Genomic DNA, 1153433 nt, shown 5'->3' on the forward strand with positions numbered 1-1153433 from the left:
TCACCCACCCACTGTGTGAATCAATGATCACAGTGCTGAGATACTCACTCACTGTGTGAATCAATGATCACAGTGCTGTGTCATCCAACCACTGTGTGAATCAAAGATCACAGTGCTGGGACACCCACCCACTGTGTGAATAAATTATCACAGTGCTGGTTCACCCACCCACTGTGTGAAACAATGATCACAGTGCCGGGTCACCCACCCACTGTGTGAATCAATGATCACAGTGCTGGGTCACCCACCCACTGTGTGAATCAATGATCACAGTGCTGGGTCACCCACCCACTGTGTCAATCAATGATCACAGTGCTGAGATACTCACTCACTGTGTGAATCAATGATCACAGTGCTGTGTCACCCAACCACTGTGTGAATCAAAGATCACAGTGCTGGGACACCCACCCACTGTGTGAATCAATTATCATTGTGCTGGGTCACTCACCCACTGTGTGAGTCAATGATCACAGTGTTGGGACACCCACCCACTGTGTGAATCAATGATCACAGTACTGGGTCAGCCACCCACTGTGTGAATCAGTGATAACGGTGCTGGGTCACCCACCCACTGTGTGAATCAATGATCACAGTGCTGGGACAACCACCCACTGTTTGAATCAATTATCACAGTGCCGGGTCACCCACTCACTGTGTGAATCAATGATCACAGTGCTGGGTCACCCATCCACTGTGTGAATCACTGATCACAGTGCTGGGTCACTCACCCACTGTGTGAATCAATGATCACAGTGCTGGGTCACCCACCCACCGTATGAATCAATGATCACAGTGCTGGGCCACCCACCCACCGTTTGAATCAATGATCACAGTGCTGGGACACCCACCCACCGTGTGAATCAATGATCACAGTGCTGGGACACCAACCCACTGTATGAATCAATTATCACAGTTCTGGTTCACCCAACCAATGTGTGAAGCAATGATCACAGTGCTGGGACACCCACCCACTGTGTGAATAACTGATCACAGTGATGGGTCACCCACTCACTGTGTGCATCAATGATCACAGTGCTGGGTCACCCACCCACTGTGTGAATAACTGATCACAGTGCTGGGTCACCCACTCACTGTGTGCATCAATGATCACAGTGTTGGGTCACCCACCCACTGTGTGAATCAATGATCACAGTGCTGGGCCACTCATCCACCGTATGAATCAATGATCACAGTGCTGGGACACCCACCCACCGTGTGAATCAATGATCACTGTTCTGGGAGACCCACCCACTGTTTGAATCAATGATTACAGTGCTGGGTCACTCACCCACTGTGTGAATAAATGTTCAAAGTGTTGGGTCAACCACATACTGTGTGAATCAATGGTCACAGTGCTGTGACACACATTCACTGTGTGTATCAATGATCACAGTGTTGGGACACCCACCCACTGTGTGAATCACCGATCACAGTGCTCGGTCACACACACACACAGTGTGAATCAATTATCACAGTGCTGGTTTACTCACCAACTTTGTGAAACAAAGATCACAGTCCTGGGTCACCCACGCACTGTGTGAATCAATTATCACAGTGCTGGGTCACCCACTCACTGTGTGAATCAATGATCACAGTGCTGGGTCACCCACTCACTGTGTGAATCAATGATCACAGTCCTCGGACACCCACCCACTTTTTGAATCAATGTTCACAGTGCTCGGACACCCACTCACTGTGTGAATCAATTATTACCGTGCTGGGTCACCCACTCACTGTGTGAATCAATGATTACAGTGCCGGGTCACCCACCCACTGTGTGAATCAATGATCACAGTGCTGGGACACCCACCCACTGTGTGAATCAATGATCACAGTGCTCGGACACCCACCCACTCTATGAATCAATGATTACCGTGCTGGGACAACCACCCACTGTGTGAATCAATGATTACAGTGCTGGGACACCCACCCACTATATGAATCAATGATCACAGTGTTGGGTCACCCACCCACTGTGTGAATCAATGATCACAGTGCTGGGTCACCCACCCACTGTGTGCATCATCGGGACTTGATAGGGTAAATGCTGAGTGATATTTTCCCCCTTGCTAAAGAGTTCAGAACTATGGGGCATCGTTTCAGGATAATGGGTCGGCAATTTAAGACTGAGATTTGAAAGAATTTCTTCACTCAGAGGCTGGTGAATCTTTGGAATTCTCTACCCCAGAGGGCTGTGGATCCTCAGTCGTTGTATGTGTTCAAGGCTAAGGTGGATCGACTTTTGGATACTCGGGGAATCAAGGGATATGGGGATCGGGCGGGAAAGTGGTGTTGAGGTTGAAGATCAGCCATGATCTGATTGAAGGGTGGAGCGGGCTCAAGGGGCTCTATAGCCTACTCCTGCTCCTATTTCATATATTCTTGTGTTCTTATGATCAGGACAGTTGCTGGAGACTGGTATCTACATGATGCAAATTAGTGCCTACTGGGTAATGGCTGTACGGTATTTCTTTTTCACACAATCACAAGTTTACAAAGGGTGTAGCGGAGATTAATTGCGTTTTTATTTGATTCCTCACAAATGAATAGCACAATGAATGGTCGAGGAATTGGTCCGCGCTCATCTTATGTTAAAGGGGGCTCGCTGACGTTGGAGAGCGGTGTTGCCGCATCTGTTTAGTAAGACTATACTTTTGGAGATCATTTCTATAGTTTTTCAACTTGAGAAATGTGTTCTGAAGCGTTTGGTTTCATCAACCATGAGGAGGAGATGGAATTTTTCCTTCTGAGCGTGAAGCGGGTTGGAAGTGTTGCTTGAGACCAGCGCTTGTGGCCATTGATGACCGTTCCCTTCTCTCAGTGTGCGAGAAGTGGAAGAAGGAAATGCATTCTGAGTGGTTCGTGTTTCTACAGCTCAAAAGTAGCAATATTTATCCGGTAATTATCTTATATTTAAAGGTGCTTCCCTCCAGTGAGAGTGCAAGTCTCGACCATCTCAGCCGAACTCGTGCTGCTATCTGTTGCTCTCCCCTACTTTTGTCGGTTTTTAAATGATCAGTCAGAATGTGCACTGAATTGATTTGGTACAGTCGATGTAGTTAATGGGGCACAAAATCTTGACTTGCATTACTGATTAAAATGATGCCCCGCCTGCCATCTCAGGTGGATGTAGAAGATCGCATGAAACTATTTTGAAGATCTTGAGGGGAGTTCTCCCAGGTGTCCTGGTCAATATTTACCCCTCAACCAAAATCACTAATACAGATTATCTGCCCAATACACCATTGCTGTCAAGGGTCAAGAGGGGCCTGCTGTTCCTGCAGGAGTGCGGGATACTGAACCTCAGCAACTATCGGCAGTGGTCACGCATATGGACCCAATAGCAATTGAACTGGTCGGGAATCAACGATAGTCATTCCTCAGGCCTGCGGATTCTGTTGTGAGGAGAACAATTCACCATCCCCGAGGTCAGAGAGGTGTTGGGTGGCCGCCTGCTCGCAGCAGGCGTTCTGTACAATAACGCCCCGCTCCGACTGCGGCCAACATAAAAGGGGATCCAAACATCTTCTACAAGCATGTAAAAAGTAAACGGATCGTAAGTGGAGGGGTGGGCCGATTAGAGACCATACAAGAGATCTACTAATGGAGGCAGAGGGGATGGCCGAGGTACTAAATGAAAACTTTACATCTGACTTTACCAAGGAAGAAGTTACTGCCAGAGTCTCAGTAAAGGGATATACAGTTGAGATACTGGATGGGCTGAACATTGATAAAGAAGAGATACTAGAAAGGCTAGCTGTATTTAAAGTAGATAAGTCACTCGGTCCGGATGTGATGCGTCCTAGTTTGCTGAGGGAAGTAAGGGTGGAAATTGTGGAGGTACTGGCCATAATCTTCCAAACATCCGTAGAAATGGAGCCAGAGGACTGGAGAATTGGACATATTACACCCTTGTTCAAAAGAGGGTGTGAGGATAAACCCAGCAACTATAGTCCAGTCAGTTTAACCTCGGTGGTGGGGAAACTTTTAGAAATGATAATCCGGGACAGAATTAACATTCACTTGAACGAGTGTGGGTTGATTGGGGAAAGCCAGCACGGATTTGTTGAAGGCAAATCGTGTTTAACTAATCTGACGGAGTTTTTTGATAAGGTAACAGAGAGTGTCGATGAGGGCAATGTATTTGAGGTCGTGTATATGGCCTTTCAAAAGGCGTTTGATAATGTATCTCATGGTCGGCTTGTCATCAAGATTGCGGCCCATGGAATAAAGGCGGCAGTAGCAAGATGAATACAGAATTGTGTCAGTGACAGGAGACAGAGAGTAGTGGTGAACGGTTGGTTTTCGGACTGAAGGGAAGTGTGCAGTGGTGTTCTCCAGGGGTCGGTGCTGGTACCGCTGCTTTTCTTGATATTTAATAATGAATTGGGCTTGGGTGCACAGGGCACAATCTCAAAACTTGCAGATGACACGTAACTTGGTGAACAGTGAGGAGGATAGTGGTAGACTTTAAGAGGATATAGACAAGCTGGTGGCTTGGGAGGAGAAGTGGCAGATGAAATCGAACACCGAAAGATGCGAAGTTATACATTTCGGTCAGAAGAACGCGGAGAGGCAATCTAAACTAGAGGACACGATTCTAAAAGGGGCACAGGAATAGAGAGATCTGGGGGTATATGTGCACAAATCGTTGAAGGTGGCAGGGCAAGTTGAGAAAGCGGTTAAAAAACATACGAGATCATGTGTTTTATAAATAGGGGCATAGAGTATACAAGTAAGGAAGTCATGATGAACCTTTATAAAACATTGGTTCAGGCACAACTGGAGTATTGTGTCCAGTTCTGGGCACCGCACTTCAGGAAAGATGTGACGGCCTTAGAGAGGGTGTAGAAGAGATTTATTAGAATGATTCCAGGGCTGAGGGATTTTAGTTGCGTGGATAGACTGGAGAAGCTGAGTTTGTTCTCCTTGGAACAGAGAAGGTTGCGAGGAGATTTGATAGAGGTATTCAAAATCATGAAGGGTCCAGACAAAGTGGATATAGACAAACTGTTCCCATTGGCGGAACTGTCAAGGACCAGAAGGCATAGATTTAAGGTGATTGGCAAAAGAGCCAAAGGTGACATGAAGAAAAACTTTTTTACACCGCGAGTGGTTAGGTTCTGCAATGCACTGCCCAAGGGGATGGTGGAGGCAGATTAAATCATGGGCCTTCAAAAGGGAACTGGATAAGTACTTGAAAGGAAAAATGTGCAGGTCTACGGGGATAGGGCGGGGGAGTGGGACGAGTTGGATTGTTCTTGCATAGCGCGGGCGTGGACTCGACGGGCCGAATAGCCTCCTTCCATGCTGTTACTTTCCTATGATTCTATGATTCTATGATTCTAATGTGTACGCCCCGAACCTCAGGGGCGAGCGGCTGGAGGTCTTCCAGCATCTCCCGATGCCGCTGGCGACCTCCTGTCATGTCGTTCTCGCAGGAGCCTTCAACTGCATCATCGGTGCGGCTGGACGCTCCAGCAGGGCCAGGGGAATACTGGACACCATGTCCAAACTCCTGATGAAAGCGGTAAAAGATGCTAAGCTTTGTGACATCCTCAGCAACCCTGTAGATGGAGCTGCACAAGAAAAACCTGGTCCAGGCTGGGCGGGTCCATCCGTTCCAGGATAGACTTCCTGTTTGTGTCCCCAACGCTCAAGGTCAGATCCACCGACGTCCAGCCGGTGTTCCTTTCTGACCACTGCCTCCTACTGGCTGACTGCCAATCGCAGGCGGACCAGAGGATGGGCAGGGGGATATTGAAGATGAACGTGATACTGTTGACCCCGGAGAACATCGAGGAACTAACGAGGGATTACACAGGGTGGAGGACCGTGAAACCCCTCTTCGACACCACGGTGCACTGGTAGGAAGCGATCAAGGCCCATATCAGGAAGTTCTTCATCCTCAACGGTGTTCAGGATTCGAGAGAGTGACAGAGGAAAGTATCACAACTCCAGAAAAGCATGCAGGATCTGGTCCAGCTGCAGTTAATGCGGGTCGATGTCGGGGAAGATCTCTGAGAGGTGAAGGACCAGCAAGTCTCGCTTTTCACCTCCGAGGCCTCAAAGATCATCTTCCGGTCCAGGTTCCACTCCGTGGAGCAGGGCGAGAAGTGCTCGCGTTTCTTCTTCCAAAAACTGCACAGAGAGACCTCTGAAATCAGCAGCCTGAAGGAGGAAGACGGGTCAGTGACGTCTTCACAGAACGACATACTGAGGATCAGCAAATCCTTTTATGCCGGGCTGTCCGACTCAAGGCCCACAGACAGCACGGCCTCCCAATCCTTCCTGTCCTCTATCACGGAGGATTTAGAGGGCAGCGAGCAGCAGGGAATGGATCAGCCACTGACATTAGACGAGCTGACAAAGGCCCTCTGTTCCTTTGAGAAGAGTAGAAGTCCCGGGAGCGATGTCTTACTGGTTGAGTTGCACTCGGCTCTGAAGGACTGGATAGGCCCAGACCTGCTGGAAGTATACGGGAGTTTGCTTCTGGCAGGCAGCATGTCAGAGTCCATGAGGAAAGGCATCATCACGGTTATCTACAAGGGGAAGGGGGAGAGGGAAGAAATCAGAAATTGGCAATCCATTTCCTTGCTAAATGTCGACTACAAGATTCTGTCTAAGGTCATCGCCAATAGGCTCAAGTCTGCTCTGGAGCGAGTGATCCACCAGGATCAGACCTGTACTGTACCCGGCAGGAAGATCTCTGGTAGCCTTGTACTGCTCAGGGTTCAGCCTGGACCAGGAACAGGCCTTTGACAGAGAATCCCACACGTACATGATGGACATGCTCTCCAAAATGTGTTTTGTGGATGGAATCTGCGATTGGATCTGGCTGCACTACGCAGACATCCGTAGCACAGTCCTAACCAACGCATAGGTGTCGGAGAGCCCTCCAATCAGATCTGGAGTCAGGCAGGTCTGTCCTCTCTCCGCAGCCTTGATCGTATGTTGAATCAAGAAGTTTGCTGCGTTGATCAGGTAGGATGCAGATATCAGTGGGTGACTATCCTAGGCAGCGGATGCTCTCAGGTTAAGTCCTCCCAACACATGGACGACGTCACCGACGTTTGCTCCGATCAGCAGTAGGTTCACAGTCCTCAGCCCTACCGTGAGCTTCCCTCGAGGCAGCGGCGGGGAGGAGACCATCGACCATCTCCTGGTGGGCTGCTCTTTGGTGCAGAAGGTTTGGAGACAGATGCGTTTATATCTGTCCCGGTTCATCCCCAACACCTCAGTAACACAAGATGCTGTGCTCTACGGACAGTTCCCCGGGACGCACATCAAGACAGATATGAACTGCTGCTGGAAGGCCATCAACTCGGTGAAGGAGGCCCCTTGGTCCGCCTGAAACCTGCTGGTCTTCCAGCTGATGGAGCTGTCCATGACCGAATGTTGCCAACTGACATACTCCAAGGTCCAGGAGTACGTGCTGCGGGATATAACGAAGCGAGGTGCAGCCTATGCAAAAGGTTTACGGGGAAAGGCCACCGTGCAAGGCCATTTCGCCATGTATTGTAAAGAAAGTACTAGAAGAATAAAATTTTGGGGCACAGATACACAAATCACTAAAAGTAGCGACACAAGTTATAAAAGGCAAATCAAGCATTGGAGTTCAAATCTGGAGGCGTAGAATTGATACGCAAAGCAGTTATGTTAAACTTGTGTGGAGCCTGGGTTAGGCCACACTTGTAGCATTGCGGACAGTTCTGGTCTCCATATTAGAGGAAGATATAAAAGCTTTGGAGAGAGGGCAAAAAAGATTCACAAGGATGATACCAGAAGTTAGAAGATATACTTATCAGGAAAGGCTGAACAGGCTGGATCTCTTCTCTGAAGAAAGGAGAAAGCTGAGGGGTGACCTGATAGAGGCCTTTAAGACAATGATGGGGTTTGATAGGGTAGACGTAGAGAAAATGTTTCCACTTGTGAGGGAGTCCAAAATTAGAGGTCATAAATATAAGATAGTCACTTATAAATCCAATAGGGAATTCAGGAGAAACTTCATTACCAAAGAGTGGTAAGAATGTGGAACTCACCACCACAAGCAGTAGTTGTGGCAAATAACGTAGATGCATTTAAGGGGAAGCTAGATAAGCACAAGATGGAGAAAGGAATAGGGTATCCTGATAGGGTTAGATGAAGTGGGGAGGGAGGGGGCTCGTGTGCAGCAAAAAAGCTGGCATAAACCAGTTGGGCCGAATTGCCTGTTTCTGTGCTGGAGTATCGATGTAAGTCAATGTACTATTTTGAGGGTGGTGGAAGAGCAGAGGGACCTGGGGGCGCATATTCACAAAACTTTGAAGGTGGCAGGGCAAGTTGATAAGGCGGTTAAGCAAGTGTAAGGGATACATGGGTTTGTAAATAGGGGCATTGAATACACAAATAGGGAAGTGATGTTAAACCTTTACAAAAGACTAGTTAGGCCTCAGCCGGACTATTGTGTACAACACTGGACAACACACTTTAAGAAGGAAGACAAGGCCTTGGAGAGGGTTGAGTGGAGACTTACCAGGGTGAGACCAGGGATGAGTGACTACATTTTTGAGGAGGGATTGGAGAAGGTGGGATTGTTCGCCTTAGATCAGAGAAGGTTCAGGTTAAGGTTAACCTAATAGTGACGGGTTTTTATCGAGCAAACAGGGGAAACTGTTTACTCTGGCAAGTGGATTGATAACCAGAGGTCATAGGTTTAAAATAATTGGCAAAACAACTAGAGGGGATGTGAGGAGAATAGTTTTCACACACAGAGAGTTGTTGAGCATTTCCTGAAAGGATGGGTCCCTTTTCGAGGCTGCGTTCGTGTCAGAGGCTCCAAATTCATATCTTAACTGGGAAACTGCAGGAATAAGGTGAAACGGGTCTGCTTGTGTCCCTGGATTCAATGTGTAATATGGAGAAATCTGTAAAATGTATAAATGAATCTCCAGGAGTGAACATGGTCAATACAATTATATGAAAACTGTAAATGAAGCCGCTCATTGTTGGACCAGTCCTTTCTGAGCACAGCTTTTCACTTTATTCCTGAGAGAGGTCTCATTAAGACAAGGTTCTGAACTTTGAGAAGTTTGTGATATATCCACGTCATCATTTACATCGGAGTCAAAGCTGCTGAAGAAATGTGTTTGTTCAGATGACTGTAACTAATAGCAATGATCAGGGGTATAACCGTGTCAGTGGAGATTTACCCTCTGTATAAATCAGGGATCGCTGTAATGAATCCACACAGACTGCCTGCCGGAGCTGCGGTTTCCAGGCCAACAGAAGACATTGCTTCTCACAGAAATGGGATATTTAGTAATGTATCAGATAGAATGTATTTATTATCCAGTTCTTGCAGCCGTTGGAGTTCCAGGTCAGCCATTATCCCAGCTGTTCATGGTGTAAATCGATATTAACTCCGCTGCTGTGCTTGGCACTATTTTTCTCCCGTCGTGTATTACGCCGTGGACTGTTCTGTTCTATCAGTTGATCGACTGTCCTCAGTCTCTTGTCTTTTTGTCTTGCAGCAGTTGCATTGTATGCGTTATGATCTTCTATATCTAACCTTGTCATTGTTACTGAAATATTCTCTGTACTGAATGTTTTAGAATCAGGTGTCTGGGCTAATAGCTGGTATCAGACCACCAGGAGCTGTTAACAGTTTCATGTTGTGGAACTAACCTCTCCTGGAATATTTTTTCATAAATGTGTTTTCAGTGATTGGTCATGAGACAGCTCAGGGTCTCGGTGTTACAAGGAGGCAGTGCAGTGTCCTCTCTCCCAGATAACATGGTTCAGTTTAACAGGGATTTCAATGCATTTATTGGTTATCACTGTTATGAAAGATTATTTCATTGTGTGTGTATCTGACGCCGCTTCAGATGTCTGATTACTGAACTGAGTTTGATGCTGATTCTTTCACATCTCATTCTCTGATTAACTGTGGATGAATTCACTGTAAAATGCAATATTTCGAGGTTACGTTGTATCAGTTTGCACTTTATCTGTTGTAATCACGAGCCCTTCTATTTATCTGTCGATTATAAGTAGCAGCGGTGATGTTGGTGTTTTGTTAATTGAACAATGCCGCCATCTAACGCTGTACTTTTTAATTACAGGAGAAGGAATTTCAATTATTGTGAGGTGTGTCTGGAAGAGGGATTCAATTCTGTTTATTCCATGCATTATTGATGAAGTGAACAGTGTAGGTGAACAGGTGGAGACTTGGATGATCTGTGGACATATTAAACTGTTCACAGATGCTTCACCATTTAACAAACTGACATTAAGAATAGTATCATTGGAACATGGGGCTGGTGAAGAGAAAGCAGGCGCAGGATGTTAGGATTCACTCGGATGTGAAAAGGGGCATTGAGAAAGAGAGTGGAGACAGAGCGGAGACATAGAGAGGAGCGACAGAGAAAGTTACTGAGAAGGAAAACGAGAGGTAGGGAGAGAAGAAAGGAGAGAAATAGAGAGACAGAGAGAAAGATACACGTACAGAGACCGAGAGAGGGGGAGAGAGAGAGCAGCAGCGGTGTGAATAATTCATCGGAATGAACTGCTGAAACTTCCAGTACAATTATGAAGAGGAAATGTGATTTGAAGATGTTATTAGGACGTTGTCAGATTGTGAGAGTTTTATTGTACTCTCGCCGGGTGTGTTTATCGATATCAGGTCCTCAGTCTGTTCATTCAAATGTTCCATTTACTTGTTTACTGATTGAATACATAAACATAATTGAAATGTAATTAAAGAACAAAATCAGTGATTTCTTTATCACAATGAATTATTGGGATATTGTATTCTAGAAGCTGTGTGTCAGCTTCATTGAATAAAGGACGAGGCTAATTCAATTATTGTATTTTAATGTAATTTTATTTGATTATGCAAATTAAATTTATTGAACACATTATGTAACCAACGAGCAGTTCATTGACACTAATAACTAAAGAAATTAAAGGTTGAATTTATTGAATGGATTATGTTACTGGGACCTACAGATTAGATTTCCTCCAACACTCTGCTGCAGCCTCTCCCTGTGAATCCCAACCTCTCCTCCCACTTTATTGAATCCTCTGTCTCCTCATCCGTTGCCTCTGTTTATTCGTTTTCCCAAACCATCAGCTCCAGACTCCACTCCAGCTCCTACATGTCCTTCTCCGTGTCTTCCTCCCAATCTCACTCTCTCGATCGGCCTGCAGCTGTCTCTTCAATCCAATCCGAAGCTCAAACTCACCGCCACGGATCTTGGTCTTTCCCGTTTTGTGCCGGTCCGTGTCGGCTCTCTTCACCCAGAGCAACAAACCAGCAGCACCTCCCCCTGTCCTCTCAACTTCCCGGCTCTTCGCTCAATTTCTCGCCCATCTGGAGCCCAAATCCGGATTTAACCTGTTGGATTTCCGGTCTTTTAATCCCTTGTCCCTTCGCCACCGGCAGTGTTCCCTCACTCAGCCCTTCCAGTGGATCTGGTGCTCACTTTATTCACTTTCTATATCAATTTCCGAATTCATTAATGATAATTGTGTTTAAAAACATTTATCTGCCCGAACGCGCTGCCCAGGTCAGTGAATCAGATTCCACCGTTTGATGCAGCAACAAATCTGGAAATTTCACCTCAGTTCCTCTCAAACTGTTCCTTTATCGCCAGGTCTGATCAGTAATTTCTCTGCTTCATTTTCTCTCTCTCACAGTTAACTTGGTGGCGATTGTGATCCTGTCCCGAGGAAAGTGCGGACTCTCCAAATGTATCAGTGTCTACCTGGTGGGAATGGCAGTGGCCGATCTCCTGGTCGTTATCACTGCTGTCATACTGACCCGCATTTTTAATATTTATCTCCCAGTTTCATTCTTGACCATTACCCCCGTGTGCCGTCTCCTTCTCACCCTCAGTTTCGCAGCCACAGCGGCCTCTGTCTGGTTCACAGTGGTTTTCACCTTTGATCGATTTGTCGCCATTTGTTGTCAGAAGCTGAAAACAAAATATTGCACCGAGAAAACGGCGGCTGCTGTTATCGGGGTGGTGAGTGCTCTGAGCTGTTTACTAAACATTCCCGGGTACTTTGTATTTGACCCGGAATATATAATAGACAATGTACCCCGGGGTTGTGATTTGAAACTGACCTTTTTCACTTCACCCGCATGGGCAGCATTTGACTTATTTAGTCTTGTGTTAACTTCTTGTCTCCCATTCATTCTGATTTTACTGTTCAATGTTCTCACCGCCAGGCACATTTTAGCGGCCAGTAGAGTCCGACGGGGACTCCGGGGCCGCAGCATTGGAGAGAATCACAAGGATCCAGAGATGGAGAACCGAAGGAAATCCATCATTTTACTCATCAGTATATCAGGCAGTTTTATATTGTTATGGAGCACTGGAGTTTTTTATGTTATCTCTGTGCGTATAACAAACACCCAGTACGATATGGTTGGTGACATTGAGTCAGCCGGATTCATGCTTCAACTTCTCAGTTCCTGCACCAACACGTGTATTTATGCTGTGACCCAAACTAAATTCAGAGAGGAGCTGAAGAACGGGGTGAAATACCCAGTGAAACTAATTGTTACATTAGTTAAATCATAGAAACATCTGAAGTCTTTGCATCCGAAATTAAATAAAAGGTAAATTAGAGTAGTTTTTCACGTTTGGCGGTGCGTAAGACGGGCGGTAGGGGATAGGGCGCCCGTTATTCACCGAACCTGATTTTACTATCCATTGACATCAATGAGTTCACTAAACTAATTGATATCAATCCAATAATTCAGTAAATTTAGTAATTCCAGACTGGAATTATATTTTACCCGATAAATGCGGTGTTGTGAAATGATACACGATGTTATTCTAACATGAAATGATTTGCTGTTATTAGTTTAGATATAATATGATTTCAATATTAAATATTTGATCCTGAAATGTGTAAAATTAAATCCTCCTTTTCGGTTGATGATTATTTCCCATCACACACTCTGCCCGGTGGGATGGACTGAGGGTGAGCTGTCAGGGTGAGTCAGTGTCCTGTTCATTGGGACATTTGTTTTGACCAGAACAGAATAATAATGGACCAACACCCGGACCGTTACTAACTGGTAAAATATTAATGTAATTTTAAACTCCAGTGGGGAGTTCTGGAGATTGTTTCGTCTCTGAGCTGTTGTACAGCAATCTTTACTCACCGAAGCGAGATTAATGGGACATGAGGCTGGACCTGGTTACACAGGTCGATAAGAAAACCTCCTGATGCATTTCTGATACGATCAGGAGCCGGGAGATTACGCATGGCCGCAGCAGGCCAAGGGAAAGCTCTCCTGCTTCTCCTTGCTCAACAAATTATAAGTTAAAAAGAAACTTCTCCGTGTTCTGGACGCTCAATGCCCATCGAAAGGGCGGCTCCTTCACCCATTTGTGCCCAACATTAAATGGTGTTCCACGTACGTCATAATACTCTGATTTACATATTACACGTGGCCTGACCAGGATATTTCCCTCCACATGTTTTGAACCGATGCAGTTTGAATCAATGGACCATCTTGTTGGCTTCGAAGATTGATACTAGGGCGGAGGTCCGGCCGCTCCTCTCAGGACCCTACCCGCGATGGTGGAGGCAGGAACGTCACCAATAAAGGGACTGTTAGTGAACTGACACCATTTACTAGCCTCTACCACCCCATTTCCGCCAGGCGGGGATACTTAAAATCGGCCACACCTTTCCTGACCTATGCTCTAGTATCAATCTTCGAAGCCCACAAGCTGGTCCATTGTCTCAAACGCCACCGGTTCACAACAAGTGGAGGGAAATTTTCACCATTGCTTGGGGCTGATCTGGGAGAGCGCATCACCCGACTCTCATAGAACCGGCCCGATTTTAATTTCTGCTCCGTCCAAGCAGTGAAGGTGAAATTACCCCCACGTCTCTGACCCCAAGGTTAGACAGGTGTGTGAAAGCCATTCAGACAGTGTTTGCCAAACACTGACATGAATGTGGGAGATTGGATCCTTGTATTCATGTAAAAGGTGATAATCCCTCTCCACGGAGACTCATCCCCTATACCATAGAGTCGAAGAGGGGTTCATCCCCAACAGCTCGGTAATACAGGACGCTGTGGTGTATGGGCAGTTGTCCAAGATGCACACCGAGACAGATATTAACTGCTGCTGGAAGACCATCAACTCGGTCAAGGAGGCCGTTTGTTCCCCCAAAACCTGCTGGTCTTCCAGCCGAGGGAACGGTCCGTGGCTAAGTGTTGGCCACTGGCACATTCCAAGGTCCAGTATTACATGCTGAGGTGCATACTGAAGAGAGGTGCGGCTTACACAAAGGCTTTATGGGGAAAGGCAACCGTTTAAGGCTATCCCACCTTGTATTGTACAGCATGTATTACAAGATATGTACTGTGTTTTGAATTGTAATAATGGAAACGTATGATGTGTAATGTATTTGTTTTGAATCGTAATGTTTACATTGAACTGTGTGTATCCATGAATCTTACGAAATAAAGTATATTTTGAAATATTTTTTAAAAGTTCCAGTCTCACTTTGTCTGTTCTTATTGGACACCAAAGAGTGGAAACAGAGCCGGATCGTAAAGATGTGGGATGTTATACCAATAGCATCTATTGCAGGCATCAGTTGAGAAATAGGGAGTATTTTCTAAATGGTGAGAAATTAGGGACTGTCGTGGAGCAAAGGGGTTTGGGTGTCCAGGTACAGCAATCAATAAAACTAAATGCACAAGTATAAAGAATGAATGAAAGATCCCAATTTCGAGGCTGTCATATCCCAAGGTACCACTATCAGGTGCTTAGCCAACTCTCTAGAATTTGCTGATACAATCAGTCCACACTGCCTCCCTCGCTGGTCCATTCCATACAGCCAGCAGCACCCTCTGCATTAAGAAAGTTGCATTCAAGCATTCTGCTCATCCTATGCCCCAGGTAGAGAAGACTAATAGTGGCGGGAGGACCCAGACCATCAGCCTCATGTGAGTTTGGACATTTCTGTTTTTAATTCAGATTGTTGCATTTGCAATTTTTTCATTTTTTTGTACATTTCTATTTTTATATTTTGAACAAATTCTCCAAACCCTGTGCGCAGTGAGTGCTGACTCCGGGACCTTTGATTGACAGCTCTCACCTCCGCTCGCCTTCGTCCTGGGCTGACTCCTCCCATCACGTGACACGCGGCACCATCTCTCACATTTGCGCGCTGACATCGCGACGCGGACGTGCATCTCCGGCCCGAGGGACTCCGCGCATGCGCCTCGTGGTCCCTGTGCCACATTCCCTTCGCAACAGGCGGGCGCCGGGAGGATGATGATGGTGGGCTCGGGTTGGCAGGTGGGCGGCCGCTGCTGTGGGCGGGGGCGAGGCCGACACAGGGAGGGCCCGCACCAGGGAGCGGCCTGGACCCCGGGCCTGGGAATGGCGCAGTGAGGGCGGCCCGAGCTACAGCTCCTCTGACTCCAGGCTGAGCGGCGTTCATGGGGCTGCGACCCCCGGGATGGAGGGACCGAGACACGGGATGGAGGGACTGTGATCCCCGGGACAGAGGGACCGAGAACCCGGGATGGAGGGATTGAGATCCCGGGATGGTGAGACCACGACCCTGGGATGGAGGGACTGTGATCCCCGGGACAGAGGGACCGAGACCCCGGGATGGAGGGATTGAAACCCCGGGATGGTGAGACCACGACCCTGGGATGGAGGGACTGTGATCCCCGGGACAGAGGGACCGAGACCCCGGGATGGAGGGATTGAGACCCCGGGATGGTGAGACCACGACCCTGGGATGGAGGGACTGTGATCCCCGGGACAGAGGGACCGATAACCCGGGATGGAGGGATTGAGACCCCGGGATGGTGAGACCACGACCCTGGGATGGAGGGACTGTGATCCCCGGGACAGAGGGACCGAGACCCCGGGATGGAGGGATTGAAACCCCGGGATGGTGAGACCACGACCCTGGGATGGAGGGACTGTGATCCCCGGGACAGAGGGACCGAGACCCCGGGATGGAGGGATTGAGACCCCGGGATGGTGAGACCACGACCCTGGGATGGAGGGACTGTGATCCCCGGGACAGAGGGACCGAGACCCCGGGATGGAGGGATTGAGACCCCGGGATGGAGGGACGGTGAACCCAGGGATGCAGGGACCGAGACCCCGGGATGGAGGGATTGAGACCCCGGGATGGAGGGACGGTGAACCCAGGGATGGAGGGATTGAGACCCCGGGATGGAGGGACGGTGACCCCAGGGATGGAGGGACTGTGATCCCCGGGACAGAGGGACCGAGACCCCGGGATGGAGGGATTGAGACCCCGGGATGGAGGGACGGTGACCCCAGGGATGCAGGGATTGAGACCCCGGGATGGAGGGATTGAGACCCCGGGATGGAGGGATTGAGACCCCGGGATGGAGGGACGGTGAACCCAGGGATGGAGGGATTGAGACCCCGGGATGGAGGGACGGTGACCCCAGGGATGCAGGGATTGAGACCCCGGGATGGATTGATTGAGACCCCGGGATGGAGGGATTGAGACCCCGGGATGGAGGGACGGTGAACCCAGGGATGGAGGGATTGAGACCCCGGGATGGAGGGACGGTGACCCCAGGGATGGAGGGACTGTGATCCCCGGGACAGAGGGACCGAGACCCCGGGATGGAGGGACGGTGACCCCAGGGATGCAGGGATTGAGACCCCGGGATGGAGGGATTGAGACCCCGGGATGGAGGGACGGTGAACCCAGGGATGGAGGGATTGAGACCCCGGGATGGAGGGACGGTGACCCCAGGGATGGAGGGACTGTGATCCCCGGGACAGAGGGACCGAGACCCCGGGATGGAGGGATTGAGACCCCGGGATGGAGGGACGGTGACCCCAGGGATGCAGGGATTGAGACCCCGGGATGGAGGGATTGAGACCCCGGGATGGAGGGACGGTGACCCCCGGGATGGAGGGACCGCGACCCCGGGATGGAGGGATTGAGACCCCGGGACGGAGGGACCGAGACCCCGGAAAGGAGGGATTGAGACCCCGGGACGGAGGGGCCGAGACCCCGGGATGGAGGGACGGTGACCCCCGGGACGGAGGGACCGCGATCCCGGGATGGAGGGATTGAGACCACAGGACGGAGGGACCGTGACCCCCGGGATGGAGGGAACATGACCCCCGATACGGTGGGACCGCGACCACGGGATGGAGGGACTGAGTCCCCCGGGACGGAGGGACTGGGACCCCGGGACGTTGGGACCGTGACCGCGGGACGTTGGGACCGTGACTCCCGGGATGGAGGGACCGTGACTCCCGGGATGGAGGGACCGTGACACTGGGATGGAGGGACCGCGACCCCGGGATGGAGGGACCGTGAGCCCCGGGTCGGTGGGACTGAGACCCCGCGATGGAGGGACCATGACCCCCGGGATGGAGGGACCGCGACCCCGGGATGGAGGGATTGAGACCCCGGGACGGAGGGATTGAGACCCCGGGACGGAGGGACCGAGACCCCGGGATGGAGGGTTTATGACCATGGGATGGAGGGACCGCGACCCCGGGATGGAGGCACTGAGACCCCGCGATGGTGGGACCTCGACCCCGGGATGGAGGGACCGTCACCCCCGGGACAGAGGGACCGTGACCCCCGGGACGGAGGGATGGAGACCCCAGGATGGAGGGACCGTGGCCCCCGGGATGGAGGGACCGAGACCCCCAGGACAGAGGGACTGAGACCTCCACAGGACAGAGGGACCGAGACACCGGGATGGAGGGACCGCGAACCCAGAATGGAGTGACCGTGACCCCGAGGATGGAGGGACCAAGACCTCGGGATGGAGGGAAGGAAACCCCGGGATGGAGGGACCGTGACCCCCAGGATGGAGGGGCCGTGACCCCGAGAGGGAGGGGCCGCGACCCCGGAACGGAGGACCGCGCCCGCGGGAGGGAGATGGTCGATGAGACCGTCCATGCTCTGTTGTGAGATCTCTGAATGTGTCTTGTTCTGTTCGTGTGTTACTACATTGGCTCCCGGTACGGCAATGCCTCGATTTTAAAATTCTCATCCTCGTGTTCAAATCCCTCCATGGCCCTCAACCCTTTCCTCTCTCTGTAACATCCTCCAGGCCTGCAATCCTCATGTTCAAATCCCTCTATGACCGTCGCTCTCTCCCGATCTCTCTACCCTCCTCCAACCGATTTAATCTCCACCGATAATCTCATGTCACTCCACCCAATCATGGATTCTACCCCACCCATATATTTCCTCCTGCAGCCAATGTACACTCTACGCTCAGTGCTCGGACACTCAGTCCTGTAAAACACACAGTCAGTGCTGGCACACTCAGTCCTGTTATAGACACAGTCAGTGCTGGGACACTCAGTCCTGTTATACACAATCAGTCCTGGGACACTCAGTCCTGTTATACACAGTCAGTCCTGGGACACTCAGTCCTGTTATACACACAGTCAGTCCTGGGACACTCAGTCCTGTTATACGCAGAGTCAGTGTTGGGACACTCAGTCCTGTTGTACACTGAGTCAGTGTTGGGACACTCAGTCCTGTTATACACACAGTCAGTGCTGGGACACTCAGTCCTGTTATACACATAGTCAATACTGGGACATTCAGTCCTATTATACACACAGTCAGTACTGGGACACTCAGTCCTGTAATAGACACAGTCAGTGCTGGGACACTCAGTCCTATTATACACACAGTCAGTGCTGGGACACTCAGTCCTGTTATACACACAGTCAGTGCTGGGACACTCAGTCCTGTTATACACACAGTCAGTGCTGGGACACTCAGTCCTGTTATACACACAGTCAGTGCTGGGACACTCAGTCCTGTTATACACACAGCCAGTGCTGGGACATTTAGTCCTGTTGGACACATAGTGCTGTAATACTCAGTTCAGTTATAGACACAGTCAATGCTGGGACACTCAGTCCTGTTATATACAGGGTCAGTGCTGGGACACTCATTCCTGTTATACACACAGTCGGTACTGGGAAACTCAGTCCTGTTATGTACACACTCAGTGCTCGGACACTCAGCCTTGTTATACACAGTCAGATAAATAAATAACTGCAAACAAAGAATGAAATCTCCAGGACCTGATGGTTTCCACCCCAGAGTATTAAAGGAAACAGCTCGGGAAATTGCAGATGCATTAGTCATAATTTCCCAAAGCTCTCTCGACTCAGGAATTGTGCCTTTGGATATGAATGTTGAAAATGCCACTCCGTTATTTAAGAAAGGAAGGAGGGAGAAACCAGGAAAATACAGACCTCTCATTTTAACGTCTATTGTGGGGAACTTACTGAAATCTATCATGAGAGACAAAATTTGTTGGTCAAAGAGAGTCAACTTGGATTTGAGAAGGGCAGGTCATGTCTGACTAATCTAGTTGAATTTTACGAGGTCACTAACAAGGTGGACAGGGGAGTGTCTATGGATGTTGTCTATATGGACTTACAGAAGGCATTTGATAAGTTTCAGCACAAGGGATTAATAGAATAATTAAAAAGAAAGGGACCTTGTGACTTGGGTTAGAAATGGTTGGGAGGCCGGGGAAAAGAGTAGGGATAAAGGGAATGTTCTTTGATTGGCGGGATATGACCAGTGGTGTCCCCAGGGATCTGTACTGGGTCCTCAGCTTTTCGCCATATTTATCAATAACTTGGATGAAGGAGTAGAGAGTTATCGGTCCAAGATGACACGAAGTTATGAGGCACAGTCAGTGGTGTAGATTGGAGCAGGAAGTTACAAATGGACAGTTTAAGTGAATGGGCAAACTATGAAAAATGGAGTTCAATGTGGGGAAGTGTGAGATCATTCAATTTAGAAATAAAAAGGAAACATTGGAGTATTTTCTTAAAGTGAGGTACTGGGAATGGTGGAGGAGCAAAGGGATTTGGGTGTCCATGTACACAAATCACTAAAGGCTAGTGCACAGATACAAAAAGCAATCACAGACGAATGGCCTTTATCTCAAGGGCTGGAATACAAAGGGGAGGAAGTGATGCTTCAGTTCTACAGAGCCTTGGTTAGAGCCCATCTGGAGTACTGATCCTCACCAAGGATATATTGGCCTTGGAGGGGGGACAGTGCAGATTCACCAGAATGATACTGGGGCTTGAATTGTTAAATTATGAGGACCGGTTGCATAAAGTTGGTTTGCATTCCCTTGAGATTAGAATTTGAGGGGTGATTTGATCCAGATATTTAAAATGATAAAGGGATTCGATAGGGTAGAAATAGAAACTATTTTCTCTGATGGGGGAACCCAGAACAAGAGGACGTAACCTTAAATTTACAGCTAGAGTGTCTAGGAGTGAAATCAGGAAGCTCTTTTTCACACAAGGGTAGTGGGAATCTGCTCAGGCTGATTGAAGTGGACCCTGTGATATAATAGAATTTTCTGTCCTGTCAGACTTGCTCATCTTGTAGATCCATCTTTTAAAAAGGTGGAGGAACTCAGTTCAAAGATGGATTCCATTCACTTCATTATAATTCCTCAAACTGCTTTTCTTATCATCGAGATCTCAAGGACTAGAAACACTGTGTTTAAAAGAAAGCTGATTCAATTGACACTTGGACAGAATACGAAACTCCAGCCCAGTTCAAGGGTGTCATTAACACCAGAAACAAACCCCCAACTGTCAGAATGAACATGGTTCAGTCCTGGATGCAGCAATAACAGCAGCAATAACAGCAGAATCCAACCCCTGCAGTCACATGTGAACTCGCTGGTGACTCAGCAGGTGGGATGACTAAGGGAATCCAATCCCACACACGTCGTAGGTGATCGGCCTCTTCCCAGTGTGAGTATGTTCATGTCTCAGCAGGTCCCATGTTCTTTTAAAGCTCTTCTCAGAGTTAGAACATTTCAGGGGTCTCTTATCAGTGTGAACAAGTTGATGTTCAATGAGGTGCGATGACTGAGTGAACCCGCTCCCACACTTAGAGAAGGTGAACGACCTCTCCCCAGTGTGAATTCGCTGGTGTGTCAGCAGGTTGGATGACCGAGTGAATCCCTTCCCACACACGGAACAGTTGAACGGCCTCTCCCCAGTGTGAGTACGTTGGTGTGTCAGCAGGTCACTTTTTCTTTTAAAGCTCTTCTCAAAGACAGAATATTTAAAAAGTTTCTTATCAATGTGAACAAGTTGATTTTCAATGAGGTGAGATGACTGAGTGAATCCCTTCCCACACACGGAGCAGGTGAACGGCCTCATCCCGGTGTGAATACGTTGGTGTGACAGCAGGTGGGATGACTGAGTGAATCCCTTCCCACACTCAGTGCAGGTGAACTCTCCAGTGTGAACTCGCTGGTGTCTCAGCAGGTGGGATGACTGAGTGAATCCCGTCCCACACACGGAGCAGGTGAACGGCCTCTCCCCAGTGTGAACTCGCTGGTGACTCAGCAGGTGGGATGACTGAGTGAATCCCTTCCCACACACGGAGCAGGTGAACGGCCTCTCCCCAGTGTGACTGCGTCGAGTTTCCAGCTGGGATGGGTAACTGAATCCCTTCCCACAGTCCCTACATTTCCACGGTTTCTCCATGGTGCGGGTGTCCTTGTGTCTCTCCAGGTTGGACGATCAGTTGAAGCCTCGTCCACACAGAGAACACGTGTCTGGTTTCTCCCCGCTGTGAATGGTGTGATGTGTTTTCATACTGTGTAACTGGTTAAAGCTCTTTCCACAGTCAGCGCACTGGAACACTCTCACTCGGGTTTGTGTCTCGGTGCTTTTCCAGTTACACTGATGTTTGAAATCTTTTCCCACGGACAGAACCGATGAACATTTCTCCTTCTATGTTCAAAGGCCGATGATCTTCAGGTGCTGGTGAATTGAGTGACTGTCAGATCTTGATGTCATGTTTGGTTTGAGTTTCCTGTCTGCAAATCCTCCCCTTGTAATACCCTGTAAAAGTAGACAACAAAAGTCCTCATTGTGGATACAGGATAGAAATTCAGAACAGGCAAATCTAATTTCGATGGAACATTCTTCCTGCTGATTCTCTCAGACTGTAAATCCCCGTCCCACACACTCACCCTTCTCCCTCTGCTGAAATCCAAACCCATCACACCATCTCCAACATTTGGGTTGGTTTGGAGGCCTTGAACCTGAGTTGGGAAATACAATTGGAGAAACATGATACAATTTCGAAACAAAAGTAATTAAAATCAAATAATCAGAAACGGTTCTGTGGGCGACGCGCGCAACAGAACACTGACCCACAACCTACAACTAATGGCAGCCGGAGGGCCCACAATCCCCCGCGCCCCAGAAACCCCTCTATCTCTCCGAGGCGCTGATTTCTCCGGCCAGCGGCTTCTGTTTTGCGCCAAGTGGGAAACAAATTTTGTTTGGGCTGTGGGTGAGTGTTTGCGCCCGGTTACACAGCGTGTCCCTCTCTCTCTCCGCTTCAAGTGCACTTCTTTCGGCTCACAGTCTCTTTTACACATCTAACTGACTGGAACCATTTATAGCTCCTCTCGACCCATCTTTTGTTTCTTTACTTGACCCATTACCACCCTCCTTCCCCTGCACCATCAGCCCTATTGTCGCTTTATCACTCCTGCCCTCCACTCGATCACAGACCTTCCCTTTTGTTCTTTCCCTCCCACTCCCTTTCCCTGGCTCTCCACTTGCTGAAAAACTGTTAAAACTTTAACTTCTTCCAGTTCTGACGAAATCTTAACTCTAACCTGAAGCGTTAACTCTGTTTCTTTCTCCACAGACGCTGTCTCACTTGCTTTGCAGCATTTTCTCTTTATATTTCACATTTCCAGCATCCGCATTATTTTGTTTTTGATTGGATAAACCTCGCCCTTCTAAACCCCATCAGAGAATTATCAGCAAGAGGGGATTACAATGGGGGATGAGATTACCCCGAATGCCGCGCAGGGTAGAATACGGTCTATCTCCATTCGAAGGGGCGCAATGCGCAGGCGCGGCAAGGGCCACTGGCCGGAGAAATCAGCGCCTCGGAGAGATAGAGGGGTTTCTGGGGCGCGGGGGATTGTGGGCCCTCCGGCTGCCATTAGTCGTAGGTTGTGGGTCAGTGTTCTGTTGCGCGCGTCGCCCACAGAACCGTTTCTGGAAATACAGACTGAGGAATTCAGAGCGGGTTTGATGAACATACACTGACCGTACAATGTAGAACAGAGTTTCTCAAACTATTTTTCTCGTGACACAGTGGAAGAAAAACACTTCCCTCAGGCTGGAGTTTCACCAAATCCCAATAAAGGTCAGTCCATGCTCGCTCTTCACTTCACTTCAAGTAATAACTAAAATAAGACATCGACGTTGCTTGAAAAACATTTTCAATACAGTATAAATACAGTAAAAGAAGATCAGGTTGAGTTTCACTTCCTTAATGTGAGGGGTGGGTCTGTCAGTTGGTCATGATCTCGTTCCAATCTGGATCACAGGATGAAAGTGCTTCACGCATATCAGGTGCGCTGTTGAGTTTCTTTCTCTTGTTTTTAACCTTGTCAACGTCGAACATCCCAGTTCGCACAGGTAGGTTGTTGTGAACGGCAGCAACAATAGAACAGTAATCATAACAGAGGATATTCTTTGAAAGTACTGATCCAAAAAGATGACAATCTGAATGACTTGTGGCGTGTTTTCAGTGTGCCATCACTGGTGAGTTGCACAGGCTCGTGTTCTTGCTCAAGCATTAAGTTTAGCTTCAATATTGATTCAGGATTTTCGAAAACAAAATGATCTTCCAACCAAAACTTTTCCTTCAAATTTACAAATCCCTCTTCAGGGAAGTAGCGACGAAAATGGTCAGACAGAGCAGCGAGATGTAACTGTGTGACACATTTCATTTCATTCCCTTTTTCTTCATTGATGCTGTTCTCCTCAATGTGTTGGAACAGTGTGAAGCAGTTTTTTGAGCTCCGCTCCCATTTCTGAGCGTAACTCTTCAAAAACCCTGCAGTTCAGTGAGCTTCCTTTAAGGAAAAACCCATTCTCATTCCAAGCCATTATGGAGAGTGCAGTGCCCAGAACTGAGCACTGAACTCTAAATGATGCCTAACCAGAGCTCTGTATAACGGTGACATAACTTCCACTGCTTTTTATTCTAATTCCCTTGAGATAAAGATCAAAGTTTAATCTCCATTTTAATTTTTTTTTGTGATTTAATAATCACTTGTAGTGATTTCTGTACTTGGATCCCGAAATTTCTCTCCTCCCCCACAGTTCCTAGCTTCTTGCCATTTAGAAAATACACTGATCTATCGTTTTATGGTCCAAAGGGATGACCTCGCACTTCCCCACGTTGAACTCCATCTGCCACAATTTCACCCATTCACTTAACCTATCAATGTCCCTTTGCAAATTTCTGCTCCCATCTACAATGTTTACTGTGCTACCTAAATTATTGCCGTCAGCACATTTGGAAATAAAGCTCTTTACATAAGAACATAAGAAATAGCAGCAGAATAGGCCATATGGCCCATCGAGCCTGCTCGGCCATTCAATAAGTTCATGGCTGATGTTCGATCTCAACTCCACTTTCCCGCCCGATCCCCATATCCCTTGATTCCCCTGCAGTCCAAAAATCTATCGATCTCAGCTTTGAATATAACTCAACGACTGAGCATCCACAGCCCTCTGGGTTGTAGAGAATTCCAAAGATTCACAATCCTTTGAGTGAAGAAATGTTTCCTCATGTCGGTCCGAAATGGCCGACCCCTTATCTTGAGACTATGAGCTCAAGTTCTTGAATCTCCAGCCAGGGGAATCAGACTCTCAGCATCGACCCTGTCAAGCCGTCTAAGAATTTTATACATTTCAATGCGATCACCTCTCATTCTTCTAAACTCCACCGAAAATTGGCCAATTTTACACAATATTTCCTCACACTACAATTGCAGCAAGACCTCCTTACTCTTATATTCCAACACCCTTACAATAAAGGCTAACATATCATTTCCCTTCCTCACTCTCATTAGACTCTTGGTAACTCAGTATTTCCAGCATGTTTTTCCTCTTTTCCTTCTTTCGGGAAAAGAAATGAAGGTTGAAAACATTTTACTTTAATTACACCCGATTATGTTTTGGAAACAATATCCAACTGAACTGCATCAAATTCGATTGAAAACTTCAGAGTTCCTGATGGAAATAAACTAATAAAAACACTTAATTGCGATGGCCGGGAATCGAACCCGGGTCAACTGCTTGGAAGGCAGCTATGCTCACCACTATACCACCATCGCTGAAAATAATCGACAATAAAATAGTTCCCAAACATCAGATCCTGAACAGACACTGCAGGCTGTTGGATTTTGTTCTTCATTTTCACTGGTTTCTGACGGATCCTTTCTCGCTCTGTTGCAGTTCCTGTTTCCGCCCAGTAGATGTCGCCAACCCCCAATCAATGGAAATTCCACACCAGCCAGTAATTCTTCACCTGATATCGGACTGAAGAGACAGTCGATACCTGCAATACTTGACCAGCTGGAAATACATTTTACCACAGCTCACATCAGACATTGAGTAAAGTTAAATAATTACATTAAATCATTACAGAGACCTGACCACCAACTGGGCAGGAATGGCAGCTTAATATTCAAGTCTATAAGATCTTGACAAAGGACAGGGAAATAGGGAAAGGAGGAGCAGCAATATTACTAAAGGACAATATTACAGCAGTTCAAAGATCGAATATCAGTGAGGGTGAGCGGGCAGTGTAAACACTCTGAGAGAGACCCATCACAAGTGCCCCCACTGTAATCCTCCAGAATGTATGAGAAGGGCGAGTGCGGGAGGATTTCTTCATTCTTTGTGAAAGTGTTTGTGAGATTGTGGAAATGTCTGGAAGAGGAAAAACCGGCGGTAAAGCTCGGTCCAAGGCCAAGTCTCGCTCATCCCGGGCCGGACTGCAGTTCCCTGTTGCCCGTGTTCACAGGCTCCTGCGGAAGGGGAACTATGCTGAACGTGTGGGTGCCGGAGCCCCGGTCTATCAGGCTGCTGTGCATCGAGTATCTGACGGCTGAAATCCTCGAACTGCCCGGCAAAGCGGCCCGGGACAAACAAGAAGACGCGTATCATCCCCAGACACCTGCAGCTGGCCATCCGCAACGACGAGGAGCTCAACAAGCTGCTGGGACGGGTGACCATCGCTCAGGGTGTTGTCTGATATCCAGGACGTGCTGCTGCCGAAGGAAACCCGCATTGTAAGCTCCAAGAGCAAGTAAACCGGCCAAGGCTTAATCTGATAACCCAAAGGACAGGACCAACCTGATTGAAATCTTTGAAGAAGGAACAGAAAGTGTCGACAAGTTTAATGCAGTCGATGTGATATATTTGGATTTTCCGAAGGTCTTCTAAAATGTACCACATCATAGACTCATAGCTAACTTCAGAGAACGTGGAGTCAGGGTCAGGTGGCAGAATGGATAGTAAGTTGGCGACAAAACTGAAAGCCAAGAATAGAGGTTAAGCTCGCTACTCAGACTGGGAAAAGGTGGGAAGTGGAGTTCGAGTTGCTGGGACCACTGTTATTCACAATTTACATTAACGATTTGGATTTGGGAATCGGAAGGACAATTCCAAAATTTGTGGACGACACCAAATTGGGGGATTTAGTTAATACAAAAGAAGAATACATCAAAATACACGAGGACATGAATAAACTTGCAGAATGAAGAATCAGGAGGGCACACACTGCTTGGATAATAAGAGTCTAAACGGGATAGAGGAGCAAAGGGATCTAGTGTTACAGATACACAAATTACCAAAAGTAGCGAACCAGGTTAATCAGATCATAAAAAGACAAATCAAACAATAGGATTCATTTCTAGAGGGATAGTGTTGAAAAGCAAAGAGGTTATGTTAAACTTATATTGAACCTTGTTTAGACCAGACTTGGAATACTGCGAACAGGTCTCGTCTCCATATTATAGACATAGGGGCATTGGAGAAGGTGCAAACAAGATTCACAAGGATGATACCAGAAATGGGAGGATATTCTTATCAGGAAAGACTGAACAGAGTGGGTCTCGTTTCAGTAGAAAAGAGAAGGCTGAGGGTTGATCTGATCGAGGTTTTTAAGATAATGATAGGATTTGTTAGGAGAGATGTAGAGAAAATGTTTCAACTTGTGGGGAGTCCAAAATTTCAGGTAATAAATATAAAATAGTCGCTAATAAATCAAACAGGGAATTCAGGAGAAATTGCTTTACCCAGAGAGTGGTTAGAATGTGGAACTTGCAACGCCGAAGAGTAGCTGAGGCAAATAACATAGGGGCATTTAAGGGGAAGATAGATCAGCACATGAGGGAGAAAGGAAGAGAAGGATATGCCGATAGGGTTAGATGAAGTAAGGAAGGAGGAGGCTTATGAGCAGCATAAACGCCGGCAGAGACTAGTTGGGCCGAATGGCCTGTTTCTGTGCTGTACTTTCAATGTAACTCGATGTAAAGGCTCTTTTCAGAGCCACCCTCTGCATCTGTGAAAGGGCTGGTTACTGTCTGAAGGGAGACGCTGATATCATGCTACCAGTGTGGCTTTGAGCTGCTTTTGTCTCATTGTGGACGAGATGAGGAATTAATGGGACTGGAGTCGGGGCAGTGACCACAGTCCGGGACTTTAAACGGTGACTTATAGAACCCAGCCCACACATCACCAAATTTCTTGTATTTATTTAAACTACTTGCCATGCTGGGCTCATAAAGAATCACCAGAACTGCTCGACTAACCTTTCCACATCTGTGGAATTCAGCGCTTCGCTCCGTTTCTGTTCTATTTTGTTGGATTATTTACATAACGCACTGGGGAATCACTGAAATGTAACTCTGTACAGAAACAAATAACAGTGAATTGCCTGGTGTCCAGGAGATCAGGAACATTACTCACCTTTCGTCCTGTTAACGAGTAAACCGTGTTTGGAGTCCACCGACCCGCTTTGGTTCCATATGGGGGATTAAACAGAGAAATCAGGAGGGGAGGAGACAGTCAGAGTGACAGAGCGGAGAGCGGCCTCTGATCTTCCAGCTCCACCTCCAGTTCTCTCCATCCGACAGTTTCAAACCGTTTATCGATAACAGAACCGAACCTCAGCGCTCCGCACAAACCCTGACAGACCCGGGCTTCATATTCAAGGATTCCCAAAACCCGAAGCTTTCAAATAAGCCCCGTTACAATGAGAAATCGTTCATATTCCTGCCTAAATACAGTCCATTCGATAACAAGTCAACTCGGCTCCTCCATTTCAGTCTGTTTCCCTGTTCTATCTCCCCACACATCCCCTCCCAGACGGGTTCAGCGTTTTACAAACACCTTATTCCAGCTTATTTGGAGAATCTCATGTGTTGGGGTTTGAGTTATATCGCGGAGTTACTCCACCAGTGTTCCCGTCTCACAGAGACTCTCGCCCTGAATCTGTGAAAAGATTATGACCATGAACTGGGACTGGAGCCGAACACATCCCCAGTTACAGGGAGGCCCGGCCCGGACATCTCATTCTCTCTATTTTATATCAGACAGTATCCCACTTTCATGTCCAGCAATAGAGAGAGAGAGAGAGAGACAGTATCAGTCTTACACTTCCTATCTGTGTCCAAATCACGCTCAATAGCAGTATCCACCTTCATATAGAGCACCAGAGAGAGAGAGGGAGGCAGACACGGTGAGAGAGACAGAGAGAGCGGTGAGATACAGTGACAGACAGACGTTAACAGTATTAGATCCAGACTGACCGGTAAAGTGAGGTTTTATCCAGAAAGATCGCGTTGGAGAGACAGAAGATGCAATCTCATCTCTCACTGATATTGTACAAGGGTCAGAAACACTATTAATCCCATACTCAGGGACAGTACAGATAGGGACAGAAACAATGGGTCACATTTAACCCTCTAATGCCTGTTGTACTATTTGCAGTTTTACAGCTCAGGGCTGTTCGATATTACTCTCAGTGACCTACAGTTTCACTCCGGTTAAATTAATCTGCGACTGTTGCTGCCTGATATTAACCCTACACGGTCCCAGCAAATACACCGACTCCCACTTTCCTCCCATGTTTCTCCAGGATTGGTTTGAGAAATCCTCTCTCAGTCACACATTATAGGGGCCATTAATGAAGAGAGTCCATTGGCTGATTTCACAGTCGCTCAGTTTATCTCTGAAAGGCTCTTTACCATCAAAAGACCCCGAGAGAAACATCAGGGATGGAAACATCGAGTTTAATAGTTGGAGATTGTAAAGTCAGTCTGGATTCCAGCGTTAGGCACTGGTGGAATCCCATCTGTTTCCCATTCTGGTGCCTGTTCCTGCACTGCCTGTGGACCCCATTCCCTCTGACATTTCCCCCAGCCCCACTTCCTTTGCTCAGACTCGGAAAAATTCCAATTGGGGAAAGTTTCCATCGATTTTTGGATTGGGAATTGTGGGCGCCATTCCCTCAGTGAGCGGAAGAAGATGGTTTAAAACAGCCGGGAATGGAGAGATCACGGCCCCAGGGGGAAGGGAGCAAAGAGCAGCCTCGTTACAGCAGCTCATCGCTTCTGGACCGTGTCCGCAGATGGGCTCAGAGATCGGCATTGAGTCCGGGGGAAGGTCAGGGGGAGTCCGGGGGATGTTTGTAAGAGGCGGAGTGGATCAGGAACTGGTCCCGGAACATGGAGTGAGAGGGGGGAAGTGAGAGGTCATTCTCGGGCTGTGTGTGGACAGGGTGTGTCCAGGGGAAGGGAGAGAGAATGTGAAGAACCTGCTATTAAAATCATTGCTGCTTTCTCTCTCCAAACCAGTAGTGAATGGTCCTGGTTTAGTTCCAGTCTCACCCTGTTTATTGTTATTGGACAGTGAAGAGTGGAAACAGAGCCGGACAGTAAGGATGTGGGGAGTTATACAAAGAGCATCTATTGCAGGCATCAGGTGAGAAGTGTGAAGGACACATTTTAAACAGCGGCTGTTTGGATTCGGTTGAACGGTTAGTCCCATGGGAGAGGGGATTCGAAACCTGACCTGTAAAAAGGTCCCTGCCCCATCGGGTAGTCCCATTCATGGATCAGTGCAGGGGTTGGGCCGTGTCTGGATGTCATTAAAGTGTTGTAAAACAGCCCAAAACACCTGGTATGCAGAAGCTGAGTGCTGCAGTACTGCAGTGGAGTCAGACACTGACACTGTTTGTATCACTGGATTTCATTTGTGGAAATTCAAAATGATCATTAACAGAGATATTTAACTGATCACTTCTGTATTTTCTACCTCACCTGTTCCTGAGTAACAAGAGATAATTTTCTTTCCACAGGCAAACCCTTGAACGATCCAGAATAAATGTGATGCTTCCTCCACCCGAGGCAGCAGGAACAGTACAGCCAGCTCCTTCTCACACACAGTAAGTATATTATCACTCACAGAGCACAGAGACACAGACAGGTCATCAGTTCCACAGTCTCAGACAGCAGAAGTAGTCAGTCCCACACTGATCACAATTTCCAGAGACACATTTTCAATCCTACAGTCAAGCAGAGTAGGTGAGGCAGACACTGTTCCATTTCCCCCTAACTCAGTCCCACTGACAGGTAGATACAAAAATCCCAGTCCAAAATCACACGCTCAGAGTGAAAGGCACTGTGTCAATCTCACTACAGAGCAAAATTAGCTACGAATTAAATCCCAGATGGAAATCACACATGCTACCCGATTCAAAGGTACAGAATGAATCCCAATAATGTACCCCGAGATTCAAATTGAATACTAGCCCAGAACTCTCACACACATGACTTTAATACATGCAATATCCATTCGAAAAGTGTATCATATGATACAAATTGCATACAAGTCCAAAACTCAGGTAGAGTATCAGATTGAGAAATATTGAAAGATAGTAAACCTGAGAAACAAATTAGATACCTGTTCAGAATGCACTCGTAGAATGAGATTTAAAGATAGAGTATCAATTCTAGTAGTGCAGACAGAGATACACATTACATACCAGTCCAAAAATCTGATACAATATTCGACTGAAAGATACGGTATCAATTCCATTTCTACGGACTGATCTACACATTACATACCAATTCTAAAATGTCACCTTACCAGTTTGAAAGATATATTATCATCCACAACAGTACTCACAGAGATACAGATTTAATAGTACTCCCAAAAGCACACAAATAATCTGATTAAAACCTCCAGCATCAAATCCGAAAGTACGTCCATATTTACCAATTAAACAAGGAGTAAAACTATTTAAACATTGAGATATTAAAGCTATAATATTGAACGCTATAATATAATCTGAGAGAATAATTACGTACAGATACAGAATGAATCTGACATTCAGAGACAGTAGCAGAGACACACAGACACAGAATGAATCCAACTCTCACAGATGCAGAAGGAATCCCAAACTCATATACAGTACTAGAGACTGACAGACACAGAGTAAATCCCAAACTCTTATCAAGTACCAGAGACTGACAGGTACAGTATGAATCCCACACTAACATGCAGTATGAGTAACTGCAAATAGGATGAATTCAACTCCCACATACAGTACTGGAGACTGTATATACAGAATGAGTCCCACATTCTCATGGAGTACCAGAGACTGACAGATACCGAAAGAATCCCACACTAACACACAGTATGAGAGAATGAATATAAAGAATGAATCACAAACTCTCACACACACTGCTGACAAGATATAGAATCAATTCCAAACTCACACACAGTATCAGAGAGTGACAGGTACAGAACGAATCTCACAATCACACACAGTACCAGAGATTGACAGATACAGAATGAATCCCACACTCACACACAGTACCAGAGACTGACAGATACAGAATGAATCCCACACTCACACACAGTACCAGAGACTGACAGATACAGAATGAATCCCCCACTCACACACAGCACCAGAGACTGACAGATACAGAATGAATCCCACAATCACACACAGTACCAGAGACTGACAGATACAGAATGAATCCCACACTCACACACAGTACCAGAGACTGACAGACACAGAATGAATCCTACACTCACACACAGCTCCAGAGACTGACAGATACAGAATGAATCCCACACTCACACACAGTACCAGAGGCAGACAGATACAGAATGAATCCCACACTCACACACAGCACCAGACACTAACAGATACACAATGAATCCCACACTCACACACAGTACCAGAGACTGTCGCAGCATGAAATGGTCCTTATGAAAGTCACAATTGATACCCAATGTGACTACCACCATGAAAAACTATCCCTCCTTATCCTTCCCAAATACAATATCTCACCGTGCTGTTATGCTGTTAGTCTAGTTTCCTCTCTCTGCTCTTATTTGGAATGTGTTGTTATTCCATCTGACAACACTTGGTATCATCGTATTATGTTGGTCGACAAGAGGAGATCATTCGGCCCATCGTGCCTGTGCCGGGTCAAACACACGTATTCGTTCAAAATTCGTTCAGAGATAGATTGAGTGCTTTGTTATCAGAAAATTGCCTGAACCCCCACAGTCTACAGCTTTCCACCTCGCTATCAACCACACGGCCTATTTTTGTGTCACCTGCAAATGTCTTTATCATGCCTCCGACGTTTAAGTCCAAATTGTTAATGTATACCACAAAAATCAAAGGACCAAGTACCGAGACCTGCGGCACCTCACTGGAAACAGCCTTCCAGCCGCAAAAAAACCCGTCGACCATTAACTTCCTGCCACTGAGCCAATTTTGGATCCAACAAGCCGCATTCCCTTGTATCCCATGGGCCTTTACTTTTTTGACCAATCTGCCATGTGGGAACTTTTCAAAAGGCTTGCTAAAGTCCACGTAGACTGCATCAATTGCGCTACCCTCATTGATCCTGCTTGTCAACTCCTCGAAAAATTCAATCAGGTTCGTCAGACACGACCTCCCCTTAACAAATCCATGCTGACTGTCCTTGATTCGTCCGTGCCTTTCGAAGGGACAGTTTATCCTGTCCCTCAGAATTGATTGCAATAATTCGAAATGGAGTCTTTCTCCTGCTTGCTGTTATGACAGATCAGGCGGTGAACAATGCTCAGGCCCGGCAAGCTCAGTTGGACAGAGCACGAGGTTCTTCATCGTGGGTTCGAGCCCTTCGTTGGGTGAGTAACATTTTAAACTTTTATGATGCTTTCACTGGCCAACAGTACAGAAATGATGCAGAATGCAACATGAAATCGGTCGTCAGGATGGCCGAGCGGTCTAAGGCGCTGCGTTCAGGTTGCAGTCTCTTCTGGAGGCGTGGGTTCGAGTCCCACTTCTGACATTTGTTATCTTTACCATTGCGTGGAAATATTTTATTTGTGGATTGGGCTGCAGCTGATTTTACTGCCAAGTCGATTTGCTCCTCCCACAAAAGCAACTGGCTTTGTCATGCAAATGTGACTTGAGAAGTTTCCAACGGTGAAATGTTTGACATGTTAATGACCTGGACAAAGAAATAGAACAGCAGTGGGAAACATTTAAAACGGTGATCAATAGAGTCCAGAAGAAATATCTCCCACTGAAAAGCAAGAACAAACAAGCCAGAAATGACACACCAGGGATGAATAAAGAAATCAGGGTAAAATTGAAACGAAAGAAAAAGGCCCACACTGGACAATAAAGGAGATAGGGGAATGTGAAAAGAATGGGAAAGAAGTCGAAAGAACTATGAGAAAGGCAAAAAGGAATATCAAAAAAAGCAAAGTATTCTAGACACATCAACAGCCAAAGAAAGTTTAGGATAGGAATAGGGCCACTAAGGGATACACACGACAAACTCACAGGCAATGACAGCGAAATGGCAGAAATATTAAATAATCACTTTGCTTCAGTATTTACCAGGGAGAGTAATATTGTGGGCATGACAGTAGAAGAAAAGATCAAAAAATATGTAAATACATTTAAGATCGAAAGGGGGGAGATAATTGATAAACTAATCAAACTTAGAGAGGAAATTTCCTGCCAGGAGCCGAACCAGAGTTTCAAACCGCTCAGCCACGCTAATTTCCGTATTACTGTTCAGGAGCTCATTTCACAGGGACACGATTACTGCGCTCCATTTAGGGAGGCTCAGTGAAAGGAGGAAATTGATCTATTAATCGAATCATAGAATAAGACAGCGCCATACGGATGCCATTCGGCCCATCGTGCCTGTGCCAGCTCTCTGAAAGAGCTGTCCAGTTAGTCCCACTCGCCTGCTGTTTCCCCATAGCCCTGCAAAAGTTTCCATTCAAGCGTTTACCCAATTCCCTTTTGAAAACTGTGAGTTAAGAAAAACAATATTGAAAGGGGTGCTGGGGTCTCTGCAGCGTCGATGTAGAGTGTGTGATGATTGAAGTTATCAAGATGGTTGCTTTACACATGGTATGTTGTGCAATCATCCTGAAATACCTTCAATATCCAATACAAATTGAATTGCAAACCTGAAGGACAAACACTGGAAAACAAGCCACGAGTGAACGCAAATCATCTGGGACCCGTTTTCAGCTTCACGGCACTTTAAATAAAGTGAAATAACTTTGCATTGAAAATATTTGGAACTTGCATCTGTGCCTTCACCTGTTCCATTTGTAAAAGTTGCTGGCGTCTGAAGATGTGCACGCCTCTGCTCCCTCCATTGAACAAGAAAAGAGGTGTTTGACGTTGACGGGACCTGTTGCTTATGAGCTCATCCTTCACATTGAGTGGGTTCGCGTTTTTTAAACGGCGTCAGCTTTAGTCCAGCGGTGAACTTCACAACAAACAAGTTCGACACCGTCTCACCGCGGGCACTGACTGACATGTTTATTGTTATTTCTTTCAGACCAAAATGAATAGTGACCGTGATTTTAAATTTGCACGAAGTGATTTTTAGATAGTCGCCTTTAAATGTTTCAAAGGCGACTCTTAATTTATGATCGTCCGGCCATTTCACCAGCCGTGTTGAAAACAAAACATGTCTCTGCTTTTCGCGTCTTTTTTCGAAAGGCAAAAAATATATTTCCCGTGGCCTCTGAAGGATGGACAAGTACATTACAGAAAGCTGAAGCAAGTTCACCGAGCTTAAATCGTCTGACCACGTTAAAGGCAATGTTTTCATATATATATGCAAGTAGTTGCTGTCTGTTTCTGTGGTTCTCTTTCTTCTGTGCGTCCATCTGCAGATCGATTTTGAATCAATACCAGTGTTCGTGTCAGTTTGTTGCATGAAATAAATGACGGTATCAGGCTCTCCCCTCCCTGCCACTGGGTCGGTACTGAGTCAGGTTTTAGGCCAAACACCTGTTTCTTTTCTGTGAAAAAGCAATTAAAACCTTCATTCGGGAATTATCCAGTCTCATGTGAGCAGTGAAAGAAACAGTGACCCCGATGTGATGTGAACACGCAGACTTTTGATCTGGAGTTAAACCTTTGCGCCACGCACTCTGAAGACAGGATCCAGGATGTTATTATATATATGAATGTTTCTCAAACACCGTTTCATTTATCCCACCTTGGTTGAACAGATAGGACTTATCAAATTTCCGCCAGGTCCCACCGGGTGTGGGACAGTATTGGAAGCAGCCTTCACCCCCAATATCACGGGTCTTTCATCGCCTGCTCTCAGCAGGCTGCAAGTTATGGACTTTGTTCACATTTAATCAGCAGTGTGAATCGTTAAATATTTACTCATTTTTAATGGGAACAAGGTTTCCGCTCGATTTCGAACTGGGGACCTTTCGCGTGTTAGGCGAACGTGATAACCACGACACTACGGAAACCTGAAGCTTGCAGTCCCGTGTTTGGGACATAACGCCTCAGCCAAGCTCATTTCACAGGGATACATTTACTGCGCTGTATTTCGGAAGGCTGCAGAGAAGGATCGGTGGCGATGGTCAGGCAGGGAATCCCAGAGCATCGCGCCCACACAAACATTTCACTGTTTTTCATGTGCCTGATATCCGACCGCAGTTTGAACTGTAGCGAATCAGGCATGCTCAGATGACATTGTTCACAGAGTGTTTTCTTGCAGCCAAATCACACATTCGAAAACTTGAAATGAGATTACGAGATCGGAGTCATTCAAAGTGCTCCCAGTTACTGCAGATCAGGAATTAAAACCTGGCACCGGCTTCAGGACTATCAGAATGAGGCAATGAATCCGAAAGTGGGAAGAAAAAGGTGCAATTTTCGTCCATGGGTGGGCTCAAACCACCAAAGCTTTTGGTTAATAACCGAACGCGCTTACCGATTGCGCCACAGAGACCACCCAATGCATGTGTTTGCAAGATGCACTAAAGCAGTGTGTCACCTAGCCAAAGTTACAAGTTGCAGCCACAGAAATGCAATTGTCCACTATCAGTGTTACTTTTCCAGAAACAAAGGATGGGACATTGTTTGTGGAAACATGGGAACAGTCTGGTCTCGCTCACAGCATCGATATCACCGCCAACCAGCTCTCCTGCAACCGGCGCGCCCACCGGTGCTTTGTCTGTCACTCAGCAGCACTGTGGGAGAACCTTCACCACACTGACTGCAGCGGTTCAAGGAGGCGGCTCACCACCACCTTCTCAAGGGCAATCAGGGATGGGCATTAAATGCCGGCCTCGCCAGCGACGCCCACATCCCATGAACAAATAAAGAAAAAGTATTCTGAGCGTCCGGACGCTGATGTCAGGTTTTGATCCCTGATCTGCAGTAACTGGGAGCGCTTTAAATGGCTCTGACCTCTTAATTTCATCCACAACATCAGAGTAACTGTTCCAGGGGGACATGCCGACTCAGCTGCGTCTTGGCCGCCTGTCTGGTCAGTCTTTTATTCGCCTCCAATTCCGTTTCCCAAAGCGTATCTATAGATTCACAAAGCTGTTTGTCATTTCGGTTCCTTTCGATTTGTCCAGCTCCCGACTGGCAATAATTTGCAAACCTGGTTGCAAACCTCCGCCTTGCATCGTGTCCAGTGATGGGTTATGTGGAGAGACTGTAGAAGCTGGGATTGTTCTCCTTCGAGCAAAATAAGGTTAAGGGGAGATTTAATCGAGGTATTCAAAATTATGAGGGGATTTTGATAGAATGGATGGGGAGAAGCTGTTTCCATTGGCAGGAGGGTCGATAACCAGAGGACACAGCCTGCATTTGTCGAGCGCCTTTAACGTAGTAAAACGTCACAAGGTGCTTCACGGGAGCGTTGTTAAACAAAATTTGACACTAAGCCACATGAGGAGATATTGAGACAGGTGACCAAAAGCTTAGTCGAAGAGGTAGGTTTTAAGGTATGTGTTGAAGGAGCGAGAGGCGGAGAGGTTTAAGGAGGCATTTCCAGAGCTTAGGTTGCTGAAGGCACAGCCGCCAATGGTGGAGCGCTTTAAATCGGGGATGCGCAAGAGGCCAGAATTGGAGGAGCACAGAGATTTTTTTTATTCGTTCATGGGATGTGGGTGTCGCTGGCAAGGCCAGAATTTATTGTCCACACGTAATTGCCCTTGAGAAGGTGGTGGTGAGCCGTCTTCTTGAACCGGTGCAGTCAGTGTGGTGAAGGTTCTCCCTCAGTGTTGTTAGGTAGGGAGTTCCAGGATCCAACGGCGATGAAGGAACGGCCGATATATTTCCAAGTCGGGATGGTGTGTGACTTGGAGGGGAACGTGCAGGTGGTGTTATTCCCATGTATTTGCTGCCTTTGTCCTTCTAGGTGGTTGATGTCACGGGTTTGTGAGGTGCTGTGCAAGAAGGCAATCGAGTAACAAGTCGAGCAATGTATTCCGCTCAATCATTGATCATTCCATTCAGATCTTCTGCTTTTCAGCTGCACTTCCCCCCAAACATTGCAAATAATTTTGCTCAGTATTTGTTTCGCTTGTTTAATATTTTGTTCTCCGGCTTAGCTAGATTAATATTTCATTTCAATTATCAATGACAGGGAGCAATGAAAAATGAACTAGTGAGCAAAGTTTCGTTTATTATTAAAAAGCAGTGATTCCGAAATTATCCAGGCTGATATGAATGGTATAAGAAGTAGTGATTTCGACATGATTTAAATACGCAGCCTTCAGAATCCAGAGTCAGACGGGCTACCGTTTCACCACGAGGTCTACTGATGGCATAGATTATATATATATATATATTATATATACTTATTATATACTTAAATATATATGTTTGATGCAGTGTTCCCTTGTGGTTGGGAATAGTTCATTGCACAAAAATAATTCAAGTCTGTGAGACATTTAATGTTTTTTTAATCGCCATTAATACGTTCTGTTGCACACTGAAGGAAATGCTAACTTGTTTGCCAAGTGACAATTAAAACGTCAATAAATCTTTGTGTTTTGTATGTCATGAACTTTTATCCCTTCCCGTTTTACATACTGTATTTTAGGAGTCTGCTTAAAAGTGTTTAGTGCTTATTGTACCAGGAATCTGGTGTAGCCGTTGTTAAATTTAAAAAGGTTTGTCGCCCCTTTCATGCATGAACAAACTCGACCCTGAAGGTTGATGGGGAGCAAGTCCCAACAAAATGCTTCCCTCCGAGGTTAAATCGGGGACTTTCTGCGTGTAACTGGTGAACATGATAACCGCTGCACTATGGAAATGAGAAACTTTTCGTTCTTAGCTCTGAAGGAAGTGTCTCGGGAAAACATGAACTGTTGACTCTCTTTGCACTGACTCTTTTCACGAATATTTCATCGATCGAAACTCTCCAAGTCACAGGGAAAAAATGTCAAAGTCATTAAACTCCCGAATTAGCCCCAAAATCTATCAATCTCAGTTTTGAAATTTTCAATTGACCCCCAGCCTCAACTGCTTTTTGAGGGAGAGTGTTCCAGAATTCCACTCCCCTTTGTGTGAAGAAGTGCTTCCTGACATCAACCCTGAACGGCCCACCTCTAATTTTAAGGTTATGCCCCCTTGTACTGGACTCTCCCCACCAGAGGAAATAGTCTCTATCTGCCCTGTCAAATCCTTTAATAATCCAAACACCTCAATTAGATCACCCCTTAATATTCTGCACTCAAGGGAATGCAAGTCTGGTCTTTGCAACCTGTCCTCATAATTGCTTATCAAGGATAGCCAACAAAAAGGGTTTTACGACGGCTGGCTCTTGAATGCATTGATTTTTTCAACGGGCTCGTTGGTCTAGGGGTATGATTCTCGCTTCGGGGTTGTCTGTCCAAATATGTGAGAGGTCCCGTGTTCAAATCCCGGATGAGCCCTTATTTTACTCTTCAACTTCCAAAGACAGAAAAGTACCCAAATCACCCCACATGAGTGAAACAATTCCAATGTTTCATACTATTACCAAACACAACTGCCCAACGTGGTTCTGATGAAAGGCCATTGACCTGAAACATTAACTCTGTTACTCTCTCCACAGATTCTGCCTGACCTGCTGAGGGTTTCCAGAATTTTCTATGACATCAGAGTATCACTTCCCTCATCACCAAACTACACTCCTCCACTTGATGCAGCCTTGTGGTGCAAACAGGCTCCTTCGGCACAGCCAGGTGTTCTGCTTTAGGCATTAATTATAACTATAACTTTTGAACTTGTTTGTTAAAACATATGGCCTTGCCCATTGACCAGAGAGCAGAATGGTGTTTATCTCTCACCAGTGCAGCCCTTTCCCGCTGAGTCAGCTTGGAATGATACGTAGCAATCATACAGATGTCACACCTCTCCTGCTTTCCTGTGAAGCTGGTAAGACGAATAGTACACAATGCTGTCTGACACACAAACACACCAGCTCTGAATGATTTAAAGGCCTTGTTATGATTGTCAGAGAATTGTTTATATCAAAAGGATAATTAAACTTATGAGTATTATGATATCAGCTCCGATCCAAGAGTTTCTGGACTTCAGAATCTACTCGTCTCCATATTAAACATATGCATGCATATAAAATGAAGCAAATCTGTCTTATGATTGTAGTTTCATTCTCCCAACAGAGATTTATACTTCCTTACTTAAGAGGCAAAAGGTAAAGGTTAATATTAATTCAATATAAAGACTAACTCTTTCCTTACAATACAGATACCCCAAACTAATATAACACCTCAAACTGATAGAGCTTCTCAAATTAAAACAGTACCTCAAACTAATACGGTACCTCAAGCTAATACAATACCTGAAACGGATAGAGAATCTGAAACTAATATAATACCTCAAGCTAATACATCATCTCAAACTAATAAAGTACCTCAAACTAATACAGTACCTCAATCAAATACAACACCTTAAACGAATACAGTACCTCAAACCGATACAGAACCTGAAACATAAATTAATACCTCAAACTCATACAGCATCGCAATCTAATACAGTATCTCAAAGCAATAAAGTACCTCAAACAAATACAACAGCTTAATCCACTACAGCACCTCAAACTGATGCAGAATCTGAAATTAATAATTTTTTTTATTCGTTAATGGGATGTGGGTGTCGCTGGCGAGGCCGGTATTTATTGCCCATCCCTAATTACCCTTGAGAAGGTGGTGGTGAGCCGCCTTGTTGAACCGCTGCAATCCGTGTGACGAAGGCTCTCCCGCAGTGCTAATAAGTAACAGACAAAGCAGCGATTAGCGCGCCGGTTGCAGGAGAGCTGGTTTGCGGTGATATCGATGCTGTGAGCGAGATCAGACCGTTTCCATGTTTCCACAAACAATGTTCCTTCCTTTATTTCTGGAAAAGTAGCACTGATAATGGACAACTACATTTCTGTGGCTGCAACATGAAACTTTGGCCAGGTGACACGCTGCTTTCGTGTATATTGCAAGAAACCGCACCGGTTGGTCTCTGTGGCGCAATTGGTTATCGCGTTCGGCTGTTAACCATAAAGGCTGATGTTTCGAGCAAGAAAACACTCAATGAACAATATCATCTGAGCATGCCATTCGCAATAGTTTAAACTGCGGTCGGATAACAGGTACATGAAAAAAACAGTGAAATGTTTGTGTCGGCGCGATGCTCTGGGATTCCCTGCCTGACCATCGCCACCGATCCTTCTCTGCAGCCTTCCGAAATACAGGGCAGTAAATGTATCCCTGTGAAATGAGCTCCTGGACAGTAATACGGAAATTAGTTTGGCTGAGGGGTTATATCCATATCACAGAGCTTGAAGCATCAGTTTTCCGTAGTATAGTGGTTATCACGTTTGCCGAGCAGGCGAAAGGTCCTCGGAACTGGGCGGGAGCATTTTGTAAACCTTGTCCCCATTAAAAATGATTAAATATTTAACGATTCACATTGCTGAATGATGTGAACAAAGTCCATATCTCCCAGCCCTGTTCATGCAGTCCGCTGGGAGCAGGCGATGAATGCCAGCGTGATATTAGGGGTGAAGGCTGCTTCCAAGACTGTCTCACACCCGGTGGGATCTGGCGGAGATTTGATAAGCCCGATCTATTTAACCAATATATGAAACGGTGTTTGAGAAACATTCAAAAAATATAATAACATCCAGGATCCTGTCTTCAGAGTGCGTCGCGCAAAGGTCTGACTCCAGATCAAAAGGCTGCGTGTTCACATCACATCGGGGTCACTGTTTCTTTCACCGCTCACATGAGACTGGATAATTCCCGAATGAAGGTTTCAATTGCTTTTTCACACAAAACAAAACAGAAGTTTGGTCTAAACCCTGACTCAGTCCCGACCCAGTGGCAGGGAGGGGAGCGCCTGATACCCTCATTTATTTCATGCAACAAACTGACACGAATACTGGTATTGATTCAAAATCGACCTGCAGATGGACACACACAGAAAAAGGACAACCACAGAAACAGACAGCAACGACTTGTACATATATATATATATATCTGTATATATCGCCTTGAACGTGGTCAGACGATTTAAGCTCGGTGAACTTGCTTCTGCTTTCTGAACTGTACTTGTCCATCCTTCAGAGGTCACGGGAAATATATTTTTTGCCTTTCGAAAAAAGACGCGAAAAGCAGAGACATGTTTTGTTTTCAACACGGCTGGTGAAATGGCCGGACTATCATAAATTAGGGGTCGCATTTGAAACACTGAAAGGAGACTACCTAAAAATCACTGAGTGCAAATTTAAAATCACGGTCACTATTTATTTAGGGCTGAAAGAAATAACAATAAACATGGCATGATGTGGAGATGCCGGTGATGGACTGGGGTTGACAATTGTAAACAATTTTACAACACCAAGTTATAGTCCAGCAATTTTATTTTAAATTCACAAGCTTTCGGAGGCTTCCTCCTTCCTCAGGTGAACGTTTGTTGGAAACGTTTGTCATTTCCAACAAACGTTCACCTGAGGAAGGAGGAAGCCTCCGAAAGCTTGTGAATTTAAAATAAATTTGCTGGACTATAACTTGGTGTTGTAAAATTGTTTACAATAAACATGGCAGTCAGCGTCCGCGGTGAGACGGTGTCGAACTTGTTTGCTGCGAAGTTCACCGCTGGGCTAAAGTTGAAGGACGCGAACCCACTCAATGTAAAGAATGAGCTCAGAACCAACAGGTCCCGTCAACGTCAAACACCTCCTTTCTTGTTCAATAGAGTGAGCAGAGGCGTGTACATCATCAGACGCCAGCAACTTTAAGAACTGGAATAGATAAAGGCACAGATGCAAGTTCCAAATCTTTTCAATGCAAAGTTATTTCACTTTATTTAAAGTGCGGTGAGGCTGAAAACGGGTCCCAGATGATTTGCGTTCACTCGTGACTTGTTTTCCAGTGTTTGTCCTTCAGGTTTGCAATTTAATTTGTATTGGATATTGAAGATATTTCAGGATGATTGCACAACATACCATGTATAAAGCAACCATCTTGATAACTTCAATCATCACACACTCTACATCGACGCTGCAGAGACCCCAGCACCCCTTTCAATATTGTTTTTCTTAACTCACAGTTTTCAAAAGGGAATTGGATAAAAGCTTGGATGGAAACTTTTTCTGGTCTATGGGGAAACAGCAGGCGAGTGGGACTAACTGGACAGCACTTTCAGAGAGCTGGTACTGGCACGATGGGCCGAATGGCATCCGAATGGCGCTGCCTTATTCTATGATCCTATTAATAGGTCAATTTCCACCTGTCACTAAGCCTCTCTTAATGGAGCGCAGTAATCGTGTCCCTGTGAACTGAGCTCCTGAACAGTAATACGGAAATTAGCGTGGCTGAGCGGTATGAAACTGTGGTTCGGCTCCTAACAGGAAACTTCCTCTCTAGCTTTGATTAGTTTATCAATTATCTCCCCCCTTTCGATCTTAAATGTCTTTATATTTTTTTGATCTCTTCTTCTCCTGTCATGCCCACAATATTAATCTCCCTGGTAAATAGTGAAGCAAAGTGATTATTTAATATTTCGGCCATTTCGCTGTCATTGCCTGTGAGTTTGTCGTGTGTATCCCTTAGTGGCCCTATTCCAATCCTAAATTTTCTTTGGCTGTTGATGTGTCCAGAATACTTCGCTTTTTTGATATTCCTTTTTGCCTTTCCAATATTTCTTTAGACTTCTTTCCCAGTCTTTTCACATTCCCCTCTCTCCTTTATTGTCTCGTGTGTGCCTTTTTCTTCAGTTTCAATTTTGTCCTTATTTCTTTATTCATCCCTGTTGTATCATTTCTGGCTAGTTTTTTCTTGCTTTGTCGTGGGATATATTTCTCCTGGACTCTATCGATCATCGTTTGAAATGTTTCCCACTGCTGTTCTATTTATTTGTCCCGGTCATTAATATGTCAAACATTTCACCATTCAAAACTTCTCAAGTCACATATGCATGACAAAGCCAGTTGCTTTTGTGGGAGGAGCAAATAAACTTGGCAGAAAAATCAGCTGCAGCCCAATCCACAAATAAAATATTTCCACGTCTTGGTAAAAATCAGCAATGTCAGAATCCAGAAGAGACTGCGACCTGAACGCAGCGCCTTAGACCGCTCGGCCATTCTGACTACCGCTACCGTGTTTTATTCTGCATTATTTCTGCACTGTTGGCCAGTGATAGCAGCATGAAACTTAAAAACAGTCCTCGCCTAATGTGGGGCTCGAACCCACGATCCTGAGATTAATAGTCTCATGTTCTATCAACTGATCTCGCCAGACCTGAGTACCAATAACCGCCTTATCTATTATTGCAGCAAGCAGGAGAAAGACTCCATTTCAAATGAGGAACAGGATCAACTGTCACTTCGAAAGGCAAGGACCAATCAAGGGCAGTCAGCATGGATTTGTTGAGGGGAGGTTGTGTCCAACTAACCTGATTGAATTTTTCGAGGAGATGACAAGGAGGATCGATGAGGGTAGCGCAATTGATGTAGTCGACATGGATTGTAGCAAGGCTTTTGAAAAATTCCCACATGGCAGATTGGTCGAAAAAGTAAAGGCCCACGGGATCCAAGGGAATGTGGCTTATTGGATCCAAAATTAGCTGAGTGGTAGAAAGCAAAGGGTAATGGTCAACGGGTGTTTTTGCGGCTGGAAGGCTGTTTCCAGTGGGGTGTCGCAGGGCTCGGTACTTGGTCCTTTGCTTTTTGTGGTATACATTAACGATTTGGACTTAAGCGTAGGGGGCATGATTGAGAAATTTGCGGTTGACATAAAAGTAGGCCGTGTGGTTGATAGCGAGGAGGAAAGCTGTGGACTGTGGGGGTTCAGGCAATTTTCTGATAAAAAAACCTCTCAATCTGTCTCTGAACTTATTTTGAACGAATACGTGTGTTTGACCCGGCACAGGCACGATGGGCCGAATGATCTCCTCTTGTGGACTAACATGATACTAAGTGTTGTCAGATGGAAAAGCAACACATTCCAAATAAGAGCAGAGAGATGAAAGTAGTCTAACAGCATAACAGCACGGTGAGATATTATATTTGAGAAGGATGAGGAGGGATAGTTTATCATGCTGGTAATCACATAGGGCATCATTTGTGACTTTGATAAGGACCATTTCATGCTGCGACAGGGGCGGAAACCTGATTGGAGAGATTCAGCCCGGGCGTGGCCCCATCGTGTGCGGTGAGACGGAGGGGGGCGGGTGGAAGCAGCATGAAAGTTTAAAACGGTACTCGCCCAACGTGGGGCTCAAACCCACTACCCTGAGAGTTTTTAAAGATAAGGGGGAGCAGCCACTGTCTGTGTCTCCAGCTGCAATGGAAAGAACACATTCCAAGTACGAGCAGAGAGAGCACACCATTCAGCTACCCATTGTGTTACATACCATGCTATCGGTTTCCGTAGTGTAGTGGTTATCACGTTCGCTTTACACGCGAAAGGTCCCCAGTTCGATCCCGGGCGGAAACATTATGTTGGAACTTGGTCTCCACAAACAGACAGATCGATTTTCTTCTCCTGCCAAAAAGGGAGACAGTGGCTGTTGCCGTATTCTTTGTCACCTGCATATTTTACTTCATTGAACAGATAATTTTGAGTGAGAGAAAACTGATCCACAGTGACGCTCTTTTCAAGTTTTATTCCCTTCTCAACTGGAAGGATATATTGGCTTTGGACAGAGTGGCTTTTGAAAGGAGTTAGTCGGGTGGGATGGACAAATCTTTTCCAATGGTGGGGGACAAGGGAATACGAACCAACCATCCACCAAGTTCTCCCGAATTCTCCGGTGCAATGGGAAACCGGCCAACAAAAGCCCTTTCATTGACCGTGGAGGTTCAGACAATTTTCTGATAACAAAGCGCTCAATCTATTTCTCTTGTCTATTTCCCGATGTTTCCGGATACTGTCTGCATCTCTGCCCTGTGTTTATCTCACTATGTGTCCACCTGCAGGGTGGTTTTTGAACGAAGATGTGTGTTTGTCTTCTGTTATTTGCATTAAAGAAATGAGGTCATCAGGTGCTTCCCTCCCGGCCAGAGGCAGACTTTCGAGCAGGGTTCTGTTAATTGTGAAGACGCAAAGAAAACTTGAATTGCAGAATTGTTCAAACCGGCTCTCAGGGAAAAAACTGTGACCCCGACGTGATTTGAACACGCAACCTTCTGATCTGGAGTCAAACACGCTACCGTTGCGCCACGAGGCCTGGATGCTACATTGCGTGTTTGTTTCTATCAATGTTTGTCAAGCACCGCTTTCGAGCTCCGAGATTGGTGGAATGGGTTGGCTTTCAAATCCCCGCCCACTCCCACCGGATGTCAGGCAGCATCAGAAGTCGCCGTCACCTGTCAGCGGCAGCATGGCGCTCGCTTCCATCGCCTGCTGTCAGCGGACTGCAGCAAATCCAATTCCATTCATCCTGCACCCAGAATTATCACATCACAGGAAATGGATGTGGGAAACTGCTCAAGGTACATAACAGGAGGGGATCTTCTGAAAAACATTTAGACTTTCCGTGTTTAGACTTCGATTAGAACTGCAAAAAAGAACGTGTGAAAATATAAACTATGGGTGTGATGTTTATACATGTAGGAAACTGCTCAAAATACATAACAGGATGGGAATCTTCTGAAAAACACGTGGACTTTCGATGTTTGGACTTTGGTGAGAACTGCAAAAATGAACGTGTGAAAATATAAATTATGGGTGTGATGCTTCTATTTAAAGTGAATGTTTGTTTGCGGATTTCTCCCGTTACTGTCGCAACTATGGGTTGTTAATCCATCAACAATAACTTCCGCTTGAAATTAGCCCGAGTGGTTACAAAATAGCAATTTTAATAGACTGATTACAACAGAGTTGCACGACAGGTGTCTTCAACATTACATTCAACAGTATTATTATTATAATACAACTGTCTACAGATTACATTAATGACAAGCAATCAACACAACCTGGACTGTCTGCGAATCCAGGTAGATCAGACCTGACCTTTGCGGACTGCCTGTGGAAATGGACTTCTGACTATCCCCCATTGAGAGCTCTAACATCTGAGAAGGGAGCATGCCCTATCTTTATACGATTCGGCTGCATTGTTCTGTACGTAAGCACCACTGATCTTAACTCATGGTCGTAAACCATCCCACTTTGCTGACTCTCAGAAACCACCAAGGGTTGTTTATTGTCTTAGTTTTTTTTAGACTTTCTCCGTCATCAGGTTTTGGATGATTATACTAGGTTAGCACAACCTGGAGTTCAGGTGTCCAGGCACTCAAGTTTCTCTGGACATCAACATTTCATAGTTTCTCACCATTTCAAAAATATTCAGTTCTCTGTTCTTCCTACCAAAGTGAATAACCTTACATTTCCCCACATTATACTCCATCTGCCACATTCTTGCCCACACGCTTAACCTGTCTGTATCCCTTTGTAGACTCTTTGTGTCCTCTTCACAGCTTACTTTCCCACCTAGATTTGTATCTTCAACAAACCTGGAGACATTACACTCGATCCCTTCATCAAGTCATTACAAGTCGTCTATAGGCATATAAATAGCAAACTGGTAGTGAGAGGAGGGGTAAGAACGATTAGGGACCAAAAAGGAGATCTACACATGAAGGCACAGGGCATGGCTGAGGTTCTAAATGAGTATTTTGCATCTGTCTTTACCGAGGTAGAAAATGCTGCCTAATCACAGTAAATCACATTAAATGGGGAGGTAGTTGAGATACTGGATGGGGTGAAAATTGATAAAGAGGAGATCGTAGAAAGGCTGGCTGTACTTAAAGTAGATACGTCACCTGGTCCGAATGGGATGCATGCTAGGTTGCTGAGGGAAGTAAGGGTGTAAATTGCAGAGGTCCTGGCCATAATCTTTCAATCCTCCTTAGATACAGGGTTTGCTGCCACAGAACTGGATAATTGCAGATGTTACACCCTTGTTCAAAAAAGGGTGTAAGGATAAACCCAACAACGAGAGGCCAGTCAGTTTCACCACGATGGTGGGAAGGTTTTAGAAATGATAATCTGGGACAAAATTAATAGTCATTTGGAAAGGAAAGCCACTTTGGATTTATTAAAGGCAAATCGTGATTGAGTTTCGTGATGAATTGACAGAGAGGGCTGATGAGGGCAATGTGGTTGATGTTGTGTAAATGGCCTTTCAAAAGACGGTTGATAAAGTGCCACAAAATAGACTTGTCAAAATGGGCGATAGTGGATGCTTCCTTATTCTTTAAAAGCGCTTTCTTTTATTTCACTCAACAGATAACTTTGAATGAGCGAACACTGATCCACAGTGAGGCTTATTTCAAGTTTATACCCTTTTAATCTGAAAGGATATATTGGCCTTGGAAGGATGGCAGCAAAAATTCACCAGATTATTACCAGGGTGCAATAAGTTAAATTATGAGAAGATGTTGTATAAATTAGGTTTAAAATCACACAAGTCACACTGCAAAACGTTTTCATTTTTGATACATACATTAATGACCTGGACATGAGTATACAGGGTATAATTTGAAAGATTGCAGATGACACGAATCTCGGGAATGTAGTAAACAATGTGGTGGATCGTATCAGACTTCAGGAGGACATAGAAAGCCTGGTGAAATGGACTTTAATAATAGAGGCATAGAGTACAAAAGCAGCACAGTTATGCTAAACGTTTATAAAACACTGGTTAGACTGCAGCTGGAGCATTGTATTCAATTCTGAGCACCGCACTTTAGGAAAGATGTCAAGGCCTTGTAGATGGTGCAGAGGAGATTTACTGGAATGGTAACAGGGATGAGGCACTTTCGTTATGTGGTGAGACTGTAGAATCTGGGATTATCCCCTGAAAGCGCAGAAGATTAAGGGGAGATTTGAAAGAGTTGTTGAAAATAATGAAAGGTTTTGACAGAGCAAATAAGGAGAAACTGTTTTCAGTTGCAGAAGGGTCGGTAACCAGAGGACACAGATTTAAGGTAATTGGTAAAAGAGCCTGTGGCGACATGAGGGAACATAATTTACACAGCGAGTTGTTATGATCTGGAATGCGCTGCCTGAAAGACAATAGTAATTTTCAAAACGGGATTGGATAAATACTTGAAAAGGAAAACAATTTGCTGGGCTTATGAGGAAAAAGCTTATGGTGGTGAGACATCTTGGATAGCTCTTTCAAAGAACTAGCATAGGCACGATGGGCCGAATGATCTCCTTCTGTGTTGTCACATATTAAGTTTTGCTGGACGGAGAAGCAACGCATTCCAAGTCAGAACAGAGACAGGAGACTAAGTCAGTTCCCCATTGTTTTTAATGAGATAGCAGCGCTTTCCGTAGTGTCGTGGTTATCGCGTTTGCTTCACATGCGAAAAGCTCCCGAGTGTAAACATTGTTTTGAAACTTGCTCTCCATAAACATCCACGGAGGAGATTTTTTCTCGTGCCAAAAAGGGCGACAGTGGCTGCTCCCTTATTCTTGAAAAGCTGCATCTTTTAATTCACGAAACAGATAACTTTGAGTGAGAGAAAACTGATCCTCAGTGACGCTCATTTCAAGTTTGATTCCCTTTTACTCTAAAAGGGTATATTGGCCTTGGAAGGAGCGCAGCTCAGATTCACCAGAATGTTAGCAGGGCTCGAAGGGTTAAATTATGAGGAGCAGTTACATACTTGTATCCCCTGGAATATAGAAGTCTTTTTATGATTTTGAAAGGTAGATAGACAAACCCTTTCCGCTGGTGAGGGAGTCTAAGACAATATCACAATATGACAATAGCTGTTTTACGAGTGAAAACGGCCCTACGCATCACTGTGAGTGTAAGAGACGAGCCTCTTGGTGCTGCGTCCTGTGCAGTGAATGTCAAAATTTTTAAAAGGTGAAGAAAGTGTTTGGGGTTCAGATACACAAATCTCTAATGGGAATGAGATTTTGTCAGAGGTTGCAGCCTTCCCCAGTTTTCTTGCGCTTTGCGAGACACCAGTTCCGGTTTAAATTTACAAACTGGGTGAGTTGGTGATCACGGTCCACCAGACTCAGCGGTCCCGGGTGAGAGAGCGAGAAATCAGCCCGGGCGCGGCCACAATGTGCGCGGTGACACTGCACGGGAGGTCGGGGGGAGTCAGATCTTGGGTTCACCCCTGAAAGCAACATTAAAAGTTTAAAAGCGAATTCGCCCAACGGGGAGCTCGAATCCACGATTCTGAGATTAAGAGTGTTATGTTCCACCGACTGAGCGAGCCGGGCCTGAGAAACCCAACCACTCTTGTCTGTCATTGCAGTAAACTCGCCCCTGGGTGTCCATGTGCATCAATCCCAAAATAACGTCCATTTCATTGGCTGTGTTTATCTATGTGTGTGTGTGTCCACCTGCAGGTTGATTTTGAACGAATACCAGTGTTTGTCTTCTGTTGGTAACATTAAATAAAAGAGCGCATCAGACACTTCCCTCCCCGACACTGGGGAACCAGTGAAAACGCAACTAAAGCATGAATTGCGGAATTATACAGACTCTTATCAGCGCCAAAAGTAGCTTTAGTATATATACACCCCAATAAATAAATAAATAATACAGGTGTATGTAAATACATTTGCAACAAAAAGAGTCACAAAACCAGAAATATTATTTGAACCTAATACAAACACTCCCAGATATATTTCGAAACCTGACATGTGTTTTCTGGTGGTGTCGTGGTTAGGATTCGGCATTCTTGCTGTTATAGCCTTGGTTCGATTCCTGATCAGAGGACTTGCTGTTACACAAAACAAATGCCAATTTTGGAGAATCACAGCAAATGTTCAACACAGAAGGAGGCCATTCGGACTATCATGTCCGCGCCGGCCGAAAATGCGCCACTCAGCCGAATCCTACTTTCCAGCGCTCGGTCCGTAGCCTTTTTGGTTACGCCACTTCAGGTGCATATCCAAGTATTATTTAAATGTAACGAGGGATTCTGCCTCGAACACCCTTTCAGGCAGTCAGTTCCAGACTCCTACCACTCTCTGGGTAAAAATAATTCTCCTCAGCTCCCCTCTAATCCTTCCACCAATCACTTTAAATCTATGCCGCCTGGTTATTGACCTCCCTGCTAAGGTAAATAGGTCCTTCACATCCACTCTATCAAGGCCCTTCATAATTTTGTACACCTCAATTAAATCACACAACACCCTCTGAATACCAACATATATTGGACTCTCACCTTTTAAAAAGTATTCTGCTTTTCTATTATTCCTACCAAAGTGGACAATTTCACATTTTCCCACCTTATACTCCAACTGCCACATTCTTACCCAATCGCTTAACCTGTCCACCTCCCTTTGCGTCCTCCTCACGGCTCACTTTCCCACCGACCTTTGTATCATCAGCAAACTTGGATACATTACACTCGGTCCCCTCATCTCAGTCATTAATATAGAATGTAAACAGCAATTGCAACATAAATTGCAAGGGCCGTTCGCGTGTAAAGCGAACTGGTAACCACGACACCACAAAAAACCGCTGGTGATTTATACTGGACAGAGGGGAACTGACCAGTCACCTCTCTCTGCTCTGATTGGGACAGTTTCACTTCTCTTTAAACAACATCTCTCCTGTCCCACATTAAAATCATGGAATAGAATCATGGACTATTACAGCACAGAAGGAGGCCATTCGGCCGTATTGCCCTGCCTACTCTTTGAAAGAGCTGTCCAATTTGATCCAAAAAACCCTGCCTTTTCCCCGTAACCTTGCAAATCAGTCCTCTTCAAGTGCCTGTCCAACTGCCTTTTGAAAGTTCCTTTGAAAGCTGCTTCCATCACCCTTTCAGGGAGTGGCCACCAGATCGTAACAACCCTCTGTGTGAAAAACAAAATCTTCTCATTTCCACTCTAGTCCTAAAAGCTCACAATCCTTCTCCACGGATGCCTTTTTACAAACATTTCATTCATCAAAACTACACAAGTTACACAGGAAGAAGACTTCATTTTCAATTAATTAACGTTCCGAAGGAGCTCCCTAATCTCCCTCCCCTAACCTTATGAATCAGATCATTCGCTCGGGATCCTTTTCCACATGAAACGGCCACCCCCCACCTCAGGAGTAGCCATTCTGATTCTGTGACTGTGGCCAGCTTTGTTCGGGCAGTTGGTTTGACAGTGACCTCACACCGCACCCGCCTCCCGTGTTTTCTTCCACATCCGCAGATTGGGGACGGGCCGAGACTGATTTATTTTCTCTGTCTCACCCGGGGCCGCTGAGTCTCCGATTCAGATCACAAACCAGCTCTCCCACACCGATCACCAACTCACCCAGTTTGTAAATTGAAACCGGAGCAAGTGCCTCCTCAGAGAGCAAGAGATGTAGGGGAGGAAGCAACCTCTGACAAAATCTCAGGCTCATCAGAGAGGTTTGTGTATCTGAACCCCAAATAACTTTCTGCTCCTATTAAAGTTTTGACCATTGCACACTCCGCGGCACTTACAGACTCGTCTCTGACACTGACAGTCAAGCATGCGGAGGGTTCACTCGCGAAAGCAGCGGAAAAGTTTAAAACACATTTCGCCCAACGTGGGGCTTGAACGCACGATCCTAAAATTTAGAGTCTCATGTTCTACCGATTGAGCTATCCAGGCCGTTACCAAATCCTCAGCCACTCCCACCAGGTGTCAGGCAGCCTCAGAAGCAGCCTTCACCTGTCCGCGGCAGCATGACTGCAGCAAATCCAATTACACACACCCGGCACCCAAATTACCACATCACAGAAAAGGAACTGCTCAAAATGCAGAGAGACCTTAGGGTATACGTACACAAATCTTTGAAAGTGGCAGGACAAGTTGAATAGATTGTAAAAAAAAAGTATTCGGAATCGTTGGTTTTATTAACAGAGGCATAGAGTGCAAAAGCAAGGAACTTATGTTAAACCTTTGTAAATCACTGGTTCGGCCCCAGCTGGCCACCACACAATTCTGCCCACCACACTTTTGGAAGGATGTCTAGGTCTTAGAGAGGGTGCAGAGGTGATTTACTAGAATGGTGCCAGGGATGAGGGACTTCAGTGAGGTGGAGAGACTGGAGAAGCTGGGGTTGTTCTCCTTTGAGCAGAGACGGTTCAGGGGAGATTTAAAAGAGGTGTTCAAAATCATGAACGGTTTTGATAGAATAAATAAGGAGAAACTATTTCCAGTGCCAGAAAGGATGGTAACCAGAGGACACAGATTTAAGGTCATTGGCAACAGAGGTGAGACGGGGAGAATGTTTTTATGGAGCGAGTAAGGGTGGTGGAAACAGATTCAATAATAACATTCAAAGGGGAACTGGATAAATACTTGAAGGGGGAAATTTTGCAGGGCTATGGGGAAAGGGAAAATGAGTGGGTCTAATTGGATAGCTCTTTCAAAGAGTTGGCACAGGCACGATGGGCCGAATGGCCTCCTTCTATGATGTTTCCATGCTGTGATTCTATGTTATGGAGGATTTTCTGAAGCAGTAGATATTCGGGCAGAGGACCAAGTGGGGATTGAGCTCGACGGCAAGTGTATACAGTTCGTTCAAAGGACTGAAGCCGATGGTTTCATTCTTCCCGTCATTTAGCAGCAGGAAATTACTCGGCCATGCAGGCGACATTTTTTGTCTTCATTCATGGGATGTGGGTGTCAATGGCAAGGTCAGCATTTGTTACCCGTCCCTAATTGCTCTTGAGAAGGTGCTGGTGAGTCGCCTTCGTGAACTGCACCTTTCATTGACTGTGTCATTGACATTTTATGGACAGACATAAACTATTTCCGCTGGTTGGAGATTCCAGGACGAGGGGGCACAGTCTAAAAATTAGAGCCAGATCTTTCAGGAGTGAGATTAGAAAACATTTCTACACACAAAGGGTGATAGAAGTTTGAAACTCTCTTCCGCAAATGGCAATTGATGCTAGCTTCATTGCTAAATTTAAATCTGAGATAGATAGCTTTTTGTCAACCGAAGGTATTAAGGGATATGGGCTGAAGGCAAGTATATGGAGTCAGATCACAGATCAGCCATGATCTTATCAAATGGCGGAGCGTGCTCGAGGGGCTGAATGGCATTCTTCTGTTCCTATGGTATATTTCCCCAAGTGTCTGTTCTCTCCATCGTTGTTGAATTATCGCCTTGTTTTTCCAGCATATTTTCGTTTAAAGCTCGGTTTAGGGATGAGCCGGTGGGCGTCAAAACGTGCCGTGGACGGAGACCGGGTTGGTTATTGCGGGAAAAGTAAATCAACTGGGCCGAAAAATCAACTGCAGCTCAAGCAACAAATAAAATAGGAGTCAAAATAACCGATGTCAGAAGTGGGATTTGAGCCCACACCTCCAAAGGAAACTACGACTCGAACGCAGCGCCTTCGTCCGCTCGGCCATCCTGACTGATAAATAACTTTTTCACTGGTCACCCTTTCCACATTGAGACCCCCCTGGAGAAAGTTCCACTCACTCCAGTGCTTGGTAAGATAAATGCTGCTTTTGAGGCTCGGTGAGCGGGATGCCACCTCTTTGGGTTTTCCTGAGCCTATTGTACTTTATTCCTATTTAATCACGGGAATATCCGCAATCAGGAGCTAAAAAAAATTAAAAACTGAATCACAGAGAAAGGGAAATCCATATTACATCTGATAAACTAACCAACAGCGCTCCCTGGTGGTCTAGTGGTTAGGATTCGGCGCTTTCACCGCCGTTGCCCGGGTTCGATTCCCGGTCAGGGAAGCAACTTTTGAACACTTGTTATATTCGTCGCATGAACTGACTCAAAGTCTGTGGGAAGAGAAAAAACAATCATTGTTTTAATCACCATTAATTAACCGATAACGTTATTTTGTGCGATGAACTTTTTATCCCTTCTCATTTTACACACTGTATTTTGAAGGGCTCGGTTTTAAATGTTCAATGCTCGTGAGACCACGAATTTGTGTTAAATTTAACAGACCGGCTATTTCACAGAGAAAAAATAAATTTGCCCCAACACAATGTTTCTGCTCAGGATTGAACCAGGGACTTTCCATGTATAAAGCAAACGTGATAACTGCTACATTGCAGAAACCTCTGTTTGGGTTATCAGCCAGAAGTTCGAATGACTGCATTGATTCTCTTTCATAACGATTCAATTGATCGAAGTTGCACAAGTCACAAAAGAAAAATGTTCATTTCAAAGTTATTAAACTCCCAAATGTGACCTGCCTTGTTTGGACAGGGGTTGACCCTGACGTCACAGCCTCAACAAAACATATTCTCAACATTTACATTGGGAACAGGAGGAGGCCATTCAGCCCCTTGAACCTGTTCCGCCCTTCAATTAGATCAGAGATGATCTGTACCTCAAATCCATTTCCCCACCTTTGCTCCAGATCCCTCGATACCGTTACCCAACAAAAATCTACCGATCTCAGTCTTGAAAGCTTCAATTGACCCCCAGCATCCGCAGTCTTTTGGGGGACAGAGTTCCAGACTTCTACTGCCCTTTGTGTAAAAAAGTGCTTCCTGATTTCGAACCTGAATGGCATGGTTCTAATTTTCAGGCTCTGTCCCCCTCGTTCTTGATTCCCCAGAGGAAATTGATTCGATCTCTGTTTATTCTATCGAATCATTTAAACATGTCAAACACATCGCTCAGGCCGCCCCTCAATCTTCTATACTCGAGGGAATACGAGCCGAGTCTTTGCAGCCTGTCCTCATAATTTAACCTTTTTAGCCCCGGTAACATTCTGGTGAATCTGCTCTGCACCCCCTCCAAGGCCAATCTATCCTTCCTGAGGTGCAGTGTCCAAAACTGAACGCAGTTACTCCAGACTCAGTCGAACCAGAGCTTTATATAACTGGAACATAACTTCCACTTCTTTATATTCCAGCCCCCTGAGATAAAGGCTAACAGTCCGTTAGCCCCTTAAATTATTTTTGGACCCGTCCGTTAGCTTTTACTGATTTATGGAAATGAACCCTTAATTCTCTCTGCTTCTCCACAGTTCCAAGCTTCTTACCATTTGTAAAATACCCTGACCAAAGGTCCAAAGTGGATTACCCCATATTGAACTCCATCTGCCATAGTTTTGCCCACTCACTTAATCGATCAATGTCCCTTTGCAACTTTACACTCGCATCCACACGACATACTGTACCACCTAACTTAGTGTCATCAGCAAACTTGGATCCTCTGTTCCTTCATCTAAGTCATTGATAAATATGGTGGCAAGCTGAGACCCCAGTTACAGATCCCTGGGGGACACCACTATTCACATGCTGCCAATTGGAGTAAGTACCCATTATCCCTACTCTCTGACTCCTATCTCCTAACCAATTCTCTCCCCATGTCAATACATTGCCTCAAGTTCCATGCGCTTTCATTTTTGCCAACAGTCTCTTGTGTGGAACCTTATCAAATGCCTGTCGGAATTCGATATGAATAATATCATAGGGACATCGGAACAGGAGTAGGCCATTCAGCCCCTCGTTCCTGCTCCAACATTTGATAAGATCATGGCTGATCTGTGATCTAACTCCATATACCCGCCTTTGGCCCAAATCCATTAATACCTTTGGTTGCCAAAAAGCTATCTATCTCAGATTTAAATTTAGCAATTGAGCTAGCATCAATTGCCGTTTGCGGAAGAGAGTTCCAAACTTCCACCACCCTTTGTGTGAAGAAATGTTTTCTAATCTCACTCCTGAAAGGTCCGGCTCTAATTTTTAGACAAAATGGCTGTAAGTACGGCGGCCAACTTTGACAAAATGGCGGCAAGTCCTTCACGGATGTTCGACAGGAACAGAAGGAGGCCATTGAGCTCCTCAAGCCTCTTATATGGGAACTGAAGGCCATTCAGCCTCTGAAGGCTGTTACACAGGAAAAGAAGGAGGACATTCAGCCCCAAAAGCCCGTTACATCGTTACTGGAGGCCGATCATCCCCTCAAGCCTGTTACATAGAATCACGAGAGGCCATTCAGCCCTTCGAGCCTGTTATAAAGGAATTTGAGGCCAATCAACCCCTCAAGCCTGTCAAATAGCAACAGGAGGAGGCCATTCAGCCCCTCGAGCTTGTTATCTGGGAACTGAAGACCATTCAGCCCTTCGAGCCTGTTGTACAGGAACAAGACGCCAATCAACCCTTCAAGCCTGTCAGATAGCAACAGGAGGAGGCCATTCAGCCCCTCGAGCCCCTTACACCAGATCTGGTGGCCAATCAGCCCCTCAAGCCTGTTACTTAGAAGCAGGAGGAGGACACTCAGCCCCTCGAGTGTGTTATACGTGAACTGAAGGCCATTCAGCCCCTCGAACCCATTACACCGGAACTGGAGGCCAGACAGACCTTCAAGCCTGTTACAGAGGAATAGGAGGAGGCCATTCAGCCCTTCAAGCCTGTAATACAGGATCTAGACGCCAATCAACCCTTCAAGCCTGTCAGATAGCAACAGGAGGAGGCCATTCAGCCCCCGAGCCCGTTACACCAAACCTGGAGGCCAATCAGCCCCTCAAGCCTGTTACATAGGAACAGGAGTAGGCCATTCAGCCCCTCGAGCGTGTTATACTGGAACTGAAGGCCATTCAGCACCTCGAGCCTATTACACTGGAATAGGACTCGGCCATTAAAACCCTCGAGCTTGTTGCACTGGAACGGAGGAGGCCATTCAGCCCTTCGAGACTGTTAGACAGGATCTGGACGCCAGTCAGCCCCTCGCGCATGTTACATAGGAACATGATGAGTCCATTCAGCCCCTCGAGCATGTTACATAGGAACAAGAGGAGTCCACTCAGCAACACGAGCCTTTTAATTAGGAACAGGAGTGGACAATTCAGCCACTCAACCTGTTCCGCCATTCAATTAGATCATGGCTGATCTGTATCTTAACTCCATCTGCCAGCCTTTGTTCCAGAATCCGTAATACCAAAGCCTAACAAAAGTTTATCAATCTCCGTTTTGAAATTTCGGATAGACCCCCAGCCTCAACAGACTTTTGTGGGAGAGAGTTCCAGATTTCCACTACCCTTTGTGTGAAGAAGTGCTTCCTGACATCACCCCTGAACGGCCGAGCTCTAATTTTAAGGTTATGCCCCCTTGTTCCAGACTCCCCCAACGGAGGAAGTAGTTTCTCTCTATCTACCCTATCAACTCCTTTCATCATCTTAAAAACCTCAATTCAATCACGTCTTAATCTTCTATATTCAGGGGAATACTAGCCTTGTCTGTTCAACCTGTCCTCATAATTTAACCCTTTTAGCCCCGATATCATTCTGGTGAATCTGCGCTGCAGCCCTTCCAAGGGCAATATATCCTTCCTGAGGTGCAGTGCCCAGAACTGAATGCAGTCCTCCAGATGGGCTCTAACCAGAGCTCTGTACAGCTGGAACATAACTTCCACCCCTTGATATTCCAGCCCTCTTGAAATACAGGCCGACATTCCATTAGCCTTTTAAATTATTTTTGTAACTGTCCACCAGCTTTTAATGATTTCTGTACTTGGACCCCTAAATCTCTCTGCTCCTCCACAGTTCTGAGCTCCTCACCATTTAGAAAATTCTCTGATCTATCTTTCTTAGATCCGAAGTGGATGGCCTCACATTTCCCCACATTGAACTCATTTTGCCACAGTTTTACCCACTCACATAATCTCTCAATGTCCTGGGAATGCTTGGTGATTTTGTTTGGTTGGAGAATGCTTTATATCAGATCGTTATCATAAAATGATAACAATTGATTTTTATTTTGTACAGTTTGAACAAGATCATTATTCTCCGATCAGTAAAATGTCTGTGTTTCTCAGATAGTGGCGACAGTTCAGATATCGTTGCCTTTTTGCCGACTTTAATCAAATTTTGCTGATATAAAATCAGCTGTATTTCTAAGCTTGAAAAAGCAGCTCCTCTGTTAGGTGAGGCTTCACTCCCACTGTCTCAGTGTTTCCGCTTGTCCTGATATCAATGTAACATTTGAAGGGCTCCAGGTAATGAACAGTGAAACCCCTTCAGATTATCTCAGCCCACTCGTTCTATCCAGTGCCTAATAGTGCCTGCTCTTCAGAGAGTGACAGAGTCAAACTACACTGGACCTTGTTTTAGACTTTAACTGCCAAACAAATTGATGAAACAGTAAGAGAACAAACAAATAGTAGCAGTAAGACAACAGTTTTACTGTAAAGCTCAACCAGATCCTTATTGGAAAAAAAATTATAAATAATTCACAAATACTATACGAAACTGTGACCGAACTTTCGAACATCCTGGTTCTTTGTTGTCTTTTTCTCACAAACTATGGAAGCTGTCGACTTGATTAACATTCTCAGAGATTCCAAACAGACTCACCAGTTTGAAAAAGGCAGGCTGATAAATGCCTTCAATTCAGTGACTGGGAGCCAGTCATTTTAAGCAATGGTCTGTTTAATTCAAAAGAAACTGCCAATCAAAATTGTACGAGAAGAAATGACCCCGGAGGATTGTATCTGAATCAAATGTTTGACTTTGTGAGGTGCAGGTTGCCTTTCAGAGGTGCTGACCACTCACACAATATCGACCCCCTGCTGGTGAGAAGCCGCTGAACAGCGCAGGCAGGCCTGCCTACTCGCAGGAATCAGGTGAATCACCAGGCAGCACCAATCTCACGGACTGTCTGCATCTCAATGACCGGGTTCAGGTTAATCACGTGGGGGTTAATCGACCCCCGCTCCCGGATTCGGGGGTTATCGAATTTAACCCCGTACATATCTTTACATATATTTTACATAGAACAGCACAGCACAGAAACAGGCCATTCAGCCCATCTGGGTAAAGAAGTTCCCCTGAATTTCTTATTTGACAACAACTTCTGGAGTAGAAAATATAATACAATATATAATCTAATAATATATTTATATATATATATTTAACATCGAATGTACAGTACAGCACAGTACAGTGTCCATTCGGCCCGACTACTATTTCTGTTTTCCAACAGCTACTTCTTTATATAAAATACAATAAAATATATATTATACAAATATTACATAGAATTCAGCACGTCACAGAAACAGGCCATTCGGCCCATTTGGGTAATTAAATATCCCACAGTGTTCCTACAATGACCAAGTGATCCCACAGTGCACTCAGTGAGAGTGCCCCATTGATCCAAAGTGTCCCAGTGATCTAAAGTGCACCCAGTGATCCCACAGTGATTGCAGAGTGACCCATTGATACCACAGTGCATTCGTGATATTGCCTCAGTCATGCACAGTGTCCCAATGATCCACAGTGCACCCAGTGATCCCACAGTGAACGCAACGTGACCCACTGATCCAACAGTGCACGCAGTGATATTGCCGCAGTGATCCAAAGTGTCTCAGTGACCCCAAAGTGCCCCAGTTCTCTCAAAGTGATCCCACTGATCCCACAGTGTCCCAGTGATCCCAAAATACCCCAGTGAACCTGCAGTGTCCCAGTGATCCCACAGCAACCTGTGACCCCACAGTGCTCCCATTGATCCCACAGTGACCCAAACAAATCTCACGTGAGTCTCATTGGGTGCAGCCTGTGTTGAAGGCCTCGGTCAGTGCCCTGTGGAGAGAAAGCCTGTAGTTTGTGGTCAACTTAGAGTTTGTGGCTTTTTCCTATCATCCAAAGAGTTCAAACACATTCATGACATTTAAAAGAGCCAAAGCAAAAAGTTTTTTTAAAAAAACCTAACACACAGCATGATCCCTCAGTCAGTTACAGGGACAATCTCTCAGCAACATTCAATTACACAGAAACAAAGCCCAATTTATAAAGGAGAAGAATCTAAGTAGTAAAAGATTGAGAGACAATCTTTATCGACAACAACTTGTATTTATATCTCACAGCAACTACTACAACATCAATTTGCATTATTACATGTATATGTATTTGCATAATACAATTACTATTACAAAGCCTCCATAAAGGATGTGGGGGAAAAGCAAAGGGGGAAATGGGACGAATTCGACATCCCTTTCAAAGAGCTGGCACAGGCACAGTGGGCCGAAAGGCCTCCTCTTGTGCCGTAGTTACCATGAAACCTTAAATCTATGAACAACAACTTCAATGTCATGAACCTGAAACAAAATGGACACCAGTAAGGCAGTCATCTTACTGAGGGGCAAGCTGGACATCATACTGAGGGGCAAGGCGGCCATTTAACTGAGGGGCAAGGCGGCCATTTAACTGAGGGGCAAGGCGGTCAAATTACTGTGGGACAAGATGGTCATATTGAACAAATTGGCCGCCATGAAGCTTAAACAAAATGGCCGCCTTGATCCTGAAACCGAATGGCCACCAAATTGGCAGCCATCTTACTGAGGGGCAAGATGAAGCTTGTTCTGGTGTGAGATGCGGACAGTGTTCATTTGCTGTTCCTGTTAAATCACTGTTGAACTACAGTTAAAGATACAAACGGAGTGTGACTGGCACCAGCTGGTGTTTAACACAAAGACAGCAGAGCAGTGATGAAATCAAGGACCAAAATGTGAACTTCTGCAAAAAAAATGGATTAACATTTGATTATTTGGACCTAATGCTTATGGAGAAGGAAAGACCAAGCATTCAGAAGAAAGGTCAAATGAGCCATTTTGTGTAGAGTTTTCAATTCTAGCTTCTATTAAATAAATCAGAGTAAAATTGGACTCAATCTGAATGCAGGTCTGATCTAGGATTTGGTTCATTTCTCTATTATTCATATTTTTCTTTAATCTGAAACAATAACAGTATTTGTAACAGTAACAGAACAGGAGAGTGCTGCAGGACCCTGTCCAGTTTAGTAAGATAGCAGAAGGGGTAAGTGTACATTGTGATTTATGACAGAATCCAGCAGCTCACTGGGAAAGTTACACATGGTCCAGATGGAGGAGCAAAAAGGTGCCAAGTGATTTTACACTTTAATTTGGGGCAGTGCCTTTTTATCTCCAAAAGGTTAAAATTTATATTTAAATAATGGGCTCTTTATCCTAAAGAAACTTTAGGCACAAACCATGGCTTTCTGAAGAAAGCAATCATTTATTATTCTTAATACACTAGAAAAATTTACATTCGAATTTAATCAACATCTTGGGATTATACCCGATTTAGAATTGCTTTTACACCAATAAAACAACACATTCTGAATTCCCAAAATGCATAACCGTTTGGAAATCCAATGTCTATCTTCGACGAAGCGGATAACGAAAGTTATATCCTCATGGTTGACTCAAACTTGTCTGGAAGATTCCAGGCGTTTTGATGGATACCGTTGTAGTGTAGCCTGTCTTTCTCTTGTATCCAGGTCATCTGCTTCACAGGCAATCTGTAAACCAGCATCGAGGCATCAAGTTGGGAGGTAGCGAGCAGTCAGGAAGATTCCAGGTGAGGTGGTGCTGCCAGGAAGCGAAAGGTCAGTTTTTAGCAGCAGTGGTGGATCTGCGTCTCTCCCCACTCAACTTCTGCCCAGCTTCTTTGTAACATAGAACCACACCTCTGGGGACAGTACGTTATCAAAAATAGGTTCCTACAAATACAACCCATGATTGATTGACACTTCACTTGTTTTCTCTCAGTGTCCACAACGTAACCAACTCAAGCCGGCAGGAGTTCAAACCATCTCCAGCCCTCTTGGAATCGTTATTATTGCTATGGTGATCTATCCTCTGCTGTGTGGTCTTTCACAACGTGTCATTAACAATCCTTCCAACAGCCCTTCCTCCTTTTAATCGTTCTTTTCCTTCAGACATGCTGAAGCCGATTTAGTCTCAGGCTTTCGTTTATCAGATGAATGTTCACTACACAGAGCAGCTGGGAAACTCCTGCAGTAAGTAATGGTCAGGGTCAGGTACACAAGGCTGAGTGACTTTATTGTGCAGCCTCCCGGCATCACCTCTATCTTTGTTTCTCTCTGTGGATCTACTTTTCCATTTTCCTTCTTTCTATCTGTCTCTCCCTCCTTCCCTTTCCATCTGTCTTAATTTCATTCTCTTTGCTTCTCACTCTCTCGAGTTTTACTTCTGTCTACTTCTTTCTCTCTGTTTCTATTTGACTTCTCGAACTCTTCTTTGCATCTGTTTCTGTATTTCATTCCATCTCTCTCAGTCTCTTTTTTAATATTTGTATTTCTCCTCCTCTCTCCTGTTTTCTATTTTCTCCCAGCTTTCTGTTCCTCTTTTTCTCTTTCTCTTTGTCGTTTTATGTCTGACACCCTCCTGCTCTGACTCTCCCTCAGTCTCTAGTGACTTTGAATTGATTTCTGTCTATTTACCTCTCCTCTCCAATCACTTTGTAATTATTTGGCAGTGTATCTCTCTCTCTCTCATTATATATAAATATATGCTTTCTTTCTCTCTTTATGTTTCTCTCTTGTATTAATAACTTACTCTTTATTTCTCTCCGTCTCTGAGTAACTCTGCCTCCGTCCCTCTTTATTTCTGGTACATAATTTGTACATTTATTTTGTCCTTGTATTCTCTGTCTGTCCCTCTCTCTGTCTCTCGTCTCTCTCCCTCTGCATCTCTATCTATCTCTATATCTCCATCTCTCTGCCCTCTCTGTCTCTCCCTCCCTCTGTGTCTGTCTCTCCCTGCCTCTCTCTTTGTCTTTCTCCTGGTCTCTCTCTCTGTCTCTCTCTCGGCCTCTCTCTGTGCCACTCTCTCTGTCTCTCTCTCTCTCTTTTCCTCGCTTCCCTCTCTCTATATCTCCCTCTCTGTCTCTCCTTCTTTCTCTCCCTCTCTCTCTCCCACTCTCTCTCCCTCTCTCGCCTTTTCCCTCTCTCGTCCCCTTTGTCTCTCTTTCTCTGTCTCTCTCTACCTGTCTCTCTCCAACTCTCTCTTTGTCTCTGCCTCTCCCTCTCTCATTCTCTCTGTCTCCCTCTCTCTGTCTCTGTCTCTCTCTAATTGCTTCGCCCTTTCTCTCCCTCTTTCTCGCTCCCTCACTCCCTCTTTCTCACTCTCTCTCTGTCTCCCGTTCTCCCCCTCCCTCTCTCTCTCTCTGTCCCGCTCTCTCCCTGCCTCTTTCTCTCTCCCTCTCCCCTTTCCTCTCTCACTCTCTCTCAACATTTATGTGAAGTACACACATCCTGATCAGGTCCACAGAAGAGACTTTGATTTCCAGCTTTGCCCATTTTGTCTTGCGGTCAGTTAATTAAAGTCCAGTTAATTAGTGCCCTCACTTTGAACAACAATTCACGTGTTGTCTGCAAAGCAAATCCCGCCTCAATACGTCAGATTATCAATAAAATATAATCTCAGAATCAGATTTAAGATCATTTCAGGACTCCGTGCTGCTAATATAATATGTACTTTCCGTCGCCTGGGAAGTGTAGGGGATGGAGAATGAAATGGGATTTGGTTCTAGTGCTTGAAACCCTTCAGCTCTTTCTATGATTTCAATAATTTAACAATTAGATTGAGTGGGTATTTCACCGCGTTCTTCAGCTCCTCTCTGAATTTAGTCTGGGTCAGGACATAAATACACGTGTTTGTGCAGGAACTGAGAAGCTGCAGCATCTTTGCTGTGTGATCTGTGAGGTAAACAGGGTCAGTGAAGGAGTAATAAGACCGAATGTCTGCAATTCGCACATAAATGTAAAATACAACATATGTCAGCCACAACAGTACAAAACTGCCCGATATACTGAAGAGTAAAATGATGGATTTCTTTCGGTTCTCCATCTCTGGGTCCTTGTGATTCTCTCCATTGCTGCGGCTCCGGAGTCCTCCGCGGACTCGACTGGACACTAAAATACTCCTGACCGTCAGTACATTGAGCAGCAAAATCAGACAGAACGGGACACAAGGGGTTAAAATGAGGTGAAACATGTCAAATGCGGCCCACGCGGGGGAAATACGGAAGCTCGGTTTAGTCTCACAACCCCAGGGAACATTATCAATTATATAGTAAGGTTCAAATGCAAAGTTCCAGGGGACATTCACCAAACAGCCCAGCACACTCACTGTTCCCAGAACCACAGCCGCCGTTCTCTCGGTGCAATATTTAGTTTTCAGCTTCTCACAACAAATGGCCACAAATCGATCAAAGGTGAAAGCGACCGTGAACCAAACAGAAACCACGATGGCTGCATTACTCAAGAAGATAATAGAACTACACACAGGGGTAATGCTCAGGAATGACCATGGGCTATACATCGCATTAATTGCCACTAATATCACACGAATGATAACGACCATCAGATCGGCCACTGCCATTCCCACCAGGTAGACACTGATACATTTGGAGAGACCGCACTTTCCTCGGGACAGGATCACAATCGCCACCAAGTTGACTATATGAGAGAGAAAAAAAGTCAGGGAAATTACTGATCAGACCTGGAGCCAAAGCAGCAGTTTGAGAGGATCTGGGGTGAAATTTCCAGCTTTGTTGCTGCATCGAAGGGTGGAAAGTGATTGATTGACCTGGGCAGCGCTTTCGGGCAGAGAGATGTTTTTAAACACAATGATCAATAATGAATTGGGAGATGGATACAGAAAGTGAATAAAGTGAGCACCGGATCCACTGGAAGGGCTGAGTGAGGGCGCAGTACCGGTGGGGAAGGGAGAAGGGGTTTAACAGACCGGGAATCCAGCGGATTAAAGCCGGATTTGGGCTCCAGACGGACGGGGAAAGAGAGCGTAGGGTCAGGAAGTTGAGGGGACGGGGGAGGTACAGCTGGTTTATTTTGCTGGGTTAAGAGAGCCGACAGTGGCTGGCACGAAACGGGAAAGGCAGCTGGAGACCGAGCGAGTGAGTGAGATTGGGAGGGAGACAAGGAAAAGGACATGTAAGAGCTGGAGGGGAGTCAGGAGCAGATGGTTTGGGAAAGTGGACAAACTGAAGCAAGGGATGAGGAGACAGAGGATTGAATGCAATGGGAGGAGAGGCTGGGATTAGCAGGGAGAGACTGCAGCAGAGTGTGAGAGGAAATCTAATCTATCGGTCCCACTAACACAATCCAACTAATACATTCAACAGTTCATTTCTGTGGTTATTGATATCAGGAAACCAGTGCAGTTATAAAATGTGTACAATAAATTTACTTTGTAATTCACTTGAAATTAAATTTATTGAATTCAGCCTAACTTTAACGTACAGTGTCCGAACAATTCATCACGATCAAGACATTTCTGATTCTATTTTATTCAGCAAATTTGAATTATGTTTAGTGTTAAGTTGGAAAACAAGGAACATTCACAAAAACAGACTGAGGACCTGACAGGGATATAAACATGAGGAGCGAGTCCCCCAATAAAAACTCACCCAATCTGAAAATACCATAATAACACATTCAATTCATTTTTTCTCTGTTTAATTGTACTGGAAGTTTCAGTAGTTCGTTCTGATGAATTATTCACACCACAGCCTCTCGCTTTCCCTCTCAGTCTCCCTCTCTATCACTCACTCTACTCTCTTTCTCAAGTCCATTTTCATATCCGATTAAATCCTATCATCCTGTGCCTGCATTCTGTTCACCAGCCCCGTGTTCCACCGATCCTATTCTCAGTCTCAGTTTGTTAAATAATGAAGCCTCTGTGGAATAGTTTAATATTTCTACAGATCACCCAATTCTCCACCTGTTCAGCTACACTGTTCACTTCATCTGCAAGTCATGGAATAAACAGAATCGAATCCCTCTCCCAGACAGATCTCACAATAATTGAGATTCCTTCTCCAGTAATTATAGGGTATAGGGATAGATGGCGGGATTGTTCAATTTACAAAACGCCAACATCATACTTATAACCTACAGGTACATAGAAGGGCTGCTGATTCCAACAGGGACAGTGCAAGTTGAGACCACAAAACATCAAAACATTTCATTTTACAGTGATGTCCAGTGACAGTCAGTGAATTCATCCACAGTGAAGCAGAGAAGGAGATGTGAAAGAGTCAGCAGAAAACTCAGTTCAATATCCAGACATCTGAAGCGGCGTCAGATACACACATAATGAAATAATATTTCATAACAGTGATCACCAATAAATACATTGAAACCCCAGTTAAACTGAAGCATGTTATTGGGGAGGGAGGACATTCCGCTGCCTCCTTGTAACACTGAGACCGTGAACTGTCTCATTATCAATCACTGAAAACACATTGATGAAAACATATTCCAGGACAGGTTAGTTCCACAACAAGAAACTGTTATCAGCTCCTGATGGTCTGATACCAACTCTTAGCCCAATACATTCAGTACAGAGAATAATGCAGTAACAATGCCAGTGTTGGATAGACAAATTCATGACAGATATAATGCAGCGCCTCAAGACCGAAAGAGCAGAGACTTAACACATTCCATCATTCAACCAATAGAACAGAACAAGTGACTGTGTAAAATATGTAGGGACAAAAAACAATTTGCCAAGTACAGCAGCAGAGTTAACACCGATTTACACCATTAACAGATGAAATAACGGCTTACCTGGAACTCCAATTGCTGCAAGAACTGGATAATAAATTAGCATTATCTGATTGATCACTGGATATTCCATTTCTGTGAGAAGCACTGACTTCTGTTACCCTGGAAACCACAGCTCCAGCAGGCACTCTGAGCTGATCCATTGCAACAAGCCCTGATTTATACAGGGGATAAGTCTCCACTGACACGGTTTTACCCCTGACCATTGCTGTTAGTAACAGTCAGTTTAACAAACACATTATATCAGCAGCTTTGACTCCGCTGTAAATAATGTGGTGAATAAAACACAAACATCTCAAAGTCCACGATATTACTTAATCAGACCTCTCTCAGGAATTAAGTTTAAATCTGTTCTCAAAGAGGACTGATCCAATAATAATGCGCGGGTCCACTTACAGTTTTTTTTACAATTGTATTGACCATGTTCAATCCTGGTAGTTCATTTACAAATGTTACAGGTTCCCTGCAGTGTGGACTGAATCCAGGGACACAAGCAGACCCGTTTCACTCTGTTCCTGCAGTTTCCCAGTTAAAATATGAATTGTGAGTCTCTGACACGAGGACAGTTAAAGGGCAGGTTGAGGATTGCAGCCTAGAAATGACTGTGGGTGATATTAGGGGACGGACACCTTGGACAAAATGGAGCACAGCGCGGCCAACCTTTTGGAAAAAAGGCGTCTGCGCCGCTGCCATCTTGGTCAGATGGCGGTAAGTCGCCAACAGAGTGTCCCCAGTGATCCCGCAGTGAAACCAGAATGATGCCAGGGTGCACCCAGTCATGCCAGAGTGGCGGTCTTTATCATCAGACCACCACCACCAACAACAACGACATGTGTTTAACATATATATATATTACCTGTATATTTATGATGTGTTTATATATTTTGAAGTGTATTTGCACAGGGGCAGCCGGGCCTGGACCGAATGGAGACCAGCGGGGAGTCCGTCCCGGACAAAATGGGGGCGAGCGCGACCACCACTTTGGAAAGAAAGGCCGCTGGCGCGGCTTCCAAGCCAAAATGGAAGTCAGCTTGGCCTCCAACTTGGACCAAATGGAGGACAGTGCGGCCAACCTTTTGGAAAAAAGGCGGCCGCGCCGCCGCCAACTTGGTCAGATGGCGGCAAGTAGCCAACAGATTGTCCCCGGTGATCCCGCAGTCAACTCAGAATGATCCCAACAAGCCCTGATTTATACAGGGGATAAGTCTCCACTGACACGGTTATACTCCTGATCATTGCTGTTAGTTACAGTCAGTTTAACAAACACATTATATCAGCAGCTTTGACTCCGATGTATATAATGTGGTGAATAAACAGATCTCAAAGTCCAGGTTATTATCTTAATCAAACCTCTCTCAGGAAAAAAGTTTAAATCTTTTCTCATACAGGACTGATCCAATAATAATGAGCTGGTCCATTTACAGTTTTTATATAATTTTGTTGACCAAGTTCACTCCTGGTGATTCATTTATAAATGTTACCGATTTCTCCGCAGTGTGCACTGAATCCAGGGACACAGCAGACCCGTTTCACTCTGTTCCTGCAGTTTCCCAGTTAAAATATGAATTGTGAGTCTCTGACACGAGGACAGTTAAAGGGCAGGTTGAGGATTGCAGCCTAGAAATGACTGTGGGTGATATTAGGGGACGGACACTGAACGTGTCCCATTGACATTCCTCTCTCCGCTATTTTACTGCAGAAGTTTATCCGTTTATTCTACATTGGTTAACGGCTCCAGTAAAATTGGTCCCGTGTAACACCGAGCTGAGCTCATGACCTGATTTGACCTACATCGCAAAGGCCCCGTGATTCCCTCACCCGCCTCCATTCCTTCCTCAGCCCATTGCCATTAAAACCCTCATCAAGGCCTCTGTCCCTCCAGACTCCAGTCCTCCAATGCACTCCTGACCGGCCACCCAACCTCCAACTTCCATAAACGAGAGCTCGTCCAAAACTCTGTTGTCCGTGTCCAACCAGCACCAGGTCCTGCTCGGCCTCACTGACCCTCACTGGCTCCCAATTCCATATCCCTTAAATTTGAAATCCTCATCCTTGGATTTGAAACCCTCCATGGACCACCCATCCCCGTCTCCATACCGACAGACAACTCACCCGTCGCCTTTTCATTCATCAGACGCTGGCCTCTTTTGGCGGGACTTCCCTCACTTGGTTCCACTCACCTCTGTCTGTGGAATTTGCTGCCCGAGGAAGATGTGTAAGCTACATCATTAAACAAATTAAAAACAGAAATAGACAGTTTCCTGGAAGTAAAGGGAATTAGGGGTTACGGGGAGTGGGCAGGAAATTGGACATGAATTTAGATTTGAGGTGAGGATCAGATGAGCCATGATCTTATTGAATGGTGGAACAGGCTCGAGGGGCCGATTCGCCTACTCCCGCTCCTATTTCTTATGTTCTGATGTTCTTATTTGATCATAGCCAGGAGAAGCTTCTCTTCCCACCCTATCACCGTTTTCTCTGATGTTTCTAAAGGTATAATCCTTGGCTCCCTCCTCTTCCTCATCTACATTCTGCCCTTTGGTGACACAGTCCACAGACATGGACCAGCTTTCAGATGGACGCTGACAAAACCACCGTTTCTCTTGACCCTTCCAATGTCTTTGTGCTGTCAGGTCCACATTCTGTTTTAAATGAGCCCCCAGTTCCTCCAGTTAAAAATTGGGAAGTCATGATATTTGGCCCCAAAATCTCCACATCCTTGCCAGGGATTTCATCCCCATCCCTGGCTTTTTGTTTGGTGAGTTGCTCACCAACCACCGAAGCCCTTACTGACCTTCTTTTGATTCCAGTCTCCTAAGCCTGTAATTTATTTTTATTCTTTCTTACACTTAATTGAATCAGAGTCTCAACCCTCCCTATCTCTGTAAACTCCCCAGTCCGACAGCCCCTCCCAAACACTCTACTCCTCCACCTCTGGCCACTTGTGCATCCGCAGTCTATTTGTCCTATTTTTGACAGCCGTGCCATCAGCCATGGCCACGCTCCTGAATGCCCTCCAGAAGCCCCTCCATCTCCCTCTCCTCCTTTCAGGTGTCAGACGTGGCTCAGTGTTCGCAGTCTCATCTGTGTGTTAGAAAGCTGTGCATTGAAATCCAATTCCAGAGACTTGAACACATAATCCAGGCTGACACTGCAGTGCAGTACTGAGGGGCCACCAGTACAGGTTAGTAGTGAGGTAGTGGTGCACTGTCGGAAAGTCACGACTGAGGGAGTGTAATACTGTCAGAGGCTCAGTACTGAAGGAGTGCTGCATTGTCGGGCGGTCAGTACCGAGGGAATGTTGCAATTTCGGATGGTCAGGACTGAGGGAGTGCTGCATTGTCAGAGGGTCAGTAATGTGGGAGTTTTGAACTGTGGGGAGAGTCAGTACTGAGGGAGTGTTACACTGTCGGAGGGTTAGTACTGAGTGAGTTCTGCACTGTCGGAGAGTCAGTACGAAGGAAGTACTGCACTGTCGGAGGGTCAGTACTGAGGGAGTGCTGCACTGTCGGATAGTAAGTACTAAGGAAGTGCTGCACTTTCGGAGGGTCAGTACTGAGGGAGTTTTGCACTGACGGATAGTAAGTACTAAGGAAGTGCTGCACTGTCGGAGAGTCAGTACTGAGGGACTGGCACTCTGTTGGATGGTCAGTGCTGCGGGAGCTCAGTACTGTTGAGGATCAGTACTGAGGGAGTGCTACACTGTCGGAGGGTTAGTACTGAGGGAGTGCTGCACTGTCGGAGGGTTAGTACTGAGGGAGTGCTACACTGTCGGAGGGTTAGTACTGAGGGAGTGCTGCACTGTCGGAGGGTCAGTACTGAGGGAGTGCTGCACTGTCGGAGGGTTAGTACTGAGGGAGTGCTGCACTGTCGGAGGGTTAGTACTGAGGGAGTGCTACACTGTCGGAGGGTTAGTACTGAGGGAGTGCTACACTGTCGGAGGGTTAGTACTGAGGGAGTGCTACACTGTCGGAGGGTTAGTACTGAGGGAGTGCTGCACTGTCGGAGGGTTAGTACTGAGGGAGTGCTGCACTGTCGGAGGGTTAGTACTGAGGGAGTGCTGCACTGTCGGAGGGTTAGTACTGAGGGAGTGCTGCACTGTCGGAGGGTTAGTACTGAGGGAGTGCTACACTGTCGGAGGGTTAGTACTGAGGGAGTGCTGCATTATAGAATCATAGAATCATAGAAGTTACAACATGGAAACAGGCCCTTCGGCCCAACATGTCCATGTCGCCCAGTTTATACCACTAAGCTAGTCCCAATTGCCTGCACTTGGCCCATATCCCTCGATACCCATCTTACCCATGTAACTGTCCAAATGCTTTTTAAAAGACAAAATTGTACCCGCCTCTACTACTGCCTCTGGCAGCTCGTTCCAGACACTCACCACCCTTTGAGTGAAAAAATTGCCCCTCTGGACCCTTTTGTATCTCTCCCCTCTCACCTTAAATCTGTGCCCCCTCGTTATAGACTCCCCTACCTTTGGGAAAAGATTTTGACTATCGACCTTATCTATGCCCCTCATTATTTTATAGACTTCTATAAGATCTCCCCTTAACCTCCTACTCTCCAGGGAAAAAAGTCCCAGTCTGTCTAACCTCTCCCTGTAAGTCAAACCATCAAGTCCCGGTAGCATCCTCGTAAATCTTTTCTGCACTCTTTCTAGTTTAATAATATCCTTTCTATAATAGGGTGACCAGAACTGTACACAGTACTCCAAGTGTGGCCTCACCAATGCCCTGTACAACTTCAACAAGACATCCCAACTCCTGCATTCAATGTTCTGACCAATGAAACCAAGCATGCTGAATGCCTTCTTCACCACCCTATCCACCTGTGACTCCACTTTCAAGGAGCTATGAATCTGTACTCCCAGATCTCTTTGTTCTATAACTCTCCCCAACGCCCTACCATTAACGGAGTAGGTCCTGGCCCGATTCGATCTACCAAAATGCAGCACCTCACATTTATCTAAATTAAACTCCATCTGCCATTCATCGGCCCACTGGCCCAATTTATCAAGATCCCGTTGCAATCCTAGATAACCTTCTTCACTGTCCACAATGCCACCAATCTTGGTGTCATCTGCAAACTTACTAACCATGCCTCCTAAATTCTCATCCAAATCATTAATATAAATAACAAATAACAGCGGACCCAGCACCGATCCCTGAGGCACACCGCTGGACACAGGCATCCAGTTTGAAAAACAACCCTCTACAACCACCCTCTGTCTTCTGTCGTCAAGCCAATTTTGTATCCAATTGGCTACCTCACCTTGGATCCCATGAGATTTAACCTTATGTAACAACCTACCTTGCGGTACCTTGTCAAATGCTTTGCTGAAGTCCATGTAGACCACGTCTACTGCACAGCCCTCATCTATCTTCTTGGTTACCCCTTCAAAAAACTCAATCAAATTCGTGAGACATGATTTTCCTCTCACAAAACCATGCTGACTGTTCCTAATTAGTCCCTGCCTCTCCAAATGCCTGTGGATCCTGTCCCTCAGAATACCCTCTAACAACTTACCCACTACAGATGTCAGGCTCACTGGTCTGTGGTTCCCAGGCTTTTCCCTGCCGCCCTTCTTAAACAAAGGCACAACATTTGCTACCCTCCAATCTTCAGGCACCTCACCTGTAGCGGTGGATGATTCAAATATCTCTGCTAGGGGACCCGCAATTTCCTCCCTAACCTCCCATAACGTCCTGGGATACATTTCATCAGGTCCCGGAGATTTATCTACCTTGATGCGCGTTAAGACTTCCAGCACCTCCCTCTCTGTAATATGTACACTCCTCAAGACATCACTATTTATTCCCGAAGTTCCCGAACATCCATGCCTTTCTCAACCGTAAATACCGATGTGAAATATTCATTCAGGATCTCACCCATCTCTTGTGGTTCCGCACATAGATGACCTTGTTGATCCTTAAGAGGCCCTACTCTCTCCCTAGTTACCCTTTTGCCCTTTATGTATTTGTAGAAGCTCTTTGGATTCACCTTTGCCTGATCTGCCAAAGCAATCTCATATCCCCTTTTTGCCCTCCTGATTTCTCTCTTAACTCTACTCCGGCAATCTCTATACTCTTCAAGGGATCCACTTGATCCCAGCTGCCTATGCATGTCATATGCCTCCTTCTTCTTTTTGACTAGTGCCTCAATCTCCCGAGTCATCCAAGGTTCCCTCCTTCTACCAGCCTTGCCCTTCACTTGATAAGGAATGTGCTTACCCTGAACCCTGGTTAACACACTTTTGAAAGCCTCCCACTTACCAGACGTCCCTTTGCCTGCCAACAGACTCTCCCAATCAACTTCTGAAAGTTCCTGTCTAATACCATCAAAATTGGCCTTTCCCCAATTTAGAATTTTAACTTTTGGGCCAGACCTATCCTTCTCCATAGCTATCTTGAAACTAATGGAATTATGATCACTGGTCCCAAAGTGATCCCTCACTAACACTTCTGTCACCTGCCCTTCCTTATTTCCCAAGAGGAGGTCAAGTTTTGCCCCCTCTCTAGTCGGGCCATCCACATACTGAATGAGAAATTCCTCCTGAATACACTCAAGAAATTTCTCTCCAATCAAGCCCCTAATGCTATGGCTGTCCCAGTCAATGTTGGGAAAGTTAAAGTCCCCTACTATTACCACCCTATTTTTCTTGCAGCTGTCTGTAATCTCCTTACATATTTGCTCCTCAATTTCCCGTTGACTATTTGGGGGTCTGTAGTACAATCCGATCAAAGTGATCTCTCCCTTCTTATTTTTCAGTTCTACCCATATAGACTCAGTGGGCGAACCCTCGGATATATCCCCTCTCACTACTGCCGTGATGTTCTCCCTAATCAAGAACGCAACTCCCCCTCCTCTCTTACCTCCTGCTCTATCTTTCCTATAGCATCTGTACCCTGGAACATTGAGCTGCCAGTCCTGCCCCTCCCTTATCCATGTTTCAGTAATAGCTATAACATCCCAGTCCCATGTACCCATCCATGCCCTGAGTTCATCTGCCTTGCCCATCAGACTTCTTGCATTGAAATAAATGCAGTTTAATCTAGACTTCCCTTGGTCTTTGCCCTGCTTTCTCAGACCATCTGTCCGGTCATGTTCTGTGCACTCTCCCTTACTGCCTTTTGTTTCTGTCACCACTTTATTTCCCACTGACTTCCTGCATCGGTTCCCATCCCCCTGCCACATTAGTTTAAACCCTCCCCAACAGCACTGGCAAACACTCCCCCTAGGACATTGTTTCCAGTCCTGCCCAGATGCAGACCGTCCAATTTGTACTGGTCCCACCTCCCCCAGAACCGGTTCCAATGGCCCAGGAATTTGAATCCCTCCCTCTTGCTCCATCTCTCAAGCCACGTATTCATCTTAGCTATCCTGTCATTCCTACTCTGACTAACCCGTGGCACTGGTAGCAATCCTGAGATTACTACCTTTGAGGTCCTACTCTTTAGTTTAACTCCTAACTCCCTAAATTCAGCTTGTAGGACCTCATCCTGTTTTTTACCTATATCATTGGTGCCTATATGCACCACGACAACTGGCTGTTCACCCTCCCCCTCCAGAATGTCCTGCAGCCGCTCCGAGACATCCTTGACCCTTGCACCAGGGAGGCAACATACCATCCTGGAGTCTCGGTTGCGTCCGCAGAAACGCCTGTCTATTCCCCTTACAATCGAGTCCCCTATCACTATAGCTCTGCCACTCTTTTTCCTGCCCTCCTGTGCAGCAGAGCCAGCCACGGTGCCATGAACCTGGCCACTGCCACCTTCCCCTGGTGAGCCATCTCCCCCAACAGTATCCAAAACGGTATACCTGTTTTGGAGGGAGATGACCGCAGGGGACACCTGCACTGCCTTCCTACTCTTCCTCTGTCTGTTGGTCACCCATTCACTATCTCCCTCAGTAATTTTTATCTGCGGTGTGACCAACTCACTGAACGTGCTATCCACGACTTTCTCAGCATCGCGGATGCTCCAAAGTGAGTCCATCCGCAGCTCCAGAGCCGTCAAGCGGTCAAACAATAGCTGCAGCTGGACACACTTCCCGCAGGTGAAGGAATCAGGGATACAGGAAGGAGCCCTGAATTCCCACATCCCACAAGAGGAACATGACACGGCGCTGGGATCTCCTGCCATGACTTAACCCTTAAATTAGCTTAAGAACAACTACAGTGTCAAGAGAAAAAAAAAGGAAAGAAAAACTACTTACCACTCCCTTTAAGGAGTTTACTCCTTTAAATTGTTCTCAATTTAGAGAATGTTAACTACACTAGGGACCTTGATTCACTAAAAAATAAACGCTACTTCCGATAAGACCTGCAGACCTTCCCTTTCCTTTTACTTCAGTTACTGTAGATAAGGAGAAATACTCACCTGAACCTACTCACCAATCAGGTGCCTCCCCTGTGTCGCGTCCCGATCTGATTCCTGACGTCACTTCGAACTCGGTCGCAGCTCCGCTCGGCTCCTCTCAGCGCTCTGAAATACCGCCTTTTATCGGACGCTCCCTCCGCTCGGCTCGGCTCCTCTCAGCTGTTCTCAGCGCTCTGAAATCCCGCCTTTTATCGGACGCTCCCTCCGCTCGGCTCGGCTCCTCTCAGCTGTTCTCAGCGCTCTGAAATCCCGCCTTTTATCGGACGCTCCCTCCGCTCGGCTCGGCTCCTCTCAGCTGTTCTCAGCGCTCTGAAATCCCGCCTTTTATCGGACGCTCCCTCCGCTCGGCTCGGCTCCTCTCAGCTGTTCTCAGCGCTCTGAAATCCCGCCTTTTATCGGACGCTCCCTCCGCTCGGCTCGGCTCCTCTCAGCTGTTCTCAGCGCTCTGAAATCCCGCCTTTTATCGGACGCTCCCTCCGCTCGGCTCGGCTCCTCTCAGCTGTTCTCAGCGCTCTGAAATCCCGCCTTTTATCGGACGCTCCCTCCGCTCGGCTCGGCTCCTCTCAGCTGTTCTCAGCGCTCTGAAATCCCGCCTTTTATCGGACGCTCCCTCCGCTCGGCTCCTCTCAGCTGTTCTCAGCGCTCTGAAATCCCGCCTTTTATCGGACGCTCACTCCGCTCGGCTCGGCTCCTCTCAGCGCTCTGAAATCCCGCCTTCGTTGCAGCAACAAAGCTGGAAATTTCACCCCAGATCCTCTCAAACTGCTGCTTTGGCTCCAAATCTGACCAGTAATTTATCTGCTTCCTTTTCTCTCTCTTACAGTTAACTTGGTGGCGATTGTGATCCTGTCCCGAGGAAAGTGCGGTCTCTCCAGATGTATCAGTCGCTACCTGGTGGGAATGGCAGTGGCCGATCTCCTAGTTGTTATAGCGGATCCAATATTGAGGGCGATTAATGTGATGTATCTCCCAGCGTCATTCCTGGATATTACTCCCGTGTGTAGTTTTATTTACTTCTTGGGTTTTGCAACCACGGTGGTTTCTGTTTGGTTCACGGTCGCTTTCACCTTTGATCGATTTGTGGCCATTTGTTGTGAGAAGCTGAAAACTAAATATTGCACCGAAAGAACGGCGGCTGTGGTTCTGGGAACAGTGAGTGTGCTGGGCTGTTCAGAGAGTGTCCCCACGTACTTTATATATGAACATAGATTTATAATTGATAATGTTCCCTGGTTTTGTGTGGGTAAACCGAGCTTCCGTACTTCCCCCGCATGGGCCGCATTTGACATTTTGCATCTCATTTTAACCTCTTGTGTCCCGTTCTGTCTGATTTTGCTGCTCAATGTTCTGACGGTCAGACATATTTTAGTGTCCAGTCGAGTCCGCAGGGGACTCCGGGGACGCAGCAATGGAGAGAATCAGAGTGATCCAGAGATGGAGAACCGAAAGAAATCCATCATTTTACTCTTCACTATATCGGGCAGTTTTATACTGTTGTGGCTGACACAGGTTGTATGTTACATTTATCTGCGAATTGTCGACTTTAGGCCTTTTTACTCCGCCTCTGACCCTAATTATATCACAAATGATACAGCAAAGATGCTGCAGATCCTCAGTTCCTGCACAAACACGTGTATTTATGTCCTGACCCAGACTAAATTCTTAGAGGAGCAGAAGAACGCGGTGAAATACCCACTCAATCGAATTGTTAAATTAGTGAAATCATAGAAAGAGCTGAAGGGTTTCAAGCACTAGAACTAAATCCCATTTCATACTCCATCCCCGACACTTCCCAGGGGACGGAAAGTACATTTTATGTTAGCAGCACAGAGCCATTAAATGATCTTAAATCTGATTCTGATGTTACATTTTATTGAAAATCTGACCAATTGAGACAGGATTTACTCTGCAGACGACACATGAACTGTTGCTCGAAATGATGGCACGAAACAGCTCAGCTGGACTTAAACCAAATGGCAGCCCCGATAAATGGGCAAAGCTTATATTCCAAGTAGACATTGGTGTTCTGATCAGAGTGGGTACACTCCATATAAATGGAGAGGGAGAAAGGGAGTGAGAGAACAGAGAGGGAGTGACATAGAGAGAGACAGAGAGAAAGACAGTCAAATTGATATCGAGAGGCAGAGACAGAGATAGAGAGAGGCAGACAGAGAGAGAGAGGCAGACAGAGAGAGAGAGGCAGGCAGCGAGAGACCGACAGACCAAGACCGACAGAGAGAGAGAGACAGAGAGAAAGAAATACAGATAGAGAGAGACAGAGAGAGACGGGGGGTGGGGAGAGACAGACGGAAGAGGGAGATAGACACAAGGACAAAAGAAATGTAACGATTTAAAAAGCGCAAAAAATTAAGACCGATTCAGATAAAAGGCAGAGGGTCTGGGTGAGAAAGATAGAAAGACATAGGGGCAGAGACAGAATTATTCAGAGATGCAGAGAAATAAAGAGGGAGTTATTTAGACAGGAGAGAAAAGTAATGAGAGAGATAGGGATACTGATAAAAAAATTACAAAGTGATCGAAGGCAGAGAGAGAAGATAGGCAGCGATGCACAGAATGAGAGAGAGAGAGAGGCGTATAGAATAAAAGCTAAGAGTAACGGATTGAAAAAGACGGAGACATGAACAGCGAAAGAAAGTGAAATTACAATAGAAGTGGAAATAACAAGATAGAAAACGATGGAGACATAAACAGCGAAACAAAGTGAAATTACAATCGAAGTGGAAATAACAAGATAGAAAAAGATGGACAGATAAACAGCGACAGAGACTGAAATTACAGTAGAAGTGGAAATAACAAGATAGGAAAAAGATGGACAGATGAACAGCGACAGAGACTGAAATTACAGTCGGAGTGGAAATAACAAGATAGAAAAAGATGGAGAGATAAACAGCGACAGAGACTGAAATTACAGTAGAAGTGGAAATAACAAGATAGGAAAAAGATGGACAGATGAACAGCGACAGAGACTGAAATTACAGTAGGAGTGGAAATAACAAGATAGAAAAAGATGGAGAGATAAACAGCGACAGAGACTGAGATTACAGTAGGAGTGGAAATAACAATATAGAAAAAGATGGAGAGATAAACAGCGACAGAGACTGAAATTATAGTAGAAGTGGAAATAACAAGATAGAAAAAGATGGAGAGATAAACAGCGACAGAGACTGAAATTAGAGTAGGAGTGGAAATAACAAGATAGAAAAAGATGGAGAGATAAGCAGGGACAGAGACGGAAATTACAGTAGAAGTGGAAATAACAAGATAGAAAAAGATGGAGATATAAACAACGACAGAGACTGAGATACAGTAGGAGTGGAAATAACAAGATAGAAAAAGATGGAGAGATAAACAGCGACAGAGACTGAAATTACAGTAGAAGTGGAAATAACAAGATAGAAAAAGATGGAGAGATAAACAGCGACAGAGACTGAAATTACAGTAGAAGTGGAAATAACAAGATAGAAAAAGATGGAGAGATAAAAAGCGACAGAGACTGAAATTACAGTAGAAGTGGAAATAACAAGATAGAAAACGATGGAGAGATAAACAGCGACAGAGACTGAAATTACAGTAGAAGTGGAAATAACAAGATAGAAAAAGATGGAGATATAAACAACGACAGAGAATGAGATTACAGTAGGAGTGGAAATAACAAGATAGAAAAAGATGGAGAGATAAACAGCGACAGAGACTGAAATTACAGTAGAAGTGGAAATAACAAGATAGAAAAAGATGGAGAGATGAACAGGGACAGAGACTGAAATTACAGTTGAAGTGGAAATAACAAGATAGAAAAAGATGGAGAGATAAAAAGCGACAGAGACTGAAATTACAGTAGAAGTGGAAATAACAAGATAGAAAACGATGGAGAGATAAACAGCGACAGAGACTGAAATTACAGTAGAAGTGGAAATAACAAGATAGAAAAAGATGTAGAGATAAACAGCGACAGAGTCTGAGATTACAGTAGGAGTGGAAATGACAAGATAGAAAAAGATGGAGAGATAAACAGCGATAGAGACTGAAATTACAGTAGAAGTGGAAATAACAAGATAGAAAAAGATGGAGAGATAAACAGCGACAGAGACTGAAATTAGAGTAGGAGTGAAATAACAAGATAGAAAAAGATGGAGAGATAAACAGGGACAGTGACTGAAATTACAGTAGAAGTGGAAATAACAAGATAGAAAAAGATGGAGAGATAAACAGCCACAGAGACTGAAATTACAGTAGAAGTGGAAATAACAAGATAGAAAAAGATGGAGAGATAAACAGCCACAGAGACTGAAATTACAGTAGAAGTGGAAATAACAAGATAGAAAAAGATGGAGAGATAAACAGCCACAGAGACTGAAATTATAGTGGAAGTGGAAATAACAAGGTAGAAAAACAAATAGAAAATAAACAGAGGTAAACTATATGAACAGAGAACAGACACAGTTAAATGAATGGAACGAGAGAGTGAGGCACTGAGAAGGAATTAGAAATTGACAGAAGTATAAGTGGAAATAACAGGATCGAAAAACATGCAGAAAATAATTTTTTTGATTGAATTCCACAATTGTACCTATTTCATTGAGATAAAGTTATTTTCTTCAATGGCTCAACATTTTACCTTCAAATCCAAAAAAAAATTGTGTTTCTTGTTCATTTCTTCTTGTTTTCAATCAATGTACTTATTTCATATCGTCAACTCATTTAAAAAAGTCCCTGGATGTGCAGCTGAAGTGCTGCAAATTACATGGCTACGGACCAATTACTGGGAAGTGGGATTAGGCTGGGTGGATCATTTTCGGCCAGCGCGGACACGATGGGCCATATGGTCTCCTTCTGTGCCGTAAATTTTCTATGATTCTATGATTCTAAGACACGTCACAGGAACATTTTTCAGATCAAATCAGAGGATAGCAGCTTGGTGACTGGTTGGTGAGTGATACATTTTGTTGCTCTCTCAGCTGGGAGAGTGGTTTAAACTAGGGACCTATAACTCGCTAACACTTTATTCAATTATTAATTTAAGCTAGACAAAATAATAAATTTTAAAAATTACCAAAAATAAAACAAGTGAATTAATTAATAAAGACTTTAATGAAGTAAATTAATAATACAAGGTTAGATAGAGATGGCAGGAAAGGTGATGTGCTGTAACTGCAGCATGTGGGAGATTGTGGAGAGCAGCGTGATCCCAGGGATCCACATCTGCAGTAAGTGTCTACAACTGGAGTAATTTAAACTCAGAATTTTTGAGCTGGGGTCCAAGATGCAGACATTGCGATGCCTAGGGGAGGGGGAGAGTTATCTGGACAGTTTAACCCAGGAGGCAGTCACATCCCTGACGTTAGGTTGTGGTTTAAGTTTGTTTAGTGGTCAGGGACAGGAGGATGTGATTGCGAGTCAGGCAGGTAAGGGGAACCCAGATGCAGTTGTGGAGGAGCCTCAGCCTTTGCCCTTGTCAAACGGGTACGAGGTGCTTGTTACCTGTGTGGGTGAGAATAAAGACTGCAGGGAGGAAGGGCAAATTGACCATTGCAGCGTGTTACAAGAGGCCATTCAAGTGGGGGAGGGGAGGGAAAAGGAATATGGTCGTGTTAGGTGATAATATATTCAATGGGATAGATACCAGAAGTCCCTAATGCTGCGTTGCCTTCCTGGTGCCAGGGTTAACGATATCTCCTCACGGCTGGAGAAGAAGTTGGAGCATGGGCGGGGGGGGGGGGGGGGGTCGTGGGCAGCGTGGGGTGGGGGAATCCAGTTGTCATAGTCCACATCGGAACCAATGACATCGCTCGAACTAGGAATGAGGTTCTACTGAGACGGTTTGAGGAGCAAGGGTCTAAATTAATAACAAGAACCTGAAGGGTAATGATCTCTTGATTACTACCTGAGCCATGCACAAATTGGGATAGGGTCAAACAGATCAGAGATTTAAATGCATGGCTCAAAGAGTGGTGTGGGAGACAGGGGTTTCGATTCATGGGGCACTGGCATCAGTACTGAGAAAAGAGGGAGCTGTTCCGTTGGGACGGGCTCCATTTAAACAGGACTGGGACGAGTGTGCTGGCGAATTGAATAACCAAGGCGATGGATAGGGCTTTAAACTAAAAAGAGAGGGGGAGGTTCGAGTCAGGTTACATTTATAAATCTAAAGAGAAGAGTTAAGGCCAGAGAGCAGTGTCGCGATTTGGGTAAAGCTAAGCAGAGTGTGTCAGGAAGGGACAGAGAGTGTAACGGCAAGAGTACCTTAGTGAATAAGGTCAAATCAGGGAAAAATAGTAAAAAGTTAAAATTAAAGGCTCTTTATCTGAATGCATGAAGCATTCGGAAGAAGATAGATGAATTATTGGCACTAATACAGATAAACAAGTTTGATCAGATAACATAGAAACATAGAAAATAGGAGCAGGAGTAGGCCATTCGGCCCATCGAGCCTGGTCCGTCCTTCAATATGATAATGGCTGATCCTCGATCTCAATATCATATTCCTGCTCCCTCCCCATATCCCTTGATACTTTTTTGTCTAGAAATCTATCCATCTCCTTCTTAAATATATTCAGTGACTTGGCCTCCACAACCCTCTGTGGTCGAGAATTCCACAGGTTCACCAGCCTCTGAGTAAAGAAATTTCTCCTCATCTCAGTCCTAAATGTCCTACCACCTATCCTGAGATTGTGACCCCTCGTTCTGGATCCCCCAGCCAGGGGAAACTTCCTCCCTGCATCCAGTCTGTCCAGCCCTGTGAAAATTCCATAGGTTTCAATGAGATCCCCTCTCATTCTTCTAAACTCTAGTGAACACAAGCCTTGTCGACCCAATCTCTCCTCATATGATAGTACTGTCATACCAGGAATCAGTCTGTTGAACCTTCGCTGCACTCCCTCTATGGCAATTATATCCTATCTTAGGTAAGGAAACCAAAACTGCACGCAATGCTCCAGGTGTGGTCTCACCAACGCCCTGTATAACTGCAGTAAGACATCCTTGCTCCTGTACTCAAATCCTCTTGCAATGAAGGCCAACATACCATTTGCCTTCCGAACTGATTGCTGCACCTGCATGTTTGCTTTCAGTGACTGGTGTACAAGGACACCCAGGTCCATTTGTACATCAATACTCCCCAATCTATCACCACTTAAATAATACACTGCCTTTCTGTTTTTCCTTCGGAAGTGGTTAACTTCACATTTATCCATGTTATACTGCATCTTCCATGTATTTGCCCACTCACTCGACTCGTCTAAATCCCTTGAAGCCTCTTTGCATCCTCCTCACAACTCGCGATCCCACCTAGTTTTCTGTCGTCAGCAACTTGGAAATATTACATTTGGTTCCCTCATCCAAATCATTAATATATGTTGTGAATAGCTGGAGCCCAAGCACTGATCCGTGTGTTACACCACTGCCACCCCGAAACGACCCATTTATTCATACTCTCTGTTTCCTGTCTGTTAACCAATTTTCAATCCATGCCAGTGTATTACCCCCAATCCGATGTGCTTTAATTTAGCACACTAACCTCCAGTGTGGGACTTTATCAAAGGCCTTCTGAAAATCCAAATAAACCACATCCACTGCTACTCCATTATCTGTTCTACCAGTTACAGCCTAAAAAAAACCCAGTAGATTTATCAAACATGATTTCACTTTCATGAATCCATGTTGACTTTGTCCAATCCCGTTGATATTTTCGAAGTGTCCTGTTATCACATCCTTTATAATAGGCTCTAGCATTTTCCCTATTACTGATGTTAGGCGAGCCGGTCTGCAGTTCAGGGCTAAAAGCGTTAAATTATGAGGACAGGTTGCATTGACTAGGCTTGTATTCCTCTGAATAGAGAAGATTAAGGGGTGATCAAATGAGGTGTTTAACATGATTAAAGGAGTTGACAGGACAGATAGAGAGAAACTATTTCCTCTGGTGAGGGAGTCCAGATCAAGTGAACATAACCTTTAAATTAGTGCTAGGCCGTTCAGGGGTGATGTCAGGAAGCACTTCTTCACACAAAGGGTAGTGGAAATCTGGAACTCTCTCCCATAAAAGTCTGTTGAGGCGGGGGGTGAATACGAAATTTCAAAACGGAGATTGATAGATTTTTTTAGACAAGGATATTAAGAATTAAGGAACCAAGGCAGGTACATGGAGTTAAGACACGGATCAGTCATGATCCAATTGAATGGTGGAACAGGCTCGAGGAGCTGAATGGTCTCCTCCTGTTCCAATGTAACAGGCACGAGGGGCTAAATGGCGTCCAGCTCCTGTATAACAGGCTCGAAGGGTGAATGGCCTCCTCCTGTACCTATGTAACAGGCTCGAGGAGCTTACTGGCCTCCTCCTGTTCCTGTGTAACAGTCTTGAGGGGCTGAATGGCCTTAAGTTTCCAGAAAACAAGCTCGAGGTGCTGAATGGACTCCTCCTGTTGCTACCTGACAGACTTGAGTGGTTGGTTGGCTCCAGTTCCTGTATTACAGGCTCGAAGGGCTGAATGGCCTCCTCCTGTTCCTATGTGACATGCTTGAGGGGCTGATCGGTCTCCAGGACTGTTGTAACCGGCTCGAGGGCCTGAATGACATCCTCCTTTTCCTGTGCAACAGGCTCGAGTTGATGACTGGCCTCCTTCTGTTCCCGTGTAACAGCCATGAGGGGCTGAATGGCCGCCCGTAACTATATAACAGGCTAGAGGGGCTGAATGGCCCCCTTATGTTCCTGTAGACCAGCCGTGGGGTAGTTGTTGCTATTTCGTCCAAGATGGCTGCCGTAATCATTGCCATTTTGTCCCAGAGGCCGCCACACTTGTGGCCATTTTGTCCAAGATGGCTGCCATACTTGCCCTCATGCTGGCTTTGTGTAAATGCACATATTTATAAATATATATACATATATTAATTCAAGTTTTTTTTGTAGTAGTAGTAGTTGTGGTGGTGGTCTAAATAAAACGATTGCCACTAATCATCACTCTGGGATGTCTGGGCGCTCTCTGTGCTCACTGGGTGTACCCTGGGGTCACACTGGTGTGACTGTGTACAATCTCGTGCCCCTGGGTGCACTCTGAGGTCACTCTGGGGTGACTAGGTGCACTTTGGCTTCACTGCATGCCCTATGGGATACCTGGGTGACTCTGGGTGGACTGGGAGCACTCTGGGAATCCTGGGTGCACTCTGTGATCAATCTGGGGTGACAGCGTGCAATCTGGGATCCCTATTTGTGCTCTGGGGTCACTCCGGAGTGACTGGGTGCAGTCTTGGTTCCCTGGGTGCACTTTGGGCTCCCTCTGGGGTGACTCTGTGCACTCTGGGACCACTGTGCGATCACTGGGGCATTCTGGGGTCACAGTCGGATCCCTGAGGACAATCTGTGCGGTACTTGCCTCCAATTTGTCCAAGATGGCTGCTGTAATACACACACACACACACACATATATATGCATATATATATATGTGTCAAATATATATGAAATATGTTGCTGTTGTTTTAGTAGTTGTTGTGGTGATGGTCTAAATAAAAAAACTGCCACTCCAGGATCACTCTGGGGTGAATGGGTGCAATCTGGGATCATGGGGTGCAATCTGGGATCCCTGGGAGCACTCCGGGATCACTCTGGGTGACTGGGTGCCATTTCAGATCATTCTGGATTGACTGGACTGCTCATTCAGGATTGACTGGGTGCACTCTTGGTTACCTGCTTGCAATCTGGATCACTCTGGCTTGACTGGGTGCACTCTGGGATCCCTGTGTGAACTCAGGGACCACTCTGGGGTGACTGGGTGCATGCAATCTGATGTACTGAGGGGGCACTGGAACATTCTGGGTTCACTTTGGTTTCAATGGGGACACTCTGCACGGTACTTACTGACATTTTGTCCTACATGGCTGCGTATTTGCCGCCATTTTGTCCAAGATGATTTCCATACTTGCTGACCTTTTGTCCAAGATGGCGGCGGTACTAGCAGGCATTTTGTGCAAGATCGCCGCCATACTTAAGGCCATTTTGTCCAGCATTGTCGCCGTACTGGCCGCTATTTTGTGCAAGGTGGCCGCCATACATGCTGCGATTTTGGCCAAGGTGCCACCGGAGTTCCCACCAATTTGGTCAAGATGGCCTCAATATTTGCTGCTATTTTGTGCCAGTTGGCTGCCATTCTTGCCGTCATTTTTTCGAAGATGGCCGCTGTACTTGCGGCCATTTTGGCGAAGGCGCCTGCCGTTTTGCAGCCATTTTGTCCAAGATGGCCGCCGTATATGCCGCCATTTTATCCAAAATTGCCAACGTGCTTGCGGCCATTTTGTCCCAATTTTGTCCAAGGTGGCCGCCGAACTTGCCGTCATTTTGTCCAAGGTGGCCTCCGTATTTTCCGCCATTTTGTCCAAGATGGCGGCGTTACTTGCCGCCATTTTGTCCAAGATGACCTCCGTAATTGCCGCCATTTTGTCGAAAATGGCCGCCGTACTTGCCGCCTTTTTGTCCAGGTTGGCGTCCGTACTTGCGTCGATTTCATTGAAGATGGCTGCCGTAATTGCCGCAATTTTGTCAAAGAAGGCCGCCGTACATGCCGCCATTCTGTCCAAGGTTGCCGACGTACTTGAAATAAATTTATCCAAGATGGTGACTGTTCTTAAATCTATTTTATCCAAGATGGCAGCCTTTCTTGCCGCCATTTTTTCGGCGATGGCCACTGTACTTGCGGCCATTTTGCCCAAGGTGGCTGCCATATATGCCGTAATTTTGTCCAAGATGGGGTACGTAATTGCAGCGATTTTTTCCAATATGGCCACTGTTCTCGCAGCAATTTTGCACAAGATGGGTGCCATAGTTGCCGCCATTTTGTCCAAGATGGCCAACGTACTTGCGGCTTTTTTGTCCAAGATGGCTGGTGTACTCGCCGCTATTTTTTCGAAGATGGCCGCTGCACTTGCGTCCATTTTGTCAAAGGTGGCTGCTGTACATGCCGCCATCTTGCTGCGTTGCCCACATTTTACGTTGAATGTCGGGAAGCTATTTTGTGAAGTTCCAGATGAGCTCTTTTGCTCACAGTCCGTCTCACCATTTTGTGTAAATTGTATATCCAGACCCTCCCACCCGGGGTAAGACCTTCCCAGTTCAATAGACCGATGGTCACATCTATGATGCCAGTTGGACGAGGTGTGATGTAGTTTCCAGGAAAAATTATTCAATATTTGAAAATACGAACACCAGTATTTTTATTTTAAATAATGAGGAGACCAGGCCTGAGCTGAATGAAACGGTGGAGTTTTATTAACACAGCACACGGACAACAACTTACATTTAAATAGCGCCTTTATATTAGCAAAACGTCCAAGGTACTTTACAGGAGCAATCAGACAAAACTTTACACTGAGCCACATAAGGAACTATAAGGGCAGGTGGCCAAAACCTTTGTCCAAGTGGTAGGTTATAAGGAGCATCAAAATGGAGGAGAGAGAGGGAGAGAGGTGGAAAGGTTTAGGGGGTGAATTGTAGAGCCTAGGGCCTTCTGCAGCTGAAGGCACGGTGCACAGGGGCACGTTCCAGATTCTGACTCCTCACTGGGAGAGGCACCCTTTCTTTCCGTAAATTGACCCAGTGTCCCACTAAAGCTCAGGCTGGGCCCCACCCTGGGCCCTTCCTGTCTGTACATTGACCCAGTGTCCCACTGCAGCCCAGACTGAGCTCCACCCTCGGCCCTTCCTGTCTGCACATTGACCCAGTGTCCCACTGCAGCCCAGACTGAGCCCCATCCTGGGCCCTTCCTGTTTGTATATTGACCCAGTGTCCCACTGCAGCCCAGACTGAGCCCAAACCTGGGCCCTTCCTGTCTGTACATTGACCCAGTGTCCCACTGCAGCCCAGACTGAGTCCCACCCTGGTCCCTTCCTGTCTGTACATTGAACCAGTGTCCCACTGCAGCTCAGACTGAGCGCCACCCTGGGCCCTTCCTGTCTGTACATTGACCCAGTGTCCCACTGCAGCCCAGACTGAGCGCCACCCTGGGCCCTTCCTGTCTGTACATTGACCCAGTGCCCCACTGCAGCCCAGACTGAGCCCCACCCTGGGCCCTTCCTGTCTGTACATTGACCCAGTGCCCCACTGCAGCCCAGACTGAGCCCCACCCTGGGCCCTTCCTGTCTGTACATTGACCCAGTGTCCCACTGCAGCCCAGACTGAGCCCCACCCTGGGCCCTTCCTCTCTGTACATTGACCCAGTTTCCCACTGCAGCCCAGACTGAGCCCCACCCTGGGCCCTTCCTGTCTGTACATTGACCCAGTGTCCCATTGGTGACCATCCAGCCCCGGATATCCGGCAGAATCAGCGCTGTGGGACCGGGTGACTGAGTCTCGTGACCCTGTCGCTGGGCCTCTGACGTCACAATGGGAGACGACGCTCGCTCAGCTCGAGCTGGAAACCGTTCAAGGGCCGTTCGGATTTCAACCTGGAGCGCGGCCGGTTAAAGGGGAGGCCACAGAGAATCGGCCAAAAATGTTCATATAATGAGACCAGGAATGGTTATAAATTGAAATGTTCATATAATGAGACCAGGAATGGTTATAAATTGAAATGTTCATATAATGAGACCAGGAATGGTTATAAATTGAAATGTTCATATAATGAGACCAGGAATGGTTATAAATTGAAATGTTCATATAATGAGACCAGGAATGGTCATAAATTGAAATGTTCACACTCCCACACTCAGTCCGGGTCTGGATTCCCGCAGTGACTCCAGGTGTCTCTTTCCATTTGGACTGAACCGATTCCCCCAAAGCCTGAAACAGATTAAAGATTAAACAGGAAATAAACAGATTGAACAACGGTGTAAATAACAGGGAGACTGGGGTTAATATTTCAATCAAAGTTACAGACAAATATTACCCATAGAAGGGACTGAATCCCATTAATATTTTATTTATTACTTTAAACATTAACACAAACACTCACCCGATCCGCTCCAGACTCCTGCGGGTCAGTATGAGGGAGCGGAGAGCGGGGACAGATCGGTCTGTAAAGGAGTTTAATCCCAGGTTCAGACCCGTCAGTGACCGGTTTGTACTGAGAGCGGAGACGAGATCCTTGGTACAAGAATCTGTGAGACCGACATCATCCAGACTGGGGATCAGAGAGAGAGAGAAATAACAGGAATCAGGTTAAATCCCCAGTATTAATTTATTAATAACACTATTACTGATACTAATAATAATGTACAATTTTAGACATCCAGTTATTATAAACACAATCTCACACAGTCTGATACTTACTCCAGTTCCTGTATTTTACAGTCCGGTTTACTCAGAGCCGCAGACAGTAGTTTCACTCCTGAATCTCCCAGTTCATTATAATTCAGGTCCAGACCCGTCAGTGACCGGTTTGTACTGAGAGCGGAGGAGAGATCCTCGGTACAAGAAGCTGTGAGACCGTTAGCGCATAACCTGGAGATCAGACAGAGAGAGGAGGGAGAGAGAGCAGAGCAGAGATAACAGGAATCAGAGCAAATCCCCAGTGTTTAATGTATTATTATTACTCACACTGACATTAATGTACAGTGTTCAGTCATTCAGTTATTATAAACGCAATCTCACACATTCTGATACTTACCGCAGTTCCTGTATTTTACAGTCCGGGTTCCTCAGAGTCACACACAGTAGTTTCACTCCTGAATCTCCCAGTTTATTATAACTCAGGTTCAGTACCATCAGTGACCGGTTTGTACTGAGAGCAGAGACGAGATCTTCAGTACAAGAATCTGTGAGATCGTTATCCCGTAACCTGGAGATCAGAGAGAGAGAGAGAAAGACGAGCAGAGATAACGGGAATCAGAGTAAATTCCCAGTATTTATTTGTATTATTATTACTTATACTGACATTAATGTACAGTGTTAGACATCCAGTTATTACAAACACAATCTCACACAGTCTGATACTTACTGCAGTTCCTGTATTTTACAGTCCGGGTTCCTCAGAGCCGCAGACAGTAGTTTCACTCCTGAATCTCCCAGTTTATTGCTCGCCAGTCTGAACACAAACAAATGTAAGGAATCTTACAACACCAGGTTATAGTCCAACAAATTTATTTTAAAATCACAAGCTTTCGGAGATTATCTCCTTCGTCAGATGATTTGGGAACTAAAATCTGCCGGTAAAAAGGTACAAATCTAACTGGTTGTGGGGTATTAGTCCAGGAGTACAGACACACACCGGCCAGCGGTGGGGCCTCACACACAGCGGGAGCCTCCTGGGTAAACAAGTGAGCAGTCAATCCAGGAATTTCCCATAATCTGCCCCCTGTTTGTGAGGACCCGCTCGGGGAGGGAACTTCAGAAAATTCCCCAAAAACTGTCGGGCTCGTTGCACCTGAAATAAATGTAGAGCCAGCTTAATGGGAATAAAATGAAAGACTCCCCTCCCCTATAAACTAGGAGTACAGGGACATTGAAAAATTGTCACAGGACAGAATAAACTCTCCTTGTTACATAAAATCCTGGGGGACGGATTTTACAGCAGCCGTTTGCGCTGTTTCACAATATAACTCACCCCGAGATGTTAAACAGATCAACATAATGCTGCATAAAATACAGGTAATCATCACTTTATCATTTAATTCGGGGAAAATCACCGCATTCCCATGAAATCTGGGATTTAAGACCAGAAATGAGACAAGTTTCCCCAAACATGACGGGACCGATCACTGACCTCCAGGAGGGTAATTCTGATCATCAGGGAATGAGACCGGACTGAGGGACATTAAAAGGCTTCACACAGACAGCACTTTATTTAATAAATACATTTACTGACAGTCCCTGAATATATGAGGAGTTGGGCAGAGTGAGATTCATTGTCAGTGACAGGGAAATCTGGTTATTAATTTCCTGAAGATTTTTCAGTGTTTCCTGTAATATCAGAGAGAAATTGTGTCATCTGACGAAGGAGATAATCTCCGAAAGCTTGTGATTTTAAAATAAATTTGTTGGACTATAACCTGGTGTTGTAAGATTCCTTACATTTGTCCACCCCAGTCCATCACCGGCATCTCCACATCATGAACACAAACAGGCAGAGAGTGAGAGACAAACTGAATCCATTCCCCGAACTGACACAATTTCTCTCGGCAGATTTTAGTTCCCAAATCCCACTGAAGTGTGGGCCTGGATTAATGAGCGAGGGGCCTGAATCCACGACCTTATGACTCAGAGGCACGAGTGCTGCCAGCTGGGTGAAGAGATGGTGGATGTATTGGAGAGTGTGAAGGGCTGTGTCATTGATGAGTTAAGATAACGGACCGCCGTCCTGCGGGGAAAGCTCAGCTCGCCCACTGGCGGTTGACTGCCCGAATGCTGTGTTTTGCTCTTTGTTACTGAATGTTTGGTATTTCTGCTTCCCTCACAGTGACAGTCTGGTGACCGTCACTTGTCCCCACATCTCGGTAAGAGGGTGGGATGCCCCGACACACTGACTGTTGCAGTTAGTGTCGGACCACGTGTAAGTAACAGTGAGAAGGAGCCTCTTCAATGGACGTATCTCAGGCAGTGAGAAAAACAACAATAAATATCATTCATTGGAATTAAATTATCAGACTCTTTCAGTGACCTGTATTTACTGATCTGAGAAAACTGTACAATCCCGAATTGTTCACAAGGATCCATTTTAGATTCTTCAGTCCTCAGGGAATTACTAACCGATCCTATTATCATTTGTCATATTTGTGTTGAATCTGCATCTCTCTGGCTTAACTGAACTGATGTTTCCCTTAATTACGGAGCAACAATACAATCCGTGATTGTTCTACAATTGGCCTAACAGTTAGAGACAAATAAACAGTTACCTCAACACTTGGCATTTGTGTAGTGCGGGTCCCAGCCGCTGGAGTCCTTCACACCGAATGGAGCAGTGCCACAGATCGAGGTGTTTGATTGTATCACAGAGTCCAATGACATGAGACAGCACTGCACAGTCAATCGGGGTCAGTCTGAATCCACTAAATGTAAGTGTTTCCACAGATCCCACTGTGACCCGAGCCAGTGTTTGATTCTGAGACTCAAACAGGTAGTGGAATGTATTCAGGAGGTCCCTTTTACCAGTTTCACTCTCTGTCTTTCCAATCTCTCCTTCAACCTTCTCCTTCACCCAGTCAATCACTCCGCAGATTGTTTGATGAAGAAATGGGCCCAGAAACTCCACCAGGGGCCGAGATGACTGTGAGGAGGAGAGACCAACAACAAAACGGAGAAATATCTCAAATCTCCCATCTTCCTTGCTGTGGGCTTCACTGAGGAGTTTCCGAATGTCCCCTGGATCTGGAGTCAGGAATTGTGCGAGTGCGGCTACAAACTCTTGGATGGTGAGGTGCGGGAATGTGTAAACCACACTCTGGGCAGAATCATCTCTCTCCAAAAGTTCCATCATGAACCCAGACAGGAACTGGGAAGGTTGCAGATTGGACTTGATCAAATCTCCATTTCTAAACACAATCTTCTTCTCCGAGACTCCTGTGAAGGCCATCTCACCGATCTTCAGTAACACATGACGGGGGGATTCAATCTCTCGGCCATGGTTTTTCAGAATGTTGTAAATACAGTAGGAATATAGTTGGGTGATGGTCTTGGGAACTCGCTGCTGTTTCCTGTCTCTTTGTGTGAAGAAGGGACCCAGTGACAGACCGAGGATCCAGCAGTAGGAAGGGTTGTAACACATCGTGTGCAGGATATCGTTCTCCCCCACGTGTTTGAAAACAGCTGCTGCCACCATCTGATCTTCAAAAAACTTGTTGAAATATTCCTTCCTTTCTTCACCAACAAATCCCAGGATTTCAGCCCAGACACTGATCTCAGCCTTTTCCAATAAATGTAATGCAGTGGGGCGGCTGGTCACGAGCACTGAACATCCTGGGAGCAGCTTGTGCTGTATTAAACTGTACACAATGTCAGACACTTCACACTGGTCTTCAGGATCTGTGCACATGTACTGAGCTTTTGTATTTCTCCGATTATCGGCAAAATCAATACTGTCCTTGAATTCATCTAAACCATCGAATATAAACAGTAATCTCTCTGGGTTCTTCCAGAGCTCTCCCAGAATATTCCCAAAGTAAGGATACAGATCCAGTATCAGATTCCTCAGGTTTATTCTACAGTTAATAGCGTTCAAATCCCGGAATTTAAAACTGAAAACAAATTGAAAGTGTGGGTATATTTTCCCAGTGACCCAGTCATAAACAATCTTTTGTACCATTGTTGTTTTTCCAATCCCCGCGACTCCGCTCACTGCTGCTGAACTCCCAGATTTGGATTTTCTCTGGGAAAAACTGCTCTGGAACAATTGATCAGTTCGGATTTTTTCCAGTTCTCTCCGGAGATGTTTCTCTCTCCACTCTTCATGGTCTCGGCCTCTTGCCAGCAGTTCATGTTCTACAAGTGTCCGATCTCGAACTGTAGAAATGACCGTTAGCTCAGTGTATAGAGTGACCAGCTGGAAAATCTTAACCTTCTCCTTTATTAGGATCGTGTTCACTTTCAATGTTTCAGTTTGGACCCGCAGTGTTTCCTTGTGTTTCTGTTGAACATCTTCAATTAGAACAGACAGAAAGTGGTTCTCAATGTTAGTTGTATTGATATAAAAACAAATTCTCAATATCAGTAAAATGTTCCGAGATTGAGTTCACAGCTTCAATAGAGGTGCGAGCAGGAAATTAAACTCAGTTACTGAAAACCTCGCTTGAAAATTAACAAGGCTGAGAGAAGTTTCAAATCCTCACTTGATTCTAATATTTACTGAACGTGGAGATTTCTATGACGGTGATATTTTCCCCCTGATGGTTAATATTATCAGCCCTGCCCTGTACCATGGACATCTCTTGGCATATCCAGACCTGATTCTAGTTATGTGAAACTCGAGGTTCGTGTCGATTAATCTATGAAACCGTCAATGGTGCTGACCTTCTGCGGAAATGGGAACAAGATTATTGTGTGCATTGGGAGAGGGACAGACTGTGAATGGACAAAAGTCCCACTGTTATTGTATCAGACCTCGGGAAGGTTACCGGGATAATGTGGGCACTGGGAGAGGGACAGACTGTGAATGGACAGAAGTCCCACTGTTATTGTGTTCGACCTCGGGCAGGTTATCTGGGGTACTGTGTGCATTGGGAGAGGGACAGACTGTGAATGGACAGAAGTCCCACTGTTTAACCTCGATATTGGGGAAACTTTTAGAATCGGGACTCGGGTATGCTATCTGGGGTATTACCTGTACATCTATAGTCACCTGATCGCAGGTAAAGCTTGTTGCCATTCTTAAGGTACAGAGGGGAATCAGAGGTGATTTCAGGTATTGGAGTATTGGTCGAGGGAAGGGTGATGGGGCTTGATGTATTTTGTTTGGGCAAGAAACTTCGATATTGAAATGTTTTAATGGAATTCAGAACATTACTGCAGGAAACAGGCTCACAATCATCAAAATAATTAATAACGGAGAAAACTGAAAGTCAGAAATACGAAGGTAAATCAGGATAATTTTCTCACCCAAAGGGTCAGAAAGCGAAGACCAGTTACCAGGGAAGGACACTAAAGGGGCAGAGTAAGTCGGGTGAAGAGATAATTGAACGTGTTTCTGTGGATACACTGCGAGGAGGGGTAGTTGGTGTCATCTCTCTAACAGGGACAGGCTTATTTGGGCCAAATGGCCTTTTCCTGTCTCTAATCATTCTCCTGTTATGTTGTGTTTCAGAAATTGTGAACAATTTTTCATCAGGTTTACACCTACATTGAATGTGTTTTTCGAACAGTCCTGTCATATCACCAATTAGAATTAGAATTAGAACTACTGACCACATCACTCAGTGTAATGTTAAAGCAGTAAACATTCACAGTTCATTTCAACTGTTCTACTAATAATTGTACTCCGTTGTTTCATTTTGGTCTGAATTTCCTTCAATGAAAGTTTGGGAAATTACAAATCTGTTTCCATTAGTCATTACATTAGGAGCAAAAAGACCCCTGAGTTAAAGGACTATTCTTTCAGTAGAATAAGGTTGTCTCTTTCATTGCCATTCGGAAGCCAGCCCATAACTTCCTAATTACCCTGAGCATTGTCTTTCCCTCACATTTCTCCACGGATTAATGATCAATTGAGTGAACATCTGTACATCTTCTCAGATCAGATCGAAACCTTTGGCGTATCGTTCTGTGCTGTGTAATGATAACATTTAAATATTTCGCATTTCTCCACCTCATTCCCTCGAGTTGATGCTGTGTCAGATTTCGAGGGGTGCAAGTAACCCACAGCATCCGTCTCAAGGCACCGCTCTTTACTTTGAGCCCAGAACATCAGGGCGGCACATAGGAAGTGTGCATTCGGACTCACAGGGTGTCGGAACCGAGCAAAGTGTGTATTGGGTTTTAGAGTGCAGCAGGATCCTGCCAGGTGTGTATGGAGTTCAGAGTGTATCAGGATCCTACCAGGTGTGTATGAGGATTCACAGTGTATCAGGCTCCTACCAGGTGTGTATGAGGATTCACAGTGTATCAGGATCCTGCCAGGTGTGTATGGGGATTTCACAGTGTTTCAGTATCCTGCCTGATGTTTATGGGGATTCACAGTGTATCAGGATCCTGCCTGGAATGTCTGGGGATTCACAGTGTATCAGGATCCTGCCAGGTGTGTCGGGGGATTCACACTGTGTCAGGATCCTGCCTGGTATGTATGCAGCTGGATTAATTGGAGCAATGCAAAACTTGCAAATTTATCAATAATTCAAAATCCGTAGTGAATTTTAACTTCAATCTACGCAAAATATTATTTTTCTGCGATGCCAGGGCACCTCACAGATGTGTATGAAGTGCTGCATGAATTCGGATCCTGCCAGATGCTTTTGTGGTTTCACAGGATTAATGAGTAATCAAAATGGACTTTTATTCTGTTTCATCCACCCTTTGAATTTCTGATCCCCCGATTCTGACAGTCTCTAAACAAAAGTCTACAGTCAAACATTCTGATTCTCAGAAGTGAAATGAACAGTTTGAAATCTCCATTTCATCACTTACCTTTCAGGTGACTGGGTATTTCAGATAAACGTCGTCCGATGTTCATATAATCAAATGGATCAGGACCTGTTTAAATCAATGAGCTTTCATGAAATCAGATCTGTGTAATATTATAGTAAATTCTGCAGTGTTTCAATCTGAAATTGAATTCAGTTTGAGATTTTACCGTACCAAGTTCCTGCATCTCTTTCAGTATTTTGTCCAACTTTGGTACCGCATGGTGCATTTTCACAAAGGATTCCCACATCACCCTTCGGGCCCGAGAGCCTTTCTCCATCACCAGATTTAGGAGAAGTTTGGAACTGTCCGTCCTGTTTCCCTTCTCCACGAGATCAACGACTTTCTGTAAAGAATAATAATTAATATATTGGTCTCTCCTTTTCGCAGTCCCAGTTAAACTGTTTCATTTTTGTTTTCAGTTCACACAAGAGTTATACCCGAACCGTTCCCCTGTCCTTTGTACAGACACTGACCGATCCACCGGGTATTTTCACCTCTTCGCATCATTGTTTCAGATTCACTGTATTTTCAGTTTGATCCATTTCTTTCCTATTTTACCTGTTTCTATTCTGTCACATTCTATGATTCTAAGATCTGATATCCTTTTAGTTCTGTGATGTTTAAATAATCCAAACTTGTTCTGTGTCCCTCCCACTTACCCGATGTTCCTGTCCACTGAAATGCCACTCGTATGTTAACAATGAGCTGACTCCGTCCACCACTTCTTCAATCGCCTGTTCTAGTCTGTCCCGGTAGAATTTCGTCAACTGGAACAGCTGGTAATCGTCGCAATTTGTCAGGAACTCAGTGATTGCAGTGTTCCGATCTGTGAACAAAAATGGACAAAACTAAACTCATTATTGTCTTTCCATCCGGGTGGCTACATTTCCTCATATACCAAACGGCTGAAGCCTCCTTGGGAGCCACATTATCAAACACCTTCTGAAAACCCATATGCACCACCTGTGCTGCATCCCATCGATCTATATGGTCACCTCTCAACAAAGCTGTATTAAATTTGTCAAATACGGCTTGTCTGCAGCGAATCAGTTCCTGTCCCCCCCTCCCCCTGATCTTCCCCTGTATCTCTAAATGTTCACTAATTTTACCTGGAATTACAGATTCGAGGAGTTTGCCCACTGCTGACAGAGACTAATTGGTCGTTGACCCTCTCTCCTTATTTTATCAGAGACATTACTTGGGCTCCTTCAGTCCATCTGGATATTTTTGATAACAAAGGAGGATTGGGAAATTGTGATCAGAGTCCCTCCTATCTCCTCTCTGACTTCCTTTAACAGCCTCGGGTGTGTTATCTCTGGGCCCAGTGATTTATCCACCTCGGCGATGTTTCTCAGATCCAAATCCTTCTCTACAGTTACCTCTAACTATGGGCCCACATCCTCCTCCAGTACACCAACATTTTCACTTCCACCATCATTTTTAGAAATTAAAGGAAATATTTTGTATCTCCCCAAACCTTCATCCACAACCAGTTTCCCCCAGTTCCCCTCTATCTCACCTCCACTGATTGCTGGCCTGCAAAACCCACCGAGAATTGTGCTATTTCCCTTCCTATTAGTTAACTGTGTACATATGGATTCTATCTTAACACAGCTCCCTGGAACAGCCTTATGTTCGAAACCTCTCCTTCTCTCTCTCCCTCTGTTTTCCTTTAAGACTCTCCTTAAAACCGACCTCTTTGACCAAGCTTTTGGTCTCCTGTCCTCATATCTCCTTATTTGATTCAGTGACAAATTTTGTTTGATAATCGCTCCTGTCACACACCCTGGGTCCTTTTACTACATTAAATTTGCAACATAAACACAATTTGTTATTGTTCCAGCTCTGTCATAGAACCTTTATTAATACTGGAGAGCAGGGGTATTTTTCTCTCCCCTCAAAATGTTACAACCAGGAGCATTTCGCTCTGAGCCTTGTGTAAACTCAGGCCCTGTCTTACAGATACCAGATCACATCTGTCATGTTTCTGATTTTCCGAATGTGTTTGGAATGATTTGTTTATTCACAGACATAACACACAATCCTAACTCCGATTTTTTGTAATGTTGACCCATTTTCGTTTCTTGTTTTTTTTAATACCAAGTGACTTTCTCTCTCAATATTTCAAAACCACCTTCCTTTTTACCTGCTAATAAATTTTCACTGTTTCATAAATCTTCCTTCCTGCTCCAGGTTTCATTAATTCCACTCTCTAGTCTCAGATCCGGAGTTTCCCCATCCTCCAGTCATATCAGCTGAAACCCTCCCACTGCTCCATTCACCCAGTCTGTAAAACCATTGTTGGTCGGTTCAGACCGTGACCGTCCCTTCCCTTCCCTTCTCGCTGAACTCACGCCAGTCCCCAAGACCGTGAACCCTTCCCTCCTGCTCCATTCACCCAGTCTGTAAAACCATTGTTGGTCGGTTCAGACCGTGACCGTCCCTTCCCTTCTCCCTGAACTCACTCTCGTCGCGAAGACCGTGAACCCTTCCCTCCTGCTCCATTCAACCAGTCTGTAAAACTATTGATGGTCGGTTCAGACCGTGACTGTCCCTTCCCTTCTCCCTGAACTCACTCTTGTCCCGAAGACCGTGTACTCTTCCCTCCTGCTACAGCCCTGCAGCCACACATTTGCCTACCTCCTTAAGCAGCCCAGTGCAAACCAATTCGGAGATCACCAGCGAGAAGCCTTGTTTTTAGTTTAGAACCTGAGCCTTAATATTCCCACCATAAATGTATTTCTCTCCGTGTTATTGATTCCGACCATAACTATTCACTACTCTCGTTTCCATCCCAGAGATGGTCCCACCTGTTCCAGGATGTTCTTCCCTCTGACACCAGGGAGGCAACTTACCATTCGGGACCTGCTCAGGGCTACAGAAGAGTCTGTGTATTCCCTGACTATGGAATATCCCACCACTTTCATTCCACCATTCCTGTGACCCACCTGCCTCTCACCCCCTGCCCCACGCGGGGTGTCCCCCTGCTGCCCGATCTCACACTGTTACTCAGGAAGACCATCCTCTGAGTCACTGTCTCTATCCACCTTACAGTCCCCAACACCAGGTATCTATTGGACAGTTCCAGTACTCAGGAGATCCCTCCACCTGTGACTGCACTGTCCCTCTAGATGGTCACTCACTTCCCTCTACCTTCACAGTATCTGCGCAGTAACCTCTTCCAGTGTGAGCTGCAGGTTCTTGCTCGTGATCTGGACCCTTTGTCAGGACAGAAATTCAATTTTGAAGAATTTTCTGAACCTACCTGTGTCCATTCTCATTCTTGTTGAAGATGTTGGCTTTTCTCCCCTGTTTGAACCTTCAGCCATGGTGGTGACAAATTCCCAGATTCTGATGCTCTGTAATAAATATAATATTAATAGGAGAGTTAGACAGAAATATTAAAATGAGCAGGAGAGCGTTCCCTTGTTAAACATGTTACAAAGCCCCTCTTCCCCCATCAGTGCAACAGCTGTTATCTCTAATATCGAGCATTTCCTGAGTGTTATGATCAACACTCCACATCTGGTGTGACACAGACAGCTGCCCCGTGAAATCAAGTAAGTCCCGCTGATCTCCACAACCCAGTTACTGTCGGCCGAGACTCTGCACTGGGAGGGCCAATTTGTAAGCTTCACTCGCACATTGCAGATCAAAAACAGCTTTATTCCTCAGGTAGTTAATATTCTGGAAGGAAATATGGAGCAGGGTGATCATTGGTGAATTAAATGACCCTTCACTCGGTTTAACACAGTCTGGTGATATTGTATTATTTTATTCACATAAGTGTTTGGTATTTTTGATTTGTTGAGTTTTGATTTTAAATCCTGTTACTTTATGAATATGATATCTATCCACATATACAATATATAGCAGGGTGTGATTCCTCTGGTATGTATGGGCAGTGACAGTGTGCGTGTGTTCATGGAGATGTGTCCTCGTTGGTGCTTCTGTTAGAAAATATTCATCACATTCCTCATGGTGTCAGCAGCTGATTAATGAGCACAGTAGGAGGTGAGAAGATTTACCACTGTTCTAATATTAACACTAGTGAGCACTGTCGGAGGTAAGATTTATCACTGTTCAATTATTAACAGTAATGAGCACTTTAGGAGGTAAGGAGATTTACCACTGTTCTAACATTAACAGTAATGAGCACTTTAGGAGGTGAGGAGATTTACCACTGTTCTAATTTTAACACTAATGAGCACTGTACGAGGTGAGGAGATTTACCACTGTTCTAATATTAACACTAATGAGCACTGTAAGAGGTGAGGAGATTTACCACTGTTCTAATATTAATGTTATGAATTGTGTAACTTTAAACATTTCGGTGATGCACAGTCCTAATTTATGGAATGTCGCCAGGGTTCTTACAATCTCAATGAACACCATAAATAGTCAAGTGGCAGATTGTACTGTTTTTATACAATCACCTGTGTGTGTCTCGCTGTGTGCGTGTATCTCACGGACGTGCCGACCAATCAAACTATCAGTCAATGTCCTTTCCTTTCATCACTGTGGAAATGTAAAAGTGATTATGTCTCGGATCAGTAATTTCTCCAAACTATAGTTGAAGTTATTCACCGGCATTAATTTATAACCAAGTTTGGGATTTTGTAAAATTCAGTTGCTGCTGTTTCACTCACACTGACACTAGTATAAAAGCACACAACAGCAACAACTTGCATTGCCACAGAACCTTTAACCTCGAAAAAACATCCCAAGGTGCATCACAGAAGCGGAATCAGAATGAAAATGGCCATCATTTTGGTCGAAGAAATCGGTTTTAGGATGATCTTTATTCTGACACAAACCACAAAATTATCAAATGGAAGAAATTTTACAAATCTTTATTGAAAATAAAATTTCCCTATCATTTTATCACCAATTTATATTGAAATGATAATCATTTAATTGAACTGCAAACGTGAAATCCAGAAATAGATTTACTGATAGGAAATAACATTGTGTAAAACTTCGCATCCCAGTTCAGAATTGCAAGATGATTTATTTTGATAGCTGGATATGAAATATATTTCAATTCGGTAACGCTGTTTGGTACTACATTGATGTGGAGATGCCGGTGATGGACTGGGGTGTACAAATGTAACGAATCTTACAACACCAGGTTATAGTCCAACAGATTTATTTGAAAATCACAAGCTTTCGGAGGCTTTCTCCTTCGTCAGCTGAGTGTGGGATTCCACGGAAGGTACCGCATTGATAGTCATAGAACAATGCCTGGTGATTACAGATAATCTTTCCAACTCTATATTCAGTAGTCTGTTACCTAATGTTTCACATTCTGAACACTGTTCAATCCCGTTGATTGTCTTGACAACGAGCAGTTGGAAAGATTATCTGTAATCACCCAGGCATTGTTCTGTGACCATAAATGCGGTAATGTTCAAGGATTCCGACACTCACCTGACGAAGGAGAAAGCCTCCGAAAGCTTATGATTTTCAAATAAAACTGTTGGACTATAACCTGGTGTTGTAAGATTCGTTACATTGGTACTACATGAACACAGAGTGTAATATCGATATTATGGGGACCATAAAGACGGGTTCTTTCCGAGTTGGTGCTGGAGGCGGGGAGACACTATATATCTGCTGGGCTGTCCCTCAGACTGGAGTCACCTCTTAGATCAGACCCCTTCACTCCAAAACACACACAAGATTCATTTGTGACTGTGTGTTTTGAGACAGAAACTGATCTCACTTCACATTTCATTGCACGGCCTCATGCTGGATAATTGTACTCGGTTATCAGACTCTCCCAGTCTCATTCTCACCATTTCCCCCCTTACCTTGTAACCTTTCTGGACTGTCGACAGGACCAGTGTTTATCTGAGGAAATGGGACTTTCTCTTACCTTTCTCCCCAGTCGATCTATGGAAGCCTTTGAATCGGAAGGGTTCTCTCTGGTTGCTGCTCTCTCAATCCTGTGCTGATTCACCTGCTGTTGTTCCTCAGTCTACAATCCCTGTTTACTTCCAGCTGTGGACTTTTCGCAATCACTCCGTCATTCACCGGGAGATCTAATGATGGCAGGGCAGAAAATGAGACCAATATTGACGGTGTGAAGTAGAATGTAATGTGCACTTTTCCTCGAATGTTTAATTAAAATAAAAGTAATTGAAACTTAAACAATTGAATAACAAATATTTGATTGAATGAACAAACTGTTTGATGAACTCTGTTCCACATTCCATGTCTCTTTACCACCCCGACCACAATATGTGATTGTTTCATTCTCCAGCCACAGTTAGAGGCAATTCCTTCTCCATGTCCTGCCCCTGTTTTTGGGATCACATTTGCTATTTTTGAATCACTGGCCATTCCTTTATATTTTCTGGCTGAACTCCATCCATGGGCCAGATTCCCAATTTCCAAGTGTATTTTAGTGGCATCATTGACAAACAGGGAAAGTTGATGGGACAATATCTTCAGCGACATGGTTCGACCCACAGAAGGCAGCTGTACTGCCCCAACACCGTGACTGGGAAGTGTGACTATTTTAGTGAGTTCACTTCACTGAATATTTACATAACATAACATGGGACTGATTTATCACAGAAAGAAGAGATTTCACCTGCTTTGAGTGTTACTGTTTATTGTGGACACTCCAATGAGTAAAAGTCCTGTTCACAGCTGTGGACTGGGTTTCTAACCGTCTTGAATTGACAGTTCCTGACTCAGAGGCTGGATGTTTCTCCAGTTAGCTGCAAATTCCAAAGTTATGGCATGTGGGGGTGGGGACGGAACGTTTGTAACGACAAGTGAGAGCTTTTATTTGGAATATTTAACCGTCAAATAATTATTATCTGTAATAACAACACCTCAGTGTGGGAATGTGGAGGGAACGTTGACCATATTTAAGAGAACAAGAGAAAATAGAAGCTCTCAGCAATTAACTAGTTTTTATTTTGCTATAAATGGTCATTGATGTACACAACTGGACGATAGATTACAACTCATTCACATGCCTGTAATAAAATATTTCTGATTAGATAAAATCAGGATCAGTAAGTGAATGATTTGAAGTAGAATGTGTGGACAAATGTGGCCCACTCTTAGTTTTAGGATAAATCAAATCACTATCCCCAAAAATATCAATAGTTGATGGGGAATTGGAGTTGAAAGATTTCTCGGGGCCACTCTCCAAACACAATGGATATGATCGAAGAACTCACACATTAGCGAGGGCACGGTGTCACCCAAGGATGAAATTCTCCCGTGTCTGATACAACGGAGCGGGGAGGGCACTGTGTTACCACAGGATGACAGTTTACACAAGAGGCGGGGCAGGCACTCGAGGGCACCGACCCCAAACGATGGCAGTGCACCATATGAGAGAGAGAGGAGGCGTGTGTACATCAGTCAGTGACTCTGTGTGTGTTTCATAGAGAGAGATAGGGGAAGTGCTTGCGTATCTGTATCAATGAATGAATCTGAATGTGTGTGTGTATATGAGAGAGGGAGCGTGAAACAGATTTTATCAGTGGGCAACTGAGGATTGTATAAATATGAGAGAGAGACAATGGATGCCTCTGTATAACTGTGAGACTCTTAATGTGCGTTTATGTGAGGGAGCCAGATACATAGTGTATCAGTGAACAGCTGAATGAGTGCGTGTCTATGAGAGAGACAGAGCGAGAGAGAGAGGATGCATCTGTATATCTGAGTGACTCTGAGCAGGTGTGTGTATATGTGATGGAGGGAGACACACAGTGTATTAGTGAGGGACTGACTGAGTGTGTGCATATGTGAGAGGGAGAGAGAGGAGAGAGAAAGAGAAAAGAGTGAGTGTGTGTGTGAGAGAGGGAGACAGAGGATGCCTCTGTATATCAATGAGTGACAGAGTATCTGTGTGTATTTTCTGTTGGGGAGAAGCAGCAGGATGATGAAATCTAACCTTTAACCATCAACCACTTCTAAAATCCTACACAGACCGGTATTTAACAAGTTAAATTTCCAGAAGATACTTTTCCATATCAAACGTTGAATCAGACACAGCAAGTGCAGACAACGTGCAAAGTACAAAAACCTCTTTCTCTTATCGATAAAAAGTTGGAGGAAGTGAGTTCCCAAAAACGGAAACCGTTCGCCTCTGTCTCTGCAAGTTTCAGCATGTTGCTTTTACTTTGTGTCACTCAGGGGCAGACATTTTGAAACCCTCTCAGTTCCCCCTTCAATTTGTTTTTTTTACAAGAAGGTTTATTCAATTCCACTGTGTTCTGATTAAAGTAGCTCTGGGTTTCAATTCGACCCGAACATTCACCTGAGAATAATGGGATCAACGGCATTTGGTGTTGATTAATTCTCTGCATAAGGTTTTATCTTTCATTCTGATCACCATCCGGTTCTACCCAGAACCGTGTGTGCGACGAGCTCTGCACTTAATGTAGAAATGTGTTTCCTTCGATATAATCCCCCACTCTGAGACATTCTCAGTCACTCACCCAATTCATCCAATGAAAAGACTGAAGCGACATGAGATCTGGTCCGCACGGCTCCTGTCCCCAGTGAAGACCCTGGTACTCGGGGATTCGGCTGATCTCCCCGCCTTGCTCTTCCTGTCCCCAGTCAGGACTCTGGTAACTCGTGGATTCGGCTGATCTCCCCGCCTTGCTCTCCCTGTACCCAGTGAAGACTCTGGTACTCGGGAATTCGGCTGATCTCTCCGCCTTGCTCTCCCTGTCCCCAGTGAAGATTCTGATATTCGGGGATTCTGCTGATCTCCCCGCCTTGCTCTCCCTGTACCCAGTGAAGACTCTGGTACTGGGGGATTCGGCTGATCTCCCCGCCTTGCTCTCCCTGTCCCCAGTCAGGACTCTGATACTCGGGGATTATGCTGATCTCTCCGCCTTGCTCTCCCTGTCCCCATTGAAGACTCTGGTACTCGGGGATTATGCTGATCTCTCCGCCTTGCTCTCCCTGTCCCCAGTCAGGACTGTGGTACTCGTGGATTCGGTTGATTTCCCCGCCTTCCTCTCCGCTCGACACAATCTGAGTGGAGCCCTCCAGGGCGTGTCAGCGCACATCAACCTCGCTGTCACCTCTTCCGCTGAATGTTACTGACATTTTAAGATCGTGAGGCGCATAACCCGAAACCTCGCGTTGCCTTTACTCTTCCTACCTGATGATTCACGTGGTTTTGATGCGAGTTAAGTTGCGTATTAAGTGCTCAAATGATGTAAATGCTTCGATTTACAATCCCCCCATTGATTTGAAGCAGACAGAACAGAAGGAGACCATTCGGCCCCTGCTGTCTGTGCTGGCTCTTTGAAAGAGCTATCCATTTAATCCCACTCCCCTGCACTTTCCCAATGGTCCTAAACCTTTCTCCTTTACAAGTGTTTATCCAATTCCATTTTGAAAGTTACTAAACAAATTTGTTCACCGCGAGCGACTGGACAGGCAGAGCATCGGTTATAGACAGAGTCATTGGGGTAGATTTTAAACACGAATCTGCTTCCACAGCCCTATCAGGCATTCGGTTCCAGATCAGAACAACTCGCTGCGTAAAGAAAATTCCACTGATCTCCCCCCTGGCTTTATTGCCAATTCTCATCAATCTGCGTCCTCTGGTTAGCGACCCTCCTGCCAGTGGAAACAGTTTCTCCATATCTACCCAATCAAAACTCCACTATGAAATCTCCACTTAACCTGCTCGAAGAAGAACAAACCGAGATTTGAAGTCCCTCGGGCCAGACGCAGAAAATTACAGGATATTCGCTGGAAGTTAATGTTACTGAAGTCAATGGAAATTACTGAGGGAGATAGTGAATGGGTGACCAACAGACAGAGGAAGGGTAGGAAGGCAGTGCAGGGGTCCCCTGCGGTCATCTCCCTCCAAAACAGGTATACCGTTTTGGATACTGTTGTGGGAGATGGCTCACAAGGGGAAGGTGGCAGTGGCCAGGTTCATGGCACCGTGGCTGGCTCTGCTGCACAGGAGGGCAGTAAAAAGAGTGGCAGAGCTCTCGTGATATGGGGACTCGATTGTAAGGGGAATAGACAGGCGTTTCTGCGGACGCAACCAAGACACCAGGATGGTATGTTGCCTCCCTGGTGCAAGGGTCAGGGATGTCTCGGAGCGGCTGCAGGACATTCTGGAGGGGGAGGGTGAACAGCCAGTTGTCGTGGTGCATATCGGCACCAACGATATAGGTAAAAAACAGGATGAGGTCCTACAAGCTGAATTTAGGGAGGTAGGAGTTAAACTAAAGAGTAGGACCACAAAGGTAGTAATCTCAGGATTGCTACCAGTGCCACGGGCTAGTCAGAGTAGGAATGACAGGATAGCTAGGATGAATACGTGGCTTGAGAGATGGTGCAAGAGGGAGGGATTCAAATTCCTGGGCCATTTGAACCGGTTCTGGGGGAGGTGGGACCAGGACAAATTGGACGGTCTGCATCTGGGCAGGACTGGAACCAATGTCCTAGGGGGAGTGTTTGCTAGTGCTGTTGGGGAGGGTTTAAACTAATGTTGCAGGGGGATGGTAACCGATGCAGGAAGTCAGTGGGAAGTAAAGTGGTGACAGAAACAAAAGGCAGTAAGGGAGAGTGTACAGAACATGACCGGACAGATGGTCTGAGAAAGCAGGGCAAAGACCAAGGGAAGTCTAGATTAAACTGCATTTATTTCAATGCAAGAAGTCTGATGGGCAAGGCAGATGAACTCAGGGCATGGATGGGTACATGGGACTGGGATGTTATAGATATTACTGAAACATGGCTAAGGGAGGGGCAGGACTGGCAGCTCAATGTTCCAGGGTACAGATGCTATAGGAAAGATAGAGCAGGAGGTAAGAGAGGAGGGGGGGTTGCGTTCTTGATTAGGGAGAACATCACGGCAGTAGTGAGAGGGGATATATCCGAGGGTTCGCCCACTGAGTCTATATGGGTAGAAATGAAAAATATGAAGGGAAAGATCACTTTGACAGGATTGTACTACAGACACCCAAATAGTCAACGGGAAATTGAGGAGCAAATATGTAAGGAGATTACAGACAGCTGCAAGAAAAATAGGGTGGTAATAGTAGGGGACTTTAACTTTCCCAACATTGACTGGGACAGCCATAGCATGAGGGGCTTGGATGGAGAGAAATTTGTTGAGTGTATTCAGGAGGAATTTCTCATTCAGTATGTGGATGGCCGGCGAGAGAGAGGGCAAAACTTGACCTCCTCTTGGGAAATAAGGAAGGGCAGGTGACAGAAGTGTTAGTGAGGGATCACTTTGGGACCAGTGATCATAATTCCATTAGTTTTAAGATAGCTATGGAGAATGATAGGTCTGGCCCAAAAGTTAAAATTCTAAATTGGGGAAAGGCCAATGTTGATGGTATTGGACAGGAACTTTCAGAAGTTGATTGGGAGAGTCTGTTGGCAGGCAAAGGGACGTCTGGTAAGTGGGAGGCTTTCAAAAGTGTGTTAACCAGGGTTCAGGGTAAGCACATTCCTTATAAAGTGAAGGGCAAGGCTGGTAGAAGTAGGGAACCTTGGATGACTCGGGAGATTGAGGCCCTATTCAAAAAGAAGGAGGCATATGACATGCAGAGGCAGCTGGGATCAAGTGGATCCCTTGAAGAGTATAGAGATTGCCGGAGTAGAGTTAAGAGAGAAATCAGGAGGGCAAAAAGGGGACATGAGATTGCTTTGGCAGATAAGGCAAAGGAGAATCCAAAGAGCTTCTGCAAGTACATAAAGGGCAAAAGAGTAACTGGGGAGAGAGTAGGGCCTCTTAAGGATAAACAAGGTCATCTATGTGCGGAACCACAAGAGATGGGTGAGATCCTGAATGAATATTTCACATCGGTATTTACAGTTGAGAAAGCCATGGATGTGAGGGAACTTGGGGAAATAAATAGTGATGTCTTGAGGAGTGTACATATTACAGAGAGGGAGGTGCTGGAAGTCTTAACGCGCATCAAGGTAGATAAATCTCCGGGACCTGATGAAATGTATCCCAGGACGTTATGGGAGGTTAGGGAGGAAATTGCGGGTCCCCGAGCAGAGATATTTGAATCATCGACAGCTACAGGTGAGGTGCCTAAAGATTGGAGGGTAGCAAATGTTGTGCCTTTGTTTAAGAAGGGCGGCAGGGAAAAGCATGAAACTACCGGATTGTCGTAAAAACCCATCTGGTTCACTAATGTCCTTTAGGGAAGGAAACCTGCCGTCCTTACCCGGTCTGGCCTATATGTGACTCCAGACCCACAGCAATGTGGTTGATTCTTAATTGCCCTCTGAAATGGCCTAGCAAGCCACTCAGTTGTAAAATCTCGCTACGAAAAGTCATAATAAGAATAAAACCGGACGGACCACCCGGCATCGGACCACTAGGCACCGGACACGACAACGGCAAAACACCAAGCCCAGTCGACCCTGCAAGGTCCTCCTTACTAACATCTGGGGACTTGTGCCAAAATTGGGAGAGCTGTCCCACAGACTAGTCAAGCAACAGCCTGACATAGCCATACTCACAGAATCATATCTTTCAGCCAACGTCCCAGACTCTTCCATCACCATCCCTGGGTATGTCCTGTCCCACCGGCAGGACAGACCCACCAGAGGTGGCGGTACAGTGATATACAGTCAGGAGGGAGTGGCCCTGGGAGTCCTCAACATTGACTCTGGACCCCATGAAATCTCATGGCATCAGGTCAAACATGGGCAAGGAAACCTCCTGCTGATTACCACCTACCGTCCTCCCTCAGCTGATGAATCAGTCCTCCTCCATGTTGAACACCACTTGGAGGAAGCACTGAGGGTAGCAAGGGCACAAAATATACTCTGGTTGGGGGACTTCAATGTCCATCACCAAGAGTGGCTCGGTAGCACCACGACTGACCGAGCTGGCCGAGTCCTGAAGGACATAGCTGCTAGACTGGGCCTGCGGCAGGTGGTGAGCGAACCAACACGAGGGAAAAACTTACTTGACCTCGTCCTCACCAATCTACCTGTCGCAAATGCATCTGTCCATGACAGTATTGGTAGGAGTGACCACCGCACAGTCCTCGTGGAGATGAAGTCCCGTCTTCGCACTGAGGACACCATCCAACGTGTTGTGTGGCACTACCACCGTGCTAAATGGGATAGATTCAGAACAGATCTAGCAGCTCAAAACTGGGCATCCATGAGGCGCTGTGGGCCATCAGCAGCAGCAGAATTGTATTCCTGCACAATCTGTAACCTCATGGCCCGGCATATTCCTCACTCTACCATTACCAACAAGCCAGGGGATCAACCCTGGTTCAATGAGGAGTGTAGAAGAGCATGCCAGGAGCAGCACCAGGCGTACCTAAAAATGAGGTGCCAACCTGGTGAAGCTACAACTCAGGACTACATGCATGCTAAACAGCGGAAGCAACATGCTATAGACAGAGCTAAGCGATTCCACAACCAACGGATCAGATCAAAGCTCTGCAGTCCTGCCACATCCAGTTGTGAATGGTGGTGGACAATTAAACAACTAACGGGAGGAGGAGGCTCTGCAAACATCCCCATTCTCAATGATGGCGGAGTCCAGCACGTGAGTGCAAAAGACAAGGCTGAAGCGTTTGCAACCATCTTCAGCCAGAAGTGCCGAGTGGATAATCCATCTCAGCCTCCTCCCGATATCCCCACCATCACGGAAGCCAGTCTTCGGCCAATTCGATTCACCCGACGTGATATCAAGAAACGGCTGAGTGCACTGGATACAGCAAAGGCGATGGGCCCCGACAACATCCCAGCTGTAGTGCTGAAGACTTGTGCTCCAGAACGAGCTGCGCCTCGAGCCAAGCTGTTCCAGTACAGCTGCAACACTGGCATCCACCCGACAATGTGGAAAATTGCCCAGGTATGTCCTGTCCACAAAAAGCAGGACAAATCCAATCTGGCCAATTACCGTCCCATCAGTCTACTCTCAATCATCAGCAAAGTGATGGAAGGTGTCGTCGACAGTGCTATCAAGCGGCACTTACTCACCAATAACCTGCTCACCGATGCTCAGTTTGGGTTCCGCCAGGACCACTCGGCTCCAGATCTCATTACAGCCTTGATCCAAACATGGACAAAAGAGCTGAATTCCAGAGGTGAGGTGAGAGTGACTGCCCTTGACATCAAGGCAGCATTTGACCGAGTGTGGCACCAAGGAGCCCTAGTAAAATTGAAGCACACAGGAAGATGGTAGTGGTTGTTGGAGGCCAATCATCTCAGCCCCAGGACTTTGCTGCAGGAGTTCCTCAGGGCAGTGTCCTAGGCCCAACCATCTTCAGCTGCTTCATCAATGACCTTCCCTCCATCATAAGGTCAGAAATGGGGATGTTCGCTGATGACTGCACAGTGTGCAGTTCCATTCGCAACCCCTCAAATAATGAAGCAGTCCGAGCCTGCATGCAGCAAGACCTGGACAACATCCAGGCTTGGGCTCAGAAGTGGCAAGTAACATTCGCGCCAGATAAGTGCCAGGCAATGACCATCTCCAACAAGAGAGAGTCTAACCATCTCCCCTTGACATTCAACGGCATTACCATCGCCGAATCCCCCACCATCAACATCCTGGGGGTCACCATTGACCAGAAACTTAACTGGACCAGCCATATAAATACTGTGGCTACGAGAGCAGGTCAGAGGCTGGGTATTCTGCGGCGAGTGACTCACCTCCTGACTCCCCAAAGCCTTTCCACCATCTACAAGGCACAAGTCAGGAGTGTGATGGAATACTCTCCACTTGCCTGGATGAGTGCAGCTCCAACAACACTCAAGAAGCTCGACACCATCCAGGACAAAGCAGCCCGCTTGATTGGCACCCCATCCACCACCCGAAACATTCACTCCCTTCACCACCGGCGCACTGTGGCTGCAGTGTGCACCATCCACAGGATGCACTGCAGCAACTCGCCAAGGCTTCTTCGACAGCACCTCCCAAACCCGCGACCTCTACCACCTAGAAGGACAAGGGCAGCAGGCGCATGGGAACAACACCACCTGCACGTTCCCCTCCAAGTCACACACCATCCCGACTTAGAAATATATCGCCGTTCCTTCATTGTCGCTGGGTCAAAATCCTGGAACTCCCTTCCCAACAGCACAGTGGGAGAACCGTCACCACACGGACTGCAGCGGTTCAAGAAGGCGGCTCACCACCACCTTCTCGAGGGCAATTAGGGATGGGCAATAAATGCCGGCCTTGCCAGCGACGCCCACATCCCGTGAACGAATAAAAAAAAAAAAGCCTGGGAACTACAGACCGGTGAGCCTGACATCTGCAGTGGGTAAGTTGTTCGAGGGTATTCTGAGGGACAGGATCTACAGGCATTTGGAGAGACAGGGACTGATGAGGAACAGTCAGCATGGTTTTGTGAGAGGAAAATCATGTCTCACGAATTTGATTGAGTTTTTTGAAGGAGTAACCAAGAAGATAGATGAGGGCTGTGCAGTCGACGTGGTCTACATGGACCTCAGCAAAGCCTTTGACAAGGTACCGCATGGTAGGTTATTACATAAGGTTGAATCTCATGGGATCCAAGGTGAGGTAGCCAATTGGATACAAAATTGGCTTGATGACAGAAGACAAAGGGTGGTTGCAGAGGGTTGTTTTTCAAACTGGAGGCCTGTGTCCAGCGGTGTGCCTCAGGGATCGGTGCTGGTTCCGCTGTTGTTTGTTATTTATATCAATGATTTGGATGAGAATTTAGGAGGCATGGTTAGTAAATTTGCAGATAACACCAAGATTGGTGGCATTGTGGACAGTGAAGAAGGTTATCTGGGATTGCAACGGGACCTTGATGAATTGGGCCAATGGGCCGATGAATGGCAGATGGAGTTTAATTTAGATAAATGTGAGGTGATGCATTTTGGTGGATCGAATTGGGCCAGGACCTACTCCGTTAATGGTAGGGCGTTGGGGAGATTTATAGAACAAAGAGATCTAGGAGTACAGGTTCATAGCTCCTTGAAAGTGGAGTCACAGGTGGATAGGGTGGTGAAGAAGGCATTCGGCATGCTTGGTTTCATTGGTCAGAACATTTAATACAGGAGTTGGGATGTCTTGTTGAAGTTGTACAGGACATGAGTAAGGCCACACTTGGAAAACTGTGTGCAGTTCTGGTCACCCTATTATAGAAAGGATATTATTAAACGAGAAAGAATGCAGAAAAGATTTACTCGGATGCGACCGGGACTTGATGGTTTGACTTATAGGGAGAGGTTAGATAGACTGGGACTTTTTTCCCTGGAGAGTAGGAGGTTTTGGGGTGATCTTATAGAAGTCCATAAAATAATGAGGGGCAGTGATAAGGTCGATGGTCAAAATCTTTTCCCAAAGGTAGGGGAGTCTATAACGAGGGGGCATAGATTTAAGGTGAGAGGGGAGAGATACAAAAGGGTCCAGAGGGGCAATTTTTTCACTCAACGGTTTTTGAGTGTCTGGAACGAGCTGCCAGAGGCAGTAGTAGAGGCGGGTTCAATTTTGTCTTTTAAAAAGCATTTGGACAGTTACATGGGTAAGATGGGTAGAGCGGGGTATGGGCCAAGTGCAGGCAATTGGGACTTGCTAGTGGTACAAACTGGGCGACATGGACATGTTGGGCCGAAGGGCCTGTTTCCATGTTGCAACTTCTATGATTCTATGATTCTATGAAATCAGGAATGTGGGAAATCTGAACAGTCAGTATTTTACAAAAAACTAGGAAACATTTTGGACTGTTTAAATTAAGGGGCAACCTGTCATTCTCCGTCTCTCAGCCTCCCCCCGCCCAGCACTGTTCAAAGTAAGGGGCTCTCTGTCATTCTCCCACTCCCCCCTCCCCCCTCCACCCACCCATCACTGATTAAAGTAAGGGGCTCTCTGTAATTCTCGCTCACCCCCTCCCCGCGCCCATCACTGATAAAAGTAAGGGGATCTCCGTCATTCTATTTCTCCCCCTCCCCCAACCATCACTGATCAAAGTAAGGGTCTCTCTGTCATTCGCGCTCTCCCCTCTCCCCCGCCAATCACTGATTAAAGTCAGGGGCTCTCTCTCATTCTCCCTCACCTCCCTCCCCCAACACATCACTGATGAAAGGAAGGGGCTTTCTGTCATTCTCCTGCTCCCCCACCCATCACTGATTAAAGGAAGGGGCTCTCCCTCATTCTCCCTCTCCCCCTCCCCCCGCCCATCACTGATTAAAGTAAGGGGCTCTCTCTCATTCTCCCTCTCTCCCCTCCCCCCCACCCATCACTGAATAATGTAAGCGGCTCTCTCTCATTCTCCCTCTCCCCTCTCCCCCCGCCCTTCACTGATTAAACTAAGATGCTCTCTCTCATTCTCCCTCTCCCTCTCCCCCTCACCATCACTGAATAAATAAGGGGCTCTATCTCATTCTCCCTCTCCCCCCTCCCCCCGCCCATCACTGATTAAAGTCAGGGGCTCTCACTCATTCTCCCACACCCCCCCTGCGCCAACAATCACTGATGAAAGTCAGGGGCTCTCTCTCATTCTCCCTCTTCCCCCACACATCACTGATAAAAGTAAGAGGCTCTCTCTCATTCTCCCCCTCCCCCTCCCCCACCAATCACTGATGAAAGCAAGGGGCTCCCTCTCATTCTCTCCCTCCCACTCCCCCCACCCATCACTGATGAAAGGAAGGGGCTCTCTCTCATTCTCCCTCTCACTCTCCCCCGCCCATCACTGATTAAAGTAAGGGGCTCTCTCTCATTCTCCCTCTCCCCCTCCCACCACCCATCACTGATTAAAGAAAGGGGCTCTCTCTCATTCTCCCTCTCCCTCTCCCCCGCCCATCACTGATGAAAGCAAGGGGCTCTCTCTCATTCTCATTCTCCCTCTCCCCCCTCCCCCACCCATCACTGATTAAAGTAAGGGGCTCTATCTCCTTCTCCCTCTCCCCCCTCCCATCACTGATAAAAGTAAGGGGCTCTCTCTCATTCTCCCTCTCCCCCTCCCCCCACCCATCACTGATTAAAGTATGGGGCTCTCTCTCATTCACCCTCACCCCCCGCCCATCACTGATCAAAGTAAGGTGATCTCTCTCCTTCTCCCTCTCCCACTCCCCCCACCCATCACTGATTAAAGTAAGGGGCTCTCTCTCATACTCCCTCTCCATCTCCCTCTCCCTCTCACCCCACCCATCACTGATTAAAGTAAGGGGCTCTCTCTCATTCTCCCTCTCCCTCCTCCCCCCACCCAACACTGATTAAAGTAAGGGGCTCTCTGTCATTCTCCCTCTCCCCCCTCCCCCCGCCCATGACTGATTAAAGGAAGGGGCTCTCTCTCATTCTCCCTCTCCCACCTCCGCCCACCCATCACTGATTGAAGTAAGGGGCTCTCTCTCATTCTCCCTCTCCCCCTCCCCCCGCCCATCACTGATGAAAGTGAGGGACTCTCTCTCATTCTCCCTCTCCACCCCGCCCATCAATGATTAAAGAAAGGGGCTCTCTCCCATTCTCCCTCTCCCTCTCCCCCTCCCCCTCCCCCCACCCATCACTGATTAAAGTAAGCTTCTCTCTCTCATTCTCCCTCTCCCCTCTCCCTCCACCCATCACTGATGAAAGGAAGGGGCTCCCTCTCATTCACCCGCTGCCCCCTCCCCCCACCCATCACTGATGAAAGTAAGGTTCTCTCTCTCATTCTCCCTCTCCCCTCTCCCCCCACCCATCACTGATTAAAGTAAGGGCCTCTCTCTCATTCTCGCTCTCCACCCTCCCGCCACCCATCACTGATTAAAGTAAGGGGCTCTCTCTCATTCTCCCTCTCCCCCTCCCCCCACCCATCACTGATTAAAGTAAGGGGCTCTCTCTCATTCTCCCTCTCCCCCTCCCCCCACCCATCACTGATTAAAGTGATGGGCTCTCTCTCATTCTCCCTCTCCCCCTCCCTCCACCCATCACTGATTAAAGTAAGGGGCTCTCTCTCATTCTCCCTCTCCCCCCTCCCCATCACTGAATAAAGTAAGGGGCTCTCTCTCATTCTCCCTCTCCCCCTCCCACTCCCACCGCCCATCACTGATGAAAGTAAGGGGCTCTCTCTCATTCTCCCACTCTCCATCCCCCATCCATCACTGATTAACGTAAGGGACTCCCTCTCATTCTCCCTCAAACCCCCGCCCATCAATGATTAAAGTTTGGGGCTCCCTCTCATTCTCCCTCTCCCTCTCCCCCCACCCATCACTGACGAAAGTCAAGGGCTCTCTCTCATTCTCCCTCTCCCTCTCCCCCCACCCATCAATGACGAAAGTCAGGGGCTCTCTCTCATTCTCCCTCTCCTTCTCCCTCTCCCCCTACCCATCACTGATTAAAGTAAGAGGCTCTCTCTCATTATCCCTCGCACCTCACCCCACCCATCACTGATGAAAGTAAGGGGCTCTCTATCATTCTCCCTCTCCCCTCTCCCCCCGCCCATCACTGATGGAATAAGGGGCTCTCTCTCATTCTCCCTCAACCCCTCCCTCCACCCAACACTGATTAAAGTCAGGGGCTCTCTCTCATTCTCCCTCCACACTCCCTCCACCCATCACTGATTAAAGTAAGGGGCTCTCTCTCATTCTCCCTCTCTCCCCACCCCAGCCATCACTGATCAAAGTCAGGGGGTCTCTGTCGTTCTCCCTCTCCCCCCGCCCATCGCTGATTAAAGTAAGTGGCTCCCTCTCATTCTCCCTCTCCCACTCCCCCTCCCACCGCCCATCACTGATCAAAGTAAGGGGCTCTCTCTCATTCTCCCTTTCCCCCCGCCATTCACTGATTAAAGGAAGAGGCTCTCTCTCATTATCCCTTTCCCCCTCCCCCACCCATCACTGATTAAAGTAAGGGGCTCTCTCTCACTCTCACTCTCCCCCCTCCCCCACCCATCGCTGATTAAAGTAAGGGGCTCTCTCTCATTCTCCCTCTCCCCCTCCCCCACACATCACTGATGAAAGTAAGGGGCTCACTCTCATTATCCCTTTCCCCCTCCCCCCACCCATCAATGATTAAAGGAAGGGGCTCTCTCTCATTCTCACTCTCCCCCTCCCCCCCCCCCCCCCGCCCATCACTGATTAAAGTAAGGGGCTCTCTCTCATTCTCCCTCTCCCTCTCACCCACCCAGCATTGATCAAAGTCAGGGGCACTCTCTCATTCTCCCTCTCCCCCCTCCCCCCCCGTCCATCACTGATTAAAGTAAGGGGCTCTCTCTCATTCTCCCTCTCCCTCTCCCCCAACCCATCACTGATTAAAGTAAGGGGCTCTGTCTTATTCTCCCTCTCCCCCTCCCCCTCCACCCCTACCCATCACTGATTAAAGTCAGGGGCTCTCTCTCATTCTTCCTCTCCCCCCTCCCCCGACCCATCGCTGAATAAAGTAAGGGGCTCTCTCTCATTCTCCCTCTCCCACTCCCCCCACACATCACTCATTAAAGTAAGGGGCTCTCTCTCATTCTCCCTCTCTCCCCACCCCACCCAACACTGATTAAAGTAAGGGGCTCTCTCTCATTCTCCCTCTCCATCACCCCCACCCATCACTGATCAAAGTCAGGGGGTCTCTGTCATTCTCCCTCTCCCCCAGCCCATCGCAGATTAAAGTAAGTGGCTCCCTCTCATTCTCCCTCTCCCACTCCCCCTCCCACCGCCCATCACTGATTAAAGTAAGGGGCTCTCTCTCATTCTCCCTCTCCCCTCTCCCCCACACATCACTGATTAAAGTAAGGGGCTCTCTCTCATTCTCCCTCTGCCCCCTCCCCCACCCATCACTGATTAAAGTCAGGGGCTCTCTCTCATTCTCCCTCTCCCCCTCCCCCCCACGCCCATCACTGATTAAAGTAAGGGGCTCTCTCTCATTCTCCCTCTCCCCCTCACCCACCCAGCACTGATCAAAGTCAGGGGCACTCTCTCATTCTCATTCTCCCTCTCCCCCCTACCCCCCCCCCCCCCCCCGCCCATCACTGATTAAAGTAAGGGGCTCTCTCTCATTCTCCCTCTCCCTCTCCCCCCACCCATCACTGATTAAAGTAAGGGGCTCTGTCTCATTCTCCCCCTCCCCCTCCCCCCTACCCATCACTCATTAAAGGAAGGGGCTCTCTCTCATTCTCCCTCTCTCCCCACCCCACCCAACACTGATTAAAGTAAGGGGCTCTCTCTCATTCTCCCTCTCCCTCACCCCCACCCATCACTGATCAAAGTCAGGGGCTCTCTCTCATTCTCCCTCTCCCCCTCCCCCCCCACCCATCACTGATTAAAGTAAGGGGCTCTCTCTCATTCTCCCTCTCCCCCTCACCCACCCAGCACTGATCAAAGACAGGGGCACTCTCTCATTCTCCCTCTCCCCCCTACCCCCCCCCCCCCGCCCATCACTGATTAGAGTAAGGGGCTCTCCTTCATTCTCCCTCTCCCTCTCCCCCCACCCATCACTGATTAAAGTAAGGGGCTCTGTCTCATTCTCCCCCTCCCTCTCCCCCCCTACCCATCACTCATTAAAGGAAGGGGCTCTCTCTCATTCTCCCTCTCTCCCCACCCCACCCAACACTGATTAAAGTAAGGGGCTCTCTCTCATTCTCCCTCGCCCTCACCCCCACCCATCACTGATCAAAGTCAGGGGGTCTCTGTCATTCTCCCTCTACCCCAGCCCATCGCTGATTAAAGTAAGTGGCTCCCTCTCATTCTCCCTCTCCCACTCCCCCTCCCACCGCCCATCACTGATTAAAGTAAGGGGCTCTCTCTCATTCTCCCACTCCCCCTCCCCCACCCATCACTGATTAAAGTAAGGGGCTCTCTCTCCCTCTCCCTCTCCCCCTCCCCCACCCATCGCTGATTAAAGTAAGGGGCTCTCTCTCATTCTCCCTCTCCCCCTCCCCCCACCCATCACTGATCAAAGTAAGGGGTTCTCTCTCATTCTCATTCTCCCCCTCCCCCTCCCCCTCCCCCTCCCCCTCCCCCGCCATACACGTCACTGATTAAAGTCAGGTGCTCTCTCTCATTCTTCCTCTCCCCCCTCCCCCTACCCATCGCTGAATAAAGTAAGGGGCTCTCTCTCATTCTCCCTCTCCCACTCCCCCACCCATCACTGATCAAAGTCAGGGGGTCTCTGTCATTCTCCCTCTCCCCCCGCCCATCGCTAATGAAAGGAAGTGGCTCCCTCTCATTCTCCCTCTCCCACTCCCCCTCCTACCGCCCATCACTGATTAAAGGAAGGGGCTCTCTCTCATTCTCCCACTCCCCCTCCCCCACCCATCACTGATTAAAGTAAGGGGCTCTCCTTCATTCTCTCACTCACCCTCCCCCCATCCATCACTGATTAAAGTGAGGGGCTCTCTCTCATTCTCCCTCTCCCCTTTCCCCCCCGCCCATCACTGATTAAAGCAAGGGGCTCTCTCTCATTCTCCCTCTCTCCCCTCCCCCCCACCCATCACTGAATAATGTTAGCGGCTCTCTCTCATTCTCCCTCTCCCCTCTCCCCCCGCCCTTCACTGATTAAACTAAGATGCTCTTTCTCATTCTCCCTCTCCCCTCTCCCCCACACATCACTGATTAAAGTAAGGGGCTCTCTCGCATTCTCCCTCTCCCCCCGCCATTCACTGATTTAAGGAAGAGGCTCTCTCTCATTCTCCCTCTCGCTCTCCCCCACCCATCACTGATGAAATTAAGGGGCTCTCTCTCATTCTCCCTCTCCCCCTACCCATCACTGATTGAAGTAATGGACTCTCTCTCATTCTCCCTCTCCCCCTCCCCCCACCCATCACTGATTAAAGTAAGGGGCTCTCTCTCATTCTCCCTCTCCCCCTCCCCCTCCCCCTCCCGACCCATCACTGATTAAAGTCAGGGGGTCTCTCTCAATCTTCCTCTCCCCCCTCCCCCTACCCATCGCTGATTAAAGTAAGGGGCTCTCTCTCATTCTCCCTCTCCCACTCCCCCTCACACCGCCCATCACTGATTAAAGTAAGGGTCTCTCTCTCATTCTCCCTCTCCCCCCGCCATTCACTGATTAAAGGAAGAGGCTCTCTCTCATTCTCGCTCTCTCCCTCCCCTCACTGATGAAAGTCAGGGGCTCTCTCTCATTCTAACTCTCCCCCTGCCCCCACCCATCACTGATTAAAGTATGGGGCTCTCTCTCATTCTCCCTCTCCACACTCCCCCCGCCCATCACTGATTAAAGTAAGGGGCTCTCTCTCATTCTCCCTCTCCCACTCCCATCACTGATTAAAGTCAGGGTCTCTCTCTCATTCTCCCTCTCCCACTCACCCCACACATCACTGATTAATGTAAGGGGCTCTCTCTCATTCTCCCTCTACCCTCTCCCCCCACCCATCACTGATTAAAGTGAGGGGCTCTCTCTCATTCTCCCTCTACCCCCTCAACCCAACCATCACTGATTAAAGTAAGGGGCTCTCACTCATTCTCCCTCTCCCCCTCCCTCCACCCAACACTGATTAAAGTCAGGGGCTCTCTCTCATTCTCCCTCGACACTCCCCCCTCCCATCACTGATTCAAGTCAGGGGCTCTCTCTCATTCTACATCTCCCCTCCCCCCACCCATCACTGATTAAAGTAAGGGGCTCTCTCTCATTCTCCCTCTTCCCCTCCCCCCACCCATCACTGATTAAAGAAAGGGGCTCTCTCTCATTCTCCCTCTCACCCTCACCCACCCAGCACTGATCAAAGTCAGGGGCACTCTCTCATTCTCCCTCTCCCCCCTTCCCCCGCCCCCCGTCCATCACTGATTAAAGTAAGGGGCTCTCTCTCATTCTCCCGCTCCCTCTCCCCTCACCCATCACTGATTAAAGTAAGGGGCTCTGTCTCATTCTCCCTCTCCCCCCTCCCCCCACCCATCACTGATTAATGTGAGGGGCTCTCTCTCATTCTCCCTCTCACCCCTCCCGCCACCCATCACTGATTAATGTGAGGGGCTCTCTCTCATTCTCCCTCTCCCCCCTCCTCCCGCCCATCACTAATTAAAGTAAGGTGCTCCCTCTCATTCACCCTCTCCCACTCCCCCTCCCACCGCCCGTCACTGATTAAATTAAGGGGCTCTCTCTCATTCTCCCTCTCCCCTCTCCCCCAACCATCACTGATTAAAGGAAGGGGCTCTCTCTCATTCTCCCTCTCCCACTCCCCCTCCCACCGCCCATCACTGATTAAAGTAAGGGGCTCTCTCTCATTCTCCCTCTCCCCCTCCCCCACACATCACTGATGAAAGGAAGTGGCTCTCTCTCATTCTCCCTCTCCCCCCACCCATCACTGATTGAAGGAAGGGGCTCTCTCTCATTCTCCCTCTCCCCCTCCCCCCACCCATCACTGATGAAAGTAAGGGGCTCTCTCTCATTCTCCCTCTCCCCCTCCCCCCCTACCCATCACTGATTAAAGTAAGGGGCTCTCTCTCATTCTCCCTCTCCCCCTCCCCCTCCCCCCCTACCCATCACTGATTAAAGTCAGTGGCTCTCTCTCATTCTTCCTCTCCCCCCTCCCCCTACCCATCGCGGAATAAAGTAAGGGGCTCTCTCTCATTCTCCCTCTCCCCCTCCCCCCACACATCACTGATTAAAGTAAGGGGCTCTCTCTCATTCTCCCTCTCCCCTCTCCCCCCACCCATCACTGATTAAAGTGCGGGGCTCTCTCTCATTCTCCCTCTCCCACTCCCCCTCCCACCGCCCATCACTGCTGAAAGTAAGCGGCTCTCTCTCATTCTCCCTCTACCCCCGCCATTCACTGATGAAAGGAAGAGGCTCTCTCTCATTCTCCCTCTCCCCCTCCCCTCACTGATGAAAGTCAGGGGCTCTCTCTCATTCTCCCTCTCCCCCTCCCCCCCACCCATCACTGATTAAAGGATGGGGCTCTCTCTCATTCTCCCTCTCCAACCTCCCCCCGCCCATCACTGATTCAAGTAAGGGGCTCTCTCTCATTCTCCTGCTCCCCCTCCCTCCACCCAACAATGATGAAAGTCAGGGGCTCTCTCTCATTCTACCTCTCCCCTCCCCCCACCCATCACTGATTAAAGTAAGGGGCTCTCTCTCATTCTCCCTCTTCACCTCCCCCCACCCATCACTCATTAAAGTAAGGGGCTCTCTCTCATTCCCCCTCTCCCCCTCACCCACCCAGCACTGATCAAAATCAGCGGCATTCTCTCATTCACCCTCTCCCCCTCCCCCCACCCATCACTGATAAAGGAAGGGGCTCCCTCTCATTCTCCCTCTGAACCACGCCCATCACTGATTAAATTAAGGGGCTCTCTTTCATTCTCCCTCTTCCCCTCCCCCCACCCATCATTGATTAAAGTAAGGGGCTCTCTCTCATTCTCCCTCTCCCTCCACCCATCACTGATTAAAGTATGGGGGTCTCTCTCATTCTTCCTCTCCCCCCTCCCCCACACATCACTGATTAAAGTAAGGGGCTCTCTCTCATTCTCCGTCTCCCCCTCCCCCACCCATCACTGATGAAAGTAATGGACTCTCTGTCATTCTCCCTCTCCCCCTCCCCCCACCCATCGCTGATTAAAGTAAGGGGCTCTCTCTCATTCTCCCTCTCCCCCTCCCCCCCCCACCACTGATTATAGTAAGGGGCTCTCTCTCATTCTCACTCTCCCCCTCACCCACCCATCACTGATGAAAGTAAGTGGCTCTCTCTCATTCTCTCTCTCCCCCTCCCCCCACCCATAACTGATTTTAGTTCGGGGCTCTCACTCATTCTCCCTCTCCCCCTCCCCATCACTGATTAACATAAGGGGCTCTCTCTCATTCTTCCTCTCCCCCCTCCCCCCACACATCACTGATTAAAGTAAGGGGCTCTCTCTCATTCTCCCTCTCCCCCCTCTCCCACCCATCACTGATTAAAGTTTGGGGCTCTCTCTCATTCTCCCTCTCCCCCTCCCCATCACTGATTAAAGTAAGGGGCTCTCTCTCATTCTCCCTCTCCCCCTCCCCCACCCATCACTGATGAAAGTAATGGACTCTCTGTCATTCTCCCTCTCACCCTCCCCCCACCCATCGCTGATTAAAGTAAGGGGCTCTCTCTCATTCTCCCTCTCACCCTCCCACCCCCCCCACTACTGATTAAAGTAAGGGGCTCTCTCTCATTCTCCCTCTCACCCCTGCCCCCACACATCACTGATTAAAGTAAGGGGCTCTCTCTCATTCTCCCTCTCCCCTCTCCCTCCACCCATCACTGATTAAAGTAAGGGGCTCTCTCTCATTCTCCTGCTCCCCCTCCCTCCACCCAACACTGATGAAAGTCAGGGGCTCTCTCTCATTCTACCTCTCCCCTCCCCCCACCCATCACTGATTAAAGTAAGGGGCTCTCTCTCATTCTCCCTCTTCACCTCCCCGCACCCATCACTCATTAAAGTGAGGGGCTCTCTCTCATTCCCCCTCTCCCCCTCACCCACCCAGCACTGATCAAAGTCAGCGGCATTCTCTCATTCTCCCTCTCCCCCTCCCCCCACCCAGCACTGATAAAGGAAGGGGCTCCCTCTCATTCTCCCTCTGAACCACGCCCATCACTGATTAAATTAAGGGGCTCTCTTTCATTCTCCCTCTTCCCCTCCCCCCACCCATCATTGATCAAAGTAAGGGGCTCTCTCTCATTCTCCCTCTCCCTCCACCCATCACTGATTAAAGTAAGGGGCTCTCTCTCATTCTCCCTCTCCCCCTCCCCCACCCATCACTGATGAAAGTAATGGACTCTCTGTCATTCTCCCTCTCCCCCACCCCCCACCCATCGCTGATTAAAGTAAGGGGCTCTCTCTCATTCTCCCTCTCCCCCTCCCCCCCCCACCACTGATTATAGTAAGGGGCTCTCTCTCATTCTCACTCTCCCCCTCACCCACCCATCACTGATGAAAGTAAGTGGCTCTCTCTCATTCTCTCTCTCCCCCTCCCCCCACCCATAACTGATTTTAGTTCGGGGCTTTCACTCATTCTGCCTCTCCCCCTCCCCATCACTGATTAAAGTAAGGGGCTCTCTCTCATTCTTCCTCTCCCCCCTCCCCCCACACATCACTGATTAAAGTAAGGGGCTCTCTCTCATTCTCCCTCTCCCCCCTCTCCCACCCATCACTGATTAAAGTATGGGGATCTCTCTCATTCTCCCTCGCCCCCAACCCCACCCATCACTGATTAAAGTTTGGGGCTCTCTCTCATTCTCCCTCTCCCCCTCCCCATCACTGATTAAAGTAAGGGGCTCTCTCTCATTCTCCCTCTCCCCCTCCCCCACCCATCACTGATGAAAGTAATGGACTCTCTGTCATTCTCCCTCTCACCCTTCCCCCTCCCATCGCTGATTAAAGTAAGGGGCTCTCTCTCATTCTCCCTCTCCCCCTCCCCATCACTGATTAAAGTAAGGGGCTCTCTCTCATTCTCCCTCTCCCCCTCCCCCACCCATCACTGATGAAAGTAATGGACTCTCTGTCATTCTCCCTCTCACCCTTCCCCCTCCCATCGCTCATTAAAGTAAGGGGCTCTCTCTCATTCTCACTCTCCACCTCACCCACCCATCACTGATGAAAGTAAGGGGCTCTCTCTCATTCTCCCTCTCCCCCCTGCACCCACACATCACTGATTAAAGTAAGGGGCTCTCTCTCATTCTCCCTCTCCCCTCTCCCTCCACCCATCACTGATTAAAGTGAGGGTCTCTCTCTCATTCTCCCTCTCCCCTCTCCGTCCACCCATCACTGATGAAAGCAAGGGGCTCTCTCTCATTCTCCCTCTCTCCACACCCCACCCAACACTGATTAAAGTAAGGGGCTCTCTCTCATTCTCCCCCGACCTCACCCCCACCCATCACTGATTAAAGTAAGTGGCTCTCTCTCATTCTCCCTCTCCCCCTCCCCCTACCCATCACTAATTAAAGTCAGGGTCTCTCTCTCATGCTCCCTCTCCCACTCCCCCCACACATCACTGATTAAAGTAAGGGGCTCTCTCTCATTCTCCCTCTCCCCTCTCCCCCCACCCATCACTGATTAAAGTGAGGGGCTCTCTCTCATTCTCCCTCTCCCCTCTCAATCCACCCATCACTGATTGAAGTAAGGGGCTCCCTCTCATTCTCCCTCTCCTCCCTCACTCCACCCATCACTGATTAAAGTAAGGGGCTCTCTCTCATTCTCCCTCTCCCCCCTCCCCCACCCATCACTGATTAAAGTAAGGGGCTCTCTCTCATTCTCCCTCTCCCCCTCCCCCACCCATCGCTGATTAAAGTAAGGGGCTCTCTCTCATTCTCCCTCTCCCCCCGCCATTCACTGATTAAAGGAAGGGGCTCTCTCTCATTCTCCCTCTCCCCCTCCCCCACCCATTAATGATTTAAGTTTGGGGCTCTCTCTCATTCTCCCTCCCCCCCCCCCCCCACGCATCACTGATTAAAGTAAGGGGCTCTCTCTCATTCTTCCTCTCCCCCCTCTCCCTACCCATCACTGATTAAAGTAAGGGGCTCTCTCTCATTCTTCCTCTCCCGCCACCCCCTACCCATCACTGATTAAAGTAAGGGGCTCTCTCTCATTCTCCCTCTCCCCCCACCCATCACTGATTAAAGGAAGGGGCTCTCTCTCATTCACCCTCTCCCCCTCCCCACACCCATCAGTGTTTAAAGTCAGGGGCTCTCTCTCATTCTCCCTCTCCCACGATCCATCACTCATTAAAGTAAGGGGCTCTCTCTCATTCTCCCTCTCCCCCTCCCCGTCCCCCACCCATCACTGATGAAAGTAAGGGGCTCTCTCTCATTCTCCCTCTCGCCCTCCCCACACCCATCACTGACTAAAGTCAGGGGCTCTCTCTCATTCTCCCTCCCCCCCACCCATCACTGATTAAAGTGAGGGGCTCTCTCTCATTCTCCCTCTCCCCCCTCCCCCACCTATTGCTGATTAAAGTAATGGGCTCTCTCTCATTCTCCCTCTGACCCCTCCCTCCACCCATCACTGATGAAAGGAAGGTGCTCTCTCTCATTCTTCCTCTCACCCCTCCCCCGACCCATCACTGATGAAAGTAAGGGGCTCTCTCTCATTCTCCCTCTCACCCTAGCCCCATCCATCACTGATTAAAGTCAGGGGCTCTCTCTCATTCTCCCTCCCCACTCCCCCCACGCATCACTGATTAAAGTAAGGGGCTCTCTCTCATTCTCCCCGTCACCCTCCCCCCACCCATCACTGATTAAAGTAAGGGGCTCTCTCTGTTTCTCCCTCTCCCCCACCCCCCACCCATCACTGATTAAAGCAAGGGGCTCTCTCTCATTCTCCCTCTCCCCCTCGCTCTCTCTGTTTCTCCCTCTCCCCCACCCCCCACCCATCACTGATTAAAGTAAGGGGCTCTCTCTCATTCTCCCTCTCCCCCTCCCCCAACCCATCACTGATTAAAGTAAGGGGCTCTCTCTCATTCTCCCTCTCCCCCTCCCCCATCACTGATTAAAGGAAGGGGCTCTCTCTCATTCTCCCTCTCCCCCTCCCCCACCCATCACTGATGAAAGTAATGGACTCTCTCTCATTCTCCCTCTCCCCCTCCCCCCACCCATCGCTGATTAAAGTAAGGGGCTCTCTCTCATTCTCACTCTCCCCCTCACCCACCCATCAGTGATGAAAGTCAGGGGCTCTCTCTCATTCTCTCTCTCCCCCTCCCCCCACCCACAACTGATTTTAGTTCGGGGCTCTCTCTCATTCTCCCTCTCCCCCACCCCATCACTGATTAATGTAAGGGGCTCTCTCTCATTTACCCCCTCCCCCCTCCCCCCACACCCCACCCCCCACCCATCACTGATTAAAGTCAGGGGCTCTCTCTCATTCTCCCTCTGACCCCTCCCCCCACCCATCAATGATTCAAGGAAGGGGCTCACTCTCATTCTTCCTCTCACCCCTCCCCCGACCCATCACTGATTAAAGTAAGGGGCTCTCTCTCAATCTCTCTCTCCCTCTCCCCCCACCCATTACTGATTTAAGTTCGGGGCTCTCTCTCATTCTCCCTCTCCAACTCCCCCCACGCATCACTGATGAAAGTAAGGGGCTCTCTCTCATTCTTCCTCTCCCCCTGCCCCCGACCCATCACTGATTCAAGTAAGGGGCTCTCTATCATTCTTCCACTCCCCTCTCCCCCGATCCATCACTGATTAAAGTAAGGGGCTCTCTCTCATTCTCCCTCTCCACCCTCCCCCCACCCATCACTGATTAAAGTCAGGGGCTCTCTCTCATTCTCCCTCTCCCACTCCCCCCACACATCACTGATTAAAGTTAGGGGCTCTCTCTCATTCTCTCTCTCCCCCTCCCCCCACCCATGACTGATTCAAGTTCGGGGCTCTCTCTCATTCTCCCTCCCCACTCCCCCCACATATCACTGATTAAAGTAAGGGGCTCTCTCTCATTCTCCCTCTCCACCCTCCCCCCACCCATCACTGATTAAAGTCAGGGGCTCTCTCTCATTCTCCCTCGCCCTTCTCCCTCCACCCATCACTGATTAAAGTAAGGGGCTCCCTCTCATTCTCCCTCTCCCCCCTCCCCCCACCCATCACTGATTAAAGTAAGGGGCTCTCTCTCATTCTTCCTCTCCCCCTGCCCCCGACCCATCACTGATTCAAGTAAGGGGCTCTCTATCATTCTTCCACTCCCCCCTCCCCCGACACATCACTGATTAAAGTAAGGTGCTCTCTCTCATTCTCCCTCTCCCCCCACCCATCACTGATTAAAGTCAGGGGCTTTCTCTCATTCTCCCTCTCCCCCCGCCATTCACTGATGAAAGTGAGGCACTCTCTCTCATTCTCCCTCCCCCCCTCCCCACACCCATCACTGATTAAAGTCAGGGGCTCTCTCTCATTCTCCCTCCCCCCCACCCATCACTGATGAAAGTAAGGGGCTCTCTCTCATTCTCCATCTCCCCCCTCCCCCCACCCATTACTGATTTAAGTGAGGGGCTCTCTCTCATTCTCCCTCTCCCCCGACCCATCATTGATTGAAGGAAGGGGCTCTCTCTCATTCTTCCTCTCACCCCTCCCCCGACCAATCACTGATTAAAGTAAGGGGCTCTCTCTCATTCTTCCTCTCCCCCCTCCCCCTGACTAATCACTGAATAAAGTAAGGGGCTCTCTCTCATCCTCCCTTTCCCACTCCCCCCACACATCACTGATTAAAGTAAGGGGCTCTCTCTCATTCTCCCTCGCCCCTCATCGCCCACCCATCACTGATTAAAGTGAGGGGCTCTCTCTCATTCTCCCTCCACCTCACCTCCACCCATCACTGTTTAAAGTAAGGGGGTCTCTGTCATTCTCCCTCTCCCCCCGCCCATCGCTGATTAAAGTAAGTGGCTCTCCCTCATTCTCCCTCTCCCACTCTACCTCCCACCGCCCATCACTGAATAAAGTAAGGGGCTCTCTCTCATTCTCCCTCTCACCTCTCCACCACACATCACTGATTAAAGTCAGGGGCTCTCTCTCATTCTCCCTCTCCCCCCGCCATTCACTGATGAAAGGAAGGGGCTCTATCTCATTCTCCCTCTCCCCCTCCCCCACCCATCACTGATGAAAGTAAGGGTCTCTCTCTCATTCTCCCTCTCCCCCTCCCCCCCTACCCATCACTGATTAAAGTAAGGGGCTCTCTTTCATTCTTCCTCTCCCCCCGACCCCTCCCCCTCCCCCTACCCATCACTGAATAAAGTAAGGTTCTCTCTCTCATTCTCCCTCTCCCACTCCCCCCACACATCACTGATTAAAGTAAGGGGCTCTCTCTCATTCTCCCTCTCCACCCTCCCCCCGCCCATCACTGATTAAAGTAAGGGGCTCTCTCTCATTCTCCCTCTCCCCCTCCCCCTCCCCCCACCCATCACTAATTAAAGAAAGGGGCACCCTCTCATTCTCCCTCTCCCCTCTCCCCCCACCCATCACTGTTTGAAGTAAGCGGCTCTCTGTCATTCCCGCTCTCCCACCGCCCATCGCTGATGAAAGTAAGAGGCTCTCTCTCATTCTCCCTCTCCCCCCTCCCCCACCCATCGCTGATTAAAGTAAGGGGCTCTCTCTCATTCTCCCTCTCCCCCTCCCCCACCCATTAATGATTTAAGTTTGGGGCTCTCTCTCATTCTCCCTCCCCCCTCCCCCCACGCATCACTGATTAAAGTAAGGGGCTCTCTCTCATTCTTCCTCTCCCCCCTCCCCTTACCCATCACTGATTAAAGTAAGGGGCTCTCTCTCATTCTCTCTCTCCCCCCACCCATCACTGATGAACGTAGGGGGCACTCTTTCATTCTCCCTCTCCCCCTCCCCCACCCATCACTGATTAAAGTAAGGGGCTCTCTCTCATTCTCCCTCCCCCCCACCCATCACTGATTAAAGTAAGGGGCTCTCTCTCATTCTCCCTCTCCCCCGACACATCACTGATTAAAGTAAGGGGCTCTCTCTCATTCTCCCTCTCCCCCTCCCCCACCCATCACTGATTAAAGTAAGGGGCTCCCTCTCATTCTCCCTCTCACCTCGACTCAACCATTCCTGATGAAAGTAAGGGGCAACCTCTCATTCTCCCTCTAACCCCCGTCCATCAATGATTAAATTAAGGGGCTCTCTCTCATTCTACCTCTCCCCCCACCCAACACTGATTAAAGTAGGGGGCACTTTTTCATTCTCCCTCTCCCCCTCCCCCACCCATCACTGATCAAAGTAAGGGGCTCTCTCTCATTCTTCCTCTCCCCCTTCCCCCGACCCATCACTGATTAAAGTAAGGGGCTCTCTCTCATTCTCCCACTCCCCCCACCCATCACTGATTAAAGTAGGGTGCACTCTTTCATTCTCCCTCTCCCCCTCCCCCACCCATCACTGATGAAAGTAAGGGGCTCTCTCTCATTCTCCCTCTCCCCCTCCCCACACCCATCACTGATTAAAGTCAGGGGCTCTCTCTCATTCTCCCTCCCCCCCACCCATCACTGATTAAAGTCAGGGGCTCTCTCTCATTCTCCCTCTCTCCCCTCCCCCACCCATTACTGATTTAAGTAAGGGGCTCTCTCTCATTCTCCCTCTCCCCCGACCCATCACTGATTGAAATAAGGGGTTCTCTCTCATTCTTCCTCTCACCCCGCCCCCGACCCATCACTGATTAAAGTCAGGGGCTCTCTCTCATTCTCCCTCTCCCCCATCCCCTCACACCCCACCCCCCACCCATCACTGATTAAAGTCAGGGGCTCTCTCTCATTCTCCCTCTCCCCCCTCCCCCACCTATCGCTGATTAAAGTAATGGGCTCTCTCTCATTCTTCCTCTGACCCCTCCCTCCACCCATCACTGATGAAAGAAAGGTGCTCTCTCTCATTCTTCCTCTCACCCCTCCCCCGACCCATCACTGATGAAAGTAAGGGGCTCTCTCTCATTCTCCCTCTCCCACTCCCCCCACACATCACTGATTAAAGTAAGGGGCTCTCTCTCATTCTCCCACTCCCCCCACCCATCACTGATTAAAGTAGGGTGCACTCTTTCATTCTCTCTCTCCCCCTCCCCCACCCATCACTGATGAAAGTAAGGGGCTCTCTCTCATTCTCCCTCTCCCCCTCCCCACACCCATCACTGATTAAAGTCAGTGGCTCTCTCTGATTCTCCCTCCCCCCCGCCACCCATCACTGATTAAAGTCAGGGGCTCTCTCTCATTCCCCCTCTCTCCCCTCCCCCACCCATTACTGATTTAAGTAAGGGGCTCTCTCTCATTCTCCCTCTCCCCCGACCCATCACTGATTAAAGTCAGGGGCTCTCTCTCCCCCTCCCCCCACCCATGACTGATTTAAGTTCGGGGCTCTCTCTCATTCTCCCTCCCCACTCCCCCCACGCATCACTGATTAAAGTAAGGGGCTCTTTCTCATTCTCCCTCTCCCCCTCCCCATCACTGATTAAAGTCAGGGGCTCTCTCTCATTCTTCCTCTCCCCCCTCCCCCAACCCATCACTGAATAAAGTAAGGAGCTCTCTGTCATTCTTCCTCTCCCCCCTCCCCCGACCCATCACTGAATAAAGTAAGGGTCTCTCTCTCATTCTCCCTCTCCCACTCCCCCCACACATCACTGATTAAAGTCAGGGGCTCTCTCTCATTCTCCCTCTCCCACTCCACCCACCCATCACTGATTAAAGTAAGGGGCTCTCTCTCATTCTTCCTCTCCCCCCTCCCCCGACCCATCACTGATTAAAGTAAGGTGCTCTCTCTCATTCTCCCTCTCCCACTCCCCCCACACATCACTGATTAAAGTAAGGGGCTCTCTCTCATTCTCCCTCCCCCACTCCACCCACCCATCACTGATTAAAGTAATGATGTGGAGATGCCGGTGATGGACTGGGGTTGACAATTGTAAACAATTTTGCAACACCAAGTTATAGTCCAGCAATTTTATTTTAAAAGTAAGGGGCTCTCTCTCATTCTCCCTCTCCCCCGACCCATCACTGATTAAAGTAAGGGGCTCTCTCTTATTCTCCCTCTAACCCCTCCCCCCACCCATTACTGATTTAAGTGAGGGGCTCTCTCTCATTCTCCCTCTCCCCCGACCCATCACTGATTGAAGTAAGGGGCTCTCTCTCATTCTTCCTCTCACCCCTCCCCCGACCCATCACTGATTAAAGTAAGGTGCTCTCTCTCATTCTCCCTCTCCCACTCCCCCCACACATCACTGATTAAAGAAAGGGGCTCTCTCTCATTCTCCCTCTCCCACTCCACCCACCCATCACTGATTAAAGTAAGGGGCTCTCTCTCATTCTTCCTCTCCCCCCTCCCCCGACCCATCACTGATTAAAGTAAGGTGCTCTCTCTCATTCTCCCTCTCCCACTCCCCCCACACATCACTGATTAAAGTAAGGGGCTCTCTCTCATTCTTCCTCTCCCCCCTCCCCCGACCCATCACTGATTAAAGTAAGGGGCTCTCTCTCATTCTCCCTCTCCCACTCCCCCCACACATCACTGATTAAAGTAAGGGGCTCTCTCTCATTCTCCCTCTCCCACTCCCCCCACCCATGACTGATTCAAGTTCGGGGCTCTCTCTCATTCTCCCTCCCCACTCCCCCCACATATCACTGATTAAAGTAAGGGGCTCTCTCTCATTCTCCCTCTCCACCCTCCCCCCACCCATCACTGATTAAAGTCAGGGGCTCTCTCTCATTCTCCCTCGCCCTTCTCCCTCCACCCATCACTGATTAAAGTAAGGGGCTCCCTCTCATTCTCCCTCTCCCCCCTCCCCCCACCCATCACTGATTAAAGTAAGGGGCTCTCTCTCATTCTCCCTCTCCCACTCCCCCCACACATCACTGATTAAAGTAAGGGGCTCTCTCTCATTCTCCCTCTCCCACTCCCCCCACCCATGACTGATTCAAGTTCGGGGCTCTCTCTCATTCTCCCTCCCCACTCCCCCCACATATCACTGATTAAAGTAAGGGGCTCTCTCTCATTCTCCCTCTCCACCCTCCCCCCACCCATCACTGATTAAAGTCAGGGGCTCTCTCTCATTCTCCCTCGCCCTTCTCCCTCCACCCATCACTGATTAAAGTAAGGGGCTCCCTCTCATTCTCCCTCTCCCCCCTCCCCCCACCCATCACTGATTAAAGTAAGGGGCTCTCTCTCATTCTTCCTCTCCCCCTGCCCCCGACCCATCACTGATTCAAGTAAGGGGCTCTCTATCATTCTTCCACTCCCCCCTCCCCCGACACATCACTGATTAAAGTAAGGTGCTCTCTCTCATTCTCCCTCTCCCCCCACCCATCACTGATTAAAGTCAGGGGCTTTCTCTCATTCTCCCTCTCCCCCCGCCATTCACTGATGAAAGTGAGGCACTCTCTCTCATTCTCCCTCCCCCCCTCCCCACACCCATCACTGATTAAAGTCAGGGGCTCTCTCTCATTCTCCCTCCCCCCCACCCATCACTGATGAAAGTAAGGGGCTCTCTCTCATTCTCCATCTCCCCCCTCCCCCCACCCATTACTGATTTAAGTGAGGGGCTCTCTCTCATTCTCCCTCTCCCCCGACCCATCATTGATTGAAGGAAGGGGCTCTCTCTCATTCTTCCTCTCACCCCTCCCCCGACCAATCACTGATTAAAGTAAGGGGCTCTCTCTCATTCTCCCTCTCACCCTCCCCATCACCGATTTAAGTAAGGGGCTCTCTCTCATTCTTCCTCTCCCCCCTCCCCCTGACTAATCACTGAATAAAGTAAGGGGCTCTCTCTCATCCTCCCTTTCCCACTCCCCCCACACATCACTGATTAAAGTAAGGGGCTCTCTCTCATTCTCCCTCGCCCCTCTCCCTCCACCCATCACTGATTAAAGTAAGGGGCTCTCTCTCATTCTCCCTCGCCCCTCATCGCCCACCCATCACTGATTAAAGTGAGGGGCTCTCTCTCATTCTCCCTCCACCTCACCCCCACCCATCACTGTTTAAAGTAAGGGGGTCTCTGTCATTCTCCCTCTCCCCCCGCCCATCGCTGATTAAAGTAAGTGGCTCTCCCTCATTCTCCCTCTCCCACTCTACCTCCCACCGCCCATCACTGAATAAAGTAAGGGGCTCTCTCTCATTCTCCCTCTCACCTCTCCACCACACATCACTGATTAAAGTCAGGGGCTCTCTCTCATTCTCCCTCTCCCCCCGCCATTCACTGATGAAAGGAAGGGGCTCTCTCTCATTCTCCCTCTCCCCCTCCCCCACCCATCACTGATGAAAGTAAGGGTCTCTCTCTCATTCTCCCTCTCCCCCTCCCCCCCTACCCATCACTGATTAAAGTAAGGGGCTCTCTTTCATTCTTCCTCTCCCCCCGACCCCTCCCCCTCCCCCTACCCATCACTGAATAAAGTAAGGTGCTCTCTCTCATTCTCCCTCTCCCACTCCCCCCACACATCACTGATTAAAGTAAGGGGCTCTCTCTCATTCTCCCTCTCCACCCTCCCCCCGCCCATCACTGATTAAAGTAAGGGGCTCTCTCTCATTCTCCCTCTCCCCCTCCCCCTCCCCCCACCCATCACTAATTAAAGAAAGGGGCACCCTCTCATTCTCCCTCTCCCCTCTCCCCCCACCCATCACTGTTTGAAGTAAGCGGCTCTCTGTCATTCCCGCTCTCCCACCGCCCATCGCTGATGAAAGTAAGAGGCTCTCTCTCATTCTCCCTCTCCCCCCTCCCCCACCCATCGCTGATTAAAGTAAGGGGCTCTCTCTCATTCTCCCTCTCCCCCTCCCCCACCCATTAATGATTTAAGTTTGGGGCTCTCTCTCATTCTCCCTCCCCCCTCCCCCCACGCATCACTGATTAAAGTAAGGGGCTCTCTCTCATTCTTCCTCTCCCCCCTCCCCTTACCCATCACTGATTAAAGTAAGGGGCTCTCTCTCATTCTCTCTCTCCCCCCACCCATCACTGATGAACGTAGGGGGCACTCTTTCATTCTCCCTCTCCCCCTCCCCCACCCATCACTGATTAAAGTCAGGGGCTCTCTCTCATTCTCCCTCCCCCCCACCCATCACTGATTAAAGTAAGGGGCTCTCTCTCATTCTCCCTCTCCCCCGACACATCACTGATTAAAGTAAGGGGCTCTCTCTCATTCTCCCTCTCCCCCTCCCCCACCCATCACTGATTAAAGTAAGGGGCTCCCTCTCATTCTCCCTCTCACCTCGACTCAACCATTCCTGATGAAAGTAAGGGGCAACCTCTCATTCTCCCTCTAACCCCCGTCCATCAATGATTAAATTAAGGGGCTCTCTCTCATTCTACCTCTCCCCCCACCCAACACTGATTAAAGTAGGGGGCACTTTTTCATTCTCCCTCTCCCCCTCCCCCACCCATCACTGATCAAAGTAAGGGGCTCTCTCTCATTCTTCCTCTCCCCCTTCCCCCGACCCATCACTGATTAAAGTAAGGGGCTCTCTCTCATTCTCCCACTCCCCCCACCCATCACTGATTAAAGTAGGGTGCACTCTTTCATTCTCCCTCTCCCCCTCCCCCACCCATCACTGATGAAAGTAAGGGGCTCTCTCTCATTCTCCCTCTCCCCCTCCCCACACCCATCACTGATTAAAGTCAGGGGCTCTCTCTCATTCTCCCTCCCCCCCACCCATCACTGATTAAAGTCAGGGGCTCTCTCTCATTCTCCCTCTCTCCCCTCCCCCACCCATTACTGATTTAAGTAAGGGGCTCTCTCTCATTCTCCCTCTCCCCCGACCCATCACTGATTGAAATAAGGGGTTCTCTCTCATTCTTCCTCTCACCCCGCCCCCGACCCATCACTGATTAAAGTCAGGGGCTCTCTCTCATTCTCCCTCTCCCCCCTCCCCTCACACCCCACCCCCCACCCATCACTGATTAAAGTCAGGGGCTCTCTCTCATTCTCCCTCTCCCCCCTCCCCCACCTATCGCTGATTAAAGTAAGGGGCTCTCTCTCATTCTCCCTCCCCACTCCCCCCACATATCACTGATTAAAGTAAGGGGCTCTCTCTCATTCTCCCTCTCCACCCTCCCCCCACCCATCACTGATTAAAGTCAGGGGCTCTCTCTCATTCTCCCTCGCCCTTCTCCCTCCACCCATCACTGATTAAAGTAAGGGGCTCCCTCTCATTCTCCCTCTCCCCCCTCCCCCCACCCATCACTGATTAAAGTAAGGGGCTCTCTCTCATTCTCCCTCTCCCACTCCCCCCACACATCACTGATTAAAGTAAGGGGCTCTCTCTCATTCTCCCTCTCCCACTCCCCCCACCCATGACTGATTCAAGTTCGGGGCTCTCTCTCATTCTCCCTCCCCACTCCCCCCACATATCACTGATTAAAGTAAGGGGCTCTCTCTCATTCTCCCTCTCCACCCTCCCCCCACCCATCACTGATTAAAGTCAGGGGCTCTCTCTCATTCTCCCTCGCCCTTCTCCCTCCACCCATCACTGATTAAAGTAAGGGGCTCCCTCTCATTCTCCCTCTCCCCCCTCCCCCCACCCATCACTGATTAAAGTAAGGGGCTCTCTCTCATTCTTCCTCTCCCCCTGCCCCCGACCCATCACTGATTCAAGTAAGGGGCTCTCTATCATTCTTCCACTCCCCCCTCCCCCGACACATCACTGATTAAAGTAAGGTGCTCTCTCTCATTCTCCCTCTCCCCCCACCCATCACTGATTAAAGTCAGGGGCTTTCTCTCATTCTCCCTCTCCCCCCGCCATTCACTGATGAAAGTGAGGCACTCTCTCTCATTCTCCCTCCCCCCCTCCCCACACCCATCACTGATTAAAGTCAGGGGCTCTCTCTCATTCTCCCTCCCCCCCACCCATCACTGATGAAAGTAAGGGGCTCTCTCTCATTCTCCATCTCCCCCCTCCCCCCACCCATTACTGATTTAAGTGAGGGGCTCTCTCTCATTCTCCCTCTCCCCCGACCCATCATTGATTGAAGGAAGGGGCTCTCTCTCATTCTTCCTCTCACCCCTCCCCCGACCAATCACTGATTAAAGTAAGGGGCTCTCTCTCATTCTCCCTCTCACCCTCCCCATCACCGATTTAAGTAAGGGGCTCTCTCTCATTCTTCCTCTCCCCCCTCCCCCTGACTAATCACTGAATAAAGTAAGGGGCTCTCTCTCATCCTCCCTTTCCCACTCCCCCCACACATCACTGATTAAAGTAAGGGGCTCTCTCTCATTCTCCCTCGCCCCTCATCGCCCACCCATCACTGATTAAAGTGAGGGGCTCTCTCTCATTCTCCCTCCACCTCACCCCCACCCATCACTGTTTAAAGTAAGGGGGTCTCTGTCATTCTCCCTCTCCCCCCGCCCATCGCTGATTAAAGTAAGTGGCTCTCCCTCATTCTCCCTCTCCCACTCTACCTCCCACCGCCCATCACTGAATAAAGTAAGGGGCTCTCTCTCATTCTCCCTCTCACCTCTCCACCACACATCACTGATTAAAGTCAGGGGCTCTCTCTCATTCTCCCTCTCCCCCCGCCATTCACTGATGAAAGGAAGGGGCTCTCTCTCATTCTCCCTCTCCCCCTCCCCCACCCATCACTGATGAAAGTAAGGGTCTCTCTCTCATTCTCCCTCTCCCCCTCCCCCCCTACCCATCACTGATTAAAGTAAGGGGCTCTCTTTCATTCTTCCTCTCCCCCCGACCCCTCCCCCTCCCCCTACCCATCACTGAATAAAGTAAGGTGCTCTCTCTCATTCTCCCTCTCCCACTCCCCCCACACATCACTGATTAAAGTAAGGGGCTCTCTCTCATTCTCCCTCTCCACCCTCCCCCCGCCCATCACTGATTAAAGTAAGGGGCTCTCTCTCATTCTCCCTCTCCCCCTCCCCCTCCCCCCACCCATCACTAATTAAAGAAAGGGGCACCCTCTCATTCTCCCTCTCCCCTCTCCCCCCACCCATCACTGTTTGAAGTAAGCGGCTCTCTGTCATTCCCGCTCTCCCACCGCCCATCGCTGATGAAAGTAAGAGGCTCTCTCTCATTCTCCCTCTCCCCCCTCCCCCACCCATCGCTGATTAAAGTAAGGGGCTCTCTCTCATTCTCCCTCTCCCCCTCCCCCACCCATTAATGATTTAAGTTTGGGGCTCTCTCTCATTCTCCCTCCCCCCTCCCCCCACGCATCACTGATTAAAGTAAGGGGCTCTCTCTCATTCTTCCTCTCCCCCCTCCCCTTACCCATCACTGATTAAAGTAAGGGGCTCTCTCTCATTCTCTCTCTCCCCCCACCCATCACTGATGAACGTAGGGGGCACTCTTTCATTCTCCCTCTCCCCCTCCCCCACCCATCACTGATTAAAGTCAGGGGCTCTCTCTCATTCTCCCTCCCCCCCACCCATCACTGATTAAAGTAAGGGGCTCTCTCTCATTCTCCCTCTCCCCCGACACATCACTGATTAAAGTAAGGGGCTCTCTCTCATTCTCCCTCTCCCCCTCCCCCACCCATCACTGATTAAAGTAAGGGGCTCCCTCTCATTCTCCCTCTCACCTCGACTCAACCATTCCTGATGAAAGTAAGGGGCAACCTCTCATTCTCCCTCTAACCCCCGTCCATCAATGATTAAATTAAGGGGCTCTCTCTCATTCTACCTCTCCCCCCACCCAACACTGATTAAAGTAGGGGGCACTTTTTCATTCTCCCTCTCCCCCTCCCCCACCCATCACTGATCAAAGTAAGGGGCTCTCTCTCATTCTTCCTCTCCCCCTTCCCCCGACCCATCACTGATTAAAGTAAGGGGCTCTCTCTCATTCTCCCACTCCCCCCACCCATCACTGATTAAAGTAGGGTGCACTCTTTCATTCTCCCTCTCCCCCTCCCCCACCCATCACTGATGAAAGTAAGGGGCTCTCTCTCATTCTCCCTCTCCCCCTCCCCACACCCATCACTGATTAAAGTCAGGGGCTCTCTCTCATTCTCCCTCCCCCCCACCCATCACTGATTAAAGTCAGGGGCTCTCTCTCATTCTCCCTCTCTCCCCTCCCCCACCCATTACTGATTTAAGTAAGGGGCTCTCTCTCATTCTCCCTCTCCCCCGACCCATCACTGATTGAAATAAGGGGTTCTCTCTCATTCTTCCTCTCACCCCGCCCCCGACCCATCACTGATTAAAGTCAGGGGCTCTCTCTCATTCTCCCTCTCCCCCCTCCCCTCACACCCCACCCCCCACCCATCACTGATTAAAGTCAGGGGCTCTCTCTCATTCTCCCTCTCCCCCCTCCCCCACCTATCGCTGATTAAAGTAATGGGCTCTCTCTCATTCTTCCTCTGACCCCTCCCTCCACCCATCACTGATGAAAGAAAGGTGCTCTCTCTCATTCTTCCTCTCACCCCTCCCCCGACCCATCACTGATGAAAGTAAGGGGCTCTCTCTCATTCTCCCTCTCCCACTCCCCCCACACATCACTGATTAAAGTAAGGGGCTCTCTCTCATTCTCCCACTCCCCCCACCCATCACTGATTAAAGTAGGGTGCACTCTTTCATTCTCTCTCTCCCCCTCCCCCACCCATCACTGATGAAAGTAAGGGGCTCTCTCTCATTCTCCCTCTCCCCCTCCCCACACCCATCACTGATTAAAGTCAGTGGCTCTCTCTGATTCTCCCTCCCCCCCGCCACCCATCACTGATTAAAGTCAGGGGCTCTCTCTCATTCCCCCTCTCTCCCCTCCCCCACCCATTACTGATTTAAGTAAGGGGCTCTCTCTCATTCTCCCTCTCCCCCGACCCATCACTGATTAAAGTCAGGGGCTCTCTCTCCCCCTCCCCCCACCCATGACTGATTTAAGTTCGGGGCTCTCTCTCATTCTCCCTCCCCACTCCCCCCACGCATCACTGATTAAAGTAAGGGGCTCTTTCTCATTCTCCCTCTCCCCCTCCCCATCACTGATTAAAGTCAGGGGCTCTCTCTCATTCTTCCTCTCCCCCCTCCCCCAACCCATCACTGAATAAAGTAAGGAGCTCTCTGTCATTCTTCCTCTCCCCCCTCCCCCGACCCATCACTGAATAAAGTAAGGGTCTCTCTCTCATTCTCCCTCTCCCACTCCCCCCACACATCACTGATTAAAGTCAGGGGCTCTCTCTCATTCTCCCTCTCCCACTCCACCCACCCATCACTGATTAAAGTAAGGTGCTCTCTCTCATTCTTCCTCTCCCCCCTCCCCCGACCCATCACTGATTAAAGTAAGGTGCTCTCTCTCATTCTCCCTCTCCCACTCCCCCCACACATCACTGATTAAAGTAAGGGGCTCTCTCTCATTCTCCCTCCCCCACTCCACCCACCCATCACTGATTAAAGTAAGGGGCTCTCTCTTATTCTCCCTCTAACCCCTCCCCCCACCCATTACTGATTTAAGTGAGGGGCTCTCTCTCATTCTCCCTCTCCCCCGACCCATCACTGATTAAAGTAAGGTGCTCTCTCTCATTCTCCCTCTCCCACTCCCCCCACACATCACTGATTAAAGTAAGGGGCTCTCTCTCATTCTCCCTCTCCCACTCCACCCACCCATCACTGATTAAAGTAAGGGGCTCTCTCTCATTCTTCCTCTCCCCCCTCCCCCGACCCATCACTGATTAAAGTAAGGTGCTCTCTCTCATTCTCCCTCTCCCACTCCCCCCACACATCACTGATTAAAGTAAGGGGCTCTCTCTCATTCTCCCTCTCCCACTCCACCCACCCATCACTGATTAAAGTAATGATGTGGAGATGCCGGTGATGGACTGGGGTTGACAATTGTAAACAATTTTACAACACCAAGTTATCGTCCAGCAATTTTATTTTGAAAGTAAGGGGCTCTCTCTCATTCTCCCTCTCCCCCCACCCATTACTGATTTAAGTAAGGGGCTCTCTCTCATTCTCCCTCTCCCCCGACCCATCACTGATTGAAGTAAGGGGCTCTCTCTCATTCTTCCTCTCACCCCTCCCCCGACCCATCACTGATTAAAGTCAGGGGCTCTCTCTCATTCTCCCTCTCGTCCTCCCCATCACCGATTAAAGTGAGGGGCTCTCTCTCATTCTTCCTCTCCCCCCTCCCCCTACCCATCACTGAATAAAGTCAGGGGCTCTCTCTCATTCTCCCTCTCCCACTCCCCCCACACATCACTGATTAAAGTAAGGGGCTCTCTCTCATTCTCCCTCTCCCCTCATCCCCCACCCATCACTGATTAAAGTGAGGGGCTATCTCTCATTCTCCCTCTCCCACTCCCCCTCACACCGCCCATCACTGATTAAAGTAAGGGGCTCTCCCTCATTCTCCCTCGACCTCACCCCCACCCATCACTGATTAAAGTGAGGGGCTCTCTCTCATTCTCCCTCTTCCACTCCCTCTCCCCCCACCCATCACTGATTAAAGTAAGGGGCTCTCTCTCATTCTCCCTCTCCCACTCCCCCTCACACCGCCCATCACTGATTAAAGTAAGGGGCTCTCTCTCATTCTCCCTCTCCCCCCACCCATCACTGATGAAAGTAAGGGGCTCTGTCTCATTCTCCCTCTCCCCCTACCGATCACTGATTAATTTCAGGGGCTCTCTCTCATTCTCCCTCTCCCCCTCCCCCCGCCCATCACTCATTGAAGTAAGGGGCTCCCTCTCCCCTCTCCCCCCGCCCATCACTGATTGAAGTGAGGGGCTCTCTGTCATTCTCCCTCTCCCTCCGCCCATCGCTGATTAAAGGAAGGGGCTCCCTCTCATTCTCCCTCTCCCCCTCCGACCGCCCATCACTGATGAAAGTAGGGGGCACTCTGTCATTCTCCCTCTCTCGCTCCCCCCACCCATCACTGATTAAAGTAAGGGGCTCTCTCTCATTCTCCCTCTCCCCGCTCCACTCACCCATTCCTGATTAAAGTAAGGGGCTCCCTCTCATTCTCCCTCCAACCCCCGTCCATCAATGATTAAATTAAGGGGCACTCTCTCATTCTCCCTCTCCCCCCACCCATCACTGACGAAAGTAAGGGGCTCTCTCTCAATCTCCCTCTCCCTCTACCCCCACCCATCACTGATTAAAGTAAGAGTCTCTCTCTCATTCTCCCTCTCCCCCCTCCCCCCTCCCCCCGCCCATCACTGATTAAAGTAAGGGGCTCTCTCTCATTCTCGCTCTCCCCCTCCCCCCACCCATCAGTGATTAAAGTAAGGGGCTCTCTCTCATTCTCCCTCTCCCCCCTCCCATCATTGATTAAAGTAAGGGGCTCTCTCTCATTCTCCCTCTCCCTCTCCCCCCGCCAATCAATGATTAAAGTGAGGGGCTCTCTCTCATTCTCCCTCTCCCCCTCCCTCCACCCAACACTGATTAAAGTAACGGGCTCTCTCTCATTCTCCCTCATAACTCACCCCACCCATCACTGATTAAAGGAAGGGGCTCTCTCTCATTCAATCTCCCCCCTCCCCCCACCCATCACTGATTAAAGTCAGGGGCTCTCTCTCATTCTCCCCCTCCCCCTCCCCCCACCCATCACTGATTAAAGTAAGGGGCTCTCTCCCATTCTCCCTCTCACCCCTCCGCCATCACTGATTAAAGTTGAGGGCTCTCTCTCATTCTCCCTCTCCCCCCTCCCCCACCCATCACTTATTAAAGTAAGTGGCTCTCTCTCATTCTCCCTCTCACCCCTCCCCCATCACTGATTAAAGTGAGGGGCTCTCTCTCATTCTCCCTCTCCCCCTCCCCCCGCCAATCACTGATGAAAGTTAAGGGCTCGCTCTCATACTCCCTCTGCCCCCTCCCCCACCCATCACTGATGAAAGTAAGGTTCTCTCTCTCATTCTCCATCCACAACTCCCCCCACACATCACTGATTAAAGTAAGGGGCTCTCTCTCATTCTCCCTCTCCACTCTCCCCCAACCCATCACTGATTAAAGTGAGGGGCTCCCTCTCATTCTCCCTCTCACCTCGACTCAACCATTCCTGATGAAAGTAAGGGGCAACCTCTCATTCTCCCTCTAACCCCCGTCCATCAATGATTAAATTAAGGGACACTCTCTCATTCTCCCTCTCCCTCTCCCCCCACCCATCACTGACGAAAGTAAGGGGCTCTCTCTCATTCTCCCTCTCCCTCTCCCCCCACCCATCACTGATGAAAGTAAGGGGCTCTCTCTCATTCTCCCTCTCCCCTCTCCCCCCACCCATCACTGATTAAAGTGAAGGGCTCTCTCTCATTCTCCCTCTCCCCCCTCACCCCACCCATCACTGATTAAAGTAAGGGGCTCTGTCTCATTCTCCCTCTCTCCCCACCCCAGCCAACACTGAAAAAAGTAAGGGGCTCTCTCTCATTCTCCCTCTCCCCCCACCCATCACTGATGAAAGTAAGGGGCTCTGTCTCATTCTCCCTCTCCCCCTACCGATCACTGATTAATTTCAGGGGCTCTCTCTCATTCTCCCTCTCCCCCCTCCCATCATTGATTAAAGGAAGGGGCTCTCTCTCATTCTCCCTCTCCCCCTCCCCCCGCCCATCACTGATTGAAGTAAGGGGCTCCCTCTCCCCTCTCCCCCCGCCCATCACTGATTGAAGTGAGGGGCTCTCTGTCATTCTCCCTCTCCCTCCGCCCATCGCTGATTAAAGTAAGGGGCTCCCTCTCATTCTCCCTCTCCCCCTCCGACCGCCCATCACTGATTAAAGTAGGGGGCACTCTGTCATTCTCCCTCACCCCCTCCCCACACCCATCACTGATTGAAGTCAGGGTCTCTCTCTCATTCTCCCTCTCCCCCTCCCCCCACCCATCACTGATTAAAGTAAGGGGCTCTCTCTCATTCTCCCTCTCCCCCCTCCACTCACCCATTCCTGATTAAAGTAAGGGGCTCCCTCTCATTCTCCCTCCAACCCCCGCCCATCAATGATTAAAGTTAGGGGCTCCCTCTCATTCTCCCTCTAACCCCCGCCCATCACTGATTAAATTAAGGGGCACTCTCTCATTCCCCCTCTCCCTCTCCCCCCACCCATCACTGACGAAAGTAAGGGGCTCTCTCTCAATCTCCCTCTCCCTCTACCCCCACCCATCACTGATTAAAGTAAGGGGCTCTCTCCCTCATTCTCCCTCTACCTCTCCCCCCACCCATCACTGATTAAAGTAAGAGGCTCTCCCTCATTTTCCCTCTCCCCTACCCCCACCCATCACTGATTAAAGTAAGGGGCTCTCTCTCATTCTCCCTCTCCCCCTCCACCCACCCATCACTGATTAAAGTAAGGGTCTCTCTCTCATTCTCCATCCACAACTCCCCCCACACATCACTGATTAAAGTAAGGGGCTCTCTCTCATTCTCCCTCTCCACTCTCCCCCAACCCATCACTGATTAAAGTGAGGGGCTCCCTCTCATTCTCCCTCTCACCCTCCCCCCACCCATCACTGATTAAAGTGAGGGGCTCTCTCTCATTCTCCCTCTCACCCTTCCCCCATCACTGATTAAAGTGAGGGGCTCTCTCTCATTCTCCTTCTCCCTCTCCCCCCACCCATCACTGATTAAATTAAGGGGCTCGCTCTCATTCTCCCTCTCCCCCCACCCATCACTGATTAAAGGAAGGTGCTCTCGCTCATTCTCCCGCTCCCTCTCCCCCCAACCATCACTGATTAAAGTAAGGGGCTCTCTCGCATTCTCCCTCTCCCTCTCCCCCCACCCATCACTGATTAAGGTAAGGGGCTCTCTCATTCTCCCTCTCCCCCTCCCCCCAAACATCACTGATTAAAGTAAGGGGCTCTCTCTCATTCGCCCTTTCCCCCTCACTCCACCGAACACTAATTAAAGTAAGGGGCTCTCACTCATTCTCCCTCTCCCTCTCCCTCCACCCATCACTGATTAAAGTAAGGGGCTCTCACTCATTCTCCCTCTCCCTCTACCCATCACTGATTAAAGTAATGGTGTCTCTCTCATTCTCCCTCTCCCCCTCCCCCCGCCCATCACTGATTCAAGTCAGTGGCTCTCTCTCATTCTCCCGCTCCCCCCTCCATCACTGATTAAAGTAAGGGGCTCTCTCTCATTCTCCCTCTCCCCCTCCCCCCACCCATCACTGATTAAAGTCAGGGGCTCTCTCATTCTCCCTCTAACCCCTCCCCCATTCATCAATGATTGAAGTGATGGGCTCTCTCCCATTCTCCCTCCCCCCTCCCGCCACCCATCACTGATTGAAGTAAGTGGCTCTCTCTCATTCTCCCCCTCCCCCCACCCATCACTGATTAAAGTCAGGGGCTCTCTCTCATTCTCCCTCTCCCCCCTCCTCCCCCTCCTCCATCTCCCCCCTCCTCCCTCTCCACCCTCCCCACCCATCACTGATTAATGTCAGGGGCTCTCTCTCATTCTCCAACTCCCCCCATAGATTTTGTCCCTATTGGATCAAACCCGATTGACAAGTCCGTCCCCCTGTCATCCCCAACTGACTCCTCCCCCGGGGCCCTTCCGGGGCAGGGTCTGCGCACTGCACACTCGGGACAAATGAACGCCTCCCCCACAGGCACCGCCCTCTCTCATTTGATTGACCGACCGCAGAAAGGGTCACGTGTCTCCAGATTTTTAAACCCTTTCGGCCGTTTCACCGACTCAGCGCGGGCCCGCATGCAGCGCGCTTGTGTGATGTCAGCAATCCGGCGGGGTCGCGACCTTACTGATGGAAGAATCCAGGGGACTGGAGACGATCAACTGGTCCCTATCCTCCGCCATCATCTCAATCCACCGCCATCATCTCAATCCACCGCCATCCTACCCCTGGAGAGGATCAACCGGTCCCTATCCACCGCCATCATCTCAATCCACCGCCATCCTCCCCCTGGAGAAGATCAACCGGTCCCCATCCACCGCCATCATCTCAATCCACCGCCATCCTGCCCCTGGAGAAGATCAACCGGTCCCCATTCACCGCCATCATCTCAATCCACCGCCATCCTCCCCCTGGAGACGATCAACCGGTCCCCATCCACCGCCATCATCTCAATCCACCGCCATCCTCCCCCTGGAGAGGATCAACCGGTCCCCATCCACCGCCATCATCTCAATCCACCGCCATCCTCCCCCTGGAGAAGATCAACCGGTCCCCATCCATCTCCATCATCTCAATCCACCGCCATCCTCCCCCTGGAGAAGATCAACCGGTCCCCATCCACCGCTATCATCTCAATCCACCGCCATCATCTCAATCCACCGCCATCCTCCCCCTGGCGGGAGTGTGAATCAGACGGTTAATCAGACTCATCCATCCCTTTCTCACCTCCAGACTCCACTATTCCAATACTCTCCTGCCCGTCCTCCCATCTTCCACCCTCCATAAACATCCTAAACTCTGCTGCCCATGTCAGAACTCGCACAAAGTCCCGTTCACCCATCACCCGCTTTGCTCACTGACCTACATTGGCTCACGGTCTGGGAACGCCTCCATTTTAAAATTTTCATCCTGGTTTTGAAATCCCTGCACGACCCTCCCCCCTCCCCATCTCTGTAACCTCCTCCAGCCCTACAACCCTCCGCGATCTATGCGCTCCTACAAATCTCGCCTCTTGCCGATCCCCCCATTTCCATTGCGTCACCACTGGCGGCCGTGCCTTCAGCTGCCTGGACCCCAAGCTCTGGAATTTCCTCGCTAAACCTCTGCGCCTCTCTCTCCTCCTTCAAGACGCTCCTTAAAATCTACCTCATTGATTGATCGAGCTCTCGACGGGCTCTCACCAGAGCTATGGAAAGATGTAACATAACTTCCTCCACTTCATATTCCAGCCCTTGAGATAAAGGCTAACATTACATTAGTCTTTTTGATCACTTCGTGTACCTGCCCACTGGGTTTTAGAGATTTGTGTACTTGGACCCCTAAATTTCTCTGCTCATCCACAGTTCCCACACTCTTCCCATTCAGAAAATATTCCGATTTGTCTTTTTCTGATCCAAAGTGGATGACCTCACACTTGCCCACATTAAACACCATCTCCCACAGTTTTCCTCACTCACTTAGTCTGTCTGTGTCCCTGGTTTCCAGTTTCCCCAATAGAGTAAGATTCTGTTTTCAGTACAAAGTAACAGGGAATCAAATCTACCCTTTTATTAGGTGTGTTGAGGTGATAGGAAGTTGAAGTACAGATCGGTTACGATTTAATAGAATGGCGGGAAAGGATCGAGGGGATGAATGGCCTCCTCCTTTTCCTGTGTAACAACCTCGAGGAGCTGAACGGACTCCCCCTGTTCCGGTGTAACAGGCTCGAGGGGTTGAACGGCCTCCTCCTGTTCCAGTATAACAGGCTCGAGGGGCTGAATGGCCTCCTCCTGTTCCTGTGTAACAGGCTCGAGGGGCCGGATGGCCTCCTCCTGTTCCTGTGTAACAGGCTCGAGGGGCTGAACGGCCTCCTTCTGTTCCTGTGTAACAGGCTCGAGGGGCTGAACGGCGTCCCCCAATTCCAGTGTAAAAGGCTCGAGTGGCTGAACGGCCTCCTCCTGTTCCTATATAATGTCATTGGGTTTGGAGTGAAACACACGGGTAATGATACAGTATCAAACACTTTGGGGAAGGCACTGGGTCACCACACAATGGCAGGGTACCGTGTGAGAGACACAGTGAGAAAGGATGTGTGCGTATATCAGTGAGTGAGAGTGAGAGAGAGGATGCCTCTGTCTATCAGTGAATGAGTGAGTGTGAGCGAGGGTGCCTCTGTATATCAGTGAATGAGTGAGTGTGTGTGAGAGAGAGGATGCCTCTGTATATCAGTGAGTGACTCGGAGTGAGTGTGTGAGAGAGGATGCCTCTGTATATCAGTGAGTGACTCTGAGTGAACGTGTGTGAGAGAGACGATGCCTCTGTATATCAGTGAGTGACTCTGAGTGAACGTGTGTGAGAGAGAGGATGCCTCTGTATATCAGTGAGTGACTGAGTATCTGTGTGTATTTTGTGTGCAGGGGACAAGCGGCAGGATGATGAAACCCAACCTTGAACCATCAACAACTTCTAAAACCCGACACAGACTGGGACTGAACAAGTTAAATTCCCAGAAGACACGTGTCCATATCACTGGTTGGATCAGACACTGCAAGTGGCGTCTCGGGGCAAAGTATCAGAAACCTCTTCCTCATATCGACTCATTCAGCAGAGGGGGGCGATGCAACAGATCGACTTTAACCCCCAGTCTCCAGGTTACAAACCACAGTCAGCAGAGGGGGGCGATGCAACTGATCTACTTTACCCCCCAGTCTCCAGGTTCAAGCCTCAGTCAGCAGAGGGGGGCGATGCAACAAATCTACTTTAACCCCCAGTCTCCAGGTTACAAACCTCAGTCAGCAGAATGGGGCGATGCAACAGATCTACTTTACCCCCCAGTCTCCAGGTTACAAACCACAGTCAGCAGAATGGGGCGATGCAACAGATCTACTTTACCTCCCAGTCTCCAGGTTACAAACCTCAGTCAGCAGAGGGGGGCGATGCAACAGATCTACTTTACCCCCCAGTCTCCAGGTTACAAACCTCAGTCAGCAGAGGAGGGCGATGCAACAGATCTACTTTACCCCCCAGTCTCCAGGTTACAAACCACAGTCAGCAGAGTGGGGCGATGAAACAGATCTACTTTACCCCCCAGTCACCAGGTTACAAACCTCAGTCAGCAGAGGGGGGAGATGCAACAGATCTACTTTACCCCCCAGTCTCCAGGTTACAAACCTCAGTCAGCAGAGGGGGGTGATGCAACTGATCTACTTAATCTCCCAGTCTCCAGGTTACAAACCGCAGTCAGCAGAGGGGGGAGATGCAACAGATCTACTTTACCCCCCAGTCTCCAGGTTACAAATCGCAGTCAGCAGAGGGGGGCGATGCAACAGATCTACTTTACCCCCCAGTCTCCAGGTTACAAATCGCAGTCAGCAGAGGGGGGCGATGCAACAGATCTACTTTACCCCCCCCCCCATTCTACAGGTTACAAACCTCAGTCAGCAGAGGAGGGCGATGCAACAGATCTACTTTACCCCCCAGTCTCCAGGTTACAAACCGCAGTCAGCAGAGGGGGGCGATGCAACAGATCTACTTTACCCCCCAATCTCCAGGTTACAAGCCTCAGTCAGCAGAGGGGGGCGATGCAACAGAACTACTTTACCCCCCAGTCTCCAGGTTACAAAGCACAGTCAGCAGAGTGGGGCGATGAAACAGATCTACTTTACCCCCCAGTCTCCAAGTTACAAACCTCAGTCAGCAGAGGGGGGAGATGCAACAGATCTACTTTACCCCCCAGTCACCAGGTTACAAACCTCAGTCAGCAGAGATGGGCGATGCAACAGATCTACTTTACCCCCCAGTCTCCAGGATACAAACCGTTGTCAGCAGAGGGGGGCGATGCAACAGATCTACTTTACCCCCCAGTCTCCAGGTTACAAACCTCAGTCAGCAGAGGGGGGCGATGCAGCAGATCTACTTTACCCCCCAATCTCCAGGTTACAAGCCTCAGTCAGCAGAGGGGGGCGATGCAACAGATCTACTTTACCCCCCAGTCTCCAGGTTACAAACCACAGTCAGCAGAGTGGGGCGATGAAACAGATCTACTTTACCCCCCAGTCTCCAAGTTACAAACCTCAGTCAGCAGAGGGGCGAGATGCAACAGATCTACTTTACCCCCCAGTCTCCCGGTTACAAACCTGTCAGCAGAGGGGGGCGATGCAACTGATCTACTTAAACTCCCAGTCTCCAGGTTACAAACCGCAGTCAGCAGAGGGGGGAGATGCAACTGATCTACTTTACCCCCCAGTCTCCAGGTTACAAATCGCAGTCAGCAGAGGGGGGCGATGCAACAGATCTACTTTACCCCCCCCCCATTCTCCAGGTTACAAACCGCTGTCAGCAGAGGAGGGCGATGCAACAGCTCTACTTTACCCCCCAGTCTCCTGGTTCAAGCCTCAGTCAGCAGAGGGGGGCGATGCAACAAATCTACTTTACCCCCCAGTCTCCAGGTTACAAATCGCTGTCAGCAGAGGGGGGCGATGCAACAAATCTACTTTACCCCCCAGTCTCCAGGTTACAAATCGCAGTCAGCAGAGGGGGGCGATGCAACAGATCTACTTTACCCCCCAGTCTCCAGGTTACAAGCCTCAGTCAGCAGAGGGGGGCGATGCAACAAATCTACTTTACCCCCCAGTCTCCAGGTTACAAATCGCAGTCAGCAGAGGGGGGCGATGCAACAGATCTACTTTACCCCCCAGTCTCCAGGTTACAAGCCTCAGTCAGCAGAGGGGGGCGATGCAACAGATCTACTTTACCCCCCAGTCTCCAGGTTACAAACCACAGTCAGCAGAGTGGGGCGATGAAACAGATCTACTTTACCCCCCAGTCACCAGGTTACAAACCACAGTCAGCAGAGTGGGGCGATGAAACAGATCTACTTTACCCCCCATTCTCCAGGTTACAAACCTCAGTCAGCAGAGGGGGGAGATGCAACAGATCTACTTTACCCCCCAGTCTCCAAGTTACAAACCTCAGTCAGCAGAGGGGGGAGATGCAACAGATCTACTTTACCCCCCAGTCACCAGGTTACAAACCTCAGTCAGCAGAGGTGGGCGATGCAACAGATCTACTTTACCCCGAAGTCTCCAGGAAACAAACCTCAGTCAGCAGAGGGGGGCGATGCAGCAGATCTACTTTACCCCCCATTCTCCAGTTTACAAACCTCAGTCAGCAGAGGGGGGCGATGCAGCAGATCTACCTTCCCCCCACTCTCCAGTTTACAAAGCGTTGTCAGCAGAGACGGGCAATGCAACAGATCTCGTTTCCGTTCCTTGAGCTCGCTGGCAACTTACAGCTGCCAAATGTAAAAAAAGTGTTTTGAACTTTGTGTCGCTGCAATTATGCTTGTTTTTCAAAAACATATTATCACCCCGCCATTTCTTAACAACGGTATTATTTATGATCGCTTTGTAATATGAAAGTTACATGACACGCCAGACTTGTACATTAATCTCAAGGGCCTGTCTCTCACTGATATTTTGAAAACACGGTCCTCTATTTATACCTGTTAAGTTAGATTAAACATAATTATAAATCGATAAACGGATGGTTAGAAAAAGGCTTTTAAGATTAATATGTGTCGATAACCAGGGGACACAGATTTAAGATAATTGACAAAAGAAGCAGGCGGGGGGAGATGAAGAGATTTGCATTTTGATGTGGCCAGATATTATGATCTGGACTGGACTACCTGAACGGGTGGTGGAAGCAGATTCAATAGTAACTTGAAAAAGGAATTGGATAGAATAACGGAATGATTACAGCATCGAAGGAGACCATTCAGGCCATCGAGCCTGTGCCGGCTCTTAGTCAGAGCATTACATTTAATCCCATTCCCCCGCTCTTTCCACGTAGACCTGCAAATATTTTCCCTTGCACAATTTATCCAATTCGCTTTTGAATCTGCTTCCACCATCCTGTCAGGCAGTGCATTCCAGACCATTAAACTCACTGCATTTGGTTCTTTCGCCAAGCACCTGAAATGTGTGTCCTCTGGTTCTTGACCCTTCCGCCAATGGGAACAGTTTCTCTTTATTTACTTTATCTAAATCGCCATTATTTTGAACACTTCGATCGAATCAAAGAGCAAGGACATGAATCTGGATTGTATGGGGACAAACATCGCTCTCAGTTTATTAAAAAGAACCCTCGGCAGAGGCTGAATCAGGTGATCACCCAGAACATTATTCTGACAACACACAAAATAATCAATTGGAAGAATTTTTACAATCCATTAAATAAGATTTGCGTATCATTTTATCACCAGTTTATATTTAAATGATAATCATTTAATTCAACTGCAAGTGTGAAATCCAGAAATAGATTTACTGATGGGAAATAATATTAAGTTAAACCCAGTATCCAGTTCAGAATTGTAAGATGGTTGATTTTGATGGATATGAAATATATTTGAATTCAGTAATACTGTCTGGCATTACATTAAAACACAGTATAATATCGATATTATGGAGACAAGAAAGGTGGGTTCTTTCCAAGTTGGTGCTGGGGGCGGGGAGACACTTTAAACCTGATGGGCTCCGCATCAGACTGGAGTCATCTCTTCGATCAAACCCCTTCACTCTAAAACACACACAAGATTCATTTGTGACTGTGTGATTTGAGACAGAAACTGATCTCACTTCACATTTCATTGCACTGCCTCATGCTGGATAATTGTACTCGGTGATTAGACTCTCCCAGTCTCATTCTCACCATTTCCCCCTTTACCTTGTAACCTTTGTGGACTGTCTACAGGACCAGTGTTCATTTGAGGAAAAGACACTTTCTCTTACCTTTCTCCCCAGTCGATCTGCGGAAGCTCTTTGAATCGGAAGGGTTCTCTCTGGTTGCTGCTCTCACAATCCTGTGCTGATTCACCTGCTGTTGTTCCTCAGTCTACAATCCCTGTTTACTTCCAGCTGTGGACTTTTCTCAATCACTTCGTCATTCACCGGGAGATCTAATAATGGCAGGGCAGAAAATGAGACCAATCCTGACGGTGTGAAGGAGAATCTAATCTGCACTTTCCCTCGCTGCAGAAATGAATGCCGCTCATTGAGTCCGCCACTTCCATTGGTTCAAAACAAGTGATTGATAACCCCACCCGCCAATCAGTGCCTGGTCCCACACACAGCCCCACGCCCGCTTGTTATGAACCAATAGAATAGAACCTCCCTTCCGATCAGCACTGTGGGAGAACCTTCACCACACAGACTGCAGCGGTTGAAGAAGGCGGCTCACCACCACCTTCTCAAGGGCAATTAGGGCTGGGCAATAAATGCTGGCCTCGCCAGCGATGCCCACATCCCATGAACGAATAAAAAAATAATAGAACGGGCGGAAGTCACTCGCCTATGCGAATCTCTGTAGGAGTTTTTTGAGGATGTCACGAGCAGGGTAGATAAAGGGGAACTAGCGGATGTTGCTTATTTCGATTTTCAAAAGGCAGTCAATAAATTGCCACACAATAGTTTGTTACACAAGAGAAGGGCTCATTGGGTTGGGCTAATATTGAGGATTGAGAATTGGTTCACGAACAGAAAACAGAGAGTCGGGATATACGAGTCATTTTCAGGTTGGCAGGCTGTAACCAGTGGAGTGCCACAATGATCAGTGCTGGGGCCTCAGCTATTTACAATCTATATTAATGACTTAGATGAAGGCACCGAGTGCTGTGTATCCAAGTTTGCTGACGATACAAAGCTAGGTGGGAAAGTAAGCAATGAGGATGACACAAAGAGTCTGCAAAGGGATATAGACAGCTTCAGTGAGTGGGCAAAAATATGGCAGATAGAGTATAATGTGGGGAAATGTGAGGTTATTCACTTTTGTCCGAAGCAAAGAAAAACAGAATATTTTTTAAATGGTGATAAACTGTTACATTTTATCGTTCAGAGGTGTCCTCGTACAAGAAACAAAGAAAGTTAACATGCAGGTACAGCAAACAATCATGAAGGCAAATAGCATTTTGGCCTTTATTGCAAGGGGGTTGGAGTTCAAGAGTAAGGAATTCTTCCGAGAATTGTATAGGGCTTTGATGAGACCTCACCTGGAGTACTGTGTACACTTTTGGTCTCTTTATCTATGGAAGGATATACTTGTCTTACAGGCAGTGCAAGATGGGTTCACTGGATTGATTCCTGGGATGAGAGGGTTGTCCTATGAGGAGAGATTGAGTAGAATGGGCCGATACTCTCTGGAGTTTAGAAGAATGAGAGGTGATATTATTGAATCATATAAGATTCTGAGGGGTTTTGACAGGGTCGATGCTGAGAGGTTGTTTCCCCTAGCTGGATAGTCTAGAACAAGGGGGCATAGTCTCAGGATACGGGGTCAGACTTTTAGGAATAAGATGAGGAGAAATTTCTTCATTCAGAGGGTTGTGAACCTTTGGATTTCTTTTTCCCCGGGGGGCTGTGGATGGTCAATCGTTGAGTATATTCAAGGCTGAGATTGAGAGATTTTTGGACTGTAATTGACTCAAGGGATATGGGGATCAGACGGGAAACTGGAGTTGAGGTTGAAGATCAGCCATGATCTTATTGAATGGCGGAGCAGGATCGAGGGGCCGGATGGCCCAGCCCTGCTCCTATTTTGTATGTTCTTATGAGGTGACCCAGGGGATGGACCAGGCGGTGATACCAGGCAGTGAGACCGGGCGGAGAGTGCGGGAGTGCAGCTCCTCACTGACTGAAGCCCGGGGTTCAGGGAGGGGGAGATTTATCTGAGCCACAAGCACACTCCCTGGAGCTGCCACACGTTCCCGGGCCCAGAGAGAGGGACAACACAGTCACTCACATGACCCTCCGTGCACCCTCATTCACGTGCCTCTCCCTCCACAGTCACCCACATCCCTATCCCTCCACCGTCTCTCACATCCTCCACCCTCCACCCTCACACACATCCCCCTCCCTCCACACTCACACACACCACCTCCCTCCACCCTCACACACATCCCCTCCCTCCACCCTCGCACACATCCCCCTCCCTGCACCCTCACCCTGAACCACATCCCCATCCCTCCACCCTGTTTCACATCTCCTCCCTCCACTCTCACTCACCTCACCCTCCCACAACACTCATTCACATCCCACTCCTTCCACACTCACTCACATCCACTTCCATCCACCCTCACACACATCCCCCTCACTCCACCCTCAAGCACATGCCCCTCTCTCCACTCTTACTCAGATCACCCTCCCTCAACACGCATTCATATCCCTATCCCTCCATCCTCTTTCACATCCCCCTCACCCCACTCTCACTCACATCCACTTCCGTCCAGCCTCACTCACATACGACTCCCTCCACCCTCACACACATCCTGCTCCCTCCACCCTGACTCATAACACCCTCCCTCCACTCTCACTCACACATCCCCCTCCCTCCACCATAACACACAATCCCCTCCCTCCACTCACACTCACACATCCACTTCCTTCCAGCCTCATTCACATTGGTCCCATCAACCTTACTCACAATCCCCTCCCTCCACTCTCACTCACACTTCCGCCTCCCTCCAGCCTCACTCACAACCCCGTGCTACCACCATCACATACAAACTCCTCCATCTACACTCACTCACATCGTTCCTATCAACCTCATTCACATCCGCCTCCTTCCCTTCTCACTCAAATTCACCTCCCTCTACCCTCACTCATATTCCCCTCCCTCCACGCTCAATCATACATCCTCCTGTCTCCACCCTCACTCACATTCCCTTCCCTCCCTTCTCACTCACATCACCGTTACTGCACCCTCATGAACATCCCCCTCCCTCCACCCTGACTCACATTTCCCCCTCACTTAACAGGCACTCACACATTTCCCTCCCTACGCCACCCCCCACACACAACCCCCTTCCACAACACTCACTCACATATCCACCTCCCTCCACCCTCATTCACATCTCCATGCCTCCATCCTAACTCATATAACCACTCCCACTACCCTCACTCACACATCCCCCTCCCTCCACACTCACTCAGACATCACCGTCACTCCACGCTCACTCACACATTCCCCTCCCTTCACTGTAACTCACACATCCCACTCTGTCCACCCTTATTCACATACTCCTCCCTCCACCCTGACTCATACATCACACTCTGTCCACTCTTATTCACATACTCCTCCCTCCACCCTAACTCACACATCACACTCTGTCCACTCTTATTCACATACTCCTCCCTCCACCCTAACTCACACATCACACTCTGTCCACTCTTATTCACATACTCCTCCCTCCACCCTAACTCACACATCACACTCTGTCCACTCTTATTCACATACTCCTCCCTCCACCCTGACTCATACATCCCACTCTGTCCACTCTTATTCACATACTCCTCCCTCCACCCTAACTCACACATCACACTCTGTCCACTCTTATTCACATACTCCTCCCTCCACCCTGACTCACACATCACACTCTGTCCACTCTTATTCACATACTCCTCCCTCCACCCTGACTCACACATCACACTTTGTCCACTCTTATTCACATACTCCTCCCTCCACCCTGACTCACACATCACACTCTGTCCACTCTTATTCACATACTCCTCCCTCCACCCTGACTCATACATCACACTTTGTCCACTCTTATTCACATACTCCTCCCTCCACCCTAACTCACACATCACACTCTGTCCACTCTTATTCACATACTCCTCCCTCCACCCTAACTCACACATCACACTCTGTCCACTCTTATTCACATACTCCTCCCTCCACCCTAACTCACACATCACACTCTGTCCACTCTTATTCACATACTCCTCCCTCCACCCTGACTCACACATCACACTTTGTCCACTCTTATTCACATACTCCTCCCTCCACCCTAATTCACACATCACACTCTGTCCACTCTTATTCATACTCCTCCCTCCACCCTAATTCACACATCCCACTCTGTCCACTCTTATTCACATACTCATCCCTCCACCCTGACTCACACATCACACTCTGTCCACTCTTATTCACATACTCCTCCCTCCACCCTAATTCACACATCCCACTCCGTCCACCCTTATTCACATACTCCTCCCTCCACCCTAACTCACACATCCCACTCCCTCCACCCTTATTCATACTCCTCCCTCCACCCTAACTCACATATCCCACTCTGTCCACTCTTATTCACATACTCCTCCCTCCACCCTAATTCACATATCCGACTCCGTCCACCCTTATTCACATACTCCTCCCTCCACTCTAACTCACACCGCCCACCCTCACCCACATCCACCTCCCTCTACCCTCACATATACTTCCCCGTCCCTCCTCCATCAATCACATATTCACCTCGCTCCACCCTCACTCACGTCATCCTCTCTCCAACCTCACTCACACATCCCCTCCCTCCACACTCACTCATATCCCCTCACAGTCATTCACATTCCACTCCCTCCACCCTAACTCACACATCCCTCTCCTTCCACCCTCACTCACACATCCCCCTCACTCCACGCTCACTCACACATCAAACTCCCTCCACCCTAATTCACACACCCCACACCCTCCATCCTCATTCACATTCTCTGCCCTCCTCCCTAACTGAAACATCCCACCCTCAGTCAGACCCCACCATCCACCCTCACTCACATCGCCGCCCTCCAACCTCACTCCCGTTGACCTACCACCAACCTCGCTCACATCGCCCTCCATCCACCCTCACTGACACATCCCCATCCACCCTCACTCATAAATCCCATCCCTCCACCCTTATACAATCATCCCACTAACTGCACACTCAAACACACACCATTCCTCCAACCTTATTCACTCATTCCCCGCCCTCCACCCTCACTCACACATCCTCCTTTCTCTACCATCATTCACTCCTAACCCTCCCTCCATCCTCACTCACAAATCCTCCTCCCACCACTCATCCATCCTGAGTCAATCACACATCCACCTCCCTCCAAACTCACTCACACATCCTCTGCCTCCGCCCGCAATCGCATCCCGTCACCTCACCCTCACTCATACACGGCCCACCCTCCACCATCACTCACACATCCATCTCCTTCCACTGTCACTCACACATCCCCCTCCCACCATCCTCAATCACACATCCCACTCCCTCCCCCTCACGCACAACCCCTTCCCTCCATACTCACTCACATCCCCTCCCTCCACCCTCATTCACATCCCTCTATATCCATGTTCACTCACTCATCATCCCTCTAACCTCAATCACACATCCCACGTCGTCGACCCTCACTCACATCCCCCTTCCTCCACTCTCACTCATACATCCACATCACTCCACCCTCACTCAGACAGCCCCCTCTCTCCACTATCATTCACACATCACAATTCCTCTACCCTAATTCACATCCTCTTCCCTCCACCCACAATAACGCATCCACCACCCTGCACCCTCACTCACACGTCCCTTCCTCCACCCTCACTCACATGGCCCTCCCTCCACTCTCATTCACATCCCTCTACCTCCACCGTCACTCACACACCCCACTCCGTCCACCCTCATTCACATTCCTCTCCATTCACCCTCATTCAAACATCCTCCTCCCTCCACCCTCACTCAAAACCCACACCCCCAACCTCACTTACATCGCCCTACCTCTATCCTCACTCACATCACCATCCCTCCACCTTCACTCACACATCACCCTCACTCCACATTCACTCAAACATACCCCTCACACCACCCCCACTCACACTTTCATCTCGCTCCACCGTCACTCACACATCACCCTGCCTCCACTGTCACTCACATCCCCCTCCCTTCACCCTCGAACACTCATACCCCACACTCCACCCTCACTTACACATCCCCCACACTCCACCATCAGTCATACATCCTCTTCGCAATACACTCACTCACATCCCCTCCCTCCAAACTCACTCACAACCCCTTCCATCCAGCCTCACACACATCCACCCTTCTACCCTCACTCATACCCTCTCCCACCACCCTCACTCAAACATCCTCTCACTCCACCCTCACTCCCATCGCCATACCTCCACCCTCATTCACATCCCCCAACCCCCACCCTCAATCACGCATCCACCTCCCTTCATCCTCATTCACACATTTCCCTGCCTCCACCCTCTCTCATAAATCCCCCTCCTTCCACCGTCACTCACACATCCCACTCCCTCTACCCTCTCTCACATATCCCACTCCCTCCATCATCATTCACATCGTCCTCCCACCACAGTCACTTACACCCCCCTCCCTTCACCATCGCTCACATCCTCCACCCTCCACTCTCACTCATACTTCTCTCTCTGGGCCCGCCCCGGTTCAATCATGGCCTTTAAAAGGGAATTGGATAAATACTTGAAGGGAACAAAAATTGCAGGGCTACGGGGATAGGGCAGGGGAGTGGGACTAGCTGGATTGCTCTTGCATAGATTCGGCGCATGGTCGACGGGTCGAATGGCCTCCCTCTGTGTTGCAACGATTCTATGACTTAGATGAAGGGGCCGAGTGTAATGTCTCCAAGTTTGCTGACGATAGAAAGGTAGGTGGGAAAGTAAGCTGTGAGGAGGACACAAAGAGTCTGCAAAGAGATATAGACAGGTTGAGTGAGTGGGCAAGAAGGTGGCAGATGGAGAAATGTGAGGTTATTCACTTTGGTCGGATGAATAGAAAAACAGGATATTTTTTAAATCGTAAGAAACTATTGAACGTTGGTGTTCAGAGAAATTTGGGTGTCCCGTTTCATGGTCTGAATATATAGAGAAGAGTTTACACTGAATGTTTCATGGTCTTTCGGACATAAATTGGAACCAACACCTCTTGTACTGAGATCTGACAGATTGTTACCATGGCAGTAGAGGAAATCACTCATGGAAAATAACTGAAACGGAAATGACAAAAACCACCATCGTGTTTAGAGTTTAGTTAAGATGAAGATTAACCCTAAACATTCAGACACTTTTTCTAACCACGAAGCTGCCATTCCAATAAAGATTTTTTTACACCACGAGACCTGATACTGGGAATTTACTGAATGTACCGTCAGTTCGAGCTCGACAGAACATTAAGCAGCACCGCATCTACAGAAGGATATGGATCAAACAGTCACATTATTAAAAACAGACCCCATCTGCTCTGAAAATCAGATTGTCATAAACCATCTAAACATGTAACCGTTAGCAGTGGCCATTTAAATTACTGCCACAATACTGAATTCGATGGCAAAACATCTGATCGTCACATTCTTTATACATCTGGAATGTTACAAAGTTTGGATAAACAACATTTCTGGAAACTCCAGTTCGTGTTTAAAAGGGCTGAAAGACAGTGATTATATTTTCTGCTTAAATCATTATTAGAATACGATTTACGTATCATTTTATCACCAGTTTATATTTAAATTATCATTTAATTCAACTGCAATTCTAAAATCCAGAAATAGATTTACTGATGGGAAATAACATTAAGTTAAATCCAGTATCCAGTTCAGAATTGTAAGATGATTGATTTTGATAGTTGGATATGAAATATATTTGAATTCGGTAACACTGACAGGTACTACATTAATACAGTGTAATATTGATATTATGGGGACCATAAAGGTGGGTTCATTCACAGTTGGTGCTGGGGGCGGGGAGACATTGTATATCTGCTCGGCACTGCCTCAGACTGGAGTCACCTCTTAGATCAAACCCCTTCACTCTAAAACACACACAAGATTCATTTGTGACTGTGTGCTTTGAGACAGAAACTGATCTCACTTCACGTTTCATTGCACGGCCTCATGCTGGATAATTGTACTCTGTGATCAGGCTCTCCCAGTCTCATTCTCACCATTTCCCCATTAGCTTGTAACCTTTGTGGACTGTCCACAGGACCAGTGTTTATCTGAGTAAATGGGACTTTCTCTTACCTTTCTCCCCAGTCGATCGATGGAAGCTCTTTGAATCGGAAGGATTCTCTCTGGTTGCTGATCTCACAATCCTGTGCTGATTCCCCTGCTGTTGTTCCTCAGTCTACAATCCCTGTTTAATTCCAGCTGTGGGCTTTTCCCAATTACTCCGTCATTCACCGGGAGATCGAATTATGGCAGGGCAGAAAATGAGACCAATATTGACGGTGTGAAGGAGAATCGAATCGACACTTTCACTCGCTGCAGAAATGATTGCCGCTCATTGAGTCCGCCCCTTCCATTGGTTCAAAACAAGTGATTGATAGCCCACCCGCCAATCAGGGCCTGGTCCCACACACAGCCCCACGCCCGCTTGTTATGAACCAATAGAATAGAACCTCCCTTCCTCACAGCACTGTGGGAGAACCTTCACCACACTGACTGCAGCGGTTGAAGAAGGCGGCTCACCACCACCTTCTCAAGGGCAATTAGGGCTGGGCAATAAATGCCGGCCTCGCCAGCGATGACGGCATCCCATGAACGAATAAAAAATAATAGAAAGGGCGGAATCACTCGCCTCGGTGAATTTCTATTGGAGTTTTTTGAGGATGTCACGAGCAGGGTCGATAAAGGGGAACCAGTGGATATTGTATTTTTAAATTTTCAAACGGCATTCAATAAGTTGCCACACAAAAGTGTGTTATGCAAGGTAAGGGCTCATTGGGTTGGGGGTAATATTGAGGATGGAGCATTGGTAAACGGACAGAAACGGAGAGTCGGGATAAACGGGTCTTTTTCAGGTTGGCAGGCTGTACCTCGTGGAGTGCCACATGGATCAGTGCTGGGGCCTCAGCTATTTACACTATATGTTAATGACTTAAATGAAAGCACTGAGTGTTAGGTATCCAAGTTTGCTGACGATACAAAGCTAGGTGGGAAAGTAGGCTGTGAGGAGGACATAAAGAGTCTGAAAAGGGATATCGACAGGTTCAGTGAGTGGGCAAGAATATGGCAGATGGAGTATAATGTGGGGAAATGTGAGGTTATTCACTTTTGTGGGAAGAATAGAAAAACAGAATATATTTTAAATGGTGAGAAACAATAAAATTTTGGTGTTCAGAGATTTCTGGGTGTCCTCGTACAAGAAGCACAGAAAGTTAACATGCAGGTGCAGCAAACAATTATGAAGGCAAATAGCATGATGGCCTTTATTGCATGGGGGTTGGAGTATAAGATTAAATAAGTTTTCCGACAATTGTACTGGACTTTGGTGTGACCTCACCTGGAGTAATGTGTACAATTTTGGTCTCCTTATCTAAGAAAGGGTGGACTTGCCCTACAGGCGGTGCAACAAAGGTTCACTAGATTGATTCCTGAGATGAAGGCGTTGTCCTATGAGGAGAGATTAAGTAGAATGGGCCTTTTTGCTCTGGAGTTGAGAAGAATGAGAGTTTAGAAGATTGAGAGCAATACGATTCTGAGGGACTTGACAGGGTAGATGCTGAGAGGTTGTTTCCCCTGGCTGGATTGCCTCGAGCAAGGAGGCATCGTCTCAGGATATGGCGTCGGACATTTTAGTTTCGGACTGAGATGAGGAGAAATTTCCTCACTCAGAGTATTGTGAATCTGTGTAATTCTCTCCCCCAGAGGGCTGTGGGTGTTGAACCGTTGAAAATATTCATGGCTGAGATCGATAGAGTTTTGGACTCTTAGGGAATATAGGGAAATGGAGATCGGGCAGGAAAGTTGATTTGAAGTCGAAAATCAGCCATGGTCTTATTGAATTTGGGAGCTCACTGAAGAGGCCATATGGCCTACTCCCGCACCAATTCTTATGTTCTTGTCCTGCATCCATGGGAATGGAGCAGGCAGTGAGAACGGGCGGGGAGAGCGGGAGTGCATCTCTTCACTGACTGAGGCCCGGGGTTCAGGGAGGACGAGATTTCTCTGAGCTGTTCCCTCAATACCGAGAGCCGCCAACACGTTCCCGGGCCCAGAGAGAGGGAGAAGGCGATCGATCACACACCCCTCACTCCACCCTAACTTCCAGCTCACTCCCTCCACACTCACTCATATTCGACTCCTTCCATCCTCACTCACATCCCCTCCCTCCACCCTCAATCACATCCGACTCTCTCCATCCTAACTCACATCCCGCTCTGCACGCTCACTCACATCCCCTCCCTTCACCCTCACTCAAATCCCCTGCCGTCCACCCCCATTCACACATCCCCCTCCCTCCACAGTCACTCACACATCCCCATTCGTCCAACCTCGGTCACATCCCACTCCATTCAATTTCACTCAAATCCCCCTCCCTTCACCCACACTCACATCCCCAACCCTCCACCCTCACTCACACCCCCTCCCTCCACCCACACTCACATCCCCTCCCTCCAAGTTTGCTCTCATTCCCCTCCCTCCACACTCACTCACATCCCCCAACATCCACACATACTCACACCCCCTCCCTCCACCCACAATCACATCCCCCTCCCTCCACCCACAATCACATCCACCTCCTTCCACGTCCACCCACAACACCCTCCCTCCACACTCACTCCCATCCCAAACCCTCTAATTTCACCCAAATACCCCTCCCTCCACACTCACTCACATCCTGCTCCCTCTTCCCTCATTCACACATCACCACGCATCCCCATCCCTCCATCATCACTCACAATCCCCTCCCTCAACACTCATTCACATCCCATTACCTCGACTCTCACTCACATACCCCTCCCTCCAACCACACTCATATCTCGCCCTCCACCCTCACTCACATCCCACTCCCTGCACCCTCATTCATACATCACGCTTCCTCCGCAATCACTCACATATCCCAAACTCTCCACCATCATTCACAACTCTCTCCCTCCACCCACACTCATTTCCCCCTCTCTCCACGCTCAGTCACACCCGCATCCCTTCACACACACTCACATCCCCTTCCCTTCACACTAACTCACACGTCCGCCCCTCTCACTCGCAGCCCCTCTCTTCACCCTCATCACATCACCGTCACTCCACACTCACAACTCCCTCACTCGCATACACCTTCCTCCCCCTCAATAACACATCCCCCTCCCTCCACCGTCACACACATCCCATTCGCTTCACCGTCTCTCACACATCCCACTTCCTTCACACTCAATCACGTACCACTCCTTCCACCCTCAATCACATGTCCACCTCCCTCCACCCTCACTCGCACATCCCACACCCTTCATCCTCATTCACATCCCCCACCCTCCACCATCACTCACATTCCTCTCCCTCCACACTCACTCACACAGTCCCCTCCCTACGACCTCACTCACATATCCACCTCCCTCCACCCTCACTCACACATCCCAATATCTTCACCCTCATTCACATCCACCACACTCCACCCTCACTCGTATGCCACACCCAACACACTCAATCACATCCCCCTCCTAACAGCATCAATCCCATTACCCTACAACTACCCTCATTCACACAACTACCTCCCTACACCTCACTCACGCATCCCCCTCCCTCCAACCTCACTCACACATACCCCGCATTCCAACTCGATCACATATCCACCTCCCTCCACCGTCACTCACATTTCCCACTCCCACTGGCCTCACTGAAATCGCCCTCCCTCCAATCCGCAATCACATCTCCCTCCTTCCATCCTCACTCGCACATCCCCCTCACTCCCACGTCACTCACAAATCCCCCTCCCTCCACCTTCACCCATATCCCTCTCACTCCACCTTCACTCACACATCTCCCTTCCTCCACCCTCACTCACGCATCACCGTCCTTCCGCCCTCAATCACATCCCCCTTCCTCCACACTCACTCACACATCCAACTCCCTCCACCATCACTCAAACAGCCCACTCCCACCACCCTCACTCATACTTCACCTCCCCCCTCCATCACAGAAACATCCCATTCCCTCCACCTTCACTCATACATCACCCTCCTTCCACCAGCACTCAGTTACATCCTACTCCCATCATCCTCACTCACATCCCGCCCTCCATGCTCAATCACATCCCCTTCCTCCACCCTCACTCAAATCCCCGGCCCTCCATCCTCACTCAAATCCCCGGCCCTCCATCCTCAGTCACACATAACCCTCCCTCCACACTCACTCACACATCCACATCCGTCCAACCTCATTCACATCCCACTCCCACCAATTTTACTCAAATCCCCCTCCCTCCACCCACACTCACATCCCTTACCTCCACATGCACGCACATCCCCGTCCCCCCACGCACAATCACATTACCCTCCTTCCACACTCAATCACATGTGTCACACTCCACCGTTACTCACACATCCCACTCCCTCCACCATCATTCACATATCCCTCTCCCTCCTCTGTCACTCAAACATCCTGCTCCATCCATGCTCATTCACATCACCCTCCCTCCACCCAAACTCACACATCCCCCTCCTTTCAGAGTCACTCACACAACCCCCACCCTCCACGCTCACTCACAAATCCCCGTTCCTCCCCCTTACTCACATCCACCTCCCTTCACCTTCACTCACATATCCCACTCCCTCCATCCTCACTAAAACATCCCCCTCCCTCCACCCTCACTCCCATCCACCTCCCTTCACCTGCACTCACATATCCCACTCCTTCCATCCTCACGAACACATACCACTCCCTCCACCGTAACTCAAACAAACCGCTCCCTCCAACTTCTCCAACACATTCGCCTCCCTCCACCCTCATTCACATCCCCCTCCCTCCACCCTCACTCACACATCCCCCTCCATCCACCCTCATTCACATCCCCCTCTCTCCACCCTCACTCACATCACTCTCCCTCAGCCCTTACCGACATATCGCCCTCCCTCCACCCTCTCTAAAACATTCCCCTCTCTCCACCCACACTCTCATCACACTCCCTCAGCCCATACCGACATATCGCCCTCCCTCCACCCTCACACAAATATCCCCCCTTCAGCCCTTTCAGACATATTACCTCCCACCCTCCATCCTCACTCAACATCCCCCTGCCTCCACCCTCACTCACACATCCCCTCCATCCTCATTCACACACCCCCACCCTCCACCCTCATTCACATCCCCCTGCCTCCACCTTCACTCTGATCCCCTCCCTTCAATCTCACTAGTATCCCCCTCCATTCCCTCTCACTTACACATCCCACTCCCTCCACCCTCACACTCACCTCACTCCCTCGACCTTCAATGGGACATACCCCTCCCTCCACTCTCACTCACACATCACTCTCCCCCAGCGAGTGAGGCTGTAAGGAGGGAAATGTGTGGGTGGAAGGAGGGGGATATGAGTGAGGGGGATGTGAGTGCGTGTGGAGGGAGGGGTATGTGAATGAGTGTGGAATGACGGTGACGTGAGTGAGGGTGGAGCGAGGGGGATGCAAGTGAGGATGGAGGGAGTTGGTTGTGATTGACGGCGAAGGAATGGGGCTGTGTGAGTGAGCGTGGAGGGAAGGCGATTTATGAGTGTGGGTGGAGTGAGGGGGATGTTAGTGAGGATGGAGGAAGTTAGTTGTGAGTGATGATGGAGGGATGGGGTGTGTGAGTGAGCGTGGAGGGAAGGGAGTGTGTTCGTGTGGGTGGATCGAGGGAGATGTGTCAGTGTGGGTGGAGGGAGGGGGATGTGAGTGTTTGTGAAGGGATGCGGGTATGACTGAGCGTGGAGAGATGGGGAAATGAGTGGGGGTGGACGGAGGGGGTTGTGAATGAGAGCGGAGGAAGTGGGATCTGAGTGAGGGTGTAGGGACGGAGTTATGAATGATCGTGGAGAGATGGGGATGTGTGAGTAATTGTGGAGGGAGAGTGATATGTGAATGGTGGTGGAGGGAGTGGGATGTGAGTGCAGTTGGAGGGAGGTGGATGTGATTGAGCGTGGAAGGCCGGATGTGAGTGAGGTTGGAGCGTGGAGAATGTGAGGGATGGTGGAGGGATGGGGATACGTGGGTGATTCTGGAGGGATGGTGATGTGTCAATGAGGGAAGAGGGATGGGATGTGAGTGAGGGTGGAGGATGGGGGTGTGAGTGAGTGTGGAGGGAGGGGGATGTGAGTGAACGAGGCGGGAGAGGGATGTGAGTGTGCGTTTGAGGGACGGGGATTTGAATGAAATTGGAGGGAGTGGGATGTGAATGAGTTTGGACGGATGGGGATGTGTGAGTGTGTGTGGAGGGAGGGTGTAGTGTGAATGAGGATGGAGGGACGGAGATTTGAGTTAGGATGGAGGGAGGGGATGTGAGTGAGTGTGGAGTGAGTTGGATGGGAGTTCGGGTGATCGAGGGGGATGTGAGCGATCTCCTTCTCCCTCTCTCTGGGCCCGGGAACGTGTTGGCGGCTCTGGGTATGGAGGGAGCAGCTCCGAGAAATCTCCTTCTCCCTGAACCCCGGGCCTCAGTCAGTGAGGAGCCGCACTTCCGCTCTTCCCGCCCGCTCTCCCGCCCGGTCTCACAGCCCGGTCCATCCCCTGGGTATCCACGTAAGAACATAAGAATTGATGCAGGCGCAGGGCGGTCACTCCAGTCAGTTCCGGAATTCAATAAGATCCTGGCTGATCATCGATGGCAAATTCACTTTCCTGCCCGATCCCCATTTCCCTTGAATCCCTTAGAATCCAAAACTCTATCGATCTCAGCCTTGTTCAACATCCACAGCCCTCTGGGGAGAGAATACCTCTGAGTGTGGTGGATATCTCAGTCCTAAATGTCCGACCCCATATCCTGAGACTATGCCCACTTGTTCGAGACTATCCAGCCAAGGGAAACAACCTCTCAGCATCTACACTGTCAAGCCCCTTAGAATTGTACATGATTCAAAAACATCACCTCTCATTCTTCTAAACTCCAGACTGTATAGGCCCATTCTACTTGATCTGTCCCCATAGAAAGACCCCCTCATCCCAGAAATCAATCTAGTGAACCTTCGTTGCACCGCCTGTAAGGCAAGTACACCCTTTCTTCGATAAGGAGACCAAAACTGTAAACAATACTCCAGATGAGGTCTCACCAAAGCTCAGTACAATTGTAGGAAAGCTTCTTTACTCTGAGACTCCAGCTCCCATGCAATAAAGGCCAACATGCCATTTGCCTTAATAATTATTTTCTGTACCTGCATGTTAACTTTCTGTGTTTCTTGTACCAGGACGCACAGATCTCTCTGAACGCTAAAATGTAATTGTTTCTCAACATTTAAAATATTCTGTTTTTCTATTCTTTCCACTAAAGTGAATAACATCACATTTCACCACATTATGCTCCATTTGCCACCTTCTTACCCACTCACTAAACCTGTCTATTCCCCTTTGCAGACTCTTTATGTCCTCCTCACAGCTTACTTTCCCACCTAGCTTTGTATCGTCAGCAAACTTGGATACATTACATTCGGTGTCTTCATCTAAGTCATGAATATAGATTGTAAATAGCTGAGGCCCAAGCACTGATCCTTGTGCAACTCCACTAGTTAGAGCCTGCCAACCTGAATATGACCCGTTTATCCCCACTCTCTGTTTTCTGTCCGTTAACCAATCCTCAATCCATGCTGATATATTACCCCCAATCACATGAGCACTTATCTTGTGAAACAACCTTTTATGTGGCAAATTATCGAATGCATTTTGAAAATCCAAATATACAACATCCACTGGATCCCCTTCATCTACCCTGCGAATTTACATCCGCAAAAAACTCCAATGGAGATTCTCATGTGAGAGTGACTTCCGCCCTTTCTGTCAGTTCAAAACATGTGGGGGCGGGTCTGTGAGTGGGAACAGGCCCTGATTGGCGGGTGGGGGTATCAATCATTTGTTTTGAACCAATGGAAGGGGCGGATTCAGTGAGGGACATTAATTTCTGTCGCGAGGGAAATTATCGATTAGATTCTCATCCACACCGTCAGTATTGGTCTCATTTTCTGCCCTTCCAGAATTAGATCTCTCGGTGAATGACGGAGTGATTCAGTAAAGTCCACAGCTGGAAGTAAACAGGGATTGGAGACTGAGGAACAACAGCAGGTGAACCAGCACAGGATTGTGAGAGCAGCAACCAGAGAGAACCCTTCCGATTCAAAGAGCTTCCATAGATCGACTGGGGAGAAATGTAAGAGAAAGTCCCATTTCCTCAGATAAACACTGGTCCTGTAGACAGTCCACAAAGCTTCGGGGGGAAATTGTGAGAATGAGACTGGGAGAGTCTAATCACCGAGGACAATTATTCAGCATGAGGCCGTGCAATGTAATGTGAAGTGAGATCAGTGTCTGTCTCAAAACACACAGTCACAAATTAATCTTGTGTGTGTTTTAGAGAAAAGGGGTTTGATCTAAGAGGTGACTCCAGTCTGAGGCAAAGCCCAGCAGATATACAGTGTCTCCGCCCCCAGTACCAACTCGGAAACAACCCACCTTTATGACCCCCATAATATCGATATTACACTGTGTGTTAATGTAGTACCAGACAGTGTAACTGAATTCAAATATACTTCATATCCAACTATCAAAATCAATCATCTTACAATTCTGAACTGGATACTGGGTTTAACTTAATGTTATTTCCCATCAGTAAATCTATTTCTGGATTTCACAATTGCAGTTGAATTAAATGATTATCATTTAAATATAAACTGGTGATAAAATGATACGTAAATCGTATTCTAATAATGATTTGTAAAATTTCTTCCAATTGATTATTCTGTGTGTTGTCAGAATAAATGTTCTGGGTGATCACATGATCCAGCTCTCGGGCTCGGCCGAGGGGTCGTTTTATTAAACTGAGAGTGATGTTTGTCCCGATATAATTCAGATTCATTTCTGTGCTCTTTCATCACAATTACCTGATTATTATGGGGTCTGCTTTTAGTAGAAAATATAAACACCATCTTAAACACTAACTGGAGTTTCCAGAAATGTCGTTTATCCAAATTTTGTAACATTCCAGATGTACAAAGAATGTGACGATCAGATGTTTCAGTAATTTAAATGTTAACAGTTACAGGTTTAGATGGTTTAAGACAATCAGATTTTCAGAGCAGGTGGTGTCTGCTTTTAACAATGTGACTGTTTTATCGAAGTCCTTCTGTGGATGCGGTGCTGCTTAATGTTCTGTCGAGCTGGAACTGATAGTGAATTCAGTAAAGCCCCAATATCAGTTCTTGTGGTGTAAAAATCCGTTGCTGGAATCGCAGCTTCATGGTTCGAAAAATTGTCTGAATGTTCAGGGTTAATCTTCGTCTTTCCGAAACTCCAAACACGTGATGGTGTTTTTGTTATGTCCTTTTCAGTAACTTTGGTTGAGTGAGTTCCTCTATTGCCAGGGTAACAATCTGTCAGATCTCAGTACAAGAGGCGTTGGTTCCAATTTATATCCGAAAGACCATGAAACATTCAGTGTAAACTCTTATCTATATATTCAGACCATGAAACATTCAGTGAAAAGTCCTATCTATATATTCAGACCATGACACGTTCAGTGTAAACTCCTATCGATATATTCAGACCATGAAACATTCAGTATAAACTCATATCTATGTATTCGGCATACCAGGAGTAGATACGATTAAAAAAATTGAAGAGTTGTTATTAATCCAGAAAAATAATATTAAAGTACAGCAGTAGGTTGTGCAGATATGTACAATTCATAAGACTTTCTGTTGCCATGGTTTAATAATACTTTTCTGAAATTGATAACTCCTGTGTGAATACTTATTTAATGGAGATTATTATTCCACGAGTTATTCAGTCCTCCCAGCACTGCTGGTATTATAGTGATGATATGGAGATGCCGGTGATGGACTGGGGTGGACAAATGTAAGGAATCTTACAACACCAGGTTATAGTCCAACAAATTTATTTTAAAATCACAAGCTTTCGGAGATTATCTCCTTCGTCAGATGATTGAATGAAAAGGTTCTCAAATCGCATATCTTATACGATGTTGGGACAGCATCACACCAATCAAAAGGTGTCGTTGTTATTCAAACAGGCCAGTCACGGAGAACAGCACGTCCCAGTACACTCGATATACATTGTGTCTTTTACACAGGCAGGCAGAAAGAAACTTAAAATGGCAGAGAGAGAGAGAGAATTTTAAAAAACATATAAATTTTTTCCCCCTTTTTGCTGGTGGGGTTACGTGTAGCGTGACATGAACCCAAGATCCCGGTTGAGGCCGTCCTCATGGGTGCGGAACTTGGCTATCAACTTCTGCTCAACGATTTTGCGTTGTCGTGTGTCTCGAAGGCCGCCTTGGAGAACGCTTACCCGAAGATCGGTGGCTGAATGTCCTTGACTGCTAAAGTGTTCCCCGACTGGGAGGGAACCCTCCTGTCTGGCGATTGTTGCGCGGTGTCCGTTCATCCGTTGTCGCAGCGTCTGCATGGTCTCGCCAATGTACCATGCTCTGGGGCATTCTTTCCTGCAACGTATGAGGGAGACAACATTGGCCGAGTCACAGGAGTATGAACCATGTACCTGGTGGGTGGTGTCCTCTCGTGTGAGGGTGGTATCTGTGTCGATGATCTGGCATGTCTTGCAGAGGTTACCGTGGCAGGGTTGTGTGGCGTCGTGGACGCTGTTCTCCTGAAAGCTGGGTAATTTGCTGCGAACGATGGTCTGTTTGAGGTTGGGTGGCTGTTTAAAGGCGAGCAGTGGAGGCGTGGGGATGGCCTTTGCGAGGTGTTCGTCGTCATCGATGACATGTTGAAGACTGCGGAGAACATGGCGTAGTTTCTCCGCTCCGGGGAAGTACTGGACGACAAAGGGTACTCTGTTGGTTGCGTCCCGTGTTAGTCTCCTGAGGAGGTCTATGCGATTTTTTGCTGTGGCCCGTCGGAACTGTCGATCGATGAGTCGAGCGTCATATCCCGTTCTTACGAGGGCGTCTTTCAGCGTCTGTAGGTGTCCATCGCGTTCCTCCTCGTCTGAGCAGACCCTGTGTATTCGTAGGGCCTGTCCATAGGGGATGGCCTCTTTGACGTGGTTGGGGTGGAAGCTGGAAAAGTGGAGCATCGTGAGGTTGTCCGTTGGCTTGCGGTAGAGTGAGGTGCTGAGGTGGCCGTCTTTGATGGAGATTTGTGTGTCCAAGAAATAAATGAGGAGTACAGGGACATTTAAAACTTGTAACAGGACAGAATAAACTCTCCTTATCAAATAAAACATCCTGGGGGTCACCATTGACCAGAAACTTAACTGGACCAGCCACATAAATACTATGGCTGCGAGAGCAGGTCAGAGGCTGGGTATTCTGCGGCGAGTGACTCACCTCCTGACTCCCCAAAGCCTTTCCACCATCTACAAGGCACAAGTCAGGAGTGTGATGGAATACTCTCCACTTGCTTGGATGAGTGCAGCTCCATCAACACTCAAGAAGCTTGACACCATCCAAGATAAAGCAGCCCGCTTGATTGGCACCCCATCCACCACCCTAAACATTCACTCTCTTCACCACCGGCGCACAGTGGCTGCAGTGTGCACCATCCACAGGATGCACTGCAGCAACTCGCCAAGGCTTCTTCGACAGCACCTCCCAAACCCGCGACCTCTACCATCTAGAAGGACAAGAGCAGCAGGCACATGGGAACAACACCACCTGTGCGTTCCCCTCCAAGTCACACACCATCCCGACTTGGAAATATATCGCCGTTCCTTCATCGTCGTTGGGTCAAAATCCTGGAATTCCCTTCCAAACAGCAATGTGGGAGAACCGTCACCACAAGGACTGCAGCGGTTCAAGAAGGCGGCTCACCACCACCTTCTCAAGGGCAATTAGGGATGGGCAATAAATGCCGGCATCGCCTGCGACGCCCACATCCCATGAACGAATAAAAAAAATCCTGGGGGACGGATTTTGCACCAGCCGTTAGCGCAGTTTCACAATATAACTCACCCCGAGATATCATACAGATTAATATAAAACTGCATAAAGTACAGGTAATCACCGCTTTATCATTTAATTCCGGGAAAACCCCCATTCCAATAAAATGTGGGATTTACGAAGCAGCAGAAATGACACAGTTTCCCCAAACATGACTGGACCAGTCACTGACCTTCAGAAGGGTGATTCTGATCATTAGGGAATGAAACCTTCAGCAGGTTAATTCTGATCATCAGGGAATGAAAAGTTCTGATCGACAGGGAATTAAACCTCCAGCAATTTAATTCTGATCATCAGGGAATAAGAATGAGGGACATTTAAAGGCTTCACGCAGACAGCACTTTATTTAATAAATACATTTACTGACAGTCCCTGAATATATGGGCTGTTGGACAGAATGAGATTCATTGTCAGTGACAGGGAAATCTGGTTATTAATTTCCTGAAGATTTTTCATTGTTTCCTGTAATATCAGAGAAAAAATGTATCAGATCTGGGATTGGATTCAGTTTGTTTCCAACTCGCTGTCTGTTTGTGCTTCGACTGGGGAGAAATAAACTGGGAGATTCAGGAGTGAAACTACTATCTGCGGCTCTGGGGAACCCGGACTGTAAAATACAGGAACTGTAGTAAGTATCAGACTATGTGAGATTGTGTTTATCATAACTGGATGTCTAACACTGTACATTATTGTCGGTAAAAGTAATAATAATTCAAATAAACATTGGGGATTTATCTTGATTCCTGTTTTTTCTCCATTTCTCTCTGATCCCCAGTCTGGTTGGTGTCGGTCTCACAGATTCTTGTACCGAGGATCTCGTCTCCGCTCTCAGGACAAACCGGTCACTGACGGATCTGTCCCTGGGATCAAACTCCTTCACAGACCGATCTGTCCCCGCTCTCCGCTCCCTCATACTGACCCGCAAAAGTCTGGAACAGATCGGATGAGTGTTTGTGCTAATGTTTAATGTAATAAATAAAATATCGATGAGATCCAGTTCCTATTATCGGTAATATTTGTCAGTAATTATTATTGAAATATTAACCCCAGTCTCCCTGTTATTTACACTGTTGTTCAATCTGTTTATTTCCTGTTAAATCTTTAATTTGTTTCAGGCTGAGGGAGAATCAGTTCAGTCCAAATGGAAAGAGACACGTGGAGTCACTGCGGGAATCCAGACCCGGACTGAGTGTGGGAGTGTGAACATTTCAATTTATAACCATTCCTGGTCTCATTATGTGAACATTTCAATTTATAACCATTCCTGGTCTCATTATATGAACATTTCAATTTATAACCATTCCTGGTCTCATTATATGAACATTTCAATTTATAACCATTCCTGGTCTCATTATATGAACATTTCAATTTATAACCATTCCTGGTCTCATTATATGAACATTTCAATTTATGACCATTCCTGGTCTCATTATATGAACATTTCAATTCATAACCATTCCTGGTCTCATTATATGAACATTTCAATTTATAACCATTCCTGGTCTCATTATATGAACATTTGAATTTATAACCATTCCTGGTCTCATTATACGAAGATTTCAATTTATAACCATTGCTGGTCTCACTATATGAATATTTTTGGCCGATTCTCTGTCCCTCCCCTTTAACCGGCCGCGCTCCAGGTTGAAATCCGAACGGCCCTTTAACGGTTTCCAGCTCGAGCTGAGCGAGCGTCGTCTCCCATTGTGACGTCAGAGGCCCAGCGACAGGGTCACGAGACTCAGTCACCCGGTCCCACAGCGCTGATTCTGCCGGATATCCGGGGCTGGATGGTCCCCAATGGGGCACTGGGTCAATGTACAGACAGGAAGGGCCCAGGGTGGGGCTCAGTCTGGGCTGCAGTGGGACACTGGGTCAATGTACAGACAGGAAGGGCCCAGGGTGGGGCTCAGTCTGGGCTGCAGTGGGACACTGGGTCAATGTACAGACAGGAAGGGCCCAGGGTGGGGCTCAGTCTGGGCTGCAGTGGGACACTGGGTCAATGTACAGACAGGAAGGGCCCAGGGTGGGGCTCAGTCTGGGCTGCAGTGGGACACTGGGTCAATGTGCAGACAGGAAGGGCCCAGGGTGGGGCTCAGTCTGGGCTGGAGTGGGTCACTGGGTCAATGTACAGACAGGAAGGGCCCAGGGTGGGGCTCAGTCTGGGCTGCAGTGGGACACTGGGTCAATGTACAGACAGGAAGGGCCCAGGGTGGGGCTCAGTCTGGGCTGCAGTGGGACACTGGGTCAATGTACAGACAGGAAGGGCCCAGGGTGGGGCTCAGTCTGGGCTGCAGTGGGACACTGGGTCAATGGACAGACAGGAAGGGCCCAGGGTGGAGCTCAGTCTGGGCTGCAGTGGGACACTGGGTCAATGTACAGACAGGAAGGGCCCAGGGTGGGGCTCAGTCTGGGCTGCAGTGGGACACTGGGTCAATGTACAGACAGCAAGGGCCCAGGGTGGAGCTCAGTCTGGGCTGCAGTGGGACACTGGGTCAATGTACAGACAGCAAGGGCCCAGGGTGGGGTTCAGTCTGGGCTGCAGTGGGACACTGGGTCAATGTACAGACAGCAAGGGCCCAGGGTGGGGTTCAGTCTGGGCTGCAGTGGGACACTGGGTCAATGCACAGACAGGAATGGCCCAGGGTGGGGCTCAGTCTGGGCTGCAGTGGGACACTGGGTCAATGTACAGACAGCAAGGGCCCAGGGTGGGGTTCAGTCTGGGCTGCAGTGGGACACTGGGTCAATGTACAGACAGCAAGGGCCCAGGGTGGGGTTCAGTCTGGGCTGCAATGGAACACTGGTTCAATGTACAGAAAGGAAGGGCCCAGGGTGGTGTTCAGTCTGGGCTGCAGTGGGACACTGGGTCAATGTACAGACAGGAAGGGCCCAGGTTTGGGCTCAGTCTGGGCTGCAGTGGGACACTGGGTCAATGTACAGACAGGAAGGGCCCAGGGTGGGGCTCAGTCTGGGCTGCAGTGGGACACTGGGTCAATGTACAGACAGGAAGGGACCAGGTTTGGGCTCAGTCTGGGCTACAGTGGGACATTGGTTCAATGTACAGACAGGAAGGGCCCAGGGTGGGGCTCAGTCTGGGCTGCAGTGGGACACTGGGTCAATGTACAGACAGGAAGGGCCCAGTGTAGTGCCCAGTCTGGGCTGCAGTGGGACACTTGGTCAATGTACAGACGGGAAGGGCCCAGGGTCGTGCTCAGTCTGGGCTGCAGTGAGACATTGTATCAATGTAACGACAGGAAGAGTCCACGGTGGGGCTCAGACTGGGTTGCAGTGGGACACTGGTTATTTTACGGACAGGAAGGTCTCAGAGTGGGCTCAGTCTGGTGTGCAGTGTGTCACTGATATTTGGACTCAGTGCACCTGGGTGCCTGTCCCAGTGAGGATTCAGAATCTGGAACGTGTTCCTGTGTACCTGCCTTCCGCTGCCGAAGCCCTAAGCTCTGGAATTCAGTCCCTAAACCTCTCCATCTCTCTCCCTCTCTCTCTTCCTTCCAGATGCTCCTTCAACCCTGTCTCTTTGACCAAGCTTTTGGCCACCTGTCCTAATATTTCCTTATTAGTGTCAAATTTGTCTTATTGCTCCTGTGAAGCACTTTGGCACGTTTTGCTACTCTGAATGCGCTATATAAATATAAGTTGTTGTCAATGTGCTGTGTTAATAAAACTCCATCATTTACATCAGCACAGCCCTCGTCTCCTCATTATTAAATTACTGGTGTTTGTATTTGAAATATTCCACGAAATTACATCACACCTCCTCCAAATGGCATCATACATGTGACCGGTCGACCTATTTAACTGGGTGGGTCTTACCTGGGGTGTGGGGCTGGATATGGAATTTGCACAAAATGGTGCGACGGACTGTGAGCAAAACAGCTCAACTGGGACTCCACAAAATGGCTTCCCAACATCAATGTAAAATGTCCGACACGCACCTGTCACAAAATGGCCGCCATGAAGCTGTCGCAAAATGGCTGCCGTGAACCTGCCACAATATCACAGAATGATACATTACATTATTTATCCAATTCCCTTTTGAAATTTACTTTTGAATCTGCTTCCACCTCCCTTTCCGGCAGTAAATTCCAGATCATAACCACTCGCTGCAGAAAAATAATCCTTCCTCATGTCACCTCTGGCTCTATTGACAATTATTTTGAATCTTTGTCCTCTGGTTACCGACCCTCCTGCCACTGGAAACATTTTCTCCTTATTTATTCCACTAAAACCCCTCAAATGGCCGCTCTGTCGCCTCAAAGTTGTCCCATCTCTCCGAAACACAAGCATCATTTTGAAATTATAACAAACCCTCGAAGCCCGTACAGGGGTTCACGATTCAGACGTTAATCTCCTCTCGGCCCCTGTATGTCTCACACTGGGTTAACGTATTTGTATAACATTGCAGGCCGGGCTACTTTAACCCCAGGCTTGAACCTGATAATATCACAACATTCACAATCGAACAGGAACATGTTAAACCGAGGCCCCAAACACAGGGCCCAGAGAGGAAATTAAAGCCCAGGGCAATAAGTCGACCGAACTCACATGTGCCATGCTTGGGTGCAGCCTATGGAAGAGGCTTCGGTCGGTTCCCCCTAGAGGAGGCCTCGGTCCGTCCATTCTGGAGAAGGCCTCGGTCGATTGCCTCTTAGGGAGGCCTCGATCGGTCCTCTCCAGGGATGGAGGCCTCGATCGGTCCCCTCTGAGGGAGGCATTGTTCATCCCAGAGTGATCCCAGAGTGGCTGTCTTTGTATTTAGACCACCGCCACCACAACTAATAATTCAACAACAACAACCTGTGCTAGTACAGTGGCCATCTGGGACAAAATGGCGGCAAGTACCGCACAGAGTGTCCCTAGTGACACCACAGTAACCCCACAATGTCCCAGTGACCCCAGAGTGCACCCAGTGATCCCAGAGTGCACCCAGGGAAACCAGAGTGCACCAGTCACCCCAGAGTGATCCCCGAGTGGCAATCTTCATAATTAGACCACCACCACAGCTACTACTACAGCAACAACTTGTATTTATAATATATATAATATATATGATACATATTATATCTATTTGTATACGGCCAGCATGTACGGCGGCCATCTTGGACAAAATTACTGCAAGTCCGGTGGCCATCTTCAACAAAATGGAGGCAAGACCGGCAGCCATCTTGGTCAAAATGGCAGCAAGTACTGCGCAGAGTGTCCCCAGTGATCCCAAGGTGACCCCAGAATATCCCAGTGACCCTCCAGAGATCCCAGCGTGCACCTGGTCAACCCAGATTGATCCCAGCGCGCACATAGGTATTCCAGGGTGCACCCAGGCACCCCAGAGTGGCAATCTTTATATTAAGACAACTACCACAACAACTACTACCATAACAACAACGACTTGTATTTATAATTGATATATATGTAACTATGATATATGTGTATTTACAAACGGCCAGCAAGGCGGCAAGTACGGCAGCTATCTTGGACGAAATGGCGGCAGGTCCCGCGCAGAATGTCCTAAGTGATCCCACAGTGACCTCTGAACGTCCCTGTGACCCCGCCCCGCCCCCGGTGACCCCAGAGTGCACCCAGTCACCCCAGAGTAATCCCAGATTGCACACAGGGAACCCAGAGTGCGCCCAATCACACATGAGTGATCCCAGTGTTCACCCAGGCAGCCCAGAGTGTACGCAGTGAGAACAGAGTGATCCCAGAATGGCAATCTTTATATTTAGATAACCACAACTACTGTTACAACAACAATATCTTATATTTATAATATATACACATGGACAGCATGACGGCAAGTACGGCAGCCAAATTGGACAAAATGCAGCAAGTACGGCGGCCACATTGAACAAAATGGCGGCAAGTATGGCCGCCATCTTGGACAAAATGGCGGTAAGTCCGGCTGGCATCTTGGACAAAATGGCGGCAAGTACGGCAGCCATCTTGGACGAAATAGTGGCAATTTCCTCAAAGCTGTTTGACAGGAACATGAGGAGGTCATTCAGCTCCTCGAACCTGTTATACGGGAACTGAAGGCCATTCAGCACCTTGACTATATTTCACTGGAATAGGATTAGGCCATTCAGCACCTCAAGCCTGTGACACTGGAACATGAGTAGGCCATTGAGCTTCTCGAGCCTGTTCCGCCATTCAATTAGATCATGGCGGATCTGTATAACAACTCCATCTACCCGCCTTGGTTCCGAAATCCTTCATATCCTTGCCGAACAAAAATCTTCAATTTCCGTTTTGTAATTTCGTATTGACTCCCAGCCTTAACAGACTTTTGTGGGAGAGAGTTCCAGATCTCCACTACCGTTTTGTGAAGACGTGCTTCCTGACATTACCTCGGAACGGCCTAGCTCTAATTTTAAGGTTATGCCCCTTTGTTCTGGATTCCCCCAACAGAGGAAGTAGTTTCTCTCTATCTACCCTATCAACTCCTTTCATCATCTTAAACACCTCAATTAGATCACCCCTTAATCTTCTATATTCAGGGGAATACTAGCCTTGTCCATGGAACCTGTCCTCATAATTTTACCCGTTAAGCCCCGATATAATTCTGGTGAATTTGCACTGAACCATCTCCAAGGGCAATATATCCTTCCTCAGGTGCAGTGCCCAGAACTGAATGCAGTCCTCCAGATGGGCTCTAACCAGAGCTCTGTACAGCTGGAACATAACTTCCACCCCTTTATATTCCAGCTCTCTTGAAATAAAGGCCGACATTCTATTAGCCTTTTTAATTATTTTTGTAACTGTCCACTAGCTGCATAATGATTTCTGTACTTGGACACCTAAATCGCTCTGCTCCTCCACAGTTCCGAGCTCCTCACCATTTAGAAAACTCTCTGATCTATCTTTCTTAGATCCGAAGTGGATGGCCTCGCATTTTCCCACATTGAACTCCATTTGCCACAGTTTTGCCCACTCACATAATCTCTCAATGTCCTGGGAATGCTTGGTGCTTTCGTTTGGCTGGAGAATGCTTTCTATCAGGTCGTTATTTTAAAAAGATTACAATTCATTTTTATTTTGTACTTTTTGAACAAGATCGTTATTCCTCGATCAGTAAAATGACCGTGTTTTTCTGATAGTGGAGACAGTTCAGAGATAGTTTCCCTTTTGTCTACTTTAATTAAGTGAAATTTTGATGATTTAAAATCAGCTGTATTTCTAAGCTTGAAAAAGCAGCTCATCTGTTAGGTGAGGCTTCACTGCCAATGTCTCAGTGTTTCCGCTTGTCCTGATATCAATGTAACATTTGAAGGGCTCCAGGTAATGAACAGTGAAACCCCTTCAGATTATCTCAGCCCACTCGTTCTATCCAGTGCCGAATAGTGCCTGATTTTCAGAGGGTGACAGAGTCACACTACACTGGACCTTGTTTTAGACTTTAACTGCAAAACAAATAGATGAAACAGTAAGAGAACAAACAAATAGTAGCAGTAAGACAACAATTTTACTGTAAAGCTCAACCAGATCCTTACTGTAAAAGAAAATTATCAATAATTCACAAATACTATACGAAACTGTGACCGAACTATCGAACATCCTGGTTCTTTGTTGTCTTTTTCTCACAAACTATGGAAGCTGTCGACTTGATTAACATTCTGAGAGATTCCAAACAGACTCATCAGTTTGAAAAAGGCACGCTGATAAATGGCTTCAAAACAGTGACTGGGAGCCAGTCATTTTAAGCAATGGTCTGTTTAATTCAAAAGAAGCTGCCAATCAGAACTGTCCGAGAAGAAATGACACCGGTGGTGTGTATCTGAATCAAATGTTTGACTTTGTGAGGTGCGGTCTGTCTTTAAGAGGTGCAGCCTGCCTTTGAGACGTGCAGCCTGCCTTTCAGATGTGAAGCCTGCCTTTAAGAGGTGCAGCCTGCTTTTAAGAGGTGGAGCCTGCCTTGAAGAGGTGGAGTCTGCCTTTAACAGGTGCAACCTGCCTTTTAGAGGTGCGAACCACTCACGCAATATCGGGGCTCCCGTGCAGGTGAGAAGCCGCTCAGCAGCGCAGCCAGGCCTGACTGCTCCCAGGAATCAGGTAAATCACCAGGCAGCACCAATCTCACGGTCTGTCTGCATCTCAACGACCGGGTGCAGGTTAATCACGTGGGGGTTAATCGACCCCCGCGCCCGGATTCGGGGGTGATCGAATTTAACCCCGTACATATCTTTATATATGTATTACATAGAATACAGCAAGGCACAGAAACAGGCCATTCAGCCATCTGGGTAAAGAAATTCCCCTGAATTTCTTACTTGACAACAACAACTTCTGGAGTAGAAAATATAATAAAATATATAATCTAACAATATATTTATATATATTTAACATCTAATGTACATTGCAGAGCAGTACAGAGGTTATTCGACCCGACTGCTATTTCTATTTTATGACAACTACTTCTTGTACGTATTATACAATATAATATGTCTTCACATAAATATTACATAGAATGCACCACGTCACAGAAACAGGTCATTCGGCCCATCTGGGTCAAGATTTTCCCCTGAATTCCTCATTTGACAACAACAACAAATTCTTGAACATGCAGTATAAAATAATATATAATATAATTATATAGTTATATATATTTTACATTGAATGTACAGTACAGCACAGTGTAGCACAGAGTCCATTCGGCCAAACTGCTATTTCTATTTTACAACATGTTCTTGTACATATAATATATTTATATATCTATATATATAGCATAGACTACAGCACGCCACAGAAAGAGGCCATTCTGCCCATCTGGGTAAAGAAGTCTCTCCGGGAGTCCCTGCTTCACGACAACAACAACAGCATTATATATATTTGTATACTACATAGAATTACATCGAATGTACAGCAGAGAATCAGGGGATATTCGGCCCAACTGGGGTAATAAATATCCCACAGTGTTCCCACAGTGACCAAGTGATCCCACAGTGCACCCAGTCATCCCACAGTGATCGCGGAGAGACCCACTGATCCCACAGTGCAATCAGTGATAGTGCCCCAGACATGCACAGTGTCCCAGTGATCCACCGTGCACCCAGTGGCCCCACAGTCACCGCAGAGTGACCCAGTGATCCTACAGTGCACCCAGTGATATTGCCTCAGTGATGAAAAGTGTCCCAGTAATTCCAGAGTGTCCCAGTGTTCTCAAAGTGATCCCAGTGATCCTACAGTGCACCCAGTGTTCCCACGGTGCACCCAGTGTTCCCACAGTGCACCCAGTGTTCCCACAGTGCACCCAGAAGTCCCAGTATCCAAACTGCATTTGTGCAAATGTTTGACAGGCTTTCTTTTATACAACAACTTGTGTACATAAAATTTCATGTATATATACATGTTTATAATATTTATATATGACATAGAATGGGTATAGAAGTTTCTCCTGTAACGCCATGAAGCTGAAACAAAATGGCGGCCAGTAAGGCGGCCATCTTAAACAAAATGGCCGCCACTGTCGCAGTGATCCCACAGTGTCCCATTGATCCCACAATGTCCCAGTGATCCCACAGTGTCCCAGTGATCCCACAGTGTCCCAGTGATCCCACATTGTCCCAGTGATCCCACAATGTCCCAGTGATCCCACAATGTCCCAGTGATCCCACAGTGTCCCAGTGATCCCACAATGTCCCAGTGATCCCACAGTGTCCCAGTGATCCCACAATGTCCCATTGATCCCACAATGTCCCAGTGATCCCACAGTGTCCAAGTGATCCCACAGTGTCCCATTGATCCCACAGTGTCCCATTGATCGCACAGTGTCCCATTGATCCCACAGTGTCCCATTGATCCCACAATGTCCCAGTGATCCCACAGTGTCCCATTGATCCCACAATGTCCCAGTGATCCAACAGTGTCCCAGTGATCCCACAGTGTCCCATTGATCGCACAGTGTCCCAGTGATCCCACAGTGTCCCAGTGATCCCACAGTGTCCCAGTGATCCCACAATGTCCCAGTGATCCCACAGTGTCCCATTGATCCCACAGTGTCCCATTGATCCCACAGTGTCCCATTGATCTCACAGTGTCCCATTGATCGCACAGTGTCCCAGTGATCTCACAGTGTCCCAGTGATCCCACAGTGTCCCATTGATCTCACAGTGTCCCAGTGATCCCACAGTGTCCCATTGATCCCACAATGTCCCATTGATCCCACAGTGTCCCAGTGATCCCACAGTGTCCCAGTGATGCCACAGTGTCCCAGTGATCCCACAGTGTCCCAGTGATCCCACAGTGTCCCAGTGATCCCACAGTGTCCCATTGATCCCACAGTGTCCCATTGATCCCACAGTGTTCCAGTGATCCCACAGTGTCCCATTGATCCCACAGTGTCCCATTGATCCCACAGTGTCCCAGTGATCCCACAGTGTCCCAGTGATCCCACAATGTCCCAGTGATCTCACAGTGTCCCATTGATCCCACAGTGTCCCAGTGATCCCACAGTGTCCCAGTGATCCCACAATGTCCCAGTGATCTCACAATGTCCCAGTGATCTCACAGTGTCCCAGTGATCCCACAATGTCCCAGTGATCTCACAGTGTCCCATTGATCCCACAGTGTCCCAGTGATCCCACAGTGTCCCAGTGATCCCACAATGTCCCAGTGATCTCACAGTGTCCCATTGATCCCACAGCTTCCCAGTGATCCCACAGTGTCCCATTGATCCCACAGTGTCCCAGTGATCTCACAGTGTCCCAGTGATCTCACAGTATCCCAGTGATCCCACAGTGTCCCATTGATCCCACAGTGTCCCATTGATCCCACAATGTCCCAGTGAACCTGCAGTGTCCCAGTGATCCCACAGCACGCCCGTTGATCCCACAGTGACCCAGATACAACTCACATGAGCCCCATTGTGTGCAGCTTGTGGTGAAGGCCTCAGTCTGTCCCATGTGGAGAGAAAGCTCCTTGTCCAAGGATTCCACCTCCTCCCAAAAATTCTCTTTCCACATCTTCATGTTACAGCATTTCCACAAAAAAAGTCCTCTGGAGGGAGAGAGAGATAGTGAAAAGGGATTGATTAGAAACAAAACAAGCGATTAAAACTGCTCAGCTAGAGCACAGAGCTCCCTCTCACTCACTCACTCACTCACACACTTTCACACTAACTCACTCACTCTTTCCATTGCACAGGCAGCAATCCCTCAGCAAAGACCACTGACAAACAAACTCCCCAGTTACAAAGCAGAAAATCGAAAGAAAAGAGAGAAAAGTTGGGAGAAAGAGAGAGACAGAAAAACACTCAGGACAGACTGAAGAGCACAAGTTGCTTCTCTCTCTCTCCAATACAAGTTTGCAGGGTTTTCTCTCCTGTTTTGCCACTCATTGCCTCACTCACCACCCCCACCCCCCGCCTTCACCAACCCTCCCCTAAAAGGTGCTGGTCTGTCTGCCTGTGTTTGCTGCAGTGTCCAAATTGCCCCTGTGCTCATTTTCTCTCCTGTTCCTGCAGCAGGGGACAAAAAGCCTGGCCATATTTTGCTACTTCACCCTTTATGTTGCAGTTTGCAAAGGTGAACGAACTTTACCTTTGCTCTTTTCTCTTGTTTTAATTAGCAGTGGACAAAAAGCCTGTAGTTTGTGGTCAACTTGCAGTTTGTGGCTTTTTCCAATTAACCAAAGAGTTCAAACAAATTCATGACATTCAAAACAGCCAAAGTAAAAATGTTTTTTTAAAAAACTAATACAAAACAACATCCCTCACACAGTTACAGAAACAATCTCTCAGCAACATTCATTTACACAGAAACAAAGCCCAGTTTATAAAGGAGAAGAATCTGAAGAGTAAAAGATTGAGAGACAGTCTATCGACAACAACAACTTGTATATATATATTAGAGCAACAACGACAACATAAATTTGCATCTATACATATATATGTATTTCCATAGCACAACTACTATTACAAAGCCCCCATAAAGGCTGTGGGGAAAGGGCAGAGGGGGACATGGGACTAATTCGACAGCCCTTTCGAAGAGCTGGCACATGCACAGTAGGCCGAATGGCCTCCTCTTGTGCTGTACCGACCATGAAACAATGAATCTATGAACAACTTCAATGTCATGAACCTGAAACTAAACTGACACCAGCAATGCAGTAATCTTACTGAGGGGCAAGGCGGCCATTTAACTGAGGGGCAAGGCGGCCAATTAACTGAGGGGCAAGTTGGCCATTTATCTTTGAGGAAAGACGACCAACTTACTGGGGGGCAAGATAGACATATTGAACAAATTGTCCGCCATGAAGCTGAAACAAAATGGCGGCCCTGATCCTGAAACATAATGGCCGCCAATAAGGCAGCCATCTTACTGAGGGACAAGGTGGAGCTTGTCATGGTGAGAGACAGGGAGAGGGTTCATTTGCTGTTCCTGTTAAATCACTGTTGCACTACAGTTAAAGATACAAACTGAGTGAGACTGGAACTAGCTGGTGTTTAACACAAAGACAGCGGTGCAGTGAGGGAATCAAAGACCAAAATGTGAACTTCTGCAAAAAAATTGATTAATATTTGGTTATTTGGACTTAATTCTTACAGAGAAGGAGAGACCAGACATTCGGAGGAAAGGTCAAATGAGCCATTTGGTGTAGAGAATGCAATTCTTGCTTGTATTAAATAAATCAACGTAAAATTGGACTCAATCTGAATGTAGTTCTGATCTGGGATTTGGTTTAATTCTCTATTATTCATATTTTTCTTTAATCTGAAACAATAACAGTATTTGTAACAGTAACAGGTCAGGAGAGTGCTGAGGGACCCTGTCCAGTTTAGTAACACAGCAGAAGGGGTAAGAGTACATTGTGATTTATTACAGAATCCAGCAGCTCACTGGGAAAGTTACACATGGTCCAGATGGAGGAGCAAAAAGGTGCAAAGTGATTTTACACTTTAATTTGGGGCAATTCCTTTTTATCTTCACAAGGTTTAATTTTACATTTAAATAATGGGCTCTTTATCCTAAAGAAACATCAGTCACAAACCATGGCTTTATGAACAAAACAATAATTTATTATTCTGAATACACTAGAAAAAATTACATTTCAATTTAATCAACACGTTGGATTTCTGTCCGATTTAGAATTGCTTTAACACGAATAAAACAACACATTCCGAATTCCCAAAATGCATAACCGTTTGGAAATCCAATGTCTATCTTCGACGAAGCTGATAACGAAAGTTATATCCTTATGGTTGACTCAAGCTTGCCTGGAAGATTCCAGGTATTTTGATGGATACCGTTATAGTGTACCCTGTCTTTGTCTTGTATCCAGCTCATCTGCTTCACAGGCAATCTGTGAACCAGCATCGAGGCATCAAGCTGGGAGGGAGCGAGCAGTCATGAAGATTCCAGGTGAGGTGGTGCTGCGAGGAAGTGAAAGGTGAGTTTGGAGCGGCAGTGGTGGATCTGCGTCTCTCCCCACTCAACTTCTGCCCAGCTGCTTTGTAACATCGAACCACACCTCTGGGGACGGTGGCTTATCAAAAATAGGTTCCTACAAATACAACCCACGATTGTTTTCTCTCAGTGTCCACAACGTAACCAAGTCAAGCCGGCAGGTGTTCAAACCATCTCCAGCCCTCCTGGAATCGTTATTATTGCTATGGTGACCTATCCTCTGCTGTGTGGTCTTTTACAATGTGTCATTAACAATCCTACTAACAGCACTTCCTCCTTTTAATCGTCCTTTTACTTCAGACATGCTGAAGCCGATTTCGTCTCAGGCTTTCGCTTATCAGATGACTTTTTTTACGACACAGAGCAGATGGGAAACTCCTGCAGTAAGTAATGGTCAGGGTCAGGTACACAAGACTGAGTGACTTTATTGAGCTGCCTCCCGGCATCACCTCTCTCTTTGTTTCTCTCTGTGGATCTACTTTTCCCTTTTCCTTCTTTCGATCTGTCTCTTCCTCCTTCCCTTTCCATCTGTCTTTATTTCATTCTGTTTGCTTCTCAATCTCTCCAGCTCTAATTCTGTCTACTTATTTCTCTCTGTTTCTATTTGACTTTTCGAACTCTTCTTTGCATCTGTTACTGTATTTCATTCCATCTTTCTCAGTCTCTGTTTTAATATTTGTATTTCTCCTCCTCTCTCCTGTTTTATATTTTCTCCCTGATTTCTGTTCCTCTTTTTCTCTTTCTCTTTTTCGTTTTATGTCCGACACTCTCCTGCTCTGACTCTCTCTCAGTCTCTAGTTATTTTGAATTGATTTCATCTGTCTATTTACCTATCTTCTCCAATCACTTTGTAATTACTTGGCAGTGTCTCTCTCTCTCATTATATATATATATATATATATATATATATATATATATATATATATATACTTTCTTTCTCTCTTCATTTTTCCCTCTTGTCTTAATAATTTACTCTTTATTTCTCTCCGTCTCTGAGTAACTCTCTCTGCCCTTCTTTATTTCTGCACTTTTCTAATTGGTACATATATTTTGTCCTTATGTTCTCTCTCTGTCTGTCCCTCTCTCTGGCTCTCGTCTCTCACTCTCTCTTTGTCTCTCTCTCCCTGCCTCTCTCTTTGTCTTTCTCCTGGTCTCAATCTCTGTCTCTCTCTGTGCCACTCTCTCTGTCTCACTCTCTCTCTGTCCCTCTTTCCCTCGCTTCCCACTCTCTATATCTCCCTCTCTGTCTCTCTGCCTCTCCTTCTTTATCTCTCTCTCTCTCTCTCCCACCCTCTCTCCCTCCCTTGCCCTTTCCCACTCTCTTCCCCTTTGTCTCTCTTTCTCTGTCTCTCTTTCTCTGTCACTCTCCAACTCTCTTTGTCTCTGACTCTCCCTTTCTCATTCTCTCTATCTCCCTCTCTCTGTCTCTGTCTCTCTCGAATTGCCTCGCCCTTTCTCTCCCTCTTTCTCGCTCCCTCACTCGCTCTTTCTCACTCTCTCTCTGTCTCCCGTTCTCCCCCTCCCTCTCTCTCTCTGTCCCTCTCTCTCTCTGCCTCTGTCTCCCTTCCTCTCTCCCTTCCTCTCTCCCTCTCTCTCACCATTTATGTGAAGTACACACATCCTGATCAGGTCCACAGAAGTGACTTTGATTTCCAGCTTTGCCCATTTTGTCTTGCAGTCAGTTAATTAAAGTCCAGCTGAGCTCTTTAATGCCGCCATTTTGAGCAACAATTCACGTGTTTTCTGCAAAGCAAACCCTGCCTCAATAGGTGAGATTATCAATAAAATATAATCTCAGAATAATATTTAAGATCATTTCATATTTCTGTGCTGCTAATATAAAATGTACTTTCCATCCCCCGGGAAGTGTAGGAGATGGAGTATGAAATGGGATTTAGTTCTAGTGCTTGAAACCCTTCAGTTCTTTCTTTGATTTCATTAGTTTAACAATTAGATTGAGCGGGTATTTCACCGCGTTCTTCAGCTCCTCTCTGAATTTAGTCTGGGTCAGGACATAAATACACGTGTTTGTGCAGGAACTGAGAAGCTGCAGCATCTTTGATGTGTGATCTGTGAGATAACCAGGGTCGATGAAGGAGTAAAAATACCGAATGTCTGCAATTCGCAGATAAATGAAAAATACAACCTTTGTCAGCCACAACAGTATAAAACTGCCCGATATACTGAAGAGTAAAATGATGGATTTCTTTCGGTTCTCCATCTCTGGATCACTCAGATTCTCTCCATTGCTGCGGCCCCGGAGTCCCCTGCGGACTCGACTGGACACTAAAATACGCCTGACTGTCAGAACATTGAACAGAAAAATCAGACAGAACGGGATAAAAGGGGTTAAAATGAGGTGAAACATCACAAATGCGGACCATGCGGGGGAAGTACGGAAGCTCGGTTTAACCTCACAAAACCAGGGAACATTATCAATTATAACGTAAGGTTCAAATGTAAAGTACGTGGGGACATTCACCAAACAGCCCAGCACACTCACTGTTCCCAGAACCACAGCCGCCGTTCTCTTGGTGCAATATTTAGTTTTCAGCTTCTCACAACAAATGGCCACAAATCGATCAAAGGTGAAAGCGACTGTGAACCACACAGAAACCACAGTGACTGCAGCACTCAAGGAGGCAAGAAAACTACACACTGGAGTAATGAGCAGGAATGAATCTCTGAAATAAATCAGACCAATCCAATTCAATATCACACCAATGATAACGACCAGGAGATCGGCCACTGCCATTCCCACCAGGTAGGCACTGATACATCTGGAGAGACCGCACTTTCCTCGGGACAGGATCACAATCGCCACCAAGTTAACTGTAAGGGAACAGAGAAATTACTGATCAGACCTGCAGTCATGAGGGGAGGATCTGAAGTGAAATTGCCAGCTTTGTTGCTGCATCGAAGTGTGGAAAGTGATTTATTGACCTGAGCAGCGCTTTCGGGCAGAGAGATGTTTTTAAACACAATGATCAATAATGAATTGGGAGATGGATACAGAAAGTGAATAAAGTGAGCACCGGATCCACTGGAAGGGCTGAGTGAGAGCTCAGTGCCGGTGGGGAAGGGAGAAGGGGTTTTACACACCGGGAATCCAGCGGATTAAAGCCAGATTTGGGCTCCAGACGGATGGAAAAGAGAGGGAAGTGTCGGAAGGTGAGAGGACGCGGGAGGTGCAGCTTGTGTGTTACTCTGGGTTAAGAGAGCTGACAGTGAGTGAGATTGGGAGGGAGTCAAGGAAAAGAGTGGTGTGAATGGACGAGTCCGTGCTCGAGAGGTGTCAGGAGCAGATGGTTTGGGAAAACGGACAAACTGAAGGAACTAACGAGACAGAGGATTCATTGCAGTGAGAGCAGAGGCTGGGATTCACAGGGAGAGACTGTACATAATCCAACTATTACATTTCTGTAGTTATTGGTGTCAGGGAACCTGTGTTTGATACAAAATGTGTTCAATAAATTTAATTTGCAAATTCAATGAAACTTAAAATGAAAAGTATTAATACAATTAATCACGTTGTTATTGAACTTATCCGAGCTTGAAAAAAACAGTTTCCGAATAATTGATTACAATCAAGAAATTTCTGATTCTATTTTTGAAGTAAATTTTTAATTATGTTTACTGTTAAGTTGGAAAGTAAGGAACATTCACAAAAACAGTCTGAGGACCTGACAATGATATGAACATGAGGAGCGAGTCCCACAGTAAAAACTCACCCAATCTGACCACATCATAAAAACACCTTCAAATCACATTTTCTCTGTTTAATTTTACTGGAAGTTTCAGCAGTTCATTCGGATGAATTATTCACACCACAACCTCTCGCTTTCCCGCTCAGTCGCCCTCTCCATCATTCATTCTATTCTCTTTCTCAAGTCCATTTTCATATCCGATTAAATCCTATCATCCTGTGCCTGCATTCTGTTCACCAGCCCCGTGTTCCAACGATCCTATTCTCAGTGTCAGTTTATTAAATAGTGAAGCCTCTGTGGAATAGTTTAATGTTTCTACAGATCATTCAATTCTCCACCTGTTCACCTACACTGTTCACTTCATCTACAAATCATGGAATAAACAGAACCGAATCCCTCTCCCAGGCAGATCTCACAATAATTGAGATTCCTTCTCCTGTAATTATAAAGTAAAGTGATAGATGGCGGGATTTTTCAATTAACAAAACGCCAACATCACACTTATAATCTACAGATACACAGAAGGCCTCCTGATTCCAACAGGGACAGTGCAAATTGAGACAACAAAACATCAAAACATTTCATTTTACAATGAAGTCCAGTGACAGTCAGTGAATTCATCCACAGTGAAGCAGAGAAGGAGATGTGAAAGATTCAGCAGCAAACTCAGTTCAGTAACCAGACATCTGAAACGGCGTCAGATACACACATAATGAAATAATATTTCATAACAGTGATCACCAATAAATACATTGAAATCCCAGTTAAACTGAAGCATGTTATTGGGGAGGGAGGACACTGCACTGCCTCCTTGTAACACTGAGACCGTGAGCTGTCTCATTATCAATCATTGAAAACACATTGATGAAAACATATTCCAGGACAGGTGAGTTCCACAACAAGAAAACCTTAACAGCTCCTGATAGTCTGATACCAACTCTTCGCCCAGAATCCAGATTCCAATATATTCAGTACAGAGAATGATCCAGTAAGAATGCCAGTGTTGGATATACAAAGTTCATGACAGATATAATGCACCTCCTACATTCCACCATTCAACCAATAGTGCAGAACAGGTGACTGTGAAATATGCAGGGGGAAAAACAATTTGCCAAGTACAGCAGCAGAGTTAACACCGATTTACACCATTAACAGCTGAAAGAACGGCTTACCCGGAACTCCAACGGCTGCAAGAACAGGATAATAAATACGTTCTATCTGAACCATCACTGGATATTCCATTTCTGTGAGAAGCACTGACTTCTGTTGGCCTGGAAACCACAGCTCCAGCAGGCACACTGAGCTGATCCATTCCAACAAGCCCTGATTTATACAGGGGATAAGTCTCCACTGACACGGTTATACTCCTGATCATTGTTATTAGTTACAGTCAGTTTAACAAACACATTATATCAGCAGCTTTGACTCCGATGTAAATAATGTGGTGAATGTAACACAAACATCTCAAAGCCCAGGTTATCAACTTAATCAGATCTCTCTCAGGAATAAAGTTTAAATCTGATCTCATACAGGACTGATCCAACAATAATGAGCAGCTCCATTTACAGTTTTTATATAATTGTATTGACCATGTTCACTCCTGGAGATTCAGTTATAATTTAGACCGATTTCTCCGCTGTGTAGACTGAATCCAGGGACAAAAGCAGACCCGTTTCACTCTGTTCCTGCAGTTTCCCCAGTTAGAATATGAATTGTGAGTCTTTGACAGAAATGACTGTGGGTGATATTAGGGGACGTACACTGAACGTGTCCCATTGACATTCCTCTCTCCGCTATTTTATTGCAGATGTTTACTCGTTTATTCCACATTGGTTAACGGCTCCAGTAAAATTGTCCCCGTGCAACACCGAGATCAGCTCATGACCCGATTTGACCTCCTTCACATAGGCCCCATGATTTCCTCACCCGCCTCAATTCCTTCCTCAGCCCATTGCCATTGAAACCCTCATTAATGCCTCTGTTCCCTGCACCCCCCCACCAACAGACTCCATTCCTCCGGCACTCCTGGCCGGCCACCCAACCTCCACCTTCCATAAACGTGAACTCATCCAAAACTGTGTAATCCGTGTCCAACCAGCACCATGTCCTGCTCGGCCCCCCTGACCCTGACCGACTCCCAGTTCCATATCCCTTAAATTTAAAATTCTCATTCCTGGGATTAGATCCCTCCATGGCCCACCCCGCCTTACCGACAGACAACCCATCCAGTTACCTCCTCATTCTCCAGACACTGGCCTCTTTTGCTGGGACTACCCTCAATTGGTTCCACTCACCTATCTGATCATAGTCAGGAGAAGCTTCTCTTCCCAATCCTTGGCTCCCTCCTCTTCGTCATCTACATGCTGCCCTTTGGTGACACAGTCCACAGACATGGAGCAGCTTTCAGATGGACGCTGACAAAACCACCGCCTCCCTTGACCCTTCCAATGTCTTTGTGTTGTCAGACCCACACCCTGATTGAGATGAGACACAATTTCCTCCAGTTAAAAATTGGGAAGTCATGATCTTTGGCCCCAAAATCTTCACATCCTTGCCACAGATTCCATCCCCACCGCTGGCTTTTTGATTGGTGTGTTGCTCACCAATCACCAAAGCCCTTACTGACCTGCGTTGGATTCTCGTCTCCAAAGCCTGTCGCTTATTTTTATACTTTCTTCCATTCAAATCCATCAGAGCCTCACCACTCCCTGTCTCTGTCACCTCCTCCATTCCGATACCCCCTCCCAAACACTCTGCTCCTCCATCTCTGGCCGCTTGTGCATCCGCAGTCCATTTGCCCTACTTTTGACAGCCGTGCCTTAAGCCATCTCAACGTTCCAGAAAGCCCAACCTAAGTCGCTCCATCTCTCTCTCCCCCTTTCAGGTGTCAGACGTGGATCAGTGGTAGCAGTCTCGCCTCTGAGTTAGAAGGTTGTGAATTCAAATCCAACTCCTGAGACATGAACACATAATACGGGCAGACACAACAGTGCCATTCTGAGGCAGCGCTGCACTGTCAGGGGGGCAATACTGAGGTAGTGCTGCACTGTCGGAGGGTCAGTACTGAGGGAGTGTTGCACTGTCGCAGGGACAATACTAAGGGAGGGATGCATTGTCGGAGGGGCAGTATGGACGCACTGCTGCACTGTCAGAGGGTCAGTACTGCAGGAATGCAACACTGTCAGAGGGTCAGTAGTGAGGGAGCACTGTACGGTCGGAGGATCAGTACGGAGGGAGCGCTGTACTGTCGAATGGACAGTATCGAGGTAGTTCTGCACTGTGGCAAGGTCAGTAGTGAAGGAGCGCTGTACTGTCGAAGGGGTAGTATTGAGGAAGTGCTGCACTGTCGGAGGGTCAGTAGTGAAGGAGCGCTGTACTGTCGAAGGGGCAGTATTGAGGAAGTGCTGCACTGTCGGAGGGTCAGTAGTGAAGGAGCGCTGTACTGTCGAAGGGGCAGTATTGAGGAAGTGCTGCACTGTCGGAGGGTCAGTAGTGAAGGAGCGCTGTACTGTCGAAGGGATAGTATTGAGGAAGTGCTGCACTGTCGGAGGGTCAGTCGTGAAGGAGCGCTGTACTGTCGAACGGGTCGTATTGAGGAAGTGCTGCACTGTCGGTGGGTCAGTAGTGAAGGAGCGCTGTACTGTCGAACGGGTCGTATTGAGGAAGTGCTGCACTGTTGTGGATGCCGCCTTGCAGACGAGACGTTAAACTGAAGCCCCATCTGTCTTCCCAGGTAGATGAAAAAGATCCCACGGCACGATTCTAAAAGGTGCAGGCGAGTTCTACCCGGTGTCCTGGTCAATATTTATCCCTCAACCAACATCACTAAAACCGATTTTCTGGTCATTCATCTCATTGCAGTATTTGGGATCTTGCTGTGTACAAATTGGCTGCAGCATTTCCAACATTACCACAATGACTACACTTCAAAATCAGAGAATCATACATTTGTTACAGCACAGGAGGAGGCTATTCGGCCTATCGATCCCGTGCCGGCTCTTTGTAAGAGCAATCCGTTAGAACCAATCTCCCGCTCTACCCTGTAGCCCTGCAACGTTTTTCACTTGAAGCATTTATCCAATTCCTTTTTGAAGGCCATGATTGAATCTGCTTCCACCACCCTTTCAGGCAGCGCATTCCAGATCATAACAATTCGCTGCATTAAAATGATTTTTCCTCATGTCGCCTTTTGTTATTTTGCTAATCACCTGAAATGATTTTGAACGCTTCTATCAAATCACCTCTTAACCTTCTCTGCTCGAAGGAGAACAATCTCAGCTTCTTCAGACTCTCCACGTAACTGAAGTCCCTCATCCCTGGGAACATTCCAGTAAATCTTGTCGGCACCCTCTCTATCTTCTTCACTTCCTTCCTAAAGTGTGATGCCCAGAATTGGACACAATACTCAAGCTGTGGTCGAACCAGCGTTTTATAAAGGTTCCACATAACTTCCTTGCTTTTGTACTCCATGTCTGCATTTATAAAGCCCGAGACGCCACATGTTTTTTTAACCGATTTCTCAAACTATCCTGCCACCTTCAAAGATTTGTGCACATATACCCCCAGGTCTCTGTGTTCCTGCATCCCCTTTAGAATTGTACCATTTAGTTTATATTGCTTCTCCTCTTCCTGCCAAAATGTATCACTTCGCACATCTCTGCGTTAATTTCATCTGTCATGTGTCCACTCATTCTACCAGCCTACCTATCTCCTCTTGAAATCTATCACTATCCTCCTCACTGTTCACTACACTTCCAATTTTTGAGCCATCTGCAAATTTTGAAATTGTGCCCTGTGCACCCAATTCCAAGTCGTTAACATATATCAAGAAAAGCAGTGGTCCCAGCACCGGCCCCTGGGGAACACTTCCTCCAGTCAGAAACACAATCGTTCACGACGACTCTCTGTTTACTGTCACTTAGCCAATTTCGTATCCATGCTCCCACTGCCCCTTTTATTCCATGGGCTTCAATTCTGCTGACAAGCCTATTATGCGGTAATTCATCAAACAACTTTTAAAAGTCCATATACACATCAAATGCAATCCCCTCATCAACCTTCTGTTACCTCATCAAAAAACTCAGTCAAGTTAGTTAAACACGATTTGCTTTAAACAAATTCGTGCTGGCTTTCCTTTATTAATCCACACTTGTCCAAGTGACAATTAATTTTGTCCCATATTATCGTTTCTAAAAGCTTCCCCACCACCGAGGTTAAACGACTGGCCAATAGTTGCCGGGTTTATCCTTGCACCCTTTTTTGAACAAGGGTGTAACATTTGCAATTCTCCGGTCCTCGGGCACCACCCCCATATTTAAGGATGATTGGAAGATTATGGCCAGAATCTCTGCAATTTCCACCCTTACTTCCCTCAGCAATCTTGGATGCATCCCAGCCGGACCGGGTGACTTATTTATTTAAGTACAGCCAGCCTTTCTAGTAGTTCCTCTATCAATTTTTAGTCTGTCCCATATCTCAACGACCTCCTTTTTTTCTGTGAGTTTTCTTCTTCCTTGGTAACGACAGATGCAAAGTACTCATTTAATACCTCAGCTAGGACGCGGGGACTTGGCCTAACATTCAGAGCCAGGACGTGCAGGAGTGAAGTTAGCAAATGCTTCGACGCACAAAGTGTGGGAAAAGTTTGGAACGGTCTTCTGTAAAACGGCAGTTGATGTTAGCTCAATCAAGAATTCTAAATCAGAGATTGATAGATTTCTGTGAACCAATGGTATTACGGGATATGGGGTTAAGGCAGGTATATGAAGTTAGGTCACAGGCCCACACTGATCTGATCGAATGATGGAATAGGCTCGAGGGGCAAAATGCCACCGCCACTTGCTGCCTCCTGATATGTGCCAGCTTCTCCTGCAAGAAAGCGGGATGTGTGTCTGGTGATGTTCCTATGATGGTGAATAGCTGCCAGTGTGTGTGGCCTGTGAGTTGTGGCTGAGCGGCTTGCAATGTTGGTAATGTGTTAGGGCGAGAGGGTTGAGTACTGATTGAAAGAGTGTGTTGGTATATGGGTGATGGGGTGTGTCGTGCGTGGAGCAATGGGTGCGGCTAGTGGTGTAGTTGGTCGGAGGCGCCACTTGAAAGTTGACCTCGCTCATCTTAACCACTCATGTCAAAGCATTGAACTTCTTCCTGTACTGCATCCGTGTTCATGATACTGTGCACCTGGCATTGTCCTCATCCCCTACTGCCTCCCACTCCCTTTTGGGTGTATGTCTGGAGGACCTCTTGCCCACCGTGGATATAGGATGTCCCTCCTTCAGTTCACCTCTTGCACCAAGAGATTCAGCAGAGAAACTTGGTGCACGTGTTCTCAGACCGGCAGATTGGTGAGTTCTGGCATGCAGATTGGAGGATGTGGGATTGAGTGGTGTGCAACCTTTATTCGATATTTTAAATTAACTCATCAGTTTGTCAAAATAGGGATGGGACCTGCATCCGTGGTATATGTGTGCGATGTCTCATCTCCGTTCAGACTCCTTGCAGACAGCAGGCTGTTATATTCAGCAAATAACAGGTACCAGCTACCTTTAATAGATTTCTAACAGACAGCCTGCCTTTAAGAGATTGGAGCTTCCCCCTGCTGGTGGAAAGTGCGAATTTCATGCAATCCTCGTTCAACGCTGATTTCCAACGCAGATTGCAGGTGAGTCCTCAGGCCTGACGAAAATCTCGTCCTGCCTGCGCAGGGACCATTGGGCACGGGGTAATAGCGGATCGTGCTCCTCCCGCCCAAAAATAGGCCCTATCCAAATTTCCTCCTCAGTGTCCAGGTAACATTCTCGTAAATCTGCGCTGCACTCCCAAGACCAATATGTCCTTCCGAAGGTGTGGTACCCACAACTGAACACTGTACTCTCAGTGTGTTCTAACCAGGGCTTTGTATAGTTGTAGCATAACTTCTACCCCATTTTATTCTGGTCTTCCAGATATAAAGGCCAGCATTCATGAGACTTTTATGCTTATTTTCTGTACCTGTCCATGACATTTTAATGATCTATATACATGGACCTCTAAGTCTCTTGTGATTTTGTGATTTCAGTTCCCACTGCTGTTTCTCTGCACCAGTTACAAAGTACAGTCCTGATCCCATTGCTGCTGAGACCCTGTGCTTCTGCCATCTCTAGCCTTCATTTCTCCAACACTCTCATCGCCTCACATATTTAAATTAGCCGAGCCAGGAAATACCACCTGGAATCACAGAGCCTTTCCCTGAGATCTCACGGTGTCACCCGTCCAGTTAAAGGGGCCTCACCCTGTGATCTCACCGTGTGACCCGTCCAGTTAAAGGGGCCTCACCCTGTGATCTTACGGTGTGATCCGTCCAGTTAAAGGGACTTCACCCTGTGATCTCACGGTGAGACCCGTCCAGTTAACGCGGCCTCACCCTGAGCTCTCACGGTTTGACCCGTCCAGTTAAAGCAGTCTCACCGTGTGATCTCACGGTGTGACCCGTCCAGTTAAAGGTGTCTCACCCTGAGATCTTATGGTGTGACCCGTCCAGTTAAAAGGGTCTCACCCTGAGATCTCACGGTTTGACCCATCCAGTTCAAGTTATCTCACCGTGAGCTCTCACGGTGTGACCTGTCCAGTTAAAGCGGCCTCACCCTGAGATCTCACGTTGTGACCCATCCAGTTAAAGAGCCTCAGCCTCTGATCTCACGGTTTGACCCGTCCAGTTCAAGGGGTAAGAGAGAGACAGAGGAAATTGTCCCAGTTCCATTAAAGCGTGCAGGATCTGCTCCAGCTGCAGTCGATGGGGATCGATGTCGGGGAGGAACTCAGGGAGTTGAAGGGCCAGAAAGTCTCACTCTTCACCTCCGAGGCCTCGAAGATCACCTTTCGGTCCAGAGTCCGCTCCGTGCAGCAGGGCGAGAAGTGCTCGCGTTTCTTCTTCCAGAAGCTGCACAGAGGGACCTCTGGTGATCAGCAGCCTGAAGGAGGAAGAGGGCTCGATGATGTCTTCACAGACCGACATACTGAGGATCAGTAAATCCTTTTAGCCGGACTGTATGACGCAAAGCTCAGAGACAGCACGGCCTCCCAACCCTTCCTGTCCTCTATTACGGAGGTCTAAGAGGACAGCGATTGACAGAGCCTGGATCGCCCACTGACCTTGGACAAGCTGACAAAGGCCGTCCGGTCCTTCGAGAACAGTAGAAATCCGGGGAATTATGTTTTACCGGTTGAGTTGTACTCGGCTCTGTGGGACTGGATAGGCCCAGGCCTACTGGATGTGTAGGGGAGTTTGCTTCTGGCAGGCAGCATTTCAGAGTCCATGAGGAAAGGCATCATCACCCTCATCTACAAGCAGAAGGGGGAGAGGGAAGAAATAAGAAATTGGCGACCCATTTCCTTGCTAAATGCCGAATGCAAGATTCTGTCCAAGGTCATCGCCAACAGGCTCAAGTCTGCTCTGGAGCGGGTGATCCACCCGGATCAGACCTGCACTGTACCCGGCAGGAAGAGTTCAGATAGCCTTGAGCTGCCCAGGTATAGGATCGCCTACGTGCAAGAAAGGCGGTGAACATCTGCCTCATCAGCCTGTACACGGAGAAGGCCTTTGACAGGATATTCCACACGTACATGATGGACGTGGTCTTCAAAACAGGGCTTGGGGAGGGAATCCGCGATTGGATCCGACTGCTTCTACGCGGACATCCATAGAGCATTCTCAATCAATGGGCGGGAGTCAGAGAGTTTTTCAATCAGCTCTTGGGTCAGGCCGGGCTGTCGACTCTCCGTGGTCTTGTTCATTTACCCCGTCCATCAGGAAGGACACAGGTATCAGGGGTTGACGATCCTCTGCAGTGCAGATTCTCGGGATTGGGCCACCCTGTACATGGATGACGTCACCGTCTTTTGCTGCAATCAGCAGTCGGTCCACAGACTGATGTGCATCTGCGAACGTTTCGAGCTGGCCTCGAGGGGGCCACAGTGAACCGCAGTAAGAGTGAGGACATATTCTATGGAAGGTGGGAGATCCGATCCTTTGTCCCTTTAACCGTCAGGTCCGGCTACCTGATGATGTTGGGGATCGGGTTCGGGGGGCCCCAAGCCTCCATCAAGAAATGGGAGGAGCGGGTCGCCATAGCCAAACAGAAGCTTGGTATGTTGGGGGGACGCTCACTCTCCATAACCAACAGGCACCTGATGATGAAGTGTGAAGTACTCGCGGTGTTGCTCTACGTGGCCCAGGTCTGGCCCATTCCCCACAGTTCCTTCGCAACAGTCACCCGAGCTATCTTCCACTTTGTCTGGAGGTCCAAGGTAGAACGTGTCCACAGGGACACCATGTACAAGTCCCCAGGCAAAGGGGGCAGAAGCGTCCCCAATGCTGCCCTGATCCTGATGGCCACTTTTGCATTTGGCGGCCTCAGGATGTGTGTAGAGACCCGGTACAAAAAGACCAAATGTCTCTACGTGCTGAGTTTCTACCTGTCCAATACACTGAGAAAACTGGGTCTAGTCATGGTGGCCGAACAGACGCAGGACGTTCCGTCCAGCTGGATCGTCCCCCACCACTGTCCCAGGTGGAGAAGTTCCTGAGGAAGAAACACTTCGACCACAAGGCCGTCAGACAGTGGAACGTTCTGGGGGTCCTGCAGGAAAAGGAGAGGGTGGATCCGATCGGTCAGTTCCCATCTGGCAGAACGTCTCGTCGCCAGAACTGACCAACAGGCACCAGGATGTGGGCTGGATGGTGGTGAGAAGGGCCCTTCCCCTGCAGTCCATCCAACATGTACGGTACCTCAGCACCACCTCAAGCTGCCTTCAAGGCTGCAACGGGACTGAGACCGTCGTCCGTCTCCTGGTGGACTGGACCTTAATGCAGAAAATTTGGAGAGAGATGCGTTGCTGTGTGTCCCGGCTGATCCCCAACACCTTGGTAACACAGGACGCTGTGCTCTATCTACTGTTCTCTGGGAGGCACACCGAGACAGATGTCAGCTGCTGCTGGAAGACCATCAACTCGGTGAAGGAGGCCCTTTGGTCCGCCCGAAACCTGCTGGAATTCCAGCTGAAGGAGCTGTCCACGACCGAGTGTTGCCGACTGGCACACTCCAAGGTCCAGGAGAACGTGCTGCGGGACGCACTGAGGCGCGTTGCGGCCTACGAAAGGGCCCTACGGGGAAAGAGCACCGTGTAAAGCCATCCCACCTTTTATTATACAGAATGTATTCTAAGACATGTACTGTGTATTGTATTGAAATAATGGGATCATCGTGTGTGCGACATGTTTTGTATTGTTTTGAATTGAAATTGCGAACTTTAACCCTGAACTGTATGTATCATTAAATTTATGAAATAAAGTATATTTCGAATATTTTTTTTAAAATTGCTGCTCAACGGCACTCCTTTGAGCAGCGAGAGACCTGTCCAAAAGACTGACAGAAGTCTTTTTTGCCTGAAAGTGAGTGCGGTTTGACGTGTTGTTGCTCAAAGGCACTCCCTGCTGGTGAGCAGAGGCAAATGCTCGAGTAAAACAGCTTTCAGGTTTGAGAAAGGAAAAGTGCCAACATTTTAAGCAGCAAGCAGTCTGTAAAGTTAAGAGAGCGGCCTTGAGCTCAATACCGCTCACTCCGAAAGCACGTTCACTATTTTGAGCCAGAATTTAACCAACGATTTAAGAGTGATTTTGCTTTCAAGTTTTAATCTCCACAAGTTTTCCACACTACCAGCTGAGCTATCGAAGGGAAGCAGCAAAGGTCTCTCTCTTTGGTGATTGTTCACCGTGTGCCTTTTGACACTCCTGGACTCGTGAAGTCGTGTGGGCATGACCGAGACTGACTCGGTACCTGCTCACACCGCAGCGCTGTGAGCGTTTGAGCTCCGACTTACTCGACACACCTTTGGCCAGTCGAGCAATGGGGAATGTGTCTGACCAAAATTCAGAAGATTGTAGGTTCGATTTCCAACTGGATGGAGAGATTTTGCAAACTGCGGATTGGTTTATGATTTTACACCTTGCAAACTTTCCTACTTGGTAGTGCTGCCTGGGCATTTCTGCATCAAGTGCCTTCTTAGCGCAGAAGGCAGCGCGTTAGTCTCATAATCTGAAGGTCCTGAGTTCAATCCTCAGAAAAGGCATCATTATGCTTTTTTTTTCCATCTTTGCTCAAGACCAAAATCAAGAATTTTTGCTTCCTGCAGCACACAAAAAGATTAGCTGCCCCTTGACCTCTCTGTACAGTAGCACGCAGTGAAGCTTAAGAAGTACATGGACCGTGGACTCGCTGAAAACTGACGCCACTTTTGTTTCTGGACAATTGACCCAAGTCAAAAGATGAGTGGAGAATTCAAGAATCTATCCTGCTATCTTTCACATGCTCAACGAGCACTCGACTTGAATCATAGAAAGATTACAGCACGATGGCCGAATGATCTCCTCTTGTGGACAAACATAATACGATGATACTAAGTGTTGTCAGACGGAAAAGCAACACATTCCAAATAAGAGCAGAGAGAGGAAACTAGTCTAACAGCATAACAGCACGGTGAGATATTGTATTTGAGAAGGATGAGGAGGGATTGTTTATCATGGTGGTCGTCGCATAGGGTATCATTTGTGAGTTGATAAGGACCATTTCGTGCTGCGACTGGGGCGGAAACCTAATTGGAGAAATTCAGCCCGGGCGCGGCCCCATCTTGCCCGGTGAGACGGAGGGAGGGGGCGGGGGGAAGTGTCAGAGCTGGGGCTCAATGGTGGAAGCAGCATAAAAGTTTAAAACGGTACTCGCCCAACGTGGGGCTCAAACCCACTACCCTGAGAGTTTTTAAAGAAAAGACGGAGCAGCCACTGTCTGTATCTCTTGCTGCACTTGAAACAACACATTGCAAATACGAGCAGAGAGAGGACACCATTCAGTTGCCCATTGTGTTCAGTAAAATATCATCGGTTTCTGTAGTGTAGCGGTTATCACGTTTGCTTTACTCGCAAAAAGTCCCCGGTTCGATCCCGGGCGGAAACGTTATTTTGAAACTTGGTCTCCATGAACATCCAGATCGAATTTCTTCTCGTGTCAAAAAGGGAGACAGTGGCTGCTCCCTTATTCTTTGTAAGCTGCATCTTTTACTTCATTAAACAGATAAATTTGAGTGAGAGAAAACTGATTCTCAGTGACGCTCATTTCAAGTTTTATTCCCTTTTAATCTGGAAGGATATATGGGCTTTGGACAGAGTGGCTTTTGAAAGGAGTTAGTGGGGTGGGATGGACAAACCTTTTCCACTGGTGGGGGACAAGGGAACCGAACCAACCATCCACCAAGTTCTCCTGAATTGCAAGTTGCAACGGGAAACCGGTCAAAAAAAGCCCTTTCATTGACCATGGAGGTTTCGACAATTTTCTGATAACAAAGAGCTCAATCTATTTCTCTTGTCTATTTCCCGATGTTTCCGGATACTGTCTGCATCTCTGCCCTGTGTTTATCTCACTATGTGTCCACCTGCAGGGTGGTTTTTGAACGAAGACGTGTGTTTTTCTTCTGTTCGTTCCATTAAATAAATGAGATCATCAGGTGCTTCCCTCCCTGACACTGGGGAACCAGAGGCAGACTTCAGAGTAGGGTTCTGTTAATTGTGAAGACGCAAAGAAAACATTAATTGCAGAATTATACAAACCATCTCAAAGGGAAAAAAACTGTGACCCCGACGTGATTTGCACACGCAACCTTCTAATCTGGAGTCAGACGCGCTACCGTTGCGCCACGAGACCTGGCTGCTGCAATGGGCGTTTGTTTCTATCAATGTTTCTCAATCACCACTTCATAGTTTCCAGATTGGTGGAATGGGTTGGCTTTCAAATCCCCGCCCACCCCCACCGGATGTCAGGCAGCATCAGAAGTCTCCTTCACCTGTCAGCGGCAGCATGGCGCTCGCTTCCATCGCCTGCTGTCAGCGGACTGCAGCAAATCCAATCACATTCATCCTGCACCCAGAATTAACACATCACAGGAAAAGGATGTGGGAAACTGCTCAAGATACATAACAGGAGGGGAAACTTCTGAAAAACACTTAGACTTTCGGTGTTGAGACGTCGATTAGAACTGCAAAAAAGAACGTGTGAAAATATAAACTATGCGTGTGATGTTTATACATGCAGGAAACTGCTCAAAATACATAACAGGATGGGAAGCTTCTGAAAAACACGTGGGCTTTCGTTGTTTGGACATTGGTTAGAATTGCAAAAAAAGAACGTGTTAAAATAAAAACTATGGGTGTGATGTTTATATATAAAGTGAATGTTTGTTCGCGGATTTCTCCCATTACTGTCGCAACTATGGGTTGTTAATCCATCAACAATAACTTCCGCTTGATTTTAGCCCGAGTGGTTACAAAATAGCAAGTTTAATAGATTGACTTACAACAGAGTTGCACTACAGCTGTCTTCAACATTACATTCAACAATATTATTATTATAATATAACTGTCTACAGATCACATTAATGACAAGCAATAAACACAACCTGACCTCTCTGCGAATCCAGGTAGATCAGACCTGACCTTTGCGGATTGCCTGTGGCAATGGACTTCTGACTGTCCCCTATTGAGAGCTCCAACATTTGAGAAGGGAACATGCTCCATCTGTATACGATTCGGCTGCATTGTTCAGTACATAATCACCACTGATCTTTACTCATGGTCGTAAACCATCCCACTTTGCTGACTCTCAGAACCCACCAAAGATTGTTTCATGTCTTAGTGTTTATTTCGCCTTTCTCCGTCATCAGGTTTTGGATGCTTATACTAGGTTAGCACAACCTGGAGTTCAGGTGTCCAGGACACCCAAGTTTCTCTGGACATCAACGTTTAATAGTTTCTAACAATTTCAAAAAGATTCTGTTTTTCTGTTGTTCCTACCAAAGTGAATAACCTCACATTTCCACACATTATACTCCATCAGCCACCTTCTTGCCCACGCACTGAACCTGTCTATATCCCTTTGCAGACTCTTTGTGTCCTCCTCACATCTTACTTTCCCACCTAGCTTTGTATCATCAGCAAACTTGGATACATTACACTCGATCCCTTCATCAAATCATTAAAAGTCTTCGATAGGCATATAAATAGAATTGGAAATAGGATTGAAAGATTATGGCCAGGGCCTTTGCAATTTACACCCTTACTTCCCTCAGCAACCGAGGATGTAACCCATTCGCACCAGGTGACTTATCCACTTTCAGGACAGCCAGCCTTTCTAGTATCTCCTCTTTATCAATTTTCACCCCATCCAGTATCTCAACTACCTCCCCTTTTCCGGTGATTTAAGCAGCGTTTTCTTCCTCGGTAAAGACAGATGCAAAATACTCATTTAGTACCTCAGTCATGCTCTATGCCTTCATGCGTAGTAAGAGGAGTGGTAAGACCAATTTGGGACTAAAAAGGAGATCTACGCATGAAGGCATAGGGCATGGCTGAGGTACTAAATGAGTATTTTGCATCTGTCTTCACCGAGGAAGAAAATGCTGCCTAAATCACAGTAAAAGGGGAGGTAGTTGAGACACTGGATTGGGTGAAAATTGATAAAGAGGAGATACTAGAAAGGCTGGCTGTACTTAAAGTAGATAAGTCACCTGGTCCGAATGGGATGCATCTTCGGTTGCTGAGGGAAGTAAGAGTGTAAATTGCAGAGGTCCTGGCCATAATCTTTCAATCCTCCTTAGATACAGGGTTTGGTGCCAGAGAACTGGAGAATTGCGGATGTTACACCCTTTTTCAAAAAAGGGTGTAAGGATAAACCCAGCAACTACAGGCCAGTCAGTTTAACCACGGTGGTGGGAAGCTTTTAGATATGATAATCTGGAACAAAATTAACAGTCATTTGGACAAGTGTGGATTGATAATAGAAAGCCACTGTGGATTTGTTAAAGGCAAATCGTGATTGAGTTTTGTGATGAGTTAACAGAGAGGTTTGATGAGGACAATGTGATTAATGTTGTCTAAATGGCCGTTCAAAAGGCGTTTGATAAAGTGCCACAAAATAGGCTTGTCAAAAGGGGCGACAGTGGCTGCTCCCTTATTCTTTAAAAGCCCACAGATAACTTTGAGTGAGCGAAAACTGATCCACAGTGACGCTTACTTCAAGTTTATACCCTTTGAATCTGAAAGGATATATTGGCCTTGGAAGGAGTGCAGCACAGATTCACCAGATTGTTACCAGGGTGTAATGCGTTAAATTATGAGAAGATGTTCTATGAACTAGGCTTAAAATCACACAAGTCACACTGCAAAAAGTTTTCATTTTTGATACATACATTAATGACCTGGACTTTGGTACACAGGGAATAATTTCAAAGTTTGCAGATGACACGAAACTCGGGAATGTAGAAAACAATGTGGTGGATAGTATCAGACTTCAGGAGGATATAGACAGCCTGGTGAAATGGACTTTATTAATAGAGGCAGAGAGTACAAAAGCAATAAAGTTATGCTAAACGTTTATAAAACACTGGTTCGGCTGCAGCTGGAGCATTGTGTTCAATTCTGGGCACCTCACTTTAGGAAAGATGCCAAGGCCTTGGAGAGGGGGCAGAGGAGATTTACTAGAATGGTAACAGAGATGAGGGACTTCAGTTTTGTGGCGAGAATGGAGAAGCTGGGGTTATCCCCTGAGAGCAGAGAAGGTTAAGGGAAGATTTGATAGACGTGTTCAAAATTATGAAAGGTTTTGATAGAGCAAATAAGGAGAAACTGTTTCAAGTCTCTGAGATGATTCTTTTAATTACCATTAATAAACCCACAACTTTCTGTTTCGCAATGAACGAAATGCTAACAAGTTTGCCGAGTGACTGTCGAAACTAGGCTAACTTTTCTGACTTCCATCCCTTCTCATTTTACGCACTTTATTTTAGGAGTCTGCTTAGAAGTGTTCAGAGATTATGAGACCAGGAATCTGGTGCAGTCGTTGTTGAATTTGAAAGGATTGCAGCCCAATTTACACGAGAGAAAGCTCGCGCCTGGAAGTTTGTGAGGAGCAAGTTCCAGCAAATTGTTTCTGACCCGGGATTAAACCGGGAGTTTTTCGCCTGTGAGGCCAACATGATAACCATTACACCACGAAAACATCTCTTTAGTCAAGCCAAGGTTAGATGATAGTGTTAAGTGAGAAAGTGAACTGCTGACTCCCACTTCTGGGGGATATCCCAAAGCGCTTCATAGAGGTGTCATCAAAAACATAGAATCATAGAATCACAGGAGGCCATTCGGCCCATCGAGTCTGTGCCAGCTCTTTAAAATAAATGGTGCAATTTTAAAGGGGGTGCAGGAACAGAGAGACCTGGGGGTATACATACACAAATCTTTGAAGGTGGCAGGACAAGTTGAATAGATTGCAAAAAAAAAAGTGTTCGGAATCTTTGACTTTATTAATAGAGGCATCGAGTACAAAAGCAATTAACTTATGCTAAACCTTTATAAATCACTGGTTAGGCCCCAGCTGGCCACCACACAATTCTGCCCACCACACTTTAGGAAGGATGTCAAGGCCTTGGAGAGGGTGCAGAGGTGATTTACTAGAATGGTGCCAGGGATGAGGGACTTCAGTGAGGTGGAGAGACTGGAGAAGCTGGGGTTGTTCTCCTTTGAGCAGAGACGGTTGAGGGGAGATTTAACAGAGGTGTTTAAAATCATGAACGGTTTTGATAGAATAAATCAGGAGAAACTATTTCCAGTGCCAGAAAGGATGGTAACCAGAGGACACAGATTTAAGGTAATTGGCAACAGAGGTGAGATGAGGAGATTTTTTTTTTACGCAGCGAGTTGTCATGATCTGGAATGCGCTGCCTGAAACGGTGGTGGAAACAGATTCAATAATAACATTCAAAGGGGAACTGGATAAATACTTGAAGGGGAAAATTTTGCAGGGCTATGGGGAAAGGGAAGGGGAGTAGGTCCAATTGGATCGCTCTTTCAAAGAGTTGGCACAGGCACGATGGGCCGAATGGCCTCCTTCTGTGATGTTTCCATGCTGTGATTCTATGTTATGGAGGATTTTCTGATGTAGTGGATATTCGGGGCAGAGGACCAAGTGGGGATTGAGCTCGACGGCAAGTGTATGCAGTTCGTTCAAAGGACTGAAGCCGATGGTTTCATTCTTCCCGTCGTTTAGCAGCAGGAAATTAGTCGGCCATGCAGGCGACTTTTTTTTGTCTTCAATCATGGGATGTGGGTGTCAATGGCAAGGTCAGCATTTATTGCCCATCCCTAATTGCTCTTGAGAAGGTGCTGGTGAGCCGCCTTCGTGAACTGCACCTTTCGTTGACTGTGTCATTGACATTTTCTGGATAGAGAGAAACTATTTCCGCTGGGTGGGGATTCTAGGACTTGGGGGCACAGTCTAAAAATTAGAGCCAGATCTTTCAGGAGTGAGATTAGAAAACACTTCGACACACAAAGGGTGGAAGAAGTTTGGAACTTTTTCCCCCTAACGGCAATTGATGTTTGCTTAATTGCAATTTTTAAATCTGAGATCGATAGCTTTTTGCCAACCGAAGGTATTAAGGGATATGGGCCAAAGGCAGGTATATGGAGTGAGATCACAGGTCAACTACGATTTTATCAAATGGCGGAGCGGACTCGAGGGGCTGAATGGCCTCCTCCTGTTCCTATGGTACATTTCCCCGAGTGTCTGTTCTCTCCATAGTTTAAGCCTTGTGTTTAAAGCATATTTTCGTTTAAAGCTCGTTTTGGGGATGAGCCGGTGGGCGGCAATACGTGCCGTGGATCGAGACCTTGTTGCTTTTTGCGGGAAGAGCAAATCAACTGTGCCGAAAAATCAACCGCAGCTCCAGCAACAAATAAAATAGGAGTCAAAATAACTGATGTCAGAAGTGGGATTCGAACCCACGCCTCCAAAGGAGACTGCGACCTGAACGCAGCGCCTTAGACCGCTCGGCCATCCTGACTTACAAATGGCTACTTCACTCGCCACCCTTTCCACATTGAGACCCCCCCGGAGAAAGTTTCACTCACTCCAGGGCTTGGTAAGATAAGTGCTGCTGGAAAGGCTCGCTGAGCGGGATGCCACCTCCCCGGGTTTTCCTGAGCCTATTGTACTTTATTCCTATTTAATCACGGGAATATCCGCAATCAGGAGCTAAAAAGAATTAAAAGCTGAATCACAGAGAAAGGGAAATCCATATTACATCTGATAAACTAACCAACAGCGCTCCCTGGTGGTCTAGTGGTTAGGATTCGGCGCTTTCACCGCCGCGGCCCGGATTCGATTCCCAGTCAGGGAAGCAACTTTTGAACTCTTGTTATATTCATCGCATGAACTGACTCAAAGTCTGTGGGAAGAAAAAAAAACAATCATTGTTTTCATCACCATTAATTAACCGATAACGTTATTTTGCAGAATGAAAGGCGACTGAGGGAAGTTGGAAATCTTTAATAATTTATTTTGTGCGATGAACTTTTTATCCCTTCTCATTTTACACACTGTATTTTTAAGGGCTCGGTTTAAAATGTTCAATGCTCGTGAGACCACGAATTTGTGTGAAATTTGACAGGACCGGCTATTTCACAGAGAAAAAATAAATTTGTCTTCCTGCCCGGGAACCTTTCTGCAGATAAAGTGAACGTGATAAACGCGACGCTACACAAACCTCTGCTTTGATCATCAGCCAGAAGTTCGAATGACTGCATTGACTCTCTTTCACAACTATTGAATTGATCGAAGTTGCACAAGTCACAAAAGAAAAATGTTCATTTCAAAGTTATTAAACTCCCAAATGTGACCTGCCTTGTTTGGTCAGGGGTTGACCCTGACGTCACAGACTCAACAAAGCAAATTGTCAACATTTCCATTGGGAACAGGAGGAGGCCATTTAGCCCCTTGAACCTGTTCCGCCCTTCAATTAGATCATAGATGATCTGTACCTCAAATCCATTTCCCCGCCTTTACTCCCGATCCCTCGATACCCTTACCCAACAAAAATCTATCGATCTCAGACTTGAAAGCTTCAATTGACCCCCAGCATCCACAGCCTTTTGGGGGACAGAGTTCCAGACTTCTGCTGCCCATTGTGTAAAATAGTGCTTCCTGATTTCGAACCTGAGTGGCATGGTTCTAATTTTAAGGTTCTGTCCCCCTCGTTCTTGATTCCCCAGAGGAAATTGATTCTCTCTCTCTATTCTATCGAATCATTTAAACATGTTAAACAGCTCGCTCAGATCGCCCCTCAATCTTCAATACTCGAGGGAATACGAGCCGAGTCTTTGCAGCCTGTCCTCATAATTTAACCTTTTTAGCCCCGGTAACATTCTGGTGAATCTGCTCTGCACCCCCTCCAAGGCCAATCTATCCTTCCTGAGGTGCAGTGTCCAAAACTGAACGCAGTTACTCCAGACGCAGTCTCACCAGAGCTTTATATAACTGGAACATAACTTCCACTACTTTATATTCCAGCCCCCTGAGATAAAGGCTAACATTCCGTTAGCCTTTTAAATTATTTTTGACCCGTCCGTTAGCTTTTACTGATTTATGTAAATGAACCGTTAATTCTCTCTGCTTCTCCACAGTTCCTAGTTTCTTACCATTTGGAAAATACCCTGACCATAGGTCCAAAGTGGATTACCTCACATTGAACTCCATCTGCCATAGTTTTGCCCACTCACTTAATCTATTAATGTCCCTTTGCAACTTTCCAATCTCATTCCACACTACTTACTGTACCACCTAACTTAGTGTCATCAGCAAACTTGGATATACGACTCTCTGTTCCTTCATCTGAGTCATTGATAAATATGATGAGACGCTGAGACCCCAGTTACAGATCCCTGGGGGACACCACTAGTCGCATCCTGCCAATTGGAGTATGTACCCATGATCCCGACTCTCGGCCTCCTATCTCCGAACCAATTCTCTCCCCATGTCAATATATTGCCTCAAGTTCCATGCGCTTTCATTTTTGTCAACAGTCTCTTGTGTGGAACCTTATCAAATGCCTGTCGGAATTCCATATAAATAATATCATAGGAACATAGGAACAGGAGTAAGCCATTCAGCCCCTTCTTCCTGCTCCGCCATTTGATAAGATCATGGCTGATCTGTGATCTAACTCCACATACACGCCTTTGGCCCATATCCCTTAATACCTTTGATTGCCAAAAAGCTACCTATCTCAGATCTAAATTTAGCAATTGAGCTAGTATCAATTGCCGTTTATGGAAGAGAGTTCCAAATTTCTACCACCCTTTGTGTGCAGAAATGTTTTCTAATCTCGCTCCTGAATGGTCCGGCTCTAATTTTTAGACAACACGGTGGCAAGTTCGCCGGCCATCTTGGACAAAATGGCGGCAAGTTCTTCACTGATGTTCGACGGGAACAGAAGGAGGCCATTGAGATCCTCAAGCCTCTGGTATGGGAACTGAAGGCCATTCAGCCTCTGAATGCTGTTACACAGGAAAAGGAGGTGGTCATTCAGCCCCTCAAGCCCGTGACATCGTTACTGGAGGCCGATCATCCCCTCAAGCCTGTTACATAGAATCAGGAGGAGTCCACTCAGCCCTTCGAGCCTATTATACAGGAACTTGAGGCCAATCAACCCCTCAAGCCTGTCAAATATCAAAATGAGGAGGCCATTCAACCCCTCGAGCCTGTTATCTGGGAACTGAAGGCCATTGAGCCCTTCGAGCCTGTTATACAGGAACTAGACGCCAATCAACCCTTCAAGCCTGTCAGATAGCAACAGGAGGAGGCCATTCAACCCCTCGAGCCCTCTACACCAGATCTGGTGGCCAATCAGCCCCTCAAGCCTGTTACATAGGAACAGGGGGAGGCCACTCAGCCCCTTGAGCGCGTTATACTGGAACTGAAGGCCATTCAACACCTCGATCCTATTACACTGGAATAGGACTCGGCCATTAAGCCCCTCGAGCTTGTTGAACTGGAACAGGAGGAGGCCATTCAGCCCTTCGAGACTGTTATACAGGATCTGGACGGCATTCAGCCGTTCGCGCATGTTACATAGGAACAAGAGGAGTCCATTCAGCCCCTCGAGCATGTTACATGGGAACAAGAGAAGTCCATTCAGCCATACGAGCCTGTTACATAGGAACAGGAGTTGACAATTCAGCTCCTCAACCTGTTACGCCATTCAAGTAGATCATGGCTGATCTGTACCTTAACTCCATCTACCCGCCTTGGTTCCAGAATCCTTTATACCCTTGCCTGACAAAAGTCTATCAATCTCCGTTTTGAAAATTCGGATTGACCCCAAGCCTCAACAGACTTTTGTGGGAGAGAGTTCCAGATTTCCACTACCTTTTTATGAAGAAGTGCTTCCTGACATCACCCCTGGACGGCCTAGCTCTAATTTTAAGGTTGTGCCCCTTTGTTCTAGACTGCCCCAACAGAGGAAGTAGTTTCTCTCTATCTACCCTATCAACTCCTTTCATCATCTTAAACACCTCAATTAAATCACGCCTTAATCTTCTATATTCGGGGGAATACAAGCCTAGTCCATTCAACCTGGCCTCATAATTTAACCCTTTTAGCCCCGATATCATTCTGGTGAATCTGCGCTGCAGCCCTTCCAAGGGCAATATATCCTTCCTGAGGTGCAGTGCCCAGAACTGAATGCAGTCTTCCAGGTGGGCTCTAACCAGAGCTCTGTACAGCTGGAACATAACTTCCACCCCTTTATATTCCAGCCCTCTTGAAATAAAGGCCGACATTCCATTAGCCTTTTTAATTATTTTTATAACTGTCCACTAGCTTTTAATGATTTCTGTACTTGGACCCCTAAATCTCTCTGCTCCTCCACAGTTCCGAGCTCCTCACCATTTAGAAAACTCTCTGATCTATCTTTCTTAGATCCGAAGTGGATGACCTCGCATTTTCCCACATTGAACTCCATTTGCCACAGTTTTGCCCACTCACATAATCTCTCAACGTCCTGGGAATGCTTGGTGCTTTTGTTTGGTTGGAGAATGCTATATATCAGATCGTTATTTTTTTTAAAAATAGTATTGATTTGTAATTTGTATGTTTTGAACAAAATCATTATTCCCCAACCAGTATAATGTCCGTGTTTTTCAGATAGTGGTGACAGTTCAGAGATAGTTGCCTTTTTGCCTCCGTTAATGAAATTTCATTTTGCTGATTTAAAATCAGCTGTATTTCTAAGCTTGAAAAAGCAGCTCCTCTGTTAGGTGAGGCTTCACTCCCAATGTCTCAGTGTTTCTGCTTGTCCTGATATCAATGTAACATTTGAAGGGCTCCAGGTAATGAACAGTGAAACCCCTTCAGATTATATCAGCCCACTCGTTCTATCCAGTGCCTGATAGTGCCTGCTCTTCAGAGGGTGACAGATTCACACTACACTGGACCTTGTTTTCGACTTTAACTGACAAAAAAATTGATGAAACACTAAGAGGACAAACAAATAATAGCAGCAAGGCAACAGTTTTAATGTAAAGCTCAACCAGATCCTTACTGGAAAAGAAAATAATAAATAATTCACAAATACTATACGAAACTGTGACCGAACTTTCGAACATCCTGGTTCTGTGTTATCTTTTTCTCACAAACTGTGGAAACTGTCGACTTGATTAACATTCTCAGAGATTCCAAACAGACTCACCGGTTTGAAAAAGACAGGCTGGAAAATGGCTGCAAAACAGTGACTGGGATCCAGTCATTTTAAGCAATGGCCTGTTTAATTCAAAAGAAGCTACCAATCAAAACTGTACGAGACGAAATGACCCCGGAGGTTTGTATCTGAATCAAATGTTTGACTTTGCGAGGTGCAACCTGCCTTTCAGAGGTGAAGGCTGCCTTGAAGAGGTGCTCACCACTGACGAAATATCGGGGGCCCCCCTGCTGGTGAGAAGCCGCTCAACAGCGCAGCTCACAGGAATCAGGAAAATCACCAGGCAGCACCAATCTCACGGACTGTCTGCATCTCAACGGCCGGGTTCAGGTTAATCACTCGGGGGTTAATCGACCCCCGCGCCCGGATTCGGGGGATATCGAATTTAACCCCGTACATTTCTTTATATATATTTTACATAGAATACAGCACGGCACAGAAGCAGGCCATTCGGCCCATCTGGGTAAAGAAGTTCCCCTGAATTTCTTATTTGACAACAACTTCTGGAGTAGAAAATATAATACAATATATAATCAAATATTATATGTATATATATTTAACATCGAATGTACAGTACAGCACAGTACAGTGTCCATTCGGCCCGACTACTCTTTCTGTTTTACCACAGCTACTTCTTTTATATAAAATACAATACAAGATATCTTTATATAAATATTACATAGAATTCAGCACGTCACAGAAACAGGCCATTCGGCCCATCTAGGTAATTAAATATCCCACAGTGTTCCCACAGTGACCAAGTGATCCCACAGTGCACCCAGTGATAGTGCCCCATTGATCCACAGTGTCCCAGTGATCTAAAGTGCACCCAGTGATCCCAAAATACCCCATTGATCCACAGTGTCCCAGTGATCCCAAAATACCCCAGTGAACCTGCAGTGTCCCAGTGATCCCACAACAACCTGTGACCCCACAGTGCTCGCAATGATCCCACAGTGACCCAGACAAATCTCACGTGAGTCTCATTGGGTGCAGCCTGTGGTGAAGGCCTCGGTCAGTGCCCTGTGGAGAGAAAGCCTGTAGTTTGTGGTCAACTTACAGTTTGTGGCTTTATCCAATCAGCGAAAGATTTCAAACAAATTCATGACATTTAAAAGAGCCAAAGCAAAACGTTTTTTTAAAAACCTAACACACAGCATGATCCCTCACTCAGTTACAGGGACCATCTCTCAGCAGCATTCAATTACACAGAAACAAAGCCCAGTTTATAAAGGAGAAGAATCCAAGTAGTAAAAGATTGAGAGACAATCTTTATCGACAACAATTTGTATTTATATCTTACAGCAACTACTACAACATCAATTTGCATTATTACATACATATGTATTTGCATAATACAACTACTGTTACAAAGCCTCCATAAAGGATGTGGGGAAAGATCAAAGGGGGAAATTGGACGAATTGGACAACCGTTTCAAAGAGCTGGCACAGGCACAGTGGGGCGAAAGGCCTCCGCTTGTGCCATAGTTACCATGAAACCTTAAATCTATGAACAACAACTTCAATGCCATGAACCTGAAACAAAATGGACACCAGTAAGGCAGTCATCTTACTGAGGGGCAAGCTGGACATCATACTGAGGGGCAAGCTGGACATCTTACTGAGGGGCAAGCTGGACATCATACTGAGGGGCAAGGCTGCAATTTAACTGAGGGGCAAGGCGGCCAACTTACTGGGGGACAAGATGGTCATATTGAACAAATTGTCCGCCATGAAGCTTAAACAAAATGGCCGCCTTGATCCTCAAACCCAATGGCCGCCAATAAGGCAGCCATCTTACTGAGGGGCAAGATGAAGCTTGTTATGGTGTGAGATCCGGAGAGGGTTCATTTGCTGCTCCTGTTAAATCACTGTTGAACTATCGTTAAAGATACAAACGGAGTCAGAATGGCACTAGCTGGTGTTTAACACAAAGACAGCGGAGCAGTGAGGGAATTAAACACCAAAATGTGAACTTCTGCAAAAAAATGGATTAACATTTGGTTATTTGGACGTAATGCTTCTGGTGACAGAGAGACCAGACATTCAGAGGAAAAGTCAAATAAGCCATTTTGTGTAGTGTCTGTAAGTCTAGCTTCTATTAAATAAATCAGAGTAAAATTGGACTCAATCTGAATGTAGTTCTGATCTAGGATTTGGTTAATTTCTCCATTATTCATATTTTTCTTTAAACTGAAACAATAACAGTATTTGTAACAGTAACAGAACAGGAGAGTGCTGCGGGACCCTGTCCAGTTTAGTAAGACAGCAGAAGGAGTAAGAGTACATTGTGATTTATTACAGAATCCCAGCAGCTCACTGGGAATGTTACACATGGTACAGATGGAGGAATAAAAAGGTGAAAAGTGGTTTTACACTTTAATTTTGGGCAGTGCCTTTTCATCTCCAAAAGGTTAAAATTTATGTTTAAATAATGGGCTGTTTCTCCTAAAGAATCTTTAGGCACAAACCATGGCTTTATGAACAAAACAATCATTTATTATTCATAATACACTGGAAAAATTTACATTAGAATTTAATCAACATCTTGGGATTATACCCGATTTAGAATTGCTTTTACACCAATAAAACAACACATTCTGAATTCCCAAAATGCATAACCGTTTGGAAATCCAATGTCTATCTTCGACTGAGCTGATAACGAAAGTTATATCCTCATGGTTGACTCAAGCTTGCCTGGAAGATTCCAGGCGTTTTGATGGATACCGTTGTAGTGTATCCTGTCTTTCTCTTTTATCCAGGTCATCTGCTTCACAGGCAATCTGTAAACCTGCATCGAGGCATCAAGCTGGGAGACAGCGAGCAGTCATGAAGATTCCAGGTGAGGTGGTGCTGCCAGGAAGCGAAAGGTGAGTTTGGAGCAGCAGTGGTGGATCTGCGTCTCTCCCCACTCAACTTCTGCCCAGCTTCTTTGTAACATAGAACCACACCTCTGGGACGTTAGCTTATCAAAAATAGGTTCCTACAAATACAACCCATGATTGATTGACACTTCACTTGTTTTCTCTCAGTGTCCACAACGTAGCAAAGTCAAGCCGGCAGGAGTTCAAACCATCTCCAGCCCTCCTGCAATCGTTCCTATTGCTATGGGGATCTATCCTCTGCTGTGTGATCTTTCACAACGTGTCAGTAACAATCCTACTAACAGCACTTCCTCCTTTTAATCGTCCTTTTCCTTCACATATGCTGAAGCCGATTTAGTCTCAGGCTTTCGTTTATCAGATGATTTTTTACTGCACAGAGCAGCTGGGAAACTCCGGCAGTAAGTAATGGTCAGGGTCAGGTACACAAGGCTGAGTGACTTTAGTGTGCAGCCTCCTGGCATCACCTCTATCTTTGTTTCTCTCTGTGGATCTACTTTTCCCTTTTCCTTCTTTCTATCTGTCTCTTCCTCCTTCCCTTTCCATCTGTCTTTATTTCATTCTGTTTGCTTCTCACTCTCTCCAGCTCTAATTCTGTCTCCTTCTTTCTCTCTGTTTCGATTTGACTTCTCGAACTCTTCTTTGCATCTGTTTCTGTATTTCATTCCATCTTTCTCAGCCTCTGTTTTAATATTTGTATTTCTCCTCCTCTCTCCACTTTTCTATTTTCTTCCTCTTTTTCTCTTTCTCTTTGTCGTTTTATGTCTGACACTCTCCTGCACTGACTCTGACTCTCCCTCAGTGTCAAGTTATTTTGAATTGATTTCTTCTGTCTATTTACTTCTCCTCTCCTATCACTTTGTAATTATTTAGCAGTGCCTCTCTCGCTCATTTTATACATATATATATATATATATATATATATATATGCTTTCTTTCTCTCTTTATCTGTCTCTCTTGTCTTAATAACTTACTGTTTATTTCTCTCCGTCTCTGAGTAACTCTGTCTCTGCCCCTCTTTATTTCTGGTACATAATTGGTACATATATTTTGTCCTTATGTTCTCTCTCTGGCTGTCCTTCTCTCTGGCTCTCCTCTCTCTCCCTCTGCCTCTCTATCTATTTCTTTCTCTCCCTCTCTCTGCCCTCTCTGTCTCTCACTCTCTCTGTGTCTCTCTCTCGCTGCCTCTCTCTTTGTCTTTCTCCTGGTCTCTCTCTCTGTCTCTCCCTCGGTCTCTCTATGTGCCACTCTCCCTCTCTCTCTCTCTCTCTCTCTCTCTCTATCTCTCTCTCTCTTTCCCACGCTTCCCTCTCTCTATATCTCCCTCTATGTCTCTCTGCTTCTCCTTCTTTCTCCCCCTCTCTCTCTCCCACTCTCTCTCCCTCTCTCGCCTTTCCCCTCTCTCTTCCCCTTTGTCTCTCTTTCTCTGTCTCTCACTCCCTGTCTCTCCCCAACTCTCTTTGTCTCTGTCTCTCCCTCTCTCATTCTCCCTCTCTCTGTCTCTGTCTCTCTCTAATTGCCTCTCCCTTTCTCTCCCTCTTTCGAGAACCCTCACTCCCTCTTTCTCACTCTCTGTCTCTCGTTCTCCCCCTCCCCTCTCTCTCTCTCTGTCCCTCTCTCTGTCTCCCCTCTCTCTCTCCCTTCCTCTCTCACTCTCTCTCACCATTTATCTGAAGTACACACATCCTGATCAGATCCACAGAAGTGACTTTGATTTCCAGCTTTGCCCATTTTGCCTTGCGGTCAGTTAATTAAAGTCCAGCTGCGCTCTTTAGTGCTGTCATTTTGAACAACAATTCAAGGATCATCTGCAAAGCAAATGCTGCCTCAATGGGTCAGATTATCAATAAAATATAATCTCAGAATTAGATTTAAGATCATTTCATATTTCTGTGCTGCTAATATAAAATGTACTTTCCATCCCCCGGGAAATGTAGGGGATGGAGTATGAAATGGGATTTAGTTCTAGTGCTTGAAACCCTTCAGCTCTTTCTATGATTTCACTAATTTAACAATTAGATTGAGTGGGTATTTCACCGCGTTCTTCAGCTCCTCTCTGAATTTTGTCTGGGTCAGGACATAAATACACGTGTTTGTGCAGGAACTGAGAAGCTGCAGCATCTTCGCTGTGTTTTGTGTGATATAATTAGGGTCAGAATCGGAATAATAATACCGAATGTCTGCAATTCGCAGATAAATGGAAAAGACAACCTTTGTCAGCCACAACAGTATAAAACTGCCCGAGATACTGAAGAGTAAAGTGATGGATTTCTTTCGGTTTTCCATCTCTGGATCACTCTGATTCTCTCCATTGCTGCGGCCCCGGAGTCCCCTGCGGACTCGACTGGACATTAAAATACGCCTGACAGTCAGAACATTGAGCAGAAAAATCAGACAGAACGGGACACAAGGGGTTAAAATGAGGTGAAACATCTCAAATACGGTCCATGCGGGGGAAGCACGGAAGCTCAGTTTAATATCACAAAACCAGGGAACATTATCAATTATATATACAGGTTCATATATAAAGTACGTGGGGACACTCTCGAAACAGCCCAGCACACTCAGTGTTCCCAGAACCACAGCCGCCGTTCTCTCGGTGCAATATTTAGTTTTCAGCCTCACACAACAAATGGCCACAAATCGATCAAAGGTGAAAGCGACTGTGATCCAAACAGAAACCACCGTGGCTGCAGTACTCAAGGAGGCAATAAAACTGCACATGGGAGTAATGAACAGGAATGACACTGGGAAATACATCAAATTAATCACCCTCAATATCGGATCAGCGATAATGACCATGAGATCGGCCACTGCCATTCCCACCAGGTAGACACTGATACATTTGGAGAGACCGCACTTTCCTCGGGACAGGATCACAATCGCCACCAAGTTAACTGCAAGAGAGAGAAAAGGAATCAGAGAAATTACTGATCAGACCTGGAGACAAAGCCGCAGTTTGAGAGGATGTGGGGTGAAATTTCCAGCTTTGTTGCTGCATCGAAGGGTGGAAAGTGATTGATTGACCTGGGCAGCACTTTCGGGCAGAGAGATGTTTTTGAACACAATGATCAATAATGAATTGGGAGATGGATACAGAGAGTGAATAAAGTGAGCACCGGATCCACTGGAAGGGCTGAGTGAGGGTGCAGTGCCGGTGGGGAAGCGAGAAGGGGTTTTACACACCGGGAATCCAGCGGATTAAAGCCGGATTTGGGCTTCAGACTGACGGGACAAAGGGGGAAGTGTGGGGACTGTGAGGGGACAGGGGGAGGTACAGCTCGTTTATTTTTCTGGGTTAAGAGAGCCGACAGTGGCTGCCACTAAACGGGAAAGGCAGCTGGAGACCGAGCGAGTGAGTGAGATTGGGAGGGAGACAAGGAAAAGGACATGTAGGAGCTGGAGAGGAGTCAGGAGCAGATGGTTTGGGAAAGTGGACAAACTGAAGCAACGGATGAGGAGACAGAGGATTCAATGCAGTGAGAGGAGATCCTGGGATGAGCAGAGAGAGACTGCAGCAGAGTGTGAGAGGAAATCTAATCTATCGGTCCCACTAACACAATCCAACTAATACATTCAACTGTTCAGTTCCGTGGTTATTGATATCAGGCAACCTGTGTCGTTACAAAATGTGTACAATAAATTTACTTTGTAATTTACTTGAAATTAAATTTAAAAGTATTCATTAAATCAACCTCGTTGTTTATTGAATTCATCTAACTTTAACGTACTGTATCCGAACAATTCATTACGATCAAGACATTTCTGATTATATTTTTTTCAGCAAATTGTAATTATATTTAGTGTAAAGTTGGAAAACAAGGAACATTCACAAAAACAGACTGAGGACCTGACAGGGAGATAAACATGAGGAGCGAGTCCCACAATAAAAACTCATCCAATCTGACCACTTCATAATAACACATTCACGTCATTTTTTTCTAAGTTTAATTGTACTGGAAGTTTCAGCAGCTCATTCTGATGAATTATTCACACCACAGCCATTTCGCTTTCCCTCTCAGTCGCCCTCTCTATCACTCACTCCACTCTCTTTCTCAAGTCCATTTTCATATCCGATTAAATCCTATCATCCTGTGCCTGCATTCTGTTCACCAGCCCCGTGTTCCACCGATCCTATTGTCAGTATTAGTTTGTTAAATAGTGAAGCCTCTGTGGAATAGTTTAATGTTTCTACAGATCATCCAATTCTCCACCTGTTCACCTACACTGTTCACTTCATCTACAAATCGTAGAATAAACAGAATCTAATCCCTCTCCGAGGGAGATCTCACAATAATTGAGATTCCTTCTCCAGTAATTATAGGATATAGGGATAGATGGCGGGATTGTTCAATTTACAAAACGCCAACATCATACTTATAACCTACAGGTACATAGAAGGGCTTCTGATTCCAACAGGGACAGTGCAAATTGAGACCACAAAACATCAAAACATTTCATTTTACAGTGAAGCCCAGTGACACTCAGTGAATTCATCCACAGTGAAGCAGAGAAGGAGATGTGAAAGAGTCAGCAGCAAACCCAGTTCAGTAACCAGACATCTGAAGCGGCGTCATAACAGTGATCACCAATAAATACATTGAAATCCCAGTTAAACTGAAGCATATTATTGGGGAGGGAGGACATTGCACTGTCTCCTTGTAACACTGAGACCTTGAGCTGTCTCATTATCAATCACTGAAAACACATTGATGAAAACATATTCCAGGACAGCTTAGTTCCACAACAAGAAACTGTTATCAGCTCCTGATGGTCTGATACCAACTCTTAGCCCAATACATTCAGCACAGAGAATAATGCAGTAACAATGCCAGTGTTGGATCGACAAATTCATGACAGATATAATGCAGCGCCTCAATACCGAAAGAGCAGAGACTTAACACATTCCATCATTCAACCAATAGAACAGAACAAGTGACTGTGTAAAATATGTAGGGAAAAAAAACAATTTTCCAAGTGCAGCAGCAGAGTTAACACCGATTTACACCATTAACAGCTGAGATAACGGCTTACCCGGAACTCCAATGGATGCAAGAACAGGATAATGAATACGTTGTATCTGATAGATTACTGGATATTCCATTTCTGTGAGAAGCACTCACTTCTGTTGGCCTGGAAACCACCGCTCCGGCAGGCACTCTGAGCTGATCCATTCCAACAAGCCCTGATTTATACAGGGGAGAAGTCTCCACTGACACGGTTATACTTCTGATCATAGCTATCAGTTACAGTCAGTTTAACAAACACATTATATCTGCAGCTTTGATTCCGATGTAAATAATGTGGTGAATAAAACACAAACATCTCAAAGTCCACGATATTACTTAATCAGACCTCTCTCAGGAATGAAGTTTAAATCTGTTCTCATACAGGACTGATCCAACAATAATAAACGGCTTCATTTACAGTTTTTATATAACTATATTGACCATGTTCACTCCTGGTGTTTCATTTATAATTTAGACAGATGTCTCTGCAATGTAGACTGAATCCAGGGACACAAGCAGACCCGTTTCACTCTGTTCCTGCAGTTTCCCAGTTAAAATATGAATTGTGAGTCTCTGATACGAGAACAGTTAAAGGGCAGGTTGAGGATTGCAGCCAAGAAATGACAGTGGGTGATATTAGGGGACGGACTCCTTGGACAAAATGGAGCACAGCGCGGCCAACCTTTTGGAAAAAAGGCGTCTGCGCCACCGCCATCTTGGTCAGATGGCTGCAAGTGTCCAACAGAGTGTCCCCAGTGATCCCGCAGTGAAACCAGAATGATGCCAGGGTGCAGCCAGGGTTCCCAGGTTGCACCCAGTCATGCCAGGGTGATGTCAGAGTGGCGGTCTTTATCATCAGACCACCACCACCAACAACAACAACTTGAATTTATCATATATATATATATTACCTATATATTTATGATGTATTTATATATTTTGAAGTGCATTTGCACAGGGGCAGCACGGCTGCAGGTACGGCAGCCGGCTTGGACAAAATGGAGGCCAGCGGGGAGTCCGTCCCGGACAAAACGGGGGCGAGCGCGACCACCATTTTGGAAAGAAAGGCCGCTGGCGCGGCTTCCATGCCAAAATGGAAGTCAGCTTGGCCACCACCTTGGACAAAATGGAAGTCAGCTTGGCCACCACCTTGGACAAAATGGAGGACAGCTTGGCCACCACCTTGGACAAAATGGAAGTCAGCTTGGCCACCACTTTGGACAAAATGGAAGTCAGCTTGGCCACCACCTTGGACAAAATGGAAGTCAGCTTGGCCACCACCTTGGACAAAATGGAGGACAGCTTGGCCACCACCTTGGACAAAATGGAAGTCAGCTTGGCCACCACTTTGGACAAAATGGAAGTCAGCTTGGCCACCACCTTGGACAAAATGGAAGTCAGCTTGGCCACCACCTTGGACAAAATGGAGCACAGCTTGGCCACAACCTTGGAGAAAATGGAGGACAGCGCGGCCACAACCTTGGAGAAAATGGAGGAAAGCGCGGCCAACCTTTTGGAAAAAAAGCGGCTGTGCCGCCGCCATCTTGGTCAGATGGCGGCAAGTAGCCAACAGAGTGTCCCCGGTGATCCCGCAGTGAACCCAGAATGATGCCAACAAGCCCTGATATATACAGGGGATAAGTCTCCACTGACACGGTTATACTCCTCACCATTGCTATTGGTTACAGTGCCTTGAACAAATACATTACATCAGCAGCTTTGACTCCGATGTAAATAATGTGGTGAATAAACAGATCTCAATGTCCAGGTTATTATCTTAATCAAACCTCTCTCAGGAATAAAATTTAAATCTGTTCTCATACAGGACTGATCCAATAATAATGAGCTGGTCCATTTACAGTTTTTGTATAATTTTATTGACCAAGTTCACTCCTGGTGATTCATTTATAAATGTTACCGATTCTCCGCAGTGTAGACTGAATCCAGGGACACAAGCAGACCCGTTTCACTCTGTTCCTGCAGTTTCCCAGTTAAAATATGAATTGTGAGTCTCTGACACGAGGACAGTTAAAGGGCAGGTTGAGGATTGCAGCCGAGAAATGACTGTGGGTGATATTAGGGGACGGACACTGAACGTCTCCCATTGACATTCCTCTCTCCGCTATTTTACTGCAGATGTTTATCCGTTTATTTTACATTGGTTAACGGCTCCAGTAAAATTGGTCCCGTGTACCACCGAGCTGAGCTCATGGCCCAGTTTGACCTCCACCACAAAGACCCCGTGATTCCCTCACCCGCCTCCATTCCTTCCTCAGCCCATTGCCATTGAAACCCTCATCAATGCCTCTGTCCCCTCCAGACTCCATTCCTCCAATGCACTCCTGACCGGCCACCGAACCTCCACCTTCCATAAACGTGAACTTGTCCAAAACTCTGTAGTCCGTGTCCAAACAGCACCAGGTCGTGCTCGGCCTCACTGACCCTCACTGGCTCCCAGTTCCATATCCCTTAAATTTGAAATCCTCATCCTTGGATTTAAAACCCTCCATGGACCACCCCTCCCCGTCTCCATACCTACAGACAACTCACCCGTCGCCTTTTCATTCATCAGACACTGGCCTCTTTTGGCGGGATTTCCCTCACTTGGTTCCACTCACCTCTGTCTGTGGCATTTGCTGCCACAGGAAGCTGTGGAAGCTACATCATTAAATAAATTTAAAACAGAAATAGACAGTTTCCTAGAAGTAAAGGGAATTAGGGGTTACGGGGAGCGGGCAGGAAATTGGACATGAATTTAGATTTGAGGTGAGGATCAGATCAGCCATGATCTTATTGCATGGCGGAGCAGGCTCGAGGGGCCGATTGGCCTACTCCTGCTCCTATTTCTTATGTTCTGATGTTCTTATTTGATCATAGCCAGGAGAAGCTTCTCTTCCCACCCTATCACCGTTATCTCTGGTGTTTCTAAAGGTTCAATCCTTGGCTCCCTCCTCTTCCTCATCTGCATGCTGCCCTTTGGTGACACAGTCCACAGACATGGACCAGCTTTCAGATGGAGCTGACACAACCACCGCCTCTCTTGACCCTTCCAATGTCTTTGTGTTGTCAGACACACATTCTGTTTTAAATGAGCCACCAGTTCCTCCAATTAAAAATTGGGGAGTCATGACCTTTGGCCCCAAAATCTCCACATCCTTGCCAGGGATTCCATCCCCATCCCTGGCTTTTTGATTGGTGATTTACTCACCAATCACCAAAGCCCTTACTGACCTGCTTTGGATTCCAGTCTCCTGAGCCTGTAATTTATTTTTATTCTTTCTTACACTGAATTGAATCAGAGTCTCAAACCTCCCTATCTCTGCAAACTCCCCAGTCCGACAGCCGCTCCCAAACACTCCACTCCTCCACCTCTGGCCACTTGTGCATCCGCAGTCCATTTGTCCTATTTTTAACAGCCGTGCCTTCAGCCATGGCCACGTTCCTGAATGCCCTCCCGAAGCCCCTCCATCTTCCTCTCCTCCTTTCAAGTGTCAGACGTGGATCATTGGTAGCAGTCTCATCTGTGAGTTAGAAAGCTGTGCATTGAAGTCCAATTCCAGTGACTTGAACACATAATCCAGGCTGACACTGCAGTGCAGTACTGAGGGGCCACCAGTACAGTTTAGTAGTGAGGTAGCGGTGCACTGTCGGAAAGTCACGACTGAGGGAGTGTAATACTGTCAGAGGCTCAGTACTGAAGGAGTGCTGCATTGTCGGGCGGTCAGTACCGAGGGAATGTTGCAATGTCGGATGGTCAGTACTGAGGGAGTGCTGCATTGTCGGAGGGTCAGTACTGTGGGAGTTTTGAACTGTGGGAGAGTCGTTACTGAGGGAGTGTTACACTGTCGGAGAGTCAGTACTGAGGGAGTGTTACACTGTCGGAGGGTCAGTACTGAGGGAGTGCTGCACTGTCGGAGAGTCAGTACTAAGGAAGTGCTGCACTGTCGGAGGGTCAGTACTGAGGAAGTGTTGCACTGTTGGATAGTAAGTACTAAGGAAGTGCTGCACTGTCGGAGAGTCAGTACTGAGGGACTGGTACTCTGTTGGATGGTCAGTGCTGCGGGAGCTCAGTACTGTTGAGGATCAGTACTGAGGGAGTGCTACACTGTCGGAGGGTTAGTACTGAGGGAGTGCTGCACTGTCGGAGGGTTAGTACTGAAGGAGTGCTACACTGTCGGAGGCTCAGTATTGAGGGAGTTTTGCACTGTTGGAGAGTCAGTACTGAGGAAGTGTTGCACTGTCGGGTGGTCAGTACTGAGGGAGTGGCACTCTGTTGGATGGTCAGTGCTGCGGGAGCTCGGTACTGTTGGAGGGGCAGTACTGTGGGAGCGCTGTACTGTCGGAGGTGCCAACAGAAGGATACGTTAAATCGAGGGCCCATCTACCCTCTCAGATAGATGTAAATAGATCCCACAGCAATATTCGAAAAAGTGCAGCGGACTTCTTTCCGGTGTCCTGGCAAATATTTATCCCTCAACCAACATTACTAAAGCTGATTTTCTGGTCATTTATCTCATTGCAGTGTGTGGGATCTTGCTGTGTGCCAATTGGCTGTCACGTTTCCTACATTACCACAGTGATTACACTTCACAATCTACTTCATTGCCTGTTTTGGGCGTCCTGAGGCCTTGAATAGCGCATTATAAAGGCATGTTCTTTCCTTCTTTCAGACCTTTCATGAAACCTATTTCTTGCTTCAAGCTTTTGTCATCTCTCCTAATATCTCCTTCTTTAGCTGGGGGTCCATTTTTGTCCTTCAGACATCGAAATTCTACTCTTGAAAACCAATCTTAACCCCTCCGACTCTCCATTTACTTCTCCTCCTTTTACACCCTCCTTAAAACCACTCTTTGACCAAGGTTTTCACCAGTCCTCCTGATATATTGTTACTCCTTTTACTTCTCCCTGAATCCCCTTGGAAATGTTTATTAAATAAAGGGCGGACTGTGAATTATTTTTTATTTTTGTATTCGTTCGTGGGATGTGGGCGTCGCTGGAAAGGCCAGCATTTATTGCCCATCCCTAATTGCCCTTGAGAAAGTTGTGGTGAGCCGCGTTCTTGAACCTCAGCAGTCCGTGTGGTGAAAGTTCTCACTCCCACAGTGCTGTTAGGAAGGGAGTTTCAGGATTTTGACCCAGCGACGATGAAGGGACGGCGATATATTTCCAAGTCGGGATGGTGTGTGACTTGGAGGGGAACGTGCAGGTGGTGTTGTTCCCATGTGCCAACTGCCCTTGTCCTTCCAGATGGACGAGGTCGCGGGTTTAAGAGATGCTGTCGAAAAAGCCTTGGCGTGTTGCTGCAGTGCATCCTGTGGATGGTGCACACTGCAGCCACGGTGCGCCGGTGGTGAATGGAGTGAATGTTTGGGGTGGTGGATGGGGTACCAATCAAGCGGGCTGCTTTGTCCTGGATGGTGTCGAGCTTCCTGAGTGTTGTTGGACCTGCACTCATCCAGGCAAGTGGAGAGTATTCCATCACACTCCTGACTTGTGCTTTGTAGATGATGGAAAGGCTTTGAGGAGTCAGGACGTGAGATACTCGCCGCAGATTACCCAGCCTCTGACCTGCTCTCGTAGCCACAGTATTTAGGTGGCTGGTCCTCTTAAGTTCCTGGTCAATGGTAACCCCCAGGATGTTGATGGTGGGGGATTCGGCGATGGTAATGCCGTCGAATGTTAAGGGGAGGTGGTTAGACTCTCTCTTGTTCGAGATGGTCATTGTCCGGCAGTTGTCTGACGCAAATGTTACTTGCCACTTATGAGCCCAAGCCTGGATGTTGTCCAGTTCTTGCTGCATGCAGGCATGGACCGCTTCACGATCTGAGGGGTTGCAAATGGACACTACGCAATCATCAGCTAGCATCCCCATTTCTGAACTTACGATGGAGGGAATGTCATTGATGAACCAGCTGAAGATGGTTGGGCCTTGGACATTGCCCTGAGGAACTCCTGCTGCAATGTCCTGGGGCTGAGATGATTGGCCTCCAACAACCACTACCATCTTCCCTTGTGCTAGGTATGACTCCAGCCACTGGAGAGTTTACCCCCTGATTCCCATTGACTTCAATTTTTCCATTGCTCCTTGGTGTCACACTCGGTCAAATGCTGCCTTGATGTCAAGGGCAATCACTCTCACCTCACCTCTCGAATTCAGCTCTTTTGTTTGGACCAAGGCTGTAATGAGGTCTGGAGCCGAGTGGTCCTGACAGAACCCAAACTGAGCATCGGTAAGCAGGTTATTGGTGAGTAAGTGCCGCTTTATAGCACTGTCGACGACGCCTTCCATCACTTTGCTGATGATTGAGAGTAGACTGAAGGGGCGGTAATTGGCCGGATAGGATTTGTCCTGCTTTTTGTGGATAGGACATATGAAGGCAATTTTCCACATTGTGGGATAGATGCCAGTGTTGTCGCTGTATTGGAACAGCTTGGCTAGAGGCACAGCTAGTTCTGGAGCACAAGCCTTCAGCACTACAGTCGGGATGTTGTCCGGGCCCATAGCCTTTGCTGTATCCAGTGCACTCAGCCGTTTCTTGATATCACGTGGAGTGAATCGAATTGTCTTAAGACTGGCTTCCGTGATGGTGGGGATTTTGGGAGGAGGCTGTGATGGATCATCCACTCGGCACTTCTGGCTGAAGATGGTTGCAAACGCTTCAGCCTTGTCTTTTGGACTTACGTGCTGGACTCCGCCATCATTGATAATGGGGATGTTTGCAGCGCCTCCTCCATCCCGTTAGTTGTTTAATTGTCCACCATCATTCACGACTGGATGTGGCAGAACTGCAGAGCCTTGATCTGATACTATGGTTGTGGAATCGCTTCGCTCTGTCTATATCATGTTGCTTCCGCTGTTTAGCATGCATGTAGTCCTGAGTTGTTGGTTCACCAGGTTGGCACCTCATTTTTAAGGACTCTTGGTGCTGCTCCTGGCATGCTCTTCGCCACTCCTTATTGAAGCAGGGTTGATCCCCTGGTTTGTTGGTAATGGTAGAGTGAGGAATATGCTGGGCCATGAGTTTACAAATTGTGCTGGAATACAATTCTGCTGCTGCTGATGGCCCACAGTGCCTCCTGGACGCCCAGTTTTGAGCTGCTGGATCTGTTCTGAATCGATCCCATTTAGTACGGTGGTAGTGCCACGCGACACGTTGGATGGTGTCCTCAGTGCGAAGATGGGACTTTATCTCCACGAGGACTGTGTGGTGGTCACTCTTACCAACACTGTCCTGGACAGATGCATTTGTGACAGATAGATTGGTGAGGACGAGGTCAAGTCAGTTTTTCCCTCGTGTTGGTTCGCTCACCACCTGCTGCTGGCCCAGTCTCGCAGCTATCTCCTTCAGGACTAGGCCAGTGGTGGTGCTACCGAGCCACTCTTTGGTGATGGACATTGAAGTCCCCTACCCAGAGTACATTTTTTGCCCTTGCTACCCTCAGAGCTTCCTCCAAGTGTTGCTCAACATGGGGGAGGATGGTAAGCGGTAATCAGCAGGTGATTCCCTTGCACCATGTTTGACCTGATGCCGTGAGTTTTCATGGGGTCCAGAGTCAATGTTGAGGACTCCCAGTGACACTTCCTCCTGACTGTATATCACTGTACCACCACCTCTGGTGTGTCAGGACAAACCCAGGGATGGTGATGGAAGAGTCTGTGACGTTGGCTGAAAGATATGATTCTGGCTATATCAGGATGTTGCCTGACTAGTCTGTGGGACAGCTCTACCAATTTCGGCACAAGTCCCCAGATGCTGGTGAGGAGGAGTTTGCAGGGACGACTGGGCTTGGTTTGCCGTTGTCTTGTCCTTTGCCGGGTGGTCCGTCCGGTTTTATTCTTATTATGACTTTTCGTAGCGAGATTTTGCAACTGAGTGGCTTGCTCGGCCATTTCAGAGAGCAATTAAGAATCAACCACATTGCTGTGGGTCTGGAGTCACATATTGGGCAGACCGTGTAAGGACAGCAGGTTTCCTTCCCTAAAGGGCATTAGTAAACCAGATGGATTTTCACGACAATCCGGTAGTTTCATGGCCACCATTATTGATACTAGGATTTTAATTCCAGATTTTTATTTAATCAATTGAATTTAAATTCACCAGCTGCCTGGTGGGATTTGAACTCATATTCCTAGATTTTTAGTTTAGTAACAGAACCACGATGCCACCGTACCCTTTCAACATGGTTACCAGTTTACAGGGAATAAAGTTAGAATTAATTAGTTGAATTGAACGTGGTGACCTATGTGCAGGGAATAAAGTTGGAGTTAATTGTTAAATTGACCATGGTAAACAGTATACAGGGAATACATTTTAAGATAACTGTTAAATTGAACGTGTTAACCAGTATACAGGAAACAATTTTCCAGACATTTGTTAAACTGAACATGGTAACCAGTATACGGGGGTTAAATTTCCAGGTAATTGTTCAATTGACCATGATGACGAGTATACAGGAAAGAAAGTTACAATTAATTAGTTAAATGGAACATGGTAACCAGTATACAGGGAATAAAGTTACAGCTAATTGTTATATTGAATATGGCAACCAGTACGCAGAAAATAAAATAACAGTTAATTGTTAATTTGAACATTGTAAAAAGTATACTGGCAATAAAGTTGCACTTAATTGATAAATTGAACATGGTCACCAGTATACTGGGAAAAAAGTTGCAATTAATCAGTTAAATTCAACATGGTAAGCAGTGGACAGGACATAAAGTTACAGTTAATTAGTTAAATTGAACATGGTAACCAGGATACACGGAAAAATGTTACAGATATTTTTTAAATTGAACATAGTAACCAGTTTACAGGGAATAACGTTACAGGTATTTGTTCAATTGACATGGCAACCAATATACAGAGAATAAAGTTCGAGCTAATTGTTAAATTGATCATGGCAATCAGTATACAGGGAATAAATTGACAGTTAATTGTTAAATTGAACATAGTAACCAGTATACAAGGAATAAAGTTACAGTTAATTAGTTAAATTGAACATAGTAACCAGTATACAAGGAATAAAGTTACAATTAATTACTTGAATTGGAAATGGTAACCATTATACAGGTAACAAAAGTTACAGTTAATTGTTAAATTGAACATGGTAACCAGTATACACGGAAAAATGTTACGGTAAATTTTTTAATTGAACATGGTAACCAGCATGTTGGGAATAAAGTTACAGTTAATTAGTTAAATTGGACATGTTAACCAGTATACAGAGAATAAAGTTACAGTTAATTGTTAAATTGAACATAGTAACCAGTATACAAGGAATAAAGTTACAGTTAATTAGTTAAATTGAACATATTAACCAGTATAGAGGGAATAAAGTTACAATTAATTGCTTGAATTGGAAATGGTAACCATTATACAGGTAACAAAAGTTACAGTTAATTGTTAAATTGAACACGGTAACCAGTATACACGGAAAAATGTTACAGTAAATTTTTTAATTGAACATGGTAACCAGCATGCTGGGAATAAAGTTACAGTTAATTAGTTAAATTGGACATGTTAACTAGTACACAGAGAATAAAGTTACAGTTAATTGTTAAATTGAACATAGTAACCAGTATACAAGGAATAAAGTTACAGTTAATTGTTAAATTGATCATGGCAACAAGTATACGGGGAATAAAGTTATAGTTAATTAGTTGAATTGAACATGGTAACCAGTATACAAGGAATAAAGTTACAGTTAATTGTTAAATTGAACATAGTAACCAGTATACAAGGAATAAAGTTCGAGCTAATTGTTAAATTGATCAGGGCAATCAGTTTACAGGGAATAAAGCTACAGTTAATTGGTTGAATTGGACATGTTAACCAGTATACAGGGAGTAAATTTACAGGATTTTTTTGAATTGAACATGATAACCGGAATATAGGTAAAAAAGTTATAGTTAATTATTAAATTGAACATGGTAACCTGTATACAGAGAATAAAGTTACAATTAGTTCTTAAATTCAACAAGGTTACCTGTATACAGGGAATAAAGTTAAAAATAATGGTTAAATTGGGCACGGTGACCAGTATACAGGGAATAAAGACACAGTTAATTGTTAAATTGAACATGGTAACCAGTATACAGGGAATAACGTTACAGTCATTTGTTCAATTGTGATGGCAACCGGTATTGAGGGAATAAAGTTCTCGTTAATTGTTAAATTGATCATGGCAATCAGTATAGAGGGAATAAAGTTAAAGTTAATTAGTTGAATTGGACATGGTAACCATTATACAGGGAACGAAGTTAGAGTTAATTATTGGAATTTAAAATGGTAACTAGTATACAATGGACAACGTTACAGTAAAATTAGTTAATTTGGACATGGTAACCAGTATACAGGGAATCAATTTACAATTAATTGTTAAATTGGACCTGGTAACCAATATACTGGGAATAATGTTACAGTTAATTGTTAAATTGAACATGGTAGCAAGTATACAAGGAATAATGTTACAGATAATTAGTTGAATTGAACACGGTAACCAGTATACAGGGATGTGGCTAGTGGAGTCCCGCAGGGATCTGTCTTGGGGGCCTCAATTTTTCAAAATAGTTATTAACGACTTAGATGAAGGCATAGAAAGTCTCATATGTAAGTTTGCCGATGGCACAAAGATTGGTGGCATTGTAAGCAGTGCAGATGAAAACATAAAATTAAAAAGCGAATTTGATAGATTAGGTGAATGGGCAAAACTGCGGCAAATGGAATTCAATGTAGACAATTGTGAGGTCATCCACTTTGGATCAAAAAAGGATGGAACAGAGTAGTTTCTAAATGGTAAAAAGTTAAAAACAGTGGATGTCCAAAGAGACCTAGGGGTTCAGGTACATAGATCATTGAAGTGTCATGAACAGGTACAGAAAATAATCAATATGGCTAATGAAATGCGCGCCTTTATATCTAAAGGACGAAAGTACAAGGGGGCAGAAGTTATGCTGCAGCTATACAAAACCATGGTTAGACTGCACCTGTGAGTAGTTCTGGGCATCGCACCTTCAGAAGGACATATTAGCCTTGGAGGGAGTGCAGCATAGGTTTACTATAATGATACCCGGATTTCAAGGGTTGAATTACGAGAATAGATTACACAAATTGGGGTTGTATTCGCTGGAGTCTAGATGGTTAAGGGATAATCTGATCGAAGTTTATAAGATATTAAGGGGAACGGATAGGGTGGATAGAGAGAAACTATTTCCGCTTGTCGGGGATTCTAGGAGTCGGGAGCACAGTCTAAAAATTCGAGCCAGAAATTTTAGGAGCGAGATTAGAAACATTTCTACACACAGACGTGATAGAAGTTTGGAACTCACTTCCACAAATGGCAATTGATACTGGCTCAATTGCGAAATTATATCTGAGATTGATAGCTTTTTGGCAATGAAAGGTATTAAGGGATATGGGCCAAAGGCAGGTGTATGGAGTTAGATCACAGATCAGCCATGATCTTCTCAAACGGCGGAGCAGGCACGAGGGGCTGAATGGCCTACTCCTGTTCCTGTGTTCCTATGATATTATTTATATGGAATTCTGACAGGTATTTGATAAGTTTCCACACAAGAGACTGTTGGCAAAAATTAAAGCGCATGGAACTTGAGGCAAAGTATTGACATGGGTAGAGAATTGGTTCGGAGATAGGAGACAGAGAGTAGGGATAATGGGTACATACTCCAATTGGCAGCATGGGACTAGTGGTGTCCCCCAGGGATCTGTAACTGGGGTCTCAGCTTGTCACCATATTTATCAATGTTTTAGATGAAGGAACAGACAGTCGTATATCCAAGTTTGCTGATGACACTAAGTTAGGTGGTACAGTAAGTAGTGTGGATGAAAGTGGAAAGTTGCAAAGGGACATTAATAGATTAAGTGAGTGGGCAAAACTATGGCAGATGGAGTTCAATGTTGGGTAATCCTCGTTGGAACTATGGTCAGGATATTTTCCAAATGGTAAGAAGCTAGGAACTGTGGAGAAGCAGAGAGAATTAACGGTTCATTTACATAAATCAGTAAAAGCTAACGGACGGGTCCAAAAATAATTTAAAAGGCTAACGGAATGTTAGCCTTTATCTCAGGGGGCTGGAATATAAAGAAGTGGTGGAAGTTATGTTCCAGTTATCTAAACCTCTGGTTCGACTGTGTCTGGAGTAACTGCGTTCAGTTTTGGACACTGCACCTAAGGAAAGATAGATTGGCCTTGGAGGGTGTGCAGAGCATATTCACCAGAATGTTACTGGGGCGAGAAAGGTTAAATTATGAGGACAGGCTGCAGAGATTGGGCTTATATTCCCTCGTGTATAGAAGATTGAGGGGCGGTCTGAGCGAGCTGTTTAACATGTTTAAATAATTCGATAGAATAGAGAGAGAGAATCAATTTCCTCTGGAGAATGAAGAACGAGGGGAACACAACCTTAAAATTAGAACCATGCCATTCAGGTTCGAAATCAGGAAGCACTTTTTTACACAAAGGGCAGTAGAAGTCTGGAACTCTGTCCCCCAAAAGGCTGTGGATGCTGGGGGTCAATTGAAGCTTTCAAGACTGAGATCGATAGATTTTTGTTGGGTGAGGGTATCGAGGGATAGGGAGCAAAGACGGGTAAATGGATTTGAGGTACAGATCATCGATGATCTAATTGAAGGGCGGAACAGGTTCAAGGGGCTGAATGGCCTCCTCCTGTTCCCAATGGAAATGTTGAAAATATGCTTTGTTGAGGCTGTGACGTCTGGGTCAACCCCTGTCCAAACAAGGCAGGCCACATTTGGGAGTTTAATCACTTTGAAATGAACATTTTTCTTTTGTGACTTGTGCAACTTCGATCATTTGAATAGTTATGAAAGAGAATGAACGCAGTCATTCTAACTTCTGGCTGACAACCAAAGCAGAGGTTCCTGTAGTGTAGTGGTTATGACGTTTGTTTCACACGTGAAAGCAAAAACATGATGTTGGGGCAAATTTATTTTTTCTCTGTGAAATAGCCGGTCCTGTTAAATTTCAGGAGCATTGAACATTTTAAACCGAGCCCTTCAGAATACAGTGTGCAAAATGAGAAGGGTTAAAAAGATCATCGCACAAAAGAAATTATTAAAGTTTTCCAACTTCCCTCAGTCGCCTTTCATTCTGCAACATAACGTTATCAGTTAATTAATGGTGATTAAAACAATCATTGTTTTTTTTTTCCCACAGACTTTGAGTCAGTTCATGCGACCAATATAACAAGTGATCAAAAGTTGCTTCCCTGACCGGGAATCGAACCCGGGCCGCGGCGGTGAGAGCGCCGAATCCTAACCACTAGACCACCAGGGAGGTCTGGTGGCTAGGATTCGGCGCTCTCACGGTCTGGTGGTTGGTTTATCAGATATAATATGGATTTCCCTTTCTCTGTGATTCAGCTTTTAATTCTTTTTAGCTCATGATTGCGGATATTCCCGTCATTAAATAGGAATAAAGTACAATAGGCTCAGGAAAACCCGGGGAGGTGGCAACCCGCTCACCGAGCCTTTCCAGCAGCACTTATCTCACCAAGCACTGGAGTGAGTGAAACTTTCTCCGGTTTGGTTGGGGGGGGGCGGTTCGCAATGTGGAAAAGGTGGCGAATGAGTGAGTCATTTATCAGTCAGGATGGCCGAGCGGTCTAAGGCGCTGCGTTTAGGTCGCAGTCTCCTTTGGAGGCGTGAGTTCGAATCCCACTTCTGACATCGTTTATTTTGACTCCGATTTTATTTGTTGCTTGAGCTGCAGTTGATTTTTCGGCCCAGTTGATTTGCTCTTCCCGCAACAACCAACCCGGTCTCCATCCACGGCACGTTTTGACGCCCACCGGCTCATCCCGAAACCGAGCTTTAAACCAAAATATGCTGGAAAGACAAGGCGGTCATTCACCAAATATGGAGAGAATGGACACTTGGGGAAATGTGCCAAAGGAACAGGAGAAGGCCATTCAGCCCCTCGTGCCTGCTCCGCCATTTGATAAGATCATGGCTGATCTGTGACCCTTCCCCAGTGTCAGGGAGAGAAGCGTCTAATTCCCTCATTTATTTATTGGAGGAAACATACACATACACACTTATTAATTCAAAATCAGCCTGCAGCTCCACACGCACAGAGATAAACACCGGGAAATAGGCAAACCGGTTTCTCAGAGAATTGCCTGTACCTCCACGGTCGAATGTAAGGGCTTTTGTTGTTCGCTTTCGTTCCACACCTTGGAATTCAGGAGAATCTGGTACATGATTTGTCGGACAAGGCACGGGCGCGATGGCCCGAATTGCCTGCTTCTGAGCTGCATCCTTCTACGATTCTAAACTCAGCCCCTGGTGTGTTGACCTTTTTGCAAGGAGGTTGGAATATAAGAATAAGGAAGTCTTGCTGCAATTAAATAGGGCTTTGGTGAGAACACACCTGGAGTACTTTGTTGTCGTCGACTTGGATTTTAGCAAGGCTTTTGACAAGGTCCCAACTAACAGACCAGTCAAAAAAGACGTGCTTGCAACGGAGAGGGTACAGAGGAGATTTACGAGGAGGTTGCCAGGGCTGGAGAATTTTGGCTGTGAGGAAAGATTGGATAGACTGGGGTTGTTTTCTTTGGAACAGAGGAGGCTGAGGGGTAATTTAATTGAGGAGTACAAAATTATGAAGGGCCGAGATAGAGTGGATGGGAAGTACCTATTTACCTTATCAGGGAGATCAATAACCAGGGGGCATAGATTTAAAGTGATTGATAGAAGGATTAGAGGGGAGCTGAGGAGAAGTCTTTTCACCCAGAGAGTGGTGGGGGTCTGGAACTCACTTCCTGAAAGGGTGGTAGATGCAGAATCCCTCGTTACATTTAAAAAATATTTAGCTATACACCTGCAGTGGTGTAACCTCCAAAACCACGAACCGAGTGCTGGAAAATGGGATTGGACTCGATGGCTCATTTACGGCCGGCGCGAACGCGATGGTCCGAATGGCCTCCTTCTGTGCCGCAAATTTGCGATGATTCTACAAAATTGACAATGCTTTTTATGAGATTAAATTCCCTGACTGTGCATCGCATCGGGGCCACGGCGGTGAAAGCGCCAAATCCAAAGCACTGGACCACCAGAGAATGCATATAAGGTTTCTAAATATATCTGGGAGTTTGTATTTGGTCCAAATAATATTTCTGGTTTGGTGACTCTGTTAGTTGCAAATGTATTCCATGTATCTGTCGTATATATTTATTAATTAATTTATTTATTTATTTTTTATTCGTTCACGGGATGTGGGCGTCGCTGGCAAGGCCGGCATTTATTGCCCATCCTTAATTGCCCTCGAGAAGGTGGTGGTGAGCCGCCTTCTTAAACCGCTGCAGTCCGTGTGGTGAAGGTTCTCCCACAGTGCTGTTAGGAAGGGAGTTCCAGGATTTTGACCCAGCGACAATGAAGGAACGGCGATATATTTCCAAGTCGGGATGGTGTGTGACTTGGAGGGGAACGTGCAGGTGGTGTTGTTCCCATGCGCCTGCTGCCCTTGTCCTTCTAGGTGGTAGAGGTCGCGGGTTTGGGAGGTGCTGTCGAAGAAGCCTTGGCGAGTTGCTGCAGTGCATCCTGTGGATGGTGCACACTGCAGCCACAGTGCGCCGGTGGTGAAGGGAGTGAATGTTTAGGGTGGTGGATGGGGTGCCAATCAAGCGGGCTGCTTTATCTTGGATGGTGTCGAGCTTCTTGAGTGTTGTTGGAGCTGCACTCATCCAGGCAAGTGGAGAGTATTCCATCACACTCCTGACTTGTGCCTTGTAGATGGTGGAAAGGCTTTGGGGAGTCAGGAGGTGAGTCACTCGCCGCAGAATACCCAGCCTCTGACCTGCTCTCGTAGCCACAGTATTTATATGGCTGGTCCAGTTAAGTTTCTGGTCAATGATGACCCCCAGGATGTTGATAGTGGGGGATTCGGCGATGGTAATGCCGTTGAATGTCAAGGGGAGGTGTTTGGACTCTCTCTTGTTGGAGATGGTCATTGCCTGGCACTTATCTGGCGCGAATGTTACTTGCCACTTATCAGCCCAAGCCTGGATGTTGTCCAGATCTTGCTGCATGCAGGCTCGGATTGCTTCATTATCTGAGGGGTTGCGAATGGAACTGAACACTGTGCAGTCATCAGCGAACATCCCCATTTCTGACCTTATGATGGAGGGAAGGTCATTGATGAAGCAGCTGAAGATGGTTGGGCCTAGGACACTGCCCCGAGGAACTCCTGCAGCAATGCCTTGGGGCTTGGATGATTGGCCTCCAACAACCACTACCATCTTCCTTGGGTGTATATATTGTAAAGCTAATTTTGGCGCTGATAAGAGTCCATATAATTCCGCAATTAATGTTTTATTTGCGTTTTCACAATAACAAGTCTGTCTCACTGGTTCCCCAGTGTCAGGGAAGGAAGTGTCTGATGCCCTCTTTTATTTAATGTTACAAACAGAAGACACACACTCGTATTCGTTCAACATCAACCTGCAGGTGGACACACACACAGAGATAAACACAGCTAATGATATGGATGTCATGTTGGGATTGCTGCACATGCATACCCAAGGGCGAGTTTACTGCAATGACAGACAAGAGTGCTACATTCGCTCACGCCCGGCTAGCTCAGTCGGTAGAGCATGAGCCTCTTACTCTCAGGGTCGTGGGTTCTCTTTTAAACTTTTTATGTTGCTTTTAGGAGCGAACCCCAGCTCTGACGCACCCCGACCTCCCGTGCAGTGTCACCGCGCACATTGTGGCCGCGCCCGGGCTGATTTATCTCTCTCACACCCGGGACCGCTGAGTCTGCTGTACCGTGATCACCAACTCACCCAGTTTGTGAATTTAAACCGGAACAGGTGCCTCGCAAAGGGCAAGAGAAGTCGGGAAGGCTGCAACCTCTGATAAAATTTCATTCCCATTAGAGGTTTGTGCATCTGAATCCCTGACACTTTCTGCATCTTTTTAAAGTTTTGACATTCACTGTACAGGACGCGGCACCAAGAGGCTCGTCTCTTACACTCACAGTGATGCGAAGGGCCGTTTTCACTCGTAAAACAGCTATTGTGATATTGTGATATTGGCTTCGACTCCCTTAACAGTGGAAAGAGTTTGTCTAACTACCTTTCAAAATCCACAAAAATCTTCCATATTCCAAGGAATACAAGTATGTAACCGCTCCTCATAATTTAACCCTTCGAGCCCTGCTGACATTCTGGTAAATCTGGGCTGCGCTCCTTCCAAGGCCAATATGCCCTTTTAGAGTAAAAGGGAATAAAACTTGAAATGAGCGTCACTGAGGATCAGTTTTCTCTCACTCAAAGTTATCTGTTTAGTGAAGTTAAAGATGCCGCTTTTCAATAATAAGGAAGCAGCCACTGTCGCCCTTTTTGGCAGGGGAAACAAACTCCTCCATGGAGGTTAATGGAGAGCAAGTTTCAATATAATATTTCCACTCGGGAACCTTTCACGTGTAAAACAAACGCGATAACCGCTACACTACGGAAACCACTAGTGTCTCATTAAAAACAATGGGGAACTGACTGAGTCTCCTGTCTCTGTTCTGACTTGGAATGCGTTGCTTCTCCGTCCAGCAACACTTAATATGTTACAACACAGAAGGAGTTCATTCGGCCCATCGTACCTGTGCTAGCTCTTTGAAAGAGCTATCCAAGATGTCTCACCACCCATAAGCTCTTTCCTCATAAGCCCTGCAATTTTTTTTCCTTTTCAAGTATTTATCCAATCCCCTTTTGAAAGTTACTATTGAATCTGCTTCCACCGGCCTTTCAGGCAGCGCATTCCAGATCATAACAACTCGCTGTGTAAATTATGTTCCCTCATGTCGCCTCTGGCGCTTTTGCCAATTACCTGAAATCTGTGTCCTCTGGTTACCGACCCTTCTGCCACTGAAAACAGTTTCTCCTTATTTGCTCTATCAAAACCTTTCATGATTTTGAACACTTCTATCAAATCTCCCCTTAACCTTCTCTGCTCTAAGGGGATAATTCCAGCTTCTCCATTCTCACCACATAACTGAAGTCCCTCATCCCTGTTATCATTCTAGTAAATCTCCTTTGCACCCCCTCCAAGGCCTTGACATCTTTCCTAAAGTGCGTTGCCCAGAATTGAACACAATATTCCAGCTGCAGACTAACCAGTGTTTTATAAACGTTAAGCATAACTTTGTTAAATAAGAACATTAGAAATAGGAGCAAGAGTAGGCCAATCGGCCCCTCGAGCCTGCTCCGCCATTCAATAATATCATGGCTGATCTGATCCTAATCTCAAATTTAAATTCATGTCCAATTTCCTGCCCGCTCCCCGTAACCCCTAATTCCCTTTACTTCAAGGAAACTGTCTATTTCTGTTTTAAATTTATTTAATGATATAGCTTCCACAGCTTCCTGGGGCAGCAAATCCCACAGACCTACTACCCTCTGAGTGAAGAAGTTTCTCCTCATCTCAGTTTTGAAAAAGCAGCCACTTATTCTAAGATTATGCCCCCTAGTTCTAGTTTCCCCCATCCTTGTGAACATCCTTACCGCATCCACCCGATCAAGCCCCTTCACAATCTTATATGTTTCAATAAGATCACCTCTCATTCTTCTGAACTCCAATGCTTTTGTACTCTGTGCCTCTATTAATAAAGTCAATTTCACCAGGCTAACTATGTCCTCCTGAAGTCTGATACTATACACCATATTGTTTACTATATTCCCGAGTTTCGTGTCATCTGCAAACTTTGAAATTATACCCTGTGTACCCAAGTCCAGGATATTAATGTATGTATCAAAAATGAAAACATTTTGCAGTGCGACTTGTGTGATTTTAAGCCGTGTTTACAAAACATCTTCTCATAATTTAACGCATTGCACCCTGGTAACAATCTGGTGAATCTGTGCTGCACTCCTTCCAAGGCCAATATATCCTTTCAGATTAAACGGGTACAAACTTGAAATAAGCGTCACTGTGGATCAGTTTTCGCTCACTCAAAGTTATCTGTTGAGTGAAATATAAGAAAGCGCTTTTAAAGAATAAGGAAGCAGCCACTATCGCCCCTTTTGACAGGCCGATTTTGTGGGCACTTTATCAAACGCCTTTTGAAAGGCCATATACACAACATCAACCACATTGCCCTCATCAAACCTCTCTGTTAACTCAGCACAAAACTCAATCACGATTTGCCTTTAACAAATCCACAGTGGCTTTCTATTATCAATCCACACTTGTCCAAATGACTATTAATTTTGTCCCAGATTATCATTTCTAAATGCTTCCCACCTCCATGGTTAAACTGACTGGCCTGTAGTTGCTGGGTTTATCCTTACACCCTTTTTTGAACAAGGGTGGAACATCTGCAATTCTCCAGTTCTCTGGCACCAAACCCTGTATCTAAGGAGGATTGAAAGATTATGGCCAGCACCTCTGCAATTTACACCCTTACTTCCCTCAGCAACCTCGGATGCATCCCATTCAGACCGGGTGACTTCTCTACTTTAAGTACAGCCAGCCTTTCTAGTATCTCCTCTTTATCAATTTTCACCCCATCCAGTATCTCAACTACTTCCCCTTTTACTGTGATTTAAGTAGCATTTCCTTCCCCAGTAAAGATAGATGCAAAATACTCATTTAGTACCTCAGCCATGCCCTATGCCTTCATGCGCAGATCTCCTTTTTGGTCCCGAATCGGTCTTACCCCTCCTCTTACTACCCGTTTACTATTTATATGCCTATAGAAGACTTTTAATGACTTGATGAGGGGATCGAGTGTAATGTATCCAAGTTTGCTGATGATACAAAGGTGGATGGAGAACTAAGATGTGAGGACACAAAGATTCTGCAAAGGGATATAGACAGTTTAAATGAGTGGGCAAGAAGGTGGCAGATGCAGTATAATGTGGGAAAATGTGAGGTTATTCACGTTGGTAGGAAGAACAGAAAAACAGATTATTTTTGAAATGGTGAGAAACTATTAAATGTTGATGTCCAGAGAAACTTGGGTGTCCTGGACACCTGAACTCCAGGTTGTGCTAACCTAGTATCAGCATCCAAAACCTGATGACAGAGAAAGGCTAAATAAGCACTAAGACATGAAACAATCCTTAGTGGTTTCTGAGAGTCAGCAAAGTGGGATGGTTTACGACCATGAGTTAAGATCACTGGTGCTTAGGTACAGAACAATGCAGCCGAATCGTATAAAGATAGGGCATGCTCCCTTCTCAAATGTTAGAGCTCTCAATAGGGGACAGTCAGAAGCCCATTGCCACAGGCAGTCCGCAAAGGTCAGGTCTGATATACCTGGATTCGCAGATAGGTCAGGTTGTGTTGATTGCTTGTCATTAATGTAATCTGTAGACAGTTGTATTATAATAATAATACTGTTGAATGTAATGTTGAAGACAGCTGTAGTGCAACTCTGTTGTAAGTCAATCTATTAAACTTGCTATTTTGTAACGCTCTGGCTAAAATCAAGTGGAAGTTATTGTTGATGGATGAACAACCCATAGTTGCCACAGTAACGGGAGAAATCCGCGAACAAACATTCACTTCATATATAAACATCACACCCATAGTTTATATTTTCACACGTTCTTTTTTGCAGTTCTAACCAAAGTCCAAACATCGAAAGTCCACGTGTTTTTCAGAAGTTTCCCGTCCTGTTATGTATCTTGAGCAGTTTCCCACATCCTTTTCCTGTGATGTGATAATTCTGGGTGCAGGATGAATGTAATTGGATTTGCTGCAGTCCGCTGACAGCAGGCGATGGAAGCGAGCGCCATGCTGCCCCTGACAGGTGAAGGAGACTTCTGATGCTGCCTGACATCCGGTGGGAGTGGGCGGGGATTTGAAAGCCAACCCATTCCACCAATCTCAGAGCTATAAAGCGGTGCTTGACAAACATTGATTGAAACAAACACCCATTGTTGCAGCCAGGCCTCGTGGCGCAATGGTAGCGCGTCTGACTCCAGATCAGAAGGTTGCGTGTTCAAATCACGTCGGGGTCACAGTTTTTTCCCTTCGAGCTTGTTTGGACAATTCCGCAATTAATGTTTTCTTTGTGTCTTCACAATTCACAGAACCCTGCTCTAAAATCTGCCTCTGGTTCACCAGTGTCAGGGAGGGAAGCACCTGTTGCCCTCATTTATTTAATGTAACAAACAGAAGACAAACACACGTCTTCGTTCAAAAACCACCCTGCAGGTGGACACATAGTGAGATAAACACAGGGCAGAGATGCAGACAGCATCCGGAAACATCTGGAAATAGACAAAAGAAATAGATTGAGCGCTTTGTTAACAGAAAATTGTCTGAACCTCCACGGTCAATGAAAGGGCTTTTGTTGGTCGATTTCCCATTGCACCTTATAATTCAGGAGAACTTGGTAGATGATTGGTTCGGTTCCCTTGTCCCCCATCAGCGGAAATGATTTGTCGTTCCCACTCTACTAACTCCTTTCAAAAGCCACTCTGTCCAAAGCCCACACATCCTTCCAGATTAAAAGGGAATAAAGTCGAAGTGAGCGTCACTGTGGATCAGTTTTCTCTCACTCAACGTGATCTGTTCAATGAAGTAAAAGATGCTGCTGACAAAGAAAAAGGGAACAGCCACTATCTCCCCTTTTGGCAGGAGCAAAAAATCAAACTGGATGTTGATGGAAACCAAGTTCCAACAGAATGTTTCTGCTTAGGATTGAACTAGGGACTTTTCGCGTGTAAAGTAAACGTGATAATCGCTGCAATAAAGAAACTAATCGAATGACAATCAACACAATCGGCAAATGAATGGTGTCCTCTCTCTGCTCGTACTTGGACCGTGTTGTTTCAAGGACAGCAAGAGACACAGACAGTGGCTGCCCCCCCCCCCCCACCTTTTCTTTAAAAACTCTTCATTTTACATCAATAAACAGATACGTTTGAGCAAGAGAATGTGGAAAACTATACAGACCACATTAATGTAGAAATACGTGAATCGTTACTTGACCATAAAAGAGAAAAGCATGATGGGTATTTGATCAATGTTAACTCCTTAACTCCCATACATAGGGTAGTTACAATTTCACACACACACACATTAATGTGGTCTTTATAGTTTTCCACAAGAGAACTGATCCACAGTGACTCTCATTGCAAGAGCATCAGATCTCAGGGTAGTGGGTTTGAGCCCCACGTTGGGCGAGTACCGTTTTAAACTTTTATGCTGCTTCCACCGGTGAGCCCCAGCTGTGACACTTCCCCCCGCCCCCCACTACTCCGTATCACCCCGCACCATGGGGCCGCGCCCGGGCTGAATTTCTCCATTTAGCTTTCCGCCCCTGTCGTAGCATGAAATGGTCCTTACCAAAGTCACAAATGATATCCTATGGGACTTCCACCATGATAAACTATCCCTCCTCATCCTTCTCAAATACAATATCTCACCGTGCTGTTATGCTGTTAGACTAGTTTCCTCTCTCTGCTCTGATTTGGAATGTGTTGCTTTTCCGTCTGACAACACTTAGTATCGCATCATGTTAGTCCACAAGTCGAGATCATTCGGCCCATCGTGCCTGTGCCGGGTCAAGCACACGTATTCGTTCAAAATTCGTTCAGAGATAGATTGAGTGCTTTTTTATCAGAAAATTGCCTGAACCCCGACAGTCTACAGCTTTCCTCCTCGCTAGCAACCACACGGTCGATTTTTGTGTCACCCGCAAATTTCTTAATCTTGGCCCCTACGTTAAAGTTCAAATCGTTAATGTATACCACAAAAAGCAAAGGACGAAGTACCGAGCCCTGCGGCACCCCACTGGAAACAGCATCCAGCCGCAAAAACACCGGTCAACCATTACCCTTTGCTTCCTGGCACTGAGCCAATTTTGGATCCACCAAGACACATTCCCTTGGATCACATGGGCCTTTACTTTTTTGACCAATTTGCCATGTGGGAACTTTTCAAAAGCCTTGCTAAAATCCAAGTAGACTACATCAATTACGCTACCCTCATAGATCCTTCTTGTCACCTCCTCGAAAAATTCAATCAGGTCAGTGAGACACGACCTCCCCTGAACGCTCAGAATACATTTTTTTTCTTCGTTCATGGGATATGGGCGTCGCTGGCGAGGCCGGCATTTATTGCCCATCCATCATCGCCCTTGAGAAGGTGGTGGTGAGCCGTCTTCTTGAGCCTCTGCAGTCAGTGTGGTGAAGGTTCTCCCACAGTGCTGCTTAGCAACAGACAAAGCACCGGTGGGCGCGCCGGTTGCAGGAGAGCTGGTTGGCGGTGGTATCGATGCTGTGAGCGAGACCAGACCGTTTCCACGTTTCCACAAACAATGTCCCATCCTTTGTTTCTGGAAAAGTAACACTGATAGTTGTCAATTGTATTTCTGTGGCTGCAACATGTAACTTTGGCTAGGTGACACGCTGCTTTAGTGTATCTTGCAAGAACAAAACCAGCGGGCGGTCTCTGTGGCGCAATCGGTTAGCGCATTCGGCTATTAACCAAAAAGTTGGTGATTTGAGCCCACCCAGGAACGGAAATTGCACCTTTTTCTTCCCACTTTCCGATACATTGCCTCATTCTGATAGCCCTGAAGCCGGTACCAGGTTTTAATTCCTGATCAGCAGTAACTGGGAACACTTTAAATGGCTCCGATCTCCTAATCTCATTTCAATTTTTCTAATGTGTGATTTGTCTGCAAGAAAACACTCTGTGAACAATGTCATCTGAGCATGCCTGATTCGCCATAATTTACACTGCCGTCGGATATCAGGCACATGAAAAAAAAACAGTGAAATGTTTGTGTGGGCGCGATGCTCTGAGATTCCCTGCCTGACCATCACCACCGATCCTTCTCTGCAGCCTTCCGAAATACAGCGCAGTAAATGTATCCCTGGGAAATCAGCTCCTGGACAGTAATACGGAAGTTAGTTTGGCTGAGGGGGTTTGCTCCTCGCACGGAGCATCAAATGTCAGGTTTCCGTAGTGTAGTGGTTATCACGTTCGCCTAACACGCGAAAAGTCCCCGGTTCGAAACCGGGCGGAAACATTTTGAAACCTTGTCCCCATTAAAAATGATTAAATATTAAACGATTCACATTGCTGAATAATGTGAACAAAGTCCATTTCTGCCAGCCCTGTTGTTGCAGTCCGCTGAGAGCAGGCGATTGGGGGTGAAGGCTGCTTCCAATACTGTCTCATTCCCGGTGGGATCTGGCGGAGATTTGACAAGCCCTATCCATTCAACCAATACATGAAACGGTGTTTGAGAAACATTTATACATATAATAACATCCAGGATCCTGTCTTCAGAGTACGTGGCGCAAAGTTCTGACTCCAGATCAAAAGGCTGCGTGTTCACATCACATCAGGGTCACTGTTTCTTTCACCGCTCACATGAGACTGGATAATTCCAGAATGAAGGTTTTAATTGCTTTTTCACAAAAAAAACAGAAGTTCGGTCTAAACCCTGACTCAGTATCTACCCAGTGGCAGGGAGGGGAGCGCCTGATACCCTCATTTGTTTCATGCAACAAACTGACATGATTCAAAATCGACCTGCAGATGGACACACACAGAAAAATGACAACAACAGAAACAGACAGCAAGTACTATATATATATAGTGCAGTTAACGTGGTCAGACGGTTTAAGCTCGGTGAACTTTCTTCAGCTTTCTGAAATGTACTTGTCCATCCTTCATAGGTCACGGGAAATATATTTTTTGCCTTTCGAAAAAAGACGCGAAAAGCAGAGACATGTTTTGTTTTCAACACGGCTGGTGAAATGGCCGGACTATCATAAATTAGGAGTCGCCTGTGAAACATTTGAAGGCGACTACCTAAAAATCACTTAGTGCAAATTTAAAATCACGGTTACTATTTATTTAGGTCTGAAAGAAATAACAATAAACGTGTCAGTCAGCGCCCGCGGTGAGACGGTGATGAACTTGTTTGCTTCGAAGTTCACCGCTGTACTAAAGTTGACGCCGTTTAAAAGATGCGAACCCACTCAATGTAAAGGATGAACTCATAACCAACAGGTCCCGTCAACGTCAAACACCTCCTTTCTTGTTCAATAGAGGAAGCAGAGGCGTGTACATCATCAGACGCCAGCAACTTTAAGAAATGGAACAGATAAAGGCACAGATGCAAGTTCCAAATCTTTTCAATGCAAAGTTATTTCACTTCACTTAAAGTGCCGTGAGGCTGAAAACGGGTCCCAGATGATTTGCGTTCACTCGTGACTTGTTTTCCAGTGTTTGTCCGTCAGGATTGCAATTCAATTTGTATTGGATATTGAAGATATTTCAACATGATTGCACAACATACCACGTGTAAAGCAACCATCTTGATAACTTCAATCATCACACACTCTACATCGACGCTGCAGAGACCCCAGCACCCCTTTCAATATTGTATTTCTTAACTCACAGTTTTCAAAAGGGAATTGGATAAACGCTTGGATGGAAACATTTTCAGGGCGAAATGGGAAACAGCAGGCGAATGGAACGAACTGGACAGCTCTTTCAGAGAGCTGGCACAGGCACGATGGGCCGAATGGCATCCGAATAGCGCTTTCTTATTCTATGATTCTATAAATAGATCAATTTCCGCCTTTCACTGAGCCTCCCTAAATGGAGCGCAGTAATCGTGTCCCTGTGAAATGAGCTCCTGAACAGTAATACGGAAATTAGCGTGACTGAACGGTTTGAAACTCTGGTCAGGCTCCGAACAGGAAATTTCCTCTCTAGGTTTGATTAGTTTATCAATTATCTCCCCCCCTTTCGATCTTAAATGTATTTTCATATTTTGTTGATCTCTTCTTCTACTGTCATGCCCACAATACTAGTCTCCCTGGTAAATACAGTTCTGGTCACCCTATTATGGAAAGGATATTATTAAACTAGAAAGAGTGCAGAAAACATTTACTAGGATGCTACCGGGACTTGATGGTTTGACTTATAGGGAAAGGTTAGACAGACTGGGACTTTTTTCCCTGGAGAGTAGGAGGTTAAGGGGTGATTTTATAGAAGTCTATAAAATAAAGAGGGGCAGAGATAAGGTAGATCGTCAAAATCTTTTCCCAAAGGTAGGGGAGTCTATAACGAGGGGTCATAGATTTAAGGTGAGAGGGGAGAGATACAAAAGGGTCCAGAGGGGCAGTTTTTTCACTCAAAGGGTGGTGAGTGTCTGGAACGAGCTGCCAGAGTCAGTCGTAGAGGCGGGTACAATTTTATCTTTTAAAAAGCAGTTGGACAGTTACATGGGTAAGATGGGTATAGAGGGATATGGGCCAAGTGCAGGCAATTGGGACTAGCTTAGTGGTATAAACTGGGCGACATGGATATGTTGGGCCGAAGGGCCTGTTTTCATGTTGTAACTTCTATGATTCTATGATTCTATCAAATACCGAAGCAAAGTGATTATTTAATATTTCTGCCATTTCGCTGTCATTGCCTGTGAGTTTGTCATGTGTATCCCTTCGTGGCCCGATTCCTATCCTTGGCTGTTGATGTGTCTGGAATACTCTGCTTTTTTTGATATTCCTTTTTGCCTTTCGAATAGTTCTTTAGACTTCCCCTCTCTCCTTTTTTGTCCAGTGTGGGCCTTTTTATTTAGTTTCAAATTTGCACTTATTTCTTTATTCATCCCTGGTGTGTCATTTCTGGATAGTTTGTTTTTAGTGGGATATATTTCTCCTGGACTCCATTGATCACCGTTTTAAATGTTTCCCACTGCTGTTCTATTTCTTTGTCCAGGTCATTAATATGTCAACCATTTCATCGTTCGAATCTTCTCAAGTCACATTTCCATGACAAAGCCAGTTGCTTTTGTGGGAGGAGCAAATCAACTTGGTAGAAAAATCAGCTGCAGCCCAATCCACAAAAAAAATATTTCCACGGAGAAGTAAAAAATGTCAGAAGTGGGATTCGAACCCACGCCTCCAGAAAAAACTGCAACCTGAACGCAGCGCCTTAGACCGCTCGGCCATCCTGACTACCGGGCTGTGATTTCATTCTGCATAATTTCTGCACTTTAAAGAAAAGGGGGAGCAGCCACTGTCGGTATCTCGTGTTGCACTTGAAACAACACATTCCAAGTCCGAGCAGAGAGAGGACACCATTCATTAGCTCAATTTGTTGAGTGCAACGCTATCGTTTTCCGTGGTGTAGCGGTTATCACGTTTGCTTTATACGCAAAAAGTCCCCGGTTTGATCCCGGGCGGAATCATTATGTTGGAACTTGGTCTCCATAAACATCCAGATCGATTTTCTTCTCCTGCCATGAAGGGAGACAGTGGCTGCTCCCTTATTCTTTGTCAGCTGCATCTTTGACTTCATTAAACAGATAATTTTGAGTGAGAGAAAGCTGATCCACAGTGACGCTCTTTTCAAGTTTTATTCCCTTTTAATCTGGAAGGATATATTTTCTTTGGACAGAGTGGCTTTTGAAAGGAGTTAGTGGGGTGGGAACGACAACCCTTTTCCGCTGGTGGGGGACAGGGGAATACGAACCAACCATCCACCAAGTTCTCCCGAATTCTCCGGTTCAATGGGAAACCGACCAACAAAAGCCCTTTCATTGACCGTGGAGGTTCAGACAATTTTCTGAGAACAAAGCGTTCAATCAATTTCTTTTGTCTATTTCCCGATGTTTCCGGATACTGTCTGCATCTCTGCCCTGTTTTTATCTCACTATGTGTCCACCTGCAGGGTGGTTTTTGAACGAAGACGTGTGTTTGTCATCTGTTTGTTACATTAATTAAATGAGGACATCAGGTGCTTCCCTCCCTGACACTGGGGAACCAGAGGCAGACTTTAGCGCAGGGTCCTGTTAATTGTGAAGACGCAAATAAAACATTAATTGCGGGATTATACAAACCAGCTCTGAGGGAAAAACACTATGCCTCCAACGTGATTTAAACAGGCAACCTTCTGACCTGCAGTCAGACGCGCTACCGTTGCGCAAAGAGGACAGACTGATACAATGGTTGTTTGTTTATATCAATGTTTATCAAGCACCGCTTTATTCATCCGATATTGGTGGAATGGGTTGGCTTTCAAATCCCCGCCCACTCCCACCGGATGTCAGGCGGCATCAGAAGTCGCCTTCACCTGTCAGGGGCATCATGGCGCTCGCTTCCATCGCCTGCTGTCAGCGGACTGCAGCAAATCCAATTACATTCATCCTGCGCCCAGAATTATCACATCACAGGAAAAGGATGTGGGAAACTGCTCAAGCTACATAACAGGAGGGGAAACTTCTGTGAAACACTTAGACTTTTGGAGTTTCGACTTCGATTAGAACTGCAAAAAAGAACGTGAGAAAATATAAACTATGGGTGTGATGTTTATACATAAAGTGAATGTTTGTTCGCGGATTTCTCCCGTTACTGTGGCAACTATGGGTTGTTAATCCATCAACAATAACTTCCGCTTGATTTTAGCCCGAGTGGTTACAAAATAGCAAGTTTAATAGATTGACTTACAACAGAGTTGCACTACAGCTGTCTTCAACATTACATTCAACAGTATTATTATTATAATACAACTGTTTACAGATTACATTAATGGCAAGCAATCAACACAACCTGACCTGTCTGCGAATCCTGGAATATCGGACCTGACCTTTGCGCACTGCCTGTGGCAATGGACTTCTGACTGACCCCTATTGAGAGCTCTAACATTTGAGAAGGGAGCGTGTCCTATCTTTATACGATTCGGCTGCATTGTTCTGTACGTAAGCACCACTGATCTTAACTCATGGTCGTAAACCATCCCACTTTGCTGACTCTCAGAAACCACCAAGGATTGTTTCATGTCTCCGTGTTTATTTAGCCTTTCTCCGTCATCTGGTTTTGGATGCTTATACTAGGTTAGCACAACCTGGAGTTCAGGTGTCCAGGACACCCAAGTTTCTCTGGACATTAACATTTAATATTTTCTCACAATTTGAAAAATATTCTGTTTTTCTGTTCTTCCAAACAAAGTGAATAACCTCACATTATACTCCATCTGCCACCTTCTTGCCCACACACTTAACCTGTCTATATCCCTTTACAGACTCTTTGTGTCCTCTTCACAGCTTACTTTTCCACCTAGTTTTGTTTCGTCAGCAAACTTGGATACATTACACTCGATCCCTTCAACAAGTCATTAAAAGTCTTCTATAGGCATATAAATAGTAAACGGGTAGTAAGAGGAGTGGTAAGAACGATTTGGGACCAAAGATGAGATCTACGCATGAAGGCAGAGGGCATGGCTGAGGTAGTAAATGAGTATTTTGCACCTGTCTTTACCAAGGAAGAAAATGCTGCCGAAATCACAGTAAAAGGAGAGGTAGTTGAGATACTGGATGGGGTGAAAATTGATAAAGAGTAGATACTAGAAAGGCTGGCTGTACTTAAAGTAGAGAAGTCACCTGGACGGAATGGGATGCATCTTAGGTTGCTGAGGGAAGTAAGGGTGTGAATTGCAAGGTGCTGGCCATAATCTTTCAATCCTCCTTCGATACAGGGTTTGGTGTCAGAGAACTGGAGAATTCGAGATGTTACACCCTTGTTCAAAAAGGGTGTAAGGATAAACCCAGCAACGACAGGCCAGTCAGTTTAACTTCAGTGGTGGGAAGCTTTTAGAAATGATAATCCGGGACAAAATTAATGGTCATTTGGACAAGTGTGGATTGATAATAGAAAGCCACTGTGGATTTGTTAAAGGCAAATCATGATTGAGTTTTGTGATGAGTTAACAGAGAGGGCCGATGAGGGCAATGTGGTTGATGTTGTGTATATGGCCATTCAAAAGGCGTTTGATAAAGTGCCACAAAGTAGGCTTGTCAAAAGGGGCGATAGTGGCTGCTTCCTTATTCTTTAAAAGCGCTTTCTGTTATTTCACTCAACAGATAACTTTGAGTGAGCGAATAGTGATCCACAGTGACGCTTATTTCAAGTTTATACCCTTTGAATCTGAAATGATAGATTGGCCTTGGAAGGAGTGCAGCACAGATTCACCAGATTGTAACCAGGGTGCAATGCGTTAAATTATGAGAAGATGTTACATAAACTAGGCTGAAAATCACACAAGTCACACTGCAAAAAGTTTTCATTTTTGCTTCATACATTAATGACCTGGACTTGGGTATACAGGGTATAATTTCAAAGTTTGCAGATGAAATGAAACTCGGGAATGTAGTAAACAATGTGGTGGATAGTATCAGACTTCAGGAGGACATAGACAGCATGGTGAAATGGACTTTATTAATAGAGGCATCGATAAAAAAGCAACAAAGTTATTGCTAAACGTTTATAAAACACTGGTTAGGCTGCAGCTGGAGTATTGTGTTCAATTCTGGGCAACACAATTTAGGAAAGATGTCAAGGCCTTGGAGAGGGTGCAGAGGACATTTACTAGAATGGTAACAGAGATGAGGGACTTCAGTTATGTGGCGAGAATGGAGAAGCTGGGATTATCCCCTGACAGCAGAGAAGGTTAAGGGGAGATTATTTGATAGAGGTGTTCAAAATTATGAAAGGTTTTGATAGAGCAAATAAGTAGAAACTGTTTTCAGTGGCAGAAGGGTCAGTAACAAGAGGACACAGATTTAAAGTAATTGGCAAAAGAGCCAGAGGCGACATGAGGGAACATAATTTACGCAGCGAGTTGTTATGATCTGGAATGCGCTGCCTGAACGGCCGGTGGAAGCAGATTCAATAGTAACTTTCAAAAGGGGATTGGATAAATACTTGAAAAGGAAAACAATTGCAGGGCTTATGAGGAAAGAGCTTATGGGTGGTGAGACATCTTGGATAGCACTTTCAAAGAGCAAGCACAGGCACAATGGGCCGAATGATCTCCTTCTGTGTTGTAACATATCAAGTGTTGCTGGAACGAGAAGCAACGCATTCCAAGTCAGAACAGAGACAGGAGACTAAGTCAGTTCCCCATTGTTTTTAACGAGCTAGTAATGGTTTCCGTAGCGTAGCGGTTATCACGTTTGCTATATACGCGAAAGGTTCCCGAGTGTAAACATTATGTTGAACCTTGCTCACGATAAACATCCAGGGAGGAGTTTTTTCTCCTGCCAAAAAGGGCGACAGTATCTGCTCCCTTATTCTTGAAAAGCTGCATCTTTTACTTCACTAAATAGTTAACTTTGAGTGAGAGAAAACTGATCCTCAGTGATGCTCATTTCAAGTTTTATTCCCTTTTACTCTAAAAGGGTATATTGGCCTTGGAAGGAGCGCAGCCCAGATTTACCAGAATGTCAGCAGGGCTCGAAGGGTTAAATTATGAGAAGCGGTTACATCCTTGTATCCCCTGGAATATAGAAGGCTTTTTAGGATTTTGAAAGATAGATAGACAAACCCTTTCCGCTGGTGAGGGAGTCTAAGACAATATCACAATATCACAATAGCTGTTTTTACGAGTGAAAACGGCCGGACGCATCACTGTGAGTGCAAGAGACGAGACTCTGGGTGCCGCGTCCTGGACAGTGAATGTCAAAACTTTTAAAAGATGCAGAAAGCGTTCGGGATTCAGATACACAAACCTCGAATGGGAATGAGATTTTGTCAGAGGTTGCAGCCTTCCATACTTCTATTGCCCTTTGCGAGACACCTCAGCCGAATCCTACTTCCCAGCACTCGGTCAGTCGCCTTGTATGTTACGTCACTTTAGGTGCATCTCGAAGTATTATTTAAATATAACGAGGGATTCTGCCTCTACCACCCTTTCAGGCAGTGCGTTTCAGACCCCCACCACCCTCTGGATGAAAAAAATTCTCCTCAGCTCCCCTCTCATCCTTCCACCAATCACTTTAAATCTATGCCCCCCTGGTTATTGACCTCCGTGATAAGGTAAATAGGTCCTTCCCATTCACTCTACCTCGGCCCTTCATAATTTTGTACACCTCAATTAAATTACCCCTCAGCCTCCACTGTTCCAATGAAAACAACCCAAGCCTATGCAATCTTTCCTCACAGCCAAAATGTTCCAGCCCTGGCAACCTCCTCGTAAATCTCCTCTGTACCCTCTCCGTTGCAAGCACGTCTTTTTTGACCAGTCTGCCAATTGGGACCTGGTCAAAAGCCTTGCTAAAATCTATGCAGACTACATCAAAGTACTCCAGGTGTGTCTCACCAAGGCCCTATTTAATTGCAGCAAGACTTCCTTACTCTTATACTCCAACCTCCTTGCAAAAAGGCCAACATAACATTGTTCTTCCTAATTTCTTGCTGGAACTGAATGTTAACTTTCTGTGATTTGTTTACAAGTACACCGAACTCCCTCTGAATACCAACATTTATTGGACTCTCACCTTTTAAATATACTCTGCTTTTCTATTCTTCCTACCAAAGTGGACAATTTCACATTTTCCCACCTTATACTCCAACTGACACCTTCTTACCCAATCACTTAACCTCTCCACGTCCCTTTGCGTCCTCCTCACTGCTTACTTTCCCACCTAACTTTGTATCATCAGCAAACTTGGATACATTACACTCGGTCCCCTGTAAATCGAACTGGTAACCTCTACACCACAAAAAACCGCTGGTGACTTATACTGGACAGAGTGGAACTGACCAGTCACATCTCTTTGCTCTGATTGGGACAGTTTTACTTCTCTTTAAACAACATCTCTCCTATCCCACACTAAAACCATGGAATAGAATCATAGAATATTACAGCACAGAAGGAGGCCATTCGGCCGTGTTGCCCTGCCTACTCTTTGAAAGATCTGTCCAATTTAGTCCAAAAAACCCAGCCTTTCCCCCCTAAATTTGCAAATCAGTCCTCTTCAAGTACCTGTCCAATTGCCTTTTGAAAGTTCCTATGAAAGCTGCTTCCACCGCCCTTTCAGGGAGTGGCGACCAGATCGGAACAACCCTCTGTGTGAAAAAAAAATCTCCTCATTTCCCCTCTAGTCCTAAAAGTTCTCAATCCTTCTCCACGGATGCCTTTTTACAAACATTTCATTCATCAAAACCACACAAGCTACACAGGAAAAAGTCTTCATTTTCAAGTAATTAACGTTCCGAAGGAGCTCGCTAATTTCTCTCCCCTAACCTTATGAATCAGACCATTCTCGTCCGGATCCTTTTCCACATGTACTGGCCTCCCCGCCTCAGGAAATAGCCATTCTGATTCTGTGACTGTGGCCAGCTTTGTTCGGGCAGTTTGTTTGACAGGGACCTCACACCGCACCCTCCTCCCGTGTTTTCTTCCACATCCGCAGATTGCGGCCGGGCCTCGACTGATTTTTTTTTTCTCCCTCTCACCCGGGGCCGCTGAGTCTCCTACGCAGATCACAAACCAGCTCTCCTGCACCCGATCATCAACTCACCCAGTTTGTAAATTGAAACCGGAGCAAGTACCTCGTCAGAGGGCAAGAGATGTAGGTGAGGCAGCAACCTCTGACAAAATCTCAGGCTCATGAGAGAGGTTTGTGTATCTGAATCCCGAATAACCTTCTGCTCCTTTTAAAGTTTTGACCATTGCACACGACGCGGCACGAACAGACTCGTCTCTTGCAACAACAGTCAAGCAAGCGGACGGTTCACTCGTGAAAGCAGCGGAAAAGTTTAAAACAGAATTCGCCCAACGTGGGGCTCAAACCCACTACCCTAAGATTAAGAGTCTCATGCTCTACCGACCGAGCTAGCCGGGCCGGCTGAACTATCTAACTTTGGTCTGTTATTGCAGTGAGGCGGCTGCTGGCTGCCCCCCCCCCCCCCCGAAGGGGCTGAGTTCAGAATCAGAGAAGGATGCAGCTCAGAAGCAGGCCATTCGGGCCATCGCGCCCGTGCCTTGTCCGACAAACCATGTACCAGATTCTCCTGAATTCCAAGTTGTGGAACGACAGCGAACAACAAAAGCCCTTACATTCGACCGTGGAGGTACAGGCAATTCTCTGAGAAACCGCTTTATGTATTTCCCGGTGTTTGCCTGTCTCTCTGGCTGTGTTTATTTCTGTGCGTGTGGAGCTGCAGGCTGATTTTGAATTAATAAGTGTGTTTGTGTATGTTTCTTGCAATTAATAATGAGGGAATCAGACTCTTCTCTCCCTGACACTGGGGAACGAGTGAGGCAGAATTCAGAGCAGGGTTCTGTTTATTGTGAAAAAGGGATTGCAATAAGGAAGCGGGCATTATCCAGCCTCCTAAAAACAATAAGGACAACCGTGACCCCGACGTGATTGAAACACACAACCATCTGATGGGGATTCAGATGCGCTACCGTTGCGCCACGAGGTCTGATAACAAAGATTTGTATGTTTACCTTTATGAAAGTTTCTCATACACCGTTTAATTTATTTCAGATTACCAAATCCCCGCCCACTCCCACCGGGTGTCAGGCAGCCTCAGAAGCAGCCGTCACCTGTCCGTGGCAACATGACTGCAGCAAATCCAATTACACACACCCGGCACCCAGAATCATCACATCACAGGAAAGGAACTGCTCAAAATGCATAACAGGACCGGCAGCATCTGAAAAAACGCTGAGACTTTCTGTGTGTGGACTTTGTTCAGGACTGCGAACAGGACGGTGTGAAAATTTAAACAATGGATGTGCATAAATGGATGCCATGCTTCTTTATAAAGTGAGTGTTTATATTATGTGTGCCATTTATAAATTTATTTTGATTATTTTTACAATATGATATATCTTGTTATAAATATATATGATTGCATCTGTGACACTTATAAATACATTTGGGTGTAACTGTGTGGTGGTTATCATTATATCTCTGTGTATTTGTGTTATGTATTTGTGTGTAATAAAAAATAAGAAATAGAGAAATAAATATCCGGAAAATACATTGACATTATATATACCCCAATAAATGAATAAATAATACAGATACATGTAAATGCATTTGTAAGCAGCAGTCATGAAAGGCAATTACTTCGAATGGCTTCGGGATGAGCCGTTGGGCGTCAAAACGTGCCGTGGACGGAGACCGGGTTGGTTATTGCGGGAAGAGCAAATCAACTGGGCCGAAAAATCAACCGCAGCTCAAGCAACAAATAAAATAGGATTCAAAATATCAGATGTCAGAAGTGGGATTCGAACCCACGCCTCCAAAGGAGACTGCGACCTGAACGCCATCCTGACTGATAAATGATCCCTTCATTTGCCACCTTTTCCAGATTGAAAGCCCGCCCCCACCCCGGAGAAAGTTTCACTCACTCCAGTGCTTGGTAAGATGAATGCTGCTGGAAAGGCTCGGTGAGCGGAATGCCACCTCCCCGGGTTTTCCTGAGCCTAATATACTTTATTCCTATTTAATCATGGGAATATCCGCAATCAGCAGCTAAAAAGGGTTAAAAGCTGAATCACAGAGAAAGGGAAATCCACGTTAAATCTAATAATATTGTGAGCAAAACTCGCTGGTGGTCTCGTGGTTAAGATTCGGCGCTTTTATCACCTCGGCTCGGGTTCGTTTTCCGATCAGGGAATCTATTTTTACCAAACAGTTCACTGAATTACACAAAATAATTCAAGTATCTCAGATGATTCTTTTAATCACCATTAATAAACCCACAACTTTCTGTTTCGCACTGAATGAAATGCTAACAAGTTTGCCGAGTGACTGTCGAAACTACGCTAACTTTTGTAACTTTCATCCCTTCTCATTTTACGCAATGCTTAAAACTGTTCACTGGTTTAGAGAACAGGAATCTGGTGCAGCCGTTGTTGAATGTGAAAGGATTGCAGCCCAATTTGCACGATAGAAAGCTCGCGCCTGGAAGTTTGTGAGGAGCAAGTTCCATCAATTTTTTTCTGACCCGGGATTAAACCGGGAGTTTTTCGAGTGTGAGGCCAACATGATAACCATTACACCGCGAAAATATCGATTTAGTCCAGCCCAGGTCAGATGGAAGTGTTAAGGGAGAAAGTGAACTGCTGACTCCCACTTCTGGGGGATATCCCAAAGCGCTTCATGGAGGTGTAATCAAAAACATAGAATCATAGAATCACAGGAGGACATTCGGCCCATCGTGCCTGTGCCAGCTCTTTAAACTAAATAGTGCAATTTTAAAGGGGTTGCAGGAACAGAGAGACCTGGGGGCATACGCACACAAATCTTTGAAGGTGGCAGGACAAGTTGAACAGATTGTAAAAAAAAATGTCCGGAATCGTTGACTTCATTAATAGAGGCATAGAGTACAAAAGCAAGGAACTTATGATAAACATTTATAAATCACTGGTTAGGCCCCAGCTGGCCATCACACAATTCTGCCCACCACACTTTAGGAAGGATGTCAAGGCCTTGGAGAGGGTGGAGAGGTGATTTACTAGAATGGTGACAGGGATGAGGGATTTCAGTGCGGTGGAGAGACTGGAGAAGCTGGGGTTGTTCTCCTTTGAGCAGAGACGGTTAAGGGGAGATTTAACAGAGGTGTTCAAAATCATGAACGGTTTTGATAGAATAAATCAGGAGAAACTATTTCCAGTGCCAGAAAGGATGGTAACCAGAGGACACAGATTTAAGGTAATTGGCAACAGAGGTGAGATGAGGAGAATGTTTTTACGCAGCGAGTTGACATGATCTGGAATGCACTGCCTGAAAGGGTGGTGGAAAAAGATTCAATAATAACATTCAAAGGGGAACTGGATAAATACTTGAAGGGGAAAATGTTGCAGGGCGATGGGGAAAGGGAAGGGGAGCGGGTCTAATTGGATAGCTCTTTCAAAGAGTTGGCACGGGCACGATGGGCCGAATGTCCTCCTTCTATAATGTTTCCATGCTGTGATTCTATGTTACGGAGCATTTTCTGATGTAGTGGATATTCGGGGCAGAGGACCAAGTGGGGATTGAGCTCGACGGCAAGTGTATACAGTTCGTTCAAAGGACTGAAGCCGATGGTTTCATTCTTCCTGTCGTTTAGCAGCAGGAAATTACTCGGCCATGCAGGCGACTTTTTTTGTCTTCATTCATGGGATGTGGGTGTTAATGGCAAGGTCAGCATTTATTGCCCATCTCGAATTGCTCTTGAGAAGGTGCTGGTGAGCCGCCTTCGTGAACTGCACCTTTCATTGACTGTGTCATTGACGTTTTCTGGATAGAGAGAAACTATTTCCTCTGGTTGGGGATTCTAGGACTCGGGGGCACAGTCCAAAAATTAGAGCCAGACCTTTCAGGAGTGAGATTAGAAAACACTTCTACACACAAAGGATGTTAGAAGTTTAGAGCTCTCTTCCGCAAAGGGCAATTGATGCTAGCTTAATTGTTAATTTTAAATCTGAGATAGACAGCTTTTTGGCAACCAAAGTTATTAAGGGATATGGGCCAAAGGCAGGGATATGGAGTTAGATCACAGATCAGCCATGATCTCATCAAATGGAGGAGCGGGCTCGAGGGGCTGAATGGCCGACTCCTGTTCCTATGGTACATTTCCCCAAGTGTCTGTTCTCTCCATAGTTGTTGAATGACCGCCTTGTGCTTCCAGCATACTTTCGTTTAAAGCTCGGTTCAGGGACGAGCCGGTGGGCGTCAAAACGTGCCGTGGACGGAGACCGGGTTGGTGATTGCGGGAAGAGCAAATCAACTGGGCCGAAAAATCAACTGCAGCTCAAGCGGCAAATAAAATAGCAGATGTCAGATTGGAACCCACGCCTCCAAATGAGATTGCGATCTGAACGCAGCGCCTTAGTCCGCTCGGCCATCCTCACTGACAAATGATTCCCTCATTCGCCACCCTTTCCACATTGAGACCCCCCGCCAGGAGACAGTTTCACTCACTCCAGTGCTTGGTGAGATGAATGCTGCTGGAAAGGCTCGGTGAGCGGGATGCCACCTCCCCGGGTTTTCCTGAGCCTATTGCACTTTATTCCTATTGAAACACGGGAATATCCGCAATCAGGAGCTAAAAAGAATTAAAAGTTGAATCACAGAGAAAGGGAATTCCATGTTAAATCTGATAATACAACCAGCAGAGTTCCCTGGTGGTCTAGTGGTTCGGATTTGGCGCTGTTACCTTCGTAGCCTCGGTGCGATTCCTGGTCAGGGAAGCAACTTTTGATCACTTGTTATATCAATCGCATGGAAGAGAAAAAAAAAGACAATCATTGTTTTAATCACCATTAATTAACCGATAAGGTTATTTTGCAGAATGAAAGGCAACTGAGGGAATTTGGAAAACTTTAATAATTTATTTTATGCGATGAACTTTTTATCCCTTCTCATTTTACACACTGTATTTTTAAGGGCTCGGTTTAAAATGTTCAATGCTCGTGAGACCACGAATTTGTGTTAAATTTAACAGGACCGGCTATTTCACAATGAGAAAATAAATTTGCCCCAACATAATGTTTCTGCCCGGGATTGAACCAGGGACCTTTCGCGTGTAAAGCAAACGTGATAACCACTACACTACAGAAACCTCTGTTCAATCATCAGCCAGAAGTTCGAATGACTGCATTGATTCTCATTCATAACAATTCAATTGATCGAAGTTGCACAAGTCACAAAAGAAAAATGTTCATTTCAAAGTTATTAAACTCCCAAATGTGGCCTGCCTTGTTTGGACAGGGGATGACCCTGACGTCACAGCCTCAACAAAGCATATTCTCAACATTTCCATTGGGAACAGGAGGAGGCCATTCAGCCCCTTGAACCTGTTCCGCCCTTCAATGAGATCAGAGATGATCTGAACCTCAAATCCATTTTCCTGCCTTTGCTCCCTATCCCTCGATACCCTGACCCAACAAAAATCGATCGATCTCAGTCTTGAAAGCTTCAATTGGCCCCAGCATCCACAGGCTTTTGGGGGACAGAGTTCCCGACTTCTACTGCCCATTGTGTAAAAAAGTGCTTCCTGATTTCGAACCTGAATGGCATGGTTCTAATTTTAAGGTTATGTCCCCCTCGTTCTTGATTCCCCAGAGGAAATTGATTCTCTCTCTCTATTCTATCGAATCATTTAAAGATGTGAAACACCTCGCTCAGACTGCCCCTCAATCTTCTATACTCGGGGGAATACGAGCCGAGTCCATGCAGCCTGTCCTCATAATTTAACCTTTTCAGCCCCGGTAACATTCTGGTGAATCTGCTCTGCACCCCCTCCAAGGCCAATCTATCCTTCCTGAGGTGCAGTGTCCAAAACTGAACGCAGTTACTCCAGACGCAGTCTAACCAGAGCTTTATATAACTGGAACATAACTTCCACTTCTTTATATTCCAGCCCCTGAGATAAAGGCTCACACTCCGTTAGCCTTTTCAATTATTTTTGGACCCATCCGTTAGCTTTTACTGATTTATGGAAATGAACCGTTAATTCTCTCTGCTTCTCCACAGTTCCTAGCTTCTTACCATTTGGAAAATACCCTGACCATAGGTCCAAAGTGGATTACCCCACATTGATCTCCATCTGCCATTGTTTTGCCCACTCACTTAATCTATCAATGTCCCTTTGCAACTTTCCAATCGCATTCCACACTACTCACTGTACCACCTGATTTAGTTTCATCAGCAAACTTGGATAGACGACTCTCTCTTCCTTCATCTAAGTCATTGATAAATATGGTGACAAGCTGAGAACCCCGTTACAGATCCCTGGGGGACACCACTCATCCCATGCTGCCCATTGGAGGATGTATCCATTATCCCTACTCGCTGTCTCCAATCTCCGAACCAATTCTCTACCCATGTCAATGCATTGCCTCAAGTTTCATGGACTTTCATTTTTGCCAACAGTCTCTTGTGTGGAACCTTAACAAATTCCTGTCGGAATTCTATGTAAATAATATCATAGGAACATAGGAACAGGAGTCGGCCAATCACGCCCCTCGTTCCTGCTCCGCCATTTGATAAGATCATGGCTGATCCGTGATCTAACTCCACATACCCGCCTTTGGCCCATATCCCTTAATACCTTTGATTGCCAAAAAGCTATCTATCTCAGATTTAAATTTAGCAATTGAGCTAGTATCAATTGCCATTTGCGGAAGAGAGTTCCAAACTTCTACCACCCTTTGTGTGTAGAAATGTTTTCTAATCTCGCTCCTGAAAGGTTCGGCTCTAATTTTTAGACAAAATGGTGGCAAGTTCGCGGGACATCTTGGACAAAATGGCTGTAAGCACGGTGGCCATCTTGGACAAAATGACGGCAAGTCCTTCACGGCTGTTCGACAGGAACAGAAGGAGGCCATTGAGCTCCTCAAGCCTCTTACATGGGAACTGAAGGCCATTCAGCCTCTGAAGGCTGTTACACAGGAAAAGGAGAAGGCCATTCAGCCCCTCAAGCCCGGTACATCGTTACTGGAGGCCGATCATCCCCTCAAGCCTGTTACATGGAATCAGGAGGAGGCCATTCAGCCCTTCGAGCATGTTATACAGGAACCTGAGGCCAATCAACCCCTCAAGCCTGTCAAATAGCAAAAGGAGGAGGTCATTCAGCCCCTCGAGCCTGTTATCTGAGAACTGAAGGCCATTCTGCCCATCGAGCCGGTTATACAGGAACTAGACGCCAATCAACCCTTCAAGCCTCTAAGGTAGCAACAGGAGGCGGCCATTCAGCCCCTCGAGCAACTTACACCAGATCTGGTGGCCAATCAGCCCCTCAAGCCTGTAAAATAGGAACAAGAGGAGGCCACTCAGCCCCTCGAGCCTGTTATATGGGAACTGAAGGCAATTCAGCCCCTCGAGCCCGTTACACCACACCTGGAGGCCAATCAGCCCTTCAAGCCTGTTACATCGGAACAGCAGCAGGCCATTCAGCCCCTCGAGCGTGTTATACGGGAACTGAAGGCCATTCAGCACCGCGAGCCTATTACACTGGAATAGGATTCGGCCATTAAGCCCCTCGAGCTTGTTGCACTGGAACAGGAGGAGGCCATTCAGCCCTTCGAGACTGTTATAAAGGATCTGGATGCCATTCAGCCCCTCGCGCATGTTACATAGGAACAAGAGGAGTCCATTCAGCCCCTCGAGCATGTTAATGGAGGAACAAGATGAGTCCATTCAGCCACACGAGCCTGTTACACAGGAACAGGATTAGACAATTCAGCTCCTCAACCTGTTCCGCCATTCAATTCGATCATGGCTGATCTGTATCTTAACTCCATCTACCCGCCTTATTTCCTTAATTATTAATACCCATGCCTAACAAAAATCTGCAATCTTCGTTTTGAAATTTCGTATTCACCCCAGGCCTCCACGGAATGAAGTGCTTCCTGACATCAACCCTGAACGGCCGAGCTCTAATTTTAAGGTTATTCCCCCTTGTTCTGGATTCCACACCAGAGGAAGTAGTTTCTCTCCATCTACCCTATCAACTCCTTTAATCATCTTAAACACCTCAATTAGATCACCCCTTAATCTTCTATATTCAGGGGAATAAAGCCTAGTCTATTCAACCTGTCCTCATAATATAACCCTTCTAGCCCGCCTATAATTCTGGTGAATCTGTGCTGCATTCCTTCCAAGGCCAATATATCCTTCCTGAGGTGCAGTGCCCAGAACTGAATGCAGTCCTCCAGATGGGCTCTAACCAGAGCTCTGTACAGCTGGAACATAACTTCCACACCTTTATTTTCCAGCCCTCGAGAAATAAAGGCCGACATTCTATTAACCATTTAATTATTTTTGTAACTGTCCACTAGCTTTTAATGATTTCTGTACTTGGACCCCTAAATCTCTCTGCTCCTCCACAGTTCCGAGCTCCTCACCATTTAGAAAATTCTCTGATCTATCTTTCTTAGATCCGAAGTGGATGACCTCACATTTCCCCACATTGAACTCCATTTACCACAGTTTTACCCACTCACATAATCTCCCAATATCCTGGGAATGCTTGGTGATTTTGTTTGGTTGGAGAATGCTTGAAGTCAGATTGTTATTTTTAAAAGATTCGAAATGATTTTTAACTTGTACAGTTTGAACAAGATCATTATTCCCCGATCAATAAAATGTCTGTGTTTTTCAGATAGTGGCGACAGTTCAGAGATAGTTGCCTTTTTGTCTACTTTAATGAAGTGAAATTTTGCTGATTTAAAATCAGCTGTATTTCTTAGCTTGAAAAAGCAGCTCCTCTGTTGGTGAGGCTTCATTCCCAATGTATCAGTGTTTCCGCTTATCCTGATATCAGTGCAACATTTGAAGGGTTCCAGCCCACTCGTTCGTTCCAGTGCCGAATAGTGCTTGCTCTTCAGAGGGTGCCGCGGCTCCGGTTCGATTCCCGGTCAGAAAAGCAACTTTTGAACACTTGTTATATTAGTCGCATGAACTAATTGAAAGGCTGTGGCAAGAAAAAAAAAACGATCATTGTTTTCATCACCATTAATTAACCGATAACGTTATTTTGCAGAAAGGCGACTGAAGGAAGTTTGAAATCATTTCTTTTGTGCGATGAACTTTTTATCCCTTCTCATTTTACACACTGTATTTTGAAGGGCTCGGTTTAAAATGTTCAGTGCTCGTGAGACCACGAATTTGTGTTAAATTTAACAGGACCGGCTCTTTCACAGATGAAAAAAACATCTGCCCCAACATAATGTTTCCACCCGGGAGCGAACCGGGGACCTTTCGCGTGTGAGGCGAACGTGATAACCACTACACTACGGAAACCTTTGCTTTGGTGGTCAGCCAGAAATTAGAATGACGGCATTGATTCTCTTTCATAACTATTCAATTGATCGAAGTTGCACAAGTCACAAAAGAAAAATGTTCATTTCAAAGTTATTAAACTCCCAAATGTGGCCTTGTTTTGACAGGTGTGGGACCTGGCATCACAGCATCAATAAAGCATATTCTCAACATTTCCATTGGGAACACGAGGAGGCAATTTCGCCCCTTGAACCTGTTCCACCCTTCAATTAGATCAGAGATCATCTGAACCGCAAATCCATTTACCCGTCTTTGCTCCCTATCTCTCGATACCCTCACCCAACAAAAAACTATCGATCTCAGTCTTGAAAGCTTCAATTGAACCCCAGCATCCACAGTCTTTTGGGGGACAGAGTTCCAGACTTCTACTGCCCATTGTGTAAAAAAGTGCTTCCTGATTTCGAACCTGAATGGCATGGTTCTCATTTTAAGGTTCTGTCCCCCTCGTTCTTGATTCCCCAGAGGAAATTGATTCTCTCTCTCTTTATTCTATCGACTCATTTAAACATGTTAAACACCTCGCTCAGACCGCCCCTCAATCTTCGGTACTCGAGGGAATACGAGCCCAGTCCATGCAGCCTGTCCTCATAGTTTAACCTTTTTAACCGCGGTAACATTCTGGTGAATCTGCTCTGCACCCCCTCCAAGGTCAATCTATCCTTCCTGAGGTGCAGTTTCCAAAACTGAACGCAGTTACTCCAGACGCAGTCTAACCAGAGCTTTATATAACTGGAACATAACTTCCACTTCTTTATATTCCAGCCCCCTGAGATAAGGGCTAACACTCCGTTCGCCTTTTAAATTATTTTTGGACCCGTCCGTTAGCTTTTACTGATTTATGTAAATGAACCGTTAATTCTCTCTGCTTCTCCACAGTTCCGAGCTTCTTACCATTTGGAAAATACCCTGACCATAGGTCCAAAGTGGATTACCCCACATTGAACTCCATCTGCCATAGTTTTGCCCACTCACTAAATTTATCAATGTCCCTTTGCAACTTTCCACTCGCATCCACACTACTCACTGTACCACCTAACTGAGTCTCATCAGCAAACTTGGATATACGACTCTCTGTTCCTTCATCTAAGTCATTGATAAATATGGAGACAAGCTGAGACCCCAGTTGCAGATCCCTGGGGGACACCACTAGTCGCATCCTGCCAATTGGAGTATGTACCCATTATCCCCACTCTCTGACTACTATCTCCTAACCAATTCTCTACCCATGTCAATACATTGCCTCAAGTTCCATGCGCTTTCATTTTTGCCAACAGTCTCTTGTGTGGAACCTTATCAAATGCCTGTCGGAATTCCATATAAATAATATCATAGGAACATAGGAACAGGAGTAGGACGTTCAGCCCCTCGTTCCTGCTCCGCCATTTGATAAGATCATGGCTGATCTGTGATCTAACTCCATATACCCGCCTTTGGCCCATATACCTTAATACCTTTGATTGCCAAAAAGCTAACTATCTCAGATCTAAATTTAGCAATTGAGCTGGTATCAATTGCCATTTGCGGAAGAGAGTTCCAAACTTCTACCACCCTTTGTGTGTAGAAATGTTTTCTAATCTCGCTCCTGAAAGGTTCGGCTCTAATTTTTAGACAAAATGGTGGCAAGTTCGCCGGACATCTTGGACAAAATGGCAGCAAGTCTGGCAATCATCTTGGACAAATTGGCCGCAAGTCCTTCACGGCTGTTCGACAGGAACAGAAGGAGGCCATTGAGCTCCACAAGCCTTTAATATGGGAACTGAAGGCCATTCAGCCTCTGAAGGCTGTTACACAGGAAAAGGAGGAGGCCATTCAGCCCCTCAAGCCCGTTACATCGTTACTGGAGGCCGATCATCCCCTCAAGCCTGTTACATAGAATCAGGAGGAGGCCATTCAGCCCTCCGAGCCTGTTATACAGGAACTTGAGGCCAATCAACCCCTCAAGCCTGTCAAATATCAAAAGGAGGAGGCCATTTAGCCTTTCGAGCCTGTTATCTGGGAACTGAAGGCCATTCAGCCCTTCGAGCCTGTTATATAGGAACTAGACGCCAATCAACCCTTCAAGCCTGTAAGATAGCAACAGGAGGAGGCCATTCAGCCCCTCGAGCACCTTAGACTAGATCTGTTAGCCAATCAGCACCTCAAGCCTGTTACACAGGAACAGCAGCAGACCATTCAGCCCCTCGAGCGTGTTATACGGGAATTGAAGGCAATTCAGCCCCTCGAGCCCGAAACATCAGATCTGGAGGCCAATCAGCCCCTCAAGCCTGTTACATAGGAACAGCAGCAGGCCATTCAGCCCCTCGAGCGTGTTATACGGGAACTGAAGGCCATTCAGCACCGCGAGCCTATTACACTGGAATAGGATTCGGCCATTAAGCCCCTCGAGCTTGTTGCACTGGAACAGGAGGAGGCCATTCAGCCCTTCGAGACTGTTATAAAGGATCTGGATGCCATTCAGCCCCTCGCGCATGTTACATAGGAACAAGAGGAGTCCATTCAGCCCCTCGAGCATGTTAATGCAGGAACAAGATGAGTCCATTCAGCCACACGAGCCTGTTACACAGGAACAGGATTAGACAATTCAGCTCCTCAACCTGTTCCGCCATTCAATTCGATCATGGCTGATCTGTATCTTAACTCCATCTACCCGCCTTATTTCCTTAATTATTAATACCCATGCCTAACAAAAATCTGCAATCTTCGTTTTGAAATTTCGTATTCACCCCAGGCCTCAACAGAATGAAGTGCTTCCTGACATCAACCCTGAACGGCCGAGCTCTAATTTTAAGGTTATTCCCCCTTGTTCTGGATTCCACACCAGAGGAAGTAGTTTCTCTCCATCGACCCTATCAACTCCTTTAATCATCTTAAACACCTCAATTAGATCACCCCTTAATCTTCTATATTCAGGGGAATAAAGCCTAGTCTATTCAACCTGTCCTCATAATATAACCCTTCTAGCCCGGCTATAATTCTGGTGAATCTGTGCTGCATTCCTTCCAAGGCCAATATATCCTTCCTGAGGGTCAGTGCCCAGAACTGAATGCAGTCCTCCAGATGGGCTCTAACCAGAGCTCTGTACAGCTGGAACATAACTTCCACCCCTTTATTTTCCAGCCCTCGAGAAATAAAGGCCAACATTCTATTAGCCTTTTTAATTATTTTTGTAACTGTCCACTAGCTTTTAATGATTTCTGTACTTGGACCCTAAATCTCTCTGCTCCTCCACAGTTCCGAGCTCCTCACCATTTAGAAAATTCTCTGATCTATCTTTCTTAGATCCGAAGTGGATGACCTCACATTTCCCCACATTCAACTCCATTTACCACAGTTTTACCCACTCACATAATCTCCCAATATCCTGGGAATGCTTGGTGATTTTGTTTGGTTGGAGAATGCTTGAAATCAGATTGTTATTTTTAAAAGATTCGAAATGATTTTTAACTTGTACAGTTTGAACAAGATCATTATTCCCCGATCAATAAAATGTCTGTGTTTTTCAGATAGCGGCGACAGTTCAGAGATAGTTGCCTTTTTGTCTACTTTAATGAAGTGGAATTTTGCTGATTTAAAATCAGCTGTATTTCTTAGCTTGAAAAAGCAGCTCCTCTGTTGGTGAGGCTTCATTCCCAATGTATCAGTGTTTCCGCTTATCCTGATATCAGTGCAACATTTGAAGGGTTCCAGCCCACTCGTTCGATCCAGTGCCGAATAGTGCTTGCTCTTCAGCGGGTGCCGCGGCTCCGGTTCGATTCCCGGTCAGAAAAGCAACTTTTGAACACTTGTTATATTAGTCGCATGAACTAATTGAAAGGCTGTGGCAAGAAAAAAAAAACGATCATTGTTTTCATCACCATTAATTAACCGATAACGTTATTTTGCAGAAAGGCGACTGAGGGAAGTTTGAAATCATTTCTTTTGTGCGATGAACTTTTTATCCCTTCTCATTTTACACACTGTATTTTGAAGGGCTCGGTTTAAAATGTTCAGTGCTCGTGAGACCACGAATTTGTGTTAAATTTAACAGGACCGGCTCTTTCACAGATGAAAAAAACATCTGCCCCAACATAATGTTTCCACCCGGAAGCGAACCGGGGACCTTTCGCGTGTGAGGCGAACGTGATAACCACTACACTACGGAAACCTTTGCTTTGGTGGTCAGCCAGAAATTAGAATGACGGCATTGATTCTCTTTCATAACTATTCAATTGATCGAAGTTGCACAAGTCACAAAAGAAAAATGTTCATTTCAAAGTTATTAAACTCCCAAATGTGGCCTTGTTTTGACAGGTGTGGGACCTGGCATCACAGCATCAATAAAGCATATTCTCAATATTTCCATTGGGAACAGGAGGAGGCCATTTCGCCCCTTGAACCTGTTCCACCCTTCAATTAGATCAGAGATCATCTGAACCGCAAATCCATTTACCCGTCTTTGCTCCCTATTTCTCGATACCCTCACCCAACAAAAAACTATCGATCTCAGTCTTGAAAGCTTCAATTGAACCCCAGCATCCACAGTCTTTTGGGGGACAGAGTTCCAGACTTCTACTGCCCATTGTGTAAAAAAGTGCTTCCTGATTTCGAACCTGAATGGCATGGTTCTCATTTTAAGGTTCTGTCCCCCTCGTTCTTGATTCCCCAGAGGAAATTGATTCTCTCTCTCTTTATTCTATCGACTCATTTAAACATGTTAAACACCTCGCTCAGACCGCCCCTCAATCTTCGGTACTCGAGGGAATACGAGCCCAGTCCATGCAGCCTGTCCTCATAGTTTAACCTTTTTAACCGCGGTAACATTCTGGTGAATCTGCTCTGCACCCCCTCCAAGGTCAATCTATCCTTCCTGAGGTGCAGTGTCCAAAACTGAACGCAGTTACTCCAGACGCAGTCTAACCAGAGCTTTATATAACTGGAACATAACTTCCACTTCTTTATATTCCAGCCCCCTGAGATAACGGCTAACACTCCGTTCGCCTTTTAAATTATTTTTGGACCCGTCCGTTAGCTTTTACTGATTTATGTAAATGAACCGTTAATTCTCTCTGCTTCTCCACAGTTCCGAGCTTCTTACCATTTGGAAAATACCCTGACCATAGGTCCAAAGTGGATTACCCCACATTGAACTCCATCTGCCATAGTTTTGCCCACTCACTAAATTTATCAATGTCCCTTTGCAACTTTCCACTCGCATCCACACTACTCACTGTACCACCTAACTGAGTCTCATCAGCAAACTTGGATATACGACTCTCTGTTCCTTCATCTAAGTCATTGATAAATATGGTGACAAGCTGAGACCCCAGTTACAGATCCCTGGGAGACACCACGAGTCGCATCCTGCCAATTGGAGTATGTACCCATTATCCCCACTCTCTGACTACTATCTCCTAACCAATTCTCTACCCATGTCAACACATTGCCTCAAGTTCCATGCGCTTTCATTTTTGCCAACAGTCTCTTGTGTGGAACCTTATCAAATGCCTGTCGGAATTCCATATAAATAATATCATAGGAACATAGGAACAGGAGTAGGACGTTCAGCCCCTCGTTCCTGCTCCGCCATTTGATAAGATCATGGCTGATCTGTGATCAAATTCCATATACCCGCCTTTGGCCCATATCCCTTAATACCTTTGATTGCCAAAAAGCTATCTATCTCACATCTAAATTTAGCAATTGAGCTGGTATCAATTGCCATTTGCGGAAGAGAGTTCCAAACTTCTACCACCCTTTGTGTGTAGAAATGTTTTCTAATCTCGCTCCTGAAAGGTTCGGCTCTAATTTTTAGACAAAATGGTGGCAAGTTCGCCCGACATCTTGGATAAAATGGCAGCAAGTCTGGCAATCATCTTGGACAAATTGGCCGCAAGTCCTTCACGGCTGTTCGACAGGAACAGAAGGAGGCCATTGAGCTCCTCAAGCCTTTAATATGGGAACTGAAGACCATTCAGCCTCTGAAGGCTGTTACACAGGAAAAGGAGGAGGCCATTCAGCCCCTCAAGCCCGTTACATCGTTACTGGAGGCCGATCATCCCCTCAAGCCTGTTACATAGAATCAGGAGGAGGCCATTCAGCCCTCTGAGCCTGTTATACAGGAACTTGAGGCCAATCAACCCCTCAAGCCTGTCAAATATCAAAAGGAGGAGGCCATTTAGCCTTTCGAGCCTGTTATCTGGGAACTGAAGGCCATTCAGCCCTTCGAGCCTGTTATATAGGAACTAGACGCCAATCAACCCTTCAAGCCTGTAAGATAGCAACAGGAGGAGGCCATTCAGCCCCTCGAGCACCTTAGACTAGATCTGTTAGCCAATCAGCACCTCAAGCCTGTTACACAGGAACAGCAGCAGACCATTCAGCCCCTCGAGCGTGTTATACGGGAATTGAAGGCAATTCAGCCCCTCGAGCCCGAAACATCAGATCTGGAGGCCAATCAGCCTCTCAAGCCTGTTAGATAGGAACAGCAGCAGGCCATTCAGCCCCACGAGCGTGTTCCACGGGAACTGAAGGCCATTCAGCACCTCGAGCCGATTACACTGGAATAGGACTCGGCCATTAAGCCCCTCAAGCTCGTTGCACTTGAACAGAGGAAGCCATTCAGCCCTTCGAGACTGTTATACAGGATCTGGACGCTATTCAGCCTGTCGCGCATGTTACATAGGAACAAGAGGAGTCCATTCAGCCCCTCGAGCATGATAATATAGGAAGAAGATGAGAACATTCAGCCCCTCGAGCATGTTACATAGGAACAAGAGGAGTCCATTCAGCCCCTCGAGCATGATAATATAGGAAGAAGATGAGAACATTCAGCCCCTCGCGCATGTTACATAGGAACAAGAGAAGTCCATTCAGCCACACGAGCCTGTTACATAGGAACAGGAGTAGACAATTCAGCTCCTCAACCTGTTCTGCCATTCAATTAGATCATGGCTGATCAGTATGTTAACTCCATCTACCCGCCTTGGTTCCTTAATCATCAATACCCTTGACTAATAAAAATCTATCAATCTCCGTTTTGAAATTTCGGATTGACCCCCAGCCTCAACAGACTTTTGTGGGAGAGAGTTCCAGATTTCTACGACTTTTTGTGTGAAGAAGTGCTTCCTGACATCACCCCTGGACGGCCGAGCTCCAATTTTAAGGTTATGGCCTTTTGTTCTGGACTCCCCCAACAGAGGAAGTAGTTTCTCTCTACCTACCCTATCAAATCCTTTCATCATCTTAAACACCTCAATTCAATCACGCCTTAATCTTCTTTATTCAGGGGAATACAAGGCTAGTCTATTCAACCTGTCCTCATCATTTAACCCCTTTTAGCCACGAGATCATTCTGGTGAATCTGCGCTGCAGCCCTTCCATTGGCAATATATCCTTCCTGAGTTGCAGTGCCCAGAACTGAATGCGGTCCTCCAGATGTGGTCTAACCAGAGCTCTGTACAGCTGGAACATAACTTCCACCCCTTTATATTCCAGCCCTCTTGAAATAAAGGCCGACATTCCATTAGCCTTTTTAATTATTTTTGTAACTGTCCACTAGCTTTTAATCATCTCTGTGCTTGGACCCTTAAATCTCTCTGCTCCTCCACAGTTCCGAGCTCCTCACCATTTAGAAAACTCTCTGATCTATCTTTCTTAGATCCGAAGTGGATGACCTCACATTTCCCCACATTGAACTCCATTTGCCACAGTATTGCCCACTCACATAATCTCTCAATGTCCTGGGAATTCTTGGTGCCTTTGTTTGGTTGGACAATGCTTTAAATCAGTTCATTATTTTAAAAAGATCACAATTGATTTTTATTTTGTACAGTTTGAACAAGACCATTATTCCCAGATCAGTAAAATATCTATGTTTTTAAGAGAGTGGCGACAGTTCAGAGATAGTTGCCTTTTTGTCTACTTTAATGAAGTGAATGTTTGCTGATTTAAATTCAGCTGTATTTCTAAGCTTGAAAAAGCAGCTCCTCTGTTAGGTGAGGCTTCACTCCCAATGTCTCAGTGTTTCCGCTTGTCCTGATATCAATGTAACATTTGAAGGGCTCCAGGTAATGAACAGTGAATCCCCTTCAGATTATCTCAGCCCACTCGTTCTATCCAGTGCCTAAAAGTGCCTGCTCTTCAGAGGGAGATAGATTCACACTACACTAGTGCTTGTTTTAGACTTTAAACAAATTGATGAAACAATAAGAGAACAAACAAAATAGTAGCAGTAAGACAACAGTTTTACTGTAAAGCTCAACCAGATCCTTAATGGAAAAGAAAATAATAAATAATTCACAAATACTATACGAAACTGTGACCGAACTTTCGAACATCCTGGTTCTTTGTTGTCTTTTTATCACAAACTATGGAAGCTGTCGACTTGATTAACATTCTCAGAGATTCCAAACAGACTCACCAGTTTGAAAAAGACAAGGTGAAAAATGGCTTCAAAACAGTGACTGGGAGCCAGTCATTTTAAGCAATGGTTTGTTTAATTCAAAAGAAGCTGCCAATCAAAACTGTACGAGAGGAAATTACCCCGGAGGTTTGAATCTGAATCAAATGTTTGACTTTGTGAGATCCAGCCTGACTTTAATCGGTGCAGCCTGCCTTTAAGAGGTGCAGCCTGCCTTTCAGAGGTTCAGCCTGCCTTTAAGAGGTGCAGCCTGCCTTTCAGATGTTCAGCCTGCCTTTGAGAGGTATGGGCTGCCTTTGAGAGGTGCGGGCTGCCTTTCAGAGGTTCAGCCTGCCTTTAAGAGGTACGGGCTGCCTTTCAGAGGTTCAACCTGCCTTTAAGAGGTGCAGCCTGACTTTAATCGGTGCAGCCTGCCTTTAATCGGTGCAGCCTGCCTTTAAGAGGTGCAGCCTGACTTTAATCGGTACAGGCTGCCTTTAATCGGTGCAGCCTGCCTTTAAGAGGTGCAACCTGCCTTTATGAGGTGCAGCCTGCCTTTAAGAGGTGCCGGCTGCCTTTCAGAGGTGCAGCCTGCCTTTAAGAGGTGCGGGCTGCCTTTAAGAGGTGCAGCCTGCCTTTCAGAGGTGCGGCCTGCCTTTCAGAGGTGCGGCCTGCCTTGAAGAGGTGCGGGCTGCCTTTTCGAGGCGCTCACCACTCACGAAATATCAGGGCCCCCCTGCTGGTGAGAAGCCGCTCAACAGCACAGCCAGGCCTGACTGCTCGCAGGAATCAGGTAAATCACCAGGCAGCACCAATCTCACGGACTGTCTGCATCTCAACGACCGGGTGCAGGTTAATCACTCGGGGGTTAATCGCCCCCCGCGCCCGGATTCGGGGGTTATCGAATTTAACCCCGTACATTTCTTTATATATATTTTACATAGAATACAGCACGGCACAGAAACAGGCCATTCAGCCCATCTGGGTAAAGAAATTCCCCTGAATTTCTTATTTGACAACAACAACAAATTGTTGAATATATGGTATAATATAATATATAATAGAATTATACAGTTACATATATTTTACATTGAATGTACAGTACAACAGAGTATAGTACAGAGGCCATTCAGCCCGATTTCTATTTCTATTTTACAACATTTGCTTGTATATATAAAATATTTATCTTTTGAGATATATATATATATATATATATATATATAGCATTGAATACTGCACGGCACAGAAAGAGGCCATTCGGCCCATCTGTGTAAGGAAGTCTCTCCGGGATTCCCTGTTTTCCCACAACATCATAACAACATTATCTATATTTGTATACTACATAGAATTACATCGAATGTACAGCAGAGAAACAGAGGTCATTCGGCCCAACTGGGTAAATAAATATCCCATAGAGTCCCCACAGTGATTATTGATCCCACAGTGCACCCAGTGATAGTGCCCCATTGATCCACAGTGTCACAGTGATCCACAGTGCACCCAGTGATCGCAGAGTGACCCAGTGACCCCCACAGTGCACCCAGTGTTACTGCCCCAGTCTTGCACAGCGTCCCAGTGATCCACATTGTCCCAGTAATCCGCAGAGAACCCAGTGATCGCACAGTGATCGCAGAGTGACCCAGTGATCCCACACTCCACCCAGTGATAGTGCCCCATTGATCCACAGTGTCCCAGTGATCCACAGTGCACCCAGTGATCGCACAGAGATCGCAGAGTGACCCAGTGACCCCCACAGTACACCCAGTGTTATGCCACAGTTATGCACAGTATCCCAGTGATCCACATTGTCCCAGTGATCCACATTGAACCCAGTGATCCCACAGTGATCGCAGAGTGACACAGTGATCCTCCTGCACACCCAGTGATAATGTCACAGTGCTCCCAAAGTGATCCCAGTGATCCCACAGTGCACCCAGAGGTCCCAGTATCCAAACTGAATTTGTGTAAATGTTTGAGAGACTTTCATGTTATATAAAATAAGATATATATATATGTATATATATATATGTATATAATATTTCTATATTACATAGAATGGGTAAAGTAGTTTCTCCTGTCACCCCATGAAGCTGAAACAAAATGGCCGCCAGTGCCCCAGTGAACCTGCAGTATCCCAGTGATCCCACAGCAACCCGTGATCCCACAGTGCTCCCACCGATCCCACAGTGACCCAGGCAAAACTCACTTGAGCCACATTGAGTGCAGCCTGGGATGAAGGCCTTGGTCAGTCCCCTGTGGAGAGAAAGCTTCTTGTCCAAGGATTCCTCCTCCTCCCAAAAATTCTCTTTCCACATCTTCATGTTACAGCATTTCCACAAAAAAATATCCTCTGCAGGGAGAGAGAGGTGCTGAAAAGGAATTGATTAAAAACAAAGCAAGTGATTGAAAGGGCACAGCAAGAGCCCAGAGCTCCCTCACACTCACTCACTCACACACATTCACACTCACTCACTCACTCACTCGCTCCATTACATAGGCAGGCAATCTCTCACCAAACACCACTGACAAAGAAACTCCCCAGTTACAAATCAGAGAATCTAAAGAAAAGAGAGAAAAGTTGGGAGAGAGAGAGAGACAGAAAGACACTCAGGGCAGGCTGAAGAGCACAAGTTGCTTCTCTCTCTCTCTCTAATACAAGTTTGCAGGGTTTTCTCTCCTGCTTTGAAATTCATTCCCTCACTCACCCACTCCCTCTCACCTCTCCCCTAAAAGGTGCTGGTCTGTCTGTCTGTTCTGGTTAGTGTTTTCTGCATGGTCCACATTACTCCTGTGCTCATTTTCTCTTCTGTTGCTGGAGCAGGCGACAAAACTCTGGGCATTTTTTGCTACTTTACCCCTTTATGTTGCAGTTTGCAAAGGTGAACGAACTTTACCTTTGCTCTTTTCTCTTGTTTTAATTAGCAATGGACAAAAAGCCTGTAGTTTGTGGTCAACTTACAGTTAGTGGCTTTTTCCAATCTGCCAAAGAGTTCAAACAAATTCATGACGTATAAAAGAGCCAAAGCAAAAAAGTGTTTTTTTCAAAAAACTAATGCACAGCATGATCCCTCACTCAGTTGCAGGGACAATCTCTCAGCAACATTCATTTGCGCACAAGCAAAGCCCAGTTCATAAAGGAGAAGAATCTCAAGAGTAAAAGATTGAGAGACAATCATTTGCAACTAAATTTGCACATACACATATATATGTATTTCCATTATACACCTACTATTACAAAGCCTCCAAAAGGGCTGTGGGGGAAAAGCAGAGCGGGAAATGGGACTAATTGGATAGCGCTTTCAAAGAGCTGGCAAAAGCATGGTGGGCTGAATGGACTCCCTCTTGCATCGTACCCACCATGAAACCATGAATCGATGAACAATAATTTCAACGCCGTGAACGTGAAACTGAATGGACATGAGTAAGGCAGCCATCTTACTGAGGGGCAAGGAGAAGCTTGTTCTGGTGAGAGACATGGAGAGGGTTCATTTGTTGTTCCTGTTAAATCACTGTTGAACTACAAACTGAGTGAGAACGGCACCAGCTGGTGTGTAACACAAAGACAGCGGTGCAGTGAGGGAATTAAACAACAAAAGGTGAACTTCTGAAAAAAAAGTGGATTAACATTTGGTTATTTGGACGTAATGGTGACCGAGAAGGAGAGACCAGACATTCGGAGGAAAGGTCCAATTAGCCATTTTGTGTAGAGAATGTAATTCTAGCTTCTGTTAAATAATTCAGAGTAAAATTGGACTCAATCTGAATGTAGTTCTGATCTGGGATTTAATTCATTTCTCCATTATTAATACTTTTCTTTAATCTGAAACAATAACAGTATTTGTAACAGTAACAGAACAGGAGAGTGCTGTGGGACCCTGTCCAGTTTAGTAACACAGCAGAAGGGGTAAGAGTACATTGTGATTTATTACAGAATCCAGCAGCTCACTGGGAAAGTTACACATGGTACAGATGGAGGAGCAAAAAGGTGCAAAGTGATTTTACACTTTAATTTGGGATCAATGACTTTTTGTCTCCACGATGTTTAATTTTATATTGAAATAATGGGCTCTTTATCCTAAAGAAACTTCAGGCACAAACCATGGCTTTATGAACAAAACAATCATTTATTATTATTATTAATTTACTAGAAAAATTGAGATTACAATTTAATCAACATCTTTGGTTTATGCCAGATTTAGAATTGCTTCAACAACAATAAAACAACACACTCTGAATTCCCAAAATACGTAACTGTTTGGAAATCAAATATCTATCTTAGACTGATCCCATAACAACAGTTATATCCTCATGGTTGGTTCAATCTTGCCGCGAAGATTCCAGGTATTTTGATGGAGACCGTTGTAGTGTAGTGTGACTTTCTCTTGTATCCAGGCCATCTGCTTCACAGGCAATCTGTAAACCAGCATCGAGGCATCAAGCTGGGAGTTAGCGAGCAGTCATGAAGATTCCAGGTGAGGTGGTGCTGCCAGGAAGTGAAAGGTGAGGTTGGAGCAGTCGTGGTGGATCTGTGTCTCTCTCCAATCAACGTCTGCCCAGATTTTAAAGACCTTTTTAACAAAGAATCACACCTCTGGGACGGTGGGTTATCAACAATTGGTTCAGACAAATATAACCCACGATTGATTGACACTTCACTTGTTGTCTCTCAGTGTCCACAACGTAACCAAGTTAAGTCGGCAGGTGTTCAAACGACCTCGAGCCCTCCTTGAATCGTTCTTGTTGCTATGGTGATCTATCCTCTGCTCTGTGATCTTTTACAATGTGTCATTAACAATCCTTTTAACAGTCCTTCCTCCTTTTAATCATCCTTTTCCTTCAGACATGCTGAAGCTGATTTAATTTCAGCCTTTCGTTTATCAGATGATTTTTTACTGCACAGAGCAGCTGGGAAACTCCTGCAGTAAGTAATGGTCAGGGTCAGGTACACAAGGCTGAGTGACTTTATTGTGGGGCATCCCGGCATCACCTCTCTCATTGTTTCTCTCTGTGGATCTACTTTTCCCTTTTCACCTGTCTTTGTTCTATTCTGTTTGTTTTTCACTCTCTCCAGCTCTACTTCTGTCTCCTTCTTTCTCTCCGGTTCCATTTGACTTCTCGATCTCTTCTTTCCATCTGTTTCAGTATTTCATTCCATCTCTCTCAGTCTCCATTTTAATCTTTGTATTTCTCCCATCTCTCCTGTTTTCTATTATTCTCCTTGCTTTCTGTTCCTATTTCTCTCTTTCTCGTATTGTCTTTTTATGTCTGACACTCTCCTGCTCTGCCTCACTCTCAGTCTCTAGTTATTTTGAATTGCTTTCTTCCATCGAATTACCTCTCCGCTCCGATCACTTTATAATCATTTGTCAGTGTTTCACTCTCGTTCCATCCATATTTGTGTTGTCTCTCTCTCATTATAATATATGCATTTTTTCTCTCTTTATTTTTATCTCCAATCTAAATAACCTACTCCTTGTTTCTCTTCGTCTCCGAGTAACTCTGTCTCTGCCCCTCTTTGTTTCTGCACTTTTGTAATTGGTACATTTCTTTTGTCCTTGTGTTCTCTCTCCCTCCGTCTCCCTCTCTCTGTCTCTCTCTCTCTCTGCCCTCCCTGTCTCTCCCTCTCTCTTTCTCTCTGTCTCTACCCTCCCTCTCTCTTTCTCTTTCTCTCTGTCTCTCTCTCCCTGCCTCTCTCTTTGTGTCTCTCTCTGTCACATTCTCTGTCTCTCTCTCCCTCTCTCCCCCTCTGTCTCTCTTTCTCTGTCTTCCTCTCTCTGTCTCTCTCTAATTGCCTATCCCTCTCTTTCCCTCTTTCGAGCACCCTCTCTCCCTCTTTCACTCTTTCTCTCTCTCCCTCTCTCTGTCCCTCTCTAATTGCCTCTCCCTTTCTCTCCCTCCTTCTAGCTCCTTCTCTCTTTCTTTCACTCTCTCTCTCTCTCTCCCGCTCTCCCCCTCCACACTATCTCTGTCCCTCTTTCTCTGTCTCTCACGCTCTCTCTCTCTGTCTCCCGTCTCTCTCTCCGTCTCTCCCTTCCCCTCTCCCTCTCTCTCACAATTTATGTGGAGTACACACATTCTGAACAGGGCCACAGAAGTGACTTTGATTTCCAGCTTTGCCCATTTTGCCTTGCGGTCAGTTAATTAAAGTCCAGCTGAGCTCTTTGGTGCCGCTATTTTGAGCAACAATTCACGTGTTGTCTGCAAAGCAAATGCTGCCTCAATAGGTCAGATTATCAATAAAATATAATCTTCGAATCAGATTTAAGATCATTTAATGGCTCTGTGCTGCTAATATAAAATGTACTTTCCATCCCCTGGGAAGTGTAGGGGATGGAGAATGAAATGGGATTTAGTTCTAGTGCTTGAAACCCTTCAGCTCTTTCCATGATTTCACTAATTTAACAATTAGATTGAGTGGGTATTTCACCGCGTTCTTCAGCTCCTCTCTGAATTTAGTCTGGGTCAGGACATAAATACACGTGTTTGTGCAGGAACTGAGAAGCTGCAGCAACTTTGCTGTCTGTTGTGTGAGATAAACAGGGTCAGTGTAGGAGTAAAAATTCCGAATGTCTGCAATTCGCACATAAATGAAAAATACAACCCATGTCAGCCACAACAGTATAAAACTGCCCGATATACTGAAGAGTAAAATGATGGATTTCTTTCGGTTCTCCATCTCTGGATCACTCTGATTCTCTCCATTGCTGCGGCCCCGGAGTCCCATGCGGACTCGACTGGACACTAAAATACGCCTGACAGTCAGAACATTGAACAGTAAAATCAGACAGAACGGGACACAAGGGGTTAAAATGAGGTGAAACATGTCAAATGCGGTCCATGCGGGGGAAGTACGGAAGCTCGGTTTAACCACACAAAACCAGGGAACATTATCAATTATATAGTGAGGTTCATATATAAAGTACCAGGGGACACTCTCCAAACAGCCCAGCACACTCACTGTTCCCAGAACCACAGCCGCCGTTCTCTCGGTGCAATATTTAGTTTTCAGCTTCTCACAACAAATGGCAACAAATCGATCAAAGGTGAAAGCGACTGTGAACCAGACAGAAACATTCGCGGTTACATAACACAAGAATATAACAAAACTACACACGGGAGTGATGTGCAGGAATGACCATGAGAGATACAGCTCATTAATCCATCTCAATATCGGATCAGCGATAACGACCATGAGATCGGCCACTGCCATTCCCACCAGGTAGGCACTGATACATTTGGAGAGACCGCACTTTCCTCGGGACAGGATCACAATCGCCACCAAGTTAACTGTGTGAGAGAGAAAAGGAAGCAGAGAAATTACTGATCAGACCTGGAGTCAAAGCAGCAGATTGAGAGGATCTGGGGTGAAATTTCCAGCTTTGTTGCTGCATCGAAGGGTGGAAAGTAATTGATTGACCTGGGCAGTGCTTTCGGGCAGAGAGATGTTTTTAAACACAATGATCAATAATGAATTGGGAGATGGATACAGAAAGTGAATAAAGTGAGCACCGGATCTAGTGGAAGGGCTGAGTGAGGGTGCAGTGCCTTGGGGAAGGGAGAAGGGGTTTTACACACCGGGAATACAGTGGATTAAACCGGGTTTGGGCTCCAGACGGACGAGGAAAGAGAGGGGAAAGGCCGTGAAGGTGAGGGGACAGGGGGAGGTGCAGCTGCTTTGTTGTTCTGGGTTAAGAGAGCCGACAGGGGCAGGCACGAAATGGGAAAGGCAGTTGGAGACCGAGCCAGTGAGTGAGATTGGGAGGGAGACAAGGAAAAGGATATGTAAGAGCTGGAGGGGAGTCAGGAGCAGATGGTTTGGGAAAGTGGACAAACTGAAGTAAGGGATGAGGAGACAGAGGATAAAATGCAGTGGGAGGAGAGGCTGGGATTCGGAGAGAGAGCGACTGCAGCAGAGTGTTAGAGGCAATGAAATATATAGCTCCAACTTACACAATCCAACTAATACATTCAACAGTTCATTTCTGTGGTTATTGATGTCAGGGAACCTGTGTTGGGTGTAAAATATGTTCAATAAATTTACTTTGTACCTTCAATTGAAATTAAATAGACATTTATTAATTAAATCAACCCAGTTGTTTATTGAATTCAGCCGAGCTTTAAAAACAGAGTATCCGAATAATTCATTACGATCAAGAAATTACTGATTGTGTTCTTGAAGTAAGTTTTCATTATGTTTAATTTTAAGTTGGAAAACAAGGAACATTCACAAAAACAGACTGAGGACCTGACAGGGATATAAACATGAGGAGCGAGTCCCACAATAAAAACTCACCCAATCTGACCACTTCATAATAACACCTTCAAATCACATTTTCCATGTTTAATTGTACTGGAAGTTTCAGCAGTTCATTCTGATGAATTATTCACACCACAGCCTCTCGCTTTCCCTCTCAGTCACCCTCTCTATCACTCACTCTACTCCCTATCTCAAGTCCATTTTCATATCCGATTAAATCCTATCATCCTGTGCCTGCATTCTGTTCACCAGCCCCGTGTTCCACCGATCCTATTCTCAGTGTTAGTTTGTTAAATAGTGAAGCCTCTGTGGAATAGTTTAATATTTCCACAGATCATCCAATTCTCCACCTGTTCACCAACACTGTTCACTTCATCCACAAATCATGGAATAAACAGAATCGAATCCCTCTCCCAGGCAGATCTCACAATAATTGAGATTCCTTCTCCAGTAATTATAAAGTAAAGGGACAGATGGCGGGATTGTTCAATTTACAAAACGCCAACATCATACTTATAACCTACAGGTACATAGAAGGGCTGCTGATTCCAACAGGGACAGTGCAAATTGAGACCACAAAACATCAAAACATTTCATTTTACAGTGAAGTCCAGTGACAGTCAGTGAATTCATCCACAGTGAAGCAGAGAAGGAGATGTGAAAGAGGCAGCATCAAACTCAGTTCAGTAACCAGACATCTGAAGCGGCGTCAGATACACACATGATGAAATAATATTTCATAACAGTGATCACCAATAAATACATTGAAATCTCAGTTAAACTGAAGCATGTTATTGGAGAGGGAGGACATTCCGCTGCCTCCTTGCAACACTGAGACCGTGAGCTGTCTCATTATCAATCATTGAAAACACATTGATGAAAACATATTCCAGGACAGGTTAGTTCCACAACAAGAAACTGTTATCAGCTCCTGATGGTCTGATACCAACTCTTAGCCCAATACATTCAGTACAGAGAATAATGCAGTAACAATGCCAGGGTTGGATAGACAAATTCATGACAGATATAATGCAGCGCCTCAATACCGAAAGAGCAGAGACTTAACACATTCCATCATTCAACCAATACAACAGAACAAGTGACTGTGTAAAATATGTAGGGACACAAAACAATTTTCCAAGTACAGCAGCAGAGTTAACACCGATTTACACCTTTAACAGATGAGATAACGGCTTACCCGGAACTCCAATGGCTGCAAGAACTGGATAATAAATAAGTTCTATCTGATAGATTACTGGATATTCCATTTCTGTGAGAAGCACTGACTTCTGTTACCCTGGAAACCACAGCTCCAGCAGACACTCTGAGCTGATCCATTCCAACAAGCCCTGATTTATACAGGGGATAAGTCTCCACTGACACGGTTATACTCCTGACCATTGCTATTAGTTACAGACAGTTTAACAAACACATTATATCAGCAGCTTTGACTCCGATGTAAATAATGTGGTGAATAAAACACAAACATCTGAAAGTCCACGATATTACTTAATCAGACCTCTCTCAGGAATAAAGTTTAAATCTGATCTCATACAGGACTGATCCAACAATAATAAACGGCTGGATTTACAGCTTCTTTATAACTGCATTGACCATGTTCACTCCTGGTGTTCCATTTATAATTTAGACAGATGTCTCCACAGTGTAGACTGAACCCAGGGACACAAGCAGACCCGTTTCACTCTGTTCCTGCAGTTTCCCAGTTAAAATATGAATTGTGAGTCTCTGATACGAGGACAGTTAAAGGGCAGGTTGAGGATTGCAGCCTAGAAATGAATGTGGGTGATATTCGGGGACGGACACTGAACGTGTCCCATTGACATTCCTCTCTCCGCTATTTTACTGCGGATGTTTACCCGTTTATTCTACATTGGTTAACGGTTCCAGTAAAATTGGCCCCGTGTAAAACCGAGCTGAGCTCATGACCCTTTTTCACCTCCATCACAAGGCCCGGTGATTCCCTCACCCGCCTCCATTCCTTCCTCAGCCCATTGCCATTGAAACCCTCATCAATGCCTCTGTCCCCTCCAGACTCCATTCCTCCAATACACTCCTGGCCGGCCACCCAATCCCCACCTTCTATAAACGTGAGCTCGTCCAAAACTCTTGTCCGTGTCCAACCAGCACCAGGTCCTGCTCGGACTCATTGACCCTCACTGGCTCCCAGTTACATATCCATTAAATTTAAAATTCTCATCCTTGGGTTTAAAACCCTCCCCATTTCCAGACCTGCAGACAACCCACCCGTCACCATCTCATTCATCGGACACTGGCCTCTTTTGCTGGGAGTCCCCTCACTTGATTCCACTCACCTATCTGATCAGAGCCAGGAGAAGCTTCTCTTCCCACCCTATCACCGTTTTCTCTGATGTTTCTAAAGGTTCAATCCTTGGCTCCCTCCTCTTCCTCATCTACATGCTGCCCTTTGGTGACACAGTCTACAGACATGGACCAGCTTTCAGATGGACGCTGACAAAACCACCGCCTCTCTTGACCCTTCCAATATCTTTGTGTTGTCAGGTCCACATTCTGTTTTAGATGAGCCACCAGATCCTCCAGTTAAAAATTGGAAGTCATGATCTTTGGCCCCAAAATCTCCACATCCTGGCCAGGGATTCCATCCTCACCACTGGTTTTTTGATTGGTGAGTCACTCACCAATCACTCAAGCTCTTACTGACTTGTGTTTATAATATATATATATTACCTGTATATTTATGATGTATTTATATATTTGGAAGTGTATTTGCACAGGGGCAGCACGGCAGCAGGTACAGCAGCCGGGCTTGGACCGAATGGAGGCCAGCGGGGAGTCCGTCCCGGACAAAATGGGGGCGAGCGCGACCAACATTTTTTAAAAAGTCGCCGCTCACGCGGCTCCCATGCCGTACAAAATGAGGCCCGCGTCGCCACCACCTTGGACAAAATGGAGGCCAACTTGGCTACCTCATTGGGCAAAATGGAGGCCAACTTGGCGACCTCATTGGACCAAATGGAGGACAGCCAGGCCAACATTATGGAAAAATGGCGGCTGCGCCAGCCGGCATCTTGGTCAGATGGCGGCAAGTAGCCAACAGAGTGTCCCCAGTGATCCCGCAGTCAACCCACAATGATGCCAAGGTGCAGCCAGGGTTCCCAGCTTGCACCCAGTCATGACAGAGTGATGCCAGAGTGGCGGTCTTGATGTTCAGACCACCACCACAACAATAAGAACTACCACAACAATGTCCCAGTGACCCCCCCAGTGTCCCCTGAATGTCCCAGTGACCACCCCAAGTGTCCCCTGAATGTCCCAGTGACCCCCCCAGTGTCCCCAGAATATCCCAGTGATTCCAGTGTGCACCCAGTGAACCCAGAGTAACCCAGACATTACTCACGTGCTCCCCATCGGGTCCAGGCTGTGGTGAAGGTCTCAGTCAGTCAGTCCCCAGCGGAGAGAACGATGCCTGGCCCAGGATTTCTCCCACTCCTCCTCCTCCTCACAAAATGTCTCTTTCTGGATCATCTCCTTGCAGCATTTCATCAAAAAGATTCCTGAGGGGAGAGAGAGGGAATTGATTAAAATACAAAAGCAAGGGATTAAAAAGGCACAGCAAGAGGCAAGAACTCTCTCCCTCTCCCTCTCTCACTCTCTCTTTTTCTCCCCCCTCCCTCTCTCTCCCACTCCCTCTCTCACTCTCTCCCACTCTCCCTCCCACTCTCCCTCTCCCTCTCCCTCTCCCTCTCTCTACCCCTCTCCCTCTCCCTCTCTCACACTCCCCCAGTTGCACAGAATCTCTCCCTAATCCAAGTCTGCAGCTTGTTTCTCCCCTGCCTTTCCTCTGAATGCCTCTAACCGGTGCTGCACTGCCTGTCTGAGCTGCTCAGTGTTTGCTGCACGGTCCAACCCTCCCCCTGGGTGTGTTTTCCCTTCTGTCCCTGGGCCTCGCCCACACCTGCTCTGGACATTGTTGCAACTTTAATTCTGGCAGTTGCTGTCAGCGAAAGGTCAACAGCTTTTCCCTCAACTGTTTTCTCCTGTTTGAATTAGAAGCTCGCCCCTCCCTGTTCAATCTCGACCTCTACCTCACCTTGTATTGTCCAGAATGTAATATAAGATATGGACTGAGTCCACCTCACCTTGTAATATACAGAATGTAATACAAGATATTTACTGGGTCCACCCAACCTTGTAATATACAGAATGTAATACAAGATATTTACTGGGTCCACCCAACCTTGTAATGTGCAGAATGTAATATAAGATATGGACTGAGTCCAACCCACTGTATATTGTCCAGAATGTAATATAAGATGTGGGCTGAGTCCACCCCACCTTGTATTGTACAGAATGTAATATAAGATATGGAGTGAGTCCAACCCATCTTGTATTGTACAGACTGTAATATAAGATATGGACTGAGTCCAACCCACTGTGTATTGTCCAGAATGTAATATAAGATATGGGCTGAGTCCACACCACTGTGTGATGTGCAGAATGCAATATAAGATACGGACTGAGTCCAACCCACTGTGTATTGTACAGAATGTAATATAAGATATGGGCTGAGTCCACCCCACCTTGTAATATACAGAATGTAATATAAGATATTTACTTGCTCCACCCAACCTTGTAATGTGCAGAATGTAATATAAGAAATGGACTGAGTCCAACCCACTGCGTAACGTGCGGAATGTAATATAAGATGTGGACTGAGTCCAACCCACCTTGTGATGTGCAGAATGTAATTTCAGATATGGACTGAGTCCAACCCACCTTGCAATGTGCAGAACGTAACATAAGATATGGACTGAGTCCAACCCACTGTGTAATGTGCAGAATGTAATATAAGATATGGACTGAGTCCACCCCACTGTGTGATGTGCAGAATGTAATATAAGATAGGTACTGAGTCCAACCCACTGTGTAATGTACAGAATGTAATATAAGATATGGACTGAGTCCACCCCACTGTGTGATGTGCAGAATGTAATATAAGATTATGGTCTGAGTCCAACCCACTGTGTATTGTACATAATTTAACACAAGATATGGACTGAGTCCAACCCACCTTGTAATGTGCAGAATGTAATATCAGATATGGACTGAGTCCAATCCACTGTGTATTGTACGGAATGTAATATAAGATATGGTCTGAGTCCAATCCACTGTGTATTGTACGGAATGTAATAAACGATATGGACTGAGTCCAACCCACTGTGTATTGTACAGAATGTAATATAAGATATGGACTGAGTCCAACCCACTGTGCATTGTACAGAATGTAATGTAAGATATGGACTGAGTCCAACCCACTGCGTAATGTGCGGAATGTAATATAAGATATGGACTGAGTCCACCCCACTGTGTATTGTACAGAATGTAATATAAGATATGGACTGAGTCCAACCAACCGTGTGATGTGCAGAATGAAATATAAGATATTTACTGAGTCCAACCCACCTTGTATTGTACAGAATGTAATATAAGATATGGACTGAGTCCAACCCACCTTGTAATGTGCAGAATGTGATATAAGATATGTACTGAGTCCACCCCACTGTGTATTATCCAGAATGTAAAATAAGATATGGACTCAGTCCACCCCACTGTGTATTGTACAGAATGTAATATAAGACATGGAGTGAGTTCAACCCACTGTGTATTGTACAGAATGTAAAATAAGATATGGGATGAATCCAACCCACTGTGTATTGTACAGAATGTAATATAAGATATGGACTGAGTCCAACCCACCTTGTAATGTGCAGAATGTGATATAAGATATGTACTGAGTCCAACCCACTGTGTAATGTGCAGAATGGAACATAAGATATGGACTGAGTACAACCCACTGTGTAATGTACAGAATGTAATATAAGATATGGACTGAGTCCACCCCACTGTGTGGTGTGCAGAATGTAATATAAGATATGGTCTGAGTCCAACCCACTGTGTATTGTACATAATTTAACACAAGATATGGACTGAGTCCAACCCACCATGTAATGTGCAGAATGTAATATAAGATATGGACTGAGTCCAACCCACTGTGTATTGTACAGAATGTAATATAAGATATGGGCTGAGTCCAACCCACTGTGTATTGTACAGAATGTAATATAAGATATGGTCTGAGTGCAATCCACTGTGTATTGTACGGAATGTAATATAAGATATGGACTGAGTCCAACCCACTGTGTATTGTACAGAATGTAATGTAAGATATGGACTGAGTCCAACCCACTGTGTATTGTACAGAATGTAATGTAAGATATGGACTGAGTCCAACCCACTGTGTATTGTACAGAATGTAATATAAGATATGGACTGAGTCCACCCCACTGTGTATTGTACAGAATGTAATATAAGATATGGACTGAGTCCAACCAACCTTGTGATGTGAAGAATGCAATATAAGACATTTACTGAGTCCAACCCACCTTGTATTGTACAGAATGTAATATAAGATATGGACTGAGTCCAACCCACCTTGTAATGTGCAGAATGTGATATAAGATATGTACTGAGTCCACCCCACTGTGTATTGTGCAGAATGTAAAATAAGATATGGGCTGAGTCCAACCCACTGTGTATTGTACAGAATGTAATATAAGATATGGACTGAGTCCAACCCACCTTGTAATGTGCAGAATGTAATTTCAGATATGGACTGAGTCCAACCCACTGCGTAATGTGCGGAATGTAATATAAGATATGGACTGAGTCCAACCCACCTTGTAATGTGCAGAATGTAAAATAAGATATGTACTGAGTCCAACCCACTGCGCAATGTGCAGAATGTAATATAAGATATGGACTGAGTCCAACCCACTGTGTATTGTACAGAATGTAATATAAGATATGGACTGAGTCCAACCCACTGTGTCATGTACAGAATGCAATATAAGATATGGACTGAGTCCAACCCACTGTGTATTGTACAGAATGTAATATAAGATATGGACTGAGTCCAACCCACTGTGTAATGTGCAGAATGCAATATAAGATATGGACTGAGTCCAACCCACTGTGTATTGTACAGAATATAATATAAGATATGGACTGAGTCCAACCCAATGTGTAATGTACAGAATGTAATATAAGATATGGACTGAGTCCAACCCACTGTGTATTGTACAGAATGTAATATAAGATATGGACTGAGTCCAACCCACTGTGTATTGTACAGAATGTAATATAAGATATGGACTGAGTCCAACCCACTGTGTAATGTGCAGAATGCAATATAAGATATGGACTGAGTCCAACCCACTGTGTATTGTACAGAATGTAATATAAGATATGGACTGAGTCCAAACCACTGTGTAATGTACAGAATGTAATATAAGATATGGACTGAGTCCAACCCACTGTGTATTGTACAGAATGTAATATAAGATATGGACTGAGTCCAACTCACTGTGCATTGTACAGAATGTAATATAAGATATGGACTGAGTCCAACCCACTGGTAATGTGCAGAATGCAATATAAGATATGGACTGAGTCCAACCCACTGTGTAATGTACAGAATGTAATATAAGATATGGACTGAGTCCAACCCACTGTGTATTGTACAGAATGTAATATAAGATATGGACTGAGTCCAACCCACTGTGTGTTGTACAGAATGTAATATAAGATATGGACTGAGTACAACCCATGGTGTATTGTACAGAATGTAATATAACATATGGGCTGAGTCCAACCCACTGTGTAATGCACAGAATGTAATATAAGATATGGACTGAGTCCAACCCACTGTGTAATGTGCAGAATGCAATATAAGATATGGACTGAGTCCAACCCACTGTGTAATGTACAGAATGTAATATAAGATATGGACTGAGTCCAACCCACTGTGTAATGTACAGAATGTAATATAAGATTTGGGCTGAGTCCAACCCATTGTGTATTGTACCAACTGCAATATAAGATATGGACTGGGTCCACCCCACTGTGAATTGTACAGAATGTAATATAAGATATGTACTGAGTCCACACCACTGTGTATTGTACAGAATGTAATATAAGATATGGGCTGAGTCCACCCCACTGTGTATTGTACAGAATGTAATATAAGATATGGACTGAGTCCAACCCACTGTGTATTGTACAGAATGTAATATAAGATATGGGCTGAGTCCACCCCACTGTGTATTGTACAGAATGTAATATAAGATATGGACTGAGTCCAACCCACTCTGTATTGTACAGAATGTAATATAAGATATGGGCTGAGTCCACCCCACTGTGTATTGTACAGAATGTAATATAAGATATGGACTGAGTCCAACCCACTGTGTATTGTACAGAATATGACATAAGATATGGACTGAGTCCAACCTACTGTGTATTGTACAGAATATGACATAAGATATGGACTGAGTCCAACCCACTGTGTATTGTACAGAATGTAATATAAGATATGGGCTGAGTCCACCCCACTGTGTAATGTGCAGAATGTAATATAAGATAGGGACTGAGTCCAACCCACTGTGTATTGTACAGAATGTAATATAAGATATGGACTGAGTCCAACCCACTGTGTAATGTGCAGAATGCAATATAAGATATGGACTGAGTCCAACCCACTGTGTATTGTACAGAATGTAATATAAGATATGGACTGAGTCCAACCCACTGTGAAATGTACAGAATGTAATATAAGATATGGACTGAGTCCAACCCACTGTGTATTGTACAGAATGTAATATAAGATATGGACTGAGTCCAACCCACTGTGTATTGTACAGAATGTAATATAAGATATGGACTGAGTCCAACCCACTGGTAATGTGCAGAATGCAATATAAGATATGGACTGAGTCCAACCCACTGTGTAATGTACAGAATGCAATATAAGATATGGACTGAGTCCAACCCACTGTGTATTGTACAGAATGTAATATAAGATATGGACTGAGTCCAACCCACTGTGTAATGTGCAGAATGCAATATAAGATATGGACTGAGTCCAACCCACTGTGTATTGTACAGAATGTAATATAAGATATGGACTGAGTCCAACCCACTGTGTAATGTACAGAATGTAATATAAGATATGGACTGAGTCCAACCCACTGTGTATTGTACAGAATGTCATATAAGATATGGACTGAGTCCAACCCACTGTGTATTGTACAGAATGTAATATAAGATATGGACTGAGTCCAACCCACTGTGTAATGTGCAGAATGCAATATAAGATATGGACTGAGTCCAACCCACTGTGTATTGTACAGAATGTAATATAAGATATGGACTGAGTCCAACCCACTGTGTAATGTACAGAATGTAATATAAGATATGGACTGAGTCCAACCCACTGTGTATTGTACAGAATGTAATATAAGATATGGACTGAGTCCAACCCACTGTGTATTGTACAGAATGTAATATAAGATATGGACTGAGTACAACCCATGGTGTATTGTACAGAATGTAATATAACATATGGGCTGAGTCCAACCCACTGTGTAATGCACAGAATGTAATATAAGATATGGACTGAGTCCAACCCACTGTGTAATGTGCAGAATGCAATATAAGATATGGACTGAGTCCAACCCACTGTGTAATGTACAGAATGTAATATAAGATTTGGGCTGAGTCCAACCCATTGTGTATTGTACCAACTGCAATATAAGATATGGACTGGGTCCACCCCACTGTGAATTGTACAGAATGTAATATAAGATATGTACTGAGTCCACACCACTGTGTATTGTACAGAATGTAATATAAGATATGGGCTGAGTCCACCCCACTGTGTATTGTACAGAATGTAATATAAGATATGGACTGAGTCCAACCCACTGTGTATTGTACAGAATGTAATATAAGATATGGGCTGAGTCCACCCCACTGTGTATTGTACAGAATGTAATATAAGATATGGACTGAGTCCAACCCACTCTGTATTGTACAGAATGTAATATAAGATATGGACTGAGTCCAACCCACTGTGTATTGTACAGAATATGACATAAGATATGGACTGAGTCCAACCTACTGTGTATTGTACAGAATATGACATAAGATATGGACTGAGTCCAACCCACTGTGTATTGTACAGAATGTAATATAAGATAAGGGCTGAGTCCACCCCACTGTGTAATGTGCAGAATGTAATATAAGATAGGGACTGAGTCCAACCCACTGTGTATTGTACAGAATGTAATATAAGATATGGACTGAGTCCAACCCACTGTGTAATGTGCAGAATGCAATATAAGATATGGACTGAGTCCAACCCACTGTGTATTGTACAGAATGTAATATAAGATATGGACTGAGTCCAACCCACTGTGTAATGTACAGAATGTAATATAAGATATGGACTGAGTCCAACCCACTGTGTATTGTACAGAATGTCATATAAGATATGGACTGAGTCCAACCCACTGTGTATTGTACAGAATGTAATATAAGATATGGACTGAGTCCAACCCACTGTGTATTGTACAGAATGTAATATAAGATATGGACTGAGTCCAACCCACTGTGTATTGTACAGAATGTAATATAAGATATGGACTGAGTCCAACCCACTGGTAATGTGCAGAATGCAATATAAGATATGGACTGAGTCCAACCCACTGTGTAATGTACAGAATGCAATATAAGATATGGACTGAGTCCAACCCACTGTGTATTGTACAGAATGTAATATAAGATATGGACTGAGTCCAACCCACTGTGTAATGTGCAGAATGCAATATAAGATATGGACTGAGTCCAACCCACTGTGTATTGTACAGAATGTAATATAAGATATGGACTGAGTCCAACCCACTGTGTAATGTACAGAATGTAATATAAGATATGGACTGAGTCCAACCCACTGTGTATTGTACAGAATGTCATATAAGATATGGACTGAGACCAACCCACTGTGTATTGTACAGAATGTAATATAAGATATGGACTGAGTCCAACCCACTGTGTAATGTGCAGAATGCAATATAAGATATGGACTGAGTCCAACCCACTGTGTATTGTACAGAATGTAATATAAGATATGGACTGAGTCCAACCCACTGTGTAATGTACAGAATGTAATATAAGATATGGACTGAGTCCAACCCACTGTGTATTGTACAGAATGTAATATAAGATATGGACTGAGTCCAACCCACTGTGTATTGTACAGAATGTAATATAAGATATGGACTGAGTCCAACCCACTGGTAATGTGCAGAATGCAATATAAGATATGGACTGAGTCCAACCCACTGTGTAATGTACAGAATGCAATATAAGATATGGACTGAGTCCAACCCACTGTGTATTGTACAGAATGTAACATAAGATATGGACTGAGTCCAACCCACTGTGTAATGTACAGAATGTAATATAAGATATGGACTGAGTCCAACCCACTGTGTATTGTACAGAATGTAATATAAGATATGGACTGAGTCCAACCCACTGTGTGTTGTACAGAATGTAATATAAGATATGGACTGAGTACAACCCATGGTGTATTGTACAGAATGTAATATAACATATGGGCTGAGTCCAACCCACTGTGTAATGCACAGAATGTAATATAAGATATGGACTGAGTCCAACCCACTGTGTAATGTGCAGAATGTAATATGAGATTTGGGCTGAGTCCAACCCATTGTGTATTGTACCAACTGCAATATAAGATATGGACTGGGTCCACCCCACTGTGTATTGTACAGAATGTAATATAAGATATGGACTGAGTACAACCCATTGTGTAATGTACAGAATGTAATATAAGATATGGACTCAGTCCAACCCACTGTGTAATGTACAGAATGTAATATAAGATATGGACTGAGTCCAACCCACTCTGTATTGTCCAGAATGTAAGATCAGATATGGACTGAGTCCACCCCACTGTGTATTGTACAGAATGTAATATAAGATATGTGCTGGGTCCACCCAAGCTTGTAATGTGCAGAATGTAATATAAGATATGGAGTGAGTCCAACCCATCTTGTATTGTACATACTGTAATGTAAGATATGGACTGAGTCCAACCCACTGTATATTGTACAGAATGTAATGTAAGATATGGACTGAGTCCACCCCACTGTGTATTGTACAGAATGTAATATAAGATATGGGCTGAGTCCACCCCACTGTGTATTGTACAGAATGTAATGTAAGATATGGACTGAGTCCAACCCACTGTGTAATGTACAGAATATGACATAAGATATGGACTGAGTCCAACCCACTGTGTATTGTACAGAATGTAATATAAGATATGGACTGAGTCCAACCCACTGTGTATTGCACAGAATGTAAGATATGATATGGGCTGAGTCCACCCCACTGTGTGATGTGCAGAATGTAATATAAGATATGGACTGAGTCCAACCCACCATGTAATGTGCAGAATGTAATATAAGATATGGACTGCGTCCAACCCACTGTGTATTGTACAGAATGTAATATAAGATTTGGGCTGAGTCCAACCCATCTTGTATTGTACAGACTATAATATAAGATATGGACTGAGTCCAACCCACTGTTCATTGTGCAGAATATGACATAAGATATGGACTGAGTCCAACCCACTGTGTATTGTACAGAATGTAATATAAGATATGGGCTGAGTCCACCCCAATGTGTGATGTGCAGAATGTAATATAAGATATGGACTGAGTCCAACCCACTGTGTATTGTATAGAATGTAACAGATGATATGGACTGAGTACAACCCATTGTGTATTGTACAGAATGTAATATAACATATGGGCTGAGTCCAACCTACTGTGTAATGTACAGAATGTAATATAAGGTATGAACTCAGTCCAACCCACTGTGTAATGTACAGAATGTAATATAAGATATGGACTGAGACCACCCCACTGTGTATTGTACAGAATGTAATATAATATATGTACTGAGTCCACACCACTGTGTATTGTACAGAATGTAATATAAGATATGGGCTGAGTCCACCCCACTGTGTATTGTACAGAATGTAATATAAGATATGGACTGAGTCCAACCCACTGTGTATTGTACAGAATGTAATATAAGTTATGGGCTGAGTCCACCCCACTGTGTATTGTACAGAATGTAATATAAGATATGGACTGAGTCCAACCCACTGTGTATTGTACAGAATATGACATAAGATATGGACTGAGTCCAACCTACTGTGTATTGTACAGAATATGACATAAGATATGGACTGAGACCAACCCACTGTGTATTGTACAGAATGTAATATAAGATATGGGCTGAGTCCACCCCACTGTGTAATGTGCAGAATGTAATATAAGATAGGGACTGAGTCCAACCCACTGTGTATTGTACAGAATGTAATATAAGATATGGACTGAGTCCAACCCAATGTGTAATGTGCAGAATGCAATATAAGATATGGACTGAGTCCAACCCACTGTGTATTGTACAGAATGTAATATAAGATATGGACTGAGTCCAACCCACTGTGTAATGTACAGAATGTAATATAAGATATGGACTGAGTCCAACCCACTGTGTATTGTACAGAATGTAATATAAGATATGGACTGAGTCCAACCCACTGTGCATTGTACAGAATGTAATATAAGATATGGACTGAGTCCAACCCACTGAGTAATGTGCAGAATGCAATATAAGATATGGACTGAGTCCAACCCACTGTGTAATGTACAGAATGCAATATAAGATATGGACTGAGTCCAACCCACTGTGTATTGTACAGAATGTAACATAAGATATGGGCTGAGTCCAACCCACTGTGTAATGTACAGAATGTAATATAAGATATGGACTGAGTCCAACCCACTGTGTATTGTACAGAATGTAATATAAGATATGGACTGAGTCCAACCCACTGTGTGTTGTACAGAATGTAATATAAGATATGGACTGAGTACAACCCATGGTGTATTGTACAGAATGTAATATAACATATGGGCTGAGTCCAACCCACTGTGTAATGGACAGAATGTAATATAAGATATGGACTGAGTCCAACCCACTGTGTAATGTGCAGAATGCAATATAAGATATGGACTGAGTCCAACCCACTGTGTAATGTACAGAATGCAATATAAGATATGGACTGAGTCCAACCCACTGTGTAATGTACAGAATGTAATATAAGATTTGGGCTGAGTCCAACCCATTGTGTATTGTACCAACTGCAATATAAGATATGGACTGGGTCCACCCCACTGTGTATTGTACAGAATGTAATATAAGATATGGACTGAGTACAACCCATTGTGTAATGTACAGAATGTAATATAAGATATGGACTCAGTCCAACCCACTGTGTAATGTACAGAATGTAATATAAGATATGGACTGAGTCCAACCCACTCTGTATTGTCCAGAATGTAATATCAGATATGGACTGAGTCCACCCCACTGTGTATTGTACAGAATGTAATATAAGATATGTACTGGGTCCACCCAAGCTTGTAATGTGCAGAATGTAATATAAGATATGGAGTGAGTCCAACCCATCTTGTATTGTACATACTGTAATGTAAGATATGGACTGAGTCCAACCCACTGTATATTGTACAGAATGTAATATAAGATATGGGCTGAGTCCACCCCACTGTGTATTGTACAGAATGTAATATAAGATATGGGCTGAGTCCACCCCACTGTGTATTGTACAGAATGTAATATAAGATATGGACTGAGTCCAACCCACTGTGTAATGTACAGAATATGACATAAGATATGGACTGAGTCCAACCCACTGTGTATTGCACAGAATGTAAGATATGATATGGGCTGAGTCCACCCCACTGTGTGATGTGCAGAATGTAATATAAGATATGGACTGAGTCCAACCCACTGTGTATTGTACAGAATATGACATAAGATATGGACTGAGTCCAACCCACTGTATATTGTACAGAATATGACATAAGATATGGACTGAGTCCACCCCACTGTGTATTGTACAGAATGTAACATAAGATATGTACTGGGTCCACCCAAACTTGTAATGTGCAGAATGTAATATAAGATATGGAGTGAGTCCAACCCATCTTGTATTGTACAGACTGTAATATAAGATATGGACTGTGTCCAACCCACTGTATATTGTGCAGAATGCAATATAAGATATGGACTGAGTCCACCCCACTGTGTATTGCACAGAATGTAATATAAGATATGGACTGAGTCCAACCCACTGTGCATTGTACAGAATATGACATAAGATATGGACTGAGTCCAACCCACCATGTAATGTGCAGAATGTAATATAAGATATGGACTGAGTCCAACCCACTGTGTATTGTACAGAATGTAATATAAGATTTGGGCTGAGTCCAACCCATTGTGTATTTTACAGAATGTAATATAAGATATGGACTGAGTCCAACCCACTGTGTAATGTACAGAATGTAATATAAGATATGGACTGAGTCCACCCCACTGTGTATTGTACAGAATGTAATATAAGATATGTACTGGGTCCACCCCACCGTGTATTGTACAGAATGTAATGTAAGATATGGACTGAGTCCACCCCACTGCGTATTGTCCAGAATGTAATATAAGATATGTAATGAGAACACCAGATATTTAATGAGTAGCCAACAGAGTGTCCCCAGTGATCCCGCAGTCAACCCGGAATGATGCCAGGCTGCAGCCAGGGTTCCCAGCTTGCACCCAGTCATGCCAGTGTGATGCCAGAGTGGCGGTCTTGATGTTCAGACCACCACCACGACAATAAGAACGACCACAACAATGTCCCAGTGACCCCCCCAGTGTCCCCTGAATGTCCCAGTGACCCCCCCACAGTGTCCCCTGAATGTCCCAGTGACCCCCCCCCAGTGTCCCCTGAAGGTCCCAGTGATTCCAGTGTGCACCCAGTGACCCCAGAGTAACCCAGACATTACTCACGTGCTCCCAATCGGGTCCAGGCTGTGGTGAAGGTCTCAGTCAGTCAGTCACCAGCGGAGAGAACGATGCTTGGCCCAGGATTTCTCCCACTCCTCCTCCTCCTCACAAAATGTCTCTTTCTGGATCATCCCCTTGCAGCATTTCATCAAAAAGATTCCTGAGGGGAGAGAGAGGGAATTGATTAAAATACAAAAGCAAGGGATTAAAAAGGCACAGCAAGAGCCCAGAACTCCCTCCCTCTAACACTCTCTCTTTTTCCCTCCCTCACTCTCTCTTTTTCCCTCCCTCAATCTCCCTCACTCTCTCTCACTCTCCCTCCCTCCCACTCTCCCTCTCTCTCTCCCTCCCTCTCCCTCTCATTCTCTCTCTCTCTCCCTCTCTCCACCCCTCTCTCTCTCCCTCTCTCACACTCCCCCAGTTGCACAGAATCTCTCCCTAATCCAAGTCTGCAGCTTGTTTCTCCCCTGCCTTTCCTCTGAATGCCTCTAACCGGTGCCGCACTGCCTGTCTGAGCTGCTCAGTGTTTGCTGCAGGGTCCAACCCTCCCCCTGGGTGTGTTTTCTCTTCTGTCCCTGGGCCTCGCCCACACCTGCTCTGGACATTGTTGCAACTTTAATTCTGGCAGTTGCTGTCAGCGAAAGGTCAACAGCTTTTCCCTCAACTGTTTTCTCCTGTTTGAATTAGAAACTCGCCCCTCCCTGTTCAATCTCGACCTCGACCTCACCTTGTATTGTCCAGAATGTAATATAAGATATGGACTGAGTCCACCTCACCTTGTAATGTACAGAATGTAATGTAAGATATTTACTGGGTCCACCCAACCTTGTAATGTGCAGAATGTAATATAAGATATGGAGTGAGTACAACCCATCTTGTATTGTACAGACTGTAATATAAGATATGGACTGAGTCCAACCCACTGTGTATTGTCCAGAATGTAATATAAGATATGGGCTGAGTCCAACCCACTGTGTGTTGTACAGAATGTAATATAAGATATGGACTGAGTCCAACCCACTGTGTATTGTCCAGAATGTAATATAAGATATGTACAGTGTCCAACCCAGTGTGTATTGCACAGAATGTAATATAAGATATGGACTGAGTCCAACCCACCGTGTAATGTGCAGAATGTAATATAAGATATGGACTGAGTCCACCGCACTGTGTATTGTACAGAATGTGATATAAGATATGGACTGAGTCCAACCCACTGTGTATTGTACAGAATATGACATAAGATATGGACTGAGTCCACCCCACCGTGTAATGTACAGAATGTAAGATAAGATATGTACAGAGTCCAACCCAGTGTGTATTGCACAGAATGTAATATAAGATATGGACTGAGTCCACCCCACTGTGTATTGCACAGAATGTAATATAAGATATAGACTGAGTCCAATCCACTGTGGATTGTACAGAATGTAACATCAGATATGGACTGAGTCCAACCCACTGTGTATTGTACAGAATGTAATATAAGATATGGACTGAGTCCACCCCACTGTGTATTGCACAGAATGTAATATAAGATATAGACTGAGTCCAACCCACTGTGGATTGTACAGAATGTAACATAAGATATGGACTGAGTCCACCCCACTGTGTATTGTACAGAATGTAATATAAGATATGTCCTCACTCCAGCCCACTGTGTATTGTACAGAATGTCACATAAGATATGGACTGAGTCCAACCCACCTTGTAATGAGCAGAATGCAATACAAGATATGGACTGAGTCCAACCCACTGCGTAATGTACAGAATGTAATATAAGATATGGGCTGAGTCCAACCCACTGTGTATTGTACAGAATGTAATATAAGATATGGACTGAGTCCAACCCACTGTGCATTGCACAGAATGTAATATAAGATATGGACTGAGTCCAACCAACTGTGTAATGTGCAGAATGTAATATAAGGTATGTACTGAGTCCAACCCACTGTGTATTGTACAGTGCCGCATTAAAGAGTAATTCATTATTGTAAATAATCGCCGCACGTTTCATCTCCAAAATTGCTGCTATCCTGTGACTGGATCGCGTTCAGTCCGGCTTCAGGTAACCAGGGGCTGATTTTCCAAGGTACCCGGCAGAGTTCGATAATCAGACAGTGCGAATGTATGAACCCTTTACTGAGCTGAACTGTGTGTTCGGTCTGAACAGCTGGTCCCGCCTTTGATCAGTTGAATAAAAGTGTACCGGACACCAAACGGTTCAGTGAGTAAAAAGAGCCAGTGTTACAGGAAAAATCCTTACGGAGTTTGAACGACCCAGGTTCAACTTCTGTTTCCTGAACTACAAATTCTAAAATGGGGAGGATGGTAAATCCCCAGAGTTCATGTTCCTGCTTTCTCTCCCGTAACCGCTCTTTTCATGTTGTGTCTGTGGGGAGACTAGTGGAGATCAGGAGAGGGTCTCACAGCGACACAACACTGACTGACTTAGCCCCACACCCCACTGAACCCTTCCCACGACCACACCCCACTGACACAGTCCCACACCCACACCCCACTGACCCAATCCCACAACGAGCCACTGACTGAAATCCCCGGTGTAAAATGGCCCGCCTTCAGTCACTGTCCGAGCGAACACTTAGTGAATTGTTACACCCGTGAGGAATACAGAGCTCCCCAATCCGGTGAACATATCTGACCGTGGCAAATCGGCTTTAGAAACAAAGAGGAAGGGGTGAAAACGATAGCAAAATAACAAAATGAAGCTGAGAAGCTACATTTACTTACCTTGATCCCGCAAGGATTTTCTCTCTCTCAATGTCCGTGTCGATTTTGCAACTTATATCCTTATTATTTCATTACAACCAATCAGGTAGAAATTGCTTGCTTTATGTTAACAAATCACTAATTGTGAATTTGATCTGAACCTTGTGATGTGAGATTCTGAACTCCGCTCTCTGTGTGAAAGCTGTTGTCAAACTTCAGGATGGATTTCAACTCAAACATTCCTCGTTTGTTTCAGAACAGGGAGCGGCCTTTCTGGTGAAATCTTATCAAACCGGTTTGACAGTTCGCTGACACTTCAACTGTGAACACAGTTAGTTCTACATTTAACTTCATCTCTTGTTCCAGGGAAGCTCAGTGAAACAGATACTTGGTTATAAAGAAATCGTTACATTTCCATCTGGGACATTGTTTGCTGAAAGTTGCTGATGTTTTTGCCCTTTCAACCCGGGACCCAAGAGCCAGTGTGTGTCAGTGAGCTGAGGGGGAGGCTATGTCTGTAAGTGAGGACATTAACCATTTAATCGCCGAATTAAACAATCCCTGAGCATCAATCACCTCAGTTACTGGGGGAATGAGCACTGACTTTCCACAGTTACATTTATCATGGTAAATATTCAGCAGATACACCCGTTACATTGTTAAATCCAGAAGGGACTGTGCTGTGGCCGGTAAAAATATTGGATTATCCTCATTTTCAGGGAGGTTATCAGACAGTTATAAATATCCCTTTGCCCTGGCTCTGTACTTGCTCAAAAACTTTAACTCTTTAAACACCTTTCAGTTCCAATGAAATGTCTTCGACCTGAAGCGTTAACTGTGTTTCTTTCTCCACAGATGCTGCCTGACTTGCTGAGCTTCTCCAGCATATTCTGTTTTCATTTCAGATTTCCAGCATCCACAGTATTTTGATTTTGTATAAATATCCCTTCCCCGGGATCGAAGTGACCGCAGTGAGAAAGTGTTTGAGGACAGATTGTGGTGATAATTCCGAGGGACGGATTGTTGTGATCAATCCCAGGGACAAATTGCGATATTTTCCCTTTCTCTATCTCTAATTTCTCCTTTGTTTTTGACGAGGATTAAGGATTCTTTCGGGCCGGATGCACAGTCTGAAGCGACGGTACCAAAATCCCCCAATATTTGTCTTCATGTGAACTCTCCCTCCCCAGGCCTTCTCTTTCTTTCTTGTTTCAATCTACCGTTGTTTCAAGCGGAGAGTTATTCATTCTAACGAAAACAATCAAACGACCAAGACCATCTCTTTAAATTCACTATTACCTGAACAGTACGGCTATTTTGAGATTTGCATGCAGTCGAGGTGCATTGATTGATGTGTTTAGAATTATAAAACGACTCGATTCAGTAAATACTGAAAAGTTATTTCCAATGATGGGAAAATCCAGAAGAAGGGGGCCAATCTTAAAATTAGAGCCAGGCCAATCATTAGTGAAATCAGGAAGCATTTTTTTTACACAGGGTAGTGGAAATGTGGAATTCTCTCCCCCAAAAGGCCGTGGATTCTGGTCACTTGGAGCTTTCAAGACTGATATCGACACATTTTTATCGGATAAGTGTATCAGTGGATATGGTTCAAAAGCAGGAATAAAATAGGGTTGAGGTACAGATCAGCCCTGATCAAATTAAATGGAGGAACAGGCTCGAGGGTTTGAATGGCCTACTCCTGTCCCAATGTTCTTAAATTTAATCAGCACCCGAATAATGAATTCCGACATTTGGTAAATGTGAAGGCGAGTCAGAGTTTCAGGACATTGAATTCAGCTCTGGAGGGTTTGATCATTCCCTTTAAACGGATGTGTTTGGCTCTTTATTTTTAAGGCTGAGCTCCATCTTTTTTTTATTCGTTCATGGGATGTGGGTGTCGCTGGCGAGGCCGGCATTTATTGCCCATCGCTAGTTGCCCTTGAGAAGGTGGTGGTGAGCCGCATTCTTGAACCGCTGCAGTCCGTGTGGTGACGGTTCTCCCACAGTGCTGTTAGGAAGGGAGTTCCAGGATTTTGAACCAGCGACGATGAAGGAGCGGCGATATATTTCCAAGTCGGGATGGTGTGTGACTTGGAGGGGAACGTGCAGGTGGTGTTGTTCCCATGCGCCTGCTGATCTTGTGCTTCTAGGTGGTAGAGGTCACGGGTCTGGGAGGTGCTGTCGAAGAAGCCATGGCGAGTTGCAGCAGTGCATCCTGTGGATGGTACACACTGCAGCCACAGTGCGCCGGTGGTGAAGGGAGTGAATGTTTAGGGTGGTGGATGGGCTGCCAATCAAGCGGGCTGCTTTGTCCTGGTTGGTTTCGAGCTTCTTGAGTGTCGTTGGAGCTGCATTCATCCAGGCAAGTGGAGAGTATTCCATCACACTCCTGACTTGTGCCTTGCAAATAGTGGAAAGACTTTCGGGAGTCAGGAGGTGAGTCACTCGCCGCAGAATACCCAGCCTCTGACCTGCTCTTGTAGGCAAAGTATTTATATGGCTGGTCCACTTCGGTTTCTGGTCAATGGTGACCCCCAGGATGTTGATGGTGGGGGATTCGGCGATGGTAATGCCGTTGAATGTCAAGGGGAGGTTGTTAGACTCTCTTTTCTTGGAGATGGTCATTGCCTGACAATTTTCTGGCGCGAATGTTATTTGCCACTCATGAGCCCAAGGCTGGATGTTGTCCAGATCTTGCTGCATGCGGGCTCGGACTGCTTCATTATTTGAGGGGTTGCGAATGGAACTGAACACTGTGCAATCTTCAGCGAACATCCCCATTTCTGACTTTATGATGGAGGGAAGGTCATTGATGAAGTAGCTGAAGATGGTTGGGCCTAGTACAGTGCCCTAAGGAACTCCTGCTGCAATGCCCTGGGGCTGAGATGTTTTGCCTCCAACAAACATTCGGCTCCAGACCTCATTACAGCCCTGGTCCAAACATGGACAAAAGAGCAGAATTCCAGAGGTGAGGTGAGAGTTACTGCCCTTGACATCAAGTCAACATTTGACCGAGTGTGGCACAAAGGAGTCCAAGTAAAATTGAAGTCAATGGGAATCAGGGGGAAAACACTCCAGTGGCTTGAGTCATACCTAGCACAAAGGAAGATGGTAGTGGTTGTTGGAGGCCAATCATCTCAGCCCCAGGACATTGCTGCAGGAGTTCCTCAGGGCAGTGTCCTGGGCCCAAACATCTTCAGCTGCTTCATCAATGACCTTCCCTGATCATAATCTCAGAAATGGGGATGCTCGCTGATTATTGCATAGTGTTCAGTTCTATTCGCAACCCCTCAAGTAATGAAGCAGCCCGAACCCGCATGCAGCAAAGCCTGGGCAACATCCAGGCTTGGGCTCGTGAGTGGCAAGTAACATTCGGGCCAGACAAGTGCCAGGAAATGACCATCTCCAACAAGAGAGAGTCTAACCACCTTCCCTTGATATTCAACGGCATGACTATCGCTGAATCCACCACCATCAACATCCTGGGGGTCACCATTGACCAGAAACTTAACTGGACCAGCCATATAAATACTGTGGCTACGAGAGCAGGTCAGAGGCTGGGTATTCTGCGGCGAGTGGCTCAACTCCTGACTCCACAAATTCTTTCCAACATCTACAAGGCACAAGTCAGGAGTGTGATGGAATACTCTCCACTTGCCTGAATGAGTGCAGCTCCAACAACACTCACGAAGCTCGACACCATCCACGACAAAGTAGCCCGCTTGATTGGCAGCCCATCCACCACCCGAAACATTCACTCCCTTCACCACCGGCGCACTGTGGCTGCAGTGTGCACCATCCACAGGATGCACTGCAGCAACTCGACAAGGCGTCTTCGACACCATTTCCATAACCTGCAACCTCTACCACCTAGAAGGACAAGGGCAGCAGGCACATGGGAACAACACCACCTGCACGTTCCCCTCCAAGTCACACACCATCCCGACTTGGAAATATATCATCGGTTCTTCATCGTCGCTGGGTCAAAATCCTGGAACTCCCTCCGTAATAGCACTGTTGGAGAACCTTCACCACACGGACTGCCGCGGTTCAAGAAGGAGACTCACTATCACCTTCTCAAGGGCAATTATGGATGAGCAAGAAATGATGGCCTTGCCAGCTACAGCCACATCCCATGAACGAATAAAAACAAAGTACAGAATCAGGCCATTCAGCCAAACAGGTCTATGCCAGGATTCATGCTCCTCGTGAGGCTTCTTCCACACGACTTCATCTCACACTATCAATATGTCCTTTCAATGCTTTCCCCCTCATTTATTTATCCACCTTCCTCTAAAATGCTTCTATGGTTTGCCCCTGAACCATTCCTTTTGTTGGTGAGTTCCATATTCTCATCACTCAGAGGAAATAATTTTCTCCTCAATTCCTCATTGGATTTATTCGTAACTATCTTCTATTCGTGGCCTCTAGTTTTGGACTGCCCTCGAGCGGAAACTTCCTCTCTACATCAATCCTAGCGAACCACTTCATAATATGAAAGACAGGTCACCTCTCAGTCTTCTCTTTAGCAGAGAAAAGAGCCTCAGCCTGTTCAGTCTTTCCTGATAATTATTGAATAAATAATGGATTGACGAAGGGACACCAGAAATGATAGGAAGGTAATGCCAAGAAGACCACCCAGGCCATAATATTCTCCCCCAGGATCGGATGAATGCCGATAATCTCGGCACAATCCAGAGCACGGTCGGAATGATTACAACTGCACAATAAAATGCCCGGAGCCGACAGGCCCTGTTTTTGCACATTGCTGCGCTTAAAGCAGATCAGTTGGTGGATTGCACTGTGAAACTCACATGTTAAAAAACAACGCCAGAGACAGTGCGATGTTCCGACCTGTGTCACAGTTTAAGTTTATCGAATGAAGGTTATTATTAACACGTGGGTTACGGTGACGGAGGGCGGTGGGGTGGGGGTGAGGGTGGGGCGGGTGGGTGGTTGATGGTGAATTGCGATCCACAATCCTGGAAACATCAGGTTCGCAGCTGGCCAGATACAAAAACATCAATTTGAGGACCTTAACAATTAAAATCTGGATAGAGAACCTACTGGATAGAACTTTGAACCGTCTCCGAAATAAAATCACAGGTGAAGTTTCAGGGGGTCACTGTTTAATTCTGACACTGGGCGGAACAGTGGGTGTTTTTACTAAAGGATATTTAACAAAGTTTGTCCTCCATTCTCTCGCAACTATTATCTGATCTTTTCTCTCCTGGAATTCTGTGAAGTTCAGACGAGATGGAGCTCAGTCTTAAATAAAAAGAGCCAAACACGTCCGTTTAAAGGGATTGATCAAACCCCTCAGCGCTGAATTCAATGTCCTGAAACTCTGACTAACCTTCACATTTACCAAATGTCGGAATTCATTATTCAGCTGGTGATTAAATATAGGAACATTGGGACAGGAGTAGGCCATTCAAACCCTCGAGCCTGTTCCTCCATTTAATTTGATCAGGGCTGATCTGTACCTCAACTCTATTTTATTCCTGCTTTTGATCCTTACCGCTTGATACACTTATCTCATAAAAATCTGTCGATATCAGTCTTGAAAGTTCCAAGTGACCCAAAATCCACAGCCTTTTGGGGGAGAGAATTCCACATTTCCACTACCCTGTGTGAAAAAATGCTTCCTGATTTCACTACTGAATGGCCTAGCTCTACTTTTAAGATTGCCCCCCTTGTTCTGGATTTTCGCATAAAAGGAAATAGTTTCTCTGCATCTACCGCATCGAGTCATTTTATAATTATAAACACATCAATGAATGCACCACGACTGCATGCAAAACCCCCAAAATAGCCGTACTGCCCATTGAACATTGAATTTAATGAGATGTTCTTGGTCCTTTGATTGTTTTTGTCAGAATGAATCACTCTCTGCTTAAAACAACGGTAGAATGAAACAAGCAAGAAAGAGGTCTGTGGAGGGAGAGTTTACACGAAGACAAATATTGGGGGATTTTTGGGACCGCCCTTCAGACTGTGCCTCTGGCCCGAATGAACCCTTAATCCTGGTCAAAAAACAAAGGGGAAATTAGAGAGAAAAGGGAAATATCGCAATCTGTCCCTGGGATTGATCACAACAATCCGTCCCTCGGGATTATCACCACAATCTGTCCCTGGGATTGATCACAACAACCCGTCCCTCGGAATTATCACCACAATCTGTCCCTGGGATTGATCACAACAACCCGTCCCTCGGAATTATCACCACAATCTGTCCCTGGGATTGATCACAACAACCCGTCCCTCGGAATTATCACCACAATCTGCCCCTGGGATTGATCACAACAACCCGTCCCTCGGAATTATCACCACAATCTGTCCCTGGGATTGATCACGACAACCCGTCCCTCGGAATCATCACCACAATCTGTCCCCGGGATTGATCACAACAACCCGTCCCTCGGAATCATCACCACAATCTGTCCCTGGGATTGATCACAACAATCCGTCCCTCGGAATTATCACCACAATCTGTCCCCGGGATTGATCACAACAATCCCTCCCTTGGAATTATCACCACAATCTGTCCCTGGGATTGATCACAACAACCCGTCCCTCGGAATTATCACCATAATCTGTCCCCGGGATTGATCACAACAATCCCTCCCTTGGAATTATCACCACAATCTGTCCCCGGGATTGATCACAACAATCCCTCCCTTGGAATTATCACCACAATCTGTCCCCGGGATTGATCACAACAATCCGTCCCTCGGAATTATCACCACAATCTGTCCCCGGGAATTATCACAACAACCCGTCCCTCGGAATTATCACCACAATCTGTCCCCGGGATTGATCACAACAACCCGTCCCTCGGAATTATCACCACAATCTGTCCCTGGGATTGATCACAACAATCCCTCCCTTGGAATTATCACCACAATCTGTCCCTGGGATTGATCACAACAATCCGTCCCTCGGGATTATCACCACAATCTGTCCCCGGGATTGATCACAACAATCCCTCCCTTGGAATTATCACCACAATCTGTCCCTGGGATTGATCACAACAATCCGTCCCTCGGAATTATCACCACAATCTGTCCCTGGGATTGATCACAACAATCCCTCCCTTGGAATTATCACCACAATCTGTCCCTGGGATTGATCACAACAATCCTTGCCTCGGAATTATGACCACAATCTGTCCCTGGGATTGATCACAACAATCCGTCCCTCGGAATTTTCACCACAATCTGTCCCTGGGATTGATCACAACAATCCCTCCCTTGGAATTATCACCACAATCTGTCCCTGGGATTGATCACAACAATCCCTCCCTTGGAATTATCACCACAATCTGTCCCTGGGATTGATCACAACAATCCGTCCCTCGGAATTATCACCACAATCTGTCCCTGGGATTGATCACAACAATCCGTCCCTCGGAATTATCACCACAATCTGTCCCTGGGATTGATCACAACAATCCGTCCCTCGGAATTATCACCACAATCTGTCCCTGGGATTGATCACAACAATCCCTCCCTTGGAATTATCACCACAATCTGTCCCCGGGATTGATCACAACAATCCGTCCCTCGGAATTATCACCACAATCTGTCCACGGGATTGATCACAATAATCCGTCCCTCGGAATTATCACCACAATCTGTCCCTGGGATTGATCACAACAATCCGTCCCTCGGAATTATCACCACAATCCGTCCTCAAACACTTTCTCACTGCGGACACTTCCATCCCAGGGAAGGGATATTTATTCAAAAGCAAAACACTGCGGATGCTGGAAATCTGATTTAAAAACAGAAAATGCTGGAGAAGCTCAGCAAGTCATAGAGTCATAGAGTCATAGAGTTATACAGCACGGATAGAGGCCCTTCGGCCCATCGTGTCCGCGCCGGCCATCAAGCCCAGTCAGTCCGTATCTGAGGAGAAAGAAACAGAGTTAACGCTTAAGGTCGAAGACATTTCTTTAGAACTGGAAGGTGTGCAATGAGTTAAAGTTTTGAGCAAGTACAGAGCCAGGGCAAAGGGATATTTATAACTGTCTGAGAAACCCCCTGAAAATGAGGATAATCCAATCTTTTTACCGGCCACATCACATGAATAGTCCTTTCTGGATTTAACATTATAACGGGTGTATCTGCTGAATATTTACCATGATAAACGTAACTGGAGAAAGTCAGTGCTCATTCCCCCAGTAACTGAGGTGATTGATGCTCAAGGATAGTTTAATTCGGCGGTTAAATGGTTAATGTCCTCACTTACAGAAACAGCCTCCCCCTCAGCTCACTGACAAGACACTGGCTCTTGGGTCCTGGGTTGAAAGCATAAAAACATCAGGGATTTTAGCAAACAATGTCCCAGATGGAAATGTAACAATTTCTTTCGAACCAAGTGTCTGTTTTACTGAACTTCCCTGAAACAAGAAGAGATAAATTTAAATGTACAACTGAATTTGTTCACAGTTGAAGTGGCAACGAACTGTCAAACCGGTTCGATTAGATTTCACCAGAAAGGCCGCTCCCTGTTCTCAAACAAACGAGGAATGTTTGAGTTGAAATCCATCCTGAGGTTTGACAGCAGCTTTCACACAGAGGGCGGATTTCAGAATCTCACATCACAAGGTTCAGATCAAATTCACAATTCGTGATTTGCTAAAATAAAACAAGGAACTTCTACCTGATTAGTTGTAATGAAATAACAAGGATATAAGTTGCAAAATCTACACGGACATTGAGAGAGAGAAAATCCTTGCGGGATCAAGGTAAGTTAACATAGCTTCTCAGAGTCATTTTGTGATTTTATTATCGTTTTCTCACCTTCCTCTTTTTTTCTAAAGCCGATTTCCCGCTGTCAGATATGTTCCCCGGCGTGGGGAGCTCTGTATTCCTCGCGGGTGTAACAATTCACTAAGTTTTCGCTCGGACAGTGACTGAAGGCGGGCTATTTTCCACCGGAGATTTCAGTCAGTGGCTCGTTGTGCGACTGGGTCAGTGGGGTGTGGGTGCGGGACTGTGTCAGTAGGGTGTGGGTGTGGGACTGTGTCAGTGGGGTGTGTGTGTGGGACTGTGTCAGTGGGGTGTCGGTGTGGGGCTGTGTCAGTGGGGTGTGGGTGTGGGACTGTGTCAGTGGGGTGTGGGTGTGGGACTGGGTCAGTGGGGTGTCGGTGTGAGACATTGTCAGTGGGGTGTGGGTGTGGGACTGGGTCAGTGGGGTGTCGGTGTGGGACTGGGTCAGTGGGGTGTGGGTGTGGGACTGGGTCAGTGGGGTGTCGGTGTGGGACTGTGTCTGTGGGGTGTGGGTGTGGGAAGGGTTCAGTGGGGTTTGGGACTGGGTCTGTTGGGTGCCGGTGTGGGGCAGAGTCAGTTGTGTTGTGTCGCTGTGGGACCCTCTTCTGGTCTCCACTAGTCTCCCCACAGACACAACATTATAAGAGCGGTTACAGGACAGAAAGTAGGAACGTGAACACTGGGGATTTACCATCCTGCCCATTTTAGAATTTGCAATTCAGTAAACAGAAGTTGAACCTGGGTCCGTCTAACTCCGGACGGATTTTTCCTGTAACACTGGCTCTTTTTACTCACTGGACCGTTTGGTGCCCGATACACTTTCATTTAGCTGATCAAAGGCGGGACCAGCTGTTCAGACCGAACACACAGTTCAGCTCAGTGAAGGGTTCACACATTCGCACTGTCCGATTATTGATCTCTGCCCAGCACCTGGAAAATCAGCCTCTGGTGACATGAGGCCGGACTGAATGCGAACCAGTCACAGGATAGGAGCAATTTCGGAGATAAAACGTGCCGGCGATTAATTACAACAATGAATTACTGTTTAATGCGGCAGGTAGCAACGGACGCGCATTCGGTGGGAAAATGGAGCAGGGACTTTTGATTTTGCTAAAATAAGTTCATGTTAATGAGGAAGTTATTTGCCAAACTGACTCAACTGAAAAAAACAAAGGCCGCTCCCTTTAGACAGAAATAAACTTCAGGAATGTTTTCGATTAAAACTGATTCAGGGCTGAAACGATCTTTCAGACACATAGGAGGTTCCTGATCGTTAATCTTGGTAATTAGTGCAGTTACTTTTTATATCTACAGGTAGGAAGGTCCATCACTAATCTATATATAAAAAGTAACTCCACAAATTACCAACAGGGAGGAGAGTCCATCACTAATCATTATATAATAAGTAGCTCCTCAAATTACCAACAGCTCGGAGGGTCTATCACTAATCTATACATAAAAAGTAACGACACAAATTACCAACAGGTATTAGAGTCCAACAGATAGGAGGGTCCATCACTAAACTTTATATGAAAAGTAACGACACAAATTACCAACAGGTCGGAGGAAAAATCACTAATCTTTGTATAAAAAGTAACTACACCAACTATGGACAGGTAGAATCGTCCATCACTAATCTTTATACAAAATGTAACGACATTAATCACCAACACGAAAAAATCTTTCGATAAGATATAACTACTCTAATTACCAACAGGTTGGATGATGTCCGTGTGGCTGGGTCATTGGGCTATTGGTGTGGTACTGCCTCAGTGGGGTTTGGGCCTGGTCCAGTAGGGTGTCGGTGTGGGTCTGCATCGGTGGGTGTTGGTGTAGGTCTGGGTCAGTGGTGTGTGGGTGTGGGACTGGGTCAGTGGGGTGTCTGTTTGGGACTGGGACCGTGGGGTTTGGTGTGGGACTGGGTCAGTGGGGTGTGGGTGTGGGACTGGGTCAGTCTGGTGTCGGTGTGGAACTTGGTCATTGGACTATTGGTGTGGTACTGCCTCAGTGGGAATTGGGACTTGGTCAGTGGGGTGTCGGTGTGGGTCTGCATCGGTGGGTGTTGGTGTGGGTCTGGGTCAGTGGGGTGTGGGTGTGGGACTGGGTCAGTGGGGTGTGGGTGTGGGACTGGGTCAGTGGAGTGTGGGTGTGGGACTGGGTCAGTGTGGTGTGGGTATGGGACTGGGTCAGTGGGGTGTGGGTATGGGACTGGGTCAGTGGGGTGTGGGTATGGGACTGGGTCAGTGGAGTGTGGGTGTGGGACTGGGTCAATGGGGTGTGGGTGTGGGACTGGGTCAGTGGGATGTGGGTGTAGGACTGGGTCAGTGAGGTGTCGGTGTGGGACTGGGTCAGTGTGGTGTCGGTGTGGGACTGGGTCAGTGGGGTTACGGTGTAAGACTGGGTCAGTGGGGTGCCTGTCCAGTCGTAGCCGGAGAACCTCCTTACATGGCTTCTCTGCTTCCGTACTTGAACTCTGGGAGACCCCATGGATCTCACCTCACCCCTTCCTATTTCTCATCCACATGCTGCCCCTTGGAGACATTATATGAAGACAAGGGTTCAGCTTTCACATGTGCACTGGCAACACTCTGCTCGACATCTCCACCATCTCTCGGCCGATCCACTGCCTCTGCTTTTTCGCGCTGCTCGTCCAACATCCAGTCTTGGACGAGGGACACATTTCTCCAATTAAACATTGGGAAAAACGAAGACACCATCTTCAGACCCCGCCATGAATTCTGTTACTTCGCAAAACACACATACTAGTGGAGAATTCTGTTGTCGAACAGCAGTCATGTCGACCACTGAAATTCATGGTTTTATCGGAGATTCTAAAATCCCCAATGAGATTCCAAACATAAATTTTGTGAATTAGCTCACGGTTTAAAGTTATCGATTGATAACATTATAGCTTAGAGTTAATATTAGAACAGTGCTAAATTTCCTCACCTCCGAGAGTGCTCATTAGTGTTCATATTAGAACAGTGGTGAATCTCCTCACCTCCGACAGTGCTCATTAGTGTTAATATTAGAACAGTGGTAAATCTCCTGACCTCCTACAGTGCTCATTAGTGTTAGTATTAGAACAGGGGTAAATCACCGAAACTCCGACAGTGCTCATTAATGTTAATATTAGAACAGTGGTAAATCTCCTCACATTCTACATTGCTCATTGTGTTAATATTGGAGCAGAAGTAAATCTCCTCACCTCCTACGGTGCTCATTAGTGTTAATATTCGAACAGTGGTAAATCTCCTCACATTCTACATTGCTCATTGTGATAATATTGGAGCAGAAGTAAATCTCCTCACCTCCTACGGTGCTCATTCGTGTTAATATTAGAACAGTGTTAAATCTCCTCCCCTCGTACAGTGCTCATTGGTGTTAATATTAGAACAATGGTAAATCACCTCATCTCAGACATTGTTCATTTCTGTTAATATTAGAACAATGGTAAATCTCCTCACCTCCGACATTGTTCATTTGTGTTAATATTGGAACAATGGTAAATCACCTCACCTCAGACATTGTTCATTTCTGTTAATATTAGAACAATGGTAAATCTCCTCACCTCCGACATTGTTCATTTGTGTTAATATTAGAACAGTGGAAAATCTCCTAACCTCCTACAGAGGTCATTAGTGTTAATATCAGAACAGTGGTAAAACTCCGCACATTCTGCAGTGCTCATTAGTGTTCATATTAGAACAGTGGTGAATTTCCTCACCTCCTATCGTGGTCATTAGTGTTAATATTGGAACAATGGTAAATCTCCTCACCTGCTACAGTGCTCATTAGTGTTAATATTTGAACAGTGGTAAATCCCCTCACCTCCTACAGTGCTAATTAGTGTTAATTTTACAACAGTAGTAAATCTCCTCACCTCTGACATTGTTGATTTGTGTTAATATTAGAAAAATTGTAAATCTCCTCACCTCCGACATTGTTCATTTGTGTTACTATTAGAACAGTGGTAAATCTCCTCACCTCCTACAGTGCTCATTAGTGTTAATAATGGAACAGTGGTAAATCTCCTCACCTCCTACTGTGCACATTAGTGTTAATATTGGAACAGTGGTAAATCTCCTCACCTCCTACAAATGTCATTAGTGTTAATATTGGAACAGTGGGAAATCTCCTCACCTCCTACAGTGCTCATTAGTGTTAATATTAGAACAGTGGTAAATCTCCTCACCTCCTACAGAGCTCATTAGTGTTAATATTAGAACATTGGTAAAACTCCGCACATTCTGCAGTGCTCATTGGTGTTCATCTTAGAACAGTGGTAAATCTCCTCACCTCCTACAGTGTTCATTAGTGTTAATATTAGAACAGTGGTAAATATCCTCACCTCCTACAGTATTCGTTAGTGTCAATATTGGAACAATGGTAAATCTCCTCACCAGCTCCAGTGCTCATTAGTGTTAATGTTAGAACACTGGTAAATCTCCTCACCTCCTACAGTGCTCCTTCTTGTTAATATTTGAACAGTGGTAAATCTCCTCACCTGCTCCAGTACTTATTTGCGTTAATATTAGAACAGTGGTAAATCTCCTCACCTCCTACAGTGCTCGTTAGTGTTAATATTGGAACAGTGGTAAATCTGCTCATCTCCTGCAGTGCTCATTAGAGTTAACATTGGAACAATGATAAATCTCCTCACCTCCTACAGTGCTCATTACCGTTAATATTTTTATTTTTTTATTTTTTTTATTCGTTCACGGGATGTGGGCGTCGCTGGCGAGGCCGGCATTTATTGCCCATCCCTAATTGCCCTCGAGAAGGTGGTGGTGAGCCGCCTTCTTGAACCGCTGCAGTCCGTGTGGTGACGGTTCTCCAACAGTGCTGTTAGGAAGGGAGTTCGAGGATTTTGACCCAGCGACAATGAAGGAATGGCGATATATTTCCAAGTCGGGATGGTGTGTGACTTGGAGGGGAACGTGCAGGTGGTGTTGTTCCCATGCGCCTGCTGCCCTTGTCCTTCTCGGTGGTAGAGGTCGCGGGTTTGGGAGGTGCTGTCGAAGAAGCCTTGGCGAGTTGCTGCAGTGCATCCTGTGGATGGTACACACTGCAGCCACAGTGCGCCGGTGGTGAAGGGAGTGAATGTTTAGGGTGGTGGATGGGGTGCCAATCAAGTGGGCTGCTTTATCTTGGATGGTGTCGAGCTTCTTGAGTGTTTTTGGAGCTGCACTCATCCAGGCAAGTGGAGAGTATTCCATCACACTCCTGACTTGTGCCTTGTCGATGGTGAACAGTGGTAAATCTCCTCACCTCCCACAGTGCTCATTAGTGTTAATATTAGAACAGTGGTAAATCTCCTCACCTCCCACAGTGCTCATTAGTGTTAATATTAGAACAGTGGTAAATCTCCTCACCTCCTACAGAGCTCATTAGTGTTAATATTAGAACAGTGGTAAATCTCCTCACCTCCTACGTGCTCATTTGTCAGGTACTGACTCCATGAGAAATATGTTCAATATATATATCCAATAGACGCACCAACCAGGACCCATCTCCATGAATTCACGGAGACTGTCACTGCCTATAGACACCAGAGGAATCACACCCAGCTGTATTTTGTGTATGTCGATAGATATCATATTCATCAAGTACCAGGATTTAATATCAAAACACAACCAGTCAAAAATATAAAACACTTCTGTGAATAAAATAATAAAACAGCGCCAGAAGTTAAAACCGAGTGAAGGGTCATTTAAATCATCAATGATCACCCCGCTCCATATTTCCCTCCAGAATATTCACTGCCTCAGGAATAAAGCTTTTCTGGCCTGCACTATGATTAAACCTAACGAATGGGCGCTCCGAGTGCAGAGTCTCTGCCGATGGGAGCCAGTCTGGAACTTGGATATTGTGATCAACGGGACTCACTGGATTTCACTGGGCAGCTGTCTGTGTCACACCTGATGTGGAGTGTTGTTCATCACACTCGGGAAATGCTCCATCCCAGAGCTAAAAGCTGTTGAACTGATGGCGGAGGAGAGACTTGGTATCATGTTTAACAAGGGAACGTTCTCCTGCTCATTTTAATATTGCTGCCTAACCTCCTATTAATATTGTATTGATTACAGTTCATCAGAACCTGGGAACGTCTGTCACAGCCTTGGCTGAAGCTTCAAACAGGGGAGAAAATCCAACACCCTCAACAAGAATGACAATGGACACAGGTAGGTTCACAGAATTCTTTAAAATTTCAATTGTGTCCTGACAAAAGCTCCAGATCACAAACAAGACACTGCAGCTCACACAGGAAGAGGTAACAGCACAGATACTGTGTCGATAGCGGGAAGTGAGTGACCATCTAGAAGGACAGTGCAGTCACAGGTGGAGGGATCTCCTGAGTATTGTAACTGTCCAATAGATACCTGGTGTTGGGGACTGTAAGGTGGAGAGAGACAGTGAATCAGAGAATGGGCTTTCCGAGTAACAGTGTGAGACCGGGGAGCAGGGGGACACCCCGAGAAGGGCAGGTGGTTAGAGGCAAGTACGACACAGGAATAGGAGAACGATAATAGTGGAAGATTCTATTGTCACGGAACAGACAGACTCTTCTGCAGCCCTGAGCACGGCCCCAAATGGTAAGTTACCTCCCTGGTGTCAGAGGGAAGAACATCCTGGAACAGGTGGGACCATCTCTGGGAAGTAATGGAGAGCAGAAAATCGCCATGGTCGGAAACAATAACACGGATAGAAATACGTTTATCGAGGGAATATTGAGACTTAGCACTCGACTAAAAAACAAGGCTTAGAGTTGGCGATCTCTGGATTGTTTTCACTGGGCCGCTTAAAGGGGGAAATATGAGGCCGGTCAATGTGTGGCTGCAGGGCTGGAGCAGGAGGGAAGGGTTCACGGTCTTGGGGACTCGCGTGAGTTCAGGGAGAAGGGAAGGGACGGTCACGGTCTGAACTGACCAACAATGGTTTTACAGACTGGGTGAATGGAGCAGGAGGGAAGGGTTCACGGTCTTGGGGACTAGCGTGAGTTCAGGGAGAAGGGAAGGGACGGTCACGGTCTGAACCGACCAACAATGGTTTTACAGACTGGGTGAATGTAGCAGGAGGGCAGGGTTCACGGTCATGAGGACTGGAATGAGTTCAGGGAGAAGGGAAGGGACGGTCACGGTCTGAACCGACCAACAATGGTTTTACAGACTGGGTGAATGGAGCAGTGGGAGGGTTTCAGCTCATATGACTGGAGGGTGGGAAATCTCAGGTTCTGAGATTAGAGATTGGAATTAATAAAACTGTTGGACCAGTACAGAAGATTTATAAAATAGTGAAAAGTTATTAGCAGGAAAAAAGGAAGGTGGTGTTGAGAGATAAAGTCACTTGGTATTTAAAAAAAGCAAAGAAACGGAAACGGGTCAACATTCCAAAAAATCGGAGTTAGGTTTGTGTGTTATGTCTGTGAATATACAGATCATTCCAAACACATTCGGAAAATCAGAAGCATCAGAGATGTGATCGAGTATCTGTAAGACAGGGCCTGAGATTTCACAGGGTTCAGAGCGAAATGTTTCTGATTAAAACATTTTGAGGGGAGAGAAAAATAGTTCTGGACGCCAGTATTAATAAAAGTTTATAAGACAGAGTTAGAACAATAAAAGACTTGCATTTATAGCGCCTTTAATATTGAAAAACGATACAGGTTGCGTCAAGGTGCGATTATCAAACAAAATTTGACACCGAGACAAATAAGGAGATTTTCGGACGAATGACCAAAAGCTTGGGTAAAGTTGTCGGTTTTAAGGAGCGTCTTAAAGGAGAAGAGAGAGAAGGAGAGGTTTCGAAAATAAGGATGTTCCAGTGAACAATATTAAGATATAATCCATATGAATGCAGTTAAGCAATAGGAAGGGAAATAGCACAATACTCGGTCGGTTTTGCAGGCCAGCAAGAAGTTGAGCTGAGATAGAGGGAGAACTGGGAGAAATTAGTTGTGGATGAAGGTTTGGGGAGATCAAAAAATATTTCCTTCAGTTTCTAAAAATGATGGTGGAATTGAAAATGTTGGTGTACGAGAGGACGATGTGGGACCATAGTTAGAGATAACTGTAGAGTAGGATTTGGATCTGAGAAACATCGCCGAGGTGGATAAATCACTGGGCCCAGAGATAACACACCCGAGGCTAATAAAGGAAGTCAGAGCGGAGATAGGATGGACTCTGATCACAATTTCTCAATCCTCGTTTGTTATCAAAAATATCCAGGTGGACTGAAGGAGCCCAAGTAATGTCTCTTTTAAAATAGGGAGAGAGGGCCAACAGGTAACTGGAGACCAACTGGTTTCCGTCAGTCGTCGGCAAACTCCTTAAATCTGTAATTCCAGGTCGAATTACTGAACATTTAGAGACACAGGGGATGATCAGGGGAGGCTGGAACGGATTCGCTGCAGACAAGTCGTATTTGACAAATCTGATACAGCTTTGTTGAGAGGTGACTGTATAGATCGATGGAATGCAGCACATGCGGTGTATATGGGTTTTCAGAAGGTGTTTGATAATGTGCCTCACAGGAGGCTTCAGCCATTTGGTATAAGAGGAAATGTAGCCGCCCGGAGAGAAAGTCGATAATGTGTTTAGTTTTCTCCATTTTTGTTCACAGATCCGAACACTGCAATCACTGAGTTCCTGACAAATTGCGACGATTACCAGCTGTTCCAGTTGACGAAATTCTACCGGGACAGACTGGAACAGGCGATTGAAGAAGTGGTGGACGGAGTCAGCTCGTTGTTAACGTACGAGAGGCATTTCAGTGGACAGGAACATCGGGTAAGTGGGAGGGACACAGAATGAGTTTGGATTATTTCAACATCACAGAACTAACAGGATATCAGATCTTAGAATCATAGAATGTGACAGAACAGAAACAGGCCAAATAGGAAAGAAATTGATCAAACTGAAAATACAGTGAATCTGAAGCAATGATACGAAGAGGTGAAAATACCCAGTGGATCGGTCAGTGTCTGTGCAAAGGATAGGGGAACGGTTCGGGTGTAACTCTTGTGTGGACTGAAAACAAAAGTGAATCAGTTTTACTGGGACTGGGAAAAGGAGAGACCAATATATTCATTGTTATTCTTTACAGAAAGTCATTGATCTCGTGGAGAAGGGAAACAGGGCGGACAGTTCCAAACTTCTCCTAAATCTGGTGATGGAGAAAGGCTCTCGGGCCCGAAGGGTGATGTGGGAATCCTTTGTGAAAATGCACCATGTGGTACCAAAGTTGGACAAAATACTGAAAGAGATGCAGGAACTTGGTACGGTAAAATCTCAAACTGAATTCAATTTCAGATTGAAACACTGCAGAATTTACGATAACATTACACAGATCTGATTTCATGAAAGCTCAATGATTTAAACAGGTCCTGATCCATTTGATTATATGAACATCGGACGAGGTTTATCTGAAATACCCAGTCACCTGAATGGTAAGTGATGAAATGGAAATTTTAAACCGTTTATTTCACTTCTGAGAATCAGAATGTTTGACTGTAGACTTTTGTTTAGAGATTGTCGGAATCTGGGAATCCGGAGGGAATAGAAATGAACCTCGTTTGAACTTGTCATCAACACCCAACTTTTCAAGTTCTAATTCATGCGGTTTCTGACATATTTTCTAAATATACAGAAGTTCCACTGTTGCACTTAATCCAGATGCTGATCACTATCACTTCTTAATTCTTATACTCAACTGACATTGTCCTGATACACTGTGAAATCCCATGGACACCTGGCAGGATCCTGATGCACTGTGAATCCCCATACAAAACTGGCAGGATCCTGATACACTGTGAATCCCCATACACAACTGTCAGGATCCTGATACACTGTGAATCCCCATACACACCTGGCAGGATCCCGATACACTGTGAATCCCCATACACACCTGGCAGCGACCCGGTACACTGTGAATCCCCATACACACCTGGCAGGATCCCGATACACTGTGACTCCCCATGCACACCTGGTAGCGACCCGATACACTGTGAAACCCCAAACACACCTGACCGGATCCTGATACACTGCAAAACCCCAAACACACCTGGCAGGATCCTGATACACTCTGAAACTACATATACATCTGGCAGGATCCTGATACACTGTGAATCCCCATACACATCTGGCAGAATCCTGATACCCTGTCAAACCCCATACACACCTGTAAGGATCCCAACACTGTGAAACCCAATACACACCTGGCAGGATCTTGATACACCGTGGATCCCCATACACACCTGTCAGGATCCTGATACAATGTGAATCCCAATACACACCTGTCAGGATCCTGATACACTGTGAATCCCAATGCACACCTGTCAGGATCCTGATACACTGTGAATCCCAATGCACACCTGTCAGGATCCTGATACACTGTGAATCCCAATACGCACCTCCTTCGTGCTGCCCAGACATTCTGGTTTTCATAATTGAAGAGCAGTGCCTTGAGCCAGATGTTACAGCCCCCCCCCCCCCCTTGGAATCTCCCCACCACCAACTGGAAGGAAAGAGGTGGAGAAAAGCGAAACTTTAAAATGTTATCATTTCACAGCACAGAGCGAGACGCCAAAATGTTCGATCTGATCTGAGAAGTTCACACTTCCGAGATGTTCACACAAGGAAGTTATGGGCTGGCTCCCTAATGGCAGTGGAAGAGAGAACCTTATTTTACTCAAAGAATAGCCCTTTAACTCAGGGTCTTTTAAGACCTAATGTAATGACTAATGGAAACAGATTTAATTTCCCAAACCTTCATTGGAGGAATATCAGACCAAAATGAAACAACGGAGTACAATTACTGGGGAACAGTTGAAATGAACTGTGAATGTTTTCTGCTCTAACATTACACTGAGTGAAGTGAGCAACAGTTGTATTATTAATAATAATCGGTGATATGACAGGACTGTTATAAAAACACATTCAATTAATATACATAATAATTGCTGAAAAAGTGTTCACTATTTCTGAAACACAATACAACAGGAGAATGATTAGAGACAGGAAAAGACCATTTGGCCCAAATAAGCCTGTCCCTGTTAGAGAGATGACCCCACTTTTGCTTCCTCTCAGTGAATCCACAGAAACACGTTCAATTATCACTTCACCCCACTTACACTGTCCCTTTAGTGTCCTTCCCCGGTATCTGGTCCCTGCTTTCCAAAGCTTTGGGTGATTTCCCTTCGTATTTCTGACTTTCAATTTTCTCTGTTATTAATTATTTTGTTGATTGTGAGCCTGTTTCCTGCACTCATGTTCTGAATTCCATTAAAACATTTCAGAACCGAAGTTTCTCAGCCAAACAAAATACATTAATGCGCCAGCCTTCCCTCAACGCAAACTCCGATATCTTAAATCATCTTTCTGATTCCCCACTGTACATTAAGAATGGCATTAAGATTTACTTGCTATCACGTGATATAGAACAACAGGTAATACCCCAGATAACCTATCCGAGTCCCGTTTCTGAAAGCTTCCCCTCCATCGAGGTTAAACAGTGGAACTTCTGTCCATTCACAGTCTGTCCCTCTCCCAGTGCCCACAATATCCCAGATAACCTGCCTGAGGTCTGATACAATAACAGTGGAACTTCTGTCCATTCATCGTCTGTCTCTGTCCCACTGATACGCAAAACCCTATTTACCATTTCCGCAGAAGGACAGCACCACTGACAGTTTCATAGATTGATCAAATGGAACCTCCACTGTCGTATAACCAGGATCATGTTAAGGTTTCTATCAGATGTCTCCAGTGCAGTTCAGGGCTGATAGGATTAATTATCAGAGCGAAAATATCACCTTCATCGAAATCTCCATGTTCAGTAAATATTAGAATCAAGTGAGGATTTGAAATTTTTCACAGCCCTTGTTCACTTTCAAGCGAGGTTTTCAGCAACTGAGTTTAATTTCCTGCTCGCACCTCAATTGAAGCTATGAATTCAATCTCGGAACATTTCACTGAATAGTAAAGTGATATTGAGAATTTGTTTTTATATCAATACAACTAACATTGAGAACCACTTTCTGTCTGTTCTCATTGAAGATGTTCAACAGAAACACAAGGAAACACTCCGGGTCCAAACTGAAACACTGAGAGTGAACACGATCCTAACAAAGGAGAAGGTTAAGATTTTCCAGCTGGTCAATCTATACACTGAACTAACGGTCATTTCCACTGTTCTTGATCGGACACTTGTAGAACATGAACTGCTGGCAAGAGGCCGAGACCATGAAGAGTGGAGAAAGAAACATCTCCGGAGAGAACTGGAAAAAATCCGAAATGATCAACTGTTCCAGAGCAGTTTTTCCCGGAGAAAATCCAAATCTGGGAGTTCAGCAGCAGTGAGCGGAGTCGCGGGGATTGGAAAAACAACAATGGTACAAAAGATTGTTCATGACTGGGCCACTGGGAAAGTATACCCACACTTTCAATTTGTTTTCAGCTTTAGGTTCCGGGATTTGAATGCTATTAACTGTAGAATAAACCTGAGGAATCTGATACTGGATCTGTATCCTTACTTTGGAAATATTCTGGGAGAACTCTGGAAGAACCCAGAGGGATTACTGTTTACATTCGATGGTTTAGATGAATTCAAGGACAGTATCAATTTTGCTGACAATCGGAGAAATACAGAACCTCAGTACATGTGCACAGATCCTGAAGACTGGTGTGAAGTGTCTGACATTGTGTACAGTTTATTACAGCACAAGCTGCTCCAAGGATGTTCAGTGCTAGTGACCAGCCGCCCCACTGCATTACATTTATTGGAAAAGGCTGAGATCAGTGTCTGGGCTGAAATCCTTGGATTTGTTGGTGAGGAACGGAAGGAATATTTCAACAAGTTTTTTGAAGATCAGTCGGTGGCAGCAGCTGTTTTCAATCATGTGGAGGAGAACGAGATCCTGTACACCATGTGTTACAACCCTTCCTACTACTGGATCCTCTGTCTGTCACTGGGTCCCTTCTTCACACAAAGGGAAAGGAAACAGCAGCGTGTTCCCAAGACCATCACCCAACTATATTCCTACTATATTTACAACATTCTGAAAAACCATGGCCGAGAGATTGAATCCCCCCGTGATGTGTTACTGAAGATCGGTGAGATGGCTTTCACTGGGGTCTCCAAGAAGAAGATTGTGTTCAGAAATGGAGATTTGATCAAGTACAATCTGCAACCTTCCCAGTTCCTGTCTGGGTTCATGATGGAACTTTTGGAGAGAGATGATTCTGCCCAGAGTGTGGTTTACACATTCCCGCACCTCACCATCCAAGAGTTTGTAGCTGCACTCGCACAATTCCTGACTCCAGATCCAGGGGACATCCGGAAACTCCTCAGTGAAGCCCACAACAAGGAAGATGGGAGATTTGAGATATTTCTCCGTTTTGTTGTTGGTCTCTCCTCCTCACAGTCAGCTCGGCCCCTGGAGGAGTTTCTGGGTCCACTTCTTCATCAAACGATCTGCGGAGTGATTGACTGGGTGAAGGAGAAGGTTGAAGGACAGATTGGAAAGACAGAGCGTGAAACTGGGAAAAGGAACCTCCTGAACACATTCCACTACCTGTTTGAGTCTCAGAATAAAACACTGGCTCGGGTCACAGTGCGATCTGTGGAAACACTTACATTTAGTGAATTGAGACTGACCCCGATTGACTGTGCGGTGCTGTCTCATGTCATTGGACTCTGTGATACAATAAAACACCTCAATCTGGGGGGCTGCTCCATTCGGTGTGAAGGACTCCAGCGGCTGGGAACCGTAGTGCACAAATGCCAGGTGTTGAGGTGAATGATTATTTGTCTCTAACTGTCAGGCCAATTGTAGAACAGTCACGGATTGTATTGCTGATCGGAAATGAAGGGAAACAAACAGTTCAGTTAAACCAGAGAGAAACAGATTCAACACAAATATGACAAATGATAAGAGGATCGGTTAGTAATTCCCTCAGGACTGGAGAATCTAAAATGGATCCTTGTGAACAATTCGGGATTTCACAATTTTTATCCGATCAGTAAATACAGGTCACTGAAAGAGTCTGATAATTTAATTGTAATAAATGATATTTATTGTTGTTTTTCTCACTGACTGAGATGCGTCCATTGAAGAGGCTCCTTCTCACTGTTACTTACAAGTAGATCGACACTAATTGCAGCAGTCTGTGTGTCGGAGCATCCCACCCTCTTACCGAGGTGTGGGGGCAAGTTACAGTCACCGGACTGTCAACGTGTGTTGGAGAGGGAAGCAGAAACACCAAACATTCAGTAACAAACAGCAAAACACAGCTTTCGGGCAGTCAACCGCCAGTGGGCGGGCTGAGCTTTCCCCGCAGGACGACGGTCCGTTATCTTAACTCATCAATGACACTGCCCTTCACACTCTCCAATACATCCATCATCTCTTCACCCAGCTGGCAGCACTCGTGCCTCTGAGTCAGAAGGTCGTGGATTCAGGCCCCTCGCTCATTAATCCAGGCCGACACTTCAGTGAGATTTGGGAACTAAAATCTGCCTTTGAAAAGGTTCCAATCTAACGGGTTGTGGGGTATTAGGCCAGGAGTACAGACACACACCGGCCAGCGGTGGGGCCTCACACACAGCGTGAGGCTCCTGGGTTAACCAGGGGGCAGTGAACCCGGGAATTTCCCATAATCTGCCCCCTGTGTGTGAGGCCCCGCTCGGGGAGGGAACTTCAGAAAAATCCCCATAAACTGTCGGGAACGTTGCGCCTGAAATAAATGTGGAGAGAATTTAATGGGAATAAAGTGAGAGACTCCCCTCCCCGATAAACTAGAAGTACAGGGACATTTAAAACTAGTAACAGGACAGAATAAACTCTCCTTGTTACATAAAATCCTGGGGGATGGATTTTACAGCAGCCTTTAGTGCCGTTTCACAATATAACTCACCCCGAGGTATGAAACAGATTAATATAATACTGCATAAAGTACAGGTAATCACCACTTTATCATTTAATTCAGGAAAATTGGCCCATTCCCATAAAATCTGGGATTTAAGAATCAGCAGAAATGAGACAATTTCCCCAAACATGACGGGACCTCCAGGAGGGTGATTCTGATCATCAGGGAATGAGACCGGACTGAGGGACATTTGAAGGCTTCACACAGACAGCACTTTATTTAATAAATATATTTACTGACAGTCCCTGAATATATGGGGCGTTGGACAGAGTAAGATTCATTGTCAGCGACAGGGAAATCTAGTTATTAATTTCCTGAAGATACTACAGGAAACACTGAAAAATCAGAGAGAAATTGTGTCAGATCGGGGATTGGATTCAGTTTGTTTCTCACTCTCTGTATTTTTGTGTTTAGACTGGCAGGAAATCAACTGGAAGATTCAGGAGTGAAACTATTGTCTGCGGCTCTGAGGAACCCGGACTGTAAAATACAGACACTGGAGTAAGTATCAGACTGTGTGAGATTGTGTTTGTAATAACTGGATGTCTAACACTGTACATTAAGGTCAGTATAAGTAATAATAATACAAATAAATACTGGGAATTTACTCTGATTCCTGTTATCTCTGCTCGTCTCTCTCCTCACTCTGATCTCTAGGTTATGGTACAACGGTCTCACAGCTTCTTGTGCCGATGATCTCTCCTCCGCTCTCTGTACAAACCGGTCACTGACGGTTCTGAACCTGGGTAATAATAAACTGGGAGATTCAGGAATGAAACTACTGTTTACGGCTCTGAGGAACCCGGACTGTAAAATACAGGAACTGCGGTAAGTATCAGATTGTGTGAGATTGTGTTTATAATAACTGGCTGTCTAATATTAAACATTATTATTAGTAAAATTAAGTGTTACTAATAATGTACATTATTATTATTATTATCAGTAATAGTGTTATTAATAAACACTGGGGAATTACCCTGATTGCTGTTAATTCTCTCTCTCTCATCCCCAGTCTGGATGATGTCGGTCTCACAGATTCTTGTACCGAGGATCTCGTCTCCGCTCTCAGTACAAACCGGTCACTGACGGATCTGAACCTGGGATCAAACTCCTTCACAGACCGATCTGTCCCCGCTCTCCGCTCCCTCATACTGACCCGCAGGAGTCTGGAGCGGATCTGGTGAGTATTAGTGTTAATGTTTAATGTAATAAATAAAATATCAGTGGGATTCAGTCCCTTTTATGGGTAATATTTCTCTGTAATTATTATTGAAATATTAACCCCAGTCTCCCTGTTATTTCCACTGTTGTTCAATCTGTTTATTTCCTGTTTAATCTTTAATCTGTTTCAGTCTGAGGGGGAATCTGTTCAGTCCAAACGGAAAGAGACACCTGGAGTCACTGCGGGAATCCAGACCCGGACTGAGTGTGGGAGTGTGAACATTTCAATTTATAACCATTCCTGGTCTCATTGTATGAACATTTCAATTTATAACCATTACTGATCTCATTATATGAACATTTCAATTGAAACCATTCCTGGTCTCATGATATGAACATTTTTGGCCGATTCTCTGTCCCTCCCCTTTAACCGGCCGCGCTCCAGGTTGAAATCCGAACGGCCCTTTAACGGTTTCCAGCTCGAGCTGAGCGAGCGTCGTCTCCCATTGTGACGTCAGAGGCCCAGCGACAGGGTCACGAGACTCAGTCACCCGGTCCCCCAGCGCTGATTCTGCGGGATATCCGGGGCTGGATGGTCCCCAATGGGGCACTGGGTCAATGTACAGACAGGAAGGGCCCAGGGTGGGGCTCAGTCTGGGCTGCAGTGGGACACTGGGTCAATGTACAGACAGGAAGGGCCCAGGGTGGGGCTCAGTCTGGGCTGCAGTGGGACACTGGGTCAATGTACAGACAGGAAGGGCCCAGGGTGGGGCTCAGTCTGGGCTGCAGTGGGACACTGGGTCAATGTACAGACAGGAAGGGCCCAGGGTGAGGCTCAGTCTGGGCTGCAGTGGGACACTGGGTCAATGTACAGACAGGAAGGGCCCAGGGTGGGGCTCAGTCTGGGCTGCAGTGGGACACTGGGTCAATGTACAGACAGGAAGGGCCCAGGGTGGGGCTCTGTCTGGTCTGCAGTGGGACACTGGGTCAATGTACAGACAGGAAGGGCCCAGGGTGGGGCTCAGTCTGGGCTGCAGTGGGAAACTGATCATTGCATTCAGTACTACTGGGTGCCTCTCCCAGTCAGGAATCAGAATCTGGAACAAGCATCCCTGTGTGCCTTGCCTTCAGCTGCCTTGGCCCTAATATCTGGTATTCCCTACCTGTTCTTCTCCGCTCTCTGTCCTCCATTCAGATGCTCCTTAAAACGACCTGTTTTCCCAAGCTTTTGGTCACCTGGAGTAATATTTCCTTGCTTGGCTCAGTGTCAAATTTTGTCTGATTGCTCCTGTGAAGCACGTTGAGACGATTCACTGCTATAAAGGCTTCTATCTAAATGTGAGTTGCTGTCCATGTGCTAAGTTAATAAAACTCCACCGTTTACTTCAGCTCAGGCCTGGTCTCCTCATTATTTAAAATCAACAAACTGGTGTTCGTATTTTAAAATATTGAATGAAGTTTCCTGGAAAGTACATCCCAACTCCTCCAATCAGCGTCACAGATGTGACTTGTCGGTCTATTAAACCTGGTGGGTCTTACTCGGGGGGGGGGGGGGGAGGGTGGATGTGCAATTTACACAAATTGAGTAGAGCTCAGCTGGGACTCCAAAAAACGGCCGCCCGACATGCAACGTAACATGGCCTCAAGGCAACGTAAAATTACTGCCATGCACCTGTCACAAAATAAGAACATAAGAAATAGGAGCAGGAGTAGGCAAATCGGCCCCTCGAGCCTGCTCCGCCATTTAATAAGATCATGGCTGATCTGATCCTAATCTCAAATCTAAATTCCTGTCCAATTTCCTGCCCGCTCCCCGTAACCCCTAATTCCCTTTACTTCTAGGAAACTGTCTATTTCTGTTTTAAATGTATTTAATGATATAGCTTCCACAGCTTCCTGGGGCAGCAAATTCCACAGACCTACTACCCTCTGAGTGAAGAAGTTTCTCCTCATCTCAGTTTTGAAAGAGCAGCCCCTTATTCTAAGATTATGCCCCCTAGTTCTAGTTTCACCCATCCTTGGGAACATCCTTACCGCATCCACCCGATCAAGACCCTTCACAATCTTATATCTTTCAATAAGATCGCCTCTCATTCTTCTGATCTCCAATGAGTAGAGTCCCAATCCACTCAACCTCTCCTCATACGTCCGCCCCCTCATCCCCGGGATTAACCGAGTGAACCTTCTTGGCCGTTATGAACCAGCCAGCAATATCAGAGAATGTTGTATCATTGAAGCAGGCCATTCGGCCCATCGTGCCTGTGCTGGCTCTTTGACAGAATCTGGAGTCAGGCAGGGCTGTCCTCTCTCCTCCGTCTTGTTCGTGTGTTGCATCGAACCCTTTGCCGAGTCCATCAGGAGGGATGCGGGCATAAGAGGGGTGACGATCCCAGGCAGCGGAGGCACTCAGGTCAAGGCCTCCCTGTACATGGATGACGTCGCCGTCTTTTGCTCGGATCAGCTGTCGGTCCGCAGATTGATGAGCATCTGCGACCGTTTCGAACTGGCCTCGGGGGCCAGGGTAAATCGTAGCAAGAGCGAAGCCATATTCTTTGGGAACTGGACCGACCGATCCTTTGTCCCCTTCACCGTCAGGTCGGATTACCTGAAGGTGCTGGGGATCTGGTTCGGGGGGGCCGGGGCGTGCACCAAAAACTGGGAGGAGCGTATCTCCAAGGTTAAGCAGAAACTGGGACTGTGGCATCAACGATCCCTCTCGATCGTGGGCAAGAACCTGGTCATCAGGTGCGAGGTGCTCTCGGTGTTGCTGTACGTGGCGCAGGTCTGGCCCATACCTCGCTCCTGCGCCGCGACAGTCACCCGAGCCATCTTCCACTTCGTCTGGAGATCAAAAATGGACCGTGTCCGCAGGGTCACGATGTACAAATCTCCAGAGAAAGGGGGGAAAGGCGTGCCCAACGTGGCCCTCATCCTGATGGTCACCTTTGTGTGCGGCTGCATCAAGCTGTGCATAGACCCTCAGTACGCAAACACAAAGTGTCACTACGTGCTGAGGTTCTACCTGTCCCCGGTGTTGAGAAGGATGGGCCTGGCCACGCTGCCACGGAACGCTCCGTCCAGTTGGACCGTTCCGCCCCACCTGTCCTTCGTGGAAAGGTTTGTGCAGGAAAACACCTTTGACCACAAGGCGATCAGCAAGTGGTCCGCACGTAACGTCCTCGAGACCCTGCGGGAAAAGGAGATGGTGGATCCTGTCGGTTGGTTCCCCGAGCAGACTGTCAATGTCATTTGGCAGAACGCCTCATCGCCAGAGCTCTCAAACAAGCACCAAGACCTAGCTTGGCTGGTGGTGAGAAGGGCCCTTCCCGTCAGATCCTTCATGCAATCCCGGACTCTCAGCGCCACTGCGCGCTGTCCCAGAGGAGGCTGCGGTGGAGACGAGACCGTCACCCATCTCCTTATGGAATGTGCCTTTGCAAAGAAGGTCTGGAGAGAGATGCAGTGGTATCTGTCCAGGTTCGTCCCGAGCAGTTCCGTAACACAGGTTTCTGTGCTCTACGGGCTGTTCCCGGGGACGCACACTGAGACGGACATCAGCTGCTGCTGGAAGACCATCAACTCGGTGAAAGACGCCCTTTGGTCTGCCCGAAACTTGCTGGTCTTCCAGCACAAGGAGCTGTCCTCGACCGAGTGTTGCAGACTGGCACATTTCAAGGTCCAGGACTACGTGCTGAGGGATGCACTGAGGATGGGTGCGGCCGCCGCAAAGGCCCTGTGGGGAAAGGCAACCGTTTAGAGCCTTCCCGCCATTGTAAACCGAGGGGCTGCAATCAGGGAAAAACCCCCTCGGGCAGAATGTAAAATTCAAATTCCTGTAATGTACCTGTAATGAATCTGAAATGAATCTGTAAGCAATAATCTGTGTTGAGTATGATGCAATGAGACACCCTAGAGTGTCATGAACTGTAATTATGTCCAATGTGTTCATTGAACTGTACTTGACGTAACCTGCAAATTGTATAATCTGTATTGTGTACGTTTGGAAAGTGATATGACAACTGTATTGTATGTACTGCTGCAAATTTTATGAATAAAGTATATTTTTTGGAAAAAAAAGATTCAAGGCGAGGAGGGCGGTCGTGGGACAAGTAAAGAAACAAGAGATGAGCTGTAAATGGGCAGAGCCATTCAGGAATGCTCCGTTCCATCCGGCGAATGGGGGGCGCTCTTTCCTTTTATGGGTGATATGCAAATGAGGCAGCGAATACTGTTGAATCTGCAAAAACGATCATATTTAACCAAAGAAATGATGGAAAAACAATGATTCTTACATTTCCAGTAAACATTCCTTATAAAAATGGAAAATGAACGTTTAAAATTCTTATTTGCCCTAATGTGAAAGAGTGTTGACTGCCGTTGGATGGAAATTTGCAACAGCATTCGAGCATACTTACCTGGCAGGGGAGAGACCTTGATCAGGAAGGAGGTTCTCCCAGGACGAGGCTAACCCATTGCACTCCGGGTGTGCTGACGCCTGCGATGTCCCCAAATGCGGGATACTCGACTGCAAAATTTGTGGTAGTGGGGACTGCGTTCGCGCTCTCCCCTCGTTCATGACTAAAAGCAGAAATAATGTGTGCTCCCAGAACGGTGACTTTAATGGCAACTTCGAATCACTGCCTATCTGAGCTGTGCTGGGGAGATGCCGGTGATGGACTGGGGTTGACAATTGTAAACAATTTTACAACACCAAGTTATAGTCCAGCAATTTTATTTTAAATTCACAAGCTTTCGGAGGCTTCCTCCTTCGTCAGGTGAAGCCTCCGAAAGCTTGTGGAATTTAAAATAAATTTGTTGGACTATAACTTGGTGGTGTAAAATTGTTTACAATCTGAGCTATCACCTCGAAGGACTTGCTGGCCGATTAACAATGGTGTTCGTCGTTCTTTTCTGCAAAATACCTAGTAACCCTTAGATATTAAAGCATTTCTAGGACAGGGCGCTAAGATGCAGCCACCGCAAAAGCTCGATGGGGAAAGGCCACATTTTAGGACACTCTCGCCATCGTAGGCCGAGGGACTGGAAACCAAAAAAAACTCCTTGTAATGACTGTAATTGCTGTAATGTAACTGTAATCTATACTGATTGCAAGTGCAATGAGGCACCCTGCAGTGTCATGAACTGTATTTATCATGTATGACCTGTAGTTGTATTGTGATAGTTGCATTGTTCTGTTTACCTTTACGATTTTTATGAATAAAGTATATTTTTGAAATATATAAATAAAAACATCGCCAGAACTTTCAAACAAACACCAAGACACAGCTTGGCTGGTGGTGAGAAGGGCCCTTCCTGTCAGATCCTTCATGCACTCCCGGTCTCTCAGCGCCACCGCACATTGTCCCCGAGGAGGCTGCGGTGCAGACCAAACCGTCACCCATCTCATTCTGGAATGCGCCTTTGCAAAGAAGGTCTGGAGAGAGATGCAGTGGTATCTGTCCAAGTTCGTCCCGAGCAGCTCCGTAACACAGGACTGTGTGCTCTACGGGCTGTTCCCGGGGACGCACACCGAGACAGACATCAACTGCTGCTGGAAGTCCATTAACTTGGTGAAAGACGCCCTTTGGTCTGCCCGAAACCTGCTGGTCATCCAGTGCATGGAGCTGTCCTCGACCGAGTGTTGCAGACTGGCACATTCCAAGGTCCAGGACTACGTGCTCAGGGACGCACTGAGGATGGGTGCGGCCACCGCAAAGGCTCTGTGGGGAAAGGCAACCGTTTATAGCCTTCCCGCCATTGTATACCGAGGGGCTGAAATCAGGGGGAAAAAAACCCTGTGCAGAATGTAAAATTCAAATTGCTGTAATGTACCTGTAATGAATCTGTAATGTACCTGTAATGAATCTGTAATCAACAATCTGTGTTGAGTATAATGCAATGAGACACCCCATAGTGTGATGAACTGTAATTATGTACAATGTGTTCATTGAACCGTACTTGATGTAACCTGCAAATTGTATAATCTGTATTGTGTACGTTTGGAATGTGATATGACAACTGTACTGTATGCATTGCTGCAAATTTTATTAATAAAGTACATTTTTTTGAAAAAAAAAAGCTGGAGTAAACCATTGGGACGGGAGAAATCTATTGGTGTTCCAGATATCTATTGGGGCTTCCGGTAATCTATTGATGGTCCAGAAACCACTGGGACAGGAGAAAGGAGCCACACAAGAGATTGTTACACAAGATTAGGGCTCATAGGATTGGAGGTAATATATTAGCATGGATTGACGATTGGTTAACGGACTGGAAAAAAGGAGTAAGGAATAAATGGGTCATTTTCGGGTTGGCAGGTAGTAACGAGACGGGTGCCGCAATTATCAGTTCTGGAGCCTCAGCTGTTTACAATCTATATCAATGACTTATAGGAGGGGACCGAGAATAATGTATCCAAACTTGTTGACGATACAAAGGTGGGAAAGTAAGTGGTGAGGAGGACGCAAAGAGGCTTCAAAGGGATATAGACAGGGCGAGAAGGTGGCAAATAGAGTATAATGTGGGGAAATGTGAGGTTATTCACTTTGGTAGCAAGAATAGAAAAGCAGAATATTTTTTTAAATGGTGAGAAACTAAGAAATGTTGTAGTCAGGGGGATTTGGGTTTCCTTGTACACGAATCAAAGAAAGTTAACATGCAGGTACAGCAAACAATTAGGAAGGGAAATGCTATGTAATTCTACATTTCAAGGGGGTTGGAGTACAAGAATAAGGAGGTCTTGCTGCAAATATATAGGAGTTTGGTGAGACCACATCTGGAGTACTGTGTACAGTTTTGGTCTCCTTACCAAAGGAAGGATATACTTGCCTTAGAGGGCGTATAACGAAGGTTCGCTGGATTGATTCCTGGGATGAGAGGGTTGTCCTATGAGGAGAGATTGAGTAGAATGGGCTCATGTTCTCTGGATTTTAGAACAATGAGTGGTGATGTAATTGAAACGTATAAAATTCTTAGAAGGCTTGACAAGGTAGATGCAGAGAGGCTGCTCTCGTTGGCTGGAGACTCTAGAACTAGGGGTCATAGTCTCAAGATGAGGGGTCGGCCATTTAGGACCGAGAAGAGGAAAAAAAATACTCAGCGGGTTGTGAATCTTTGGAATTTTCTGCCACCCCAGAGGGCTGTTGATGCTCAGTTGTTGAGTATCTTCAAGACTGACATCGATCGATTTTTGGACACTGAGGGAATCAAGTGATATGTGGATACGGTGGGAAAGTGGAATTAAGGTAAAAGTTCAGCCATGATCTTATTTAATGGAGGAGCAGGGTCCAGGGGCCGAATGGCCTACTTCTGCTGTACTGTACAGGAAAATCTATGCACCAACCAACTCGACATCTTTGCTTCACAATTTGGCAAAGGTTTTGCTATTTAACAATAAAAGAGGAATATCTTTAATTTATAAAGCGCCCTTCACGATCAAAGCAGGTCCGAAAGCGATTTGCAGCCAATGGAGTGCTTTTTGAAGTGTAATCACTGTTGTAATGTAGGAACACAGCAGCCGATTTTCACAGAGCAAGGTCCCTTAAACAGCAATGTAATAATAAGCAGATCATCTGTCCTGGTGATGTTGGTTGAGGGATAAACATTGACCAGGACACCCTGTTGAACTCGCCTGCTTTTCTTCCAATAGTGCCTTAGATTATTTCACGTCCACCTGTGAGAGAATATAGAGCCTCTGTTTAATGTCTTATCTGAAAGACAGATCCTCTCAGAGTACCAAACTCCATTAGTTCTGCACTGGACTAATCCAGTAAGCCTAGATTTTGTGCTGAAGTCTCTGGAGTGGGAGTCGAAACTACAATGTCCAATATCAGAGTTAAGGAGGCTATCAACTGGGCCACTACTGACACCTTACAACAAACCCCAGCGAGTTCAATTACTAATACATTATAAATCATATGCCTGCACCTAATATTGTTTTTAAAAAGTACTTACACTTCTGCGTCACCTCTTTCCATTAGAAATTCCTATATTGTATTAATTTTTACAATAAAAAACTGCCTCTGTAAATGTGAAATGCTGTAATTACACCTGTCCACCAGAGGTGACGCTGTAGAACCTCGATTCTGCAACTCCCACCTTCTCAGCATTTTTGCAAAAACCTCTGATATTTCAACTAACTCTACTTGCTTCAGAAATTGCCAGATATTTTACTACTTTACTGTAAATCTACAACAATTTTAAACAAAGTATGCATACACTTCCTATTATATACAAACAAATACATAACGTCGGACTTTAAAAGGAGATTTACGTAATACAAATTCATTATTTCGCCAGAAGAATGCAGTATGTGAGTGGATGATAGTTGCATAATACAAATTGATTATTGATCCAGTAAAATGCAGTGAGTGAGGGATAGTTACATAATATAAATTGATTATTGATCCAGTTAAATGCAGTGAGTGGGGGACAGTTACATAATACAAATTGATTATTGATCCAGTAAAATGCAGTGAGTGGGGGATAGTTACATAATATAAATTGATTATTGATCCAGTAAAATGCAATGAGTGGAGGATAGTTACATAATATAAATTGATTATTTCTCCAGCAATATTTCAATCGAGAGCTGGACCTCTTTCAGGCTGGGGCAGATCATCGCATGCAAAAGGTAGGTAATGCATAGAATTATCCAGGGCCAGAATAACCTCCTGCTCCAGTTTCGATCTCCTAAGGGTCGAGAGGAAACTCCAAGATTCCCCCTCCCCCCAGATTGGCCTGAGTTTTCATTTGTTTTTTCGCCTCTCGCAGCAGATGGCGTAGTTTTGGGTGGAGTGGGGATTGTCTTTTGTGTGAAACACAAGGTATGAGAATTGCATGAGACAGGCTGGATGCACCAGAGTATCTTTTGCTGTTAGTTCTTGTTCGTATGTTTGTATGTTTGTAAAATGCAATGCGGGGAGGATAGTTACATAATACAAATTATGTGTGTAAAATTAATCCCAGTCAGTTACAGCAGTGATTGACGGGGGAATTACCCAATCATCTCCATTCTGGCCGAAAACAGTGGCCACACTACTTGCAGCCCTAAATAAATGGTGAATTTCAGCTATAAGCGGGGTTGAGTGGTGCTGGCGAATTAAAGATCTAAAATGAAATTGAGAGTGCATTGGCCGCGAATCGAACACAGGTCACTCATGGGGAAAGCAAGAATTCGACCACTGATCTTCAGCAAAGTGATGGAAGGTTTCATCGACGGTGCTATCCAGCGGCACTTACTCACAAATAACCTGCTCAATGATGCTCAGTTTCGGTTCCGCCAGGATCACTCGGCTCCAGACCTCATTACAGCCTTGGTACAAACATGGACATAAGACCTGAATTCCAGAGGTGAGGTAAGAGTGACTGCCCTTGACATCAAGGCAGCATTTGACCGAGTGTGGCACCAAGGAGCCCGAGTAACATTGAAGTCAACGGGAATCAGGGGGAAAACTCGCCATCGGCTGGAGTCATACCTAGCAAGAAGGAAGATGGTAGTGGTTGTTGGAGACCAATCATCTCAGCCCCAGGACATTGCTGCAGGAGTTCCTCAGGGCAGTGTCCTAGGCCCAACGATCTTCAGCTGCTTCATCAATGACCTTCCCTCCATCATAAGTTCGGAAATGGGGATGTTCGCTGATGATTGCACAGTATTCAGTTCCATTCGCAACCCCTCAGATAATGAAGTCCGTGCCCGCATGCAGCAAGACCTGAACAACATCCAGGCTTGGGCTCATAAGTGGCAAGTAACATTCGCGCCAGACAAGTGCCAGGCAATGACCATCTCCAACAAGAGAGAGTCTAACTATCTTACCCTTGGCATTCAACGGCATTACCATCGCCGAATCCCCCACCATTAACATCCTGGGGGTCGCCATTGACCAGAAACTTAACTGGACCAGCCATATAAATACTGTGGCTACAAGAGCAGGTCAGAGGCTGGGTATTCTGCGGCGAGTGACTCACCTCCTGACTCCCCAAAGCCTTTCCACCATCTCCAAGGCACAAGTCTTGGAATACACAAGTGTGATGGAATACTCTCCACTTGCCTGGATGAGTGCAGCTCCAAAAACACTCAAGAAGCTCGACACCATCCAGGACAAAGCAGCCCGCTTGATTGGCACCCATCCACCACCAGGAAGTAATGCTCAGGTTGGATAAGGGGGAACCAATGGATGCAGTATATTTGGATTTCCAAAAGACGTTCGATAAGGTACCACATAAAAGATGACTGCACACGATAAGAGCTCATGGTGTTGGGGTAATATACTGGCATGGATAGAGGATTTGCTAACTAACAGAAAACAAAGAGTCAGGATAAAAGGGTCATTTTCCAAATAACAATCTGTAACTAGTGGGGTGCCACAGGGCTCCGTGCTGGGGCCTCAACTATTTACAATATATATCAATCACTTAGATGAAGGAACAGAGTATCTTGTGGCCAAGTTTGCTGATGATACAAAGATAGGTGGAAAAGCATGTTGCGATGAGGGCACAAAGTGTCTGCAAAGGGATATTGACAGGTTAAGCGAATGGGCAAACATTTGGCAGATGGAATATAACGTGGCAAAATGTGAAGTCATCCACTTTGAGAGGAAAAATAGAAAAGCAAATATTGATTGAATGGTGAAATACTACAAAATGCTGCAGTACAGAGGGATCTGGGTGTCCTCGTACATGAAACACAAAAATTCAACATGTAGTTGCAGCAGGTAATCCGGAAGACAAACGGAATACTGGCCTTTATTTATGTGGGAGCGGAGTGTAAAAGCAGGGAAGTCATGCTAAAACTGTACAGGGTGCTGGTGAGACCGCACCTGGAGGACAGCATACAGTACTGGTGCCCTTATTTAAGGAAGGACATACTTGCATTGGAGGCAGTTCAGAGAATCATAGAAGTTTACAACATTGAAACAGGCCCTTCGGCCCAACATGTCCATGTCGCCCAGTTTGTACCACGAAGCTAGTCCCAATTGCCTGCACTTGGCCCATATCCCTCTATACCTATCTAACCCATGTAACTGTCCAAATGCTTTTTAAAAAACAAAATTGTACCCGCCTCTACTGCTGCCTCTGGCAGCTCATTCCAGACACTCACCACCCTTTGAGTGAAAAAATTGCCCCTCTGGATCCTTTTATATCTCTCCCTTCTCAGCTTAAATCTATGCCCCCTCGTTATAGCCTCCACTACCTTTGGGAAAAGATTTTGACTATCTACCTTATCTATGCCCCTCATTATTTTATAGACTTCTATAAGATCACCCCGAAACCTCCTAATCTCCAGGGGAAAAAGTCCCAGTCTATCTAACCTCTCCCTATAAGTCAAACCATCAAGTCCCGGTAACATCCTAATAAATCTGTTCTGCACTCTTTCTAGTTTAATAATATCCTTTCTATAATAGGGTGACCAGAACTGTACACAGTATTCCAAGTGTGGCCTTACTAATGTCTTTTACAACTTCAACAAGACATCCCAACTCCTGTATTCAATGTTCTGACCAATGAAACCAAGCATGCTGAATGCCTTCTTCACCACCCTATACACATGTGACTCCACTTTCAAGGAGCTATGAACCTGTACTCCTAGATCTCTTTGTTCTATAACTCTCCCCAACGCCCTACCATTAACGGAGTAGGTCCTGGCCCGATTCGATCTCCCAAAATGCATCACCTCACATTTATCTAAATTAAACTCCATCTGCCATTCATCGGCCCACTGGCCCAATTTATCAAGATCCCGTTGCAATCCTAGATAACCTTCTTCACTGTCCACAATGCCACCAATCTAGGTGTCATCTGCAAACTTACTAACCATGCCTCCTAAATTCTCATCCAAATCATTAATATAAATAACAAATAACAGCGGACCCAGCACCGATCCCTGAGGCACACCGCTGGTCACAGTCCTCCAGTTTGAAAAACAACCCTCTACAACCACCCTCTGTCTTCTGTCGTCAAGCCAATTTTGTATCCAATTGGCTACCTCACCTTGGATCCCGTGAGATTTAACCTTATGTAACAACCTACCATGCGGTACCTTGTCAAAGGCTTTGCTAAAGTCCATGTAGACCACATCTACTGCACAGCCCTCATCTATCTTCTTGGTTACTCCTTCAAAAAACTCAATCAAATTCGTGAGATATGATTTTCCTCTCACAAAACCATGCCGACTGTTCCTAATCAGTCCCTGCCTCTCCAAATGCCTGTAGAAGGTTCACCTGGTTGATTCCAGGTATGGAAGGGTTGTCTCATGAGGAAAGATTGTACAGGTTGGGTCTATACTCGTTGGAGTTTAGAAGAATGAGAGGAGACCTAACCGAAAAATACAAGATTCTGAGGGGACTCGATAGGGTAGATGCTGAGAGGATGGAACCCCTCATGGAGGAATCTAAAACTAGGGGCCATAGTCTCAGAATAAGGGTTCGCCCGTTTAAGACGGAAATGAGGAGGAATTTCTTCTCCCAGAGGGTCATGAATCTTTGGAATTCTTTACCCCAAAAAGCTGTGGAGGCTGAGCCATTGAATACATTCAAGGCTGAGTCAGACAAATTTTTGGTCAGCAAGGGAGTCAAAGGATATGGGGAAAAGGCGGGAAAGTGGAGTTGAGGTAAAAATCAGATCAGCCATGATCTCATTAAATGGCGGAACGGGGTCGAGGGGCCGAATGGCCAACTCCTACTCCCATCTATTTTGGTCTTATGATCACAGGGTGAGGCCCTTTAACTGGACAGGTCACGCCGTGAGATCTCATGGTGTGGCCCCTTTAACTGGACGGGCCATACCGTGAGACACGGTCTTTATTGTATTGTATTGCTTCGAAATTGTGAAATTTAATTTTAACTCTGTGTATTCTTAAATTTTATGTAGTAATGTATGTTCTGTAATAAAAAAAGTTTACAGAAACCTTCGAGTGAAATGGGAACCGAATCTACAACGGGCTTATCAGTAAACAGGCATGTTGTCCATTGCTCCACTGGCCCAACTGATACAAGGTAAGTAGGAGCTCACACTCCCAAAGCGCTGCGGTATGAGCAGGTACCGAGTCGATCTTGGTCATGCCCACACGATTCCACGAGCCCAGGAGTGTCAAAAGGCGCACAATGAACAATCACCAAAGGGAAAAACCTTAACTGCTTCCCATGGATAGCTCAGCTGGTCGAATCGAAGTGTTTAATACAAAAGTAGATCAAAATCATCCTTAGTGTCGCTGGTTCGAAGTAGTGAACGTGCTTTTGGAATAAGCAGCAATTAGCTCATGGCCGTTCTCATAACTTTACAGACAGCCGACTGCTTAACATGTTGGCGCTGAGGCACAGGGCACCTCTTTTCCGTTCTCAAACATTCAAGCTTTCTGTGTCTGCCCGAAAACGGCTGTTTTGCTCGAGCATTTGCCTCTGCTCACCGGCAGGGAGTGCCTTTGCGTAACAACACTTCAAACCGCTTTCAGGCAAAAGACTTCTGTCAGTCAGTCAGACAGACAGGGCCTTCGCTGCTCCCTCAAACTCGGGGCCGCTGTTCCTTTCCGGTGACCTCGTCTGCCTTCCGCAGGCTCGGGCTCTTCTCAGCATCATTCACGATTGCTGTGGCTTCCAGTTCTGCTGTTGCTCACTTGCTGATGCTCGATACTACCGATTGGAGTAAAGTATTGATTGTATTCAGGGAGGGGGCCAACCCAAGGCAAGATTTCTCTGCTGGTCGTGGAGCCGCTTGGAGGCGAGTGCGAAGCAGCTACTGTGAAGGGCAATTTACAATAAACAACCACAAATATGGAATAAAGGGGGCAGTAGAAACATGGATACAGAATTAGCTGCGGGACAGGAAACAGAGAGTCGTGGTGAACGGTTGTTTTTTCGGACTGGAGGGAAGTATATAGTGGTGTTCCTCAGCGGTCAGTGCTGGGACCACTGCTTTTCTTGATATATATTAATGACTTGGACTTGGGTGTACAGGGCACAATTTCCAAATTTGCAGAGGACACGAAATTGTTTTTTATTCGTTCATGGGATGTGGGCATCGCTGGCCATCCCTCATCGCCCTTGAGAAGGTGGTGGTGAGCCGCCTTCTTGAACCGCTGCAGTCCGTGTGGTGAAGGTTCTCCCACAGTGGAAGGGTAGTAAACAGTAAGAAGAATAGTGATGGACTTCAAGAGGATATAGACACGCTGTTGTCATGGGCGGACACGTGGCAGATGAACATTAACGTAGAAAAATGCGAATTGATGCATTTCGGTGGGAATAATGAGGAGAGACAATATAAACTAGAGGGCACAATTCTAAAATGGGTACAGGAACAGCGAGATCTGGGGGTGTATGTGCACAAATCATTGAAGGTGACAGTGCAGGTTGAAAAAGCAGTTCAAAACCATACGCGATCCATGGCTTTATAAATAGAGGCATAGAGTACAAAAGTATGGAAGTCATGATGAACCTTTATGAAACACTGGTTCGGCCATAACTGGAGTATTGTATCCACTCCTGGGCACCGCACTTTAGGAAAGATGTGAAGGCCTTGCAGAGGGTGCAGAAGAGATTGACTCGAATGATTCCAGGGATGAGGGATTTTAGTTTCATGGATAGACTGGAGAAGCTGGGATTGTTCTCCTTGGAACAGAGACTATTGCGAGCAGATTTGATAGAGTTATTCAAAATCATGAAGGATTTAGACAGAGTAGATAGAGAAAAACTGTTCCCATTGGCGGAAGGGTCAAGGACCAGAGGACATAGATTAAAGTTGATTGACAAAAGAACCAAATGTGACAGGAGGAAAAACTTTTTTACGCAGCGAGTGGTTAGGATCTGGAATGCACTGCCCGAGGGGGTGAATCAATCATGGAAAGGAAAACAATTGCAGGTCTCCGGGGATGGGGCGGGGGAGTGGGACAAGCTGGATTGCTCTTGCATAGAGCTGGTGTGGACTCGATGGGCCGAATGGCCTCCTTCCGTGCTGTAAACTTTCTATGATTCTGATAGAGTGCTCGCTGAGCATGTAAGAGATAGTAGGATCGTTTCTTGCATTCTCCACTCACCTTTTGACTTGGGTCAATTGTCCAGAAACAAAAGTGGTGTCAGTTTTCAGCGAGCCCATGGTCCATGTACTTCTTAAGCTTCACTGCGTGCTACGGTACAGAGGGGTCAAGGGGCAGCAAATCTTTTGGTGTGCTGCAGGCAGCAAAAATTCTTGATTTTGGTCTTGAGCAAAGATGGGGAAAAAAGCTTAAAGATGCCTTCTCTGAGGATTGAACTCAGGACCTTCAGATTATGAGACTGACGCGCTGCCTGCTGCGCTAAGAAGGCACTTGATGCACAAACATCCAGGCAGCACTACCAAGTAGGACAGTTTGCAAGTTGTAAAATCATAAACTAATCGGCAGTTTGCAAAAAACTCTCCATCCAGGTGGAAATCGAACCAACAATCTTCTGAATTCTGGCCAGACACGTTCTCCATTGCTCCACTAACCCAGGTTGTGGAGAGTAAGGAGCAGCTCACACTCTCAAAGCGCTGCGGTATGAGCAGGTACCGAGTCAGTCTCGGTCATGCCCACGCAACTCCACGAGTCCGGGAGTGTCAAAAGGCGCACGGTGAACAATCACCTTTGCTGCTTCCCTTCGATAGCTCAGCTGGTAATGCGGAAAACTTGTAGAGATTAAATCTTGAAAGCAAAATTACTCTTAAATCGCTGGTTTAATTCCGGCGCAAAGTAGCAAACTTGCTTTTGGAGCGAATGGTGTTGAGCTCAAGGCCGCTTTCTTAACTTTACAGATTGCTTACTGCTTAAAATATTGGCGCTTTTCCTTTCTCAAACCTGAAAGCTTTCTGTGTCTGTCCGAACACGCCTGTTTTGCTCGAGCATTTTCCACTGCTCACCAGCAGGGAGTGCCTTTGTGCAACAACACGTCAAACCGGACTCACTTTCAGGCAAAAAAGACTTCTCTCAGACAGTCAGACAGGTCTCTCGCTGCTCAGAGGAGTGCCGTTGAGCAGCATTTTTTCTTTATTTTCAAATTTCATAAAATTTAAGGATGCATACAGTTCAGGGTAAAAATCGCAATTTCAATTCTAAACAATACAAAACAGATCGCACACACTCTGATCCCATTATTTCGATACAATGCAGAGTGCATTTCTTGTCATACATTCTGTATAATAAAAGGTAGGATGGGTTTACACGGTGCTCTTTCCCCATAGAGCCCTTGTGTAGGCCGCACCGTGCCTCAGTGCATCCCGCAGCACATTTCCCTGGACCTTGGAGTGTGTCAGTCGGCAACACTCGCTCGTGGACCGCTCCTTCAGCTGGAAAACCTATAGGTTTCGAGTGGACCAAAGGGCCTCCTTCACCGAGTTGATGGTCTTCCAGCAGCAGTCGATATCTGTCTCAGTGTACGTCCTGGGGAACAACCCATGGAGCACAGCGTCCTGTGTTACCGAGGTGTTGGGGATGAACTGGGACAGAGACAAACGCATCTCTCTCCACACATTCTGCGTGAAGGTCCAGTCCACCAGGAGACGGACAACGGTCTCATCCCTGTTGCAGCTTTGAAGGCAGCTCGAGGTGGTGCTGAGATTCCGTGCGTGTTGGAAGGACCGCACTGGGAGGTCCCTTCTCACCACCATCCAGGCCACATCCTGGTGCCTGTTGGTCAGTTCCAGCGACGAGATGTTCTGCCAAATGGCATCAACCGTCTGGTCGGGGATCTGCCCGATCGGATTCACCCTCTCCTTTTCCTGCAGGACCCCCAGAACGTTCCTTGTCGACCACTGTCCGACGGCCTTGTGGTCGAAGTGGTTCCTCCTCAGGAAATTCTCCACCTGGGACAGTGGTGGGGGACTGTCTAGCTGGAAGGTACATCCTGCGTCTGCTCGGCCAGCATGGCCAGACCCAGTTTTCTCAGTGTATTGGACAGGTAGAAACTCAGCACGTAGTGACACTTGGTGTTTGTGTAACAGGGCTCTACACACATCCTGAGGCAGCCACACACAAAAATATCCATCAGGATCAGGGCAGCATTGGGGACGCTTCTGCCCCCTTTGCCTGGGGACTTGTACATGGTGTCCCTGTGGACACATTCTACCTTGGACCTCCAGACAAAGTGGACGATAGCTCGGGTGACTGTGGCGACCGAGCGGTGGGGAATGGGCCAGACCTGGGCCACGTAGAGCAACACCGCGAGTACCTCACACTTTATCACCAGGTTCCTGCCCGTTATTGAGCCCCCCAACACACCAAGCTTCTGTTTCGCCTTGGCTACCCGCTCCTCCCATTGCTTGCTGGAGACCTGGGGCCCCCCTGAACCAGGTCGTCGGACCTGACGGTGAAAGGGACAAAGGATCGGGTCTCCCACCTGCCATAGAACGTGGCCTCACCCTTACTGTAGTTCACTCTGGACCCCGAGGCTAGTTCGAATCGTTCACAGATGCCCATCAGTCTGTGGACCGACTGCTGATCGGAGCAAAAGACGGTGACGTCATCCATGTGCAGGGAGGCCTTAAACTGAGAGCCTCCGCTGCCTGGGATCGTCATCCCCCTGATACCTGTGCCCTTCCTGATGGACGGGGCAAATAGCTCGATACAACACTTGAACAAGACCGCAGAGAGAGGACAGCCCTGCCTGACTCCAGATATGATTGGAAAACTCTCCGACTCCAGCCCATTGATTAGGAATGTGCTGCGGATGTCCACATAGAGCAGTCGGATCCAATCGCGGATTTCTTCCCCAAAGCCCATTTTGGAGAGCACGTCCATCATGTCGGTGTGAGATATTCTGAGCAAGGCCTTGTCCTAGTCCAGGCTGATGAGGCCGGTGTTCACCCCCCTGTCCTGCACGTAGGCGATCGTATGCCTGGGCAGCACAAGGCTATCAGAGATCTTCCTGCCGGGTACCGTGCAGGACTGATCCGGGCGGATCAACCGCTCCAGAGCAGACTTGAGGCTGTTGGCGATGACCGCAGACAGAATTTTCAAGTCGTCATTTAGCAAGGAAATGGGTCACCAATTTCTGATTTCTTCCCTCTCCCCCTTCTGCTTGTAGATGATGATGATGATGCCTTTCCTCATGGATTCTGACATGCTGCCTGTCAGAAGCGTACCCCCATACACTTCCAGTAGGTCTGGACCTATCCAGTCCCTCAGAGCTGAGAACAACTCAACCGGTAAACCATCGTTACCCGGAGTTCTACTCTTCTCGAAGGACTGGACGGCGTTTGTCAACTCGTCCAAGGTCAGTGACCAATCCAGGCTCTCCCACTCGCTGTCCTCTAAGAGAGAGAGGACAGGAAGGATTGGGAGGCTGTGCTGTCTCTGGGCTTCGCGTCATACAGCCCGGCATAAAAGGACTTGCTGACCCTCAGTATGTCGGTCTGTGAAGACGTCACCGAGCCCTCTCCCTCCTTCAGGCTGCTGATCACCAGAGGTCTCTCCGTGCACCGTTCAGAAGAAGAAGCGCGAGCACTTCTCGTCCTGCCCCACGGAGCGGACTCTGGACCAAAAGGTGATCTTTGAGGCCTCGGAGGTGAAGATTGAGACTTCTGGCCCTTCAACTCTCTGAGTTCCTCCCCAACATCGATCCCCATCGACTGCAGCTGGAGCAGATCCTGCATGCTTTTCTGGAGCTGGGACAATTTCCTCTGTCTCTCTCTCGTCCCCTTAACAGGACGGGTCAATCCGTGCGATCACAGGGTGGGGCCCCTTTAACTGGACAGGTCAAACCGTGAGATCACATGGTGAGGCCCCTTTAACTGGAGGTGTCACAACGTGAGATCACAGGATGAAACCTCTTTCACTGGACGGGTCACACCGTGAGATCATAGCGTGAGGCCCCTTTAACTGGAGGTGTCACACCATGAGATCACAGGTTGAAGCCTCTTTAGTTGGACGGGTCACACCGTGAGACCACACGGTGAGACCCCCTTTAACTGGACGGATCAAACCGTGAGATCTCAGGGTGAGACTGTTTTAACTGGCTGGGTCACACCGTGAGATAACAGAATGAGGCCTCTTTAACTGGACGGGTCACACCGAGAGAAATCAGGGAAAGGCTTTGTGATTCCAGGTGGTATGTCCTCGCTCAGCTAATTTAAATATGTGAGGTGACGAGAGTGTTGGAGAAATGAAGGCTTGAGATGGCAGAATCACAGGGTCTCAGCAGCAGTGGGACCAGGACTGTACTTTGTAACTGGTGCAGGGAAACAGCAGTGGGAACGGAAATCACAAAATCACAAGAGACTTAGAGGTCCATGTATATCGATCATTAAAATATCATGGACAGGCACAGAAAATAATCATAAAAGGCGAATGGAATGCTGGCCTTTATATCCAGAGGACCAGAATACGTGGGTAGAAGTTATGCTACAGCTGTATAAAGCCCTGGTTAGATCACAGCTGGATTACTGTGTTCAGTCCTGGGTACCACACCTTAGGAAGGACATATTGGCCTTGGGAGTGCAGAGCAGATTTACTGAAATGATACCTGGGCACTAAGGGTTCAATTACGAGGAGAGAGTAAACAAACTAGACTTGTGTTCCCTGGAATTTAGAAGATTAAGGGATAATTTGATCGCAGTTTTCAAGGTATTACGAGGAACTGATCGGTTCGATAGAGAGAAATTATTTCCGCTGTTTGGGGAGTCTCGGACTAGGGGACATAGCCTGAAAATTAAAGCCAGGACTTTCAGGAGTGAAGTTCGGAAACACTTCTACAGGGAAAGGGTGGGAGAAGTTTGGAAATCTCTTCATCAAACGGCAGTTGATGCTAGCTCAAATGTTAATTATAAATTTGATATTGAAAGATTTATGGTAACCAAAGGTATGAAGGGATTTGGGGCTAAGGCTGATATGTGGAGTTAGGTCACAGATTAAGCATGATCTCATTGAAAGTTGGAACATGCTCGAGGGACTAAATGGCCTAATCCTGTTCCGATCTTCCAATGTAACTATGTGTCAGCTTTCTGTGTTTATAAAGACTTCATTGTATTTCACTGCGTGTCCATCACTGTGAGGCCTCCCCTGGTGTGTCAGATTTCTGTGTTACAAACACTGCGGTGTATTTCACTCCTTGTACAACAATGTGAGGCCTCCCCTGGTCTATCAACTTTCAGTGATTATAAACACTTCACTGTATTTCACTCCGTTCCCAACACTGCGAGGCCTCCCCTGGTGTATCAGCTTTCAGTGATTATAAACACTTCACTGTATTTCACTCCGTGCCCAACACTGTGAGGTCTCCCCTTGTGTATCAGCTTTCAGTGATTATAAACACTTCACTGTATTTCACTCCGTGCCCAACACTGTGAGGTCTCCCCTTGTGTATCAGCTTTCAGTGATTATAAACACTTCACTGTATTTCACTCCGTGCCCAACACTGTGAGGTCTCCCCTTGTGTATCAGCTTTCAGTGTTTATAAACACTTCACTGTATTTCACTCCGTGTCCTACACTGCGAGGCCTCCCCTGGTATGTCAGCTCCCTGTGTTTATAAACACTTCAATGCATTTCACTGCATTTCCAAAACTGTGAGGCCTCCCCTGGTATGTCAGCTCTCTGTATTTATAAACACGTCAATGTATTTCACTGCATTTGCAACACTGTGAGGCCTCCCCTGGTTTGTCAGCTCTCTGTATTTATAAACACTTCAATGTATTTCACTGCATTTCCAAAACTGTGAGGCCTCCCCCGGTGTGCCAGCTCACTGGGCTATAAACTGGGTCGTGTAACACCCGTTGTATCGGCGCTATGCGGCCTTCCAATGTGCCCAGATGGCGTCCGGAATGCGCGCACATAAATCTAGCGTGACGTGTTCCGTCGGCCACCTTGGAGGTGATGCTCCCACTGACACTATGGGATAACATGTTGAAAGTAGTCGCTTATTAATAGCAGGGAGAAACACTCCATTGACACAAGTAGGGCCCATGGAGGCTGACATTAATTACAGTCACTGAACAAACAGATTCAGTTAACAACTTTAAATCCAACAATGTTTATATCACAACATATATTTAACCAAATATTACACAGGTGGAAAACCCAAAGCTCAGTATATAATTTTAATAAATATTTGGAAGAAGAGAATCTATGAGACCCACAGTCTGACAGCACTGATGTGAAGGGAGAGCAGCTTCATTTACAGATTGCAGCTTATTTCTGAGTGAAACCCTTTAATTTCAGAGAGTTTCTACCCACTTAACAAGGGATGGGTTTAAACTCAGAGATGGGAACTGAACCATTCTACTGGTCAGTTTGGAGACCATTCTGCGAATATTGGTACAATCTCTAGATACCCCGTCAATATTGGCAAGTCTATGGATCCTCTTGTAAATATTGGGGGCAGTCTCTGGATCTACCTGTAAATAATGACACAGACTTTGGATTCCACTGTAAATATTCGCACAGTCTTTGGAATTCACTTCAATTATTCATACAGACTATGAGAAAGGCTCTGGATACTTTAAAATATTGATCCACTTCTGGATTTCCTCACACAATCTGTGGACTGTCTGAATATGTGCACTGCCTGGTAACACTGTAAATATTAAATCAGTCGCACAGACCCCTGTAAATATTGACATGGACTAGTACAGCTTGAATATATACAATCCCTGGTAGCCCTATAAATATCGACACACTCTCACAGACCCCTGTAAATGATGACACAATCTGGGGACTCCCTGAATATCTACAGTCCTTGGTACCCCTTTATATTTTGACTCACACTCACAGACCTCTGTAAATACTGACAATTTGTGGGGCCTCCCTGAATGTCTACAGTCCTTGGAACCATTTTACATATTGACTCACTCTCACAGCCCCCTGTAAAAACTGACACAATCGGGGGACTCCCTGAATATCTACAGTCCTTGGTATCCCGGAAATATCGACTCTGCCTCACAAACCCCTACACATACTGACACAATCGGGGGACTCCATGACTATCTACTGTCCTTGGTATCCCTGTAAATATCGACTCACTCCCACAGACCCCCTTAAATAATGACAGAATCTGGGAACTTCCTGAATATCCACAGTCGTCGGAACCATTTTACAAACTGGCTCACTCACAGACATCCCTCTATATGATGACACAATCAGGGGACTGTCTGGATATCTACAGTCCATGGAACCCCTTTTTCATGTTTACTCACTCTCCCAGACCCCTCTACAAACTGAAACATGAACATCAACAACTTGCCTTTATACAGTTCATTTAACGTAGGAAAACGTCTCAAGGCACTTTACAGGAGCGATTAGCAAACACAATTTAAAACTGAGCCACGTAAGGAGACATTAGAACAGGGGTCAAAGAGGTAGGTTTTTTAGGAGTGCCTTCAAGGAGGAGAGAGAGAGGTCGAGAGGTGGAGAGGTTTAGGGACGGAATTCCAGAGCTTCGGGCCGAGGCAGCAAAATGCACGGCCGCCAATGGTGCAGCGATTAAAATCGGTAATGCGCAAGAGGCCAGAATTGGAAGATCGCAGAGGTCGCGGAGGGTTGTGGGGTTGGAGGAGGTGACAGATGTAGGGAGGGGCGAGGCTATGGAGAGATTTGAAAACAAGGATGACAATTTTAAAATCGAGCCGCTCCCGGATCTGGAGCCAATGTAGGTCGGCGAGCACAGGGATGATGGGAGAAAGGGACTTGGTCCGAGTTAGGATGCGGGCCGTGGTGATGGGAGAAAGGGACTTGGTCTGAGTTAGGATGCGGGCCGTGGTGATGGGAGAAAGGGACTTGGTCCGAGTTAGGATGCGGGCCGTGGTGATGGGAGAAAGGGACTGGGTGCGAGTTAGGATACGGGCTGTGGTGATGGGAGAAAGGGACTTGGTCCGAGTTAGGATGCGGACCGTGGTGATGGGAGAAAGGGACTTGGTCCGAGTTAGGATGCGGGCCGTGGTGATGGGAGAAAGGGACTTGGTCCGAGTTAGGATGCGGGCCGTGGTGATGGGAGAAAGGGATTTGGTCCGAGTTAGGATGCGGGCCGTGGTGATGGGAGAAAGGGACTTGGTCCGAGTTAGGATGCGGGCCGTGGTGATGGGAGAAAGGGGCTTGGTGCGAGTTAGGATGCGGGCCGTGGTGATGGGAGAAATGGACTTGGTCTGAGTTAGGATGTGGGCCGTGGTGATGGGAGAAAGGGACTTGGTCCGAGTTAGGATGCGGGCCGTGGTGATGGGAGAAAGGGACTTGGTCTGAGTTAGGATGCGGGCCGTGGTGATGGGAGAAAGGGACTTGGTGCGAGTTAGGATGCGGGCCGTGGTGATGGGAGAAAGGGACTTGGTCCGAGTTAGAATGCGGGCCGTGGTGATGGGAGAAAGGGACTTGGTCCGAGTTAGGATGCGGGCCGTGGTGATGGGAGAAAGGGACTTGGTGCGAGTTAGGATGCGGGCCGTGGTGATGGGAGAAAGGGACTTGGTCCGAGTTAGGATGCGGGCCGTGGTGATGGGAGAAAGGGACTTGGTCTGAGTTAGGATGCGGGCCGTGGTGATGGGAGAAAGGGACTTGGTCCGGGTTAGGATGCGGGCCGTGGTGATGGGAGAAAGGGACTTGGTCCGAGTTAGGATGCGGGCCGTGGTGATGGGAGAAAGGGACTTGGTCCGAGTTAGGATGCGGGCCGTGGTGATGGGAGAAAGGGACTTGGTCCGGGTTAGGATGCGGGCCGTGGTGATGGGAGAAAGGGACTTGGTCCGAGTTAGGATGCGGGCCGTGGTGATGGGAGAAAGGGACTTGGTCTGAGTTAGGATGCGGGCCGTGGTGATGGGAGAAAGGGACTTGGTCCGAGTTAGGATGCGGGCCGTGGTGATGGGAGAAAGGGACTTGGTCCGAGTTAGGATGCGGGCCGTGGTGATGGGAGAAAGGGACTTGGTGCGAGTTAGGATGCGGGCCGTGGTGATGGGAGAAAGGGACTTGGTCCGAGTTAGGATGCGGGCCGTGGTGATGGGAGAAAGGGACTTGGTCCGAGTTAGGATGCGGGCCGTGGTGATGGGAGAAAGGGACTTGGTCCGGGTTAGGATGCGGGCCGTGGTGATGGGAGAAAGGGACTTGGTCCGAGTTAGGATGCGGGCCGTGGTGATGGGAGAAAGGGACTTGGTCCGAGTTAGGATGCGGGCCGTGGTGATGGGAGAAAGGGACTTGGTCTGAGTTAGGATGCGGGCCGTGGTGATGGGAGAAAGGGACTTGGTGCGAGTTAGGATGCGGGCCGTGGTGATGGGAGAAAGGGACTTGGTCCGAGTTAGGATGCGGGCCGTGGTGATGGGAGAAAGGGACTTGGTCCGAGTTAGGATGCGGGCCGTGGTGATGGGAGAAAGGGACTTGGTCCGAGTTAGGATGCGGGCCGTGGTGATGGGAGAAAGGGACTTGGTCCGAGTTAGGATGCGGGCCGTGGTGATGGGAGAAAGGGACTTGGTCCGAGTTAGGATGCGGGCCGTGGTGATGGGAGAAAGGGACTTGGTCCGAGTTAGGATGCCGGCCGTGGTGATGGGAGAAAGGGACTTGGTGCGAGTTAGGATGCGGGCCGTGGTGATGGGAGAAAGGGACTTGGTGCGAGTTAGGATGCGGGCCGTGGTGATGGGAGAAAGGGACTTGGTCCGAGTTAGGATGCGGGCCGTGGTGATGGGAGAAAGGGACTTGGTCCGAGTTAGGATACGGGCCGTGGTGATGGGAGAAAGGGACTTGGTGCGAGTTAGGATGCGGGCCGTGGTGATGGAGAAAGGGACTTGGTCCGAGTTAGGATGCGGGCCGTGGTGATGGGAGAAAGGGACTGGGTCCGAGTTAGGATGCGGGCCGTGGTGATGGGAGAAAGGGACTTGGTCCGGGTTAGGATGCGGGCCGTGGTGATGGGAGAAAGGGACTTGGTCCGAGTTAGGATGCGGGCCGTGGTGATGGAGAAAGGGACTTGGTCCGAGTTAGGATGCGGGCCGTGGTGATGGGAGAAAGGGACTGGGTCCGAGTTAGGATGCGGGCCGTGGTGATGGGAGAAAGGGACTTGGTCCGGGTTAGGATGCGGGCCGTGGTGATGGGAGAAAGGGACTGGGTCCGAGTTAGGATGCGGGCCGTGGTGATGGGAGAAAGGGACTTGGTGCGAGTTAGGATGCGGGCCGTGGTGATGGGAGAAAGGGACTTGGTCTGAGTTAGGATGCGGGCCGTGGTGATGGGAGAAAGGGACTTGGTGCGAGTTAGGATGCGGGCCGTGGTGATGGGAGAAAGGGACTTGGTGCGAGTTAGGATGCGGGCCGTGGTGATGGGAGAAAGGGACTTGGTCCGAGTTAGGATGCGGGCCGTGGTGATGGAGAAAGGGACTTGGTCCGAGTTAGGATGCGGGCCGTGGTGATGGGAGAAAGGGACTTGGTCCGAGTTAGGATGCGGGCCGTGGTGATGGGAGAAAGGGACTTGGTCCGAGTTAGGATGCGGGCCGTGGTGATGGAGAAAGGGACTTGGTCCGAGTTAGGATGCGGACCGTGGTGATGGGAGAAAGGGACTTGGTCCGAGTTAGGATGCGGGCCGTGGTGATGGGAGAAAGGGACTTGGTCCGAGTTAGGATGCGGGCCGTGGTGATGGGAGAAAGGGACTTGGTGCGAGTTAGGATGCGGGCCGTGGTGATGGGAGAAAGGGACTTGGTCTGAGTTAGGATGCGGGCCGTGGTGATGGGAGAAAGGGACTTGGTCCGAGTTAGGATGCGGGCCGTGGTGATGGGAGAAAGGGACTGGGTGCGAGTTATGATGCGGGCCGTGGTGATGGGAGAAAGGGACTTGGTGCGAGTTAGGATGCGGGCCGTGGTGATGGGAGAAAGGGACTTGGTGCGAGTTAGGATGCGGGCCGTGGTGATTGGAGAAAGGGACTTGGTCCGAGTTAGGATGCGGGCCGTGGTGATGGGAGAAAGGGACTGGGTGCGAGTTATGATGCGGGCCGTGGTGATGGGAGAAAGGGACTTGGTCTGAGTTAGGATGCGGGCCGTGGTGATGGGAGAAAGGGACTTGGTCCGAGTTAGGATGCGGGCCGTGGTGATGGGAGAAAGGGACTTGGTCTGAGTTAGGATGCGGGCCGTGGTGATGGGAGAAAGGGACTTGGTCCGAGTTAGGATGCGGGCCGTGGTGATGGGAGAAAGGGACTTGGTCCGAGTTAGGACGCGGGCCGTGGTGATGGGAGAAAGGGACTTGGTCCGAGTTAGGATGCGGGCCGTGGTGATGGGAGAAAGGGACTTGGTCCGAGTTAGGATGCGGGCCGTGGTGATGGGAGAAAGGGACTTGGTCTGAGTTAGGATGCGGGCCGTGGTGATGGGAGAAAGGGACTTGGTCCGAGTTATGATGCGGGCCGTGGTGATGGAGAAAGGGACTTGGTCCGAGTTAGGATGCGGGCCGTGGTGATGGGAGAAAGGGACTTGGTCCGAGTTAGGATGCGGGCCGTGGTGATGGGAGAAAGGGACTTGGTGCGAGTTAGGATGCGGGCCGTGGTGATGGGAGAAAGGGACTTGGTCCGAGTTAGGATGCGGGCCGTGGTGATGGGAGAAAGGGACTTGGTCCGAGTTAGGATGCGGGCCGTGGTGATGGGAGAAAGGGACTTGGTCCGAGTTAGGACGCGGGCCGTGGTGATGGGAGAAAGGGACTTGGTCCGAGTTCGGATACGGGCCGTGGTGATGGGAGAAAGGGACTTGGTGCGAGTTAGGATGCGGGCCGTGGTGATGGGAGAAAGGGACTTGGTGCGAGTTAGGATGCGGGCCGTGGTGATGGGAGAGAGGGACTTGGTCCGAGTTCGGATGTGGGCCGTGGTGATGGGAGAAAGGGACTGGGTCCGAGTTAGGATGCGGGCCGTGGTGATGGGAGAAAGGGACTTGGTCCGAGTTAGGATGCGGGCCGTGGTGATGGAGAAAGGGACTTGTTCCGAGTTAGGATGCGGGCCGTGGTGATGGGAGAAAGGGACTTGGTCTGAGTTAGGATGCGGGCCGTGATGATGGGAGAAAGGGACTTGGTCTGAGTTAGGATGCGGGCCGTGGTGATGGGAGAAAGGGACTTGGTCCGAGTTAGGATGCGGGCCGTGGTGATGGGAGAAAGGGACTTGGTCTGAGTTAGGATGCGGGCCGTGGTGATGGGAGAAAGGGACTTGGTCCGAGTTAGGATGCGGGCCGTGGTGATGGGAGAAAGGGACTTGGTGCGAGTTAGGATGCGGGCCGTGGTGATGGGAGAAAGTGACATGGTCCGAGTTAGGATGCGGGCCGTGGTGATGGGAGAAAGGGACTTGGTCCGAGTTAGGACGCGGGCCGTGGTGATGGGAGAAAGGGACTTGGTCCGAGTTAGGATGCGGGCCGTGGTGATGGGAGAAAGGGACTTGGTCCGAGTTAGGATGCGGGCCGTGGTGATGGGAGAAAGGGACTTGGTCTGAGTTAGGATGCGGGCCGTGGTGATGGGAGAAAGGGACTTGGTCCGAGTTATGATGCGGGCCGTGGTGATGGAGAAAGGGACTTGGTCCGAGTTAGGATACGGGCCGTGGTGATGGGAGAAAGGGACTTGGTCCGAGTTAGGATGCGGGCCGTGGTGATGGGAGAAAGGGACTTGGTGCGAGTTAGGATGCGGGCCGTGGTGATGGGAGAAAGGGACTTGGTCCGAGTTAGGATGCGGGCCGTGGTGATGGGAGAAAGGGACTTGGTCCGAGTTAGGATGCGGGCCGTGGTGATGGGAGAAAGGGACTTGGTCCGAGTTAGGACGCGGGCCGTGGTGATGGGAGAAAGGGACTTGGTCCGAGTTAGGATACGGGCCGTGGTGATGGGAGAAAGGGACTTGGTGCGAGTTAGGATGCGGGCCGTGGTGATGGGAGAAAGGGACTTGGTGCGAGTTAGGATGCGGGCCGTGGTGATGGGAGAGAGGGACTTGGTCCGAGTTAGGATGTGGGCCGTGGTGATGGGAGAAAGGGACTGGGTCCGAGTTAGGATGCGGGCCGTGGTGATGGGAGAAAGGGACTTGGTCCGAGTTAGGATGCGGGCCGTGGTGATGGAGAAAGGGACTTGGTCCGAGTTAGGATGCGGGCCGTGGTGATGGGAGAAAGGGACTTGGTCTGAGTTAGGATGCGGGCCGTGGTGATGGGAGAAAGGGACTTGGTCTGAGTTAGGATGCGGGCCGTGGTGATGGGAGAAAGGGACTTGGTCCGAGTTAGGATGCGGGCCGTGGTGATGGGAGAAAGGGACTTGGTGCGAGTTAGGATGCGGGCCGTGGTGATGGGAGAAAGGGATTTGGTCCGAGTTAGGATGCGGGCCGTGGTGATGGGAGAAAGAGACTTGGTCCGAGTTAGGATGCGGGCCTTGGTGATGGGAGAAAGGGACTTGGTCCGAGTTAGGATGCGGGCCGTGGTGATGGGAGAAAGGGACTTGGTCTGAGTTAGGATGCGGGCCGTGGTGATGGGAGAAAGGGACTTGGTCTGAGTTAGGATGCGGGCCGTGGTGATGGGAGAAAGGGACTTGGTCCGAGTTAGGATGCGGACCGTGGTGATGGGAGAAAGGGACTTGGTCCGAGTTAGGATGCGGGCCGTGGTGATGGGAGAAAGGGACTTGGTCCGAGTTAGGATGCGGGCCGTGGTGATGGGAGAAAGGGACTTGGTCCGAGTTAGGATGCGGGCCGTGGTGATGGGAGAAAGGGACTTGGTCCGAGTTAGGATGCGGGCCGTGGTGATGGGAGAAAGGGACTTGGTGCGAGTTAGGATGCGGGCCGTGGTGATGGGAGAAAGGGACTTGGTGCGAGTTAGGATGCGGGCCGTGGTGATGGGAGAAAGGGACTTGGTCCGAGTTAGGATGCGGGCCGTGGTGATGAGAGAAAGGGACTTGGTCCGAGTTAGGATGCGGGCCGTGGTGATGGGAGAAAGGGACTTGGTCCGAGTTAGGATGCGGGCCGTGGTGATGGGAGAAAGGGACTTGGTCCGAGTTAGGATGCGGGCCGTGGTGATGGGAGAAAGGGACTTGGTCCGAGTTAGGATGCGGGCCGTGGTGATGGGAGAAAGGGACTTGGTCTGAGTTAGGATGCGGGCCGTGTTGATGGGAGAAAGGGACTTGGTCCGAGTTAGGATGCGGGCCGTGGTGATGGGAGAAAGGGACTTGGTCCGAGTTAGGATGCGGGCCGTGGTGATGGGAGAAAGGGACTTGGTCTGAGTTAGGATGTGGGCCGTGGTGATGGGAGAAAGGGACTTGGTCCGAGTTAGGATGCGGGCCGTGGTGATGGGAGAAAGGGACTTGGTCCGAGTTAGGATGCGGGCCGTGGTGATGGGAGAAAGGGACTTGGTCCGAGTTAGGATGCGGGCCGTGGTGATGGGAGAAAGGGACTTGGTGCGAGTTAGGATGCGGGCCGTGGTGATGGGAGAAAGGGACTTGGTCTGAGTTAGGATGCGGGCCGTGGTGATGGGAGAAAGGGACTTGGTCTGAGTTAGGATGCGGGCCGTGGTGATGGGAGAAAGGGACTTGGTCTGAGTTAGGATGCGGGCCGTGGTGATGGGAGAAAGGGACCTGGTCTGAGTTAGGATGCGGGCCGTGGTGATGGGAGAAAGGGACTTGGTCCGAGTTCGGATGCGGGCCGTGGTGATGGGAGAAAGGGACTTGGTCTGAGTTAGGATGCGGGCCGTGGTGATGGGAGAAAGGGACTTGGTGCGAGTTAGGATGCGGGCCGTGGTGATGGGAGAAAGGGATTTGGTCCGAGTTAGGATGCGGGCCGTGGTGATGGGAGAAAGAGACTTGGTCCGAGTTAGGATGCGTGCCGTGGTGATGGGAGAAAGGGACTTGGTCCGAGTTAGGATGCGGGCCGTGGTGATGGGAGAAAGGGACTTGGTCTGAGTTAGGATGCGGGCCGTGGTGATTGGAGAAAGGGACTTGGTCTGAGTTAGGATGCGGGCCGTGGTGATGGGAGAAAGGGACTTGGTCCGAGTTAGGATGCGGACCGTGGTGATGGGAGAAAGGGACTTGGTCCGAGTTAGGATGCGGGCCGTGGTGATGGGAGAAAGGGACTTGGTCCGAGTTAGGATGCGGGCCGTGGTGATGGGAGAAAGGGACTTGGTCCGAGTTAGGATGCGGGCCGTGGTGATGGGAGAAAGGGACTTGGTCCGAGTTAGGATGCGGGCCGTGGTGATGGGAGAAAGGGACTTGGTGCGAGTTAGGATGCGGGCCATGGTGATGGGAGAAAGGGACTGTGTGTGAGTTAGGATGCGGGCCGTGGTGATGGGAGAAAGGGACTTGGTCCGAGTTAGGATGCGGGCCGTGGTGATGGGAGAAAGGGACTTGGTGAGAGTTAGGATGCGGGCCGTGGTGATGGGAGAAAGGGACTTGGTGCGAGTTAGGATGCGGGCCGTGGTGATGGGAGAAAGGGACTTGGTCCGAGTTAGGATGCGGGCCGTGGTGATGGGAGAAAGGGACTTGGTCCGAGTTAGGATGCGGGCCGTGGTGATGGGAGAAAGGGACTTGGTCTGAGTTAGGATGTGGGCCGTGGTGATGGGAGACAGGGACTTGGTCCGAGTTAGGATGCGGGCCGTGGTGATGGGAGAAAGGGACTTGGTCCGAGTTAGGATGCGGGCCGTGGTGATGGGAGAAAGGGACTTGGTCCGAGTTAGGATGCGGGCCGTGGTGATGGGAGAAAGGGACTTGGTGCGAGTTAGGATGCGGGCCGTGGTGATGGGAGAAAGGGACTTGGTCCGAGTTAGGATGCGGGCCGTGGTGATGGGAGAAAGGGACTTGGTCTGAGTTAGGATGCGGGCCGTGGTGATGGGAGAAAGTGACTTGGTCCGAGTTAGGATGCGGACCGTGGTGATGGGAGAAAGGGACTGGGTCCGAGTTAGGATGCGGACCGTGGTGATGGGAGAAAGGGACTGGGTCCGAGTTAGGATGCGGGCCGTGGTGATGGGAGAAAGGGACTTGGTCCGAGTTAGGATGCGGGCCGTGGTGATGGGAGAAAGGGACTTGGTCCGAGTTAGGATGCGGACCGTGGTGATGGAGAAAGGGACTTGGTCCGAGTTAGGATGCGGGCCGTGGTGATTGGAGAAAGGGACTTGGTCCGAGTTAGGATGCGGGCCGTGGTGATGGAGAAAGGGACTTGGTCCGAGCTAGGATGCGGGCCGTGCTGATGGGAGAAAGGGACTTGATTCGAGTTAGGATGCGGGCCGTGGTGATGGGAGAAAGGGACTTGGTCCGAGTTAGGATGCGGGCCGTGGTGATGGGAGAAAGGGACTTGGTCCGAGTTAGGATGCGGGCCGTGGTGATGGGAGAAAGGGACTTGGTCCGAGTTAGGATGCGGGCCGTGGTGATGGGAGAAAGGGACTTGGTCCGAGTTAGGATGCGGACCGTGGTGATGGGAGAAAGGGACTTGGTCCGAGTTAGGATGCGGGCCGTGGTGATGGGAGAAAGGGACTTGGTGCGAGTTAGGATGCGGGCCGTGGTGATGGGAGAAAGGGACTTGGTGCGAGTTAGGATGCGGGCCGTGGTGATGGGAGAAAGGGACTTGTTCCGAGTTAGAATGCGGGCCGTGGTGATGGGAGAAAGGGACTTGGTGCGAGTTAGGATGCGGGCCGTGGTGATGGGAGAAAGGGACTTGGTCCGAGTTAGGATGCGGGCCGTGGTGATGGGAGAAAGGGACTTGGTGCGAGTTAGGATGCGGGCCGTGGTGATGGGAGAAAGGGACTTGGTCCGAGTTAGGATGCGGGCCGTGGTGATGGGAGAAAGAGACTTGGTCCGAGTTAGGATGCGGGCCGTGGTGATGGGAGAAAGGGACTTGGTCCGAGTTAGGATGCGGGCCGTGGTGATGGGAGAAAGGGACTTGGTCTGAGTTAGGATGCGGGCCGTGGTGATGGGAGAAAGGGACTTGGTCTGAGTTAGGATGCGGGCCGTGGTGATGGGAGAAAGGGACTTGGTCCGAGTTAGGATGCGGTCCGTGGTGATGGGAGAAAGGGACTTGGTGAGAGTTAGGATGCGGGCCGTGGTGATGGGAGAAAGGGACTTGGTGCGAGTTAGGATGCGGGCCGTGGTGATGGGAGAAAGGGACTTGGTCCGAGTTAGGATGCGGGCCGTGGTGATGAGAGAAAGGGACTTGGTCCGAGTTAGGATGCGGGCCGTGGTGATGGGAGAAAGGGACTTGGTCCGAGTTAGGATGCGGGCCGTGGTGATGGGAGAAAGGGACTTGGTCCGAGTTAGGATGCGGGCCGTGGTGATGGGAGAAAGGGACTTGGTCCGAGTTAGGATGCGGGCCGTGGTGATGGGAGAAAGGGACTTGGTCTGAGTTAGGATGCGGGCCGTGGTGATGGGAGAAAGGGACTTGGTCCGAGTTAGGATGCGGGCCGTGGTGATGGGAGAAAGGGACTTGGTCCGAGTTAGGATGCGGGCCGTGGTGATGGGAGAAAGGGACTTGGTCTGAGTTAGGATGTGTGCCGTGGTGATGGGAGAAAGGGACTTGGTCCGAGTTAGGATGCGGGCCGTGGTGATGGGAGAAAGGGACTTGGTCCGAGTTAGGATGCGGGCCGTGGTGATGGGAGAAAGGGACTTGGTCCGAGTTAGGATGCGGGCCGTGGTGATGGGAGAAAGGGACTTGGTGCGAGTTAGGATGCGGGCCGTGGTGATGGGAGAAAGGGACTTGGTCTGAGTTAGGATGCGGGCCGTGGTGATGGGAGAAAGGGACTTGGTCTGATTTAGGATGCGGGCCGTGGTGATGGGAGAAAGGGACTTGGTCTGAGTTAGGATGCGGGCCGTGGTGATGGGAGAAAGGGACCTGGTCTGAGTTAGGATGCGGGCCGTGGTGATGGGAGAAAGGGACTTGGTCCGAGTTCGGATGCGGGCCGTGGTGATGGGAGAAAGGGACTTGGTGCGAGTTAGGATGCGGGCCGTGGTGATGGGAGAAAGGGACTTGGTCCGAGTTAGGATGCGGGCCGTGGTGATGGGAGAAAGGGACTTGGTCCGAGTTAGGATGCGGGCCGTGGTGATGGGAGAACGGGACTTGGTCCGAGTTAGGATGCGGGCCGTGGTGATGGGAGAAAGGGACTTGGTCCGAGTTAGGATGCGGGCCGTGGTGATGGGAGAAAGGGACTTGGTCCGAGTTAGGATGCGGGCCGTGGTGATGGGAGAAAGGGACTTGGTCCGAGTTCGGATGCGGGCCGTGGTGATGGGAGAAAGGGACTTGGTCCGAGTTAGGATGCGGGCCGTGGTGATGGAGAAAGGGACTTGGTCCGAGTTAGGATGCGGACCGTGGTGATGGGAGAAAGGGACTGGGTCCGAGTTAGGATGCGGGCCGTGGTGATGGAGAAAGGGACTTGGTCCGAGTTAGGATGCGGGCCGTGGTGATTGGAGAAAGGGACTTGGTCCGAGTTAGGATGCGGGCCGTGGTGATGGAGAAAGGGACTTGGTCCGAGCTAGGATGCGGGCCGTGGTGATGGGAGAAAGGGACTTGATTCGAGTTAGGATGCGGGCCGTGGTGATGGGAGAAAGGGACTTGGTCCGAGTTAGGATGCGGGCCGTGGTGATGGGAGAAAGGGACTTGGTCCGAGTTAGGATGCGGGCCGTGGTGATGGGAGAAAGGGACTTGGTCCGAGTTAGGATGCGGGCCGTGGTGATGGGAGAAAGGGACTTGGTCCGAGTTAGGATGAGGACCGTGGTGATGGGAGAAAGGAACTTGGTCCGAGTTAGGATGCGGGCCGTGGTGATGGGAGAAAGGGACATGGTGCGAGTTAGGATGCGGGCCGTGGTGATGGGAGAAAGGGACTTGGTCCGAGTTAGGATGCGGGCCGTGGTGATGGGAGAAAGGGACATGGTGCGAGTTAGGATGCGGGCCGTGGTGATGGGAGAAAGGGACTTGGTCCGAGTTAGGATGCGGGCCGTGGTGATGGGAGAAAGGGACTTGGTGCGAGTTAGGATGCGGGCCGTGGTGATGGGAGAAACGGACTTGGTGCGAGTTAGGATGCGGGCCGTGGTGATGGGAGAAAGGGACTTGGTCCGAGTTAGGATGCGGGCCGTGGTGATGGAGAAAGGGACTTGGTCCGAGTTAGGATGCGGGCCGTGGTGATGGGAGAAAGGGACTGTGTGCGAGTTAGGATGCGGGCCGTGCTGATGGGAGAAAGGGACTTGGTCCGAGTTAGGATGCGGGCCGTGCTGATGGGAGAAAGGGACTTGGTCCGAGTTAGGATGCGGGCCGTGCTGATGGGAGAAAGGGACTTGGTCCGAGTTAGGATGCGGGCCGTGGTGATGGGAGAAAGGGACTGGGTGAGAGTTAGGATGCGGGCCGTGGTGATGGGAGAAAGGGACTTGGTCCGAGTTAGGATGCGGGCCGTGGTGATGGGAGAAAGGGACTTGGTCCGAGTTAGGATGCGGGACGTGGTGATGGGAGAAAGGGACTTGGTCCGAGTTAGGATGCGGGCCGTGGTGATGGGAGAAAGGGACTTGGTCCGAGTTAGGATCCGGGCCGTGGTGATGGGAGAAAGGGACTTGGTCCGAGTTAGGATGCGGGCCGTGGTGATGGGAGAAAGGGACTTGGTCCGAGTTAGGATGCGGGCCGTGGTGATGGGAGAAAGGGACTTGGTCTGAGTTAGGATGCGGGCCGTGGTGATGGGAGAAAGGGACTTGGTCCGAGTTAGGATGCGGGCCGTGGTGATGGGAGAAAGGGACTTGGTCCGAGTTAGGATGCGGGCCGTGGTGATGGGAGAAAGGGACTTGGTCCGAGTTAGGATGCGGGCCGTGGTGATGGGAGAAAGAGACTTGGTCCGAGTTAGGATGCGGGCCGTGGTGATGGGAGAAAGGGACTTGGTCCGAGTTAGGATGCGGGCCGTGGTGATGGGAGAAAGGGACTTGGTCTGAGTTAGGATGCGGGCCGTGGTGATGGGAGAAAGGGACTTGGTCTGAGTTAGGATGCGGGCCGTGGTGATGGGAGAAAGGGACTTGGTCCGAGTTAGGATGCGGGCCGTGGTGATGGGAGAAAGGGACTTGGTCCGAGTTAGGATGCGGGCCGTGGTGATGGGAGAAAGGGACTTGGTCCGAGTTAGGATGCGGGCCGTGGTGATGGGAGAAAGGGACTTGGTCCGAGTTAGGATGCGGGCCGTGGTGATGGGAGAAAGGGACTTGGTCCGAGTTAGGATGCGGGCCGTGGTGATGGGAGAAAGGGACTTGGTGCGAGTTAGGATGCGGGCCATGGTGATGGGAGAAAGGGACTGTGTGTGAGTTACGATGCGGGCCGTGGTGATGGGAGAAAGGGACTTGGTCCGAGTTAGGATGCGGTCCGTGGTAATGGGAGAAAGGGACTTGGTGAGAGTTAGGATGCGGGCCGTGGTGATGGGAGAAAGGGACTTGGTCCGAGTTAGGATGCGGGCCGTGGTGATGGGAGAAAGGGACTTGGTCCGAGTTAGGATGCGGGCCGTGGTGATGGGAGAAAGGGACTTGGTCCGAGTTAGGATGAGGACCGTGGTGATGGGAGAAAGGGACTTGGTCCGAGTTAGGATGCGGGCCGTGGTGATGGGAGAAAGGGACTTGGTCCGAGTTAGGATGCGGGCCGTGGTGATGGGAGAAAGGGACTTGGTCCGAGTTAGGATGCGGGCCGTGGTGATGGGAGAAAGGGACTTGGTCCGAGTTAGGATGCGGGCCGTGGTGATGGGAGAAAGGGACTTGGTCCGAGTTCGGATGCGGGCCGTGGTGATGGGAGAAAGGGACTTGGTCCGAGTTAGGATGCGGGCCGTGGTGATGGAGAAAGGGACTTGGTCCGATTTAGGATGCGGACCGTGGTGATGGGAGAAAGGGACTGGGTCCGAGTTAGGATGCGGGCCGTGGTGATGGGAGAAAGGGACTTGGTCCGAGTTAGGATGCGGGCCGTGGTGATTGGAGAAAGGGACTTGGTCCGAGTTAGGATGCGGGCCGTGGTGATGGAGAAAGGGACTTGGTCCGAGCTAGGATGCGGGCCGTGCTGATGGGAGAAAGGGACTTGATTCGAGTTAGGATGCGGGCCGTGGTGATGGGAGAAAGGGACTTGGTCCGAGTTAGGATGCGGGCCGTGGTGATGGGAGAAAGGGACTTGGTCCGAGTTAGGATGCGGGCCGTGGTGATGGGAGAAAGGGACTTGGTCCGAGTTAGGATGCGGGCCGTGGTGATGGGAGAAAGGGACTTGGTCCGAGTTAGGATGCGGACCGTGGTGATGGGAGAAAGGGACTTGGTCCGAGTTAGGATGCGGGCCGTGGTGATGGGAGAAAGGGACTTGGTGCGAGTTAGGATGCGGGCCGTGGTGATGGGAGAAAGGGACTTGGTGCGAGTTAGGATGCGGGCCGTGGTGATGGGAGAAAGGGACTTGGTCCGAGTTAGAATGCGGGCCGTGGTGATGGGAGAAAGGGACTTGGTGCGAGTTAGGATGCGGGCCGTGGTGATGGGAGAAAGGGACTTGGTCCGAGTTAGGATGCGGGCCGTGGTGATGGGAGAAAGGGACTTGGTGCGAGTTAGGATGCGGGCCGTGGTGATGGGAGAAAGGGACTTGGTCCGAGTTAGGATGCGGGCCGTGGTGATGGGAGAAAGAGACTTGGTCCGAGTTAGGATGCGGGCCGTGGTGATGGGAGAAAGGGACTTGGTCGGAGTTAGGATGCGGGCCGTGGTGATGGGAGAAAGGGACTTGGTCCGAGTTAGGATGCGGGCCGTGGTGATGGGAGAAAGGGACTTGGTCCGAGTTAGGATGCGGGCCGTGGTGATGGGAGAAAGGGACTTGGTCCGAGTTAGGATGCGGGCCGTGGTGATGGGAGAAAGGGACTTGGTCCGAGTTAGGATGCGGGCCGTGGTGATGGGAGAAAGGGACTTGGTCCGAGTTAGGATGCGGGCCGTGGTGATGGGAGAAAGGGACTTGGTGCGAGTTAGGATGCGGGCCATGGTGATGGGAGAAAGGGACTGTGTGTGAGTTACGATGCGGGCCGTGGTGATGGGAGAAAGGGACTTGGTCCGAGTTAGGATGCGGTCCGTGGTGATGGGAGAAAGGGACTTGGTGAGAGTTAGGATGCGGGCCGTGGTGATGGGAGAAAGGGACTTGGTGCGAGTTAGGATGCGGGCCGTGGTGATGGGAGAAAGGGACTTGGTCCGAGTTAGGATGCGGGCCGTGGTGATGAGAGAAAGGGACTTGGTCCGAGTTAGGATGCGGGCCGTGGTGATGGGAGAAAGGGACTTGGTCCGAGTTAGGATGCGGGCCGTGGTGATGGGAGAAAGGGACTTGGTCCGAGTTAGGATGCGGGCCGTGGTGATGGGAGAAAGGGACTTGGTCCGAGTTAGGATGCGGGCCGTGGTGATGGGAGAAAGGGACTTGGTCTGAGTTAGGATGCGGGCCGTGGTGATGGGAGAAAGGGACTTGGTCCGAGTTAGGATGCGGGCCGTGGTGATGGGAGAAAGGGACTTGGTCCGAGTTAGGATGCGGGCCGTGGTGATGGGAGAAAGGGACTTGGTCTGAGTTAGGATGTGGGCCGTGGTGATGGGAGAAAGGGACTTGATCCGAGTTAGGATGCGGGCCGTGGTGATGGGAGAAAGGGACTTGGTCCGAGTTAGGATGCGGGCCGTGGTGATGGGAGAAAGGGACTTGGTCCGAGTTAGGATGCGGGCCGTGGTGAATGGAGAAAGGGACTTGGTGCGAGTTAGGATGCGGGCCGTGGTGATGGGAGAAAGGGACTTGGTCTGAGTTAGGATGCGGGCCGTGGTGATGGGAGAAAGGGACTTGGTCTGAGTTAGGATGCGGGCCGTGGTGATGGGAGAAAGGGACTTGGTCTGAGTTAGGATGCGGGCCGTGGTGATGGGAGAAAGGGACCTGGTCTGCGTTAGGATGCGGGCCGTGGTGATGGGAGAAAGGGACTTGGTCCGAGTTCGGATGCGGGCCGTGGTGATGGGAGAAAGGGACTTGGTGCGAGTTAGGATGCGGGCCGTGGTGATGGGAGAAAGGGACTTGGTCCGAGTTAGGATGCGGGCCGTGGTGATGGGAGAAAGGGACTTGGTCCGAGTTAGGATGCGGGCCGTGGTGATGGGAGAACGGGACTTGGTCCGAGTTAGGATGCGGGCCGTGGTGATGGGAGAAAGGGACTTGGTCCGAGTTAGGATGCGGGCCGTGGTGATGGGAGAAAGGGACTTGGTCCGAGTTAGGATGCGGGCCGTGGTGATGGGAGAAAGGGACTTGGTCCGAGTTCGGATGCGGGCCGTGGTGATGGGAGAAAGGGACTTGGTCCGAGTTAGGATGCGGGCCGTGGTGATGGAGAAAGGGACTTGGTCCGAGTTAGGATGCGGACCGTGGTGATGGGAGAAAGGGACTGGGTCCGAGTTAGGATGCGGGCCGTGGTGATGGAGAAAGGGACTTGGTCCGAGTTAGGATGCGGGCCGTGGTGATTGGAGAAAGGGACTTGGTCCGAGTTAGGATGCGGGCCGTGGTGATGGAGAAAGGGACTTGGTCCGAGCTAGGATGCGGGCCGTGGTGATAGGAGAAAGGGACTTGATTCGAGTTAGGATGCGGGCCGTGGTGATGGGAGAAAGGGACTTGGTCCGAGTTAGGATGCGGGCCGTGGTGATGGGAGAAAGGGACTTGGTCCGAGTTAGGATGCGGGCCGTGGTGATGGGAGAAAGGGACTTGGTCCGAGTTAGGATGCGGGCCGTGGTGATGGGAGAAAGGGACTTGGTCCGAGTTAGGATGAGGACCGTGGTGATGGGAGAAAGGGACTTGGTCCGAGTTAGGATGCGGGCCGTGGTGATGGGAGAAAGGGACTTGGTGCGAATTAGGATGCGGGCCGTGGTGATGAGAGAAAGGGACTTGGTGCGAGTTAGGATGCGGGCCGTGGTGATGGGAGAAAGGGACTTGGTCCGAGTTAGAATGCGGGCCGTGGTGATGGGAGAAAGGGACTTGGTGCGAGTTAGGATGCGGGCCGTGGTGATGGGAGAAAGGGACTTGGTCCGAGTTAGGATGCGGGCCGTGGTGATGGGAGAAAGGGACTTGGTCCGAGTTAGGATGCGGGCCGTGGTGATGGGAGAAAGGGACTTGGTGCGAGTTAGGATGCGGGCCGTGGTGATGGGAGAAGGGACTTGGTCCGAGTTAGGATGCGGGCCGTGGTGATGGGAGAAAGGGACTTGGTCCGAGTTAGGATGCGGGCCGTGGTGATGGGAGAAAGGGACTTGGTCCGAGTTAGGATGCGGGCCGTGGTGATGGGAGAAAGGGACTTGGTCCGAGTTAGGATGCGGGCCGTGGTGATGGGAGAAAGGGACTTGGTCCGAGTTAGGATGCGGACCGTTGTGATGGGAGAAAGGGACTTGGTCCGAGTTAGGATGCGGACCGTTGTGATGGGAGAAAGGGACTTGGTGCGAGTTAGGATGCGGGCCGTGGTGATGGGAGAAAGGGACTTGGTCCGAGTTAGGATGCGGGCCGTGGTGATGGAGAAAGGGACTTGGTCCGAGTTAGGATGCGGGCCGTGGTGATGGGAGAAAGGGACTGTGTGCGAGTTAGGATGCGGGCCGTGCTGATGGGAGAAAGGGACTTGGTCCGAGTTAGGATGCGGGCCGTGCTGATGGGAGAAAGGGACTTGGTCCGAGTTAGGATGCGGGCCGTGCTGATGGGAGAAAGGGACTTGGTCCGAGTTAGGATGCGGGCCGTGGTGATGGGAGAAAGGGACTGGGTGAGAGTTAGGATGCGGGCCGTGGTGATGGGAGAAAGGGACTTGGTCCGAGTTAGGATGCGGGCCGTGGTGATGGGAGAAAGGGACTTGGTCCGAGTTAGGATGCGGGCCGTGGTGATGGGAGAAAGGGACTTGGTCTGAGTTAGGATGCGGGCCGTGGTGATGGGAGAAAGGGACTTGGTCCGAGTTAGGATGCGGGCCGTGGTGATGGGAGAAAGGGACTTGGTCCGAGTTAGGATGCGGGCCGTGGTGATGGGAGAAAGGGACTTGGTCCGAGTTAGGATGCGGGCCGTGGTGATGGGAGAAAGAGACTTGGTCCGAGTTAGGATGCGGGCCGTGGTGATGGGAGAAAGGGACTTGGTCCGAGTTAGGATGCGGGCCGTGGTGATGGGAGAAAGGGACTTGGTCCGAGTTAGGATGCGGGCCGTGGTGATGGGAGAAAGGGACTTGGTCCGAGTTAGGATGCGGGCCGTGGTGATGGGAGAAAGGGACTTGGTCCGAGTTAGGATGCGGGCCGTGGTGATGGGAGAAAGGGACTTGGTGCGAGTTAGGATGCGGGCCATGGTGATGGGAGAAAGGGACTGTGTGTGAGTTACGATGCGGGCCGTGGTGATGGGAGAAAGGGAATTCGTCCGAGTTAGGATGCGGTCCGTGGTGATGGGAGAAAGGGACTTGGTGAGAGTTAGGATGCGGGCCGTGGTGATGGGAGAAAGGCACTTGGTGCGAGTTAGGATGCGGGCCGTGGTGATGGGAGAAAGGGACTTGGTCCGAGTTAGGATGCGGGCCGTGGTGATGAGAGAAAGGGACTTGGTCCGAGTTAGGATGCGGGCCGTGGTGATGGGAGAAAGGGACTTGGTCCGAGTTAGGATACGGGCCGTGGTGATGGGAGAAAGGGACTTGGTCCGAGTTAGGATGCGGGCCGTGGTGATGGGAGAAAGGGACTTGGTCCGAGTTAGGATGCGGGCCGTGGTGATGGGAGAAAGGGACTTGGTCTGAGTTAGGATGCGGGCCGTGGTGATGGGAGAAAGGGACTTGGTCCGAGTTAGGATGCGGGCCGTGGTGATGGGAGAAAGGGACTTGGTCCGAGTTAGGATGCGGGCCATGGTGATGGGAGAAAGGGACTTGGTCTGAGTTAGGATGTGGGCCGTGGTGATGGGAGAAAGGGACTTGGTCCGAGTTAGGATGCGGGCCGTGGTGATGGGAGAAAGGGACTTGGTCCGAGTTAGGATGCGGGCCGTGGTGATGGGAGAAAGGGACTTGGTCCGAGTTAGGATGCGGGCCGTGGTGATGGGAGAAAGGGACTTGGTGCGAGTTAGGATGCGGGCCGTGGTGATGGGAGAAAGGGACTTGGTCTGAGTTAGGATGCGGGCCGTGATGATGGGAGAAAGGGACTTGGTCTGAGTTACGATGCGGGCCGTGGTGATGGGAGAAAGGGACTTGGTCTGAGTTAGGATGCGGGCCGTGGTGATGGGAGAAAGGGACCTGGTCTGAGTTAGGATGCGGGCCGTGGTGATGGGAGAAAGGGACTTGGTCCGAGTTCGGATGCGGGCCGTGGTGATGGGAGAAAGGGACTTGGTGCGAGTTAGGATGCGGGCCGTGGTGATGGGAGAAAGGGACTTGGTCCGAGTTAGGATGCGGGCCGTGGTGATGGGAGAAAGGGACTTGGTCCGAGTTAGGATGCGGGCCGTGGTGATGGGAGAACGGGACTTAGTCCGAGTTAGGATGCGGGCCGTGGTGATGGGAGAAAGGGACTTGGTCCGAGTTAGGATGCGGGCCGTGGTGATGGGAGAAAGGGACTTGGTCCGAGTTAGGATGCGGGCCGTGGTGATGGGAGAAAGGGACTTGGTCCGAGTTCGGATGCGGGCCGTGGTGATGGGAGAAAGGGACTTGGTCCGAGTTAGGATGCGGGCCGTGGTGATGGAGAAAGGGACTTGGTCCGAGTTAGGATGCGGACCGTGGTGATGGGAGAAAGGGACTGGGTCCGAGTTAGGATGCGGGCCGTGGTGATGGAGAAAGGGACTTGGTCCGAGTTAGGATGCGGGCCGTGGTGATTGGAGAAAGGGACTTGGTCCGAGTTAGGATGCGGGCCGTGGTGATGGAGAAAGGGACTTGGTCCGAGCTAGGATGCGGGCCGTGGTGATGGGAGAAAGGGACTTGATTCGAGTTAGGATGCGGGCCGTGGTGATGGGAGAAAGGGACTTGGTCCGAGTTAGGATGCGGGCCGTGGTGATGGGAGAAAGGGACTTGGTCCGAGTTAGGATGCGGGCCGTGGTGATGGGAGAAAGGGACTTGGTCCGAGTTAGGATGCGGGCCGTGGTGATGGGAGAAAGGGACTTGGTCCGAGTTCGGATGCGGGCCGTGGTGATGGGAGAAAGGGACTTGGTCCGAGTTAGAATGCGGGCCGTGGTGATGGAGAAAGGGACTTGGTCCGAGTTAGGATGCGGGCCGTGGTGATGGGAGAAAGGGACTGTGTGCGAGTTAGGATGCGGGCCGTGCTGATGGGAGAAAGGGACTTGGTCCGAGTTAGGATGCGGGCCGTGCTGATGGGAGAAAGGGACTTGGTCCGAGTTAGGATGCGGGCCGTGCTGATGGGAGAAAGGGACTTGGTCCGAGTTAGGATGCGGGCCGTGGTGATGGGAGAAAGGGACTGGGTGAGAGTTAGGATGCGGGCCGTGGTGATGGGAGAAAGGGACTTGGTCCGAGTTAGGATGCGGGCCGTGGTGATGGGAGAAAGGGACTTGGTCCGAGTTAGGATGCGGGCCGTGGTGATGGGAGAAAGGGACTTGGTCTGAGTTAGGATGCGGGCCGTGGTGATGGGAGAAAGGGACTTGGTCCGAGTTAGGATGCGGGCCGTGGTGATGGGAGAAAGGGACTTGGTCCGAGTTAGGATGCGGGCCGTGGTGATGGGAGAAAGGGACTTGGTCCGAGTTAGGATGCGGGCCGTGGTGATGGGAGAAAGAGACTTGGTCCGAGTTAGGATGCGGGCCGTGGTGATGGGAGAAAGGGACTTGGTCCGAGTTAGGATGCGGGCCGTGGTGATGGGAGAAAGGGACTTGGTCCGAGTTAGGATGCGGGCCGTGGTGATGGGAGAAAGGGACTTGGTCCGAGTTAGGATGCGGGCCGTGGTGATGGGAGAAAGGGACTTGGTCCGAGTTAGGATGCGGGCCGTGGTGATGGGAGAAAGGGACTTGGTGCGAGTTAGGATGCGGGCCATGGTGATGGGAGAAAGGGACTGTGTGTGAGTTACGATGCGGGCCGTGGTGATGGGAGAAAGGGAATTCGTCCGAGTTAGGATGCGGTCCGTGGTGATGGGAGAAAGGGACTTGGTGAGAGTTAGGATGCGGGCCGTGGTGATGGGAGAAAGGCACTTGGTGCGAGTTAGGATGCGGGCCGTGGTGATGGGAGAAAGGGACTTGGTCCGAGTTAGGATGCGGGCCGTGGTGATGAGAGAAAGGGACTTGGTCCGAGTTAGGATGCGGGCCGTGGTGATGGGAGAAAGGGACTTGGTCCGAGTTAGGATACGGGCCGTGGTGATGGGAGAAAGGGACTTGGTCCGAGTTAGGATGCGGGCCGTGGTGATGGGAGAAAGGGACTTGGTCCGAGTTAGGATGCGGGCCGTGGTGATGGGAGAAAGGGACTTGGTCTGAGTTAGGATGCGGGCCGTGGTGATGGGAGAAAGGGACTTGGTCCGAGTTAGGATGCGGGCCGTGGTGATGGGAGAAAGGGACTTGGTCCGAGTTAGGATGCGGGCCATGGTGATGGGAGAAAGGGACTTGGTCTGAGTTAGGATGTGGGCCGTGGTGATGGGAGAAAGGGACTTGGTCCGAGTTAGGATGCGGGCCGTGGTGATGGGAGAAAGGGACTTGGTCCGAGTTAGGATGCGGGCCGTGGTGATGGGAGAAAGGGACTTGGTCCGAGTTAGGATGCGGGCCGTGGTGATGGGAGAAAGGGACTTGGTGCGAGTTAGGATGCGGGCCGTGGTGATGGGAGAAAGGGACTTGGTCTGAGTTAGGATGCGGGCCGTGATGATGGGAGAAAGGGACTTGGTCTGAGTTACGATGCGGGCCGTGGTGATGGGAGAAAGGGACTTGGTCTGAGTTAGGATGCGGGCCGTGGTGATGGGAGAAAGGGACCTGGTCTGAGTTAGGATGCGGGCCGTGGTGATGGGAGAAAGGGACTTGGTCCGAGTTCGGATGCGGGCCGTGGTGATGGGAGAAAGGGACTTGGTGCGAGTTAGGATGCGGGCCGTGGTGATGGGAGAAAGGGACTTGGTCCGAGTTAGGATGCGGGCCGTGGTGATGGGAGAAAGGGACTTGGTCCGAGTTAGGATGCGGGCCGTGGTGATGGGAGAACGGGACTTAGTCCGAGTTAGGATGCGGGCCGTGGTGATGGGAGAAAGGGACTTGGTCCGAGTTAGGATGCGGGCCGTGGTGATGGGAGAAAGGGACTTGGTCCGAGTTAGGATGCGGGCCGTGGTGATGGGAGAAAGGGACTTGGTCCGAGTTCGGATGCGGGCCGTGGTGATGGGAGAAAGGGACTTGGTCCGAGTTAGGATGCGGGCCGTGGTGATGGAGAAAGGGACTTGGTCCGAGTTAGGATGCGGACCGTGGTGATGGGAGAAAGGGACTGGGTCCGAGTTAGGATGCGGGCCGTGGTGATGGAGAAAGGGACTTGGTCCGAGTTAGGATGCGGGCCGTGGTGATTGGAGAAAGGGACTTGGTCCGAGTTAGGATGCGGGCCGTGGTGATGGAGAAAGGGACTTGGTCCGAGCTAGGATGCGGGCCGTGGTGATGGGAGAAAGGGACTTGATTCGAGTTAGGATGCGGGCCGTGGTGATGGGAGAAAGGGACTTGGTCCGAGTTAGGATGCGGGCCGTGGTGATGGGAGAAAGGGACTTGGTCCGAGTTAGGATGCGGGCCGTGGTGATGGGAGAAAGGGACTTGGTCCGAGTTAGGATGCGGGCCGTGGTGATGGGAGAAAGGGACTTGGTCCGAGTTCGGATGCGGGCCGTGGTGATGGGAGAAAGGGACTTGGTCCGAGTTAGAATGCGGGCCGTGGTGATGGGAGAAAGGGACTTGGTCTGAGTTAGGATGAGGACCGTGGTGATGGGAGAAAGGGACTTGGTCCGAGTTAGGATGCGGGCCGTGGTGATGGGAGAAAGGGACTTGGTGCGAGTTAGGATGCGGGCCGTGGTGATGGGAGAAAGGGACTTGGTGCGAGTTAGGATGCGGGCCGTGGTGATGGGAGAAAGGGACTTGGTCCGAGTTAGAATGCGGGCCGTGGTGATGGGAGAAAGGGACTTGGTGCGATTTAGGATGCGGGCCGTGGTGATGGGAGAAAGGGACTTGGTCCGAGTTAGGATGCGGGCCGTGGTGATGGGAGAAAGGGACTTGGTCCGAGTTAGGATGCGGGCCGTGGTGATGGGAGAAAGGGACTTGGTGCGAGTTAGGATGCGGGCCGTGGTGATGGGAGAAGGGACTTGGTCCGAGTTAGGATGCGGGCCGTGGTGATGGGAGAAAGGGACTTGGTGCGAGTTAGGATGCGGGCCGTGGTGATGGAGAAAGGGACTTGGTCTGAGTTAGGATGCGGGCCGTGGTGATGGGAGAAAGGGACTTGGTCCGAGTTAGGATGCGGGCCGTGGTGATGGGAGAAAGGGACTGGGTGAGAGTTAGGATGCGGGCCGTGGTGATGGGAGAAAGGGACTTGGTCTGAGTTAGGATGCGGGCCGTGGTGATGGGAGAAAGGGACTTGGTCCGAGTTAGGATGCGGGCCGTGGTGATGGGAGAAAGGGACTTGGTCCGAGTTAGGATGCGGGCCGTGGTGATGGGAGAAAGGGACTTGGTCCGAGTTAGGATGCGGGCCGTGGTGATGGGAGAAAGGGACTTGGTCTGAGTTAGGATGCGGGCCGTGGTGATGGGAGAAAGGGACTTGGTCCGAGTTAGGATGCGGGCCGTGGTGATGGGAGAAAGGGACTTGGTCCGAGTTAGGATGCGGGCCGTGGTGATGGGAGAAAGGGACTTGGTCCGAGTTAGGATGCGGTCCGTGGTGATGGGAGAAAGGGACTTGGTGCGAGTTAGGATGCGGGCCGTGGTGATGGGAGAAAGGGACTTGGTGCGAGTTAGGATGCGGGCCGTGGTGATGGGAGAAAGGGACTTGGTCCGAGTTAGGATGCGGGCCGTGGTGATGGGAGAAAGGGACTTGGTGCGAGTTAGGATGCGGGCCGTGGTGATGGGAGAAAGGGACTTGGTCCGAGTTGGATGCCGGCCGTGGTGATGGGAGAAAGGGACTTGGTGCGAGTTAGGATGCGGGCCGTGGTGATGGGAGAAAGGGACTTGGTCCGAGTTAGGATGCGGGACGTGGTGATGGGAGAAAGGGACTTGTTCCGAGTTAGGATGCGGGACGTGGTGATGGGAGAAAGGGACTTGGTGCGAGTTAGGATGCGGGCCGTGGTGATGGGAGAAAGGGACTTGGTCCGAGTTAGGATGCGGGACGTGCTGATGGGAGAAAGGGACTTGGTCCGAGTTAGGATGCGGGCCGTGGTGATGGGAGAAAGGGACTGGGTGAGAGTTAGGATGCGGGCCGTGGTGATGGGAGAAAGAGACTTGGTCCGAGTTAGGATGCGGGCCGTGGTGATGGGAGAAAGGGACTTGGTCCGAGTTAGGATGCGGGCCGTGGTGATGGGAGAAAGGGACTTGGTCTGAGTTAGGATGCGGGCCGTGGTGATGGGAGAAAGGGACTTGGTCCGAGTTAGGATGCGGGCCGTGGTGATGGGAGAAAGGGACTTGGTCCGAGTTAGGATGCGGGCCGTGGTGATGGGAGAAAGGGACTTGGTCCGAGTTAGGATGCGGGCCGTGGTGATGGGAGAAAGGGACTTGGTCGGAGTTAGGATGCGGGCCGTGGTGATGGGAGAAAGGGACTTGGTCCGAGTTAGGATGCGGGCCGTGGTGATGGGAGAAAGGGGCTTGGTCCGAGTTAGGATGCGGGCCGTGGTGATGGGAGAAAGGGACTTGGTCCGAGTTAGGATGCGGTCCGTGGTGATGGGAGAAAGGGACTTGGTGCGAGTTAGGATGCGGGCCGTGGTGATGGGAGAAAGGGACTTGGTCCGAGTTAGGATGCGGGCCGTGGTGATGGGAGAAAGGGACTTGGTGCGAGTTAGGATGCGGGCCGTGGTGATGGGAGAAAGGGACTTGGTCCGAGTTGGATGCCGGCCGTGGTGATGGGAGAAAGGGACTTGGTGCGAGTTAGGATGCGGGCCGTGGTGATGGGAGAAAGGGACTTGGTCCGAGTTAGGATGCGGGACGTGGTGATGGGAGAAAGGGACTTGTTCCGAGTTAGGATGCGGGACGTGGTGATGGGAGAAAGGGACTTGGTGCGAGTTAGGATGCGGGCCGTGGTGATGGGAGAAAGGGACTTGGTCCGAGTTAGGATGCGGGACGTGGTGATGGGAGAAAGGGACTTGGTGCGAGTTAGGATACGGGCCGTGGTGATGGGAGAAAGGGACTTGGTCCGAGTTAGGATGCGGGCCGTGGTGATGGGAGAAAGGGACTTGGTCCGAGTTAGGATGTGGGCCGTGGTGATGGGAGAAAGGGACTTGGTCCGAGTTAGGATGCGGGCCGTGGTGATGGGAGAAAGGGACTTGGTGCGAGTCAGGATGCGGGCCGTGATGATGGGAGAAAGGGACTTGGTCCGAGTTAGGATGCGGGCCGTGGTGATGGGAGAAAGGGACTTGGTCCGGGTTAGGATGCGGGCCGTGGTGATGGGAGAAAGGGACTTGGTCCGAGTTAGGATGCGGGCCGTGGTGATGGGAGAAAGGGACTTGGTCCGAGTTCGGATGCGGGCCGTGGTGATGGGAGAAAGGGACTGGGTGAGAGTTAGGATGCGGGCCGTGGTGATGGGAGAAAGGGACTTGGTGCGAGTTAGGATGCGGGCCGTGGTGATGGGAGAAAGGGACTTGGTCCGAGTTAGGATGCGGGCCGTGGTGATGGGAGAAAGGGACTTGGTCCGGGTTAGGATGCGGGCCGTGGTGATGGGAGAAAGGGACTTGGTCCGAGTTAGGATGCGGGCCGTGGTGATGGGAGAAAGGGACTTGGTCCGAGTTCGGATGCGGGCCGTGGTGATGGGAGAAAGGGACTGGGTGAGAGTTAGGATGCGGGCCGTGGTGATGGGAGAAAGGGACTTGGTCCGAGTTAGGATGCGGGCCGTGGTGATGGGAGAAAGGGACTTGGTCCGAGTTAGGATGCGGGCCGTGGTGATGGGAGAAAGGGACTTGGTCTGAGTTAGGATGCGGGCCGTGGTGATGGGAGAAAGGGACTTGGTCCGAGTTAGGATGCGGGACGTGGTGATGGGAGAAAGGGACTTGGTCCGAGTTAGGATGCGGGCCGTGGTGATGGGAGAAAGGGACTTGGTCCGAGTTAGGATGCGGGCCGTGGTGATGGGAGAAAGGGACTTGGTCTGAGTTAGGATGCGGGCCGTGGTGATGGGAGAAAGGGACTTGGTCCGAGTTAGGATGCGGGCCGTGGTGATGGGAGAAAGGGACTTGGTCCGAGTTAGGATGCGGGCCGTGGTGATGGGAGAAAGGGACTTGGTCCGAGTTAGGATGCGGACCGTGGTGATGGGAGAAAGGGACTTGGTGCGAGTTAGGATGCGGGCCGTGGTGATGGGAGAAAGGGACTTGGTGCGAGTTAGGATGCGGGCCGTGGTGATGGGAGAAAGGGACTTGGTCCGAGTTAGGATGCGGGCCGTGGTGATGGGAGAAAGGGACTTGGTGCGAGTTAGGATGCGGGCCGTGGTGATGGGAGAAAGGGACTTGGTCCGAGTTGGATGCCGGCCGTGGTGATGGGAGAAAGGGACTTGGTGCGAGTTAGGATGCGGGCCGTGGTGATGGGAGAAAGGGACTTGGTCCGAGTTAGGATGCGGGACGTGGTGATGGGAGAAAGGGACTTGTTCCGAGTTAGGATGCGGGGCGTGGTGATGGGAGAAAGGGACTTGGTGCGAGTTAGGATGCGGGCCGTGGTGATGGGAGAAAGGGACTTGGTCCGAGTTAGGATGCGGGACGTGGTGATGGGAGAAAGGGACTTGGTGCGAGTTAGGATACGGGCCGTGGTGATGGGAGAAAGGGACTTGGTCCGAGTTAGGATGCGGGCCGTGGTGATGGGAGAAAGGGACTTGGTCCGAGTTAGGATGCGGGCCGTGGTGATGGGAGAAAGGGACTTGGTCCGAGTTAGGATGCGGGCCGTGGTGATGGGAGAAAGGGACTTGGTGCGAGTTAGGATGCGGGCCGTGGTGATGGGAGAAAGGGACTTGGTCCGAGTTAGGATGCGGGCCGTGGTGATGGGAGAAAGGGACTTGGTCCGGGTTAGGATGCGGGCCGTGGTGATGGGAGAAAGGGACTTGGTCCGAGTTAGGATGCGGGCCGTGGTGATGGGAGAAAGGGACTTGGTCCGAGTTCGGATGCGGGCCGTGGTGATGGGAGAATGGGACTTGGTCCGAGTTAGGATGCGGGCCGTGGTGATGGGAGAAAGGGACTTGGTCTGAGTTAGGATGCGGGCCGTTGTGATGGGAGAAAGGGACTTGGTCCGAGTTAGGATGCGGGCCGTGGTGATGGGAGAAAGGGACTTGGTCCGAGTTAGGATGCGGGCCGTGGTGATGGGAGAAAGGGACTTGGTGCGAGTTAGGATGCGGGCCGTGGTGATGGGAGAAAGGGACTTGGTCCGAGTTAGGATGCGGGCCGTGGTGATGGGAGAAAGGGACTTGGTCCGAGTTAGGATGCGGGCCGTGGTGATGGGAGAAAGGGACTTGGTCCGAGTTAGGATGCGGGCCGTGGTGATGGGAGAAAGGGACTTGGTGCGAGTTAGGATGCGGGCCGTGGTGATGGGAGAAAGGGACTTGGTCCGAGTTGGATGCCGGCCGTGGTGATGGGAGAAAGGGACTTGGTGCGAGTTAGGATGCGGGCCGTGGTGATGGGAGAAAGGGACTTGGTCCGAGTTAGGATGCGGGACGTGGTGATGGGAGAAAGGGACTTGTTCCGAGTTAGGATGCGGGACGTGGTGATGGGAGAAAGGGACTTGGTGCGAGTTAGGATGCGGGCCGTGGTGATGGGAGAAAGGGACTTGGTCCGAGTTAGGATGCGGGACGTGGTGATGGGAGAAAGGGACTTGGTGCGAGTTAGGATGCGGGCCGTGGTGATGGGAGAAAGGGACTTGGTCCGAGTTAGGATGCGGGCCGTGGTGATGGGAGAAAGGGACTTGGTCCGAGTTAGGATGCGGGCCGTGGTGATGGGAGAAAGGGACTTGGTCCGAGTTCGGATGCGGGACGTGGTGATGGGAGAAAGGGACTTGGTGCGAGTTAGGATGCGGGCCGTGGTGATGGGAGAAAGGGACTTGGTCCGAGTTAGGATGCGGGACGTGGTGATGGGAGAAAGGGACTTGGTCCGAGTTAGGATGCGGGCCGTGGTGATGGGAGAAAGGGACTTGGTGCGAGTTAGGATGCGTGCCGTGGTGATGGGAGAAAGGGACTTGGTCCGAGTTAGGATGCGGGCCGTGGTGATGGGAGAAAGGGACTTGGTCCGGGTTAGGATGCGGGCCGTGGTGATGGGAGAAAGGGACTTGGTCCGAGTTAGGATGCGGGCCGTGGTGATGGGAGAAAGGGACTTGGTCCGAGTTAGGATGCGGGCCGTGGTGATGGGAGAAAGGGACTTGGTCCGAGTTAGGATGCGGGCCGTGGTGATGGGAGAAAGGGACTTGGTCTGAGTTAGGATGCGGGCCGTTGTGATGGGAGAAAGGGACTTGTTCCGAGTTAGGATGCGGGCCGTGGTGATAGGAGAAAGGGACTTGGTCCGAGTTAGGATGCGGGCCGTGGTGATGGGAGAAAGGGACTGTGTGCGAGTTAGGATGCGGGCCGTGCTGATGGGAGAAAGGGACTTGGTCCGAGTTAGGATGCGGGCCGTGCTGATGGGAGAAAGGGACTTGGTCCGAGTTAGGATGCGGGCCGTGCTGATGGGAGAAAGGGACTTGGTCCGAGTTAGGATGCGGGCCGTGGTGATGGGAGAAAGGGACTGGGTGAGAGTTAGGATGCGGGCCGTGGTGATGGGTGAAAGGGACTTGGTCCGAGTTAGGATGCGGGCCGTGGTGATGGGAGAAAGGGACTTGTTCCGAGTTAGGATGCGGGCCGTGGTGATGGGAGAAAGGGACTTGGTCTGAGTTAGGATGCGGGCCGTGGTGATGGGAGAAAGGGACTTGGTCTGAGTTAGGATGCGGGCCGTGGTGATGGGAGAAAGGGACTTGGTCCGAGTTAGGATGCGGGCCGTGGTGATGGGAGAAAGGGACTTGGTCCGAGTTAGGATGCGGGCCGTGGTGATGGGAGAAAGGGACTTGGTCCGAGTTAGGATGCGGTCCGTGGTGATGGGAGAAAGGGACTTGGTGCGAGTTAGGATGCGGGCCGTGGTGATGGGAGAAAGGGACTTGGTGCGAGTTAGGATGCGGGCCGTGGTGATGGGAGAAAGGGACTTGGTCCGAGTTGGATGCCGGCCGTGGTGATGGGAGAAAGGGACTTGGTGCGAGTTAGGATGCGGGCCGTGGTGATGGGAGAAAGGGACTTGGTCCGAGTTAGGATGCGGGACGTGGTGATGGGAGAAAGGGACTTGTTCCGAGTTAGGATGCGGGACGTGGTGATGGGAGAAAGGGACTTGGTGCGAGTAAGGATGCGGGCCGTGGTGATGGGAGAAAGGGACTTGGTCCGAGTTCGGATGCGGGACGTGGTGATGGGAGAAAGGGACTTGGTGCGAGTTAGGATACGGGCCGTGGTGATGGGAGAAAGGGACTTGGTCCGAGTTAGGATGCGGGCCGTGGTGATGGGAGAAAGGGACTTGTTCCGAGTTAGGATGCGGGCCGTGGTGATGGGAGAAAGGGACTTGGTCCGAGTTAGGATGCGGGCCGTGGTGATGGGAGAAAGGGACTTGGTCCGAGTTCGGATGCGGGCCGTGGTGATGGGAGAAAGGGACTTGGTGCGAGTTAGGATGCGGGCCGTGGTGATGGGTGAAAGGGACTTGGTCCGAGTTAGGATGCGGGCCGTGGTGATGGGAGAAACGGACTTGGTCCGAGTTCGGATGCGGGCCGTGGTGATGGGAGAAAGGGACTTGGTGCGAGTTAGGATGCGGGCCGTGGTGATGGGTGAAAGGGACTTGGTCCGAGTTAGGATGCGGGCCGTGGTGATGGGAGAAAGGGACTTGGTCCGGGTTAGGATGCGGGCCGTGGTGATGGGAGAAAGGGACTTGGTCTGAGTTAGGATGCGGGCCGTGGTGATGGGAGAAAGGGACTTGGTCCGAGTTCGGATGCGGGCCGTGGTGATGGGAGAAAGGGACTTGGTGCGAGTTAGGATGCGGGCCGTGGTGATGGGTGAAAGGGACTTGGTCCGAGTTAGGATGCGGGCCGTGGTGATGGGAGAAAGGGACTTGGTCCGGGTTAGGATGCGGGCCGTGGTGATGGGAGAAAGGGACTTGGTCCGAGTTAGGATGCGGGCCGTGGTGATGGGAGAAAGGGACTTGGTCCGAGTTCGGATGCGGGCCGTGGTGATGGGAGAAAGGGACTGGGTGAGAGTTCGGATGCGGGCCGTGGTGATGGGAGAAAGGGACTTGGTGCGAGTTAGGATGCGGGCCGTGGTGATGGGAGAAAGGGACTTGGTCCGAGTTAGGATGCGGGCCGTGGTGATGGGAGAAAGGGACTTGGTCCGAGTTCGGATGCGGGCCGTGGTGATGGGAGAAAGGGACTTGGTCCGAGTTAGGATGCGGGCCGTGGTGATGGGAGAAAGGGACTTGGTCTGAGTTAGGATGCGGGCCGTTGTGATGGGAGAAAGGGACTTGGTCCGAGTTAGGATGCGGGCCGTGGTGATGGGAGAAAGGGACTTGGTCCGAGTTAGGATGCGGGCCGTGGTGATGGGAGAAAGGGACTTGGTGCGAGTTAGGATGCGGGCCGTGGTGATGGGAGAAAGGGACTTGGTCCGAGTTAGGATGCGGGCCGTGGTGATGGGAGAAAGGGACTTGGTCCGAGTTAGGATGCGGGCCGTGGTGATGGGAGAAAGGGACTTGGTCCGAGTTAGGATGCGGGCCGTGGTGATGGGAGAAAGGGACTTGGTGCGAGTTAGGATGCGGGCCGTGGTGATGGGAGAAAGGGACTTGGTCCGAGTTGGATGCCGGCCGTGGTGATGGGAGAAAGGGACTTGGTGCGAGTTAGGATGCGGGCCGTGGTGATGGGAGAAAGGGACTTGGTCCGAGTTAGGATGCGGGACGTGGTGATGGGAGAAAGGGACTTGTTCCGAGTTAGGATGCGGGACGTGGTGATGGGAGAAAGGGACTTGGTGCGAGTTAGGATGCGGGCCGTGGTGATGGGAGAAAGGGACTTGGTCCGAGTTAGGATGCGGGACGTGGTGATGGGAGAAAGGGACTTGGTGCGAGTTAGGATGCGGGCCGTGGTGATGGGAGAAAGGGACTTGGTCCGAGTTAGGATGCGGGCCGTGGTGATGGGAGAAAGGGACTTGGTCCGAGTTAGGATGCGGGCCGTGGTGATGGGAGAAAGGGACTTGGTCCGAGTTCGGATGCGGGACGTGGTGATGGGAGAAAGGGACTTGGTGCGAGTTAGGATGCGGGCCGTGGTGATGGGAGAAAGGGACTTGGTCCGAGTTAGGATGCGGGACGTGGTGATGGGAGAAAGGGACTTGGTCCGAGTTAGGATGCGGGCCGTGGTGATGGGAGAAAGGGACTTGGTGCGAGTTAGGATGCGTGCCGTGGTGATGGGAGAAAGGGACTTGGTCCGAGTTAGGATGCGGGCCGTGGTGATGGGAGAAAGGGACTTGGTCCGAGTTAGGATGCGGGCCGTGGTGATGGGAGAAAGGGACTTGGTCCGAGTTAGGATGCGGGCCGTGGTGATGGGAGAAAGGGACTTGGTCTGAGTTAGGATGCGGGCCGTTGTGATGGGAGAAAGGGACTTGTTCCGAGTTAGGATGCGGGCCGTGGTGATAGGAGAAAGGGACTTGGTCCGAGTTAGGATGCGGGCCGTGGTGATGGGAGAAAGGGACTGTGTGCGAGTTAGGATGCGGGCCGTGCTGATGGGAGAAAGGGACTTGGTCCGAGTTAGGATGCGGGCCGTGCTGATGGGAGAAAGGGACTTGGTCCGAGTTAGGATGCGGGCCGTGCTGATGGGAGAAAGGGACTTGGTCCGAGTTAGGATGCGGGCCGTGGTGATGGGAGAAAGGGACTTGGTCCGAGTTAGGATGCGGGCCGTGGTGATGGGAGAAAGGGACTTGGTCCGAGTTAGGATGCGGGCCGTGGTGATGGGAGAAAGGGACTTGGTCCGAGTTAGGATGCGGGCCGTGGTGATGGGAGAAAGGGACTTGGTCCGAGTTAGGATGCGGGCCGTGGTGATGGGAGAAAGGGACTTGGTCCGAGTTAGGATGCGGGCCGTGGTGATGGGAGAAAGGGACTTGGTCTGAGTTAGGATGCGGGCCGTGGTGATGGGAGAAAGGGACTTGGTCCGAGTTAGGATGCGGGCCGTGGTGATGGGAGAAAGGGACTTGGTCCGAGTTAGGATGCGGGCCGTGGTGATGGGAGAAAGGGACTTGGTCCGAGTTAGGATGCGGGCCGTGGTGATGGGAGAAAGGGACTTGGTCCGAGTTAGGATGCGGTCCGTGGTGATGGGAGAAAGGGACTTGGTGCGAGTTAGGATGCGGGCCGTGGTGATGGGAGAAAGGGACTTGGTGCGAGTTAGGATGCGGGCCGTGGTGATGGGAGAAAGGGACTTGGTCCGAGTTGGATGCCGGCCGTGGTGATGGGAGAAAGGGACTTGGTGCGAGTTAGGATGCGGGCCGTGGTGATGGGAGAAAGGGACTTGGTCCGAGTTAGGATGCGGGACGTGGTGATGGGAGAAAGGGACTTGTTCCGAGTTAGGATGCGGGACGTGGTGATGGGAGAAATGGACTTGGTGCGAGTTAGGATGCGGGCCGTGGTGATGGGAGAAAGGGACTTGGTCCGAGTTCGGATGCGGGACGTGGTGATGGGAGAAAGGGACTTGGTGCGAGTTAGGATACGGGCCGTGGTGATGGGAGAAAGGGACTTGGTCCGAGTTAGGATGCGGGCCGTGGTGATGGGAGAAAGGGACTTGTTCCGAGTTAGGATGCGGGCCGTGGTGATGGGAGAAAGGGACTTGGTCCGAGTTAGGATGCGGGCCGTGGTGATGGGAGAAAGGGACTTGGTCCGAGTTCGGATGCGGGCCGTGGTGATGGGAGAAAGGGACTTGGTGCGAGTTAGGATGCGGGCCGTGGTGATGGGTGAAAGGGACTTGGTCCGAGTTAGGATGCGGGCCGTGGTGATGGGAGAAAGGGACTTGGTCCGAGTTCGGATGCGGGCCGTGGTGATGGGAGAAAGGGACTTGGTGCGAGTTAGGATGCGGGCCGTGGTGATGGGTGAAAGGGACTTGGTCCGAGTTAGGATGCGGGCCGTGGTGATGGGAGAAAGGGACTTGGTCCGGGTTAGGATGCGGGCCGTGGTGATGGGAGAAAGGGACTTGGTCTGAGTTAGGATGCGGGCCGTGGTGATGGGAGAAAGGGACTTGGTCCGAGTTCGGATGCGGGCCGTGGTGATGGGAGAAAGGGACTTGGTGCGAGTTAGGATGCGGGCCGTGGTGATGGGTGAAAGGGACTTGGTCCGAGTTAGGATGCGGGCCGTGGTGATGGGAGAAAGGGACTTGGTCCGGGTTAGGATGCGGGCCGTGGTGATGGGAGAAAGGGACTTGGTCCGAGTTAGGATGCGGGCCGTGGTGATGGGAGAAAGGGACTTGGTCCGAGTTCGGATGCGGGCCGTGGTGATGGGAGAAAGGGACTGGGTGAGAGTTCGGATGCGGGCCGTGGTGATGGGAGAAAGGGACTGGGTGAGAGTTCGGATGCGGGCCGTGGTGATGGGAGAAAGGGACTTGGTGCGAGTTAGGAAGCGGGCCGTGGTGATGGGAGAAAGGGACTTGGTCTGAGTTAGGATGCGGGCCGTGGTGATGGGAGAAAGGGACTTGGTCCGAGTTAGGATGCGGGCCGTGGTGATGGGAGAAAGGGACTTGGTCCGGGTTAGGATGCGGGCCGTGGTGATGGGAGAAAGGGACTTGGTCCGAGTTAAGATGCGGGCCGTGGTGATGGGAGAAAGGGACTTGGTCCGAGTTCGGATGCGGGCCGTGGTGATGGGAGAAAGGGACTGGGTGAGAGTTAGGATGCGGGCCGTGGTGATGGGAGAAAGGGACTTGGTCCGAGTTAGGATGCGGGCCGTGGTGATGGGAGAAAGGGACTTGGTCCGAGTTAGGATGCGGGCCGTGGTGATGGGAGAAAGGGACTTGGTCTGAGTTAGGATGCGGGCCGTGGTGATGGGAGAAAGGGACTTGGTCCGAGTTAGGATGCGGGCCGTGGTGATGGGAGAAAGGGACTTGGTCCGAGTTAGGATGCGGGCCGTGGTGATGGGAGAAAGGGACTTGGTCCGAGTTAGGATGCGGGCCGTGGTGATGGGAGAAAGGGACTTGGTCTGAGTTAGGATGCGGGCCGTGGTGATGGGAGAAAGGGACTTGGTCCGAGTTAGGATGCGGGCCGTGGTGATGGGAGAAAGGGACTTGGTCCGAGTTAGGATGCGGGCCGTGGTGATGGGAGAAAGGGACTTGGTCCGAGTTAGGATGCGGACCGTGGTGATGGGAGAAAGGGACTTGGTGCGAGTTAGGATGCGGGCCGTGGTGATGGGAGAAAGGGACTTGGTGCGAGTTAGGATGCGGGCCGTGGTGATGGGAGAAAGGGACTTGGTCCGAGTTAGGATGCGGGCCGTGGTGATGGGAGAAAGGGACTTGGTGCGAGTTAGGATGCGGGCCGTGGTGATGGGAGAAAGGGACTTGGTCCGAGTTGGATGCCGGCCGTGGTGATGGGAGAAAGGGACTTGGTGCGAGTTCGGATGCGGGCCGTGGTGATGGGAGAAAGGGACTTGGTCCGAGTTAGGATGCGGGACGTGGTGATGGGAGAAAGGGACTTGTTCCGAGTTAGGATGCGGGACGTGGTGATGGGAGAAAGGGACTTGGTGCGAGTTAGGATGCGGGCCGTGGTGATGGGAGAAAGGGACTTGGTCCGAGTTAGGATGCGGGACGTGGTGATGGGAGAAAGGGACTTGGTGCGAGTTAGGATACGGGCCGTGGTGATGGGAGAAAGGGACTTGGTCCGAGTTAGGATGCGGACCGTGGTGATGGGAGAAAGGGACTTGTCCGAGTTAGGATGCGGGCCGTGGTGATGGGAGAAAGGGACTTGGTCCGAGTTAGGATGCGGGCCGTGGTGATGGGAGAAAGGGACTTGGTGCGAGTTAGGATGCGGGCCGTGGTGATGGGAGAAAGGGACTTGGTCCGAGTTAGGATGCGGGCCGTGGTGATGGGAGAAAGGGACTTATCCGGGTTAGGATGCGGGCCGTGGTGATGGGAGAAAGGGACTTGGTCCGAGTTAGGATGCGGGCCGTGGTGATGGGAGAAAGGGACTTGGTCCGAGTTCGGATGCGGGCCGTGGTGATGGGAGAAAGGGACTTGGTCCGAGTTAGGATGCGGGCCGTGGTGATGGGAGAAAGGGACTTGGTCTGAGTTAGGATGCGGGCCGTTGTGATGGGAGAAAGGGACTTGGTCCGAGTTAGGATGCGGGCCGTGGTGATGGGAGAAAGGGACTTGGTCCGAGTTAGGATGCGGGCCGTGGTGATGGGAGAAAGGGACTTGGTGCGAGTTAGGATGCGGGCCGTGGTGATGGGAGAAAGGGACTTGGTCCGAGTTAGGATGCGGGCCGTGGTGATGGGAGAAAGGGACTTGGTCTGAGTTAGGATGCGGGCCGTGGTGATGGGAGAAAGGGACTTGGTGCGAGTTAGGATGCGGGCCGTGGTGATGGGAGAAAGGGACTTGGTGCGAGTTAGGATGCGGGCCGTGGTGATGGGAGAAAGGGACTTGGTCCGAGTTGGATGCCGGCCGTGGTGATGGGAGAAAGGGACTTGGTGCGAGTTAGGATGCGGGCCGTGGTGATGGGAGAAAGGGACTTGGTCCGAGTTAGGATGCGGGACGTGGTGATGGGAGAAAGGGACTTGTTCCGAGTTAGGATGCGGGACGTGGTGATGGGAGAAAGGGACTTGGTGCGAGTTAGGATGCGGGCCGTGGTGATGGGAGAAAGGGACTTGGTGCGAGTTAGGATGCGGGCCGTGGTGATGGGAGAAAGGGACTTGGTGCGAGTTAGGATGCGGGCCGTGGTGATGGGAGAAAGGGACTTGGTCCGAGTTAGGATGCGGGCCGTGGTGATGGGAGAAAGGGACTTGGTCCGAGTTAGGATGCGGGCCGTGGTGATGGGAGAAAGGGACTTGGTCCGAGTTAGGATGCGGGACGTGGTGATGGGAGAAAGGGACTTGGTGCGAGTTAGGATGCGGGCCGTGGTGATGGGAGAAAGGGACTTGGTCCGAGTTAGGATGCGGGCCGTGGTGATGGGAGAAAGGGACTTGGTCCGAGTTAGGATGCGGGCCGTGGTGATGGGAGAAAGGGACTTGGTCCGAGTTAGGATGCGGGCCGTGGTGATGGGAGAAAGGGACTTGGTCCGAGTTAGGATGCGGGCCGTGGTGATGGGAGAAAGGGACTTGGTGCGAGTTAGGATGCGGGCCGTGGTGATGGGAGAAAGGGACTTGGTCCGAGTTGGATGCCGGCCGTGGTGATGGGAGAAAGGGACTTGGTGCGAGATAGGATGCGGGCCGTGGTGATGGGAGAAAGGGACTTGGTCCGAGTTAGGATGCGGGACGTGGTGATGGGAGAAAGGGACTTGGTGCGAGTTAGGATACGGGCCGTGGTGATGGGAGAAAGGGACTTGGTCCGAGTTAGGATGCGGACCGTGGTGATGGGAGAAAGGGACTTGGTCCGAGTTAGGATGCGGGCCGTGGTGATGGGAGAAAGGGACTTGGTCCGAGTTAGGATGCGGGCCGTGGTGATGGGAGAAAGGGACTTGGTGCGAGTTAGGATGCGGGCCGTGGTGATGGGAGAAAGGGACTTGGTCCGAGTTGGATGCCGGCCGTGGTGATGGGAGAAAGGGACTTGGTGCGAGATAGGATGCGGGCCGTGGTGATGGGAGAAAGGGACTTGGTCCGAGTTAGGATGCGGGACGTGGTGATGGGAGAAAGGGACTTGGTGCGAGTTAGGATACGGGCCGTGGTGATGGGAGAAAGGGACTTGGTCCGAGTTAGGATGCGGACCGTGGTGATGGGAGAAAGGGACTTGGTCCGAGTTAGGATGCGGGCCGTGGTGATGGGAGAAAGGGACTTGGTCCGAGTTAGGATGCGGGCCGTGGTGATGGGAGAAAGGGACTTGGTGCGAGTTAGGATGCGGGCCGTGGTGATGGGAGAAAGGGACTTGGTCCGAGTTAGGATGCGGGCCGTGGTGATGGGAGAAAGGGACTTATCCGGGTTAGGATGCGGGCCGTGGTGATGGGAGAAAGGGACTTGGTCCGAGTTAGGATGCGGGCCGTGGTGATGGGAGAAAGGGACTTGGTCCGAGTTCGGATGCGGGCCGTGGTGATGGGAGAAAGGGACTTGGTCCGAGTTAGGATGCGGGCCGTGGTGATGGGAGAAAGGGACTTGGTCTGAGTTAGGATGCGGGCCGTTGTGATGGGAGAAAGGGACTTGGTCCGAGTTAGGATGCGGGCCGTGGTGATGGGAGAAAGGGACTTGGTCCGAGTTAGGATGCGGGCCGTGGTGATGGGAGAAAGGGACTTGGTGCGAGTTAGGATGCGGGCCGTGGTGATGGGAGAAAGGGACTTGGTCCGAGTTAGGATGCGGGCCGTGGTGATGGGAGAAAGGGACTTGGTCTGAGTTAGGATGCGGGCCGTGGTGATGGGAGAAAGGGACTTGGTCCGAGTTAGGATGCGGGCCGTGGTGATGGGAGAAAGGGACTTGGTGCGAGTTAGGATGCGGGCCGTGGTGATGGGAGAAAGGGACTTGGTCCGAGTTGGATGCCGGCCGTGGTGATGGGAGAAAGGGACTTGGTGCGAGTTAGGATGCGGGCCGTGGTGATGGGAGAAAGGGACTTGGTCCGAGTTAGGATGCGGGACGTGGTGATGGGAGAAAGGGACTTGTTCCGAGTTAGGATGCGGGACGTGGTGATGGGAGATAGGGACTTGGTGCGAGTTAGGATGCGGGCCGTGGTGATGGGAGAAAGGGACTTGGTGCGAGTTAGGATGCGGGCCGTGGTGATGGGAGAAAGGGACTTGGTGCGAGTTAGGATGCGGGCCGTGGTGATGGGAGAAAGGGACTTGGTCCGAGTTAGGATGCGGGCCGTGGTGATGGGAGAAAGGGACTTGGTCCGAGTTAGGATGCGGGCCGTGGTGATGGGAGAAAGGGACTTGGTCCGAGTTAGGATGCGGGACGTGGTGATGGGAGAAAGGGACTTGGTGCGAGTTAGGATGCGGGCCGTGGTGATGGGAGAAAGGGACTTGGTCCGAGTTAGGATGCGGGCCGTGGTGATGGGAGAAAGGGACTTGGTCCGAGTTAGGATGCGGGCCGTGGTGATGGGAGAAAGGGACTTGGTCCGAGTTAGGATGCGGGCCGTGGTGATGGGAGAAAGGGACTTGGTCCGAGTTAGGATGCGGGCCGTGGTGATGGGAGAAAGGGACTTGGTGCGAGTTAGGATGCGGGCCGTGGTGATGGGAGAAAGGGACTTGGTCCGAGTTGGATGCCGGCCGTGGTGATGGGAGAAAGGGACTTGGTGCGAGATAGGATGCGGGCCGTGGTGATGGGAGAAAGGGACTTGGTCCGAGTTAGGATGCGGGACGTGGTGATGGGAGAAAGGGACTTGTTCCGAGTTAGGATGCGGGACGTGGTGATGGGAGAAAGGGACTTGGTGCGAGTTAGGATGCGGGCCGTGGTGATGGGAGAAAGGGACTTGGTCCGAGTTAGGATGCGGGACGTGGTGATGGGAGAAAGGGACTTGGTGCGAGTTAGGATGCGGGCCGTGGTGATGGGAGAAAGGGACTTGGTCCGAGTTAGGATGCGGGCCGTGGTGATGGGAGAAAGGGACTTGGTCCGAGTTAGGATGCGGGCCGTGGTGATGGGAGAAAGGGACTTGGTCCGAGTTAGGATGCGGGACGTGGTGATGGGAGAAAGGGACTTGGTGCGAGTTAGGATGCGGGCCGTGGTGATGGGAGAAAGGGACTTGGTCCGAGTTAGGATGCGGGCCGTGGTGATGGGAGAAAGGGACTTGGTCCGAGTTAGGATGCGGGCCGTGGTGATGGGAGAAAGGGACTTGGTGCGAGTTAGGATGCGGGCCGTGGTGATGGGAGAAAGGGACTTGGTCCGAGTTAGGATGCGGGCCGTGGTGATGGGAGAAAGGGACTTGGTCCGGGTTAGGATGCGGGCCGTGGTGATGGGAGAAAGGGACTTGGTCCGAGTTAGGATGCGGGCCGTGGTGATGGGAGAAAGGGACTTGGTCCGAGTTAGGATGCGGGCCGTGGTGATGGGAGAAAGGGGCTTGGTCCGAGTTAGGATGCGGGCCGTGGTGATGGGAGAAAGGGACTTGGTCTGAGTTAGGATGCGGGCCGTTGTGATGGGAGAAAGGGACTTGTTCCGAGTTAGGATGCGGGCCGTGGTGATGGGAGAAAGGGACTTGGTCCGAGTTAGGATGCGGGCCTTGGTGATGGGAGAAAGGGACTTGGTCCGAGTTAGGATGCGGGCCGTGGTGATGGGAGAAAGGGACTTGGTCTGAGTTAGGATGCGGGCCGTTGTGATGGGAGAAAGGGACTTGGTCCGAGTTAGGATGCGGGCCGTGGTGATGGGAGAAAGGGACTTAGTCCGAGTTAAGATGCGGGCCGTGGTGATGGGAGAAAGGGACTTGGTGCGAGTTAGGATGCGGGCCGTGGTGATGGGAGAAAGGGACTTGGTCCGAGTTAGGATGCGGGCCGTGGTGATGGGAGAAAGGGACTTGGTCCGAGTTAGGATGCGGGCCGTGGTGATGGGAGAAAGGGACTTGTTGCGAGTTAGGATGCGGGACGTGGTGATGGGAGAAAGGGACTTGGTGCGAGTTAGGATGCGGGCCGTGGTGATGGGAGAAAGGGACTTGGTCCGAGTTAGGATGCGGGCCGTGGTGATGGGAGAAAGGGACTTGGTCCGAGTTAGGATGCGGGCCGTGGTGATGGGAGAAAGGGACTTGGTCCGAGTTAGGATGCGGGCCGTGGTAATGGGAGAAAGGGACTTGGTGCGAGTTAGGATGCGGGCCGTGGTGATGGGAGAAAGGGACTTGGTCCGAGTTAGGATGCGGGCCGTGGTGATGGGAGAAAGGGACATGGTCCGAGTTAGGATGCGGGCCGTGGTGATGGGAGAAAGGGACTTGGTCCGGGTTAGGATGCGGGCCGTGGTGATGGGAGAAAGGGACTTGGTCCGAGTTAGGATGCGGGCCGTGGTGATGGGAGAAAGGGACTTGGTCCGAGTTAGGATGCGGGCCGTGGTGATGGGAGAAAGGGACTTGGTCCGAGTTAGGATGCGGGCCGTGGTGATGGGAGAAAGGGACTTGGTCCGAGTTAGGATGCGGGCCGTGGTGATGGGAGAAAGGGACTTGGTCCGAGTTAGGATGCGGGCCGTGGTGATGGGAGAAAGGGACTTGGTGCGAGTTAGGATGCGGGCCGTGGTGATGGGAGAAAGGGACTTGGTGCGAGTTAGGATGCGGGCCGTGGTGATGGAGAAAGGGACTTGGTCCGAGTTACGTTACGGGCCGTGGTGATGGGAGAAAGGGACTTGGTCCGAGTTAGGATGCGGGCCGTGGTGATGGGAGAAAGGGACTTGGTGCGAGTTAGGATGCGGGCCGTGGTGATGGGAGAAAGGGACTTGGTGCGAGTTCGGATGCGGGCCGTGGTGATGGAGAAAGGGACTTGGTCCGAGTTACGTTACGGGCCGTGGTGATGGGAGAAAGGGACTTGGTCCGAGTTAGGTTGCGGGCCGTGGTGATGGGAGAAAGGGACTTGGTCTGAGTTAGGATGCGAGCCGTGGTGATGGAGAAAGGGACTTGGTCCGAGTTAGGATGCGGACCGTGGTGATGGGAGAAAGGGACTTGGTCCGAGTTAGGATGCGGGCCGTGGTGATGGGAGAAAGGGACTGGGTGAGAGTTAGGATGCGGTCCGTGGTGATGGGAGAAAGGGACTTGGTCCGAGTTAGGATGCGGGCCGTGGTGATAGGAGAAAGGGACTGGGTGCGAGTTAGGATGCGGGCCGTGTTGATGGGAGAAAGGGACTTGGTCTGAGTTAGGATGCGGGCCGTGGTGATGGGAGAAAGGGACTTGGTCCGAGTTAGGATGCGGGCCGTGGTGATGGGAGAAAGGGACTTGGTCCGAGTTAGGATGCGGGCCGTGGTGATGGGAGAAAGGGACTTGGTCCGAGTTAGGATGCGGGCCGTGGTGATGGGAGAAAGGGACTGGGTCCGAGTTAGGATGCGGGCCGTGGTGATGGGAGAAAGGGACTGGGTCCGAGTTAGGATGCGGGCCGTGGTGATGGGAGAAAGGGACTTGGTCTGAGTTAGGATGCGGGCCGTGGTGATGGGAGAAAGGGACTTGGTCCGAGTTAGGATGCGGGCCGTGGTGATGGGAGAAAGGGACTTAGTCCGAGTTAAGATGCGGGCCGTGGTGATGGGAGAAAGGGACTTGGTCCGAGTTAGGATGCGGGCCGTGGTGATGGGAGAAAGGGACTTGGTCCGAGTTAGGATGCGGGCCGTGGTGATGGGAGAAAGGGACTTGTTGCGAGTTAGGATGCGGGACGTGGTGATGGGAGAAAGGGACTTGGTGCGAGTTAGGATGCGGGCCGTGGTGATGGGAGAAAGGGACTTGGTCCGAGTTAGGATGCGGGCCGTGGTGATGGGAGAAAGGGACTTGGTCCGAGTTAGGATGCGGGCCGTGGTGATGGGAGAAAGGGACTTGGTCCGAGTTAGGATGCGGGCCGTGGTAATGGGAGAAAGGGACTTGGTGCGAGTTAGGATGCGGGCCGTGGTGATGGGAGAAAGGGACTTGGTCCGAGTTAGGATGCGGGCCGTGGTGATGGGAGAAAGGGACATGGTCCGAGTTAGGATGCGGGCCGTGGTGATGGGAGAAAGGGACTTGGTCCGGGTTAGGATGCGGGCCGTGGTGATGGGAGAAAGGGACTTGGTCCGAGTTAGGATGCGGGCCGTGGTGATGGGAGAAAGGGACTTGGTCCGAGTTAGGATGCGGGCCGTGGTGATGGGAGAAAGGGACTTGGTCCGAGTTAGGATGCGGGCCGTGGTGATGGGAGAAAGGGACTTGGTCCGAGTTAGGATGCGGGCCGTGGTGATGGGAGAAAGGGACTTGGTCCGAGTTAGGATGCGGGCCGTGGTGATGGGAGAAAGGGACTTGGTGCGAGTTAGGATGCGGGCCGTGGTGATGGGAGAAAGGGACTTGGTGCGAGTTAGGATGCGGGCCGTGGTGATGGAGAAAGGGACTTGGTCCGAGTTACGTTACGGGCCGTGGTGATGGGAGAAAGGGACTTGGTCCGAGTTAGGATGCGGGCCGTGGTGATGGGAGAAAGGGACTTGGTGCGAGTTAGGATGCGGGCCGTGGTGATGGGAGAAAGGGACTTGGTGCGAGTTCGGATGCGGGCCGTGGTGATGGAGAAAGGGACTTGGTCCGAGTTACGTTACGGGCCGTGGTGATGGGAGAAAGGGACTTGGTCCGAGTTAGGTTGCGGGCCGTGGTGATGGGAGAAAGGGACTTGGTCTGAGTTAGGATGCGAGCCGTGGTGATGGAGAAAGGGACTTGGTCCGAGTTAGGATGCGGACCGTGGTGATGGGAGAAAGGGACTTGGTCCGAGTTAGGATGCGGGCCGTGGTGATGGGAGAAAGGGACTGGGTGAGAGTTAGGATGCGGTCCGTGGTGATGGGAGAAAGGGACTTGGTCCGAGTTAGGATGCGGGCCGTGGTGATAGGAGAAAGGGACTGGGTGCGAGTTAGGATGCGGGCCGTGTTGATGGGAGAAAGGGACTTGGTCTGAGTTAGGATGCGGGCCGTGGTGATGGGAGAAAGGGACTTGGTCCGAGTTAGGATGCGGGCCGTGGTGATGGGAGAAAGGGACTTGGTCCGAGTTAGGATGCGGGCCGTGGTGATGGGAGAAAGGGACTTGGTCCGAGTTAGGATGCGGGCCGTGGTGATGGGAGAAAGGGACTGGGTCCGAGTTAGGATGCGGGCCGTGGTGATGGGAGAAAGGGACTGGGTCCGAGTTAGGATGCGGGCCGTGGTGATGGGAGAAAGGGACTTGGTCTGAGTTAGGATGCGGGCCGTGGTGATGGGAGAAAGGGACTTGGTCCGAGTTAGGATGCGGGCCGTGTTGATGGGAGAAAGGGACTTGGTCTGAGTTAGGATGCGGGCCGTGGTGATGGAGAAAGGGACTTGGTCCGAGTTAGGATACGGGCCGTGGTGATGGGAGAAAGGGACTTGGTCCGAGTTAGGATGCGGGCCGTGGTGATGGGAGAAAGGGACTTGGTCCGAGTTAGGATGCGGGCCGTGGTGATGGGAGAAAGGGACTTGGTCTGAGTTAGGATGCGGGCCGTGGTGATGGGAGAAAGGGACTTGGTCCGAGTTCGGATGCGGGCCGTGTTGATAGGAGAAAGGGACTTGGTCCGAGTTAGGATGCGGGCCGTGGTGATGGGAGAAAGGGACTTGGTCCGAGTTAGGATGCGGGCCGTGGTGATGGGAGAAAGGGACTTGGTCCGAGTTAGGATGCGGGCCGTGGTGATGGGAGAAAGGGACTTGGTCCGAGTTAGGATGCGGGCCGTGGTGATGGGAGAAAGGGACTTGGTCCGAGTTAGGATGCGGGCCGTGGTGATGGGAGAAAGGGACTTGGTGCGAGTTAGGATGCGGGCCGTGGTGATGGGAGAAAGGGACTTGGTCCGAGTTAGGATGCGGGCCGTGGTGATGGGAGAAAGGGACTTGGTCTGAGTTAGGATGCGGTCCGTGGTGATGGGAGAAAGGGACTTGGTCCGAGTTAGGATGCGGGCCGTGGTGATAGGAGAAAGGGACTGGGTGCGAGTTAGGATGCGGGCCGTGTTGATGGGAGAAAGGGACTTGGTCTGAGTTAGGATGCGGGCCGTGGTGATGGGAGAAAGGGACTTGGTCCGAGTTAGGATGCGGGCCGTGGTGATGGGAGAAAGGGACTTGGTCCGAGTTAGGATGCGGGCCGTGGTGATGGGAGAAAGGGACTTGGTCCGAGTTAGGATGCGGGCCGTGGTGATGGGAGAAAGGGACTTGGTCTGAGTTAGGATGCGGGCCGTGGTGATGGGAGAAAGGGACTTGGTCCGAGTTAGGATGCGGGCCGTGGTGATGGGAGAAAGGGACTTGGTCCGAGTTAGGATGCGGGCCGTGGTGATAGGAGAAAGGGACTGGGTGCGAGTTAGGATGCGGGCCGTGTTGATGGGAGAAAGGGACTTGGTCTGAGTTAGGATGCGGGCCGTGGTGATGGGAGAAAGGGACTTGGTCCGAGTTAGGATGCGGGCCGTGGTGATGGGAGAAAGGGACTTGGTCCGAGTTAGGATGCGGGCCGTGGTGATGGGAGAAAGGGACTTGGTCCGAGTTAGGATGCGGGCCGTGGTGATGGGAGAAAGGGACTTGGTCTGAGTTAGGATGCGGGCCGTGGTGATGGGAGAAAGGGACTTGGTCCGAGTTAGGATGCGGGCCGTGTTGATGGGAGAAAGGGACTTGGTCTGAGTTCGGATGCGGGCCGTGGTGATGGAGAAAGGGACTTGGTCCGAGTTAGGATACGGGCCGTGGTGATGGGAGAAAGGGACTTGGTCCGAGTTAGGATGCGGGCCGTGGTGATGGAGAAAGGGACTTGGTCCGAGTTAGGATACGGGCCGTGGTGATGGGAGAAAGGGACTTGGTCCGAGTTAGGATGCGGGCCGTGGTGATGGGAGAAAGGGACTTGGTCCGAGTTAGGATGCGGGCCGTGGTGATGGGAGAAAGGGACTTGGTCTGAGTTAGGATGCGGGCCGTGGTGATGGGAGAAAGGGACTTGGTCCGAGTTAGGATGCGGGCCGTGTTGATGGGAGAAAGGGACTTGGTCCGAGTTAGGATGCGGGCCGTGGTGATGGGAGAAAGGGACTTGGTCCGAGTTAGGATGCGGGCCGTGGTGATGGGAGAAAGGGACTTGGTCCGAGTTAGGATGCGGGCCGTGGTGATGGGAGAAAGGGACTTGGTCCGAGTTAGGATGCGGGCCGTGGTGATGGGAGAAAGGGAATTGGTGCGAGTTAGGATGCGGGCCGTGGTGATGGAGAAAGGGACTTGGTCCGAGTTACGTTACGGGCCGTGGTGATGGGAGAAAGGGACTTGGTCCGAGTTAGGATGCGGGCCGTGGTGATGGGAGAAAGGGACTTGGTCTGAGTTAGGATGCGGGCCGTGGTGATGGGAGAAAGGGACTTGGTCCGAGTTAGGATGCGGACCGTGGTGATGGGAGAAAGGGACTTGGTCCGAGTTAGGATGCGAGCCGTGGTGATGGAGAAAGGGACTTGGTCCGAGTTAGGATGCGGACCGTGGTGATGGGAGAAAGGGACTTGGTCCGAGTTAGGATGCGGGCCGTGGTGATGGGAGAAAGGGACTGGGTGCGAGTTAGGATGCGGGCCGTGGTGATGGGAGAAAGGGACTGGGTGCGAGTTAGGATGCGGGCCGTGGTGATGGGAGAAAGGGACTTGGTCCGAGTTAGGATACGGGCCGTGGTGATGGGAGAAAGGGACTTGGTCCGAGTTAGGATGCGGGCCTTGGTGATGGGAGAAAGGGACTTGGTCCGAGTTAGGATGCGGGCCGTGGTGATGGGAGAAAGGGACTTGGTCTGAGTTAGGATGCGGGCCGTGGTGATGGGAGAAAGGGACTGGGTGCGAGTTAGGATGCGGGCCGTGGTGATGGGAGAAAGGGACTTGGTCCGAGTTAGGATGCGGGCCGTGGTGATGGGAGAAAGGGACTTGGTCCGAGTTAGGAGGCGGGCTGTGGTGATGGGAGAAAGGGACTTGGTCCGAGTTAGGATGCGGGCCGTGGTGATGGGAGAAAGGGACTTGGTCCGAGTTAGGATGCGGGCCGTGGTGATAGGAGAAAGGGACTTGGTCCGAGTTAGGATGCGGGCCGTGGTGATGGGAGAAAGGGACTTGGTGCGAGTTAGGATGCGGGCCGTGGTGATGGGAGAAAGGGACTTGGTCCGAGTTAGGATGCGGGCCGTGGTGATGGGAGAAAGGGACTTGGTCCGAGTTAGGATGCGGGCCGTGGTGATGGGAGAAAGGGACTTGGTCTGAGTTAGGATGCGGGCCGTTGTGATGGGAGAAAGGGACTTGGTGCGAGTTAGGATGCGGGCCGTGGTGATGGGAGAAAGGGACTTGGTGCGAGTTAGGATGCGGGCCGTGGTGATGGGAGAAAGGGACTTGGTGCGAGTTAGGATGCGGGCCGTGGTGATGGGAGAAAGGGACTTGGTCTGAGTTAGGATGCGGGCCGTGGTGATGGGAGAAAGGGACTTGGTCCGAGTTAGGATGCGGGCCGTGGTGATGGGAGAAAGGGACTTGGTGCGAGTTAGGATGCGGGCCGTGGTGATGGAGAAAGGGACTTGGTCCGAGTTAGGATGCGGGCCGTGGTGATGGGAGAAAGGGACTTGGTGCGAGTTAGGATGCGGGCCGTGGTGATGGGAGAAAGGGACTTGGTGCGAGTTAGGATGCGGGCCGTGGTGATGGGAGAAAGAGACTTGGTCCGAGTTAGGATGCGGGCCGTGGTGATGGAGAAAGGGACTTGAAGCGAGTTAGGATGCGGGCCGTGGTGATGGGAGAAAGGGACTTGGTCCGAGTTAGGATGCGGGCCGTGGTGATGGGAGAAAGGGACTTGGTGCGAGTTAGGATGCGGGCCGTGGTGATGGGAGAAAGGGACTTGGTCCGAGTTAGGATGCGGGCCGTGGTGATGGGAGAAAGGGACTTGGTCCGAGTTAGGATGCGGGCCGTGGTGATGGGAGAAAGGGACTTGGTCCGAGTTAGGATGCGGGCCGTGGTGATGGGAGAAAGGGACTTGGTCCGAGTTAGGATGCGGGCCGTGGTGATGAGAGAAAGGGACTTGGTGCGAGTTAGGATGCGGGCCGTGGTGATGGAGAAAGGGACTTGGTCCGAGTTAGGATACGGGCCGTGGTGATGGGAGAAAGGGACTTGGTCCGAGTTAGGATGCGGGCCGTGGTGATGGGAGAAAGGGACTTGGTCCGAGTTAGGATGCGGGCCGTGGTGATGGGAGAAAGGGACTTGGTCTGAGTTAGGATGCGGGCCGTGGTGATGGGAGAAAGGGACTTGGTCCGAGTTAGGATGCTGGCCGTGTTGATGGGAGAAAGGGACTTGGTCCGAGTTAGGATGTGGGCCGTGGTGATGGGAGAAAGGGACTTGGTCCGAGTTAGGATGCGGGCCGTGGTGATGGGAGAAAGGGACTTGGTCCGAGTTAGGATGCGGGCCGTGGTGATGGGAGAAAGGGACTTGGTCCGAGTTAGGATGCGGGCCGTGGTGATGGGAGAAAGGGACTTGGTGCGAGTTAGGATGCGGGCCGTGGTGATGGAGAAAGGGACTTGGTCCGAGTTACGTTACGGGCCGTGGTGATGGGAGAAAGGGACTTGGTCCGAGTTAGGATGCGGGCCGTGGTGATGGGAGAAAGGGACTTGGTCTGAGTTAGGATGCGGGCCGTGGTGATGGGAGAAAGGGACTTGGTCCGAGTTAGGATGCGGACCGTGGTGATGGGAGAAAGGGACTTGGTCCGAGTTAGGATGCGAGCCGTGGTGATGGAGAAAGGGACTTGGTCCGAGTTAGGATGCGGACCGTGGTGATGGGAGAAAGGGACTTGGTCCGAGTTAGGATGCGGGCCGTGGTGATGGGAGAAAGGGACTGGGTGCGAGTTAGGATGCGGGCCGTGGTGATGGGAGAAAGGGACTGGGTGCGAGTTAGGATGCGGGCCGTGGTGATGGGAGAAAGGGACTTGGTCCGAGTTAGGATGCGGGCCTTGGTGATGGGAGAAAGGGACTTGGTCCGAGTTAGGATGCGGGCCGTGGTGATGGGAGAAAGGGACTTGGTCTGAGTTAGGATGCGGGCCGTGGTGATGGGAGAAAGGGACTGGGTGCGAGTTAGGATGCGGGCCGTGGTGATGGGAGAAAGGGACTTGGTCCGAGTTAGGATGCGGGCCGTGGTGATGGGAGAAAGGGACTTGGTCCGAGTTAGGAGGCGGGCTGTGGTGATGGGAGAAAGGGAATTGGTCCGAGTTAGGATGCGGGCCGTGGTGATGGGAGAAAGGGACTTGGTCCGAGTTAGGATGCGGGCCGTGGTGATAGGAGAAAGGGACTTGGTCCGAGTTAGGATGCGGGCCGTGGTGATGGGAGAAAGGGACTTGGTGCGAGTTAGGATGCGGGCCGTGGTGATGGGAGAAAGGGACTTGGTCCGAGTTAGGATGCGGGCCGTGGTGATGGGAGAAAGGGACTTGGTCCGAGTTAGGATGCGGGCCGTGGTGATGGGAGAAAGGGACTTGGTCTGAGTTAGGATGCGGGCCGTGGTGATGGGAGAAAGGGACTTGGTGCGAGTTAGGATGCGGGCCGTGGTGATGGGAGAAAGGGACTTGGTGCGAGTTAGGATGCGGTCCGTGGTGATGGGAGAAAGGGACTTGGTCCGAGTTAGGATGCGGGCCGTGGTGATAGGAGAAAGGGACTGGGTGCGAGTTAGGATGCGGGCCGTGTTGATGGGAGAAAGGGACTTGGTCTGAGTTAGGATGCGGGCCGTGGTGATGGGAGAAAGGGACTTGGTCCGAGTTAGGATGCGGGCCGTGGTGATGGGAGAAAGGGACTTGGTCCGAGTTAGGATGCGGGCCGTGGTGATGGGAGAAAGGGACTTGGTCCGAGTTAGGATGCGGGCCGTGGTGATGGGAGAAAGGGACTGGGTCCGAGTTAGGATGCGGGCCGTGGTGATGGGAGAAAGGGACTGGGTCCGAGTTAGGATGCGGGCCGTGGTGATGGGAGAAAGGGACTTGGTCTGAGTTAGGATGCGGGCCGTGGTGATGGGAGAAAGGGACTTGGTCCGAGTTAGGATGCGGGCCGTGTTGATGGGAGAAAGGGACTTGGTCTGAGTTAGGATGCGGGCCGTGGTGATGGAGAAAGGGACTTGGTCCGAGTTAGGATACGGGCCGTGGTGATGGGAGAAAGGGACTTGGTCCGAGTTAGGATGCGGGCCGTGGTGATGGGAGAAAGGGACTTGGTCCGAGTTAGGATGCGGGCCGTGGTGATGGGAGAAAGGGACTTGGTCTGAGTTAGGATGCGGGCCGTGGTGATGGGAGAAAGGGACTTGGTCCGAGTTCGGATGCGGGCCGTGTTGATAGGAGAAAGGGACTTGGTCCGAGTTAGGATGCGGGCCGTGGTGATGGGAGAAAGGGACTTGGTCCGAGTTAGGATGCGGGCCGTGGTGATGGGAGAAAGGGACTTGGTCCGAGTTAGGATGCGGGCCGTGGTGATGGGAGAAAGGGACTTGGTCCGAGTTAGGATGCGGGCCGTGGTGATGGGAGAAAGGGACTTGGTCCGAGTTAGGATGCGGGCCGTGGTGATGGGAGAAAGGGACTTGGTGCGAGTTAGGATGCGGGCCGTGGTGATGGGAGAAAGGGACTTGGTCCGAGTTAGGATGCGGGCCGTGGTGATGGGAGAAAGGGACTTGGTCTGAGTTAGGATGCGGTCCGTGGTGATGGGAGAAAGGGACTTGGTCCGAGTTAGGATGCGGGCCGTGGTGATAGGAGAAAGGGACTGGGTGCGAGTTAGGATGCGGGCCGTGTTGATGGGAGAAAGGGACTTGGTCTGAGTTAGGATGCGGGCCGTGGTGATGGGAGAAAGGGACTTGGTCCGAGTTAGGATGCGGGCCGTGGTGATGGGAGAAAGGGACTTGGTCCGAGTTAGGATGCGGGCCGTGGTGATGGGAGAAAGGGACTTGGTCCGAGTTAGGATGCGGGCCGTGGTGATGGGAGAAAGGGACTTGGTCTGAGTTAGGATGCGGGCCGTGGTGATGGGAGAAAGGGACTTGGTCCGAGTTAGGATGCGGGCCGTGGTGATGGGAGAAAGGGACTTGGTCCGAGTTAGGATGCGGGCCGTGGTGATAGGAGAAAGGGACTGGGTGCGAGTTAGGATGCGGGCCGTGTTGATGGGAGAAAGGGACTTGGTCTGAGTTAGGATGCGGGCCGTGGTGATGGGAGAAAGGGACTTGGTCCGAGTTAGGATGCGGGCCGTGGTGATGGGAGAAAGGGACTTGGTCCGAGTTAGGATGCGGGCCGTGGTGATGGGAGAAAGGGACTTGGTCCGAGTTAGGATGCGGGCCGTGGTGATGGGAGAAAGGGACTTGGTCTGAGTTAGGATGCGGGCCGTGGTGATGGGAGAAAGGGACTTGGTCCGAGTTAGGATGCGGGCCGTGTTGATGGGAGAAAGGGACTTGGTCTGAGTTCGGATGCGGGCCGTGGTGATGGAGAAAGGGACTTGGTCCGAGTTAGGATACGGGCCGTGGTGATGGGAGAAAGGGACTTGGTCCGAGTTAGGATGCGGGCCGTGGTGATGGAGAAAGGGACTTGGTCCGAGTTAGGATACGGGCCGTGGTGATGGGAGAAAGGGACTTGGTCCGAGTTAGGATGCGGGCCGTGGTGATGGGAGAAAGGGACTTGGTCCGAGTTAGGATGCGGGCCGTGGTGATGGGAGAAAGGGACTTGGTCTGAGTTAGGATGCGGGCCGTGGTGATGGGAGAAAGGGACTTGGTCCGAGTTAGGATGCGGGCCGTGTTGATGGGAGAAAGGGACTTGGTCCGAGTTAGGATGCGGGCCGTGGTGATGGGAGAAAGGGACTTGGTCCGAGTTAGGATGCGGGCCGTGGTGATGGGAGAAAGGGACTTGGTCCGAGTTAGGATGCGGGCCGTGGTGATGGGAGAAAGGGACTTGGTCCGAGTTAGGATGCGGGCCGTGGTGATGGGAGAAAGGGAATTGGTGCGAGTTAGGATGCGGGCCGTGGTGATGGAGAAAGGGACTTGGTCCGAGTTACGTTACGGGCCGTGGTGATGGGAGAAAGGGACTTGGTCCGAGTTAGGATGCGGGCCGTGGTGATGGGAGAAAGGGACTTGGTCTGAGTTAGGATGCGGGCCGTGGTGATGGGAGAAAGGGACTTGGTCCGAGTTAGGATGCGGACCGTGGTGATGGGAGAAAGGGACTTGGTCCGAGTTAGGATGCGAGCCGTGGTGATGGAGAAAGGGACTTGGTCCGAGTTAGGATGCGGACCGTGGTGATGGGAGAAAGGGACTTGGTCCGAGTTAGGATGCGGGCCGTGGTGATGGGAGAAAGGGACTGGGTGCGAGTTAGGATGCGGGCCGTGGTGATGGGAGAAAGGGACTGGGTGCGAGTTAGGATGCGGGCCGTGGTGATGGGAGAAAGGGACTTGGTCCGAGTTAGGATACGGGCCGTGGTGATGGGAGAAAGGGACTTGGTCCGAGTTAGGATGCGGGCCTTGGTGATGGGAGAAAGGGACTTGGTCCGAGTTAGGATGCGGGCCGTGGTGATGGGAGAAAGGGACTTGGTCTGAGTTAGGATGCGGGCCGTGGTGATGGGAGAAAGGGACTGGGTGCGAGTTAGGATGCGGGCCGTGGTGATGGGAGAAAGGGACTTGGTCCGAGTTAGGATGCGGGCCGTGGTGATGGGAGAAAGGGACTTGGTCCGAGTTAGGAGGCGGGCTGTGGTGATGGGAGAAAGGGACTTGGTCCGAGTTAGGATGCGGGCCGTGGTGATGGGAGAAAGGGACTTGGTCCGAGTTAGGATGCGGGCCGTGGTGATAGGAGAAAGGGACTTGGTCCGAGTTAGGATGCGGGCCGTGGTGATGGGAGAAAGGGACTTGGTGCGAGTTAGGATGCGGGCCGTGGTGATGGGAGAAAGGGACTTGGTCCGAGTTAGGATGCGGGCCGTGGTGATGGGAGAAAGGGACTTGGTCCGAGTTAGGATGCGGGCCGTGGTGATGGGAGAAAGGGACTTGGTCTGAGTTAGGATGCGGGCCGTTGTGATGGGAGAAAGGGACTTGGTGCGAGTTAGGATGCGGGCCGTGGTGATGGGAGAAAGGGACTTGGTGCGAGTTAGGATGCGGGCCGTGGTGATGGGAGAAAGGGACTTGGTGCGAGTTAGGATGCGGGCCGTGGTGATGGGAGAAAGGGACTTGGTCTGAGTTAGGATGCGGGCCGTGGTGATGGGAGAAAGGGACTTGGTCCGAGTTAGGATGCGGGCCGTGGTGATGGGAGAAAGGGACTTGGTGCGAGTTAGGATGCGGGCCGTGGTGATGGAGAAAGGGACTTGGTCCGAGTTAGGATGCGGGCCGTGGTGATGGGAGAAAGGGACTTGGTGCGAGTTAGGATGCGGGCCGTGGTGATGGGAGAAAGGGACTTGGTGCGAGTTAGGATGCGGGCCGTGGTGATGGGAGAAAGAGACTTGGTCCGAGTTAGGATGCGGGCCGTGGTGATGGAGAAAGGGACTTGAAGCGAGTTAGGATGCGGGCCGTGGTGATGGGAGAAAGGGACTTGGTCCGAGTTAGGATGCGGGCCGTGGTGATGGGAGAAAGGGACTTGGTGCGAGTTAGGATGCGGGCCGTGGTGATGGGAGAAAGGGACTTGGTCCGAGTTAGGATGCGGGCCGTGGTGATGGGAGAAAGGGACTTGGTCCGAGTTAGGATGCGGGCCGTGGTGATGGGAGAAAGGGACTTGGTCCGAGTTAGGATGCGGGCCGTGGTGATGGGAGAAAGGGACTTGGTCCGAGTTAGGATGCGGGCCGTGGTGATGAGAGAAAGGGACTTGGTGCGAGTTAGGATGCGGGCCGTGGTGATGGAGAAAGGGACTTGGTCCGAGTTAGGATACGGGCCGTGGTGATGGGAGAAAGGGACTTGGTCCGAGTTAGGATGCGGGCCGTGGTGATGGGAGAAAGGGACTTGGTCCGAGTTAGGATGCGGGCCGTGGTGATGGGAGAAAGGGACTTGGTCTGAGTTAGGATGCGGGCCGTGGTGATGGGAGAAAGGGACTTGGTCCGAGTTAGGATGCTGGCCGTGTTGATGGGAGAAAGGGACTTGGTCCGAGTTAGGATGTGGGCCGTGGTGATGGGAGAAAGGGACTTGGTCCGAGTTAGGATGCGGGCCGTGGTGATGGGAGAAAGGGACTTGGTCCGAGTTAGGATGCGGGCCGTGGTGATGGGAGAAAGGGACTTGGTCCGAGTTAGGATGCGGGCCGTGGTGATGGGAGAAAGGGACTTGGTGCGAGTTAGGATGCGGGCCGTGGTGATGGAGAAAGGGACTTGGTCCGAGTTACGTTACGGGCCGTGGTGATGGGAGAAAGGGACTTGGTCCGAGTTAGGATGCGGGCCGTGGTGATGGGAGAAAGGGACTTGGTCTGAGTTAGGATGCGGGCCGTGGTGATGGGAGAAAGGGACTTGGTCCGAGTTAGGATGCGGACCGTGGTGATGGGAGAAAGGGACTTGGTCCGAGTTAGGATGCGAGCCGTGGTGATGGAGAAAGGGACTTGGTCCGAGTTCGGATGCGGACCGTGGTGATGGGAGAAAGGGACTTGGTCCGAGTTAGGATGCGGGCCGTGGTGATGGGAGAAAGGGACTGGGTGCGAGTTAGGATGCGGGCCGTGGTGATGGGAGAAAGGGACTGGGTGCGAGTTAGGATGCGGGCCGTGGTGATGGGAGAAAGGGACTTGGTCCGAGTTAGGATGCGGGCCTTGGTGATGGGAGAAAGGGACTTGGTCCGAGTTAGGATGCGGGCCGTGGTGATGGGAGAAAGGGACTTGGTCTGAGTTAGGATGCGGGCCGTGGTGATGGGAGAAAGGGACTGGGTGCGAGTTAGGATGCGGGCCGTGGTGATGGGAGAAAGGGACTTGGTCCGAGTTAGGATGCGGGCCGTGGTGATGGGAGAAAGGGACTTGGTCCGAGTTAGGAGGCGGGCTGTGGTGATGGGAGAAAGGGAATTGGTCCGAGTTAGGATGCGGGCCGTGGTGATGGGAGAAAGGGACTTGGTCCGAGTTAGGATGCGGGCCGTGGTGATAGGAGAAAGGGACTTGGTCCGAGTTAGGATGCGGGCCGTGGTGATGGGAGAAAGGGACTTGGTGCGAGTTAGGATGCGGGCCGTGGTGATGGGAGAAAGGGACTTGGTCCGAGTTAGGATGCGGGCCGTGGTGATGGGAGAAAGGGACTTGGTCCGAGTTAGGATGCGGGCCGTGGTGATGGGAGAAAGGGACTTGGTCTGAGTTAGGATGCGGGCCGTGGTGATGGGAGAAAGGGACTTGGTGCGAGTTAGGATGCGGGCCGTGGTGATGGGAGAAAGGGACTTGGTGCGAGTTAGGATGCGGGCCGTGGTGATGGGAGAAAGGGACTTGGTGCGAGTTAGGATGCGGGCCGTGGTGATGGGAGAAAGGGACTTGGTCTGAGTTAGGATGCGGGCCGTGGTGATGGGAGAAAGGGACTTGGTCCGAGTTAGGATGCGGGCCGTGGTGATGGGAGAAAGGGACTTGGTGCGAGTTAGGATGCGGGCCGTGGTGATGGAGAAAGGGACTTGGTCCGAGTTAGGATGCGGGCCGTGGTGATGGGAGAAAGGGACTTGGTGCGAGTTAGGATGCGGGCCGTGGTGATGGGAGAAAGGGACTTGGTGCGAGGTAGGATGCGGGCCGTGGTGATGGGAGAAAGAGACTTGGTCCGAGTTAGGATGCGGGCCGTGGTGATGGAGAAAGGGACTTGATGCGAGTTAGGATGCGGGCCGTGGTGATGGGAGAAAGGGACTTGGTCCGAGTTAGGATGCGGGCCGTGGTGATGGGAGAAAGGGACTTGGTGCGAGTTAGGATGCGGGCCGTGGTGATGGGAGAAAGGGACTTGGTCCGAGTTAGGATGCGGGCCGTGGTGATGGGAGAAAGGGACTTGGTCCGAGTTAGGATGCGGGCCGTGGTGATGGGAGAAAGGGACTTGGTCCGAGTTAGGATGCGGGCCGTGGTGATGGGAGAAAGGGACTTGGTCCGAGTTAGGATGCGGGCCGTGGTGATGAGAGAAAGGGACTTGGTGCGAGTTAGGATGCGGGCCGTGGTGATGGGAGAAAGGGACTTGGTCCGAGTTAGGATGCGGGCCGTGGTGATGGGAGAAAGGGACTTGGTGCGAGTTAGGATGCGGGCCGTGGTGATGGGAGAAAGGGACTTGGTCCGAGTTAGGATGCGGGCCGTGGTGATGGGAGAAAGGGACTTGGTCCGAGTTAGGATGCGGGCCGTGGTGATGGGAGAAAGGGACTTGGTCCGAGTTAGGATGCGGGCCGTGGTGATGGGAGAAAGGGACTGGGTCCGAGTTAGGATGCGGGCCGTGGTGATAGGAGAAAGGGACTTGGTCTGAGTTCGGATGCGGGCCGTGGTGATGGGAGAAAGGGACTTGGTCCGATTTAGGATGCGGGCCGTGGTGATGGGAGAAAGGGACTTGGTCCGAGTTAGGATGCGGGCCGTGGTGATGGGAGAAAGGGACTTGGTCCGAGTTAGGATGCGGGCCGTGGTGATGGGAGAAAGGGACTTGGTCCGAGTTAGGATGCGGGCCGTGGTGATGGGAGAAAGGGACTTGGTCCGAGTTAGGATGCGGGCCGTGGTGATGGGAGAAAGGGACTTGGTGCGAGTTAGGATGCGGGCCGTGGTGATGGAGAAAGGGACTTGGTCCGAGTTAGGATACGGGCCGTGGTGATGGGAGAAAGGGACTTGGTCCGAGTTAGGATGCGGGCCGTGGTGATGGGAGAAAGGGACTTGGTGCGAGTTAGGATGCGGGCCGTGGTGATGGGAGAAAGGGACTTGGTCCGAGTTAGGATGCGGGCCGTGGTGATGGGAGAAAGGGACATGGTGCGAGTTAGGAGGCGGGCCGTGGTGATGGGAGAAAGGGACTTGGTGCGAGTTAGGATGCGGGCCGTGGTGATGGGAGAAAGGGACTTGGTCTGAGTTAGGATGCGGGCCGTGGTGATGGGAGAAAGGGACTTGGTCCGAGTTAGGATGCGGGCAGTGGTGATGGGAGAAAGGGACTTGGTCTGAGTTAGGATGCGGGCCGTGGTGATGGGAGAAAGGGACTTGGTCCGAGTTAGGATGCGGGCCGTGGTGATGGGAGAAAGGGACTTGGTCCGAGTTAGGATACGGGCCGTGGTGATGGGAGAAAGGGACTTGGTCTGAGTTAGGATGCGGACCGTGGTGATAGGAGAAAGGGACTTGGTCCGAGTTAGGATGCGGGCGGTGGTGATGGGAGAAAGGGACTTGGTCTGAGTTAGGATGCGGGCCGTGGTGATGGGAGAAAGGGACTTGGTCCGAGTTAGGATGCGGGCCGTGGTGATGGGAGAAAGGGACTTGGTCCGAGTTAGGATGCGGGCCGTGGTGATGGGAGAAAGGGACTTGGTCCGAGTTAGGATGCGGGCCGTGGTGATGGGAGAAAGGGACTTGGTCCGAGTTAGGATGCGGGCCGTGGTGATGGGAGAAAGGGACTTGGTCCGAGTTAGGATGCGGGCCGTGGTGATGGGAGAAAGGGACTTGGTCCGAGTTAGGATGCGGGCCGTGGTGATGGGAGAAAGGGACGTGCTGCGAGTTAGGATGCGGGCCGTGGTGATGGGAGAAAGGGACTTGGTCCGAGTTAGGATGCGGGCCGTGGTGATGGGAGAAAGGGACTTGGTCCGAGTTAGGATGCGGGCCGTGGTGATGGGAGAAGGGACTTGGTCCGAGTTAGAATGCGGGCCGTGGTGATGGGAGAAAGGAACTTGGTCCGAGTTAGGATGCGGGCCGTGGTGATGGAAGAAAGGGACTTGGTCTGAGTTAGGATGCGGGCCGTGGTGATGGGAGAAAGGGACTTGGTCCGAGTTAGGATGCGGGCCGTGGTGATGGGAGAAAGGGACTTGGTCCGAGTTAGGATGCGGGCCGTGGTGATGGGAGAAAGGAACTTGGCCCGAGTTAGGATGCGGGCCGTGTTGATGGGAGAAAGGGACTTGGTCTGAGTTAGGATGCGGTCCGTGGTGATGGGAGAAAGGGACTGGGTCCGAGTTAGGATGCGGGCCGTGGTGATGGGAGAAAGGGACTTGGTCCGAGTTAGGATGCGGGCCGTGGTGATGGGAGAAAGGGACTTGGTCCGAGTTAGGATGCGGGCCGTGGTGATGGGAGAAAGGGACTTGGTCCGAGTTAGGATGCGGGCCGTGGTGATGGGAGAAAGGGACTTGGTCCGAGTTAGGATGCGGGCCGTGGTGATGAGAGAAAGGGACTTGGTCCGAGTTAGGATGCGGGCCGTGGTAATGGGAGAAAGGGACTTGGTCCGAGTTAGGATGCGGGCCGTGGTGATGGGAGAAAGGGACTTGGTCCGAGTTAGGATGCGGGCCGTGGTGATGGAGGAAGGGACTTGGTCCGAGTTAGGATGCGGGCCGTGGTGATGGGAGAAAGGGACTTGGTCTGAGTTAGGATGCGGGCCGTGGTGATGGGAGAAAGGGACTTGGTCCGAGTTAGGATGCGGGCCGTGGTGATGGGAGAAAGGGACTGGGTCCGAGTTAGGATGCGGGCCGTGGTGATGGGAGAAAGGGACTTGGTCCGAGTTAGGATGCGGGCCGTGTTGATGGGAGAAAGGGACTTGGTCCGAGTTAGGATGCGGACCGTGGTGATGGGAGAAAGGGACTTGGTCTGAGTTAGGATGCGGGCCGTGGTGATGGGAGAAAGGGACTTGGTCCGAGTTAGGATGCGGGCCGTGATGATGGGAGAAAGGGACTGGGTCCGAGTTTGGATGCGGGCCGTGGTGATGGGAGAAAGGGACTTGGTCCGAGTTAGGATGCGGGCCGTGGTGATGGGAGAAAGGGACTTGGTCCGAGTTAGGATGCGGGCCGTGGTGATGGGAGAAAGGGACTGGGTGCGAGTTAGGATGCGGGCCGTGGTGATGGGAGAAAGGGACTTGGTCTGAGTTAGGATGCGGTCCGTGGTGATGGGAGAAAGGGACTTGGTCCGAGTTAGGATGCGGGCCGTGGTGATGGGAGAAAGGGACTTGGTCCGAGTTAGGATGCGGGCCGTGGTAATGGGAGAAAGGGACTTGGTGCGAGTTAGGATGCGGGCCGTGGTGATGGGAGAAAGGGACTTGGTCCGAGTTAGGATGCGGGCCGTGGTAATGGGAGAAAGGGACTTGGTGCGAGTTAGGATGCGGGCCGTGGTGATGGGAGAAAGGGACTTGGTCCGAGTTAGGATGCGGGCCGTGGTGATGGAGAAAGGGACTTGGTCCGAGTTAGGATGCGGGCCGTGGTGATGGGAGAAAGGGACTTGGTCTGAGTTAGGATGCGGGCCGTGGTGATGGGAGAAAGGGACTTGGTCCGAGTTAGGATGCGGGCCGTGGTGATGGGAGAAAGGGACTGGGTCCGAGTTAGGATGCGGGCCGTGGTGATGGGAGAAAGGGACTTGGTCCGAGTTAGGATGCGGGCCGTGATGATGGGAGAAAGGGACTTGGTCCGAGTTAGGATGCGGGCCGTGTTGATGGGAGAAAGGGACTTGGTCCGAGTTAGGATGCGGGCCGTGTTGATGGGAGAAAGGGACTTGGTCCGAGTTAGGATGCGGACCGTGGTGATGGGAGAAAGGGACTGGGTCTGAGTTAGGATGCGGGCCGTGATGATGGGAGAAAGGGACTTGGTCCGAGTTAGGATGCGGGCCGTGGTGATGGGAGAAAGGGACTTGGTCCGAGTTAGGATGCGGGCCGTGGTGATGGGAGAAAGGGACTTGGTCCGAGTTAGGATGCGGGCCGTGGTGATGGGAGAAAGGGACTGGGTGCGAGTTAGGATGCGGGCCGTGGTGATGGGAGAAAGGGACTTGGTCTGAGTTCGGATGCGGGCCGTGGTGATGGGAGAAAGGGACATGGTCCGAGTTAGGATGCGGGCCGTGGTGATGGGAGAAAGGGACTTGGTCCGAGTTAGGATGCGGGACGTGGTGATGGGAGAAAGGGACTTGGTGCGAGTTAGGATGCGGGCCGTGGTGATGGGAGAAAGGGACTTGGTCTGAGTTAGGATGCGGGCCGTGGTGATGGGAGAAAGGGACTTGGTGCGAGTTAGGATGCGGGCCGTGGTGATGGAGAAAGGGACTTGGTCCGAGTTAGGATGCGGGCCGTGGTGATGGGAGAAAGGGACTTGGTGCGAGTTAGGATGCGGGCTGTGGTGATGGGAGAAAGGGACTTGTTCCGAGTTAGGATGCGGGCCGTGGTGATGGGAGAAAGGGACTTGGTCCGAGTTAGGATGCGGGCCGTGGTGATGGGAGAAAGGGACTTGGTCCGAGTTAGGATGCGGGCCGTGGTGATGGGAGAAAGGGACTTGGTCCGAGTTAGGATGCGGGCCGTGGTGATGGGATAAAGGGACTTGGTCCGGGTTAGGATGCGGGCCGTGGTAATGGGAGAAAGGGACTTGGTCTGATTTAGGATGCGGGCCGTGGTGATGGGAGAAAGGGACTTGGTCCGAGTTAGGATGCGGACCGTGGTGATGGGAGAAAGGGACTTGGTCCGAGTTAGGATGCGGGCCGTGGTGATGGGAGAAAGGGACTTGGTCCGAGTTAGGATGCGGGCCGTGGTAATGGGAGAAAGGGACTTGGTCCGAGTTAGGATGCGGGCCGTGGTGATGGGAGAAAGGGTCTTGGTCCGAGTTAGGATGCGGGCCGTGGTGATGGGAGAAAGGGTCTTGGTCCGAGTTAGGATGCGGGCCGTGGTGATGGGAGAAAGGGACTGGGTCCGAGTTAGGATGCGGGCCGTGGTGATGGGAGAAAGGGACTTGGTCCGAGTTAGGATGCGGGCCGTGGTGATGGGAGAAAGGGACTGGGTCCGAGTTAGGATGCGGGCCGTGGTGATGGGAGAAAGGGACTTGGTCCGAGTTAGGATGCGGGCCGTGGTGATGGGAGAAAGGGACTGGCTCCGAGTTAGGATGCGGGCCGTGGTGATGGGAGAAAGGGACTTGGTCCGAGTTAGGATGCGGGCCGTGGTGATGGGAGAAAGGGACTTGGTCCGAGTTAGGATGCGGGCCGTGGTGATGGGAGAAAGGGACTTGGTCCGAGTTAGGATGCGGGCCGTGGTGATGGGAGAAAGGGACTTGGTCCGAGTTAGGATGCGGGCCGTGGTGATGGGAGAAAGGGACTTGGTCCGAGTTAGGATGCGGGCCGTGGTGATGGGAGAAAGGGACTTGGTCCGAGTTAGGATGCGGGCCGTGGTGATGGGAGAAAGGGACTTGGTCCGAGTTAGGATGCGGGCCGTGGTGATGGGAGAAAGGGACTTGGTCCGAGTTAGGATGCGGGCCGTGGTGATGGAGAAAGGGACTTGGTGCGAGTTAGGATGCGGGCCGTGGTGATGGGAGAAAGGGACTTGGTGCGAGTTAGGATGCGGGCCGTGGTGATGGGAGAAAGGGACTGGGTCCGAGTTCGGATGCGGGCCGTGGTGATGGGAGAAAGGGACTTGGTCCGAGTTAGGATGCGGACCGTGGTGATGGGTGAAAGGGACTTGGTCCGAGTTAGGAGGCGGGCCGTGGTGATGGGAGAAAGGGACTTGGTCCGAGTTAGGATGCGGGCCGTGGTGATGGGAGAAAGGGACTTGGTCCGAGTTAGGATGCGGGCCGTGGTGATGGGAGAAAGGAACGTGGTCCGAGTTAGGATGCGGGCCGTGGTGATGGGAGAAAGGGACTTGGTCCGAGTTAGGATGCGGGCCGTGGTGATGGGAGAAAGGGACTTGGTCCGAGTTAGGATGCGGACCGTGGTGATAGGAGAAAGGGGCTTGGTCCGAGTTAGGATGCGGGCCGTGGTGATGGGAGAAAGGGATTTGGTCCGAGTTAGAATGCGGGCCGTGGTGATGGGAGAAAGGGACTTGGTCCGAGTTAGGATGCGGGCCGTGGTGATGGGAGAAAGGGACTTGGTCCGAGTTAGGATGCGGGCCGTGGTGATGGGAGAAAGGGACTTGGTCCGAGTTAGGAGGCGGGCCGTGGTGATGGGAGAAAGGGACTTGGTCCGAGTTCGGATGCGGGCCGTGGTGATGAGAGAAAGGGACTTGGTCCGAGTTAGGATGCGGGCCGTGGTGATGGGAGAGGGGACTGGGTCTGAGTTAGGATGCGGGCCGTGGTGATGGGAGAAAGGGACTTGGTCCGAGTTAGGATGCGGGCCGTGGTGATGGAGAAAGGGACTTGGTGCGAGTTCGGATGCGGGCCGTGGTGATGGGAGAAAGGGACTTGGTCCGAGTTAGGATGCGGGCCGTGGTGATGGGAGAAAGGGACTTGGTCCGAGTTAGGATGCGGGCCGTGGTGATGGGAGAAAGGGACTTGGTCCGAGTTAGGATGCGGGCCGTGTTGATGGGAGAAAGGGACTTGGTCCGAGTTAGGATGCGGACCGTGGTGATGGGAGAAAGGGACTTGGTCCGAGTTAGGATGCGGGCCGTGGTGATGGGAGAAAGGGACTTGGTCCGAGTTAGGATGCGGGCCGTGGTGATGGGAGAAAGGGACTTGGTCCGAGTTAGGATGCGGGCCGTGGTGATGGGAGAAAGGGACTTGGTCCGAGTTAGGATGCGGGCCGTGGTGATGGGAGAAAGGGACTTGGTCCGAGTTAGGATGCGGGCCGTGGTGATGGGAGAAAGGGACTTGGTCCGAGTTAGGATGCGGGCCGTGGTGATGGGAGAAAGGGACTTGGTCCGAGTTAGGATGCGGGCCGTGGTGATGGGAGAAAGGGACTTGGTCCGAGTTAGGATGCGGGCCGTGATGATGGAGAAAGGGACTTGGTGCGAGTTTGGATGCGGGCCGTGGTGATGGGAGAAAGGGACTTGGTGCGAGTTAGGATGCGGGCCTTGGTGATGGGAGAAAGGGACTTGGTGCGAGTTAGGATGCGGGCCGTGGTGATGGGAGAAAGGGACTGGGTCCGAGTTAGGATGCGGGCCGTGGTGATGGGAGAAAGGGACTTGGTCCGAGGTAGGATGCGGGCCGTGGTGATGGGAGAAAGGGACTTGGTCCGAGTTAGGATGCGGGCCGTGGTGATGGGAGAAAGGAACTTGGTCCGAGTTAGGATGCGGGCCGTGGTGATGGGAGAAAGGGACTTGGTCCGAGTTAGGATGCGGGCCGTGGTGATGGGAGAAAGGGACTTGGTCCGAGTTAGGATGCGGACCGTGGTGATAGGAGAAAGGGACTTGGTCCGAGTTAGGATGCGGGCCGTGGTGATGGGAGAAAGGGACTTGGTCCGAGTTAGGATGCGGGCCGTGGTAATGGGAGAAAGGGACTTGGTCCGAGTTAGGATGCGGGCCGTGGTGATGGGACAAAGGGACTGGGTCCGAGTTAGGATGCGGGCCGTGGTGATGGGAGAAAGGGACTTGGTCCGAGTTAGGATGCGGGCCGTGGTGATGGGAGAAAGGGACTGGGTCCGAGTTAGGATGCGGGCCGTGGTGATGGGAGAAAGGGACTTGGTCCGAGTTAGGATGCGGGCCGTGGTGATGGGAGAAAGGGACTTGGTCCGAGTTAGGATGCGGGCCGTGTTGATGGGAGAAAGGGACTTGGTCCGAGTTAGGATGCGGACCGTGGTGATGGGAGAAAGGGACTTGGTCCGAGTTAGGATGCGGGCCGTGGTGATGGGAGAAAGGGACTTGGTCCGAGTTAGGATGCGGGCCGTGGTGATGGGAGAAAGGGACTTGGTCCGAGTTAGGATGCGGGCCGTGGTGATGGGAGAAAGGGACTTGGTCCGAGTTAGGATGCGGGCCGTGGTGATGGGAGAAAGGGACTTGGTCCGAGTTAGGATGCGGGCCGTGGTGATGGGAGAAAGGGACTTGGTCCGAGTTAGGATGCGGGCCGTGGTGATGGGAGAAAGGGACTTGGTCCGAGTTAGGATGCGGGCCGTGGTGATGGGAGAAAGGGACTTGGTCCGAGTTAGGATGCGGGCCGTGGTGATGGAGAAAGGGACTTGGTGCGAGTTAGGATGCGGGCCGTGGTGATGGGAGAAAGGGACTTGGTGCGAGTTAGGATGCGGGCCGTGGTGATGGGAGAAAGGGACTTGGTGCGAGTTAGGATGCGGGCCGTGGTGATGGGAGAAAGGGACTGGGTCCGAGTTAGGATGCGGGCCGTGGTGATGGGAGAAAGGGACTTGGTCCGAGTTAGGATGCGGGCCGTGGTGATCGGAGAAAGGGACTTGGTCCGAGTTAGGATGCGGGCCGTGGTGATGGGAGAAAGGAACTTGGTCCGAGTTAGGATGCGGGCCGTGGTGATGGGAGAAAGGGACTTGGTCCGAGTTAGGATGCGGGCCGTGGTGATGGGAGAAAGGGACTTGGTCCGAGTTAGGATGCGGGCCGTGGTGATGGGAGAAAGGGACTTGGTCCGAGTTAGGAGGCGGGCCGTGGTGATGGGAGAAAGGGACTTGGTCCGAGTTAGGATGCGGGCCGTGGTGATGGGAGAAAGGGACTTGGTCCGAGTTAGGATGCGGGCCGTGGTGATGGGAGAAAGGGACTTGGTCCGAGTTAGGATGCGGGCCGTGGTGATGGGAGAAAGGAACTTGGTCCGAGTTAGGATGCGGGCCGTGGTGATGGGAGAAAGGGACTTGGTCCGAGTTAGGATGCGGGCCGTGGTGATGGGAGAAAGGGACTTGGTCCGAGTTAGGATGCGGGCCGTGGTGATGGGAGAAAGGGACTTGGTCCGAGTTAGGAGGCGGGCCGTGGTGATGGGAGAAAGGGACTTGGTCCGAGTTCGGATGCGGGCCGTGGTGATGAGAGAAAGGGACTTGGTTCGAGTTAGGATGCGGGCCGTGGTGATGGGAGAGAGGGACTGGGTCTGAGTTAGGATGCGGGCCGTGGTGATGGGAGAAAGGGACTTGGTCCGAGTTAGGATGCGGGCCGTGGTGATGGGAGAAAGGGACTTGGTCCGAGTTAGGATGCGGGCCGTGGTGATGGAGAAAGGGACTTGGTGCGAGTTCGGATGCGGGCCGTGGTGATGAGAGAAAGGGACTTGGTCCGAGTTAGGATGCGGGCCGTGGTGATGGGAGAAAGGGACTTGGTCCGAGTTCGGATGCGGGCCGTGGTGATGGGAGAAAGGGACTTGGTCCGAGTTAGGAGGCGGGCCGTGGTGATGGGAGAAAGGGACTTGGTCCGAGTTAGGAGGCGGGCCGTGGTGATGGGAGAAAGGGACTTGGTCCGAGTTCGGATGCGGGCCGTGGTGATGAGAGAAAGGGACTTGGTCCGAGTTAGGATGCGGGCCGTGGTGATGGGAGAGAGGGACTGGGTCTGAGTTAGGATGCGGGCCGTGGTGATGGGAGAAAGGGACTTGGTCCGAGTTAGGATGCGGGCCGTGGTGATGGAGAAAGGGACTTGGTGCGAGTTCGGATGCGGGCCGTGGTGATGAGAGAAAGGGACTTGGTCCGAGTTAGGATGCGGGCCGTGGTGATGGAGAAAGGGACTTGGTGCGAGTTAGGATGCGTGCCGTGGTGATGGGAGAAAGGGACTTGGTCCGAGTTAGGATGCGGGCCTTGGTGATGGGAGAAAGGGACTTGGTCCGAGTTAGGATGCGGGCCGTGGTGATGGGAGAAAGGGACTTGGTCCGAGTTAGGATGCGGGCCGTGGTGATGGGAGAAAGGGACTTGGTCCGAGTTAGGATGCGGGACGTGGTGATGGGAGAAAGGGACTTGGTGCGAGTTAGGATGCGGGCCGTGGTGATGGGAGAAAGGGACTTGGTCCGAGTTAGGATGCGGGCCGTGGTGATGGAGAAAGGGACTTGGTCCGAGTTAGGATGAGGGCAGCAGAGTTTTGGATGATCTCTAGTTTATGGAGAGTGGAAGATAAGAAGCCGGCCATGAGACCATTGGAATAGTCCAGTCTGGACGTAACAAAGGCAAGAATGATGGTTTCAGCAGCAGATGAACTGAGGCTGGGGCAGAGACAGCTGATCTTGGGGAGGTGAAGGACGCGGTCTTAGTGATGGAGCGAATCGTGGTCGAAAGCTTATCTCATGGTCAAGTAGGACGCCAATGTTGCGAACGGCAAAGGAGTAGGATGGAGTCGGTGGCTAGGGAACGGAGTTTGTGGCAGGGACCAAACACAGTGGTTTTGCTCTTTGCAATATTGAGTCGCAGGAAATTTTTGCTGATCCAGTACTGAATGTCGGACAAGCAATGTGACAAATGGGAGACAGTGGAGGGATCGAGGGAGGTGGTGGTGAGGTAGAGCTGGGTGTCGTCAGTGTACACGTGGAATCTGACGTTGTGTTTTCGGATGATGTCGCCGAGAGACAGCATATAGATGAGAAAAAGGAGGGGTTCAAGGATAGATCCTTCGGGGACTCCAGAGGTAATGGTGCGGGAGCGAGAAGAGAAGCCATTGCAGGTTATTTGCTGTCCATGACTGGATAGATAAGAATGGAATCAGGCGAGCGCAGTCCCACCCAGCTGGACGATGGAGTAGAGGCCTTGGAGGAGGATGGTGTGGTCAACCGTGTCAAAGGCTGCAGACAGGTCGAGAAGGGTGAGGAGGGATATTTTACTATCGTCACCGTCACGTAGGATGTCATTTGTGACTATGATAAGGGCCGTTTCAGTACTGTGGCAGGGGCAGAAACCTGATGGGAGGGATTCACACATGGAGTTGAGAGAAAGATGGGAACTGATTTGAGAGGTGACAATACGTTCAAGGACTTTGGAGAGGAATGGGAGTTTGGAGATGGGGCGTTAATTTGCAAGGACAGAGGTTCAAGGTTGGGTTTTTTGAGGAGGGGGCTGATGACGGCGGATTTGAAGGGGAGGGGGACAATACCTGAGGAGAGGGAATCGTTCATAATAGCAGCTAACATGGGGGCCAGGAAGGGAAGTTGGGTGGTCAGCAGTTTAGTGGGAATAGGGTCGAGGGTGCAGGAAGTGGGTCTTATGGTCAAGATGGGCTCGGAGAGAGTATGAGTGGAGACAGGAGAGAAACAAGAGAAAGATGTGAGTTCAGGGCGAGGGCAGGGGGGAACCATAGGGGAAGTTTTGCTTGATGGGCTCGGGGAAGGGAGGCAGCTGAACGGATGGTCTCAATCCTAGTGACAAAGAATTCCATGAGCTCCTCACACTTTACGTTGCAGGCTAGTGTGGAGGGGGCAGAGAGAGGGATTTATGAAGATGGTTTGTGGTGGAAAAGAGAAGCCGGGGGTTTATCTTTACATTCCAGGATGATCCTGGAATATTGAGCAGTTTTGGCAGAGGAGAGCAGGACCCGATAGTGCCCGAAAGAAGGCCCAAAAGAAGGAGATATTAGGAGGGATGACAAAAGCTTGGAGCAAGAGATGGGTTTCATGGAAGGTTTGAAAGAAGGAAAGAACTTGCCTTTATATAGCGCCTTTCAAGACCTCAGGACATCCCAAAACAGTCAATGAAGGACATTGTGAAGTGTATTCACTGTGGTAATGTAGGAAACGCGACAGATAATTTGCACACAGCAAGATCCCACACATTTCATTGAGATAAATGACCAGAAAATCGGTTTCAGTAATGTTGGTTGCGGGAAAGTTATTTGCCAGAACACCCGGGAGAACTCCCCTGCACTGTTTTGAATATTGCCGGGTGATCTTTTACACCTACCTGAGAGGGCAGATGGGCCCCCGCTTCATTGTGTCCGAAAAAAGTTGGCACCTCCGACATTGCTGCACTCCCTCAGTATTGACACTCCGACAACACAGCGCTCCTTCAGTAGTGACACTCCGACAGCACTGCGCTGCCTCAGTAGTGACCCTCCGACATTGCTGTGCTCCCTCAGTACTGACCCTCCGAGAGTACTGTTCTCCCTCAGTACTGACCCTCCGAGAGTACTGTGCTCCCTCAGTACTGACCCTCCGAGAGTACTGTGCTCCCTCAGTACTGACCCTCCGAGAGTACTGTACTCCCTCAGTACTGACCCTCCGAGAGTACTGTGCTCCCTCAGTACTGCCACTCCGACAACACTGCGCTATCTCAGTCGTGACGCTCCAGCAGCACAGTGCTCCCTCAGTACTGACCCTTCGACAGCAATGTGCTCTCTCAATACTGACTATCCGACAGCACAGTGCGCCCTAAGTACTGACCATCCGACAGCACAGTGCTCTCTCAGTACTGACCATCCGACAGCACTGTGCTCCCTCAGTACTGACCCTCCGAAAGCACAGTGCTCCCTCAGTACTGACCATCCGACAGCACTGTGCTCCCTCAGTACTGACCATCCGACAGCACTGTGCTCCCTCAGTACTGACGATCCGACAGCACTGTGCTCCCTCATTACTGACTATCCGACAGCACTGTGCTCCCTCAGTACTGACCATCCGACAGCACTGTGCTCCCACAGTACTGACCATCCGACAGCACTGTGCTCCCTCAGTACTGACCATCCGACAGCACAGTGCTCCCTCAGTACCGACCATCCGACAGCACAGTGCTCCCTCAGTACTGACCATCCGACAGCACTGTGCTCCCTCAGTACTAACCATCGAAAGTACGGTGCGCCCTCAGTACTGCATTGCAGTGTCAGCCTGGATTATGTGTTCAGGTCTCTGGAGTGGGACTTGAACTCACAAATTTCTGACTGAGAGGTGAGAGTGGTACCACTGAGTCACGGCTGGCACCTGAAACGGGGAGAGGGAGGTGGAGGGGCTTGTGAAGGGCGAACTGGACCGTGGATATGGCAGAAGTCACGGCTGCCAAAAGTAGGACAAATGAACTGTGGATGCACAAGTTGCCAGAAATGGGGGACCGGAGTGATGAGCGACTCACCAATCAAAAAGCCAGGGGTGGGATGGAATCCGTCGCTAGGACTTCCCAATTTTTAATTGGAGGAAATTGTGTCTCACCTGAAACAAAATGTGGGACTGACAAACGCAAAGACATTGGAGTCATAGAATCATAAAAGGTGACTGCACAGAAGGAGGCCATTCGGCCCATCGAGTAGGTGCCGGCTCTGTGCAAGAGCAATCAAGCTCGTCCCACTCCCCCGCCCTTTCCCCGTTGTTGTGCATTTTTTTTCCTTTCAAGTACTTATGCCGTTCCCTTTTGAAGGCCATGATTGAATTTGCATCCACCAGCCCATCTGGCAGTGCATTCCAGATCCTAACCACTCGCTGCGGAAAAAAGTTTTCCTCATGACACCTTTGGTTTTTTTGCCAAACTCCTCAAATTAATGTTCTCTGATTCTTGACCATTCCGCCAATGGGAACAGTTTCTCTCTATCTTCTCTATCTAGGCCCTTCATGATTTTGAACAACTCTATCAAATCTCCTCTCAACCATCTCTGTTCCAAGGAGAATAACCCCAGCTTCTCCAGTCTTTTCACGTAAAAAATGTACCTCATCCCAGGAATCATTCTCGTAAATTTCGACTGCATCCTCTCGAAGGCCTTCACATCTTTCCTAAAGTGCGGGGCCCATAACTGGAAACAATACTCCAATTGTGGCCGAACCAGTGTTTTATAAAGATTCATCATGACGTCCTTACTTTTGTGCTCTATGCCTCCATTTATAAAGCCCAGGATCCCGTATGATTTTTTAAACTCCTTTCTCAACCTGCCCTGCCAGCTTCAACGATTTGTGCACATATAACCCCATATCTCTCTGTTCCTGCACGAAGGGTCAAGAGAGGCGGTGGTTTTATCAGCGTCCATCTGAAAGCTGATCCGTGTTTGTGGAATATATCACGAAAGGGCAGCATGTCGATGAGGAAGAGGAGGGAGCCAACGATTGAATCTTTAGAGACATCAGAGATAAAGGTGATAGGGTGGGACGAGAAGCTTCTCCTGGCTATGATCAGATAGGTGAGTGGAACCAAGTGAGGGGAGTCCCAGCAAAGGAGGCCAGTAAACTATGGCTGAGGAGGTCATTGGTGGGTTTGCTGTAGGTGTGAAGACGGCGGCGGGGGGTGGGGGGGGGGGGGGGGGCATGGAGGGATTTAAACCCAAGGATGAGAACTTTAAATTTAAGTGATATGGAACTGGGAGCCATTGAGAGTCAGTGAGGCCGAGCAGGACCTGGTGCTGGTTGGACACGGACAACAGAGTCTTGGACGAGCTCTCGTTTATGGAAGGTGGAGGTTGGGTGGCCGGCCAGGAGTGCATTGGAGGAATGAAGTCTGGAGGGAACAGAGGCATTGATGAAGGTTTCAATGGCAATGGGCTGAGGAAGGAATGGAGGCGGGTGAGGGAATCACGGGGCCTTTGTGATGGAGGTCAAATCGGGTCATGAGCTCAGCTCAGTGTTACACGGGGCGAATTTTACTGGAGCCGTTAACCAATGTGGAATAAACGGGTAAACATCTGCAGTAAAATAGCGGAGAGAGGAATGTCAATGGGACACGTTCAGTGTCCATCTCCTAATATCACCCACAGTCATTTCTAGGCTACAATCCTCAACCTGCCCTTTAACTGTCCTCGTGTCACTGACTCAATATTCATATTTTAACTGGGAAACTGCAGGACATCGTGAAACGCTTGTGTCCGTGGATTCAGTCTACAATGCAGAGAATCGGTAACATTTATAAATGAATCTCCAGGAGTGAACATGGTCAATACAATTATATAAAAACTGTAAATGGACCCGCTCATTATTGTTGGATCAGTCCTGTATGAGAACAAATTTAAACTTTATTCCTGAGACTGGTCTGATTAAGATAATAACCTGGACTTTGAGATCTTGGTGTTTTATTCACTACATTATTTACATCGGAGTCAAAGTTTCTGATGTAATGTGTTTGTTAAACTGACTGTAATTAACAGCAATGGTCAGGAGTATAACCGTGTCAGTGGAGACTTACCCACTGTATAAATCAGGGCTTGTTGGAATGGATCAGCTCAGAGTGCCTGCTGGAGTTGTGGTTTCCAGGCCAACAGAAATCAGTGCTTCTCACAGAAATGGGATATTCAGTAATAATTCATGTACAACGCATGTATTATCCTGTTCTTGCAGCCGTTGGAGTTCCAGGTAAGCCATTATCCCAGCTGTTAATAGTTTAAATCAGTGTTAAGTCTAATGCTGTACTTGGCAAATTACTTTTTCTCCCAACATCTATTACACAGTGACCTGTTCTGTTCTATCGGTTGAATGATGGAATGTGTTAAGTCTCTGCTCTTTCGGTCTTGTAGGACGTGCATTATATCCGTAATGAACTTTGTATATCCAACACTGACATTGTTACTGGATTATTCTCTGTATTAATATATTGTTGAATAATGCTATCTCCTTAACTTCTAAACGCTCCGACTTGTAGGAGTTACATTATTTCTGTACTGACCTTTGTATATACAAACCTGGCATCATTACTGGATTATTCCCTGTACTGAATGTATTGGAATCAGACGCAGTCAGGGCTAAGAGCTGGTATCAGACCATCAGGAGCTGTTAATATTTCCATCGTGTGGATCTAACCTGTTCTAGAATATGTTTTCATCAATGTGTTTTCAATGATTGATAATGAGACAGCTCACGTTCTCAGTGTTACAAGAAGGCAGTGCAGTGTCCTCCCTCCTTAATAATATGCTTCAGTTTAACTGGGACTTCAATGTATTTATTAGTGATGACTGTTATGAAATATTATTTCATTATGTGTGTATCTGACGCCGCTTCAGATGTCTGGTTACTGAACTGAGTTTGCTGCTGACTCTTTCACATCTCCTTCTCTGCTTCACTGTGTATGAATTCACTGACTGTCACTGGACTTCACTGTAAAATGAAATGTTTTGATGTTATCTTGTATCAGTTCGCACTCTATCTGTTGGAATCAGGAGCCCTTCTATGTATCTGTAGATTATAAGTATTCTGTTGGCGTTTTGTTAATTGAACAATCCCGCCATCTATCCCTTTACTTTATAATTGCAGGAGAAGGAATCCCAATTATTGTGAGATCTGCCTGGGAGAGGGATTTGATTCTGTTTATTCCATGATTTGTAGATGAAGTGAACAGTGTAGGTGAACAGGTGGAGAATCGGATGATCTGTAGAAACATTAAACTCTCCCACAGAGGCTTCACTATTGAACAAACTGACACTGAGAATAGGATCGGTGGAACACGGGGCTGGTGAACAGAATGCAGGCACAGGATGATAGGATTTAATCGGATATAAAAATGGACTTGAGAAAGAGAGTAGAGTGAGTGATAGAGAGGGCGACTGAGAGGGAAAGCGAGAGCCTGTGGTGTGAATAATTCATCAGAATGAACTGCTGAAACTTCCAGTACAATTATATATAGAAAATGTGACTTATGATACGGTCATATTGGGTGAGTTTTTATTGTAGGACTCGCTCCTCATGTTTATATCCCTGTCAGGTCCTCAATCTGTTTTTGTGAATGTTCCTTGTTTTCCAACGTGACATTAAACATAATGAAAACTTACTTCAAGAATAGAATCAGTAATTTCTTGATCGTAAGGAATTATTCAGATACTGTATTTTTAAAGCTCGGCTGAATTCAATAAACAACGAGGTTGATATAATTAATACTTATAAATTTAATTTTAATTGAATGTACAGAGTAAATTTATTGAACATATTTTATACACAACACAGGTTCCCTGACACCAATAACCACAGAAATGAACAGTTGAATGTATTAGTTAGATTGTGTTAGTGGGACCTATAGATTAGATTTCCTCTAACACTCTGCTGCAGTCTCTCCCTGTGAATCCCAGCCTCTCCTCCCATTGCATTGAATCCTCTGTCTTCTCGACCGTTGCTTCAGATTGTTCGCTTTTCCAAACCATCTGCTCCTGACTCCCCTCCAGCTCCGACAGGTCCTTTTACTTGTCTCCGTCCTAATCTCACTCACTGGCTCGGTCTCCAGCTGACTTTACCAATTAGTGCCAGCCACTGTCGGCTCTCTTCACCCATAGCAACAAAGAGGCTACACCTCCCCCTGTCCCCTCACCTTCCTGACCCTTCGCTCTCTTTCCCCGTCCGTCTGGAGCCCAAAACCGGCTTTAATTCGATGGATTCCCGCTATGTAAAACACCTTGATCCTTCTCCACCGGCACTGAGCCCTCACTCAGCCCTTCCAGTGGATCCGGTGCTCACTTTATTCACTTTCTATATCCATCTCCCAATTCATTATTGATCATTGTGTTTAAAAACATCTCTCTGCCCGAAAGCGCTGCCCAGGTCAATCAATCACTTTCCACCCTTCGATGCAGCAACAAAGCTGGAAATTTCACCTCAGATCCTCTCAATCTGCTGCTTTGGCTCCAGGTCTGATCAATAATTTATCTGCTTCCGTTTCTCTCTCTTCCAGTTAACTTGGTGGCGATTGTGATCCTGTACCGAGGAAACTGCGGTCTCTCCAAATGCATCAGTCGATACCTGGTGGGAATGGCAATGGCCGATCTCCTGGTCGTTATAGCGGATCCGATATTGAGAGAGATTCCTTTGATGTATCTCCCACGGTCATTCCTGGACATTACTCCCGTGTGTAGTTTTATTATATTCTTGGGTTTTGCAACCGCGAATGTTTCTGTCTGGCTCACAGTCACTTTCACCTTTGATCGATTTGTGGCCATTTGTTGTGAGAAGCTGAAAACTAAATATTGCACCGAGAGAACGGCGGCTGTGGTTCTGGGAACAGTGAGTGTGCTGGGCTGTTTGGTGAATGTTCCCTGGTACTTCACATATGAACCTGGCTACATAATTGATAATGTTCCCTGGTTTTGTGTGACCAAATTGATCTTCCGTACTTCCCCCGCATGGGCCGCATTTGAGATGTTTCACCTCATTTTAACCCCTTGTGCCCCGTTCGGTCTGATTTTTCTGTTCAATGTTCTGACGGTCAGGCGTATTTTAATGTCCAGTCGAGTCCGCAGGGGACTCCGGGGCCGCAGCAATGGAGAGAATCAGAGTGATCCAGAGATGGAGAACCGAAAGAAATCCATCATTTTACTCTTCAGTATATCGGGCAGTTTTATACTGTTGTGGCTGACACAGGTTGTCTTTTACATTTATGTGCGAATTGCAGACATTCGGTATTATTACTCCTACACTGACCCAGTTTATCTCACAGAACACACAGCCAAAATGCTGCAGCTTCTCAGTTCCTGCACAAACACGTGTATTTATGTCCTGACCCAGACTAAATTCAGAGAGGAGCTGAAGAACGCGGTGAAATACCCACTCAATCTAATTGTTAAATTAGTGAAATCATAGAAAGAGCTGAAGGGTTTCAAGCACTGGAACTAAATCCCATTTCATACTCCATCCCCTACACTTCCCGGGGAATGGAAAGTACATTTTATATTAGCAGCACAGAATCCTGAAATGATCTTAAATCTGATTCTGATATATTTTATTGATAATATTTCCCATTGATGCAGGATTTACTGCGCAGACGACATATGAATTTTTGATCGAAATGGCGGCACTAAAGAGCTCCGCTGGACATCAACCAATTGGCCACCGGGCAAATTTTGAAAAGCTGGTCATAAAAGTAGTTGCTTTGAGCCTGATCAGAATGGATGCAGTCCTCGTAAATGGAAAAGGGGAGAGCGAGGGAGGGTGAGGGAGAGAGGAAGAGAGATGATGATAGAGAGTCAGAGAAAGAGGGTGAAGGAGACAGAGATAGGGGGAGAGGAAGAGAGGGAGAGGGAGAGCGAGACAGGGGAGGGAGAGAGAGAGAGAGAGCGAGCGGGATAAAGAAACAGAGAGAAGGGGAAAAAGAGAGAGAGATTTAGACAGATGGGGAGAGTACACATGGAAAAAAGAAATATATAAAGATTAAAAAAGCGCAGAAAATTTCAGACAGATTCACGTGAAAGCGAGGGTGTGTATGTGTGCGTGTTTGTGTGTGTGTGAGAGAGAGAGACAGAGAGAGAGAAACAAAGAGGGAGAAAGACAGAGCTACTCGGAGAAGGAGAGAAATAACGACAGTTTGTAAGAAAGGAGAGAAAAACAAAGAGAGAAAGAAAGAGTGAAATAAATCATCTATATATATATAGTGAGCGAGCAGACATGGACGGAACGACAGAGAGACACTGACAAAAAGTTACAAACGATGGAAGTAAAAGTGGAAAGAACAAGATAGAAAAACACACAGAAAATAAATAGAGACAAACGACATAAACAGAGAACAGATACAATGAAAGACGGACAAACACATAAAGAGATAGGAGGATAGAGAGAGGAGTGAGAATAGAACACAGAAAGCATTAAATAACCAAACAAACTGTGTCATCAGCCTGGAGTGTGTGAGAGTGCTGACCAGCAGAACAGCAGCAGATGAAGCAGGCCAGACAGTTCATGTTTGTTCTGTGGTAACACTCTTGTGGATTTAATTTTGACATTTATAAGGGTGATGCCTGGAGGCTGCACAATAAAGTCACTCAGCCTTGTGTACATGACCCTGACCATTACTTACTGCAGGAGTTTCCCAGCAGCTCTGTGTAGTTAACATTCAACCGATAAACGAAAGCCTGAGGAAAAGGACTGTTAAAAGGTGGAAGGGTTGTTAAAATGATTGATAATGACACATTGTAAAAGATCACACAGCAGAGGATAGATCACCATAGCAACAAGAACGATTCCAGGAGGGCTAGAGGTGGTTTGAAAATCTGCCGAATTAACTTGGTTACGTTGTGGACACTGAGAGAAAACAAGTGAAGTGTCAATCAATCGTGGGTTGTATTTGTAGGAACCTTTTTTTGATAAGCCATCGTCCCAGAGATGTGATTCTCTGTTGAAAAGGTCTTTAAAAGCTGGGCAGAAGTTGAGTGGGGAGAGACACAGATCCACCACTCGGGCTCCAACCTCACCTTTCGCTTCCTGTCAGCACCACCTCACCTCGAATTTTCCTGACTGCTCGCTACCTCCCAGCTTGATGCCTCGATGCTGGTTTACCGATTGCCTGTGAAGCAAATGACCTGGATACAAGAGAAAGCCACGCTACACGACAACATTATCCATCAAAATACCTGGAGACTTGCCCCAAGTTTGAGCCAACCACGAGGATATAAATTTCGTTACGGACTTAAGCTAAGATCGACATTGGATTTCCAAACGTTTACGTATTTTGGGAATTCAGAATGTGTTGTTTTATTGTTGTTAAAGCAATTCTAAGTCGGGCATAAACCCAAGATGTTGTTTAAATTCTAATCTCATTTGTTCTAGTTTATTAATATTAATAAATTATTGTTTCCTTCATAAAGCCATGGTTTGTGCCTGAAGTTTCTTTAGGATAAAGAGCCCGTTATTTTAATATAAAACTAAACCTTGTGGAGATAAACAGTCATTGCCCCAAATTAAAGTGTAAAATCACTTTGTACCTTTGTGTTCCTCCATCTGTACCATGTGTAACTTTCCCAGTGAGCTGCTGGATTCTGTAATAAATCACAATGTACTCTAACCTCTTCTGCTGTCTTGCTAAACTGCTCTGTTACTGTTACAAATACTGTTCTTGTTTCAGGTTAAAGAAAAAATATGAATAATGGAGAAATTAACCAAATCCCAGATCAGAACTACATTCAGATTGAGTCCAATTTTTTACTGATTTATTTGGTAGAAACTAGAATTGCAAACTCTATTCAAAATGGCTCATTTGACCTTTCCTCCGAATGTCTGGTCTCTCCTTCTCTTTAAGAATTAAGGCCAAATAACCAAATGTTAATCCATTTTTTGCAGAAGTTCACATTCTGGTCTTTATTTCCCTCACTGCACCGCTGTCTTTGTGTTAAACACCAGCTAGTGCCAGTCTCACTCAGTTTGTATCGTTCACTATAGTGCAGCTGTGATTTAACAGGAACAGCAAACGAACCCTCTCCGTGTCTCTCACCATAACAAGCTCCACCTTGCCCCTCAGTAAGATGGCTGCCTTATTGGCGGCCATTAGATTTCAGGATCATGGCGGCCATTTTGTTTAAGCTTCATGGCGGCTAATTTGTTCAAAATATGCAACTTGCCCCCCAGTAAGTTGGCCGCCTTGCCCCTCACTTAAATATCTGCCTTGCCCCTCAGTAAGATGTCCAGCTTGCCCCTCAGTAAGATGACTGCCTTACTGGTGTCCATTTTGTTTCAGGTTCATGGCATTGAAGTTGTTGTTCATGGATTCATAGTTCCATGGAAGGTATGGGAGAAGAGGAGGCCATTCAGCCCACTGTGCATTTGCCAGCTCTTTGAAAGGGATGTCGAATTAATCCCATTTCCCCCTCTGCTCTTTCCCCACAGCCTTTATGGAGGCTTTGTAATAGCAGTTGTATTATGGAAATACATATATATGTATATATGCAAATTGATGTTGAAGTAGTTGCTGTAATATATAAATACAAGTTGTTGAAGTCGATAAAGATTGTCTCTCAATCTTTTACTCTTTAGATTCTTCTCCTTTATAAACTGAACTTTGTTTCTGTGTAAATGAATGTTGCTGAGAGATTGTCCCTGTAACTGAGTGAGGGATCATGCTGTGTATTAGGTTTTTCAAAAAAACTTTTTAACCTTGGCTGTTTTAAACGTCATGAATTTGTTTGAACTCTTTGGCTAATTGGAAAAAGCCACAAATTGTAAGTTGACCACAAACTACAGGCTTTTTGTCCACTGCTCATTAAAACAAGAGAAAAGAGCCAAGGTAGAGTTCGTTCACCTTTGCAAACTGCAACATGGAGGGTGAAGTAGCAAAAAATGGCCAGGGTTTTTGTCCCCTGCTCCAGAGACAGAAGTGAAAATGAGCACGGGAGCAATTTGGACCAGGCAGCAAACACTAACTAGAACAGACAGACAGACCAGCATCTTTTAGGGGAGGGGTGGGGAGGGGGGAATTGGTGGGTGAGGGATTGAGTGGCAAAACAGGAGAGAAAACCCTGCAACTTGTATTAGAGAGAGAGAAGCAACTTGTGCTCTTCAGTCTGACCTGAGTGCCTTTCTGTCTCTCTCTATCTCCCAACTTTTCTCACTTTTCTTTCCATTCTCTTCTTTCTAACTAAGGATTTTGTTTGTCAGTGGTGTTTGCTGAGAGATTGCCTGCCTGTGTAATGGAATGAGTGAGTGACTGAGTGTGAATGTGTGTGAGTGAGTGAGTGAGTGTGAGGGAGCTCTGGGCTCTTGCTGTGCCTTTTTAATCGCTTACTTTGTTTTTAATCAATTCATTTTCACTCTCTCTCTCTCCCTCCAGAGGATATTTTTGTAGAAATGCTGTAACATGAAGATGTGGAAAGTGAATTTTTGGGAGGAGGAGGATTCTTTGGGAAGAAGTTTGCTCTCCACAGGGGACTGGTCGAGGCCTTCACCACAGGCTGCACGCAATGGGGCTCACGTGAGTTGTGTCTGGGTCACTGTTGGATAACTAGGAGCACTGTGGGATCACGGGTTGCTGTGGCATCACTAAGATACTGCACGTTCACTGGGACATTGTGGGACCACTGGGACACTGTGTGATCAGTGGGACACTGGGACCATTAGGTTACTCTGGGATCACTTGGTCACTGCAGGTTCACTGGGACACTGTGAGATCACTGGAACAACGTGGGATCACTGGAACAATATGGGGTCACTGGAACACTGTGGGATCAGTGGAACACTGGGATCACTGGAACCACTGTGGGATCACTGGTTTACTGTGGGATCACTGGGTTACTCTGCGATCACTGTGGAATCACTGGGTGCACTGCAGATCATTGGGACACTGTGCATGACTGAGGCCCTGTCAATGGGTGCACTGTAAGATCACTGGTTCACTCTGCGATCACTGTGGGATCACTGGGTGCACTGTAAGATCACTGGGTCACTCTGCGATCACTGTGGGATCACTGGGTGCACTGTGAATCACTGGGACACTGTGGATCAATGAGGCACTGTCACTGGGTGCACTGTGAATCACTGGGACACTGTGCATGACTGGGGCCCTGTCAATGGGTGCACTGTAAGATCACTGGGTCACTCTGCGATCACTGTGGGATCACTGGGTGCACTGTAAGATCACTGGTTCACTCTGCGATCACTGTGGGATCACTGGGTGCACTGTAAGATCACTGGGTCACTCTGCGATCACTGTGGAATCACTGGGTGCACTGTGAATCACTGGGACACTGTTGATTAATGGGGCACTAACACTGGGTGCACTCGATGATCACTTGGTCACTGCGGGAACACTGTGGGATATTTATTTACCCAGTTGGGCCGAAAGGCACTTTTTTCCCTGCAGTTCATTCGATGTAATTCTATGCATATAAAAATAGATATCATGCCGTTGTTGTTGTAGTAAAACAGGGAATCCCGGAGAGACTTCTTTACCCAGATGGGCCGAATGACCTCATTATGTGCCGTGCTGTATTCCATGCAGTATATGTCTAAACATAAATATATTATATATACAAGAAGATGTTGTAAAATCGAAATAGCTGTTGGGCCGAATGGCCTCTGTGATATATGCGCTGTACTGTACATTCAAAGTTAAATATATAAATATATTATATTATAAAACATAGTCAAGATTGTGTTGTTGTTGTCAAATGAGGAATTCAGGGGAAAATCTTTACCCAGATGGGCCGAGTGGCCTGTTTCTATGACGTGGTGCATTCTATGTAATATGTATGTAAAGATATATTACATTGTATTATACATACAAGAAGTAGTTGTTGTAAAATAGAAATAGCAGTCGGGCCGAATGGCCTCTCTACTGTGCTGTGCAATCGATGTTAAATATATATAAATATATTATTAGATTATATATTGTATCATATCTTCTACTCCAGAAGTTGTTGTTGACAAATAAGAAATTCAGAGGAATTTCTTTACCCAGATGGGCTGAATGGCCTGTTTCTGTGCCGTGCTATAATCTATGTAAAATATATATAAATATATGCACGGGGTTAAATTCGATAACGCCCGATTCCGGGGGCGGGAACGATTAACCCCCACGTGATTAACCTGCACCCGGTCATTGAGATGCAGACAGCCCGTGAGATTGGTGCTGCCTGGTGATTGACCTGAGTCCTGCGAGCAGTCAGGCCTGGCGACGCTGTTGAGCAGCTTCTCACCAGCAGGGGGTCCCCGATATAGCGTGAGTGGTCAGCACCTCTCAAAGGCAGGCTGTACATCTTAAAGGCAGCCTGCACCTCTTAAAGGCAGGCTCCAATTCACAAAGTCAAACACTTGATTCAGATACAAACCTCCGGGGTCATTTCTTCTCGTACACTTTTGATTGGCAGCTTCTTTTGAATTAAACAGACCATTGCTTAAAATGACTGGCTCCCAGTCACTGTTTTGAAGGCATTTATCAGCCTGTCTTTTTCAAACTGGTGAGTCTGTTCGGAATCTCTGAGAATGTTAATCAAGTCGACAGTTTCCATAGTTTGTGAGAAAAAGACAACAAAGAACCAGGATGTTCGAAAGTTCGGTCACAGTTTCGTATAGTATTTGTGAATTATTTATTATTTTCTTTTCCAATCAGGATCTGGTTGAGCTTTACAGTAAAACTGTTGCCTCACTGCTACTATTTCTTAATTCTCTTATTGTTTCATCAATTTGTTTGGCAGTTAAAGTCTAAAACAAGATCTAGTGTAGTGTGAATCTGTCACCCTTTGAACAGCAGGCACTATTAGGCACTGGATAGAACGAGTGGGCTGAGATAATCTGAAGGGGTTTCACTGTTCATTACCTGGAGCCTTCCAAATGTTACATTGATATCAGGACACGTGGAAACACTGAGACATTGGGAGTGGAGCCTCACCTAACAGAGGAGCTGCTTTTTCAAGCTTTGAAGTACAGCTAATTTTAAATCAGCAAAATTTCACTTCATTCAATTTGGCAAAAAAACAACTATCTCTGAACTGTCGCCACGATATGAAAAACACAGACATTTTACTGATCGGGGAATAATGATCTTGTTCAAAAAGTACAAAATGAAAATAAGTTGTAATCTTTTTAAAATAACGATCTGATGTATAGCATTCTCCAACCAAACAAAGGCACCAAACATCCCCAGGACATTGAGAGATTATGTGAGTGGGCAAAACTGTGGCAAATGGAGTTCAATGTCGGGAAATGTGAGGTCATCCACTTCGGATCTAAGAAAGATAGATCAGAGAGTTTTCTAAATGGTGAGGAGCTCGGAACTGTGGAGGAGCAAAGAGATTTAGGGGTCCAAGTACAGAAATCATTAAAAGCTCGTGGACAGTTACAAAAATAATGAAAAAGGCTAATAGAATGTCGGCCTTTACTTCAAGAGGGCTGGAATATAAAGGGGTGGAAGTTATGTTCCGGCTGTACAGAGCTCTGGTTGGAGCCCATCTGGAGGACTGCATTCAGTTCTGGGCACTGACCCTCAGGAAGGATACATTGGCCTTGGAAGGGCTGCAGCACAGATTTACCAGAAAGATATCGGGGCTGATAGGTTTAAATTATGAGGACAGGTTGGATAGGCGAGGCTTGTATTCCCCTGAATATAGAAGATTATGACGTGACTGCATTGAGGTGTTTCAGATGATGAAAGGATTTGATAGGGCAGATCGAGAGAAACTACTTCCTCTGTTGGGGGAGTCTAGAACAAAGGGGCATAACCTTAAAATTAGAGCTAGGCCGTCCAGGGGTGATGTCAGGAAGCACTTCTTCACAAAAAGGCTGTGGAAATCTGGAACTCTCTCCCACAAAAGTCTGTTGAGGCTGGGGCTCAATACGAAATTTCAAAACAGAGTTTGATAGACTTTTGTTCGGCAAGGTTATGAAGGATTCTGGAACCAAGGCGGGTAGATGGAGTTAAGATACAGATCAGCCATGATCTAATTGAATAGCGGAACAGTTGAGGAGCTGAATTGTCTCCTCCTGTTCCTATGTAACAGGCTCGTGTGGCTGAATGGACTTCTCTTGTTCCTATGTAACATTCTCGAGGGGATGAATGGACTCATCTTGTTCCTTTGTAACATGTGCGAGGGGCTGAATGGCGTCCTGATCCTGTATAACAGTCTCGAAGGGCTGAATGGCCCCCTCCTGTTCCAGTGCAACAAGCTCGAGGGGCTTAATTACTGAATCCTATTACAGTGTTATAGGCTCGCGCTGCTGAATGGCCTTCAGTTCCCGTATAACACGCTCGAGGGGCTGAAGGGCCTGCTGCTATTCCTATGTAACAGGCTTGAGGGGCTGATTGGCCTCCAGGTCTGGTGTAACGGGCTCGGGGCTGAATGGCCTCCTCCTGTTGGCATCTGACAGGCTTGAAGGGTTGATTGACGTCAAGTTCCTGTATAAAAGGCTCGAAGGGCTGAATGGCCTCCTCCTGTTCCTATGTAACAGGCTTGAGGGTCTGACTGGCCTCCAGTTCCGGTGTAATGGGCTCGGGGGGCTGAATGGCCTTCAGTTCCCGTATAACACGCTCGAGGGGCGGAGTTGCCTCCTCCTGTTCCTATGTAACAAGCTTGAGGGGCTGATTTGTCACCAGATCTGGTGTAAGGGGCTCGAGGGGCTGAAGGGCCTCCTTCTGTTGCTATCTGACAGGCTTGAAGGGTTGATTGGCGTCTAGTTCCTGTATAACAGGCTCGAACGGCTGAATGGCCTTCAGTACCCAAATAACAGGCTCGAGGGGCTGAATGGCCTCCTCCTTTTGCTATTTGACAGGCTTGAGGGGCTGATTGGCCTCAAGTTGCTGTATAACAGGCTCGAAGTGCTGAATGACCTCCTCCTGATTCTATATAACAGGCTTGAGGGGATGATCGGCCTCCAGTAACGATGTAACGGGCTTGAGGGGCTGAATGGCCTCCTCCTTTTCCTGTGTAACATCCTTCAGAGGCTGAATGACCTTCAGTTCCCATATAAGAGGCTTGAAGAGCTTAATGGCCTCCTTCTGTTCCTGTCGAACAGCCGTGAAGGACTTACAGCCATTTTGTCCAAGATGTCCGGCGAACTTGCCACCATTTTGTCTAAAAATTAGAGCCGGACCTTCCAGGAGCGAGATTAGAAAACATTTCTGCACACAAAGGGTGGTAGAAGTTTTGAATTCCCTTCTGCAAACGTCAATTAATGCTCGCTCAATTGCTAAATTTAGATCTGAGACAGATAGCTTTTGGCAACCAAAGGTGTGAAGGGATGTGGGCCAAAGGCGGGTACATGGAGTTAGATCACAGATCAGCCATGATCTTATCAAATGGCGGAGCAGGAACGAGGGGCTGAATGGCCTACTCCTGTTCCTATGTTCCTATGATATTATTTATATGGAATTCCGACAGGCATTTGATCAGGTTCCACACAAGAGACTGTTGGCAAAAATGAAAGCTTATGGAACTTGAGGCAATGTATTGACATGGGTAGAGAATTGTTTCGGAGATGGGAGACAGAGAGTGGGGATAATGGGTACATACTCCAATTGGCAGGATGTGACTAGTGGTGTCCCCCAGGGATCTGTAACTGGGGTCTCAGCTTGTCAACATATTTATCAATGACTTAGATGAAGGAACAGAGAGTCGTATATCCAAGTTTGCTGATGACACTAAGTTAGGTGGTGCAGTAAGTAGTGTGGAATGCGATTGGAAAGTTGCAAAGGGACATTGATAGATTAAGTGAGTGGGCAAAACTATGGCAGATGGAGTTCAATGTTGGGTAATCCACTTTGGACCGATGGTCAGGGTATTTTCCAAATGGTAAGAAGCTAGGAACTGTGGCGAAGCAGAGAGAATTAACGGTTCATTTACATAAATCAGTAAAAGCTAACGGGCGGGTCCAAAAATAATTTAAAAGGCGAACGGAATGTTAGCCTTTATCTCAGGGGGCTGGAATATAAAGAAGTGGAAGTTATGTTCCAGTTATATAAAGCTCTGGTGAGACTGCGTCTGGAGTAACTGCGTTCAGTTTTGGACACTGCACCTCAGGAAGGATAGATTGGCCTTGGAGCGGGTGCAGAGCAGATTCACAGAATGTTACCGGGGCTAAAAAGGTTGAATTATGAGGACAGGCTGCATAGATTGGGCTCGTCTTCCCTCGAGTATCGAAGATTGAGGGGCGGTCTGAGCGAGGTGTTTAACATGTTCAAATGATTCGATAGAATAGAGAGAGAGAATCAATTTCCTCTGGGGAATCAAGAACGAGGTGGACATAACCTTAAAAAATTCGAACCATGCCATTCAGGTTCGAAAACAGGAAGCACTTTTTTACAAAAAGGGCAGTGGAAGTCTGGAACTCTGTCCCCCAAAAGGCTGTGGATGCTGGGGGTCAATTGAAGCTTTCAAGACTGAGATCGATAGAGTTTTGTTGGGTCAGTGGATCGAGGGACAGGGAGCAAAGGCAGGTTAATGGATTTCAGTTGCAGATCATCTCTGATCTAATTGAAGGGCGGAACAGGTTCAAGGGGCTGAATGGCCTCCTCCTGTTCCCAATGGAAATGTTGAGAATATGCTTTCTTGAGGCTGTGACGTCAGGGTCAACCTCTGTCCAAACAAGGCAGGCCACATTTGGGAGTTTAATAACTTTGAAATGAACATTTATCTTTTGTGACTTGCGCAACTTCGTTCAATTGAATAGTTATGAAAGAGAATCAATGCAGTCATTCGAACTTCTGGCTGATAACCCCAACAGAGGTTTCTGCAGTGTAGCAGTTATCACGTTTGCTTTATACGTGGAAAGTCCCTGGTTCAATCCCGAGCAGAAACATTATGTTGGGGCAAATGTATTTTTTCTCTGTGAAATAGCCGGTCTGTTAAATTTCACACAAATTCGTGGTCTCACGAGCACTGAACATTTTAAACCGAGCCCTTAAAAATACCGTGTGTAAAATGAGAAGGGATAAAAAGTTCATCGCACAAAATAAATTATTAAAGTTTTCCAACTTCTCTCAGTCGCCTTTCATTCTGCAAAAGAACGTTATCGCTTAATTAATGGTGATGAAAACAATGATTGTTTTTTTTCTTCCCACAGACTTTGAGTCAGTTCATGCGATGAATACAACAAGTGCTCAAAAGTTGCTTCCCTGACCGGGAATCGAACCCGGGCCGCGGCGATGAAAGCGCCGAATCCTAACCACAAGAGCACCAGGAAGCGCTGTTGGTTAGTTTATCAGATGTAATATGGATTTCCCTTTCTCTGTGATTCAGCTTTTAATTATTTTTAGCTCCTGATTGCGGATATTCCCGTGATTAAATAGGAATAAAGTACAATAGGCTCAGGAAAACCCGGGGGAGGTGGCATCCCGCTCGCCGAGCCTTTCCAGCAGCATTTATCTTACCAACCACTGGAGTGAGTGAAACTTTCTCCGGGCGGGTCTCAATGTGGAAAGGGTGGCGAGTGAAAAAGCCGTTTATTAGTCAGGATGGCCGAACGATCTAAGGCGCTGCATTCAAGTTGCAGTTTCCTTTGGAGGCGTGGGTTAGAATCCCACTCCTGACATCAGTTATTTTGACTCCTATTTTATTTGTTGCTTGAGCTGCAGTTGATTTTTCGGCCCAGTTGATTTGCTCTTCCCGCAACAAGCAACCCGGTCTCGATCCACGGCACGTTTTGACGCCCACCGGCTCATCCCAAAACGGAGCTTGAAACGAAAATATGCTTTAAACACAAGGCAACAACTACGGAGAGAACAGACAGTTGGGGAAATGTACCACAGGAACAGGAGTCGGCCTTTCAGCCCCTCGAGTCCGCTCCGCCATTTGATCAGATCATGGCTGATCTGTGATCTAACTCCGTATACCTGCCTTTGGCCCATATCCCTTCATACCTTCGGTTGGCAAAAAGCTATCGATCTCAGATTTAAAATTAGCAATTAAGCAAATATCAATTGCCGTGAGCGGAAGCGAGTTCCAAACTTCTTCCATCCTTTGTGTGTAGAAATGTTTTCTAATCTCACTCCTGAAAAGTCTGGCTCTAATTTTTAGACTGTGCCCCCTAGTCCTAGAATCCCCAACCAGCGGAAATAGTTTCTCTCTATCCAGGAAATGTCAATGAAACAGTCAATGAAAGGTGCAGTTCACGAAGGCGGCTCACCAGCACCTCCTCAAGAGCAATTAGGGATGGGCAATCAATGCTGACCTTGCCATTGACACCCACATCCCATGAATGAAGACAAAAAAAGTCGCCTGCATGGCCGAGTAATTTCCTGCTGCTAAACGACGGGAAGAATGAAACCATCGGCTTCAGTCCTTTGAACGAACTGTATACACTTGCCGTCGAGCTCAATCCCCACTTGGTCCTCTGCCCCGAATATCCACTGCATCAGAAAATACTCGATAACATAGAATCACAGCATGGAAACATCATAGAAGGAGGCCATTCGGCCCATCGTGCCAGTGCCAACACTTTGAAAGAGCTATCAAATTAGACCCGCTCCCCTTCCCCTTCCTTATAGCACTGCAAAACTTTCCCCTTCAAGTATTTACCGAGTTCCCCTTTGAATGTTATTATTGAATCTGTTTCCACCACCCTTTCAGGCAGCGCATTCCAGATCATGACAACTCGCTGCGTAAAAACATTCTCCCCGTCTCACCTCTGTTGCCAATTACCTTAAATCTGTGTCCTCTGGTTACCATCCTTTCTGGCACTGGAAAAAGTTTCTCCTGATTCATTCTATCAAAACCGTTCATGATTTTGAACACCTCTGTTAAATCTCCCCTTAACCGTCTCTGCTCAAAGGAAAACAACCCCAGCTTATCCAGTCTCTCCACCTCACTGAAGTCCCTCATCCCTGGCACCATTCTAGTAAATCACCTTTGCACCTTCTCCAAGGCCTTGACATCCATCCTAAAGTGTGGTGGGCAGAATTGTGTGGTGGCCAGCTGGGGCCTAACCAGTGATTTATGAAGGTTTGGCATAAGTTCCTTGCTTTTGTACTCTATGCCACCATTAATAAAGTCAACGATTCCGGATATTTTTTTTTACAATCCATTCAACTTGTCCTGTCACCTTCAAAGATTTGTGCACGTATACCCCCATGTCTCTCTGTTCCTGCACCCCCTTTAAAATTGCACCATTTAGTTTAAAGAGCTGGCACAGGCACGATGGGCCGAATGGCCTCCTGCGATTCTATGATTTTATGTTTTTGATTAAACCTCTATGAAGCGCTTTGGGATATCCCCCAGAAGTGGGAGTCAGCAGTTCACTTTCTCCCTTAACACTTCCATCTGACCTGGTGAATCTGTGCTGCACTCCTTCCAAGGCCAATATATCCTTTCAGATTAAACGGGTATAAACTTGAAATAAGCGCCACTGTGGATCAGTTTTCGCTCACTCAGAGTTATCTGTTGATTGAAATAAGATAATGCGCTTTTAAAGAATAAGGAAGCAGCCACTATCGCCCCTTTTGACAAGCCCACTTTGTGGCACTTTTTCAAAAGCCTTTTGAATGGCCAGAAACACAACATCAACCACATTGCCCTCATCAGCCCTCTCTGTTAACTCATCACAAAACTCAATCACGATTTGCCTTTAACAAATCCACAGTGGCGTTCTATTATCAATCCACACTTGTCCAAATGACTATTAATTTTGTCCCAGATTATCATTTCTCAAAGCTTCCCACCACCTTGGTTAAACTGACTGGCCTGTAATTGCTGGGTTTATCCTTACACCCTATTTTGAACAAGGGTGTAACATCTGCAATTCTCCAGTTCTCTGACACCAAACCCTGTATCGAAGGAGGAGTGAAAGATTATGGCCAGTACCTCTGCAATTTGCACCCTTACTTCCCTCAGCAACTGAGGATGCATCCCATTCGGACCAGGTGACTTTAAGTACAGCCAGCCTTTTTATTATCTCGTCTTTAGCAATTTTCACCCCATCCTGTATCTCAACTACCTCCCCTTTTACTGTGATTTAGGCAGCATTTTCTTCCTCGGTAAAGACAGATGCAAAATACTCATTTAGTACCTCATGCATAGATCTCCTTTTTGGTCTCTAATCGGTCTTACCCCTCCTCTTACTACCCGTTTACTATTTATATACCTGTCGAAGACTTTTAATGACTTGATGAAGGGATCGAGTGTAATGTATCCAAGTTTGCAGATGATACAAAGCTCGGTGGGAAAGTAAGCTATGAAGAGGACACAAAGAGTCTGCAAAGGGATATAGACAGGTTAAATGTGTGGGCAAGAAGGTGGCAGATGGAGTATAATGTGGGGAAATGTGAGATAATTCACTTTGGTGGGAAGAACAGAAAAACAGAATATTTTTGAAATGGTGAGAAACTATTAAATATTGATGTCCAGAGAAACTTGGGTGTCCTGGACACCTGAACTCCAGGTTGTGCTAACCTAGTATAAACATCCAAAACCTGATGACGGAGAAATGCTAAATAAGCACTAAGACATGAAACAATCCTTGGTGGATTCTGAGAGTCAGCAAAGTCGGATGGTTTACGACCATGAGTTAAGATCAGTGGTGCTTCCGTACAGAACAATGCAGCCGAATCGTATAAAGAGAGGGCATGCTCCCTTCTCAAATGTTGGAGCTCTCAATCGGGGACAGTCAGAAGTTCATTGCCACAGGCTGTCCGCAAAGGTCAGGTCTGATACACCTGGATTCGTAGACAGGTCAGGTTGTGTTAATTGCTTGTCATTAATGTAATCTGTCGACAGTTGTATAATAATAATAATACTGTTGAATATAATGTTGAAGACAGCTGTAGTGCAACTCTGTTGTAAGTCAATCTATTAAACTTGCTATTTTGTAACCACTCGTGCTAAAATCAAGCGGAAGTCATTGTTGATGGATTAACAACCCTTAGTTGTCAGAGTAACGGGAGAAATCCGTTACAAACATTCACTTGATATATAAACATCACACCCATAGTTTATATTTTCACACGTTCTTTTTCGCAGTTCGAATCGAAGTCTAAACACCGAAAGTCTAAGTGTTTTTCAGAAGGTTCCCCTCCTGTTATGTATCTTGAGCAGTTTCCCACATCCTTTTCATGTGATGTGATAATTCTGGGTGCAGGATGAATGTAATTGGATTTGCTGCAGTCCGCTGACAGCAGGCGATGGAAGCGAGCGCCATGCTGCCGCTGACAGGTGAAGGCGACTTCTGATGCTTCCTGACATCTGGTGGGAGTGGGCGGGAATTTGAAAGCCAACCCATTCCACCGATATCGGAGCTATAAAGCGGTGCTTGGCAAACATTGAGAAAAACAAACACCCATTGCCGCACCCAGGCCTCGTGGCGCAACGGTAGCGCGTCTGATTGCAGATCAGAAGGTTGTGTGTTTAAACCACGTCGGGGTCACCGTTTTTTCCCTTGAAATTGGTTTGTATAATTCTGCAATAAATGTTTTCTTTGCGTCTTCACAAGTAAAAGAACCCTGCTTTGAAGTCTGCCTCTGTTTCCCCAGTGTCAGGGAGTGAAGCAACTGATGCCCTCTATTTATTTAATGTAACAAACAGAAGACAATCACACGTCTTCATTCAAAAACCACCCTGCATGTGGACACATAGTGAGATAAACACAGGGCAGAGATGCAGACAGTATCCGGAAACATCGGGAAATAGACAAGAGAAATAGATTGAGCGCTTTGTTATCAGAAAATTGTATGAACCTCCACGGTCAATGAAAGGGCTTTTGTTGGTCGGTTCCCCATTGCACCTCAGAATTCAGGAGAACTTGGTAGATGGTTGGTTCGGTTCCCTTGTCCCCCACCAGCGGAAATGGTTTGTCGATCCCACCCGACGAGATCCTTTCAAAAGCCACTCTGTTCAAAGCCAATATATCCTTCCAGTTTAAAAGGGAATAAACTTGAAATGAGCGTCATTGTGGATCAGTTTTCTCTCACTCAAAGTTATCTGTTTAATGAAGTAAAAGATGCAGCTTTCAAAGAATAAGGGAGCAGCCACTTTCTCCCGTTTTGGCAGGAGAAGAAAATCGATCGGGATGTTTATGGAGACCAAGTTCCAAAATAATGCTCCTCCCCTGAATCGAACCGGGAACCACCAAACCACGGAAAACGATGGCATTTTGTTTAACACAATGGGCAATTGAATGGTGTCCTCTCTCTGCTCGTCCGTGGAATGTGTTGTTTCAAGTACAGCAAGAGATGCCGACAGTGGCTGCTCCCCCTTTTCTTTAAAAACTCTCAGGGTAGTGGGTTTGAGCCCCACGTTGGGCGAGTACCGTTTTAATCTTTTATGCTGCTTCCGCCGGTGAGCCCCAGCTCTGACACTTCCCCTCGCCCCCCTCCGTCTCACCGCGCACGATGGGGCCGCACCCGGGATGAATCTCTCCGATTAGTTTTCCGCCCCTGTCGCAGCATGAAATGGTCCTTATCAAAGTTACAAATTATACCCTATGTGACGACCACCATGATAAACTATCCCTCCTCATCCTTCTCAAATACAATATCTCACCGTGCTGTTCTGCGGTTAGACGAGTTTCCTGTCTCTGCTCTTATTTGGAATGTGTTGCTTTTCCATCTGACAACAATTAGTATCATCGTATTATGTTAGTCCACAAGAGGAGATCATTCGGCCCATCGTGCCTGTGCCGGGTCAAACACACATATTCGTTCAAAATTCGTTCAGAGATAGATTGATTGCTTTGTTATCAGAAAATTGCCTGAACCCCCGACAGTCTACAGCTGTCCTCCTCGCTATCATGTCCCCTACGTTTAAGTCCAAATCGTTAATGTATACCACAAAAAGCAAATGACCAAGTACCGAGCCCTACGGCACCCCACTGGAAACAGCTTTCCAGCCGCAAAAACATCATTACCCTTTGCTTCCTGCCACTGAGCCAATTTTGGATCCAACAAGCCACATTCCCTTGGATTCCTTGGGCCTTTACTTTTTTGACCAATCTACCATGTGGGAACTTTTCAAAAGCCTTGCTAAAATCCATGTGGACGACATCAATTGCACTACCCTCATCGATCCTTCTTGTCACCTCCTCGAAAAATTCAATCAGGTTAGACAAACACTACCTCCCCTTAACAAATCCATGCTGACTGTCCTTGATTCGTCCGTGCCTCTCGAAGTGACAGTTTATCCTGTCCCTCAGAATTAATTCCAATAATTTGAAATGGAGTCTTTCTCCTGCTTGCTGCAATAATAGATAGGGCGGTTAAAAGCCTTTCGGCCTAGCTAGCTCAGTCGGTAGAGTATGAGATTCTTCATCTCAGAATCGTGGGTTCGAGCCCACGTTGGGCGAGTGCCATTTTAAACTTTTATGCTGCTTTCACTGGCCAACAGTGCAGAAATAATGCAGAATGAAACCTGAGGTTGGTGGTCAGGATGGCCGAGCGGTCTAAGGCGCTGCGTTCAGGTCGCAGTCTCTTCTGGAGGCGTGGGTTCGAATCCCAATTCTGACATTCCTTACTTTTACGAAGACGTGGAAATATTTTATTTGTGAATTGGGCTGCAGCTGATTTTTCTGCCAAGTTGATTAACTCCTCCCACAAAAGTAACTGGCTTTGTCATGCATATGTGACTTGAGAAGTTTCCAACGGTGAAATGTTTGACATATTAATGACCTGGACAAAGAAATAGAACAGCAGTGGGAAACATTTAAAACGATGATCAATCGAGTCCAGGAGAAATACATCCCACTGAAAAGCAAGAACATACGAGCCAGAAATGACACACCAGGGATGAATAAAGAAATAAGGGTAAAATTGAAACTAAAGAAAAAGGCACAGACGAGACAATAAAGGAGAGAGGGGAATTTGAAAAGGCTGGGAAAGTAGTCTAAAGAACTATTAGAAAGGCAAAAAGGAATATCATAAAAAGCAAAGTATTCTAGACACATCAACAGCCAAAGAAAGTTTAGGATTGGAATCGGGCCACTAAGGGATACACACGACAAACTCACAGGCAATGACAGCAAAATGGCAGAAATATTAAATAATCACTTTGCTTCAGTATTTACCAGGGAGACTAGTATTGTGGGCATGACAGTCGAGGAAGAGATCAAAAAAATATGTAAAGACATTTAAGATGGAAAGGTGGGAAGATAATTGATAAACTAATCAAACTCAGAGAGGAAATTTCCTGTAAGGTGCTTGACCAGAGTTTCAAACCGCTCAGCCACGCTAATTTCCGTATTACTGTTCAGGAGCTCATTTCACAGGGACACGATTACTGCGCTCCATTTAGGGAGGCTCAGTGAAAGGCGGAAATTGATCTATTAATAGAATCATAGAATAAGACAGCGCAATTCGGATGCCATTCGGCCCAACGTGCCTGTGCCAGCTCTCTGAAAGAGCTGTCCAGTTAGTCCCACTCGCCTGCTGTTTCCCCAGAGCCCTGAAAATGTTTCCATCCAAGCGTTTATCCAATTCCCTTTTGAAAACTGTGAGTTAAGAAAAACAATATTGAAAGGGATGCTGGGGCCTCTGCAGCGTCGATGCAGAGTGTGTGATGATTGAAGTTATCAAGATGGTTGCTTTACACATGGTATGTTGTGCAATCATCCTGAAATATCTTCAATATCCAATACAAATTGAATTGCAAACCTGACGGACAAACACTGGAAAACAAGTCACGAGTGAACGCAAATCATCTGGGACCCGTTTTCAGCCACACGGCACTTTAAATAAAGTGAAATAACTTTGCATTGAAAAGATTTGGAACTTGCATCTGTGCCTTTATCTGTTCCATTGCTTCAAGTTGCTGGCGTCTGATGATGTACACGCCTCTGCTCCCTCTATTGAACAAGAAAGAAGGTGTTTGACGTTGACGGGACCTGTTGGTGATGAGGTCATCCTTTACATTGAGTGGGTTCGCGTCTTTTAAACGGCGTCAACTTTAGCTCAGCGGTGAACTTCACAACAAACAAGTTCATCACCGTCTCACCGCGGGCACTGACTGATATGTTTATTGTTATTTCTTTCAGACCTAAATAAATAGTAACCGTGATTTCAAATTTGCACTCAGTGATTTTTAGGTAGTCGCCTTTAAATGTTTCAAATGCGACTACTAATTTATAATAGCCCGGCCATTTCACCAGCCGTATTGAAAATATATCATGTCTCTGCTTTTCGCGTCTTTTTTCGAACGGCAAAAAATATATTTCCCGTGATCTCTGAAGGATGGACAAGGACATTTCAGAAAGCTGAAGCAAGTTCACCGAGCTTAAATCGTCTCACCACGTTAAAGGCGATATATATATATATATATGTATATATGCAAGTAATTGCTGTCTGTTTCTGTGGTTGTCTTTTTTCTGTGTGTGTCCATCTGCAGGTCGATTTTGAATCAATACTAGTTTTCTTGTCAGTTTGTTGCATGAAATAAATGAGGGTATCAGGCGTTCCCCTCCCTGCCACTGGGTAGGCACTGAGTCGAGGTTCAGACCAAACATCTGTTTTTTTGTGAAAAGGCAATTAAAACCTTCATTCGGGAATTATCCAGTCTCAAGTGAGCGGTGAAAGAAACAGTGACCCCGATGTGATGTGAACACGCAGCCTTTTGATCTGGAGTCAGACTTTTGCGCCACGCACTCTGAAGACAGGATACTGGATGTTATTATATATATGAATGTTTCTCAAACACCATTTCATTTATTGGTTGAATAGATAGGGCTGATCAAATCTCCGCCAGGTCCCACGGGGTGTGAGACCAATATCACGCTGGCTTTCATCGCCTGCTCCCAGCGGACTGCAATAACAGGGTTGGGAGATATGGACTTTGTTCACATTTAATCAGCAGTGTGAATCGTAAAATATTAACTCATTTTTTATGGGAACAAGGTTTCAAAATGTTTCTGCCTGGTTTCAAACCAGTGACTTTTCGCGTGTGAGGCGAACGTGATAACCACTACACTACAGAAACCTGATGGCTCAGTCACCGTGTTAGGGACATAAACCCTCAGCCAAACTAATTTCCGCATTGCTGTCCAGGAGCTCATTTCACAGGGATCCATTTACTGCGCTGTATTTCGGAAGGCTTCAGAGATGGTCAGTCAGGGAATCCCAGAGCATCGCGCCCACACAAACATTTCACTATGTTTTTTTCATGTGCCTGATATCCGACCGCAGTGTAAATTATGGCGAATCAGGCATGCTCAGATGACATTGATCACAGAGTGTTTTCTTGCAGCCAAATCACACATTAGAAAACTTGAAAAGAGATTTCGAGATCGGAGCCATTTAAAGTGCTCCCAGTTACTACAAATCAGAAATTAAAACCTGGCACCGGCTTCAGGGCTATCAGAATGAAGCAATGAACCAGAAAGTGTGGAAAAAAGGTGGAATTTTCGTCCTTGGGTGGGTTTAAACCACCAACTTTTCAATCAACAGGCGAACGCGCTAACCGATTGCGCCACAGAGACCATCCGGTGTTTTGATTTGCAAGATACACTAAAGCAGCGTGTCACCTAGCCAAAGTTACATGTTGCAGCCACAGAAATGCAATTGACCACTATCAGTGCTCCTTCTCCAGAAACAAAGGATGGGACATTGTTTGTGGAAACATGGAAACGGTCTGGTCTCGCTCACAGCGTCGATATCACCGCCAACCAGCTCTCCTGCAACCGGCGCGCCCAGCGGTGCTTTGTCTGTTAGTTCGTTGCACTGTGGGAGAACCTTCGCCACACTGACTGCAGCGGTTGAAAAGGCGGTTCACCACCACCTTCTCAAGGGCAATTGGGGATGGGCAATAAATGGCGGCCTCGCCAGCGACGCCCACATCCTATGATCGAATAAAAAAAAGTATTCTGAGCGTCCTGACGCTGATGTCAGGTTTTGATCCCTGATCTGCAGTAACTGGGAGCGCTTTCAATGGCTCCGACCTCTTAATTTCACTCATAACATCAGAGTAACTGTTCCAGGGGGACATGCCGACTCAGATGCGTCTTGGCCGCCTGTCTGGTCAGTCCTTTACTCGCCTCCAATTGCGTTTCCCAAAGCGTATCTACAGATTCACAAAGCTGTTTGTCATTTCGGTTCCTTTCGATTTGTCCAGCTCCCGAATGGCAATAATTTGCAAACCTGGTTGCAACCCTCCGCCTTGCATCGTGTCCAGGGATGGGTTATATGGAGAGACTGGAGAAGCTGGGATTGTTCTTGGAGCAAAAAAAGGTTATGGTGAGATTTAATAGAGGTGTTCAAAATTATGAGTGGATTTTGATCGAATCGATGTGGAGACGCTGTTTCCATTGGCAGGAGAGTCGATAACCAGAGGACACAACCTGCATTTTTCTAGCGCCTTTAATGTGGTAAAACGTCACAAGGTGCTTCACAGGAGCGTTATTAAAAAAAACGTGACACTAAGCCACATCAGGAGATATTGGGACAGGTGACCGAAAGCTTAGTCGGAGAGTTAGGTTTTAATGTATGTGTTAAAGGAGAGAGAGGTGGAGAGGTTTAAGGAGGGAATTCCAGAGCTTAGGGCCGAGGCAGCTGAAGGCACAGCCGCCAATGGTGGAGCGTTTAAAATCGGGGATGCGCAACAGGCCAGAATTGGAGGAGCACAGAGATTTGTTTTTCGTTCATGGGATGTGGGCGTCGTTGGCAAGGCCAGCATTTATTGCCCTTGGGAAGGTGGTGGTGAGCCGCCTTCTTAAACCGATGCAGTCCGTGTGGTGACGGTTCTCCCACAGTGCTGTTAGGAAGGGAGCTCCAAGGATTTTGACCCAGCGACGATGAAGGAACGGCCGATATATTTCCAAGTCTGGATGGTGTGTGACTTGGAGGGGCACGTGCTGGTGGTGTTGTTCCCATGTGCCTGCTGCCCTTGTCCTTCTTGGTGGTCGAGGTCGCGTGTTTGGGAGGTGCTGTCGAAGAAGTTTTGGCGAGTTGCTGCAGCTGCAGTGCATCCTGTGGATGGTACACACTGCAGCCACAGTGCGCCAGTGGTGAAGGGAGTGAATGTTTAGGGTGGTGGATGGGGTGCCAATCAAGCGGGCTGCTTTGTCCTGGATGGTGTCGAGCTTCTTGAGTGTTGTTGGAGCTGCACTCATCCAAGCAAGCAAGTGCAGAGTCTTCCATCACACTCCTGACTTGTGCCTTGTAGATGGTAGAAAGGCTTTGGGGAGTCAGGAGGTGAGTCACTCGCCGCAGAACACCCAGCCTCTGACCTACTCTTGTAGCCACATGATCTCGAAGGGTTGTAGGGCTGGAGGAGGTTACAGAGATAGGGGGGCGGCGAGGGCCATGTTGGGATTTGAAAGGAAGGATGAGTATTTTAAAATCGTTGCGTTCCCGGACGGGGGGTTTGACTGGAACGACACACGGACCCCTCCCGTCGCACGCCAGCAATTGTGATATCAAGAAAAAGGTGGCGTAGTAATTCTCCATTTCAGCGAAAATGGAGCGCTGGGGTCCGTAAACGTGTAGCGTAAAAGTTGAAACTCGCACCCACGATCATGAGGTGAATGCCTCGACCGACTGAGCTTGCCAAGCCTGAAGAAACTGTTAGTTCCTTGTCTGTTGTTGCAGCGAGGCGGCTGTTGGCTCCGCTCCAAGGGTTCAGTACAAACCATGAAACAGGTTCTCCTGAATTCCATGGTGTAGAAGGCAATCGAGTAACAAGTCGAGCAATGTATTCCGCTCAATCATTGATCATTCCATTCAGATCTTCTGCTTTTCAGCTGCACTTCCTCCCAAACATTGCAATTAATTTTGCTCAGTATTTGTTTCGCTAGTTTAATATTTTGTTCGCCGGCTTTGCCAGATTAACATTTTATTTCAATTATCAATGACAGGGAGCAATGAAGATCACTTGTCTAATTCCCTCGGGCCCATCAATGTGTCAGAATCAAGCACCCGGGCGTTTAAGCACCAACCAACTGAACGAAGACGGTTCACTCACTTGTCCCAACACCTGCTGTGCCTTAACTTGCTCACCGGTACCAGTAGTTTATTTTTAAATGACGCTTCCCTCCCTGACACCGCAGAACAAGTGACCAAAGTTCCGTTTATTGTTAAAAAGCATTAATTCCGAAATTATCCAGGCTTAAATGCATGATAAAGTTAAGAGCGACTTCCACGTGTTTTGACACCGCATATTCTTATTGATTTGGAATCAGATGCGCTACTATTGCGCTATGAATTCGATTGAGAGCATAGATTATGCATGTATATATAATTATTATACACTTAAATATGTATGTTTAATGGAGTGTTCCTTGGTGGTTGGCAATAGTTCATTGCACAAAAATAATTAAAGTCTGTGAGACACTTCATGTTTTTTTTAATCACCATTAATATGCTCTGTTGCACACTGAAGGAAATGCTAACTTGTTTGCCAAGTGACAATTGAAACGTTAATAAATCTTTGTGCTTTGCGTGTCATTAACTTTTATACCTTCCCATTTTACAAACTGTATTTTAGGAGTCTGCTTAAAAATGTGTAGTGCTTATTATACCAGGAATCTGGTGTAGCCGCTCTTAAATTTAAAAAGGTTGTAGCCCCTTTCACGCTTGAAGAAACTCGAACCTGGAGGTTTATGGGGAGCAAATCCCTACAAAATGCTTCACTCCGAGGTCAAATCGGGGACTTTCTGCGTGTAACTGGTGAACATGATAACCGCTACACGAAGGAAACAACAAACGTTTCGGGCTCAGGTCTGAAGTACGTGTCTCGGGAAAACATGAATTGCTGACTCCCTTTACACTGACTCTTTTCACGAACATTTCATCGATCGAAACTACACAAGTAACAGGGAAAAAATGTCAGTCATTAAACTCCCGAATTAGCCCCAAAATCTATCAATCTCAGTTTTGAAATTTTCAATTGACCCCCAGCCTCAACAGCTTTTTGGGGGAAGAGAGTTCCAGATTTCCACTTCCCTTTGTGTGAAGAAGTGCTTCCTGACATCACCACTGAACGGCCCAGCTCTAATTTTAAGGTTACGCCCCCTTGTTCAGGACTCTCCCCACCAGTGGAAATAGTCTCTATCTGTCCTGTCAAATCCTTTAATCATCCAAACACCTCGATTAGATCACCCCTTAATATTCTATACTCAAGGGAATGCAAGTCTAGTCTTTGCAACCTGTCCTCATAATTGCTTATCAAGGATAGCCACCAAAAACGGTTTTATGATGGGCTCGTTGGTTTCGGGGTATGATTTTCACTTCGGGGGTTATTGGGAGATCGTGTGTTCAAATCCCACAGCAGCCCTTATTTTACTTTTGATCTTGAACTTCCAAAGACAGAAAAGAACCCAAATCAGTCCACATGAGTGAAACAATTCCTATGATTCATACTATTACCTAACACAACTGCCCAACTTGGTTCTGATGAAAGGTCATTGACCTGAAACATTAACTCTGTTTCTCTCTCCAGAGATTCTGCCTGACCTGCTGAGGGTTTCCAGCATTTTCCATGTTATCAGAGTATCACTTCCCTCATCACCTAACTACACTCCTCCACTAGATGTCGCCTTGTGGTGCAAACAGGCTCCTTCCGCACAGCCAGGTGTTCTGCTTTAGGCATTAATTATAACGATAACTTTTGAACTTGTTAGTTAAAACATATGGCCTTGCCCATTGACCAGAGAGCAGAATGGTATTTATCTCTCCCCAGTACAGCCCTTTCCCGCTGCATCAGCTTGGAATGATACGTAGCAATCATACAGATGTCGCACCTCTCCTGCTTCCCCGTGAGCTGGTAAGACGAATAGCACACAATGCTGTCTGACACACATACACACCAGCTCTGAATGATTTAAAGGCCTTGTTATGATTGTCAGAGAATTGTTTATATCAAAAGGATAATTAAACTTACGAGTATTATGATATCAGCTAAAATCCAAGAATTTCTGGACTTCAGAATCTACTCGTCTCTATATTAAACATATGCATGCATATAAAATGAAGCAAATCTATCTTATGATTGTCGTTTCATTCTCCCAACAGAGATTTATACTTCCTTACTTAAGAGTCAAAAGCTAAAGGTTAATATTACTTCAATATAAAGACTAACTCTTTCCTCACATTGCAGATACTCCAAACTAATATAACACCTCAAATTGATAAAGCTTCTGAAACTAAAACAGTACCTCAAACTAATACAGAACCTCAAACTAATACAGTACCTCAAACAAATACAACACGTTAAACTAATACAGTACCTAAAACCAATACAGAACCTGAAACTAATATAATACCTCAAACTAATACAGCATTTCAATCTAATACAGTATCTCAAACGAATACAACACCTTAATCTAATACAGCACCTCAAACTGATACAGGTTCTGAATCTAATATAATACCACAAATTACGACAACACCTCAAACTAATATGCACCTCATTCTAATAGAGCACCTCAAACTGATACAGCAGCTCAAACTGATACAGCACCTCAGGCTAATACAATACCCCAAACTAATACCGTATTTCGAATTCATACAGCACCTCAAACTAATACAGCACCTTAAACTAATACTGTACTTCGAATTAATACAGGAACTCAAACAAATACCGCACCTCAAACTAATACTGGACCTAAACAAATACAGCACCTCAAACTAATAGTGTTCCTCAAACAAATACAGCATCTCAAACTAATAGTGTTCCTCAAACAAATACAGCACCTCAAACTAATACTGGACCTAAACAAATACAGCACCTCAAACTAATAGTGTTCCTCAAACAAATACAGCATCTCAAACTAATAGTGCTCCTCAAACAAATACAGCACCTCAAACTAATGCTGGACCTAAACAAATACAGCACCTCAAACTCATAGTGTTCATCAAACAAATACAGCACCTCAAACTAATAGTGTTCCTCAAACAATTACAGCACCTCAAACCAATAGAGTTCCTCAAACGAATCCAGCGCCTCAAACTAACACAGCACTACACACATAGGGTGGTAGAAGTTTGGAACTCTCTTCTGCAAACGGCAAATTGAAACTAGCTCAATTGCTAAATTTAAATCTGAGATCGATAGCTTTTTGGCCACCAAAGGTATGAAGGGATATGGGCTAAAGGCAGGTATATGGAGTTAGATCACAGATCAGCCATGACCTTATCAAATGGGGGAGCAGGCACGAGGGGTTGAATGGCCTACTCCTGTTCCTATGTTCCGATGTAACCCAAAACGAATCATTAACTCAAATGTCAAAGTCCGAACAGGACAAGCAGGTTGACCTTGACTGGCGGCGGATTTGTTAAGAGGATATTAAGCTGTAGGAGAAAGTCCCGTTCAGGAACTGCAGTTGTATTCAATTAATTTCGAGTCTTTTCTCAACATTAGAGCAGAGAAACACGTGGTACGTAATATCACCGCAGGGCTTTCCATGGTCGGCCTAATTCAGTACAACATCCCCAGTACATTTCGTCTGAAGCTCATCACCAGATGCCTTTCAAGTAACCTTTGCTGATTTGTTGCAGTTCAGTTTGGGTGTAAATAGAGTTGTTTCTTTACCTAGAGTTGTTTTGTGGAATTTGCTGCCCCAGGAAGCTGTTGAAGCTACATCATTAAATAAATTTAAAACAGAAATCGACAGTTTCCTAGAAGTAAAGGGAATTAGGGGTTACGGGGAGAGGGCAGGAAATTGGACATGAATTTAGATTTGAGGTTAGGATCAGATCGGCCATGATCTTGTTGAGTGGCGGAGCAGGCTCGAGGGGCCGATTGGCCTACTCCTATTTCTTATGTTCTTATGTTATCTACCTATCTATCTATCTATCTATCTCTCTATCCATCCATCTATTCAACTATCTATCGATATACATATCTCTCTATCCATCTATCTAACCATCCATCTATTTAACTATCTATCTATCTGTCTCTCTATCTATATATCTCTCTATCCATCTATCACACACACCGCTCTTCACACTCCCACTGGGGAAGGAAGGGCCGCTGACGGTCCACGTGTACAACACACATGTGCCCGTCATGGATGTGCTGACATTCCTCAGGAGAAACGTGGATGGCGCGGACTGGATCATCGACATCGAGGACATGTTCATGATCTGGATGAACGAGAGAAGCATCACGGCGACGCTGAGTGTGAATGGCCCGGGAAACTTCGCTCGCCTCCCCTCAAGCTTCGTGATTGGGACGAGTCGTGGGTATGCGGTGTACCAGGGGCAGCCCTGAGTGTGTCGCTCCTGCGGCAAACCCGGGCACGAGGCGACGTCCTGCAAGGCTGTGATCTGTAGAAACTGCAGGAAGACGGGCCAACAGACACTGGACTCACAGGAGGGCAGGCGACGCAGGTGAGGAAAGCCGCAGTCGTGGCTGCACCAATGGAGGTGAGACCCTTTCCCCCAATTCGTGGCCCACCGTGAAAGAGCCAAAGACCAAGAGGAGGACAAAGAAAAGGGAGGGAGCATCAAGAAAACCAACCAAGCCCCGACACTCAACCCCGAGACTCTCCCTGAGCCGATGGAAGGTGAACCAGGGGCGGAAGAAGGATGGACCTCACAGAAAAAGAAAAAGAGGAAGTCCTGTCGGATCAGGGGAACTGACGCCAAATGTGGGACCGGCAGCAAGAGGCACTTCGAGTCCTCAATGGACAACAGCGGCTGCTCCTCGGCTGATGAACAGGAAAAAAGGGGGAAGACCCCGCCTTCATCAAAGGAAGTGGCAAAACGCAACGGTGAATAGAGACACAGACAGCACGCTCCAGCTCCAGGGACTCGGGAGCAGTAACACCCCGCTCTGGGGCACCGGGAGAAGTGACACAGACAGCACGCTCCAGCTCCAGGGACTCGGGAGCAGGTATATCCCGCTCTGGGGCACCGGGAGAAGTGACACAGACAGCACGCTCCAGCTCCAGGGACTCGGGAACAGTAACACCCCGCTCTTGGGCACCGGGAGAAGTGACACAGACAGCACGCTCCAGCTCCAGGGACTCGGGAACAGTAACACCCCGCTCTGGGGCACTGGGAGAAGTGTCACAGGCAGCACGCTCCAGCTCCAGGGACTCGGGAGCAGGAACATCCCGCTCTGGAGCACCGGGAGAAGTGTCACAGGCAGCACGCTCCAGCTCCAGGGACTCGGGAGCAGGAACATCCCGCTCTGGAGCACCGGGAGAAGTGTCACAGACAGCACGCTCCCGCTCCAGGGACTCGGGAGCAGGGACATCCCGCTCTGGAGCACCGGGAGAAGTGTCACAGGCAGCACGCTCCCGCTCCAGGGACTTGGGAGCAGGAACATCCCACTGTGGGGCACCGGGAGAAGTGACACAGACAGCACGCTCCAGCTCCAGGGACTTGGGAGCAGGAGCATCCCGCTCTGGAGCACCGGGAGAAGTGGGACAGACAGCACGCTCCAGCTCGCGGGACTCGGGAGCAGTAACACCCCGCTCTGGGACACCGGGAGCAGGGACGCATCCAACGCACCCCAAATCCGGAACACTAGGAGCAGCACGACAGTCACGGAGAACGCACAAACAGCAAAGGCCGTGGAGCTGGACTTGGCCGCAGAAGTGACGGACATACCACCACAAGAAATCCCGCCGTTGACCGCCGAACGCAGACCCTCTCCCAAAGGAGGACAGGCCTATGTCGTCAGCCCAAGGACTGTCCAGAAGTTCCTGCACATGACACCAATGCAAAATCTGGCCCCAGGGTTGGAAATGGACGGTAACGTTGAACCTGGACTGATGCAATTGGAAGACGTTAGTGGTTGTCGTTTGTATTTTAAAATGGTTTTCAAAATTGCATCCTTAAACGTGTGTAGTATTAAAGCTACTACACGGTGTGCTGAAACTCTGAACGACCTATCGAGGGTCAAGAAGGACATGCTGTTCTTGCAGGAGTGTGTGATCCCGCATCTTAGCAACTACCGACAGTGGTCACGCATTTGGACCCACGGGCAGTCGAACTGGTCGGGAATCAATGATAGTCAATCCTCGGGCCTGGGGATTCTGCTGCAAGGACTTCAATTCACCATCACCAAGGTTAAGGAGGTGGTGGAGGGCCGCCTGCGCATAGCAGACATTCTGTAGAAGAACAACCCGCTCTGACTGTGGCCAACATAAAAGGGAATGCCAAAGTCTTCTACAGGCATGTAAGCAGTAAACGTGTAATAAGAGGAGGGGTGGGCCTGATTAGGGACCATAAAGGAGATCTACTCTTGGAGGCAGAGGGGATGGCCGAGGTACTAAATGAATACATTACATCTGTCTTTACCAAGGAAGAAAATGCTGCCAGAATCTCAATAAAGGAAGATATAGTTGAGGTACTGGATGGGCTAAAAATTGGTAAAGAAGAGGTAATTGAAAGGCTAGCTGTGCTTAAAGTAGATAAGTAACCCGGTCCAGATGGGATGCATCCCAGGTTGCTGAGGGAAGTAAGAAACGATAATCCGGGACAGAATTAACAGTCACTTGGACGAGGGTGAATTGATTAGGGAAAGTCAGAACGGATTTGTTAAAGGCAAATCGTGTTTAACTAACCTGATAGAGTTTTTTGATGAGGTCACAGAGAGGGTACATGAGGACAGTACAGCTGATGTGGTGTCTCTGGACTTTCAAAAGGCGTTTGATAAAGTACCGCATGGTAGGCTTGTCATCAATATGGCAGCCCATGGAATAAAGAGGGCAGTAGCGATATGGATACAGAATTGGCTAAGGGACACGAAGCAGAAAGTAGTGGTGAATGGTTGTTTTTCGGACTGGAGGGGGTGTACAGTGGTGTTCCACAGGGGTTGGGACTGGGACCACTGCTTTTCTTGATAGTTATTAATGACTTGGACTTGGGTGTACAGGGCATAATTTCAAAATTTGCAGATGGCACGAAACTTGGAAGGGTAGTGAACAGTGAGGAGGATTGTGATAGACTTCAAGAGGATATGAACAGGCTGGTGAAATGGGCGGACACGTAGCAGATGAAATTTAACGCAGAAAATTGCAAAGTGGTACATTTCAGTTAGAAAAACGAGGAGAGGCAATATAAACTAGAGGATACAATTCTAAAAGGCGTACAGGAACAGAGAGATCTGGGGATATGTGGACATACATCGTTGAAGGTGGCAGAACAGTTTGAGAAAGCGGTTAAAAAAGCATACCGGATCCTGGGCTTTATCAATAGAGGCATAGAGTACAAAAGTAAGGAAGTCATGATGAACCTTTATTAAACACTGGTTCGGCCACAACTGGAGCATTGTATCAATTTCTGAGCACCGCACTTCAGGAAAGATGTGAAGGCCTTAGAGAGGGTGCAGAAGAGATTTACTAGAATGATTCCAGGGATGACGGACTTTAGTTACGTCGATAGACTGGAGAAGCTGGTGTTTTTCTCCTTGGAACAGACAGGTTTCAAGGAGATTTGATGGAGGTATTCAAAATAATGAAGTGTCCAGACAGAGTAGATAGCGAGAAACTGTTCCCTTTGGCAGAAAGGTCAAGAACCAAAGGGTGTAGATTTAAGGTGACTGGCAAAAGAAAAGGAAAAACTTTTCGACACCGCTAGTGGTTATGATCTGGAATGCACTGCCCGAGGGAATGGTGGAGGCAGATTCAATCATGGCCTTCAAAAGGGAACTGGATCAGCACTTGAAAGTAAAAAAAAGCAGCGCTACGGGGATAGGGCGGGGGACTGGGACTAGTGGATTGCTGTTGCATTGAGCGGCACTGATTCGATGGGCTGAATGGCCTCCTTTCGTGCTGTAAACTTTCTATGATTCTATGATTCTAATGTGTACGATCCTCAACACCGAGATTCTGGAGGTCTTCCAGCATCTCCCGATGCTGCTGGCGACGTCCAGGCCGATCGTTCTCGCCGGAGGCTTCAACTGCATCATCAATGCGGCTGGACGATCCAGCGGGGGCGGCGGAATACTGGACACCACTTCCAAACTCCTGATGGAAGCAGTGAAAGAAGCAAAGCTTCATGTCGTCTTCAGCAACTCGGCAGACCGAGCGCCGCAGAGGTACACCTGGTCCAGGCCAGACGGCACTGTCCGTTCCAGGATAGACTTCCTATTTGTGTCCCCAACACTCAAGATCAGGTCCACCCACGTCCAGCCGGTGTTTCTTCCTGACCACTGCCTCCTACTGGCCGACTGTCAATCGCTGGAGGACAAGAGGGCGGGGAGCGGGATCTGGAAGCTGAACGTGGGACTGTTGACCCCGGAGAACATCAAGGAACTAAAGAGGGATTACACAGGTTGGAGGACCGTACAACCCCCCCCTTCGCCTCCACGGTGCACTGGTGGGAAGCGATCAAGTCCAACATCAAGCGGTTCTTCATCCTCAAAGGCGTTCAGAAGACGAGAGAGAGGCAGAGGGAATTGGCACAGCTCCAGAAAAGCATTCAGGATATGCCGCAGCTGCAGTCGATGGGGGTCGATATCTGGGAGGAACTGCAGGAAGTGAAGGGTCAGTAAGCCTCGCTCTTCTTCTCCGAGGCCTCAAGGAAATCTTCCAGCCCAGAGTCCGCTCCGTGGAGCAGGGTGAGAAATGCTCGGGCTACTTCTTCCAGAAGCTGCACAGAAAGACCTCTGAGATCAGCAGCCTGAAGGAGGAAGACGGCACAGTGACGTCTTCACAGGCCGACATACTGAGGATCAGCAAATCCTTTTATGCCGGGCTGTACAACACGAAGTCCAGAGACAGCACGGCCTCCCAGTCCTTCCTGTCCTCTATCATGGAGGTCTTAGAGGACAGCGAACGGGGGAGCATGAATCGGCCACTGACCTTGGACGAGCTGACAAAGGCCGTCCAGTCCTTCGAGAAGAGTAGAACTCCGGGGAGTGATGATTTACCAGTTGAGTTGTACTTGGCTCTGTGGAACTGGATAGGCCCAGACATACTGGATGTGTACGGAGGTTTGTTTCTGGCAGGCAGCATGTCAGAGTCCATGAGGAAAGGCATAATCACCCTCATCTACAAGGAGAAGGGGGAGAGGGAAGAAATCAGAAATTGGGCACTCATTTCCATGTAAGTGTTGACAACAAGATTCTGTCTAAGGTCATCGCCAATTGGCTCAAGTGTGCTCTGGAGCGAGTGATCCACCCGGATCAGGCCTGTATTGTACCCGGCAGGAAGATCTCCAATAGACTTGCGCCACTCAGGGATACGATCGCCTATGTGCAGGTCAGCGGGGTGAACACTTGCCTCATCAGCCTGGACCAGGAGGAGGCCTTTTACAGTATATCCCACACGTTCATGATGGACGTGCTCTTCAAAATGTGTTTTGGGGAGGGAATCCGCGATTGGATCTTACTGCTCTACATAGACATCTGTAGCACAGTCCTAATCAACGGGCAGGAGTCGGAAAGCTCACGGATCAGATCTGGAGTCAGGCAGGTCTGTCCTCTCTCCGCGGCCTTGGTCGTATGTTGCATCGAGCAGATTGCTTCGTTCATCAGGTAGGATGCAGATATCAGTGGATGACTATCATAGGCAGCGGATGCTCTCAGGTTTAGTCCTCCCAATACATGGACGACGTCACCGACTTTTGCTCCGATCAGCAGTAGGTTCACTGTCCTCAGCACCACCGTGAGCTTCCCTCGAGGCTGCGGCGGGGAGGAGGTCGTCGTCCATCTCCTGGTGGGATGCCCTTTGGTGCAGAAGGTCTGGAGACAGATGCGTTTGTATCTGTCACGGTTCATCCCCAACACCTCATTAACACAAGATGCTGTGCTCTACGGGCAGTTCCCCGGTACGCACACCAAGACAGATATCAACTGCTGCTGGAAGACCATCAACTCGGTGAAGGAGGCCCCTTGGTCCGCCTGAAACCTGCTGGTCTTCCAGCTGATGGAGCTGTGCATGACCGAATGTTGTCCACTGACATACTGCAAGGTCCAGGAGTATGTGCTGAGGGATGTAATGAAGCGAGGTGCAGCCTATGCAAAGGGACTATGGGGAAAGACCACCGTGTCAGGCCATTTCACCATGTATTGTACAGAAAGTGCTCGAAGAATAAAATTTTGGGGCACAGATACACAAATCACTAAAAGTAGCGACACAAGTTATAAAAGGCAAATCAAGCATTGGGGTTCAAATCTGGAGGCGTAGAATTGATAAGCAAAGCAGTTATGTTAAACTTGTGTGAAGCCTAGTTTAGGCCACACTTGTAGTACTGTGCACAGTTCTGGTCTCCATATTAGAGAAAGATATAAAAGCATTGGAGAGAGGGCAAAAAAGATTCACAAGGATGATACTAGAAGTGAGAAGACATACTTATCAGGAAAGGCTGAACAGGCTGGATCTCTTCTCTGCAGAAAGGAGAAAGCTGAGGGGTGACCTGATAGAGGCCTTTAAGATAATGATCGAGTTTGGTAGGGTAGATGGAGAGAAAATGTTTCCACTTTTGAGCGAGTCCAAAATTAGAGGTCATAAATATAAGATAGTCACTTATAAATCCAATAGGGAATTCAGGAGAAACTTCTTTACTAAAGAGTGGTAAGAATATGGAACGCGCTACCACAAGCAGTAGTTGCGGCAAATAACGTAGATGTATTTAAGGGGGAGCTAGATAAGCACAAGATGGAGAAAGGAATAGGGTATCCTGATAGGGTTAGATGAAGTGGGGAGGGAGGGGGCTCGTGTGGAGCATGAAAGCTGGCATAAACCAATTTCGATGTAAGTCAATGCACTATTTTGACGGTGGTGGAAGAGCAGACGGACCTGGTGGCGCATATTCACAAAACTTTGAAGGTAGCAGGGCAAGTTGATAAGGCGGTTAAGCAAGTGTACTTCATATATGGGTTTCTAAACAGGGGCATTGAATACACAAATAGGGAAGTGATGTTGAACGTTTACAAAAGACTGGTTAGGCTTCAGCCAGACTATTGTGTGCAACACTGGGCATCACACGTTAAGAAGGATGTCAAGGCCTTGGAGAGGGTTCAGTGGAGACTTACCAGGGTGATACCAGGGATGAAGGACTTCAGTTATGTGGAGGGAATGGAGAAGCTGGGATTGTTCGCCTTAGATCAGAGAAGGTTAAGGTTAAGATTAACCTCATAGAGGCGTTCACAGTAATGACGGGTTTTTATAGAGCAAATAGGGGAAATTGTTTACTCTGGCATGCCTGAAAGGATGGTGTCCCTTTTAGAGGCTGCCTTCGTGTCAGAGACTCCAAATTCATATCTTAACTGGGAAACTGCAGGAATAGAGTGAAACGGGTCTGTTTTTGTCCCGGGATTCAATGTATAATATGGAGAAATCTGTAAAATGTATAAATGAATCACCAGGAATGAACATGGTCAATACAATTATATGAAAACTGTAAATGAAGCCGCTGATTTTCGGACCAGTCCTTTCTGAGCGCAGCTTTTCACTTTATTCCTGAGAGAGGTCTCATTAAGACAAGTTCTGAACTTTGAGAAGTTTGTGATATATCCACGTCATCATTAACATCGGAGGCAAAGCTGCTGAAGAAATGTGTTTGTTCAGATGACTGTAACTAATAGCAATGATCAGGGGTATAACCGTGTCAGTGGAGATTTACCCCCTGTATAAATCAGGGATCGCTGTAATGAATCCACACAGACTGCCTGCCGGAGCTGCGGTTTCCAGGCCAACAGAAGTCATTGCTTCTCACAGAAATGGGATATTCAGTAATGTATCAGATAGAATGTATTTATTATCCTGTTCTTGCAACCGTTGGGGTTCCAGGTAAGCCATTATCTCAGCTGTTCATGGTGTAAATCCATATTAACTCTGCTACTGTACTTGGCACTATTTTTCTCCCATCGTGTATTACGCAGTGGACTGTTCTGTTCTATCAGTTGATCGACTGTCCTAAGTCTCTTGTCTTTTTGTCTTGCAGCAGTTGCATTGTATGCGTTATGATCTTGTGTATCTAACCTTGGCATTGTTACTGAAATATTGTCTGTAAGGAATGCTTTGGAATAAGGTGTCTGGGTTAATAGCTGGTATCAGACCACCGGGAGCTGTTAACAGTTTCATGTTGTGGAACTAACCTGTCCTGGAATATTCTTTTCATAAATGTGTTTTCAGTGATTGGTCATGAGACAGCTCACGGTCTCGGTGTTACAAGGAGGCAGTGCAGTGTCCTCCCTCCCCAATAACATGCTTCAGTTTAACTGGAATTTCAATGTATTTCTTGGTTATCACTGTTATGAAAGATTGTTTCATTGTGTGTGTATCTGACGCCGCTTCAGATGTCTGATTACTGAACTGAGTTTGATGCTAATTCTTTCAATCTCATTCTCTGATTAACTGTGGATGAATTCACTGTAAAATGCAATATTTTGAGGTTATGTTGTATCAGTTTGCACTTTATCTGTTGGAATCACGAGCCCTTCTCTTTATCTGTAGATTATAAGTAGCAGCGATGATGTTGGTGTTTTGTTAATTGAACAATGCCGCCATCTAACGCTGTACTTTGTAATTACAGGAGAAGGAATTTCAATTATTGTGAGAGATGTCTGGAAGAGGGATTCAATTCTGTTTATTCCATGCATTATAGATGAAGTGAAGAGTGTCGGTGAACAGGTGGAGACTTGGATGATCTGTGGCCATATTAAACTGTTCACAGATGCTTCACCATTTAACAAACTGACATTAAGAATAGGATCGTTGGAACACGGGGCTGGTGAAGAGAAAGCAGGCGCAGGATGTTAGGATTTACTCGGAAGTGAAAAAGGGGCATTGAGAAAGAGAGTAGAGAGAGTGCGGAGACATAGAGAGGAGCGATAGAGAAAGTAACTGAGAAGGAAAACGAGAGTTAGGGGGAGAAGAAAGGAGGGAAAGAGAGAGACAGAGAGAAAGATACACACACAGAGACCGAGAGAGGAGGAGAGAGAGAGCAGCAGCGGTGTGAATAATTGATCGGAATGAACTGGTGAAACTTCCAGTACAATTATGAAGAGGAAATGTGACTTGAAGGCGTTATTAGGATGTTGTCAGATTGTGAGAGTTTTATTGTACTCTCGCCGGGTGTGTTTATCGATATCAGGTCCTCAGTCTGTTCATGTGAATGTTCCATTTACTTGTTTACTGATTGAATACATAAACATAATTGAAATGTAATTAAAGAACAAAATCAGTGATTTCTTTACCGCATTGAATTATTGGGATATTTTATTCTAAAGACTGTGTGTCAGCTTCATTGAATAAAGGACGAGGCTAATTCAATTATTGTATTTTAATGTAATTTTAATTGATTGTGCAAATTAAATTTATTGAACATATTATGCAACCAATGAGCAGTTCATTGAAACTGATAACCAAAGTAATTAAAGGTTGAATTTATTGAATGGAATATGTTACTGGGACCTATAGATTAGATTTCCTCTAACACTCTGCTGCAGTCTCTCCCTGTGAATCCCAGCCTCTCCTCCCACTGCATTGAATCATCTGTCTCCTCATCCGTTGCCTCAGTTTATTCGTTTTCCCAAACCATCTGTTCCTGAATCCTCTCCAGCTCCGACATGTCATTTTCCTTGTCTTTCTCCCAATCTCACTCACTCGTTCGGCCTGCAGCTGCCTCTTCCAATCCAATCCGAAGATCAAACTCACCGCCACGGATCTTGGTCTTTCCCGTTTTGTGCCGGTCCGTGTCGGCTCTCTTCACCCAGAGCAACAAACCAGCAGCACCTCCCCCTGTCCTCTCATCTTCCCGGCTCTTCGCTCAATTTCTCGTCCATCTGGAGCCCGAATCCGGATTTAACCTGTTGAATTCCCGGTCCTTAAAATCCCTTCTCCCTTCGCCACCGGCACTGCGCCCTCACTCAGCCCTTCCAGTGGATCAGGTGCTCACTTTATTCACTTCCTGTATCCATCTCCCAATTCATTATTGATCATTGTGTTTAAAAACATTTCTCTGCCCGAAAGCGCTGCCCAGGTCAGTGAATCAGTTTCCACCCTTTGCTGCAGCAACAAAGCTGGAAATTTCACCCCAAATCCTGTCAATCTGATACTTTGCCTCCAGGTCTGATCAGTAATTTTTCTGCTTCTGTCTCTTTCTCCTACAGTTAACTTGGTGGCGATTGTGATCCTGTCCCGAGGAAAGTGCGGTCTCTCCAAATGTATCAGTCGCTACCTGGTGGGAATGGCAGTGGCCGATCTCCTGGTCGTTATCACTGGTGTTGTATTCAGTGGGATTGGTGAGATTTATTTCCCAGTTTCATTCTTGACCATTACCCCCGTGTGCCGTCTCATTCTCACGCTCAGTTTAACAGCCACAGCGACCTCTGTCTGGTTCACAGTAGCTTTCACCTTTGATCGATTTGTGGCCATTTGTTGTCAGAAGCTGAAAACAAAATATTGTACTGAGAAAACGGCAGCTGCTGTTATCGGGGTGGTAAGTGCGCTGAGCTGTTTACTAAACATTCCCGGGTACTTTGTATTTGACCCGGAATATATAATGGACAATGTACCCCGGGGTTGTGTATTGAAACCGACCTTTTTCACTTCACCCGAATGGGCAGTGTTTGACTTGTTTAGTCTTGTGATAATGCCTTGTCTTCCATTCATTCTGATTTTGTTGTTCAATGTTCTCACTGCCAGGCACATTGTAGTGGCCAGTAGAGTCCGCCGGGGACTCCGGGGCCGCAGCAGTGGAGAAAATCACAAGGATCCAGAGATGGAAAACCGAAGGAAATCCATCATTTTACTCTTCAGTATATCAGGCAGTTTTATATTGTTATGGAGCACATTCATTTTTTATTTTATTTCTCTGCGTGTAACAAACGCCCAGTACTATACGGCCAGTGACATTGAGTCAGCCGGATTCATGCTTCAACTTCTCAGTTCCTGCACCAACACGTGTATTTATGCTGTGACCCAGACTAAATTCAGAGAGGAGCTGAAGAACGGCGTGAAATGCCCACTCAATCTAATTGTTACATTAGTTAAATCATAGAAACATCTGAAGATTTTTCATCCAAAATTAAATAGAGTCAATGAGAGTAGATTTTCACGTTTGGCAGTGGCGTAAGACGGGCGGTGTTGGATCGGGCGCCCGTTATTCAGTGCACCTGATTTTACTATCCATTGACATCAAAGTAACTGATATCAATACAATACTTTAAATAAATGTGGAAATACCAGACAGGAATTATATTTTACCCGACAAATGCGGTGTTGTGAAATGATACAAGATGTGATTCTAACATGAAATTGCTTGATGTTATTTGTCTGGAAATAATATGATTTCAATATTAAATGTTTTATCCTGAAATGAAAAAAATCAAATCCTCCTTTTCGGTTGATGATTATTTCCCATCACACTCACTGCCCGGTGGGATGGACTCAGGGTGAGCTGTCAGGGTCAGAAAGCGTCCTGTTCATTGGGACATTTGTTTTGATCAGAACAGAGTAATAATGGACCAACACCCGGACCGTTACTAACTGGTAAAATATTAATGTAATTTCAAACTCCAGTGGGGAGTTCTGGAGATTGTTTCCTCTCTGAGCTGTTGTACAGCAATATTTACTCACTGAAGCGAGATTAATGGGACATGAGTCTGGACCTGGTGACACAGATCTAAAAGGAAACCTCCTGTCACATTTCTGATACGAGCAGGAGCTGAGAGATTTCTCACGGCCGCAGCAGGTCAATGGAAAGCTCTCCTGCTTCTCCTTGCTCAACAAATTATAAGTTAAAAAGAAACTCCTCCGTGTTCCGGACCACTCAATGCCCATCGAAAGGACGGCTCATCCACCCATTTGTAACCAACATTAAATGGTGTCCCACGTACGTCATAATACTCTGATTTACATATTACACGTGACCTGACCAGAATATTTCCCTCCACATGTTTTGAACCGATGCAGTTTGAATCAATGGACCAGCTTGTGGGCTTCGAAGATTGATACTCGGGCGTAGGTCCGGCCGCTCCTCTCAGGACCCTACCCACGATGGTGAAGGCAGGAACGTCACCGATGAATGGACTGTAAGTAACCTGACACCATTTACTCGTCTCTACCACCCCATTTCCGCCAGGCGGGGATACTTAAAATCGGCCACACCTTTCCTGACCTACGCCCTAGTATCAATCTTCGAAGCCCACAAACTGGTCCATTGTCTCAAACGCCACCGGTTCACAACACGTGGAGGGACATTTTCACCATCGCTGGGGGCTGATCTGGTAGAGCGGATCACCCGCCCATCATAGAACCGGCCCGATTTTAATTTCTGGTCTGTCCAAGCACTGAAAGTGAAATTACCCCCACGTCTCTGACCCCAAGGTTCGCCAGGTGTGAGAAACACATCAGACAGTGTTTGCCAAACACTGACATGGATATGGGCGATTGGATCGGTGTATTCATGTAAAAGGTGATAACCTCCCTCCACAGAGACAGGACCCCTATACCATGGAATCGAAGAGGGTTTCACCCCCAACAGTTCAGTAACACATTACGCTGTGCTCTACGGACTGTTCCCCGGGACACACACTGAGACAGATATCAACTGCTGATGGAAGACCATCAACTCGGTGAAGGGCGCCTTTTGGTCCGCCCGAAACCAGCTGGTCTTCCATCTGAAGGATCTGTCCATGACTGAGTGTTGCGGACTGGCACACTCCAAGGTCCAGGAGTACGTGCTGTGGGACGCACTGAAGCAAAGTGCGACCTATGCAAAGGCTCTATGGGGAATGGCCACTGTGTAAGGCCATTTCACTTTGCATTGTACAGCATGTATTTGAAGATATGTCCCCAGTTTTGAATTGTAATAGTGGAATCGTCGTATGTACGATCTGTATTGTGTTGTTTTGAATTGGTACTGTGATATTTACATTGAACTGTGTGTGTCCATAAATTTAATGAAATAAAGTATATTCAGAAATCTAAAAAATGTTCATGTCTCACCGTGTCTGTTATTGTTGGACAGTGAACAGTGGAAACAGAGCTGGACAGTAAAGATGTGGGGAGTTATGCAAAGAGCATTTATTGCAGGCATTAGGTGAGAAATAGGAGTATTTTCTTAATGGTGAGAAACTAGGGACTGTACAGGAGTAAAGGGGTTTGGATGTCCAGGTACACCAATCAATAAATGTTTTTGCGCATGTATAAAAAATAAAGATCCCAATTTCAAGACTGTCACAGCCTTATGTGAGTTTGGAGATTTCTGTTTTAAATGCAGATTATTGCATTTCCGGTTTTTACCCTTTTTTGTACATTTCTGTCTTTATTTCATTCTTGCAGATTTTACATTTGAAACAAAATCTCCAAACCCTGTGTTCTGTGAATGCTGACTCCAGGCCCTTTGATTGACAGCTCTCACCTCCAACCCAGACCCCCGCCTCCTCCTGGACTGACTCCTCCCATCACGTGACAAGCGAAAGCGACACGAAGCGGACGGAGCGCCCCCACCCGAGGGACGCTGCGCATGCGCCGCGCGGTCCCTGTGCCACATTCCCACAGCAACAGGCCAGCGCTTGGCGGGCGAGGGCGCGACCGACAGAGGGAGGGCCCGCACCCAGGAATGGTGCAGTAAGGGCGGTCCGAGCTGAAGCTCATCCGATTCCAGGCCCGAGCGGCGTTAATGGGGCCGCGACCCCTGGACGGAGGAACCGCGACCCATGGGACGGAGGGGGGAGACGGGAGAAAGGTCTGATGGAGGAGTGAGATGGTCTGAGGGTGGAGAGGTGGAGAGACGGGGAGGGGAGGGACTGAAGGGGAAGACTGGAGAAGGGACTGATGGGGAGGGGGAGGGACTGAATGCGGAGAGATGGGGAGATGCGGAGTGAGGGACTGAGGGGAGAGACGGGAGAAAGGACTGATGGTGGACACGGGAGAAGGGACTGATGGGTGAGTGAGATGGACTGAGGGCGGAGAGGTGGAGAGACGGGGAGGGGAGGGACTGAAGGGGTAGACTGGAGAAGGGACTGACGGGGGGAGAATCTAAGGGCAGTGAAGTGGGGAGACGGGGAGGGGAGGGACTGAAAGGAGAGAAGGGAGACGGGAGAACGGCCTGCTGGGTAAGGGGAGGATCTGAGGCCAGTGAGGTGGGAAGAAGTGGGGAGGGGATGGATTGAAGTGGGAGACTGGAGAAGGGACTGATGGGGCAGGGGCAGGGTCTGAGGTTGGAGAGTTGGGGAGACGGAGAGGGGATTGACTAAATGGGGAGATGGGAGTAGGGACTGATGGGGGATGGGAGGGCCTGACCGGGGAGAGGTGGGGAGACTGGGAGGAGAGTGACTGAGTGCGGAGACGGGTGGAGGGACTGATAGGGGAGAGGGGGAGGGAATGATCGGTGATGGGGAGGGACTGAGCGGGGAGAGGTGGAGAAATGGGGAGGGGAGGAACTGAGCGGCGGAGAGGACCTCTGGGTGAGACGGGGAGGGACGGGATGGTGAAGGTCTGAGGGGGAGAGGTAGGGAGATGGGAATGGGAGAGACTGAGGAGGGTAACTGGCGGAGGGACTGACGGGGAGGGGGACGGTCTGAAGGGGCGAATTGGGGAGACGGGTGGAGTTAATTGGGGCCTCCTGCGTAATCTGTAAATATTGACTCTCACAGCGCCAAGTGTCCAGCTGGTATTATAACTGGAGATCCATGTGCTGAAGGATAGAATACTAAAGCCTGGTCTTCAGTTGCTTCCAAACCTTTATTCACAGAGAACAACACAACCCACCCCCTGGATAAGTTCTCGTATATATTGATACAAGAGAGTCCCCAATTGATACGAACCATCTGAATACAATTAACACTAATTGATATAAATCACATGGATACAATTAACAGCTGGGCTCGGGGGAAGGGGAGGATGGAGCGGTCACTCTGCCGTCTCCCAGTCAAATGGGCAGTGAGTCGGAGCCCAAAAGTGACCGAGAATCAAACAGCACAGAAAGAGGCCACTCAGCCCATCACGCCTATGCCGACTCTGTAAATTGTCTTTTCCACACTGCCTGAGGAAGGGGAAAGCCCCCTAAAGCTTGTGGGATTAAAAATAAAATCGTTGGACTATAACTTGGTGTTGTAAAATTGTTTACGACTCTGTAAAAGGGCGAGCAGATTAGTCCAACTCCAGTGCTCTTTCCCCACAGTGTCGCAAATTTCCCCCCTTCAAGGATTGATCCAGTTCCCTTTTGAAAGTTATTATTGAATCTGCTTCCACCACCCTCGTCTCCTCACCTCCCCACCTGGCTCTTTTGTCGATTATTTTCAATCTGTTTCCTCTGATTACAGACCCTTCTGCCACTGGGAGCAACCCCAGCTTCTCCAGTCTCTCCGCAAACTGACGTCCCTCATCCCTGGTACCATTCTGGTAAATCTGCTCTGCACCCTCTCCAATGCCTTGACATCCGTCACAAAGTACAATACCCAGAATTGGACAGAATTACTCCAGCTGGGGCTTAACCATTGATTTATAAAGATTTAGCATAACTTCCTTGCTTTTGTACTCTGTGCCTCTATTTATAAAGCCAAGGATCACGTGTGCTTATTTAACAGCCTTAACACCGCCCTGCCATCATAAAGTCTCTCTATTCCTGCACCCCATTGAAAATTGTACAACAAAAAAAACCGTAATTGTTACTTTTTATTAAGTGGGTTGCGCTGGGTATCTGGAGGCTGTAATTCGGTGAGTAGAAAGCAGTGAGAGGATAAGTCTGCAGATTGATTTTGGGAGATGGAGAAGACGGCGATCGTTGATTCAGACAAGGGAGGGAGGTGGTCTTTGAGACCGTCCGTGCTCTGTTGTAAGATCTCTCTGTGTGTGTATCTTGTTCCAGCTATTCCCATTTGTACCTGTGACCTGACTGGGGGAGTCTGCGAACTCGCCTGTCGCTGTGACCCTGACTGTTCCCCCGCGGACATCAATGTCTTCTCCACCTCTCTGCCGGGCAGTGAACCGTAAGTTTCTGTTCGTGTGTTGCAACACTGACTCCCGGTCCGGCAATGCCTCGATTTTAAAAACCTCATCCTCGTGTTCAAATCCCTTCCTGGCCTCGCCCCCTCCATAATTCTGTAACCTCCTCCAGCCCAACGACCCTCCGAGATCCCTGTGCTACTCCAATTCTGGTCTCTTGCGCATCCCTAGTTTTGATTGCTGCACCTTTGGCGACCGTGCCTTCAGTTGTCTTGGCCCTAAGCGCTGGAATTCCATCCCTAAATCTATACAACCTCTCCCTTTCCTCCTTTAAGATGCTCCTGACAACAGCCCTCTTTTCTCAGTTAACTGATCTCACCTGGTGCGGAACTGAGCCCTAGAAAGTTTATAAACAGAATAACTGAGACCTGGGAGTGAGTTACAGACTGGAATCTAATCGAGGGGCTCGGGTGATTTCTATATGGAATAACGGATACCCGGGAGAGAGTTACAGGCTGGAATCTAATCGAGGTGTTCAGCGTGGGCTGGGGGTGGGGGGTGTTGTTATATATAGCATAACAGATACCCGTGAGTGAGTTACAGGATGGAATCGAATTGGACGAAGCGCAGGGGAGTTCTCTCAGGCCAAGTGGGTTCTGGAAGGCTATGAACACTCTCCCCTTTCATGAACTCTACCGAACTATTTTAATCTCCTCACGTAGCCCATGTACACTCTCCCCCATCATGATTTCTACCCATCCATTTAATCTCCTCCCACAGCCCATGAACACTCTCCGCCTTCATGCTCTTTACCAACCCATTTAATCTCCTCCCACACCCCATATATACTCTCACCTATCATGGACTCTACCCGCCCATATAATCACCTCCCACAGCCCATGTACAGTCTCCCCTAGCATGGACTCTACTCACCCACTCAATCACCTCCCACAGCCCATGTACACTCTCCCCTATCATGGACTCTAGCCACCCATTTAATCTCCTTCCACAGCCCATGTGCACTCTACAATTCTGATCTCCATATTATAAAAAATATAGAGAGGCACTGGTCAAGGTGCAAATAAGATTGACTAGGATGATACCACAACTGAGAGGTGATATGTATCAGGAAAGATTATGCAAGCTAGGGCACTTTTTTTCTAGAAAAGAGAAGACTGAGGGGAAACTTGAGACAGGTCTTTAAGATTAGGAAAGCGTTTATTCGGGTAGAATTAGAGAACACGTTCCCACTTGCAGGGAGACTAGTGCTAGGGGCCACAAGTAGAAGATAGTCATTCATAAATCCAATCGGGAATTCAGGAGAAACTTCTTTACCCTGAGAGTAATTGGAATGTGGAACTCGCTACCATGAGGAGTTGTTGAGGTGACTAGCATAGATGGATTTAATGGGAATTTAGATAAACAAATGAGGGAGAAAGAAATAGGAGGATTTGCTGATAAGGTTAGATGAAATAGAGCGGGAGGAGGCTTGTGTAGCGCATAAACACCGGCATGGACCTGTTAGGCCGAATGGCTTGTTTCTGTACTTTACATTCTATGCAATACCCTATCATGGACTCTACCCACCCATTTAATTTCCTCTAACAGCCCATGTACACTCTCCCCTATCATGGACTCTAACCACCCATTTAATTGCCTCCCACATCCCCTGTGCACTCTACACTATCATGGACACAACCCTCCCATTTAATCCCCTCTCTCACCCGATGTACACTACACCTAATCATGAACACTTCAAATTATCGCACAGCCCATCTACACTCTACCTATTATGGATTCTACCCACCTATTTAATGTCCTCCACAGCCCATATACACTCTAATTATCATGGATTCTACCCACCCATTTCCTCAACTCCCGCATACCACGTACATTCTATCTTATCATGGAATCTGCTCCACCCATTTAATCTCCTCCCACAGCCCCTGTACGCTCTCCCCTATCGTGTTATCTCCCCGTCCATTTAACCTACTCCCACACTCCGTGTGCACTCCACCCAATCATGCATGCTACCCAGCCATTTAATCTCCTCCCACAGCCCATCTACACTCTTCCCCTAACTTGGATTCTGCCACCCATGTAATCACCTCCCAAAGCCGAGGCATTCTTTCCCCTATCATGGATTCTATCCACCCATTTAATTTCCTCCCTCACCCCATGTACACTACACCCAATCATGAACTCTACCCACATTTAACTCGTCCCACAGCCCATGTACACTCGACCATATCATGGATTCCACTACCCATTTACTCATCTCCAACATCCCATGTACACTCTCCCCTATCATGGATTCTACCAATCCAATTAATCTCCTCCCACAGCCCATGCACACTCTACCCCACAATGGATCCTACCCACCCATTTAATCTTCTCTTACAGTCCGCTTTTTAAGAAAGGAGATAGAGGGAAACCGGGGAATTATAGACCAGTTAGCCTAACATCTGTAGTGGGGAAAATGCTGGAGTCTATAATTGAGGATAGGGTGACTATACACCTCGAGAATTTTCAGTTAATCAGAGAGAGCCAGCATGGATTTGTGAAAGGTAGGTCGTGCCTGACAAACCTGATTGAATTTTTTGAAGTACGGACTTGGATAGGAAGTTGGCTGAGCGAAAGGCGACAGAGAGTAGGGAAAATGGGTAGGTGCTCACATTGGCAGGATGTGACTGGCGTCCCTCAGGGATCTGTCTTGGGGCCTCAATTATTCACAATATTTATTAACGACTTAGATGAAGGCATATAAAGTCTCATATCTAAGTTTGCCGTTGACACAAAGATTGGTGGCATTGTTGGCAATGTAGATGAAAACATAAATTTACAAAGCGATATTGATAGATTAGGTGAATGAGCAAAACTGTGGCAAATGGAATTCAATGTAAACAAATGTGAGGTCATCCACTTTGGATCAAAAAAGGATAGAACAGAGTACTTTCTAATTGATAAAAAATATTGAAAACAGTGGATGTCCAAAGGGACTTAGGGGGTCAGGGACATAGATCATTGAAGTGTCATGAACAGGTGCAGAAAATAATCAAGAAGGCTAATGGAATGCTGGCCTTTATATCCAGAGGGCTGGAGTACAAGGGAGCAGAAGTTATGCTGCAGCTATAAAAAACCATGGTTAAACCGCACCTGGAGTACTGTGAGCAATTCTGGGCACCGCACATTCAGAAAGACATATTGGCCTTGGAGGGAGTGCAGCATAGGTTTACTTGAATGATACCCGGACTTCAAGGGTTAAGTTGCGAGGAGAGATTACACAAATTGTGGTTGTAGTCTCTAGAGTTTCGAAGGTTAAGGGGTGAACTGGTCGAAGTTTATAAGATATTAAAGGGAACCGATAGGGTTGATAGAGATAAACTATTTCCGCTGGTTGGGGATTTTTGAAGTAGGGGGCACAGTCGAAAAATTGGAGCCAGACCTTTCAGGAGCGAGATTAGAAAACATTTCTGCACACAAAGGGTTGTTGAAATTTGGAACTCTCTGCCGCAAACGGCAATTGATACTAGCTCAATTGCTAAATTTAATCTGAGATCGATAGCTTTTTGGCAACCAAAGGTATAAAGGGATATGGGCCAAAGGCAGTTATATGGAGTTAGATCACAGATCAGCCATGATCTCAACAAATGGCGGAGCAGTCACGAGGGGCTGAATGGCCTACTCCTGTTCCTATGTTCCTATGTAATCTAATTGAAACATATAAGATTCTGAGGAGGCTTGACAGGGTAGATGCTGAGAGGTTGCTTCCCCTGGCTGTGGAATCTAGAACTCGGGGGCATAGACCCATGATAATGGGTCAGCAATTTAGGACTGAGATGATGAGGAATTTCTTCACTCAGAGGGTCGTGCATATTTTGAATTCTCTACCCCATAGGGCTGTGGATGCTGAGTCATTGAATATATTCAAGACTGAGATGGATAGATTTTTGGACTCGAGGGGAATCAAGGGAGATGTGTATAGGGCGGGAAAGTGGAGTTGAGATTGAAGATCAGCCATGATCATATTGAATGGTGGAGCAGGCTCGAGGGGCCAAATGGCCTACTCCTGCTGTGATTTCTTATACACTTTTGAGCAGAAGCAGGTCATTCATCCCCTCGAGCCTTAAACATAGGAACAAGAGGAGGACATTCACCCACTCGAGCCTGTTACACAGCAAGAGGAGGGGGCCATTCAGCCCTTAAAGCATATTGCACAGGAACAGGAGGAGGCCATTCACCCCCTCGAGCTTGCTACACAACAAGAGGAGGCCATTCAGCCATCAAAGTCTATTGCAAAGGAAAAGGAGGAGGCCATTCAGCCCATCGAGCTTGATTAACAGGAACAGGAGGAGGCCATTCAGCCTGTCGATCTTGTTACGCAATAACAGAAAGCCAATAAGCCGCTCAAGTCTGTTGCATTGCAACAGGAGGAGGCCATTCAGCCCCTCAAGGCTGTTACACAAGAACAGGATGAGGCCAATTAGCCCCTCAAGCCTGTTGGATAGGAACAGGAGGAGGATATTCTGACCCTCAAGGCTGTTACGCAGGAACAGTCGTCCAATCAGCCCCTCAAGCCTATTACATAGGAACAGGAGGAGGCCATTCAGCCCCTCAAGTCTTTTATGCAGGAACAGTGGGCCAATCAGCCCCTCAAGCCTATTACATAGGAACAGGAGGAGGCCATTCAGCCCCTCAAGACTGTTACACAGGAACAAGAGGAGGCAATTCAGCCCCTCAAGGCTGTTATACAGGAAGAGGAGGAGGCCATTCAGCCCTTCGAGGTTGTTACACAGGAAAAAGAGGAGGTCATTTGGCCCCTCAAGGCTGTTACACAGAAAACGAAGGAGGCCATTCCGCCCTCCAATTCTGTTAGACAGGAACAGGAGGCCAATCAGCACCTCAAGCCTGTTACATAGGAACAGGGGGAGACCATTCACCACATCAAGGCTCTTGCACAGAAACAGGAGCAGTCTACATTGACTCATTGATCCCAGTGACCAGGTGATCCCTCAATGCCCCACAGAGATCCCGCAGTGACCCAGTGATCAAACAATTTCACAGTGATCCCAAAATATCCCAGTCATCCCACAATGTCCCATTGATCCCACAGTATCCCACAATGATCAGTGATCCCACTGTGTCCCAGTGATCCCACAGTGTCCCACAGTGATTCCACAATGACACAGTGATCCCACAGTGACCAAGTGATCCAACTGTGAACCCATAGTGTCCCACAGTGATCCCACAATGACCCCGTGATCCCACAGTGAATCAATGATCCGACAGTGGCCCAGTGATCACAGTGATCAATTGGTCCCTCAATGTCCCAAAGAGATCGCACAGTGAGCCAATGACCCCACAGTGCTCCCAGTGATCCCACAATAACCCAGACACAACTCACGTGAGCTCCATTGGATGCAATCTGTGGTGAAGGCCTTGGTCAGTCCTCTCTGGAGAGAAAGCTTCTTTTCCAAGGGTTCCTCCTCCTCCCAAAATTTCTCTTTCCACATCTTCATGTTACGGCATTTCCACAAAAAATACTTCACTGGAGAGAGAGAGAGAGAGAAATAAGGAATTGGTTAAAAACAAAGCAAGGGATTGAAAAGGCACAGCAAGAGCCCAGAGCTCCCTCACACTCACACTCACTCACATTCATTCCATTCCACGGGCAATCTCTTAGCAAACACCATTGATATAATCCCCAGTTACAAAGCAGAGAATCTAAAGAGAAGAGAGTGAAGTTGGGAGAGATACATAGAGAGAGAGACTCGGGACAGACTGAAGAGCGCATGTTGTTTCACTCTTTCTCTAATACAGGTTTTCAGGGTTTTCTCTCCTGCTTTGCCACTCACTCATTCCCCCTAACAGGTGTCGGTCTGACTCTCTGTCCTGGTCAATATTTGCTGCAGGGCCCAAACTGCCCCGAGTTCGTTTTCTCTTCTGTTCCTGGAACAGGGGACAAAAAGGTGAACGAACTTTCCCTTTGCTCTTTTCTCTTGTTTTAATTAGCAGTGGATAAAAAGCCTGTAGTTTGTGGTCAACGTTCAGTTTATGGCTTTTTCCAATTAGCCAAAGAGTTCAAATAAATTCATGTCATTTAAAAGAGCCAAAGCAAAGAACTTGAAAAAAACAAATAGACAGCAAGATCCCTCACTCAGTTACAGGGACAATCTCTCAGCAACATTCATTTACACAGAAACAAAGCCCAGTTTATAAAGGAGGTAAATGTAAAGAATGAGATGCAATCTTTATGGACATAACAACTTGTAATGTTATACATTACAGCAACTACCACAACAACAACTTGTGTATATATATATATATCTATATATTTACATATTTACACATTACCACTACTACATGGCCCAGATAAGGATTGGGGGGGGGGGTGGGGAAGATCTGAGAGGGAAATGGGATCGACCTTTCAAAGAGCCAGAGCAGGCACGGTTGGCCGAATGGCCTCCTCCTGTGCTGTACCCACTATGATACTAGGAACAACAATTTCAAAGTCTGGGACAGGGATCAAAATAGCCGCCTCGACGGCAGCCATCTTACTGAGGTGCAAGCTGGATATCATACTTGGGGGCAAGATGGCCATCTTATTGGGGTCAAGGTGATCATGTTAGACCAAAGGCTGCACTGAAGATTAAAAAAAATAGCTGCCCTGAAGATTAAACTAAATGGCTGCCATGAACCTGAAACGAAATGGCCACCAGTGAGGCAGCCATCTTGCTGACGGGGAGGATGGCCATCTGACTGAGGGACAAGGTGGGCATCTTTAAAAAAATGGCGGCCATGAAGTTTAATCAAAATAGCCGCATTGAACCGGAAGCAAAATTGGCATCAGGAAGGGTGAAGGGCAAGGTGGAGCTTGTTGTGGTGAGAGAGACGGAGGGGGTGCATTTGCTGTTCCTGTTAAATTACTGTTGCACTATAGTTAAAGATACAAACTGAGTGAGACTGGGACTAACTGGTGTTTAACGCAAAGACAGCAGTGCAGTGAGGGAATTAAACACCAAAACGTGAACTCCTGAAAAAACGGGATTAACATTTGATTATTTGTCCGTAATGGTTAAGGAGAAGGAGAGACCAAAAAACCGACAAGGGGATATAGACTGGCTGGGTGAGTGGGCGGAGATTTGGCATATGCAATACAATATTGGAAAATGTGAGGTTATGCACTTTGGCAGGAAAAATCAGAGAGCAAGTTATTATCTTAATGGCAAGAAACCGGAAGGTACTGCAGTACAAAGGGATCTGGGGGTCCTAGTGCAAGAAAATCAAAAAGTTAGCATGCAGGTGCAGCAGGTGATCAAGAAGGCCAACGGATTGATGGCTTTTATTGCTGGGGGGATAGAATATAAAAACAGGGAGGTATTCCTGCAATTATATAAGGTATTGGTGAGACCACACCTGGAATACTGCATACAGTTTTGGTCTACATACTTAAGAAAAGACATACTTGCTCTTGAGGCAGTACAAAGAAGGTTCACTCGGTTAATCCAGGGGATCAGGGGGCGGACATATGAGGAGAGATTGAGTAGATTGGGACCCTACTCATTGGAGTTCAGAAGAATGAGAGGCGATCTTGTTGAAACATATAAGATTGTGAAGGGGCTTGATCGGGTGGATGCGGTAAGGATGTTCCCGAGGATGGGTGAATCTAGAACTAGGGGGCATAATCTTTGAATAAGGGGCTGCTCTTTCAAGACTGAGATGAGGCGAAACTTCTTCACTCAGAGTGAAGTAGGTCTGTGAAATTTGCTGCCCCAGGAAGCTGTGGAAGCTGCATCATTAAATAAATTTAAAACAGAAATAGACAGTTTCCGAGAAGTAAAGGGAATTAGGGGTTACGGGGTGCGGGCAGGAAATTGGACATGAATTTATATTTGAGGATAGGATCAGATCAGCCATGATCTTATTGAATGGCGGAGCAGGCTCGAGGGGCCGATTGGCCTACTCCTGCTCCTATTTCTTATTTTCATATGTCCTTATTAAAAGAACAGCCGCCCGAGCTTGAGGAAACAGCGAGAGCTCTGTCTGTCTGACTGACTGATTGAAGGCTCATTTGCTTGAAAGTGAGTGCGGTTTGACGTGTTGTTACTCAAAGGCACTCCCTGCTGGTGAGCAGAGGCAAATGCTCGAGCAAAACAGCCGTATTCGGGCAGACTCAAAAAGCTTCATGGTTGAAGAAAGGAAAGGAGGTCTCCTGTGTCTCAGCGCCAACATGTTAAGCTGTAGGCTGTCTGTAAAGTAAAGAAAACGACCTTGAGCTAATTTCTGCTTACTCCAAAAGCACGTTCGCTAGTTTCAACCAGAAAGCTGAGGATGACTTTTATCTGTTAATTGTATGACAGTCCTCCGCTGTACCAATTGACCGATCGAAGGAAAGCAGCAAAGATTACTCTCTTTGGTAAATGTTCACTGTGCGCCTTATAAAATCGCGGACTCGTGGAGTCACGTGTGCATGACCGAGACTGACTCGTATCCTGCTCATACCGCAGCACTGTGGGAGTGTGAGCTGTTACTTTCTCTGCATACACTAGGCCAGTGGAGCAGTGGATATCGTGTCGAATGACAAATCAGATGATTGTCTGGTCAACTCCAAACTGACTGGATTGTTTTTGCAAACTGTCCATTATTTATGACTTTCAATAGCTTGCAAACTAACCTAATTGGCAATGCTGCCTGGCAGTCTTAACAGTAGGTCTGTTCTTAACACAGCAGGGAGTGCATTAGTTTTATTAACTTTGTAAATCCTGAGTTCAATCCACAGAAAAGATATCAGGACCTGTGAAGCTTTTTTCCATGTCTCGCTTCATCTTTCCATCTTTCTAAACACCAAAATCAAAAACTTTTGCTGACTGCAGCACACCAAAAGATTTGCTGCTCTTTGATCTCTATTTATCGAAGCTGAGGATTGACGTGGGTTCTGGATTTGCTGAAAACTGACACCATTTTTGTTTCGGGACAATTCCCCAAGGTAAAAAAGTGAGTGGAGAATGCGGGCATCGATCCCGCTACTTCTCGCATGCTAAGCGAGTGCTCTACCATTTGAGCTAATTCCCCTCCTTAGCGAATCCACTTGCCCTTCACAATAGTCGCTTCACACTCGCCTCCAAACAGCGCCACGAATTGCCACCTCCCTGAATTTTTTCAATGCTTTGCTCCAATCCGTGGTATCGAGTATTCGCAAGTGAGCAACCGCAGAACGGGAAGGCACAGTAATCGTGAATGATGCCGAGAAGAGCCCGAGCCTGCGGAACGCAGACGAGGTCATCGGAAAAGGACAGCAGCCCGAGCTTGAGGAAACAGCGAGAGCTCTGTCTGTCTGTCGGTCTGACTGACTGATGGAAGGCTGATTTGCCTGAAAGTGAGTGCGGTTTGACGTGTTGTTGTTCAAAGTTACGCCCTGCTGGTGAGCAGAGGCAAGTGCTCGAGCAAAACAGCCGTTTTCGGGCAGACTCAAAAAGCTTTCAGGTTTCAGAAAGGAAAGGAGGTCTCCTGTGCCTCAACGCCAACATGTTAAGCTTTTGGCTGTCTCTAAAGTAAAGAAAACGGCCTTGAGCTAATTTCTGCTTACTCCAAGAGCACATTCGCTCGTTCCAACCAGAAACCTAAGGATGACTTTTATCTGTTAATTGTATTGCAGTCCTCCGCTGTACCAGCTGAACGATGGAAGGGAAGCAGCCAAGATTGCTCTCTTTGGTCAATATTCACTGTGCGCCTTTTGACACTCCGGGACTCGTGGAGTCACGTGTGCATGACCGAGACTGACTCATTTCCTGCTCAGACCGCAGCGCTGTGGCCGTGTGAGCTGCTACTTTCTCTGCACACCCGAGACCAGTGGAGCAGTTGGTATCGTGTCTAATGACAAATCAGAAGATTGTCTGGACAACTCCGACCTGACTGGATTGTTTTTGCCAACTGTCCATTACTTTTTGACTTCCGATAGCTTGCAAACTAACCTAATTGGCAGTGCTGCCTGGCAGTCTCCACCGTTCATGCGCTTTTCACACAGCAGGGAGTGCATTAGTTTTATTAACTTTGTAAATCCTGAGTTCAATCCACAGAAAAGATATAAGGACCTGTGAAGCTTTTTTCCATGTCTCACTTCATCTTTCCATCTTTGCTAAACACCAAAATCAAAAACTTTTGCTTACTGCATCACACCAAAAGATTTGCTGCTCTTTGATCTTTCTTTATCGAAGCTGAGGATTGACGTGGGTTCTGGATTTGCTGAAAACTGACACTATTTTTGTTTCGTGACAATTCCCCAAGGTAAAAAAGTGAGTGGAGAATGCGGGCATCGATCCCGATCATGCTAAGCGAGCGCTCTACCATTTGAGCTAATTCCCCTCCTTAGCGAATCCACTTGCCCTTCACAATAGTCGCTTCACACTCGCCTCCAAACAGCGCCACGTATTGCCACCTCCCTGAATTTTCTCAACACTTTGCTCCAATCCGCGGTATCGAGTATTCGGAAGTAAGCAATCGCAGAACGGAAAGGCACAGTAATCGTGAATGATGCCGAGAAGAGCCCGAGCCTGTGGAACGCAGACGAGGTTATCGGACAAGAACAGCAGCCCGAGCTTGAGGAAACAGCGAGAGCTCTGTCTGTCTGACTGACTGAGGGGAGGCTTTTTGCCTGAAAGTGAGTGCAGTTTGACGTGTTGTTACTCAAAAGCACTCCCTGCTGGTGAGCAGAGGCAAGTGCTCGAGCAAAACAGCCGGTTTCGGGCAGACACAAAAAGCTTTCAGGTTTCAGAAAGGAAAGGAGGTCTCCTGTGCCTCAGCGCCAACACGTTAAGCTGTCGGCTGTCTGTAAAGTAAAGAAAACGGCCATAAGCTGATTTCTGCTTACTCCAAAAGCACGTTCGCTCGTTCCAACCAGAAAGCTAAGGATGATTTTTATCTGTTAATACTATTACAGTCCTCCGCTGTACCAGCTGAACGATCGAAGGGAAGCAGCAAAGATTGCTCTCTTTGGTAAATATTCACTGTGCGCCTTTTGACACTCCCGGACTCGTGGAGTCACATGTGCATGACCGAGACTGACTCGGTTCCTTTCAGACCGCAGCGCTGTGGGAGTGTGAGCTGCTCCTTTCTCTGCACACCCTTGGCCAGTGTAGAAGTGGAGATCGTGTCTTATGGCAAACCAGAATATTGTCTGGTCAACTACTACCTGATTGGATTGTTTTTGCAAACTGTCCATTACTTTATGACTTCAGGTAGCTTGCAAACTGACCTAATTGGCAGTACTGCCTCGCAGTCTCCACCGTTCGTGCGCTCTTAACACAGCAGGGAATGCATTCGTTTTATTAACTTTGTAAACCCTGAGTTCAATCCACAGAAAAGACATCAGGACATGTGAAGCTTTTTTCCATGTCTCACTTCATCTTTGCATCTTTGCTAATCACCAAAATCAAAAACTTTTGCTTACTGCAGCACACCAAAAGATTTACTGCCGCTTGACCTCTCTTGATCGAAGCTGAGGATTTCCGTGGGTTGTGGATTTGTTGAAAACTGACACCATTTTTGTTTCGGGACAATTCCCCAAGGTAAAAAAAGTGAGTGGAGTATACGAGCATCGATCCCGCTGTTTCTCACATACGAAGCGAGCGCTTTACCATTTGAGCGAATTCCCCAGTTACTGTCAGACGATTGCCCTTCACAATGGTCGCTTCACACTCGCCTCCAAGCAGCGTCACGAATTGCCCCCTCCCTGAATATATTCAATACTTTGCTCCAATCGGCGGTATCGAGTGTCAGCAAGTGAGCAACAGCAGAACGGGAAGCCACAGTGAGCGGCCTTGATCTAACTGCTGCTTTTTCCAAAATCACATTCGCTACTTGGAGCCGGAATTCAACCAGCAACCTCTGGGTGACTCTGCTTTGTTTTCCACAATAATCCTCTGTTCTCCCAGCTGAGCGATCGAAGGGAAGCAGCAAAGATCCTTCTGTTTGGTGATTGTTCACCGTTTTTAACACCCCGACTCGTGCAGTCACGTTGGCCTGACGGAGATTTACTCGGTACCTGCCCTTCACAGTAGTTGCTTTGCACTCGTCTCCAAGCAGCTCCATCACCAGCAGAGAAATCTTGCCTTGGGTTAGCCCCTCCCTGAATACTTTCAATACTTTGCTCCAATCCGCGGTATCGAGTATTCGGAAGTGAGCAATCGCAGAACGGAAATGCACAGTAATCGTGAATGATGCCGAGAAGAGCCCGAGCCTGCGGAACGCAGACGAGGTTATCGGACAAGAACAGCAGCCCGAGCTTGAGGAAACAGCGAGAGCCCTGTCTGTCTGACTGATGGGAGGCTTTTTGTCCTGAAAGCGGTTTGACGTGTTGTTACTCAAAGGCACTCCCTGCTGGTGAGCAGCGGCAAATGCTCGAGCAAAACAGCCGTGTTCGGGCAGACACAGAAAGCTTTTAGGTTTGAGAAAGGAAAAGAGGTATCCTGTCCCTCAGCACCAACATGTTAAGCTGTAGGCTGCCTGTAAAGTTAAGAGAACCGCCTTGAGCTCATTGCTGCTTCCTCCAAAAGCACGTTCGCTAGTTCCAAACAGAAACCTAAGGATGACTTGCTGCCTCACTTGCTGAGGATTACCAGCATTTTCTCTTTATATTTCACATTTCCAGCATCCGCATTATTTCGCTTTTGATTGAATAAACCTCGTCCTTCTAAACCCCATCACAGAATTATCAGCAAGCGGCGTTTACAATGGTGGATGACCTTACCCAGAATGCCGCGCGCGGTAGAATACGGTCTATCTCCATTCGAAGGGGCGCAATGCGCAGGCGCTGCAAGGGCCGCTGGCCGGAGAAATCAGCACCTTGGAGAGATAGAGGGGTTCCTGTGGCGCGGGGGATTGTGGGCCCTCCGGCCGCCATTAGTCGCAGGTTGTGGGTCAGTGTTTTATTGCCTGCGTAGCGCACAGAACCGTTTCTGGAAATGCAGACTGAGAAATTCAGAGCGGGTTTGCTGAACAGACACTGACCGGACAATGTAGAACATAGTTTCTCAAACTATTTTTCTCTTGACCCAGTTGAAGTTGAACACTTCCCGCAGGATCCCAAATAATAACTTCAGACTGGAGTTTTCATCAAATCCCAATAAAGGTCAGTCCATGCTCGCTCTTCACTTCACTTCAAGTAATAACTAAAATTAGACATCGACGTTGCTTGAAAAACATTTTAAATACAGTATAAATACAGTAAAAGAAGATCAGGTTGAGTTTCACTTACTTAATGTGAGGGGTGGGTCTGTCAGTTGTTCATGATCTCGTTCCAATCTGGATCACAGGATGAAAGTGCTTCACGCATATCAGGTGCGCTGTTGAGTTTCTTTCTCTTGTTTTTAACCTTGTCAAAGTCGAAAATCCCAGTTCGCACAGGTAGGTTGTTGTGAACGGCAGCAACAACAGAGCAGCATTCATAACAGAGGATATACTTTGAAAGCACTGATCCAAAAAGATGACAAACTGAATGACTTGTGGCGTGTTTTCAGTGTGCTCACAGGTGAGTCACACCGGCTCGTTTTCTTGCTCAGGCATCAAGTTTAGCTTCATTATTGATTCAGGATTTTCGAAAGCAAAAGGATCTTTCACCCAACGCTTTTCCTTCAAATTTTCAAATCCCTCTGCAGGGAAGTAGCGACTAAAATGGTCAGACAGAGCAGCGAGATGCAACTGTGTGACTCATTTCATTTCATTCCCTTTTTCTTCATTGATGCTGATCTCCTCAATGTGTTGTAACAGTGTGAAGCAGTAAATGAGCTCCGCTCCCATTTCTGAGCATAACTCTTCAAAAACCCTGCAGTTCAGTGAGCTTCCTTTACTGAAAAACCCCTTCTCATTCCAAGCCATTATAGAGAGTGCGGTGCCCAAAACTGAGCACTGAACTCTAAATGATGCCGAACCAGAGCTCTGTATAACGGTGACATAACTTCCACTGCTTTTTATTCGAATTCCCTTGAGATAAAGATCAAAATTTAATCTCCATTTTAATATTTTTATCGTGATTTAGTAATCACTTTTAGTGATTTCTACACTTGGACCCCTAAATCGCTCTCCTCCCCCACATTTCCTTGCTTCTTGCCATTTAGAAAATACACTGATCGATCGTTTTAAGGTCCAAAGGGATGACCTCACACTTCCCCACGTTGAACTCCATCTGCCACAGTTTTACCCACTCACTTAATCTATCAATGTCCCTTTGCAAATTTCTGCTCCCATCGACAATGTTTACTGTGCTACCTAAATTGTCATCAGCACACTTGGAAATAAACCTTTCTGCATAAGAACATAAGAAATAGCAGCAGAATAGGCCAAATGGCCCATCGAGCCTGCTCCGCCATTCAATAAGATCATGGCTGATCTTCGATCTCAACTCCACTTTCCCGCCCGATCCCCATATCCCTTGATTCCCCTCGAGTTCAAAAATCTATCGATCTCAGCTTTGAATATAACTCAACGACTGAGCATCCACAGCCCTCTGGGGTGTAGAGAATTCCAAAGATTCACAATCCTTTGAGTGAAGAAATGTTTCCTCATGTCGGTCCGAAATGGCCGAGCCCTTATCTTGAGACTATGAGCTCTAGTTCTTGACTCTCCAGCCAGGGGAATCAGACTCTCAGCATCTACACTGTCAAGCCGTCCACGAATTTTATACATTTCAATGCGATCACCTCTCATTCTTCTAAACTCCACCGAATATTGGCCAATTTTACACAATATTTCCTCATACCACAATTGCAGCAAGACCTCCTTACTCTTATATTCCATCACCCTTACAATAAAGGCGAACATATCATTTCCCTTCCTCACTCTCATTAGACCCTTGGTAAATCAGTATTTCCAGCATGTTTTTCCTCTTTTCCTTCTGTAGGGAAAAGAAATGAAGGTTGAAAACATTTTACGATAATTACACTCGATTATGTTTTGGAAATAATATCCAACTGAACTGCATGAAATTCGATTATAAACTTAAGAGTTTCTGATGGAAATAAACTAATAAGAACACTTAACTGCGATGGCCGGGAATCGAACCCGGGTCAACTGCTTGGAAGGCAGCTATGCTGACCACTATACCACCATCGCTGAAAACAATCAACAATAAAATAGTTCCTAAACATCAGATCCTGAACAGACACTGCAGGCTGTTGGATTTTGTTCTTCATTTTCACTGGTTTCTGACGGATCCTTTCTCGCTCTGTTGCAGTTCCTGTTTCCGCCCAGTAGATTTCACCAACCCCCAATCAATGGAAATTCCACACCAGCCAGTAATTCTTCACCTGATATCGGACTGAAGAGACAGTCGATACCTGCAATACTTGACCAGCTGGAAATACATTTTACCACAGCTCACATCAGCCATTGAGTAAAGTTAAATAATTACATTAAATCATTACAGAGACCTGACCACCAACTGGGCAGGAATGGCAGCTTAATATTCAAGTCTATAAGAACTTTAAAAAGGACAGGGAAATAGGGAAAGGAGGAGGAGCAGCAATATTACTAAAGGACAATATTACAGCAGTTCAAAGATAGAATATCAGTGAGGGTGAGCGGGCAGTGTGAACACTCTGAGAGAGACCCATCACAACTGCCCCCACTGTACTCCTCCAGAAGGAATAAGAAGGGCGATTGCGGTAGAATTTCTTCATTCTTTGTGAAAGTGTTTGTGAGATTGTGGATATGTCTGGAAGAGGAAAAACCGGCGGTGAAGCTCGGGCCAAGGCCAAGTCTTGCTCATCCCGGGGCGGACTGCAGTTCCCTGTTACTTGTGTTCACAGGCTCCTGCGAAAGGGGAACTATGCTGAACGTGTGGGTGCCGGAGCTCCGGTCGATCTGGCTGCTGTGCATCGAGTATCTGACGGCTGAAATCCTCGAGCTGCCCGGTAACGCGGCCCGGGACAAACAAGAAGACCCGCATCATCCCCAGACACCTGCAGCTGGCCATCCGCAACGACGAGGAGCTCAACAAGCTGCTGGGACGGGTGACCATCGCTCAGGGTGTTGTCTGATATCCAGGCCGTGCTGCTGCCGAAGAAAACCAGCATTGTGAGCTCCAAGAGCAAGTAAACCGGCCAAGACTTAATCTGATAAACCAAAGGACAGGACCAACCTGATTGAAATCTTTGAAGAAGGAACAGAAAGTGTAGGCAAGTTTAATGCAGTAGATGTGATATATTTGGATTTTCCGAAGGCCTTCTACAATGTACCACATTGTAGACTCGTGGCTCAGTTCAGAGCACGTGGAGTCAGGGTCAGGTGCCAGAATGGATAGTAAGTTGGCTGCAAAACTAAAAGCCGAGAATAGAGGTGAAGAGTCGCTACTCAGACTGGCAAAAGGTGGGAAGTGGAGTTACAGTTGCTGGGACCACTGTTCTTCACAATTTACATTAACGATTTGGATTCGGGAATCGGAAGTACAATTCCAAAATTTGTGGACGACACCAACTTGGGGGATTTAGTTAATACAAAGGAAGAAAGCATCAAAATGCAAGAGGGCATTAATAAACTTGCAGAATGAAGAATCAGGAGGTCACACACTGCTTGGATAATAAGAGTCTAAACGGGATAGAGGAGCAAAGGGATCTGGTGGTACAGATACACAAATTACTAAAAGTAGCGACCCAGGTTAATCAGGTCATAAAAAGACAAATCAAACACTAGGATTCATTTCTAGAGGGATAGAGTTGAAAAGCAAAGAAGTTATGTTAAACTTGTATAGAACCTTGTTTAGACCAGACTTGGAATACTGCGAACTGGTCTCGTCTCCATATTATAGACATAGGGGCATTGGAGAAGGTGCAAACAAGATTCACAAGGATGATACCAGAAATGAGAGGATATTCTTATCAGGAAAGACTGAACAGACTGGGTCTCGTTTCACTGGAAAAGAGAAGGCTGAGGGTTGATCTGATCGAGGTTTTTAAGATAATGACAGGGTTTGTTAGGATAGATGTCGAGAAAATGTTTCCACTTGTGGGGAGTCCAAAACTTCAGGTAATAAATATAAAATAGTCGCTAATAAATCAAATAGGGAATTCAGGAGAAATTGCTTTACCCAGAGAGTGGTTAGAATGTGGAACTTGCAACTACGAGGAGTAGCTGAGGCAAATAACAGAGGGGCATTTCAGGGGAAGATAGATCAGCTCATGAGGGAGAAAGGAATAGAAGGATATGCCGATAGGGTTCGATGAAGTAAGGAAAGAGGAGGCTCATGAGCAGCATAAACGCCAGCATAGACTAGTTGGGCCGAATGGCCTGTTTCTGTGCTGTAGTTTCAATGTAACTCGATGTAAAGGCTCTTTTCAGAGCCACCCTCTGTATCTGTGAAAGGGCTGGTTACTGTCTGAAGGGAGACGCTGATATCATGCTATCAGTGTGGCTTTGAGCTGCTTTTGTCTCGTTGTGGACGAGATGAGGTATTAATGGGACTGGAGTCGGGGCAGTGACCACAGTCCGGTACTTTAAACGGTGACTTATGGAACCCAGCCCACACATCACCAGATTTCTTGTATTTATTTAATCTCCTTGCCATGCTGGGCTCATAAAGAATCACCAGAACTGCTCGAATAACCTTTCTACATCTGTGGAATTCAGCGCTTCGCTCCGTTTCTGTTCTATTTTGTTGGATTATTTACATAACGCATCAAACTCACTGGGGAATCACTGAGATGTAACTCTGTACAGAAACAAATAACAGTGAATTGCCTGGTGCCCAGGAGATCAGGAACATTACTCACGTCTCGTCCTGTTAACGAGTAAACCGTGTTTCGAGTCCACCGACCCGCTTTGGTTCCATATGGGGGATTAAACAGAGAAATCGGGAGGGGAGGAGACAGTCAGAGTGACAGAGCGGAGAGCGGCCTCTGATCTTCCAGCTCCACCTCCAGTTCTCTCCATCCGACAGTTTCAAACCGTTTATCGATAATAGAACCGAACCTCAGCGCTCCGCACAAACCGTGACAGACCCGGGCTTCATATTCAAGGATTCCCAAAACCCGAAGCTTTCAAATAAGCCCCGTTACAATGAGAAATCGTTAATATTCCTGCCTAAATACAGTCCGTTCAATAACAAGTCAACTCGGCTCCTCCATTTCAGTCTGTTTCCCTGTTCTATCTCCCCACACCTCCCCTCCCAGACGGGTTCAGCGTTTTACAAACACCTTATTCCAGCTTATTTGGAGAATCTCATGTGTTGGGGTTTGAGTTCTGACGCGGAGTTTCTCCGCCAGTGTTACCGTCTCACAGAGACTCTCGCCCTGAATCTGTGAAAAGATTATGACCATGAACTGGGACTGGAGCCGAACACATCCCCAGTTACAGTGAGGCCCGGCCCGGACATCTCATTCTCTCTATTTTATATCAGACAGTATCCCACTTTCATGTCCAGCAACAGAGAGAGAGAGACAGTATCAGTCTTACAATCCCTATCTGTGTCCAAATCACGCTCAATAGCAGTATCCACCTTCATATACAGCACCAGAGAGAGAGAGAGGGAGGCAGACACGGTGAGAGAGACAGAGAGAGCGGTGACACACAGTGACAGACAGACGATAACAGTATTAGTTCCAGACTGACCGGTAAAGTGCCGTTTTATCCAGAAAGATCACGTTGGAGAGACAGAAGATGCAATCTCATCTCTCACTGATATTGTACAAGGGTCAGAAACACTATTAATCCCACACTCAGGGACAGTACAGAGAGGGACAGAAACAATGGGTCACATTTAACCCTCTAATGCCTGTTGTACTATCTGCAGTTTTACAGCTCAGGGCTGTTCGATATTACTCTCAGTGACCTACAGTTTCACTCCGGTTAAATTAATCTGCGACTGTTGCTGTCTGATATTAACCCTACACGGTCCCAGCAAATACACCGACTCCCACTTTCCTCCCATGTTTCTCCAGGATTGGTTTGAGAAATCCTCTCTCAGTCACACATTATAGGGGCCATTAATGAAGAGAATCCATTGGCTGATTTCACAGCCGCTCACTTTATCTCTGAAAGGCTCTTTACCATCAAAAGACCCCGAGAGAAACAGCAGGGATGGAAACATCTAGTTTAATAGTTGGAGATTGTAAAGTCAGTCTGGATTCCAGCGTTAGGCACTGGTGGAATCCCATCTGTTTCCCATTCTGGTGCCTGTTCCTGCACTGCCTGTGGACCCCATTCCCTCTGACCTTTCCCCCAGTCCCACTTACTTTGCTCAGACTCGGAAAAAATCCAATTGGGGAAAGTTGCCATCGATTTTTGGATTGGGAATTGTGGGCGCCATTCCCTCAGTGAGTGGAAGAAGATGGTTTAAAACAGCCGGGAATGGAGAGATCACGGCCCCCGGGGGAAGGGAGCAAAGAGCAGCCTCGTTACAGCAGATCATCGTTTCGGAACCGTGTCCGCAGATGGGCTCAGAGATCGGCATTGAGTCCGGGGGAAGTTCAGGGGGAGTCCGGGGGCTGTTTGTAAGAGGCGGAGTGGATCAGGAACTGGTCCCGGAACATGGAGTGAGAGGGGGGAAGGGAGAGGTCATTCTCGGGCTGTGTGCGTACAGGGTGTGTCCAGGGGAAGGGAGAGAGAATGGGAAGAACCTGCTATGTAAAATCATTGCTGCTTTCTCTCCCCAAACCAGTAGTGAATGGTTCTGGTTTAGTTCCAGCCTCACCCTGTTTATTGTTATTGGACAGTGAAGAGTGGAAACAGAGCCGGACAGTAAGGATGTGGGGAGTTATACAAAGAGCATCTGTTGCAGGCATCAGGTGAGAAGTGTGAAGGACACATTTTAAACAGCGGCTGTTTGGTTTCGGTTGAACGGTTAGTCCCATGGGAGAGGGGATTAGAAACATGACCTGCACAAAGGTCCCTGCCCCATCGGGTAGTCCCATTCATGGATCATTGCAGGGGTTGGGCCGTGTCTGGATGCCATTAAATTGTTGTAAAACAGCCCAACACACCTGGTATGCAGAAGCTGAGTGCTGCAGTACTGCAGTGGAGTCAGACACTGACACTGTTTGTATCACTGGATTTCATTTGTGGATATTCAAAATGATCATTAACAGAGATATTAAACTGATCACTTCTGTATTTTCTTCCTCACGTGTTCCTGAGTAACAAGAGATAGTTTTCTTTCTCCAGGCAAACCCTTGAACGATCCAGAATAAATGTGATGCTTCCTCCATCCGAGGCAGAAGGAACAATGCAGCCAGCTCCTTCTCACACACAGTAGGTATATTATCACTCACAGAGCACAGAGACACAGACAGGTCATCAGTTCCACAGTCTCAGACAGCAGAAGTAGTCAGTCCCACACTGATCACAATTTCCAGAGACACGTTTTCAATCCAACAGTCAAGCAGAGTAGGTGAGGCTGGCACTGTTCCATTCCCCCTAAATCAGTCCCGCAATATCCATTCGAAAAGTGTATCATATGATACAAATTGCATACAAGTCCAAAACTCAGGTCGAGTATCAGAGTGAGAAATATTGAAAGATAGTAAACCTGAGAAACAAATTAGATACTTGTTCAGAATGTACTCGTAGAATGAGATTTAAAGATAGATTGTCAATTCTATTAGTGCAGACTGAGATACACATTACATACCAGTCCAAAAATCTCATACAATATTAGATTGAAAGATACGGTGTCAATTCTATTTCTACAGACTGATCTACACATTACATACCAATTCAAAAATGTTCACCTTATCAGTTTGAAAGATACATTAATATCCACAACAGTACTCACAGAGATACAGATTTAATAGTACTCCAAAAAGCACACAAATTATCGGATTAAACCTCCAGCATCATATCCTAAAGTATGTCCATATTTACCAATTAAACAATGAGTAAAACTATTTAAACATCGAGATATTAAAGCTACAATATTGAACGCCATAATGTAATCTGTACAGAATAATTACGTACAGATACAGAATGAATCTCACATTCAGAGACAGTACCAGAGACACAGAGACACAGAATGACTCCAACTCTCACAGATGCAGAAGGAATCCCAAACTCACATACAGTACAAGAGACTGACAGACACACAGTTAATCCCACACTCACACACAGTGCCAGAGACTGACAGGTACAGTATGAATCCCACACTAACATGCATTATGAGTAACTGCATATTTAGGATAAATTCAACTCCCACATACAGTACTGGAGACTGTATATACAGAATGAATCCCACAATCACATGCAGTATGAGTAACTGTATATCTAGGATGAATTCAACTCCCACATACAGTACTGGAGACTGTATATACAGAATGAATCTCACACTCACAAAATATGGAGTACCAGGGACTGACAGATACCGAAAGATTCCCACACTAACACACAGTTTTACATAAAGAATTAATCACAAACTCTCACACACACTGCTGACAAGATACAGAATCAATTCCAAACTCACACACAGTATCAGAGAGTGACAGATACAGATGAATCCCACACTCACACACAGTACCACAGACTGACAGATACAGAATGAATCCCACACTCACACACAGTACCAGAGACTGACAGATACAGAATGAATCCCACACTCACACACAGTACCAGAGACTGACAGATACAGAATGAATCCCACACTCACACACAGTACCAGAGACTGACAGATACAGAATGAATCCCACACTCACACACAGTACCAGAGACTGACAGATGCAGAATGAATCCCACACTCACACACAGTACCAGAGACTGACAGATACAGAATGAATCCCACACTCACACACAGTACCAGAGACTGACAGATGCAGAATGAATCCCACACTCACACACAGTACCAGAGACAGACAGATACAGAATGAATCCCACACTCACACACAGTACCAGAGACTGACAGATACAGAATTTAATCCCACACTCACACACAGTACCAGAGACTGACAGATACAGAATGAATCCCACACTCACACACAGTACCAGAGACTGACAGATACAGAATGACTCCCACACTCACACACAGTACCAGAGACTGACAGATACAGAATGAATCCCACACTCACACACAGTACCAGAGACTGACAGATACAGAATGAATCCCACACTCACACACAGTACCAGAGACAGACAGATACAGAATGAATCCCACACTCACACACAGTACCAGAGACTGTCGCAGCATGAAATGGTCCTTATCAAAGTCACAATTGATACCCTATGTGACTACCACCATGATAAACTATCCCTCCTTATCCTTCCCAAATACAATATCTCACCGTGCTGTTATGCTGTTAGACGAGTTTCCTCTCTCTGCTTTTATTTGGAATGTGTTGCTTTTCCATCTGATAACACTTGGTATCATCGTATTATGTTAGTCCACAAGAGGAGATCATTCGGCCCATCGTGCCTGTGCCGGGTCAAACACACGTATTCGTTCAAGATTCGTTCAGTGATAGATTGAGTGCTTTGTTATCAGAAAATTGCCTGAACCCCCACAGTCTACAGCTTTCCACCTCGCTATCAACCACACGGCCTATTTTTGTGTCACCCGCAAATGTCTTTATCATGCCTCCGACGTTTAAGTCCAAATCGTTCATGGATACCACAAAAATCAAACGACCAAGTACCGAGCCCTGCGGCACCCCACTGGAAACAGCCTTCCAGCCGCAAAAACACCCGTCGGCCATTAACTTCCTGCCACTGAGCCAATTTTGGATCCAACAAGCCGCATTCCCTTGGCTCCCATGGGCCTTTACTTTTTTGACCAATCTGCCATGTGGGAACTTTTCAAAAGGCTTGCTAAAATCCACGTAGACTGCATCAATTGCGCTACCCTCATCCATCCTTCTTGTCACCTCCTCGAAAAATTCAATCAGGTTAGTCAGACACGACCTCCCCTTGGCAAATCCATGTTGACTGTCCTTGATTCATCCGTGACTTTCGAAGTGACAGTTCATCCGATCCCTCAGAATTGATTGCAATAATTCGAAATGGAGTCTTTCTCCTGCTTGCTGTCATGACAGATCAGGCGGTGAACAATACTCAGGCCCTGCGAGCTCAGTCGGACAGAGCACGAAGCTCTTAATCGTGGGTTCGAGCCCCACGTTAGGCGAGTGCCATTTTAAACTTTTATAATGCTTTCACTGGCCAACAGTGCAGAAATGATGCAGAATGAAACATGAAATCGGTCGTCAGGATGGCCGAGCGGTCTAAGGCGCTGCGTTCAGGTCGCAGTCTCTTCTGGAGGCGTGGGTTCGAATCCCACTTCTGACATTTGTTATCTTTACTGTTCCGTGGAAATATTTTATTTGTGGATTGGGCTGCAGCTGATTTTACTGGCAAGTCGATTTGCTCCTCCCACAAAAGCAACTGGCTTTGTCATGGATATGTGACTTGAGAAGTTTCGAACGGTGAAATGGTTGACATATTAATGATCTGGACAAAGAAATAGAACAGCAGTGGAAACATTTAAAACGCTGATCAATCGAGTCCAGGAGAAATATATCCCACTAAAAAGTAAGATCAAGCTAGCCAGAAATGACACACCAGGGATGAATAAAGAAATAAGGGCAAAATTGAAGCGAAAGTAAAAGGCCCACACTGGACAATAAAGGAGAGGGGGAATGTGAAAAGACTGGGAAAGAAGTCGAAAGAAATATTAGAAAGGCAAAAAGGAATATCAAAAAAAGCAAAGTATTCTGGACACATCAACAGCCAAAGAAAGTTTAGGATAGGAATCGGGTCACTAAGGGATACACACGACAAATCCACAGGCAATGACAGCGAAATGGCAGAAATATTAAATAATCACTTTTCTTCAGTATTTACCAGGGAGACTAGCATTGAGTGCATGACAGTGGAAGAAGAGATCAAAAAATATAAAGACATTTAAGATCGAAAGGGGGGGAGATAATTGATAATCTCATCAAACTGACAGGGGAAATTTCCTGTTAGGTGCCTAACCAGAGTTTCAAACCGCTCACCCACGCTAATTTCCGTATTACTGTTCAGATTTATTTCACAGGGACACGATTACTGTGCACCATTTAGGGAGGCTCAGTGAAAGGCGGAAATTGATCTATTAATGGAATCATGGAATAGGACAGCGCCATTCGAATGCCATTCGTCCCATCGTGCCTGTGCCAGCTCTCTGAAAGAGCTGTCCAGTTAGTCCCACTCGCCTGCTGTTTCCATTCAAGCGTTTATCCAATTCCCTTTTGAAAACTGTGAGTTAAAAAAACAATATTGAAAGGGGTGCTGGGGCCTCTGCAGCGTCGATGTAGAGTGTGCGATGATTGAAGTTATCAAGATGTTTCTTTGCACATGGTATGTTGTGCAATCATCCTGAAATATCTTCAATATCCAACACAAATTGAATTGCAAACCTGACGGACCAACACTGGAAAACAAGTCACGAGTGAACGCAAATCATCTGGGACCCGTTTTCAGCCTCACGGCACTTTAAGTAAAGTGAAATAACTTTGCATTGAAAAGATTTGGAACTTGCATCTGTGCCTTTATCTGTTCCATTTCTTAAAGTTGCTGATGTCTGATGATGGACACGCCTCTGCTCCCTCGATTGAACAAGAAAGAAGATGTTTGACGATGACGGGACCTGTTGGTTATGAGCTCATCCTTTACATTGAGTGGGTTCACGTCTTTTGAACGGCGTCAACTTTAGCCCAGCGGTGAACTTCACAACAAACAAGTTCATCACCGTCTCACCGCGGGCGCTGACTGACATGTTTATTGTTATTTCTTTCAGACCTAAATAAATAGTAACCGTGATTTGAAATTTGCACTAAGTGATTTTTAGGTAGTCGCCTTTAAATGTTTCAAAGGCGACTCCTAATTTATGATCGTCCGCCATTTCTCCAGCCGTTTTGAAAACAAAACATGTCTCTGCTTTTCGCGTCTTTTTTCGAAAGGGAAAAAATATATATTTCCCGTGACCTCTGAAGGATGTACAAGTACATTTCAGAAAGCTGAAGCAAGTTCACCGAGCTTAAATCGTCTGACCACGTTAAAGGCGCTATGTACATACATATAAATATGTATATATATGTAATATATGCAAGTCGTTGCTGTCTGTTTCTGTGGCTGTCTTTTTTCTGTGTGTGTCCATCTGCAGGTCAATTTTGAATCAATACCAGTGTTCGTGTCAGTTTGTTGCATGAAATAAATGAGAGTATCAGGCGCTCCCCTCCCTGCCATTGGGTCGGTACTGAGTCAGGGTTTAGACCAAACTTCTGGGTTTTTTTGTGAAAAAGCAATTAAAACCTTCATTCGGGAATTATCCAGTCTCATGTGAGCGGTGAAAGAAACACTGACCCCGATGTGATGTGAACACGCAGCCTTTTGATCTGGAGTCAGACCTTTGCACCACGCGCTCTGAAGACAGGATCCTGGATGTTATCATTTATATGAATGTTTCTCAAACACCGTTTCATTTCTCCCACCTTGGTTGAATCGATGGGGCTTATCAAATCTCCGCCAGATCCCACCGGGAATGAGACAGTATTGGAAGCAGCCTTCACCCCCACGATCACGCTGGCTTTCATCGCCTGCTCTCAGCGGACTGCATTAACAGGGATGGGAGATATGGACTTTGTTCATATTATTCAGCAATGTGAATCGTTAAATATTTACTAATTTTTAATGGGAACAAGGTTTTAGAATGTTTCCGCCTGGTTTCGAACCGGGGACTTTTCGCGTGTAAGGCGAACGTGATAACCACTACACTACGGAAACCTGATACTGCAAACTCCGTGTTAGGGATATAACCCCTCAGCCAAACTAATTTCCGCATTACTGTCCAGGAGCTCATTTCACAGAGATACATTTACTGCGCTGTATTTAGGAAGGCTGCAGAGAAGGATCGGTGGCGCTGGTCAGGCAGGGAATCCCAGAGCATCGCGCCCACACAAACATTTCACTGTTTTTTTCATGTGCCTGATATCCGACCGCAGTGTAAATTATGGCGAATCAGGCATGCTCAGATCACATTGTTCACAGAATGCTTTCTTGCAGCCAAATCACACATTAGAAAACGTGAAATGAGATGAAGAGATCGGAGCCATTTAAAGTGCTCCCAGTTACTGCAGATCAGGAATTAAAACCTGGCACCGGCTTCAGGTCGATCAGAATGAGGCAATGAATCCGAAAGTGGGAAGAAAAAAAGCGCAATTTTCGTCCCTGGGTGGGCTCGAACCACCAACCTTTCGGTTAACAGCCAAACGCGCAAACCGATTGCGCCACAGAAACCGCCCAGTGCTTGTGTTTGCTAGATACACTAAAGCAGCTTGTCACCTTCACAAAGTTACATGTTGCAGCCACAGAAATGCAATTGTCCACTATCAGTCTCACTTTTCCAGAAATAAAGGATGGGATATTGTTTATGGAAACGGTCTGGTCTCGCTCACAGCATCGATATCACCGCGAACCAGCTCTCCTGCAACCGGCGCGCCCACCGGTGCTTTGTCTGTTATTGAGTCGGACTATGGGAGAACCTTCGCCACACGGACTCCAGCGATTCGAGAAGGCGGCTCACCACCACCTTCTCAAGGGCAATCAGGGATGGGCAATAAATGCCGGCCTCGCCAGTGACGCCCACAACCCATGAATGAATGAAGAAAAAGTATTCTGAGCGTCCTGACGCTGATATCAGGTTTTGATGCCTGATCTGCAGTAACTGGGAGCGCTTTAAATGGCTCCGACCTCTTAATTTCACCCACAACATCAGAGTAACTGTTCCAGCGGGACATGCCGACTCAACTGCGTCTTGGCCGCCTCTCTGCTCAGTCCTTTATTCGCCTCCAATTCCGTTTCCCAAAGCGTATCTACAGATACACAAAGCTCTTTGTCATTTCGGTTCCTTTCGATTTGTCCAGCTCCCGATTGGCAATAATTTGCAAACCTGGTTGCAGCCCTCCGCCTTCCATCGTGTCCAGGGATGGGTTATGTGGAGAGACTGGAGAAGCTGGGATTGTTCTCCTTCGAGCAAAAAAAAAGGTTAAGGGGAGATTTAATAGAGGTGTTCAAAATTATGAGGGGATTTTGATAGAATGGATGGGGAGAAGCTATTTCCATTGGCAGGAGGGTCGATAACCAGAGGACACAACCTGCATTTATATAGCACCTTTAATGCAGTAAAACCTCACAAAGTGCTTCACAGGAAGAGTTTTTGAACAAAACTTGACACTAAGCCACATAAGGAGATATTGGGACAGGTGACCAAAAGCTTAGTCGAAGAGTTAGGTTTTAAGGTATGTGTTAAAGGAGAGAGAGGCGGAGAGGTTTAAGGATGGAATTCCAGAGCTTAGGGCCTAGGCAGCTGAAGACACAGCCGCAAATGGTGGAGCGATTAAAATCGGGGATGCGCAAGAGGCAAGAATTGGAGGAGCACAGAGATTTTTTTTATTCGTTCATGGGATGTGGGCGTCGCTGGCGAGGCCGGCATTTATTACCCATCCCTAATTGCCCTTGAGAAGGTGGTGGTGAGCCGCCTTCTTGAAACGCTGCAGTCCGTGTGGTGAAGGTTCTCCCACAGTGCTGTTAGGAAGGGAGTTCCAGGATTTTGACCCAGCGACGATGAAGGAACGGCAATATATTTCCAAGTCTGGATGGTGTGTGACTTGGAGTGGAACGTGGAGGTGGTGTTGTTCCCATGTGCCTGCTGCCCTTGTCCTTCTAGGTGGTAGAGGTCGCGGATTTGGGAGGTGCTGTCGAAGAAGCCTTGGCGAGTTGCTGCAGCTGCAGTGCATCCTGTGGATGGTGCACACTGCAACCACATTGTGCCAGTGGTGAAGGGAGTGACTGTTTAGGGTGGTGGATGGGGTGCCAATCAAGCGGGCTGCTTTATCTTGGATGGTGTCGAGCTTCTTGAGTGTTGTTGGAGCTGCACTCATCCAGGCAAGTGGAGAGTATTCCATCACACTCCTGACTTGTGCCTTGTAAATGGTGGAAAGGCTTTGGGGAGTCAGGAGGTGAGTCACTCGCCGCAGAATACCCAGCCTCTGACCTGCTCTTGTAGCCACATGATAGGGTGGGGTAGCGAGGTTCTGGTGGGATTTGAAAGCAAGGATGAGAATTTTAAAATCAAGGCGTTCCCCGACAGGCGGTTTGACTGGAGCGTCACACCGTTCCCTCCCGTCTTTACTTCCACATACGTACATTGGGACAGGGCTTGGGCGGATTTTTCTGTGTCTCACCCGGGGCCGCTGAGTCTCCTGCAGTCCCCACGATCACCAACTCACCCAGTTTGTAAATTTAAACCGGAACAAGTGCCTCGCAAAGGGCAAGAGATGAAGGCAAGGCTGGAACCTCTGGCAAAAAAAAAATCTCTTGCCCACCAGCGAGGTTTGTGTACCTGAATCGCTAACTCTTCTTTCAAAGTTTTGACATTCATTGGACGCCACGCGGCCCCTCCAGACTTGTCTCTTGCACTCACAGTGAAGCGGAGGGCCGTTTTCCCTCGCACGCCAGCAATTGTGATATCAAGAAAAAGGTGGCCGAGAAATTCTCAATTTCAGCGAAAATGGAGCGCTGGGGTCCGCTCATGAGTGCAGCGTAAAAGATGCAACTCGCACCCACGATCCCGAGGGGAATGCCTCTCCCGACTGAGCTAGCCAAGCCTGAGGAAACTGTTACTTCCTTGTCTGTTGTTGCAGCGAGCCGGCTGTTGGCTCCGCTCCAAGGGTTCAGTGCAAACCATGAAACAGGTTCTCCTGAATTCCATGGTGTCGAAGGCAATCGAGTAACAAGTCGAGCAATGTATTCCGCTCAATCATTGATAATTCCATTCAGATCTTCTGCTTTTCAGCTGCACTTCCCCAAAACATTGCAAATAATTTTGCTCAGTATTTGTTTCGCTTGTTTAATATTTTGTTCTCCGGTTTTGCCAGATTAACATTTCATTTCAATTATCAATGACAGGGAGCAATGAACAATGAACGAGTGACCAAAGTTCCGTTTATTATTAAAAAGCAGTGATTCCGAAATTATCCAGGCTGATATGAATGGTAAGATAAATAGTGATTTCGACATGATTTAAATACGCAGCCTTCAGAAACTGGAGTCAGACGCGCTGCCGTTTCTCCACGGGGTCTACTGATGGCATAGATTATATATGTATAAAAACTTATTATATCCTTAAATATATAAACATTTGATGCAGTGTTCCCTTGTGGTTGGGAATAGTTCATTGCACAAAAATAATTCAAGTCTGTGAGACACTTAATGTTTTCTTTAATCGCCATTAATACGTTCTGTTGCACACTGAAGGAAATGTTAACTTGTTTGCCAAGTGACAATTAAAACGTCAATAAATCTTTGAGCTTTGCATGTCATGAACTTTTATCCCTTCCCATTTTACATACTGTATTTTAGGAGTCTGCTTAAAAATGTTTAGTGCTTATTATACAAGGAATCCGGTGTAGCCGTTGTTAAATTTAAAAAGGTTTGTCGCCCCGTTCACGCATGAACAAACTCGACCCTGGAGGTTTATGGGGAGCAAGTCCCAACAAAATGTTTCCCTCCGAGGTCAAATCGGGGACTTTCTGCATGTAACTGGTGAACATGATAACCGCTACACTACGGAAAGGACAAACTTGTCGGTCTCAGGTCTGAAGGAAGTGTCTCGGGGAAACATGAACTGCCGAGTCTCTTCACACTGACTCTTTTCACGAATATTTCATCGATCGAAACTATACAAGTCACAGGGAAAAATGTCAAAGTCATTTAACTCCCGAATTAGCCCCAAAATCAATCAATCTCAGTTTTGCAATGTTCAATTGACCCCCGGCCTCAACAGCTTTTTGCGGGAGAGAGTTCCAGATTTCCACTCCCCTTTGTGTGAAGAAATGTTTCCTGACATCACTCCTGAACAGCCGAGCTCTAATTTTAAGGTTACACCCCCTTGTTCTGGACTTTCCCCACCAGAGAAAATAGTCTCTATCTGCCCTGTCAAATCCTTTAATCATCTTAAACACCTCAATTAGATCACCCCTTAATATACTATACTCAAGGGAATGCAAGTCCAGTCTATGCAACCTGTCCTCATAATTTCTTATCAAGGATAGCCACCAAAAGGGGTTTTACGATGGCTTTTGAGTGCATTGGCTTTTGCCAATGGGCATGTTGGTCCAGGGTTATGATTCTCGCTTCGGGGTTGTTTGTCCAAATATGTGAGAGATCCCGGACGAGCCCTTATTTTACTTTTGATCTTGAACGTCCAAAGACAGAAAAGTACCCAAATCACCTCACATGAGTGAAACAATTCCTATGTTTCATACCATTACCTAACACAACTGCCCAACTTGGTTCTGATGAAAGGTCATTGACCTGAAACATTAACTCTGTTTCTCTCTCCACAGATTCTGCCTGACCTGCTGAGGGTTTCCAGCATTTTCTATGTTATCAGAGTATCACTTCCCTCATCACCTAACTACACTCCTCCACTATATGTCGCCTTATGTTGCAAACAGGCTCCTTCCACACAGCCACGTGTTCTGCAGAATGGTGTTTATCTCTCACCAGTACAGCCCTTTCCCGCTGCGTCAGTATGGAATTATACGTAGCAATCATACAGATGTCACACCTCTCCTGCTTCCCTGTGAAGCTGCTAAGACGAATAGCACACAATGCTGTCTGAAACACATACACACCAGCTCTGAATAATTTAAAGGCCTTGTTATGATTGTCAGAGAATTGTTTGTATCAAAAGGATAATTAAACTTACGAGTATTATGATATCAGCTGCAGTCCAAGAGTTTCTGGACTTCAGAATCTACTCGTCTCTATATTAAACATATGCATGCATATAAAATGAAGCAAATCTGTCTTATGATTGTAGTTTCATTCTCCCAACAGAGATTTATACTTCTTTACTTAAGAGGCAAAAGCTAAAGGTTTGTATTACTTCAATATAAAGATTAACTCTTTCCTTACAATACAGATACCCCAAACTAATATAACACCTCAAATTGATCAAGTTTCTCAAACTAATACAGTACCTCAAACTAATACAGTACCTCAAACTAATACAGTACCTCAAACGTATAGAGATTCTGAAACTAATATAATATCTCAAGCTAATACATCATCTCATACTAATACAGTACCTCAAACAAATACAACACCTTAAAGTAATACAAACCGATACAGAACCTGAAACTAATATAATACCTCAAACTAATACAGCATCTTAATCTAATTCAGTGGCTCAAACTAATAAAGTACCTCAAACGATAAAGAATCTGAAACTAATATAATACCTCAAACTAATACATCATCTCAAACTAATAAATACCTCACACTAATACAGTACCTCAAACCGATACAGAACCTGAAACTAATAGAATACCTCAAACTAATACAGCATCTCAATCTAATACAGTATCTCAAACTAATAAAGTGCCTCAAACTAATACAGTATCTCAAACTAATACAGTACCTCAAACGAATACAACACCTTAATCTAACACAGCACCTCAAACTGACACAGATTCTGAAAATAATATAACACCACAAACTACAAAAACACCTCGAATTAATACAGCACCTCACACTAATACAACACCTCACATTAATAGAACACCTCAAACTGATACAGCACCTCAAACTGATACAGCACCTCACACTAATACAGCACCTCACACTAATACAGCACCTCACATTAATAGAACACGTCAAACTGATACAGCACCTCAAACTGATACAGCACCGCACACTAATACAACACCTCACACTAATACAGCACCTCACACTAATACAGCACCTCACACTAATACAACACCTCACACTAATACAGCACCTCACACTAATACAACACCTCACACTAATACAACACCTCACACTAATACAGCACCTCACACTAATACAGCACCTCACACTAATACAACACCTCACACTAATACAGCGCCTCACACTAATACAACACCTCACATTAATAGAACACCTCAAACTGATACAGCACCTCAAACTGATACAGCACCTCACACTAATACAGCACCTCACACTAATACAGCACCTCACACTAATACAGTACCTCACACTAATACAACACCTCACACTAATAGAACACCTCAAACTAATACAACACCTCAAGCTAATACAGTACCCCAAACTAATATATTACCTCAAATTAGTACAGCATCTTAAACTAACACAGCACTTCAAACTAACTCAGTGCCTCAAACAAATACAGTACCTCAAACAAATACAGTACCTCAAACTAATACAGTACCTCAAGCTAATACAGTATCTCGAATTAATACAATACCTCAAACAAATACAGCACCTCAAACTAATCGTGTTCCTCAAACAAATACAGCACCTCAAACTAATAGTGTTCCTCAAACAATAGAGCAACTCAAACTAATAATGTTCCTCAAACAAATACAGCACCTCAAACTAATAGTGTTCCTCAAACAAATACAGCACCTCAAACTAATAGTGTTCCTCAAACTAATCCAGCACCTCAAACGAATACAGTACCTCAAAATTAATCATTAACTGAAATGTCAAAGTCCGAACAGGACAAGCAGGTTGACCTTGACAGGCGGCGAATCTGTTAAGAGGATATTAAGCTGCAGGAGGAAGTCCCGTTCAGGAACTGCAGTTGTATTCAATTAATTTCGAGTCTTTTCTCAACATTGGAACAGAGAAACACGTGGTACGTAATATCACTGCAGGGCCTTCCATGGTCGGCCTAATTCAGTACAACATCCCCAGTACATTTCGTCTCAAGCTCTTCACCAGATGCCTTTCAAGTAATCTTTGCTGATTTGTTGCAGTTCAGTTTGGGTTTAAATAGAGTTGTTTCTTTACCAGCATAGCTTTATTGGGGCGAGGGGTATTTGAGTTTGTACCGGGCAATTTGTAGGTGCCCATTGCTAATTGATCTTCAATTGAATCAATATATTTCAATTAAACTATCACAAAAAGACGGACTATTCCTGCACCCACTCCCCGCCAACCCCCACCCAATGTTCCAACTTACTCCACTTCTCCATCGCTGCTTCTGCCAATCTCCACCTCTGTCTCTAATTATAAATCTGCCGATCATGCTCTCTTTCGACTAATTTTATGTTTCTTTACCTCTTTCAACTATATCCATTGTTCTTTTCACCTTATTAAAATCAATATAAATCTCCTTCGACCGATTCGTATGTATCGTTGTCTCTCCACTGCTTTAAATGTATCTATCTATCTATCTATCTATCTATCTTTCTTTCCATCGATCGATCTATCCATCCATCTATCAATCTTTCTATCCATCTATCTATCTATCTATTGCTCTATCTCACTATCCATCTATCTCTCTATCTATATATATCTCTATCCATCTATCTATCTATCCATCTACCTCTCTATCCATCTATCTATCTATCTATCTATCTATCTATCTATCTATCTATCTATCTATATATCTCCTATCAATCTATCTATCCATCCATCTGTTTAACTATCTATCTATCTATCTATAAATCTCTCCATCCACCTATCTATCCATCCACCTATCTATCCATCTATCTACCTATCCATCTATCTATCTATCCATCTATCTATCTATCTATCGATATAGCTATCTATCTATCTATCTATCGACCTTTATCTCACTATCTCTCTATATTTGTTTCTCCCTCCACCTGTTTATTGCTCTGTTGTTGATTCTATATCGCTTTCTGTCTCTCCTCCTTCATTACTCACATTTTTCAAATAACTTTCTAATCTTTATCAAAAAAAATGCGACATTAATGCATGAGCATGAGGTAAATTAGCCAATTACAAGGTGGGGTGGACTCGGTATGTTGGTCTGTGAAGACGTCACCGAGCCCTCTTCCTCCTTCAGGCTGCTGATCACAGAAGTCTCCCTGAGCAGCTTCTGGAAGAAGAAACGCGAGCACTTCTCGTCCTGCTCCACGGAGCGGACTCTGGAACGAAAGATAATCTTTGAGGCCCCTTTAACTGGATGGATCACACCGTGAGATCACAAGGTGAGGCCCCTTTAACTGGATGGATCACACCGTGAGATCACAAGGTGAGGCCCCTTTAACTGGACGGTTCACAGCATGAGATCACAGGATGAGGCCCCCTTAACTGGTCGGTTCACACCGTGAGATCAAAGTATGAGGTCCCTTTAACTGGACGGTTCATACCGTGAGATACGGTCTGTATTGTACTGTATTGCTTCGAAATTGTGAAATTTAGTTTTAACTCTATGTATTCTTAAATTTTATGCAGTAATGTATGTTTTGTAATAAAAAAAAATCACAGAAACTTTCGAATCAAACGGGAATTGAACCTCCACACGTTATCCATTGCTCCATTGGCCCAGTTTTCAAAAAGCATGCAGTAACTCACACTTCCACAACGCTGGAGAATGAGCAGTTTCCGAGTAAGTCTCGGTCATGCCCACGCGATTCCACGAGTCCGGAAGTGTCAAAAGGTGCACGGTGAACAATCACCAAAGAGAGAGACAGAAGCTGCTTCCTTTCGATCGCTCAGCTTGTAGAGCGGAGGACGATAGTACAATTAACAGATCAAAGTTTGCTGGTTCGAAGTAATAAACTTGCTTTTGGAGTAAGTAGCTCTAGGCCATTCTCTTAACTTTACAGGCAGCCTGCGGCTTAACATGTTGGCGCTGAGGCACAGGAGAGCACTTTTCCTTTGTCAAACCTGAAAGCTTTCTGTGTCTGTCAGAACACGGCTGTTTAGATCGAGCATTTGCCTCTGCTCACCAGCAGGGAGTGCCTTTGCGCAACAACACTTCAAACCGCTTTCAGGCAAAAATGTCTTCGATCAGGCAGACAGACAGGGCTCTCGCTGCTCCCTCAAGCTCGGGGCCGCTGTTCCTTTCCTGAGATCTCATCTACCTTCCGCAGGCTCGGGCTCATCTCAGCATCATTCACGATTACTGTGGCTTCCCGTTCTGCTGTTGCTCACTTGCTTATTCTCGATACTACCGATTGGAGCAAAGTATTGATTATCGTCAGGGAGGGGGCCAACCCAAGGCAAGATTTCTCTGCTGGTCGTGGAGCTGCTTGGAGGCGAGTGCGAAGCAACTACTGTGAAGGGCAGTGAATAAAGGGGGCAGTAGCAACATGGATACAGAATCGACTATAGGACAGGAAACAGAGTAGTGGTGAACGGTTTTTTTTCGGACTCGAGGGAGGTGGACAGTGATGTTCCCCTGGGGTCGGTGCTGTGACCACTTCTTTCCTTGATATATATTAATGACTTGGACTTGGGTGCACAGGGCACAACTTCAAAATTTGCAGATGACACCAAACTTGTAAGGGTAATGAACAGTGAGGAGGATAGTGATAGAGTTGAAGAGAATATATACAGACTGGTTGCATGGGCGGACACATGGCAAATGACACTTAACGAAGAAAAATGCGAATTCATGCATTTCGGTAGGAAGAACGAGGAGATGCAAAATAAACTGGAGGGCACAATTCTAACAGTGATACAGGAACAGAGAGATCTGGGGGTATATGTGCACATATCATTGAAAGTGGCAGGGCAGGTTGAGAAAGCGGTTAAAAAAGCATACGGGATCCTGGGCTTTATAAATAGAGGCAGAGAGTACTAAAGTATGGAAGTCATGATGAACCTTTAGAAAACACTGGTTCAGCCACAACTGGAGTATTGTGTCCACTTCTGGGCGCCGCACTTTAGGAAAGATATGAAGGCATTAAAGAGGGTGCAGAAGAGATTTACTAGAATGATTCCAGGGATGACGGACTTTAGTTACGTGGATAGACTGGAGAAGCTGGAGATTTGATCGAGATTTTCAAAACCATGAAGCGTTTAGAAAGAGTATATAGAGAGAAATCGTTCCCATTTGCAGAAGGGTGAAGGACCAGAGGACATAGATTTAAGGTGATTGGCAAAAGCACCAAAGATGAAATCAGGAAAAACGATGGGGCGGGGGAGTGGGACCAGCTGGATTGCTCTTGCATAGAGCTGGTGTGGTCTTGATGGGCTGAATGGCCTCCTTCCGTGCTGTGTTCTTTCCATGATTCAAGTCGAATGCTCGCTGAGCAGGTGAGAGATAGCAAGATAGATTCTTGCATTCTCCACTCACCTTTTGACTTGGGTCAATTGTCCAGAAACAAAAGTGGCGTCAGTTTTCAGCGAGCCCATGGTCCATGTACTTCTTAAGCTTCACTGCTTGCTACGGTACAGAGAGGTCAAGTGGCAGCAAATCTTTTGGTGTGCTGCAGGAAGAAAAAAATATTGATTTTGGTCTTGAGCAAAGATGGGAAAAAAAAAAGCTTAATGATGCCTTCTCTGAGGATTGAACTCAGGACCTTCAGATTATGAGACTGACGCGCTGCCAACTGCGCTAAGAAGGCACTTGATGTATAATGATCCAGGCAGCACTATCAAGTAGGACAGTTTGCAAGGTGTAAAATCATAAACTAATCGGCAGTTTGCAAAAACTCTCCATCCAGGTGGAAATCGAACCAACAATCTTCTGAATTTTGGTCAGACACGTTCTCCATTGCTCGACTGGCCAAAGGTGTGTCGAGTAAGTCGGAGCTCACACTCTCACAGCGCTGCGGTATGAGCAGGTACCGAGTCAGTCTCGGTCATGCCCACGCGACTCCACGAGTCCGGGAGTGTCAAAAGGCACACGGTGAACAATCACCAAAGAGAGGGACCTTTGCTGTTTCCCTTCGATAGCTCAGCTGGTCGTGTGGAAAACTTGTAGAGATTAAAACTTGAAAGCAAAATCACTCTTAAATCGTTGGTTTAATTCTGGCTCAAAATAACGAACGTGCTTTTGGATTAAGCGGTATTGTGCTCAAGGCCGCTCTCTTAACGTTACAGACTGCTTACTGTTTAAAATGTTGGCGCTTTTCCTTTCTCAAACCAGCAGGGAGCGCCTTTGAGCAACAACACGTCAAACCGGACTCACTTTCAGGCAAAAAAAAGACTTCTGTCAGTCTTTCGGACAGGTCTCTCGCTGCTCAAAGGAGTCCCTTTGAGCAGCAATGTTTTTTTTAATTTTAAAAATATACTTTATTTCATAACATTTAATGATACATAAAGTTCAGGGTAAAAGTCGCAATTTCAATTCAAAACAATACAAAACAGATCGCACACACTATTTTTTCAATACAAAACACAGTACATGTCTTTAAATACATTCTGTACAATAAAAGGTGGGATGCTCTTTCCACATAGAGCCCTTGTATAGGCCGCACCATGCCTCAGTGCGTCCAGCATCACATTCTCCTGGACCTTGCAGTGTGTCAGTCGGCAACACTCGGTCGTGGACCGCTCCTTCAGCTGGGAGGCCAGAAGATTTCGGGAGGACCAAAGGGCCTCCTTCACCGAGTTGATGGTCTTCCAGCAGCTGTTGATATCTGTCTCGGTTTCCGTCCTGGGGAACAGCCCGTAGAGCCCAGCGTCTTGTGTTACCGAGGTGTTGGGGATGAATGGGGACAGAGGCCAACGCATCTCTCGAAACATATTCTGCTGAAGGACCAGTCCATCAGGATACGGACGATGGTTTCATCCCCGTTGCAGCCTTGAAGGCAGCTTGAGGTGGTGCAGAGATTTTGTCCATGTTGGAATGCCCGCACTGGGAGCGCGGATCTCACCACCCTCCAGACCACATCCTGGTGTCTGTTGGTCAGTTCCGGCGACGAGACTTTCTGACAAATGGCATCGACCGTCTGGTCGGGGAACTGCCCGACCGGATTCATCCTCTCCTTTTCCTGCAGGACCCCCAGAACGTTCCTCGTCGACCACTGTCCGACGGCCTTGTGGTCGAAGTGGTTTCTCCTCAGGATCTTCTCCACCTGGGACAGGTAGGGTGGGGTGATCCAGCTGGACGGGACGTCCTCCGTCTCCTCGGCCAGCATGGCCAGACCCAGTTTTCTCAATGTTTTGGACAGGTAGAAACTCAGCACGTAGAGACACTTGGTGTTTGTGCACCGAGGCTCTAAACACATCCTGAGGCAGCCACACACAAAGCTGGCCATCAGGATCAGGGCAGCATTGGTGACGCTTCTGTCCCCTTTGTCTGGAGGTTTGTACATGGTGTCCCTGTGGGCGCGTTCAACCTTGGACCTCCAGACAAAGTGGAAGATAGCTCGGGTGACCGTGGTGACGGAGTTGTGGGAATGCGCCAGACCTGGGCCACATAGAGCAACACCGCGAGTACCTCACACCTTCTCACCAGGTTCCTGTTGGTTACACAGAGAGAGACAGCGTCCCCCCAACATACCAAGCTTCTGTTGCGCCTTGGTGAACCGCTCCTCCCATTGCTTGGTGGAGGCCTGGGGCCCCCTGAACCAGCTCGCAAGTGCCATCAGTTAGTCGGACCTGATGGTAAAGGGGACAAAGGATCGGGTCTCCCACCTGCCATAGAACATGGCCTCACCCTTACTGTAGTTCACTCTGGACACCGAGGCCAGTTCGAAACGATCGCAGATGCCCATCAATCTGTGGACCGACTGCTGATTGGAGCAAAAGGCAGTGACGTCATCCATGTACAGGGCGGCCTGGGATCGTCATCCCCCTGATACTTGTGTTCTTCCTGACGGACGGGGCAAACGGCTCGATACCACATATGAACAAGACCATGGAGAGAGGACAGCCCTGCCTGACTCCAAATTTGATCAGAAAACTCTCCGACTCCCGCCCATTGATTAGGACTGCGCTATGAATGTCCACGTAGAGCAGTCAGGTCCAATTGGACATTTCCTCCCCAAAGCCCATTTTAGACAGCACGTTCATCATGTATGTGTGGGATATTCTGTCAAACGCCTTGTCCTACTCCAGGCTGATGAGGCAGGTGTTCACCCCCCTTTCTTACTTGTAGACGATCGTATACCTGGACAGTACCAGGCTATCAGAGACCTTCCTGCCGGGTACAGTACAGGTCTGATCTGGGTGAATCACCTGCTCCAGAGCGGACTCGAGCCTGTTGGTGATGGCCTTCGACAGAATCTTGTAGTTGACATTTAGCAAGGAAATGGGTCGCCAATTTCTGATTTCCCCCTCTCTCTCTTCTGCTTGTAGATGACAGTGATGATGCCTTTCCTCATGGACTCTGACATGCTGCCTGCCAGAAGTATACCCCTGTACACATCCAGTAGCTCTGGGCCAATCCAATCCCACAGAGCCGAGTGCAACTCAACCGGTAAACCTTCGAGAAGAGTAGAACTCCCCGGAGTTCTACTCTTCTGGAAGGACCAGACAGCCTTTGTCAGCTTCTCCAAGGTCAATGGCCGACCCAGGCTCTCCTGTTCGCTGTCCTCTAAGACCTCCGTAATAGAGGACAGGAAGGGTTGGGAGGCCGAGCTGTCTCTGGGCTTTGCGTCATACAGCCCGGCATATAAAGATTTGCTGATCCTCAGCATGTTGGCCTGTAAAGGCATCACCGAGCCGTCTTCCTCCTTCAGGCTGCTGATCACCAGAGGTCTCTCTGTGCAGCTTCTGGACGAAGAAACGCGAACACTTCTCACCCTGCTGCACGGAGTGGACTCTAGACCGAAAGGTGATATTCGAGGCCTCGGAGGTGAAGATCGAGACTTGCTGGCCCTTCAACTCTCTGAGTTCCTCCCCGACATCGATCCCCATCGACTGCAGCTGGAGCAGATCCTGCATGCTTTTCTGGAGCTGGGACAATTTCCTCTGTCTCTCTCTCGTCCCTTTGACTGGACGGGTCAAACCGTGAGATCAGAGGGTGAGGCTCCATTAACTGGATGAGTCACAACGTGAGATCACAGGGTGAGGCCCCTTTAACTGGACGGGTCACACCGTGAGATCTCAGGGTGAGGCCGCTTTAACTGGACGGGTCACACCGTGAGAGCTCAGGGTGAGGCCCCTTGAACTGGACGGGTCACACCGTGAGAGCTCAGGGTGAGACACCTTTAACTGGACGGGTCACACCGTGAGAGCTCAGGGTGAGGCCCCTTGAACTGGACGGGTCACACCGTGAGAGCTCAGGGTGAGACACCATTAACTGGACGGGTCACACCGTGAGATCTTAGGGTGAGACTGCTTTAACTGGACGGGTCACACCCTGAGATCTCAGGGTGAGGCCCCTTTAACTGGACGGGTCACACCGTGAGATGAGAGTGCAGTTCCTTTAACTGGACGGGTCACACCGTGAGATCACAGGTGGGGCCACTTTAACGGGACGGGTCACACTGTGAGATCACAGGGTGAGACCCCTTTAACTGGACCGGTCAAACCGTGAGATCAGAGGGTGAGACCCCTTCAACTGGACATGTCAAACCGTGAGATCAGAGGGTGAGGCTCATTTAACTGGACGGGTCAAACCGTGAGATCAGAGGGTGAAGCCTCTTTAACTGGACGGGTCACACCGTGAGATCATAGCGTGCGGCCCCTGAAACTGGAGGTGTCACACCGTGAGATCACAGGGTGAAGCCTCTTGAACCGGACGGGTCACACGGTGAGATCTCAGGGTGAGACTGCTTTAACTGGATGTGTCACACCGTGAGATCATGAGGTGAAGTCCCTTTAGCTGGATGTGTCACAACGTTAGATCTCAGGATGAGGCCCCTTTAAACGGACGGGTCACACCGTGAGATGACAGGGTGATGCCCCTTTAAATGGACAGGTCACACCGTGAGATCTCAGGGTAAGGCTCTGTGATTCCAGGTGGTGTTTCCTCGCTCGGCTAATTTAAATATGTGAGGTGGTGAGAGTGTTGGTGAAATGAAGGCTGGAGATGGCAGAAGCACAGGATCTCAGCAGCAGCGGGACCAGGAGTGTGCTTTTTAACTGGTGCAGGGAAACAGCAGTGGGAACGGAAATCACAAAATCACAAGAGACTTAGAGGTCCGTGTGTGTGGATCATTAAAATATCATGGACAGGTACAGAAAATAATCAATAAAGGATAATGGAATGCTGGCCTTTATACATAAGAGGACCAGAATACGATGGGGTAGAAGTTATACTCCAACTATACAAAGCCCTCGATAGACCACAGCTGGAATACTGTGTTCAGTTCTGGATACCACACCATCGGAAGGTCACATTGGTCTTGGGAGTGCAACGCAGATTTACGAGAATGTTACCTGGTCACTGAGTGGGGAAATTGGATAGGACCTGTTTTTGGGCGGGAGCAGCACGATCCGCTGTTATCCCGCACCCAATGGTCCCAGCGCAGGCAGGACGAGATTTTCGTCAGCCCTGAGGACTCACCTGCAATCTGCGTTAGCAATCAGCGTTGAACGAGGATTCCATGCAATTCGCACTTTCCACCAGCAGGGGGAAGCTCCTATCTCTTAAAGGCAGGCTGTCTGTTAGAAATCTCTTAAAGGTAGCTGGTGCCTGTTATTTGCTGAATATAACAGCCTGATGTCTGCACGGAGTCTGAATGGAGATCAGACATCGCACGTGTAAAGCACAGATGCAGGTCCCATAACTATTTTTAAATACTGATGAGTTAATTAAAAATATTAAATAAAGGTTGCACACCAGTAAATCCCACATCCTCCAATCTGCAGGCCAGACCTCATCAATGTGCCGGCCTGAGACTCCGTGCACCAAGGTTCTCTGCTGATGCACCAGAGGCCTTGGTGTAAGAGGTGGACTGAAGGAGGGACATCCTATATCCGCAGTGGGCAAGGGGTCCTCCAGACATACACCCAAAAGGTAGTCGGAGCCAGTAGGGGATGAGGTCAATGCCAGGTGCACAGCATCATGAACATGGATGCAGTACAGGAAGAAGTTCAATGCTTTGACATGAGTGGTCAAGGTGAGTGAGGTCAACTGTCAATAGCGCCTCCAACCAACTACACAACTAGCCGCACCCATTGCTCCATGAACTACACCCCCCATCACCAACATAGCAACAAACTCTTTCCTTCAGTACTCAACCCTCTCACCCTTACACATTACCACCGTTGCAAGCAGCACACCCACAACTCACAGGCCACACACACTGGCAGCTATTCAACCATGATAGGAACATCACCCGCTTTCTTGTAGGAGAAGCTGGCACATATCAGGAGACAGCGAGTGGCGGTGGCATTTTGCCCCTCGAGCCTTTTCTGCCACTCGATCAGATCAGGGTGGACCTGTGATCGAACTCCATTTACCCGCCTTAGCCCCATGTCCCTTAATACTCTTGGTTCACAGAAATCCATCAATCTCAGATTTAGAATTCTGGATTGAGCTGGAATGAACTGCCGTTTGCAGAGGAGTATTCCAAACTTCTCCCACCCTTTGTGCGTAGAAGGATTTCTTAATTTGACTCCTGCACGTCCTGGCTCTAAATGTTATGCTAACTCCCTGCGTCCGAGCTGAGGTACGAAATGAGTACTTTACCTGTATCGTTACCAAGGAAGAAGATGCTGCCAAGTTACAGAAAAAGGGAGGTAGTTGAGATACTGGATAGGCTAAAAATTGATAGAGGAATTACAAAAAAGGCTGGCTGTACTTAAATAAATAAGTCACCCGGTCCGGCTGGGATGCATCCAAGATTGCTGAGGGAAGTAAGGGTGGAAATTGCAGAGGTTCTGGCCATAATCTTGCAATCATCCTTAGATATGGGGGTGGTGCCCGAGGACCGGAGAATTGCAAATGTTACACCCTTATTTTAAAAAGGGTGTAAGGATAAACCCGGCAACCACAGGCCAGTCAGTTTAACCTCGGTGTTGGGGAAGCTTTTAGAAACGATAATCTGAGAAAACATTAATAGTCACTTGGAAGAGTGTAGATTAGTAAAGGAAAGCCAGCACGAATTTGTTGAAGGCAAATCGTGTTTAACTAACTTGACTGAGTTTTTTGATGAGGTAATAGAGGGTTGATGAGGGCAATGCAGTTGATGTGTATATGGATTTTTAAAAGTTGTTTGATAATGTTTCACATAAAGGCTTGCCAGCAGAATTGAAGCCCAAGGAATTAAAGATGCATGGATACGAAATTGGCTCAGTGACAGTAAACAGAGAGTCGTGGTGAACGGTTGATCTTCAGACTTGAGGAAGTGTTCCCCAGGGGTTGGTATTAGGAACAATGCTTTTCTTGATATATTTCAATGACTTGGAATTGGGTGCACAGTGCACAATTTCAAAATTTGCAGAAGGCTCAAAAATTGGAAGTGCAGCGAACAGTGAGGAGGATAGTGTAGATTTCAAGAAGACATAGACAGGCTGGTGGAATGGGCGGACGCGTGGCAGGTGAAATTAACGCAGAGAAGTGCGAAGTGATACATTTTGGCAGGAAGAGGAGAAGTAATGTAAACTGAATGGTACAATTCTAAAGGGGATGCAGGAACACTGAGATCTTGTGGTATGTGTGCACAAACCTTTGAAGGTGGCAGGATAGTTTGAGAAATCGGTTAGAAAAGCATGTGGCGTCAAGGGCTTTATAAATACAGACATGGAGTACAAAAGCAAGGAAGTTATGTGGAACCTTTATAAAACACTGGTTCGACCACAACTGGAGTATTGTGTCCAATTCTGGGCACAACACTTTAGGAAGGATGTGAAGAAGATAGAGAGGGTGCAGAAAGATTTACTACAATGGTTCCAGGGATGAGGGACTTCAGTTACGTGGAGAGTCTGGAGAAGCTGAGATTGTTCTCCTTAGAGCAGAGAAGGTAAAGAGGTGATTTGATAGAAGCGTTCAAAATCATTTCAGGTGATTGGCAAAATAACAAAAGGCGACATGAGGAAAAACTTTTTCTATGCAGCGAGTGGTTATGATCTGGAATGTGCTGCCTGAAAGGGTGGTGGAAGCAGATTCAATCATGGCTTTCAAAAAGGTATTGGAGAAATACTTGGTGTGAAAAACTTTGCAGGGCGACGGGGTAGAGCGGTGGATTGGGACTAACTGGATTGCTCTTACAAATATCCGGCACGGGCTCGATAGGCAGAATGGCCTCCGACTGCGCTGTAACCATTCTATGATTCTCTGATTTTGAAGTGTAGTCACTGTAGTAATGTTGGAAATGCTGCAGCCAATTTATACACAGCAAGATCCCACATACTGCAATGAGAAGAATGACCAGAAAATCGGTTTTAGTGATGTTCGTGAGGGATAAATATTGCTCAGGACACGGGGGAGAACTCGCCTGCACTTTTTCGAATAGTGCTGTGGGATCTTTTACATCTACCTGGGAAGGCGACATCCACAACAATGCAGCACTTCTTCAATACTACCCCTTCGACAGTGCAGCACACCCTCAGTACTGACCCTGCGACAGTGAAACACTCACTCAGTACTGACCCTCCGACAGTGCAGCACTCCCTCAGGACTGACCCTCCGACAGTGCAGCGCTCCCTCAGTACTGACCCTGCGACAGTGAAACACTCACTCAGTACTGACCCTCCGACAGTGCAGCACTCCCTCAGTACTGACCCTGCGACAGTGAAACACTCACTCAGTACTGACCTTCTGACAGTGCAGCACTCCCTCAGTACTTACCCTCCAACAGGACAAAGCTCCCTCAGAATGACACTGTGTGTCTGCCCGGATTATGTGTTCAAGTCTCTGGAGTTGAACTTGCATTCACAACCTTCTAACTCAGAGGCGAGACTGCTACCACTGAGCCACGTCTGACACCTGAAAGGCGGAGAGGGAGATGGAGGGGCTCAGGTGGTGCTTTCTGGAACGTGGATATGGCTGGAGGCACGGCTGTCAAATGTGGGGCAAATGAACTGCGGATGCACAAGCCACCACAGGTGGAGGAGCAGAGTGTTTGGGACGGGGTGTCTGACTGGAGGAGGTTACAGAGATAGGGAGGGGTGAGGCCCTGATAGATTAAAATGTCAGTAAAAATAGAAATATACTACAGGCTGAGGAGACTGGAATCCAATGCAGGTCAGTTAGGGCTTTGGTGATTGGTGAGCCGCTCACCAATCAAAATGCCAGCGGTGGGGATGGAATCTGTGGCAAGGATGGAGATTTTGGCGCCAAAGATCATGACTTCCCAATTTTTAACTGGAGGAAATTGTGGCTCATCTAAAACAGAATGTGGGTCTGACAACACAAAGACATTGGAATGGTCAAGAGAGGCGGTGGTTTTGTTAGCGTCCATCTGAAAGCTGGTCCGTGTCTGCGGACTGTGTCACCAAAGGGCAGCATGTAGATGAGGAAGAGGAGGGAGCCAAGGATTGAACATTTAGAGACATCAGAGATAAAGGTGATAGGGTGGGAAGAGAAGCTTCTCCTGGCTCTGATCAGATAGGACAGTGGAACCAAGCGAGGATAGTCCCGGCAAAAGAGGCCAGTGTCCGATGAATGAGGAGGTGACGGGTGGGTTATCTGTCGGTATGGAGATGTGGAGTAGTGGGCCATGGAGGAATTTAAACCCAAGGATGAGTAATTTAAATTTAAGGGATATGGAACTGGGAGCCAGTGAGGGTGAGTGAGTCCGAGCAGGACCTGATGTTGGTTGGACACGGACGACACAGTTTTGGATGAGCACACGTTTATGGAAGGTGGAGGTTGGGTGGCCGGCCAGGAGTGCATTGGACGAATGGAGTCTGGAGGGGACAGAGGCATTGATGAGGGTTTCAATGGCAATGGGCTGAGGAAGGAACAGAGGCGGGTGAGAGAATCACGGGGCCTTTGTGACGGAGGTCAAATCGGGTCATGAGCTCAGCTCGGTGTTACACGGGGCCAATTTTACTGGAGCCGTTCACCAATGTAGATTAAACAGGTAAATATCTGCAGTAAAATAGCGGAGAGAGGAATGTCAATGGGATACGTTCAGTGTCCGTCGCCAAATATCACCCACAGTCATTTCTAGGCTGCAATCCTCAACCTGCCCTTTTACTGTCCTCGTGTCAGAGACTCACAATTCATATTTTAACTGGGAAACTGCAGGAATGGAGTGAAACGAGTCTGCTTGTGTCCCTGGATTCACTCTACACTGCGGAGGATCGGTAACATTTATAAATGAATCATCAGGAGTGAACATGGTCAATACAATTATATAAAACTGTAAATGGAGCCGTTCATTATTGTTGGATCAGTCATGTGTGAGAACAGATTTAAACTTTATTCCTGAGAGAGATCTGATTAAGATAATAACCTGGGCTTTGAGATGTTTTTGTTTTATTCACCACATTATTTACATCGGAGTCAAACCTGCTGATATGATATGTTTGTTAAACTGACTGTAATTAATAGCAATGGTCAGGAGTATAACCGTGTCAGTGGAGACTTATCCCCTGTATAAATCAGGGCTTGTTGGAATGGATCAGCTCAGAGTGCCTGCTGGAGCTGTGGTTTCCAGGCCAACAGAAGTCACTGCTTCTCACAGAAATGGGATATCCAGTAATCCATCAGATAATGCTCATTTATTATCCTGTTCTTGCAGCCATTGGTGTTCCGGGTAAGCCATTGTCCCAGCTGTTAATGGCGTAATCAATGTTAACTGTTGCTGTACTTGGCATTTATATGTTCTCCCTGCATAATATACGCAGTCGCTGTTCTCTTCGATTGGTTGAAAAATGGAACGTGTTTAATCTCGTTCGGTCTTATGGGAGCTGCAATATATCCGTAATGATTTTTGTGTATCCAACCCTGGCATTGTCACTGGATTATTCTCTGTACTGAATGTATTGTTGAACAATGGTATGTCCTTAACTTCTGAAAGTTCGGTCTTGATGGAGTTAGATAAGATCTTTGGTGGCTATCCAAACCCGGCATTGTTACTGGAATATTCTCTGTATTGAATGTATTGGAGTCAGGTGTCTGGCCTAACAGCTGATGTCAGACCATCAGGAGCTGTTAACAGTTTCATGTTGTGGAACTAACCTGTCCTGGAATATGTTTTCATCAATGTGTTTTCAGTGATTGATAATGAGACAGCTCGCGGTCTCAGTGTTACAAGGAGGCAGCGCAATGTCCTTCCTCTCAGTTTGCTGCTGACTCTTTCACATCTCCTTCTCCGCTTCACTGTGGATGAAATCACTGACTGTCACTGGACTTCATTGTAGAATGAAATGTTTTGATGTTATGTTGTCTCAATTTGCACCGTATCTTTTGGAATCAGGAGCCCTTCTATGTGTCTGTCGATTATAAGTGTGATTTTGGCGTTTTGTTAACAGAGCAATCCTGCCATCTATCACTTTACTTCACAATTACAGGAGAAGGAATCTCAATTATTGTGAGATCTGTCTAGAAGAGGCAATTAATTCTGTTTATTTGATGATTTGTAGATGAAGTGAACAGTGCAGGTGAACAGGTGGAGAATGGGACGATCTGTCGAAACATTAAACAGAGGCTTCACTATTTAACAAACTGACACTGAGAATAGGATCGGTGGAACACGGCGCTGGTGAACAGGATGATAGGATTTAATCGGATATGAAACTGGACTTGAGAAAGAGAGTAGAGTGAGTGATATAGAGGGTGACTGTGGTGTGAATAATGCATCAGAATGAACTGCTGAAACTTCCAGTACAATTAAACATAGAAAATATGACTTGAACGTGTTGTTATGATGTGGTCAGATGGGGTGAGCTTTTATTGTGGGACTCGCTCCTCATGTTTGTATCCCTATCAGGTCCTCAGTCTGTTTTTGTGAATGCTCCTTGTCTTGCAACTTGACACGAAACATAATTCCAATTTACTTCAAGAATAGAATCAGAAATTTCTTGATCATAATGAATTATTCGGATGCTGTATTTTTAAAGCTCGGCTGAGTTCAATAACAACAGAGTTGATTTAATTAATACTTTTCAGTTTAAGTTTAATTTAATGTGCAACTTAAATTTATTAAATACATTTTACACCCAACACAGGTTCCCTGACACCAATAACCACAGAAATGAATTGTTGAATGTATTAGTTGGATTATGTTACTGGGACCTTTCGATTAGATTTCCTCTAACACTCTGCTGCAGTTTCTCCCTCTGAATCCCAGCCTCTCCTCCCACTGCAATGAATCCTCGGTCTCTTCTTCGGTTGCTTCAGTTTGTCCGTTTTCACAAACCAACTGCTCATGCCTCCCCGACAGCTCCAACACGTTCATGTACACTAATCTTTTCCTTGACTCCCTCCCAATCTCACTCACTGTCAGCTGTCTTAATGCAGAGCAACACACAAGCTGCTCCACCCCCTCTCCCCTCACCTTCCCCATTCTTCGCTCTCTTTCTCTTTCCGTCTGGATCCCAAATGCGGCATTAATCCGCCAGATTCCCGGTGTGTAAAACCCCTTCTCCCTTCCCCACCGGCACTGCGCCCTCACTCAGCCCTTCCAGTGGATCCAGTGCTCACTTTATTCACTTTCTGTATCCATCTCCCAATTCCTTATTGATCATTGTGTTTAAAAACATCTCTCTGCCCGAAACCGCTGCCCAGGTCAATGAAACAAATTCCTTCGATGCAGCAACAAAGCTGGAATTTTCACCCCAGATCCTCTCAAACTGCTGCGTTTGCTCCAGGTCTGATCAGTAATTTCTCTGAACCCTTTTCTCTCTCTTACAGTTAACTTGGTGGCGATTGTGATCCTGTCCCGAGGAAAGTGCGGTCTCTCCAAATGTATCAGTCGCTACCTGGTGGGAATGGCAGTGGCCGATCTCATGGTCGTTATCATTCGTGTGATACTGGTGTGGATTAATGCGATGTATAGCCCATGGCCATTCCTGGACATGACTCCTGTGTGTAGTTCTATTATCGTCTTGAGTGGTGCAGCCATTGTGGTTTCTGTCTGGTTCACAGTCGCTTTCACCTTTGATCGATTTGTGGCCATTTGTTGTGAGAAGCTGAAAACTAAATATTGCACCGAGAGAACGGCAGCTGTGGTTCTGGGAACAGTGAGTGTGCTGGGCTGTTTGGTGAATGTCCCCTGGTACTTTACATTTGAACCTGTATATATAGTTGATAACGTTCCCTGGGGTTGTGAGACTATACTGAGCTTCCGTTCTTCCCCCGCATGGGCTGCATTTGACATGTTTGACCTCATTTTAACCCCTTTTATCCCGTTCTGTCTGATCTTACTGCTCAATGTACTGACAGTCAGGAGTATTTTAGTGTCCAGTCGAGTCCGCAGGGGACTCCGGGTCCGCAGCAATGGAGAGAATCAGAGTGATCCAGAGATGGAGAACCGAAAGAAATCCATCATTTTACTCTTCAGTATATCGGGCAGTTTTATACTGTTGTGGCTGACATATGTTGTATTTTACATTTATGCGCGAATTGCAGACATTCGGTCCTATTACTCCTACACTGACCATGTTTATCTCACAGATCTCACAGCAAAGATGCTGCAGCTTCTCAGTTCCTGCACAGACACTTGTATTTATGTCCTGACCCAGACTAAATTCAGGGAGGAGCTGAAGAACGCGGTGAAATACCCATTCAATCTAATTGTTAAATTAGTGAAATCATAGAAAGAGCTGAAGAGTTTCAAGCACTAGAACTAAATCCCATTTCATACTCCATCCCCTACACTTCCTGGGGGATGGAAAGTACATTTTATATTCGCAGCACAGAAATATGAAATGATCTTAAATCTGATTCTGAGATTATATTTTATTGATAATCTGACCTATTGTGGCGGGATGTGCTTTGCAGACAACACGTGAATTGTTGCTCAAAATGGAGTCACTAAGTAGATATGCTGGACTTGACCTAACTGTCCACAAGACAAAATGGGCAAAGCTGGAAATCAAAGTCACTTCTGTGGACCTGATCAGGATGTGTGTACTTCACATATATGGTGAGAGAGAGGGAGAGAGGAAAGGAGAGAGGGAGGGAGACAGAGACTGAGAGAGAAGGACGGAGAGAGAGAGGGGAAGGGGAGAACGGGAGACGGAGAGAGAGTGAGAAAGAGGGAGTGAGGGAGCGAGAAAGAGGGAGAGAAAGGGAGAGGCAATTAGAGAGAGACAGAGACAGAGGGAGAGAGAGAGAATGAGAGAGGGAGAGGCAGAGACAAAGAGAGCGTTGGAGAGAGACAGAGAGAGAGAGACAGAAAACGAGAGACAAAGAGGAAGAGAGAGTGAGAGGGGGAGAGAGGGAGAGAGAGGGAGAGAAAGAAGGAGAGGCAGAGAGACAGAGAGGGAGATATAGAGTGAGGGAAGCGAGGGAACGAGAGAGACAGAGAGAGAGAGAGACAGAGAGAGTGGCACAGAGAGAGACCGAGAGAGAGACAGAGAGACAGACCAGGAGAAAGACAAAGAGAGAGGCCGGGAGAGAGAGACACAGAGCGAGTGAGAGGCAGAGAGGGCAGAGAGAGGGAGAGAAAGAGATAGATCGATAGGCAGAGGGAGAGAGACGAGAGCCAGAGAGAGGGACAGACAGAGTGCAGAAAAAAAGAAGGGCAGAGACAGAGTTACTCAGAGACGGAGAGAAATAAAGAGTAAGTTATTAAGACAATAGAGAATAATGAAGAGAGAAAGAAAGCGTATATATATATATATATATATATATATATATATATACATATGTGTGTATAGAGAGAGAGAGAGAGAGAGAGAGAGAGAGAGAGGCTGCCAAATAATTACAAAGTGATAGGAGAGGAGAGGTAAATAGACAGAAGAAATCAATTCAAAATAACTAGAGACTGAGGGAGAGTCAGAGCAGGAGAGTGTCAGACATAAAACGACAAAGAGAAAGAGAAAAAAGGAACAGAAAGCAGGGAGAAAATAGAAAACAGGAGAGAGGAGGAGAAATACAAATATTAAAACAGAGACTGAGAAAGATGGAATGAAATACAGAAACAGATGCAAAGAAGAGTTCGAGAAGTCAAATAGAAACAGAGAGAAAGAAGGAGACAGAAGTAGAGCTGGAGAGAGTGAGAAGCAAACAGAATGAAATAAAGACAGATGGAAAGGGAAGGAGGAAGAGACAGATAAAAAGAAGGAAAAGGGAAAAGTAGATCCACAGAGGGAAACAAAGAGAGAGGTGATGCCAGGAGGCTGCACAATAAAGTCCCTCAGTCTTGTGTACCTGACCCTGACCATTACTTACTGCAGGAGTTTCCCAGCTGCTCTGTGCAGTAAACATTCATCTGATAAACGAAAGCCTGAGACTAAATCGGCTTCAGCATGTCTGAAGGAAAAGGACAATTAAGAGGAGGAAGGGCTGTTAGAAGGATTGTTAATGACACGTTGTGAAAGACCACACAGCAGAGGATAGATCACCATCGCAATAATAACGATTCCAGGAGGGCTGGAGATGGTTAGAACTCCTGCTGGCTTGACTTGGTTACGTTGTGGACACTGAGAGAAAACAAGTGAAATGTCAATCAATCATGGGTTGTATTTGTAGGAACCTATTTTTGATAAGGTAACGCCCCAGAGGTGTGGTTCTATGTTACAAAGAAGCTGGGCAGAAGTTGAGTGGGGAGAGACGCAGATCCACCATTGCTGCTCCAAACTCACCTCTCGCTTCCTGGCAGCACCACCTCACCTGGAATCTTCATGACTGCTCGCTACCTCCCAGCTTGATGCCTCGATTCTGGTTTACAGATTGCCTGTGAAGCAGATGACCTGGATAAAAGAGGAAGACAGGCTACACTACAACGGTATCCATCAAAACGCCTGGAATCTTCCAGGCAAGCTTGAGTCAACCATGAGGATATAACTTTCGTTATCAGCTTCGTCGAAGACGGACATTGGATTTCCAAAACGGTTATGCATTTTGGGAATTCAGACTATGTTGTTTTATTGGTGTTAAAGCAATTCTAAATCGGGTATAATCCCCAGATGTTGATTAAATTCTAATGTAAATTTTTCTAGTGTATTAAGAATAATAAATGATTGTTTTGTTCATAAAGCCATGGTTTGTGCCTGAAGTTTCTTTAGGAGAAAGAGCCCATTATTTAAACATAAATTTTAACCTTTTGGAGATAAAAAGGCACTGTCCCAAATTAAAGTGTAAAATCACTTTGCACCATTTTATTCCTCCATCTGGACCATGTGTAACTTTCCCAGTGAGCTGCTGGATTCTGCAATAAATCACAATGTACTCTTACCCCTTCTGCTTGTTACTAAACTGGACAGGGTCCCGCAGCACTCTCCTGTTCTGTTACTGTTACAAATACTGTTATTGTTTCAGATTAAAGAAAAATATGAATAATGGAGAAATGAACCAAACCCTAGATCAGAACTGCATTCAGATTGAGTCCAATTTTACTCTGATTTATTTAATAGAAGCTAGAATTACAAACACTACACAAAATGGCTCATATGACATTTCCTCCGAATGTCTGGTCTTTCCTTCTCCATAATCATTACGTCCAAATAATCAAATGTTAATCCATTTTTTTGCAGAAGTTCACATTTTGGTCTTTAATTTCCTCACTGTTAAACACCAGCTAGTGCCAGTTTCACTCCGTTTGTATATTTAACTATAGTTCAACAGTGATTTAACAGTAACAGCAAATGAACTCTCTCCATATCTCACACCACAGCTAGCTTAATCTTGCCCCTCAGTAAGATGACTGCCTTATTGGTGGCCATTAGGTTTCAGGATCAAGGCGCCCAATTTGTTTAAGCTTCATGGCGGCCAATTTGTGAATATGACCATCTTGTCCCCCAGTAATTTGGCCGCCTTACCCCTCAGTTAAATGGCCGACTTGCCCCTCAGTAAGATGTCCAGCTTGCCCCTCAGTAAGATGACTGCCTTACTGGTGTCCATTTTGTTTCAGGTTCATGACATTGAAGTTGTTGTTCATAGATTTAACTTTTCATGGTAACTATGGCACAAGAGGAGGCCTTTTGCCCCACTGTGCCTGTGCCAGCTCTTTGAAAGGGCTGTCGAATTCGTCCCATTTCCCCCTTTGCTCTTTCCCCACATCCTTTATGGAGGCTTTGTAATAGTAGTTGTATTATGCAAATACATATATATGTATATATGCAAATTGATGTTGTAGTAGTTGCTGTCAGATATAAATACAAGTTGTTGTCGATAAAGATTGTCTCTCAATCTTTTACTGCTGAGATTCTTCTCCTTTATAAACTGGGCATTGTTTCTGTGTAATTGAATGTTGCTGAGAGATTGTCCCTGTAACGGATGAGGGATCTTGCCGTGCGTATGGTTTTTAAAAATACTTTTGCTTTGACTTTTTTGAATGTCATGAATTAGTTTGAAATCTTTGGCTGATTGGGAAAAGCCACAAACTGTAAGTTGACCATAAACTACAGGCTTTCTCTCCACAGAGCACTGACCGAGGCCTTTAACACAGGCTGCACCCAATGAGACTCACGTGAGTTTTGTCTGGGTCACCGTGGGATCATTGGGTGCACTGTGGGGTCACAGGTTGCTGTGGGATCACTGCGACACTGCAGGTTCACTGGGATATTTTGGGATCACTGGGACACTGTGGGCTCAGTGGGATCACTATTGGAGAACTGGGACACTTTGGGATTATTGAGACACTTTGGATCACTACGGCAATATCACTGGGTGCACTATCGGATCACTGGGTCACGCTGCGATCACTGTGGGATCACTGGGTGCACTGTGTATCATTGCGACACTGTGCATGACTGAGGCAATATCGGAAATGCACTGTGGTATCAATGGGTCACTCTGCAATCACTGTGGGATCACTGGGTGCACTGCAGGATCACTGGGTCACGCTGCGATCACTGTGGGATCACTGGGTGCACTGTAGGATCACTGGGTCACGCTGCGATCACTGTGGGATCACTGGGTGCACTGTGGGATCACTGGGTCACGCTGCGATCACTGTGGGATCACTGGGTGCACTGTAGGGTCACTGGGTCACGCTGCGATCACTGTGGGATCACTGGGTGCACTGTGGATCATTGGGACACTGTGCATGACTGAGGCAATATCACAAATGCACTGTGGTATCAATGGCTCACTCTGCAATCACTGTGGGATCACTGGGTGCACTTTAGATCACTGGGACACTGTGGATCAATGGGGCACTATCACTGGGTGCACTGTGGAATCACTTGGTCACTGTGGGAACACTGTGGGATATTTAATTATCCAGATGGGCCGAATGTCCTGTTTCTGTGACGAGCTGAATTCTATGTAATATTTATATAAAGATATATTGTATTGTATTTTATGTTTAAAAAGTAGCTGTTGCAAAGCAGAAATAATAGTCGGGCCGAATGGACACTGTACTGTGCTGTACTGTACATTCGATGTTAAAAATATATACGTAGAATATTAGATTATGTATTGTATTATATTTTCTACTCCAGAAGTTGTTGTCAAATAAGAAATTCAGGGGAACTTCTTTATCCAGATGGGCTGAATGGCCTGTTTCTGTGTCGTGCTGTATTCTATGCAATATATATATATATATATATATATAACGAAATGTACGGGGTGAAATTCGATAACCTCCGAATCCGGGCGCGGGTGGCGATTAACCCCCACGTGATTAACCTGCACCCGGTCGTTGAGATGCAGACAGCCCATGAGATTGGTGCTGCCTGGTGATTTACCTGATTCCTGCGAGCAGTCAGGCCTGGCTGCGCTGCTGAGCAGATTCTCACCAGCAGGAGGGCCCCGATATTGCGTGAGTGGTTCGCACCTCTTTAAGGCAGCCTGCACCTCACAAAGTCAAACATTTGATTCAGATACAAACCTCCGGGGTCATTTCTTCTCGTACAGTTTTTATTGGAAGCTGCTTTTGAATTAAACAGACCATTGCTTAAAATGACTGGCTCCCAGTCACTGTTTTGAAGGCATTTATCAGCCTGTCTTTTTCAAACTGGTGAGTCTGTTTGGAATCTCTGAGAATGTTAATCAAGTCGACAGTTTCCATAGTTTGTGAGAAAAAGACAACAAAGAACCAGGATGTTCGAAAGTTCAGTCACAGTTTCGTATAGTATTTGTGAATTATTTATTATTTTCTTTTCCAATAAGGATCTGGTTGAGCTTTACAGTAAAACTGTTGTCTTACTGCGACTATTCTGTTTGTTCTCTTACTGTTTCATCAATGTGTTTGGCAGTTAAAGTCTAAAACAAGCCCTAGTGTAGTGTGAATCTGTCACCCTCTGAAGAGCAGGCACTATTAGGCACTGGATAGAACGAGTGGGCTGAGATAATCGGAAGGGGTTTCACTGTTCATTACCTGGAGCCCTTCAAATGTTACACTGATATCAGGACAAGTGGAAACACTGAGACATTGGGAGTGAAGCCTCACCTAACAGAGGAGCTGCTTTTTCAAGCTTAGAAATACAGCTGGTTTTAAATCAGCAAAATTTCACTTCTTTAAAGTAGGCAAAAAGGCACCTATCTCTGAACTGTCTCCACTATCTGAAAAACACAGACATTTTACTGATCGGGGAATAATGATCTTGTTCAAAAAGTGCAAAATAAAAATCAGTTGAAATCTTTTTAAAATAACGACCTGATAGAAAGCATTCTCCAACCAAACAAATGCACCAAACATCCCCAGGACATTGAGAGATTATGTGAGTGGGTAAAACTGTGGCAAATGGAGTTCAATGTGGAGAAATGTGAGGTCATCCACTTCGGATCTAAGAAAGATAGATCAGAGAATTTTCTAAATGGTGAGGAGCTCGGAACTGTGGAGGAGCAGAGAGATTTAGGGGTCCAAGTACAGAAATCACTAAAAGCTAGTGGACAGTTCCAAAAATAATTAAAAAGGCTCATAGAATGTCGGCCTTTATTTCAAGAGGGCTGGAATATAAAGGGGTGGAAGTTATGTTCCAGCTGTACAGAGCTCTGGTTAGAGCCCATCTGGAGGACTGCATTCAGTTCTGGGCACTGCACCTCAGGAAGGATATATTGGCCTTGGACGGACTGCAGCACAGATTCACCAGAATGATATCGGGGTTTAAAGGGTTAAATTATGAGGACTGGTTGCTTCGGCTCGGCTTGTATTTCCCTGAATATAGAAGATTAAGGGGTGATCTAATTGAGATGTTTAAGATGATTAAAGGAGTTGATAGGGTAGATGGAGAGAAACTACTTCCCCTCGTGGGGAATCCAGAACAAGGGGGCATTACCTGAAAATTGGAGCGAGGCCGTTCAGGGGTGATGTCAGGAAGAACTTCTTCAAACAAAGCGTAGAGTATATCTGGAACTCTCTCCCCAAAGTCTGTTGAGGCGGGGGGTCAATACACATTTCAATACGGTGATTGATATTTTTTTGTTCGGCAAGGGTGTTAATGATTCTGGAACCAAGGCGGGTCGATGGAGTTAATGTACAGATCAGCCATGATCTAATTGAATGGCGCAACAAGGTGGAGGAGCTGAATGGTCTATTCCTGTTCCGATGTAACAGGCTCGTGGGGCTGAATAACCTCCACCTTTACCTGTGGAACGGCCTTGAGGGGCTGAATGGCCTCGTCCTTTTCCAGTGTAATAGGCCCGAGCGGCTGACTATCGTCCAGTTCCTGTATAACAGGCTCGAGGTGCTGAATGGCCTCCTTCTGTTCCGACTTAACAGGCTTGAGTGGCTGCATGACCTCCAGTTCCTGTATAACAGGCTCCAAGGGCTGAAAAGCCTCATCCTGTTCTTATCTAACAGGCTTGAGAGGCTGATTGGCCTACTGTGTAACAGGTTCGAAGGGCTCAGTTGCCTCGTGCTGTTCCTGTCTCACAGCCTTGAGGTCCTTGCCTCCATTTTATTCAAGATGGCTGCCGTACTCGCTGTCATTGTGTCCAAGATTGCCGCCCTACCTGCCTCCATTTTGTCTTAGATGGCCGCTGTACTTGCTGCCATTTTGTCAAAGATGGCTGCCATACGTACCACCATGCTGACTGTGTATAAATAAACACATATATATATCATGTATATGTAATGCATACCTTTTAAGTACAAGTTGTTGTTGCAGGAGTAGATAATGTGGTGGTGGTCTAAATATAAGGACTGCCACTCCGGGGTCACTCTGGGGTGAATGGGAGCACTCTGGGATCACTGGGTGCACATTGGGATGCCTGGTGCAATCCGGGATCAATCTGAGGTGAATGTGTGCCGTCTGGGATCCCTGGGTGCACTCTCGGATCACTGTGGTATCACTGTTGACATTCTGCATTGTAATTTCCGCCATTTTTTCCAAGATGGCCGCTGTACTTTCCGCTATTTGTAGAAGATGCCGCCTTGCTGGCCGTGCGTAGTAGTTATTGTGGTGGTGGTGTAAATATAAAGACTGCCATTCTGGGATCACACTGGGGTGCCAATTGCCTCCCCCAGAGGGCACCGACCGAGGCCTCATCCAGAGGGGACCGACCGAGAACTTCTCCACAGGCTGCACCCAAACAGGGCCCTCATGAGTTCGGTCTGGTTTTTGGGCCTCGGTTTAACATGTTCCTGTTCGATTGTGACCGTTGTGATTTAACCAGGTTAAAGGCTCGGGTTAAAGTAGCCCGGCCTGCAATGTTATACAAACACGTTAACCCAGTGTGAGACAAACAGGGGCCGAGAGGAGATTAATGTCGGAAACATGAACCCCTGTACAAGCTTCGATGGTTTGTTATAATTTCAAAATGATGCTTGTGTTTCGGGGCAGATGCGACAACTTTGAGCGGACAGAGCGGCCATTTGAGGGGTTTAGATGGAGTAAATAAGGAGAAACTGTTTCTCGTTCAGAGGTTCGGTAACCAGAGGACACAGATTCAAAATAATTGTCAAAAGAGCCAGAGGTGACATGAGGAAGAATTATTTTTTATGCAGCAAGTTGTAATAATCTGAAATTCACTGCCTGAAAGGGTCGCGGATGCAGATTCAATAATAACTTTCAAAACAGAATTAGATAATTATGAGAAAAGGAAAAATGTGTTGTTCACGGGGAAATCTCAGGATAATGGGAGCATCTGGTTAGCTTTTTAAAAGAGCCGACACCGGCACGACGGGCCGAATGTCTTCCTTTTGTGAGGTATCATTCTGTGATTTTGCGGCTGGTTCACGTTGGCCATTTTGAGACAAGTGCATGGTGGCCATTTTGCGTTGCATGTCGGGAGGCCATTTTGTGGGGTCCCAGCTGAGCTCTTTTGCTCACAGCCCGTCTCACCATTTTGTTTAAACTGCACATCCAGACTCCCGATTAAGACCTCTCACCGCCACCCACTACCCCGCCCCACCCCACCCCACACACACGCACACATGGCTAACTCGATCAAACAGACATGTCTGCGATGCCGCTTGGAGGAATAGGGATGGAATTTCCAGGGTCCTTCACTCAATATTTTAAAACACTAACCTCATTTAAAAAAAACTAACGAGACCAGGCCTGAGCTGAAGTAAGCGGTGGAGTTTTATTAACACAGCACAAAGACAACAACTTACATTTATATTACACCTTTATCGTAGTAAAGCGTCACAGGGCGCTTCACAAGAGCGATTCATGTGACACCGAGCCACACAAGGAGGTATTGGGACAAGTGACCAAAAGCTTGGGAAAAGAGGAAGGTTTTAAGGAACGTCTCAAAGGAGGAGAGAGAGGCGGAGAGGTTCAGAGAGGGAATTCCAGAGTTTTGGGCGCAGGCAGCAAAGGCACGGCCGCCAATGATGGAGCAAAAGGGAGTGGGGGATGTGCAAGAGGCCAGAATTGGAGGAGTGCAGAGATTTTGGATGGTTTCAGGGACACTTGTTACAGAGTTCGACAACTCATTGGGAGGGACTCACACTGTACATTGGGACAATTGTCACCATGGTCACTACCTGGCTGTACTTCGAACCAGCGTCAAACTGCAGCCGAGACTGAGCCCCACACTGGGCCCTTCCTGTCTGTACTTTGACCCAGTGTCCCACTGCAGCCCAGACTGAGCCCCACCCTGGGCCCTTCCTGTCTGTACATTGACCCAGTGTCCCACTGCAGCCCAGACTGAGCCCCACCCTGGGCCCTTCCTGTCTGTACATTGACCCAGTGTCCCACTGCAGCCCAGACTGAGCCCCACCCTGGGCCCTTCCTGTCTGTTCATTGACCCAGTGTCCCACTGCAGCCCAGACTGAGACCCACCCTGGGTCCTTCCTGTCTGTACATTGACCCAGTGTCCCACTGCAGCCCAGATTCAGCCCCCACTCTGGGCCCTTCCTGTCTGTTCATTGACCCAGTGTCCCACTGCAGCCCAGACTGAGCCCCACCCTGGGCCCTTCCTGTCTGTACATTGACCCAGTGTCCCACTGCAGCCCAGACTGAGCCCCACCCTGGGCCCTTCCTGTCTGTACATTGACCCAGTGTCCCACTGCAGCCCAGACTGAGCCCCACCCTGGGCCCTTCCTCTCTGTACATTGACCCAGTGTCCCACTGCAGCCCAGACTGAGCCCCACCCTGGGCCCTTCCTGTCTGTACATTGACCCAGTGCCCCATTGGGGACCATCCAGCCCCGGATATCCGGCAGAATCAGCGCTGGGGGACCGGGTGACTGAGTCTCGTGACCCTGTCGCTGGGTCTCTGACGTCACAATGGGAGACGACGCTCGCTCAGCTCGAGCTGGAAACCTTTAAAGGGCCGTTCGGATTTCAACCTGGAGCGCGGCCGGTTAAAGGGGAGGGACAGAGAATCGGCCAAAAATGTTCAAAAAATGAGACCAGGAATGTTTATAAATTAAAATGTTCACACTGCCACATTCAGTCCGGGTTTGGATTCCCGCAGTGACTCCAGGTGTCTCTTTCCGTTTGGACTGAACTGATTCCCCCTCAACCTGAAACAAATTAAAGATTAAACAGGAAGTAAACAGATTGAACAGTGTAAATAACAGGGAGATTGTGGTTAATATTTCAATAATAATTACAGACAAATAGTACCCATAAAAGGGACCGAATCAAATTGATATTTTATTTCTTACTTTAAACATTAACACAAACACTCACCAGATACGCTCCAGACTCCTCCGGGTCAGTATGAGGGAGCGGAGAGCGGGGACAGATCGGTCTGTGAAGGAGTTTGATCCAAGGTTCAGATCCGTCAGTGACCGGTTTGTACTCAGAGCGGAGGCGAGATCCTCGGTACAAGAATCTGTGAGACCGACATCATCCAGACTGTGGATCAGAGAGAGGGAGAAATAACAGGAATCAAGGTAATTCCCCAGTGTTTATTAATAACTCGATTACTGATACTAATTATAATGTGCAGTGTTTATTAATAACACTATTACTGATACTAATAATAATGTACAGTGTTTATTAATAACACTATTACTGATACTAATTATAATGTGCAGTGTCAGACATCCAGATATTATAAACGCAATCTCACGCAGTCTGATATTTACCGCAGTTTCTGTATTTTACAGTCCGGGTTCCTCAGAGCCGCAGACAGTAGTGTCACTCCTGAATCTCCCAGTTTATTATTACTCAGGTCCAGAACCGTCAGAGACCGGTTTATACTGAGAGCGGAGGAGAGATCCTCGCAGCAAGAACCTGTGAGATCGTTATACCGTAACCTGGAGATCAGGGAGAGAGAAATAACAGGAATCAGGGTAAATTTCCATTATTTATTTGTATTATTATTACTTATACTGTTATTAATGTACCGTATTCGGCATCCAGTTATTATAAACACAATCTCACACAATCTGATACTTACTGCAGTTCCTGTATTTTACAGTCCGGGTTCCTCAGAGGGGCTGACAGTAGTTTCACTCCTGAATCTCCCAGTTTATTGCTCCCCAGTCTAAACACAAACAGACAGAGAGTGAGAGACAAACTAAATCCAATCCCCGATCTGATACAATTTCTCTCTGATGTTGGAGGAAACACTGAAAAATCTTCAGGAAATTAATAACCAGATTTCCCTGTCACTGACAATGAATCTCTCTCTGACCAATGCCCCATAGACTCAGGGACAATCAGTAAATGTATTTATCAAATAAAGTGCTGTCTGTGCGAAGCCTTTAAATTTCCCTCAGTCCGGTCTTATTCCCTGATGATCAGAATTACCCTCCTGGAGATCAGTGACCTCTCCCGTCATGTTTGCGGAAACTTGTCTCATTTGTGCTGCTTCTTCAATCCCAGATTTTATGTGAATGGGGCGATTTTCCCTGAATTAAATGATAAAGCGGTGATTTCCTGTACTTTATGCAGTGCTTTATTAATCTGTCTAATATCTCAGGGTGAGTTATATTGTGAAACGGCTGCTGTGAAATCCGTCCCACATGATTTTATGTGATAAGGAGAGTTTATTCTGTCCTGTTACAAGTTTCAAATGTCCCTGTACTCCTAGTCTATAGGGAGGGGAATCTCTCACTTTATTCCCATTAAACTGGCACGACATTTATTTCAGGTGCAACGGGCTCGACAGTTTATGGGGAATTTTCTAAAGTTCCCACCCCGAGCGGGGCCTCACACAACGGGCAGATTATCGGAAATTCCCGGGTTCACTGTCCCTGGTTAACCCAGGACCCTCCCGCTGTGTGAGGCCCCACTGCTGGACGGTGTGTGTCTGTACCCCTGGGCTGAAACCCCACATCCAGTTAGATTGGAATGTTTTTACAGGCAGATTTCAGCTCTCAAATCCCACTGAAGTGTCGGCCTGGATTAATGAGCGAGGGGCCTGAATCCACGACCTTCTCACTCAGAGGCACGAGTGCTGCCAGCTGGGTGAAGAGATGGTGGATGTGTTGGAGAGTGTGAAGGGCTGTGTCATTGATGAGTTAAGATAACGGACCGACGTCCTGTGGGAAAAGCTCAGCTCGCCCACTGGCGGTTAACTGCCCGAAAGCTGTGTTTTGTTCTTTGTTACTGAATGTTTTGTGTTTCTGCTTCCCTCTCCGACACACGTTGACAGTCCGGTGACTGTCACTTGCCCCCACACCTCGTTAAGAGGGTGTGATGCTCTAACACACGGACTGCTGCAGTTCGTGTCGGTCGACGTGTAAGTAATAGTGAGCAGGAGCTTCTGCAATGGACGTATCTTAGGAAGTGAGAAAAACAGCAATAAATGTCATTTAGAATATTTAAATCATCAGACTCTTTCAGTGACCTGTATTTACTGATCCGATAAAGACTGTAAAATCCCCACTAGTTCACAAGGATCCATTTTAGATTTTCCAGTCCTTAGGGAATTACGTACCGATCCTCTTATCATTTGCCATATTTGTGTTGAATCTGCTTCTCTCTGGTTTAACTGAACTGTTTGTTTCCCTTCATTACGGAGCAACAACACAATCCGTGACTGTTCTACAATTGGTCGAACAGTTAGAGACAAATAAACAGTTACCTCAACACCTGGCATTTGTGCAGTGCGGGTCCCAGCCGCTGGAGTTCTTCACACTGAATGGAGCAGTTCTCCAGATTGAGGTGTTTTATTGAATCACAGAGTCCAATGACATGAGACAGCACCGCACAGTCAATCGGGGTCAGTCGTAATCTACTAAATGTAAGTATTTCAACAGATCCCACTGTGACCCGAGCCAGTATTTTATTCTGAGACTCAAACAGGTAGTGGAATGTGTTCAGGAGGTTCCTTTTACCAGTTTCACTCGCTATGTTTCCAATCTCTACGACAACCTTCTCCTTCACCCAGTCAATCACTCCGCAGATTGTTTGATGAAGAAATGGACCCAGAAACTCCTCCAGGGGCCGAGCTGACTGTGAGGAGGAGAGACCAACAACAAAACGGAGAAATATCTCAAATCGCCCATCATCCTTGCTGTGGGCTTCACTGAGGAGTTTCCCGATGTCCCCAGGATCTGGAGTCAGGAATTGTGCGAGTGCGGCTACAAACTCTTGGATGGTGAGGTGCGGGAATGTGTAAACCACACTCTGGGCAGAATCATCTCTCTCCAAAAGTTCCATCATGAACCCAGACAGGAACTGGGAAGGTTGCAGATTGTACTTGATCAAATCTCCACTTCTAAACACAATCTTCTTCTCGGACACTCCTGTGAAGGCCATCTCACCGACATTCAGTAACACATCACGGGGGGATTCAATCTCTCTGCCATGGTTTTTCAGAATGTTATAAATATAGTAGGAATATAGTTGGGTGATGGTCTTGGGAACTCGCTGCTGTTTCCTGCCTCTTTGTTTGAAGAAGGGACCCAGTGACAGACCGAGGATCCAGCAGTAGGAAGGGTTGTAACACATGGTGTACAGGATCTCGTTCTCCTCCACATGTTTGAATACAGCTGCTGCCACCACCTGATCTTCAAAAAACTTGTTGAAATATTCCTTCCGTTCCTGACCAACAAATCCCATGATTTCAGCCCAGACACTGATCTCAGCCTTTTCCAATAAATGTAATGCAGTGGGGCGGCTGGTCACGAGCACTGAACATCCTGGGAGCAGCTTGTGCTGTATTAAACTGTGCACAATGTCAGACACTTTACAACGGTCTTCAGGATCTGTGCACATGCACTGAGGTTCTGTATTTCTCTGAATTTTCGTAAAATCGATACTGTCCTTGAATTCATCTAAACCATCGAATATAAACAGTAATCCCTCTGGGTTCTTCCAGAGCTCTCCCAGAATATTCCCAAAGTAAGGATACAGATCCAGTATCAGATTCCTCAGGTTTATTCTACAGTTAATAGCGTTTAACTCACGGAATTTAAAACTGAAAACAAATTGAAAGTGTGGGTATATTTTCCCAGTAGCCCAGTCATAAACAATCTTTTGTACCATTGTTGTTTTTCCAATCCCTGCGACTCCGCTCACTGCTGCTGAACTCCCAGATTTGGATTTTCTCCGCGAAAAACTGCTCTGAAACAATTGATCAGTTCGGATTTTTTCGAGTTCTCTCCGGAGATGTTTCTTTCTCCACTCTTCATGGTCTCGGCCTCTTGCCACCAGTTCATGTTCTACAAGTGTCCGATCTCGAACAGTAGAAATGACCGTTAGCTCAGTGTATAGACTGACCAGCTTGAAAATCTTTACCTTCTGCTTTATTAGGATCGTGTTCACTCTCAGTGTTTCAGTTTGGACCCGGAGTGTCTCCTTGTGTTTCTGTTGAACATCTTCAATTCGAACAGACAGAAAGTGGTTCTCAATGATAGTTGTATTGACATAAAAACAAATTCTCAATATCACTTTACTATTCATTAAAATGTTGCGAGATTGAATTCACAGCTTCAATCGAGCTGCGAGCAGGGAATTAAACTCAGTTACTGAAAACCTCGCTTGAAAGTGAACAAGGGCTGATAAAAGTTTTAAATCCTCACTTGATTCTAATATTTACTGAACATGGAGAAGTCTGTGAACGTGATATTTTCCCTCTGATGGTTAATCCTGTCAGCCCCGCCCTGTACCATGGACATATCATTACTAATCCAAACGTGGTTCTGGTATACGAAACTTGAGGTTCTAGTGGAATAATTTATGAAACCGTCAGTGGTGCTGACCCTCTGCGGAAATGGGAAATAGGTTATTGTTTGCACTGGGAGAGGGACAGACTGTGAATGAACAGAAGTTCCACTGTTATTGTGTCAGACCTCGGGCAGGTTATCTGGGATATTGTGTGCACTGGGAGTGGGACACACTGTGAATGGACAGAAGTTCCACTGTTATTGTGTCAGACCTCGGGCAGGTTATCTGGGATATTGTGGGCACTGGGAGAGGGACAGACTGTGAATGGACAGAAGTTCCACTGTTATTGTATCAGACCTCGGGCAGGTTATCTGGGATATTGTGGGCACTGGGAGAGGGACAGACTGAATAGACAGGAGTTAAATTGCTATTGTTTCAGTGCTCGGTTATGTTATCTGAGGTATTACCTGCACTTCTTTGGTCACCTGTTCACAGATAAAGTTTACTGCCATTCTGAAGGTATCGAGGGGCATCAGAAAGACGATTTAAGGTATTGGAGTTTCGCTTAAGGGAATGGTGAGAGGGTTTGATGTATTTTGTTCGGGCAACAGACTTCGGCATTGAAATGTTTTAATGGAATTCAGAACATTAGTGCAGGAAACAGGATCACATTCTTCAAAATAATGAATAACGGAGTAAATTGAAAGTCAGAAATATGAAGGGAAATCAGGCTAATTTTCTCACCCAAAGGATAAGAGAGCGTGGACCAGTTACCAGGGAAGGTCACGAAAGAGGGAGTGGAAGTTGGGTCAAGAGGTAATTGAACGTCTTGCTGTAGATACATTGAGAGGAGGGGTGGTTGGGGTTATCTCTCTAACAGGGACAGGCTTAATTGGGCCAAATGGCCTTTTCCTGTCTCTTATCATTCTCCCGTTATATTGTGATTCAGAAATTGTGAACAATTTTGCAGCAGTTTTACACTGACATTGAACGTGTTTTTCGAACAGTCCTGTCATATCACCGATTACAATTAGAATTAGAACTACTGCCCACATCACTCAGTGTAATGTTAGAGCAGAAAACATTCACAGTTCATTTCAACCGTTCGCGCAATAATTATACTCCGTTGTTTCATTTTGGTCTGAATTTCCTATAATGCAGGTTTGGGAAATTTTCGAACTGTTTCCATCAGTCATTGTATTGGGTCTAAAAGCCCCCTGAGTTAAAGGACTATTCTTTGAGTTGAATAAGGTTCTCTCTTTCACTGCCATTGGAAGCCAGCCCATAACTTGCTAATTACCCTGAACATTGTCTTTCCCTAACATTTCTCCACGGATTAATGATCTAATTTGTGAACATCTGCACATCTTCTCAGATCAGATCGAACACTTTGGCATCTTTTTCGGTGTTGTGAAATGAGAACATTTGAATGTTTGGCATTTCTCCACCCCTTTCCCTCTTGCTAATGGTGGGTCAGATTTCGAGGGGAGGAGATCACCCATCGCATCCGGCGCAAGGCACTGAACTTTACTCGTGAGCCCAGAACGTCAGGGCGGCATATAGGAGGTGTGCATTCGGATTCACACCTTCGGGATCCTGACAATTGTGTATGGGGATTCACAGTCTATCAGGATCCTGACAGGTGTGTATGGGGATTCACAATGTATCAGGATCCTGCCAAGTGTGTATGTGGATTCACAGTCTATCAGGATCCTGCCAGGTGTGTATGGGGATTCACAGTGTATCAGGATCCTGCCAGTTGTGTATGGGAATTCACAATGTATCAGGATCCTGCCAGTTGTGTATGGGGATTCACAGTGTATCAGGATCCTGCCAGTTGTGTATGGGGATTCACAGTGTCTCTGGATCGTGCCAGGTGTGCATGGGGATTCACAGTGTATCAGGATCCTGACAGGTGTGTGGGGGATTCACAGTGTATCAGGATCCTGCCAGGTATGTATGGGGATTCACAGTGTATCAGGATCGTGCCAGGTGTGTATGGGGATTCACAGTGTATCAGGATCCTGCCAGGTATGTATGGGGATTCACAGTGTATCAGGATCCTGCCAGGTGTGTATGGGGATTCACAGTGTATCAGGATCCTGCCAGGTATGTATGGGGATTCACAGTGTCTCAGGATCCTGCCAGGTGTGTGGGGGGATTCACAGTGTCTCAGGATCCTGCCAGGTGTGTATGGGGATTCACAGTGTATCAGGATCCTGCCAGGTATGTATGGGGATTCACAGTGTATCAGGCTCCTGCCAGGTGTGTATAAGACTTCACAAGTGATAGCGATCAGTAGCTGGATTAAGTGAAATAATGCAACGTCCGCATTTTTACAGAATAATTCAGAAATCGTGTGAATTCTAAGTTGAATCCGAACTACGTTTATTTCTGTTCCCTCCACCCTTTGAACTTCTGATTCCCAGATTGTGACAATCTCTAAACAAAAGACTACAGTCAAACATTCTGATCATCAGAAGTGAAATCAAGGGTTTAAAATCTCCATTTCATTACTTACCTTTCAGGTGACTGGGTATTTCAGATAAACCTCGTCCGATGTTCATATAATCAAATGGATCAGGACCTGTTTAAATCATTGAGTGTTCATGAAATCAGATCTGTGTAATAATATAGTAAATTCTGCAGTGTTTCAATCTGAAATTGAATTCAGTGTGTGATTTTACCGTACCAAGTTCCTGTATTTCCTGCAGTATTTTGTCCAACTTTGGTACCACATGGTGCATTTTCACAAAGGATTCCCACATCACCCTTCGGGCCCGAGAACCTTTCTCCATCACCAGATTTAAGAGAAGTTTGGAACTGTCCGCCCTGTTTCCCTTCTCCACGAGATCAACGACTTTCTGTAAAGAATAATAATGAATATATTGGTCCCTCCTTTTCCCAGTCGCATAAAAAACTGTTTCCCTTTTGTTTTCAATCCTACACTAGAGTTGTACCCGAACCTTTGTAAAGACACTGACCGATGCAATGGCCTTTTCCATCTCTTCGTATCATTGTTTCAGACTCACTGTATTTTCAGATTAATCAATTTCTTTCCTATTTGGCCTGTTTCTCTTCTGTCACATTCTATGATTCCAAAATCTGATATCCTGTTAGTTCTGTGATGTTTAAATAATCCAAACTCATTCTATGTCCCTCGCACTTACCCGATGTTCCTGTCCACTGAAATGCCTCTCATATGTTAACAACGAGCTGACTCCGTCCACCCCTTCTTCAATCGCCTGTTCGAGTCTGTCCCGGTAGAATTTCGTCAACTGGAACAGCTGGTAATCGTCACAATTTGTCAGGAACTCGGTGATTGCAGTGTTCGGATCTGTGAACAAAAATGGAGAAAAATAAACACATTATCGACTTTCTATCCGGGCTTCTACGTTTCCTCTGATATCAAACGGCTGAAGCCTCCTGTGAGCCACATTATCAAACACCTTCTGAAAACCCAGATACACTGCGTGTGCTACATTCCATCGTTCTGTATCGTCACCTCTCAACAAAGCTCTATCACATTTGTCAAATACGGCTTGTCTGCAGCGAATCCATTCCAGCCTCCCCTGATCATCGCCTGTATCTCTAAATGTTCACTCATTCGACCTGGAATTGCAGATTCGAGGAGTTTTCACACTACTGACTCAGACTAATTGGTCTCCAGTTACTCGTTGGCCCTCTCTCCCGATTTTACCAGAGACATTACTTGGGCTCCTTCAGTCCACCTGGATATATTTTTATATCAAATGAGCTTTGAGAAATTGTGGTCAGAGTCCCTCCTATCACCTCTCTGACTTCCTTTAACAGCCTCGGGTGTGTTATCTCTGGGCCCAGTGATTTATCCACCTCGGCGATGTTTCTCAGATACAAATCCTTCTCTACAGTTATCTCTAACTATGGCCGCACATCCTCCTCTTGGACACCAACATTTTCACTTCCACCACCATTTTTAGAAACTAAAGGAAATATTCTGTATCTCCCCAAACCTTCATCCACAACTAGTTTCCCCCAGTTCCCCCTCTATCTCTCCTCCATTGATTGCTGGCCTCCAAAACCCACTGAAAATTATGCGACTTCTCTTCCGATTGCTTAACTGCGTGCATATGGATTCTATCTTAATACAGCTTCCTGGAACATCATTATTTTCTAAACCTTTCCTTCTCTCTCCTTAAAACCTACCTCTTTGAACAATCTTTTGGTCACCCGTCCGAATATCTCCTTATTTGACTCGGTCTCAAATTGTGTTTGATAATCGCTCCTGTGAAGCGCCCTGGGTCGTTTTACAACATTCAATTTGCTTTATAAATGCAAGTTGTAATTGTCCTAGCTCTATCATAGAACTTTTATTGATACTGGCGTCCAGAACTATTTTTCTCTCCCCTCAAAATGTTATAACCAGGAACATTTCGCTCTGACTCCTGTGAAAACTCAGGCCCTGTCTTGAAGATATTAGATCATATCTCTTATGCTTCTGACGTTCCAAATGTGTTTGGAATGATTTGTATATTCACAGATATAAAACTCAACCATAACACCGATTTTTCGGCATGTTGACTCGTTTTCGTTCATTCGCTTTTTTCTAAATATCAAGTGACTTTATCTCTCAATACTTCAAAACCACCTTCCTTTTACCTGCTAATAACTATTCACCATTTCATAAATCTTCTGTTCCTCCTCCAACAGTTCTATTAATTCCACTCTCCAGTCTCATATCCGGATGTTACCATCCACCCCCCCAGTCATATCAGCTGACACCCTCCCACTGCTCCATTAACCTGTCTGTAAAACCATTGGTCGGTTCAGATCGTGACCGTCCCTTCCCTTCTCCCTGAACTCACGGTAGTCCATACGACCATGAAACCTTCCCTCCTGCTCCATTCACCCAGTCTGTAAAACCATTGTTGTCGGTTCACACCGTGACCGTCCCTTCCCTTCTCCCTGAACTCGCTCCAGACCCCAAGACCGTGAACCATTCCCTCCTGCTCCATTCACCCAGTCTGTAAAACCATTGTTGGTCGGTTCAGACCGTGACCGTCCCTTCCCTTCTCCATGAACTCACTCTCGTGTCCCAAGACCGTGAACATTTACGTCCTGTTCCAGCCCTGCAGCCACACATTGACCTGTCTCATATTTCGCCCCTTAAGCGGCCCAGTGAAAATCAATCCGGAGACCACCTGGAGGCTTTGTTTTTTTAATCTATTGCCACTATTAATGCATTTCTTTCCGTGTTATTGGTTCCGACCTTGGCTGTTCTCTGCTCTCCTTTCTTTCCCAGAGATGGCCCCACCCTTTCCTGGAAATTCTTTCTTCTGGCACCAGGAAGGCAACTTAACATTTGGAACCTGCTCAGGGCTGCAGAAGCGTCTGTCTATTCCTCTGACTATAGAATCTCCCACCACTATCGCTCTGCAATTCCTGTGCCCCACCTGCCTCGAACCACCACCCCACTCCGGGTCCTCGGTCTCACACTGTTACTCAGGAAGACAATCCTCTGAGTCACTGTCTCTATCCCCCTTGCAGTCCTCAACACCAGGTATCTGTTAGACAGTTCGAGTTCTCGGGAGATCCCTCCTCCTGTGACTCTACTCTCCCTCTAGATGGTCACTCACTTCCCTCTATCTCCACAGTATCTGTGCTGTTACCTGTTCCTGTGTGAGCTGCAGGTTCCTGCTCGTGATTTGGTCCCATTGTCAGGACAGCAATTCAATTTTGATGATTTTTGTGTACCTACCTGTGTCTATTCTCATTCTTGTTGAAGATGTTGGATTTTTTCCCCTGTTTGGACCTTCAGCCATGGTGGTGACAGACGTTCCCAGATTCTGATGCTCTGCAATAAATGTAACATTAATGGGAGAGTTAAAGAGAAATATTAAAATGAGCAGGTGAGCGTTGCCTTGTTAAACATTATACAAGTCCCACCTCTCCCATCAGTACAACGAGCATTTCTCGAGTGTTATGATCAACACTCCACATCAGGTGTGACACATACAGCTGGCAAGTGAATTCCAGTGACTCCCGCTGATCTCCTCAACCCAGTTCCAGACGTAATCCCGTCGGCCGAGACTCTGCACTGTGATTGCCCATTGGTAAGATTTACTCACACATTGCAGGCCAGAACCAGCCTCATTCCGAAGGTAGTGAATATTCTGGAGGATATATGGAGCGGGGTGATCATTGATGAATTAAATGATCCTTCACTCGGTTTCACAGAGTATAGGACACTTGGATTATTTTTATTCACAGATTTGTGTTGAATATTTTTGATTTGTTGGATGTCATTATTAAATTCAGATACTTTATGAATATGATGTCTTTCGACAAACACAATATATAGCTGGGTGGGATTCCTCTGGTATCTTTGAGCAGTGACAGTGTCCGTGTGGTAATGGAGATATAACCTGGTAGGTGCTTCTTTTAGAATATATTTACCACATCACTCATGGTGTCAGCACCTGAATAATTTACCACAGCTCCAATATTAACATTAATGAGCACTGTCGGAGGTAAGGAGATTTAGCACTATTCTAATATTAACACTAATGAGCACTGTAGGAGGTGTGGAGATTTAACACTGTTCTAATATTAACACTAATAAGCACTGTCGGAGGTGAGGAGATTTCTAACTGTTCCAATATTAACATTAATGAGCACTGTAGGAGGTGAGGAGATTTACCACTGTTCTAATATTAAGACTAATGAGCACCGTAGGAGGTGAGGAGATTTACCACTGTTCCAATATTAACAGCAATGAGCACTGTCGGAGGTGAGGAGATTTACCACTGCTCCAATATTAACACTAATGAGCACTGTAGGAGGTGAGGAGATTTACTACTGTTCTAATATTAACGCTAATGAGCACTGTAGGAGGTGAGGAAATTTACCACTGTTTTAATATTAACGCTAATGAGCACTGTAGGAGGTGAGGAGATTTACCACTGTTCCAATATTAACAGAAATGAGCACTGTCGGAGGTGAGGAAATTTACCACTGTTCTAATATTAACGCTAAAGAGCACCGTAGGAGGTGAGGAGATTTACCACTGTTCCAATACTAACATTAATGAGCACTGTAGGAGGTGAGGAGATTTACCACTGTTGTAATATTAACACTAATAAGCACTGTCGGAGGTGAGGAGATTTACCACTGTTCTAATATTAACACTAATGAGCACTGTCGGAGGTGAGGAAATTTACCACTGTTCTAATATTAACGCTAAAGAGCACCGTAGGAGGTGAGGAGATTTACCACTGTTCCAATATTAACACTAATGAGCACTGTAGGAGGTGAGGAGATTTACCACTGTTGTAATATTAACACTAATAAGCACTGTCGGAGGTGAGGAGATTTACCACTGTTCTAATATTAACACTAATGAGCACTATTGGAGGTGACGAGATTTACCACTGTTCTAATATTAACACTAATGAGCACTGTAGGAGGTGAGGAGATTTACCGCTGTTCTAATATTAACGCTAATGAGCACTGTAGGAGGTGAGGAGATTTACCACTGTTCTCATATTAACACGAATGAGCACTGTAGAAGGTGAGGAGATTTACCACTGTTCTAATATTAACACTAATGAGCACTGTCGGAGGTGAGGAGATTTACCACTGTTCTAATATTATCACTAATGAGCACTATTGGAGGTGAGGAGATTTACCACTGTTCTAATATTAACACTAATGAGCACTGTAGGAAGTGAGGAGATTTACCACTGTTCTAATATTAACACTAATGAGCACTGTCGGAGGTGAGGAGATTTACCACTGTTCTAATATTAACACTAATGAGCACTGTAGGAGGTGAGGAGATTTACCACTGTTCTAATATTAACAGTAATGAGCACTGTCGGAGGTGAGGAGATTTACCACTGTTCTAATATTAACACTAATGAGCACTGTTGGAGGTGAGGATATTTACCACTGTTCTAATATTAACACTAATGAGCACTGTAGGAGGTGAGGAAATTTACCACTGTTCAAATATTAACGCTAAAGAGCACTGTAGGAGGTGAGGAGATTTACCACTGTTGTAATATTAACACGAATAAGCACTGTCGGAGGTGAGGAGATTTACCACTGTTCTATTATTAACACTAATGAGCACTATTGGAGGTGAGGAGATTTACCACTGTTCTAATATTAACACTAATGAGCACTGTAGGAGGTGAGGAGATTTACCGCTGTTCTAATATTAACGCTAATGAGCACTGTAGGAGGTGAGGAAATTTACCACTGTTCTAATATTAACGCTAATGAGCACTGTAGGAGGTGAGGAGATTTACCACTGTTCTAATATTAACACTTATGAGCACTGTAGGAGGTGAGGAGATTTACCACTGTTCTAATTTTAACGCAAATGAGCACTGAACGAGGTGAGGAGATTTACCACTGTTCGAATATTAACACTAATGAGCACTGTAGGAGGTGAGGAGATTTACCACTGTTCTAATATTGACACTGTTGAGCACTGTAGGAGGTGAGGAAACTTACCACTGTTCCAATGTTAACACTAATAAGCACTGTCGGAGGTGAGGAGATTTACCACTGTTCTAATGTTAACACTAATGAGCACTGTTGGAGGTGAGGAGATTTACCACTGTTCTAATATTAACACTAATGAACACTGTCGGAGGTGACGAGATTTACCACTGTTCTAATATTAACATTAATGAGCACTGCAGGAGGTGACGAAATTTACCACTGTTCTAATATTAACGCTAATGAACACTGTAGGAGATGAGGAGATTTACCACTGTTCTAATATTAACGCTAATGAGCACTGTAGGAGTTGAGGAGATTTACCACTGTTCTAATATTAACATTAATTAGCACTGTCGGAGGTGAGGAGATTTACCACTGTTCTAATATTAACGCTAATGAGCACTGAACGTGGTGAGGAGATTTACCACTGTTCTCATATTAACACTAATGAGCACTGTAGGAGGTGAGGAGATTTACCACTATTCTAATATTAACACTGATGAACACAGTAGCATGTGAGGAGGTTTACCACTGTTCTAATATTAACACTAATGAGCACTGTAGGAGGTGAGGAGATTTACCACTGTTCTAATATTAACACTAATGAGCACTGTAGGAGGTGAGGAGATTTACCACTGTTCTAATATTAACACCAATGAGCACTGTAGGAGGTGAGGAGATTTACCACTGTTCTAATATTAACACCAATGAGCACTGTAGGAGGTGAGGAGATTTATCTCTATTCTAATATTAACACGAATGAGAATTGTACCTCTTCTCATTAGTTTTCTAAATTTGTCCTCACCTGTCTCCTCCCCCCTTTTTAGTTTAAAACCCTATTCGGGAGAACAGTTCAAGAAAATACTGAATTTTAAAGTACAAATTAATCTGCTGCTTCCAATGTTTAATAAAATATAAATCGTTGAAATGTAGCTGATTCTAAGCCTGTCATCTCCCTAAGGAAACAAACCACTGATGCAGTCGCATATCGAAACCCCAGTGACCCAAACCTATACCCCACTGATCCGGTCCGACAACAACACCCACTGCCCCAGTCCCACACCTGCACCCCACTTACCCAGTCCCACACGGACACCCCACTGACCCAGTCCCACACCGACACCACACTGACCCAGTCCCACACACACACCCACTGACCCAGTCCCACACGGACACCCCACTGAGCCAGTCCTACACCGACACCCCACTGACCCAGTCCCACACGGACACCCCACTGAGCCAGTCCTACACCGACACCACACTGACCCAGTCCCACACACACACCCACTGACCCAGTCCTACACTGACACCCCACTGACCCAGTCACACACACACATCCCACTGACCCAGTCCCACACCGACACCCCACTGACCCAGTCACACACCGACATCCCACTGACCCAGTCCAACACCCACACCCCACTGACCCAGTCCCACACGGACACCCCACTGACCCAGTCCCACACCGACACCCCACTGACCCAGTCCCACACCGACAGCCCACTGACCCAGTCCCACACCGACACCCCACTGACCCAGTCCCACACGGACACCCCACTGAGCCAGTCCTACACCGACACCCCAATGACCCAGCCCTACACCGACACCCCACAGACCCAATCCTACACCGACACCTCACTGACCCAGTCCCACACCGACACCTCACTGACCCAGTTGCACACCGACACCCCACTGACCAAGTCCCACACCGACACCCCACTGACCAAGTCCCACACCGACACCCCACTGACCCAGTCCCACACCGACATCCCCCTGACCAAGACCCATACCGACATCCCACTGACCCAGTCCCACACCCAAAGCCCACTGACCCAGGCCCACACGGACATCCCCCTGACACAGTCCCACACCGACAGCCCACTGACCCAGGCCCACACCGACAGCCCACTGAAATGTTGCGTTGCGAAATGTAGTAAACTCCTCCTTACTATTTAAAAGTGCGAATAAACCTCGTCCGTGAGACATGATCCGCCCCCAGGAGGGTATAAACCTCAGTAATTCTCCGGGGTGTTCGTTGTTATATTTTTTACAACATGGGGCTGTGTGAACATCAACAGTTTAATGCACACAAACTACACTGAAGCCAACAGGAACTTTAGTTAACACTCACTTTCCCATCTTTTTTGAGAGAGGTCATTGGGGAATAAATAATAGATTTCTAAATTTTACACTGAAGAAAAATATTTTTCATTGTCGTCCTGTTGATTTTATTTTACCACATGATCTATTTCACAAAAAGAAATGACAATATCGAACATCGTTCAGCAATAATATTAAAAATATCAAAATCATTATCTTGTTTCAATTTACCCGATATCCCTGAGCACTGAAAGGTTTCTTGTATGTTAAAACAATGCTGCCTCCCTCCACATATTCATCAATTGCCTGTTCTCTTCTATTCTATCCCTGGTGGGCACCTTCATATTTTACAGTCGGCAATCGTCGGAATTTGCAGGGTCTCGGAAATTGTGGAGCTTCGATCTGTGAAGAGAAGGTCAAAGAGAAAAAGGCAGTGTAATTTACCCATTTGTTGTAACGTTATTAACCCTGGATGGGTATAATATCAGCAGATTAGAGTTGGACCTTCCAACGTGTTGGTCATTTGTGTGGATACCTTTCATATAAAGATTAGTGATGGACCTTCCTACCTGTTGGTAATTTGTGTAGTTACTTTTTATATTAGGATTAGCGATGGACCCACCTACCTGTTGGGAATTTGTGTAGTTAGTTTTTATATAAAGATTAGTGATGGACCCTCCTACCTGTTTGTAATTTGTGTGGAGACGTTTTATATAAAGATTAGTCATGGACTCTACTACCTGTTGGGAATTTGTGTAGTTACTTTTTATATAAGGATTAGCGATGGACCCGCCTACCTGTTGGTAATTTGCGTGGTTACTTTTTATATAAAGATTAGTGATGGACCCGCCTACCTGTTGGTAATTTGTGTGGTTACTTTTTATATAAGGATGAGTGATGGACCCTCCTCCCTGTTGGTAATTTGTGTGGTTACTTTTTATATAAGGATGAGTGATGGACCCTCCTCCCTGTTGGTAATTTGTGTGGTTACTTTTTATATAAGGATGAGTGATGGACCCTCCTCCCTGTTGGTAATTTGTGTGGTTACTTTTTATATAAGGATGAGTGATGGACCCTCCTCCCTGTTGGTAATTTGTGTGGTTACTTTTTATATAAGGATGAGTGATGGACCCTCCTCCCTGTTGGTAATTTGTGTGGTTACTTTTTATATAAGGATGAGTGATGGACCTCCTACCCGTTGGTACTTTGTGTTATTACTTTTTTACTGAAATAACAGTGATGGACCCTCCTACCTGTTGATAATTTATGCACATACTTTTTATATAAAGATTAGTGATGGACCCTTCTGCCTGTTGGTAATTTGTGTAGTTACTTTTTATATAAAGATTAGTGATGGACCCTCCTACCTGTTGGTAATTTGTGTAGTTACTTTTTATATACAGATTAGCGATAGACCTCCTAGCTGTTGGTAATTTGTGTAGTTACATTTTATATAAAGATTAGTGATGGGTCCTCCTTCCTGTTGGTAATTTGTGTCGTTACTTTTTATATAAAGATTAGTGATGGACCCTCCTACCTGTTGATATTTTATGTCGTTACTTTTAAGATAGATTAGTGACGGACCCTCCGACCTGTTGGTAATTTATGTAGAAACTTTTTATATAAAGATTAGTGATGGAACCTTCTGCCTGTTGGTAATTTGAATAGTTACTTTTTGTATAGATATTAGTGATGGATCCTCCTACCTGTTGATATAAAAAGTAACTTCTCAATTTATCTAGATTAACGATCATAAACCTCATATCTGTGTGAAAGATCGTTTCAGCCCTGAACCGGTTTCCATCTAAAACATTCCTGAAATGTTTTTCTCTCTAAAGGGAGCGGTCTCTCTTTATTTTTCAGTTGAGGCAGTTTTGCAAATAACTTCCTCATTAATATGAACTTAATTTAGCAAAGCGAAAGTCTCTGCTCTCTTTTCCCACCGAATGTTTCTAACTGACACTGTGGCATTAAACAGTTTTTAATTATTGTAATTAATGGTGGGTAATTTTTATCTCCGAAATTGCTCCTATCCTGTGAGTGGATCGCGCTCAGTCCGGCCTCAGGTAACCAGAGGCTGATTTTCCAGGTGCCGAGCAGAGATCGATAATCGGACAGTGCGAATGTGTGAACCCTTCACTGAGCTGAACTGTGTGTTCGGTCTGAACAGCTGGTCCCGCCTTTGGTCAGTTAAATAAAAGTGTATCGGGCACCAAAGGGTCCAGTGAGTAAAAAGAGCCAGTGTTACAGGAAAAATCCGTCCGGAGTTCGACGGACCCAGGTTCAACTTCTGTTTACTGAACTGCAAATTCTAAAATGGGGAGGATGGTAAATCCACAGTGTTCATGTTCCTGCTTTCTGTCCTGTAACCGCTCTTATAATATTGTGTCTGTGGGGAGACAAGTGGAGACCAGGAGAGGGTTTCGTCCTGAAATCCCCGTTGTAAAATATCCCGGCTTCAGTCACATTCCGAGCGATCACTTGGTGAATTGTGACACCCGCGAGGAATACAGAGCTCCCCACGCCGAGGGAAATCGGCTTTGGAAAGAAAGAGGAAGGGGAGAAAACGATAATAAAATAACAAAATGAAGCTACATTAACTTACCTTAATCCCGCAAGGATCTTCCCTCTCTCAATGTCCGTGCAGATTTTGCAACTTATATCCTTGTTATTTCATTACAACCAATGAGGTGGAAGTTCCTTGTTTTATTTGAACAAGTCACTCATTGTGAATTTGATCTGAACCTTGTGATGTGAGATTCTGAACTCCGCCCTCTGTGTGAAAGCTGCTGTCAAACCTCAGGATGGATTTCAACTCAAACATTCCTCATTTGTTTGAGAACAGGGAGCGGCCTTTCTGGTGAAATCTAATCGAACCGGTTTGACTGTTCGCTGCCACTTCAACTGTGAACAGAGTTAGTTACACATTTAAATTTATCTCTTCTTGTTCCAGGAAGTTCAGTAAAACAGATACTTGGTGAGAAAGACATTGTTACATTTCCATCTGGGACATTGTTTGCTAAAAGTCCCATCGATTTCCTGATGTTTTTGCGCTTTCAACCCGGGACCCAAGAGCCAGTGTCTTGTCAGTGAGCTGAGGGGGAGGCTGTTTCTGTAAGTGAGGACAGTAACCATTTAACCACCGTATTAAACTATCCCTGAGCATCAATCACCTCAGTTACTGGGGGAATGAGCACTGACTTTCCACAGTTACATTTATCACGGTAAATATTCAGCAGATGCACCAGTTACATTGATAAATCCAGAAAGGACTATTCATGTGCTGTGGTCGGTATAAAGATTGGATTCTCCTCATTTTCAGGGGGTTATAAATATCCCCTCCCCGGGATGGAAGTGAGAAAGTGTTTGAGGACAGATTGTGGTGATAATTCCGACGGACAGATTGTTGTGATCAATCCCAGGGACAGATTGTGGTGATAATTCCGAGGGACGGATTGTTGTGATCAATCCCAGGGACAGATTGTTGTGATAATTCCGAGGGACGGATTGTTGTGATCAATCCCAGGGACAGATTGTGGTGATAATTCCGAGGGAGGGATTGTTGTGATCAATCCCAGGGACAGATTGTGGTGATAATTCCGAGGGACGGATTGTTGTGATCAATCCCAGGGACAGATTGTGGTGATAATTCCGAGGGGCGGATTGTTGTGATCAATCCCAGGGACAGATTGTGGTGATAATTCCGAGGGACGGATTGTTGTGATCAATCCCAGGGACAGATTGTGGTGATAATTCCGAGGGACGGGTTGTTGTGATCAATCCCAGGGACAGATTGTGGTGATAATTCCGAGGGACGGATTGTTGTGATCAATCCCAGGGACAGATTGTGGTGATAATTCCGAGGGGCGGATTGTTGTGATCAATCCCAGGGACAGATTGCGATATTTCCCCTTTCCTCTCCAATTTCCCCTCTGTTTTTTGACCAGGATTAAGGATTCATTCTGTCCAGAGGCACAGCCTGAAGGGCGGTTCCAAAAATCCCCCAATATTTGAACTCTCCCACCACAGAGCTTCTCTTTCTTGCTTGTTTCAATCTACTTTTGTTTTAAGGGGTGAGTTATTTATTCTAAGAACAAAACGTTCAAACGAACAAGCCAATCTCATTAACTTCACTGTTAACTGGACAGTGTGGGTAGATGACGGGTTTTCATGCAGTCGGGGTCATTAATTGAGATTTTTTAAATGATGAAATGATTCGATGGAGTATTACATAAAATTACATGGAACGTGCCGCTCAGAAATAGGCCATTGGGTCCAACAGGTCCATGCTCCACACGAGCCTCCTCCTTCATTACTTCATCTAACCCTATTAACATATTCTTCTCTTCGATTTTCCCTCATGTTTTTATCCAGCTACCCCTTAAATGCATCTATGCTATTCGCCTCACCTACTCCTTGTGGTAGTGAGTTCGATATTCTAACCACTCTTTGGGTAAAGAAGTTTCTCCTGAATTACCTATTGGATTTATTAATGTCTATTTTATATTTATGGCACCTCATTCTGGTGCCCCCCACAACTGGAAATATCTTCACTACGTCTACCCTAAAAAAAACCTTTCATAACCTTAAAGACATCTATCAGGTCACCGCTCAGTCTTCTCGTTTCAAAAGAAAAGAGCCTCAGCCTGCTCAATCTTTCCTGACAGGTATAACCTCTCTGTTCTGGTATAATCCTCGTAAATCTTTTTTTGCACCTCCTCCAGTGCCTCTATATCCTTCTTTATGATATGGAGACCAGAACTGTTCACAGTACTCCAAGTGTGGAATAACCAAGGTTCGATAGAAGTTCTACATAACTTCTCTCCTTTTCAATTCTTTCCCTCTGGAATCCCAGTGCTTGCTTTGCTTTTTTGTGGCCTTATTAAGCTGCGTCGCTACTTTTAGTGATTTGTGTCTCTTTACTACCAGAATCCTCTGCTCCTTTACCACATTTGGACTCTTATTATCCAAGCAGTATGTGGCCTCCTTATTCCTCCTACCAAAATGGAACCAAATTCCTACCTCACCCTTACTACAAAATGTAATACCTCACATTTATTACAAAATGTAATACCTCACACTTGTTACAAAATGTTACAGCTCACTCATATTACGAAATGTAATACCTCACACTTATTTCAAAATGTAATACCTCACACTTGTTACAAAATGTAATGTCTCACACTTACAACAAAATGTTACAGCTCACCCATATTACAAATGCAATACCTCACACTTATTTCAAAATGTAATACCTCACATTTATTACAAAATGTAATACCTCACACCTATTATGAAATGTAAATCCTCATATTACAAAATGTAATACCTCACACTGAATACAAAATGTAATACCTCACACTTAGTACAAAATGTAATACTTCACACATATTACAAAATGTAATTCCTCACACTCAGTAGATACAGATAAGTCATTTCCTCTCATGACAGAGTCCAGAACAAGGGGACACAATCTTAAAATTAGAGCTCGACCGTTCAGGAACGAAACCTGGAAACGCTTTCTCACATCAAGTGTAATGGAAATGTGAAATTCCCTCCCCCAAAAGGTTGTGGATTGAGGGTCAATTGAAATTTTCAAGACTTATGACGGCAGATTTTTTTAGGTAAGTGTATCAAGCGAAACGGATCAAAGGCAGATGACTAGAGTTCAGATACAGATCAGCCATGATCTAATTAAATGGGAAAACAGGTTCGAGGGGCTGATTGGCCGATTCCTGTTCCTATGTTCCTTTTTCTTATTCGTTCATGGCATGTGAGCATCGCTGGCGAGGCCAGCATTTTTTTTCCATCCCTAATTTCGCTTGAGAAGGTGGTGGTATGATGAAGGTTCTCCTACAGTGCTGTTCGGTAGGGTGTTCCAAGATTTTGACCCAGCGGCGACGAAGGAACGGCGATATATTTCCAACAATATTCTTATTCTATTATATATTCTATATTCCAAGTATATGTATTCCACATATACTCCAAGTATATTTCAATTTATATATATTTCCTATATTTTATCATGTGCTGAATGATAAATTCTAGCATTTGATAAATGTGAAGGTTAACCAGAGTTTCTGTACAATGACTTCAGCACTGGAGGGTATGTATGTTGCCTTTAAACACATGTATCATAGTATCAAAGCAGGTACAGCACAGGAGAAGTCCATTCGGCCCATCGTGCCAGTGCCGGCTTTTTGAAAGAGCGATCCAATTAGTCCCATTCTCCCGGTCTTTCCCCATAAACCTCTACATGTTTTCCATTCAAGTGTTTATCCAAATCCCTTTTGAAAGTTACAATTGAATCTGCTTCCACCACCTTTTCAGGCAGTGCATTCCAGATCATCACAGCTCGCTGCATAATAAATGTTCCTCATGTCACCTCTGGTTCTTTTGCCAATCTCCTTAAATCTTTGTCCTCCGGTTACGAACCAATCTGTCACTGGAAACAATTTCTCCTTGTTTACTCTGTCAAACCCGTTCATGATTTGAAACATCTACATAAAAACTCCACTTAATGAGAAAAATCCAGGCTTCTCCAGTCTCTCCACATAACTAAAATCCCTCATCCCTGATACCTTTCTCGTAAATCTCCCCTGCTCCCTCTCGAAGGCCTAAAGAACGGTGCCCAGAACTGGACACAATACTCCCGCTGAGGCCTAACCATTGTTTTATGAAGGTTCAGCATAATTTCCTTGCTTTTGTCCTCCATGCCGCTGTTTATAAAGGCCTGGGTCCCGTATGCTTTTCTAACAGCCTTCTCAACTTGTTCTGCCACCTTCAAAGATTTGTGTACATACACCCTCAGGTCTCACTGTTCCTGCACCCTTTTCAAAAATGTACCAATTTATATTGCCTCTCCTCATGCTTCCTTCCAAAATGCATCACTTCACACTTCTGTGCACTAAATTTTATCTGCCATGTGGACTGCCCATTTGACTAGTCTGTCTAGGTCTTCCTGAAATCTGTTGCTATCCTCCTCACTGTTTACTGCATGTCAGAGCTGCGTGTCATTTGTAAACTTTGAAATTATGCCCTGTATACCCAAGTTAATATATATCAGTTAATATATATCCAAGAGCAGTGGTCCGAATACTGACACCTGAGGAATACCAGGTGTCAGTATTCGGACCATCTGAAAAAGCACCGTTCACCATTACTCTCAGCTTTCTGTCCTTTAACCAATTTTGTATCCATGCTGCCACTGCCCCTTTAATGCCATGGGCTTCAATTTTGCTAATAAGCCTATTTTGTGGTACTTTATCAAACGCATTTTGAAAGTCCATATTCACAACATCAACCGCACTACCCATATCAACCCTTTCCGTTACTTCATCAAAGAACTCAATCAAGTTAATCAAACACGATTTTCCTTTAACAATTCCGTGCTGACTTTCATTTATTCGCCCAACCTTCGCTGCACCGCCTTTAAGCCAAGTATATCCTTCGTTAGATAGGGAGACCAAAGCTACACACGGTACTCCAGGTGACATCTCACCAAAGCACTGTGCAGTTGTACTAAGACTTCCTTACTCTTGTGCTCCAACCCCGTTGCAATAAAGGCTAACATGCCATTTGCCTTCCTAATTGCTTGTACCTACGAGCTAACTTTCTGTGTTTCTTGTATGAGGACACAAGTCTCTCTGAACACCAACATTTAATAGTTTCTCATCATTTATATAATATACTGACTTCCATTCTTCCTACCAAAGTAAATAACCTCACATTTCCCCACATCATGCTTCATCTGCCACGATCTTGCCCATTCACCTAATCTGTCCTTATCAATTTGCAGACTCTTTGTGTCCTCCTCACAGCTTACTTTTGCACTTATCATTGTATCGTCACCAAACTTGGATACATTACACTCAGCCCCTTCTTCTCAGTCATGAATATAGATTGTAAATAGCTGAGGCCCAAGCACCGATCCCTGCAGCACCCCACTAGTTACAGTTTGCCAACATGAAAATGACCCCTTATTCCTACTCTCTGTTTTCTCTCCATTAACCAATCCTCTATTCATGCCAAAATATTACCCCCAATCCCATGAGCCCTTTTATGTGGCACCTTATCGAATGCCTTTTGAAAATCCAATTATACTATATCAACTGGTCCCCCTTTACCTAAACTGCTTGTTACGTCTTCAAATTCTAAAGAATTTGTCAAACATCATTTCGCTTTCATAAATCCGAATGGACTCTGCCTAATCATATTATGATTTTCTAAGTGCCCTGTTAACACTTCCTTAATAATGGACTGCAGCATTTTTCTGGTAGACAGGTGATATAGTCATAGTTAATAGTTAAATTGTATATGATAACTAGTACTCAGGGGAATAAAGTTGCAGTTAATTGTTAAATTGGACATGATGATCACTATACAGGGGAATAAGGTTAGAGTTAATGAATAAATTGGACATGATAACAAGTAGACATGTGAATAAAGATACAGTTAATTGTTAAATTTGAATTGATAACGAATACACATGGGAGAAAATCACAGTTAATTGTTAAATTAGATATCATAACCAGTAGACAGGGTATAAATTCACAGTTACTTGTTAAACTGGTTATTTTAACCAATACACAGGGAATAAGGTTACAATTAAATGTTCAATTGGGCATATTATCTAATACCCAGTGGAATGAAGTTAGTTAGTTGTTCAATTGGTCCTGATAACTAGCACAAAGGGGAATAAATTGTTAAATTGGACATGATAACTAATAAACAGTTGAATAAGGTTGCATTTAATTGTTAAACTGGACATCATACTAAGACATTGGGAATACATTTACAGTTGTTTATTAATTTGGCCATGATAACCAATACACGGGCGATAAAGTTACAGTTAATTGTTAAATTGGACATGATAACTAATACACGGACGATGAAGTGACAGTTAATTGTTAAATTGGAGGTGATAACCAGTATACAGTGGAAGAGGTTTACAGTTAATGAGTAAATTGGATATTATAACAAATGCACGTTGTCTTAACCACGACCATGTGAACGTGTCTTAGATTGTCTGGTGGACCCCTTACCAGGGCTATTTAAAAGGACCATGCAGAATTTACAGATTAGTTGCTGGATTATTGCTTCTGGCTGCTGATACACTTGTAAATGTTTTTGTGGGAGAAGTTTGGAACGCTCTTCTGCAGACAGCAGTTTATAATCGCTCAATTGTGAATTCCAGTTCTGAGATTGATAGATTTCTTTGAACCAAGGGTATTAATGGATATGGGGCTAATGTGGATATATGGAGTTAGGTCACAGATCGACCAGGATCTAATTGAATGGTTGAACAGTCTCGAGGTGATAAATGTTACTGCCAGTTGCTGCCTCCTGTTATGTGCACCTTCTGCTGCAAGAAAGCGGGACATGTGTCTGAGTGATGTGTCTGTCACGGTTGAATAGCTGCCAGTGTGTGTGAACTGTGAGTTGTGGCTGTGTGGCTTGCCTCAGTGGCAATGTATGAAGGTGAAAGGAATCATCTGATTGGAAGAGTTAAGTACTGATTGAAAGAGTTTGTTGGTAGGTTGGTGATGGGGGGTTTAGTGCTTCGAGCAGTGGATGCGGCTTGTGATGCAGTTGGTAGGAGATGCCACTTGACAGTTGACCTCACTCACCTTGACCACTTGTGGTCAAAGCATTGAACTTCTTCCACTACTGCATCCATATTCGTGGCGCTATGCACCTGACATTGACTCCGTCCCCTACTGCATCTCACAGCCTCAATGGGAAATATCTGTAGGGTCTCCTGCCACCCCCAGCCACACCCTGCGGATACATGATGCCCCTCTTTCTGTCCACCTCTTGCATCAAGGCCTCTAGTGCATCATCAGCAAACCTTGGTTCACACACTCTCGCAGTCCTGGTACCAACTTGGAATGACAGATTGGTAAGGTCTGGAATGCAGCTGGAGGACGTTGGATTTAGAGTTGTGCAACCTTTATTTAATGGTTTAATATAACTCAACAGTTTGTAAATATAGGGACGGGACCTGCATCTGTGTTTTACACGTGGGATGTCTGATTCAGACTCCGTGTAGACAGCAGACTGTTTTTTTTCCAGCAAGTAACAGGTACTGCCTACCCTTAAGAGGTTTTGACTGTCTGTCAGAGACACAGCCTGCCTTTAAGAGATTGCTGCTCCTCCTGTTGCTGTAAAGTGCGAATGTCCTTGAATCCTTGCGGCAACGCTGATTTGGAACGCTGCTTTCAGATCAGTGCTGAGGCTGGACGAATGTCTCGACCTGCCTGTGAAGGAAACACCGGGTCCGGGAAAATTGCAGATCACGATACCCGCACCCGGTTTCGGGCCCTACTCAATTGAACCCCCACAGAGTCCAAAATTATATCCATCTCAGCTTTAAATATAACAACGACTGAGCATCCATAACTCTCTGGGGAAGAGAATTCCAAAGATTCACAACCATCTGAGACAAGAAATTCCTCCTTATCTCAGTCCTGAATATCCGACCCCTTATCCTAAAAGTATGACCCCTAGTTCTAGACTCTCCAGCCAGGGGAAACAACCTCTCCGAATCGACCATCTCAAGCCCTCACAGAATCTTATATGATTCAATGAGATCACCTCTCATTCTTCGATACTCCAGAGAGTATAGACCCATTCAACTCAATCTTTCCTCATAGGATAACCCTCTCATCCCAGGAATCAAACTAGTGAACAATCATTGCACCATCTCGAAGGCAAGTTTATCCTTTTTTTAAATAAAGACAACTAAGCTGTACGTAGTGCTCAAGATGTGGTCTCACCAAAACCTTGTACAATTCCAGCAAGACTTCCGTCCTCTTGTACTCCAACCCCCTTGCAATAAAGATCAATATACCATTTGTTTTCATAATCGCTTGCTGTACCTGCATGATTCGTGAACAAGGAAACCCAAATCCCTTTGAGCACCTACATTTAATATTTTCTCAACGTTTCAAAAATATTCTATTTTTCTATTCTTCCTACTAATGTGAATAACCTCACATTTCTCTACGTTATACTCCATCTCTCACCTTCCTGCACATTTCCTTAAATGATCACCATGGCTTATCTAACATCAGATCTTTTAATCTAATTTCCAAATCAACCTGACCCAACTCGCCCATCATACCTAAGTAATTGGCTTTATTTAAGTTTAAGACTCTAGTTACGGACTCAAATGTGTCACTCTCGAATTCAATGTGAAATTCTATCATATTATGATCACCCTTCCCCAGAGGATCTCTTACTGTAAGTTTGCTAATTAACCCTGTCTCACAACACAAGCCAAGATCTAAAATAGCCTATCGCCTGTTTAGTTCTACATAATATTCTTCTAGGAAACTGTCTCGAAAGCATTCCATGAACTTGTCCTCCAAACTACTTTTGCCAATTTGAATTACCCAGTCTATATGAAGATTAATGTCCCCCATAATTATTGCAATACCTTTGTTACAAGCTCCTCTTATTTCTTGATTACTACTCTGTCCAACAGTATAACTAGTTTTAGAGGGCCTATAAACTGCTCCAACCTGTGTTTACCTCCCCTTTTTATTTCTTATCTCCACCCATACTGATTCTACATCCTGATCTTCCTAGCCAAGATCCTTCCTCACTACTGTCTTGATGTCATTCTTTAATATCAGGGTTACCCCCGTTCCTTTTCCATTTGTCTGTCTTTTCGAAAAGCCAAGTACCCTGGAATATGTAGTTACCAAACTTGGTCACCTTGCAACCAGGTCTCAGTAATGACAACAAAATCGAACCCATTAAGGTGCAGTAATTGAGACGAAGAGCATAGATGCATTTAAGGGGAAGCTGGATAGGCACACGAGGGACAAAGGAATAGAAGGATATCCTGATAAGGTTAGATAATGTAAGGAAGAGGCGCGTGTGGAGCATAAACACCGGCATAGACCAGTTGGACCAAATGGCCGATTTCTGTTTAAAATTTAAATCTCCTCTTTTCTCGTCACATGGAAGTAATCCTGTTTTTTCAAGTCTTTCCAAATCAGTTTCCCTTCCCTGGCCTCATTCCAGTGAATCTACACTGTGCTCTCCCTCTGGCTTTAATGTTTTTTCTATAATGTGGCGCAGAAACTGCACACAGTACTCTGGAACTATGGGGTTTAACTAAAGAGAATAATTAATACAACTTTATCACAATTATCAGTCCCAGAGAGCAGGAAAACGGGATATAATGAGAGAGTAAAAAGACAAATAACTAATAAATCTTGATGCTAGTCACCAGTCCCAGAGAGCAGTAAAACGGGACCTAATCAAAGAGTAAAAAGACAAATAACTAATAAATCTTCATCCCAGTCACCAGTCCCAGAAAGCAGTAAAAGGGTTGTAATCAAAGAGTAAAAAGACAAATAACAAATAAATCTTCATCCTAGTCATCAGTCCCAGAGAGCAGTAAAACGGGTTATAATCAAACAGTAAAAAGGCAAATAACTAATGAATCTTAATCCTAGTCAGTGTTGCTGGTCTCCTATTAGAAAAAGAATTCCCTAAAGCTTCCCCCACGGTTGTACAAACCGATTTCAATGCGATGCCTGAACATAAACCAAGTTATGTTGTTCGAACAAAACGGTGTCCACGAGCAGTTTCCAATGTTTATTTATGTGAGCAAGTCTGTCTCTGATATAAATCTCTTTCTGGTACAAGAATATGATCCCAGAAATTACTTTTGCTCACACAGTGGACAAATAATGAACATATTCCAATGAAAGTTAATAACAACTTGCATTCCCAGACCGCCTTTAATATAATAAACATTCCCAAGGTGATTCACGGAGGAGTAAAAGGAATAATAAGATATCAGGAGGACTGGAGAAAACCTCGGTCAAAGAGTGGGTTTCAGGATGGTGCAAAAGGAGGAGAATGAATGGAGAGTCGGAGGGGATATGATTGGTTTTCAAGAGTAGAATTTCGATGTCTTATGGAGAGAAGTGGACCCCCGGCCAAATAAGGAAATAGTAGGAGGGATGACAAAAGCTTGGAGCAAGAAATATGTTTTATGGAAGGTTTGAAAGAAGGAAAGAACTTGCCTTTACATAGCGCCTTTCAAGGCCTCAGGATGTCCCAAAACAGTCAATGAAGTACATTGTGACGTGCAGTCACTGTGGCAATGTAGGAAACGGGACAGCCAATTTGCACACAGCAAGATCCCACACACTGCAATGAGATAAGTGCAATGAGATAAGTGAGATAAGTCCTCCGACAGAGCACCACACCCTCAGTACTGACCCTCCGACAGTTCAGTACTCCCTCAGTACTGACCCTCCGACAGTACAGTACTCCCACAGAACTGCACTGCAGTGTCATCCTAGATTATGTGTTCAAGTCTCTGGAGTTTGATTTGAATTCACAACCTTCTAACTCAGAGTCGAGACAGCTACCACTGAGCCACGTCTGACACCTGAAAGAGGGAGAGGGAGATCGAGGGGCTTAAGGAGGGGACTCGGGAGCGTGGATATGGCTGAAGGCACGGCTGTCAAAAGTTAGGACAAATTGACTGCGGATGCACAAGCGGCCAGAGGTGGAGGAGCAGACTGTTTGGGAGGGGCTGTCGGACTGGAGGGGCTGACAGAGATAGGGAGCGGTGAGGCCCTGATGGATTAAAGAAGGAAGCATAAAAATAAACTACAGGCTGAGGAGACTGGAATCCAATGCAGGTCAGTGAGGGCTTTGATGATTGGGGAGTCACTCACCAATGAAAAAGCAAGGGGCGGGCATGGAATCGGTGGCTGGGATGTGGAGGTTTTGGCGCCACAGATCCTGACTTCGCAATTTTTAACTGGAGGAACTGGTGGCTCATGTAAAACAGAAAGTGTGGGTCTGAGAACACAAAGATATTGGAAGGGTCAAGAGAGGCAGTGGTTTTGTCAGCGTCCATCTGAAAGCTGGTCCGTGTCTGTGGACTGTGTCACCAAAGGGCAGCATGCAGATGAGGAAGAGGAGGGAGCCAAGGATTGAACCTTTAGAAACATCAGAGATAACGGTGATAGGGTGGGAAGCAAGCTTCTCCTGGCTCTGTTCAGATAGGTGAGTGGAACCATGTGAGGGTAGTCCCAGCAAAAGAGGCCAGTGTCTGATGAATGAGGAGGTCATTGGTGGGTTGTCTGCAGGTATGGCGATGTGGAGTGGTGGGCAATGTGCGATTTTAAACCCAAGGATGAGAACTTCAAATTTAAGGGATATGGTAAATCCCTTAAATTTGAAGTTCTCATCCTTGGGTTTAAAATCGCACATTTATAAATGTGAGGGTCGGTGAGGCCGAGCAGGACCTGGTGCTGGTTGGACACAGACAACAGAGTTTTGGACGAGCTCACGTTTATGGAAGGTGGAGGTTGGGTGGCCGGTCAGGAATGCATTGGAGGAATGGAGTCTGGAGGGGACAAGGGCAGTGATGAGGGTTTCAATGGCAATGGGCTGAGGAAGGAATGGAGGTGTTGAGGGAATACGGGGCCTTTTTGATGGAGGTCAAATCGGGTCATGAGCTCAGCTCGGTGTTACACGGGGCCAATTTTACTGGAGCCGTTAGCCAATGTAAAATAAACGGGTAAATATCTGCAGTAATAGCGGAGAGAGGAATGTCAATGGGACACGTTCAGTGTCCGTCCGCTAATATCACCCACAGTCATTTCTAGGCTGCAACCCTCAACCGACCCTGCTTGTGTCTCTGGATGCAGTCTACAATGCGGAGAATCGGTAACATTTATAAATGAATCACCAGGAGTGAACATGGTCAATACAATTATATAAAAACTGTAATTGGACCCGCTCATTATTATTGGATCAGTCCTGTATGAGAACAGATTTAAACTTTATTCCTGAGAGAGGTGTGGTCAAGGTAATATCCTGGACTTTGAGATCTTCGTGTTTTATTCACCACATTATTTACATCGGAGTCAAAGCTGCTGATGTAATGTGTTTGTTAAACTGACTGTAATTAATAGCAAAGGTCAGGAGTATAACCGTGTCAGTGGAGACTTATCCCCTGTATAAATCAGGGCTTGTTGGAATGGATCAGCTCAGAGTGCCTGCTGGAGTTGTGGTTTCCAGGGTAACAGAAATCAGTGCTTCTCACAGAAATGGGATATCCAGTAATAATTCATGTACAACGCATGTATTATCCTGTTCTTGCAGCCGTTGGAATTCCAGGTAAGCCATTATCCCAGCTGTTAATGGTTTAAATCAGTGTTAAGTCTAATGCTGTAATTGGCAAATTACTTTTTCTCCCTACACATATTACACAGTGACCTGTTCTGTTCTATCGGTTGAATGATGGCATGTGTTCAGTCTTTGCTCTTTCGGCCTTGTAAAAGCTGCATTATATCCGTAATGAACTTCGTATATCCAACCCTGGCATTGTTACTGGATTATTCCCTGTATTAATATATTGTTGAATAATGCTATCTCCTTTCCTTCTGAACGCTCGAACTTGTAGGAGTTATATTATATCTGTGGTGACCTTTGTATATACAAACCTGGCATCATTACTGGATTGGTCCCTGTACTGAATGTGTTGGAATCAGACGCTGTCAGGACTAAGAGCTGGTATCAGACCACCAGGAGCTGTTAATATTTCCATCGTGTGGAACTAACCTGTCCTGGAATATGTTTTCATCAATGTGTTTTCAGTGATTGATAATGAGACAGCTCACAGTCTCAGTGTTACAAGGAGGCAGTGCAGTGTCCTCACTCCCCAATAACATGCATCAGTTTAACTGGGATTTCAATGTATTTATTGGTGATGACTGTGATGAAATATTATTTCATTATGTGTGTATCTGACGCCGCTTCAGATGTCTGGCTACTGAACTGAGTTTGCTGCTGACTCTTTAAAATCTCCTTCGCTGCTTCACTGTGGATGAATTCACTGACTGTCACTGGGCTTCACTGTAAAATGAAATGTTTTGATGTTATCTTGTATCAGTTCGCACTCTATCTGTTGGAATCAGGAGCCCTTCGATGTATCTGTAGATTATAAGTATTCTGTTGGCGTTTTGTTAATTGAACAATCCCACCATCTATCCCTTTACTTTATAATTGCAGGAGAAGGAATCCCAATTATTGTGAGATCTGCCTGGGAGAGGGATTTGATTCTGTTTATTCCAAGATTTGTAGATGAAGTGAACAGTGTAGGTGAACATGTGGAGAATCGGATGATCTGTTGAAATATTAAACTATTCCACAGAGGCTTCACTATTAAACAAACTGACTGAGAATGGAATCGGTGGAACACGTGGCTGGTGAACAGAATGCAGGCACAGGATGATAGGATTTAATTGCATATGAAAATGGATTTGAGAAAGAGAGTAGAGTGAGTGATAGAGAGGGCGACTGCGAGGGAATGCGAGCTGCCGTGGTGTGAATAATTCATCAGAATGAACTGCTGAAACTTCCAGTACAATTAAGTATAGAACATGTGACTTATGACACGGTCAGATTGGGTGAGTTTTTATTGTGGGACTCGCTCCTCATGTTTATATCCCTGTCAGGTCCTCAATCTGTTTTTGTGAATGTTCCTTGTTTTCCAACGTAACACTAAACATAATGAAAACTTACTTCAAGAATAGAATCAGTAATTTCTTGATCGTAAGGAATTATTCAGATACTGTATTTTTAAAGCTAGGCTGATTTCAATAAACAACGAGGTTGATATAATTAATACATATCAATTTAATTTTCATTGAATGTACAGAGTAAATTTATTGAACATATTTTATACACAACACAGGTTCCCTGACACCAATAACCACAGAAATGAATTGTTGAATGTATTTGTTGGATTGTGTTAGTTGGACCAAGAGATCAGATTTCCTCTAACACTCTGCTGCAGTCTCTCCCTGTGAATCCCAGCCTCTCCTCCCACTGCATTGAAGCCTCTGTCTTCTCGACCGTTGCTTCAGATTGTTCGCTTTCCCAAACCATCTGCTCCTGACTCCCCTCCAGCTCCGACAGGTCCTTTTACTTGTCTCCGTCCTAATCTCACTCACTGGCTCGGTCTCCAGCTGACTTTACCAATTAGTGCCAGCCACTGTCGGCTCTCTTCACCCAGAGCAACAAAGAGGCTACACCTCCCCCTTTCCCCTCACCTTCCTGACCCTTCGCTCTCTTTCCCCGTCCGTCTGGAGCCCAAAACCGTCTTTAATCCGATGGATTCCCGCTATGTAAAACACCTTGATCCTTCCCCACCGGCACTGCGCCCTCACTCAGCCCTTCCAGTGGATCCGGTGCTCACTTTATTCACTTTCTATATCCATCTCCCAATTCATTATTGATCATTGTGTTTAAAAACATCTCTCTGCCCGAAAGCGCTGCCCAGGTCAATCAATCACTTTCCACCCTTCGATGCAGCAACAAAGCTGGAAATTTCACCTCATATCCTCTCAATCTGCTGCTTTGGCTCCAGGTCTGATCAATAATTTATCTGCTTCCGTTTCTCTCTCTTCCAGTTAACTTGGTGGCGATTGTGATCCTGTACCGAGGAAACTGCGGTCTCTCCAAATGCATCAGTCGATACCTGGTGGGAATGGCAATGGCCGATCTCCTGGTCGTTATAGCGGATCCGATATTGAGAGAGATTTCTTTGATGTATCTCCCACGGTCATTCCTGGACAGTACTCCCGTGTGTAGTTTTATTATATTCTTGGGTTTTGCAACCGCGAATGTTTCTGTCTGGCTCACAGTCACTTTCACCTTTGATCGATTTGTGGCCATTTGTTGTGAGAAGCTGAAAACTAAATATTGCACCGAGAGAACGGCGGCTGCGGTTCTGGGAACAGTGAGTGTGCTGGGCTGTTTGGTGAATGTCCCCTGGTACTTCACATATGAACCTGGCTACATAATTGATAATGTTCCCTGGTTTTGTGTGACCAAATTGATCTTCCGTACTTCCCCCGCATGGGCCGCATTTGAGATGTTTCACCTCATTTTAACGCCTTGTGCCCCGTTCGGTCTGATTTTTCTGTTCAATGTTCTGACGGTCAGGCGTATTTTAGTGTCCAGTCGAGTCCGCAGGGGACTCCGGGGCCGCAGCAATGACGAGAATCAGAGTGATCAAGAGATGGAGAACCGAAAGAAATCCATCATTTTACTCTTCAGTATATCGGGCAGTTTTATACTGTTGTGGATGACACAGGTTGTCTTTTACATTTATGTGCGAATTGCAGACATTCGGTATTATTACTCCTACACTGACCCAGTTTATCTCACAGAACACACAGCAGCAATGCTGCAGCTTCTCAGTTCCTGCACAAACACGTGTATTTATGTCCTGACCCAGACTAAATTCAGAGAGGAGCTGAAGAACGCGGTGAAATACCCACTCAATCTAATTGTTAAATTAGTGAAATCAGAGAAAGAGCTGAAGGGTTTCAAGCACTACAACTAAATCTCATTTCATACTCCATCCCCTACACTTCCCGGGGGATGGAAAGTACATTTTATATTAGCAGCACAGAATCCTGAAATGATCTTAAATCTGATTCTGATATATTTTATTGATAATATTTCCCATTGAGGCAGGATTTACTGCGCAGACGACATATGAATTTTTGATCGAAATGGCGGCACTAAAGAGCTCCGCTGGACATCAACCAATTGGTCACCGGGCAAATTTTGAAAAGCTGGTCATAAAAGTAGTTGCTTTGAGCCTGATCAGAATGGATGCAGTCCTCATAAATGGAAAAGGGGAGAGCGAGGGAGGGTGAGGGAGAGAGGAAGAGAGATGATGATAGAGAGTCAGAGAAAGAGGGTGAAGGAGACAGAGATAGGGGGAGAGGAAGAGAGAGAGAGGGAGAGCGAGACAGGGGAGGGAGAGAGAGAGAGAGAGCGAGTGGGATAAAGAAACAGAGAGAAGGGGAAAAAGAGAGAGAGATTTAGACAGATGGGGAGAGTACACATGGAAAAAAGAAATATATAAAGATTAAAAAAGCGCAGAAAATTTCAGACAGATTCACGTGAAAGCGAGGGTGTGTATGTGTGCGTGTTTGTGTGTGTGTGAGAGAGAGAGACAGAGAGAGAGAAACAAAGAGGGAGAAAGACAGAGCTACTCGGAGAAGGAGAGAAATAACGACAGTTTGTAAGAAAGGAGAGAAAAACAAAGAGAGAAAGAAAGAGTGAAAGAAATCATCTATATATATATATAGTGAGCGAGCAGACATGGACGGAACGACAGAGAGACACTGACAAAAAGTTACAAACGATGGAAGTAAAAGTGGAAAGAACAAGATAGAAAAACACACAGAAAATAAATAGAGACAAACGACATAAACAGAGAACAGATACAATGAAAGACGGACAAACACATAAAGAGATAGGAGGATAGAGAGAGGAGTGAGAATAGAACACAGAAAGCATTAAATAACCAAACAAACTGTGTCATCAGCCTGGAGTGTGTGAGAGTGCTGACCAGCAGAACAGCAGCAGATGAAGCAGGCCAGACAGTTCATGTTTGTTCTGTGGTAACACTCTTGTGGATTTAATTTTGACATTTATAAGGGTGATGCCTGGAGGCTGCACAATAAAGTCACTCAGCCTTGTGTACATGACCCTGACCATTACTTACTGCAGGAGTTTCCCAGCAGCTCTGTGTAGTTAACATTCAACCGATAAACGAAAGCCTGAGGAAAAGGACTGTTAAAAGGTGGAAGGGTTGTTAAAATGATTGATAATGACACATTGTAAAAGATCACACAGCAGAGGATAGATCACCATAGCAACAAGAACGATTCCAGGAGGGCTAGAGGTGGTTTGAAAATCTGCCGAATTAACTTGGTTACGTTGTGGACACTGAGAGAAAACAAGTGAAGTGTCAATCAATCGTGGGTTGTATTTGTAGGAACCTTTTTTTGATAAGCCATCGTCCCAGAGATGTGATTCTCTGTTGAAAAGGTCTTTAAAAGCTGGGCAGAAGTTGAGTGGGGAGAGACACAGATCCACCACTCGGGCTCCAACCTCACCTTTCGCTTCCTGTCAGCACCACCTCACCTCGAATTTTCCTGACTGCTCGCTACCTCCCAGCTTGATGCCTCGATGCTGGTTTACCAATTGCCTGTGAATCAAATGACCTGGATACAAGAGAAAGCCACGCTACACGACAACATTGTCCATCAAAATACCTGGAGACTTGCCCCAAGTTTGAGCCAACCACGAGGATATAAATTTCGTTACGGACTTAACCTGAGATCGACATTGGATTTCCAAACGGTTACGTATTTTGGGAATTCAGAAGGTGTTGTTTTATTGTTGTTAAAGCAATTTTAATCGGGCATAAACCCAAGATGTTGTTTAAATTCGAATCTCAATTTTTCTAGTTTATTAATATTAATAAATTATTGTTTTCTTCACAAAGCCATGGTTTGTGCCTGAAGTTTCTTTAGGATAAAGAGCCCGTTATTTTAATATAAAACTAAACCTTGTGGAGATAAACAGTCATTGCCCCAAATTAAAGTGTAAAATCACTTTGTACCTTTGTGCTCCTCCATCTGTACCATGTGTAACTTTCCCAGTGAGCTGCTGGATTCTGTAATAAATCACAATGTACTCTTACCCCTTCTGCTGTGTTACTAAACTGCTCTGTTACTGTTACAAATACTGTTCTTGTTTCAGATTAAAGAAAAAATATGAATAATGGAGAAATTATCCAAATCCCAGATCAGAACTACACTCAGATTGAGTCCAATTTTTTACTGATTTATTTGGTAGAAACTAGAATTGCAAACTCTATTCAAAATGGCTCATTTGACCTTTCCTCCGAATGTCTGGTCTCTCCTTCTCTTTAAGAATTAAGGCCAAATAACCAAATGTTAATCCATTTTTTGCAGAAGTTCACATTTTGGTCTTTATTTCCCTCACTGCACCGATGTCTTTGTGTTAAACACCAGCTAGTGCCAGTCTCACTCAGTTTGTATTGTTCACTATAGTGCAGCTGTGATTCAACAGGAACACCAAATGAACCCTCTCCGTGTCTCTCACCATAACAAGCTCCACCTTGCCCCTCAGTAAGATGGCTGCCTTATTGGCGGCCATTAGATTTCAGGATCATGGCGGCCATTTTGTTTAAGCTTCATGGCGGCTAATTTGTTCAAAATATCCATCTTGCCCCCCAGTAAGTTGTCCGCCTTGCCCCTCACTTAAATATCTGCCTTGCCCCTCAGTAAGGTGTCCAGCTTGCCCCTCAGTAAGATGACTGCCTTACTGGTGTCCATTTTGTTTCAGGTTCATGGCATTGAAGTTGTTGTTCATAAATTCATAGTTCCATGGAAAGTATGGGAGAAGAGGAGGCCCTTCAGCCCACTGTGCATTTGCCTGCTCTTTGAAAGTGATGTCGAATTAATCCCATTTCCCCCTCTGCTCTTTCCCCACAGCCTTGATGGAGGCTTTGTAATAGCAGTTGTATTATGGAAATACATATATATGTATATATGCAAATTGATGCTGAAGTAGTTGCTGTAATATATAAATACAAGTTGTTGTAGTCGATAAAGATTGTCTCTCAATCTTTTACTCTTTAGATTCTTCTTTGTTTCTGTGTAAATGAATGTTTCTGAGAGATTGTCCCTGCAACTGAGTGAGGGATCATGCTATGTATTAAGTTTTTTTTTAAAAAAATTACCTTAGCTGTTTTAAACGTCATGAATTTGTTTGAACTCTTTGGCTAATTGGAAAAAGCCACAAACTGTAAGTTGACCACAAACTACAGGCTTTTTGTCCACTGCTCATTAAAACAAGAGAAAAGAGCAAAGGTAAAGTTCGTTCACCTTAGCAAACTGCAACATAAAGGGTGAAGTAGCAAAAAATGGCCAGGGTTTGCGTCCCCTGCTCCCGGAACAGAAGAGAAAATGAGCACAGGGGCAATTTGGACCACGCAGCAAACACTAACTGGAACAGGCAGACTGACCAGCACATTTTAGGGGCGGGGTGGGGAGGGGGGAGTTGGTGGGTGAGGGATTGAGTGGCAAAACAGGAGAGAAAACCCTGCTACTTGTATTAGAGAGAGAGAAGCAACTTGTGCTCTTCAGTCTGCCCTGAGTGCCTTTCTGTCTCTCTCTCTCGCCCAACTTTTCTCACTTTTCTTTCGATTCTCTGCTTTCTAACTAAGGATTTTGTTTGTCAGTGGTGTTTGCTGAGAGATTGCCTGCCTGTGTAATGGAATGAGTGAGTGAGTGAGTGTGAATGTGTGTGAGTGAGTGAGTGAGTGAGTGTGAGGGAGCTCTGGGCTCTTGCTGTGCCTTTTTAATCGCTTACTTTGTTTTTAATCAATTCATTTTCACTCTCTCTCTCTCCCTCCAGAGGATATTTTTTTGTAGAAATGCTGTAACATGAAGATGTGGAAAGTGAATTTTTGGGAGGAGGAGAATTCTTTGGGAAGAAGTTTGCTCTCCACAGGGGACTGGTCGAGGCCTTCACCACAGGCTGCACGCAATGGGGCTCACGTGAGTTGTGTCTGGGTCACTGTTGGATAACTAGGAGCACTGTGGGATCACGGGTTGCTGTGGCATCAATAAGTTACTGCAGGTTCACTGGGACATTGTGGGACCACTGGGACACTGTGTGATCAGTGGGACACTGGGACCATTCGGTTACTCTGGGATCACTTGGTCACTGCAGGTTCACTGGGACACTGTGGGATCACTGGAACAACGTGGGATCACTGGAACAACGTGGGGTCACTGGAACACTGTGGGATCAGTGGAACTCTGGGATCACTGGAACCACTGTGGGATCACTGGTTTACTGTGTGATCACTGGGTTACTCTGCGATCACTGTGGAATCACTGGGTGAACTGTAGATCATTGGGACACTGTGCATGAGTGGGGCCCTGTCACTGGGTGCACTGTAAGATCACTGGGTCACTCTGCGATCACTGTGGGATCACTGGGTGCACTGTGAATCACTGGGACACTGTGGATCAATGGGGCACTGTCACTGGGTGCACTGTGAATCACTGGGACACTGTGCATGACTGGGGCCCTGTCCCTGGGTGCACTGCAATATCACTGGGTCACTCTGCGATCACTGTGGAATCACTGGGTGCACTGTAAGATCACTGGGTCACTCTGCGATCACTGTGGAATCACTGGGTGCACTGTAAGATCACTGGGACACTGTTGATTAATGGGGCACTAACACTGGGTGCACTCGATGATCACTTGGTCACAGCGGGAACACTGTGGGATATTTATTTACCCAGTTGGGCCGAAAGGCACCTTTTTCCCTGCAGTTTATTCGATGTAATTCTATGCATATAAAAATAGATATAATGCCGTTGTTGTTGTAGTAAAACAGGGAATCCCGGAGAGACTTCTTTACCCAGATGGGCCGAATGACCTAATTCTGTGCCGTGCTGCATTCTATGCAGTATATGTCTAAACATAAATATATTATATATACAAGAAGATGTTGTAAAATCGAAATAGCTGTTGGGCCGAATGGCTTCTGTGATATATGCGCTGTACTGTACATTCAAAGTAAAAGATATAAATATATTATATTATAAAACATAGTCAAGATTTTGTTGTTGTTGTCAATTGAGGAATTCAGGGGAAAATCTTTACCCAGATGGGCCGAGTGGCCTGTTTCTGTGACGTGGTGCATTCTATGTAATATATATGTAAAGATATCTTACATTGTATTATACATACAAGAAGTAGTTGTTGTAAAATAGAAATAGCAGTCGGGCCGAATGGCCTCTCTACTGTGCTGTGCATTCGATGTTAAATATATATAAATATATTATTAGATTATATATTTTATCATATCTTCTACTCCAGAAGTTGTTGTTGACAAGTAAGAAATTCAGAGGAATTTCTTTACCCAGATGGGCTGAATGGCCTGTTTCTGTGCCGTGCTATAATCTATGTAAAATATATATAAAGATATGCACGGGGTTAAATTCGATAACGCCCGAATCTGGGGGCGGGAACGATTAACCCCCACGTGATTAACCTGCACCCGTTCGTTGAGATGCAGACAGCCCGTGAGATTGGTGCTGCCTGGTGATTAACCTGATTCCTGTTCAGCGGCTTCTCACCAGCAGGGGGTCCCCGATATAGCGTGAGTGGTCAGCACCTCTCAAAGGCAGGCTGCACATCTTAAAGCCAGCCTGCACCTCTTAAAGTCAGGCTGCAATTCACAAAGTCAAACACTTGATTCAGATACAAACCTCCGGGGTCATTTCTTCTCGTACACTTTTGATTGGCAGCTTCTTTTGAATTAAACAGACCATTGCTTAAAATGACTGGCTCCCAGTCACTGTTTTGAAGGCATTTATCAGCCTGTCTTTTTCAAACTGGTGAGTCTGTTTGGAATCTCTGAGAATGTTAATCAAGTCGACAGTTTCCATAGTTTGTGAGAAAAAGACAACAAAGGACCAGGATGTTCGAAAGTTCGGTCACAGTTTCGTATAGTATTTGTGAATTATTTATTATTTTTTTTTCCAATCAGGATCTGGTTGAGCTTTACAGTAAAACTGTTGCCTTACTGCGACTATTTCTTTATTCTCTTATTGTTTCATCAATTTGTTTGGCAGTTAAAGTCTAAAACAAGATCTAGTGTAGTGTGAATCTGTCACCATCTGAAGAGCAGGCACTATGAGGCACTGGATAGAACGAGTGGGCTGAGATAATCTGAAGGGGTTTCACTGTTCATTACCTGGAGCCCTTCAAATGTTACATTGATATCAGGACAAGTGGAAACACTGAGACATTGGGAGTGCAGCCTCACCTAACAGAGGAGCTGCTTTTTCAAGCTTTGAAGGACAGCTAATTTTAAATCAGCAAAATTTCACTTCATTCAATTTGGCAAAAAAAGAACTATCTCTGAACTGTCACCACTATATGAAAAACACAGACATTTTACTGATCGGGGAATAAAGATCTTGTTCAAACTGTACAAAATGAAAATCAGTTGTAATCTTTTTAAAATAACGATCTGATATAAAGCATTCTCCAACCAAACAAAAGCACGAAGCATTCCCAGGACATTGAGAGATTATGTGAGTGGGCAAAACTGTGGCAAATGAAGTTCAATGTCGGGAAATGTGAGGTCATCCACTTCGGATCTAAGAAAGATAGATCAGAGAGTTTTCTAAATGGTGAGGAGCTCTGAACTGTGGAGGAGCAAAGAGATTTAGGGGTCCAAGTACAGAAATCATTAAAAGATCGTGGACAGTTACAAAAATAATTAAAAAGGCTAATAGAATGTCGGCCTTTACTTCAAGAGGGCTGGAATATAAAGGGGTGGAAGTTATGTTCCGGCTGTACAGAGCTCTGGTTAGAGCCCATCTGGAGGACTGCATTCAGTTCTGGGCACTGACCCTCAGGAAGGATACATTGGCCTTGGAAGGGCTGCAGCACAGATTTACCAGAATGATATCGGGGCTAATAGGTTTAAATTATGAGGACAGGTTGGATAGGCGAGGCTTGTATTCCCCTGAATATAGATGATTAAGACGTGACTGCATTGAGGTGTTTCAGATGATGAAAGGATTTGATAGGGCAGATCGAGAGAAACTACTTCCTCTGTTGGGGGAGTCTGGAACAAAGGGGCATAACCTTAAAATTAGAGCTAGGCCATCCAGGGGTGATGTCAGGAAGCACTTCTTCACAAAAGGGCCGTGGAAATCTGGAACTCTCTCCCACAAAAGTCTGTTGAGGCTGGGGCTCAATACGAAATTTCAAAACGGAGTTTGATAGACTTTTGTTCGGCAAGGGTATGAAGGATTCTGGAACCAAGGCGGGTCGATGGAGTTAAGATACAGATCAGCCATGATCTAATTGAATGGCGGAACAGTTGAGGAGCTGAATTGTCTCCTCCTGTTCCTATGTAACAGGCTCGTGTGGCTGAATGGATTTCTCTTTTTCCTATGTAACATGCTCGAGGGGCTGAATGGACTCATCTTGTTCCTTTGTAACATGTGCGAGGGGCTGAATGGCGTCCCGATCCTGTATAACAGTCTCGAAGGGCTGAATGGCCCCCTCCTGTTCCAGTGCAACAAGCTCGAGGGGCTTAATTACCGAATCCTATTACAGTGTTATAGGCTCGCGCTGCTGAATGCCCTTCAGTTCCCGTATAACACGCTCGAGGGGCTGAAGGGCCTGCTGCTATTCCTATGTAACAGGCTTGAGGGGCTGATTGGCCTCCAGGTCTGGTGTAACGGGCTCGGGGCTGAATGGCCTCCTCCTGTTGCTATCTGACAGGCTTGAAGGGTTGATTGAAGTCGAGTTCCTGTATAAAAGGCTCGAAGGGCTGAATGGCCTCCTCCTGTTCCTATGTAACAGGCTTGAGGGTCTGACTGGCCTCCAGTTCCGGTGTAATGGGCTCGAGGGGCTGAATGGACTTCAGTTCCCATATAACACGCTCGAGGGGCGGAGTGGCCTCCTCCTGTTCCTATGTAACAAGCTTGAGGGGCTGATTTGTCACCGGATCTGGTGTAAGGGGCTCGAGGGGCTGAATGGCCTCCTCCTGTTGCTATCTGACAGGCTTGAAGGGTTGATTGGCGTCTAGTTCCTGTATATCAGGCTCGAACGGCTGAATGGCCTTCAGTACCCAAATAACAGGCTCGAGGGGCTGAATGGCCTCCTCAATTTGCTATTTGACAGGCTTGAGGGGCTGATTGGCCTCAAGTTGCTGTATAACAGGCTCGAAGTGCTGAATGACCTCCTCCTGATTCTATATAACAGGCTTGAGGGGATGATCGGCCTCCAGTAACGATGAACGGGCTTGAGGGGCTGAATGGCCTCCTCCTTTTCCTGTGTAACATCCTTCAGAGGCTGAATGACCTTCAGTTCCCATATAAGAGGCTTGAAGAGCTTAATGGCCTCCTTCTGTTCCTGTCGAACAGCCGTGAAGGACTTGATGCCATTTTGTCCAAGATGTCCGGCGAACTTGCCACCATTTTGTCTAAAAATTCGAGCCGGACCTTTCAGGGGCGAGATTAGAAAACATTTCTACACACAAAGGGTGGTAGAAGTTTGAAACTCTCTTCCGCAAACGGCAATTGTTACTGGCTCAATTGCTAAATTTAGATCTGAGATAGATAGCTTTTGGCAATCAAAGGTATTAAGGGATATGGGCCAAAGGCGGGTATATGGAGTTAGATCACAGATCAGCCATGATCTTATCAAATGGCGGAGCAGGAACGAGGGGCTGAATGGCCTACTCCTGTTCCTATGTTCCTATGATATTATTTATATGGAATTCCGACAGGCATTTGATCAGGTTCCACACAAGAGACTGTTGGCAAAAATGAAAGTGCATGGAACATGAGGCAATGTATTGACATGGGTAGAGAATTGGTTCGGAGATGGGAGACAGAGAGTAGGGATAATGGGTACAAACTCCAATTGGCAGGATGGGACTAGTGGTGTCCCCCAGGGATCTGTAACTGGGGCCTCAGCTTGTCACCATATTTATCAATGACTTAGATGAAGGAACAGAGAGTCGTATATCCAAGTTTGCTGATGACACTAAGTTAGGTGGTACAGTAAGTCGTGTGGATGCGAGTGGAAAATTGCAAAGGGACATTGATAGATTAAGTGTTTAGGCAAAACTATGGCAGATGGAGTTCAATGTGGGGTAATCCACTTTGGACCGATGGTCAGGATATTTTCCAAATGCTAAGAAGCTAGGAACTGTGGAGAAGCAGAGAGAATTAACGGTTCATTTACATAAATCAGTAAAACCTAACGGACGGGTCCAAAAAATAATTTAAAAGGCTAACGGAGTGTTCGCCTTTATCTCAGGGGTCGGGAATATAAAGAAGTGGAAGTTATATTACAGTTATATAAAGCTCTGGTTAGACTGCGTCTGGAGTAACTGCGTTCAGTTTTGGACACTGCACCTCAGTAAGGATAGATTGGCCTTGGAGGGGGTGCAGAGCAGATTCACCAGAATGTTACCGGGGCTAAAATGGTCAAATTATGAGGACAGGCTGCATCGACTCGGCTCATATTCCCTCGAGTATAGAAGATTGAGGGGCGGTCTGAGCGAGGTGTTTAACATGTTTAAATGATTCGATACAATAGAGAGAGAGAATCAATTTCCTTTCAGGAATCAAGAACGAGGGGGACAGAACCTTAAAATTAAAACCATACCATTCAGGTTCGAAATCAGGAAGCACTTTTTTACACAATGGGCAGTAGAAGTCTGGAACTCTGTCCCCCAAAAGACTGTGGATGCTGGGGGTTAACTGAAGCTTTCAAGACTGAGATCGATAGTTTTTTGTTGGGTAAGGGTATCGAGAGATCGGGAGCAAAGACGGGTAAATGGATTTGCGGTTCAGATTATCTCTGATCGAATTGAAGGGTGGAACAGGTTCAAGGGGCGAAATGGCCTCCTCCTGTTCCCAATGGAAATGTTGAGAATATGTTTTGTTGAGTCTGTGATGTCAGGTTCCACACCTGTCCAAACAAGGCAGGCCACATTAGGGAGTTTAATAACTTTGAAATGAACATTTTTCATTTGTGACTTGTGCAACTTCGATCAATTGAATAGTTATGAAAGAGAATCAATGCCGTCATTCCAATTTCTGGCTGACAACCAAAGCAGAGGTTTCCGTAGTGTAGTGGTTACCACGTTCGCTCCACACGCGAAAGGTCCCCGGTTCGATCCCGGGCGGAAACATTATGTTGGGGCAGATATTTTTTTCATCTGTGAAAGAGCCGGTCCTGTTAAATTTAACACAAATTCGTGGTCTCACGAGCGCTGAACATTTTAAACCGAGCCCTTCAAAATACAGTGTGTAAAATGAGAAGGGATAAAAAGTTAATCGCACAAAATAAATTATTAAAGTTTTCCAACTTCCCTCAGTAGCCTTTCATTCTGCAAAATAACGTAATCAGTTAATTAATGGTGAATAAAACAATGATTGTTTTTATTTCTATAATGCGATTAATATAAAAAGAGTTCAAAAGTTGCTTTGTTGACAGGGAATCGCACCCCGGCGGTAGTGGTAAAAGCGCCGAATCCTAACCACTAGACCACCAGCGAGTTTTATTTGGAGTGTCATCAGATTTAACATGGATTTCTCTTTCTCTGTGATTCAGCTTTTAATTATTTTTAGTTCCTGATTGCGGATATTCCCGTGATTAAATAGGAATAAAGTACAATAGGTTCAGGAAAACCCGGGGAGGTGGCATCCCGCTCACCGAGCCTGTCGAGCAGCATTTATCTTACCAAGCACTGGAGTGAGTGAAACTTCCTCCGGGGGGGCGGGGGGTCTCAATGTGGAAAAGGTGGCGAGTGAAAGGGCCCTTCATCAGTCAGGATGGCCGCACAGTCTGAGGTTGTAGTCTTCTTTCGAGGCATGGGTTCGAATCCCACTTCTGATATTGGTTATTTTGACTCCTATTTTATTTGTTGCTTGAGCTGCGGTTGATTTTTCGGCCCAGTTGATTTACTCTTCCCGCAATAACCAACCCGGTCTCCGTCCACGGCACGTTTTGACGCCCACCGGCTCATCCCTAAACCGAGCTTTGAACGAAAATATGCTGGAAGCACAAGGCGGTCATTCAACAACTGTGGAGAGAACAGAAACTTGGAGAAATGCACCATCGGAATAGGAGTAGGCCATTCAGCCCCTCGAGCCTGCTCCGCCATTTGATATGATCATGGCTGATCTGTGATCGAACTCCATATACCTGCCTTTAGCCCATATCCCTTAATACCTTCAGTTGGCAAAAAGCTATCTGTCTCAGATTTAAAATTAGCAATTGAGCTAGCATCAATTGCCGTTTGCGGAAGAGTGATCCAAACTTAGACCATCCTTTGTGTTTAGAAGTGTTTTCTAATCTCACTCCTGAAAGGTCTGGCTCTAATTTTTAGACTGTGCCCCCGAGTCCTAGAATCCACAACCAGCGGAAATAGTTTCTCTCCATCCCGAAAATGTCAATGACACAGTCAATGAAAGGTGCAGTTCACGAAGGCGGCTCACCAGCACCTTCTCAAGAGCAATTAGGGATGGGCAATAAATGCTGACCTTGCCATTGATACCCACATCCCATGAATGAAGACAAAAAAGTCGCCTGCATGGCCGAGTAATTTCCTGCTGCTAAACGACGGGAAGAATGAAACCATCGGCTTCAGTCCTTTGAACGAACTGTATACACTTGCCGTCGAGTTCAATCCCCACTTGTTCCTCTGCCCCGAATATCCACTGCATCAGAAAATCCTCCATAACATAGAATCTCAGCATGGAAACATCACAGAAGGAGGCCATTCGGCCCATCGTGCCTGTTCCAACTCGTTTTTTAATTCATTTATTGGGGTGTATATATTGTAAATGTATTTTCTGGAGATTTATTTCTCTATGTCTTATTTTTCATCACACACAAGTACATAACACAGATACACAGAGATATAATGATAACCACCACGCAGTTGCACGCAAATGTATTTATAAGTGTCACAGATGCAATCATATATATTTATAACAAGATATATCATATTGTAAAAATAATCAAAATACATTTATAAATGGCACCCATAACATAAACACTCACTTTATAAAGAAGCATGACATCCATTTATACACATCCATTGTTTAAATTTTCACACTGTCCTGTTAGCAGTCCTGAACAAAGTCCACACACCGAAAGTCTCAGCGTTTCTTCAGATGCTGCCCGTCCAGTTCCTTTCCTGTGATGTGATGATTCTGGGTGCCGGGTGTGTGTCATTGGATTTGCTGCAGTCATGCTGCCGCGGACAGGTGAAGGCTGCTTCTGAGGCTGCCTGACACCTGGTGGGAGTGGCCGGGGATTTGGTAATCTGAAATAAATGAAACGGTGTATGAGAAACTTTCATCAAGGTCAACATCAAGGTCCCTACCATTGAACCTCCAGGCGCAATAGCGGCACGTCTGATTTAAGGTGGCGTGTTTAAATCATGTCGGGGTCACACTTGTTCTTAACGCTGGTCGAAGTCTGAATAATTCATATTGCATTCCCATTTTCACAATAAACAGAACCCTGCTCTGAATTCTGCCTCACTCGTTCCCCAATGTCAGGGAGAGAAGCGTCTGATTCCCTCATTTATTTATTGCAAGAAACACACACAAACACAATTATTAATTCAAAATCAGCCTGCAGCTCCACACGCACAGAGATAAACACAGCCAGGGAGACAGGCAAACACCGGGAAATAGACAAACCGGTTTCTCAGAGAATTGCCTGTACCTCCACGTTCGAATGGAAGGGATTTTGTTGTTCGCTTTCGTTCCACACCTTGGAATTCAGGAGAATCTGGTACATGGTTTGTCGGGCAAGGCACGGGCGCGATGGCCCGAATGGCCTGCTTCTGAGCTGTATCCTTCTCCGATTCGAAACTCAGCCCCTCGGGGGAGCCAGCAGCCGCCTCGCTGCAATAACAGACTAAATCGAGACGTGTCCGTAAGTCCGGCCAGCTCAGTCTGTGGAGCATGAGAATCTTTAATCTCCGGATCGTGGGTTCAAGGCCCACGTTGGGTGAGTTCTGTTTTAAACTTTTCCGCTGCTTTCGCGAGTGAACTCTTCTCTTGCTTGACGGTCAGTGCAAGAGACGAGTCTGTCAGTGCCGCGTTGTGTGCAATGGTCAAAACTTTAAAAGGAGCAGAAAGTTATTCGGGATTCAGATACACAAACCTCTCTGATGAGCCTGAGATTTTGTCAGAGGTTGCTGCCTCACCGACATCTCTTGCCCTCTGACGAGGCACTGGCTCCGGTTTCAATTTACAAACTGGGTGAGTTGGTGATCGGGTGCAGGAGAGTTGGTTTGTGATCTGAGTCGGAGACTCAGCGGCCCCGGGTGAGACAGAGAAAAAAAAATCAGTCCAGGCCCCGGCTCCAATCTGCGAATGTGGAAGAAAACACGGGAGGAGGGTGCGGTGTGAGGTCCCTGTCAAACCAACTGCCCGAACAAAGCTGGCCACAGTCACAGAATCAGAATGGCTACTTCCTGAGGGGCGGGGCGGGGGGGAGGCCGGTTCATGTGGAAAAGGATCCGGACAAGAATGACCTGATTCATAAGGTTAGGGGAGGGAAATTAGGGAGCACCTTCGGAACGTTAATTACTTGAAAATGAAGAATTTTTCCTGCTTAACTTGTGTGGTTTTGATGAATGAAATGTTTGTAAAAAGGCATCCGTGGAAAAGGATTGAGAGCTTTTAGGACTAGAGGGGAAATGAGGAGATTTTTTTTTTCACACAGAGGGTTGTTACGATCTGGTAGCCACTCCCTGAAAGGGTGGTGGAAGCAGCTTTCATAGGAACTTTCAAAAGGCAATTGGACAGGTACTTGAAGAGGACTGATTTGCAAGGTTACGGGGAAAAGGCTGGTTTTTTTTGACTAAATTGGACAGCTCTTTCAAAGAGTAGGCAGGGCAAAACGGCCGAATGGCCTCCTTCTGTGCTGTAATATTCTATGATTCTATTCCATGATTTTGGTGTGGGACAGGAGAGATGTTGTTTAAAGAGAAGTGAAACTGTCCCAATCAGAGCAGAGAGAGGTGACTGGTCAGTTCCCCCCTGTCCAGTATAAATCACCAGCGGTTTTTTGTGGTGGAGTGGTTACCAGTTCGCTTGACACGCGTACGGCCCTTGCAATTTAAGTTGCAATTGCTGTTTACATTCTATATTAATGACTGAGATGAGGGGACCGAGTGTAATGTATCCAAGTTTGCTGATGATACAAAGGTAGGTGGGAAAGTAAGCCGTGAGGAGGACGCAAAGGGAGGTGGACAGGTTAAGTGATTGGGTAAGAGGGTGGCAGTTGTGTTATAAGGTGGGAAAATGTGAAATTGTCCACTTTGGTAGGAAGAATCGAAAGCAGAATACTTTTTAAAAGGTGAGAGTCCAATATATGTTGGTATTCAGAGGGAGTTGTGTGATTTAATTGAGGTGTACAAAATTATGAAGGGCCGAGATAGAGTGGATGGGATGGACCTATTTACCTTAGCAGGGAGGTCAATAACCAGGGGGCATAGATTTAAAGTGATTGGTGGAAGGATTAGAGGGGAGCTGAGGAGAATTATTTTTACCCAGAGGGTGGTAGGAGTCTGGAACTGACTGCCTGAAAGGATGGTAGAGGCAGAATCCCTCGTTACATTTAAATAATACTTGGATATGCACCTGAATTGGCGTAACCAAAAAGGCTCCGGACCGAGCGCTGGAAAGTAGGATTCGGCTGAGTGGCGCATTTTCGGCCGGCGCGGACATGATGGGCCGAATGGCCTCCTTCTGTGTTGAACATTTGCTGTGATTCTCCAAAATTGGCATTTGTTTTTTGTAACAGCAAGTCCTGTGATCAAGAATCGAACCAAGGCTGTGGCAGTGAGAATGCCGAATCCAAACAACGACACCACCAGAAAACACATGTCAGGTTTTTAAATATATCTGGGAGTGTTTGTATTAGGTTCAAATAATATTTCTGGTTTTGTGACTCTGTTCGTTGCAAATGTATTTACATATACCTGTATTATTTATTTATTTATTGGGGTGCATATATACTAAAGCTACTTTTGGCGCTGATAAGAGTCTGTATAATTCCGCAATTCATGCTTTAGTTGCGTTTTCACTGCTTCCCCAGTGTCAGGGAGGAAAGTGTCTGATGCACTCTTTTATTTAATGTTACTAACAGAAGACAAACACTCGTATTCGTTCCAAATCAACCTGTAGATGGACACACACACACAGATAAACACAGCCAATGATATGGACGTTATCTTGGGATTGCTGCACATGGACACCCAGGGGCGAGTTTACTGCAATGACAGACAAGAGTGGTTGGGTTTCTCAGGCCCGGCTCGCTCAGTCGGTAGAGCATAACACTCTTAATCTCAGAATCGTGGATTCGAGCTCCCCGTTGGGCGAATTCGCTTTTAAACTTTTTATGTTGCTTTCAGGGGAGAACCCAAGCTCTGACTCCACCCCCGACCTCCCGTGCAGTGTCACCGCGCACATTGTGGCCGCGCCCGGGCTGATTTCTCTCTCTCTCACCCGGGACCGCTGAGTCTGCTGCACCGTGATCACCAACTCACCCAGTTTGTGAATTTAAACCGGAACAGATGTCTCGCAAAGGGCAAGAGAAGTCGGGAAGGCTGCAACCTCTGACAAAATCTCATTCCCATTAGAGATTTGTGTATCTGAACCCCTGACACTTTCTGCAACTTTTACAAGTTTTGACATTCACTGTACAGGACGCAGCACCAAGGGGCTCGTCTCTGACACTCACAGTGATGCGTAGGGCCGTTTTCACTCGTAAAACATCTACTGTGTTATTGTGATATTGTCTTAGACTCCCTCACCAGCGGAAAGGGTTTGTCTATCTACCTTTCAAAATCATAAAAAGCCTTCTATATTCCAGGGAATACAAGTATGTAACCGATCCTCATAATTTAACCCTTCGAGCCCTGCTAACATTCTGGTAAATCTGGGCTGCGCTCCTTCCAAGGACAATATACCCTTTTAGAGTAAAAGGGAATAAAACTTGAAATGAGCGTCACTGAGGATCAGTTTTCTCTCACTCAAAGTTATCAGTTTCGTGAATTAAAAGATGCAGCTTTTCAAGAATAAGGGAGCAGCCACTGTCGCCCTTTTTGGCACGAGAAAAAGTCTCCTCCGTGGATGTGTATGGAGAGCAAGTTTCAAAACAATGTTTACACTCGGGAACCTTTCGCATGTGAAGCAAACGCGATAACCACGACACTACGGAAACCGCTACTATCTAATTAAAAACAATGGGGAACTGACTTAGTCTCCTGTCTCTGTTCTGACTTGGAATGCGTTGCTTCTCCGTCCAGCAAAACTTAATATGTTACAACGCAGAAGGAGATCATTCTGCCCATCGTGCCTGTGCGAGTTCTTTGAAAGAGCTATCCAAGTCGTCTCACCACCATAAGCTTTTTCCTCATAAGCCTGCTAATTGTTTTCCTTTTCAAGTATTTATCCAATCCACTTTTGAAAGTTACCATTGAATCTGCTTCCACCGGCCTTTCAGGCAGCGCATTCCAGATCATAACAACTCGCTGCGTAAATTATGTTCCCTCATGTCGCCTCTGGCTCTTTTGCCAAATACCTTAAATCTGTGTCCTCTGGTTACCGACCCTTCTGCCACTGAAAACAGTTTCTCCTTATTTGCTCTGTCAAAACCTTTCATAATTTTGAACACCTCGTTCAAATCTCCCCTTAACCTTCTCCGCTCTCAGGGGATAATCCCAGATTCTCCAGTCTCACCACATAACTGAAGTCCCTCATCCCTGTTACCATTCTAGTAAATCTCCTCTGCACCCTCGACAAGGCCTTGACATCTTTCCTAAAGTGCGGTGCTCAGAATTGAATACAATGCTCCAGCTGCAGTCTAACCAGTGTTTTATAAACGTTTAGCATAACTTTGTAGCTTTTGTACTCTATGCCTCTGTGGTGCAATCGGTTAGCGCGTTCAACTATTAGCTAAAAAGTTTGTGGTTTGAGCCCGCCCACCCAGGGACAAATGTTGCGCCTTCTTTCCCCACTTTAGGATTCATTTCCTCATTCTGAAGCCGGTGCCAGCTTTTTATGCCTGATCTGCAGTAACTGGGAGCACTTCAAATGGTTCCGATCTCTCAACCTCATTTCAAGTTTTCTAATGTGTGATCTGGCTGCAAGAAAACACTCTGTGAACAATGTGATCTGAGCATGCCTGATTCGCCATAATTTACACTGCCGTCGGATATCAGGCACATGCAAAAAAACACAGTGAAATGTTTGTTTCGGCGCGATGCTCTGGGATTCCCTGCCTGACCATCGCCACCGATCCTTCTCTGCAGCCTTCCGAAATACAGCGCAGTAAATGTATCCCTGTGAAATGAGCTCCTGGACAGTAATACGGAAATTAGTTTGGCTGAGGGGTTATATCCATAAGCCGGCCATTGAGGCATCAGGTTTCCGTAGTGTAGTGGTTATCACATTCGCCTAACACACGAAAGGTCCCCGGTTCGAAACCGGGCGGAAACATTTTGAAACCTTGTCCCCATTAAAAATGATGAAATATTTAACGATTCACATCGCTGACGAATGTGAACAAAGTCCATTTCTCCCAGCCCTGTGATTTACTGTGATTAGGCAGCATTTTCTACCTCGGTAAAGACAGATGCAAAATACTCATTTAGAACCTCAGCCATGCCCGATGCCTTCATGTGTAGATCTCCTTTTTGGTCCCGAATCGTTATTACCCCTCCTCTCACTACCAGTTTACTATTTATATGCCCATAGAAGACTTTTAATGACTTGATGAAGGTTTCGAGTGTAATGTATCCAAGTTTGTTGAAGATACAAATCTAGGTGGGAAAGTAAGCTGTGAAGTGGACACAAAGAGTCTACAAAGGGATACAGACAGGTTAAGTGTGTGGGCAAGAATGTGGCAGATGGAGTATAATGTGGGGAAACGTCAGGTTATTCACTTTGGTAGGAAGAACAGAGAACTGAATATTTTTGAAATGGTGAGAAACTATGAAATGTTGATGTCCAGAGAAACTTGGGTGTCCTGGACACCTGAACTCCAGGTTGTGATAACCTAGTATAAGCATCAAAGCCTGATGACGGAGAAAGTCTAAAAAAAACTAAGACAATAATCAACCCTTGGTGGTTTCTGAGAGTCAGCAAAGTCGGATGGTTTACGATCATGAGTTAAGATCAGTGGTGCTTACGTACAGAACAATGTAACCGAATCGTATAAAGATAGGGCATGCTCCCTTTTCAAATGTTAGAGCTCTCAATAGGGGACAGTCAGAAGTCCATTTCCACAGGCAGTCCGCAAAGGTCAGGTCTGATATACCTGGATTCGCAGACAGGTCAGGTTGTGTTGATTGCTTTCATTAATGTAATCTGTAGACAGTTGTATTATAATAATAATACTGTTGAATGTAATGTTGAAGACACCTGGAGTGCAACTCTGTTGTAATCAGTCCATTAACATTGCTATTTTGTAACCACTCGGGCTAAAATCAAGCGGAAGTTATTGTTGATGGATTAACAACCCATAGTTGCGACAGTAACGGGAGAAATCTGCAAACAAACATTCACTTTATATATAAGCATCACACCCATAATTTATATTTTCACACGTTCTTTTTTGCAGTTCTCACCAAAGTCGAAACATCGAAAGTCCACGTGTTTTTCAGAAGTTTCCCGTCCTGTTATGTATTTTGAGCAGTTTCCTACATATATAAAGATCACACCCATAGTTTATATTTTCACACGTTATTTTTTGGAGTTCTAATCGAAGTCTAAACACCGAAAGTCGAAGTGTTTTTCAGAAGATCCCCTCCTGTTATGTATCTTGAGCAGTTTCCCACATCCTTTTCCTGTGATGTGATAATTCTGGGTGCAGGATGAATGTAATTGGATTTGCCATGCTGCCCCTGACAGGTGAAGGACACTTCTGATGCTGCCTGACATCTGGTGGGAGTGGGCGGGGATTTGAAAGCCAACCCATTCCACCAATCTCGCAGAAATAAAGCGGTGCTTGACAAACATTGATAGAAACAAACACGCACTGTAGCATCCAGGCCTCGTGGCGCAACGGTAGCGCGTCTGACTCCAGATCAGAAGGTTGCGTGTTCAAATCACGTCGGGGTCACAGTTTTTTTTCCCTGAGAGCCGGTTTGAACAATTCTGCAATTTAAGTTTTCTTTGCGTCTTCACAATTAACAGAACCCTGCTCGAAAGTCTGCCTCTGGTAGGGAGGGAAGCACCTGATGACCTCATTCATTTAATGTAAAGAACAGAAGACAAACACACATCTTCGTTCAAAAACCACCCTGCAGGTGGACACATAGTGAGATAAACAAAGGGCAGAGATGCAGACAGTATCCGGAAACATAGGGAAATAGACAAGAGACATCGATTGAGCGCTTTGTTATCAGAAAATTGACTGAACTTCCACGGTCAATGAAAGGGCTTTTGTTGGCCGGTTTCCCATTGCACCGGAGAATTCGGGAGAACTTGGTGGATGGTTGGTTCGTATTCCCTTGTCCCCCACCAGCGGAAAAGGTTTGTCGATCCCACCCGACTAACTCCTTTCAAAAGCCAATCTGTCCAAAGCCAATATATCCTTCCAGATTAAAAGGGGATAAAACTTGAAATGAGCGTCACTGTGGATCAGTTTTCTCTCACTCAAAATTATCTGTTCAATGAAATAAAAGATGCAGCTTGCAAAGAATAAGGGAGCAGCCACTGTCTCCCTTTGAGGCAGGAGAAGAAAATCGACCTGGATGCTTGAGGAGACCAAGTTCCAACATAATGTTTCCACCCGGGATCGAACCGGGGACCTTTCGCGTGTAAAGCGAACGTGATAACCGCTACACTATGGAAACCGATGGCATGGTATGCAACACAATGGGTAGCTGAATGGTGTGCTCTCTCTGCTCGTACTTGGAATGTGTTGTTTCCATTGCAGCAAGAGACACAGACAGTGGCTGCTCCCCCTTATCTTTAAAAACTCTCAGGGTACTGGGTTTGAGCCCCACGTTGGGCGAGTACCGTTTTAAACTTTTATGCTGCTTTCACTGGCCAACAGTGCAGAAATAATGCAGAATAAAGGATGGTATAGGTAGTCAGAATGGCCGAGCGGTCTAAGGCGCTGCGTTCAGGTCACAGTTTGTTTTGGAGGCGTGGGTCCGAATCCCACTTCTGACAGTGCTTATTTTTACCAAGACGTGGAAATATTTAATTTGTGGATTGGGCTGCAGCTGATTTTTCTGCCAACTTGATTTGCTCCTCCCACAAAAGCAACTGGCTTTGTCATGCAGATGTGACTTAAGAAGTTTTGAATGGTGAAATGTTTGACATATTAATGACCTGGAGAAAGAAATAGAACAGCAGTGGGCAGCAATAAAAACGCTGATCAACAGAGTCCAGGAGAAATATATCCCACGACAAAGCAAGAAAAAACTAGCCAGAAATGACACACCAGGGTTGAATCAATCAATAAGGACAAAATTGAAACGAAAGAAAAAGGAGAGAGGGGAATGTGAAAAGACTGGGAAAGAAGGCTAACGAACTATTAGAAAGGCAAAAAGGAATATCAAAAAAGCAAAGTATTCTAGACACATCAACACCCAAAGATATTTAGGATCGGAATAGGGCCACTAAGGGATACACACGACAAACTCACAGGCAATGACAGCGAAATGGCAGAATTATGAAATAGTCACTTTTCTTCAGTATTTACCAGGGAGTCTAATATTGTGGGCATGACAGGAGAAGAAGAGATCAAAAAAAGTATAAAAACATTTAAGATCGAAAGGGGGGAGATAATTGATAAACTAATCAAACCTAGAGAGGAAATTTCCTGTTAGGAGCCTAACCAGAGTTTCAAACCGCTCAGCCACGCTAATTTCCGTATTACTGTTCAGGAGCTCGTTTCACAGGGACACGATTACTGCGCTCCATTTAGAGAGGCTTAGTGAAAGGCGGAAATTGAACTATTAATAGAATCGTAGAATAGGACAGCGCCATTAGGATGCCATTCGGCCCATCGTGCCTGTGCCAGCTCTCTGAAAGAGCTGTCCAGTTAGTCCCACTCGCCTGCTGTTTCCCCATAGACCAGAAAAAGTTTCCATCCAAGCGTTTATCCAATTCCCTTTTGAAAACTGTGAGTTGAGAAAAACAATATTGAAAGGGGTGCTGGGGCCTCTGCAGCGTCGATGTAGAGTGTGTGATGATTGAAGTTATCTAGATGGTTGCTTTACACATGGTATGTTGTGCAATCATCCTGAAATATTTTCAATATCCAATACAAATTAAATTGCAAACCTGATGGACAAACACTGGAAAACAAGTCACGAGTGAACGCAAATCATCTGTGACTCGTTTTCAGCCTCACGGCACTTTAAGTAAAGTAAAATAACTTTGCATTGAAAAGATTTGGGATTTGCATCTGTGCCTTTATCTGTTACATTTCTTAAAGTTGCTGGCGTCTGATGATGTACACGCCTCTGCTCCCTCTATTGAACAAGAAAGGAGGTGTTTGACGTTGACGGGACCTGTTGGTTATGAGCTCATCCTTTACATTGAGTGGGTTCGCGTCCTTTAAACGGCGTCAGCTTTAGCCCAGCGGTGAACTTCGCAGCAAACAAGTTCATCACCGTCTCACCGCGGGCACTGACTGCCATTTTTATTGTTATTTCTTTCAGACCTAAATAAATAGTAACCGTGATTTCAAATTTGCACCAAGTGATTTTTAGATAGTCGCCTTTAAATGTTTGAAAGGCGACTCCTAATTTATGATAGTCCGGCCATTTCACCAGCCGTGCTGAAAACAAAACATGTCTCTGCTTTTCGCGTCTTTTTTCGAAAGGCAAAAGATATATTTCCCGTGACCTCTGAAGGATGGACAAGTACATTTCAGAAAGCTGAAGCAAGTTCACCGAGCTTAAATCGTCTGACCACGTTAAAGGCGCGATATATATATATATATATGTAATTTATGCAGGTAGTTCCTGTCTGTTTCTGTGGATGTCTTTTTTTCTGTGTGCATCCATCTGCAGGTCGATTTTAAATCAATATCATGTTCGTGTCAGTTTGTTGCATGAAATAAATGAGGGTATCAGGCGCTCCCCTCCCTGCCACTGGGGAGATACTGAGTCAGGGTTCAGACCAAACTTCTGTTTTTTTTGTGACAAAGAAATTAAAACCTTCATTCGGGAATTATCCAGTCTCATGTGAGCGGTGAAAGAAACAGTGACCCCGATGTGATGTGAACACGCAGCCTTTTGATCTGGAGTCAGACCTTTGCGCGACGCACTCTGAAGACAGGATCCTGGATGTTATTATATATATGAATATTTCTCAAACACCGTTTCATTTATTGGTTGAAGAGATAGGGCTTTTCAAATCTCCGCCAGGTTCCACCGGGTGTGAGACAGGATTGGAAGTCGCCTTCACCCCCAATATCACGCTGGCATTCATCGCCTGCTCTCAGCGGACGACATTAACAGGGCTGGGAGATATGGACTTTGTTCACATTATTCAGCGATGTGAATCGTTAAATATTTAATCATTTTTAATGGGGACAAGGTTTCAAAATGTTTCCGCCCGGTTTCGAACCGGGGACTTTTCGTGTGTTAGGCGAATGTGATAACCACTACACTACGGAAACCTGATGCCTCAATGGCCGGCTTATGGATATAACCCCTCAGCCAAACTAATTTCCGTATTACTGTCCAGGAGCTCATTTCACAGGGATACATTCACTGCGCTGTATTTCGGAAGGCTGCAGAGAAGGATCGGTGGCGATGGTCAGGCAGGGAATCCCAGAGCATCGCGCCCACACAAACATTTCACTGTTTTTTTTTGCATGTGCCTGATATCCGACGGCAGTGTCAATTATGGCGAATCAGGCATGCTCAGATCACATTGTTCACAGAATGTTTTCTTGCAGCCAGATCACACATTAGAAAACTTGAAATGAGATTAAGAGATCGGAACCATTTAAAGTGCTCCCAGTTACTGCAGATCAGGCATAAAAAGCTGGCACCGGCTTCAGAATGAGGAAATGAATCCTAAAGTGGGGAAAGAAGGCACAACATTTGTCCCTGGGTGGGCGGGCTCAAACCACAAACTTTTTAGCTAATAGTTGAACGCGCTAACCGATTGCACCACAGAAAGCATCCGCTTACTTTTCTTGCAAGATACACTAAAGCAGCGTGTCACCTAGCCAAAGTTTCATGTTGCAGCCACAGAAATGCAATTGTCCACTATGAGTGTTACTTTTCTAGAAATAAAGGATGGGACATTGCTTGTGGAAACATGGAAACGGTCTGGTCTCGCTCACAGCATCGATATCACCGCCAGCCAGCTCTCCTGCAACCGGCGCGCCCACCGGTGCTTTGTCTGTTACTCAGCAGCACTGTGGGAGAACCTTCGCCACACGGACTGCAGCGGTTCAAGAAGGCGGCTCACCACCACCTTCTCAAGGGCAATTAGGGTTGGGCAATAAATGCCGGCCTCGCCAGCGACGCCCACATCCCATGAACGAATAATTAAAATATTAATTTCAGATTCTGCATCAGTTTGAGTTGCTGTATTAGATTAAGCTGTTGTATTCGTTTGAGGTGCTGTATTAGTTTGAAGTACTTTATTAGATTGAGATACTGTATTTGATTGAGATGCTGTATTAGTTTGAGGTATTATATTAGTTTCAGGTTCTGTATCGATTTGAGGTACTGTATTAGTGTGAGGTGTTGTATTATTTTGAGGCACTTTCTTAGTTTGAGATGCTGTATCCTGTTATTTTAGAAGGGATGGGATTTTGCAATTGACTGAGGCTGTTTCCCGTCCTGGGGGAAACACTCCCAGTTCAAATGGACGTGTTGCAGCCACCAGTCTATGGCAGCTGCAAAGGTCCATTTGACAGGTTGGTGGGGGAGACCCTCTCTCATTGCAGTCGGCCACTCTGTCACTTTGGACAAAGTGTGGCCTCCACCACCCTCCTCCTAACAAGAAAATTCACAAACTTGCAAACTTACCCCTGTGTCGAGACACAATTACCCACCTTGCGGACCCCCTCAGATGTACATCTTCCGGATGGGGGCCGCCTTCGCTGCAGTCATGACCTTCTCGGAAGGCGAACAGCTTCACCAGCCTCGCCGGCCACGCCGTCCACCTCTGACACGTGGATCTCCACAACACAGTGCTGTGACAGATCCAACCGGAACAGCAGGAGGGAGGGCAACCGCAGAGAGAGATGCATCGCAGAGGGCACTACCCTCGCCACAGGGTCTACAGACAGAGGCTAAGCTTCCTGGACCTCTCTGAGCAGCAGTGCACACGGAGGCTCAGAGTCACTCGACATGTAGTCATGGACATCTGCAGCCTCCTTCATGCTGAGCTGCTCCCGGCTGGCCCGAGCACGATATTCTTACCTGTCACTGTCAAAGTCACCACTGCCCTCAACAACTTCTCCTCCGCATTCTTCCAGGGTGCCACCAGGGACATCGCCGACGTCTCTCAGTCGTCTGCACAAAAGAGCCCTGCAAATACACCTACACCCACTCTGCAGTGACTCAATGGGTGGCATCAGTTGTGGGTCTTCATTGTGATCCTCAGGAAAGGGCATTATTGCACAAACCAGACAAGATTCGCAAAGACGTGACTGTCGTGGTGACAATAGAATATGTTATGTGAGTTGATCAAAAATTAAATCTACGTAAAAACCATGACAAACCCTCAAGCACCCTTGTGCATCCCCTTCGTGCTCACAACACGTTTGCCTTACGCTTCCAACTGAACATATGTGATGCATGCACTGTGGCTGCAGCACAGGTAGTGGCAGGTTGAGTGAAGCTGACGGTGAAAGAGATGCATGAGAGGGTGAGTATGAGATAGAGTCATGAGATTGTATGAGGATTGGGTTGAATGCTAGTGGCGGGATGAGTACTGGCGAGGTGAATAAGTGCAGGTAAGATAAGGTTGAGCTTTGAGTGGGTGTGAGGAGTGATGTGACAGAGTAGTGTTGCAGTGCAGAAGGAGATGTGGGGTGGGGGCGGTGATATGCCAGACGGAGTGTAGGGGAATGAGTAAGTGTACTCACTTTGGCTGACCTACTGAGGTCATTGGAGCGCCTCTTGCACTGTATGCAGGTGCGCGATATGTTGGTGGAGCAGGTGACCTCCTCTGCCACCTCGAGCCAGGCCTTCTTGGTGGCAGAGGCAGGCCGCTTCCTCCCGCCCGCCGGGGGTAAGATCTCTGTTATCACCCTCTTCCTCACCCCATCCATTAAGACCAGGAGTGAGGCATCATTAAACCTGGGAGCAGCCTTCCCCCTGGGCTGATCCATGATGTATTTTTTCCTATTTCCTGCAGCATCAGTCAGGGGAGGACTGCCCCTTTAAATAGGGCTCCTCCTGCTGATAGACCTTACTGCGCATGCGCAGTCCCGCCCGACGCGCAGCTCAGCAGAGGGAAACGCGGAAGACCAGGGAAGTGGATCCAATTAGGCTGCGATTGCGCACGGGGCAGACAGATTTCAATCGGCGCGTTACACACGAGCCCAGTCGACCCCCCGCCGCAAACCCACCGCCATTGTAATATCGGGCCCATGAAGTTCTGATGGGGCTTGAGAGAGTAGATGCAGAGAGATTGTTTCCCCTGGCTGGAGAGTCTAGAACAACGGGGCATCGTCTCAGGATAAGGGGCTGGCCATTTAATACTTAGATAAGGAAGAAGTTCTTCACTCAGAGGGTAGTGAATATTTGGAATCCTTTACCACAGAGGGCTGTAGATGCTGAGCCGTTGATTATATTCAAGGCTGAGTTCGATTGATTTTGGACTCTCGGGGAATCAAGGGATATGGGGATCGGGCGCGAAAGTGGAGTTGACATCGAAGATCAGCAATGATCTTATTGAATGGCGGAGCAGGGTCGAGGGATGCATTCTAGCCCTGCTCCTATTTCTTATGTATCAGTTACCATGTCCAATTTAACAATTAACAGCAATTTTGTTCCACCGTGCATTAGTTATCATAACTATATGAACAAACAACTGTAAATTTATTCCCCAGTGTATCAGTTCTCATGATCATATTAACAAACAACTGTAAATTCATTCCCCAGTGTATTGGTTATCATGACTATATTAACAAACAACTGTAACTTAATTCCCCAGTGTATTAGTTATCATGACTATATTAACATCTGTAAATTAATTGCTCAGTGTATTAGTTATCATGACTACATTAACAATCAACTGTAATTTTATTCCCTTGTGTATTAGTTATTATGTCCAATTTAACTACTAACTGTAATTTTATTCTCCTCTGTATCAGTTATCATTTTCATTATAACAATTAACTTTAATGTTATTACTTCTATGGAGATCAGAGAAAGAAAAATAACAAATAAAAACAGAGAATTAGGGAGAAACAGAAAAAGGGAGAGAGGAGAGGGGGAAACTGATGGAGAGAGGGCAAGAGAAACAGACATGGCTTTCGAGAAAGTGCAGACTGTTTCTATCGCGGGATAACTGCGGCTTAAAGTGCTCGTTTAGATCAGGCAGAGACTTTATTTCTATAATGGGAGGAGGGGCTGCATCTTAACATAGAGTCAGACACACACTATTTGATAGCCAGGTATGACATTTGTTCCCCTTTTTTTTAGCAGACAACCAACAAGGAAACATTTTTTGAATTTGATCCAGAAATATTGAAGTTGATTTAATGATGCCAATGGAGGATTGGATAACTTAAGGAGATGTGGAGCTGTGTCCTCTCCTCACTGGGCAGACTGATCCTGGGTTTGTACCTCCACAGATTCGGCTTTTCCAATCCTATCCCTTAATGTCAGGATGCACTGGTTTAGTTCTCAGTCCTGAAACTGGGGTCTTCCCCGAGACCAGATGCTGTCACTCTGAGATCTTCATGTACATTGTACCTTCAATCCTATTCATATCTTGAGATCTGTAGCGTGGCTCATTCATACAGGTGGATTTAGATTTCATTCCATACTCGTGTTAGCTGTGGTTCAGTGGGAGCACAATCGATTCTGAACCAGAGGGTTGTGTGTTATTAGCCCGTTGGAACGCTGATATTCAGTGTCCCAAAAAATACCTGGCAAGGGACCAGATGAACCTTTGACCACTTCACCTTACCTGCTCACGAAGGAACCGTCTGGGTTTAACCTCCCAGCCTATGTCTAGAAGGGAATGATGCCTAATATTGCTCGCTGAACTGTCTTACATCTCCCAGTTCAGATTGAATGAGTTCACCTCACCGACCATTAATTAGGATCCCCACAAGCGACTGGGTGAATGGACTAACGCTTTCTTACCAAATCTTCAAAGAAATAAGAGAGCAAATCATGCACATCAATGGTTTATTGACTGGAAAATCATAAATATTATTCAAACATTGAGTATAGCAACAATAATTACATATCAACTGTTGTGGACAGGGTCACCCAGCAATCTTAACAACAAATAATTAAAGGCAGATACTTATCACAATGAATATCCGATTGTAAAAGCAGCTGAGAGTATCACCGAAATTCAGCATTAGCTGGATCACTGATTATCACATTATCGTTTAGATCTGTGTCGAACACGACTGCAGATTGGTGAGATTAATTTAGGATCAACTATTTAACCCCATTAGATCGCCAGTCCATGGAATAGATTGGAGAATAAATTCACCTCGGGCGTTGGAGCAAACCGGGCGACAGTGAATCGGAAGCTCGTTTTCTAAACCAAATGATTTTATTCTCCATTTAATGTTGTTTTCCCTGATAAGATGTTAAAACAGGGCCACATTTGTCTCAGTAAATGTAACACTGCAGCCAACACTGAGCCTCACACTGGGCCCTTCCTGTCTGTACATTGACCCAGTGTCCCACTGCAGCCCAGACTGAGCCCCACCCTGGGCCCTTCCTGTCTGTGCATTGACCCAGTGTCCCGCTGCAGACCTAACAGAGTCCCACCCTGGGCCCTTCCTGTCTGTACATTGACACAGTGTTTCACTGCAGCCCAGACTGAGCCCCATCCTGGGCCCTTCCTGTCTGTACATTGACCCAGTGTCCCGCTGCAGCCCAGACTGAGCCCCACCCTGGGACCTTCCTGTCTGTACATTGAACCAGTGTCTCACTGCAGCCCAGACTGAGCCCCACCCTGGGCCCTTGGGGTCTGTACATTGACCCAGTGTACCACTGCAGCCCAGACTGAGCCCCATCCTGGGCCCTTCCTGTCTTTTCATTGAACCAGTATCTCACTGCAGCCCAGACTGAGCCCCACCCTGGGCCCTTCCTGTCTGTACATTGACCCAGTGTCCCACTGCAGCCCAGACTGAGCCCCACCCTGGGCCCTTCCTGTCTGTACATTGACCCAGTGTCCCACTACAGCCCAGACTGAGCCCCACCCTGGGCCCTTCCTGTCTGTACATTGACCCAGTGTCCCAATGGGAGACGACGCTCGATCAGCTCGAGCTGGAATCCGTTAAAGGGCCTATAGGATTTCAACTTGGAGCACGGCCGGTTAAAGGGGAGGGACAGAGAATCGGCCAAAAATGTTCGTAAAATGAGACCAGGAATGATTATAAATTGAAAAGTTCACACTCCCACAATCAGTCCGGGTCTGGATTCCCGCAGTGACTCCAGGTGTCGCTTTCCGTTTGGACTGAACTGATTCCCCTTCAGCCTGAAACAGATTAAAGATTAAACAGGAAATAAACAGATTGAACAACAGTGTAAATAACATGGAGACTGGGGTTAATATTTCAATAATAATTACAGACAAACATTACCCATAAAAGGGACTGAATCCCATTGATATTTTATATATTACATTAAACATTAACACAAACACTCACCCGATCCACTCCAGACTCCTGCGGGACCGGATGAGGGAGCGGAGAGCGGGGATAGATCGGTCTGTGAAGGAGTTTGATCCCAGGTTCAGACCCGTCAGTGACTGGTTTGTACTGAGAGCGGAGACGAGATCCTTGGTACAAGAATCTGTGAGACCGACAGCATCCAGACTGGGGATCAGAGAGAGAGAAATAACAGGAATCTGGGTAAATCCCCATTGTTTTTTAATAACACTATTACTGATACTAATAATAATGTACAGTGTTTATTAATAACACTATTACTGATACTAATAATGTTCAGCGTTTATTAATAACACTGTTACTGATACTAATGATTTACAGTGTTTATTATTAACACTGTTACTGATACTAATAATAACGTACAGTGTTTACTTAATAACACAATTATTGTTACTAATAATAATGTAGAGCGTTTATTAATAACACTATTACTGATATTAATATTAATGTACAGTGTTTATTAATAACACTGTTACTGATACTGATAATAATGTACACTGTTTATTAATAACACGATTACTAATACTAATATTAATGTACATTGTTTGTTAATAACACTATTACTGATACTAATAATTATGTACAGTGTTTTTTTCCAACACTGTTACTGATACTGATAATAATATTCAGTGTTAGACATCCAGTTATTATAAACACAATCTCACACAATCTAATACTTACCCCAGTGTCTGTATTTTACAGTCCGGATTCCTCAGAGCCTCAGACAGTAGTTTCACTCCTGAATCTCCCAGTTTATTATTACCCAGTTTCAGAAACGTGAGTGACAGGTTTGTACTGAGAGCGGAGGAGAGATCCCTGGTACAAGAATCTGTGAGATCGTTATCGCATAACCTGATCGGAAAGAGAGAGAGAGAGAGAGACAGAGAAAGGAGCAGAGGGAACAGGAATCAGAGTAAATTCCCAGTATTTATTTGTATTATTATTACTGAAACTGACATTTTTATACCGTGTTCAGACATCCAGTTATTATAAACACAATCTCACAGTCTGATACTTACTGCAGTTTCTGTATTTTACAGTCTGGGTTCCTCAGAGCTGCAGACAATAGTTTCACTCCTGAATCTCCAAGTTTATTATTACCCAGGTTCAGATCCGTCAGTGACCGCTTTGTAGTGAGAACGGAGACGAGATACTTGGTACAAGAAGCTGTGAGATCGTTAGCCCATAGACTGGTGATCAAATTGAGAGAAATAACAGGTAATCCCCAATGTTTATTAATAACACTACTACTGATACTAATAATAATGTACAGTGTTTATTAATAACACTATTACTGATACTAATAATAATGTACAGTGTTTATTAATAACACTACTACTGACACTAATAATAATGTACAGTGTTTATTAATAACACTATTACTGATACTAATAATAATATACAGTGTTTATTAGTAACACTACTACTGATACTAATAATAATGTACAGTGTTTATTAATAACACTATTACTGATACTAATAATAATATTCAGTGTTAGTCATCCAGTTATTATAAACACAATCTCACACAGTCTAATACTTACCAAAGTTTCTGTGTCTTGCAGTCCGGGTTCCTCAGAGCCGCAGACAATAGTTTCACTCCTGAATCTCCCAGTTTATTTTTCCCCAGTCTAAACACAAACAGACAGAGAGTGAGAAGCAAACTGAATCCAATCCCCGATCTGACAGAATTTTTCTCTCTGATATTACAGGAAACACTGAAAAATCTTCAGGAAATTAATATCCAGATTTCCCTGTCACTGACAATGAATCTCACTTAATCCAACGCCCCATAGATTCAGGGACTGTCAGTCAATGTATTTATTCAATAAAGTGCTGTCTGTGTGAAGCTTTTAAATGTCCCTCAGTCCGGTCTCATTCCCTGATGATCAGAATTACCCTCCTGGAGGTCAGTGACCGGTTCCGTCATGTTTGGGGAAACTTGTCTTATTTCTGCTGCTCCCTGACATGGAAACATAGAAACATAGAAAGTAGGAGCAGGAATATGCCATTCGGCCCTTCGAGCCTGCTCCGCCATTCAATATGATCATGGCTGATCCTCTATCTCAATTCCATATTCCCGCTCTCTCCCCATATCCCTTGATGCCTTTTGTGTCTGGAAATCTATCCAGATCCTTGTTAAATATATTCAGTGACTTGGTCTCCACAGCCTTCAGTGGTAGAGAATTCCACAGGTTCACCAAGGTCGGAGTGAAGAAATTTCTCATCATCTCAGTCCTAAATGTCATTCTCCGTATCCTGAGATGGTGACCCCTCCTTCTGGACCCCTCCCCCCAGCCAGGGGAAACATCATCCCTGCATCAAGTCTGTCTCGCACTGTCAGAATTTTGTATGTTTAAATGAGATCTCCTCTCAATCTTCTAAACTCGAGTGAATGCAGGCCGAGTCGACCCAATCTCTCCTCATACGACAGTCCTGCCAGCCCTGGAATCAGTCAGGTGAGCCTTCGCTGCACTCCCTCTATGGCAAGTATAACCATTTTTAGGTAAGGAGACCAAAACTGCAGACAATACTTCAGATGTGGTCTCACCAAGGCCCTGTATAACTGCAGTAAGACATCCTTGCTCATGTATTCAAATCCTCCTGCAATGAAGACCAACATACCATTTGCCTTCCTAACTGCTTGCTGCACCTGCATGTTTGCTTTCAGTGACTGATGTACAAGGACACCCATGTCCCTTTGTACATCAACATTTCCCAATCTATCACCATTTAAATAATACTCTGCCTTTCTGTTTTTCCTTCCGAAGTGGGTAACTTCACATTTATCCACATTATACTTCATCTGTCATGTATTTGCCCACTCACTCAACTCGTCTAAATCGCCTTGGAGCCTCTTTGAATTCTCCTCACAACTCATGATCCCACCTTGTTTTGTGTCGGCAGCAAACTTAGAAATATTACATTTGGTTCCCTCATCCAAATCATTGATATATATTGTAATTAGCTGGGGACCAAGCACTGATCCCTGCGGTACCCCGCTAGTCACTGCCTGCCAGCCCGAGAAAGATCCATTTATTCATACTCTCTGTTTCCTGTCTGTTCAACAATTTTTAATCCAGGCCAGTATATTACCCCCACCCTCCCCCAATTACATGTGCGTTAATTTTGCACACTAACCTCTTACGTGGGACTTTATCAAAATCCTTCTGAAAATCCAAATGAACCACATCTACTGCTTCCCCTTTATCTATTCTACCAGTTAGAACCTCAAAAAAGCCAGTCGGTTTGTCAAACATGATTTCCCTTTCATAAATCCATGTTGACTTTGTCTAATGCCGTTGATATTTTCTAAGTGTCCTGTTATCACATCCTTTATAATGGACTCTCACATTTTCCCTACCACTGATGTTAGGCTAACCGGTCTGTAGTTCCCTGTTTTCTATCTCCCTCCTTTTTTAAACAGTGGTGTTATATTTGCCACCCACCAATCTGCAGGAACTGTTCCATAATCTATAGAATTTCAAAAAATGACACCTAATGCATCCACTATTTCTATGGCTACCTCTAATATTCTGGGATGCAGATTATTAGGCGTTGGGGATTTATCGGCTTTCAGTCCCACTGATTTCTCCAGCACTTTTTTTTACTAATGCTAATTCCCTTCAATTCCTTCTTCTCACTAGTCCCTTGGATCCCAAGCATTTCTTGGAAGTTAGTTGTGTCCTCTTCCGAGAAGATAGAACCAAAGTATTTCTTTAATTGGTTTGCCATTTCCTTGTTCCCCATTATAAATTCTCCCGTTTCTGAATGTAAGGGACCTACATTTGTCTTCACTAATCTTTGTCTTTTTACATACTTGTGGAGGCTTTTACAGTCCATTTTTATGTTCATTGCAAGTTTACTCTCATGTCGTATTTTTCCCCTTAATCAATCGCTTGGTGCTTTTATGCTGAATTCTAAACTGTTCCCAATTCTCAGGCTTGCTACTTTTTGTGGCAACTTTATATGACTCCACTATGGACCTAATATTATACTTAATTTCTTGTGTTAGCCATGGTTGGATCGCTTTTCCTTTTGTGTTTTTGCACCAGAAAGGAATGTAGAATTGTGGCAATTCATGCATCCGTTCTTTAAATGTTAGCCATTGCCCATCCACCATCATGCCTTTTAATGAAGCTTCCCAATCTATTACAGCCAACTCACTCCTCATACTTTCGTAGTTTCCTTTGTTTCGATTTAGGACCCGATTTTCGGATTGGACTTATTCACTTTACGTCTTAATGAAGAATTCTATCAAGTTAAGATCACTCTTCCCGAAAGGACCCCGCACAACAAGATTGTTAATTAACCCCTTCTCATTGCACAATACCCAATCTAGGATAACCTGTTCCCTCATTGTCTCTCCAACGTACTGGTCTAAAAATCAATCTCATATACACTCCAGGAATTCATCTTCCACAGTATTATTGCTAATTTGTTTTGACCAATCTATATGTAGATTAGAGTCACCCATGATTACTGTCATACCCTTGTTTAATGCATCTCTATTTTCCTGTTTGATACCGTCCTATACATTGCCACTACTGTTTGGAGACGTATAGACAACTCCCACCAGTGTTTTCTGCCCCTTGGCGCTCCTTAACTCCACCCATACTGATTCTACATCTTGATTTTCTGAGCCAGTAAACTTTCTCACTCAGCTCTGATTTCATCCTTTAAGAACAACGTCACCCCACCTCCTTTTCCTTTTTGCCTGTCCTTCCTAAATATCGAATATCCTTGGATACTCAGCTCCCAGCCTTGGTCACACAGCAGTCATGTCTCTGTAATTGCAATTATATCAAATCCGTTTACATCGATTTGCAGGGTTAATTCGTCTACCTTATTACGAAAGTTCGTGCATTCAGATGCATTTTTAGACAACTTAACATTTTTTTTACGATGGCCCTATTTGTCTTATTACCATTTTTTCTTACCTGGACCCTATTTGTTCTTGCACTCTTCTGTTTGTACGCTCTGTCCCTTCCTGACACAATCTGGTTACCCTTACCCCAATCACTTTCCTGCACTGCCTCTTTGACTTTTTTCTTCAGCATTCCAGATTTCTCCCCACCGAGCCCTTCACCCCCCAAACCCCCATATTTAGTTTAAAGCCCTAGATACCTCCCTAGTCATTCGATTCACTAGAACTCAGATCCCAGCATGGTTCAGGTGTAATCCGTCCCAAAGGAACAGCTCTCTCTTTCCCCAGTACTGGTGCCAGTGCCCCACGAATCGAAACCCTTCTCCCACACCAATCTTTGAGCCACGCATTCATCTCTCTGATCTGAATTACCCTGTGCCAATTTGCTCAGATAATAATCCGGAGATTATCACCTTTGTGGTTCAGCTTTTTAATTTAGTCCTTAGATGCCCAAACTCTCTCTGCAGAACCTTTTTCTTAGTCGTACCTATGTCATAAATCCAAGATGTTATGGGAATGGAGCGATTTTCCCCAAATTAAATGATAAAGCGGTGATTACCTGTACTTTATGCAGTATTACATTAATCTGTATAATATCTTGGGGTGAGTTATATTTTGAAACGGCGCTAATGGCTGCTGTAAAATACGTTCCCCAGGATTTTATGTAACAAGGAGAGTTTCTTCTGTCCCGTTTACAAGCTTTAATTGTCTCTTTACTCCTAATTTTTAGGGAGGGGAGTCTCTCAGTTCATTCCCATTAAAATGGCTCGACATTTATTTCAGGTGTAACGGGCCCGACAGTTTTTGGGGAATTTTCTGAAGTTCCCTCCTCGAGCGGGGCCTCACACACAGGGAGCAGATTATGTGTAATTTCCAGGTTCACTGCCTCTGGTTTACCCAGGAGCCTCACGATGTGTGTAAGGCCCCACCGCTGGCCGGTGTGTGTCTGTACTCCTGGGCTAATAACAGACAACCCATTAGATTGGAACCTTATTACCGGCAGATTTTAGTTCCCAAATCCCACTGAAGTGTCGGCCTTGATTAATGAGCGAGGAGCCTGAATCCACGACCTTTTGACTCAGAGGCACGAGTGCTGCCAGCTGGGTGAAGAGATGGTGGATGTATTGGAGAGTGTGAAGGGCTGTGTCATTGATGAGTGAAGATAACGGACCGACGTCCTGTGGGGAAAGCTCAGCTTGCCCACTGGCGGTTGACTGCCCTAAAGCTGTGTTTTGCTGTTTGTTACTGAATGTTTGGTGTTTCAGCTTCCCTCTCCTACACGCATTGACAGTCCGGTGACTGTCACTTGTCCCCCACACCTCGGTAATCGGGTGGAATGCTCCGACACACGGACTGCTTCAGTTAGTGTCGGTCTACGTGTAAGTAACAGTGAGAAGGAGCCTCTTCAATGGACGTATCTCAGACAGTGAGAAAAACAGCAATAAATATCATCTATTGCAATTAAATTATCAGACTCTTTCAGTGACCTGTATTTACTGATCGGGTAAAGACCGTAAAATCCCAACTTGTTCACAAGGACGCATGTTAGATTCTCCAGTCCTTAGGGAATTACTAACCGATCCTCTGATCATTTTTCATATTTGTGTGGAATCTGCTTCTCTCTGGTTTAACTGAACTGTTTGTTTCCCTTCATTTAGGAGCAACAACGCACTCCGTCACCATTCTACAATTGGCCCAACAGTTGGAGACAAATAAACAGTTACCTCAACTCCTGGCATTTGTGCAGTGCGGGTCCCAGCCGCTGGAGTCCTTCAGACTGAATGGAGCAGTTCCACAGATCGAGGTGTTTTATAGTATCGCAGAGTCCAATGACATGAGACAGCACCGCACAGTCAATCGGGGTCAGTCGCAATCCACTAAATGTTAGTGTTTCCACAGATCCCACTGTGACCCGAGCCAGTGTTTGATTCTGAGACTCAAACAGGTAGTGGAATGTGTTCAGGAGGTCCCTTTTACCAGTTTCACTCTCTGTTTTTCCAATCTCTCCTTCAACCTTCTCCTTCACCCAGTCAATCACTCCGCAGATTTTTTTATGAAGAAATGAACCCAGAAACTCCTCCAGGGGCCGAGCTGTCTGTGAGGAGGAGAGGCCAACAACAAAACGGAGAAATATCTCAAATCGCCCATCTTTCTTGCTGTGGGCTTCACTGAGGAGTTCCCGGATGTCCCCTGGATCTGGAGTCAGGAATTGTGCGAGTGCGGCTACAAACTCTTGGATGGTGAGGTGCGGGAATGTGTAAACCACACTCTGGGAAGAATCATCTCTCTCCAAAAGTTCCATCATGAACCCAGACAGGAACTGGGAAGGTTGCAGATTGTACTTGATCAAATCTCCATTTCTAAACACAATCTTCTTCTCGGAGACTCCTGTGAAGGCCATCTCACCGATCTTCAGAAACACATCACGGGGGGATTCAATCTCTCGGCCATGGTTTTTCAGAATGTTGTAAATATAGTAGGAATATAGTTGGGTGATGGTCCTGGAAACTCGCTGCTGTTTTCTGTCTCTTTGTGTGAAGAAGGGACCCAGTGACAGACCGAGGATCCAGCAGTAGGAAGGGTTGTAACACATGGTGTACAGGATCTCGTTCTCCTCCACATGTTTGAAAACAGCTGCTGCCACCGACTGATCTTCAAAAAACTTGTTGAAATATTCCTTCCGTTCCTCACCAACAAATCCCAGGATTTCAGCCCAAACACTGATTTCAGCCTTTTAAAATAAATGTAATGCAGTGGGGCGGCTGGTCACGAGCACTGAACATCCTGGGAGCAGCTTGTGCTGTATTAAACTGCACACAATGTCAGACACTTCACACCAGTCTTCAGGATCTGTGCACATGTACTGAGGTTCTGTATTTCTCCGATTGTCAGCAAAATCGATACTGTCCTTGAATTCATCTAAACCATCGAATATGAACAGTAATCCCGCTGGGTTCTTCCAGAGCTCTCCCAGAATATTCCCAAAGTAAGGATACAGATCCAGTATCAGGTGCCTCAGGTTTATTTTACAGTTAATAGCGTTCAAATCCCGGAATTTAAAACTGAAAACAAATTGAAAGTGAGGGTATATTTTCCCAGTGGCCCAGTCATAAACAATCTTTTGTACCATTGTTGTTTTTCCAATCCCCGCGACTCCGCTCACTGCTGCTGAAATCCCAGATTTGGATTTCCTCTGGGAAAAACTCCTCTGGAACAATTGATCAGTTCGGATTTTTTCCAGTTCTCTCCGGAGATGTTTCTCTCTCCACTTTTCATGGTCTCGGCCTCTTGCCAGCAGTTCATGTTCTACAAGTGTCCGATCTCGAACAGTAGAAATGACCGTTAGTTCAGTGTATAGAGTGACCAGCTGGAAAATCTTAACCTTCTCCTTTATTAGGATCGTGTTCACTCTCACTGTTTCAGTTTGGATCCGGAGTGTTTCCTTGTGTTTCTGTTGAACATCTTCAATTCGAACAGACAGATAGTAGTTCTCAACGTTAGTTGTATTGACATAAAAACAAATTCTCAATCTCACTTTACTATTCAGGATAATGTTGTGAGATTGAATTCACAGCTTCAATGGAGGTGCAAGCAGGAAATTAAACTCAGTTACTGAAAACCTCGCTTGAAAGTTAACAAGGGCTGAGAAAGGTTTTAAATCCTCACTTGATTCGAATATTTAATGAACGTGGAGATTTCTATGAAGGTGATATTTTCCCTCTGATGATTAATACTATCAGCCCTGCCCTAGACGATAGTAGAGGTTGCAGTGGATCAATCTATGAAACAGTCAGTGATGCTGACCTTCTGCGGAAATGGGAAATTGTGTTTTGTGTATCAGTGGGACAGTCAGGCTGGGAATGTACAGAAGTCCCACTGTTATAGCATCAGGTCTTGGGCAGGTTATCTGAGATATTGTGTGCACTGGGAGAGGGACAGACTGGATGGACAGGAGTTGAATTGCGATTGCTTCAGCGATGTTATCTGGGGTGTTGTCTGCACTTGTATAGTCACATGATCACAGGTGAAGATTACACACATTCTGAAGGTACTGGGGGGAATCAGAAAAATGATTTAAGCTATTAGGAGTTTATGGTGAGCCGGTTTGATGTATTTTGTTTGGGCAAGAGACTTCGGTGTTGAAATGTTACAATATTTCCATTAGTCATCATATTGGCTCGAAAAAGACTCCTGAGTTGAAGGACGATTCTCTGAGTAGAATAAGTTCTCTCTTTCACTGCCATTCGGAAGCCAGCCCATAACTTCTCAATTATCCTGAACATTGTCTTTCTCTCACATTTCCCCACGGATTAATGATCTATGATGTGAACATCTTTACATCTTCACAGTTCACATCGGACACTTTGACGTCTCATTTTGTGCCTACTGTTTCCCTACTGTCAGCCTGAACATCTGGCTCAATGCTCTTTATCTGTGAGCCCAGAGAGTCTGGGTGGCACATAGTAGGTGTGAATTGGGATTCGTGGGTTGTCAGAACTGAACTACCAATGCATTTTGTCCTGCCAGGTCTGTATGGGGATTCACAGTGTATCAGGATACCCCCAGTTGTGTTTGGGGATTCGCACTGTTTTAGGATCCTGCCAGGTGTGTATAGGGATTAACAGCATATCCGGATCCTGCCAGATGTGTATGGGGATGGGCAGTATATCATAATTCTGAAAGGTGTGTATGGGAATTCACAGTGTATCAGGATCCTGCCAGGTGTGTAGGGGATTCACAGTGTATCAGGATCCTGCCAGGTGTGTAGGGGATTCACAGTGTATCAGGATCCTGCCAGGTGTGTAGGCGATTCACAGAGTATCAGGATCCTATCAGCTGTTTATGGGGCTTTTACAAGTGAAAGCGATCAGCAGCTGGACTAGGTGAAATAATGCAACCACCGCATATTTACAGAATATGTCTAAATCGTATGAATTATAACTTGAATCTTCGGTATTGATGACAGATCCAAACGAGGTTAATTTCTGTTTCCCCAGACTTTGGATTTCTGATTCCCAGATTGTGACAATCTCTTAACAAAAGTCTACAGTCAAACATTCTGATTCTCAGAAGTGAAATAAATGGTTTGAAATCTCCATTTCATCACTTACCTTTCAGGTGACTTGGTATTTCAGATAAACCTCGTCCGATGTTCATATAATCAAATGGATCAGAACCTGTTTAAATAAATTAAATTTCATGAAATCAGATCTGACTAATATGATAGTGTTTCAATCTGAAATTGAATTCAGTGTCTGATTTTACCGTACCAAGTTCCTGCATCTCTTTCAGTATTTTGTCCAACTTTGGTACCGCATGGTGCATTTTCACAAAGGATTTCCACATCACCCTTCGGGCCCGAGAGCCTTTCTCCATCACCAGATTTAGGAGAAGTTTGGAACTGTCCACCCTGTTTCCCTTCTCCACGAGATCAATGACTTTCTGGAAATAATAATCATTAATATATTGTTCTCTCCTTTTCTCAGTCCCACTGAAACTGATTCCCCTTGTTTTCAGTCCACATAAGAGTTATATCCGAACCGTTCCCCTGTCCTTTGTACAGACACTGACCGATCCACTGGGTCTTTTCACCTCTTCCGATCATTGTTTCAGATTCACTGTATTTTCAGTTTGATCAATTTCTTTCCTATTTGACCTGTTTCTATTCTGTCACATTCTATGATTCTAAGATCTGATATCATGTTAGTTCTGTGATGTTTCAATAATCCAAACTCATTCTGTGTCCCTCCCACTTACCCGATGTTCCTGTCCACTGAAATGCCTGTCGTATGTTAACAACGAGCTGACTCCGTCCACCCCTCCATCAATCGCCTGTTCTAGTCTGTCCCGGTAGAATTTCGTCAACTTGAACAGCTGGTAATCGTCGCACTTTGTCAGGAACTCAGTGATTTCAGTGTTCGGATCTGTGAACAAAAATGCAGAAAACTAAACACATTATCGACTTTCTATCTGGGGGTTACATTTCCTGTGATAGCAAACGGCTGAAGCCTCCTGTGAGCCACATTATGAAACACCTTCTGAAAACCCAGATACACCGCATGTGCTACATTCCATCGATCGAGAGAATCACCTCTCAACAAAGCTTTATCAAACTTGTCAAACACGGATTGTCTTCAGCGAATCAATTCCAGCCTCGGCTGATCATCCCCTGTGTCTCTAAATTTTCACTTATTCGACCTGAAATTACAGATTCGAGGAGTTTGCCCACGACTGACAGAGACTAACTGGTCTCCAGTTACCCCTTGACCCTCTCTCCCTATTTTAACAGAGACATTACTTGGGTTCATTCAGTGCAACTGGATATATTTGATAACAAACGTGGATTAAGAAATTGTGATCAGAGTCCCTCCATTCTCCTCTCTGACTTCCTTTAACAGCCTCGGGTGTGTAATCTCTGGGCCCAGTGATTTATCCACCTCGGCGATGTTTCTCAGATCCAAATCCTTCTCTACAGTTATCTCTAACTGTGGGCCCACATCCTCCTCTAGTACACCAACATTTTCACTTCTACCATCATTTTTAGAAACTAAAGGATTTTTTTTTATCTCCCCAAACCTTCATCCACAACTAGTTTTCCCCAGTTCCCCCCTATCTCACCTCCACTGATTGCTGAACTGAAAAACCCAATGGCAATTGTGCTATTTCCCTTCCTATTGCTGAACTGCGTAGATATGGATTCTATCTTCACATCGCTCCCTGGAACATCCTTGTGTTCTAAACCGCTCCACTCTATCTCTCTGTTCGCCTTTCAGACTCTCCTTAAAACCTATCTCTTTGACCAAGCTAAAATCTCCTTATTTCACTTGGTGTCATATTTTGTTTGATAATCGCTCCTGTGAAGCCCCTGGGTCGTTTTACTACGTTAAAGGCGCTATATAAATGCAATTTTTAATTGTTGGAGCTCTGTAATCGAACCTTTATTAATACTGGCGTCCATCACTATTTTTCTCTCCACTCAAAATGTTCTAACCAGGAACATTTCACGCTGAGTCCTGTGACAACTCAGGCCTTGTCTCACAGAAACGACATCATATTCCTTATGCTTCTGATTTTCCAAATGTGTTTGGGATGATTTGTAGATTCACAGAATTAACGCACAATCCGAACTCCGATTTTTTGGAATGTTGACCCGTTTTCGTTTCTTCTTTTTTTTAAATCGCAAGTGAATTTCTCTCTCAATACTTCAAAACCTCCTAACTTTTTTCCTGCTAATACCTTTTCATGATTTCATAAATCTTCCATTCCTGCTCCAACAGTTTTATTAATTCCACTCTCCAGTCTCAGACCCGGATATTTCCCACCTTCCTGTCATATCAGCAGAAACCCTCCCACTGCTCCAGTCGCCCAGTCTGTAAAACCACTGTTGGTTGGTTCAGATCGTGACCGTCCCTCCCCTTCTCCCTGAACTCACTCTAGTCCATAAGACCATGACACCTTCCCTCTTGCTCCAACCTTACTTCTACACATTGACCTGCCTCATATTTCCCTCCTTAAGTGGCCCAGTGTAAAACAGTGGAACCCCATCCACCAGCCTGAACATTCACTCCCTTCTCCGGCGCACTGTGGCTGCAGTGTGTACCATCCACAGGATGCACTGCAGCAACTCGCCAAGGCTTCTACGACAGCACCTGCTAAACCCGTAACGTCTACCACCTGGAAGGGCAAGGACAGCAGGCACATGGGAAGAACACCACTTGCACGTTCCCCTCCAAGTCACACACCATCCCGAGTTGGAAATATATCGGCCGTTCCTTCATCGTCACTGGGTTAAAATCCTGGTGCTCCCTTCCCAGCAGCACTGTGGGAGAGCCTTCACCACACGGACTGCAGCGGTTCAAGAAGGCGGCTGTCCACCACCTTCACAAGTGCAATTACGATTGGTAACATACTGGGTTATAAATAAATGCTGGCCTCGCCAGCGACGCCCACATCCCATGAACAAATTAAAAAACCACGGAGATCACCAGCTGGAGGCCTTGTTTTTTAGTCTGGACCTTGAATCTTAATATTCCCTCCATAAACGTATTGCTATCCTTGTTACTGGTTCCAACCATGACTATTCTCTGCTCTCCTTTCCCTCCCAGAGATGTTCCCATCCGTTCCAGCATGTTCTTCCATCTGGCACCAGGGAGGCAACTTACCGTTCGGAACCTGCTCAGGGCTGCATAAAAGTCTGTCTGTTCCCCTAACTATATAATCTCCCTCCACTATTGCTCTCCTATTTCTGTGTCCCATCTGCCTCTCACCTGCGCCCGACTCGGGATGCACCCCTGCTCCCCGATCTCACACTGTTACTCAGGAAGAGCATCTTCTGATCACTGTCTCTATCCACCTTACAGTCCCCAACACCAGGTATCGAATGGATAGTTCCAGTATTCAGGAGATCCCTCCACCTGTGACTGCACTGTCCCTCTCGATGGTCACTCACTTCCCCCTATCTACACAGTATCTGTGCAGTTACCTCTTCCTGTGTGAGCTGCAGGTTCTTGCTCGAGATCCGGACCCTTTGTCAGGACAGAAATTATAATTTGATGAATTTTCTGAACTTACCTGTGTCCGTTCCCATTCTTGTTGAAGATGTTGGTTCTTCTCCCCTGTTTGGACGTTCAGCCATGGTGGTGGCAGGCGTTCCCTGATTCTGATGCTCTGTAATAAATATAATATTAATAGGAGGCTTAGACAGAAATATTAAAATGAGCAGGAGAACGTTCCCTTGTTAAACGTGATACCAAGTCCTTCCTCCCCCATCAGTACAACAGCTGATCGCTCTGGAATTGAGCATTCCACGAGTGTTATGATCAACACTCCACATTAGATGTGACACAGACAGCTGCCCAGTGAAATTCAGTGAGTCCCGCTGATTTCCAGAACCCAGTTCCAGACGTGCTCCCGTCGGCCGAATCGCTGCACTGGGAGGGCCCATTGATAAGATTTACCCACACAGTTCAGGCCAGCACCAGCCTGATTAGGAACATAGGAGCAGGGGTAGAGCATTCAGCCGCTCGAACCTTTTCTGCCATTCAATGAGATCATGGCTGATCTGTATCCTAACTCCATCCACTACTCTTGGCAAAATATCCCTTAATACCTTTGGTTGGTAAAAATCTATCGATAACAGATTTAAAATAATGAATTGAGCTCGCATCTATTGCTTTTTACGACGGAGAGTTCCACACTTCTAACACCCTTTGCGTGAAGAAGTGTTTCCTAACTTCTCTCCTGAATGGCCTGGCTCTGATTTTAAGGTTATTTACCCTTGTCCCAGAATCCCCCTCCAGCAGAAAAAGTTTCGCTCTATCTACCCGATCGATTCCTTTCAAAATCCTCAATCAAATCACACCTTAACCTTCCATGTTCCAGGGATTACAAGCGTAGTATATGTAATCTCTCCTCATAATTTAAGCCTTGGGGCCCTGGTATCATTCTGGTGAATCTGCGCTGCACTCCTTCCAAGGCCAATATATCCCTTCGACAATGCCGTGCCCTGAACTGTACACAGTTCTGAGGTAGTGAATATTCTGGAGGGAAATATGGAGCGGGCTGACCATTGATACATTAAATGACCCTTCACTCGGTTTTACACAGTCTGGGGCAATTGAATTATTTCATTTATAGATTTGTGCTTGATAGTTTAAATCTGTTGGAGGAGGATGGTGTAGTCGACCGTATCCGACAGGTGGATAAGGCGAGGAAGTGATAGAGTACCGCGGTCACAGTCACAGAGGGCGAGAGTGGGGGATAAGGACAGGGAGGGATAGAGTACCGCGGTCACAGTCACAGAGGGTGGGAGAGGGGGATAAGGAAAGGAAGGGATAGAATACCGCGGTGACAGTCACAGAGGGTAAGAGAGGGGGATAAGGACGGGGAGTGATAGAGTACCGCTGTCACAGTCACAGAGGGTGAGAGAGGGGGATAAGGACAGGGAGGGATAGAATACCGCGGTCACAGTCACAGAGGGCGAGAGTGGGGGATAAGGACAGGGAGGGATAGTGTACCGCGGTCACAGTCACAGAGGGTGAGAGAGGGGGATAAGGAAAGGGAGGGATAGAGTACCGCGGTCACAGTCACAGAGGGTGAGAGAGGGGGATAAGGACAGGGAGGGATAGTGTACTGCGGTCACAGTCACAGAGGGCGAGAGTGGGGGATAAGGACAGGGAGGGATAGAGTACCACGGTCACAGTCACAGAGGGCGAGAGAGGGGGATAAGGAAAGGGAGGGATAGAGTACCGGGGTCACAGTCACCGAGGGCGAGAGAGAGGGATAAGGAAAGGGAGGGATAGAGTACCGCGGTCACAGTTACAGAGGGTGAGAGAGGGGGATAAGGACAGGGAGGGATAGAGTACCGGGGTCACAGTCACAGAGGGTGGATAAGGACAGGGAGGGATCGAGTACCTTTTATTTAAAGATAACAGATGGACCCTCCTACCTGTTGGGAATTTGTGTAGTTGCTTTTTATATAAATATTAGTGATGGACCCTCCTACCTGTTGGGAATTTGTGTCGTTACTTTTTACATAAATATTAGTGATGGACCCTCCAACCTCTTGGTAATTAATGTAGTTACTTTTTATATAAACATTAGTGATGGACCCTCCAACCTGTTGGTAATTTGTGAAGTTACTTTTTATCTAAACATTAGAGATGGACCCTCCTACCTGTTAGTAATTTGTGAAGTTACTTTTTATATAAAGATTATTGATGGACTCTCCGACCTGTTGGTAATTTGTGAAGATACTTTTTATATCAAGATTAGTGATGGACCCTCCTATCTGTTGGTGATTTGTGTTGTTAACTTTTATATAAAGGTATTGGATGGACCCTCCTACCTGTTGGTAATTTGTGTAGTTACTTTTTATATAACGTTCAGTGATGAACCCTCCTTCCTGTTGGTAATTTGTGTAGTTAATTTTTATATAAATATTAGTGACAGATCCTCCTACCTGTTGGTAATTTGTGTAGTTACTTTTTATATAAATATTAGTGATGGCCCTCCTACCTGTTGGTAATTTGTGTAGTTACTTTTTATATAACGTTTAGTGATGAACCCTCCTTCCTGTTGGTAAATTGTGTAATTAATTATGATATAAAGATTAGTGATGGACCCTCCTACCTGTTGGTAATTTGTGTGGTTACTTTTTATACAAAATTTAGTGATGAACCCTCCGACCTGATGGTCGTTTGTGTCGTTATTTTTTATATAAAGATTAGTGATGGACCCTCCCACGTGTTGGTAATTTTTGGAGTTAATTTTCATATAAAGATTAGTGATAGACCCTCCTACCTGTTGGTAATTTGTGTACTTAGTTTTTATATAAGGATAAGAGATGGACCCTCCTACCTGTTGGTAATTTGTGAAGTTACTTTTTATATAAAGATTAGTGATGGACCTCCCACATGTTGACATAAAAAGTATCCCCACAAATTACCTCAATTAACGAACAGGATCCTCCTATCTGCGTGAAAGATTGTTTCCACCCTGAAGCGGTTTCCAACAAAACATTCCTGATTTTTTTTCTCTCGAAAGGGAGCGGCGTCTCTTTTTTTAGTTGATTCAGTTTGGCAAATAACTTTCTCATTAATACGAACTTATTTTAGCAGAAGCGGAATTTCCTGCTCTATTTTCCCAGCTAATGCACATCCGTTTCAAACTGATATTGCTGCATTAAACAGTAATTAATTATTGTAATTAATATGCCTCAAGTTTTGTCTCCGAAATTGCTCATATCCTTTGACTGGATCGCGTTCAGTCCGGCCTCACGGAACCAGAGGCTGATTTTCCAGCTGCCCGCAGAGATCGATAATCGGCCAGTGCGAATGTGTGAACCCTTCAGTGAGCTGAACTGTGTGTTCGGTCTGAACAGATAGTCCCGCCTTTGATCAGTTAAATAAAAGTGTACCGGGCACCAAACGGGCCAGTGAGTAAAAAGATCCAGTGTTACAGTAAAAATAAATCTATATGGACTGAGGAATGACCAGGTATCCACCCCTGTTTACTGAACTTCAAATTCGAAAATAGGGTGCAGGCGCCACTGGAACAGAATGGGGTAAATCCCCAGAGTTCGTGTTCCTGCATTCTGTCCCGTAGCCGCTCTTACATTACTGTGTCTGTGGGGAGACCAGTGGAGGCCAGGAGCTGGTTTAGCCCTGAAATCCCCGGTGTAAAATATTCGGCCTTCAGTCACTGTCCGAGCGAACCCTTAGTGAATTTTTACACCCGCGATGAATACAGAGCTCCCCATGCCGGGGAACATATCTGACCGCGGGAAATCGGCTTTAAAAAGAAAGAGGAACGGAAGAAAACGATATTAAAATAACAAAATGAAGCTGAGAAGCTCCATTAACTTACCTTAATCCCACAAGGATTTTCTCTCTCTCAATGTCCGTGTAGATTTCGCAACTTATATCCTTGTTATTTCATTACAACCAATCAGGTGAAAGTTGCTTGTTTTATTTGAACAAGTCACGAATTGTGAATTTGATCTGAGCCTTCTGATGTGAGATTCTGAACTCCGCCCTCTGTGTGAAAGCTGCTGTCAAACCTCAGGATGGGTTTCAACACAAACATTCCTCGTTTGTTTCAGAACAGGGAGCGGCCTTTCTGGTGAAATCTAATCGAACCGGTCTGACAGTTCGCTGCCACTTCAACTGTGAACAGAGTTAGTTATACATTTAAATTAATCCCTTCTTGTTCCAGGGAAGTCCAGTAAAACAGATACTTGGTAAGAAAGAAATTGCTACATTTCCATTTGGGACTTTGTTTCCTAAAAGTCACATCGAATTCCTGATGTTTTTGCGCTTTCAACCCAGGACCCAAGAGCCAGTGTGTGTCAGTGAGCTGAGGGGGAGGCTGTTTCTGTGAGTGAGGACATTAACCATTTAACCGCCGAATTAAACTATCCCTGAGCATCAATCACCTCAGTTACTGGGGGAATGAGCACCGAATTTCCACAGTTACATTTATCATGGTAAATATCCAGCAGATACACCCGTTACATTGTTAAATCCAGAAAGGACTATTCCTGAGCTGTGGTCGGTATAAAGAATGGATTATCCTCATTTTCAGGGAGGTTATCAGACAGTTATAATTATACCTTTGCCCTGGCTCTGCACTTGCTCAAAAATTTAACTCATTGCCCACCTTCCAGTTCTAAAGAAATGTCTTCGACCTGAAACATTAACTCTGTTTCTTTCTCCACAGATGCTGCCTGACATGCTGAGCTTCTCCAGCATTTTCTGTTTTTATTTCAGATTTCCAGCATTCGCAGTATTATGCTTTTGAATAAATATCCATTCCCTGGGATGGAAGTGTCCGCAGTGAGAAAGTGTTTGAGGACAGATTGTGGTGATAATTCCGAGGGACGGATTGTTGTGATCAATCCCAGGGACAGATTGTGGTCATAATTCCGAGGGACGGATTGTTGTGATCAATCCCAGGGACAGATTGTGGTGATAATTCCGAGGGACGGATTGTTGTGATCAATCCCAGGGACAGATTGTGGTCATAATTCCGAGGGACGGATTGTTGTGATCAATCCCAGGGACAGATTGTGGTGATAATTCCGAGGGACGGATTGTTGTGATCAATCCCAGGGACAGATTGTGGTGATAATTCCGAGGGACGGATTGTTGTGATCAATCCCAGGGACAGATTGTGGTGATAATTCCAAGGGAGGGATTGTCGTGATCAATCCCAGGGACAGATTGTGGTGATAATTCCGAGGGACGGATTGTTGTGATCAATCCCAGGGACAGATTGTGGTGATAATTCCGAGGGACGGATTGTTTTGATCAATCCCAGGGACAGATTGTGGTGATAATTCCGAGGGACGGATTCCTGTGATCAATCCCAGGGACAGATTGTGGTGATAATCCCGAGGGACGGATTATTGTGATCAATCCCAGGGACCGATTGCGATATTTTCCCCATTTCTCTCTGATTTCCCCTCTGTTTTTGACCAGGATTAAGGATTGATTCGGGCTGGAAGCACAGCCTGAAGCAGCGGTCCCAAAAATCCCCCAATATTTGTCTTCATGTGAACTCTCCCTCCACATTGAATTCAGTGCTGGAATGTTTGATCATTCTCTTTAAACGGATATGTTTGGCTGTTTTTATTTAAGGCTGAGTTCCATCTGTTCTGAACTTCGCAGAATTCCAAGAGAGAAAAGATCAAATAATCGGTGCGAGAGAATCTAGGACAAACTTTGTAATATCAGTTTTGTTAAAAACACCCACTGATCCCTCGGTGCCCAGTCAGAATTGAACAGTAACGCCCCGAAATTTCGCTCCTTATACAGACTCCAGTGGGTTAAACCTCCTCCCACACTGAGGGACAATCAGAGATTTATTATACAGCGTCCCCGGCCCCGCTCCTTATACAGACTCCAGTGGGTTAAACTCCCTCCCACACTGAGGGGCAATCAGAGATTTATTGATACAGGGTCCCTGGCCCCGCTCCTTATACAGACTCCAGTGGGTTACACCTTGTCCCACACTGAGGGACAGTCAGAGATTTATTGACACAGGGTCCCGGGCCCCGCTCCTTATACAGACTCCAGTGGGTTAAGCCTTCTCCCACATTGAGGGACAATCAGAGATTTATTGATACAGGGTCCTGGGCCCCGCTCCTTACACAGACTCCAGTGGGTTAAACCTTCTCCCATACTGAGGGGCAATCAGAGATTTATTGATACCGGGTCCTGGTCCCCGCTCCTTATACAGACTCCAGTGGGTTAAACTCCCTCCCACACTAAGGGACAATCAGAGATTTAATGATACAGCGTCCCGGGCCCCGCTCCTGATAATGACTCCAGTGGGTTTGTGTGTGAAATAGAGCCCCCGGTTGGCAGAAAACCCGTGGGGCTACGTTATTATCCCGCGTCGGAGCATCCCTGAAATAATGTGGCGAGGGAATGTGGCATGGCATTGGGGTTTCGGGACCGTTCGCAATTTCAAGCCCAGTGGTGACAAAACTGCACCAGGATCCTAAAGTTCCTGAGTTCAAATCCCGACATGGCATCTGTGAAACTCAAAAGAGCTGATATTACTGACAGTATCTGTACTGATTATAGAGCTGGTATTACTGACAGTATTTGTACTGATCATGGAGCTGATATTATTGACAGTATATTTGATGATAAGCGAGCTGACGTTACTGACAGTATCTGTACTCATTGTAGCACTGCTGTTACTGACAGTATCTGTACTCATTGTAGCACTGATATTACTGACAGTATCTGTACTCATTGTAGCACTGATATTACTGACAGTATCTGTACTCATTGTAGCACTGATATTACTGACAGTATCTGAATTGATTATAGAGCTGATATTACTGACAGTATCTGCACTGATCATGGAGCTGATATTATTGACAGTATATTTGATGATTAGCGAGCTGATGTTACTGACAGTATCTGTACTCATTGTAGCACTGATGTAACTGACAGTACCTGAATTGATTATCGAGCTGATATGACTGACAGTACCTGTGTTGATTATAGAGCTGATATGACTGAGAGTGTCTGCACTGATTATAGAGCTGATTTTACTGACAGTATCTGTGTTAATGGAAGAGCTGGTATAATGAAAAAAATACTGTTTTACCGCACAGCAAGAGGCCATTCGGCCCAACAAGTCTATGCTGGGATTTATGCTCCACATGACGCCCATCCCGCACTACTTCATCTCAGCCTATCAACATATCCTTCTATTGCTATCCCACTCATGTATTTATCTACCTTCCCATTAAATGCTGCTCTGCTATTCGCCTCAACAATTCCACGTGGTAGTGACTTCCATATTCTCATCAGTCTCTGAATAAAGGAGTTTGTCCTGAATTCCTTATTGGATTTATTAGCAACTATCTTATAATTATGGCCTCTAGTTTCGGACTGCACTGAGTTGGAAACATCCTCTCTGCATCTACCCGAGCGAACACCTTCATAATATGAAAGACTGGTCATCTGCCAGTCTTCACTTTAGTCGAGAAAAGAGCCTCAGCCTGTTCATTCTCTCCTGATAGTTGTTAGATAAATAATACATTCAACAGGAACACCAGAAATGAAAGGAAGTTAATGCCAGGAAGGAACACCCAGGCCATAATATTTTCCCCCAGGATCGGATTAATGCCGACAATCGAGGCCCAATCCAGAGCCTGTGGAAGGATACCTTAAATAGCACCAATAAAATATCTGGAGCCGGGAGGCCGTGTTTGTACATTGCTGCGGTTACAGCTCACCAGTTAGAAGGACTGCACAGGGCAACTCACATTTTAAAAATCATCCTTCTGTGGAAATGTTGTCTTGTCCCGACAGGTGGGTGCGGGAGAACTGCTGGGACTCGCCCGGCAGAGGCGGAGATTCCGAAACGGCGCCAGAGAGATTGCGGTGTCCCGACCTGTCTCAATATTTATCGAGTAAACAACAAGGTTGTTATTATAACGTGGGTTTAGGTGGTGGGTGAATTGCGATCCAGAACCCAGGAAACATCAGGTTCGCATCTCGGCAGAATCAAAAAGCATCAATTTCAGGACCCTAGTAATTGAAATTTATAAATAGTCAATGTCTTGAGCCGAACTTTTAACTGTCCCCGAAATAAAATCACATGTAAGTTTTAGGGAGTCACTGTTTAATTCTGGCATAGTGAGGAACAGCGGGTGTTTTACGAAACTATATTTCACATTTTTTCTCTCGATCTTCTCGCAAATATTATCTGATCTTTTACTCCCCTGGAATTCTGTGAAGTTCGGAACAGATGGCACTCAACCTTAAATAAGACATTGGCCCGTCCCCTCAGACCCGGGACCGCCCCCTCAGACCCCGGCCCGCCCACTCAGAGCCTGGTCCGTTCCCTCAAGTAAAATTATCCCACCCCGTTCCTCCTCTCGGCAGACCGTACAGTTCAGATGCTCACTGCGGTGCTGCATCTCGACCTCTACAATAAGATGTAGGTTTGTCCTGCGTTTCATATTCACCGTTTTTTCTTACTAAACAACCCTGATTGTTTTATTCTTGTTCGCAAGACCCCCAGAAATGAGTTAGTTCGTCACAGAACTCCACATGGCCAATTGATTTCACAGTAATCATAGAGTTAACAATATAAATCTCGCAACATTGTCCTGTTTCGATCAGTATCCGAGGCTCATTATCTCATCATAAGCCTGTCTCGTTTCACAATGTGGAAACCAGTTCCAGCAAGCAGTCACAGTTACTACAATTTGCATTTCAGTGGAATAAGAAGCAGTCAGTTACGTGGTGCAATCAATACATTAACGCACAGCTTTCGCTTACTTAGGCATTAAGCACATCAGACACCCTTATTACCCAGACCCTCAATAAACCCCTTCACAGCATGCATCTGTGGAACTGAAAACAGCTGATATTACTGATATTAACTGTATTAATTACAGAGCGGCAAGTACTGAGAGTATCTGAACCGATTATAAAGCTGCTATTAATGAAAACATCTGTACTGATTATAGAGCTGATATTACTGACAGTATCTGTGCTGATTATAGAGCTGATGTTACTGACAGTGTCTGTACTGATTAGAGAGCTGATATTATTGACAGTATCGAAACAGATTATAGAGTTGATATTACTGGCAATATCTGTACTGATGATAGAGCTGATATTACTGACAGTATCGAAACAGATTATAGAGTCGATATTATTGACAGATATGTGTTGGTTATAGAATTGATATTACTGACAATATCTGCATTGATTATAGAGCTGATATTACTGAGAGTATATGTACTAATTATAAAGCTGATATTACCGGAGTATCTGTACTTATTAGAGAGATGATATTACTAACAGTAACTGTGTTGATTATAGAGCTGATATTACTGACAGTATTTGATTTGATTATAGAGCTGATATTACTGATATTATCAAAACAGAATGAAGAACTGATATTACTGACAATATCTGAACAGATTATAGAGCTGTTATTAATCTCTTTCGATACTGTCAGTAATATCAGCCCGAAAATCAGTACAGAAACTGTCAGTAATATCAGCTCTATGATCAACACAGATCTGTACAGTATCTGTACAGATTATAGAGCTGATATTACTGACAGTATCTGTACTGATTAAAGAGCTGATATTACTAACATAATCAATACAGAAACTGTCAGTAATATCAGCTCTATAATCAACACAGATCTGTACAGTATCTGTACTGATTATAAAGCTGATATTACTGACAGTATCTGTACTGATTATAGAGCTGATATTACTAACATTATCTGTATTGATTATGGAGCTGATATTACTGACAGTATCTGTATTATTACAGAGTTGATATGACTGCAATATCTGTATTGATTATAGAGCTGATATTACTGACAGTATCTGAACTGATTATAGAGGTTATATGACTGCAATATCTGTATTGATTATTGAGCTGATATTACTTACCGTATCTTAACTGATTATACAGCTGATATTACCGGCAGTATCTCGACTGATTATAGAGCTGATATTACTGAGAGTATCTGAACTGATTATAGAACTGATATTACTGCAATATCTGTATTGATTATAGAGCTGATATTACTTACAGTATCTGTACTGATTATAGACCTGATATTATTGAGAGTATCTGTACTGATTATAGAGCTGATATTATTGACAGTATCTGTATTGATTATAGAGCTGATATTACTGAAAGTTTCTGTGCTGGTTATAGGGCTGATATTAATGAGAATATCTGTACTGATGATAGAGCTGATATGACTGAAAGTATCGAAACAGATTATAGAGCTGATATTACTGACAGTATCTTTATTGATTATAGAGCGGATATTACTGACAGTATTTGGACTGATTATAGAGCTGATATTACTGACATTATCCAAACAGATTGAAGAACTGATATTACTGACAATATCTGAACAGATTATAGAGCTGATATTACTTACAGTATCTGTACTGATTATCGAACTGATATTACTGACAGTATCTGTACTGATTATAGAGCTGATATTACTAACATTATCTGTATTGATTATAGAGCTGATATTATTGACAGTACCTGAACAGATTATAGAGTTGATATTATGGACAATATCTGTATTGATTATAGAGCTGATATTACTGACAGCATCTGTACTGATTATAGAGCTGATATTACTGACAGTATCTGAACTGATTATAGACGTTATATGACTGCAATATCTGTATTGATTATTGAGCTGATATTACTTACAGTATCTGTACTGATTATAGAGCTGATATTGCTGACGGTATCTGTACTGATTATAGAGCTGATATCATTGACAGTATCTGCACTGATTGTAGAGCTGATATTACTGATAATATCTGTACTGATTATAGAGCTGATATCACTGACAGTATCTGTACATATTATAGAGATGATATTACCAACAGTATCTGTGTTGATTATAGAGCTGATATTACTGACAGTTTGTGTACTGATTATAGGGCTGATATTACTGACAATATCTGTACTGATGATAGAGCTGATATTACTGACAGTATTGAGACAGATTATAGAGCTGATATTGCTAACAGTATCTGTATTGATTACAGAGCTGATATTACTGACAGTATTTGTATTGATTATAGAGCTGATATTACTGATATTATCAAAACAGATTGATGAACTGGTATTACTGACAATATCTGAACCGATTACAGAGCTGTTATTAATCTGTTTCGATACTGTCATGTATATCAGCTCTATCATCAGTGCAGATATTGTCAGTAATATCAGCCCTATAATCAGTACAGAAACTGTTAGTAATATCAGGTCTATAATCAACACAGATTTGTACAGTATCTGTACAGATTATAGAGCTGATATTACTGACAGTATCTGTACTGATTATAGAGCTGATATTACTAACATAATCAGTACAGAAACTGTCAGTAATATCAGCTCTATAATCAACACAGATTTGTACAGTATCTGTACAGATTATAAAGCTGATATTACTGACAGTATCTGTACTGATTATAGAGCTGATATTACTAACATTATCTGTATTGATTATGGAGCTGATATTCCTGACAGTATCTGAACAGATTATAGAGTTGATATTGCTGACAATATCTGTATTGATTATAGAGCTGATATTACTGACAATATCTGAAGAGATTATAGAGCTGATATTACTGAAAGTACCTGTACTGTTTATGGAGCTGATATTACTGACAGTATCTGAACTGATTATAGAGGTTATATGACTGCAATATCTGTATTGATTATTGAGCTGATATTAATTACAGTATCTGTACTGATTATAGAGCTGATATTACTGACGGTATCTGTACTGATTATAGAGCTGATATCATTGACAGTATCTGCACTGATTGTAGAGCTGATATTACTGATAATATCTGCACTGATTATAGAGCTGATATTACTAACAGTATCTGCATTGATTATAGGGCTGATATTACTGATAGGTTCTGTACTGATTATCGAGCTGATATTACTGACAGTATCTGTCCTGATTTTAGAGCTGATATTACTGACCGTATCTGAACAGAATATAGAGCTGATATTACTGACATTATCTAAACAGATTGAAGAACTGATATTACTGACAATATCTGAACAGATTATAGAGCTGATATTACTTACAGTATCTGTATTGATTATAGAGCTGATATTACTGACAGTATCTGAACTGATTATAGAGGTTTTATGACTGCAATATCTGTATTGATTATTGAGCTGATTTTACTTACAGTATCTGTACTGATTATAGAGCTGATATTACTGCCAGTATCTGAACTGATTATAGAGGTTATATGACTGCAATATCTGTGTTGATTATTGAGCTGATATTACTTACAATATCTGTACTGATTATAGAGCTGATATTACTGACAGTATCTCTGCTGATTATAGTGCTCATATTACTTACAGTATCTGTACTGATTATAGAGCTCTATATCATTGACAGTATCTGGACTGATTGTAGAGCTGATATTACTGATATTATCTGTACTGATTATGGAGCTGATATTACTGCAATATATGTCTTGATTATAGAGCTGATATTACTGACAGTTTCTGTGCTGATTACAGAGCTGATATTACTGACAGTATCTGTACTGAATATAGTGCTGATATTACTGGCAATATCTGAATTGATTATAGAGCTGATATTACTGACTGTATCAGTATTGGTTATGGAGCTGATATTACTAACAATATCTGTTTTGATTATAGAGCTGATATTACTTATAGTACCGAAACAGATCATAGAGCTGATATTACTGACAATATCTGTACTGATTACAGAGCTGATATTATTGACATTATCTGTATTGATTATAGAACTGATATTACTGACAATATATTTACTGATTAGAGAGCTGATTTCATTGTCATTATCTGTATTGATTATAGAGCTGATATTACTGACAGTATCGGTATTGTTGAAAGAGTTGATAGTATGCTCAATACCTGTATTGATTATAGTGCTGATATTACTCTCAATACCTGCATTGATTATCGAGCTGATATTACTGACAGTATCTGTACTGATTTTAGAGCTGATATTACTGACAGTATCTTAACTGATTATAGAGCTGATATTACTGCAATATCTGTCTTGATTATAGAGCTGATATTACTGACAGTTTCTGTACTGATTATAGAGCTGATATTACTGACAGTATCTGTACTGATTATAATGCTGATATTACTGGCAATATCTGTATTGATTATAGAGCTGATATTACTGACAATATCTGTATTGATTATCGAGCTGCTATGACTGATAGTACCTAAACAGATTATAGAGCTGGTATTACTGACAATATTTGTACTGATTATAGAGCTGATATTATTGACATTATCTGTATTGATTATAGAGCTGATATTACTGACAATATCTTTACTGATTATAGAGCTGATATTATTGACATTATCTGTATTGATTATAGAGCTGATATTACTGACAGTATCTGTTTTGTTAATCGAGCTGATATTATGCTCAATACCTGTATTGATTATAGAGCTGATATTACTCTCAATACCTGCATTGATTATCGAGCTGATATTACTGACAGTATCAGTACGATTATAGAGCTGATATTACTGTCAGTATATGTCTTGATTATAGAGCTGATATTACGGATAATATATGTGCTGTTTACGGAGCTGATATTTTTTGCAGTATCCGTGATGATTATAAAATTAGCTTTTACTGACTGTACCTGTCCTGATTATAGAGCTGATATTAAGCTCAATATTTCCACTGATTCTGGAGTTGTTATTACTGACAGTAGATTTATTAATTCTGGAGCTGCTTTTATTGACTGCAGCTTTATTCGTTATAGAGCTGAATTTACTGGCAGCACCTGCATTGATTATAGAGCTCGTATTAATGACTGTACCTGTTCCGATTATAGAGCTGATATTACTGGCAGTATCTGTGAAGATTATACATCAGCTATTACTGACTCTACCTGTATTGGTTATAGAGCTGGTATTAAGCTCTGTGTCTCCAATGACTATCGACTTGTTATTACTGACAGTATCTTTATTGATTCTATCGCTGATTTTACTGGCAGTACCCTTATTCATTATAGAGCTGAATTCACAAACATCACCTGTATTGATTATAGAGCTGATATTAATGACAGTATCTGTTGTAATTATAGAGCTTATATAACTGACAATTTCTGTGCTCAATTTAGAGCTGATATTACTGAGAGTATCTGTGCGCAATATTGCGCTGATATTACTGACAGTATCTGTGCTCAATATAGCGCTGATATTACTGACAGTATCTGTGTTAATGAAGGCCAAGTATAATGAAAAAAATACAGAATTGCATACTATTATACTGCACAGCAACAGGCCATTCAGCCCGACAGGTCTATGTCGGGATTTAAGCTCCTCCCGCACTAATTCATCTCACCCTATCAACATATCCTTCTATTGCTATTCCCCTCATGTATTTATCTACCTTCCCATTAAATGCATCTCTGCTATTCGCCTCAAGCATTCCACGTGGTAGTAAGTTCCATTTTCTCGCCACTCTCTGAGTAAATACATTTCTCCTGAATTCCTTATTGGATTTATTGGTAACTATTTTATGTTTATGGCCTCAAGTTTTGGACTGCCCTCAAGTGGAAACATCCTCTCTCCATCTACCCGAGCGAACCCATTCATAATATGAAAGACTGGTCATCTGTCAGTCTTCATTTTGTGGAGAAAAGAGCCTCAGCCTGTTCATTCTTTCCTGATAGGTGTTAGATCAATAATACATTGAACAATGGACACCAGAAATGAGAGGAAGTTAATGCCAGGAAGGAACACCCAGGCCATAATATTCTCCCCCAGGATCGGATTCATGCCGACAATCCAGGCCCAGTCCAGAGCACTGTGGAAAGGTAGCTTAAAATTGCACCAATTAAATGTCTGGAGCCAGCAGGTTGTGTTTGTGCATTGCTGCGGATACAGCTCATCAGTTGGAAGGATGCACTGGGCAACTCACATTCTAAAAAACATCCTTCTGTACAAGTGTTGTCTTGTCCCGCCAGGTGGGTGCAGGAGAACTGCTGGGACTCGCCCGGCAGAGGCGGAGACTCCGAAACGGCGCCAGAGAGAGTGCAGTGTTCCGACCTGTCTCACTATTAATCGAGCGAACTACAAGGTTGTTATTATAAATTGGGTTTGGGTGGGGGAAGGATTTTGATCCAGAATCCAGGACACATCAGGTTCGCATCACAGCAGATATAAAAAGCATCAATTTCAGGACAACAGTAATTGAAATTTAAAGAGACAATGTTTTGGACCGAACTTTTAACTGTCCCCGAAATAAAACCATAGGTTCAGATTCAGGGGGTCACAGTTTAAGTCTGACTGGACACTGGGCGGAACAGTTGGAGTGTTTTTACTGAACTATATTTAAGAAAGTTTACCCTCGAATCACTCGCACCAATTATCTAATCTTTGCTCCCCTGGAATTCTGTGACGTTCAGAACAAATGAAGCTCAGCCTTAAATAAAAACAGCCAAACACAGGCAACTTGGTTCAGGGACAGAGTAGCCACGTCTCTACGAGGGCGGAAAGGAAGGGCATCCAAAGCTCGAGCTCCCTGGATGACTAAAGATATAGAGATTAAAATGAAGCAGAAAAAGAGACTTATGACGAATGTAAGGTTCTTAATAGAGGAGAGAACTTGGCTGAACACAGTAAGTACAGAGGAGATCTAAAAAAGGGAATAAGAGGGACAAAGAGGGAGTATGAGAATAGATTAGTGGCTAAAGGAAAAGGGAATCTAAAAGTATTCTATAAACATATAAATAGGAAAAGAGTATTCAAAGGAAGCGTGGGACCGATTAGGGACGAAAAACGAAACCTTCTTATGGATTAAGAGGGCAAGGCTGAGGTACTAAATGAACACATCCCTCGTCACTAGAGGAGAGGATGCTGCCATTGTAGCAGGAAAGGAGGAAGTAGCATCGGTATTGGATAGGATAAAAATAGATAAAGTGCAGGTACTTAAAGATTGGCAGTAATCAAAGTATAAAATCACCTGGTCCAGATAGTTTGCATCCCAGGTTACTGAGGGAAGTAAGGGTGAAAATTAAGGAGGCTCTGGCCATAATCTTTCAATTCCCCCTTAGATACGTGGATGGTGCCGGAGGATTGGAGGATTGCATCTGTTACACCCCTGTTCAAAAAAGGAGAGAGGGATAAACCCGACAATTACAGGCCAGTCAGCCTAATGTCGGTGGTGGGGAAACTTTTATAGGCAATAATCCGCAACAAAATAAATTGGCACTTGGAAAAGTGTGGGCTAATAAATGAAAGTCAGCACGGATTTGTTGAAGGCAAATCGTGTTTGAGTATTGAGCTTTTTGATGAAGTAGCGGAGAGGGTCGATGAGGGTAGTGGGGTTGATTTCATATATCTGGTCTTTCAAAGGGCATTTGATAAAATACCAGGTAATAACTTATTAGCAAAATTAAAGCCCATGGAATTAAAGGGACAGTGACGGCGCAGATACAAAATTGTCTCGGGGACAGAAAGCAGAGAGTAGTGGTGAACGGGTATTTTTCAGACTGGTGGGAAGTTCCCCAGGGGTCAGTATTAGGACCACTGCTCTTTTTGATATATATTAGCGACCTGGACTTGGGTATAGAGGGTGTAATTTCAAAGTTTGCAGATGACACGAAACTCGGAAATGTAGTAAACAATGAGAAGGATCGGAACAGACTTCAGGAAAAAATAGACAGACCGGTGAAATGCACAGACAAATGACCGATGAAATTTAATGCAAAGAAGTGTGAATTGATGCATTTTTGTAGGAAGAATGAGGAGAGACAATATAAACAAATAGTACAATTTTAAAGTGGGTGCAGGAACAGAGAGACCTGGGGTGCACACACACAAATCTTTGAAGGTGGCAGGACAAGTTGAGAAGGCTTTTAAAATGGCATATGGGATCTTGGGCTTTATTAATAGAGGCATAGAGTACAAAAGGAAGGACGTTATGCTCAACCTTTATGAAACACTGGATAGGCATTTGCTGAAGTATTGTGTTCACATATGGGCATCACACTTTATGAAGGCTGTCAATGCTTTAGAGAGGGTGCAGAACAGATTGACTAGAATGGTGCCAGGAATGAAGGACTTCAGCTATACGAGGAGACTGAAGAAGCTTGCGTTGTTCTCCTCAGAACTGAAAAGGTTAAGTGGAGATTTGATAGAGGTGTTCAAAATCATGTACGGTTTTGTCAGCGAAAATAAGGAGAAACTGTTTCCAGTGGCAGAAGGGTCTGTAACGAGAGGACACAGATTTAAGGTGATCGGCAAAAGAGCCAGAAGCGACATGAGCAAACATTTTATTACACAGCGAATTGTGGTGTTCGAGAATGCACTGTCTGAAAGGGTGGTGGAAGCAGATTCAATAGTAACTTTTAAAATGTAATTGAATAAATACTTGAAGAGAAAAAAATTACAGGGCCATGTGGAAAGAGCAGGGGAATGGGCCTAATTGGATAGCAATTTCAAAGAGCTGGCACAGGCACGATGTACCGAATGGCCCCCTCCTGTTCTGTAACTATTATGAAACTATGACACATCCATTTAAAGGGAACGTAAAAACCCACCAGTGATTAAGTCATTGTCCAGAAACTCTGGTTAACCTTCACATTCAACGGAATTTATGATCCAGCATATGAAGATAGGGATAGGAATAGGCCATTCATCCCCACAAACCTGTTCTCCCATTTTATTAGATTATGGCTGACCTGTGCTTGAAATCCATTCACCTAACTTTGATCCATTTCGCTCGATATTCTCACCGAATAAAAATCTGAATATCTCAGTCTTGAAAATTTTCCGTTGACCCAGAATCCACAACCTTTTGGGGGAGGAAATTTTAAATTTTCCCCACACCTTGTGTGAAAAACTTCTTCCAGATTTCACTGCTGAACGGCCGAGCCCTTTTTTAAATTGTGCCCCCTTGTTTAGGACTCTCCCATCAGAGGTAACGCCTTCTATGTACATGTTGAGTGTGAGGTATTACATTTCGTAATAAGTCTGAGGTATTACATTTTGTAATAAGTGTGAGGTATTCCATTTTGGTAGGAGGCCACATACTGCTTAGATAATAAGAGTCTACTTGGGAATGGGGAGCAGAGGGTTCTGGGCGTACAGATACACAAATCATTAAAAGTATCGAGGCAGGTTAATAAGGCCATACAACCGCAAACCAAGCACTGGGGTTCATTTCGAGAGGGATAGGTTTGAAAAGCAGAGAAGTTATGTTAAACTTTTATGGAACCTTGGTTAGGCCACACGGAGTACTGTGAACTGTTCTGGTCTCCTTATTATACAAAGGATATAGAGGCACTGGAGAAGGTGCAAAAAGGTTTACTAGAATGAAAACAGAACTGAGAGGTTATACTTATCAGGAAAGATTGAGCAGGCTGGGCGTCTCATCTCTAGAAAAGGGAAGACTGAGGGGTAGCCTGACAGTCGACCTTAAGATTATAAAAGGGTTTGATAGGATTGACGAAGAGAAGATGTTTCCAGTTGAGGGGGAGACCAGAACTAGGGCCATCGATTTAAAATATTCATTAATAAGTGCAATAGGGAATTACGCAGAAATTTCTTTACCCAGAGAGTGGTTAGAATATGGAAATCACAACCACAAGGAGTAGCTGAGGCGAATAGCATAGATGCATTTTAGGGGAAGCTGGATAAACACATGAGGGAGAAAGGAATAGAAGGATATGTTGCTCGGGTTAGGTGAAGTAGGGAAGGAGGAGACTAGTGGGGGGCATGGACCTGTTGGGCCGAATGGCCTGTTTCTGTGCTGTACGTTCGATATAATGTTATGTAATATTCTATCGAATTATTTTATAATTTTTAAAAATCTCAATTAACGTACCCCGACTGCATGAAAACCCATCATTTACCCACACTGTCCATTTAACAGTGAATTTAATGAGATTGGCTTATTCGTTTGAATGTTTTTTCTTAAAATGAATAACTCACCACTTAAAATAACGATAGATTGAAACAAGCAAGAAAGAGATCGTCTCTGGAGGGAGAGTTCACATGAAGACACATATTGTGGGATTTTGGGGCCAATCGCTTCAGGTTGTGCCTTCGGCCTGAATGAATCCTTAATCCTGGTCAAAAAACAAAGGGGAAATTGGAGAGAAAATTAGAAAATAGCGCAATCAGTCCCTGGGATTGATCACAACAATCAGTCCCTCGGAATTATCATCACAATCTGTCCTCAAACACTTTCTCACTTACATCCCGAGGAGTGTTATTTATTACTGTCTGCTAACCCCCCTGAAAATGAAGAAAATCCAATCTTTATACCCACCACAGCACAGGAACGGCCCTTTCTGGATTTAACAATGTAACTGGTGTATCTGCTGAATATTTACCATGGTAAATATAATTGCGGAAAGTAGGCACTCATTGCCAAGTAACTGAGGTGATTGATGCTCAGGGATAGGTTAATACGGCAGTTAAATGGTTAATGTCCTCACTTACAGAAACAGCCCCCCCCCCCTCAGCTCACTGACAAGGCACTGGCTGTTGGGACCTAGGTTGAAAGTGCAAACATAAGAACATAAGAAATAAGGGCCGGAGTAGGCCATACGGCCGCTCGAGCTTGCTCTGCCATTCATTAAGATCATGGCTGATCTTCAACCTCAAATCCACTTTCTCGCCCGATCCCCTATCCCTTGATGCCTTCGATAATTATCTGAGAGAAATGTACTGTTATGTGGGCCGGACCAACACTAAGTATACACACACCGTACATGGTACAGGACTAAAGCCTGTGGAGAAAGAAAAAGATTTTGGCGTCATAGTGTATAACTCTCTAAAAGTTCATTACCAATGTCGTGTTACTGTATCTAAAGCAAATAGGGTACTGGGCTGAATTCACAGGACTATTCAATATAAAACGAGACATGCCATTGTGTCCTTGTACAGTCCATAGTTAGGCCTCATTTAGAATACTATGTCCAGTTTTGGCCCCCGCACATGGTGGGTGATATTGAAGCTTTATAGAAGGAGGGCCACAAGATTGATTCCCAGTTTAAAACATCATAGCTACTCAGATAGGCTTGAAAAGCTACGTCTATCCAGTTCTGGGCACCTCACGTTAGGAAAGATGTGAAGGCCTTGGAAAGGGTGAAGAAAAGATTTACTCGAATGTTTCCAGGGATGAGGGACTTCAGTTACGTGGATAGACTGGCGAAGCTGGGGTTGTTCTCATTGGAACATAGAAGGTTGCTTGGAGATTTGATCGAGGTGTTCAAAATCATGAAGAACCTAGACAGAGTGGATAGAGAGAAACTGTTCCCACTGGTGGAAGGGTCAAGAACCAGAGGACATAGATTTAAGGTGATTGGCAAAAGAACCAAATGTGACATGAGGAAAAACTTTTTTATCAGCGAGTGGTTAGGATCTGGAATGCACCGCCCGAGGCGGAGGTGGAGGCAGATTCAATCGTGGCTTTCAAAAGGGACTGGAAGGAAATATTTGCAGGGCTACGGGGATAGGGCTGGCCAGTGGGATTAATTGGATTGCTCTTGCATTGAGCCGGCACGGGATCGATGGGTCGAATGGCCTCCTTCTTTGCTGTAACGATTCTATGATTTTATGATTTGATTTCACCAGAGAGGCCGCTTCCTGTCCTGAAACAAACGAGGAATGTTTGAGTTAAAATCCATCCTGAGGTTTGACAGCAGCTTTCACACAGAGGGCGGAGTTCAGAATCTCACATCACAAGGATCAGATCAAATTCACAATTGAGGACCTGTTCAAATAAAACAAGGGAATTCCACCTGATTGGTCGCAATGAAATAACAAGGATACAAGTTGCAAAATCGACACGGACATTGAGAGAGAGAAAATCCTTGCGGGATTAAGGTACGTTAATGTAGTTTCTCAGCTTCATATTGTTATTTTATTATCGTTTTCTCCCTTTCCTCTTTCTTTCTAAAGCCGATTTCCCGCGGTCAGATATGTTCCCCGGCGTGGGGAGCTCTGTATTCTTCGCGGGTGTAACAATTCATTAATTGTTCCTTCGGAGAGTGACTGAAGGCGGGATATTTTCCACCGGGGATTTCAGGGCTAAACCCTCTTCGGGTCTCCACTAGTCTCCCCACAGACACAATATTATAAGAGCGGTTACGGGACAGAAAGTAGGAACATGAACGCTGGGGATTTAACCCATTCTGGTCCAACGGCGCCTCCTCCCTATTTTACAATTTGAAGCTCAGTAAACAGGGGTGGATAGCTCGTCATTTCTCAGTCCATATGTATTTATTTTTACTGTAACACTGGCTCTTTTTACTCACTGGACGCTTTGGTGCCCGGTACACTTTTATTTAACTGATAAAAGGCGGGACCATCTGTTCAGACCGAACACACAGTTCAGCTCAGCGAAGGGTTCACACATTCGCTCTGGCCGATTATCGATCTTAGCTGGGCAGCTGGAAAATCAGCCTCTGGTTACCCGAGGCCGGACTGAACGCGATCCAGTCAAATGATAGGAGCAATTTCGGATATAAAACTTGATGCAGATTAATTACAATAATTCATTTCTGTTTAATGTGACAGTGTCAGTTGGAAACGGATGTGCATTAGGTGGGAAAATAGAGCAGGAAATGCCGCTTCTGCGAAAATAAGTTCGAATTACTGAGGAATTTATTTGCCAGACTGACTCAACTGAAAAACGGAGACGCCGCTCCCTTTGGAGAGAAAAAAATCAGGAATGTTTTGATGGAAACCGTTTCAGGGCTGAAACAATCTTTCACGCAGATAGGAGGTTCCTGATCATTAATTAAGGTAATTTGTGGGGATGCTTTGAATTTCAACAGGTAGGAGGGTCCATCATTAATCTTTATATAAAAAGTAACTTCATAAATTACCAACAGGTAGGAGGGTCCATCACTAATCTTTATATACAAAGTAACTACACAAATTACCAACAGGAAGGAGGGTCCATCACTAATCTTTATATAAAAAGTAACTACACAAATTGCCAACAGGTGGTAGGGTCCATCACTAATCTGCTGATATTATAACCTTCCAGGATTGATAAACTAACACCAAATGGATAATATACACCGCCTTTGTCTCCTTGACTTTCTCTTCACAGATCGAAGCCCCACAATTTCCGAGACCCTGCAATTTCCGACGATTGCCGGGCTGTTAAATATCAAGATGTCCACCCATGATAGAATAGAAGAGAACAGGCAATTGATGAATATGTGGAGGGAGGCAGCTTTGTGTTAACATACAAGAAACCCTTAAGTGATCAAGGATATCGGGTAAATTGAAACACCACAATGCTTTTGATTTAGTCCAACGTTTTTGGATCGATGTTCGATGTTATAATTTCTTTTGGTGAAATAGATCATGCAGTAAAAACAAATCAACAGAACGATAATGAAAAATATTTTTCTTCGCTGTAATATTAGAGATCTGGTATTTATTCCCCGATGGCCTCACTGAAACAAAGATAGCAAAGTGACGATTGACTAAAGTTCCTGCTGCTTTCAGTGCAGTTTGTTTGGTTTAAACTGTTGGTGATCTCACAGCGACATGTTGTGATAAATACAACACAGAGCACCCTGGAGAATTACCGAGGTTTATAATTACCTGGGTGCGGATCATGTGTCACGGATCAGTTTATTCAAACATTTAAATGGTAAAGAGGAAGTTACTACATTTAATAACACAACGTTTCAGTGGGTGTCGGTGTATTTCTGCGTCGTTGAGGAGTCAGTTTAGGACTGGGTCAGTGGGGTGTCTCTGTGGGACTGTGTCAGTGGTGTGGGTGTGGGACAGAGTCAGTGGGGTGTCGGTATGCGACTGGGTCCGTGGGGTGTGGGTGTGGGACTGGGTCAGTGGGATGTTGATTTAGGACTGGGTCAGTGGGGTGTCGGTGTGGGACTGGGTCAGTGGGATGTGGGTTTAGGACTCGGTCAGTGGGGTGTCGGTGTGGGACTGGGTCCGTGGGGTTTGGGTGTGGGATTGGGTCCGTGTGGTGTCGGTGTGGGATTGCGCCCGTTGGGTGTCGGTGTGGGATTGGGTCAGTGGGGTGTCGTTGTGTTACTGGGTCGGTGCAGTGTCGTTGTCGGACTGGGTCAGTGAGGTGCGGGTTTGGGACTGGGTCATTGGGGTGTCGGTGTGGGACTGAATCCGTGGGTTTTCGCTTTGGGACTGGGTCAGTAGGGGTTCGGTGTGGAGCAGGGTGAGTGGTGTTTCGGTGTGGGATTGGGTCCGTGCGGTGTCGTTGTAGGAATGGGTCAGTGGGTTGTCGGTGCGGGACTGGGTCAGTGGGGTATCGATGTGGGACTGGGTCAGTGGTGTGGATGTGGGACTGAGTCAGTGCGGTGTCGCTTTGGGACTGGGTCAGTGGGGTTTTGGTGTGGGAGTGGGTCAGCGGGGTTTCGGTATGGGACTGGGTCAGTGGGGTTTCGGTGTAGGACTGGGTCAGTGGGGTGTTGGTGTGGGAGTGGGTCAGTGGGGTTTCGGTTTGGGACTGGGTCAGTGGGGCGTCGGTGTAGGACTGGGTCAGTGGGGTGTTGGTATCGGACTAGGTCAGTATGGTGTCGATGTGGGATTGCGTCCGTGGGGTGTCGATGTGGGACTGGGTCAGTGGGGTGTGGCTCTAGGACTGGGTCAGTGGGCTGTCGGTGTGGGACTGGGTAAGTGGGATATGGGTTTAGGACGAGGTCAGTGGGGTGTCGGTGTTGGACTGGGTCCGTGGGGTTTCGGTGTGGGATTGGGTCAGTGGGGTGTCGGTGTGGGACTGGGTCAGTATGGTGTCGATGTGGGTCTTGGTCAGTGGGGTGTCGGTGTGGGACTGGGTCAGTGGGGTGTCGGTGTGGGACTGGGTCAGTGGGGTGTCGGTGTGGGACTGGGTCAGTGGGGTGTCGGTGTGGGACTGGGTCAGTGGGGTGTCGGTGTGGGACTGGGTCAGTGGGGTGTCGGTGTAGGACTGGGTCAGTGGGGTGTCGGTGTGGGACTGGGTCAGTGGGGTGTCGGTGTGGGACTGGGTCAGTGGGGTGTCGGTGTGGGACTGGGTCAGTGGGGTGTCGGTGTGGGACTGGGTCAGTGGGGTGTCGGTGTGGGACTGGGTCAGTATGGTGTCGATGTGGGTCTTGGTCAGTGAGGTGTCGGTGTGGGACTGGGTCAGTGGGGTGTCGGTGTGGGACTGGGTCAGTGGTGTGTCGGTGTGGGACTGGGTCAGTGGGCTGTCGGTGTGGGACTGGGTTAGTGGGATATGGGTTTAGGACTAGGTCAGTGGGGTGTCGGTGTGGGACTCGGTCCGTGGGGTTTCGGTGTGGGATTGGGTCAGTGGGGTGTCGGTGTGGGATTGGGTCAGTGGGGTGTCGGTGTGGGACTGGGTCCGTGGGGTTTCGGTGTGGGATTGGGTCAGTGGGGTGTCGGTGTGGGACTGCGTCCGTGGGGTGTCGGTGTGGGATTGGGTCCGTGGGGTGTCGGTTTGTTACTGGGTCGGTGGGGTGTAGTTGTCGGACTGATCAGTGGGGTGCGGGTTTGGGACTGGGTCATTGTGGTGTCGGTGTGGGACTGAGTCCGTGGGTTTTCGCTTTTGGACTGGGTCAGTGGGGTTTCGGTGTGGAGCAGGTTCAGTGATGTTTCGGTGTGGGATTGGGTCCGTGCGGTGACGTTGCAGGAATGGGTCAGTGGGGTGTCGGTGTGGGACTGGATCAGTGGGGTATCGATGTGGGACAGGGTCAGTGGTGTGGGTGTGGGACTGAGTCAGTGCGGTGTCGCTTTTGGACTGGGTCAGTGGGGTATCGGTGTAGGACTGGGTCAGTGGGGTGTTGGTATCGGACTGGGTCAGTAGGGTGTCGGTGTGGGACTTCGTCAGTGGGGTGTCGGTGTGGGACTGGGACAGTGGGGTATCGGTGTAGGACTGGGTCAGTAGGGTGTTGGTATCGGACTGGGTCAGTAGGGTGTCGGTGTGGGACTTCGTCAGTGGGGTGTCGGTTTGGGACTGGGACAGTGGGGTGTCGGTGTGGGACTGGGTCAGTGGGGTGTCGGTGTAGGACTGGGTCAATGGGGTTTCGGTTTGTGACTGGGTCAGTGTGGTGTCGATATGGGACTGGCTCAGTGGTTTGTTTCCTGAGGGAGGTGTCAGCTTTCAATCAGCAACATTTCAACGATTTGATTTTTATTTAACATTAGTGAGGGAAAATTAGTTTGACCTTTACACAGTCGATATTTTCATCAACTATTCTCCTGTAAAGGGCTTTAAACTGAAAAAAGTGGGGAGGGTTCAGGTGAGGAAAAATTTAGAAATCTAATGAGAACATTTAAGACAGTGAAACAGTTTGGTGACTTGGGTAAAGATAACCAGAGTGTGGCAGGAAGGGACAGGGAGTTTTCCAATAATAATGCAACAACAAGGAAGGGCAAAGCGGGAAAAACTGGTGAAAAGTCAAAATTTAAGGTTCTTTATCTGAATGCACGGAGCATTCGGAACAAGATAGATGAATTAATTGCACATATAGCGATATATGGGTTTGACCTAATAGCAATTACAGATACATTGTTGAAAAATTACGAAGGTCGGGAACAAAATACTCCAGGGAACATGATGTTTTAGAAAAGATGGGCAGAATGGAAATGATGGGTGTGTAGCCCAATTAATAAATGATGACCTAAGGACAGGTGCAATGACTTGGATGAAGGGACAGACTGTCTTGTGGCCAAATTTGCTGATGATACAAAGATAGGTGGATAAGCAAGTTGTGATGAGGACACACAGTGTCTGCAAAGGGATATTGACAGGTTGAGCGAATGGGCAAAAATTTGGCAGATGGATTATAATGTGGGAAAATGTGAAGTCATCCACTTTGGGAGGAAAAATAAAAACGCAAAACATTATTTGAATGGAGAAATATTACAAAATGCTGCGGTACAGATGGATCTGGGTGTCCTCGTATACGTAACACAAAAAGTCAACATGCAGGTGCAGCAGGTCATCCGGAAGGCAAACGGAATATTGGCCTTTATTTCTTGGGGTATGGAGTATAAAAGCAGGAAAGTCATGCTACAACTGTACAGGGAGCTGATGAGACCACACCTGGAGTACTGCGTACAGTTCTGGTGCCCTTATTTAAGGAAGGACATACTTGCTTTGGAGGCAGTTCAGAGAAGGTTCGCTACATTGATTCCGCGCATGGAAGGGTTGTCTTATGAGGAAAGGTTGAACAGGTTGGAGTTCAGAAGGATGAGTGGAGACCTTATTGAAACATACAAGATCCTGAGGGGACTCGATAGGGCAGATGCTGAGAGAATGTTGCCCCTCATCGGAGAATCTAAAACTCGGGGGCGGAATCTCAGAATAATGAGTCGCCCGTTTAAGACGGAAATGAGGAGGAATTTCTTCTCCCAGAGGGTCGTGAATCTTTTTTATTCTTTACCCCAAAAAGCTGTGGAAGCTGAGTAATTGAATACATTCAAGACTGAGTTTGACAAATTTTTGATCAGCAAGGGAGTCAAAGGAAATGGGGAAAAGGCGGGAAAGTGGAGTTGAGGTAAAAATCAGATCAGCTATAATATCATTGATTGGCGGAGCAGGCTCGAGGGGCCGAATGGCCTACTCCTGCTCCTATCTCTTCTGGTTTTATGGTGAGAAAGGATCTTGGCTCGGAAGATCAGGAAGTAGAATTAATATGGGTGGAAATTATAAATAAAAAGGGGCAGAAAACACTGGTGCGAGTAATTTATTGACCCCCTAATATTACTAATACCGTAGTATAGAGTATTAATTATGAAACAATGGGAGCTTGTAACAAAGGAAATGCAGTCATTACGGGGGGCTTTAATCTGCGTACAGAATGGGCAAATCAGGATGGCAAAGGTAGTTTGGAAGACGAGTTGATGGAATGTATTCGAGACGGTTTCCAAGAGCAATACTTCATGGAACCAACCAGGGAACATTTTATTTTCGATCTTGTATTATGTAATGAGATAGGGTTAATTAGAAACTTAACAGTGAAAGAACCTCTGGAGAATAGTGATCATAATATGATAGAATTTCACATTAAGTTTGAAAGAAACGTTCGAAAGTCAGAAACTAGAATCTTAAACTTAAATAAAGCCAATTACAAAGGTATGACAGGCGAGTTGTCGAAGAAAAAGAGGGAAATACAATTAAATGGTTTGACAGTTGAAAATCAATGTCAAACATTTGAAGAAATATTTTAGTATTCACAACAAGTCTACGTTCCGTTGAGAAATAAAAACTTCACTGGAAAAGTGATCCGCCCATTGGAATGTAAAGAAGTTAAGGAGAGTATTAGATTGAAAGAAGAGCCTATAATGTTGCGAAGAAGAGTAATAAGCCTGGAGATTGGGAGAGTTTCAGAAACCAACAATGGACGATCAAAACATTGATAACAAGGGAGAAAATGGAATATAAAGTAAACTGAATTCCCCCACCTAGAGAGTCCAGAACTCAGGGGCATAGTTGCAGGATAAGAGGTTGGCCTTTCAAGATTGAGATGAGGAGGAATATCTTCCCACAGAGGGTCGTGAATGCTTAACAAGGGTACGTTCTCTTGCTCATTTTAGTATTTCTGTCTAACACTCCTATTAATATTGTATTTATTGCAGAGCATCAGAATCTGGGAATCTGTCACCACCATGGCTGAAGGATCAAACAGGAGAGAAGATCCAACATTTTCACCAAGAATGACAATGGATACAGGTAGGTTCACAAAATTCATCAAAATATATTTTCTGTCCTGACAAAGGGTTCAGATCTCGAGGAAGAACCTGCAGCTCACACAGGAAGAGGTAACTGCACAGATACTGTGTAGAAAGAGGGAAGTGAGTGACCATCCAGAGGGACAGTGCAGTCACAGGTGGAGGGATCTCCTGAGTACTGGAACTGTCGAATCAATACCTGGTGTTAGGGATGTAAGGTGGATAGAGACAATGACTCAGAGGATGGCCTTCCTGAGTAACAATGTGAGACCAGGGAGCAGGGGGACACCCCGAGTGGAGCGGGCGTGAGAGGCAGGTGGGGCACAGGATCAGGAGAGCGATAGTGGTGGGAGATACTATCGTCAGGAAAATAGACAGACTCTTCTGCAGCTCTGAGCAGGTCCCGAATGGTAAGTTACCTTCCTGGTATCAGAGGGAAGAACATCCTGTAACAGGTAGGACCAACTCTGGGATGGAAAGGAGAGCAGAGAATAGTCATGGTTGGAACCAGTAACATGGAGAGCAATACGTTTATGGAGGGAATATTAAGATTTAAGTTCGAGACTAAAAAACAAGGCCTCTAAGTGGTGATCACTGGATTTTTTTTTATTTGTTCATGGGATGTGGGCGTCGCTGGCAAGGCCAGCATTTATTTGTAATCCAGTATGTTACCAATCCTACTTGCCCTTGAGAAGGTGGTGATGAGCTTCCTTCTTGAACCGCTGCAGTCCGTGTGGTGTCGATTCTCCCACAGTGCTGTTAGGAAGGGAGTTCCAGGATTTTGACCCAGCGACGCTGAAGGAACGGCGATATATTTCCAAGTCGAGATGGTGTGTGACTTGGAGGGGAACATGCAGGTGATGTTGTTCCCATGTGCCTGCTGTCCTTGCCCTTCTAGGTAGTCAAGGTCATGGGTTTAGGAGGTGCTGTCGAAGAAGCTTTGGCGAGTTGCTGCAGTGCATCCTGTGGATGGTACACACTGCAGTCACATTGCGCCGGAGAAGGGAGTGAATGTTCAGGGTGGTGGATGGGGTGCCACAGTTTTACACTGGGCCACTTAAGGAGGGATATATGAGGCAGTTCAATGTGTAGGAGTTTGGAGCAGGAGGGAAGGGTTCACGGTCTTGTAACACTAGAGTAAGTTCAGGGAGAAGGGAAGGGACGGACACGATCTGAACCGACCAACAATGGGTTTACAGACTGGGTGAATGGAGCAGGAGGGAAGGGTTCACGGTCTTGGGGAGTAGAGTGAGTTCAGGGAGAAGGGAAGGGACGGTCACGGTCTGGACCGACCAATAATGGTTTTACAGACTGGGTGAATGGAGCAGGAGGGAAGGGTTCACGGTCTTGGGCACTAGAGTGAGTTCAGGGAGAAGGGAAGGGACGGTCACGGTCTGAACCGACCAACAATGGTTTTACAGACTGGGTGAATGGAGCAGGAGGGAATGGTTCACGGTCTTGGGGACTGAAGTGAGTTCAGGGAGAAGGGAAGGGACGGTCACGGTCTGAACCGACCAACAATGTTTTTACAGACTGGGTGAATGAAGCAGGAGGGTTTCAGTTGATATGACTGGAGGATGGGAAATCTCAGTTACTGAGGCTAGAGATTGGGATTAATAAAACTGTTGGAGCAGAACAGAAGATTTATGAAAGAGCGAAAATTTATTAGCAGGAATAAAGGAAGGTGGTTTTGAAATATTGAGAGATAAAGTCACTTCGTATTTTAAAAAAAGCAATGAAACGGAAACGGGTCAACATACCAAAAAATCGGAGTTAGGATTGTGAGTTATGTCTGTGAATATACAACTCATTCCAAACATATTCGGAAAATCAGAAGTGTAAGAGATGTGATCTAGTATCTGGAAGACAGGGCCTGAGTTTTCACAGGGCTCAGAGCGAAATGTTTCTGATGAAAACATTTTGAGTGGAGAGAAATATTGTTCTGGACGCCGGTATTAGTAAAAGGTTCTAAGACAGAGTGAGAACAATAACAACTTGCATTTATATAGCACCTTTAAAGTAGTAAAACGACCCAGGGCGCTTCACAGGAGCGATTACCAAACAAAATTTGAGACCGAGTCAAATAACGAGATATTTGGACGGGTGACCAAAAGCTTGGTCAAAGAGATAGGTTTTAAGGAGAGTCTGAAAGGGGAACAGAGAGGTCGAGGAAAGGAGAGATTTAGAACATAAGAATCTTCCAGGGAGCTATGTTAACATCGAATCCACATGTAATTAGTTAAGCAAGAGGAAGAGAAGCAGCACAATTCTCGGTGGGCTTTTCAGGCCAGCAATCAGTGGAGGTGAGATAGAGGGGAAACTGGGGAAAACTCGTTGTGGATGAAGTTTTGGGGAGATACAAAATATTTCCTTTAGTTTTTAAATATGATGGTGGAAGTGAAAATGTTGGTGTACTAGAGAAGGATGTGGGACCATAGTTAGAGATAACTGTAGAGAAGGATTTGGATCTGAGAAAAATCGCCGAGGTGGATAAATCACTGGGCCCAGAGTTAACACTCCCGAGGCTGTTAAAGGAAGTCAGAGAGGAGAAGGAGGGACTCTGATCACAATTTCTCAATCCTCGTTTGTTATCAAAAATATCAAGGTGGACTGAAGGAGCCCAAGTAATGTCTCTGTTAAAATAGGGAGAGAGGATCAACGGGTAACTGGAGACCAATTAGTCTCCGTCAACAGTGGGCAAACTCCTCGAATCTGTAATTCCAGGTCGAATTAGTGAACATTTGGAGAAACAGGGGATGATCAGGGATGGCTGGAACTGATTCGCGGCAGACAAGTCGTATTTGACAAATTTGATACAGCTTTGTTGATAAGTGACTGTACAGATCGATGGGATGCAGCACATGCGGTGTATATGGGTTTTCAGAAGGTGTTTGATAATGTGGCTCACAGGAGGCTTCAGCCGTTTGGTTTAAGAGGAAATGTAGCCGCCCGGATAGAAAGTCGATAATGTGTTTAGTTTTCTCCATTTTTGTTCACAGATCCGAACGCTGCAATCACTGAGTTCCTGACAAAGTGCGACGATTACCAGCTGTTCCAGTTGACGAAATTCTACCGGGACAGATTAGAACAGGCGATTGAAGAAGTGGTGGACGGAGTCAGCTCGTTGTTAACATACGAGAGGCATTTCAGTGGACAGGAACATCGGGTAAGTGGGAGGGACACAGAATAAATTTGGATTATTTAAACATCACAGAGCTAACAGGATATCAGATCTTAGAATCATTGAATGTGACAGAACAGAAACAGGTCAAATCGGAAAGAAATTGATCAAACTGAAAATACAGTGAACCTGAAACAATGATACGAAGAGGTGAAAATACCCAGTGGATCGGACAGTGTCTGTACAAAGGACAGGGGAACGGTTCGGGTATAACTCTTGTGTTGGACTGAAAGTAGAAGGGAAACAGTTTAAGTTTGAGTGGGAAAAGTCGGGACCAATATATTCATTGTTATTGTTTACAGAAAGTCGTTGATCTCGTGGAGAAGGGAAACAGGACGGACAGTTCCAAACTTCTCCTAAGTCTGGTGATGGAGAAAGGCTCTCCGGCTCGAAGGGTGATGTGGGAATCCTTTGTGAAAATGCACCATGTGGTACCAAAGTTGGACAAAATACTGAAAGAGATGCAGGAACTTGGTACAGTAAAATCACACATTGAATTCAATTTCAGATTGAAACACTGCAGAATTTACTATAATATTACACAGATCTGATTTCATGAAAGCTCATTGATTTAAACAGGTCCTGATCCATTTGATTATATGAACATCGGACGAGGTTTATCTGAAATACCCAGTCACCTGAAAGGTAAGTGATGAAGTGGAGATTTCAAACCGTTTATTTCACTTCTGAAATTCAGAATGTTTGACTGTAGTCTTTTGTTTAGAGATTTTCAGAATCTGGTAATCAGAAATTCAAAGGGTGGAGGGAACAGAAATGAACCTCGTTTTGATTCAAAATCAATCCTCAACGATTGTACGATTTCTGACATATCCTGCAAAGATACGCAGGTTGCATTATTTCACTTGGCCCGGCTGCTGATCACGATCTGTTCAGAAATCCCATAAACTTTGAATCCTCATACACACTTGGCGGGATCCTGATACACTATGAAACCCCATACACAACTGGCAGGAGCCTGATACACTGTGAACCCACATACACACCTGGCAGGCTCCTGATACACTATGAATCCCCATACACATCTGGCAGGATCCTGATATACTGTGAATCCCCATACACACCTGGCAGGATGCTGATACACTGTGAACCCACATACACACCTGGCAGGATCCTGATACACTGTGATCCCACAGACACACCTGGCAGGATCCGAATAAACTGTGAACCCACATTCACACCTGGCAGGATCCTGATTGACTGTGCAAGCCCTATAAACACCTGGTAGGATCCCCAATCACTGTGAATCCCAATGAACACCTGACACTATTTTGATGGACTGTGAAACACCTTTCACACCTGGTAGCTTCCTGATACACACTGAATACCCAAAAAACACATGGCAGGATACTGATTTACTGTGGATTCTCATACAAATCTGGAAGGATCTTGATTCACTGTGAGTCCCCACACAAATAATCTTCGAATAAGGGGCTGCTCTTTCAAAACTGAGATGAGGAGAAACTTCTTCACTCATAGGGTAGTAGGTCTGTGGAATTTGCTGCCCCAGGAAGCTGTGGAAGCTACATCATTAAATAAATGTAAAACAGAAATAGACAGTTTCCTTGAAGTAAAGGGGATTAGGGGTTACGGGGAGCGGGCAGCAAATTTGACATGAATTTAGATTTGAGGTGAGGATCAGATCAGCCATGAACTTATTGAATGGCGGAGCAGGCTCGAGGGGCCGATTGGCCTACTCCTGCTCCTATTTCTTATGTTCTTATGTTCTTACATCTGGCACATCCTGATACTTTGTGACACCCCATGCACAATGGGCAGGATAATTATGTTCTCTCAAAACCCCGTACATTCTTGGCCGCTACCAGATGCACTCTGATAACCCATAATCACGTGGCAGGATCCTGCAATACTCTGACCCTCCTAACACACCTGGCAGGATCCTGATACACTGTGAACCCACATGCACGCCAGGCAGGATTCTGATACAATGTGAATCCCCATACAAACCTTGAAGGATACTGATACACTCTGATTCCCCATATGCACATGGCAGTGCACTGATTTAATGCGAATCCTCATGTAAATCTGGCAGGAACCTGATGCACTGCGAATGCCCATACACACCTGGCAGGATCATGATGCACTGCGAAACCCCATACACACCTGGCAGGATCATGATTCACCGTGAATCCCCATAAAGACCTGGCAGGATCATGATTCACTGTGAATCTCAATATGTATCTGAGGGATCCTGATACTTTGTGACTCTCCATACACCAGGCAGGCTCCTCATAGTCTGTAAAGCTCCATGCACAACTGGCTGGTTCCAGATAACATGTGAAGCTCCGTACAAACTTGACGAGATCCTGATACACTGTGAATCCCAAAAGACACGTCACAGGATCCTGATTCTCTGTGAATCCCCATACACACCTGGCAGGATCCTGATACACTGTGAATCCCCATACACACCTGGCAGGATCTTGATACACTGTGAATCCCCATACACACCTGGCAGGATACTAATAAATTGTGAACCCACTTACACGCCTGGCAGGATCCTGATACACTGTGAATCCCCATACACACCTGGCAGGATCCTGATACACTGTGAATCCCCATACACACCTGGCAGGATCCTAATAAATTGTGAACTCACTTACACACCTGGCAGGATCCTGATACACTGTGAACCCACATACACATCTGGCAGGATCCAAATAAACTGTGAACCCACATACACACCTGGCAGGATCCTGATACACTGTGAACCTACATACACACCTGGCAGGATCCCAATAAACTGTGAACCCACATACACACCTGGCAGGATCCTGATATACTGTGAACCCACATACACACCTGGCAGGATCCGAATAAACTGTGAACCCACATACACACCTGGCAGGATCCTGATACACTGTGATCCCACATACAGACATTGCAGGATCCTGATGCACTGTGAACCCACATACACACATGGCAGAATCCTGATGCACTGTGAACCCACATACACACCTGACAGGATCCTGATACACTGTGAACCCACATTCACACCTGGCGGGATCCTGATACACTGTGAATCCCCATACACACCTGGCAGGATCCTGATGCACTGTTAATCCCCACACACACCTGGCAGGATCCTGATGCACTGTGAATCCCCATACACACCAGGCAGGATCCTGATACACTGTGAATCCCCATACACACCTGGCAGGATCCTGATACACTGTCAATCCCCATAAACACCTGGCAGGATGCTGATAATCTGTAACCCACATTCACACCTGACAGAATCCTGACACTTTGTGAATCCACATGAACACCTGACACTATTTTGATGCACTGTGAAACCCCTTTCACACCTGGTGGCATCCTGATACATTCTGAACACCCAAAAAACGCATGGCAGGATACTGATTTACTGTGAATTCTCATACAGATCTGGCATGATCGTGTTTCACTGTGAGTCCCCATACACCTCTGGCAGATCCTGATACTTTGTGACACCCCATGCACAACTGGCAGGATAATTATATTCTCTCAAAAACCCATATAATCTTGGCCGCAACCTGATAAAATGTGATAACCCATCCTCACGTGGCAGGAGCCTGCTATAATGTGACCCTCCTAACACACCTGACAGTATCCTGCTACACTGTGAACCCACATGCAAGCCAGGCAGTACACTGATTTACTGCGAATCCTCATATCAATCTGGCAGGAACCTGGTGCACTGCGAATCCCCATACACACCTGGCAGGATCATGATTCACTGCGAAACCCCATAAAGCCTTGGCAGGATCATGATTCACTGTGAATCCCCATATATATCTGAGAGATCCTGATACTTTGTGACTCCCCATACACAACTGGCAAGATCCTGATTCAGTGAGAGCCCCAGACACACCAGGCAGGTTCCTGATAGTCTGTAACGCTCCATGCACAACTGGCTGGTTCCTGATAACATGTGAAGCCCCGTACAAACTTGACAGGATCCTAATACACTGTGAATCCCCAAAGACACGTCGCAGGATTCTCATACACTCCGAATCCCCATACACACCTGGCAGCATCCTGACACACTGTGAATCCCCATACACACCTGGTCAGATCCTCTTACACACTGAAACCCCATGTAAATCTGGCAGCATCCTGATTCATATTGAATATGCAGACACATCTGGCAGGAACCTGAAACACGTCGAATCCCCATACTAAACTGGCAGGATCCGGATACACTGTCAATCGCCGGACACAATTGGCAGGATCCTGCTTCAGTGTGCGCCCCATACACATCTGGGAGGTTCCTGAAACACTGTGAAAACCCATAAACAACTAGGAGTTTCCTGATACACTGTGAAGTCCCATGCACATCCTTCAGGTTCCAGAAACACTATTAATCCGCATACAAACCTGGCAGGATCCTTATACAATCTGAATAACCATAGACACCTGGCAGTTTCCCGACAGGCAGTGAATCTCCATACAAACCTGGCATGACCCCGAAACTCCGTGAATCGCCATACACACCTGTCAGGATCCTGATACACATTGAATCCCCATACTCAACTGGTAGGTTCCAGATTCACTGTTAAACCCATTAAACACCGAGCAGGATCCTGATACACCGTGACTTCCCATCCACACCTGGCGGTATCCTGATACACTGAAAATTCATACACAACTGGGGGGAAAATCCTGAAACGCAGTGAATCCCCATACTCATCAGGCGGGGTGGGGGGGGGGGGGTTTGGAAATCCAGATACACTGTGAATCCTCATACACTCCTGGTAGGATCATGTTACACTGTGAATCCCCAAACACACCTGGCAGGATCCTGATAGACTGTGAATCCCCATACACACCTGGCAGGATCCTGATAGACTGTGAAACCCCATACACACCTGGCAGGATCGTGATAGCCGGTGAATCCGCATACACTCCTGGCAGGATCCTGATATACTATGAATCCGCATACACTCCTGGCAGGATCCTGATACTCTGTGAATCCCCATACACATCTTGCAGGATACTGAAACACTGTGAATCCCCATAAACTCGTGGCAGGATACTGATAAACTGTGAATCCCCATACACATCTGGCAGGATCCTGATTCACTGTAAATCACCACACACACCTGGCAGGATCCTGATACACTGTGGATCCCCATATACATCTGAGAGATCCTGATACTTTGTGACTCCCCTTGCACAACTGGCAGGATCCGGATACACTCTCAATCGACGGACACAACTCTCAGGATCCTGACTCACTGTGAGTCCCATACACACCTGGGAGGTGCCTGAAACACTATGAAACCCCATAGACATCAGGAGTTTCCTGATACACTGTGAATTCCCATACACATCCCTCCGGTTCCAGAAACACGATTAATCCCCATACACACCTGGCAGGATCCTGATACATTGTGAATCCCCATACACAACTGGCAGGATCCTGATAGACTGTGAAACCCCATTCACACCTGGCAGGATCCTGATATACTGTGAATCCCCATAAACTCCTTGCAGGATACTGATACACTGTGAATCCCCATACACATCTTGCAGGATACTGATAGACTGTGAATCCCCATACACACCTGGCAGGATCCTGATAGACTGTGAAACCCCATACACACCTGGCAGGATCGTGATAGCCGGTGAATCCGCATACACTTCTGGCAGGATCCTGATAGACTGTGAAACCCCATTCACACCTGGCAGGATCCTGATATACTGTGAATCCCCATACACAACTGGCAGGATCCTGATAGACTGTGAAACCCCATACACAACTGGCAGGATCCTGATAGACTGTGAAACCCCATTCACACCTGGCAGGATCCTGATATACTGTGAATCCCCATAAACTCCTTGCAGGATACTGATACACTGTGAAACCCGATACACACCTGGCAGCATACTGAAACACTGTGAAACGCCATGAACACCTGGCAGGATCCTGATACATTGTAAATCCACATACACACCTGGCAGTATCATGATTCACTGTGAATCTCCATACACACCTGGCAGGATCATGATTCATTCTGAATCCCCATACACACCAGGCAGCATCCTGACACACTGTGTATCCCCATACACACCTGGCTGGATCCTCCTACACTCTTGAACCCCATGTACACCTGGCAGCACCCTGATTCACACTGAATGCCCATACACACCTAGCAGGAACCTGAAACACTTTGAATGCCCATGCTAAACTGACAGGATCCGGATACATTGTCAATCGCCGGACACAACTGGCAGGATCCTGATTGACTGTGAGCCCCATACACACCTGGGAGGTTCCTGATACACTCTGAATAACCATAGACACCTGTCAGGTTCCCGATAGATGGTGAATCCCCACACAAACCTCGCAGACACCGAAACTCTGTGAATCACCATACACACCTGGAAGTTTCCCGAAACATTCTGAATCGCCACACACACCTCCCAGGATCGCGAAACACTATTAACCCCCATAAACACCTGGCAGGATCCTGATACACATTGAATCCTCATACTCACCTGGTAGCTTCCAGATTCACTGTGAAACCCAATAAACACCAAGCAGCATCCTGATACACCTTGACTTCCCATCCACACCTGGCGGTATACTGGTACACTGTGAAAAATCAGACAAAACTGGGAGGAAAATCCTGTAACACTGTGAATCCCCATACACACCTGGGGGCAAAATCCAAATAAACTGTGAAACCCCATTCACACCTGGCAGGATCCTGATACACTGTGAATCCCCATAAACTCCTTGCAGGATCCTGATACACTGTGAATCCCCATACACACCTGGCTGGATCCTGATACATTCTGAATCCCCATACACAACTGGCAGGATCCTGATACACGGTGAATCCCCATACACTCCTAGCAGGATCCTGAAACTCTATGAAAACCCATAAACACCTGGCAGGATCCAGATTCATTGTGAATCCCCATACACAAGTGGCAGGATCCTGATTCACTGAGAGGCCTAGACACACCAGGCAGGTTCCTGATAGTCAATGAAACCCCCACACAACTGGCTGGTTCCTGATAACATGTGAAGCCCCGTACACACCTGACATGATCCCAATACACGATGAACCTCCAAACACACCTGGCAGATTCCAGAACCACAGTGAATCAACAAACACACCTGGCAGTATCCTCATACACTCTGAATCCCCATACACACCTGGCAGCATCCTGACACACTGTGTATCCAAATACACACCTGGATGGATCCTCTTACACTCTGAAACCCCATGTACACCTGGCAGCACCCTGATTCACACTGAATGCCCATACAAACCTGGCAGGAACCTGAAACACATCGAATGCCTATGCCAAACTGACAGGATCCGGATTCATTGTCAATCGCCGAACATAACTGGCAGGATCCTGATTGACTGTGAGCCCCATACACACCTGGGAGGTTCCTGATACACTCTGAATAACCATAGACACCTAACAGGTTCCCGATAGATGTTGAATCCTCATACAAACCTCGCATGACCTCGAAACTCTGTGAATCACCATAACACAACTGGATGTTTCCCGAAAGATTCTGAATCGCCATACACACCTCTCAGGATCGCGAAACACTATTAATCCTCATACTCACCTGGTAGGTTCCAGATTCACTGTGAAACCCCATAAACACCGAGCAGGATCCTGATACACCGTGACTTCCCATCCACACCTGGCGGTATCCTGATACACTGTGAAAACTCATACACAACTGGGGGGGAAATCCTGTAACATTGTGAATCCCCATACTTACCTGGTAGGATCCTGATACACTGTGAATCCCCATACATACCTGGTAGGATCCTGATACACCGTGAATCCCCATACACACCTGGTAGGATCCTGATACACTGTGAATCCCCATACACAACTGGCAGGATCCTGGTAGACTGTGAATCCCCATTAACTCGTGGCAGGATCCTGATTCACTTTGAATCACCATACACACCTGGTAGGATCCTGATACACTGTGAATCCCCATACACAACTGGCAGGATCCTGATTCGCTTTGAATCACCATACACACCTGGCAGGATACTGATACACTGTGAATCCCCATACAGACCTGGTAGGATCCTGATACACTGTGAATCCCCATACACAACTGGTAGGATCCTGATAGACTGTGAATGCGCAGAAACACCTGGCAGGATCCTGATACACTCTCAATCCCCATACACACCTGGCAGGATACTGATACACTGTGAATCCCCATACACAACTGGCAGGATACGGATACACTGTGAATCCCCATACACAACTGGCAGGATCCTGATAGACTGTGAATCCGCAGAAACACCTGGCAGGATCTTGATACACTCTCAATCCCCAAACACACCTGGCAGGATACTGAAACACTGTGAATCCCCATAAACTCGTGGCAGGATACTGATACACTGTGAATCCCCACACACATCTGGCAGGATCCTGATTCACTTTGAATCACCATACACACCTGGCAGGATCCTGTTACACTCTGAATAAACATAGACGCCTGGCAGGTTCCGGATAGATGCTGTTGACCGGAGGTCATCGGTTATACAAACCTGGCATGGCCCCAAAACTCTGTGAAACACCATACACACCTGGAAGGTTCCCGATACTGCTGACTCACCATGCACACCTCTCAGGATCGCGAAACAGTATTAATCCCCATAAACACCTGGCCGGATCCAGATTCAATGTGAATCCCCGTACACACTTGGCAGGATCCTGATAAACTGGGAAACCCCATACACACCTGGCAGGATCCTGATACACTGGGAAACCCCATACACACCTGGCAGGATACTGAAACACTGTGAATCCCCATAAACTCCTGGCAGGATAATGATACACTGTGAAACCCCATACACGCCTGGCAGCATACTGAAACACTGTGAAACGCCATACACACCTGGCAGGATCATGATTCACTGCGAATCTCCATACAGACCTGGCAGGATCATGATTCACTGTGAATCCCCATATATATCTGAGAGATACTGATACTTTGTGACTCCCCATACACAACTGGCAGGATCCTGATTCACTGAGAGGCCCAGACACACCATGCAGGTTCCTAATAGTCTGTGAAGCTCCATACACAACTGGCTCGTTCCTCATAACATGTGAAGCGCCGTACACACCTGGCAGGTTCAAGAACCACTGTGAATCCCCAAACACACTTGGCAGGATCCTCATACACTCTGATTCCCCATACACACCTGGCAGCATCCTGTCACAATGTGTATCCCCATACACACCGAGCTGCATCCTCCTACACTCTGAAACCCCATGTACACCTGGCAGCACCCTGATTCACACTGAATGCCCATACACACCTGGCAGACACGTGAAACACTTCGAATGCTCATGCTAACCTGACAGGATCCGGAGATATTGTCCATCGCCGGACACAACTGTCAGGATCCTGATTCACTGTGAGCCCCATACACACCTGGGAGGTTCCTGATACACTATGAAACGTCATAGACATCAGGGGTCTCCTGATATACAGTGAAGTCCCATACACTTCCCTCAGTTTCCAGACACACCATTAATCGTCATGCAAACCTGGCAGGATCCTGATACACTGTGAATCCCCATACACACTTGGCAAGCTCCTGATACATTCTGAATAACCATCGACACCTGGCAGGTTCCCGATAGATGGTGTTGACCGGAGGTCACCGGTTATACAAACCTGGCATGACCCCAAAACTCTGTGAAACACCATACACACCTGGAAGTTTCCCGATACATTCCGACACGCCATGCGCACCTCTCGGGATCGCGAAACGCTATTAATCCCCATACACACCTGGCAGGATCCTGATACACATTGAATCCGCATACTCACCTGTTAGGTTCCAGATTCACGGTGAAGCCCCATAAACACCTAGCAGGATCCTGATACAACGTGACTTCCCATCAACACCTCGCGGTATCCTGATACACTGTGAAAAATCATACAACAACTGGGGGGAAAATCCTGAAACACAGTAAAACACCATACAGACCTGGGGCGAAAATCCGGATGCGCTTTGAATCCCCATACACATCTGGCAGGATCCTGATACACTGTTAAACCCCATACACACCTAGCAAGATCCTGATAGCCGCTGAATCTACATACAAACCTGGCAGGATCCTGATACACTGTGAAAACCCATAAACACCTGGCAGGATCCAGATTCAATGTGAATCCCCACATACACCTGGCAGTATCCTCATACAATCTGAATCCTCATAAACAGCAGGCGGGATCCTGATTCACTCTGAAACCCCGTGCACACCTGATAGGATCCAGAAACACTATGAAACCCCAGGCACACCTGGCAGTTTCCTGATACACAGTAAAACCCCATACACACCTGTCAGGACCCTGATCCGCCCTGAATCCCCATGCACACCTGGCAGGATCCTGATACACGCCGAATCCCCAGAAACAACTGGCAGGATCCTGATCAACTGTGAATCCTCATACACACCTGGCTGAATCCTGATTCACTGTGAATCCCAATATATTCCTGGCAGGTTCATGATTCACTGTGAATCCCCATAAACACCTGGCAGGATCACGATTTACTGTGAATCCCCATGCACACCTGGCAGGATCATGATTCACTGTAAGTCCCCATATATATCTGAGAGACCCTGATACTTTGTGACTCCCCATACACAACTGGCAAGATCATGATTCACTGAGAGCCCAGACACACCAGGCAGGTTCATCATAGTCTGTGAATCTCCATACACAACTGGCTGGTTCCTGATAACGTGTGAAGCCCCTTACACACCTGACAGGATCCCGATACATGGTCTATCCCCATATACAGCTGGCAGGTTCCAGAACCACTGTGAATCCACTTACATACCTGGCAGCATTCTGATACACTATATATCCTCAAACACACCTGGCCAGATCCTCATACACTCTGAAACCAATGTACACCTGGCAGCATCCTGATACACATTGAATCCCCATACTCATCTGGCAGGATCGTCATACACTGTGAGTCCCCATACACACCTGGCAGGATCCAGAAACACTGTGAATCCTCATACACACAGGGAAGGTTCCCGATATATTATGAATCACCATGCACACCTGTCAGGATGGCGAACACTATTAATCCCCACACAGACTTGGCAGAATCCCCGTACTAACCTGGTAGGTTGCAGATTCACTGTGAAACCCCATAAACAGCTGGCAGGATCCTGATACACTGTAACTTCCCATCCACAGCTGGCTGGTTCCTGATACACTGTGAATCCCCATACACTCATGGCAGGAACCTGATACAATGTGATACCCGATACACACCTGACAGTATCCTAATACACGGTGAATCACCATGCACACCTGGCAGGATCCGGATACACTTTGAATCCCCATGCACACCTGGCAGGATCCTGACACACTGTGAGTCCCCATACACACCTGGCAGGATCCTGATACACTGTGAATCCCCATACACACCTGGCAGGATCCAGAAACACTGTGAATCCCCATACACACCTGGCAGGATCCATTTAAACTGTCAAACCCCATACACACCTGGCAGGATTTTAATACGCTATGAAAACCCACGCACACCTGGCAGTATCCTGATATATTCTGAATCCCCAGACCCATCTGGCAGGATCCTGTAACACTGTGAGACCCGATACACACCTGGTAGGATTCCGACACTCTGAACACTAATACACATATCCTTTGTGCCGCCCAGACGCTCTGGGCTCACAAGTAAAGAGCAGTGTTATGATCCAGACGTTAAGTGTTAACTGCGCCCCTAGAAATCTGACCCATCACAGACTGCAGGGGATGAGATGGAGAAATATTGAAATTTTATAATTTCACAGCACAGAATGAGACGTCAAAGTGTTCGATTTGATCTGTGACGATGTACAGATGTTCACACAATGGATCATTAATCCTTGGAGAAATGTGAGGGAAACACAATGTTCAGGGTAATTCGGAAGTTCTGGGCTGGCTTCCTAATGGCACAGAAAGAGAGAACCTTATAGTACTCAAACAATAGTCCTTTAACTCAGGGTCTTTTAGACCCAATTTAATGACTGACAAAAACAAATTTGTAATTTCCCAAACCTGCATTATAAGAAATTGAGACCAAAATGAAACAACGGAGTATAATTATTGGGAGAATCGTTGAAATGAACTGTGAATGTTTTCTGCTCTAACATTGCACTGAGTGATGTGGGCAGTAGTTCTAATTCTAATTCTAATCGGTGATATGACAGAACTGTTCGAAAAACACATTCAATGAAGGTGTAAAACTGCTGAAAAATTGTTTGCATTTTCTGAAACACAATATAACAGGAGAATGATTAGAGACTGGAAATGACTATTTGGCCCAAATAAGCCTGTCCCTGTTCGAAGAGGTGACCCCGCCGACCGCTCCTCTCAGTATATCCACAGAAACACGTCCGATTGTCTCTTAACCCCACTTGCACTGCCCCTTTCGTGTCCTACTCTGTTAACTGGGTGAGAAAATTGCTCTGATTTCCTTTCTTACTTCTGACTTCCAATTTTCTCCGTCTCTAATTATTTTCGTGAGTGTTAGCCTGTTTCCTGCATTAATATTGTGAATTACGTTGAAATGATTCAATACCGAAGTCTCTTGCTCAATCGAAATACATCAAACCCGCTCACCATTCCCTCACCCTAAACTCCTAATACCTTTAATCGTCTTTCTGATTCCCCTCTGTACTTTTAGAACGGCAGTAATATTTACCTGTGATATGGTGACTAAAGAAATACAGATCTGATGCAATAACAGTGGAACTGCTGTCCATTCACAGTCTGTCCCTCTCCCAGTGCCCACAATATCCCAGATAACCTGTCCGAGGTCTGATACAATAACAGTGGAACTTCTGTCCATTCACAGTCCGTCCCTCTCCCAGTACCCACAATATCCAAGATAACCTGCCCGAGGTCTGATACAATAACAGTGGAACTTCTGTCCATTCACAGTCCGTCCCTCTCCCAGTGCCCACAATATCCCAGATAACCTGTCCGAGGTCTGATACAATAACAGTGGAACTTCTGTCCATTCACAGTCCGTCCCTCTCCCAGTACCCACAATATCCAAGATAACCTGTCCGAGGTCTGATACAATAACAATGGAATTTCTGTCCATTCACAGCCTGTCCCTCTCGCAGAGCTCACAATACCCCAGATAACCTGCCCAGGATCTGATACATTAGAATCATAAAATGTTTACAGCACACAAGAGCCCACTCGGCCCCTCGAGCCCCTGCCGGCTCTTTTTAAGAGCTATCAGGTTAGTCCCATTCCCCTTCTCTTTCCTCGTAGCCCTGCAAAACTTTCCCTTCAAGCATTTAATGAATCCCTTTTTGAAAGCCACTATTGAATCTGCTTCCACAAACCCTTTCAGGCAAAGCATTCCAGATCATAACTTCTCGCTGCTTAAAAATAGTTTTTCCTCATCTCGCCTTCGGTTCTTTTGCCAATCACTTTAAATCTGTGCCCTGTGGTTCTCGACCCTCCTGCCAATGGGCAAAGTTTCTCCTTATTTAATTTATTTAAATCCTTCATAATTTTGAATACTTCTATCAAAGCTCCTCCCAACCTTCTCTGCTGTAAGGAGAACAACTCCAGCTTCTTCAGTCTATCCACTTAACTGAAGTCCCTCTTCCGTGCAACCATTCTAGTAAATCTTTTCTGCATTCTCTCCAAGGCCTTCACATCCTTCCTAAAGTGCGGTGCCCAGAATTGGACACAATACACCAGTTGTGGCCAAACCAGGGTATTATAAAGGTTCAACGTAACTTCCTTGTTTTTGTAGTCTATGCATCTATTTTTCAAGCCAAGTATCCCGTCTGCTTTTTTAACTGCTTTCTCAACTTGTCCTGTCACTTTCAAAGATTTGAGCACATACACCCCCAGGTCTCTCTGTTCCTGCACTCCCTTTAGAATTATACCATTTAATTTATATTACCTCTCCTCATTCTTCCTGCCAAAATGTATCACTTCGCAATTCTCTGCATTAAATTTCATCTGCCATGTGTCCGCCCATTCCACCAGCCTTTCTATGTACTCATGAAGTCCATCACTATCCTCCTCACTATTTACTGCACTTTTACGTTTTGTGCCATCTGCAAATTTTGAAATTGTGCCTTGCACACTCAAATCCAAGTCATTAATATCTATCAAAAAAAGCAGTGGTCCTAGTACCGACCCTTGGGGAACATCACTGTATACCTTCCTCCAGGCCAAAAAACAACCGTTCACTACAACTCTCCATTTCTTGTCACTGAGCCAATTTCCCATCAATGCTGCCACTGCCCCTTTTATTCTATGGCCTTCAACTTTGCTAACAAGCCTATTATGCAGCACTTTATAAAACGCCTTTTGAAAGTCCATATACACATCAATCTCATTGCATTCATCAACGCTATCTGTCACCTCACTTAAAAACTCAATCAAGATAGTTAAACACGATTTGCCTTGAACAAATCGGTGCTGGCTTCAGTCAATTAATCCACACTTGATCAAGTGAAAATTAATTTTGTTCAGGATTATCGTTTCTAAAAGCATCCCCACAACTGATTTAAAACAATGGAATTCTGTCCATTCAGTCTGTCCGGTACACACAATATCCCAGATAACCTGCCCTAGACCTGATACAATAACAGTGGAATTTCTGTTCATTCAAAGTCTGTCCCTCTCCCAATGCCCACAACATCCCAGATAATCTGCCCGAGGTTTGATACAATAACAGTGGAACTTCTGTCCGTTCACAGTCTGTCCCTCTCCCAGTGCCCACAATACCAAAGATAACCTGCCCAAGGCCTGACGAAATAACACTGAATAGTAAAGTGATATTGAGAAGTTGTCAAAATAACTAAAATTGAGAACCATTTTGTCCGTTCTAATTGAAGCTGTTCAAAAGAAACACAAGGAAACACTTCGGGGACAAACTGAAACACTGAGAGTGAACACGATCCTAATAAAGGAGAAGGTTAAGATTTTCCAGCTGGTCACTCTATACACTGAGCTAACGGTCATTTCTACTGTTCGAGATCGGACACTTGTAGAACATGAACTGCTGGCAAGAGGCAGAGACCATGAAAAGTGGAGAGAGAAACATCTCCGGAGAGAACTGGAAAAAATCCGAACTGATCAATTGTTCCAGAGCAGCTTTTCAAGAAGTGGCAGTTTGGTGCAGAAAATGAGGAGCTCATTCCAGCGATCCAGTTCTGGGAGTTCAGCAGCAGTGAACGGAGTCCCGGGGATTGGAAAAACAACAATGGTACAAAAGATTGTTTATGATTGGGCCACTGGGAAAATATACCCACACTTTCAATTTGTTTTCAGCTTTAAATTCCGGGATTTGAACGCTATTAACTGTAGAATAAACCTGAAGAATCTGATACTGGATCTGTATCCTTACTTTGGGAATATTCTGGGAGAGCTCTGGAAGAATCCAGAGAGATTACTGTTCATATTCGATGGTTTAGATGAATTCAAGGACAGTATCGATTTTGGTGACAATCGGAGAAATACAGAGGCTGATTACATGTGCACAGATCCGGAAGACCAGTGCGAAGTGTCTGAAATTGTGTACAGTTTAATACAGCACAAGCTGCTCCCAGGATGTTCAGTGCTAGTGACCAGCCGCCCCACTGCATTACATTTATTGGAAAAGGCTGAGATCAGTGTCTGGGCTGAAATCCTGGGATTTGATGGTGAGGAACGGAAGGAATATTTCAACAAGTATTTTGAAGATCAGTCGGTGGCAGCAGCTGTTTTCAAACATGTGGAGGAGAACGAGATCCTGTACACCATGTGTTACAACCCTTCCTACTGCTGGATCCTCGGTCTGTCACTGGGTCCCTTCTTCACACAAAGAGACATAAAACAGCAGCAAATTCCCAAGACCATCACCCAACTATATTCCTGCTATATTTACAACATTCTGAAAAACCATGGCCGAGAGATTGAATCCCCCCGTGATGTGTTACTGACGATCGGTGTGATGGCCTTCACAGGAGTCTCCGAGAAGAAGATTGTGTTTGGAAATGGAGATTTGATCAAGTACAATCTGCAACCTTCCCAGTTCCTGTCTGGGTTCATGATGGAACTTTTGGAGAGAGATGATTCTGCCCAGAGTGTGGTTTACACATTCCCGCACCTCACCATCCAAGAGTTTGTAGCCGCACTCGCACAATTCCTGACTCCAAATCCATGGGACATCCGGAAACTCCTCAATGAAGCCCAGAACAAGGAAGATGGGCGATTTGAGATATTTCTCCGTTTTGTTGTTGGTCTCTCCTCCTCACAGTCAGCTCGGCCCCTGGAGGAGTTGCTGGGCCCATTCCTCCATCAAACAACCTGCGGAGTGATTGATTGGGTGAAGGAGAAGGTTGAAGGACAGATTGGAAATACAGAGAGTCAAGCTGGTAAAAGGGACCTCCTGAACACATTCCACTACCTGTTTGAGTCTCAGAATAAAACACTGGCTCAGGCCACAGTGGGATCTGTGGAAACACTTACATTTGGACACTGGGATTCACGGCGGGCATTACGACTGACCCCGATTGACTGTACGGTGCTGTCTCATGTTATTGGACTCTGTGATACAATAAAGCACCTCAATCTAGAGCACTGCTCCATTCAATCTGAAGGACTCCAGCGGCTGGGACCCGCATTACACAAATGCCAAGTGTTGAGGTAACTGTTTATTTGTCTCCAACTGTTCGGCCAAGTGTAGAACAGTCACGGATTGTATTCTTGCTCCGTAATGAAGGGAAACAAACAGTTCAGTAAAACCAGAGAGAAACAGATTCAACACAAATATTACAAACGATAAGAGGATTGGTTATTAATTCCCCAACACCAGTGCAGCTAAAAATAATTTTAAAAGTACGAATAATTTACCATATCAAGTACACAGAACACCAGGTAAAATAAGTCCTTTGTATCAGGATACATAAAATGGCTTCCGCCGAGGGCCAATAATGTGTGAGATTGAGAAAATGAGGTCAAGGGACGTTTTCGGCGGTTACTTGTTTAACATTTTACCCAATACTCTTCTTTAAATAACACAACATGCTATTGTTTTAAAGGCTCCAAAACTCCCCGGTTGCCCGATTGTATCGCAGGACACAGACTTACATAAGATAAGAACATAAGAAATAGGAGCAGGAGTAGGCCAATCGGCCCCTCGAGCCTGCTCCGCCAATCAATAAGATCATGGCTGATCTGATCCTAACCTCAAATTTAAATTCATGTCCAATTTCATGCCCGCTCCCCGTAACCCCTAATTCCCTTTACTTCGAGGAAACTGTCTATTTCTGTTTTAAATTTATTTAATGAAGTAGCTTCCACAGCTTCCTGGGGCAGCAAATTCCACAGACCTACCACCCTCTGAGTGAAGAAGTTTCTCCTCATCTCAGTTTTGAAAGAGCAGCCCCTTATTCTAAGATTATGCCCCCTAGTTCTAGTTTCACCCATCCTTTGGAACATCCTTACTGCATCCACCCGATCAAGCCCCTTCACAATCTTATATGTTTCAATAAGATGGCCTCTCATTCTTCTGAACTCCAATGAGTGGAGTCCCAATCGACTCAACCTCTCCTCATATGTCCACCCCCTCATCCCCGGGATTAACCGAGTGAACCTTCTTTGTACTGCCTCGAGAGCAAGTATGTCTTTTCTTAAGTATGGAGACCAAAACTGTATGCAGTATTCCAGGTGCGGTCTCACCAATACCTTATATAACTGCAGCAATACCTCCCTGTTTTTATATTCTATCCCCCTATCAATAAAAGCCAACATTCCGTTGGCCTTCTTGATCACCTGCTGCACCTGCAAACTAACTTTTTGATTTTCTTGCACTCGGACCCCCAGATCCCTTTGAATTGCAGTACTTTCCAGTTTCTCGCCATTAAGATAATAACTTGCTCTCCGATTTTTCCTGCCAAAGTGCATAACCTCATATTTTCCAATATTGTATTGCATCTGCCAAATCTCCGCCCACTCACCCAGCCTGTCTCTATCCCCGTGTAGGTTTTTTATGTCCTCCTCACTCTCTACTTTCCCTCCCATCTTTGTATCATCTGCAAACTTTGATATGTTACACTCGGTCCCCTCCTCCAAATCGTTAATATAGATTGTAAAGAGTTGGGGACCCAGCACCGACCCCTGCGGAACACCACTGGCTACAGGTTGCCCGTTCGAGAATGTACCATTTATCCCAACTCTCTGCTTCCTGTTAGATAACTAATCCTCCACCCATGCCAGAATATTACCCCCAATCCAGTGATTCTTTATCTTGAGCAATAATCTTTTATGTGGCACCTTGTCGAATGTCTTCTGGAAGTCCAAATACACTACGTCCACTGGTTCCCCTTTATCCACCCTGTACGTTCTATCCTCAAAGAACTCAAGCAAATTAGTCAGACATGACTTCCCCTTTGTAAAGCCATGTTGACTTTGTCCTATTAAATTATGTTTATCCAAATGTTCTGCGACTGTCTCCTTAATTATAGACTCCAAAATGTTACCCACCACAGATGTTAAGCTAACTGGTCTATAATTTCCATCCTTCTGCCTACTACCCTTTTTAAATAAGGGTGTTACATTGGCAGTTTTCCAATCTGCCGGGACCTTTGCCGAGAATTTTGGAAAATTATTACCAAAGCATCCACAATCCCCACTGCCGCTTCCCTCAAGACCCTAGGATGTAAGCCATCAGGTCCAGGGGATTTATCCGCCTTGAGTCCCATTAATTTACTGAGTACCAATTCCTTCGTGATTTTAATCGTATTTAGCTCCTCCCCCCTCGAGCCCCCTGTTTGTCCATTGTTGGGATATTCTTAGTGTCCTCTACCGTAAAGACTGAAACAAAATATTTGTTCAGCATTTTTGCCATCTCCAAGTTTCCCACCATTAATTTCCCGGTCTCATCCTCTAAGGGACCTACGTTTGCCTTAGCCACCCTTTTTCTTTTTATATAACTGTAGAAAATCTTGCTATCTGTTTTTATATTTTTGCTAATTTATTTTCATAATCTATCTTCCCTTTCTTAATCAATCCTTTCGTTACTTTTTGCTGTCTTTTGAAGACTTCCCAATCTTCTATCCTCCCACTAAGTTTGGCTACATTATATGTCCTTGTTTTTAGTCGGATTTCCTTACTGAGCCACGGATGGCTGTCATTTCTTTTACACCCTTTTTTCCTCAGTGGAATATATATTTTTTGAAAGTTGTAAACTAACTCCTTAAATGAACACCACTGATCATGTACCGTCTTACCCTTTAATCTATTTTCCCAGTCCACTTTAATCAATTCCGCTCTCATACCATCATAGTCTCCTTTATTCAAGCTCAGTACGCTTGTTTGAGAACCAACCTTCTCACCCTCTAATTGGATATGGAATGTAACCATGTTATGGTCACTTATTCCAAGGGGATCCTTAACTAGGACATTATTAATTAATCCTGGCTCATTACACAGGACCAGGTCCAAGGTTGCTTGCCCCCTTGTAGGTTCAGTTACATACTGCTCAAGAAATCCATCCCGAATACACTCAATAAACTCTTCCTCAAGGCTACCCTGCCCAATTTGATTTGTCCAGTTAATATGATAGTTAAAATCCCCCATAATTATAGTTGTTCCCTTATTACATGCCCCGACTATTTCCTGGTTAATACTTCTTCCAGCAGAGTTGCAACTATTATGAGGCCGATATACTACGCCCCTTATTATTCCTTATCTCTACCCAAACTGTTTCATTATCCTGATCCTTTGTCCCAATATATTTTCTCTGTATTACAGTGATTCCTTCCCTTATTAACATAGCCATCCCACCTCCCCTTCCTTCCTGCCTGTCCTTCCGGATTGATAAATACCCTGGCATATTTAATTCCCAGTCGTTGTCACCCTGCAGCCGTGTTTCTGTAATGGCCACAAGATCATACCCATACGTCGTTATTTGTGCCGTTAACTCGTCCATTTTGTTACGAATGCGACGTGCATTCAGATGAAGAACTTTCAAATATGTTTTGTGACACTCAGTTCCTGCTTTTTCCTTTTTTAACACTTTACCTTTTACTCCATACCTTCTGTCCCTTCCTGATACGCTTTCCTCTGTCTCCCTGCTCAGGTTCCCAACCCCCTGCCACAGCTTTGATGCTGGGTTAATCGCCTTACGCCTTCTAGTTTTCATTTTATCTGTCGTGCCTAAAGTACCTAAAGTGCCTAAAGTACACTTTCTTTCCGCTGCTCTATGCTTTTCCCTTTCACTTGTTCTTGAACAACTGTTTGTACTATTTGTATTGTAGATTTCCCCTGGGTCTTCCCCTCTCTTGCTGCTCTCAACTTTATTCCCTTCTGACTCCCCGCTCAGGTTCCCATCCCCCGACCGGGTGACATTTTTGTACAATCAGCACCGCCAGCTGGGTTTCGTACACCGTAGACGGTTTCCAGTAAAACCGCCGGTAATGGATAAGGGATTTCCCGGTAATCCGCCCACCGTGTGCGAGGACCAAACATAACGGGGCTGATCACTGACCTCCAGGAGGGTAATTCTGATCATCAGGGACTTAGACCGGACTGAGGGACATTTAAAGGCTTCACACAGACAGCAGCTTATTTAATACATAATGAGAGGGGTGAGATTGGTCTTCACTAATAACGTGAAACCAGTGTTAGTGAATTGTCAGCGTGGCTAAAATTGCCCATGAACAGGGACGCAGAGCAGAACAGACGATATCCCATTGGTCTCTTGTTATTCACTCTGCTCAATATTCAGTCCCAGAGTTCTATGTTTTGCTCACATCTGACGGTATCCCATTTGTGGCTTGTTACGCCCGTCAGGAAATCCCCCGGGCCCCCTCTTCCCGTCTCCGTGTTAAAATTTCCCCCAATCTGTTTCTCACTCTCTGTCTGTGTTCAGTCTGCAGGCTATTAAACTGGAAGATTCAGGAGTGAAACTATTGTCTGCGGCTCTGAGGAACCCGGACTGTAAAATACAGAAACTGGGGTAAGTACCGGACTTTGTGAGATTGTGTTTATAATAACTGGATGTCTAACACTGTACATTATTACAAGTATCAGTAATTGTATAAAAAATGTTGCGAGTTTAATTGGACATGGGCGAGGACGCAAAATAGACGTAATCCCATTTGCAGCCCGTTATCGGACACACCCGATATCCAGTCCTATTGAAGTCAGTGGAACGGAATTTCGGACGGATCATATGAAAGGGACCCAATGTGATACCGTCTGTTCTGTGTCCCCGCACATGTAGAATCTCACCCAGGCTGTGCCTTACCCTGATATCCTTGATTTTTAATCTTTCCAATCTCCAGGCTGGAAGATGTTGGTCTTAAAAACTCTTGTACCAAGGATCTCGCCTCCGCTCTCAGTACAAACCAGTCACTGACGGTTCTGAACCTGGGGAGCAATAAACTGCGAGATTCAGGAGTGAAACTACTGTCTGCGGCTCTGAGGAACCCGGACTGTAAAATACAGGAACTGCGGTAAGTATCAGATTGTGTGAGATTGTGCCAATAATAACTGGATGGATGTCTAGCACTGCACATTATTATTCGTATCAGTAATAGTGTTATTAATAAAAACGGTACATTATTATTGGAATCAGTAATAGTGTTATTAATAAGCACTGGAGATTATTATTAGTGTCAGTAATAGTGTTATTTATAAACACTGTACATTATTATTAGTATCAGTAATAGTGTTATTAATAAACAATGTAAATTATTATTAGTATCAGCAATAGTGTTATTGAAAATACGGTACATTATTATTGATATCAGTTATAATGTTATTAATATACACTGTACATTATTATTATCGGTAATAGAGTTATTAATAAACACTGTACATCATTATTAGTATCAGTAATAATGTTATTCGTAAACATTGTACTTTAATGGAAGTATCAGTATCAGTAATAGTATTAATAAACACTGTACATTATCAGTATTAGTTGCAGTGTTATTAATGAACACTGTACATTAATAGTAGTATCAGTAATAGTGTTGTCAATAACTCCTGGGTTTTACCCTGATTCGTGTTATTTCTCTCTCTCTCTCTCTCTCTCTGATCTCCAGGTTAGGGGCGAACGATCTTACAGCTTCTTGTACCGAGGATCTATCCTCCGCTCTCAGTACAAACCAATCACTGACGGTTCTGAACCTGGGTAATAATAAACTGGGAGATTCAGGAGTGAAACTGCTGTCTGCGGCTCTGAGGAAACCGGACTGTAAAATACAGGAACTGGGGTAAATAACTGACTGTGCGAGCTTGCGTTTATAATAACTGGATGTCCAACACTGCATTATTATTTGTGTCAGTTATTAATAAACGCTTTACATTATTATTAGTATCAGTAATAGTGCCATTAATAAAAACTGTACATTATTACTAGTATCATTAATTGTCTCATTAAGAAAGAGTGTAGATTATTCAGTATCAGTAATAGTGTTATTAATAAACACTCGACATTATCAGTATCAGTAATAGTGACACTAATAATAATGTACAGTGTTAATTAATATCAGTAATAGTAAAAACATAAGAACATAATAAATGGGAACAGGAGTAGGCCATCCGGCCCCTCGAGCCTGCTTCTCTATTCAATAAGATCATGGCTGACTGTCGACCATAACTCCACTTTCACGCCCGATCCCTGTATCCCTTGATTCCCTTTGTGTCCAACAATCTATCGATCACAGCCTTGAATATAATCAAGGATTCAGCATCCACAGCCCTCTGGAGTAGAGAATTCCAAAGATTCACAAATCTCTGAATGAAGAAATTTTCCTAATCTCGGTGCTAAATTGCCGACCCTTTACCGTGAATCTATGCGCCCGAGTTCTAAACTCTCCAGCCAGGGGAAACAGCCTCTCGGCATCGACCCTGTCAAGCACTGTAAGAATTGTATGTGTTTCAATAAGATCACCTCTCATTCTTCGAAACTACGGAGAAAATAGGCCCATTCTACTTAATCACTCCTCATAGGACAACCCTCTCATCACAGGAATCAATCCAGTGAACCTTCGTTTCACCCACCCGAAGGCAAGTATATCCTTCCTTAGGTGCGGAGACCAAAACTGTACACAGGACTCCAGGTGTGGTCTCCCCAAAGCCCTGTACAATTGTAGCAAGACTTCCTTACTCTTGCACTCCAAACCCCTCGCGATAAAGTCTAATCGTGTTACTAATAAATATTGTACGTTATTATCAGTATCATTAGTAATGTTATTAGTAAACACAGTACATCATTATTATCAGCAATAGTATTATCAATAAACACTGTGTATTACTTTTAGTATCAGTAATAGGAAGATGGTAGTGGTTGTTGGAGGCCAATCATCTCAGCCCAAGGGCATTGCTGCAGGAGTTCCTCAGGGCAGTGTCCTAGGCCCAACCATCTTCAGCTGCTTCATCAATGACCTTCCCTCCATCATAAGGTCAGAAATGGGGATGTTCGCTGATAACTGAACAGTGTTCAGTTCCATTAGCAACCCCTCAGATAATGAAGCAGTCCGAGCCCGCATGCAGCAAGACCTGGACAACATCCAGGCTTGGGCTCATAAGTGGCAAGTAACATTCGCGCCAGATAAGTGCCAGGCAATGACCATAGAATCATAGAATCATAGAATCATAGAAGTTACAACATGGAAGCAGGCCCTTCGCACCAAAATGTCCATGTCGCCCAGTTTATACCACTAAGCTAGTCCCAATTGCCTGCACTTGGCCCATATCCCTCGATACCCATCTTACCCATGTAACTGTCCAAATGCTTTTTAAAAGACAAAATTGTACCCGCCTCTACTACTGCCTCTGGCAGCTCGTTCCAGACACTTACCACCCTTTGAGTGAAAAAATTGCCCCTCTGGATCCTTTTGTATCTCTCCCCTCTCACCTTAAATATATGCCCCCTCGTTATAGACTCCCCTACCTTTGGGAAAAGATTTTGACTATCGACCTTATCTATGCCCCTCATTATTTTATAGACTTCTATAAGATCACCACTTAACCTCCTACTCTCCAGGGAAAAAAGTCCCAGTCTGTCTAACCTCTCCCTGTAAGTCAAACCATCAAGTCCCGGTAGCATCTTACTAAATCTTTTCTGCACTCTTTCTAGTTTAATAATATCCTTTCTATAATAGGGTGACCAGAACTGTACACAGTACTCCAAGTGTGGCCTCACCAATGCCCTGTACAACTTCAACAAGACATCCCAACTCCTGCATTCAATGTTCTGACCAATGAAACCAAGCATGCCGAATGCCTTCTTCACCACCCTGTCCACCTGTGACTCCACTTTCAAGGAGCTATGAATCTGTACTCCTAGATCTCTTTGTTCTATAACTCTGCCCAACGCCCTACCATTAACGGAGTAGGTCCTGGCCCGATTCGATCTACCAAAATGCATCACCTCACATTTATCTAAATTAAACTCCATCTGCCATTCATCGGCCCACTGGCCCAATTGATCAAGATCCCGTTGCAATCCCAGATAACCTTCTTCACTGTCCACAATGCCACCAATCTTGGTGTCATCTGCAAACTTACTAACCATGCCTCCTAAATTCTCATCCAAATCATTAATATAAATAACAAGTAACAGCGGACCCAGCACCGATCCCTGAGGCACACCGCTGGACACAGGCATCCAGTTTGAAAAACAACCCTCGACAACCACCCTCTTGTTACTTCTACGCATGCTAAGCGAGCGCTCGACAATTTGAAATAATCCCCCAATTAAAAGTTGCTTCCACTGACCGGGAATCGAACCCGGGCGGCGGCGAGAGCGCCGAATCCTAACCACTAGACCACCAGGGAGCCCATCTCCAACAAGGGAGAGTCTAACCACCTCCCCTTGACATTCAACGGCATTACCATCGCCGAATCCCCCACCATCAACATCCTGGGGGTCACCATTGACCAGAAACTGAACTGGACCAGCCATATAACTACTGTGGCTACGAGAGCAGGTCAGAGGCTGGGTATTCTGCGGCGAGTGACTCACCTCCTGACTCCCCAAAGCCTTTCCACCATCTACAAGGCACAAGTCAGGAGTGTGATGGAATACTCTCCACTTGCCTGGATGAGTGCAGCTCCAACAACACTCAAGAAGTTCGACACCATCCAAGATAAAGCAGCCCGCTTGATTGGCACCCCATCCACCACCCTAAACATTCACTCCCTTCACCACCGGCGCACTGTGGCTGTAGTGTGCATCATCCACAGGATGCACTGCAGCAACTCGCCAAGGCTTCTTCGACAGCACCTCCCAAACCCGTGACCTCTACCACCTAGAAGGACAAGAGCAGCAGGCGCATGGGAACAACACCACCTGCACGTACCCCTCCAAGTCACACGCCATCCCGACTTGGAAATATATCGCCGTTCCTTCATTGTCGCTCGGTAAAAATCCTGGAACTCCCTTCCTAACAGTGCTGTGGGAGAACCGTCACCACACGGACTGCAGCGGTTCAAGAAGGCGGCTCACCACCACCTTCTCGAGGGCAATTAGGGATGGGCAATAAATGCTGGCCTCGCCAGCGACGCCCACATCCCGTGAACGAATAAAAAAAAAGTATTAATTAATTTAGGCTGTGATTTACGCTGATTTCTGTCATTTCTCTCTCTCTTTCTCTCTGGTCCCCAGTTTGGATGATGTCGGTCTCACGGATTCTTGTACCAAAGATCTATCCTCCGCTCTCAGTACAAACCGGTCACTGACGGTACTGAATCTGGGTAAAAATAAATTGGGAGATTCGGGTGTGAAACTATTGTCTGCGGCTCTGAGGAACCCGGACTGTAAAATACAGAAACTGGGGTAAGTCCCAGACTGTGTGAGATTGTGTTTATAATAACTGGATCTCATCTGAGTTCTCTGTTTTCCTCTCTGACATAACCTCTCTCTCCATAAAAACTCTCCTACCCCGACACTTCTGCAGCTGCCTAAGTGCTCAACCACTCTCTCACCTCCACCTGTGATGCCCTTGTCCGCATTAAAACCATTACTCTCCCCGACCCTAGTCTTTCCCCATGGTACGGTCCCGATATCCGCTCCCTTGTTCAAGGGCTGCAGATTTGAACGTTTATTATGGACAACTAAATTAGCCATTCATCACCAGATCTGGCTGGACCATATAAAGCACTGCTCTCCTCTGCCAAAACTGCTCACTACTCCAGGATCATCCTGGAATGCAAAGATAACCCCGACTTTTCTTTTCCTGTACCAACCAGCTATTTAAACCCTTCACCCCTGCCCCCTCCAGCCTCACCTCCAACAACAGGGCCGAGGAACTCATCGACTTCTTTGTCACTAAGATTGAGACCATCCGTTCAGCTGCCTCGACCATTTCCCCCCTTCTCGCGCACCAAACTTCCCCAAGGTTCCCCCATGCCCTGTCCCTGAGCTCGAACCTATCTCCAGATTCTCCCCAATCGCCCCTCATGCCATCTCGGAGCTCATCTTATCCACGAGACGCACCTCTTCATCCCTTGACTTTATTCCCACTAAACTGCAAATCAACCAACTTCCATTCCTGGTCCTTATGCTCGCTGATGCTGTTAACAGTTCCCCCTCCTCAGGTATTGTAAAATGTGCCATCATCACCCCGCCTTAAAAAAAAGCATCCTTGCCCCATCTGTCCTTGCAAACAACCGCCCCATCCCCAATCTCTCTTTCCTCTCCAGATTTCCTGAACGTGTCGTCGCCTCCCAAATCCGTGCCCATCTTTCCCGCAACTCTTTGAATCCCTCCAATCATGTTTCCGCCCCTGCCACAGTATTGAAACGGCCATTATCAACGTTACAAATAACATCCTATGTGACTGTGACGATGAGAAACAATCCCTGCTCATCCTTCTCGACCTGTCTGCAGCCTTTGACACGGTTGACCACACCAACCACCTCCAACGCGTCTCTTCCATCGTTCAGCTGGGTGGGACTGCGCTCGCCTGTTTCCATTCTTAACTATCCAGTCATAGCCAGCGAATCACCTGAAATGGCTTCTCTTCCCGCTCCCGCAACATTACTTCTGGTTTCCCCCGAGGATCTATCCTAGGTCCCTTCCTATTTCGCATCCACATGCTGCCCCTCAGCGACATCATCCAAAAACACAACGTCAGGTTCCACGTGAACGCTGACGACATCCAGCTCTACCTCACCACCACCTCTCTCGTTCCCCCCACTGCCTCTGATTTATTCCTCTGCTTGTCCGACATTCAGCATTGGATGAGCAGAACTTTCATCCAATGAAATGTTGGAAAGACTGAACCCACTGTCTTCTGTCGCACTAATAACTCTGTTCCCTTGCCACCGACTCCATGCCCTTCCATGGCGACTATCAAAGTCTGAACTAGGGTGCTCTCAACATCAGGGGCCTATTTAACCCTGAGCTGAACTTTCAACTCAGTATCCACCATTAAGACCGTCATTTCCACCTACGTATTAATGCCCGTCCATGCCCCTGCTTCAGCCTATCTGCTGCTGAAACCTTCATCCATGCGTTTCTTACTTCCAGACCCGACTATTCCAATGGCCTCGACTCGACTTCATCCAAAACTCTGCTGCCTGTATCCTAACTCGCAACAAGTCCCATTTACCCAACCCCACTTTGCCCGCTGACCGACAATGTCACCCGGTCAAGGAACACCTCGAATTTAAAATTTTCATCTTCGTGTTTAAATCCCTGCATGGCCTCGCCCATCCCTATCTCTGTAACCCTCTCCAATTGTAGAACCCCCCGAGATCGCTGCGTTCCTCCAATTCTTGCCTCTTGTGCAACCCCAGTTTCCTCACGTCCACCACTGATGGCCGTGCCTTCAGCAGTCCAGACCCCAAGCTCTCGAATTCTCTCCTAAACCTCTCGACCTCTCTTTCCTCCTTTAAGAAGCTCCTTAAAACCGACCTCTTGTCTCAATATCTCCTCAAGTGGCTCGGTGTCAAATTTTGCCTGATAACTCTCCTGTGACGCACCTGGGGGCGTTCTACGACATTAAACGCATTCCATAATTGCAAGTTGTTGTCGTTCTTGACTGTCCCACACTGTACATTATTATTAGTGTCAGTAATAATGCTAATAATAAACACTGTGCATTATTATTAGTGTCATTAATAGTGTTATTAATAAACACTGTACATAATTAGTATTGTCAGTAATAGTGTTAATAATAAACACTGTACATTATTATTAGTATCAGTAATAGAGTTATTAATAAACACGGTACATTATTATTAGAATCAGTGATAGTGTTATTAATAAACACTAGAGATTATTATCAGCGTCAGTAATAGTGTTAGTAATAATAATGTACAGTGTTTATTATTAACACCATTACTCACGCTGATAATAATCTCGAGTGTTTATTAATAACACTATTACTAATACTAATAATGAAAAGCATTTATTAATAACACTATTACTGACACTAATAATAATATCCAGTGTTTATTAATAACACTATTACTGATACTAATAATAATGTACCGTGTTTATTAATAACTCTATTACTGATACTAATGTACAGTGTTTATTATTAACACTATTACTGACACTAATAATAATGTACAGTGTTTATTATTAACACTATTACTGATACTAATAATAACGTATAGTGTTTTTAATAACACTATTACTGATCGTAATAATGATGTACAGTGTTCATTATGATCAGTACCAGTGTTATTAATAAACAATGTACATTTTATTAGTATCAGTAATAGTTCTAATAATAAACAGTGTACATTATTATTAGTATCAGTAATAGTGCTATTAATAAACCCAGAACATTATTATTAGTATTAATAATCGTCTTATTAATAAACACTGTACATTATTATTAGTATCAGTAATAGTGTTATTAATAAACACTGTAGATGATTATTAGTATCAGTAATAGTCTTATTAATAAACACTGCACATTATTCTTAGTAATAGTAATAGTGTTATTAAACACTGTACATTATTATTAGTATCAGTAACAGTGCTATTAATAAACACTGTATATCATTATTGGCATCAATAACAGTCTAATTAATAAACACTGTACACGATTATTAGTATCAGTAATAGTGCAATTAATAAACACTCTACATTATTCTTAGTATCAGTAGTAGTGTTATTAATAAACACTGTTTATTATTAGCATCAATAATAATGTTATTAATAAACAATGTACATTATTATTAGTATCAATAACAGTGTAATTAATGATCACTGTACATTATTATTAGTATCATTAATAGTGCTTTAAAAACAGTGTACATTCTTATTAGTATCATTAATAGTCTTATTAATAAACACTGTACACTATTATCAGTATCAGTAATAGTGTAATTAATGAACACTGTACATTATTATTAGTGACTGTAATCGTGTTATTAATGAACGCTGTACTTTATTAATAGTATCAGTAATAGTGTTACTAAAAAAAGTACTTTATTATTAGTATTACTAATAGTGTTATTAATAAACATTGTACAGTATTATCAGTAATAGTGTTATTAATAAACATGTAGATTATTATTCGTATCAGTAATAGTGTTATGAATAAAAACTGTACATTATTATTCGTATCATTAACAGAGTTATTATAAACACTGCACATTATTATTAGTGTCAGTAATTGTGTTATTAATAAACATGTAGTTTATTATTAGTATCAGTAATAGTGTTATTAATAAAAACTGTACGTTATTATTCGTATCATTAGTAGTGTTATCAGTAAACACTGCACATTTTTATTAGTGTCAGTAATGGTGTTATTAATAAACACTGTACATTATTACTAGTGTCAATAATAGTGTATTAATACACACTGAATATTTATCCTGCTTCCTGTTATTTCTCTCTCTCTCTGATCCTCAGTCTCGATGAGAACTTTCTCACAGATTCTTGTAGCGAGGATCTCTCCTCCGCTCTCAGTACAAACCGGTCACTGACGGTTCTGAACCTGAATAATAATGAACTGGGAGATTCAGGAGTGAAACTACTGTTTGGGGCTCTGAGGAACCCGGATTGTAAAATACAGGAACTGGAGTAAGTATTAGACTGTGTGAGGTTGTGTTTATAATAACTGGATGTCTAACATTGTACATTATTATTAGTATCAGTAATAGTGTTATTAATAAACCCTGTACATTATTATCAGTATCAGTAATAGTGTTATTAATAAGCAGTGTACATTATTATTAGTATCAGTAATAGTATTAGTAAACACTGTACATTTTTATTAGTACCAGTAATCGTGTTATTAATAGAGACTGTACATTTTATTAATATCAGTGGTAGTGTTTTTTTAATGAACACTGTACATTATTATTCGTATTAATAATAATGTTATTAACAAACATTGATTATTCCCTGTCATTTCTCTCTCTCTGATTCCCCAGTCTGGAATGTGTCGGTCTCACAAATTCTTGTACCGATGATCTTGTCACCGCTCTCAGTACAAACCGGTCACTGACGGTTCTGAACCTGAGATCAAACTCCTTCACAGACCGATCTGTCCCCGCTCTCCGCTCCCTCCTACAGACCTGCAGGAGTCTGGAGCGGATCTGGTGAGTGTTTGTGTTAATGTTTAACGTAATAAATAAAATATCAATGGGATTCAGTCCCTTTCATGGGTAATATTTGTCTGTAATTATTTTTGAAATATTAACCCCAGTCTCCCTGTTATTTACACTGTTGTTCAATCTGTTTATTTCCTGTTTACTCTTTCATCTCTTTCAGTCTGGGGGGGAATCAGTTCCGACCAAACGGAAAGAGAAACCTGGAGTCACTGCGGGAATCCAGACCCGGACTGAGTTTGACAGTGTGAACATTTCAATTTATAACCATTGCTGGTCTCAATATATGAACATTTTTGGCCGATTCTCCGTCCCTCCCCTTTAACCGGCCGCGCTCCAGGTTTGAATCCTAACGGCCCTTTAACGGTTTCCAGCTCGAGCTGAGCGAGCGTCGTCTCCCATTGTGACGTCAGAGGCCCAGCGACAGGGTCACGAGACTCAGTCATCCGGTCCCACAGCGCTGATTCTGCCGGATATCCGGGGCTGGATGGTCCCCAATGGAGCACTGGGTCAATGCATAGACAGGAAGGGCCCAGGGTGGGGCTAAGTCTGTGCTGCAGTGGGACACTGGATCAATGTACAGACAGGAAGGGCCCAGGGTGGGGCTCAGTCTGGGCTGCAGTGGAGCACTGGGTCAATGTACAGGCAGGAAGGGCCCAGGGTGGGGGCTCAGTCTGGGCTTCAGTGGGACACTGGATCAATGTAAAGACAGGAAGGGCCCAGGGTGGGGCTCAGTCTGGGCTGCAGTGGGACACTGGGTCAATGTACAGACAGGAAGGGCCCAGGGTGGGGCTCATTCTGGGCTGCAGTGGGACACTGGGTCAATGTACAGAGAGGAAGGGCCCAGGGTGGGGCTGCATTCTTACATCCACTGAAACAAAGGGGGCCCTGATTTAACATCTCATCAGGGAACGCAGCGTTAAATGGAAAATAGAATCAGCAGAGTGGAAAACGAGCTGCCGATTCGCTGTCGCCCGTTTTGCTCTAACGCCCGAGGTGAATTTATTCTTTCAATCTGTTCCCCAGGCTGGCGATCTAATGGGGTTAAATTGTCAGATATCTGGATCGTGAATCTTAAATTCATCTCACCAATCTGCAGTCGTGTGAGATACTGATCTGAACTATAATGTGATCATCAGTGATCCAGCTAATGTGAAATTACGGTAATACTCTCAGCTGCTTTTACAATCGGTTATTCATTGTGTTAATTATCTGCTGATTGATTATTTGTTATTAAAATTGCTACTTGACCCTGTCTACAACTGTTTATATGTACTTATCATTGGCGTATTCAATGTTTATATTATAATAATTATGATTTTCAAGTCAATAAACCATTGTTGTGCATGATTTGCTGACTGACTTCTTTGAAGATTTGGTAAGAAAGCGTGAATCCATTCACTCAGTAGCTTGTGGGGATCCTAATTAATGGTTGGTGAGGTGAACTCATTCATTCTGAACTGGGAGATGCAACACAGTTCAGCGAGCAATATTAGGCTTCATTCACTTCCAGACATAGGCTGGGAGGTTAAACCCAGACGGTTCTTGGTGAGCAGGTAAGGTGAAGGGGTCAAAGGTTCATCTGGCCCCTTACCATGTATTTGTTGGGACACTGAATATCAGCGTTCCAACGGGCTAATAACACACAACCCTCTGGTTCAGAAGTGATTGTGCTCCCACTGAACCACAGCTAACACTAGTATGGAATGAAATCTAAATCCACCTGTATGAATGAGCCACGCTACAGATCTCAAGATATGAACCAGTTTGAAGATACAATGTACATGAAGATCTCAGAGTGACAGCACCTGGTCTCGGGGAAGACCCCAGTTTCAGGACTGAGAACTAAACCAGTGCATCGTGACAGTAGACAGGATGGGAAAAGCCGAATCTGTGGAGGTACAAACCCAGGATCAGTCTGCCCAGTGAGGAGAGGATACAGCTCTGTATCTCCTCAAGTTATCCAATCCTCCATTGGCATCATTAAATAAACCTCAATGTTTCTGGATCAAATTCAAAAAATGATTCATTGTTGGTTATCTGCTAAAAACGGAGAGCAAATGTCATACCTGGTTATCAAATAGTGTGTGTCTGACTCTATGTCCAGATGCAGCCCCTCCCCCCATTATAGAAAGAGAGTCTCTGCCTGATCTAAGCGAGCACTTTAAGCCGCAGTTATAACGCGATAGAAACAGTCTGCACTTTCCCTCCCCATGGTTTTCTCGAGGGAGGATGAGCTGTCTGTTTCTCTTGCTCCCCCTCTATCGGTTTCCACCTCTCTCTCCTTCTGTTTCTCCCTAATTCTCTGTTTTTATTTGTTATTTCTCGTTCTCTGATCTTCATAGAATCATAGAAGTAATAACGTCACAGATGATTGTAAAAATGAAAATGATAACTGAAACAGAGGGGAATAAAGTTACAGAAAGTAGTTAAATTGGACATGATAACTGGGTCAATGTGCAGACAGGAAGTGTTCAGGGTAACAAGTATCCCTCTGTACAGTGTGTGTCCCTCCCAGTGAGGAGTCGGACTCTGCAACAAGTGACTCGACAACCCTCCAAAATCTCTGCGCTCCTCCAATTCTGGCCTCTTGCACATCCCCCACTCCCTTTGCTCCACCATTGGCGGCCGTGCCTTTAGCTGTCCAGGCCCTAATTTCTGGAATTCCCTGCCGAAACCTCTCCGCCTCTCTCTCCTCCTTTAATACTCTCCTTAAAACCTACCTCTTTGGCCAAGCTTTTGGTCACCTGTCCTAATAACTCCTTGTGTGGCTCGGTGTCACATGAATCGCTCCTGTGAAGCGCCCTGTGACGTTGTACTGCTACAAAGGTGCAATATAAATGTAAGTTGTTGTCTCTGTGCTGTGTTAATAAAATTCCACCGCTTACTTCAGCTCAGGCCTGACCTCGTTATTTCTTTTTAAATGGTGTTCGTGTTTTAAAATATTCAATAAAGGCCCCTGGAAATTCCATCCCTCCTCCTCCAAGCGGCATCGCAGACGTGACTGTTTGGTCTGGTGAACTGTGTGTGTCTGTGTGTTTGTGGGGGGTTTTAATCGGGAGGCTGGATGTGCAGTTTACACAAAATGATGTGATGGACTGTGAGCAAAAGAGCTCAGCTGGGACCCCACAAAATGGCCTCCCGACATGCAACACAAAATGGCCTCCCGACATGCAACACAAAATGGCCGCCATGCACCTGTCGCAAAATGGCTGACGTGAACCCGTCGCAAAATCACAGAATGATACATCACAAAAGGAAGCCATTCGGCCCATCGTGCCGGTGTCGGCTCTTTTAAAAAGCTCACCAGATGGTCCCATTAACCTGATCTTTCCCCGTGGCCAAAACATTTTTCTTTTCCAGTAATTATCTAATTCACTTTTGAAAGTTACTATTGAATCTGCTTCCACCTCCCTTTCGGACACTCAACTGCAGATCATTTCAACTCGCTGCATAAAAAAATAATCCTTCCTCATGTCACCCCTGGCTCTTTTAACAATTATTTTGAATCTGTGTCCTCTGGTGACCGACCCTCTGCCACTGGAAACAATTTCTCCTTATTTACTCCATCAAAACCCCTCAAATGGCCGCTCTCCCCTCAAAGATGTCGAATCTCCCCGAAACACAAGCATCATTTTGAAATTATAACAAACCCTCAAAGCCCGTACAGGGGTTCACGTTTCTGTCGTTAATTTCCTCTCAGCCCCTGTTTGTCTCACTCTGGGTTCACGTGTTTGTATAACATTGCAGGCCGGGCTACTTTAACCCCAGGCTTTAACCTGATTAAATCACAACGGTCACAATCGAACAGGAACATGTTAAACCGAGGCCCCAAAACCAGGACCCAGAGAGGAAATTAAAGCCCAGGGCAATAAACAGACCGAACTCACGTGGACCTTATTTGAGTGCAGCCTGTGGGCAGGCCTCGGTCGGTTCCCTCTGGAGGCGGCCTCGGTCAGTCCACTCTGCGGGAGGAGGACTCGGTTGGTCCCCTCTGAGGGAGGCCTCCATCCGTCCCCTCCAGGGAAGGAGACCTCTGTTCGTCCCCACTGGGGGCGGCATCGGTCGCCCTGGAGGTATTCCAGAATTACATTCTTTATATTAAGACCACCACAGCAACGACTAATGCAACAACAACAACTTGTATTGGTACGGTGGCCATCTTGGACAAAATTGCCGATGGTACGGCAGTCATCTTGGTCGAAATGGCGGCAGGTACCGCGCAGAGTGCCCCCAGTGATACCGCAGTGACCTCAGAATGTCGCAGTGAACCTACAGTGAATCCAGAGTGAACCCAGTGACCACAGAATGCAACCAGTCAACCGAGGGTCATCCCAGAGCGCATCCTGGGATTCCAGAGGGCACCCAGTCACCCCGGAGTGATCCTAGGGTGCACCCAGGGAACCCAGAGTGCACCCAGTCACGCCATATTGATCTGAAAGTGCAGACAGGGATTCCTGAGTGCACCCAGGGATCCCAGACTTCACTTAGTGATCCCACACTGCACCCACTCACCCCAGATTGATCCAAGAGTGGCATTCTTTATATTTAGACTACCACCACGGCAACTTGAATTTATAATATATATATATGTGTATTTGCACACGGCCAGCATGGAGGCAAGAATGGCAGCCATCTTGGACAAAATGGTGGCAAGCATAGACACCATCTTGGACAAAATTGCGACAAGTATGTTGGCCATCTTGGACAAAGTGGCCGCAAGTGTGGCGGCCATCTTGCACTAAATGGCGGCAAGAACACCAGCCATCTTGGACGAATTGGCAGCAAGTACGTCAGCCATCTAGGACAAAATGGAGGCAAGAACAGCAGCCATCTTGGGATAAATTGGCGGCAAGTACGTAGGACATCTTGGACAAAATTACGGCATGTAGGGCAGCCACCTTGGAGAAAATGGCTGCACGTACGGCCATCTTCGAAAAAATGGTGGCAAGGAAGTCTGCCACCTTGGACAAAAGAACCACAAGAACAGTGGTCATCTTCGACAAATTTGTGGCAAGTGCATAGGCAACCTTGGACAAAATGGCGGCAAGTACGGCGGCCATAATCGACAAAATTGTGGCAAGTACGGCAGCCATCTTCAAGAAAATGAACGCAAGTGCGGCGGCCACCCTAGACAAAATGGCGGCAAGTACGGCGGCCAAAATGGAACAAATGGCGGCAAATATGGCGGCCTTCATGGACAAAAAGGCGGCAAATACGGCGACAATTTTCGACAAAATGGCGGCATTTACGGAGGCCAACTTGGTCAAAATGGCAGCAAATACGGCGACCATCTTGTACAAAATGGCGGGAAGCACAGCGGTCATCTTGGACAAAATGGCGACAAGTACGGCGGCAATCCTGGACAAAATTGCCTTAATTACGGTGGTCTTGCACAAAATGCCTGTTAGTACGGCCGCCATCTTGGAGAAAAGGTCAGCAAGTTGGAAGTCATCTTGGACAAAATGGCGGCAAATACGCTGCCATGTAGGACTAAATGTCAGCAAGTACCGTGCAGATACCACAGTGACCCCAGAATGTCCCAGTGACTCCACAGTACACCAGAGTGCACCCAGTCCTGGAACTCCCTACCGAACAGCACTGTGGGAGAACCTTCACCACACGGGCTGCAGAGGTTCAAGATGTGGAGATGCCGGTGATGGACTGGGGTTGTCAAATGTAAGGAATCTTACAACACCAGGTTGTAGTCCAAAAGTTTTATTTGAAAATCACAAGCTTTCGGAGATTATCTCCTTCGTCAGGTGAGTGAATGGAAGGTTCTCAAATCGCATATCTTATATTAGGCTGGGACATGATCACACCAATCAAAGGTGTCGTTGGTGTTCAGACAGGTTAGCCACGGAAAACAGTACATACCAGAATACTGAATACACATTGGGTCAGATCACAAAGCCAGAGAGAGAAAGAGACCCGAAAGGCAGAGAGAGAGAGAGAGAATGTCCAGTTGTATTAAAAACAGATAACTTTTTTTTTGCTGGTGGGGTTACGTGTAGCGTAAAAAGTTATCTGTTTTTAATACAACTTTATATTTAGACCACCACCACAACAACTACTACTACAAGAACAACAACTTGTATTTATATTATACATATTTCATATATATATATATGGTATATATATATATATATATGTATTTAAATAAGGCCAAAATGGCGGCATGTACGGCCGCCAACTGGGACAAAATGGCGGCAACTACGGCAGTTACGTTGGACACAATGACGGCAAATACCGCACAGGTTGTCCTCAGTGATCCGATAGTGACCCCAGAATGTCCCAGTGACCCCACAATGGCCCCAGTGTGCACCCAGTCAGCCGAGAGGGATCCCAAAGTGCATCCAGTCATCCCGGAGTGATCCCAGAGCGCACCTAGGAATCCCAGATTGCAAGCTGTCACCCCGGATTAATCGCAGAGTGCGCCCAGGGATCCAAGATTGCACACAGTCACCCAGAGTGAACTCAGGGTGCACCCAGTGACCCCAGAGAGCGCCCAGACACCCCAGAGTGATCCTAGAGTGGCAGTCTTTACATTTTGTCCACCACCACAACAACTACTATTACCAGAACAACAACTTGAATTAATGATATATATATATATATATATGTGTGTATTTAAGCAAGACTAGCGTGACGATAAATATGGCAGCCATCTTGGACAAAATGGTCACAAGTTTTGCGGCTCTCTGGCACAAATGTCGGCAAGTACGGCGGCCATTTTGGACAAAATGGTGGAAACCACAGCGGCCAGCTTGGAGAAAATATCAGCAAGTAAGGTGGCCATCTTGGGCAAAATGGCGGCAATTACAGCAGCCATCTTGGACGAAATAGCGGCAAGTATCTCACGGCTGGTCGACAGGAACAGAGGAGGCCATTCAGCCCCTTGGGCCTGTTGCACAGTTAAGGGAGGCCATTCAGCCCCTCATGCCGGTTACACGGGAAAAGGAGAAGGCCATTCAGCCACTCGAGCCAGTTACAACAGTACTGGAGCCCGATCAGCCCATCAAGCATGTCACATAGGAACAGGAGGAGATAGATATATTTCGTAATACTAAAGGGATCAAGGGATATGGGGAAAAGCGGGAACAGGATACTGAGTTCGATGATTAGCCATGATCATTTTGAATAATGGAGCAGTCCCGAAAGGCCGAATGGCCTACTCTTGCTCCTATTTTCTATGATTCGATGACTGCCCACCAGCCATTTCGTTGAAGTCCAGCTGAGCTCTATGGAGTCGCCATTGTGAGCAACTATTCACGTGTCTTCAGCAGAGCAAATCCTGCCTCAACAAGTCAGATTACCAAAAAAAATTTAGTCAGAATCAGATTTATGATCATTTCATGGCTGTCAGCTGCTAACATACAATGTACTTTCCGTCCCCTGGGAAGTGTAGGGGATGGAGAGTGAAATGGGATTTATTTCTAGTGCTTGAAACCCTTCAGTTCTTTCTATGATTTCACGAATTTAACAATTAGATTGCATGGGTATTTCACCGCGTTCTTCAGCTCCTCTCTGAATTTAGTCTGGGTCAGGACATAAATACACGTGTTTGTGCAGGAACTGAGAAGCTGCAGCATAACTGATGTCTCTTGTGTGATATAACCAGGGTCAGTGTAGGAGTAGTAATATCGCATGTCTGCAATTCGCGCATAAATGTTAAATACAACCTTTGTCAAGCATAATAATATAAAACTGCCCGATATACTGAAGAGTAAAATGATGGATTTCTTTCGGTTCTCCATCTCTGGGTCTTTGCGATTCTCTCCATTGCTCTGGCCTCGGAGTCCCCTGCGGACTCGACTGGACACTAAAATACGCCTGACAGTTAGAACATTGAGCAGCAAAATCAGACAGACTGGGGCACAAGGAGTGAAAATGAGACGAAACATATCAAATGCGGCCCATGCGGGGGAAGCACGGAAGTTCGATTTTGTCGCACAACCCCAGCGAACATAATCGATTATATGGTAAGGTTTAAATGTAAAGTACCAGGGGACACTCACTGCACAGCCCAGCACACTCACTGTTCCCAGAACCACAGCCGCCGTTCTCTCGGTGCAATAATTAGTTTTCAGCTTCTCACAACAAATGGCCACAAATCGATCAAAGGTGAAAGCGACTGTGAACCAGACAGAAACATTTGTGGCTGCATTACTCAAGGAGGCAATGAAACTACACACTGGAGTAATGAGCAGGAATGACACTGCGAAATACATTGCATTAATTTGGCTCAATATCACCTCAGCGATAACGACCATGAGATCGGCCACTGCCATTCCGACCAGGTAGACACTGATACATTTGGAGAGACCGCACTTTCCTCGGGACATGATCACAATCGCCACCAAGTTAACTGTACGAGAGAGAAAATGAAGCAGAGAAATTACTGATCAGACCTGGAGCCAAAGCAGCAGTTTAAGAGGATCTGGGGTGAAATTTCCAGCTTTGTTGCTGCATCGAAGGGTGGAAAGTGATTGATTGACCTGGGCTGCGTTTTCAGAGAGACGTTTTTAAACACAATGATCAACAATGAATTGGGAGATGGACAGAGAAAGTGAACCAAGTGAGCACTGGATCCACTGGAAGGGCCGAGTGAGGAAGCAGTGCCGGAGGGGAAGGATCAGGATTATTACACAGTGGGAATCCAGAGGATTAAAGCCGGATATGGGCTCCAGATGCATGGGAAAAGAGAGCGAAGGGTTTTGAAGTTAAGGGGACATGGGGAGTAGCAGCTGGTTTGTTGCTCTGGGTTAAGTGAGCCGACAGGGGCTGGCACGAAACGGGAAAGGCAGCTGGAGACTGAGCCAGTGAGTGAGATTGGGAGGGAGACAAGGAAAAATACATGTAGGAGCTGGAGGGGAGTCAGGAGTCGTAGGTTTGGGAAAGTGGACCAACTGAAGTAAGGGATGAGGAGACAGAGGATTCAATGCAATAGGGGGAGAGGCTGGGATTCACACGGAGAGAATGCAGCAGAGTGTTAGAGGAAATCTAATCTCTTGGTCCCAGTAACACAATCCAACAAATACATTCAACAGCTCATTTCTGTGGTTATTGATGTCAGGGAACCTGTATCGGTATAAAATGTGTTGAATAAATTTACTTTGTGCATTCAAATAAAATTACATTTGTACGTATTAATAAAATCAACCTCATTGTTTACTGAATTCAGCCGAGCTTTAAAAATACAGCATCGGAATAATTCATTACGATTAAGAAATTTCTGATGCTATTTTTGAAGTAAATTTTAATTATGTTTTGTGTTAAGTTGGAAAACAAGGAACATTCACAAAAACAGAATGAGGACCTGACAGGGATATAAACATGAGGAGCGAGTCCCACAATAAAAACTCACCCAATCTGACCACATCATAATAACACCTTCAAATCACATTTTCTCTGTTTAATTGTGCTGGAAGTTTCAGCAGTTCATTCTGATGAATTATTCACACCACAGCCTCTCGCTTTCCCTCTCACTCGCCCTCTCTATCACTCACTCTCTTCTCTATCTCAAATCCGTTTTATATCCGATTAAATCCTATCATCCTGTGCCTGCATTCTGGTCACCAGCCCCGTGATCCACCGATCCTATTCTCAGTGTCGGTTTGTTAAACATTGAAGCCTCTGTGCAATAGTTTAATGTTTCTACAGATCATCAGATTATCCACCTGTTCACCTACACTGTTCACTTCATCTGCAAATCATGGAATAAACAGAATCGAAAGCCTCTTCCAGACAGACCTCTCAAAAATTGAGATTCCTTCTCCTATAATTATAAAGTAAAGGGATAGATGGCGGGATTGTTCAATTAACAAAACCCCAAAATCACACTTATAATATACAGATACATAGAAGGTGTCCTGATTCTAACAGGGACAATGCAAACTTATACAACATAACATCAAAACATTTCAATTTACAATCAAGTTCAGTGAGAGACAATGAATTCATCCACAGTTAATCAGAGAAGGAGATGTGAAAGTGTCAGCAGCAAACTCAGTTCAGTAACCAGACATCTGAAGCGGCGTCAGATACACACACAATGAAATAATATTTCATAACAGTGATCACCAATAAATACATTGAAATCCCAGTTAAACTGAAGCATGTTATTGGGTAGGGAGGACAATGCACTTGTATCACTGAGACCTTGAGCTGTCTTATTATCAATCACTGAAAACACTTTGATGAAAGTATATTCCAGGACAGGTTAGTTCCACAACATGAAACTATTAAAAGTTCCTGATGGTCTGATACCATCTCTTAGGCCAGACATCTGATTCCAATACATTCAGTAAAGAGAATAATCCAGTAACAATGCCAATGTTGGATATAGAAAGATCACGACCGATACAATGTAACTCCTTCAGACCGAAGTTTTAGAAGTCAAGGACATACCATAAGAACATAAGAACATAAGAAATAGGAGCAGGAGCAGGCCAATCGGCCCCTCGAGCCTGCTCCGCCATTCAATAAGATCATGGCTGATCTGATCCTAACCTCAAATCTAAATGCATGACCAATTTCCTGCCCGGTCCCCGTAACCCCTAATTCCCTTTACTTATAGGAAACTGTCTATTTCTGTTTTAAATTTATTTAATGATGTAGCTTCCACAGCTTCCTGTGGCAGCAAATTCCACAGACCTACTACCCTCTGAGTGAAGAAGTTTCTCCTCATCTCAGTTTTGAAAGAGCAGCACCTGATTCTAAGATTATGCCCCCTAGTTCTGGTTTCACCCATCCTTGTGAACATCCTTACCGCATCCACCCGATCAAGCCCCTTCACAATCTTATATGTTTCAATAAGATCGCCTCTCATTCTTCTGAACTCCAATGAGTAGAGTCCCAATCTACTCAACCTCTCCTGATATGTCCACCCCCTCATCCCCGGGATTAACCGAGTGAACCTTCTTTGTACTGCCTCGAGAGCAAGTATGTCTTTTCTTAAGTATGGAGACCAAAACTGTATGCAGTATTCCAGGTGCGGTCTCACCAATACCTTATATAACTGCAGCAATACCTCCCTGTTTTTATATTCTATCCCCCTAGCAATAAAAACCATCATTCCTTTGGCCTTCTTGATCACCTGCTGCACCTGCAAACTAACTTTTTGATTTTCTTGCACGAGGACCCCCAGATCTCTTTGTACTGCAGTACTTTCCAGTTGCTCGCCATTAAGATAAGAACTTGCTCTCCGATTTTTCCTGCCAAAGTGCATAACCTCACATTTTCCAATATTGTATTGCATCTGCCAAATCTCCGCCCACTCACCCAGCCTGTCTATATCCCCTTGTAGGTTTTTTATGTCCTCCTCACTCTCTACTTTGCCTCCCATCTTTGTATCATCTGCAAACTTTGATATGTTACACTCGGTCCCCTCCTCCAAATCGTTATTATAGATTGTAAAGAGTTGGGGACCCAGCACCGACCCCTGCGGAACACCACTGGCTACAGGTTGCCAGTCCGAGAATGAACCATTTATCCCAACTCTCTGCTTCCTGTTAGATAACCAATCCAAAACCAATCCAAAAGACTCCAAAATTTTACCCACCACAGATGTTAAGCTAACTGGTCTATAATTTCCAGCCTTCTGCCTACTACCCTTTTTAAATAAGGGTGTTACAATGGCAGTTTTCCAACCTGCCGGGACCTTTGCCGAGTCCAGAGAATTTTGGAAAATTATTACCAAAGCATCCACAATCCCTGCTGCCACTTCGTTCAAGACCCTAGGATGCAAGCAATCAGGTCCAGGGGATTTATCCGCCTTGAGTCCCATTAATTTACTGAGTACCAAATTCCTTCGTGATTTTAATCGTATTTAGCTCCTCCCCCCCTAGAGCCCCCTGTTTGTCCAGTGTTGGGATATTCTTAGTGTCAAAATACCATTATTCAAAATACCATTATTCAAAATATATTCAGTACAGAGAATAAGCAAGTAACAATGGCAGGGCTGGATATACAAAAATCATTACAGATATATTGCAGCAGCAACAGTGCTGAAAGAGCAGAGACTTAACACATTCAATCACTCAATCGACAGAACAGTACAGGCGACTGCGTGGAACACGTAGGGAGAAAATACAATTTGCCAAGCACAGCAGCAAAGTTAGCAGCGATTTACACAAATAACAGCTCAGATAACGGCTTACCCGGAACTCCAACGGCTGCAAGAACAGGATAATAAATGCGTTGTATCTGAGGAATCACTAAATCATGCATTTCTATGAGAAGCACTGACTTCTGTTGGTCTGGAAAACAAGGCTCCAGCAGGCACTCTGAGCTGATCCATTCCAACAAGCCCTGATTTATACAGGGGATAAGTCTCCACTGACACGGTTTTACCCCTGATCATTGCTATTAGTTACAGTCAGTTTAACAAACAAATTACTTCAGCAGCTTTGACTCCAATGTAAATAATGTGGTGAATAAAACACAAACATCTCAAAGTCCAGGTCATTATCTTAATCAGATCTCTCTCAGGAATAAAGTTTCAATCTGTTCTCGTACAAGACTGATCCAGTAATAATGAGCGGCTCCATTTACAGTTTTTATATAATTGTATTGATAATGTTCAGTCCTGGTGATTCATTTATAAATGTTACCGATTCTCTGCGGTGTGCACTGAACCCAGGGACACAAGCAGACCAGTTTTACTCTGTTCCTGCAGTTTCCCAGTTAAAATATGAATTGTGAGTCTCTGACACGAGGACAGTTAAAGGGCAGGTTGAGGATTGCAGCCTGGAAATGACTGTGGGTGATATTTGGGGACGGACACTGAACGTGTCCCATTGACATTCCTCTCTCCGCTATTTTACTGCAGATGTTTACCCGTTTATTCTACACTGGTTAACGGCTCCAGCAAAATTGTTCCCCTGTAAAACCGAGCTGAGTTCATGATCCGATTTGATCTCCATCACAAAGGCCACGTGATTCCCTCACCCGCCTCCATTCCTTCCTCGGCCCATTGCCATTGAAACCCTCATCAATGGCTCTGTCCCCCGAGACTCCATTGCTCCAATGCACTCCTGACCGGCCACCCAATACCCACCTTCTATAAACATGAGCTCGTCCAAAACTGTGTAGTCCGTGTCCAACCAGCACCAGGTCCTGCTCGGCCTCACTGACCCTCACTGGCTCCCAGTTCCATATCCCTTAAATTTAAAATTCTCATCCTTGGGTTTAAATTCCTCCATGTTCCTCCCCTCCCCGTCTCCAAACCTGGAGACAACCCACCCGTCACCTCCTCATTCATCGAACACTGGCCTCTTTTGCTGGGACTACCGTCACTTGGTTCCACTCACCTCTCTGATCACAGCCAGGAGAAGCTTCTCTTCCCGCCCTATCACCGTTATCTCTGATCTTTCTAAAGGTTCAATCCTTGGTTCCCTCCTCTTCCTCATCTACATGCTGCCCTTTGGTGACACAGTCCGCAGACACGGACCAGCTTTCAGATGGACGCTGACAAAACCACCGCCTCTCTTGACCCTTCCAATGTCTTTGTGTTGTCAGATCCACATTCTGATTTAGATGAGCCACAATTTCCTCCTGGTAAAAATTGGGAAGTCATGATCTTTGGCCCCAAAATCTCCACATCCGTGCCACAGATTCCGTACCCATCGCAGGCTTTTTGATTGGTGAGCGGATCGCCAATCACCAAAGCCCTTACTGACCTGCATTGGATCCCATCCTCCTAAGCATGTAGCTTATTTTTATTATTTCTTATATTTATTCCATGAGGGCCTCACCCCTCTCTATCTCTATAACCTCCTCCAGTCCAACACCCCCTCCCAAACACTCTGCTCCTCCACCTGTGGTCGCTTGTGCATCCGTAGTCCATTTGTCCTACTTTTGACAGCCATAGATAAGGTAGATAGTCAAAGTTTTTTCCCAAAGGTAGGGGAGTCTATAACGAGGGGGCATAGATTTAAGGTGGGAGGGGAGAGATACAAAAGGGTCCAGAGGGGCAATTTTTTCACTCAAAGGGTGGTGAGTGTCTGGAACGAGCTGCCAGAGGCAGTAGTAGAGGCGGGTACAATCTTGTCTTTCAAAAAGCATTTGGACAGTTACATGGGTAAGATGGGTATGGAGGGATATAGGCCAAGTGCAGACAATTGGGACTAGCTTAGTGTTATAAACTGTGCGACATGGACATGTTGGGCCGAAGGGCCTGTTTCCATGTTGTAACTTCTATGATTCTATGATTCTATGATTCTATATCCACGTTGCAGATTGCACAACCTGAGCCCTTCCATCTCCCTCTCCCCCTTTCAGGTGTCAGAAGAGGCTCAGTGGTCGCAGTCTCGCCTCTGAGTTAGAAGGTTGTGAATGCAAGTCCAACTACAGATACTTGTACACATAATCCGGGCAGACACGACAATGCCATTTTGAGGGAGCTCTGTACTGTCGGAGGGTCAGTCCTGTGCGAGTGCTGCACTGTCGGAGGGTCAGTAGTGAGGGAGTTCTGCACTGTCGGAGGGGCAGTAGTGAGGGATTACTGTACTGTCGGAGGGTCAGTACTGAGTGAGTGCTGCACTGTCGGAGGGGCAGTATTGATGGAGTGCTGGACTAAGGGAACACAGCACTGATGGAGGATTAGTACTGAGGGAGCTCAGTACTCTCGGAGGGTCAGTACTGAGGGAGTGATGCACTGTCGCAGGGTCAGTACTAAGGGAGGGCTGCATTGTCGCATGAGCTGTATGGACGGAGTGCTGCACTGTCAGAGGGTCAGTCCTGCAGGAATGCTACACTGTGATAGGGTCAGTTGTGAGGGAGTGCTGCACTGCCGGAGGGGCAGTACTTAGGCAACGTTGCACTGTCAGAGGGTCAGTACTGAGGGAGCACTCCACTGTCGAAGGATCATTACGCAAGGAGCGCTGTACTGTCGAAGGGGCAGTATTGACGGTGCGCTGCACTGTCAGAGGGTCAGTACGGAGGGTGTTCTGCACTGTCGGACGGGCAGTACTGAGGGAGTGCTGCACTGTCGGTGGGTCAGTACTGAGGCAACGCAGCACTGTCAGATGGTCAGTACTGAGGGAGCGCTGTACTGTCGAAGGGGCAGTATCGAGGAAGTGCTGCACTGTCGGAGGGTCAGTAGTGAATGGACACTGTACTGTTGAAGGGGTAGTATTGAGGAAGTGCTGCACAGTTGTGGATGTCGCCTTGAAGACGAGACGTTAAACTGAAGCCCCATCTGCCTTCCCAGGTAGATGTAAAAGATTCCACGGCATTATTCGAGAAAGTGCAAGCGAGTTCTCCCCGGTGTTCTGGGCAATATTTATCCCTCAACGAACATCACTAAGACCGATTTTCTGGTCATTCATCTCATTGCAGTATGTGGGATCTTGCTGTGTACAAATTGGCTGCAGCATTTCCTACATTACCACAGTGACTACACTTCAAAATCAGAGAATCATAGAATTGTTACAGCACAGGAGGAGGCCATTCGGCCAATCGAGCCAGTGCCGGCTCTTTTGAAGAGCATTCCAGTTGTCCCCAATCCCCCGCTCTACCCCGTAGCCCTGCAAAGTTTTTCACTTCAAGTATTTTTACAATACATTTTTGAAAGCCATGGTTGAATCTGTGTCCACCACCATTTCAGGCAGCTCATTCCAGAACATAATAACTCGCTGCTTAAAAAAAGTTTTTCCTCATGTCGCCTTTTGTAATTTTGCCAATCACATGAAATGATTTTGAACGCTTCTATCAAATCACCTCTTCACCTTCTCTGCTCTAAGGAGAACCTCAGCTTCTCCAGACTCTCCATATAACTGAAGTCCCTCATCCCTGGAACCATTGTAGTAAATCTTTTCTGCACCCTTTCTATCTTCTTCACATCCTTCCTAAAGTGTGGTGCCCAGAATTGGACACAATATTCCAGTTGTGGTCGAACCAGTGTTTTATAAAGGTTCAACATAATTTCCTTGCTTTTGTACTCCATATCTGTATTTATAAAGCCCTTGACGCCACATCCTTTTTTAACCGATTTCTCAAACTATCCTGCCACCTTCAACGATTTGTGCACATATAGCCCCAGGTCTGACTGTTCCTGCATCTCCTTTAGAATTGTACCATTTAGCTTATATTGATTCTCCTCTTTCTTCCTGCCAAAATGTGTCACTTCGCACTTCTCTGCGTAAAATTTCATCTGCCACGTGTCCGCCCATTCCACCAGCCTGTCTTTGTCCTCTTGAAGTCCATCACTATCCTCCTCACTGTTCACAACACTTCCAATTTTTGAGCCATCTGCAAATTTTTGAAATTGTGCCCTGTACACCCAATTCCAAGTCATTAATATATATCAAGAAAAACAGTGATCTTAATACCGACCTCTGGGGAACACTTCCTCAAGTCAGAAAAACAATCGTTCACTACTACTCTCTGTTTACTGTCACTTCGCCAATTTCATGTCCATGCTCCCACTGCCCCTTTTAATCCTTGCACTTCAATTCTGCCGACAAGCATATTATGTGGAACATTATCAAACAACTTTTAAAAGTCCACATACACATCAATTGCATTGCCCTCATCAACCCTCTGTTACCTCATCAAAAAACTCAGTCAAGTTAGTTAAACACGATTTGCCCATAACCAATTCGTGCTGTCTTTCCTTTATTAATCCACACTTGTCCAAGTGACTGTTAATGTTGTCCCGATTATCGTTTCTAAAAGCTTCCCCACCACCGATGTTAAACTGACTGGCCTGTATTTGCCAGGTTTATCCTTACAACCTTCTTTGAATAAGGGTGTAACATTTGCAATTCTCCGGTCCTCGGACATCAGCACCATATCTAAGGATGATTGGAAGATTATGGTCAGAACCTCTGCAATTTCCACCCTTACTTCCCTCAGCAATCTTGGTTACATCCCAGCCGGACCGGGTGACTTATTTATTTAAGTACAGCCAGCCTTTCCAGTAGTTCCTCGATCAATTTTTAGCCTATCCTGGATCTGAACTACCTCCCTTGTTTCTGTGACTTGGCAGCATCTTCTTCCTTGGTAACGACAAATGCAAAGAACTCATTTATTACCTCAGCTCGGACGCGGTGACTTAGCCTAATATTTCGAGCCGGGACGTGCAGGAGTGAAGTTAGCAAATACTTCCACGCACAAAGGGTGGGAGAAGTTTGGAACGCAGTTCTGCAAACGGCAGTTGATGTTAGCTCAATCGAGAATTCTAAATCTGAGATTGATGGATTTCTGTGAACCAAGGGTATTAAGGGATATGGTGCTAAGGTGGGTATATTGAGTTAGGTCACAGGTCCACCCTGATCTGATCGAATGGTGGAAAAGGCTCGAGGGGCAAAATGACACCGCCACTTGCTGCCTCCTGATTAGTGTCAGCTTCTCCTGAAAGAAAGCGCCATGTGTGTCTGGGTGATGTTACTATCATGTTTGAATAGCTGCCAGTGTGTGTGGCCTGTGAGTTGTAACGGTGATAATGTGTAATGGTGAGAGGGTTGATTACTGAAAGAAAGAGTTTGTTGCTATGTGGGTGATGGGGGGTGTAGTGCGTGGAGCAATGGGTGCGGCTGGTGGTGTAGTTGGTTGGAGGCGCTACTTGACAGTTGACCTCACTCACCTTGACCACACATGTCAAAGCATTGAATTTCTTCCTGTACTGCATCCATGTTCATGATACTGAGCACCTGGCATTGACCTCATCCCCGACTGCCTCCCACTACCTTTTGGGTGTATGCCTGAAGGACCTCTTGCCCACTTCGGATATAGGATGTCCCTCCTTCAGTCCACCTCTTATACCAAGGCCTCTGGTGCATCAGCAGAGAACCTTGGTGCACGGAGTCTCAGGCCAGCAGACTGGTGAGGTCTGGCCTGCAGATTGGAGGATGTGGGATTTACTGGTGTGCAACCTTTATTCAATATTTTAAATTAACTCATCAGTATTTTAAAATAGGGATGGGACCTGCATCTGTGCTTTACATGTGCGATGTCTGATCTCCGTTCAGACTCCGTGCAGACAGCAGTCTGTTATATTCAGCAAATAACAGGTACTGGCTACCTTTAAGAGATTTATAACAGACAGCCTGCCTTTAAGAGATAGGCGCTTCCCCCTGCTGGTGGAAAATGCGAATTGCATGGAATCCTCGTTCAACGCTGATTGCCAACGCAGATTGCAGGTGAGTCCTCAGGGCTGACGAAAATCTCGTCCTGCCTGCGCAGGGCCCATTGGGCACGGGGTAATAGCGGATCGTGCTGCTCCCGCCCAAAAACAGGTCCTATCCAATTTCCCCACTCAGTGTCCAGGTAACATTCTAGTAAATCTGCGTTGCACTCCCAAGGACAATGTGACCTTCCTAAAGTGTGGTACCCACAACTGAACACAGTACTCCAGGTGTGGTCTAATCAGGGCTTTGTATATTTGTAGTATAACTTCTACCCCATTGTATTCTGGTCCTCTATATATAAAGGCCAGCATCCCATTATCCTTTATTGATTATTTTCTGTACCTGTCCATAATATTTTAATGATCTATACACATGGACCTCTAAGTCTCTTGTGATTTTGTGATTTCCGTTCCCACTGCTGTTTCCCTGCACCAGTTACAAAGTACAGTCCTGGTCCCACTGCTGCTGAGACCCTGTGCTTCTGCCATCTCAAGCCTTTATTTCTCCAACACTCTCGTCACCTCACATATTTAAATTAGCCGAGCTAGGAAATACCACCTGGAATCACATAGCCTTACCCTAATATCGCTCGGTGTGACCTGTCCATTTAAAGGGGCATCACCCTGTCATCTCACGGTGTGACCCGTCCGGTTAAAGGGGCCTCATCCTGAGATCTAACGTTGTGACACATCCAGCTAAAGGGACTTCACCTCATGATCTCACGGTGTGACACATTCAGTTAAAGGGGCCTCACCCTGCGATCTAACATTGTAACTCGTCCAGTTAAATGGACCTCACCCTGAGATCTGACGTAGTGACTCGTCCAGTTAAAGGGACTTCACCCCGTGATCTCACGGTGTGACCCATCCAGTTAAAGCAGTCTCACCCTGAGATCTCACCGTGTGACCCGTCCGGTTCAAGAGGCTTCACCCTCTGACCTCACGGTTTGACCCGTCCAGTTAAATGAGCCTCACCCTCTGATCTCACGGTTTGACCCGTCCAGTTAAAGGGACGAGAGAGAGACAGAGGAAATTGTCCCAGATCCAGAAAAGCATGCAGGATCTGCTCCAGCTGCAGTCGATGGGGATCGATGTAGGGGAGGAACTCAGGGAGTTGAAGGGCCAGCAAGTCTCGATCTTCACCTCCGAGGCCTCGAAGATCACCTTTCGGTCCCGAGTCCACTCCGTGCAGCAGGGCGAGAAGTGTTCGCGTTTCGTCGTCCAGAAGCTGCACAGAGAGACCTCTGGTGATCAGCAGCCTGAAGGAGGAAGACGGCTCGGTGACGCCTTTACAGACCGACATACTGAGGATCAGCAAATCTTTATATGCCGGGCTGTCTGACGCAAAGCTCAGAGACACCATGGCCTCCCAACCCTTCCTGTCCTCTATTACGGAGGTCTTAGATGACGGCGAGCGGGAGAGCCTCGATCGGACATTGACCTTGGAGAAGCTGACAAAGGCCGTCCGGTCCTTCGAGAAGAGTAGAACTCCGGGGAGTTCTACTCTTCTCGAAGGTTTACCGGTTGAGTTGCACTCGGCTCTGTGGGATTAGATTGGCCCAGAGCTACTGGATGTGTACGGGGGTATGCTTCTGACAGGCAGCATTTCAGAGTCCATGAGGAAAGGCATCATCACTGTCATCTACAAGCAGAAGAGGGAGAGGGGGAAATTTCCTTGCTAAATGTCAACTACAAGATTCTGTCGAAGGCCATCGCCAACAGGCTCGAGTCCGCTCTGGAGCAGGTGATCCACCCGGATCAGACCTGTACTGTACCCGGCAGGAAGGTCTCTGATAGCCTGGTACTGTCTTGGTATACGATCGTCTCCATGTCGGAAAGGGGGTGAACACCTGCCTCATCAGCCTAGACTTGGACAAGGCCTTTGACAGAATATCCCACACATACATGATGGACGTGCTGTCCAAAATGGGCTTTGGGGAGGAAATGTTCAATTGGACCTGACTGCGCAGTCCTAATCAATGAGCGGGAGTCGGAGAGTTTTCTGATCATATTTGGAGTCAGGCAGGGTTGTCTTCCCTCCATGGTCTTGTTCATATGTGGTATCGAGACGTTTGCCCCGTCCGTCAGGAAGGACACAAGTATCAGGGGGATGACGATCCCAGGCAGCGGAGGCTTTCAGATTACGGCCGCCCGTACATGGATGACGTCACTGTCTTTTGCTCCGATCAGCAGTCGGTCCACAGATTGATGGGCGTCTGCGATCGTTTCGAACTGGCCTCGGTGTCCAGAGTGAACTACAGTAAGGGTGAGGCCATGTTCTATGGCAGGTGGGAGACCCGATCCTTTGTCCCCTTCACCGTCAGGTCTGACGAACTGATGGTACTTGCGAGCTGGTTCAGGGGGGCCCAAGCCTCCATCAAGAAATGGGAGGAGCGGTTCGCCAAAGCGAAACAGAAGCTTGGTATGTTGGGGGGACGCTGTCTCTCTCAATAACGGGCAGAAACCTGGTGATAAAGTGTGAGGTACTCGCGGTGTTGCTCTACATGGCCCAGGGCTGGCCCATTCCCCACAACTCCGTCACCACAGTCACCCGAGCTATCTTCCACTTTGTCTGGAGGTCCAAGGTAGAACGTGCCCACAGGGACACCATGTACAAACCTCCAGACAAAGGGGACAGAAGCGTCACCAATGCTGCCCTTTTCCTGATGGCCAGCTTTGTGTGTGGCTGCCTCAGGGTGTGTGTAGAGCCCCGGTACACAAACATCAAGTGTCTCTACGTGCTGAGCTGCTACCTGTCCAAAACATTGAGAAAACTGGGTCTGGCCATGCTAGCCGAGGAGACGGATGACGTCCCGTCCAGCTCGACCACCCCACCCTACCTGTCCCAGGTGCAGAAGATCCTGAGGAGAAACCACTTCGACCACAAGGCCGTCAGACAGTGGTCCACGAGGAACGTTCTGGGGGTCCTGCAGGAAAAGGAGAGGATGAATCCGATCGGGCAGTTCCCCGACCAGACGGTCGATGCCATTTGGCAGAACATCTCGTCGCCGGAACTGACCAACAGGCACCAGGATGTGGTCTGGAGGGTGGTGAGATCCGCGCTCCAAGTGTGGGCATTCCAACATGGACAAATTCTCAGCACCACCTCGAGCTGCCTTCAAGGCTGCAACGGGGATGAAACCATCGTCCGTCTCCTGATGGACTGGTCCTTCACGCAGAATATGTGGAGAGAAATGCGCAGGCCTCTTTCCCCATTCACCCCCAACAACTCGGTCACACAGGACGCTGTGCTCTATGGGCTGTTCCCCGGGACGGACACCGAGACAGATATCAACAGCTGCTGGAAGGCCATCAACTTGGTGAAGGAGGCCCTTTGGTCCTCCCGAAACCTTCTGGTCTCCCAGCTCAAGGAGCGGTCCACGAGCGAGTGTTGCCGACTGACACACTCCAAGGTCCAGGGGAATGTGCTGCGGGATGCACTGAGGCACGGTGCGGCCTATGCAAGGGCTCTATGGGGAAAGAGCACCGTGTAAAGCCATCCCACCTTTTATTATACAGAATGTATTTAAAGACATGTACTGTGAATTGTATTGAAATAATGGGATCATAGTGTGTGCGATCTGTTTTGTATTGTTTTGAATTGAAATTGTGACTTTTACCCTGAACTTTATGTATCCTTAAATTTTATGAAATAAAGTATATTTTGAAAATAAAAAAGCATTGCTGCTCAAAGGCACTCCTTTGATCAGCGAGAGACCTGTCCGAAAGACTGACAGAAGTCTTTTTTTGCCTGAAAGTGATGTCCGGTTTGACGTGTTGTTGCTCAAAGGCACTCCCTGCTGGTGAGCAGAGGCAAATGCTCGAGTAAAACAGCTTCAAGGTTTGAGAAAGGAAAAGCGCCAACATTTTAAGCAGCAAACAGTCTGTAAAGTTTAGAGAGCGGCCTTGAGCTCAATACCGCTTAATCCAAAAGCACGTTCGTTATTTTGAGCCAGAATTAAACCAACGATTTAAGAGTGATTTTGCTTTTAAGTTTTAATCTCCACAAGTTTTCCACGCTACCAGCTGAGCTATCGAAGGGAAGCAGCAAAGGTCCCTCTCTTTGATGATTGTTCACCGTGTGCCTTTTGACACTCCCGGACTCGTGGAGTCGCGTGGGCATGACCGAGACTGACTCGGTACCTGCTCATACCGCAGCGCTGTGAGCGTGTGAGCTCCGACTTACTCGACACACCTTTGGCCAGTCGAGCAATGGGGAACGTGTCTGACCAAAATTCAGAAGATTGTTGGTTCGATTTCCACCTGGATGGAGAGTTTTTGCAAACTGCCGATTAGTTTATGATTTTACACCTTGCAAACTGTCCTACTTGATAGTGCTGCCTGGATCATTATACATCAAGTGCCTTCTTAGCGCAGTTGGCAGCGCGTCAGTCTCATAATCTGAAGGTCCTGAGTTCAATCCTCAGAGAAGGCATCATTAAGCTTTTTTTTTCCCCATCTTTGCTCAAGACCAAAATCAATATTTTTTTCTTCCTGCAGCACACCAAAAGATTTGCTGCCACTTGACCTCTCTGTACCGTAGCAAGCAGTGAAGCTTAAGAAGTACATGGACCATGGGCTCGCTGGAAACTGACGCCACTTTTGTTTCTGGACAATTGACCCAAGTCAAAAGGTGAGTGGAGAATGCAAGAATCTATCTTGCTATCTCTCACCTGCTCAGCGAGCATTCGACTTGAATCATGGAAAGAACACAGCACGGAAGGAGGCCATTCGGCCCATCAAGACCACACCAGCTCTATGCAAGAGCAATCCAGCTGGTCCCACTCCCCCGCCCCATCGTTTTTCCTGATTTCATCTTTGGTGCTTTTGCCAATCACCTTAAATCTATGTCCTCTGGTCCTTCACCCTTCTGCAAATGGGAACGATTTCTCTCTATATACTCTTTCTAAACGCTTCATGGTTTTGAAAATCTCGATCAAATCTCCAGCTTCTCCAGTCTATCCACGTAACTAAAGTCCGTCATCCCTGGAATCATTCTAGTAAATCTCTTCTGCACCCTCTTTAATGCCTTCATATCTTTCCTAAAGTGCGGCGCCCAGAAGTGGACACAATACTCCAGTTGTGGCTGAACCAGTGTTTTCTAAAGGTTCATCATGACTTCCATACTTTAGTACTCTCTGCATCTATTTATGAAGCCCAGGATCCCGTATGCTTTTTTAACCGCTTTCTCAACCTGCCACGCCACTTTCAATGATATGTGCACATATACCCCCAGATCTCTCTGTTCCTGTATCACTGTTAGAATTGTGCCCTCTAGTTTATGTTGCCTCTTCTCGTTCTTCCTACCGAAATGCATCAATTCGCATTTTTCTTCGTTAAGTGTCATTTGCCATGTGTCCGCCCATGCAACCAGTCTGCATATATTCTCTTGAAGTCTATCACTATCCTCCTCACTGTTCATTACCCTTACAAGTTTGGTGTCATCTGCAAATTTGGAAATTGTGCCCTGTACACCCAAATTCAAGTCATTAATATATATAAAGGAAAGCAGTGGTCACAGCACCGACCCCTGGGGAACACCACTGTCCACCTCCCTCCAGTCCGAAAAACAACCGTTCACCACAACTCTGTTTCTTGTCCCTTAGCCGATTCTGTATCTATGTTGCTACTGCCCCCTTTATTCAATGCCCTTCACAGTAGTTGTTTCGCACTCGCCTCCAAGCAGTTCCACGATCAGCAGAGAAATCTTGCCTTGGGTTGGCCCCCTCCCTGACGATAATCAATACTTTGCTCCAATCGGTGGTATCGAGCATAAGCAAGTGAGCAACAGCAGAACGGGAAGCCACAGTAATCATGAATGATGCTGAGAAGAGCCCGAGCCTGCGGAAGGTAGATGAGATCTCAGGAAAGGAACAGTGGCCCCGAGCTTGAGGGAGCATCGAGAGCCCTGTCTGACTGATCGAAGACATTTTTGCCTGAAAGCGGTTTGAAGTGTTGTTGCTCAAAGGCACTCCCTGCTGGTGAGCAGAGGCAAATGCTCGAACAAAACAGCCGTGTTCTGACAGGCACAGAAAGCTTGAAGGTTTGACAAAGGAAAAGTGCTCTCCTGTGCCTCAGCGCCAACATGTTAAGCCGTAGGCTGCCTGTAAAGTTAAGAGAATGGCCTTGAGCTACTTACTCCAAAAGCACGTTTATTACTTGGAACCAGCAAACTTTGATCTGTTAATTGTACTATAGTCCTCCGCTCCACAAGCTGAGCGATCGAAAGGAAGCAGCTCATGTCTCTCTCTTTGGTGATTGTTCACCGTGCACCTTTTGACACTTCCAGACTCGCGGAATCGCGTGGGCATGACCGAGACTGACTCGGTAACTGCGCATTCTCCAGCGTTGTAGAAGTGTGAGTTACTGCATGCTTTTTGAAAACTGGGCCAGTGAAGCAATGGATAACGTGTGGAGGCTCGATTCCCGTTTGATTCGAAAGTTTCTGCGAAATTGTTTCATTACAAAACATACATTACTGCATCCAATTTAAGAATACACAGAGTTAAAACTAAATTTCACAATTTCGAAGCAATACAGTACAATACAGACCGTATCTCACGGGATGAACCGTCCAGTTAAAGGGGCCTCATGCTGTGATCTCACGGTGTGAACCGTCCAGTTCAGGGGGCCTCATCCTGTGATCTCATGCTGTGAACCGTCCAGTTAAAGGGGCCTCACCTTGTGATCTCACGGTGCGATCCATCCAGTTAAAGGGGCCTCAAAAATTATCTTTCGCTCCAGAGTCCGCTCCGTGGAGCAGGACGAGAAGTGCTCGCGCTTCTTCTTCCAGAAGCTGCTCAGGGAGACTTCTGTGATCAGCAGCCTGAAGGAGGAAGAGAGCTCGGTGACGTCTTCACAGACCAACATACTGAGTCCACCCCACCTTGTAATTTGCTCATTTACCTCATGCTCATGCTTTAATATTGCATTTTTTTGATAAAGATTAGAAAGTTATTTGATAAACTTGAGTAATGAAGGAGGAGAGACAGAAAGCGATATAGAAACAACAACAGAGCAATAAACAGGTGGAGGGAGAAACTGATATCGAGAGATAGGGAGATAAAGGTGGATGGATAGATAGCTTTATAAATAGATAGATGGATAGAGAGATCGATAGATAGATGGATAGAGAGATATGTAGATAGAAAGATAGATAGATAGGTAGAGAGATAGATGGATTGATGGATAGACGGATATAGAGATATATAGATAGACGAATAGTGAGATAGATGAATAGATAGATAGATAGATAGATACAAAAATACATTTAAAGCAGTGCAGAGACAACGATACATACGAATCGGTCGAAGGAGATTTATATTGATTTTTAATAAGGTGAAAATAACAATGGATATAGTTGAAAGAGATAAAGAAACATAAAAATAGTAGAAAGAGAGCACGATAGACAGATTTATAATTCGAGAAAGAGTTAGAGATTGGCAGCAGTAGCAATGGAGAAGTGGAGTAAGTTGGAACATTGGGGGCGGGGGGCGGGGAGTGGGTGCAGGAATAGTCCGTCTTTTTGTGATAGTTTAATTGAAATGTATTGAATCAATTGAAGATCAATTAGCAATGGGCAGCTACAAATTGCCCGGTACAAACTCAAATACCCCTCGCCACAATAAAGCTATGCTGGTAAACAAACAACTCTATTTAAACCCAAAACTGAAATGCAACAAATCAGCAAAGGTTACTTGAAAGGCATCTGGTGATGAGCTTCAGGCGAAATGGACTGGGAATGTTGTACTGAATTAGGCCGACCATGGAAGGCCCAGCGGTGATATTACGTACCACGTGTTTCTCTGCTCAAATGTTGAGAAAAGACTCGAAATTAAATGAATACAACTGCAGTTCCTGAACGGGACTTTCTCCTGCAGCTTAATATCCTCTTAACAGAACCGCCACCTGTCAAGGTCAACCTGCTTGTCCTGTTCGGATTTTGACATTTCAGTTAATGATTAGTTTTGAGGTACTGTATTCGTTTGAGGTGCTGGATTAGTTTGAGGAACACGATTAGTTTGAGGTGCTGTATTTGTTTGAGGAACACTATTAGTTTGAGGTGCTGTATTTGTTTCAGGTACTGTATTAATTCGAGATACTGTATTAGCTTGAGGTACTGTATTAGTTTGAGGTACTGTATTAGTTTGAGGTACTGTATTTGTTTGAGGTACTGTATTTGTTTGAGGTACTGTATTAATTCGAGGTACAGTATTAATTTGAGGTGTTGCGTTAGTTTGAGGTGCTGTATTAGTTTAATATGCCGTACTAATTTGAGGTACTATATTAGTTTGAGGTACTGTATTAGCTTTTGGTGATGTATCAGTTTGAGGTGCTGTATCAGTTTGAGGTGCTGTATTAGTTTGAGGTGCTGTATCAGTTTGAGGTGCTCTATTAGTTTGAGGTGCTGTATTAGTTGAAGTTCTTTATTAGTTTGAGATACTGTATTAGATTGAGATGCTGTATTAGTTTGAGGTATTATATTAGTTTCAGGTTCTGTATCAGTTTGAGGTACTGCATTAGCTTAAGGTGTTGTATTTGTTTGAGGTACTGTATTAGTTTGAGGTACTTTATTAGTTTCCGATGATGTATTAGCTTGAGATATTATAGTAGTTTCAGATTCTCTATCCGTTTGAGGTACTGTATTAGTTTGAGATGCTGTTTTAGTTTGAGAAGCTCCATCACTTTGAGGTGTTATATTAGTTTGGGGTATCTGTATTGTAAGGAAAGATTTATTCTTTATATTAAAGTAATATTAACCTTTAGCTTTTGCCTCTTAAATAAGGAAGTATAAATCTCTGTTGGGAGAATGACACTACAATCATAAGACAGATTTGCTTCATTCTATATGCATGCATATGTTTAATATAGAGACGAGTAGCTTCTGAAGTCCAGAAACTCTTGGATTGCAGCTGATATCATTATACTAATAAGTTTATTTATCCTTTTGATATAAACAATTCTCTGACCATCATAACAAGGCCTTTAAATCATTCAGAGCTGGTGTGTATGTGTGTCAGACAGCATTGTGTGCTATTCGTCTTACCAGCTTCACAGGCAAGCAGGAGAGGTGTGACATCTGTATGATTGCTACGTATCATTCCAAGCTGACTCAGCTGGAAAGGGCTGTACTGGTGAGAGATAAACACCATTCTGCTCTCTGGTCAATGGGCAAGGCCATATGTTTTAACGAACAAGTTCAAAAGTTATCGTTATAATTAATGCCTAAAGCAGAACACCTGGCTGTGCGGAAGGAGCCTGTTTGCACCACAAGGCAACATCTAGTGGATGAGTGTAGTTAGGTGATGAGGGAAGTGATAATCTGATAACAGAGAAAATGCTGGAAACCCTCAGCAGGTCAGGCAGCATCTGTGGGGAGAGAAACAGAGTTAATGTTTCAGGTCAATGACCTTTCCTCAGAACCAAGCTGGGCAGTTGTGTTCGTCAATGGTATGAAACAGAGGAATTGTTTCATTCATGTGGGTGATTTGGGTACTTTTCTCTCTGTGGAAGTTCAAGATCAAAAGTGAAATAAAGGCTTTTCTGGGATTTAGAACCCGTGACCTTTTACAGATTTGTATTAATAACCCCAAAGCAAGAATCATACCGCTAGACCAAGGAGCCCACTAATAACAACCAGTGCACTCAAGAGCCAGTCATTGTAAACCCCTTTTTGGTGGCTATCCTTGATAAGCAATTATGAGGACAGGTTGCATAGAATCATAGAATCATAGAAGTTACAACATGGAAACAGGCCCTTCGGCCCAACATGTCCATGTCGCCCAGTTTATACCACTAAGCTAGTCCCAATTGCCTGCACTTGGCCCATATCCCTCTATACCCATCTTACCCATGTAACTGTCCAAATGCTTTTTAAAAGACAAAATTGTACCCGCCTCTACTACTGCCTCTGGCAGCTCGTTCCAGACACTCACCACCCTTTGAGTGAAAAAATTGCCCCTCTGGACCCTTTTGTATCTCTCCCCTCTCACCTTAAATTTATGCCCCCTCGTTATAGACTCCCCTACCTTTGGGAAAAGATTTTGACTATCGACCTTATCTATGCCCCTCATTATTTTATAGACTTCTATAAGCTCACCCCTTAACCTCCTACTCTCCAGGGAAAAAAGTCCCAGTCTGTCTAACCTCTCACTGTAAGTCAAACCATCATGTCCCGGTAGCATCCTAGTAAATCTTTTCTGCACTCTTTCTAGTTTAATAATATCCTTTCTATAATAGGGTGACCAGAACTGTACACAGTACTCCAAGTGTGGCCTCACCAATGCCCTGTACAACTTCAACAAGACATCCCAACTCCTGCATTCAATGTTCTGACCAATGAAACCAAGCATGCTGAATGCCTTCTTCACCACCCTATCCACCTGTGACTCCACTTTCAAGGAGCTATGAATCTGTACTCCTAGATCTCTTTGTTCTATAACTCTCCCCAACGCCCTACCATTAACGGAGTAGGTCCTGGCCTGATTCGATTTACCAAAATGCATCACCTCACATTTCTCTAAATTAAACTCCATCTGCCATTCATCGGCCCACTGGCCCAATTTATCAAGATCCCGTTGCAATCCTAGATAACCTTCTTCACTGTCCACAATGCCACCAATCTTGGTGTCATCTGCAAACTTACTAACCATGCCTCCTAAATTCTCATCCAAATCATTAATATAAATAACAAATAACAGCGGACCCAGCATAGACTGGACTTGCATTCCCTTCAGAATATAATATTAAGGGGTGATCTAATTGAGGTGTTTAAGATGATTAAAGGATTTGAGAGGGCAGATAGAGACTATTTCCTCTGGTCGGGAGAGTCCGGAACAAGGGGGTGTCACCTTAAAATTAGAGCTAGGCCGTTCAGGGGTGATGTCAGGAAGCACTTCTTCACACAAAGGGGAGTGGGAATCGGGAACACTCTCCCACAAAAGTCTGTTGAGGCTGGGGGTCAATTGAACATTTCAAAACTGAGATTGATAGATTTTGGGGCTAATTCGGGAGTTTAATGAATTTGACATTTTTTCCCTGTGACTTGTATAGTTTCGATCGATGAAATGTTCGTGAAGAGAGTCAGCAGTTCATGTTTTCCCGAGACACTTCCTTCAGACCTGAGACCGAAAAGTTACACGCAGAAAGTCCCCGATTTGCCCTCGGAGGGAAGCATTTTGGAGGGACTTGCTCCCCATCAACCTCCAGGGTCGAGTTTCTTCAAGCGTGAAAGGGGCTACAAACCTTTTTAAATTTAACAGCGGCTGCACCAGATTCCTGGTATAATAAGCACTAAACATTTTTAAGCAGACTCCTAAAATACAGTATGTAAAACGGGAAGGGATAAAAGTTCATAACATGCAAAGCACAAAGATTTATAAACGTTTTAATTGTCACTTGGCAAACAAGTTAGCATTTCCTTCAGTGTGCAACAGAACGTATTAATTGTGATTAAAAAAAACATTAAATGTCTCACAGACTTGAATTATTTTTGTGCAATGAACTGTTCCCAACCACAAGGGAACACTGCATCAATCATATATATTTAAGTATATAATAAGTATATAAACATACACAATGGATGTTATTTGTTAACCTCGTGGCGCAACGATAGCGCATCTAACTACCAGATCAAAAAGCTGCGTGTCAAAGTCACTATTATTCTGCGGTGTCAGGGAGGGAAGCGTCATTTAAAAAATAAACTACTGGTAGCGGTGAGCAAGTTAAGGCACAGCAGGTGTTGGGACAAGTGAGTGAACCGTCTTAGTTCAGTTGGTTGGTGCTTAAACACCCGGGTGCTTGATTCTGACACATTGATGGGCCCGAGGGAATTTTACAAGTGATCTTCATTGCTCCCTGTCATTGATAATTGACATGAAATGTTAATCTGGCAAAGCCGGCGAACAAAATATTAAACAAGCGAAACAAATACTGAGCAAAATTAATTGCAATGTTTGGGGGGAAGTGCAGCTGAAAAGCAGAAGATCTGAATGGAATGATCAATGATTGAGCGGAATACATTGCTCGACTTGTTACTCGATTGCCTTCCACACCATGGAATTCAGGAGAACCTGTTTCATGGTTTGCACTGAACCCTTGCAACAACAGACAAGGAAGTAGCAGTTTCCTCAGGCTTGGCGAGCTCAGTCGGGAGAGGCATTCACCTCACGACCGTGGGTGCGAGTTGCAACTTTTACGCTGCCCTCATGAGCGGACCCCAGCGCTCCATTTTCGCTGAAATGGAGAATTTCTCCGCCACCTTTTTCTTGATATCATAATTGCTGGCGTGCGAGTGAAAACGGCCCTCCGCTTCACTGTGAGTGCAAGTGACAAGTCTGTAGGTGCCGCGTGGCGTCCAATGAATGTCAAAACTTTAAAAGAAGAGTTAGCGATTCAGGTACACCAACCTCGCTGGTGGGCAAGAGATTTATTTTTGTCAGAGGTTCCAGCCTTGCCTTCATCTCTTGCCCTTTGCGAAGCACTTGTTCCGGTTTAAATTTACAAACTGGGTGAGTTGGTGATCGGGGGGACTGCAGGAGACTCAGCGGCCCCGGGTGAGACACAGAAAAATCCGCCCAAGCCCTGTCCCAATGTACGTTTGTGGAAGTAAACACGGGAGGGGACGGTGTGACGCTCCAGTCAAACCCCTGTCCGGGAACGCCTCGATTTTAAAATTCTCATCCTTTCTTTCAAATCCCACCATGGCCCTCGCCCCCTCGCTATCTCTGTAACCGGCTGCAGCCCTACAACCCATCGAGATCATATGGCTACAAGAGCAGGTCAGAGGCTGGGTATGCTGCGGCGAATGACTCACCTCCTGACTCCCCAAAGCCTTTCCACTATCTACAAGGCACAACTCAGGAGTGTGATGGAATACTCTCCACTTGCCTGGATGAGTGCAGCTCCAACAACACTCAAGAAGCTCGACACCATCCAAGACAAAGCAGCCCGCTTGATCAGCACCATATCCACCAGCCTAAACATTCACTCCCTTTACCACTGGCGCACTGTGGCTGCAGTGTGCACCATCCACAGGATGCACTGCAGCTGCAGCAACTCGATAAGGCTTCTTCGACAGCACCTCCCAAACACGCGACCTCAACCACCTAGAAGGAAAAGGGCAGCAGGTACATGGGAACAACACCACCTGCACGTTCCCCTCCAAATCACACACCATCCAGACTTGGAAATATATCGGCCGTTCCTTCATCGTCGCTGGGTCAAAACCCTGGAACTCCCTACTTAACAGCATTGTGGGAGAACCGTCACCACACGGACTGCAGCAGTTCAAGAAGGCGGCTCACCACCACCTTCTCAAGGGCAATTAGGGATGGGCAATAAATGCTGGCCTTACCAGCGACGCCCACATCCCATGAACGAATTAAAAAAATCTCTGTGCTCCTCCAATTCTGGCCTCTTGCGCATCCCCGATTTTAATCGCTCCACCATTAGCGGCTGTACCTTCAGCTGCCTCGGCCCTAAGCTCTGGAATTCCATCCTTAAACCTCTCCGCCTCTCTCTCCTTTAACCTTAAAACCTACCTCTCCGACTAAGCTTTTGGTCACCTGTCCCAATATCTCCATCTGTGGCTTAGTGTCAAGTTTTGTTTAATAACGCTCCTGTGAAGCATCTTGTGACGTTTTACGACGTTAAAGGCGCTATATGAATGCAGGTTGTCTCCTCTGGTTATCGACCCTCCTGCCAATGGAAACAGCTTCTCCACATCCATTCTATCAAAATCCCCTCATAAATTTTAACACCTCTATTAAATTTCCCCTTAACCTTTTTTTGCTCCGAGGAGAACAATCCCAGCTTCTCCAGTCTCTCCACATAACCCATCCCTGGACACGATGCAAGGTGGAGGGTTGCAACCAGGTTTGCAAATTATTGCCATCGGGAGCTGGACAAATCGAAAGGAACCGAAATGACAAACAGCTTTGTGAATCTGCAGATACGCTTTGGGAAACTGAATTGGAGGCGAAGAAAGGACTGACCATACAGGCGGACAAGACGCAGCTGAGTCGGCATGTCCCCCTGGAACAGTTACTCTGATGTTGTGGGTGAAATTTAGAGGTCGGAGCCATTGAAAGCGCTCCCAGTTACTGCAGATCAGGGATCAAAACCTGACATCAGCATACAGACGCTCCGAATGATTTTTCTTTATTCGTTCATGGGATGTGGGTGTCGCTGGCGAGGCCAGCATTTATTGCCCATCCAGAATTGCCCTTGAGAAGGTGGTGGTGAGCCGCCTTCTTGAACCGCTGCAGTCCATGTGGTGAAGGTTCTCCCACAGTGCTACTCAATAACAGACAAAGCACCGGTGGGCGCGCCGGTTGCAGGAGAGCTGGTTGTCGGTGATATCGATGCTGTGAGCGAGACCAGACCGTTTCCATGTTTCCACAAACAATGTCCCATCCTTTATTTCTGGGAAAGTAACACTGACAGTGGACAATTGCATTTCTGTGGCTGCAACATGGAACTTTGGCTAGGTGACACGCTGCCTTAGTGTATCTTGCAAAACAAAACACCGGATGGTCTGTGGCGCAATCGGTTAGCGCGTTCGTCTGTTAATCGAAAAGTTGGTGATTCGAGCCCACCCAATGGACGAAAATTGCACCTTTTTTCCACACTTTCGGATTCATTGCTTCATTCTGATAGCCCTGAAGCCGGTGCCAGGTATTAATTCCTGATCTGCAGTGACTGGGAGCACTTTAAATGGTTCCGATCTCTTCATCTCTTTTCAAGTTTTCAAATGTGTGATTTGGCTGCAAGAAAACACTCTGTGAACAATGTCATCTGAGCATGCCTGATTCGCCATAATTTACACTGCCGTCGGATATCAGGCACATGAACAAAACACAGTGAAATGTTTGTGTGAGCGCGATGCTCTGGGATTCCCTGCCTGACCATCGCCACCGATCCTTCTCTGCAGCCTTCCGAAACACAGCGCAGTAAATGGATCCCTGGGAAATGAGCTCCGCGACAGCAATGCGGAAATTAGTTTGGCTGAGGGGTTATGTCCCTAACACGGCGACTGAAACAACAGGTTTCTTAGTGTAGCGGTTATCACGTTCGCCTCACACGCGAAAAGTCCCTGGTTCGAAACCAGGCAGAAACATTTTGAAACCTTGTCCCCATTAAAAATGAGTAAATATTTTACGATTCACATTGCTGATTAAATGTGAACAAAGTCCATATCTCCCAGCCCTGTTCATGCAGTCCGCTGGGAGCAGGCGATGAAAGCCAGCGTGATATTGGGGGTGAAGGCTGCTTCCAATACTATCTCACACCCGGTGGGACCTGGCGGAGATTTGATCAGCCCCATCCATTCAACCAATAAATGAAACGGTGTTTGAGAAACATTCATTTCTATAATAACATCCAGGATCCTGTCTTCAGAGTGCGTGGTGCAAAGGTCTGACTCCAGATCAAAAGGCTGCGTGTTCACATCACATCGGGGTCACTGTATCTTTCACCGCTCACTTGAGACTGGATAATTCCCGAATAAAGGTTATAATTGCCTTTTCACAAAAAAAACAGATGTTTGGTCTAAACCCTGACTCAGTACCTATCCAGTGGCAGGGAGGGGAGCGCCTGATACCCTCATTTATTTCATGCAACAAACTGACAAGAAAACTAGTATTGATTCAAAATCGACCTGCAGATGGACACACACAGAAAAGAGACAACAGAAACAGACAGCAATTACTTGCATATATACATATATATATATATATCGCCTTTAACGTGGTCAGACGATTTAAGCTCGGTGAACTTGCTTCAGCTTTCTGAAATGTACTTGTCCATCCTTCAGAGATCACGGGAAATATATTTTTTGCCTTTCGAAAAAAGACGCGAAAAGCAGAGAAATGTTATGTTTTCAATACGGCTGGTGAAATGGCCGGGCTATTATAAATTAGTAGTCGCATTTGATTCATTTAAAGGCGACTACCTAAAAATCACTTAGTGGAAATTTGAAATCACGGTTACTATTTATTTAGGTCTGAAAGAAATAACAATCAACATGTCAGTCAGTGCCCGCGGTGAGACGGTGATGAACTTGTTTGCTGCGAAGTTCACCGCTGGGCTAAAGCTGACGCCGTTTAAAAGACGCGAACCCACTCAATGTAAAGGATGAGCTCATAACCAACAGGTCCCGTCAACGTCAAACACCTTCTTTCTTGTTCAATAGAGGGAGCAGAGGCGTGTACATCATCAGACGCCAGCAACTTTAAGAAATGGAACAGATAAAGGCACAGATGCAATTTCCAAATCTTTTCAATGCAAAGTCATTTCACTTTACTTAAAGTGCCGTAAGGCTGAAAACGGGTCCCAGATGATTTGCGTTCACTCGTGACTTGTTTTCCAGTGTTTGTCCATCAGGTTTGCAATTCAATTTGTATTGGATATTGAAGATATTTCAGGATGATTGCATAACATACCATGTGTAAAGCAACCATCTTGATAACTTCAATCATCACACACTCCACATCGACGCTGCAGAGGCCCCAGCACCCCTTTCAATATTGTTTCTCTTAACTCACAGTTTTCAAAAGGGAATTGGATAAACGCTTGGATGGAAACATTTTCAGGGCAATGGAGAAACAGCAGGCGAGTGGGACTAACTGGACAGCTCTTTCAGAGAGCTGGCACAGGCACGACGGGCCGAATGGCGCTGTCTTATTCTATGATTCTATTAATAGATCAATTTCCGCCTTTCACTGAGCCTCCCTAAATGGAGCGCAGTAATCGTGTCCCTGTGAAATGAGCTCCTGAACAGTAATACGGAAATTAGCGTGGCTGAGCGGTTTGAAACTCTGGTTCGGCTCCTAACAGGAAATTTCCTCTCTAAGTTAAATTAGTTTATCAATTATCTCCCCCCCTTTCGATCTTAAATGACTTTACACATTTTATGATCTCTTCTTCTACTGTCATGCCCACAATACCAGTCTCCCTGGTAAATGCTGAAGCAAAGTGATTATTTAATATTTCTGCCATTTCGCTGTCATTGCCTGTGAGTTTGTCGTGTGTATCCCTTAGTGGCCCTATTCCGATCCGAAACTTTCTTTGGCTGTTGATGTCTCTGGAATACTTTGCTTTTTTTTATATTCCTTTTTGCCTTTCTAATAGTTCTTTAGACTTCTTTCCCAGTCTTTTCACATTCCCCTCTCTCCTTTATTGTCCAGTGTGTGCCTTTTTCTTTACTTTCAATTTTGCCCTTATTTCTTTATTCATCCCTGGTGTGTCATTTCTGGCTAGTTTCTTCTTGCTTTTTAGTGGGATATATTTCTTCTGGACTCTATTGATCATCGTTTTAAATGTTTCCCACTGCTGTTCTATTTCTTTGTCCAGGTCATTAATATGTCAAACATTTCACCGTTCGAAACTTCTCAAGTCACATGTGCATGACAAAGCCAGTTGCTTTTGTGGAAGGAGCAAATCAACTTGGCAGAAAAATCAGCTGCAGCCCAATCCACAAATAAAATATTTCCACGTCTCAGTAAAAGTAAGAACTGTCAGAAGTGGGATTCGAACCCACGCCTCTGGAAGAGACTGCGACCTGAACGCAGCTCCTTAGACCGCTCGGCCATCTTGACTACCGACATTGTACTTGATTCTGCATAATTTCTGCACTGTTCGCCAGTGACAGCAGCATGAAAGTTTAAAAAGGTACTCGTTCAAAGTGGGGCTCGAACCCACTACCCTAAGATTAAGAGTCTCATGCTTTACCGACTGAGCTAGCCGGGCATGCATATACGTTGCCGCCTTATCTGTTATTGCAGCAAGCAGGAGATAGACTCCATTTCAATTATTGGAACCAATTCTGAGGGACAGGATAAACTGTCACTTCGAAAGGCACGGACGAATCAAGGACAGTCAGCATGGATTTGTTAAGGGGAGTTCGTGTCTCACTAACCTGATTGAATTTTTCGAGGAGGTGACAAGGAGGATCGATGAGGGTCGCGCAATTGATGTAGTCGACATGGATTTTAGCAAGGCTTTTGAAAAATTCCCACATGGCAGATTGGTCGAAAAAGTAAAGGCCCATGGGATCCAAGGGAATGTGACTTGTTGGATTCAAAATTGGTTCAGTGGCAGGAAGCAAAGGGTAATGGTCAATGGGTGTTTTTGCGGCTGGAAGGTTGTTTCCAGTGGGGTGCCGCAGGGCTCGGTACTCGGTCCTTTGCTTTTTGTGGTATACATTAACAATTTGGACTTAAACGTAGGGTGCATGGTTAAGAAATTTGCGGGTGACACAAAAATAGGCCGTGTGGTTGATAGCGAGGAGGAAAGCTCTCGACTGTGGGGGTTCAGGCAATTTTCTGATAACAAAGCACTCCATCTATCTCTGAACGAATTTTGAACGAATATGTGTGTTTGACCCAGCACAGGCACGACGGGCCGAATGATCTTCTCTTGTGGACCAACATAATACGATGATACTCAGTGTTGTCAGTCGGAAAAGCAACACATTCCAAATAAGAGCAGAGAGAGGAAACTCGTCTAACAGCATAACAGCACGGTGAGATATTGTATTTGAGAAGGATGAGGAGGGATAGTTTATCATGGTGGTAGTCACATCGGGTATCATTTGTGACTTTGATAAGGACCATTTCATGCTGCGACAGGGGCGGAAAGCTAATTGGAGAGATTCAGCCCGGGCGCGGCCCCATCGTGCGCGGTGACACGGAGGGGGTGAAGTGTCAGAGCTCGGGGTCACCGGTGGCAGCAACATAAAAGTTTATAACGGTACTCGCCCAACGTGGGGCTCAAACCCACTACCCTGAGAGTTTTTAAAGAAAAGGGGGAACCAGCCACTGTCTCTATCTCTTGCTAAACTTGAAACAACACATTCCAAGTACGAGCAGAGAGAGGACACCATTCAGTTGCCCATTGTGTTTCCTAAAATGCAATTGGTTTCTGTAGTGTAGCTGTTATCACGTTTGCTTTAAATGTGGAAAGTTCCCGATTCGATACAGAGTAGTAACATTATGTCGGAACTTGGTCTCCATAAACATCCAGAACGATTTTCTTCTCCTGCCAAAAAGGGAGACAGTGGCTATTCCCTTCTTCTTTGTGAGTTGCATCTTTTACTTCATTAAACAGATCACATTGAGTGAGAGAAAACTGATCCACAGTATCGCTCATTTCAAGTTTTATTCCCGTTTAATCTGGAAGGACGTGTCAGCTTTGGACAGAGTGGCTTTTGAAAGGAGTTAGTCGGGTGGGATCGACGTACCTTTTCCGCTGGTGGGGGACAAGGGAACCTAACCAATCATGTGCCAAGTTCTCCTGAATTCTAAGGTGCAATGGAAACCGACCAACAAAAGCCTTTTTATTGACCGTGGAGGTTCAGACAATTTTCTGTTAACAAAGCGCTCAATCTATTTCTCTTGTCTGTTTCTCGATGTTTCCGGATATTGTCTGCATCTCTGCCCTGTGTTTATCTCACTATCTGTCCACCTGCAGGGTGGTTTTTGAACGAAGACGTGTGTTTGTCTTCTGTTTGTTACATTAAATAAATGAGGGCATCAGGTGTTTCCCTCCCTGATAATGGGGAACCAGATGCAGAGTTTCGAGCAGGGTTCTGTTAATTGTGAAGACGTAAAGAAAAAATTAATTGCGGAATTATACAAACCAGCTCAAAGGGAAAAAACTGTGATCCCGACGTGATTTAAACACACAACTGTTTGATCCGGAGTGAGACGCGCTACCGTTGTGCTACGAGGTGTGGGTGCTATAATGGTTGTTTGTTTATATCAATGTTTATCCAGCACCACTTTATTTCTCCGATATTCGTGGAATGTGTTGGCTTTCAAATCCCCGCCCACTCCCACCGGATGTCAGGCAGCATCAGAAGGAGCCTTCACCTGTCAGCGGCAGCATGGCGCTCGCTTCCATCGCCTGCTGTCAGCGGACTGCAGCAAATTCAATTACATTCATCCTGCACCCAGAATTATCAGATCACAGGAAAAAGATGTGGGAAACTGCTCAAGATACATAACAGGAGGGGAAACTTCTGAAAAACACGTGGACTTTCGGTGTTTCTACTTCGATTAGAACTGCAAAAAAAGAACGTGTGAAAATATAAACCATGGGTGTGATGTTTATCCTTGTAGGAAACTGCTCAAAATACATCACAGGACGGGAAACTTCTGTAAGACACGTGGACTTTCGATGTTTGGACTTTGGTTAGAACTGCAAAAAAGAACGAGTGAAAATTTAAACTATGGGTGTGATGTTTATATATAAAGTGAATGTTAGCGGATTTCTCCCGTCACTGTCGCAACTGTGGGTTGTTAATCCATCAACAATAAGTAACTTCCGCTTGATTTTAGTCCGAGTGGTTACAAAATAGCAAGTTTAATAGATTGACTTACAACAGAGTTGCACTACAGCTGTCTTCAACTTTACATTCAATAGTATTATTATACTACAACTGTCTACAGATTACATTAATGACAAGCAATCAACACAACCTGAACTGTCTGCGAATCCAGGTATATCAGACCTGACCTTTGCGGACTGCCTGTGGCAATCGACTTCTGACTGTCCCCTATTGAGAGCTCGAACATTTGAGAAGGGACCATGCCCTATCTTTATAAGATTCGGCTGCATTGTTCTGTACGTAAGCACCACTGATCTTAACTCATGGTCGTAAACCATCCCACTTTGCTGACTCTCAGAAACCACCAAGGATTGTTTCATGTCTTAGCGTTTATTTAGCCTTTCTCTGTCATTAGGTTTTAGATGCTTATACTAGGTTAGCACAACCTGGAGTTCAGGTGTCCAGGACACCCAAGTTCTCTGGTCATCAACATTTAATAGTTTCTCACCATTTCAAAAATATTCTGTTTTTCTGTTCTTCCTACCAAAGTGAATAACCTCATATTTCCCGACATTATACTGCATCTGCCACCTTCGCGCCCACACATTAATCAGTCTATATCACTTTGCAGACTCTTTGTGTCCTCCTCACAGCTTACTTTCCCATCTAGCTTTGAATCATCAGCAAACTTGGATATATCACACTCGATCCCTTCATCAAGTCATTAAAAGTCTTCCATAGGTATATCCATAGTAAACGGGTAGTAAGCGGACGGGTGAGACCGATCAGGGGCCAAAAAGGAGATCTACGCATGAAGGCATAGGTACTAAATGAGTATTTTGGCTGAGGTACTAAATGAGTATTTTGCATCTGTCTTTACGGAGGAAGAAAATGCTGCCTAAATCACAGTAAAAGGAGAGGTAGTTGAGATACTGGATGAGGTGAAAATTGATAAAGAGGAGATACTAGAAAGGCTGGCTGTACTTAAAGTAGATAAGTCACCTGGTCCGAATGGGATGCATGCTAGGTTGCTGAGGGAAGTAAGGGTGTAAATTGCAGAGGTCCTGGCCATAATCTTTCAATCCTCCTTTGATATAGGTTTTGGTGCCAGAGAACTGGAGAATTGAAGATGTTCCACCCTCGTTCAAAAAAGTGTGTAAGGATAAACCCAGCAGTTAGAGGCCAGTCAGTTTAACCAAGGTGATGGGAAGCTTTTAGAAATGATAATCTGGGACAAAATTAACAGTCATTTGGACAAGTGTGGATTGATAATAGAAAGCCACTGTGGATTTGTTAAAGGCAAATCGTGATTGAGTTTTGTGATGAGTTAACAGAGAGGGCTGATGAGGGCAATGTGGTTGATGTTGTGTATATGGTCTTTCAAAAGGCGTTTAATAAAGTGCCACAAAATAGGCTTGTCAAAAGGGGCGATAATGGCTGCTTCTTTATTCTTTAAAAACGATTTATTTTATTTCATTCAACAGATAACTTTGAATGAGCGAAAACTGATCCACATTGAGGCTTATTTCAAGTTTATACCCTTTGAATCTGAAAGGATATATTGGCCTTGGAAGGAGTGCAGCACAGATTCACCAGATTGTTACCAGGGTGCAATGCGTTAAATTATGAGAAGATGTTCTATAAACTAGGCTTAAAATCGCACAGGTCACACAGCAAAATGTTTTCATTTTTGATACATACATTAATGAGCTGGACTTGGGTATACAGGGTATAATTTCAAAGTTTGAAGATGACACGAAACTCGGGAATGTAGTAAACAATGTGGTGGATCGCATCAGATTTCAGGAAGACATAGACAGCCGGGTAAAATGGACTTTATTTATCGAGGCATAGAGTACAAAAGTAACAAAGTTATCCTAAACGTTTATAAAACACTGGTTCGGCTGCAGCTGGATTATTGTGTTCACTTCTGGGCACCGCACTTTAGGAAAGAGGTCAAGGCCTTGGAGAGGATGCAAAGGAGATTTGCTGGAATAGTATCAGGAATGAGGGACTTCAGTTATGTGGCGAGAATGGAGAAGCTGGGATTATCCCCTTGGAGCAGAGAAGGTTAAGAGGAGATTATTTGATAGAGGTGTTCAAAATTATGAAAGGTTTTGACAGAGCAAATAAGGAGAAACTGTTTTCAGTGGCAGAAGGGTCGGTAACCAGAGGACACAGATTTAAGGTAATTGGCAAAAGAGCCAGAGGCGACATGAGGGAACATAATTTATGCAGCGAGTTGTTATGATCTGGAATGCGCCGCCTGAAAGGTCGGTGGAAGCAGATTCAATAGTAACTGTCAAATGGGGATTGGATAAATACTTTAAAAGGAAAAAAAATGCAGGGCTTATGAGGAAAGAGCTTATGGGTGGTGAGACATCTTGGCTACCTCTTTCAAGGAGCTAGCACAGGCACGATGGTCCGAATGATCTCCTTCTGTGTTGCAACATATTAAGTGTTGCTGGACGGAGAAGCAACACGTTCCAAATCAGAACAGAGACAGGAGACTAAGCCAGTTCCCCATTGTTTTTAATGAGATAGCAGCGGGTTCCGTAGTGTAGCGGTTATCGCGTTTGCTTTACACGTTAAAGGTTCCCGAGCGTAAACATCATGTTGAAACTTGCTCTCCATAAACATCCAGAAAGGAGTTTTTTCTCCTGCCAAAAAGGGCGACAGTGGCTGCTCCCTTATTCCAGAAAAGCTGCATCTTTTACTTCACTAAACAGATAACTTTGAATGAGAGAAAACTGATCCTCAGTGACGCTCATTTCAAGTTTTATTCCCTTTTACTCTAAAAGGGTTTTTTGGCCTTGGAAGGACCGCAGCTCAGATTTACCAGAATGTTAGCAGGGCTCGAAGGGTTAAATTATGAGGAGCGGTTACATACTTGTATCCCCTGGAATATCGAAGGCTTTTTAGGATTTTGAATGGTAGATAGACAAACCCTTTCCACTGGTGAGGTAGTCTATCACAATATCACAATCGCTATTTCACGTGTGAAAACGGCCCGACGCATCACTGAGTGTCAGAGACGAGTCTCTTGGTGTCGCGTTCTGTACAGTGAATGTCAAAACTTTTAAAAGGTGCAGAATGTGTTCGGGGTTCACATACACAAACCTCGAATGGGAATGAGATTTTGTCAGAGGTTGCAGCCTTCCCAACTTCTCTTGCCCTTTGTGAGGCACCTGTTCAGGTTTAAATTTCCGAACTGGGTGAGATGGTGATCAGGGTACAGCAGACTCAGCAGTCCCGGGTGAGACAGAGAGAAATCTGCCCGGGAGCGGCCAAAATGTGTGCGGTGACACTGCACGGGAGGTCGAGGGGGGCGGGGGAGGGGGGAGTCAGAGCTGGGATTAGTCCCTGAAAGCAACATAAAAAGTTTGAAAGAGAATGTGTCCAACGTGGGGATCGACCCCACGACGCTAAAAGGAAGAGTCTCATGCTCTCCCGACTGAGCTAGTCTGGCTTGAAAAACGCAGCCACTCTTGTCTGTAAGCTCGCTCCTGGGTGTCCATGCACAGCAATCCCAACACAACGTCCATATCATTGGCTGTGTTCATCTGTGTGTGTGTGTCCAACTGCAGGTTGATTTTGAACGAATACGAGTGTTTGTCTTCTGTTTGTAACAATAAATAAAAGAGGGCATCAGACACTTCCGTCCCTGACGCTGGGGAACCAGTGAGACAGACTTGTTATTGTGAAAACGCAAGTAAAGCATTAATTGCGGAATTATACAGATTCTTATCAGCGCCAGAAGTAGCTTTACAATATATACACCCCAATAGATAAATGCAGAATACAGATTCATGTAAATATATTTGCAACGAACAGAGTCACTAAACCAGAAATATTATTTGGACCAAATACAAACGCTCCCAGATATGTTTTAGCGCTTCCTGTGCCTTCCCACGTGGTTAGGATTCAGCGCTTTCAGCGCTGCGGCATGCGTTCGATTCCCGGTCAGGGCGTTTGCTCTTCCAAAAAACAATTGACAATTTTGTCGAATCATAGCAAATTTACGGCACAGAAGGAGGCCATTCGTCCCATCGCGTCCGCGCCGGCCGAAAATGAGCCACCCAGCCCAATCCCACTTTCCAGCACACGGTCTGCAGCCTTGCAGGTTCCACCACTTCAGGTGCATATCCAAGTATTTTTGAAATGTAATGAGGGATTCTGCCTCTCCCATCCCTTCAGGCAGTGAGTTCCAGAACCCCATCATCCTCTGGGTGAAAACAAATTCTCCTCGGCTCCCCTCTAATCTTTCCACCAATCACTTTAAATCTATGCCCCCTGGTTATTGACCTTCCTGCTAAGGTAAATAGGTCCTTCCCATCCACTCTATCTCGGCCCTTCATAATTTTGTACACCTCAATTAAATCACCCCTCAGCCTCCTCTATTCCATAGAAAACAACCCCAGCCTATCCAATCTTTCCTCACAGCCAAAATTCTCCAGCCCTGGCAATCTCCTCGTAAATCTCCTATGCAACCTCTCTCGTGCAATCACATCTTTTTTGACCAGTCTGCCAATTGGGACCTTGTCGAAAGCCTTGCTAAAATCCATCCAGACTACATCAAAGTACTCCAGGTGTGTTCTCACCAAAGCCCTATTTAATTGCAGCAAGACTTCCTTACTCTTATACTCCAACCTCCTTGCAAAAAGGCCAACATACCATTTTTCTCCCTAATTGCTTGCTGAACCTGCATGTTAACTTTCTGTGATTTGTTTACAAGTACACCCAACTCCCTCTGAATAACAACATTTATTGGACTCTCACCTTTTGAAAAATATTCTGCTTTTCTATTCTTGCTACCAAAGTGGACAATTTCACATTTTCCCACATTATACTCCAACTGCCACTTTCTTACCGAATCAATTAACCTGTCCACCTCCCTTTGCGTCCTCCTCACGGCATAATTTCCCACCTACCTTTGTATCATCAGCAAACTTGGATACATTACACTCGGTCCCCTCATCTAAGTCATTAATATAGAATGTAAACAGCAATTGCAACATTTATTGTCCGCCCAGGATCGAAAGCAGGGCCGTTCGCGTGTAAAGCGAACTGGTAACCACGACACCACAAAAAACCGCTGGTGACTTATTCTGAACAGAGGGGAACTGACCAGCCATCTCTGTCTGTTCTGATTGGGACAGTTTTACTTCTCTTTAAACAACATCTCTCCTGTCCCACACTAAAATCATGGAATAGAATCATCGAACATGACAGCACAGAAGGAGGCCATTCGGCCGTGTTGCCCTGCCGACTCTTTGAAAGAGCTGTCCAATTTAGTCCAAAAAACCCAGCCTTTTCCCCGTAACCTTGCAAGTCAGTCCTCTTCAAGTACCTGTCCAATTGCCTTTTGAAAGTTCCAATGAAAGCTGCTTCCACCAGCCTTTCAGGGAGTGGCTACCAGATCGGAACAACGCTCTGTGTGAAAAAAAAATCTCCTCATTTCCCCTCCAGTCCTAAAAGCTCTCAATCCTTCTCCACGGATGACTTTTACAAACATTTCATTCATCAAAACCACACAAGTTACACAGGAAAAAGTCTTTATTTTCAAGTATTTAACGTTCCGAAGGAGCTCCCTAATTTCCCTCCCCTAACCTTATGAATCAGATCATTCTCGACCGGATCCTTTTCCACGTGAACCGGCCTCCCCTCCTCCGGAAGTAGCCATTCTGATTCTGTGACTGTGACCAGCTTTGTTCGGGCAGTTGGTTTGACAGGGACCTCACACCGCACCCTCCTCCCGTGTTTTCTTCCACATCCGCAGATTGGGGCCGGGCCTGGACTGATTTTTTTTCTCTGTCTCACCCGGGGCCGCTGAGTCTCCGACTCAGATCACAAACCAGCTCTCCAACACCCGATCACCAACTCACCCAGTTTGTTAATTGAAACCGGAGCAAGTGCCTCGTCAGAGGGCAAGAGATGGAGGGGAGGCAGCAACCTCTGACAAAATCTCAAGCTCATCAGAGAGATTTGTGAATCTGAACACCGAATAACCTTCTGCTCCTTTCAAAGTTTTAGACCATTTTACGCACTTTATTTCAGGAGTCTACTTCAAAGTGTTCAGTGGTTATGAGACCAGGAATCTGGTGCAACCGTTGTTGAATGTGAAAGGATTGCAGCCCAATTTACACGAGAGAAAGCTCGCGCCTGGAAGTTTGTGAGGAGCAAGTTCCAGCAAATTTTTTCTGACCCGGGATTAAACCGGGAATTTTTCACGTGTGAGGCCAACATGATAACCATTACATCACGAAAACATTGATTTATTCCAGCCCAGGACAGATGGACGTGTTAAGGGAGAAAGTGAACTGCTGACTCCCACTTCTGGGGGATGTCCCAAAGCGCTTCATAGAGGTGTAATCAAAAAGAAAGAATCATAGAATCACAGGAGGCCGTTCGGCCCATCGTGCCTGTGCCAACTCTTTACCAGCTCTTTAAACGAAATGGTGCAATTTTAAAGGGGATGCGGGAACAGAGAGACCTGGGGCTATACGTACACAAATCTTTGAAGGTGGCAGGACAAGTTGAATAGTTTGAGGAAAAAAAAGTGTTCGGAACCGTTGACTTTATTAATAGAGGCATAGAGTACAAAGGCAAGGAACTTATGCTAAACCTTTATAAATCACTGGTTAGGCCCCAGCTGGCCACCACACAATTCTGCCCACCACACTTTAGGAAGGATGTCAAGGCCTTGGAGAGGGTGCAGAGGTGATTTACTAGAATGGTGCCAGGGATGAGGGACTTCAGTGAGGTGGAGACACTGGAGAAGCTGGGGTTGTTCTCCTTTGAGCAGAGACGGTTGAGGGGAGATTTGACAGAGGTGTTTAAAATCATGAATGGTTTTGATAGAATAAATCAGGAGAAACTATTTCCAGTGCCAGAAAGGATGGTAACCAGAGGACACAGATTTAAGGTAATTGGCAACAGAGGTGAGATGAGGAGATTTTTTTTTTACGCAGCGAGTTGCCATGATCTGGAATGCGCTGCCTGAAAGGGTGGTGGAAACAGATTCAATAATAACATTCAAAGGGGAACTGGATAAATACTTGAAGGGGAAAATTTTGCAGGGCTATGGGGAAAGGGAAGGGGAGTAGGTCCAATTGGATAGCTCTTTCAAAGAGTTGGCACAGGCACGATGGGACGAATGGCCTCCTTCTATGATGTTTCCATGCTGTGATTCTATGTTATGGAGGATTTTCTGATGCAGTGGATATTCGGGGCAGAGGACCAAGTGGGGATTGAGCTCGACGGCAAGTGTATACAGTTCGTTCAAAGGACTGAAGCCGATGGTTTCATTCTTCCCGTCGTTTAGCAGCAGGAAATTAGTCGGCCATGCTGGCGACTTTTTTTTGTCTTCAATCATGGGATGTGGGTGTCAATGGCAAGATCAGCATTTATTGCCGATAACCTAATTGCTCTTGAGAAGGTGCTGGTGAGCCGCCTTCGTGAACTGCACCTTTCGTTGACTGTGTCATTGACATTTTCTGGATAGAGAGAAACTATTTCCGCTGGTTGGGGATTCTAGGACTTGGGGGCACAGTCTAAAAATTAGAGCCAGATCTTTCAGGAGTGAGATTAGAAAACACTTCGACACACAAAGGGTGGAAGAAATTTGGAACTTTTTTCCCCTAACGGCAATTGATGTTTGCTTAATTGCAATTTTTAAATCTGAGATCGATAGCTTTTTGCCAACCGAAGGTATTCAGGGATATGGGCCAAAGGCAGGTATGTGGAGTGAGATCACAGGTCAACTACGATCTTATCAAATGGCGGAGCGGACTCGAGGGGCTGAATGGCCTACTCCTGTTCCGATGGTACATTTCCCCGAGTGTCTGTTCTCTCCATAGTTGTTGCCTTGTGTTTAAAGCATATTTTCGTTTAAAGCTCGTTTTGGGGATGAGCCGGTGGGCGGCAATACGTGCCGTGGATCGAGACCTTGTTGCTTTTTGCGGGAAGAGCAAATCAACTGGGCCGAAAAATCAACCGCAGCTCCAGCAACAAATAAAATAGGAGTCAAAATAACTGATGTCAGAAGTGGAATTCGAACCCACGCCTCCAAAAGAGACTGCGACCTAAACACAGCGCCTTCGACCGCTCGGCCATCCTGACTTACAAATGGCTACTTCACTCGCCACCCTTTCCACATTGAGACCCCCCCGGAGAAAGTTTCACTCACTCCAGTGCTTGGTAAGATAAATGCTGCTGGAAAGGCTCGGTGAGCGGGATGCCACCTCCCCGGGTTTTCCTGAGCCTATTGTACTTTATTCCTATTTAATCACGGGAATATCCGCAATCAGGAGCTAAAAATAATTAAAAGCTGAATCACAGAGAAAGGGAAATCCATATTACATCTGATAAATTAACCAACGGTGGTCTAGTGGTTAGGATTCGGCGCTTTCGCCGCTGCGGCCCGGGTTCGATTCCCGGTCAGGGAAGCAACTTTTGAACACTTGTATTCATCGCATGAACTGACTCAAAGTCTGTGGGAAGAAAAAAAAACAATCATTGTTTTCATCACCATTAATTAACCGATAACGTTATTTTGCAGAATGAAAGGCGACTGAGGGAAGTTGGAAAACTTTAATAATTTCTTTTGTGCGATGAACTTTTTATCCCTTCTCATTTTACACACTGTATTTTTAAGGGCTCGGTTTAAAATGTTCAGTGCTCGTGAGACCACGAATTTGTGTTAAATTTAACAGACCGGCTATTTCACAGAGAAAAAATAAATTTGCCCCAACATAATGTTTCTGCTCAGGATTGAACCTGGGACTTTCCACGTATAAAGCAAACGTGATAACTGCTACACTGCAGAAACCTCTGTTTGGGTTATCAGCCAGAAGTTCGAATGACTGCATTGATTCTCTTTCATAACTATTCAGTTGATCGAAGTTGCACAAGTCACAAAAGAAAAATGTTCATTTCAAAGTTATTAAACTCCCAAATGTGGCCTGCCTTGTTTGGACATGGGTTGACCCAGACGTCACAGCCTCAACAAAGCATATTGTGAACATTTCCATTGGGAACAGGAGGAGGCCATTCAGCCCCTTGAACCTGTTCCGCCCTTCAATTAGATCAGAGATGATCTGTAACTGAAATCCATTAACCTGCCTTTGCTCCGTGTCCCTCGATACCCTTACCCAACGAAACTCTATCGATCTCAGTCTTCAAAGCTTCAATTGACTCCCAGCATCCACAGCCTTTTGGGGGACAGCGTTCCAGACTTCTTCTGCCCTTTGTGTAAAAAAGTGCTTCCTGTTTTCGAACCTGAATGGCATGGTTCGAATTTTTTAAGGTTATGTCCACCTCGTTCTTGATTCCCCAGAGGAAATTGATTCTCTCTCTCTATTCTATCGAATCATTTGAACATGTTAAACACCTCGCTCAGACCGCCCTTCAATCTTCCATACTCGATGGAATACGAGCTCAGTCTATGCAGCCTGTCCTCATAATTTAACCTTTTTAGCCCCGGTAACATTCTGGTGAATCTGCTCTGCACCCCCTCCAAGGCCAATCTATCCTTCCTGAGGTGCAGTGTCCAAAACTGAACGCAGTTACTCCAGACGCAGTCTAACCAGAGCTTTATATAACTGGAACATAACTTCCACTTCTTTATATTCCAGCCCCCTCAGATAAAGGCTAACATTCCGTTAGCCTTTTAAATTATTTTTGGACCCGCCCGTTAGCTTTTACTGATTTATGTGAATGAACCGTTAATTCTCTCTGCTTCTCCACAGTTCCGAGCTTCTTACCATTTGGAAAATACCCTGACCATCGGTCCAAAGTGGATAACCCCACATTGAACTCCATCTGCCATAGTTTTGCCGACTCACTTAATCTATCAATGTCCCTTTGCAAATTTCCAATCGCATTCCACACTACTTACTGCACCACCTAACTTAGTGTCATCAGCAAACTTGGATATACGACTCCCTGTTCCTTCATCTAAGTCATTGATAAATATGGTGACAAGCTGAGACCCCAGTTACAGATCCCTGGGGGACACCACTAGTCGCATCCTGCCAATTGGAGTATGTACCCATTATCCCTACTCTCTGTCTCCTATCTCCTAACCAATTCTCTACCCATGTCAATACATTGCCTCAAGTTCCATACGCTTTCATTTTTGCCAACAGTCTCTTGTGTGGAACCTGATCAAATGCCTGTCGGTATTCCATATAAATAATATCATAGGAACATAGGAACAGGAGTAGGCCATTCAGCCCCTCGTTCCTGCTCCGCCATTTGATAAGATCATGGCTGATCTGTGATCTAACTCCATGCACCCGCCTTTGGCCCATATCCCTTAATACATTTGGTTGCCAAAAGCTATCTGTCTCAGATCTAAATTTAGCAATTGAGCTAGCATTAATTGACGTTTGCAGAAGGGAATTCAAAACTTCTACCACCCTTTGTGTGTAGAAATGTTTTCTAATCTCGCTCCTGGAAGGTCCGGCTCTAATTTTTAGACAAAATGGTGGCAAGTTCGCCGGACATCTTGGACAAAATGGCTGTAAGCACGGTGGCCATCTTGGACAAAATGGCGGCAAGTCCTTCGCGGCTGTTCGACAGGAACAGAAGGAGGCCATTAAGCTCTTCAAGCCTCTTATATGGGAACTGAAGGTCATTCAGCCTCTGAAGGATGTTACACAGGAAAAGGAGGAGGCCATTCAGCCCCTCAAGCCCGTTACATCGTTACTGGAGGCTGATCATCCCCTCAAGCCTGTTATATAGAATCAGGAAGAGGTCATTCAGCACTTCGAGCCTGTTATACAGCAACTTGAGGCCAATCAGCCCCTCCAGCCTGTCAAATCGCAAATTGAGGAGGCCATTCAGCCCCTCGAGCCTGTTATTTGGTACGGAAGGCCATTCAGCCGTTCGAGCCTGTTATACATGAACTAGACGCCAATCAACCCTTCAAGCCTGTCAGATAGCAACAGGAGGAGGCCATTCAGCCCCTCGAGCCCCTTACACCAGATCTGGTGACAAATCAGCCCCTCAAGCTTGTTACATAGGAACAGGAGGAGGCCACTCCGCCCCTCGAGCGTGTTATACGGGAACTGAAGGCCATTCAGCCCCTCGAGCCCATTACACCGGAACTGGAGGCCAGTAAGACCCTCAAGCCTGTTACATAGGAACAGGAGGAGGCCATTCAGCCCTTCGAGCCTTTTATACAGGAACTTGACGTCAATCAACCCTTCCAGCCTGTCAGATAGCAACAGGAGGAGGCCATTCAGCCCGGATCGCGTTACACCAGACCTGGAGGCCAATCAGCCCCTCAATCCTGTTACATAGGAATAGCAGCAGGCCCTTCAGCCCCTCGAGCGTGTTATACGGGAACTGAAGGCCATTCAGCAGCGCGAGCCTGTAACACTGTAATAGGATTCGGTAAATAAGCCCCTCGAGCTTGTTGCACTGGAACAGGAGGGGGCCATTCAGCCCTTCGAGACTGATATACAGGATCGGGACGCCATTCAGCCCCTCGCACATGTTACAAAGGAACAAGATGAGTCCATTCAGCCACACGAGCCTGTTACATAGGAACAGGAGGAGACAATTCAGCTCCTCAACTGTTCCGCCATTCAATTAGATCATGGCTGATCTGTATCTTAACTCCATCTACCCGCCTTGGTTCCAGAATCCTTCATACCCTTGCCGAACAAAAGTCTATCAAACTCCGTTTTGAAATTTCGTATTGAGCCCCAGCCTCAACAGACTTTTGTGGGAGAGAGTTCCAGATTTCCACGGCCCTTTTGTGAAGAAGTGCTTCCTGACATCACCCCTGGACGGCCTAGCTCTAATTTTAAGGTTATGCCCCTTTGTTCTAGACTCCCCCAACAGAGGAAATAGTTTCTCTCTATCTGCCCTATCAAATCCTTTCATCATCTGAAACACCTCAATGCAGTCACGTCTTAATCATCTATATTCAGGGGAATACAAGCCTTGTCCATTCAACCTGTCCTCATAATTTAAACCTATTCGCCCCGATATCATTCTGGTAAATCTGTGCTGCAGCCCTTCCAAGGCCAATGTATCCTCCCTGAGGTGCAGTGCCCAGAACTGAATGCAGTCCTCCAGATGGGCTCTAACCAGAGTTCTGTACAGCTGGAACATAACTTCCACCTCTTTATATTCCAGCCCTCGAGAAATAAAGACCGACATTCCATTAGCCTTTTTAATTATTTTTGTAACTGTCCACTCGCTTTTAATGATTTCTGTACTTGGACCCCTAAATCTCTCTGCTCCTCCACAGTTCCGAGCTCCTCACCATTTAGAAATCTCTCTGATCTATCTTTCTTAGATCCGAAGTGGATGACCTCGCATTTCCCCACATTGAACTCCATTTGCCACAGTTTTGCCCACTCACATAATCTCTTAATGTCCTGGGAATGCTTGGTGCTTTTGTTTGGTTGGAGAATGCTTCATATCAGATCGTTATTTTAAAAAGATTACATTGATTTTTATTTTGTACAGTTTGAACAAGTTCATTATTCCCCGATCAGTAAAATGTCGGTGGTTTTCATATACTGGTGACAGTTCAGAGATAGTTGCCTTTTTGCCTAATTTAATGAAGTCAAATTTTTCTTATTTAAAATCAGTTGCATTTCTAAGCTTGAAAAGCAGCTCCTCTGTTAGGTGAGGCTTCACTCCCAATGTCTCAGTGTTTCCACTTGTCCTGATATCAATGTAACATTTGAAGGGCTCCAGGTAATGAACAGTGAAACCCCTTCAGATTATCTCAGCCCACTCGTTCTATCCAGTGCCTAATAGTGCCTGCTCTTCAGAGGGTGACAGAGTCACACTACACTGGAGCTTGTTTTAGACTTTAACTGACAAACAAATTGATGAAACAGTAAGAGAGAAACAAATAGTAGCAGTAAGACGACAGTTTTACTGTAAAGCTCAACCAGATCCTGATTGGAAAATAAAGTAATAAATAATTCACAAATACTATACGGAACTGTGACCGAACCTTTTAACATCCTGGTTCTTTGTTGTCTTTTTCTCACAGACTGTGGAAACTGTCGACTTGATTAACATTCTCAGAGATTCCAAACAGACTCACCAGTTTGAAAAAGACAGGCTGATAAATGGCTCCAAAACAGTGACTGGGAGCCAGTCACTTTCAGCAATGATCTGTTTAATTCAAAAGAAGCTGCCAATCAAAACTGTACGAGAAGAAATGACCCCGGAGGTTTGTATCTCAATCAAATCTTTGACTTTGTAAGGTGCAGCCTGCCTTTAAGAGGTGCAGCCTTCCTTTAAGAGGTGCAGTTTGCCTTTAAGAGGTGCTAATCACTCACGCAATATTGCCCCCCTTGCTGGTGAGAAGCCGCTCAACAGCGCAGCCAGGTCTGACTGCTCGCAGGAATCAGGTAAATCATCAGGCAGCACCAATCTCACGGACTGTCTGCATCTCAACGACCGGGTGCAGGTTAATCATGTGGGGGTTAATCGCCCCCCGCGCCCGGATTCGGGGTTATCGAATTTAACCCCGTGCATATCTTTATATATATTTTACATGGAATACAGCACGGCACAGAAACAGGCCATTCGGCCCATCTGGGTGAAGAAGTCTCTCCGGGGTTCCCAATTTTACTCCAACAACAACAACATTATATATCTTTGTATACTACATAGAATTACACAGAATGTACAGCAGAGAAACAGGGGCCATTCGGCCCAACTGGGTAAATAAGTATCCCATGGAGTCCCCACAGTGACTCAGTGATTCCACAATGCACCCAGTGATAGTGTCCCATTGATCCACAGTATCCCAGTGATCCACAGTGCACCCAGTGATAGTGTCCCATTGATCCACAGTGTCCCAGTGATCCACAGTGCACCCAGTGATAGTGTCCCATTGATCCACAGTGTCCCAGTGATCCACAATGCACCCAGTGATAGTGTCCCATTGATCCACAGTGTCCCAGTGATCCACAGTGCACCCAGTGATAGTGTCCCATTGATCCACAGTGTCCCAGTGATCCACAGTGCACCCAGTGATAGTGTCCCATTGATCCACAGTGTCCCAGTGATCCACAGTGCACCCAGTGATAGTGTCCCATTGATCCACAGTGTCCCAGTGATCCACAGTGCACCCAGTGATAGTGTCCCATTGATCCACAGTGTCCCAGTGATCCACAGTGCACCCAGTGATAGTGTCCCAGTGATCCACAGTGTCCCAGTGATCCACAGTGCACCCAGTGATAGTGTCCCATTGATCCACAGTGTCCCAGTGATCCACAGTGCACCCAGTGATCCCTCAGTGATCACAGTGACCCGGTGATCCAGCTGCACAACCAGTGATAATACCACAATGCTCCCTAATTGATCCCAGTGATCCCACATTGCAGTCAGTAATTCCACAGTGCACCCAGAGGTCCCAGTATCCCAGTTTACTGCATTTGTGTAAAAGTTTGAGAGACTGTCTTTATATACAACAACTTGCGTGTATAAAATAACGTGTGTGTATTTATATATATATATATATATATATGTATATATATATAACATTTCTGTATTACATAGAATGGGTAAAGTAGTTTCTCCTGGAACCCCATGAAGCTGAAACAAAATGGCGGCCAGTAAGGCGGCCATCTTAAACAATATGGCCGCCAGTTTCCCAGTGATGCCACAGGAAGCCAATGATCCCACAATGTCCCACTGATCCCACAATGTCCCACTGATCCCACAATGTCCCAGTGAACCTGCAGTATCCCACTGATCCCACAATGTCCCACTGATCCCACAATGTCCCACAATGTCCCAGTGAACCTGCAGTATCCCACTGATCCCACAATGTCCCACTGATCCCACAATGTCCCACTGATCCCACAATGTCCCACTGATCCCACAATGTCCCAGTGAACCTGCAGTATCCCACTGATCCCACAATGTCCCACTGATCCCACAATGTCCCACTGATCCCACAGTGGCCCACTGATCCCACAATGTCCCAGTGAACCTGCAGTATCCCACTGATCCCACAATGTCCCACTGATCCCACAGTGGCCCACTGATCCCACAATGTCCCAGTGAACCTGCAGTATCCCAGTGATCCCACAATGTCCCACTGATCCCACAGTGGCCCACTGATCCCACAATGTCCCACTGAACCTGCAGTATCCCACTGATCCCACAATGTCCCACTGATCCCACAGTGGCCCACTGATCCCACAATGTCCCAGTGAACCTGCAGTATCCCACTGATCCCACAATGTCCCACTGATCCCACAGTGGCCCACTGATCCCACAATGTCCCAGTGAACCTGCAGTATCCCACTGATCCCACAATGTCCCACTGATCCCACAGTGGCCCAGTGATCCCACAATGTCCCAGTGAACCTGCAGTATCGCAGTGATCCCATAGCAACCCATGATCCCACAGTGCTCCCAGTGATCCCACAGTGACCCAGACACAATTCACGTGAGCCCCATTGGGTGCAGCCTGTGGTGAAGGCCTCGGTCAGTCCCCTGTGGAGAGAAAACTTCTTGTCCAAGGAATCCTCCTCCTCCCAAAAATTCTCTTTCCACAACTTCATGTTACAGCAATTCCACTAAAAAATCCTTTAATTGATTAAAAACAAAGCAAACGATTAAAAAGGCACAGCAAGAGCCCAGAGCTCCCTCACACTCACTCACACACACACATTCACACTCAGTCATTCACTCATTCCATTCCATAGGCAGGCAATCTCTCAGCAAACACCACTGACAAACACACTCCCCAGTTACAAAGCAGAGAATCTGAAGAAGAGGAAGAAAAGTTGGGACAGAGAGAGACAGAAAGACACTCAGGCAGACTGAAGAGCACATATTGCTTTTCTCTCTCTCTAATACAAGTTTGCAGGGTTTTCTCTCCTGCTTTGCCAATCACTCCCTCACCCACCCCATCCCCCATCACCCCTCCCCTTAAAGGTGTTGGTCTGTCTGCCTGTCCTGGTTAGTGTTCGCTGCAGCGTCCAAATTGCCCCTGTGCTCATTTTCTCTTCTGTTCCTGGAGCAGGCAACAAAAAGCCCGGGCATTTTTTTCTACTTCACCCTTTATGTTGCAGTTTGCAAAGGTGAACGAACTTTCCCTTTGCTCTTTTCTCTTGTTTTAATTAGCAGTGGACGAAAGCCCAGTAGTTTGTGTTCAGCTTACAGTTTGTGGCTTTTTCCAATTAGCCAAAGATTTCAAATAAATTCATGACATATAAAAGAGCCAAAGCAATTTTTTAAAAACCTAATATACAGCAAGATCCCTCACTCAGTTACAGGGACAATCTCTCAGCAACATTCATTTACACAGAAACAAAGCCCAATTTATAAACGAGAAGAATCGAAAGAGTAGAAGATTGAGAAACAATCTTTATCGACAACAACAACTTATATATACATATATATATAAGAACATAAGAAATAGGAGCAGCAGTACGCCAATCGGCCTCTCGAGCCTGCTCCACCATTCAATAAGATCATGGCTGATCTGATCCTAACCTCAAATTCATGTCCAATTTCCTGCCCGCTCCCCGTAACCTCTAATTCCCTTCACTTCTAGAAAACTGTCTATTTCTGTTTTAAATTTATTTAATGATGTAGCTTCCACAACTTCCTGGGGCAGCAAATTCCACAGACCTACCACCCTCTGAGTGAAGAAGTTTCTCCTTATCTCAGTTTTGAAAGAGCAGCCCCTTATTCTAAGATTATGCCCCCTAGTTCTAGTTTCACCCATCTTTGGGAACATCCTTACCGCATCCACCCGATCAAGCCCCTTCACAATCTTATATGTTTCAATAAGATCGCCTCTCAATCTTCTGAACTCCAATGAGTAGAGTCCCAATCTACTCAACCTCTCCTCATATGTCCACCCCCTACAACAGCAAATTGTATCCATATGTATATATATATATATATATATATATATGTGTGTGTGTATTATCAAAACTACTATTACAAGCATCCATGAGGGCTGTGGGGGAAAAGCAGAGCAGGAAATGGGAATGATTGAATCGCGCTTTCAAGGAGCTGGCACAGGCAGGGTGGGCTGAATGGACTCCTCTTGCACCGTGCCTGCTATCAAAATGTGAATCGATGAACAACAACTTCAACGCCATGAACCTGAAACAAAATAGCACCCGAAAGGCGGCCATCTTACTGAGGGGCAAGGTGGAGCTTGTTGTGATGAGAGACACAGAGAGGGATAATTTGCATTTTCTGTTGAATCACTGTTGCACTGTAGTTAAAAATACAAACTGAGTGAGAATGGCACGAGCTGGTGTTTAACATAAAGACAGCGGTGCAGTGAGGGAATTAAACATCAAAACGTGAACTTCTGCCAAAAAAATGAATTCACATTTGGTTATTTGGACTGAATGGTGACAGAAAAGGAGAGACCAGACATTCGGAGGAAAGGTCCAATCAACCATTTTTTGTAGAGAATGTAATTCTAGCTTCTATTAAATAAATCAGAGTAAAATTGGACTCAATCTGAATGTAGTTCTGATCTGGGATTTAATTCATTTCTCCATTATTCATATTTTTCTTTAATCTGAAACAATAACAGTATTTTAACAGTAACAGAACAGGAGAGTGCTATGGGACCCTGTCCAGTTTATTAACACTGCAGAAGGGGTAAAAATACATATTATTTATTGCAGAATTCAGCAGCTCACTGGGAAAGTAACACATGGTACAGATGGAGGAGCAAAAAGGTGGAAAGTGATTTTACACTTTAATTTGGAGCAATAACTTTTTATCTCCACAAGGTTTAGTTTTACATTTAATTAATGGGCTCTTTATCCTAAACAAACTTCAGGCACAAACCATGGCTTTATAAAGAAAGCAATCATTTATTATTAATTCAATAGAAAAAATGAGATTAGAATTTAAACATCATCTTGGGTTTATGCCCGATTTAGAATTGCTTTAGCTAAAATTAAACAACACATTCTCAATTCTCAAAATGAATAACCGTTTGGAAATCAAATGTTTATCGTAGACTAAGCCCATAACGAAAGTTTTAGACTTGCCGAGAAGATTCCAGGTATTTTGATGGATACCGTTGTAGTGTAGTGTGACTTTCTCTGTTAGACAGGTCATCTGCTTCACAGGCAATCTGTAAACCAGCATCGAGGCATCAAGCTGGGAGATAGCGAGCAGTCAGGAAGATTCCAGGTGAGGTGGTGCTGCCAGGAAGCGAAAGGTGATGTTGGAGCAGTTATGGTGGATCTGTGTCTCTCTCCACTCAAATTCTGCCCAGCTTTTTAAGACCGTTTTCATAGAGAATCACACTTCTGGGACGGTGACTTCTCAACAACAGGTTCCTACAAATACAACCCACGATTGATTGACACTTCACTTGTTTTCTCTCAGTGTCCACAACGTAACCAAGTTAAGTCGGCAGGAGTTCAAACGACCTCGAGCCCTCCTCGAATCGTTCTTGTTGCTATGGTGATCTCTCCTCTGCTGTGTGATCTTTTACAATGTGTCATTAACAATCCTTCTAACAGTCCTTCCACCTTTTAAGCGTCCTTTTCCTTCAGACATGCTGAAGCCGATTTAATCTCAGGCTTTCGATTATCAGATGAATTTTTACTACACAGAGCAGCTGGGAAACTCCTGCAGTAAGTAATGGTCAGGGTCAGGTACACAAGACTGAGTGACTTTATTGTGCAGCTCAAGGCATCACCTTTAGAAATGGCAAAATTAAATCCACAAGAGTGTTGGCCCAGAACAAACATGAACTGTCTGGCCTGCTTCATCTGCTGCTGTTCTGCTGGTCAGCACTCTCACACACTCCAGGCTGATTACACAGTTATTTTTGTCCGTCTTTCAATGTGTCTGTTCTCTGTTTATGTCGTTTGTCGCTCTTTATTTTCTGTGTGTTTTTCTATCTTGTTATTTCCACTTGTACTTCCATCAATTTGTAATTCTTTCTCAGTCTCTCTCTTTCGTTCCATCCATGTCTGCTTGCTCTCTCTCTCATTATATACATATATATATGCTTTCTTTCACTCTTTCTTTCTCTCTTTATTTTTTCTCGCCAGTCTAACAAACTCACTTTATTTATCTCCAGCTCTGTGTACCGCCTCCTCTACCCCTCTTTGTTTCTATCTCTCTCTCTTTGTCACAGACACTCTCCCTTTTATGTGAACCTGTTTTAATTTTCTGCGCTATTTAATCATTATATTTCTTTTGCCCTGTGTTCTCTGTCTCAGTCCCCTCCTCTCTCCATCTCTCCCTCCTTCTGTCTTTCTCTGTCTCTCTCCCAGTCTTTCTGTCTTTCTTACTCTCTCTGTCCCACTATCTCCCTGTCTTTCTCTCTGATCTCTCTCACGCTCTCCCCGTGTCGCTCTCTGCCTCTCTCTCTCGCTCTCACTCTCTGTCTCTCCCTCGGTCTTCAGGTCACCATCTCGCTCTCTCTCACTCTTTTGTAGCTGTATGTTCCGCTCTGTCTCTATGTCAGTCACTCTCCCCTCTCTCCTTCCCTCTCTGTATCTCTGCCTGACTCAGTCTCTCTCTCTCTCTCCCTCTCCATTTATTTGGAGTGCACCCATTCTGATCTGGCCCAAAGCAGCTACTTTGATTCCCAGCTTTGCACATTTTGCTGGATGACCATTTAGTTGAAGTCCAGCTGGGCTCTTTAGTGCTGCCATTTCGAGCAAAAATGAATGTGTCGTCTGCAGAATAAATCCTGCCTTAATTGGTCAGATTTTCAATAAAATGTAACATCAGAAACATATTTCAGCTCATTTAATGACTCCATGCTGCTGATATAAAATTTACTTTCCATCCCTGGGAAGTGTAGGGGATGGAGTATGAAATGGGATTTAGTTCGAGTGATTGAAACCCTTCAGCTCTTTCTATGATTTCACTAATTTAACAATTAGATTGAGTGGGTATTTCACCGCGTTCTTCAGCTCCTCTCTGAATTTAGTCTGGGTCAGGACATAAATACAAGTGTTTGTGCAGGAACTTAGAAGCTGCAGCATCTTTGCTGTCTGTTCTGTGAGATAAACAGGGTCAGTGTAGGAGTAAAAATACCGAATGTCTGCAATTCGCACATAAATGTAAAATACAACCTGTGTCAGCCACAACAGTATAAAACTTCCCGATATACTGAAGAGTAGAATGATGGATTTCTTTCGGTTCTCCATCTCTGGATCACTCTGATTCTCTCCATTGCTGCGGACCCGGAGTCCCCTGCGGACTCGACTGGACATTAAAATACGCCAGACTGTCAGAACATTGAACAGCAAAATCAGACAGAACGGGACACAAGGGGTTAAAATGAGATGAAACATGTCAAATGCGGCCCATGCGGGGGAAGTACGGAAGCTCGATTTAGTATTACAAAACCAGGGAACATTATCAATTATATATAAAGGTTCAAATGTAAAGTACCAGGGGACACTTTCTAAACAGCCCAGCACACTCACTGTTCCCAGAACCACAGCCGCCGTTCTCTCGGTGCAATATTTAGTTTTCAGCTTCTCACAACAAATGGCCACAAATCGATCAAAGGTGAAAGCGATTGTGAACCAGACGGAAACATCCGTGGCTGCACCACTCAAGAAGATAATAGAACTACACACGGGAGTAATGAACAGGAATGAACCTTTGAAATACATCCCACCAATCCACACCAGTATCACACGAATGATAACGACCAGAAGATCGGCCACTGCCATTCCCACCAGGTAGACACTGATACATTTGGAGAGGCCGCACTTTCCTCGGGACAGGATCACAATCGCCACCAAGTTAACTGGAAGAGAGAGAAAAGGAAGCAGAGAAATTACTGCTCAAAACTCGCGCCAAAGCAGCAGTTTGAGAGGATCTGGAGTGAAATTTCCAGCTCTGTTGCTGCTTCGAAGGGTGGAAAGTGATTGATTGACCTGGGCAGCGCTTTCGGGCAGAGAGATGTTTTTTAACACAATGATCAATAATGAATTGGGAGATGGATACAGAAAGTGAATAAAGTGAGTATCAGATCCACTGGAAGGGCTGAGTGAGGGCGCAGTGCCGGTGGGGAAGGGAGAAGGAGTTTTACACACCGGGAATCCAGCGGATTAAAGCCAGATTTGGGCTCCAGACGGATGGAAAAGAGAGGGAAGTGTCGGAAGGTGAGGGGACGCGGGAGGTGCAGCTTGTGTGTTACTCTGGGTTAAGAGAGCTGACAGTGAGTGAGATTGGGAGGGAGTCAAGGAAAAGAGTCGTGTGAATGGATGAGTCGGAGCTCGAGAGGTGTCAGGAGCAGATGGTTTGGGAGAACGGACAAACTGAAGGAACTGACGAGACAGAGGATTCATTGCAGTGAGAGCAGAGGCTGGGATTCATAGGGAGGGACTGTACACAATCCAACTATTACATTCAACAGTTCATTTCTGTAGTTATTGGTGTCAGGGAACCTGTGTTTGATACAAAATGTGTTTAATAAATTTAATTTGCAAATTCAATGAAACTTAAAATGAAAAGTATTAATAAAATTCATCACGTTGTTATTGAACTGATCCGAGCTTGAAAAATACAGTTTCCGAATAATTGATTACAATCAAGAAATTTCTGATTCTATTTTTGAAGTAAATTTTTCATTATGTTTACTGTTAAGTTGGAAAGTAAGGAACATTCACAAAAACAGTCTGAGGACCTGACAATGATATGAACATGAGGAGCAAGTCCCACAGTAAAAACTCACCCAATCTGACCACATCATAAAAACACCTTCAAATCACATTTTCTCTGTTTAATTGTACTGGAAGTTTCAGCAGTTCATTCGGATGAATTATTCACACCACAGCCTCTCGCTTTCCCTCTCAGTCGCCCTCTCTATCACTCACTCTAATCCCTATCTCAAGTCCATTTTCATATCGATTAAATCCTATCATCCTGTGCCTGCATTCTGTTCACCAGCCCCGTGTTCCACCGATCCTATTCTCAGTGTCAGTTTATTAAATAGTGAAGCCTCTGTGGAATAGTTTAATGTTTCTACAGATCATTCAATTCTCCACCTGTTCAACAACACTGTTCACTTCATCTACAAATCATGGAATAAACAGAATCGAATGCCTCTCCGAGGCTGATCTCACAATAATTGTGATTCCTTCTCCTGTAATTATAAAGTAAAGTGATAGATGGCGGGATTGTTCAATTAACAAAACGCCAACATCACACTTATAATCTACAGATACATAGAAGGCCTCCTGATTCCAACAGGGACAGTGCAAATTGAGACAACAAAACATCAAAACATTTCATTTTACAGTGATGTCCAGTGACAGTCAGTGAATTCATCCACAGTGAAGCAGAGAAGGAGATGTGAAAGAATCAGCAGCAAACTCAGTTCAGTAACCAGACATCTGAAGCGGCGTCAGATACACACATAATGAAATAATATTTCATAACAGTGATCACCAATAAATACATTGAAATCCCAGTTAAACTGAAGCATGTTATTGGGGAGTGAGGACATTGCACTGCCTCCTTGTAACACTGAGACCGTGAGCTGTCTCATTATCAATCACTGAAAACACATTGATGAAAACATATTCCAGGGCAGGTTAGTTCCACAACAAGAAAACCTTAACAGCTCCTGATAGTATGATACCAACTCTTCGCCCAGAATCCAGATTCCAATATATTCAGTACAGAGAATGATCCAGGAAGAATGCCAGTGTTGGATATACAACGTTCATGACAGATATAATGCACCTCCTACATTCCACCATTCAACCAATAGTACAAAACAGGTGACTGTGAAATATACAGGGGGAAAAACAATTTGCCAAGTACAGCAGCAGAGTTAACACCGATTTACACCATTAACAGCTGAAAGAACGGCTTACCCGGAACTCCAACGGCTGCAAGAACAGGATAATAAATACGTTGTATCTGAATCATCACTGGATATTCCATTTCTGTGAGAAGCACTGACTTCTGTTGGCCTGGAAACCACAGCTCCAGCAGGCACACTGAGCTGATCCATTCCAACAAGCCCTGATTTATACAGGGGATAAGTCTCCACTGACACGGTTATACTCCTGATCATTGTTATTAGTTGCAGTCAGTTTAACAAACACATTATATCAGCAGCTTTGACTCCGATGTAAATAATGTGGTGAATGTAACACAAACATCTCAAAGCCCAGGTTATCAACTTAATCAGATCTCTCTCAGGAATAAAGTTTAAATCTGATCTCATACAGGACTGATCCAACAATAATGAGCAGCTCCATTTACAGTTTTTATATAATTGTATTGACCATGTTCACTCCTGGAGATTCAGTTATAATTTAGACCGATTTCTCCGCTGTGTAGACTGAATCCAGGGACAAAAGCAGACCCGTTTCACTCTGTTCCTGCAGTTTCCCCAGTTAGAATATGAATTGTGAGTCTTTGACAGAAATGACTGTGGGTGATATTAGGGGACGTACACTGAACGTGTCCCATTGACATTCCTCTCTCCGCTATTTTACTGCAGATGTTTACTCGTTTATTCCACATTGGTTAACGGCTCCAGTAAAATTGTCCCCGTGCAACACCGAGATCAGCTCATGACCCGATTTGACCTCCTTCACATAGGCCCCATGATTTCCTCACCCGCCTCAATTCCTTCTTCAGCCCATTGCCATTGAAACCCTCATTAATGCCTCAGTTCCCTGCACCCTCCCCCCCCCCCCCCAACAGACTCCATTCCTACGGCACTCCTGGCCGGCCACCCAACCTCCACCTTCCATAAACGTGAACTCATCCAAAACTGTGTAATCCGTGTCCAACCAGCACCAGGTCCTGCTCGGCCTCCCTGACCCTGACCGACTCCCAGTTCCATATCCCTTAAATTTAAAATTCTCATTCCTGGGATTAGATCTCTCCATGGCCCACCCCGCCTTACCGACAGACAACCCATCCAGTTACCTCCTCATTCTCCAGACACTGGCCTCTTTTGCTGGGACTACCCTCAATTGGTTCCACTCACCTATCTGATCATAGTCAGGAGAAGCTTCTCTTCCCAATCCTTGGCTCCCTCCTCTTCGTCATCTACATGCTGCCCTTTGGTGACACAGTCCACAGACATGGAGCAGCTTTCAGATGGACGCTGACAAAACCACCGCCTCCCTTGACCCTTCCAATGTCTTTGTGTTGTCAGACCCACACCCTGATTGAGATGAGACACAATTTCCTCCAGTTAAAAATTGGGAAGTCATGATCTTTGGCCCCAAAATCTTCACATCCTTGCCACAGATTCCATCCCCACCGCTGGCTTTTTGATTGGTGAGTTGCTCACCAATCACCAAAGCCCTTACTGACCTGCGTTGGATTCTAGTCTCCAAAGCCTGTCGCTTATTTTTATTCTTTCTTCCATTCAAATCCATCAGAGCCTCACCACTCCCTGTCTCTGTCACCTCCTCCATTCCGATACCCCCTCCCAAACACTCTGCTCCTCCATCTCTGGCCGCTTGTGCATCCGCAGTCCATTTGCCCTACTTTTGACAGCAGTGCCTTAAGCCATCTCAACGTTCCAGAAAGCCCAACCTAAGTCGCTCCATCTCTCTCTCCCCCTTTCAGGTGTCAGACGTGGATCAGTGGTAGCAGTCTCGCCTCTGAGTTAGAAGGTTGTGAATTCAAATCCAACTCCTGAGACATGAACACATAATACGGGCAGACACAACAGTGCCATTCTGAGGCAGCGCTGCACTGTCAGGGGGGCAATACTGAGGTAGTGCTGCACTGTCGGAGGGTCAGTACTGAGGGAGTGTTGCACTGTCGCAGGGACAATACTAAGGGAGGGATGCATTGTCGGAGGGGCAGTATGGACGCACTGCTGCACTGTCAGAGGGTCAGTACTGCAGGAATGCAACACTGTCAGAGGGTCAGTAGTGAGGGAGCACTGTACGGTCGGAGGATCAGTACGGAGGGAGCGCTGTACTGTCGAATGGACAGTATCGAGGTAGTTCTGCACTGTGGCAAGGTCAGTAGTGAAGGAGCGCTGTACTGTCGAAGGGGTAGTATTGAGGAAGTGCTGCACTGTCGGAGGGTCAGTAGTGAAGGAGCGCTGTACTGTCGAAGGGGCAGTATTGAGGAAGTGCTGCACTGTCGGAGGGTCAGTAGTGAAGGAGCGCTGTACTGTCGAAGGGGCAGTATTGAGGAAGTGCTGCACTGTCGGAGGGTCAGTAGTGAAGGAGCGCTGTACTGTCGAAGGGATAGTATTGAGGAAGTGCTGCACTGTCGGAGGGTCAGTAGTGAAGGAGCGCTGTACTGTCGAACGGGTCGTATTGAGGAAGTGCTGCACTGTCGGTGGGTCAGTAGTGAAGGAGCGCTGTACTGTCGAACGGGTCGTATTGAGGAAGTGCTGCACTGTTGTGGATGCCGCCTTGCAGACGAGACATTAAACTGAAGCCCCATCTGTCTTCCCAGGTAGATGAAAAAGATCCCACGGCACGATTCTAAAAGGTGCAGGCGAGTTCTACCCGGTGTCCTGGTCAATATTTATCCCTCAACCAACATCACTAAAACCGATTTTCTGGTCATTCATCTCATTGCAGTATTTGGGATCTTGCTGTGTACAAATTGGCTGCAGCATTTCCAACATTACCACAATGACTACACTTCAAAATCAGAGAATCATACATTTGTTACAGCACAGGAGGAGGCTATTCGGCCTATCGATCCCGTGCCGGCTCTTTGTAAGAGCAATCCGTTAGAACCAATCTCCCGCTCTACCCTGTAGCCCTGCAACGTTTTTCACTTGAAGCATTTATCCAATTCCTTTTTGAAGGCCATGATTGAATCTGCTTCCACCACCCTTTCAGGCAGCGCATTCCAGATCATAACAATTCGCTGCATTAAAATGATTTTTCCTCATGTCGCCTTTTGTTATTTTGCTAATCACCTGAAATGATTTTGAACGCTTCTATCAAATCACCTCTTAACCTTCTCTGCTCGAAGGAGAACAATCTCAGCTTCTTCAGACTCTCCACGTAACTGAAGTCCCTCATCCCTGGGAACATTCCAGTAAATCTTGTCGGCACCCTCTCTATCTTCTTCACTTCCTTCCTAAAGTGTGATGCCCAGAATTGGACACAATACTCAAGCTGTGGTCGAACCAGCGTTTTATAAAGGTTCCACATAACTTCCTTGCTTTTGTACTCCATGTCTGCATTTATAAAGCCCGAGACGCCACATGTTTTTTTAACCGATTTCTCAAACTATCCTGCCACCTTCAAAGATTTGTGCACATATACCCCCAGGTCTCTGTGTTCCTGCATCCCCTTTAGAATTGTACCATTTAGTTTATATTGCTTCTCCTCTTCCTGCCAAAATGTATCACTTCGCACATCTCTGCGTTAATTTCATCTGTCATGTGTCCGCTCATTCTACCAGCCTACCTATCTCCTCTTGAAATCTATCACTATCCTCCTCACTGTTCACTACACTTCCAATTTTTGAGCCATCTGCAAATTTTGAAATTGTGCCCTGTGCACCCAATTCCAAGTCGTTAACATATATCAAGAAAAGCAGTGGTCCCAGCACCGGCCCCTGGGGAACACTTCCTCCAGTCAGAAACACAATCGTTCACGACGACTCTCTGTTTACTGTCACTTAGCCAATTTCGTATCCATGCTCCCACTGCCCCTTTTATTCCATGGGCTTCAATTCTGCTGACAAGCCTATTATGCGGTAATTCATCAAACAACTTTTAAAAGTCCATATACACATCAAATGCAATCCCCTCATCAACCTTCTGTTACCTCATCAAAAAACTCAGTCAAGTTAGTTAAACACGATTTGCTTTAAACAAATTCGTGCTGGCTTTCCTTTATTAATCCACACTTGTCCAAGTGACAATTAATTTTGTCCCATATTATCGTTTCTAAAAGCTTCCCCACCACCGAGGTTAAACGACTGGCCAATAGTTGCCGGGTTTATCCTTACACCCTTTTTTGAACAAGGGTGTAACATTTGCAATTCTCCGGTCCTCGGGCACCACCCCCATATTTAAGGATGATTGGAAGATTATGGCCAGAACCTCTGCAATTTCCACCCTTACTTCCCTCAGCAATCTTGGATGCATCCCAGCCGGACCGTGTGACTTATTTATTTAAGTACAGCCAGCCTTTCTAGTAGTTCCTCTATCAATTTTTAGTCTGTCCCATATCTCAACGACCTCCTTTTTTTCTGTGAGTTTTCTTCTTCCTTGGTAACGACAGATGCAAAGTACTCATTTAATACCTCAGCTAGGACGCGGGGACTTGGCCTAACATTCAGAGCCAGGACGTGCAGGAGTGAAGTTAGCAAATGCTTCGACGCACAAAGTGTGGGAAAAGTTTGGAACGGTCTTCTGTAAAACGGCAGTTGATGTTAGCTCAATCAAGAATTCTAAATCAGAGATTGATAGATTTCTGTGAACCAATGGTATTACGGGATATGGGGTTAAGGCGGGTATATGAAGTTAGGTCACAGGCCCACACTGATCTGATCGAATGATGGAATAGGCTCGAGGGGCAAAATGCCACCGCCACTTGCTGCCTCCTGATATGTGCCAGCTTCTCCTGCAAGAAAGCGGGATGTGTGTCTGGTGATGTTCCTATGATGGTGAATAGCTGCCAGTGTGTGTGGCCTGTGAGTTGTGGCTGAGCGGCTTGCAATGTTGGTAATGTGTTAGGGCGAGAGGGTTGAGTACTGATGGAAAGAGTGTGTTGGTATATGGGTGAAGGGGTGTGTCGTGCGTGGAGCAATGGGTGCGGCTAGTGGTGTAGTTGGTAGGAGGCCCAACTTGAAAGTTGACCTCGCTCATCTTGACCACTCATGTCAAAGCATTGAACTTCTTCCTGTACTGCATCCGTGTTCATGATACTGTGCACCTGGCATTGTCCTCATCCCCTACTGCCTCCCACTACCTTTTGGGTGTATGTCTGGAGGACCTCTTGCCTACCGTGGATATAGGATGTCCCTCCTTCAGTCCACCTCTTGCACCAAGAGATTCAGCAGAGAAACTTGGTGCACGTGTTCTCAGACCGGCAGATTGGTGAGTTCTGGCATGCAGATTGGAGGATGTGGGATTGAGTGGTGTGCAACCTTTATTCGATATTTTAAATTAACTCATCAGTATGTCAAAATAGGGATGGGACCTGCATCCGTGGTATATGTGTGCGATGTCTCATCTCCGTTCAGACTCCTTGCAGACAGCAGGCTGTTATATTCAGCAAATAACAGGTACCAGCTACCTTTAATAGATTTCTAACAGACAGCCTGCCTTTAAGAGATTGGAGCTTCCCCCTGCTGGTGGAAAGTGCGAATTTCATGCAATCCTCGTTCAACGCTGATTTCCAACGCAGATTGCAGGTGAGTCCTCAGGCCTGACGAAAATCTCGTCCTGCCTGCGCAGGGACCATTGGGCACGGGGTAATAGCGGATCGTGCTCCTCCCGCCCAAAAATAGGCCCTATCTAAATTTCCTCCTCAGTGTCCAGGTAACATTCTCGTAAATCTGCGCTGCACTCCCAAGACCAATATGTCCTTCCGAAGGTGTGGTACCCACAACTGAACACTGTACTCTCAGTGTGTTCTAACCAGGGCTTTGTATAGTTGTAGCATAACTTCTACCCCATTTTATTCTGGTCTTCCAGATATAAAGGCCAGCATTCATGAGACTTTTATGCTTATTTTCTGTACCTGCCCATGACATTTTAATGATCTATACACATGGAACTCGAAGTCTCTTGTGATTTTGTGATTTCTGTTCCCACTGCTGTTTCTCTGCACCAGTTACAAAGTACAGTCCTGATCCCATTGCTGCTGAGACCCTGTGCTTCTGCCATCTCAAGCCTTCATTTCTCCAACACTTTCATCGCCTCACATATTTAAATTAGCCGAGCCAGGAAATACCACCTGGAATCACACAGCCTTTCCCTGAGATCTCACGGTGTCACCCGTCCAGTAAAAGGGGCCTCACCCTGTGATCTTACGGTGTGATCCGTCCAGTTAAAGGCACTTCACCCTGTGATCTCACGGTGAGACCCGTCCAGTTAACGCGGCCTCACCCTGAGGTCTCACGGTTTGACCCGTCCAGTTAAAGCAGTCTCACCGTGTGATCTCACGGTGTGACCCGTCCAGTTAAAGGGGTCTCACCCTGAGATCTCACGGTTTGACCCGTCCAGTTAAAGGTGTCTCACCCTGAGATCTTATGGTGTGACCCGTCCAGTTAAAATGGTCTCACCCTGAGATCTCACGGTTTGACCCATCCAGTTCAAGTTATCTCACCGTGAGCTCTCACGGTGTGACCTGTCCAGTTAAAGCGGCCTCACCCTGAGATCTCACGTTGTGACCCATCCAGTTAAAGAGCCTCAGCCTCTGATCTCACGGTTTGACCCGTCCAGTTCAAGGGGCAAGAGAGAGACAGAGGAAATTGTCCCAGCTCCATTAAAGCGTGCAGGATCTGCTCCAGCTGCAGTCGATGGGGATCGATGTCGGGGAGGAACTCAGGGAGTTGCAGGGCCAGAAAGTCTCACTCTTCGCCTCCGAGGCCTCGAAGATCAGCTTTCGGTCCAGAGTCCGCTCCGTGGGGCAGGGCGAGAAGTGTTTGCGCTTCTTCTTCCAGAAGCTGCACAGAGAGACCTCTGTGATCAGCAGCCTGAAGGAGGAAGAGGGCTCGGTGACGTCTTCACAGACCGACATACTGAGGATCAGTAAATCCTTTTAGCTGGACTGTATGACGCAAAGCTCAGAGACAGCACGGCGTCCCAACCCTTCCTGTCCTCTATTACGGAGGCCTAAGAGGACAGCGATTGACAGAGCCTGGATCGCCCACTGACCTTGGTAAAGCTGACAAAGGCCGTCCGGTCCTTCGACAATAGTAGAAATCCGGGGAATGATGTTTTACCGGTTGAGTTGTACTCGGCTCTGTGGGACTGGATAGGCCCAGGCCTCCTGGATGTGTAGGGGAGTTTGCTTCTGGCAGGCAGCATTTCAGAGTCCATGACGAAAGGCATCATCACCCTCATCTACAAGCAGAAGGGGGAGAGGGAAGAAATAAGAAATTGGCGACCCATTTCCTTGCTAAATGCCGAATGCAAGATTCTGTCCAAGGTCATCGCCAACAGGCTCAAGTCTGCTCTGGAGCGGGTGATCCACCCGGATCAGACCTGCACTGTACCCGGCAGGAAGAGTTCAGATAGCCTTGAGCTGCCCAGGTATACGATCGCCTACGTGCAAGAAAGGCGGTGAACATCTGCCTCATCAGCCTGTACACGGAGAAGGCCTTTGACAGGATATTCCACACGTACATGATGGACGTGGTCTTCAAAACAGGGCTTGGGGAGGGAATCCGCGATTGGATCCGACTGCTTCTTCGCGGACATCCATAGAGCATTCTCAATCAATGGGCGGGAGTCAGAGAGTTTTCCAATCAGCTCTTGGGTCAGGCCGGGCTGTCGACTCTCCGTGGTCTTGTTCATTTACCCCGTCCATCAGGAAGTACACAGGTGTCAGGGGTTGACGATCCCATGCAGTGCAGATTCTCGGGATTGGGCCACCCTGTACATGGATGACGTCACCGTATTTTGCTCCAATCAGCAGTCGGTCCACAGACTGATGTGCATCTGCGAACGTTTCGAGCTGGCCTCGAGGGGGCCACAGTGAACCGCAGTAAGAGTGAGGACATATTCTATGGCAGGTGGGAGACCCGATCCTTTGTCCCTTTAACCGTCAGGTCCGGCTACCTGATGATGTTGGGGATCGGGTTCGGGGGGCCCCAAGCCTCCACCAAGAAATGGGAGGAGCGGGTCGCCATAGCCAAACAGAAGCTTGGTATGTTGGGGGGACGCTCTCTCTCCATAACCAACAGGCACCTGATGAAGAAGTGTGAAGTACTCGCGGTGTTGCTCTACGTGGCCCAGGTCTGGCCCATTCCCCATAGTTCCTTCGCAACAGTCACCCGAGCTATCTTCCACTTCGTCTGGAGGTCCAAGGTAGAACGTGTCCACAGGGACACCATGTACAAGTCCCCAGGCAAAGGGGGCAGAAGCGTCCCCAATGCTGCCCTGATCCTGATGGTCACCTTTGCATTTGGCGGCCTCAGGATGTGTGTAGAGACCCGGTACAAAAATACCAAATGTCTCTACGTGCTGAGTTTCTACCTGTCCAATACACTGAGAAAACTGGGTCTGGTCATGGTAGCCGAACAGACGCAGGACGTCCCGTCCAGCTGGACCGTCCCCCACCACTGTCCCAGGTGGAGAGGTTCCTGAGGAAGAAACACTTCGACCACAAGGCCGTCAGACAGTGGAACGTTCTGGGGGTCCTGCAGGAAAAGGAGAGGGTGGATCCGATCGGTCAGTTCCCATTTGGCAGAACGTCTCGTCGCCAGAACTGACACCAGGATGTGGGCTGGATGGTGGTGAGAAGGGCCCTTCCCCTGCAGTCCTTCCAACATGTACGGTACCTCAGCACCACCTCAAGCTGCCTTCAAGGCTGCAACGGGACTGAGACCGTCGTCCGTCTCCTGGTGGACTGGACCTTTATGCAGAAAATTTGGAGAGAGATGCGTTGGTGTGTGTCCCGGCTGATCCCCAACACCTCAGTAACACAGGACGCTGTGCTCTAATGGACTGTTCTCTGGCAGGCACACCGAGACAGATGTCAGCTGCTGCTGGAAGACCATCAACTCGGTGAAGGAGGCCCTTTGGTCCGCCCGAAACCTGCTGGTCTTCCAGCTGAAGAAGCTGTCCACGACCGAGTGTTGCCGACTGACACACTCCAAGGTCCAGGAGAACATGCTGCGGGACGCACTGAGGCGCGTTGTGGCCTACGAAAGGGCCCTATGGGGAAAGAGCACCGTGTAAAGCCATCACACCTTTATTTATACAGAATGTATTCTAAGACATGTACTGTGTATTGTATTGAAATAATGGGATCATCGTGTGTGCGATATGTTTTGTATTGTTTTGAATTGAAATTGCGAACTTCAACGCTGAACTGTATGTATCATTAAATTTATGAAATAAAGTATATTTCGAATATTTTTTTTAAAATTGCTGCTCAACGGCACTCCTTTGAGCAGCGAGAGACCTGTCCAAAAGACTGACAGAAGTCTTTTTTGCCTGAAAGTGAGTGCGGTTTGACGTGTTGTTGCTCAAAGGCACTCCCTGCTGGTGAGCAGAGGCAAATGCTAGAGCAAAACAGCTTTCAGGTTTGAGAAAGGAAAAGCGCCAACATTTTAAGCAGTAAGCAGTCTGTAAAGTTAAGAGAGCGGCCTTGAGCTCAATACCGCTTACTCCGAAAGCACGTTCACTATTTTGAGCCAGAATTAAACCAACGATTAAAGAGTGATTTTGCTTTCAAGTTTTAATCTCCACAAGTTTTCCACACTACCAGCTGAGCTATCGATGGGAAGCAGCAAAGGTCCCTCTCTTTGGTGATTGTTCACCGTGTGCCTTTTGACACTCCCGGACTCGTGGAGTCGTGTGGGCATGACCGAGACTGACTCGGTACCTGCTCATACCGCAGCGCTGTGAGCGTGTGAGCTCCGACTTACTCGACACACCTTTGGCCAGTCGAGCAATGGGGAACGTGTCTGACCAAAATTCAGAAGATTGTTGGTTCGATTTCCAACTGGATGGAGAGGTTTTGCAAACTGCCGATTCGTTTATGATTTTACACCTTGCAAACTGTCCTACTTGGTAGTGCTGCCTGGATATTTATGCATCAAGTGCCTTCTTAGCGCAGCAGGCAGCGCGTCAGTCTCATAATCTGAAAGTCCTGAGTTCAATGCTTTTTTTTTCCATCTTTGCTCAAGACCAAAATCAAGAATTTTTGCTTCCTGCAGCACACCAAAAGATTTGCTGCCACTTGACCCCTCTGTACCGTAGCATGCAGTGAAGCTTAAGAAGGACATGGACCATGGGCTCGCTGAAAACTGACACCACTTTTGTTTCTGGACAATTGACCCAAGTCAAAAGGTGAGTGGAGAATGCAAGAATCTATCCTGCTATCTCTCACATGCTCAGCGAGCACTCGACTAGAATCAGAGAAAGGTTACAGCATGGAAGGAGGCCATTCGGCCCATCGAGACCACACCAGCTCTCTGCAAGAGCAATCCAGATCGTCCCACTCCACCGTCCCATCGTTTTTCCTGATGTCATCTTTGGTGCTTTTGCCAATCACCTTATATCTATGTCCTCTGGTCCTTCACCCTTCTGCAAATGGGAACGATTTCTCTCTATATACTCTGTCTAATCCCTTCATGGTTTTGAAAATCTCTATCAAATCTCCAGCATCTCCAGTCTATCCACGTAACTAAAGTCCCTCATCCCTGGAATCATTCTAGTAAATCTCTTCTGCACCCTCTTTAACGCCTTCATATCTTTCCGAAAGTGCGGCGCCCAGAAGTGGACATAATACTCCAGTTGTGTCTGAACCAGTGTTTTCTAAAGGTTCATCATGACTTCCATACTTTAGTACTCTCTGCCTCTATTTATAAAGCCCAGGATCCCGTATGCTTTTTTAACCACTTTCTCAACCTGCCCTACCACTTTCAATGATATGTGCACATATACCCGCAGATCTCTCTGTTCCTGTATCACTGTTAGAATTAAGCCCTCTAGTTTATATTGCCTCTCCTCGTTCTTCCTACCGAAATGCATCAATTCGAATTTTTCATCGTTAAATTTCATTTGCCATGTGTCCGCCCATGCAACCAGTCTGTATATATTCTCCTGAAGTCTATCACTATTCTCCTCACTGTTCTTAACCCTTACAAGTTTGGTGTCATCTGCAAAATTGGAAATTGTGCCCTGTACACGCAAGTTCAAGTCATTAATATATGTCAAGGAAAGTAGTGGTCACAGCACCGACCCCTGGGGAACACCACTGTTCACCTCCCTCCAGTCCGAAAAAACAACCGTTCAGCACTACTCTGTTTCCTGTCCCTTAGCCGATTCTGTATCCATGTTGCTACTGCCCCCTTTATTCAATGCCCTTCACAGTGGTTGTTTCGCACTCGCCTCCAAGCAGCTCCACGATCAGCAGAGAAATCTCGCCTTGGGTTGGCCCCCTCCCTGACGATAATCAATACTTTGCTCCAATTGGTGGTATCGAGCATTAGCAAGTGAGCAACAGTCGAACGGGAAGCCACAGTAATCATGAATGATGCTGAGAAGATCCCAAGCTTGCGGAAGGTAGACGAGATCACACGAAAGGAACAGCGGCCCCGAGCTTGAGGGAGCAGCGAGAGCCCTGTCTGTCTGACTGACAGAAGACTTTTTTTGCCTGAAAGCGGTTTGCCGTGTTGTTGCTCAATGGCACTCCCTGCTGGTGGGCAGAGGCAAATGCTCGAGCAAAACAGCCGTGTTCGGGCAGACACAGAAAGCTTTAAGGTTTGAGAAAGGAAAATTGGTCTCCTGTGCCTCAGCGCCAACATGTTAAGCTGTCGGCTGCCTGTAAAATTAAGACAATGGCCTTGAGCTACTTACTCCAAAAGCACGTTTATCACTTCGAACCAGCAACCTTTGATCTGTTAATTGTACTAAATCCTCTGCTCTACAAGCTGAGCGATCGAAAGGAAGCAGCTTCTGTCTCTCTCTTTGGTGATTGTTCACCGTACACCTTTTGACACTTCCGGACTCGCGGAATCGCGTGGGCATGAACGAGACTGACTCGGTAACTGCTCATTCTCCAGCGCTGTGGGAGTGTGAGTTACTGCATGCTTTTTCAAAACTGGGCCAGTGGAGCAATGGATAACGTGTGGAGGTTTGATTCCAGTTTGATTCGAAAGTTTCTGCGAATATTTTTTTATTACAAAACATACATTACTGCATAAAATTTAAGAATACACAGAGTTAAAACTAAATTTCACAATTTCGAAGCAATACAGACCGTATCTCACGGTATGAACTGTCCAGTTCAAGGGGCCTCATGCTATGATCTCACGGTGTGAACCGTCCAGTTCAGGGGGCCTCATCCTGTGATCTCATGCTGTGAACCGTCCAGTTAAAGGGGCCTCACCTTGTGATCTCACGGTGTGATCCATCCAGTTAAAGGGGCCTCAAAGATTATCTTTCGTTCCAGAGTCCGCTCCGTGGAGCAGGACGAGAAGTGCTCGCGCTTCTTCTTCCAGAAGCTGCTCAGGGAGACTTCTGTGATCAGCAGCCTGAAGAAGGAAGAGGGCTCGGTGACGTCTTCACAGACCAACATACTGAGTCCACCCCACCTTGTAATTTGCTAATTTACCTCATGCTCATGCTTTAATATTGCATTTTTTTGATAAAGATTAGAAAGCTATTTGATAAACTTGAGTAATGAAGAAGGAGAGACAGAAAGCGATATAGAAACAACAACAGAGCAATAAACAGGTGGAGGGAGATAAAGGTAAACAGATAGATAGCTATATAGATAGATAGATGGACAGATAGAGATAGATAGATAGGTAAGTAGATATATAGATAGATGGCTAGAGAGATGTATAGATAGAGAGAGTTGGATAGAGAGATATATAGATAGATGGATGGATAGATAGATGGATAGAGAGATATATAGATAGATAGATGGATGGATGGATAGATGGATGGATAGATAGATGGATGGATAGATAGATGGAAAGAGAGATATATAGATAGATAGATATTTAAATAGATGGATGGATAGACAGAGAGATATATAGATAGATAGATGGATGAATAGATAGATGGATGGATAGATAGACTGATAGAGAGAGAGATAGGTAGATAGTTAAATAGATGGATGGATAGATAGATGGATAGAGAGATATATAGATAGATAGATGGATGAATAGAGAGATGGATGGATAGATAGATTGATAGAGATATATATGGATAGAAAGATAGATAGATAGGCAGATGGATAGAGAGATAGATGGATAGAGAGATATATAGATATAGAGATAGATGAATGGAGAGGTAGATGGATAGAAAGATAGATAGATAGAAAAAATACATTTAAAGCAGTGGAGAGACAATGATACATTCGAATCGGTCGAAGGAGATTGATATTGATTTTTAATAAGGTGAAAATAACAATGGATATAGTTGAAAGAGATAACGAAACATAAAATTAGTAGAAAGAGAGCACGATGGACAGATTTATAATTAGAGACAGAGTTAGAGATTGGCAGAAGCAGCGATGGAGAAATGGAATAAGTTGGAACATTGATGGTGGCGGGGGGGGTGCGGGAATAGTCCGTCTTTTTGTGATAGTTTAATTGAAATGATTTGAGTCAATTGAAGATCAATTAGCAATGGACAGCTACAAATTTCCCGGTACAAACTCAAATACCCCTCGCCCCAATGAAGCTATGCTGGTAAAGAAACAACTCGATTCAAACCCAAACTGAACTGCAACAAATCAGCAAAGGTTACTTGAAAGGCATCTGGTGATGAGCTTCAGACGAAATGTACTGGGGATGTTGCACTGAATTAGGCCGACAATGGAAGGCCCTGCGGTGATATTACGCACCACGTGTTTCTCTGCTCTAATGTTGAGAAAAGACTCGAAATTAATTGCATACAATTGCAGTTCCTCAACGGGACTTTCTCCTGCAGCTCAATGTCCTCTTAACAGATCCACCGCCCATCAAGGTCAACCTGCTTCTCCTGTTCGGACTTTGACATTTCAGTTAATGGTTAGTTTTGGGGTACTGTATTAGTTTGAGGTGCTGGATTGTTTGAGGAACACTATTAGTTTGAGGTGATGTATTTGTTTGAGGAACACTATTAGTTTGAGGTGCTGTATTTGTTTGAGGAACACTATTAGTTTGAAGTGCTGTATTTGTTTGAGGTACAGTATTATTTTGAGGTACAGTATTATTTTGAGGTACTGTATTTGTTTGAGGCACTGTATTAATTCGAGGTACAGTATTAGTTTGAGGTGCTGCGTTAGTTTGAAGTGCTGTGTTAGTTTAAGATGCTCTACTAATTTGAGGTAATATATTAGTTCGAGGTATTGTATTAGCTTGAGGTGCTGTATTATTTTAAGATGCTGTACTAATTTGAGGTAATATATTAGTTCGAGGTACTGTATTAGCTTGAGGTGCTGTATCAGTTTGAGGTGTTGTATTAGTTTGAGGTGTTGTATTAGTGTGAGGTGCTCTATTAGTTTGAGGTGTTCTGTTAGTGTGAGGTGCTGTATTAGTTTGAGATATTATATTAGTTTGAGGTGTTGTATTAGTTTGAGGTGTTCTGTTAGTGTGAGGTGCTGTATTAGTTTGAGGTGTTGTAGTAGTTTATGGTGTTGTATTATTTTCAGAATCTGTGTCATTTTGAGGTACTGTATTAGTTTAAGGTACTGTATTAGTTTGAGGTACTTTATTAGTTTGAGATACTGTATTAGATTGAGATGCTGTATTAGTTTGAGGTATTCGATTAGTTTCAGGCTCTGTATCGGTTTGAGGTATTTATTAGTTTGAGATGATGTATAAGTTTGAGGTACTATATTAATTTCAGGTTCTTTATCGTTTGAGGTACTTTATTAGTTTGAGCTACTGAATTAGATTAAGATGCTGTATTAGTTTGAGGTATTATATTAGTTTCAGGTTCTGTATCGGTTTGTATTAGTTTAAGGTGTTGTATTTGTTTGAGGTACTGTATTAGTATGAGACGATGTATTAGCTTGAGGTATTATATGAGTTTCAGATTCTCGATACGTTTGAGGTACTGTATTAGTTTGAGATACTGTATTAGTTTGAGAAACTCTATCAGTTTGAGGTGTTATATTAGTTTGGGGTATCTGTATTGTAAGGAAAGAGTTAGTCTTTATATTGAAGTAATATTAACCTTTAGCTTTTGCCTCTTAAGGAAGGAAGTATAAATCTCTGTTGGGAGAATGAAACTACAATCATAAGACAGATTTGCTTCATTTTATATGCATGCATATGTTTAACATAGAGACTAGTCGATTCTGAAGTCCAGAAACGCTTGGATTGCAGCTGATATCATAATACTCGTAAGTTAATTGTCCATTTGATATAAATAATTCTCTGACAATCATAACAAGGCCTTTAAATCATTCAGAGCTGGTGATTATGTGTGTCAGACAGCCTTAGCAATTAGGGATGGGCAATAAATGCTGGCCTCGCCAGCGACGCCCACATCCCATGAACGAATAAAAAAAATCTCTGTGCTCCTCCAATTCTTGCCTCTTGCGCATCCCCGATTTTAATCGCTCCACCATTTGCGGCTGTGTCTTCAGCTGCCTAGGCCCTAAGCTCTGGAATTCCATCCTTAAACCTCTCCGCCTCTCTCTCCTTTAACACATAGCTTAAAACCTAACTCTTCGACTAAGCTTTTGGTCACCTGTCCCAATATCTCCTTATGTGGCTCAGTGTCAAGTTTTGTTTAATAACTCTTCCTGTGAAGCACTTTGTGAGGTTTTACTGCATTAAAGGTGCTATATAAATGCAGGTTGTGTCCTCTGGTTATCGACCCTCCTGCCAATGGAAATAACTTCTCCCCATCCATTCTATCAAAATCCCCTCATAATTTTGAACACCTCGATTAAATCTCCCCTTAACCTTTTTTTTTGCTCGAAGGAGAACAATCCCAACTTGTCCAGTCTCTCCACATAACCCATCCCTGGACACGATGCAAGGCGGAGGGTTGCAACCAGGTTTGCAAATTATTGCCAGTCGGGAGCTGGACAAATCGAAAGGAACCGAAATGACAAAGAGCTTTGTGAATCTGCAGATACGCTTTGGGAAACGGAATTGGAGGCGATTAAAGGACTGACCAGACAGGCGGCCAAGACGCAGTTGAGTCGGCATGTCCCCCTGGAACAGTTACTCTGATGTTGTGGGTGAAATTAAGAGGTCGGAGCCATTTAAAGCGCTCCCAGTTACTGCAGATCAGGCATCAAAACCTGATATCAGCGTCAGGACGCTCAGAATACTTTTTCTTCATTCGTTCATGGGTTGTGGGCGTCACTGGCGAGGCCAGCATTTATTGCCCATCCCTGATTGCCCCTGAGAAGGTGGTGGTGAGCCGCCTTCTCGAATCGCTGGAGTCCGTGTGGCGAAGGTTCTCCCACAGTCCGACTCAATAACAGACAAAGCACCGGTGGGCGCGCCGGTAGCAGGAGAGCTGGTTGGCGGTGATATCGATGCTGTGAGCGAGACCAGACCGTTTCCATGTTTCCATAAACAATGTCCCATCCTTTATTTCTGGAAAAGTAAGACTGATAGTGGACAATTGCATTTCTGTGGCTGCAACATGTAACTTTGGCTAGGTGACACGCTGCTTTAGTGTATCTCGCAAGAAAAAGCACCGGGCGGTTTCTGTGGCGCAATCGGTTAGCGCGTTCGGCTGTTAACCGAAAGGTTGGTGGTTCGAGCCCACCCAGGGACGAAAATTGCGCTTTTTTTCTTCCCACTTTCGGATTCATTGCCTCATTCTGATCGACCTGAAGCCGGTGCCAGGTTTTAATTCCTGATCTGCAGTAACTGGGAGCACTTTAAATGGCTCCGATCTCTTCATCTCATTTCACGTTTTCTAATGTGTGATTTGGCTGCAAGAAAACACTCTGTGAACAATGTCATCTGAGCATGTCTGATTCGCCATAATTTACACTGCGGTCGGATATCAGGCACATGATAAAAAACAGTGAAATGTTTGTGTGGGCGCGATGCTCTGGGATTCCCTGCCTGACCAGCGCCACCGATCCTTCTCTGCAGCCTTCCTAAATACAGCGCAGTAAATGTATCCCTGTGAAATGAACTCCTGGACAGTAATGCGGAAATTAGTTTGGCTGAGGGGTTATATCCCTAACACGGAGTTTGCAGCATCAGGTTTCCGTAGTGTAGTGGTTATCACGTTCGCCTTACACGCGAAAAGTCCCCGGTTCGAAACCAGGCGGAAACATTTTAAAACCTTGTTCCCATTAAAAATTAGTAAATATTTAACGATTCACATTGCTGAATAATATGAACAAAGTCCATATCTCCCAGCCCTGTTCATGCAGTCCGCTGAGAGCAGGCGATGAAAGCCAGCGTGATCGTCGGGGTGAAGGCTGCTTCCAATGCTGTCTCATTCCCGGTGGGATCTGGCGGAGATTTGATAAGCCCCATCGATTCAACCAAGGTGGGAGAAATGAAACGGTGTTTGAGAAACATTCATATAAATGATAACATCCAGGATCCTGTCTTCAGAGCGCGTGGTGCAAAGGTCTGACTCCAGATCAAAAGGCTGCGTGTTCACATCACATCGGGGTCAGTGTTTCTTTCACCGCTCACATGAGACTGGATCATTCCCGAATGAAGGTTTTAATTGCTTTTTCACAAAAAAACCCAGAAGTTTTGTCTAAACCCTGACTCAGTACCGACCCAATGGCAGGGAGGGGAGCGCCTGATACTCTCATTTATTTCATGCAACAAACTGACACGAACACTGGTATTGATTCAAAATTGACCTGCAGATGGACACACATATAAAAAAGACAGCCACAGAAACAGACAGCAACGACTTGCATATATTACATATATATACATATTTATATATATGTATATAGCGCCTTTAACGTGGCCAGACGATTTAAGCTCGGTGAACTTGCTTCAGCTTTCTGAAATGTACTTGTACATCCTTCAGAGGTCACGGGAAATATATTTTTTTTCCCTTTCGAAAAAAGACGCGAAAAGCAGAGACATGTTTTGTTTTCAAAACGGCTGGAGAAATGGCGGACGATCATAAATTAGGAGTCGCCTTTGAAACATTTAAAGGCGACTACCTAAAAGTCACTTAGTGCAAATTTCAAATCACGGTTACTACTTATTTAGGTCTGAAAGAAATAACAATAAACATGTCAGTCAGCGCCCGCGGTGAGACGGTGATGAACTTGTTTGTTGTGAAGTTCACCGCTGGGCTAAAGTTGACGCCGTTCAAAAGACGTGAACCCACTCAATGTAAAGGATGAGCTCATAACCAACAGGTCCCGTCAACGTCAAACATCTCCTTTCTTGTTCAATAGAGGGAGCAGAGGCGTGTACATCATCAGACGCCAGCAACTTTAAGAAATGGAACAGATAAAGGCACAGATGCAAGTTCCAAATCTTTTCAATGCAAAGTTATTTCACTTTACTTAAAGTGCCGTGAGGCTGAAACGGGTCCCAGATGATTTGCGTTCACTCGTGACTTGTTTTCCAGTGTTGGTCCGTCAGGTTTGCAATTCAATTTGTGTTGGATATTGAAGATATTTCAGGATGATTGCACAACATACCATGTGTAAAGAAACATCTTGATAACTTCAATCATCGCAAACTCTACATTGACGCTGCAGAGGCCCCAGCACCCCTTTCAATATTGTTTTTTTAACTCACAGTTTTCAAAAGGGAATTGGATAAACGCTTGAATGGAAACATTTTCAGGGCTATGGGGAAACAGCAGGCGAGTGGGACTAACTGGACAGCTCTTTCAGAGAGCTGGCACAGGCACGATGGGCCGAATGGCATTCGAATGGCGCTGTCCTATTCCATGATTCCATTAATAGATCAATTTCCGCCTTTCACTGAGCCTCTCTAAATGGTGCACAGTAATCGTGGCCCTGTGAAATGAATCTGAACAGTAATACGGAAATTAGCGTGGGTGAGCGGTTTAAAACTCTGGTTAGGCACCTAACAGGAAATTTCCCCCCTCAGTTTGATGAGATTATCAATTATCTCCCCCCCTTTCGATCTTAAATGTCTTTATATTTTTTTGATCTCTTCTTCCACTGTCATGCACTCAATGCTGGTCTCCCTGGTAAATACTGAAGAAAAGTGATTATTTAATATTTCTGCCATTTCGCTGTCATTGCCTGTGAGTTTGTCGTGTGTATCCCTTACTGACCCTATTCCTATCCTAAACTTTCTTTGGCCGTTGATGTGTCCAGAATACTTTGCTTTTTTTGATATTCCTTTTTGCCTTTCTAATAGTTCTTTAGACTTCTTTCCCAGTCTTTTCACATTCCCCCTCTCCTTTATTGTCCAGTGTGGGCCTTTTTCTTCAGTTTCAATTTTGACCTTATTTCTTTATTCATCCCTGGTGTGTCATTTCTGGCTAGTTTGTTCTTACTTTTTAGTGGGATATATTTCTCCTGGACTCTATTGATCACCGTTTTAAATGTTTCCCACTGCTGTTCTATTTCTTTGTCCAGGTCATTAATATGTCAACCATTTCACCGTTCGAAACTTCTCAAGTCACATTTCCATCACAAAGCCAGTTGCTTTTGTGGGAGGAGCAAATCGACTTGGCAGGAAAATCAGCTGCAGCCCAATCCACAAATAAAATATTTCCACGTAACAGTAAAGATAACAAATGTCAGAAGTGGGATTCGAACCCACGCCTCCAGAAGAGACTGCGACCTGAACGCAGCGCCTTAGACCGCTCGGCCATCCTGACGACCGAATTTCATGTTTCATTCTGCATCATTTCTGCACTGTTGGCCAGTGAAAGCATCATAAAAGTTTAAAATGTTACTCACCCAACGTGGAGCTCGAACCCACGATTAAAAACTTCGTGCTCTGTCCGACTGAGCTGGCCGGGCCTGAGTATTGTTCACCGCCTGATCTGTCATTGCAGCAAGCAGGAGAAAGACTCCATTTCGAATTATTGCAATCAATTCTGAGGCATCGGATGAACTGTCACTTCGAAAGTCACGGACTAATCAAGGACAGTCAACATGGATTTGTCAAGGGGAGGTCGTGTCTGACTAACCTGATTGAATTTTTCGAGGAGGTGACAAGGATGATCAATGAGGGTAGCGCAATTGATGTAGTCTACGTGGATTTTAGCAAGGCTTTTGAAAAGTTCCCACATGGCAGATTGGTCAAAAAAGTAAAGGCCCATGGGATACAAGGGAATGCGGCTTGTTGGATCCAAAATTGGCTCAGTGGCAGGAAGTTAATGGCCGACGCGTGTTTTTGCGGCTGGAAGGCTGTTTCCAGTGGGGTGCCGCAGGGCTCGGTACTTGGTCGTTTGATTTTTGTGGTATCCATGAACGATTTGGACTTAAATGTCGGAGGCATGATAAAGACATTTGCGGGTGACACAAAAATAGGCCGTGTGGTTGATAGCGAGGAGGAAAGCTGTAGACTGTGGGGGTTCAGGCAATTTTCTGATAACAAAGCACTCAATCTATCTCTGAACGAATCTTGAACGAATACGTGTGTTTGACCCGGCACAGGCACGATGGGCCGAATGATCTCCTCTTGTGGACTAACATAATAAGATGATACCAAGTGTTATCAGATGGAAAAGCAACACATTCCAAATAAAAGCAGAGAGAGGAGACTAGTCTAACAGCAAAACAGCACGTTGAGATATTGTATTTGAGAAGGATGAGGAGGGTTAGTTTATCATGGTGGTAGTCACATAGGGTATCAATTGTGACTTTGATAAGGACCATTTCATGCTGCGACAGCCTCTGGTACTGTGTGTGAGTGTGGGATTCATTCTGTATCTGTCTGTCTCTGGTACTGTGTGTGAGTGTGGGATTCATTCTGTATCTGTCTGTCTCTGGTACTGTGTGTGAGTGTGGGATTCATTCTGTATCTGTCAGTCTCTGGTACTGTGTGTGAGTGTGGGATTCATTCTGTATCTGTCAGTCTCTGGTACTGTGTGTGAGTGTGGGAGTCATTCTGTATCTGTCAGTCTCTGGTACTGTGTGTGAGTGTGGGATTCATTCTGTATCTGTCAGTCTCTGGTACTGTGTGTGAGTGTGGGATTCATTCTGTATCTGTCAGTCTCTGGTACTGTGTGTGAGTGTGGGATTTATTCTGTATCTGTCAGTCTCTGGTACTGTGTGTGAGTGTGGGATTCATTCTGTATCTGTCAGTCTCTGGTACTGTGTGTGAGTGTGAGATTCATTCTGTATCTGTCAGTCTCTGGTACTGTGTGTGAGTGTGGGATTCATTCTGTATCTGTCAGTCTCTGGTACTGTGTGTGAGTGTGGGATTCATTCTGTATTTGTCAGTCTCTGGTACTGTGTGTGAGTGTGAGAGTCATTCTGTATCTGTCAGTCTCTGGTACTGTGTGTGAGTGTGGGATTCATTCTGTATCTGTAAGTCTCTGGTACTGTGTGTGAGTGTGGGATTCATTCTGTATCTGTCAGTCTCTGGTACTGTGTGTGAGTGTGGGATTCATTCTGTATCTGTCAGTCTCTGGTACTGTGTGTGAGTGTGGGATTCATTCTGTATCTGTCAGTCTCTGGTACTGTGTGTGAGTGTGGGATTCATTCTGTATCTGTCTGTCTCTCGTACTGTGTGTGAGTGTGGGATTCATTCTGTATCTGTCAGTCTCTGGTACTGTGTGTGAGTGTGGGATTCATTCTGTATCTGTCAGTCTCTGGTACTGTGTGTGAGTGTGGGATTCATTCTGTATCTGTCAGTCTCTGGTACTGTGTGTGAGTGTGGGATTCATCTGTATCTGTCACTCTCTGATACTGTGTGTGAGTTTGGAATTGATTCTGTATCTTGTCAGCAGTGTGTGTGAGAGTTTGTGATTAATTCCTTATATAAAACTGTGTGTTAGTGTGGGAATCTTTCGGTATCTGTCAGTCTCTGGTACTCCATGTGTGTGTGGGATTCATTCTGTATATACAGTCTCCAGTACTGTATGTGGGAGTTGAATTCATCCTAGATATGCAGTTACTCATACTGCATGTGATTGTGGGATTCATTCTGTATATACAGTCTCCAGTACTGTATGTGGGAATTGAATTCATCCTAAATATGCAGTTACTCATAATGCATGTTAGTGTGGGATTCATACTGTACCTGTCAGTCTCTGGCACTGTGTGTGAGTGTGGGATTAACTGTGTGTCTGTCAGTCTCTTGTACTGTATGTGAGTTTGGGATTCCTTCTGCATCTGTGAGAGTTGGAGTCATTCTGTGTCTCTGTGTCTCTGGTACTGTCTCTGAATGTGAGATTCATTCTGTATCTGTACGTAATTATTCTGTACAGATTACATTATGGCGTTCAATATTGTAGCTTTAATATCTCGATGTTTAAATAGTTTTACTCATTGTTTAATTGGTAAATATGGACATACTTTAGGATATGATGCTGCAGGTTTTAATCCGATAATTTGTGTGCTTTTTGGAGTACTATTAAATCTGTATCTATGTGAGTACTGTTGTGGATATTAATGTATCTTTCAAACTGATAAGGTGACATTTTTGAATTGGTATGTAATGTGTAGATCAGTCTGTAGAAATAGAATTGACACCGTATCTTTCAATCTAATATTGTATGAGATTTTTGGACTGGTATGTAATGTGTATCTCAGTCTGCACTAATAGAATTGACAATCTATCTTTAAATCTCATTCTACGAGTACATTCTGAACAAGTATCTAATTTGTTTCTCAGGTTTACTATCTTTCAATATTTCTCAATCTGATACTCTACCTGAGTTTTGGACTTGTGTGCAATTTGTATCATATGATACACTTTTCGAATGGATATTGCATGTATTAAAGTCATGTGTGAGAGTTCTGGGCCAGTATTCAATTTGAATCTCGGGGTACATTATTGGGATTCATTCTGTACCTTTGAATCGGGTACCATGTGTGATTTCTATCTGGTATTTAATTCGTAGCTAATTTTGCTCTATTGTGAGATTGACACAGTGCCTTTCACTCTGAGAGTGTGATTTTGGACTGGGATTTTTGTATCTACCTGTCAGCGGGACTGAGTTAGGGGGAATGGAACAGTGCCAGCCTCACCTACTCTGCTTGACTGTTGGATTGAAAATGTGTCTCTGGAAATTGTGATCAGTGTGGGACTGACTACTTCTGCTGTCTGAGACTGTGGAACTGATGACCTGTCTGTGTCTCTGTGCTCTGTGAGTGATAATATACCGACTGTGTGTGAGAAGGAGCTGGCTGCACTGTTCCTTCTGCCTCGGGCGGAGGAAGCATCACATTTATTCTGGATCGTTCAAGGGTTTGCCTGGAGAAAGAAAACTATCTCTTGTTACTCAGGAACACGTGAGGTAGAAAATACAGAAGTGATCAGTTTAATATCTCTGTTAATGATCATTTTGAATATCCACAAATGAAATCCAGTGATACAAACAGTGTCAGTGTCTGACTCCACTGCAGTACTGCAGCACTCAGCTTCTGCATACCAGGTGTGTTGGGCTGTTTTACAACAATTTAATGACATCCAGACACGGCCCAACCCCTGCACCGATCCATGAATGGGACGACCCGATGGGGCAGGGACCTTTGTACAGGTCAGGTTTCTAATCCCCTCTCCCATGGGACTAACCGTTCAACCGAAACCAAACAGCCGCTGTTTAAAATGTGAGCTTCACACTTCTCAGCTGAAGCCTGCAATAGATGCTCTTTGTATAACTCCCCACATCCTTACTGTCCGGCTCTGTTTCCACTCTTCACTATCCAATCACAATAAATAGGGTGAGGCTGGAAATAAACCAGGGCCATTCATTACTGGTTTGGGGAGAGAAAGCAGCAATGATTTTAATAGCAGGTTCTTCCCATTCTCTCTCCCTTCCCCTGGACACACCCTGTACACACACAGCCCGAGAATGACCTCTCCCTTCCCCCCTCTCAATCCATGTTCAGGGACCAGTTCCTGATCCACTCCGCCTCTTACAAACAGCCCCCCGGACTCCCCCTGAACTTCCCCCGGACTCAATGCCGATCTCTGAGCCCACCCGCGGACACGGTCCCGAAGCGATGAACTGCTGTAACGAGGCTGCTCTTTGCTCCCTTCCCGCGGGGGCCGTGATCTCTCCATTCCCGGCTGCTTCAAACCATCTTCTTCCGCTCACTGAGGGAATGGCGCCCACAATTCCCAATCCAAAAATCGATGGAAACTTTCCCCCATTGGAATTTTTCCGAGTCTGATGAAAGGAAGTGGGTCTGGGGGAAAGGTCAGAGGGAATGGAGTCCACAGGCAGTGCAGGAACAGGCACCAGAATGGGAAACAGATATGATTCCACCAGTGCCTAACGCTGGAATCCAGACTGACTTTACAATCTCCAACGATGAAACTAGATGTTTCCATCCCTGCTGTTTCTCTCGGGGTCTTTTGATGGTAAAGAGCCTTTCAGAGATAAAGTGAGCGGCTGTGAAATCAGCCAATGGATTCTCTTCATTAATGGCCCCTATAATGTGTGACTGAGAGAGGATTTCCCAAACCAATCCTGGAGAAACATGGGAGGAAAGTGGGAGTCGGTGTATTTGCTGGGACCGTGTAGGGTTAATATCAGGCAGCAACAGTCGCAGATTAATTTAACCGGAGTGAAACTGTAGGTCACTGAGAGTAATATCGAACAGCCCTGAGCTGTAAAACTGCAGATAGTACAACAGGCATCAGAGGGTTAAATGTGACCCATTGTTTCTGTCCCTCTCTCTACTGTCCCTGAGTGTGGGATTAATAGTGTGTCTGACCCTTGTACAATATCAGTGAGAGATCAGATTGCATCTTCTGTCTCTCCAACGCAATCTTTCTGGATAAAACGGCACTTTACCGGTCAGTCCGGAACTAATACTGTTAACGTCTGTCTGTCACTGTGTCTCACCGCTCTCTCTGTCTCTCTCACCGTGTCTGCCTCCCTCTCTCTCTCTGCTGCTGTATATGAAGGTGGATACTGATATTGAGCGTGATTTGGACACAGTTCGGAAGTGTAAGACTGATACTGTCTCTCTCTCTCCCTCTCTCTATTGCTGGACATGAAAGTGGGATACTGTCTGATATAAAATAGAGAGAATGAGATGTCCGGGCCGGGCCTCACTGTAACTCGGGATGTGTTCGGCTCCAGTCCCAGTTCATGGTCATAATCTTTTCACAGATTCAGGGCGAGAGTCTCTGTGAGATGGTAACACTGGCGGAGAAACTCCGCGTCATAACTCAAACCCCAACACATGAGATTCTCCAAATAAGCTGGAATAAGGTGTTTGTGAAACGCTGAACCCGTCTGGGAGGGGATGTGTGGGGAGATAGAACAGGGAAACAGACTGAAATGGAGGAGCCGAGTTCACTTGTTATTGAATGGACTGTATTTAGGCAGGAATATTAACGATTTCTCATTGTAACGGGGCTTATTTGAAAGCTTCGGGTTTTGAGAATCCTTGAATATGAAGCCCGGGTCTGTCAGGGTTTGTGCGGAGCGCTGAGGTTCGGTTCTATTATCGATAAACGGTTTGAAACTGTCGGATGGAGAGAACTGGAGGTGGAGCTGGAAGATCAGAGGCCGCTCTCCGCTCTGTCACTCTGACTGTCTCCTCCCCTCCCGATTTCTCTGTTTAATCCCCCATATGGAACCAAAGCGGGTCGGTGGACTCTAAACACGGTTTACTCGTTAACAGGTCGAAAGGCGAGTCATGTTCCTGATCTCCTGGGCACCAGGCAATTCACTGTTATTTGTTTATGTACAGAGTTACATTTCAGTGATTCCCCAGTGAGTTTGATGCGTTCTGTAAATAATCCAACAAAATAGAACAGAAACGGAGCGAAGCGCTGAATTCCACAGATGTAGAAAGGTTAGTCGAGCAGTTCTGGTGATTCTTTATGAGCCCAGCATGGCAAGTAGTTTAAATAAATACAAGAAATCTGGTGATGTCTGGGCTGGGGTCTATAAGTCACCGTTTAAAGTCCCGGACTGAGGTCACTGCCCCGAATCCAGTCCCATTAATACCTCATCTCGTCCACAACGAGACAAAAGCAGCTCAAAGCCACACTGGTAGCATGATATCAGGGTCTCCCTTCACACAGTAACCAGTCCTTTCACAGATACAGAGGGTGGCTCTGAAAAGAGCCTTGACATCGAGTTACATTGAAACTACAGCACAGAAACAGGCCATTCGGCCCAACTAGTCTATGCCGGCGTTTATGCTGCTCATGAGCCTCCTCCTTCCTTACTTCATCTCACCCTATCGGCATATCCTTCTATTCCTTTCTCCCTCATGTGCTGATCTATCTTCCCCTTAAATGCCCCTCTGTTATTTGCCTCAGCTGCTCCTCGTAGTTGCAAGTTCCACATTCTAACCACTCTCTGGGTAAAGCAATTTCTCCTGAATTCCCTATTTGATTTATTAGCGACTATTTCATATTTATTACCTGAAGGTTTGGACTCCCCACAAGTGGAAACATTTTCTCTACGTCTATCCCAGCAAACCCTATCATTATCTTAAAAACGTCGATCAGATCAACCCTCAGCCTTCTCTTTTCTACTGAAACGAGACCCAGTCTGTTCAGTCTTTCCTGATAAGAATATCCTCTCATTTCTGGTATCATCCTTGTGAATCTTGTTTGCACCTTCTCCAATGCCCCTATGTCTATAATATGGAGACGAGACCTGTTCACAGTATTCCAAGTCTGGTCTAAACAAGGTTCTGTACAAGTTTAATATAACTTCTTTGCTTTTGAACTCTATCCCTCTAGAAATGAATCCTAGTGTTTGATTTGTCTTTTTATGACCTGATGAACCTGGGTCGCTACTTTCAGTAATTTGTGTATCTGTCCCACGAGATCCCTTTGCTCCTCTATCCCGTTTAGACTCTTATTATCCAAGCAGTGTGTGACCTCCTGATTGTTCATTCTGCAAGTTTATTAATGTCCTCTTGCATTTTGATGCATTCTTCCTTTGTATTAACTAAATCCCCCAATTTGGTGTCGTCCACAAATTTTGGAATTGTCCTTCCGATTCCCGAATCCAAATCGTTCATGTAAATTGTGAAGAACAGTGGTCCCAGCAACTGGAACTCCACTTCCCACCTTTTGCCAGTCTGAGTAGTGACGCTTAACCTCTATTCTCGGCTTTCAGTTTTGTCGCCAACTTACTATCCATTCTGCCACCTGACCTGACTCCACGTGCTCTGAACTTAGCCATGAGTCTACAATGTGGTACATTATAGAAGGCCTTCGGAAAATCCAAATATATCACCTCTACTGCATTAAACTTGTCTACACTTTCTGTTCCTTCTTCAAAGATTTCAATCAGGTTGGTCCTGTCCTTTGGGTTATCAGATTAAGCCTTGGCCGGTTTACTTGCTCTTGGAGCTCACAATGCTGGTTTTCTTCGGCAGCAGCACGGCCTGGATATCAGACAACACCCTGAGTGATGTTCACCCGTCCCAGCAGCTTGTTGAGCTCCTCGTCGTTGCGGATGGCCAGCTGCAGGTGTCTGGGGATGATGCGGGTCTTCTTGTTTGTCCCGGGCCGCGTTGCCGGGCAGATCGAGGATTTCAGCCGTCAGATACTCGATGCACAGCAGCCAGATAGACCGGGGCTCCGGCACCCACACGTTCAGCATAGTTCCCCTTTCGCAGGAGCCTTTAAACACGGGTAACAGGGAACTGCAGTCCGCCCCGAGTTGAGCGAGACTTGGCCTTCGACAGAGCTTTACCGCCGGTTTTTCCTCTTCCAGACATTTCCACAATCTCACAAACACTTTCACAAAGAATGAAGAAATCCTCCCGCACTCGCCCTTCTTCTACCTTCTGGAGGAGTACAGTGGGGACACTTGTGATGGGTCTCTCTCAGAGTGTTTACACTGCCCGCTCACCCTCACTGATATTCTATCTTTGAACTGCTGTAATATTGTCCTTTAGTAATATTGCTGCTCCTCCTCCTTTCCCTATTTCCCTGTCCTTTCCAAAGATCTTATAGACTTGAATATTAAGCTGCCATTCCTGCCCAGTTGGTAGTCAGGTCTCTGTAATGATTTAATGTAATTATTTAACTTTACTCAATGGCTGATGTGAGCTGTGGTAAAATGTATTTCCAGCTGGTCAAGTATTGCAGGTATCGACTGTCTCTTCAGTCCGATATCAGGTGAAGAATTACTGGCTGGTGTGGAATTTCCATTGATTGGGGGTTGGCGAAATCTACTGGGCGGAAACAGGAACTGCAACAGAGCGAGAAAGGATCCGTCAGAAACCAGTGAAAATGAAGAACAAAATCCAACAGCCTGCAGTGTCTGTTCAGGATCTGATGTTTGGGAAATATTTTATTGTTGGTTATTTTCAGCGATGGTGGTATAGTGGTGAGCATAGCTGCCTTCCAAGCAGTTGACCCGGGTTCGATTCCCGGCCATCGCAATTAAGTGTTCTTATTAGTTTATTTCAATCAGAAACTCTGAAGTTTACAATCGAATTTGATGCAGCTCAGTTGGATATTGTTTCCAAAACATAATCGGGTGTAATTAAAGTAAAATGTTTTCAACCTTCATTTATTTTCCCTAAAGAAGGAAAAGAGGAAAAACATGCTGGAAATACTGAGTTACCAAGGGTCTAATGAGAGTGAGGAAGGGAAATGATATGTTAGCCTTTATTGTCAGGGTGTTGGAATATAAGAGTAAGGAGGTCTTGCTGCAATTGTAGTATGAGGAAATATTGTGTAAAATTGGCCAATATTCGGTGGAGTTTCGAAGAATGAGAGGTGATCGCATTGAAATGTATAAAATTCTTAGACGGCTTGACAGGGTAGATGCTGAGAATCTGATTCCCCTGGCTGGAGAGTCAAGAACTCGAGCTCATAGTCTCAAGATAAGGGGTCGGTCATTTCGGACCGACATGAGGAAACATTACTTCACTCAAAGGATTGTGAATCTTTGGAATTCTCTACACCCCAGAGGGCTGTGGATGCTCAGTCGTTGAGTGAAATTCAAAGCTGAGATCGATAGATTTTTGAACTCGAGGGGAATCAAGGGATATGGGGATCAGGCGGGAAAGTGGAGTTGAGATCGAAGAACAGCCATGATCTTATTGAATGGCGGAGCAGGCTCGATGGGCCATTTGGCCTATTCTGCTGCTATTTCTTATGTTCTTATGCAGAGAGCTTTATTTACAAGTGTGCTGACGACAATTTAGGTAGCACAGTAAACATTGTCGATGGGAGCAGAAATTTGCAAAGGGACATTGATAGATGAAGTGAGTGGGTGAAACTGTGGCAGATGGAGTTCAACGTGGGGAAGTGTGAGGTCATCCCTTTGGACCTGAAAACGATAGATCAGTGTATTTTCTAAATGGCAAGAAGCTAGGAAATGTGGGGGAGGAGAGCGATTTAGGGATCCAAGTATAGAAATCACTAAAAGTGATTACTAAAATATTAAAATGGAGATTAAATTTTGATCTTTATCTCAAGGGAATTCGAATAAAAAGCAGTGGAAGTTATGTCACCGTTATACAGAGCTCTGGTTCGGCATCATTTAGAGTTCAGTGCTCAGTTTTGGGCACCGCACTCTCTATAATGGCTTGGAATGAGAAGGGGTTTTTCATTAAAGGAAGCTCACTGAACTGCAGGGTTTTTGAAGAGTTATGCTCAGAAATGGGAGCGGAGCTCATTTACTGCTTCACACTGTTACAACACATTGAGGAGAACAGCATCAATGAAGAAAAAGGGAATGAAATGAAATGAGTCACACAGTTGCATCTCGCTGCTCTGTCTGACCATTTTAGTCGCTACTTCCCTGCAGAGGGATTTGAAAATTTGAAGGAAAAGCGTTGGGTGAAAGATCCTTTTGCTTTTATAAGAACATAAGAACATAAGAAATAGGAGCAGGAGTAGGCCAATCGGCCCCTCGAGCCTGCTCCGCCATTCAATAAGATCATGGCTGATCTGATCCCAACCACAAATCGAAAGAACACAAGAAGTAGGAGCAGGACCCGGCCACACAGGCCCTGGGCCCTCTCCGCCACCCACAGGGCATTGACCGATCCGAACTCAGCTTCATGTCCAATTTCCTGCCCGCTCCCCATCACCCCTAATTCCCTTTACTTCTAGAAAACTGTCTATTTCTGTTTTAAATTTATCTAATGATGTAGCTTCCACAGCTTCCTGGGGCAGCAAATTCCACAGACCTACCACCCTCTGAGTGAAGAAGTTTCTCCTCATCTCAGTTTTGAAAGAGCAGCCCCTTATTCTAAGATTATGCCCCCTAGTTCGAGTTTCACCCATCTTTGGGAACATCCTTACTGCATCCACCCGATCAAGACCCTTCACAATCTTATATGTTTCAATAAGATCGCCTCTCATTCTTCTGAACTCCAATGAGTAGAGTCCCAATCTACTCAACCTCTCCTCATATGTCCGCCCCCTCATCCCCGGGATTAACCGAGTGAACCTTCTTTGTACTGCCTCGAGAGCAAGTATGTCTTTTCTTAAGTATGGAGACCAAAACTGTATGCAGTATTCCAGGTGCGGTCTCACCTATAACTGCAGCAATACCTCCCTGTTTTTATATTCTATCCCCCTCGAAATAAAAGCCAACATTCCGTTGGATTTCTTGATCACCTGCTGCACCTGCATACTAACTTTTTGATTTTCTTGCACTAGGACCCCCAGATCCCTTTTTACTGCAGTACTTTCCAGTCTCTCGCCATTAAGAAAATAACTTGCTCTCTGATTTTTCCTGCCAAAGTGCATAACCTCACATTTTCCAATATTATATTGCATCTGCCAAATCTCCGCCCACTCACCCAGCCTGTCGATATCCCCTTGCAAGTTTTTTATGTCCTCCTCACTCTCTACTTTCCCTCCCATCTTTGTATCATCTGCAAATTTTGATATGTTGCACTCGGTCCCCTCCTCCAAATCGTTAATATAGATTGTAAAGAGTTGGGGACCCAGCACCGACCCCTGTGGAACACCACTGGTTACTGGTTGCCAGTCCGATAATGAACCATTTATCCCAACTCTCTGCTTCCTGTTCGATAACCAATCCTCCACCCATGCCAGAATATTACCCCCAATCCCGTGAATTTTTATCTTAAGTAATAATCTTTTATGTGGCACCTTGTCGAATGCCTTCTGGAAGTCTAAATACACTACGTCCACTGGTTCCCCTTTATCCACCCTGTACGTTATATCCTCAAAGAACTCAAGCAAATTTGTCAGACATGACTTCCCCTTCATAAAGCCATGCTGACTTTGTCCTATTAAATTATGCTTATCTAAATGTTCCGTTACTGTCTCCTTAATAATAGACTCCAAAATTTTACCCACCACAGATGTTAAGCTAACTGGCCTATAATTTCCAGCCTTCTGCCTAATACCCTTTTTAAATAACGGTGTTACATTAGCAGTTTTCCAATCTGCCGGGACCTCTCCTGAGTCCAGGGAATTTTGGAAAACTATCACCAAAGCATCCACAATCCCTACTGCCACTTCCCTCAAGACCCTCGGATGGAAGCCATCAGGTCCAGGGGATTTATCCGCTTTGAGTCCCATTATTTTACTGAGTACCATCTCCTGAGTGATTTTAATCGTATTTAGCTCCTCCCCCCGTAGAGTCCTCTGTTTGTCCAGTGTTGGGATATTCTTAGTGTCCTCTACTGTAAAGACTGAAACAAAATATTTGTTCAGCATTTTTGCCATCTCCATGTTTCCCACCATTAATTTCCCGGTCTCATCCTCCAAGGGACCTACGTTTGCCTTAGCCACCCTTTTTCTTTTTACATAACTATAGAAACTCTTGCTATCTGTTTTTATATTTTTTGCTAATTTCTTTTCATAATCTAACTTCCCTTTCTTAATCAATCCTTTAGTTACTTTTTGCTGTCTTTTGAAGAATTCCCAATCTTCTATCCTCCCACTAAGTTTGGCTACCTTATATGTCCTTGTTTTTAGTCGGATACTATCCTTGATTTCTTTACTTAGCCACGGATGGCTGTCATTTCTTTTACACCCTTTTTTCCTCAGTGGAATATGTTTATTTTGAAAGTTGTTAAATAACTCCCGAAATGAACACCACTGCTCATGTACCGTCTTACCCTTTAATCTATGTTCCCAGTCCACTTTAGTCAATTCCGCTCTCTTACCATCATAGTCTCCTTTATTCAAGCTCAGTACGCTTGTTTGAGAATCAACCTTCTCACCGTCGAATTGGATATGGAATTCAACCATGTTGTGGTCGCTCGTTCCAAGGGGATCCTTAACGAGGACATTATTAATTAATCCTGACTCATTTCACAGGACCAGGTCCAAGGTTGCCTGCCCCCTAGTAGGATCAGTTACATACTGCTCAAGAAATCCATCCCTGATGCACTCAATGAACTCGTCCTCAAGGCTGCTCTGCCCAATTTGATTTGTCCAGTTAATATGATAATTAAAATCCCCCATAATTATAGCTGTTCCCTTATTACATGCCCCGACTATTTCCTGATTAATACTTCTTCCAGCAGAGTTGCAACTATTAGGAGGCCTATATACTATGCCCACTAATGTTTTTTTCCCTTATTATTCCTTATCTCCACCCAAACTGTTTCATTATCTTGATGCTTTGTCCCAATATCATTTACCTGTATTACAGTGATTCCTTCCTTTATTAACATAGCCACCCCACCTCCCCTTCCTTCCTGCCTGTCCTTCCTGATTGTTAAATACCCTGGCATATTTAATTCCCAGTCGTTGTCACCCTGCAGCCATGTTTCTGTAATGGCCACAAGATCATACCCATACGTAGTTATTTGTGCCGTTAACTCGTCCATTTTGTTACGAATGCTACGTGCATTCAGATAAAGAACTTTCAAATCTGTTTTGTGACGCTTAGTTCCTGCTTTTTCCTTTTTTAACACTTTACCTATTACTCCATACCTTCTGTCCCTTCCTGTTACGCTTTCCTCTCTCTCCCTGCTCAGGTTCCCAACCCCCTGCCACTTTAGTTTAAACCCTCCCCAACAGCACTAGCAAACACTCCTCCTGGGACAGCGGTCCCGGCCCTGCCCAGGTGCAGACCGTCCGGTTTGTACTGGTCCCACCTCCCCCAGAACCGTTTCCAGTGTCCCAGGAATTTGAATCCCTCCCCCTTGCACCATTCCTCTAGCCACGTATTCATTTGAAATATCCTCCTATTTCTATTCTGACTAGCACGTGGCACTGGCAGCAATCCTGAGATTACTACCTTTGAGGTCCTATTTTTTAATTTACCTCCTAACTCCCTATATTCTGCTTTTAGGACCTCATTACCTATATCGTTGGTGCCTATGTGCACCACGACAGCTGGCTGTTCGCCCTCCCCCTCCAAAATGTTCTGTAGCCGCTCCGAGACGTCCTTGATCCTTGCACCAGGGAGGCAACACACCATCCTGGAGTCTCGGTTGCGGCCGCAGAAACGCCTGTCTATTCCCCTTACAATTGAGTCCCCTATCACTATATCTCTTTCACTCTTTTTCCTCCCAGCCTGTGCAGCAGAGCTACCCGTGGTGCCAGGAAGTTGGCTGCTGCTGCCTTCCCCTGATAAGTCATCCCCCCCAACAGCATCCAAAGTGGCATATCTGTTTGAGAGGGGGATGGCCACAGGGGACCCCTGCACTACCTGCCTGCATCTCTTACTCTTCCTGATGGTCACCCATTCACTTCCTGCCTGTATACCCTTTACCTGCGGTGTGACCAACTCGCTAAACGTGCTATCCACGAGTTTCTCTGCATCGCGAATGCTCCACAGTGAGTCCACCCGCAGCTCCAGCTCCGAGATACGATCGGTCAGTAGCTGCAGGTGGACACACTTCCCGCACACATGGTCGGCAGGGACACTGGTAGTGTCCATGACTTCCCACATCTTGCAGGAGGAGCATATCACGGGTGCGAGGTCTGCTGCCATGACTTGCCTTAGCTTAGTTAGCCCTTTTAAATTACGTTGAAATTAGAAAATGTTAACTATACTAGGGACCTAGGTTCACTAAAAAAAAAACACTATCTGCTATAAAACCTGCAGATCTTCCCTTTCTTATTACTTTACTTACAGTAAAATGGTAGAAATACTCACCTGAACCTACTCACCAATCAGCTGCCTCCCCTGTGCCGCGTCACTTTCTGACTGGTGACGTCACCTTGAACTCTGCCGCTGGTCTCAGAGTCTCGCTCTCAGAGCAAGCTCTGGTCTCACTCTCTCCGCACTGTTTATATCCCCGCTCTGGTCTCACTCTCTCCGCGCTGTTTATATCCCCGCTCTGGTCTCACTCTCTCCGCGCTGTTTATATCCCCGCTCTGGTCTCACTCTCTCCGCGCTGTTTATATCCCCGCTCTGGTCTCACTCTCTCCGCACTGTTTATATCCCCGCTCTGGTCTCACTCTCTCCGCGCTGTTTATATCCCCGCTCTGGTCTCGCTCTCTCCGCGCTGTTTATATCCCCGCTCTGGTCTCACTCTCTCCGCGCTGTTTATATCCCCGCTCTGGTCTCGCTCTCTCCGCACTGTTTATATCCCCGCTCTGGTCTCGCTCTCTCCGCGCTGTTTATATCCCCGCTCTGGTCTCACTCTCTCCGCGCTGTTTATATCCCCGCTCTGGTCTCACTCTCTCCGCGCTGTTTATATCCCCGCTCTGGTCTCACTCTCTCCGCACTGTTTATATCCCCGCTCTGGTCTCACTCTCTCCGCGCTGTTTATATCCCCGCTCTGGTCTCACTCTCTCCGCACTGTTTATATCCCCGCTCTGGTCTCGCTCTCTCCGCACTGTTTATATCCCCGCTCTGGTCTCGCTCTCTCCGCACTGTTTATATCCCCGCTCTGGTCTCACTCTCTCCGCACTGTTTATATCCCCGCTCTGGTCTCACTCTCTCCGCGCTGTTTATATCCCCGCTCTGGTCTCGCTCTCTCCGCACTGTTTATATCCCCGCTCTGGTCTCGCTCTCTCCGCACTGTTTATATCCCCGCTCTGGTCTCGCTCTCTCCGCACTGTTTATATCCCCGCTCTGGTCTCGCTCTCTCCGCGCTGTTTATATCCCCGCTCTGGTCTCGCTCTCTCCGCACTGTTTATATCCCCGCTCTGGTCTCGCTCTCTCCGCGCTGTGTATATCCCCGCTCTGGTCTCACTCTCTCCGCGCTGTTTATATCCCCGCTCTGGTCTCGCTCTCTCCGCGCTGTGTATATCCCCGCTCTGGTCTCCCTCCCTCCGCGCTGTTTATATCCCCGCTCTGGTCTCACTCTCTCCGCGCTGTTTATATCCCCGCTCTGGTCTCACTCTCTCCGCGCTGTTTATATCCCCGCTCTGGTCTCACTCTCTCCGCGCTGTTTATATCCCTGCTCTGGTCTCGCTCTCTCCGCACTGTTTATATCCCCGCTCTGGTCTCGCTCTCTCCGCACTGTTTATATCCCCGCTCTGGTCTCGCTCTCTCCGCACTGTTTATATCCCCGCTCTGGTCTCGCTCTCTCCGCACTGTTTATATCCCCGCTCTGGTCTCGCTCTCTCCGCGCTGTTTATATCCCCGCTCTGGTCTCGCTCTCTCCGCACTGTTTATATCCCCGCTCTGGTCTCGCTCTCTCCGCGCTGTGTATATCCCCGCTCTGGTCTCACTCTCTCCGCGCTGTTTATATCCCCGCTCTGGTCTCGCTCTCTCCGCGCTGTGTATATCCCCGCTCTGGTCTCCCTCCCTCCGCGCTGTTTATATCCCCGCTCTGGTCTCACTCTCTCCGCGCTGTTTATATCCCCGCTCTGGTCTCACTCTCTCCGCGCTGTTTATATCCCCGCTCTGGTCTCACTCTCTCCGCGCTGTTTATATCCCCGCTCTGGTCTCGCTCTCTCCGCACTGTTTATATCCCCGCTCTGGTCTCGCTCTCTCCGCACTGTTTATATCCCCGCTCTGGTCTCGCTCTCTCCGCACTGTTTATATCCCCGCTCTGGTCTCGCTCTCTCCGCGCTGTTTATATCCCCGCTCTGGTCTCGCTCTCTCCGCACTGTTTATATCCCCGCTCTGGTCTCGCTCTCTCCGCGCTGTGTATATCCCCGCTCTGGTCTCCCTCCCTCCGCGCTGTTTATATCCCCGCTCTGGTCTCACTCTCTCCGCGCTGTTTATATCCCCGCTCTGGTCTCACTCTCTCCGCGCTGTTTATATCCCCGCTCTGGTCTCACTCTCTCCGCGCTGTTTATATCCCCGCTCTGGTCTCACTCTCTCCGTGCTGTTTATATCCCCGCTCTGGTCTCACTCTCTCCGCACTGTTTATATCCCCGCTCTGGTCTCACTCTCTCCGCGCTGTTTATATCCCCGCTCTGGTCTCGCTCTCTCCGCGCTGTTTATATCCCCGCTCTGGTCTCGCTCTCTCCGCGCTGTTTATATCCCCGCTCTGGTCTCGCTCTCTCCGCGCTGTGTATATCCCCGCTCTGGTCTCACTCCCTCCGCGCTGTTTATATCCCCGCTCTGGTCTCACTCTCTCCGCGCTGTTTATATCCCCGCTCTGGTCTCACTCTCTCCGCACTGTTTATATCCCCGCTCTGGTCTCACTCTCTCCGCGCTGTTTATATCCCCGCTCTGGTCTCACTCTCTCCGCGCTGTTTATATCCCCGCTCTGGTCTCACTCTCTCCGCGCTGTTTATATCCCCGCTCTGGTCTCACTCTCTCCGCACTGTTTATATCCCCGCTCTGGTCTCACTCTCTCCGCGCTGTTTATATCCCCGCTCTGGTCTCACTCTCTCCGCGCTGTTTATATCCCCGCTCTGGTCTCACTCTCTCCGCACGGTTTATATCCCCGCTCTGGTCTCGCTCTCTCCACGCTGTTTATATCCCCGCTCTGGTCTCGCTCTCTCCGCGCTGTTTATATCCCCGCTCTGGTCTCGCTCTCTCCGCGCTGTGTATATCCCCGCTCTGGTCTCACTCCCTCCGCGCTGTTTATATCCCGGCTCTGGTCTCGCTCTCTCCGCGCTGTTTATATCCCCGCTCTGGTCTCACTCTCTCCGCACTGTTTATATCCCCGCTCTGGTCTCACTCTCTCCGCGCTGTTTATATCCCCGCTCTGGTCTCACTCTCTCCGTGCTGTTTATATCCCCGCTCTTGTCTCACTCTCTCCGCACTGTTCATATCCCCGCTCTGGTCTCACTCTCTCCGCGCTGTTTATATCCCCGCTCTGGTCTCACTCTCTCCGCGCTGTTTATATCCCCGCTCTGGTCTCACTCTCTCCGCGCTGCTTATATCCCCGCTCTGGTCTCGCTCTCCCCGCGCTGTTTATATCCCCGCTCTGGTCTCACTCTCTCCGCGCTGTTTATATCCCCGCTCTGGTCTCACTCTCTCCGCACTGTTTATATCCCCGCTCTGGTCTCACTCTCTCCGCGCTGTTTATATCCCCGCTCTGGTCTCACTCTCTCCGCGCTGTTTATATCCCCGCTCTGGTCTCACTCTCTCCGCACGGTTTATATCCCCGCTCTGGTCTCGCTCTCTCCGCGCTGTTTATATCCCCGCTCTGGTCTCGCTCGCTCCGCGCTGTTTATATCCCCGCTCTGGTCTCGCTCTCTCCGCGCTGTTTATATCCCCGCTCTGGTCTCACTCTCTCCGCACTGTTTATATCCCCGCTCTGGTCTCACTCTCTCCGCGCTGTTTATATCCCCGCTCTGGTCTCACTCTCTCCGCGCTGTTTATATCCCCGCTCTGGTCTCACTCTCTCCGTGCTGTTTATATCCCCGCTCTGGTCTCACTCTCTCCGCACTATTTATATCCCCGCTCTGGTCTCACTCTCTCCGCGCTGTTTATATCCCCGCTCTGGTCTCGCTCTCTCCGCGCTGTTTATATCCCCGCTCTGGTCTCGCTCTCTCCGCGCTGTTTATATCCCCGCTCTGGTCTCGCTCTCTCCGCGCTGTGTATATCCCCGCTCTGGTCTCACTCCCTCCGCGCTGTTTATATCCCCGCTCTGGTCTCACTCTCTCCGCGCTGTTTATATCCCCGCTCTGGTCTCACTCTCTCCGCACTGTTTATATCCCCGCTCTGGTCTCACTCTCTTCGCGCTGTTTATATCCCCGCTCTGGTCTCACTCTCTCCGCGCTGTTTATATCCCCGCTCTGGTCTCACTCTCGCCGCGCTGTTTATATCCCCGCTCTGGTCTCACTCTCTCCGCACTGTTTATATCCCCGCTCTGGTCTCACTCTCTCCGCGCTGTTTATATCCCCGCTCTGGTCTCACTCTCTCCGCGCTGTTTATATCCCCGCTCTGGTCTCACTCTCTCCGCACGGTTTATATCCCCGCTCTGGTCTCGCTCTCTCCACGCTGTTTATATCCCCGCTCTGGTCTCGCTCTCTCCGCGCTGTTTATATCCCCGCTCTGGTCTCGCTCTCTCCGCGCTGTGTATATCCCCGCTCTGGTCTCACTCCCTCCGCGCTGTTTATATCCCCGCTCTGGTCTCGCTCTCTCCGCGCTGTTTATATCCCCGCTCTGGTCTCACTCTCTCCGCACTGTTTATATCCCCGCTCTGGTCTCACTCTCTCCGCGCTGTTTATATCCCCGCTCTGGTCTCACTCTCTCCGCGCTGTTTATATCCCCGCTCTGGTCTCACTCTCTCCGTGCTGTTTATATCCCCGCTCTGGTCTCACTCTCTCCGCACTGTTTATATCCCCGCTCTGGTCTCACTCTCTCCGCGCTGTTTATATCCCCGCTCTGGTCTCACTCTCTCCGCGCTGTTTATATCCCCGCTCTGGTCTCACTCTCTCCGCGCTGTTTATATCCCCGCTCTGGTCTCGCTCTCTCCGCGCTGTTTATATCCCCGCTCTGGTCTCACTCTCTCCGCGCTGTTTATATCCCCGCTCTGGTCTCACTCTCTCCGCGCTGTTTATATCCCCGCTCTGGTCTCACTCTCTCCGCGCTGTTTATATCCCCGCTCTGGTCTCGCTCTCTCCGCGCTGTTTATATCCCCGCTCTGGTCTCACTCTCTCCGCGCTGTTTATATCCCCGCTCTGGTCTCACTCTCTCCGCGCTGTTTATATCCCCGCTCTGGTCTCACTCTCTCCGCGCTGTTTATATCCCCGCTCTGGTCTCACTCTCTCCGCGCTGTTTATATCCCCGCTCTGGTCTCACTCTCTCCGCACGGTTTATATCCCCGCTCTGGTCTCGCTCTCTCCGCGCTGTGTATATCCCCGCTCTGGTCTCACTCCCTCCGCGCTGTTTATATCCCCGCTCTGGTCTCGCTCTCTCCGCGCTGTTTATATCCCCGCTCTGGTCTCACTCTCTCCGCACTGTTTATATCCCCGCTCTGGTCTCACTCTCTCCGCGCTGTTTATATCCCCGCTCTGGTCTCACTCTCTCCGCGCTGTTTATATCCCCGCTCTGGTCTCACTCTCTCCGTGCTGTTTATATCCCCGCTCTGGTCTCACTCTCTCCGCACTGTTTATATCCCCGCTCTGGTCTCACTCTCTCCGCGCTGTTTATATCCCCGCTCTGGTCTCACTCTCTCCGCGCTGTTTATATCCCCGCTCTGGTCTCACTCTCTCCGCGCTGTTTATATCCCCGCTCTGGTCTCGCTCTCTCCGCGCTGTTTATATCCCCGCTCTGGTCTCACTCTCTCCGCGCTGTTTATATCCCCGCTCTGGTCTCACTCTCTCCGCGCTGTTTATATCCCCGCTCTGGTATCACTCTCTCCGCGCTGTTTATATCCCCGCTCTGGTCTCACTCTCTCCGCGCTGTTTATATCCCCGCTCTGGTCTCACTCTCTCCGCACTGTTTATATCCCCGCTCTGGTCTCACTCTCTCCGCGCTGTTTATATCCCCGCTCTGGTCTCACTCTCTCCCCGCTGTTTATATCCCCGCTCTGGTCTCACTCTCTCCGCGCTGTTTATATCCCCGCTCTGGTCTCGCTCTCTCCGCGCTGTTTATATCCCCGCTCTGGTCTCGCTCTCTCCACGCTGTTTATATCCCCGCTCTGGTCTCGCTCTCTCCGCGCTGTTTATATCCCCGCTCTGGTCTCGCTCTCTCCGCGCTGTGTATATCCCCGCTCTGGTCTCACTCCCTCCGCGCTGTTTATATCCCCGCTCTGGTCTCACTCTCTCCGCGCTGTTTATATCCCCGCTCTGGTCTCACTCTCTCCGCACTGTTTATATCCCCGCTCTGGTCTCACTCTCTCCGCGCTGTTTATATCCCCGCTCTGGTCTCACTCTCTCCGCGCTGTTTATATCCCCGCTCTGGTCTCACTCTCTCCGCGCTGTTTATATCCCCGCTCTGGTCTCACTCTCTCCGCGCTGTTTATATCCCCGCTCTGGTCTCACTCTCTCCGTGCTGTTTATATCCCCGCTCTGGTCTCACTCTCTCCGCGCTGTTTATATCCCCGCTCTGGTCTCACTCTCTCCGCGCTGTTTATATCCCCGCTCTGGTCTCACTCTCTCCGCGCTGTTTATATCCCCGCTCTGGTCTCGCTCTCTCCGCGCTGTTTATATCCCCGCTCTGGTCTCACTCTCTCCGCGCTGTTTATATCCCCGCTCTGGTCTCACTCTCTCCGCGCTGTTTATATCCCCGCTCTGGCCTCGCTCTCTCCGCGCTGTTTATATCCCCGCTCTGGTCTCACTCTCTCCGCGCTGTTTATATCCCCGCTCTGGTCTCACTCTCTCCGCGCTGTTTATATCCCCGCTCTGGTCTCACTCTCTCCGCACTGTTTATATCCCCGCTCTGGTCTCACTCTCTCCGCGCTGTTTATATCCCCGCTCTGGTCTCACTCTCTCCGCGCTGTTTATATCCCCGCTCTGGTCTCACTCTCTCCGCGCTGTTTATATCCCCGCTCTGGTCTCACTCTCTCCGCGCTGTTTATATCCCCGCTCTGGTCTCGCTCTCTCCGCGCTGTTTATATCCCCGCTCTGGTCTCGCTCTCTCCGCACTGTTTATATCCCCGCTCTGGTCTCACTCTCTCCGCGCTGTTTATATCCCCGCTCTGGTCTCACTCTCTCCGCGCTGTTTATATCCCCGCTCTGGTCTCACTCTCTCCGCGCTGTTTATATCCCCGCTCTGGTCTCGCTCTCTCCGCGCTGTTTATATCCCCGCTCTGGTCTCGCTCTCTCCGCACTGTTTATATCCCCGCTCTGGTCTCACTCTCTCCGCGCTGTTTATATCCCCGCTCTGGTCTCGCTCTCTCCGCGCTGTTTATATCCCCGCTCTGGTCTCGCTCTCTCCGCGCTGTTTATATCCCCGCTCTGGTCTCGCTATCTCCGCACTGTTTATATCCCCGCTCTGGTCTCACTCTCTCCGCACTGTTTATATCCCCGCTCTGGTCTCACTCTCTCCGCGCTGTTTATATCTCCGCTCTGGTCTCGCTCTTTCCTCGCTGTTTATATCCCCGCTCTGGTCTCGCTCTCTCCGCACTGTTTATATCCCCGCTCTGGTCTCGCTCTCTCCGCACTGTTTATATCCCCGCTCTGGTCTCGCTCTCTCCGCGCTGTTTATATCCCCGCTCTGGTCTCGCTCTCTCCGCACTGTTTATATCCCCGCTCTGGTCTCACTCTCTCCGCACTGTTTATATCCCCGCTCTGGTCTCACTCTCTCCGCGCTGTTTATATCTCCGCTCTGGTCTCGCTCTCTCCGCGCTGTTTATAACCCCGCTCTGGTCTCGCTCTCTCCGCACTGTTTATATCCCCGCTCTGGTCTCGCTCTCTCCGCGCTGTTTATATCCCCGCTCTGGTCTCACTCTCTCCGCGCTGTTTATATCCCCGCTCTGGTCTCATTCTCTCCGCGCTGTTTATATCCCCGCTCTGGTCTCACTCTCTCCGCGCTGTTTATATCCCCGCTCTGGTCTCACTCTCTCCGCGCTGTTTATATCTCCGCTCTGGTCTCACTCTCTCCGCGCTGTTTATATCCCCGCTCTGGTCTCACTCTCTCCGCACTGTTTATATCCCCGCTCTGGTCTCGCTCTCTCCGCGCTGTTTATATCCCCGCTCTGGTCTCACTCTCTCCGCGCTGTTTATATCCCCGCTCTGGTCTCACTCTCTCCGCGCTGTTTATATCTCCGCTCTGGTCTCGCTCTCTCCGCACTGTTTATATCCCCGCTCTGGTCTCGCTCTCTCCGCGCTGTTTATATCCCCGCTCTGGTCTCGCTCTCTCCGCACTGTTTATATCCCCGCTCTGGTCTCACTCTCTCCGCACTGTTTATATCCCCGCTCTGGTCTCGCTCTCTCCGCGCTGTTTATATCTCCGCTCTGGTCTCACTCTCTCCGCACTGTTTGTATCCCCGCTCTGGTCTCACTCTCTCCGCACTGTTTATATCCCCGCTCTGGTCTCGCTCTCTCCGCACTGTTTATATCCCCGCTCTGGTCTCTCTCTCCCCGCGCTGTTTATATCTCCGCTCTGGTCTCACTCTCTCCGCGCTGTTTATATCCCCGCTCTGGTCTCGCTCTCTCCGCGCTGTTTATATCCCCGCTCTGGTCTCGCTCCCTCCGCACTGCTTATATCCCCGCTCTGGTCTCGCTCTCTCCGCACTGTTTATATCCCCGCTCTGGTCTCGCTCTCTCCGCACTGTTTATATCCCCGCTCTGGTCTCACTCTCTCCGCGCTGTTTATATCCCCGCTCTGGTCTCCCTCTCTCCGCACTGTTTATATCCCCGCTCTGGTCTCACTCTCTCCGCGCTGTTTATATCCCCCCTCTGGTCTCACTCTCTCCGCGCTGTTTATATCCCCGCTCTGGTCTCACTCTCTCCGCGCTGTTTATATCCCCGCTCTGGTCTCGCTCTCTCCGCGCTGTTTATATCCCCGCTCTGGTCTCGCTCTCTCCGCACTGTTTATATCCCCGCTCTGGTCTCACTCTCTCCGCACTGTTTATATCCCCGCTCTGGTCTCACTCTCTCCGCGCTGTTTATATCTCCGCTCTGGTCTCGCTCTCTCCGCGCTGTTTATATCCCCGCTCTGGTCTCGCTCTCTCCGCACTGTTTATATCCCCGCTCTGGTCTCGCTCTCTCCGCACTGTTTATATCCCCGCTCTGGTCTCGCTCTCTCCGCGCTGTTTATATCCCCGCTCTGGTCTCGCTCTCTCCGCACTGTTTATATCCCCGCTCTGGTCTCACTCTCTCCGCACTGTTTATATCCCCGCTCTGGTCTCACTCTCTCCGCGCTGTTTATATCTCCGCTCTGGTCTCGCTCTCTCCGCGCTGTTTATATCCCCGCTCTGGTCTCGCTCTCTCCGCACTGTTTATATCCCCGCTCTGGTCTCGCTCTCTCCGCGCTGTTTATATCCCCGCTCTGGTCTCACTCTCTCCGCGCTGTTTATATCCCCGCTCTGGTCTCCCTCTCTCCGCGCTGTTTATATCCCCGCTCTGGTCTCACTCTCTCCGCGCTGTTTATATCCCCGCTCTGGTCTCACTCTCTCCGCACTGTTTATATCCCCGCTCTGGTCTCGCTCTCTCCGCGCTGTTTATATCCCCGCTCTGGTCTCGCTCTCTCCGCGCTGTTTATATCTCCGCTCTGGTCTCGCTCTCTCCGCGCTGTTTATATCTCCGCTCTGGTCTCACTCTCTCCGCACTGTTTGTATCCCCGCTCTGGTCTCACTCTCTCCGCACTGTTTATATCCCCGCTCTGGTCTCGCTCTCTCCGCACTGTTTATATCCCCGCTCTGGTCTCTCTCTCCCCGCGCTGTTTATATCTCCGCTCTGGTCTCACTCTCTCCGCGCTGTTTATATCTCCGCTCTGGTCTCGCTCTCTCCGCGCTGTTTATATCCCCGCTCTGGTCTCGCTCTCTCCGCGCTGTTTGTATCTCCGCTCTGGTCTCGCTCTCTCCGCGCTGTTTATATCCCCGCTCTGGTCTCGCTCTCTCCGCGCTGTTTATATCCCCGCTCTGGTCTCGCTCTCTCCGCGCTGTGTATATCCCCGCTCTGGTCTCACTCCCTCCGCGCTGTTTATATCCCCGCTCTGGTCTCACTCTCTCCGCGCTGTTTATATCCCCGCTCTGGTCTCACTCTCTCCGCGCTGTTTATATCCCCGCTCTGGCCTCACTCTCTCCGCGCTGTTTATATCCCCGCTCTGGTCTCACTCTCTCCGCGCTGTTTATATCCCCGCTCTGGTCTCACTCTCTCCGCGCTGTTTATATCCCCGCTCTGGTCTCACTCTCTCCGCGCTGTTTATATCCCCGCTCTGGTCTCACTCTCTCCGCGCTGTTTATATCCCCGCTCTGGCCTCACTCTCTCCGCGCTGTTTATATCCCCGCTCTGGTCTCGCTCTCTCCGCGCTGTTTATATCCCCGCTCTGGTCTCGCTCTCTCCGCACTGTTTATATTCCCGCTCTGGTCTCACTCTCTCCGCGCTGTTTATATCCCCGCTCTGGTCTCACTCTCTCCGCACTGTTTATATCCCCGCTCTGGTCTCACTCTCTCCGCGCTGTTTATATCCCCGCTCTGGTCTCACTCTCTCCGCGCTGTTTATATCCCCGCTCTGGTCTCACTCTCTCCGCGCTGTTTCTATCCCCGCTCTGGTCTCACTCTCTCCGCACTGTTTATATCCCCGCTCTGGTCTCACTCTCTCCGCGCTGTTTATATCCCCGCTCTGGTCTCGCTCTCTCCGCGCTGTTTATATCCCCGCTCTGGTCTCACTCACTCCGCGCTGTTTATATTACCGCTCTGGTCTCGCTCTCTCCGCGCTGTTTATATCCCCGCTCTGGTCTCGCTCTCTCCGCACTGTTTATATCCCCGCTCTGGTCTCACTCTCTCCGCGCTGTTTATATCCCCGCTCTGGTCTCACTCTCTCCGCGCTGTTTATATCCCCGCTCTGGTCTCGCTCTCTCCGCGCTGTTTATATCCCCGCTCTGGTCTCACTCTCTCCGCGCTGTTTATATCCCCGCTCTGGTCTCGCTCTCTCCGCGCTGTTTATATCCCCGCTCTGGTCTCGCTCTCTCCGCGCTGTTTATATCTCCGCTCTGGTCTCGCTCTCTCCGCACTGTTTATATCCCCGCTCTGGTCTCACTCTCTCCGCGCTGTTTATATCTCCGCTCTGGTCTCGTCTCTCCGCGCTGTTTATATCCCCGCTCTGGTCTCGCTCTCTCCGCACTGTTTATATCCCCGCTCTGGTCTCGCTCTCTCCGCGCTGTTTATATCCCCGCTCTGGTCTCGCTCTCTCCGCACTGTTTATATCCCCGCTCTGGTCTCACTCTCTCCGCACTGTTTATATCCCCACTCTGGTCTCACTCTCTCCGCGCTGTTTATATCTCCGCTCTGGTCTCGCTCTCTCCGCGCTGTTTATATCCCCGCTCTGGTCTCGCTCTCTCCGCACTGTTTATATCCCCGCTCTGGTCTCGCTCTCTCCGCGCTGTTTATATCCCCGCTCTGGTCTCACTCTCTCCGCGCTGTTTTTCTCCCCGCTCTGGTCTCACTCTCTCCGCGCTGTTTATATCGCTGCTCTGGTCTCACTCTCTCCGCACTGTTTATATCCCCGCTCTGGTCTCACTCTCTCCGCGCTGTTTATATCCCCGCTCTGGTCTCACTCTCTCCGCACTGTTTATATCCCCGCTCTGGTCTCGCTCTCTCCGCGCTGTTTATATCCCCGCTCTGGTCTCACTCTCTCCGCGCTGTTTATATCCCCGCTCTGGTCTCACTCTCTCCGCGCTGTTTATATCTCCGCTCTGGTCTCACTCTCTCCGCACTGTTTATATCCCCGCTCTGGTCTCGCTCTCTCCGCGCTGTTTATATCCCCGCTCTGGTCTCGCTCTCTCCGCGCTGTTTATATCCCCGCTCTGGTCTCGCTCTCTCCGCACTGTTTATATCCCCGCTCTGGTCTCACTCTCTCCGCACTGTTTATATCCCCGCTCTGGTCTCGCTCTCTCCGCGCTGTTTATATCCCCGCTCTGGTCTCGCTCTCTCCCGCCGCTCACAGACTGAACTCTCGCTCTCTCCGCGCTGTTTGTATCCCCGCTCTGGTCTCACTCTCTCCGCGCTGTTTATATCCCCGCTCTGGTCTCACTCTCTCCGCGCTGTTTATATCTCCGCTCTGGTCTCGCTCTCTCCGCGCTGTTTATATCGTCGCTCTGGTCTCGCTCTCTCCGCGCTGTTTATATCCCCGCTCTGGTCTCACTCTCTCCGCACTGTTTATATCCCCGCTCTGGTCTCGCTCTCTCCGCACTGTTTATATCTCCGCTCTGGTCTCGCTCTCTCCGCGCTGTTTATATCCCCGCTCTGGTCTCGCTCTCTCCGCACTGTTTATATCCCCGCTCTGGTCTCGCTCTCTCCGCGCTGTTTATATCTCCGCTCTGGTCTCGCTCTCTCCGCGCTGTTTATATCCCCGCTCTGGTCTCACTCTCTCCGCGCTGTTTATATCTCCGCTCTGGTCTCGCTCTCTCCGCGCTGTTTATATCCCCGCTCTGGTCTCGCTCTCTCCGCGCTGTTTATATCCCCGCTCTGGTCTCACTCTCTCCGCACTGTTTATATCCCCGCTCTGGTCTCGCTCTCTCCGCACTGTTTATATCTCCGCTCTGGTCTCGCTCTCTCCGCGCTGTTTATGTCCCCGCTCTGGTCTCGCTCTCTCCGCACTGTTTGTATCCCCGCTCTGGTCTCGCTCTCTGCGCGCTGTTTATATCTCCGCTCTGGTCTCGCTCTCTCCGCGCTGTTTATATCCCCGCTCTGGTCTCACTCTCTCCGCACTGTTTATATCCCCGCTCTGGTCTCGCTCTCTCCGCGCTGTTTATATCCCCGCTCTGGTCTCGCTCTCTCCGCGCTGTTTATATCCCCGCTCTGGTCTCACTCTCTCCGCGCTGTTTATATCCCCGCTCTGGTCTCGCTCTCTCCCGCCGCTCACCGACTGAACTCTCGCTCTCTCCGCGCTGTTTGTATCCCCGCTCTGGTCTCACTCTCTCCGCGCTGTTTATATCCCCGCTCTGGTCTCACTCTCTCCGCGCTGTTTATACCTCCGCTCTGGTCTCGCTCTCTCCGCGCTGTTTATATCCCCGCTCTGGTCTCGCTCTCTCCGCGCTGTTTATATCCCCGCTCTGGTCTCGCTCTCTCCGCACTGTTTATATCTCCGCTCTGGTCTCGCTCTCTCCGCGCTGTTTATATCCCCGCTCTGGTCTCGCTCTCTCCGCACTGTTTATATCCCCGCTCTGGTCTCGCTCTCTCCGCGCTGTTTATATCTCCGCTCTGGTCTAGCTCTCTCCGCGCTGTTTATATCCCCGCTCTGGTGTCACTCTCTCCGCACTGTTTATATCCCCGCTCTGGTCTCGCTCTCTCCGCGCTGTGTATATCCCCGCTCTGGTCTCGCTCTCTCCGCGCTGTTTATATCCCCGCTCTGGACTCGCTCTCTCCGCACTGTTTATATCTCCGCTCTGGTCTCGCTCTCTCCGCGCTGTTTATATCCCCGCTCTGGTCTCGCTCTCTCCGCGCTGTTTATATCCCCGCTCTGGTCTCGCTCTCTCCGCGCTGTTTATATCCCCGCTCTGGTCTCACTCTCTCCGCGCTGTTTATATCCCCGCTCTGGTCTCGCTCTCTCCCGCCGCTCACCGACTGAACTCTCGCTCTCTCCGCGCTGTTTGTATCCCCGCTCTGGTCTCACTCTCTCCGCGCTGTTTATATCCCCGCTCTGGTCTCACTCTCTCCGCGCTGTTTATATCTCCGCTCTGGTCTCGCTCTCTCCGCGCTGTTTATATCCCCGCTCTGGTCTCGCTCTCTCCGCGCTGTTTATATCCCCGCTCTGGTCTCACTCTCTCCGCACTGTTTATATCCCCGCTCTGGTCTCGCTCTCTCCGCACTGTTTATATCTCCGCTCTGGTCTCGCTCTCTCCGCGCTGTTTATATCCCCGCTCTGGTCTCGCTCTCCCCGCACTGTTTATATCCCCGCTCTGGTCTCGCTCTCTCCGCGCTGTTTATATCTCCGCTCTGGTCTCGCTCTCTCCGCGCTGTTTATATCCCCGCTCTGGTCTCCCTCTCTCCGCACTGTTTATATCCCCGCTCTGGTCTCACTCTATCCGCGCTGTTTATATCTCCGCTCTGGTCTCGCTCTCTCCGCGCTGTTTATATCACCGCTCTGGTCTCACTCTATCCGCGCTGTTTATATCTCCGCTCTGGTCTCGCTCTCTCCGCGCTGTTTATATCCCCGCTCTGGTCTCGCTCTCTCCGCGCTGTTTATATCCCCGCTCTGGTCTCACTCTCTCCGCACTGTTTATATCCCCGCTCTGGTCTCGCTCTCTCCGCACTGTTTATATCTCCGCTCTGGTCTCGCTCTCTCCGCGCTGTTTATATCCCCGCTCTGGTCTCGCTCACTCCGCACTGTTTATATCCCCGCTCTGGTCTCGCTCTCTCCGCGCTGTTTATATCTCCGCTCTGGTCTCGCTCTCTCCGCGCTGTTTATATCCCCGCTCTGGTCTCACTCTCTCCGCACTGTTTATATCCCCGCTCTGGTCTTGCTCTCTCCGCGCTGTGTATATCCCCGCTCTGGTCTCGCTCTCTCCGCGCTGTTTATATCCCCGCTCTGGTCTCGCTCTCTCCGCACTGTTTATATCTCCGCTCTGGTCTCGCTCTCTCCGCGCTGTTTATATCCCCGCTCTGGTCTCGCTCTCTCCGCACTGTTTATATCCCCGCTCTGGTCTCGCTCTCTCCGCGCTGTTTTGTATCACCGCTCTGGTCTCGCTCTCTCCACGCTGTTTATATCCCCGCTCTGGTCTCACTCTCTCCGCGCTGTTTATATCCCCGCTCTGGTCTCGCTCTCTCCGCACTGTTTATATCCCCGCTCTGGTCTCGCTCTCTCCGCGCTGTTTATATCTCCGCTCTGGTCTCGCTCTCTCCGCGCTGTTTATATCCCCGCTCTGGTCTCACTCTCTCCGCACTGTTTATATCCCCGCTCTGGTCTCGCTCTCTCCGCGCTGTTTATATCTCCGCTCTGGTCTCGCTCTCTCCGCGCTGTTTATATCCCCGCTCTGGTCTCCCTCTCTCCGCGCTGTTTATATCTCCGCTCTGGTCTCGCTCTCTCCGCACTGTTTATATCCCCGCTCTGGTCTCGCTCTCTCCGCGCTGTTTATATCCCCGCTCTGGTCTCGCTCTCTCCGCACTGTTTATATCCCCGCTCTGGTCTCCCTCTCTCCGCGCTGTTTATATCTCCGCTCTGGTCTCCCTCTCTCCGCACTGTTTATATCCCCGCTCTGGTCTCGCTCTCTCCGCACTGTTTATATCCCCGCTCTGGTCTCGCTCTCTCCGCGCTGTTTATATCTCCGCTCTGGTCTCGCTCTCTCCGCGCTGTTTATATCCCCGCTCTGGTCTCACTCTCTCCGCACTGTTTATATCTCCGCTCTGGTCTCGCTCTCTCCGCGCTGTTTATATCCCCGCTCTGGTCTCACTCTCTCCGCGCTGTTTATATCTCCGCTCTGGTCTCGCTCTCTCCGCACTGTTTATATCCCCGCTCTGGTCTCGCTCTCTCCGCGCTGTTTATATCCCCGCTCTGGTCTCGCTCTCTCCGCACTGTTTATATCCCCGCTCTGGTCTCGCTCTCTCCGCGCTGTTTATATCCCCGCTTTGTTCTCGCTCTCTCCGCGCTGTTTATATCCCCGCTCTGGTCTCGCTCTCTCCGCACTGTTTATATCCCCGCTCTGGTCTCGCTCTCTCCGCGCAGTTTATATCCCCGCTCTGGTCTCGCTCTCTCCGCGCTGTTTATATCCCCGCTCTGGTCTCACTCTCTCCGCGCTGTTTATATCCCCGCTCTGGTCTCGCTCTCTCCGCGCTGTTTATATCCCCGCTCTGGTCTCGCTCTCTCCGCGCTGTTGATATCCCCGCTCTGGTCTCGCTCTCTCCGCGCTGTTTATATCCCCGCTCTGGTCTCGCTCTCTCCGCACTGTTTATATCCCCGCTCTGGTCTCGCTCTCTCCGCGCTGTTTATATCCCCGCTCTGGTCTCCCTCTCTCCGCACTGTTTATATCCCCGCTCTGGTCTTGCTCTCTCCGCGCTGTTTATATCCCCGCTCTGGTCTCGCTCTCTCCGCGCTGTTTATATCGCCGCTCTGGTCTCGCTCTCTCCGCACTGTTTATATCCCCGCTCTGGTCTCGCTCTCTCCGCGCTGTTTATATCTCCGCTCTGGTCTCACTCTCTCCGCGCTGTTTATATCCCCGCTCTGGTCTCGCTCTCTCCGCACTGTTTATATCCCCGCTCTGGTCTCGCTCTCTCCGCGCTGTTTATATCCCCGCTCTGGTCTCGCTCTCTCCGCGCTTTTTGTATCCCCGCTCTGGTCTCGCTCTCTCCGCACTGTTTATATCCCCGCTCTGGTCTCGCTCTCTCCGCGCTGTTTATATCCCCGCTCTGGTCTCGCTCTCTCCGCACTGTTTATATCCCCGCTCTGGTCTCACTCTCTCCGCGCTGTTTATATCCCCGCTCTGGTCTCACTCTCTCCGCGCTTTTTATATCCCCGCTCTGGTCTCGCTCTCTCCCGCCGCTCACCGCTCTCAGGTCCACTACCGCTCTGCAGGAAAAGCAAGGCAAAGCAGCACCTCCTTCCCCCACTTCACCTAACTCCCACACGTACCGAACTCTCAGCACACTGTGATATATCCGCACACCGTGCAGTCCGCACTGACAGGCCCCTGTATTTCTCCAGTTGAGACTCAGATGAGTCAGGCCTGCCCCACCTTCAGGGACCAATTGAATCTAGCTAACCAATTAACTTGCTACAGCAGCTCTCTGCTGAAGCCTGACAGAAACTTAGAAATTTAAACTTTTAAATTGACCTTAATCAGTTGAAGCAATATGCACTAAATTTAAAGAGATTAACCACAGACTGATCCCAGACTGCACCCAGGGATCGGACAGAGCACGCAGTCACCCCAGACTGATAGCAGACTGTACCCAGGGATCCCAGACGGCACCAAGTCACCCAGACTGATCGCAGACTGCAACCATGAATCCTACAGTGCACGCAGTAACCCCAGACTGATCCCAGACTGCACTCAGGGAGCCTTCAGTGCACGCAGTCACCCCAGACTGATCCCAGACTGCACCCAGTGATCCTACAGTGCACGCAGTCACCCCAGACTGCACCCAGGAATCCTGCAATGCACGCAGTCACCCCAGACTGATCCCAGACTGCACCCAGGGAACGTAAGTGCACGCAGTCACCACAGACTGATCCCAGACTGCACCCAGGGATCCTACACTGCACGCAGTCACACCAGCCTGCTCCCAGACTGCACCCAGGGATCCTACAGTGCACGCAGTAACCCCAGTCTTTCCCCAGACTGCACCCATGGAAGCGACAGTGCACGCAGTCACCACAGACTGATCCCAGACTGCACCCAGTGATCCTACAGTGCACGCAGTCACCCCAGACTGATCCCAGACTGCACCCAGGAATCCTACTTTGCACGCAGTCACCTCAGACTGATCCCAGACTGCACCCAGGGATCCTACAGTTCACGCAGTCACCCCAGACTGATCCCAGACTGCACCCAGGGATCCTACAGTGCACGCAGTCAACCCAGACTTATCCCAGACTGCACCCAGGGACCAGACAGTGCACGCAGTCATCCCAGACTGATCCCAGACTGCAGCTACGGATCCTACAGTGCACCCAGTCACCCCAGACTGATCCCAGACAACACCCAGGAATCCTACAGTGCAGGCAATAATCCCACACTGATCCCAGACTGCACCCAGGAAACCTGCAGTGCACGCAGTCATCCCAGACTGATCCCAGACTGAACCCAGGAATCAAACAAAGCACGCAGTATCCCCAGACTGATCCCAGACTGCACCCAGGGATACTGCACTGCACGCAGTCACCCCAGACTGATCCCAGACTGCACCCAGGGATCCGCGAATGCACCCAGTCTCGCCAGACTGATCCCAGACTGCACCCAGGAATTCTACATTGCACGCAGTCACCCCAGACTGATCCCAGACTGCACCCAGGGATCGCACAGTCCACGCAGTCTCCCCAGACTGATCCCAGACTGCACCCAGGGATCCTACAGTGCACTCAGTAACCCCAGACTGATCCCAGACTGCACCCAGGAATCATACAGTGCACGCAGTCACCCCAGACTGATCCCAGACTGCTCCCAGGAATCCTACTTTGCACGCAGTCACCCCAGACTGATCCCAGACTGCACCCAGGGATCCTACAGTGCACGCAGTCATGCCAGACTGATCCCAGAATGCAGCCACGGATCCTACAGTGCACCCAGTCACCCCAGACTGATCCCAGACAACACCCAGGAATACTACAGTGCAGGCAATAATCCCAGACTAATCCCAGACTGCACCCATGGATCCGAGAGTGCACGCAGTCACCCCAGACTGATCCCAGATTGCACCCAGTAATCCTACATGCACCCAGTCACCCCAGACTGATCCCAGACGGCACCCAGGAACCCGACAGTGCACGCAATCACCCCACACTGATCCCAGACTGCACCCAGGAAACCTGCAGTCCACGCAGTCACCCCAGACTGAACCCAGACTGCACCCAGTGATCCTGCACTGCACGCAGTCACCCCAGACTGATCCCAGACTGCACCCAGGGATCCCAGAGTGCTCCCAGTCAGGCCAGACTGATCCCAGACTGCACGCAGGAATTCTACAGTGCACGCGGTCACCCCAGACTGATCCCAGACTGCACCCAGGGATCGCACATTCCACGCAGTCTCCCCAGACTGATCCCAGTCTGCAACCAGGGATCGAACAGTGCACGCCGTCAACCCAGACTGATCCCAGACTGCACCCAGGGATCCTACAGTGCACTCATTAACCCCAGACTGATCCCAGACTGCACCAATGAACCCTACATTGCAGGCAGTCACCCCAGACTGATCCCAGACTGCACCCAGGGATCCTACTGTGCACGCAGTCACCCCAGACTGATCACAGACTGAACCCAGGGTTCCCAGTGTGCACGCAGTCCACCTGGACTGATCCCAGACTGCACCCAGGGATCTGAAAATGCACCCAGTCACCCCAGACTTATCCCAGACTGCACCCAGGGATACCAGAGTGCACCCAGTTTCGCCAGACTGATCCCAGACTGCACCCAGGAATTCAACAGTGCACGCAGTCACCCCAGACTGATCCCAGACTGAACCCAGGAATCAAACAAAGCACGCAGTATCCCCAGACTGATCACAGACTGCACCCAGGGATCCTGCACTGCACGCAGTCACCCCAGACTGATCCCAGACTGCACCCAGGGATCCGAGAATGCACCCAGTCTCGCCAGACTGATCCCAGACTGCACCCAGGAATTCTACAGTGCACGCAGTCACCCCAGACTGATCCCAGACTGCACCCAGGGATCGCACAGTCCACGCAGTCTCCCCAGACTGATCCCAGACTGCACCCAGGGATCGCACAGTGCACGCAGTCACCCCAGACTGATCCCAGACTGCACCCAGGGATCCTACAGTGCACGCAGTCACCCCAGACTGATCCCAGACTGCACCCAGGGATCCTACAGTGCACGCAGTCATGCCAGACTGATCCCAGAATGCAGCCACGGATCCTACAGTGCACCCAGTCACCCCAGACTGATCCCAGACAACACCCAGGAATACTACAGTGCAGGCAATAATCCCAGACTAATCCCAGACTGCACCCATGGATCCGAGAGTGCACGCAGTCACCCCAGACTGATCCCAGATTGCACCCAGTAATCCTACATGCACCCAGTCACCCCAGACTGATCCCAGACGGCACCCAGGAACCCGACAGTGCACGCAATCACCCCACACTGATCCCAGACTGCACCCAGGAAACCTGCAGTCCACGCAGTCACCCCAGACTGAACCCAGACTGCACCCAGTGATCCTGCACTGCACGCAGTCACCCCAGACTGAACCCAGACTGCACCCAGGGATCCCAGAGTGCTCCCAGTCTGGCCAGACTGATCCCAGACTGCACGCAGGAATTCTACAGTGCACGCGGTCACCCCAGACTGATCCCAGACTGCACCCAGGGATCGCACATTCCACGCAGTCTCCCCAGACTGATCCCAGTCTGCAACCAGGGATCGGACAGTGCACGCCGTCTCCCCAGAATGATCCCAGACTGCACCCAGGGATCCTACAGTGCACTCATTAACCCCAGACTGATCCCAGACTGCACCCATGAATCCTACATTGCAGGCAGTCACCCCAGACTGATCCCAGACTGCACCCAGGGATCCTACTGTGCACGCAGTCACCCCAGACTGATCACAGACTGAACCCAGGGTTCCCAGTGTGCACGCAGTCCACCTGGACTGATCCCAGACTGCACCCAGGGATCTGAAAATGCACCCAGTCACCCCAGACTTATCCCAGACTGCACCCAGGGATACCAGAGTGCACCCAGTTTCGCCAGACTGATCCCAGACTGCACCCAGGAATTCAACAGTGCACGCAGTCTCCCCAGACTGATCCCAGTCTGCACCCAGGGATCGGACAGTGCACGCAGTCACCCGAGACTGATCTCAGACTGCAACCCGGGATCATGGAGTGCACGCAGTCACCACAGACTGATCCCAGACTGCACCCAGGGATCGGACAGAGCACGCAGTCACCCCAGACTGATCGCAGACTGTACCCACTGATCCTGCAGTGCTCGTAGTCACCCCAGACTGATCCCAGACTGCACCCAGGGATCCCAGACGGCACCAAGTCACCCAGACTGATTGCAGACTGCAACCATGAATCCTACAGTGCAAGCAGTAACCCCAGACTGATCCCAGACTGCACTCAGGGAGCCTACAGTGCACGCAGTCACCCCAGACTGATCCCAGACTGCACCCAGTGATCCTACAGTGCACGCAGTCACCCCAGACTGCACCCACGAATCCTGCAATGCACGCAGTCACCCCAGACTGATCCCAGACTGCACCCAGGGATCCTACACTGCACGCAGTCACACCAGTCTTTCTCCAGACTGCACCCATGGATGCTACATTGCACGCAGTCGCCCAAGACTGATCCCAGACTGCACCCAGGGATCCTACTGTGCACGCAGTCACCCCAGACTGATCCCAGACTGCTCCCAGGAATCCTACTTTGCACGCAGTCACCCCAGACTGATCCCAGACTGCACCCAGGGATCCTAAATTGCACGCAGTCACCCCAGACTGATCCCAGACTGCACCCAGGGATCCTACAGTGCACGCAGTCATGCCAGACTGGTCCCAGAATCCAGCCACGGATCCTACAGTGCACCCAGTCACCCCAGACTGATCCCAGACAACACCCAGGAATACTACAGTGCAGGCAATAATCCCAGACTAATCCCAGACTGCACCCATGGATCCGAGAGTGCAGGCAGTCACCCCAGACTGATCCCAGATTGCACCCAGTAATCCTACATGCACCCAGTCACCCCAGACTGATCCCAGACGGCACCCAGGAACCCGACAGTGCACGCAATCACCCCACACTGATCCCAGAATGCACCCAGGAAAACTGCAGTCCACGCAGTCACCCCAGACTGAACCCAGACTGAACCCAGTGATCCTGCACTGCACGCAGTCACCCCAGACTTATCCCAGACTGCACCCAGGGATCCCAGAGTGCTCCCAGTCTGGCCAGACTGATCCCAGACTGCACGCAGGAATTCTACAGTGCACGCGGTCACCCCAGACTGATCCCAGACTGCACCCAGGGATCGCACATTCCACGCAGTCTCCCCAGACTGATCCCAGTCTGCAACCAGGGATCGGACAGTGCACGCCGTCTCCCCAGACTGATCCCAGACTGCACCCAGGGATCCTACAGTGCACTCATTAACCCCACACTGATCCCAGACTGCACCCATGAATCCTACATTGCAGGCAGTCACCCCAGACTGATCCCAGACTGCACCCAGGGATCCTACTGTGCACGCAGTCACCCCAGACTGATCACAGACTGAACCCAGGGTTCCCAGTGTGCACGCAGTCCACCTGGACTGATCCCAGACTGCACCCAGGGATCTGAAAATGCACCCAGTCACCCCAGACTTATCCCAGACTGTACCCAGGGATACCAGAGTGCACCCAGTTTCGCCAGACTGATCCCAGACTGCACCCAGGAATTCAACAGTGCACGCAGTCTCCCCAGACTGATCCCAGTCTGCACCCAGGGATCGGACAGTGCACGCAGTCACCCCAGACTGATCTCAGACTGCAACCAGGGATCATGGAGTGCACGCAGTCACCACAGACTGATCCCAGACTGCACCCAGGGATCGGACAGAGCACGCAGTCACCCCAGACTGATCGCAGACTGTACCCACGGATCCTGCAGTGCTCGCAGTCACCCCAGACTGATCCCAGACTGCACCCAGGGATCCCAGACGGCACCAAATCACCCAGACTGATCGCAGACTGCAACCATGAATCCTACAGTGCACGCAGTAACCCCAGACTGATCCCAGACTGCACTCAGGGAGCCTACAGTGCACGCAGTCACCCCAGACTGATCCCAGACTGCACCCAGTGATCCTACAGTGCACGCAGTCACCCCAGACTGCACCCACGAATCCTGCAATGCACGCAGTCACCCGAGACTGATCCCAGACTGCACCCAGGGATCCTACACTGCACGCAGTCACACCAGTCTTTCCCCAGACTGCACCCATGGATGCTACAGTGCACGCAGTCACCACAGACTGATCCCAGACTGCACCCAGTGATCCTACAGTGCACGCAGTCAACCCAGACTGATCCCAGACTGCACCCAGGAAACCTGCAGTGCACGCAGTCACCCCAGACTGATCCCAGACTGAACCCATGAATCCAACAAGGCACGCAGTAACCCCAGACTGATCCCAGGCTGCACCCAGGGATCCTGCACTGCACGCAGTCACCCCAGACTGATCCCAGACTGCACCCAGGGATCCAAGAGTGCACCCAGTCTCGCCAGACTGTTCCCAGACTGCACCCATGAATCCTACAGTGCACGCAGTCACCCCAGACTGATCCCAGACTGCTCCCAGGGATCGCACAGTCCACGCAGTCTCCCCAGACTGATCCCAGACTGCACCCAGGGATCCTACAGTGCACTCAGTAACCCCAGACTGATCCCAGACTGCTCCCAGTAATCCTACATTGCAGGCAGTCACCCAAGACTGATCCCAAACTGCACCCAGGGATCCTACTGTGCACGCAGTCAACCCAGACTGATCCCAGACTGCACCCAGGGATCCTACAGTGCACGCATTCACCCCAGACTGATCCCAGACTGCACCCAGCGATCCTACAGTGCACGCAGTCACCCCAGACTGATCCCAGACTGCACCCAGGGATCCTACAGTGCACGCAGTCATGCCAGACTGATCCCAGACTGCACCCAGTGATCCAACAGTGCACGCAGTCACCCCAGACTGCACCCAGGAAGCCTGCAATGCACGCAGTCACCCCAGACTGATCCCAGACTGCACCCAGGGAACGTAAGTGCACGCAGTCACCCCAGACTGATCCCAGACTGCACCCAGGGATCCTACAGTTCACGCAGTCACCCCAGACTGATCCCAGACTGCACCCAGGGATCCTACAGTGCACGCAGTCAACCCAGACTGATCCCAGACTGCACCCAGGGACCCGACAGTGCACGCAGTCATCCCAGACTGATCCCAGACTGCAGCCACGGATCCTACAGTGCACCCAGTCACCCCAGACTGATCCCAGACTGCACACAGTGATCCTACAGTGCACGCAGTCACCCCAGACTGCACCCACGAATCCTGCAATGCACGCAGTCACCCCAGACTGATCCCAGACTGCACCCAGGGAACGTAAGTGCACGCAGTCACCCGAGACTGATCCCAGACTGCACCCAGGGATCGTACACTGCACGCAGTCAGACCAGTCTTTCCCCAGACTGAACCCATGGATGCTACAGTGCACGCAGTCACCACAGACTGATCCCAGACTGCACCCAGTGATCCTACAGTGCACGCAGTCAACCCAGACTGATCCCAGACTGCACCCACGGATCCTGCAGTGCTCGCAGTCACCCCAGACTGATCCCAGACTGCACCCAGGGATCCCAGACGGCACCAAGTCACCCAGACTGATCGCAGACTGCAACCATGAATCCTACAGTGCACGCAGTAACCCCAGACTGATCCCAGACTGCACTCAGGGAGCCTACAGTGCACGCAGTCACCCCAGACTGATCCCAGACTGCACCCAGTGATCCTACAGTGCACGCAGTCACCCCAGACTGCACCCACGAATCCTGCAATGCACGCAGTCACCCGAGACTGATCCCAGACTGCACCCAGGGATCCTACACTGCACGCAGTCACACCAGTCTTTCCCCAGACTGCACCCATGGATGCTACAGTGCACGCAGTCACCACAGACTGATCCCAGACTGCACCCAGTGATCCTACAGTGCACGCAGTCAACCCAGACTGATCCCAGACTGCACCCAGGGACCCTACAGTGCACGCAGTCATCCCAGACTGCACCCACGGATCCTACAGTGCACCCAGTCACCCCAGACTGATCCCAGACAACACCCAGGAATCCTACAGTGCAGGCAATAATCCCAGACAAATCCCAGACTGCACCCATGGATCCTACAGTGCACACAGTCACCCCAGACTGATCCCAGACGGCACCCAGTGATCCTACAGTGCACGCAGTCAACCCAGACTGATCCCAGACTGCCCCCAGGGACCCTACAGTGCACGCAGTCATCCCAGACTGATCCCAGACTGCACCCAGTGATCCTACACTGCACGCAGTCACACCAGACTGATCCCAGACGGCACCCAGGAATCCTGCAGTGCACGCAGTCACCCCAGACTGATCCCAGACGGCACCCAGGAATCCTGCAGTGCACGCAGTCACCCCAGACTGATCCCAGACTGCACCCAGGGAACGTAAGTGCACGCAGTCACACCAGACTGATCCCAGACTGCACCCACGAATCCTGCAATGCACGCAGTCACCCCACACTGATCCCAGACTGCACCCAGGGAACGTAAGTGCACGCAGTCACCCGAGACTGATCCCAGACTGCACCCAGGGATCCTACACTGCACACAGTCACACCAGTCTTTCCCCAGACTGCACCCATGGATGCTACAGTGCACGCAGTCACCACAGACTGATCCCAGACTGCACCCAGTGATCCTGCAGTGCACGCAGTCAACCCAGACTGATCCCAGACTGCACCCATGGATCCTGCAGTGCTCGCAGTCACCCCAGACTGATCCCAGACTGCACCCAGGGATCCCAGACGGCACCAAGTCACCCAGACTGATCGCAGACTGCAACCATGAATCCTACAATTGCACGCAGTAACCCCAGACTGAACCCAGACTGCACTCAGGGAGCCTACAGTGCACGCAGTCACCCCAGACTGATCCCAGACTGCACCCAGTGATCCTACAGTGCACGCAGTCACCCCAGACTGCACCCACGAATCCTGCAATGCACGCAGTCACCCGAGACTGATCCCAGACTGCACCCAGGGATCCTACACTGCACGCAGTCACACCAGTCTTTCCCCAGACTGCACCCATGGATGCTAGAGTGCACGCAGTCACCACAGACTGATCCCAGACTGCACCCAGTGATCCTACAGTGCACGCAGTCAACCCAGACTGATCCCAGACTGCACCCAGGGACCCTACAGTGCACGCAGTCATCCCAGACTGATCCCAGACAACACCCAGGAATCCTACAGTGCAGGCAATAATCCCAGACAAATCCCAGACTGCACCCATGGATCCTACAGTGCACGCAGTCACCCCAGACTGATCCCAGACGGCACCTAGGAACCCGACAGTACACGCAATCACCCCACACTGATCCCAGACTGCACCCAGGAAACCTGCAGTGCACGCACTCACCCCAGACTGATCCCAGACTGAACCCAGGAATCCAACAAAGCACGCAGTAACCCCAGACTGATCCCAGACTGCACCCAGGGATCCTGCACTGCACGCAGTCACCCCAGACTGATCCCAGACTGCACCCAGGGATCCAAGAGTGCACCCAGTCTCGCCAGACTGATCCCAGACTGCACCCAGGAATTCTACAGTGCACGTAGTCACCCCAGACTGATCCCAGACTGCACCCAGGGATCGCACAGTCCACGCAGTCTCCCCAGACTGATCCCAGACTGCACCCAGGGATCCTACAGTGCACTCAGTAACCCCAGACTGATCCCAGACTGCTCCCAGTAATCCTACATTGCAGGCATTCACCCAAGACTGATCCCAGACTGCACCCAGGGATCCTACAGTGCACGCAGTCACCCCAGACTGATCCCAGACTGCTCCCAGGAATCCTACTTTGCACGCAGTCACCCCAGACTGATCCCAGACTGCACCCAGGGATCCTACAGTGCACGCAGTCACCCCAGACTGATCCCAGACTGCACCCAGGGATCCTACAGTGCACGCAGTCATGCCAGACTGATCCCAGACTGCACCCAGTGATCCAACAGTGCACGCAGTCACACCAGACTGATCCCAGACGGCACCCAGGAATCCTGCAATGCACGCAGTCACCCCAGACTGATCCCAGACTGCACCCAGGGAACGTAAGTGCACGCAGTCACCCCAGACTGATCCCAGACTGCACCCAGTGATCCTACACTGCACGCAGTCACACCAGACTGATCCCAGACGGCACCCAGGAATCCTGCAGTGCACTCAGTCACCCCAGATTGATCCCAGACTGCACCCAGTTATCCTACAGTGAACGCAGTCACCCCAGACTGATACCAGACTGCTCCCAGGAATCCTACTTTGCACGCAGTCACCTCAGACTGATCCCAGACTGCACCCAGGGATCCTACAGTTCACGCAGTCACCCCAGACTGATACCAGACTGCACCCAGGGATCCTACAGTGCACGCAGTCAACCCAGACTGATCCCAGACTGCACGCAGGAACCGGACAGTGCACGCAGTCATCCCAGACTGATCCCAGACTGCAGCCACGGATCCTACAGTGCACCCAGTCACCCCAGACTGATCCCAGACTGCACCCAGTGATCCTACAGTGCACGCAGTCACCCCAGACTGCACCCACGAATCCTGCAATGCACGCAGTCACCCCAGACTGATCCCAGACTGCACCCAGGGAACGTAAGTGCACGCAGTCACCCGAGACTGATCCCAGACAGCACCCAGGGATCCTACACTGCACGCAGTCACACCAGTCTTTCCCCAGACTGCACCCATGGATCCCACAGTGCACCCCGTCACCCCAGACTGATCCCAGACAACACCCAGGAATCCGACAGTGCAGGCAATAATCCCAGTCAAATCCCAGACTGCACCCATGGATCCTGCAGTGCACGCAGTCACCCCAGACTGATCCCAGACGGCACCCAGGAACCCGACAGTGCACGCAATCACCCCACACTGATCCCAGACTGCACCCAGGAAACCTGCAGTGCACGCAGTCACCCCAGACTGATCCCAGACTGAACCCAGGAATCCAACAAAGCACGCAGTAACCCCAGACTGATCCCAGACTGCACCCAGGGATCCTGCACTGCACGCAGTCACCCCAGACTGATCCCAGACTGCACCCAGGGATCCAAGAGTGCACCCAGTCTCGCCAGACTGATCCCAGACTGCACCAAGGAATTCTACAGTGCACGCAGTCACCTCAGACTGATCCCAGACTGCTCCCAGTAATCCTACATTGCAGGCAGTCACCCAAGACTGATCCCAGACTGCACCCAGGGATCCTACTGTGCACGCAGTCACCTCAGACTGAACACAGACTGCACCCAGGGATCCTACAGTTCACGCAGTCACCCCAGACTGATCCCAGACTGCACCCAGGGAACCTACAGTGCACGCAGTCACACCGGACTGATCCCAGACTGCACCCATGGAACGTAAGTGCACGCAGTCACCCCAGACTGATCCCAGACTGCACCCAGTGATCCTACACTGCACGCAGTCACACCAGACTGATCCCAGACGGCACCCAGGAATCCTGCAGTGCACGCAGTCACCCCAGACTGATCCCAGACTGCACCCAGGGATCCTACAGTGCACGCAGTCACCCCAGACTGATCCCAGACTGCACCCAGGGATCCTACAGTTCACGCAGTCACCCCAGACTGATCCCAGACTGCACCCAGGGAACCTACAGTGCACGCAGTCAACCCAGACTGATCCCACACTGCACCCAGGGACCCGACAGTGCACGCAGTCATCCCAGACTGATCCCAGACTGCAGCCACGGATCCTACAGTGCACCCAGTCACCCCAGACTGATCCCAGAGAACACCCAGGAATCCTACAGTGCAGGCAATAATCCCAGACAAATCCCAGACTGCACCCATGGATCCTACAGTGCACGCAGTCACCCCAGACTGATCCCAGACGGCATCCAGGAACCCGACAGTGCACGCAATCAGCCCACACTGATCCCAGACTGCACCCAGGAAACCTGCAGTGCACGCAGTCACCCCAGATTGATCCCAGACTGAACCCAGGAATCCAAGAAAGCACGCAGTAACCCCAGACTGATCCCAGACTGCACCCAGGGAGCGTGCACTGCACGCAGTCACCCCAGACTGATCCCAGACTGCACCCAGGGATCCCAGAGTGCACCAAGTCCGGCTGACTGCTCCCAGACTGGACCCAGCAATTCTACAGTGCACGCAGTCACCCCAGACTGATCCCAGACTGCACCCAGGGATCGCACATTCCACGCAGTCTCCCCAGACTGATCCCAGACTGCACCCAGGGATCCTACAGTGCACGCAGTCACCCCAGACTGATCCCAGACTGCACCCAGGGATCCTACAGTGCACGCAGTCATGCCAGACTGATCCCAGAATGCAGCCACGGATCCTACAGTGCACCCAGTCACCCCAGACTGATCCCAGACAACACCCAGGAATCCTACAGTGCAGGCAATAATCCCAGACTAATCCCAGACTGCACCCATGGATCCTACAGTGCACGCAGTCACCCCAGACTGATCCCAGACTGCACCCAGTAATCCTACATGCATCCAGTCACCCCAGACTGATCCCAGACGGCACCCAGGAACCCGACAGTGCACGCAATCACCCCACACTGATCCAAGACTGCACCCAGGAAACCTGCAGTCCACGCAGTCACCCCAGACTGAACCCAGACTGCAGACACGGATCCCAGATTTCACCCAGTCAACCCAGACTGTTCACAGACTGCACCCAGGAATCCTACAGTGCACGCAGTCACCCCAGACTGATCCCAGACTTCACCCAGGGATCCTACAGTGCACGCAGTCATGCCAGACTGATCCCAGACTGCACCCAGTGATCCAACAGTGCACGCAGTCACACCAGACTGATCCCAGACGGCACCCAGGAATCCTGCAATGCACGCAGTCACCCCAGACTGATCCCAGACTGCACCCAGGGAACGTAAGTGCACGCAGTCACCCCAGACTGATCCCAGACTGCACCCAGTGATCCTACACTGCACGCAGTCACACCAGACTGATCCCAGACGGCACCCAGGAATCCTGCAGTGCACTCAGTCACCCCAGATTGATCCCAGACTGCACCCAGTTATCCCACAGTGAACGCAGTCACCCCAGACTGATACCAGACTGCTCCCAGGAATCCTACTTTGCACGCAGTCACCTCAGACTGATCCCAGACTGCACCCAGGGATCCTACAGTTCACGCAGTCACCCCAGACTGATCCCAGACTGCACCCAGGGATCCTACAGTGCACGCAGTCAACCCAGACTGATCCCAGACTGCACGCAGAGACCGGACAGTGCACGCAGTCATCCCAGACTGATCCCAGACTGCAGCCACGGATCCTACAGTGCACCCAGTCACCCCAGACTAATCCCAGACTGCACCCATGGATCCTACAGTGCACGCAGTCACCCCAGACTGATCCCAGACTGCACCCAGTAATCCTACATGCATCCAGTCACCCCAGACTGATCCCAGACGGCACCCAGGAACCCGACAGTGCACGCAATCACCCCACACTGATCCCAGACTGCACCCAGGAAACCTGCAGTCCACACAGTCACCCCAGACTGAACCCAGACTGCAGACACGGATCCCAGAGTTCACCCAGTCAACCCAGACTGATCCCAGACTGCACCCACGGATCCCAGATTGCACCCAGTCACCCCAGACTGATCCCAGACTGCACCCACGGATACTACAATGCACCCAGTCAACCCAGACTGATCCCAGACTGCACCCTGGGATCCTACAGTGGACGCAGTCATCCCAGACTGATCCAAGACTTCACCCACGGATCCTACAATGCACCCAGTCACCCCAGACTGATCACAGACTGCACCCACGGATCACAGAATGCACCCAGTCACCCCAGACTGTTCACAGACTGCACCCAGGGATCCTGCAGTGCACGCAGTCACCGCAGATTGATCTCATACTGCACCCAGGGATCGTACAGTGCACGCAGTCACCCCAGACTGATCCCAGACTGCACCCAGGGATCCTACAGTGCACGCAGTCACCCCAGACTGATCCCAGACTTCACCCACGGATCCTACAATGCACCCAGTCACCCCAGACTGATCACAGACTGCACCCAGGGATCCCAGAATGCACCCAGTCACCCCAGACTGTTCACAGACTGCACCCAGGGATCCTGCAGTGCACGCAGTCACACCAAATTGATCCCAGACTGCACCCAGGGATCGTACAGTGCACGCAGTCACCCCAGACTGATCCCAGACTGCACCCAGGGATCCAAATGTTCACGCATTTACCCCTAACTGATCACAGACTGCACCCAGTCAACCCAGACTGATCAAAGACTGCACCTAAGGATCCTGCAGTGCACACAGTCACCCCAGACTGATCCCAGACTGCACCCAGGAATCCAACAGTGCACGCATTAACCCCATACTGATCCCAGACGACACCCAGGGAGCCGACAGTGCACGCAGTCACCCCAGACTGAACCCAGACTGCACCCAGTGATCCTACATTGAACGCAGTCACCCCAGACTGCAGACAGGAGTCCTGCAGTACACGCAGTCATCCCAGTCTGATCCCAGACTGCACCCAGGAATCCTACAGTGCACGCAGTCACCCCAGACTGATCCCAGACTGCACCCAGAGATTCTACAGTGCACGCAGTCACCCCAGACTGATCCCAGACTGCACCCAGTAATCCTACATGCACCTTGTCACTCAAGACTGATCCCAGACTGCACCCAGGAACCCGACAGTGCTCGCAGTCACCGCAGACTGATCCCAGACTGCACCTCGGGATCCTACAGTGCACGCAGTCACCCCAGACTGATCCCAGACTGCACCCAGTGATCCCAGATTGCACGCAGTCCACTCAGACTGATCCCAGACTGCACCCAGGGATCCTAAAATGCACCCAGTCATCCCAGACTGATCCAAGACTGCACCCAGGGATTACAGAGTGCACCCAGTCACGCCAGACTGATCCCAGACTGCACCCTGGAATTCTACAGTTCACACAGTCACTCCTGACTAAACCCAGACTGCACCAAGGGATCGTACAGTGAACGCAGTCACCCCAGACTGATCCCAGACTGCACCCAGGGATCCTACAGTGCACTCAGTAACCCCAGACTGATCCCAGACTTCACTCACGGATCCTACAATGCACCCAGTCACCCCAGACTGATAACAGACTGCACCCAGGGATCACAGAATGCACCCAGTCACCCCAGACTATTCACAGACTGCACCCAGGGATCCTGCAGTGCACGCAGTCACTGCAGATTGATCTCATACTGCACCCAGGGATCGTACAGTGCACGCAGTCACGCCAGACTGATCCCAGTCTGCACCCAGGGATCCTACAGTGCACGCAGTCACCCCAGACTGATCCCAGACTTCACCCACGGATCCTACAATGCACCCAGTCACCCCAGACTGATCACAGACTGCACCCAGGGATCCCAGAATGCACCCAGTCACCCCAGACTGTTCACAGACTGCACCCAGGGATCCTGCAGTGCACGCAGTCACACCAAATTGATCCCAGACTGCACCCAGGGATCGTACAGTGCACGCAGTCACCCCAGACTGATCCCAGACTGCACCCAGGGATCCAAATGTTCACGCATTTACCCCTAACTGATCACAGACTGCACCCAGTCAACCCAGACTGATCAAAGACTGCACCCAAGGATCCTGCAGTGCACACAGTCACCCCAGACTGATCCCAGACTGCACCCAGTCATCCTACATGCATCCAGTCATCCCAGACTGATCCCAGACTGCACCCACGAATCCAACAGTGCACGCATTAACCCCATACTGATCCCAGACTACACCCAGGGAGCCGACAGTGCACGCAGTCACCCCAGACTGAACCCAGACTGCACCCAGTGATCCTACATTGAACGCAGTCACCCCAGACTGCAGACAGGAATCCTGCAGTGCACGCAGTCATCCCAGACTGATCCCAGACTGCACCCAGGAATCCTACAGTGCACGCAGTCACCCCAGACTGATCCCAGACTGCACCCAGAGATTCTACAGTGCACGCAGTCACCCCAGACTGATCCCAGACTGCATCCAGTAATCCTCCATGCACCTAGTCACTCAAGACTGATCCCAGACTGCACCCAGGAACCCGACAGTGCTCGCAGTCACCGCAGACTGATCCCAGACTGCACCTCGGGATCCTAAAGTGCACGCAGTCACCCCAGACTGATCTCAGACTGCACCCAGTGATCCCAGATTGCACGCAGTCTACTCAGACTTATCCCAGACTGCACCCAGGGATACTAAAATGCACCCAGTCATCCCAGACTGATCCAAGACTGCACCCAGGGATTCCAGAGTGCACCCAGTCACGCCAGACTGATCCCAGACTGCACCCTGGAATTCTACAGTTCACACAGTCACTCCTGACTAAACCCAGACTGCACCCAGGGATCGTACAGTGAACGCAGTCTCCCCAGACTGATCCCAGACTGCACCCAGGGATCCTACAGTGCACTCAGTAACCCCAGACTGATCCCAGACTGCACCCATGAATCCGACAGTGCAGGCAGTAACCACTGACTGATCCCAGACTGCACCCAGGAAAACTACAGTGCACGCAGTCACCCCAGACTGACCCCAGACTGCAGACACGGATCCCAGAGTTCACCCAGTCAACCCAGACTGATCCCAGACTGCACCCACGGATCCCAGATTGCACCCAGTCACCCCAGACTGATCCCAGACTGCACCCACGGATCCTACAATGCACCCAGTCAACCCAGACTGATCCCAGACTGCACCCTGGGATCCTACAGTGGACGCAGTCATCCCAGACTGATCCCAGACTTCATTCACGGATCCTACAATGCACCCAGACACCCCAGACTGATCACAGACTGCACCCAGGGATCACAGAATGCACCCAGTCACCCCAGACTGTTCACAGACTGCACCCAGGGATCCTGCAGTGCACGCAGTCACCGCAGATTGATCTCATACTGCACCCAGGGAACGTACAGTGCACGCAGTCACCCCAGACTGATCCCAGACTGCACCCAGGGATCCTACAGTGCACGCAGTCACCACAGACTGATCCCAGACTTCACTCACGGATCCTACAATGCACCCAGTCACCCCAGACTGATCCCAGACTTCACCGAGGAATCCGACATTGCACGCAGTCACCCCAGACTGATCCCAGACTGCACCCAGTTATCCTACATTGCAGGCAGTCACCCCAGACTAATCCCAGACTGCACCCATGGATCGTACAGTTCACGCAATCATCCCAGACTGATCCCAGACTGCACCCAGTAATCCTAAATGCAGCCAGTCACCCCAGACTGATCCCAGACTGCACCCAGTAATCCTACATGCAGCCAGTCACCCCAGACTGATCCAGACTGCACCCAGTTATCCTACATTGCAGGCAGTCACCCCAGACTAATCCCAGACTGCACCCATGGATCGTACAGTGCACTCAATCATCCCAGACTGATCCCAGACTGCACCCAGTAATCCTAAATGCAGGCAGTCAACCCAGACTAATCCCAGACTGCACCCATGGATCGTACATTGCACGCAATCATCCCAGACTGATCCCAGACTGCACCCAGTTATCCTACAGTGCAATCAGTCACCCCAGACTGATCACAGACTGCACCCAGGGATCACAGAATGCACCCAGTCACCCCAAACTGTTCACAGACTGCACCCAGGGATCCTGCAGTGCACGCAGTCACCGCAGATTGATCTCATACTGCACCCAGGGAACGTACAGTGCACGCAGTCACCCCAGACTGATCCCAGACTGCACCCAGGGATCCTACAGTGCACGCAGTCACCCCAGACTGATCCCAGACTTCACTCACGGATCCTACAATGCACCCAGTCACCCCAGACTGTTCACAGACTGCACCCAGGGATCCTGCAGTGCACGCAGTCACCCCAAATTGACCCCAGACTGCACCCAGGGATCGTACAGTGCACGCAGTCACCCCAGACTGATCCCAGACTGCACCCAGGGATCCAAATGTGCACGCATTCACCCCTAACTGATCACAGACTGCACCCAGTCAACCCAGACTGATCAAAGACTGCACCCAAGGACCCTGCAGTGCACACAGTCACCCCAGACTGATCCCAGACTGCACCCAGTCATCCTACATGCATCCAATCATCCCAGACTGATCCCAGACTGCACCCAGGAATCCAACAGTGCACGCATTAACCCCATACTGATCCCAGACGACACCCAGTGATCCTACATTGAACGCAGTCACCCCAGACTGCAGACAGGAATTCTGCAGTGCACGCAGTCATCCCAGACTGATCCCAGACTGCACCCAGGAATCCTACAGTGCACGCAGTCACCCCATACTGATCCCAGACTGCACCCAGGGATTCTACAGTGCACGCAGACATCCCAGACTGATCCCAGACTGCACCCAGGGATCCGACAGTGCACGCAGTCACCACAGACTGATCCCAGACTGCACCCAGGAAACATACAGTACACCCAGTCACCCCAGACTGATTCCAGACTGCACCAAGGAATCCGCCAGTGCATGCTGTCACCCCAGATTGATCCCAGACAGCACCCATTGATCCTACATTGCACGCAGTCACCCCAGACTGATCCCAGACTGCACCCAGGGATCCAACAGTGCATGTAGTCACACCAGACTGATCCCAGACTGCACCCAGGAATCCTATAGTGCACGCAGTCACCCCAGACTGATTCCAGACTGCACCCAGGAATCCTACAGAGCACGCACTCACCCCAGACAGATCCCAGACTGCACCCAGGGAACCTACAGTGCACGCAGTCACACCAGACTGATCCCAGACTGCACCCAGGGATCCTAATATGCACGCACTCACCCATAACTGATCCCAGACTGCACCCAGGGATCCTACAGTGCACCCAATCACGCCAGACTGATCCCAGACAGCAACCAGGGATCACACATTGCACGCAGTAAACCCAGACCTGTCCCAGACTCACCCAGGGATCCCAGAGTGCACCCAGGAAATCTACAGTGCACGCAGTTAACCCAGACTGATCCGAGACTGCACCCAGGGATCCTGCAGTGCACGCAGTCACCACAGACTAATCCCAGACAGCACCTATGTATCCTACAGTGCATACAGTCATCCCAGACTGATCCCAGACTGCACCCTGGGTTCCTACAGTGCACCCAGTCACCCCAGACGGAGCCCAGACTGCACACAGGGATTCTACAGTGCACGCAGTAACCCCAGACAGATCCCAAACTGCACCCAGGTATCCTGCAGTACACGCAGTCACCCCTGACTGATCCCAGACTGCACCCACGGATCCTACAATGCAGCCAGTCACACGAGACTGATTCCAGACTGCACCCAGGAAATCTACAGTGCACGCAATCACCCCTGACTGATCCCAGACTGCACCCAGGGATCCTACATTGCACGCAGTCACCCCAGACTGCACCCAGGAATCCTGCAGTGCACGCAGTAACCCTAGGCTGATCCCAGACTGCACCCAGGGATCCGACATTGCACGCAGTCACCCCAGACTGATCCCAGACTGCACCCAGGAATCCTACAGAGCACGCACTCACCCCAGACAGATCCCAGACTGCACCCAGGGATCCTACAGTGCACGCAGTCAACACAGACTGATCCCAGACTGCACCATGGGATCCCAGAGTGCACCCAGTCACCCAGATTGATCGCAGACTGCACCCAGGAATCCTACAGTGCACGCAGTCACCCCAGACCTTTCCCAGACTGCACCCAGGGATGCCAGAGTGCACCCAGTTACCCCGACTGATCCCAGACTGCCCCCAGCAAATCTACAGTGCACGCAGTCACCCCAGACTGATCCCAGACTTCACCGAGGAATCCGACATTGCACGCAGTCACCCCAGACTGATCCCAGACTGCACCCAGTTATCCTACATTGCAGGCAGTCACCCCAGACTAATCCCAGACTGCACCCATGGATCGTACAGTGCACGCAATCATCCCAGACTGATCCCAGACTGCACCCAGTAATCCTACATGCAGCCAGTCACCCCAGACTGATCCAGACTGCACCCAGTTATCCTACATTGCAGGCAGTCACCCCAGACTAATCCCAGACTGCACCCATGGATCGTACAGTGCACTCAATCATCCCAGACTGATCCCAGACTGCACCCAGTAATCCTAAATGCAGGCAGTCAACCCAGACTAATCCCAGACTGCACCCATGGATCGTACAGTGCACGCAATCATCCCAGACTGATCCCAGACTGCACCCAGTTATCCTACAGTGCAATCAGTCACCCCAGACTGATCACAGACTGCACCCAGGGATCACAGAATGCACCCAGTCACCCCAGACTGTTCACAGACTGCACCCAGGGATCCTGCAGTGCACGCAGTCACCGCAGATTGATCTCATACTGCACCCAGGGAACGTACAGTGCACGCAGTCACCCCAGACTGATCCCAGACTGCACCCAGGGATCCGACAGTGCACGCAGTCACCCCAGACTGATCCCAGACTTCACTCACGGATCCTACAATGCACCCAGTCACCCCAGACTGTTCACAGACTGCACCCAGGGATCCTGCAGTGCACGCAGTCACCCCAAATTGACCCCAGACTGCACCCAGGGATCGTACAGTGCACGCAGTCACCCCAGACTGATCCCAGACTGCACCCAGGGATCCAAATGTGCACGCATTCACCCCTAACTGATCACAGACTGCACCCAGTCAACCCAGACTGATCAAAGACTGCACCCAAGGACCCTGCAGTGCACACAGTCACCCCAGACTGATCCCAGACTGCACCCAGTCATCCTACATGCATCCAGTCATCCCAGACTGATCCCAGACTGCACCCAGGAATCCAACAGTGCACGCATTAACCCCATACTGATCCCAGACTAAACCCAGTGATCCTACATTGAACGCAGTCACCCCAGACTGCAGACAGGAATCCTGCAGTGCACGCAGTCATCCCAGACTGATCCCAGACTGCACCCAGGAATCCTACAGTGCACGCAGTCACCCCATACTGATCCCAGACTGCACCCAGGGATTCTACAGTGCACGCAGACATCCCAGACTGATCCCAGACTGCACCCAGGAAACATACAGTACACCCAGTCACCCCAGACTGATTCCAGACTGCACCAAGGAATCCGCCAGTGCATGCTGTCACCCCAGATTGATCCCAGACAGCACCCATTGATCCTACATTGCACGCAGTCACCCCAGACTGATCCCAGACTGCACCCAGGGATCCAACAGTGCATGTAGTCACACCAGACTGATCCCAGACTGCACCCAGGAAGCCTATAGTGCACGCAGTCACCCCAGACTGATTCCAGACTGCACCCAGGAATCCTACAGAGCACGCACTCACCCCAGACAGATCCCAGACTGCACCCAGGGAACCTACAGTGCACGCAGTCACACCAGACTGATCCCAGACTGCACCCAGGGATCCTAATGTGCACGCATTCACCCATAACTGATCCCAGACTGCACCCAGGGATCCTACAGTGCACCCAATCACGCCAGACTGATCCCAGACAGCAACCAGGGATCACACATTGCACGCAGTAAACCCAGACCTGTCCCAGACTCACCCAGGGATCCCAGAGTGCACCCAGGAAATCTACAGTGCACGCAGTTAACCCAGACTGATCCGAGACTGCACCCAGGGATCCTTCAGTGCACGCAGTCACCACAGACTAATCCCAGACAGCACCTATGTATCCTACAGTGCATACAGTCATCCCAGACTGATCCCAGACTGCACCCTGGGTTCCTACAGTGCACCCAGTCACCCCAGACGGAGCCCAGACTGCACACAGGGATTCTACAGTGCACGCAGTAACCCCAGACAGATCCCAAACTGCAACCAGGTATCCTGCAGTACACGCAGTCACCCCTGACTGATCCCAGACTGCACCCACGGATCCTACAATGCAGCCAGTCACACGAGACTGATTCCAGACTGCACCCAGGAAATCTACAGTGCACGCAATCACCCCTGACTGATCCCAGACTGCACCCAGGGATCCTACATTGCACGCTGTCACCCCAGACTGCACCCAGGAATCCTGCAGTGCACGCAGTAACCCTAGGCTGATCCCAGACTGCACCCAGGGATCCGACATTGCACGCAGTCACCCCAGACTGATCCCAGACTGCACCCAGGAATCCTACAGAGCACGCACTCACCCCAGACAGATCCCAGACTGCACCCAGGTATCCTACAGTGCACGCAGTCAACACAGACTGATCCCAGACTGCACCATGGGATCCCAGAATGCACCCAGTCACCCAGATTGATCGCAGACTGCACCCAGGAATCCTACAGTGCACGCAGTCACCCCAGACCTTTCCCAGACTGCACCCAGGGATGCCAGAGTGCACCCAGTTACCCCGACTGATCCCAGACTGCCCCCAGCAAATCTACAGTGCACGCAGTCACCCCAGACTGATCCCAGACTGCACCCAGTTATCCTACATTGCAGGCAGTCACCCCAGACTAATCCCAGACTGCACCCATGGATCGTACAGTGCACGCAATCATCCCAGACTGATCCCAGACTGCACCCAGTAATCCTAAATGCAGCCAGTCACCGCACACTGATCCCAGACTGCACCCAGTAATCCTACATGCAGCCAGTCACCCCAGACTGATCCAGACTGCACCCAGTTATCCTACATTGCAGGCAGTCACCCCAGACTAATCCCAGACTGCACCCATGGATCGTACAGTGCACTCAATCATCCCAGACTGATCCCAGACTGCACCCAGTAATCCTAAATGCAGGCAGTCAACCCAGACTAATCCCAGACTGCACCCATGGATCGTACAGTGCACGCAATCATCCCAGACTGATTCCAGACTGCACCCAGGAATCCTACAGTTCACGCATTAACCCCAGACTGATCCCAGACTGCAGCCAGTGATCCTGCAGTGCACGCAATCACCCCAGACTGACCCAAGACTGCACCAAGGGATCCTACAGTGCACGCAGTCACCCCAGACTGATCGCAGACTGCAGACACGGATCCCAGAGAGCACCAAGTCATCCCAGCCTGATCCCAGACTGCACCCAGGATTCCTACAGTGCACGCAGTCCCCACAGACTGATCCCAGACTGCACCCAGGGATCCCAGATTTCACCCCGTCAACCCAGACTGATCCCAGACTGCATCCAGTGATCCTACAGTGCACCCAGACACCCCAGACTGATCCCAGACTGCACCCACGGATCCTACAATGCACACAGTCAACCCAGACTGATCCCAGACTGCACCCAGGGATCCTACATTGGACGCAGTCACCCCAGACTGATCCCAGACTTCACCCACGGATCGTACAATGCACCCAGTCACCCCAGACTGATCACAGACAGCACCCAGGGATCCCAGAATGCACCCAGTCACCCCAGACTGTTCACAGACTGCACCCAGGGATCCTGCAGTGCACGGAGTCACCCCAGATTGATTCCAGACTGCACCCAGGGATCGTACAGTGCACGCAGTCACACCAGACTGATCCCAGACTGCACCCAGGGATCCAAATGTGCACGCATTGACCCCTAACTGATCCCAGACTGCACCCAGTCAACCCAGACTGATCAAAGACTGCACCCAGGGATCCTGCAGTGCACACAGTCACCCCAGACTGATCTCAGACTGCACCCAATAATCCTATATGCACCCAGTCAACCCAGACTGATCCCAGACTGCACCCAGGATTCCAACAGTGCACGCATTAACCCCAGACTGATCCCAGACTACACCCAGGGAGCCGACAGTGCACGCAGTCACCCCAGACTGAAACCAGACTGCACCCAGTGATGCTACATTGAACGCAGTCACCCCAGACTGCAAACAGGAATCCTGCAGTGCACGCAGTCATCCCAGACTGATCCCAGACTGCACCCAGCGATACGACAGTGCACGCAGTCACCCCAGACTGATCTCAGACTGCACCCAGGGATACGACAGTGCACGCAGTCACCCCAGACTGATCCCAGACTTCACACAGGAATACAACGGGGCACGCAGTCACCCCAGTGATATCTCAGACTGCACCCAGGGATCCTACATTGCATGCAGTCACCCCAGACTGATCCCAGACTGCACCCAGGAATCCAACAGGGCACGCAGTCACCCCAGACAGATCCCAGACTGCACCCAGGAATCCGACATTGCACGCAGTCACCACAGACTGATCCCAGACTGCACCAAGGAATCATACAGTGCACCCAGTCACCCCAGACTTATTCCAGACTGCACCAAGGAATCCTCCAGTGCACGCTGTCACCCCAGATTGATCCCAGACAGCACCCATTGATCCTACATTGCACGCAGTCACCCCAGACTAATCTCAGACTGCACCCAGGGATCCTACAGTGCATGTAGTCACCCCAGACTGATCCTAGACTGCACCCAGGAATCCTACAGAGCACGCACTCACACCAGACAGATCCCAGACTGCACCCAGGGATCCTGCAGTGCACGCAGTCAAACCAGACTGATCCCAGACTGCACCCAGGGAGCCCAGAGTGCACGCAGTCTCCCCAGACAGAACCCAGACTGCACCCAGGGATCCTAAAATGCACGCAGTCACCCCAGACTGATCCCAGACTGCACCCAGGGATCGCAGAGTGCACCCAGTCACGCCAGACTGATCCCAGACTGCACCCAGGAATTCTACAGTGCACGCAGTACCCTCAGACTGATCCCAGACTGCACCCAGGGATCCACCAGTGCACTCAGTTAACCCAGACTGATCCCAGACTGCACACAGGGATCCCAGAGTGCACGCAGTCACCCAGACTGATCCCAGACTGCACCCATGGATCCGACAGTGCACGCTTTCACCCCAGACTGATCACAGACTGCACCCAGGGATCCCAGAGTGCACCAAGTCAGCACAGACTGATCCCAGACTGAAGCCAGGAAATCTGCAGTGCACGCAGTCACCCCAGACTGATCCCAGACTGGACCCAGACATCCTGCAGTGCACGCAGTCACGCCACCCTGATCCCAGACTGCAGCCACGGATCCCAGAGTGCACCAAGTCATCCCAGACTGATCCCAGACTGCAGCCAGGAAATCTGCAGTGCACGCAGTCACCCCAGACTGATCCCAGACTGCACCCAGGTATTCCAGAATGCACCTAGTCACCACATTGTGATCCCAGACTGCACCCAGTGATCCTACAGTGCACGCAGTCACCCCAGACTGATCCCAGACTGCACCCAGGGATCCTGCAGTGCTCGCAGTCACCCCAGACAGCACCCATTGATCCTACAGTGCACGCAGTCAACCAAGACTGATTCCAGACTGCACCCAGGGATCCCAGAGTGCACGCAGTCACCCAGACTGATCCCAGACTGCACTCATGGAATATACAGTGCACGCAGTCACCCCAGACTGATCACAGACTGCACCCAGTGATCCCAGAGTGCACAGAGTCAACCCAGACTGATCCCAGACTGCACCCAGCGATCCTACATTGCACACAGTCACCCCAGACTGATCCTAGACTGCACGCAGGTATCCGACAGTGCACGCAGTCACCCCAGACTGATCCCAGACTGCACCCAGGGATCCTACAGTGCACCCAGTCACCCCAGACTGATCCCAGACTGCACCCAGGGATCCCAGAATGCACCCAGTCACCCCAGACTGAACCCAGACTGCACCCAGGGATCCTGCAGTCCACCCAGTCACCCCAGACTGATCCCAGACTATACCCAGGGAGCCGACACTGCACGCAGTCACCCCAGACTGATCCCAGACTGCACCCAGTGATCCAACATTGAACGCAGTCACCCCAGACTGCACACAGGAATCCTGCAGTGCACGCAGTCATACCAGACTGATCCCAGACTGCACCCAGGAATCCTACAGTGCACACAGTCACCCCAGACTGATCCCAGACTGCACCCAGGGATCCTACATTGCACGCAGTCACCCCAGACTGATCCCAGACTGAACCCATGGATCCTACAGTGCACGCAGTCACCCCAGACTGATCCCAGACTGCACCCAGGGATCATACAGTGCACGCAGTCACCAAAGACAGAACCCAGACTGCACCCAGGGATCCTACAATGCATGCAGTCACCCCAGACTGATCCCAGACTGCACCCACTGATCCTACATTGAACTCAGTCACCCCAGACTGATCCTAGACTGCACCCAGGGATCCCACAGCGCACGCAGTCACCCCAGACTGATCCCAGACTGCACCTTGGGTTCCAACAGTGCAACCAGTCACCCCAGACTGAGCCCAGACTGCACACAGGGTTCCGACAGTGCACACAGTAACCCCAGGCAGATCCCAGACTGCACCCAGGTATCCTGCAGTGCACGCAGTCACCCCAGACTGATCCCAAACTGCACCCACGGATACTACAATGCAGCCAGTCACCCCAGACTGATCCCAGACTGCACCCAGGGATCCCAGAGTGCACTCAGGCACCCTCGAGGGATCGCAGAGTGGCAGTTTTCTATTTACACCACCAGAACACCAGCTGCTACTGCAACATCAACTTGTATTTATAAAATATATAATATGTGTATGTTTATTTAGACACGGCCAGGATGGCAGCATTCTGGAAATAATCGCGGCAGGTTCGGCAGCCAGCTTGATCAAAATTGCCACAACTCTGGCCGCCATCTTGGTTAAATAGAGGAAATTCCCCCGCAGATTGTCGACAGTGATCCAACACTGATCACAGAGTGATCCCAGAGTGAACCCACAGTGACCCACAGTGCACCTAGTCCCACAGAGTGATCCCAGAGTGAACCCACAGTGACCCACAGTGCACCTAGTCCCACAGAGTGATCCCAGAGTGCACCCACAGTGACCCACATTGCACCTAGTCCCACAGAGTGATCCCAGAGTGAACCCACAGTGGCCCACAGTGCACCTAGTCCCACAGAGTGATCCCAGAGTGCACCCACAGTGACCCACAGTGCACTTGTCCCACAGAGTGATCCCTGAGTGCACCCACAGTGACCCACAGTGCACTTGTCCCACAGAGTGATCCCAGAGTGCACCCACAGTTACCCACAGTGCACCAAGTCCCACAGAGTGATCCCAGAGTGCACCCACAGTGACCCACAGTGCACCGAGTCCCACAGAGTGATCCCAGAGTGCACCCACAGTGACCCACAGTGCACTTGTCACACAGAGTGATCCCAGAGTGCACCCACAGTGACCCACAGTGCACCTTGTCCCACAGAGTGATCCCAGAGTGAACCCACAGTGACCCACAGTGCACCTTGTCCCACAGAGTGATCCCAGAGTGCACCCACAGTGACCCACAGTGCACCTTGTCCCACAGAGTGATCCCAGAGTGAACCCACAGTGCACCTTGTCCCACAGAGTGATCCCAGAGTGCACCCAGGGATCCCAGAGTGAACCCAGTCACCTCAGAGTGATGCCAGAATTTAACCAGTCACCCCAGAGTGATCCCAGAGTGCCCAGGGATCCCAGAGTGAACCCAGTCACCTCAGAGTGATGCCAGAATTTAACCAGTCACCCGAGACTGATCCCAGAGTGCCCAGGGATCCCAGAGTGAACCCAGTCACCTCAGAGTGATGCCAGAATTTAACCAGTCACCCGAGACTGATCCCAGAGTGCCCAGGGATCCCAGAGTGAACCCAGTCACCTCAGAGTGATGCCAGAATTTAACCAGTCACCCCAGACTGATCCCAGAGTGCGCCCATGGTTCCCAAAGTTCATCCAATCACTGCAGAGTGATCCCAGAGTGCACTCAGGGATCCCAGAGTGGTCGGCTTTATATTTAGACAATCACCACAACAACTACGACTGCAACAACAACTTTTATATATAACATATATATATATGTATTTATACATGGCCCGCATCACTGCAAGGACGCCAGCCATCTTAATCAAAACGCGGGTTTGTCCAGCGGCAGTCATCTTGGACATTATGGCGGGATGTATTGCGGCCATGTTCAACAATTTTATTTTTATTCGTTCACGGGATGTGGGCGCCGCTGGCGAGGCCGGCATTTATTGCCCATCCCTAATTGCCCTTGGGAAGGTGGTGGTGAGCCGCCTTCTTGAACCGCTGCAGTCCGTGTGGTGACGGTTCTCCCACAGTGCTGTTAGGAAGGGAGTTCCAGGATTTTGACCCAGCGACGATGAAGGAACGGCGATATATTTCCAAGTCGGGATGGTGTGTGACTTGGAGGGGAACGTGCAGGTGGTGTTGTTCCCATGTGCCTGCTGCTCTTGTCCTTCTAGGTGGTAGAGGTCGTGGGTTTGGGAGGTGCTGTCGAAGAAGCCTTGGTGAGTTGCTGCAGTGCATCCTGTGGATGGTCCACACTGCAGCCACAGTGCGCCGGTGGTGAAGGGAGTGAATGTTTAGGGTGGTGGATGGGGTGCCAATCAAGCGGGCTGCTTTATCTTGGATGGTGTCGAGCTTCTTGAGTGTTGCTGGAGCTGCACTCATCCAAGCAAGTGGAGAGTATTCCATCACACTCCTGACTTGTGCCTTGTCGATGGCTGCAAGTCCTGCCACTATCTTGGACAAAACGACGGAAATTATCACGCACAGTGTCGACAGTGATACGAAAGTGACCCCAGAATGTCCCAGTGAACCCTCAGTGATTCCAAAGTGCACCTCGTCCCACGGAGTGAGCCCAGAGTGCACCCAGGGTTCCCAGATTGCATCCAGTAACCCCAGAGTGATCTCAGCATGGGAGTCTTTATATATTGACCAGGACCACAACAACAACAACTTGTAGTTATAAGATATGCATCATATATACACACATATATATATATATACATATATATATAAACTAGGCCTGCATGGCAGCACGTACCGCAGCCACCCTTGGAAAAATAGCAGCCAGTATTTTGGCCATCTGGGACAAAATGACAGCTAGTAGTGCGCAGAGCCTCCCCAGTGACCCACAGAGACCCTACAGTGAATGTAGATTGCACCCATCGACCACAGAGTGCAACCAGTTACAACAGAGTAGTCCCAGAGTTGCAGTATTTATATTTAGACCACCACCACAACAACCAGCACTGTAACCCAGGAAATCTACAGTGCACGCAGGGACAGCAGGAGGCCATTTTTCCCTTCGAGCATCTTACACAGTAACAGGAGGAGGCCATTCAAACTCTCGAGCCTGTGACACAGTAACAGGAGGCCAATCAGCCCCTCAAGCCTGTTCGATAGGAATGGAATGAGGCTTTTCAGCCCTTGTAGCCTGTTATGCAGGAACTGGAGGTCATGCAGCCCCTCAAGCCTGTTACACAGGAAGAGGAGGATAATCAGCCCCACAAGCCTGTTGGGTCGTATCAGGAGGAGGCCATTCAGCCCCTCATGCCTATTACACAGCAACTGAAGGCCATTCAGCCCCTCGAGCCTATTACACTGGACAAGGATGAGGCCATTCAGCCCCTCGAACCTGTTATACAGGAACTGAGGACATTCAGCCCCTCGAGACTGTTATACAGGAACAGGAGGAGGCCACTGAGCCCCTCGAGCCTGTGATACAGAAACAGGAGGAGGCGATTAAGCCCCTCGAGCCCATTACTCCGGAACTGGAGGCCAATCAGCCCCTCAAGTCTGTTACATCGGAACAGGAAGAGACATTCAGCCCTTCGAGCCTGTTAAGTCGGAAGAGGAGGAGGCCATTCAGCCCTTCGAGCCTGTTATACAGGAACTGAGGACATTCAGCCCCTCGAGACTGTTACATAGCAACAGGTGGAGGACATTCAGCCCCACGAGCATGTTACATCGGAACAGAAGTTGACAATTCAGCTCCTTGAGCCTGTTCCGCTATTCAGTTGGATCATGGCTGATCTGTATCTTAACTCCATCTATCCGCCTTGGTTCCTTAATCCTTCATATCCTTGCCCAACAAAAATCTATAATCACCGTTTTGAAATTTCGCATTGACCCCCAGCCTCAACAGAGTTTTGTGGGAGAGAGTTCCAGATTCCCACTCCCCTTTGTGTGAAGAAGTGCTTCCAGACATCACCCTGAACGGCCGACCTCTAATTTTAACGTTATGCCGCCTTGTTCGGGATTCCCCACCAGAGCATGGAGTTTCTCTCGATCCATCCTTTCAACTCCTTTAAATCATCTGAATCACCTCAATTAGATCACCCCCTTATTCTTCTATATTCAGGGAAATACAAGCCGAGTCTTTGCAACCTGTCCTCATAATTGAACCCTTTTAGCCCTGATATAATTCTGGTGAATCTGAGCTGCAGCCCTTCCAAGGCCAATATATCCTTCCTGAGGTGCAGTGCCCAGAACTGAATGCAGTCCTCCAGATGGGCTCTAACCAGAGCTCTGTGCAGCTGGAACATAACTTCCACCCCTTTATATTCCAGCCCTCTTGAAATAAAGACCGACATTCTATTAGCCTTTTTAATTATTTTTATAACTGTCCACTAGCCTTTAATGATTTCTGTACTTGGACCCCTAAATCTCTCTGCTCCTCCACAGTTCCGAGCTCCTCACCATTTAGAAAACTCTCTGATCTATCTTTCTTAGATCCGAAGTGGATGACCTCACATTTCCTCACATTGAACTCCATTTGCCACCGTTTTGCCGAATCATATAATCTCTCAATGTCCTGGGAATGCTTCGTTTTTTTTGTTTGTTTGGAGAATGCTTTATATCAGATCGTTATTTAAAAAAGATTACAATTGATTTTTATTTTGTCCAGTTTGAACAAGATCATTATTCCCCGATCAGTAAAATGTCCGTGTTTTTCAGAGAGTGGAGACAGTTCAGAGATAGTTGCCTTTTTGTCTACTTTAATGAAGTGAAATTTTGCTGATTTAAAATCAGCTGTATTTCTAAGCTTGAAAAGCAGCTCCTCTGTTAGGTGAGGCTTCACTCCCAATGTCTCAGTGTTTCCGCTTGTCCTGATATCAATGTAACATTTGAAGGGCTCCAGGTAATGAACAGTGAAACCCCTTCAGATTATCTCAGCCCACTCGTTCTATCCAGTGCCTAATAGTGCCTGCTCTTCAGAGGGTGACAGATTCACACTACACTGGACCTTGTTTTAGACTTTAACTGACAAACAAATTGATGAAACAGTAAGAGAACAAACAAATAGGAGAAGTAAGACAACAGTTTTACTGTAAAGATCAACCAGATCCTTATTGGAAAAGAAAATAATAAATAATTCACAAATACTATACGAAACTGTGACCGAACTTTCGAACATCCTGGTTCTTTGTTGTCTTTTTCTCACAAACTATGGAAACTGTCGACTTGATTAACATTCTCAGAGATTCCAAACAGACTCACTAGTTTGAAAAAGACAGGCTGATAAATGGCTGCAAAGCAGTGACTGGGAGCCAGTCATTTTAAACAATGGTCTGTTTAATTCAAAAGAAACTGCCAATAAAAACTGTACGAGAAGAAATGACCCCGGATGTTTGTATCTGAATCAAATGTTTGACTTTAAGAGGAGCAGCCTGCCTTCAAGAGGAGCAGCCTGCCTTGAAGAGGTGCAGGCTGCCTGAAAGAGTTGCGAACCACTCACACAATATTGCCCCCCACCCCCCGTCCTGCTGGTGAGAAGCCGCTCAACAGCGCAGCCAGGCCTGACTGCTCACAGGAATCAGGTAAATCACCAGGCAGCACCAATCTCACGCACTGTCTGCATCTCAACGACCGGGTTCAGGTTAATCACTCGGGGGTTAATCGACCCCCGCGCCCGGATTCTGGGGGTTATCGAATTTAACCCCGTACATATCTTTATATATATTTTACATAGAATGCAGCACGACACAGAAACAGGCCATTCAGCCCATCTGGATAATGAAGTTCCCCTGAATTTCTTATTTGACAACAACTTCTGGAGTAGAAAATATAATACAATACATAATCTAATATTCTACGTATATATATTTAACATCGAATGTACAGTACAGCACAGTACAGTGTCCATTCGGCCCGACTACTATTTCTGCTTTACAACAGCTACTTTTTAAACATAAAATACAAGACAATATATCTTTATATAAATATTACATAGAATTCCGCACGTCACAGAAACAGGCCATTCGGCCCATTTGGATAATTAAATATCCCACAGTGACCAAGTGATCCCACAGTGCACCCAGTGATAGTGCCCCATTGATCCACAGTGTCCCAGTGATCTCAAGTGCACCCAGTGATCCCACAGTGATTGCAGAGTGACCCATTGATACCACAGTGCATTTGTGATAGTGCCTCAGTCATGCACAGTGTCCCAATGATCCACAGTGCACCCAGTGATCCCACAGTGATCGCAGTGTGACCCAGTGATCCTACAGTGCACCCAGTGATATTGCCGCAGTGATCCAAAGTGTCTCAGTGATCCCAAAGTGCCCCAGTTCTCTCAAAGTGATCCCACTGATCCCACAGTGTCCCAGTGATCCAAAAATACCCCAATGAACCTGCAGTGTCCCAGTGATCCCACAGCAACCTGTGACCCCACAGTGCTCCCATTGATCCCACAGTGACCCAAACAAAACTCACGTGAGTCTCATTGGGTGCAGCCTGTGGTGAAGGCCTCGGTCAGTGCCCTGTGGAGAGAAAGCCTGCAGTTTGTGGTCAACTTACAGATTGTGGCTTTTTCCAATCAGCCAAAGAGTTCAAACAAATTCATTGCATTTAAAAGAGCCAAAGCAAAACGTTTTTTTAAAAAACCTAACACACAGCATGATCCCTCACTCAGTTACAGGGACAATCTCTCAGCAACATTCATTTACACAGAAACAAAGCCCAGTTTATAAAGGAGAAAAATCTAAGTCGTAAAAGATTGAGAGACAATCTTTATCGACAACAACTTGTATTTATATCTTACAGCAACGACTACAACATCAATTTGCATTATTACATATATATGTACTTGCATAATACAACTACTATTACAAAGCCTCCATAAAGGATGTGGGGAAAAAGCAAAGGGGGAAATAGGACGAATTCGACAGCCCTTTCAAAGAGCTGGCACAGGCACAGTGGGCCGAAAGGCCTCCTCTTGTGCCATAGTTACCATGAAACCTTAAATCTATGAACAACAACTTCAATGTCATGAACCTGAAACAAAATGGACACCAGTAAGGCAGTCATCTGACTGAGGGGCAAGCTGGACATCATACTGAGGGGCAAGGATGCCATTTAACTGAGGGGCAAGGCGGACATCATACTGAGGGGCAAGCTGGACATCATACTGAGGGGCAAGCTGGACATCATACTGAGGGGCAAGCTGGACATCATACTGAGGGGCAAGGATGCCATTTAACTGAGGAGCAAGGCGGACATCATACTGAGGGGCAAGCTGGACATCTGACTGAGGGGCAAGCTGGACATCATACTGAGGGGCAAGGATGCCATTTAACTGAGGGGCAAGGCGGCCAAATTACTGAGGGGACAAGATGGTCATATTGCACAAATTGGCAGCCATGAAGCAAAATGACCACCTTGCTCCTGAAATCTAATGGCTGCCAATAAGGCAGCCATCTTACTGAGGGGCAAGGTGAAGCTTGCTGTGGTGAGAGACACGGGGAGGGTTCATTTGCTGTTCTTGTTAAATCACTGTTGAACTACAGTTAAAAATACAAACTGAGTGAGACTGGCACCAGCTGGTGTTTAACACAAAGACAGAGGAGCAGCGAGGAAATCAAGGACCAAAATGTGAACTTCTGCAAAAAAATGGAATAACATTTGGTTATTAGGACGGAATGCTTCTGGAGAAGGAGAGACTAAACATTCGGAGGAAACGTCAAATGAGCCATTTTGTGGAGTGTTTGCAATTCTAGCTTCTATTAAATAAATCAGACTCAATCTGAATGCAGTTCTGATCTCGGATTTGGTTCATTTCTCTATTATTCATATTTTTCTTTAATCTGAAACAATAACAGTACTTGTAACAGTAACAGAACAGGAGAGTGCTGCAGGACCCTGTCCAGTTTAGTAACACAGCAGAAGGGGTAAGAGTACATTGTGATTTATTACAGAATCCCAGCAGTTCACTGGGAATGTTACACATGGTACAGATGGAGGAGTAAAATGGTGCAAAGTGATTTTACACTTTAATTTGGGGCAATGACTTTTTATCTCCACAAGGTTAAAATTTATGTTTAAATAATGGGCTCTTTATCCTAAAGAAACTTCAGGCACAAACCATGGCTTTATGAACAAAACAATCATTTATTATTCTTAATACACTAGAAAAATTTACATTAGAATTTAATCAATATCTGGGGATTATACCCGATTTAGAATTGCTTTAACACCAATAAAACAACACATTCTGAATTCCCAAAATGCATAACCGTTTGGAAATCCAATGTCCATCTTCGACTAAGCTGATAACGAAAGTTATATCCTCATGGTTGACTCAAGCTTGCCTGGAAGATTCCAGGCGTTTTGATGGATACCGTTGTAGTGTAGCCTGTCTCACCCTGGCATCCAGGTCATCTGCTTCACAGGCAATCTGTAAACCAGCATCGAGGCATCAAGCTGGGAGGTAGCGAGCAGTCAGGAAGATTCCAGGTGAGGGCGTGCTGCCAGGAAGTGAAAGGTGAGGTTGGAGCAGCATTGGTGGATCTGCGTCTCTCCCCACTCAACTTCTGCCCAGCTTCTTTATAACATAGAACCACACCTCTGGGACGTTAGCTTATCAAAAATAGGTTCCTACAAATACAACCCATGATTGATTGACACTTCACTTGTTTTCTCTCAGTGTCCACAACGTAGCCAAATCAAGCCAGCAGGATTTCAAACCACCTCTCGCCCTCCTGGAATCGTTATTATTGCGATGGTGATCTATCCTCTGCTGTGTGGTCTTTCACAACGTGTCATTAACAATCCTTCCAACAGCCCTTCCTCCTTTTAATCGTCCCTTTCCTTCAGACATGCTGAAGCCGATTTAGTCTCAGGCTTTCGTTTATCAGATGAATGTTTACGACTAGGAGCAGCTGGGAAACTCCGGCAGTAAGTAATGGTCAGGGTCAGGTACACAAGACTGAGTGACTTTATTGTGCAGCCTCCTGGCATCACCTCTCTCATTGTTTCTCTCTGTGGATCTACTTTTCCCTTTTCCTTCTTTCTATCTGTCTCTTCCTCCTTCCCTTTCCATCTGTCTTTATATCATTCTGTTTGCTTCTCAATCTCTGCAGCTCTACTTCTGCCTACTTCTTTCTCTCTGTTTCTATTTGACTTCTCGAACTCTTCTTTGAATCTGTTTCTGTATTTCATTCCATCTTTCTCAGTCTCTGTTTAAATATTTGTATTTCTCCTCCTCTCTCCACTTTTCTATTTTCTCCCTGCTTTCTGTATCTCTTTTTCTCTTTCTCTTTGTCGTTTTATGTCTGACACTCTCCTGCTCTGACTCTCCCTCAGTCTCTAGTTATTTTGAATTGATTTCATCTGTCTGTTTACCTCTCCACTCCTCTCACTTCGTAATCATTTGGCAGTGCCTCTCTCTCTCATTATGTGTGTGTGTATATATATATATAGAAATATATATATCGATATGATTTCTTTCTCTCTTTATTGTTCACTCTTGTCTTAATAACTTACTCCTTATTTCTCTCCGTCTCTGAGTAAATCTGTCTCTGCCCCTCTTTATTTCTGCAGTTTTCTCAGTGGTACATTTATTTTGTCCTTGGGTTCTCTCTCTGTCTGTCCCTCTCTCTGTCTCTCGTCTCTCTCCCTCTGCCTCTCTTTCTGTCTCTTTCTCTCCCTCTCTCTGCCCTCTCTGTCTCTCCCTGCCCTCTCTGTCTCCCTCTCTCTGCCCTCTCTGTCTCTCCCTCTCTCTTTGTCTTTCTCCTGGTCTCTCTCTCTCTCTCTCGGTCTCTCTCTGTGCCACTCTCTCTGTCTCTCTCTCTCTGTCTCTCTCTTTCCCTCGCTTCCCTCTCTCTATATCTCCCTCTCTGTCTCTCTGCCTCTCCTTCTTTCTCTCCCTCTCTCTCTCCCACTCTCTCTCCCTCTCTCTTCCCCTTTGTGTCTCTTTCTCTGTCTCTCTCTCCCTGTCTCTCTCCAACTCTCTCTTTGTCTCTGCCTCTCCCTCTCTCATTCTCTCTGTCTCCCTCTCTATGTCTCTGTCTCTCTCTAATTGCCTCGCCCTTTCTCTCGCTCTTTCTCGCTCCATCACTCCCTCTTTCTCACTCTCTCTCTGTCTCCCGTTCTCCCCCTCCCTCTCTCTCTCTCTCTCCCTCTCTCTTCACCTTGTCTCTCTTTCTCTGTCTCTCTCTCCCTGTCTCTCTCCAACTCTCTCTTTGTCTCTGCCTCTCCCTCTCTCATTCTCTCTGTCTCCCTCTCTATGTCTCTGTCTCTCTCTAATTGCCTCGCCCTTTCTCTCGCTCTTTCCCGCTCCCCCACTCCCTCTTTCTCACTCTCTCTCTCTCTCCTGTTCTCCCCCTCCCCTCTCTCTCTGTCCCTCTCTCTGTCTCCCCTCTCTCTCTCCCATCCTCTCTCCCTCTCTCTCACCATTTATGTGAAGTACACACATCCTGATCAGGTCCACAGAAGTGAATTTGATTTCCAGCTTTGCCCATTTTGCCTTGCGGTCAGTTAATTAAAGTCCAGCTGAGCTCTTTAGCGCCGCTATTTTGAGCAACAATTCACGGATCATCTGCAAAGCAAATCCCGCCACAATAGGTCAGATTATCAATAAAATATAATCTCAGAATCAGATTTAAGATCATTTCAGGACTCTGTGCTGCTAATATAAAATGTACTTTCCATCCCCCGGGAAGTGTAGGAGATGGAGTATGAAATGGGATTTAGTTCTAGTGCTTGAAACCCTTCTGTTCTTTTTATGATTTCACTAATTTAACAATTAAATTGAGTGGGTATTTCACCGCGTTCTTCAGCTCCTCTCTGAATTTAGTCTGGGTCAGGACATAAATACACGTGTTTGTGCAGGAACTGAGAAGCTGCAGCATGGTCCCTGCGTGTTGTGTGATATAACGAGGGTCAGAGTAGGAGTAATAAGTCCGAATGTCTGCAATTCGGAGATAAATGGAAAAGACAACCCGTGTCAGCCACAACAGTATAAAACTGCCCGATATACTGAAGAGTAAAATGATGGATTTCTTTCGGTTCTCCATCTCTGGATCGCTCTGATTCTCTCCATTGCTGCGGCCCCGGAGTCCCCTGCGGACTCGACTGGACATTAAAATACGCCTGACCGTCAGAACATTGAACAGTAAAATCAGACAGATCGGGACACAAGGGGTTAAAATGCGGTGAAATATGTCAAATACGGTCCATGCGGGGGAAGTACGGAAGATCGGTTTAATTTCACAAAGCCAGGGAACATCATTAACTATAATGTAAGGATCATATAAAATGTTCCAGTGGACATTCACCGAACAGCCCAGCACACTCACTGTTCCCAGAACCACAGCCGCCGTTCTCTCGGTGCAATATTTAGTTTTCAGCTTCTCACAACAAATGGCCACAAATCGATCAAAGGTGAAAGCGACTGTGAGCCAGACAGAAACATCCGTGGCTGCAAAACTCAAGAATCTAATAAAACTACACACGGGAGTAATGTCCAGGAATGACACTGGGAGATACATCGCATTAATCTCTATCAATATCGGATCATTGATAATGACCAGGAGATCGGCCACTGCCATTCCCACCAGGTAGACACTGATACATCTGGAGAGACCGCACTTTCCTCGGAGCAGGATCACAATCGCCACCAAGTTAACTGTAAGAGAGAGAAAAGGAAGCAGAGAAATTACTGATCAGACCTGGAGACAAAGCAGCAATTTGAGAGGATCTGGGGTGAAATTTGCAGCTTCGTTGTTGCATCGAAGGGTGGAAAGTGATTGATTGACCTGGGCAGCGCTTTCGGGCAGAGAGATGTTTTTAAACACAATGATCAATAATGAATTGGGAGATGGATACAGAAAGTGAATAAAGTGAGCACCGGATCCACTGGAAGGGCTGAGTGAGGGCGCAGTGCCTTGGGGAAGGGAGAAGGGGTTTTACACACCGGGAGCCCAGTGGATTAAAGACGGATTTGGGCTCCAGATGGACGGGAGAGGGAAGGGTCAGGAAGGTGAGGAGACGGGGAGGTGCAGCTTGTGTGTTGCTCTGGGTTAAGAGAGTCGACAGTGAGTGAGATTAGGAGGGAGTCAATGAAAAGAGTAGTGTACATGAACGTGTCGGAGCTGGAGAGGAGTCAGGAGTAGATGGTTTGGGAGAATTGACAAACTGAAGGAACCGACGAGACAGAGGATTCATTGCAGTGTGAGCAGAGGCTGGGATTCACAGGGAGAGACTGTACACAATCCAACTATTACATTTAACAGTTCAATTCTGTAGTTATTGGTGTCAGGGAACCTGTGTTTGGTACAAAATGTGTTTAATAAATGTAATTTGCAAATTCAATGAAACTTAAAATGAAAAGTATTAATAAAATTAATCATGTTGTTATTGAACTGATCCGAGCTTGAAAAATACTGTTTCCGAATAATTGATAACAATCAAGAAATTTCTGATTCTATTCTTGAAGTAAATTTTAATTATGTTTAGTGTTAAGTTGGAAAACAAGGAACATTCACACAAACAGACTGAGGACCTGACAGGGATATAAACATGAGGAGCGAGTCCCACAATAAAAACTCACCCAATCTGACCACATCATAATAACACCTTCAAATCACATTTTCTATGTTTAATTGTACTGGAAGTTTCAGCAGTTCATTCTGATGAATTATTCACACCACAGCCTCTTGCTTCCCTCTCAGTCGCCCTCTCTATCACTCACTCTACTCTCTTTCTCAAGTCCATTTTCATATCCGATTAAATCCTATCATCCTGAGCCTGCATTCTGTTCACCAGCCCCGTGTTCCACCGATCCTATTCTCAGTGTTAGTTTGTTAAATAGTGAAGCCTCTGTGGAATAGTTTAATGTTTCTACAGATCATCCAATTCTCCACCTGTTCACCAACACTGTTCACTTCATCTACAAATCATGGAATAAACAGAATCGAATCCCTCTCCCAGGCAGATCTCACAATAATTGAGATTCCTTCTCCAGTAATTATAGGGTCTAGAGATAGATGGCGGGATTGTTCAATTTACAAAACTCCAACATCATACTTATAAACTACAGGTACAGAGAAGGTCTGCTGATTCCAACAGGGACAGTGCAAATTGAGACCACAAAACATCAAAACATTTCATTTTACAGTGAAGTCCAGTGACAGTCAGTGAATTCATCCACAGTGAAGCAGAGAAGGAGATGTGAAAGATTCAGCAGCAAACTCAGTTCAGTAACCAGACATCTGAAGCGGCGTCAGATACACACATAATGAAATAATATTTCATAACAGTGATCACCAATAAATACATTGAAATCCCAGTTAAACTGAAGCATGTTATTGGGGAGGGAGGACACTGCACTGCCTCCTTGTAACACTGAGACCTTGAGTTATCTCATTATCAATCACTGAAAACACATTGATGAAAACATATTCCAGGACAGGTTAGTTCCACAAGAAACTGTTATCATCTCCTGATGGTCTGATACCAACTCTTAGCCCAATACATTCAGTACAGAGAATAATCCTGTAACAATGCCAGGGTTGGATAGACAAATTCATGACAGATATAATGCAGCGCCTCAATACCGAAAGAGCAGAGACTTAACACATTCCACCATTCAACCAATACAACAGAACAAGTCACTGTGTAAAATATGTAGGGACAAAAAACAATTTGCCAAGTACAGCAGCAGAGTTAACACCGATTTACACCTTTAACAGATGAAATAACGGCTTACCTGGAACTCCAAAGGCTGCAAGAACAGGATAATAAATGCGTTCTATCTGACTGATTACTGGATATCCCATTTCTGTGAGAAGCACTGACTTCTGTTACCCTGGAAACCACAGCTCCAGCAGGCACTCTGAGCTGATCCATTCCAACAAGCCCTGATTTATACAGGGGATAAGTCTCCACTGACACGGTTATACTCCTGATCATTGCTATTAGTTACAGTCAGTTTAACAAACACATTATATCTGCAGCTTTGACTCCGCTGTAAATAATGTGGTGAATAAAACACAAACATCTCAAAGTCCACGATATTACTTAATCAGACCTCTCTCAGGAATAAAGTTTAAATCTGTTCTCATACAGGACTGATCCAATAATAATAAACGGCTTCATTTACAGCTTTTATATAACTATATTGACCATGTTCACTCCTGGTGTTTCATTTATAATTTAGACAGATGTCTCCGCAGTGTGGACTGAATCCAGGGACACGAGCAGACCCGTTTCACTCTGTTCCTGCAGTTGCCCAGTTAAAATATGAATTGTGAGTCTCTGACACGAGGACAGTTAAAGGGCAGGTTGAGGATTGCAGCCTAGAAATGACTGTGGGTGATATTCGGGGACGGACACTGAACGTGGCCCATTGACATTCCTCTCTCCGCTATTTTACTGCAGGTGTTTACCCGTTTATTCTACATTGGTTAACGGCTCCAGTAAAATTGGTCCCATGTAAAACTGAGCTGAGCTCATGACCCTTTTTCACCTCCATCACAAAGGCCCCGTGATTCCCTCACCCGCCTCCATTCCTTCCTCAGCCCATTGCCATTGAAACCCTCATCAATGTCTCTGTCCCCTCCAGACTCCATTCCTCCAATACACTCCTGACCGGCCACCCAACCTCCACCTTCCATAAACGTGAGCTCGTCCAAAACTCTTGTCCGTGTCCAACCAGCACCAGGTCCTGCTCGGACTCACTGACCCTCACTGGCTCCCAGTTACATATTCATTAAATTTAAAATTCTCATCCTTGGGTTTAAAACACTCCCCATTTCCAGACCTGCAGACAACCCACCCGTCAGCATCTCATTCATCGGACACTGGCCTCTTTTGCTGGGAGTCCCCTCACTTGATTCCACTCACCTATCTGATCAGAGCCAGGAGAAGCTTCTCTTCCCACCCTATCACCGTTATCTCTGATGTTTCTAAAGATTCAATCCTTGACTCCCTCCTCTTCCTCATCCATATGCTGCCCTTTGGTGAAATAGTCCACAGACATGGACCAGCTTTCAGATGGACGCTGACAAAACCACCGCCTCTCTTGACCCTTCCAATATCTTTGTGTTGTCAGGTCCACATTCTGTTTTAGATGAGCCACCAGTTCCTCCAGTTAAAAATTGGAAGTCATGATCTTTGGCCCCAAAATCTCCACATCCTGGCCAGGGATTCCATCCTCACCACTGGTTTTTTGATTGGTGAGTCACTCACCAATCACTCAAGCTCTTACTGACTTGTGTTTATAATATAGATATATTACCTGTATATTTATGATGTATTTATATATTTGGAAGTGTATTTGCACAGGGGCAGCACGGCTGCAGGTACAGCAGCCGGGCTTGGACCGAATGGAGGCCAGCGGGGAGTGCGTCCCGGACACAATGGGGGCGAGCGCGACCAACATTTTTTCAAAAGTCGCCGCTCACGCGGCTCCCATGCCGTACAAAATGAGGCCCGCGTCGCCACCACCTTGGACTAAATGGAGGACAGCCAGGCCAACATTTTGGAAAAATGGCGGCTGCGCCAGCCGGCATCTTGGTCAGATGGCGGCAAGTAGCCAACCGAGTGTCCCCAGTGATCCCGCAGTCAACCCGGAATGATGCCAGGGTGCAGCCAGGGTTCCCAGCTTGCACCCAGTCATGCCAGAGTGATGCCAGAGTGGCGGTCTTGATGTTCAGACCAACACCACAACAATAAGAACTACCACAACAATGTCCCAGTGACCCCCCCCCAGTGTCCCCTGAATGTCCCAGTGACCCCCCCCCCAGTGTCCCCTGAATATCCCAGTGATTCCAGTGTGCACCCAGTGACCCCAGAGTAACCCAGACATTACTCACGTGCTCCCCATCGGGTCCAGGCTGTGGTGAAGGTCTCAGTCAGTCCGTCCCCAGCGGAGAGAACGATGCTTGGCCCAGGATTTCACCCACTCCTCCTCCTCCTCACAAAATGTCTCTTTCTGGATCATCTCCTTGCAGCATTTCATCAAAAAGATTCCTGAGGGGAGAGAGAGGGAATTGATTAAAATACAAAAGCAAGGGATTAAAAAGGCACAGCAAGAGGCCAGAACTCCCTCCCTCCCACTCCCTCTCTCACTCTCACTTTTTCTCCCCCCTCTCTCTCTCTCCCACTCCCTCTCTCACTCTCTCCCACTCTCCCTCTCTCTCTCTCCCTCCCTCCCTCTCCCTCTCATTCTCTCTCTCTCTCTAACCCTCTCCCTCTCTCTCTCTCCCTCTCCCTCCCTCTCATTCTCTCTCTCTCTCCCTCTCTCTAACCCTCTCCCACTCCCTCTCTCCCACTCTCCCTCTCCCTCTCCCTCTCTCACACTCCCCCAGTTGCACAGAATCTCTCCCTAATCCAAGTCTGCAGCTTGTTTCTCCCCTGCCTTTCCTCTGAATGCCTCTAACCGGTGCCGCACTGCCTGTCTGAGCTGCTCAGTGTTTGCTGCAGGGTCCAACCCTCCCCCTGGGTGTGTTTTCTCTTCTGTCCCTGGGCCTCGCACACACCTGCTCTGGACATTGTTGCAACTTTAATTCTGGCAGTTGCTGTCAGCGAAAGGTCAACAGCTTTTCCCTCAACTGTTTTCTCCTGTTTGAATTAGAATCTCGCCCCTCCCTGTTCAATCTCTACCTCTACCTCACCTTGTATTGTCCAGAATGTAATATAAGATATGGACTGAGTCCACCTCACCTTGTAATATACAGAATGTAATATAAGATATTTACTGGGTCCACCCAACCTTGTAATGTGCAGAATGTAATATAAGATATGGAGTGAGTCCAACCCATCTTGTATTGTACAGACTGTAATATAAGATATGGACTGAGTCCAACCCATTGTGTATTGTCCAGAATGTAATATAAGATATGGACTGAGTCCAACCCACTGTGTATTGTCCAGAATGTAATATAAGATATGGACTGAGTCCAACCCACTGTGTATTGTCCAGAATGTAATATAAGATATGGACTGACCCACCCCACTGTGTATTGTACAGAATGAAATATAAGATATGGGCTGAGTCCACCCCACCTTGTAATATACAGAATGTAATATAAGATATTTACTGGGTCCACCCAACCTTGTAATGTGCAGAATGTAATATAAGATATGGAGTGAGTCCAACCCATCTTGTATTGTACAGACTGTAATATAAGATATGGACTGAGTCCAACCCACTGTGTATTGTCCAGAATGTAATATCAGATATGGGCTGAGTCCAACCCACTGTGTGATGTGCAGAATGTAATATAAGATATGGACTGAGTCCAACCCACTGTGTATTGTACAGAATGTAATATAAGATATGGACTGAGTCCAACCCACTGTGTATTGTGCAGAATGCAATGTAAGATATGGACTGAGTCCAACCCACTGTGTATTGTACAGAATGCAATGTAAGATATGGACTGAGTCCAACCCACTGTGTATTGTACAGAATGCAATGTAAGATATGGACTGAGTCCAACCCACTGTGTGTTGTACAGAATGCAAAGTAAGATATGGACTGAGTCCAACCCACTGTGTATTGTACAGAATGTAATATAAGATATGGACTGAGTCCAACCCACTGTGTATTGTGCAGAATGCAATGTAAGATATGGACTGAGTCCAACCCACTGTGTATTGTACAGAATGGAATGTAAGATATGGACTGAGTCCAACCCACTGTGTATTGTACAGAATGCAATGTAAGATATGGACTGAGTCCAACCCACTGTGTATTGTACAGACTGTAATATAAGATATGGACTGAGTCCAACCCACTGTGTATTGTACAGAATGCAATGTAAGATATGGGCTGAGTCCACCCCACTGTGTATTGTTCAGAATGTAATATAAGATATGGACTGTGTCCAACACACTGTGTATTGTACAGAATGCAATGTAAGATATGGGCTGAGTCCACCCCACTGTGTATTGTACAGAATGCAATGTAAGATATGGACTGAGTCCAACCCACTGTGTATTGTACAGACTGTAATATAAGATATGGACTGAGTCCAACCCACTGTGTATTGTACAGAATGCAATGTAAGATATGGACTGAGTCCAACCCACTGTGTATTGTACAGAATGTAATATAAGATATGGAGTGAGTCCAACCCATCTTGTATTGTACAGACTGTAATATAAGATATGGACTGAGTCCAACCCACTGTGTATTGTCCAGAATGTAATATAAGATATGGACTGAGTCCAACCCACTGTGTATTGTCCAGAATGTAATATAAGATATGGACTGACCCACCCCACTGTGTATTGTACAGAATGAAATATAAGATATGGGCTGAGTCCACCCCACCTTGTAATATACAGAATGTAATATAAGATATTTACTGGGTCCACCCAACCTTGTAATGTGCAGAATGTAATATAAGATATGGAGTGAGTCCAACCCATCTTGTATTGTACAGACTGTAATATAAGATATGGACTGAGTCCAACCCACTGTGTATTGTCCAGAATGTAATATCAGATATGGGCTGAGTCCAACCCACTGTGTGATGTGCAGAATGTAATATAAGATATGGACTGAGTCCAACCCACTGTGTATTGTACAGAATGTAATATAAGATATGGACTGAGTCCAACCCACTGTGTATTGTGCAGAATGCAATGTAAGATATGGACTGAGTCCAACCCACTGTGTATTGTACAGAATGCAATGTAAGATATGGACTGAGTCCAACCCACTGTGTATTGTACAGAATGCAATGTAAGATATGGACTGAGTCCAACCCACTGTGTGTTGTACAGAATGCAATGTAAGATATGGACTGAGTCCAACCCACTGTGTATTGTACAGAATGTAATATAAGATATGGACTGAGTCCAACCCACTGTGTATTGTGCAGAATGCAATGTAAGATATGGACTGAGTCCAACCCACTGTGTATTGTACAGAATGGAATGTAAGATATGGACTGAGTCCAACCCACTGTGTATTGTACAGAATGCAATGTAAGATATGGACTGAGTCCAACCCACTGTGTATTGTACAGACTGTAATATAAGATATGGACTGAGTCCAACCCACTGTGTATTGTACAGAATGCAATGTAAGATATGGGCTGAGTCCACCCCACTGTGTATTGTTCAGAATGTAATATAAGATATGGACTGTGTCCAACACACTGTGTATTGTACAGAATGCAATGTAAGATATGGGCTGAGTCCACCCCACTGTGTATTGTACAGAATGCAATGTAAGATATGGACTGAGTCCAACCCACTGTGTATTGTACAGACTGTAATATAAGATATGGACTGAGTCCAACCCACTGTGTATTGTACAGAATGCAATGTAAGATATGGACTGAGTCCAACCCACTGTGTATTGTACAGAATGTAATATAAGATATGGAGTGAGTACAACACATCTTGTATTGTACAGACTGTAATATAAGATATGGACTGAGTCCAACCTACTGTGTATTGTCCAGAATGTAATATAAGATATGGGCTGAGTCCACCCCACCTTGTAACATACAGAATGTAATATAAGATATTTACTGGGTCCACCCAACCTTGTAATGTGCAGAATGTAATATAAGATATGGAGTGAGTCCAACCCATCTTGTATTGTACAGACTGTAATATAAGATATGGACTGAGTCCAACCCACTGTGTATTGTCCAGAATGTAATATAAGATATGGACTGAGTCCAACCCACTGTGTATTGTCCAGAATGTAATATAAGATATGGACTGACCCACCCCACTGTGTATTGTACAGAATGTAATATAAGATATGGGCTGAGTCCACCCCACCTTGTAATATACAGAATGTAATATAAGATATTTACTGGGTCCACCCAACCTTGTAATGTGCAGAATGTAATATAAGATATGGAGTGAGTCCAACCCATCTTGTATTGTACAGACTGTAATATAAGATATGGACTGAGTCCAACCCACTGTGTATTGTCCAGAATGTAATATCAGATATGGGCTCAGTCCAACCCACTGTGTGATGTGCAGAATGTAATATAAGATATGGACTGAGTCCAACCCACTGTGTATTGTACAGAATGTAATATAAGATATGGACTGAGTCCAACCCACTGTGTATTGTGCAGAATGCAATGTAAGATATGGACTGAGTCCAACCCACTGTGTATTGTACAGAATGCAATGTAAGATATGGACTGAGTCCAACCCACTGTGTATTGTACAGAATGCAATGTAAGATATGGACTGAGTCCAACCCACTGTGTGTTGTACAGAATGCAATGTAAGATATGGACTGAGTCCAACCCACTGTGTATTGTACAGAATGTAATATAAGATATGGACTGAGTCCAACCCACTGTGTATTGTGCAGAATGCAATGTAAGATATGGACTGAGTCCAACCCACTGTGTATTGTACAGAATGGAATGTAAGATATGGACTGAGTCCAACCCACTGTGTATTGTACAGAATGCAATGTAAGATATGGGCTGAGTCCACCCCACTGTGTATTGTACAGAATGTAATATAAGATATGGACTGAGTCCAACCCACTGTGTATTGTGCAGACTGTAATATAAGATATGGACTGAGTCCAACCCACTGTGTATTGTACAGAATGCAATGTAAGATATGGGCTGAGTCCACCCCACTGTGTATTGTACAGAATGCAATGTAAGATATGGACTGAGTCCAACCCACTGTGTATTGTACAGACTGTAATATAAGATATGGACTGAGTCCAACCCACTGTGTATTGTGCAGAATGCAATGTAAGATATGGACTGAGTCCAACCCACTGTGTATTGTACAGAATGTAATATAAGATATGGACTGAGTCCAACCCACTGTGTATTGTGCAGAATGCAATGTAAGATATGGACTGAGTCAGACCCACTGTGTATTGTACAGAATGCAATGTAAGATATGGACTGAGTCCAACCCACTGTGTATTGTACAGAATGCAATGTAAGATATGGGCTGAGTCCACCCCACTGTGTATTGTACAGAATGTAATATAAGATATGGACTGTGTCCAACCCACTGTGTATTGTACAGAATGCAATGTAAGATATGGGCTGAATCCACCCCACTGTGCATTGTACAGAATGTAATATAAGATATGGACTGAATCCAACCCACTGTGTATTGTGCAGAATGTAATATGAGATATGGACTGAGTCCACCCCACTGTGTATTGTCCAAAATGTAATATAAGATATGTTATGAGAACACCAGATATTTAATGAGTAGCCAACCGAGTGTCCCCAGTGATCCCGCAGTCAACCCAGAATGATGCCAGGGTGCAGCCAGGGTTCCCAGCTTGCACCCAGTCATGCCAGAGTGATGCCAGAGTGGCGGTCTTGATGTTCAGACCACCACCACAACAATAAGAACTACCACAACAATGTCCCAGTGACCCCCCCCCAGTGACCCTGAATGTCCCAGTGACCACCCCAAGTGTCCCCTGAATGTCCCAGTGACCCCCCCCAGTGTCCCCTGAATATCCCAGTGATTCCAGTGTGCACCCAGTGACCCCAGAGTAACCCAGACATTACTCACGTGCTCCCCATCGGGTCCAGGCTGTGGTGAAGGTCTCAGTCAGTCAGTCCCCAGCGGAGAGAACGATGCTTGGCCCAGGATTTCTCCCACTCCTCCTCCTCCTCACAAAATGTCTCTTTCTGGATCATCTCCTTGCAGCATTTCATCAAAAAGATTCCTGAGGGGAGAGAGAGGGAATTGATTAAAATACAAAAGCAAGGGATTAAAAAGGCACAGCAAGAGGCCAGAACTCCCTCCCTCCCACTCCCTCTCTCACTCTCTCTTTTTCTCCCCCCTCACTCTCTCTCCCACTCCCTCTCTCACTCTCTCTAACTCTCCCACTCTCCCTCTCTCTCTCCCTCCCTCTCTCTCCCTCTCCCTCTCTCTACCCCTCTCCCTCTCCCTCTCTCACACTCCCCCAGTTGCACAGAATCTCTCCCTAATCCAAGTCTGCAGCTTGTTTCTCCCCTGCCTTTCCTCTGAATGCCTCCAACCGGTTCCGCACTGCCTGTCTGAGCTGCTCAGTGTTTGCTGCAGGGTCCAACCCTCCCCCTGGGTGTGTTTTCTCTTCTGTCCCTGGGCCTCGCCCACACCTGCTCTGGACATTGTTGCAACTTTAATTCTGGCAGTTGCTGTCAGCGAAAGGTCAACAGCTTTTCCCTCAACTGTTTTCTCCTGTTTGAATTGGAAGCTCGCCCCTCCCTGTTCAATCTCGACCTCGACCTCACCTTGTATTGTCCAGAATGTAATATAAGATATGGACTGAGTCCACCTCACCTTGTAATATACAGAATGTAATATAAGATATTTACTGGGTCCACCCAACCTTGTAATGTGCAGAATGTAATATAAGATGCACGGTGTTCTCACTGTTGAAAATACAAGGTGCTCTCACAGTTTAAAATGCACGGTGCTCTCACCGTTTAAAATGCACGGTGCTCTCACTGTTTAAAATGCACGGTGATCTCACTGTTTAAAATGCACGGTGCTCTCACTGTTTAAAATGCACGGTGCTCACACAGTTTAAAATACAAGGTGCACTCACTGTTTAAAATACAAGGTGCTCTCTCCCCCTATCCCTCCTCTCTCTCTCCCTCCCTCTCTCCCTCTCCCCTCTCTCTCACTCTCTCCCTCACACTCCCCCAGTTGCACAGAATCTCTCCCTAATCCAAGTCTGCAGCTTGTTTCTCCCCTGCCTTTCCTCTGAATGCCTCCAACCGGTTCCGCACTGCCTGTCTGAGCTGCTCAGTGTTTGCTGCAGGGTCCAACCCTCCCCCTGGGTGTGTTTTCTCTTCTCTCCCTGGGCTTCACACACACCTGCTCTGGACATTGTTGCAACTTTATAATGCACGGTGCTCTCACAGTTTAAAATACAAGGTGCACTCACTGTTTAAAATGCACGGTGCATTAATGTTTATAATGAACGTTGCTCTCACTGTTTAAAATACAAGGTGCTCTCACAGCTTAAAATACAAGGTGCTCTCACAGTTTAAAATACAAGGTGCTCTCACTGTTTAAAATGCACGGTGCACTTACTGATAAAAATGCACGTTGCTCTCACAGTTTAAAATACAAGGTGCTCTCACTGTTTAAAATGCACGGTGCACTCACAGTTTAAAATACAAGGTGCTCTCACTGTTTAAAATACAAGGTGCTCTCACTGTTCAAAATGCACGGTGCACTTACTGAAAAAAATGCACGTTGCTCTCACTGTTTATAATGCACGGTGCTCTCAGTTTAAAATACAAGGTGCTCTCATTGTTTAAAATGCACGGTGCTCTCACTGTTTAAAATGCACGGTGCTCTCATTGTTTAAAATGCACGGTGCTCTCATTGTTTAAAATGCACGGTGCTCTCATTGTTTAAAATGCACGGTGCTCTCATTGTTTAAAATGCACGGTGCTCTCACTGTTTAAAATGCACGGTGCTCTCACTGTTTAAAATGCACGGTGCATTAATGTTTATAATGAACGGTGCTCTCACTGTTTAAAATACAAGGTGCTCTCACAGTTTGAAATACAAGGTGCTCTCACAGTTTGAAATGAACGGTGCACTCACAGTTTAAAATACAAGGTGCTCTCACTGTTTAAAATGCACGGTGCACTTCCTGATAAAAATGCACGTTGCTCTCACAGTTTAAAATACAAGGTGCTCTCACTGTTTAAAATGCACGGTGCACTCACAGTTTAAAATACAAGGTGCTCTCACTGTTTAAAATACAAGGTGCTCTCACTGTTTAAAATACAAGGTGCTCTCACTGTTTAAAATACAAGGTGCTCTCACTGTTTAAAATGCACGGTGCACTTACTGAAAAAATGCACGTTGCTCTCACTGTTTATAATGCACGGTGCTCTCAGTTTAAAATACAATGTGCTCTCATTGTTTACAATGCATGGTGCTCTCACTGTTTAAAATGCACGGTGCTCTCACTGATCAAAATACAAGGTGCAATTGCTGTTTAAAATACAAGGTGCTCTCATTGTTTAAAATGCACGGCGCTCTCACTGTTTATAATGCACGGTGCTCTGACAGTTTGAAATGCACGGTGCTCTCACAGTTTAAAATACAAGGCGCACTCACAGTTTAAAATGCACGGTGCACTCACAGTTTAAAATACAAGGCACACTCACAGTTTAAAATATAAGGTGCACTCACAGTTTAAAATACAAGGTGCACTCACAGTTTCAAATGCACGGTGCTCTCACAGTTTAAAATGCACGGTGCATTAATGTTTATAATGAACGGTGCTCTCCCAGTTTAAAATACAAGGTGCTCTCACTGTTTAAAATGCATGGTGCATTAATGTTTATAATGAACGGTGCTCTCACTGTTTAAAATACAAGGTGCTCTCACAGTTTAAAATACAAGGTGCACTTACTGATAAAAATGCACGGTGCTCTCACTGTTTAAAATACAAGGTGCTCTCACAGTTTAAAATGCACGGTGCTCTCACAGTTTAAAATACAAGGTGCACTCACTGTTTAAAATGCACGGTGCACTTACTGATAAAAATGCACGGTGCTCTCACTGTTTAAAATGCACGGTGCTCTCACTGTTTAAAATACACGGTGCTCTCACTGTTTTATAATGCACGGTGCACTTACTGATAAAAATGCACGGTGCTCTCACTGTTTAAAATGCACGGTGCTCTCACAGTTTAAAATACAAGGTGCTCTCACTGTTTAAAATGCACGGTGCTCTCACTGTTTAAAATGCACGGTGCTCTCACTGTTTAAAATACAAGGTGCTCTCACAGTTTAAAATACAAGGTGCTCTCACAGTTTAAAATACAAGGTGCACTCACTGTTTAAAATACAAGGTGCTCTCTCCCCCTATCCCTCCTCTCTCTCTCCCTCCCTCTCCCCTCTCTCTCACTCTCTCCCTCACACTCCCCCAGTTGCACAGAATCTCTCCCTAATCCAAGTCTGCAGCTTGTTTCTCCCCTGCCTTTCCTCTGAATGCCTCCAACCGGTTCCGCACTGCCTGTCTGAGCTGCTCAGTGTTTGCTGCAGGGTCCAACCCTCCCCCTGGGTGTGTTTTCTCTTCTCTCCCTGGGCTTCACACACACCTGCTCTGGACATTGTTGCAACTTTATAATGCACGGTGCACTCACTGTTTAAAATACAAGGTGCTCTCACTGTTTAAAATACAAGGTGCTCTCACTGTTTAAAATACAAGGTGCTCTCACTGTTTAAAATACAAGGTGCTCTCACTGTTTAAAATGCACGGTGCACTTACTGAAAAAAATGCACGTTGCTCTCACTGTTTATAATGCACGGTGCTCTCAGTTTAAAATACAAGGTGCTCTCATTGTTTACAATGCATGGTGCTCTCACTGTTTAAAATGCACGGTGCTCTCACTGATCAAAATACAAGGTGCAATTGCTGTTTAAAATACAAGGTGCTCTCATTGTTTAAAATGCACGGCGCTCTCACAGTTTAAAATACAAGGCGCACTCACAGTTTAAAATGCACGGTGCACTCACTGTTTAAAATACAAGGTGCACTCACAGTTTAAAATACAAGGTGCTCTCACTGTTTAAAATACACGGTGCTCTCACTGTTTAAAATACAAGGTGCTCTCACAGTTTAAAATGCAAGGTGCTCTCACTGTTTAAAATGAACGGTGCACTCACAGTTTAAAATGCAAGGTGCTCTCACTGTTTAAAATACAAGGTGCTCTCACTGTTTAAAATGAACGGTGCACTCACAGTTTAAAATACAAGGTGCTCTCACAGTTTAAAATACAAGGTGCACTCACTGTTTAAAATACAAGGTGCTCTCTCCCCCTATCCCTCCTCTCTCTCTCCCTCCCTCTCTCCCTCTCCCCTCTCTCTCACTCTCTCCCTCACACTCCCCCAGTTGCACAGAATCTCTCCCTAATCCAAGTCTGCAGCTTGTTTCTCCCCTGCCTTTCCTCTGAATGCCTCCAACCGGTTCCGCACTGCCTGTCTGAGCTGCTCAGTGTTTGCTGCAGGGTCCAACCCTCCCCCTGGGTGTGTTTTCTCTTCTCTCCCTGGGCTTCACACACACCTGCTCTGGACATTGTTGCAACTTTATAATGCACGGTGCTCTCACAGTTTAAAATACAAGGTGCACTCACTGTTTAAAATGCACGGTGCATTAATGTTTATAATGAACGTTGCTCTCACTGTTTAAAATACAAGGTGCTCTCACAGCTTAAAATACAAGGTGCTCTCACAGTTTAAAATACAAGGTGCTCTCACTGTTTAAAATGAACGGTGCACTCACAGTTTAAAATACAAGGTGCTCTCACTGTTTAAAATGCACGGTGCACTTACTGATAAAAATGCACGTTGCTCTCACAGTTTAAAATACAAGGTGCTCTCACTGTTTAAAATGCACGGTGCACTCACAGTTTAAAATACAAGGTGCTCTCACTGTTTAAAATACAAGGTGCTCTCACTGTTTAAAATGCACGGTGCACTTACTGAAAAAAATGCACGTTGCTCTCACTGTTTATAATGCACGGTGCTCTCAGTTTAAAATACAAGGTGCTCTCATTGTTTAAAATGCACGGTGCTCTCATTGTTTAAAATGCACGGTGCTCTCATTGTTTAAAATGCACGGTGCTCTCACTGTTTAAAATGCACGGTGCTCTCACTGTTTAAAATGCACGGTGCATTAATGTTTATAATGAACGGTGCTCTCACTGTTTAAAATACAAGGTGCTCTCACAGTTTGAAATACAAGGTGCTCTCACAGTTTGAAATGAACGGTGCACTCACAGTTTAAAATACAAGGTGCTCTCACTGTTTAAAATGCACGGTGCACTTCCTGATAAAAATGCACGTTGCTCTCACAGTTTAAAATACAAGGTGCTCTCACTGTTTAAAATGCACGGTGCACTCACAGTTTAAAATACAAGGTGCTCTCACTGTTTAAAATACAAGGTGCTCTCACTGTTTAAAATACAAGGTGCTCTCACTGTTTAAAATGCACGGTGCACTTACTGAAAAAAATGCACGTTGCTCTCACTGTTTATAATGCACGGTGCTCTCAGTTTAAAATACAATGTGCTCTCATTGTTTACAATGCATGGTGCTCTCACTGTTTAAAATGCACGGTGCTCTCACTGATCAAAATACAAGGTGCAATTGCTGTTTAAAATACAAGGTGCTCTCATTGTTTAAAATGCACGGCGCTCTCACTGTTTATAATGCACGGTGCTCTGACAGTTTGAAATGCACGGTGCTCTCACAGTTTAAAATACAAGGCGCACTCACAGTTTAAAATGCACGGTGCACTCACAGTTTAAAATACAAGGCACACTCACAGTTTAAAATATAAGGTGCACTCACAGTTTAAAATACAAGGTGCACTCACAGTTTCAAATGCACGGTGCTCTCACAGTTTAAAATGCACGGTGCATTAATGTTTATAATGAACGGTGCTCTCCCAGTTTAAAATACAAGGTGCTCTCACTGTTTAAAATGCATGGTGCATTAATGTTTATAATGAACGGTGCTCTCACTGTTTAAAATACAAGGCGCACTCACAGTTTAAAATATAAGGTGCACTCACAGTTTAAAATACAAGGTGCACACACAGTTTAAAATGCACGGTGCTCTCACAGTTTAAAATGCACGGTGCACTCACAGTTTAAAATACAAGATGCTCTCACAGTTTAAAATGCACGGTGCTCTCACGGTTTAAAATACAAGGTGCTCTCACTGTTTAAAATGCACGGTGCATTAATGTTTATAATGAACGGTGCTCTCACTGTTTAAAATACAAGGTGCTCTCACAGTTTAAAATACAAGGTGCTCTCACTGTTTAAAATACAAGGTGCTCTCACTGTTTAAAATGTACGGTGCTCTCACTGTTTAAAATGCACGGTGCTCTCACTGTTTAAAATACAAGGTGCTCTCTGTTTAAAATGAACGGTGCTCTCACAGTTTAAAATACAAGGTGCTCTCACTGTTTAAAATGAACGGTGCTCTCACAGTTTAAAATACAAGGTGCTCTCACTGTTTAAAATGCACGGTGCACTTACTGATAAAAATGCACGGTGCTCTCACTGTTTAAAATGTATGGTGCTCTCATTGTTTAAAATGAACGGTGCTCTCACTGTTTAAAATGTATGGTGCTCTCATTGTTTAAAATGAACGGTGCTCTCACTGTTTAAAATACAAGGTGCTCTCACTGTTTAAAATACAAGGTGCTCTCACTGTTTAAAATGCACGGTGCTCTCACAGTTTAAAATACAAGGTGCTCTCACAGTTTAAAATACAAGGTGCTCTCACTGTTTAAAATGCACGGTGCACTTACTGATAAAAATGCACGGTGCTCTCACTGTTTAAAATGCACGGTGCACTCACTGTTTAAAATACAAGGTGCTCTCACTGTTTAAAATGCACGGTGCTCTCACAGTTTAAAATGCACGGTGCTCTCACTGTTTAAAATACACGGTGCTCTCACTGTTTTATAATGCACGGTGCACTTACTGATAAAAATGCACGGTGCTCTCATTGTTTAAAATGCACGGTGCTCTCACTGTTTAAAATGCACGGTGCTCTCATTGTTTAAAATGCACGGTGCTCTCACTGTTTAAAATGCACGGTGCTCTCACTGTATAAAATGCACGGTGCTCTCACTGTTTAAAATGCACGGTGCTCTCACAGTTTAAAATACAAGGTGCTCTCACTGTTTAAAATACAAGGTGCTCTCACTGTTTAAAATGCGCGGTGCATTAATGTTTATAATGAACGGTGCTCTCATTGTTTAAAATACAAGGTGCTCTCACTGTTTAAAATACAAGGTGCTCTCACAGTTTAAAATACAAGGTGCTCTCACAGTTTAAAATACAATGTGCTCTCACAGTTTAAAATACAAGGTGCTCTCACTGTTTAAAATGAACGGTGCACTCACAGTTTAAAATACAAGGTGCTCTCACTGTTTAAAATGCACGGTGCTCTCATTGTTTAAAATACAAGGTGCTCTCACTGTTTAAAATGCACGGTGCATTAATGTTTATAATGAACGGTGCTCTCACTGTTTAAAATACAAGGTGCTCTCACTGTTTGAAATACAAGGTGCTCTCACAGTTTGAAATACAAGGTGCTCTCACTGTTTAAAATGAACGGTGCACTCACAGTTTAAAATACAAGGTGCTCTCACTGTTTAAAATGCACGGTGCACTGACTGTTTAAAATGCACGGTGCTCTCACTGTTTAAAATGCACGGTGCTCTCACTGTTTAAAATGCACGGTGCTCTCATTGTTTAAAATGCACGGTGCTCTCACTGTTTAAAATGCACGGTGCTCTCACTGTTTAAAATGTATGGTGCTCTCATTGTTTAAAATGCACGGTGCTCTCACAGTTTAAAATACAAGGTGCTCTCACTGTTTAAAATGCACGGTGCATTAATGTTTATAATGAACGGTGCTCTCACTGTTTAAAATACAAGGTGCTCTCACAGTTTAAAATACAAGGTGCTCTCACTGTTTAAAATGAACGGTGCACTCACAGTTTAAAATACAAGGTGCTCTCACTGTTTAAAATGCACGGTGCACTCACAGTTTAAAATACAAGGTGCTCTCACAGTTTAAAATGCACGGTGCTCTCACAGTTTAAAATACAAGGTGCTCTCACAGTTTAAAATACAAGGTGCATTAATGTTTATAATGAACGGTGCTCTCACTGTTTAAAATACAAGGTGCTCTCACAGTTTAAAATACAAGGTGCTCTCACTGTTTAAAATACAAGGTGCTCTCACTGTTTAAAATGAACGGTGCACTCACAGTTTAAAATACAAGGTGCTCTCACTGTTTAAAATGCACGGTGCATTAATGTTTATAATGAACGGTGCTCTCACTGTTTAAAATACAAGGTGCTCTCACAGTTTAAAATACAAGGTGCACTTACTGATAAAAATGCACGTTGCTCTCACTGTTTAAAATGCACGGTGCTCTCACTGTTTAAAATGTACGGTGCTCTCTGTTTAAAATGCACGGTGCTCTCACTGTTTAAAATGCACGGTGCTCTCACTGTTTAAAATGTATGGTGCTCTCATTGTTTAAAATGCACGGTGCTCTCACAGTTTAAAATACAAGGTGCTCTCACTGTTTAAAATGCACGGTGCATTAATGTTTATAATGAACGGTGCTCTCACTGTTTAAAATACAAGGTGCTCTCACAGTTTAAAATACAAGGTGCTCTCACTGTTTAAAATGAACGGTGCACTCACAGTTTAAAATACAAGGTGCTCTCACTGTTTAAAATGCACGGTGCACTTACTGATAAAAATGCACGTTGCTCTCATTGTTTAAAATGCACGGTGCTCTCATTGTTTAAAATGCACGGTGCTCTCACTGTTTAAAATGCACGGTGCTCTCACTGTTTAAAATGCACGGTGCTCTCACTGTTTAAAATACAAGGTGCTCTCACTGTTTAAAATACAAGGTGCTCTCACAGTTTAAAATACAAGGTGCTCTCACAGTTTAAAATACAAGGTGCACTCACTGTTTAAAATACAAGGTGCTCTCTCCCCCTATCCCTCCTCTCTCTCTCCCTCCCTCTCCCCTCTCTCTCACTCTCTCCCTCACACTCCCCCAGTTGCACAGAATCTCTCCCTAATCCAAGTCTGCAGCTTGTTTCTCCCCTGCCTTTCCTCTGAATGCCTCCAACCGGTTCCGCACTGCCTGTCTGAGCTGCTCAGTGTTTGCTGCAGGGTCCAACCCTCCCCCTGGGTGTGTTTTCTCTTCTCTCCCTGGGCTTCACACACACCTGCTCTGGACATTGTTGCAACTTTATAATGCACGGTGCACTCACTGTTTAAAATACAAGGTGCTCTCACTGTTTAAAATACAAGGTGCTCTCACTGTTTAAAATACAAGGTGCTCTCACTGTTTAAAATACAAGGTGCTCTCACTGTTTAAAATGCACGGTGCACTTACTGAAAAAAATGCACGTTGCTCTCACTGTTTATAATGCACGGTGCTCTCAGTTTAAAATACAAGGTGCTCTCATTGTTTACAATGCATGGTGCTCTCACTGTTTAAAATGCACGGTGCTCTCACTGATCAAAATACAAGGTGCAATTGCTGTTTAAAATACAAGGTGCTCTCATTGTTTAAAATGCACGGCGCTCTCACAGTTTAAAATACAAGGCGCACTCACAGTTTAAAATGCACGGTGCACTCACTGTTTAAAATACAAGGTGCACTCACAGTTTAAAATACAAGGTGCTCTCACTGTTTAAAATACACGGTGCATTAATGTTTATAATGAACGGTGCTCTCACTGTTTAAAATACAAGGTGCTCTCACAGTTTAAAATGCAAGGTGCTCTCACTGTTTAAAATGAACGGTGCACTCACAGTTTAAAATGCAAGGTGCTCTCACTGTTTAAAATACAAGGTGCTCTCACTGTTTAAAATGAACGGTGCACTCACAGTTTAAAATACAAGGTGCTCTCACAGTTTAAAATACAAGGTGCACTCACTGTTTAAAATACAAGGTGCTCTCTCCCCCTATCCCTCCTCTCTCTCTCCCTCCCTCTCTCCCTCTCCCCTCTCTCTCACTCTCTCCCTCACACTCCCCCAGTTGCACAGAATCTCTCCCTAATCCAAGTCTGCAGCTTGTTTCTCCCCTGCCTTTCCTCTGAATGCCTCCAACCGGTTCCGCACTGCCTGTCTGAGCTGCTCAGTGTTTGCTGCAGGGTCCAACCCTCCCCCTGGGTGTGTTTTCTCTTCTCTCCCTGGGCTTCACACACACCTGCTCTGGACATTGTTGCAACTTTATAATGCACGGTGCTCTCACAGTTTAAAATACAAGGTGCACTCACTGTTTAAAATGCACGTTCCAATAATGTTTATAATGAACGTTGCTCTCACTGTTTAAAATACAAGGTGCTCTCACTGTTTAAAATACAAGGTGCTCTCACTGTTTAAAATACAAGGTGCTCTCACTGTTTAAAATAGAAGGTGCTCTCACTGTTTAAAATGCACGGTGCACTTACTGAAAAAAATGCACGTTGCTCTCACTGTTTATAATGCACGGTGCTCTCAGTTTAAAATACAATGTGCTCTCATTGTTTACAATGCATGGTGCTCTCACTGTTTAAAATGCACGGTGCTCTCACTGATCAAAATACAAGGTGCAATTGCTGTTTAAAATACAAGGTGCTCTCATTGTTTAAAATGCACGGCGCTCTCACTGTTTATAATGCACGGTGCTCTGACAGTTTGAAATGCACGGTGCTCTCACAGTTTAAAATACAAGGCGCACTCACAGTTTAAAATGCACGGTGCACTCACAGTTTAAAATACAAGGCACACTCACAGTTTAAAATATAAGGTGCACTCACAGTTTAAAATACAAGGTGCACTCACAGTTTCAAATGCACGGTGCTCTCACAGTTTAAAATGCACGGTGCATTAATGTTTATAATGAACGGTGCTCTCCCAGTTTAAAATACAAGGTGCTCTCACTGTTTAAAATGCATGGTGCATTAATGTTTATAATGAACGGTGCTCTCACTGTTTAAAATACAAGGTGCTCTCACAGTTTAAAATACAAGGTGCTCTCACTGTTTAAAATACAAGGTGCACTCACAGTTTAAAATACAAGGTGCTCTCACAGTTTAAAATGCACGGTGCTCTCACAGTTTAAAATGCACGGTGCTCTCACAGTTTAAAATACAAGGTGCTCTCACTGTTTAAAATGCACGGTGCATTAATGTTTATAATGAACGGTGCTCTCACTGTTTAAAATACAAGGTGCTCTCACAGTTTAAAATACAAGGTGCTCTCACTGTTTAAAATACAAGGTGCTCTCACTGTTTAAAATGAACGGTGCACTCACAGTTTAAAATACAAGGTGCTCTCACTGTTTAAAATGCACGGTGCACTTACTGATAAAAATGCACGTTGCTCTCACTGTTTAAAATGCACGGTGCTCTCACAGTTTAAAATGCACGGTGCTCTCACAGTTTAAAATACAAGGTGCTCTCACTGTTTAAAATGCACGGTGCATTAATGTTTATAATGAACGGTGCTCTCACTGTTTAAAATACAAGGTGCTCTCACAGTTTAAAATACAAGGTGCACTTACTGATAAAAATGCACGGTGCTCTCACTGTTTAAAATACAAGGTGCTCTCACAGTTTAAAATGCACGGTGCTCTCACAGTTTAAAATACAAGGTGCACTCACTGTTTAAAATGCACGGTGCACTTACTGATAAAAATGCACGGTGCTCTCACTGTTTAAAATGCACGGTGCTCTCACTGTTTAAAATACACGGTGCTCTCACTGTTTTATAATGCACGGTGCACTTACTGATAAAAATGCACGGTGCTCTCACTGTTTAAAATGCACGGTGCTCTCACAGTTTAAAATACAAGGTGCTCTCACTGTTTAAAATGCACGGTGCTCTCACTGTTTAAAATGCACGGTGCTCTCACTGTTTAAAATACAAGGTGCTCTCACTGTTTAAAATACAAGGTGCTCTCACAGTTTAAAATACAAGGTGCTCTCACAGTTTAAAATACAAGGTGCACTCACTGTTTAAAATACAAGGTGCTCTCTCCCCCTATCCCTCCTCTCTCTCTCCCTCCCTCTCCCCTCTCTCTCACTCTCTCCCTCACACTCCCCCAGTTGCACAGAATCTCTCCCTAATCCAAGTCTGCAGCTTGTTTCTCCCCTGCCTTTCCTCTGAATGCCTCCAACCGGTTCCGCACTGCCTGTCTGAGCTGCTCAGTGTTTGCTGCAGGGTCCAACCCTCCCCCTGGGTGTGTTTTCTCTTCTCTCCCTGGGCTTCACACACACCTGCTCTGGACATTGTTGCAACTTTATAATGCACGGTGCACTCACTGTTTAAAATACAAGGTGCTCTCACTGTTTAAAATACAAGGTGCTCTCACTGTTTAAAATGCACGGTGCACTTACTGAAAAAAATGCACGTTGCTCTCACTGTTTAAAATGCACGGTGCTCTCACTGTTTATAATGCACGGTGCTCTCAGTTTAAAATACAAGGTGCTCTCATTGTTTACAATGCATGGTGCTCTCACTGTTTAAAATGCACGGTGCTCTCACTGATCAAAATACAAGGTGCAATTGCTGTTTAAAATACAAGGTGCTCTCATTGTTTAAAATGCACGGCGCTCTCACAGTTTAAAATACAAGGCGCACTCACAGTTTAAAATGCACGGTGCACTCACTGTTTAAAATACAAGGCGCACTCACAGTTTAATACAAGGTGCACTCAAAGTTTAAAATACAAGGTGCTCTCACTGTTTAAAATACACGGTGCATTAATGTTTATAATGAACGGTGCTCTCACTGTTTAAAATACAAGGTGCTCTCACAGTTTAAAATGCAAGGTGCTCTCACTGTTTAAAATGAACGGTGCACTCACAGTTTAAAATGCAAGGTGCTCTCACTGTTTAAAATACAAGGTGCTCTCACTGTTTAAAATGAACGGTGCACTCACAGTTTAAAATACAAGGTGCTCTCACAGTTTAAAATACAAGGTGCTCTCACTGTTTAAAATACACGGTGCATTAATGTTTATAATGAACGGTGCTCTCACTGTTTAAAATACAAGGTGCTCTCACAGTTTAAAATACAAGGTGCTCTCACTGTTTAAAATGAACGGTGCACTCACAGTTTAAAATACAAGGTGCTCTCACTGTTTAAAATGCACGGTGCACTTACTGATAAAAATGCACGTTGCTCTCACTGTTTAAAATGCACGGTGCTCTCACTGTTTAAAATGCACGGTGCTCTCATTGTTTAAAATGCACGGTGCTCTCACTGTTTAAAATGAACGGTGCTCTCACTGTATAAAATGCACGGTGCTCTCACTGTTTAAAATGCACGGTGCTCTCACAGTTTAAAATACAAGGTGCTCTCACTGTTTAAAATGCGCGGTGCATTAATGTTTATAATGAACGGTGCTCTCATTGTTTAAAATACAAGGTGCTCTCACTGTTTAAAATACAAGGTGCTCTCACAGTTTAAAATACAAGGTGCTCTCACAGTTTAAAATACAAGGTGCTCTCACTGTTTAAAATGAACGGTGCACTCACAGTTTAAAATACAAGGTGCTCTCACTGTTTAAAATGCACGGTGCTCTCATTGTTTAAAATACAAGGTGCTCTCACTGTTTAAAATGCACGGTGCATTAATGTTTATAATGAACGGTGCTCTCACTGTTTAAAATACAAGGTGCTCTCACTGTTTGAAATACAAGGTGCTCTCACTGTTTAAAATACAAGGTGCTCTCACTGTTTAAAATACAAGGTGCTCTCACAGTTTGAAATACAAGGTGCTCTCACTGTTTAAAATGCACGGTGCACTTACTGATAAAAATGCACGGTGCTCTCACTGTTTAAAATGAACGGTGCTCTCACTGTTTAAAATACAAGGTGCTCTCACAGTTTGAAATACAAGGTGCTCTCACTGTTTAAAATGAACGGTGCACTCACAGTTTAAAATACAAGGTGCTCTCACTGTTTAAAATGCACGGTGCACTTACTGTTTAAAATGCACGGTGCTCTCACTGTTTAAAATGCACGGTGCTCTCACTGTTTAAAATGTATGGTGCTCTCATTGTTTAAAATGCACGGTGCTCTCACAGTTTAAAATACAAGGTGCTCTCACTGTTTAAAATGCACGGTGCATTAATGTTTATAATGAACGGTGCTCTCACTGTTTAAAATACAAGGTGCTCTCACAGTTTAAAATACAAGGTGCTCTCACTGTTTAAAATGAACGGTGCACTCACAGTTCAAAATACAAGGTGCTCTCACTGTTTAAAATGCACGGTGCTCTCACTGTTTAAAATGCACGGTGCTCTCACTGTTTAAAATGTATGGTGCTCTCATTGTTTAAAATGCACGGTGCTCTCACAGTTTAAAATACAAGGTGCTCTCACTGTTTAAAATGCACGGTGCATTAATGTTTATAATGAACGGTGCTCTCACTGTTTAAAATACAAGGTGCTCTCACAGTTTAAAATACAAGGTGCTCTCACTGTTTAAAATGAACGGTGCACTCACAGTTTAAAATACAAGGTGCTCTCACTGTTTAAAATGCACGGTGCACTTACTGATAAAAATGCACGTTGCTCTCATTGTTTAAAATGCACGGTGCTCTCATTGTTTAAAATGCACGGTGCTCTCATTGTTTAAAATGCACGGTGCTCTCACTGTTTAAAATGCACGGTGCTCTCACTGTTTAAAATGCACGGTGCTCTCACTGTTTAAAATACAAGGTGCTCTCACAGTTTAAAATACAAGGTGCACTCACTGTTTAAAATACAAGGTGCTCTCTCCCCCTATCCCTCCTCTCTCTCTCCCTCCCTCTCCCCTCTCTCTCACTCTCTCCCTCACACTCCCCCAGTTGCACAGAATCTCGCCCGAATCCAAGTCTGCAGCTTGTTTCTCCCCTGCCTTTCCTCTGAATGCCTCCAACCGGTTCCGCACTGCCTGTCTGAGCTGCTCAGTGTTTGCTGCAGGGTCCAACCCTCCCCCTGGGTGTGTTTTCTCTTCTCTCCCTGGGCTTCACACACACCTGCTCTGGACATTGTTGCAACTTTATAATGCACGGTGCACTCACTGTTTAAAATACAAGGTGCTCTCACTGTTTAAAATACAAGGTACTCTCACTGTTTAAAATGCACGGTGCACTCAATGTTTATAATGAACGGTGCTCTCACTGTTTAAAATGCACGGTGCACTGACTGAAAAAAATGCACGTTGCTCTCACTCTTTATAATGCACGGTGCTCATGTTTAAAATACAAGGTGCTCTCATTGTTTGCAATGCACGGTGCTCTCACTGATCAAAATACAAGGTGCAATTGCTGTTTAAAATACAAGGTGCTCTCACTGTTTATAATGCACGGCGCTCTCACTGTTTATAATGCACGGTGCTCTGACAGTTTAAAATGCACGGTGCACTCACAGTTTAAAATACAAGGCGCACTCACAGTTTAAAATATAAGGTGCACTCACAGTTTAAAATACAAGGTGCACACACAGTTTAAAATGCACGGTGCTCTCACAGTTTAAAATGCACGGTGCACTCACAGTTTAAAATACAAGATGCTCTCACAGTTTAAAATGCACGGTGCTCTCACGGTTTAAAATACAAGGTGCTCTCACTGTTTAAAATGCACGGTGCATTAATGTTTATAATGAACGGTGCTCTCACTGTTTAAAATACAAGGTGCTCTCACAGTTTAAAATACAAGGTGCTCTCACTGTTTAAAATACAAGGTGCTCTCACTGTTTAAAATGTACGGTGCTCTCACTGTTTAAAATGCACGGTGCTCTCACTGTTTAAAATACAAGGTGCTCTCTGTTTAAAATGAACGGTGCTCTCACAGTTTAAAATACAAGGTGCTCTCACTGTTTAAAATGAACGGTGCTCTCACAGTTTAAAATACAAGGTGCTCTCACTGTTTAAAATGCACGGTGCACTTACTGATAAAAATGCACGGTGCTCTCACTGTTTAAAATGTATGGTGCTCTCATTGTTTAAAATGAACGGTGCTCTCACTGTTTAAAATGTATGGTGCTCTCACTGTTTAAAATACAAGGTGCTCTCACTGTTTAAAATACAAGGTGCTCTCACTGTTTAAAATGCACGGTGCTCTCACAGTTTAAAATACAAGGTGCTCTCACAGTTTAAAATACAAGGTGCTCTCACTGTTTAAAATGCACGGTGCACTTACTGATAAAAATGCACGGTGCTCTCACTGTTTAAAATGCACGGTGCACTCACTGTTTAAAATACAAGGTGCTCTCACTGTTTAAAATGCACGGTGCTCTCACAGTTTAAAATGCACGGTGCTCTCACTGTTTAAAATACACGGTGCTCTCACTGTTTTATAATGCACGGTGCACTTACTGATAAAAATGCACGGTGCTCTCATTGTTTAAAATGCACGGTGCTCTCACTGTTTAAAATGCACGGTGCTCTCATTGTTTAAAATGCACGGTGCTCTCACTGTTTAAAATGCACGGTGCTCTCACTGTATAAAATGCACGGTGCTCTCACTGTTTAAAATGCACGGTGCTCTCACAGTTTAAAATACAAGGTGCTCTCACTGTTTAAAATGCGCGGTGCATTAATGTTTATAATGAACGGTGCTCTCATTGTTTAAAATACAAGGTGCTCTCACTGTTTAAAATACAAGGTGCTCTCACAGTTTAAAATACAAGGTGCTCTCACAGTTTAAAATACAATGTGCTCTCACAGTTTAAAATACAAGGTGCTCTCACTGTTTAAAATGAACGGTGCACTCACAGTTTAAAATACAAGGTGCTCTCACTGTTTAAAATGCACGGTGCTCTCATTGTTTAAAATACAAGGTGCTCTCACTGTTTAAAATGCACGGTGCATTAATGTTTATAATGAACGGTGCTCTCACTGTTTAAAATACAAGGTGTTCTCACTGTTTGAAATACAAGGTGCTCTCACAGTTTGAAATACAAGGTGCTCTCACTGTTTAAAATGAACGGTGCACTCACAGTTTAAAATACAAGGTGCTCTCACTGTTTAAAATGCACGGTGCACTAACTGTTTAAAATGCACGGTGCTCTCACTGTTTAAAATGCACGGTGCTCTCACTGTTTAAAATGCACGGTGCTCTCATTGTTTAAAATGCACGGTGCTCTCACTGTTTAAAATGCACGGTGCTCTCACTGTTTAAAATGTATGGTGCTCTCATTGTTTAAAATGCACGGTGCTCTCACAGTTTAAAATACAAGGTGCTCTCACTGTTTAAAATGCACGGTGCATTAATGTTTATAATGAACGGTGCTCTCACTGTTTAAAATACAAGGTGCTCTCACAGTTTAAAATACAAGGTGCTCTCACTGTTTAAAATGAACGGTGCACTCACAGTTTAAAATACAAGGTGCTCTCACTGTTTAAAATGCACGGTGCACTCACAGTTTAAAATACAAGGTGCTCTCACAGTTTAAAATGCACGGTGCTCTCACAGTTTAAAATACAAGGTGCTCTCACTGTTTAAAATGCACGGTGCATTAATGTTTATAATGAACGGTGCTCTCACTGTTTAAAATACAAGGTGCTCTCACAGTTTAAAATACAAGGTGCTCTCACTGTTTAAAATACAAGGTGCTCTCACTGTTTAAAATGAACGGTGCACTCACAGTTTAAAATACAAGGTGCTCTCACTGTTTAAAATGCACGGTGCATTAATGTTTATAATGAACGGTGCTCTCACTGTTTAAAATACAAGGTGCTCTCACAGTTTAAAATACAAGGTGCACTTACTGATAAAAATGCACGTTGCTCTCACTGTTTAAAATGCACGGTGCTCTCACTGTTTAAAATGTACGGTGCTCTCATTGTTTAAAATGCACGGTGCTCTCACTGTTTAAAATGCACGGTGCTCTCACTGTTTAAAATGTATGGTGCTCTCATTGTTTAAAATGCACGGTGCTCTCACAGTTTAAAATACAAGGTGCTCTCACTGTTTAAAATGCACGGTGCATTAATGTTTATAATGAACGGTGCTCTCACTGTTTAAAATACAAGGTGCTCTCACAGTTTAAAATACAAGGTGCTCTCACTGTTTAAAATGAACGGTGCACTCACAGTTTAAAATACAAGGTGCTCTCACTGTTTAAAATGCACGGTGCACTTACTGATAAAAATGCACGTTGCTCTCATTGTTTAAAATGCACGGTGCTCTCATTGTTTAAAATGCACGGTGCTCTCATTGTTTAAAATGCACGGTGCTCTCACTGTTTAAAATGCACGGTGCTCTCACTGTTTAAAATGCACGGTGCTCTCACTGTTTAAAATACAAGGTGCTCTCACAGTTTAAAATACAAGGTGCACTCACTGTTTAAAATACAAGGTGCTCTCTCCCCCTATCCCTCCTCTCTCTCTCCCTCCCTCTCCCCTCTCTCTCACTCTCTCCCTCACACTCCCCCAGTTGCACAGAATCTCGCCCGAATCCAAGTCTGCAGCTTGTTTCTCCCCTGCCTTTCCTCTGAATGCCTCCAACCGGTTCCGCACTGCCTGTCTGAGCTGCTCAGTGTTTGCTGCAGGGTCCAACCCTCCCCCTGGGTGTGTTTTCTCTTCTCTCCCTGGGCTTCACACACACCTGCTCTGGACATTGTTGCAACTTTATAATGCACGGTGCACTCACTGTTTAAAATACAAGGTGCTCTCACTGTTTAAAATACAAGGTACTCTCACTGTTTAAAATGCACGGTGCACTCAATGTTTATAATGAACGGTGCTCTCACTGTTTAAAATGCACGGTGCACTGACTGAAAAAAATGCACGTTGCTCTCACTGTTTATAATGCACGGTGCTCATGTTTAAAATACAAGGTGCTCTCATTGTTTGCAATGCACGGTGCTCTCACTGATCAAAATACAAGGTGCAATTGCTGTTTAAAATACAAGGTGCTCTCACTGTTTATAATGCACGGCGCTCTCACTGTTTATAATGCACGGTGCTCTGACAGTTTAAAATGCACGGTGCACTCACAGTTTAAAATACAAGGCGCACTCACAGTTTAAAATATAAGGTGCACTCACAGTTTAAAATACAAGGTGCACACACAGTTTAAAATGCACGGTGCTCTCACTGTTTAAAATGCACGGTGCTCTCACTGTTTAAAATGTACGGTGCTCTCACTGTTTAAAATGTACGGTGCTCTCATTGTTTAAAATGCACGGTGCTCTCACTGTTTAAAATGCACGGTGCTCTCACTGTTTAAAATACACGGTGCTCTCATTGTTTAAAATGCACGGTGCTCTCACTGTTTAAAATACAAGGTGCTCTCACTGTTTAAAATGCACGGTGCTCTCACAGTTTAAAATGCACGGTGCTCTCACTGTTTAAAATGCACGGTGCTCTCATTGTTTAAAATGCACGGTGCTCTCACTGTTTAAAATGCACGGTGCTCTCACTGTTTAAAATACAAGGTGCTCTCTGTTTAAAATGAACGGTGCACTCACAGTTTAAAATACAAGGTGCTCTCACTGTTTAAAATGCACGGTGCACTTACTGATAAAAATGCACGTTGCTCTCACTGTTTAAAATGCACGGTGCTCTCACTGTTTAAAATGCACGGTGCTCTCACTGTTTAAAATGAACGGTGCTCTCATTGTTTAAAATGCACGGTGCTCTCACTGTTTAAAATGCACGGTGCTCTCACTGTTTAAAATGTATGGTGCTCTCATTGTTTAAAATGCACGGTGCTCTCACTGTTTAAAATACAAGGTGCTCTCACTGTTTAAAATGCACGGTGCATTAATGTTTATAATGAACGGTGCTCTCACTGTTTAAAATACAAGGTGCTCTCACTGTTTGAAATACAAGGTGCTCTCACAGTTTGAAATACAAGGTGCTCTCACTGTTTAAAATGAACGGTGCACTCACAGTTTAAAATACAAGGTGCTCTCACTGTTTAAAATGCACGGTGCACTTACTGATAAAAATGCACGTTGCTCTCACTGTTTAAAATGCACGGTGCTCTCACTGTTTAAAATGCACGGTGCTCTCACTGTTTAAAATGCACGGTGCTCTCACTGTTTAAAATGCATGGTGCTCTCACTGTTTAAAATGCACGGTGCTCTCACAGTTCAAAATACAAGGTGCACTCACAGTTTAAAATGCACGGTGCACTCACAGTTTGAAATACAATGTGCTCTCACTGTTTAAAATACAAGGTGCTCTCACTGTTTAAAATGCACGGTGCATTTACTGATAAAAATGCACGTTGCTCTCACTGTTTAAAATGCCCGGTGCTCTCACTGTTTAAAATAGAAGGTGCACTCACAGTTTAAAATACAAGGTGCTCTCACTGTTTCAAATGCACGGTGCACTCAATGTTTACAATGAACGGTGCTCTCACTGTTTAAAATACAAGGTGCTCTCACAGTTTAAAATACAAGGTGCTCTCACTGTTTAAAATACAAGGTGCTCTCACTGTTTAAAATGAACGGTGCACTCACAGTTTAAAATACAAGGTGCTCTCACTGTTTAAAATGCACGGTGCACTCACAGTTTAAAATACAAGGTGCTCTCACAGTTTAAAATGCACGGTGCTCTCACAGTTTAAAATACAAGGTGCTCTCACTGTTTAAAATGCACGGTGCATTAATGTTTATAATGAACGGTGCTCTCACTGTTTAAAATACAAGGTGCTCTCACAGTTTAAAATACAAGGTGCTCTCACAGTTTAAAATACAAGGTGCTCTCACTGTTTAAAATGAACGGTGCACTCACAGTTTAAAATACAAGGTGCTCTCACTGTTTAAAATGCACGGTGCACTTACTGATAAAAATGCACGTTGCTCTCACTGTTTCAAATGCACGGTGCTCTCATTGTTTAAAATGCACGGTGCTCTCACTGTTTAAAATGCACGGTGCTCTCATTGTTTAAAATGCACGGTGCATTAATGTTTATAATGAACGGTGCTCTCACTGTTTAAAATACAAGGTGCTCTCACTGTTTGAAATACAAGGTGCTCTCACAGTTTGAAATACAAGGTGCTCTCACTGTTTAAAATGAACGGTGCACTCACAGTTTAAAATACAAGGTGCTCTCACTGTTTAAAATGCACGGTGCACTTACTGATAAAAATGCACGTTGCTCTCACTGTTTAAAATGCACGGTGCTCTCACTGTTTAAAATGCACGGTTCTCTCACTGTTTAAAATGCACGGTGCTCTCACTGTTTAAAATGTATGGTGCTCTCATTGTTCAAAATGCACGGTGCTCTCACAGTTTAAAATACAAGGTGCTCTCACTGTTTAAAATGCACGGTGCATTAATGTTTATAATGAACGGTGCTCTCACTGTTTAAAATACAAGGTGCTCTCACAGTTTAAAATACAAGGTGCTCTCACTGTTTAAAATGAACGGTGCACTCACAGTTTAAAATACAAGGTGCTCTCACTGTTTAAAATGCACGGTGCACTTACTGATAAAAATGCACGTTGCTCTCACTGTTTAAAATGCACGGTGCTCTCATTGTTTAAAATGCACGGTGCTCTCACTGTTTAAAATGCACGGTGCTCTCACTGTTTAAAATGCACGGTGCTCTCACTGTTTAAAATACAAGGTGCTCTCACTGTTTAAAATGCACGGTGCACTCAATGTTTACAATGAACGGTGCTCTCACTGTTTAAAATACAAGGTGCTCTCACAGTTTAAAATACAAGGTGCTCTCACTGTTTAAAATACAAGGTGCTCTCACTGTTTAAAATGAACGGTGCACTCACAGTTTAAAATACAAGGTGCTCTCACTGTTTAAAATGCACGGTGCACTCACAGTTTAAAATACAAGGTGCTCTCACAGTTTAAAATGCACGGTGCTCTCACAGTTTAAAATACAAGGTGCTCTCACTGTTTAAAATGCACGGTGCATTAATGTTTATAATGAACGGTGCTCTCACTGTTTAAAATACAAGGTGCTCTCACTGTTTGAAATACAAGGTGCTCTCACAGTTTGAAATACAAGGTGCTCTCACTGTTTAAAATGAACGGTGCACTCACAGTTTAAAATACAAGGTGCTCTCACTGTTTAAAATGCACGGTGCACTTACTGATAAAAATGCACGTTGCTCTCACTGTTTAAAATGCACGGTGCTCTCACTGTTTAAAATGCACGGTTCTCTCACTGTTTAAAATGCACGGTGCTCTCACTGTTTAAAATGTATGGTGCTCTCATTGTTCAAAATGCACGGTGCTCTCACAGTTTAAAATACAAGGTGCTCTCACTGTTTAAAATGCACGGTGCATTAATGTTTATAATGAACGGTGCTCTCACTGTTTAAAATACAAGGTGCTCTCACAGTTTAAAATACAAGGTGCTCTCACTGTTTAAAATGAACGGTGCACTCACAGTTTAAAATACAAGGTGCTCTCACTGTTTAAAATGCACGGTGCACTTACTGATAAAAATGCACGTTGCTCTCACTGTTTAAAATGCACGGTGCTCTCATTGTTTAAAATGCACGGTGCTCTCACTGTTTAAAATGCACGGTGCTCTCACTGTTTAAAATGCACGGTGCTCTCACTGTTTAAAATACAAGGTGCTCTCACTGTTTAAAATGCACGGTGCACTCAATGTTTACAATGAACGGTGCTCTCACTGTTTAAAATACAAGGTGCTCTCACAGTTTAAAATACAAGGTGCTCTCACTGTTTAAAATACAAGGTGCTCTCACTGTTTAAAATGAACGGTGCACTCACAGTTTAAAATACAAGGTGCTCTCACTGTTTAAAATGCACGGTGCACTCACAGTTTAAAATACAAGGTGCTCTCACAGTTTAAAATGCACGGTGCTCTCACAGTTTAAAATACAAGGTGCTCTCACTGTTTAAAATGCACGGTGCATTAATGTTTATAATGAACGGTGCTCTCACTGTTTAAAATACAAGGTGCTCTCACAGTTTAAAATACAAGGTGCTCTCACAGTTTAAAATACAAGGTGCTCTCACTGTTTAAAATGAACGGTGCACTCACAGTTTAAAATACAAGGTGCTCTCACTGTTTAAAATGCACGGTGCACTTACTGATAAAAATGCACGTTGCTCTCACTGTTTAAAATGCACGGTGCTCTCATTGTTTAAAATGCACGGTGCTCTCACTGTTTAAAATGCACGGTGCTCTCATTGTTTAAAATGCACGGTGCATTAATGTTTATAATGAACGGTGCTCTCACTGTTTAAAATACAAGGTGCTCTCACTGTTTGAAATACAAGGTGCTCTCACAGTTTGAAATACAAGGTGCTCTCACTGTTTAAAATGAACGGTGCACTCACAGTTTAAAATACAAGGTGCTCTCACTGTTTAAAATGCACGGTGCACTTACTGATAAAAATGCACGTTGCTCTCACTGTTTAAAATGCACGGTTCTCTCACTGTTTAAAATGCACGGTTCTCTCACTGTTTAAAATGCACGGTGCTCTCACTGTTTAAAATGCACGTTGCTCTCACTGTTTAAAATGCACGGTTCTCTCACTGTTTAAAATGCACGGTGCTCTCACTGTTTAAAATGCACGGTGCTCTCACTGTTTAAAATGCACGTTGCTCTCACTGTTTAAAATGCACGGTTCTCTCACTGTTTAAAATGAACGGTGCTCTCACAGTTTAAAATACAAGGTGCTCTCACTGTTTAAAATGCACGGTGCATTAATGTTTATAATGAACGGTGCTCTCACTGTTTAAAATACAAGGTGCTCTCACAGTTTAAAATACAAGGTGCTCTCACTGTTTAAAATGAACGGTGCACTCACAGTTTAAAATACAAGGTGCTCTCACTGTTTAAAATGCACGGTGCACTTACTGATAAAAATGCACGTTGCTCTCACTGTTTAAAATGCACGGTGCTCTCACTGTTTAAAATGCACGGTGCTCTCACTGTTTAAAATGTATGGTGCTCTCATTGTTTAAAATGCACGGTGCTCTCACTGTTTAAAATGCACGGTGCTCTCACTGTTTAAAATGCACGGTGCTCTCACTGTTTAAAATGCATGGTGCTCTCACAGTTTAAAATGCACGTTGCTCTCACTGTTTAAAATACAAGGTGCTCTCACTGTTTAAAATGCACGGTGCACTTACTGATAAAAATGCACGTTGCTCTCACTGTTTAAAATGCACGGTGCACTCACAGTTTGAAATACAAGGTGCTCTCACTGTTTAAAATACAAGGTGCTCTCACTGTTTAAAATGCACGGTGCACTTACTGATAAAAATGCACGTTGCTCTCACTGTTTAAAATGCACGGTGCTCTCACTGTTTAAAATACAAGGTGCACTCACAGTTTAAAATACAAGGTGCTCTCACTGTTTAAAATGCACGGTGCACTCAATGTTTATAATGAACGGTGCTCTCACTGTTTAAAATTCCCGGTGCACTCATTGTTTATAATGAACGGTGCTCTCACTGTTTAAAATGCACGGTGCTCTCACTGTTTAAAATGCACGGTGCTCTCATTGTTTAAAATGCACGGTGCACTCCTTGTTTAAAATGCACGGTGCTCTCACAGTTTAAAATAGAAGGTGCTCTCACAGTTTAAAATACAAGGTGCTCTCACTGTTTAAAATGCACGGTGGTCTCACAGTTCAAAATACAAGGTGCACTCACAGTTTAAAATACAAGGTGCACTCACAGTTTAAAATACAAGGTGCTCTCACTGTTTAAAATGCACGGTGCTCTCACTGTTTATAATGCACGGTGCTCTCACTGTTTAAAATGCACGGTGCTCTCACTGTTTAAAATGCATGGGGCTCTCACTCTTTATAATGCATGGTGCTCACACTGTTTTAAATGCATGGTGTTCTCACTGCTTACAATGCATGGTGCTCTCAATGTTTATAATGCATGTTGCTCTCACTCTTTATAAAGCATGGTGCTCCCACTGTTTCTAATGCAAGGTGCTCTCACTGTTTATAATGCATATTGGTCTCACTGTTCATAATCAATGCTCCTCTCACTGTTTGTAATGCATGGTGCTCTCACTGTTTAAAATGCATTGGTCTCTCACTGTTGATAATGCATGGTCCTCTCACTGTTTAAAATGCATGGTGCTCTCACTGCTTATAATGCATGGCGCTCTCACTGTTTATAATGCATGGCGCTCTCACTGTTTATAATGCATGGCGCTCTCACTGTTTATAATGCATGGCGCTCTCACTGTTTATAATGCATGGTGCTCTCACTGGTTGAAATGCATGGTCCTCTCACTGTTTAAAATGCATCGTGCTCTCACTGTCTATAATGCTTGGTATCTCACTGTTTATAATGCATGGTGCTCTCACTGTTTAATGTGCATAGTGCTCTCACTGCTTATAAGGCATGGTGCACTCACTGTATATAATGCATGGTGCTCTCACTGTTTATAATGCATGGTGCTCTCACTGTTTATAATGCACGTTGCTCTCACTGTTTATAATGCATGGTGCTCTCACTGTTTATAATACACGTTGCTCTCACTGTTTATCATGCATGTTGCTCTCACTGCATTCAATGCATTGTGCTCTCACTGTTTATCATGCATGTTGCTCTCACTGCTTATAATGCACAGTGCTCTCACTGTTTATAATGCATGGTGCTCTCACTGTTTATAATGCATTGTGCTCCTACTGTTTATAATGCATGGTGTTCTGACAGTTTATAATGCATGGTGCTCTCACTGTTTAATGTGCATAGTGCTCTCACTGCTTGTAATGCACGGTGCACTCACTGTATATAATGCATCGTGCTCTCACTGTTTATAATGCATGGTGCGCTCACTGTTTATCATGCATGGTGCTTTCACTGTTTATAATGCATCGTGCTCTCACTGTATATAATGCTTGGTATCTCTCTGTGTATAATGCATGGTTCTCTCACTGTTTATAATGCATGGTGCTCTTACTGTTTATAATGCATGGTGCTCTCACTGTTTATAATGCATATTGGTCTCACTGTTCATAATCAATGCTGCTCTCACTGATTATAATGCATGGTGCTCTCACTGGTTATAATGCATGGTGCTCTCACTGTTTATAATGTATGTTGCTCTCACTGTTTATAATGCATGGTGCTCTCACTGTTTATAATGCATGGTGCTCTCACTGTTTATAATGCACGTTGCTCTCATTGTTTATAATGCATGGTGCTCTCACTGTTTATAATACACGTTGCTCTCACTGTTTATCATGCATGTTGCTCTCACTGCATTCAATGCATTGTGCTCTCACTGTTTATAATGCTTTGTGCTCTCACTGCTTATAATGCACAGTGCTCTCACTGTTTATAATGCATGGTGCTCTCACTGTTTATAATGCATTGTGCTCCTACTGTTTATAATGCATGGTGTTCTGACAGTTTATAATGCATGGTGCTCTCACTGTTTAATGTGCATGGTGCTCTCACTGTTTATAATGCACGTTGCTCTCATTGTTTATAAAGCATGGTGCTCTCACTGTTTATAATGCACGTTGCTCTCACTGTTTATCATGCATGTTGCTCTCACTGCATTCAATGCATTGTGCTCTCACTGTTTATAATGCTTTGTGCTCTCACTGCTTATAATGCACGGTGCTCTCACTGTTTATAATGCATGGTGCCCTCACTGTTTATAATGCATTGTGCTCCGACTGTTTATAATGCATGGTGTTCTGACAGTTTATAATGCATGGTGCTCTCACTGTTTAATGTGCATAGTGCTCTCACTGCTTGTAATGCATGGTGCACTCACTGTATATAATGCATGGTGCTCTCACTGTTTATCGTGCACGGTGCTCTCACTGTTTATCGTGCACGGTGCTCTCACTGTTTATCATGCGTGGTGCTCTCACTGTTTAAAATGCATGGTGCTCTCACTGTTTAAAATGCATGGTGCTCTCACTGTTTATAATGCATGGTGCTCTCACTGTTTACAATGCATGGTGCTCTCTCTGCTTATAATGCATGGTGCTCTCTCTGTTTATAATGCACGGTGCTCTCACTGTTTTAAATGCATCGTGGTCTCACTGTTCATAATCAATGCTGCTCTCACTGTTTGCAATGCATGGTTCTCTCACTGTTTATAGTGCATGGTGCTCTCACTGTTTATAATGCACGGTGCTCTTACTGTTTATAATGCATGGTGCTCTCACTGTTTATAATGCATATTGGTCTCACTGTTCATAATCAATGCTGCTCTCACTGATTATAATGCATGGTGCTCTCACTGGTTATAATGCATGGTGCTCTCACTGTTTATAATGCATGTTGCTCTCACTGTTTATAATGTACGGTGCTCTCACTGTTTATAATGCATATTGGTCTCACTGTTCATAATCAATGCTGCTCTCACTGATTATAATGCATGGTGCTCTCACTGGTTATAATGCACGTTGCTCTCACTGATTATAATGCATGGTGCTCTCACTGTTTATAATGCATGTTGCTCTCACTGTTTATAATGTACGGTGCTCTCACTGTTTATAATGCACGGTGCTCTAACTGTTTAAAATGCATATTGGTCTCACTGTTCATAATCAATGCTGCTCTCACTGTTTGTCATGCATGGTGCTCTCACTTTTTTAAATGCATGGTGCTCTCACTGATAACAATGCATGGTGCTCTCACTTTTATAATGCATGGTGCTCTCACTTTTATCATGCATGTTGCTCTCTTAAAATCTATCGATCTCAGCTTTGAATATAACTCAACGACTGAGCATCCACAGCCCTCTGGGTTGTAGAGAATTCCAAAGATTCACAATCCTTCGAGTGAAGAAATGTTTCCTCATGTTGGTCCTAAATGGCCGACCCCTCATCTTGAGAGTATGAGCTCTAGTTCTTGACTCTCCCGCCAGGGGAATCAGACTCTCAGCATCCACACTGCCAAGCCGTCTAAGAATTTTATACATTTCAATGCGATCAACTCTCATTCTTCTAAACTCCAACCAATATTGTCCAATTTTGCACAATATTTCCTCATACTACAATTGCAGCAAGACCTCCTCACTCTTATATTCCAACACCCTTCCAAAAAAGGCTAACATATCATGTCCCTTCCTCACTCTCATTCGACCCTTGGCAAATCAGTATTTCCAGCATGTTTTTCCTCTTTTCCTTCGATAGGGAAAATAAATGAAGGTTGATAACATTTTACTGCAATTGCACTCGATTCTGTCTTGGAAACAATTTCCAACTGAACTGCATCAAATTCGATTGTAAACTTCAGAGTTTCTGATGGAAATAAACTAATAAGAACACTTAATTGCGATGGCCGGGAATCGAACCCGGGTCAACTGCTTGGAAGGCAGCTATGCTCACCACTATACCACCATCGCTGAAAATAATCAACATTAAAATAGTTCCCAAACATCAGATCCTGAACAGACACTGCAGGCTGTTGGATTTTGTTCTTCATTTTCACTGGTTTCTGACGGATCCTTTCTCGCTCTGTTGCAGTTCCTGTTTCCGCCCAGTAGATTTCACCAACCCCCAATCAATGGAAATTCCACACCAGCCAATAATTCTTCACCTGATATCGGACTGAAGAGATTGTCGATCCCTGCAATACTTGACCAGCTGGAAATACATTTTACCGCAACTCACATCAGCCATTGAGTAAAGTTAAATAATTACATTAAATCATTACGGAGACCTGACTACCAACTGGGCAGGAATGGCAGCTTAATATTCAAGTCTATAAGATCTTTAGAAAGGACAGGGAAATAGGGAAAGGAGGAGGAGCAGCAATATTACTAAAGGACAATATTACAGCAGTTCAAAGATAGAATATCAGTGAGGGTGAGCGGGCAGTGTGAACACTCTGAGAGAGACCCATCACAAGTGTCCCCACTGTACACCTCCAGAAGGTATAAGAAGGGCGAGTGCGGGAGGATTTCTTCATTCTTTGTAAAAGTGTTTGTGAGATTGTGGAAATGTCTGGAAGAGGAAAAATCGGCGGTAAAGCTCGGTCCAAGGCCAAGTCTCGCTCATCCCGGGCCGGACTGCAGTTCCCTGTTACCCGTGTTCACAGGCTCCTGAGAAAGGGGAACTATGCTGAACGTGTGGGTGCCGGAGCCCCGGTCGATCTGGCTGCTGTGCATCAAGTATCTGACGGCTGAAATCCTCGAGCTGCCCGGCAACGCGGCCCTGGACAAACAAGAAGACCCGCATTATCCCCAGACACCTGTGCAGCTGGCCATCCGCAACGACGAGGAGCTCAACAAGCTGCTGGGACGAGTGACCATCGCTCAGGGTGTTGTCTGATATCCAGGCCGTGCTGATGCCGAAGAAAACCAGCATTGTGAGCTCCAAGAACAAGTAAACCGGCCAAGGCTTAATCTGATAACCCAAAGGACAGGACCAACCTTATTGAAATCTTTGAAGAAGGAACAGAAAGTGTAGACAAGTTTAATGCAGTAGATGTGATATATTTGGGTTTTCCGAAGGCCTTCTATAATGTACCACATTGTAGACTCATGGCTAAGTTCAGAGCACGTGGAGTCAGGTCAGGTGGCAGAATGAACAGTAAGTTGGCTACAAAATTGAAAGCCGAGAATAGAGGTTACGGGTCGCTACTCAGAGTGGCAAAAAGTGGGAAGTGGAGTTCCAGGTGATGGGACCACTGTTCTTCACAATTTACATGAACGATTTGGATTCGGGAATCGGAAGTACAATTCCAAAATTTGTGCACGACACCAAATTGGGGGATTTAGTTAATACAAAGGAAGAAAGCATCACAATGCAAGAGGCCATTAATAAACTTGCAGAATGAAGAATCAGGAGGTCACACACTGCTTGGAAAATAAGAGTCTAAACGGGATAGAGGAGCAAAGGGATCTCGTGGGACAGATACACAAATTACTAAAAGTAACGACCCAGGTTCATCAGGTCATGAAAAGACAAATCCAACACTATGATTCATTTCTAGAGGGATAGAGTTGAAAAGCAAATAAGTTATGTTAAACTTGTATAGAACCTTGTTTAGACCAGACTTGGAATACTGCGAACAGGTCTCGTCTCCATATTATAGACATAGGGGCATTGGAGAAGGTGCAAACAAGATTCACAAGGATGATACCAGAAATGAGAGGATATTGTTGTCAGGAAAGACTGAACAGACTGGGTCTCGTTTCACTAGAAAAGAGAAGGCTGAGGGTTGATCTGATCGAGGTTTTTAAGATAATGATAGGGTTTGTTCGGATAGATGTAGAGAAAATGTTTACACTTGTGGGGAGTCCAAAACTTCAGGTAATAAATATAAAATATTCACTAATAAATCAAATAGGGAATTCAGGAGAAATTGCTTTACCCAGAGAGTGGTTAGAATGTGGAACTTGCAACTACGAGGTTGTATCTGAGGCAAATAACAGAGGGACATTTAAGGGGAAGATAGATCAGCACATGAGGGAGAAAGGAATAGAAGGATATGCCGATAGGGTTAGATGAAGTAAGGAAGGAGGAGGCTCATGAGCAGCATAAACGCCGGCATAGACTAGTTGGGCCGAATTGCCTGTTTCTGTGCTGTCGGTTCAATGTAACTCGATGTAAAGGCTCCTTTCAGAGCCACCCTCTGTATCTGTGAAAGGGCTGGTTACTGTCTGAAGGGAGACGCTGATATCACGCTACCAGTGTGGCTCTGAGCTGTTTTTGTCTCGTTGTGGAGGAGATGAGGTATTAATGGGACTGGAGTCGGGGCAGTGACCACAGTCCGGCACTTTAAACGGTGACTTTTTGACCCCAGCCCACACATCACCAGATTTATTGTATTTATTTAAACTACTTGCCATGCTGGGCTCGTAAATAATCACCAGAACTGCTCGACTAACCTTTCTACATCTGTGGAATTCAGCGCTTCGCTCCATTTCTGTTCTATTTTGTTGGATTATTTACATAACGCATCAAACTCACTGGGGAATCACTGAAATGTAACTCTGTACAGAAACAAATAACAGTGAATTGCCTGGTGCCCAGGAGATCAGGAACATTACTCGCCTTTCGTCCTGTTAACGAGTAAACCGTGTTTCGAGTCCACCGACCCGCTTTGGTTCCATATGGGGGATTAAACAGAGAAATCGGGAGGGGAGGAGACAGTCAGAGTGACAGAGCGGAGAGCGGCCTCTGATCTTCCAGCTCCATCTCCAGTTCTCTCCATCCGACAGTTTCAAACCGTTTATCGATAATAGAACCGAACCTCAGCGCTCCGCACAAACCCTGACAGACCCGGGCTTCATATTCAAGGGTTCCCAAAACCCGAAGCTTTCAAATAAGCCCCGTTACAATGAAAAATCGTTAATATTCCTGACTAAATACAGTCCATTCAATAACAAGTCAACTCGGCTCCTCCATTTCAGTCTGTTTCCCTGTTCTATCTCCCCACACATCCCCTCCCAGACGGGTTCAGCGTTTTACAAACACCTTATTCCAGCTTATTTGGAGAATCTCATTTGTTGGGGTTTGAGTTATGACGCGGAGATTCTCCGCCAGTGTTACCGTCTCACAGAGACTCTCGCCCTGAATCTGTGAAAAGATTATGACCATGAACTGGGACTGGAGCCGAACACATCCCCAGTTACAGTGAGGCCCGGCCCGGACATCTCATTCTCTCTATTTTATATCAGACAGTATCCCACTTTCATGTCCAGCAATAGAGAGGGAGAGAGACAGTATCAGTCTTAAACTCCCTATCTGTGTCCAAATCACGCTCAATAGCAGTATCCACCTTCATATACAGCACCAGAGAGAGAGAGAGGGAGGCAGACACGGTGAGAGAGACAGAGAGAGCGGTGAGACACAGTGACAGACAGACGTTAACAGTATTAGTTCCAGACAGACCGGTAAAGTGCCGTTTTATCCAGAAAGATCGCGTTGGAGAGACAGAAGATGCCATCTCATCTCTCACTGATATTGTACAAGGGTCAGAAACACTATTAATCCCACACTCAGGGACAGTACAGAGAGGGACAGAAACAATGGGCCACATTTAACCCTCTAATGCCTGTTGTACTATCTGCAGTTTTACAGCTCAGGGCTGTTCGATATTACTCTCAGTGACCTACAGTTTCACTCCGGTTAAATTAATCTGCGACTGTTGCTGCCTGATATTAACCCTACACGGTCCCAGCAAATACACCGACTCCCACTTTCCTCCCATGTTTCTCCAGGATTGGTTTGAGAAATCCTCTCTCAGTCACACATTATAGGGGCCATTAATGAAGAGAATCCTTTGGCTGATTTCATAGCCGCTCACTTTATCTCTGAAAGGCTCTTCACCATGAAAAGACCCCGAGAGAAACAGCAGGGATGGAAACATGTAGTTTAATAGTTGGAGATTGTAAAGTCAGTCTGGATTCCAGCGTTAGGCACTGGTGGAATCCCATCTGTTTCCCATTCTGGTGCCTTTGCCTGCACTGCCTGTAGTCCCCATTCCCTCTGACCTCTCCCCCAGCCCCACTTCCTTTGATCAGACTCGGAAAAATTCCACTTGGGGAAAGTTTCCATCGATTTTTGGATTGGGAATTGTGGGCGCCATTCCCTCAGTGAGCGGAAGAAGATGGTTTAAAACTGCCGGGAATGGAGAGATCACGGCCACCGGCGGAAGGGAGCAAAGAGCAGCCTCGTTTCAGCAGCTCATCGCTTCGGGACCGTGTCCGCAGATGGGCTCAGAGATCGGCATTGAGTCGGGGGGAAGTTCAGGGGGAGTCCGGGGGATGTTTGTAAGAGGCGGAGTGGATCAGGAACTGGTCCCTGAACATGGAGTGAGAGGGGGGAAGGGAGAGGTCATTCTCGGGCTGTGTGTGGACAGGGAGTGTCCAGGGAAAGCGAGAGAGAATGGGAAGAACCTGCTATTAAAATCATTGCTGCTTTCTCTCCCCAAACCAGTTGTGAATATAAATCAACGACTGAGCATCCACAGCCCTCTGGGGTGCAGAGAATTCCAAAGATTCACAATCCTTTGAGTGAAGAAATGTTTCCTCATGTCGGTCCTAAATGGCCGACCCCTCATCTTGAGACTATGAGCTCTAGTTCTTGACTCTCCAGCCAGGGGAATCAGACTCTCAGCATCTACCCTGTCAAGCCGTCTAAAAATTTTATACATTTCAATGCGATCACCTCTCATTCTTCTAAACACCACCGAATATTAGCCAATTTTACACAATATTTCCTCGTACTCCAATTGCAGCAAGACCTCCTTACTCTAATATTACAACACCCTTACAATAAAGGCTAACATATCATTTCCCTTCCTCACTCTCATTCGACCCTTGGTAACTCAGTATTTCCAGCATGTTTTTCCTCTTTTCCTTCTATATGGAAAAGAAATGAAGGTTGAAAACATTTTACGATAATTACACCCGATTATGTTTTGGAAACAATATCCAACTGAAGTGCATCAAATTCGATTGGAAACTTAAGAGTTTCTGATGGAAATAAACTAATAAGAACACTTAATTGCGATGACCGGGAATCGAACCCGGGTCAACTGCTTGGAAAGCAGCTATGCTCACCACTATACCACCATCGCTGAAAATAATCGCCAATAAAATAGTTCCCAAACATCCGATCCTGAACAGACACTGCAGGCTGTTGGATTTTGTTCTTCATTTGAACTGGTTTCTGACGGATTCTTTCTCGCTCTGTTGCAGTTCCTGTTTCCGCCCAGTAGATTTCACCAACCCCCAATCAATGGAAATTCCACACCAGCCAGTAATTCTTCACCTGATATCGGACTGAAGAGACAGTCGATACCTGCAATACTTGACCAGCTGGAAATACATTTTACCACAGCTCACATCAGCCATTGAGTAAAGTTAAATAATTCCATTAAATCATTACAGAGACCTGACCACCAACTGGGCAGGAATGGCAGCTTAATATTCAAGTCTATAAGATCTTTAGAAAGGACAGGGAAATGGGGAAAGGAGGAGGAGCAGCAATATTACTAAAGGACAATATTACAGCAGTTCAAAGATAGAATATCAGTGAGGGCGAGCGGGCAGTGTAAACACTCTGAGAGAGACCCATCACAAGTGTCCCCACTGCACTCCTCCAGAAGGTATAAGAAGGGCGAGTGCGGGAGGATTTCTTCATTCTTTGTGAAAGTGTTTGTGAGATTGTGGAAATGTCTGGAAGAGGAAAAACAGGCGGTAAAGCTCGGTCCAAGGCCAAGTCTCGCTCATCCCGGGTCGGACTGCAGTTCCCTGTTATCCGTGTTCACAGGCTCTTGCGAAAGGGGAACTATGCTGAACGTGTGGGTGCCGGAGCCCCGGTCTATCTGGCTGCTGTGCATCGAGTATCTGACGGCTGAAGTCCTCGAGCTGGCCGGTAACGCGGCCCGGGACAAACAAGAAGACCCGCATCATCCCCAGACACCTGCAGCTGGCCATCCGCAACGACGAGGAGCTCAACAAGCTGCTGGGACTGGTGACCATCGCTCAGGGTGTTGACTGATATCCAGGCCTTGCTGCTGCCGAAGAAATCCAGCATTGTGAGCTCCAAGAGCAAGTAAACCGGCCAAGACTTAATCTGATAAACCAAAGGACAGGACCAACCTGATTGAAATCTTTGAAGAAGGAACAGAAAGTGTAGGCAAGTTTAATGCAGTAGATGTGATATATTTGGATTTTCCGAAGGCCTTCTATAATGTACCACATTGTCGACTCGTGGCTCAGTTCAGAGCACGTGGAGTCAGGGTCAGGTGCCAGAATGGATAGTAAGTTGGCTGCAAAACTAAAAGCCGAGAATAGAGGTGAAGAGTCGCTACTCAGACTGGCAAAAGGTGGGAGGTGGATTTACAGTTTCTGGGACCACTGTTCTTCACAATTTACATTAACGATTTGGATTCGGGAATCGGAAGTACAATTCCCAAATTTGTGGACGACACCAACTTGGGGGATTTAGTTAATACAAAGGAAGAAAGCATCAAAATGCAAGAGGGCATTAATAAACTTGCAGAATGAAGAATCAGGAGGTCACACACTGCTTGGATAATAAGAGTCTAAACGGGATAGAGGAGCAAAGGGATCTGGTGGTACAGATACACAAATTACTAAAAGTAGCGACCCAGGTTAATCAGGTCATAAAAAGACAAATCAAACACTAGGATTCATTTCTAGAGGGATAGAGTTGAAAAGCAAAGAAGTTATGTTAAACTTGTATAGAACCTTCTTTAGACCAGACTTGGAATACTGCGAACTGGTCTCGTCTCCATATTATAGACATAGGGGCATTGGAGAAGGTGCAAACAAGATTCACAAGGATGATACCAGAAATGAGAGGATATTCTTATCAGGAAAGACTGAACAGACTGGGTCTCGTTTCACTGGAAAAGAGAAGGCTGAGGGTTGATCTGATCGAGGTTTTTAAGATAATGACAGGGTTTGTTAGGATAGATGTCGAGAAATTTTTTCCACTTGTGGGGAGTCCAAAACTTCAGGTAATAAATATAAAATAGTCGCTAATAAATCAAATAGGGAATTCAGGAGAAATTGCTTTACCCAGAGAGTGGTTAGAATGTGGAACTTGCAACTACGAGGAGTAGCTGAGGCAAATAACAGAGGGGCATTTCAGGGGAAGATAGATCAGCACATGAGGGAGAAAGGAATCGAAGGATATGCCGATAGGGTTAGATGAAGTAAGGAAGGAGGAGGCTCATGAGCAGCATAAACGCCAGCATAGACTAGTTGGGCCGAATGGCATGTTTCTCTGCTGTAGTTTCAATGTAACTCGATGTAAAGGCTCTTTTCAGAGCCACCCTCTGTATCTGTGAAAGGGCTGGTTACTGTCTGAAGGGAGACGCTGATATCATGCTACCAGTGTGGCTTTGAGCTGCTTTTGTCTCGTTGTGGACGAGATGAGGTATTAATGGGACTGGAGTCGGGGCAGTGACCACAGTCCGGTACTTTAAACGGTGACTTATGGACCCCAGCCCACACATCACCAGATTTCTTGTATTTATTTAATCTCCTTGCCATGCTGGGCTCATAACGAATCACCAGAACTGCTCGACTAACCTTTCCACATCTGTGAAATTCAGCGCTTCGCTCCGTTTCTGTTCTATTTTGTTGGATTATTTACATAACGCATCAAACTCACTGGGGAATCACTGAGATGTAACTCTGTACAGAAACAAATAACAGTGAATTGCCTGGTGCCCAGGAGATCAGGAACATTACTCGCCTTTCGTCCTGTTAACGAGTAAACCGTGTTTAGAGTCCACCGACCCGCTTTGGTTCCATATGGGGGATTAAACAGAGAAATCGGGAGGGGAGGAGACAGTCAGAGTGACAGAGCGGAGAGCGGCCTCTGATCTTCCAGCTCCACCTCCAGTTCTCTCCATCCGACAGTTTAAAACCGTTTATCGATAATAGAACCGAACCTCAGCGCTCCGCACAAACCCTGACAGACCCGGGCTTCATATTCAAGGATTCCCAAAACCCGAAGCTTTCAAATAAGCCCCGTTACAATGAGAAATCGTTAATATTCCTGCCGAAATACAGTCCGTTCAATAACAAGTCAACTCGGCTCCTCCATTTCAGTCTGTTTCCCTGTTCTATCTCCCCACACCTCCCCTCCCAGACGGGTTCAGCGTTTTACAAACACCTTATTCCAGCTTATTTGGAGAATCTCATGTGTTGGGGTTTGAGTTATGACGCGGAGTTTCTCCGCCAGTGTCACCGTCTCACAGAGACTCTCGACCTGAATCTGTGAAAAGATTATGACCATGAACTGGGACTGGAGCCGAAACATCCCCAGTTACAGTGAGGCCCGGCCCGGACATCTCATTCTCTCTATTTTATATCAGACGGTATCCCACTTTCATGTCCAGCAATAGAGAGAGAGAGAGACAGTATCAGTCTTACACTCCCGATCTGTGTCCAAATCACGCTCAATAGCAGTATCCGCCTTCATATACAGCACCAGAGAGAGAGGGGGAGGCAGACATGGTGAGAGAGACAGAGAGAGCGGTGAGACACAGTGACAGACAGACGTTAACAGTATTAGTTCCAGACTGACCGGGAAAGTGCGATTTTATCCAGAAAGATCGCGTTGGAGAGACAGAAGATGCAATCACATCTCTCACTGATATTGTACAAGGATCAGAAACACTATTAATCCCACACTCAGGGACAGTACAGAGAGGGACAGAAACAATGGGTCACATTTAACCCTCTAATGCCTGTTGTACTATCTGCAGTTTTACAGCTCAGGGCTGTTCGATATTACTCTCAGTGACCTACAGTTTCACTCCGGTTAAATTAATCTGCGACTGTTGCTGCCTGATATTAACCCTACACGGTCCCAGCAAATACACCGACTCCCACTTTCCTCCCATGTTTCTCCAGGATTGGTTTGAGAAATCCTCTCTCAGTCACACATTATAGGGGCCATTAATGAAGAGAATCCATTGGCTGATTTCACAGCCGCTCACTTTATCTCTGAAAGGCTCTTTACCATCAAAATACCCCTAGAGAAACAGCAGGGATGGAAACATCTAGTTTAATAGTTGGAGATTGTAAAGTCAGTCTGGATTCCAGCGTTAGGCACTGGTGGAATCCCATCTGTTTCCCATTCGGGTTCCTGTTCCTGCACTGCCTGTGGACCCCATTCCCTCTGACCTTTCCCCCAGTCCCACTTCCTTTGCTCAGACTCGGAAAAATTCCAATTGGGGAAAGTTTCCATCGATTTTTGGATTGGGAATTGTGGGCGCCATTCCCTCAGTGAGCGGAAGAAGATTGTTTAAAACAGCCGGGAATGGAGAGATCACGGCCCCCGGGGGAAGGGAGCAAAGAGCAGCCTCGTTACAGCAGATCATCGCTTCTGGACCGTGTCCGCAGATGGGCTCAGACATCGGCATTGAGTCCGGGGGAAGGTCAGGGGGAGTCCGGGGGCTGTTTGTAAGAGGCGGAGTGGATCAGGAACTGGTCCCGGAACATGGAGTGAGAGGGGGGAAGGGAGAGGTCATTCTCGGACTGTGTGTGTACAGGGTGTGTCCAGGGGAAGGGAGAGAGAATGGGAAGAACCTGCTATTAAAATCATTGCTGCTTTCTCTCCCCAAACCAGTAATGAATGGTCCTGGTTGAGTTCCAGCCTCACCCTGTTTATTGTTATTGGATAGTGAAGAGTGGAAACAGAGCCGGACAGTAAGGATGTGGGGAGTTATACAAAGAGCATCTATTGCAGGCATCAGGTGAGAAGTGTCAAGGACACATTTTGAACAGCGGCTGTTTGGTTTCCGTTTAACGGTTAGTCCCATGGGAGAGGGGATTAGAAACCTGACCTGTACAAAGGTCCCTGCCACATCGGGTCGTCCCATTCATGGATCGGTGCAGGGGTTGGGCCGTGTCTGGATGTTATTAAATTGTTGTAAAACAGCCCAACACACCTGGTATGCAGAAGCTGAGTGCTGCAGTACTGCAGTGGAGTCAGACACTGACACTGTTTGTATCACTGGATTTCATTTGTGGATATTCAAAATGATCATTAACAGAGATATTAAACTGATCACTTCTGTCTTTTCTACCTCACCTGTTCCTGAGTAACAAGAGATCATTTTCTTTCTCCAGGCAAACCCTTGAACGATCCAGAATAAATGTGATGCTTCCTCCACCCGAGGCAGAAGGAACAGTACAGCCAGCTCCTTCTCACACACAGTAAGTATATTATCACTCACAGAGCACAGAGACACAGACAGGTCATCAGTTCCACAGTCTCAGACAGCAGGAGTAGTCAGTCCCACAATGATCACAATTTCCAGAGACACATTTTCAATCCAACAGTCAAGCAGAGTAGGTGAGGCAGACACTGTTCCATTTCCCCCTAACTCAGTCCCGCTGACAGGTAGATACAAAAATCCCAGTCCAAAATCACACTCTCAGAGTGAAAGGCACTGTGTCAATCTCACAATAGAGCAACATTAGCTACGAATTAAATACCAGATAGAAATCACACATGGTACCCGATTCAAAGGTACAGAATGAATCCCAATAATGTACCCCGAGATTCAAATTGAATACTAGCCCAGAACTCTCACACACATGACTTTAATCCATGGAATATCCATTCGAAATGTGTATCATATGATACAAATTGCACACAAGTCCAAAACTCAGGCAGAGTATCAGATTGAGAAATATTGAAAGATAGTAAACCTGAGAGACAAATTAGATACCTGTTCAGAATGAACTCGTAGAATGAGATTTAAAGATAGAGTATCAATTCTATTAGTGCAGACTGAGATACACATTACATACCAGTCCAAAAATCTCATACAATATTAGACTGAAAGATACGGTATCAATTCCATTTCTACAGACTGATCTACACATTACATACCAATTCAAAAATGTCACCTTATCAGTTTTAAAGATACATTATCATCCACAACAGTACTCACAGAGATACAGATTTAATAGTACTCCAAAAAGCGCACAAATAATCTGGTTAAAACCTCCAGCATCAAATCCGAAAGTATGTCCATATTTACCAATTAAACAAGGAGTAAAACTATTTAAACATTGAGATATAAAAGCTGCAATATTGAACACCATAATTTAATCTGAGAGAATAATTACGTACAGATACAGAATGAATCTCACATTCAGAGACAGTACCAGAGACACACAGACACAGAATGACTCCAACTCTCACAGATGCAGAACGAATCCCAAACTCACATACAGTACAAGAGACTGACAGACACACAGTTAATCCCACACTCACACACAGTGCCAGAGACTGACAGGTACAGTATGAATCCCACACTAACATGCAGTATGAGTAACTGCATATATAGGATGAATTCAACTCCCACATACAGTACTGGAGACTGTATATACAGAATGAATCCCACAATCACATGCAGTATGAGTAACTGCATATATAGGATGAATTCAACTCACACATACAGTACTTGAGACTGTATATACAGAATGAGTCCCACAGTCACATGGAGTACCAGAGACTGACAGATACCGAAAGAATCCCACACTAACACACAGTTTTATATAAAGAATTAATCACAAACTCTCACACACACTGCTGACAAGATACAGAATCAATTCCAAACTCACACACAGTATCAGAGAGTGACAAGATACAGAATAAATCCCACACTCACACACAGTACCAGAGACTGACAGATACAGAATGAATCCCACACTCACACACAGTACCAGAGACTGACAGATACAGAATGAATCCCACACTCACACACAGTACCAGAGACTGACAGATACAGAATGAATCCCACACTCACACACAGTACCAGAGACTGACAGATACAGAATGAATCCCACACTCACACACAGTACCAGAGACTGACAAATACAGAATGAATCCCACACTCACACACAGCACCAGAGTCTGACAGATACAGAATGAATCCCACATTCACACACAGTACCAGAGACTGACAGATACAGAATAAATCCCACACTCACACAGTACCAGAGACTGACAGATACAGAATGAATCCCACACTCACACACAGTACCAGAGACTGACAGATACAGAATGAATCCCACACTCACACACAGTGCCAGAGACTGTCGCAGCATGAAATGGTCCTTATCAAAGTCACAATTGATACCCTAAGTGACTACCACCATGAAAAACTATCCCTCCTCATCCTTCTCAAATACAATATCTCAACGTGCTGTTATGCTGTTAGTCTAGTTTCCTCTCTCTGCTCTTATTTGGAATATGTTGCTTTTCTGTCTGACAACACTTGGTATCATCGTATTATGTTAGTCCACAAGAGGAGATCATTCGGCCCATCGTGCCTGTGCTGGGTCAAACACACGTATTCGTTCAAAATTCATTCAGAGATAGATTGAGTGCTTTGTTATCAGAAAATTGCCTGAACCCCCACAGTCTACAGTTTTCCTCCTCGCTATCAACAACACGGTCAATTTTTGTGTCACCGGCAAATTTCTTAATCATGCCCCCGACGTTTAAGTCCAAATTGTTAATGTATACCACAAAAAGCATAGGACCAAGTACGGAGCCCTGCAGCACCCAACTGGAAACAGTCTTCCAGCCACAAAAAACACCCGTCGACCATTACCCTTTGCTTCCTGCCACTGAGCCAATTTTGGCTCCAATAAGCCACATTCCCTTGGATCCTATGGGCCTTTACTTTTTTGACCAATCTGCCATGTGGGAATTTTTCAAAAGCCTTGCGAAAATCCATGTAGACTACATCAATTGCGCCACCCTCATCGATCCTCCTTGTCACCTCCTCGAAAAATTCAATCAGGTTAGTCAGACACGACCTCCACTTAAAAAATCCATGCTGACTGTCCTTGATTCGTCCGTGCCTTTCGGAGTGACAGTTGATCGTGTCACTCAGAATTGATTCCAATAATTTGAAATGGAGTCTTTCTCCTGCTTGCTGCAAAAATAGATGAGGCGGTGATGTACCATCAGGCCCGGCTAGCTCAGTCGGTAGAGCATGAGACTCTTAATCTCAGGGTCGTGGGTTCGAGCCCCACGTTGGGCGAGTATCATTTAAAACTTTTATGTTGCGTTCACTGGCCAACGGTGCAGAATTGATGCATAATGAAACGTTAAATTTGTAGTCAGGATGGCCGAGCGGTCTAAGGCGCTGCGTTCAGGTCGCAATCTCTTCCGGTAGGCGTGGGTTCGAATCCCTCTTCTGACATTGCTTATTTTTACGAAGACGTGAAAATATTTTATTTGTGGATTGGGCTGCAGCTGATTTTTAGACCAAGTTGATTTGCTCCTCCCACAAAAGCAACTGGCTTTGTCATGGAAATGTGACTTGAGAAGTTTCAAACGGTGATATGTTTGACATATTAATGACCTGGACAAAGAAATAGAACAGCAGTGGGAAACATTTAAAACGGTGATAAATAGAGTCCAGGAGAAATATATCCCACTAAAAAGCAAGAACAAACTAGCCAGAAATGACACACCAAGGATGAATAAAGAAACAAGGGCAAAATTTAAACTGAAGAAAAGGGCACACACTAGCCAATAAAGGAGAGAGGGGAATGTGATAAGACTGGGAAAGAAGTCTGAAGATCTATTGGAAAGGCAAAAAAGGAATATCAAAAAAAGCAAAGTATTCGAGACACATCAACAGCCAAAGAAAATTTAGGATAGGAATATTTGCACGAAGTGATTTTTAGGTAGTCGCCTTTAAATGTTTCAAAGGCGACTGCGAATTTATGATCGTCTGGCCATTTCACCAGCCGTGTTGAAAACAAAACATGTCTCTTAAGGGGAGTCTATAACGAGGGGGCATAGATTTAAGGTGAGAGGGGAGAGATACAAAAGGGTCCAGAGGGGCAATTTTTTCACTCAAAGGGTGGTGAGTGTCTGGAACGAGCTGCCAGAGGCAGTAGTAGAGGCGGGTACAATTTTGTCTTTTAAAAAGCATTTGGACAGTTACATGGGTAAGATGGGTATAGAGGGATATGGGCCAAGTGCAGGCAATTGGGACTAGCTTAGTGGTATAAACTGGGCGACATGGACATGTTGGGCCGAAGGGCCTGTTTCCATGTTGTAACTTCTATGATTCTATGATTCTATGATTCTATGATAATAGGGCCACTAAGGGAGACACACGACAAACTCACAGGCAATGACAGCGAAATGGCAGAAATATTAAATAATCACTTTGCTTCAGTATTTACCAGGGAGACTGGTATTGTGGGCATGACAGTAGAAGAAGAGATCAAAAAGATATGTAAAGACATTTAAGATCGAAAGGGGGGAGATAATTGATAAACTAATCAATCTTAGAGAGGAAATTTCCTGTTAGGTGCCTAACCAGAGTTTCAAACCGCTCAGCCACGCTAATTTCCGTATTACTGTTCAGGAGCTTATTTCACAGGGACACGATTACTGCGCTCCATTTAGGGAGGCTCAGTGAAAGGCGGAAATTGATCTATTAATAGAATCATAGAATAAGATAGCGCCATTCAGCCCATCGTGCCAGTGCCAGCTCTCTGAAAGAGCTGTCCAGTTCGTCCCACTCGCCTGCTGTTTCCCCATAACCCTGAAAAAGTTTGATCCAAGCGTTTATCCAATTCCCTTTTGAAAACTGTGAGTTAAGAAAAACAATATTGAAAGGGGTGCTGGGGCCTCTGCAGCGTCGATGTAGAGTGTGTGATGATTGAAGTTATCAAGATGGTTGCTTTACACATGGTATGTTGTGCAATCATCCTGAAATATCTTCAATATCCAATCCAAATTGAATCGCAAACCTGACGGACCAACACTGGAAAACAAGTCACGAGTGAACGCAAATCATCTCGGACCCGTTTTTAGCCTCACGGCACTTCAAATAAAGTGAAATAACTTTGCATTGAAAAGATTTGGAACTTGCATCTATGCCTTTATCTGTTCCATTTCTTAAAGTTGCTGGCGTCTGATGATGGACACGCCTCTGCTCCCTCTATTGAACAAGAAAGTAGGTGTTTGACGTTGACGGGACCTGTTCGTTATGAGCTCATCCTTTGCATTGAGTGGGTTCGCGTCCTTGAAACGGCGTCAACTTTAGCCCAGCGGTGAACTTCGCAACAAACAAGTTCATCACCGTCTCACCGCGGGCACTGACTGACACGTTTATCGTTATTTCTTTCAGACCGAAATAAATAGGAACCGTGATTTTAAATTTGCACGAAGTGATTTTTAGGTCGTCGCCTTTAAATGTTTCAAAGGCGACTGCGAATTTATGATCGTCTGGCCATTTCACCAGCCGTGTTGAAAACAAAACATGTCTCTAACTTTCGCGTCTTTTTTCGAAAGGCAAAAAACATATTTCCCATGACCTCTGAAGGATGGACAAGTACATTTCAGAAAGCTGAATCAAGTTCACCAGCCTTTTAATCCGGAGTCAGACCTTTGCGCCACGCACTCTGAAGACAGGCTCCTGGATGTTATTATATTTTTTGAATGTTTCTCAAACACCGTTTCATATATTGGTTGAATGGATGAGGCTGATCAAATCTCCGCCAGATCCCACCGGGAATGAGACAGCATTGGAAGCAGCCTTCACCCCCAATATCACGCTGGCATTCATCGCCTGCTCTCAGCGGACTGCATTAACAGGGCTGGGAGATATGGACTTTGTTCACATTTAATCAGCAATGTGAATCGTTAAATATTTAATCATTTTTAATGGGGACAAGGTTACAAAATATTTCCGCCCGGTTTCGAACCGGGGACTTTTCGCGTGTTAGGCGAACGTGATAACCACTACACTACGGAAACCTGATATCTGCAACCTCGTGTTAGGGATATAACCCCTCAGCCAAACTAACTTCCGTATTACTGTCCAGGAGTTCATTTCACAGGGATACATTTACTGCATTGTATTTCGGAAGGCTGCAGAGAAGGATCGGTGGAGATGGTCAGGCAGGGAATCCCAGAGCATCGCGCCCACACAAACATTTCACTGTTTTTTTTTCATGTGCCTGATATCCGACCGCAGTGTAAATTATGGCGAATCAGGCATGCTCAGATGACATTGTTCACAGAGTGTTTTCTTGCAGACAAATCACACATTAGAAAACTTGAAATGAGATGAAGAGATCGGAGCCATTTAAAGTGCTCCCAGTTGCTGCTGATCAGGAATTGAAACATGGCACCGGCTTCAGTGCTATCAGAATGAGGCAATGAATCCAAAAGTGGGACGAAAAAGGTGCAATTTCCGTCCCTGGGTGGGCTCGAACCACCAACCTTTCGGTTAACAGCCGAACGCGCTAACCGATTGCGCCACAGAGACCGTCTGGTCCTTTGCTTGCAAGATACACTAAAGCACCGTGTCACCGAGCCAAAGTTACATGTTGCAGCCACAGAAATGCAATTGTCCACTATCAGTGTTACTTTTCCAGAAATAAAGGATGGGACATTGTTTGTGGAAACATGGAAACGGTCTGGTCTCGCTCACAGCATCGATATCACCGCCAACCAGCTCTCCTGCAACCGGCGCGCCCACCGGTGCTTTGTCTGTTGGTTAGTTGCACTGTGGGAGATCCTTCGCCACACTGACTGCAGCGGTTTAAAAAGCCGGCTCACCACCACCTTCTCAAGGGCTTTTTGGGATGGGCAATAAATGCCGGCCTCGCCAGCGACGCCCACATCCCATGAACGAATAAAAAGAAAATATTCTGAGCGTCCTGATGCTGATGTCAGGTTTTGATCCCTGATCTGCAGTAACTGGGAGCTGAAATATTAATTGTACCGAATGCAAACACTCCCTGATATATTTAACACTCTTACATGCCTTCCCTGCTGGCCTCGTCGTTCGGCTTCGGTGTTTTCATCACGGCGGCCTGGGTTGGGAATATGCTGTTACAAAAAAGAATTGCCAATTTTGTCGAATCACAGCAAACTAACGGTACAAAAGCAAGCCATTCGGCCCATCCTGTCCGCACCGGCCGGAAATGAGCTACCCAGCCGAATGCCACTTTCCAGCACTCGGTCTTTAACCTTGTAGGTTACGCCACTTCAAGTGCATATCCAAGTATTTTTTTTAAATGTCACGAGGGATTCTGCCTCGACCACCCAGTCAGGCAGTGAGTTCCAGACCCCTACCACCCTCTGGGTGAAAAAAATTCTCCTCAGCTCCCCTTAAATCCTTCCACCAATCATTTAAAATCTATGCCTCCAAGTTATTAACCTCCCTGCTAAGGTAAATAGGTCCTTCGTCTCCACTCTGTCTGGGCCCTTCATAATTTTGTACACCTCAATTAAATCACCACTCAGCCTCCTCTGTTCCAAAGAAAACAACCCCTGACTATCCAATCTTTCCTCACAGCCAAAATTCTCCAGCCATGGCAACCTCCTCGTAAATCTCCTCTGTACCCTCTCTAGTGCAATCGCAGCTTTTTTGACCAGTCTGTCATTTGGGACCTTGTAAAAGCCTTGCTAAAATCCATGTAGACTACATCAAAGTACTCCAGGTGTGTTCTCACCAAAGCCCTATTTAATTGCAGCAAGTCTTCCTTACTCTTATACTCCAACCTTCTTTCAAAAAGGCCAACATACCATTTTTCTTCCTAATTGATTGCTGTTCCTGCATGTTAACTTTCTGTGATTTGTTTACAAGTTCACCAAACTCCCTCTGAATACCGACATTTATTGGACTATCACCTTTTAAAAAATATTCTGCTTTTCTATTCTTCCTACCAAAGTGGACAATTTCACATTTTCCCACTTTATCCTCCAACTGCCACCTTCTTACCCAATCACTTAACATGTCCACCTCCCTTTGCGTCCTCCTCACGGCTTACTTTCCAACCGACCTTTGTATCATCAGCAAACTTAGATACATTGCACTCGGTCCCCTCATCTCAGTCATTAATATAGATTGTAAACAGCAATTGCAACTTAAATTGTCCGCCCAGGATCGAAAGCAGGGCCGTTCGCGTGTAAAGCGAACTGGTAACCGCTGCTGACTTATACTGGGCAGAGGGGAACTGACCAGTCACCTCTCTCTGCTCTGATTGGGCTCAGACATCGGCATTGAGTCCGGGGGAAGGTCAGGGGGAGTCCGGGGGCTGTTTGTAAGAGGCGGAGTGGATCAGGAACTGGTCCCGGAACATGGAGTGAGAGGGGGGAAGGGAGAGGTCATTCTCGGACTGTGTGTGTACAGGGTGTGTCCAGGGGAAGGGAGAGAGAATGGGAAGAACCTGCTATTAAAATCATTGCTGCTTTCTCTCCCCAAACCAATAATGAATGGTCCTGGTTGAGTTCCAGCCTCACCCTGTTTATTGTTATTGGATAGTGAAGAGTGGAAACAGAGCCGGACAGTAAGGATGTGGGGAGTTATACAAAGAGCATCTATTGCAGGCATCAGGTGAGAAGTGTCAAGGACACATTTTGAACAGCGGCTGTTTGGTTTCCGTTTAACGGTTAGTCCCATGGGAGAGGGGATTAGAAACCTGACCTGTACAAAGGTCCCTGCCACATCGGGTCGTCCCATTCATGGATCGGTGCAGGGGTTGGGCCGTGTCTGGATGTTATTAAATTGTTGTAAAACAGCCCAACACACCTGGTATGCAGAAGCTGAGTGCTGCAGTACTGCAGTGGAGTCAGACACTGACACTGTTTGTATCACTGGATTTCATTTGTGGATATTCAAAATGATCATTAACAGAGATATTAAACTGATCACTTCTGTCTTTTCTACCTCACCTGTTCCTGAGTAACAAGAGATCATTTTCTTTCTCCAGGCAAACCCTTGAACGATCCAGAATAAATGTGATGCTTCCTCCACCCGAGGCAGAAGGAACAGTACAGCCAGCTCCTTCTCACACACAGTAAGTATATTATCACTCACAGAGCACAGAGACACAGACAGGTCATCAGTTCCACAGTCTCAGACAGCAGGAGTAGTCAGTCCCACAATGATCACAATTTCCAGAGACACATTTTCAATCCAACAGTCAAGCAGAGTAGGTGAGGCAGACACTGTTCCATTTCCCCCTAACTCAGTCCCGCTGACAGGTAGATACAAAAATCCCAGTCCAAAATCACACTCTCAGAGTGAAAGGCACTGTGTCAATCTCACAATAGAGCAACATTAGCTACGAATTAAATACCAGATAGAAATCACACATGGTACCCGATTCAAAGGTACAGAATGAATCCCAATAATGTACCCCGAGATTCAAATTGAATACTAGCCCAGAACTCTCACACACATGACTTTAATCCATGGAATATCCATTCGAAATGTGTATCATATGATACAAATTGCACACAAGTCCAAAACTCAGGCAGAGTATCAGATTGAGAAATATTGAAAGATAGTAAACCTGAGAGACAAATTAGATACCTGTTCAGAATGAACTCGTAGAATGAGATTTAAAGATAGAGTATCAATTCTATTAGTGCAGACTGAGATACACATTACATACCAGTCCAAAAATCTCATACAATATTAGACTGAAAGATACGGTATCAATTCCATTTCTACAGACTGATCTACACATTACATACCAATTCAAAAATGTCACCTTATCAGTTTTAAAGATACATTATCATCCACAACAGTACTCACAGAGATACAGATTTAATAGTACTCCAAAAAGCGCACAAATAATCTGGTTAAAACCTCCAGCATCAAATCCGAAAGTATGTCCATATTTACCAATTAAACAAGGAGTAAAACTATTTAAACATTGAGATATAAAAGCTGCAATATTGAACACCATAATTTAATCTGAGAGAATAATTACGTACAGATACAGAATGAATCTCACATTCAGAGACAGTACCAGAGACACACAGACACAGAATGACTCCAACTCTCACAGATGCAGAACGAATCCCAAACTCACATACAGTACAAGAGACTGACAGACACACAGTTAATCCCACACTCACACACAGTGCCAGAGACTGACAGGTACAGTATGAATCCCACACTAACATGCAGTATGAGTAACTGCATATATAGGATGAATTCAACTCCCACATACAGTACTGGAGACTGTATATACAGAATGAATCCCACAATCACATGCAGTATGAGTAACTGCATATATAGGATGAATTCAACTCACACATACAGTACTTGAGACTGTATATACAGAATGAGTCCCACAGTCACATGGAGTACCAGAGACTGACAGATACCGAAAGAATCCCACACTAACACACAGTTTTATATAAAGAATTAATCACAAACTCTCACACACACTGCTGACAAGATACAGAATCAATTCCAAACTCACACACAGTATCAGAGAGTGACAAGATACAGAATAAATCCCACACTCACACACAGTACCAGAGACTGACAGATACAGAATGAATCCCACACTCACACACAGTACCAGAGACTGACAGATACAGAATGAATCCCACACTCACACACAGTACCAGAGACTGACAGATACAGAATGAATCCCACACTCACACACAGTACCAGAGACTGACAGATACAGAATGAATCCCACACTCACACACAGTACCAGAGACTGACAAATACAGAATGAATCCCACACTCACACACAGCACCAGAGTCTGACAGATACAGAATGAATCCCACATTCACACACAGTACCAGAGACTGACAGATACAGAATAAATCCCACACTCACACAGTACCAGAGACTGACAGATACAGAATGAATCCCACACTCACACACAGTACCAGAGACTGACAGATACAGAATGAATCCCACACTCACACACAGTGCCAGAGACTGTCGCAGCATGAAATGGTCCTTATCAAAGTCACAATTGATACCCTAAGTGACTACCACCATGAAAAACTATCCCTCCTCATCCTTCTCAAATACAATATCTCAACGTGCTGTTATGCTGTTAGTCTAGTTTCCTCTCTCTGCTCTTATTTGGAATATGTTGCTTTTCTGTCTGACAACACTTGGTATCATCGTATTATGTTAGTCCACAAGAGGAGATCATTCGGCCCATCGTGCCTGTGCTGGGTCAAACACACGTATTCGTTCAAAATTCATTCAGAGATAGATTGAGTGCTTTGTTATCAGAAAATTGCCTGAACCCCCACAGTCTACAGTTTTCCTCCTCGCTATCAACAACACGGTCAATTTTTGTGTCACCGGCAAATTTCTTAATCATGCCCCCGACGTTTAAGTCCAAATTGTTAATGTATACCACAAAAAGCATAGGACCAAGTACGGAGCCCTGCAGCACCCAACTGGAAACAGTCTTCCAGCCACAAAAAACACCCGTCGACCATTACCCTTTGCTTCCTGCCACTGAGCCAATTTTGGCTCCAATAAGCCACATTCCCTTGGATCCTATGGGCCTTTACTTTTTTGACCAATCTGCCATGTGGGAATTTTTCAAAAGCCTTGCGAAAATCCATGTAGACTACATCAATTGCGCCACCCTCATCGATCCTCCTTGTCACCTCCTCGAAAAATTCAATCAGGTTAGTCAGACACGACCTCCACTTAAAAAATCCATGCTGACTGTCCTTGATTCGTCCGTGCCTTTCGGAGTGACAGTTGATCGTGTCACTCAGAATTGATTCCAATAATTTGAAATGGAGTCTTTCTCCTGCTTGCTGCAAAAATAGATGAGGCGGTGATGTACCATCAGGCCCGGCTAGCTCAGTCGGTAGAGCATGAGACTCTTAATCTCAGGGTCGTGGGTTCGAGCCCCACGTTGGGCGAGTATCATTTAAAACTTTTATGTTGCGTTCACTGGCCAACGGTGCAGAATTGATGCATAATGAAACGTTAAATTTGTAGTCAGGATGGCCGAGCGGTCTAAGGCGCTGCGTTCAGGTCGCAATCTCTTCCGGTAGGCGTGGGTTCGAATCCCTCTTCTGACATTGCTTATTTTTACGAAGACGTGAAAATATTTTATTTGTGGATTGGGCTGCAGCTGATTTTTAGACCAAGTTGATTTGCTCCTCCCACAAAAGCAACTGGCTTTGTCATGGAAATGTGACTTGAGAAGTTTCAAACGGTGATATGTTTGACATATTAATGACCTGGACAAAGAAATAGAACAGCAGTGGGAAACATTTAAAACGGTGATAAATAGAGTCCAGGAGAAATATATCCCACTAAAAAGCAAGAACAAACTAGCCAGAAATGACACACCAAGGATGAATAAAGAAACAAGGGCAAAATTTAAACTGAAGAAAAGGGCACACACTAGCCAATAAAGGAGAGAGGGGAATGTGATAAGACTGGGAAAGAAGTCTGAAGATCTATTGGAAAGGCAAAAAAGGAATATCAAAAAAAGCAAAGTATTCGAGACACATCAACAGCCAAAGAAAATTTAGGATAGGAATATTTGCACGAAGTGATTTTTAGGTAGTCGCCTTTAAATGTTTCAAAGGCGACTGCGAATTTATGATCGTCTGGCCATTTCACCAGCCGTGTTGAAAACAAAACATGTCTCTTAAGGGGAGTCTATAACGAGGGGGCATAGATTTAAGGTGAGAGGGGAGAGATACAAAAGGGTCCAGAGGGGCAATTTTTTCACTCAAAGGGTGGTGAGTGTCTGGAACGAGCTGCCAGAGGCAGTAGTAGAGGCGGGTACAATTTTGTCTTTTAAAAAGCATTTGGACAGTTACATGGGTAAGATGGGTATAGAGGGATATGGGCCAAGTGCAGGCAATTGGGACTAGCTTAGTGGTATAAACTGGGCGACATGGACATGTTGGGCCGAAGGGCCTGTTTCCATGTTGTAACTTCTATGATTCTATGATTCTATGATTCTATGATAATAGGGCCACTAAGGGAGACACACGACAAACTCACAGGCAATGACAGCGAAATGGCAGAAATATTAAATAATCACTTTGCTTCAGTATTTACCAGGGAGACTGGTATTGTGGGCATGACAGTAGAAGAAGAGATCAAAAAGATATGTAAAGACATTTAAGATCGAAAGGGGGGAGATAATTGATAAACTAATCAATCTTAGAGAGGAAATTTCCTGTTAGGTGCCTAACCAGAGTTTCAAACCGCTCAGCCACGCTAATTTCCGTATTACTGTTCAGGAGCTTATTTCACAGGGACACGATTACTGCGCTCCATTTAGGGAGGCTCAGTGAAAGGCGGAAATTGATCTATTAATAGAATCATAGAATAAGATAGCGCCATTCAGCCCATCGTGCCAGTGCCAGCTCTCTGAAAGAGCTGTCCAGTTCGTCCCACTCGCCTGCTGTTTCCCCATAACCCTGAAAAAGTTTGATCCAAGCGTTTATCCAATTCCCTTTTGAAAACTGTGAGTTAAGAAAAACAATATTGAAAGGGGTGCTGGGGCCTCTGCAGCGTCGATGTAGAGTGTGTGATGATTGAAGTTATCAAGATGGTTGCTTTACACATGGTATGTTGTGCAATCATCCTGAAATATCTTCAATATCCAATCCAAATTGAATCGCAAACCTGACGGACCAACACTGGAAAACAAGTCACGAGTGAACGCAAATCATCTCGGACCCGTTTTTAGCCTCACGGCACTTCAAATAAAGTGAAATAACTTTGCATTGAAAAGATTTGGAACTTGCATCTATGCCTTTATCTGTTCCATTTCTTAAAGTTGCTGGCGTCTGATGATGGACACGCCTCTGCTCCCTCTATTGAACAAGAAAGTAGGTGTTTGACGTTGACGGGACCTGTTCGTTATGAGCTCATCCTTTGCATTGAGTGGGTTCGCGTCCTTGAAACGGCGTCAACTTTAGCCCAGCGGTGAACTTCGCAACAAACAAGTTCATCACCGTCTCACCGCGGGCACTGACTGACACGTTTATCGTTATTTCTTTCAGACCGAAATAAATAGGAACCGTGATTTTAAATTTGCACGAAGTGATTTTTAGGTCGTCGCCTTTAAATGTTTCAAAGGCGACTGCGAATTTATGATCGTCTGGCCATTTCACCAGCCGTGTTGAAAACAAAACATGTCTCTAACTTTCGCGTCTTTTTTCGAAAGGCAAAAAACATATTTCCCATGACCTCTGAAGGATGGACAAGTACATTTCAGAAAGCTGAATCAAGTTCACCAGCCTTTTAATCCGGAGTCAGACCTTTGCGCCACGCACTCTGAAGACAGGCTCCTGGATGTTATTATATTTTTTGAATGTTTCTCAAACACCGTTTCATATATTGGTTGAATGGATGAGGCTGATCAAATCTCCGCCAGATCCCACCGGGAATGAGACAGCATTGGAAGCAGCCTTCACCCCCAATATCACGCTGGCATTCATCGCCTGCTCTCAGCGGACTGCATTAACAGGGCTGGGAGATATGGACTTTGTTCACATTTAATCAGCAATGTGAATCGTTAAATATTTAATCATTTTTAATGGGGACAAGGTTACAAAATATTTCCGCCCGGTTTCGAACCGGGGACTTTTCGCGTGTTAGGCGAACGTGATAACCACTACACTACGGAAACCTGATATCTGCAACCTCGTGTTAGGGATATAACCCCTCAGCCAAACTAACTTCCGTATTACTGTCCAGGAGTTCATTTCACAGGGATACATTTACTGCATTGTATTTCGGAAGGCTGCAGAGAAGGATCGGTGGAGATGGTCAGGCAGGGAATCCCAGAGCATCGCGCCCACACAAACATTTCACTGTTTTTTTTTCATGTGCCTGATATCCGACCGCAGTGTAAATTATGGCGAATCAGGCATGCTCAGATGACATTGTTCACAGAGTGTTTTCTTGCAGACAAATCACACATTAGAAAACTTGAAATGAGATGAAGAGATCGGAGCCATTTAAAGTGCTCCCAGTTGCTGCTGATCAGGAATTGAAACATGGCACCGGCTTCAGTGCTATCAGAATGAGGCAATGAATCCAAAAGTGGGACGAAAAAGGTGCAATTTCCGTCCCTGGGTGGGCTCGAACCACCAACCTTTCGGTTAACAGCCGAACGCGCTAACCGATTGCGCCACAGAGACCGTCTGGTCCTTTGCTTGCAAGATACACTAAAGCACCGTGTCACCGAGCCAAAGTTACATGTTGCAGCCACAGAAATGCAATTGTCCACTATCAGTGTTACTTTTCCAGAAATAAAGGATGGGACATTGTTTGTGGAAACATGGAAACGGTCTGGTCTCGCTCACAGCATCGATATCACCGCCAACCAGCTCTCCTGCAACCGGCGCGCCCACCGGTGCTTTGTCTGTTGGTTAGTTGCACTGTGGGAGATCCTTCGCCACACTGACTGCAGCGGTTTAAAAAGCCGGCTCACCACCACCTTCTCAAGGGCTTTTTGGGATGGGCAATAAATGCCGGCCTCGCCAGCGACGCCCACATCCCATGAACGAATAAAAAGAAAATATTCTGAGCGTCCTGATGCTGATGTCAGGTTTTGATCCCTGATCTGCAGTAACTGGGAGCTGAAATATTAATTGTACCGAATGCAAACACTCCCTGATATATTTAACACTCTTACATGCCTTCCCTGCTGGCCTCGTCGTTCGGCTTCGGTGTTTTCATCACGGCGGCCTGGGTTGGGAATATGCTGTTACAAAAAAGAATTGCCAATTTTGTCGAATCACAGCAAACTAACGGTACAAAAGCAAGCCATTCGGCCCATCCTGTCCGCACCGGCCGGAAATGAGCTACCCAGCCGAATGCCACTTTCCAGCACTCGGTCTTTAACCTTGTAGGTTACGCCACTTCAAGTGCATATCCAAGTATTTTTTTAAATGTCACGAGGGATTCTGCCTCGACCACCCAGTCAGGCAGTGAGTTCCAGACCCCTACCACCCTCTGGGTGAAAAAAATTCTCCTCAGCTCCCCTTAAATCCTTCCACCAATCATTTAAAATCTATGCCTCCAAGTTATTAACCTCCCTGCTAAGGTAAATAGGTCCTTCGCCTCCACTCTGTCTGGGCCCTTCATAATTTTGTACACCTCAATTAAATCACCACTCAGCCTCCTCTGTTCCAAAGAAAACAACCCCTGACTATCCAATCTTTCCTCACAGCCAAAATTCTCCAGCCATGGCAACCTCCTCGTAAATCTCCTCTGTACCCTCTCTAGTGCAATCGCAGCTTTTTTGACCAGTCTGTCATTTGGGACCTTGTAAAAGCCTTGCTAAAATCCATGTAGACTACATCAAAGTACTCCAGGTGTGTTCTCACCAAAGCCCTATTTAATTGCAGCAAGACTTCCTTACTCTTATACTCCAACCTTCTTTCAAAAAGGCCAACATACCATTTTTCTTCCTAATTGATTGCTGTTCCTGCATGTTAACTTTCTGTGATTTGTTTACAAGTTCACCAAACTCCCTCTGAATACCGACATTTATTGGACTATCACCTTTTAAAAAATATTCTGCTTTTCTATTCTTCCTACCAAAGTGGACAATTTCACATTTTCCCACTTTATCCTCCAACTGCCACCTTCTTACCCAATCACTTAACATGTCCACCTCCCTTTGCGTCCTCCTCACGGCTTACTTTCCAACCGACCTTTGTATCATCAGCAAACTTAGATACATTGCACTCGGTCCCCTCATCTCAGTCATTAATATAGATTGTAAACAGCAATTGCAACTTAAATTGTCCGCCCAGGATCGAAAGCAGGGCCGTTCGCGTGTAAAGCGAACTGGTAACCGCTGCTGACTTATACTGGGCAGAGGGGAACTGACCAGTCACCTCTCTCTGCTCTGATTGGGACATTTTTACTTCTCTTTAAACAACATCTCTCCTGTCCCACACTAAAATCATGGACCAGAATCATAGAATATTACAGCACAGAAGGAGGCCATTCGGCCGTGTTGCCGTGCCTACTCCTTGAAAGAGCTGTCCAATTTAGTCCAAAAAACCCAGCCTTTTCCCCGTAACCTTGCAAATCAGTTCTCTTCAAGTACCTGTCCAATTGCCTTTTGAAAGTTCCTATGAAAGCTGCTTCCACCACCCTTTCAGGGAGTGGCTACCAGATCGGAACAACCCTCTGTGTGAAAAAAAAAATCTCCTCATTTCCCCTCTAGTCCTAAAAGCTCACAATCCTTCTCCACGGATGCCTTTTTACAAACATTTCATTCATCAAAACCAAACAAGATACTCTGGAAAATGTCTTCATTTTCAAGTAATTAATGTTCCGAAGGAGCTCCCTAATTTCCCTCCCCTTTATGAATCAGATCATTCTCATCCGGATCTTTTTCCACATGAACCGGCCTCCCCTCCCAGGGGCTGAGTTCAGAATCTTCGAAGGATACAGCTCAGAAGCAGGCCATTCGGGCCATCGCGCCCGTGCCTTATCCAACAAACCATGTACCAGATTCTCCTGAATTCCAGGGTGTGGAACGAAAGCGAACAACAAAAGCCCTGACATTCGACCGTGGAGGTACAGGCAATTCTGTGACAAACCGGTTTGTCTTTTTCCCGGTTTTTCCCTGTCTATCTGACTGCGTTTATCTCTGTGCGTGTGGAGCTGCAGGCTGATTTGAATTCATAAGTGTGTTTGTGTATGTTTCGTGCAATAAATAAATGAGTGAATCAGACGCTTCTCTCCCTGACACTGGGGAACTAGTGAGGCAGAATTCAGAGCAGGGTTCTGTTTATTGTGAAAAAGGGAATGCAATATGAATTCCGGAATTATTCAGAATTCTACCAGCGCTAAAACCAAATGCGACCCCCGCCGTGATTTAAATACGCAGCTTTCTGATTTAGATTCAGACGCGCTAACGTTGCGCTACGAGGTCTGATGGTAGCGATCGGGTTATTTACCTTTATGAAAGTTTCTCATGCACCATTTCATTTATTTCAGATTTCCAAATCCCGCCCACTCCCACCGGGTATCAGGCAGCCTCAGAAGCAGCCTTCACCTGTCCGCGGCAGCATGACTGCAGCAAATCCAATGACACACACCCGGCACCCAGAATCATCACATCACAGGAAAGGAACTGCTCAAAATACAGAACAGGACGGGCAGCATCTGAAAAAACGCTGAGACTTTCGGTGTTTGGACTTTGTTCAGGACTGCTAACAGGACGGTGTGAAAATTTAAACTATGGATGTGTATAAATGGATGTCATGCTTCTTTATAAATTGAGTGTTTAAGTTATGTGTGCCATTTATAAATTTATTTTGATTATTTTTACAATATGATATATCTTGTTATAAATATATATGATTGCACCTGTGACACTTATAAATACATTTGGGTGTAACTGCTTGGTGGTTATCATTATATCTCTGTGTATCTGTGTTATGTATTTGTGTGTAATGAAAAGTAAGACATCGAGAAATAAATATCCAGAAAATACATTTACAATATATACCCCACAAAAAAGGAATAACTAAAAGATATATCTAAATAGATTTGTAAGCAGCAGTCATGAAATGCATTTACATCTTACAAATCAGAAATATATTTTCAATCTAACACGGCTGCAGCCCAATATATTTATAACCATCTGTTGACAATGTATAAGTCGGGTTTATGGTTATCGAGTGGTTAGAATTCGGCGCTTTCAGCACTATGGCCCGGGTTTGATTCCCGGTCAGCGCATTTGTTTTTACAAAACAGTTCACTTAATTACGCAAAATTATACAAGTCTCTTAGATGATTCTTTCAATTACCATTAATAAACCCACAACTTTCTGGTTCACACTGAACGAAATGCTAACAAGTTTGCCGAGTAAATGTCGAAACGACGCGAACTTCTCTGACTTTCATCCCTTCTCATTTTACGCACTTTATTTTTGGAGTCTGCTTCAAAGTGTTCAGTGGTGATGAGACGAGGAATCTGGTGCAGCCGTTGTTGAATGTGAAAGGATTGCAGCCCAATTTACACGAGAGAAAGCTCGTGCCTGGAGGTTTGTGAGGAGCAAGTTCCAGCAAATTGTTTCTGTCCCGGGATTAAACCGGGAGTTTTTCGCGTGTGACGCCAACATGATAACCATTACACCACGAAAACACCTATTTAGTCCAGCCCAGGTCAGATGGAAGTGTTAAGGGAGAAAGTGAACTGCTGACTCCCACTTCTGGGGGATGTCCCAAAGCGCTTCATAGAGGTGTAATCAAAAACATGGAATCATGGAATCGCAGGAGTCCATTCGGCCCATCGTGCGTTGGCCAGCTCTTTAAAATAAATGGTGCAATTTTAAAGGGGGTGCAGGAACAGAGAGACCTGAGGGTATACGTACACAAATCTTTGAAGGTGGCAGGACAAGTTGAAGAGATTGTAAACGAAAACGTATTCGGAATCGTTGACTTTATTAATAGAGGCATAGAGTACAAAAGCAAGGAACTTATGCTGAACCTTTATAAATCACTGGTTAGACCCCAGCTGGCCATCACACAATTCTGCCCACCACACTTTAGGAAGGATGTCAAGGCCTTGGAGAGGGTGCAGAGGTGATTTACTAGAATGGTGCCAGGGATGAGGGATTGCAGTGAGGTGGAGAGACTGGAGAAGCTGGGGTTGTTCTCCTTAGAGCAGAGACGGTTAAGGGGAGATTTAACAGGGGTCTTCAAAATCATGAACGGTTTTGATAGAATAAATAAGGAGAAACTATTTCCAGTGCCAGAAAGAATGGTAACCAGAGGACACAGATTAAAGGTAATTGGAAACAGAGGTGAGATGAGGAGAATGTTATTACGCAGCGAATTGTCATGATCTGGAATGCACTGCCTGAAAGGTTGGTGGAAACAGATTCAATAATAACATTCAAAGGGGAACTGGATAAATACTTGAAGGGGAAAATTTTGCAGGGCTATGGGGAAAGGGAAGGGGAGCGGGTCTAATTGGATAGCTCTTTCAAAGAGTTGGCACAGGCACGATGGGCCGAATGGCCTCCTTCTATGATGTTTCCATGCTGTGATTCGATGTTATGGAGGATTTTCTGATGCAGTGGATATTCGGGGCAGAGGAACAAGTGGGGATTGAGCTCGACGGCAAGTGTATACAGTTCGTTCAAAGGACTGAAGCCGATGGTTTCATTCCTCCCGTCGTTTAGCAGCAGGAAATTACTCGGCCGTGCAGGCGACTTTTTTTGTCTTCATTCATGGGATGTGGGTGTCAATGGCAAGGTCAGCATTTATTGCCCATCCCTAATTGCTCTTGAGAAGGTGCTGGTGAGTCGCCTTCGTGAACTGCACCTTTCATTGACTGTGTCATTGACATTTTCTGGATAGAGAGAAACTATTTCCGCTGGTTGGGGATTCTAGGACTTGGGGGCACAGTCCAAAAATTAGAGCTACATCTTTCAGGAGTGAGATTTGAAAACATTTCCACACACAAAGGATGGAACAAGTTTGGAACTCTCTTCCCCTAACGGCAATTGATGTTTGCTTAATTGCAAATTTTAAATCTGAGATCGATAGCTTTTTGCCAAAAGAACGTATGAAGGGATATGGGCCAAAGGCAGGTATATGGAGTGAGATCACAGTTCAGCCATGATCTTATCAAATGGCGGAGCGGACTCCAGGGGCTGAATGGCCTACTCTAATTCCGATGGTACATTTCCCCAAGTGTCTGCTCTCTCCATCGTTGCGACCTTGTGTTTAAAGCATATTTTCGTTTAAAGGTTGGTTTAGGGATGAGCCGGTGGGCGTCAAAACGTGCCGTGGATCGAGACCGGGTTGGTTATTGCGGGAAGAGCAAATCAACTGGGCCGAAAAATCAACTGCAGCTCAAGCAAGAAATAAAATAGGAGTCAAAGTAACCAATGTCGGAAGTGGGAAGGAGACTGCGACCTGAAAGCAGTGCCTTAGACCGCTCGGCCATCCTGACGGATAAATAGCACTTTGCCTCGCCACCCTTTCCACATTGAGACCCCCCCGGAGAAAGGTTCATTCACTCGAGTGCTTGGTGATATCAATGATGCTGGAAAGGCTCGGTGAGCGGGATGCCACCTCCCCGGGTTTTCCTGAGCCTATTGTACTTTATTCCTATTTAATGACGGGAATATTCGCAATCAGTAGCCAAAAAGGATTAAAAGCTGAATCACAGAGAAATGGAAATCCTCGTTAAATCTGATAATGCTGTAAGTAAAACTCGCTGGTGGTCCAGTGGTTAAGATTCGCCGCTTTTACCACTGCGGCCGGGGTGCGATTTCCAGCCAGAAGAGCAACTTTTGAACACTTGTTATATTAATCGCATGGAAGAAAAAAAAAACAATATTTTTGTTATTCACCATTAATTAACCGATAACGTTATTTTGCAGAATGAAAGGCCACTGAGGGATGTTGGAAAAGTTTAATAATGTCTTTTGTGCGATGAACTTTTTATTCCTTCTCATTTTACACACTGTATTTTGAAGGGCTCCGTTTAAAATGTTCAGTGCTCGTGAGACCACGAATTTGTGTCGAACTGAACAAAACAGGCTCTTTCACAGAGGACAGAAAAATCTGCCCCAAAATAATGTTCCCGCCCGGGATTGAACCGGGGACTTTTCGCGTGTGAGGCGAACGTGATAACCACTACACTACGGAAACCTCTGATCTGGTTACCAGCCAGAAGTTAGAATGACTGCATTGATTCTCATTCATAACTATTCACTTGATCGAAGTTGCACAAGTCACAAAAGAAAAATGTTCATTTCAAAGTTATTAAACTCCCAAATGTGGCCTGTCTTGTTTGGACAGGGGTTGACCCTGACGTCACAGCCTCAACAAAGCATTTTCTCAACATTTCCATTGGGAACAGGAGGAGGCCATTCAGCCCATTGAACCTGTTCCGCCCTTCAATTAGATCAGAGATGATCTGAACCTCAAATCAATTTATCCGCCTTTGCTCGCTATCCCTCGATACCCTTACCCAACAAAAATCTATCGATCTCAGTCTTGAAAGCTTCAATTGACCCCCAGCATCCACAGCCTTTTGGGGGACAGAGTTCCAGACTTCTACTGCCCTTTGTGTAAAAAAGTGCTTCCTGATTTCGAACCTGAATAGCATGGTTCTAATTTTAAGATTATGTCCCCCTCGTTCTTGATTCCCCAGAGGAAATTGATTCTCTCTCTCTATTCTATCGAATAATTTGAACATGTTAAACACCTCGCTCAGACCGCCCCTCAATCTTCGATACTCGAGGGAAGACGAGCCCAATCTATGCAGCCTGTCCTCATAATTCAACCTTTTTAGCCCCGGTAACATTCTGGTGAATCTGCTCTGCAACCCCTCCAAGGCCAATCTATCCTTCCTGAGGTGCAGTGTCCAAAACTGAACGCAGTTACTCCAGACGCAGTCCAACCAGAGCTTTATATAACTGGAACATAACTTCCACTTCTTGATATTCCAGCCCCCTGAGATAAAGGCTAACGCTCCGTTAGCCTTTTAAATTATTTTTGGACCCGTCCGTTAGCTTTTACTGATTTATGTAAATGAACCTTTAATTCTCTCTGCTTCTCCACAGTTCCGAGCTTCTTACCATTTGGTAAATACCCTGACCATCGGTCCAAAGTGGATTACCCCGCATTGAACTCCATCTGCCATAGTTTCTCCCACTCACTTAATCTATCAATGTCCCTTTGCAACTTTTCACTCGCATCCACACTACTTACTGTACCACCCAACTTAGTGTCATCAGCAAACTTGGATATACGACTCTCTGTTCCTTCATCTAAGTCATTGATAAATATGGTGACAAGCTGAGACCCCAGTTACAGATCCCTGGGGGATACCACTAGTCGCATCCTGCCAATTGGAGTATGTACCCATTATCCCTACTCTCTGTCTCCCATCTCCGAACCAATTCTCTACCCATGTCAATACATTGCCTCAAGATCCATGTGTTTTCATTTTTGCCAATAGTCTCATGTGTGGAACCTTATCAAATGCCTGCCGGAATTCCATATAAATAATATCATAGGAACATGGGGACAGGAGTAGGCCATTCAGCTCCTCGTTCCTGCTCCGCCATTTGATAAGATCATGGGTGATCTGTGATCTAACTCCATATACCCGCCTTTGGCCCATATCCTTTAATACCTTTCATTGCCAAAAAGCTATCTATCTCAGATCTAAATTTAGCAACTGAGCTAGTATCAATTGCCGTTTGTAGAAGAGAGTTTCAAACTTCTACCACCCTTTGTGTGTAGAAATGTTTTCTAATCTCACTCCTGAAAGGTCCGGCTCTAATTTTTAGACAAAATGGTGGCAAGTTCGCCGGACATCTTGGACAAAATGGCGGCAAGTCCTTCACGGCTGCTGCACAGGGAAAGCAGGAGGCCATTCAGCCCCTCAAGCCCGTTTCATCGTTACTGAAGGCCGATCATCCCCTCAAGCCTGTTACATAGAATCAAGAAGAGGCCATTCAGCCCATCGAGCCTGTTATACAGGAACTGAAGGCCATTCAGCCCTTCGAGCCTGTTATACAAGAACGAGACACCAATCAACCGTTCAACCCTGTCAGGTAGCAAAAGGAGGAGGCCATTCAGCCCGTGGAGCACCTTGCACCAGATCTGGTGGCCAATCAGCCCCTCAATCCTGTTACATAGGAACAGGAGGAGGCCACTCTGCCCCTCGAGCGTGTTAACGGGAACTGAAGGCCATCCAGCCCCTCGAGCCCATTACAACGGAACTGGAGGCCAGACAGACCCTCAAGCCTATGACATAGGAACAGGAGGAGGCTATTCAGCCCTTCGAGCCTGTTATACAGGAACTAGACGCCAACCAACCATTCAGGCCTGTCAGATATCAACAGGAGGAGGCCATTCAGCCCCGAGCCCATTACACCAGACCTGGAGGCCAATCAGCCCCTCAAGCCTGTTGCATAGGAACAGCAGCAGGCCATTCAGCCCCTCGAGCATGTTATACGGGAACTGAAGGCCATTCAGCACCTCGAGCCGATTACACTGGAATAGGACTCGGCCATTAAGCCCCTCGAGCTTGTTGCAATGGAACAGAAGGAGGACATTCAGTCCTTCTAGACTGTTATACAGGATCTGGACGCCTTTCAGCCCCTCACGCATGTTACATAGGAACAAGATGAGTCCATTCAGCCCCTCGAGCATGTTACATAGGAACAAGAGGAGTCCATTCAGCCACACGAGCCTGTTACACAGGAACAGAAGTGGACAATTCAGCTCCTCAACCTGTTCTGCCATTCAATTAGATCATGGCTGATCTGTATCTTAACTCCAACTACCCGCCTTGGTTCCTTGATCCTCAATAACCTTGCGGAACAAAAGTCTATCAATCTCCGTTTTGAAATTTCGGATTGACCCCAGCCTCAACAGACTTTTGTGGGAGAGAATTCCAGATTTCCACTACCCTTTTGTGAAGAAGAACTTCCTACCATCACCCCTGGGCGGCCGAGCTCTAATTTTAAGGTTGTGCCCCTTTGTTCTAGACTCCCCCAACAGAGGAAGTAGTTTCTCTCTATCTACCCTATCAACTCCTTTCATCATCTTAAACACCTCAATTCAATCACACCTTAATCTTCTATATTCAGGGGAATACTAGCCTTGATAATTCAACCTGTCCTCATAATTTAACGCTTTTAGACCCATTATCATTCTGTTGCATCTGTGCTGCAGCCCTTCCAAGGCCAATATATCCTTCCTGAGGGTCAGTGCCCAGAACTGAATGCAGCCCTCCAGATGGGGTCTAACCAGAGCTCTGTACAGCTGGAACATAACTTCCACCCCTTTATATTCCAGCCCTCTTGAAATAAAGGCCGACATTCTATTAGCCTTGTTAATTATTTTTGCAAATGTCCACTAGCTTTTAATCATCTCTGCACTTGGACCCCTAAATCTCTCTGCTCCCCCACAGTTTCGAGCTCCTCACTATTTAGAAAACACTCTGATCTATCTTTCTCAGATCCGAAGTGGATGACCTCACATTTCCCGACATTGAACTCCATTTGCCACAGTTTTGCCCACTCACATAATCTCTCAATGTCCTGGGAATGCTTGGTGCTTTTGTTTGGTTGGAGAATGCTTTAAATCAGTTCATTATTTTAAAAAGATCACAATTGATTTTTATTTTGTACAGTTTGAACAAGACCATTACAACCCGATCAGTAAAATATCCGTGTTTTTCAGATAATGGAGACAGTTCAGATATATTTGCCTTTTTGTCTACTTTAATGAAGTGAAATTTTGCTGATTTAAAATCAGCAGTATTTCTTAGCTTGAAAAAGCAGCTCCTCTGTGAGGTGAGGCTTCACTCTCAATGTCTCAGTGTTTCCGCTTGTCCTGATATCAATGTAACACTTGAAGGGCGCCAGGTAATGAACAGTGAAACCCCTTCAGATTATCTCAGCCCACTCGTTCTATCCAGTGCCGAATAGTTCCTGCTCTTCAGAGCGTGACAGATTCACACTACACTGGAGCTTGTTTTAGACTTTAACTGCCAAACAAATTGATGAAACATTAAGAGAATAAACAGAACAGTAGCAGTAAGACAACAGTTTTACTGTAAAGCTCAACCAGATCATTATTGGAAAACAAAAAATAATAAATAATTCAAAATACCATACGAAACTGTGCCCGAACTTTCGAACATCCTGGTTCTTTGTTGTCTTTTTCGCACAAACTATGGAAGCTGTCGATTTGATTAACATTCTCAGAGATTCCAAACAGACTCACCAGTTTGAAAAAGACAGGCTGATAAATGCCTTCAAAACAGTGACTGGGAGCCAGTCATTTTAAGCAATGGTCTGTTTAATTCAAAAGAAGCTGCCAATCAAAACTGTACGAGGAGAAATGACCCCGGAGGTTTGTATCTGAATCAAATGTTTGACTTTGTGAGTTCAGGCTGCCGTTGAGAGGTGCAGCCTGCCTTTCAGAGGTGCAAACCACTCACGCAATATCGGGGGCCCCCCTGCTGGTGAGAAGCCGCTGAACAGCACAGCCAGGCCTGACTGCTCGCAGGAATCCGATAAATCACCAGGCAGCACCAATCTCACGGACTGTCTGCATCTCAACGACCGGGTGCAGGTTAATCACGTGGAGGTTTATCGACCATCGCGCCCGGATTCGGGGGTTATCGAATTTAACCCCGTACATATCTTTATACATATATATTACATAGAATACAGCACGGCACAGAAACAAGCCATTCGGCCCAACTGTGTAAATAAGTATCCCATCGAGTCCCCACAGTGTGACTAAGTGATTCCACACTGCACCCAGTGATAGTGTCCCATTGATCCACAGTGTCCCAGCGATCTAGTGCACCCAGTGATCCCAAAGTGAACACAGAGTGACCCGGTGATCCAGCTGCACACCCACTGATAATGCCACAATGCTCCCTAATTGATCCCAGTGATCCCACAGTGCAGTCAGTGATTCCACAGTGCACCCAGAGGTCCCAGTATCCCAGTTCACTGCATTTGTGTAAAAGTTTGAGACTGTCTTTATATACAACAACTTGCGTGTATGAAATAACATGTCTATATATATATATATAATATTTCTACATGTATATATATATATATATATATATATGTACATATATAATATTTCTATATTACTTAGAATGTGTAAAGTAGTTTCTCCTGTGACCCCATGAAGCTGAAACAAAATGGTGGCCATTAAGGCGGCCATCTTAAACAACATGGCCGCCAGTATCCCAGTGATGCCACAGGAAGCCAATGATCCCACAATGTCCCACTGATCCCACAATGTCCCACTGATCCCACAATGTCCCACTGATCCCACAATGTCCCACTGATCCCACAATGTCCCACTGACCCCACAATGTCCCACTGATCCTACAGTGGCCCAGTGATCCCACAATGTCCCAGTGAACCTGCAGTATCCCAGTGATCCCATAGCAACCGATGATCCCACAGTGCTCCCAGTGATCCCACAGTGACCCAGACACAATTCACGTGAGCCTGTGGTGAAGGCCTCGATCAGTCCCCTGTGGAGAGAAAGCTTCTTGTCCAAGGAATCCAATTCCTCCCAAAAATTCTCTTTCCACAACTTCATGTTACAGCATTTCCACAAAAAAATCTTTTAATTGATTTTTAAAAATGGATTAAAAACAAAGCAAGCGAATAAAAAAGCACAGCAAGAGCTCAGAGCTCCCTCACACTCACTCACACACACACATTCACACTCAGTCACTCACTCATTCCATTACACAGGCAGGCCATCTCTCAGCAAACACCACTGACAAAAAAAAATCCCAAGTTCCAAAGCAGAGAATCTGAAGAAAAGAGTGAAAAGCTTGGACAGAGAGAACCAGAAAGACACTCGGGCAGACTGAAGAGCACATGTTGCTTCTCTCTCTCTCTAATACAAGTTTGCAGGGTTTTCTCTCCTGCTTTGCCACTCAATCCCTCACCCACCCCCTCCCCTAAAAGGTGCTGGTCTGTCTGCCTGTCCTTGGTTAATGTTCGCTGCAAGATTCAAATTGCCCCTGTGCTCATTTTCACTTCTGTTCCTGGAGCAGGGGACAAAAACCCTGGGCATTTTTTGCTACTTCGCCCTTTATGTTGCAGTTTGCAAAGGTGAACGAACTTTACCTTTGCTCTTTTCTCTTGTTTTAATTTGCAGTGGAAAAAATTCCAGCAGTTTGTGATCAACTTACAGTTTGTGGCTTTTTCCAATCAGCCAAAGATTTCAAATAAATTCATGACATATAAAAGAGCCAAAGCAATTTTTAAAAAACCCAATATACAGCAAGATCCCTCACTCAGTTACAGGGACAATCTCTCAGCAACATTCATTTACACAGAAACAAAGCCCAATTTATAAAGGAGAAGAATCGAAAGAGTAAAAGATTGAGAAACAGCTTTATCCAGAACAACAACATTATCAGAACATATGAAATAGAAGCAGGAGTAGGCCAATCGGCCCCTCGAGCCTGCTCCACCATTCAATAAGATCATGACTGATCTGATCCGAACCTCAAATCTAAATTCATGTCCAATTTCCTGCCCGCTCCACCTAACCCCTAATTCCCTTTACTTCTAGGAAACTGTCGATTTCTGTTTTAAATTTATTTAATGATGTAGCTTCCACAGCTTCCTGGGGCAGCAAATTCCACAGACCTACTACCCTCTGAGTGAAGAAGTTTCTCCTCATCTCAGTTTTGAAAGAGCAGCCCCTTATTCTAAGATTATGCCCCCTAGTTCTAGTTTCACCCATCTTTGGGAACATCCTTACCGCACCCACCCGATCAAGACCCTTCACAATCTTATATGTTTCAATAAGATCGCCTCTCATTCTTCTGAACTCCAATGAGTAGAGTCCCAATCTACTCAACCTCTCCTCATATGTCCACCCCCTACAACAGCAAATTGTATATATATATATATATATGTGTGTGTGTGTGTATTATCAAAACTACTATTACAAGCATCCATGAGGGCTTTGGAGGAAAAGCAGAGCGGGAAATGGGAATAATTGGATCGCGCTTTCAAGGAGCTGGCACAGGCAGGGTGGGCTGAATGGACTCCTCTTGCACCGTGCCTGCTATCAAAATGTGAATCGATGAACAACAACTTCAACGCCATGAACCTGAAACAAAATGGCACCCGAAAGGCGGCCATCTTACTGAGGGGCAAGGTGAAGCTTGTTGTGATGAGAGACACAGAGAGTGATAATTTGCTTTTCCTGTAAAATCACTGTTGCACTCTCGTTAAAGATACAAACTGAGTGAGACTAACACTAGCTGGTGTTTAACATAAAGACAGCGGTGCAGTGAGGGAATTAAACAATCAAATGTGAAACTTCTGCAAAAAAGATGGATTAACATTTGGTTATTTGGACCTAATGGTTACAGAAAAGGAGAGACCAGACATTCGGAGGAAAGGTCCAATTAGCCATTTTTTGTAGAGAATGTAATTCTAGCTTCTATTCAACAAATCAGAGTAAAATTGGACTCAATCTGAATGTAGTTCTGATCTGGGATTTAATTAATTTCTCCATTATTCATATTTTTCTTTAATCTGAAAGAATAACTGCATGTGTAACAGTAACAGAGCAGGAGAGTGCTGCGGGAGCCTGTCCAGTTTATTAACACTGCAGAAGGAGTAAAATACATATTATTTATTGCAGAATTCAGCAGCTCACTGGGAAAGTTACACATGGTACAGATGGAGGAGCAAAAAGATGGAAAGTGATTTTACACTTTAATTTGGAGCAATGCCTTTTTATCTCCACAAGGTTTAGTTTTACATTTAACTTAATGAGCTCTTTATCCTAAACAAACTTCAGGCACAAACCATGGCTTTACAGAGAAAACAAGTATTATTCATTCAATAGAAAAAAATGACATTAGAATTTAAACTTCATCTTGGTTTTATGCCCGATTTAGAATTGCATTAGCAAAAATTAAACAACACATTCTCAATTCTCAAAATGCATAACCGTTTGGAAATCAAATGTTTATCTTAGACTAAGCCTATAACGAAAGTTTTAGACTTGCCGAGAAGATTCCAGGGATTTTGGTGGATACCGTTGTAGTGCAGTGTAACTTTCTCTGGTGGACAGGTCATCTGCTTCACAGGCAATCTGTAAACCTGCATCGAGGCATCAAGCTGGGAGGTAGCGAGCAGTCAGGAAGATTCCAGGTGAGGTGGTGCTGCCAGGAAGCGAAAGGTGAGCTTGGAGCAGTTATGGTGGATCGGCGTCTCTCCCCACTCAACTTCTGCCCAGATTTTTAAGACCGTTTTTACAGAGAATCACACCTCTGGGACAGTGGCTTCTCAACAATAGGTTCCTACAAATACAACCCACGATTGATTGACACTTCACTTGTTTTCTCTCAGTGTCCACAACGTAACCAAGTTAATTCGGCAGGAGTTCAAACGACCTCTCGCCCCCCTGGAATCGTTCTTGTTGCTGTGGTGATCTATCCTCGGCTGTGTGATCTTTTTACAATGTGTCATTAACAATCTTTCAACAGCGCTTCCACCTTTTAATCGTCCCTTTCCTTCAGACATGCTGAAGCCGATTCAATCTCAGGTTTTCGTTCATCAGATGAATGTTTACTGCACAGAACAGCTGGGAGACTCCTGCAGTAAGTAATGGTCAGGGTCAGGTTCACAAGACTGAGTGACTTTAATGTGCAGCCTCCAGGCATCACCTTTAGAAATGTCAAAATTAAATCCACACGAGTGTTACCCCAGAACAAACATGAACTGTCTGGCCTGCTTCATCTGCTGCTGTTCTGCTGGTCAGCACTCTCACACACTCCAGGCTGATTACACAGTTTGTGTTTGTCCGTCTTTCAATATGTCTGTTCTCTGTTTATGTCGTTTGTCTCTATTTATTTTCTGTGTGTTATTCTATCTTGTTATTTCCACTTCTATTCCATCAATTTGTAATTCGTTGTCAGTCTCTCTCTCTCGTTCCATCCATGTCTGCTTGCTCTCTCTCATTATATACATATATACATATATGCTTTCTTTCACTTTCTTTCTCTCTTTATTTTTTCTCTCCTGTCAAACAAACTCACTTTATTTATCTCCAGCTCTGTGTACCTCTGTCTCTACCCCTCTTTGTTTCCATCTCTCTCTCTTTGTCACAGACCCTCTCGCCTTTATGTGAACCTGTTTTAATTTTCTGCGCTATTTAATCATTATATTTCTTTTGCCCTGTGTTCTCTGTCTCTGTCCACTCCTCTCTCCGCCTCTCTCTCCTTCTGTCTTTCTCTGTCTCCCTCCTTGTCTTTCTGTCTTTCTTACTCTCTCTGTCCCAATATCTCCCTGTCTTTCTCTCTGATCTCTCTCACGCTCTCCCTGTGTCACTCTTTGCCTCTCTCTCTCTCTTTCTCGCTCTCACTTTCTGTCTCTCCCTCGCTCTTTATATCACTATATCGCTCTCTCACACTCTTTATCGCAGTAAGTTCCTCTCTGTCTCTATGTCAGTCACTCTCCCCTCTCTCTCTCCCTCTCTGTATTTCGGCCTCTCTCAATCTCTCTCCCTCTTTCTCAAACTCTATGAATTTCTCTCTCTCGCTCCTTCTCTCCCTCCCCCTCTCCCCCTCTCTCTCCCTCTCTCCCCCTGCACCCATTCTGATCTGGCCCAAAGCAGCTACTTTGACTCCCAGCTTTGCACATTTTGCTGGATCACCATTTAGTTGAAGTCCAGCTGGGCTCTTTAGGACTGCCATTTCGAGCAAAATGCATGTGTCGTCTGCAGAATAAATCCTGCCTCAATTGGTCAGATTTTCAATAAAATATAACATCAGAACCATATTTCAGATCATTTAATGGCTCTGAGCTGCTAATATAAAATGTACTTTCCGTCCCCTGGGAAGTGTCGGGGATGGAGTATGAAATGGGATACAGTTCTAGTGCTTGAAACCCTTCAGCTCTTTCAATGATTTCACTAATTTAACAATTAGATTGAGTGGGTATTTCACCGCGTTCTTCAGCTCCTCTCTGAATTTAGTCTGGGTCAGGACATAAATACACGTGTTTGTGCAGGAACTGAGAAGCTGCAGCATTCCTGCTGTCTGTTGTGTGATATAACCAGGGTCAGCGGTGGAGTAATAAGACCAAATGTCTGCAATTCGCAGATAAATGAAAAATACAACCCGTATCAGCCACAACAGTATAAAACTGCCCGATATACTGAAGAGTAAAATGATGGATTTCTTTCGGTTCTCCATCTCTGGATCACTCTGATTCTCTCCATTGCTGCGGCCCCGGAGTCCCCTGCGGACTCGACTGGACATTAAAATACGCCTGACCGTCAGAACATTGAGCAGCAAAATCAGACAGAACGGGACACAAGGGGTTAAAATGAGGTGAAACATGTCAAATGCGGCCCATGCGGGGGAAGTACTGAACCTCGGTTTAGTCACACAAAACCAGGGAACATTATCAATTATATAGTCAGGTTCATATGTAAAGTACCAGGGGACACTCTCCAAACAGCCCAGCACACTCACTGTTCCCAGAACCACAGCCGCCGTTCTCTCGGTGCAATATTTAGTTTTCAGCTTCTCACAACAAATGGCCACAAATCGATCAAAGGTGAAAGCGACTGTGAACCAGACAGAAACCCCCGTGGCTGCTTCACTCAAGGAGGAAATAAAACTACACACGGGAGTAATGAACAGGAATGAACCTGGGAAATAAATCGCACCAATCCAATTCAATATTACACCAATGATAACGACCAGGAGATCAGCCACTGCCATTCCCACCAGGTAGACACTGATACATTTGGAGAGACCGCACTTTCCTCGGGACAGGATCACAATCGCCACCAAGTTAACTGTAAGAGAAAAGGAAGCTGAGAAGTTACTGCTCAAAGCTGGCGCCAAAGCAGCAGATTGAGAGGATCTGAGGTGAAATTTCCAGCTTTGTTGCTGCATCGAAGGGTGGAAAGTGATTGATTGACCTGGGCGGCGCTTTCGGGCAGAGATATTTTTAAACACAATGATCAATAATGAATTGGGAGATGGATACAGAAAGTGAATAAAGTGAGCACCGGATCCACTGGAAGGGCTGAGTGAGGGCACAGTGCGGGTGGAGAAGGGAGAAGGGGTTTTACACACCGGGAATCCAGCGGATTAAAGCCGGATTTGGGCTCCAGACTGACGGGAAAGAGAGGGAAGGGTCAGGAAGGTGAGGGGACAAAGAGAGGTACATTTAGTTTGTTGCTCTGGTTTAAGAGAGCTGACAGGGGCTGGCACTAAACGGGAAAGGCGGCTGAGGACCGTCCCAGTGAGACAGATTGGGAGGTAGACAAGGAAAAGGACATGTCAGAGCTGGAGGGGAGTCAGGAGCAGATAATTTGGGAACTTGCACGAACTGAAGTAAGGGAAGAAGAGACAGAGGATTCAAAGCAGTGAGAGGAGAGGCTGTGAATTACAGGGCGAGAAAGCAGCAGAGTGTGAGAGGAAATCTAATCTCTAGGTCCCAAGAACACAATCCAACTAATGCATTCAACGGTTCATTTCTGTGGTTATTGGTGTCAGGCAACCTGTGTTGGGTATTAATTATATCAAACTTGTTGTTTATTTAATTCAGCCGAGCTTCTAAAACACAGAATCCTCATAATTCATCACGATAAATAAATTGCTAATTCTACTCTTCAAGTAAATTGTAATTATATTTAGTCATTCCGATCAAGACATTTCTGATTATATTTTTTTCAGCAAATTTTAATTATGTTTAGTGTTAAGTTGGAAAACAAAGAACATTCACAAAAACAGACTGAGGACCTGACAGGGATATAAACATGAGGAGCGAGTCCCACAATAAAAACTCACCCAATCTGACCACATCATAATAACACCTTCAAATCACATTTTCTATATTTAATTGTACTGGAAGTTTCAGCAGTTCATTCTGATGAATTATTCACACCACAGCCTCTCGCTTTCCCTCTCAGTCGCCCTCTCTATCACGCACTCTACTCTCTTTCTCAAGTCCATTTTCATATCCGATTAAATCCTATCATCCTTTGCCTGCATTCTGTTCACCAGCCCCGTGTTCCACCGATCCTATTCTCAGTCTCATTTTGTTAAATAGTGAAGCCTCTGTGGAATAGTTTAATGTTTCTACAGATCACCCAATTCTCCACCTGTTCACCGACACTGTTCACTTCATCTTCAAATCATGGAATAAACAGAATCGAATGCCTCTCCCAGGCAGATCTCACAATAATTGAGATTCCTTCTCCTGTAATTATAAAGTAAAGTGATAGATGGCGGGATTGTTCAATTAACAAAACGCCAAAATCACACGGATAATCGACAGATACATAGAAGGGCTCCTGATTCCAACAGATACGGTGCAAATTGAGATAACATAACAACCACACTTTTCATTTAACAGTGAAGTCCAGTGACAGTCAGTGAATTCATCCACAGTGAAGCAGAGAAGGAGATGTGAAAGAGTCAGCAGTAAATTCAGATCAGTAACCAAACATCTGAAGCGGCGTCAGATACACACATAATGAAATAATATTTCATAACAGTGATCACCAATAAATACATTGAAATCTCAGTTGAATTGAAGCATGTTATTGGGGAGGGAGGACACTGCACTGCCTCCTTGTAACACTGAGACCGTGAGCTGTCTCATTATCAATCACTGAAAACACATTGATGAAAACATATTCCAGGACAGGTTAGTTCCACAAGAAACTGTTAACAGCTCCTGATGGTCTGAAACCAACTCTTAGCCCAAACACCTGATTGCAATACATTCAGTACAGAGAATAATCCAGTAACAATGTCAGCTTTGTATATATAAAGTCATTACAGATATAAAGTAACTCCTACAAGATCGAACATTTGGAAGCTAAGGACATACCATTATTCAACACAACATTCAGTACAGAGAATAATCCAGTAACAATGCCAGGGTTGGATATAAAAGGGTCATTATGGATATAATACAGCTCTGACAAGACCGAAAGAGCAGAGACTTAACATATTCCATCATTCAACCGATAGAACAGGTGACTGTGTTGAACATGGTAGGAGAAAAAAATCATGTACCAAGTACAGCAGCGGAGTCAACTCTGATGTACGTCATTAACAGCTGAGATAACGGCTTACCTGGAACTCCAACCGCTGCAAGAACAGGATAATAAATATCTTGTACCAGAAATATTACTGGATATCCCATTTCTGTGAGAAGCACTGACTTCTGTTACCCTGGAAACCACAGCTCCAGCAGGCACTCTGAGCTGATCCAATCCAACAAGCCCTGATTTATACAGGGGATAAGTCTCCACTGACACGGTTATACTCCTGATCATTGCTATTAGTTACAGTCAGTTTAACAAACACATTACATCAGCAGCTTTGACTCCGCTGTAAATAATGTGGTGAATAAAACACAAAAATCTCTAAGTCCACGATATTACTTAATCAGACCTCTCTCAGGAATAAAGCTTCAATCTGTTCTCATACAGGACTGATCCAATAATAATAAACGGCTTCATTTACAGCTTTTATATAACTATATTGACCATGTTCACTCCTGGTGTTTCATTTATAATTTAGACAGATGTCTGCGCAGTGTGCACTGAATCCAGGGACACAAGCAGACCCGTTTCACTCTGTTCCTGCAGTTTCCCAGTTAAAATATGAATTTTGAGTCTCTGATACGAGGACAGTTAAAGGGCAGGTTGAGGATTGCAGCCTAGAAATGACTGTGGGTGATATTTGGGGACGGACACTGAACGTGTCCCATTGACATTCCTCTCTCCGCTATTTTACTGCAGATGTTTACCCGTTTATTCTACATTGGTTAAGGGCTCCAGTAAAATTGGTCCCGTGTAAAACCGAGCTGAGCTCATGACCCTTTTTGACCTCCATCACAAAGGCCCCGTAATTCCCTCACCCGCCTCCATTCCTTCCTCAGCCCATTGCCATTGAAACCCTCATCAATGCCTCTGTCCCCTCCAGACTGCATTCCTCCAATGCACTCCTGACCGGCCACCCAACCTCCACCTTCCATAAACGTGAGCTCGTCCAAAAGTCTTGTCCGTGTCCAACCAGCACCAGGTCCTGCTCGGACTCACTGACCCTCACTAGCTCCCAGTTACATATTCAATAAATTTAAAATTCTCATCCTTGGGTTTAAAACCCTCCCCATCTCCATACCTACAGACAACCCACCGGTCACCATCTCATTCATCGGACACTGGCCTCTTTTGCTGGGAGTCCCCTCACTTGGTTCCACTCACCTATCTGATCAAAGCCAGGAGAAGCTTCTCTTCCCACCCTATCACCGTTATCTCTGATGTTTCTAAAGGTTCAATCCTTGGCTCCCTCCTCTTCCTCATCTACATGCTGCCCTTTGGTGACACAGTCCACAGACACGGACCAGCTTTCAGATGGACGCTGACGAAACCACCGCCTCTCTTGACCCTTCCAATATCTTTGTGTTGTCAGGTCCACATTCTGTTTTAGATGAGCCATCAGTTCCTCCAGTTAAAAATTGAGAAGTCATGATCTTTGACCCCAAAATCTCCACATCCTCGCCAGGGATTCCATCCTCACCCCTGGTTTTTTGATTGGTGAGTCACTCACCAATCACTCAAGCCCTTACTGACTTGCTTTGGATTCCAATCTCCTCAGCCTTTAGTTTATTTTTATTCTTTCTCACACTTGAATCCATCAGTGTCTCACCCCTCCCTATCTCTATAAACTACCAGTTCCGACAGCCCCTCCCAAACATTCTGCTCCTCCCCCTCTGGCCGCTTGTGCATCTGGAGTCCATTTGTCCTACTTCTGACAGGCGTGCCTTCAGCCATATCCACGCTCCTGATTGCCCTCCCTAAGCCCCTCCATCTCCATTCCTCCTTTCACGTGTCAGACGTGGTTCAGTGGTAGCAGTCTCACCTGTGAGATAGAAGTCTGTGCATTGAAGTCTAATTCCAGAGACTTGAACATATAATCCCGGCTGACACTGCAGTGCAGTCCTGAGGGAGCACTCGACTATCGGAGGGTCACTACTGAGGGAGCACATTACTCTCTGAGTGTCAGTACTGAGGGACTGGCGCACTGCTGGATGGTCAGTGCTAAAAGAGCGCAGTACTGTCGGACGGGCAGTACTCTGGGAGCGCTGTACTGTTGAAGGTGCCGACGGTAGGATACTTTAAGCCGAGGGCCCATCTGCCCTCTCAGGTCGATGTAAAAGATCCCACAGCAATATTCGAAAAAGAGCAGGGGAGGTCCTTCCAGTGTCCTGGCCAATATTTACCCTTCAACCAATGTTTACAAAACCGACTTTCTGGCCATTGATCTCATTGCAGTGTGTGGGAGCTTGATGTGCGCAAATTGGCTGCCACGTTTCCTACATTAACACAGCGACTACACTTAACAATGCACTTCATTGATTGTTTCGGGACGTCCCGAGGTCAAGAACGGCACTATTTCAAAGCAAGTTCTTTCCTTCTTTCAGACCTTCCAAGAAACCCATCTCTCGCTCCAAGCTTTTGCCGTCCTTCCTACTATTTCCTTCCTTGGTCAGGGGTCGTCGAAATTCTACTCTTGAAAACCAATCATATCCCCTCCAACTCTCCATTTACTTCTCCTCCTTTTACATCCTCCCTAAACCCACTCTTTGACCAAGGTTTTCGCCAGTCCTCCTGATATCTTCTTATTCCTTTTACTTCTCCGTGAATCCGCTTGGGAATGTTTATTCCTTTAAAGGCAGTCTGGGAATGCAAGTTGTTGTTAACTTTCATTGGAATGTGTTCATTAGTTGTCCACTGTCTGAGCAAAAGTAGTTTCTGGGATCATATTCTTGTACCAGAAAGAGATTTATATCAGACACAGACTTGCTCACATAAATAAACATTGGAAACTGCTCGTGGACACCGTTTTGTTCGAACAACATAACTTGGTTTATGTTCAGGCATCGCATTGAAATCGGTTTGTACAACCGTGAGGGATCCTTTAGGGGATCCTTGATCTAATAGGAGACAAGCAACACTGACTAGGATGAAGATTTATTAGTTATTTGTTTTTTTACTCTTTGATTATAACCCGTTTTACTGCTCCCTGGGACTGATGATTATGATGAAGATTTATTAGTTATTCTATTCGGTTAAACCACATAGTTCCAGAGCAGTTTCGGTGTCCCATTATAGAAACAACATTAAAGCCATAGGGAGAGCACAATGTGGATTCACTCGAATGTGGCCAGGGAAGGGAATCCTTTTTGGAAAGACTTGAAAAAAAAGGATTATTTCCATGGGAATAGAAAAGACGAGACTTAAATCTTAAACAAAAACAGGCCATTCGGCCCAACTGTTCCATTCCTGTGTGTATGCTCCACACGAGCCTCCTCCTAACTTCAGAATATCCTTCTGTTCCTCTCTCCCTCGTGTACTTACCCAGCTTACCCTTAAATACATCTCTACTATTCGCCTCAAGTACTCCAGGTAGGAGCAAGTTTCAAAATTCCATCCACTCTCATGGTTAAAAAAGTTTCTCCTGAATTCCTTATTGGGTTTATTCGTGACTATTTTATCTTAATGACTGCAAGTTTTGGACTCCCCACAAGTGGAAACATCTTCCCGACCTCTAACATATCAAACCACTTCCTAATTGTAAAGACCTCTATTAGGGCACTCCTCAGCCTTCTCTTCTCTCGAATAAAAATACCCAGCCTGTTCAGTCTTTCCTGATATTTATAACCTCTCAGTTCTGGTATCATTCTAGTGATTCATTTTTTGCACCTTCTCCAGTGACCGTGTATCGTTTTTATAATATGGAGAACAGAACTGTTCACAGACCTGAAATGTTAACACTGTTTCTCTCTCCACAGATGCTGCCTGACCTGTTGTGTGTGTCCAGCATTATCTGATTAATTACATTTCACATAGACTGGTCTAACCAAGCTCCTGTACAAGTTCAACATAATATCTCTGCTTTTCAATTCTATTCCTCGAGAAATGTTTGCATTTTTATGGCCTTCGCACCTCAGCAGGATAACCAGCTTGCCCCACAGTAAGATGGCCGCCATGCCCCACATTATGATGGCCGCCTTGCCCCTCAGTAATCCTTGCCCCACAGTAAGATAGCCAGCTTGCTCCACAGTAAGATGGCCGCCTTGCCCCTCAGTAAGCCTTGCCCCACAGTAAGATAGCCAGCTTGCCCCACAGTAAGATGGCCGCCTTGCCCCTCAGTAAGCCTTGCCCCTCAGGAAGATAGCCAGCTTGCCCCACAGTAAGATGGCCGCCTTGCCCCTCAGTAAGCCTTGCCCCTCAGTAAAATCGCCAGCTAGTCCCACAGTATGATGGCCGCCTTGCCCCTCAGTAAGATGGCCGCCTTGCCCCTCAGTAAGCCTTGCCCCTCAGTAAAATAGCCAGCTCGTCCCACAGTATGATGGCCGCCTTGCCCCTCAGTAAGATGGCCGCCTTGCCCCTCAGTAAGCCTTGCTGGCAGACATTATGTTTTCAGTTCAGGGCGGGAGTGAATGGTTCCCTGTTACCCACCGTGTGCTGTACATGTCCAGGAGCTGTCACTGTTCCATACAAGGGCCGTAAAGTACAGAGAAGGAGAGACACACTGAGAGAGGTATGTTGTTTAAATGTAAAGGCACTGATTTTTTTACAGGTATATGTCTCAATTTTGTGTTTATTCAGGGCCACCATTTTCTGTCAACACAGCACTGGGACATTTATTACAGAGTACCTCGCCTCACTGGGAAAGAAACACACTGTACAGAGGGCAGGAAATATAAAGTGAAACATAGATACAGGTCTGAATGGAGATCAGAAATTGCACAGATAAAACTAGGTGCAGATCTCGTTGTTATGTTTAATAACTGTTTTTTTATTCCTTCATAGGATGTGGGTATCGCTGGCAAGGCTAGCATTTATTGCCCATCCCTAATTGCCCTTTAGAAGTTGGTGCTGACCTGGCTTCTTGAACCGCTGCAGTCCGTGTGGTGACAGTTCTCCCACAGTGCTGTTAGGAATGGAGTTCCAGGATTTTGACCCAGCGACGATGAAGTAACGGCGATATATTTCCAAGTCTGGGTGGTGTGTGACTTGGAGGGGAACGTGCAGGTGGTGTTGTTCCCATGTGCCTGCTGCTCTTGTCCTTCTAGGTGGTAGAGGTCGTGGGTTTGGGAGGTGCTGTCGAAGAAGCCTTAGCGGGTTACTTCAGTGCATCCTGTGGATGGTGCACACTGCAGCCACAGTGCGCCAGTGGTGAAGGGAGTGAATGTTTAGGGTGGTGGATGGGGTGCCAATCAAGCTGGCTGCTTTATCTTGGATGGTGTCGAGCTTCTTGAGTGTTTTGGAGCTGTACTCATCCAAGCAAGTTCAGAGTATTCCATCACACTCCTGACTTGTGCCTTGGAGATGGTGGAAAGGCTTTGGGGAGTCAGGAGGTGAGTCACTCGCCGCAGAATACCCAGCCTCTGACTTGCTCTCGTAGCCACAGTATTTATATGGCTGGTCCAGTTAAGATTCTGTTCAATGGTGACCCCCAGGATGTTGATGGTGGGGGATTCGGCGATGGCAATGCCGTTGAATGTCAAGGGGTTAGATTCACTCTTGTTGGAGATGGTCATTGCCTGGCACTTATCTGGCGCGAATGTTACTTGCCACTTATGAGCCCAAGCCTGGATGTTGTCCAGGTCTTGCTGCATGCGGGCTCGGACTGCTACATTATTTGAGGGGTTGCGAATGGAACTGAACACTGTGCAATCATCAGCGAATATCCCCATTTCTGACCTTATGATGGAGGGAAGGTCATTGATGAAGCAGCTGAAGATGGTTGGGCCTTGGACACTGCCCTGAGGAACTCCTGTCGCAATACCTTGGGGCTGAGATGATTGTCCTCCAACAACCACTACAATCTTCCTTTGTGCCAGGTAAGACTCCAGCCACTGGAGAGCTTTCCCCCTGACTCCTATTGACTTCAATTTTACTGGGGCTCCTTGGTGCCACACTCGGTCAAATGCTGCCTTGATATCAAGGGCAGTCACTCTCACCTCACCTCTGGAATTTAGCTCTTTTGTCCATGTTTGGACCAAGGCTGTAATGAGGTCTGGAGCCGAGTGGTCCTGGCGGAACCCAAACTGAGCATCGGTGAGCAGGTTATTGGTGAGTAAGTGCCACTTGTTAGCACTGTCGACGACACCTTCCATCACTTTGCTGATGATTGAGAGTCGACTGATGGGGCGGTAATTGGCCGGATTGGATTTGTCCTGCTCTTTGTGTATGAGATTTTTGGACTGGTATGTAATGTGTATCTCAGTCTGCACTAATGGAATTGATACTCTATCTTTAAATCTCATTCTCCGAGTACATTCTGAACAGGTATCTAATTTGTTTCTCAGGTTTACTATCTTTCAATATTTCTCAATCAGATACTCTACCTGAGTTTTGGACTTGTATGCAATTTGTATCATATGATACACTTTTCGAATGGATATTGCATGTATTAAAGTCATGTGTGTGAGAGTTCTGGGCTAGTATTCAATTTGAATCTCGGGGAACATTATTGGGATTCATTCTGTACCTTTGAATCGGGTACCATGTGTGATTTCTATCTGGTATTTAATTTGTAGCTAATGTTGCTCTCCTGTGAGATTATAACAGTGCCTTTCACTCTGAGAGTGTGATTTTGGACTGGGATTTTTGTATCTACCTGTCAGCGGGACTGAGTTAGGGGGAAATGGAACAGTGTCAGCCACACCGACTCTGCTTGACTGTTGGATTGAAAATGTGTCTCTGGAAATTGTGATCAGTGTGGGACTGACTACTTGTGCTGTCTGAGACTGTGGAACTGATGACCTGTCTGTGTCTCTGTGCTCTGTGAGTGATAATATACTTACTGTGTGTGAGAAGGAGCTGGCTGTACTGTTCCTTCTGCCTCGGGTGGAGGAAGCATCACATTTATTCTGGATCGTTCAAGGGTTTGCCTGTGGAAAGAAAATTATCTCTTGTTACTCAGGAACATGTGAGGGAGAAAATTCAGAAGTGATCAGTTTAATATCTCCGTTAATGATCATTTTGAATATCCACAAAATGAAATCCAGTGATACAAACAGTGTCAGTGTCTGACTCCACTGCAGTACTGCAGCACTCAGCTTCTGCATACCAGGTGTGTTGGGCTGTTTTAAAACAATTCAATGACATCCAGACACGGCCCATCCCCTGCACTGATCCATGAATGGGACTACCCGATGGGGCAGGGACCTTTGTACAGGTCAGGTTTCTAATCCCCTCTCCCATGGGACTAACCGTTCAACCGAAACCAAACAGCCGCTGATTAAAATGTGTCCTTGACACTTCTCACCTGATGCCTGCAATAGATGCTCTTTGTATAACTCCCCACATCCTTACTGTCCGGCTCTGTTTCCACTCTTCACTGTCCAATAACAATAAACAGGGTGAGGCTGGAACTAAACCAGGACCATTCACTACTGGTTTGGGGAGAGAAAGCAGCAATGATTTTAATAGCAGGTTCCTCCCATTCTCTCTCCCTTCCCCTGGACACACCCTGTACACACACAGCCCGAGAATGACCTCTCCTTTCCCCCCTCTCACTCCATGTTCCGTGACCAGTTCCTAATCCACTCCGCCTCTTACAAACAGCCCCCCGGACTCCCTCTGAACTTCCCCCGGACTCAATGCCGATCTCTGAGCCCACCCGCGGACACGGTCCCGAAGCGATGATCTGCTGTAACGAGGCTGCTCTTTGCTCCCTTCCCCCGGGGTCCGTGATCTCTCCATTCCCGGCTGTTTTAAACCATCTTCTTCCGCTCACTGAGGGAATGGCGCCCACAATTCACAATCCAAAAATCGATAGAAACTTTCCCCAATTGGAATTTTTCCGAGTCTGAGCAAAGGAAGTGGGGCTGGGGGAAAGGTCAGAGGGAATGGGGTCCACAGGCAGTGCAGGAACAGGCACCAGAATGGAAAACAGATGGGATTCCACCAGTGCCTAACTCTGGAATCCAGACTGACTTTACAATCTCCAACTATTAAACTAGATGTTTCCATCCCTGCTGTTTCTCTCGGGGTCTTTTGATGGTAAAGAGCCTTTCAGAGATAAAGTGAGCGGCTGTGAAATCAGCCAATGGATTCTCTTCATTAATGGCCCCTATAATGTGTGACTGAGAGAGGATTTCTCAAACCAATCCTGGAGAAACATGGGAGGAAAGTGGGAGTCGGTGTATTTGCTGGGACCGTGTAGGGTTAATATCAGGCAGCAACAGTCGCAGATTAATTTAACCGGAGTGAAACGGTAGGTCACTGAGAGTAATATCGAACAGCCCTGAGCTGTAAAACTGCAGATAGTACAACAGGCATTAGAGGGTTAAATGTGACCCATTGTTTCTGTCCCTCTCTGTATTGTCCCTGAGTGTGGGATTAATAGTGTGTCTGACCCTTGTACAATATCAATGAGAGATGGGATTGCATCTTCTGTCTCTCCAACGCGATCTTTCTGGATAAAACGGCACTTTCCCGGTCAGTCTGGAAATAATACTGTTAACGTCTGTCTGTCACTGTGTCTCACCGCTCTCTCTGTCTCTCTCACCGTGTCTGCCTCCCCCTCTCTCTCTCTGGTGCTGTATATGAAGGTGGATACTGCTATTGTGCGTGATTTGGACACAGATCGGGAGTGTAAGACTGATACTGTCTCTATCTCTCTCTCTATTGCTGGACATGAAAGTGGGATACTGTCTGATATAAAATAGAGAGAATGAGATGTCCGGGCCGGGCCTCACTGTAACTGGGGATGTGTTCGGCTCCAGTCCCAGTTCATGGTCATAATCTTTTCACAGATTCAGGGCGAGAGTCTCTGTGAGACGGTAACCCTGGCGGAGAAACTCCGCGTCATAACTCAAACCACAACACATGAGATTCTACAAATAAGCTGGAATAAGGTGTTTGTAAAACGCTGAACCCGTCTGGGAGGGGATGTGTGGGGAGATAGAACAGGGAAACAGACTGAAATGGAGGAGCCGAGTTGACTTGTTATTGAATGGACTGTATTGAGGCAGGAATATTAACGATTTCTCATTGTAACGGGGCTTATTTGAAAGCTTCGGGTTTTGGGAATCCTTGAATATGAAGCCCGGGTCTGTCAGGGTTTGTGCGAAGCGCTGAGGTTCGGTTCTATTATCGATAAACGGTTTGAAACTGTCGGATGGAGAGAACTGGAGGTGGAGCTGGAAGATCAGAGGCCGCTCTCCGCTCTGTCACTCTGACTGTCTCCTCCCCTCCCGATTTCTCTGTTTAATCCCCCATATGGAACCAAAGCGGGTCGGTGGACTCTAAACACGGTTTATTCGATAACAGGACGAAAGGCGAGTAATGTTCCTGATCTCCTGGGCACCAGGCAATTCACTGTTATTTGTTTCTGTACAGAGTTACATTTCGGTGATTCCCCAGTGAGTTTGATGCGTTATGTAAATAATCCAACAAAATAGGACAGAAACGGAGCGAAGCGCTGAATTTCACAGATGTAGAAAGGTTAGTCGAGCAGTTCTGATGATTCTTTACGAGCCCAATATGGCAAGTAGTTTAAATAAATACAAGAAACCTGGTGATGTGTGGGCTGGGGTCTATAAGTCACCGTTTAAAGTACCGGACTGTGGTCACTGCCCCGACTCCAGTCCCATTAATACCTCATCTCGTCCACAACGAGACAAAAGCAGCTCAAAGCCACACTGGTAGCATGATATCAGCGTCTCCCTTCACACAGTAACCAGCCCTTTCACAGATACAGAGGGTGGCTCTGAAAAGAGCCTTTACATCGAGTTACATTGAAATTACAGCACAGAAACAGGCCATTCGGCCCAACTAGTCTATGCCAGCGTTTATGCTGCTCATGAGCCTCCTCCTTCCTTACTTCATCTAACCCTATCGGCATATCCTTCTATTCCTTTCTCCCTCATGTGCTGATCTATCTTCCCCTTAAATGCCTCTCTGTTATTTGCCTCAGCTACTCCTCGTAGTTGCAAGTTCCACATTCCAACCACTCTCTGGGTAAAGCAATTTCTCCTGAATTCCCTATTTGATTTATTAGCGACTATTTTATTTTTATTACCTGAAGTTTTGGACTCCCCACAAGTGGAAACATTTTCTCTACATCTATCCTAACAAACCCTGTCATTATCTTCAAAATCTCGATCAGATCAACCCTCAGCCTTCTCTTTTCTAGTGAAACGAGACCCAGTCTGTGCAGCCTTTCCTGATAAGAATATCCTCTCATTTCTGGTATCATCCTTGTGAATCTTGTTTGCACCTTCTCCAGTGCCCCGGTGTCTATAATATGGAGACGAGACCTGTTCGCAGTATTCCAAGTCTGGTCTAAACAAGGTTCTGTACAAGTTTAACATAACTTCTTTGCTTTTCAACTCTATCCCTCCAGAAATGAATCCCAGTTTTTGATTTGTCTTTTTATGACCTGATTAACGTGGGTCGCTACTTTTAGTAATTTGTGTATCTGTCCCACTAGATCCCTTTGCTCCTCTATCCCGTTTAGGCTCTTATTATCCAAGCAGTGTGTGACCTCCTGATTCTTCATTCTGCAAGTTTATTAATGTCCTCTTGCATTTTGATGCATTCTTCCTTTGTATTAACTTAATCCCCCAATTTGGTGTCGTCCACAAATTTTGGAATTGTACTTCCGATTCCCGAATCCAAATCGTTCATGTAAATTGTGAAGAACAGTCGTCCCAGCAACTGGAATTCCACTTCCCACCTTTTGCCAGTCTGAGTAGCGACCCTTAACCTCTATTCTCGGCTTTCAGTTTTGTAGCCAACTTACTATCCATTCTGCCACCTGACCTGACTCCACTTGCTCTGAACTTAGCCATGAGTCTACAATGTGGTACATTACAGAAGGCCTTCGGAAAATCCAAATATATCACATCTACTGCATTAAACTTGTCTGCACTTTCTGTTCCTTCTTCAAAGATTTCAATCAGGTTGGTCCTGTCCTTTGAGTTATCAGATTAAGCCTTGGCCGGTTTACTTGCTCTTGGAGCTCACAATGCTGGTTTTCTTCGGCAGCAGCACGGCCTGGATATCAGACAACACCCTGAGCGATGGTCACCCGTCCCAGCAGCTTGTTGAGCTCCTCGTCGTTGCGGATGGCCAGCTGCAGGTGTCTGGGGATGATGCGGGTCTTCTTGTTTGTCCCGGGCCGCGTGGCCGGCCAGCTGGAGGATTTCAGCCGTCAGATACTCGATGCACAGCAGCCAGATAGACCGGGGCTCCGGCACCCACACGTTCAGCATAGTTCCCCTTCCGCAGGAGCCTGTGAACACGGGTAACAGGGAACTACAGTCCGCCCCGGGATGAGCGAGACTTGGCTTTGGACCGAGCTTTACCGCCTGTTTTTTCTCTTCCAGACATTTCCACAATCTCACAAACACTTTCACAAAGAATGAAGAAATCCTCCCGCACTCGCCCTTCTTATACCTTCTGGAGGAGTACAGCGGGGGCACTTGTGATGGGTCTCTCTCAGAGTGTTTACACTGCCCGCTCACCCTCACTGATATTCTATCTTTGAACTGCTGTAACATTGACCTTTAGTAATATTGCTGCTCCTCCTCCTTTCCCTATTTCCCTGTCCTTTCTAAACATCTTATAGACTTGAATATAAAGCTGCCATTCCTGTCCAGTTGGTAGTCAGGTCTCTGTAATGATTTAATGTAATTATTTAACTTTACTCAATGGCTGATGTGAGCTGTGGTAAAATGTATTTCCAGCTGGTCAAGTATTGCAGGTATCGACTGTCTCTTCAGTCCGATATCAGGTGAAGAATGATTGGCTGGTGTGGAATTTCCATTGATTGGGGGTTGGCGAAATCGACTGGGCGGAAACAGGAACTGCAACAGAGCGAGAAAGGATCCGTCAGAAACCAGTGAAAATGAAGAACAAAATCCAACAGCCTGCAGTGTCTGTTCAGGATCTGATGTTTGGGAACTATTTTATTGTTGATTATTTTCAGCGATGGTGGTATAGTGGTGAGCATAGCTGCCTTCCAAGCAGTTGACCCGGGTTCGATTCCCGGCCATCGCAATTAAGTGTTCTTATTAGTTTATTTCCATCAGAAACTCTTAAGTTTACAATCGAATTTGATGCAGTTCATAATCGAGTGTAATTATTGTAAAATGTTATCAACCTTCATTTCTTTTCCCGATCGAAGGAAAAGAGGAAAAACATGCTGGAAATACTGATTTACCAAGGGTCTAATGAGAGTGAGGAAGGGACATGATCTGTTAGCCTTTATTGGAAGGGTGTTGGAATATAAGAGGAAGGAGGTCTTGCTGCAATTGTAGTATGAGGAAATATTGTGCAAAATTGGCCAATATTGGTTGGAGTTTACAAGAATGAGAGTTGATCGCATTGAAATGTATAAAATTCTTAGACGGCTTGACAGGGTAGATGCTGAGAGTCTGATTTCTCTGGCTGGAGAGTCAAGAACTCGAGCTCATAGTCTCAAGATAAGGGGTCGGCCATTTAGGACCGACATGAGGAAACATTTCTTCACTCAAAGGATTGTGAATCTTTGGAATTCTCTGCACCCCAGAGGGCTGTGGATGCTCAGTCGTTGAGTTATATTCAAAGCTGAGATCGATAGATTGTTGGACTCGAGGGGAATCAAGGGATATGGGGATCGGCGGGAAAGTGGAGTTGAGATCGAAGATCAGCCATGATCTTATTGAATGGCAGAGCAGGCTCGATGGGCCATATGGCCTATTCTGCTGCTATTTCTTATGTTCTTATGTAAAGAGCTTTATTTCCAAGTGTGCTGACGACAATAATTTAGGTAGCACAGTAAACATTGTAGATGGGAGCAGAAATTTGCAAAGGGACATTGATAGATTAAGTGAATGGGTGAAACTGTGGCAGATGGAGTTCAACGTGGGGAAGTGTGAGGTTATCCCTTTGGACCATAAAACGATAGATCAGTGTATTTTCTAAATGGCAAGAAGCTAGGAACTGTGGGGGAGGATAGAGATTTAGGGGGTCCAATACAGAAATCACTAAAAGTGATCACTAATTCACTAAAACAATGTTAAAATGGAGATTAAATTTTGATCTTTATCTCAAGGGAATTGGAAAAAAAGCAGTGCTCTGGTGAGGCATCATTTAGAGTTCCGTGCTCAGTTCTGGGCACCGCACTCTCTCTAATGGCTTGGAATGAGAAGGGGTTTTTCATTAAAGGAAGCTCACTGAAATACAGGGTTTTTGAAGAGTTATGATCAGAAATGGGAGCGGAGCTCATTTCCTGCTTCACACTGTTACAACACATTGAGGAGAACAGCATCAATGAAGATAAAGGGAATGAAATGAAATGTGTCACACAGTTACATCTGGCTGCTCTGTCTGACCATTTTAGTCGCTACTTCCCTGTAGAGGGATTTGAAAATTTGAAGGAAAAGCGTTGGGTGAAAATCCTTTTGCTTTGGGAAATCCTGAATCAATAATGAGGCTAAACTTGATGCCTGAGCAAGAAAACGAGCCGGTGCGACTCACCTGTGAACACATTGAAAACACGCCACAAGTCATTCAGATTGTCATCTTTTTGGATCAGTGCTTTCAAAGAATATCCTCTGTTATGATTCGTGTTCTGTTGTTGCTGCCGTTCACAACAACCTACCTGTGCGAAATGGGATTTTCGACTTTGACAAGGTTAAAAACAAGAGAAAGAAACTCAACAGCGCACCTGAGATGCGTGAAGCACTTTCATCCTGTGATCCAGATTGGAACGAGATCATGACCAACTGACAGACCCACCCCTCACATTGAGGAAGTGAAACTCAACCTGATCTTCTTTTACTGTATTTATACTGTATTTAAAATGTTTTTCAAGCAACGTCGATGTCTAATTTTAATTATTACTTGAAGTGAATTGAAGAGCGAGCATGGACTCACCTTTATTGGGATTTGATGAAAACTCCAGTCTGAAGTTATTATTGTTTGGGGTCCCTGGGGGAAGTGTTTTTCTTCCACTGGGTCACGAGAAAAATAGTTTGATAAACTCTGTTCTACATTGTACGGTCAGTGTCTGTTCAGCAAACCCGCTCTGAATTCCTCAGTCTGTATTTCCAGAAACGGTCTGTGGGCCACGCGGGCAACAAAACACTGACCCACAACCTGCGACTAATGGCGGCCGGAGAGCCCACAATCCAACGCGCCCCAGAAACCCCTCTATCTCTCCAAGGCGCTGATTTATCCGGCCGGCTGCCCTTGCCGCGCCTGCGCGCTGCGCCCCTTCGAATGGAGACAGACCGTATTCTACCGCGCGCGGCATTCTGGGTAAGGTCATCCGCCATTGTAAACCCATCTCGCTGATGATTCTGTGATGGGGTTTAGAAGGACGAGGTTCATCCAATCAAAAGCAAAATAATGCGGATGCTGGAAATGTGAAATATAAAGAGAAAATGCTGGAAATCCTCAGCAAGTGGAGAAAATCATCCTCAGGTTTCTGGTTGGAACTAGCAAACGTGCTTTTGGACGAAGCAGAAATTAGCTCAAGGCCGTTCTCCTAACTTTACAGACAGCCTACAGCTTAACATGTTGGTGCTGAGGCACAAGAGACCTCCTTTCCTTTCTCAAACCTAAAAGCTTTCTGTGTCTGCCCGAACACGGCTGTTTTGCTCGAGCACTTGCCGCTGCTCACCAGCAGGGAGTGCCTTTGAATAACAACACGTCAAACCGCACTCACTTTCAGGCAAATAAGCCTTCCATCAGTCAGTCAGACCGACAGACAGACAGAGCTCTCGCTGTTTCCTCAAGCTCGGGCTGATGTTCTTTTCCGATGACCTCGTCTGCGTTCCGCAGGCTCGGGCTCTTCTCGGCATCATTCACGATTACAGTGCCTTCCCGTTCAGCGGTTGCTCACTTGCAGGTTGTCGATACCGCGGATTGGAGAAAAGTATTGAAAAAATTCAGTGAGGTGGCAATTCGTGGCGCTGCTTGGAGGCGAGTGTGAAGCAACTATTGTGAAGGGCAATTTGATTTGACAAGCAGGGGAATTAGCTCAAATGGTAGAGTGCTCGCTTTGCATGCGAGAAGTAGCGGGATTAATACCCCCTTTCTCTACTCACTTTTTTACCTTGGGGAGTTGTCCCGAAACAAAAATGGTGTCAGTTTTCAGCCAATCCAAAACCCACGTGAATCCTCAGCTTCGACAAAGAGAGGTCAATGGGTAATCAATCTTTTGGTGTGCTGCAGCAAGCAAAAGTTTTTGATTTTGGTGTTGAGCAAAGATGGAAAGATGAAGTGAGACATGGAAGAAAGCTTCACAGGTCCTGATATCTCTTCTGTGGATTGAACGCAGGATTCACAAAGTTAATAAAACTAATGCACGCCCTGCTGTGTGAAAAGCGCATGAACGGTGGAGACTGCCAGGCAGCACTGCCAATTAGGTTAGTTTGCAAGCTATCTAAAGTCATAAAGTAATGGACAGTTGGCAAAAACAATCCAGTCAGGTCGGAGCTGTCCAGACAATCTTCTGATTTGTCATTGGACACGATATCCACTGCTCCACTGGTCGAGGGTTTGCAGAGAAAGTAGCAGCTCACACTGCCACAGCGCTGCGGTATGAGCAGGAAATGAGTCAGTCTCGGTCATGTACATGTGACTCCACGAGTCCGGGAATGTCAAAAGGCGCACAGTGAATATTTACCAAAGAGAGCAATCTTGGCTGCTTCCCTTCGATCGTTCAGCTGGTACAGCGGAGGACTGCAATACAATTAACAGATAAAAGTCATCCTTAGGTTTCTGGTTGGAACTAGCGAACGTGCTTTTGGAGTAAGCAGAAATTAGCTCAAGGCCGTTTTCTTTACTTCACAGACAGCCAAAAGCTTAACATGTTGGCGCTGAGGCACAGGAGACCTCCTTTCCTTTCTTCAACCTGAAAGCTTTTTGTGTCTCCCCGAAAACGGCTGTTTTTCTCGAGCACTTGCTTCTGCTCACCAGCAGGGAGTGCCTTTGAATAACAACGCGTCAAACCGCGATCACTTTCAGGCAAATTAGCCTTCCATTAGTCAGTCAGACAGAGCTCTCACTGTTTCCTCAAACTCGGGCGGCTGTTCTTTTCCGATGACCTCGTATGCCTTCTGCAGGCTCGGGCTCTTCTCAGCATCATTCACGATTACTGTGCCTTCCCGTTCTGCTGTTGCTCAATTGCGAACACTCGATACCGCGGATTGGAGCAAAGTATTGAAAAAATTCAGGGAGGTGGCATCGCGGCGCTGCTTGGAGACGAATGTTAAGCGATTATTGTGAAGGGCAAATTGATGGCCGCAACTGGGGAATTAGCTCAAATGGTAGAGTGATCGCTTAGCATGCGAGAAAAAGCGGGATCGATGCCCGCATTCTCCACTCACTTTTTTACCTTGGGGAATTGTCCCGAAACAAAAATGGTGTCAGTTTTCAGCAAATCCACAACCCACGTGAATCCTAAGCTTCGATAAAGAGAGGTCAAGGGGTAATAAATCTTTTGGTGTGCTGCAGTAAGCAAAAGTTTTTGATTTTCGTGTTTCGCAAAGATGGAAAGATGAAGTGAGACATGGAAAAAAGCTTCATGGGTGATAGAATCATAGAATCATAGAATCATAGAAGTTACAACATGGAAACAGGCCCTTCGGCCCAACATGTCCATGTCGCCCAGTTTATACTACTAAGCTAGTCCCAATTGCCTGCACTTGGCCCATATCCCTCGATACCCATCTTCCCCATGTAACTGTCCAAATGCTTTTTAAAAGACAAAATTGTACCCGCCTCTACTACTGCCTCTGGCAGCTCGTTCCAGACACTCACCACCCTTTGAGTGAAAAAATTGCCCCTCTGGATCCTTTTGTATCTCTCCCCTCTCACCTTAAATCTGTGCCCCCTCGTTATAGACTCCCCTACCTTTGGGAAAATATTTTGACTATCGACCTTATCTATGCCCCTCATTATTTTATAGACTTCTATAAGATCACCCCTTAACCTCCTACTCTCCAGGGAATAAAGTCCCAGTCTGTCTAACCTCTCCCTGTAAGTCCTGGTATCTTTTTTGTGGATTGAACTCAGGATTCACGAAGTGAATAAACCTAATGCATTTCCTGCTGTGTTGAAAGCGCACGAACGGTGGAGACTGCCAGGCAGCACTTCCAATTAGGTCAGTTTGCAAGCTATCAAAAGTCATAAGGTAATGGACAGTTCTCAAAAACAATGCAGTCAGGTTGGAGTTGACCAGACAATCTTCTGATTTGTCATTGGACACGGTATCCACTGCTGCATTCGCCCCGGGTGTGCAGAGAAAGTAGCAGCTCACACTGCCACAACGATGCGCTATGAGCAGGAACCGAGTCAGTCTCGGTCATGCACATGTGACTCCACGAGTCCTGGAGTGTCAAAAGGCGCACAGTGAACATTTACCAAAGAGAGCAATCTTTGCTGCTTCCCTTCGATCGTTCAGCTGGTACAGCGGAGGACTGTAATAGTATTAACAGATAAAAGTCATCCTTAGCTTTCTGGTTGGAACGAGCGAACGTGCTTTTGGAGTAAGCAGAAATTAGCTCAAGGCCGTTTTCTTTATTTTACAGACAGCCTACAGCTTCACATGTTGGCGCTGAGGCACAGGAGACGTCCTTTCCTTTCTGAAACCAAAAGCTTTTTGTGTCTGCCCGAAAACGGCTGTTTTGCTCGAGCACTTGCCTCTGCTGATCAGCAGGGCGTACCTTTGAGTAACAACGCGTCAAACCGCGCTCACTTTCAGGCAAATAAGCCTTCCATTCTTCAGTCAGACAGAGCTCTCACATTTTCCTCAAACTCGGGCGGCTGTTCTTTTCCGATGACCTCGTATGCCTTCCGCAGGCTCGGGCTCTTCTCGGCATCATTCACGATTACTGTGCCTTCCCGTTCTGCTGTTGCTCACTTGCGAATACTCGACACCGCGTATTGGAGCAAAGCATTGAAAAAATTCATGGAGGTTGCAATTCGTGGCGCTGCTTGGAGGCGAGTGTAAAGCGACTATTGTGAAGGGCAAATAGATTCGCCAAACAGGGGAATTAGCTCAAATGGTAGAGCGCTCGCTCAGCATGCGAGAAGTAGCGGGATCGATGCCCGCATTCTCCACTCACTTTTTTACCTTGGGGAATTGTCCCGAAACGAAAATGGTGTCAGTTCTCAGCAAATCCAGAAGCCACGTCAATCCTCAGCTTCGATGAAGAGAGGTCAAGGAGCAGCAAATCTTTTGGTGTGCTGCAGCGAGCAAAAGTTTTTGATTTTGGTGTTCAGCAAAGATGGAAAGATGAAGTGAGACATGGAAAAAAGCTTCACAGGTCCTGATATCTTTTCTATGGATTGAACTCAGGATTTACAAAGTTAATAAAACTAATGCACTCCCTGCTGTATGAAAAGCGCATGAACGGTGGAGACTGCCAGGCAGCATTATCAATAAGGTAAGTTTGCAAGCTATCTATAGTCATAAAGCCATGGACAGTTGGCAAAAACAATCCAGTCAGGTAGGAGTTGTCCAGACAATCTTCTGATTTCTCATTAGACACGAAATCCACTGCTCCACTGGTCTCGGGTGTGCAGAGAAAGTAGCAGCTTACACTGCCACAGCGCTGCGGTCTGAGCAGGAAATGAGTCAGTCTCGGTCATGCACACGTGACTCCACGAGTCCGGGAGTGTCAAAAGGCGCACAGTGAATATTGACCAAAGAGAGCAATCTTGGCTGCTTCCCTTCGATCGTTCAGCTAGTACAGCGGAGGACTGCAATACAATTAACAGATAAAAGTCATCCTTAGGTTTCTGGTTGGAACTAGCGAACGTGCTTTTGGAGTGAGCAGAAATTAGCTCAAGGCCGTTTTCTTTACTTTACAGACAACCAAAAGCTTAACATGTTGGCGCTGAGGCACAGGAGACCTCCTTTCCTTTCTTCAACCTGAAAGTTTTTTGTGTCTGCCCGAAAACGGCTGTTTTGCTCGAGCACTTGCCTCTGCTCACCAGCAGGGCGTACCTTTGAATAACAACACGTCAAACCGCACTCATTTTCTGGCAAATAAGCCTTCCATCAGTCAGTCAGACCGACAGACAGACAGAGCTCTCGCTGTTTCCTCAAGCTCGGGCTGCTGTTCTTTTCCGATGACCTCGTCTGCGTTCCGCAGGCTCGGGCTCTTCTCGGCATCATTCACGATGACTGTGCCTTCCCGTTCTGCTGTTGCTCAATTGCGAACAATCGAGACCGCGGATTGGAGCATTGAATGCATTCAGGGAGGTGGCAATTCGTGGCACTGCCTGGAGACGAATGTTAAGCGATTATTGTGAAGGGCAAAGTCACCACCGTAACTGGGGAATTAGCTCAAATGGTAGAGTGCTTGCTTAGCATGCGAGAAGTACTGGGATCGATGTCCGCATTTTCCACTCACTTTTTTTACCTTGGGGAATTGTCCCGAAACAAAAATGGTGTCAGTTTTCAGCAAATCCATAACCCACGTGAATCCTGAGCTTCGATAAATAGAGGTCAAGGGGCAGTAAATCTTTTGGTGTGCTGCAGTCAGCAAACGTTTTTGATTTTGGTGTTTCGCAAAGATGGAAAGATAAAGTGAGACATGGAAAAAAGCTTCACGGGTCCTGGTATCTTTTCTTTGGATTGAACTCAGGATTTGCAAAGTGAATAAAACTAATGCATTTCCTGCTCTGTTAAGAGTGCACGAACGGTGGAGACTTCCAGGCAGCACTTCCAATTAGGGCAATTTGCAAGCTATTAAAAGTCATAAAGTAATGGACAGTTTGCAAAAACAACCCAGTCAGGTTGGAGTTGACCAGACAATCTTCTGATTTGTCATAAGACACGGTGTCCACTGCTGCATTCGCCTCTCGGGTGTGCAGAGAAAGTAACAGCTCACACTCCCACAACGATGCGCTATGAGCAGGAACCGAGTCAGTCTCGGTCATGCACATGTGACTCCACGAGTCCGGGAGTGTCAAAAGGCGCACAATGAACATTTACCAAAGAGAGCAATCTTTGCTGCTTCCCTTTGATCGATCAGCTGGTACAGCGGAGGACTGTAATACAATTAACAGATAAAAGTCATCCTTAGGATTCTGGTTGGAACCAGCGAACGTGCTTTTGGAGTAAGCAGAAATTAGCTCAAAGCCGTTTTCTTTACTTTACAGACAGCCTACAGCTTAACATGTTGGCGCTGAGGCACAGGAGACCTCCGTTCCTTTCTTCAACCTGAAAGCTTTGTGCATCTGCCCGAAAACGTCTGTTTTGCTCGAGCACTTGCCTCTGCTCACCAGCAGGGCAAGTGCACCTTTGAGTCACAACACGTCAAACCGCACTGACTTTATTACGAACAGAAGACAAACACACGTCTTCGTTCAAAAACCACCCTGCAGGTGGACACGGAGTGAGATAAACACAGGGCAGAGATGCAAACAGTATCAGGAAACATCGGGAAGTAGACAAGAGAAATAGATTGAGCGCTTTGTTATCAGAAAAATGTCTGAACCTCCACGGTCAATGAAAGGGCTTTTGTTGGTCGGTTTCCCATTGAACCTGATAATTCGGGAGAACTTGGTGGATGTTTGGTTTGGTTCCCTTGACCCCACCAGCGGAAAAGGCTTGTCGATTCCACCCGACAACTCGTTTCAAAAGCCACTCTGTCCAAAGCAAATGTATCCTTCCAGATTAAAAGGGAATAAAACTTGAAAAGAGCGTCACTGTGGATCAGTTTTCTCTCACTCAAAGTAAACTGTTTAATGAAGTAAAAGATGCAGCTTCCAAAGAATCAGGGAACAGCCACTGTCTCCCTTTTTGGCAGGAGAAGAAAATCGATGTGGATGTTCATGGAGACCAAGTTCCAACATAATGTTCCTGCCTGGAATCGAACTGGGGACTTTTTGTGTACAAAGCAGACGTGATAACCGCTACACTACGGAAATTGATAATATTTCACTAAACAATGGGCAACTGAATGGTGTTCTCTCTCTGCTCGCAGTTGGAATGTGTTGTTTCAAGTGCAGCAAGAGATACAGACAGTGGCTGTTCCCCCTTTGCTTTAAAAACTCTCAGGGTGGTGGGTTTGAGCCCACGTTGGGCGAGTACCGTTTTAAACTTTTATGCTGCTTCCACCGGTGAGCCCCAGCTCTGACACTTCCCCCACCCGCCTCTGTCTCACCGCGCACGATGGGGCCGCGCCCGGGCTGAATCTCTCCAATGAGGTTTCCGCCCCTGTCGCAGCATGAAATGGTCCTTATCAAAGTCACAATTGATACCCTATGTGACTACCACCATGATAAACTATCCCTCCTCATCCTTCTCAAATACAATATCTCACCGTGCTGTTGTGCTGTTAGACGAGTTTCCTCTCTCTGCTCTTATTTGGAATATGTTGCTTTTCCGTCTGACAACACTTAGTATCATCGTATTATGTTAGTCCACAAGAGGAGATCATTCGGCCCATCGTGCCTGTGCCGGGTCAAACGCACATTTTCGTTCAAAATTCGTTCAGGAATAGATTGAGTGCTTTGTTATCAGAAAATTGCCTGAACCCCGACAGTCTACAGCTTTCCACCTCGATATCAACCACACGGCCTATTTTTGTGTCACCCGCAAATTTCTTCATCATGCCCCCTCCGTTTAAGTCCGAATCGTTAATGTGTACCACAAAAAGCAAAGGACCAAGTACCGAGCCCTGCGGCACCCCACTGGAAACAGCCTTCCAGCCGCAAAAACACCCATCGACCATTACCCTTTGCTTCCTGCCACTGAGCTAATTTTGGATCCAACAAGTCACATTCCCTTGGATCCCATGGGCCTTTAATTTTTCGACCAATCTGCCATTTGGGAATTTTTCAAAAGCCTTGCTAAAATCCATGTCGACGACATCAATTGCGCTACCCTCATCGATCCTCCTTGTCACCTCCTCGAAAAATTCAATCAGGTTAGTCAGACACGACCTCCCCTGAACAAATCCATGCTGACTGTCCTTGATGAGTCCGTGCCTTTCGAAGTGACAGTTTATCCGAGCCCTCAGAAATGATTCCAATAATTTGAAATGGAGTCTTTCTCCTGGTTGCTGCAATAACAGACAAGGCGATTAAAGTAACCATGCCCGGCTAGCTCAGTCGGTAGAGCATGAGATTCTTAATCTCAGGGTCGTGGGTTCGAGCCCCACTTTGGGCGAGTGCGATTTTCAAATTTTATGCTCAGTTCACTGACCAACAGTGCAGAAATAATGCAGAATGGAATATGCATTCGGTAGTCAGGATGGCCGAGCGGTCGAAGGCGCTGCGTTCAGGTCGCAGTCTCTTCTGGAGGCGTGGGTTCGAATCCCACTTCTGACATTCCTTACTTTTACTAAGACGTGAAAATATTTTATTGGTGGATTGGGCTGCAGCTGATTTTTCGACCAAGTTGAGTTGCTCCTCCCACAAAAGCAACTGGCTTTGTGATGGAAATGTGACTTGAGAAGTTTCAAACGGTGAAATGTTTGACATATTAATGACCTGGACAAAGAAATAGAACAACAGTGGGAAACATTTAAAACGGTGATCAATAGAGTCCAGGAGAAATATATCCCACTGAAAAGCAAGAACAAACTAGCCAGAAATGACACACCAGGGATGAATAAAGAAATAAGGGTAAAATTGAAACTGAAGAAAAAGGCACACACTGGACAATAAAGGAGAGAGGGGAATGTGAAAAGACTGGGAAAGAAGTCTAAAGAACTATTGGAAAGGCAAAAAGGAATATAAAAAAAAGCAAAGTATTCGAGACACAACAACAGCCAAAGAAAATTTAGGACAGGAATAGGGTCACTTAGCGATACACACGACAAACTCACAGGCAATGACAGCGAAATGGCAGAAATATTCAATAATCACTTTGCTTCAGTATTTACCAGGGAGACTGGTATTGTGGGCATGGCAGTAGAAGAAGAGATCAAAAAATATGTAAAGACATTTAAGATGGAAAGCGGGGAGATAATTGATAAACTAATCAAACTCAGAGAGGAAATTTCCTGTTCGGAGGCTAACCAGAGTTTCAAACCGCTCAGCCACGCTAATTTCCGTATTACTGTTCAGGAGCTCATTTCACAGGGACACGATTACTGCGCTCCATTTAGGGAGGCTCAGTGAAAGGCGGAAATTGATCTATTAATCGAATCATAGAATAAGACAGCGCTATTCGGATACCATTCGGCCCATCGTGCCTGTGCCTGCTCTCTGAACGAGCTGTCCAGTTAGTACCACTCGCCTGCTGTTTCTCCATTGCCCTGAAAATGTTTCCGTCCAAGCGTTTATCCAATTCCCTTTTGAAAACTGTGAGTTAAGAAAAACAATATTGAAAGGGGTGCTGGGGCCTCTGCAGCGTCGATGTAGAGTGTGTGATGATTGAAGTTATCAAGATGGTTGCTTTACACATGGTATGTTGTGCAATCATCCTGAAATATCTTCAATATCCAATACAAATTGAATTGCAAACCTGAAGGACAAACACTGGAAAACAAGTCACGAGTGAACGCAAATCATCTGGGACCCGTTTTCAGTCTCACGGCACTTTAAATAAAGTGAAATAACTTTGCATTGAAAATATTTGGAACTTGCATCTGTGCCTTCACCTGTTCCATTTGTAAAAGTTGCTGGTGTCTGATGATGTACACGCCTCTGCTCCCTCTATTGAACAAGAAAGGAGGTGTTTGACGATGACGGGACCTGTTGCTTATGAGCTCATCCTTTACATTGAGTGGGTTCGCGTTTTTTAAACGGCGTCAGCTTTAGCCCAGCGGTGAACTTCACAACAAACAAGTTCGACACCGTCTCACCGCGGGCATTGACTGACATGTTTATTGTTATTTCTTTCAGACCAAAATGAATAGTGACCGTGATTTTAAATTTGCACTAAGTGATTTTTAGATAGTCGCCTTTAAATGTTTCAAAGGCGACTCCTAATTTATGATAGTCCGGCCATTTCACCAGCCGTGTTGAAAACAAAACATGTCTCTGCTTTTCGCGTCTTTTTTCGAAAGGCAAAAAATATATTTCCCCTGGCCTCTGAAGGATGGAGAAGTACATTTCAGAAAGCTGAAGCAAGTTCACCGAGCTTAAATCGTCTGACCACGTTAAAAGCAATGTTTTCAGATATATATGCAAGTCGTTGCTGTCTGTTTCTGTGGTTCTCTTTCTTCTGTGTGTGTCCATCTGCAGGTCGATTTTGAATCAATACCAGTGTTGGTGTCAGTTTGTTGCATGAAATAAATGAGGGTATCAGGCTCTCCCCTCCCTGCCACTGGGTCGGTACTGAATCAGGTTTTGGGCCAAACACCTGTTTCTTTTCTGTGAAAAAGCAATTAAAACCTTCATTCGGGAATTATCCAGTCTCATGTGAGCGGTGAAAGAAACAGTGACCCCGATGTGATGTGAACACGCAGACTTTTGATCTGGAGTCAGACCTTTGCGCCACGCACTCTGAAGACAGGATCCAGGATGTTATTGTATGCATGAATGTTTCTCAAACACAGTTTCATTTATCCCACCTTGGTTGAATAGATAGAACTCATCAAATTTCCGCCAGGTCCCACCGGGTGTGGGACAGTATTGGAAGCAGCCTTCACCCCCAATATCACGGGTCTTTCATCGCCTGCTCTCAGCGGGCTGCAAGTTATGGACTTTGTTCACATTTCATCAGCAGTGTGAATCGTTAAATATTTACTCATTTTTAATGGGAACAAGGTTTTCGCCCGGTTTCGAACTGGGGACCTTTCGCGTGTTAGGCGAACGTGATAACCACGACACGACGGAAACCTGAAGCATGCAGTCCCGTGTTCGGGACATAACGCCTCAGCCAAGCTGATTTCACAGGGATACATTTACTGCGCTGTATTTCGGAAGGCTGCAGAGAAGGATCGGTGGTGATGGTCAGGCAGGGAATCCCAGAGCATCGCGCCCACACAAACATTTCACTGTTTTTCATGTGCCTGATATCCGACCGCAGTTTGAACTATAGCGAATCAGGCATGCTCAGATGACATTGTTCACAGAGTGTTTTCTTGTAGCCAAATCACACATTCGAAAACTTGAAATGAGATTACGAGATCGGAGCCATTCAAAGTGCTCCCAGTTACTGCAGATCAGGAATTAAAACCTGGCACCGGCTTCAGGGCGATCAGAATGAGGCAATGAATCCGAAAGTGGGAAGAAAAAGGTGCAACTTTCGTTCCTGGCTGGGCTCAAACCACCAAAGCTTTTGATTAACAACCGAATGCGCTAACCGATTGCGCCACAGAGACCACCCAATGCACGTGTTTGCAAGATACACTAAAGCAGCGTGTCACCTAGCCAAAGTTACAAGTTGCAGCCACAGAAATGCAATTGACAACTATCAGTGTTACTTTTCCAGAAACAAAGGATGGGACATTGTTTGTGGAAACATGGAAACGGTCTGGTCTCGCTCACAGCGTCGATATCACCGACAACCAGCTCTCCTGCAACCGGCGCGCCCACCGGTCCTTTGTCTGTCACTCAGTAGCACTGTGGGAGAACCTTCGCCACACGGACTGCAGCGGTTCAAGGAGGCGGCTCACCACCACCTTCTCAAGGGCAATTAAGGATGGGTAATAAATGCCGGCCTCGCCAGCGACGCGGCGCCCACATCCCATGAACAAATAAAGATGAAGTGTTGTGAGCGTTCTTGCGCTGATGTCAGGTTTTGATCCCTGATCTGCAGCAACTGGGAACGCTTCAAATGGCTCCGACCTCTTAATTTCAATTACAGCATCAGAGTACCTGTTCCAGGGGAACATGCCGACTCAGCTGCGTCTTGGCCGCCTGTCTGGTCAGTCCTTTATTTGTCTCCAATTCTGTTTCCCAAAGCGTATCGACAGATTCACAAAGCTGTTTGTCATTTCGGTTCCTTTCGATTTGTCCAGCTCCCGACTGGCAATAATTTGCAAACCTGGTTGCAACCCTCCGCCTTCCATCGTGTCCGGGGATGGGTTATGTGGAGAGACTGGACAAGCTGGGATTGTTCTCCTTCGAGCAAAAAGAGGTGAAGGGGAGATTTAATAGAGGTGTTCAAATTATGAGGGGATTTTGATAGAATGGATGGGGAGTAGTTGTTTCCATTGGCAGGAGGGTCGATAACCAGAGGACACAACCTGCATTTATATAGCGCCTTTAACGTAGTAAAACATCACAAGGTGCTTCACAGGAGCGTTATTAAACAAAACTTGACACTAAGCCACATAAGGAGATATTGGGACAGGTTACCAAAAGCTGAGTCGGAGAGTTAGGTTTTAAGGTATGTGTTAAAGGAGAGAGAGGCGGAGAGGTTTAGGGAGGGAATTCCAGAGCTTCGGGCCTCGGCAGCTGAAGGCACGGCCGCCAATGGTGGAGCGATTAAAATCGAGGATGCGCAAGAGGCCAGAATTGGAGGAGCACAGATTGTTTTTATTCGTTCATGGGATGTGGACGTCGTTGGCGAGGCCGGCATTTAGTGCCCATCCCTAATTGCCCTTTAGAAGGTGGTGTTGAGCCGCCTTCTTGAACCGATGCAGTCCATGTGCTGTTATGTCGTGAGTTCCAGCGACGATGAAGGAACGGCCGATATATTTCCAAGTCAGGATGGTGTGTGACTTGGAGGGGAACGTGCAGGTGGTGTTGTTCCCATGTGCCTGCTGCCCTTGTCCTTCTAGGTGGTAGAGGTCGCGGGTTTGGGATGTGCTGTCGAAGAAGCCTTGGCGAGCTGCTGCAGCTGCAGTGCATCCTGTGGATGGTACACACTGCAGCCACAGTGCGCCAGTGGTGAAGGGAATGAATGTTTAGGGTGGTGGATGGGATGCCAATCAAGCGGGCTACTTTGTCTTGGATGGTGTCGAGCTTCTTGAGTGTTGTTGGAGCTGCAATCATCCACTCCTGACTTGTGCCTTGTAAATGGTGCAAAGGCTTTGGGGAGTCAGGAGGTGAGTCACTCGCCGCAGAATACCGATCCTCTGACCTGCCCTTGTAGCCACATGATCTGGGAGGGTTGTAGGTTACAGATGTAGGGTGGGGCGAGGGCCATGGTGGGATTTGAAAGCAAGGATGAGAATTTTAAAATCGAGGCGTTCCCGGACAGAAGGTTTGACTGGAACGTTACACCGTCCCCTCTCGTGCTTACTTCCACAAACGTACATTGGGACAGGGCTTGGGCGGATTTTTCTGTGTCTCACCCGGGGCCGCTGAATCTCCTGCAGTCCCCCCGATCACCAACTCATCCTGTTTGTACATTTAAACCGGAAAAAGTGCCTTGCAAAGGGCAAGAGATGAAGGCAAGGCTGGAAGCTCTGACAAAAAAATCTCTTATCCACCACCGAGGTTTGTGCACCTGAATCACTAACTCTTCTTTCAAAGTTTTGTCATTCATTGGACGCCACGCGGCACCGACAGACTTGTCTCTTGCACTCACAGTGAAGCGGAGGGCCGTTTTCACTCCCACGCCTGCAATTGTGATATCAAGAAAAAGGTGGCGGAGAAATTCTCCATTTCAGCGAAAATGGAGCGCTGGGGTCCGCTCATGAGTGCAGCATAAAAGTTGAAACTAGCACCCACGATCCTGAGGTGAATGCCTCTGCCGACTGAGCTAGCCAAGCCTGAGGACACTGCTTCTTCCTTGTCTGTCGGGCCCATCAATGTGTCAGAATCAAGCACCCGGGCGTTTAAGCAACAACCAACTGAACTAAGACGGTTCACTCACTTGTCCCAACACCTGCTGTGCCTGAACTTGTTCACCGCTACCAGCAGTTTATTTTGAAAAGAAGCTTCCCTCCCTGGCACCGCAGAACTAGTGACCAAAGTTCCGTTTATTGTTAAAAAGCATTAATTCCGAAATGATCCAGGCTCCTATGAATGGTAAGATAAATAGTAACTTCGTCGTGATTTGGACACGCAGCTTTCTGATTTGGCGTCAGATGCGCTACCGTTGCGCCACGAGGTTAACTGATGGCATCGATTATATATGTAAATATACTTATTACTTACTTAAATATATATGATTGATGCAGTGTTCCCTTGTGGTTGGGAATAGTTCATTGCACAAAAATAATTCAAGTCTGTGAGACACTTATTGTTCTTTTCAATCACCATTCATACGTTCTGTTACACACTGAAGGAAATGCTAACTTGTTTGCGAACTGACAATTGAAACGTTAATAAATCTTTGCGCTTTGCATTTCATGAACTTTTATCCCTTACCATTTTACATACTGTATTTTAGGAGTCTGCTTAAAAATGTTTCGTGCTTATTATACCAGGAATCCGGTGCAGCCGCTGTTAAATTTAAAAAGGTTTGTATCCCCTTTCACACTTGAAGAAACTCGACCCTGGAGGTTTATGGGGAGCAAATCCCAACAAAATGCTTCCCTCCGAGATCAAATCGGGCACTTTCTGCATGTAACTGGTGAACACGATAACCGCTACACTATGAAAACGACAAACTTTTCGGTCTCAGGTCTGAAGGAAGTGTCAATGGAAAACATGACCTGCTGACTCTCTTTACACTGACACTTTTCACGAACATTTCATCGATCGAAACTATACAAGTCACAGGGAAAAAAATGTCAAAGTCATTAAACTCCCGAATTAGCCCCAAAATCTATCAATCTCAGTTTTGAAATTTCAATTGACCCCCAGCCTCAACAGCTTTTTAGGGGAGAGAGTTCCAGATTTCCACTCCCCTTTGTGTGAAGAAGTGCTTCCTGACATCACCCCTGAACGGCCAAGCTCTAATTTTAACGTTACACACCCTTGTTCTGGAGTCTCCCCACCAGTGGAAATAGTCTCTATCTGCCCTGTCAAATCCTTTAATCATCTTAAACACCTCAATTAGATCACCCCTTAATATTCTATACTCAAGGGAATGCAAGTCTAGTCTTTGCAACCTGTACTCATAATTGCTTATCAAGGATAGCCACCAAAAAGTGTTTTACGATAGCTGACTCTTGAGTGCATTGTTTTGTATCCGTGGGCTGGTTCATCCAGGGGTTGATTCTCGCTTTGTGGTTATTAATCCAAATATATAAGAGGTCCTGGTTCAAATCCCGGAGGAGCCCTTATTTTACTTTTGATCTTGAACTTCCAAAGACTGAAAAGTCTCCAAATCACCCCACATGAGTGAAACAATTCCCATGTTTCATACTATTACCTAACACAACTGCCCAACGTGGTTCTGATGAAAGGTCATTGACCTGAAACATTAACCCTGTTTCTCTCCCCACAGATGCTGCCTGACCTGCTGAGGGTTTCCAGCATTGTCCATGTTATCAGAGTATCACTTCCCTCATCACCTAACTACACTCCTCCACTAGATGTCGCCTTGTGGTGCAAACAGGCTCCTTCCACACAGCCAGGTGTTCTGCTTTAGGCATTAATTATAACTAGAACTTTTGAACTTGTTAGTTAAAACATATGGCCTTGCCCATTGACCAGAAAGCAGAATGGTGTTTATCTCTCACCAGTACAGCCCTTTCCCGCTGCGTCAGCTTGGAATGATACGTAGCAATCATACAGATGTCACACCTCTCCTGCTTCCCTGTGAAGCTGGTAAGACGAATAGCACACAATGCTGTCTGACACACATACACACCAGCTCTGAATGATTTAAAGGCCTTGTTACAATGGTCAGAGAATTGTTTATATCGAAAGAATAATTAAACTTACGAGTATAATGATATCAGCTAAAATCAAAGAATTTCTGGACTTCAGAATCTACCAGTCTCTATATTAATCATATGCATGGATATCAAATGAAGCAAATCTGTCTTATGATTGTAGTTTCATTCTCCCAACAGAGATTTATACTTCCTTACTTAAGAGTCAAAAGCAAAAGGTTAATATTACTTCAATATAAAGACTAACTCTTTCCTCACAATACAGATACCCCAACTAATATAACACCTCAAATTGATAGAGCTTCTCAAATTAAACAGTACCTTACACTAATACAGTACCTCAAACGGATAGAGAATCTGAAACTAATATAATACCTCAAGCTAATACATCGTCTCAAACTAATAAAGTACCTCAAACTAATACACTACCTCCAACAAATACAACACCTTAAACTAATACAGTACCTCAAACCGATACAGAACCTGAAACTAATATAATACCTCAAACTCATACAGCATCTCAATCTAATACAGCATCTCAAACGAATACAACACCTTAATCTAATACAGCACCTCAAACTGATACAGATTCTGAAACTAATATAAAACCACAAACTACTACAACACCTCAAACTAATACAGCACCTCAAACTAATATGCACCTCATACTAATAGAGCACCTCAAGCCAATACAACACCTCAAACTAAAGAACACCTCAAACTGATACAGCACCTCAGGCTAATACAGTACCTCAAACTAATATATTGCCTTAAATTAGTACAGCATCTCAAACTAACGCAGCACCTCAAACTAATACTGTACCTCGAATTAATACAGTACTTCAAACAAATACAGTACCTCAAACTGATACCGTATCTCGAATTAATACAGCACCTCAAACTAATACAGCACCTTAAACGAATACTGTACTTCGAATTAATATAGGAACTCAAACAAATACCGCACGTCAAACTAATAGTGTTCCTCAAACAATACAGCACTTCAAACTAATAGTGTTCCTCAAACAAATACCGCACCTCAAACTAATAGTGTTCCTCAAACTAATACAGTACCCCAAACTAATACTGGACCTAAACAAATACAGCACTTCAAACTATTAATGGTCCTCAAACAAATACAGCACGTCAAACTAATACTGGACCTAAACAAATACAGCACCTCAAACTAATAGTGTTCCTCAAACAAATACAGCACCTCAAAGTAATAGTGTTCCTTAAACAATTACAGCACCTCAAACGAATAGTGTTCCTCAAACAATTACAGCACCTCAAACCAAGAGTGTTCCTCAAACAATTACAGCACCTCAAACCAAGAGTGTTCCTCAAAAGAATCCAGCACCTCAAACTAACACAGTACTGCACACAAAGGGTGGTAGAAGTTTGGAACTCTCTTCTGCAAACGGAAAATTGATACTAGCTCAATTGCTAAATTTAAATCTGAGATAGATAGCTTTTTGGCCACCAAAGGTATGAAGGGATATGGGCTAAAGGCAGGTATATGGAGTTAGATCACAGATCAGCCATGATCTTATCAAATGGTGGAGCAGGCACGAGGGGTTGATTGGCCTACTCCTCTTCCTATGTTCCGATGTACCCCAAAACTAATCATTAACTCAAATGTCAAAGTCCGAACAGGTCAAGCAGGTTGACTTTGATAGGCGGCGGATCTGTTTAGAGGATATTAAGGTGAAAGAGAAAGTCCCGTTCAGGAACTGCAGTTGGATTCAATTAATTTCGAGTCTTTTCTCAACATTCGAACAGAGAAACACGTGATATGTAGTATCACTGCAGGGCCTTCCATGGTCGGCCTAACTCAGTACAACATCTCCAGTCCATTTAGTCTGAAGCTCATCACTCGATGCCTTTCAAGTAACCTTTGCTGATTTGATGCCGTTCAGTTTGGGTGTCAATAGAGTTGTTTCTTTACCAGCATAGCTTTATTGGGGCGAGGGATATTTGAGTTTGTACCGGGCAATTTGTAGTTGTCCATTGCTAATTGATCTTCAATTGAATCAATACATTTCAATTAAACTATCACAAAAAGACAGACTATTCCTGCACCCACTCCCCGCCCCCAATGTTCCAACTTACTCCACTTCTCCATCGCTCCTTCTGCCAATCTCTAACTCTGTCTCTAATTATAAATCTGTCTATCGTGCTCTCTTTCTACTAATTTTATATTTCTTTATCTCTTTCACTATATCCATTGTTATTTTCACCTTATTAAAAATCAATATAAATCTACTTCGACTGATTTGTATGTATTGTTGCCTCTCCACTGCTTTAAATGTATCTATCTATCTATCTATCTCGCCATCTATCTATCCATCTATCTCTCTATCCATATTTCTCTCTATCCATCTATCTACCTATATATCTTTCTATCCATCTATCTCTCCATCCATCTATTTAACTATCTATCTACCTGTCTCTCTATCTATTTATCTCTCTATCCATCTATCACACACACCGCTCTTCACACTCCCACTGGGGATGGAAGGGCCGCTGTCACTTCACACTGAGGAGCCGCTCTTCACACTCTCACTGGGGAAGGAAGGGCCGCTGTCACTTCACACTGAGGAGCCGCTCTTCACACTCCCACTGGGGAAGGAAGGGCCGCTGTCACTTCACACTGAGGAGCCGCTCTTCACACTCTCACTGGGGAAGGAAGGGCCGCTGTCACTTCACACTGAGGAGCCGCTCTTCACACTCCCACTGGGGAAGGAAGGGCCCCTGACGGTCCACATGTTCAACACACATGTGCCCGTCATGGATGTGCTGACATTCCTCAGGAGAAACGTGGATGGCGCGGACTGGAGCATCAACATCGAGGTAATGTTCGTGATCTGGACGAACGAGAGGAGCATCACGGCGACGCTGAGTGTGAATGGCCCGCGAAACATCACTCACCTCCCCTCAAGCTTCGTGATTGGGACGAGTCGTGGGTGTGCGGTGTACCAGGGGCAGCCCAGAGTGTGTCGCTCCTGCGGCAAACCCGGGCACGAGGCGGCCTCCTGCAAGGTGGTGATCTGTAGAAACTGCAGCAAGATGGACAACAGGCACTGGACTGACAGGAGGGCAGGCCACGCAGGTGAGGAAAGCCGCAGTCGTGGCTGCACCAATGGAGGTCAGACCCCTTCCCCCACTTCGGCGACTCCTGTGAAAAAGCCAAAGACCAAGAGGAGGAAAAGGAAAAGGCAGGGAGCGTCCAGAAAACCAACCAAGCCCCGACAGTCGACCCCGAGACTCTCCCTGAGCCGACGGAAGGTGAACCAGGGGCGGAAGAAGGATGGTCCACACAGAAAAAGAAAAAGAGGAAGTCCTGTCGGATCAGGGGAATTGACATCAAAGGTTGGACCGGCAGCAAAAGGCGCTTCGAGCCCTCAATGGACAACAGCTGCTGCTCCTCGACTGATGAACAGGAAAAAAGGGGGAAGACCCCGCCTTCATCAAAGGAAGTGGCAAAACGCAACAGTGAGAAGAGACACAGACAGCACGCTCCCGGTTCCAGGGATTCGGGAGCAGGTATATCCCGCTCTGGGGCACCGGGAGAAGCGACACATACAGCACGCTCCAGCTCCAGGGACTCGGGAGCAGGTATATCCCGTTCTGGGGCACCGGGAGAAGTGTCACAGACAGCACGCTCCAGCCCCAGGGGCTCGGGAGCAGGAACATCCCGCTCTGGGGCACCGGGAGAAGTGAGACAGACAGCACGCTCCCACTCCAGGGATTCGGGAGCTGTAACATCCCGCTCTGGAGCACCAGGAGAAGTGTCACCGACAGCACGCTCCCACTCCAGGGACTTGGGAGCAGGAACATCCCACGGTGGGGCACCGGGAGAAGTGACACAGACAGCACGCTCCAGCTCCAGGGACTCGGGAGCAGGAGCATCCCGCTCTGGACCACCGGGAGAAGTGAGACAGACAGCACGCTCCAGCTCCCGGGACTCGGGAGCAGTAACACCCCGCTCTGGGACACCGGGAGCAGGGACGCATCCAACGCACCCCAAATCCGGAACACTAGGAGCAGCACGACAGTCACGGAGAACGCACAAACAGCAAAGGCCGAGGAGCTGGACTTGGCCGCAGAAGTGACGGACATACCACCACAAGAAATCCCGCCGTTGACCGCCGAACGCAGACTCTCTCCCAAAGGAGGACAGGCCTATGTCGTCAGCCCAAGGACTGTCCAGAAGTTCCTGCACATGACACCAATGCAAAATCTGGCCCGAGGGTTGAAAATGGACGGTAACGTTGAACCTGGACTGATGCAATTGGAAGACGTTAATGGTTGTCCTTTGTATTTTTAAAATGGCTTTCAAAATTGCATCCTTAAACGTGTGTAGTATTAAAGCTACTACACGGTGTGCTGAAACTCTGAACGACCTGTCGAGGGTGAAGAAGGACATGCTGTTCTTGCAGGAGTGTGGGATCCCGCACCTTAGCAACTACCGACAGTGGTCACGCATTTGGACCCACGGGCAGTCGAACTGGTCGGGAATCAACGATAGTCAATCCTCGGGCCTGGGGATTCTGCTGCAAGGACTTCAATTCACCATCACCGAGGTTAAGGAGGTGGTGGAGGGCCGCCTGCGCATAGCAGACATTCTGTAGAAGAACATCCCGCTCTGACTGTGGCCAACATAAAAGGGAATCCCAAAGTCTTCTACAGGCATGTAAGCAGTAAACGTGTAATAAGAGGAGGGGTGGGCCTGATTAGGGACCATAAAGGAGATCTACTCTTGGAGGCAGAGGGGATGGCCGAGGTACTAAATGAATACATTACATCTGTCTTTACCAAGGAAGAAAATGCTGCCAGAATCTCAATATAGGAAGATATAGTTGAGGTACTGGATGGGCTAAAAATTGGTAAAGAAGAGGTAATTGAAAGGCTAGCTGTGCTTAAAGTAGATAAGTAACCCGGTCCAGATGGGATGCATCCCAGGTTGCTGAGGGAAGTAAGAAACGATAATCCGGGACAGAATTAACAGTCACTTGGACGAGGGTGAATTGATTAGGGAAAGTCAGCACGGATTTGTTAAAGGCAAATCGTGTTTAACTAACCTGACAGAGTTTTTTGATGAGGTCACAGAGAGGGTACATGAGGACAGTACAGCTGATGTGGTGTCTCTGGACTTTCAAAAGGCGTTTGATAAAGTACCGCATGGTAGGCTTGTCATCAATATGGCAGCCCATGGAATAAAGAGGGCAGTAGCGACATGGATACAGAATTGGCTAAGGGACACGAAGCAGAAAGTAGTGGTGAATGGTTGTTTTTCGGACTGGAGGGGGTGTACAGTGGTGTTCCACAGGGGTTGGGGCTGGGACCACTGCTTTTCTTGATAGTTATTAATGACTTGGACTTGGGTGTACAGGGCATAATTTCAAAATTTGCAGATGGCACGAAACTTGGAAGGGTAGTGAACAGTGAGGAGGATTGTGATAGACTTCAAGAGGATATGAACAGGCTGGTGAAATGGGCGGACACGTAGCAGATGAAATTTAACGCAGAAAATTGCAAAGTGGTACATTTCAGTTGGAAAAACGAGGAGAGGCAATATAAACTAGAGGACACAATTCTAAAAGGCGTACAGGAACAGAGAGATCTGGGGATATGTGGACATACATCGTTGAAGGTGGCAGAACAGTTTGAGAAAGCGGTTAAAAAGCATACCGGATCCTGGGCTTTATCAATAGAGGCATAGAGTACAAAAGTAAGGAAGTCATGATGAACCTTTATTAAACACTGGTTCGGCCACAACTGGAGCATTGTATCAATTTCTGAGCACCGCACTTCAGGAAAGATGTGAAGGCCTTAGAGAGGGTGCAGAAGAGATTTACTGGAATGATTCCAGGGATGACGGACTTTAGTTACGTCGATAGACTGGAGAAGCTGGTGTTTTTCTCCTTGGAACAGACAGGTTTCAAGGAGATTTGATGGAGGTATTCAAAATAATGAAGTGTCCAGACAGAGTAGATAGCGAGAAACTGTTCCCTTTGGCAGAAGGGTCAAGAACCAAAGGGTGTAGATTTAAGGTGACTGGCAAAAGAAAAGGAAAAACTTTTCGACACAGCCAGTGGTTATGATCTGGAATGCACTGCCCGAGGGAATGGTGGAGGCAGATTCAATCATGGCCTTCAAAAGGGAACTGGATCAGCACTTGAAAGTTAAAAAAAGCAGCGCTACGGGGATAGGGCGGGGGAGTGGGACTAGTGGATTGCTGTTGCATTGAGCGGCACTGATTCGATAGGCTGAATGGCCTCCTTTCGTGCTGTAAACTTTCTATGATTCTATGATTCTAACGTGTACGATCCTCAACACCGAGATTCTGGAGGACTTCCAGCATCTCCCGATGCTGCTGGCGACGTCCAGGCCGATCGTTCTCGCCGGAGGCTTCAACTGCATCATCAATGCGGCTGGACGATCCAGCGGGGGCGGCGGAATACTGGACACCACTTCCAAACTCCTGATGGAAGCAGTGAAAGAAGCAAAGCTTCATGTCGTCTTCAGCAACTCGGCAGACCGAGCGCCGCAGAGGTACACCTGGTCCAGGCCAGACGGGACTGTCCGTTCCAGGATAGACTTCCTATTTGTGTCCCCAACACTCAAGATCAGGTCCACCCACGTCCAGCCGGTGTTTCTTCTTGACCACTGCCTCCTACTGGCCGACTGTCAATCGCTGGAGGACAAGAGGGCGGGTAGCGGGATCTGGAAGCTGAACGTGGGACTGTTGACCCCGGAGAACATCAAGGAACTAAAGAGGGATTACACAGGTTGGAGGACCGTACAACCCCCCCTTCGCCTCCACGGTGCACTGGTGGGAAGCGATCAAGTCCAACATCAAGCGGTTCTTCATCCTCAAAGGCGTTCAGAAGACGAGAGAGAGGCAGAGGGAATTGGCACAGCTCCAGAAAAGCATTCAGGATATGCCGCAGCTGCAGTCGATGGGGGTCGATATCTGGGAGGAACTCCAGGAAGTGAAGGGTCAGTAAGCCTCGCTCTTCTTCTCCGAGGCCTCAAGGAAATCTTCCAGCCCAGAGTCCGCTCCGTGGAGCAGGGTGAGAAATGCTCGGGCTACTTCTTCCAGAAGCTGCACAGAAAGACCTCTGAGATCAGCAGCCTGAAGGAGGAAGACGGCACAGTGACGTCTTCACAGGCCGACATACTGAGGATCAGCAAATCCTTTTATGCCGGGCTGTACAACACGAAGTCCAGAGACAGCACGGCCTCCCAGTCCTTCCTGTCCTCTATCATGGAGGTCTTAGAGGACAGCGAACGGGGGAGCATGAATCGGCCACTGACCTTGGACGAGCTGACAAAGGCCGTCCAGTCCTTCGAGAAGAGTAGAACTCCGGGGAGTGATGATTTACCAGTTGAGTTGTACTTGGCTCTGTGGGACTGGATAGGCCCAAACATACTGGATGTGTACGGAGGTTTGTTTCTGGCAGGCAGCATGTCAGAGTCCATGAGGAAAGGCATAATCACCCTCATCTACAAGGAGAAGGGGGAGAGGGAAGAAATCAGAAATTGGGCACTCATTTCCATGTAAGTGTTGACAACAAGATTCTGTCTAAGGTCATCGCCAATTGGCTCAAGTGTGCTCTGGAGCGAGTGATCCACCCGGATCAGGCCTGTATTGTACCCGGCAGGAAGATCTCCAATAGATTGCGCCACTCAGGGATACGATCGCCTATGTGCAGGTCAGCGGGGTGAACACTTGCCTCATCAGCCTGGACCAGGACGAGGCCTTTTACAGTATATCCCACACGTTCATGATGGACGTGCTCTTCAAAATGTGATTTGGGGAGGGAATCCGCGATTGGATCTTACTGCTCTACATAGACATCTGTAGCACAGTCCTAATCAACGGGCAGGAGTCGGAAAGCTCACGGATCAGATCTGGAGTCAGGCAGGCCTGTCATCTCTCCGCGGCCTTGGTCGTATGTTGCATCGAGCAGATTGCTGCGTTCATCAGATAGGATGCAGATATCAGGGGGTGACTATCCTAGGCAGCGGATGCTCTCAGGTTTAGGCCTCCCAATACATGGACGACGTCACCGACTTTTGCTCCGATCAGCAGCAGGTTCACTGTCCTCAGCACCACCGTGAGCTTCCCTCGAGGCTGCGGCGGGGAGGAGGTCGTCGTCCATCTCCTGGTGGGATGCCCTTTGGTGCAGAAGGTCTGGAGACAGATGCGTTTGTATCTGTCACGGTTCATCCCCAATACCTCAGTAACACAAGATGCTGTGCTCTCCGGGCAGTTCCCCGGGACGCACACCAAGACAGATATCAACTGCTGCTGGAAGACCATCAACTCGGTGAAGGAGGCCCCTTGGTCCGCCTGAAACCTGCTGGTCTTCCAGCTGATGGAGCTGTGCATGACCGAATGTTGTCCACTGACATACTGCAAGGTCCAGGAGTATGTGCTGAGGGATGTAATGAAGCGAGGTGCAGCCTATGCAAAGGGACTATGGGGAAAGACCACCGTGTCAGGCCATTTCACCATGTATTGTACAGAAAGTGCTCGAAGAATAAAATTTTGGGGCACAGATACACAAATCACTAAAAGTAGCGACACAAGTTATGAAAGGCAAATCAAGCATTGGGGTTCAAATCTGGAGGCGTAGAATTGATAAGCAAAGCAGTTATGTTAAACTTGTGTGAAGCCTAGTTTAGGCCACACTTGTAGTACTGTGCACAGTTCTGGTCTCCATATTAGAGAAAGATATAAAAGCATTGGAGAGAGGGCAAAAAAGATTCACAAGGATGATACTGGAAGTGAGAAGACATACTTATCAGGAAAGGCTGAACAGGCTGGATCTCTTCTCTGCAGAAAGGAGAATGCTGAGGGGTGACCTGATAGAGGCCTTTAAGATAATGATCGAGTTTGGTAGGGTAGATGGAGAGAAAATGTTTCCACTTTTGAGCGAGTCCAAAATTAAAGGTCATAAATATAAGATAGTCACTTATAAATCCAATAGGGAATTCAGGAGAAACTTCTTTACTAAAGAGTGGTAAGGATATGGAACGCGCTACCACAAGCAGTAGTTGCGGGAAAATAACGTAGATGTATTTAAGGGGGAGCTAGATAAGCACAAGATGGAGAAAGGAATAGGGTATCCTGATAGGGTTAGATGAAGTGGGGAGGGAGGGGGCTCGTGTGGAGCATGAAAGCTGGCATAAACCAATTTCGATGTAAGTCAATGTACTATTTTGACGGTGGTGGAAGAGCAGACGGACCTGGTGGCGCATATTCACAAAACTTTGAAGGTAGCAGGGCAAGTTGATAAGGCGGTTAAGCAAGTGTACTTCATATATGGGTTTCTAAACAGGGGCATTGAATACACAAATAGGGAAGTGAAGTTGAACGTTTACAAAAGACTGGTTAGACTTCAGCCAGACTATTGTGTGCAACACTGGGCATCACACTTTAAGAAGGATGTCAAGGCCTTGGAGAGGGTTCAGTGGAGACTTACCAGGGTGATACCAGGGATGAAGGACTTCAGTTATGTGGAGGGAATGGAGAAGCTGGGATTGTTCGCCTTAGATCAGAGAAGGTTAAGGTTAAGATTAACCTCATAGAGGCGTTCACAGTAATGACGGGTTTTTATAGAGCAAATAGGGGAAATTGTTTACTCTGGCATGCCTGAAAGGATGGTGTCCCTTTTAGAGGCTTCCTTCGTGTCAGAGACTCCAAATTCATATCTTAACTGGGAAACTGCAGGAATAGAGTGAAACGGGTCTGCTTGTGTCCCTCGATTCAATGTATAATATGGAGAAATCTGTAAAATGTATAAATGAATCACCAGGAATGAACATGGTCAATACAATTATATGAAAACTGCAAATGAAGCCGCTCATTGTTGGACCAGTCCTTTCTGAGCGCAGCTTTTCACTTTATTCCTGAGAGAGGTCTCATTAAGACAAGTTCTGAACTTTGAGAAGTTTGTGATATATCCACGTCATCATTAACATCGGAGGCAAAGCTGCTGAAGAAATGTGTTTGTTCAGATGACTGTAACTAATAGCAATGATCAGGGGTATAACCGTGTCAGTGGAGATTTACCCCCTGTATAAATCAGGGATCGCTGTAATGAATCCACACAGACTGCCTGCCGGAGCTGCTTTTTCCAGGCCAACAGAAGTCATTGCTTCTCACAGAAATGGGATATTCAGTAATGTATCAGATAGAATGTATTTATTATCCTGTTCTTGCAACCGTTGGGGTTCCAGGTAAGCCATTATCTCAGCTGTTCATGGTGTAAATCCATATTAACTCTGCTACTGTACTTGGCACTATTTTTCTCCCATCGTGTATTACGCAGTGGACTGTTCTGTTCTATCAGTTGATCGACTGTCCTAAGTCTCTTGTCTTTTTGTCTTGCAGCAGTTGCATTGTATGCGTTATGGTCTTGTGTATCTAACCTTGGCATTGTTACTGAAATATTGTCTGTAAGGAATGCTTTGGAATCAGGTGTCTGGGTTAATAGCTGGTATCAGACCACCGGGAGCTGTTAACAGTTTCATGTTGTGGAACTAACCTGTCCTGGAATATTCTTTTCATAAATGTGTTTTCAGTGATTGGTCATGAGACAGCTCACGGTCTCAGTGTTACAAGGAGGCAGTGCAGTGTCCTCCCTCCCCAATAACATGCTTCAGTTTAACTGGAATTTCAATGTATTTCTTGGTTATCACTGTTATGAAAGATTGTTTCATTGTGTGTGTATCTGACGCCGCTTCAGATGTCTGATTACTGAACTGAGTTTGATGCTAATTCTTTCAATCTCATTCTCTGATTAACTGTGGATGAATTCACTGTAAAATGCAATATTTTGAGGTTATGTTGTATCAGTTTGCACTTTATCTGTTGGAATCACGAGCCCTTCTCTTTATCTGTCGATTACAAGTAGCAGCGGTGATGTTGGTGTTTTGTTAATTGAACAATGCCGCCATCTAACGCTGTACTTTGTAATTACAGGAGAAGGAATTTCAATTATTGTGAGAGATGTCTGGAAGAGGGATTCAATTCTGTTTATTCCATGCATTATAGATGAAGTGAAGAGTGTCGGTGAACAGGTGGAGACTTGGATGATCTGTGGCCATATTAAACTGTTCACAGATGCTTCACCATTTAACAAACTGACATTAAGAATAGGATCGTTGGAACACGGGGCTGGTGAAGAGAAAGCAGGCGCAGGATGTTAGGATTTACTCGGAAGTGAAAAAGGGGCATTGAGAAAGAGAGTAGAGAGAGTGCGGAGACATAGAGAGGAGCGATAGAGAAAGTAACTGAGAAGGAAAACGAGAGTTAGGGGGAGAAGAAAGGAGGGAAAGAGAGAGACAGAGAGAAAGATACACACACAGAGACCAAGAGAGGGGGAGAGAGAGAGCAGCAGCGGTGTGAATAATTGATCGGAATGAACTGGTGAAACTTCCAGTACAATTATGAAGAGGAAATGTGACTTGAAGGCGTTATTAGGATGTTGTCAGATTGTGAGAGTTTTATTGTACTCTCGCCGGGTGTGTTTATCGATATCAGGTCCTCAGTCTGTTCATGTGAATGTTCCATTTACTTGTTTACTGATTCAATACATAAACATAATTGAAATGTAATTAAAGAACAAAATCAGTGATTTCTTTACCGCATTGAATTATTGGGATATTTTATTCTAAAGACTGTGTGTCAGCTTCATTGAATAAAGGACGAGGCTAATTCAATTATTGTATTTTAATGTAATTTTAATTGATTGTGCAAATTAAATTTATTGAACATATTATGCAACCAATGAGCAGTTCATTGAAACTGATAACCAAAGTAATTAAAGGTTGAATTTATTGAATGGATTATGTTACTGGGACCTATAGATTAGATTTCCTCTAACACTCTGCTGCAGTCTCTCCCTGTGAATCCCAGCCTCTCCTCCCACTGCATTGAATCATCTGTCTCCTCATCCGTTGCCTCAGTTTATTCGTTTTCCCAAACCATCTGTTCCTGAATCCTCTCCAGCTCCGACATGTCATTTTCCTTGTCTTTCTCCCAATCTCACTCACTCGTTCGGCCTGCAGCTGCCTCTTCCAATCCAATCCGAAGATCAAACTCACCGCCACGGATCTTGGTCTTTCCCGTTTTGTGCCGGTCCGTGTCGGCTCTCTTCACCCAGAGCAACAAACCAGCAGCACCTCCCCCTGTCCTCTGATCTTCCCGGCTCTTCGCTCAATTTCTCGTCCATCTGGAGCCCGAATCCGGATTTAACCTGTTGAATTCCCGGTCCTTAAAATCCCTTCTCCCTTCGCCACCGGCACTGCGCCCTCACTCAGCCCTTCCAGTGGATCAGGTGCTCACTTTATTCACTTCCTGTATCCATCTCCCAATTCATTATTGATCATTGTGTTTAAAAACATTTCTCTGCCCGAAAGCGCTGCCCAGGTCAGTGAATCAGTTTCCACCCTTTGCTGCAGCAACAAAGCTGGAAATTTCACCCCAAATCCTGTCAATCTGATACTTTGCCTCCAGGTCTGATCAGTAATTTTTCTGCTTCTGTCTCTTTCTCCTACAGTTAACTTGATGGCGATTGTGATCCTGTCCCGAGGAAAGTGCGGTCTCTCCAAATGTATCAGTCGCTACCTGGTGGGAATGGCAGTGGCCGATCTCCTGGTCGTTATCACTGGTGTTGTATTCAGTCGGATTGGTGAGATTTATTTCCCAGTTTCAGTCATGACCATTACCCCCGTGTGCCGTCTCATTCTCACGCTCAGTTTAACAGCCACAGCGACCTCTGTCTGGTTCACAGTAGCTTTCACCTTTGATCGATTTGTGGCCATTTGTTGTCAGAAGCTGAAAACAAAATATTGTACTGAGAAAACGGCAGCTGCTGTTATCGGGGTGGTAAGTGCGCTGAGCTGTTTACTAAACATTCCCTGGTACTTTGTGTTTGACCCGGAATATATAATGGACAATGTACCCCGGGGTTGTGTATTGAAACCGACCTTTTTCACTTCACCCGAATGGGCAGTGTTTGACTTGTTTAGTCTTGTGATAATGCCTTGTCTTCCATTCATTCTGATTTTGTTGTTCAATGTTCTCACTGCCAGGCACATTGTAGTGGCCAGTAGAGTCCGCCGGGAACTCAGGGGCCGCAGCAATGGAGAGAATCACAAGGATTCAGAGATGGAGAACCGAAGGAAATCCATTATTTTACTCTTCAGTATATCAGGCAGTTTTATATTGTTATGGAGCACATTCGTTTTTTATTTTACTTCTCTGCGTGTAACAAACGCCCAGTACGATACGGAGAGTGGCATTGAGTCAGCCGGATTCATGCTTCAACTTCTCAGTTCCTGCACCAACACGTGTATTTATGCTGTGACCCAGACTAAATTCAGAGAGGAGCTGAAGAACGCGGTGAAATACCCACTCAATCTAATTGTTACATTAGTTAAATCATAGAACCATCTGAAGACCTTTCATCCGAAATTAAATAAAAAGTCAATTAGAGTAGATTTTCATGTTTGTCGGTGGCGTAAGTCAGGCGGTAGTGGATCAGGAGCCCATTTTTCAACGCACCTGATTTTCTATCCATTGACATCAATGAGTTCACTAAAGTAACTGATATCAATCCAATACTTGAAATACATTTGGAAATACCAGACAGGAATTATATTTTACCCGATAAATGCGGTGTTGTGAAATGATACAAGATGTGATTCTAACATGAAATGGTTTGCTGTTATTAGTTTGGAAATAATATGATTTCAATATTAAATGTTTAATCCTGAAATGTATAAAATCAAATCCTCCTTTTCGGTTGATGATTATTTCCCATCACACACACTGCCCGGTGGGATGGACTGATGGTGAGCTGTGAGGGTCAGACAGCGTCCTGTTCATTGGGACATTTGTTTTGACCAGAACAGAATAATAATGGACCAACACCCGGACCGTTACTAACCGGTAAAATATTAATGTATTTTCAAACTCCAGTGGGGAGTTCCGGAGATTGTTTCCTCTCTGAGCTGTTGTACAGCAATATTTAATAACTGAAGCGAGATTAATGGGACATGAGGCTGGACCTGGTTACACAGATTTTAAGGGAAACCTCCTCATACATTTCCGAGACGATCAGGAGCCGGGAGATTTCGCACGGCCGCAGCAGGCCAAGGGAAAGCTCTCCTGCTTCTCCTGGCTCAACAAATTATGAGTTAAAAAGAAACTTCTCCGTGTTCTGGATCACTCAATGCCCATCGAAAGGGCGGCTCATCCACCCATTTGTATCCAACATTAAATGGTGTCCCACGTACGTCATAATACTCTGAATTACATATTACACGTGACCTGACCAGAATATTTCCCTCCACATGTTTTGAACCGATGCAGTTTGAATCAATGGACCAGCTTGTGGGCTTCGAAGATTGATACTAGGGCGTAGGTCCGGCCGCTCCTCTCAGGACCCTACCCACGATGGTGGAGGCAGGAACGTCACCGATAAAGGGACTGTAAGTGAACTGACACCATTTACTAGCCTCTACCACCCCATTTCCGCCAGGCGGGGATACTTAAAATCGGCCACACCTTTCCTGACCGAAGCCCTGGTATCAATCTTCGAAGCCCACAAGCTGGTCCATTGTCTCAAACGCCACCGGTTCACAACACGTGGAGGGACATTTTCACCATTGCTTGGGGCTGATCTGGGAGAGCGGATCACCCGCCTCTCATAGAACCGGCCCGATTTTAATTTCTGCTCCGTCCAAGCAGTGAAGGTGAAATTACCCCCACGTCTCTGACCCCAAGGTTCGACAGGTGTGTGAAAGCCATTCAGACAGTGTTTGCCAAACACTGACATGAATGTGGGAGATTGGATCCTTGTATTCATGTAAAAGGTGATAATCCCTCTCCACGGAGACTCATCCCCTATACCGTAGAGTCGAAGAGGAGTTCATCCCCAACAGCTCGGTAATACAGGACGCTGTGGTGTATGGGCAGTTGTCCAAGATGCACACCGAGACAGATATTAACTGCTGCTGGAAGACCATCAACTCGGTCAAGGAGGCCGTTTGTTCCCCCAAAACCTGCTGGTCTTCCAGCCGAGGGAACGGTCCGTGGCTAAGTGTTGGCCACTGGCACATTCCAAGGTCCAGTATTGCATGCTGAGGTGCACACTGAAGCGAGGTGCGGCTTACACAAAGGCTTTATGGGGAAAGGCAACCGTTTAAGGCTATCCCACCTTGTATTGTACAGCATGTATTACAAGATATGTACTGTGTTTTGAATTGTAATAATGGAAACGTATGATGTGTAATGTATTTGTTTTGAATCGTAATGTTTACATTGAACTGTGTGTATCCATGAATCTTACGAAATAAAGTATATTTTGAAATATTTTTTAAAAGTTCCAGTCTCACTTTGTCTGTTCTTATTGGACACCAAAGAGTGGAAACAGAGCCGGATCGTAAAGATGTGGGATGTTATACCAATAGCATCTATTGCAGGCATCAGATGAGAAATAGGGAGTATTTTCTAAATGGTGAGCAACTAGGGACTGTAGTGGAGCAAACGGGTTCGGGTGTCCAGGTACAGCAATCAATAAAACTAAATGCACAAGTGTAAAGAATGAAAGAAAGATCCCAATTTCGAGGCTGTCATATCCCAAGGTACCACTATCAGGTACTTAGCCAACTCTCTAGAATTTGCTGATACAATCAGTCCACACTGCCTCCCTCGCTGGTCCATTCCATACAGCCAGCAGCACCCTCTGCATTAAGAAAGTTGCATTCAAGCATTCTGCTCATCCTATGCCCCAGGTGGAGAAGACTAATAGTGGCGGGAGGACCCAGACCATCAGCCTCATGTGAGTTTGGACATTTCTGTTTTTAATTCAGATTATTGCATTTGCAATTTTTTCATTTTTTTGTACATTTCTATTTTTATATTTTGAACAAATTCTCCAAACCCTGTGCGCAGTGAGTGCTGACTCCGGGCCCTTTGATTGACAGCTCTCACCTCCGCCCACCTTCGTCCTGGGCTGACTCCTCCCATCACGTGACACGCGGCACCATCGCTCACATTTGCGCGCTGACATCGCGACGCGGACGTGCATCTCCGGCCCGAGGGACGCCGCGCATGCGCCTCGTGGTCCCTGTGCCACATTCCCTCAGCAACAGGCGGGCGTCGGGAGGATGATGATGGCGGGCTCGGGTTGGCAGGTGGGCGGCCGCTGCTGTGGGCGGGGGCGAGGCCGACACAGGGAAGGTCCGCACCCTGGAGTGGACTTGACCCCGGGCCTGGGAACGGCGCAGTGAGGGCGGCCCGAGCTACAGCTCCTCTGACTCCAGGCTGAGCGGCGTTAATGGGGCTGCGACCCCCAGGACGGAGGGACTGAGTCGCCGGGACGGTGGGACTTGTACTCCCGGATGGAGGGACTGAGAACCCCGGGACTGAGGTACTGAGACCCCCGGACAGTGGGACCACGACCCCGGAATGGAGGGACCGTGACCCCCCGGGATGGAGGGACTGAGACCCCCGGGACGGAAGGAATGAGACCCCGGAATGGAAGGACCATGACCCACGGGATAGAGGGACTGAGACCCCGGGACGGTGGGACCGTGACCCCGGGATGGAGAGACAGTGACCCCCCGGGATAGAGGGACCGTGACCCCCGGGAAAGAAGGGCCGTGGCTCCTGGGACGGAGGGACTGAGACCCCGCGATGGTGGGACCGTGACCCCCGGGATGGAGGGACCGCGACCCCAGGATGGAGGGACCGTGACCCCCAGGATGGAGGGACGACCGCGACCCCCGGGACGGAGGGATGGAGACCCCGGGATGGAAGGGCCATGACCCCTGGGATGGAGGGACCGAGACCTCCAGGACAGAGAGACCGAGACCCCGGGATGGAAGGACCGAGACCCCAGAATGGAGGTACCGTGACCCCCAGGACGGAGGGCCCCAGACCCCGGGATGGAGGGACGGAGACCCCGGGATGGAGGGACCGTGACCCCCAGGATGGAGGGACCGTGACCCCTGGATGGAGGGACCTTGATCCCCGGGACGGCGAGAGAGCGACCCCAGGAGCGAGGGGCCTCCACCCCGGGATGGTCGCACCGCGACTCCCGGGACAGTGGGACCGAGACCCCGCGATGGAGGTTCCGCAACCCCGAGAGGGAGGAGCCGCGACCCCGGGACGGTGGACCGCAACCCTCGGAGGGAGGTGGTCTTTGAGACCGTCCACGCTCTGTTGTGAGATCTCTGTGTGTGTCATGTTCTGTTCGTGTGTTACTACATTGGCTCCCGGTATGGCAATGCCTCGATTTTAAAATTCTCATCTTCGTGTTCTAAAGCCTCCAAGGCCCTCAACCCCTGACTCTCTACCCTCCTCCAACCGATTTAATCTCAACAGACAACCCCATGTCACTCCACCCAATCATGGATTCGACCGCACCCATATATTTCCTCCCGCAGCCAATGTACACTCTACACTCAGTGCTGGGACACTCAGTCCTGTAAAACACACAGTCAGTGCTGGGACACTCAGTCCTGTAAAACACACAGTCAGTGCTGGGACACTCAGTCCTGTTACATACAGAGTCAGTGCTGGGACATTCAGTCCCGTTACATACACAGTCAGTGCTGGGATACTCAGTCCTGTTATACACACAGTCAGTGCTGGGACATTCAGTCCCGTTATATACACAGTCAGTGCTGGGACACTCAGTCCTGTTATACACACAGTCAGTGCTGGGACATTCAGTCCCGTTATGCACACAGTCAGTGCTTGGACACTCAGTCCTATTTTACACACAGTCAATGCTGGGACACTCAGTCCTGTTATACACACAGTCAGTGCTGGGACACTCAGTCCTGTTATATGCGCAGTCAATGCTGGGACACTCAGTCCTATTTTACACACAGTCAATGCTGGGACACTCATTCCTGTTATACACACAGTCAATGCTGGGACACTCAGTCCTGTTATACACAGTCAGATAAATAAATAACTGCAAACAAAGAATGAAATCTCCATGACCTGATGGTTTCCACCCAGTGTATTTAAGGAAACAGCTCGGGAAATTGCAGATGCATTAGTCATAATTTCCCAAAGCTCTCTAGACTCAGGAATTGTGCCTTTGGATATGAATGTTGAAAATGTCACTCCGTTATTTCAGAAAGGAGGGAGGGAGAAACCAGAAAATTACAGACCTGTCATTTTAACGTCGATTGTGGGGAACTTACTGAAATCTATCATGAGAGAATAAAATGAGTTGGTCAAAGAGAGTCAACTTGGATTTGTGAAGGGCAGGTCATGTCTGACCAATCTATTTAAATTTTATGAGGTCACTAACAAGGTGGGCAGGGGAGTGCCTCTGGATGTTATCTATATGGACTTACAGAAGGCATTTGATATGTTTCAGCACAAGAGATTAATAGAATAAATAAAAAGAAAGGGACCTTGTGATTCGGGTTAGAAATGGTTGGGAGGCCGGAGAAAATAGTAGGGATAAAGGGAATGCTCTTTGATTGGGGGGATATGACAAGTGGTGTCCCCAGGGATCAGTACTGGGGCCTCAGCTTTTCACCATGTTTATCAATAACTTGGATGAAGGAATAGAGAGTTATAGGTCCAAGTTTCCAGATGACACTAAGTTATGAGGCACAGTCGGTGGTGTAGATTGGAGCAGGAAGTTCCAAAGTGACAGTTTAAGTGAATGGACAAACTGTGGCAGGTGGAGTTCAATGTGGGGAAGTGTGAGATAATTCAATTTGGATATAAAAAGGAAACATTGGAGTATTTTCTTAAAGTGAGAGACTGGGAATGGTGGAGGAGCAAAGGGATTTGGGTGTCCATGTACAAAAAAACACTGAAGGCTAGTGCACAGATACAAAAAGCAATCACAGACTAATGACCTTTATCTACAGGGCTGGAATACAAAGGGAAGGAAGTGATGCTTCAGTTCTACAGAGCCTTGGTCAGAGCCCATCTGGAGCACTGATCCTCACCAAGGATATATTGGCCTTGGAGGGGGGACAGTGCAGATTCACCAGAATGATACTGGGGCTTCAAGGGTTCATTTATGAGGACCGGTTGCATAAATTTGGTTTGCATTCGATATGGTAGAAATAGAAACCATTTTCTCTGGTGGGGGAATCCAGAACAAGAGGACATAACCTTAAATTTACAGCTAGGGTGTCTAGGATTGAAATCAGGAAGCTCCTTTTCACACAAGGGTAGTGGAAATCTGCTCAGGCTGATTAAAGTGGGCCCTGTGATATAATAGAATTTTCTGTCCTGTCAGACTTGGTCATCTTGTAGATCCATCTTTTAAAAAGGTGGAGGAACTCAGTTCTAAGATGGATTCGACTCACTTCATCATAAGTCCTCAAACTGTTTCTCTTATCATCGAGATATCAAGGACTAGAAACACTGTGTTTAAAAGAAAGCTGATTTATTTGACACTTCTACAGAATATTAAACTCCAGCCCAGTTGAAGGGGGTCGTTAACATCAGAAACAAACCCCCAACTCTCAGAATGAACATGGTTCAGTCCTGGATGCAGCAATAACAGCAGTAATAACAGCAGAATCCAACACCTGCAGTCACATGCGAACTCGCTGGTGACTGCAGGTGGGATGATCGGGTGAATCCAATCCCACACATGGAGCAGGTGAATGGCCTCTCCCCAGTGTGAGTATGTTCATGTCTCAGCAGGTCCCATGTTCTTTAAAAGCTCTTCTCAGAGTTAGAACATTTCAGGGGTCTCTTATCAATGTGAACAAGTTGATGTTCAATGAGGTGAGATGACTGAGTGAACCCGCTCCCACACACAGAGCAGGTGAACGGCCCCTCCCCAGTGTGAATTCGCTGGTGTGTCAGCAGGTTGGATGACCGAGTGAATCCCTTCCCACACACGGAACAGTTGAACGGCCTCTACCCAGTGTGAGTACGTTGGTGTGTCAGCAGGTCACTTTTTCTTTTAAAGCTCTTCTCACAGACAGAACATTTAAAACGTTTCTTATCAATGTGAACAAGTTGATTTTCAATGAGGTGAGATGACTGAGTGAATCCCTTCCCACACACGGAGCAGGTGAACGGCCTCTCCCCAGTGTGAATTCGCTGGTGTGTCAGCAGTTTGGATGACTGAATGAATCCCTTCCCACACACGGAGCAGGTGAACGGCCTCTCCCCAATGTGAATACGTTGGTGTGACAGCAGGTGGCATGACTGAGTGAATCCCTTCCAACACTCAGTGCAGGTGAACTCTCCAGTGTGAACTCGCTGGTGACTCAGCAGGTGGGATGACTGAGTGAATCCCTTCCCACACTCAGTGCACGTGAACTCCCCAGTGTGAACTCGCTGGTGACTCAGCAGGTGGGATGACTGAGTGAATCCCTTCCCACACACGGAGCAGGTGAACGGCCTCTCCCCAGTGTGACAGCGTCGAGTTTCCAGCTGGGATGGGTAACTGAATCCCTTCGCACAGTCCCTACATTTCCACGGTTTCTCCATGGTGCGGGTGTCCTTGTGTCTCTCCAGGTTGGACGATCAGTTGAAGCCTCGTCTGCACAGAGAACACGTGTCTGGTTTCTCCCCGCTGTGAATGGTGTGATGTGTTTTCATACTGTGTAACTGGTTAAAGCTCGTTCCACAGTCAGCGCACTGGAACACTCTCACTCGGGTTTGTGTCTCGGTGCTTTTCCAGTTACACTGATGTTTGAAATCTTTTCCCACGGACAGAACCGATGAACATTTCTCCTTCTATGTTCAAAGGCCGATGATCTTCAGGTGCTGGTGAATTGAGTGACTGTCAGATCTTGATGTCATGTTTGGTTTGAGTTTCCTGTCTTCAAATCCTCCCCTTGTAATACCCTGTAAAAGTAGATAACAAAAGTCCTCATTGTGGATACAGGATAGAAATTCAGAACAGGCAAATCTAATTTCTATGGAACATTCTTCCTGCTGATTCCCTCAGACTGTAAATCCTCGTCCCACACACTCACCCTTCTCCCTCTGATGAAATCCAAACCCATCACACCATCTCCAACATTTGGGTTGGTTTGGAGGCCTTGAACCTGAGTTGGGAAATACAATTGGAGAAGCATGATACAATTTAGAAACAAAAGTAATTAAAATCAAATAATCAGAAACGGTTCTGTGGGCGACGCGCGCAACAGAACACTGACCCACAACCTACGACTGATGGCAGCCGGAGGGCCCACAATCCCCCGCGCCCCAGAAAACCCTCTATCTCTCCGAGGCGCTGATTTCTCCGGCCAGCGGCTTCTGTTTTGCGACAAGTGGGAAACAAATTTTGTTTGGGCTGTGGGTGAGTGTTTGCGCCCGGTTACACAGCGTGTCCCTCTCTCTCTCCGCTTCAAATGCACTTCTTTCGGCTCACAGTCTCTTTCACACATCGAACTGACTGGAACCATTTAAAGCTCCTCTCGACCCATCTTTTGTTTCTTTACTTGACCCATTACCACCCTCCTTCCCCTGCACCATCATCCCTATTGTCGCTTTATCACTCCTGCCCTCAACTCTATCACAGACCTTCCCTTTTGTTCTTTCCCTCCCCCTCCCTTTCCCTGGCTCTCCACTTGCTGAAAAACTGTTAAAACTTTAACTTCTTCCAGTTCTGACGAAATCTTAACTCTAGCCTGAAGCGTTAACTCTGTTTCTTTCTCCACAGACGCTGCCTCACTTGCTTTGCAGAATTTTCTGTTTATATTTCACATTTCCAGCATCCGCATTATTTTGTTTTTGATTGGATAAACCTCGCCCTTCTAAACCCCATCAGAGAATTATCAGCAAGAGGACATTACAATGGCGGATGAGATTACCCCGAATGCCGCGCGGGGTAGAATACCGTCTATCTCCATTCGAAGGGGCGCAATGCGCAGGCGCGGCAACGGCCGCTGGCCGGAGAAATCAGCGCCTCGGAGAGATAGAGGGGTTTCTGGGGCGCGGGGGATTGTGGGCCCTCCGGCTGCCATTAGTCGTAGGTTGTGGGTCAGTGTTCTGTTGCGCGCGTCGCCCACAGAACCGTTTCTGGAAATACAGACTGAGGAATTCAGAGCGGGTTTGCTGAACAGACACTGACCGTACAATGTAGAACAGAGTTTCTCAAACTATTTTTCTCGTGACCCAGTGGATGAAAAACACTTCCCCCAGGGACCCCAAACAATAATAACTTCAGACTGGAGTTTTCATCAAATCCCAATAAAGGTCAGTCCATGCTCGCTCTTCAATTCACTTCAAGTCATAACTAAAATTACACATCGACGTTGCTTGAAAAACATTTTAAATACAGTATAAATACAGTAAAAGAAGATCAGGTTGAGTTTCACTGACTTAATGTGAGGGGTGGGTCTGTCAGTTGGTCATGATCTCGTTCCAATCTGGATCACAGGATGAAAGTGCTTCACGCATCTCAGGTGCGCTGTTGAGTTTCTTTCACTTGTTTTTAACCTTGTCAAAGTCCAAAATCCCAGTTCGCACATGTAGGTTGTTGTGAACGGCAGCAACAGAACAGTAATCATAACAGAGGATATTCTTTGAAAGCACTGATCCAAAAAGATGACAATCTGAATGACTTGTGGCGTGTTTTCAGTGTGCTCACAGGTGAGTCGCACCAGATCGTTTTCTTGCTCAGGCATCAAGTTTAGCCTCATTATTGACTCAGGATTTTCGAAAGCAAAAGGATCTTTCACCCAACGCTTTTCCTTCAAATTTTCAAATCCCTCTGCAGGGAAGCAGTGACTAAAATGGTCAGACTGAGCAGCGAGATGTAACTGTGTGACACATTTCATTTCATTCCCTTTATCTTCATTGATGCTGTTCTTCTCAATGTGTTGTAACAGTGTGAAGCAGGAAATGAGCTCCGCTCCCATTTCTGAGCGTAACTCTTCAAAAACCCTGCAGTTCAGTGAGTTTCCTTTAATGAAAAACCCCTTCTAATTCCAAGCCATTATGGAGAGTGCGGTGCCCAGAACTGAACACTGAACTCTAAATGATGCCTAACCAGAGCTCTGTATAACTATGACATAACTTCCACTGCTTTTTATTCCAATTCCCTTGAGATAAAGATCAAAATGTAATCTCCATTTTAACATTTTTTTTGTGATTTAGTAATCACTTTTATTGATTTCTGTACTTGGACCCATAAATCTCTCTCCTCCCCGACAGTTCGTAGCTTTTTGCCATTTAGAAAATACACTGATCTATCGTTTTATGGTCCAAAGGGATGACCTCACAGTTCCCCACGTTGAACTCCATCTGCCACAGTTTCACCCACTCACTTAATCTATCAATGTCCCTTTGCAAATTTCTGCTCCCATCTCCAATGTTTACTGTGCTACCTAAATTGTTGTCGTCAGCACACTTGGAAATAAAACTCTCTACATAAGAAATAGATGCCGAATAGACCATATGGCCCATCGAGCCTGCTCCGCCATTCAATAAGATCATGGCTGATCTTCGATCTCAAGTCCACTTTCCCGTCCGATTCCCATATCCCTTGATTCCCCAAGAGTCCAAAAATCTATCGATCTCAGCTTTGAATATAACTCAACGACTGAGCATCCACAGCCCTCTGGGGTGTAGAGAATTCCAAAGATTCACAATCCTTTGAGTAAAGAAATGTTTCCTCATGTCGGTCCGAAATGTCCGACCCCTTATCTTGAGACTATGAGCTCCAGTTCTTGACTCTCCCTCCAGGGGAATCAGACTCTCAGCATCTACCCTGTCAAGGAGTCTAAGAATTTTATACATTCCAATGCGATCACCTCTCATTCTTCTAAACTCCACCGAATATTGGCCAATTTTACACAATATTTCCTCATACTACAATTGCAGCAAGACCTCCTTACCCTGATATTCCAACACCCTAACAATAAAGGCAAACATATCATTTCCCTTCCTCACTCTCATTGGACCCTTGGCAACTCAGTATTTCCAGTATGTTTTTCCTCTTTTCCTTCTATAAGGAAAAGAAATGAAGGTTGAAAACATTTTACTATAATGACACCCGATTATGTTTTGGAAACAATATCCAACTGAACTGCATCAAATTCGATTATAAACTTCAGAGTTTCTGATGGAAATAAACTAATAAAAACACTTAATTGCGATAGCCGGGAATCGAACCCGGGTCAACTACTTGGAAGGCAGCTATGCTCACCACTATACCACCATCGCTGAAAATAACTAACAATAAAATAGTCCCCAAACATCAGATCCTGACCAGACACTGCAGGCTGTTGGATTTTGTTCTTCATTTTCACTGGTTTCTGACGGATCCTTTCTCGCTCTGTTGCAGTTCCTGTTTCCGCCCAGTAGATTTCACCAACCCCCAATCAATGGAAATTCCACACCAGCCAGTAATTCTTCACCTGATATCGGACTGAAGAGACAGTCGATACCTGCAATACTTGACCAGCTGGAAATACATTTTACCACAGCTCACATCAGCCATTGAGTAAAGTTAAAGAATTCCATTAAATCATTACAGAGACCTGAATACCAACTGGGCAGGAATGGCAGCTTAATATTCAAGTCCATAAGATCTTTAGAAAGGACAGGGAAATAGGGAAAGGAGGAGGAGCAGCAATATTACTAAAGGTCAATATTACAGCAGTTCAAAGATAGAATATCAGTGAGGGTGAGCGGGCAGTGTAAACACTCTGAGAGAGACCCATCACAACTGCCCCCGCTGTACTCCTCCAGAAGGTATCAGAAGGGCGAGTGCGGGAGGATTTCTTCATTCTTTGTGAAAGTGTTTGTGAGATTGTGGAAATGTCTGGAAGAGGAAAAACCGGCGGTAAAGCTCTGTCCAAGGCCAAGTCTCGCTCATCCCGGGGCGGACTGCAGTTCCCTGTGGTCCGTGTTCACAGGCTCCTGCGAAAGGGGAACTATGATGAACGTGTGGGTGCCGGAGCCCCGGTCTATCTGGCTGCTGTGCATCGAGTATCTGACGGCTGATATTCTCGAGCTGCCCGGCAACGCGGCCCGGGACAAACAAGAAGACCCGCATCATCCCCAGACACCTGCAGCTGGCCATCCGCAACGACGAGGAGCTCAACAAGCTGCTGGGACGGGTGACCATCGCTCAGGGTGTTGTCTGATATCCAGGCCGTGCTACTGCCGAAGAAAAGCAGCATTGTGAGCTCCAAGAGCAAGTAAACCGGCCAAAGCTTAATCTGATAACCCAAAGGACAGGACCAACCTTATTGAAATCTTTGAAGAAGGAACACAAAGTGTAGACACGTTTAATGCAGTAGAGGTGATATATTTGGATTTTCCGAAGGCATTCTATAATGTACCACATTGTAGACTCATGGCTAAGTTCAGAGCCCGTGGAGTCAGGGTCAGGTGACAGAATGGATAGTAAGTTGGCAACAAAACTAAAAGCCGAGAACAGAGGTTAAGGGTCGCTACTCAGACTGGCAAAAGGTGGGAAGTGGAGTTCCAGTTGCTGGGACCACTGTTCTTCACAATTTACATTAACGATTTGGATTCGGGAATCGGAAGTACAGTTCCAAAATTTGTGGACGACACCAAATTGGGGGATTTACTTAATACAAAGGAAGAATGCATCAAAATGCAAGAGGGCATTAATAAACTTACAGAATGAAGAATCAGGAGGTCACACACTGCTTGGATAATAAGAGTCGAAACGGGATAGAGGAGCAAAGGGATCTCGTGGTACAGATACACAAATTACTAAAAGTAGCGGCACAGGTTCATCAGGTCATAAAAAGACAAATCAAACACTAGGATTCATTTCTAGAGGGATAGAGTTGAAAAGCAAAGAAGTTATATTAAACTTGTACAGAACCTTGTTTAGACCAGACTTGGAATACTGCGAACAGGTCTCGTCTCCATATTATAGACATAGGGGCATTGGAGAAGGTGCAAACAAGATTCACAAGGATGATACCAGAAATGAGAGGATATTGTTATGAGGAAAGACTGAATAGACTGGGTATCGTTTCACAAGAAAAGAGAAGGCTGAGGGTTGATCTGATCGAGGTTTTTAAGATAATGATAGGGTTTGTCAGGATCGATGTAGAGAAAATGTTTCCACTTGTGGGGAGTCCAAAACTTCAGGTAATAAATATAAAATAGTCGCTAATAAATCAAATTGGGAATTCAGGAGAAATTGCTTTACCCAGAGAATGGTTAGAATGTGGAACTTGCAACTACGAGGAGTAGCTGAGGCAAATAACAGAGGGACATTTAAGGGGAAGATAGATCAGCACATGAGGGAGAAAGGAATAGAAGGATATGCCGATAGGGTTAGATGAAGTAAGGAAGGAGGAGGCTCATGAGCAGCATAAACGCCGGCATAGACTAGTTGGGCCGAATGGCCTGTTCTTGTGCTGTAGTTTCAATGTAACTCGATGGAAAGGCTCTTTTCAGAGCCACCCTCTGTATCTGTGAAAGGGCTGGTTGCTGTGTGAAGGGAGATGCTGATATGCTACCAGTGTTGCTGTGAGCTGCTTTTGTCTCGTTGTGGACGAGATGAGGTATTAATGGGACTGGAGTTGGGGCAGTGACCACAGTCCGGTACTTTAAACGGTGACTTATAGACCCCAGCCCACACATCACCAGATTTCTTGTATTTATTTAAACTACTTGCCATGCTGGGCTCGTAAAGAATCACCAGAACTGCTCGAATAACCTTTCCACATCTGTGGAATTCAGCTCTTCGCTCCGTTTCTGTTCTATTTTGTTGGATTATTTACATAACGCACTGGGGAATCACTGAAATGTAACTCTGTATTGAAACAAATAACAGTGAATTGCCTGGTGCCCAGGAGATCAGGAACATGACTCGCCTTTCGTCCTGTTAACGAGTAAACCGTGTTTAGAGTCCACCGACCCGCTTTGGTTCCATATGGGGGAATTAAACAGAGAAATCGGGAGGGGAGGAGACAGTCAGAGTGACAGAGCGGAGAGCGGCCTCTGATCTTCCAGCTCCACCTCCAGTTCTCTCCATCCGACAGTTTCAAACCGTTTATCGATAATAGAACCGAACCTCAGCGCTCCGCACAAACCCTGACAGACCCGGGCTTCATATTCAAGGATTCCCAAAACCCGAAGCTTTCAAATAAGCCCCGTTACAATGAGAAATCGTTAATATTCCTGCCTAAATACAGTCCATTCAATAACAAATCAACTCGGCTCCTCCATTTCAGTCTGTTTCCTTGTTCTATCTCCCCACACATCCCCTCCCAGACGGGTTCAGCGTTTCACAAACACCTTATTCCAGCTGATTTGGAGAATCTCATGTGTTGGGGTTTGAGTTATGATGCGGAGTTTCTCCGCCAGTGTTACCATCTCACAGAGACTCTCGCCCTGAATCTGTGAAAAGATTATGACCATGAACTGGGACTGGAGCCGAACACATCCCCAGTTACAGTGAGGCCCGGCCCGGACATCTCATTCTCTCTATTTTATATCAGACAGTATCCCACTTTCATGTCCAGCAATAGAGAGAGAGAGATAGTATCAGTCTTACACTTCCTATCTGTGTCCAAATCACGCTCAACAGCAGTATCCACCTTCATATACAGCACCAGAGAGAGAGAGGGAGGCAGACACGGTGAGAGAGACAGAGAGAGCGGTGAGACACAGCGACAGACAGACGTTAACAGTATTAGTTCCAGACTGACCGGTAAAGTGCCGTTTTATCCAGAAAGATCGCGTTGGAGAGACAGAAGATGCAATCTCATCTCTCACTGATATTGTACAAGGGTCAGAAACACTATTAATCGCACACTCAGGGACAGTACAGAGAGGGACAGAAACAATGGGACAATTTAACCCTCTAATGCCTGTTGTACTATCTGCAGTTTTACAGCTCAGGGCTCTTCGATATTACTCTCAGTGACCTACAGTTTCACTCCGGTTAAATTAATCTGCGACTGTTGCTGCCTGATATTAACCCTACACGGTCCCAGCAAATACACCGACTCCCACTTTCCTCCCATGTTTCTCCAGGATTGGTTTGAGAAATCCTCTCTCAGTCACACATTATAGGGGCCATTAATGAAGAGAATCCATTGGCTGATTTCACAGCCGCGCACTTTATCTCTGAAAGGCTCTTTACCATCAAAAGACCCCGAGAGAAACAGCAGGGATGGAAACATCTAGTTTAATAGTTGGAGATTGTAAAGTCAGTCTGGATTCCAGCGTTAGGCACTGGTGGTATCCCATCTGTTTCCCATTCTGGTGCCTGTTCCTGCACTGCCTGTGGACCCCATTCCCTCTGACCTTTCCCCCAGACCCACTTCCTTTGCTCAGACTCGGAAAAAATCCAATTGGGGAAAGTTTCCATCGATTTATGGATTGGGAATTGTGGGCGCCATTCCCTCAGTGAGCGGAAGATGATAGTTTAAAACAGCCGGGAATGGAGAGATCACGGCCCCCCGGGGGAAGGGAGCAAAGAGCAGCCTCGTTACAGCAGATCATCGCTTCGGGACCGTGTCCGCAGATGGGCTCAGAGATTGGCATTGGGTCCGAGGGAAGTTCAGGCGGAGTCCGGGGGCTGTTTGTAAGAGGCGGAGTGGATCAGGAACTGGTCCCGGAACATGGAGTGAGAGGGGGGAAGGGAGAGGTCATTCTCGGGCTGTGTGTGTACAGGGTGTGTTCAGGGGAAGGGAGAGAGAATGGGAAGAACCTGCTATAAAATCATTGCTGCTTTCTCTCCCCAAACCAGGAGTGAATGGTCCTGGTTTAGTTCCAGTCTCACCCTGTTTATTGTGATTGGACAGTGAAGAGTGGAAACAGAGCCGGACAGTAAGGATGTGGGGAGTTATACAAAGAGCATCTATTGCAGGCATCAGGTGAGAAGTGTGAAGGACACATTTTAAACAGCGGCTGTTTGGTTTCGGTTGAACGGTTAGTCCCATGGGAGAGGGGATTAGAAACCTGACCTGAACAAAGTTCCCTGCCCCATCGGGTAGTCCCATTCATGGATCAGTGCAGGGGTTGGGCCGTGTCTGGATGTCATTAAGTTGTTGTAAAACAGCCCAACACACCTGGTATGCAGAAGCTGAGTGCTGCAGTACTGCAGTGGAGTCAGACACTGACACTGTTTGTATCACTGGATTTCATTTGTGGATATTCAAAATGATCATTAACAGAGATATTAAACTGATCACTTCTGTATTTTCTACCTCACATGTTCCTGAGTAACAAGAGATAATTTTCTTTCTCCAGGCAAACCCTTGAACGATCCAGAATAAATGTGATGCTTCCTCCACCCGAGGCAGAAGGAACAGTGCAGCCAGCTCCTTCTCACACACAGTAAGTATATTATCACTCACAGAGCACAGAGACACAGACAGGTCATCAGTTCCACAGTCACAGACAGCAGAAGTAGTCAGTCCCACACTGATCACAATTTCCAGAGACACATTTTCAACCCAACAGTCAAGCAGAGTAGGTGAGGCAGACACTGTTCCATTCCCCCCGAACTCAGTCCCGCTGACAGGTAGATACAAAAATCCCAGTCCAAAATCACACACTCAGAGTGAAAGGCACTGTGTCAATCTCACAATGGAGCAACATTAGCTACGAATTAAATACCAGATAGAAATCACACATGGTACCCGATTCAAAGGTACAGAATGAATCCCAATAATGTACCCCGAGATTCAAATTGAATACCAGCCCAGAACTCTCACACATGACTTTCATACATGAAATATCCATTCGAAAAGTGTATCATATGATACAAATTGCACACAAGTCCAAAACTCAGGTCGAGTATCAGATTGAGAAATATTGAAAGATAGTAAACCTGAGAAACAAATTAGATACCTGTTCAGAATGTACTCGTAGAATGAGATTTAAAGATAGAGTGTCAAATCTATTAGTGCAGACTGAGATACACATTACATACCAGTCCAAAAATCTCATACAATATTAGACTGAAAGATACGGTATCAATTCCATTTCTACAGACTGATCGACACATAACATACCAATTCTAAAATGTCACCTTATCAGTTTGAAAGATATATTATCATCCACAACAGTACTCACAGAGATACAGATTTAATAGTACTCCAAAAAGCACACAAATTATCGGATTAAAACCTCCAGCATCAAATCCTAAAGTATGTCCATATTTACCAATTAAACAATGAGTAAAACTATTTAAACATCGAGATATTAAAGCTACAATATTGAACGCCATAATGTAATCTGAGAGAATAATTACGTACAGATACAGAATGAATCTCACATTCAGAGACAGTACCAGAGACACAGAGACACAGAATGACTCCAACTCTCACAGATGCAGAAGGAATCCCAAACTCACATACAGTACAAGAGACTGACAGACACACAGTTAATCCCACACTCACACACAGTGCCAGAGACTGACAGGTACAGTATGAATCCCACACTAACATGCATTATGAGTAACTGCATATTTAGGATGAATTCAACTCCCACATACAGTACTGGAGACTGTATATACAGAATGAATCCCACAATCACATGCAGTATGAGTAACTGCATATCTAGGATGAATTCAACTCCCACATACAGTACTGGAGACTGTATATACAGAATGAATCCCACACTCACATGGAGTACCAGAGACTGACAGATACCGAAAGATTCCCACACTAACACACAGTTTTATATAAAGAATTAATCACAAACTCTCACACACACTGCTGACAAGATACAGAATCAATTCCAAACTCACACACAGTATCAGAGAGTGACAGATACAGATGAATCCCACACTCACACACAGTACCAGAGACTGACAGATACAGAATGAATCCCACACTCACACACAGTACCAGAGACTGACAGATACAGAATGAATCCCACACTCACACACAGTACCAGAGACTGACAGATACAGAATGAATCCCACACTCACACACAGTACCAGAGACTGACAGATACAGAATGAATCCCACACTCACACACAGTACCAGAGACTGACAGATACAGAATGAATCCCACACTCACACACAGTACCAGAGACTGACAGATGCAGAATGAATCCCACACTCACACACAGTACCAGAGACAGACAGATACAGAATGAATCCCACACTCACACACAGTACCAGAGACTGACAGATACAGAATGAATCCAACACTCACACACAGTACCAGAGACTGACAGAAACAGAATGAATCACACACTCACACACAGTACCAGAGACTGACAGATACAGAATGACTCCCACACTCACACACAGTACCAGAGACTGACAGATACAGAATGAATCCCACACTCACACACAGTACCAGAGACTGACAGATACAGAATGAATCCCACATTCACACACAGTACCAGAGACAGACAGATACAGAATGAATCCCACACTCACACACAGTACCAGAGACTGTCGCAGCATGAAATGGTCCTTATCAAAGTCACAATTGATACCCTATGTGACTGCCACCATGATAAACTATCCCTCCTCATCCTTCTCAAATACAATATCTCACCGTGCTGTTTTGCTGTTAGTCTAGTTTCCTCTCTCTGCTTTTATTTGGAATGTGTTGCTTTTCCATCTGATAACACTTGGTATCATCGTATTATGTTAGTCCACAAGAGGAGATCATTCGGCCCATCGTGCCTGTGCCGGGTCAAACACACGTATTCGTTCAAGATTCGTTCAGAGATAGATTGAGTGCTTTGTTATCAGAAAAATGCCTGAACCCCCACAGTCTACAGCTTTCCTCCTCGCTATCAACCACACGGCCTATTTTTGTGTCACCCGCAAATGTCTTTATCATGCCTCCGACGTTTAAGTCCAAATCGTTCATGGATAGCACAAAAATCAAAGGACCAAGTACCGAGCCCTGCGGCACCCCACTGGAAACAGCCTTCCAGCCGCAAAAACACCCGTCGGCCATTAACTTCCTGCCACTGAGCCAATTTTAGATCCAACAAGCCGCATTCCCTTGTATCCCATGGGCCTTTACTTTTTTGACCAATCTGCCATGTGGGAACTTTTCAAAAGGCTTGCTAAAATCCACGTAGACTACATCAATTGCGTTACCCTCATTGATCCTCCTTGTCACCTCCTCGAAAAATTCAATCAGGTTAGTCAGACACGACCTCCCCTTGACAAATCCATGTTGACTGCCCTTGATTAATCCGTGATTTCGAAGTGACAGTTCATCCGATGCCTCAGAATTGATTGCAATAATTCGAAATGGAGTCTTTCTCCTGCTTGCTGCAATGACAGATCAGGCGGTGAACAATACTCAGGCCCGGCAAGCTCAGTCGGACAGAGCACGAAGCTCTTAATCGTGGGTTCGAGCCCCACTTTAGGCGAGTGCCAGTTTAAACTTTTATGATGCTTTCACTGGCCAACAGTGCAGAAATGATGCAGAATGAAACATGAAATCGGTCGTCAGGATGGCCGAGCGGTCTAAGGCGCTGCGTTCAGGTCGCAGTCTCTTCTGGAGGCGTGGGTTCGAATCCCACTTCTGACATTTGTTATCTTTACTGTTACATGGAAATATTTTATTTGTGGATTGGGCTGCAGCTGATTTTACTGCCAAGTCGATTTGCTCCTCCCACAAAAGCAACTTGCTTTGTCATGGATATGTGACTTGAGAAGTTTCGAACGGTGAAATGGTTGACATATTAATGACCTGGACAAAGAAATAGAACAGCAGTGGGAAACATTTAAAACGGTGATCAATAGAGTCCAGGAGAAATATATCCCACTAAAAAGTAAGAACAAACTAGCCAGAAATGACACACCAGGGATGAATAAAGAAATAAGGGCAAAATTGAAACGAAAGAAAAAGGCCCACACTGGACAATAAAGGAGAGGGGGAATGTGAAAAGACTGGGAAAGAAGTCTAAAGAACTATTAGAAAGGCAAAAAGGAATATCAAAAAAAGCAAAGTATTCTGGACACATCAACAGCCAAAGAAAGTTTAGGATCGGAATAGGGTCACTAAGGGATACACACGACAAACTCACAGGCAATGACAGCGAATTGGCAGAAATATTAAATAATCGCTTTGCTTCAGTATTTACCAGGGAGACTAGGATTGTGGGCATGACAGTCGAAGAAGAGATCAAAAAAAATGCAAAGACAGTTAAAATCGAATGGGGTAGATAATTAATAAACTAATCAATCTTAGAGAGGAAATTTCCTGTTAGGAGCCTAGCAGAGTTTCAAACCGCTCAGCCACGCTAATTTCCATATTACTGTTCAGGAGCTCATTTCACAGGGACACGATGACTGCGCTCCATTTAGGGAGGCTCAGTGAAAGGCGGAAATTGATCTATTAATAGATTCATAGAATAAGACAGCGCCATTCGAATGCCATTCGGCCCATCGTGCCTGTGCCAGCTCTCTGAAAGAGCTGTCCAGTTAGTCCCACTCGCCTACTGTTTCCCCATAGCCCTGAAAATGTTTCCATCCAAGCGTTTATCCAAATCCCTTTTGAAAACTGTGAGTTAAGAAAAACAATATTGAAAGGGGTGCTGGGGCCTCTGCAGTGTCGCTGGAGAGTGTGTGATGATTGAAGTTATCAAGATGGTTGCTTTACACATGGTATGTTGTGCAATCATCCTGAAATATCTTCAATATCCAATACAATTGAATTGCAAACCTGACGGACAAACACTGGAAAACAAGTCACGAGTGAACGCAAATCATCTGGGACCCGTTTTCAGCCTCACGGCACTTTAAATAAAGTGAAATAACTTTGCATTGAAAAGATTTGGAAATTGAATCTGTGACTTTATCTGTTCCATTTCTTAAAGTTGCTGGCGTCTGATGATGTACACGCCTCTGCTCCCTCCATTGAACAAGAAAGGAGGTGTTTGACGTTGACGAGACCTGTTGGTTATGAGCTCATCCTTTACATTGAGTGGGTTCGCGTCCTTTAAACGGCGTCAACTTTAGCCCAGCGGTGAACTTCGCAGCAAACAAGTTCGACACCGTCTCGCCGCGGGCGCTGACTGACATGTTTATCGTTATTTCTTTCTGACCGAAATAAATAGTAACGGTGAATTTAAATTTGCACTCAGTGAGTTTTAGGTAGTCTCCTTTAAGTGTTTCAAAGGCGACTCCTAATTTATGATGGTCCGGCTATTTCACCAGCCGTGTTGAAAACAAAACATGTCTCTACCTTTCGCGTCTTTTTTCGAAAGGCAAAAAATATATTTCCCGTGACCTCTGAAGGATGGACAAGTACATTTCAGAAAGCTGAGGCAAGTTCACCAAGCTTAAATCGTCTGACCACGTTAAAGGCGCTCTCTCTATATATATATATGCAAGTAATTGCTGTCTGTTTCTGTGGTTGTCTTTTTTCTGTGTGTGTCCATCTGCAGGTCGATTTTGAATCAATACCAGTGTTCGTGTCAGTTTGTTGCATCAAATAAATGAGGGTATCAGGCGCTCTACTCCTTGCCACTGGGTGGGTACTGAGTCAGGGTTTAGACCAAACTTCTGTTTTTCTTTGTGAAAAAGCAATTAAAACCTTCATTGGGGAATTATCCAGTCTCATGTGAGCGGTGAAACAAACAGTGACCCCGATGTGATGTGAACACGCAACCTTTTGATCTGGAGTCAGGCATTTTGCACCACGCACTCTGAAGACAGGATCCTGGATGTTATTATATTTTTTGAATGTTTCTCAAACACCGTTTCATATATTGGTTGAACAGATCGGGCTTTTCAAATCTCCGCCAGATCCCAACGGGTGTGAGACAGTATTGGAAGCAGCCTTCACCCCCAATATCACGCTGGCATTCATCGCCTGCTCTCGGTGGACTGCATGAACAGGGCTGGGAGATATGGACTTTGTTCACATCATTCAGCAATGTGAATCGTTAAATATTTAATCATTTTTAATGGGGACAAGGTTTCAAAATGCTCCCGCCCAGTTCCGAACCGGGGACCTTTCGCCTGCTCGGCAAACGTGATAACCACTATACTACGGAAAACTGATGCTTCAAGCTCTGTGATATGGATATAACCCCTCAGCCAAACTAATTTCCGTATTACTGTCCAGGAGCTCATTTCACAGAGACACATTTACTGCGCTGTATTTCGGAAGGCTGCAGAGAAGGACAGGCGGCGATGGTCAGGCAGGGAATCCCAGAGCATCGCGCCCACACAAACATTTCACTGTTTTTTTCATGTACCTGTTATCCGACCGCAGTTTAAACTATTGCGAATGGCATGCTCAGATGATATTGTTCATTGAGTGTTTTCTTGCTCGAAACATCAGCCTTTCCGGTTAACAGCCGAACGCGCTAACCGATTGCGCCACAGAGACCAACCGGTGCGGTTTCTTGCAATATACACGAAAGCAGCGTGTCACCTGACCAAAGTTTCATGTTGCAGCCACAGAAATGCAGTTGTCCACTATCAGTGTTACTTTTCCAGAAGTAAAGGAAGGAACATTGTTTGTGGAAACATGGAAACGGTCTGATCTCGCTCACAGCATCGATATCACCGCCAACCAGCTCTCCTGCAACCGGCGCGCTAATCGCTGCTTTGTCTGTTACTTATTAGCACTGCGGGAGAGCCTTCGTCACACGGATTGCAGCGGTTCAACAAGGCGGCTCACCACCACCTTCTCAAGGGTAATTAGGGATGGGCAATAAATACCGGCCTCGCCAGCGGCACCCACATCCCATTAACGAATAAAAAAAAATATTAATTTCAGATTCTGCATCAGTTTGAGGTGCTGTATTGGATTAAGCTGTTGTATTTGTTTGAGGTACTTTATTGCTTTGAGATACTGTATTAGATTGAGATGCTGTATGAGTTTGAGGTAGTAATTTATGTTTCAGGTTCTCTATCGGTTTGAGGTACTGTATTAGTTTAAGGTGTTGTATTTGATTGAGGTACTGTATTAGTTTGAGGTACTTTATTAGTCTGAGATGATGTATTAGCTTGAGGTATTATATTAGTTTTAGATTCTCTATCCGTTTCAGGTATTGTATTAGCTTGAGGTAGCGTATTAGTTTGAGACACTGTTTTAATTTGAGAAGCTCTATCAGTTTGAGGTGTTATATTAGTTTGGCGTATCTGTATTGTAAGGAAAGAGTTAGTCTTTATATTGAATTAATATTAACCTTTACCATTTGCCTCTTAAGTAAGGAAGTATAAATCTCTGTTGGGAGAATGAAACTACAATCATAAGTCAGATTTGCTTCATTTTATATGCATGCATATGTTTAATATAGAGACGAGTAGATTCTGAAGTCCAGAAACTCTTGGATCGGAGCTGATATCATAATACTCATAAGTTTAATTATCCTTTTGATATAAACAATTCTCTGACAATCATAACAAGGCCTTTAAATCATTCAGAGCTGGTGTGTATGTGTGTCAGACAGCATTGTGTGCTATTCGTCTTACCAGCTTCACAGGGAAGCAGGAGAGGTGTGAGATATGTCTGATTGCTCCGTATCATTCCAAGCTGACGCAGCGGGAAAGGGCTGCACTGGTGAGAGATAAACACCATTCTGCTCTCTGGTCAATGGGCAAGGCCATATGTTTCAACGAACAAGTTCAAAAGTGATAGTTATAATTAATGCCTAAAGCAGAACACCTGGCTGTGCCGAAGGAGCCTGCTTGCACCACAAGGCTGCATCCAGTGGAGGAGTGCAGTTCGGTGATGAGGGAAGTGATACTCTGATGACATAGAAAATTCTGGAAACCTTCAGCAGGTCAGGCAGAATCTGTGGAGAGAGTAACAGAGTTAATGTTTCAGGTCAATGACCTTTCATCAGAACCACGTTGGGCAGTTGTGTTTGGTAATAGTATGAAACATTGGAATTGTTTCACTCATGTGGGGTGATTTGGGTACTTTTCGGTCTTTGGAAGTTGAAGAGTAAAATAAGGGCTCGTCCGGGATTTAAACCCGGGACCTCTCACATATTTGGATAAACAACCCCGAAGCGAGAATCATACCACTCGACCAACGAGCCCGTTGACAAAAAGCAATGCATTCAAGAGCCAGCCGTCGTAAAACCCTTTTTGTTGGCTATCCTTGATCAGCAATTATGAGGACAGGTTGCAAAGACCAGACTTGCATTCCCTTGAGTGCAGAATATTAAGGGGTGATCTAATTGAGGTGTTTGGATTATTAAAGGATTTGACAGGGCAGATAGAGACTATTTCCTCTGGTGGGGAGAGTCCAGTACAAGGGGGCATAACCTTAAAATTAGAGGTGGGCCGTTCAGGGTTGATGTCAGGAAGCACTTCTTCACACAAAGGGGAGTGGAATTCTGGAACACTCTCCCTCAAAAAGCAGTTGAGGCTGGGGGTCAATTGAAAATTTCAAAACTGAGATTGATAGATTTTGGGGCTAATTCGGGAGTTTAATGACTTTGACATTTTTCCCCTGTGACTTGGAGAGTTTCGATCGATGAAATATTCGTGAAAAGAGTCAGTGCAAAGAGAGTCAACAGTTCATGTTTTCCCGAGACACTTCCTTCAGAGCTAAGAACGAAAAGTTTCTCATTTCCATAGTGCAGCGGTTATCATGTTCACCAGTTACACGCAGAAAGTCCCCGATTTAACCTCGGAGGGAAGCATGTTGTTGGGACTTGCTCCCCATAAACCTTCAGGGTCGAGTTTGTTCATGCATGAAAGGGGCGACAAACCTTTTTAAATTTAACAACGGCTACACCAGATTCCTGGTATAATAAGCACAAAACACTTTTAAGCAGACTCCTAAAATACAGTATGTAAAACGGGAAGGGATAAAAGTTCATGACATACAAAACACAAAGATTTATTGACGTTTTAATTGTCACTTGGCAAACAAGTTAGCATTTCCTTCAGTGTGCAACAGAACGTATTAATGGCGATTAAAAAAACATTAAATGTCTCACAGACTTGAATTATTTTTGTGCAATGAACTATTCCCAACCACAAGAGAACACTGCATCAAACATATATATTTAAGTATATAATAAGTATATATAATATATATATATATATCTATATATATTTAATCTATGCCATCAGTAGACCTCGTGGTGAAACGGTAGCGCGTCTGACTCTGGATTCTGAAGGCTGCGTATTTAAATCATGTCGAAATCACTACTTAGAACATAAGAACATAAGAAATTGGAGCAGGAGTAGGCCAATCGGCCCCTCGAGCCTGCTCCGCCATTCAATAAGATCATGGCTGATCTGATCCCATCCACAAATCTAAAGAACACAAGAAGTCGGAGCAGGACCCGGCCACATAGCCCCTGGGCCCTCTCCGCCACCCACAGGGCATTGACCGATCCGAACTCAGCTTCATGTCCAATTTCCTGCCCGCTCCCCATAACCCCTAATTCCCTTTACTTCCAGGAAACTGTCTATTTCTGTTTTAAATTTATCTAATGATGTAGCTTCCACAGCTTCCTGGGGCAGCAAATTCCACAGACCTACCACCCTCTGAGTGAAGAAGTTTCTCCTCATCTCAGTTTTGAAAGAGCAGCCCCTTATTCTAAGATTATGCCCCCTAGTTCTAGTTTCACCCATCTTTGGGAACATCCTTACTGCATCCACCCGATCAAGACCCTTCACAATCTTATATGTTTCAATAAGATCGCCTCTCATTCTTCTGAGCTCCAATGAGTAGAGTCCCAATCTACTCAACCTCTCCTCATATGTCCGCCCCCTCATCCCCGGGATTAACCGAGTGAACCTTCTTTGTACTGCCTCGAGAGCAAGTATGTATTTTCTTAAGTATGGAGACCAAAACTGTATGCAGTATTCCAGGTGCGGTCTCACCAATACCTTATATAACTGCAGCAATACCTCCTTGTTTTTATATTCTATCCCCCTAGCAATAAAAGCCAACATTCCGTTGGCTTTCTTGATCACCTGCTGCACCTGCATACCAACTTTTTGATTTTCTTGCACTAGGACCCCCAGATCCCTTTGTACTGCAGTACTTTCCAGTCTCTCGCCATTAAGAAAATAACTTGCTCTCTGATTTTTCCTGCCAAAGTGCATAACCTCACATTTTCCAATATTATATTGCATCTGCCAAATCTCCGCCCACTCACCCAGCCTGTCTATATCCCCTTGCAGGTTTTTTATGTCCTCCTCACTCTCTACTTTCCCTCCCATCTTTGTATCATCTGCAAATTTTGATATGTTGCACTCGGTCCCCTCCTCCAAATCGTTAATATAGATTGTAAAGAGTTGGGGACCCAGCACCGACCCCTGTGGAACACCACTGGTTACTGGTTGCCAGTCCGAAAATGAACCATTTATCCCAACTCTCTGCTTCCTGTTTGATAACCAATCCTCCACCCATGCCAGAATATTACCCCCAATCCCGTGATTTTTTATCTTAAGTAATAATCTTTTATGTGGCACCTTGTCGAATGCCTTCTGGAAGTCTAAATACACTACGTCCACTGGTTCCCCTTTATCCACCCTATACGTTATATCCTCGAAGAACTCAAGCAAATTTGTCAGACATGACTTCCCCTTCATAAAGCCATGCTGACTTTGTCCTATTAAATTATGCTTATCTAAATGTTCCGTTACTGTCTCCTTAATAATAGACTCCAAAATTTTACCCACCACAGATGTTAAGCTAACTGGCCTATAATTTCCAGCCTTCTGCCTACTACCCTTTTTAAATAACGGTGTTACATTAGCAGTTTTCCAATCTGCCGGGACCTCTCCTGAGTCCAGGGAATTTTGGAAAACTATCACCAAAGCATCCACAATCCCTACTGCCACTTCCCTCAAGACCCTAGGATGGAAGCCATCAGGTCCAGGGGATTTATCCGCCTTGAGTCCCATTATTTTACTGAGTACCATCTCTTGAGTGATTTTAATCGTATTTAGCTCCTCCCCCCCAAGAGTCCCCTGTTTGTCCAGTGTTGGGATATTCTTAGTGTCCTCTACTGTAAAGACAGAAACAAAATATTTGTTCAGCATTTTTGCCATCTCCATGTTTCCCACCATTAATTTCCCGGTCTCATCCTCTAAGGGACCTATGTTTGCCTTAGCCACCCTTTTTCTTTTTATATAACTATAGAAACTCTTGCTATCCGTTTTTATATTTTTTGCCAATTTGTTTTCATAATCTAACTTCCCTTTCTTAATCAATCCTTTAGTTACTTCTTATACCATTCATATCAGCCTGGATAATTTCGGAATCACTGCTTTTTAATAATAAACGAAACTTTGCTCACTAGTTCATTGTTCATTGCTCCCTGTCATTGATAATTGAAATGAAATAATAATCTAGCTAAGCCGGAGAACAAAATATTAAACAAGCGAAACAAATACTGAGCAAAATTATTTGCAATGTTTGGGGGGAAGTGCAGCTGAAAAGCAGAAGATCTGAATGGAATGATCAATGATTGAGCGGAATACATTGCTCGACTTGTTACTCGATTGCCTTCTTGCACAGCAGCTCACAAACCCATGACCTCAACCACCTAGAAGGACAAAGGCAGCAAGTACATGGGAATAACACAACCTGCACGTTCCCCTCCAAGTCACACACCATCCCGACTTGGAAATATATCGGCCGTTCCTTCATCGCCGTTGGATCCTGGAACTCCCTACCTAACAACACTGAGGGAGAACCTTCACCACACGGACTGCAGCGGTTCAAGAAGACGGCTCACCACCACCTTCTCAAGGGCAATTAGGTTTGGGCAATAAATTCTGGCCTTGCCAGCGACACCCACATCCCATGAACGAATGAAAAAAATCTGTGTGCTCCTCCAATTCTGGCCTCTTGCGCATCCCCGATTTAAATCGCTCCGCCATTGGTGGCTGTGCAATCAGCTACCTAAGCTCTGGAAATGCCTCCTTAAACCTCTCCGCCTCTCTCTCCTTCAACACATACCTTAAAACTAACCTCTTCGACTAAGCTTTTGGTCACCTGTCCCAATATCTCCTTATGTGGCTTAGTGTCAAATTTTGTTCAATAACGCTCCAGTGAAGCACCTTGTGACGTTTTACTACGTTAAAGGCGCTCGACAAATGCAGGCTGTGTCCTCTGGTTATCGACCCTCCTGCCAATGGAAACAGCTTCTCCCCATCCATTCTATCAAAATGCCCTCATAATTTTGAATACCTCTATTAAATCTCCCCTTAACCTTATTTTGCTCGAAGGAGAACAATCCCAGCTTCTCCAGTCTCTCCACATAACCCATCCCTGGACACGATGCAAGGCGGAGGTTTGCAACCAGGTTTGCGAATTATTGCCAGTCGGGAGCTGGACAAATCGAAAGGAACCAAAATGACAAACAGCTTTGTGAATCTATAGATACGCTTTGGGAAACGGAATTGGAGGCGAATAAAAGACTGACCAGACAGGCGGCCAAGACGCAGCTGAGTCGGCATGTCCTCCTGGAACAGTTACTCTGATGTTGTGGATGAAATTAAGAGGTCTGAACCATTTAAAGCGCTCCCAGTTACTGCAGATCAGGGATCAAAACCTGACATCAGCGTCAGGACGCTTAGAATACTTTTTCTTTATTTGTTCATGGGATGTGGGCGTCGCTGGCGAGGCCAGCATTTATTGCCCATCCCGAATTGCCCTTGAGAAGGTGGTGGTGAGCCGCCTCCTTGAACCGCTGCAGTCAGTGTGGCGAAGGTTCTCCCACAGTGCTACTGAGTGACAAACAAAGCACCGGTGGGCGCACCGGTTGCAGGAGAGCTGGTTGGCGGTGATATCGATGCTGTGAGCGAGACCAGACCGTTTCTATGTTTCCACAAACAATGTCCCATCCTTTGTTTCTGGAAAAGTAACACTGATAGTGGACAATTGCATTTCTGTGGCTGCAACTTGTAACTTTGGCTAGGTGACACACTGCTTTAGTGTATCTTGCAAACACATGCATTGGGTGGTCTCTGTGGCGCAATCGGTTAGCGCGTTCGATTATTAACCAAAAGCTTTGGTGGTTCGAGCCCACCCATGGACGAAAATTGCACCTTTTTCTTCCCACTTTCGGATTCATTGCCTCATTCTGATCGCCCTGAAGCCGGTGCCAGGTTTTAATTCCTGATCTGCAGTAACTGGGAGCACTTTAAATGGCTCCGATCTCGTAATCTCATTTCAAGTTTTCGAATGTGTGATTTGGCGACAAGAAAACACTCTGTGAACAATGTCATCTGAGCATGCCGGATTCGCTACAGTTCAAACTGCGGTCGGATATCAGGCACATGAAAAACAGTGAAATGTTTGTGTGGGCGCGATGCTCTGGGATTCCCTGCCTGACCATCGCCACCGATCCTTCTCTGCAGCCTTCCGAAATACAGCGCAGTGAATGTATCTCTGTGAAATCAGCTTGGCTGAGGCGTTATGTCCCAAACACGGGACTGCAAGCTTCAGGTTTCCGTAGTGTCGTGGTTATCACGTTCGCCTAACACGCGAAAGGTCCCCAGTTCCTTTCGGGCGGAAACCTTGTTCCCATTAAAAATGAATAAATATTTAACGATTCACACTGCTGATTAAATGTGAACAAAGTCCATAACTTGCAGCCCGCTGAGAGCAGGCGATGAAAGACCCGTGATATTGGGGGTGAAGGCTGCTTCCAATACTGTCCCAAACCCGGTGGGACCTGGTGGAAATTTGGTAAGTCCTGTCTATTCAACCAAGGTGGGATAAATGAAACGGTGTTTGAGAAACATTCATATATATAATAACATCCTGGATCCTGTCTTCAGAGTGGATGGCGCAAAGGTCTGACTCCAGATCAAAAGGCTGCGTGTTCACATCACATCGGGGTCACTGTTTCTTTCACCGCTCACATGAGACTGGATAATTCCCGAATGAAGGTTTTAATTGCTTTTTCACAGAAAAGAAACAGGTGTTTGGCCGAAAACCTGACTCAGTACCGACCCAGTGGCAGGGAGGGGAGAGCCTGATACCCTCATTTATTTCATGCAACAAACTGACACGAACACTGGTATTGATTCAAAATCGACCTGCAGATGGACGCACAGAAGAAAGAGAACCACAGAAACAGACAACAACGACTTGCATATATATCTGAAAACATTGCCTTTAACGTGGTCAGACGATTTAAGCTCGGTGAACTTGCTTCTGCTTTCTGTAATGTACTTGTCCATCCTTCAGAGGCCACGGGAAATATATTTTTTGCCTTTCGAAAAAAGACGCGAAAAGCAGAGACATGTTTTGTTTTCAACACGGCTGGTGAAATGGCCGGACAATCATAAATTAAGAGTCGCCTTTGAAACATTTAAAGGCGACTATCTAAAAATCACTTAGTGCAAATTTTAAATCACGGTTACTATTCATTTTGGTCTGAAAGAAATAACAATAAACATGTCAGTCAGTGCCCGCGGTGAGACGGTGTCGAACTTGATTGTTGTGAAGTTCACCGCTGGGCTAAAGCTGACGCCGTTTAAAAAACGCGAACCCACTCAATGTAAAGGATAAACTCATAAGAAACAGGTCCCGTCATCGTCAAACACCTCCTTTCTTGTTCAATGGAGGGAGCAGAGGCGTGTACATCATCAGACACCAGCAACTTTTACAAATGGAACAGGTGAAGGCACAGATGCAAGTTCCAAATATTTTCAATGCAAAGTTATTTCACTTTATTTAAAGTGCCGTGAAGCTGAAAACGGGTCCCAGATGATTTGCGTTCACTCGTGACTTGTTTTCCAGTGTTTGTCCTTCAGGTTTGCAATTCAATTTGTATTGGATATTGAAGATATTTCAGGATGATTGCACAACATTACATGTGTAAAGCAACCATCTTGATAACTTCAATCATCACACACTCTACATCGACACTGCAGAGACCCCAGCACCCCTTTCAATATTGTTTTTCTTAACTCACAGTTTTCAAAAGGGAATTGGATTAACGCTTGGATGGAAACATTTTCAGTGTTATGGGGAAACAGCAGGCGAGTGAGACGAACTGGACAGCTCTTTCAGAGAGCTGGCACAGGCACGATGGGCCGAATGGCATCCGTATAGCGCTGTCTTATTCTATGATTCGATTAATAGATCAATTTCCTCCTTTCACTGAGCCTCCCTAAATGGAGCGCAGTAATCGTGTCCCTGTGAAATGAGCTCCTGAACAGTAATACGGAAATTAGCGTGGCTGAGCGGTTTGAAACTCTGGTTCGGCTCCTGGCAGGAAATTTCCTCTCTAAGTTTGATTAGTTTATCAATTATCTCCCCACTTTCGATCTTAAATGTCTTTACATATTTTTTGATCTCTTCTTCTGCTGTCATGCCCACAATATTAGTCTCCCTGGTAAATACTGAAGCAAAGTGATTATTTAATATTTCTGCCATTTCGCTGTCATTGCCTGTGAGTTTGTCGTGTGTATCCCTTAGTGGCCCTATTCCTATCCTAAACTTTCTTTGGCTGTTGATGTGTCCAGAATACTTTGCTTTTTTTGATATTCCTTTTTGCCTTTCTAATAGTTCTTTCGACTTCTTTCCCATTCTTTTCACATTCCCCTCTCTCCTTTATTGTCCAGTGTGGGCCTTTTTCTTTCGTTTCAATTTTACCCTTATTTCTTTATTCATCCCTGGTGTGTCATTTCTGGCTCGTTTGTTCTTGCTTTTTAGTGGGAGATATTTCTTCTGGACTCTATTGATCACCGTTTTAAATGTTTCCCACTGCTGTTCTATTTCTTTGTCCAGGTCATTAATATGTCAACCATTTCACCGTTCGAAACTTCTCAAGTCACATATCCATGACAAAGCCAGTTGCTTTTGTGGGAGGAGCAAATCGACTTGGCAGTAAAATCAGCTGCAGCCCAATCCACAAATAAAATATTTCCTCAGAAGTGGGATTCGAACCCACGCCTCCAGAAGAGACTGCGACCTGAACGCAGCGCCTTAGACCGCTCGGCCATCCTGACGACCGATTTCATGTTTCATTCTGCATCATTTCTGCACTGTTGGCCAGTGAAAGCATCATAAAAGTTTAAAATGTTACTCACCCAACGTGGGGCTCGAACCCACGATTAAGAGCTTCGTGCTCTGTCCAACTGAGCAAGCCGGGCCTGAGTATTGTTCACCGCCTGATCTGTCATTACAGCAAGCAGGAGAAAGACTCCATTTCGAATTATTGCAATCAATTCTGAGGGATCGGATGAACTGTCACTTCGAAAGTCACGGATGAATCAAGGGCAGTCAACATGGATTTGTCAAGGGGAGGTCGTGTCTGACGATCCTGATTGAATTTTTCGAGGAGGTGACAAGCAGGATCAATGACGGTAGCGCAATTGATGCAGTCTACGTGGATTTTAGCAAGCCTTTTGAAAAGTTCCCACATGGCAGATTGGTCAAAAAAGTAAAGGCCCATGGGATACAAGGGAATGCGGCTTGTTGGATCCAAAATTGGCTCAGTGGCAGGAAGTTAATGGCCGACGCGTGTTTTTGCGGCTGGAAGGCTGTTTCCAGTGGGGTGCCGCAGGGCTCGGTGCTTGGTCCTTTGATTTTTATGGTATACATTAACAATTTGGACTTAAACGTCGGAGGCATGATAAAGACATTTGCAGGTGACACAAAAATAGGCCGTGTGGTTGATAGCGAGGTGGAAAGCTGTAGACTGTGGGGGTTCAGGCAATTTTCTGATAACAAAGCACTCAATCTATCTCTGAACGAATTTTGAACGAATACGTGTGTTTGACCCGGCACAGGCACGATGGGCCGAATGATCTCCTCTTGTGGACGAACATAATACGATGATACCAAGTGTTGTCAGATGGAATAGCAACACATTCCAAATAAGAGCAGAGAGAGGAAACCAGACTAACAGCATAACAGCACGTTGAGATATTGTATTTGGGAAGGATGAGGAGGGTTAGTTTTTCATGGTGGTAGTCACATAGGGTATCATTTGTGACTTTGATAAGGACCATTTCATGCTGCGACAGTCTCTGTAACTGTGTGTGAGTGTGGGATTCATTTTGTATCTGTCTGTCTCTGGTGCTGTGTGTGAGTGTGGGATTCATTCTGTATCTGTCAGTCTCTGGGACTGTGTGTGAGTGTGGGATTCATTGTGTATCTGTCAGTGTCTGGTACTGTGTGTGAGTGTGGGAGTCATTCTGTATCTGTCAGTCTCTGGTACTGTGTGTGAGTGTGGGATTCATTCTGCATCTGTCAGTCTCTGGTAATGTGTGTGAGTGTGGGATTCATTCTGTATCTGTCAGTCTCTGGGACTGTGTGTGAGTGTGGGATTCATTGTGTATCTGTCAGTGTCTGGTACTGTGTGTGAGTGTGGGAGTCATTCTGTATCTGTCAGTCTCTGGTACTGTGTGTGAGTGTGGGATTCATTCTGCATCTGTCAGTCTCTGGTAATGTGTGTGAGTGTGGGATTCATTCTGTATCTGTCAGTCTCTGGTACTGTGTGTGAGTGTGGGATTCATTCTGTATCTGTCAGTCTCTGGTACTGTGTGTGAGTGTGGGATTCATTCTGTATCTGTCAGTCTCTGGTACTGTGTGTGAGTGTGGGATTCATTCTGTATCTGTCAGTCTCTGGTACTGTGTGTGAGTGTGGGATTCATTCTGTATCTGTCAGTCTCTGGTACTGTGAGTGAGTGTGGGATTCATTCTGTATCTGTCTGTCTCTGGTACTGTGTGTGAGTGTGGGATTCATTCTGCATCTGTCAGTCTCTGGTACTGTGTGTGAGTGTGGGATTCATTCTGTATCTGTCAGTCTCTGGTACTGTGTGTGAGTGTGGGATTCATTCTGTATCTGTCAGTCTCTGGTACTGTGTGTGAGTGTGGGATTCATTCTGTATCTGTCAGTCTCTGGTACTGTGTGTGAGTGTGGGATTCATTCTGTATCTGTCAGTCTCTGGTACTGTGTGTGAGTGTGGGGTTCATTCTGCATCTGTCAGTCTCTGGTACTGTGTGTGAGTGTGAGATTCATTCTGTATCTGTCAGTCTCTGGTACTGTGTGTGAGTGTGGGATTCATTCTGTATCTGTCAGTCTCTGGTACTGTGTGTGAGTGTGGGATTCATTCTGTATCTGTCAGTCTCTGGTACTGTGTGTGAGTGTGGGGTTCATTCTGCATCTGTCAGTCTCTGGTACTGTGTGTGAGTGTGAGATTCATTCTGTATCTGTCAGTCTCTGGTACTGTGTGTGAGTGTGGGATTCATTCTGTATCTGTCAGTCTCTGGTACTGTGTGTGAGTGTAGGATTCATTCTGTGTTTGTCAGTCTCTGGAACTGTGTGTGAGTGTGGGATTCATTCTGTATCTGTCAGTCTCTGGTACTGTGTGTGAGTGTGGGATTCATTCTGTATCTGTCAGTCTCTGGTACTGTGTGTGAGTGTGGGATTCATTCTGTATCTGTCAGTCTCTGGTACTGTGTGTGAGTGTGGGATTCATCTGTATCTGTCACTCTCTGATATGATGTGGAGATGCCGGTGATGGACTGGGGTTGACAATTGTAAACAATTTTACAACACCAAGTTATAGTCCAGCAATTTTATTTTGAATTCACAAGCTTTCGGAGATTTTCTCCTTCCTCAGGCAAATGTTTGCCTGAGGAAGGAGAAAATCTCCGAAAGCTTGTGAATTTAAAATAAAATTGCTGGACTATAACTTGGTGTTGTAAAATTGTTTACAACTCTCTGATATGTGTGTGAGTTTGGAATTGATTCTGTATCTTGTCAGCAGTGTGTGTGAGAGTTTGTGATTAATTCTTTATATAAAACTGTGTGTTAGTGTGGGAATCTTTCGGTATCTGTCAGTCTCTGGTACTCCATGTGAGTGTGGGATTCATTCTGTATATACAGTCTCCAGTACTGTATGTGGGAGTTGAATTCATCCTAGATATGCAGTTACTCATACTGCATGTGATTGTGGGATTCATTCTGTATATACAGTCTCCAGTACTGTATGTGGGAGTTGAATTCATCCTAAATATGCAGTTACTCATAATGCATGTTAGTGTTGGATTCATACTGTACCTGTCAGTCTCTGGCACTGTGTGTGAGTGTGGGATTAACTGTGTCTCTGTCAGTCTCTTGTACTGTATGTGAGTTTGGGATTCCTTCTGCATCTGTGAGAGTTGGAGTCATTCTGTGTCTCTGTGTCTCTGGTACTGTCTCTGAATGTGAGATTCATTCTGTATCTGTACGTAATTATTCTGTACAGGTTACATTATGGCGTTCAATATTGTAGCTTTAATATCTCGATGTTTAAATAGTTTTACTTATTGTTTAATTGGTAAATATGGACATACTTTAGGATATGATGCTGGAGGTTTTAATCCGATAATTTGTGTGCTTTTTGGAGTACTATTAAATCTGTATCTCTGTGAGTAATGTTGTGGATATTAATGTATCTTTCAAACTGATAAGGTGACATTTTTGAATTGGTATGTAATGTGTAGATCAGTCTGTAGAAATAGAATTGACACCGTATCTTTCAATCTAATATTGTATGAGATTTTTGGACTGGTATGTAATGTGTATCTCAGTCTGCACTAATAGAATTGACAATCTATCTTTAAATCTCATTCTACGAGTACATTCTGAACAAGTATCTAATTTGTTTCTCAGGTTTACTATCTTTCAATATTTCTCAATCTGATACTCTACCTGAGTTTTGGACATGTGTGCAATTTGTATCATATGATACACTTTTCGAATGGATATTGCATGTATTAAAGTCATTTGTGAGAGTTCTGGGCCAGTATTCAATTTGAATCTCGGGGTACATTATTGGGATTCATTCTGTATCTTTGAATCGGGTACCATGTGTGATTTCTATCTGGTATTTAATTCGTAGCTAATTTTGCTCTATTGTGAGATTGACACAGTGCCTTTCACTCTGAGAGTGTGATTTTGGACTGGGATTTTTGTATCTACCTGTCAGCGGGACTGAGTTAGGGGGAATGGAACAGTGCCAGCCTCACCTACTCTGCTTGACTGTTGGATTGAAAATGTGTCTCTGGAAATTGTGATCAGTGTGGGACTGACTACTTCTGCTGTCTGAGACTGTGGAACTGATGACCTGTCTGTGTCTCTGTGCTCTGTGAGTGATAATATACCGACTGTGTGTGAGAAGGAGCTGGCTGCACTGTTCCTTCTGCCTCGGGCGGAGGAAGCATCACATTTATTCTGGATCGTTCAAGGGTTTGCCTGGAGAAAGAAAACTATCTCTTGTTACTCAGGAACACGTGAGGTAGAAAATACAGAAGTGATCAGTTTAATATCTCTGTTAATGATCATTTTGAATATCCACAAATGAAATCCAGTGATACAAACAGTGTCAGTGTCTGACTCCACTGCAGTACTGCAGCACTCAGCTTCTGCATACCAGGTGTGTTGGGCTGTTTTACAACAATTTAATGACATCCAGACACGGCCCAACCCCTGCACTGATCCATGAATGGGACTACCCGATGGGGCAGGGACCTTTGTACAGGTCAGGTTTCTAATCCCCTCTCCCATGGGACTAACCGTTCAACGGAAACCAAACAGCCGCTGTTTAAAATGTGTCCTTCACACTTCTCACCTGATGCCTGCAATAGATGCTCTTTGTATAACTCCCCACATCCTTACTGTCCGGCTCTGTTTCCACTCTTCACTGTCCAATAACAATAAACAGGGGGAGATTGGAACTAAACCAGGACCATTCACGACTGGTTTGGGGAGAGAAAGCAGCAATGATTTTAATAGCAGGTTCTTCCCATTCACTCTCCCTTCCCCTGGACACACCCTGTCCACACACAGCCCAAGAATGACCTCTCCTTTCCCCCCTCTCACTCCATGTTCCGTGACCAGTTCCTAATCCACTCCGCCTCTTACAAACAGCCCCCGGACTCCCCCAGAACTTCCCCCGGACTCAATGCCGATCTCTGAGCCCATCTGCGGACACGGTCCCGAAGCGATGATCTGCTGTAACGAGGCTGCTCTTTGCTCCCTTCCCCCGGGGGCCGTGATCGCTCCATTCCCAGCTGTTTTAAACTATCTTCTTCCGCTCACTGAGGGAATGGCGCCCACAATTCCCAATCCAAAAATCGATGGAAACTGTCCCCAATTGGAATTTTTCCGAGTCTGAGCAAAGGAAGTGGGTCTGGGGGAGAGGTCAGAGGGAATGGGGTCCACAGGCAGTGCAGGAACAGGAACCCGAATGGGAATCAGATGGGATTCCACCAGTGCCTAACGCTGGAATCCAGACTGACTTTACAATCTCCAACTATTAAACTAGATGTTTCCATCCCTGCTGTTTCTCTCGGGGTCTTTTGATGGTAAAGAGCCTTTCAGAGATAAAGTGAGCGGCTGTGAAATCAGCCAATGGATTCTCTTCATTAATGGCCCCTATAATGTGTGACTGGGAGAGGATTTCCCAAACCAATCCTGGAGAAACATGGGAGGAAAGTGGGAGTCGGTGTATTTGCTGGGACCGTGTAGGGTTAATATCAGGCAGCAACAGTCGCAGATTAATTTAACCGGAGTGAAACTGTAGGTCACTGAGAGTAATATCGAACAGCCCTGAGCTGTAAAACTGCAGATAGTACAACAGGCATTAGAGGGTTAAATGTGACCCATTGTTTCTGTCCCTCTCTGTACTGTCCCCGAGTGTGGGATTAATAGTGTTTCTGACCCTTGTACAATATCAGTGAGAGATGAGATTGCATCTTCTGTCTCTCCAACGCGATCTTTCTGGATAAAACCGCACTTTACCGGTCAGTCTGGAACTAATACTGTTAACGTCTGTCTGTCACTGTGTCTCACCGCTCTCTCTGTCTCTATCACCGTGTCTGCCTCCCTCTCTCTCTCTCTGGTGCTGTATATGATGGCGGATACTGCTATTGAGCGTGATTTGGACACAGATTGGGAGTGTAAGACTGATACTGTCTCTCTCTCTCTCTATTGCTGGACATGAAAGTGGGATACTGTCTGATATAAAATAGAGAGAATGAGATGTCCGGGCCGGGCCTCACTGTAACTGGGGATGTGTTCGGCTCCAGTCCCAGTTCATGGTCATAATCTTTTCACAGATTCAGGGCGAGAGTCTCTGTGAGACGGTAACACTGGCGGAGAAACTCCGCGTCATAACTCAAACCCCAACACATGAGATTCTCCAAATAAGCTGGAATAATGTGTTTGTAAAACGCTGAACCCGTCTGGGAGGGGATGTGTGGGGAGATCGAACAGGGAAACAGACTGAAATGGAGGAGCCGAGTTGACTTGTTATTGAATGGACTGTATTTAGGCAGGAATATTAACGATTTCTCATTGTAACGGGGCTTATTTGAAAGCTTCGGGTTTTGGGAATCCTTGAATATGAAGCCCGGGTCTGTCAGGGTTTGTGCGGAGCGCTGAGGTTCGGTTCTATTATCGATAAACGGTTTGAAACTGTCGGATGGAGAGAACTGGAGGTGGAGCTGGAAGATCAGAGGCCGCTCTCCACTCTGTCACTCTGACTGTCTCCTCCCCTCCCGATTTCTCTGTTTAATCCCCCATATGGAACCAAAGCGGGTCGTTGGACTCTAAACACGGTTTACTCGTTGACAGGACGAAAGGCGAGTAATGTTCCTGATCTCCTGGGTACCAGGCAATTCACTGTTATTTGTTTCTGTACAGAGTTACATTTCAGTGATTCCCCAGTGAGTTTGTAAATAATCCAACAAAATAGAACAGAAACGGAGCGAAGCGCTGAATTCCACAGATGTAGAAAGGTTAGTCGAGCAGTTCTGGTGATTCTTTACGAGCCCAGCATGGCAAGTAGTTTAAATAAATACAAGAAATCTGGTGATGTGTGGGCTGGGTTCTATAAGTCACCGTTTAAAGTACCGGACTGAGGTCACTGCCGCGACTCCAGTCCCATTAATACCTCATCTCGTCCACAACGAGACAAAAGAAGCTCAAAGCCACACTAGGAGCATGATATCAGGGTCTCCTTTCAGACAGCAACCAGCCCTTTCACAGATACAGAGGGTGGCTCTGAAAAGAGCCTTTACATCGAGTTACATTGAAACTACAGCACAGAAACAGGCCATTCGTCCCAACTAATCTATGCCAGCGTTTATGCTGCTCATGAGCCTCCTCCTTCCTTACTTCATCTCACCCGATCTGCATATCCTTCTGTTCCTTTCTCCCTCATGTGCTGATCTATCTTCCCCTTAAATGCCCCTCTGTTATTTGCCTCAGCTGCTCCTCGTCGTTGCAAGTTCCACATTCTAACCACTCTCTGGGTAAAGCAATTTCTCCTGAATTCCCTATTTGATTTATTAGCGACTATTTTATGTTTATTACCTGAAGTTTTGGACTCCCCACAAGAGGAAACATTTTCTCTACATCTATCCTAACAAACGCTATCATTTTCTTTAAAAACCTCGATCAGATCAACCCTCAGCCTTCTCTTTTCTAGTGAAACGAGACCCAGTCTGTTCAGTCTTTCCTGATAAGAATATCTTCTCATTTCTGGTATCATCCTTGTGAATCTTGTTTGCACCTTCTCCAATGCCCCGATGTCTATCATATGGAGACGAGACCTGTTCGCAGTATTCCAAGTCTGGTCTAAACAAGGTTCTAGACAAGTTTAACATAACTCCTTTGCTTTTCAACTCTATCCCTCTAGAAATGAATCCTAGTGTTTGATTTGTCTTTTTATGACCTGATTAACCTGGGTCGCTACTTTTAGTAATTTGTGTATCTGTACCACTAGATCCCTTTGCTCGTCTATCCCGTTTAGACTCTTATTATCCAAGCAGTGTGTGACGTCCTGATTGTTCATTCTGCAAGTTTATTTATGTCCTCTTGCATTTTGATGCTTTCTTCCTTTGTATTAACTAAATCCCCCAAGTTGGTGTCGTCCACAAATTTTGGAATTGTACTTCCGATTCCCGAATCCAAATCGTTAATGTAAATTGTGAAGAACAGTGGTCCCAGCAACTGGAACTCCACTTCCCACCTTTTGCCAGTCTGAGTAGCGACTCTTCACCTCTATTCTCGGCTTTCAGTTTTGTAGCCAACTTGCTATCCATTCTGCCAACTGATCCTGACTCCACGTGCTCTGAACTTAGCCATGAGTCTACAATGTGCTACATTATAGAAGGCCTTCGGGAAATCCAAATATATCACATCTACTGCATTAAACTTGTCTACACTTTCTGTTCCTTCTTCAAAGATTTCAATCAGGTTGGTCCTGTCCTTTGGGTTATCAGATTAAGCCTTGGCCGGTTTACTTGCTCTTGGAGCTCACAATGCTGGTTTTCTTCGGCAGCAGCACGGCCTGGATATCAGTCAACACCCTGAGCGATGGTCACCCGTCCCAGCAGCTTGTTGAGCTCCTCGTCGTTGCGGATGGCCAGCTGCAGGTGTCAGGGGATGATGCGGGTCTTCTTGATTGTCCCTGGCCGCGTTGCCGGTCACCTCGAGGATTTCAGCCGTCAATACTCGATGCACAGCAGCCAGATAGACCGGGGCTCCGGCACCCACACGTTCAGCATAGTTCCCCTTTCGCAGGAGCCTGTGAACACGGGTAACAGGGAACTGCAGTCCGGCCCGGGATGTGCGAGACTTGGCCTTGGACCGAGCTTTACCGCCTGTTTTTCCTCTTCCAGACATTTCCACAATCTCACAAACACTTTCACAAAGAATGAAGAAATCCTCCCGCACTCGCCCTTCTTATACCTTCTGGAGGAGTTCAGTGGGGGCACTTGTGATGGGTCTCTCTCAGAGTGTTTACACTGCCCGCTCACCCTCACTGATATTCTATCTTTGAACTGCTGTAATATTGTCCTTTAGGAATATTGCTGCTCATCCTCCTTTCCCTATTTCCCTGTCCTTTCTAAAGATCTTATAGACTTGAATATTAAGCTGCCATTCCTGCCCAGTTGGTATTCGGGTCTCTGTAATGATTTAATGGAATTATTTAACTTTACTCAAAGGCTGATGTGAGCTGTGGTAATAATGTATTTCCAGCTGGTCAAGTATTGCAGGTATCGACTATCTCTTCAGTCCGATATCAGGTGAAGAATTACTGGCTGGTGTGGAATTTCCATTGATTGGGGGTTGGTGAAATCTACTGGGCGGAAACAGGAACTGCAACAGAGCGAGAAAGGATCCGTCAGAAACCAGTGAAAATGAAGAACAAAATCCAACAGTCTGCAGTGTCTGTTCAGGATCTGATGTTTGGGAACTATTTTATTGTTGATTATTTTCAGCGATGGTGGTGTAGCGGTGAGCATAGCTGCCTTCCAAGCAGTTGACCCGGGTTCGATTCCTGGCTGTCGCAATTAAGTGTTCTTACTGGTTTATTTCCTTCAGAAACTCTTAAGTTTATAATTGAATTTGATGCAGTTCAGTTGGATATTGTTTCCAAAACATAATCGGGTGTAATTATAGTAAAATATTTTCAACCTTCATTTCTTTTCCCTATAGAAGGAAAAGAGGAAAAACATGCTGGAAATACTGAGTTACCAAGGGTCGAATGAGAGTGAGGAAGGGAAATGATATGTTAGCCTTTATTGTCAGGGTGTTGGAATATAAGAGTAAGGAGGTCGTACTGCAATTGTAGTATGAGGAAATATTGTGTAAAATTGGCCAATATCTGGTGGAGTTTAGAAGAATGAGAGGTGATCGCATTGAAATGTATAAAATTCTTAGACGGCTTGAGAGGGTAGATGCTGAGAGTCTGATTCCCCTGGCTGGAGAGTCAAGAACTAGAGCTCATAGTCTCAAGATAAGGGGTCGGCCATTTAGGACCGACATGAGGAAACATTTCTTCACTCAAAGGATTGTGAATCTTTGGAATTCTCTGCACCCCAGAGGGCTGTGGATGCTCAGTCGTTGAGTTATATTCAAAGCTGAGATCGATAGATTTTAAGAGAGCAACATGCATTATAAAGAGTTGGACGACCATGCATTATAAACAGTGAGAGCACCATGCATTATAAAAGTGAGAGCACCATGCATTGTTATCAGTGAGAGCACCATGCATTTAAAAAAGTGAGAGCACCATGCATGACAAACAGTGAGAGCAGCATTGATTATGAACAGTGATACCAATATGCATTTTAAACAGTTAGAGCACCGTGCATTATAAACAGTGAGAGCACCGTGCATTATAAACAGTGAGAGCAACATGCATTATAAACAGTGAGAGCACCATGCATTATAACCAGTGAGAGCACCATGCATTATAATCAGTGAGAGCAGCATTGATTATGAACAGTGAGACCAATATGCATTTTAAACAGTTAGAGCACCGTGCATTATAAACAGTGAGAGCACCATGCATTATAAACAGTGAGAGCAACATGCATTATAAACAGTGAGAGCACCATGCATTATAACCAGTGAGAGCACCATGCATTATAATCAGTGAGAGCAGCATTGATTATGAACAGTGAGACCAATATGCATTTTATACAGTGTGAGCACCATGCATTATAAACAGTGAGAGCACCATGCATTATAATCAGTGAGAGCAGCATTGATTATGAACAGTGAGACCAATATGCATTTTATACAGTGAGAGCACCATGCATTATAAACAGTGAGAGAACCATGCATTATAAACAGTGAGAGAACCATGCATTGCAAACAGTGAGATCAGCATTGATTATGAACAGTGAGACCACGATGCATTTAAAACAGTGAGAGCACCGTGCATTTAAAACAGTGAGAGCACCATGCATTATAAACAGTGAGAGCACCATGCATTAGAAGCAGAGAGAGCACCATGCATTGTAAACAGTGAGAGCACCATGCATTTTAAACAGTGAGAGCACCACGCATGATAAACAGTGAGAGCACCATGCACGATAAACAGTGAGAGCACCGTGCACGATAAACAGTGAGAGCACCATGCATTATAAACAGTGAGAGCACCATGCATTATATACAGTGAGTGCACCATGCATTACAAGCAGTGAGAGCACTATGCACATTAAACAGTGAGAGCACCATGCATTATAAACTGTCAGAACACCATGCATTATAAACAGTAGGAGCACAATGCATTATAAACAGTGAGAGCACCATGCATTATAAACAGTGAGAGCACTGTGCATTATAAGCAGTGAGAGCACAAAGCATTATAAACAGTGAGAGCACAATGCATTGAATGCAGTGAGAGCAACATGCATGATAAACAGTGAGAGCAACGTGTATTATAAACAGTGAGAGCACCATGCATTATAAACAATGAGAGCAACGTGCATTATAAACAGTGAGAGCACCATGCACATTAAACAGTGAGAGCACCATGCATTATAAACTGTCAGAACACCATGCATTATAAACAGTAGGAGCACAATGCATTATAAACAGTGAGAGCACCATGCATTATAAACAGTGAGAGCACTGTGCATTATAAGCAGTGAGAGCACAAAGCATTATAAACAGTGAGAGCACAATGCATTGAATGCAGTGAGAGCAACATGCATGATAAACAGTGAGAGCAACGTGTATTATAAACAGTGAGAGCACCATGCATTATAAACAATGAGAGCAACGTGCATTATAAACAGTGAGAGCACCATGCACATTAAACAGTGAGAGCACCATGCATTATAAACTGTCAGAACACCATGCATTATAAACAGTAGGAGCACAATGCATTATAAACAGTGAGAGCACCATGCATTATAAACAGTGAGAGCACTGTGCATTATAAGCAGTGAGAGCACAAAGCATTATAAACAGTGAGAGCACAATGCATTGAATGCAGTGAGAGCAACATGCATGATAAACAGTGAGAGCAACGTGTATTATAAACAGTGAGAGCACCATGCATTATAAACAATGAGAGCAACGTGCATTATAAACAGTGAGAGCACCATGCATTATAAACAGTGAGAGCACCATGCATTATAAACAGTGAGAGCAACATGCATTATAAACAGTGAGAGCACCATGCATTATAACCAGTGAGAGCACCATGCATTATAATCAGTGAGAGCAGCATTGATTATGAAGAGTGAGACCAATATGCATTATAAACAGTGAGAGCACCATGCATTATAAACAGTAAGAGCACCATGCATTATAAACAGTGAGAGAACCATGCATTGCAAACAGTGAGAGCATCATTGATTATGAACAGTGAGACCACGATGCATTTAAAACAGTGAGAGCACCATGCATTTAAAACAATGAGAGCACCATGCATTATAAGCAGAGAGAGCACCATGCATTGTAAACAGTGAGAGCACCATGCATTTAAACAGTGAGAGCACCATGCATTATAAGCAGAGAGAGCACCATGCATTGTAAACAGTGAGAGCACCATGCATTTTAAACAGTGAGAGCACCATGCATTTTAAACAGTGAGAGCACCACGCATGATAAACAGTGAGAGCACCACGCATGATAAACAGTGAGAGCACTGTGCACGATAAACAGTGAGAGCACCGTGCACGATAAACAATGAGAGCACCATGCATTATAAACAGTGAGAGCACCATGCATTATATACAGTGAGTGCACCATGCATTGCAAGCAGTGAGAGCACTATGCACATTAAACAGTGAGAGCACCATGCATTATAAACTGTCAGAACACCATGGATTATAAACAGTAGGAGCACAATGCATTATAAACAGTGAGAGCACCATGCATTATAAACAGTGAGAGCACTGTGCATTATAAGCAGTGAGAGCAACATGCATGATCAACAGTGAGAGCACAATGCATTGAATGCAGTGAGAGCAACATGCATGATAAACAGTGAGAGCAACGTGTATTATAAACAGTGAGAGCACCATGCATTATAAACAGTGAGAGCAACGTGCATTATAAACAGTGAGAGCACCATGCATTATAAACAGTGAGAGCACCATGCATTATATACAGTGAGTGAACCATGCCTTATAAGCAGTGAGAGCACTATGCACATTAAACAGTGAGAGCACCATGCATTATAAACAGTGAGATACCAAGCATTATAGACAGTGAGAGCACGATGCATTTTAAACAGTGAGAGGACCATGCATTTCAACCAGTGAGAGCACCATGCATTATAAACAGTGAGAGCGCCATGCATTATAAACAGTGAGAGCACCATGCATTATAAACAGTGAGATACCAAGCATTATAGACAGTGAGAGCACGATGCATTTTAAACAGTGAGAGGACAATGCATTTCAACCATTGAGAGCACCATGCATTATAAACAGTGAGAGCGCCATGCATTATAAACAGTGAGAGCGCCATGCATTATAAACAGTGAGAGCGCCATGCATTATAAGCAGTGAGAGCACCATGCATTTTAAACAGTGAGAGGACCATGCATTATCAACAGTGAGAGACTAATGCATTTTAAACAGTGAGAGCACCATGCATTACAAACAGTGAGAGGAGCATTGATTATGAACAGTGAGACCAATATGCATTATAAACAGTGAGAGCACCTTGCATTAGAAACAGTGGGAGCACCATGCATTATAAAGAGTGAGAGCAACATGCATTATAAACATTGAGAGCACCATGCATTGTAAGCAGTGAGAACACCATGCATTTAAAACAGTGTGAGCACCATGCATTATAAAGAGTGAGAGCCCCATGCATTTCAAACAGTGAGAGCACCGTGCATTTTAAACAGTGAGAGCACCGTGCATTATAAACAGTGAGAGCACCGTGCATTTTAAACAGTGAGAGCACCTTGTATTTTAAACTGTGAGTGCACCTTGTATTTTAAACTGTGAGTGCACCTTGTATTTTGAACTGTGAGAGCACCGTGCATTTTAAACAGTGCACCTTGTATTTTAAACTGTGAGAGCACCATGCATTATAAATTGTGAGAGCACCATGCATTAAAAACAGTGAGAGCTCCATGCATTATAAGCAGTGAGAACACCATGCATTATAAACCGTGAGAGCACCATGCATTTAAAACAGTGAGAGCACCATGCATTTTAAACAGTGAGAGCACCATGCATTATGGGCAGAGAGAGCACCATGCATTTTAAACAGTGAGAGCACCGTGCATTATAAACAGTGAGAGCACCGTGCATTTAAAACAGTGAGAGCACTGTGCATTATAAACATTGAGTGCACCGTGCATTTTAAACAGTGAGAGCAACGTGCATTTAAAACAGTGAGAGCACCGTGCATTTTAAACAGTGAGAGCACCTTGTATTTTAAACAGTGAGAGCAACGTGCATTTTTATCAGTGAGTGCACCGTGCATTTTAAACAGTGAGCGCACCGTGCATTTTAAACAGTGAGAGCACCATGCATTATGGGCAGAGAGAGCACCATGCATTTTAAACAGTGAGAGCACCTTGTATTTTAAACTGTGAGTGCACCTTGTATTTTAAACAGTGAGATCACCGTGCATTTTAAACAGTGAGAGCACCGTGCATTATAAACAGTGAGAGCACCGTGCATTTTAAACAGTGAGAGCACCTTGTATTTTAAACAGTGAGAGCAACGTGCATTTTTATCAGTAAGTGCACCGTGCATTTTAAACAGTGAGAGCACCGTGCATTTTAAACAGTGAGAGCACCATGCATTATGAACAGTAAGAGCACCGTGCATTTAAAACAGTGAGAGCACCGAGCATTTTAAACATCAATTGCACCTTGTATTTTGAACAGTGAGAGCACCGTGCATTTTAAACAGTGAGAGCACCGTGCATTTTAAACAGTGAGAGCACCGTGCATTTTAAACAATGAGAGCACCGTGCATTTTAAACAATGAGAGCACCGTACATTTTAAACAGTGAGAGCACCGTGCATTTTAAACAGTGAGAGCACCGTGCATTTTAAACAGTGAGAGCAACGTGCATTTTTATCAGTAAGTGCACCGTGCATTTTAAACAGTGAGAGCACCGTTCATTATAAACATTAATGCACCGTGCATTTTAAACAGTGAGAGCACCTTGTATTTTAAACTGTGAGAGCACCGTGCATTTTAAACTGTGAGAGCACCGTGCATTTTAAACAGTGAGAGCAACGTGCATTTTTATCAGTAAGTGCACCGTGCATTTTAAACAGTGAGAGCACCTTGTATTTTAAACTGTGAGTGCACCGTTCATTTTAAACAGTGAGAGCACCTTGTATTTTAAACAGTGAGAGCACCTTGTATTTTAAACTGTGAGAGCACCTTGTATTTTAAACAGTGAGAGCACCGTTCATTATCAACATTAATGCACCGTGCATTTTAAACAGTGAGAGCACCTTGTATTTTAAACTGTGAGTGCACCGTGCATTTTAAACAGTGAGAGCAACGTGCATTTAAAACAGTGAGAGCACCGTGCATTTTAAACAGTGAGAGCACCTTGTATTTTAAACAGTGAGAGCAACGTGCATTTTTATCAGTGAGTGCACCGTGCATTTTAAACAGTGAGAGCACCGTGCATTTTAAACAGTGAGAGCACCATGCATTATGGGCAGAGAGAGCACCATGCATTTTAAACAGTGAGAGCACCTTGTATTTTAAACTGTGAGTGCACCTTGTATTTTAAACAGTGAGATCACCGTGCATTTTAAACAGTGAGAGCACCGTGCATTATAAACAGTGAGAGCACCGTGCATTTTAAACAGTGAGAGCACCTTGTATTTTAAACAGTGAGAGCAACGTGCATTTTTATCAGTAAGTGCACCGTGCATTTTAAACAGTGAGAGCACCGTGCATTTTAAACAGTGAGAGCACCATGCATTATGAACAGTAAGAGCACCGTGCATTTAAAACAGTGAGAGCACCGAGCATTTTAAACATCAATTGCACCTTGTATTTTGAACAGTGAGAGCACCGTGCATTTTAAACAGTGAGAGCACCGTGCATTTTAAACAGTGAGAGCACCGTGCATTATAAACATTGAGTGCACCGTGCATTTTAAACAGTGAGAGCACCTTGTATTTTAAACTGTGAGTGCACCTTGTATTTTAAACAGTGAGAGCACCGTGCATTTTAAACAGTGAGAGCAACGTGCATTTTTATCAGTAAGTGCACCGTGCATTTTAAACAGTGAGAGCACCTTGTATTTTAAACAGTGAGAGCACCTTGTATTTCAAACTGTGAGTGCACCGTGCATTTTAAACTGTGAGTGCACCTTGTATTTTAAACTGTGAGAGCAACGTGCATTTTAAACTGTGAGAGCACCATGCATTTTAAACAGTGAGAGCACCGTGCATTTTAAACAGTGAGAGCACCGTGCATTTTAAACAATGAGAGCACCGTGCATTTTAAACAATGAGAGCACCGTACATTTTAAACAGTGAGAGCACCGTGCATTTTAAACAGTGAGAGCACCGTGCATTTTAAACAGTGAGAGCAACGTGCATTTTTATCAGTAAGTGCACCGTGCATTTTAAACAGTGAGAGCACCGTTCATTATAAACATTAATGCACCGTGCATTTTAAACAGTGAGAGCACCTTGTATTTTAAACTGTGAGAGCACCGTGCATTTTAAACTGTGAGAGCACCGTGCATTTTAAACAGTGGGAGCAACGTGCATTTTTATCAGTAAGTGCACCGTGCATTTTAAACAGTGAGAGCACCTTGTATTTTAAACTGTGAGTGCACCGTTCATTTTAAACAGTGAGAGCACCTTGTATTTTAAACAGTGAGAGCACCTTGTATTTTAAACTGTGAGAGCACCTTGTATTTTAAACAGTGAGAGCACCGTTCATTATCAACATTAATGCACCGTGCATTTTAAACAGTGAGAGCACCTTGTATTTTAAACAGTGAGAGCACCGTTCATTATCAACATTAATGCACCGTGCATTTTAAACAGTGAGAGCACCTTGTATTTTAAACTGTGAGAGCACCGTGCATTTTAAACTGTGAGTGCACCTTGTATTTTAAACTGTGAGTGCGCCTTGTATTTTAAACAGTGAGTGCACCGTGCATTTTAAACTGTGAGTGCGCCTTGTATTTTAAACTGTGAGAGCACCGTGCATTTTAAACTGTGAGAGCACCGTGCATTTTAAACAGTGAGAGCAACGTGCATTTTTATCAGTAAGTGCACCGTGCATTTTAAACAGTGAGAGCACCTTGTATTTTAAACTGTGAGTGCACCGTTCATTTTAAACAGTGAGAGCACCTTGTATTTTAAACAGTGAGAGCACCTTGTATTTTAAACTGTGAGAGCACCTTGTATTTTAAACAGTGAGAGCACCGTTCATTATCAACATTAATGCACCGTGCATTTTAAACAGTGAGAGCACCTTGTATTTTAAACTGTGAGAGCACCGTGCATTTTAAACTGTGAGAGCACCGTGCATTTTAAACTGTGAGTGCACCTTGTATTTTAAACTGTGAGTGCGCCTTGTATTTTAAACAGTGAGAGCACCGTGCATTTTAAACTGTCAGAGCACCGTGCAATTTAAACAGTGAGAGCGCCGTGCATTATAAACAATGAGAGCGCCGTGCATTTTAAACAATGAGAGCACCTTGTATTTTAAACAGCAATTGCACCTTGTATTTTGATCAGTGAGAGCACCGTGCATTTTAAACAGTGAGAGCACCATGCATTGTAAACAATGAGAGCACCTTGTATTTTAATCTGAGAGCACCGTGCATTATAAACAGTGAGAGCACCGTGCATTTTAAACAGTGAGAGCACCATGCATTGTAAACAATGAGAGCACCTTGTATTTTAAACTGAGAGCACCGTGCATTATAAACAGTGAGAGCAACGCGCATTTTTTTCAGTAAGTGCACCGTGCATTTTAAACAGTGAGAGCACCGTTCATTATAAACACTGAGTGCACCGTGCATTTTAAACAGTGAGAGCACCTTGTATTTTAAACAGTGAGAGCACCTTGTATTTTAAACAGTGAGTGCACCGTGCATTATAAAGTTGCAACAATGTCCAGATCTGAAATTACATTCTGCACATTACAAGGTGGCTTGGACTCAGTCCATATCTGAAATTACATTCTGTACAATACACAGTGGGTTGGACTCAGTCCATATCTTTTATTACATTCTGTACAATACACAATGGGTTGTACTCAGTCCACATCTTATAATACATTCTGTACATTACACAGCGGGTTGGACTCAGTCCATATCTTATATTACATTCTGTGCAATACACAATGGGTTGTACTCAGCCCATATCTTATATTACATTCTGTACAATACACAGTGGGTTGGACTCAGTCCATATCTTATATTACAGTCTGTACAATACAAGATGGGTTGTACTCACTCCATATCTTATATTACATTCTGCACATTACAAGGTTGGGTGGACCCAGTACGTATTTTATATTACATTATGTATATTACAAGGTGAGGTGGACCCAGTAAATATCTTATATTACATTCTGTATATTACAAGGTGAGGTGGACTCAGTCCATATCTTATATTACATTCTGGACAATACAAGGTGAGGTCGAGGTCGAGATTGAACAGGGAGGGGCGAGCTTCTAATTCAAACAGGAGAAAACAGTTGAGGGAAAAGCTGTTGACCTTTTGCTGACAGCAACTGCCAGAATTAAAGTTGCAACAATGTCCAGAGCAGGTGTGGGCGAGGCCCAGGGACAGAAGAGAAAACACACCCAGGGGGAGGGTTGGACCCTGCAGCAAACACTGAGCAGCTCAGACAGGCAGTGCGGCACCGGTTAGAGGCATTCAGAGGAAAGGCAGGGGAGAAACAAGCTGCAGACTTGGATTAGGGAGAGATTCTGTGCTACTGGGGGAGTGTGAGAGAGGGAGAGGGAGAGGGGTAGAGAGAGGGAGGGAGAGGGAGAGGGAGAGGGGTAGAGAGAGGGAGAGAGAGGGAGAGGGAGATGGGTAGAGAGAGGGAGAGAGGGAGTGGGAGGGAGGGAGTTCTGGCCTCTTGCTGTGCCTTTTTAATCCCTTGCTTTTTTATTTTAATCAATTCCCTCTCTCTCCCCTCAGGAATCTTTTTGATGAAATGCTGCAAGGAGATGATCCAGAAAGAGACATTTTGTGAGGAGGAGGAGGAGTGGGAGAAATCCTGGGCCAAGCATCGTTCACTCCGCTGGGGACGGACTGACTGAGACCTTCACCACAGCCTGGACCCGATGGGGAGCACGTGAGTAATGTCTGGGTTACTCTGGGGTCACTGGGTGCACACTGGAATCACTGGGACATTCAGGGGACACTGGGGGGGGTGGTCACTGGGACATTGTTGTGGTAGTTCTTATTGTTGTGGTGGTGGTCTGAACATCAAGACCGCCACTCTGGCATCACTCTGGCATGACTGGGTGCAAGCTGGGAACCCTGGCTGCACCCTGGCATCATTCTGGGTTGACTGCGGGATCACTGGGGACACTCTGTTGGCTACTCATTAAATATCTGGTGTTCTCATTACATATCTTATGTTACATTCTGGACAATACACAGTGGGTTGGACTCAGTCCATATATTATATTACATTCTGTACAATACACAGTGGGTTGGACTCAGTCCATATCTTATGTCATATTCTGTACAATACACAGTGGGGTGGACTCAGCCCACATCTTATATTACATTCTGCACAATACACAGTGGGTTGGACTCAGTCCATATCTTATGTCATATTCTGTACAATGCACAGTGGGTTGGACTCAGTCCATATCTTATATTACATTCTGTACAATACACAGTGGGTTGGACTCAGCCCATATCTTATATTACATTCTGTACAATACACAGTGGGTTGGACTCAGTCCATATCTTATATTACATTCTGTACAATACACAGTGGGTTGGACTCAGTCCATATCTTATATTACATTCTGTACAATACACAGTGGGGTGGACTCAGTCCATATCTTATATTACATTCTGTACAATACACAGTGGGTTGGACTCAGTCCATATCTTATATTACAGTCTGTACAATACAAGATGGGTTGGACTCACTCCATATCTTATATTACATTCTGTACAATACACAGTGGGGTGGACTCAGTCCATATCATACATTACATTCTGTACATTACACAGTGGGTTGGACTCAGTCCATATCTTATATTGCATTCTGTACAATACACAGTGGGGTGGACCCAGTGCATATCTTATATTACATTCTGTACAATACACAGTGGGTTGGACTCAGTCCATATCTTATATTACATTCTGCACATTACACAGTGGGTTGGACTCAGTCCATATCTTATATTACATTCTGTACATTACACAGTGGGTTGGACTCAGTCCATATCTTATATTACATTCTGTACAATACACAATGGGTTGTACTCAGTCCATATCTCATATTACATTCTGCACATTACACAGTGGGTTGGACTCAGTCCATATCTTATATTACATTCTGTACAATACACAGTGGGGTGGACTCAGCCCATATCTAATATTACATTCTGTACAATACACAGTGGGTTGGACTCAGTCCATATCTTATATAACATTCTGTACAATACACAGTGGGTTGGACTCAGTCCATATCTTATATTACATTCTGCACATTACACAGTGGGTTGGACTCAGTCCATATCTTATATTACATTCTGTACAATACAAGGTGGACTCAGTCCATATCTTATATTGCATTCTGTACAATACACAGTGGGGTGGACTCAGTCCATATCTTATATGACATTCTGCACATTACACAGTGGGTTGGACTCAGTCCACATCTTATATTACATTCTGGACAATACACAGTGGGTTGGACTCAGCCCATATCTTATATTACATTCTGGACAATACAAGATGGGTTGTACTCAGTCCATATCTTATATTACATTCTGCACATTACAAGGTTGGGTGGACCCAGCAAATATCTTATATTACATTCTGTATATTACAAGGTGAGGTGGACTCAGTCCATATCTTATATTACATTCTGGACAATACAAGGTAGAGATTGAACAGGGAGGGGCGAGATTCTAATTCAAACAGGAGAAAACAGTTGAGGGAAAAGCTGTTGACCTTTCGCTGACAGCAACTGCCAGAATTAAAGTTGTAACAATGTCCAGAGCAGGTGTGGGCGAGGCCCAGTGACAGAAGAGAAAACACACCCAGGGGGAGGGTTGGACCCTGCAGCAAACACTGAGCAGCTCAGACAGGCAGTGCGGCACCGGTTAGAGGCATTCAGAGGAAAGGCAGGGGAGAAACAAGCTGCAGACTTGGATAAGGGAGAGATTCTGTGCAACTGGGGGAGTGTGAGAGAGGGAGAGGGAGAGGGGTAGAGAGAGGGAGGGAGAGAGAGAGAGAGAGAGGGAGAGAGGGAGAGTGAGAGAGGGAGAGTGGGAGGGGTAGAGAGAGGGAGAGAGGGAGAGAGAGAGAGGGAGAGTGGGAGGGAGGGAGGGAGGGAGAGTGAGCGAGAGTGAGAGAGAGAGAGAGGGGGGTGAAAAAGAGAGAGTGAGAGAGGGAGTGGGAGGGATGGAGTTCTTGCCTCTTGCTGTGCCTTTTTAATCCCTTGCTTTTGTATTTTAATCAATTCCCTCTCTCTCCCCTCAGGAATCTTTTTGATGAAATGCTGCAAGGAGATGATCCAGAAAGAGACATTTTGTGAGGAGGAGGAGGAGTGGGAGAAATCCTGGGCCAAGCATCGTTCTCTCCGCTGGGGACGGACTGACTGAGACCTTCACCACAGCCTGGACCCGATGGGGAGCACGTGAGTAATGTCTGGGTTACTCTGGGGTCACTGGGTGCACACTGGAATCACTGGGATATTCTGGGGACACTGGGGGGGTCACTGGGACATTCAGGGGACACTTGGGGTGGTCACTGGGACATTCAGGGGACACTGGGGGGGGGTCACTGGGACATTGTTGTGGTAGTTCTTATTGTTGTGGTGGTGGTCTGAACATCAAGACCGCCACTCTGGCATCACTCTAGCATGAATGGTTGCAAGCTGGGAACCCTGGCTGCACCCTGGCATCATTCTGGGTTGACTGCGGGATCACTGGGGACACTCTGTTGGCTACTCATTAAATATCTGGTGTTCTCATTACATATCTTATATTACATTCTGGACAATACACAGTGGGTTGGACTCAGTCCATATATTATATTACATTCTGTACAATACACAGTGGGTTGGACTCAGTCCATATCATATATTACATTCTGCACATTACGCAGTGGGTTGGACTCAGTCCATATCTTCTGTTACATTCTGCACATTACAAGGTGGGTTGGACTCAGTCCATATCTGAAATTACATTCTGCACATTACAAGGTGGGTTGGACTCAGTCCATATCTGATATTACATTCTGCACATTACACAGTGGGTTGGACTCAGTACATATCTTATATCACATTCTGCACATTACAAGGTGGGTTGGACTCAGTCCATATCTTATATTACATTCCGCACATTACGCAGTGGGTTGGACTCAGTCCATATCTTATATTACATTCTGCACATTACAAGGTGGGTTGGACTCAGTCCATATCTGAAATTACATTCTGCACATTACAAGGTGGGTTGGACTCAGTCCATATCTTATATTACATTCTGTACAATACACAGTGGGTTGGACTCAGCCCATATCTTATTTTACATTCTGTACAATACACAGTGGGTTGGACTCAGTAGAAATCTTACATTACATTCTGTACAATACACAGTGGGGTGGACTCAGTCCATATCTTATTTTACATTCTGGACAATACACAGTGGGGTGGACTCAGTACATATCTTTTATCACATTCTGCACATTACAAGGTGGGTTGGACTCAGTCCATATCTTAAATTACATTCTGTACAATACAAGGTGGATTGGACTCAGTAAATATCTTATATTGTATTCTGCACATCACACGGTTGGTTGGACTCAGTCCATATCTTATATTACATTCTGTACAATACACAGTGGGGTGGACTCAGTCCATATCTTATATGACATTCCGCACATTACGCAGTGGGTTGGACTCAGTCCATATCTTATATTACATTCAGTACAATACACAGTGGATTGGACTCAGACCATATCTCATATTACATTCTGTACAACACACAGTGGGTTGGACTCAGCCCATATCTTATATTACATTCTGTACAATACACAGTGGGTTGGACTCAGTACATATCTGATATTGCATTCTGCACATTACAAGGTGGGTTGGACTCAGTCCATATCTTGTGTTAAATTATGTACAATACACAGTGGGTTGGACTCAGACCATATCTTATATTACATTCTGCACATCACACAGTGGGGTGGACTCAGTCCATATCTTATATTACATTCTGTACATTACACAGTGGGTTGGACTCAGTACATATCTTATATTACATTCTGCACATTACACAGTGGGTTGGACTCAGTCCATATCTTATATTACATTCTGCACAATACACGGTTGGTTGGACTCAGTCCATATCTTATATTACATTCTGTATATTACAAGGTGGGTTGGACTCAGTCCATATCTTATATTACATTCTGTACAATACACAGTGGGTTGGACTCAGTCCATATCTTATATTACATTCTGCACATTACGCAGTGGGTTGGACTCAGTACATATCTTATTTTACATTCTGCACATTACAAGGTGGGTTGGACTCAGTCCATATCTTATATTACATTCTGCACATTACGCAGTGGGTTGGACTCAGTACATATCTTATTTTACATTCTGCACATTACAAGGTGGGTTGGACTCAGTCCATATCTTATATTTCATTCCGCACATTACGCAGTGGGTTGGACTCAGTCCATATCTGAAATTACATTCTGCACATTACAAGGTGGGTTGGACTCAGTCCATATCTTATATTACATTCTGTACAATACACAGTGGGTTGGACTCAGCCCATATCTTATTTTACATTCTGGACAATACACAGTGGGGTGGACTCAGTACATATCTTATATCACATTCTGCACATTACAAGGTGGGTTGGACTCAGTCCATATCTTACATTACATTCTGTACAATACAAGGTGGGTTGGACTCAGTAAATATCTTATATTGCATTCTTCACATCACAAGGTTGGTTGGACTCAGTCCATATCTTATATTACATTCTGTACAATACACAGTGGGGTGGACTCAGTCCATATCATATATTACATTCTGCACATTACGCAGTGGGTTGGACTCAGTACATATCTTATTTTACATTCTGGACAAAACACAGTGGGTTGGACTCAGTCCATATCTTATATCACATTCTGTACAATACACAGTGGGTTGGACTCAGTACATATCTTATTTTACATTCTGCACATTACGCAGTGGGTTGGACTCAGTCCATATCTTATGTTACATTCTGCACATTACAATGTGGGTTGGACTCAGTCCATATCTGAAATTACATTCTGCACATTACGCAGTGGGTTGGACTCAGTCCATATCTGATGTTACATTCTGCACATTACAAGGTGGGTTGGACTCAGTCCATATCTGAAATTACATTCTGCACATTACAAGGTGGGTTGGACTCAGTCCATATCTGATATTACATTCTGCACATTACACAGTGGGTTGGACTCAGTACATATCTTATATCACATTCTGCACATTACAAGGTGGGTTGGACTCAGTCCATATCTTATATTACATTCCGCACATTACGCAGTGGGTTGGACTCAGTCCATATCTTATATTACATTCTGCACATTACAAGGTGGGTTGGACTCAGTCCATATCTGAAATTACATTCTGCACATTACAAGGTGGGTTGGACTCAGTCCATATCTGAAATTACATTCTGTACAATACACAGTGGGTTGGACTCAGCCCATATCTTATATTACATTCTGGACAATACACAGTGGGTTGGACTCAGCCCATATCTTATATTACATTCTGTACAATACACAGTGGGTTGGACTCAGTAGAAATCTTACATTACATTCTGTACAATACACAGTGGGGTGGACTCAGTCCATATCTTATTTTACATTCTGGACAATACACAGTGGGGTGGACTCAGTACAGATCTTATATCACATTCTGCACATTACAAGGTGGGTTGGACTCAGTCCATATCTTAAATTACATTCTGTACAATACAAGGTGGATTGGACTCAGTAAATATCTTATATTGCATTCTGCACATCATACGGTTGGTTGGACTCAGTCCATATCTTATATTACATTCTGTACAATACACAGTGGGGTGGACTCAGTCCATATCTTATATTACATTCCGCACATTACGCAGTGGGTTGGACTCAGTCCATATCTTAGATTACATTCCGTACAATACACAGTGGATTGGACTCAGACCATATCTTATATCACATTCTGTACAATACACAGTGGGTTGGACTCAGCCCATATCTTATATCACATTCTGTACAATACACAGTGGGTTGGACTCAGTCCATATCTGATATTACATTCTGCACATTACAAGGTGGGTTGGACTCAGTCCATATCTTGTGTTAAATTATGTACAATACACAGTGGGTTGGACTCAGAACATATCTTATATTACATTCTGCACATCACACAGTGGGGTGGACTCAGTCCATATCTTATATTACATTCTGTACATTACGCAGTGGGTTGGACTCAGTACATATCTTATTTTACATTCTGGACAATACACAGTGGGTTGCACTCAGTCCATATCTGATATTACATTCTGTAGATTACAAGGTGGGTTGGACTCAGTCCATATCTTATATTACATTCTGTACAATACACAGTGGGTTGGACTCAGCCCATATCTTATTTTACATTCTGGACAATACACAGTGTGGTGGACTCAGTACATATCTTATATCACATTCTGCACATTACAAGGTGGGTTGGACTCAGTCCATTTCTTATATTACATTCTGTACAATACAAGGTGGGTTGGACTCAGTCCATATCTTATATTACATTCTGTACAATACACAGTGGGGTGGACTCAGTCCACATCTTATATTACATACCGCACATTACGCAGTGGGTTGGACTCAGTCCATATCTTACATTTCATTCTGTACAATACACAGTGGGTTGGACTCAGTCCATATCTGAAATTACATTCTGTACAACACACAGTGGGTTGGACTCAGTCCATGTCTTATATTACATTCCGTACAATACACAGTGGATTGGACTCAGACCATATCTTATATTACATTCTGTACAAAACACAGTGTGTTGGACTCAGCCCATATCTTATATTACATTCTGTACATTACAAGGTGGGTTGGACTCAGTCCATATCTTGTGTTAAATTATGTACAATACACAGTGGGGTGGACTCAGTCCATATCTTATATTACATTCTGTACATTACACAGTGGGTTGGACTCAGCACATATCTTATATTGACGATCCGGATTCTTTCCCCTCAGTCTGGTTCAGTAATAACTGAAGTCGAATACATTTTAAAGTCCAACACATCTTTAATAGCAGGGTTCTTAGTCTGCAGCATTGATTTGGACTCCTGATAGAGTCCCTCTATGCTGGCAGAGCAAGAACAAAAACATTCAGAAATCCACACGTTTTTATACAAATCAATAGGGTTGGAACATACTTAACGAGGGTCAACACCAGTCATAAGCCGGGCATAGGTTGCCATGCGAGGTTACATTATTTCCGGCCAATCATAAATAATCATGTGCTGACTATGTTGCTGTTAGACATCAAAGGGGATAACTTCCTCACTTTCCAACTTAGAATGTTCTTCCCTGTTCCTTCTGTTCCTTATCTCCCAACCTGGAATGTCTTTCAACTTTGGCTAAGCTCGTTCCCTATATTGATCTGCCATAAACATGGAGACATTCAGACCAGTCCTTGACTCACATCAAAGACTCTACATTGCTAAGACCATGCAACCCTGCTGACGAAGCAAACATATGGCCCAGCAGGAGGGCCAGGCCACTTGTATCAATCTCAGTTACTAACTAATTAACCCTTTCTAACCATTTTGCATTCTGCTTCTTTGCCACGTAGACATTTTAATATTTTACCGAAAACTGACCACGTAGGGATTCTCATTCCCCCCTTTTATCATTTTATGATAACCAATTATTACGGTGCTCACTGGTTCTGCAGGTTCTGCAGTGCAGCAACATTTAAGTAAGCAATAAACTATAAGAATTATAACAATGAATATGACTAGCCCTTGAACTAGAGAAGTCCCAATAGAACACAGACATGTTTCATCAATACGCCTTTGTACTCTTATCTGTTCTCAGGAACAGACTCCTTCTAAACATCTCTCAAGTAAGCTGCGAATGTCCTTGGTCAGCTAAACCTATTCATGTTAGTTTGAAAAGGCTATCATAGTCAAATATCCCATGGTGCTTTATATTTTGTTTCCAGCCTAACTAGACTGAATGGTACCTTTCAGACCATTTTACACCTGTGAATTGGTGCCCTCCCCATTATATCCCTTAATCCAAATTCTCCCTACAATATCCCATTAGATGCTGTACCTCATCTTAACCAGGTTCCCTTCGTGTTGGCCACCAGTCCGGGTGGAAGAGAGGCAGAGCATCTGATAATCCTATCGAACTATAATTGTCTTCCCTTTTACATGCACCTTACCCCAGCGGGTGCTACTCCCAGTACCATTAAGATGTGTTCTTAGTTGAAACCACAGAGACAATGGGGACATTCTCACCCAGGCTCTGTTTTACTATCTTTGCCAAACCCTTCATCCTCTGCTTACATTTATTACATGCAATGAAAATCAAGAAGCACATTACAACAAACTGCACTACGACTAATACATATGAAACTAATCTAATCCAAGGATGGATCTGTATATTCAGTCCCAAATTCCAGAGGTCATTTCACCAGGTGGTGACTTTAATTTGGTCAATGTCATGCTTAATGTTGTTATTGTCCTGTTATAGGTTATAATAAACCTTCTGGGAGAGGCGTATCTCTATTCGCAATGCTTCCAAGTATTTAGGCAACAGGGGTGTCAGATACCCAAATGTGTCCTGATATTCTTTTAAGTCCTTTCTGACATTCTCAGAAACTTGTAAGGTGGTGAGGTTATGCCGGTGTATCTCTACCAGTTCCTCGGGTCCAATCCGAACCAGGACTTCAGAAATGGAGTAGAATTCTGGACTTAAAATATCACAAGTTAGATTGGCATATTTAAACGTTTTCAAATTAGTTGTAACACAGTATTCGCCCTCTCCGGCATATACCACTTAAGTGGGTTTTAGATCCGCCTCTAGGACCTCCATGGTACAGTTAATATCCTGATTGGTACCGGTATTATTAAACCCACACTGTGCTTCTAGGCTGTGTCCAACACTATGTGGACACACAGTGACAACATGTCCAGTAACACATCCCTTTAATTTTGTTCCAGCCAATCAGCTTAAATCTACGTCCTCTAGTTCTTGAACCCTCTGCTAGGGGAAACAGGTACTTCCTGTCTACTTTATCTGGGCCCCTCATAATCTTGTAATTTTGTATCCATCGTGCGGATATCTTCTAAATATTGTTTCTCCCAATTTCACTGTTAACTGATGGGAACCTAACCCTGAATTTTGGAAATCCAAATTAATGTGTCCCTCTCTACTTTAATTTCAGTCCTTTTGATTGATACCAGTGTTTCCTGACTGTTTCATTAATTAGTTGGTTTCTCTCTGGACCATGTGTCAGTGCCTTGTTTAAAAGGATTTCTCACTCGCCTGGACCACATTAACCATTTTCCTGTTGTGCTGTTGTCAAGTAACTGAGCCTGTCTGAGACTCATTCTTCAATGTATCTTCTTCATGTATCTCCGCATACTAGCAGCATCTCATAGGAATGAGCTTAGTGTTCTTGGATATTAACTTTCTGCTGGCCAGTCTCTTCGTCCTCATGGTATTTCCGAACATTTTCCATGGCACACATCATATGTCCTGTAGGATTCAGTCCTGTAAAAGCAACTGGTTTGTTTAAAGAGTGGTTGCAATAGCTCACCAGGCCACAGGCCTTTGTAATCATGTTCTTCATCCTGATCTCCGTTTCAGATGATGGCAACATACATTTGGATCTTTTATGTCCACTGTAGCCATTCTTAGGTTTTCAGGTTATCTTATCAAAAAGATCAGGGGTATCTAGAGTGCTTATCTCCCCCTGCATGGTCCCGATGTCAGGGTAGTGGCCAGGCTATTGAGTGTAGTTTTCTCATTATTCATTATAGGCAAGGACACAAATATCTCCACGAGAAAGCTATCAATTTACTATTCTCAACTACACTTTCCTGACTTCCACTAGATTGTATATTTATGCCAGATTGATTTTTTATCATGCCCAATTCAATGACTTTAGAGAAATTCCCATATCTCCCCACCTCGAGCACTCTGTCTCGGAAGACAACAAATAGGTTAAAACAAAACAAATCAAAATGTTTTCAAAAGAAGAGAATCAGGTTGATATCACCATGCTGTGACATTTGGTATCCGCTGATGTCTGCAGCTAAAGTCTTAAATCTTTAACACCACTGGATCGTTTCCTGCACCAAATTTCTCCAGCAAAGGTTGCACCGTAACTTTGTAACTACTCTTGGTAATCCTGCACCATCAACACTCACGTGGTCCCAAAAAAAAACCAGGGTCACCTGTTTTAAAAGAAACACAGAAAATCCATTGCGGCTCTTCTTGAGAGCCCAAGTGATTAATTTGTCAAATCTTCATTTATTATTTATTTATCCAAAGGAATAATCCCTATACCCAAAACAAATTCAGAAAACAAAACAGGAGAGAGAAATTGCCGAGTTCCACTCTTGCTCTTTCTCTGAAGCCCGCAGCCTGTCTGAAATAAACACTGTCTCTCCCACATACAGATGTACGCAGGGCTGCAGACTGGAATTTCTAACTCCAAGTCCTGATCTCTGTGTTTTCAAGATGTAACCACATTAAGCAGATATCATTAGCAGCCGCTTGCTAAGATACGTTATATTCCTCTTTTATTAATTTATTAATGGTTTGGGCATGTGTTTCTAGCACTGTAGCTATCCTTTGCAAATATATGGTCAGCATTTGATCCTCAGACAATTCCTTATCTGTATTTTCATTTATCTTTTAATACATCTTTAATGCGAGACCCTAAATCTCTGACCTTTTGATCTAATGTTGTCAAATCAATGGTGTTAACAATGGAGGCAAAGGCAGTTGCTATATCACTTATCACAGATCTTTACGTCTCCATATTTGCCTATCTCTTTTTACGATGTCCACCTCCATTCCATGTCGCTCTTTGTTTTAACACTTGAGTTAGGAGGTGTTGATCTAATTGTTGAGTTTTCTTAGCATTCTCAATGCGAGTTATATAATTTGTCAGGGAAGGTCTCCCCTCTTTGGTCAGATCTTGTATTCTACTATGAATTTCAAATAAAATTGAATAGCCCCAGAACTTGTCAAAACTTCCTTATCATACTGTGGCAGGGTAAAACTGATAGGCGTTTAGTACCCTGTGTCAGTACATAGCTCAAGTAATGGACTTCCAATTGTCTAACTTATGCTTCCTTTTCATATGATTTGTTTTACATTCCTTTCTTATCAATTTTTCACTGTAGCGTGCAAACTTATATCTCAGTCAATTGTAGCCTTTGGCATTTCCGAGTGATTGGGACAATTTTACTAATATAACCTATACCAATTATTACCTCATGTTCACCTGTGTTCTGGGCAAGCCTCAGACAGTTCTCAACCGACTGGGTCATTTCTATCTGTTTGAACTGGTCTTGGCATGACAGTCTGGCTTCTTGGGATGGAAGGGGTTAATATTAACTTGCTCTTGTGGTAGGAGTAACTTGATCCTTCTCCCTTTTGAGATTAAGTTCCCACCTTCAAAATTTCACTTCACACAGGTTTGACTGATTTTTTTACTTCTCACATTTGTGGATTGCTTTATACTATATTTTTGCACATTATTTTTTCACGTACTTTTAGTGGATGTGATTATAATCAACGCTCCGAGCTGTTCCAGCTTTCCGACTTTTCCTATCACAGTGATACCAGATAGTTTTTTAATCTATCCCGTTAATTTTTAACCTCTTTTTAAACCACAGCCAATCACAAAATAAACATTCAAAATGCCAATTTTTTGAAGATCCCATGTCTGGAATTTAACATGCCCACACTTTATAAGAACCAGAATTTAATAGGTCACTTAACCTCAATAACTCCAATTTTAATTCGGCAGTATCAGAATTAAACACACGACAAGACAGATACATTACACAAAGGAAGAAAACACGCAAGACACAGTAAGAAGGGGGTGTAGCCCACAACACCGACAAAAAAAAACACTGATCAAAGACAGGCTTTTTAAAGGGACAGTACACTGAAACAACAAAACCTTTCTTTTTCGGGTCTCTGTCTTTTAAACATTTGTCTAGTCACTTAATTCTATCCATTTTTTTACAGTACTGTTTCCATAAAGCAATTAGTTCTTTGGCTGAGGTACCTCTGTTATTTTCCAAATTAATTCCTGAGCCTTTTTTCGGCATCTAAGTTTTATCAATAGTTCCTGTTTATAGCCAATCACCAGGAACTTAAACCCTGACTACCCTCAGTGATATTAACCACTGACCTACCGCTTACAAGTTATTCCCTCAGTGATATTAACCACTGACCTCTTCCTGCTATTTCTGTGTATTCGCCAGACTGACCTGAATCTTGTAAGGACGCACACGAGTGTTAGCGATCGGACGATTCGTCGTCAGACTGACGGATTGGAGGAAAACCGACATAGTAAATTAAGACTACTTACATCGGGGCGCCATTTCCTTCCTCCGTGTCTGAGACAATCCGCCTCTTACTCCGCGAACTCTCGGTGAACGACCGTTAAGATCCCACTTCTGACACCAAATGACGATCCGGATTCTTTCCCCTCAGTCTGGTTCAGTAATAACTGAAGTCGAATACATTTTAAAGTCCAACACATCTTTAATAGCAGGGTTCTTAGTCTGCAGCATTGATTTGGACTCCTGATAGAGTCCCTCTATGCTGGCAGAGCAAGAACAAAAACATACAGAAATCCACACGTTTTTATACAAATCAATAGGGTTGGAACATACTTAACGAGGGTCAACACCAGTCATAAGCCGGGCATAGGTTGCCATGCGAGGTTACATTATTTCCGGCCAATCATAAATAATCATGTGCTGACTATGTTGCTGTCAGACATCAAAGGGGATAACTTCCTCACTTTCCAACTTAGAATGTTCTTCCCTGTTCCTTCTGTTCCTTATCTCCCAACCTGGAATGTCTTTCAACTTTGGCTAAGCTCGTTCCCTATATTGATCTGCCATAAACATGGAGACATTCAGACCAGTCCTTGACTCACATCAAAGACTCTACATTGCTAAGACCATGCAAACCTGCTGACGAAGCAAACATATGGCCCAGCAGGAGGGCCAGGCCACTTGTATCAATCTCAGTTACTAACTAATTAACCCTTTCTAACCATTTTGCATTCTGCTTCTTTGCCACGTAGACATTTTAATATTTTACCGAAAACTGACCACGTAGGGATTCTCAATATTACATTCTGCACATTACACAGTGGGTTGTACTCAGTCCATATCTTATGTTACATTCTGCACATTACAAGGTGGGTTGGACTAAGTCCATATCTGAAATTACATTCTGCACATCACAAGGTGGGTTGGACTCAGTCCATATCTTATATTACATTCTGCACATTACACAGTGGGTTGGATTCAGTACATATCTTATATCTCATTCTGCACATTACAAGGTGGGTTGGACTCAGTCCATATCTTATATTACATTCTGTACAATACACAGTGGGTTGGACTCATCCCATATCTTATTTTACATTTTGTACAATACACAGTGGGTTGGACTCAGTAGAAATCTTACATTACATTCTGTATAATACACAGTGGGGTGGACTCAGTCCATATCTTATTTTACATTCTGGACAATACACAGTGGGGTGGACTCTGTACATATCTTATATCACATTCTGCACATTACAAGGTGGGTTGGACTCAGTCCATATCTTATATTACATTCTGTACAATACAAGGTGGGTTGGACTCAGACCATATCTTATATTACATTCTGTACAATACACAGTGGGTTGGACTCAGCCCATATCTTATATTACATTCTGTACAATACACAGTGGATTGGACTCAGACCATATCTTATATTACATTATGTACAATACACAGTGGGTTGGACTCAGCCCATATCTTATATTACGTTCTGTACAATACACAGTGGGTTGGACTCAGTCCATATCTGATATTACATTCTGCACATTACAAGGTGGGTTGGACTCAGTCCATATCTTGTGTTAAATTATGTACAATCCACAGTGGGTTGGACTCAGACCATAATCTTATATTACATTCTGCACATCACAAAGTGGGGTGGACTCAGTCCATTACTTACATTACATTCTGTACATCACACAGTGGGTTGGACTCAGTACATATCTTATATTACATTCTGCACATTACACAGTGGGTTGGACTCAGTCCATATCTTATATTACATTCTGCACAATGCACGGTTGGTTGGACTCAGTCCATATCTTATATTACATTCTGTATATTACAAGGTGGGTTGGACTCAGTAAATATCTTATATTGCATTCTGCACATCACACGGTTGGTTGGACTCAGCAAATATCTTAGATTACATTCTGTACAATACACAGTGGGGTGGACTCAGTCCATATCTTATTTTACATTCTGGACAATACACAGTGGGGTGGACTCTGTACATATCTTATATCACATTCTGCACATTACAAGGTGGGTTGGACTCAGTCCATATCTTATATTACATTCTGTACAATACAAGGTGGGTTGGACTCAGACCATATCTTATATTACATTCTGTACAATACACAGTGGGTTGGACTCAGCCCATATCTTATATTACATTCTGTACAATACACAGTGGATTGGACTCAGACCATATCTTATATTACATTCTGTACAATACACAGTGGGTTGGACTCAGCCCATATCTTATATTACGTTCTGTACAATACACAGTGGGTTGGACTCAGTCCATATCTGATATTACATTCTGCACATTACAAGGTGGGTTGGACTCAGTCCATATCTTGTGTTAAATTATGTACAATCCACAGTGGGTTGGACTCAGACCATAATCTTATATTACATTCTGCACATCACACAGTGGGGTGGACTCAGTCCATTACTTACATTACATTCTGTACATCACACAGTGGGTTGGACTCAGTACATATCTTATATTACATTCTGCACATTACACAGTGGGTTGGACTCAGTCCATATCTTATATTACATTCTGCACAATGCACGGTTGGTTGGACTCAGTCCATATCTTATATTACATTCTGTATATTACAAGGTGGGTTGGACTCAGTAAATATCTTATATTGCATTCTGCACATCACACGGTTGGTTGGACTCAGCAAATATCTTAGATTACATTCTGTACAATACACAGTGGGGTGGACTCAGTCCATATCTTATATTACATTCCGCACATTACGCAGTGGGTTGGACTCAGTCCATATCTTACATTACATTCTGCACAATACACAGTGGGTTGGACTCAGTCCATATCTTATATTACATTCTGTACAATACACAGTGGGTTGGACTCAGTCCATATCTTATATTACATTCCGTACAATACACAGTGGATTGGACTCAGACCATATCTTATATTACATTCTGTACAATACACAGTGGGTTGGACTCAGCCCATATCTTATATTATATTCTGTACAATACACAGTGGGTTGGACTCAGTCCATATCTTATATCACATTCTGCACATTACAAGGTGGGTTGGACTCAGTCCATATCTTGTGTTAAATTATGTACAATACACAGTGGGTTGGACTCAGACCATATCTTATATTACATTCTGCACATCACACAGTGGGGTGGACTCAGTCCATATCTTATATTACATTCTGTACATTACACAGTGGGTTGGACTCAGTACATATTTTATATTACATTCTGCACATTACACAGTGGGTTGGACTCAGTCCATATCTTATATTACATTCTGCACAATACACGGTTGGTTGGACTCAGTCCATATCTGATATTACATTCTGTATATTACAAGGTGGGTTGGACTCAGTCCATATATTATATTACATTCTGTACAATACACAGTGGGTTGGACTCACTCCATATCTTATATTACATTCTGCACATTGCGCAGTGGGTTGGACTCAGTACATATCTTATTTTACATTCTGGACAATACACAGTGGGGTGGACTCAGTCCATATCTTATATTTCATTCCGCACATTACGCAGTGGGTTGGACTCAGCCCATATCTTATATTACATTCTGCACATTACAAGGTGGGTTGGACTCAGTCCATATCTGAAATTACATTCTGCACATTACAAGGTGGGTTGGACTCAGTCCATATCTTATATTACATTCTGTACAATACACAGTGGGTTGCACTCAGCCCAGATGTTATATTACATTCTGCACAATACACAGTGGGGTGGACTCAGTCCATATCTTATATTACATTCCGCACATTACGCAGTGGGTTGGACTCAGTCCATATCTTATATTACATTCTGTACAATACACAGTGGGGTGGACTCAGTCCATATCTTATATTACATTCCGTACAATACACAGTGGGTTGGACTCAGACCATATCTTATATTACATTCTGCACATTACAAGGTGGGTTGGACACAGTCCATATCTGATATTACATTCTGCACATTGCACAGTGGGGTGGACTCAGTCCATATCTTATATTACATTCTGTACAATACAAGGTGGGTTGGACTCAGTAAATATCTTATATTACATTCTGTACAATACACAGTGGGGTGGACTCAGTCCATATCTTATTTTACATTCTGGACAATACACAGTGGGGTGGACTCAGTACATATCTTATATCACATTCTGCACATTACAAGGTGGGTTGGACTCAGTCCATATCTTATATTACATTCTGTACAATACAAGGTGGGTTGGACTCAGTAAATATCATATTGCATTCTGCACATCACACGGTTGGTTGGACTCAGTCCATAACTTATATTACATTCCGCACATTGCGCAGTGGGTTGGACTCAGTCCATATCTTACATTACATTCTGTACAATACACAGTGGGTTGGACTCAGTCCATATCTTATATTACATTGCGTAGAATACACAGTGGATTGGACTCAGACCATATCTTATATTACATTCTGTACAATACACAGTGGGTTGGACTCAGCCCATATCTTATATTACATTCTGCACATCACACAGTGGGGTGGACTCAGTCCATATCTTATATTACATTCTGTACATTACACAGTGGGTTGGACTCAGTACATATCTTATATTACATTCTGCACATTACACAGTGGGTTGGACTCAGTCCATATCTTATATTACATTCTGTATATTACAAGGTGGGTTGGACTCAGTCCATATATCATATTACATTCTGTACAATACACAGTGGGTTGGACTCAGTACATATCTTATTTTACATTCTGGACAATACACAGTGGGGTGGACTCAGTCCATATCTTATATTTCATTCCGCACATGAAGCAGTGGGTTGGACTCAGCCCATATCTTATATTACATTCTGCACATTGCAAGGTGGGGTGGACTCAGTCCATATGTTATATTACATTCTGCACAATACACATTGGGTTGGACTCAGTACATATCTTATATTACATTCCGCACATGAAGCAGTGGGTTGGACTCAGTCCATATCTTTTATTACATTCTGCACATGACACAGTGGGGTGGACTCAGTACATATCTTATATCACATTCTGCACATTACAAGGTGGGTTGGACTCAGTCAATATCTTATATTACATTCTGTAAAATACAAGGTGGGTTGGACTCAGTAAATATCTTATATTGCATTCTGCACATCACAAGGTTGGTTGGACTCAGCCCATATCTTATATTACATTCTGTACAATACACAGTGGATTGGACTCAGACCATATCTTATATTACATTCTGTACAATACACAGTGGGTTGGACTCAGCCCATATCTTATATTACGTTCTGTACAATACACAGTGGGTTGGACTCAGTCCATATCTGATATTACATTCTGCACATTACAAGGTGGGTTGGACTCAGTCCATATCTTGTGTTAAATTATGTACAATCCACAGTGGGTTGGACTCAGACCATAATCTTATATTACATTCTGCACATCACACAGTGGGGTGGACTCAGTCCATTACTTACATTACATTCTGTACATCACACAGTGGGTTGGACTCAGTACATATCTTATATTACATTCTGCACATTACACAGTGGGTTGGACTCAGTCCATATCTTATATTACATTCTGCACAATGCACGGTTGGTTGGACTCAGTCCATATCTTATATTACATTCTGTATATTACAAGGTGGGTTGGACTCAGTAAATATCTTATATTGCATTCTGCACATCACACGGTTGGTTGGACTCAGCAAATATCTTAGATTACATTCTGTACAATACACAGTGGGGTGGACTCAGTCCATATCTTATATTACATTCCGCACATTACGCAGTGGGTTGGACTCAGTCCATATCTTACATTACATTCTGCACAATACACAGTGGGTTGGACTCAGTCCATATCTTATATTACATTCTGTACAATACACAGTGGGTTGGACTCAGTCCATATCTTATATTACATTCCGTACAATACACAGTGGATTGGACTCAGACCATATCTTATATTACATTCTGTACAATACACAGTGGGTTGGACTCAGCCCATATCTTATATTATATTCTGTACAATACACAGTGGGTTGGACTCAGTCCATATCTTATATCACATTCTGCACATTACAAGGTGGGTTGGACTCAGTCCATATCTTGTGTTAAATTATGTACAATACACAGTGGGTTGGACTCAGACCATATCTTATATTACATTCTGCACATCACACAGTGGGGTGGACTCAGTCCATATCTTATATTACATTCTGTACATTACACAGTGGGTTGGACTCAGTACATATTTTATATTACATTCTGCACATTACACAGTGGGTTGGACTCAGTCCATATCTTATATTACATTCTGCACAATACACGGTTGGTTGGACTCAGTCCATATCTGATATTACATTCTGTATATTACAAGGTGGGTTGGACTCAGTCCATATATTATATTACATTCTGTACAATACACAGTGGGTTGGACTCACTCCATATCTTATATTACATTCTGCACATTGCGCAGTGGGTTGGACTCAGTACATATCTTATTTTACATTCTGGACAATACACAGTGGGGTGGACTCAGTCCATATCTTATATTTCATTCCGCACATTACGCAGTGGGTTGGACTCAGCCCATATCTTATATTACATTCTGCACATTACAAGGTGGGTTGGACTCAGTCCATATCTGAAATTACATTCTGCACATTACAAGGTGGGTTGGACTCAGTCCATATCTTATATTACATTCTGTACAATACACAGTGGGTTGCACTCAGCCCAGATGTTATATTACATTCTGCACAATACACAGTGGGGTGGACTCAGTCCATATCTTATATTACATTCCGCACATTACGCAGTGGGTTGGACTCAGTCCATATCTTATATTACATTCTGTACAATACACAGTGGGGTGGACTCAGTCCATATCTTATATTACATTCCGTACAATACACAGTGGGTTGGACTCAGACCATATCTTATATTACATTCTGCACATTACAAGGTGGGTTGGACACAGTCCATATCTGATATTACATTCTGCACATTGCACAGTGGGGTGGACTCAGTCCATATCTTATATTACATTCTGTACAATACAAGGTGGGTTGGACTCAGTAAATATCTTATATTACATTCTGTACAATACACAGTGGGGTGGACTCAGTCCATATCTTATTTTACATTCTGGACAATACACAGTGGGGTGGACTCAGTACATATCTTATATCACATTCTGCACATTACAAGGTGGGTTGGACTCAGTCCATATCTTATATTACATTCTGTACAATACAAGGTGGGTTGGACTCAGTAAATATCATATTGCATTCTGCACATCACACGGTTGGTTGGACTCAGTCCATAACTTATATTACATTCCGCACATTGCGCAGTGGGTTGGACTCAGTCCATATCTTACATTACATTCTGTACAATACACAGTGGGTTGGACTCAGTCCATATCTTATATTACATTGCGTACAATACACAGTGGATTGGACTCAGACCATATCTTATATTACATTCTGTACAATACACAGTGGGTTGGACTCAGCCCATATCTTATATTACATTCTGCACATCACACAGTGGGGTGGACTCAGTCCATATCTTATATTACATTCTGTACATTACACAGTGGGTTGGACTCAGTACATATCTTATATTACATTCTGCACATTACACAGTGGGTTGGACTCAGTCCATATCTTATATTACATTCTGTATATTACAAGGTGGGTTGGACTCAGTCCATATATCATATTACATTCTGTACAATACACAGTGGGTTGGACTCAGTACATATCTTATTTTACATTCTGGACAATACACAGTGGGGTGGACTCAGTCCATATCTTATATTTCATTCCGCACATGAAGCAGTGGGTTGGACTCAGCCCATATCTTATATTACATTCTGCACATTGCAAGGTGGGGTGGACTCAGTCCATATGTTATATTACATTCTGCACAATACACATTGGGTTGGACTCAGTACATATCTTATATTACATTCCGCACATGAAGCAGTGGGTTGGACTCAGTCCATATCTTTTATTACATTCTGCACATGACACAGTGGGGTGGACTCAGTACATATCTTATATCACATTCTGCACATTACAAGGTGGGTTGGACTCAGTCAATATCTTATATTACATTCTGTAAAATACAAGGTGGGTTGGACTCAGTAAATATCTTATATTGCATTCTGCACATCACAAGGTTGGTTGGACTCAGTCCATATCTTATATTACATTCTGTACATTACACAGTGGGTTGGACTCAGTACATATCTTATATTACATTCTGTACATTACAAGGTGGGTTGGACTCAGTCCATATCTTATATCACATTCTGTACAATACAAGGTGGGTTGGACTCAGTAAATATCTTATATTGCATTCTGGACAATACACAGTGGGGTGGACTCAGTACATATCTTATATTACATTCTGTGCATGACACGGTGGAGTGGACTCAGTCCATATCTTATATTATATTCTGTACAATACACGATGGGTTGGAATCAGTCCATATCTTATATTACATTCTGTACAATACACAGTGGGCTGGACTCAGTTCATATCTTATGTTACATTCTGTACATTACAAGGTGGATTGGAGTCAGCCCATATCTTATATTACATTCTGCACATTACAAGGTGGGTTGGACACAGTCCATATCTGATATTACATTCTGCACATTGCACAGTGGGGTGGACTCAGTCCATATCTTATATTACATTCTGTACAATACACAGTGTGTTGGACTCAGTCCATATCTTATATTACATTCTGTACAATACACAGTGGGTTGGACTCAGTCCATATCTTATATTACATTCTGCACATTGCACAGTGGGTTGGACTCAGTACATATCTTATATTACATTCTGCACATTACACAGTGGGTTGGACTCAGTCCATATCTTATATTACATTCTGGACAATACACAGTGGGGTGGACTCAGTACATATCTTATATTACATTCTGCACATTACAAGGTGGGTTGGACTCAGTAAATATCTTATATTGCATTCTGCACATTACAAGGTGGGTTGGACTCAGTCCATATCTTGTGTTAAATTATGTACAATACACAGTGGGTTGGACTCAGACCATATCTTACATCACATTCTGCACATAACACAGTGGGGTGGACTCAGTCCATATCTTATATTACATTCTGTACATTACAGAGTGGGTTGGACTCAGTACATATCTTATATCACATTCTGCACATCACACAGTGGGGTGGACTCAGTCCATATCTTATATTACATTCAGTAAATTACACAGTGGGTTGGACTCAGTCCATATCTTATGTGACATTCTGCACATTACACAGTGGGTTGGACTCAGTCCATATCTTATATTACATTCTGCACATTGCACAGTGGGTTGGACTCAGTCCATATCTTATATTACATTCTGCACATTGCACAGTGGGTTGGACTCAGTACATATCTTATATTACATTCTGCACATTACACAGTGGGTTGGACTCAGTCCATATCTTATCTTACATTCTGGACAACACACAGTGGGGTGGACTCAGTACATATCTTATATTACATTCTGCACATTACAAGGTGGGTTGGACTCAGTAAATATCTTATATTGCATTCTGCACATCACACGGTTGGTTGGACTCAGTCCATATCTTATATTACATTCTGTACATTACACGGTGGAGTGGACTCAGTCCATATCTTATATTACATTCTGTACAATACACGATGGGTTGGACTCAGTCCATATCTTATATTACATTCTGTACAATACACAGTGGGCTGGACTCAGTTCATATCTTATGTTACATTCTGTGCATTACAAGGTGGGTTGGACACAGTCCATATCTGATATTACATTCTGCACATTGCACAGTGGGGTGGACTCAGTCCATATCTTATATTACATTCTGTACAATACAAGGTGGGTTGGACTCAGTAAATATCTTATATTACATTCTGTACAATACACAGTGGGGTGGACTCAGTCCATATCTTATTTTACATTCTGGACAATACACAGTGGGGTGGACTCAGTACATATCTTATATCACATTCTGCACATTACAAGGTGGGTTGGACTCAGTCCATATCTTATATTACATTCTGTACAATACAAGGTGGGTTGGACTCAGTAAATATCATATTGCATTCTGCACATCACACGGTTGGTTGGACTCAGTCCATAACTTATATTACATTCCGCACATTGCGCAGTGGGTTGGACTCAGTCCATATCTTACATTACATTCTGTACAATACACAGTGGGTTGGACTCAGTCCATATCTTATATTACATTGCGTACAATACACAGTGGATTGGACTCAGACCATATCTTATATTACATTCTGTACAATACACAGTGGGTTGGACTCAGCCCATATCTTATATTACATTCTGCACATCACACAGTGGGGTGGACTCAGTCCATATCTTATATTACATTCTGTACATTACACAGTGGGTTGGACTCAGTACATATCTTATATTACATTCTGCACATTACACAGTGGGTTGGACTCAGTCCATATCTTATATTACATTCTGTATATTACAAGGTGGGTTGGACTCAGTCCATATATCATATTACATTCTGTACAATACACAGTGGGTTGGACTCAGTACATATCTTATTTTACATTCTGGACAATACACAGTGGGGTGGACTCAGTCCATATCTTATATTTCATTCCGCACATGAAGCAGTGGGTTGGACTCAGCCCATATCTTATATTACATTCTGCACATTGCAAGGTGGGGTGGACTCAGTCCATATGTTATATTACATTCTGCACAATACACATTGGGTTGGACTCAGTACATATCTTATATTACATTCCGCACATGAAGCAGTGGGTTGGACTCAGTCCATATCTTTTATTACATTCTGCACATGACACAGTGGGGTGGACTCAGTACATATCTTATATCACATTCTGCACATTACAAGGTGGGTTGGACTCAGTCAATATCTTATATTACATTCTGTAAAATACAAGGTGGGTTGGACTCAGTAAATATCTTATATTGCATTCTGCACATCACAAGGTTGGTTGGACTCAGTCCATATCTTATATTACATTCTGTACATTACACAGTGGGTTGGACTCAGTACATATCTTATATTACATTCTGTACATTACAAGGTGGGTTGGACTCAGTCCATATCTTATATCACATTCTGTACAATACAAGGTGGGTTGGACTCAGTAAATATCTTATATTGCATTCTGGACAATACACAGTGGGGTGGACTCAGTACATATCTTATATTACATTCTGTGCATGACACGGTGGAGTGGACTCAGTCCATATCTTATATTATATTCTGTACAATACACGATGGGTTGGAATCAGTCCATATCTTATATTACATTCTGTACAATACACAGTGGGCTGGACTCAGTTCATATCTTATGTTACATTCTGTACATTACAAGGTGGATTGGAGTCAGCCCATATCTTATATTACATTCTGCACATTACAAGGTGGGTTGGACACAGTCCATATCTGATATTACATTCTGCACATTGCACAGTGGGGTGGACTCAGTCCATATCTTATATTACATTCTGTACAATACACAGTGTGTTGGACTCAGTCCATATCTTATATTACATTCTGTACAATACACAGTGGGTTGGACTCAGTCCATATCTTATATTACATTCTGCACATTGCACAGTGGGTTGGACTCAGTACATATCTTATATTACATTCTGCACATTACACAGTGGGTTGGACTCAGTCCATATCTTATATTACATTCTGGACAATACACAGTGGGGTGGACTCAGTACATATCTTATATTACATTCTGCACATTACAAGGTGGGTTGGACTCAGTAAATATCTTATATTGCATTCTGCACATTACAAGGTGGGTTGGACTCAGTCCATATCTTGTGTTAAATTATGTACAATACACAGTGGGTTGGACTCAGACCATATCTTACATCACATTCTGCACATAACACAGTGGGGTGGACTCAGTCCATATCTTATATTACATTCTGTACATTACAGAGTGGGTTGGACTCAGTACATATCTTATATCACATTCTGCACATCACACAGTGGGGTGGACTCAGTCCATATCTTATATTACATTCAGTAAATTACACAGTGGGTTGGACTCAGTCCATATCTTATGTGACATTCTGCACATTACACAGTGGGTTGGACTCAGTCCATATCTTATATTACATTCTGCACATTGCACAGTGGGTTGGACTCAGTCCATATCTTATATTACATTCTGCACATTGCACAGTGGGTTGGACTCAGTACATATCTTATATTACATTCTGCACATTACACAGTGGGTTGGACTCAGTCCATATCTTATCTTACATTCTGGACAACACACAGTGGGGTGGACTCAGTACATATCTTATATTACATTCTGCACATTACAAGGTGGGTTGGACTCAGTAAATATCTTATATTGCATTCTGCACATCACACGGTTGGTTGGACTCAGTCCATATCTTATATTACATTCTGTACATTACACGGTGGAGTGGACTCAGTCCATATCTTATATTACATTCTGTACAATACACGATGGGTTGGACTCAGTCCATATCTTATATTACATTCTGTACAATACACAGTGGGCTGGACTCAGTTCATATCTTATGTTACATTCTGTGCATTACAAGGTGGGTTGGACTCAGCCCATATCTTATATTACATTCTGCACATTACAAGGTGGGTTGGACACAGTCCATATCTGATATTACATTCTGCACATTGCACAGTGGGGTGGACTCAGTCCATATCTTACATTACATTCTGTACAATACAAGGTGGGTTGGACTCAGTAAATATCTTATATTACATTCTGTGCAATACACAGTGGGGTGGACTCAGTACATATCTTATATCACATTCTGCACATGACAAGGTGGGTTGGACTCAGTCCATGTCTTATATTACATTCTGTACAATACAAGGTGGGTTGGACTCAGTAAATATCTTATATTGCATTCTGCACATCACACGGTTGGTTGGACTCAGTCCATATCTTATATTACATTCTGTACAATACACAGTGGGGTGGACTCAGTCCATATCTTATATTACATTCCGCACATTACGCAGTGGGTTGGACTCAGTCCACATCTTACATTACATTCTGTACAATACACAGTGGGTTGGACTCAGTCCATATCTTATATTTCATTCTGTACAATACACAGTGGATTGGACTCAGTCCATATCTTATATTACATTCCGTACAATACACAGTGGATTGGACTCAGACCATATCTTATATTACATTCTGTACAATACACAGTGGGTTGGACTCAGCCCATATCTTATATTACATTCTGTACAATACACAGTGGGTTAGACTCAGTCCATATCTTATATTACATTCTGCACATTACAAGGTGGGTTGGACTCAGTCCATATCTTGTGTTAAATTATGTACAATACACAGTGGGTTGGACTCAGACCATACCTTATATCACATTCTGCACATCACACAGTGGGGTGGACTCAGTCCATATCTTATATTACATTCTGTACATTACACAGTGGGTTGGACTCAGTACATATCTTATATTACATTCTGCACATTACACAGTGGGTTGGACTAAGTCCATATCTTATATTACATTCTGCACAATACACGGTTGGTTGGACTCAGTCCATATCTTATATTACATTCTGTACATTACAAGGTGGGTTGGACTCAGTCCATATATCATATTACATTCTGTACAATACACAGTGGGTTGGACTCACTCCATATCTTATATTACATTCTGCACATTACAAGGTGGGTTGGACTCAGTCCATATCTTATATTACATTCTGTACAATACACAGTGGGTTGGACTTAGCCCATATGTTATATTACATTCTGCACAATACACATTGGGTTGGACTCAGTCCATACCTTATATTACATTCTGTTCAATACACATTGGGGTGGACTCAGTCCATATCTTTTATTACATTCTGCACATGACACAGTGGGGTGGACTCAGTACATATCTTATATCACATTCTGCACATGACAAGTTGGGTTGGACTCAGTCAATATCTTATATTGCATTCTGCACATCACAAGGCTGGTTGGACTCAGCCCATATGTTATATTACATTCTGCACATCACACAGTGGGGTGGACTCAGTCCATATCTTATATTACATTCTTTTCAATACACAGTGGGGTGGACTCAGTCCATATCTTATATTACATTCTGTACAATACAAGGTGGGTTGGACTCAGTAAATATCTTATATTGCATTCTGCACATCACAAGGTTGGTTGGACTCAGTCCATGTCTTATATTACATTCTGTACAATACACAGTGGGGTGGACTCACTCCATATCTTATATTACATTCCGCACATTACGCAGTGGGTTGGACTCAGTCCATATCTTACATGACATTCTGTACAATACACAGTGGGTTGGACTCAGTCCATATCTTATATTACATTCTGTACAATACACAGTGGGTTGGACTCAGTCCATATCTGATATTACATTCTGCACATTGCACAGTGGGGTGGACTCAGTCCATATCTTATATTACATTCTGTACAATACAAGGTGGGTTGGACTCAGTAAATATCTTATATTACATTCTGCACATCACACAGTGGGTTGGACTCAGTCCATATCTTATATTACATTCTGTACAATACACAGTGGGGTGGACTCAGTCCATATCTTATTTTACATTCTGGACAATACACAGTGGGGTGGACTCAGTACATATCTTATATCACATTCTGCACATTACAAGGTGGGTTGGACTCAGTCCATATCTTATATTACATTCTGTACAATACAAGGTGGGTTGGACTCAGTAAATATCATATTGCATTCTGCACATCACACGGTTGGTTGGACACAGTCCATAACTTATATTACATTCCGCACATTGCGCAGTGGGTTGGACTCAGTCCATATCTTATATTACATTGCGTACAATACACAGTGGATTGGACTCAGACCATATCTTATATTACATTCTGTACAATACACAGTGGGGTGGACTCAGTCCATATCTTATGTTACATTCTGTACATTACACAGTGGGTTGGACTCAGTACATATCTTATATTACATTCTGCACATTACACAGTGGGTTGGACTCAGTCCATATCTTATATTACATTCTGTATATTACAAGGTGGGTTGGACTCAGTCCATATATCATATTACATTCTGTACAATACACAGTGGGTTGGACTCAGTACATATCTTATTTTACATTCTGGACAATACACAGTGGGGTGGACTCAGTCCATATCTTATATTTCATTCCGCACCTGAAGCAGTGGGTTGGACTCAGCCCATATCTTATATTACATTCTGCACATTACAAGGTGGGTTGGACTCATTCCATATCTTATATTACATTCTGTACAATACACAGTGGGTTGGACTTAGCCCATATGTTATATTACATTCTGCACAATACACATTGGGTTGGACTCAGTCCATATCTTATATTACATTCTGTACAATACACAGTGGGTTGGACTTAGCCCATATGTTATATTACATTCTGCACAATACACATTGGGTTGGACTCAGTCCATATCTTATATTACATTCTGTTCAATACACAGTGGGGTGGACTCAGTCCATATCTTTTATTACATTCTGCACATGACACAGTGGGGTGGACTCAGTACATATCTTATGTCACATTCTGCACATTACAAGGTGGGTTGGACTCAGTCAATATCTTATATTACATTCTGTAAAATACAAGGTGGGTTGGACTCAGTAAATATCTTATATTGCATTCTGTACATTACAAGGTGGGTTGGACTCAGTCCATATCTTATATCACATTCTGTACATTACACAGTGGGTTGGACTCAGTACATATCTTATATTACATTCTGTACATTACAAGGTGGGTTGGACTCAGTCCATATCTTATATTACATTCTGTACATTACACAGTGGGTTGGACTCAGTACATATCTTATATTAGATTCTGTACATTACAAGGTGGGTTGGACTCAGTCCATATCTTATATCACATTCTGTACAATACAAGGTGGGTTGGACTCAGTAAATATCTTATATTGCATTCTGGACAATACACAGTGGGGTGGACTCAGTACATATCTTATATTACATTCTGGACAATACACAGTGGGGTGGACTCAGTACATATCTTATATTACATTCTGGACAATACACAGTGGGGTGGACTCAGTACATATCTTATATTACATTCTGCACATTACAAGGTGGGTTGGACTCAGTAAATATCTTATATTGCATTCTGCACATTACAAGGTGGGTTGGACTCAGTCCATATCTTGTGTCAAATTATGTACAATACACAGTGGGTTGGACTCAGACCATATCTTATATCACATTCTGCACATAACACAGTGGGGTGGACTCAGTCCATATCTTATATTACATTCTGTACATTACAGAGTGCGTTGGACTCAGACCATATCTTATATCACATTCTGCACATCACACAGTGGGGTGGACTCAGTCCATATCTTATGTTACATTCAGTAAATTACACAGTGGGTTGGACTCAGTCCATATCTTATATTACATTCTGTACATTACACAGTGGGTTGGACTCAGTCCATATCTTATATTACATTCTGTACAATACACAGTGGGGTGGATTCAGTCCATATCTTATATTACAGTTGGTACAATACACAGTGGGTTGGACTCAGCCCATATCTTATATGACATTCTGCACATTACACAGTGGGTTGGACTCAGTCCATATCTTATATTACATTCTGCACATTGCACAGTGGGTTGGACTCAGCCCATATCTTATATGACATTCTGCACATTACACAGTGGGTTGGACTCAGTACATATCTTATATTACATTCTGCACATTACACAGTGGGTTGGACTCAGTCCATATCTTATATTACATTCTGGACAACACACAGTGGGTTGGACTCAGTACATATCTTATATTACATTCTGCACATTACACAGTGGGTTGGACTCAGTACATATCTTATATTACATTCTGTACATTACAAGGTGGGTTGGACTCAGTCCATATCTTATATCACATTCTGTACAATACAAGGTGGGTTGGACTCAGTAAATATCTTATATTGCATTCTGGACAATACACAGTGGGGTGGACTCAGTACATATCTTATATTACATTCTGGACAATACACAGTGGGGTGGACTCAGTACATATCTTATATTACATTCTGGACAATACACAGTGGGGTGGACTCAGTACATATCTTATATTACATTCTGCACATTACAAGGTGGGTTGGACTCAGTAAATATCTTATATTGCATTCTGCACATTACAAGGTGGGTTGGACTCAGTCCATATCTTGTGTTAAATTATGTACAATACACAGTGGGTTGGACTCAGACCATATCTTATATCACATTCTGCACATAACACAGTGGGGTGGACTCAGTCCATATCTTATATTACATTCTGTACATTACAGAGTGGGTTGGACTCAGACCATATCTTATATCACATTCTGCACATCACACAGTGGGGTGGACTCAGTCCATATCTTATGTTACATTCAGTAAATTACACAGTGGGTTGGACTCAGTCCATATCTTATATTACATTCTGTACATTACACAGTGGGTTGGACTCAGTCCATATCTTATATTACATTCTGTACAATACACAGTGGGGTGGATTCAGTCCATATCTTATATTACAGTTGGTACAATACACAGTGGGTTGGACTCAGCCCATATCTTATATGACATTCTGCACACTACACAGTGGGTTGGACTCAGTCCATATCTTATATTACATTCTGCACATTGCACAGTGGGTTGGACTCAGTCCATATCTTATATTACATTCTGCACATTGCACAGTGGGTTGGACTCAGTACATATCTTATATTACATTCTGCACATTACACAGTGGGTTGGACTCAGTCCATATCTTATATTACATTCTGGACAACACACAGTGGGGTGGACTCAGTACATATCTTATATTTCATTCTGCACATTACAAGGTGGGTTGGACTCAGTAAATATCTTATATTGCATTCTGCACATCACACGGTTGGTTGGACTCAGTCCATATCTTATATTACATTCTGTACATTACACGGTGGAGTGGACTCAGTCCATATCTTATATTACATTCTGTACAATACACGATGGGTTGGACTCAGTCCATATCTTATATTACATTCTGTACAATACACAGTGGGCTGGACTCAGTTCATATCTTATGTTACATTCTGTGCATTACAAGGTGGGTTGGACTCAGCCCATATCTTATATTACATTCTGCACATTACAAGGTGGGTTGGACACAGTCCATATCTGATATTACATTCTGCACATTGCACAGTGGGGTGGACTCAGTCCATATCTTACATTACATTCTGTACAATACAAGGTGGGTTGGACTCAGTAAATATCTTATATTACATTCTGTGCAATACATAGTGGGGTGGACTCAGTCCATATCTTATTTTACATTTTGGACAATACACAGTGGGGTGGACTCAGTACATATCTTATATCACATTCTGCACATTACAAGGTGGGTTGGACTCAGTCCATATCTTATATTACATTCTGTACAATACAAGGTGGGTTGGACTCAGTAAATATCTTATATTGCATTCTGCACATCACACGGTTGGTTGGACTCAGTCCATATCTTATATTACATTCTGTACAATACACAGTGGGGTGGACTCAGTCCATATCTTATATTACATTCCGCACATTACGCAGTGGGTTGGACTCAGTCCACATCTTACATTACATTCTGTGCAATACACAGTGGGTTGGACTCAGTCCATATCTTATATTTCATTCTGTACAATACACAGTGGATTGGACTCAGTCCATATCTTATATTACATTCCGTACAATACACAGTGGATTGGACTCAGACCATATCTTATATTACATTCTGCACAATACACAGTGGGTTGGACTCAGCCCATATCTTATATCACATTCTGCACATCACACAGTGGGGTGGACTCAGTCCATATCTTATATTACATTCTGTACATTACACAGGGGGTTGGACTCAGTACATATCTTATATTACATTCTGCACATTACACAGTGGGTTGGACTAAGTCCATATCTTATATTACATTCTGCACAATACACGGTTGGTTGGACTCAGTCCATATCTTATATTACATTCTGTATATTACAAGGTGGGTTGGACTCAGTACATATCTTATATTACATTCTGCACATTACACAGTGGGTTGGACTCAGTCCATATCTTATATTACATTCTGGACAACACACAGTGGGTTGGACTCAGTACATATCTTATATTACATTCTGCACATTACACAGTGGGTTGGACTCAGTACATATCTTATATTACATTCTGTACATTACAAGGTGGGTTGGACTCAGTCCATATCTTATATCACATTCTGTACAATACAAGGTGGGTTGGACTCAGTAAATATCTTATATTGCATTCTGGACAATACACAGTGGGGTGGACTCAGTACATATCTTATATTACATTCTGGACAATACACAGTGGGGTGGACTCAGTACATATCTTATATTACATTCTGGACAATACACAGTGGGGTGGACTCAGTACATATCTTATATTACATTCTGCACATTACAAGGTGGGTTGGACTCAGTAAATATCTTATATTGCATTCTGCACATTACAAGGTGGGTTGGACTCAGTCCATATCTTGTGTTAAATTATGTACAATACACAGTGGGTTGGACTCAGACCATATCTTATATCACATTCTGCACATAACACAGTGGGGTGGACTCAGTCCATATCTTATATTACATTCTGTACATTACAGAGTGGGTTGGACTCAGACCATATCTTATATCACATTCTGCACATCACACAGTGGGGTGGACTCAGTCCATATCTTATGTTACATTCAGTAAATTACACAGTGGGTTGGACTCAGTCCATATCTTATATTACATTCTGTACATTACACAGTGGGTTGGACTCAGTCCATATCTTATATTACATTCTGTACAATACACAGTGGGGTGGATTCAGTCCATATCTTATATTACAGTTGGTACAATACACAGTGGGTTGGACTCAGCCCATATCTTATATGACATTCTGCACATTACACAGTGGGTTGGACTCAGTCCATATCTTATATTACATTCTGCACATTGCACAGTGGGTTGGACTCAGTCCATATCTTATATTACATTCTGCACATTGCACAGTGGGTTGGACTCAGTACATATCTTATATTACATTCTGCACATTACACAGTGGGTTGGACTCAGTCCATATCTTATATTACATTCTGGACAACACACAGTGGGGTGGACTCAGTACATATCTTATATTTCATTCTGCACATTACAAGGTGGGTTGGACTCAGTAAATATCTTATATTGCATTCTGCACATCACACGGTTGGTTGGACTCAGTCCATATCTTATATTACATTCTGTACATTACACGGTGGAGTGGACTCAGTCCATATCTTATATTACATTCTGTACAATACACGATGGGTTGGACTCAGTCCATATCTTATATTACATTCTGTACAATACACAGTGGGCTGGACTCAGTTCATATCTTATGTTACATTCTGTGCATTACAAGGTGGGTTGGACTCAGCCCATATCTTATATTACATTCTGCACATTACAAGGTGGGTTGGACACAGTCCATATCTGATATTACATTCTGCACATTGCACAGTGGGGTGGACTCAGTCCATATCTTACATTACATTCTGTACAATACAAGGTGGGTTGGACTCAGTAAATATCTTATATTACATTCTGTGCAATACATAGTGGGGTGGACTCAGTCCATATCTTATTTTACATTTTGGACAATACACAGTGGGGTGGACTCAGTACATATCTTATATCACATTCTGCACATTACAAGGTGGGTTGGACTCAGTCCATATCTTATATTACATTCTGTACAATACAAGGTGGGTTGGACTCAGTAAATATCTTATATTGCATTCTGCACATCACACGGTTGGTTGGACTCAGTCCATATCTTATATTACATTCTGTACAATACACAGTGGGGTGGACTCAGTCCATATCTTATATTACATTCCGCACATTACGCAGTGGGTTGGACTCAGTCCACATCTTACATTACATTCTGTGCAATACACAGTGGGTTGGACTCAGTCCATATCTTATATTTCATTCTGTACAATACACAGTGGATTGGACTCAGTCCATATCTTATATTACATTCCGTACAATACACAGTGGATTGGACTCAGACCATATCTTATATTACATTCTGCACAATACACAGTGGGTTGGACTCAGCCCATATCTTATATCACATTCTGCACATCACACAGTGGGGTGGACTCAGTCCATATCTTATATTACATTCTGTACATTACACAGGGGGTTGGACTCAGTACATATCTTATATTACATTCTGCACATTACACAGTGGGTTGGACTAAGTCCATATCTTATATTACATTCTGCACAATACACGGTTGGTTGGACTCAGTCCATATCTTATATTACATTCTGTATATTACAAGGTGGGTTGGACTCAGTCCATATATCATATTACATTCTGTACAATACAGAGTGGGTTGGACTCACTCCATATCTTATATTACATTCTGCACATTACAAGGTGGGTTGGACTCAGTCCATATCTTATATTACATTCTGTACAATACACAGTGGGTTGGACTCAGCCCATATGTTATATTACATTCTGCACAATACACATTGGGTTGGACTCAGTCCATACCTTATATTACATTCTGTTCAATACACATTGGGGTGGACTCAGTCCATATCTTTTATTACATTCTGCACATGACACAGTGGGGTGGACTCAGTACATATCTTATATCACATTCTGCACATGACAAGTTGGGTTGGACTCAGTCAATATCTTATATTACATTCTGTCCAATACAAGGTGGGTTGGACTCAGTAAATATCTTATATTGCATTCTGCACATCACAAGGCTGGTTGGACTCAGTCCATATCTTATATTACATTCTGTACAATACACAGTGGGGTGGACTCAGTCCATATCTTATATTACATTCCGCACATTACGCAGTGGTTTGGACTCAGTCCATATCTTACATGACATTCTGTACAATACACAGTGGGTTGGACTCAGTCCATATCTTATATTACATTCTGTACAATACACAGTGGGTTGGACTCAGTCCATATCTTATGTTACATTCCGTACAATACACAGTGGATTGGACTCAGACCATATCTTATATCACATTCTGTACAATACACAGTGGGTTGGACTCAGCCCATATCTTATATTACATTCTGTACAATACACAGTGGGTTGGACTCAGTCCATATCTTATATTACATTCTGCACATTACAAGGTGGGTTGGACTCAGTCCATATCTTGTGTTAAATTATGTACAATACACAGTGGGTTGGACTCAGACCATATCTTATATTACATTCTGCACATCACACAGTGGGGTGGACTCAGTCCATATCTTATATTACATTCTGTACATTACACAGTGGGTTGGACTCAGTACATATCTTATATTACATTCTGTACATTACACGGTGGAGTGGACTCAGTCCATATCTTATATTACATTCTGTACAATACACGATGGGTTGGACTCAGTCCATATCTTATATTACATTCTGTACAATACACAGTGGGCTGGACTCAGTTCATATCTTATGTTACATTCTGTACATTACAAGGTGGGTTGGAGTCAGCCCATATCTTATATTACATTCTGCACATTACAAGGTGGGTTGGACACAGTCCATATCTGATATTACATTCTGCACATTGCACAGTGGGGTGGACTCAGTCCATATCTTATATTACATTCTGTACAATACACAGTGTGTTGGACTCAGTCCATATCTTATATTACATTCTGCACATTGCACAGTGGGCTGGACTCAGTCCATATCTTATCTCACATTCTGTACAATACACAGTGTGTTGGACTCAGCCCATATCTTATATTACATTCTGTACATTACACAGTGGGTTGGACTCAGTCCATATCTTATATTACATTCTGTACAATACACAGTGGGTTGGACTCAGTCCATATCTTATATTACATTCTGTACAATACACAGTGGGTTGGACTCAGTCCATACCTTATATTACATTCAGTACATTACACAGTGGGTTGGACTCAGTACATATCTTATATTACATTCTGTACAATACACAGTGGGTTGGACTCAGTCCATATCTTACGTTACATTATGTACAATGCACAGTGGGTTGGACTCAGCCCATATCTAAAATTACATTCTGTACAATACACAGTGGGTTGGACTCAGTCCATATCTTATATTACATTCTGCACATTACACAGTGGGTTGGACTCAGTCCATATCTTATATTACATTCTGTACAATACAAGGTGGGTTGGACTCAGTAAATATCTTATATTGCATTCTGCACATCACACGGTTGGTTGGACTCAGTCTTTTTATTATATTACATTCCGCACATTACGCAGTGGGTTGGACTCAGTCCATATCTTATATTACATTCTGCACATTACAAGCTGGGTTGGACTCAGTCCAGATCTGAAATTACATTCTGCACATTACAAGGTGGTTTGGACTCAGTCCAGATCTGAAATTACATTCTTTTCAATACACAGTGGGGTGGACTCAGTCCATATCTTATATTACATTCTTTTCAATACACAGTGGAGTGGACTCAGTCCATATCTTATATTACATTCTGTACAATACAAGGTGGGTTGGACTCAGTAAATATCTTATATTGCATTCTGCACATCACAAGGTTGGTTGGACTCAGTCCATATCTTATATTACATTCTGTACAATACACAGTGGGGTGGACTCACTCCATATCTTATATTACATTCCGCACATTACGCAGTGGGTTGGACTCAGTCCATATCTTACATGACATTCTGTACAATACACAGTGGGTTGGACTCAGTCCATATCTTATATTACATTCTGCACATTACAAGGTGGGTTGGACTCAGTCCATATCTTGTGTTAAATTATGTACAATACACAGTGGGTTGGACTCAGACCATATCTTATATTACGTTCTGCACATCACACAGTGGGGTGGACTCAGTCCATATCTTATATTACATTCTGTACATTACACAGTGGGTTGGACTCAGTACATATCTTATATTACATTCTGTACATTACACGGTGGAGTGGACTCAGTCCATATCTTATATTACATTCTGTACAATACACGATGGGTTGGACTCAGTCCATATCTTATATTACATTCTGTACAATACACAGTGGGCTGGACTCAGTTCATATCTTATGTTACATTCTGTACATTACAAGGTGGGTTGGAGTCAGCCCATATCTTATATTACATTCTGCACATTACAAGGTGGGTTGGACACAGTCCATATCTGATATTACATTCCGCACATTGCACAGTGGGATGGACTCAGTCCATATCTTATATTACATTCTGTACAATACACAGTGTGTTGGACTCAGTCCATATCTTATATTACATTCTGCACATTACACAGTGGGTTGGACTCAGTCCATATCTTATATTACATTCTGCACATTGCACAGTGGGTTGGACTCAGTCCATATCTTATATTACATTCAGTACATTACACAGTGGGTTGGACTCAGTCCATATCTTTTATTACATTCTGTACAATACACAGTGGGTTGGACTCAGTCCATACCTTATATTACATTCAGTACATTACACAGTGGGTTGGACTCAGTACATATCTTATATTACATTCTGTACAATACACAGTGGGTTGGACTGAGTCCATATCTTACGTTACATTATGTACAATGCACAGTGGGTTGGACTCAGCCCATATCTAAAATTACATTCTGTACAATACACAGTGGGTTGGACTCAGTCCATATCTTATATTACATTCTGCACATTACACAGTGGGTTGGACTCAGTCCATATCTTATATTGCATTCTGTACAATACACAGTGGGTTGGTCTCAGTCCATATCTTATATTGCATTCTGTACAATGCACAGTGGGGTGGACTCAGTCCATATCTTATGTTACATTCCGTACAATACACATTGGATTGGACTCAGACCATATCTTATATTACATTCTGCACATTACAAGGTGGGTTGGACTCAGTCCATATCTTATATTACATTCTGTACAATACAAGGTGGTTTGGACTCAGTAAATATCTTATATTGCATTCTGCACATCACACGGTTGGTTGGACTCAGTCCATATATTATATTACATTCCGCACATTACGCAGTGGGTTGGACTCAGTCCATATCTTATATTACATTCTGCACATTACAAGGTGGGTTGGACTCAGTCCAGATCTGAAATCACATTCTGCACATTACAAGGTGGTTTGGACTCAGTCCAGATCTGAAATTACATTCTGTACAATACACAGTGGGTTGGACTCAGTCCATACCTTGTATTGCATTCTTTTCAATACACAGTGGGGTGGACTCAGTCCATATCTTATATTACATTCTTTTCAATACACACTGGAGTGGACTCAGTCCATATCTTATATTACATTCTGTACAATACACAGTGGGGTGGACTCAGTCCATATCTTATATTACATTCTGCACATTACAAGGTGGGTTGGACTCAGTCCATATCTCATATTACATTCTGCACATTGCACAGTGGGGTGGACTCAGTCCATATCTTATATTACATTCTGTACAATATACAGTGGGGTGGACTCAGTCCATAACTTATATTACAGTCTGTACAATATACAGTGTGTTGTACTCAGTCCATATCTTATATTACATTCTGGACAATACAAGATGGGTTGGACTCAGTCCATATCTTATATTTCATTCTGCACATTACAAGGTTGGGTGGACACAGTAAATATCTTACATTACATTCTGTATATTACAAGGTGAGGTGGACTCAGTCCATATCTTATCGTACATTCTGTACAATACAAGATGGGTTGGACTCACTCCATATCTTATATTAGATTCTGCACATTACAAGGTTGGTTGGACCCAGTCCATATCTTATATTACATTCTGTACAATATACAGTGGGTTGGACTCAGTCCATATCTTATATTACAGTCTGTACAATACACAGTGGGGTGGACTCAGTCCATATCTTATCGTACATTCTGTACAATACAAGATGGGTTGGACTCACTCCATATCTTATATTAGATTCTGCACATTACAAGGTTGGTTGGACTCAGTCCATATCTTATATTACATTCTGTACAATACACAGTGGATTGGACTCAGTCCATATCTTATATTACATTCTGTACAATACACAGTGGGTTGGACTCACTCCATATCTTATATTACATTCTGTACAATACAAGGTGAGGTGGACCCAGTAAATATCTTATATTACATTCTGTATATTACAAGGTGAGGTGGACTCAGTCCATATCTTATATTACATTCTGGACAATACAAGGTGAGGTAGATGTCGAGATTGAACAGGGAGGGGCGAGTTTCTAATTCAAAAAGGAGAAAACAGTTGAGGGAAAAGCTGTTGACCTTTCGCTGACAGCAACTGCCAGAATTAAAGTTGCAACAATGTCCAGAGCAGATGTGGGCGAGGCCCAGGGACAGAAGAGAAAACACACCCAGGGGGAGGGTTGGACCCTGCAGCAAACACTGAGCAGCTCAGACAGGCAGTGCGGCACCGGTTAGAGGCATTCAGAGGAAAGGCAGGGGAGAAACAAGCTGCAGACTTGGATTAGGGAGAGATTCTGTGCAACTGGGGGAGTGTGAGAGAGGGAGAGAGAGAGGGATTGAGAGAGGGAGAGAGAGAGAGAATGAGAGGGAGAGGGAGGGAGAGAGGGAGGGAGAGTGGGAGGGAGGGAGAGTGAGAGAGAGTGAGAGAGGGAGTGGGAGAAAGAGTGAGGGGGGAGAAAAAGAGAGAGTGAGAGAGGGTGTGGGAGGGAGGGAGTTCTGGCCTCTTGCTGTGCCTTTTTAATCCCTTGCTTTTGTATTTTAATCAATTCCCTCTCTCCCCTCAGGAATCATTTTGATGAAATGCTGCAAGGAGATGATCCAGAAAGAGACATTTTGTGAGGAGGAGGAGGAGTGGGAGAAATCCTGGGCCAAGCATCGTTCTCTCCGCTGGGGACTGACTGACTGAGACCTTCACCACAGCCTGGACCTGATGGGGAGCACGTGAGTAATGTCTGGGTTACTCTGGGGTCACTGGGTGCACACTGGAATCACTGGGACATTGAGGGGACACTGGGGGGGTCACTGGGACATCGTTGTGGTAGTGCTTATTGTTGTGGTGGTGGTCTGAACATCAAGACTGCCACTCTGGCATCACTCTGGCATGACTGGGTGCAAGCTGGGAACCCTGGCTGCACCCTGGCATCATTCTGGGTTGACTGCGGGATCACTGGGGACACTCTGTTGGCTACTCATTAAATATCTGGTGTTCTCATAACATATCTTACATTACATTTTGGACAATACACAGTGGGGTGGACTCAGCACATATCTTAAATAACATTCTGCACATTAGCAGGTGGGTTGGACTGAGTCCATATCTCATATTACAATCTGCACATTGCAAGGTGGGTTGGACTCAGTCCATATCTCATATTACATTCTGTACAATACACAGTGGGTTGGACTCAGTCCATATCTTATATTACATTCTGTACATTACACAGTGGGTGGGACTCAGTCCATATCTTATATTGCATTCTGCACATTACACAGTGGGTTGGACTCAGACCATATCTTATATTACATTCTGTACATTACACAGTGGGTTGGACTCAGCCCATATGTTATATTACATTCTGTGCAATACACAAAGGGTTGTACTCAGTCCATATCTTATATTACATTCTGTACAATACACAGTGGGTTGGACTCAGTCCATATCTTATATTACATTCTGCACATCACACAGTGGGGTGGACTCAGCCCATATCTTTCATTACATTCTGTACAACACACAGTGGGTTGGACTCAGTCCATATCTTATGTCATATTCTGTACAATGCACAGTGGGTTGGACTCAGTCCATATCTTATATTACATTCTGCACAATACACACTGGGTTGGACTCAGTCCATATCTTATATTCCAGTCTGTACAATGCACAGTGGGGTGGACTCAGTCCATATCTTATATTACATTCTGTACAATACACAGTGGGGTGGACTCAGCCCATATCTTATATTACATTCTGTACAATACACAGTGGGGTGGACTCAGTCCATATCTTATATGACATTCTGTACAATACACAGTGGGTTGGACTCAGTCCATATCTTATATTACAGTCTGTACAATACAAGATGGGTTGGACTCACTCCATATCTTATATTACATTCTGCACATTACAAGGTTGGGTGGACCCAGTACCTATCTTATATTCCATTCTGTACAATACACAGTGGGGTGGACTCAGTCCATATCTTATATTACATTCTGTACAATACACAGTGGGTTGGACTCAGTCCATATCTTATATTACATTCTGTACAATACAGAGTGGGTTGGACTCAGTCCATATCTTATATTACAGTCTGTACAATACACAGTGGGGTGGACTCAGCCCATATCTTACATTGCATTCTGTACAATACACAGTGGGTTGGACTCAGTCCATATCTTACATTGCATTCTGTTCAATACACAGTGGGTTGGACTCAGTCCATATCTTATATTACAGTCTGCACAATACACAGTGGGTTGGACTCAGTCCATATCTTATATTACATTCTGCACAATACACAGTGGGCTGGACTCAGCCCATATCTTATATTACATTCTGGACAATACACAGTGGGTTGGACTCAGTCCATATCTTATATTACAGTCTGCACAATACACAGTGGGCTGGACTCAGCCCATATCTTATATTACATTCTGCACAATACACAGTGGGCTGGACTCAGTCCATATCTTATATTACATTCTGTACAATACACATTGGGTTGGTCTCAGTCCATATCTTATATTACAGTCTGTACAATACACAGTGGGTTGGACTCAGTCCATATCTTACATTGCATTCTGTACAATACACAGTGGGTTGGACTCAGTCCATATCTTACATTGCATTCTGTACAATACACAGTGGGTTGGACTCAGTCCATATCTTACATTGCATTCTGTACAATACACAGTGGGTTGGACTCAGTCCATATCTTATATTACATTCTGTACATTACACAGTGGGTTGGACTCAGTCCATATCTTACATTGCATTCTGTACAATACACAGTGGGTTGGACTCAGCCCATATCTTATATTACATTCTGTACAATACACAGTGGGTTGGACTCAGTCCATATCTTATCTTACATTCTGTACATTACACAGTGGGTTGGACTCAGCCCATATGTTATATTACATTCTGTGCAATACACAAAGGGTTGCACTCAGTCCATATCGTATATTACATTCTGTACAATACACAGTGGGTTGGACTCAGTCCATATCTGATATTACATTCTGCACATCACACAGTGGGGTGGACTCAGCCCATATCTTTCATTACATTCTGCACAACACTCAGTGGGTTGGACTCAGTCCATATCTTATGTCATATTCTGTACAATACACAGTGGGGTGGACTCAGTCCATATCTTATATTACAATCTGTACAATGCACAGTGGGTTGGACTCAGTCCATATCTTATATTACATTCTGTACAATACACAGTGGGGTGGACTCAGCCCATATCTTATATTACATTCTGTACAATACACAGTGGGGTGGACTCAGTCCATATCTTATATTACAGTCTGTACAATACAAGATGGGTTGGACTCACTCCATATCTTATATTACATTCTGCACATTACAAGGTTGGGTGGACCCAGTACATATCTTATATTCCATTCTGTACAATACACAGTGGGGTGGACTCAGTCCATATCTTATATTACAGTTGGTACAATACACAATGGGTTGGACTCAGCCCATATCTTATATTACATTCTGTACATTACACAGTGGGTTGGACTCAGTCCATATCTTATATTACAGTTGGTACAATACACAATGGGTTGGACTCAGCCCATATCTTATGTTACATTCTGCACATCACACAGTGGGGCGGACTCAGTCCATATTTTATATTACATTCTGCACAATACACAGTGGGTTGGACTCAGCCCATATCTTATATTACATTCTGTACAATACACAGAGGGTTGGACTCAGTCCATATCTTATGTCATATTCTGTACAATGCACAGTGGGTTGGACTCAGTCCATATCTTATATTACATTCTGTACAATACACAGTGGGGTGGACTCAGTCCATATCTTATATTGCATTCTGTACAATACACAGTGGGGTGGACTCTGTCCATATCTTATATTACATTCTGTACAATACACAGTGGGGTGGACTCAGTCCATATCTTATATTAGATTCTGTACAATACACAGTGGGGTGGATTCAGCCCATATCTTACATTGCATTCTGTACAATACACAGTGGGTTGGACACAGTCCATATCTTATATTACATTCTGTACAATACACAGTGGGGTGGACTCAGCCCATATCTTACATTGCATTCTGTACAATACACAGTGGGTTGGACTCAGTCCATATCTTACATTGCATTCTGTACAATACACAGTGGGTTGGACTCAGTCCATATCTTACATTGCATTCTGCACAATACACAGTGGGTTGGACTCAGTCCATATCTTATATTACATTCTGTACAATACACAGTGGGTTGGACTCAGTCCATATCTTATATTACATTCTGTACAATACACAGTGGGGTGGACTCAGTCCATATCTTATATTACATTATGTACAATACACAGTGGGTTGGACTCAGTCCATATCTTATATTACAGTCTGTACAATACACAGTGGGTTGGACTCAGTCCATATCTTATATTACATTCTGTACAATACACAGTGGGTTGGACTCAGCCCATATCTTATATTACAGTCTGTACAATACACAGTGGGTTGTACTCAGTCCATATCTGATATTACATTCTGTACAATACACAGTGGGGTGGACTCAGCCCATATCTTACATTGCATTATGTACAATACACAGTGGGTTGGACACAGTCCATATCTTACATTACATTCTGTACAATACACAGTGGGGTGGACTCAGCCCATATCTTACATTGCATTCTGCACAATACACAGTGGGTTGGACTCAGTCCATATCTTATATTACATTCTGTACAATACACAGTGGGTTGGACTCAGTCCATATCTTACATTGCATTCTGTACAATACACAGTGGGTTGGACTCAGTCCATATCTTATATTACAGTCTGTACAATACACAGTGGGTTGGACTCAGCCCATATCTTACATTCCATTCTGTACAATACACAGTGGGTTGGACTCAGTCCATATCTTACATTGCATTCTGCACAATACACAGTGGGTTGGATTCAGTCCATATCTTATATTACATTCTGTACAATACACAGTGGGTTGCACTCAGTCCGTATCTTATATTACATTCTGCACATCACACAGTGGGGTGGACTCAGCCCATATCTTATATTACATTCTGTACAATACACAGTGGGTTGCACACAGTCCATATCTTATATTACATTCTGTACAATACACAATGGGGTGGACTCAGCCCATATCTTATATTACATTCTGGACAATACACAGTGGGTTGGACTCAGTCCATATCTTATATTACAGTCTGTACAATACAAGATGGGTTGTACTCACTCCATATCTTATATTACATTCTGCACATTACAAGGTTGGGTGGACCCAGTAAATATCTTATATTACATTCTGTATATTACAAGGTGAGGTGGACTCAGTCCATATCTTATATTACATTCTGGACAATACAAGGTGAGGTAGAGGTCGAGATTGAACAGGGAGGGGCGAGCTTCTAATTCAAACAGGAGAAAACAGTTGAGGGAAAAGCTGTTGACCTTTCGCTGACAGCAACTGCCAGAATTAAAGTTGCAACAATGTCCAGAGCAGGTGTGGGCGAGGCCCAGTGACAGAAGAGAAAACACACCCAGGGGGAGGGTTGGACCCTGCAGCAAACACTGAGCAGCTCAGACAGGCAGTGCGGCACCGGTTAGAGGCATTCAGAGGAAAGGCAGGGGAGAAACAAGCTGCAGACTTGGATTAGGGAGAGATTCTGTGCAACTGGGGTAGTGTGAGAGAGGGAGAGGGAGAGGGAGATGGGTAGAGAGAGGGAGAGAGAGAGAGGGAGAGAGAGAGGGAGAGAGAGAGAGAGGGAGAGTGGGAGGGAGGGAGAGAGAGAGGGAGAGTGGGAGGGAGGGAGAGAGTGAGAGAGGGAGTGGGACAGAGAGAGAGGGGGGAGAAAAAGAGAGAGTGAGAGAGGGAGTGGGAGGGAGGGAGTTCTGGCCTCTTGCTGTGCCTTTTTAATCCCTTGCTTTTGTATTTTAATCAATTCCCTCTCTCTCCCCTCAGGAATCTTTTTGATGAAATGCTGCAAGGAGATGATCCAGAAAGAGACATTTTGTGAGGAGGAGGAGGAGTGGGAGAAATCCTGGGCCAAGCATCGTTCTCTCCGCTGGGGACGGACTGACTGAGACCTTCACCACAGCCTGGACCCGATGGGGAGCACATGAGTAATGTCTGGGTTACTCTGGGGTCACTGGGTGCACACTGGAATCACTGGGATATTCAGGGGACACTGGGGGGGTCATTGGGACATTCAGGGGACACTTGGGGTGGTCACTGGGACATTCAGGGGACACTGGGAGGGGTGGTCACTGGGACATTGTTGTGGTAGTTCTTATTGTTGTGGTGGTGGTCTGAACATCAAGACCGCCACTCTGGCAAGACTGGGTGCAAGCTGGGAACCCTGGCTGCACCCTGGCATCATTCTGGGTTGACTGCGGGATCACTGGGGACACTCGGTTGGCTACTCATTAAATATCTGGTGTTCTCATTACATATCTTATGTTACATTCTAGACAATACACAGTGGGGTGGACACAGTGCTTATCTTAAATTACATTCTGCACATTACAAGGTGGGTTGGACTGAGTCCATATCTCATATTACATTCTGCACATTGCAAGGTGGGTTGGACTCAGTCCATATCTTATATTACATTCTGCACATTACAAGGGGGGTTGGACTCAGTCCATATCTTATATTACATTCTGTACAATACACAGTGGGTTGGACTCAGTCCATATCTTATATTACAGTCTGCACAATACGAAATGTGTTGAACTCACTCCATATCTTATATTACATCCTGCACATTACAAGGTTGGGTGGACCCAGTACATATCTGATATTACATTCTGTATATTACAAGGTGAGGTGGACTCAGTCCATATCTCATATTACATTCTGTACAATACACAGTGGGGTGGACTCAGTCCATATCTTACATTGCATTCTGTACAATACTCAGTGGGGTGGACTCAGTCCATATCTTATATTACATTCTGGACAATACACAGTGGGTTGGACTCAGTCCATATCTTACATTGCATTCTGTACAATACACAGTGGGGTGGACTCAGTCCATATCTTATATTACATTCTGTACAATACACAGTGGGTTGGACTCAGTCCATATCTTATATTACATTCTGTACAATACACAGTGGGGTGGACTCAGTCCATATCTTCTATTACATTCTGTACAATACACAGTGGGTTGGACTCAGTCCATATCTTATGTCATATTCTGTACAATACACAGTGGGTTGGACTCAGTCCATATCTTATATTACATTCTGTACATTACACAGTGGGTTGGACTCAGCCCATATCTTATATTACATTCTGTACAATACACAGTTGGTTGGACTCAGTCCATATCTTATATTACATTCTGCACATTACAAGGGGGGTTGGACTCAGTCCATATCTTATATTACATTCTGCACATTACACAGTGGGTTGGACTCAGTCCATATCTTATATTACATTCTGTACAATACACAGTGGGGTGGACCCAGTCCATATCTTATATTACAGTTGGTACAATACACAATGGGTTGGATTCAGCCCATATCTTATATTACATTCTGTACATTACACAGTGGGTCGGACTCAGTCCATATCTTATATTGCATTCTGCACATTATACAGTGGATTGGACTCTGTCCATATCTTATATTACATTCTGTACATTGCACAGTGGGTTGGACTCAGCCCATATGTTATATTACATTCTGTACAATACACAATGGGTTGCACTCAGTCCATATCTTATATTACATTCTGCACATCACACAGTGGATTGGACTCTGTCCATATCTTATATTACATTCTGTACATTACACAGTGGGTTGGACTCAGTCCATATCTTATATTACATTCTGTACAATACACGGTGGGTTGGACTCAGTCCATATCTTAGATTACATTCTGCACATCACACAGTGGGTTGGACTCAGTCCATATCTTATGTCATATTCTGTACAACACACAGTGGGGTGGTCTCAGTCCATATCTTATATTACATTCTGTACAATACACAGTGGGGTGGACTCAGTCCATATCTTACATTACATTCTGTACAATACACAGTGGGTTGGACTCAGTCCATATCTTCTGTCATATTCTGTACAATGCACAGTGGGTTGGACTCAGTCCATGTCTTATATTACATTTTGTACAATACACAGTGGGTTGGACTCAGTCCATATCTTATATTACATTCTGCACAATACACAGTGGGTTGGACTCAGTCCATATCTTATATTACATTCTGGACAATACACAGTGGGTTGGACTCAGCCCATATCTTATATTACATTCTGTACAATAAACAGTGGGCTGGACTCAGTCCATATCTTATATTACATTCTGTACAATATACAGTGGGGTGGACTCAGCCCATATCTTATATTGCATTCTGTACAATACACAGTGGGGTGGACTCAGTCCATATCTTATATTACATTCTGTGCAATACACAGTGGGGTGGACTCAGCCCATATCATATATTACATTCTGTACAATACACAGTGGGGTGGACTCAGTCCATATCTTATATTACATTCTGTACAATATAAATTGGGTTGGACTCAGTCCCTATCTTATATTACAGTCTGTACAATACACAGTGGGTTGGACTCAGTCCATATCTTATGTCATATTCTGTCCAATGCACAGTGGGTTGGACTCAGTCCATATCTTATATTACATTCTGTACAATACACACTGGGTTGGACTCAGTCCATATCTTATATTACATTCTCCACATCACACAGTGGGTTGGACTCAGCCCATATCTTATATTACATTCTGGACAATACACAGTGGGTTGGACTCACTCCATATCTTATATTACATTCTGCACATTACAAGGTTGGGTGGACCCAGTAAATATCTTATATTACATTCTGTATATTACAAGGTGGGGTGGACTCAGCCCATATCTTATATTACATTCTGTACAATACACAGTGGGGTGGACTCAGTCCATATCTTATATTACATTCTGGACAATACACAGTGGGTTGGACTCAGTCCATATCTTATATTACATTCTGGACAATACACAGTGGGTTGGACTCAGTCCATATCTTATATTACAGTCTGTACAATACAAGATGGGTTGGACTCACTCCATATCTTATATTACATTCTGCACATTACAAGGTTGGGTGGACCCAGTAAATATCTTATATTACATTCTGTATATTACAAGGTGGGGTGGACTCAGCCCATATCTTATATTACATTCTGTACATTACACAGTGGGGTGGACTCAGTCCATATCTTATGTCATATTCTGTACAATACACAGTGGGTTGGACTCAGTCCGTATCTTATATTACATTCTGCACATCACACAGTGGGGTGGACTCAGTCCATATCTTATATTACATTCTGGACAATACACAGTGGGTTGGACTCAGTCCATATCTTATATTACAGTCTGTACAATACAAGATGTGTTGTCCTCACTCCATATCTTATATTACATTCTGCACATTACAAGGTTGGGTGGACCCAGTAAATATCTTATATTACATTCTGTATATTACAAGGTGAGGTGGACTCAGTCCATATCTTATATTACATTCTGTACATTACAAGGTGAGGTGGACTCAGTCCATATCTTATATTACATTCTGGACAATACAAGGTGAGGTAGAGGTTGAGATTTAACAGGGAGGGGCGAGCTTCTAATTCAAACAGGAGAAAACAGTTGAGGGAAAAGCTGTTGAACTTTCGCTGACAGCAACTGCCAGAATTAAAGTTGCAACAATGTCCAGAGCAGGTGTGGGCGAGGCCCAGGGACAGAAGAGAAAACACACCCAGGGGGAGGGTTGGACCCTGCAGCAAACACTGAGCAGCTCAGACAGGCAGTGCGGCACCGGTTAGAGGCATTCAGAGGAAAGGCAGGGGAGAAACAAGCTGCAGACTTGGATTAGGGAGAGATTCTGTGCAACTGGGGGAGTGTGAGAGAGGGAGAGAGAGAGGGAGATGGGTCGAGAGAGGGAGAGGGAGAGAGAGAGAGAGGGAGAGTGGGAGGGAGGGAGAGAGAGAGAGAGGGAGAGTGGGAGAGAGCAGGGAGTGGGAGAGAGAGTGGGAGGGAGGGAGAGAGTGAGAGAGGGAGTGGGAGAGAGAGAGAGGGGGGAGAAAAAGAGAGAGTGAGAGAGGGAGTGGGAGGGAGGGAGTTCTGGCCTCTTGCTGTGCCTTTTTAATCCCTTGCTTTTGTATTTTAATCAATTCCCTCTCTCTCCCCTCAGGAATCATTTTGATGAAATGCTGCAAGGAGATGATCCAGAAAGAGACATTTTGTGAGGAGGAGGAGGAGTGGGAGAAATCCTGGGCCAAGCATCGTTCTCTCCGCTGGGGACGGACTGACTGAGACCTTCACCACAGCCTGGACCCGATGGGGAGCACATGAGTAATGTCTGGGTTACTCTGGGGTCACTGGGTGCACACTGGAATCACTGGGATATTCAGGGGACACTGGGGGGGGGGGTAACTGGGACATTCAGGGGACACTTGTGGTGGTCACTGGGACATTGTTGTGGTAGTTCTTATTGTTGTGGTGGTGGTCTGAACATCAAGACCGCCACTCTGGCATCACTCTGGCATGACTGGGTGCAAGCTGGGAACCCTGGCTGCACCCTGGCATCATTCTGGGTTGACTGCGGGATCACTGGGGACACTCTGTTGGCTACTCATTAAATATCTGGTGTTCTCATAACATATCTTATATTACATTTTGGACAATACACAGTGGGGTGGACTCAGCACATATCTTAAATTACATTCTGCACATTGCAAGGTGGGTTGGACTCAGTCCATATCTTATATTACATTCTGTACAATACACAGTGGGTTGGACTCAGTCCATATCTTATATTACATTCTGTACAATACACAGTGGGTTGGACTGAGTCCATATCTCATATTACATTCTGCACATTGCAAGGTGGGTTGGACTCAGTCCATATCTTATATTACATTCTGTACAATACACAGTGGGTTGGACTCAGTCCATATCTTATATTACATTCTGTACATTACACAGTGGGTTGGACTCAGTCCATATCTTATATTGCATTCTGCACATTACACGGTGGGTTGGACTCAGACCATATCTTATATTACATTCTGTACATTACACAGTGGGTTGGACTCAGCCCATATGTTATATTACATTCTGTGCAATACACAAAGGGTTGTACTCAGTCCATATCTTATATTACATTCTGTACAATACACAGTGGGTTGGACTCAGTCCATATCTGATATTACATTCTGTGCAATACACAATGGGTTGGACTCAGTCCATATCTTATATTACATTCTGCACATCACACAGTGGGGTGGACTCAGCCCATATCTTTCATTACATTCTGTACAACACTCAGTGGGTTGGACTCAGTCCATATCTTATGTCATATTCTGTACAATGCACAGTGGGTTGGACTCAGTCCATATCTCATATTACATTCTGTACAATACACAGTGGGGTGGATTCAGCCCATATCTTACATTGCATTCTGTACAATACACAGTGGGTTGGACACAGTCCATATCTTATATTACATTCTGTACAATACACAGTGGGGTGGACTCAGCCCATATCTTACATTGCATTCTGTACAATACACAGTGGGTTGGACTCAGTCCATATCTTACATTGCATTCTGTACAATACACAGTGGGTTGGACTCAGTCCATATCTTACATTGCATTCTGCACAATACACAGTGGGTTGGACTCAGTCCATATCTTATATTACATTCTGTACAATACACAGTGGGTTGGACTCAGTCCATATCTTACATTGCATTCTGTACAATACACAGTGGGTTGGACTCAGTCCATATCTTATATTACAGTCTGTACAATACACAGTGGGTTGGACTCAGTCCATATCTTATATTACATTCTGTACAATACACAGTGGGGTGGACTCAGCCCATATCTTACATTGCATTATGTACAATACACAGTGGGTTGGACACAGTCCATATCTTCTATTACATTCTGTACAATACACAGTGGGGTGGACTCAGCCCATATCTTACATTGCATTCTGTACAATACACAGTGGGTTGGACTCAGCCCATATCTTACATTCCATTCTGTACAATACACAGTGGGTTGGACTCAGTCCATATCTTACATTGCATTCTGCACAATACACAGTGGGTTGGACTCAGTCCATATCTTATATTACATTCTGTACAATACACAGTGGGTTGGACTCAGTCCATATCTTACATTGCATTCTGTACAATACACAGTGGATTGGACTCAGTCCATATCTTACATTGCATTCTGTACAATACACAGTGGGTTGGACTCAGTCCATATCTTATATTACATTCTGTACAATACACAGTGGGTTGGACTCAGTCCATATCTTACATTGCATTCTGCACAATACACAGTGGGTTGGACTCAGTCCATATCTTATATTACATTCTGTACAATACACAATGGGTTGGACTCAGTCCATATCTTACATTGCATTCTGTACAATACACAATGGGTTGGACTCAGCCCATATCTTATATTACATTCTGTACAATACACAGTGGGTTGGACTCAGTCCATATCTTATATTACATTCTGCACATCACACAGTGGGGTGGACTCAGTCCACATCTTTTATTACATTGTGTACAATGCACAGTGGGTTGGAATCAGTCCATATCTTATATTACATTCTGTACAATACACAGTGGGTTGGACTCAGTCCATATCTTACATTGCATTCTGTACAATACACAGTGGGTTGGACTCAGTCCATATCTTATATTACATTCTGTACAATACACAGTGGGTTGGACTCAGTCCATATCTTATATTACAGTCTGTACAATACACAGTGGGTTGGCATCAGTCCATATCTTACATTGCATTCTGTACAATACACAGTGGGGTGGACTCAGCCCATATCTTACATTGCATTCTGTACAATACACAGTGGGTTGGACACAGTCCATATCTTATGTTACATTCTGTACAATACACAGTGGGGTGGACTCAGCCCATATCTTACATTGCATTCTGTACAATACACAGTGGGTTGGACTCAGTCCATATCTTATATTACAGTCTGTACAATACACAGTGGGTTGGACTCAGTCCATATCTTATATTAAATTCTGTACAATACACAGTGGGGTGGACTCAGCCCATATCTTACATTGCATTATGTACAATACACAGTGGGTTGGACACAGTCCATATCTTCTATTACATTCTGTACAATACACAGTGGGGTGGACTCAGCCCATATCTTACATTGCATTCTGTACAATACACAGTGGGTTGGACTCAGCCCATATCTTACATTCCATTCTGTACAATACACAGTGGGTTGGACTCAGTCCATATCTTATATTACAGTCTGTACAATACACAGTGGGTTGGACTCAGTCCATATCTTATATTACATTCTGTACAATACACAGTGGGTTGGACACAGTCCATATCTTCTATTACATTCTGTACAATACACAGTGGGGTGGACTCAGCCCATATCTTACATTCCATTCTGTACAATACACAGTGGGTTGGACTCAGTCCATATCTTATATTACATTCTGTACAATACACAGTGGGGTGGACTCAGTCCATATCTTACATTGCATTCTGTACAATACACAGTGGATTGGACTCAGTCCATATCTTATATTACATTCTGTACAATACACAATGGGTTGGACTCAGTCCATATCTTACATTGCATTCTGTACAATACACAATGGGTTGGACTCAGCCCATATCTTATATTACATTCTGTACAATACACAGTGGGGTGGACTCAGTCCATATCTTACATTACATTCTGTACAATACACAGTGGGGTGGACTCAGTCCATATCTTATATTACATTCTGCACATTACAAGGTTGGGTGGACCCAGTACATTTCTTATATTACATTCTGTACAATACACAGTGGGGTGGACTCAGTCCATATCTTATATTACATTCTGCACATCACACAGTGGGGTGGACTCAGTCCATACCTTATATTACATTCTGTACAATACACAGTGGGTTGGACTCAGTCCATATCTTATATTACAGTCTGTACGATACACGGTGGGTTGGACTCAGTCCATATCTTATATTACATTCTGTACAATACACAGTGGGTTGGACTCAGTCCATATCTTATATTACATTCTGGACAATACACAGTGGGTTGGACTCAGCCCATATCTTATATTACATTCTGTACAATACACAGTGGGGTGGACACAGTCCATATCTTATATTACATTCTGGACAATACACAGTGGGTTGGACTCAGCCCATATCTTATATTACATTCTGTACAATACACAGTGGGGTGGACTCAGTCCATATCTTACATTACATTCTGTACAATACACAGTGGGCTGGACCCAGTCCATATCTTATATTACATTCTGTACAATACACAGTGGGGTGGACTCAGTCCATATCTTACATTGCATTCTGTACAATACACAGTGGGGTGGACTCAGTCCATATCTTATATAACATTCTGCACAATACACAGTGGGGTGGACTCAGTCCATATCTTACATTGCATTCTGTACAATACACAGTGGGGTGGACTCAGTCCATATCTTATATTACATTCTGCACAATACACAGTGGGGTGGACTCAGTCCATATCTTATATTACATTCTGCACAATACACAGTGGGGTGGACTCAGTCCATATCTTACATTGCATTCTGTACAATACACAGTGGGGTGGACTCAGTCCATATCTTATATTACATTCTGCACAATACACAGTGGGGTGGACTCAGTCCATATCTTACATTGCATTCTGTACAATACACAGTGGGGTGGACTCAGTCCATATCTTATATTACAGTCTGTACAATACACAGTGGGTTGGACTCAGTCCATATCTTATATTACAGTCTGTACAATACACAGTGGGTTGGACTCAGTCCATATCTTACATTGCATTTTGTACAATACACAGTGGGGTGGACTCAGTCCATATCTTATATTACATTCTGGACAATACACAGTGGGGTGGACTCAGTCCATATCTTATATTACATTCTGTACAATACACAGTGGGTTGGACTCAGTCCATATCTTATATTACATTCTGTACAATACACAGTGGGGTGGACTCAGTCCATATCTTACATTGCATTCTGTACAATACACAGTGGGGTGGACTCAGTCCATATCTTATATTACATTCTGTACATTACACAGTGGGGTGGACTCAGTCCATATCTTACATTGCATTCTGTACAATACACAGTGGGGTGGACTCAGTCCATATCTTACATTGCATTCTGTACAATACACAGTGGGGTGGACTCAGTCCATATCTTATATTACATTCTGTACAATACACAGTGGGTTGGACACAGCCCATATCTTATATTACATTCTGCACATCACACAGTGGGGTGGACTCAGTCCATATCTTACATTCCATTCTGTACAATACACAGTGGGTTGGACTCAGTCCATATCTTATATTACATTCTGTACAATACACAGTGGGGTGGACTCAGTCCATATCTTACATTGCATTCTGTACAATACACAGTGGATTGGACTCAGTCCATATCTTATATTACATTCTGTACAATACACAATGGGTTGGACTCAGTCCATATCTTACATTGCATTCTGTACAATACACAATGGGTTGGACTCAGCCCATATCTTATATTACATTCTGTACAATACACAGTGGGGTGGACTCAGTCCATATCTTACATTACATTCTGTACAATACACAGTGGGGTGGACTCAGTCCATATCTTATATTACATTCTGCACATTACAAGGTTGGGTGGACCCAGTACATTTCTTATATTACATTCTGTACAATACACAGTGGGGTGGACTCAGTCCATATCTTATATTACATTCTGCACATCACACAGTGGGGTGGACTCAGTCCATACCTTATATTACATTCTGTACAATACACAGTGGGTTGGACTCAGTCCATATCTTATATTACAGTCTGTACGATACACGGTGGGTTGGACTCAGTCCATATCTTATATTACATTCTGTACAATACACAGTGGGTTGGACTCAGTCCATATCTTATATTACATTCTGGACAATACACAGTGGGTTGGACTCAGCCCATATCTTATATTACATTCTGTACAATACACAGTGGGGTGGACTCAGTCCATATCTTATATTACATTCTGGACAATACACAGTGGGTTGGACTCAGCCCATATCTTATATTACATTCTGTACAATACACAGTGGGGTGGACTCAGTCCATATCTTACATTACATTCTGTACAATACACAGTGGGCTGGACCCAGTCCATATCTTATATTACATTCTGTACAATACACAGTGGGGTGGACTCAGTCCATATCTTACATTGCATTCTGTACAATACACAGTGGGGTGGACTCAGTCCATATCTTATATAACATTCTGCACAATACACAGTGGGGTGGACTCAGTCCATATCTTACATTGCATTCTGTACAATACACAGTGGGGTGGACTCAGTCCATATCTTATATTACATTCTGCACAATACACAGTGGGGTGGACTCAGTCCATATCTTATATTACATTCTGCACAATACACAGTGGGGTGGACTCAGTCCATATCTTACATTGCATTCTGTACAATACACAGTGGGGTGGACTCAGTCCATATCTTATATTACATTCTGCACAATACACAGTGGGGTGGACTCAGTCCATATCTTACATTGCATTCTGTACAATACACAGTGGGGTGGACTCAGTCCATATCTTATATTACAGTCTGTACAATACACAGTGGGTTGGACTCAGTCCATATCTTATATTACAGTCTGTACAATACACAGTGGGTTGGACTCAGTCCATATCTTACATTGCATTTTGTACAATACACAGTGGGGTGGACTCAGTCCATATCTTATATTACATTCTGGACAATACACAGTGGGGTGGACTCAGTCCATATCTTATATTACATTCTGTACAATACACAGTGGGTTGGACTCAGTCCATATCTTATATTACATTCTGTACAATACACAGTGGGGTGGACTCAGTCCATATCTTACATTGCATTCTGTACAATACACAGTGGGGTGGACTCAGTCCATATCTTATATTACATTCTGTACATTACACAGTGGGGTGGACTCAGTCCATATCTTACATTGCATTCTGTACAATACACAGTGGGGTGGACTCAGTCCATATCTTACATTGCATTCTGTACAATACACAGTGGGGTGGACTCAGTCCATATCTTATATTACATTCTGTACAATACACAGTGGGTTGGACACAGCCCATATCTTATATTACATTCTGCACATCACACAGTGGGGTGGACTCAGTCCATATCTTATATTACATTCTGTACAATACACAGTGGGTTGGACTCAGTCCATATCTTATATTACATTCTGCACATTACAAGGTTGGGTGGACCCAGTAAATATCTTATATTACATTCTGTATATTACAAGGTGAGGTGGACTCAGTCCATATCTTATATTACATTCTGGACAATACAAGGTGAGGTCGAGGTCGAGATTGAACAGGGAGGGGCGAGCTTCTAATTCAAACAGGAGAAAACAGTTGAGGGAAAAGCTGTTGACCTTTCGCTGACAGCAACTGCCAGAATTAAAGTTGCAACAATGTCCAGAGCAGGTGTGGGCGAGGCCCAGGGACAGAAGAGAAAACACACCCAGGGGGAGGGTTGGACCCTGCAGCAAACACTGAGCAGCTCAGACAGGCAGTGCGGCACCGGTTAGAGGCATTCAGAGGAAAGGCAGGGGAGAAACAAGCTGCAGACTTGGATTAGGGAGAGATTCTGTGCAACTGGGGGAGTGTGAGAGAGGGAGAGGGAGAGGGAGATGGGTAGAGAGAGGGAGAGGGAGAGAGGGAGAGTGGGAGGGAGGGAGAGTGAGAGAGAGTGAGAGAGGGAGTGGGAGAGAGAGAGAGGGGGGAGAAAAAGAGAGAGGGAGTGGGAGGGAGGGAGTTCTGGCCTCTTGCTGTGCCTTTTTAATCCCTTGCTTTTGTATTTTAATCAATTCCCTCGCTCTCCCCTCAGGAATCTTTTTGATGAAATGCTGCAAGGAGATGATCCAGAAAGAGACATTTTGTGAGGAGGAGGAGGAGTGGGAGAAATCCTGGGCCAAGCATCGTTCTCTCCGCTGGGGACGGACTGACTGAGACCTTCACCACAGCCTGGACCCGATGGGGAGCACGTGAGTAATGTCTGGGTTACTCTGGGGTCACTGGGTGCACACTGGAATCACTGGGATATTCTGGGGACACTGGGGGGGTCACTGGGACATTCAGGGGACACTGGGGGGGTTACTGGGACATTCAGGGGACACTTGGGGGGGGGTCACTGGGACATTGTTGTGGTAGTTCTTATTGTTGTGGTGGTGGTCTGAACATCAAGACCGCCACTCTGGCATGACTGGGTGCAAGCTGGGAACCCTGGCTGCACCCTGGCATCATTCTGGGTTGACTGCGGGATCACTGGGGACACTCGGTTGGCTACTTGCCGCCATCTGAGCTAGATGGCGACTGGCGCAGCCGCCATTTTTCCAAAATGTTGGCCTGTCTGTCTTCCATTTTGTCCAATGAGGAAGCCAAGTTGGCCTCCATTTAGTCCAAGGTGGTGGCGACGCGGGCCTCATTTTGTCCGGCATGGGAGCCGCGTGAGCGGCGACTTTTTAAAAAATGTTGGTCGCGCTCGCCCCCATTGTGTCCGGGATGGACTCCCCGCTGGCCTCCATTCGGTCCAAGCCCGGCTGCCGTACCTGCAGCCGTGCTGCCCCTGTGCAAATACACTTCCAAATATACAAATACATCATAAATATACAGGTAATATATCTATATTATAAACACAAGTCAGTAAGAGCTTGAGTGATTGGTGAGTGACTCACCAATCAAAAAACCAGGGGTGTGGATGGAATCCCTGGCCAGGATGTGGAGATTTTGGGGCCAAAGATCATGACTTCCCAATTTTTAACTGGAGGAACTGGTGGCTCATCTAAAACAGAATGTGGGTCTGACAACACAAAGATATTGGAAGGGTCAAGAGAGGCGGTGGTTTTGTCAGCGTCCATCTGAAAGCTGGTCCGTGTCTGTGGACTGTGTCACCAAAGGGCAGCATGTGGATGAGGAAGAGGAGGGAGCCAAGGATTGAACCTTTAGAAACATCAGAGAAAACGGTGATAGGGTGGGAAGAGAAGCTTCTCCTGGCTCTGATCAGATCGGTGAGTGGAACCAAGTGAGGGGACTCCCAGCAAAAGAGGCCAGTGTCCGATGGATGAGATGGTGACCGGTGGGTTGTCTGTAGGTCTGGAAATGGGGAGGGTTTTAAACCCAAGGATGAGCATTTTAAATTTAATGAATATGCAACTGGGAGCCAGTGAGGGTCAGTGAGTCCGAGCAGGACCTGGTGCTGGTTGGACATGGACAAGAGTTTTGGACGAGCTCACGTTTATAGAAGGTGGAGGTTGGGTGGCCGGTCAGGAGTGTATTGGAGGAATGGAGTCTGGAGGGGACAGAGACATTGATGAGGGTTTCAATGGCAATGGGCTGAGGAAGGAATGGAGGTGGGTGAGGGAATCACGGGGCCTTGTGATGGAGGTGAAAAAGAGTCATGAGCTCAGCTCAGTTTTACACGGGACCAATTTTACTGGAACCGTGAACCAATGTAGAATAAACGGGTAAACATCTGCAGTAAAATAGCGGAGAGAGGAATGTCAATGGGACACGTTCAGTGTCCGTCCCCTAATATCACCCACAGTCATTACTGGGCTGCAATCCTCAACCTGCCCTTTAACTGTCCTCGTATCAGAGACTCACAATTCATATTTTAACTGGGAAACTGCAGGAACAGAGTGAAACGGGTCTGCTCGTGTCCCTGGATTCAGTGCACACTGCGGAGACATCTGTCTAAATTATAAATGAAACACCAGGAGTGAACATGGTCAATATAGTTATATAAAAGCTGTAAATGAAGCCGTTTATTATTATTGGATCAGTCCTGTATGAGAACAGATTGAAGCTTTATTCCTGAGAGAGGTCTGATTAAGTAATATCGTGGACTTTGAGATGTTTGTGTTTTATTCACCACATTATTTACAGCGGAGTCAAAGCTGCTGATATAATGTGTTTGTTAAACTGACTGCAACTAATAGCAATGGTCAGGAGTATAACCGTGTCAGTGGAGACTTATCCCCTGTATAAATCAGGGCTTGTTGGAATGGATCAGCTCAGAGTGCCTGCTGGAGCTGTGGTTTCCAGGGCAACAGAAGTCAGTGCTTCTCACAGAAATGGGATATCCAGTAATCCATCAGATAATACGGATTTATAATCCAGTTCTTGCAGCATTTGGAGTTCCAGGTAAGCTGTTATCTCAGCTGTTAATGGTGTAAATCGGTGTTAACTCTGCTGCTGTACTTGGCAAATTGTTTTGTGTCCCTACATATTTTACACAGTCACTTGTTCTGTTGTTTTGTTTGAATTATAGAATGTGTTTAGTCTCTGCTCTTTCGGTATTGAGGCGCTGCATTATATCTGTCATGAATTTGTCTATCCAACACTGGCATTGTTACTGCATTATTCTCTGTACTGAATGTATTGGGCTAAGAGTTGGTATCAGACCATCAGGAGATGATAACAGTTTCTTGTTGTGGAACTAACCTGTCCTGGAATATGTTTTCATCAATGTGTTTTCAGTGATTGATAATGAGATAACTCAAGGTCTCAGTGTTACAAGGAGGCAGTGGAATGTCCTCCCTCCCCAATAACATGCTTCAGTTTAACTGGGATTTCAATGTATGTATTGGTGATCACTGTTATGAAATATTATTTCATTATGTGTGTATCTGACGCCGCTTCAGATGTCTGGTTACTGAACTGAGTTTTCTGCTGACTCTTTCACATCTCCTTCTCTGCTTCACTGTGGATGAATTCACTGACTGTCACTGGACTTCACTGTAAAATGAAATGTTTTGATGTTTTATGGTCTCAATTTGTACTGTCCCTGTTGAAATCAGCAGACCTTCCATGTACCTGTAGATTATAAGTATGATGTTGGCGTTTTGTAAATTGAACAGTCCCGCCATCTATCCCTGTACCCTTTAATTACTGGAGAAGGAATCTCAATTATTGTGAGATCTGCCTGGGAGAGGGATTCGATTCTGTTTATTCCATGATTTGTAGATGAAGTGAACAGTGTTGGTGAACAGGTGGAGGATTGGGTGATCTGTAGAAACATTAAACTATTCCACAGAGGCTTCACTATTTAACAAACTGAGACTGAGAATAGGATCGGTGGAACACGGGGCTGGTGAACAGAATGCAGGAACAGGATGATAGGATTTAATCGGATATGAAAATGGACTTGAGAAAGAGAGTAGAGTGAATGATAGAGAGGGCGACTGAGAGGGAAAGCGAGAGGCTGTGGTGTGAATAATTCATCAGAATGAACTGCTGAAACTTCCAGTACAATTAAATATAGAAAATGTGATTTGAAGGTGTTATTGTGATGTGGTCAGATTGGGTGAGTTTTTATTGTGGGACTCGCTCCTCATGTTTATATCCCTGTCAGGTCCTCAGTCTGTTTTTGTGAATGTTCCTTGTTTTCCAACTTAACACTAAACATAATTAAAATTTACTTCAAGAATAGAATCAGAAATTTCTTGATTGTAATCAATTATTCGGAAACTGTTTTTTTCAAGCTCGGATCAGTTCAATAACAACGTGATTAATTTTATTAATACTTTTCATTTTAAGTTTCATTCAATTTGCAAATTAAATTTATTAAACACATTTTGTACCAAACACAGGTTCCCTGACACCAATAACTACCGAAATGAACTGTTAAATGTAATAGTTGGATTGTGTACAGTCTCTCCCTGTGAATCCCAGCCTCTGCTCACACTACAATGAATCCTCTGTCTCGTCGGTTCCTTCAGTTTGTCAATTCTCCCAAACCATCTACTCCTGACTCCTCTCCATCTCCGACACGTTCATGTGCACTACTCTTTTCCTTGACTCCCTCCCAATCTGACTCACTATCGACTCTCTTAACCCAGAGCAACACACGAGCTGCACCTCCCCCTGTCCCCTCACCTTCCTGACACTTCCCTCTCTTTCCCATCCGTCTGGAGCCCAAACCCGGCTTTAATCCGCTGGATTCCCGGTGTGTAAAACCCCTTCTCCCTTCCCCACCGGCACTGAGCTCTCACTCAGCCCTTCCAGTGGATCCGGTGCTCACTTTATTCACTTTCTGTATCCATCTCCCAATTCATTATTGATCATCGTGTTTAAAAACATCACTCTGCCCGAAAGCGCTGCCCAGGTCAATCAATCACTTTCCACCCTTCGATGCAGCAACAAAGCTGGAAATTTCACCCCAGATCCTCTCAAATTGCTGCTTTGTCTCCAGGTCTGATCAGTAATTTCTCTGATTCCTTTTCTCTCTCTTACAGTTAACTTGGTGGCGATTGTGATCGTGTCCCGAGGAAAGTGCGGTCTCTCCAAATGTATCAGTGTCTACCTGGTGGGAATGGCAGTGACCGATCTCATGGTCATTATCACTGATCCGATATTGAGACAGATTAATGCGCTGTATCTCCCAGTGTCATTCCTGGACATTACTCCCGTGTGTAGTTTTATTATAGTCTTGGGTGCTGCAGTCACTGTGGTTTCTGTCTGGTTCACAGTCGCTTTCACCTTTGATCGATTTGTGGCCATTTGTTGTGAGAAGCTGAAAACTAAATATTGCACCGAGAGAACGGCGGCTGTGGTTCTGGGAACAGTGAGTGTGCTGGGCTGTTTGGTGACTGTCCCCGCGTACTTTACATTTGAACCTTACTATATAATTGATAATGTTCCCTGGTTGTGTGTGACTAAACTGAGCTTCCGTACTTCCCCCGCATGGGCCGCATTTGACATGGTTCACCTCATTTTAACCCCTTTTATCCCGTTCTGTCTGATTTTACTGTTCAATGTTCTGACTGTCAGGCGTATTTTAATGTCCAGTCGAGTCCGCAGGGGACTCCGGGGCCGCAGCAATGGAGAGAATCAGAGTGATCCAGAGATGGAGAACCGAAAGAAATCCATCATTTTACTCTTCAGTATATCGGGCAGTTTTATACTGTTGTGGATGACATATGTTGTATTTAACATTTATATGCGAATTGCAGACATTCGGTCTTTTTACTCCACCGCTGACCCTAATTATATCACACAACACACAGCAGGAATGCTGCAGCTTCTCAGTTCCTGCACAAACACGTGTATTTATGTCCTGACCCAGACTAAATTCAGAGAGGAGCTGAAGAACGCGGTGAAATACCCACTCAATCTAATTGTTAAATTAGTGAAATCATAGAAAGAGCTGAAGGGTTTCAAGCACTAGAACTAAATCCCATTTCATACTCCATCTCCTACACTTCCCGGGGGATGGAAAGTACATTTTATATTAGCAGCACAGAGCCCTGAAATGATCTGAAATATGGTTCTGATGTTATATGTTATTGAAACTCTGACCTATTAAGGCAGGATTTACTCTGCAGACGACACATGCATTTTACTCGAAATGGCGGCACTAAAGAGCCGAGCTGGACTTCAACTAAATGGTCATCCAGCAAAATGTGGAAAGCTGGGATTCAAAGTAGCTGCTTTGGGCCAGATCATAATGGGTGCACTCCAAATAAATGGAGAGGGAGAGAGAGAGAGAGAGCGAGGTGGAGAGGGGGAGAAGGAGCGAGAGAGAGAAAGTCAGAGAGTTGGAGAAAGACTGAGACAGGCAGATATACACAGAGGGAGTGAGAGAGGGGAGAGTGACTGACATAGAGACAGAGAGGAACATAAAGCGATAAAGAGTGAGAGAGAGCGAGATAGTGATATAAAGAGCTAGGGAGAGATAGAAAGTGAGAGCAAGAAAGAGAGAGAGAGAGGCAGAGAGCGACACAGGGAGAGCGTGAGAGAGATCAGAGAGAAAGACAGGGAGATAGTGGGACAGAGAGAGTAAGAAATACAGAAAGACAGGGAGAAAGACAGAGAAAGACAGAAGGAGAGAGAGATGGAGAGAGGAGTGGACAGAGACAGAGAACACAAGGCAAAATAAATATAATGATTAAATGGCGCAGAAAATTAAAACAGGTTCACATAAAGGGGAGAGGGTCTGTGACAAAGAGAGGGAGATGGAACCAAAGAGGGGTAGAGACAGAGGTACACAGAGCTGGAGATAAATAAAGTGAGTTTGTTAGACTGGAGAGAAAAAATAAAGAGAGAAAGAAAGAGTGAAAGAAAGCATATATATATATATATAATGAGAGAGAGCAAGCAGACATGGATGGAACGAGAGAGAGAGACTGACAAAGAATTGCAAAGTGGTGGAAGTAGAAGTGGAAATAACAAGATAGAAAAACACACAGAAAATAAATAGAGACAAACGACATAAACAGAGAACAGACACAATGAAGTACGGACAAAAATAACTATGTAATCAGCCTGGAGTGTGTGAAAGTGCTGACCAGCAGAAGAGCCGCAGATGAAGCAGGTCAGACAGTTCATGTTTGTTCTGGGCCAACACTCTTGTGGATTTAATTTTGACATTTCTCAAGGTGATGCCTTGAGCTGCACAATAAATTCACTCAGCCTTGTTTACCTGACCCTGACCATTACTTACTGCAGGAGTTTCCCAGCTGCTCTGTGTAGTAAAAATTCATCTGATAATCGAAAGCCTGAGACTAAATCAGCTTCAGCATATGTGAAGGAAAAGGACGCTTAAAAGGTGGAAGGACTGTTAGAAGGATTATTAATGACACATTGTAAAATATCACACAGCAGAGGATAGATCACCATAGCAACAAGAACGATTCCAGGAGGGCGAGAGCTGGTTTGAACTCCTGCCGACTTAACTTGGTGACGTTGTGGACACTGAGAGAAAACAAGTGAAGTGTCAATCAATCTTGGGTTGTATTTGTCGGAACCTGTTGTTGAGAAGCCACCGTCCCAGAGGTGTGATTCTCTATAAAAACTGTCTTAAAAAGCTGGGCAGAAGTTGATTGGAGAGAGACACAGATCCACCATAACTGCTCCAACATCACCTTTCGCTTCCTGGCAGCACCACCTCACCTGGAATCTTCCTGACTGCTCGCTACCTCCCAGCTTGATGCCTCGATGCTGCTTTACAGATTGCCTGTGAAGCAGATGACCTGTCTAACAGAGAAAGTCACACTACACTACAACGGTATCCATCAAAATACCTGGAATCTTCTCGGCAAGTCTAAAACTTTCGTTATGGGCTTAGTCTAAGATAAACATTTGATTTCCAAACGGTTATGCATTTTGAGAATTGAGAATGTGTTGTTTAATTTTTGCTAAAGCAATTCTAAATCGGGCATAAACCCAAGATGATGTTTAAATTCTGATGTCATTTTTTCTATTGAATTAATAATAAATGATTGTTTTCTTTATAAAGCCATGGTTTGTGCCTGAAGTTTGTTTAGGATAAAGAGCCCATTAATTAAATGTAAAACTAAACCTTGTGGAGATAAAAAGTTATTGCTCCAAATTAAAGTGTAAAATCACTTTCCACCTTTTTGCTCCTCCATCTGTACCATGTGTTACTTTCCCAGTGAGCTGCTGGATTCTGTAATAAATAATATGTATTTTTACCCCTTCTGCAGTGTTAATAAACTGGACAGGGTCCCACAGCTCTCTCCTGTTCTGTTACTGTTAAAATACTGTTATTATTTCAGATTAAAGAAAAATATGAATAATGGAGAAATGAATTAAATCCCAGATCAGAACTACATTCAGATTGAGTCCAATTTTACTCTGATTTATTTAATAGAAGCTAGAATTACATTCTCTACAAAAAATGGTTGATTGGACCTTTCCTCCGAATGTCTGGTCTCTCCTTTTCTGTCACCATTCAGTCCAAATAACCAAATGTGAATTCATTTTTTTGGCAGAAGTTCACGTTTTGATGTTTAATTCCCTCACTGCACCGCTCTCTTTATGTTAAACACCAGCTCGTGCCATTCCCACTCAGTTTGTATTTTTAACTACAGTGCAACAGTGATTTAACAGGAAAAGCAAATGAACCCTCTCTGTGTCTCTCATCACAACAAGCTTCACCTTCCCCCTCAGTAAGATGGCCGCCTTTCGGGTGCTATTTTGTTTCAGGTTCATGGCGTTGAAGTTGTTATTCATCGATTCACATTTTGGTAGCAGGCACGGTGCAAGAGGAGTCCATTCAGCCCACCCTGCCTGTGCCAGCTCCTTGAAAGCGCGATCCAATGATTCCCATTTCCTGCTCTGCTTTTCCCCCACAGCCCTCATGGATGCTTGTAATAGTAGTTTTGATAATACACACACACATATATATATATATATATATATATACATATGGATACAATTTGCTGTTGTAGGGGGTGGACATATGAGGAGAGGTTGAGTAGATTGGGACTCTACTCATTGGAGTTCAGAAGAATGAGAGGCGATCTTATTGAAACATATAAAATTGTGAAGGGACTTGATCGGGTGGATGCGGTAAGGATGTTCCCAAAGATGGGTGAAACTAGAACTAGGGGGCATAATCTTAGAATAAGGGGCTGCTCTTTCAAAACTGAGATAAGGAGACACTTCTTCACTCAGAGGGTAGTAGGTCTGTGGAATTTGCTGCCCCAGGAAGCTGTGGAAGCTACATCATTAAATAAATTTAAAACAGAAATAGACAGTTTTCTAGAAGTGAAGGGAATTAGAGGTTACGGGGAGCGGGCAGGAAATTGGACATGAATTTGAGGTTAGGATCAGATCAGCCATGATCTTATTGAATGGTGGAGCAGGCTCGAGAGGCCGATTGGCCTACTCCTGCTCCTATTTCTTATGTTCTTATATATATATGTATATATAAGTTGTTGTTGTCGATAAAGATTGTTTCTCAATCTTCTACTCTTTCGATTCTTCTCGTTTATAAATTGGGCTTTGTTTCTGTGTAAATGAATGTTGCTGAGAGATTGTCCCTGTAACTGAGTGAGGGATCTTGCTGTATATTAGGTTTTTAAAAAATTGCTTTGGCTCTTTTATATGTCATGAATTTATTTGAAATCTTTGGCTAATTGGAAAAAGCCACAAACTGTAAGCTGAACACAAACTACTGGGCTTTCGTCCACTGCTAATTAAAGCAAGAGAAAAGAGCAAAGGGAAAGTTCGTTCACCTTTGCAAACTGCAACATAAAGGTTGAAGTAGAAACAAATGCCCGGGCTTTTTGTTGCCTGCTCCAGGAACAGAAGAGAAAATGAGCACAGGGGCAATTTGGACCCTGCAGCGAACACTAACCAGGACAGGCAGACAGACCAACACCTTTAAGGGGAGCGGTGATGGGGGATGGGGTGGGTGAGGGAGTGATTGGCAAAGCAGGAGAGAAAACCCTGCAAACTTGTATTAGAGAGAGAGAAAAGCAATATGTGCTCTTCAGTCTGCCTGAGTGTCTTTCTGTCTCTCTCTGTCCCAACTTTTCTTCCTCTTCTTCAGATTCTCTGCTTTGCAACTGGGGAGTGTGTTTGTCAGTGGTGTTTGCTGAGAGATTGCCTGCCGATGTAATGGAATGAGTGAATGACTGAGTGTGAATGTGTGTGTGTGAGTGAGTGTGAGGGAGCTCTGGGCTCTTGCTGTGCCTTTTTAATCGTTTGATTTGTTTTCAATCAATTGCTTTCAATCAATCAAAGGATTTTTTAGTGGAATTGCTGTAACATGAAGTTGTGGAAAGAGAATTTTTGGGAGGAGGAGGATTCCTTGGACAAGAAGTTTTCTCTCCACAGGGGACTGACCGAGGCCTTCACCACAGGCTCACGTGAATTGTGTCTGGGTCACTGTGGGATCAATGGGAGCACTGTGGGTTCACAGGTTGCTATGGGATCACTGCGATACTGCAGGTTCACTGGGACATTGTGGGATCAGTGTGACATTGTGGGATCAGTGGGACATTGTGGGATCATTGGCTTCCTGTGGGATCACTGGGAGAACTGTGGATCAATGGGACACTATCACTGGGTGCACTGTGGATCACTGGGACACTGTGGATCACTGGGACACTGTGGATCAATGGGACACTATCACTGGGTGCACTGTGGATCACTGGGACACTGTGGATCAATGGGACACTATCACTGGGTGCACTGTGGATCACTGGGACACTGTGGATCAATGGGACACTATCACTGGGTGCATTGTGGATCACTGGGACACTGTGGATCAATGGGACACTATCACTGGGTGCACTGTGGATCACTGGGACACTGTGGATCAATGGGACACTATCACTGTGTGCATTGTGGATCACTGGGACACTGTGGATCAATGGGACACTATCACTGGGTGCACTGTGGATCACTGGGACACTGTGGATCAATGGGACACTATCACTGGGTGCATTGTGGAATCATTAGTCACTGTGGGGACTCTATGGTATACTTATTTACCCAGTTGGGCCGAATGGCCCCTGTTTCTCTGCTGTACATTCTGTGTAATTCGATGTAGTATACAAATATATATAATGTTGTTGTTGGAGTAAAATTGGGAACCCCGGAGAGACTTCTTCACCCAGATGGACCGAATGGCCTGTTTCTGTGCAGTGCTGTATTCTATGTAAAATATATATAAAGATATGCACGGGGTTAAATTCGATAACCTCCGAATCCGGGCGCGGGGGGCGATTAACCCCCGAGTTATTAACCTGCACCCGGTCGTTGAGATGCAGACAGTCCGTGAGATTGGTGCTGCCTGGTGATTTACCTGATTCCTGCGAGCAGTCAGGCCTGGCTGCGCTGTTGAGCGGCTTCTCACCAGCAAGGGGGGCAATATTGCGTGAGTGATTAGCACATCTTGAAGGCAAACTGCACCTCTTAAAGGAAGGCTGCACCTCTTAAAGGCAGGCTGCACCTTACAAAGTCAAACATTTGATTGAGATACAAACCTCCGGGGTCATTTCTTCTCGTACAGTTTTGATTGGCAGCTTCTTTTGAATTAAACAGATCATTGCTGAAAGTGACTGGCTCCGAGTTACTGTTCTGAAGCCATTTATCAGCCTGTCTTTTTCAAACTGGTGAGTCTGTTTGGAATCTCTGAGAATGTTAATCAAGTCGACAGCTTCCATAGTTTGTGAGAAAAAGACAACAAAGAACCAGGATGATCAAAGGTTCGGTCACAGTTCCGTATAGTATTTGTGAATTATTTATTATTTTCTTTTCCAATAAGTATCTGGTTGAGCTTTACAGTAAAACTGTCGGCTTACTGCTAATATTTGTTTCTCTCTTACTGTTTCATCAATTTGTTTGTCAGTTAAAGTCTAAAACAAGGTCCAGTGTAGTGTGAATCTGTCACCCTCTGAAGAGCAGGCACTATCAGGCACTGGATAGAACGAGTGGGCTGAGATAATCTGAAGGGGTTTCACTGTTCATTACCTGGAGCCCTTCAAATGTTACATTGATATCAGGACAAGTGGAAACACTGAGACATTGGGAGTGAAGCCTCACCTAACAGAGGAGCTGCTTTTCAAGCTTAGAAATACAACTGATTTTAAATAAGAAAAATTTGACTTCATGAAATTAGGCAAAAAGGCAACTATCTCTGAACTGTCACCAGTATATGAAAACCACCGACATTTTACTGATCGGGGAATAATGATCTTGTTCAAACTGTACAAAATAAAAATCAATTGTAATCTTTTTAAAATAACGATCTGATATAAAGCATTATCCAACCAAACAAAAGCACAAAGCATTCCCAGGACATTGAGAGATTATGTGAGTGGGTAAAACTGTGGCAAATGGAGTTCAATGTGGGGAAATGTGAGGTCATCCACTTCGGATCTAAGAAAGATAGATCAGAGAATTTTCTAAATGGTGAGGAGCTCTGAACTGTGGAGGAGCAGAGAGATTTAGGTGTCCAAGTACAGAAATCATTAAAAGCTAGTGGACAGTTACAAAAATAATTAAAAAGGCTAATAGAATGTCGGTCTTTATTTCAAGAGGGCTGGAATATAAAGGGGTGGAAGTTATGTTCCAGCTGTACAGAACTCTGGTTAGAGCCCATCTGGAGGACTGCATTCAGTTCTGGGCACTGACCCTCAGGAAGGATATATTGCCCTTGGAGGGGGTGCAGCTCAGATTCACCAGAATTATATCAGGGCTAAAAGGGTTAAATTATGAGGACAGGTTGCAAAGACTCGGCTTGTATTTCCCTGAATATAGAAGAATAAGGGGGTGATCTAATTGAGGTGATTCAGATGATTTAAAGGAGTTGAAAGGATGGATCGAGAGAAACTCCATGCTCTGGTGGGGAATCCCGAACAAGGCGGCATAACCTTAAAATTAGTGCTCGGCCGTTCAGGGTGATGTCTGGAAGCACTTCTTCACACAAAGGGGAGTGGGAATCTGGAACTCTCTCCCACAAAACTCTGTTGAGGCTGGGGGTCAATGCGAAATTTCAAAACGGTGATTATAGATTTTTGTTGGGCAAGGATATGAAGGATTAAGGAACCAAGGCGGATAGATGGAGTTAAGATACAGATCAGCCATGATCCAACTGAATAGCGGAACAGGCTCAAGGAGCTGAATTGTCAACTTCTGTTCCGATGTAACATGCTCGTGGGGCTGAATGGCCTCCACCTGTTGCTATGTAACAGTCTCGAGGGGCTGAATGTCCTCAGTTCCTGTATAACAGGCTCGAAGGGCTGAATGGCCTCCTCCTCTTCCGACTTAACAGGCTCGAAGGGCTGAATGTCTCTTCCTGTTCCGATGTAACAGACTTGAGGGGCTGATTGGCCTCCAGTTCCGGAGTAATGGGCTCGAGGGGCTTAATCGCCTCCTCCTGTTTCTGTATCACAGGCTCGAGGGGCTCAGTGGCCTCCTCCTGTTCCTGTATAACAGTCTCGAGGGGCTGAATGTCCTCAGTTCCTGTATAACAGGTTCGAGGGGCTGAATGGCCTCATCCTTGTCCAGTGTAATAGGCTCGAGGGGCTGAATGGCCTTCAGTTGCTGTGTAATAGGCTTGAGGGGCTGAATGGCCTCCTCCTGATACGACCCAACAGGCTTGTGGGGCTGATTATCCTCCTCTTCCTGTGTAACAGGCTTGAGGGGCTGCATGACCTCCAGTTCCTGCACAACAGGCTACAAGGGCTGAAAAGCCTCATTCCATTCCTATCGAACAGGCTTGAGGGGCTGATTGGCCTCCTGTTACTGTGTCACAGGCTCGAGAGTTTGAATGGCCTCCTCCTGTTACTGTGTAAGATGCTCGAAGGGAAAAATGGCCTCCTGCTGTCCCTGCGTGCACTGTAGATTTCCTGGGTTACAGTGCTGGTTGTTGTGGTGGTGGTCTAAATATAAATACTGCAACTCTGGGACTACTCTGTTGTAACTGGTTGCAATCTGTGGTCGATGGGTGCAATCTACATTCACTGTAGGGTCTCTGTGGGTCACTGGGGAGGCTCTGCGCACTACTAGCTGTCATTTTGTCCCAGATGGCCAAAATACTGGCTGCTATTTTTCCAAGGGTGGCTGCGGTACGTGCTGCCATGCAGGCCTAGTTTATATATATATGTATATATATATATGTGTGTATATATGATGCATATCTTATAACTACAAGTTGTTGTTGTTGTGGTCCTGGTCAATATATAAAGACTCCCATGCTGAGATCACTCTGGGGTGACTGGATGCAATCTGGGAACCCTGGGTGCACTCTGAGCTCACTCCGTGGGACGAGGTGCACTTTGGAATCACTGAGGGTTCACTGGGACATTCTGGGGTCACTTTCGTATCACTGTCGACACTGTGCGTGATAATTTCCGTCGTTTTGTCCAAGATGGTGGCAGTACTTGCAGCCATCGACAAGGCACAAGTCAGGAGTGTGATGGAATACTCTCCACTTGCCTGGATGACTGCAGCTCCAACAACACTCAAGAAGCTCGACACCATCCAGGACAAAGCAGCCCGCTTGATTGGCACCCCATCCACCACCCTAAACATTCACTCCCTTCACCACCGGCGCACTGTGGCTGCAGTGTGTACCATCCACAGGATGCACTACAGCAACTCGCCAAGGCTTCTTCGACAGCACCTCCCAAACCCGCGACCTCTACCAACTAGAAGAACAAGAGCAGCAGGTACATGGGAACAACACCACCTGCACGTTCCCCTCCAAGTCACACACCATCCAGACTTGGAAATATATCGCCGTTCCTTCATTGTCACTGGGTCAAAATCCTGGAACTCCCTTCCTAACAGCACTGTGGGAGAACCATCACCACACGGACTGCAGCGGTTCAAGAAGGCGGCTCACCACCACCTTCTCAAGGGCAATTAGAGATGGGCAATAAATGCCGGCCTCGCCAGCGATGCCCACATCCCGTGAACGAATAAAAATAAAATTGTTGAACATGGCCGCAATACATCCTGCCATAATGTCCAAGATGACTGCCGCTGGACAAACCCGCGTTTTGATTAAGATGGCTGGCGTCCTTGCAGTGATGCGGGCCATGTATAAATACACATATATATATGTTATATATAAAAGTTGTTGTTGCAGTACTAGTTGTTGTGGTGATTGTCTAAATATAAAGCCGACCACTCTGGGATCCCTGAGTGCACTCTGGGGTCACTCTGGGGTGACTGGTTAAATTCTGGCATCACTCTGAGGTGACTGGGTTCACTCTGGGATCCCTGGGTGCAATCTGGGATCACTTTGGGGTGACTGGTTAAATTCTGGCATCACTCTGAGGTGACTGGGTTCACTCTGGGATCCCTGGGCACTCTGGGATCACTCTGGGGTGACTGGTTAAATTCTGGCATCACTCTGAGGTGACTGGGTTCACTCTGGGATCCCTGGGTGCACTGTGGGATCACTCTGTGGGACAAGGTGCACTGTGGGTCACTGTGGGTGCACTCTGGGATCACTCTGTGTGACAAGTGCACTGTGGGTCACTGTGGGTGCACTCTGGGATCACTCTGTGGGACTAGGTGCACTGTGGGTCACTGTGGGTGCACTCTGGGATCACTCTGTGGGACTTGGTGCACTGTGGGTCACTGTGGGTGCACTCTGGGATCACTCTGTGGGACAAGTGCACTGTGGGTCACTGTGGGTGCACTCAGGGATCACTCTGTGGGACAAGTGCACTGTGGGTCACTGTGGGTGCACTCTGGGATCACTCTGTGGGACTAGGTGCACTGTGGGCCACTGTGGGTTCACTCTGGGATCACTCTGTGGGACTAGGTGCAATGTGGGTCACTGTGGGTGCACTCTGGGATCACTCTGTGGGACTAGGTGCACTGTGGGTCACTGTGGGTGCACTCGGGGATCACTCTGTGGGACTAGGTGCACTGTGGGTCACTGTGGGTGCACTCTGGGATCACTCTGTGGGACTAGGTGCACTGTGGGCCACTGTGGATTCACTCTGGGATCACTCTGTGGGACTAGGTGCACTGTGGGCCACTGTGGATTCACTCTGGGATCACTCTGTGGGACTAGGTGCACTGTGGGTCACTGTGGGTGCACTCTGGGATCACTCTGTGGGACTAGGTGCACTGTGGGTGCACTCAGGGATCACTCTGTGGGACAAGTGCACTGTGGGTCACTGTGGGTGCACTCTGGGATCACTCTGTGGGACTAGGTGCACTGTGGGCCACTGTGGGTTCACTCTGGGATCACTCTGTGGGACTAGGTGCAATGTGGGTCACTGTGGGTGCACTCTGGGATCACTCTGTGGGACTAGGTGCACTGTGGGTCACTGTGGGTGCACTCAGGGATCACTCTGTGGGACTAGGTGCACTGTGGGTCACTGTGGGTGCACTCTGGGATCACTCTGTGGGACTAGGTGCACTGTGGGCCACTGTGGATTCACTCTGGGATCACTCTGTGGGACTAGGTGCACTGTGGGCCACTGTGGATTCACTCTGGGATCACTCTGTGGGACTAGGTGCACTGTGGGCCACTGTGGATTCACTCTGGGATCACTCTGTGGGACTAGGTGCACTGTGGGTCACTGTAGGTGCACTCTGGGATCACTCTGTGGGACTAGGTGCACTGTGGGTCACTGTGGGTGCACTCTGGGATCACTCTGTGGGACTAGGTGCACTGTGGGTCACTGTGGGTTCACTCTGGGATCACTCTGTGGGACTAGGTGCACTGTGGGTCACTGTGGGTGCACTCTGGGATCACTCTGTGGGACTAGGTGCACTGTGGGTCACTGTGGGTGCACTCTGGGATCACTCTGTGGGACTAGGTGCACTGTGGGTCACTGTGGATTCACTCTGGGATCACTCTGTGGGACTAGGTGCACTGTGGGTCACTGTGGGTTCACTCTGGGATCACTCTGTGATCAGTGTTGGATCACTGTCGACAATCTGCGGGGGAATTTCCTCTATTTTACCAAGATGGCGGCCACAGTTGTGGCGATTTTGAACAAGCTGGCTGCCGAACCTGCCGCGATTATTTCCAGACTGCTGCCATCCTGGCCGTGTTTAAATAAACATACACATATTATATATTTGATAAATACAAGTTCATGTTGCAGTAGCAGCTGGTGTTCTGGTGGTGTCAATAGAAAACTGCCACTCTGCGATCCCTCGAGGGTGACTGGGTGCACTCTGGGATCCCTGGGTGCAGTCTGGGATCAGTCTGGGGTGACTGGGTGCACTGTCGGATCCCTGGGTGCAGTCTGGGATCAGTCTGGAGTGACTGCTTTCAATTTTGGATTCCTGGGTGCAGTCTGGGATCAGTCTGGGGTGAATTGGCGCACTCTGGGATCCGTGGCTGCAGTCTGGGATCAGTCTGGGGTGACTGCGTGTACTGTAGGATGTCTGGGTGCAGTCTGTGATCAGTCTGGGGTGACTGCGTGCACTGTAGGATTCCTGGGTGCAGTCTGGGATCAGTCTGGGGTGACTTGGTGCATTCTGGGATCCGTGGCTGCAGTCTGGGGTGACTGCGTGTACTGTAGGATGTCTGGGTGCAGTCTGTGATCAGTCTGGGGTGACTGCGTGCACTGTGGGATCCATGGGTGCAGCCTGGGATCAGTCTGGGTGACTGCGTGCACTCTGGGATCCCTGGGTGCAGTCTGGGATCAGTCTGGGATGACTGCGTGCAGAGTAGGATCCCTGGATGCAGTCTGGCATCAGTCTGGGGTGACTGGGTGCATTTTAGGATCCCTGGGTGCAGTCTGGGATCAGTTTGGGTTGACTGCGTGCACTGTACGATCCCTGGGTGCAGTCTGGGATCAGTCTGGGGTGACTGCGTGCACTGTACGATCCCTGGGTGCAGTCTGGGATCAGTCTGGGGTGACTGCGTGCACTGTAGAATTCCTGGGTGCAGTCTGGGATCAGTCTGGGGTGACTGCGTGCTCTGCAGCATCCCTGGGTGCAGTCTGGGATCAGTCTGGGGTGTCTGCGTGCACTGCAGGATGCCTGTGTGCAGTCTGGGATCAGTCTGGGCTGACTGCGTGCACTGTTGGATCCCTGGGTGCAGTCTGGGATCAGTCTGGGGTGACTGCGTGCACTCTAGGATTCCTGGGTGCAGTCTGGGATCAGTCTGGGGTGACTGGGTGCATGTCGGATTACTGGGTGCAGTCTGGGATCAGTCTGGGGTGACTGGGTGCACCGTCGGATCCCTGGGTGCAGTCTGGTATCAGTCTGGCGTGACTGCGTGCACTGTTGGATCCGTGGCTGCAGTCTGGGATCAGTCCGGGGTGACTGCGTGCACTGCAGGATTCCTTTTTGCAGTCTGGGATCAGTCTGGGGTGACTGCGTGCACTGCAGGCTCCCTGGGTGCAGTCTGGGATCAGTCTGGGGTGACTGTGTGCATTTTAGATTTCCTGGGTGCAGTCTAGGATCAGTCTGGGGTGACTGCGTGCACTGTAGGATCCCTGTGTGCAGTCTGGGCTCAGTCTGGGGTGAATGGGTGCACTGTCGGAACGCAGGGTGCAGTCTGGGATCAGTCTGGGGTGACTGCGTGCACTGTGGGTTCCCTGGGTGCAGTCTGGGATCAGTCTGGGGTGACTGCGTGCAATGTCGGATTCCTGGGTGCAGTCTGGGATCAGTCTGGGGTGACTGCGTACATTGTCGGAAACATGGGTGCAATCTGGGATTAGTCTGGGGTGACTGCGTGCTCTGTCGATTTCCTGGGTGCATTCTGGGATCAGTCGGGGGTGACTGCTTTCAATGTAGGATCACTGGGTGCAGTCTGGGATCAGTCTGGGGTTACTGCGTTCACTGTCGGCTCCCTGGGTGTCGTCTGGGATCAGTCTGGGGTGACTGCGTGCACTGTAGGATCCCTGGGTGCAGTCTGGGATCTGTCTGGGTTGACTGCGTGCAATATACGATCCCTGGGTGCAGTCTGGGATCAGTCTGGTGTGACTGTGTGCCCTCTGGGATCCCTGGGTGCAGTCTGGGATCAGTCTGGGTTGACTGCGTGCACTATAGAATTCCTGGGTGCAGTCTGGGATCAGTCTGGGGTGACTGCGTGCACTGTAGGATCCCTGGGTGCAGTCTGGGATCAGTCTGGGGTGACTTCGTGCAATGTAGGATCCCTGGGTGCAGTCTGGGATCAGTCTGGGGTGACTTCGTGCAATGTAGGATCCCTGGGTGCCGTCTGGGATCAGTCTGCGTTGACTGCGTGCAATGTAGGATCCCTGGATGCAGTCTGGGATCAGTCTGGGGTGACTGGGTGCATTTTCGGATCCCTGGGTGCAGTCTGGGATCAGTTTGGGGTGACTGCGTGCACTGTACGATCCATGGGTGCAGTCTGGGATCAGTTTGGGGTGACTGCGTGCACTGTAGAATTCCTGGGTGCAGTCTGGGATCAGGCTGGCGTGACTGGGAGCACTCTGGGATCACTGGGTGCAGTCTGGGATCAGTTTGGGGTGTCTGCGTGCAATGCACGATCCCTGGGTGCAGTCTGGGATCAGTCTGTGGTGACTGCGTGCTCTGTAGGATTCCTGGGTGCAGTGTGGGATCAGTCGGGGATGACTGCGTGCAATGTAGGATCCCTGGGTGCAGTCTGGGATCAGTCTGGGGTGACTGCGTGCACTGTAGGATCCCTGGGTGCAGTCTGGGATCAGTCTGGGGTGACTGCGTGCACTGTAGGATTCCTGGGTGCAGTCTGGGATCAGTCTGGGGTGACTGGGTGCATGTCGGATTGCTGGGTGCAGTCTGGGATCAGTCTGGGGTGACTGCGTGCACTGTAGGATCCGTGGCTGCAGTCTGGGATCAGTCTGGGGTGACTGCGTGCACTGCATGATTCCTTGTTGCAGTCTGGGATCAGTCTGGGGTGACTGCGTGCACTGTAGGCTCACTGGGTGCAGTCTGGGGTCAGTCTGGGGTGACTGCGTGCAATGTCGGATTTCCTGGGTGCAGTCTGGGATCAGTCTGAGGTGACTGCGTGCACTGCAGGATATCTGGGTGCAGTCTGGTATCTGTCTGGGGTTACTGCGTGCACTGTAGGATCCCTGTGTGCAGTCTGGGCTCAGTCTGGGGTGACTGCGTGCAATGTCGGATTCCTGGGTGCAGTCTGGGATCAGTCTGGGGTGACTGCGTGCACTGTAGGAAACATGGGTGCAATCTGGGATTCGTCTGGGGTGACTGCGTGCACTGTGGGATCCCTGGGTGCAGTCTCGGATCAGTCTGGGTTGACTGCGTGTACTGTAGGATCACTGGGTGCAGTCTGGGATCATTCTGGGGTGACTGCTTTCACTGTCGGCTCCCTGGGTGTCGTCTGGGATCAGTCTGCGGTGACTGGGTGCACTGTAGGATTCCTGGGTGCAGTCTGGTATCTGTCTGGGGTCACTGCGTGCATTGTACGATCCATGGGTGCAGTCTGTGATCAGTCTGGTGTGACTGGGTGCACTCTCGGATCCCTGGGTGCAGTCTGCGATCAGTCTGGGGTGACTGGGTACACTGCAGGATCCCTGGGTGCAGTCTGTGATCAGTCGGGGATGACTGCGTGCTCTGTAGGATTCCTGGGTGCAGTCTGGGATCATTCGGGGATGACTGCGTGCACTGTAGGATCACTGGGTGCAGTCTGGGATCAGTCTGGGATTACTGCGTGCACTGCAGGATTCCTGGGTGCAGCCTGGGCTGACTGCGTGCAATGTCGGATCTCTGGGTGCAGTCTGGGATCAGTCTGGGGTGACTGCGTGCACTGTAGGATTCCTGGGTGCAGTCTGGGATCAGTCTGGGGTGACTGGGTGCACTGTCGGATCCCTGGGTGCAGTCTGGGATCAGTCTGGGGCGACTGCGTGCACTGTAGGATCCGTGGCTGCAGTCTGGGATCTGTCTGGGGTGACTGCGTGCACTGCAGGATTCCTTTTTGCAGTCTGGGATCAGTCTGGGGTGACTGCGTGCACTGTTGGCTCACTGGGTGCAGTCTGGGGTCAGTCTGGGCTGACTGTGTGCACTTTAGATTTCCTGGGTGCAGTCTGGGATCAGTCTGGTGTGACTGCGTGCACTGCAGGATATCTGGGTGCAGTCTGGGATCTGTCTGTGGTTACTGCGTGCACTGTAGGAAACATGGGTGCAATCTGGGATTAGTCTGGGGTGACTGCGTGCACTGTGGGATGCCTGGGTACAGTCTCGGATCAGTCTGGGTTGACTGCGTGCACTGTTGATTTCCTGGGTGCAGTCTGGGATCAGTCGGGATTGACTGCGTTCAATGTAGGATCACTGGGTGCAGTCTGGGATCAGTCTGGGGTGACTGCGTTCACTGTCGGCTCCCTGGGTGTCGTCTGGGATCAGTCTGCGGTGACTGGGTGCACTGTAGGATTCTTGGGTGCAGTCTGGGATCAGTCTGGGGTGACTGCATGCACTGTTAGATTCCTGGGTGCAGTGTGGTATCTGTCTGGGGTCACTGCGTGCATTGTACGATCCCTGGGTGCAGTCTGTGATCAGTCTGGTGTGACTGGGTGCACTCTGGGATCATAGGGTGCAGTCTGCGATCAGTCTCGGTTGACTGGGTACACTGTAGGATCCCTGTGTGCAGTCTGGGATCAGTCTGGGGTGACTGCGTGCAATGTAGGGTCCCAGGGTGCAGTCTGGGATCAGTCTGGGGTGACTGTGTGCACACTGGGATCCCTGGGTGCAGTCTGCGATCAGTCTGGAGTGACTGGGTGCAATGTATGATCCCTGGGTGCAGTCTGGGATCAGTCTGGGGTGAGTGCGTGCACTGTAGGATCCCTGGGTGCAGTCTGGGATCAGTCTGGGGTGACTTCGTGCAATGTAGGATCCCTGGGTGCAGTCTGGGATCAGTCTGGGTTGACTGCGTGCACTGTAGGATCCCTGGGTGCAGTCTGGGATCAGTCTGGGGTGACTGCGTGCACTGTACGATTCCTGGGTGCAGTCTGGGATCAGTCTGGGGTGACTGCGTGCACTGTAGGATCCCTGGGTGCAGTCTGGGATCAGTCTGGAGAGACTGGGTGCAATGTATGATCCTTGGGTGCAGTCTGGGATCAGTCTGGGGTGAGTGCGTGCACTGTAGGATCCCTGGGTGCAGTCTGGGATCAGTCTGGGGTGAGTGCGTGCACTGTAGGATCCCTGGGTGCAGTCTGGGATCAGTCTGGGGTCACTTCGTGCAATGTAGGATACCTGGGTGCAGTCTGGGATCAGTCTGGGTTGACTGCGTGCACTGTAGGATCCCTGGGTGCAGTCTGGGATCAGTCTGGGGTGACTGCGTGCACTGTACGATTCCTGGGTGCAGTCTGGGATCAGTCTGGGGTGACTGCGTGCACTGTAGGATCCCTGGGTGCAGTCTGGGATCAGTCTGGGGTGAGTGCGTGCACTGTAGGATCCCTGGGTGCAGTCTGGGATCAGTCTGGGGTGACTGCGTGCAATGTAGGGTCCCAGGGTGCAGTCTGGGATCAGTCTGGGGTGACTGTGTGCACACTGGGATCCCTGGGTGCAGTCTGCGATCAGTCTGGAGTGACTGGGTGCAATGTATGATCCCTGGGTGCAGTCTGGGATCAGTCTGGGGTGAGTGCGTGCACTGTAGGATCCCTGGGTGCAGTCTGGGATCAGTCTGGGGTGACTTCGTGCAATGTACGATTCCTGGGTGCAGTCTGGGATCAGTCTGGGGTGACTGCGTGCACTGTAGGATCCCTGGGTGCAGTCTGGGATCAGTCTGGAGTGACTGGGTGCACTGTAGGCTCACTGGGTGCAGTCTGGGGTCAGTCTGGGGTGACTGCGTGCAATGTCGGATTTCCTGGGTGCAGTCTGGGATCAGTCTGAGGTGACTGCGTGCACTGCAGGATATCTGGGTGCAGTCTGGTATCTGTCTGGGGTTACTGCGTGCACTGTAGGATCCCTGTGTGCAGTCTGGGCTCAGTCTGGGGTGACTGCGTGCAATGTCGGATTCCTGGGTGCAGTCTGGGATCAGTCTGGGGTGACTGCGTGCACTGTAGGAAACATGGGTGCAATCTGGGATTCGTCTGGGGTGACTGCGTGCACTGTGGGATCCCTGGGTGCAGTCTCGGATCAGTCTGGGTTGACTGCGTGCACTGTAGGATCACTGGGTGCAGTCTGGGATCATTCTGTGGTGACTGCTTTCACTGTCGGCTCCCTGGGTGTCGTCTGGGATCAGTCTGCGGTGACTGGGTGCACTGTAGGATTCCTGGGTGCAGTCTGGTATCTGTCTGGGGTCACTGCGTGCATTGTACGATCCATGGGTGCAGTCTGTGATCAGTCTGGTGTGACTGGGTGCACTCTCGGATCCCTGGGTGCAGTCTGCGATCAGTCTGGGGTGACTGGGTACACTGCAGGATCCCTGGGTGCAGTCTGTGATCAGTCGGGGATGACTGCGTGCTCTGTAGGATTCCTGGGTGCAGTCTGGGATCATTCGGGGAAGACTGCGTGCACTGTAGGATCACTGGGTGCAGTCTGGGATCAGTCTGGGATTACTGCGTGCACTGCAGGATTCCTGGGTGCAGCCTGGGCTGACTGCGTGCAATGTCGGATCTCTGGGTGCAGTCTGGGATCAGTCTGGGGTGACTGCGTGCACTGTAGGATTCCTGGGTGCAGTCTGGGATCAGTCTGGGGTGACTGGGTGCACTGTCGGATCCCTGGGTGCAGTCTGGGATCAGTCTGGGGCGACTGCGTGCACTGTAGGATCCGTGGCTGCAGTCTGGGATCTGTCTGGGGTGACTGCGTGCACTGCAGGATTCCTTTTTGCAGTCTGGGATCAGTCTGGGGTGACTGCGTGCACTGTTGGCTCACTGGGTGCAGTCTGGGGTCAGTCTGGGCTGACTGTGTGCACTTTAGATTTCCTGGGTGCAGTCTGGGATCAGTCTGGTGTGACTGCGTGCACTGCAGGATATCTGGGTGCAGTCTGGGATCTGTCTGTGGTTACTGCGTGCACTGTAGGAAACATGGGTGCAATCTGGGATTAGTCTGGGGTGACTGCGTGCACTGTGGGATGCCTGGGTGCAGTCTCGGATCAGTCTGGGTTGACTGCGTGCACTGTTGATTTCCTGGGTGCAGTCTGGGATCAGTCGGGATTGACTGCGTTCAATGTAGGATCACTGGGTGCAGTCTGGGATCAGTCTGGGGTGACTGCGTTCACTGTCGGCTCCCTGGGTGTCGTCTGGGATCAGTCTGCGGTGACTGGGTGCACTGTAGGATTCTTGGGTGCAGTCTGGGATCAGTCTGGGGTGACTGCATGCACTGTTAGATTCCTGGGTGCAGTGTGGTATCTGTCTGGGGTCACTGCGTGCATTGTACGATCCCTGGGTGCAGTCTGTGATCAGTCTGGTGTGACTGGGTGCACTCTGGGATCATAGGGTGCAGTCTGCGATCAGTCTCGGTTGACTGGGTACACTGTAGGATCCCTGTGTGCAGTCTGGGATCAGTCTGGGGTGACTGCGTGCAATGTAGGGTCCCAGGGTGCAGTCTGGGATCAGTCTGGGGTGACTGTGTGCACACTGGGATCCCTGGGTGCAGTCTGCGATCAGTCTGGAGTGACTGGGTGCAATGTATGATCCCTGGGTGCAGTCTGGGATCAGTCTGGGGTGAGTGCGTGCACTGTAGGATCCCTGGGTGCAGTCTGGGATCAGTCTGGGGTGACTTCGTGCAATGTAGGATCCCTGGGTGCAGTCTGGGATCAGTCTGGGTTGACTGCGTGCACTGTAGGATCCCTGGGTGCAGTCTGGGATCAGTCTGGGGTGACTGCGTGCACTGTACGATTCCTGGGTGCAGTCTGGGATCAGTCTGGGGTGACTGCGTGCACTGTAGGATCCCTGGGTGCAGTCTGGGATCAGTCTGGAGAGACTGGGTGCAATGTATGATCCCTGGGTGCAGTCTGGGATCAGTCTGGGGTGATTGCGTGCACTGTAGGATCCCTGGGTGCAGTCTGGGATCAGTCTGGGGTGAGTGCGTGCACTGTCGGATCCCTGGGTGCAGTCTGGGATCAGTCTGGGGTCACTTCGTGCAATGTAGGATACCTGGGTGCAGTCTGGGATCAGTCTGGGTTGACTGCGTGCACTGTAGGATCCCTGGGTGCAGTCTGGGATCAGTCTGGGGTGACTGCGTGCACTGTACGATTCCTGGGTGCAGTCTGGGATCAGTCTGGGGTGACTGCGTGCACTGTAGGATCCCTGGGTGCAGTCTGGGATCAGTCTGGGGTGAGTGCGTGCACTGTAGGATCCCTGGGTGCAGTCTGGGATCAGTCTGGGGTGACTGCGTGCAATGTAGGGTCCCAGGGTGCAGTCTGGGATCAGTCTGGGGTGACTGTGTGCACACTGGGATCCCTGGGTGCAGTCTGCGATCAGTCTGGAGTGACTGGGTGCAATGTATGATCCCTGGGTGCAGTCTGGGATCAGTCTGGGGTGAGTGCGTGCACTGTAGGATCCCTGGGTGCAGTCTGGGATCAGTCTGGGGTGACTTCGTGCAATGTAGGATCCATGGGTGCAGTCTGGGATCAGTCTGGGTTGACTGCGTGCACTGTAGGATCCCTGGATGCAGTCTGGGATCAGTCTGGGGTGACTGCGTGCACTGTACGATTCCTGGGTGCAGTCTGGGATCAGTCTGGGGTGACTGCGTGCACTGTCGGATCCCTGGGTGCAGTCTGGGATCAGTCTGGAGTGACTGGGTGCAATCTATGATCCCTGGGTGCAGTCTGGGATCAGTCTGGGGTGAGTGCGTGCACTGTAGGATCCCTGGGTGCAGTCTGGGATCAGTCTGGGGTGACTTCGTGCAATGTAGGATCCCTGGGTGCAGTCTGGGATCAGTCTGGGTTGACTGCGTGCACTGTAGGATCCCTGGGTGCAGTCTGGGATCAGTCTGGGGTGACTTCTTGCACTGTTGGATTCCTGGGTGCAGTCTGGGATCAGTCTGGGGTGACTGGGTGCATTTTAGGATCCCTGGGTGCAGTCTGGTTATCAGTTTGGGGTGACTGCGTGCACTGTACGATTCCTAGGTGCAGTCTGGGATCAGTCTGGGGTGACTGCGTGCACTGTAGAATTCCTGCGTGCAGTCTGGGATCAGTCTGGCGTGACTGGGAGCAGTCTGGGATCCCTGAGTGCAGTCTGGGATCAGTCTGGGGTGTCTGTGTGCACTTCCGGATCCCTGGGTGCAGTCTGTGATCAGTCGGGGATGACTGCGTGCTCTGTAGGATACCTGGGTGCAGTCTGGGATCAGTCGGGGAAGACTGCGTGCACTGTAGGATCACTGGGTGCAGTCTGGGATCAGTCTGGGGTTGCTGCGTGCACTGCAGGATTCCTGGGTGCAGCCTGGGCTGACTGCGTGCAATGTCGGATCTCTGGGTGCAGTCTGGGATCAGTCTGGGGTGAGTGCGTGCACTGTAGGATCCCTGGGTGCAGTCTGGGATCAGTCTGGGGTGACTTCGTGCAATGTAGGATCCCTGGGTGCAGTCTGGGATCAGTCTGGGTTGACTGCGTGCACTGTAGGATGCCTGGGTGCAGTCTGGGATCAGTCTGGGGTGACTTCTTGCACTGTTGGATTCCTGGGTGCAGTCTGGGATCAGTCTGGGGTGACTGGGTGCATTTTAGGATCCCTGGGTGCAGTCTGGTTATCAGTTTGGGGTGACTGCGTGCACTGTACGATTCCTAGGTGCAGTCTGGGATCAGTCTGGGGTGACTGCGTGCACTGTAGAATTCCTGCGTGCAGTCTGGGATCAGTCTGGCGTGACTGGGAGCAGTCTGGGATCCCTGAGTGCAGTCTGGGATCAGTCTGGGTTGTCTGTGTGCACTTCCGGATCCCTGGGTGCAGTCTGTGATCAGTCGGGGATGACTGCGTGCTCTGTAGGATACCTGGGTGCAGTCTGGGATCAGTCGGGGAAGACTGCGTGCACTGTAGGATCACTGGGTGCAGTCTGGGATCAGTCTGGGGTTGCTGCGTGCACTGCAGGATTCCTGGGTGCAGCCTGGGCTGACTGCGTGCAATGTCGGATCTCTGGGTGCAGTCTGGGATCAGTCTGGGGTGACTGCGTGCACTGTAGGATTCCTGGGTGCAGTCTGGGATCAGTCTGGGGTGACTGGGTGCATATCGGATTGCTGGGTGCAGTTTGGGATCAGTCTGGGGTGACTGGGTGCAATATCGGATCCCTGGGTGCAGTCTGGGATCAGTCTGGGGCGACTGCGTGCACTGTAGGATCCGTGGCTGCAGTCTGGGATCTGTCTGGGGTGACTGCGTGCACTGCAGGATTCCTTGTTGCAGTCTTGAATCTGTCTGGGGTGACTGCGTGCACTGTAGGCTCACTGGGTGCAGTGTGGTATCAGTCTGGGGTGACTGTGTGCACTTTAGATTTCCTGGGTGCAGTCTGGGATCAGTCTGGGGTGACTGCGTGCACTGCAGGATATCTGGGTGCAGTCTGGGATCTGTCTGGGGTTACTGCGTGCACTGTAGGATCACTGTGTGCAGTCTGGGCTCAGTCTGGGGTGACTGGGTGCACTGTCGGAACCCAGGGTGCAGTCTGGGATCAGTCTGGGGTGACTACGTGCACTGTGGGATCCCTTCGTGCAGTCTGGGATCAGTCTGGGGTGACTGCTTGCAATTTCGGATTCCTGGGTGCAGTCTAGGATCAGTCTGGGTTGACTGCGTGCACTGTAGATTTCCTGGGTGCAGTCTGGAATCAGTCGGGGGTGACTTCGTTCAATGTAGGATCACAGGGTGCAGTCTGGGATCAGTCTGGGGTGACTGCGTTCACTGTCGGCTCCCTGGGTGTCGTCTGGGTTCAGTCTTGGGTGACTGCGTGAACTGTGGGATCCCTGGGTGCAGTCTGGGATCAGTCTGGGGTGACTGCGTTCACTGTCGGATCCCTGGGTGCTGTCTGGGATCAGTCTGGGGTGACTGCATGCACTGTTAGATTCCTGGGTGCAGTCTGGGATCTGTCTGGGGTGACTGCGTGCAATGTAAGATCCCTGGGTGCAGTCTGGGATCAGTCTGGGGTGACTGCGTGCACTGTCGGATTCCTGGGTGCAGTCTGGGATCAGTCTGGGGTGACTGCGTGCACTGTCGGATCCCTGGGTTTAGTCTGGGATCAGTCTGGGGTGACTGCGTGCACTGTCGGATCACTAAGTGCAGTCTGGGATCAGTCTGGGGTGACTGCTTGCACTATCGGCTCCCTGGGTGTAGTCTGGGATCAGTCTGGTGTTAATGCGTGCACTGTTGGATTCCTGGGTGCAGTCTGGGATTAGTCTGGTGTGACTTCGTGCACTGTACGATCCCTGGGTGCAGTCTGGGTTCACTCTGGGGTGACTGCGTGCACTGCAGGATGCCAGGGTGCAGTCTGGGATCAGTCTGGGGTGACTGCGTGCACTGTAGGATTCCTGGATGTAGTCTGGGATCAGTCTGGGGTGATTGCGTGCACCGTTGAATCCATGGGTGGAGTCTGGGTTCAGTCTGGGGTGACTGGGTGCATTTTAGGATCCCTGGGTGCAGTATGGGATCAGTCCTTTATGACTGCGTGCACAGTAGGATCCCTGGTTGCAGTCTGGGGTTACTGGGTGCATTTTAGGATCCCTGGGTGCAGTCTGGGATCAGTTTGGGGTGACTGCGTGCACTGTACGATCCCTGGGTGCAGTCTGGGATCAGTCTGGGGTGACTGCGTGCACTGTCGAATTCCTGGGTGCAGTCTGGGATCAGTCTGGCGTGACTGGGAGCACTCTGGGATCCCTGGGTGCAGTCTGGGATAAGTCTGGGGTGTCTGCGTGCACTGCAGGATCCCTGGGTGCAGTCTGGGATTAGTCTGGGGTGACTGCGTGCTCTGTAGGATTCCTGGGTGCAGTCTGGGATCAGTCGGGGATGACTGCATGCACTGTAGGATCCCTGGGTGCAGTCTGGGATCAGTCTGGGGTTACTGCGTGCACTGCAGGATTCCTGGGTGCAGTCTGGGGTGACTGCGTGCAATGTCGGATCTCTGGGTGTAGTCTGGGATCAGTCTGGGGTGACTGCGTGCACTGCAGGATATCTGGGTGCAGTCTGGTATCTGTCTGGGGTTACTGCGTGCACTGTAGGATCCCTGTGTGCAGTCTGGGATCAGTCTGGGTTGACTGCGTGCACTGTAGGATCCCTGGGTGCAGTCTGGGATCAGTCTGGGGTGACTTCTTGCACTGTTGGATTCCTGGGTGCAGTCTGGGATCAGTCTGGGGTGACTGGGTGCATTTTAGGATCCCTGGGTGCAGTCTGGTTATCAGTTTGGGGTGACTGCGTGCACTGTACGATTCCTAGGTGCAGTCTGGGATCAGTCTGGGGTGACTGCGTGCACTGTAGAATTCCTGCGTGCAGTCTGGGATCAGTCTGGCGTGACTGGGAGCAGTCTGGGATCCCTGAGTGCAGTCTGGGATCAGTCTGGGGTGTCTGTGTGCACTTCCGGATCCCTGGGTGCAGTCTGTGATCAGTCGGGGATGACTGCGTGCTCTGTAGGATACCTGGGTGCAGTCTGGGATCAGTCGGGGAAGACTGCGTGCACTGTAGGATCACTGGGTGCAGTCTGGGATCAGTCTGGGGTTGCTGCGTGCACTGCAGGATTCCTGGGTGCAGTCTGGGCTTACTGCGTGCAATGTCGGATCTCTGGGTGCAGTCTGGGATCAGTCTGGGGTGAGTGCGTGCACTGTAGGATCCCTGGGTGCAGTCTGGGATCAGTCTGGGGTGACTTCGTGCAATGTAGGATCCCTGGGTGCAGTCTGGGATCAGTCTGGGTTGACTGCGTGCACTGTAGGATGCCTGGGTGCAGTCTGGGATCAGTCTGGGGTGACTTCTTGCACTGTTGGATTCCTGGGTGCAGTCTGGGATCAGTCTGGGGTGACTGGGTGCATTTTAGGATCCCTGGGTGCAGTCTGGTTATCAGTTTGGGGTGACTGCGTGCACTGTACGATTCCTAGGTGCAGTCTGGGATCAGTCTGGGGTGACTGCGTGCACTGTAGAATTCCTGCGTGCAGTCTGGGATCAGTCTGGCGTGACTGGGAGCAGTCTGGGATCCCTGAGTGCAGTCTGGGATCAGTCTGGGGTGTCTGTGTGCACTTCCGGATCCCTGGGTGCAGTCTGTGATCAGTCGGGGATGACTGCGTGCTCTGTAGGATACCTGGGTGCAGTCTGGGATCAGTCGGGGAAGTCTGCGTGCACTGTAGGATCACTGGGTGCAGTCTGGGATCAGTCTGGGGTTGCTGCGTGCACTGCAGGATTCCTGGGTGCAGCCTGGGCTGACTGCGTGCAATGTCGGATCTCTGGGTGCAGTCTGGGATCAGTCTGGGGTGACTGCGTGCACTGTAGGATTCCTGGGTGCAGTCTGGGATCAGTCTGGGGTGACTGGGTGCATATCGGATTGCTGGGTGCAGTTTGGGATCAGTCTGGGGTGACTGGGTGCAATATCGGATCCCTGGGTGCAGTCTGGGATCAGTCTGGGGCGACTGCGTGCACTGTAGGATCCGTGGCTGCAGTCTGGGATCTGTCTGGGGTGACTGCGTGCACTGCAGGATTCCTTGTTGCAGTCTTGAATCTGTCTGGGGTGACTGCGTGCACTGTAGGCTCACTGGGTGCAGTGTGGTATCAGTCTGGGGTGACTGTGTGCACTTTAGATTTCCTGGGCGCAGTCTGGGATCAGTCTGGGGTGACTGCGTGCACTGCAGGATATCTGGGTGCAGTCTGGGATCTGTCTGGGGTTACTGCGTGCACTGTAGGATCACTGTGTGCAGTCTGGGCTCAGTCTGGGGTGACTGGGTGCACTGTCGGAACCCAGGGTGCAGTCTGGGATCAGTCTGGGGTGACTACGTGCACTGTGGGATCCCTTCGTGCAGTCTGGGATCAGTCTGGGGTGACTGCTTGCAATTTCGGATTCCTGGGTGCAGTCTAGGATCAGTCTGGGTTGACTGCGTGCACTGTAGATTTCCTGGGTGCAGTCTGGAATCAGTCGGGGGTGACTTCGTTCAATGTAGGATCACAGGGTGCAGTCTGGGATCAGTCTGGGGTGACTGCGTTCACTGTCGGCTCCCTGGGTGTCGTCTGGGTTCAGTCTTGGGTGACTGCGTGAACTGTGGGATCCCTGGGTGCAGTCTCGGATCAGTCTGGGGTGACTGCGTTCACTGTCGGATCCCTGGGTGCTGTCTGGGATCAGTCTGGGGTGACTGCATGCACTGTTAGATTCCTGGGTGCAGTCTGGGATCTGTCTGGGGTGACTGCGTGCAATGTAAGATCCCTGGGTGCAGTCTGGGATCAGTCTGGGGTGACTGCGTGCACTGTCGGATTCCTGGGTGCAGTCTGGGATCAGTCTGGGGTGACTGCGTGCACTGTCGGATCCCTGGGTTTAGTCTGGGATCAGTCTGGGGTGACTGCGTGCACTGTCGGATCACTAAGTGCAATCTGGGATCAGTCTGGGGTGACTGCTTGCACTATCGGCTCCCTGGGTGTAGTCTGGGATCAGTCTGGTGTTAATGCGTGCACTGTTGGATTCCTGGGTGCAGTCTGGGATTAGTCTGGTGTGACTTCGTGCACTGTACGATCCCTGGGTGCAGTCTGGGTTCACTCTGGGGTGACTGCGTGCACTGCAGGATGCCAGGGTGCAGTCTGGGATCAGTCTGGGGTGACTGCGTGCACTGTAGGATTCCTGGATGTAGTCTGGGATCAGTCTGGGGTGATTGCGTGCACCGTTGAATCCATGGGTGGAGTCTGGGTTCAGTCTGGGGTGACTGGGTGCATTTTAGGATCCCTGGGTGCAGTATGGGATCAGTCCTTTATGACTGCGTGCACAGTAGGATCCCTGGTTGCAGTCTGGGGTTACTGGGTGCATTTTAGGATCCCTGGGTGCAGTCTGGGATCAGTTTGGGGTGACTGCGTGCACTGTACGATCCCTGGGTGCAGTCTGGGATCAGTCTGGGGTGACTGCGTGCACTGTCGAATTCCTGGGTGCAGTCTGGGATCAGTCTGGCGTGACTGGGAGCACTCTGGGATCCCTGGGTGCAGTCTGGGATAAGTCTGGGGTGTCTGCGTGCACTGCAGGATCCCTGGGTGCAGTCTGGGATTAGTCTGGGGTGACTGCGTGCTCTGTAGGATTCCTGGGTGCAGTCTGGGATCAGTCGGGGATGACTGCATGCACTGTAGGATCCCTGGGTGCAGTCTGGGATCAGTCTGGGGTTACTGCGTGCACTGCAGGATTCCTGGGTGCAGTCTGGGGTGACTGCGTGCAATGTCGGATCTCTGGGTGTAGTCTGGGATCAGTCTGGGGTGACTGCGTGCACTGCAGGATATCTGGGTGCAGTCTGGTATCTGTCTGGGGTTACTGCGTGCACTGTAGGATCCCTGTGTGCAGTCTGGGCTCAGTCTGGGGTGACTGCGTGCAATGTCGGATACCTGGGTGCAGTCTGGGATCAGTCTGGGGTGACTGCGTGCACTGTAGGAAACATGGGTGCAGTCTCGGATCAGTCTGGGTTGACTGCGTGTACTGTAGGATCACTGGGTGCAGTCTGGGATCAGTCTGGGGTGACTGCATGCACTGTTAGATTCCTGGGTGCAGTCTGGGATCTGTCTGGGGTGACTGCGTGCAATGTAAGATCCCTGGGTGCAGTCTGGGATCAGTCTGGGGTGACTGCGTGCACTGTCGGATTCCTGGGTGCAGTCTGGGATCAGTCTGGGGTGACTGCGTGCACTGTCGGATCCCTGGGTTTAGTCTGGGATCAGTCTGGGGTGACTGCGTGCACTGTCGGATCACTAAGTGCAGTCTGGGATCAGTCTGGGGTGACTGCTTGCACTATCGGCTCCCTGGGTGTAGTCTGGGATCAGTCTGGTGTTAATGCGTGCACTGTTGGATTCCTGGGTGCAGTCTGGGATTAGTCTGGTGTGACTTCGTGCACTGTACGATCCCTGGGTGCAGTCTGGGTTCACTCTGGGGTGACTGCGTGCACTGCAGGATGCCAGGGTGCAGTCGGGGATCAGTCTGGGGTGACTGCGTGCACTGTAGGATTCCTGGATGTAGTCTGGGATCAGTCTGGGGTGATTGCGTGCACCGTTGAATCCATGGGTGGAGTCTGGGTTCAGTCTGGGGTGACTGGGTGCATTTTAGGATCCCTGGGTGCAGTATGGGATCAGTCCTTTATGACTGCGTGCACAGTAGGATCCCTGGTTGCAGTCTGGGGTTACTGGGTGCATTTTAGGATCCCTGGGTGCAGTCTGGGATCAGTTTGGGGTGACTGCGTGCACTGTACGATCCCTGGGTGCAGTCTGGGATCAGTCTGGGGTGACTGCGTGCACTGTCGAATTCCTGGGTGCAGTCTGGGATCAGTCTGGCGTGACTGGGAGCACTCTGGGATCCCTGGGTGCAGTCTGGGATAAGTCTGGGGTGTCTGCGTGCACTGCAGGATCCCTGGGTGCAGTCTGGGATTAGTCTGGGGTGACTGCGTGCTCTGTAGGATTCCTGGGTGCAGTCTGGGATCAGTCGGGGATGACTGCATGCACTGTAGGATCCCTGGGTGCAGTCTGGGATCAGTCTGGGGTTACTGCGTGCACTGCAGGATTCCTGGGTGCAGTCTGGGGTGACTGCGTGCAATGTCGGATCTCTGGGTGTAGTCTGGGATCAGTCTGGGGTGACTGCGTGCACTGCAGGATATCTGGGTGCAGTCTGGTATCTGTCTGGGGTTACTGCGTGCACTGTAGGATCCCTGTGTGCAGTCTGGGCTCAGTCTGGGGTGACTGCGTGCAATGTCGGATACCTGGGTGCAGTCTGGGATCAGTCTGGGGTGACTGCGTGCACTGTAGGAAACATGGGTGCAGTCTCGGATCAGTCTGGGTTGACTGCGTGTACTGTAGGATCACTGGGTGCAGTCTGGGATCATTCTGGGGTGACTGCTTTCACTGTCGGCTCCCTGGATGTCGTCTGGGATCAGTCTGCGGTGACTGGGTGCACTGTAGGATTCCTGGGTGCAGTCTGGGATCAGTCTGGGGTGACTGCATGCACTGTTAGATTCCTGGGTGCAGTCTGGTATCTGTGTGGGGTCACTGCGTGCATTGTACGATCCATGGGTGCAGTCTGTGATCAGTCTGGTGTGACTGGGTGCACTCTCGGATCCCTGGGTGCAGTCTGCGATCAGTCTGGGGTGACTGGGTACACTGCAGGATCCCTGGGTGCAGTCTGTGATCAGTCGGGGATGACTGCGTGCTCTGTAGGATTCCTGGGTGCAGTCTGGGATCAGTCGGGGAAGACTGCGTGCACTGTAGGATCACTGGGTGCAGTCTGGGATCAGTCTGGGATTACTGCGTGCACTGCAGGATTCCTGGGTGCAGCCTGGGCTGACTGCGTGCAATGTCGGATCTCTGGGTGCAGTCTGGGATCAGTCTGGGGTGACTGCGTGCACTTTAGGATTCCTGGGTGCAGTCTGGGATCAGTCTGGAGTGACTGGGTGCACTGTCGGATCCCTGGGTGCAGTCTGGGATCAGTCTGGGGCGACTGCGTGCACTGTAGGATCCGTGGCTGCATTCTGGGATCTGTCTGGGGTGACTGCGTGCACTGCAGGATTCCTTGTTGCAGTCTGGGATCAGTCTGGGGTGACTGCGTGCACTGTTGGCTCACTGGGTGCAGTCTGGGGTCAGTCTGGGCTGACTGTGTGCACTTTAGATTTCCTGGGTGCAGTCTGGGATCAGTCTGGTGTGACTGCGTGCACTGCAGGATATCTGGGTGCAGTCTGGGATCTGTCTGTGGTTACTGCGTGCACTGTAGGAAACATGGGTGCAATCTGGGATTAGTCTGGGGTGACTGCGTGCACTGTGGGATGCCTGGGTGCAGTCTCGGATCAGTCTGGGTTGACTGCGTGCACTGTTGATTTCCTGGGTGCAGTCTGGGATCAGTCGGGATTGACTGCGTTCAATGTAGGATCACTGGGTGCAGTCTGGGATCAGTCTGGGGTGACTGCGTTCACTGTCGGCTCCCTGGGTGTCGTCTGGGATCAGTCTGCGGTGACTGGGTGCACTGTAGGATTCTTGGGTGCAGTCTGGGATCAGTCTGGGGTGACTGCATGCACTGTTAGATTCCTGGGTGCAGTGTGGTATCTGTCTGGGGTCACTGCGTGCATTGTACGATCCCTGGGTGCAGTCTGTGATCAGTCTGGTGTGACTGGGTGCACTCTGGGATCATAGGGTGCAGTCTGCGATCAGTCTCGGTTGACTGGGTACACTGTAGGATCCCTGTGTGCAGTCTGGGATCAGTCTGGGGTGACTGCGTGCAATGTAGGGTCCCAGGGTGCAGTCTGGGATCAGTCTGGGGTGACTGTGTGCACACTGGGATCCCTGGGTGCAGTCTGCGATCAGTCTGGAGTGACTGGGTGCAATGTATGATCCCTGGGTGCAGTCTGGGATCAGTCTGGGGTGAGTGCGTGCACTGTAGGATCCATGGGTGCAGTCTGGGATCAGTCTGGGGTGACTTCGTGCAATGTAGGATCCCTGGGTGCAGTCTGGGATCAGTCTGGGTTGACTGCGTGCACTGTAGGATCCCTGGGTGCAGTCTGGGATCAGTCTGGGGTGACTGCGTGCACTGTACGATTCCTGGGTGCAGTCTGCGATCAGTCTGGGGTGACTGCATGCACTGTAGGATCCCTGGGTGCAGTCTGGGATCAGTCTGGAGTGACTGGGTGCAATGTATGATCCCTGGGTGCAGTCTGGGATCAGTCTGGGGTGAGTGCGTGCACTGTAGGATCCCTGGGTGCAGTCTGGGATCAGTCTGGGGTAAGTGCGTGCACTGTAGGATCCCTGGGTGCAGTCTGGGATCAGTCTGGGGTGACTTCGTGCAATGTAGGATCCCTGGGTGCAGTCTGGGATCAGTCTGGGTTGACTGCGTGCACTGTAGGATCCCTGGGTGCAGTCTGGGATCAGTCTGGGGTGACTGCGTGCACTGTACGATTCCTGGGTGCAGTCTGGGATCAGTCTGGGGTGACTGCGTGCACTGTAGGATCCCTGGGTGCAGTCTGGGATCAGTCTGGAGTGACTGGGTGCAATGTATGATCCCTGGGTGCAGTCTGGGATCAGTCTGGGGTGAGTGCGTGCACTGTAGGATCCCTGGGTGCAGTCTGGGATCAGTCTGGGGTGACTGCGTGCAATGTAGTGTCCCAGGGTGCAGTCTGGGATCAGTCTGGGTTGACTGCGTGCACTGTAGGATCCCTGGGTGCAGTCTGGGATCAGTCTGGGGTGACTGCGTGCACTGTACGATTCCTGGGTGCAGTCTGGGATCAGTCTGGGGTGACTGCGTGCACTGTAGGATCCCTGGGTGCAGTCTGGGATCAGTCTGGAGTGACTGGGTGCAATGTATGATCCCTGGGTGCAGTCTGGGATCAGTCTGGGGTGACTTCGTGCAATGTAGGATCCCTGGGTGCAGTCTGGGATCAGTCTGGGTTGACTGCGTGCACTGTAGGATCCCTGGGTGCAGTCTGGGATCAGTCTGGGGTGACTTCTTGCACTGTTGGATTCCTGGGTGCAGTCTGGGATCAGTCTGGGGTGACTGGGTGCATTTTAGGATCCCTGGGTGCAGTCTGGTTATCAGTTTGGGGTGACTGCGTGCACTGTACGATTCCTAGGTGCAGTCTGGGATCAGTCTGGGGTGACTGCGTGCACTGTAGAATTCCTGCGTGCAGTCTGGGATGAGTCTGGCGTGACTGGGAGCAGTCTGGGATCCCTGGGTGCAGTCTGGGATCAGTCTGGGGTGTCTGCGTTCACTTCCGGATCCCTGGGTGCAGTCTGTGATCAGTCGGGGATGACTGCGTGCTCTGTAGGATACCTGGGTGCAGTCTGGGATCAGTCGGGGAAGACTGCGTGCACTGTAGGATCACTGGGTGCAGTCTGGGATCAGTCTGGGGTTGCTGCGTGCACTGCAGGATTCCTGGGTGCAGCCTGGGCTGACTGCGTGCAATGTCGGATCTCTGGGTGCAGTCTGGGATCAGTCTGGGGTGACTGCGTGCACTGTAGGATTCCTGGGTGCAGTCTGGGATCAGTCTGGGGTGACTGGGTGCATGTGGGATTGCTGGGTGCAGTTTGGGATCAGTCTGGGGTGACTGGGTGCAATGTCGGATCCCTGGGTGCAGTCTGGGATCAGTCTGGGGCGACTGCGTGCACTGTCGGATCCGTGGCTGCAGTCTGGGATCTGTCTGGGGTGACTGCGTGCACTGCAGGATTCCTTGTTGCAGTCTTGAATCTGTCTGGGGTGACTGCGTGCACTGTAGGCTCACTGGGTGCAGTGTGGTATCAGTCTGGGGTGACTGTGTGCACTTTAGATTTCCTGGGTGCAGTCTGGGATCAGTCTGGGGTGACTGCATGCACTGCAGGATATCTGGGTGCAGTCTGGGATCTGTCTGGGGTTACTGCGTGCACTGTAGGATCACTGTGTGCAGTCTGGGCTCAGTCTGGGGTGACTGGGTGCACTGTCGGAACCCAGGGTGCAGTCTGGGATCAGTCTGGGGTGACTACGTGCACTGTGGGATCCCTTCGTGCAGTCTGGGATCAGTCTGGGGTGACTGCTTGCAATTTCGGATTCCTGGGTGCAGTCTAGGATCAGTCTGGGTTGACTGCGTGCACTGTAGATTTCCTGGGTGCAGTCTGGAATCAGTCGGGGGTGACTTCGTTCAATGTAGGATCACTGGGTGCAGTCTGGGATCAGTCTGGGGTGACTGCGTTCACTGTCGGCTCCCTGGGTGTCGTCTGGGTTCAGTCTTGGGTGACTGCGTGCACTGTGGGATCCCTGGGTGCAGTCTGGGATCAGTCTGGGGTGACTGCGTTCACTGTCGGATCCCTGGGTGCTGTCTGGGATCAGTCTGGGGTGACTGCATGCACTGTTAGATTCCTGGGTGCAGTCTGGGATCTGTCTGGGGTGACTGCGTGCAATGTAAGATCCCTGGGTGCAGTCTGGGATCAGTCTGGGGTGACTGCGTGCACTGTCGGATTCCTGGGTGCAGTCTGGGATCAGTCTGGGGTGACTGCGTGCACTGTCGGATCCCTGGGTTTAGTTTGGGATCAGTCTGGGGTGACTGCGTGCACTGTTGGATCACTAAGTGCAGTCTGGGATCAGTCTGGGGTGACTGCTTGCACTATCGGCTCCCTGGGTGTAGTCTGGGATCAGTCTGGTGTTAATGCGTGCACTGTTGGATTCCTGGGTGCAGTCTGGGATTAGTCTGGTGTGACTGCGTGCACTGTACGATCCCTGGGTGCAGTCTGGGTTCACTCTGGGGTGACTGCGTGCACTGCAGGATGCCAGGGTGCAGTCTGGGATCAGTCTGGGGTGACTGCGTGCACTGTAGGATTCCTGGATGTAGTCTGGGATCAGTCTGGTGTTAATGCGTGCACTGTTGGATTCCTGGGTGCAGTCTGGGATTAGTCTGGTGTGACTGCGTGCACTGTACGATCCCTGGGTGCAGTCTGGGTTCACTCTGGGGTGACTGCGTGCACTGCAGGATGCCAGGGTGCAGTCTGGGATCAGTCTGGGGTGACTGCGTGCACTGTAGGATTCCTGGATGTAGTCTGGGATCAGTCTGGGGTGACTGGGTGCATTTTAGGATCCCTGGGTGCAGTATGGGATCAGTCCTTTATGACTGCGTGCACAGTAGGATCCCTGGATGCAGTCTTGGGTTACTGGGTGCAATTTAGGATCCCTGGGTGCAGTCTGGGATCAGTTTGGGGTGACTGCGTGCACTGTACGATCCCTGGGTGCAGTCTGGGATCAGTCTGGGGTGACTGCGTGCACTGTCGAATTCCTGGGTGCAGTCTGGGATCAGTCTGGCGTGACTGGGAGCACTCTGGGATCCCTGGGTGCAGTCTGGGATAAGTCTGGGGTGTCTGCGTGCACTGCAGGATCCCTGGGTGCAGTCTGGGATTAGTCTGGGGTGACTGCGTGCTCTGTAGGATTCCTGGGTGCAGTCTGGGATCAGTCGGGGATGACTGCATGCACTGTAGGATCCCTGGACGCAGTCTGGGATCAGTCTGGGGTTACTGCGTGCACTGCAGGATTCCTGGGTGCAGTCTGGGGTGACTGCGTGCAATGTCGGATCTCTGGGTGTAGTCTGGGATCAGTCTGGAGTGACTGCGTGCACTGTAGGATTCCTGTGTGCAGTCTGGGATCAGTCTGGGGTGACTGGGTGCATGTCGGATTGCTGGGTGCAGTCTGGGATCAGTCTGGGGTGATTGCGTGCACTGTAGGATCCGTGGCTGCAGTCTGGGATCAGTCTGGGGTGACTGCGTGCACTGCAGGATTCATTGTTGCAGTCTGGGATCAGTCTGTGGTGACTGCGTGCACTGTAGGCTCACTGGGTGCAGTCTGGGATCAGTCTAGGGTGACTGTGTGCACTTTAGATTTTCTGGGTGCAGTCTGGGATCCGTCTGGGGTTACTGCGTGCACTGTCGGATCCCTGTGTGCAGTCTGGGCTCAGTCTGCCGTGACTGGGTGCACTGTAGGAACCCAGGGTGCAGTCTGGGATCAGTCTGGAGTGACTGCGTGAAATGTGGGATCCCTGGGTGCAGTCTGGGATCAGTCTGGGGTGACTGCGTGCATTGCAGGAAACATGGGTGCAATCTGGGATTCGTCTGGGGTGACTGTGTGCACTGTGGGATCCCTGGGTGCAGTCTGGGATCAGTCTGGGGTGACTGCGTGCAATGTCGGATTCCTGGGTGCAGTCTGGGATCAGTCTGGGGTGACTGCGTGCACTGTAGGAAACATGGGTGCAGTCTAGGATCAGTGTGGGTTGACTGCGTGCAATTTAGATTTCCTGGGTGCAGTCTGGGATCAGTCGGGGGTGACTGCGTTCAATGCAGGATCACTGGGTGCAGTCTGGGATCAGTCTGGGGTGACTGCGTTCACTGTCGCTCCCTGGGTGTCGTCTGGGATCAGTCTGGGGTGACTGCGTGCACTGTAGGATCCCTGGGTGCAGTCTGGGATCAGTGTGGTGTGACTGGATGGACTCTGGGATCCCTGCGTGCAGTCTGCGATCAGTCTGAGGTGACTGGGTACACTGTAGGATCCCTGGGTGCAGTCTGGGATCAGTCTGGGGTGACTGAGTGCACTGTAGGATCGCTGGGTGCAGTCTGGGATCAGTTTGGGTTGACTGGTTGCACTCTGGGATCCCTGGGTGCAGTTTGCGATCAGTCTGGGGTGACTGCATGCACTGTTACATTCCTGGGTGCAGTCTCGAATGTGCCTGGGGTGACTGCGTGCACTGTACGATCCCTGGGTGCAGTCTGGGATCAGTCCGGTGTGACTGGGTGCACTCTGGGATCCCTGGGTGCAGTCAGCGATCAGTCTGGGGTGACTGGGTACACTGTAGTATCCCTGAGTGTAGTCTGGGATCAGTCTGGGGTGACTGAGTGAACTGTCGGATCGCTGGGTGCAGTCTGGGATCAGTCTGGGTTGACTGGGTGCACTCTGGGATCCCTGGGTGCAGTCTGCGATCAGTCTGGGGTGACTGCATGCACTGTTAGATTCCTGGGTGCAGTCTGGAATCTGTCTGGGGTGACTGCGTGCAATGTACGATCCCTGGGTGCAGTCTGGGATCAGTCTGGTGTGACTGGGTGCAATCTGGGATCCCTGGGTGCACTCTGGGATCCCTGGGTGCAGCCTGGGATCAGTCTGGGGTGACTGAGTGCACTGTAGGATCGCTGGCTGCAGACTGGGATCAGTCTGGGGTGACTGCGTGCACTGCAGGATTCCTGTGTGCAGTCTGGGATCAGTCTGGGGTGACTGAGTGCACTGTAGGATCGCTGGGTGCAGTCTGGGATCAGTCTGGGGTGACTGGGTGCACTCTGGGATCCCTGGGTGCAGTCTGCGATCAGTCTGTGATGAATGGGTGCAATGTAGGTTCCCGGGGTGCAGTCTGGGATCAGTCTGGGGTGACTGCTTGCACTGTTGGATTCCTGGGTGCAGTCTGGGATCAGTCTGGGGTGACTGGGTGCATTTTAGGATCCCTGGGTGAAGTCTGGGATCAGTTTGGGGTGACTGCGTGCACTGTAGAATTCCTGGGTGCAGTCTGGGATCAGTCTGGGGTGACTGGGTGCATTTTAGGATCCCTGGGTGAAGTCTGGGATCAGTCTGGGGTGACTGCGTGCACTGTAGAATTCCTGGGTGCAGTCTGGGATCAGTCTGGGGTGACTGCGTGCACTGTAGAATTGCAGGGTGCAGTCTGGGATCAGTCTGGGGTGACTGCCTGCACTGTAGTATTCCTGGGTGCAGTCTGGGATCAGTCTGGGGTGACTGCGTGCACTGTAGAATTCCAGGGTGCAGTCTGGGATCAGTCTGGCGTGACTGGGAGCACTCTGGGATCCCTGGATCCAGTCTGGGATCAGTCTGGGGTGACTGCGTGCTCTGTAGTATTCCTGGGTGCAGTCTGGGATCAGTCGGGGATGACTGGGTGCAGTCTGGGATTAGTTAGTGGTGAATGCGTGCACATTGGGATACCTGGGTGCAGTCTGGGAACAGTCTGGGGTTACTGCGTGCACTGCAGGATTCCTGGGTGCAGCCTGGGCTGACTGCGTGCTCTGTAGGATCTCTGGGTGCAGTCTGGGATCAGTCTGGGGTGACTGCGTGCACTGTAGGATTCCTGTGTGCAGTCTGGGATCAGACTGGGGTGACTGGGTGCATGTCGGTTTGCTGGGTGCAGTCTGGGATCAGTCTGAGGTGACTGGGTGCACTGTCGGATCCCTGGGTGCAGTCTGGGATCAGTCTGGAGTGACTGCGTGCACTGCAGGATTCCTTGTTGCAGTCTAGAATCTGTCTGGGGTGACTGCGTGCACTGTAGGCTCACTGGCTGCAGTCTGGGATCAGTCTGGGGTGACTGTGTGGACCAGAGATTACCTGGGTGCAGTCTGGGATCAGTCTGGGGTGACTGCGTGCACTGCAGGATATCTGGGTGCAGTCTGGGATCTGTCTGGGGTTACTGCTTGCACTGTAGGATCCCTGTGTGCAGTCTGGGCTCAGTCTGGGGTGACTGGGTGCACTGTCGTAACCCAGGGTGCAGTCTGGGATCAGTCTGGGGTGACTGCGTGCACTGTGGGATCCCTGGGTGCAGTCTGGGATCAGTCTGGGGTGACTGCGTGCAATGTCGGACTCCTGGCTGCAGTCTGGGATCAGTCTGGGGTGACTGCTTGCACTGTAGGATCCCTGGGTGCAGTCTAGGATCAGTCTGGGTTGACTGCGTGCACTGTAGATTTCCTGGGTGCAGTCTGGAATCAGTCGGGGGTGACTGCGTTCAATGTCAGATCACTGGGTGCAGTCTGGGATCAGTCTGCGGTGACTGCGTGCACTGTCGGCTCCCTGGGTGTCGTCTGGGATCAGTCTTGGGTGACTGCATGCACTGTCGGATTCCTGGGTGCAGCCTGGAACCAGACTATGGTGACTGCATGCACTGTAGGATCCCTGGGTGCTGTCTGGGATCAGTCTGGGGTGACTGCATGCACTGTTAGATTCCTGGGTGCAGTTTGGGATCTGTCTGGGGTGACTAGTGCAATGGAAGATCCCTAGGTGCAGTCTGGGATCAGTCTGGGGTGACTGCGTGCACTGTCGGATCCCTGGGTGCAGTCTGGGATCAGTCTGGGGTAACTGCGTGCACTGTAGGATCCCTGGATTTAGTCTGGGATCAGTCTTGGGCGACTGCGTGCACTGTCGGATCCCTGGGTGCAGCCTGGGATCAGTCTGGGGTGATGCGTGCACTGTAGGATCCCTGGGTGCAGCCTGGGATCAGTCTGGGGTGACTGCGTGCACTGCAGGATTCCTGTGTGCAGTCTGGGGTGACTGCGTTCAATGTCGGATCACTGAGTGCAGTCTGGGATCAGTCTGGGGTGACTGCTTGCACTATCTGCTCCCTGGGTGTAGTCTGGGATCAGTCTGGTGTTAATGCGTGCACTGTTGGATTCCTGGGTGCAGTCTGGGATCAGTCTGGGATGACTGGGTGCAGTCTGGGATTAGTTAGGGGTGAATGCGTGCACATTGGGATACCTGGGTGCAGTCTGGGATCAGTCTGTGGTGACTGCTTGCACTGTACGATCCCTGGGTGCAGTCTGGGATCAGTCTGGGGTGACTGTGTGCACTGCAGGATCCCAGGGTGCAGTCTGGGATCAGTCTGGGTTGACTGGGTGCAGTCTGGCATTAGTTAGGGTTGAATGCGTGCACATTGGGATACCTGGGTGCAGTCTGGGATCAGTCTGGGGTGACTGCTTGCACTGTACGATCCCTGGGTGCAGTCTGGGATCAGTCTGGGGTGACTGCGTGCACTGCAGGATGCCAGGGTGCAGTCTGCGAACAGTCCGGGGTGACTGGGTGCATTCTGGGATCCCTGGGTGCAGTCTGGGATCAGTCTTGGGTGACTGGGTGCATTGTTGGATCCGTGGGTGCAGTCTGGGATCAGTCTGGGGTGACTGCGTGCAATGTCTGATTCCTGGGTGCAGTCTGTGATCAGTCTGGGGTGACTGGGTGCACTGTTGAATCCATGGGTGCAGTCTTGGTTCAGTCAGGGGTGACTGCGTGCAATGTCGGATTCCTGGGTGCAGTCTGTGATCAGTCTGGGGTGACTGGGTGCATTTTAGGATCCCTGGGTGCAGTCTGGGATCAGTCTGGGATGACTGCGTGCACAGTGGTATCCCTGGATGCAGTCTGGGATCAGTCTGGGGTTACTGGGTGCATTTTAGGATCCCTGGGTGCAGTCTGGGATCAGTTTGGGGTGACTGTGTGCACTGTACGATCCCAGGGTGCAGTCTGCGATCAGTCTGGGGTGACTGCGTGCATTGTAGAATTCCTGGGTGCAGTCTGGGCTCAGTCTGGCGTGACTGGGAGCACTCTGGGATCCCTGGGTGCAGTCTGGGATCAGTCTGGGGTGACTGCGTGCTCTGTAGGATTCCTCGGTGCAGTGTGGGATCAGTGTGGGGTTGCTGCGTGCACTGTACGATACCTGGGTGCAGTCTGGGATCAGTCTGGGGTGACTGGGTGAATGTCGGTTTGCTGGGTGCAGTCTGGGATCAGTCTGGCGTGACTCGGTGCTCTGTCGGATCCCTGGGTGCAGTCTGGGAACAGTCTGGGGCGACTGCGTGCACTGTAGGTTCCGTGGCTGCTGTCTGGGATCAGTCTGGGGTGACTGCGTGCACTGCAGGATTCCTTGTTGCAGTCTATAATCTGTCTGGGGTGACTGCGTGCACTGTAGGCTCACTGAGTGCAGTCTGGGATCAGTCTGGGGTGACTGGGTGCACTATAGGAACCCTGTGTGCAGTCTGGGCTCAGTCTGGGGTGACTGCGTGCACTGTGGGATCCCTGGGTGCAGTCTGGGATCAGTCTGGGGTGACTGCGTGCACTGTGGGATCCCTGGGTGCAGTCTGGGATCAGTCTGGGGTGACTGCGTGCAATGTCGGATTCCTGGCTGGTGTCTGGGATCAGTCTGGGGTGACTGCGTGCACTGTAGGATCCCTGGGTGCAGTCTAGGATCAGTCTGGGTTGACTGCGTGCACTGTAGATTTCCTGGGTGCAGTCTGGAATCAGTCGGGGGTGACTGCGTTCAATGTCAGATCACTGGGTGCAGTCTGGGATCAGTCTGCGGTGACTGCGTGCACTGTCGGCTCCCTGGGTGTCGTCTGGGATCAGTCTTGGGTGACTGCATGCACTGTCGGATTCCTGGGTGCAGTCTGGAATCAGACTATGGTGACTGCATGCACTGTAGGATCACTGGGTGCTGTCTGGGATCAGTCTGGGGTGACTGCATGCACTGTTAGATTCCTGGGTGCAGTTTGGGATCTGTCTGGGGTGACTGCGTGCAATGCAAGATCCCTAGGTGCAGTCTGGGATCAGTCTGGGGTGACTGCGTGCACTGTCGGCTCCCTGGGTGCAGTCTGGGATCAGTCTGGGGTGACTGCGTGCACTGTAGGATCCCTGGGTTTAGTCTGGGATCAGTCTGGGGCGACTGCGTGCACTGTCGGATCCCTGGGTGCAGCCTGGGATCAGTCTGGGGTGACTGCGTGCACTGTAGGATCCCTGGGTGCAGCCTGGGATCAGTCTGGGGTGACTGCGTGCACTGCAGGATTCCTGTGTGCAGTCTGGGGTGACTGCGTTCAATGTCGGATAACTGAGTGCAGTCTGGGATCAGTCTGGGGTGACTGCTTGCACTATCTGCTCCCTGGGTGTAGTCTGGGATCAGTCTGGTGTTAATGCGTGCACTGTTGGATTCCTGGGTGCAGTCTGGGATCAGTCTGGGATGACTGGGTGCAGTCTGGGATTAGTTTGGGGTGAATGCGTGCACATTGGGATACCTGTGTGCAGTCTGGGATCAGTCTGGGGTGACTGTGTGCACTGCAGGATCCCAGGGTGCAGTCTGGGATCAGTCTGGGTTGACTGGGTGCAGTCTGGGATTAGATAGGGGTGAATGCGTGCACATTGGGATTCCTGGGTGTAGTCTGGGATCAGTCTGGGGTGATTGCGTGCACCGTTGAATCCATGGGTGCAGTCTTGGTTCAGTCTGGGGTGACTGCGTGCAATGTCGGATTCCTGGGTGCAGTTTGTGATCAGTCTTTGGTGACTGCGTGCACAGTGGTATCCCTGGATGCAGTCTGGGATCAGTCTGGGGTTACTGGGTCCATTTTAGGATCCCTGGGTGCAGTCTGGGATCAGTTTGGGGTGACTGCGTGCACTGTACGATCCCTGGGTGCAGTCTGGGATCAGTCTGGGGTGACTGCGTGCATTGTACAATTCCTGGGTGCAGTCTGGGATCAGTCTGGCGTGACTGGGAGCACTCTGGGATCCCTGGGTGCAGTCTGGGATCAGTATGGGGTGTCTGCGTGCACTGCAGGATCCCTGGGTGCAGTCTGGTATCAGTCTGGGGTGACTGCGTGCTCTGTTGGATTCCTGGGTGCAGTCTGGGATCAGTCTGGGGTTACTGCGTGCACTGTAGCATTCCCTGGTGCAGTCTGGGATCAGTCTGGGGTGACTGGGTGCATGTCGGTTTGCTGGGTGCAGTCTGGGATCAGTCTGGGGTGACTGGGTGCAATGACGGATCCCTGGGTGCAGTCTTGGAACAGTCTGGGGCGACTGCATGCACTGTAGGATCCGTGGCTGCAGTCTGGGATCAGTCTGGGGTGACTGCGTGCACTGCAGGATTCCTTGTTGCAGTCTAGAATCTGTCTGGGGTGACAGCGTGCACTGTAGGCTCACTGAGTGCAGTCTGGGATCAGTCTGGGTTGACTGTGTGCACTTTAGATTTCCTGGGTGCAGTCTGGGATCAGTCTGGGGTGAATGCGTGCACTGCAGGATATCTGGGTGCAGTCTGGGATCTGTCTGGGTTTACTGCGTGCACTGTAGGATCCCTGTGTGCAGTCTGGGCTCAGTCTGGGGTGACTGGGTGCATTATAGGAACCCTGGGTGCAGTCTGGGATCAGTCTGGGGTGACAGCGTGCACTGTGGGATCCCTGAGTGCAGTCTGGGATCAGTCTGGGGTGGCTGCGTGCAATGTCGGATTCCTGGGTGCAGTCTGGGATCAGTCTGGGGTGACTGCGTGCCCTGTAGGATACAAGGGTGCAATCTGGGATTAGTCTGGGGTGACTGCGTGCACTGTAGGATCCCTGGGTGCAGTCTAGGATCAGTCTGGGTTGACTGCGTGCACTGTAGATTTCCTGGGTGCAGTCTGGAATCAGTCGGCGGTGACTGCGTTCAATGTCGGATCACTGGTTGCAGTCTGGGATCAGTCTGGGGTGATTGCGTGCACTGTCGGCTCCCTTGGTGTCGTCTGGGATCAGTCTTGGGTGACTGCATGCACTGTCGGATTCCTGGGTGCAGTCTGGAACCAGACTATGGTGACTGCATGCACTGTAGGATCACTGGGTGCTGTCTGGGATCAGTCTGGGGTGACTGCATGCACTGTTAGATTCCTGGGTGCAGTCTGGGATCTGTCTGGGGTGACTGCGTGCAATGTAAGATCCCTGGGTGCAGTCTGGGATCAGTCTGGGGTAACTGCGTGCACTGTCGGATCCCTGGGTACAGTCTGGGATCAGTCTTGGGTGACTGCGTGCACTGTAGGATCCCTGGGTGTCGTCTGGGATCAGTCTGGGGTGACTGCGTGCACTGTAGGATCCCTGTGTGCAGCCTGGGATCAGTCTGGGGTGACTGTGTGCACTGCAGGATTCCTGTGTGCCCTCTGGGGTGACTGCGTTCAATGTCGGATCACTGAGTGCAGTCTGGGATCAGTCTGGGGTGACTGCTTGCACTATCGGCTCCCTGGGTGTAGTCTGGGATCAGTCTGGTGTTAATGCGTGCACTGTTGGATTCCTGGGTGCAGTCTGGGATCAGTCTGGGATGACTGGGTGCAGTCTGGGATTAGTTAGGGGTGAATGCGTGCACATTGGGATACCTGGGTGCAGTCTGGGATCAGTCTGGGGTGACTGCGTGCACTGTACGATCCCTGGGTGCAGTCTGGGATCAGTATGGGGTGACTGCGTGCACTGCAGGATACCAGGGTGCTGTCTGCGAACAGTCCGGCGTGACTGGATGCATTCTGGGATCCCTGGGTGCAGTCTGGTATCAGCCTGGGGTGACTGGGTGCATTGTTGGATCCGTGGGTGCAGTCTGGGATCAGTCTGGGGTGACTGCATGCACTGTGGGATCCCTGGGTGCAGTCCGGGATCAGTCTGGGGTGACTGTGTGCACTGTAGATTCTCTTGGTGCAGTCTGGGATCAGTCTGAGGTGACGAGGTGCACTTTAGGATTGCTGGGTGCAGTCTGGGTTCAGTCTGGGGTGACTGCGTGCACTGTAAGATCCCTGGGTGCAGTCTGGGATCAGTCTGGGGTGACTGCGTGCACTGTAGATTTCCTGGGTGCAGTCTGGGATCAGTCTGGGGTGACTGCGTGCACTGTAGGATTCATGGGTGTAGTCTGGGATCAGTCTGGGGTGATTGCGTGCACCGTTTAATCCATGGGTGCAGTCTGGGTTCAGTCTGGGGTGACTGCGTGCAATGTGGGATCCCTGGGTGCAGTCCGGGATCAGTCTGGGGTGACTGTGTGCACTGTAGATTCTCTTGGTGCAGTCTGGGATCAGTCTGAGGTGACGAGGTGCACTTTAGGATTGCTGGGTGCAGTCTGGGTTCAGTCTGGGGTGACTGCGTGCACTGTAGGATCCCTGGGTGCAGTCTGGGATCAGTCTGGGGTGACTGCGTGCACTGTAGATTTCCTGGGTGCAGTCTGGGATCAGTCTGGGGTGACTGCGTGCACTGTAGGATTCATGGGTGTAGTCTGGGATCAGTCTGGGGTGATTGCGTGCACCGTTTAATCCATGGGTGCAGTCTGGGTTCAGTCTGGGGTGACTGCGTGCAATGTCGGATTCCTGGGTGCAGTCTGTGACCAGTCTGGGGTGACTGGGTGCATTTTAGGATCCCTGGGTGCAGTCTGGGATCAGTCTGGGGTTACTGGATGCATTTTAGGATCCCTGGGTGCGTTCTGGGATCAGTTTGGGGTGACTGCGTGCACTGTAGAATTCCTGGGTGCAGTCTGGGATCAGTCTGGCGTGACTGGGAGCACTCTGTGATCCCTGGGTGCAGTCTGGGATCAGTCTGGGTTGTCTGCGTGCACTGCAGGATCTCTGGGTGCAGTCTGGGATCACTCAGAGGTGACTGCGTGCTCTGTAGGATTCCTGGGTGCCGTCTGAGATCAGTCTGGGATGACTGCGTGCTCTGTAGGATTCCTGGGTGCAGTCTGGGATCAGTCGGGGATGACTGCATGCACTGTAGGATCCCTCGGTGCAGTATAGGATCAGTCGGGGAAGACTGCGTGCGCTGTGGGATCACTGGGTGCAGTCCAGGATCAGTCTGGGGTTACTGCGTGCACTGCAGGATTCCTGGGTGCAGTCTGGGGTGACTGCGTGCAATGTCGGATCTCTGGGTGCAGTCTGGGATCAGTCTGGGGTAACTGCGTGCACTGCAGGATTCCTGTGTGCAGTCTGGGATCAGTCTGGGGTGACTGGGTGCATGTCGGATTGCTGGGTACAGTCTGGGATCAGTCTGGGGTGACTGGGTGCACTGTCGGATCCCTGGGTGCAGTCTGGGATCAGTCTGGGGTGACTGCGTGCACTGTAGGATTCATGGGTGTAGTCTGGGATCAGTCTGGGGTGATTGCGTGCACCGTTTAATCCATGGGTGCAGTCTGGGTTCAGTCTGGGGTGACTGCGTGCAATGTCGGATTCCTGGGTGCAGTCTGTGACCAGTCTGGGGTGACTGGGTGCATTTTAGGATCCCTGGGTGCAGTCTGGGATCAGTCTGGGGTTACTGGATGCATTTTAGGATCCCTGGGTGCGTTCTGGGATCAGTTTGGGGTGACTGCGTGCACTGTAGAATTCCTGGGTGCAGTCTGGGATCAGTCTGGCGTGACTGGGAGCACTCTGTGATCCCTGGGTGCAGTCTGGGATCAGTCTGGGTTGTCTGCGTGCACTGCAGGATCTCTGGGTGCAGTCTGGGATCACTCAGAGGTGACTGCGTGCTCTGTAGGATTCCTGGGTGCCGTCTGAGATCAGTCTGGGATGACTGCGTGCTCTGTAGGATTCCTGGGTGCAGTCTGGGATCAGTCGGGGATGACTGCATGCACTGTAGGATCCCTCGGTGCAGTATGGGATCAGTCGGGGAAGACTGCGTGCGCTGTGGGATCACTGGGTGCAGTCCAGGATCAGTCTGGGGTTACTGCGTGCACTGCAGGATTCCTGGGTGCAGTCTGGGGTGACTGCGTGCAATGTCGGATCTCTGGGTGCAGTCTGGGATCAGTCTGGGGTAACTGCGTGCACTGCAGGATTCCTGTGTGCAGTCTGGGATCAGTCTGGGGTGACTGGGTGCATGTCGGATTGCTGGGTACAGTCTGGGATCAGTCTGGGGTGACTGGGTGCACTGTCGGATCCCTGGGTGCAGTCTGGGATCAGTCTGGGGTGACTGCGTGCAATGCAGGATTCCTTGTTGCAGTCTGGGATCAGTCTGGGGTGACTGCGTGCACTGTAGGCTCACAAGGTGCAGTCTGGGATCAGTCTGGGGTGACTGTGTGCACTTTAGATTTCCTGGGTGCAGTCTGGGATCAGTCTGGGGTGACTGCCTGCACTGCATGATATCTGGGTGCAGTCTGGGATCTGTCTGGGGTGACTGCGTGCACTGTCGGAAACATGGGTGCAGTCTAGGATCAGTCTGGGTTGACTGCGTGCACTGTAGATTTCCTGGGTGCAGTCTGGGATCAGTCGGGGGTGACTGCATTCAATGTAGGATCACTGGGTGCAGTCTGGGATCAGTCTGGGGTGACTGCGTTCACTGTCGGCTCCCTGGGTGTCGTCTGGGATCAGTCTGGGGTGACTGCGTGCACTGTAGGATCCCTGGGTGCAGTCTAGGATCAGTCTGGGTTGACTGCGTGCACTGTAGATTTCCTGGGTGCAGTCTGGTATCAGTCGGGGGTGACTGCGTGCACTGAAGAATCCTGGGTGCAGTCTGGGATCAGTCTGGGGTGACTGCATGCACTGTCGGATTCCTGGGTGCAGTCTGGGACCAGACTGGGGTGACTGCAATCACTGTCGGATCCCTGGGCGCAGTCTGGGATCTGTCTGGGGTGACTGCATGCACTGTCGGATTCCTGGGTGCAGTCTGGGACCAGACTGGGGTGACTGCAATCACTGTCGGATCCCTGGGCGCAGTCTGGGATCTGTCTGGGGTTACTGAGTGCACTGTAGGATCCCTGTGTGCAGTCTGGGCTCAGTCTGGGGTGACTGGGTGCACTGTCGTAACCCAGGGTGCAGTCTGGGATCAGTCTGGGGTGACTGCGTGCACTGTGGGATCCCTGGGTGCAGTCTGGGATCAGTCTGGGGTGACTGCGTGCAATGTCGGACTCCTGGCTGCAGTCTGGGATCAGTCTGGGGTGACTGCTTGCACTGTAGGATCCCTGGGTGCAGTCTAGGATCAGTCTGGGTCGACTGCGTGCACTGTAGATTTCCTGGGTGCAGTCTGGAATCAGTCGGGGGTGACTGCGTTCAATGTCAGATCACTGGGTGCAGTCTGGGATCAGTCTGCGGTGACTGCGTGCACTGTCGGCTCCCTGGGTGTCGTCTGGGATCAGTCTTGGGTGACTGCATGCACTGTCGGATTCCTGGGTGCAGTCTGGAACCAGACTATGGTGACTGCATGCACTGTAGGATCCCTGGGTGCTGTCTGGGATCAGTCTGGGGTGACTGCATGCACTGTTAGATTCCTGGGTGCAGTTTGGGATCAGTCTGGGGTGACTGCGTGCAATGGAAGATCCCTAGGTGCAGTCTGGGATCAGTTTGGGGTAACTGCGTGCACTGTAGGATCCCTGGGTTTAGTCTGGGATCAGTCTGGGGCGACTGCGTGCACTGTCGGATCCCTGGGTGCAGCCTGGGATCAGTCTGGGGTGACTGCGTGCACTGCAGGATTCCTGTGTGCAGTCTGGGGTGACTGCGTTCAATGTCGGATCACTGAGTGCAGTCTGGGATCAGTCTGGGGTGACTGCTTGCACTATCTGCTCCCTGGGTGTAGTCTGGGATCAGTCTGGTATTAATGCGTGCACTGTTGGATTCCTGGGTTCAGTCTGGGATCAGTCTGGGATGACTGGGTGCAGTCTGGGATTAGTTAGGGGTGAATGCGTGCACATTGGGATACCTGGGTGCAGTCTGGGATCAGTCTGGGGTGACTGCTTGCTCTGTACGATCCCTGGGTGCAGTCTGGGATCAGTCTGGGGTGACTGCGTGCACTGCAGGATGCCAGGGTGCAGTCTGCGAACAGTCCGGGCTGACTGGGTGCATTCTGGGATCCCTGGGTGCAGTCTGGGATCAGTCTGTGGTGACTGCGTGCACTGCAGGATCCCTGGGTGCAGTCTGGGGTCAGTCTGTGGTGATTGCGTGCACTGCAGGATCCCTGGGTGCAGTCTGGGATCAGTCTGGGATGACTGCGTGCACTGTAAGATTCCTGGTTGCAGTCTGGGATCAGTCTGGGGTGACTGCGTGCACTGTCCAATCCCTGGGTGCAGTCTGGGATCAGTCTGGGGTGACTGCGAGCACTGTCGGATCGTTGGCTGCAGTCTGGGATCAGTCTGCGTTGACTGCGCGCACTGCAGGATTCCTGGGTGCAGTCTGGGATCAGTCTGGGGTGACTGCGTGCACTGCAGCCTCCCTGGGTGCAGTGTGGGATCAGTCTGGTGTGACTGTGTGCACTGTAGATTTCCTGGGTGCAGTCTGGAATCAGTCTAGTGTGACTGGCTGCATTGTTGGATACGTGGGTGCAGTCTGGGATCAGTCTGGGGTGACTGGGTGCACTGTATGATTCCTGGGTGCAGTGTGGGATCAGTCTGTGGTGACTGCGTGCAATGTCGGATTCCTGGGTGCAGTCTGGGATCAGTCTGGGGTGACTGCGTGCACTGAAGAATCCTGGGTGCAGTCTGGGATCAGTCTGGGGTGACTGCATGCACTGTCGGATTCCTGGGTGCAGTCTGGGACCAGACTGGGGTGACTGCAATCACTGTCGGATCCCTGGGTGCAGTCTGGGATCTATCTGGGGTGACTGCGTGCCCTGTTGGATTCCTGGGTGCAGTCTGCGATCAGTCTGAGGTGACTGCATGCAATTTCGGATCCCTGGGTGCAGTCTGGGATCTGTCTCGGGTGACGGCGTGCCCCGTTGGATTCCAGGGTGCAGTCTGGGATCAGTGTGGGGTGATTGCGTGCACTGTAGGATCCCTCGCTTCAGTCTGGGATCAGTCTGGGGTGACTGCGTGCACTGTAGATTTCCTGGGTGCAGTCTGGGATCAGTCGGGGGTGACTGCGTTCAATGTAGGATCACTGGGTGCAGTCTGGGATCAGTCTGGGGTGACTGCGTTCACTGTCGGCTCCCTGGGTGTCGTCTGGGATCAGTCTGGGGTGACTGCGTGCACTGTAGGATCCCTGGGTGCAGTCTAGGATCAGTCTGGGTTGACTGCGTGCACTGTAGATTTCCTGGGTGCAGTCTGGTATGAGTCGGAGGTGACTGCGTTCAATGTAGTATCACTGGGTGCAGTCTGGGATCAGTCTGGGTTGACTGCGTTCACTGTCGGCTCCCTGGGTGTCGTCTGGGATCAGTCTGGGGTGACTGCGTGCACTGTAGGATCCCTGGGTGCAGTCTGGGATCAGTGTGGGGTGACTGCATGCACTGTTAGATTCCTGGGTGCCGTCTGGAATCTGTCAGGGGTGACTGCGTGCACTGTACGATCCCTGGGTGCAGTCTGGGATCAGTCTGGTGTGACTGGGTGCACTCTGGGATCCCTGCGTGCAGTCTGCGATCAGTCTGACGTGACTGGGTGCACTCTGGGATCCCTGGGTGCAGTTTGCGATCAGTCTGGGGTGACTGCATGCACTGTTACATTCCTGGGTGCAGTCTCGAATGTGCCTGGGGTGACTGCGTGCACTGTACGATCCCTGGGTGCAGTCTGGGATCAGTCCGGTGTGACTGGGTGCACTCTGGGATCCCTGGGTGCAGTCAGCGATCAGTCTGGGGTGACTGGGTACACTGTAGTATCCCTGGGTGTAGTCTGGGATCAGTCTGGGGTGACTGAGTGAACTGTCGGATCGCTGGGTGCAGTCTGGGATCAGTCTGGGTTGACTGGGTGCACTCTGGGATCCCTGGGTGCAGTCTGCGATCAGTCTGGGGTGACTGCATGCACTGTTAGATTCCTGGGTGCAGTCTGGAATCTGTCTGGGGTGACTGCGTGCAATGTACGATCCCTGGGTGCAGTCTGGGATCAGTCTGGTGTGACTGGGTGCAATCTGGGATCCCTGGGTGCACTCTGGGATCCCTGGGTGCAGCCTGGGATCAGTCTGGGGTGACTGAGTGCACTGTAGGATCGCTGGCTGCAGACTGGGATCAGTCTGGGGTGACTGCGTGCACTGCAGGATTCCTGTGTGCAGTCTGGGATCAGTCTGGGGTGACTGAGTGCACTGTAGGATCGCTGGGTGCAGTCTGGGATCAGTCTGGGGTGACTGGGTGCACTCTGGGATCCCTTGGTGCAGTCTGCGATCAGTCTGTGATGAATGGGTGCAATGTAGGTTCCCTGGGTGCAGTCTGGGATCAGTCTGGGGTGACTGCTTGCACTGTTGGATTCCTGGGTGCAGTCTGGGATCAGTCTGGGGTGACTGGGTGCATTTTAGGATCCCTGGGTGAAGTCTGGGATCAGTTTGGGGTGACTGCGTGCACTGTACGATCCCTGGGTGCAGTCTGGGATCAGTCTGGGGTGACTGCCTGCACTGTAGAATTCCTGGGTGCAGTCTGGGATCAGTCTGGGGTGACTGCGTGCACTGTAGAATTCCAGGGTGCAGTCTGGGATCAGTCTGGCGTGACTGGGAGCCCTCTGGGATCCCTGGATCCAGTCTGGGATCAGTCTGGGGTGACTGCGTGCTCTGTAGGATTCCTGGGTGCAGTCTGGGATCAGTCGGGGATGACTGGGTGCAGTCTGGGATTAGTTAGGGGTGAATGCGTGCACATTGGGATACCTGGGTGCAGTCTGGGAACAGTCTGGGGTTACTGCGTGCACTGCAGGATTCCTGGGTGCAGCCTGGGCTGACTGCGTGCTCTGTAGGATCTCTGGGTGCAGTCTGGGATCAGTCTGGGGTGACTGCGTGCACTGTAGGATTCCTGTGTGCAGTCTGGGATCAGACTGGGGTGACTGGGTGCATGTCGGTTTGCTGGGTGCAGTCTGGGATCAGTTTGAGGTGACTGCGTGCACTGCAGGATTCCTTGTTGCAGTCTAGAATCTGTCTGGGGTGACTGCGTGCACTGTAGGTTCACTGGCTGCAGTCTGGGATCAGTCTGGGGTGACTGTGTGGACCAGAGATTACCTAGGTGCAGTCTAGGATCAGTCTGGGGTGACTGCGTGCACTGCAGGATATCTGGGTGCAGTCTGGGATCTGTCTGGGGTTACTGCGTGCACTGTAGGATCCCTGTGTGCAGTCTGGGCTCAGTCTGGGGTGACTGGGTGCACTGTCGTAACCCAGGGTGCAGTCTGGGATCAGTCTGGGGTGACTGCGTGCACTGTGGGATCCCTGGGTACAGTCTGGGATCAGTCTGGGGTGACTGCGTGCAATGTCGGACTCCTGGCTGCAGTCTGGGATCAGTCTGGGGTGACTGCTTGCACTGTAGGATCCCTGGGTGCAGTCTAGGATCAGTCTGGGTTGACTGCGTGCACTGTAGATTTCCTGGGTGCAGTCTGGAATCAGTCGGGGGTGACTGCGTTCAATGTCAGATCACTGGGTGCAGTCTGGGATCAGTCTGCGGTGACTGCGTGCACTGTCGGCTCCCTGGGTGTCGTCTGGGATCAGTCTTGGGTGACTGCATGCACTGTCGGATTCCTGGGTGCAGTCTGGAACCAGACTATGGTGACTGCATGCACTGTAGGATCCCTGGGTGCTGTCTGGGATCAGTCTGGGGTGACTGCATGCACTGTTAGATTCCTGGGTGCAGTTTGGGATCAGTCTGGGGTGACTGCGTGCAATGGAAGATCCCTATGTGCAGTCTGGGATCAGTCTGGGGTGACTGCGTGCACTGTAGGATCCCTGGGTTTAGTCTGGGATCAGTCTGGGGCGACTGCGTGCACTGTCGGATCCATGGGTGCAGCCTGGGATCAGTCTGGGGTGATGCGTGCACTGTAGGATCCCTGGGTGCAGCCTGGGATCAGTCTGGGGTGACTGCGTGCACTGCAGGATTCCTGGGTTTAGTCTGGGATCAGTCTGGGGCGACTGCGTGCACTGTCGGATCCATGGGTGCAGCCTGGGATCAGTCTGGGGTGATGCGTGCACTGTAGGATCCCTGGGTGCAGCCTGGGATCAGTCTGGGGTGACTGCGTGCACTGCAGGATTCCTGTGTGCAGTCTGGGGTGACTGCGTTCAATGTCGGATCACTGAGTGCAGTCTGGGATCAGTCTGGGGTGACTGCTTGCACTATCTGCTCCCTGGGTGTAGTCTGGGATCAGTCTGGTATTAATGCGTGCACTGTTGGATTCCTGGGTGCAGTCTGGGATCAGTCTGGGATGACTGGGTGCAGTCTGGGATTCGTTGGGGGTGAATGCGTGCACATTGGGATACCTGGGTGCAGTCTGGGATCAGTCTGGGGTGACTGTGTGCACTGCAGGATCCCAGGGTGCAGTCTGGGATCAGTCTGGGTTGACTGGGTGCAGTCTGGGATTAGTTAGGGGTGAATGCGTGCACATTGGGATACCTGGGTGCAGTCTGGGATCAGTCTGGGGTGACTGCTTGCACTGTACGATCCTTGGGTGCAGTCTGGGATCAGTCTGGGGTGACTGCGCGCACTGCAGGATGCCAGGGTGCAGTCTGCGAACAGTCCGGGGTGACTGGGTGCATTCTGGGATCCCTGGGTGCAGTCTGGGATCAGCCTGTGGTGACTGCGTGCACTGCAGGATCCCTGGGTGCAGTCTGGGGTCAGTCTGTGGTGATTGCGTGCACTGCAGGATCCCTGGGTGCAGTCTGGGATCAGTCTGGGGTGACTGCGTGCACTGTAAGATTCCTGGTTGCAGTCTGGGATCAGTCTGGGGTGACTGCGTGCACTGTCCAATCCCTGGGTGCAGTCTGGGATCAGTCTGGGGTGACTGCGAGCACTGTCGGATCGTTGGCTGCAGTCTGGGATCAGTCTGCGTTGACTGCGCGCACTGCAGGATTCCTGGGTGCAGTCTGGGATCAGTCTGGGGTGACTGCGTGCACTGTAGCCTCCCTGGGTGCAGTGTGAGATCAGTCTGGTGTGACTGTGTGCACTGTAGATTTCCTGGGTGCAGTCTGGAATCAGTCTAGTGTGACTGGCTGCATTGTTGGATCCGTGGGTGCAGTCTGGGATCAGTCTGGGGTGACTGGGTGCACTGTATGATTCCTGGGTGCAGTCTGGGATCAGTCTATGGTGACTGCGTGCAATGTCGGATTCCTGGGTGCAGTCTGGGATCAGTCTGGGGTGACTGCGTGTACTGAAGAATCCTGGGTGCAGTCTGGGATCAGTCTGGGGTGACTGCATGCACTGTCGGATTCCTGGGTGCAGTCTGGGACCAGACTGGGGTGACTGCAATCACTGTCGGATCCCTGGGCGCAGTCTGGGATCTGTCTGGGGTGACTGCGTGCCCTGTTGGATTCCTGGGTGCAGTCTGCGATCAGTCTGGGGTGACTGCGTGCACTGTCGGATCCCTGGGTGCAGTCTGGGATCAATCTCGGGTGACTGCGTACACTGTAGGATCCATGGGTTCAGTCTGGGATCAGTCTGGGTTGACTGCTTGCACTGTAGGATCCCTGGGTGCAGTCTGGGATCAGTCTGGGGTGACTGCGTGCACTGTAGCATTCCTGGGTGCAGTCTGGGATCAGTCTGGGATGACTGCGTGCACTGCAGGTTTCCTGTCTGCAGTCTGGGGTGACTGCGTTCAATGTAGGATCACTGGGTGCAGTCTGGGATCAGTCTGGGGTGACTGCGTGCACTGTCGGCTCCCTGGGTGCAGTCTGGGATCAGTCTGGGGTTAATGCGTGCACTGTCGGCTCCATGTGTGTCGTCTGGGATCAGTCTGGGGTGACTGCGTGCACTGTAGGATCCCTGGGTGCAGTCTAGGATCAGTCTGGGTTGACTGCGTGCACTGTAGATTTCCTGGGTGCAGTCTGGTATCAGTCGGGGGTGACTGCGTTCAATGTAGGATCACTGGGTGCAGTCTGGGATCAGTCTGGGTTGACTGCGTTCACTGTCGGCTCCCTGGGTGTCGTCTGGGATCAGTCTGGGGTGACTGCATGCACTGTAGGATCCCTGGGTGCAGTCTGGGATCAGTGTGGGGTGACTGCATGCACTGTTAGATTCCTGGGTGCCGTCTGGAATCTGTCAGGGGTGACTGCGTGCACTGTACGATCCCTGGGTGCAGTCTGCGATCAGTCTGAGGTGACTGGGTACACTGTAGGATCCCTGGGTGCAGTCTGGGATCAGTCTGGGGTGACTGAGTGCACTGTAGGATCGCTGGGTGCAGTCTGGGATCAGTCTGGGTTGACTGGGTGCAATCTGGGATCCCTGGGTGCAGTTTGCGATCAGTCTGGGGTGACTGCATGCACTGTTACATTCCTGGGTGCAGTCTCGAATGTGCCTGGGGTGACTGCGTGCACTGTACGATCCCTGGGTGCAGTCTGGGATCAGTCCGGTGTGACTGGGTGCACTCTGGGATCCCTGGGTGCAGTCAGCGATCAGTCTGGGGTGACTGGGTACACTGTAGTATCCCTGGGTGTAGTCTGGGATCAGTCTGGGGTGACTGCGTGAACTGTCGGATCGCTGGGTGCAGTCTGGGATCAGTCTGGGTTGACTGGGTGCACTCTGGGATCCCTGGGTGCAGTCTGCGATCAGTCTGGGGTGACTGCATGCACTGTTAGATTCCTGGGTGCAGTCTGGAATCTGTCTGGGGTGACTGCGTGCAATGTACGATCCCTGGGTGCAGTCTGGGATCAGTCTGGTGTGACTGGGTGCAATCTGGGATCCCTGGGTGCACTCTGGGATCCCTGGGTGCAGCCTGGGATCAGTCTGGGGTGACTGAGTGCACTGTAGGATCGCTGGCTGCAGACTGGGATCAGTCTGGGGTGACTGCGTGCACTGCAGGATTCCTGTGTGCAGTCTGGGATCAGTCTGGGGTGACTGAGTGCACTGTAGGATCGCTGGGTGCAGTCTGGGATCAGTCTGGGGTGACTGGGTGCACTCTGGGATCCCTGGGTGCAGTCTGCGATCAGTCTGTGATGAATGGGTGCAATGTAGGTTCCCTGGGTGCAGTCTGGGATCAGTCTGGGGTGACTGCTTGCACTGTTGGATTGCTGGGTGCAGTCTGGGATCAGTCTGGGGTGACTGGGTGCATTTTAGGATCCCTGGGTGAAGTCTGGGATCAGTTTGGGGTGACTGCGTGCACTGTACGATCCCTGGGTGCAGTCTGGGATCAGTCTGGGGTGACTGCCTGCACTGTAGAATTCCTGGGTGCAGTCTGGGATCAGTCTGGGGTGACTGCGTGCACTGTAGAATTCCAGGGTGCAGTCTGGTATCAGTCTGGCGTGACTGGGAGCACTCTGGGATCCCTGGATCCAGTCTGGGATCAGTCTGGGGTGACTGCGTGCTCTGTAGGATTCCTGGGTGCAGTCTGGAATCAGTCGGGGGTGACTGCGTTCAATGTCAGATCACTGGGTGCAGTCTGGGATCAGTCTGCGGTGACTGCGTGCACTGTCGGCTCCCTGGGTGTCGTCTGGGATCAGTCTTGGGTGACTGCATGCACTGTCGGATTCCTGGGTGCAGTCTGGAACCAGACTATGGTGACTGCATGCACTGTAGGATCCCTGGGTGCTGTCTGGGATCAGTCTGGGGTGACTGCATGCACTGTTAGAATCCTGGGTGCAGTTTGGGATCAGTCTGGGGTGACTGCGTGCAATGGAAGATCCCTATGTGCAGTCTGGGATCAGTCTGGGGTGACTGCGTGCACTGTCGGATCCCTGGGTGCTGTCTGGGATCAGTCTGGGGTAACTGCGTGCACTGTACGATCCCTGGGTTTAGTCTGGGATCAGTCTGGGGCGACTGCGTGCACTGTCGGATCCCTGGGTGCAGCCTGGGATCAGTCTGGGGTGATGCGTGCACTGCAGGATTCCTGTGTGCAGTCTGGGGTGACTGCGTTCAATGTCGGATCACTGAGTGCAGTCTGGGATCAGTCTGGGGTGACTGCTTGCACTATCTGCTCCCTGGGTGTAGTCTGGGATCAGTCTGGTATTAATGCGTGCACTGTTGGATTCCTGGGTGCAGTCTGGGATCAGTCTGGGATGACTGGGTGCAGTCTGGGATTCGTTAGGGGTGAATGCGTGCACATTGGGATACCTGGGTGCAGTCTGGGATCAGTCTGGGGTGACTGTGTGCACTGCAGGATCCCAGGGTGCAGTCTGGGATCAGTCTGGGTTGACTGGGTGCAGTCTGGGATTAGTTAGGGGTGAATGCGTGCACATTGGGATACCTGGGTGCAGTCTGGGATCAGTCTGGGGTGACTGCTTGCACTGTACGATCCCTGGGTGCAGTCTGGGATCAGTCTGGGGTGACTGCGTGCACTGCAGGATGCCAGGGTGCAGTCTGCGAACAGTCCGGGGTGACTGGGTGCATTCTGGGATCCCTGGGTGCAGTCTGGGATCTGTCTGTGGTGACTGCGTGCACTGCAGGATCCCTGGGTGCAGTCTGGGGTCAGTCTGTGGTGATTGCGTGCACTGCAGGATCCCTGGGTGCAGTCTGGGATCAGTCTGGGGTGACTGCGTGCACTGTAAGATTCCTGGTTGCAGTCTGGGATCAGTCTGGGGTGACTGCGTGCACTGTCCAATCCCTGGGTGCAGTCTGGGATCAGTCTGGGGTGACTGCGAGCACTGTCGGATCGTTGGCTGCAGTCTGGGTTCAGTCTGCGTTGACTGCGCGCACTGCAGGATTCCTGGGTGCAGTCTGGGATCAGTCTGGGGTGACTGCGTGCACTGTAGCCTCCCTGGGTGCAGTGTGGGATCAGTCTGGTGTGACTGTGTGCACTGTAGATTTCCTGGGTGCAGTCTGGAATCAGTCTAGTGTGACTGGCTGCATTGTTGGATACGTGGGTGCAGTCTGGGATCAGTCTGGGGTGACTGGGTGCACTGTATGATTCCTGGGTGCAGTCTGGGATCAGTCTGTGGTGACTGCGTGCAATGTCGGATTCCTGGGTGCAGTCTGGGATCAGTCTGGGGTGACTGCGTGCACTGAAGAATCCTGGGTGCAGTCTGGGATCAGTCTGGGGTGACTGCATGCACTGTCGGATTCCTGGGTGCAGTCTGGGACCAGACTGGGGTGACTGCAATCACTGTCGGATCCCTGGGTGCAGTCTGGGATCTGTCTGGGGTGACTGCGTGCACTGTAGGATCCCTCGCTTCAGTCTGGGATCAGTCTGGGGTGACTGCGTGCACTGTCGGATCCCTGGGTGCAGTCTGGGATCAATCTCGGGTGACTGCGTACACTGTAGGATCCATGGGTTCAGTCTGGGATCAGTCTGGGTTGACTGCGTGCACTGTAGGATCCCTGGGTGCAGTCTGGGATCAGTCTGGGGTGACTGCGTGCACTGTAGCATTCCTGGGTGCAGTCTGGGATCAGTCTGGGGTGACTGCGTGCACTGTAGCATTCCTGGGTGCAGTCTGGGATCAGTCTGGGATGACTGCGTGCACTGCAGGTTTCCTGTCTGCAGTCTGGGGTGACTGCGTTCAATGCAGGATCACTGGGTGCAGTCTGGGATCAGTCTGGGGTGACTGCGTGCACTGTCGGCTCCCTGGGTGCAGTCTGGGATCAGTCTGGGGTTAATGCGTGCACTGTTGGATTCCTGGGTGCAGTCTGGGATCAGTCTGTGATGACTGGGTGCATGTAGGATTACTGGGTGCAGTCTGGGATCAGTCTGGGGTGACTGTGTGCACTGCAGGATCCCTGAGTGCAGTCTGGGATCAGTCTGGGTTGACTCGGTGCTGTCTGTGATCAGTTAGTGGTTAATGCGTGCACATTTGGATCCCTGGGTGCAGTCTAGGATTCTTCTTGGGTGACTGCGTGCACTGTACGATCCCTGGGTGCAGTCTGGGATCAATCTGGGGTGACTTCGTGCACTGCAGGATCCCTGGGTGCAGTCTGTGAACAGTCTGGGGTGACTGGGTGCATTCTGGGATCCCTGGGTGCAGTGTGGGATCAGTCTGGGGTGACTGTGTGCACTCTGGGATCCCTGGGTTCCGTCTGGGATAAGTCTGGGGTGACTGCGTGCACTGTAGGATCCCTGGGTGCAGTCTGGGATCAGTCTGGGGGTACTGCGTGCACTGTATGAATCCTGGGTGCAGTCTGAGATCAGGCCGGGTTGACTGCGTGCACTGTAGATTTCCTGGTTGCAGTCTGGGATCAGTCTGGGATGACTTGGTGCACTCCGGGATCCGTGGGTGCAGTCTGGGATCAGTCTGTGGTGACTGCGTGCACTGCAGGATCCCTGGGTGCAGTCTGGGATCAGTCTGGAGTGACTGCGTGCACGATAGGTTTCCTGTTTGCAGACTGGGATCAGTCTGGGGTCACCGCGTGCACTGTAGATTTCCTGGGTGCAGTCTGGTATCAGTCGGGGGTGACTGCGTTCAATGTAGGATCACTGGGTGCAGTCTGGGATCAGTCTGGGTTGACTGCGTTCACTGTCGGCTCCCTGGGTGTCGTCTGGGATCAGTCTGGGGTGACTGCGTGCACTGTAGGATCCCTGGGTGCAGTCTGGGATCAGTGTGGGGTGACTGCATGCACTGTTAGATTCCTGGGTGCCGTCTGGAATCTGTCAGGGGTGACTGCGTGCACTGTACGATCCCTGGGTGCAGTCTGGGATCAGTCTGGTGTGACTGGGTGCACTCTGGGATCCCTGCGTGCAGTCTGCGATCAGTCTGAGGTGACTGGGTACACTGTAGGATCCCTGGGTGCAGTCTGGGATCAGTCTGGGGTGACTGAGTGCACTGTAGGATCGCTGGGTGCAGTCTGGGATCAGTCTGGGTTGACTGGGTGCACTCTGGGATCCCTGGGTGCAGTTTGCGATCAGTCTGGGGTGACTGCATGCACTGTTACATTCCTGGGTGCAGTCTCGAATGTGCCTGGGGTGACTGCGTGCACTGTACGATCCCTGGGTGCAGTCTGGGATCAGTCCGGTGTGACTGGGTGCACTCTGGGATCCCTGGGTGCAGTCAGCGATCAGTCTGGGGTGACTGGGTACACTGTAGTATCCCTGGGTGTAGTCTGGGATCAGTCTGGGGTGACTGAGTGAACTGTCGGATCGCTGGGTGCAGTCTGGGATCAGTCTGGGTTGACTGGGTGCACTCTGGGATCCCTGGGTGCAGTCTGCGATCAGTCTGGGGTGACTGCATGCACTGTTAGATTCCTGGGTGCAGTCTGGAATCTGTCTGGGGTGACTGCGTGCAATGTACGATCCCTGGGTGCAGTCTGGGATCAGTCTGGTGTGACTGGGTGCAATCTGGGATCCCTGGGTGCATTCTGGGATCCCTGGGTGCAGCCTGGGATCAGTCTGGGGTGACTGAGTGCACTGTAGGATCGCTGCGTGCAGTCTGGGATCAGTCTGGGGTGACTGGGTGCACTCTGGGATCCCTGGGTGCAGTCTGCGATCAGTCTGTGATGAATGGGTGCAATGTAGGTTCCCTGGGTGCAGTCTGGGATCAGTCTGGGGTGACTGCTTGCACTGTTGGATTCCTGGGTGCAGTCTGGGATCAGTCTGGGGTGACTGGGTGCATTTTAGGATCCCTGGGTGAAGTCTGGGATCAGTTTGGGGTGACTGCGTGCACTGTACGATCCCTGGGTGCAGTCTGGGATCAGTCTGGGGTGACTGCCTGCACTGTAGAATTCCTGGGTGCAGTCTGGGATCAGTCTGGGGTGACTGCGTGCACTGTAGAATTCCAGGGTGCAGTCTGGGATCAGTCTGGCGTGACTGGGAGCACTCTGGGATCCCTGGATCCAGTCTGGGATCAGTCTGGGGTGACTGCGTGCTCTGTAGGATTCCTGGGTGCAGTCTGGGATCAGTCGGGGATGACTGGGTGCAGTCTGGGATTAGTTAGGGGTGAATGCGTGCACATTGGGATACCTGGGTGCAGTCTGGGAACAGTCTGGGGTTACTGCGTGCACTGCAGGATTCCTGGGTGCAGCCTGGGCTGACTGCGTGCTCTGTAGGATCTCTGGGTGCAGTCTGGGATCAGTCTGGGGTGACTGCGTGCACTGTAGGATTCCTGTGTGCAGTCTGGGATCAGACTGGGGTGACTGGGTGCATGTCGGTTTGCTGGGTGCAGTCTGGGATCAGTCTGAGGTGACTGGGTGCACTGTCGGATCCCTGGGTGCAGTCTGGGATCAGTCTGGGGTGACTGCGTGCACTGCAGGATTCCTTGTTGCAGTCTAGAATCTGTCTGGGGTGACTGCGTGCACTGTAGGCTCACTGGCTGCAGTCTGGGATCAGTCTGGGGTGACTGTGTGGACCAGAGATTACCTGGGTGCAGTCTGGGATCAGTCTGGGGTGACTGCGTGCACTGCAGGATATCTGGGTGCAGTCTGGGATCTGTCTGGGGTTACTGCGTGCACTGTAGGATCCCCGTGTGCAGTCTGGGCTCAGTCTGGGGTGACTGGGTGCACTGTCGTAACCCAGGGTGCAGTCTGGGATCAGTCTGGGGTGACTGCGTGCACTGTGGGATCCCTGGGTGCAGTCTGGGATCAGTCTGGGGTGACTGCGTGCAATGTCGGACTCCTGGCTGCAGTCTGGGATCAGTCTGGGGTGACTGCTTGCACTGTAGGATCCCTGGGTGCAGTCTAGGATCAGTCTGGGTTGACTGCGTGCACTGTAGATTTCCTGGGTGCAGTCTGGAATCAGTCGGGGGTGACTGCGTTCAATGTCAGATCACTGGGTGCAGTCTGGGATCAGTCTGCGGTGACTGCGTGCACTGTCGGCTCCCTGGGTGTCGTCTGGGATCAGTCTTGGGTGACTGCATGCACTGTCGGATTCCTGGGTGCAGTCTGGAACCAGACTATGGTGACTGCATGCACTGTAGGATCCCTGGGTGCTGTCTGGGATCAGTCTGGGGTGACTGCATGCACTGTTAGATTCCTGGGTGCAGTTTGGGATCAGTCTGGGGTGACTGCGTGCAATGGAAGATCCCTATGTGCAGTCTGGGATCAGTCTGGGGTGACTGCGTGCACTGCCGGAACCCTGGGTGCAGTCTGGGATCAGTCTGGGGTAACTGCGTGCACTGTAGGATCCCTGGGTTCAGTCTGGGATCAGTCTGGGGCGACTGCGTGCACTGTCGGATCCCTGGGTGCAGCCTGGGATCAGTCTGGGGTGATGCGTGCACTGTAGGATCCCTGGGTGCAGCCTGGGATCAGTCTGGGGTGACTGCGTGCACTGCAGGATTCCTGTGTGCAGTCTGGGGTGACTGCGTTCAATGTCGGATCACTGAGTGCAGTCTGGGATCAGTCTGGGGTGACTGCTTGCACTATCTGCTCCCTGGGTGTAGTCTGGGATCAGTCTGGTATTAATGCGTGCACTGTTGGATTCCTGGGTGCAGTCTGGGATCAGTCTGGGATGACTGGGTGCAGTCTGGGATTAGTTAGGGGTGAATGCGTGCACATTGGGATACCTGGGTGCAGTCTGGGATCAGTCTGGGGTGACTGTGTGCACTGCAGGATCCCAGGGTGCAGTCTGGGATCAGTCTGGGTTGACTGGGTGCAGTCTGGGATTAGTTAGGGGTGAATGCGTGCACATTGGGATACCTGGGTGCAGTCTGGGATCAGTCTGGGGTGACTGCTTGCACTGTACGATCCCTGGGTGCAGTCTGGGATCAGTCTGGGGTGACTGCGTGCACTGCAGGATGCCAGGGTGCAGTCTGCGAACAGTCCGGGGTGACTGGGTGCATTCTGGGATCCCTGGGTGCAGTCTGGGATCAGTCTGTGGTGACTGCGTGCACTGCAGGATCCCTGGGTGCAGTCTGGGGTCAGTCTGTGGTGATTGCGTGCACTGCAGGATCCCTGGGTGCAGTCTGGGATCAGTCTGGGGTGACTGCGTGCACTGTAAGATTCCTGGTTGCAGTCTGGGATCAGTCTGGGGTGACTGCGTGCACTGTCCAATCCCTGGGTGCAGTCTGGGATCAGTCTGGGGTGACTGCGAGCACTGTCGGATCGTTGGCTGCAGTCTGGGATCAGTCTGCGTTGACTGCGCGCACTGCAGGATTCCTGGGTGCAGTCTGGGATCAGTCTGGGGTGACTGCGTGCACTGTAGCCTCCCTGGGTGCAGTGTGGGATCAGTCTGGTGTGACTGTGTGCACTGTAGATTTCCTGGGTGCAGTCTGAAATCAGTCTAGTGTGACTGGCTGCATTGTTGGATACGTGGGTGCAGTCTGGGATCAGTCTGGGGTGACTGGGTGCACTGTATGATTCCTGGGTGCAGTCTGGGATCAGTCTGTGGTGACTGCGTGCAATGTCGGATTCCTGGGTGCAGTCTGGGATCAGTCTGGGGTGACTGCGTGCACTGAAGAATCCTGGGTGCAGTCTGGGATCAGTCTGGGGTGACTGCATGCACTGTCGGATTCCTGGGTGCAGTCTGGGACCAGACTGGGGTGACTGCAATCACTGTCGGATCCCTGGGTGCAGTCTGGGATCTGTCTGGGGTGACTGCGTGCCCTGTTGGATTCCTGGGTGCAGTCTGCGATCAGTCTGGGGTGACTGCATGCAATTTCGGATCCCTGGGTGCAGTCTGGGATCTGTCTCGGGTGACGGCGTGCCCCGTTGGATTCCTGGGTGCAGTCTGGGATCAGTGTGGGGTGATTGCGTGCACTGTAGGATCCCTCGCTTCAGTCTGGGATCAGTCTGGGGTGACTGCGTGCACTGTCGGATCCCTGGGTGCAGTCTGGGATCAATCTCGGGTGACTGCGTACACTGTAGGATCCATGGGTTCAGTCTGGGATCAGTCTGGGTTGACTGCGTGCACTGTAGGATCCCTGGGTGCAGTCTGGGATCAGTCTGGGGTGACTGCGTGCACTGTAGCATTCCTGGGTGCAGTCTGGGATCAGTCTGGGATGACTGCGTGCACTGCAGGTTTCCTGTCTGCAGTCTGGGGTGACTGCGTTCAATGCAGGATCACTGGGTGCAGTCTGGGATCAGTCTGGGGTGACTGCGTGCACTGTCGGCTCCCTGGGTGCAGTCTGGGATCAGTCTGGGGTTAATGCGTGCACTGTTGGATTCCTGGGTGCAGTCTGGGATCAGTCTGTGATGACTGGGTGCATGTAGGATTACTGGGTGCAGTCTGGGATCAGTCTGGGGTGACTGTGTGCACTGCAGGATCCCTGAGTGCAGTCTGGGATCAGTCTGGGTTGACTCGGTGCTGTCTGTGATCAGTTAGTGGTTAATGCGTGCACATTTGGATCCCTGGGTGCAGTCTAGGATTCTTCTTGGGTGACTGCGTGCACTGTACGATCCCTGGGTGCAGTCTGGGATCAATCTGGGGTGACTTCGTGCACTGCAGGATCCCTGGGTGCAGTCTGTGAACAGCCTGGGGTGACTGGGTGCATTCTGGGATCCCTGGGTGCAGTGTGGGATCAGTCTGGGGTGACTGTGTGCACTCTGGGATCCCTGGGTTCCGTCTGGGATAAGTCTGGGATGACTGCGTGCACTGTAGGATCCCTGGGTGCAGTCTGGGATCAGTCTGGGGGTACTGCGTGCACTGTATGAATCCTGGGTGCAGTCTGGGATCAGGCCGGGTTGACTGCGTGCACTGTAGATTTCCTGGTTGCAGTCAGGGATCAGTCTGGGTTCACCGCGTGCACTGTAGATTTCCTGGCTGCAGTCTGGGATCAGTCTGGGATGACTTGGTGCACTCCGGGATCCGTGGGTGCAGTCTGGGATCAGTCTGTGGTGACTGCGTGCACTGCAGGATCCCTGGGTGCAGTCTGGGATCAGTCTGGAGTGACTGCGTGCACTATAGGTTTCCTGTTTGCAGACTGGGATCAGTCTGGGGTCACCGCGTGCACTGTAGATTTCCTGGCTGCAGTCTGGGATCAGTCTGGGATGACTTGGTGCACTCCGGGATCCGTGGGTGCAGTCTGGGATCAGTCTGTGGTGACTGCGTGCAATGCAGGATCCCTGGGTGCAGTCTGGGATCTGTCTCGTGTGACTGCGTGCCCCGTTGGATTCCTGGGTGCAGTCTGGGATCAGTGTGGGGTGATTGCGTGCACTGTAGGATCCCTCGCTTCAGTCTGGGATCAGTCTGGGGTGACTGCGTGCACTGTCGGATCCCTGGGTGCAGTCTGGGATCAATCTCGGGTGACTGCGTGCACTGTAGGATCCATGGGTTCAGTCTGGGATCAGTCTGGGTTGACTGCGTGCACTGTAGGATCCCTGGGTGCAGTCTGGGATCAGTCTGGGGTGACTGCGTGCACTGTAGCATTCCTGGGTGCAGTCTGGGATCAGTCTGGGATGACTGCGTGCACTGCAGTTTTCCTGTCTGCAGTCTGGGGTGACTGCGTTCAATGTAGGATCACTGGGTGCAGTCTGGGATCAGTCTGGGGTGACTGCGTGCACTGTCGGCTCCCTGGGTGCAGTCTGGGATCAGTCTGGGGTTAATGCGTGCACTGTTGGATTCCTGGGTGCAGTCTGGGATCAGTCTGTGATGACTGGGTGCATGTAGGTTTACTGGGTGCAGTCTGGGATCAGTCTGGGGTGACTGTGTGCACTGCAGGATCCCTGAGTGCAGTCTGGCGTTAGTCTGGGTTGACTGGGTGCTGTCTGTGATCAGTTAGTGGTTAATGCGTGCACATTTGGATCCCTGGATGCAGTCTAGGTTTCGTCTTGGGTGACTGCGTGCACTGTACGATCCCTGGGTGCAGTCTGGGATCAATCTGGGGTGACTTCGTGCACTGCAGGATCCCTGGGTGCAGTCTGTGAACAGTCTGGGGTGACTGGGTGCATTCTGGGATCCCTGGGTGCAGTGTGGGATCAGTCTGGGGTGACTGTGTGCACTCTGGGATCCCTGGGTTCCGTCTGGGATAAGTCTGGGGTGACTGCGTGCAATGTAGATTTCCTGATTGCAGTCTGGGATCAGTCTGGGTTCACCGCGTGCACTGCAGATTTCCTGGCTGCAGTCTGGGATCAGTCTGGGATGACTTGGTGCACTCCGGGATCCGTGGGTGCAGTCTGGGATCAGTCTGTGATGACTGCGTGCACTGCAGGATCCCTGGGTGCAGTCTGGTGTCAGTCTTTGGTGATTGCGTGCACTGCAGGATCCCTGGGTTCAGTCTGGGATCAGTCTGGGGTGACTGCGTGCACTGTAGGATTCCTGGTTGCAGTCTGGGATCAGTCTGGGGTGACTGCGTGCACTGTCCAATCCCTGGGTGCAGTTTGCGATCAGTCTGGGGTGACTGCATGCACTGTTACATTCCTGGGTGCAGTCTCGAATGTGCCTGGGGTGACTGCGTGCACTGTACGATCCCTGGGTGCAGTCTGGGATCAGTCCGGTGTGACTGGGTGCACTCTGGGATCCCTGGGTGCAGTCAGCGATCAGTCTGGGGTGACTGGGTACACTGTAGTATCCCTGGGTGTAGTCTGGGATCAGTCTGGGGTGACTGAGTGAACTGTCGGATCGCTGGGTGCAGTCTGGGATCAGTCTGGGTTGACTGGGTGCACTCTGGGATCCCTGGGTGCAGTCTGCGATCAGTCTGGGGTGACTGCATGCACTGTTAGATTCCTGGGTGCAGTCTGGAATCTGTCTGGGGTGACTGCGTGCAATGTACGATCCCTGGGTGCAGTCTGGGATCAGTCTGGTGTGACTGGGTGCAATCTGGGATCCCTGGGTGCATTCTGGGATCCCTGGGTGCAGCCTGGGATCAGTCTGGGGTGACTGAGTGCACTGTAGGATCGCTGGCTGCAGATTGGGATCAGTCTGGGGTGACTGCGTGCACTGCAGGATTCCTGTGTGCAGTCTGGGATCAGTCTGGGGTGACTGAGTGCACTGTAGGATCGCTGGGTGCAGTCTGGGATCAGTCTGGGGTGACTGGGTGCACTCTGGGATCCCTGGGTGCAGTCTGCGATCAGTCTGTGATGAATGGGTGCAATGTAGGTTCCCTGGGTGCAGTCTGGGATCAGTCTGGGGTGACTGCTTGCACTGTTGGATTCCTGGGTGCAGTCTGGGATCAGTCTGGGGTTACTGGGTGCATTTTAGGATCCCTGGGTGAAGTCTGGGATCAGTTTGGGGTGACTGCGTGCACTGTACGATCCCTGGGTGCAGTCTGGGATCAGTCTGGGGTGACTGCCTGCACTGTAGAATTCCTGGGTGCAGTCTGGGATCAGTCTGGGGTGACTGCGTGCACTGTAGAATTCCAGGGTGCAGTCTGGGATCAGTCTGGCGTGACTGGGAGCACTCTGGGATCCCTGGATCCAGTCTGGGATCAGTCTGGGGTGACTGCGTGCTCTGTAGGATTCCTGGGTGCAGTCTGGGATCAGTCGGGGATGACTGGGTGCAGTCTGGGATTAGTTAGGGGTGAATGCGTGCACATTGGGATACCTGGGTGCAGTCTGGGAACAGTCTGGGGTTACTGCGTGCACTGCAGGATTCCTGGGTGCAGCCTGGGCTGACTGCGTGCTCTGTAGGATCTCTGGGTGCAGTCTGGGATCAGTCTGGGGTGACTGCGTGCACTGTAGGATTCCTGTGTGCAGTCTGGGATCAGACTGGGGTGACTGGGTGCATGTCGGTTTGCTGGGTGCAGTCTGGGATCAGTCTGAGGTGACTGGGTGCACTGTCGGATCCCTGGGTGCAGTCTGGGATCAGTCTGGGGTGACTGCGTGCACTGCAGGATTCCTTGTTGCAGTCTAGAATCTGTCTGGGGTGACTGCGTGCACTGTAGGCTCACTGGCTGCAGTCTGGGATCAGTCTGGGGTGACTGTGTGGACCAGAGATTACCTGGGTGCAGTCTGGGATCAGTCTGGGGTGACTGCGTGCACTGCAGGATATCTGGGTGCAGTCTGGGATCTGTCTGGGGTTACTGCGTGCACTGTAGGATCCCTGTGTGCAGTCTGGGCTCAGTCTGGGGTGACTGGGTGCACTGTCGTAACCCAGGGTGCAGTCTGGGATCAGTCTGGGGTGACTGCGTGCACTGTGGGATCCCTGGGTGCAGTCTGGGATCAGTCTGGGGTGACTGCGTGCAATGTCGGACTCCTGGCTGCAGTCTGGGATCAGTCTGGGGTGACTGCTTGCACTGTAGGATCCCTGGGTGCAGTCTAGGATCAGTCTGGGTTGACTGCGTGCACTGTAGATTTCCTGGGTGCAGTCTGGAATCAGTCGGGGGTGACTGCGTTCAATGTCAGATCACTGGGTGCAGTCTGGGATCAGTCTGCGGTGACTGCGTGCACTGTCGGCTCCCTGGGTGTCGTCTGGGATCAGACTTGGGTGACTGCATGCACTGTCGGATTCCTGGGTGCAGTCTGGAACCAGACTATGGTGACTGCATGCACTGTAGGATCCCTGGGTGCTGTCTGGGATCAGTCTGGGGTGACTGCATGCACTGTTTGAATCCTGGGTGCAGTTTGGGATCAGTCTGGGGTGACTGCGTGCAATGGAAGATCCCTATGTGCAGTCTGGGATCAGTCTGGGGTGACTGCGTGCACTGCCGGATCCCTGGGTGCAGTCTGGGATCAGTCTGGGGTAACTGCGTGCACTGTAGGATCCCTGGGTTCAGTCTGGGATCAGTCTGGGGCGACTGCGTGCACTGTCGGATCCCTGGGTGCAGCCTGGGATCAGTCTGGGGTGATGCGTGCACTGTAGGATCCCTGGGTGCAGCCTGGGATCAGTCTGGGGTGACTGCGTGCACTGCAGGATTCCTGTGTGCAGTCTGGGGTGACTGCGTTCAATGTCGGATCACTGAGTGCAGTCTGGGATCAGTCTGGGGTGACTGCTTGCACTATCTGCTCCCTGGGTGTAGTCTGGGATCAGTCTGGTATTAATGCGTGCACTGTTGGATTCCTGGGTGCAGTCTGGGATCAGTCTGGGATGACTGGGTGCAGTCTGGGATTAGTTAGGGGTGAATGCGTGCACATTGGGATACCTGGGTGCAGTCTGGGATCAGTCTGGGGTGACTGCTTGCACTGTACGATCCCTGGGTGCAGTCTGGGATCAGTCTGGGGTGACTGCGTGCACTGCAGGATGCCAGGGTGCAGTCTGCGAACAGTCCGGGGTGACTGGGTGCATTCTGGGATCCCTGGGTGCAGTCTGGGATCAGTCTGTGGTGACTGCGTGCACTGCAGGATCCCTGGGTGCAGTCTGGGGTCAGTCTGTGGTGATTGCGTGCACTGCAGGATCCCTGGGTGCAGTCTGGGATCAGTCTGGGGTGACTGCGTGCACTGTAAGATTCCTGGTTGCAGTCTGGGATCAGTCTGGGGTGACTGCGTGCACTGTCCAATCCCTGGGTGCAGTCTGGGATCAGTCTGGGGTGACTGCGAGCACTGTCGGATCGTTGGCTGCAGTCTGGGATCAGTCTGCGTTGACTGCGCGCACTGCAGGATTCCTGGGTGCAGTCTGGGATCAGTCTGGGGTGACTGCGTGCACTGTAGCCTCCCTGGGTGCAGTGTGGGATCAGTCTGGTGTGACTGTGTGCACTGTAGATTTCCTGGGTGCAGTCTGAAATCAGTCTAGTGTGACTGGCTGCATTGTTGGATACGTGGGTGCAGTCTGGGATCAGTCTGGGGTGACTGGGTGCACTGTATGATTCCTGGGTGCAGTCTGGGATCAGTCTGTGGTGACTGCGTGCAATGTCGGATTCCTGGGTGCAGTCTGGGATCAGTCTGGGGTGACTGCGTGCACTGAAGAATCCTGGGTGCAGTCTGGGATCAGTCTGGGGTGACTGCATGCACTGTCGGATTCCTGGGTGCAGTCTGGGACCAGACTGGGGTGACTGCAATCACTGTCGGATCCCTGGGTGCAGTCTGGGATCTGTCTGGGGTGACTGCGTGCCCTGTTGGATTCCTGGGTGCAGTCTGCGATCAGTCTGGGGTGACTGCATGCAATTTCGGATCCCTGGGTGCAGTCTGGGATCTGTCTCGGGTGACGGCGTGCCCCGTTGGATTCCTGGGTGCAGTCTGGGATCAGTGTGGGGTGATTGCGTGCACTGTAGGATCCCTCGCTTCAGTCTGGGATCAGTCTGGGGTGACTGCGTGCACTGTCGGATCCCTGGGTGCAGTCTGGGATCAATCTCGGGTGACTGCGTACACTGTAGGATCCATGGGTTCAGTCTGGGATCAGTCTGGGTTGACTGCGTGCACTGTAGGATCCCTGGGTGCAGTCTGGGATCAGTCTGGGGTGACTGCGTGCACTGTAGCATTCCTGGGTGCAGTCTGGGATCAGTCTGGGATGACTGCGTGCACTGCAGGTTTCCTGTCTGCAGTCTGGGGTGACTGCGTTCAATGCAGGATCACTGGGTGCAGTCTGGGATCAGTCTGGGGTGACTGCGTGCACTGTCGGCTCCCTGGGTGCAGTCTGGGATCAGTCTGGGGTTAATGCGTGCACTGTTGGATTCCTGGGTGCAGTCTGGGATCAGTCTGTGATGACTGGGTGCATGTAGGATTACTGGGTGCAGTCTGGGATCAGTCTGGGGTGACTGTGTGCACTGCAGGATCCCTGAGTGCAGTCTGGGATCAGTCTGGGTTGACTCGGTGCTGTCTGTGATCAGTTAGTGGTTAATGCGTGCACATTTGGATCCCTGGGTGCAGTCTAGGATTCTTCTTGGGTGACTGCGTGCACTGTACGATCCCTGGGTGCAGTCTGGGATCAATCTGGGGTGACTTCGTGCACTGCAGGATCCCTGGGTGCAGTCTGTGAACAGTCTGGGGTGACTGGGTGCATTCTGGGATCCCTGGGTGCAGTGTGGGATCAGTCTGGGGTGACTGTGTGCACTCTGGGATCCCTGGGTTCCGTCTGGGATAAGTCTGGGATGACTGCGTGCACTGTAGGATCCCTGGCTGCAGTCTGGGATCAGTCTGGGGGTACTGCGTGCACTGTATGAATCCTGGGTGCAGTCTGGGATCAGGCCGGGTTGACTGCGTGCACTGTAGATTTCCTGGTTGCAGTCAGGGATCAGTCTGGGTTCACCGCGTGCACTGTAGATTTCCTGGCTGCAGTCTGGGATCAGTCTGGGATGACTTGGTGCACTCCGGGATCCGTGGGTGCAGTCTGGGATCAGTCTGTGGTGACTGCGTGCACTGCAGGATCCCTGGGTGCAGTCTGGGATCAGTCTGGAGTGACTGCGTGCACTATAGGTTTCCTGTTTGCAGACTGGGATCAGTCTGGGGTCACCGCGTGCACTGTAGATTTCCTGGCTGCAGTCTGGGATCAGTCTGGGATGACTTGGTGCACTCCGGGATCCGTGGGTGCAGTCTGGGATCAGTCTGTGGTGACTGCGTGCAATGCAGGATCCCTGGGTGCAGTCTGGGATCTGTCTCGGGTGACTGCGTGCCCCGTTGGATTCCTGGGTGCAGTCTGGGATCAGTGTGGGGTGATTGCGTGCACTGTAGGATCCCTCGCTTCAGTCTGGGATCAGTCTGGGGTGACTGCGTGCACTGTCGGATCCCTGGGTGCAGTCTGGGATCAATCTCGGGTGACTGCGTGCACTGTAGGATCCATGGGTTCAGTCTGGGATCAGTCTGGGTTGACTGCGTGCACTGTAGGATCCCTGGGTGCAGTCTGGGATCAGTCTGGGGTGACTGCGTGCACTGTAGCATTCCTGGGTGCAGTCTGGGATCAGTCTGGGATGACTGCGTGCACTGCAGTTTTCCTGTCTGCAGTCTGGGGTGACTGCGTTCAATGTAGGATCACTGGGTGCAGTCTGGGATCAGTCTGGGGTGACTGCGTGCACTGTCGGCTCCCTGGGTGCAGTCTGGGATCAGTCTGGGGTTAATGCGTGCACTGTTGGATTCCTGGGTGCAGTCTGGGATCAGTCTGGGGTGACTGTGTGCACTGCAGGATCCCTGAGTGCAGTCTGGCATCAGTCTGGGTTGACTGGGTGCTGTCTGTGATCAGTTAGTGGTTAATGCGTGCACATTTGGATCCCTGGATGCAGTCTAGGTTTCGTCTTGGGTGACTGCGTGCACTGTACGATCCCTGGGTGCAGTCTGGGATCAATCTGGGGTGACTTCGTGCACTGCAGGATCCCTGGGTGCAGTCTGTGAACAGTCTGGGGTGACTGGGTGCATTCTGGGATCCCTGGGTGCAGTTTGGGATCAGTCTGGGGTGACTGTGTGCACTCTGGGATCCCTGGGTTCCGTCTGGGATAAGTCTGGGGTGACTGCGTGCAATGTAGATTTCCTGGTTGCAGTCTGGGATCAGTCTGGGTTCACCGCGTGCACTGCAGATTTCCTGGCTGCAGTCTGGGATCAGTCTGGGATGACTTGGTGCACTCCGGGATCCGTGGGTGCAGTCTGGGATCAGTCTGTGATGACTGCGTGCACTGCAGGATCCCTGGGTGCAGTCTGGTGTCAGTCTGTGGTGATTGCGTGCACTGCAGGATCCCTGGGTTCAGTCTGGGATCAGTCTGGGGTGACTGCGTGCACTGTAGGATTCCTGATTGCAGTCTGGGATCAGTCTGGGGTGACTGCGTGCACTGTCCAATCCCTGGGTGCAGTCTGGGATCAGTCTGGGGTGACTGCGAGCACTGTCGGATCGTTGGCTGCAGTCTGGGTTCAGTCTGCGTTGACTGCGCGCACTGCAGGATTCCTGGGTGCAGTCTGGGATCAGTCTGGGGTGACTGCGTGCACTGTAGCCTCCCTGGGTGCAGTGTGGGATCAGTCTGGTGTGACTGTGTGCACTGTAGATTTCCTGGGTGCAGTCTGGATTCAGTCTAGTGTGACTGGCTGCATTGTTGGATACGTGGGTGCAGTCTGGGTTCAGTCTGGGGTGACTGGATGCACTGTATGATTCCTGGGTGCAGTCTGGGATCAGTCTGTGGTGACTGCGTGCAATGTCGGATTCCTGGGTGCAGTCTGGGATCAGTCTGGGGTGACTGCGTGCACTGCAGTATCCTGGGTGCAGTCTTGGATCAGTCTGGGGTGAATGCTTGCACTGTCGGATTCCTGTTTGCAGTCTGTGACCAGACTGGGGTGACTGCATGCACTGTCGGATCCCTGGGTGCAGTCTGGGATCTGTCTGGGGTGACTGCGTGCCCTGTTGGATTCTGGGTGCAGTCTGCGATCAGTCTGGGGTGACTGCATGCAATGTCGGATCCCTGGGTGCAGTCTGGGATCTGTCTGGGGTGACTGCGTGCCCCGTTGGATTCCTGGGTGCAGTCTGGGATCAGTCTGGGGTGACTGCGTGCACTGTAGGATCCCTGGGTGCCGTCTGGGTTCTGTCTTGGGTGACTGCGTACTCTGGTGGATTCCTGGGTGCAGTCTGGGATCAGTGTGGGGTGATTGCGTGCACTGTAGGATCCCTCGCTTCAGTCTGGGATCAGTCTGGGGTGACTGCGTGCACTGTCGGGTCGCTGGGTGCAGTCTGGGATCAATCTCGGGTGACTGCGTGCACTGTAGGATCCCTGGGTTCAGTCTGGGATCAGTCTGGGTTGACTGCGTGCACTGTAGGATCCCTGGGTGCAGTCTGGGATAAGTCTGGGGTGACTGCGTGCACTGCAGCATTCATGGGTGCTGTCTGGGATCAGTCTGGGATGACTGCGTGCACTGCAGGATTCCTGTCTGCAGTCTGGGGTGACTGCGTTCAATGTAGGATCACTGGGTGCAGTCTGGGATCAGTTTGGGGTGACTGCGTGCATTGTCGGCTCCCTGAGTGCAGTCTGTGATCAGTCTGGGGTTAATGCGTGCACTGTTGGATTCCTCGGTGCAGTCTGGGATCAGTCTGGGATGACTGGGTGCATGTAGGATTACTGGGTGCAGTCTGGTATCAGTCTGTGGTGACTGTGTGCACTGCAGGATCTCTGAGTGCAGACTGGGATCAGTCTGGGTTGACTGGGTGCTGTCTGGGATCAGTTTGGGGTTAATGCTTGCACATTTGGATCCCTGGATGCAGTCTAGGATTCGTCTGGGGTGACTGCGTGCACTGTACGATCCCTGGGTGCAGTCTGGTATCAATCGGGGGTGACTTCGTGCACTGCAGGATCCCTGGGTGCAGTCTGTGAACAGTCTGGGGTGACTGGGTGCATTCTGGGATCCCTGGGTGCATTCTGGGATCAGTCTGGGGTGACTGGGTGCACTCTGGGATCCCTGGGTGCAGTCTGGGATAAGTCTGGGGTGACTGCGTGCACTGTAGGATCCCTGGGTGCAGTCTGGGATCAGTCTGGGGTGACTGCGTGCACTGTAGGAATCCTGGGTGCAGTCTGGGATCAGGCTGGGTTGACTGCGTGCACTGTAGATTTCCTGGTTGCAGTCTGGGATCAGTCTGGGATGTCTTGGTGCACTCCGGGATCGGTGGCTGCAGTCTGGGATCAGTCTGTGGTGACTGCGTGCACGGCAGGATCCCTGGGTGTAGTCTGGGCTCAGTCGGTGGTGATTGCGTGCACTGCAGGATCCCTGGGTGCAGTCTGGGATCAGTCTGGGGTGACTGCGTGCACTGTCCAATCCCTGGGTGCTGTCTGGGATCAGTCTGGGGTGACTGCGAGCACTGTCGGATCCTTGGCTGCAGTCTGGGATCAGTCTGGGGTGACTGCATGCACTGTTAGATTCCTGGGTGCAGTCTGGGATCTGTCTGGGGTGACTGCATGCAATGTCGGATCCCTGGGTGCAGTCTGGGATCTGTCTGGGGTGACTGCGTGCCCCGTTGGATTCCTGGATGCAGTCTGGGATCAGTCTGGGGTGACTGCGTGCACTGTAGTATCCATGGGTGCCGTCTGGGTTCTGTCTTGGGTGACTGCGTGCCCTGGTGGATTCCTGGGTGCAGTCTGGGATCAGTGTGGGGTGATTGCGTGCATTGTAGGATTCCTCGGTTCAGTCTGGGATCAGTCTGGGGTTTCTGCGTGCACTGTCGGATCCCTGGGTGCAGTCTGGGGTGACTGCGTGCACTGTAGGATCCCTGGGTTCAGTCTGGGATCAGTCTGGGTTGACTGCGTGCACTGTAGGATCACTGGGTGCAGTCTGGGATCTGTCTGGGGTGACTGCATGCAATGTCGGATCCCTGGGTGCAGTCTGGGATCTGTCTGGGGTGACTGCCTGCCCCGTTGGATTCCTGGATGCAGTCTGGGATCAGTCTGGGGTGACTGCGTGCACTGTAGTATCCATGGGTGCCGTCTGGGTTCTGTCTTGGGTGACTGCGTGCCCTGGTGGATTCCTGGGTGCAGTCTGGGATCAGTGTGGGGTGATTGCGTGCATTGTAGGATTCCTCGGTTCAGTCTGGGATCAGTCTGGGGTTTCTGCGTGCACTGTCGGATCCCTGGGTGCAGTCTGGGGTGACTGCGTGCACTGTAGGATCCCTGGGTTCAGTCTGGGATCAGTCTGGGTTGACTGCGTGCACTGTAGGATCCCTGGGTGCAGTCTGGGATCAGTCTGGGGTGACTGCGTGCACTGTAGCATTCCTGGCTGCAGTCTAGGATCAGTCTGGGATGACTGCGTGCACTGCAGGATTACTGTCTGCAGTCTGGGGTGACTGCGTTCAATGTAGGATCACTGGGTGCAGTCTGGGATCAGTCTGGGGTGACTGCGTGCACTGTCGGCTCCCTGGGTGTAGTCTGGGATCAGTCTGGGTTTAATGCGTGCACTGTTGGATTCCTGGGTGCAGTCTGGGATCAGTCTGAGATGACTTGGTGCATGTAGGATTACTGGGTGCAGTCTGGGATCAGTCTGGGGTGACTGTGTGCACTGCAGGATCCCTGAGTGCAGTCTGGGATCAGTCTGGGTTGACTGGGTGCTGTCTGGGATCAGTTAGGGGTTCATGCGTGCACATTTGGATCCCTGGATGCAGTCTAGGATTCGTCTGGGGTGACTGCTTGCACTGTACGATCCCTGGGTGCAGTCTGGGATCAATCTGGGATGACTTCGTGCACTGCAGGATCCCTGGGTGCAGTCTGTGAACAGTCTGGGGTGACTGGGTGCATTCTGGGATCCCTGGGTGCAGCGTGGGATCAGTCTGGGGTGACTGGGTGCACTCTGGGATACCTGGGTGCAGTCTGGGATATGTCTGGGGTGACTGCGTGCAATGTAGCATTCCTGGATGCAGTCTGGGATCAGTCTGGGATGACTGTGTGCACTGCAGGTTTCCTGTCTGCAGTCTGGGGTGACTGCGTTCAATGTAGGATCACTGGGTGCAGTCTGGGATCAGTCTGGGGTGACTGCGTGCACTGTAGGAATCCTGGGTGCAGTCTGGGATCAGGCTGGGTTGACTGCGTGCACTGTAGATTTCCAGGTTGCAGTCTGGGATCAGTCTGGGATGACTTGGTGCACTCCGGGATCCGTGGCTGCAGTCTGGGATCAGTCTGTTTTGACTGCGTGCACTGCAGGATCCCTGGGTGCAGTCTGGGGTCAGTCTGTGGTGATTGCGTGCACTGCAGGATCCCTGGGTGCAGTCTGGGATCAGTCTGGGGTGAGTGCGTGCACTTTAGGATTCCTGGGTGCAGTCTGGGATCAGTCTGGGATGACTGCGTGCACTGCAGGATTCCTGTCTGCTGTCTGGCGTGACTGCGTTCAATGTAGGATCACTGGGTGCAGTCCGGGATCAGTCTGGGCTGACTGCGTGCACTGTCGGCTCCCTGCGTGTAGTCTGTGATCAGTCTGGGGTTAATGCGTGCACTGTTGGATCCCTGGGTGCAGTCTGGGATCAGTCTGGGATGACTGGGTGCATGTAGGATTACTGGGTGCAGTCTGGGATCAGTCTGGGGTGACTGTGTGCACTGCAGGATCCCTGAGTGCAGTCCGGGATCAGTCTGGGGTGACTGGGTGCTGTATGGGATCAGTTAGGGGTTAATGCGTGCACTGTATTATTCCTGGGTGCCGTCTGGGATCAGTCTTGGGTGACTGCGTGCACTGTATTATTCCTGGGTGCAGTCTGGGATCAGTCTGGGGTGACTGCGTGCACTGTAGGTTTCCTGGGTGCAGACTGGGATCAGTCTGGGGTCACCGCGTGCACTGTAGATTTTCTGGCTGCAGTCTGGGATCAGTCTGGGATGACTTGGTGCACTCTGGGATCCCTGGGTGCAGTCTGGGGTCAGTCTGGGGTGATTGCGTGCACTCTGGGATCCCTGGGTGCAGTCTGGGTTCAGTCTGGGGTGGCTGCCTGCACTGTAGGCTTTATGGGTGCAGTCTGGGATCAGTCTGTGGTGACTGCGTGCACTGTGGGATCACTGGGTGCAGTCTGGGATCAGTCTGGGATGACTGCGTGCACTGTCCGATCCCTGGGTGCAGTCTGGGATCAGTCTGTGGTTACTGAGTGCACTGTCGGATCCCTGGGTGCAGTCTGGGATCAGTCTGGGGAGACTGCGTGCATTGTACGATCCCTGGGTGCAGTCTGGGTTCAGTCAGGAGTGACTGTGTGAACTGTTGAATTCCAGGGTGCTGTCTGGGATCAGTCTGGCGTGACTGGGTGCACTCTGGAATCCCTGGGTGCAGTCTTGGATCAGTCTGGGGTGACTGGGTGCATTTTCGGATCCCTGTGTGCAGTCTGTGATCAGTCTGGGTAGACTGCGTGCACTCTGGGATCCCTGGGTGCAGTCTGGGATCAGTCTGGGTTGACTGCGTGCACTGTATTATTCCTGGGTGCAGACTGGGATCAGTCTTGGGTGACTGCGTGCACTGTAGGATCCATGTTCCTAGCTTCTTGCCATTTAGAAAATACACTGATCTATCGTTTTATGGTCCAAAGGGATGACCTCGCACTTCCCCACGTTGAATTCCACCTGCCACAGTTTCACCCACTCACTTAATCTATCAATATCCCTTTGCAACTTCCTGCTCCCATCTCCAATGTTTACTGTGCTACCTAAATTACTGTCGCCAGCACACTTGGAAATAAAGTTCTCCACATAAGAACATAAGAAATAGATGCAGAATAGGCCATATGGCCCATCGAGCCTGGTCGGCCATTCAAGAAGATCATGGCTGATCTTTGATCTCATCTCCACTTTCCCGCCCGATCCACATATCCCTTGATTCCCCTCGAGTCCAAAAATCTATCGATCTCAGCTTTGAATATAACTCAACGACTGAGCATCCACAGCCCTCTGGGGTGTAGAGAATTCCAAAGATTCACAATCCTTTGAGTGAGGAAATGTTTCCTCATGTCGGTCCGAAATGGCCGACCCCTTATCTTGAGACTATGAGCTCAAGTTCTTGACTCTCCATCCAGGGGAATCAGACTCTCAGCATCTACCCTGTCAAGCCGTCTAAGAATTTTATACATTTCAATGCGATCACCTCTCATTCTTCTAAACTCCACCGAATATTGGCCAATTTTACACAATATTTCCTCATACTACAATTGCAGCAAGACCTCCTTACTCTTATATTCCAACACCCTTACAATAAAGGCGAACATATCATTTCCCTTCCTCACTCTCATTAGACCCCTGGTAACTCAGTATTTCCAGCATGTTTTTCCTCTTTTACTTCTATAGGGAAAAGAAATGAAGGTTGAAAATATTTTGCTATAATTGCACCCGATTATGTTTTGGAAACAATATCCAACTGATATGCATCAAATTCGATTGTAAACTTAAGAGTTTCTGATCGAAATAAACTAATAAGAACACGTAATTGCGATGGCCGGGAATCGAACCCGGACCAATTGGCTTAGAAGGCAGCTATGCTCACCACAATACCACCATCGCTAAAAATAATTAACAATAAAATAGTTCCCAAACATCAGACCCTGACCAGACACTGCAGACTGTTGGATTTTGTTCTTCATTTTCACTGGTTTCTGACGGATCCTTTCTCGCTCTGTTGCAGTTCCTGTTTCCGCCCAGTAGATGTCGCCAACCCCCAATCAATGGAAATTCCACACCAGCCAGTAATTCTTCACCTGATATCGGACTGAAGAGACAGTCGATACCTGCAATACTTGACCAGCTGGAAATACATTTTACCACAGCTCACATCAGCCATTGAGTAAAGTTAAATAATTCCATTAAATCATTACAGAGACCTGACCACCAACTGGGCAGGAATGGCAGCTTAATATTCAAGTCTATAAGATCTTTGGAAAGGACAGGGAAATAGGGAAAGGAGGAGGAGCAGCAGTATGACTAAAGGTCAATATTACAGCAGTTCAAAGATAGAATATCAGTGAGGGTGAGCGGGCAGTGTAAACACTCTGAGAGAGACTCATCACAAGTGCCCCCACTGTAATCCTCCAGAAGGTATCAGAAGGGCGAGTGCGGGAGGATTTCTTCATTCTTTGTGAAAGTGTTTGTGAGATTGTGGAAATGTCTGGAAGAGGAAAAACCGGCGGTAAAGCTCTGTCGAAGGCCAAGTCTCGCTCATCTCGGGGCGGACTGCAATTCCCTGTTAACCGTGTTCACAGGCTCTTGCGAAAGGGGAACTACGCTGAACGTGTGGGTGCCGGAGCCCCCGTCTATCTGGCTGCTGTGCATCGAGTATCTGACGGCTGAAATCCTCCAGCTGGCCGGCAACGCGGCCTGGGACAAACAAGAAGACCCGCATCATCCCCAGACACCTGCAGCTGGCCATCCGCAACGACGAGGAGCTCAACAAGCTGCTGGGATGGGTGACCATCGCTCAGGGTGTTGTCTGATATCCAGGCCTTGCTGCTGCCAAAGAAAACCAGCATTGTGAGCTCCAAGAGCAAGTAAACCGGCCAAGGCTTAATCTGATAACCCAAAGGACAGGACCAACCTTATTGAAATCTTTGAAGAAGGAACAGAAAGTGTAGACAAGTTTAATGCAGTAGAGGTGATATATTTGGATTTTCCGAAGGTCTTCTATAATGTACCATATTGTAGACTCATGGCTAAGTTCAGAGCTCGTAGAGTCAGGATCAGCTGGCAGAATGGATAGTAAGTTGGCTACAAAACTGAAAGCCGAGAATAGAGGTTAAGCGTCACTACTCAGACTGGCAAAAGGTGGGAAGTTGAGTTCCAGTTGCTGGGACCACTGTTCTTCACAATTTACATTAACGATTTGGATTCGGGAATCGGAAGTACAATTCCAAAATTTGTGGACGACAACAAATTGGGGGATTTAGTTAATACAAAGGAAGAATGCATCAAAATGCAAGAGGGCATTAATAAACTTGCAGAATGAAGAATCAGGAGGTCACACACTGCTTGGATAATAAGAGTCTAAACGGGATAGAGGAGCAAAGGGATCTAGTGGTACAGATACACAAATTACTAAAAGTAGCGACCCAGGTTAATCAGGTCATAAAAAGACAAATCAAACACTAGGATTCATTTCTAGAGGGATAGAGTTGAAAAGCAAAGAAGTTATGTTAAACTTGTATAGAACCTTGTTTAGACCAGACTTGGAAAACTGCGAACAGGTCTCGTCTCCATATTATAGACATAGGGGCATTGGAGAAGGTGCAATCAAGATTCACAAGGATGATACCAGAAATGAGAGGATATTCTTATCAGGAAAGACTGAACAGACTGGGTTTCGTTTCACTAGAAAAGAGAAGGCTGAAGGTAGAACTGATCGACGTTTTTAAGATAATGATAGGGTTCGTTAGGATAGATGTAGAGAAAATATTTCCACTTGTGGTGAGTCCAAATCTTCAGGTAATAAATATAAAATAGTCGCTAATAAATCAAATAGGGAATTCAGGAGAAATTGCTTTACCCAGAGAGTGGTTAGAATGTGGAACTTGCAACTACGAGGAGCAGCTGAGGCAAATAACAGAGGGGCATTTAAGGGGAAGATAGATCAGCACATGAGGGAGAAAGGGATAGAAGGATATGCCGATAGGGTTAGATGAAGTAAGGAAGGAGGAGGCTCATGAGCAGCATAAACGCCGGCATAGACTAGTTGGGCCGAATGGCCTGTTTCTGTGCTGTAGTTTCAATGTAACTCGATGTAAAGGCTCTTTTCAGAGCCACCCTCTGTATCTGTGAAAGGGCTGGTTACTGTCTGAAGGGAGACCCTGATATCATGCTACCAGTGTGGCTTTGAGCTGCTTTTTTCTCGTTGTGGACGAGATGAGGTATTAATGGGACTGGAGTCGGGGCAGTGACCACAGTCCGGTACTTTAAACGGTGACTTATAGACCCCAGCCCACACATCACCAGATTTCTTTATTTATTTAAACTACTTGCCATGCTGGGCTCGTAAAGAATCACCAGAACTGCTCGAATAACCTTTCTACATCTGTGGAATTCAGCGCTTCGCTCCGTTTCTGTTCTATTTTGTTGGATTATTTCCATAACGCATCAAACTCACTGGGGAATCACTGAAATGTAACTCTGTACAGAAACAAATAACAGTGAATTGCCTGGTCCCAGGAGATCAGGAACATTACTCGCCTTTCGTCCTGTTAACGAGTAAACCGTGTTTCGAGTCCACCGACCCGCTTTGGTTCCATATGGGGGATTAAACAGAGAAATCGCGAGGGGAGGAGACAGTCAGAGTGACAGAGTGGAGAGCGGCCTCTGATCTTCCAGCTCCACCTCCAGTTCTCTCCATCCGACAGTTTCAAACCGTTTATCGATAATAGAACCGAACCTCAGCGCTCCGCACAAACCCTGACAGACCCGGGCTTCATATTCAAGGATTCCCAAAACCCGAAGCTTTCAAATAAGCCCCGTTACAATGAGAAATCGTTAATATTCCTGCCTAAATACAGTCCATTCAATAACAAGTCAACTCGGCTCCTCCATTTCAGTCTGTTTCCCTGTTCTATCTCCCCACACATCCCCTCCCAGACGGGTTCAGCGTTTTACAAACCTTATTCCAGCTTATTTGGAGAATCTCATGTGTTGGGGTTTGAGTTATGACGCGGAGTTTCTCCGCCAGTGTTACCGTCTCACAGAGACTCTCGCCCTGAATCTGTGAAAAGATTATGACCATCAACTGGGACTGGAGCCGAAACATCCCCATTTACAGTGAGGCCCGGCCCGGACATCTCATTCTCTCTATTTTCTATCAGACAGTATCCCACTTTCATGTCCAGCAATGGAGAGAGAGAGAGAGACTGTATGAGTCTTACACTTCCGATCTGTGTCCAAATCACACTCAATAGCAGTATCCACCTTCATATACAGCACCAGAGAGAGAGAGGGAGGCAGACACCGTGAGAGAGACAGAGAGAGCGGTGAGACACAGTGACAGACAGACGTTAACAGTATTAGATCCAGACTGACCGGTAAAGTGCCGTTTTATCCAGAAAGATCGCGTTGGAGAGACAGAAGATGCAATCTCATCTCTCACTGATATTGTACATGGGTCAGAAACACTATTAATCCCACACTCAGGGACAGTACAGAGAGGGACAGAAACAATGGGTCACATTTAACCCTCTAATGCCTGTTGTACTATCTGCAGTTTTACAGCTCAGGGCTGTTCGATATTACTCTCAGTGACCTACAGTTTCACTCCGGTTAAATTACTCTGCGAATTTTGCTGCCTGATATTAACCCTACACGGTCCCAGCAAATACACCGACTCCCACTTTCCTCCCATGTTTCTCCAGGATTGGTTTGAGAAATCCTCTCTCAGTCACACATTATAGGGGCCATTAATGAAGGGAATCCATTGGCTGATTTCACAGCCGCTCACTTTATCTCTGAAAGGCTCTTTACCATCAAAAGACCCCGAGAGAAACAGCAGGGATGGAAACATCTAGTTTAATAGTTGGAGATTGTAAAGTCAGTCTGGATTCCAGCGTTAGGCACTGGTGGAATCCCATCTGTTTCCCATTCTGGTGCCTGTTCCTGCACTGCCTGTGGACCCCATTCCCTCTGACCTTTCCCCCAGTCCCACTTCCTTTGCTCAGACTCGGAAAAATTCCAATTGGGGAAAGTTTCCATCGATTTTTGGATTGGGAATTGTGGGCGCCATTCCCTCAGTGAGCGGAAGAAGATGGTTTAAAACAGCCGGGAATGGAGAGATCACGGTCCCCGGGGGAAGGGAGCAAAGAGCAGCCTCGTTACAGCAGATGATCGCTTCGGGACCGTGTCGGCAGATGGGCTCAGAGATCGGCATTGAGTCCGGGGGAAGTTCAGGGGGAGTCCGGGGGGCTGTTTGTAAGAGTCGAAGTGGATCAGGAACTGGTCCCGGAACATGGAGTGAGAGGGGGGAAGGGAGAGGTCATTCTCGGGCTGTGTGTGTACAGCGTGTGTCCAGGGGAAGGGAGAGAGAATGGGAAGGACCTGCTATTAAAATCATTGCTGCTTTCTCTCCCCAAACCAGTAGTGAATGGTCCTGGTTTAGTTCCAGCCTCACCCTGTTTATTGTTATTGGACAGTGAAGAGTGGAAACAGAGCCGGACAGTAAGGATGTGGGGAGTTATACAAAGAGCATCTATTGCAGGCATCAGGTGAGAAGTGTGAAGGACACATTTTAAACAGCGGCTGTTTGGTTTCGGTTGAACGGTTAGTCCCATGGGAGAGGGGATTAGAAACCTGACCTGTACAAAGGTCCCTGCCCCATCGGGTGGTCCCATTCATGGATCAGTGCAGGGGTTGGGCCGTGTCTGGATGTCATTAACTTGTTGTAAAACAGCCCAACACACCTGGTATGCAGAAGCTGAGTGCTGCAGTACTGCAGTGGAGTCAGACACTGACACTGTTTGTATCACTGGATTTCATTTGTGGATATTCAAAATGATCATTAACAGAGATATTAAACTGATCACTTCTGTATTTTCTACCTCACATGTTCCTGAGTAACAAGAGATAATTTTCTTTCTCCAGGCAAACCCTTGAACGATCCAGAATAAATGTGATGCTTCCTCCACCCGAGGCAGAAGGAACAATGCAGCCAGCTCCTTCTCACACACAGTAAGTATATTATCACTCACAGAGCACAGAGACACAGACAGGTCATCAGTTCCACAGTCTCAGACAGCAGAAGTAGTCAGTCCCGCACTGATCACAATTTCCAGAGACACATTTTCAATCCAACAGTCAAGCAGAGTAGGCGAGGCTGGCACTGTTCCATTCCCCCTAACTCAGTCCCGCTGACAGGTAGATACAAAAATCCCAGTCCAAAATCACACTCTCAGAGTGAAAGGCACTGTGTCAATCTCACAATAGAGCAAAATTAGCTACGAATTAAATACCAGATAGAAATCACACATGGTACCCGATTCAAAGGTACAGAATGAATCCCAATAATGTACCCCGAGATTCAAATTGAATACTAGCCCAGAACTCTCACACATGACTTTAATACATGCAATATCCATTCGAAAAGTGTATCATATGATACAAATTGCACACAAGTCCAAAACTCAGGTAGAGTATCAGATTGAGAAATATTGAAAGATAGTAAACCTGAGAAACAAATTAGATACTTGTTCAGAATGTACTCGTAGAATGAGATTTAAAGATAGATTGTCAATTCTATTAGTGCAGACTGAGATACACATTACATACCAGTCCAAAAATCTCATACAATATTAGATTGAAAGATACGGTGTCAATTCTATTTCTACAGACTGATCTACACATTACATACCAATTCAAAAATGTCACCTTATCAGTTTGAAAGATACATTAATATCCACAACATTACTCACAGAGATACAGATTTAATAGTACTCCAAAAAGCACACAAATTATCGGATTAAAACCTCCAGCATCATATCCTAAAGTATGTCCATATTTACCAATTAAACAATGAGTAAAACTATTTAAACATCGAGATATTAAAGCTACAATATTGAACGCCATAATGTAACCTGTACAGAATAATTACGTACAGATACAGAATGAATCTCACATTCAGAGACAGTACCAGAGACACAGAGACACAGAATGACTCCAACTCTCACAGATGCAGAAGGAATCCCAAACTCACATACAGTACAAGAGACTGACAGAGACACAGTTAATCCCACACTCACACACAGTGCCAGAGACTGACAGGTACAGTATGAATCCAACACTAACATGCATTATGAGTAACTGCATATTTAGGATGAATTCAACTCCCACATACAGTACTGGAGACTGTATATACAGAATGAATCCCACAATCACATGCAGTATGAGTAACTGCATATCTAGCATGAATTCAACTCCCACATACAGTACTGGAGACTGTATATACAGAATGAATCCCACACTCACATGGAGTACCAGAGACTGACAGATACCGAAAGATTCCCACACTAACACACAGTTTTATATAAAGAATTAATCACAAACTCTCACACACACTGCTGACAAGATACAGAATCAATTCCAAACTCACACACATATCAGAGAGTGACAGATACAGATGAATCCCACACTCACACACAGTACCAGAGACTGACAGATACAGAATGAATCCCACACTCACACACAGTTCCAGAGACTGACAGACACAGAATGAATCCTACACTCACACACAGTACCAGAGACTGACAGATACAGAATGAATCCCACACTCACACACAGTACCAGAGACTGACAGATACAGAATGAATCTCACACTCACACACAGTACCAGAGACTGACAGATGCAGAATGAACCCCACACTCACACACAGTACCAGAGACTGACAGATACAGAATGAATCCCACACTCACACACAGTACCAGAGACTGACAGATACAGAATGAATCCCACACTCACACACAGTACCAGAGACTGACAGATACAGAATGAATCCCACACTCACACACAGTACCAGAGACTGACAGATACAGAATGAATCCCACACTCACACACAGTACCAGAGACTGACAGATGCAGAATGAATCCCACACTCACACACAGTACCAGAGACAGACAGATACAGAATGAATCCCACACTCACTCACAGTACCAGAGACTGACAGATACAGAATGAATCCCACACTCACACACAGTACCAGAGACTGACAGATACAGAATGAATCCCACACTCACACACAGTACCAGAGACTGACAGATACAGAATGAATCCCACACTCACACACAGTACCAGAGACTGACAGATACAGAATGAATCCCACACTCACACACAGTACCAGAGACTGACAGATGCAGAATGAATCCCACACTCACACACAGTACCAGAGACAGACAGATACAGAATGAATCCCACACTCACACACAGTACCAGAGACTGACAGATACAGAATGAATCCCACACTCACACACAGTACCAGAGACTGACAGATACAGAATGAATCCCACACTCACACACAGTACCAGAGACTGACAGATACAGAATGACTCCCACACTCACACACAGTACCAGAGACTGACAGATACAGAATGACTCCCACACTCACACACAGTACCAGAGACTGACAGATACAGAATGAATCCCACACTCACACACAGTACCAGAGTCTGACAGATACAGAATGAATCCCACACTCACACACAGTACCAGAGACTGACAGATACAGAATGAATCCCACACTCACACACAGTACCAGAGACAGACAGATACAGAATGAATCCCACACTCACACACAGTACCAGAGACTGTCGCAGCATGAAATGGTCCTTATCAAAGTCACAATTGATACCCTATGTGACGACCACCATGATAAACTATCCCTCCTCATCCTTCCCAAATACAATATCTCAACGTGCTGTTTTGCTGTTCGACTCGTTTCCTCTCTCTGCTTTTATTTGGAATGTGTTGCTTTTCCATCTGATAACACTTGGTATCATCTTATTATGTTAGTCCACAAGAGGAGATCATTCGGCCCATCGTGCCTGTGCCGGGTCAAACACACGTATTCGTTCAAGATTCGTTCAGAGATAGATTGAGTGCTTTGTTATCAGAAAATTGCCTGAACCCCCACAGTCTACAGCTTTCCTCCTCGCTATCAACCACACGGCCTATTTTTGTGTCACCCGCAAATGTCTTTATCATGCCTCCGACGTTTAAGTCCAAATCGTTCATGGATACCACAAAAATCAAAGGACCAAGTACCGAGCCCTGCGGCACCTCACTGGAAACAGCCTTCCAGCCGCAAAAACACCCGTCGACCATTAACTTCCTGCCACTGAGCCAATTTTGGATCGAACAAGCCGCATTCCCTTGTTTCCCATGGGCCTTTACTTTTTTGACCAATCTGCCATGTGGGAACTTTTCAAAAGGCTTGCTAAAATCCACGGAGACTCCATCAATTGCGCGACCCTCATTGATCCTGCTTGTCACCTCCTCGAAAAATTCAATCAGGCTCGTCAGACACGACCTCCCCTTGACAAATCCATGCTGACTGTCCTTGATTCGTCCGTGCCTTTCGAAGTGACAGTTCATCCGATCCCTCAGAATTGATTGCAATAATTCGAAATTGAGTCTTTCTCCTGCTTGCTGTAATGACAGATCAGGCGGTGAACAATGCTCAGGCCCGGCCAGCTCAGTCGGACAGAGCACGAAGCTCTTAATCGTGGGTTCGAGCCCCACGTTGGGTGAGTAACATTTTAAACTTTTATGATGCTTTCACTGGCCAACAGTGCAGAAATGATGCAGAATGAAACATGGAATCGGTCGTCAGGATGGCCGAGCGGTCTAAGGCGCTGCGTTCAGGTCGCAGTCTCTTCTGGAGGCGTGGGTTCGAATCCCACTTCTGACATTTGTTATCTTTACTGTTACGTGGAAATATTTTATTTGTGGATTGGGCTGCAGCTGATTTTACTGCCAAGTCGATTTGCTCCTCCCACAAAAGCAACTGGCTTTGTCATGGATATGTGACTTGAGAAGTTTCGAACGGTGAAATGGTTGACATATTAATGACCTGGACAAAGAAATAGAACAGCAGTGGGAAACATTTAAAACGGTGATCAATGGAGTCCAGAAGAAATATCTCCCACTAAAAAGCAAGAACAAACGAGCCAGAAATGACACACCAGGGATGAATAAAGAAATAAGGGTAAAATTGAAACGAAAGAAAAAGGCCCACACTGGACAATAAAGGAGAGAGGGGAATGTGAAAAGAATGGGAAAGAAGTCGAAAGAACTATTAGAAAGGCAAAAAGGAATATCAAAAAAAGCAAAGTATTCTGGACACATCAACAGCCAAAGAAAGTTTAGGATAGGAATAGGGCCACTAAGGGATACACACGACAAACTCACAGGCAATGACAGCGAAATGGCAGAAATATTAAATAATCACTTTGCTTCAGTATTTACCAGGGAGACTAATATTGTGGGCATGACAGCAGAAGAAGAGATCAAAAAATATGTAAAGACATTTAAGATCGAAAGTGGGGAGATAATTGATAAACTAATCAAACTTAGAGAGGAAATTTCCTGCCAGGAGCCGAACCAGAGTTTCAAACCGCTCAGCCACGCTAATTTCCGTATTACTGTTCAGGAGCTCATTTCACAGGGACACGATTACTGCGCTCCATTTAGGGAGGCTCAGTGAAAGGAGGAAATTGATCTATTAATCGAATCATAGAATAAGACAGCGCCATACGGATGCCATTCGGCCCATCGTGCCTGTGCCAGCTCTCTGAAAGAGCTGTCCAGTTCGTCTCACTCGCCTGCTGTTTCCCCATAACACTGAAAATGTTTCCATCCAAGCGTTTATCCAATTCCCTTTTGAAAACTGTGAGTTAAGAAAAACAATATTGAAAGGGGTGCTGGGGCCTCTGCAGCGTCGATGTAGAGTGTGTGATAATTGAAGTTATCAAGATGGTTGCTTTACACATGGTATGTTGTGCAATCATCCTGAAATATCTTCAATATCCAATACAAATTGAATTGCAAACCTGACGGACAAACACTGGAAAACAAGTCACGAGTGAACGCAAATCATCTGGGACCCGTTTTCAGTCTCACGGCACTTTAAATAAAGTGAAATAACTTTGCATTGAAAATATTTGGAACTTGCATCTGTGCCTTCACCTGTTACATTTGTAAAAGTTGCTGGTGTCTGATGATGTACACGCCTCTGCTCCCTCCATTGAACAAGAAAGGAGGTGTTTGACGATGACGGGACCTGTTGGTTATGAGCTCATCCTTTACATTGAGTGGGTTCGCGTTTTTTAAACGGCGTCAGCTTTAGCCCAGCGGTGAACTTCACAACAAACAAGTTCGACACCGTCTCACCGCGGGCATTGACTGACATGTTTATTGTTATTTCTTTCAGACCAAAATGAATAGTGACCGTGATTTTAAATTTGCACGAAGTGATTTTTAGATAGTCGCTTTTAAATATTTCAAAGGCGACTCCTAATTTATGATAGTCCGGCCATTTCACCAGCCGTGTTGAAAACAAAACATGTCTCTGCTTTTCGCGTCTTTTTTCGAAAGGCAAAAAATATATTTCCCCTGGCCTCTGAAGGATGGACAAGTACATTTCAGAAAGCTGAAGCAAGTTCACCGAGCTTAAATCGTCTGACCACGTTAAAGGCAATGTTTTCAGATATATATGCAAGTCGTTGCTGTCTGTTTCTGTGGTTCTCTTTCTTCTGTGCGTCCATCTGCAGGTCGATTTTGAATCAATACCAGTGTTCGTGTCAGTTTGTTGCATGAAATAAATGAGGGTATCAGGCGCTCCCCTCCCTGGCACTGGGTCGGTACTGAGTCAGGTTTTAGGCCAAACACCTTGTTTCTTTTCTGTGAAAAAGCAATTAAAACCTTCATTCGGGAATTATCCAGTCTCATGTGAGCGGTGAATTAAACAGTGACCCCGATGTGATGTGAACACCCAGACTTTTGATCTGGAGTCAGACCTTTGCGCCACGCACTCTGAAGACAGGATCCAGGATGTTATTATATACATGAATGTTTCTCAAACACCGTTTCATTTATCCCACCTTGGTTGAACAGATAGGGCTTATCAAATTTCCGCCAGGTCCCACCGGGTGTGGGACAGTGTTGGAAGCAGCCTTCACCCCCAATATCACGGGTCTTTCATCGCCTGCTCCCAGCGGGCTGCAAGTTATGGACTTTGTTCACATTTAATCAGCAGTGTGAATCGTTAAATATTTACTCATTTTTAATGGGAACAAGGTTTCCGCCCGGTTTCGAACTGGGGACCTTTCGCGTGTTCGGCGAACGTGATAACCACGACACTACGGAAACCTGAAGCTTGCAGTCCCGTGTTTGGGACATGACGCCTCAGCCAAGCTGATTTCACAGGGATACATTCACTGCGCTGTATTTCGGAAGGCTGCAGAGAAGGATCGGTAGCGATGGTCAGGCAGGGAATCCCAGAGCATCGCGCCCACACAAACATTTCACTGTTTTTCATGTGCCTGATATCCGACCGCAGTTTGAACTGCAGCGAATCAGGCATGCTCAGATGACATTGTTCACAGAGTGTTTTCTTGTCGCCAAATCACACATTAGAAAACATGAAATGAGATTACGAGATCGGAGCCATTTAAAGTGCTCCCAGTTACTGCAGATCAGGAATTAAAACCTGGCACCGGCTTCAGGGCGATCAGAATGAGGCAATGAATCCGAAAGTGGGAAAAAAAAGGTGCAATTTTCGGCCATGGGTAGGCTCAAACCACCAAAGCTTTTGATTAACATCCGAACGCGCTAACCGATTGCGCTACAGAGACCACCCAATACATGTGTTTGCAAGATACACTAAAGCAGCGTGTCACCGAGCCAAAGTTACAGCCACAGAAATGCAATTGTCCACGATCAGTGTTACTTTTCCAGAAACAAAGGATGGGACATTGTTTGTGGAAACATGGAAACGATCTGGTCTCGCTCACAGCATCGATATCACCGCCAACCAGCTCTCCTGCAACCGGCGCTCCCACCGGTGTTTTGTCTGTCACTCAGCAGCACTGTGGGAGAACCTTCACTGCACTGACTGCAGCGGTTCAAGAAGGCGGCTCACCACCACCTTCTCAAGGGCAATTCGGGATGGGCAATAAATGCCGGCCTCGCCAGCGACGCCCACATCCCATGAACAAATAAAGAAAAAGTATTCTAAGCGTCCTGACGCTGATGTCAGGTTTTGATCCCTGATCTGCAGGAACTGGGAGCGCTTTAAATGGCTCCGAACTCTTAATTTCATCCACAACATCAGAGTAACTGTTCCAGGGGGACATGCCGACTCAGCTGCGTCTTGGCCGCCTGTCTGGTCAGTCTTTTATTCGCCTCCAATTCCGTTTCCCAAAGCGTCTCTATAGATTCACAAAGCTGTTTGTCATTTCGGTTCCTTTCGATTTGTCCAGCTCCCGACTGGCAATAATTTGCAAACCTGGTTGCAAACCTCCGCCTTGCATCGTGTCCAGGGATGGGTTATGTGGAGTGACTGGACAATCTGGGATTGTTTTCCTTCGAGCAAAATAAGGTTAAGGGGAGATTTAATAGAGGTATTCAAAATTATGAGGGGATTTTGATAGAATGGATGGGGAGAAGCTGTTTCCATTGGCAGGTGGGTCGATAACCAGAGGACACAACCTGCATTTGTCGAGCGCCTTTAACGTAGTAAAACGTCACAAGGTGCTTCACGGGAGCGTTATGAAACAAAATTTGACCCTAAGCCACATAAGGAGATATTGGGACAGGTGACCAAAAGCTTAGTCGAAGAGGTAGGTTTTAAGGTATGTGTTAAAGGAGAGAGAGGCGGAGAGGTTTAAGGAGGCATTTCCAGAGTTCAGGTCGCTGAAGGCACAGCCGCCAATGGTGGAGCGATTTAAATCGGGGATGCGCAAGAGGCCAGAATTGGAGGAGCACAGAGATTTTTTTATTCGTTCATGGGATGTGGGTGTCGCTGGCAAGGCCAGAATTTATTGCCCAAACCTAATTGCCCTTGAGAAGGTGGTGTTGAGCCGTCTTCTTGAACCGCTGCAGTCCGTTTGGTGAAGGTTCTCCCTCAGTGTTGTTAGGTAGGGAGTTCCAGGATCCAACGGCGATGAAGGTACCCGAATCACCCCACATGAGTGAAACAATTCCAATGTTTCATACTATTACCAAACACAACTGCCCAACGTGGTTCTGATGAAAGGTCATTGACCTGAAACATTAACTCTGTTACCCTCTCAACAGATTCTGCCTGACCTGCTGAGGGTTTCCAGAATTTTCTCTGTTATCAGAGTATCACTTCCCTCATCACCTAACTACACTCCTCCACAAGATGCAGTCTTGTGGTGCAAACAGGCTCCTTCCGCACAGCCAGGTGTTCTGCTTTAGGCATTAATTATAACTATAACTTTTGAACTTGTTAGTTAAAACATATGGCCTTGCCCATTGACCAGAGAGCAGAATGGTGTTTATCTCTCACCAGTACAGCCATTTCCCGCTGCATCAGCTTGGAATGATACGTAGCAATCATACAGATGTCACACCTCTCCTGCTTCCCTGTGAAGCTGGTAAGACGAATAGCACACAATGCTGTCTGACACACATACACACCAGCTCTGAATGATTTAAAGGCCTTGTTATGATTGTCAGAGAATTGTTTATATCAAAAGGATAATTAAACTTATGAGTATTATGATATCAGCTCCGATCCAAGAGTTTCTGGACTTCAGAATCTACTCGTCTCTATATTAAACATATGCATGCATATAAAATGAAGCAAATCTGTCTTATGATTGTAGTTTCATTCTCCCAACAGAGATTTATACTTCCTTACTTAAGAGGCAAAAGGTAAAGGTTAATATTAATTCAATATAAAGACTAACTCTTTCCTTATAATACAGATACCCCAAACTAATATAACACCTCAAACTGATAGAGCTTCTCAAATTAAAACAGTACCTCAAACTAATACGGTACCTCAAGCAAATACAATACCTGAAACGGATAGAGAATCTGAAACTAATATAATACCTCAAGCTCATACATCATCTCAAACGAATAAAGTACCTCAAACTAATACAGTACCTCAATCAAATACAACACCTTAAACTAATACAGTACCTCAAACCGATACAGAACCTGAAACATAAATTAATACCTCAAAATAATACAGTACCTCAATCTAATTCAGTATCTCAAAGCAATAAAGTACCTCAAACAAATACAAAACTTAATCCAATACAGCACCTCAAACTGATGCAGAATCTGAAATTAATATTTTTTTTATTCGTTAATGGGATGTGGGTGTCGCTGGCGAGGCCGGTATTTATTGCCCATCCCTAATTACCTTTGAGAAGGTGGTGGTGAGCCGCCTTGTTGAACCGCTGCAATCCGTGTGACGAAGGCTCTCCCGCAGTGCTAATAAGTAACAGACAAAGCAGCGATTAGCGCGCCGGTTGCAGGAGAGCTGGTTGGCGGTGATATCGATGCTGTGAGCGAGATCAGACCGTTTCCATGTTTCCACAAACAATGTTCCTTCCTTTATTTCTGGAAAAGTAACACTGATAATGGACAACTACATTTCTGTGGCTGCAACATGAAACTTTGGCCAGGTGACACGCTGCTTTCGTGTATCTTGCAAGAAACCACACCGGTTGGTCTCTGTGGCGCAATCGGTTAGCGCGTTCGGCTGTTAACCGTAAAGGCTGATGTTTCGAGCAAGAAAACACTCAATGAACAATATCATCTGCGCATGCCATTCGCAATAGTTTAAACTGCGGTCGGATAACAGGTACATGAAAAAAACAGTGAAATGTTTGTGTCGGCGCGATGCTCTGAGATTCCCTGCCTGACCATTGCCACCTATCCTTCTCTGCAGCCTTCCTGAATACAGCGCAGTAAATGTATCCCTGTGAAATGAGCTCCTGGACAGTAATACGGAAATTAGTTTGGCTGAGGGGTTATATCCATATCACAGAGCTTGAAGCATCAGTTTTCCGTAGTGTTGTGGTTATCACGTTTGCCGAGAAAGCGAAAGGTCCCCGGTTCGAAACCGGGCGGGAGCGTTTTGAAACCTTGTCCCCATTAAAAATGATTAAATATTTAACGATTCACATTGCTGAATGATGTGAACAAAGTCCATATCTCCCAGCCCTGTTCATGCAGTCCGTTGGGAGCAGGCGATCAATGCCAGCGTGATATTGGGGGTGAAGGCTGCTTCCAAGACTGTCTCACACCCGGTGGGATCTGGCGGAGATTTGATAAGCCCGATCCATTTAACCAATGTATGAAACGGTGTTTGAGAAACATTCAAAAAATATAATAACATCCAGGATCCTGTCTTCAGAGTGCGAGGCGCAAAGGTCTGACTCCAGATCAAAAGGCTGCGTGTTCAAATCACATCGGGGTCACTGTTTCTTTCACCGCTCACATGAGACTGGATAATTCCCGAATGAAGGTTTTAATTGCTTTTTCACACAAAACGAAACATATGTTTGGTCTAAACCCCGACTCAGTACCTACCCAGTGGCAGGGAGGGGAGCGCCTGATAACCTCATTTATTTCATGCAACAAACTGACACGAACACTGGTATTGATTCAAAATCGACCTGCAGATGGACACACACAGAAAAAAGACAACCACAGAAACAGACAACAACTATTTGCACACATATATATATATATATATATCGCCTTTAACGTGGTCAGACGATTTAAGCTCGGTGAACTTGCTTCAGCTTTCTGAAATGCACTCGTCCATCCTTCAGAGGTCACGGGAAATATATTTTTTGCCTTTCGAAAAAACACGCGAAAGGTAAAGACATGTTTTGTTTTCAACACGGCTGGTGAAATGTCCGGACTATCATAAATTCGGGGTCACCTTTGAAAAATTTAAAGGAGACTACTTCAAAATCACTTAGTGCAAATTTAAAATCACGGTCACTATTTATATAGGACTGAAAGAAATAACAATAAACGTGTCAGTCAGCGCCCGCGGTGAGACGGTGATGAACTTGTTTGCTGCGAAGTTCACCGCTGGGCGAAAGCTGACGCCGTTCAAAAGACGCGAACCGACTCAATGTAAAGGATAAGCTCATAACCAACAGGTCCCGTCAACGTCAAACACCTCCTTTCTTGTTCAATAGAGCGAGCAGAGGCGTGCACATCATCAGACACCAGCAACTTTAAGAAATGGAACAGATAAAGGCACAGATGCAAGTTCCAAATCTTTTCAATGCAAAGTTATTTCACTTTCCTTAAAGTGCGGTGAGGCTGAAAACGGGTCCCAGATGATTTGCGTTCACTCGTGACTTGTTTTCCAGTGTTTGTCCGTCAGGTTTGCAATTTAATTTGTATTGGATGTTGAAGATATTTCAGGATGATAGCACAACATACCATGTGTAAAGCAACCATCTTGATAACTTCAATCATCACACACTCCACATCGACGCTGCAGAGGCCCCAGCACCCCTTTCAATATTGTTTTTCTTAACTCACAGTTTTCAAAAGGGAATTGGATAAACGCTTGGATGGAAACTTTTTCAGGGCTATGGGGAAACAGCAGGCGAGTGGGACGAACTGGACAGCACTTTCAGAGACCTGGCACAGGCACGATGGGCCGAATGGCATTAGAATGGCGCTGTCCTATTCTATGATTCTATTAATAGATCAATTTCCGCCTTTCACTGAGCCTCCCTAAATGGAGCGCAGTAATCGTGTCCCTGTGAAACGAGCTCCTGAACAGTAATACGGAAATTAGCGTGACTGAACGGTTTGAAACTCTGGTTCGGCTCCGAACAGGAAATTTCCTCTCGAGCTTTGATTAGTTTATGAATTATCTCCCCCATTTCGATCTTAAATGTCATTATATATTTTTTGATCTCTTCTTCTCCTGTCATGCCCACAATATTAGTCTCCCTGGTAAATACTGAAGAAAAGTGATTATTTCATATTTCTGCCATTTCGCTGTCATTGCCAGTGAGTTTGTCGTGTGTATCCCTTAGTGGCCCTATTCCAATCCTAAATTTTCTTTGGCTGTTGATGTGTCTAGAATACTTTGCTTTTTTGATATTTCTTTTTGCCTTTCTAATAGTTCTTTGGACTTCTTTCCCAGTCTTTTCACATTCCCCTCTCTCCTTTATTGTCTCGTGTGGGCCTTTTTCTTTCGTTTCAATTTTGTCCTTATTTCTTGATTCAACCCTGGTGTGACATTTCTGGCTATTTTTTTCTTGCTCTGTCGTGGGATATATTTCTCCTGGACTCTATTGATCAGCGTTTTTATTGCTTCCCACTGCTGTTCTATTTCTTTCTCCAGGTCATTAATATGTCAACCATTTCACCATTTAAAACTTCTCAAGACACATATGCATGACAAAGCCAATTGCTTTTGTGGGAGGAGCAAATCAACTTGGCAGAAACATCAGCTGCTGCCCAATCCACAAATAAAATATTTCCACGTCTTGGTAAAAATATAGAATGTCAGAAGTGGGATTGGAACCCACGCCTCCAGAAGAGACTGCGACCTGAACGCAGCGCCGTCGGCCGCTCGGCCATTCTGACGACCGATAGCATGCTTTATTCTGCATTATTTCTGCACTGTTGGCCTGTGAAAGCAGCATGAAAGTTTAAAATGGCCCTCGCCTAACATTGGGCTCGAACCCACGATCCTGAAATTAAAAGTCTCATGTTCTACCGACTGAGCTCGCCGGGCCTGAGCACTGATAACCGCCTTATCTGTTCTTGCAGCAAGCAGGAGAAAGACTCCATGTCAAATGAGGGACAGGATAAACTGTCACTTCGAAAGGCACGGACCAATCAAGGGCAATCAGCATGGATTTGTTCAGGGGAGGTCGTGTCTCACGAACCTGATTGAATTTTTCGAGAAGGTGACAAAGAGGATCGATGAGGGTAGCGCAATTGATGTAGTCTACATGGATTGTCGCAAGGCTTTTGAAAAATTCCCACATGGCAGATTAGTCGAAAAAGTAAAGGCCCATAGGATCCAAGGGAATGTGGCTTATTGGATCCAAAATTACCTCAGTGGTCGAAAGCAAAGGGTAATGGTGAATGGGTGCTTTTGCGGCTGGAAGGCTGTTGCCAGTGTTTTGCCGCAGGGCTCGGTACTTGGTCATAAGAACATAAGAACATAAGAAATTGGAGCAGGAGTAGGCCAATCGGCCCCTCGAGCCTGCTCCGCCATTCAATAAGATCATGGCTGATCTGATCCCAACCACAAATCTAAAGAACACAAGAAGTCGGAGCAGGACCCGGCCACATAGCCCCTGGGCCCTCTCCGCCACCCACAGGGCATTGACCGATCCGAACTCAGCTTCATGTCCAATTTCCTGCCCGCTCCCCATAACCCCTAATTCCCTTTACTTCTAGGAAACTGTCTATTTCTGTTTTAAATTTATCTAATGATGTAGCTTCCACAGCTTCCTGGGGCAGCAAATTCCACAGACCTACCACCCTCTGAGTGAAGAAGTTTCTCCTCATCTCAGTTTTGAAAGAGCAGCCCCTTATTCTAAGATTATGCCCCCTAGTTCTAGTTTCACCCATCTTTGGGAACATCCTTACTGCATCCACCCGATCAAGACCCTTCACAATCTTATATGTTTCAATAAGATCGCCTCTCATTCTTCTGAACTCCAATGAGCAGAGTCCCAATCTACTCAACCTCTCCTCATATGTCCGCCCCCTCATCCCCGGGATTAACCTTTGCTTTTTGTGGTTTACATTAACGATTTGGACTTAAGCGTAGGGGGCATGATTGAGAAATTTGCGGGTGACACAAAAGTAGGCCGTGTGGTTGATAGCGAGGAGGAAAGCTGTAGACTGTGGGGGTTCAGGCAATGTTCTGATAAAAAAACCACTCAATCTGTCTCTGAACGAATTTTGAACGAATACGTGTGTTTTACCCGGCACAGGGACGAGGGGCCGAATGATCTCCTCCAGCGGACTAACATAATGCAATGATACTAAGTGTTGTCAGACGGAAAAGCAACACATTCCAAATAAGAGCAGAGAGAGGAATCTAGTCTAACAGCGTAACAGCACGGTGAGATATTGTATTTGAGAAGGATGAGGAGGGATAGTTTATCATGGTGGTAGTCCCATAGGGTATAATTTGTGACTTTGATAAGGACCATTTCATGCTGCGACAGGGGTGGAAACCAAAATGGAGAGATTCAGCCCGGGCGCGGCCCCATCGTGCGCGGTGAGACGGAGGGGGGCGGGTGGAAGCAGCATAAAAGTTTAAAACGGTACTCGCCCAACGTGGGGCTCAAACCCACTACCCTGCGAGTTTTTAAAGATAAGGGGGAGCAGCCACTGTCTGTGTCTCTTGCTGCAATGGAAACAACACATTCCAAGTACGAGCAGAGAGAGCACACCATTCAGCTGTCCATTGTGTTACCTACCATATCATCGGTTTCCGTAGTGTAGTGGTTATCACGTTTGTTTTACATGCGAAAGGTCCCCGGTTCGATCCCGAGCGGAAACATTATGTTGGAACTTGGTCTCCACAAACAGACAGATCGATTTTCTTCTCCTGCCAAAAAGGGAGACAGTGGCTGCTCCCTTATTCTTTGTCAGCTGCATCTTTTACTTCATTGAACAGATAATTTTGAATGAGAGAAAACTGATCCACAGTGACGCTCTATTCAAGTTTTATCCCCTTTTAATCTGGAAGGATATATTGGCTTTGGACAGAGTGGCTTTTGAAAGGAGTTAGTCGGGTGGGATCGACAAAACTTTTCCGCTGGTGGGTGACAAGGGAACCGAACCAACCATCTCCCAAGCTCTCCCGAATTCTCCGGTTCAATGGGAAACCGGCCAACAAAAGCCCTTTCATTGACCGTGGAGGTTCAGACAATTTTCTGTTAACAAAGCGCTCAATCCATGTCTCTTGTCTATTTACCGATGTTTCCGGATACTGTCTGCATCTCTGCCCTGTGTTTATCTCACTATGTGTCCACGTGCAGGGTGGTTTTTGAACTAAGATGTGTGTTTGTCTTCTGTTCTTTACATTAAATAAATGAGGTCATCAGGTGCTTCCCTCCCTGACACTGGGGAACCAGAGGCAGACTTCAGAGCAGGGTTCTGTTCATTGTGAAGACGCAAAGAAAATTTGAATTGCAGAATTGTTCAAACCGGCTCTCAGTGAAAAAACTGTGACCCTGACGTGATTTGAACACATAACCTTCTTATCTGGAGTCAGACGCTCCACCGTTGCGCCACGAGGCCTGGGTGTTTCATTGGGTGTTTGTTTCTATCAATGTTTATCAAGCACCGCTTTAGAGCTCCGAGATTGGAGGAATGGGTTGGCTTTCAAATCCCCGCCCACTCCCACCGGATGTCAGGCAGCATCGGAAGTATCCTTCACTTGTCAGCAGCAGCATGGCGCTCGCTTCCATCGCCTGCTGTCATCGGACTGCAGCAAATCCAATTACATTCATCCTGCGCCCAGAATTATCACATCACAGGAAAAGGATGTGGGAAACTGCTCAAGATACATAACAGGAGGGGGTCTTCTGAAAAACACTTAGACTTTCGGTGTTTCGATTTCGATTAGAACTGCAAAAAAGAACGTGTGAAAAAAGAAACTATGGTGTGATGTTTATAAAAAAAGTGAATGTTTGTAAGCGGATTTCTCCCGTTACTGTTGCAACTATGGGTTGTTAATCCATCAACAATAACTTCCGCTTGATTTTAGCTCGAGTGGTTACAAAATAGCAAGTTTAATAGATTGACTTCCAAAAGAGTTGCACTACAGCTGCCTTCAACATTACATTCAACAGTATTATTATTATAATATAACTGTCTACAGATTACATTAATGACAAGCAATCAACACAACCTGACCTGTCTGCGAATCCAGGTATATCAGACATGATCTTTGCGGACTGCCTGTGGCAATGGACTTCTGATTGTCCCCTACTGAGAGCCCTAACATTTGACAAGGGAGCATGCCCTAACTTTATACAATTCGGCTGAATTGTTCCGTACGTAAGCACCACTGATCTTAAATCATGGTCGTAAACCATCCCACTTTTCTGACTCTCAGGAAGCACCAAGGATTGTTTCATGTCTTAGTGTTTATTTAGCCTTTCTCTGTCATCACGTTTTATGTGCTGATACTAGGTTCGCATAACCTGGAGTTCAGGTGTCCAGGACACCCAAGTTGCTCTGGACATCAATATTTAATAGTTTCTCACCATTTCAAAAATATTCTGTTTTTCTGATCTTCCTACCAAAGTGAATAACCTCACATTTCCCCACATTATACTCCATCTGTCACCTTCTTACGCACACATTAACCTGTCTATATCCCTTTGCAGACTCTTTGTTTCCTCCTCACAGCTTACTTTCCCATCTAGCTTTGAATCATTAGCAAACTTGGATATATCACACTCGATCCCTTCATCAAGTCTTTAAAGTCTTCCACAGGCATATAAAAATAAACGGTGAGTAAGCGGAGGGGTAAGACCGATTAGGGACCAAAAAGGAGATCTACGCATGAAGGCATGGCTGAGGTACTAAATGAGTATTTTGCATCTGTCTTTATCGAGGAAGAAAATACTGCCCAAATCACTGTAAAAGGGGAGGCAGTTGAGATACTGGATAGGGTGAAAATTGATCAAGAGGAGATACCAGAAAGGCTGGCTGTACTTAAATTCACCTGGTCCGAATGGGATGCATCCGAGGTTGCTGAGGGAAATAAGGGTTTAAATTGCAGAGGTCCTGGCCATAATCTTTCAATCCTCCTTAGATACAAGGTTTGGTGCCAGAGAACTGGAGAATTGCAGATGTTACACCCTTGTTCAAAAAAGGGTGTAAGGATAAACGCAGCAACTACTGGCCAGTCAGTTTAACCACGATGGTGGGAAGCTTTTAGAAATGATAATCTGGGACAAAATTAATAGTCATTTGGACAAGTGTGGATTGATAATAGAAAGCCACTGTGGATTTGTTAGAGGCAAATCATGATTGAGTTTTGTGATGAGTTAACAGAGAGGGCTGATGAGGGCAATGTGGTTGATGTTGTGTATATGGCCTTTCAAAAGGCGTTTGATAAAGTGCCACAAAATTGGCTTGTCAAAAGGGGCGATAGTGGCTGCTTCCTTATTCTTTAAAAGCGCTTTCTTTTATTTCACTCAACAGATAACTTTGAGTGAGCGAAAACTGATCCACAGTGACGCTTATTTCAAGTTTATACCCTTTGAATCTGAAAGGATATATTGGCCTTGGAAGGAGTGCAGCACAGATTCACCAGATTGTTACCAGGGTGCAATGTGTTAAATTATGAGAAGATGTTATATAAACTAGACTTAAAGTCACACATGTCACACTGCAAAATGTTTTCATTTTTGATACATACATTAATGAGCTGGACTTGGGTATACAGGTTATAATTTCAAACTTTGCAGATGACACGAAACTCGGGAATTTAGTAAACTTTGTGGTGGATAGTATCAGACTTCAGGAGGACATAGACAGCCTGGTAAATGGAATTTATTAATAGAGGCATATCGTATAAAAGCAACAAAGTTATGCAAAACGTTTATAAAACACTGGTTAGGCTGCAGCTGGAGTATTGCGTTCAATTCTGGGCACCACACTTTAGGAAAGATGTCAAGGCCTTTGAGAGGGTGCAGAGGAGATTTACTAGAATGGGAACAGGGATGAGGGACTTCAATTAAGTGGCGAGAATGGAGCATCTGTGATTATCCCCTTAGAGCAGAGAAGGTGAAGGGGAGATTTGATCGAGGTGTTCAAAATTATGAAAGGTTTTGATAGAGCAAATAAGGAGAAACTGTTTCAAGTCTCTGAGATGATTCTATTAATTACCATTAATAAACCCACAACTTTCTGTTTCGCAATGAACGAAATGCTAACAAGTTTGCCGGGTGACTGTCGAAACTACGCTAACTTTTCTGACTTTCATCCCTTCTCATTTTACGCACTTTATTTTAGGAGTCTGCTTAAAAGTGTTCAGTGGTGATGAGACCAGGAATCTGATGCAGCCGTTATTGAATATGAAAGGATTGCTGCCCAATTCACACGAGAGAAAGCTCGCGCCTGGAAGTTTGTGAAGAGCAAGTACCAGCAAATTGTTTCTGACCCGGGATTAAACCGGGAGTTTTTCGCGTGTGAGGCCAACATGATAACCATTACACCCCGAAAACATCTATTTAATCCAGCCCAGGTCAGATGGAAGTATTAAGGGAGAAAGTGAACTGCTGACTCCCACTTCTGGGGGATAACCCAAAGCGCTTCATGGAGTTGAAATCAAAAACATAGAAGCATAGAATCACAGGAGGCCATTCGGCCCATCGTGCCTGTGCCAGCTCTTTAAAATAAATGGAGCAATTTTAAAGGGGGTGCAGGAACAGGTACACCTGGCGGTATACGTACACAAATCTTTGAAGGTGGCAGGACAAGTTAAATAGATTGTAAAAAAAATGTATTCGGAATCGTTGACTTTATTAATAGAGGCATCGAGTACTAAAGCAAGGAACTTATGCTAAACCTTTCTAAATCACTGGTTAGGCCTCAGCAGGCCACGTCACAATTCTGCCCACCACACTTTAGGAAGGATGTCAAGGCCTTGGAGAGGGTGCAGAGGTGATTTACTAGAATGGTGCCAGGGATGAGGGATTGCAGTGAGAGGGAGAGACTGGAGAAGCTGGGGTTGTTCTCCTTTGAGCAGAGACGGTTGAGGGGAGATTTAACAGAGGTGTTCAAAATCATGAACGGTTTTGATAGAATAAATCAGGAGAAACTATTTCCAGTGCCAGAAAGGATGGTAACCAGAGGACACAGATTTAAGGTAATTGGAAACAGAGGTGAGATGAGGAGAATTGTTTTACGCAGCAAGTTGTCATGATCTGGAATGCACTGCCTGAAAGGGTGGTGGAAACAGATTGAATAATAACATTGAAAGGGGAACTGGATAAATAATTGAAGGGGAACATTTTGTAGGGATATGGGGGAAGGGAAATGGAGTGGGTCTAATTGGATAGCTCTTTCAAAGAGTTGGCACAGGCACGATGGACCGAATGGCCTCCTTCTGTGATGTTTCCATGCTGTCATTCGATGTTATGGAGGATTTTCTGATGCAGTGGATATTCGGGGCAGAGGACCAAGTGGGGATTGAGCTCGACGGCAAGTGTATACAGTTCGTTCAAAGGACTGAAGCCGATGGTTTCATTCTTCCCGTCGTTTAGCAGCAGGAAATTAGTCGGCCATGCAGGCGACTTTTTTTTGTCTTCAATCATGGGATGTGGGTGTCAATGGCAAGGTCAGCATTTATTGCCCATCCCTAATTGATCTTGAGAAGGTGCTGGTGAGCCGCCTTCGTGAACTGCACCTTTCATTGACTGTGTCATTGACATTTTCTGGATGGATAGAAACTATTTTCGCTGTTTGGAGATTCTGGGACTAGGGGGCACAGTCTGAAAATTAGAGCCAGGCCTTTCAGGAGTGAGATTACAAAACTCTTCTACACACAAAGGATGGAAGAAGTTTGGAACTCTCTTCCCCTAACGGCAATTGATATTTGCTTAATTACTAATTTTAAATCTGAGATAGATAGCTTTTTGCCAACCGAAGGTATGAAGGGATATGGGCCAAAGGCAGGTATATGGAGTTCGATCACAGATCAGCCATGAACTTATCAAATGGCGATGCGGGCTCGAGGGGCTGAATAGCCTCCTCCTGTTTCGATGGTACATTTCCCAAAGTGTATGTTCTCTCTATAGATGTTGAATGACCGCCTTGTGTTTCCAGCATATTTTCGTTTAAAGCATGCTTTTGGGATGAGCCGGTGGGCGTCAATACGTGCCGTGGATGGAGACCGGGTTGGTTATTGCGGGAAGAGCAAATCAACTGGGCCGATAATTCAACTGCAGCTCAAGCAACAAATAAAATAGGAGTCAAAATAATCGATGTCAGAAGTGGGATTCGCACCCACGCCTGTAAATGAAACTATGACCTGAACGCAGCGCCTTAGACCGTTCGGCCATCCTAACTGACATAGAATTGGCTCGCTCGCCATCCTTTCCACATTGACACCCCCCCCCCCCCCGCCCACGGAGAAAGTTTCACTCACTCCAGTGCTTGGTAAGATAAATGCTGCTGGAAAGGCTCGGTGAGCGGGATGCCACCTCCCCGGGTTTTCCTGAGCCTATTGTCCTTTATTCCTATTTAATCACGGGAATATCCGCAACCAGGAGCTAAAAAGGATTAAAAGCTGAATGACAGAGAAAGGGAAATCCACGTTAAATCTGATAACATTGCAAACAGGGTTCTTTGCTTGTCTGGTGGTTAGGATTCGGCGTTCTTATCTCTGTAACCCGGGTACGATTCTGATTTCTCGTCAGGGAAGCAGCTATTGAACACTTGTTATATTAATCGCATGTAAGAAAAATAACAATCTTTGTTTTATTCACCATTGATTAACCGATAATGTTATTTTGCAGAATGAAGGGCGACTGAGTGAAGTTGGAAAACGTTAATAATTTCTTTTGTGCGATGAACTTTTTATCCCTTCTCATTTTACACATTGTATTTTTAAGGGCTCGGTTTAAAATGTTCAGTGCTCGTGAGACCACGAATTTGTGTTAAATTGAACAAAACCGGCATTTTCACAGAGGGTTCATTTGCTGTTCCTGTTAAATCACTGTTGCACCATAGTTAAAGATACAAACTGAGTGAGACTGGCACGAGCTGATGTTTAACACAAAGACAGCGGTGCAGTGCGGGAATCAAAGACCAAAATGTGAACTTCTGCAAGAAAATGGATTAATATTTAGTTATTTGGACATAATTCTTACAGAGAAGGAGAGACCAGACATTCGGAGGAAAGGTCAAATGAGCCATTTGGTGTAAAGTTTGTAATTCTAGTTTATATTAAATAAATCAGTGTAAAATTGGACTCAATCTGAATGTAGTTCTGATCTGGGATTTGGTTTATTTCTCCATTATTCATATTTTTCTGTAATCTGAAACAATAACAGTATTTGTAACAGTAACAGATCAGGAGAGTGCTGCGGGACCCTGTCCAGTTTCGTAACACAGCAGAAGTGGTAAGAGTACAATGTGATTTATTACAGAATCCCAGCAGCTCACTGGGAAAGTGACACATGGTACAGATGGAGGAGCAAAAAAGTGCAAAGTGATTTCACGCTTTAATTTGGGGCAATTACTTTTTATCTCCACAAGGTTTAATTTAAAATTTAAATAATTGGCTCTTTATCCTAAAGAAACTTCAGGCACAAACCATGGCTTTATGAACAAAACAATCATTTATTATTATTAATGCACCAGAAAATTTACATTAGAATTTAATCAACACGTTGGATTTATGCCCGATTTAGAATTGCTTTCACACCAATAAAACAACATACTCTGAATTCCCAAAATGCATAACCGTTTGCAAATCCAATGTCTATCTTAGACGAAGCCCATAACGAAAGTGATATCCTTATGGTTGGCTCAAGCTTGCCAGGAAGACTCCAGGTACATTGATGGACACCGTTGCACTGTAGCCTGATTTTCTCTTGTATCCAGGTCATCTGCTTCACAGGCAATCTGTAAACCTGCATTGAGGCATTAGCTGGGAGGTCATGACCAGTCATGATGATTCCAGGTGAGATTGTGTTGCTAGGAAGTGAAAGGTGAGGTTGCAGCAGGAATGGTGGATCTGTGTCTCCCTCCATTCAACTTCTATCCGGCTTATAAAAACCTTTTAAACTCAGAATCACACCTCTGAGACAGTGGTTATCAACACTAGGTTCCTACAAATACAACCCATGATTGATTGACACTTCACTTGTTTTCTCTCAGTGTCCACCACGTAACCAAGTCAAGTCGGCAGGAGTTCAAACGACCTCTAGACCCCCTGGAATCGTTATTATTGGCATGGTGATCTATCCTCTCCTGTGTTTGCCTTTCACAACGTGACATAAATAGTTCTTTTAACAGCTCTTCCACCTTTTAATCGTCCTTTTCCTTCAGACATGCTGAAGCCGATTTAGACTCAGGCTTTCGTTTATCAGATGATTTTTTACCACACAGAGCAGCTGGGAAACTCCTGCAGTAAGTAATGGTCAGGGTCAGGTACACAAGGCTGAGTGACTTTATTGTGCAGCCTCCAGGCATCACCTCTCTCTTTGTTTCTCTCTGTGGATCTACTTTTTCCTTTCCCTTCCTTTTATCTGTCTCTTCCTCCTTCCCTTTTCATCTGTCTTTATATCATTCTGTTTGTTTCTCACTCTCTCCAACTCTACTTCTGTCCACTTCTTTCTCTCTGTTTCTAATTGACTTCTCGAACTCTTCTTTGAATCTGTTTCTGTATTTCATTCCATCTTTCTCAGTCTCTGTTTTAATCTTTGTATGTCTCCCTCTCGCCTGTTCTCTATTTTCTCCCTGCTTTCTGTTCATCTTTCTCTCTTCCTCTTTCTCGTTTTATGTCTGACACTCTCCTGCTCTGACTCTCTCTCAGTCTCTAGTTATTTTGAATTGATTTCTTCTGTCTATTTACCTCTCCACTCCTATTTCTCTGTAATTATTTGGCAGTGTCTCTCTCTCATTATATATATGTATATATATATATATATACTTTCTTTCTCTCTTTATTTTTCTCTCTTGTCTTAATAACCTACTCTTTATTTCTCTCCATCTCTGAGTAACTCTGTCTCTGCCCCTCTTTATTTCTGCACTTTTCTAATTGCTACATTTATTTTGTCCTTGTGTTCTCTCTCCCTCTGTCCCTCTGTCTGTCTCTCGTCTCTCTCCCATTGTCTCTCTGCCTGTCTCTCTCTCTCACTCTCTCTGTCTCCCTCTCTCTCTGCCCTCTCTGTCTCTCCCTCTCTCTCTCTGTCTCTCTCTCCCTGCCTCTCTTGTTGTCTTTCTCTTGGTCTCTCTCTCTGTCTCTCACTCCTTGCCTCTCTCTTTGTCTCTTTCTCGGTCTCTCTCTCACTGTCTCTCTCTCTCTCTCTCTATCTCTCTCTTTCCCTCGCTTCCCTCTCTCTATATCTCCCTCTCTGTCTCTCAGCCTCTCCGTCTTTCTCTCCCTCTCTCTCGCCCACTCTCTCTCCCTCTCTCACCCTCTTCATCTCTCTTCCCCCTTGTCTCTCTTCCTCTGTCACTCTCTCTGTCTCTATCCACCTCCCTCTTTGTCTCTGGCTTTCCGCCTCTCATTCTCTCTGTCTCCCTCTGTCTGTCTCTCTCTGTCTCTGCCTAATTGCCTCTCCCTTTCACTCCCTCTTTCTCGCTTCCTCACTCCCTCTTTCTCTCTCTCTCTCTCTCTGCCTCCAGCTCTCCGCCTCCCCCCCTCTCTCTCTGTCCATCTCTCTCTCTGCCTCTCACGCTCTCTCTCTCTCTCTGTCTCCCGCTCGCCCCCTCCTTCTCTCTATGTCTCTCTCTCTCTTTGTCTCTGTCTCCCTCCCTCTCTCCCTTCCTCTCTGCCTCTGTCTCATCATTTATGTGGAGTACACACATTCTAATCAGGACCACAGAAGTGACTTTGATTTCCAGATTTGCCTATTTTTCCTTGCGGTCAGTTAATTAAAGTCCAGCTGAGCTCTTTCGTGCCGCCATTTTGAGCAACAATTCACGTGTCATCTGCAAAGCAAATCCTACCTCAATCGGTCAGATTATCAATAAAATATAATTTCAGATTCAGATTTAGGATCATTCCAGGGCTCTGTGCTGCTAATATAAAATGTACGTTCCATCCCCCGGGAAGTGTAGGGGATGGAGAATGAAATGGGATTTAGTTCTAGTGCTTGAAACCCTTCAGCTCTTTCTATGATTTCACTAATTTAACAATTAGATTGATTGGGTATTTCACCGCGTTCTTCATCTCCTCTCTGAATTTAGTCTGGGTCAGGACATAAATACACGTGTTTGTGCAGGAACTGAGAAGCTGAAGCATCTTTGATGTGTGTTCTGTGAGAACAACAGAGTCAGTGTTGGAGGAATAATACCGAATGTCTGCAATTCGCACATAAATATAAAAGATAACCCGTGTCAGCCACAACAGTATAAAACTGCCCGATATACTGAAGAGTAAAATGATGGATTTCTTTCGGTTCTCCATCTCTGGATCACTCCGATTCTCTCCATTGCTGCGGCCCCGGAGTCCCCTGCGGACTCGACTGGACACTAAAATACGCCTGACCGTCAGAACATTGAGCAGCAAAATCAGACAGAACGGGACACAAGGGGTTAGAATGAGGTGAAACATCTCAAATGCGGCCCATGCGGGGGAAGAACGGAAGCTCGGTTTACTCACACAACCCCAGGGAACATTATCAATTATATAGTAAGGTTCATATGTAAAGTACCAGGGGACATTCACCGAACAGCCCAGCACACTCACTGTTCCCAGAACCACAGCCGCCGTTCTCTCGGTGCAATATTTAATTTTCAGCTTCTCACAACAAATGGCAACAAATCGATCAAAGGTGAAAGTGACTGTGAACCAGACAGAAACACCCGTGGCTGCATTACTCAAGGAGGCAATAAAACTACACACTGGAGTAATGAGCAGGAATGAAACTCCTAAATACATCATACCAATCCAATTCAATATCACACCAATGATAACAACCATGAGATCGCCCACTGCCATTCCAACGAGGTAGACACTGATACATTTGGAGAGACCGCACTTTCCTCGGGACAGGATCACAATCGCCACCAAGTTAACTGCAAGAGAGAGAAAAGGAATCAGAGAAATTACTGATCAGACCTGGAGCCAAAGCAGCAGTTTGAGAGGATCTGGGCTGAAATTTCCAGCATTTTCAGAGAGATGTTTTTAAACACAATGACCAATAATGAATTGGGAGATGGATACAGAAAGTGAATAAAGTGAACACTGGATCCACTGGAAGGGTTGAGTGAGGGCGCAGTGCGGGTGGGGAAGGGAGAAGGGGTTTTACACACCGGGAATCCAGCGGATTAAAGACGGGTTTGGGCTCCAGACGGACGGTGAAAGAGAGCGAAGGGTCGCGAAGGTGAGGGGACAGGGGGAGGTGCATCTGGTTTGTTGCTCTGGGTTAAGAGAGCCGACCGGGGTGGCATTAATCGAGAAAGTCAGCTGAAGACCGAGCCAGTGAGTGAGATTGGGAGGGAGACAAGGAAAAGGACATGCAGGAGCTGGAGGAAAGTCAGGAGCAGATAGTTTGGGAAAGTGGACATACTGAAGAAACGGATGAGGAGACAAAGGATTCAATGCGGTGGGAGGAGAGGCTGGAATTCGGAGGGAGAGACTGCAGCAGAGTGTTAGAGGAAATCTAATCTATTGGTCCCACCAACACAATCCAACCAATACATTCACCTGTTCATTTATGTGGTTATTGGTGTCAGGGAACCTGTGTTGGGTATAAAATGTGTTCATTCAATTAAAATTAAATTAAAAAGTATCAACAAACTCCACCTCGTTGTTTATTGAAGTCAGCAGAGCTTTAAAAATACAGTATCCCAATATTTCATCACGATGAAGAAATTACTGATTCTATTCTTGAATTTTAATGATGTTTAGTGTTAATGTGGAAAACAAGGAACATTCACAAAAACAGACTGAGGACCTGACAGGGATATAAACATGAGGAGCGAGTCCGACAATAAAAACTCACCCAATCTGACCGCATCATAATAACACCTTCAAATCACATTTTCTCTGTTTAATTGTACTGGAAGTTTCAGCAGTTCATTCTGATGAATTATTCACACCACAGCCTCTCGCTTTCCCTCTCAGTCGCCCTCTCTATCACTCACTCTACTCTCAATCTCAAGTCCATTTTCATATCCGATTAAATCCTATCATCCTGTGCCTGCATTCTGTTCACCAGCCCCGTGTTCCACCGATCATAAGAACATAAGAAATAGGAGCAGGAGTAGGCCAATCGGCCCCTCAAGCCTGCTCCGCCATTCAACAAGATCATGGCTGATCTGATCCTAACCTCAAATTTAAATTCATGTCCAATTTCCTGCCCGCTCCACGTAACCCCTAATTCCCTTTACTTCGAGGAAATTGTCTATTTCTGTTTTAAATTTATTTAATGAAGTAGCTTCCACAGCTTCCTGAGGCAGCAAATTCCACAGACCTACTAACCTCTGAGTGAAGAAGTTTCTCCTCATCTCAGTTTTGAAAGAGCAGCCCCTTATTCTAAGATTATGCCCCCTAGTTCTAGTTTCACCCATCCTTGGGAACATCCTTACCGCATCCACCCAATCAAGCCCCTTCACAATCTTATATGTTTCAATAAGATCGCCTCTCCTTCTTCTGAACTCCAATGAGTAGAGTCCCAATCTACTCAACCTCTCCTCCTTTGTCCACCCCCTCTTCCCCGGGATTAACCGAGTGAACCTTCTTTGTACTGCCTCGAGAGCAAGTATGTCTTTTCTTAAGTATGGACACCAAAACTGTATGCAGTATTACAGGTCCGGTCTCACCAATACCTTATATAACTGCAGCAGTACCTCCCTGTTTTTGTATTCTATCCCCCGAGCAATAAAACCAACATTCCGTTGGCCTTCTTGATCACCTGCTGCACCTGCATACTAACTTTTTGATTTTCTTGCACTAGGACCCCCAGATCCCTTTGTACTGCAGTACTTTGCAGTTTCTCGCCATTAAGATAATAACTTGCTCTCTGATTTTCCTGCCAAAGTGCATAACCTCACATTTTCCAATATTGTATTGCATCTGCCAAATCTCCGCCCACTCACCCAGCCTGTCTATATCCCCTTGTAGGTTTTTTATGTCCTCCTCACTCTCTACTTTCCCTCCCATCTTTGTCTCATCTGCAAACTTTGACATGTTACAGTCGATCCCCTCCTCCAAATCGTTAATATAGATTGTAAAGAGTTGGGGACCCAGCACCGACCCCTGCGGAACACCACTAGCTACTGGTTGCCAGTCCGAGAATGTACCATTTATCCCAACTCTCTGCTTCCTGTTCGATAACCAATCCTCCACCCGTGCCAGAATATTACCCCCAATCCAGTGATTCTTTATCTTGAGCAATAATCTTTTATGTGGCACCTTGTCGAATGCCTTCTGAAAGTATAAATACACTACGTCCACTGGTTCCCCTTTATCCACCCTGTACGTTATGTCCTCAAAGAACTCAAGCAAATTTGTCAGACATGACTTCCCCTTCATAAAGCCATGCTGACTTTGTCCTATTAAATTATGTTTATCCAAATGTTCCGCTACTGCCTCCTTAATAATAGACTCCAAAATTTTACCCACCACAGATGTTAGGCTAACTGGCCTATAATTTCAAGCCTTCTGCCTACTCCCCTTTTTAAATAAGGGTGTTCCATTAGCAGTTTTCCAATCTGCCGGGACCATTGCCGAGTTCAGAGAATTTTGGATCCTATTCTCATTGTCGGTTTGTTAAATCGTGAAGCCTCTGTGGAATGGTTTAATGTTTCTACAGATCATTCAATTCTCTATTTGTTCACCTACACTGTTCACTTCATCTACAAATCATGGAATAAACAGAATCGAATGCCTCTTCCAGACAGATCTCTCAACAATTGGGATTCCTTTTCCTGCAATTATAAAGTAAAGGGATAGATGGCGGGATTGTTCAATTAACAAGCCGCTAACATCACACTTATTATCTACAGATAAATCGAAGGACTCCTGATTCCAGCAGATACAGTGCAAACTACGAACATACGGACATACGAATTAAGAGAAGGATTAAGCCATTCGGCCCGTCAAGCCTGCTCTGCCATTTTTTAAGATCATGGCTGAACTGATTGTGACCTCAATCTTACTTTCCCGTTTACCTCCTATAACCTTTGACTCCCTTGTTAATCGGGAATCTATCTAACTCAGCATTAAAAATGCTCAATGACCCTGCCTCGAGCGCTCTCTGGGGAAGGGAGTTCCACAGACTCAGGACCCTTGGAGAGAAAAAAATCTCATAATCTCCGTCTTAAATGGGAGGCCCCTTAGTTTTAAACTGTGACCCCTGGTTCTAGTCTCTCCCATAAGGGGAAACATCCTCTCAGCATCTACGCCTTCTGGTCCCCTCAGGATATTGTATGTTTCAATATGACGACCTCTCATTCTGCTAAACTCCAGTGTGTGCAGGCCCAACTCGTCCAACATTTCCTCATAAGATAGCTCCCTCATCCCAGGAATCAGTCGATTGAACCTTCTCTGAACCGCCTCCAAGGCAATTATGTCCTTTCATAAATAAGGAGACCGAAACTGCACGCAGTATTCCAGATGTGGTTTCACCAATGCCCTGTACAACTGGAGCAAAACATCACTGCTTTTATTTTGCATTCCCCTTGCAATAAATGACAACATTCCATTTGCCTTCCTAATCATTTGTTGTATCTGCATACTAACTTTTTGAGATTCTTGTACGAGGACCCCCAGGTCCCTCTGCACTTAAGAGTTCTGCAATCTCTCTCCATTTAAATAATATACTGCTCTTCTGTTCCTCCTGCCAAAGTGGGCAAGTTCACATTTTCCCACATTATACTCCAGCTGTCAATTTTTTGCCCACTCACTTAACCTATCTATATCCCTTTGCAGATTCCTTACGTCCTCTTCACAACTTACTTTCCTACCTTCATTTGTGTCATCAGCAAATTTAGCAACCATACATTCGGTCCCTTCATCCAAGTAATTAATACAGCATAATATCGAAACATTTAATTTCACAGTGAAGTCCAGTAACAGTCAGCGCATTCATCCAGAGTGAAGCAGAGAAGGAGATGTGAAAGAGGCAGCAGCAAACTCAGTTCAGTAACCAGACATCTGAAGCGGCGTCAGAAACACACATAATGAAATAATATTTCATAACAGTGATCACCAATAAATACATTGAAATCCAAGTTAAACTGAAACATATTATTGGGGATGGAAGACACGCGCTGCCTCCTTGTGAACACTGAGACCTTGATCTGTCTCATTATCAATCACTGAAAACACATTGATGAAAACATATTCCACGACAGGTTAGTTCAACAACAAGAAACTGTTATCAGCTCCTGATGGTCTCATATCAACTCTTAGCCCAGACACCTGATTGCAATACATTCAGTACAGAGAAAAATCCAGTGACAATGCCAGTGTTGGATATACAATGTTCATTACAGATATCTGGACTGTGATGGAATACTCTCCACTTGCCTGGATGAGTGCAGCTACAACAGCACTCAAAAAGCTCGACACCATCCAAGATAAAACAGCCCGCTTGATTGGCACCCTGTCCACCACCCTAAACATTCACTCCCTTCACCACCGGTGCACAGTGGCTGCAGTGTGTACCATCCACAGGATGCACTGCAGCAACTCGCCAAGGCTTCTTCGACAGCACCTCCAAAACCCGCGACCTCTACCACCGAGAAGGACAAGAGCAGCAGGCGCGTGGGAACAACACCACCTGCACGTTCCCCTCCAAGTCACACACCATCTTGACTTGGAAATATATCTCCGTTCCTTCATTGCCGCTGGGTCAAAATCCCCGCACTCCCTTCCTAACAGCACTGTGGGAGAACCTTCACCGCACGGACTGCAGCGGTTCAAGAAGGCGGCTCACCACCACCTTCTCAAGTGCAATTATGGATGGGCAATAAATGCCGGCCTCACCAGCGACGCCCACATCCCATGAACGAATATAGAAAAAAATGCACCTCCTACAAGATCCATTCCATCATTCAACCAACAAAACAGAACAGGTAACTGTTAAAATATGCAGGGTGAAGGAACAATTTTCCAAGTACAGCAGCAGAGGTAACACCGATTTACACCATTAACAGATGAGATAACGGCTTACCCGGAACACCAATGGCTGCAAGAACAGGATAATAAATGCGTGTTATCTGAAAAATTAATGGATATTCCATTTCTGTGAGAAGCACTGATTTCTGTTACCCTGGAAACCACAGCTCCAGCAGGCACTCTGAGCTGATCCATTCCAACAAGCCCTGATTTATACAGGGGATAAGTCTCCACTGACACGGTTATACTCCTGACCATTGCTATTAGTTGCAGTCAGTTTAACAAACACATTACATCAGCAGCTTTGACTCCGATGTAAATAATGTGGCGAATAAAACACAAACATCTCAAAGTCCAGGATATTATCTGAATCAGATCTCTCTCGGGAATAAAGTTTAAATCTGTTCTCATACAGGACTGATCCAATAATAATGCGCGGGTCCATTTACAGTTTTTATACAATTGTATTGACCATGTTCACTCCTGGTGGTTCATTCATAAATATTACCGATTCTCCGCAGTGTCGACTGAATCCAGGGACACAAGCAGACCCGTTTCACTCTGTTCCTTCAGTATCCCAGTTAAAATATGAATTGTGAGTCTCTGACACGGGGACAGTTAAAGGGCAGGTTGAGGATTGCAGCCCAGAAATGACTGTGGGTGATATTAGGGGACGGACACTGAACGTGTCCCATTGACATTCCTCTCTCCGCTATTTTACTGCAGATGTTTACCCGTTTATTCCACATTGGTTAACGACTGCATTAAAATTGGTCCCGTGTAAAACCGAGCTGAGCTCATGACCCGATTTGACCTCCATCACAAAGGACCCGTGATTCCATCACCCGTCTCCATTCCTTCCTCAGCCCATTGCCATTGAAACCTTCATCAAGGCCTCTGTCCCCTCCAGACTCCATTCCTCCAATTCACTCCTGACCGGCCACACAACCTCCACCTTCCATAAACGTGAGCTCGTCCAAGGCTCTGTTGTCCGTGTCCAACCAGCACCAGGTACTGCTCGGCCTCACTGACCCTCACTGGCTCCTAGTTCCATATCCCTTAAATTTAAAATCCTCATCCTTGGGTTTAAAACCCTCCATAGCCCACCCATCCCCGTCTCCATACCTACAGACAACTCACCCGTCGCCTCTTCATTCATCGGACGCTGGTCTCTTTTGCTGGGACTTCCCTCACTTGGTTCCATTCACCTATCTGATCAGAGCCAGGAGAAGCTTCTCTTCTCAACCCAAGACCATTATCTCTGATGTTTCTAAAGGTTCAGTCCTTGGCTCCCTGCTCTTCATAAGAA

At 46.9% G+C, this 1153433-nt stretch overlaps 6 protein-coding genes, 2 long non-coding RNA genes, 66 other non-coding genes and 2 pseudogenes across 80 annotated transcripts; 40 read left to right on the forward strand and 36 right to left on the reverse strand.

Moving 5' to 3' along the window:
- Nucleotides 1–2642: 2642 nt before the first annotated feature.
- LOC137314578 (small nucleolar RNA U3) lies at nt 2643–2860 on the forward strand. The gene has a single exon (XR_010961235.1). It is a non-coding gene; the product is annotated as a small nucleolar RNA U3 (small nucleolar RNA).
- A 17893-nt stretch (nt 2861–20753) lies between these two features.
- Nucleotides 20754–936210, reverse strand: LOC137314528 (zinc finger protein 585A-like; annotated as a pseudogene).
- On the reverse strand, nt 25151–25222 carry trnag-ucc (transfer RNA glycine (anticodon UCC)). Its single transcript has one exon. It is a non-coding gene; the product is annotated as a tRNA-Gly (tRNA).
- Nucleotides 33174–33256, forward strand: trnal-cag (transfer RNA leucine (anticodon CAG)). Its single transcript has one exon. It is a non-coding gene; the product is annotated as a tRNA-Leu (tRNA).
- Nucleotides 45128–45200, forward strand: trnav-uac (transfer RNA valine (anticodon UAC)). The gene has a single exon. It is a non-coding gene; the product is annotated as a tRNA-Val (tRNA).
- Nucleotides 45862–45933, reverse strand: trnaw-cca (transfer RNA tryptophan (anticodon CCA)). The gene has a single exon. It is a non-coding gene; the product is annotated as a tRNA-Trp (tRNA).
- trnae-uuc (transfer RNA glutamic acid (anticodon UUC)) lies at nt 54348–54419 on the forward strand. The gene has a single exon. It is a non-coding gene; the product is annotated as a tRNA-Glu (tRNA).
- On the reverse strand, nt 86691–158398 carry LOC137314563 (NACHT, LRR and PYD domains-containing protein 3-like). 6 transcript variants are annotated; one of them, XM_067979875.1, is made up of 13 exons: nt 158127–158397; nt 150048–150214; nt 101366–101531; nt 98753–98846; nt 96147–96313; nt 95659–95830; nt 95488–95553; nt 91272–93009; nt 89378–89464; nt 89048–89218; nt 88711–88881; nt 88394–88561; nt 86691–88221 (listed from the first exon to the last, which is right to left on the reverse strand). In XM_067979875.1, exons 4-13 carry the CDS (start codon nt 98814–98816, stop codon nt 88134–88136), a joined length of 2892 nt encoding a protein of 963 aa, XP_067835976.1. In that variant the 5' UTR covers nt 98817–98846; nt 101366–101531; nt 150048–150214; nt 158127–158397; the 3' UTR covers nt 86691–88133. The 6 variants fall into 6 exon arrangements, with proteins under 6 accessions (XP_067835976.1, XP_067835981.1, XP_067835977.1 ...); XM_067979880.1 differs by lacking the exon at nt 89378–89464 and having other exon boundaries at nt 158127–158398; XM_067979876.1 differs by lacking the exons at nt 150048–150214; nt 158127–158397 and adding an exon at nt 103956–104485.
- On the forward strand, nt 165941–171309 carry LOC137314568 (uncharacterized). Of its 2 annotated transcripts, none has more exons than XR_010961227.1 (4): nt 165941–166205; nt 170421–170601; nt 170749–170982; nt 171089–171309. It is a non-coding gene; the product is annotated as an uncharacterized lncRNA (long non-coding RNA). The 2 variants fall into 2 exon arrangements; XR_010961228.1 differs by having other exon boundaries at nt 165942–166205; nt 170448–170601.
- On the forward strand, nt 198129–198201 carry trnam-cau (transfer RNA methionine (anticodon CAU)). The gene has a single exon. It is a non-coding gene; the product is annotated as a tRNA-Met (tRNA).
- On the forward strand, nt 199010–199082 carry trnav-uac (transfer RNA valine (anticodon UAC)). Its single transcript has one exon. It is a non-coding gene; the product is annotated as a tRNA-Val (tRNA).
- On the reverse strand, nt 199755–199826 carry trnaw-cca (transfer RNA tryptophan (anticodon CCA)). Its single transcript has one exon. It is a non-coding gene; the product is annotated as a tRNA-Trp (tRNA).
- trnal-cag (transfer RNA leucine (anticodon CAG)) lies at nt 204932–205014 on the reverse strand. The gene has a single exon. It is a non-coding gene; the product is annotated as a tRNA-Leu (tRNA).
- Nucleotides 205279–205350, forward strand: trnae-uuc (transfer RNA glutamic acid (anticodon UUC)). Its single transcript has one exon. It is a non-coding gene; the product is annotated as a tRNA-Glu (tRNA).
- On the reverse strand, nt 230843–230914 carry trnae-cuc (transfer RNA glutamic acid (anticodon CUC)). Its single transcript has one exon. It is a non-coding gene; the product is annotated as a tRNA-Glu (tRNA).
- trnal-uag (transfer RNA leucine (anticodon UAG)) lies at nt 231224–231306 on the forward strand. Its single transcript has one exon. It is a non-coding gene; the product is annotated as a tRNA-Leu (tRNA).
- On the forward strand, nt 238527–238598 carry trnaw-cca (transfer RNA tryptophan (anticodon CCA)). Its single transcript has one exon. It is a non-coding gene; the product is annotated as a tRNA-Trp (tRNA).
- On the forward strand, nt 241549–241621 carry trnav-aac (transfer RNA valine (anticodon AAC)). Its single transcript has one exon. It is a non-coding gene; the product is annotated as a tRNA-Val (tRNA).
- On the reverse strand, nt 244489–244571 carry trnal-cag (transfer RNA leucine (anticodon CAG)). The gene has a single exon. It is a non-coding gene; the product is annotated as a tRNA-Leu (tRNA).
- Nucleotides 251167–251239, reverse strand: trnak-cuu (transfer RNA lysine (anticodon CUU)). Its single transcript has one exon. It is a non-coding gene; the product is annotated as a tRNA-Lys (tRNA).
- trnav-uac (transfer RNA valine (anticodon UAC)) lies at nt 255887–255959 on the reverse strand. The gene has a single exon. It is a non-coding gene; the product is annotated as a tRNA-Val (tRNA).
- Nucleotides 260071–260143, reverse strand: trnav-cac (transfer RNA valine (anticodon CAC)). The gene has a single exon. It is a non-coding gene; the product is annotated as a tRNA-Val (tRNA).
- trnav-cac (transfer RNA valine (anticodon CAC)) lies at nt 264254–264326 on the reverse strand. Its single transcript has one exon. It is a non-coding gene; the product is annotated as a tRNA-Val (tRNA).
- On the forward strand, nt 316275–321675 carry LOC137314560 (NACHT, LRR and PYD domains-containing protein 3-like). The gene is made up of 5 exons (XM_067979866.1): nt 316275–317993; nt 319541–319627; nt 319784–319954; nt 320139–320306; nt 320479–321675. Exons 1-5 carry the CDS (start codon nt 316588–316590, stop codon nt 320564–320566), a joined length of 1920 nt encoding a protein of 639 aa, XP_067835967.1. The 5' UTR covers nt 316275–316587; the 3' UTR covers nt 320567–321675.
- Nucleotides 324695–324857, forward strand: LOC137314572 (U1 spliceosomal RNA). The gene has a single exon (XR_010961229.1). It is a non-coding gene; the product is annotated as a U1 spliceosomal RNA (small nuclear RNA).
- trnam-cau (transfer RNA methionine (anticodon CAU)) lies at nt 335508–335580 on the reverse strand. The gene has a single exon. It is a non-coding gene; the product is annotated as a tRNA-Met (tRNA).
- Nucleotides 426083–426165, forward strand: trnal-caa (transfer RNA leucine (anticodon CAA)). Its single transcript has one exon. It is a non-coding gene; the product is annotated as a tRNA-Leu (tRNA).
- On the forward strand, nt 429919–429990 carry trnac-gca (transfer RNA cysteine (anticodon GCA)). The gene has a single exon. It is a non-coding gene; the product is annotated as a tRNA-Cys (tRNA).
- trnak-cuu (transfer RNA lysine (anticodon CUU)) lies at nt 431832–431903 on the forward strand. The gene has a single exon. It is a non-coding gene; the product is annotated as a tRNA-Lys (tRNA).
- trnal-cag (transfer RNA leucine (anticodon CAG)) lies at nt 431982–432064 on the forward strand. The gene has a single exon. It is a non-coding gene; the product is annotated as a tRNA-Leu (tRNA).
- trnav-cac (transfer RNA valine (anticodon CAC)) lies at nt 434453–434525 on the reverse strand. The gene has a single exon. It is a non-coding gene; the product is annotated as a tRNA-Val (tRNA).
- Nucleotides 472369–472440, reverse strand: trnag-ucc (transfer RNA glycine (anticodon UCC)). Its single transcript has one exon. It is a non-coding gene; the product is annotated as a tRNA-Gly (tRNA).
- Nucleotides 480500–480582, forward strand: trnal-cag (transfer RNA leucine (anticodon CAG)). Its single transcript has one exon. It is a non-coding gene; the product is annotated as a tRNA-Leu (tRNA).
- On the reverse strand, nt 482988–483060 carry trnav-uac (transfer RNA valine (anticodon UAC)). The gene has a single exon. It is a non-coding gene; the product is annotated as a tRNA-Val (tRNA).
- Nucleotides 483500–483573, reverse strand: trnan-guu (transfer RNA asparagine (anticodon GUU)). The gene has a single exon. It is a non-coding gene; the product is annotated as a tRNA-Asn (tRNA).
- trnam-cau (transfer RNA methionine (anticodon CAU)) lies at nt 493601–493673 on the reverse strand. The gene has a single exon. It is a non-coding gene; the product is annotated as a tRNA-Met (tRNA).
- On the reverse strand, nt 515933–596668 carry LOC137314555 (NACHT, LRR and PYD domains-containing protein 3-like). Its single transcript, XM_067979861.1, is given in 15 exon segments — nt 515933–516868; nt 517038–517205; nt 517439–517609; nt 517753–517830; nt 574524–574539; nt 579406–579482; nt 580017–580187; nt 580355–580525; nt 580880–580966; nt 585987–587724; nt 589374–589439; nt 589533–589704; nt 590020–590186; nt 592834–592929; nt 596629–596668. Coding segments are annotated over 14 exon segments (3234 nt in total). The 5' UTR covers nt 592898–592929; nt 596629–596668; the 3' UTR covers nt 515933–516780.
- LOC137314569 (NACHT, LRR and PYD domains-containing protein 12-like) lies at nt 519002–534690 on the reverse strand. The gene is made up of 8 exons (XM_067979886.1): nt 534607–534690; nt 532233–532403; nt 527149–527244; nt 524582–524748; nt 524104–524275; nt 523933–523998; nt 520352–521122; nt 519002–519078 (listed from the first exon to the last, which is right to left on the reverse strand). Exons 3-8 carry the CDS (start codon nt 527210–527212, stop codon nt 519002–519004), a joined length of 1317 nt encoding a protein of 438 aa, XP_067835987.1. The 5' UTR covers nt 527213–527244; nt 532233–532403; nt 534607–534690.
- Nucleotides 560562–560634, forward strand: trnav-cac (transfer RNA valine (anticodon CAC)). Its single transcript has one exon. It is a non-coding gene; the product is annotated as a tRNA-Val (tRNA).
- trnav-aac (transfer RNA valine (anticodon AAC)) lies at nt 567901–567973 on the forward strand. The gene has a single exon. It is a non-coding gene; the product is annotated as a tRNA-Val (tRNA).
- On the forward strand, nt 569526–569597 carry trnaw-cca (transfer RNA tryptophan (anticodon CCA)). Its single transcript has one exon. It is a non-coding gene; the product is annotated as a tRNA-Trp (tRNA).
- On the reverse strand, nt 570261–570333 carry trnav-uac (transfer RNA valine (anticodon UAC)). The gene has a single exon. It is a non-coding gene; the product is annotated as a tRNA-Val (tRNA).
- Nucleotides 573047–573119, reverse strand: trnav-aac (transfer RNA valine (anticodon AAC)). The gene has a single exon. It is a non-coding gene; the product is annotated as a tRNA-Val (tRNA).
- On the forward strand, nt 613402–620508 carry LOC137314517 (uncharacterized). The gene is made up of 4 exons (XR_010961212.1): nt 613402–613688; nt 614382–614609; nt 614923–615094; nt 620421–620508. It is a non-coding gene; the product is annotated as an uncharacterized lncRNA (long non-coding RNA).
- On the forward strand, nt 628176–654635 carry LOC137314525 (NACHT, LRR and PYD domains-containing protein 3-like). The gene is made up of 9 exons (XM_067979833.1): nt 628176–628251; nt 638629–640420; nt 644649–644735; nt 645064–645234; nt 645829–645999; nt 649398–649568; nt 653610–653780; nt 654134–654301; nt 654474–654635. The coding sequence occupies exons 1-9, from the start codon at nt 628176–628178 to the stop codon at nt 654559–654561; spliced, it is 2895 nt and encodes a 964-aa protein (XP_067835934.1). The 3' UTR covers nt 654562–654635.
- Nucleotides 676806–676878, forward strand: trnam-cau (transfer RNA methionine (anticodon CAU)). The gene has a single exon. It is a non-coding gene; the product is annotated as a tRNA-Met (tRNA).
- On the forward strand, nt 687490–687561 carry trnav-cac (transfer RNA valine (anticodon CAC)). The gene has a single exon. It is a non-coding gene; the product is annotated as a tRNA-Val (tRNA).
- Nucleotides 689958–690040, reverse strand: trnal-cag (transfer RNA leucine (anticodon CAG)). Its single transcript has one exon. It is a non-coding gene; the product is annotated as a tRNA-Leu (tRNA).
- On the reverse strand, nt 700811–700893 carry trnal-uag (transfer RNA leucine (anticodon UAG)). Its single transcript has one exon. It is a non-coding gene; the product is annotated as a tRNA-Leu (tRNA).
- LOC137314526 (probable G-protein coupled receptor 139) lies at nt 701241–715683 on the reverse strand. The gene is made up of 3 exons (XM_067979834.1): nt 715614–715683; nt 712653–713536; nt 701241–701264 (listed from the first exon to the last, which is right to left on the reverse strand). The coding sequence occupies exons 1-3, from the start codon at nt 715681–715683 to the stop codon at nt 701241–701243; spliced, it is 978 nt and encodes a 325-aa protein (XP_067835935.1).
- On the forward strand, nt 732042–732115 carry trnan-guu (transfer RNA asparagine (anticodon GUU)). The gene has a single exon. It is a non-coding gene; the product is annotated as a tRNA-Asn (tRNA).
- Nucleotides 732556–732628, forward strand: trnav-uac (transfer RNA valine (anticodon UAC)). Its single transcript has one exon. It is a non-coding gene; the product is annotated as a tRNA-Val (tRNA).
- On the reverse strand, nt 735057–735139 carry trnal-cag (transfer RNA leucine (anticodon CAG)). The gene has a single exon. It is a non-coding gene; the product is annotated as a tRNA-Leu (tRNA).
- Nucleotides 743739–743810, forward strand: trnag-ucc (transfer RNA glycine (anticodon UCC)). The gene has a single exon. It is a non-coding gene; the product is annotated as a tRNA-Gly (tRNA).
- Nucleotides 841540–841611, reverse strand: trnag-ucc (transfer RNA glycine (anticodon UCC)). Its single transcript has one exon. It is a non-coding gene; the product is annotated as a tRNA-Gly (tRNA).
- Nucleotides 846726–846797, reverse strand: trnag-ucc (transfer RNA glycine (anticodon UCC)). Its single transcript has one exon. It is a non-coding gene; the product is annotated as a tRNA-Gly (tRNA).
- On the forward strand, nt 854702–854774 carry trnak-cuu (transfer RNA lysine (anticodon CUU)). The gene has a single exon. It is a non-coding gene; the product is annotated as a tRNA-Lys (tRNA).
- Nucleotides 854853–854936, forward strand: trnal-cag (transfer RNA leucine (anticodon CAG)). Its single transcript has one exon. It is a non-coding gene; the product is annotated as a tRNA-Leu (tRNA).
- trnav-aac (transfer RNA valine (anticodon AAC)) lies at nt 857443–857515 on the reverse strand. The gene has a single exon. It is a non-coding gene; the product is annotated as a tRNA-Val (tRNA).
- trnan-guu (transfer RNA asparagine (anticodon GUU)) lies at nt 857956–858029 on the reverse strand. Its single transcript has one exon. It is a non-coding gene; the product is annotated as a tRNA-Asn (tRNA).
- Nucleotides 863345–863417, forward strand: trnak-cuu (transfer RNA lysine (anticodon CUU)). The gene has a single exon. It is a non-coding gene; the product is annotated as a tRNA-Lys (tRNA).
- On the forward strand, nt 863496–863579 carry trnal-cag (transfer RNA leucine (anticodon CAG)). The gene has a single exon. It is a non-coding gene; the product is annotated as a tRNA-Leu (tRNA).
- On the reverse strand, nt 866086–866158 carry trnav-aac (transfer RNA valine (anticodon AAC)). Its single transcript has one exon. It is a non-coding gene; the product is annotated as a tRNA-Val (tRNA).
- trnan-guu (transfer RNA asparagine (anticodon GUU)) lies at nt 866599–866672 on the reverse strand. Its single transcript has one exon. It is a non-coding gene; the product is annotated as a tRNA-Asn (tRNA).
- On the reverse strand, nt 873096–873168 carry trnav-cac (transfer RNA valine (anticodon CAC)). The gene has a single exon. It is a non-coding gene; the product is annotated as a tRNA-Val (tRNA).
- Nucleotides 898042–898113, forward strand: trnag-ucc (transfer RNA glycine (anticodon UCC)). The gene has a single exon. It is a non-coding gene; the product is annotated as a tRNA-Gly (tRNA).
- Nucleotides 908158–908230, forward strand: trnak-cuu (transfer RNA lysine (anticodon CUU)). The gene has a single exon. It is a non-coding gene; the product is annotated as a tRNA-Lys (tRNA).
- Nucleotides 908309–908391, forward strand: trnal-cag (transfer RNA leucine (anticodon CAG)). Its single transcript has one exon. It is a non-coding gene; the product is annotated as a tRNA-Leu (tRNA).
- A 3615-nt stretch (nt 936211–939825) lies between the features above and the next one.
- On the reverse strand, nt 939826–939897 carry trnag-ucc (transfer RNA glycine (anticodon UCC)). Its single transcript has one exon. It is a non-coding gene; the product is annotated as a tRNA-Gly (tRNA).
- An 8209-nt stretch (nt 939898–948106) lies between these two features.
- trnal-cag (transfer RNA leucine (anticodon CAG)) lies at nt 948107–948189 on the forward strand. The gene has a single exon. It is a non-coding gene; the product is annotated as a tRNA-Leu (tRNA).
- A 12291-nt stretch (nt 948190–960480) lies between these two features.
- trnal-cag (transfer RNA leucine (anticodon CAG)) lies at nt 960481–960563 on the reverse strand. The gene has a single exon. It is a non-coding gene; the product is annotated as a tRNA-Leu (tRNA).
- A 9273-nt stretch (nt 960564–969836) lies between these two features.
- On the forward strand, nt 969837–969908 carry trnag-ucc (transfer RNA glycine (anticodon UCC)). The gene has a single exon. It is a non-coding gene; the product is annotated as a tRNA-Gly (tRNA).
- Nucleotides 969909–1117957: 148049 nt separating this feature from the next.
- LOC137314529 (histone H2A-like) lies at nt 1117958–1142876 on the forward strand (annotated as a pseudogene).
- Nucleotides 1126134–1126216, forward strand: trnal-cag (transfer RNA leucine (anticodon CAG)). The gene has a single exon. It is a non-coding gene; the product is annotated as a tRNA-Leu (tRNA).
- trnal-cag (transfer RNA leucine (anticodon CAG)) lies at nt 1134836–1134918 on the reverse strand. Its single transcript has one exon. It is a non-coding gene; the product is annotated as a tRNA-Leu (tRNA).
- Nucleotides 1136788–1136860, forward strand: trnav-uac (transfer RNA valine (anticodon UAC)). The gene has a single exon. It is a non-coding gene; the product is annotated as a tRNA-Val (tRNA).
- Nucleotides 1142877–1153433: the final 10557 nt, after the last annotated feature.

The sequence above is a fragment of the Heptranchias perlo genome, unplaced genomic scaffold (assembly GCF_035084215.1).
Source record: "Heptranchias perlo isolate sHepPer1 unplaced genomic scaffold, sHepPer1.hap1 HAP1_SCAFFOLD_52, whole genome shotgun sequence".
Taxonomy (NCBI): domain Eukaryota; kingdom Metazoa; phylum Chordata; class Chondrichthyes; order Hexanchiformes; family Hexanchidae; genus Heptranchias; species Heptranchias perlo.

Coding starts and splice junctions, on each gene's coding strand:
- LOC137314563 (XM_067979875.1), bottom strand. CDS start 98,816: ATGGCTGAAGGTTCAAACAGGGGAGAAAAGCCAACATCTTCAACAAGA. Junction 95,831..96,146: donor TCAGTGGACAGGAACATCGG/GTAAGTGGGAGG, acceptor TATTCTTTACAG/AAAGTCGTTGATCTCGTGGA. Junction 89,219..89,377: donor TGTAAAATACAGGAACTGCA/GTAAGTATCAGA, acceptor TCTGATCTCCAG/GTTACGGGATAACGATCTCA.
- LOC137314560 (XM_067979866.1), top strand. CDS start 316,588: ATGGTACAAAAGATTGTTCATGACTGGGCCACTGGGAAAGTATACCCA. Junction 319,628..319,783: donor TGTAAAATACAGACACTGGA/GTAAGTATCAGA, acceptor TCTGATCTCTAG/GTTATGGTACAACGGTCTCA. Junction 320,307..320,478: donor AGGAGTCTGGAGCGGATCTG/GTGAGTATTAGT, acceptor AATCTGTTTCAG/TCTGAGGGGGAATCTGTTCA.
- LOC137314569 (XM_067979886.1), bottom strand. CDS start 527,212: ATGGCTGAAGGTCCAAACAGGGGAAAAAATCCAACATCTTCAACAAGA. Junction 524,276..524,581: donor TCAGTGGACAGGAACATCGG/GTAAGTGCGAGG, acceptor TATTCTTTACAG/AAAGTCGTTGATCTCGTGGA. Junction 521,123..523,932: donor AATACCCAGTCACCTGAAAG/GTAAGTAATGAA, acceptor TTCGAATTGAAG/ATGTTCAACAGAAACACAAG.
- LOC137314525 (XM_067979833.1), top strand. CDS start 628,176: ATGACCCCGAAACTCCGTGAATCGCCATACACACCTGTCAGGATCCTG. Junction 628,252..638,628: donor TGAATCCCCATACTCAACTG/GTAGGTTCCAGA, acceptor TTCTAATTGAAG/CTGTTCAAAAGAAACACAAG. Junction 640,421..644,648: donor CACAAATGCCAAGTGTTGAG/GTAACTGTTTAT, acceptor GTCTGTGTTCAG/TCTGCAGGCTATTAAACTGG.
- LOC137314526 (XM_067979834.1), bottom strand. CDS start 715,683: ATGGAATATCCAGTGATGATTCAGATACAACGTATTTATTATCCTGTT. Junction 713,537..715,613: donor TGCAGCCGTTGGAGTTCCGG/GTAAGCCGTTCT, acceptor TCTCTCTTCCAG/TTAACTTGGTGGCGATTGTG. Junction 701,265..712,652: donor AATACCCACTCAATCTAATT/GTTAAATTAGTG, acceptor TTCTTCCCACAG/ACTTTGAGTCAGTTCATGCG.